The sequence below is a fragment of the Bos indicus genome, chromosome 9, assembly GCF_029378745.1.
Source record: "Bos indicus isolate NIAB-ARS_2022 breed Sahiwal x Tharparkar chromosome 9, NIAB-ARS_B.indTharparkar_mat_pri_1.0, whole genome shotgun sequence".
Taxonomy (NCBI): domain Eukaryota; kingdom Metazoa; phylum Chordata; class Mammalia; order Artiodactyla; family Bovidae; genus Bos; species Bos indicus.
The window spans coordinates 76,163,746-77,317,178 of record NC_091768.1 but is presented as its reverse complement, the minus strand read 5'-3'; the positions used below and the strand labels follow the sequence as shown (position 1 = coordinate 77,317,178).

General features: G+C 40.5%; 12 protein-coding genes, 1 long non-coding RNA gene and 1 pseudogene across 45 annotated transcripts; 6 read left to right on the top strand and 8 right to left on the bottom strand.

Moving 5' to 3' along the window:
- Positions 1-67,762: 67,762 nt before the first annotated feature.
- On the bottom strand, positions 67,763-67,852 carry LOC139185038 (U5 spliceosomal RNA; annotated as a pseudogene).
- A 4,165-nt stretch (positions 67,853-72,017) lies between these two features.
- Positions 72,018-74,432, top strand: CITED2 (Cbp/p300 interacting transactivator with Glu/Asp rich carboxy-terminal domain 2). The gene is made up of 2 exons (XM_019967510.2): positions 72,018-72,265; positions 72,732-74,432. Exon 2 carries the CDS (start codon positions 72,740-72,742, stop codon positions 73,559-73,561), a length of 822 nt encoding a protein of 273 aa, XP_019823069.1. The 5' UTR covers positions 72,018-72,265; positions 72,732-72,739; the 3' UTR covers positions 73,562-74,432.
- Positions 74,433-146,963: 72,531 nt separating this feature from the next.
- Positions 146,964-203,495, top strand: TXLNB (taxilin beta). Of its 3 annotated transcripts, XM_019967507.2 has the most exons (10): positions 146,964-147,109; positions 149,830-150,282; positions 160,942-161,033; positions 166,551-166,721; positions 175,914-176,108; positions 178,009-178,128; positions 182,511-182,585; positions 194,095-194,187; positions 198,714-198,809; positions 200,039-203,495. In XM_019967507.2, exons 2-10 carry the CDS (start codon positions 149,844-149,846, stop codon positions 200,972-200,974), a joined length of 2,217 nt encoding a protein of 738 aa, XP_019823066.2. In that variant the 5' UTR covers positions 146,964-147,109; positions 149,830-149,843; the 3' UTR covers positions 200,975-203,495. The 3 variants fall into 3 exon arrangements, with proteins under 3 accessions (XP_019823066.2, XP_019823067.2, XP_019823068.2); XM_019967508.2 differs by lacking the exon at positions 194,095-194,187; XM_019967509.2 differs by lacking the exon at positions 149,830-150,282 and having other exon boundaries at positions 146,982-147,109.
- A 31,009-nt stretch (positions 203,496-234,504) lies between these two features.
- Positions 234,505-279,623, bottom strand: HECA (hdc homolog, cell cycle regulator). Its single transcript, XM_070796263.1, has 4 exons — positions 279,084-279,623; positions 250,156-251,205; positions 240,694-240,848; positions 234,505-237,919 (listed from the first exon to the last, which is right to left on the bottom strand). Exons 1-4 carry the CDS (start codon positions 279,352-279,354, stop codon positions 237,755-237,757), a joined length of 1,641 nt encoding a protein of 546 aa, XP_070652364.1. The 5' UTR covers positions 279,355-279,623; the 3' UTR covers positions 234,505-237,754.
- Positions 279,624-340,922: 61,299 nt separating this feature from the next.
- On the bottom strand, positions 340,923-355,961 carry ABRACL (ABRA C-terminal like). Its single transcript, XM_019967506.2, has 3 exons — positions 355,861-355,961; positions 350,711-350,777; positions 340,923-341,513 (listed from the first exon to the last, which is right to left on the bottom strand). The coding sequence occupies exons 2-3, from the start codon at positions 350,769-350,771 to the stop codon at positions 341,329-341,331; spliced, it is 246 nt and encodes an 81-aa protein (XP_019823065.1). The 5' UTR covers positions 350,772-350,777; positions 355,861-355,961; the 3' UTR covers positions 340,923-341,328.
- Positions 355,962-386,091: 30,130 nt separating this feature from the next.
- On the top strand, positions 386,092-476,916 carry REPS1 (RALBP1 associated Eps domain containing 1). Of its 6 annotated transcripts, none has more exons than XM_019967503.2 (20): positions 386,092-386,300; positions 427,332-427,455; positions 429,115-429,311; positions 429,412-429,565; positions 430,236-430,297; positions 430,863-431,025; positions 431,305-431,368; positions 432,748-432,902; positions 444,520-444,641; positions 448,117-448,197; positions 454,984-455,071; positions 455,836-455,937; positions 466,156-466,228; positions 467,623-467,741; positions 468,595-468,659; positions 470,384-470,569; positions 471,735-471,827; positions 473,406-473,554; positions 474,306-474,411; positions 476,651-476,916. In XM_019967503.2, the coding sequence occupies exons 1-20, from the start codon at positions 386,148-386,150 to the stop codon at positions 476,717-476,719; spliced, it is 2,325 nt and encodes a 774-aa protein (XP_019823062.2). In that variant the 5' UTR covers positions 386,092-386,147; the 3' UTR covers positions 476,720-476,916. The 6 variants fall into 6 exon arrangements, with proteins under 6 accessions (XP_019823062.2, XP_070651676.1, XP_019823061.2 ...); XM_070795575.1 differs by having other exon boundaries at positions 430,236-430,360; positions 448,120-448,197; XM_019967502.2 differs by having other exon boundaries at positions 430,236-430,360; positions 466,159-466,228.
- A 2,002-nt stretch (positions 476,917-478,918) lies between these two features.
- Positions 478,919-561,925, bottom strand: ECT2L (epithelial cell transforming 2 like). Of its 15 annotated transcripts, XM_070795563.1 has the most exons (25): positions 557,715-561,925; positions 552,839-552,930; positions 546,908-547,031; positions 546,424-546,505; positions 540,792-540,918; positions 539,527-539,639; positions 521,535-521,697; positions 517,626-517,878; positions 516,645-516,813; positions 515,766-515,904; positions 513,799-513,967; positions 513,023-513,151; positions 507,326-507,418; positions 505,598-505,780; positions 504,051-504,154; positions 501,357-501,482; positions 497,353-497,439; positions 493,449-493,663; positions 492,386-492,533; positions 490,682-490,755; positions 490,426-490,582; positions 489,740-489,805; positions 485,749-485,837; positions 480,578-480,750; positions 478,919-479,268 (listed from the first exon to the last, which is right to left on the bottom strand). In XM_070795563.1, exons 5-25 carry the CDS (start codon positions 540,891-540,893, stop codon positions 479,141-479,143), a joined length of 2,880 nt encoding a protein of 959 aa, XP_070651664.1. In that variant the 5' UTR covers positions 540,894-540,918; positions 546,424-546,505; positions 546,908-547,031; positions 552,839-552,930; positions 557,715-561,925; the 3' UTR covers positions 478,919-479,140. The 15 variants fall into 15 exon arrangements, 14 of the variants coding, with proteins under 14 accessions (XP_070651664.1, XP_070651665.1, XP_070651668.1 ...); XM_070795564.1 differs by lacking the exon at positions 546,908-547,031; XM_070795567.1 differs by lacking the exons at positions 546,424-546,505; positions 546,908-547,031 and adding an exon at positions 485,221-485,258.
- Positions 495,707-910,915, top strand: NHSL1 (NHS like 1). 8 transcript variants are annotated; one of them, XM_070795555.1, is made up of 10 exons: positions 495,707-495,787; positions 538,199-538,310; positions 556,179-556,236; positions 845,268-845,420; positions 873,335-873,462; positions 887,700-887,892; positions 892,021-892,152; positions 899,791-902,928; positions 903,446-903,578; positions 907,876-910,915. In XM_070795555.1, exons 2-10 carry the CDS (start codon positions 538,221-538,223, stop codon positions 908,609-908,611), a joined length of 4,761 nt encoding a protein of 1,586 aa, XP_070651656.1. In that variant the 5' UTR covers positions 495,707-495,787; positions 538,199-538,220; the 3' UTR covers positions 908,612-910,915. The 8 variants fall into 8 exon arrangements, with proteins under 8 accessions (XP_070651656.1, XP_070651657.1, XP_070651658.1 ...); XM_070795556.1 differs by lacking the exon at positions 495,707-495,787 and adding an exon at positions 501,476-501,850; XM_070795557.1 differs by lacking the exon at positions 495,707-495,787 and having other exon boundaries at positions 537,881-538,310.
- Positions 562,047-577,673, bottom strand: CCDC28A (coiled-coil domain containing 28A). Of its 2 annotated transcripts, XM_019966938.2 has the most exons (6): positions 577,542-577,673; positions 573,401-573,600; positions 570,089-570,252; positions 569,065-569,219; positions 567,999-568,021; positions 562,047-562,615 (listed from the first exon to the last, which is right to left on the bottom strand). In XM_019966938.2, exons 2-6 carry the CDS (start codon positions 573,556-573,558, stop codon positions 562,561-562,563), a joined length of 555 nt encoding a protein of 184 aa, XP_019822497.2. In that variant the 5' UTR covers positions 573,559-573,600; positions 577,542-577,673; the 3' UTR covers positions 562,047-562,560. The 2 variants fall into 2 exon arrangements, with proteins under 2 accessions (XP_019822497.2, XP_070651681.1); XM_070795580.1 differs by lacking the exons at positions 562,047-562,615; positions 567,999-568,021 and having other exon boundaries at positions 569,082-569,219; positions 570,025-570,252.
- On the top strand, positions 577,827-592,819 carry LOC139184811 (uncharacterized). The gene is made up of 4 exons (XR_011568330.1): positions 577,827-578,234; positions 584,279-584,441; positions 589,562-589,791; positions 591,277-592,819. It is a non-coding gene; the product is annotated as an uncharacterized lncRNA (long non-coding RNA).
- LOC139184810 (uncharacterized) lies at positions 653,239-750,607 on the top strand. 2 transcript variants are annotated; one of them, XM_070795579.1, is made up of 2 exons: positions 653,239-673,840; positions 674,113-750,607. In XM_070795579.1, the coding sequence occupies exon 1, from the start codon at positions 653,373-653,375 to the stop codon at positions 654,111-654,113; it is 741 nt and encodes a 246-aa protein (XP_070651680.1). In that variant the 5' UTR covers positions 653,239-653,372; the 3' UTR covers positions 654,114-673,840; positions 674,113-750,607. The 2 variants fall into 2 exon arrangements, with proteins under 2 accessions (XP_070651680.1, XP_070651678.1); XM_070795577.1 differs by having other exon boundaries at positions 653,239-674,271; positions 677,077-750,607.
- An 8,915-nt stretch (positions 910,916-919,830) lies between the features above and the next one.
- HEBP2 (heme binding protein 2) lies at positions 919,831-926,230 on the bottom strand. Its single transcript, XM_019967498.2, has 4 exons — positions 926,045-926,230; positions 925,382-925,517; positions 924,498-924,678; positions 919,831-920,360 (listed from the first exon to the last, which is right to left on the bottom strand). Exons 1-4 carry the CDS (start codon positions 926,144-926,146, stop codon positions 920,162-920,164), a joined length of 618 nt encoding a protein of 205 aa, XP_019823057.2. The 5' UTR covers positions 926,147-926,230; the 3' UTR covers positions 919,831-920,161.
- Positions 926,231-926,447: 217 nt separating this feature from the next.
- SMIM28 (small integral membrane protein 28) lies at positions 926,448-943,206 on the bottom strand. The gene is made up of 4 exons (XM_070795643.1): positions 943,096-943,206; positions 939,693-940,039; positions 926,687-926,778; positions 926,448-926,596 (listed from the first exon to the last, which is right to left on the bottom strand). Exons 1-4 carry the CDS (start codon positions 943,204-943,206, stop codon positions 926,448-926,450), a joined length of 699 nt encoding a protein of 232 aa, XP_070651744.1.
- A 33,104-nt stretch (positions 943,207-976,310) lies between these two features.
- On the bottom strand, positions 976,311-1,150,588 carry ARFGEF3 (ARFGEF family member 3). Of its 3 annotated transcripts, XM_070796259.1 has the most exons (34): positions 1,150,126-1,150,588; positions 1,144,090-1,144,141; positions 1,106,431-1,106,512; positions 1,102,241-1,102,372; positions 1,080,824-1,080,892; positions 1,066,418-1,066,540; positions 1,063,133-1,063,175; positions 1,060,750-1,060,828; positions 1,052,698-1,052,802; positions 1,051,487-1,051,820; positions 1,043,468-1,043,580; positions 1,041,797-1,042,707; positions 1,035,785-1,035,951; positions 1,034,453-1,034,618; positions 1,031,053-1,031,160; positions 1,030,495-1,030,710; positions 1,030,223-1,030,333; positions 1,028,396-1,028,546; positions 1,026,068-1,026,385; positions 1,023,945-1,024,078; positions 1,019,954-1,020,099; positions 1,018,317-1,018,496; positions 1,014,096-1,014,240; positions 1,012,382-1,012,504; positions 1,006,211-1,006,314; positions 1,004,364-1,004,508; positions 1,001,433-1,001,561; positions 999,298-999,474; positions 997,688-997,802; positions 996,832-996,934; positions 996,528-996,659; positions 993,873-993,994; positions 985,732-986,950; positions 976,311-983,972 (listed from the first exon to the last, which is right to left on the bottom strand). In XM_070796259.1, the coding sequence occupies exons 1-34, from the start codon at positions 1,150,208-1,150,210 to the stop codon at positions 983,781-983,783; spliced, it is 6,531 nt and encodes a 2,176-aa protein (XP_070652360.1). In that variant the 5' UTR covers positions 1,150,211-1,150,588; the 3' UTR covers positions 976,311-983,780. The 3 variants fall into 3 exon arrangements, with proteins under 3 accessions (XP_070652360.1, XP_070652361.1, XP_070652362.1); XM_070796260.1 differs by lacking the exon at positions 1,066,418-1,066,540; XM_070796261.1 differs by lacking the exons at positions 1,144,090-1,144,141; positions 1,150,126-1,150,588 and adding an exon at positions 1,135,313-1,136,080.
- Positions 1,150,589-1,153,433: the final 2,845 nt, after the last annotated feature.

Genomic DNA, 1,153,433 nt, shown 5'->3' with positions numbered 1-1,153,433 from the left:
CAAGGGAAGCCACTGCAATGAGAAGCCTGCGCATAGCAACAAAGAGTAGCCCATTCTCACTGCAACTAGAGAAAAGACGGAACAGCAATGAAGACCCGACATAGCCAAAAATAAATAAATAAAATTATTAAAAAAAAAATAAGACATGAAGTGGAAATAAGAGGTACAGCTATATCATTTGCCAGTAGTGCTGTGGTCTGCTAATAATTTTCAAGAAATGCACTGCAAATTAATATGACTAATAAAATTTACTAATATAATTAAAAGTACCAAAAATCAGCAATTTTCTTAAATAATATCATTAATAGAAGTAAATGTAAGATAAAAAGTGTCTTTTCACAATTGCTATTTAAAAAAATAGAAATAACTTAGAAAAGAGTAGAACTTCTATTTAACCCCACCCACTGCCTCACGGGGGATTGGGGGGTGGAATAGGGAGGCGGTTGGGGAAGGAACCTACAACATTTTATCAGGAGACAAAAGAGAACTTGAATAAAGGTTATATACCACAGTCTTAGATGAGAGATAAAATATTAGAAAAATAACTACTTTTCATGGATGGATTATAATTTCCAGTCAATTATAATAAAGATATCAGTGAAATTTCCTCAGAGTTGGCAAAGTGATTATAATATCCTCTGGAAGGATGACTGAAAGATAAGGTCAGACTTCATTTGGATTAAAGAAAATAAGTCTTAAACATCTAAGCTAATGGACTGAGGGCCATGCATATACATATACATGGGAAAAGTACAGAAGGAAATTATCTTAAAAACATTATCTCTAGGTGATGAGACTCTGGATGGATTTAATTTTTTTGTTGTTCTTCTGTAGTTGCCAAAATCTTTATAATAACTACTTACTGATTTCAGAATCAAAGGAAATACACGTTTTTAAAACAGGAAACAAAAAAATAAATAGCTTGAGTTCTGGAAGCAAAGTTGAACTCCAACAAAAATCATAATTTTGCCAGACTCAATAAAAATTAAATTGATACACTAAGAAACCACTTACAAGGAAGGAAGCACATATTCGCTATTAAATTCTATGAGACTAGGCAACCACACAGGTATAATTCTTATCCTGTTAATAATTGACCAAAAAAAAAAAAAAAATGTAATGCCATATACTTAGACCTGGCACTCAAGACGAAGAAAAGGGACTACAGACTAGGAAAACCTAGCAATTTTCCCATATAGAAGATGGCTTTTGAGGAGAAGATTGTATGTGGATAGTTGAAGCAGAAGATTACTTAGGCATGTAACATGGCTGCCAGTGAGGATGAGTAGATTTTGTGGATTCTGCCTGGCCCTGGGTCAAGATTACCAAGACTACTTACTCAATTTGGTTCCACTTTACTAGGATTGACGGGTCTCCTCTGAATTCGGCACACTATTAGACGCTGTGATTGTCACAAAAGCAGTGTAAAACATGGCCCTTGATCTCCAAGACCTTTCAGTCTGATTGTGGAGGCAAGATAACACATGAACAACTTGAATACAAGACAAAAGAATAAATAGATTAAGTGCACATACGAGAGGTTCAGAGAAGAGCCGCAATAGAAGGCCAATGAAGGATAAAATGCAGGGGCCAGAGGAGAGAGGAGAATGTTCATGCCCCAGAAAACATGTTGTGACTTGTAAATGTGTCCCTGTAGCCTCCATCCCCTCTTTGATACTGCATGAGAATCACAAATTCTATAGGCCAGCCACTCTGACTATAAGTCAGTCCTTAGAAATATTGCCCATCTCTTAAACAATAGCTTGGTTTCAACCCACTTTTTAAAAACCATATCAAGGTTTAATCATGCCACTTTTCTCTGACAAAACCCTTACATTTTCTAAATTCGTGAAGCTGACATGTCAAGATGTTTTCCACTAAAGTCAATTTATCCAAGCTGTGATGAGACTTTAAAGAAACCTTGTTTTAAACAGCTTTGAATCAGATACAAAGAACCAGTGTGGGCAAGGATCCAACAGGAGAGCATACTTTTCACATAGACTGCTCTGGAGATCCTTGTCAACATCAGATTGCATCAAAAATTTCAAAGGGATTTGGATTATTCAGTCTTCTTTGATTGGAATTCAGAAGCAACTGGAATTCAGGGTGAGATCTGAACAGATAAGGCCGTTGTTTTTGAAGGAATACCAAGGCCTTAAAAGTGGTCAGAGATCACTCTGATGGAGAGGGGTTCAAATTACAGAAGGAATTTAACCTAACACACACAGCACATTGGCTCCACAGATAAACATGACACAGAGCAGTCATAGTAGATTACTAAATAAAATCACAGTACAACTCGCCACTGCAAGTTTTTCATTATGCTCTATGGGAATGAGATGTAAAGGAATTGGTGCCTTATTTTACAGGGAATTAATGGAATCATCCAAGATATTTCTAGCACATGATGAAATCTAACCTGGAGTTAGAATTTAAGCATTCCCCAGATGAAGATACTCGGTCTCACATTCTGTCCTTGTGTCAGGCAATAACACTGAACATAAAACGCACTCAAAGTGCACTTCAGATTCTTTGGTAGAATTTCTTTGACACCTGTTAAATTTTAAAGAGCTCTGTGAAAAAGCATTTTCTTAACTATTCAACTGGCTCTTGATTCATTTATGTGCATAGAAATGCTCTGAAAGCTTAAAATTGAAAGTATTCTACTTACTAACATTTTTCCTCCAGTGTGCATTCTCAATCTTACCTGATATGGGCCTGCTCATAAGTGGACAGCCTTGTTTGAAATGTTTATGGGCCAGAATCATGCAGATTTGATACTGCTATCCTGAGCTTTACTGTCAATTATTTTGATGAGCAAATATAATTGAACCACTGTGTGCTTTCATGATAAATTTCATCCAAAATCCATGATAATTTAAGCCCCCATTCTGAATGCTGCTGCTGCTAAGTCGCTTCAGTCATGTCCGACTCTGTGCGACCCCATAGACAGCAGCCTACCAGGCTCCCCCGTCCCTGGGATTCTCCAGGCAAGAATACTGGAGTGGGTTGCCATTTCCTTCTCCAATTCATGAAAGTGAAAAGTGAAAGTGAAGTTGCTCCGTCGTGTCCCACTCTTCTCGACCCCATGGACTGCAGCCTACCAGGCTTCTCCGTCCATGGGATTTTCCAGGCAAGAGTACTGGAGTGGGGTGCCATTGCCTTCTCCACCATTCTGAATAGATGAAACCAAATCTCAGCACTATGTCTCATTTATATGACTTAAATTGATTGAAGCCAGATCATCAGCTCTGTTATTTCAACCACCTTCACCATTTGATGTGAATTGCTGAGTGGACAATCATGTAGACATAGCATGTTGATAAAAATCCAAAGAATCAAATCAACCATGCTTCACAAAGGTTGATGGCCACAGAGAGATACTTAGATCCACACCCAACAATATACAGTTCTCCCCAGGGAGCCACATTCTTCACTCTTCAGTGTCATTGTAAAAATTGTCTTTTGCTGAAACTTCCTTCTCTTCCTCACCTGGCTAGTCCCTTCAGACACCACAGCCTCCGGAATGTCTTCTCTGATTGGGAGGTGCAGAGATCAAGCTCCCTAATACTTTCCTTGCCACTGCGTACCTTAAGCAAACACTCCCAAGGACTCAGGCAACTTGAATTCAAGTCTTGTCTTTGCTAATTTGCACATTTGTTAATTGTGTGGCCCTATGAAAAGACTCTGATGCTGGGAGGGATTGGGGGCAGGAGGAGAAGGGGACGACAGAGGATGAGATGGCTGGATGGCATCACTGACTCAATGGACGTGAGTCTGAGTGAACCCCGGGAGTTGGTGATGGACAGGGAGGCCTGGCGTGCTGCGATTCATGGGGTCGCAAAGAGTCGAACACAACTGAGCGACTGATCTGATCTGATCTGATGCAAGCTCTCCCAATTTTAGTTTCCTCCTATGTAAAACTGAGATAATGACAGTGTTTGCCTCATTGGCCTAATGTGAGAATTAAAGGAAGGATGCTTATAAAAATAGTAGAGAGAAGCCTGGCACAGAGCAACATTCAATAAAGATTAGCCCATGGATATTCACTCAGATCTACTTTTTTTCCTGTAATACATTTAAGCTATTTATTTAAGCTAGGGCATTCTTGTTGATATTTTGCAATGTTATGTTATATATTATTAATACATTTTTCAGGAATTCATACAATCTAAATATGTAATCTAAATTCACTTGTTAAATTGTTGAAAATGATTTTATAATGAATGAGGCCAAATTAGTATTCAGGAGAAGCCCGTCTTCAATTTTATTAAGAAAATGAGTGAGGTTTTGGGGCACAGAAAACAAATTTTTCCCCACAGAAATACATCAATTCTATAATCTAAGTTTCTTGGATCTAGCTGTAAATAACTATACCCCTCATGAACAAAAAGAATGATAGCATATTTCTAGATACTTAAGTATATTTCAGTAGGAGAAAAAATGGTGAACATGATAAACTATGTTTAATTACCATTGGAAGTTTTTTTTAAATTATTTGTTTTAAGATAAAAAGCAAGAAATAATGATAAAGGAAAATTCAGAATTTTCTTGCTAGAAGAACTTTAGTATCCAGGAATCTGAATATTCTTCCTGAAAATGGCCAATAAAGTGCTGAGTCAGAAGACTTTAAAACACAACAAATAAAAAATACAAACAAATCATACTGAGGTCATTAAATTCCAAGGACAAAGAGAAAACCCAAAAATCTTTCAGGAAGAAAAAAAAAAATGGGTTACCTAAAAAACAAAAATCACTTTGCCATCATATTTCATATCAATGATGAAGGACTAAAGGATAATAGAGAAATGCTTTCAAAAAGCTAAGAAAAAATTATTTTGATCTTAGAATTTTATAACCTGACAAAATATCAATCCAGTATGAAGGGAAAAAAGATATTATTATGCACATAGTAATTTATAAAGCTTAGCACCCAGGCATCTCTTTGGGGGAAAAGAAATGACAAAAAGGGAATCTAAAACAAAAGGAGAATTTTCACAAAGTATAACATGTTACAAGGAGATGAGATTAAAAGCCCACTAGCAATTATACTTAAGTCTAAATTATATTTCATAATGTGGCTGTGAGGCTCAGTATATTGATAGCTATCAGGAAATGTCATAAGAAATAGAAGAATAGTATTTTAAAAATTAGCAAGTCAAGAAAATTCCAAATGATCTTGTCAAAATAAACAAAGATGGAGAAGGAAGGGAAAAGTAAAAGTGTGTTACCAGTCTTGTCATGTTCAGGGGGACAAAGAAGCTGTAGATCCAGATTAATTCTCCATGTTAGTTAAAGTATATAGATCTAGCTATGTTTATTAAAGTGGTAAGGATAGGTTGTTGTTATTTAGTTGCTAAGTCATATCCAACTTTTCTGCCAACCCCATAGACTGTAGCCGGCCAGGCTCCTCTGTCCATGGGATTTCCCAGGCAAGAACACTGGAGCAGGTTGCCATTTCCCTCTCCAAAGTATCCTCCTAACCCAGGGATCAAACCTGCATTGGCTGGTAGATTCTTTACTGCTGAGCCATGAGTGAAGCCAAGGATAAGTATCTTAGATTTAATGTGAGTTTTCAGCTAAGGATGTGAACATGGAGGTTTGATTCAGTGGGGTCATCACTGGATATCATATGCTACAAGGAGATGCTATCAAAATAAGACATGCTTCCTGACCCAGCAACTCTAATTCCAGGAACTTAGCTACAGAATCCTTACACCTGGGCACAAAGATATGTGTATATTTAGCATTTGGAGCCCAATCCACATTTTCTTCTAAGGGGAACTGGGTTATAAAATGTATACACCCAGCATGAAATATTACATTACCATTAAGAAGACTGAAGTAGATTTATTAACACAGACATGGAAAGCCATATTACCTGAAAAACGTGCTGAAGATTATACAGCACGTTTATGATATACATCATACGATGTTACCTCAGTTTAGGAAACTTAAAAACTCACTAGGCGTGTATTTTACACATTTAGGTTTATAATGCACGGAAAAGGTATTGCAACCAAAAGTAGGGGAGATTCATAGCAAAGAAGGATATTTAAATTTTACTACATATAACTTTATATTCTGGATATTTTCTACAGTAACCATGTATTACAAGCATATCTCAGAGATATTGTAGGTTCTGTTCCAGATCACTGCAATAAAGCAAATATCTCAGTTAAATGAGTCACATGAATTTTAGGGTTTCCTAACACATATAAAAGCCATGTTTACACTATACTGTAGTCTATTAAGTGCTCAACAGCATAATATCTAAAAGAAATAAGGTACATAACTAAAAATACTTTATTGCTAAAAAATGCTAACCATCATCTGAGCCTTCAAGAAGTTGTCATAGCAACATCAAAGATCACTCATCATAGATTACTAGAGCAAATATAATAATAATTGAAAAGTTTTAAATATTGCAAGAATTACCAAACTTACCAAATAGGGACACAAGTGAGCAAATGCTGTTGGAAAAGTAGTGCCACAAACCTTCAATTTATAAAAAATGCAATATCTGTGAAGGGCAATAAAGAGAAGTGCAGTGAAAGAAGGTGCACCAGTACTTCTGTAATTTTATAAACAAACAAAACAAGAAGAATGAATATATGGTGCACTTTATGGATGCAAAATATTGTATTTTACAGTTCAAAAATTACAAAACCAGCCTGTTTTGGGGAGAGTGGAGAGATGGAATTTTATGTGACATTATCAGCATGCAGTAAAATTCAGCTGTAGGAAGGAAGGGAGAGAGGAAGGGAAGAGGGAAGGAAGGGGCAGGTAATGGAACTAGCAAGTACCTGAGATGGACAAATACCGCCTCACTCAAAACAAAATGGCCTCTTTCAAACCATGACATGACTTAAATTTGTCTTAGGCTTATATTCTGTGAAATGTGGTATTCATCTCTGAATAGAGTAAGGGTCTCTTCAACTAAACCTTACATCTGGACACAACAGCTAAAAAATGCTAAAGGGAGAGGGAAGCAGATACAGACTGTCAGGGCAGCAGTTATGTTACCTTTGGGAAGTGAAACTAAGTTTGCAGAGACAGCATTTTCATATTTGGCTTCACAATGTTGCACACAGAAATGGCTGGCTATGGAAAACATAGAACAAAGTGGATGCATATCAATTGTCCTCGAAAAACAACCCAAAGACAACAATAGCCAATCTGTTTATCAGTCTCTCTCTCCACATTTATTGAATTTATATTTTGTGACTAGATATAGAGGATAAAAAATTGGAAAGAACACCACAGAGCCCTTAGAGAGCTGATAGAAGAGTGCAACCAGTCCATTCTGAAGGAGATCAGCCCTGGGATTTCTTTGGAAGGAATGATGCTAAAGCTGAAACTCCAGTCCTTTGGCCACCTCATGTGAAGAGTTGACTCATTGGAAAAGACTCTGATGCTGGGAGGGATTGGGGGCAGGAGGAGAAGGGGACGACAGAGGATGAGATGGATGGATGGCATCACTGACTCGATGGATGTGAGTCTGAGTGAACTCCGGGAGTTGGTGATGGACAGGGAGGCCTGGCGTGCTGCAATTCATGGGGTCACAAAGAGTCGGACATGACTGAGCGACTGAACTGAACTGAACTGGACTCCTCATTCATAAAATAGATATAATAATAATTTTACCATGTAACACTTTGTAACAGTCTTCCAGGGACTAAATGAGGATATGTGTTAGTCTTTCAGTTGTGTACAACTATTTGCAACCCTATAGACTATAGCCCGCCAGAATCTTCTGTCCATGGGATTCTCCAGGCAATAATACTGGAGTGGATTGCCATTTCCTTCTCCAGGGGATCTTCCCAACCCAGGGATCAAACTCAGGTCTCCTGCACTGCAGGCAGACTCTACCACTGAGCCACCAGGGAAGCTCCTAAATGAGGATAATACACAGAAATCCACACACAAAATAAGTTGTCAGTAAAAATTAGCTACCGTTATGGAGGGTGGGGGGAAGGGACAGGGTAAGTACTCTGGACTCAGGCTGCCTGAGTTTGAAATTTTATTGTGGAAACCTACAAGTTATTTGCATGAGTTGGTTTTCTCATGCAAAATCAGTGGATGATAAAAGTACCTATGTCAGGGGCTTCTGTGCAGATTCAATGAGATCATCCACGAGAACTTAGATCAGAGACTGACATCTAAGAATTCCATTAAAGTTAGTCATTATCACTATCAAAATACTCTAAAAGAAAAAAGGAAATAACAAGAAGCCCTTCTTCAGAGTGACAGAGAATGTGCTCAAGAGGAGGTGGCAGCAGGAGGGCTGGTCTTGAATAATTAGCAGGAGTGCTCCAAGCAGGGAAGGTGAAGGAGGGACCCAGAAAACAGCATGAGCAAAGGCAGAGAGAATTTAATCATGACGATAATGAGAATAATAGTCCTCATCCATCACATTCAGAGAAAATGGGTGAAAATGTCCTATAGGCTCTAGGAAATATGAACGGGTGTTCAGCTGAGAAATTATAAGCCAGAGAACTTCATCAGTGCATATGGGGTCCTTGAGAACAACAGAGCAGAGTAACGGTGTGCAGTGTGAGCAAACCGTAAATATATCCCCTGGAAAAACAACATCAAAAGGTGGGAGGAACCAGCAAAGGAAGCCTAAGAAGAAAGCTTAGGCAAGAGCTGATGAAATAAAAGCGCCTGAGAAGGGAAAGAGTTTCAATAAGGAGTGGCTGGTCAACCGTGTCAAATGTTGAATAAATGTCAAGTAGGGTGACAAGGAAGAGTGGGGCCATTGAACTGGCCAGTTGGGAGGATACTGGTGAGAGAGCAGTTTTAATTGCACGGTGGTGGTGGAAGCCAGCCTGTAATGGGTTGAGGAATTAATGAGATGTGAAGACACTAAGTATTGACTAAGTGCAGACCTCTTTCAAGACATCCAGTGATTTAAAAAGAGAGAAACCAGTCTCATAGAAACTGGAAGGCATTAATTTTTAAATGTCCAAATAAGTAAAATTCACTTTTGTTAAAAAAAAAAAAAGTAAACTTCCCAAGGTAGCCAGAAAACTACAGAGTAAAAATAACAAAGAAAAAAAGAACTCAATACTTTGCTAAATTGGGATTAGGGGATTAGAATAAGAGGGGGGGGTGGGGCAGAAAGTTGGAAAACAGACAATTTTAAACAACTAGGACATTAAGATTCCAAAGAACAGGAAAGAGAGAAGAGTAGGAACAACCTTGGGGATATGTTGAAAGAGTAAGAGGCAAGCTTAAACTGTCCTTAAAGTGATCAAAACCAAAAAGGACTCCTCTCTAGCCCTAAAGAGTGCTAAATAGTCCTCAGTTCTGAGTCTGGTGTGTGTGTGCATGCTTAGTGGCTCAGTAATGTCCAACTCTTTGCGACCCCATGGACTGCAGGCCATCAAGCTCATCTATCCATGGAATTTTCCAGGCAAGAATACTGGAGTGGGTTGCTATTTCCTACTCCAGGGTATCTTCCCCATCCAGGGATTGAACCCACGTTTCCTGCACCTTCTGTTTTGGCAGGCGATTCTTTACCACTGTGCCACCTGGGCAAATGGCTAAAAATGAAGGCCCACGGTGGCGGCCACAGAGATTTGTCTCTGACCAGAGTCAGGGTCCCCTTTAACTCCAGGTCCTGTTTCAGAATATTTGACATCTAAGGCAGTTTGCCATAAAGTAAACTTTTTTGTCACAAATAAACATGAGAAATTTGAGAGAAATATAAGAAAAGACTTCCGGGCAATATGAATGATTGGATTTTAGAATAAAAGAGAATTTTGAATTTTTTTTTTCTGGAATATCTAGAAAAATATGCCTTGAAATATTTCAGTCAGCTCTTGGATCACAGGCCAAATGTTTTTAGAAAATGTGATCAGTCGCTCTGCTCTGTGGTTCCCAGTTTCCACATCTGTAGAAGAAGGAAGATTAGATTAGTTTTAAGCCCCTCCAACTCTGAACATTATGAAATTTCATGATTCTCTTCTTTGCATCCCCTTCATTTTCACAGGAATACATGTTTCTAGCAAAAGGCTGATGCCCTATCTTCCTAACCATATTGTTAGCCCCAATTTTGTTTTGGTTTCCTTCTTTTGTCTAAAAGGAGTTAGAAAATGTGCTAAAAGATAAGACAGTTTTAGGACACCCTGGGTGAGGCCAGTTCTTATCCAACCACAAGGCTTTTATGCGGAAAACACCCCTTAACTAGGCTGAGCCCACTGGTTTGAAATAAACATTTTGAAACATTCTGTAAAGAAGAACTGGTTCTTACATGAAGAAATTTATGCCTATACCCCAGCGCAATAGTGAATTCCTTCCCCAAACATTTTGCTTGGTGTTATGTAAACATAATCTAAGTGGGTCCATCAAAGATAATTGCTAATATTCTCCTAACCTGTGACTTGGGGGAGAAAAAAAGGGGACAGGAACTATTAAAAGGGAACACAGAGGTAAGGGAGGAAGGACCAGTTTACATGCAACAACCAAATGTATCTTTTGTAACTCAGAGACTCTTGGAAATTATTTTTATACCTGGTTTCTATTTCTGTTTCTATTCTGGTTACTAAGTGGACAAATGATTTCTCAGAGTCTCGTTGAGTGTCTTTTTCTTTGTGTGTGTGAGTATGTGTGTCAGAATACACTTTGCATCTTGAAGTAAATGTGGACAAAACTCATATCTAAGTCAAGATAACATTTAAATTGTGAATACAGAATTTTCAAAGATGAGAACATTTTATTTTTAGTACCTTTTATTTTAGTCTATTCTCACCATACTCTATTTTGCTAATTTATTTCATAGAAAAAGAACTAAAAACTTGGTTTTTAATCAACCTCAAGGCAAAGAAGTAGAAGGTCTTATCTAGGAACACACGATTTGACAAATTATATCTCAGTGTTTATAGAATGACTGATACACAAATAGACCCCACAGGAGAACTGGTGTCTCCAGCCAGAGGAGTGATGAACCTTGCAGGTTACAAAGGGTCTGGCAGGGTTTGCCATGATTCTTCTGCCCTTGATGTGCTTCCCAGGTGACTCAGTGGTAAATAGCCCACCTACCGATGCAGGAGACATAAGAGACCTGGGTTTGATCCCTGGGTAGGGAAGATCCTCTGGAGGAGGGCATGGCAACCCACACCAGTATTCTTGCCTGGAGAATCCCATGGACAGAGGAGCCTGGTGGGAGACAAGTCCACAGGGTCGCAAAGAGTCAGAGACAACTGAAGTGACTTAGCACACAAGCATGCATGTATGTGAAAGGTGCTCAGTCATGTCCAGCTCTTTATGACCCCATGGACCCCATGGACCCACCAGGCAACTCCATCCATGGGATTTTTCAGGCAAGAATACTGGAATGGGTTGCCATTTCCTTCTCCAGGTGTGCTGCCTTTTAAAGCACCTGAGATACTCAGAGATCACCACAGTCCATGACTGAAGTTCTCTTGTCATCCTATCAGCCTGCGTGCTTTGAAGGAAAGGCTCCCAGCTATAAGATAGAGTCTTCTTCTGTAGAGCTGGCGCTTTTCAAACCATTTGAGCTACTCTGTCTGTGACTGCCCTTTCAGAAAAAGTCCATGTTTAACACGCACTGAAAATAAACAAACAAAAAACCCACCAACCTGGAAGCAGATCATGCTCTAACACTAACCTGCAGAATTTTAAACTCTGGCCAAGATTCTAGTGTTTTGCCTCTGACTTTTCAGGAGACCGTAAAACACCAGCAAAACCTCTTGGTGACTTAGTTTACCTCCTTGTGAAATATTTGCCCAGTCCTTAGGGTTGTAAAAGAAAATCTGCTCAGAGTGTTATCAACTTCCATATTTGCATAATTTTTTCTCTAGCATTTAAAGTTTGTTGAGCTAATCCAGATGGGGACATGCAGCAAAATCAGAATTCAAATGAACCCAGTGGAAACGAGTTACTATTATTGTGTTATGAATGAGGCTGTTCCAAACTGAATTATCTTAGTGAAGAAGAGCAGCCTGCACACCCCTCTGTGAGATGATACAGTTACTGGTGGGAGTTTTTGTTTGTTATTCCTGTTGAGTGACTCCTTAACAGAACACACGTGGGAGACCAACATGAGAAAAAGCAGGTTTGGGCTATAATTTTTCTTATATTCTAATTGGGGGAAATAGTTTGAACCCAAAAGGATGCATTGAGTGCAAACACAAACCTGGAGCAGGGCCCATTGGACGTGCATCTCAGGAGCTATCAATCTACAACCTTCAATTTGTAAATATGCAGGAGACTGAGCCAATAGGAAAAAAATAATAATTTTAAACATCTGTGGTATTCTTTCTGTTCCAGATTAATTACACTGCTTGTTTGCTGACGCTGACCAGAATTTTCAATCTTCCGATGTTATGCTAGGAACGCCACAAGTATTTCTCTATGTGTTTATCACTCGTGTCTCATGAAACTTTATCTCTGCCACAGTCTGTCTTTTATCGTATATTTTAGGTCCCAATTTTGTGCTTTGGCTCACCCGCCCTCGGCTTCTTGGTTTTCCTCTAATACTTAGAAATAGGCAGCTCTTTTTTCCATGCAGTATTTATTATAACTTTGAAGAGATACCTTGTTAATACACAGTCCCACACACATACACATCATTCAATCAAAATGATGATATAAATGAAAATCTAAATGTGCTGTTTAATCATTTGGAGAGGTTGATAATTATTTTCAATCAGCTAGGATTGCTCTGCCAGTTCAAAGAATTATTAATGAGAGCCAAATTCGTTAATAGATTGTATGCAGTTCTTTTCTGTGTGGGGGTTAAGATATTAGGAAGGTCGTTCTAGAAATTGCTATTCAGCCTTCATAGCTGTGAAGCCCATACACTGAGTCAGTCAAGAGTCCAACTGCTAAAATCTCCATCCTACAACCTATGAAGGTACATTTCCTGAGCTGAATCCTTGTAGCTTTAAATAGAGAAGAATCACAAAGGTTTATTTTTTTTCCCTAAAATAGCCCAATTTGGACATGAAAATGGGCAAATCCTTTGCAACATTAAACTGCCATAATCCCCAGCTCCAAGTCTGGTCTGCCTTGAGAGTTTGTCTCCCTCCTCTTGCCCCTCCCCCATAACCAATTTCCCGTGCGTGACTTTTGTGACCCCAAGGTGACCAAAGAGCTCCTGTTTGAGAAACTCAAACTCCCTTCCTCATTCTAGCCCCAAGAGCCTCTCCTCAGACCCTAGCCCGTCCCCCTGATCTTCTGTTCCTGTGTGCCAAACACTTGAGGTCTTGGCCAGCACTGGGTTTCTTTTTACCCTCGCTGCAATCTACTTAATTTCCTGGAGTTTTCTCTCTTCTGGCTGGGGCACAGTCTATGCAGCAGCTCACTTCCTTCCTCCTCCTAATGATAAGCCCACAAGCCATTTTTGTTTTGTGGGTTTTACTGAGAATCACCAAGGAAAAAAAGAGAAAATAACCAGAGAACCCACATAGAAGAGATGTGACTATACAAGAACTCTTAAATAATCACTTGATTCAACAATAACCACTTATTGATCACTCCCTACACGTTGAGCGCTGCCCTCTAGAATCTAATAGTTATTGTTTGCGGGATGATTTTGGAAGCCCCGTTGCCCACTTGCTTCCCTTGGCAAATAGCTGACGAACCTCTCTCTCAAGAAGGAGGGCAAAATAAACAGTGGACAGTGCTCACTCCTTGGGTAATAAGGGTTCTCTACAGTTCTTCAGGTAGATAGTATATGTGTCACTGACCTCCTTCCCTATAAATATTAAGATCATAATATAAATTAAAATATATACACATGATGCAATTCTAATAATATTAAAATTCTTTGGCATTGAGACTATTGTGAAAACTTCAGAATATCCTCTCATACTCATCCTCCTGTTCTCCTCCTACTGTTGTGTTTTGACCAATGAGGGTTTTTTTTCTAGAATCCAATTTTTTAGCATCTATCCAATGATGGGATCATAAACTGGCTCTCTGAAAAGGACAAACAAACAAACAAGACGCCCTGATTCACACAGCATGTTTGCTGATTTCCGTGATGTAAATACTTCCACCAGCCAGCAGGCAAGAGCTCTTATAAGCCAGTCGGAGCCAGTTCTGAAATATCATTTATCCTTCCAGTCTTTTCTCTTATCACAACTTGTTCTGTGTCTCATCTCCCCAAAGGCTGTTTTGGAATTGTCTCTCATTTGGATAAGCAATAAAATAAGTAAATCCCAGCAGAATGTTAATGGCTGAATGAGAAAGGCTGGATTGGTAAACTCTGGAAATTGTGTCTGCCTTGTCAGGAGGTGCTCCTGGAAGAGGACCTCCACTCAGTGGATGAAATCCACTCTCAGAAGCAGGAGAGGTCCCCAGGCTAAGGGTGCACTCTTTGGTGGCAGTGAAAGCAAGGACAGGGGAAACCCATACTGAAGGCCAGGAAGTGTACAAAGTAGCGGAGAGCACAAACTGAAGCTTGAATGCCAAGGTTTGTCATATTGGGCAAGTTACCTGACCTCTCTGTGCCCAAAGTTCTTCTTTTGTAAATTGAGGATAGTTATATTGGATTTCAGGAATCAAGGCTAGCCTGTATCGTAAAACATACCACTATTTTATGTTCCATTAAGAAATTTTAAAATGCTGCCAATTAAACTATGACATGCTACCAAAAGTAAGACATATTAAAATTTTGCAGATGCTAAAATGTGAGAGAAAATATGTTTTAGAATCAATGAATTATGGTTGTACTCTCCTCATAGGGCTACAAAGATTAAATGAGTTGATGATATATATATATATATATATATATATATATATATATATATATATATATATAAAGTGCTTAGAACACAGCCTGACATCTTGTCAGTGCCATGATTTTGCAATTATAGATTTTGCTAATATTGATCACTATTATCACAAAGAGATTAATGAAAATTTTTAAAAAGATGCAAAATATCTGACTCAAACATGAAAAGTTCAAATTTCCTCATAAGACCAAGTATGAACTAAAGTGGTTCCAAACCAGCAGTTTTCAAGCTATTTTTCTCATAACCCCATGGGCCTCAGGGATTGCAACAAAAAGAAGTAAAGATGGAGGTAAAGCTGAGATGAAGGCCAAGCAAGAGAAATTCTCAGTCACCTAATCTGAAACTCAAGTAAAGCAGCTTAGTTTTTATCAACTGAATGTACTGAGTTCAAGGTAAGTTTTCATTTTAATTGTGTGTTTGTGCTTAAATATACATACACATATAGGTTGTACCCAGCTTATAGAACAATTGGCCCCAGGAGACAGGGACACTAGCAGAGGCATAGGAATGGTCTTTCCCAGTATTAAGCTAATTCTCACTCAAATTCACAGATCCCTGAGTCCAGAAAGTTTTCTCTCGGGTCAGCAGGCATGAACCCTTCCCTCTTCTGCTCTCCAGCAGCCCCGTAGTCCCTTCTGACTGTGCCCTCTGCTAGACCATGCCCATCACCCTTACGCCACTTCTGTCTTGACTGGAGCTGTTTAAATGTTCAAGTCCAGTAAGCAAGGACCATGGCAAGAAATTTAAATATGATAGCAAAGTTTGTACCCTAAACCTCTCTGTCGCGGTTTCCTTAGCAACAGCTCTTACTATTTAGGACTCACCTTGGCTACACACTGCTTTAGCAATCATCTGTCAGACTGATTTCCAAAACAGCTCATAGACTTCTCAGAACCAAACATTCTAAGCAGGAGATGAAGGAGAAAACATAACACTTTTTTGAACCAAGGTTTTAAAATCTCCTTAAAAGTATTCATAGTCTCCCTTGAGATCCAGGTCAATGAAAAAAAAATATATATATATGAAACATAACTGGGGGAAAACAAAGACAATACAATAAACAACTGGTGCACTGTGATTCCAACTATATAACAAGTGTACGTATGTAAAGTAATAGCCGGAGACGAAAATAGTTGTTTTGAGGTACTGTAAAAGTAGATTAAAAAATAATTTTATACTTTTTGTTTGTTTTTTGTTTTATTTCTAAATTAAAAATGTCAAAACACACCTTATACATTCATTAAACAACTGTTTATTGTGCAAGTAACTTGCATTCACCTTAGTTTGCTCCACCACACCTTCATTTTTCTTCACTTCTCTCATGTCCTGAGGTGTTTAAGTCCTTTAATATCTGTGCCTTAGGTGTCTAGGGGCTTCCCTGGTGGCTCAGATGATAAAGAATCTGCCTGCAATGCAGGAGACCCAGGTTCAATCCCTGGGCTGGGAAGATCCCCTGGAGAAGTGAATGGCAATCCACTCCAGTATTCTTGCCTGGAGAATCCCATGGACAGAGGAGCCTGGCGGGCTACAGTCCGTGGGGTTGCAGAGTTGGACATGACTGAGAAACTAGCACTTTCACTTTCAAGCATATATACCTAAGAAATGTATGCTTATATTTAGACATATATGCTTGACCTATATATGATAGTAAACAACTGTCTGTTTTCCCTGTAAACCTTAGCAACTCCCCTCCTATGGACAGTATAATGCTTGAGTTACAGAAAACAAGTTCAGCCAACATACCAGGTGAATTACAGAAAAGACTCTCATGCCTTCCCCCTCTAAAGCTGGTGTTCCCCAAGACAGTACAAAGAATATTTGAACTCCAGGGCCACTGCTTTTTTAAAAAAAGGTTGGTATTCATTCACGATAAGAACAGTGTTACCAATCAGGGTTCAATTAGAGAAGCAGAGGTGGTGTTGAATAGGGATTATTATCAGGACTAAACTTGACACAAGAATGGGATTGCTGGAAAAGGAAGTCTATGGGAGTTGTGTCTGTGATTGGCATTGGGCATGAAGTTGCTGTGGATCTGCACCAGCAGTCTGGAGGATGATCTGGACAGGAAGGAGAGGCGAGCAAGGACAAACAAGAACCTAAGACCCATGAGGACAAATTGGAACTCACAGCTGTCTTTCATCACCCTCTTCTTAATGATGAGGTGATCTGCATGGTGACATCAACACAATTTACTATGGGACTGCCTATACCTCTGGCTCAGGACTCAGTCCATGGGGTTGCAAGAGTTGACATGACTTAGGGACTAAACCATCACCACTGTTAGCTTCGTGTGCTTCCCGCATAGCTCAGCCGGTAAAGAATCTGCCTGCAATGCAGGAGGCCTGGGTTTGATTCCCGGGTTGGGAAGATCCCCTGGAGGAGGGCATGGCATCCTACTCCAGTATTCTTGCCTGGAAAATCGCATAGTCAGAGGAACCTGGCAGGCTATACAGTCCATGGGGTTACAAGAGTCAGATGTGATTTAGCGACTAAACCACCACCAGGATTCAAAGAGGCAGAGGTTGCCACAGGAGCGGTGACCTTGAGTGGTCCACAGTGTGGTTAGCAGATCAGCATCAAAAGTCACAACCCACCATTGCCCCTGGAGTTCCACACCCAACTTCTATTGATAAACAACAGCTAATGCTTCACTGTCACCTTCCAAATCTTGTTTAAATGTATCTCATGCTCAGTATTAACCTGGACCCATACAGGGAATGAGACTATGGGAAACATTGCTCCAGTTTAGGGGACTGAAGGAAGCCACACAACAGACCTCTCCATTTCCCACCCTAGAAAGAGTCTGTAGAAACAACTGATATAATAATTCTAAATTCAGTTTAATCCTAGGCTTCGCACCCAATTTCGAGACCCCAGAATTTCCAAAAGATTCTCTTAAAGGACTCACACTTATGCCCAAATGTAGGGGGCTAGAGAAGTCAACACAAAGAGAGATCCTTATAGAAAAGGGACAGAGATCAAGGATTCAAACTGGGAGATATTTGAAATTGTGCTAATGGTCATGTCTTCTATTGCATAAGGAGCAACCACAAGTAATGTACTAAGGAATTTTCCAAATGTGTTAATCCTCTCTGCTCCCTACCCACCCCTTGCCAGAACAACAACAACAAACCCACAGAAAATCAAGGGGAGAAGGAGCAGGTTGCTCTTTGCATAAAGAAGCCATTTGAGTATTCATTATAAGAAGCAGCAGCCAAACATTTACAGAGTACCTAACTAGCTCCTCTCACGGGCTAGACACTGTGCTGATACAGCGTCCTACACGGGTGTCTTAAGGCAGGATAGGGACAAAGGTCAAATTAGTTCTCAACATGTTTGAACAGTGAAGCTGCTAGGCAACAGCCTCGCACCTAAGCAAAATGCTGGCGTTGGCCCTGAGCCTGGGCTTGGCCAAGGGCAGGTGTGGGCAACTGACACCAAGAACCCTCTCTCAGAGGTAAGACAGCCCCTGCAGACAGCCCCACCACCAGAGCGCACCTGAGATCTTTAGACAAGAAATCATGTGCAGATATCCACCACAAATTTAGAACACTCAACTACCAGCATCATCGTCCTCACTGTCGCCATCATTGCCATGGCTACTGCAATAGCAGGACTTTTGTCCTTCTACAGAGACATGGAGTCCAGCCAAATATCTCCGAGAGCTACAACAACTGCAGGTCATAGACCTCTGCATGGTTGAGTGACTGGGTGAGGGCCAGAAAATACTCCCCTGTTGTCTCTCCCACCTGGTAGAATAAGCACACTGGGCTGCATTGGTAAAGGCCACTGCTGTGTCTCTTCCCCTTTCCAAAGGTAGGCTGGACTTCATTATTTTGGAAACACAGTGACATTTTTTACATTAGTGAGTTGGGTTGGGTTTTGTTTTGTTGGGGTTGTTTCCTGTATAATGATTATTCACATACACTTGATTAGCCACCTGTCAAATGAAAACTCAAGGGCCTCCCATCAGGAATTTTGAGGATTTATGTTCTCCACCACAGAAGCCCCAACAGGAGATCCTGTTAGAACCGGCTGGATCGCCAGAGCTGATTGCACGCTCACCATTGCCTCACAGTCCTTTCCCCACACCTAAGAGTCCAGGCAGGCGCCTGGGAAGCCTGACTCCACTGCTGGATACTTCGTCCAAGTCGAGAAAATGGCCTCCTCTCTCTTATTTGGATACAGTGTTATAACAACATCATCCTATTAGCCTCAGTGGGGTTTATTTGACTATCTGCTTTTATTCAAAAACAGCTAGTCAGAAGCTTGACCTGCTATGGATCACATGCTGCCCTATAAAAGTTAATTGGTCTTGGCCTTAGTGCCATCTTTTGAGAAACCTCAAGCCATGAGAGCAAAGTGGAGGAAGAAGTGAAGAAGAAAGATGAAGTCCAAGTAAACTTGTACATCCATGGAAGCCACAGAAGCAGAAGCAAGGGAAGCCAGCAACCAGGGACACTGGTGCACACCGTTGGACTGCATGCCTACTGTTTAGAACTTGTCTCAACGAATCTGGAGCCTCTAGGGCCATTCTAATTGCCTTGGCCATTTTCGACACCCACCTTGCTCATATCAAAGCCATTCAAATGTAATACATATCAACATTAAAAAATTTGCTATATGCCAGGAACTGTGCTACACACCTTATGTCTATTATCTCCTTGAATCCTCGTACCACTCCAACGTGTCAGTACTGCCGGCGTTAGACCTGTTTCATGAATGTAAAATGTAAGATGTAGAGGTAAAGCAAATATTTATGCCCATCCAATGGTAAGTGATACAGGTGAAATTTTAACTACAATTCTGATTCTAGAATCTGAGCTCTTTGCAACCCAGCTATGCTAGTGATAAACTAGTGACCCTTAACTTTTAGGGGGTTATGGGTCACTCTGAGAATCTGGTTAAAGTTATGGAAACTCTCCTCAGAAAAACCCCTCAACATACACACACTTTCACCACTTACAATTTCAGAGGTTCTGTCAACTTCCTTGAAGACCATCTAGAGTTTCCTTGGGGTTCATAAGCCCAAAATTATGGAACTCCAATATAAAAATCTCCCTAAGGATCAATGTACGGGAACTTGATGTTGTCTAACTAAGGAGCTGTGCAGTGCAGAGGAAAATGTTACATAAATATGAAGAAAGAGGGACGTGGATCCTTGAATGCCAGGATGACCTACCAATGCCAGAGGAGTTCAGGAGCCCTACCTTAAGGATGGCTGTGTTAGACTCTTCCAGTTACTCAAAAGAAATGAGTAAGGGGTTGTTGTAAGGATACACAATGGAGAAAGAACCTCTCAGAAATAAGAATAGGAACTGTGTCTAGGCTAGACCTTTCTGAGCATGAAATTGAACCAGAAGGTTGTGCAGGTCCAAGACAGCCTTCCAGACCACAGCAGCTTGACACCCATGGTCTTTCTCTCCTTGCTCACTCTGTTCTGTTTTTCTGACTTGCTTACTCTTTACTCCAGATCATCTATGACATTCCTCAGGGACTTTTCCATGTAAGTGAAAGTTAGTCACTCAGTTGAGTCCAACTCTTTGCAACCTCATGGACTATAGCCCGCCAGGCTCCTCTGTCCATGGAGTTCTCCAGGCAAGAATACTAGAGTGTGTAGCCATTCCCTCCTCCAGGGGTTCTTCCCCACTCAGGGATCAAACCCAAGTCTCCTGCATTACAGGCAGATTCTTTACCGTCTGAGCCACCAGGGAAGCCCATGTGCAAGTATAACCTCTTAATTTTTGCAAACTCCATTTTCTGCCTCCTCATCACTTCAGGCTGCCATGACCCCTCGTGGTTCTAACCTCACCTCACAGATTCTCCCTTGTGTGTTTTCAGTTAGTTTCCACCTCTGGATTGAATGGGGTTAGGTGCCCCATTCTTGCAGTACTTCCCAGTTCAAGAGCCTGATGGCAGCTAATGTTTTTTGCACGAGGTCACTGCAGGTTTTTAATTAGCCTACAGTTTGATTGTACTTGTGCCAGATGCCACCCAACCCAAACAGTTGCAGTTGGTGGCACAGAGGGTAATGGGTGCCTCTATGGGAACGAATATGCCCCCACCCAGGCAGGCTCTCCTAAAAGATGCGGTTGGACAATTTTCTGGAGAAAGGTTTCTAGTCCAGACCCTTGGGATAGGCTGGTTCTGGGAGACACCTTGAACTTCCCACACTTTGAACTAAGTCCTCCTACTATTGGGTCCTTCACACCTTTAGGTGGCTGTGTGTCCAGATAGGGATTAATGGCAACAGGAGTCCTCACTACCAATGAAAGGCAGGAGCTGGAGGAGGCCTCTGGATCTAAGACCAGCCAGGCATGCTCCTCAGTTGCATGCCATCCAGGAGAACTGTGCCAAGAGATTTTTGTGCCAAGCTTCAGGACACGCACTACTTCCTGGTATATCTCACTGGTTGCTCACTGAGCTTTTTAAGGAGGAAGTAGCTTAAAGGGTACCGTGACACAGACAGTATAATAGAGTTACAGAGTTAGAATGTTAAACACCACCTATTCTACCTGCCTATCTATGGAGAGGGAAGTTGAGCCTAAGAAGGGCTAAATGCTAAAAGAAAAGCACTTGGTGAGCTAGCGGTGGCACCCCAATTTCTAGTCCACGTCTCCCTTGATTATTCCTGGATTGTGAGCCACAAGCCTCTTCATCCTCTTGCTGCCACTGAGTGCTACCATTCTGCAGCAAACCAAAAAAACAGAAAAGCCTGTAAAACAGTATCTCACACCATAAAGTTTCAATCCCAATTTGCCTATATCTAGAGGGTGTATCTAGCTGCAGATGGATGATTTATCGGAAATAATCCTGGACTAGAAGACTCACTGTGTCACTCTTAGATTTGTGAGTTAACCTCTGTTTCTTCTTCTGAGAAATTGCAATGCATTATGCACTCGTCATTTATCTAACAAACATTAACAATGTCTGCTATGTTCCAAACCCTGAGAGTAAAATGATATTGAACAATTGTCTTGTTTCTCAAAGAGCTTTTACATTCTGGTAGAAGGAAATGAAAACCCACTCCAGTATTCTTGCCTGGAAAATCCCATGGACAGAGGAGCCTGGTGGGCTACAGTCCATGCGGTCACAAGAGTCAGACATGACTTAGCACCACCAGGGGAATGTAAGAGAACTTAGATCCAAGAGATACGGAATTGAATGAGGAAGGGGGTCAGGAAAAACTTGCAGATGGATGCTTGCAATTCAAAGGCACAGGTGGAAGAGGAGTTAGCCAAGCAAGGACAAGAGCTGGGCAGGCAGATGAGGGAGGGTACTGCCCATCTAGGGAAGACATGCAGTATGACTGAAGCACAAAATTCAAGGGGAAGACCTGGTAGGAATGGCAAGAGATGAGGCTGGCCAGTAAGCAGGGTCCTGGTGTCAACTTCACATACCATCCTCTCGGTTCACCTACAGGCCATAAGCTATACAGCTAGCTTTTATTTTAGAAAATTATTGTAATGGCTATAGGAGAACCAAAAGCTAAGATGGGAAGCATGCAGATAAGTTAGGAGCCTACTGCAATAATTTAAGAGTGATGGTAGTCTTCTGACTAATGGCAGTGACTATGGGACCAAAGACATACTCTAGACATTTGGGGGCATACGCTAGACATTTTTAATAGTTATCATTCGAAGAGCTCAGACCATGACTGTAGGCCATGTGGAGTATGGGATGTGAGTGGAGAGTGAGGAACAGAGGCTGCAGCTGCATTGCTCCTGACTTGGGTGGGAGCAGGCACTAGTGGGTTGGGTTTGGGACACCTGAGTAAAGTTATGGTGAAACAGCCAAGCATAAAGTTTCTGTAGAAAACTAGACAGTAGATCCAGAGTTCAACAGAGAGTTTGGCTGGGAATATAACCATCAGCATATATAGGTAAGTGGTATTCAAAACAGAATATATTTATAGCTTTCCTACATAAAAACTTTATTTCCTATAGAAAAAGTACATAAGAAACCACTTCCTCTTCTTCCTACCTCCCTTTCTGTGCCTTGTATCTCTCCAGAGCCTGTGTTTGCTGTCTGATTTCCAGCATGTTCATATCCAAATCAATCTGAACTAATTTTGCAAGTAAAATGTTTTGAGAGCTCACCCTAAGTGCTTTCCTGAACTCTAAACATTTAACATCTGCTTGGCTGGACTCAATGCCTAATCTTGTAAGTCTACTTAAATCCACCAATTTGACTTGTCATAATTTATCATTTCAAAATCTATATTATTTATTGCTCTTGATTACGTTATCACAGGTGTTCTGTACTATTGGTGATTCCTTCCACTTTTCTTATATTCTCTTGTGAAATCATCATATCTAATTTACCAAGAGGTCATTTCTACTCTTTTTTTTTTCTAGCTTTTGCAAACTTTTTCCTAAATTTATTCCTAGCACCAGTGTGCATTTTTAAGGTGATAAACTCAGGAAGTTTATCTTCCAGACCTGCAGATTTTCAGGGCATTTACATTTCAGAGACCTACTTTCTACGAGCAGATATTTTTACAAGGTGTTTCTAACTAATCATCTCTTCTTTATTCTCAGGTGCTAAATGAATTTTCCATAGGCAGAGATGAGCTTTTCTATCCTTAGAGCTTGTCCCTGCCCCCATTACACTCCTGGACACACTCTTTCCTGCACTGTACTGTCCTTCCTCTTCCTCCTTTCATACCCAACAAGGAGCACTGAAGAGTACAGCCTCACCCTGCAACCTTTGGTCAGAACCATCTATTGCTTTCAGTCTCACTACCCACCCCTTTCAACCTCAGGCCTGGATAATAGCAGATAAAGGGGGAGCTTGTGGCTGCCAAGACAGTGTCATAGTAACAAGTTCAGAAGACTACAGCCTCTGACTCCACCCTACAACCCACAAAGATGGAATGGATTTCTGCCTCTTCCTGCAGATTTTGAATTCAAGGCAGAAGAAAGATCAAAATAGCAGAGCTGTATGAGCCTTGCCTAGATGACATATGGATACCTGTTAGTGTATTCCCAGCCCAGTTAAGGATTTGTAAACATCGGAAGTACAAGCCATCCACATAGGCAGAGAGACAGGTATCTACCTATTAAAGTCTCCGGAGCAAGTGGTTTAAAACCAACCCTCGGGACTTCCCTGGTGGTCCAGTGGCTAAGACTCCGTGCTGTTCATGCAAGGAACCCAAGGTTTTATCCCTAGAAGGGGAACTAGATCTCACATGCCACGACTAAGAGTTCGAATGCCACAACTAAAAATCCTGCATGCTGCAAATAAGACCCTGCGCAGGCAAATAAGCAATAAAATAAATATTAAAAAAATATTAATTATAAAAAATAAACCAACCCTTACATGCTATGAGTTTATTCAGCACTTATGAAAGAGAACTTGGGTCAAGTATTTCTGAACCAGTCAGCTAATGATCAAGAGAAAAGAGTTAATATAGATATGGACATTGGGAAAATTACTGTCAACCTAATTTGTATCTTTTGTATCCTAAAATATCAGCTCCTTCTTAGAGAAAATATTTGTTGCTCACCCTCCCACACCATCCTCCCAAACTGATATGTTTTTCTCCAGCAAACCTCTTAAACATCCTTGTTCTTGGTCAACAGGGGAAATAAAACCTGTTGATCTGCTTCATTTCTTCCAGTCTTTGAGAAAACAAAGAAAAAAGAACAACTTGGAAAAACTATCAGCTAAAATCTTGATATGCAAGTAACATATGTAACCTCCCTAGACCTCATTTTGGCTATTTATAAAGTGGAGGTAATTACACTCACAACCTAAGGGTTGTTGCGAAGACTGAATGGCATATCTAATGTAAAGCACAAAGTATCTCACCTGGAAAGAGCTCAAAAAGCATGAGCTGTAATTATGTACGTGTGTTTATATTTGTTATCCGTAAGATGTACTGCTTTGCCAGGAAATACACCAACAAGATCAGCCTAACCTCAGTAGACTGACAGGTTTTCAATGAGCCCACATTCCTTCATATTATGAATTAGAACATTACTACGTGTGGTAACCCAAAGTCCCTGGGTGTTGCTTAAGTATCTCATTGGTTGGAACCCTGCTTTCATTCTATCTCTCTGGATTCTTCAGCTCTCTCAAGGTCTCTGTGTCACCCTGGGCACCCCCTCCTCTTCTATGGCTGGTACCTGAAGGTTTGTAATGAGTAAACAATTTATTTATGCCTGAATCTTATCGGAAGGCATTCTACCAACCGAAGGGAAACTACCCACCTGGCAGAGACACTCTAACTATGGAAAATTACTGATCCACTCTGAACTACACAAAAATCCATTCGTAAAAATCCTAAGAAGAGCAAACACTTCCCCTGGCAAGTTCTCCAGCAGGGTCTGTGGCTGGCAGGGCCAACCACCCTCTCTAGGCACCAACCAAAGGCCAGACCTGAGCAGTGACAAACCTGGAATCCTCTGGCAGATACTGATCCAGGGCCTTCTGCACAAAGGGGGTCCTTCTTACCAGCTCAGTACTGGATCTGAACACACTGAGGATTAGTTTTGGCTGTCAGGGAAAAGCCAATGTGGAAAATAGAATCTGATAGACAGGATTTGAAATGAAAGACACAATACTGCCCAAGCTTCCAGGATCTAAATTCTTATGGGGCAGAAGAATAAACACTTTTCCGAAGCTAAGACCAGGACACAGTAAGATACTTCAGCAAAAACTCAAGAGTGGTCAAGAGTTTGAGCATTAAAAGACTAAGTCCAATTTTCACACTGTGAATCACCAAAATCTAAACAGAGAGGAAAAGGTGTATTAGCCAGCATTTACCTTGCTGCGCCTGTGCTGAAAAACTCCCCTGGTGCCTGCGGCATTCTCTAACAAAGATGAATAAGACAAGCCCTGGCCCTTGAGGAGTCTGTACTTCGTGGGGGAGGCTGGCAGGTAATGAAAATACAAGCCTTAGTACGGAAGTGCCCAAAGCTGAATCCAAGCAAAGAGCAGCAGGAGCAGATAGCTCTAATCTCTAGGGCTGCCATGAATTTCCTCCCAGAAGAGGGGTCATCCCATGTGGGTCTTGGAAAGACTGCAGGTTTTTGAGAAGAGATGGGCTCTCCAGGCCCAATCCAAAAAGAGGCAGCTCAGAGAGGGAAGAACAGGGTGTGGCAAAGAGCTGGGCTCAGCTTAGCCATGGCAGTAGCTGAGCCAAGTGGGGTGGGGGACTGAGAAGACTTGAACATGCAGGAAGATTGGCTTTGACTCCCTGGGCTTTTTGAACATGGCAGATGTGCTTTTCAAAGGAAAAGCTATAGAACAGGTGTCAAGAATGAACTAGAGAGAGCTTCCCTGGTGGTCCAGTCGCTAAGACTCCTTGCTCCTAATGCTGGAGACCTAGGTTCAATCCCTAGTCAGGGAACTAGATCCCACATGGTACAACCAAGAATTCTCATGCCACAATTAAAGATCCTGAGTGCCACAGCTGAGACCTGGCACAGCCAGATAAATAATTTTTCCTTTTTAAAGAATGAATTGGAGTCAGAGAGAGAGCTGAAATGGGTACCTTTGCGTACGTACTTTTTTCTTCTATTTTTTGCCACTTGAAACATGCAATCACACATGCAAATCAACAATTTGTATCCAGGAAGGACTTATACCTGAGCATATATTGACTCTCCACAGCAGTGATTCTCCACTGTAGGGGATCCATCCAGCCCTGCTGGACACATTCCATTAGACTTAGAGGCCAAGGGTGATACCTCTGTGCCCAAGGGCACTGGGATAACCTTATGGAGTTCTCTCACCTCCAGTCCAAACAAGTTCATGTTCTTTGCTGTGCCCAGCTCACTGTATGTGAAGTAGAGTAAGACCTTTGATGTGATGAAAAAAAGGTGATGTGATGAAAAAAGGTGACGTGATGAAGGCGAAGAAAACATAAACTGTCTATGGCTTCACAGGGCCCTATCAGACCAGATCAGCTTTTGTCTTAGGGATTTTCTTTCACTTGTTCATGAGCCCTGGAAAGCTAACCTTCAATGTGCAAGGGTCATTATTCCCACTGCAAGTGCATGAGTCCTCACAATTATTTTTTATTTGGTTTCTGTTTGGTTTTTGTTTGGTTTACTGGGTTTCCTCTATGTATTTTTGATGCAAATGGAATTTAAAGAATAATTCTATAGGGATGTTATTAAGTACTTAGCTTTTTCTTCTATATCATAAAAACACAATCCCATACCTTGTTGCTCAAATGGAAACTATTTTGGTGACAATTTAAACATGAAATATCCAGCAGAGACAAATCATGATTATTTACAAAAGGCTTTATCAAGGAATTATTTACTTCTTTGGGCAATTTCCACTTTGCTTGTGATTTCAGTCCTAAGAGTATATTCATCTAGTTCTTCACACCAAATTAATGGAGCTGTTTCTTATTATTGTTTTTGATAGTACAGCATGTTGAATCCAACTCCCATCTTACTTTTCCTAATTATTTGTAAGCTTTCCTCACCTCTGTTTTTCTTTCATGGAGCTGTTCTAAATTTCATTAAGGAGGCAATGTGTGGAGTATCAGATGTGGTTTTGGAATTGTTCTCTAATGCTGGAGCCCTTGTTCTGGAGCAGATGCTGAGCACTCAGATTACAAGAATGAGAAGAGCAATTTGTACTTGTCACGTGGAGAAGCTCTTGTCCAGCAATACCAAGTACTGTCCTTTGCACCTGATTCAGAGCAAAGACATGGCATCTCTGTGTCTTGGTAGGTCCAAATTTCTGTCCCAAATTTCCCCTAGTTTTCCAAACTGTGGCTCTGTCTCCTTGGTAAGGAAGTGTTCTTACCAGTCACCAGATTAAGAGAGAACCACTTGATTATCACCTGGGTCATTGACCAGAAACTCACTCTGTGGTGGTGATGGCGAAGAAATTTCTGGCACAGAAGTCCATACTGAAGAAGAGCTTTATGAGAGGTGAAGCCAGAAGAGAATGCACTGTTTACCCAGCACACTTGCAAGTTAGGTGAACGGAGCTGATCACATAATTCCCAAACCAGTGGATTTTAAAGGGCAGTCACACCTCAAGACTGAAAGAGATCAGCCTCAAGGAAGGTTCTGTCACTTTCAGCCATCAGTTTAAATGAGTGTGTCTTGTAATCAACACAGAGGTAAAGAGAATACATTTCCCACCACACCGCACGTGGGGAGCCCACACCTGTAAGACGCACCGCAAACCCATTCATATTATATGAAGTCCTAATAGACAATAAAACTGTCACATAAAAACGTCATTCCCAGGAAAGCTTTATTATCGAACTAAGGGGGAGAGGGTAGAAAGATGGAAACTAACATTTTCCTGAGTATGTTCTATCTAAATGCCAGGCACTTTCTTTGTTGTCCCATCCCTTTTAATCCCTTTAAAAATAAATAAATAAATTGTAAGAGGAACTTTTCCTTCATTTTACAGGAAAAAAAAATGAATTTAAAGAAAGGTAAACCAAATAGTTCAAAGCCAAACAACTAATAAAGTATCATGTCAGGTTCCAAACCCAGGACTCCCTTTATATGAAATCCCTCCAAGGAACCATAATCCCTAATTTTAACCTGTTGCCTTGAATTAAACATATTAGATGCACATTCTAAAAAAGAAAAGAGGGTAGTGAAGACATGAAGGTAGAAATGCCCCAGTTTTTCACGTTACTGGTAGGAGTAGCTTTCCAGATTATTGAGGATATGGTATAAAACAAACGTCATTTACAATTGGCGTTAGAACACATCACATAACCATATTTTTGGGAAAGCAGCAAAAGTAAGTGTACCTTCTTTAATATTTTTAATATGTTCTGGTTGTACTAGTACTGAAATTAGACCATGGGCACTGAGCATGTAGCAATTCATGAATAGACACCTTAAGAGCTTTCAATCTGGAAATGAAAGCTTTGCAATAAATTCCTACGGAAAGAAGAAAAATGGCCTGGGAAGGAATGGGGGAGTTGATGAGTGGGGAGGGGGAGCAAAGCAAAAGAATTCACAAATAAAATGTTCACCTTTATAGCCTGTCAAGTTATATCCTTTGAATGAACATGTACACAGGCAAATTCCCTGGGCACTACAGCAAACGGAATGTGTGTGTGTGTGTGTGTGTGCATGTATCCCGCTTGTGCTGTGAAGAAGTCTTACCTGGATGACATCCAGTGATGTGACCCATTTCCAGAAGATGCAGCTGATGTTAAATCTCAGAAGACAGGCAACAAGAGACTGGATCAGGGTTTGCTAATATTCGCTGGTATCACTAGAGCCTAGGGAAGAAGAAAAAAAGATTTTGCAATTTTAGGCTGTGGGGGAAAAAAAAAAAAAGTCGCCACCTCTCACCAGCTCTCTAAGGAAATCTTGTGACCTCTGGGATAACCCTGGTATCAGGAAGCACGGTGGTGACCATCAAATGAGCATGTATTTATCTACCTAAAGTAATCACCATATACCCAATGAATAACCAGGTTTGTTCCAAATATGTGCTTGAAGTCCATTGTTTGAAATTTCTAACACTTTTTCCTACAGAGAAAATGACAAAAATATTTCCAACAAAAGTCTACAGAAGATTAATGAGAAAATGTCAAGATGCCAAGCTCTGTAAAGTCTTTTAACCTCAGTTTCCTTATCTTTATAATGGGAATGAAAATATCCTCTCTGTCTCTCTCACAGAAATCTTGAAAGGAAATTTTAGAAACTGTGTCACTAAACAGGTACAAGGCATTAACATAAACTCATAGCACTGTTCTGCTATATTATGAAATTAGTCTCAAATAATACTCCAGTCATATGTGTGCTTAGTCGCTCAGTCATGTCCAACTCTGCAACCCCATGGACTATAGCCCACCAGACTCCCTCTGTCCATGGGGATTCTCCAGGCAAGAATACTGGAGTGGGTTGCCATGCCCTCTTTCAGGGGATCTTCCCAACCCAGGGATCAAACCCAGGTCTCCCGCACTGCAGGCAGATTCTTTACCATCTGAGCCAATTAGTCTCAATACTCTAGTCGTGCTGGTAGTGAAAAATACTGAAGGATAAAAAATTGCAGTGAGGAAAAATATTGAAGGATATTCTCAATACTCAAAGGAGAGGAAAAGCACAGGAGGAAGATTAAATAAATGACATCTTTTCTTTTAGTTTCCTTTTGTTCCTTGGCTCCATCACCTTCTAACATGCTGTTTAACTTATGTGTCTTTCCTGTGTGTTGTCCGTCTCCCCTGCTACACAGTATGCTCCCTGAGAGCAGAGATCTTAGGCAGTTGATTTATTGATGTACCCCCAAGCAGGTAGCTCAGTGCCTGGCATGTAATAATGAATATTCTTTAATAAGTGAATATATCATGTGGTAAGGTTGCAAGGCACCTAGTATACCATTCAAGAAAGACTGATGGAACAAATTTCTCTTGGGCATTTCCTTAACAAACATTCCTAGGAAAACCGAGCAGCTACAAGCCCTTCTGTCAAGGTTTTGTGAACACGAGGAACTTGGGATCACTCTGGGCTTAGGTCAATCTTCAGGAGCTGGAATGTTGCCCTCTGAATAGGGCTACAGCATGTTTCTTTGTGAATCTTTGTAGGGAGAACACTTCAGTCACCCCTGGTTCACCCCATCTGCTCCTCCTCCCCCTCGGGTAGGGCAAGCTAACAGCACACTGATAACACCCCCTCTTTGCCCCTTGATTAGAAGAACGTCCAACACCCCCACAGGTCTTCCTCTTTCTCCCCCGGAGCCTGTTGATTCATTCCTCTCTGCAGGCTCCCACCCATTTTCTTAGAACTGCTACCTTTTATCAACAGGCGCTGTGCTGGGTGGGTGGGTGGAGAAGGGGAAGCGAGTAGGGAGCTGGTTGTTGGGTGCAGCCCTTCGGACATCTCAACAAAGGGAGTGAGCCACTGCCCACCTCTCTCTTGGGGGTGGGAAGAGTTCAGGGTCTGCCACTCTGGGAGATCCAGTCTCACTGGGAGCCTGCTTTCCAGCTCTGCTGAAGAGGTTATGTTCCAAAGCCTTGCTCCTAACCAGCGTTCCTGATATAACTCATTCCATTTCAGAGCTCTAAGGGAACTTGGAAATCAAATTCAACTCCCTCATTTCAGAAAACAACAGAAGCCCAGAGAGGAGAATGTGACTTGCCAAAGGTCACACAGCCAGCAAGTGGAAGGCAGGGAGGCCTTTCCCAGCTCAGCCCACCTTTCCCTGCAGTGCCAGGAATGTCTGGGGAAAGTCAGACACCCTTACTTCCCAAGAGTGAACACCAGCAGTGTCATCAGAGCAGCAGCAAAAGGTTGCCTGCATTTGTAGGCATGAATCAAATTTTCATAATTTTTGAAATGCTGACATCCAGATAAATCCAGTAGTAGTTACTTGATTTATTATTTTTTTTAAAGTACTCTTTTTTAAAAAAAAAAAGGGCTTTCCCAGCAGCTGGTTTTAAATAACCTGTTCTCTCTAATATATGTGAAAAGTGGTTTTCATTCCCACACTCTGCTGCTATAATCTCAGTCCACAATGTAGTCTTGTAAAATGTGATTGAAGTCAAAACTTCTTGATGCAATCATTATAACAAATGAGTATCTAAAGTCTCAGTATAGGTTAATAAAGTTGGGGCAGAGGGAGTGGGCAGGGTAAGGGTAGAAATGAAATAAAACAAGTAAACAACTCCAAACAAATATTTTTCAAAAATAGGTTTATAAATTGGTGTCACTGAGGGGATTGGAGTCGCTTCTAAAATCTGAATTGGCAGACTCAAAAAGCCAAGAAAAATTAAGAATGTTCAGATGATAATATTCTAGAGCTGAAAGGCCATGAAGATGTGTTACCTAACCCAACTATTTCAAAGCATGGTTGAGCAATTAATAGCCCAGAATTGGGAGAGCTGTCTCACCCAAAGTCAGTGAGGTCTACAGCTTCCTAGTTGGGTTCTCATTTTATCCATTTTCATACTGAGTGGAAAAAGAGAGGAGTAATAGGGTAAGTAATAGGGCAAGACCAGAGAGGAGCATGGAATTTTCAGGAAATATCATGAGTTCCACCCAACCAATAGGGAAGCTGTCAAAATCTTTTTGTCATCTCTAGCTGGTTTTGGCAAAAGAGTTCAGTAAATGGATCTTTTAGGATCACTGGGCAAAAAGTATAAGCAGAATCTTGGTAAGAAGGCAGGCCTCATTGGAGGTAAATTTACTTTCAGGGAATAAGACTAGTTTATGTCTAGATAGGGAGAGACTGCCCATGGGAGGGACAAGGAGGGAGGTTTACCAAATCTCCTACCAGAGTCCAGAAATGCATTCCTAGGAACAGTGCCTCTAATCAGGAGACTTTGGGCCATGTCTGAAGGCATTTTGTTGTGGTCACAGCTGGGGAGGGGCAGGGGTACTACTAGCACTGAATGCACAGAGGCCAGGGGTCCCCTGAAACATCCTGCAATACACAGGACAGCCCTCCACCCTGAAAATCCAAGTATCCTGCCCCAAATGTCAATAGCACCAAGGCTAAGAAACTTGTTCTTCTGCTGACTGTCAATCAGTCTTCTGCTCAGATTCAGTATTACTTCACCAAACGCTCCCTTCTAAACCCAAGAAATCAAATAACACTTCTAAAGACGCACCTCCCCCTCTCTCTTCAGATCTTCAGATTTTTAAAGCCCCTTCCCATCCCCCGCTACTCCAAAAATCCAGATGAAGAGGAGGCAGGAGAACAGGAAGCAACAATTTCAATAAAAATACTTAGGGCTGAAAATATCTGCGTAGGAGAGACTATTTCCATGTACTTATATTTTTCTTGCTCTTTGTTGTCGTTCCACCATCCTCGGTAAATTTGTTTTCATTTTAAGTGTTACAAGCAGTTATTATGTATTCCAGGCAGGGCTCCCAAGCTGTGACAATTTAAATAAGGGAGACTTTTTTTTTTTGTAGGAAGAAAAAAAATGATAAAAGTATAAATGGTTTGTTGAAACACTGAAGAAAAGCTTACCTCAGAGAACAAAATGCTTTTTTATGTTGTCTTAATATTAATCCAAAATGAAAATGTCCTTCACTTCAAAAGGGTAAGATTTGGCAGGTATAAGATATAAGAGGGCAAGGATATGTCCCCTCCACATTTAGAACTGCATGACTCCTGAGAGGACTTTGAAATAAATAGTACATAAGAAACTACAAGTAATTTTTTAAATGGCTTAAATCTTTCACATATTCAACTCAAAAGAAGAGAAAGGTTCACAATGGCTGGATAGAACGGATTTTAGATGAAGGATCTGAAAACTTGGGTTCTGGTCCAGGTTCGTGACCTACAACCTTGGGCAAATAATGTACCTCCTATGTGCTAATTCCCTGATGCTGGGAAAGATTGAAGACAGAAGAAGAGGGCCGCAGAGGACGAGATGGTTGGATAGCATCCCCAGCTCACTGGCCATGCACTTGGGCAAGCTCCAGGAGATAGTGCGGGAGAGGCAGGCTTTGTGTCACAAAGGGTCAGACAGGACTTAGCGACAAGACAACCAAAGTGTTAATTTGCTCTACAATTTTATAATAATAATACTTGCCTTACAGACTTCGGGTGAGGCTGGAAAGACTTGTAATTGCAAATACCAACGTGTACCTTCCCCACTATTCCCCCCACCTCACATCCTGAACATTCTCATCACGATGAGGAACAACGGCCACTGCTGACAAACGTCATCAGAGTCAGACTTCACTCTATAACAAAGGAGAGCTTTCAATGGATTGCTTTTTACACACTTTCCAATTTCCTTTTTTTAATTCCCCCAAAAAAAAAATTTGTGTAAGGTGAGGAATTATTGGAGTAGGGTCAGCATAGCCCAAATAAATATCTTTACAGAATAAAGTCCTGACAAGGGGTCATGCCCCTAAAACCAAAATATTGGAATGTTAACTACCAAAGAGAATACTTGCCTTCTTGAAATTTCTGACAGGTTCCTGAATGAGTGAGTTAGTAAGTCATGATTCTTACAGTTCTGAAGGGGTCAAGCAGTGGGACCTATTTACTTTGTAAAGTAGCTCTAAATCTTATTGTGTTACAGCATTAATATGAGGTGGGAATGTCTTTGGTTTGCAGAGGTTCGGTGCGGATGATACAAAGACAAGAAAAAAAAATCAGCGCTAGAGGACAGGATAAAGGGACATATCCAAAAGGGGGAAAGAGGTTATTAGAACACCTAGAAGTTGTTGCTTTACTTATGTCCCTTTGGTATGTTTAATGCAAATTTTTATGGAGGCAACAAAATGGTGGGTAAAGGAAAACTAGGGATGTCATTTATTTAGGCTCTCAAATAGCTTTTGATGAAGTCCTACACAAGAGACTATTAAGGAAACTTGCCAACCACTGGGCAAGAGGTAAAGAACTGTCAATCACGGGTTACAAGTGGGTTAAGAGACAGAAGGAGAATAAGTGACCAGCTCTCGGCATGGAAAAGAGTTAATAGTGGGCTGTCAGCAATCAGAACAAGAGTAGTGTCCTCCAGGATATTCGTTAACACCCTTGAAGAGGGACTTAAATAACGAGGTGCTGAAATTTGCTGACTAAACAAAACTATTTTGGTTCCTAAGTCTATACAGATGGATGTGAGAAACACAGAATCCAACTCGGTAATTGGGCAAAACAGTGGCAGATGAAACTCAGAGCAAAGTAATACATGTTGGAAGTAGCAATTTAAATTACTCATCCACTCGGCTGAGTTCTGAATTAGTTCTAAACTTACAGGGAAAAGATTTAGACTCATGGAAGACATCTTAATGAAGATGTATGCATGATGCTAAGTAGAGTTTTAAAAAGAGAGAGAGAAAGCAAATACACTGTTAAGTTTCTGTAAGAATAAAAGAGAATATATTCCAGTACCATTACAGAAATCAATGGTGCACTCCACTCTTGTTCTACATTCAGTTAAAATCACCTTATTTCCAAAGGAAGGTGGTAAAAATAGAAAGAAACATCCAGTAACACCCAGGAAACTCATTAGAAGCAGTGGGGAAAGACAGGCACAACAGAAGATGGGAAATTTTTAAAGTTAGCAACTAGATAATAAGTTGAATGAAAGATGAACATAAGTAGCATATAGGTTTTACATAAACATAAATGCCTGTATTAATATTTTTGCAACTTAGATTGTAGGTAGACTAGAAACTATCTGTAAATATCATTAAAGGTAAACAAAATTTTCTTCTGATTCAAGATGCTACGAGCTGATTGGGACTTCAGTTCTGCCTCATGAGACCCAGCCCATTAGTTGCCATTTTTCATTTATTCTAAGATAGGAAATAAGAAAATGAATGTATTACAAACTTTTAGAAATATTACTTTAAATACCATTTACAAATCATATATCTTCTTTAAAGTTCAGAAAGATTCAAAAAGATTTCATATTGATATTATGTATCAACTCTAATAAAATAAAGGCAAGTGCCAGTTAAGCCAACAGTTAAATCATTCAGTTTAACCTGACCTTGTAAAGTTCCTGGATACACAAATCATTACACACTCTCTCCTTTTTTGTTCTTCCCCAGGAGGCAATTTATCCCTGGACCTGCGCACCAGGAGCAGTAAGACTGCCCACCCTTCTGCCCTCTCCCTCTCCCCTAAATGTCTGAGACTGCCAACTGTGGTTACTAGGAGATAATCAGTCCTAAGGCTTCTAGAGATCAAGCATCTCCTGACAGAGGGGTCAGAAAGAAATTCTCTCCTACAAGGTCCAGGTACTTTATAATTGACCCAGTGCTTGTTGAGAAGATGACATCCGCACACTCAAGCTACGGGTTGCATAACTGGGCAGGTGTATGGAAAGCAGAGGATGATGGGTGAGGCGGGAGGCGGGGGGTTATCGGTTAATTTCCTTCCTGAAGCATTTAGACTTCACCAGAAAATTGGAGACTGAGCTATTGGCGTCTTGGTGTTTCTTAGCCTGTATTTATTGTACTGAGGCAATTGATGTGGTATGGAACTTCAGAAGTACTTTTCCTTGTTTGTTTTTCTTCCTGAAATCTAATCCCTGAGCACTGTGGTAAACAAAAATAAACTAAGAATGACTAGCAATAAAACATGAGCAAGAACAAACCAAGTATTAATCTGAAAATAGAATTAATAGAAGCTGAAAATTGAATTTCACTAAAGAAGAATCACAGCAGAGCATGTTTTTTTAATTTTGCAAGTGGAGTGTAAGTATTCTGTAAGGGATCAGCTTACCCTTAAGAAATGATATATATATTTTTTGCTACAGGCATTTGAATGCTTTAGTAAAACATTTCAAAGTTACATAGACATTTTCCCCTTCAAATATGTAGATTCTTTATAAAAAGGGCATAAGGTAATATTTTCACAGCAATTCTGAAAGTATGAAAGAACATTTTGCTGGGTGTTGGCATATCACAAGAGCATTCTATCAAGTGGAAAGTTACTGGCATGTCTGGATGTTTACATAAGTATCTTCATCTCTACACTCTGCACCAAAAGATTTTACAAGTCTCTTTTTGAAACACACACACACACACACACACACACACGAGCTGTTAAAGAGTTCACCATTTTTTATCATCATTTATCTTCACCATCATTTATCTTCATTCTATCATTCTTCCTCATTACTAGTAGATTTCTTCATTGTCATCCCCACTCCTCACTTCGTTCTCCCTTAGCCAGAAACTAAAGTAACTTTGTGAACTGCAATAACACTATGATCATCCAAAAATATTGAACTTAAACATACACACAAACGGAGAGAGGTTTATTCAGTCCTTCTGTATTTGTTAACTAAAAGGACAATTAAAATGCTTGTATGGTAAACAACTCATTCAAACGGATGGCATTATTTATCTAAGACAGTAACTCTCCAGAATATAGCCAAAAAGAATAAAGAGTTTCTTAACAGCCAAAACAAATGTCAAAAATCCATGTACTTCCCTTTTTGATGAGCCCCTCAGGTCGTCTCTCAAAGCCAATTTGCTTTTTCTTTTTAAGTTAATTAATGTATTACATTGATGAAGGTGAAAGAGGAGAGTGAAAAAGTTGGCTTAAAGCTCAACATTCAGAAAACGAAGATCATGGCATCTGGTCCCATCACTTCATGGGAAATAGATGGGGACACAGTGGAAACAGTGTCAGACTTTATTTTGGGGGGCTCCAAAATCACTGCAGATGGTGACTGCAGCCATGAAATTAAAAGACGCCTACTCCTTGGAAGGAAAGTTATGACCAACCTAGATAGCATATTGAAAAGCAGAGACATTACTTGGCCAACAAAGGTCTGCCTAGTCAAGGCTATGGTTTTTCCAGTGGTCATGTATGGATGTGAGAGTTGGACTGTGAAGAAAGCTCAGCGCTGAAGACTTGATGCTTTTGAACTGTGGTGTTGGGGAAGACTCTTGCGAGTCCCTTGAACTGCAAGGAGATCCAACCAGTCCATTCTAAAGGACTGGGATTTCTTTGGAAGGAATGATGCTAAAGCTCAAACTCCAGTCCTTTGGCCACCTCATGCGAAGAGTGGACTCATTGGAAAAGACTCTGATGCTGGGAGGGATTGGGGGCAGGAGGAGAAGGGGACGACAGAGAATGAGATGGCTGGATGGCATCACTGACTCGATGGACATGAGTCTGAGTGAACTCCGGGAGTTGGTGGTGGACAGGGAGGCCTGGCGTGCTGCGATTCATGGGGTCGCAAAGAGTCGGACACGACTGAGCGACTGAACTGAACTGAAGTGAATGTATTAAAATATTTTCTTAGGTTTAAATCAACCTTCCAGTCTATGAATTAAACCTTACTTTGTGATAATGTATTTAAAAAAAATTTTAACAGCTTTATTGAGATATAATTCACATGGCATGCAATTCATCTATTTAAAGTATACAATTCAATGTTTTTCACAGATATGCATGACCATCACCACAATCCATTTTAGAATATTTCCTCATCTCAAAAAGAAACCCCATAACATGTACCATCATTCCCTTGTTCTTCTCTGTCCCTACCCCTATCTTAGCCCTCAGTGAATAGGGCTAATAGATTTTCTGCCTCTATAGCTTTCTTTTTCTGGGCTTTTATATCAATGGAATCATATAAAATATGATCTTTGTGACCAGTTTCTATCACTAAGCATAATGTCTTCAAGGTTTATTCATATTGTAGCATGTATCAATATTTCATTCCTTTTTATGGCCCAATAATATTCTGTTGAATGGATATACCACATTTTACTTATCTATTGATATTTGTCAGTTGACAAATATATACATTATTTCTACTCTTTGGCTATTATGAATCAATGATACTCTAAACATTTTTGTACCAGCTTCTGTATACAAAAGGCATCTATAACTAGGAGTGGAGCTGCTGGGTCATATGATAGGGATCTACGGGTCTCTCTTTAATTGTGTGAAAAACTGCCAGATTGTTTTCCAAAGCAGCTGTACCATTTTACATTCCTACCAAGTGTAAGAGGGTTCCAATTTTTCTACATCCTCATCAACAGTTGTTATCATTGGATGGTTTGATTGTAGCCATTCCGATGCATATGAAGTAGTATCTCATTTACTACTCATGGTTTTGATTTGCATTTCCCTGATGACTAATGTTGTCAAGTGTTTTTTCATGTGCTTTTTGGCCATTTGTATATATCTTCCTCAGAAAAATATAAGTTCGTATCCTTTGCCCATTTTTTAATTGGGAGCCAGTTTACTTTTACATTATACAGTATTTTAACAGCTGATTGTTTCAATTGAGAAATTATGAGAAATAGCAAATAATAAATGGGAAGGAGCTATTAGAGACAGATATGCTAGCTAACGTGATATAATAAAAGAAAAAATATTCTAAAAAGCAAACATAAAACTTCAAAAAGCAGAACATTCAAAAAGCATCCAATCATACAGGATGGAGATGAGTTTCAATGAGCTCCAACAGAATCTCCGTGTTATAATATGAAAACTGACTGAAGTTTACTGTGATTACCTTAAATTATCTTTATAGGTTCATTTTTAATTCTACACAGACTGTTTGCAAAAGACTGGGAGGTTTATAATAAATTTTGGAGCTGTGGCAAAGGAGGATTATGAACACTTGCCATCAGCTATGTTCTCTGAAATGTTTAACAACCAGCTCTCCAGGGAGAAGGAAAGGTCTGATTTGCACTTCCACCATAATCACTTTCAAGCTACCCACTAACACAAGAACTGGCTCAGGAGCCAGGAGGAGTCAGCCTGGACACAGCACAGCTTGCGCGTGTGACTGGTGTAAACCAGGCACTGTGTTAGTCTCTATACATCCGTTATAACCTCATTTCCTGTTTTCAACAACCTTTAAGAGGAAATAAAATGTTCATCTTCGAAGTAAACTGAGGCTCGGAAAGGCTTTATAAACTTGCCCAGGGAGACACAGCTGGGAAATGCCATTCTGGTCTTTCCAACAACTATTCTTCCTATTTAGGCTAAACTGATCCCTCATTTTAAAAAGTTAATCAAAAACAAATTTTAAATTGGGTTAAAAGGCACTTCTGAAGGAGAGTCACCCATTATTTTGAAATTTTACTCATTAGGAACACCACAGGCCCTCACATCCAGCCACGGGCAAGTGAAGTATAATGCACAGGTATTTAGATTCAGAAAAGGCTTCTCCAGCGAAAAATCAGCGGAGGCCTGTTCAGTGATAAGTCCAAACTCAAGCAGGAATTTGCAAATAAATCTTCTCAACACCCCAAGCAGTGTAGAAAGTGGCTCTGAGTAATCTAGAGATAGTCCCTTCCAGCTTGCAAGTAGCAGTAGCTCCCGCCAAGACCAACCCCAGCCTGGGCCGGGCATGGGACTCTCACCACACCAGTTCCACATGCCCCCAGTTCATGTGTTCACAGATGCAAAGTCAGCACACTGACATACCTCAACAAACAGCCTCACAGCAAAGTGCAGGAAATTCCATTCCAGCACTTATCATATAATATGTGTCATCCTGTCATATAACAGTATGCCCCCTACTTGCACCGAGCATCAAAAACCAAGGGTGCACCTAATCACACTCTTTGGGAGGAGAATAGGTATATCTTGAGAGTGAACATTACCAGGATTCTATTTAAATTAAACACCAAATTCTCCACCCAGAAGCTAATGATCACTATACTTAAAAATTTCTAATTAGACAAACTGCATGGAAGGAATCGCTTATGCAACCAGTGGCAAGTTTCAACTTCTGTTTCCAGCCAGAATCAAAGAGGTGGGTTGATCTTACCACAGAATAACACATTCCCTTTGCCCTCCCTGGCACCCGCTGTGGAATATATTACTCTATTATGGAAGCTGCTATTGTGTGCCTGTTAGGTAAGGAGGATTTATAATTCAGCAACCATACTTTGGTAATTATTTCTATACCAGCCAAGGCTCAAACCTCACCATATACCAAAGTCCACAAGGCTTCAATACTACAAAAAACAAGCATAGAGAGCTATCAGTAAAGGCTTTGGAAGTCTACTTTTAACTTACAGCAAGAATACAGAGCTATAATCTCTCAATATCTTCAAGAAACTGAGACTGTTAATGTACAATACTCTTCATTGTATTTTCAGTTCAGTTCAGTCACTCAGTCGTGTCCAACTCTTTGAGACCCCATGGACAGCAGCACGCCAGGCTTCCCTGTCCATCACCAACTCCCGGAGCTTGCTCAAACTCATGTCCATCGTATTTTGATCTTCCCTATATTAAATCTGAATGCACTGAATAAAAAAAAAAAAAATGCATGCACTTTTTTTCTAACCTTTCACCCAACAAAGAAGATAATCAACAGTAGCCTCATTTCAGAGATCTTTGCTAAAAAGCAGAATGCTTTGACATGTAATATTGCCATCATTACAGATTAAGTAGTAGACACATAGGGGAATAAGGAGAGGAAAGACAAGAAGAAAGCAGCAATGGGCAAAGTTGGGATACTCCCAGCCTCCCCTTTCCACAGCCCACACTACTGGCAACCACATCCACCTTCTGTGGATGGTCGATTCATAACTAGAAGTGCCTTCCTAGACATGACCTCGTTCTAACCCAACCTTCCTCATGCCATGCTCTCTTCATTCTCCCTCCACTCCCCTCATGCTCCACTTAGCAAGTCAACCCGGGTCTCCCGCATTGGAGGCAGACGCTTTACCATCTGAGACACCAGGGAAGTCCACCAATGCATGAAAGTCCTTCTCCAATGCATGAAAGTAAAAAGTGAAAGTAAAGTCGCTCAGTCGTGTCCGATTCCTAGTGACCCCATGGACTGCAGGCTATCAGGCTCCTCTGTCCACGGGATTTCCAGGCAAGAGTACTAGAGTGGGGTGCCATTGCCTTTTCCTCCTGTTTCCTATAGGTACATTCAAACAGCTCCCTAGGGTCTCCTAGAGGTAATGGTTACTTTTTACTGACTCATCCCAAGAGCGATCCCAGGAATGAGGATTTCAGTCCAGGCCATAAGAAGAAATGACACCGTGTCAGGCTGCATCACTGGGGTGGAGGTGGCTGGAATAAGCAATGGGTGCAGTGAGAACTGGCCTTATCAGTATGCACCTTCCTTAACAGTATGCAGATAGCCAAGCAGAAATCCAGCCAGCCTTCCCTGGGGACTTTTCCATTCTCACATCTGTGCAGATTAACCACAATCAACATTTGAGTCACAACACCCAACAAAGTAAACAGCTTGTTGAAAACAACCTTTTAGAATTCAAGCACCAGAAACACCAGTCTCAAGCAACAGTCCTTATCATAACCAAGATGTTGTAAGTTGTGCAACCAATTTCATATGGCTGGAAGGTTCTTTTGTTTGGCAGCCAGGTAAAACAAGAGTTGATTCCTTTAAACAATCTCCCTTCCCCTACATACCCTTCATACACAGAATTCCTTTTGAAGCCACCGAAAATCCCTTTCACAGAACAGAGGGATGAGAGCAATCCATTTGTTTTTGTATGAACCTAATGCTCTCTCTCCAACTGTCCAAGCTAGTTCCCTTTCCTTCTGTAGACCTCTTGTCAAAATTCTCACATTGCAGGAAGCTGTTTCCCACAATGGATCTCCTCTAAATCAAAATGGCTGCAGTCCAAAGGTTGTGCCAAAATAAAATCCAGTGCACTGCCAGCCACGTCTCAGCAAAACGAGTGACCTTTCCTTCTTCCACGTTTTTAATTGTCATGTCTGTCCCAGTGAAGTGACAAACATCTGAGGTCGAAATTGCTTTTATCCTTGTTTTTTTTTCTTTTTAAGAGCTTCGGATGATGACTCTATTCAATAAATTGAAAATCATTATTATATACAAATGCATATGCTAATGATGACCTGCAAGCTCAGATGGAGGAATGAATAAACAATTACTGGCAAACACTGTGGTATGGCATTTCAATGAAGTCATCACAGAATCACTAGCAATTATCCTCACAAACTTACGCTGAGGTGTCTATGGGCTGAGAGAAATGCATACTTCTGTCCTAAAAAGAAAAATAGGAAAAACTCAAAAAATCAGATTAAAAACCTTAACACTCAGATCCAGAAATAATATTGCAATCTTATAAACACACACAGAGAGAGAAACATGCCAAATAAAATGAATGCAGTTTTGTTAAAAAAAGAAATCCTATCACATTCGTCAAATGCTATTTCTTAGAAGCATGACAAGTCTGATAAAACTAAGGCAAAGAGGGGCTTCCTCTGTGGCTCAGCAGTAAAAAATCCGCCTGCAATGCAGAAGACACAGGTTTGATCCCTGAGTCAGGAAGATCCCCTGGAGAATGGAATGGCTATGCTGCAGTCCATGGGGTCGCAAAAGAGTCAGATATGACTTAGCAACTGAACACCACCGACAAAGAAGGCAAAGACATGAAATAGTTTTGACTGCTGTACAGTTTTAAGCTTTGTCTTGCTTGACATTGGGCAATAAAAGTACTACATCCTGAAATCACCTTCTCATCAGGCAGATTCATAAATGACTAGAAGGCCTTTCTCAGTAAGTAATTATTAATGGTCCAGTGTCAGCCTAGAGAAGCATACCTCATGGGATTCCAAAGAGGTTGGTCTTAACCAGGTGCTATTTTTAGTAGTGACTTAGAGGATGGTGGAGAATATGGTTATTAAGTTCAGGATGACATCAAACCGGGTGTGGTACATTCCACTTTGGAAAACTAGATAGAAGTGCAAATGATCTTGATGAGTTGGAGAAGTGGGTGGATGTAAACAGATTGAGGCTCTGTAGTGTAATTCACATGGGAAGAAAAACAAACCACACAATTGCAGGATTCATTTTGTGATGTCATAAAGAAAACAATCCAGAGGTCAAGAGTCAACACAAACTATTGGTGTTTGTGCTTTAACCTTAAAAAAGCATGATTGACTTAGTAAAAGAAAACCAGGAGCCCTTTCCTTGATCCTCAGTACAGATACAGGCTATCCTAGAATACTCTGTAATGTCTATAGCACCACATTTTAAAGTAGGATATGGAGAATATGGGGGCTTTTAAGAGGAAATCAAATTTTCTTATTGATTACAACCTAGAGAAACAGCCCTTAGAGAAACAACTGTAATGATAAAGGTATAGACTTAGAAAAGATTGAGGAAAGTACTAAACCACTTTCAAGCCTAGAAAGAGGGGAAAAGACAGAAAATCAGTTTCAAAGCTATTAGAAAATCTTCCTAGCAAAGAAAGCTGTGGGAAACCAGAGAACATTGCAATGGACTCAGAGATCCTCTCTGAAAACTTCAAAGAATTGGCCTTTCTCTGAATTTGGGAACAGCTTTAAGTACAGACAAAAGACTACACAGGAGAAAATAAAATCAAAAACTTTGTATTTCCTGTTTATCTGGGTTTTCCCCCCTTTTATTTAGTGGTGGGAGGGAAGAAAGAAGAAGGGTTGTCCACTGTGTTCCAGGACCTTCACCTCTCCATTTGAGACAGGGTGACAACTCAAGCCCTGTTTCCCACCTACGCTTCTCCGGGTCCAAACATGGCCTTGTTTAGATTCTTTGCTATCTTGTTTCAGGGATGGTTCCTTGCAGGTAATACTGAGTTTTGAAGAAACTACAAAGCCCAGGCTCTTTGCCATCTCTGAGTGGGATGCAGCCTGAATCCCTAAAATCAGGTTTTGCTCATTTCCCACCATTCAGTTTTTGCTCAAACCTGGTGCTGTCTAGAATTTGAAATACTTCTTTCATCAACTTCCAAGGAACTTCCTACCTTTTAAGGCCAGGTGCTGTCCCGCCTCTCATGGAGCTGGTCTAACCTCTCCTTGCACAGTGTTTTCTCCTTCCCAGGAACTCTGAGCATTCATGGCATTTGCTTGATACACAGTCACACACAGCCCTGTGACATTTCAGGTACTGTTGACTCACCACTTAACATTTACTGTGTGTCTACACAACATTCCCAACTAGACTGTAAGCTCTTTGAAGGTGAGGATTATCTGTTAAATTGTTTCTTATCTTCCAGCACCCAGTTCAGCCAGTACTGTGATCACAGTAAGGATGGAGTTAATATTTGCTTAATGAATGAAGGAATGATTAAGAAGAATGTTTAAAGTAAATTTGATTCTTTACCCAGAAAAGTTGGAAAACTTGGAAAACTATTTCTAAGGAGAGACTATTTCACAAGAAAATAAAAACTGATAAAGGGGAAAAAAACTTAACATTTCATACACTCTTAGTAGGAAAAGCCAGTGTTAATGTTCTAACCCCCCCAAAAAAAACACAATACCTTTATATATAGAAAATATTATATTACAGTCTTTAAATGGTGTAGATTATAAAAAGTATGCAACCATTGATATTTTTCATCTGAATAGAACATTTCTTATCAGTACAAGCAATTATAAAAGCCAAAAAGAAGTCAATCTTGTAATCGTGTGTGTGTGTTTCATTTAATATGACTTAGTCTAATAAAATTTGATCACTTTTCTTTTATTATTTTAAGATTAAAATTTTATGTTCATTCTACTCCAGCTCACTGAGACTGGTCTTTCTGCTATGATAGACAGTAAGGTGTCAGAGGTGGTGGCCAAATTTAATATGTGTATTTCCACACCTTAGATTTCTAGTTAGAACACTGGTTCATTTTACAGAGATAAATATCCTATGATAGCCAGTACTCTAAGTTGCATTTGAACTCATGACCTGGAACTTAAAAGCACCATATCTATAGCACCTTTTCAAAAACCTCAGCATAGGCACTGTCTGAGAATGAGGAGATTCAGCAATTGTGAGCACTCCTCAATTGTTTACAATCTCAGTACGTAGGTGGGGAGATGTTCAGATACCAAGGAAGCATGATGATGTGCGCTGGTTGAGGAGGTTGCCTGACATCCAAGTAAAACTTGTTCTTCACTTGATATACACTTCAGAGTCATTTCCTGGGAACCTGTTACACATAGTAACATAGGATATCCCCTAAATTTCTAAAATAATTCACGAAGTCCAGAGTGCTTGTAAAAGCAAGTGGAGTAGTTTGGAGGTAAAGAAATGAATTTTGACCGAAACTACAGGTTTGAGAATTAGTCAAAAATAATAATATCCTGTCAAAATCTACACTACCCTGTTTCCATCTGAGGCTATCTAATGGAAATCTGTTTCTATACTAACTCTTAAGGGATTTCCTTTGAAGACTGGCTACCACCCTCCATAATTCAGTCATGTGTGCTTGTTCAGTTGCCCTGGAGGAAGCTGTTTTCGACTCTCTTTAGGACAGTGAGCGGGACAGTCAGTTGGTACAAAGGAAGCCTGCATCAAGCCAACCACAGCCACATGGCAAAAGGGAGGATGGAAGGATCTAGAATAGTACAGGATCTGGGTGACAGTAATTCTCAAAGCCCTGTTGGTGCATCACCTACTCAGAAAAAAAAGTCTTCACTCTTGAGTCCTCACTTGAGATTTCCACTAAGGGGCAAGGCTTAAGTCCAGGCACAGGTGTGGGGAAGGTTTTAAATACTTTCTGCCAGAGGCCAGAAGAAGGGGATGCAAGCTGAGCAGGGTAATGGCTGAGAAATTGGCTTCACAGACTAGCCAACCCCCACTCTGCCCTGAGCACTCTTATCAACTTGCTAGTGACAACGTGAGTCAGTTAGCATCTCTTGACTTCAGTCTCTTCATCTAAAAACAATCCTTACCACGGGTCGATACAAGAGTTAAACGGAAGAAGGTTTGTACTCTACTTCGGACAACACCTAAGATATACTAGTCTTTTGACTAATTGGGCGTTGTGGGATTATCACTATTAATTGGGATATAAAGGAGCTCATAAAATATCCAGGGCAGCCCCGATCACTTGCACTGGAACCACTTAAACTGAGGCAAGACCTGTCATGGAAAATGTCACTCACCATGTAACTGGATAAACAGAATGCAGGCTTCCAAGCAGCAGAGGGCCTATCTTTTACCTGTTTTCCCAGAGCCTTTGGTGATGCCCTAGGCACAGTGAGCACTTTTCAAGTATTTCCCAATAAACTGAACAAGAGAACAGGTCGGTGCGAGAGGCCAGAGCAGAAGCAACATCTTGAACAATCTAAGCGACGATATTAAAACTAAAAGTTTGGAAATTTAAAGCCAATATTCATTCTTTCTGGATGCATTATCCTGACTCAGTTTTTCTCTCTCCTACTCTCCTCACTTTTTTGTGAACTCCAAACACCTCAACCAGATTAATTCATGACAAAAATTGCCAAATATGCTTTTGTTCCTTTTTCACTCAATTATTTGTGGGCCGGTGCAGAGTATGACAAACACAGGGCTAGGTGCTCAAAGAGTGTGACTGATTTCAGTAATTCTTCTTATCCCCGTAGGTTGAGAGAAACCACAGGCCTTGAGGACGAAATGGGACAAGTCATCAACCACTCTCTAAATACCCATTTTATGAGCCTGGTAACACATCAGACCTGTTTTTACTGTTTCTCTATACCAAGGGTGTCACACTTCCTGTGCATGGATTGAAGTGAGAGAAGAGGAGGAAGTAGATGATTTGGGTGTCTTTTCCTAGGAAAAAAAGAAGAGTGTATGGATGTGATTCATAAGTGCTTCGTATGAGATACTGGTCGCTTCAGTTTTCATCTTACTTCAAGCAGTCTTTATGAAATTCAGTTACTCAAGCACTCAGGATTTAGGAAGACTGGCTGATATTTAGCCAACAAGAGATACAGAATAATTATGAGGTAAGGATAAATTTCATTTTGTTTTCTAATTCAGTCACATATGAACACAGAATTTCTCCCCAAAATCTCAAGATATTTCATGTGGAATTGACACTCTTTTTTAAAAAAATCAATCTTGGACATACCCTTAAAACTTTTTAAAGCCAGAATGCTAGTCAGAAGATTATAGGTCCAGAAGCTATTTTTTAAATGCTGAAAAAGTACCAAAAATCAGTTACCTTTCAAATAAAGTCATAATTCAGTATCAGATGTATACATTTGAACAAACAATAATGTAACATTTATTAAAATGTAAAAACAATTTCAATCCCAGAAACATTTGCTAAATAAATAGTAAAGGGGAATGTTACAAAAGATTGAATGGATTTGCCACCTAAAATCTATGGCAATTCCAAAGTTGTGCTTAATTCTGTTGACATTTATTAAAATAGTACAGATTGACTGGAAAACAGAGATAAGATGCAATCATTGCCTCATGAAGTTCCAACCTACTCTAGCTGCACAAAGCAATAAAGAAGCATTTGGTGCAATACCAAGTAGTGCGTGCTTACTGTTGGTAAGTGTCCCAGAATCAGCTTCTATCCAATCTGGGGAGAATCGAGGGAATGTTCTCTGAAGAATAATCCTGAAAGGTGAAGAAGAATTTTCCAGGTGGATGTGGCAGAAGGATAGTGGTGGCAGAAGGATAGTGATGGCAGAAACCATCTCAGAACACCAGGTAGTTTGGCGGGGTTATGTGAAGCCTCTACACTGGTGGGTGACAGGGAAGGAGACTGGGTAAAGATAAAACCTGAAAAGTAGGTAAAGGCAGGGACACTGAAAATCTTGGAGTGATTGATATAACAACATGTCTTGTAATGCCCGGGTAAATCTGGTTTATACTTATGGTCCCAACACAGTTATTAACAGCCCTGCACCCTCAAAAGTGTTCCCAGTTGGTTGGTAAAAGTTTTATGGTCTTCTTATTAATTGGAAGTCATTGGCCCAAAGATCCAAATACAAAGAAAACCTGACTCCTGCCCTGAAAGGGTTCATGAAAATGGAAGAGGCAGACAGGAAAAGGGCTAACTACAGTACAAATCAAAAGGTGATATATGCTATAACATAAGAATGAGCATTCATACCCAGAAGTGATGACATTTGAACAGAGTTTTGGAGGATGAGTGGGAATGGAACACTCTAGATACAAAAGGTCACGTCATGTTGGAGAGAGGCCAGCATCCAAAGTGGTCAGACAGAAAAGAACCTCAGTGTCACACTTCATTCTGTATGAAAGACTCTAGGTCCACCCACATCTCTACAAATGATCCAATTTCATTCTTTCTCTATGGCTGAGTAATATTCCACTGTAGATATGTACTACATTTCTATAGATATGTACCACATTTTCTTTATCCATTCATCTGTTTTTGAACATTTAGGTTGTATTAATAGATATACGTGGAACCTAGAAAAATGGTAGAGACAAAGCTACTTCCAGGGAAAGAATAGAAACGTAGACATAGGGAACAGACATGTGGACACAGAGGTATAAGGAGAGGGTGGGAAGAATTGAGAGATTAGGATTGATGTATATACACTGCCATGAGTAAAACAGCTAGTGGGAACATGCTGTAAAGCACATCAGCTCAGTGCTCTGCGATGACCCTCATGGTTGGGATGGTCAGGGGGAGGGAAGGCCCAAGAGGGAGGGGATCTATGTATACATATAGCTGACTCACTTCTTTGTACAGCAGAAACTAACACAACATTGTAAAGCACTTACACTCTAATAAAAATTTATTAGAAAAAGAATTTTAGTGTCTCTGCTGGCAAAAGCTGAAAAGTTAGCCTTGAAGATGAATTATCAAGGGCCTAGAATATCACATCAAGGAATTTGGAGCTGAAAATGTCAGCATTGAGGAGTCCTGATGGATTTCTAATCGGAGGATCCATAGGATCCAATTTGGCTTTTGAATAGAAAACTCCAGCTTCTTTGTGGAGGATGAACTAGAGCAAGGAGATAGATGATGGCTGCACTTCAAATGGAATAGAATTCGGTGCTGCAGGTATCAGAGCCTGACTGCTACCTTATATGAAGCTTGATTACTATGACTTTGGGAGTCCAGAAATAAAAAAGTAGCCTTATCTATAAATGATGTTCAGGAAAAGGAAGAATATTTACAACCCTAGGAAGCTGTGTCAGCCAAACAGTACAAGGGACTGAAGAGATATTACAAAAGGTTTGACGAGTTTATAACTCCAAAGGTTATGACAATGTTTATACACTATAAATTCTATAATAAATCGTAAGACCAAATGATCCCATGGAAAGGTTTGTGACAGAGCCAGAAGTACTAATGAAGGACCTTTTGCCTTCACTGACAGGAATGAATAATTTATAATAATCATGTATTCCAGACCAAGTCAGTGAAAAACCTAACAAATTAAAGATTTGGATTTTATTTCAATAAAGTAGCCTGCTGGCAATGTTCATAACCAAAATAGGCTGGCTAGAAAAAGGCTTTCATAGCAAAGAGAGAAAAACTAATTTATCAGCTATGCTCTCTTATCCTTTTTTTTTTTTCTTTATTCATTCCTTCTTCTCTCCTCTCCTTCTCTTTCTCTCCCCCTTCTTGCAAAGCAGTAATGATAAAAATTTTGAAAAAAACATAACTTCAATTGAATATTAATTCCAATGATCAGTGGATCACACAAAGAAACTATATCATTCTAATATTCAATTGTCAACAGAGAGGTTAAAAAATGTTTAAAAAAGCCTTATTTATACAATCAGAGAGATAATTTGCTCAGCTTTCTGAAAGGGAGATTCTACGCAGATAAGAAGATTGCAGGCTATATGTGTCCATTAATTAAGGCAGATTTCCCACTATTTGTGAAGGATTCCAAAAGATCACAGAGAATCACCATTAAGAGTCACTTTTATTAGTTTTCCCCAATATGACTTTAATTTTTGAGAAACTTCTTTCACTAAACAAGCATTATTTTAATCACAGAAAACTTATTTTCTTATTGTTTTATTCATCACACATAAGACTTTCCTGCCAATCAAAGTTTCTGATCGTTAGGAAAAAAAAAATCTCTGTTATCATACCAAGTTGATATGATTTTAGCCAAAAGCAAAGAAACCTGACATTTTATTTAGCCCACAGGGATTTATCTCAGGTTAGCAAAATGATTTCTGTTAGCATTTTTGAAATATTGAAAATACCTCAAGAAGTTCATTAAAATCTTCAAGGACCCTGAGGGATGTAGAAACCTTTTGACAGGGAACTTGTGGGCCAGAGAATAGACTTTCAAAGGGTGATTGAGAATATGCAAACCTGATAAGCATCATATTCCCTAATTCCTATAGATCCATTCTATTTGACAAGAACTCAGTGCACACCAGCTAGTCATGCATCAGGCACTGAAGTAGACACTGACAATACAAAGACTAAATTTCTTGTCCCCCAAAAGTTCACGGTCTAGTCAGGGAAACAGAGATGCAAATAAACCCAATACAATTTAATGAGGGTTCCACGGCACACACTACCTTGGTGCCATACTTGTAGAGGCATCATTTCCCAACTCTGCCCTGGGGAGCCTGGGAAGGCTTCCAGAGGAGTCTCAACTGAGCCCATGGGAAAGAAACAGCCAGCAATTCAGCAGGAGAAACAACATTGTGCACTGGCTCCACAGTGTACGGAGTACAGTACAGGACACTGGCTAAACCCAGACTGTGACAACAGACCCCGGGGCCCGCCCTCCACCACTCAGAAGCTGATGACTTCCCCCAGTTACTTAACCTAAGTCTCTAGTTTCTCTGTAAAGTAGGAACATCTAATTTGTGGAGTCATTAAGAGGGTCAAAGGACACACAAAGCATTTAGCTCCAAGCTTGGTACGTAATAATTACTGTTTACAGGTGCTAGTTCTCTATTGCTTTTAAAAAGTATACTGGATTCTTCCCTGGTGGCCCAATGGCTAAGACTCCACGCTTCCAATGCAGGGGGCCCAGGTTTGATCCCTAGTCAGGGAACTAGATCCCGCATTCCCCAACTAAGTGTTGACATGCCGCAACTAAAAGAAAGAAAGAAAGTATACTGATTGTAGGAGAGTACCTTTGGGCGGGATGGCAGGGGCTAGGTACTGAAGAATTTCTCTGCTAAACTAAAAAGGTAGCATTGCCTTCTGTGGGTCCTTGAAGGATTTTAAGTGGAGAGTAAGGAGTCACATAGAGAACCTGCCGGCAACGCAGGAGATGCAGGTTCCATCTCTGGGCCCAGAAGATCCCCTGGAGAAGGGAATGGTTACCCATTCCAGTATGCCTGCCTGGAGAATTCCATGGACAGAGGAGCCTGAAGAGCTGTAGTCCACAGGGTCGCAGAGTTGGACACGACTGAGGCACTAACACTTTTACTTCTTTCATTTCAAGGAGTAACATGATATGATTTTTGACAGAAAAATCACTATAGCTGTAGTTCGTAGAATGTGTTGAAGAAATGGGAGACTTGGAGTCATAGGATTAACTAGGAAACTTATCACAATGGCAACGAATAAGCTTAGTGTCACTAAATGATAATAGTTGTAACTGTGATTGCCACGATGAATCTGCTAAAGGAAGGAAAATATTAGTTTCATCCACTCACACCAGATCTACAATATTCTGTGAAAACTTCCTCTTCCTGAAGTGTTTGCTTTTCTCCTTAGAGCAACAAAACATCTTTTGAATTAGCATAGCAACCCATGTGGGAACTTCTTGTCAGCTCAACACAGGGAAACGTATAGAAAGTCTTTTCTAAAAGAGTTCCACACCTGTAAAAAGCCTCTCTGCCTTAAGTGTGAGGACTTAACTAATGGGATAAATAAACCCTCTTTGAAATGCAGAAGCGGCATAGAGGGAGCCTCTAGGAAGTCGCATTTGATATGCACAAGCATCTTGAAGAACAGTTTCCCCATCCTGGTCCCCACGTGACAGTTTTGCAAACCAGGGAAGAGCACCAACAGCACAGGGTCTTCACAGCTTGATCTCGACCCCCACCCCCACCCCCACCCCCACCCCTACAGCCCACTGCAGCTGGGTGAGAATACTTGTCGCAAACCACCTTTTGCCAGAAACCTCCAACTTCAGGCTAACACCAGACCACCAGGGGAGATGGGGAGCTTGAGAGCTATGAGTCAGAAAAAAGAGAGCACTAAATTTAGGGGGTCTTGAAGCAATGGTAGGAAAGGAGTTCTGCCCACCAGGAATACTACTCTATCATCAGTGTTCCCCGTATTCTAAACAGGTGAACCACTAACAAAACTTGTTCTGGATAGATAAAGTAGAAAGGGAAACCCCAACAGTTTTAAACAAAAGTTCTTAGGCAAGGGGGTGGGGAAATGAGAGAGTATCTAGGAGGGGAGAAAAGGAACTTGCAGCTGAAAATAAAGTGCCATATTTGAAGGTACTATGTTTTACCCAAATGGCTTCTTCACAGCCTGTTAACCAATAGCTGAGGCTCTTTCCTATACCCAAGACCAGCCAGATGTGATAACTTGTGCTAGACGCATCTCAGTGGCATTTATAAAGGCAGCTAGCTACTTGCAGCCCAGGGAGTTAGAAGCAACCCACACTAATTCCAGTCACGTGCAAGGTCAAGGTACACAGCTCTGCAAGCAATAGTGCTGGAAAGAGTCCTGTACCTTCACCCCAACTCCATCTGGAGTCCTTGGAAAAGCCTTCCGAAAAACTCTGTAAGGAAAATTTCTAAAATGTCAACTTTTGGAAAACTGGCAATTTTTGCGCCATTTTTTTTAAACATCTTTTTGCATTTTCCACAAGAGTTACTTTTCTATAATGGAAAATTACCTTTTTCTATCATTTTACTCCTCTATAATGCAATTAAATCAGTTGCTTTCATCACATTCATACATAATTTATTAGAAATCAGCTCTAAATGTATTGTGCTATTAAAATATAATCTCCCCCTTGGTCTGCCTCAAACTGCAGTAAAGCTTAGTCTACATGCGAAAGAAAAAAAAAGTTATATACCTGTATAATGCCAGAAGTACACAAAATCTGTAGATGCAGAATCAAAGGAAGAGTGCATAGAAATGCAACTGAATAACCATGGCACCCCACTCCAGTACTCTTGCCTGGAAAATCCCGTGGACGGAGGAGCCTGGTAGGCTGCAGTCTATGGGGTCGCTCAGAGTCAGACACGACTGAGCGACTTCACTTTCACTTTTCCCTTTCATGCATTGGAGAAGGAAATGGCAACCCACTCCAGTATTCTTGCCTGGAGAATCCCAGGGACGGGGGAGCCTGGTGGGCTGCTGTCTCAGGGGTCACACAGAGTCAGACACGACTGAAGCGACTTAGCAGCAGTAGCAGCAGCAACCATTACGAAGAGGGAAAAATTCGGAAAGTAACTAAAAATTGTTATGATTCTAATAAACATGAGAAAGAAGAAATGGATTATTCAAGTTCAAAATTATCCATTGTACTCTGTAGAAAGTTTTGACTTCTGGCATGTGCAACAAGAAACAAAGCAGAAAGAGCGAAGAACTTATGAATGGTTCGATCTGGAAGTAAAAATAGGAGCTTTTACAAAGAGAAAAACAAACACATCAGTGGGTCAGATGTAATAGATATGGTTTAATGAATAAAATTCAGATGTCTTGCCTGATTGCTAAGTTTCCCAAGTAGATATTTATAAGTAGGGTTTTTTTTAAGTATAAAGCATTATAAAAATCTAGCCCTTATAGAATGATCCTTTACATGCTGTATATCATGTGTGTGTGTCTGTATGTTTTACACAAAGCACAAGGAGCCACTGTGGTCCTTCTCCAAGGATTTCCAGTCTAAAATGTGGCAGGAAAAGAATCAAGAGACTGACTCTAAACAAGTGGGAGAGATAGTCTGAGTGATACCATTGAAGGAAGCCATTGAAGATTTTCAAGGGAAGATTTTTCTAAGATCAAAGATTGAAGGCAGGAGGAGAAGGGAACAACAGAGGATGTGATGGTTAGATAGCATGACCAACTCAATGGACATGAGTTTGAGTAAACCCTGGGAGTTGGTTATGGACAGGGAGGCCCGGCATGCTGCAGTCAATGGAGTCATAAAGAGTCGGACACGACTGAGCGACTGAACTGAACTGAATAAACAATTAAGACATAAACATTCACCTGTAGACATCTGTAGTGAACAAAACGTTGTTAGTTTTATTTTTTTTTTAATAAAACTGTTCCCTCGAATTTTCTCTTATGTCATTTAATATCTCTTTTAGGATAACTCATGGGATTTATGATAAATCCCATTCAGGGCTAAGAGTAACAAGAAAAAAAAAAATCTTTCCTAATGAACAAGTAATCCTTTCCTTATTTAACAATGAAACCATCTAAGAGAGGATATTTCTCTCTTTCCCTTGACTACCAGGAAGTTCTGAGAAAATTTGCTTCCCCCAGGATTTACCCATCCCATTATCCATCTTTTGATGTTTATCTTTGGCTGTTTTATCCTTGTGTAAAGGTCCTTGTATCTTATTATGTCTTTTGAAAAGCTTTTATCTCATTCAAAGTTGGGAGGTGAAGAGTAGGAGGAAGAAGAGGGGAAGTGCTCCAAGTGGTGAAAAGAGGGATGAATGGCCAATAAATTTTGAAGCCATTTTTCTGGATTTGGAGAAACAATAAACACAACTCCTACTTTGCAAAAGGTAACCCTGGCCCAGAGTCCTGTTCTACCCTAGGGTCTTTTAAAGTTAATAGACAATAATAGAAAGCCTTTCACCTGTGAAGTCAGGGAGACTTCATTTGAAACCCCAGCTCTGCCTCTTGGCAGCTGAGTGACTTTAGTCAAATCACTTTACTCTCTGGGCCTCAGATAATAATACCTTTTTAGCAGAGTTGATATCAAAATTAAATGAAATTTATGAAAATTAAATTTAAGTGAAATTAAACAAGACAATGGATACCAAGCAAATAGTGTATTATATGGCACACAGTGTGCCCCTCGGGAAGTGCAGTCTTCTTCCTTTCTTTCTTTATTTTCCCCAAGGGCACACTCTTTTTCTAAGACATTAGACATAGTGTTGTCTAAGGAGGAAAATTCAGTGAGGCAGTTGATGACAGACAAAAGCCATCACCAAAGACTTCTTTTATTGTTTTTCTCCTTAGAAACTGTGGCTCAGCTAATAAAGAATCCACCTGCAATGTGGGAGAACTGGGTTTGATCCCTGTGTTGGGAAAAACCCCTAGCTACCCACCCCAGTATTCTGGCCTGGAGAATTCCATGGACTGTATAGTCTGTAGGGTTGCAAAGAGTCAGACAGGACTGAACAACTTTCACTTTGGCGGGGGGCGGGTAAGAGGGATCCCTAGCCAACTGGATCAGTTAATTATTAACTTTCTTATTTTGTACATATAATAATATATAATTGCCAATTAGAGTTTCTGATCAACTTGAGGTTCTTATTGTTCTTGATATTATTTTAAATAATTCAAGTCAAAAGCAAAACCCACCTAACATTTTAAACAGTCTGAAGCATCTTAAAGGTCTGCAGATTTCAGAAGTATCTAAAGGTGCTAGAATGTTTATTTCACTGCCTGGCTGACTTGTAGGCGTCTGGAAGCTTCCAGTGGGGCATCACTAGTATGGTGGCTGATGGGGCAGCTATTTCCGGTGAAATCTGCCAGGCATGAAACACACACACCACAGGACATCAGAACCAAAAGACGTGGTATTCATAGAGAATGAACTGTCTCTCCATGCCCTAGAGGGGTCCAGTTAGCCATTAGGTGACAATACTTGGTTGGAGGGGTCACTATATTGTAGAATGTGATTCTTAGCTTTCAGGTGCAGAAACTCAATTTTTTAAGTGCTTAGCAGACTCAATAGTCTGACATGTCCTAACCAAAATTAAAATAAAATATACACTCATTCCCAGACTTATTATGTTTTAATAGGAAAAGAACATGCTTTCTTGGTGGCTGAAATACTTAGGTCCACCAAGTAGAATATCTTCTTACATGTATCATCCTATCCTGATTCTTTTCTTTTTAATATCTTACCATCTTATTTCTCAATTATCCTAAATAAAGCTGAAAGAAAAAAAGACTTTTTGAGAGCCATTTATGTAGAGTTACACAGACCTAGCTAGCTTACTTCTTCCCACTGCTCTACAGTATACTATAGTATGACTATAGTATATTTTATCCATTCCCATTCTGTAAGTATATACCTGGAGGTAGAATTGCTGATTTATAGGCTATGGGCCTTCGAATATGATTACACCAGTTCATACTCCAGAAGCCATATTGGTTTGCTTCCCCATGTTCTGAACTGCAAATAGTACTAGACTCTCTAAATTTTCCAAACTCAGGAAACTAAAATTAAATCCCACTGGTATTTCATTTTTAGCTCCCCAGATTATTGTCAAATATATGAGCATCATCTCATATATTCATTAATCACTTGGTTCCCTATGGTTTGCTGTGAGTTACTTGTTCACTTTTTTGTCCACTTTCCTATTGGGTGGTGGGTTTTTTAAATTCTTATTTATTTATTTGTTGCCGTGCACCAGCTTTCTCTAGTTGCGGTGAGCAGGGGCTACTCTCCAGTTGCTGTGCAGGAGATTCTCACTGGAGTGGCTTCTCTTATTGCAGAGCACGGGCTCTGGTGTACAGGCTCCATAGTTGTGGCACACAGGCTTGACTGCTCTGCGGCATGGGGGATCTTTCTGGACCAGGAATCAAACCCATGTCCCTTGCACTGGCAGGGGATTGTCAAACACGGGACCACCAAGAAGCTCCTACTGGATGGTTTTGTCTTTTTTTTTTTTAATTAGCTTGATAGCATTTTTAAACGTATTTTTACATACTTATTATGTTTTAAAACTCAACATTCAAAAAACTAAGATCATGGTATCCAGTCCCATCATGTCATGGCAAATAGATGGGGAAACAATGTAAACAGTGACAGACTTTATTTTCTTGGGCTCCAAAATCACTGCAGATGGTGACTGCCACCATGAAATTAAAAAGACGCTTGGTTCTTGGAAGTAAAGCTATGACCAATCTAGACAGCATATTAAAAAGCAGAGACATTACTTTGCCAACAAAGGTCTGTCTAGTCAAGGCTATGGTATTTCCAGTAGTCATGCATAGATTTCCAGAGTCATGCATAAAGAAAGCTGAGTGCTGAAGAATTGATGCTTTTGAACTGTGGTGTTGGAGAAGACTCTTGAGAGTTCCTTGGACTGCAAGGAGCTCAAACCAGTCCATCCTATTTCCTTTCAGTCCATTTCCATTCAGAAACTCTGTCCTGAATATTCACTGGAAGGACTGATGCTGAAGCTGAAGCTCCAATACTTGGCCACCTGATGTGAAGAACTGACTCACTGGAAAAGACTCTGTTGCTGGGAAAGTTTGAAGGCAGGAGGAGAAGAGGGTGACAGAGGATGAGATGGTTGGATGGCATCACCAACTCGATGGACATGAGTTTGAGCAAGCTCTGGGAGTTGGTGATGGACAGGGAAGCCTGGCGTGCTACAGTCCACGGGGTCAACAAAGAGATGGACGTGACTGAGCAACTGAATTGAACTGAACTGAACATGTTTTACACTTTTTGGGTAATAATCCTTTTCCTATCATATATGTTACAAATATATTGTTCTAGTCTCCTATTTGTCTTTTAACATTATTATCTCATTTGTCAAAAGAAGCAGTCTTTTCATGAATAATTTATGGGGTTTTTTTGTATATTCCTTAAAAAGTTTTCCCCTACCATAATATCTTAACAATATTCCCTATATCTTCCTCTGGTTCTGACAAGTTGAACTGATTTATCAGAAATTTCCTTGGTGGCCATGGAATCAGAGCGAGAAAAATGATCATGGTGACAAAGGTCATGGTAAAACCAGTGAGCAAACACTGCCATGTAGAAGAGGACACTTTTCAAGGAACCCACACTTGTATCGTTTTTGTCCAGTGCAGATGAACACAGCCAAATCTCCCTTTTTAGACTCCATTTCATCTAAATGATGCTGACCAACTGCCTTCAGTTAACACCTCTTCCTTCAGACAACTCATTAGATTTTGGCTTCCAGCAGTTCAGTTTAGTCGCTCCGTCATGGACATGTTTGTTTTCCTCTATTCCTTTGCACAGATCGCTGAGGAAGGCTTTCTTATCTCTCCTTGCTATTCTTTGGAACTCTGCATTCAAATGGGTATATCTTTCCTTTTCTCCTTTGCCTTTAGCTTCTTTTTTTCTCAGCTATTTGTAAGGCCTCCTCAGACAACCATTTTGCCTTTTTACATTTTTGTGCGGGGATGGTCTTGATCCCTGCCTCCTGTAACCATGTCATGAACCTCTGTCCATCGTTCTTCAGGTACTTGTCTATCAGATCTTGGCTTTCATAGTTGATACTAATCATTTGTGTTGCTTTGGGGCTTTTCCAAAGTGGTTTCATTGCTCTACTGTCATGAGAGTGCCTCTCTAAGACTCATAGCCTGGTCATCTTAGTTAGATAGTTTATCCCTGTTCTCCCCAACCAAACCCATATAGACAATCTCACTAAGTATGGCTAGTCTCACACATCATGTGCAGTCCTTTCTAGTTTCACTTACTTTCGAAGGGCAAACTTCATGTCTATTTACATCTCAAAAGTCCAGTCATATCATCTCATCTTTGTGTTCTAAAAATTAAAAGAAACTTGTAATAAACAAGGGTGCTTGGAAAGAAAGGTGATCAAGTGGTCTCGCAGGCACTGATAAAGGGACACAATGAACTTGTCAGTAAAATCCATATTAGACACTTTTCCTTTTCAGATTCTATTTGTCCACTGAGCAGTCTTCACCCAAGTCAGAACTGTACCACGGCCTGCAGGTGTTCCAGAATTCTAGTTTATAGTGCTGATTTCTATCATATTTGCCCAAAAGGTTCTCAAGAAATTATCTGAAAACAGAACATCAAGATGTTATCAGTGAATTGATTCTGCATCTTTGTGTGAACAGGGGTCCTTTATCTTTCACCTGCTTCAGAGCAAACGCCTGACCTCCAGCACAACCCACACATACTCCTCAGCAAGAGTTCTGATAAGGGCTTGCCCTTCGAGAGATTCTAGAAGCTAAAAACAACCCTGGCAACCTCATGATGACAGTCTCTGGCCTGTACTGTGCAGGGAGCATTTAGCTCCCTGTAGCTTCTCTATAATGCCAGCTCGTGTGCAGGTGATCCCCTCAAGTTTGTCAGAAACACACAGCAAATGGGCATGAACTCCATAGAACAGTTCATCTCTTTCTGATGTGCTCTTGATTCCCTCTGTGTCCTCGGGCAAGTCATTTTACCTCCTTTAGCCTGAATCTCTAATCTCCAAATGCAGTAGGTTAGACTAGACGACCTTAAGAGCCCTCCCATCTGTAACTTACAATGATTCCATGATTCTTATGAGTTTACTTCAAAAACTCTATTTTCATTCAAGGTGTGGTTGCAATCAGGAATATTCTTGCATATGGCTTATGAAACCTTCCCTACTGTTTTAGAGTCACAGTTTGTACACCAACCAGATTCTTTTTATTGAGAAATACTTGACATATAACATTACATTAGTTTCAGGTATACAACATAAGGATTCAATGTTTGTATATATTGGGAAATGATCACCATAACATCCATCAACACATAGTTACAAATTTTTTTCTCTGTGATGAGAACCTTTAAGATTTACTCTATTAGCAACTTTCCTTCTTTCTTCCTTTCTTTAACAACTTTTAAATAAGTAACACAGTATTATTACCTAGGACTTCCCAGGTGGTATAGTGGTAAAGAATCTGTCCACTAATGCAGGAGAGGCAAGAGAGGCAGGTTCAATCCCTAGGTCAGGAAGATCCCCTGGAGTAGGAAATGGCAACCCACTCCAGTATTCTTGCCTGGGAAATTCCATGGAGAGAGGAGCCTGGTGGGCTACAGCCCATGTGGTCACAAAGAGTCAGACATGACTAAGTGACTCAGCGCACACACACATTATTAACTGGAGTTACCATGCTGCACATAGCATCCCCAGGACTTATTTTATTTTATAATTGGAAGTTTGTACCTTTTGATCACCTTCACCCATTTTCACTACCACAACCACAATTACCACCACACCCCCACCTCTGCCAACCACTAACCTGTTCTCTGTATCAACGAATTAGAGTTTGTTTTGTTTTGTGTTTTTAGGTCGACATACAAGTAAGATAATACAGTATTTGTCTTTCTCTGTCTGATTTATTTCACTTAGTGTGATATCCTCAAGGTCCATCCAGGATGTCACAAATGATAAAATTTCCTTCTTTTTTATCCATTCATCCATCAGTGGACACTCTGGTAAAGATTTTGATGATGTTAGTAATTTGACACATTTAAAGAAAACTGAAACTTTCTAGCTCTAGCTACCCAGGCCCTTTCATTTTTAGGAACACAGCTCAGTTCAGTTCAGTTCAGTTCAGTCGTTCAGTCGTGTCCAACTCTTTGTGACCCCAGCTTCCCTGTCCTTCATCATCTCCCAGAGCTTGCTCAAACTCATGTCCATCAAGTCAGTGATGCCATCCAAACCATCTCATCCTCTGCCATCCCCTTCTTCTCCTGCCCTCAATCTTTCCCAGCATCAGGATCTTTTCCAATGAGTCAGTTCTTCGCATCTGGTGGCCAAAGTATTGGAGCTTCAGCTTCAGTATCAGTCCTTCCAGTGAATATTCAGGACTGATTTCCTTTAGGATTGACTGGTTTGATCTCCTTGCAGTCCAAGGAACTCTCAAGAATCTTCTACAACACCACAGTTCAAAAGCATCAATTTTTCAGCACTCAGTTTTATGGCCCAACTCTCACATCCATACATGACTACGGGAGCACAGCTACATCAAGCTAAATAACTACCATCATGACAGTTGTACACTCTTGCTGACAAAGAAGGACATTCAAAAGAGAACCACAAATATAGATGATCAGAGAACAAAAGATCAAAACACAGACTCAAACCTCAATGAATTTCTGTCGTATCTGACTCCCCTGGTGGCTCATGGTAAAAACGACTGCCTACAATGCAGGAGACCAGGGTTTGATCCCTGGGTCAGGAAGATCCCCTGGAGAAGGAAATGGCAACCCACTCCAGTACTCTTGCCTGAAACATCCCATGGACAGAGGAGCCTGGTAGGCTACAGTCCATGGGGTCGCAAAGAGTCAGACACGACTGAGTGACTTCACTTTCACTTTTCACTCTCTAAGCATACTTACTAACTGTAACTTAGTCACCTCCTCCAAAAAATAAAATTCTTTAAGAGTTTTGTAAAGCCAATTAATCCAGTTTGTTGTTTACCAAATTAATATATATCAGAATATAGTTTCTCTTCTCCATTTAAGTGTATATTTAAATAGATAAAACAGTTTCTGATCTATTTTGAAAGTGAAGTTGCTCAGTTGTGTCCAACTCTTTGAGACCCTATGGACTGTAACCTACCAGGCTCCTCCGTCCATAGGATTTTCCAGGCAACAGTACTGGAGTGGGTTGCCATTTCCTTCTCCAGGGTATCTTCCTGACCCAGGGATCAAACCCGGCTCTCCTGCATTATAGGCAGACACTTTTACCACCTGAGCCACCAGGGGAGATCTATTTTGAGCCTGTTTTTATTTCCTAAGACTAACTTTCCTTATCAAAATCTCTTTCCCCTGATTTAATAACTCTCTATCGGCAAAGTAAAATGAAAAGAGACTGGGTTACAGTTCTATACAAACCAAGTTATGAATTCACACTGTACTAGGTATTAGGGAACACAAAAATATAACTTACAGTCCCCAGCTTGGAAGAGTTTGTGGTAGTGGCAATGAGAGAAAGAGGGGTGACATACAGAAAACCACGCTGTGTTAAAGCTAACTAAATGAGTTTCACTTTGCAGGTTCCAGTTTGCACCTTTTATCTAATCACCTAAGATCTCAGACAGCAGAGTCCTCTTGCCTCATGAACTCTGGACTTTTTGCTTTATATCTGCACTAACTTTTCCTATCTCCTTTTCTCTTGTTGCTACCTGTCAAGCAACAAAGGGCTTCCTTGGTAGCTCAGCTGGTAAAGAATCTGCTTGCAATGCAGGAGACCCCAGTTGGATTCCTGGGTCAGGAAGATTCCCCTGGAGAAGGGATAGACTACCCACTCCAGTATTCTTGGGCTTCCCTGGTGGCTCAGGTGTAAAGAATCTGCCTGCAATGAGAGAGACCTGGGTTTGATCCCTGGGTTGGGAACAAAGCAACAAAGACCATTGAAAGGACTCCATGTGGGTGTTATAATGCTCTGGAACTTACATCTAAATTAATATTCCATAAAATCATCCTTATGCTCCACTATTGCACCAGAAAATGTGGGAACATATAAATGCATTGCATACAGGTTCATCTTCTGCTCAATCCACTTCAATAATATCCTCTTAAATGTAGAAAGAAACAGGGATGAGGAGTCCTGATTCTCAAAATCTCTTCTCCCTCATAATACATTATGAAGGATACACAAAGTTGATTTTAAAAAATACAGTGACCTAGAGAAGAGCTTAATTGCGAGGGAGCATTTTGAATCCTGAGAAGGTGGGAAATGCAACAAGAACTAAAGAAGTTTTGAAAACATGAACAAAAATTAAATTTTATATTAATAAATTCTTTTTCTAAATTATCTAGCATAGATTAGCACTTATGGAGAAAACTTTTATAGAGTCTACAGAGAGGCAAACTAGAATACTGGAAAACATTTTAATTTTTTTAAAAGAAGATTTTAAATTAGACTTCAATTGCTTAACAGTAAGGGTCAGAGGAATGAGAAGTTTTATTATATCTTCATGATCACTGCCTCTGAGCTAGATCCTGTTTTTGCACTGGGGATATAATGCTGTGACAATGGGATGAGATTCAAGTGTGGTCCCTGCCATCGTGGGGACAGTAATTAAAGAGTCACAAAATAAATGTGTAACTACACATCCCAAGAAGGACTATGAAGGAAAATCACAAGGCATATATAATAGGGACAAGAATGGAGATTCTGACCAGCTGGAGCAAAATCACACTAAAACTTCATAGGAGGGCAAGGCATTATAAGACACCAGTAAGTAGCATTCTGATTTTTCAATACTGCAAATTATTTCAACAGACCACTGTATTTGTAGCTCAGAGATAACACAAAGGGAGGGATGTCAAAGGATCAGTCATTGTACCTATGTCTCCCCTTTGTTGAAGACACCACAGACCAAGGCCTGTTAAGCATCTTCAGCTTAGCTGATTATCCATCCAAAGATGAACTGGCTCACTCATGAAACCAAAAGAGATTGATGAATAGCAGTTTATTAACTTAAAACAGGAGGTATGCCCTTCCGGTGCCTAGAATTCTGGTGGCTGCTGTCAAGGGACCCAGGAGGCCTAAGAAGCTTCGCTTTCCTGCTAAGAATGCTGATCTTATCTTGAACACATTTATGCTCCTTTCTTTCACTCCTAGAAGATAATCTTATCTCAAAGTTATTCTGAGGGTGCTTCTCAGATACCCCTACATACCCATCCCAGAAGCTAGGCTGCACATTAAATTAGTTTGGAAATCCCTTGCTTACTACAAATTGACGGTGTAAAAAAGATTGTTTAAATTACTTAAAAGAACTAAAGCTCTACAAGCACTTCAGAAAATGCCAATTAAAATACAAATAATTCACACACTCATAGATATTATTCTTATCTAGCTATTGCACAGGCATATGAATAAAAGGAAGACGGAACTAATGAATCAATGAGTGAAAGACGACTGAACTCACAATTTTGGAGTCATATATTTATTTAATATTAGAAGCCTATATTTTAAAAATAAAGTGGTTAACATTCAGTCTTTCCAGTACCTTAACTCAGCTAAGTTAGATAAATATATTATTTTTAGATAAATGTATTATTGGAATTTATTTTAACCCAATTTTTAATAACACTTATTAAACAAAAAATATAAAAACAAATTCTTTTCTTCTTTGTAGTAGTCTTCTATTGTATGATTTCTTTTGAATCCATTATTAAGGAAAAGCGTAATTTGTTGACAAATTTAAAACAGGCAACGTATTCTCTTTGGATTTTGTACTAAATGTGTAATTTAAACTATATTGAAATATAACTACATACAATGATATTAATATCAGAAATTGACACAAAATACTTTCATTTCTCCATGCTTTTAGTTTTTGTATTTTGTACTTAAAAACCAACTAGGTTTTTAAAAAATAATTTTGTGTTATTTATAACTAATTAGATAAAAGGATGTTGTTATGTTTTTGTATATTTATAAAAGCCTGAAACTATATTTATAAACATAACTCCACTATTATTTCATGAGGCAGTTGATTGAATCTTTATTTCTTACAAATTGAAGGTCAACTTGGATGTAGTCATCACTATATTTTCTCTTTCTAGCACTGAGTTTTGAGTTCTAGAGTTAGGTATTTGTGTTATATAAGAATTTTCATTATATGAAGGTAACCCTTCCTTGGGGTAAGCATCGTCATAAGTCATTTTGCAAAATGATTATTAAAATGATTATACAGTGACATTTCTCATTGATTTATTTAATTCAGGACCATTTGTTTTCTACCTTAAAAACATTACATGTGAATGAGAATCAAAACAAATTCAAGTAGCAAAATGGCAAAAACCTCCCCTCTGACAGGCGTATTTAGCAAGAGAGAAACTGAGTTAAGTGCCTGCTGGCTGGATGTTTCTATTAGCAGCTTAGTAGGCTCACTCAGCACACTCTCAGAGACTCTCAAACTTCCATTTTGAACTGCAAAAATAGTTTTAAATGATTGTACTTCTTACTTTCTAAGAAGTAGAAATTGACACAGATTCTGTTACTGCCTTTTACAACCCTCCCACCTATAACACAGAAGGCCAGTTGGGAAAAGCTGATCTAAACCATTCAATGCCTCTCTATCCTATTTCACTGAAATCTTCGTAAAGACTTAGTTGCCTCTGATAATCTGATCTGGTGTTTTAAAATCCTGATGTTTAGGAAGTCCTTTATTAACAAGTCACTTAACCTCTCAGGACCTCAGATTTCTCATCTAGAAAATTAGGGAGTTTGGATAAGATTTTTTTTTAAGTCTCACCCCGAATTAGAATTCTGTGATTTTTGTATTGTCCAAAGCATTAGTTTTCATAACAGTTTAATATCAGAACAATGTTTTAAAACAAATTTGAACAAGAACTCCTTAATATATAATGCACACAAAAGTGAGGCTAAGAACACTCAAGGTCTATAGAACTCAATTTGAAAACCACTGATCTAAAGCTCTCTTTTAAGAAATGCTTTGCTTTTTTCTTTGTCTCAGTGGAAAAGGAAAACATCTGGAAAGGATCCACCATATTCATTTCCCTGTGCATACACCAGAACATATGGATTAAGTCACCTGTCAGCTTTTTCTTCTCCAGATTAAACAGCCATTATAAGTCCCATTTCCCATCCTTTTAAATATATTTCCTTTTTTTTTTACAATGAACCGTCTTTAGTTTCTGTAACTCTTTATTAAAATGTAAAGTTAAAAACCAACCACAATCTCTGAGAAGAGCCAAGTGCAGCAAAAGAATTACTTCCAGTTCTAGCATTTGATATTCTCACTTCTAACACACTCCGATTGTTTTCTTTTTAATAACAGAATTCCATTGCTGCCTCCCAACCAATAGCTCAGTTTGACTCACAATATGTGTGTGTGTGTGTGTGTGTGTGTGTGTGACTGAATATGTTATACCTAGTCAAGCTCCTTCGATAGCTCAGTTGGTAGAACGGAGGACTGTAGGAACTTGATTGATGAATATGTTATACCTAGTCAATAATTTCCTGTCCAATACCCGTTCAATTTGTTACTGGGGCCTTCAAAGTTTTTCCTATTGAATGTAATCCTGTTTTCGATGGCATATTTATCTAGTTAAGGTCACTCCGTTTTCTTTTGCTTTCCAACATACTTCATCCAACTTTATAACCCATGTGAGTATTGTCTAGTTTATTGTTAAGAGAGAGAATGCATGCCTGCTCAGTTGTGTCTGACTCTTTGTGATCCACGGACTGCAGCCCACCAGGCTCCTCTGTCCATGAGATTCTCCAGGCAAGAATATTAGAGTGGGCTGCCATTTCCTTCTCCAGGGGAACTTCCCAATCCAGGGATCGAAGCCACGTCTACTGTGTCTCCTGTATTGGCAGGTGAATTCTTTACCACAAAGTCACCTAGGAAGTCTGAATTTATGGTTAAAGTTGTAGAGTAATAAAATGTCAATTATCCAAACATACTTGAGGCATGTTATGGACTAAATTGTGTCCTCTAAAATTCATACACTGAAGCTTTAACTCCCAGCATCTCAGAATGTAACAGTATTTGGTTATAAGATCTTCAAAGAGGTGATTAAATTAAAATGAGGCCATAATGGGTGAGTCCTAATCCAATCTGACTGAAAGTGAAAGTGAAGTTGCTCAGTCATGCCCGACTCTTTGCAAGCCCATGGACTGTAGCCTACCAGGCTCCTCTGTCCATGGGATTTTCCAGGCAAGAGTACTGGAGTGGATTGCCATTTCCTTCTCCAGCGGATCTTCCCGACCCAGGGATGGAACCCAGGTCTCCCGCATTGTAGATAGACGCTTTACCATCTGAGCCACCAGAGAAGTCCACTGGTGACAGGCAAAGAGACACCCAGGACTTCAGCACAGAGGCAACAAAGAAACGACCAGGTGAGGACACAGCTAGAAATCAGCCACCCGCAAGGCAAGGAGAGAGGCCTCAGAAGAACGAACCCTGCTGACACCTTGATATTGGACTTCTAGCATCCAGGATTGTGAGAAAATAAAGTCTATTGTTTAAGCCACCCAGGCTGTGGTATTTTGTTAAGACATGCCAGGCAGACTAAAGCAAGATACTCTATGCATGACACTGTGCAGTCCCTGGGGGCTCACCAAGGCACCTTTGCCATCACACAGAAGGCTACAGCAGGGGGCACAAACACACAAAACTCAAGCCTGAATAAGTCAGAAAGGAAGAGCTGAGCAAAATGCCCTGGGAGGCACCAAGGGCGCCAGAAGTTTTTCTATCTGGGGATCAGGGAAGGTTTGAAAAAGATGTTATCTGAGCTAGGCCTTCAAAGATGGGCAAAATTCCAATCAAGGCGGGTGGGGGAAAAGGCAATTCAGGGGAACAGGACTTCACGAGCATAAACCAGGCTTACTCTATACCCATGATCACTTTCAGAACAACCCCAGTCATCACCCACCTGTGGACAAGATTGGTAGTTCTCAAACTGGACTAAATATCAGAACTAATTTAAAGGCTTTTTTTAAAAAACATGTAGATCCTCAGGCCCCACTCCCAATCTACTGAATCTTCAACCATCTTCTCAGGTGAGATAGCATCAACTCCGTCAAGTTTTAAGACCCCTGTTTAATAAAAACATTTCACTGTCCCCTGCTTCCATGGTAAAATAACTTTCTATCAAATGTGAAAATACATGAAGGCAGAAAAAATTCTTCCAAGTTTAGTCATGGAATTTGTACTTTATTTCCAGTAATTTGTACTTTATTAATTAGAACAAAATTCATAGGTTTAAAAATTATATGAAGATCTTATTTTGACATAGACACATATATGTAAGGCAGATAATGCAAGGCTGCATACAGGGCTTCTTCCTGTGGAAGAACTTCTTCCCAATTATTCCACAGACCAGCAAAACAGAATTTTCCATCCTGTGAATGAAGGAGAATAGGAGGAAAGGAGAAAGGCAGAAATAGGGATTGTTGTCACACTTCATGCTCAAATAGAGGCTCCTGCCTCATTATGGTGGCCAAGTGGACGGTGGGACAAAGCAGCAGTGGTGTTTTTCTCTTCAGTTAAGACCTGGAGTCAAGGTCTTGGGAGGAGGGGAAGAGGAGAGTGGGCCCAACCAGTGTCTGTCTCTGTCCACAGAAATCTTTAGTAAAAGGCAAAAGATTTATATAATCTGAAGGGAAACCAGAGTATCAGTGTCTGTCTCTGATTGAGTCCTTCTCTCCCCTTTTCCCTAATCCCTCTGAAAAGATAGGTGTTGGGTAGGTTGGGTGGCAGGGGGTGTGTTTGTTTTTTTAACTCTCAAAATCCTCCTTCCTGAAGTGATGAAAGTAATCCGTACTTGTTCAGGTGAGGATTAGGTGAGATCCTTTAGACAGTATAATAAAACCCAATATTAGAACCCATGCTGCCCCCCAGCCTCACCCTGGCTCCACCACACAAGTATAAAATGTTGTGTATATCTTCTGAAGCTTGGCCCTTCTGTCAGCCTTTCCTCAATTCAGTTTAGCTGAAGCCCAAGGCTTACCTCTAAAAGCTCTGTTTCAATCAAAAGTTCACACCAATAGGGACCTCCCTCCCTACTTAGCAATCAACGATCCTCACAAACAGATGAGTTTTCCTCAAGTCCATGCCAAGCCACAATGCAGACAGTGGTAAGCTGCTGTTCTCCTTTCTGCTAGATTTCTCTGCTGCCAACCTGGAAAGTAACCTTCTCCAGAAAAATCTTCCCTGACCACCCCCTCCTTAAGCCCTTTATTTGGGTTCCCTTAGTACTTCTGCTATATTCATTCCATCCATCCATTCCCTCATTAATCTAATCAGTGAAAGACTTGTTTTAGACACAGAATAAACAGGCGAAGTCCCTGCTCTCTCCTGGAGCTTTCATTCCAGCGGGGGAAGACAGTGAAAACTGAATATGCAACAAATCAGGTAGGGATAAATACCATGAGGAAAAACAAAACAGTGTAGGCAAACTGTGCTAGTTGTGGAAGACAGTCAGGAAGACCTCAGGCTGAGCATTCACATGAAGGAATATAAGTGCAGACCAGCAGGAGAGCTGGGAAGAGAGTTCCAGCCTACATCTTTCTTCCATGATGGTGGGGATCCCATGTTACTCAGTTTCTCTACCACTGTTATGGGTTGAATAATGGCTCTCCAAAAATGTTGGACTCTTAATCCCCAGGACCTTAGGAAGAATTTTATTTAGAGATAGGGTCTTTACGGAGATAATCAAGTTAAAAGGAGGTCATTAGGATAGGTCCCAGTCCAATATGACTGGAGTCCTTATAAAATGGGGAAATTTGGACATACACACAGGGAAGAAATGCCATGCGAGGATTAAGACAGAGATTGGGGCGATACACATACAAGCCAAGAAACATCAAAGATGGCCAGCAAATCACCACATCTAGAAGAGGGGCATGGAACAGATTTTCCCTCACGGGCGCTCCAAACCAACTCTGCCAACACCTTCATCTTGGACTTCTAGACTCCAGAACTGTGAGACAATAATTTTCTGTTGTTTAAGCCTGAGCGCCCTAGGAAAGAAATACAACCATATACCACCTTCAGGGCCACATACAGCTGCACTGCCTCACCCCAGTTCACAGGATAAGCCCCTGCTTACATTGGGTTTTGCATACTCCTGGATGACTGTAGTAGCCCACCAACTGGATTCCCCACTCCCAGTCTTACTTTCTCAATCCATTCTCCACAGTATTGTCCTGATCGCTTTAAAATGAAAATTTGATCATCTCACTGGTTCACAAGCCTTCACTCACTTCTCTTTATCTTCAAGACACAACCCTAATTTCTCATCTTGGGGACCAATGCCTGTAGGATCCAGCCTGTTCACCTCTCCAACCTTGTTTCTCCCACCTGTGTCCCCCTCCTGGCCTCCATTTATCACCACTCCTACTGGGAAGCCTTCCCAAGGCTGGAAGTCCAGGTTGTCCCTCCTATGTGCTCCAGAAGTCCCTGTGCTTAGTGCTGCTGTGACACTTATCAAAGTGTGTCCAAGGCTTGTTTGTCCATCTCCACTCTTGACCGTGAGTTCTTGTCCTGGTTGTCTCTCCAGGAGCTAGGAAAAGTGCCCGGCACTTGGTAAATATTCACTGGATGGATGAATAAATGAACAAAGCACACCATGTTCTCACCAGCTGGTCCCAGAAGGAATTTTTTTTTTTTTCCTCTAAGGGTTGGGGGATGGGGAGGTGACCTTTCAAGGGATTTCTCAATAGTTTGTGGAACCACTGGAGCAGGATGGAGCTGCACCTTTCTTTAATGGTTTCAAGGGGAATTTAGATTAGACATTCAAGAGCCAGTCCTTGTGTCGCAAGACACTGCAGTACAAGGAAGGGAAGTAAACAATCTATCTGGCAATTTTTGAGGGGGAGGGGGCTGGGGCGGGGAAAGTTGACCAGTATTTTTGAGTCTATTTTTTTGATAGGAAGTATCAAGTTTGTTGTTGTTGTTTTCTCAAGCCTCTGATTCTGTAACTGCAAGCCCATGACCTACAGGTATAAGTCGTGGGTGGACAAGAGATCAGGGGATTCTTGCAACCCAAACTGCAATATGCTCCTGTGCAAACATTTTTTGAGGTTTAAAAATTATTGCACGCACGGTTATAAATGATGGAGGGTGTGGAAAAGGAAAGAGAGGAAGACAGTAACAATGTTTAAATCCATATATTAACTATTCTACACATATATAACTAAAGGAAGACAGAGGGGTAATAAATTCAAATAATCAGGATTTGCTCTCTTCTGCAAATTCTTGAAAGGGGAAATGTATCAGAATTTCCAGTCTTCAAAAAGGGCCTTAAAAAGTCCTGTGAGCAAGATGCAGAGAGAAAAAAAAAAGCGGGGTGGGGGGGGGGGAACTTGCTCTTCACAGCAGGAAGTCGTCAATGGATATCTAGTTATGAAGAAACAACTCTGAACAGAAGTCCTTATTCGGAGCGCTAAACTCACTTTTACCACATAAAGAGCAATTTAAAAGCTCCAAGCAACCTCATCACGGTGTTGGGGAAACAATTCGGCTTCCCCATTTGAGAAAGCAAGAGAGCTCCGACTGGGTAGTGGCCCAGGCCCGCGTTAGGGCTTTTATTTGCAAGTCAATGAGCCAAATGGACGACCAGGCTAGTTGTGCCGCGTTCTGGGAAGCAAGGTTATTATTATCGCCTATTGGCCCACTGAGCAATTTCACTGAAAAGGAAGAGTCCCAGCAGTGTGTGTGCGCGCGCGGTGCCATACGGGACGTGCAGCTACGTGCCCACCTCCAGAACGACTTTATTTACAAAGCGATTACCATGTTATCTATTTGTTTTCCTTTTCCAGCTTCAGCAGCCTTACTCAGCCCTCGAATTTCTTAATTACAAACCCGTTTGCTTCTAAATCAACCCCAAACCGTCAGGCAGAGCCCGGAGGGAGGCTGTGCAAGTTTGCACACACCCCCACCTCCCGGATCAAGGGCAACAGCAGAAGCAAGAAACTGTGTATGTGCAAAAAGGTGGATCTGGGGACGAGGATCGCTGAGTTTGTTTACAGAGCAGAGACGCCTCAGCTCGGATGCCAAAGCTACCAAGAGCTGCAAACGCAAACTTAGCAGAAGCACACGTACCCCGGGAGCGGCAAGCAGCCGCGAAACCGCGGACCGGATTCCCAGGCGCTGGAGCGGGGGCGGCCGAGCCCGCGAACGCGCTCGGTCCACCTGCAGCGGCTGCCGCTGCCGCTCCCCGCCCCCAGCTCCTGTCCTTGAAAGGAGTGGAGGAAATGCATCTACACGCAAAATGTCTAGATCAGGTTTACCTACTGCTCCTACAAAAACACAAAGGCACAGTTCAGGAAAGCGCGCACAGGGGAGGGGGCATTATTTGCCCGGGGCTTAAAAACCCACTAGGGTAAACACAGCCATTCTTTGCAACCCGGGTAGGCTTTTGCAAAGCCGCGGAGGCAGAAAGGCACTAAACAGGGGGCGCTGTGTGAACCCTATTTTCCCACAGAAAGCAGCCCAGGTCGCTAGGTGAGCTCGAGGTGGGGATTCGGCCAGAGTGGGGCGGTGAGTTTTCCTAGTTTCTCTCGCGGCGGGCGCTACCTTCGGGCTGAGCGTCCAGGGAGGACTTTCTGCGCCGGGGCGGTCTGGCCTGGTATTTGTGGGCCGCGAAGAAACCAGAATCGGGGGGCAGCGGGGCGGGGCCTGGGCCCTCAGGCTCTGCGCACGTGCCTCTGGCCGCGGGGACGCGGCTGCCCAGCCCGGTCCTGCGTGCCTGATGTTCCGGAATCCGCGTTTGCCCGCCGCCCGCCGGGGAGGCTCTCGCTCCGCCCTTCCTGAAATCCCTTATATTAACTGTGGCCAAAGCCCGAAGAAACACAGCTCATTGTTGGCAGCTGCCGGGCGGTCTTGCCGAGCTGTGAGTGCAGCAGAGGGGAAATAAAAGGGAACGGCTCCGATCCTGCCCCAGCGGCTGCTGCAAGACTTCGGCGCCGACTTCGCGACTGCGAGCGCCTTCCACGCCAGGAAGGCCCCGTCTATGTGCTGCTGAGCCGGTCCTGGACCCGACGATCCCGCCCTCGGTCTTCGGAGCAGAAATCGCAAGGACGGAAGGTAAGTGCGTCGGGCGAAGCTGGCTGGGGCTCCTGCCAGGCCAGTCCTCCGAGGGCTGGGTTTGCCCGGAGGAAGAGCGCGAGGCGGAGCTGGGGAATAACAACAGGATGTGCAACAACAGGATGAGAAGGGCTGATTTAATGCCTGAAGTTCGCGGCTGGGCTATGGGGCACTTCCTTTATTAGGCGACTTCGGGGAGCCAGAGCGGGGTGTGGGCTTGGGTCCCCCGCCGGATCGCAGGGGAAAGAGCTGTTTGTGCAGCGCGCAGATCTTCTGTTGTGGATGGCAGGTCTTTCCTTGGTGGGTAGCCCGGGTGCACAGGCTCCTAGCGGGATCTTCGGGATGAGGATTCGCAGCTGAAGTGCGTCGGATGAACCTGGGAGCCAGGGGCGAGGAAAAGTGGGGTGCGCCGTGGTGGGCGACACGTGTGGCGCGGGGTCTTACCGTCTCCCCTTTTCACTTGCAGGACTGGAAATGGCAGACCATATGATGGCCATGAACCACGGGCGCTTCCCCGACGGCACCAACGGGCTGCACCACCACCCTGCCCACCGCATGGGTATGGGGCAGTTCCCTAGCCCCCATCATCACCAGCAGCAGCAGCCGCAACACGCCTTCAACGCCCTGATGGGCGAGCACATACACTACGGCGCGAGCAACATGAATGCCTCGAGCGGCATCAGGCACGCGATGGGGCCGGGAACTGTAAACGGAGGGCACCCCCCGAGCGCGCTGGCCCCCGCGGCCAGGTTTAACAACTCCCAGTTCATGGGCCCCCCGGTGGCCAGCCAGGGAGGCTCCCTGCCAGCCAGCATGCAGCTGCAGAAGCTCAACAACCAGTATTTCAACCATCACCCCTACCCCCACAACCACTACATGCCGGATTTGCACCCTGCTGCGGGCCACCAGATGAACGGGACAAACCAGCACTTCCGAGATTGCAACCCCAAGCACAGCGGCGGCAGCAGCACCCCCGGCGGCTCGGGCGGCAGCAGCACCCCCGGCGGCTCTGCGGGCACTTCGGGCGGCGGCGCGGGCAGCAGCAATAGCGGCGGCGGCAGCGGCGGCGGCAGCAGCAGCAACATGCCCGCCTCCGTGGCCCACGTCCCTGCTGCAGTGCTGCCGCCCAATGTCATAGACACTGATTTCATCGACGAGGAAGTGCTCATGTCCTTAGTGATAGAAATGGGTTTGGACCGCATCAAGGAGCTGCCCGAACTCTGGCTGGGGCAAAACGAGTTTGATTTTATGACGGACTTCGTGTGCAAACAACAGCCCAGCAGAGTAAGCTGTTGACTCGATCGAAACCCCGGCGAAAAAAAAATCAAATACCCCAACTTCTTCGGTGTGAATTAAAAAAAAAAACATTCCCTTTAGACACAGTATCTCACTTTTCAGAGCGTGAAAGGTTTGAGAACTTGGAAACAAAGTAAACTATAAACTTGTACAAATTGGTTTTAAAAATTGCTGCCACTTTTTTTTTTTTTTCTGTTTTTGTTTCGTTTTTGTAGCCTGGACATTCACCTCCCTTATGTAGTTGAAATACCTAGCTAACTTGGTCTTTTTTGTTGTTTGTTTTTACTCCTTATTTCCTCACTTTCTCCAGTGCTCAACTGTTAGATATTAATCTTGGCAAACTGCTTAATCTTGTGGATTTTGTAGATGGTTTCAAATGACTGAACTGCATTCAGATTTATGAGGAAAAGGAAAAATTGCATTAGTTGGTTGCATGAACTTTGAAGGGCAGATATTACTGCACAAACTCTGCCATCTCGCTTCATATTTTTAACTATGCATTTGAGTACAGACTAATTTTTAAAATATGCTTAACTGGAAGATTAAACAGATGTGGGCCAAACCATTCTGGATCAGGAAAAGTCATACTGTTCACTTTCAAGGTGGCTGTCCCCCTCCCCCATATGTACAGACAATAATAGGGTGTGGAATGTCGTCAGTGGCAAACATTTCACAGATTTTTATTTTGTTTCTGTCTTCAACATTTTTGACACTGTGCTAATAGTTATATTCAGTACATGAAAAGATACTACTGTGTTGAAAGCTTTTTAGGAAATTTTGACAGTATTTTTGTACAAAACATTTTTTTGAAAAAATACTTGTTAATTTATTCTATTTTAATTTGCCAATGTCAATAAAAAGTTAAGAAATACTTGCTTTCTAGAAGTCATTTGGGGGTGGTTATTCCCTTTGGTGGCTTTGTTTTTTCCTCTTGAACACTACTGAGGAGAGTCAGCATTCCAAAGGATAAATTACAGGACACTAAAACAGGTCATGATGAGCTTAAAGTGGAGAGCAGGATTTAACATAATTGGCATAATGCTTCATTGTTATCACTGTAACATGCCTCTTGGTGTGGTTTAATCAAAAGCTGCAAAGTTGTCAAAGAGCAATTTTTTTTTCTTAATTGCCATCATCTTCAAGTGTACTCCAGAGTTAGAAAGGTTTGTAATACTAAATGTTACAAATACTGTTTCACAGGGTGGGAGGGGGAAATCAAAGTGTTTCTGGTTATATCTGATTCAACTACTTAAATGGAGGTAGACTGGAATAAAATACTGGGAGATTGATGAGGATGGCATTAAAATATAAATCTGCCTTTATCTCTAGTGACGAATTTTATTTCTCAGCAAAAGTACTAAAGACAGGCACACATTTTCTGGCTTGAGGGGGGTGGAATTCCACCTTGAGGTTTTCTATTTTTTCTCTTACAATATTTAAAATTTACTCAGCAAGGTTGATGCAAAGGTCAAATTAAGAGTCTTCACAAGATGTTCCCTCTCAAGCATGCCGTTTTCCAGAATTCTGAGCTTTTACTATTACACACATTGGGTGCAAAGGACATAACGATAAGATCCTTTTTAATTTTACCTGCATGTGTTATCAAGAAGACATAACTACAGTGAAGTAGGTGTCAAGTTTTGCCTTGTATAATCAAGCAAAGGAAAAAGTAATATTGTTAAAATTTCAAATAATCCCAATTGGCAGGAGAATGAATTTTGTTTTCCCTTTCATGTTTACCTTCATAAAATCAACATATCTATATTCATGAAAAAAAAAAAGTTATACATAACCCACTGGAGGAGAACAGAAATGTAGGTTGTGGAAAATCTCACAATCCTTTAAAAGAACATTTCATTTAGACTCAGATTCTAATCTTAAATATCATATTTCATAATAAAAAATCAGGAGATGAAGGTATAGAGAAATGTTAAATTATAGTGAGTCTGACGTAAAGGCTGATTTCAGTAAAATTCAGATCACCTATTCTATAATTCTGTTTCCAAGGCAGGCCATTAAGATGTACACTCCACTGGGTTTTTTATACCTCTATAATTGACACTTCCTTATTAAAAATTATTTTGTAAGTAATTTCACTGAAAATATACCATCATTCAAAACTCTTCACTCCGTTTAAAGGCTAATCCAGATTTCCCACATTAATAGTTAAAGCTGAAGTTTTCTTCAGCACGAACATGTCAATACTAAATCTGTGATCAGCAGTAAATCTTCCTGGCTAAGCATTTTCACAGTAAGTTTTTCTTTTTCCTTTTTTATCTCCCAGAGGCTCAAGTGAAAAAAAAAAATGTTGGCGTACATATTAATATAGCAATTGTAGTTGTTTTTCACTTGTGCCAGGAAAAAAGACAAAAGGGAAGGCCATTGGAGGCGTTGTTGTTGTTGTTGTTGTTTTACATAAAGAAAGAAGCAAGAGAATTGTCTTGCCACCACTCTTCACCATTTATTCTGCCAGGGAATTAGCCACAACACCTGCTCTGTCACTAAATTCCTCCTGCTGCTCTAAGGCCGGAACACATATGTGAAGATGCAGAGCCCAAGGAACTATTATTAGATCCATAGCCTATCTCTGCCAGAAGAGAGGACTCAACCCAGAAACGCGGGGTGAAAAGCTCAATTTCTCTTCAGTACAAACACAAACTCCCTGGACCCCTTCATTTGAATGATCTCTATTTCATTAAAACTCTTTAATAATCAACAACTGAGTAGATTCTATGGGATTTTTGCAGGTCTCTTAAGCAAAGCAAAATAACTCCTTGTTTTAACAACCTGATTCATGAAACCTGTACAGTGACCTAGATCACCGGGCTACTGGCAGACATTTGCAAAACCTTTTGTGGTCTTGCTTCCTACCTACTAAGTTGCTTATAGCATATGGGGAAATTTGACCTCTGTACCTTGGCTGTTTTTCAAAAAGTTCTAATATGGAACAAGAGTTTCTGTTCTTTAAGTTTTGCCCACAAATACACCTTTGATTTTCAAGAAGAGATCATTGATAAGCCACAGCAAAATATCACAGAAACACATCAGAAAAATAAGAACATGTTAATAAAAAGCTTGTATCTCTGTTGTGGCTGCTAAAAATCCTGGTAGCAGTATCTTTGCTGGAGCTGATAAAGACGTTACAGCTATGGATGGGTCTTTGAAGAACAGTTACCTAATCACCACTGTTTATGGGGTGCTAGTCTAAAGCACAAGTACCAGAAGGCTATCATCTATTGTGAAGTTTATGGTCTCCGTGACTTTTACTACTGTAAACTGGGATAGCTATAAATTGATGTCAACATTAAAGGCCAGATCCTTTAGAGCAAAATATTAATCCACTAATCTATTATGGGTGGCCGGCTTTGAAATATAAACTTTGCAGTCCTGGACCATTAGGTGTTTTCGCCCCCTTGTGGAATTTATTTAGAAGGTCAAAGGAAAGCTAAGAGCTCAAGAGGGTTTTATTTGTTTTATTGTTGTTGTTGTTGTTTTACCATTTCTGAAGACTTCATTTTCTTTCTTGAAGCAAACAGCATATATTTCAGAAAGCCAATTTTCCATCAAAGAAGATTCCAAAATAAACACCCTTTATGAAAAGTATTTTACTTACCAAAGACCTTAACTTATGATTAAATGTACATACTTGAAATGTGCCTCATGTTTCAAAATGGACATTGGCTAAGGGATTTTCTTACTAAAAGGTAATGAGCAATGCTTTAGCCTGTCAGTTAAAGCTGACACGCTCTTTACCCTCAAAACAGAACTGCTGATTTGGAATCGGTGCAAATAATAATGCACATGATGTACAGAGTTAGAAAGGTAGAGGAGAATCTCCAGGAATGCACAATGCAATTATCTACATTGGAATGTGATCAAGCCATGGGCTCTAATCTTGTGAAAAGGGCCACAGGATATTTAATGAGACTAGAGTTGCTGCCTAATTGATTCAGTAAAATTTACTTTAAAATAAACTTGGCAGATAACATTGTCTCCCCAAAATAAATAAATGTAGAATTCAAGGAATTTAGGACTCAAGCCATTGGAAATTTTCTCCTCTCCTCTATTGTTTTACTAGCACAAGAGACATGGCACACACAGCCTCAGGATGGTGTTCATCATTTTGGTACTTATACCATGATCATCTGAATGAGAACTCCCAGGTAGGTTGAAGCAAGAGACCCATAGGTAGTACATCAAGTAACTTAGCCAGTGAACTGCTATTATCATGTGTCCTGTTTGTCTTTTCCCCTCAGAGTAGAAGGAACAATAGCAATGTCAGAATTTTAATAGCAATGGACTGGCTTAAATTACCTGACCTATTTTTATCCAGCAAGGAGAAAAATGATGTTTGTTCTTTTTTTTTTTTCCTGGTAGCCATTGTTATCATGTAAATTAGAAACAGAAATATAAGGACATTTTCTATTAAATAGTATATTGTTCATAAACAGCTTTAGTTTGCCAATAAGACCCACCTATATTTTTGAAAAAATTTGACACCTGAAGTAAAGAAATTTTTCCCTTTACAGGAAGACTTAAATTCATAAGTAATGCTAAATAATGAATTGAAAATGTTCTAGGAGTTGAGGGTGTGAATTTCTATAGTATTTTGCTATTTGTGAACATAATAAAGAGAAGTTAGGAGAAGTAGGGTTCTACTGTGTTGAAGAACTGAATCCATGATCCCCAGAAAAAAAAGAATTTTCAGCCAACCATTCTCCTATTTTTGATGAAAAGATATTGACTTTTTGGAGGCTGAATCTTTATCAAGTACTTCTTTTCCTAAGATGAGCATGAAAGTTTCCAGTCCCAAGGGGTTGGTTTGGGAGGGCTTCTGGAGAGTTCTGCTTGGGTAAACCAAGGCATGCAGAATGAAACAAAGCAGCTGAAAGACAAGCTATGAGTACCATTACTGGCTTTATATGTTGTTGATTTTCATTAAAGTGAAAAGTGAAGTCACTCAGTTGTGTCCGACTCTTTGTGACCCCACAGACTGTAGCCTACCAGGCTTCTCCACCCATGGGATTTTCCAGGCAAGAATACTGGAGTGGGTTGCCATTTCCTTCTCCAGGGGATCTTCCTGACCCAGGGATCAAAACCCAGGTCTCCCACATTGTAGGCAGATGCTTTTACCGTCTGAGCCACCATTAGGTTGAACTAATTTGAAAGATTAGTGAGACAGGGCAGGATTTGGGGTGAGGACGGTGCCTCACAGGATTTTTGGAATTTCTCCATGGCCTCACCATTGTACTCCACCCTGAAATCCTTCCCTTCCCTCTCAAGTAGAGGGGTTCCTTGATTACATTTTGAGTTGCTGAACAAAGCAGACAAGGAATTCTGGCTCCAAAGTAGCCTGTGGCAAGACCAAGTTGGTATGCTGCGCTTTGCAGGAGATACGCAAATAGGTGAGTGGCTTTTAAAAGTTAGTAGTGCTAAAAGAATCCTGTCAATCCATTCTGAAGGCTGGTTGGGAAGCCAGCTTTTGGCCTGAGTTAAAGTCAAACTAGCATAAAATCAGAAAAAGCTGTCAAAGGACGGCCAACTCCAGGTTGTGATATTAGTTTGTGAACACTTGTAGGAGACAGTACGCAGAGAAAGGAAATGTAATCAGGGCTGTTGAAGCCTTTTCCCTTTCTGTCTCCCTAGCATGAATGTTGCATGCTCAGTTGCTTCAGTTGTGTCTGGCTCTTTGGGACCCCATGAACTGTACAGCCCTCCAGGTTCCTCTGTCCCTGGGATTATCCAGGCAAAAATACAGACCTCCTCCAGGGGATCTTCCTGACCCAGGGATTGAACACAAATCTCCTGGATCTCCTGCATTGCAGGTGGGTTCTTAACCGTTGAGTCACCCGGGAAGCCCATATCTCCCTAGGGGGACTAGTATAAAATACGGCCCTGTGTTCCTCTATGCAGCGTGGCCCACGGGAATTTTTTAAATTTCTAGTAAGCAACCTCTTAAAATAATTTTCTTCCCTTGGCTTTCTGACACTTAATATCTCCATGTTGACAAAACACATAGTGCTAAAATTGTGCACGAAAATCACAGGCCACCTTGTACATATTGTCCCGTTACATTTATTTGGAATGACTCTTTGAAGGAGGATAAGCAGGATGATGGCTAGTTCCATATTTCTTCTCTTTACACAATGTGTTTAGCAAATATATGGATGATGAGGCCAGGAGGTAAAAAGTGCCTGAATTGCTGTACTCCTAGTATTTTAGGTAAACTAAATATACAAATCTTTCTTAGGTTCCTCTATCTGATAACATATTTTAGAGTAATGACTCTCAGCTGGATATGGCCACCCCTCTAGGAGGCAGATCAGAATGGAAGAGGGTAAAAGAGGGCAGTAATTTGGAAAAAAGAGCATATTCCATACTATTGTATATTGGGGAAAATGCTTAAATACATTATACTTCCAGTAAAACATAATGTAGAAGACTTTGAAAACTCTTCTTAACTAATGGGGCATGGATTTTAACAATAGTGAGAAACACTCTTTAGACTATATGGGACCAAATCAGAGAAATGCACCCTTCAGCCAGCATTACTTAAATCATTTTGTTGAGTCAAGTTTCCTGTGGTTGGGCTGACTTTGCTGAGTACCTGCGATGTAGTGGGTATTGTGGTAGTCTCTTTACATACATAATCTTATTAATCTTCACAATATGCTTGCAAGGTACAAGTCTTTATTTCAATTTTAGATAAGGAAACTGATATTTAGAGAGGAAGTAAATTGCTCAAGGGTGAAACAGCCAGTAGAAGGCTGAGTGGTTTTACAGATCTAGCTTCCAAGACAGTGTTCTGTAACAGGGCTGTTCTAAACCAAATTACTCCTATTCTTAGATGTCACTGATTGCAAGCCGATCAGACAACTTAATAAGAGTGCTTCAGGGAAAAAGCCACTGCATTATATGCACACAAATTGTAAGCTATACTAACACAGCTATGACATGTATCTATTTATACAATTACATATGACTTCCTTCTAGGATTCACAAGATTTCAGTCTATATTTTTTCAAACCCATTCTAAAGATTCTTCCAACTTAAGTGTGGCCCCCGACAGTGCAAGGACAGCATTTGTGATGAGTCTGCCGAATCCTTCCTAACGCTTTCACCATGTTAGCCCTAAAGTTGAAAGAATACCAGTGATTTAAACTGTAATTTTGCTTTTTTTCTTAATTGAATTACATATACTAATAAATAGTATATAGTTAGACAGTAAATAGTTTCTTTCAGAAATTAAGCCAGCACCTTAGCTTTGCCAATTCTGTAATCTATTAAATGAAAATCATTGGCTAAATTCTTCCATGTAAAGACACCACATCACAACTTGACACCCTGTCTGGAAGCAACTATTATTTAACACTGATTATAAGATTCACGCTGATTTCAGAATATTAATATGTTAAAAAAAACTGAACATCTTAGAATAAAGAAAATACAGTATTTAGTTACTTTACAGTTAATCTCCCTCAATCTATCTAAACTTTTTTGATATAGGTATAAGCCCAATTCCTTCTGCTTTGGTCTTTTACCGAAATGGAGAACTCTTCCATTAATAGTTAGACTTAAAAAAATAACAGGTCAAGAGTAAAAACCATTGAGTTGTAGCCTTAGCTCTGCAACCAAAGAGCTGGGTAATTCAATCACTATTGGCTCAAGTTTCTCCATCAGTGAAATGAAGGTGTATGTTTAATTAATACATCCTATATTCAAATCTTCATGAAGGAAACATAAACCCATTCCTATCATTTTCTCCCTTTGGAAAGTAAAATATTGGAGTAAAATATTATATAAAACTCCTTCAAAATATCATTTCTTACTGTTCTTTCTCTAATCTAACTGTAAGTCTGGGGGTGTGCTATAGACCTGAGCCAGTTGAGTCAATCCTCCAAGGGCTGCAATCATGTTAGTCAATGTTCCACTTCAACGTCAAAATGCCCATAAGTGTTGGCTGCTGAGATTTCCCTATCTGTAAGCAAATATCAAAAAATGACCATTCACAACATATTTCTGGTACATGCACTTGCAAAGACATAGGTGACTATGTAACATTCTTGAAAATAATTTGATCAGGTTCTGTTCTATTTTCTTACAGATTAAGTTCATTCTTCCAACCTCATAAATAACACTCTCAAATATTTACACTCTCTGTCCTTCACATGACTCTTCCTGAACCACAATCATCATTATTAACATCATCACTGTTATTGTTTATTTTCTCAGAGACAATCCCTTACATAATGCTAAAGTAGAGGAAGCTGGACAGTGTCAAACATTTTAAGTAGGTTCTTAAGGGTGGTCAAGGAGCAGGAGGCACATGGCTGTCATTTTATTTCCCTCCCCTCAACTTCCCAACGCACATAGTCTCTTTGTTTCACACCACAACATTCCTCCAATTTGGAGAACCAGTTGTAGCTAGATGACAAGCTAACAGACTAGTCAAAAATAACATATAAAGGGAATCCCAGAGCATAATTTGTAACTACCCAAGAAATAATTCGTAACTGACTGTAAAAGTAATGTAGCTAAAGAACTGCAACACAATATTATGACAATAAAATACTTGCTCCTTTCACTACTTGGCCACTAGGTGTAGCTGAAGGCCTGTAAGCCCATAATTGCATTTTTCTCCTGAGCAACCTAGAGTCCCATGCCTAAAGAAACTGCCCTCCACCACTGCCCTTCATTTTACTGAAACATACACTATACCACATGACCTATTATAACCTTCAACACTAAGGACAAGCCAAGGACACTTCTATAACTCTCTGCCCAGGCACCGTTGCTCATTATACTCTAATAAAAATTGCAAATTGACCAAAGGTGTCTTTGAGCAATCCTCCACTTTTTTGCTCTAATTCTCCCCTACCCTTTCTGAAGTGCTCTCATCCTGCCTTCCATTTACTCAGGTACCAGGGGCTCAGTTTTCTGCCCCACTAAGAACATTTATACCTTAAGAGAGAAACTCTGGAGAGAGTACAGCATTTAAACTACAGGAATGTTTTGAATGATAAGACTGAGTGCCTCAGTCGGAAAGATATTTTTAGGTTGTTAATCCTTTCTCTGACCCATTACTCTCTCTCCTGTTTCTCCTCCTGCCTGTCAGGCCCATCCAGTTCAAAGTCTTTCATTGGCCCTTTGCTCTTACTTTAAATGTTGGTGGACTGGACTGTGGTTCAAACAGCTGCCTGAAAGCTAGCTAGCACATTAGCTGACCAGGAAAATTCCAACCAAGAAACAGAAACTATAGTCAGATTACAGTGGTGCTTAAACTGAAATTCTCTGGATTTGAGCCTAAGCGGTCCTTTGGGGGCCATATACTTATACTGAAGATAAGTGAAACCAGCTTGCGGAAGTCAAAAGGAGAATTGGTGTTCACTAGGCCTCTCACCTCACTGCACTAGCGAATTCCATGAATCCAGGGGAATGGAACACCTGGTCAGAACAAAGCAATACTAAGAGACCACATGATCCCAAATACAGATGGAGAGAGAAGGAACATCTGTCACTGACAGCTCCTGATTCAGCACCCAGAACCCAGCCAACAGCTGGGCATAGTTCCTATGAAATATCCCCAGACAAGTCTTCATCTGCTCTAACTTGAGTGATTTTAAGTCAAACACCTATTTAATGACTCTGTGCTTTGGCATATGTTGTTCCCTCTGCCTGGAAGACCCTCTTCGTTTTCCCCTTGATGAAGTGTCCTTCAAAATCCATCTCAGGTGTCTTCCTCTCTGAGAGACCTCCCTACATTGTGGCAGATTGGTTAATTCACTAATTTAATAATGTCAACAAGGACTTGTTTTTTTTTTCATTTTACCTCAGACTGGTGACAGGTGACATTAGAAGAGCTTACATGATGTATGGACCAACAGTGTCCAAAAGAATGGCTGTCTCTTTCTGTGGCTTTTTTTTTCCTTCAAAAGAAAAGAAAACTTCCCAGAAGAATTCCTTCCCTCCATGTACTGTGTCTCATTCCCTTTTCTGAACCAACCGCTGGGATAGGTTTTACCACAGGATGGAATTAACACAATTGGGGTAGGGTAGGTAGATGGAGGCCAACAACTCCATCACTAGAAGATTCAAAAGTTAAGTGAACTCTTTCCAAAATTCATGTTTTAAGGCCTGGATTTTTTGCTGGAACTTAAAAGAACTATTTTTAAAGCCTTTATATTTTCAAATAAGTCTTCTTTATATAATAAAGATGTATTGCTAACAAAATTATATTATAAATCACTCAGAGCAGGTTTATTTGATAAAGGTTGAAATGTCTTCTATAAAGTGACATTTGCTAATATAAATAAATATCCTCTTAAAAAGAAATATATACTCATTATGTCTTCATTTCTGGCCCTTCAAAAATTCTCTTGTTAATATGATTAATCAACAATTTCGTTGAACCAAGAAAATCATGTACATGTTGGCAGGTGATTAATCTTAGTACAAAATGAAGAGAACCTAATATTTATGAACAAATTATTGATAGCTATGTGGTATTTCCATGATAAAATTCATTGGTCCCTATGCCAAAGCCAAAAAAAAATACAGAATTAGTCTGCTAAGACTGAAAAGGAGTGGGGGGCATAAGAGAAATCTACCACAGGATATCTTTTATTCTATCTACTCATTGCTTGTTCTAGCCTTCCACAAAATGCCCTTCTCCATCCCAGTAATGTATCCACATAAGAATACACATGATTTTACTTGATGACCATGCTTGGTTAGGTTTGCCCAGATAGACTGAATTGGTCTAATCATCATAACTTATCCACCTTGCTGCAGCTGACTGGTCCATGGATAAAACCTGACCCAATAAAAACCTTTCTCAGTGAGTTTAACAATAGAGAAGTCAAGTTTTTTCTCTAGTGATGAAATTATAAGTTTAAACTGCTGTTAGCCATACTGCCAGCTGTACTGAATGAGCTAGTCTGAGAGAGTCAAGACAACATGAAGAGAGAAGCAGAGACAAAAATCTGAGTCCCTGAAGTCTAGTTGCAACTTTGTCTTTCCTGAAGTTTAGCTACATGAAACAATATATTTTACTGTCCCTGAACTAATCTGAGTTAGATTCAATCACATGACACAAAATCATCCTAACACATCCTAACACAAATTTTTTAAAATGTTTCCTTGAAATACATATTAGGGGGTTATTTTATACCTACACTAGTGAGTGAAGTAAAAATGATCTTTCCCACAAACAAATGAGGTATGTAAAGTGTCTGTTTTAAAGTATTAGAGGAAATTTAAAATTTCCTCCTCAGTTAAAGCTTCTAACATACTCTTGCACCGATATTACAGTGAGCAATGAGCACTGTGATGTGCTGTGCAAGTTTCCCTTCAGGACTGAAGGACTTTTTCCCTCAGTTTCTGGGAATGCAGCCCACAGACAGCCCACAGCTCTTCAGAATTCCTGGTCACGCTGCCCAAGACCATTCCTTTTCCTCAAGTTCAGTTCAGTTCAGTCGCTCAGTCGTGTCCGACTTTTTGTGACCCCATGGACTGCAGCACACCAGGCTTCCCTGTCCATCACCAACTCCCAGAGCTTACTCAAACTCATGTCCATTGAGTCAGTGATTCCTCAGGCAGCCTGCCTCCAATGACTAGGATAAAGGTCTGGTTCCTTCACCCCAACTCAGAACAACTCTGAAAGGCCATCCTAGCTTCAGAGATTTCCGGGGGTGAGTTGAGGACTTTATCCAGGCTGCAACGTACCCCATCATCTGCCCAATCTGCTTCCTGCCCCTCCCTTCCATAGGCAATGCTTCTAACAGTAACCCCCCCGGCCCAACCACTTCCCAGTGGGAGATGCCAATATCCATCTCAGAGGCCACTGACCAAGAAACCCAACTGCAAGACAGTACTTTTCAAAAATTATCAAATATTACGTGGTTTTAAGAAAATTCTCCAAGCTAGGCTTCAAAAGTATGTGAACTAAAAACTTCCAGACGTTCAAGCTCGATTTACAAAAGACAGAGGAACCAGAGATCAAATTCCCAACATCCTCTGGATCATAGAAAAAGCAAGAGAATTCCAGAAAAACACTACTACTGCTTCATTGACTACATGAAAGCCTTTGACTATGTGGATCACAACAAACTGCAGAAAATTCTTCAAAGATGGGAATACCAGACCACCTGACCTGCTTCCTGAGAAATCTGTATGCAGGTCAAGAAGTTAGAACCGGACATGGAACAACAGACTGGTTCCAAATCGGGAAAGGAGTACATCAAGGCTGTATATTGTCACCCTGCTTATTTAACTTCTATGCAGAGTACATCATGAGAAATGCTGGGCTGGATGGAGCACTAGCTGGAATCAAGACTGCCAAGAGAAACATAAATAGCCTCAGATATACAGACGACACCACCCTTATGGCAGAAAACAAAGAGGAACTAAAGAGCTTCTTGATGAAAGTGAAAAAGTAGAGTGAAAAAGTTGGCTTAAAACCCAACATTCAAAAAATGTAGATCATCGCATCCGGTCCCTTCACTTCATGGAAAATAGATGGGGAAACAACGCAAACAGTAACAGACTTTATTTTCTTGGGCTCCAAAATCACTGCAGATGGTGACTGCAGCCATGAAAAGAAAAGATGCTTGTTCCTTGGAAGAAAAGCTATGACAAACCTAGACAGCATATTACAAAGCAGAGACATTACTTTACCAACAAAGGTCCGTCTAGTCAAAGCTATGGTTTTTCCAGTAGTCATGTATGGATGTGAGAGTTGGACCATAAAGAAGACTGAGCACTATTGAACTGTAGTGTTGGAGAATACTCTTGAGAGTATCTTAGACTGCAAGAAGGTCCAACCAGTCAATCCTAAAGGAAATCAATCCTGAATATTCATTGGTAGGACTGATGCTGAAGCTCCAATACTTTGGCCACCTGATGCAAAGAGCTGACTCATTAGAAAAGACCCTGATGATGGGAAAGACTGAGGCAGGAAGAGAAGGGGACGACAGAGGATTAGATGGTTGGATGGCATCACCAACTCAATGGACATGAGCTTGAGCAGGCTCCAGGAGATAGTGAAGGACAGAGAAGCCTGGTGTGCTTCAGTCCATGGGGTCACAAAGAGTCACACATGACTGAGTGACTGAACAACAAGAAAAACTATATAATATTTGAGCTTCCCTGCTGACTTGGTGGTAAAGAATAGCTGCCAATGAGAAGATAAGCCCCTGGATTGGGAAGATCCCCTGGAGGAGGAAATGGCAACCCGCTTCAGTATTCCTCACTGGGAAATCCCATGGACAGCAGAGCCTGGCTGGCTACAGTCCATGGGGTCACAAAAAAGTCAGACACATTTTAGCAACTAAACAACAACAAGAAAAACACAGTAACTAATGGTTTCTTAAAATTTCCTAGCACTTCTAAGCATTATAACAGAGAGCAGGATAAAAGTGTAAGGCATATCCCCTACCTTTAAGGAACTCACAGTCTCATTGGAGACATGCCGTGTAAGCAGTCATCCTCACTTGGCACAGCAATATGCCCAAATGAACACAAAATTGGCATATAGGGTGTGATTTATAAATACTAACTGAATGAATAAATGAGTGAATGAATGAATAGGAAGAGATATATATGAGCTGTGATAAGCCATGAAATTTGAGGCCAAGCCACACTCATCACTGTCATTTTTCTTTTATTCATTAACCCATTTTACCATTTGCCACTTTTCATATCAAAATATAGACTAATTGACTAAAACAAAAATGTAAGATCTTACAACAAATCTGCCTTGGTTTGGAGAAGTTCTTAGGGAAAAAAAAGTGTCCTTTTCCCATGTGCTAGAATCTAATCTATCAAACACTCTGAATAGCTGAAGCGGACCAACCACACTCTCATCTCACAAATATTATATATGGAGAAAGAGAGCTCTTCTACAGTCAGTAACAATCACCTCAACGTTGACAATTTCACATCACTATAGCATTCTACAGACATCAACCCTACCTTACCTTATTTGATCCTCATGCCATCCTGGAAGGTTAGAAGGGTAAATATCATTGTGTCTCTATTTCACAGATGGAGAAACTGAAGTCCAGAAGTCCTAAATGTTAGAGGTGGCATTAAAATGAAATCCTCTGACTCCCATAGCAGCTCTACAAAGTCTTCAGTTTTACATAGACTACTCATGGGGCTCTGTCTCTTTCTCTTAAGATTGCTAAACGAGACCTATGATTTATGTTAGTAATAAGAGAATTTATACTTTTAGTTAGTTCTAGCAGCGCAATTAGCTTTGGACTCAGTAAAAGTCAGTCAAGCTTAATCAAGCAGAATTTGTATCATTGTATATATTACTCAGAAATAATGTATTTGAATATAAGCCTTGAATTAGAAAAACATAGAGAAGTTTTTCCAATTAATTATAGTCGTGTTTGAGCAGATAAATGTGTATTACATTCTAGACAATAAATATCTTTAACATCTATCTAGGATACTGTTTAGATGGTGATTGCAGCCATGAAATTAAAACACGCTTACTCCTTGGAAGGAAAGTTATGACCAACCTAGATAGCATATTAGAAAGCAGAGACATTACTTTGCCAACAAAGGTCTGGCTAGTCAAGGCTATGGTTTTTCCAGTAGTCATGTATGGATGTGAGTTGGACTGTGAAGAAAGCTGAGCGCCAAAGAATTGATGCTTTTGAACTGTGGTGTTGGAGAAGACTCTTGAGAGTCCCTTGGACTGCAAGGAGATCCAACCAGTCCATTCTGATGGAGATCAGTCCTGGGTGTTCTTTGGAAGGACTGATGCTAAAGCTGAAACTCCAGTCCTTTGGCCACCTCATGTGAAAAGTTGACTCATTGGAAAAGACTCTGATGCTGGGAGGGATTGGGGGCAGGAGGAGAAGGGGACGACAGAGGATGAGATGGCTGGATGGCATCACTGACTCGATGGACGTGAGTTTGAGTGAACTCCGGGAGATGGTGATGGACGGGGAGGCCTGGGGTGCTGCAATTCATGGGGTCACAAAGAGTCGGACACGACTGAGCGACTGAACTGACTGACTGACACAATTCCTATTTACAATTTTATCTAGTGATAAAAACTAGGTTCTATCAGAAACCCTTTTCCTTTTCCACTCAGCTGTATCGCATAACATTCTATTAACTGAGATATACTTATTTTGAATGTCTACTTTGGAAGATCTCTTGTGGAGTAGAAGTGGGGGCGGGGTGAAAACTGATGGGAAAAGAAATTGTGCTGCCAGCTGCAATGTACCTTCAACTAATATCAGCTTGTTGTTTTCTCCACATGTTTTCAGCCAGCATATGGCAAAAGTATCCGTTTGCCTTCTCTTCCCTTCATGAGCGAATTGAGGTCATCTCTTGTGCAGTCATTATTCTGTAAGGATTACTCTGTAGGATGATTTGATTTCCTATTCTCTTGTCCACTCCTATTTCCAACTATATTTACATCTCATCGATTCTCAGGAATAACATCTTAGATCCATTCCATCTGTTCATGTACGTAATGAAGATTCAGTTTCTAAAGTGTTCTGTTCCTGAATATCAGTCTCATCCCGGCAGCTTGATTTATGGACTATATGACCTTGGCCAAGACAATTATGTCCTTGCTGGCTTTAGCTTCCTCCTTTAGACAAAAGAGATAATTATAATTGTCCTGCTTATTAATGTGTTTGGAAATACCACAGGAGATCCCTGGAAGGTATGGATTTAATGTTCATGGTTATGCATTAAACCTGAAAGTCCCTGACACAAACAGTAGATTGTCATTTTGGATTAGTGGATGTTTAAGGACAGCATCTGAGACAGTCATTCAGCTGGTGCTTGAGCTCCCGGACTGTCCAATAACTGTATCTTCTTCAGGCTTTCTGGTTCCCTTCTCATCAGCGAAAATTCACATTGAGCAATAAAACTTCACTTTTTGTTAATCAAGGACCCCCCACCCCCCACCCAGCAAAGCAAGCCATCTGTAAGTGTTGTTGGCAAAATTGAAAAGAATGTAAAGAGAGCTAAGAAAGTGATAATTACTAGTGAGAAAAATTAAGTTTTGAATATAGAGTGGAATGTGGAATTCAGCAGTGACTAGTGACTCTGTTTTGCAAATGATTCTGCCATATTTATGCAATGTGGAGGGAAGAAAAAGTGATTAAAGAAACTATTTCAGTAAAATGCTTTAGCCAATGCAAATATGGAAATTTCTGGGAAAAAAACTATATGTTAAAATAGTTTTGTAACTTGAAGGATTCCAGATGAGTTCGGATGTATCTCTCTCAAACATTAAGAACCTGCTATAAAAGGAAGTGTGGGGGCAAAAAAAGGAAATGTGGAAATGCTGGGCATGTTACTATTGTCTCACCTAATGAGATACTGTTCCATGCAATGAGTGCTGATCACAAAAAAGTTCCAAATACTTTTTTGACATCTAAATAAAAAAACTAAGCATTTTTTAAATTTACTTTTTAAAAAAGTTTTTTACTGAGGTATAGTTGATTTACAATGATTGTGTGAGTTTCAGGTGTATAGCAAATTGAGTCTGTTATACATGTATCTACTCTTTTTCACATTTTTTTTCCCATGTAAGCCATTACAGAGTACTGAGTAGAGTTTACAGAGTATTGAGTAGAGTTCACTCTGCTATACAGTAAGTCCTTATAAGACTAAGCATTTTAAAACCCCAAGAACTCATAGGAGAATATTAAGCAGGTTAGATGTTGCCTGTGTTTGATTAAAACTACTGACTACTTTAAAGGTGTCCCTGTGTGTGTATGTGTGCTCAGTCACGTCAGTCATATCTGACTTCGTGCAACCCCATGGACTGTAGCCTGCCAGGCTCCTCTGTCCATGGGATTCTCCAGGCAAGAATACTGGAGTGGGTTGCCATGCCCTCCTCCAGGGGATCTTCCTGACCCAGGGATTGAACCCACAGCACCACCTGCATCTTCTGTATCACAGGCAGATTCTTTACCACTGAGCCACCCAGGAAGACCAAAGGTGTCCCTAAAAGTAGAAATGCTCCTACCTTTTAATTTATCTGTTTTCCTTCTATGAATCTATTCTAATTAGTGTAAAATATGGAGAAACACATGCATTACAATATTTGTTGCAGTGTTTTATCCAGAGAAAAATTTCCAGAAATAATATACTTCTAAGGGGATGGTTCAGTAAATCATAGTGGAGACATGAAAGGAATATTATGTAGTCACTGAAAATGATGTAGTAACAGACTTCACTGAAAAGTAGAAATGCTGCAACAAAATTTAAGAAATTCAGAAGAATCTATTTTACTGTTTGAGCTTAACCTTGTGAAGATGTGTGTTGATAAAAGTCTGAATATAACTATGCCAAAGTACAGTGGTTTTTGAGCACTGGAATTATGAGTTCCAGTGCTCATAAATAATTATGAATTATTTATATCTGATGTACTTTCCAGTTTTTCTATAATGTACATATCTTACACTTTGTTGTTCAGTTGCTCAGTCATGTCCAACTCTTTGCAACCCCATGGAATGCAGCATGCCAGGCTTCCCTGTCCTTCACCATCTCCTGGAGCTTGCTCAAACTCATGTCCATTGAGTCAGTGATGCCATCCAACCATCTCATTCTCTGTCATCTTACACGTACAGAAGAAAGATAGCACTAAGTTGTGTCTGACTCTTGTGACCCCATGAACTGTAGCCCGCCAAGCTCCTCTGTCCATGGGATTCTCCAGGCAATAATACTGGAGTATGTTGCCATTTCCTTCTCCAGGGGAACTTTCCAACCCAGGAACTGAACCCAGGTCTCCCGCATTGCAGGCAGATTCTTTACCGACTGAGCTACACAGGAAGCCCTTACATGTATAGTCAGGGGAAAAAACAGAAAAATCTAAAATCTATCTTTCTAAAAATTAACAATATCATCTGCAGGAATGATGTGTCATGAAAAAAGGAGACACTACTCCAATGTCAAAAAATAAAATAGTCATTGACAATCTGCTAAGTCGCTTCAGTCGTGTCCGACTCTGTGTGACCCCATAGACGGCAGCCCACCAGGCTCCCCCGTCCCTGGGATTCTCCAGGCAAGAACACTGGAGTGGGTTGCCATTTCTTTCTCCAGTGCAGAAAAGTGAAAAGTGAAAGTGAAGTCACTCAGTCGTGTCCGACTCCTAGCAACCCCACGGACTGCAGCCCACCAGGGTTCTCCGTCCATGGGATTTTCTAGGCAAGAGTACTGGAGTGGGGTGCCATTGCCTTCTCCACATTGACAATCTACAGATGTGTAATGTCTCTCAGCTTCCTGCCTGACACTTATGAAATCAGACTGTCTATAACTTTTCAGTGCTTCTATAGCCAATAAAACAGAAATTACTGACAATATCAAGAAAAAAATTCCAGATGCATATTATTATCCAAAGTAGTTATTTGTTTATAAATATCTGACTATTAAATACTGGGCTTCCCAGGTGGTGCAGTGGTAAAGAATCTGCCTGCTAATTCAGGAGATTCAAGAGATGTAGGTTTGAGCACTGGGTCAGGAAGATCCTCTGGAGAAGGAAATGGCTACCCACTCCGGTATTCTTGCCTGGGAAATTCCATGGACAGAGGAGCCTGGCAGACTACAGTTCATGGGGTCGCAAAGAGTCAGACATGGCTGAGCACACACACACACCAACTAAATACTAGATATTGAGTGTGTCAGAAGCTAGGAAAATGAGAGAGAATAAGTAATGTCAAATTTACAGCCCAATGGGAGAGAGAAAGTGTGAAGGTGTCAAAGTCAATCAGTCATGTAGGACTCTTTGTGACCCCATGGATTGTAGCCCATCAGGCTTCTCTATCCATAGAATTCTCCAGGCAAGAATAGTGGAGTGGGTTGCCATTCCCTTCTCCAGAGGATCTTCCTGACCCAGTGAATGAACCTGAGTCTCCTGTATTGCAGGCAGATTCTTTACTGTCTGAGCCACCAGGGAAGCCCTGGTGAGATAACGGGAGAGACAAGTGTGAAACAAATAATTAGTTAACCTGAAGCCAGAAAGATTAGTGGGTGTTGGTGAAACCAAGCTGAGGGCTGAATCAGTACCCTAGTAATTGGGCAGAGTCATGTAACTAACTCTGTCCATTAAAAGGTGAGCAGGAGTGACATCAGCACTTCCAGGCTAAAGCAGGTTCTCCTTCCCTGCCTTTTAACTGAGGAAGCCATGTGTTTTAGGGTGATAGGTTCCAGGATCATGCCTCAATCACTGAGTTACCACATGGATAGCAGTGCCCATGGAGAGTCACCTGGGCCCACAGCAGATTTTGCATCAATAAGAAATTAATCTTTATTATATTCAACTGCAGAGAATGTGGGATTATTTCTAGCATAAGTCAACCTCTCCTGTCTTAAACAGGGAGTTTAAAGTAACTGATTTTTGACAATGATCAAAATTTAAACTTTACACTGAGTTTAAAGTAACTGATGATTGAATCAAGTAAATACACTTTGTTTAGCAGAAGGGATGTGTATCTAGAAATGAGTGCTAATTACATCCACTGTGGCTGACATCAGTATAACATGGTCCCCATGGGGATGCACTTACCACTGTGTTGTAAGTTGGTGCTCACTCTCCAGTTCTCAAATCTCCCCATGACCTATGTTTAGAATATGTTTTTTCCCAGCCCAATTTGTTTAATTTCTGGTCAGTTGAGGTTACGTTTGAAGTATACCTTACAGTAGACTGCCACCAATCTGTAACTGACCGGTTCCACAACTCTTTCTTTGAAGATGCCTTAGTCAATGTTAAACTCACATTTTAATAGCCAGCATGACGTTCCTTTGCTTCACTTTTCTCAAATCCAGATCTATTGTTCAAGCACAAAATAAACAACATAAAGAGAAGTCACAGAAAAGAAAACTACCATGTTGTAATACATGGACAATTCAACTCAGAACGGTATTCTGGGGAGCATACGGGGCATGCCACCCAAATGTGTACTGCCGTAAGTGCAGAGTACAGCCTGCTGAGCTAGTCATCATTGTCTAAATACATAATAATAGGTAACCTTACACAGGGTTTGCCTGTGTTAACAGGTTAGAACCAGAACAACCACCTCCACCACTCCCACAAAATTGAGATCTGGAAGAACTACGTCCAATTTCAATTTTACAATGTCGTAGGACTTGCATAACATTTCTTTCTTCATTCAGAACTTCATGTCACTTGCATCAACCCTCAGTTAAAGAAATCAGAGATCCAGAGATTTTTCCCACTTGTAATATCCCCAAATCAAATAATGAGCAATAAAAACTGTGCAGTCATTTTCCCTAATGAGATGCCATTTCAGAATTGACATTTTCTCCCTTGTTTCTATAAGTTTATAAAGTACATTTCTTTATATTGTAATAGGTTTCTTTATTTGAAGAGGAGGCTCTCCACAGTTTGGAGGACCTACTAAGATTCAGCTCTGACCTTCCTGCCATGGATCAGGACTCTTGAGCCTGACAACTCCTGTGTGCATTCCTCAAGGCCCTGTGTATCTCTTCTGGTATATGGTGGAAAAGTTATACTGGGTCTAAGATATGATTTTATTGAAATTTTCAACACTGAATTTCTTTTTTTCTTTCCTGAGAAAATTATATTTTACTTATTTATGTACTGAACTTTCTGATTAAACTTGTTTTTCTAAAAATTCCTGGTAGTATTGTAGTATTGTGTTCTCTATTTAACCTCAGCTTTACCTTATCTTGTCCTCTTATAAACATATGTCAATAAGAGAGAAAACAATGTACTATGATCAACACAGTTCCAGTAAGTCCAAGTCCATGACAGAAACCAACTCTGAGAACTTCTGTTTATGACAAAGATGGGATAACAGGGGCTAGATTTACCCACTTGTCTGAACAACTAAAACAAATGAACAAAATATATGGAAACAACGGATTTCAAGATACTGGGCATCAGGAAATGCCCAAGAACACTGAATACTGAGAAACGGGAAACAAATCCTATGATTGCCTCAGCTTACAGCTTTGAAAGAGTTTTCAGGCCACAGACAACTTAGAAAAGGAGTCCCGGAGAAGCCTGGCTGACTCAAGGGGTTGAGAAGAGGAGCTAAGAGTCTGAGGAAAATAAGGAGGCTAGAGTTCACAGGACAGAGCATTGGAGACTGCTGCTGGCAAAGAACCACTCAAAATGATTCGATCTAACAATAGTCGGTTCTCACTCAGGACTGGGAACAATGCCTGTTACCACTAGCCAGAGTAAAACATCATATTAAGTACAGAGAGCAAAGATAAGGATGATGGCTAATTTCTTATAAGAAACAATGCAAGTGAGAAAACAGTGAAACAATATCTTAAACTCCCCAAAATCTGCCAATCTAGAATTCTATACCAAGCAAAAATGCCTTTTAAGAGGTAGGGTAAAATAAAGAATCTTTCAGATGTACTGAGGCTGGGGGAAAAAATCATCACCAACAGACCTGCTCTATAAGAAATATTTTTAAGGAAGTTTTTCAGGCAAACATGAGGAAAAGGAGGAAGGGGGAGAAAGAAGGAACAAACAGAAAACAAGTGGCAAAGTGACAGACTTAAACCTAACTATATCAATAATCACTTAAATGTTAACTGTTAAATTGTAGTAAATTGAACCCAAAATATATTAAAAGGCCATCATGACCAAGAGGGGGTGTATCCCATGAATGCAACAATGGCTTAACATTCAAAAATCAATCAATGGGGCCTCCTTGGTGGTCCAATGGTTGAAGAGTATGCCTTGCAATGCAGGGGACATCAGTTTGACCCCTGGTCCAGGAAGATCCCACACGCCATGGAGCAACTAAGCCTGTGTGTCGCAACTACTGAGCCAGCGCTCTAGAGCCTGTAAGCTGCCAACTACTGAGCCAACGTGCGGCAACTACTGAAGCCCTTGCACCTAGAGTCCATGCTCTGCAACGAGAAGCCACTGCAATGAGAAAGCCTGTGCACCATAATGAAGGGTAGCCCCTGCTCTCCACAACTGGAGAAAGCCTGTGCGCAGCAACGAAGACCCCACCCCCACAGCCAAAAATAAACAAATAAATCTTCTAAAACATCAAGTAATGTAATTCATCATATCAATAAACTAAAAAGAAAAAATAAACAATAATCTAAACAAATGCAGAAAAATCATTTAACAAAAATCCAATTTTCATGCCTGAGAAAAATTCTCAGCAAGGTCACTTTCTCACCCTGAGAAAGGGAAAAATTTCATCTATGAAAATCTATCGCCAACATCATTCTATTTTTTTATTTTAAATTTATTTATTTTTAAATGAAGGATAATTGCTTTACAGAATTGTGTTGGTTTCTGTATGCCTAACATCATTCTTAATAATCAAAAACAGACACTTTTGCCCTGACATCAGAAACCAAGACAAGGGTATTCACCCTCACCATTTTTATCCACCACTTTACTGGAGGCTGTAAATAGTACAAAAGGTAAAGAGGAAAATAAATAAAGACACCCGGATTAGAGAGGAAGAAATAAAACTCTTATTTGAAGATAACATGATTATCTGTACAGAAAAGCCTATGGAATTGATTAAAAAGCTACTAGAACAAACAAATGAGTTTAGCAAGGTTCAGGACACATAATCAATATACAAAAATCAACTGAAGTTATATTTACTAGTAGCAGTAATCAGAAAATTTAAAAGCAATACTACTTACAATAGCTTCAAAACTGTGATATAGGCCTAAGTCTAGTAAAAGATATTAAAGACTTACACAATGAAAGGTATAAAACAATGCTGAGGGATAAATAATAGAACTCCTAAATACATGAAACAATAATATCACATTCTTGGGTTGAAAGACTCAATATTGCCAACATGCCAATTCAATTGATCTATAGAATCAACACAATTACTATTAAATCCCAGCAGGCATTTTTTGTGGAAATTGACAAGTTGATTTTAAAGTTTAAATGCAAAGTTTAAAGGAAATATAAAGGAACCAGAATAGCCAAAACAAGTTTGAAAAAAAGCATGAAGTTGGAGAACTCATCATATTTTAAGACCTAGCATAAAGCTATAGTAATCAAGATTGTATGTGTTAGATATAAAGATAACCAACTACATTAATGGAACAGAATGAAGAGTATAGACCTAAAAAAATATAGAAAACTGATTTCAACATAGATACAAAGGAGAAAGTATAATCTTTTCAACAAATATGCCAAAATACTTGGATACTCATATGTAAAAATATGAACTCTGTCTATATATCTCTCCACATACAAAAATTAACTCAAATGGGATCATAGATCTAAATGTAAACCTTAACAACTGTGTGACTTCTAGAAGAAAATAGGGCAAAATATTTGCAAGCTTAGGTTTAGGCAAACATTTCTTAGACACAGCCATAAAACTATAGTATTTTTAATAGTTAAGAAATTCTGCTCCTTGAAAGATACTAAGAAAATGAGAAGCCACAGACCAAGAAAAAATATTTGCAAATCATACATCTGAAAAAAATAGGCATTCAGGTTATGTAAAGAACTTCCATAACAATCCAATTTAAAAAGGGGCAAAAGACTTGACTGAACAGGCACACCACCAAAAAAACAAAAATGAAAAATATTAAAAAACCCAAAACATACGCAGATGTAAGCATGAAAGATGTTCAATATCATTAGTCATTAGGAAAATGCAAATTAAAACCACAATGCAATACCACCACACATCTAGTATAGTGGCTAAAACTAAAAACATTGACCGTACTAGTGCTGGTGAGTATACAGAGGTATTAGAACCCTCTTACAGCAGCATGAAGTGGTACAAACACTCTGGATAACAGTTTGGCGGTTTTTTAAAAAGCTGAATATATACCTAACAGACGATGCAGCTATTCCACACTTAGATATTTACTCAGCAGAAAACAAAGCATATGTCTGCATAAAGACTTGTATATGAATGGGCACAGCAGCTGTGTTTTTATTAACAAAAACCTGGAAAGCACTTCAACGTCGAAGCATAGGTGAGTGGATAAACAATTGATCGTATACTCACGGCAGTATACAGATCAATGACTAGAAACAAAGGAACAGTTATATACACAACAACACAGATGAACCTCAAAATACTTATGTCAAATGAAAGAATCCAGAAAGAAAAGAATACATATTTCATTTATATTAAGTTCTAGAAAACTTCAAGTAATCTATAGTTAGAAGACGCAGATCAGAAGTTGCCCACAGACGGAAGAGTCAAGAGAAACCAGAAAAAAGCAGAAAGAAGGTATTACCAAGGGGCATGTGGAACTTTATGGAAATGATGGATGTTTTCATTATCTCGACTGAGGATTGGTTTATGAGTGTATACAAGTGTCAAAACTTATCAAATTTTATACTTTAATTATGCATACTTTATTATATATCAGTTATACCTCAAAAAACTTTACAAGCTAATGTTCCCCACTGGATGAAATTTACTTTGGGTCATCATCAGAAAATCTGCTGTTCAGTTCAGTCACTCAGTTGTGTCCGATTCTTTGTGACCCCACAGACTGCAGCATTCCAGGCCTCCCTGTCCATCGCCAACTCCCAGAGTTTACTCAAACTCATGTCCATTGAGTCAGTGATGCCATCCAACCATCTCATCCTCTGTCGTCCCTTTCTCCTCCCGCCTTCAATCTTTCCCAGCATCAGGGTCTTTTCAAATGAGTCAGTTCCTCACATCAGGTGGCCAAAGTATTGGAGTTTCAGCTTCAGCATCAGTCCTTCCAATGAATATTCAGGACTGATTTCCTTTAGGATGGACTAATTGGATCTCCTTGCAGTCCAAGAGACCCTCAAGAGTCTTTTCCAACACCACAGTTCAAAAGCATCAATTCTTCGCCACTCAGATTTCTTTATAGTCCAACTCTCATATCCATTCACGACTACTGGAAAAACCATAGCTTTGACTAGACAGACCTTTGTTGGCAAAGTAATGTCTCTGCTTTTTAATATGCTGTCTAGTCTTAAAAGATCTATTTTAAATTTTTTCTGTGTTTACAGCCCTGAGAGTTTAATTTGGGAAACAAATCTCCATAAATTCTATCCGCGAGGGTCACAAATTATCAAGTCTATTGTCAAAAATAGCCAACCACTGTCTAGGGGCTCAAGATATGAGTTACAGAATCAACACATTAGACTAACCATGATCATTCCTCCAGAAGTAGTCTATTCAAAGTCTACACTTCTGAAAAGCCAGACATCTATTTTTTTATGTATAGTATCATTGTTACTCAAATTCTTACACACATCTCACAAATGTGTGGGTGAAATGGCACTATTTCACCCAGAATAATTTGGAGTCACAGTGGCCACTTTAGATGAACTCAAAAAATTTTTGAAAATTTTCAAAATTGTCCATCTTAGAACAAATGGGCAATCGATTTCCTAATGTCAAATGTACTATCTTTTTTTGATTGGTATAGAGGAGCTTCTAAGCAAAATTCTGATTCTACAATAGCTTTAATTATAAGGAAAGCACCAAAAACCTACAGCTTATTAGAGTCCCTCTTTTGATCTAGTGTCAAAGACCTCCTTTGCCTCACAGCTACAGCAGTCACTGCCAAATTCACAATGCCTTCTGTTGGCACTGTGTCAGGGTCTTTCTTGGAGGTAATTCGATACAGTTTTGGCACCTAACTGAAAATGCACATTTCCGGACAAGCTGGTTTACATCCTGTAAGATAGTAAAACTATTAGTAATTGACTTTGTAAATTACTATTGTTCTAAAACTTTATACCTTGCTGCTTCCTTTCTCTGATGAAGGAAACATGCATACAACCCGCAGTTAATAATCCCCAGCACCTCCCTAAAAGATGCCACTTAAGCAAAATTGAAATTTAAGGGAAGTCTAAACTGAATGAATTTACTTTGAAGTAACATTTTTAAAATCCTGATTTGATGAGGTTTATTCTGAATTAATGGGCTTCCCAGGTGGTGCTAGTGGTAAAGAACCCACCTCCTAATGCAGGAGATGCGGATTCTATCCCTGGATCAGGAAGATCTCCTAGAGGACAGCATGGCAACCCACTCCAGTATCCTTGCCTGGAGAATCTCATAAACAGAGGAGCCTGGTGGGCTACAGTCCATAGGATTGCAGAGTTGGACATGACTGAAGTGACTTAGCACACGTTTCCATGCTGAACTAGCAAAATTAAATTTTTCATTCAGTTCAGTTCAGTTCAGTCGCTCAGTCGTGTCCGACTCTTTGCAATCCCATGAATTGCAGCACGCCAGGCCTCCCTGTCCATCACTAACTCCCGGAGTTCACTCAGACTCACGTCCATCGAGTCAGTGATGCCATCCAGCCATCTCATCCTCTGTCGTCCCCTTCTCCTCCTGCCCCCAATCCCTCCCAGCATCAGAGTCTTTTCCAATGAGTCAACTCTTCACATGAGGTGGCCAAAGTACTGGAGTTTCAGCTTTAGCATCATTCCTTCCAAAGAAATCCCAGGGCTGATCTCCTTCAGAATGGACTGGTTGGATCTCCTTGCAGTCCAAGGGACTCTCAAGAGTCTTCTCCAACACCACACTTCAAAAGCATCAATTCTTCGGCGCTCAGCCTTCTTCACAGTCCAACTCTCACATCCATACATGACCACAGGAAAAACCATAGCCTTGACTAGACGGACCTTTGTTGGCAAAGTAATGTCTCTGCTTTTGAATATGCTATCCAGGTTGGTCATAACTTTCCTTCCAAGGAGTAAGCGTCTTTTAATTACATGGCTGCAGTCACCATCTACAGTGATTTTGGAGCCCAAAAAAATAAAGTCTGACACAGAAATTAATGTTTACAATAGAAAGCAAATTTGGTTATGGAAAAATTTTACATTCAATTTTATGCACAGTTAGGTCACAGATACAGTCAGTTCAGTTCAGTCGCTCAGTTGTGTCCGACTCTTTGTCACCCCACGGACTGCACGCGAGGCTTCCCTGTCCATCACCAACTCCTGAAGCCTACACAAACTCATGTCCACTGAATTGGTGATGTCATCCAACCATCTCATCCTCTGTCTTCCCCTTCTCCTCCCACCTTCAATCTTTCCCAGCATCAGTGTCTTTTCAAATGAGTCAGCTCTTCACATCAGGTAGCCAAAGTATTGGAGTTTCAGCTTCAGCATCAGTCCTTCCAATGAATATTCAGGGCTGATCTCCTTTAGGATGGACTGGTTGGATCTCTTTGCAGTCCAAGGGACTCTCAAGAGTCTTTTCCAACACCACAGTTCAAAAGCATCAATTCTTTGGCGCTCAGCTTTCTTTAGAGTCCAACTCTCACACCCATACATGAATATTGGAAAAACCATAGCCTTGACTAGCCGGACTTTTATTGGCAAAGTAATGTCTTTGCTTTTTAATATGCTGTCTAAGTTGGTCATAACTTTCCTTCCAAGGAGCAAGCGTCTTTTAATTTCATGGCTGCCATCACCATCTGCAGTGATTTTGGAGCCCCAAAAAATAAAGTCAGCCACTATTTCCATTGTTTCCCCATCTATCTGCCATGAAGTGATGGGACCAGATGCCATGATCATAGTTTTCTGAATGTTGAGCTTTAAGGCAACTTTTTCACTCTCCTCTTTCACTTTCATCAAGAGGCTCTTAAGTTCTTCTTCACTTTCTGCTGTAAGGATGGTGTCATCTGCACATCTAAGGTATTGATATTTCTCCCAGCAGTCTTGATTCCAGCTAATACTTCATCCAGCCCAGCGTTTCTCATGATGTACTCTGCATATAAGTTAAATAAGCAGGGTGACAATATACAGCCTTGATGTACTCCTTTACCTATTTGGAACCAGTCTATTGTTCCATGTCCAGTTCTAACTCTTGCTTCTTGACCTGCATACAGATTTCTCAAGAGGCAGGTCAGGTGGTCTGGTATTGCCATCTCCTTAAGAATTTTCCACAGTTTGTTGTGATCCACACAGTCAAAGGCTTTGGCATAGTCAATAAAGCAGAAGTAGAACTTTTTCTGGAACTCTCTTGCTTTTTTGATGATCCAGTGGATGTTGGCAACTTGATCTTTGGTTCCTCTGCCTTTTCTAAATCCAGCTTGAAGATCTGGAAGTTTATGGTTTGCCTGAACACAGTTCAGGCTTCACTGTTGAGGCCTGGCTTGGAGAATTTTGAGCATTACTTTGCTAACGTGTGAGATGAGTGCAACTGTGCACTAGTTTGAGCATTCTTTGGCATTGCCTTTCTTTGCAATTGGAATTAAAACTGACCTTTTCCAGTCCTGCAGCCACTGTTGAGTCTTCCAAATTTTCTGGCATATTGGGTGCAGCACTTTAACAGCATCATCTTTTAGGATTTGAAATAGCTCAACTGGAATTACATCACCTCCACTAGCTTTGTTCGTAGTGATGCTTCCTAAAGCCCACTTGACTTCGCATTCCAGGATATCCAGCTCTAGGTGAGTGATCACACCATCGTGATTATCTGGGTCATGAGGATTACATCCACTAAAAAGCCTCAGTTCCTACTAGGAAGAGGAACCACGCTCTGGATGGTCTCATTCAGACAATGATGGAGTGAACTGTGCAAACTGCTAGACAGAGTTGCAAATAAGAATTTCAAATAATTCCACTGCAAGGATAAAGAAGGTTATGGTACAAACTGGTGGAGGCTTTGGCAGAGTAAAGGGAATTTAAGCCTGATATCACACCTAAGTTTGCTTTCACCTAAACCCAGGCTCTCTTTCTCTTTCACGGGAGGTATCCCAGGGTTAGAAATCCAACTCACCAGCCTGGTGTCTGAGCACCGTTTGCCTCCTATGTAAGACAGGAGACTGCAGTGATCTTCAAGTATGAGATAGCGTCTGTAAACCTCTGACATTACACATTGCATTTAAAGTTGTAACTATTTGTTGAGCAGAATGCCAGGTGATATGTGAGGAACTTGGGGAGCCAACAACAACAACAAAAAAGAGGCTTTCATATCTAATGATCAGTTTTCTGGCCAAGGAGAATTTGCATCCAAGTTGGCAGGAATGAGGCGGCAGGATTTTTGAACTGCCTATACATGATGAGCTGGAAGTCTGAGGGAGTCAGAGTCTTTACACTTGCTTATTCAGCTTGTCTACAATATTATTCCCTACCTAAAGCTTGCAGGTGCTTTGTTCAGACCGGTTCTAAATGCCTGCAGAGTTAATGGCCCCACCTTTTGGAGACTATTACTTCACCGACCTCTATTAGTAGACAAACTAATAGAACCTCCCATGAAGAGTATTTCTGGATACTAAATTTATGCATTTTGCTCCATAGTCTGATTTAATTTCTTTTTTCATATTCACCAGTGTTCAATGACTTCCCTTTGATTTATTATTATTTTTTTTTACCTTGACTCATGGTTTCAGGCCATTTCACTTATCATTCAGCTTCCCTCCCCTCGATGTCCCCATAGTCAAAACAAACAAACAACAATAACAACAAAAACCTCTTCAAAAACCCTTTTTTGGAGTATGCTTCTAAATAACAGCCTCACTCGAATGTTATAACCTCTAAGATTATAAAATCCATACAAATATGTGTCTTTTGGGACAGACTTCATCATTGCATCACTGAAAGATAACATAGGATGGTGTTGGGTGTTGATTTTTTTGAAGATGAAGATGCCTGTGGAGAGGTCTGTTTGACGGAAGATGAGTCACATTTGGTGAAGGTTTAAGTGAAACAGTGAGTTTGATAAATCTGTCCAAGATTTAAGAATATTCAGACACCTTTTCTTCCCAAGAAAATCCCCCACAGATCTCTTCAGGAACAAAAAGCTTCTCTACAGTGGTTCCAAATGATTCAGACATAACTTCCTGCATATGCCACTGAAGGGATTTCTTTACTTTTCGGAAGACCATTAGCCAGCTTGCCAAATTCTTCAGCATAACAAAATTATAGGCCGTTTCCCTCTTGGGCATGCTGAAATGGTGAAAATTGCCCGGAGAAAATTGAAACCCTGATAATTGATTTTCTTACTGTTCAAACCTTTCTAAGATTAAATTGAAACTTTTCAGGACAAACACAATCAAAACCATAGGGAATACCACTATATTCTTAGAAGAGTTTCACAGCTAAAACCTACACAACATTTCTTCAGACACAGATTTAGAATTCAATAATTTTTCTAAAATAGAACTCTTCTTTCTGGCCTTATGCAGAATCGGCTGATTTAACTGTGTTATTCACTTTGTTCTTGGTATCTGGGATCCAAGAATTAAAGACAGGAAAAAAAAAAGAACCAGGTAAATACTGTCTATGAAACAAATACTTCATGTCATAAACTTGAAACTGAAAAATAAATCTCTCTCTCCATCAGTGAACTGCTTCAGATACAGACTGTTGGCCAAAATGTGCGACCTTCAGTTTCTCATAAAATACAATTCTAAATGGATTAAATAGTGTTGTCAATGTAAATATGTGATGTATATATTTCTAAATCAAGATGCTTTGTGGTTGTCCGCAAGTTACATATTGGGTTGCCCAATACCATTGTCAGATGATACGTGAAAAAGCACGTTAAAACATTGAAAGTTTTCACCATAGAAACACTGGGTTATCTTTTCCAGGATAACTGTACTCCACAAGAATATTTAGGCTATTAAGAGAAGTTCTTTGACTCATTCATTTTCTGAACATGATAAAACAGTATTTCATATCTCAATCAATATTTATGCCCTTCATTCCTAAAGACCTAGATCAGAAGAAGGGGTTCATAAAGAGGCTTTCCAGGTCATTGACCTCAAACTCTGACCAGCTCTGCCACTGGAACACCCATATTCTAACTCAAGAGTGGTTGTTCTTTTGCCCAGAGCATCCACTCCCCCTTATGATAGTAACAGTATCACAATTTTCCTCTGAGTGAACAATCTCATCCCATCTCCATGTGTGTGGGAAAAAGTCACTCCACTTTACTCCAGGAGTGGGGCCTAAGCCAATTTGCTTATTTAGCTACCATCCCCCCACCCCACCCCTTACCACCCCTCATCAACAGTGATCAGCTAAAGGATGGGGTATGCATAGCAAGCCAATTTGGGCCAGAGAGAGTATGTATGTGAATCCTTAAAATTATGAGGAAGGTACAAGAAGCAATTATCTCTGCATAGAATTTAAAAGTAGAATAATATAAATCTCAATCTGTCATGAGCCACAGAACAGAGCCTAGAAATGGACCCTAATGGCATTATTTGAGCACAAAATCTAGCAGTACCTAAAATTAGCTCCATTTCATCAAAAGGAATATCAAATATTAAGTCAGAGTTCAATCTTCAAATATTTGCAGTAAGAATCCTAATTGGCATTTGAGCTTCTCCACTAGTCAGGAAAAAACATGTTTATTTTCCATTTTATTAAATCATTATCTGAAACAACTTTTCAAAAGGAACTTTCTAATCTAAGGGAAAACAAAACTTAAAAAAGTACACAGCTATATATGTAATTACTGTTAACTTGGAATGTATTAAATTCAAGTATTTACTCTACACTGTCCTTTAAAACAACTATAATGAAGGGTCTTGGACACAGCCAGTAGGATCAATAAGTGTAGACTGAGGGTTATAGTTACCCTTGCTATGGCTTTCACAAGAGCATCTTGAAAAAACAAATTCTAATTCTTACCACCTGAACTATTTCACTCAGCTTTATAGGCTTCTAACAACCTCTCCTCATTCTATATCTCCCAAAACTTTTCTCAGTCAATAATTTATTTGAACAAACATCTACAGGTAGATGATGAGATCTATTCAGTCACCTCAAAAAGAATGGAGACTCAAAAGACAATCTTTTGTTTATAGAATCCTTTAGAAACTATCCTGAGTGACAAGACTCACTCTTTGTCAATTCTTTGTTCTCATTAATATCTCAGGTGTAGTTTCCTCAGAATGGACTTTGTGTGGAATCAACCTCTATTCAGAAGATAATTCTGTTGTCATTCCAATTCACAAATTCCTCAGAGCATTCTCTTCCTCTGAAAGTGTAGGGCAGATTTCAGCTGTCAAGTCTGGGTTTCTCAGTTTTTTTGCAAGGGGAAAAAATGACCATATGACCACAGAATACTGCTTTATGTTCCTTCCTGCCAGTTTCATGAAATAGTCAAATTACTCTCAGAATCAGGTTGGCATTCATTCACAATTTTAACTTGTTTCCATTCCATGCAAATGACTGATCTTGGTGAAGAAACCAGGCTTTGAATTTTTTTTACCCAGTATCATAACATTCTGGCAGAATGAAAATGGATAAGAGTAACATCCTAAAAGACAGTTTTAATTTTAATGTTTTCAAATTTGAGTCTATTTTAGCCCTTTGCAATAGAAATAAAAGCAAAAATAAACAAATGGAACCTAATCAAATTTACAAGCTTTTGTACAGCAAAGGAAACCAGGAATGAAATGAAATGAAAACACACAGAATGGGAGAAAATATTTGCAAATGGTACAACCCATAGTGGCTTAATTTCCAAAATATACAAACAGTTCATACAACTCAACAACAAAAAGCAAGCAATTCAATAAAAAAATGGGCATACCTAAATAGACATTTCTCCACAGAAGACATACAGATAACCAACAGCCACATGAAAAAATGTTCAACATCACTAATTATTACAGAAATGCAAATCAAAACTATAATGAGGTTCTACCTCATACCAATCAGAATGGCCGTCATTTTAAAAAAATCTACAAATAACAAATGATGGAGGGGGTGTAGAGTAAAGGGAATCCTCTTACACTGTTGGTGGGAACGTAAATTGGTGCAACCACTATGGAAGATGGTATGGAATTCCTCAAAAATCAAAACACAGAGGTACCATATGACCCAGCATATATCTGGACAAAAGTAGAATCCAAAAAGATAACATGCACCTCTATGTTCATAGCAGCACTATTCACAATAGCCAAGACATGGAGACCAACTAAATGTCTACCAATAGACAAATGGATAAAAAAGATGTGGTACATATATATAGTAGACACTACTCAGTCATAGAAGTGAATGAAATAATGCCATTTGCAGCCACATGGATGGACCTAGAGATTTTATATATATATATAATAATATTACATATATTATTATAAGTGAAGTCAGAAAGAGAAGGACAAATCCATATGGCATCACTCTTATGTGGAATCTAAAATGTGACACAACTGAACTTATCTGTGAAACATACAGACTTACAGACATACAGAACAAACATGATTGAAAAGGGGGAGAGCAGGGAGAGGAATGGATTAGTATTTGGAATTAGCAGATGTAACCTCTTATATATAGACTAGACAAACAACAAAGTCCTACTGTAAGCACAGGGAACTATATTTAATATCCTGTGATTAACCATAATGAAAAAGAACATGAAAATGAAGAATATATAATGGAATCACTTTGTTGTACAACAGAAATTAACACAACATTGTCTATCAACGGTACTTCAATAATTTTTAATGAATATATTTTAGCCCTTTGAATGTGTGTGTGTGTGTAAAAGATATTAGTTAGATCTTAAACATAAGTGTTCTAATCTTCTGAATAGGAAGATTTAGTTAGCTGTTCTCGGTTGCAAACAACAGAAAATTGGACTCAAGTTGAGCTAAACAAAAAAGGCATTTCTCCAAACTTGGCTGGATTTAGGATTTAAAAGCTAACATCCAGGCAATTCTCTATCCAGCTTTACAATATGTCTTGGGTGTTCGCGGTAGCAAGACAGAGGAAGTAGCTATTGGACTTTCATCCCATGAGGCTTCTCCTCCTGCTGGGGAGAAGACTCTCTCCCAGGAATCAGCAAACATCATCACACTTGCTTAATTCTGACTGGGTGGCTGGGCAATCTCTGAATCAATCAAGAAATGTAATGTTCAGATTGGCTTCACAAATTCTTGTTACCATGAAATGTTCATTATAGAAGATAAAAATTATATTTCATTTTTGGAATAGTTGTATAAAAACCTATGAGGATAGTTCACAATTAAACCTATTATCTAATTATGGTCAGAAGATTCAACTTAGGATAAACTATACTAAAATACTCTGGAACATTTTTAAACCTGCATAGACTATAAGAAGGAAATTCCACATAACAAGTCAGTTTATCCTGCAGGTAATGATATGTTTTGCAAAGCATTCTCAGAATGTAATTCTAACCAAAATAAGATTTAGAATAATGCCCTAACCAGGAACTCAGGTGGAAACCTGGGTAAAAGGCATAAAGGGGAATAATTTTTTCTGCTGTATTTTAGGGTTCTATTGTCCCAAGTGATACTTAAGGATGTATTGTCTCTTTTCTAAACAAACTTTTTCTTTTAGAGTAGTTAATCAAAAACCAACAAACATATTATCTTAACTCCTTACTGAAAAGCCTTTTTTTTTTTTAATTTTATCTTATTTTTAAACTTTACAATATTGTATTAGTTTTGCCAAATATCGAAATGAATCTGCCACAGGTATACCTGTGTTCCCCATCCTGAACCCTCCTCCCTCCTCCCTCCCCATACCATCCCTCTGGGTCGTCCCAGTGCACCAGCCCCAAGCATCCAGTATCGTGCATCGAACCTGGACTGGCAACTCATTTCATACATGATATTATACGTGTTTCAATGCCATTCTCCCAAATCTCCCCACCCTCTCCCTCTCCCACAGAGTCCATAAGACTGATCTATACATCAGTGTCTCTTTTGCTGTCTCATACACAGGGTTATTGTTACCATCTTTCTAAATTCCATATATATGTGTTAGTATACTGTATTGGTGTTTTTCTTTCTGGCTTACTTCACTCTGTATAATACGTTCCAGTTTCATCCATCTCATTAGAACTGATTCAAATGTATTCTTTTTAATGGCTGAGTAATACTCCATTGTGTATATGTACCAAAGCTTTCTTATCCATTCATCTGCTGATGGGCATCTAGGTTGCTTCCATGTCCTGGCTATTATAAACAGTGCTGCGATGAACATTGGGGTACACGTGTCTCTTTCCCTTCTGGTTTCCTCAGTGTGTATGCCCAGCAGTGGGATTGCTGGATCATAAGGCAGTTCTATTTCCAGTTTTTTAAGGAATCTCCACACTGTTCTCCATAGTGGCTGTACTAGTTTGCATTCCCACCAACAGTGTAAGAGGGTTCCCTTTTCTCCACACCCTCTCCAGCATTTATTGCTTGTAGACTTTTGGATTGCAGCCATTCTGACTGGCGTGAAATGGTACCTCATAGTGGTTTTGATTTGCATTTCTCTGATAATGAGTGATGTTGAGCATCTTTTCATGTGTTTGTTAGCCATCTGTATGTCTTCTTTGGAGAAATGTCTACTTAGTTCTTTGGCCCATTTTTTGATTGGGTCATTTATTTTTCTGAAGTTGAGCTGTAGGAGTTGCTTGTATATTTTTGAGATTAGTTGTTTGTCAGTTGCTTCATTTGCCATTATTTTCTCCCATTCTGAAGGCTGCCTTTCACCTTGCTAATAGTTTCCTTTGTTGTGCAGAAGCTTTTAAGTTTAATTAGGTCCCATTTGTTTATTTTTGCTTTTATTTCCAATATTCTGGGAGGTGGGTCATAGAGGATCCTGCTGTGATGTATGTCGGAGAGTGTTTTGCCTATGTTCTCCTCTAGGAGTTTTATAGTTCCTGGTCTTACGTTGAGATCTTTAATTTTGAGTTTATTTTTGTGTATGGTGTTAGAAAGTGTTCTAGTTTCATTCTTTTACAAGTGTTTGACCAGTTTTCCCAGCACCACTTGTTAAAGAGATTGTCTTTAATCCATTGTATATTCTTGCCTCCTTTGTCAAAGATAAGGTGTCCAACACGCTGCTGAATAACCAACAAATCACAGAAGAAATCAAAAATGAAATCAAAATTTGCACAGAAACTAATGAAAATGAAAACACAACAACCCAAAACCTGTGGGACACTTTAAAAGCAGTCCTAAGGGGAAAGTTCATAGCAATACAGGCATACCTCAAGAAACAAGAAAAAAGTCAAATAAATAACCTAACCCTACACCTAAAGCAACTAGAAAAGGAAGAAATGAAGAACCCCAGGGTTAGTAGAAGGAAAGAAATCTTAAAAATTAGGGCAGAAATAAATGCAAAAGAAACAAAAGAGACCATAGCAAAAATCAACAAAGCCAAAAGCTGGTTCTTTGAAAGGATAAATAAAATTGACAAACCATTAGCCAGACTCATCAAGAAACAAAGGGAGAAAAATCAAATCAATAAAATTAGAAATGAAAATGGAGAGATCACAACAGACAACACAGATATACAAAGGATCATAAGAGACTACTATCAACAATTATATGCCAATAAAATGGACAACGTGGAAGAAATGGACAAATTCTTAGAAAAGTACAACTTTCCAAAACTGGACCAGGAAGAAATAGAAAATCTTAACAGACCCACCACAAGCACGGAAATTGAAACTGTAATCAAAAATCTTCCAGCAAACAAAAGCCCAGGTCCAGATGGCTTCACAGCTGAATTCTACCAAAAATTTAGAGAAGAGCTAACACCTATCCTGCTCAAACTCTTCCAGAAAATTGCAGAGGAAGGTAAACTTCCAAACTCATTCTATGAGGCCACCATCACCCTAATACCAAAACCTGACAAAGATCCCACAAAAAAAGAAAACTACAGGCCAATATCACTGATGAACATAGATGCAAAAATCCTTAACAAAATTCTAGCAATCAGAATCCAACAACACATTAAAAAGATCATACACCATGACCAAGTGGGCTTTATCCCAGGGATGCAAGGATTCTTCAATATCCGCAAATCAATCAATGTAATACACCACATTAACAAATTGAAAAATAAAAACCATACGATTATCTCAATAGATGCAGAGAAAGCCTTTGACAAAATTCAACATCCATTTATGATAAGAACTCTCCAGAAAGCAGGAATAGAAGGAACATACCTCAACATAATAAAAGCTATATATGACAAACCCACAGCAAACATTATCCTCAATGGTGAAAAATTGAAAGCATTTCCTCTAAAGTCAGGAACAAGACAAGGGTGCCCACTTTCACCATTACTATTCAACATAGTTTTGAAAGTTTTGGCCACAGCAATCAGAGCAGAAAAAGAAATAAAAGGAATCCAAATTGGAAAAGAAGAAGTAAAACTCTCACTATTTGCAGATGACATGATCCTCTACATAGAAAACCCTAAAGACTCCAGAAAATTACTAGAACTAATCAATGATTATAGTAAAGTTGCAGGATATAAAATCAACACACAGAAATCCCTTGCATTCCTATACACTAATAATGAGAAAATAGAAAGAGAAATTAAGGAAACAATTCCATTCACCATTGCAACGGAAAGAATAAAATACTTAGGAATATCTACCTAAAGAAACTAAAGACCTATATATAGAAAACTATAAAACACTGGTGAAAGAAATCAAAGAGGACACTAATAGATGGAGAAATATACCATGTTCATGGATTGGAAGAATAAATATAGTGAAAATGAGTATACTACCCAAAGCAATTTATAGATTCAATGCAATCCCTATCAAGCTACCAATGGTATTCTTCACAGAGCTAGAACAAATAATTTCACAATTTGTATGGAAATACAAAAAACCTCGAATAGCCAAAGCTATCTTGAGAAAGAAGAATGGAACTGGAGGAATCAACCTACCTGACTTCAGGCTCTATTACAAAGCCACAGTTATCAAGACAGTATGGTACTGGCACAAAGACAGAAATATTGATCAATGGAATAAAATAGAAAGCCCAGAGATAAATCCATGAAAAGCCTTTTAAAAAGTTTAATATTATCAGCTTGGTATCTGCCAAAGGTTGATATAACAAATGGTCATTCTTAGACCCTTTTGCATCTTCTGGCTCTAGGTGAGTGTAAGTGATCACACCATCATGATTATCTGGGTCATGAAGATCTTTTTTGTATAGTTCTTCTGTGTATATTTGCCACCTCTTCTTAATATCTTCTGCTTCTGTTAGGCCCATACCATTTCTGTCCTTCATTGAGACCATCTTTGCATGAAATGTTCCCTTGGTATCTCTAATTTTCTTGAAGAGATCTCTAGTCTTTCCTATTCTATTGTTTTCTTCTATTTTTTTGCATTGATCGCTGAGGAAGGCTTTATCTCTCCTTGCTATTCTTTGGAACTCTGCATTCAAATGGGTATATCTTTCCTTTTCTCCTTTGCTTTTCGCTTCCCTTTTCACAGCTATTTGTAAGGTCTCCTCAGACAGCCATTTTGCTTTTTTGCATTTCTTTTCCTTGGGGATGGTCTTGATTTCTGTTTCCTGTACAGCGTCACGAACCTCTGTCCATAGTTCATCAGGCACTCTGTCTATCAGATCTAGTCCCTTAAATCTATTTCTCACTTCTACTGTATAGTCATAAGGGATTTGATTTAGGTCATACCTGAATGGTCTAGTGGTTTTCCCCACTTTCTTCAATTTAAGTCTGAATTTGGCAATAAGGAGTTCACGGTCTGAGCCACAGTCAGCTCCCAGTCTTGTTTTTGCTGACTATATAGAGTTTCTCCATCTTTGGCTGCAAAGAATATAATCAATTTGATTTCAGTATTGACCCTCTGGTGATGTCCATGTGTAGAGTCTTCTCTTGTGTTGTTGGAAGAGGGTGTTTGCTATGACCAGGGGAAACAGTGGAAACAGTGGCTGACTTTATTTTTCTGGGCTCCAAAATCACTGCCGATGGTGACTGCAGCCATGAAATTAAAAGACGCTTACTCCTTGGAAGGAAAGTTATGATCAACCTAGACAGCATATTAAAAAGCAGAGACATTACTTTGTCAACAAAGGTCCATCTAGTCAAGGCTATGGTTTTTCCAGTGGTCATGTACGGATGTGAGAGTTGGACTATAAAGAAAGCTGAGCACCAAAGAATTGATGCTTTTGAAGTGTGGTGTTGGAACAGACTCTTGAGAGTCCCTTGGACTGCAAGGAGATCCAATCAGTCCATTCTGAAGGAGACCAGTCTTGGGTGTTCATTGGAAGGACTGATGTTGAAGCTGAAACTCCAATACTTTGGCCATCTGATGTGAAGAGCTGACTCATTTGAAAAGACCCTGATGCTGGGCAAGATTGGGGGCAGGAAGAGGAGGGGACGACAGAGGATGAGATGGTTGGATGGCATCACTGACTCAAGGGACATGAGTTTGGGTAGACTCCGGCAGTTGGTGATGGACAGGGAGGCCTGGCGTGCTACAGTTCATGGGGTCACAAAGAGTTAGACATGACTGAGTGACTGAACTGAATTGAACTTCGTATCTTCTACAAAATAATAGTTAAAGATACTGCCCACTGTGTAATTAATTGTTCCTCTGTATGGATCTATGCAAGGAATTCCTCTTGAAACCTAATTCCTGCCTGGAACACAATGTTGGGAATACTGTTTTGTTTTTTCCTAACTGAATACAGATATTTATTTTATACTATCTAAAGGGAACTTTAGAATCCACTGTGCTTCCTTTCTGGTTTTGTCTATCAAGAAATTTTAAAAATATATTGCTAAATTTATGTTAAATTTATCTGTATATTAATGATACAATGTTAGATTTCTGTGGAAAAAGTTCTCTCCTCAAAAAATTTGTCTATTCTTTTAATCTTCATAATAATTGCTTTGCCTGATGTCTGGAAAATGTATTAATAATATGAAAGTGACCACAATTCCTATTTGGAAGTAAGGGTAAAACATCGTATTTAAAATATATGTTACCTACCAATTTACATACAATTAAAGTTGAAAGAAAGTTATGTATAAGGACTTTTTGATACTAAAGCCAAAAGCACTGTGGAGATGGAGACTACTATGGAGATTCATAAACCATAAAAAACACTGATTTAAGGTTTTTTCTTAAAAAAAAAAGAGAGAAAGAAACACAATTTTCAAATAAGTGTTGATTAACAGCAAGTGATGTAACCTGAAATGAAATGCCACATCTTTGATATCTAAATTTTATTCTAATTTATTCATTGCTTGATTTATATTGCATATACATTGCCATCTGGAAAAAAAAAAAAAAGGTTTCCCCCTCTCTCTCTCAGAGAAGTTCAATTCTTTTAGTACACATAGAACTGCAAGAGGGGAAGAGGATACTGTAATGATTCAGTCATTTATCCATTCTTTCAACAAATATTTACTGAGCACCCACTATGTACAAAGCATTACACTTTCAATCCTATTCTTTTAGAACCTACAATCAAAAGAGGAGACAGACATTAAGCAGACAAAGTTGTTAGCTAAATATATTGTAATAAAATGCTAAATGCTAGGCAGAATTCAAAAACAAAGTGTGAGGAGAAAAAGCAAAGGGGAAATCAGGAGATTTGGGAAAACAACCTGTAGGAAATGACACTCATGCTGGATGCTGAAAGAACTCTAAGAGAGCCAAGTCAAGGAGGGTAAGAGTAAAAACATTCCTAACAGAGGAAAAAGTGCTCTAATAGAGCCAGAGACAAGAAAATGCCCAGCACATTTGAGGAACTGAAAGACCAGTATGACTTCTGCTTGAAGAGTGAGGGGGAAAGTAGCAGAAACATGGTACGGAAATGAACATCTGTTTAAACTGTTAGCTCAATCAAACAAATCTAACAATGGGACAGAGAGCAATAGATACAGTGGACAAATTGCCCTTGGACTCTCTCTCTCAACTAAATTAGAGATTAATACATGTGCATATGGTAATGATTTTTAATAAAGTGAATTTTTCAAAAAGAGACAGAAGTACATGACTGATGCTGAGATGTTCTCTCATTAGTCAACAAATATTTATCACACTAGGACTGGGTACAGTTGTTAACACTGTGGTAGTGGTATATTCACTAAGTTGTGTCCGACTCTTGCAACCCAATGGACTGTAGCCTGCCAGGCTTCTCTGACCATGGGTTTCTGCAGGCAAGAATACTGGAGTGGATTGCCATTTCCTTCTCCAGAGGATCTTCCCCACCCAGGAATTGAACCCAGGTCTCCTGCACTGTAGGCAGATTCTCTACTGACTGAGCTATGAGGGAGGTCCTATGAGGGAAGGTACAAAGGTTAATGTAATGGATGCCTCTCTTGTCCTCAGGCAGCCTATAGTCTAGGAAAGATAGAAAAAAACCCAGCAAGCAAACACCTGGGACTTTTCCATAGATCAGCAGTGGTAGAGATGGCCATACCTTGAAGGAGGGAGAGGAGTAAGCAGTGGTGACCACCTTCACAATCATGTGGATGAAGCAGTTGTGAAGATCAGACAGGAGGTCAAGGCTCCTGTGGGCAAAGGAAATATTCCTCAGCCAACAAACTTGGACTGACTGGTGTTGGGGAGGGACTACTTTGGTATTACCAGGTCTGCTGCTGCTGCTGTTAAGTCGCTTCAGTCATGTCCGACTCTGTGCGACCCCATAGACAGAAGCCCACCAGGCTCCCCCGTCCCTGGGATTCTCCAGGCAAGAACACTGGAGTGGGTTGCCATTTCCTTCTCCAATGCATGAAAGTGAAAAGAGAAAGGGAAGTCGCTCAGTCGTGTCCGACTCTAGCGACCCCATGGACTGCAGCCCACCAGGCTCCTCTGTCCATGGGATTTTCCAGGCAAGAGTACTGGAGTGGGGTGCCATTGCCTTCAGCAATGCCAAAAGCAAATCTCTCCTAGGTCTTGATTATCCATGCTGCTTCATTTTATTTCCTTTATCAGATGGAAATACTACTGACTTAGAGAATCATGTAGCTTAAAGTTTTTTTTTTTAAGAATAATCTTTAACTATAATATAAAATAATTGACAATTATTTGCCAAATTGTTTGACTGTGTGTTTGTATTTGAGGGAAATTGTGGTTATAAGCAGGCATAAAAATTAACACCCCCTGAAAGAATGAGGAAGTAACTACTGAAGTCAGTATACTGTTTCAGTCTCTGACCACAGAGGCAGAGGCTAGAAACAAATCTGATTTACAAATTAAAGTAAATATAATTTCTACAGTTGGGTTCATCCTGCTGTTGTTTTCTTAGAGGAAATATATTTTAGTTTGCGCTGTGAAAAACACAAATTAGCGTTTTTCAGAACATCAGGAATCAAACACAGTAACATAAAAGCATAAAAACAAAAAAGGAACTATTTTTATCTTCCAGTCACAGATGATGTTCAGAATCAAAATGACATGTGACTAACACTCAGATATCAAATTTTGAGGGCTCTTTTCTTACCCACATATCTCTCCATATCTGTTTCTTTATTTCAGCAGGAGACAAGACTCCAGCAATGACTCATCGACGTGATGGGAATATTAATATTTCAGAAATTTCCAGAATTTTCTTTGTGTCATCTTATCAAGAAAAACTCTTAATGTTTCTTGACTCTGGAAGGTATGGGCACACATTTGAACTGAACTGAGGATTTTTTTTTCCCCCAAAAAAAGCCCTAATCACTTTTTTAAGTTTTATGTTGAAATTTGAACAATTTTTACAGACATTTTCTTTTTAGAAACAACTGTCAGGGGAAGGGAAATTTCCCCTCTTTATCCTCTTACTTCTTTTAGCTGGCAACTAAAATGAATGAAGCAGATTGACAGGAGAAAACCAAATCTATTACATATCCATGTAAGTATGAAAAATTCCAAAGACAGCAAAGCAAGGTGAGGTATATATATTCTGGACTATGGAGAAGGAGGCAAGGGTCTGGGGCTTCAAGAGGAAGTAAGGTGCTCCTAGGGGCTTATTTTGGTTTATGGGATCCTTTCCAAACCCCAAAAGCACCAGATTGGATACGGGGTGGGCACAGGCCAGAGCAATCTATGCTTTGCCCCTTGCTGAAAACCAGAGGCAGATCAATTTTGAGAACCAGAGGCTGAGTCAGTTAGAAGTGGGGGATGGGAGCAGACAAAGGAAGCCCTGAGGTAGACTAAGGCCCTTGCAAACTGAAGAGGAAACAGAAGTTATCAGTAAGCAGCGGAAGTTGGTAAGTAAGCCTAGAGAGGAAGATGGAGCCAACCTGCAGAGAGAGGATGGTAAAAGACAAACTATGTGCCTGATGATTCCGACTTTCCTGTTCATCCCCTGCTCAAGTGTACACGTGTCTTTATTATTGTATAAGGAGGTTAAAAGGTAAACAAACATCTCCTCCCGGGATCACTATAATAATCTCTAGGAGTTCCTTGCAAACAAAGAGGCTCTGATCACACACCAACCCAAATCCCTACTTCATCTTATGCTGACCAAAAAGGTCAACACTAAGAAATGATTTTCTGTGTGTTTAAGTGAAGGAAAATCATAGTCACTGGCCCAAAATGAAGCTTCTTACAGAAAAGACAATTGAAATTGCTGCCAATCTCTCACTGAAACCTTGGCTTAGTATTTGAAATAAGGAAAGGTCCAGAGGAGATAAAGGGACTTAAAGAGATGAACATTAAAAAAAATACTGATTGCCCCAAGTCTCTATCCTGGGACACTCGCTGTTCAATGAGCAAATGTTTATGAAGGATTCAGCAGGGGAACACCTGACAAAACTTCCTGCCTCCACGGAGCACACAGACAAGAGATGTAGAAAAAGCAAATTAAGTAAGACATACATTATGTTGCTGCTAAGTCACTTCAGTCGTGTCCGACTCTGTGCAACCCCATAGACGGCAACCCACCAGGCTTCCCTGTCCCTGGATTCTCCAGGCAAGAACACTGGAGTGGGTTGCCATTTCCTTCTCCAATGCATGAAAGTGAAAAGTGAAAGTGAAGTCGCTCAGTCGTGTCCGACTCTAGCGACCCCATGGATCGCTAGAGCCTACCAGGCTCCTCCGTCCATGGGATTTTCCAGGCAAAAGTACTGGAGTGGGGTGCCATTGCCTTCTCCATACATTATGTTAGATGAGTTCTAAAGAGTAAACCAAAGCAAACAATGGAGATAAAAGCTGGGCATGGGAGACACTGATATACAGAAGTATGTGCAGAAAAAAATAAAATTCATTTGTAATCCACCAACCATAAAGAAATGACTACCAGTTGTATAGTCACATATATCCTCAAATTTTTCCTTTGCATGTCTATATATATACAAGCACCTACATATATACAAATCTTTTCCACTCATCTTTCCCCATGCCATTAAATCATCTTTATGAACTTCAAAATATTCCAATTAATAAATATGTAAAAATTTTATTTTTATCCTGTGGGTATTTCAATTGTTTTCAATTTTGGTATTACAGTAAGTCTGCAATGAACATTAGGTGTAAATATCTGCATCTTCTGATCATTTACTCACGATAAAGTATAAAAAACAAAAATACTAAGTACTGAGGAATAAATATCTTTAAAGGCTTTGCTTCATTTGCCATACTGGCCTTCAGAAATCTTGATCAATTCTTCCTTAATGCATTAGGAATGCATTATTAATAAATTTAATAATGGACAACATTTTATGAACAGAACCATACTCCACTCAATATATAGCTTGTATAGAGTATATATGACTCATACAGAGTCTGTGTGTTAGTCACTCTGTTGTGTCTGACTCTGCGACACCATGAACTGGAGCCCAACAGGCTCCTCTGTCCATGAATTCTCCTGGCAAGAATAGTGAAGTGGGTTGCCATTCCCTTCTCCACAGGATCTTCCCAACCCAGGGATTGAACCTGGGTCTCCGGCATTGCAGGCAGATTCTTTACCATCTGAGCCACCAGGGAAGCAGCTTTGGGCCACTATCTTTACAGTATCTCTCCCTCCATTTCCTATTCTTACTTGGAGTGCTTCTGTATTACCCTGTCCTTAATCAATCATTGTCGTTTGAGTAGGAGGCAGATATCTTGTTATTTAGTTCCCAGGGTTCCAGATTAAGAGCAGCCATGCTTGGAAATGACATACAGAGCCCTGTGACCCACACCCTAATGAAAAGACAATCCTATACCACCCAGACATACTGGAGTTTGAATTTGACATCACTGACTAGTGGGACTTTGGGGATGTTACCCTTGGAAAGAAGCTGGGTGTTATTTGGCATGCAGGAAGGAAAGTGGCTTTAATTACCAGAGAGGTGGACTATAGGGCCTTCCTGGGTGGCTCAGTGGTAAAGAGTCCACCTGCCAATGCAGGAGACCCAGGAGATGCAGGTTCCATCCCTGGACCAGGAAGATCCCCTGGAGAAAGAAATGGCACCCTACTCCAGTATTCCTGCCTCCAAGGACAGAGGAGACTGGTGGGCTACAGTCTACAGGGTCACAAAGAATCAGACAAAACCGAGCTAGTGAGCACTCACACAAGCACGAGGTAGACTACAGTGATTACGTGTGCCTGTGGTAGTGTTGTACTTCCCCTGGAAGTTAAGCTCATATGACTGGTTTTGGTCAATGAAATGTGGGTAGAAGTGATGGTTGCTTCACTGTCTTCCTGATTAGAAAGGGGAAAGAGACCTGCCACTTCTGTCGCCCATCTGTTTGTTCCATGCACATTCGCCATCTCCCCCAGTAATCATTCCTATTTATTCTCAGTCCTATTCACTCACAGTAGTGCTGTCTTCTTTAGAAGTGGATGTTGATGGTAATATCTAATATTTTCCACAACTGGCCTCCTTTACACTACTTATTCTTCCCTATAAACTCAGTACTTCATCAAGGATTCCCATGAAGATTTTGCTGATCTCAGTTGCTTTTGACTGTGCTTTCATATACTATGGAGTTTACAGCATTTCTTTGTTTCTTAAAGATTCATTTTCCTTGCTGAATATATAGCTATAATGTGTTTTTAAATTATTATTTAAAGATCACGTGTGTGCATGCATTCTCAGTCATGTCCAACTCTTTGTGACCCCACGGATTGTAGCCTGCCAAGCTCCTCTGTTCATATTTTACAGTTAAATTGAACTTGGAGGGTATGTAAAATTCCATGTTCCACAAATGTTTATGTAACCACCACCACAATAAAGATACAGAAAAATTCTATCACCCCTAAATCTCCCCTGTGCTATCTTTTTAAAGTCACACCCTCCCACCCCTTAACTTCTAGTCTGTTCTCTGTCATAATTTTGTCATTTAGAGACTGTCATATAACTGTAATCACATAATACATAAACTTTGAGACTGAATTACTTCATGCAGCATAACATCTTTGAGATTCAATTAAGTTGTTGTATGTTAAAATTGGTTCCTTTTTATTGCTGAGTAATATTCCATTATACAGATATACCAGAGGTTGTTTATCCATTTATACACTGAAAGACATTTGAGTTGTTTCCAGTATTTTTCATTATGAAGAATTCTATAAACATTTATGTTCAGATTTTTATTTTAAATGGGTACTATATTTAGTCAGAAGGTTATTTTTATCAATTCATACAATTATGTGGTTTTTTTCTTTAGACTATTAATATTGTGGATTACATTGGTTTCCAAAAAAAGCCAGGCTTGCATTCCCAGCCCTCATTGGCTACAGTATTTTATTTTTTTATATTTAATTGGATTCAACTTGCTAATATTTTTTGGAGAATTTTTTTTTTAATCTATATTCATGTGGGATACTGGTCTGTATTTCTCTCCATTTCCCTTTTTGTGTGTTGGTATCAGGGTAATGATAATCTTATAAAATGTACTGGGAGGTGTTTTTTCCTCGTTAATTTTTTTGAGATTACGTAGCATTACGTAGCATTCATTCTATTCCCTTAAATATTCAGTGAAATTTCCCAGTGAAATAATCTAAGACCATAGATTTATTTCTCTGAAGGTTTTAAACATTAAGTTCAATATTTTTAACAGTTATAGAACTATTCAGGTTATCTACTTCATCTTGGCTAAACTTTTGCAGCTTTTGAATCTCAAAGAATTCATTCATCAAAATTGTTAAATTTATATGTGTGGAGGTTCTTCCCAGTGTTATATCTGCAGGTATTATAGTTTCTGTTTATAGTCTAATACCATTATGGTCAGATGTAGCATTTTTGCACTTTCCTTATTCCCCTGTATGATTTTCAGAAGTGGAAACATTGGAACTAAGTTTCTTTTGCATTCTTACTAAAACTAAAATATGAGAAAAATTTTCCTAAGATTTCCAGTGCTTTATCTCCAAACCAGGTCCAAGAATTTGGATTTTAGGTGACAGAGAAAGTTATAGAAAGAAATTGAGTTCACTGACAACAGCTATTTCTCTAGGACTGAAACTGGCAGGTCACAACAAGCTAGCAATGAAGGGGATTATCTCATTGATAATCTCATATATTCTTCATGGTTTCCAGAAATTATTTGGGAGCAGAATCCTAAAGGAAGAGTACATAAGTACAGAAGGCCACATTAGATTTTCAAAATTTTGAGAAAAAACAAAAGACATAAAGCACTGTATTTAATAATCACCACAAATTATATTATACTTCCATTCTTTATTATAGTCATAAAGTATTCATAAAGTATATTTTTAAATTAATAATCTTTTGACTTCTTACTCAATTGCCATTTTAGCCTGTTGCATTTTGCTGAGCCCTTCTAAATTTTCTTATTTCCTGTTAAAATTGTCACATTCTACAAATGGCCCATATTGTCATCCATCAGTTAATGTGAAGTATTCTTCCAAAGGACTTATTTCTCATATTATTTTTTAATAAAGGAGAAAAATAACCTAATAAATCCTAAACAAAGCTGCACTTTTTTAAACCCCCCCAAAAAATTAACTACCTTTTGTGAATTCATCATTTTAGTCCATTAGTTTATATAAAGTAATATTTGAGAGTATTTCTATATCAATCAATTTTAATGTCCATTTACTGGCAACAAACACTCTCAAATTTTGTTTGAAAAAAATGTCTTCATTGAACCTTGATTTTTGAAAGGTATTTTCAATGCTTGAAGGATTCTGAGTTGGCAGTTTTTTCTTAGAGTATGTTAAAAATATCACTCCATTGTCTTCCAGCTTTCATCATTTTAACTGTTTCTCCTCAGAGGCATCCTCTGGATGCTTTTATAATTTTCTTTTTAAGTAGTACTTATGTCGGACACGACTGTGCAACTTCACTTTCACTTTTCACTTTCATGCATTGGAGAAGGAAATGGCAACCCACTCCAGTGTTCTTGCCTGGAAAATCCCAGGGACTGGGGAGCCTGGTGGGCTGCCGTCTATGGGGCCGCACAGAGTCGGACACGACTGAAGCGACTTAGCAGCAGCAGCAGCAGTGCTTATGTAATCTTGGATTTTATAGAAATTCTTGAATCTTTGGCAATGTCTTGCATCAGTTTTGGAAAATTATCAGATAATATATCTTCAATTATTGCTTAGCCCCCACTTCTCTCCCCCTTCTCGTTCTAGGGCTCCAATTATACATACGTAAGCTGCAGTCCATGGGGTTGCTAAGAGTCGGACACGACTGAGTGACTTCCCTTTCACTTTTCACTTTCACGCATTGGAGAAGGAAATGGCAACCCACTCCAATGTTCTTGCCTGGAGAATCCCAGGGACGGGGGAGCCCGGTGGGCTTCCGTCTATGGGGTCACACAGAGTTGGACACGACTGAAGTGACTTAGCAGTAGTAGCAGTAAGAACTTCTCTCACCATTTGCCATATATATATCTTGTTCTCTTTTGTACTTACTACCTTTTTAATTTTGTACTTTCTATTTAGCAGTTCAGTAATACTCTGCTCTAATTTGATGTTAAACTCATTTGATGAAATCTTCTGATAATTGCATTTATCAACACTTGAATTTCCAGGGACCACATTTATAGGTTCCAGTTATCTTCCAAAATTATTTTTATATATTTTCTTAAATCTATTTACTACAAACATTTAAAAGTACCAAATAATTCAATACATAGATCACCCAGGGTCTGTTTTTATTGCTTTTTTCCTTCATTTTTGGCCACACTGTCCTGTCTCTGGGGTTGCCTGATAATTTTTAATTGAATGCCAGGTATGAGTGATGAATTATAAGGACTCTGATGATATCTTTCTTTAGAGAGACGGTTGGGTATTTTTTATTGTTATTGCTTGATTTTTCCTGGAAGACAGACGAGTTATTGATCACACTGATCCAATAAGAAATAAGATGATTTAAATCCAAGAGGTCTTTGGAAATCTCTGAATTGTTTTCCTATTTCTCAAATGTTGTGAAACTGCCTAAAGTTCTAGTTAGCATCTTAACTTCCACTTTCTGATTTGTTGCTTATATTCTCACTCTGTGTCTTATTAAATACCCTTGTGGGGAAAAGAACTGTAAAACATCAAACATACTTACCTGCAATTCCCTTTTCTCCAAAGTCTTAGCTAGTTTGGTCATACTGAGCTCCATCTTTTGCCTACCCAACTTTGTGAGCCAACCAGAAGTTCTGAGACTATTCTAATTATCTTCACACCTGTTTCACTCTCTTATTGGAAAAACAACTTCAGAGGATAATCAATAAAGAACATCAGGTTTACATCAATGCATTGCTTGTTTCCTGGGTTTCATCCTGCTCACCCTAACAGGTCGTTAGTTGCTCTCTGATGCCTCCAATGCTTATTTGGTTGTGGCTTTTTAAAAATAAATTTTATTATCTTTTTTATTGCTCTTGTCGGGGGAGGGAGTTGATCTGATATAAACTACTCTGTCATAGATAGAAGTAGAAATTTTCTAACAACATTTCAATATATTCTTACTGAGAATATTTTCTCCCTGTCATTTTTCACTTTGTTTTTCAGCTGAAAGAGATTTTGCTATTATCATTAATTATATAATGTAACTTTTTATTTCCATTTATTTAACCTATACATTGTTCTAAAATGTAAACTTAATCTCAGAATCCAAATTCTCTGTAAATTTTCTGTGTCTAAAATAGTATCCATTATTATTCTTATGAGTAAATGGCTTACAAAGTCACAAGAAAGGTATTGTGGTTTTTTAAAATTGGCCCACATATATTTTATGTCAGTATAAATTCCCCTCTTCTATTGCTTATTTTCATAAAGAATTTCAAACTTCCTTGCCTGGATATCCATTCTTGCATTTCACAGTTTTCTGTAATATATTCTACTTAAAGAGAATTTGATACTTGAATTTTTCCAGGATGCTGTAAATATTCTATTTGTATGTAACAGAATATTCTATTCTATTCTATTAGTATTCAAATATGTAATTGTTTCTTTGTTACTTCATTCATGTGAGTAACAGTCTCAGTAAGAGGTATGACAAACACATAATTACATGGATGCAGACTTCATGCAAAAAATGCAAAGAAAACAAAAAAACAAACAAACAAAAAACCCTACTTTGTACTGTTCCAGATAAAGTTGAAAAGGTTTAAGTCCCATTTTGAAGGGAAAAAATTCTTATAAATGAATACTATGCCTGCCTGCCACATAGGTGTCTTAAAAAATAAGTTTGCAGTTCTATCAGAAATTTACCTTCCCAGCATGAAACTTCCCCACGTCAAACTCTCCTTGGTTGTTTCTGAAAGCCATGGCTGAGCTCCTTCTCACATGTGCTCCACAGCTGATCCTGCATGTGGTTCTTTGGCCCAAAGCCCTGGTCAAGGCATGCTTTCCCTTTCTTCTCTCCTGACCCATGTTCTGAGATGAACATGATACAGAAGTAGTTACACTCCTTGGATGATGGCCTTTGCTAACACCCAACTGACCTAGGGGACAGGCCCTTCCCTCACTCTTCATGATACAGCTAAGTTTAGACTGCAGCATTTAACAAAACTACTGTAGTTTCTCTGATACAAGGTACCAAATGGAAGGGTATCTTATAAATGCTTCTTGAGATGGCTATTCTCACAGTGTAATCTTGACTTGCCTTCATGGTCCTCAAGGGAGCCCCCAAGCAGCCTGAACACAGTAAGGGTCGGGCTATTCTAACCTCAGGAATGTTCTTCAGGTAACTGTGCCGAAGCGTCCAAAATCACTTCAGGTGAGAAAGAATTTTTAAACTTTTCTCAAGTTTAAGGTCCTAACATTAGGTCTTCTTGCTCAAGGATGACTGAAGAAATGTCTTCTTCTCCAGAATGTCTAGTCTTCAACCATGGAAGGGTGGTCTTGACTGCAACTTCAACAGAACAATGACACTGAACGGTAATAGTGCAGTCATAGTCATTCCAGATTCTGTCTTAACTCGTGTGACATACAGGACACAAACAGTCCAGTCCAGGTGGAGCTGCAGCAAACCTGGTCCTCTTCTCTTGGGCTGCTTTTCCTCTAGCATGAAATCAAGATTCTTTCTGGAGGCCCTTCCTTGGCTTTTCTCCAGCTCAGTGCATCCCATGCAAAAACAAAACTAACTGCTACAGATTATTTGTGTAAGAGCATTTGCAGTTTCACAAGGTCATGCAAGAGGTCTGTCAGCAGCAGACTGTAAATTCATTACCCTAAGACACCCCACGAAAACTCAGGGTCTCAGAGGCATGGCCTGGGCTTGAAAACTCTAGCACTTGTATCACCACAGAGCATTCAGCATCAACGTCCCCTATAGGCAGATCCACCCCTAGATGCTTGATTTTTATTTGCATAACTCAATTATCCATTCCAGAGGCTTCATGCAAAATAAAGAAATGGTATGGCTCAGAGATAAGCTTCACCTCTATTTCAGCAAGCTACTTTTTTAAAAATTTCTTCAGCTTCTACAGTTCAAAGTTTCAAATCCCAGAGGGCCACCTCATCAACCCATGTTCTCCAAGACACAAGATACAGGGTAAGTAGAAAGAATACAGGGCTGGCTTGACTCCTCCGGAGACTGGAAAACTTGTACTCCTGGCTTAGTTCTGGACAAACTTGTTTAAATCACAATTCCATCAGTTATCATGTATCAGTACTTATGTTACCGACCTTTTCCAGTCAGATCTCAATAAGGGTCTTCCTGCACAGTGCTGCTGGAGACAACAGAAAGAGACCAAGTTTGATTCAGAAGCAAAGGAAAGCTTTCTTCTTTGAGCAAATACGAGATGAGTGTTCTGGGATATATGTTCCCCAGGACAGGCCGTGGGTGGGGTTGCTTTATACGGTTCTCCTCAGTGGGTAGGAGGCAGAGTTCTCATGGGGTTGGCACAGGCATCTTGTTCACATTCCAGATCACAGCATCATTTGCAGCGTCTCTGTGCATAGCCCACCACAGCCATTTTTAATTGAAGTATCATTGGGGGGCGGGCTTCTGCAGATGGCCCACCCATGTGATAGGTCTGCACAGCCATTTGCCACTAGGAACTGGCCTGAAGTGGCAGGTGCAAGACCTCTGCATGCAGCACCCTATGAGCTAGTGAAACTAGACTAAGCACAAAGGAAGAGGAAAAATCTTAGGCTTTATCTTATTAATATTACACAGATTTCTATTTTTATTTCCCAGGAATATTAATGGGCTTGCTGGTGACACTAATAAACAGAGGAAATAAGACTTGAGGATGTCTAGAAGAAAAACAGAATGACATTTTAGTCTCCAATGCAATGATATTAAAATTTATCCAAAAAGGACACATAAATGTCCCTTTTAATAATTAAAGCTCTTCTTCATTATACAGCTGGCTGGTCGGATCTTGGTCTGAAGGCTTCATAATTAGGCGAGATAGAATGGTCATTCTTCAACTGCCAGAAATTTATATGGGAGAGACTGAATGGCAGGGGAAGGAATTTGTAGTTGGGATGGACACCTTCTGTTTGGGGAGGTATCACTCTGAGGATCATTTCAAAGTCAAGAACCTAATCATTTCCCTTCAGATATCTCTGATTATGGCTGGAAGAATTCAGATACTAGTGGTTTAGCCTGAGACAGTGATATTCTGTTTAATAGTGTTAAACGTTGTCCCATGGGAAGTAGTACATCTCTAATGAAGGGTTTTTTTATTGCAAATTGATTGTCTGTGTCCCTGTTTGACAATAAACAAGGTGGGGGAGTACAGAGCCTGGGTGAGGAAGGTGAAGGGGAAGGCTGAGCGCAGCAGAGAGATACCAGAGGCACATCTGCCCTTCCTCCACCTGCACTCTCTGCCGTGGAGCTGGGAACACCTAGTTCTGTCTGGTCATTTGAGTCTCAGCTCAGATGCCACCTCCAAAAAGAAGGACTTCTTGAACTGTCCTGTGCATGGCAGCTTCTAATATGGCTTCTCACTGTTTGGGCCTTCAAAGAAGGAAAGGAAATTATTTTTAAATATATCACTAATGAAAAAAATTTACCATACCTTCAAAATGTCCCCCTTATCTTGTATGAAGGAACATCTTTTTTTTTTAGTCATTGTACGAAATGCATGGTGGTGGTCTAGTTACTAAGTTCTGTGACTCTTTGAGACCCTGAACTTGACTGTAGCCGGCCAGGCTCCTCTGTTCTTGAGATTTCCCAGGCAAGAATACTGAAATGGGTTACCATTTCCTTCTCCAGGGGATCTTCCTGACTTAGGAATTGAACCCATTTCTCCTGCTTGGAAGGTGGATTATTTACGACTGAGCCACCTGGGAAGCCCCAGAAATGTATCAGTTCAGTTCAGTTCATCACTCAGTCTTGCCTGACTCTTTGTGACCCTATGGACTGCAGCACACAAGGCCTTCCTGTCCATCACCAACCCCTGGAGCTTACGCAAACTCATGTCTATTGTGTCAGTGATGCCATCCACCCATCTCATCTTCTGTCGTCCCCTTTTCCTCCCACCTTCAATCTTTCCCAGCATCAGGGTCTTTTCAAATGAGTCAGTTCTTCGCATCGGGTGACCAAAGTATTGGAGTTTCAGCTTCAGCATCAGTCCTTCCAATGAATATTCAGGGCACATTTCCTTTAGGATGGACTGGTTTGATCTCCTTGCAGTCCAACGGACTCTCAAGAGTCTTCTCCAATACCACAGTTCAAAAATATCAAATTTTCAGCACTCAGCTTTCGTGAGAGTCCAACTCTCACATTCATACATGATTACTGAAAAAACCATATGTTTGACTAGACAGACCTTTGTTAGTAATGTCTCTGGTTTTTAATATGCTGTCTAGGTTGGTCATACCTTTTCTTCCAAGGGCGTCTTTTAATTTCATGGCTTCAGTCACCATCTGCAGTAATTTTGAGCCCCCCCAAAATAAAGTCTTTCACTGTTTCCATTGTTTCCCCATATATTTGCCATGAAGTGATGGGACCAGATGCCATGATCTTAGTTTTCTGAATGTTGAGTTTTAAGCCAACTTTTTCCCTCTATTCGTTCACTTTCATCAACAGGCTCTTTAGTTCTTCTTCGCTTTCTGCCATAAGGGTGGTGTCATCTGCATATCTAAGGTTATTGATAATTTCCCCCAGCAATCTTGATTCCAGCTTGTGCCTAATCCAGCCCAGGATTTTGCATGATGTACTCTGCATATAAGTTAAATAAGCAGGGTGACAATGTATAGTCTTGACGTACTCCTTTTCCTATATGGAACCAGTCTGTTGTTCCGTGTCCAGTTCTAACTGTTCCTTCTTCATCTACATACAGATTTCTAAGGAGGCAGGTCAGGTGGTCTGGTATGCCCATCTCTTTAAGAATTTTCCATAGTTTGTTGTGATCCACACAGTCAAAGGCTTTGGCATAGTCAATAAAGCAGAAGTAGGTATTTTTCTGGAACTCTCTTGCGTTTTTGATGATCCAGCAGATGTGGCAATTTGACCTCTGGTTCCTCTGCCTTTTCTAAAACCAGCTTGAACATCTGGAAGTTCACGGTTCATGTACTGTTGAAGCCTGGCTTGGAGAATTTTGAGCATTACTTTGCTAGAGTGTGAGATGAATGCAATTGTGCAGTATTTGAGCATTCTTTGGCATTGCCTTTCTTTGGGATTGGAATGAAAACTGACCTTTTCCAGTCCTGTGGCCACTGCTGAGTTTTCCAGATTTGCTGGCATATTGAGTGCAGCACTTTCACAGCATCATCTTTTAGGATTTGGAATAGCTCAACTGGAATTCCATCACCTCCCTAGCTTTGTTCGTAGTGATGCTTTCTAAGGCCCACTTGACTTCACATTCCAGGATGTCTCGCTCTAGGTGAGTGATCACACCATAGTGATTATCTGGGTTGTAAAGATCTTTTTTGAACAGTTCTTCTGTGTATTCTTGCCACCTCTTCTTAATATCTTCTGCTTCTGTTAGGTCCATACCATTTCTGTCCTTTATTGTACTCATCTTTGCATGAAATGTTCCCTTGGTATCTCTAATTTTCTTGAAACTATCTCTAGTCTTTTCTATTCTATTGTTTTCATCTATTTCTTTGCATTGATCGCTGAGGAAGGCTTTCTTATTTCTTGTTATTCTTTGGAGCTCTGCATTCAAATGGGTTTACCTTTTCTTTTCTTCTTTGCCTTTAACTTCTCTTCTTTCCTCAGCTCTTTGTAAGGCCTCTGCAGACAACCATTTTGCCTTTCTGCATTTCTTTTTCTTGGGGAGTGATGGAATTCCAGTTGAGTTATTTCAAATCCTAAAAGATGATGCTGTCAAAGTGCTGCACTCAATATGCCAGCAAATCTGGAAAACTCAGCAGTGGCCACAGGACTGGAAAAGGTCAGTTTTCATTCCAATCTCAAAGAAAGGCAATGCCAAAGAATGCTCAAACTACCGCACAATTGCACTCATCTCACATATTAGCAAAGTAATGCTCAAAATTCTCCAAGCCAGGCTTCAACAGTACATGAACTGTGAACTTCCAGAGGTTCAAACTGGATTTAGAAAAGGCAGAGGAATCAGAGATCAAATTGCCAACATCTGCTGGATAATCAAAAAAGCAAGAGAGTTCCAGGAAAACATCTGCTTTATTGACTATGCCAAAGCCTTTGACTGTGTGGATCACAACAAACTGTGGAAAATTCTTAAAGAGAGGGGAATACCTCTCTGTATTCCAGAGAGGTAGTGGTCAGGTCAGACCACCTGACCTGCCTCTTGAGAAATCTGTATGCAGGTCAGGAACCAACAGTTAGAACTAGACATGGAACAACAGACTGGTTCCAAATAAGGGAAAGGAGTACATCAAGGCTGTATACTGTCACCCTGCTTATTTAACTTATATGCAGAATACATCATGAGAAACGCTGGGCTGGATGAAGCATTAGCTGGAATCAAGACTGCTGGGAGAAATACCAACACCTTAGATGTGCAGATGACACCATCCTTACAGCAGAAAGTGAAGAACTTAAGAGCCTCTTGATGAAAGTGAAAGAGCAGAGTAAAAACGTTGGCTTAAAACTCAACATTAGAAAACTAAGATCATGGCATCCAGTCCCATCACTTCATGGCAAATAGATGGGGAAACAATGGAAACAGTGAAAGACTTTATTTTGGGGGGCTCAAAATCACTGCAGATGGTGACTGCAGCCATGAAATTGAAAGACGCTTGCTCCTTGGAAGAAAAGGTATGACCAACCTAGACAGCATATTAAAAAGCAGAGACATTTCTTTACCAAAAAAGGTCCATCTAGTCATAGCTATGGTTTTTCCAGTAATCATGTATGGATGTGAGAGTTGGACTATAAAGAAAGCTGAGTGCCAAAAAATTGATGTTTTTGAACTGTGGTGTTGGAGAAGACTCTTGAGAGTCCGTTGGACTGCAAGGAGATCAAACCAGTCCATCTCAAGGAAATCAGTCCTGAATATTCATTGGAAGGACTGATGCTAAAGCTGAAGCTCCAATACTTTGGCCACCTGATTCAAAATACCCACTGATTTGAAAAGACCCTGATGCTGGGAAAGATTGAAGGCGGGAGTAGAAGGGATGAGGATTAGATGGTTCAGTGGCATCACCAACTCAATGGACATGAGTTTGAGTACACTCCGGGAGTTGGTGATGGACAGGGAGGCCTGGCACACTGCAGTCCATGGAGTTGCAAAGAGTCAGACACGACTGAGCAATTGAACTGAAGTATTGGGGATGGTCTTGATCACTGCCTCCTGTACAATGTCACAAACCTCCATCCATGGTGCTTCAGTCACTTTGTCTATCAGATCTAAGCTCTGGAATCTATTTGTCAGTTCCACTGTATAATCATAAGGGATTTGATTTAGGTCATACCTGAAGGGTCTAGTGGTTTTCCCTACTTTCTTCAATTTAAGTCTGAATTTGGCAGTAAGGAGTTCATGACCTGAGCCACAGTCAGCTCCCAGTCTTGTTTTTGCTGACTGTATAGAAATGTATGACGCCAAGTAAAATTTCAAGAAGGAATTCCCATACTGTTTGTTAGGTCAAAAACCAAACCAAACAAACAAGACGCATTTAAGTGGTCCCACCTCCTAAGCATTATAAATGTTGTAACCAAAAAGCTAGCCAGAACTAGAGCACCACTTCTGTTTTCAATTTGCTTGCCAGGGCATTTTTATATTTTCACCCATGCTGTTTGCAATCTTGGAAAAATCAGTGATAAATTCCAATTCACTCAGTGTGTGATTTGGGCAAGAAGCAGTATTGACTGCTTTCTTTGTACAAGGCAATACAATAAGCACCTTCTTAGAGGGGGTTAGTGAAGAGAAATAGACCTTCAAAAAGCTTATACTACAACTGGAGGGGAACAAAGAGGGGAAAAGAGGAAAAGAAATTACCATTAATGAGCATCTGCAAAGCCCTGTGGTGGCCTTCCCCTGTGATGTGTACTTTGTGTACCATACTACTCTGAGATCCTCTTGCAAGTGATAGAAACTGATTCCATAACATTTAAACAGAAAGGAAATTTATAGTTAGCCTACCAAATCTAAGAAATAATGGGGAACCAGGTTCAAAAAATGATAAGGAATCAAGGAAATCTAAGCAGGAGAGATTTGGCCCTGATTAAATATTCTGATTAAGGTTATACTGCTAAAACTTCTTGCTGTAATACTGGGACTGTTGGAAACTCTTCATCCCACTGGACACTTATCACTGCCCCCAGAAAGTAACCTTTGTTCCTGGCATCACTCTGCCTGTTCAAAGTTCCAGGTGATAGTGTGTTTGGACAAGTTTGGGTCTTGTACTCATTTCCAACAGTCGGGAAGGAAATGGTCCTCTCTACCTTACTAGAAGGAAGGCAGAACCCTGCCCTCAAACAAGACCGATGCACTGGTGAATGGGGTTTGAAATGGACAGAAGATTTGGATGTTGGGCAGCTATCAGAATAGCAAGTGTTCACTGCTGTCTACCACTTTGTATTCCTAATATCTATATGTACCACTTATCCTTTACGTTAAAACAAACATTTCTATATCGGAATAAATCCTCCTGCCTAATAGAAAACAGTGACTACCATTACCAGTACTATTCAGAGTAGCAAATGTGTTCATCTTCCCAAAGGGAAATGACTCAGCATCAATAGTTGCTTCATTCAGCTCCAATACAAAGATCTCTTGATGATATTTATTCTTCCTCTAGTGATGATATAATCTTACCCTTCTGTAGTGTAACTACGGACTAATTTGTGAACCAAGTCACCAACATATTCCATACGTAACAGTGTCATAAAAAGGGGAGAAGAGGTGACAGTAGTACAGGTGAGAACAGCTTGGAATACAGAGCATTTAATGATAGAACCATCATTCCCAAACATCGAAGTGAGTTGGAATAATGAGCCAAAACTGTCAGTTTAATAGAGATAATAAGTAAAATTTCTAGGTTCAAAATAGCAGTCTAGTTCAAAATACACAAATACAGAATTAGAAAATCATATTTAAAACATATCACATAAAAACAACCAAAACAAAACAAGGGGACTTGAGTTGACTGCAAGTATGGTGAGAGTAGTCTTGTTTCCAGTAGTCATGTATGAATGTAAGAGTTGGACTCTAAAGAAAGCTGAGCACTGAAAAATTGATGCTTTTGAACTGTGGTGCTGGAGAAGACTCTTAAGAGTTCCTTGGATTGCAAGGAGATCAAACCAGTCAATCTTAAAGGAAATCAGTCCTGAATATTCACTGGAAAGACTAATGCTGAAGCTGAAACTCCAGTACTCTGGCCACCTGATGCGAAGAACTGACTCATTTGAAAAGACCCTGATGCTGGGAAAGATTGAAGGCAGGAGAAGAAGGGGTCAACAGAGGATGAGATGGTTGGATGGCATCACTGACACGATGAACATGAGTTTGAGTAAGCTCCGGGAGTTGGTGATGGACAGGGAAGCCTGGTGTGCTGCAGTCCATGGGGTCGCAAAGAGTCAGACACGACTGAGCGACTGAACTGAACTGAACTGTGTCTTTTTCATATGACTTTATTAATCTTTGAGAGCTTTCTTGCTTTCTGGTAGAGGATGATCCAAGCTACCTGGTATATTTCTACACCAAACCTAGACTGAAATGTTTCTCTAAGGATCCTTAATTTTCCTTAGTGAAAAAATACAGAGAGCAAGAACAGGGTGATAGAGTGCAAATGGAGTACCGTTGTTCCTAGGTTATTGCATCGTCAAAGGTACGAAAGTTTTCTTTTAAAGCTTACATTGATATTTCTAATTCTGTTCTAGAAGTACAATAGTCCTATTTAATTTGAGTAATTCTACAATTGCAGCACTTTTTTCTCTGACACAAGCAAGAATAATTTTTATTTTCATTATTGAACTATGAGTTCTAAGATATCCACCTCAAGGTCAATATGGACAATAAAATACTGAGTAAAGCCCAGTATTTTCTGGTTAGTCACTTTTGTTTTGAGCAGTGAGCCCAGAAGGGATGTGTATTCCAGCTACTTGGTTCTAGATTCATTCTTCAGCCTTCATTCTCCATAGCTATGTAATGGTGTTTGTTTGATAGGTGGTTTGCTTCACTTTTTTCAACTGGTTTTGAGTCTAGGTCTTTGGCATCCTCTTCACAGCCAGTTCAGTATTCTCAGAAGTGCAAGATTTGGGTCACTGCTCTTCTTAGTTCTAATAAATAGTTTTGGAAGGGAGTCCCACAGCTAATTCAGTTCACTCTTTGAGGATGGAAAGTTTCCCTGTGTCGTCGACAATGAAAAATATGAATTCATTTATCCAAGGGATTGCTGGGCAAAGTGATTCCCGCTTCTCTTTCATTTCTAGTAAGTAAAGTAATTTAAAACTTATCTCTCCTAAATTTTGCCCTATCATAAAACTCTTTAAATATATCTGAATCTCCTTCCTAAGCTAAAAGCACTTCCTAGTGTATACCACACATTTTCTCATTCCCTTAGCAACCTGATATATCATGGAATGTTTTATTTGCATTTTATGATCCAGTGATTGTCCCAGTGAGTACCACTTCCATTTAGCATCAGACAAGTTCAAAGCGTTTAATTTTCTGTTTTCCTTTTCTTCTTTTTGCATGCTCATGCTCAGTTGTGTCCAGCTCTTTGCAACCCCATGGACTGTAGCCTGGCAGGCTCCTACATCCACAGAATTTTCCAAGCAAGAATACTGGAGTGGGTTGCCATTTTCTCCTCCAGAAGATCATCCCAACCAGGGATCAAACCTGCGTCTCCTACATCTCCTGCATAGGCAGGTGGATTCTTTACCACTAAGCCATCTGGGATTGTATGTAGGCAACAATACTTTGGCCAACTGATGCGAAGAACTGACTCATTTGAAAAGACCCTGATGCTGGGAAAGATTGAAGGTGGGAAGAGAAGGGGATGACAGAAGATGAGATAGTTGGATGGCACCACCAACTCAATGGACATGAGTTTGAGCAAGCTTTGGGAGCTGGTGCTGGACAGGGAAACCTGCTGTGCTGCAGTCCATGCAGTTGCAGAGTTGGACACAACTGAGCGAATGAACTGAACTCAACTGAACATTACATGTAAACTCAATTTTGATGTTTCAACTGAAAGTCTTCCCCTTGGCTCATGATCCAAGATTCATTTATTCTGAGTATATCATCTGATAAATTTTCATTTATCAAAAACATATTTATCCTTTAATTTAATTACAGATGCTGCTGCTGCTGCTGCTAAGTCACTTCAGTCGTGTCCGACTCTGTGCGACCCCATAGATGGCAGCCCACCAGGCTTCCCCATCCCTGGGATTCTCCAGGCAAGAACACTGGAGTGGGTTGCCATTTCCTTCTCCAATGCATGAAAGTGAAAAGTGAAAGTGAAGTCGCTCAGTCATGTCCGACTCTAGCGACCCCATGGACCGTAGCCTACCAGGCTCTTCCATCCATGGGATTTTCCAGGCAAAAGTACTGGAGTGGGATGCCATTGCGTTCTCCAATTACAGATGACACTGATGTAGAACTTCAATTTTTCATGGGTCTTTGGATAAATAAAAGTATTCCTTACTATGTTATAAATTCAATCTTCCAAAAACTACTTCAGAATATCAGAAAATAAGCAGACTATATCAAAATGAGGCAGTGCAACAGAAATATTATTTTTCTTTATGTTACTTTATGTATATTTACATAAATATATTTCAATTAAAAATTGAAGTGAAAATATGCAATTACTTTATGTTAAAGTAATTGCATATTTTCACTTCAATTTTTATGTCTTTTATCCTTATAGAGAAAAAACACAAAATCACATTTAATTTCCCAGTTGCATTATACAATATAGGAGTAGTTACCTTTGAAATCTAACAGGTTTTTAAATAAAAATGATCATCAAATTTTGGAATAAATATTTAAAAACTCACCACATTAATTTTTGTTGTTGCTATTTTTCAATCCTGGCTTTCTAGAACTGGGACTTTTATTATTAATATTTAGGACAGATTTAAACCTTTCACTTTTTTCCCTTCTTAGACTCAGGCCCAAGATGTCTATCTTTTCCATGACCTTATTTTTTTCTTATTAGTACAAAGTTAAATTTCTCTTCTTGAGTTTCAGTCTTTGATATAAAAAAGTACTCATTTAAAACAGCTTAATTCATATAATATTTACCTTTACATACATAAATTTATATCATTCTATTTTTTAGCTAAATATACAAAATACACTCAAGCAAAATGTTCACATTCTTCATATGTGCTTCTAACCAATAAAGTTTCATAGTTTCAATAAGTGTATGCATTTTTTAAAGTTAATTGCTTATTGTTGCCTTCCTACCCCCACAAAAGATGCGCAATCTTTATGTGTGTATGCTCAATCATTCAGTTGTATCTGACTCCTCACAACCCCATTGACTGTAGCCAGTGGATTTCCCAGGCAAGAATACTGTAATGGTTTGCCAATTCCTACTCCAAGGGATCTTCCCAACCCATGGATCAAACCCACATCTCATGCATTGGGAGGCTGATTCTTTAACCACCGTGCCATCTGGGAAGCCCATTTTCTCATTCTTTAGGTTCTAAGATCTCTGAATTTTACATTCTGAATTTTTAAAAAATACATTAGTAGTCTGCCCAGTGTCGTTTGTCTTGCTTTTCCATTTCTTGTATTTTTCTGTTTTGCTAACGCACACACACTTGCTGATGATCACACATATTTAAATATAGTAGTCCATTTTTACCTATATCCCGTGACTTTAAAAGCAAGGTTCAGGCATGGAAGTACTGACTTCTGTGAAGAGACTTCTGGGGAGGCCCTTGTCCGGTTCTGGGTGGGACACTGTAGGACTGCGCTTCCTCGGGAGAGGATCAGCACCCATTACTTCTGGCTGGTGTCTTCTAGCCCATGGGCAGGTAGTGATCACATCTCAGGAACTTAATTTTATTTCCAGACAACCTACAAAATACTTCTTTTCACCAATGGGAACCTCATGGGAAGGCAGATTTGGGGCTAAGAGTGAAGGTTTACAGCTGGGCTTTCATTACTTTTTAATAACAGTTCCATTTCCCCACAGGAATGTCTTTGAAGAAGTTGTATTTGCACCTGTTGGCACCATACAGATACCTAAGAGGATTCCTCTGAATTTTTCCTTCATGCTTTTAATGATTTTGTGATCTCTTTTGGGTATCTGAGGGGATGGAAGTTGGGAATTTGTCCTTCTCAAGAAAACCATGACTCCATCTGGCAGTAGTTTCATGCTGAGTCTAAGACCATCATGTCTCCCAAAACCACTGGGTCCCACATTTATTTTGTTTGAAGGGTGACCCGTGAAGTTAGGCAACAAGGCAGCTCTGTCAGGACTCTGCTACAATTTGGGATCATAACTGATTAGCAAGATCAACTGATTCACAAGATTAATTTGGCACAATTCAAACTGATACAGAATGGATTGCAAAATGGTTTAAAGACATATGGAGGAGGTGAGGTGTTTCCTTTCCAGTTCTTAAACTTGAATCAAGATCCATACATGGTAAATTAATCTAATCTAGGGACAACTCAGGTAACACAGCAGTAAAGAACCCACCTGCCAATGCAGGAGATACAAGAGATGCAGGTGATCCCTGGGTTGGGAAGAGCCCCTGGAGGAGGAAACAGCAACCCATTCCAGTATTCTTGCTTGGAAAATCCCATGGGCAGAGGATCCTGACAAGCTACAGTCCATGGGGTCGCAAAGAGTCAGACGTGACTGAGCGTACATGCATACAGGGACAACCAGGCACATAAAGATATTTAGAGCACGAAAGGGATCTTAAAGACCAGACAGGAAGACAGACAAACTCAGTTACTGGTCTGTTGTGGGAAAAAAAAAAGCCTAGGCATCTGTGCACTACAGAAGGGAGATAAGAAGGAGACACAATAAAGAGGATTAGAAAATAAAGGAAGAGAGGTTTAACCATTTGCTCACTCCCTCCTATTCTGCTGACCACCTCTGCCTTCTCAGGGTTTGTGATATCCCAGATTCTATCAAAATCACATCAAATTTTTGTGGAGAAAAAAATGACACAGAATTTAAAAATAGGTCCATACTCTTTGATAAGAACTGCATTGCAAAAAAAAAAAAAAGAACTGCATTGCAAGAAGGAAGGAAAAGAGTACTTACTGGATTGTAACGAGGTGACCACCACACTCCTGTTTTTTAACACATCAAAATGACAGGCTTTCCTTAAAACACAATTTCAACCTTAGACCCCTTCTTAGAAAGGCTTTGTGATTAGCAGCGAAAGTCAGGCCTCATGACACTCAGGTAGGGGAAAGAACTCATGACCCTTAGGGAAGAAAGTCAAAAGAACTGATATATAATGTTATACTCACAAAGAGTTTAACTATAAACACAAAGAAAAAAAAAAAGCTTTTTGAAAGAGAAATATATGCCTTTGGCAAACCTTTGAAAGGAAGCACAGTGCTCAAGTGGTAAAACACCATGGATCTATCATTTTTTGAGACTTGATTCCTTTATTTCCTCTTGCCAAGCAGTGCTATCTTATTAGGAAGGACTGATTGTTTTTCAATCGGTACCTCAAGTTTTTCAAGGAGTACGTTCAAGTTTTTTTTCAAGGAGTACATCAAGATCATATATCATCACCCTGCTTATTTAATTTATATGCAGAGTACATCATGTGAAATGTTGGGCTGGATGAAGCACAAGCTGTAATCAAGATTTCCAGGAGAAATATCAATAACCTCAGATATGCAGATGACACCACCCTTATGGCAAAAAGCAAAGAGGAACTGAAGAGCCTCTTGATAAAAGTGAAAGAGGAGAGTGAAAAAGTTGGCTTAAAACTCAACATTCAGGACTCCCTTGGTCGGCCAGTGGCTAAGACTCTGAGCTCTCAGTGCTGGGGCCCTGGGTTTGATCCCTGGTTGGGGAACTAGATCCCACATCCCACAACTAAGACCATGTGCGGCCAAATAAATAAATAAGAATAATATTTTTAAAAACCCTCAACATTCAAAAACTAAGATCATGGCATCCAGTTCCATCACTTCATGGCAAATAGATGGGGAAACAATGAAAACAGTGATAAACTTTATTTTCTTGGGCTCCAAAATCACTGCAGATGGTGACTGCAGCCATGAACTTAAAAGACACTTGCTCCTTGGAAGAAAAGTTATGACCAACCTAGATAGCATATTCAAAAGCAGAGACATTACTTTGCCAACAAAGGTCCATCTAGTCAAGGCTATGGTTTTTCCAGTAGTCATGTATGGATGTGATACTTGGACTATAAAGAAAGCCGAGTGCCAAAGAATTGATGCTTTTGAACTGTGGTGTTGGAGAAGACTCTTGAGAGTCCCTTGGGCTGCAAGGAAATCCAACCAGTCCATCCTAAAGGAGATCAGTCCTAAATATTCACTGGAAGGACTGATGCTGAAGCTGAAACTCCAATACTTTGGCCACCTGATGTGAAGAACTGATTCACTGGAAAAGATCCTGATGCTGGGAAAGATTGAAAGCAGGGGTAGAAGAGGATGACAGAGGATGAGATGGTTGCATGGCATCACCAACTTGATGGACATGAATTTGACCAAGCTCTGGGAGTTGGTGATGGACAGGGAAGCCTGGCATGCTGCAATCCATGAGGTCACAAAGAGTCAGACACAACTGAGCAACTGAACTGAACTGATTGTTTTTCATCAAATGTCATCTACCTGACAATGGGTCAGGGTGGCTCTGGACAGAACCTCTGAGTTCAAGGGAGGAGAGAAGATGATCTGTGAGATCCCTTCCCCTGCTAAGATTCTGCAGATGCCACTATAGCAGTCAAACTCAGAATAAATAGGAATGGAAAAAGGGGATGCAGGAAAGAAATACATCTGACAGGAAGGGCCCAATGTAAAACCACAGGTGGCTTGGCAACCTCAAAGTTGGGATCATCAGCAACTGACATTTCAGTCACTCTATATTATTACCTTCTTGTCATTAATTTTGGTATCTTGTGACTAGAGTTCTTTCAAAAGGATATATTTCCCAACTCTCCTGTGGGGAACATGAGCCAAAGGAAGTGGGACACCATGAAGTGACTGTAACCCTGGAGTTCAGCAATTCTACCCCCAGGGTTATGTTAGAGTATTCAAAGGCCAGCAGGCTTTTCCTGTTGATCCGCAGCATCAAGTAGACCACTATCCAAAACAGTATCCTAAACTGTGCTGAAAAAAGTGCTGGTGAAACAGGCACTGATAGGAGGAAGCAGAGAAACACTGCCATGCTTCAGCCGTATGGTCTTCCAGCCCCCTTGCCAGCAGGTTAGAACAGTGAAGCCTGTTCCAGGGGAATGTCATTGCTGCAGCCCTTGGTGGCCATGAAAACTCAACCCTATCCTCAATGGAGACATTTTGTATGAACAAGGCAGGACACAACTTCCATGCTCCTAGGTCACTGGTGCATTCAGCAGTGCAATAGGGAGGGACTTTGCAGAGATGAACTCAATATTATTGCAATATGCAGACTTTAGAGAAGGCACTGGCACCCCACTCCAGTACTCTTGCCTGGAAAATCCCATGGATGGAGGAGCCTGGTGGGCTGCCATCTATGGGATCGCACAGAGTCAGACACGACTGAGCGACTTCACTTTCACTTTTCACTTTCATGCATTGGAGAAGGAAATGGCAACCCACTCCAGTGTTCTTGCCTGGAGAATCCCCAGGGACGGGGGAGCCTGGTGGGCTGCCATCTATGGGGTCACAAGAGTCGGACACAACTGGAGACTTAGCAGTAAACCCAAGGGTCCCCAACTCCAAATCACTAAGTCAAACAATGTCTTTCCACCTTTTTGAGATACCTGAGGATTGTTCTGTGAGAAACTTAACTAAAAGATTCTGGATTCAGGGATATGAGGCCTAGAGGAGAACAAGATGAGGAACAAATTACATAGGGGGAAGGAGGTTAAATACATGAGTCTTCAGACTAAAAAACACATTAAGTACCCATCACAATAAATGAAAAAGGGCTCACATCAAATTTTACTACTGTGAAACTTCAGAATATCAGAGTTAAAAAGAAGATCCTAAGAGGTTCCAGAGAGAAAAACAAAAGTAGATCTCACAGAGAACCAGGAATAAAAGTTTAAGAACAATGGCTGAGAACGAAAAGACAAGGGAACAATGCCTTAAATACTCTTATAGAGATGTAAAAAAAAGTTTTATCCAAATTTTTTTTTACATTTTGTAAAAAGATTTATACCTAACCAAACTATTAAGTACGAGAGTAGCAAAAAGACATTTGAGACATAAAAAATTTCCCACAAATGCCTTCTCAGGAAGCCAAAAGACAATGTGTTTCACTAAATGAGGAAGTAAACCAAGAAAGAGGAAGAATGGAAATCAGGAAACATGAGAGAGGTAAAGGGAATTCCCAGGATGACAGCAAAGGAAGTGCTAGGACCACAGCTGTGCAGCAGACCAAGAAAGTCACCAAACCAGAACAGAGCAAGAAGTCAAGACTCTCAGGGTATTTGTATGTGGAAGTGATATCTCCCAAGAAAATATTAGGATGTATTAATATAGATTACCTGATAGATTTGATCTTGGATGACATTGCATACAGAGGTATTTTACAGAGTTCTTGTACAGTTTGGGAAGACTGAGTGCTCTTAATACTCAACAAATAAAAGAAAAGGCTATCATTAACTCCAAGAAAAACAGAAAGCTGCAAAAGAAAGGAACTATAATCATAGTGTTCTATCTGATTTAGCAGTGAGTTTTATTTCAATAATTAATAGAATATGAATTAAAAATTGATATGTAATTTTCTCAAGAAATAAGGAAAAAGAAAAGGAAAGCAGTGTAAATAATTTAATTCATCTATCATTATGGGAAAATAATAGGTAATGTCAAAAACTGATGTATGGATATCAATATAGGCATATGACACCAATATAGCCATCTTATTTACAAATGAAAAAGTAAATCACAGAAGCAATATCTGTAATAGTTCAATATTTTTACCTGGGGAGCTTTGAGAAGCATGGCAAAGTTAGAGGAAGAGGTAATGGGAAGAGCAAAAGAATATTGGTTCTTGTGATAAGCTTTCTAGCATCATTTGACTTTCAACTATTTTCTTGTTATACTTACAGAACAATGTTATTTTCAAAAAATTAATTTATTCCTTATATTTAATTTTTATTCTTCAAATATTGATTTTATAATACAGCACTGAGCTCTATTAATTTGTCTTTTTAGTTACCTACTCCAGTTCTTTGGGTCTCTATCAGGTTACAGATATATTCTTGGGAGCCCTTGGTTACTGTGTCTGTATTCATTTTAATTGTAATTAATACATGCAGGCATACTTCATTCTACTGACTTGTTTTATTGTGCTTCACAGATACTGCATTTTTTATAAATTAAAAGTCTGTGGCAACCCTACATCTAGCAAGTCTACTGGTGCCATTTTTTCTCTAATAGCATCTGCTTACTTCATGTTTCTGTGTCACTTTATTTAGGTAATTCTCCAAAAATTTCAAAGTTTTTCATTATTATTATGTTTCTTATGGTGATCTATGATTAGTAATCTTTGGTGTTATTATTGTAATTTGTTGGAACACCACAAACCACACCCATATAAGATGGGAAACTTAATGGATTAAGTGCTGCTGGTGTTCTGACTGCTCCACCAACCAGCTGTTTCCCTGTCTCTCTCTTTATCCTCAGGCATCCCTATTCCCTGACACATGATAATATTAAAATTAGGCCAAATAATAACCCTACAATGGCTTCTAAGTGAAAGGAAGAGTCATGTATTTTTCACTTTAAATCAAAAGCTAGAAATGACTACACTTAGTGAGGAAGACCTGTTGAAAGCCAAAACAGGGCAAAAGCTAAGTCTTACGCAACAAAAGTTATGAATGTAAATGTTCCTGAAGGAAATTAAAAGTGCTATTCCAATGAATATATGAATGACAAGCAAAACAGCCTTCTGGCCAATAAGGAGAAAGTTTTAGTGGTCTGGATAGAAAATCAAACCAGCCACAACATCCCCTTAAGCCAAAGTCTAATCCAGAACAAGGCTCCAACCCTATTCAATTCTATGAAGGCTGAGTGAGGTGAGGAAGCTGAAGAAGAAAAGCATGAATCTAGCACAGATTGGTTCATGAGGTTTAAGTAAAGAAGCCATCTCCGTTGTATAAAAGTACAAGGTGAAGCAGCAAGTGCTTGATGTAGAAGCTACAGCAAGTTATCCAGAAGACTTAATAAACGTAATTCATGGAGGTGGCAACACTAAAAAGTTTTTCAGTGTAGACAAAACAGTCTTATTTTGGAAGAAGATGCCATCTAAGATCTTCATAGCTAAAGAGTCAATGCTTGGCTTCAAAGCTTCAAAGGACAGGCTGACTCTCTTGTTAGAAAGAGAAGTTGAAATCAGTGTTCATTCAGCATTCCAAAAATCCTACGGTCCTTAAAAATTATGCTAAATCTACTCTGCCTATGCTCTACGAGTAGAGCAACAAAGTCTGGATGACAGCACATCTACTTACAACATCCGTTCAGTTCAGTCGCTCAGTCGTGTCCAACTCTTTGCAATCCCATGAATCGCAGCACGCCAGGCCTCCCTGTCCATCACCAACTCCTGGAGTTCACTCAGACTCACGTCCATTGAGTCAGTGATGCCATCCAGCCATCTCATCCTCTGTCATCCCCTTCTCCTCCTGCCCCCAACCCCTCCCAGCATCAGAGTCTTTTCCAATGAGTCAACTCTTCGCATGAGGTGGTCAAAGTATTGAAGTTTCAGCTTTAGCATCAATCCTTCCAAAGAACACCCAGGACTGATCTCCTTTAGAATGTACTGGTTGGATCTCCTTGCAGTCCAAGGGACTCTCAAGAGTCTTCTCCAACACCACAGTTCAAAAGCATCAATTCTTCGGCACTCAGCTTTCTTCACAGTCCAACTCTCACATCCATACATGACCACTAGAAAAACCATAGCCTTGACTAGACAGACCTTTGTTGGCAAAGTAATGTCTCTGCTATGCTATCTAGGTTGGTCATAACTTTCCAAGGAGTAAGCGTCTTTTAATTTCATGGCTGCAACCACCATCTGTAGTGATTTTGGAGCCCCCCAAAATAAAGTCTGACACTGTTTCCATTGTTTCCCCATCTATTATTTCCCATGAAGTGATGGGACCAGATGCCATGATCTTCGTTTTCTGAATGTTGAGCTTTAAGCCAACTTCTTCACTCTCCTCTTTCACCTTCATCAAGAGGCTTTTTAGTTCCTCTTCACTTTCTGCCATAAGAGTGGTGTCATCTGCATATCTGAGGTTGTTGATATTTCTCCCAGCAATCTTGATTCCAGCTTGCGCTTCTTCCAGCCCAGCGTTTACTGAATATTTTAAGCCAACTGTTGAGACCTACTGCCCAGAAAAACAGATTCCTTTCAAAAGATGGTTGTTTGTTGACAAAGCACCTGGTCATCCAAGTGTTCTGATGGAGATACACTATGAGATTAGTGTTGTTATCATGCCAGCTAACACAATTTCATTCTTTAGCCTACAGATCAAGGAATAATTTCAACTTTTAAGTCTTATCATTCAAGAAATACATTTTTAAGGCAATAGTTGCTATAGATAGTGATTCCTCTGATGGATCTGGGCAAAGTAAATTGAAAAATTTCTGGAAAGGATTCACCATTCTAGATGCATTTAAGAACATGAAGTGAAGACGTGAAGTGAAGTCGCTCAGTCATGTCCGACTCTTTGCGACCCCATGGACTGTAGCCTACCAGGCTCCTCTGTCCATGGCATTTTCCAGGTAATAGTACTGGAGTGGATTGCCATTTCCTTCTCCAGGTGATCTTCCCAACCCAAGGATCAAACCCGGGTCTCCCGCATTGTAGACAGACGCTTTACCATCTGAGCCACCAGGGAAGTCCTAAGAACATGAGAAGAGGTCAAAATATCAACATTCATGGGAGTTTGGAAGAAGTTGATTCCAGACCTCATGGATGACTTTGAGGGACTGAAGACTTCCATGGAGGAAGTAGCTGCAGAGGTGAAACAGAATTAAAAATGAAGCCTAAAGATGTGACTAAATTGCTGCAATCTCATGACAAAACCCTTAACAGACAAAGAATTTCTTCTTATGCATGAGCAAAGAAAAGTGGTCTCTTGGGATGGAATCTACTGCTGATGAAAATTCTGTGAAAACTGTTGAAATAACAGCAAATAATTTAGAATTTTATATAAATTTAGTTCATAAAACAGCAGCAGGCTTGGAAGGAAAGACTAATTTTGAAAGGAGCTCTACTGTGGGTAAGATGCTATCAAATAGGACTGCATGCTACAGAGAAATCACTTGTCAAAGGAAGAGCTAATCAATGTGGCAAACTTCACTGTTGTCTTATTTTAAGAAATTACCACAGCCAGCCATCCTTGAGCAACCACAATTCTGATAAGTCAGCAGCCAATCCTGAGGCAAGACTCTATCTCAGCAAAAATATTACAACTCACTGAAGGCTCATATGATGGCAAGCATTTTTTAGCAAAATAGTATTTTTTTAATTAAGCTATGTACATTTTTTAAGATAATGCTATTGCACACTTAATAGAGTATAGAACAATGCTAACATAATTTATATACACTAGGAAGTTATAAAGTTCATGTAACTTGATTATAGCAATATTACCTTTATTTTGGTGGTCTGGAACTGAACTGCAATATCTCCAAGGTATGCCTGTATAAGCCAATTCTGGGTCTTCTGGGTAGCTGTCATATCCATGTTAACACATGTATCTTTCATTTTGTGTCTTCAATATCATGTGCATATCTAGTTAAATCAGCTCAAAACAGCACTATTTTAATAATTGCAGGAACATGAGAAAGAGCAGTAAATGGTGTATTCGTATCAAATGAAGTCCGATTGAAATTATGGCAGGTCATATGAATGAAACTTATGTAGTAATCTGAATGGACCAAGAGTTGATGAAGTGGAGTCATTTTACAAAGCACATTGTAAAAGAATACCATGAACTCAAAAGGACCAGTATTCACGTTGCAAGTAACAACTCGGGTTCAGCAAAATATTATGTGTCACATGCAAGTAATGTTGTTAGTATGAATTGTATTTATTGTTTTCGTATGGTTTTCAAAGTAATATTTTTTAAAATTCTATCATATAATAATTAAATATCAGAAGGTTATACCTATTTTTATATCAGTATATATTGGTACAAGTAATAATGCAATAACTTGTTTCAGTCATAGTGAGTTCTTTTTCTTCCTTTAATTTCAACATTAAGTTATTCTGTTAAGAGAATATGTACATTACTTATACTTGAGAAGCACTGATGAAATATTGTTTGTTATTTACCGAGAGACCGCTCTGGAATGGTTTGCTACAATCCAATATGAAGTATCACTCACTATGGCCCTCACCAAGCACTCATTAACTTCAAAGGAAGTACTTTTTTCTCACTCGTTTTAATTCATCAATTTTATTATCAAATGATGCAATAGACAGCATCATTGTCTTCCTCTCTGGGATTTCTTTATCCTGACCTCCACTTACTAGGTATCCATCTATACATAATCAATGCCTCCCTTGAACTCAGAGAAAGGGGTGAGAAAGTTTGGGAGTAGGATATTTTAGTTTCCTTTTGCCGCCATAAACAAGTTACCACAAATCTAGTGGCTTATAAACAACACAAATTTCTTCTTTTACAGTTCTGAAGGTCAGAAATACAAAATGAGTTTCACTGGGCTGAAACCAGGTGTCAGCAGAATTGCATCCCTTCTGCAGGACTGTGAGAAGAATCTGCTTCCTTGTCTTTCCCAGCCTCTCGAGACTCCTCACATTCCCTGGCTTGTGTCCCTCCATCACTCTGACCTCTGCTTAGATCACCAAGTCTACTTTTCTGACCTGACCCTCTCTCATCTTTAAGGACCCTTGTGATTACATGGGAACCATCCAGTAATTGTGGATAATCTCTCTATCTCAAGATCCTTAAGTGGATCACATCTGCAAAGTCTCCTTCACCACGTAAAGCAGCATATTCACATGTTCCTGAGATTAGGGTGTGGAAGCCTTTCTAGCGGCATGATCCTGCCTAACACAGTGGGTATCGGTATGTCAGCCAGTCTCAAGAGGAGAAGCTCTGATGGAGGAATCCGATTTGGAAACGTGTGGGAACACATTCTCCAGAAACAGGAGAAAAGGGGAATGGACGTAGGTTAAGAAAAAGAACCGTTATATGCTCAATGAAGAGGAAGTTCTTTTTCTGAGGATTAAGCAACAGGTTCAGGATTTGAGAAGGGAGGAAAGACTTGGAAATGTCACTGTGGGAGATGGGAAAATCTGCAACTAAAGAAGAAAAAGCAACTGCTTCCCTGAGGCTTATTTGAATAAAGGCAGTTACCTGAGTAAGACATGGGGTTGGAGGTCATACCAATTAGCATGTACATGAAGATGCACTAAACCCACTGCCAAATGAGCCATCTAAATTTATATTCAAATTTTACAATGAAACCAAATAATGACATCAGAATTAAAGTACTTCTACTACCTCTTTCCGTTATGCCATTGTTCCTCTTTTTCCTTGATTCCTATTAGAAACTTGACACTAATTAAGCTAGCATATGAAGGAGGGCGAAAAAAAGATGAATCACAGGGCACACTGGAAATAAACCAAGAAATAAGAAAACTTGATCTCTGCCCCAAAGAACAACCATAGTGAAAAACTGCACTAGCAATGGGCATGTGTACTGAGAGTTTAAACTTTTTAAAGGACAAAACTAGGAGTCTGCTAAGATCTACCAGCCGCTTCTTTTTCCTAGGACATTTGCCCAGGAGACTGCTAGTAAAGCCTGGTGTATTTCTCTCTGGCTGTGTCACAGGATGTTCTTCCTCCCCCCACCCCCCACCACCCCCGCTCTGCTCTCCCACTGCTCGCGTGTGTACGTGTGTGTTTGGTTTCTCTCTACACTGTAAGAGCGCAGCTGCCCGCCGGGCTCCTGCTGTTGCTGCTGCTCTGACTAGCTTTTGCTGCCTCTTGCCTCTCCTTTCTCTTTCTGCTTAGCTCCTTGCATTCTGGTAAGTATGACAAACACTCCCCCCGAGCCCTGTGAGATGTAGGGTGCGGTTTGTGGTGTTCGAAACTTGCAACTTTGAGACTGCCAGTGAACTGCTGAAGAACTTTCCATTGTTTTATTTATAAGTAAAATGTGTTGCTCAGGAAGGGATGTGTGTGTGAGTGTGGTCATCTAACGGGACTGCCAGGACAAGTGAAAAATAAAATTCTCTCTCAGAGGAGGCAAAAGATGGGCAATAAAGTTTGTAGAAGATAAAACTTAGAAATAAGTTTTTGCTGTAAAACTAATTGATAAAGAAAGAGACAATTTACAAATAACAAGAGTTTTTTTTTTTTTTTTTTTGTCCTCTTGGGATCTTGTTGAGGCTACTTTTAGAAAATGAGTTGTTCTGTGGTTTACAATGACTCAGTTATTCTGTTTTAAAGTAAATGTGGAGCATGAGTTTAAAGGAGATCATGCACTTAATATAAAAAACATCAATGATTATGGCCTCTGATGAATGAAGAATAAATCAAATACAAACAAAACATTTGTATTCAAACTAACCACACTAAAACTCCTCTGGACAGCTGGTTTTAAACTCATTGCTTTGAAGTCTGGTTTACTTTAGATTTTATTTCATCCTCAGAAGCCCCCCTAATACTTTAAAACTCATGTATGGGTTTAAACCAATCAATGTTTACTGTTTTCAATTTGATTTAAAAAATATTCTCTTCTTTTAGTTCTAAAGATGAGGTGTTAAAGGCCAGGGGCTTCTTTTAGAAAAGCTTAAAATAACTACTGGCTGGACAGCAGGTGCCATGGATCTTTCTCCAAGTTCAGGGGAAGCGTAAGTTATATATAGATGAGTGCACCCAACAAGCAGGGGTCAGGATAAAGAATTCCAGTGATGAAGACAATGAAGCTGTTTACTGCATCATTTGATAAGAAAGATGGTGAATTAAAATAAATGAGAGAAAACAGTTCTTCCTTCAAAATTAGTGAGTACTTCCTTCAAAATTGGTGAGGGCCGCAGGTGGGTGGCAATGTCTGGACACTGAATTTTCTGTTCTTATTGCACTGGAGCATTTGACTTCACCTGCCCTGAGAAGGGGAGGAGGAAGCTGTATAGTGCATGGAGCAGTGTGTTTTTGTTTTCACTTTCATGCCAACAGCAAAACCTGCAGATTATTAGGACCCTGTCATAATTTCATGCTGCCAATTAGCAGCACCACCATTAATTATTATTCACAAGTAAAATGCACCACAACTTAAAGGCAGAAGCCAAACATATTGCAACTCTAGAAATGGTGACAGCCAGCCACCCTAGAAAGCCTGATTCAGCCCATCCCTCACTCCCTATTTCCAAAGGGATTACTTGGGATTATTACATTATACTTGGATTATTTCCCTGGTTCATTCCCTCCCTGCTTTTAAGACATTTCTACTTCTTAAAAATTATTGTTATCCTAGAGCTTCTTGACTGAGATGAGAAAGTCGTAATATATTGGGGTGTTTTTACCCCTAAAAGAAAGTCAGTTTTTATATTGGAACAAACGACAGAAAGACAGAATGTTTGCTCAGTTGCATCTGACTCTTTGTAATCCCATGGACTGTAGCCTGCCAGGCTTCTCAGTCCATGGGATTTCCCAGGCAAGAGTACTGGAATGGGTTGCTATTTCCTTCTCCAGGGGATCAAACCCAGATCTCCTGCATTGAGGGCAGATTCTTCACCAACTGAGCCACCAGGGAAGCCCTCATTGGAACAAAATGGTATAGAAATTCAAGGAATTTTCATTATGAGTATCACCATGTTTCCATACACGTTCATTAGTTAATCTACATCTTTCCTCATGCAGTCTTATTCTAAAAATGATGCTGGTTTGAATCTCAAAAAAGTGTTTTTTTCTGATTAATAAGTACATGTTGCTCATCTGGGAAAGGGAAAATACCAGAAAAGCAAGTATTTCCTGTATCCAGTATAATACTTGATCTATATTAATGGGCTCATGGGTTTCCCTGGTAGCTCAGATGGTAAAGAATCTGCCCCCAATGCAGCTGGGTTCAACACCTGGGTCTAAAAGATCCCCTGGAGAAGGAAGTGGCAACCCACTCCAGTATTTTTGCCTGGAGAATTCCATGGACAGAGGAGCCTCGTGGGCTACAGTCCATTGGACTACAAAGAGTCAGACACGACTGAGTGACTAACACACAATGGGCTCATACTAATCAATATGCACTAAAATAGAGTTTAGACTGTTAACTATTATGAGTGATTTTAGTAAGGTCAGTGGCTCTTATATTCAATGTTTAAACTTTAGGAGAAAAGTATCAATTTAAATTTAGACATTAAATGTAGATTAAACATTAAATTAAAGTATTTCCAATTATTGTAAATCTACATAGAATTATAGATGAGAATGGTAACACAAAATGGTTATTCTAAGCAAATGACAGATATGACCATGAAAAATAATACCTTGAATTAATCTGTTAATGTCAATAATAGGAGATACTATTGGAAATTAAAGACCAAAATCAAACATATGCTAACAGTATGACTTAATTTGGAAATGCTTCTCACTGTTCCTACCCAACTAACTGCAATATCAATGCAATATGAATGAACAGATATTCATTCTGTGTTAGAGACTGTAATCAGTAGGTACCAGTGTGGGGATAGCCTTACCATGTGCCTGTAACTGGGTTAACTACATCAACCCTGGCTGTGCTTACCACCAGATACCACTCCCAGTATGGAGAGCAATCAGCCTGGGCAGCTGTCGGGGGAGCCACCATCAACACCTGTGAGGGACAGTTCAGCACTGTCCAGTCAAAATGGCCTGGAGAAGCAAAACGATCTGGACTGCTCAACCCCACTCCCAGCACCAGAGCAGGCGGCAGGTATACAGCTGGAACGGGGACCCCACGATATCTCTGAAGAGTTGAACCGACAACTGGAAGACATCATTAACACGTACGGGTCCACTGCCGGCGCGGCAGGGAAGGAGGGGACCACCATGGTCAAGGAGCAGCCTGAGAACACAGACCCCCCTGACAATGAGGATGGAGACTGCGAGGAGGCCCCTGAAGAGGTGGAGAGAGAACCTGCAGCCACTGGAGAGCCATCCACAGCCAAAGAGCCTGCCAGCAACAAAGAGCAAAAACTGGAGAAGAAAATTCTAAAAGGATTAGGCAAGTAGTTACATTCTAATGTATGATTTTTCTTTGAATTATTCCTAAAATGGGGCACTTCACCTTTGCTAAAAGCCACACCTCATACTTGGATTTTAACACAATAGCTTCCTTCGGGATTGCCCTACATCTTCTCTTACTATACTTGTCCCCAGCCCCCTCCCCTTCAACAGAACTAAAATGAACTTTTCAGTATGTTACCCATCTACTCTCTGTCCCCTGTGTTTTCCCACTGCTCATAGAACAAAGACCAGACTTCTTAACATTGTCTTTCAGGCCTTAATATCTAACCCCAACCAGCTTTATCTCTCATCAAGTTACCCCCAAAGCCTCTTTTCTGAACACGCTGTCCTGATTAACACCATTACTGTCATCACCGCCGTCCAGTAGTTGGTCATTCTCATCTTCTCTTTCAGTTCTTTCAACAGGCCATGCTCCACTCCCCCACAGGCCCATGTCCATTCTATTTTCTCTACCTAGAAATCCCTCCCCATTTCCCAGTTCTGCCCTCTCAGCACTTAACTCATCACTTAGCTCACAACTTAAATGGCATTTTCCTAGTCTCAACCTGAAGTCTTCTCGTTTTCCATTTCAGTTGTACTATGTATCTTTCTTTCCTGACATTTACATTTGAGAGTATACATTTATTTTTGTGATTATTTGATTAATACATCTCGTCCCCACTAGCTCTTTTATCTCAAGAGCAGGGGCAATGTGTGTATGTGGACATCATTGGATGTCTAGCATCTAGAACAGTGGTTGACATGTGCTAGGTGCTCAATGAATACATGCTGAATATCTGTTGTAAGGATGAATGAGTGAGTGAATGAATGAAAAGGAAATTGTTCAAAGCAAAGCTAGTGGAATCTAGATTTAAACAAAGTCTAAATATAGGGATGCTTTTGTATATAAAATGATTGTCACTGGATCACTTGAGTATTTCCATTACTACATATATAAAGTATTTTTTATTTTAATAAAACTTCAGAAATATATTAATTATAGAATGTTGAAAATTGCAAAGAATACTTTCACTCTAATTAGTTCACTGGTTCAGCAAATATTTACTAATGCCTAGTCTTTATGAGGTACACAAAGATAAAAAAAAAAGATCTTTGGTTAAGGACTCTAAGTCTAGAGAGAAAGTAGACATGTACACTAACTGCTATGTAGGATAAGTGCTAGAACAGGCACAGGAAATTGTTAGGAGAGCATGGGATAGGGGGTTTGGTAACACCGAAAATGGCTCTACAAGAAGGGTGAGAGAGTTAATTTTTTAGCTATGAGTGAGGGCATGTTACTACACATATGAGTGTCCTCTGCCTGTCTTCCTTGGTGAAATTTCACTGAAACACTCACTACAGTCACCACCTCCTATGTGATACATTCCCTGACATGCCCAGGTAGAGTCAGCATCATCTTCTGTAGTTCTCCATTAAACTTTCTGCAGCAATCATCTGTTTATATACCTGTATCCCAAGCTGGAGGGAGATTATCTATTGAGATAGTGGTCACATCTTGCTAATTTCTGGAAGCCGGTGTGGCAGAGTGAAAGATCATGGGCACTGGAGTCAGAACTGGGTTCAGACTTCAGTGAACAGGTTATGTGCAAACCCCAAAGTATGTCTGTGCTGGCATAGGACCTCACTATGAGATTTAAAACCACTGCTGGTAATGCTTTCAAGAAGGGCTAAAAGACACATTCAAACAGCTACTTTACCTACTCAGCATAAAGATTAACTCAGATAATACCAAGTTCTAAAGTGCAAGGTTGGAATCACTCTAGTGTTTGGAACTTCGGCAAAGAGAATAAAGTTGCGCTGTGTTATCGAGGTATTTTTTGTTCTCTATCCAAGGCATCTCAGAAATAAGCTTTTGCATTAGTCACTGTTAAACTTTCCATTGTTGAAAGTTAAGTCGCTCAGTCGTGTCCAACTCTTTGCGACCCCATGGACTGTAGCCCACAAGGCTCCTCTGTACATAGGATACTCCAGGCAAGAATACTGGAATGGGTTGCCATTTCCTTATCCAGGGGATCTTCCCGACCTAGGGATCGAACCCAGGTCTCCTGCATTGCAGGCAAACACTTTAACCTCTGAGCCACCATAAAATCACATTGCAAAGGTGAATGATTTCAAGTGGTTCTAACCAGGAAAGACCTTTGGCTTTATCACTCTAAAACTACTTCTACATAGGAATTTGTGTGTGTTATAATGGGGGATAGGTATGAAGAAAGCAGGGGTAAAGTTAAAGATGACCGATTTTGGTTTCTACTCTGTCTTCCACGAGTTATTTCAAAATCTGTATTAACCTCAGGTGCTGCTGTGTTCAGTAGCTCAGTCATGTCCAACTCTGCAACCCCATGGACTGTAGCCCTGCCAGACTCCTCTGTCCATGTCATTTTCCAGGCAAGAATACTGGAGTGGGTTGCCGTTTCCTACTCCAGGGGATCTTTCTGATCCAGGCATCGAACGTGGGTCTCCTGTACTAGCAGGATTCTTTACCTGATTCTTTACTGCACAGATGCACTGGGAAGTGTATTAACCACATATTTACTTCCCTGGTGGCTCAGACAGTAAAGCGTCTGCCTACAATGTGGAAGACCAGGGTTCAATCCCTGGGTTGGGAAGATCTCCTAGAGAAGGAAATGGCAACCCACTCCAGTATTCTTGCCTAAAAACTCCCATGGATGGAGGAGCCTGGTAGGGCTACAGTCCATGGGGTCACAAAGAGTCAGACATGATTGAGTGACTTCACACTTTCCTTTACCAAATAATCAAAAAAATTTAGAGAAAGAAGAAAATGTCACAACTAATTCTGTCATTATATATAAATTAACAAAGTTCAATTGAATGTGTTTATCAGGACCGATGTTTGTGATCAGAATGCCCACATGGGTGCACGCTAATTACATGTGTATAAGCCGCTGATACTTTCAAGCTGTTCCTCTGAAGACTGTTGGTATATTCTCTAAACACTGTACTATTTCAGCTACATTATGAGTTAAACAGTATTTTTAGGCTAATTTAAATATGTAACCATCTTTTTAAACATCATTTCAATTGCCTGCAAGTGGCTTCAACAAACTGCTTGGCTCTTTATCAATTAAATGACATTATTATGTCATTTAAACTATGGTCTAGACCAATGATTTCAAACTTAACTATGCATTGGAATCAAATACAGAATTTGTCAAAAATGCCATTCCTGAGCAAAGAGATTCAGAATCGGTAGGTCTGGATTGGGGCCAAGGCACTCTGGGTAATGTTGACACAAACAGATTGTGGAAGCAATGGTTTTATGCTTCAGAAAATGCTTCCTCTACCTTTCTGGAAAAAATATAAAGTCCCAGCTGTAGTCTTCTTTTAGAAACTATTCAGAACTTTTACAGAATTTGAGTATGTCATTCAATCCATATTTAAGACATATCCTTAGTCTTTGCTTACTTATTTGATCAAAGACCAATCTTTAATTATTGTATGTTTGTCAGATAACATTTGCTTTATTGATATTTTTGAGATACTGAAATGTTCTGAATCTCTAACCCAAATTTTTCCGAAGTATATGCTTAGGGATATTTGAAATTTCAGACCAAGATAGTTTCCCAACTGCCAGAATTCTCTGACCTTTAACATACACAACAGTGAAAATCTCCAAGAGTAATGGGCATAGTTTATAATATTTCCTAAATTTATTGGACCAAAAACATCCATCTTTCACAGAACACTGATTAATATCTGGGAAATGTCTCTACAATCCAAGTACCCAGGACTTGTTTTTCCTTTACAGGCTGCATATCCTCCCACTAGTAACACACTGTACACCAGAGCAGTTGAGGGAACACTAAAATCTCTTTAGTTGGTGGAGTCACTTTCTCCTTGGCACTGAACAAAATAAAAACAGATTCCCCACTAGACAGCACTATGACCTGTCCTGTTAACGTCTAAGTATGTCCCTTCCTCCCCTCACCCCATCCTCCAGCTCACAGGTGTCTTATTCATCTCTTCTCTATCAACACTATGTGAGTGGCACAAGTACCACATAGTAAGAAGCACAAAACAATGATAAATGTAATCTCCCTTTTGATAATCAGGTTGATGACCGATTGAGTAGGGAATCATGGGTCTGAAGCATAAATCTGGGAGAAAAACAAAGCTGATCCACAGGTCTATTATGAGCTCAGAATTTATCTAGTCAATGTATCAATTTCTAGATAGGAAAATTAAAGCCTAGAGAGTTTTAAAGTCTGCCCCCAAAAGTTATTCAACTAATTGATGTGATTGTGCGATTAGTCATAAAGAAAGCAAAGTGCAGACCTAAAGTCACTAATGTTCAGGACCAAAGATAGACTAATTGGTATGTCGGTTGAGAAGCATTTAGCTGAGCTATAGTTCAGTTTAATGGGTTTCATCTTTCCAGTTACAGGGGAGTTTCAGTTCTACCTTCTGAGTAGCATCTTGACTAGGACACTGGCTTTCTAAAGTCTTTACAGCTATTGACTTACTCTGCCTTAGAACGGTCACCTTCCCAGGTGGTCTATTTTATAAGATTTTAGCTTGATTTCTAGTTTCACTCTGAGAAGGAAACAAACTGTAGCTTTGAAACAAATGCTAAATTTTCTGGAAGAAATGGTAGAAGACCAGAGGAATTTAGGGGAGAAAGGAATCCACAGAGACTGAAGGGTTCATGAACAGATGCATAGGGATGCTCAAACTTAGGTCAGATCCTGAAAAGAGAAGAGGGTTTAGAGGAATAAGTGAAGTAAGGGAAAAATAATTGTTTGGGGTAAAATGATTAGTACTTTCTTCTGACCCAAGTTGGAAATTGATATATTTATTTCTTACTGCTTTTTCCAATTTTTTCTTTTTTATTGTAAAGTTTTGTTTTATTTTGTTTTCCCTGGAAAAATCTCATTATTCAGTTCAGTTCAGTCACTCAGCTGTGTCCAAATCTTTGCAACCCCATGGACTGCAGAATGCCAGGCTTCCCTGTCCATCACCAACTCCCAGAGATTTCTCAAACTCATGTCCATTGAGTCAGTGATGCTATCCAATCATCTCATCCTCTGTCATCCCCATCTCCTCCTGCCTTCAGCCTTTCCCAGCATCAGGGTCTTTTCCAATGAGTCAGTTCTTCCTATCAGGTGGCCAAACTATTGGAGCTTCAGCTTCAGCATCAATTCCTCCAATGAATATTTAGGACAGATTTCCTTTAGGATGGACTGGTTGTATCTCCTTGCAGTCCAAGGGACTCTCAAGAGTCTTCTCCAACACCACAGTTCAAAATCATAGCTCTTGAGTGCTCAGCTGTCTTTAAGGTCCAACTCTCACATCGACACATAACTACTGGAAAAACCATAGCTTTGACTAGATGGACCTTTGTTGGCAGAGTAAGGCCTCTGCTTTTTAATATGCTATCTAGGTTGATCATAGCTTTTCGTCCAGGGAGCAAGCGTCTTTTAATTTCATGGCTGCAGTCACCATCTACAGTGATTTTGGAGCCCAAGAAAATAAAGTCTATCACTGTTTTCATTGTTTCCCCATCTATCTGCCATGAAGTGATGGGACTGGATGCCATGATCTTAGTTTTCTGAATGTTGAGGTTTCTTTTTTTTTAATATTTATTTTTATTTATTTGGCTGCACAGGGTCTTAGTTGTGGCATGTGGGATCTAGTTTCCCAACCAGGGATCAAAGCCAGGGCCCCAGCACTGAGAGCTCAGAGTCTTAGCCACTGGACCACCAGGGGAGTCCCGAATGCTAAGCTCTAAGCCAGCTTTTTCACTCTCCTCTTTCACTTTCATCAAAAGGGTCTTCAGTTCCTCTTCTCTTTCTGCCATAAGGGTGGTATCATCTGCATATCTGAGGTTATTGATATCTCTCCCAGCAATCTTGATTCCAACTTGGCTTCATCCAGCCCGACATTTTGCACACTCTGCATGTAAGTTAAATAAGGAGGAAGACAATATACAGCCTTGATGTAGTCCTTTCCTGATTTGGAACCAGTCTGTTGTGCCATGTCCAGTTCTAACTCTTGCTTCTTGACCTGCATACAGATTTCCCAAGAGGCAGATCAGGTGGTCTGGTACATCCATCTCTTTAAGAATTTTCCACAGTTTCTTGTGATCCACGATCCACACAGTCAAAGGCTTTGGCATAGTCAATAAAGCAGAAGTAGATGTTTTTCTGGAACTCTCTTGCTTTTTCCATGATCCAACGGATGTTGGCAATTTGATCTCTGGTTCCTCTACCTTTTCTAAGTCCAGTTTGAACATCTGGAAGTTCACAGTTCATGTACTGTTGAAACCTGGCTTGGAGAATTTTGAGCATTACTTTGCTAGCGTGTGAGATGAGTACAATTGTGTGGTAGTTTGAACATTCTTTGGCATTGCCTTACTTTGGGATTGGAATGAAAACTGACCTTTTCCAGTCCTGTGACCACTGCTGAGTTTTCCAAATTTTCTGCCATGTTGAGTGCAGCACTTTCATAGCATCATCTTTTAGGATTTGAAATAGGTCAACTGGAATTCCATCACCTCCACAAGCTTTGTTTGTAGTGATGCTTCCTAAGGCCCACTTGACTTTGCATTCCAGAATGTCTGGCTCTAGGTGAATGATCATACTGTCGTGATTATCTGGGTCACGAAGATCTTTTTTGTATAGTTCTTCTATGTATTCATGTATGGATGTGAGAGTTGGACTGTGAAGAAGGCTGAGCATCGAAGAATTGATGCTTTTGAACTGTGGTGTTGGAGAAGACTCTTGAGAGAAGACCCCTTGGATTGCAAGGAGATCCAATCAGTCCATTCTGAAGGAGACCAGCCCTGGGATTTCTTTGGAGGGAATGATGCTAAAGCTGAACTCCAGTACTTTGGCCACCTCATGCGAAGAGTTGATTCATTGGAAAAGACTCTGATGCTGAGAGGGATTGGGGGCAGGAGGAGAAGGGGATGACAGAGGATGAGATGGCTAGATGGCATCACTGACTCGATGGACTTGAGTTTGAGTGAACTCTGGGAGTTGGTGATGGACAGGGAGGCCTGGCGTGCTGCGATTCATGGGGTCACAAAGAGTCGGACACGACTGAGCGACTGATCTGATCTGATCTGTGTATTCTTGCCACGTCTTCTTAATATCTTCTGCTTCTGTTAAGTCCATACCGTTTCTTCCTTTACTGTGCCCATCTTTGAATGAAATGTTCCCTTGGTGTCTCTAATTTTCTTGAAGAGATCTCTAGCCCTTCCCATTCTATTGTTTTCCTCTATTTGCACTGATCACTGAGGAAGACTTTCTTATCTCTTCTTGCTAATCTCATTATTAGGCTCAGTTTTTTTTCTTTTTAGGAAAGCTTTCTTTATAGTTATAGCTAAGAAACTGCTAGTAGTTTAAACACATAAAACTGATTTTTCTTCTTGTGTCTGACACTGTCACCTAATGACCCCATTTCCTAAAATTGTAATGACAGCCTTTCTTATGAGATGATTGGTCTAATCCCTCCTCCACACAATCGCACACAGCACTGTAGTCCAGCAAAAATTTAATGGACATGTAAAAACTAAGCTCTCTCATGTTACAAAGTTATGGATTATGTACATGTTTGTCTCCAATTTCTTGGATTTTTTTTTGTAGAAATCATTTTTGAAGGGTGGACTGATGCATCTGAATGTTCAACTTCTATACAAAATAATTTAGAAAGATGGTAACAATAACCCGGTGTACGAGAGAGCAAAAGAGACACTGATGTATAGAACAGTCTTATGGACTCTGTGGGAGAGGGAGAGGGTGGGAAGATTTGGGAGAATGGCATTGAAACATGTAAAATATCATGTAAGAAACGAGTTGCCAGTCCAGGTTCGATGCACGATACTGGATGCTTGGGGCTGGTGCACTGGGACGGCCCAGAGGGATGGTATGGGGAGGGAGGAGGGAGGAGGGTTCGGGATGGGGAACACATGTATACCTGTGGCGGATTCATTTTGATATTTGGCAAAACTAATACAATTATGTAAAGTTTAAAAATAAAATAAAATTAGAAAAAAAAAATAAAATAAAATAAAAAAAGAGAATATGAGAGCAGAAAAAGACCTCAGCAAGTGTGTCAATTTAAAAAAAACAAAAAACAAAAAACTGTTCTCATTGTTAGAAAAACTAAAGGGAGAGAAGATACTGAACACAGAAAAAGAGATCCTCACTCACTGGCCTCACTCAAGTGTTTCTATCTTTCCCAAAAGAAACATGATATGGTTTTCTGGTTGATACTCACATTGAGAGCTATGCTAAGCATACATTAAAGGTCACAGGTGTCTTTCCTCCAGTTGATCACAAAGTTGTTTTCTGGACAGTGTTTATTTGATTTACAAGATATTCATGTGCACAGGTTGGCTCTGTTTAGTTCCATTATTACCAAGATTCACTAAACACTTGCCATGGACCAAACACTATAAGAGGTTCCAGGCCAGACATGATCAACAGTACAGTCTCCTGCCTTTAATGGGTGATCCTCTAACCCAGGACAGCAGTCATCACATGAGCGCCTTCCACAAACTGAAGACCAGGGTGAAGGGATGGCCAGACCAACACAAGCCATCCCTGCTACTACAGAAATCTCTCAAAGCCAGGCCTGGTTGGGGTGGGACAGCAGAGTTTATCAGTTTAAAGGTAATGTTATGCCATAGGCCATAATTGGGTTGCTGGCCGGGCACCACTCACCCCCACCCTCTCCCCCGTCTCAGATCATGTCTCTAATCTGAACTGACTCACTGGGCAAAGATAGATGAAACCAGCTGTTAGGCATGAGGTCATTTTTTTCTTTTTTCAAAAGAAGCTTCTTTTTATTTCTCTAGGTTTCCCTGGCATCAAAATTCCACATGGGAGTGGAGTGATTTGGAACAAGTAGACAAACCCTGGATCCAAGCCTTGGCTCTGCCAGTGCTAATTACATAACTTTGGGCTTCTCTGGGCTTTCTATTCTTAATCTATAAAATTAACCAGTTGTCTGGGTGCTCTTTGAAGTTCCTTCTAAACCTAAAATTCTTTGATGCCATTAGAGTTACCAGATTTAGCAAGTGTGAAAATACAAGCCACCCAAGGAACATTAAATTTCAGAGACACCATTGTTTTTTAGTATAAGAGTGTCCCATGTCCTATATTTCACCTGGAAACCCTAATTCCATGATATATTTGCCTCTCCAAGATGAAAATAAAAATTCCAGCAAAGGAGAAACGCCTGTTCTTGTGGGAGAGGTTGTCAAAATTGTTAACATTCTCAAGCAGATTTATATCAGGAAATGTAGGCTCCACTGGGTGGCTTGACCTCTCTATTCAGATAGACAGGGCAGGTATAACAGGTAGGTGAGGATGGGGAAGCTGCCCCACCTTGACCCAACTGTTGGCAAAGACAGTGCAATGGTACATGTGTGTGAGCCTCAGGGTCCAGCTCTTGCCTGCAACCCTCAACCCTGTGGATACTGAAAGATCTACAGGTATCCCTGTGGATACCAAAGATCCAGTCATCTCAGGAAGGCTATCTGGGAGGTTGAGCTCAAAAGACAAAAAGGAAGAACAATGGGGAAAGAAAAGAAAGAATCAAAGGCTCACTATCAAATAATCATAAACTGATGAGTTTTTAAACATAACACAAACTCCAACTGGGAACAGAAAATGAAACTGCCAACAGAGATTAAGGTCTAGGTGGGAGAAGGGAAGACCCGGGGAGGCTAAACTTGTAACCAAAGAGACACAAAAAGGCCTGGGGAAAAGTGTCTTGGGTCCATTTTCTCTATATATTGACTTTATTCTCTGATAGGAAATACGATCAGAGTCATTCCCACAAAAACTGCATGAAATGGGCTCACACACAGAAACAAGACAATTGGTTTCCGTCCCCAAAAAAGAAAGAGGCACTAAAGGAACAAAACCAAAAACATGGGCAGACTAAACTATCAAGTTTCTCTGCTTTGGGCTGGAATTTTTTTACAGCTCCAGGTATTAATGCCAGCTGCTTTATAGTAGTCAGATATAGGCTGGTTTGCTTCTTCTTCTTCTTTTTTTTTTTAACAATTAACATGGGGAAGTGGATGATTTACTCTTCCATAAAGTCTGTGGTTTTTTAGTCTTCTGAATATTTTCAGAATGTTCACAATTCCCTGGAATATTTAGAGTATAAGGGGAAGTAACTAAGAACGAATTCTTAGGATGGAAATTTAGGGACTACTCTTATAGTCAACATTTATTGAAAATCTACCATGAGCCTGACACTGTACCACACATTTTTATAAACTTCTCAATTAATCACTTATTTTGCAAAGTAGGTGTCATTCCTTTTCAAAGGGAAAAAAAAAATTTACATCTGCATCTCAGACAGGTTAAGTGACTTGCCCAAGGCTGGATAGCAAGCAGCTAACAAGTAGATGTGGGTTCAATCCCTGGGTTGGGAAGATCCCATGAAGAAGGGCATAGCAACTCATTCTGCTATTCTTGCCTTAAGAACCCCATGGATAGAGGAGCCTTGGAAGTCTATAGTCCATAGGGTCACAAAGAGTCGGACATGACCAAAGCAACTTAGCGCAAGTAGACCACCTGAGATTCCAGCCCTTATCATCTGACTTCAAGTTCAACTCTTAATTTTTAAAATGTCTTTATGGTTTTTGTTTTCTTTTAAGGCAAAGAAGCCAACCTGCTAATGCAAAATCTGAACAAGTTGCAAACTCCTGAGGAAAAGTTTGATTTTTTATTCAAGAAATATGCTGAATTGGTAAGTTCATTGATTAGCCCTTTTGCCAGAAAGATTTAAGCTCTGGTTAGAGCTGAGAAAAGGAGGTTGTTAGCTTTTCAGGTACCTCATTATAGACTATAGCTGGTTACCTCAGGCAAGTCAAAATCAGACTTCACAAAGGCAGAGTTTTTAAAAAGGAAAGAAAGAAACAGAAAAACTGAGGAATAAAAGCAAAAGGAAGAAAGAGAACAGAGTTGGAATCACTCCACCTTCAATTATGTGCATAATTTGAGAGATGGAACAGCAAATTAGAGATAATTAAAAGTTGTGAAAATTTAAAAGTTCTTTTTGGCTTTTCAATGAAACAGAAGTACACTAGAAATAAAAAGTAAACTTTCAACTGGTTCTTAAGCACAGGTTTTTTAAGGGAATGGTCTTCTCAAATAAGGCAGAGGTTGACTTAATTCCACCCCTCAGTTTGTGAAACATTCTCATTTATTCCTGATGAATGCATCCATTCATTCATTCATTCATTCATTTATTCTCCATGATCTACATTCTTCTCCTGTCCCACACAATAGCAAAGCACTTGACATGGATTTTGTTTCCAGTTATAGATCCTCCACATGCAGTCTCCCTCTCAACAAATTAGGGCCCGTGGCAGGAAGAGAAGCCACTCCCAGACTTCAGAGAACTCGTGAAGTAGATGGTCTCCTCACCAGTACTCTTACAATAGTCCACTTGGAAGAAAGAAAAGGGCTCAGCAAAGCCAGCACCACTAGTTTCAGTGAGGCCTCGCAAAAACTGACTAAAGGAGTTGCACCTGAGGTCCATGCACCAGCCCTGAGGTGTAGAAGACCCACTGTGGAGATGTGGCGTCCTCTCAAGTGAGGCTGGGCAATACGCCACCTCATTCTCATTTCTTCTTCTTTTCCTCATTTTTTTTCACTTACTTATTTCTTTCAGAGAAGCAGTGACAGCCCCCTACCCAACAAAACAGTTCCTCCTGGCAGTAGGTCAGACTGCCCCTGAAGGCAGATTTACCTCATATCAAAAAAGCCTAAGAGTCAGGGCCTCTCACTTGCATAGGCACCTGTGAAGCCCTGAAGATGATTCTTTTTTTTTAATCTTCTTTTTTTAAAGAAGGTCTCCAAAACTGAGACCCACAAACCACTCAGGTCACTGGTTGCATCTTATCCCTGTTGATGAAGTAGAGTTTATGAGTGGCTTGTTTACCTTCTTTTTCACTCTGATTTTAGTCCTGTGATCCCTGTGTAGTCTTTGCTTTCTCCCTTGTACATTCATGTACACCATTATGCTGAATTGTCATACAACAGACCCAAAGAAGGGGCTTTCCAGGTGGCGCTACTGGTAAAGAACCCATCTGCCAATGCAGGAGACATAAGAGACTCAGGTTCAATCCTTGGGTCAGCAAGGTCCTCTTGAACAGGGCACACCAATCCACTCCAGTATTCTTGCCTGGAGAATCCAATGGACAGAAGAGCTTGGCAGGCTACAGTCCATAGGGTCACAAAGAGTCAGACACAACTGAAGAGACTTAGCACAGCACATCACAGCACAGCCTCAAAGAAATTCTGAAACCCTGAATGACTAGTGACTGTTTAACTCTGCCAACAATGCTTTTAAATTATTTTTAATCACATAAACCACATCACAATGATATAAGGAAAATGCTGAATACATAAGTAAAGATATCTCTAATCCTACAGTCTAAAACATGAACACTGACTTAACTGTCTTCCTTTTCAGTTCTACTATACAAAGATACCTTTTGCATAGCTACCATCATTAGGTGCATAGAATTTAATACCTTTTTTTGGCTCATGTGACAATCATTTTCACATGTGTTCTTCATAATTATATTTTGTCAAAGCTATGAAATTTTCCATTAATTGACTTTATTCTACTGGTTCTCTAGTTTGGGGACATTTATATTCTTTCCACTGTTTGTTTTACCAAATATTGGTGCAGTGAACATCGTCATGCATGAGATTTGTTTCTTCTCTTTTATGATCCCAGGGAAAAGTTCCAGAATTGGGATTACTAAATCAAGCAGTATAAATGTTTTTAATGGCCATATTGTTTTCCAAAAGAATGGTATAAATTTCTAAAGCAAGTATTAGTGTATCAATTTTATTGCAACTTGTTTAATATTGCCTGTTAACCACTCATGAACAATTTCAGCACCATAAAACAGTCAAAAATAATATTTTTCCCCCAAATCTGACCCCATCCTCACTGGTCCGTCCTTGCTCTTTTCAATAATTACTACATTGATTTCCCTTTAATTTACCCTTCAATTTACTTATTCACACCAAGGCCTTTCATATTTAGTTTCTAGTACCATGTCCCATGCTTAGATGAACTGGGCATCTTCCAGACTACTAGTCTTTATGTTGCTGTAGCCCCACAGCAGTACATCAGAAAAGAATCACTTATCCAGTCTGCCTAAGATCTTTCTTATGAGCCAGGGCTGTTCACCCTGGTCTCCAAGAATTCCCAAACCCACTCACCCTACTAGTCAAGCAGTCAATCCCACAGAGGTTATTTTTTCCAGAAATTCTACTCAGCTCAGTCTTACTATACTTTGGCATTTGTATCATATCCCATAATAAACTTTTAAACTAAAAAGATCATTCTAGAAAAAATAAATAGGAGAAAATTGACCTCAAAACCCTATTATATATCCTTTTCAGAAAGTAAAAATTATGAAGAATTTCAACCTTTTACTTGGAGACTAAAAGCTATTTCCCTACTCACTGATTCAGAAATTAATATAGAGAGTGTCTGGAATTTAAGTGTTAACATAGAATAAATTATTAAATTCAAAAACTATTAAATTCAAAATTCATTGCTACTCAAGTTCACTCACCCTTACAGATTCTAAATCCTGTAATATCAACAACTGTATTTTATTAATAAATAAGAATAAGTTCATAAATAAATAAGGACACCTCATGACTAAATTAAGAAATGACCTGGAAGAAATATTTTTGCAAATTTCCTCAATTTATAAGTAGTTACAACATCACAAACTACTTGGCATTAATTTTACTTTTTTAATTTAATAATAAAAAGAAAGAGAGAACAAGAGAAACTGCAGATAAAAATCCTATATGCCTGTTAGAACTGGACAGAAGGTATACATCTAAACGTATCACTAAATCACAGAGCCAGCATTTGACTGAAGTTGACTCCGTTATAATGTTTGCTTTCATCCATTAAGAAACACCATATGCAATCACATAAACTTGAAGTAGTTGAACAAAATTAGTCACACTCTAAAAAAAATTGTCAGAAAGTTAAGGGGTTTTAGTTAGAGCAAAGCAAGATAGACCTAGCTATATGTCAAATGTGTATGATCCTTCAGTAAAACTAGAACATTTAAATGTTCAGTGAGCAAGCACAAATCATCTCTTCCAACTTATGAAACATAAGCAAAGTATCCTTCTCCTGATGCTCAGATAAATCCACACAGGGCAGTGTTCCCCCAAAGAGGGAAAGTCTTGCCAAGCATGGGACAACATGCAGTGTCTCTGGAGATATTTTGGATATCACAGTTGGGGATGCTACTGGTCTCTAGTGGGTAGGGGTCATCTGCTAAATAGCCTACAATGCACAGGACGACCCCCACAACAAAGAACTATCACCAAATGTCGATGGTGCTAAGGCTGAGAAACCCTGACAAATTGTTTAATCTTCCAAAGGAAAAGTCTAAACCAAAATGGCAATAGCAGTAATAACAACATATAAATTTCAAGAAAGGACAACAGTTCATTTAAAGTCCACACACAAGGACAAGAAGTTTCATCCATATCTAATAACTATGGTGCAAAATGAAGTTAGCATGATAAATATATAATAAAATATCATTGATTTTCCAATTGAACCTCAAGAAAGATACCAATTTCAATTAATATTTATAGTAATATGGATAATATGGACCTAGCTTTTCCTGATGCTAACACTCACTAATAAGTAAAAACATACATAAGTATGAAGATAGAATATCATGAATGAATATCCCCAGCTTAATCTGGCAAAGGTTTATCATGGACATTTCAGTGTAATGGGAGGGAGGGAGGGAGGAAAGAATTAAAATAAGATGTGAACTGAAGAAAATGTGACAATCCTGTTCATCTAACTCAGAAAGAACTAATGCTTTTTCAAGATAAGAAATTAAGATAACAAACTAAGACATATATCAGGGCTTACAGTGTGTGTACCCATTTGTATCTGGCTCTGAGAGGCACCAAGGGACCTGCAGTCCAAAGAACCCATGAGCTTCCAGGCCTTTTCCTCCTCATTAGCCAACAAGATAATTATCACAGCGAGTACCCACCTGGCTTACACACCATTCAGATTCTAAGGGAACTCAGTCCAGTGGAGGAAACAGCTCTGAAAAAAAGGCTCCAGCTTGCTCCTGGTCACACTGTCAGATCCCAGTCCTACTCCTAGTATGCCGTCTCTGGAGGCTTAATTTATATCAACAAATATTTATGGGATTCTAGTTGGAATGGGGGAGGCTGAACCCACATTCCCCCATTCCAACTAGAATTCCATAAATATTTGTTGCCAAATTTACCAAACAAAAATAAAGAATGCCCAGTTACCTTTGCATTTCAAGTAAACCAAGAGCAAATGGCAATACTTTGAATTACTTTTACTAAAAACTTGTTCTCTATTTATTTGAAATTGAAATTCAGCTGGGTGTCCTACATTTTATCTGGCAACCCCTAGCTCAGAACTTTAGCATCATGAGACAGAAAGTCCAGGGGTCCATTGGTTTCATTTTCCATGTTGCCCTCGATACTTTAGCTGTGGCTGCTGTGAGAGCAGGCCCCACCTGTGCTCAGCAGAAACAAGTGTCATGATTCATTCACCATAAGCACAGAGGCTGTGGGGGATGGGCAGAGAGCAAGGCTTGTTACAGACACTTCCCTTGTGTGCTGTTGAGTTGTGCAGTGGCTATTTCGGAAACTTTGGTGACAGATCATCAATCCTTAAATAGTCAAGGAGTACATGCTCCTCTCCCCCTTTCTCATAATCCACACGCTTCACCTTCTGTTTACTAGCTGCTTTTCGCTTTCCTACTTTTTAAAATAGTTGCTAAAGCTTGTTTTGAGAAAGAATTGTGAAAATTTAAATGTAAACCAAGCAGACACACCACTGACCATTTTCCTAAGGCAAGGCATTATTGTGAATTCTGAAACATGCCTTTCTATACTGACTGACTTCATTAGACTCACAAAAGATAAAATTGTTTCTAGACCACTGAAAAGAAGATCAAAGTAAAAGAGATCAAGAATAATAATGATAAAGGAAAAACCTATAAATGTTATGCTTTTAAATCATATCTACAAATATTGCCATGGTAACACGCGTGAAGTTCATTTGACTCCAGAGGGGGCAGTGATGATAGCAACAAATTTTCCAAACAACCAGAGGGTGGTCTTTAGGCATTTCCTCTTCTGCTCCTATCAACTCAACAGAGATTCCTGCCCTTTTTTTTCACATGTGCACCCCCACATCTAGCTGGATGAACATCGCACTGAGCAAAGGAAGTTAAAACTCCTACAAAAGAAACAGGCACAGATCCAAAAAGAAAAGGACCAGCTACAAGGTGAACACAGCAGAGCTATCCTTGCGAGAAGCAAACTGGAGAGTCTGTGCCGGGAGCTGCAGAGACACAACAAGACACTGAAGGTATGTGTCACCAAGGCCCCAAATAACACACTTTCTTGCACACTTTGTAGGCACAGGCTTCTGCCATTCGTGCTGTGAGTTTTAGAATCAGAGAGATTTGGGTTCAAATATTAGCCCTGCCACTTGCTCACTTGTGACCTGCAATAAATTATTTTACCACCCAAGCCTGTTACCTCATCCATAAAATGGGGATTATACCAATGTCACTGTGTGGTCAGGAAAAAATTAAATGAGACCACATATGTAAGGTGCTGATGTAGTACTCAATGAATAGTAGAACTTTGGTAAAATGTGTGTTATTCCTCTTTATGTTGAGTTTGTTCTGTTTTGTTTTTTAAGGTAGGCCTTAGTTCTACTCTTTAACATACAAATTTATAAAAATTCAACATTTTTTGACTAAAAATGAAATCTGCGTGACATGAAACAAATTGACACAAAGCTAACTGACAGAAAAAGGGAAGACTGAGAGCTAAAATGTCAACAGTCATCTGAAAAAAGAAGTTACTCGAAAAAACGCTGAAGCTCTCTAAGCTTAATTATTCAATCTAAAAATAATAGACTGATCACTTCAGTCAGTTTGCATGGGCTTCATTAATCACAGCGTAAGCCTGTAGCAAAGTAATGTCTCTGCTTTTGAATATGCTATCTAGGTTGGTCATAACTTTCCAAGGAGTAAGCGTCTTTTAATTTCATGGCTGCAGTCACCATCTGCAGTCATTTTGGAGCCCAGAAAAATAAAGTCTGACACTGTTTCCACTGTTTCCCCATCTATTTCCCATGAAGTGATGGGACCGGATGCCATGATCTTCGTTTTCTGAATGTTGAGCTTTAAGCCAACTTTTTCACTCTCCACTTTCACTTTCATCACAAGGCTTTTTAGTTCCTCTTCACTTTCTGCCATAAGGGTGGTGTCACCTAGATAGCATATTCAAAAGCAGAGACATACTTTGTCAACAAAGGTTCATCTAGTCAAGGCTTTGGTTTTTCCTGTGGTCATGTATGGATGTGAGAGTTGGACTGTGAAGAAGGCTGAGCACCGAAGAATTGATGCTTTTGAACTGTGGTGTTGGAGAAGACTCTTGAGGGTCCCTTGGACTGCAAGGAGATCCAACCAGTCCATTCTGAAGGAGACCAGCCCTGGGATTTCTTTGGAAGGAATGATGCTAAAGCTGAAACTCCAGTACTTTGGCCACCTCATGCAAAGAGTTGACTCATTGGAAAAGACTCTGATGCTGGGAGGGATTGGGGGCAAGAGGAGAAGGGGACGACAGAGGATGAGATGGCTGGATGGCATCACTGACTCGATGGACATGAGTCTCAGTGAACTCCAGGAGTTGGTGATGGACAGGGAGGCCTGGCGTGCTGCGATTCATGGGATTGCAAAGAGCTGGACATGACTGAGCGACTGATCTGATCTGATCTGAAGCCTGTAGCAGTGTGGTTAATTTGATTACACGCAGACACTAGCTCCATTCAATGAAGCAAGATGCAGAGTTCTCCAAGATAGTACTGCATGCAGCCACAATCCCCTTTCCAGCTGAAGATGCTAAAGCTTTTGACAAACAAGAATTAGACAGCAATATTCCTGTGATATAGTTATTATTACCTGTGTTTAAAAGGAGATACTTTAAGAAACAGAGAGATTAATATCATTGCTGAGTTTGTACAATGGAATTAGGAAGAAAAATAGAATTGGATAATGGCTCCTCACATTCCAAAATTGGGGGCTTTTTGAAGTAGAAAAAGAAAATTATTCATTTTGATATCAGTTTTCAGAGGTGTGGTCTCCCTGACTCTAGTCTTGCTTTCTCCAATCCATCTGCCACAATGATCTTTCTAAAATGCCAATCTAGCCATCTTCCTGTGTAAACATTTCAGTGGCTCTTCATTATCCTTATTAGTGTGGTGTATGAGGTCCTACATGGCCCTTGATTACCCTCTGACTTTAGCTCTTACCATCTCCACTGCTTTCTCTGCTTTGGTCACTAAAAGCTTAGGTCACTAAAATTTCAAACAATTCTTGACATAGTCTGTTAATCTCTCACATGTTTTTAATTGGAGGATAATTGCTTTACAATGTTGTGTTGGTTTCTGCCATACAACATCATGAATCACTCATAACTCATCACAGCCTCATCATGATAAAGGGGCTTGCTTAACTCAATGAAGCTATGAGCCATGACATGCAGGGCCACCCAAGATGGACAGGTCACAGTGGAGAGTTCTGACAAAACCAACTCAGTGGACATGAATTTGAGCAAACTCTAGGAGATAGTGAAGGACAGGGAAGCCTGATGTGCTACAGTCCGTGGGGCTGCAAAGAGTTGGACATGACTTAGGAACTGAACACATACACACACACACACACACACACACACACACACACACACACACACACACACACATCCCCTCCTTCTTGAGCCTCTTCCCACCCCCACAGTCAGTTTTTGATATTTGGGAAATGAAATGCTAGGGTGATGAACTTTAACTCTCAAATTATGAGTTGTAAAAGATGGACTTCTGGCATCTCTTTAATCATCGCTCTGGGACCATCAAAACCCAGGTTAGATGGGAATGGGGGCATTATCCTCAACTTCAGATATGTAATCAAGTAATAGCACTCTGTACCTACATAAACCTCCCAGCTTTCAGGAGTGTTGTAGCATAAGGAGATAAAAGTTAAATCTCCTTTGATGATGTGGATGGAATGATGTGGTGTAGTTTCTTTGGATAGCATTCAAAGACAGAACGACGGAAGTGGCAGGAGACCCTGTACATATATCTGCACACCCTCAGTAATGACTTCCAGTTGTGGACAATGGAATTAAGTAGCATCACTATGCCAGGACTTGTGCTGAGTGCTTTACATATGTTATTTTATCCAATCTTCACAAAAACCATGAGTTAGTATCTCCATTTTATTGAAGGAACTGAGACTGAGCAATCAAAATCAGTTGTCTAAGGTCATGAATATTTTGTCAAAATCAGAACTCAAATTCAAAACATTTTCTGATTTCCCTCCTGATTGTTTCTTTGATCCATGGGTTATTTAGAAGCATTGTTTAATTTTTATGGCCCCTTTATATGGTCTATCATGATGAACATACTAAATGCACTTGGAAAGAATGTCTGTTTTTCAGAAGTTACGTGTAATGCTATATAAGTAATAATTAACTCTAGAGTATTTATGTCTTTACTGAATTTTTGACTTGTTCCTCTATCAATTGCTGAGGGATGGGTATAAAAAGTCTCCAACTATAATTGTGAAATTGCCTACTTCTTTCAATTATGTCAATTTTTGATTCATGTATTAATATTTTGAAGCATTAGTACAACATGTGTATACTATTGTTATTTCTAAGTCTCCTTGATAAAGTGACTTTTACCAATATGAATATCTACATTATCTGATATCAATCTAACCACTGTAGCTTTCTTACTCATTGCTTGCAATGAGTAATCTTTTTCCATCCACTTATTTTCAACCTGGGTTTTTCTATGTTTTTCTATTTAAAATGCATCTCTTATAGTTGGGCCTTCTTTCTTTTCATTCTTACAATATCTGCCACTTAACTGGAGTAATTTCTGTTGTTGTTGTTTAGTTGCTAAATCATATCTGACTCTTTTGTAACCTTACGGACTGTAGTCCACCAGGGTCCTCTGTCCATAGGATTTCCCAGGCAAGAATACTGGAGTGGGTTGCCAGTCCCTACTCCAGGGGATCTTCCTGACCCAGGGATGGAATCTGGGACTCCTGCATTGGCAGGTGGATTCTTTATCACTGAGCCACCAGGGAAGCCCCTTAACTGGAGTAGTAGTCCATTCAGTTCAATTCAGTTCAGTCGCTCAGTCATGTCCGACTCTGCGACCTCATGAATCGCAGCACACCAGGCCTCCCTGTCCATCACCAACTCCCGGAGTTCACTCAGACTCACGTCCATCGAGTCAGTGATGCCATCCAGCCATCTCATCCTCTGTCGTCCCCTTCTCCTCCTGCCCTCAATCCCTCCCAGCATCAGAGTCTTTTCCAATGAGTCAACTCTTTGCATGAGGTGGCCAAAGTACTGGAGTTTCAGCTTTAGCATCATTCCTTCCAAAGAAATCCCAGGGCTGATCTCCTTCAGAATGGACTGGTTGGATCTCCTTGCAGTCCAAGGGACCCTCAAGAGTCTTCTCCAACACCACAGTTCAAAAGCATCAATTCTTCGGCACTCAGCCTTCTTCACAATCCAACTCTCACATCCATACATGACCACAGGGAAAACCATAGCCTTGACTAGACGGACCTTTGTTGGCAAAGTAATGTCTCTGCTTTTGAATATACTATCTAGGTTGGTCATAACTTTCCTTCCAAGGAGTAAGCGTCTTTTAATTTCATGGCTGCAGTCACCATCTGCAGTGATTTTGGAGCCCAAAATGTTTACCCATCTATTTCCCATGAAGTGATGGGACCGGATGCCATGATCTTAGTTTTCTGAATGTTGAGCTTTAAGCCAACTTTTTCACTCTCCTCTTTCACTTTCATCAAGAGGCTTTTTAGTTACTCTTCACTTTCTGCCATAAGGGTGGTGTCATCTGCATATCTGAGGTTATTGATATTTCTCCCAGCAATCTTGATTTCAGCTTGTGCTTCTTCCAGTCCAGCGTTTCTCATGATGTACTCTGCATATAAGTTAAATAAGCAGGGTGATAATATACAGCCTTGATGTACTCCTTTTCCTATTTGGAACCATTAACATAATGTAATTATTGGAGTGGTTGGATATGTCTTCCATTTTATTATTTATTTACTATTTGTCACATCTGTTTTTTCTTCCTCTGCTTTTATCCTGCCTTATCTGGATTACTGGAAACTTTTAAAATTTTTTATCTCATCTCTTGGATTTTTAATTATATCTCTTTCCATTTTTAGTGGTTGTTCTATGATTGCTATAGATATTCTTAACTTGTCACAGTCTACCTGGAGTTAAAACTGTATCACTTCATATAATATGTAGAAACATTACAAATAGAAGGTCCCTTTATTGCTCCCTATCTTTATATAATTTATAAAACTCCTGAGGCAATGCTATAATTTTTACTTTAAACAATTTCATATAGTCCTTTAAAAATTCAAGCAAAACTGTCTTTTCTCAAACCCAGATTTTACCATTTCTGATGCTTTTTATTTCTTCTGAAGCTTTACATTTCTGTTTGGTGTCACTCCCTTCAGCCTGAAGAACTTCTTTAGTACTTCTTATAGTATAGGTCAATTCTCTTATTTGCTTTTTATCTTTAAAATGTCTTTATTTTGCTTTATGATCTAAGGTTATACTCACTGGATAAATAATTCTGGCTTGACAAGAATTTTTTTCCTTTTCTTTCTCTTACTCAGTCTTTTATAGATTCTGTATTCTGGCCTCCACAATTTCTGATGAAAATCAACAATAATTTGAATTATTGTTCTCCTGGTGTGATATGTCATTTATCTCTGACTACTTTTAAGAATTTTCTATGGATTTTTGGCTTTTGGAATTTTGTTTTATGCCCAAGTGTGGCTTTCTTCATATTTATCCTACTTAGGATTTGTTGAGCTTCTTATACCTGTATCCCTGATAGCTCAGTTGGTAAAGAATCTGCCTGCAATGCAAGAGACCCCAGTTCAATTCCTGGGTTGGGAAGATCCACTGGAGAAGGGATAGGCTACCCACTCCAGTATTCTGGCCTCGAGAATTCCATAGACTGTATAGTTCATGGGGTCACAAAGAGTCAGACGTGACTGAGCAACTTTCACTTCATATCTGTAATTTATGTCTTTTACCAAATTTCAGGAAGTTTCAGTCATTATTTCTTTAAATATTTTTTTTGCTGCCCCATTCTCTCTCTCTCCCCCATTCCCCTTCTAAGATTTTAACTCCACGTGGGTTAGATCTTTTGATATTGTCCCACGGGTCCTTGAGTCTCACTTCATGTACTTCATCAATCTTTTTTCTCCTTGATCTTTAGATATTTCACACTGACCTATCTTCATATTCACTGACTCTGTCCTCTGTTATCTCTATTCTGCTGTGTAAGCCCACCCAGTGGTTTTTACATTTCATATTTTGTAAGTTTTAACTCTAAAATTTCCACTTTGTTCTTTCTTATAGATTATTTTTCTCCTGACAGCTCCTGTCTTTTTATTGAGATATTTTCCTTTTTATCAATGAACATAGTATTTTGAGCCTCAAATTATACCAAAAGACCCACCTTGTAAGAAATTAGTGTCTCAGGCAATATAATTTTAGTAAAGAAATAAGCAGGGTTTGTTATCAGAATATCACTGAATTTTAATGTGGAAAAGACTATAGGATCCAAGCTATTCATATGTCTGCATGTAAATTAATGAAATCTGTTGACTCATTATAAACATTTACAGAATACCTATGGATTGTGTGCCAGGCACAGCACTGGTTTTAAGAGGCACAGTGATTTCTGAAAAGTTGTTTTCTTAGTTATTTCAGATTTTGTCCCTCAATCTTCTTTTTGCATTATTAATTTTCACTTTGAATTTTGTGTATGATAAAGAAAATTCTACCTCAGACACTGCCCAAATGATTGTGTTTTATTTATTAGTAGAATCAAATTTTATGATTTCAGTAGACTTATTTTTCTCTCATTGCAAAACAGTGTAATGTACAATGCAAGATGCCATTCTATGGGCCAGGATTGGGTGCTATTATGGTTTGACATGTGTTAAATGCCATGTTAACAGCTATACCCTCTTTTTCTAGCCAGTGGCCAGTGAAAAACTCAGACTTGCTGGGTAGCATGGGATGGTCCCTTCATTTACTCATTCATTCATGGATGGAATAGTTATAAATGCAAATAATATCCAAATCATGGACTATAATTCTAACTAGGAGATTGTTGACTTCTAAGTTAATCAGGAACAATAAGGACAGAATCACTATCATATGTATATTCAACAACTCTTTAACAGATGGCTGTAATCATTTTTAGTGAAATATATATAGTAAGTGTTAGCATTCAAAGTTCAAGGAAATAACATCTCTGATATTTAATTTCTCCAGATTAGGAAGTGTAGATTTCTTCTAAATTTCTTTCTAAGAAATTTCCTAAGACATATACCTCAGAAAGAGAAGAAGCACTAAAGAGCCTCTTGATGAAAGTGAAAGAGGAGAGTGAAAAAGTTGGCTTAAAACCCAACATTCAAAAAACTAAGATCATGGTGTCCAGTCCCATGACTTATAGCAAATAGATGGGAAAACAATGGAAATAGTGACAGATTTTATTTTCTTGGGCTCCAAAATCACCACAGATGGTGACTGCAGCCATGAAATCAAAAGACATTTGCTTCTTGGAAGAAAAGCTATGACAAACCTAGGCAGCATATTAAAAAGCAGACACATTACTTTGTCAACAAAGGTCTGTCTAGTCAAAGCTATGGTTTTTCCAGTAATCATGAATGGATGTGAGAGTGGACCATAAAGAAAGCTGAGCACCGAAGAATTGATGCTTTTGAACTGTGGTGTTGGAGAAGACTCTTGAGAGTCCCCTGGACTTCAAGGAGATCAAACCAGTCAATCCTAAAGGAAATCAGTCCTGAATATTCATTGGAGGGACTGATGCTGAAGCTGAAGCCCAATACTTTGGCCACCTGATATGAAGAGCTGACTCATTTGAAAAGACCCGGATGCTGGGAAAGATTGAGGGCAAGAGGAGAAGGGGACAACAAAGATGAGATGGTTGGATGGCATCACTGACTCAACGGATGTGAGTTTGAGCAAGCTCCAAGAGTTGGAGATGGACAGGGAAGCCTGGCATGCTGCAGTCCATGGGATCTTAAAGAGTTGGACACGACTGTGCAACTGAACTGAACTGAAGAAATTTCCATTCAATAAATGTTTATACCATGAACAAATTGTGATTCCGATACCAGGAGTCAGAGTTAGAAAATATATCAATATTGTAGAAGAAAGGGGATATCTAATGATAAATTAAAATATTTCCAGAGCATGTATTTCCAGCATCAGCTTTTATTTTGATCACATTATTCTACTATCATAATAAAGACTTGCACAATTACTTGTTTCAATCAGTATTTCTTTTTAAAAATCCTGTTACATAATTTGATCATGATAGGCAACTAAATGCAGTATAATTTTACTTGCCAACAATGAAGAAAGCTTTCATAATAAAATTAATCAGAACTAAAGGGATCCTAAAATGTCTGTATCACTTGTCAGCAGAGTCTCTATCTTTGGTGTATGTAGAAGATTAAACCCTTTTATTCTAAAAGAATGACAGGAATAAGCACAAAGCAAATAATTCTCAATATAGATACAGGGGAAATTTGGGTACATTGTAAGTAGTTAGCAATGAAAGGGGAATTTTGATTTAGGAGAAAAGAGAACAGAAATGATATAAAAGTTAATTTTCAATTCTTCAATGTTAACAAAGTGGAAGAGGGGGAAATTAGATGTTTCATTTTAGAGTTAAGGAAGATTTGAAACGTCGTATTGCTTTCAGATTTAAAATTTACACTGAATATTTCAATTACTCTGTGTGACTCAAGGGATGATTGTTCCTTCAAAAAATACCCAGCATATTTTCTAAAATTTTTTGATACTTTTGAATTGCTGTAATTAATATATGGCTATCTTAGTTTTCTTTTCAAAAGCTTTTGGATGACATTTATTTTTAATAAGAAAAAATATATATTGTAATCACTTATAGTTACAAAACTTGGGGAATACAATGCCATCATTTTTACAGAGGAACATAAGATCTGCTGTTCCTCTTTCTGTACCAAACTAAGGGAACACGTGATCTATCCCATCAATCAGTAAGACTGAGTATCCTTTTTCCTAGGCTACAACCAAGAGATAGAACCTTCAGGCTGCATGTCTGTTAGGAAACACTGCAGTTTATTTACTCAGCAGAGGACCTGTTGACTTTAAAACAAGTTTATTTATCGCCAGCTATCAAATTCAAGGCCCTTGCTGCACCTGCTCTGAGTGACCGTGTACTCACAGTTGAAACCTTTGCTCAAACATTTATGTTGGGGCTGAGCAATGTTACCTCTAGGGAACTGAGGAAATACATCCTACTTAGCCTGCACACTATTCTCCCTTTATCGACCAAACTCTGAGTTCTGTAAACCTAGGGACTTATAAACCAGCATAACGAGAGCGTGCATTCTCTCTACAGGAGGAAACCCTTCAGCGGGCACGTGAGGAAGAAGAGAAAAGGAAGGAGATCACAAGTCATTTCCAGAACACCCTGACGGATATCCAGGCCCAGATTGAGCAGCAGAGTGAGCGAAACATGAAGCTCTGTCAGGAGAACACAGAGCTCGCAGAGAAACTAAAAAGCATCATTGATCAGTATGAGCTCAGAGAGGAGGTGAGAACCACATCAGACAATTTACAAATACTGCATATAGATCTGGGTCTGGTTTGTGAAGGTTGGGAGGTCGGTTAATAACAAAGTTATGATCAGCCTTCTCAACTGATTAATATTTAGGTTTGGACTTCTTTTACTAGCCAAAATAAAAACAAATGATATTACAAAATACCTGGCTGAAAGTCACAGAGGATTTCTTCAAAACTAGAATCACTGCAAAGCAGAGGCAATAAACAAGGGGTACAACATGAATGGATTTATCCTTGAAAATAAAAAATAATATTTCTCAGCCTTTTTTCAACTCTCTCTACAGAACCAAGAAATACTTCATGCATGCCCTCTTAAGAATTAGCATGTCATCGAAATTAAAAGTCTGCATTGTATATACTGCACAAATAATAATATATATACTATTATATAGTATATATATAATATACTATATATTACCATACATATACTATATTACTAATATATATACTATTATATAGTATATATATAATAATTATAGTAATAATGGTATTGTTACTTATACTTAGTTTGTGCCAAACAATGTGCTAAGTATTATACTTTACATACAGTATGTCATTTAACTGTCTCAACAATCTTATGTACTAGATAATAACATATTATCCACATTTTATAGATGTGAAGCAGAAGCTACAAGATTAAATCATGTATCCACAATCACAAAAGCCAAAAGAGTTTTTTATCAATAGTTTACATTGGGGGACTATAAAGATCTTTCATTATCCCAAGATTATACTTTAATATTTAATATGTTTTGGAGATTCCAGATGCCCCCCTCTGGATTTTGATATGTCATATCCCTTTTCCCATCTCACTTAAAATTTTAAATCTCTGCCTTAAAATGTAATATAACATAGTCAAAGGAGCTCTGCTGGCAACATGCTAAGCTTTAATCAAGAAAAAAAAAAAAAAAACTGATATAGCAGTTCGGTAAATCAAGAAACTTCTCGCAGTAAGCCATAATTCCATGCTACCATTTTATCTTGTCACAAAGATCAATCCTGCTCCAAAGTGGAGGTTCAAGAAAAAAAGGGGAAAGAGCTAAAAAAAGAAAAAAAGAAAAAAAAAGGTGCCCATACTCTGCAGAGAGATCACGTATGGGAATGACCTGGTAGACCAGCTGTATATTCCTAGGACTGGTTCTGGGTAAGGCCCAAAGGTATAATTCCACATGTACTCTTGCCAGTGGGACCCCCTAATGACCAAGAAATTCTCCACCCTGAGGTGGAGTTGGAAGCTTCATTTTACCAAGGTAGTCAACAGGTCAAAAGGTGTGGAGGAGGCAGTAGCACATTTGCATATCAATTCATCTGCAAACCTGAGCCTTGCCTGCCCACCACAGCAACAGAGTTCATGTCAGGGGGCTCCTGCCTCAGTCCCAGACAAAGGGCCACAGGCTGTTACCTCAAGGCTTCCCCACACCCTTGAGGCAAGCATGCAGAGAATTCACCATGATAAACTGAATTCATATTGTGATTAAATGTGATTTTATATTCACAGAAAGAGCCAGAATACCAAGTGATATTGCTACAGCCCTTGTGATATACATCACTGTCTCTGGAGCCTAGAGTAATAACTAGTGCCACATCTAATAGTTGGCACATTTAGAAAACTACTGTTGGGACCTTTTGGCGTTGCATTGCTGGACTCTGGCACCTCCACCTTTCGTAGCTACTTTCATGTAGTGCAAAATGCAGGAGACTCCACCAATTTATGACTTTTGTATAAAAGCATAAGTGATGCCAATGCCTTTATTCCCCCTCTTTTTAACTCTTAAAACCTAGAGAACGCATGTTTATATCAATATTACTTTTTTACACACGTTTGTCAGCACAGTAACTCAACTTGATATGTGCACTTTATTTTTCCTCAGCACCTCGACAAAATATTTAAACACAGAGAACTGCAGCAGAAGCTAGTGGATGCTAAACTTGAGCAGGCACAAGAAATGATGAAGGAAGCAGAGGAGCGACACAAACGCGAAAAGGAATATGTATTTATCTTATGCATCTATGTGCTTGTCTGGTCTGTCTTGGGGTCAGAGAACCCCTGAGATGTTTTTGGTAATGGTCATAGAGCACTAGACTGATGGAGGAAGAGCCTAAGCTTCCCTGGAGAATGACACTGGCCGGCCCAGGAGGAAACACTGTACCTATCACTGTAACACTGTATCATGCATCCATTCACCAAACCTTTGGCAGGCACCGTTCATGAGCTATGCTCCATTCTAGGTGCTGGCGTGTAGTGGTGAACAAGATGGAGAAGTCCACATCCCAGCATGGAGACTAGAGTCTAACTTGGAAGAAAAAGGCAATAAATAAGCAAGCAAACAAAGAAGGATAATTTCAGATAATAAGTGCTACTAGGGAAATAACGAAGAATCTCAAAGGGGCAGAAAGAGGAGGCCTCCTTTAGACTGGGTGACTTGGTGGGCCTCCTGGAGCAGAGGATGCTTGAGTTGCTCCCTTCCTGATGATCAGGGAGTCAGAGACGAGGGCCCCAGCAGCAGTGTCTGTAGCAGAGACGAAGGTCCTAATGCTGGAACCAGCTTGACATCCTCCAGAAATAGGAGGTCAGGGTAGCAAGAGTAGGTGCCCCAATGGGAGAAAATTTCAAAATGAAACTGTAGAGGTAAGCAAGGGGCAAACTGTATTGCTTGACATATAGTTTGAATTTTATTCTAAATATAATGGGAAAGTACTGGGTAGTTTTAGCAAAGGAAGTGACAGGATCTGCTTTGCATCTGTAAAAAGTGACTTTGGCTGATAGGTAGAAAGTGAACTAGAGAAGGGCAAGACAGCTAGGCAGCAATCTGGGCAAGATCTGATGATGGCTTTGACTGGGGAAGTGGCAGTGGAGAAGAAGAGCTGGACATGGATAAAAGTTAAGTTTTTAACATAAAACCAACAAGCCATGCTTTGAACTGGAAGATGGTGACAGTGAAGAAACAGAAGAATCAAGGATGACTCCTGAGTTTTGGTTTAAGAAACCAAGTGGTATCTTTTACTGATATCTTATTAACCCTAAACACTCCAAAACAGATGAGAGAATTGAGGCCCATAAAAGGATATGTGACTTGCTTAAGGTCACACACTGCTAAGTGACCGGGGTATGCTGGCCACATCTCCAGTACATCTGTCCCCAGATCCCAAGCTCTGTGATAGTACATCACACTCAGAGGTGTGTTTCAGAGGCATGAGTTAAAGCATGTATCTGCTGCTGGGGAGAGACAACCAACCAGTCATTCAGATTTGGCCATTTAACAACTGATCACAAGCCTTGCGTTTACCTAAAATCAGACTGGAATCACTTCAGTTTGTCAGAATAGTAATTTTTTTTAAACTTTGGTTTTCAAACATGACAACAAAAGAATGGATTTTGGAAAATATAACCTGGTGGGCACTGCATAATTACAATCAAATCTCCATGTGCTCTTAAAGATTAATTTATTAAATCCATTTACAATCTAGCTCTCAAAGTAAGAAATAAAGCATTTATTTATTATTTAGATGTAATTATCCTCAGGTAAACTATGCTTCCTATAGAACATCAGTACCTTTGGATTTAATATATGAGGCACAACAGAGGAACAATCAGGCAAAGATTCTTGTGAGAGAGACTAGGGGACAGACATGGAGTAACTCGATCTTACCAAGAAACTAAAATGATGCCCTCTTTTCCTGCAGCAATTTAGCAGAACAGCAGATATAAGTCACAGAAAGGTTCAGTTCAGTTCAGTCGTGTCTGACTCTTTGCGACCCCATGAACTGCAGCGTGCCAGGCCTCCCATCACTAACTCCTGGAGTTTACCCAAACTCATGTCCATTGAGTCAGTGATGCTTATCCAACCATCTCATCCTCTGTCGTCCCCTTCTCCTCCTGCCCTCAATCTTTCCCAGCATTAGGGTCTTTTCAAATGAGTCAGTTCTTCGCATCTGGTGGCCAAAGTATTGGAATTTCAGCTTCAACATCAGTCCTTCCAATGAACACCCAGGACTGATCTCCCTTAGGATGGACTGGTTGGATCTCCCTATAGTCCAAGGGACTCTCAAGAGTCTTCTCCAACACCACAGTTCAAAAACATCAATTCTTCGGCACTCAGCTTTCTTTATAGTCCAACTCACATCCATACATGACTACCGGAAAAACCATAGCCTTGACTAGACGAACCTTTGTTGACAAAGTAATATCTCTGTTTTTTAATATGCTATCTAGTTTAGTCATAACTTTCCTGCCAAGGAGTAAGCATCTTTTAACTTCATGGCTGCAATCACCATCTGCAGTGATTTTGGAGCCCCAAAAAATAAAGTCTGACACTGTTTCCACTGTTTCCCCATCTATTTCCCATGAAGTGATGGGACTGGATGCCATGATCTTCATTTTCTGAATGTTGAGCTTAAAGCCAACATTTTCACTCTCCTCTTTCACTTTCAAGAAGCTCATTAGTTCTTCTTCACTTTCTGCCATAAGGATGGTGTCATCTGCATATCTGAGGTTATTGGTATTTCTCCCGGCAATCTTCATTCCAGCTTGTACTTCTTCCTGCCCAGCGTTTCTCATGATGTACTCCGCATATAAGCAGGGTGACAATATACAGCCTTGACGAACTCCTTTTCCTATTTGGAACCAGTCTGTTGTTCCATGTCCAGTTCTAACTGTTGCTTCCTGACATGCATACAGATTTCTCAAGAGGCAGATCAGGTGGTCTGGTATTCCCATCTCTTTCAGAATTTTCCACAGTTTATTATAATCCACACAGTCAAAGGCTTTGGCATAGTCAATAAAGCAGAAATAGATGCTTTTCTGGAACTGTCTTGCTTTTTCCATGATCCAGTGGATGTTGGCAATTTGATCTCTGGTTCCTTTGCCTTTTCTAAAACCAGCTTGAACATCTGGAAGGTCACGGTTCACATATTGCTGAAGCCTGGCTTGGAGAATTTTGAGCATTACTTTACTAGCGTGTGAGATGAGTACAATTGTGCAGTAGTTTGAGCTTTCTTTGGCATTGCCTTTCTTTGGGACTGGAATGAAAACTGACCTTTTCTAGTCCTGTGGCCACTGCTGAGTTTTCCAAATTTGCTGGCATATTGAGGGCAGCACTTTCACAGCATCATCTTTCAGGATTTGAAAGAGCTCAACTGGAATTCCATCACCTCCACTAGCTTTGTTCGTAGTGATGCTTTCTAAGGCCCACTTGACTTCACATTCCAGGATGCCTGGCTCTAGGTCAGTGATCACACCATAATGATTATCTGGGTCATGAAGATCTTTTTTGTACAGTTCTTCTGTGTATTCTTGCCATCTCTTCTTAATATCTTCTGCTTCTGTTAGGTCCGTACCATAACCCCCTTTTATAAATGGAGAGGTCAAGACTAACTCGGATAAGGGAAAAGATGCCTCCAAGTTTTTAAAAATAATGATTTTATTATTTTTGGTTCCAATAACAAAAATGGACATTTTTTTAAATATATGGATTAACAAAAAGGAAAAAATTTCTATCAGCCTATCTTGAAATAAAATAGAAACTTCTTAACTGACAGCCACCTGACTGACTGACTGGGTTATCCATGACGTTCACCATTCTCTGTAAGCATACTGACAGAGGCCCACAGCATGTTGGATCCTGGGGTGAGTTAGCCACTCTGCAGTATCTGAAGATGGTTGCCTAAGCGAAGACCAAGAGTCAGATCTTTGCTCCCAACTCTTTTCCCAGTTATCCTTGGTTTTGCATTATGTGAATCAACAGAATAATATATAAACTCATGAAATAAGTGTCAAAAAGTTGTTTCTATAAAAACTATGCTTTAATGCTTTGAAAGCCTAGATGTAGGCAAATAGAAAAAAAAAAATTGTCAAGTTGGATGCAAGCAGATATAAAAGACTGGAAGAAAGTTGTAAAACTCAAGAGGATTATCCAATCAAGCTGCTTTACAAATTAAATATCTTAGGTCTTCCAGTTCTAGCACTATTGTTTTTTTTAAAAAAACAATAACTAACTGCTTGAACAGTTAGGTTTAATACAAAGGAACAGTTGCTCACAACAATGCCCCAGGTAAGGATAATCTGAAAATGTTCAAGCAGAGGTTGAATGATAGCTGGGCAGAATTGCTACAGAGGGGTCCAGAATTTTGTGTGATTCATGCTTGAGTTGGAGACTTTCTTTCCTGTTTTTTCTTCCCATTAGAATCACTAATTTTTAGCTGAGAATAAGACCTTTAAAACTAGTTGTTTTGTTAGTTTTCTGAGATTATAAAGTTCCCCAAAAATTACTTAAGAAGATTATTTAGCAAGCAATTAAGTTTACACAGGAGTCACAATAAACGGTAATTTAAAAGACAATTTGACGATCTTTCCATGCCTTCTCTCTCCTTACAGCTGCTGAACCAGGCAGCAGAGTGGAAACTTCAGGCTAAAGTGCTGAAGGAACAAGAGACAGTCCTGCAGGCTCAGGTGAAGTAGGGGTACAACAGTGCATGCAGTGTGTCTTCCTTGCTGTGAACCAAAGGGAGTCCACACAAGGCCTTCCACGTGGGAGGGGAAGTGGGGGCAGGAGTTAGAAATGAAGAATAACTTCATATTTACTATTTTTAAGTAAAAATAAAGGCACAATGTTATATCTAAGAAAAATAAATGCTCTGCACCAACAACTTCTGGTCAAAAGGTCTGCTGACATACAAATGAGGGTCAACCAGGATAGGCTGGTGGCCAGGTCCTCACCCATCTGTTCACAGGTCCTCTCTCCCTCCTCCCCCATTAACCTGTGAAGGTAAGGATTGATGGAACCTGTTCAAATGCACCATCTATAATTCCCAATACTGAAAATGTCCTTACTTGTTTGATATTATTCACAATAAAAGGAAATTAGAAAAATAGAGTCAGCAAAACAGAGTCGTGCTGGCCTTGCCAGTGCTGAATGATTAGAAATGGTGGACAAGTTAGAAATCATTTTTATTTGGTTTCATGTTGTTATGAGTGTATTTTGATTAGACTATAGGAATTCGTATTGCAGGCTCAAAAATAAAGGTTATGCAACAGCTGGCTCTGGAGGAAAGCCAGACTTCTCCCATCTTTCTGGGGCCCTTGGGGCTCTGCTCATCGTGCCACAGGCTGAGCCACAGAGTCCTAGTTCCCCAGCTGGGAGAAATGCCCACTTGCTAAAGGGACTATAAAATCACACAGTGAAAATTCACCAAAAGCGAGAAAAAGGGCAGCATTAATTTAAGATTTGAATATTTCACTTATAAATGTTAATGTTCTGACTGCTGAATACTTGTCCATTGTAAATATTAAAAAATTATTCATTGTATGAATGAACAAGTTCAATGAATATTTGTACATTTTTTTTTAATTTAAAAGAAGCAAAATCACAAATTACATCACTGCATAGACAAAAACAAAGATAACATTTTGATTTCTAACCTTCCTAAAGAACACTTTTCCAATGTGTTTACCAAACACAATGATGACTTGTTTCCCCACTAATATACCAAACAGTTTTAAAATATTAATTACACAGAAATTTGAAAAATATATTTTTTCACTATTAATAGATTCAAAGGACTCAGAATTAAAACATTAAACTATAAAGTTACAAACTCAAGATCACCCTTTAGGCAGTCACAGAGCACATCATTTCACGGTGTGGGGTGGGTGGCAGGCAGAGACAGTTCCCGAGCCAGAAGTAGGCAGGGGGAAGGAGGTGTGACCTGACTGTAGGGGGGCAGGGGTTGGTAGGAGGGGAGAATCCAGAGCATCAAGTCAGGGCTTCTGGCTCTATCTCTGTCCCATTCACAGCACAAAGCCTTGAAGTATACAGCAGACAGTACTTGAAGCTATTCAGTGTTCACAACATCTGTTATAAGCAATCTCTACTCTTCTATGCTAAATGAAGAATACATTAATACCATGAGACTCTGGGCTAGAGAGTGCTTCATTCAGCAGATATCAGAAAACAGGCCTTTAATAACCTGAAAGGTATGATTTAATTTCCCACTCCCTCAAGTTTGAAAAAGAAGGAACCAAGGTCTAGACTTGCCAGTGTTCCTTGTTCAATCCTCAAAACTGGGCTGAGTCCAGGGACCAGATGGCTCTTCTGCTGAGAAGCTGTCTGATTCTGTACAATTCACCTAAACCTCCCTGGACCTAAACTTCCTGGTCTATAAAACAAGGATGCTGCAATGTATCTAAGATCCCAAGCTGGAGTCCTTTGACCTCTTGGAAGCCTATTACTTTTCAGTATTTCCAAAACATAACAGCATATGAGGCAGCAGCTGCTGTGTAAAATGTAGTTGTTTTTGACAATATAACAGCTTCGCTTAGCAGCATGGATGGTAGCTATTCGTATAGTTGATTCAGTTTATAAAAGGAAAATAAGTCTATGTAATATATGCAGTTTGTTTTCAGGTTATGCATGCAAAGCACTTAATTCAGTGTCTGCCCCATAATAAGCATAATTAATTCAACTAATATTTACTGAGCATCTAAGTGCTTGACATGGCTCTACATGTTAGAGATATACTACTCAATAAAAGAACCAAAAATGCCTGCCTAATTAAACTCACAATCTAATGATAACAATGATATTAATTAAAATGCTAACGACTAGTTAGTGTATGAGTTAATACTAGTGTTATCTTGTGGGCTCAGTCCAGTTCAGTTCAGTCGCTCCGTCGTGTCCGATTCTTTGAGACCCTGTGAATCACAGCACGCCAGGCCTCCCTGTCCGTCACCAACTCCCGGAGTTCACCCAAACTCATGTGCATCGAGTCGGTAATGCCATCCAGCCATCTCATTCTCTGTCGTCTCCTTCTCCTCCTGCCCCCAATCCCTCCCAGCATCAGGGTCTTTTCTGATGAATCAACTCTTCGCATGAGGTGGCCAAAGTATTGGAGTTTCAGCTTCAGCATCAGTCCGTCCAATGAACACCCAGGACTGCTCTCCTTTAGAATGGACTGGTTGAATCTCCTTGCAGTCCAAGGGACTCTCAAGAGTCTTCTCCAACACCACAGTTCAAAAGCATCAATTCTTCGGCACTCAGCCTTCTTCACAGTCCAACTCTCACATCCATACATGACCACTAGAAAAACCATAGCCATGACTAGACGGACCTTTGTTGGCAAAGTAATATCTCTGCTTTTGAATACACTATCTAGGTTGGTCATAACTTTCCTGCCAAGGAGTAAGCATCTTTTACTTTCATGGCTGCAGTCACCATCTGCAGTGATTTTGGAGCCCCCCCAAAAAAAGTCTGACACCGTTTCCACTGTTTCCCCATCTATTCGGCACGAAGTGATGGGACCAGATGCCATGATCTTCGTTTTCTGAATGTTGAACTTTAAGCCAACTTTTTCACTCTCCACTTTCACTTTCATCAAGAGGCTTTTTAGTTCCTCTTCACTTTATGCCATAAGGGTGGTGTCATCTGCATATCTGAGGTTATTGATATTTCTCCCGGCAATCTTGATTCCAGCTTGTGCTTCTTCCAGCCCAGCATTTGTCATGATGCTCTGCATATAAGTTAAATAAGCAGGGTGACAGTATACAGCCTTGATGTACTCCTTTTCCTATTTGGAACCAATCTGTTGTTCCATGTCCACTTCTAACTGTTGCTTCCTGACATGCATATAGGTTTCTCAAGAGGCAGATCAGGTGGTCTGGTATTCCCATCTCTTTCAGAATTTTCCACAGTTTATTGTGATCCACACAGTCAAAGGCTTTGGCATAGTCAATAAAGCAGAAATGATGTTTTTCTGGAACTCTCTTGCTTTTTCCATGATCCAGTGGATGTTGGCAATTTGATCTCTGGTTCTTCTGCCTTTTCTAAAACCAGCTTGAACATCTGGAAGTTCACAGTTCACATATTGCTAAAGCCAGGCTTGGAGAATTTTGAGCATTACTTTACTAGCCTGTGAGATGAGTGCAATTGTGCAGTAATTTGAGCATTCTTTGGCATTGCCTTTCTTTGGGACTGGAATGAAAACTGACCTTTTCCAGTCCTGTGGCCACTGCTGAGTTTTCCAAATTTGCTGGCATATTGAGTGCAGCACTTTCACAGCATCATCTTTCAGGATCTGAAAGAGCTCAACTGGAATTCCATCACCTCCACTAGCTTTGTTCGTAGTGATGCTTTCTAAGGCTTACTTGACTTCGCATTCCAGGATGTATGGCTCTAGGTGAGTGATCACACCATAGTGATTATCTGGGTCATGAAGATCTTTTTTGTACAGTTCTTCTGTGTATTCTTGCCACCTCTTCTTAACATCTTCTGCTTCTGTTAGGTCCATACCATTTCTGTCCTTTATTGAGCCCATCTTTGCATGAAATGTTCCCCTGGTATCTCTGATTTTCTTGAAGAGATCTCTAGTCTTTCCTATTCTGTTGTTTTCCTCTATTTCTTTGCATTGATCGCTGAGGAAGGCTTTCTTATCTCATGGCTAAGGACACACCTAGTGATAGATGAGACAAAGAAGTTCTTTAGTTGCCAAAAAGCTTCAGAACCACTGGAAAAGATGATCTCAGGACCCTGTTCAGCTCTAGTTCATGAACACAGAGAATTTCCAGGGCTGTAGAAGCATGGTACTAAACTGAGTTAACCCTGCCTCCTTCATCACTTTGCTTTCCATGGTGCTTGGCTCTCTCTGCAAGGACCCTCTCTTGTCTATCTCTTTTGTCTTCAAGGCATTTTCACAACTTCAATAATTACTTAAACATCAAGAAGAATATGGAGGCCCTGAATCCCTACATGTAATAATGCTTTAACAAGCTTCTATTGAAAAGTATCAACACTATATTTTTTTAAAGTTTAAACCTTGAAAAACAAAGTCTGTTGTTTTTCAGTCACTAAGTCATGTCCAATTCTTTGCCACCTCATGAACTGCAGCACCCCAAGGTTCCCTGTCCTTCACAATCTCCCGGAGTTTGCTCAAACTCATGTCCGTTGAGTCCACGATGCGATACAACCATCCCATCCTCTGTCATCCCCTTCTCCTCTTGTCCTCAATCTTTCCCAGCATAAGGGTCTTTTCCAGTAAGTTGGCTCTTCACATCAGGTGGCCAAAGTACTAGAGCTCCAGCTTCAGCATCAGTCATTCCAATGAATATTCAGGATGGATTTCCTTTAGGATTGACTGGTTTTGTCTTCTTGCTGTCCAAGGAACTCTGAAGAGTCTGCTCCAGAACCACAGTTTCAAAGCATCAATTCTTCAGCACTCTTCTATGGGCTTGCCAGGTGGCACAGTGGTAAAGAATTACCTGCTAATGTAGAAGATGCAAGAGACACGGGTTCCATCCCTGGGCTGGGAAGATCCCCTGGAAGAGGAAATGGCAACCCATTCCAGTATTCTTGCCTGGAAAATTCCATGGACAGAGGAGCCTGACAGGCTACAGTCTATAGGGTCACAAAGAATTGGACACGACTGAGCTCACACACATCCATGCATGCATGCAGCCTTCTTTATGGTCCAACTCTCACATCCATACATGACTACTGGAAAAACAATAGCTTTGATTAGATGGACCTTTGTCAGCAAAGTGATATCTCCGCTTCCAAGGAGCAAGCATCCTTTAATTTCATCCCTGGAGTCACCATCTGCAGCGATTTTGGAGCCAAGAAAATAAAATCTACCATTGATTCCACTTTTTCCCATTCTATTTGCTATGAAGTGATGGGACTGGACGCCATGATCTTAGTTTTTGGAATGTTGAGTTTCAAGCCAGCTTAAACAAAGTCTATCACAGATGATTTTGCAAAGCACTCAAACACGTCCTTTGGTTTGACAATTAAAAGAGTGGGTTAGTAGGAGGAAGACGTCTTAGTCCCCATTTCTATGGTCTGAGCAAAGACAATATAAAGGACAGATTGTGTTTTCCTAGCTGGAAGTCACTTTTCAGTCCTAAACAATAGCTTGCCAGTCTGGGGCATGATTCTCACTTAGGGAAGAGACGTCTGACTTTCAATTATACAAACCAAGGCAATAGAGTAAATGTCAGAGATGATCAATGGAATACAACTGTGGCTACAAATAGAGTGTTCATTGGATCAATAAGGCTGAAGATGGTAGTAGATGTGGAAAGTCAGCAATATCAACACAGCACAGCATTGCAGACATAAAATACTATCCAAGGGGAAAGATCAGTGAGTCAACTCTTAAAGACAGGTAATCACAGTCTTTAATCTCAGAAGACCTCACTGTATCTATTTAAGATGAGAGGAGATTTCTCTACAACTATAATAATAATTGGATTACTTTCCAAGCCAAATAACCTAAGTTGGCTAAGACAATTCCTAGACAACTTTGTTTCATATATGCTATGAACATTTGTAATTAAAATTTCAATCAGTTCAGTTCAGTCACTCAGTCGTGTCTGACTCTTTGTGACCCCATGGACTGTAGCACACCAAGCTCCCTGTCCATCACCAACTTCCGGAGTCTACTCAAACTCATGACCATCACATGGGTGATGCCATCCAAACATCTCATCCTCTGCTGTCCCCTTCTCCTCCCGCCTTCAATCTTTCCAAGCATCAAGAGTCTTTTCTAATGAGTCATTGGCATTAAATGGCCAAAGTATTGGAGGTTCAGCTTCAGCATCTGTCCTTCCAATGAATATTCTGGACTGATTTCCTTCAGGATTGACTGGTTTGATCTCCTTGCTGTCCAAGGGACTCTCAAGAGTCTTCTCCAACACCACGGTTCCAAAGCATAAATTCTTCGGCACTCAGCTTTCTTTATACTCCAATGCTCACATCCATACATGACTACTGGAAAAACCATAGCCTTGACTACACGGACCTTTGTTGGTAAAGTAATGTCTGCTTTTTAATATGCTGTCTAGGTTTGTCATAGCTTTTCTTCCAAGGAGCAAATGTCTTTTAATTTCATGGCTGCACTTACCATCTGCAGTGATTTTGTAAAGCCTCTCACTGCTTCCATTGTTTCCCCATCTATGTACCATGAAGTGATAGGACTGGATGCCATGATCTTAGTTTTCTGAATGTTGAATTTTAAGCCAATTTTTTCACTCTCCTTTTTCACTTTCATTAAGAGGCTCTTTAGTTCTTCACTTTCTGCCGTAAGGATGGTGTCATCTGCATATCTGAGGTTATTGATATTTCTCCCAGCAATCTTGATTCCAGCTTGTGCTTCATTCAGCCCAGCATTTCACATGAGTACTCTGCATAGAAGTTAAATAAGCAAATGACAATATACAGGACTCTGCATAGAAGTTAAATAAGCAGGGTGACAATATACAGCCTTGACATACTCCTTTTCCTATTTGGAACCAGTCTGTTGTTCCATGTCCAGTTCTAACTGTTGCTTCTTCACCTGCATACAGATTTCTCAAGAGGCAAATCAGGTGGTCTGGGATTCACATCTCCTTAAGAATTTTCCACAGTTTGTTGTGACCCACACAGTCAAAGGCTTTCGCATAGTCAATAAAGCAGAAGAAGATCTTTTTCTGGAACTCACTTGCTTTTTCCATGATCCAGCAGATGTTGATAATTTGATCTCTGGTTCCTCTGTCTTTTCTAAATCCAGCTTGAACATCTGGAAGTTCACAGTTCACGTATTGCTGAAGGCTGGCTTGGAGAATTTTGAGCATTACTTGGCTAGTGTGTGAGATGAAGGCAATTGTGGCAGTAGTTTGAACATTCTTTGGCATTGCCTTTCTTTGGGATTGGAATGAAAACTGACCTTTTCCAGTCCTGTGGCCACTGCTGAGTTTTCCAAATTTGCTGGCATATTGAGTGCAGCACTATCACAGCATCATCTTTTAGGATTTGAAATAGCTCAACTGGAATTCCATCACCTCCACTAGCTTTGTTTGTAGTGATGCTTCCTAAAGCGCACTTGACTTCGCATTCCAGGATGTCTGGCTCTAGGTGAGTAATCACACCATCATGACTTTCTGAGTCATTGGGGTTGCACAGAGTCAGACACGACTGAAGCGACTTAGCAGCAGCAGCAAGATCTCTTTTGTATAGTTCTTCTGTGTATCATAGCCATCTTTTCATAATATCTTCTACTTCTGTTAGGTCCTTACCATTTCTGTCCTTTATTGTGCCCATCTTTACGTGAAATGTCTCTAATTTTCTTGAAGAGATCTCTAGCCTTTCCCATTCTATTGTTTTCCTCTATTTCTTTGTACTGATCACTGAGGAAGGCTTTCTTATCTCTCCTTACTGTTCTTTCAAACTGTGCATTCAGCTGGTTATATCTTTCCTTTTATCCTTTGCCTTTAGTTTCTCCTCTCTTCTCAGCTATTTGTAAGGCCTTCTCAGACAGCCATTTTGTCTTTTTGCATTTCTTTTTCTTGCGGATGGTCTTGATCACTGCCTCGTGTACAATGTCACGAACCTCTGTCCATAGTGCTTCAGGCACTCTGTCTATCCAATTTAATCCCTTGAATCTATTTCTCACTTCCACTGTATAATCGTAAGGGATTTGATTTAGGTCATACCTGAAGGGTCTAGTGGTTTTCCCTACTTTCTTCAAGTCTGAATTTGGCAATAAGTAGTTCATTATCTGAGCCACAGTCAGCTCCCAATCTTGTTTTTGCTGACTGTATAGAGCTTCTCCATCTTTGGCTGCAAAATATAATCAATTTGATTTCAGTATTGACCATCTGGTGATGTCCATGTGTAGAGTCTTCTCTTGTGATGTTGGAATCAAAATTTGTGCTCAGTTAAAAGAATGCATGTGCCACCTAGCCCATTTAAAAGTGAAATATTGGAGCAGGAGTTGTTGTTACTAACCGTAGAGTAGTTTGTTTCTATTTCTGCCTCTGGTAGGAATCCTGAGGATGACCTCTGGATGTTCTTTCCATGCTTCTCTGATATACCACAGTGAAAGAGGGAATATGACACATCAGACACGCATCATGTCAACATAAAAGTGAGAAGGAAAATACGACCAAATATCCATAAAGGAAACAGGAAGTGTACATTTTTAGTTAGTATATAAGTAAAGAGTGTCAGAGTTGGTTACCTGAGAAAAGTATAGTTCACACAGATTTTGCCACCTATGACAAAAAGGTCAAACAGAAAGAAAAGCGGATATAAAAAAAATCACTAGAAGGAAAGGAAGAAATGGAGAGCTATCATTTACTGGGTTACAGAGTTTCAGTTTTGCATGATGAAAATTTCTGGAAATTCATTTGCACAATGTGAATTTACTTAACAATATTGAACTGTACACTTAAAATGGTTAAGACAGTGAATGTTATATGTATTTTACCCAATTTAAAAGACAAGAAAGTTGAGGGTCACTAGAAAAAGGCCAAAGTGGTGATGAAGTGAGACACTAATCCCTCGAACTTTGGTGTATCTGTCATCTCCATGACACAGAAAACATAGAGGAGGAAAACAAAATCCGCCCAGTTTATACATCAAAAGAACACTCAGCCCAAAGAAGAAGATAGCTGGCCGGGGAGGGTGTGGTTGCTCCCGCTGATCTTGTCAAGGTAGCATGCATGCATGGATGCTCAATCGCTTCAGTCATATCCAACTCTTTGCCACCCCATGGACTGTACCCCACCAGGCTCCTCTGTCCATGGAATTTTCCAGGCAAGAATACTGGAGTAGGTTGCCATTCCCTTCTCCAGGGGATATTCCTGACCCAGGAATCTCACCTATGTCTCCTGCGTCTCCTGCGTTGCAGGCGGATTCTTACTGCTGAGCCACCAGGGAAGTCCCCTGTCAAGGCTGCGCAGGTGAAACAGAGCACACACGGCCCGCCTTCCCCTCTTGTCTGCAGCCTGCAGCTATAGGACTGCAAGAGAGGGTGGGAGGACCAGCTCAGGAGACCACATCTATACAACCACTGTAATCCTAATGGAATTACTGAAAAGTTGGGAAAAGAAAGAGGAGAGTAAGGAAAAGAAGTTAACAGGAGACTGGGTCCAAAATGCAAATGAATGGATTTTGTGATAGGTGAAGATCAGCTGGGATAGTTATTCCCACAGGCAGGCAGTCCCACAGGGGCTTATCCTCAAACTGAGGGACTTGACTTATTCATGCACCCTGAAATCAACTTAGTGAATCCTAGCCACTTGTCTGTGGAGAAAATGAAACAGATTTATTAAATTAAACAGAATATGTCAAGAGTGCATTGCACATAATGAGTTAGTTTTGACCCTTGAACAACACATATTTGAACTGTGAAGATGATTATGTATGGATTTTTTTTTCCAATAGCAAATACTATAGTACTGCAGTATCTGACATTGACTGAATCTATGGATAGGGAACTGCAGAGATGAGGAACTGGGAATACAGAGGGCTGACTATATATGATACACAGATTTTGCACTTCATGGAGGGTCAATGCCCCTAACCCCCTGCTTTGTTCAAGGGTTAACTGTGTTGTTCTTTGAACTATGTGTCTGAAAGCTTTCCTGGCCGTGAATTCCCTGATGACACGGTACCCAGTCTTTTTCAGTCTGTATGGCAAGGAATCATGAGAAAACTTTTAAGCCACTAGAGTTACCCCAAATTTATCACCTATTCACATTGTTAATGACTGATTTCAAAATGCTGATGAGCTGTTGTTTTGATTTTTCTTTGGAAAATCTGTTTCTTATGAAAGGATTTATGTTATTTTACTGTTCTCGTGTACTGCAGTAAAGTGAAAGTTGCTCAGCTCTTTGCGACCCGATGGACCATACAGTCCATGGAATTCTCCAGGCCAGAATACTGGAGTGGGTAGCCTTTTCCCTTCTCCAGGGGATCTTCCCAACCCAGGGATCAAACCCAGGTCTCCCGCATTGCGGGCAGATTCTTTACCAGCTGAGCCACAAGGGAAGCCCATGTACTGCAGTAAAACCTCTGCTATTCTGAATCATGTGAGAATGAACCATTCTGCTGCTGCTGCTAAGTCGCTTCAGTCGTGTCCGACTCTGTGTGACCCCATAGACAGCAGCCCTCCAGGTTCCCGCATCCTTGGGATTCTCCAGGCAAGAACACTGGAGTGGGTTGCCATTTCCTTCTCCAAAGCATGGAAGTGAAAAGTGATAGTGAAGTTGCTCAGTCGTGTCCGACTTAGCGACCCCATGGACTGCAGCCCACCAGGCCCCTCCCCTGTCCTTCATTATCTCCAGGAGTTTGTTCAAATTCATGTCCATTGACTCGGTGATGCTATCTAACCATGTCATTCTCTGCCGCCTTCTCCTTTTGCCTTCAATCTTCCCCAGCATCAGGGTCTTTTCCAATGAGCTGGTTCTTTGCATTGGGTGGCCAAACTATTGGAGCTTCAGCTTCAGCATCAGTCCTTCCAATGATAATTTCTATTAAAAATTGGTATAATAAACTCATTTCCTTGAAAAGGAACATTTAACTGCTATTGGCTAGAACACTGTATTCAAAAACACACAAAACCACAATGTCAAAAAGGGAAATGACACGTGCTTATAATGGCACAACCACATAATGGCAGTATCCCTAGTCCATATCTGGCCCATATCTCCCTTCCCTCAAGACCAAGCCCAAGGCTCACCTTCTCTACAAAAATGTGACTTATATGATCACCTGCCACATTTATCTCATTCTCTGATCAGTACTTAACTACTTTGGTACTTTGTGTTCACTGTTCTGTAATCAAGTTGTCTTTGGGATTCCCTCAAAAACAGCAGATACAGGTTAAATGCTTTTGTACATAATAGTCCTTGCTATGTTCAGTCAGAGCTCAATAAATGTTTGTTGGTAAAAATTATGATACAATGAAATGGTGATGATACATTTTATTATGTCATTTTTCTTTAAAGAAGTACCTCAGTCATACTCACTGACCTAGGCTGATCGCAAAGTAAAAAGAATTGAACATATCACTAACATTGTATTGAGAATTCTCTTAAATCATTTTCCTTTTCAAATAACAAACAACGACAGGTGGTTTTGTTTTGGAAGCATTCCTAAAACAGGAAAGCAGGCCTAAAACAAACCTACTCTTTCCCCTGTTTACAGCTTACTCTCTACTCTGGAAGGTTTGAAGAGTTTCAGAGCACACTGACAAAAAGCAATGAGGTGTTTGCCACTTTCAAACAAGAAATGGATAAAGTGAGTATTGCTTATCTCCCATGAAATACTGACATTTTCTATTTTGACAGGCAATTTTCCTTTGGGTTCATTTTTCTCTCACTAAGATATTTCAGTGCATTTCATGAAGTAATGAAACATTTATACATGCAAATGAGATCTGGGCTGTATTTTATTGGTTAAATATCTGGCAGATTAATTTTAGGAAGAATCAAAAAACACCAGGATACATTTTCACCCTGAGGAAGAATATTTTCTTTTTCTAGTCCATGGAGAGGTTTAAAAAGAAAAGAGCTAGCAATATAATATTATGTTGTTTATGCTGAAATAAAAATATCAAATCTTCTAATGATTAAAAAAAACTTTCATACAAATATGCAAGAACAGAATGTTAGAGTAGAAAATACCATTTCATAGAATATTCTCAGAAGAGAATATATGTAATATGATATAACTAAGACAATCTTTAATGAGAAGTCTGAATTCAAATTCTGGGCATGCTCTTACTCATCAAGTAGCAGTAAACAATTCACTTAACTTCTCCCTTATTAAAATGCTATTTTTTCTTGCCTATGTCACAAGATTGTGAAGTTCAAATAAGTTAATGTGTTTTTAAGGATTTTTAACTTTTTAAAAGTCTTTTACAAATTGTATTGTTTGTTGTTGTTTTAGTTGCTAAGTCATGTCAGACTCTTTTGCAACCCCATGAGCTATAGCCCACCAGGCTTCTCTGTCCACAGATTTTCCAGGCAAGAATACTGTTGTGGGTAGTCATTTCCTCCTCCAGGGAATCTTCTTGACCTAGGGATCAAACCCATGTCTCCTGCATTGGTAGGCAAATTCTTTACCACTGAGCCACCAGGGAAGTCCACTTTTACAAATATAAGTTGCTAATTTTATTATTGGACATAATGTTTAAATTTTATTTAATTCATTGTTTTCCCAAAACAAAATCAGCATCAGAACTGTTTTTCTGAACAGGAACTAGCATTAACCTCTTTTAAGTTGTAGAAAACATTCTTTTAAAAAAAAATTTCACAAACATATATGATAAATTTCACCATTCACAAGCAAACTTAATAGGTCAACATTTCTTAAAAGTTACAACTTTCCCATTCCAGAAAGGATTCAACCATTTAAAAAAATTTTTTTTAATTACAGAGTTTTAATTTGGAATAAACATTAGAGTAGAAAAATATTATTTCAAAATTAAATAGTTTTAAGATTAAGTTAAATATTAGAGCAAAAATTTTTATCTGAAGTTCATTTATAGACTTTTAGTAGAATTAGCAAAAAAAGAAAAAATGATATGCATACTGCATCTTTAGGTGTAGTCCCATCAGTTCAGTTCCGTCGCTCAGTCATGTCTGACTCTTTGCCACCGAATGGGCTGTAGCATGCCAGGCTTCTCTGTCCATCACCAACTCCCAGAGCTTGCTCAAACTCATGTCCATTGAGTCAGTGATGCCATCCAACCATCTCATCCTCTGTTGTATTCCTGCCTTCAATCTTTCCCACCATCAGGGTCTTTGCTAATGAGTCAGTTCTTTGCATCAGGCGGCCAAAGTATTGGAGCTTCAGCTTCAGCATTAGTCCTTTCAATGAATATTCAGGACTGATTTCCTTCAGGATTGACTGGTTTGATCTCCTTGCAGTCCAAGGGATACTCAAGAGTCTTCTTCTCCAACACCATAGTTTAAAAGCATCAATTCTTTAGTGCTAGCTTTCTTTATGGTCCAACTCTCACATCCATACATGACTACTGGAAAAACCATAGCTTTGACTAAACAGACCTTTGTTGGCAAAGTAATGCTTCTGCTTTTTAATATGCTGTATAGGTTGGTCATAGCTTTTCTTCCAAGGAGCAAGTGTCTTAATTTCATGGCCGTACTCACCATCTGCAGTGATTTTGGAGCCCAAGAAAATAAAGTCTCTCATTGTTTCCATTGTTTACTCATCTATTTGTCATGAAGTGATAGGACCGGATGCCATAATCTTTGTTTTTTGAATGTTGAGTTTTAAGCCAGCTTTTTCACTCTCCTCCTTCACTTTCATCAAAAGGCTCTTCAGTTCCTCTTTACTTTCTGCCATAAGGGGGTGTCATCTGCATATCTGAGGTTATTGATATTTCTCCCAGCAATCTTGATTCCAGCTTGTGCTTCATCCAGCCCAGCCATTTCACATGATGTACTTTGCACAGAAGTTAAATAAGCAAGGTGACAATATACGGCCTTGACGTACTCCTTTCTTAATTTGAAACAAGTCTATTGTTCCATGTCTAGTTCTAACTCTTGCTTCTTCACCTGCATACAGATTTCTCAGGAAGCAGGTAAGGTGGTCTGGTATGCCCATCTCTTTCAGAATTTTCCACAGTTTATTGTGATCCAAACAGTCAAAAGCTTTAGCATAGTCAATGAAGCAAAAATAATGTTCTTCTGAAGTTCCCTTGCTTTCTCCATGATCCAACAGATGTTGGCAATTAGATCTCTGGTTCCTCTGCCTTTTCTAAATCCAGCTTGAACATCTGGAAGTACTCGGTTCATGTATTGTTGAAGTCTGGCTTAGAGAATTTTGAGCATCACTTTGCTAGTGTGTGAGATGAGTGCAATTGTGAGGTAGTTTGAACATTCTTTGGCATTGCCTTTCTTTGGGATTGGAATGAAAACTGACCTTTTCCAGTCCTGTGGCCACTACTGAGTTTTCCAGATTTGCTGGCATAGAGTACAGCACTTTAACATCTTTTAGAATTTGAAATAGCTCAACTGGAATTCTATCACCTCCACTAGCTTTGTTCGTAGAGGAAAACAATGCTTCCTAAAGCCCACTTGACTTCACACTCGATGATGTCTGGCTCTAGGTGAGTGATCACACTATCACGGCTATCTGAGTCATTAGATCTCTTTTGTATAGTTCTTCTGTGTATCCTTGCCACCTCTTCTTAATATCTTCTGCTTCTGTTAGGTCCATACCATTTCTGTCCTTTATTGTGCTCATCTTTATATGAAATGCTCCCTTGGTGTCTCTAATTTTCTTGAAGAGGTCTCTAGTCTTTCCCATTCTATTGTTTTCCTCTACTTTGCAATTATCACTGAGGAAGGTTTCTCATCTCTCCTTGCTATTCTTTCAAACTCTGCATTCAGATGGGTATATCTTTCCTTTTCTCCTTTGCCTTTAGCTTCTCTTCTTTTCTCAGCTATTTGTAAGGCCTTGTCAGACAATCATTTTGTCTTTTTGCATTTCTTCTTCTTGGGGATGGTTTTGATCACCGCCTCCTGTACAATGTTACCAACCTCCACCCATAGTTCTTCAAGCACTCTTATCTATCAGATCTAATCCCTTGGAATCTATTTTTCACTTCCACTTTCCATGCTGCTATTGCTGCTAAGTTGCTTCAGTCATGTCCGACTCTGCACAACCCCATAGATGGCAGCCCACCAGGCTCCCCTGTCCCTGGGATTCTCCAGGCAAGAATACTGGAGTGGGTTGCCATTTCCTTCTCTACTTTTCATAGATTTCATTAAATTCCTAAAGGGGCTGATGACATTAAAAAAGTTAATAAACTATTAACTCAGTTAAGAAATGATGAAAATAAAAAAGCACTGGAGGCTCATGTAGTTTCTCTACAGAGCCCAGAAGCCAATAACTTGGGCCTCCAAGCAGACCCAACCTTAGGCTTTTTAGCATGAAGCAACCAGTGACCATGTGTAGTTAATCCAGGGTAACTGTCCCTGAATACAAGCCCTGTCCTTCCCATCATCCAAACAGAGAGGAGATCCTATAACCAGGAATGCAGAGTAGTTTCAGATTTGCAAAAGCTAGGTTGCATTTTATTCATTTCTGTATACCCTACACCCAGCCTCTGCCTAGCCACCAGCAGGCACTCTGCATATGTTGCATTAAATGGAAATGACTCCAGCCCTACTCCTCTGAAAACTCACCTGAATCATTACTCCATCTCTCTGAACCTTAGTTTCCCCATTTATAAAGTAGAGGTGAAAACAACCTTCCTTGGGGGACTGTCTCAAGGATGAAATGAATAATGCATGTAATCACATTCTGTGAATCTTACTGCACTCTGCAAATACGAAAGCTGAGAAAACTGAAAGTTGCCTTTTTGTGGCTACTTCTCAAATGTGCCCAGATACTATCAACATTTTAATAGCAAAAAAGCTGGTCCAACTTTCTCATTAACAGTCTTGCATTCAATACAGTAAATAATCTAAATTTCAAGCTTATTCTTGGAACTCAATAAAGTTATTTTTACTTTTAAACAAAAGAAAACACAATGACAAAAAAGGAAGGACTTAAGTAGTTTTCTTTCTCCTGAACTGGCTCTGGTGCAAATAAGTTTGTTCACCACTGACTTAGATGCTTCAGAAATAAATCATGACTCTTTCCACTCAATCTTCATTCCTTGACATTGGATTTTTGCTTGCTTCAGCACCTAGTAATGAAAGGACTTTTTCTTGATGTCACATATGGAACTGATAGTTTCTCTGATATATTAACTGTTCAGAATTAACATTAAAACACTATAATTTCTGTAGACCACTAAGAAAATGAAGAAGCTGGAAAAGGACACAGCCACATGGAAAGCTCGGTTTGAGAACTGTAACAAAGCTCTGTTGGACATGATTGAAGAGGTGAGGAACTTTTTCCCTTTGCTTATCATCCCTTGTCAATACATTCATACTCAGAAAATAATTATGCCCTAATAGCACAAATGATGACCTCTGAAGAGCTGAGTTTTTTCTAGGGTGTGGTATATGATACTCTAATAAAAAATAATCAGAGCAAAAGTAATTTAGAGTTGGGTCCAGACTCAAAGAGCATTGTGACCCTAAGTCACATGCCTACTTGTTGATTCCAAAGCTGTGCCCAAGACAGCACCACACCTGCTGGACTGTGAATTCCTCAAAGCTAGGATGAGTGTTTTACCTGTCTTTGAATTTCCCTGGTGCCGGACACATAACATATGCAGAATAAATTTATTAATTGATTCAAGCATACTGAGAGAAAACACCAGCCCAAGCACCCAGGGTATGTGCTAATTTACAGACAGATGTGCATGTGCATTGTTTAATTCCTCCAACAGGCATTTAAATACTGATACTACATCAGGCTCTGGAGGTTTTGAGATCATAAAAAGCAAAGATACATGACCCTTAACATGAGAGGCAGGGCTTACAGGTGAAAAAAAAAGTCTTAAAAGGTACAGAGTAGCACAAAGCAGAAGGGTGGGGGGGCGGGGTGGAGAAGTAAGATGATTCCATGCACAAACACACCAACATTTCTAGAGAAAAGGAGAACTGAATAGTTTGAGCAGCATCATGAAAGAGTGTGGTTACTTTCTCTGGATATAATTACTATTTTAACAATTCATCCCAAACTACAACCAATTCCAAAGAGATGTGCTTATTATTCATAAACAGAAATCAAACAGTTGCTGGATTAGCATATAGCCGTTTATCTATGGGACAGATAAGGCGTTGCTGACCGCCAAATCCCAGTCCATCTCAGTCATTTTGCCGCAAGCCTCTGCTTATTCCTTCTAAGTCTTAGAAGCAGAAAATGCATCTATTTTAAGATTTTTAGAAGCCTTAGACTGAAGCAGAAAGAAGCTTTGCTATCTTTCTTTCCTTAAAAAAAAAAAGTGGATTAAAATTCTATCAAAGTCTCCAACATAATGCAAAAATAGAAGTGATGTCCCTGACCAAGGATCTGTTCAGCCACCACCCTGTGGTCAGAGCCTAACAGACAAATTCCTGGATTAATGATTTTGATTGTCTCCAGAGAGCATTTTACTTTACTCCAGTAAAACCTGGCAGTTTTACTTTTCCTACCCTTTTGTTTGTGTGTATTTAAATCACAGAAAGCATTGAGAGCTAAAGAATATGAGTGCTTCGTGATGAAAATTGGAAGGTTAGAGAACCTCTGTCGAGCTTTACAAGAAGAGAGAAATGAACTCTATAAAAAAATCAGAGAAGCAAAAATGCCTGAAAAGGATGATCAAGGTCAGCACACCTCTGATGACGAGCCAAACACCTCTGTGAATGAAGAGGCTGACGCAGAGGAAGCCAACAACGTTCACAAGGCTGTGCAAAATCTCGCGGCGGCCTTCATGATAATGCATTGTCCAGAGTCAACCCTTGACGTATCCAAAGAAATCCACCCAGAGGTCGACAGTCCTCCAGGGGACTGCGACACGGCCCTCAGGGGGCTGGAACAAGCTCCTCTGAGTCCCGCATGCCATTCAGAAATACCCCTGCCTCCCCCAAATCCTCAAGCTGAGGGCAAGAGAGTCAGTGAGACAGAACCTACCCTGAGAGCAGAGACAGGAGCTGAGGCCCAAGACGATGGTCTCCCTGGTGCAGCACCGGCTGATCAGCAGAACCGCAAGCCAGAGGCAGCAGCTTCCAGTCAGGCCCCGAAGGCCCCAGCCAAGCCCCCCCTACCGGTGGTGAAGGCCAATGAGCAGCCCTGGAAGCCGGAGGCAGCTCCAGGTCAGGCCCAGGAGCCCACAGCCGAGGCCTCGCTACCGGTGATGGAAGTGAACGGGCAGTCCCGGAAGCCTGAGGCAGCGACTTCCGGTCAAGCCCTGGAGCCCCCAGCTGAGACCTTCTTATGTGTGATGGAGGCCAAATGTTCCGCCCCACCACCTGCAGTGGGAGCACACCTGCCAGCTAGGGAGTCTGGATGTGAGCCCATGACACAGCCCCCACCAACAGCAGAGGGGCTGCCGGGAGGGGCCTCAGGTGGACCCCCACTGCCCAAAGTGGCTGACACCAATCTGGAAGGAGTAGACTAAGACTCCTCTGCCTTTGGAGGCTGTTCTTCCTGACTTTCCATCATCGTGGTAACGGATTATCTCCTGAAGGAGGCATTAAGGGCTAGGGAGGTCTAATGGAAGAGGCTTAATTAGAATCAATACAGTTTTAAATATTATGTAAAGTATCTGCAGCCTTTGCTATTTGTTCTCAATTTATAATTGACTTGGAGCTTTTCTGTTTAACGTTGGTTGATAGTATAATTTTCGCAAATGACAACAAAACATACAGCATAGCAAATCTATATTAATTTGCCATTAAGATGGTACTGAATTCAATTTCTTAATCAACAGTAAGATTTGGTGTTTAAAGACTTCCACTACATAAATACTGAAAATGTAATGCTTTATTTCCATAGAGTTTAGTAAGTTCCACAGTAAGTTAAATGGATGATCAGTTTCCAGTTAGACATTATATACATATAATAATATATGCATATGTATGTATGCTTATAATGTATATGTGTGAATATATACATATATGTGTCTATGCACATATATGCATGCATATTTTATATACATGTATGCAAGCAAATATTGCATACACATTTCTCTTACCTCTTTTTGGCTTTCTCTCATGCAAAATATTTAGATGCTAATCAAAAAAAATTATCTCTTACTTGCACTTGGGACTACAGTAGATTAATGTTCTGTGAATCAGAAATAGGTTCAGAACACAAATATTAGGCCATGTAATGTTGGGTAAAAATAAGTAACCCAATGATAGGTCAATAAATTCAGCCAACGGATTAAGTGACAGAACAGCAGTTGAGTTAGACTGCAAGGCTATAGAGAGTGTGTGGACACAAAGATAGCCAAAAGAGGCCCTAAAAGGGGGGGAACAATCACAGTAGTGGACTGCTCACCTCTTCCATCTGCTTCTCCTACACAACTCAGCCCATTGCTTTGCAATGTGCTCATGTGGTGAGGCAGCTTCCTACAAGGAAAGAGTTGGAAGTGGGAAAGGGAACTAGGGGGTGGAGGCATTGAGGGCCCTCAGACTGAGACACTATGCTCTGATCCCCGCTCCCCCCTCCCCCACTCTGAGCTAGAGGTCTCAGGAGACCATATTCACATGACCCTGCCAACTCGTCAGTTGCCTCCCTGAGAGAGTGTCTACCACTCTCTCCAGAGGGTTCCCCACTACCTCCTGCTGTCACTTTCGTGGTCTAAATTCTCAGAGCTTCTGCTCCTTCTTTCCAATCCTCTCCTTTGCAGCAGAAAATTACACTCAGCCCTCATCTCAATTATGGCTTAGTAAAAGCTATTATTCTTCTGAAACAGAAACCTACACAGGGTCTCAATATGAGTGATGAGGTGTACAAGCTAACACATTTTCTGCTTTAATGAATACTGTACAGCCAGAAGTACAAAGCAAAAGACAAATGGATTCCTACTCAAAATGATTTGAAAAATAGGTGAAGATTCAGGAGATGCAAAAGCTAGAAACACCTGGGGTTGTCTACATGAGTATGACATTATCATTGCATAATAAGAACCTCTAATAATACTGACAGCATGAATTACTGTATCTGTAGTAAAGAGAGACTGCAACAGAGAAATAGGAAAAGAAGAGAGAGAGGTAGGAAAAAGGAAGAGAGAAAGGGAGGAAGAGGAAAAAACATCTAGCCCAGTCCTACCTTGAAAGTAGAAAAATGGATAGAAGCAAGATTCTCTACTACTCATCCAAGAAATCGTTCTTCAGTGTTGCACGTGGCTGTCTGCTAAGGCACACAGAGTACTTGTAGGTGGCAACCGTATGCTATAAGCATTGTAAACTGCATAAAATTTGTTTGATGTAGACAGTGAGAGTCATAACAAAATGCTAGTTGGGAAAAAAATCAGGAAAAAAGCATATCGCTATTTGAGAACCCATGTATTTTTAAAGGCTTAAGATGTTATAACCACAGGATATCCAGCCAAATTCAACATTAACTGAAAATCTTCGAGATTTAAATGTTCATTTAATTCAGAGCCAAATATGCACTAGAACAATCTAGGAGGGTCTCCTTCCTCTTTATTTTCAGCAACTGAACTTCCAAGAATGGGTAAGATTAGATAATCATAGTAAAGTCTCAGTCTGAATGTTTAGCAAGAGGAAGAGGTAGGAGAGGAGCCAAAATCTAGTAAATCAAATATTCTAATACCTAAAGTTCATTTTTTTAATCCAAAAGCTTTCATGGCAACACATTACTCACGACAGTGTATATTTTAGGCAAAATTTCAGATACAATAACTTGCCTAAAATTTGCAAGGCTTAATATAGGCTTTGAAATAATTATTTTAATATTCAAAGAATGTTTTATTATAGTCCTTTGGCCTTACTAATTATAACAATAACTCATAAGACCCAAAAGAATAAGGAATTTCTCTTCTTTATCAAGGTCATGTAACTGATTCTAGAGGTGATAAGTCTGCGTTCCAGAAACACTGGAGTTATTGGTGGTTTCTAAATTAAATAACTATAATTTATGTATTTATTAAAAAGGTACCTCTCTTCCCACATGCTCCAGTAGTGGTTTTCTTTTTAAATTTTTTATTTATATTTATTTTTACCTTTGTTACTCCTGTGTTTCAGTATTACCTAACACAGATTGTGGTTATATTCTCTTGGTTGAATTTTTAGTCTATGAATAGGATGTACATGAAGACTTTGGAAATCTTGGTTTGTGTGTGTGAGAGAGAGGAAAGAGGGAGGGAGGAAGGGAGATGGAGAGAACCTGACGACCCACGTATAATGAGAACAAAGAACCCAGTGGGTGGCCATCACTGCCTCAGACCTATCCACTTCAGTGCCAATCTCCCCTGAGACTAGGTTTCCACAGGTTTCTCTGTAAGATGCCCTCTCTGAAATACCCTGAGGGAGGGAGTGAACAAAGGTGTCAGATTATTTTCCTTTCTCTACCCAGTTCCTCTAACTGCCTTAAGCATTTTCTCTAGTAAGACCAGAAGAGGCCCATTGTTCTGCCTTTTGCTTATTCCCTCTCCCCAACCCATCTTGATCCAGGAGGGGCTTCTTGAACATGGCATTTCCTAGCACACTTGGAGAAGAGGATTGCTTAACTAGAATGCAAAGAAAGATTAAACCTTGCCCTTTTTGTATTGTATAGATACACACTTTTAAAATATCTCCTTTTTCTGAAATGATGAAAGTATTATGTGTTCATTGCAAAACTGAGGCTGCTTTTCAATAAGGCTAAGATATACCATTAGGAGAGAGATCATTTCAGGAAAACTTCCTTAGCCCCTTCTCTAACCAGTAGTTACATCCAGTATTTAGAAAAAATAAAAGTAATTAAAATGTAAAGAATTCTCTAAAAGAAGATATGAAATAAAAATGATAACTCTGGTCTCTAAAATTTGTTCCCATCATAAGCTGGCAAGTAGGATTTAGGAAGGAAGTGAGCAAGTAGAGTATATGGGTTAAATTTGCACAAGGCTTAAATAATTGTCATTTCTGAACCTGAAAATTAAAAGTCATCATTAGCTTATCCATGAGAGCATGCCATGAGAATAGAAACATTCACAAATGATAGCATGAAAGGTTTTCCTTAGCACTGTTCAGTTGTATCCTCAATACCTAAAGTTGAGTCTCCTTGGTGGCATCCCCTGATAGAAGTTCCACAGATAGAAGTTCCATCGGCATCCACTGATGCAGATGTGTGTGAATACACACACACACAGCACACATGTATAAAACTGATATAGATTTAATTCTGTTCCTATGGGTGAGTCTTTGCACCTGTATTTTCAAAGGATACTTAGCATCATTTTTCCTGGACAAAGTATAAAAAGGAATCATTTCCTGCATGAATAAGGATATTTGATAGAAACATTTAACTAGCAAAAGAAACCTAAAAATTCATTGATCTATGGCATAAAAACTATTCATAGAAGCTGTTTCACTCTATCAGGAGATGAGAAATGAGATAAATCATTTCAGCAGCACAATCAAGCTTGGTAAAATCCAAGTGTAAGTCCTTCCTGCTGGATATTAGAGCCTCAGACTTTCCACTAACACCGACATCCATCTCACTTATTTATTTGCAATATATAACAATATTTTTTGAATGAATGAAAGAAGTGTTTATTATATTTTGAAATTTTATCTGATTCTTTTTAACCCCAAATTAATTTTTAAGTCCATTTAAAAAAATTTTAAACTGTTATACAATTTTTAGAGGTTTCTTTCCATTTACAGTTATGATAAAATATTGGCTATGTTTTATATTTTAACTTTGAATTTTTTAAAGGTGATGTATCATAATGTTACATTACCTCATATCATAATTAAAACATACCTTAGTGTAAGGTACGTTATCTCATTATCTCAGAACTGATAGCCAGTGGATGACATCTTACAACAAATGACACCAAACCACCATAAGAAGCAAAGCAAGAAGCCATGTGTTAAGAGAGGGAAAGGAAGAAGGAGAGAGAAAAGCTATTATATAAAATAAAAAATAAAAAGATAAAACTTTATGAAGAGCAGTAAAGGACCACCATCAGTTGGTGGTCCCCTTTGTGAAAACAGAACATCAATAAGGGGCAAATACCGTAATGACATTCACACATCTCCACATGGTAACTTCAACTTGGGGGATTTTTACAAACGTGTTTCTCAGCATCGTGTTTTATTGTCTTCTCATTTGCCTTTCTTTTAAAATAATAAATGTGTTCTTTTCAGTATTAAAGAGTATAGAACATTTAGAAAATAGAAAAATTCCCCATGACTTCATCACACTAACAACCACTGTCAGTATTCACTATATCATGGTGTATTTTAAATTATCTTTTTTATTTAACACTGGGACGGCACAGTAGTTCAAGTGAGGGTAATAGCTGTTAATAGCCACCAGATTTGTGCATTCACACTGTGTATTCAAATTTTATATGCTTTACATGGAAGTTTATTATATTGCTTATGGAATAAGCATGACTATGCAAAGACAAATACACAGCACACTTATACGTTGTTTGGAAAAGTTATGCAATGCAATTCACGTAAACATTCTACCATTTCCAAGTAAATCTCCTGGACATAGGCTAGAGTGAGATGTCTAAACCTAACGCAGCTCAAAAATTATATAAAAATCAGAAGCCTACTCTAAAGAAATACAAATGCCTTAAATAACAAAACAAGAAAAAGTCAAACTCCAGTTGATGAAGTGACAGGAAACATATGATAATATCATCCATCACTGCTAAATAAAGGTCAATGTTCTAAAGCAAATCTAATTTCTTCAAAGTTAATGAGACTGTTAGTGGTTTTGTTGCTCTAATGAAATGATGGTTGCCGGCACTAGTTATATATATCCATTAAGCCGGGCAAGGCTAAAAACCATTGTAAACCTGAGATTGCTCTAATATCTACCAGGCAGATGCAAACAGCCATGGAATAGTCAAGGATCCCATATGCTAAGAAAATCAGAGTCCAAAGTTATAAAAATAGTATGACAGAGATGCCTTTCATCACATCTAAAGTCACGCGGTTAAACATTATTAGTTGAAATACTACCAGTGTGATAGCATAGGCAAGATTTAATCAAATATAGCAATGCTCTACCCAAACCAGTGTAATTCCTCATAGACTACTGTAATATAGTCTATATTACAAGTAAGTCTTTGTTTTCTTAACATTCTTATCAAAGAGTCATTCCCTGGCATAAAATCACTCATGTCCAATCAAACTGAAAAATGTAGATCCCAGGAATCAGGCTGTTGAGTCTCTTGTTCCTGTTCTGCTGCCCACTTGCTGTGTGACTTTGGAGAAACCACCTAACATCGCGGGGCCTCAATTCACTCAACTATAAAATGATTACCTTGGACTAGATGATCTCTGGGGGTTTTGGCATCTCTGATTAAATTCTTAAAAGACTTCAGAAGTTATGTGTGTTTTCTGCTCTCCAGGGAGGTTTTAGTCTAAGAGATCTTCACATCACCTTGGGCACATCTATTTGAAGTTAGGCAAGGGGAAAGAGACAGGAGATTACTCTAGTAAATTGTTTTTTAATTTTAAAAGACAAAGCGTTAAGGGGTAAATCACAAATTCCTTGATTTTCTCAACAAATATTGAAGTCCTTCCATGTGTGAGGTTCCATAGCGGCCACTGGAATGGCAGTGGCTACAAGGCTGAACCAAGGATTTCAGGACCACCCAAACCTTAACTCTATCTGCTCCCAATCAGAGCACCTGGTCATCTGACTCTGACTTGAGCATCCCTCCCACTACTTGTGCCACAAATTTCAGCAGCTAAACAGCAGGAAGGAAACCTCTAGGAGCATTTTCATTACAAATGCCACCCAGATCTCCAGGTGGGAGAGTGTGTGTTCCTGGTAGAGCAGGAAGATTATATGAAATGTGTGTGTGGTTATTTGTGTGTGAATGTATATGTATATGTGTGTGAGTGTATATGTGTCTGAGTGCGTACCTGTGTGTGAGGGCATTTACAAGGTTTGTGTGTTATATGGACCAGTGTATGTGTGCAGTTTTGTGCAGGTGTGTGCTATAATGTATCTCTATGTGAACGCATATAGCTGACTGTAACTATACCACTGCATAGTAAGTTGACATGAGCCTACATAAGTGTGTGTAGTTGTGTCTGGGTTTATGGCATGTGCATGATGTCTGGGAACTGAAAAGCTGAAATGCTATACATGTGCTTTTAGGCATGTGGCTAGCTTGTTTTTATAGGATCATGTCTTGTTGCAGACTTCCGTTTACACAGCTAATCCTTTATTTTTTTGCTTGCAGTGTCACAAGGCTCATTCTATTTTGGCTGACAATCTGCCTCTGAACAAACAGGCAGGTGTATAAGGCTATAAGGGGTAGTGGCTGCTATTCATGAAATACTCGCACACACCACCAGCCCGAGGTGACGGCCACCACTGACTCATGACTCCATCATCAAGCAAGGCTATGGGTATATCTGGGAAATTTACACAGACCTTATGAGACCTTGTGAGCAAGGAACATAAGCAGTGGCAGCAAAAAGGCCTGGTCTTTCTGAATGTAAAATAAGTTTCTCACATGGTCTCCGTCTCTAAAGGCAGGATCCTTGGAGGCAGCATTATAATCTTCTCTATCTCTGCTAAACCAGTATCCAGCTGAAACCAACCCCCTGATTATCAAGAATGTTTCTCTGAACTTAAAGCCAAGGAGATAGCCCCCCAATCCGTTTATGCCTTAATCAGTGAGTCAGAAGGGAACCAGAGTTGATTGCAGATGCTACCAGTCTACCAGTCATGCCCACGACTCATCCTTCGCACAGAGCTTTTGGCTCTAATACAGTTCATCTCCCAAAATGCCTAGTATTGATGAGCTGTGCTATCATCGCTGGACCATCTGGCTGCTCCCTTGTCCATTATTAGAACACTGATCCAGAAGTCCTCCAATTCCATCTGGGAGTAATTCAAAGCAATACCCAGAGGAAGGAGAGTGAGATTTCTTTCTTTATAACAAATGAACTGCCTGTCACACAAGTTAACTGATGGTCTTCAAAAGTTAAGGGGAACAAAACAACTAACCATAAATAAAATTAAAAGACAAGCACAGATTGGGAGAAGTCAGTCATAATAAATTACAACAAAGCATTAACATGCAGAAAACAAACAGAAATCCTACAGAGCAATGTAAACTCAGAAGAGTTTTACACTGCTGGCATGGAACAGGATGGGAGTTCACAGAAGAAATGTAAATGACTAAAATACATCAGGCCAACAAAAAGTATAAAACAAACAAACAAAAAATACTATCACTTTTACTCATTAGACTGACAAAAATTTAAATTTTTGTAATGTCAAATATTAGCAATTTAATAGACATTTAAATTGCAGCAGATTGCCTTACCCAATCATAAACTGAAGTGATTTAAAGTTGGGCTTCTGACTTTTTAAAGAATCCTCTACTTCCTATGATATAGTAATTAGACAGTCCCATCCCACAGCCTGAGTTTTTGCCAGGACCCTAGATCATTGCATGCTAAGTCACTTCAGTTGTGCCTGACTCTTTGTGACTTACAGAGCCTAGGCTGTAGCCTGCCAGGCTCCTCTGTTCATGGGATTCTCCAGACAAGAGTACTGGAGTGGGTTGCCATTTCCTTCTCCAGGGGAATCTTCCTGACCCAGGGATCGAACCCACATCTCTTAGGTCTCCTGCATTGGCAAGCGGGTTCTTTATAACTAGTGCCACCTGGGAAGCCTAGATCATCAGCTCTCTAAACACCAGTTCTGTTCTTGATGCCCCATAAAACTATAGGAAGCTCTGCTGAGCTTCTCAGCCTCTCAGCCACAGTTCAGATTTTTACAAGTTCCTTGAGGGAAAAAACCAGTCCAAATGTCACTTCATTTCTGTTTTTTTTTTTTCCTTTTCTTAAGGACCTTGTCCCTTCAAGTTTTTGCTGGCTGAGTAGCACTCCAGGGCCTTCACAGAGGCATTTTATGTATTTTCTTCATCTTTTCTAGTTGTTCTTAGAGCAAGGAAGAGCTGCAATGAGTGCTTCCTCCCTTACCAGAAGCAAAATTCCCACCCAGCTTGTCTTCTGAGCATCAGCTTCATCATCTTGAGATGCTGGAAATTCATCCCATTTCTTTTGAGCTCTAAAATTAAATTATTCCCTATGGCTCTCCTTAGAGTTTGTTTCTTTAAAACACCAAGTCTAGGGTATCTGCTTTGTTGTTTCAGCTAACATTTTGATCTTTATTATTATCTAATACAATGAAAATATTAAAGATCAACCATAGTTGAAGCCAGACAAAGAAGTTGTTTTCCCATGTGCCAAAGACTCTGAGGCCACAACTGATCCAGCAGGAAAGCGTGCCATGATAAATGAATAGTGCCTACCCTCAAGAGGAGTGGTGGCCCATATTTGCCAGGCATTTGTCAGACACAAAGCAAATGACCCACAAGTGGACTCATCTCTCTGAGAAGTTACTTTGTATCCATTCAGATTTTTAAAAGACACAGCTAATACCTCTCTTTGCAAGGTGGGCAAGGGTTTGCTAACATGGCAGATATTCATCCCATAAACTAAGAGATTGTTGTTGTTGTTCAGTCGCTAAGTCATGTCAGACTTTGCAACCCCATGAACTGCAGCATGCCAGGCTTCCCTGTCCTTCACTATCTCCCGGAGTGTTCTCAAACTCATGCCCACTGAGTCAATGATGCTATCTAACCATCTCATCCTCTGCCACCCTCTTCTCCGTTTGCCTTCAATCTTTCCAAGCATTAAGGTCTTTTCCATTGAGTCAGTTCTTTGCATCAGGTGGCCACAGTATTGGAGCTTCAGCTTCAGCATGAGTCCTTCCAGTGAATATTTAGGATTGATTTCCTCTGGATTGACTGGTTTGATCTCCTTGCTGTCCAAGAGACTCTCAAGAGTCTTCTCCAGCACCATAGTTCAGGCATCAATTCTTCAGCACTCAGCCTTCTTTATGGTGCAACTCTCACATCTATACATGACGACTGGAAAAACCATAGCTTTGACTAGATAACTCTTTGTCCACAAAGTGATGTCTTTGTTTTTAATACACTGTCTAGGCTTATCATAGCTTTCCTTCCAAGAAGAAAGTGTCTTAATTACATGGCTGCAGTCACTGTTTACAGTGATTTTGGAGCCCAAGAAAAGAAAATCTGTCACTGCTTCTACTTTTCCCCCTTCTATTTGCCAAGAAGTGCTGAGACCTGATGCCATGATCTTAGTTTTTTGAATGTTGTTTTCAGTCAGCTTTTTCACTCTCCTCTTTCTAAAGAGGAACTAAAGAGGCTCTTTAGTTTCCCTTCAATTTGTGCCATTAGAGTAGTATCATCTGCATATGTAAGTTGTTGGTATTTCTCCTGGCAATCTTGATTCCAGCTTGGGATTCATCCAGCCCAGCATTTCACATGATATATTCTGCACAGAAGTTAAATAAACAGGATGAAAATACACAACCTTATACTCTTTTCCCAATTTTGAACCAATCATTTGTTCCATGTAAGGTTCTAACTGTTGTTTCTTGACCCACATACAGGTTTCTCAGGAGACAAGTAAGGTGGTCTAAGTAGTCCCATTTAAGAGTTTTCCACAATTTGTTGTGATCCACACAGTCAAAGGCTTTAGCGTAGTCAATGAAGCAGAAGTAGATGCTTTTCCAGAATTCCCTTGCTTTCCCTATGATCCAATGAATGTTGGCCATTTGATCTCTGGTTTCTTTGCCTTTTCTAAACCCAGTTTGTACATCTGGAAGTTCCTGGTTCACCTAGTGCCAAAGCCTACCTTGAGCATCACCTTACAAGCCTGTGAAATAAGCACAATTGTCCAGAAGTTAAACATTCTTTGGCACTGCCCTTCTTTGTGATTGGAATGAAAACTAACCTTTTCCAGTCCTGTGGCCACTGCTGAGTTTTCCAAATTTGCTGACATATTGAGTGTAGCACTTTAACAGCATCATCTTCTTCAGAATGGGAGAAAATAATAGCAAATGAAGCAACTGACAAACAACTAATCTCAAAAATATACAAGCAACCCCTGCAGCTCAACTCCAGAAAAATAAATGACCCAATCAAAAAATGGGCCAAAGAACTAAATAGACATTTCTCCAAAGAAGACATACAGATGGCTAACAAACACATGAAAAGATGCTCAACATCACTCATTATCAGAGAAATGCAAATCAAAACCACTATGAGGTACCATTTCACGCCAGTCAGAATGGCTGCGATCCAAAAGTCTACAAGCAATACATGCTGGAGAGGGTGTGGAGAAAAGGGAACCCTCTTACACTGTTGGTGGGAATGCAAGCTAGTACAGCCACTATGGAGAACAGTGTGGAGATTCCTTTAAAAACTGGAAATAGAAGTGCCTTATGATCCAGCAATCCCACTGCTGGGCATACACACTGAGGAAACCAGAAGGGAAAGAGACACGTGTACCCCAATGTTCATCGCAGCACTGTTTATAATAGCCAGGACATGGAAGCAACCTAGATGCCCATCAGCAGATGAATGGATAAGAAAGCTGTGGTACATATACACAATGGAGTATTACTCAGCCATTAAAAAGAATACATTTGAATCAGTTCTAATGAGGTGGATGAAACTGGAGCCTATTATACAGAGTGAAGTAAGCCAGAAAGAAAAACACCAATACAGTATACTAACGCATATATATGGAATTTAGAAAGATGGTATTAATAACCCTGTGTACGAGACAGCAAAAGAGACACTGATGTATAGATCAGTCTTATGGACTCTGTGGGAGAGGGAGAGGGCGGGGAGATTTGGGAGAATGGCATTGAAACATGTAAAATATCATGTATGAAATGAGTCGCCAGTCCAGGTTCGATGCACGATACTGGATGCTTGGGGCTGGTGCACTGGGACGACCCAGAGGGAGGGTATGGGGAGGGAGGAGGGAGGAGGGTTCAGGATGGGGAACACAGGTATACCTGTGGTGGATTCATTTCGATATTTGGCAAAACTAATACAATATTGTAAAGTTTAAAAATAAAATAAAATTAAAAAAAAAAAAAAAAACAGCATCATCTTTTAGGATTTGAAATAGTTCAGCTGGAATTCCATCACCTCCACTAGCTTTGTTCATAGTAATGCTTCCTAAGGCCCACTTCATTTCACACTCCAGGATGTCTGGCTCTAGGTGAGTAACCACACCATTGTGGTTATCCAGGTCTTTAAGACCTTTCTTGTATAGTTCTTCTGTGTATTCTTGCCACCTCTTCTTAATCTCTTCTGCCTCTGTTAGGTCCTTACCATTTCTGATGTTTATCGTGCCCATCCTTGCCTGAAATGTTCCCTTGATATCTCCAATTTTCTTAAAGAGATCTTTAGTCCTTCCCATTCTATTGTTTTCTTATACTGCTTTGCATTGTTTATTAAAAGAGACTAAAGTGAAAATCATACAATCATGTCTGACTCTTTGCAACTCCATAGACTGTACAGTTCATGGAATTCTGCAGGCCAGAATACTGGAGTGAGTAGCCATTCCCTTTTCTAAAAGATCTTCCCAACCCAGGGATCAAACCCAGGTCTCCCGCATGACAGGCAGATTCTTTACCAGCCACCAGGGAAGCCCAAGAATGCTGGAGTGGGTAGCCTATTCCTTCTCCAGTGGATCTTCCCAACCCAGGAATTGAACCAGGATCTCCTGCATTGCAGGCAGATTCTTTACCAGCTGAACTACCATAGACTAGCAAAAACCAAATCCCAGTGACTCATGGTTTAGGTTTCCCATCACTTTGTTTATAAGAATTGAAGTTTGAATTAGAAATAGGGGACATGTTCTTGATTGTCTTAGTCTTCATACTGCTATACCAAAATATCACAGACTGAGTGGCTTAAAAACAATGTAAATTTATTTCTCATAGTTCTGGAGGCTGGAAAGTCCAAAATCAAGGTGCAGGCAGATTCAGTGTCTGGTGAGAGCCTGCTTCCTGGTTCAGAGCTGGCCATCTTCTGTGTCTTCACCTGCTGGAGGGATGAGAAGGCTCTCTGGAACCTCTTTTCCAAGGGCATTCATCCCATTCATGAGGGTTCCACCCTTATGACTGAATCACCTCTCAACGACCCCACATCTTAATACCATCACATTAGTCACTCACTGGTGTCCGACTGTCACCCCATGAGCCTGCCAGGCTCCTCTGTCCATGGAATTCTCCAGGAAAGAATATTGGAATGGGTTGCCACGCGGTCCTCCAGGGGATCTCATCACAGTAGGGATTACAATTTTAACATAGGAACTTCGAAGAACACATTCAGTCCATAACATTACTTGAGACTCAGCTGTCAGAAAGAGAAGGCAATGGCAACCCACTCCAGTACTCTTGCCTAGAAAATCCCATGGACGGAGGAGCCTGGTAGGCTGCAGTCCATGGCGTCGCGAAGACGGACACAACTGAGCGACTTCACTCTCACTTTTCACTTTCATGCACTGGAGAAGGAAATGGCAACCCACTCCAGTGTTCTTGCCTGGAGAATCCCAGGGACGGGGGAGCCTGGTGGGCTGCCTGTCTATGGGGTCACACAGAGTCAGACACAACTGAAGTGACTTAGCAGCAGCAGCAGCAGCTGTCAGAAAGTGGTAATTATGGTGACTATATATTCTATACCCCAAATAGAAGGAGGCACTGAGGGCTACTGCTCTCACATCAGTAATAAGATCGAATGCTGGAAATCAAGACTGACCAGGAGAAGCCAGCTCACAAGTATAAAAATTATAATTCTGTCCCTAGTTCAAAATATTCTTGATTTTCACTAAATTGGCTCCAAAATGGGGGCTTTAGAGAGCTGGCCACATTGATGAGACTTTTTCAGACCATAGTTACAGGAGAGAAGGGCCTTCCTGGACTCGTCTCAGCCTCCAAGCTGCTCCCAGGCCAATCTGCAGGGAACCAGATAACAGACTCCTAACCTGCTTATTTCAGTCAGCGGTTTTGCTTCTTGCTGTGCCCAACCTCACAGATTCCAAAGGCCTTTACTCTGAACCTGCCTGCGAGCAAGGACAGTCAGCATCAGCTGTCACCGCGCCGGTAACGGGTTTAGGCTGCTGCCGACCCAAGGAAGCCACTTTGAGTAGACGATGTATCTACATTCCTGCGGCCCAAACCCACACCCTCCGCGATGGCTGCGGCACAGAGAGAGCACGAGCTCCACCTACTGAGCACTGCAGGCCTAGCAGGCTTCGCGGCCAGCAAGACGGGCATGGCACCCAGGGCGGGCCTGAAAACCACCTTTGTACAGACATTAAGGAGGCCTCATCTTCCGCCAAGGTTAGTAATTGTTTTTGAGGGTTATGCTGAAAAAAGTTACAAGGAAGTTCATTTTGCTCTGAACAAACTTGAAACTTAACTACAGTTGGGATCCAGGCAGTATTCCACTTAAGTGAGACATGGGCAAGCCAGCAACCACAGAGTTTGAACACAGTTAAGGACTCACCCTTAAGCAGGCAGTAGGTGAGGCACCAGGGACTGAAAGAGGAATGATCTACACTAGACCAACAACAGAAAGGTGGTAAAGCTGTGTCTGTATTCCACAGCTGAGAAACACGCGCACTGAACTCAGCCACGATTCACTCCCCAGAGCGTCTACCTCCAAGGGTTTTCCATCTTTCCCTGTGTTCTATCACCACTGTCACTAAGCTGAGAATGAGAAGTCATGATGACTTATTTATTGTTCTGTTTTGGTTTGATTCTTGAGTTGCGGATTGACAAATGATATGTTTGGAATTTTGTTCTCAAAATAGCTTCTTTGCAGATGCCCTAAGCCAGTCCTCTTGGCCAGGCTTTCTGAAAATTCTGCCAGGAAAACTCTCAAAGTGTTCAGTCCCTTCCCTGTATTCACAAACTCCTCCACATGTGCTAATAGCGCATTTCTGACAATGATCAATAAAATATGGTTTCAAATGTTTTTAGCACCTAATGACCCAATCTTACTTCCTCAATACATACAAACAATAGGTTAGTTAGTAAATAAACAGTCTATTAAGTAAAAAACCCAAAACTGGGTGATATGGTCATGCACTTTTGCAGCTGGGCAGCAGAACCTGAACACCCCAGGGGACCCTTCCTGCAGAGATATCCTGGTGCCCAGCCTCGGTCCACAGCCATCATCCAAGCATAATCCAATGAACTGCACAGGTGTGCTTCCTTCTCCAGGAAGAGACCCGGTAAACACAAATAATAGGAAATGGGCAAAGAAGTATCATGTTGGATGCAGGATATACAGATTGAAGGGAGAATGTATTATTCACAAACTAAACTTTCTTAGGGTTTCCCTGATAGCTCCGTTGGTAAAGAATCCACCTACAATGCAGGAGACCCCAGTTCAATTCCTGGATCGGGAAGATCCGCTGGAGAAGGGATAGGCTACCCACTCCAGTATTCTTGGGCTTCCCTGGTGGCTCAGCTGGTAAAGCATCTGCCTGCAATGTGGGAGATCTGGGTTCGATCCCTGGGTTGGAAAGATGCCCTGAAGAAGGGAAAGGTTATCCGCTCCATGGCCTGGAGAATTCCATGGACTGTATAGTCCATGGGGTCACAAAGGGTTGGGCACGACTGAGCGACTTTCACATCACATCACAAACTTTCTTAAGCTACTACTGTGAGAATTGCATTTAAGGCCCTTCTAAAGTTTCTGGTATTTTACTATGATTATATTTTTGACTACAGTCCAGGTGGGCAATAACTTAAGGTATTAAATATTTATGTGAGCTCATAGTTTTACCCATAAAGATTCAATCATCATGTTTTCCATCCATTCCAGCCCCCTTCTTTTTGCAAGGTTCTGTGCAAAGTAGTTTTGAAAACATGTTTCCAGCCAATCATTCAACTGTTGACCTGCTAAGATTTCTTAGATGCCTTATTCTTTAATTCCTACAATTCAGTTCAAAGAGGGCACCTAAAGCAACTATCAGCTACTACAAATTCAAGTTTAGCCATTAGGTGAGCTGCTGGGAGAAACTTCTCTCAGCACCTTGAAAGCTTACTTCCTTGGCCCACATTAGAAATCTGGTCCAGAAATGTGTACTTTCAAAATGAGCACAGCTCCACAAGCAGACCGTTTACTTCAAGGCCTTTCTGATTTTCTTCCTTTGGGGTTGAATTATAAATTTTGAAATCTTTACACTCATAATTAGTATCTTGTTAAATTATATTTAAACCACGAAAGGGCTTATCCAGGTAATGCTAGAGGTAAAAGATCCACCTGCCAGTGCAAGAGACCTAAGAAATGCAGGTTCAATCCCTGGATCAGAAAAATACCTTGGAGAAGGGAATGGCAACCCACTCCAGTATTCTTGCCTGGAGAATCCCATGGACAGAGGAACCTGGCAGGCTACAGTCCACAGGGTCGCAAAGAGTCAGACACGACCGAAGTGACCTAGCAGAGCACAGCACAAACGAAGAAAACTCAAAGTGCCTAAGTACCCACTCCAATCTCAAAATAGAGACAGTTTTAAAAGAAAAAGACTTCTCCTGAACTATTTTAAACATCATTCTTCTTTGATAAAATCGTTTCTTTTGAATTTTAGAACCTAGCAATTTCGAATACACTTTCTTCCACAGCTTCAATGATTTGCTACAGATATTTTCTTAAAACTTTCAACTAATACAAACCCAAATATGCACATCAGCTTTAAGAGAAATCATAAGGTTTTTAGCAACAGAAACAGAATTTGCATGTTACCTCCTTTTTAATTTTTTCACCCCAAAAGCTATAATAAAACATTAGTACCTCTTACACTAAACATCATATAAATACTTAATGTTAAAATCCAAATTCCAAAAGAGTAAGAGCCAGAACCTACATCCCATCTACCTAGATGACAGATTAAAGACACCTGGAAAATGATTGTGATTTCAACACAATTCTTCAAAAAGAACTCTTGCTGGAGGAGGAGCCAAGATGGCGGAGGAGTAGGACGGGGTGAACACTTTCTCCCCCACAAATTCATCAAAAGAGCATTTAAACGTCGAGTAAATTCCACAAAACAACTTCTGAATGCCGGCAGAGGACATCAGGCACCCAGAAAAGCAACCCAACTCTTCGAAAGGAGGTAGGAAAAAATATTAAAAACAAAACAAAAAAAAGAGACAAAAGAGGGAGGGACGGAGTTCCGTCCCGGGAAGGGAATCTTAAAAAGAGAGAAGTTTCCAAACATCAGGAAACCTTCTCACTGCCGAATCTGTGCCGAGCTTTGGAAGCACAGAGGGCAACATAACAGGGAGAAAAAATAAATAAACAATTTAAAACTCGCAGATTGCGAGCCCTACGGTAACTCCCCCAGCAGAGAAGCAGCGCAGACGCCTGCATCCGCCATTAGCAAACCGGGGCTGGGCAGGGAGGCGCGGCGTGGGCTGCATCGCTGAGAGTAAGAATCTGGCCTGAATACCCTGAGCGCTATCTGAGCGAAATAATTTGGGCTAGCAAACCAGACTGTGGGATACCTACCACGCGAAAAGCCAGCCCTAACCTAAGACCGCCAGGCCCGCGCACGGAACAAAGGACTGAACAGAGATAGCCGGCTGCAGACCTTCCCTCTCCGGTGACAGGCAGCCAGAGCCGGAAGGGGGCAATCGCAGCCCCAGAGAGACATTATCTATAAAATTGTAAGCAGGCTTCTTTGCTAACTAAAACTTCTTGGGGGTCTGGACTGTCAACATCTGCCTGAGAAGGTGCGCCGGTTTTACATCCAGATAACCGAGTGGCGGGGAGGCGATAAGTCGCAGCATTGGCGCTCGCCTGGGAAGAGCAAATTGGCGCTCGGACCTGGGAAGAGCACAAAACGCAGGCCCAACTGAGTCTGCGCCTCTGAGGACTACCCGAGTGCCTGAACCTGAGCGGCTTGGACCTGGGAGGTGCATGCAGCCCAGGGCCAGCCTCGGATTGTTCCCGGCGGAACAACCTAGAGTCCGAGCAGTGTGGACAGGGAGGCTACACGCGCCGTGAGCGGGGGCAGACCCAGGGTGGCTGAGGCACTGCGAGCCCAGGCCAGTGTTATTTGTTTGCAGCATCCCTCCCTCCCTCCCCACAGCGCGACTGAACAAGTAAGCCTAAAAAAAAAAAAAAAAAAAAAAGTGTCCTCCACCGTGCCCTTTGAGTCAGGGCGGAAACCAGATACTGAAGAGACTAACAAACAGAAGAAGATATAACAGAGGGAAATGCCTTGGAAGCTACAGGCAATAGATCAAAACCCTGTGGTTACTACGGACTACATAGGAAGGGGCCTATAGATCTTGAGAAATATAAATCTGACCAAGGAACTAGCCAAAAATGAACTGAACCCACAACACCCACAAAAAAAAAAAAAAAAAAAAAAGTCCTAGATATATTTTTATTATTTTTACGATCATTCTTTCTTTTTTTTTTTAATTAAAAAAAAAAAATTTTAAGTCCTCTATTGTTCCTTTAATTTTCACCTTTATATCCTATTACTTTGCAAAAAAAAAAAAAGACCCTATTTTTTTCTTCTTCAACAAACTTCATATATATATATTTTATAATTTTTTGACCTTGTTTTTTTTTTGTTTGTTTTTGTTTTTTTCTTCTTTTCTTTAACATTGTATTTTTGAAATTCTAAACTCTACTCTAGATTTTTAATTTTCGCTTTTTGGTATATGTTATCAATTTTGTACCTATAGTTTTTTTTTATATAATTTCTGTGACTTTTTTTTTTTTTTTCTTCTTCTCTGTTTCTTTCTCTTCTTCTTTTATATAACATTGTATAACTGAAATTCCAAACTTTACTCTAGATTTTTAATTTATGCTTTTTGGTATTTGATATCAATTTTGTACCTGTATTTTCTTTATAATTTTTGTGACATTGTTCATATTTGTTTGTTTGTTTTCTCTCTTTATTTTTCTTCTTTTTTTTTTTTTTTTTAACATTGTATTTTTGAAATTCCAAACTCTACTCTAGATTTTTAATTTTTGCTTTCTGGTATTAGTTATCAATTTTGTACTTGTACTTTCTTTATAATTTTCACGACCTTGTTTGTTTTTGTTTGTTCATTTTTTCTCTCTTTCTTTTCCTTCTTCTTTTCTTTAACATCATATTTCTGAAATTCCAAACTCTACTCTAGATTTTTAATTTTCGCTTTCTGGTATTAGCTATCAATTTTGTACCTGTACTTTCTCTATAATTTTCGCGACCTTGTTTGTTTTTGTTTGTTCGTTCTTTCTCTCTTTCTTTTCCTTCTTCTTTTCTTTAACATCGTATTTTTGAAATTCCAAACTCTACTCTAGATTTTTAATTTTTGCTTTTATGTATTTGTTACCAATTTTGTACCTATAAGGACCCAATCTTCAGGACCCATTTTTCACTAGGGAGTGAGATTACTGGCTTGACTGCTCTCTCTCCCTTTGGACCCTCCTTTTTCTCCACCAGGTCGCCTGTGTCTCCTCCCTAAACCCTCTCTACTCTACCCAACTCTGTGAATTTCTGTGTGTTCCAGACGGTGGAGAACACTTAGGGAACGGATTACTGGCTGGATCTGTCTCCCTCCTTTTCATTCCCCCCTTTTATCCTTCTGGCCACCTCTGTTACCTTCCTCCTTCTTCTCTTCTCTGTATAACCCCGTGAACATCTCTGAGTGGTCCAGTTGTGGAGTGCACATAAGGAAGTGACTACTGGCTAGCCCACTCTCTCCACTATTGATTCACCTCATCTCATTTGGGTCACCTCTAACTCCCTCCTCCCTCTTCTCTTCTCCATGTAACCCTGTGAACCTCTCTGAGTGAAGTTTTGAAACTACTGTAAAAATAAGACCGATAATCGGAAGCAGGAGACTTAAGTCCAAACCCTGACTCCAGGGAACTCCTGACTGCAAGGAACATTCATTGACAGGAGCTCATCAAATGCCTCCATACCGACACTGAAACCAAGAACCACACAAGGGCCAATAAGTTCCAGGGCAAGACATACCAAGCAAATTCTCCAGCAACAAAGGAACACAGCCCTGAGCTTCAAGATACAGGCTGCCCAAAGTCACCCCAAAACTATAGACATCTCATAACTCATTACTGGACATTTCATTGCACTCCAGAGAGAAGAAATACAGCTCCACCCACCAGAACACCGACACAAGCTTCCCTAACCAGGAAACCTTGACAAGCCACCTGTACAAACCCACACACAGTGAGGAAAAGCCACAATAAAGAGAACTCCACAAACTGCCAGAATACAGAAAGGACACTCCAAACTCAGCAATTTAAACAAGATGAAGAGACAGAGGAATACTCAGCAGATAAAGGAACAGGATAAATGCCCACCAAACCAAACAAAAGAGGAAGAGATAGGGAATCTACCTGATAAAGAATTCCGAATAATGATAGTGAAATTGATCCAAAATCTTGAAACTAAAATGGAATCACAGATAAATAGCCTGGAGACAAGGATTGAGAAGATGCAAGAAAGGTTTAACAAGGACCTAGAAGAAATAAAAAAGAGTCAATATATAATGAATAATGCAATAAGTGAAATTAAAAACACTCTGGAGGCAACAAATAATAGAATAACAGAGGCAGAAGACAGGATTAGTGAATTAGAAGATAGAATGGTAGAAATAAATGAATCAGAGAGGATAAAAGAAAAACGAATTAAAAGAAATGAGGACAATCTCAGAGACCTCCAGGACAATATTAAACGCTACAACATTCGAATCATAGGGGTTCCAGAAGAAGAAGACAAAAAGAAAGACCATGAGAAAATACTTGAGGAGATAATAGTGGAAAACTTCCCTAAAATGGGGAAGGAAATAATCACCCAAGTCCAAGAAACCCAGAGAGTCCCAAACAGGATAAACCCAAGGAGAAACACCCCAAGACACATATTAATCAAATTAACAAAGATCAAACACAAAGAACAAATATTAAAAGCAGCAAGGGAAAAACAACAAATAACACACAAGGGAAATCCCATAAGGATAACAGCTGATCTTTCAATAGAAACTCTTCAAGCCAGGAGGGAATGGCAAGACATACTTAAAATGATGAAAGAAAATAACCTACAGCCCAGATTATTGTACCCAGCAAGGATCTCATTCAAGTATGAAGGAGAAATCAAAAGCTTTTCAGACAAGCAAAAGCTGAGAGAATTCTGCACCACCAAACCAGCTCTCCAACAAATACTAAAGGATATTCTCTAGACAGGAAACACAAAAACGGTGTATAAACTCGAACCCAAAACAATAAAGTAAATGGCAACGGGAACATACTTATCAGTAATTACCTTAAATGTAAATGGGTTGAATGCCCCAACCAAAAGACAAAGACTGGCTGAATGGATACAAAAACAAGACCCCTACATATGTTGTCTACAAGAGACCCACCTCAAAACAGGGGACACATACGGACTGAAAGTGAAGGGCTGGAAAAAGATTTTCCATGCAAATAGGGACCAAAAGAAAGCAGGAGTAGCAATACTCATATCAGATAAAATAGACTTTAAAACAAAGGCTGTGAAAAGAGACAAAGAAGGTCACTACATAATGATCAAAGGATCAATCCAAGAAGAAGATATAACAATTATAAATATATATGCACCCAAAACGGGAGCACCACAGTACGTAAGACAAATGCTAACAAGTATGAAAGGAGAAATTAACAATAACACAATAATAGTGGGAGACTTTAATACCCCACTTACACCTATGGATAGATCAACTAAACGGAAAATTAACAAGGAAACACAAACTTTAAATGATACAATAGACCAGTTAGACCTAATTGATATCTATAGGTCATTTCATCCCAAAACAATGAATTTCACCTTTTTCTCAAGCGCACATGGAACCTTCTCCAGGATAGATCACATCCTGGGCCATAAAGCTAGCCTTGGTAAATTCAAAAAAATAGAAATCATTCCAAGCATTTTTTCTGACCACAATGCAGTAAGATTAGATCTCAATTACAGGAGAAAAACTATTAAAAATTCCAACATATGGAGGCTGAACAACACGCTGCTGAATAACCAACAAATCACAGAAGAAATCAAAAAAGAAATCAAAATTTGCATAGAAACGAATGAAAATGAAAACACAACAACCCAAAACCTGTGGGACACGGTAAAAGCAGTCCTAAGGGGAAAGTTCATAGCAATACAGGCACACCTCAAGAAACAAGAAAAAAGTCAAATAAATAACCTAACTCTACACCTAAAGCAACTAGAAAAGGAAGAAATGAAGAACCCCAGGGTTAGTAGAAGGAAAGAAATCTTAAAAATTAGAGCAGAAATAAATGCAAAAGAAACAAGAGAGACCATAGCAAAAATCAACAAAACCAAAAGCTGGTTCTTTGAAAGGATAAATAAAATTGACAAACCATTAGCCAGACTCATCAAGAAACAAAGGGAGAAAAATCAAATCAACAAAATTAGAAACAAAAATGGAGAGATCACAACAGACAACACAGAAATACAAAGGATCATAAGAGACTACTATCAACAATTATATGCCAATAAAATGGACAACGTGGAAGAAATGGACAAATTCTTAGAAAAGTACAACTTTCCAAAACTGGACCAGGAAGAAATAGAAAATCTTAACAGACCCATCACAAGCATGGAAATTGAAACTGTAATCAAAAATCTTTCAGCAAACAAAAGCCCCGGTCCAGACGGCTTCACAGCTGAATTCTACCAAAAATTTAGAGAAGAGCTAACACCTATCCTGCTCAAACTCTTCCAGAAAATTGCAGAGGAAGGTAAACTTCCAAACTCATTCTATGAGGCCACCATCACCCTAATACCAAAACCTGACAAAGATCCCACAAAAAAAGAAAACTACAGGCCAATATCACTGATGAACATAGATGCAAAAATCCTTAACAAAATTCTAGCAATCAGAATCCAACAACACATTAAAAAGATCATACACCATGACCAAGTGGGCTTTATCCCAGGGATGCAAGGATTCTTCAATATCCGCAAATCAATCAATGTAATACACCACATTAACAAATTGAAAAATAAAAACCATATGATTATCTCAATAGATGCAGAGAAAGCCTTTGACAAAATACAACATCCATTTATGATAAAAACTCTCCAGAAAGCAGGAATAGAAGGAACATACCTCAACATAATAAAAGCTATATATGACAAACCCACAGCAAACATTATCCTCAATGGTGGAAAATTGAAAGCATTTCCTCTAAAGTCAGGAACAAGACAAGGGTGCCCACTTTCACCATTACTATTCAACATAGTTTTGGAAGTTTTGGCCACAGCAATCAGAGCAGAAAAAGAAATAAAAGGAATCCAAATTGGAAAAGAAGAAGTAAAACTCTCACTGTTTGCAGATGACATGATCCTCTACATAGAAAACCCTAAAGAGTCCACCAGAAAATTACTAGAAATAATCAATGACTACATTAAAGTTGCAGGATATAAAATCAACACACAGAAATCCCTTGCATTCCTATACACTAATAATGAGAAAACAGAAAGAGAAATTAAGGAAACAATTCCATTCACCATTGCAACGGACAGAATAAAATACTTAGGAATATATCTACCTAAAGAAACTAAAGACCTATATATAGAAAACTATAAAACACTGGTGAAAGAAATCAAAGAGGACACTAATAGATGGAGAAATATACCATGTTCATGGATTGGAAGAATCAATATAGTGAAAATGAGTATACTACCCAAAGCAATTTATAGATTCAACGCAATCCCTATCAAGCTACCAACAGTATTCTTCACAGAGCTAGAACAAATAATTTCACAATTTGTATGGAAATACAAAAAACCTCGAATAGCCAAAGCGATCTTGAGAAAAAAGAATGGAACTGGAGGAATCAACCTACCTGACTTCAGGCTCTACTACAAAGCCACAGTTATCAAGACAGTATGGTACTGGCACAAAGACAGAAATATTGATCAATGGAATAAAATAGAAAGCCCAGAGATAAATCCACGCACATATGGACACCTTATCTTCGACAAAGGAGGCAAGAATATACAATGGATTAAAGACAATCTCTATAACAAGTGGTGCTGGGAACTCTGGTCAACCACTTGTAAAAGAATGAAACTGGACCACTTTCTAACACCATACACAAAAATAAACTCAAAATGGATTAAAGATCTAAACGTAAGACCAGAAACTATAAAACTCCTAGAGGAGAACATAGGCAAAACACTCTCCGACATACATCACAGCAGGATCCTCTATGACCCACCTCCCAGAATATTGGAAATAAAAGCAAAAATAAACAAATGGGACCTAATTAACCTTAAAAGCTTCTGCACATCAAAGGAAACTATTAGCAAGGTGAAAAGACAACCTTCAGAGTGGGAGAAAATAATAGCAAATGAAGCAACCGACAAACAACTAATCTCAAAAATATACAAGCAACTCCTGTAGCTCAACTCCAGAAAAATAAACGACCCAATCAAAAAATGGGCCAAAGAACTAAATAGACATTTCTCCAAAAAAGACATACAGATGGCTAACAAACACATGAAAAGATGCTCAACATCACTCATTATCAGAGAAATGCAAATCAAAACCACTATGAGGTACCATTTCACACCAGTCAGAATGGCTGCGATCCAAAAGTCTACAAATAATAAGTGCTGGAGAGGGTGTGGAGAAAAGGGAACCCTCTTACACTGTTGGTGGGAATGCAAACTAGTACAGCCACTATGGAGAACAGTGTGGAGATTCCTTAAAAAACTGGAAATAGAACTGCCTTATGATCCAGCAACCCCACTGCTGGGCATACACACTGAGAAAACCAGAAGGGAAAGAGACACGTGTACCCCAATGTTCATCGCAGCACTGTTTATAATAGCCAGGACATGGAAGCAACCTAGATGTCCATCAGCAGATGAATGGATAAGAAAGCTGTGGTACATATACACAATGGAGTATTACTCAGCCATTAAAAAGAATACATTTGAATCAGATCTAATGAGGTGGATGAAACTGGAGCCTATTATACAGAGTGAAGTAAGCCAGAAGGAAAAACATAAATACAGTATACTAACGCATATATATGGAATTTAGAAAGATGGTAACAATAACCCTGTGTACGAGACAGCAAAAGAGACACTGATGTATAGAACAGTCTTATGGACTCTGTGGGAGAGGGAGAGGGTGGGAAGAATTGGGAGAATGGCAATGAAACATGTAAAATATCATGTAGGAAACGAGTTGCCAGTCCAGGTTCGATGCATGATGCTGGATGCTTGGGGCTGGTACATTGGGATGGCCCAGAGGGATGGTATGGGGAGGGAGGAGGGAGGAGGGTTCAGGATGGGGAACACATGTATACCTGTGGCGGATTCATTTTGATATTTGGCAAAACTAATACAATTATGTAAAGTTTAAAAATAAAATAAAATTAGAGAAAAAAAAAAAAAACTATAAATATTAAAAAAAAAAAAAAAAAAGAACTCTTGCTGCCTTGCACACAATTTGGTACATATGCATTAATAAACCTGACAAAAATGTAAATGAGAGACATGCCAGGAGTGAAACTTCTCCTTCAGAATTTTTTCAATCTAGTAAAATTCTTCTTAATCAAAAAACGCAAATCTTATATGCCAAATGCTTTGTTAGAATTTCAATTCATTATTTTAAGAAGGATCTATATTTAAAATTTCATTTCAGTGTCAGGGAAGATCACAGATGACACAGTAATTCTCAGCAAGAATATTTTAGGTGTACATACCTTGAGGAGTCTCGTCCCCTCTCATGGAATGCCACCACTTCAGAAGTAGAATTCAGCAGTTTTTAAAAGCTGCACATAGCTATCAAATGTGACCAGTCTTCTGAACAAACAATCATGACTCCTTTTGGCTCCTACCCCTGCACATATGTGCTCAATAAACACTGAATTGACTAGCAGTTAGCATGTCAAGCATGACGTGTGAAAGACGAATTTTAGTGAGATAGTCATAGCTGTTTAACACCAGAAATCAAGAGCATCTGGGATAGATGTTATTTTTTAAGTAGAAACAGAGTCATTACTAACTTGTTCATTTTACCTCTTACGTCTGTTTCTCAGTGAAGAGTTTATAAATTCATGAAGCTATTAATTCATTAAACCTTACTCTAAGAATATTAGAAAGTTGGTACTTGTGTTTTCCTGCGGTAACAGAAAGTGTGACCCAAAAGGTTAAGTGATATGCCTGAGTATGAAGAAGGCACAGTTTAAACCCAGGTTTCCTGCCTCCGAGTCCGGGTTGGCTGAGTGAGTTCAGATGCCTGTTAGGGATTACTGATCCTGCAGTGTTTCAGCAGGTACATCGCAACCTTGATGCCTCAAGCTGGACTGGGCCAGCAGAGACAGATACCAACACCATAGGACATCACCCTGGCCAGCACAGGGTGACCATGATCTGTTACTGTCACATTCCAAGCATTATCATTTGCAAGTGATGGTCATTGCACTAAGTCAGGAGTATGGACACCAGCCTTCACGGGCATACTTGAGATGAAAAATACAATCCCTGTACCACAATGACAGGCCCCTGTCTGTTTTCACCATGAAGGGGGAAAAAGGTGGATCATTTCCCAGCCCAAGAAAGCAAAGGTCTCAGTGTGAAGCTAAAAACCCAAATAGGCATAATCAAACATGGCTTTCATGAAATGTCTAACCTACCTTACTAAATCAGATGTCATCTGTTTATTAGTCCCACCACCTTCTCACCCCCTTCTTTCCTACTGCCTCACTGATGCTGCTTTTAGCTCGCTTCACACACCCACTGCTTTAGGCTGTGGGGAGGAATACTGACGCTTCAAGGGCAGAATTCGGCAAAAGTTTCTTAGAAGATGTTCACAGCTATTGAAGATGATCCACCTTCTGAACAAGTAAGCCTGCTCTCAAAAGAAGCTCTTTTATGAGTCTGACACAAGATGTGCAATTCCTCCCCTGGTATTAGAGAACTCTCCACATCTTCAGGAGCCCCTTAGGAAGAAGCCTCCTGTGACGCGCCCTTAGCATTATCCACTTTCAGCAAAATGCTTGCCAACGTGTATGCTGTCGGGCCACTTTCCTCATCTGTAACATAAATGGGTTGACTCCGTTTCTAAGGTCCTTCCTGCCCTACTATTATAAAAAAGCTTTCTGAAATAACATACATCATCAAAATAAGGTGCATTTTTAGCACTTATTACCTGCCAGGGTATGTGCTAAAGCATTTTATTGCATTAAGCACTTTATTTACATTACTTCATTTAAACCTTAATAATAATACCCTTACCCCCAGACAGACACTCTTACTATTTACAGCTGATGAAAGACAGTATGAGTGCTTGAGCAGGAGAATCGTCCTCAACCAACCATTCCTTGGCCAATCTAGCAAGTGCACTGACTCCAGTTCATTTTGTAAATCTACACTGTGATGAATGACCTCAGTACTGTGGGTGTTAGTAGCTGGTAGCTGCTCTTAGGCAGGGTCTCCATACAGTTTACCCCTGCAAAGCTGTGTCCTTACCAAGAGTTAGTCATGTTTGTCCCCACACTTGTTTGTGCCAGTTATACTTGGCACTGCAAAAATGTAATTTAATAAAAATAGTACATAAGCCAATGACATATAATTACATAAAGAAAACACCATTTCAGTAACTCACTAAGATGCTCTGGAGTGACAGGACAAATCATATACACACAAAAATGTTGTTAAGTATAATACACACAAGAGACAATACAGTCAAAGATTAGGGGCCAGAAGCCCCCAAAGTCGAGAGAGTTGATAAATTTATATTGTTTCTCCTATGCCTTTAAGTTCTTATTCCATTTTGAAGAAATCCAAGTGGGAGGTTTCTTAGAGAATGCATCACAAAAGGAGATTTTGCAAGAAAGGCAGCCTGGTCCTCCAAGTGCCAGAATCACACGTTAAAACAAACAAAATAACCACATCTGCCCAATGAATGTGTATGTCTTATATAAATCTGAAAAAAAAAAAATTGATGGTATATAAGTCATTGGGAGTGGGACTTTTCTGCTTTATGGAGGTATAATTCACATAATAAACTACACATATTTAAAGTATACAGTAAATTTTGACATATATATAAGAAGTTATCATCAAAATCAAGATTATGAACACATCTATCACTGCCAATGGAGAAGGAAATGGCAACCCACTCCAGTATTCTTGCCTGGAAAATTCCATGGACAGAGGAGTCTGGCAGGCTACAGTTAATGGGGTCGCAGTCGGACATGACTGAGCGACTTCACTCACTCACTCATCACCTCCAAAGGTCCTCATGCCTCTTTGTAATCATTTTACCTACCCTCCCCCTCATTGTGCTATGCTTAGTCGCTCAGTCGTGTCCAACTCTTTGCAACCCCATGGACTGTAGCCTGCCAGGCTCCTCTGTCCATGGGGATTCTCCAGGCAAGAATACTAGAGTGGGTTGCCATGCCCTCCTCCAGGGAATCTTCCCAACCCAGGGATCGAACCCAGGTCTCCCGCATTATAGGCGGAATTTTTACCATCTGAGCCACCAGAGAAACCCTCCCCCATTTCCTATTTCCATCCCCAGGTGAAATTGATCTGCCAATACAGGCTCATTTGCATTTTCTAAAATTCGACATAAATGGAGTCATATAGTATATAGTTTCCTCCTCCTGACTTCTCTTTAGTGTAATTATTTTGAGACTCACCCATGTTGCACGCATCAATAGTTTGTTCCCTTTTATTGTGGAGTACTCTTCTATAGTATACTGTTTACTGATGGCTCAGTCGGCAAAGAATCTGCCTGCAGTGCAGGTAGACCTGGGTTCGATCCCTGTGTTGGATAGATCCCCTGGAGAAGGAAATGGTAACCCACTCCAGTATCCTTGCCTGGAGAATCCCCTGGACATAGGGGCCTGGTGGGCTGCAGTCCATGGGGTCGCAAAGAGTCGGGCGCGACTGAGCGACTAACACTACGCTATTCTATAGCATAGGTAGCCCCCATTTTGTTCATCCACTCTCCTGTTGATGTAGACATTTGTGTTGTTCCTGTTAGGCGCTATTACAAATAAAGCTGCCAGAAACTTCTAAACAAGTCTTTTTGTGGACATGCTTTCATTTCTCTTGGGTAAACACACAGAAGTGGAAAAGCCAGGACACAGAATAGATATATGTTTAACTTTTTAAGAAACTACTGGCTATTTTCCATCAGCAGCATGTGAGTGTTTTTTTTGTCACATTTTTTGCCAGCAATTGGTATTCTTTTTTTTAAAGTCATTCCAATGGGTGTGTAGTGGTATTTCATGATGGTTTTAACTTGCATATCCCTAGTGACTAATGATGTTGCGTATCTTATCATGTGTTTGCCATTTTAATTTTTTTGGCAAAGCGTTCAAGTATTTTGCACTTTTTTTTTTTAAGTGGCTCATTTGTTTTATTACTACATTTTAGAGTTATTCATTATTTTCTGGATCTAAGCCCTTTTCTTCCAGTTTGTGGCTTTTTTTTTTTTCTCTCAATGTCTTTTGAAAAGCTCTTAATTTTAATAAAATACAACTTATCTTTTTTAGATTTTACATTTATGATCCACTTTTAGTTAAATTTTTTTAATAAGGTAAGAGTCTTGATCCAAGTTTGGTTTTTCACATATGGATATCAAATTTTCCAGCTCTATTTGTTACATTATCTTCTCTTCACTGAATTCTTTTTATGTCTTTGGCAAAAATTAATTGCCCATCTATGTAAGTGTGGTTTACTTTTGGACTCTATCCTTCCATTGATCAGATTGCCCACGTCTGTGCAGGCTTTCCTGGTGGCTCAGATGGTAAAGAATCTGCCTGCAATGCAGAAGACATGGGTTCAATCCCTGAATCAGGAAGACCCCATGGAGTAGCAAATGGCAACTCACTCTAGTACTCTTGCCTGGAGAAATCCACGGACAGAGGAGCCTGGTGGGCTGCAGTCCGTGGGATCCCAAAGAGTCAGACACGACTAAGCGACAATACTTTCACTTTCCCATTTCTGTGCCAACTGTAGCAATCTTTTAACTTTTTTGATTTACCAACCAGCTCATGTCTAGGTTTGTCTAGGGGCTTTTACTGTATTCCTGCAACGTAGGAGACCTGGGTTCAATCCCTGGGTTGGGAAGATCCCCTGGAGAGGGAAATGGCTACCCACTCCAGTATTCTGGCCTGGAGACGTCCATGAACAGAGAAGCCTGGTGGGCTACAACCCATGGGGTTCCAAAGAGTCAGACACAACTGAGCCACCTTCACTTTACTATATTCCAGTGGTTAAGAAAACTGACAGGAAAGGGAAGGCAGAAGAAAGGACAAGATGGGCAGGTAGAAAAAAGATAAAGCAAAGGTATCACAACAGGTAATTAGGACAAAGATTAGAAAAAGCTGACACTTCCAATAATAAAAAGTGGCTTTTTCTCAACTCTGCCATCAACAAAGACCACCCCCCACCTAACAGAACTCATGTTTTGAAAGGTTATGTCTGTAAAATAAACAGCATTAGATATTAATTTATGTTCTCATATATTATTCATCAAAGGCATATACCATTGTTTCTGAACAGTATGGGATAACCAAGGTTGCTGTAACTCATGCCAAAAATAAACTGACCTTTTAGATATCCTGTGCAGTCTTGCGATAGGTAACATTCTGATCCCCATGAAGTTTTGTGAAATAGTCACAGAAGCCCCTGGGACTGCCACTGTCTCACTCTTGGCCCAAACCACTCTCTTTTGAGAGCCATGGGTTCTTCTGGAGCTTCAGACAAACTCCAGCCCAGGGGCTTCATCTGGCTTTACTTTCTCCGTCAACCACCTGCAGTGTCATCAGAGCCTCAGAAAAATACAGGATTCGCTGATGTGATAAAAAATAACAAGAAACTGTAAGGCATCGATTGCCAATCCATGGTTTTACAATAATTAAGAATGCCACTAATGATTAGCTCAAGAGATAACCCCTACAACCATGAAAAAAATTTCTCTCTCTCAGCACTACAAATAACCAGTGATCAGGTAGAGCAACTCAAAAAAGTCTGAAATACTAGAGCTTCAGACAAAGAGTACTGAAGAGAAACTGAACATGAAACACACCAAGAGCAACTGTTTGAAAACTTAGTCAAAAGGGAAAACCCTGTCCCAGTTGGGGAGACCAAAGCTATCAAATCTGACAGCCATGACATGTTTGAATCCAGAAACATCTTAAAGTCAGATCCCAAGTGAAGAATGACAGATTCTTAATGTAGACTGTTACAATGTCACCCGACACTGAGACACAGCTCTCTTCAAGCAATGACTGATTTTAACAAAAGAACAGCAGTCAACAAATAACACACAAAAAATGAGGGAAAAGACACAATTATTCTGATTTCAAATATTCTTTCTCCTCTTTAGAAGTTAGAAGTGTTCCCGTTTGTTTTCTTCTTTCTAAAAATAGGAGATGTTTTCCCATATGCTAGTCACCCTCACACAGGGGGCTCAGTAAGCCTCTCAGAATTACTTGCATTTTAGCACCACTGCTGCTGAAGTGAGGGCTACTGTACCTGTGAAATCCAGCACCTTGTCAAAGGGCTTCCCCTATGGCTCAGTGGGTGAAGAATCCGCCTGCAATGCAGGAGACACAGGAAACAGGAGTTTGGTCCCTGGGTCAGGAAGATAGGCTGGAGGAGGAAATGGTAACCCACTTCGGTATTCTCAAAAATCCCATGGACAGAGGAGCCTGGCAGGCTACAGTCCATAGGGTTGCAAAGAGTCAGAGGCAACTAAGCACACACATGCCTTGTCAAAACAAATCCAAAGCTCTCTCTCAACTGAAAACAAACTACACACTCACTGATGTCATTTTGAGAAACAGGAGAGGAAATCCTGACTTAATTCCCAGTCAGCCATTAACTGTTCAGACTTATTTATGTAGATTTAAGTTCTCTGGCAGAGAAGGCAATGGCACCTCACTCCAGTACTCTTGCCTGGAAAATCCCATGGATGAAGGAGCCTGGTGGGCTGCCGTCTATGGGGTCGCACAGAGTTGGACACGACTGAAGTGACTTAGCAACAGCAGCAGCAAGTTCTCTGGGCCTCAGTTTATCTTTAAGATGAATGTAACAGTCAATAAGATTGAAACAAACGAATGAAAATAACAAAACAGAGAACAAAACTACTGGTTACCAACAGGGAGAGGGAAGTGGGGAAGGGCATGATAGAAGGGATTAAGAGGTACAAATTACTATGTATAAAATACACAAGCTTTAAGGATATATGGTACAGCACAGGGAATATAGCCAATCTTTTACAATTGTAAATGGAATATAATCTATAAAAACACAGAATCATTATGTTGCACATGTGAAACTAATATAATATTGTAAATCAACCATAGTTCAATTAAATGTATGTGTGTGTATGCTCAGTTGTGTCCAAGTCTTTGCAGCCCTAGCCTGCCAGGCTCTTCTGTTCATGGACTTTTCAAGGCAAGAATACTGGAGCAGGTTACCATTTCCTCCTCTAGATCTTCCCCACCCAGAGATCACACCCGTGTCTCTTGCACTCCTGCACTGGCAGGCGGATTCTTTACCACTGAGCCACCTGGGAAGCCCACACACATACACACACACACACACACACACACACACACACACACACAATGTGAACATGACAAAAAACACAGTCCTCACTCTAAATTCTGGGATCTCTAATTCTATGACTGTTATAGCTATGAATTTTCTACTTTTAGGCTTACGGGGAATGTAATTAGATAATTCCAAACTTGATTTTAGTTATGATCTAAACTTTCAAACAACTGTATCAGAACCCCTGGCACGATGTCCATCACCAGGAAATGGTGCTATGGGGCCAGATTCCACTTGGGACTCCACTTGAATACTGACAAATGTAATCAGTATTTTTACTGAATACCATGAGACAAAGTGCTTTGTTTATTTTTGCTGTCCCTGAGACAATACCAAATTGAGCTTATATGAATTAATTATAACAGTGTCAAAGATTGTCATTAGAATAAAAGTATCCTTTAAAAATACATTATTTCTAGTGTATCTGTATGACACTTTACTATCTTCAAAGATATTTCATATTCATTAGATAAGGTTTATCCCAGGTATAGAGAACTGAAAGAACATAAAAAGAATAAAAGCTCAAGCAAAGCTTTTTTTCCTTCCAAAATTTAACTCTTTACTAGAGAAACAGCCTATAAAATTAGCAAGCTAACTGCTGCCAAATTTAAGTCAAAGCTACATATGCAAGATTTAAAGAAATGGAAACCACTAAGAACAAATAAAATTTTCCTCCATTAAACATAATTCTTAATAATTGGTTTAACTTTTTTTCTTTCTACCATAGTAAGAACTATATGTTCCTTACAATTGCAAAGGAATTTTGTTGAAATAAATTACATTATTAGCAATCATGATATCCCAAGTCATTAAGGCTTTGAATAAATAAAATGTATATCTCAGATGTCTGTAGGAAATAATGGTAAAACAAGCTTGGAATCCCCTGGAGACTCTTTCCTCACCCTCCTTTCCACATATTATGTACTCTAATCATTTTGTGGATTTCAATTCTTCAGCTAAGAATAATATGTGAAATGAAGGGAACAAGGAAATTTGAAACATAAGTTAAACTAGATCACAGTGCCTCAAAGTCAGCAAGAAGTTTAACAACTCAGTTTTAATTTTCTTATAACGAAGAAGGATATAATCTAGTCTTTTCATTATGCAAATTGTTGCAGGTCTAGAAACAACAACAACAAACTGTAGAATAGGATTATCTACTTAGTCAGATATAATTCCCTATAACCAGAACAATAATTATGGATCATCCACATGGAACCAACTCTGTTATACAGAATGCTTATTTTGTTGTAAAGGGAATGTGTATGTGACGCATCACTTTTAAACAGCAAAAAAAGTTCTGAGTTTTTATTAGCTGCAATAGGGACTTTGAAATAGCTACATGAATAGTGACCAAACCATAGGAAAGACTTCTCTATTATCTTTTCTGACCAAACAATCCCACACTCAAAAACCTAAAATCCCAACAGAAAATAAAGTGGCACACTAAAGAGAGAATACAATATTAGTTTCTGAAATTTTATTATTTTTAATACATACATTTCACAAACAGAAACCTGCTACCACCACACAATTCCAAATGTTTCAATTTTATCAACATTCTTTAACTATTTACACTGTCTTCTCTCAACAAAAGTGCAATCCAAGACATCTTGACAAGAAATCTTTACTGACAAGAATGTATTTTTGAGCTGGTGTTAATGATGCCCACCCATTATGTTTTCTTTCAATGATCTGGAATAATAATAAAGTCAACAGGACACAGAGATGAGTTGGGTTAGGCAGCATCCTTTTACAGGAACCAAAACACTGAACAAGAGCACTTTCTCCTCACCTCCTCCCCAACCTCTGACTGCAATGACCCAACAGCTGCTACCATGAGACTAGAGAAGAGCAAACTGGAGTGACTGACCCGAATACAGGAGTAGAGACTGCATGTTAAGCACTGATCTTACAGGACAAAACGACAGATTTCAGCAAGTTAGTCTGGGTGCTCTAACAAGTTATATTAAAAGTTTATCTGTTAGTTTTAGGATTTAAACACCTAGGAATATTCTGTTTGGAGAAAGCTCTTTCTTAATTACAATGGGATAATTCAGCCCACTCCCTAACTTCATGGCCATAGGTGTATCAATTGCTTCAAATGCAACCAGAAAACACAAGAGAGTGAAGAACTGAGCTAGCCTGAAGAGAAGATGACAATACCATCAGAAATAGTCATCCCACTAAACTAAAGCAGGTAATTTTATTTGTTCAAGGTTTAACTCTTAAAAATAATGATAAAACAAGTTAAAGTATATAAAAATTACCTATAAGTGGGTTCATGTCTTTGAACACTATTAGAAAAACAGAAAATGGACCTCTTGGATGACTAATATCCTTTAACATCTGAACCTCAACCAAAATAATCATCTTTTGTGGTATATTCCAATTCCTATCAAGGTACTCAGAGCAAAGTACTTCTAGAAAGTATGATGAAAATATTAAGGTCAGCAGATTCCAAAATAAAATTTATTCTTCACATGGTTGCGTACTCAATTATATTTTATTCTCAAATCTGCCAAATTTTCCATTTTAGACAAGAATGCAATGCCATAAAGGCATAGCAATTTAGCACTCACAGAATCCTAACAGAACCATCAAAATAAAGGCCACAAGCAAATTTTACTCAACTACAGTGAAACCTCCTCATACTTATTTCTCCAAAAGTAGACAACAACGTAAGGGGAAAATACTGAATGCATCTACACTTGCAATAGTTTTAGGCTGAGGGGCATGTAGGTGATCTACATGTAAGCTTTTAAGCTTCAGAACAATAATACAAGCAGGTTTCTCTTTAGAAATTTAGGTGGGTTTAAGAACAGCATTACAAATATTTTACTACTCATCTGAAATTCAGAAATAAAATCCAATGGTACGCTGAAGACAAGAGAAACTCCTCAATTTTTTTATACCTGGTACATGACAGAGAATCAATAGGGAAACAGCTGATTCAGTTACAGTTTTATGTATCAAAGACAGGTTTGCAAGGGCTATGTCCTATAGACCTCTTTTCCTTGCATCAAACACTGTCAGGCTAATAACAACTTGCTGCGTCTTATGAGCACTGAGCATTTCCCCCCACTGTGAAATATTCTTCAGATCATCAAATATCAAACTATATGCAAACTAGATGTGGTCAGCCAAATTATCATCATCCAAACCGAAAGACGAAGAGTATTAGTCAAACTCTCACAGTCAGCTGTGTTTTTTCAAACAAAACATCAAATATTCCATGTAGCAGAACTGAAACTCACTTGCAATGATGCCTAAACACTTCTGAGAGGAAAAACAACTGTGTTTTCTTGGAGGTGAGAGGGGGAAATGATATAAACTAAGTAATAGAATATATCCACATAACCCCAAATTCAGTTATCCATAAAAGGATATTCTCAGCATCCTTATAACACATATGTGTATTATAGCTAAAATTACCAAATTCATTTTTTGAGAAATCATATTCCAATTCCAGTTTTATAAAGATAAGGGGTGTGAGTCTATTTAAATCAGGAAACTCTAATAAACAGAGGCTGTATTTTAGAAAGCTCAATGCTCTGACTAACAAAGTTCTATAAATTACCATCTTTTTCAACAGTGGTAAGGTATCATGGAGATCTTTAGAATAATCTATGCTCAAACATATTGTTATGCATTTTAATTGGTGATCTTCCAAAATGAAACACTTTAAAGAGAAATACTAAAATTATTCTTTTCCTCAAAGCTTCACAAATAATTTTTTTCCATTCCTTCTGAAGGTCAAATCTTTGATTTTGGAAACTCAGCACTAACAGAGTAAAATGCAGCCATAAGCAGTTTGGGGGGAAGCTAAGTGTGGCAATGACTGCTTGTGAAACTTACCAGTTAGGGTCTGTGGCTGTGAGAAGAATCTGACATCAAATGACACTTCAACAGTACAAACCTATATAAATCAGTACCGCCCAAATCAGGTTATTCATGGAATTCTCCTTACAAGCTTGTTTGACCAACCTCAAAGATACAATTCAAATGACAGCGTTCTGCCCTTTTGCCCTCTGAGTCAGTGTGCATCATTTCCAAATTCTTTTAGCATATTCTCTTTGTTACGGGTCAGTTTTACCTAAAAATATGTGCGACACCCATTGTTTTCATATGTCTTATAATTTGGATATTATTTTCAGTATGAAAACTGGCTGCTAGAATACAACAGGGATAGAATCAGGGCTCATGTCCACTTCCCAGTGATCTGTCGGTGAGGGGAAGCGGCAGGTCAGTGTGTGCTGCAGAATGCCAAACCAAAGAGGACAAACACACCATCAGCTCTCCAGGCACAGGTTACATTCACTTGTCACATGTTTTTCCCAAGGCCCAGAGAAGACTTAAAAGTGGATCTTTAGACAGTTAACATTTTCTTCCCAACTCCTTCCATGCTCTCAGTTTACGACCATGTAATCCTTTTCCTAAATTCACCCCATCCTCCCCACCACCCTAAAAGCTGCCTGAGAGACTCTTAGTGATAGCGAACCGTTCCCCCAAGCTCACAGGAGTACCTGGCTGGGTGCTGGTCATGACCACAGACTAACACGTGGGAGTCAAGAGAGGGCAAGGGGCAGGCACAAGTACACAAAGGAACTCTCCTTTCAATTAGAAAAGAAATGAATGTCACAGAAGGCTTCCCTAGAAAAGATATGTAACAAAGTAATATCAATAAAATAGCTATTACTAAAGCAAAGCTTTCATCAATAAGCTTCAAGAACTTTGAAGGAGGAAAATGGCTTCACGAAATGGTAGTCCAGGTTGCCACAGTGTGGACACTGCTGGACGTTGCTGTACTCGGAGAAGTACTGCATGCCAATCCGCACATCGATCACCGGCTTCCCACAGTGCTTACAGTTCAGGCGGGCCTGTGGGGGGAACACAAGATGCCGTGAGCCACACTACCCCTCTGCCCCCCCAGCATTGCCAAACCACACTCAAGACTGCTTACCTGGGAAACTGATCAAGAGTTTAATAAAGCATCCCTTTATTACCCCAAACAGAGTGGGCAGAGCATCAGATAAGCATGAGATATTATACACGCAAATATTTACCCATCAGCCTAAAAGATTAACGATTCTTCATTTCTCTCCTGATGTGCAGCACTGCTTGTAATTACTCTACAGATGGGAAGAAAATTCTCGACCTGTACTGCCTAAACTTCTCCAGTAAAACTCCTAACAATCAAAAATCTCTTCCCTGTGGGTTTTAATAAGTGGCTGAAACCAACCTCTCTCATCCAAACCTGCATGAAATTTCTTTGAAGATTGTTTTTGAGTTTATTTCTTAAATGTATATACATTTTTCATTCTACTCCTAACTACACTTCTGCTTTCTTTGAGGTAAAAATAAAATTTCCCTCAAATACTCTAGTAAAATTGAGGATCTGGAAATAAGGGCCATGTTTACGCTGAGGCTTCTGGAACCTACGAGAACACTGTGCCTTCATTCATGCCCTGGCCTCCCTCTAGCAGCACCAGACCTAAGCTTTCAGCAATAGGTCCAAGGACTTCAGCGAATAATAGGAAATTATAAAGTACAGCAGGCTCTCAATTTAGATGCATTCTAAAACCACTTCATCCTCAAAACGCTCCCATAAGTAGGTAGTAGTATATCAATTTTAGATGATCATACTGAAGCACATGGTGATAAAGCAGAAGGGCTGAGATCTGAACCCCAGTAGCTTACCCAGAGCCTACCCTCTTAGTCATTACAGTCTACCTGAGATAAACTCCCTTTTAACTGACTAATCTCTCTGAACAGTATTAAAAGTGAAATTCTAAGCACACCTCTCTCTTTAACCACTCTCTTTAACCTGTTACTCGTTCTAATAATGAATTCCTGCTTATTTCGGCCTCAAAGTCTTCCTGAAGACACTCCTTGATGCCTTTGTAGCATCTAACATTTGTACCTTTCTCAGTGAATATAGTTAATTGATTTTTTTTTAAGTCAAAAAATTGATTTTTTTTTTTAAGTCCACTCCAGTAAGGGGCAAGGAAAAAAAAAAAATGCCTGGGATTAAACTGTTTTAAGGAAGAAATATATGGTGAGTAACAACAGGCTGGGTATGGCATGATACCACTCTGATTTTCTCCCTGAAGATAAGACAGCAATCCCAGGGCCTCTCAGTGGTGAAGTAGAAAGAGCATCAGGCTGGCAGTGACAGAGGTTTGTGGTCATGCTGATACGTGTGGGAAGACCTGGGGGAAAAGTTCTAATTGTTCAGGCCTCCACGGCATGTGAAAAATAAAGAGACCTTTCCAGTGCTAGCACTCTTATGAGTTATAGGCCCACACATTCTTTCACTTCCCTATTTCTTTAAAAGGTAACTCTCTGGTGTGTGTGGGAAAGAACTCTTCCTTTTGTTTCTCTCATCTCAAGAGCAGGTAGCAAGGTATACTGGGTATTATAAAACGCTAAAGGTATTATAAAACTCTTAGTAAAACACAATGATATCTCATTTACAAGACTAAGTTTTAAAATGGAAATGTGGTCTGTATATGAGAATAGCATAAAAGGACTCAATTATATCTAGAATCAAATGACAGGCTACGAATGACCATTCAGGGCTCTCATGACCACATTTCTCTTCTAAGATCAGTAGTACAGACACAGAAAGGCTGAAATACCAACCCCACCAACCTCTTCATTCAACCAACACAGCTTATCTTCTGAATAAATTGCTAATGGTAAGGATGTTCTCTTTATAAAAATCAAATCATAATGTTAAAGATAAAAAACTATTAATAAACTACTGAAATGTTTATCAGGTGTTTATACTCAAGGCTTAGACACTTAGACGAAAGGAAAATAATCTCTCCAGCCTGTAAATATCAAGGAATTATATAAAAAGCCTTTTCTTTTCCAAAGCACTTGGAAACAAATCAAGATATTTCCAAGGATTTTGTCTTCTGTTTCTATGGACTTATTTAATGCATTTTCACATGTTAATACTTTCCTCTTTTCCTCATGACAGCTAAATTTCAGATGCTTTCTTAGCATCAGAATATGCCTCCCCTTAGCAGCTTTAAGGATTACAAATCTTTCAAGTCAGCCTCAGACACATTCCATGGCAGGCAGATCCTATATAAATTGCACTGTCCCACACAAAGGAAACAAAAAGAAAATCCTGTCTATGAGAGGAAGTGAGACTTTCTTCTTTCCTTTTAAATGACAACTTTTTCTTACATCTAAAGCTTTAAAAACTCTAAGTAAATAAGAAGAAAACTAAAGGAACCATTGAGCATCCCATCCCACCATCCAGAGACAATCTCTGGTAACAGGCTAGCAGAGTCCTTTTCATGTTCACTTTTTACAAATGAAAGTGTGCTATTCTGCCATTTAAGACGTGCTTTTTTTGACTTAAAAGACTTAAACTATTTCCCACAGAATTATACATTATCCTGCAAGATCCCGTTTAACAACTGCCAAGTATTCCAGGAACAGCCGCACCATGCTGTAGTTAATCAACCGTCACTGCCGGACTCCTGGGAGGCCCTTGGCCACTCCTTCCTGCGGCACGTTCTCCACACCCTCCCACCTGCTCCAGCATCACCCCAGGGCCGCCCCTGACTCTTCCATATTTACTTGGGGACATAAGCCTGAGGTCCCCCACTGCTTGCTCTGCGGGGTCAACACCAACCTGACAGCACGGAGAGGCGGCCAGGATGTCGTAGGTGTACATGGTGCCCAGCTGGTGCCAGCTGCCGTCCCACCGCGACTTACACTTGATGCAGATGATCTTGTGAACACCTTCCAGGCAGTCCACGCATACCGCATACAGGTGCATGAGCCTCCCTGTGCACAGAAGACACAAGGCTGAGAGCGGCTGGCAAAGAAGCCACCTTTGGTCACCAAAGGGGATTAAAACAATTGCTTATTTATCAGTTATAAGCCAACACTTTTTCATCTGAACAAACATAAAAAGCAAAATAGATGATACATATCATATATCCCCAAGTTGTCCTTTTAGAATAATGACTCACCACTACTATTCAACCTAGTTTTGAAAGTTTTGGCCACAGCAATCAGAGCAGAAAAAGAAATAAAAGGAATCCAAATTGGAAAAGAAGAAGTAAAACTCTCACTGTTTGCAGATGACATGATCCTCTACATAGAAAACCCTAAAGACTCCACCAGAAAATTACTAGAGCTAATCAATGAATATAGTAAAGTTGCAGGATATAAAATCAACACACAGAAATCCCTTGCATTCCTACACACTAATAATGAGAAAACAGAAAGAGAAATTAAGGAAACAATTCCATTCACCATTGCAACGAAAAGAATAAAATACTTAGGAATATATCTACCTAAAGAAACTAAAGACCTATATATAGAAAACTATAAAACACTGGTGAAAGAAATCAAAGAGGACACTAATAGATGGAGAAATATACCATGTTCATGGATCAGAAGAATCAATATAGTGAAAATGAGTATACTACCCAAAGCAATCTATAGATTCAATGCAATCCCTATCAAGCTACCAACAGTATTTTTCACAGAGCTAGAACAAATAATTTCACAATTTGTATGGAAATACAAAAATCCTCGAATAGCCAAAGCAATCTTCAGAAAGAAGAATGGAACAGGAGGAATCAACCTGCCTGACTTCAGGCTCTACTACAAAGCCACAGTCATCAAGACAGTATGGTACTGGCACAAAGACAGAAATATAGATCAATGGAACAAAATGGAAAGCCCAGAGATAAATCTATGCACCTATGGACAACTTATCTTTGACAAAGGAGGCAAGAATATACAATGGATTAAAGACAATCTCTTTAACAAGTGGTGCTGGGAAAACTGGTCAACCACTTGTAAAAGAATGAAACTAGAACACTTTCTAACACCATACACAAAAATAAACTTAAAATGGACTAAAAATCTAAATGTAAGACCAGAAACTATAAAACTCCTAGAGGAGAACATAGGCAAAACACTCTCCGACATACATCACAGCAGGATCCTCTATGACCCACCTCCCAGAATATTGGAAATAAAAGCAAAAATAAACAAATGGGACCTAATTAACCTTAACAGCTTCTGCACATCAAAGGAAACATAAGCAAGGTGAAAAGACAGCCTTCAGAATGGGAGAAAATAATAGCAAATGAAGCAACTGACAAACAACTAATCTCAAAAATATACAAGCAACTCCTGTAGCTCAATTCCAGAAAAATAAATGACCCAATCAAAAAATGGGCCAAAGAACTAAATAGACATTTCTCCAAAGAAGACATACAGATGGCTAACAAACACATGAAAAGATGCTCAACATCACTCATTATCAGAGAAATGCAAATCAAAACCACTATGAGGTACCATTTCACGCCAGTCAGAATGGCTGCTATCCAAAGTCTACAAGCAATAAATGCTGGAGAGAGTGTAGAGAAAAGGGAACCCTCTTACACTGTTGGTGGGAATGCAAACTAGTACAGCCACTATGGAGAACAGTGTGAAGATTCCTTAAAAAACTGGAAATAGAACTGCCTTATGACCCAGCAATCCCCCTGCTGGGTATACACACCGAGGAAACCAGAACTGAAAGAGACACGTGTACCCCAATGTTCACTGCAGCACTGTTTATAATAGCCAGGACATGGAAGCAACCTAGATGCCCATCAGCAGACGAATGGATAGGAAAGCTGTGGTACATATACACAATGGAGTATTACTCAGCCATTAAAAAGAATACATTTGAATCAGTTCTAATGAGGTGGATGAAACTGGCTCTATTATACAGAGTGAAGTAAGCCAAAAGGAAAAACACCAATACAGTATACTAACGCATATGTATGGAATTTAGAAAAATAGTAACGATAACCCTGTATGCGAGACAGCAAAAGAAACACAGATGTATAGAACAGTCTTTTGGACTCTGTGGGACAGGGAGAGGGTGAGATGATTTGGGAGAATGGCATTGAAATGTGTATAATATCATATGTGAAATGAATCACCAGTCCAGGTTCAATGCAGGATACAGGATGCTCGGGGCTGGTGCACTTGGATGACCCAGAGGGATAGTATAGGGAGGGAGGTGGGAGGGGGGTTCAGGATGGGGAACACGTGTACACCTGTGGCAGATTCATGTTGATGTATGGCAAAACCAATACAATATTGTAAAGTAATTAGCCTCCAATTAAAATAAATAAATTTAGCCTCCAATTAAAAAAAATAGAATAATGATGGATTACCAACTACTGTCAATGAAACACATACTTTAAGTTCAAGTTTATTACACACTGGCTTCAATTCACTTTTCTGAAAAGTGCTGCCAGGTTTACAATACGTATATCCAAACTCACATGACCAAGCCACAGAGGCTCATAACCAACCTGGGATCATGCAGGGCTTTCTCCTCATATGGAGGCTGAATCGGCAATGCTGGTCTGTGCTCAGGGGCTCTCATCATCCCCTCATAAAAAGCCCAGAGTCTGTCTTGGTATTGATAGCCCAAAATTATGCCACAGCCAAAATTACTATGTTAACTGTTCTTGCCTCCAAAATTGCTCAGCCATCACCACATCCAATTTAGGAACCAGAATTATATCTTACTTGTGTTTTTTTCCAAAAGGAGTTTGATGTCTTGTTATTTACTAGGCTCTTGAAAGTCGCAAGTTCATCCCTCTACTATCTATCGATATCTAATGCTTATAAAGGAAAGACATCACCCTAGTTTACATGGAAGGGTTTAGGTTCAAATCAGGAAGAGTTAGAATGTCCAGCATCAGGCAACAGGTAGCAGCAACAACGTGCTCTCTACGTGGGAATCAGGGTTCCACGGTGCTAAAAACTACCATCAGCAGGACACATACTCCTACATGGTTTCTTTCTCAGAATGTGCTGCCCACTGCCATCTTTTCAGTGTTAAGGGTCAACCTGCTCCTTACCCACTGGAAAGGGATATACAGTACTTATAAGGAAACCTTTCATTTCATTCGCTTACAAGACTCTCCATCTCTGTGAGAACTATGCCCTCCTTGAAGCTGCAATGTCTAGCACAGTATCTGGAACATGGAAAGCACTCCATAATTGTATGTTGCATGAACGGATGGAATATGTTAACAGCCAAAGACATTTTAACCTTGGGGGCCTCTGCCAAAAATGGGATGGGTGATAACAGTTTCTTGCAATACTGCCCACCTCTGCTCTGTAGTGTTCTGAAAATAAAACGATCTCACATGCCATGCCCACTCAGAGTGGCCTAGGGCATTTCAGGATGTCAGTTCAGTATCCAGCTGCCACTGGAAAAGGCTTCATTTCCAATCTCCCTTCTAGACTTACTCACTGCAGTTCTCCAACACTCAAAGACACCCAGGTGGCTGGTTGGAGCAGGGACAGATGGAGAAGTCACATGTTGGTAGCAATAACCACTATGATGAAGTTGACAGTGAACCTCACTGAATGCTTACCCAGGACCTGGCACTGTGCTTGGAGGCTATGTGACTCATTTTACTTAACCCTCATGACAACCCTATAAAGTAGGCATTATTGTTATTCCCACTTCAGATAGGAGGAAGTAAAACTTACTAGAGCTGAAGTAGCTTGCTCAAGTTCAAAAAGATAGTAAGTAACAAAGTCCAGACTTAAATTTCTGTCTGACTCTTAACCTCCACTCTACATCATGGGAATTCCTGGCCTGGACTGAGTCTCTGGATTTGTTTCAATTACTGTTTACACGTTATCCTAAGTACTGAGAATTTAAAATTTCTAAATCTATTCTAGGATTGTGAATTCAAACAAACAGTAGATTTCTGTGGTTCTAAGTGGTAAAGAAGCACCAAAAGAAATTCTTAACTCCATCTGTCTCAGTAAATTAATAAATTATTAAACCTTAATAAATGATCACAACCAAGCAAAAGCATCTTCATCTGGAAAAGTCAGGGAAGAGGCGCTGGAGCTGGGCAAGACAGTGACGGGAACAGGGTCCCAACGCAAGGGCGTGACAATCCACAGAGTCCACCACTGGAAATAATACAATATTTCAGGAGTGTATCACCAACTGCAGCCTGGAATTTTATGGCCTGGAATGGGCCTTTCTATTGGAACTGAAAATGCTTTAAGGAATACATGGTTGAAACTCTAGAATGGAAGAAATGATTGACACTGGCGTGTTATAAAAAAGATTGCACGGACTTCTCTTAGATGTGGCAATAAAAACACAGACACATGCCAAGGCCCCACTTGTGGCACTGACTTGTCGGGTACTGATAAAACACCCAGATCCTCAGATTTTTATTATCAACAATCAAACTGCTCAAGACCTTTGTAGTGCACACCTAATGCATTCATTATCTGTGGATATATATGTACTTCAGGTGTGTACACACACACAGAATTTTCAGGCTATCTAATTTTTACCCTTCTCATCCACTCTCTGATGGGTATCCAAGATCAGTCCTGGGCTCGGTCATATACTCCTGCTTTTCCTTCTCTTTTCTCCCCATTCAAAAACTCTTCCATTCTTTTAGCCACTAACATTATAAATAAGCTTCAGTGTTCATCTTAGATATTTATTTATTATAACACTTGTGAGAGACATCTCCACACAAAAGTCCCAGCATCTCTTCAAACCCAATACACACAAATGCCTCTTCTTCTTTCATCTAAGGCCTGGTCCCTTCCCCAACTTTCTCCACTCCTGTTCATGATAAATACCATTTACTTTGTCTAGACTAAGAGTGAGCCAACAAGGACACATCTTTATCCTCCATAGTCAAGCTGTCTCCAAAGCTGTAATCTTCCCTTTAACATAATCTCTCACAGCTATTCCCACCTTTCAATCTCCACTGTCACCACTCAGCTGGTCGCTTTTCTCCTTGCATCTAGAATGGAGATTTAAGTTACAACTGCAGAGCTTCCACCCCTTGTAAACAGTTTTTTTAAGCCAAGCAACCATTGGCTTAAAAAAAAAAAAATTGCTAAATTCTTCAATTCATCAACGTGGCAAAGCTCTTTGATATGGCTTGAAAGGACATCTGTAATCTGTTCTCCACGTACTTTACTCATTTTCCACTCGAGAACCTCTGTTCCAGGCAAATGGTTCTCTCAATTCTCTGTCTCCTGATCTTTTTATGAACCACCATTCCTTTCCTCACATTACTCCTTATCAACAAACACCTGATGTAGTAGTTAGACCCTGAGTTTATCAAAGTCCAACGCACCTCCTGATATCTGTCTTCACACTGCCTCCTTTGACTATCCAGGTCAAAGTGCCCTTTTTCTCCTTGGAAATGATAAGATGCTGCTTTATGTACATAATAGCCAGGTGATACCAGTTCCACAGGTGAGAATAGGGCCTTAGGCATGGTAAAGTTAGTTACATTTTTATAAATGCATCTTACGTCCTAAGATTATAGATCGATGAGTAGCAAGAACTGATAGTACCCAGTACAAGTATGCAATGCGTAAGTCTGGTTGGTTAGTGAACTGATTAAATGAAAGGAATCTGTCCATCATGAATAGAAAAAGGACAACTCTCCTCTCTTGTACCCTGTACCCTTGTACCCTCATTCATTTTCATAAAGAATACTTCCAGTCATGAAATGATGATGATGTTTCCATCTTCTTTCCTCTATAATTATCCCCACACAGTAGAAAAATCATGTAACAAAATAAAAATTCCATCTTCCATGAAACAATGACATACTTGTAACTGTGAACCAAAATATGAGATCAGAAATAAAATGGAGAAAATAGTAAATGGTGCAGCTCTGAAACTGGACAAAAAGCACAGGGGAGGTTGAGATGAAGAGCTGAAAGAGAAAGAGTAATTTATTACTAAATAACCACACATTCTATACAACTTTCATCAAGAAGCAGAGTCTATTGAATGATCCCCTGAATTTGGGATAGCCTGACAACTTATTTTGAAGAACAGAATGTGACTAAAGTGAGTTACTCAGTCCTAAGCTTAAGTCTCAAGAGAGAAGGGCCATGCAGCCCCACTCTCGCCATCTTTACTGCCATCCTAAAAACAGCATGTGAAAAAGCCCCGGCTAGTCCACTGGCACACAAAAGGATGTATAAACAGGGATAAGCCATTCTAGCCAAGGCTCCCAAGGCCAACCAGTCTGCCAACTGTGAGACATGTAAGATGCCATCCTAACCAACCAACTCATAAAACTGTGAGAAATTATGAATCATCACTGTTTCACACCACTAAGTTTCAGAGTGGTTTGCCCAATAACAAAGGCTAAAAGACACAGAGGAGTAAGTGACATTCCAGAAAACGAGGAAGACCAAATTCAGCTCACTTTCCCTGCTGAGAAAAATAAAATAGAAATAGCATCCATGAAATAAGAACAGGATGCCATTAAAAAGACCTTTAGGAAATTACAAATACAACACAGAACAGAAAACCTTAAACTCAGTAAAAAAACATTGGAATATAAAATCACAGAAATCTTCCAGAGAAAAGAATGATAAAGAGATGAACAGGACCAAAAACATACATAATGAAGCATCTCCTCCACCTCAAAAAAAAAAAAAAAAAAATCAGTCTAAGAGGTCCAACATCTGATTAACTGTTTTAGAGTTAAAAAAAAAAAAAGGAAGAAAATGAAAATGGGAGTAAATCATCAAAGAAATAAATCAAAAGAAAATTTCCCCAAACTGAAGACTCTAGGTTTACAAAATCTTAAAGCTAAGAAAGCATCTTGCACAATAAATGGAAAAAGAGACTCATATCATGATTAAACTTCAGAATACTAGAAAGAGAAAATCTAAAAACCTTTGGAGGATAGGAAGGGAAGATAAAGGAACAGAAGTAAGAATGATATTAGATTTCTCAGTAGCAACAGGGGAAGACAGAAGTCAGTGAAGAAAAGCCTTCAAAATTCCAAAGGGAAAATAATTAAAACTTGGAAGACTATACCCAGCCAACTACCAATCAAGTGTGAAGACAGAATCAAGATACTACCAGACTTTCAACATCTCAAAACATTTATTCCCAAGCCTCCTTTCTCAGAAAGCTCCTAAAGGATGCTTCTCAACAAATAGGAAATTAACCAAGAATAAAAAAGAAAGCATGAGATCAAGGAAGCAGAAGATAAAAAACAGGAAAAGAGATGAAGGAATTTCCTAGGACACCTAAGTAGTACAGCTAGGTAGTATTTAAGTGCACCAGGATAGACAGGAGCAGGAAGGTGAAAGTGTCCACGAAAAAAATTTCTAGAAAAAAATTCATAAAATGTTTGACAGGTATGTGGAAATGTTTTTGAAGGTGGTTTGTAGAGTTGCTGGAGAGTTAGAACTACCAACCAAACCTTCAATAAAGGTTAAGCAATTAACCCCGATAAAAACAAAAGGTGTCCTGGAACATATGACTCTCTATACAGGAAATATATCTATACTTGCTGGCTCAGGATTAAATATTTACATACTCATAATAGCAAAATCACTAAGGAGTCAACTAAGAATTGTGATGTATTCAACGAAGAATTCTGATGCATTATCCTGAGAGAAAGGGGAAGATACAAGAAAGCATAAATCATCATCCACCTTAAAAGTAAATCAATACTTTACTTCCCTGGTGGGTAGCGGTAAAGAATCCTCCTGCCAATACAGGAGACATAGGCTTGATCCCTGGTCCAAGAAGACCCCACATACTGCAGAGCAACTAAACCCGTGAGCCCAACTACTGAGCCTCTGCTCTAGAGTTGGGAGCTGAAACTACTGAGCCCAAATGTTGTAACTACTGAAGCCCTCGCGCCCTGAGCCCAGGCTCCACGTTAAGAGAAGCCACCACAAGAAGCCCGCCCACGGCAACTACAGACTAGCCCCCGCTCACAGCAACTAGGGAAAAGCCTGTGCAGCAACAAAGACCCAACACAGCCAAAAAAATTTTTTTTTAATTTTTAAAGGTAAATCAACAGGTAATACCTAAAATTGGAGAATGAAGTTCGCGGTTTTAAAATTATGATGGTAAAAATCTGAAGTTAGTTAAGATTCGAGAGTGTCTCTGAGAAGTGAGACAGCAGGGGCTGCTAGGAAGAAGTTAAGTGGGGATATATCCTTCTTACTATAGGCTTTCTTAGCACGGTTTTAAAGTTATAAACAGCTTATATGTCATATATCCCATATTTATATAAATTCAATAGTTTTACATGAATTGACAGAGTTCTCTGTCAACTGACCAAGCCTGTCATTCATTTTTCGGTGAAATGTCCCAGTCTCTGTATGTTATCCACAGCACTAATAAGCTCCCCACCTCTTACTCTCGCATGTGTGTGCTTAGTTGCTCAGTCATCTCCAACTTTCTGTGACCCCATGTACTGCAGCCTGCCAGGCTCCTCTGTCTATAGGAATTCTCCAGGCAAGAATACTGGAGTGGGTTGCCATGGCCTCCTCCGGGTGATCATCCCAACCCAGGGATCAAATCCAGGTCTTCAGCATTGCAGGCAGATTCTTTACCTTCTGAGCCAACAAGGAAGCCCAAGAATACTGGAGTGGGTAGCCTATCCCTCCTCCAGGGGATCTTCCCGACCCCAGGAATCAAACCAGGGTCTCCTGCATTGCAGGCAGGTTCTTTACCAGCTGAGCTACCAAGGGAAGCCATCCCTCACTACCAGAATATAATCTGATTTTTCCTGCGATCAAGAAAGTCTCGCCTTTCACAAATTTTAAGGTTAATTCAACTAATCTAAAAACTCACAGTCTCTGACCCCTCCTTTTCCTTCACTGTGTTATGTTTACAAAGACCAAAGAGAATATACTATAGCTTGCTGAGTATATTAACATAGATTTCAAAGGCAACTATTTTATAGCAAGTAAAACATTTTTATGCAATTCCTTCTCTAACTTTCTTCCCAATTACTAAACACTGCACACCTGAATCCTCTCTTCAAATTAGAGCAAGACAAAAACATAAAATTACCCACCAGGACCACTGTATACTTAGTATAGTGTGACATCAGAGTGAAGGATATCACCTCCACCACCTCACTGGGCAGAGCTGAAATATTCAAATGTTAGCTAGCTCCTGTCTAGAACAAAAACACACCAGCAGTTAAAATGAAGCCCGAACACAGCCATCCCTTCTCATTGGCTTTTCACTTCTCACACACAGAAAACCGGCAAGGTGAGTGAACACCTGTACCTTGAAGGTGACAGGGAACATCGTATTCGATCTCATCGTGTCTCGAGGGGCTTAAGAACAGAGTTCCATCCACCAGCGGGAACTGCTCGAACACCGGGAGCACCCGGTGGCACAGGGCGCAGTTCACCACGTTCCTGTGGCTGGCGCTCAGGGCTGCCAGGATGAACTTGCGTAGGTCCTCGCCCTGGCCCATCTGGGCATCGTCCTCCATCCGCACGTGGAAAGTGTTCAGCTTGTGCCGGGGGATGTGAGTCAGGAGCTCGGACAGGTCCAGGCGCCGGAGGAACTGCACGGGCGCATCGAAGTGGCCCCCCCTATGAACCGACAACCCCGCCGGACTGTAGTCAAAGTGGGCGTTTCGGAACACGTGGCCCCCAGCCAGGGCCTTTTTGTGAGGCTCCAGGTGGATGGCGTTCTTGAGGAACTCCCCGAGGTACCTGGAGGAGCGGGGGCCGCTGAAGTGGGCGGGGGAGAGGATGGAGTAGCCGGTGGGCGGGGACTGGCCCGGGGAGCCGCAGGGCGAGCGCGCCCCGTAGACTGCCGCGCCGGCCCCAGCGCCGCCCTTCTCCTGCGAGTTCTGCCGGTCCATGGAGTGCCGGCGGGGCAGGTCGTGGCTCAAGCCTTTCTGGGGCTTGGAGGGCGGCCGGCACTTCTTGGCCTCCTCCACTGCCTCGCCGGGGGGCCTCCCGGTGTTCTTCTCTGACCCCGACTTCTTCTTCTTCTCATCCTGCATCCGCTTTACCTGGTACCAGTCCGTGTCCTTCTTCAGGTGGCCCTGGCCGCAGCGGCAGGAGCAGAAGCGGAAGGCCAGGTCGTAGCCCTTCTTGGTCCACATGTTCTGGCGGCACTGCTTCTCGTTCCAGCTCCGGGCCCGGCCGATGCAGTTGAACTGGACCAGGATGCTGCTCTCCCACTCGTAGAAGCACTGCAAGTGCATCCAGGTGCTGTGCGGGCAGTGCTCGTTGTTGCACACCACCTTCTGGTAGTCGTCTTTCTCCAGGTCCACCGGCCTCCCGAAGCTGCAGATCAGCGGCGTTGCACAAGGGGCTTCTGGGGAGAAGCACAGAAAGAGACAGATTCAGCTGGCGCGCTGTGTGATTCCAGCCGACACCAAGAGCGAGATCAAAGCTCACTCACCATCCCGCCTGAGCCCATTCACGCCAAGGCACAGCACGTTTCTGGTGTGGAGATTCCTACTACTGGAATAACACCAGACCGGGGTAGAAAACGTTCACTGCTTTCTTTTGGTGGGATGTTGTGCCAAGGAAATTTATTCTGTGATATCTGTTATCAGCTGAAAAAACCATTAAGCTTCAAAAAGCCCAAATCCTTCACAGTGCAATTAGCTGTGCATCAGTGCTTGCAACAGTGTAGTATGAGGTCTTCCTGAGACATGAGTGTAATGACAGGCAGTTTCAGGGTTTTTTTTTTAAATGAATCACTCTGCTGAACTAGAAAATACGATGCAGCTAGGGAACCAACAAGAGGGCTTCCCTGGTGGTTCAACCGTAAAGAATCTGCCGGCCAAGCAGGAGATGAGGGTTCCACCCCTAGATCGGGAAGATCCCCTGGAGGAAGACATGGCAACCCACTCCAGTATTCTTGCCTGGAAAATCCCATGGAAGAGGAGCCTGGTGGGCTACAGTTCATGAAGTCGCAAACAGTTGGACACAGCTTAGCAACTAAATAACAAGAACAACTGAACCAACAAGTTCAGATGGTAGCTCCAAAAGGGGTCTCAAACCCTTTCTCATAGGGTTGGGTAATCCTGAATACCATGGAGAAAAGAAAACAGACTTGCCTCATCCCCAGCACTCTAGAATGGTCTGATACCTAATGGCAGGATGTTTGATTAAACTAATTGTTAGTCTACAAAGAATTACACTGCCAGTTCATGAGGGAAAAAAAAAAAAAATTCTCCTTAAGCTATGAGGACAGCAAGCAGGAACACCAAGGTATCTCTACCCATAGGGTGTACAAAAGGCCAAGCAGGTTCCCAGAAGGGAGGTAAAACTTGATAACACAGAGTAGACCCCATTTCTTAAGAAGTAAATAAGATTTATGAACATCTGGAAGCTATGCAATTTCCCTAAACCTTCCCAGCATCCCCGATGCCCACCAATGACAAGTACGACATGCCACCAAACGAAGCAATGCCAATGATGGGGCCCACAAAGCCGATGGCCCTCTATGGTACAATCATCCCCTTCAGTGTGGGATTCCAGGAACTCAGCAAAATGGCCCAAACTGACTAATCCACCTCTGTGATTACCATGGCTTCCCCATATACGTCCTAGGAGTCACAACACTTCATCTTCACTTGTTCAAACCCCAAATGCCCAGTGTAGCAATTGGCAGCATGAACTCTGCAGCCTGACTGCCCGGGTGAGAACTCCAGCAGTACCATCGATGAGCTGTGTGCTCGCAGACAGATAACTACTTCTCTTTGTGTCAGCTTCCTCTGTATAAAATGCAGGTGTCAACTGAATGGACCTTATATGGTTCTTAAAAGGATGAAATATATAGATACACAGATGGTGCTCAGAGCAGAGCCTGGCATGCAGTAAATCACCTCCGCTTCCTCCCATTCTTCAAGGCCCACCTCTAGATAACAGGACTCCCCTCTTCCCTTGCATCCTGATCTCCCCACTCCCAGGAAGGTTCTGATCTGAACCTTATCTGAGTCCACACTGTGGTCTCATCAGGTGATGACTTAGGTGAGGATGCCTATTACACTTATCTGATTTCCTGGCCCCACTGGGCTCAGGTCTTGCACACATCCAGTGTTGCATAAAGGCTCACTAAAAAGACACTGGCACATGAAACCCACACATGATAAGCAGAGCAGAAGGAAGAGAGAAGGCTGTGATCCTAGCATAGAGACTAGGGTAGGGAAGCACACTGAAAAGAAGAGTTGTGTGTACACTGGGCAAATTAGCTGTAGTCACCTAGGCTCCAGGTGACATTTTAAAACACAGTGTTTTAAAATGTTAATTAGTCAATTAAACAAAGTTCAGTGGCTTTTATTGTCAGTCCTGCAGAGGAACAGCTTTGAAGGGAACGGCTCTGAAATGTACTGGCAAAAACCTAAATGATATTAACCCAGGACTAAGGAAATTAAATTTAAGAATGACCCAGGAGTACCTCTGCATTCACAATATCCAAAACTTTAAATTTTAAATGTTGAGATTGACTTGATGTTTCTTTTAAAAGTATTTTTCACATTAAAGAAAGGTAGACTAAAAGGGGAAAAATTATTCTTACATCTTTTTTTTAAGTTCCAAATGCATATCATTCAACCAATCCTGAGCACTTCCTACATATCACGTCTTTGGACTTGGAAAGATTGGCAAGCCATGGTAAGAGCTCTAAAGACGTTCGTGCCTGGACCACATGCACAGAGGAGGGAACACAGTTCCACGTCCCTGTCCCTCTAACACCATCTGTCTTCATCACAGCCATTCCCACCTGTTTCTCCAGGTGGGACTCCACAACAAAGTGTCTCCACTCCAACCTGCCAGCTCGGCTGGTTCACATGGCAGCCACTTTGATGTGGCCTTATGGTTAGATCTCAAAAATATATATAAAGCCAAGTGTATGCACGCTAAGACACTTCAGTCATGTCCAAGTCTCTGCAACTCTATGGACTGCAGCCCACTAGGCTCCTCTGTCCATGGGATTCTCTGGGCAAGAATACTGGAGTGGGGTTGCCATTTCCTTCTCCAGGGATCTTCCCGACCCAGGGATCGAACCCAGGTATCCTGTGTCTCTTGCATTGGCAGGCAGGTTCTTTACCACTAGTGCCACCTGGAAAGAGCTAAATATAGCATTAACATGCATGCCTGCGTGCAAAGATATAAAGCCAGGGCTTGTTTAACACCAAACATACGCAATAGACACCTCGCCCTGTTACATACCTCCAGCCATATAGGGCGAGGCTCTGGGGAACAGGGTGAGGAATAGGGGAACCTTGGGAAAGGGCCTCTGACAAAGCTTTTATATCTACACAGCCTTCTTTTTCCTCCCCCCTTTTCATTTTCTTACACAGGCTTCTAGTGAAGCCATGGAGGGCTTGCCTTTCTGCTCAAAGACACGATTTCCTTCAGGATTTGTTTGGAAAGGCAGCTGGGAAGAATGAAGGGCATGTGAGCGCCAGTTCCACCACTGACCAGTTGTTTGACTTGGAGTAGTTTCCTCATCTATAAAGTAAGGATACAAATGCTTGCGCTCACTCACCTCAAATACAGGTGGAAGCGCTTCGTGACTGTAAAGTTCCATAAAAACTCTTCTAAATTTAGTGCTCCCCCACTAAATGCAAGCTGCTCTAAGGCATTGAGAAAGTAAGTCAATAAATGAATAATGTCATGCCTTTGTTTCAGTTTCCTAAGTTTTGCAATTTACTGAAACATATAGCAAACGTTCTTTTAACTGTAAAAACAGCACTAGTGGCATTCAAACATCACACCTATAACAAAACTTGCCATATTATAGAACGTATTTGATTATTTCCTGAAACCTACTTCTAAATTTAGAAAATTCTTAGCTATTAAGAATAGTAGTCCCACAAAGGTATAAATGAGGGTAAGTGAGGAGAAGGGAACGCTCGCTTCAGTGAGGGCCTCTGTTACGCACAACCCTCGGGACTTTAGTCTGAGCTGTGCTGCCTAACAAGCAAAATGAGAAAAGGTTCCTTCATATGAAGACAGTATGGTTTTAAAAAACGTATAGGAACTCTCCAGTACATGTTTTTACGGCCTCACCATCAAATATCTCACACTCAGTTTCTATTTCTCCCTGCCCAAGTGAAAATAATCAGGGCTCACCTCATTCTGCTCCCTGATAGCTCAGTTGGTAAAGAATCCACTTGCAATGCAGGAGACCCCAGTTCGATTCCTGGGTCAGGTAGATCCCCTGGAGAAGGGATAGGCTACCCACTCCAGTATTCTTGGGCTTCCCTTGTGGCTCAGCTGGTAAAGAATCAGCCTGCAACCAATGCAGGAGACCTGGGTTCAAAGATCCCCTGGAGAAGGGAAAGGCTACCCACTCCAGTATTCCGGCCTGGAGTCAGACACGACTGAGAGACTTTCACTTCTACTTTCACCTCATTCTGGGCAAAAATCTCAAGTCGTTTCCAGTCTGGACAATAAGATAAGGAGGCTGACATCACTTGGGCAACATCTATCCCTCTCCATCTCATCCTGTATCCTTCCTCCCACCTCAGGCCTTGGTGTCCCCCTCCCAAACCCACCCCCAGAACCTAAAGAAAGGGAAGGATCTGACAGCGGCCATTTATACTGGCTGCCCAACCAACCCAAAGCTCTTGATGATAAACTCGTTCGCGCTGACAGGAACCCCCAAACCAGACACTGCTGTTTTCAGCTTCCTAACTGTGAAATTAACTGTTCTCACAGGTCTTAAAATAATTTCAAGCATCACAGGCAGGTGGGGAGTTTGGCGGGGTAGACAGGCTTCTGAAGTCATGTGAGGCTTTCTAGACAAAGCCTAAGGTAGGGACTCGGTCACATTCATCCTTGCAAACCCACTACGGTGAAAACTGTGTCATGTGTCTAATCAATGTCTCGTGGAAGGCAACTAGGGCCCAGTCAGATATAGGAGTCTGCAGTGACGGAGTGCTGTTGGAGGGAGGGTGGGGGAAGCTGGCCCCCAGGGAGCTCAGCCCCTGTCTAGCAGTCTCCACAGGCCTTCGAGACTCAGCCAGGAGCCTCTCTCGGGCAGCACCTGGCCCTCACACTTACTTCCTCAAACTTACCACGATCTATTCTACCCTCCTTCAGCATCCAGGTACCAAATGCAAACTTTAAGGTTTCTGAACAACTGTCTTATGATACAGCTCTGTTCCATACAGTAATTCCTCTTAGGGGGAGCACACCCCTTGTCTGAAGAGCAAGTTCCCCTGGGGGGACGACTGTTCTGACCTGAGGCTGCTCATCTATCTCCAAGCTTCCTGAGGGGCCGGAGCATGGTGATTGAGGATACAGACTCTGGAGCCCGCCAACCAGCCTGGACTGACTTGTAGCTCTAAACTTAGCAGTTTTAAGACCTCTGACTAGTCACTTCAACCTCCCTGGGCTTCTTTCTTCTCACCTGTAAAATGGCAGCAACAAGAGTGAGCACCTACCTCAAAGGGTTGCCGTGAATATCAAAGGAGTTATTAAGGCAGTTTGAATGGTGCCCAGCCCATAATGAGCACCATTTAAATATACACAATTATTATTAAAAGCCCTATCACTTTATATTACTTGATGTAGAAACAAAAGGACTGCATTTAGAGCAAAGCTACAACCAGGAAGTGACCATCCTCCTTTCTCCATCTGTAAGTAAGTACAAAAAATACGTGCTTTCCCCCCACAAACAAAGCAGGGCAGCATGCATAAAATAAGTCACTAAATATGTACTGACAAGTTTTAAAGAAGCAGAAGGAAAATTCTGTTCTCCTAGCCCCTTAAAGATCTTCTACTCAGTGTCAGCCAAGTACCTTGCTATATGTAGTTTTCAACCTAAAAGATCTTTTCCAAGCCTGGGTAACAGGGATTCACAAAAAGCATGGCTGCCTTTGATTCATGAGATGTGTTCCTAAAGAACTTACATAATTCAAGACTGATTACCTCACAGTCTGCGGGCGGAGTATGGGGAATGCATCCTCGGAATGCATAAATCTGCAGCTCAGCCGCTGTGCTGTGTTTTTGCTTTACTGCTGCTTTTTAATAGCAGAATTATCTCTAATATTTCTCAGTTGTACCTCATAAATTGACAGCATGGCATAGCATAGTGTTTTATCCTATTTCTGTTCCAAAGTTACAGATTTTCAGGATGTTTTCCAGCACGAGTATTATTAGCACAACTTGGATACTCTGAATGCTGTAATAAAGGCTTGAGTTATAAGCTAATTTGAAAATAATAACACAAATGTCACTTAAATCCATGAAGGATATCTGTAAGCAACAAGAGTTCACATAATATTGCCAAGGGTTAGAAGGTATTTCTCTTAAAAAGAAAAGAATGTGACATTGGGTAACAAAGCATTTTTACAATTCAGTTGACCTGCTGGCTTTGAAAATATGAGATAGCCTGATGCATAATTTGGGGGAATGTGCCTGCCGAAATTTTGCACATAACGGGAAACTTTTATTATCATTTACGTGTCTTTAGTTGAAATTTGCATAATCAATTTGCATACAATGGGATCACGTGATACTAGGAAATAAATTAGCAGACTGCCTTTTCTCCTACCTGGAGATTTAGATCTTGAGGGCACTGAATCTCAGAGAACTACACAGCACCCTGGCATTTCATGTACTGCATGCACTCACTCTGAAGACTAGTCCATGAGCTCTCAGAACCAAACCACAATATCACAGGATGCAGACAGAACTCCAGGTTAAGTACATGTGTATGTGCACATGTGTCTGAATGTGTGCACATATATAACAACAGAAAGACTGCCCAGATATTAAACCATCCCACTGCTGAGACTCCAGAAAAGACTTCATGTTATCCTCCAGTACTATAATGCAATTTTAAAGCATTTCCTTGCTTCCCTGAAACACTAAAGAACCTGATTCTGATTATCCCTGTCAATGGCCTTCCCTTTGCATGCACGAATATTCCAAATACAGCCATAATCAAAACTCCAAAATATTTTTATATGTGATTGCCATTTACCACCTAAGTTATAAGTACAGTGTCCCAAAAATGTTGGCTTACTTCTCTCTCGGTGCATCCAGAATGGTGCCTGAAGACCAAAGGCCACAGTGGAGTTGGGCCCTCCCCTTGCCTCTGGATTCCCGAAGACCTCGGCTGAAAAGACAAATGGCTTCACCTCCCCCCAGTCTGTCCAAAGGGTAAAACATTCAGCTGTGTGACCAACTGGCAACAGGGGTCATCTGCAGACAAGGCACCTGTCAGAAAATACGCCCACAACTCACTGCTGTTCAATACCGTCCAAACATTCTACTGAGAGAAACAATATTTATGAAAGATGTCATAGATGATGTCCACGCTCTTCTAGATCTGAGCTCCAGTGGGGTGGTCTAGCCTGCAGTGTTTTATTAAACCAGTACAGGGATTCTTGTTATGAAGTATAAATGCCTTTTAGATGCATCGTGCCCTCTCTGGGTCATTCAGGTCTCCACTCCAGCCCTGTTCACGAACTTATTCATATGCCAGGGCCCTGGAGGCATCTGAGTATGTCAGCCTTGCAACAGGTAAAAGCTATCTCTTAGTAAAGCCAGGTGTCACAGGGCTGGTTACCTGGACCACACTGTTTTATTCCCTGGACAGGCTGCTTTTAATGGTGCATACGCATGCATGCTCAGTTGCTCAGTCGTGTCCGACTCTTTGTGACCCCATGGACTGTAGCTCGCCAGGCTCCTCTGTCCATGGGATTCTCCAGGCAAGAATACTGCAGTGGGTTGCCATGCCTTCCTCCAAGGGATCTTCCTGACCCAGGGATTCGAACCTGTGTCTCTTACAGTATGAAGGTATTACATGCATTGGCAGGTGAATTCTCTACCACTAGTGCCAGCTGGGAAGCCCCTTAATGATGTGAGCAGGCCTAACAAATTTGTTTTATTTATGAAAGGATATTGTCATGGACATTGCGCAGTATAACATTTTGTAAGTCACTGGTTTTGTTTTGCTTTGTTTTTCTATCCGATGGACCCTGGAGTGCAGACCTCTGCTTCTGTTTGCCTTTTCCCTCCCTGTACTAGAAATCTGAAAGCCACATTTGTGACCCACCTCTTGCAATGCCCCAAGATATCCATTATTTTTCCTAACAGTATCATCCCTATTACTAATATTCTCACTTATTTATTATTTCTTATAGTATTACATGTATTTTTGAAAGCCAGTTTATTTGTAGGAGGAGGAGGCTATGAATGATCAAAACAAAAATCCATTCCCCACCTTTTGCCATAAATTTCAAACCAGCTTTGCCTAATTTATATCAAACTGTGGACTTTGGGGTGGGGGGCAGATGCTCTCCTCCCTCCTCGTTTTTCCAAAGTCGGCCAGAAAAGGATGCAAACTGAGAGGAGAGGCCAGTGCTGACCCACAGAGCCCAGGAGCCCCACAAACTCAACCCCTTCAGGAAGGGCTGTCCTCTCTACCTGCCCACGCCCCACCCCTGAGGAGCGGCTGGGGCATAAGCACTGAGTCCTGGAGCCGCTGTGCTCACCAGCTCCACACTCTCACTCCTTCCCCTGGGCTCAGCCCCTTCAGCTTCCCACTCTGCTGTTCATACCCAGCCATCCACCTGTTCCCAACCAGCCTGGTGTCTCTCAGACACATCCCAGGCTGACTCCTGCTGCTCAGAGCTCTGCCAGCCAATCCAGCCCCTCCGGCCTCCTTGTCCTGCCTGGACCAGGTAGGTGCCTCCTCTGTCACCTGCTCCCAGCCTCACCGGTGAAGTTGAGACATGGTGAAGTGGGCTCTGGCGCCTGTCAACTCCACCCTACCTCGTCTTCTTCCGGGAAGAGGAGATCCTGTGTGCAGGGCTCTAACCCACAAAGCCTAGACTCTGTCATCCCCTGTGAGCCCAGTCTTGTCTCCACTCAGCTCTCCCCAACAGCAGCCTCTTTACTTCCCCTTCTTCCCACTCTTCCCTCACCTAGCAAACCCAGGAATTCATTTCTGACAAATAGGCAAAGGACAGTCCCATGTTCACTGCAGAGATTAGCTCTAAGGGGAGAGGCAGACAGAAGAGCAATGAATAGCGAAATGGCAAGTGTTACAGATGTGGCCACACAATCTGAACCTGCTGCGAGGTTACATCGCCACCGACAGCTACAAGGGTCCAACCAACTTCACCTTCTAAAGGATGAACGTGTTAGTTGCTCAGTTGTGTCTGGCTCTTTGCGACCCTATGGAGAGGGTAGCCGTTCCCTTCTCCAAGGGATACTCCCCACCCAGGGATCAAACCCGGGTCTCCTGCATTGCAGGCAGGTTCTTTACCATCTGAGCCCCTACAGGATGACAAGTGAAAAAAAATACCAATGTAAAACCTAACAGCAAGAATAGCAGATTACTATAGCCATCGAGCCTTTATTAATGGCATTAGCAATTATAATGACAACTTGTTTAAATAATAAAAGTCATGTCCATTGGTATACTAATTATAGATATATGTATTCACATGTAAGAATATAAGAAAAAAAAAGTTTATAACACGCCAACTGAAATAACGCACACAGTCATACATAGGTGTACATGAGTGTATCTCTGAATAACCAGATATCACCCTAACAGTGTAATTTCATACACATGCATGTTTACACGCATACACACCTACTCTAGATACAATATTACTTCCACAGTGAACAACAAAAGACCCTCACTTTTGCTAACCAAGTTCTTCAACAGTTAAATTTTAGCCTCAAGATCCACTGTAAACCCCAGACTTTTTGGCAATTACAATTGCCAGTAAACAACTATTAGCTTTATAGGTTGCTCCTTCTCGTGTCACTCTTTGAATATTGCCAGCCTAGCATTCGCCTCGGCAGGGATCTGTCAACAGCTTTTGGAATTCTGACCACATTCTCCAAGATATTAATCTTCCCTTGCCTTCCTGCCTGGCATCAATGCAAATTCAGTGAGCATCTTCTCCTTGCAGTGACATGGGGTTTTGAGGCTTGCAGGTCCAGTAGGTTTGCTTCATCTTTTTTTACAGACACTGGAGCAGAAAAGAATGATGAAGAATATAGAAAAATATACACAAGTAAGTATCTGAAACCAGGATATACTGATAACACTCTGTGCACTGATGTGATGTCTTCAGCAGTTCCACTTTCCTTCTCTGCTCCTGGGATGAATCAGAGAATGTCAATACAGTACATAACAACCCTGAATTTCTGCCATCCTCAAGACTGATCGCGAACACAGTAAAGGTTTATTAATCATCTGAAAATATTATGGATTTGAGGCCAGATTTGTTTTCCAGATTTTTTTTTTAATAAGCATGTCCAGATATGAAGATGTAACAACAGTTTATTAGGTCTGACACACTAAAGTTTTGGAATCTTTACTATAAATAAGTCAAATACTGGATAACATGAGCACTTGATTACAGGTCTCTAGAGATCTGGACATTTGCAAAACAGTACAATAGTTATATTCTCAAAGTGCTGTAAAAACTCAAACTATACAAGCAAACTTTACACAGGAAATATTTCAAACTAATCTGGTCTCTGAATGAGGCAGTTTTCTTAGCAGATTTATTATATTTAATTAATTAAATAAAGAGCTTTCAAATTTTCCAGAATACTAACAAACACTCATTTGGGAAAATGTATGGCTTCTATTAATAGTTATCATTTAATAAAGACCCTGTTCTAAGGGACAAAATAAACACACCAGGGTTTGTCTCAGGGTTAAACACTTAATACAAAAGAAAAACACACAAAGTCTCTGAAAATCAGCTAATTACAAGTCAATTCAATAACACTTCTGAACACCTGTTGTGTGCCCAGTGCAGAGCTTCATATAGGGGTTGAAAATGATGAATAAATTTGTTAGCCACACTTTCCTGTGACTTTGAGTATTTTATATTTTTTTTGTTGAAAACTAGACACTTTTAATAACAGTGCCAACTCTGAAAATCAGCATGGTAACTCTAAAAATCAGATTTTCCCTCCTTCCAGTATGCTGCTGCTGTTGTTACTGCTGTTTGCTTGTTTAGTGACTAATTCTGTAAGGTCTCTATTTTTCCATCACATGTAGCCACCAAAGTTTCTACTCAGTTAGTTTGGTGGTCAGCTAATAACTGGACAGAGACTTCCTTAAATGCCCTGAACAGTAAGTGTCCCACCCTTTGCCAAGGGGCTGTGTGTGTGTTGGGTAAACCTTCAATGCTTCAACAATTTACAACCTTATTGGCCTTTACTTTTGGCTTTTTTGGAGTCTCCAGATCAGCCAGAAGCAACAATGAGGGGCTCTTCAAGTCTTCCCTGGGCATGCTCTGAGCCCTGCCCACATGCACGGTCTTCTAGAGCAGCGGTCCCCAACTTCTTTGGCACCAGGGATGGGTTTCATGGAAGACAAATTTTCCATAGACCAGGGGTTGGGGGGATGGTTTTGGGATGGTTCAAGTACATTATTTCTATTATTACTGCATCAACTCCACCTCAGATCATCAGGCATTGGATCCTGGAGGCTGGGACCCCTGCTCTAGGGCACCAGGAATGTATCAGAGCTTCTCAAAACCCTTTATGGGCTTCCCACTTTCAAGACATTCTTCTTAAGTGTTTTGACCCATTTTTTGTTTGCTCTGGCTGCTGGCTAGTATCATAATTACAATGACAAACAACTGCTGCTGAGTGTGTTCAGCAGACATCGTAAGAGGGCTTCTAACACTGGGTAACCTCTGAGCCAGGTCAAATAAAGACCAGCCCTGTGAATGAGGTTTTACCAGGCAGCTTCCGGACACGTCAAACGGAGGTAGTTCTCTGGGACTAGAGTTTTGGAGGAAGCTTCAAATCTGTTCTTCCCCCTCCAGTGACTACTAGGCTGCTTGTTTTAAAGCTACTATGAATATTACAGGGCTTCCCTCGGGGCTGAGCTGGTAAAGAACCCACCAGCAATGTAGGAGCCCTGGGTTCGATCCCTGGGTTGGGAAGATCCTCTGGAGAAGTGAACAGCTACCCACTCCAGTATTCTGGCCTGGAGAATTCCATGGACTGTACAGTCTATGGGGTCGCAAAGAGTCAGACACTACTTTCACAATGCATACTACTATATATAAAATAGATAAATAACAAGGCCCTACTGTACAGCACAGGAAATTATATTCAATATAACAACCAAAGGAAAAGAATCTGAAAAGTATACGTATACATATATATATATGCATGCATAAAACTAAATCACTTTGCTGTACACCAGAAACTAACACAACACTGTAAATCAACCCTACTTCAAACACACACACACACACACATATATATATATAAATTTTTTTTAAAAAACCAAGCTACCATGGAGCCAGGGAGAGGGAATGGGAATAGACAAGTTAAGAGAAAACAAAATTCATTGTTCCTACTATGACTCAGTCATTTCCCTTGAATAAAAACTCCGAGGATTAAAGCAAGTCTTTTGTTAATTTCTAGAATTCTGAAAAGTTGATTTTGATCATTTTTTCCCGTGTTCACATTGTTTTTAAGGAGAGGCAGATATCCAGGGGTCCTTCTATCATTCCGGAAGTAGTTCTTAATATAAATTTAAGTTTAAAGACATATTTTGTTATAGAAAAATGACAAGATGATAAAAATAGAAAAAAAATGTAAAATTTCTGACCATGATCTTTTAAATGACTATGGCTATCAAGTTACTATGATTTTGGATTCTGTTTAAATACATCAAAATGACAAGATTTACAGTAAACTGAAGACTGTACCTCTGCATTTAAACTTAAATTAAAAAAAAAAAAACAGGGTGAAACAGTATTAAGTAAAAGGGACTTTGCTTTCTCAAATTCCTTTAGGGGATACACAAGCAAAAAAAGTATTTTTCAAGTATTTTGTCAACTTGTTTTAATTAGTATAGGAGCTATAGTAAAGCTCACTTAAGTATATCTCTCTTAAAAAAGTTTTATCAACACCCTCAAATCAGCCTTTTGAAAATTACAGTGATGACGTCACACATGCATTCAGGAATCTCAGAAACTCCCAGCCCAAAGCCCCACGTCCCTCAGCTACACTCAAAGAGCACCACAACTAGGTCCAGGACTGGATCCCCACCTGGTCACCCACGAGGCCCATGGGCCACGCCTCTGCTTCGGTCACCAGCCCTCCCTGTGGGGCAGTACCGAGCACAGATCAGAGGAGAAGGAGACTGGTGCCCACACCACACCTCAGACTCACCAGGGGGTTAAAAATCATTTCTTGACTAACTGGTGAGTATTTTCTCAAGTGAAAACTAAAAAAGTTTTTAAGTAAATTTTCTCAACTATCTCGAGACCCTTCTCTACTAAAACTTTTTAAAAGATACTAAGTCCTGTAACGAAGGGAAACTAATACTTTCAAAGTATTTTGTCAACTTGTTTTAATTAGTATGGGAGCTATAGTAAAGCTCACTTAAGCATATCTGTCTTAACCTCTGATTCAGTTTATCCTCTCTGATGTTATTTTAGTGTGTGAGACTGTTCCAAAGAGGGTAGCAAGTTGAGTACATGGAGATTAAATTCAGTTAAACATGTTTTCATGCTTTGAATAGGATTTAAACACAAGACTTTTACTCAAACAAACCACTCTACCCAAATAAACATGGAAGCCTCATATTTCCCCCACCAGCCAAAACAACAACAACAACGTGCTCTTCACCTATATTTAACAACTTGGGTTTTTAACGCTGTCTCCATAGATTCAGTTTATTCTCCTAGACTCACTCTTTCTTAGGTTCAGTTAAAATGCATAAGCCTACCTAGTCTGAAGTTAAAACTAAATAGAAAGCTACAGACTTCTATTTTACCCATTTTAAAATTTCCATTCTGGCTCAAAAACCCTGATACCAGTAAGAAATCTGTGTCAATAATGACTTTAAAGTAGAAAACTCACAGTTTTGTTATCTACCGGAGATCATGTCAAGACCTAAAAGGACAAAGACCCCAAATACGACTGCTTTAGGCTGAATATCAGGATGAAGATAATGGCTTCCTAATTTTCCCTGAAAGCTTCTTAAAAATACCAAAATTTCACACAATACAAAATAAGACAATCCCTTGGTTCAGATTCTACAAACACGTCCTAAGCCCACAAGAGGATCCTTTACTGCTCTGCCCAAGGTCATTCAGCTAGCAAGGTCTTCCATATCCACTCATACTGCACAGAGATCAATAAAGAGCACAGAGCCAGCTTATAAGGAGAGGCAGTGACCAATAACTATGTGTAACAAGATTTAGTAAGCAGTTCTAGAATTTGAAATAGTGTCTCATTAAAAATTATCGAACTACTTACTATGATCTGGTTACACAAGTTTATTCAGAGTGGCCAATGCCCACATCAATCCAGAATTATTTAAAAACTAGGTCTACAGAAAGTCAAGTTAAAGAAACAAGTGCTTAAACCAAATTACAATATAAAGATTTCCTGACCCCAATCTTTACACTCCTTAAAAACAAAGAAAGAGAGTGAGGTAAATCTACTCGAGCTAACAGAAGTGCTAATCTGGGAAAAAAAAAAAAAAAGGCTTACTTGTCAACGAGAATAAAGCAACTTTTCTTGGAAAGAACATAAAGATTTGGCATGGTATCAGTAGACACTATGGAATGGGGCAGCAGAAAGAGCACTGGCGCTGAGAAGCAGAATCTCAACCTGATTTGCCTGAACCCTGCTTGGGTCAACATGCCAACAATCCCCAAGAAGATTTTCAGGCTACTATTGTCATTAAATCAATAAATCCCCAGCACAACATGGCTAAATTCATTTCCCTACTGTATCCACACTCCAAGCTAAATCAAATCCTTACACTCCTTTGTTTCCCATATTCCTTTCCTATCCTGCTGAACTCCCTGAAAGATGCACTCTCAGTTCCCTTGCCTTCCCTTCAAAATAAACCTGGGAAAAAGCATTATAGCATTCCCTTCCACCCCCGCAGTCACTCTGCTGTGAGCTAGGGAGAGAAGACAAAGCTTTAGCCTGGGGGCCACACAACTTGGCCTATTTCTGAAATGCTGCGTCAGCAACCAACAAGCAAGTTATAGAAGCTGTGGTAACAAGGAAAGACTTGTCAAAGCAGAGGGTGTGTCTAAGCCTTACACATACCTCAGTGAAAATGAAAACTAGACTCAAAAGTAAATCTCGTCTATGTCCAAACTCAGTAGTTCACCACATACACATACTCAATAAAGCTGCTATAATATGACTTATTTTCAGAAGAATATGCCATAAAATTTCCTACTGCAAAGGAAGCTCAAAGTTTTTACCCCACTGATATATTAAACCAAAGATGTCATTATATTAACAACTAAACAATCCTTCCTTTCCCAGTTACTAACTTTTGTGGAATAGAAAATATAATTTTATAGTATGATTATTTTCAAAGGCTCAACACTATTCATTTCTAAACTAGAAGAGAAATATACCATTTATAAAAGAGCAAAAACGTGTAGAAATTTTTTTGTCATAAAAGAATTTTTCCAGTTAAATACAACTTTATTAAAATATATAAACATATACAAATGTATATATGATCTAATCAGTATTTCCAAATCTGTCAAGAGAAAAAATTTCAAATTAATTCTTCAAAAACTTTTCCAAGTCATCTTTAGATCACATACCTCATGGAACATTAAAAAATAAATTATGAGGAAAACTGATACAAAGTCAAAAATTTCAAATCTGAATATCTCAAAGAGAAGGCTTGTTTTAATCAACCAAATCCCATATTTGGCAAAACTAATACAATTATGTAAAGTTTAAAGATAAAATTAAAAAAAAAACAACGCATCCATACATTTATATAAACACACAGACACTGATACATACCAAGTGTCATATGCCTGTAGAAGTCATCTTGTTAAAATCCATAATACAATTTGGCACATTCACAATTCTTTAATCTTATTTAAGATGTAAAATCTTAAAGGGAGGTAAGGAAACAACCCAAAGTGTTATGACCTGCAGAATGAAATGGCAACCCACTCCAGTAATCTTGCCTGGAGAATCCCATGGACAGAAGAGCCTGGCAGGCTGTAGTCCATAGGGTCGCACAGAGTCGGACACGACTGACTGAAGCAACTTAGCACGCATGCACGCAGTGTTATGAAAGTATCCCAAATGCTTTTACAACACAAACTCCTACTCCACAGAAACCCAGAGGCTGGTAAAGAGCAGGGAGCACAAAGGCCTGAAGTGAGTGGACACAAACTAAAGAAGGCATGATTACAGACACAGGCGCAACAGTGCGAATCATGCAGTACAACAGGCCAAAAGCAAGGCTCTCTGATCAAATGGTTAAAACCACAGCACAGTTTGTGGTTATAATGAAATCTGGAGACAGATGATTCACAGATCACAACGAAACAATCCACAAGTCAGCTCCACTCAGGCTGGGTGAAAGCACCCGCCCCATGGCTTCAGCCTCCACAGGCCTTCCCCTCAGTGGGTCAGAAACCCTAGAGGAGTCCACTCAAGGAGGGCGCTCAGTGAGACCAGCAGGTAAACACTGCAGATTTCTTGGGAAAACCCACACAGCAAGAGCTAGCAGACCTGAACCTGCAGAGAAATGAAAGGCTCTCCCAAGGAAGTAGAATCAGCATTTTGGAAGAGCAACATGTACTGCAAGCTGTGGGGCAAAGCCCAGGTTGGCCCCAGGTTCTTCCAACAAATCAGAGCATGCATTCAGCACTAGGAGAAGCAGACACACAAGCACATGACAAACAGAAAACCAAAACACCAACTACAAAACACCCAAAACCCCGAAGCATGACACAACCATGGGCTTTTTCAAACAGCAATACAGTTTTTTGCAAGGAGTTAGTCATACACAATATCGTCTTATCCTGCTTTCCACAGATAAGAATAGTTGGCCTCAGAAAGCTCCATCAGCCTTGCAAAATGGCAAACCTCAAGCTAGGACCTGGGTCTCTCAAATCTCACACTCTTCAAAAAAGCAGTAAGTTTGGGAATCTCCTGCAAGTCACAGACATTTGAGAAACACAGGGCAGACTGGATCAGCGTGATGAACAGGGCACAAATAAACTCTTGGTCCAGGTGAGTTCTGTGCTCTCACTTTCTTAACACAGAAAGGTAATTTCAATGCAAGTGCCAGAATGAAAAAAGTGAGAACTTTCCTATAATTCAGCATTTAAGTTTATGATCACAGGAAATTTACAGGGAACTTAGCCATAAGCGGCCTCAGTTTGTAGCAGAGGTGATAAGTAAATAGTAAGCTTTTATCTACAAGTTTCAAAGTCCTTGGAACTGGCTGGAATAAAAACTGCAGGGGACTTTTAAGAATGTGCAGGAAACAACAGGTGTTGAGCATGGTAGCTCAGCTCCCATGGACAGGAGTGGTCAGGGAGGAGGTGAAGGAGGGTGACAGGAACTATAACCAATTCTGTGAAACAAAGCCTTGCAAATTAAATACAAACAGAACCTCAGGAACCTCACAAACAGAAGGAAACAGAACCTCACAAACCTAACAGTGTTACTATGCACTGACACCCAAATGAAGTCAGTCACTACCCTGACGCCAGGCCCGAACTGCTTTTCCTACAAGTAATTTTACAGACAACCTTTCCCACTCTCTCTTGTCTTTCTCTTGAGTTTCTATCTCTTTGTGGATTTTCTGGGATCGTTCAGTTCAGTTCAGTTTAGTCGCTCAGTCATGTCCGACTCTTTGCGACCCCATGAATCGCAGCACGCCAGGCCTCTCTGTCCATCACCAACTCCCGGAGTTCAACCAGACTCATGTCCATGGAGTCGGTGATGCCATCCAGCCATCTCATCCTCTGTCGTCCCCTTTTCCTCCTGCCCCCAATCCCTCCCAGCATCAGAGTCTCTTCTGGGATCGTACAAATCTATAACATTTCTAACCAGCCAGGATGCTTCAAATAAGGTAAGAAGATAAACAATAAGCCAGGAGAAATGTGTGTCAAAAAGTATCCTGAATATACAAAGACCTTGTGCTGATCAATGCCCATTAGTTAAATGGACAAAAAACACAAACAGGAAAAAACACAAATGAACAGTATACACATAAAAAGACATTCACTCAGCTGGCAATTCAACAAATGGAAATGAACATTACAATGGGATGTGATTTTTCACCTATCTGATTGGCATAGGTGAAAGTGGTTATCAAACTCCCAGTGGAGGAGTGTGGCAAATGGAGCACTCCATGCAGCGCCAGAGTTAGTGGAAAGAGGGAAACCCTTTCTGGACAGCAGTTTGGCAACATACATCAAAGCCTTGAAAATCACATGCCTGGTGACCAGTGATCTCACTTCTAGAACTTCAGCCTAAAGAAGATAATCGCATCCTCGCTATGAACTGTGATCCATTAAGAACTGGAAGTGTCCATACAGATGTCCTGTTTCCGCCATCCCAAGACCAGGAAGTCCTTCTATCATGAGCAGGATCAAATTAACATGAGTGTACAACGTGTAAGCTAAGTGCTTCCTTGGTCAAGTGTTTTCTTGTTTCACAAATTTAATTTCAGTTCAGGTACCAGAAAGATAAGCATGAGGTCTTTTAAAAGTAATTTAAATGGCCCTATTGCCTTCTTGGGATTCCCTGGTGGCTCAGCGGTAAAGAATCTGCCTGCAATGCAGGAGGCCCGAGTTCGATCCCTGGATCAGCAAGATCCCCTGGAGATGAGAATGGCTACCCACTCCAGTATTTTTGCCTAGGAAACCCCATAGACAGAGGAGCCTAGCAGGCTAGAGTCCATGGGGTCTAAAAGAGTTGAACACAACTTAGTGACTAAACAACAATAACAATGATTGTTTCCTCTAATGTTTTTATACTAAATTTAAGCCCTCTACTTAAAAATTTGTTCATTATTCATACACAGGTTTGCATATCAGTCAAAACAGACCCAGTATCATGTAAGATCTGACTGCAACATCAGGGTCCAGCACATCTCTCCAACACCAGTGTGCCTTTTCTGCAAAAAGAGAGGGAGGCCATTTCTGGAGCTTAGTGTCCCTGTCCTCCAATGCAGACTGCAGATGGCAGGGGGTCCCACCTGGCTCCCAGGCAGAGCTCCATAAGGGAGTGATCACTGTTCCTGTTGCCGGCAATAACTGCTCCTGCTTTCTATGGGTTCCAGGGGTTCTACAGCCCCAACATAACTACCATCCAGGCATTTTACCTAATTTGCTACTGAACCACAACACATCATCAGCATTTGTAAAACTAAATGCCCAATACATATCATTATAGGATTAACAATACTCCAACTTGTAAGCACTGCCCAGTAAGAACAGATCTGAGGAGGTGAAGTGGAAGAATTCTCCAAATTGCTCTGCGTATCAGAGATGCTCGTTTCTGCCTCCACCACAGAAAAACGCTTCCTCTTTTCCAGTGCCAGGGACTCTCGTGGCCTCTGGCAGCACTGCGTCTGTTCGTAACATCCTAGGTTCAGCCTCTCAGATTACAGACTGCACCTGCTGCCAATCAAAAAACAGCCAGACCCTGATTCCCTCCATTGCCCATTCCCTCCATTTCTGTCCAGGCACTGAGGTCTGTCAGGCATTACAAGTAATGTGTCACTTTAATAAATTCTACAGTTCAACTAAATATTATATTGATGTAATTGTCACATTCAGGAGTGCTCATTTAGAAACCTAAAATAGTCTGTGATTTAGTTTCAATACTAGTGTCAAAAGACTCCTGAGATGCTTTTATGATATGAAGGGACATGATCTAAGGTATCAAACTTATACTAACCCCTGGGAGAAACATCCATTTGAAATTTGACGAGTATATCTTCTTTACTTATAGGAGCAAGTTGATATCTTCCTAACTTTTGCCTAATTTACCCTCTCAGTTTATAAAGGCATATGCCTTAAGGCCATCTATTTCTAATAAATTTCCAATAAAATGAAAAACAGAAATCCAGAATTATAGCACTATCTTTTGTAACTGCTATTATGGGGGTGATACTGAACTTCAACAAGTTTTGAAGGGGTTCAGAATCTGCCACTCTGGCCTAAAAATTTTTTTAAGCTGAAGGCATTTGAGTTCCTGAAATCTCTGCCTAAAAACAGAGTCTCTCAAAAGAACTCAATTGTCATAAATACCCTTTCAAAAGCAACCTGAGAAGACTGACTTTTACCATCAGAAATAAGTTTCCACACCACACCTAAACACACACTATCACAAAATGATCATCACCCATGTATTCTTTTAGGGCCCACTGAGCTCTTCAAAAATTCATTTTTTTTCCTACAGGCACCCTTTCTCCCTCTCCCCTACTCTTACTAAGAAGCCACTTGCTTTCCTAGAAGAACCCTTCTCCCCTCCCCATCTCTTATTAAGATAGTATATAAGACACAAAGTCTAACCACCCCTTTGAGTCACAGTTTTGTCTGTGAGTAAATCTGTCTTTTCTCTTGCTACTCTGTCAGTTTAATTTGCAAGTCCCAAAATCATGAACCTAAGAGGGGAGAAGAAAAGTTTTTCCTCCTTGACAATTTGAATCAGTGAAGCCTCAATATACTGCACTTTGTGTACGTATGAGAACCACGCAAACGTTCTTATTATTCTAAACAGTGATATGATTAACATTTAACACTTCCTTTTTAAGTTCTTCACTTTTCTTTAAACTTCCTCTTAATATCTTTCTTGTTTCTAACTTTTAGAATGCTTTCAAGTACTATCCTCCTAAGTATAATTTAGCAGAAATAATTTGTTTTTCTATCCACTTCGGATAAATCAGAACATACAATTAAGAATTAGAAATGCTACTTATTTTTTGCCAGTTTACAAAAACCTCTCAAGTACAATTGAGCTAAAGCATCCTGTTGATTAAATAAAGCAAGCTACTATTTCACCAACCACTGAGAAATGGAAGCTTTCTGAAACACACCGACTTAAAAACACAGTCACTTTGTATAAAATAATGACATCTCCCTCACCAGACTTTATTGTTTTAAAACTGATTCGATGAGGATAAAAAATAAAATGACAAATATAATTAGTCCAACCTAGCACAGAGATAAGACACTTTCTATCAAGATGTGAAAAATAAACCATAGCGACAACCCCTCCATCCAGAGGAAGCCCTTCAGCTCATACGGTGCCCAGCCCTCCCTTGGCGTCAGGTTCTCTGAAGTTCACCTCAATTAGCTGACCTCCCATGGCTGACAGAGCATCAGGGTGCTGGTGCCCACAATTAAGAGACTTCTCCTTGGGGCTGTCACACTTTCATCTTGCTGTACAGAAAAGCAGTGTGTGCTGTGTGCCCACTACTTTACTAAAAAATCACAATCAACGGTCAGTGGCAGGCTGGACCACCAAACCATGATTAGCTGTAATAAAAGAAAGACTGCCGAAAGATATCCATGATGTTAAAATAAACAACTTTACAAGCTTGCCAATTGATGATCATTCCCCTTTGCAGGCTCAACCAATCATGTCTTTGCTTATAAACCTCAGGGACGGTTCTGTACTGGTGACAAAGCACCCAGACTTGACTGTCTGGACCCATTTCCTTTCCACCACCGAGCCTCACACCAGCCATGAACTACTACAGCAGCAACCAGAACTCAAAGCTCTTGCCCACCTCCTCCAGCCACCCCCAAAACATCCTTCCTCTGCTTTCAGAGCTAACTGCTTCTTTTCTTGCAAGACTCAGCTCAAAGGTCCCCCTCTTGCAGGAAACAAATCCTTTCTTGTACTGGGCACCTATGATCATTACCCCTGACATGTACATGTCTCTCTCCCAGTTTCCATGAGCCATGCAGATTCTGATGTCTCCATGTATAATTCAATGTTACACTTCCAGTCATAGAAGACAGTGGGCACAAAATAAATGTTTAGTAAATGCATGAGTGCGCAGATGAACAAAATAGTGAATGAGCAAACAAACAAACACAGGAGCTAATGAATGAACTTTCAAGCTGCTTCCTGAAGAGAGCAAAGGATCTTTAATTAATAATATTAAGCCCCAGATGATCCCCAAAGAACACCCGGAGCGCCTCACCTCCTCTGAATTACTCTTTACTTCTATGTGCTCAGTTCATTTGCCCATGTCCTCAGACACGAGCCCCAACTTTAATCCAATACGTGACCACCTCACAAGTTCCTGCTCCTTATTCCACAGCTGCCTTTGTGTAGTACATGCAATAACCTACTCTCATTCATTTCTGTAAGGACTCCCAACTAAGCCATACGCCCCCAGGGCCTGATTCTTTTGTCCCTGTAATCCCAGAGCCTAACACAGTGCCCTGACACAGCACCTAGCAGGCGCTCAATACATACTAGATGGATAACTGAATGAATGAAGAAAGGAAGAGGAAACCATTTTCACAGTTTGCTTTTTACTTTTTTCTTTTGGCTAAATCCTCTGATTTTTCCAGGTAAACTATGGAAAAAGAGAGATGATGAGGGAAGAATAGAAAATCATGTATAGTCAAATCAATGCCTGAATAAAATTATCTGTATGATACCACAGTCTTTTTCTACATTAAGAAATCAGCTTATTGTCTCTCATTGTCTGTTCTCAACAGAATAATTTAACAAGTTTTGTAACTGGATAAGGCTGAACAAATCACAAAACTTTTGACATTGTTAATAGTGTTCATATCTGCCCAGCCCTATGCCAAGATCTTTCACATATACCATTTTTCTTAATCTGCAAAAACACTCCAAAGGGTTGTGTTCAGAAAATGAAGGCTGAGAGAGGTTAGGTCACTTTGCCCTTAAGTTGTGGCACCTTGGGTTACACACAGGTCTGTTCAAACATCACGTTTTGACTAAAACTTACAAAAAATTCTAGGGCTTATTTTTTAAGATTAGAATAACAGTGCAGCAAGAATTTCAAAAGCTTATGCTTGTATCCTCACTAACGATCATGCATGCACGTTCAATCTTGAGTCGTGTCTGACTCTTTGTGATCCCATGGACCAGTTAGTAAGATACCATTTACCATTATTAGGTATTTTGTTGAATCCTTGTTGATCTGATGGCTAACAAGATCACTAAAGAGCACAGGAGAAACAAATGCAGCCTTGGAAAATACCCCCAAGTATGGCAGCATCTGCTCCAGGCTCTGAATCTAAACAGGGCCTCCCTACTGCTGATAAGTTTAGAGAGTACCAGCAATTCTCCAGCACACCTTTCAAACAGTACGAACCAGAAACTGAAGAGGCCGTGGGGAAAGGGCACTCTGACCACAGTGAAGTTAAAATGGTACAACCTTTCCATAGGGCAATCTCCAGGCATGTATTAAAAGTCATAACAAAGTGTATATTCTTGGACATAGCAAGTCTACAGGTAATAGTTTATCTTAAAGAAGTAACTGAATAATGCTTGCTGCTGTTACTGCTAAGTCGCTTCAGTCGTGTCCGACTCTGTGCGACCCCATAGACAGCAGCCCACCAGGCTCCTCCGTCCCTGGGATTCTCCAGGCAAGAATACTGGAGCGGGTTGCCATTTCCTTCTCCAATGCATGAAAGTGAAAAGTCAAAGCTGCTGCTGCTGCTAAGTCGTTTCAGTCATGTCCGACTCTGTGCGACCCCATAGATGGCAGCCCACTAGGCTCCTCCATCCCTGGGATTCTCCAGGCAAGAATACTGGAGTGGGTTGCCATTTCCTTCTCCAATGCATGAAAGTAAAAGGTCAAAGCGAAGTCGCTCAGTCATGTCTGACTCTTAGTGACCTCATGGACTGCAGCCTTCCAGGGTCCTCCATCCATGGGATTTTCCAGGCAAGAGTACTGGAGTGGGGTGCCATTGTCTTCTCCAATAATGCTTAGAGATATACAAATAAGAACTTAAAGATCAAAAAAGAGGAGAATGATCAGTTTATCCAAGATATAGACACACAATGGTATATTATATGCAATCATTAAAAACAGTGATGTACCTGTACTTACTACTCTGCTGAAATGTCCACAGAAGCCCTACAGCTAACAGTTGTCACCCCCCTCCCAGATCATTCCCTCTTCCTGGGGGTACCCCATGTCCAGTGACCAACCAATGTGTATGTGGGGTTGAGAGGGGGTAGTTAAGACCCCACTCACATGCCTCAAGGTACTCAGGAGGGCCAGCAGAGCTCCAGAGCTCCCTCTGCATCACAGCTCAGCTCCTCCCTCTGCTCAGTCTTGCTTCCCTCACTCCCTGACCATTAATGATGCAAAGAGCACATCCAGTAAACATCTAGCAGGTAAATCTTTGTCTCAAAGACTATTTCCAGAATCTAACATGAGTGGCTAACCCTTAGTAGGCTCGTATCATGCAAGTCAGCCACTATATATATATATAAATATATATATACACACATACACACACACACACATATATATATATTATATTATATATTGTTGTTGTTCAGTTGCCAAGTCACGTCTGACTCTTTGGGACCCTATGGACTTCAGCACGTCAGGTTCCTCTGTCCTCCACTATCTCCTGGAGTTTGATCAAATTCATGTCCATTGAGTCAGTGATGCTACCTAACCAACTCATCCTCTGTCACCCTCTTCTCCTCCTGCCTTCATCTTTCCCAGCATCAGGGTCTTTTCCAATGAGTTGGCTCTTTGTATCAGGTCACCAAAGTATTGGAGCTTAAACATCAGCTTAATATTATGTATAATGTTATATTATACATAATATTATATTATGTTATATTATACATAACATTATAATAAATGCAAGATCAATCACTGAGTAAACTAACCCAATCTACTACAAAGAATAATGAATGAATGGTTGAATGAATGAAGGCAAACTCAGCAGCCCAGAGGTTCTGGCGGCAGTCAGGAATGAATGGAATGGTGAACCATGGTCATCCCTAAAACAGAAATTTATAAAAAGGATTTGAGATCCAGGCCCATTAAAAAGTAGATACTATGACCAAGGGGTCATATATTTTTAGGCCTCAAGCAAAAACCAGCGGCCTTATAGAACCAGAATTCCAGAGTGAAACTATACATGGGTATAATCTACTGCATGATTACTAGATCCTAAAAATAATCACTGCAAATCTTGTCCATCTACAATCAAAATGTTGCAATATGTGCAGACAGATGTTTACTATGTAGAATGAGGACAGCGCTTCATCTTTTACTCCAATGCCCACAAAAACTTCATAAACCAGTATCTGAAAATGTACTAATTAATTTCTTCTTAGGGGTACAAAGTCCTTACAATTAATATTCAACTTAACCAAGAAGCCTAACTTCAAGTAGTTTAACTTCAACTATAACCCAGCCATGGCTTCCTCAAGGTTTCCCTAACCACCAAATCTTTTTTTATAGAATCAGTAGTTATAAATAACTACTGACTAATAGTGAAAAACTAAGAACAATATTACCCTGCCCTGGTGTCCACGCTGCCCAGGAAGCACAAGACATAAAACCATTCTATGAACTCCAAACAAATACAAATAAATACTATTAACTTTAGGTGAAGTCATAAAGTTTGAATGCTTACAGAGGTAGATCACAACTGACTTGAACAGTTAGAGCAAATCATTTAAAGGTTTAATAATGTAAATGTACTACACTCTTGAAATAACTGAATTGTAATATTCATGATTATGAAATTTAATGTCACAGCTAAATAAAAAATTGACTTAGAAATACTATGAGTTCAATTAATGTCATCCTGAAATTTAAAGAAAAGTGGGTTTTATCAGTTGATTGAGAGGCTGCACGTATCAGTTGCCCCTTCCTTTAAAAATTCACCAATGCCACTTCTCCCACGTCCACATTAAAAAACACACCTTTAAATGGTAAAAAAAAAAAAAAGAACAAAAAAGCATTTATAATTTCCTTATTTATCAATTTTGCACACAGAAGACCTCAGCACCCATGTGTAATTATCATCAGCTGCAGTGAGAGATTCTTCACAATAAGGTGGATCATTCACTGAGATTTCACACCATGTCAGAATCAAGAATTCTACATCATAAAATTCAACTCACTGGGGACTCCTTGGTGGTTCAGTGGCTAGGACTCCACCCGTGCTCCCAGTGCAGGGAGCCCAGATTCAACCCCTGGCCAGGGAACTGGATCCCACATGCTGCAACTAAAGATCCTGCATGCCCAACTGAGACACAAAGCAGCCAAAGAAATAAATGAACAAATGTTAAAAACAAAAAAATTGCAACTCACTGCTCTAACGTAAGTTTGTACCTTCTCTAAGTGTGATTATTGCGATATTTGGCCCATTTCTTCTTTTCCCCCATTCATGTAATAAAACAAGCTCCAAATCACAAATACATACCTTCACACAGATATACACAGAACTGCTTAATATACCTGAGATTGCCACTTCAGTGGAAAGCAGTAACAGGGGCACCATAACCACAGCCTAAGGAAAACATTCCCTCACACCACCTTTACCAGGTCTTATCTTTTGAAGAAAGAATAAAAGTAACAGTCAACCTGAAACTTTCAAGCAGATGGCTCCCAACCATCCCCAGAAATGCAAGCTCCGGTGAGGACCAGGAGGTCCTTTCTTGACTGCCACCTGTCCTTTAATACTTAACACAGTACTTGTAACATGGTAAATGCTAAGTATCTTTTGAATGTCATTCACTGATAACTTACTTTCCTTGACAAACTTGACTAAGCTTGTTACAAATGTAACCAGCCTCTAAAACAACAAGTACTGGGGACTGGGTAGAGAAAGGACACTCTGAGCCTCATGATAACTTCCTGAGGGAGCCAATACAATCAGTGTAATTCTTTTTTCTCAATTTCTCAGGGTAGGAAATTGAGGCTCAGAACAGCTGTTCTTCCCAAGATGACAAAACTGAATGGCTGAGCAAGGAGTCTCTTCTTTCTCCTCTGCCACATCAGTACCAAGATGAAGTTTAGAACAAAAAAAAAGGGGGGGCGGGGAGGTCCATTAAAGTGACTCAGAAGGTAAAGAATCTGCCTGCAAGGCAGAGACCCAGGTTTGATCCCTGGGTCAGGAAGATCCCTGGAGAAGGGACCGGCAACCCACTCAGTATTCTTGCCTGGAGAATTTCACAGAGGAGCCTGGCAGGCTACAGTCCATGGGGTGGCAAAGAGTCAGACAGCTGAGCGACTACATGCTCCTTCACGAAAAAAAAAAAAAAAAGAACACGCCAAAGACGGTCTGGCGAAATTTTGACTTTTCAAACATTCACAAATGGGATGTTTGTTCCTGGGGGGAGGGGGGGACGGGGAAAACCTTCCTATTTCAAAATTGCGGAGATATAGCCAACGGGGCCTAAGGTTCTAATAGGCTAATCTTCAGCGTTCCTCTAAGTGTAGTTCACCTGTTTAGAAAGTAAGCGATCTATCTAAAGAAGGGCTTTGGAAACTGAAACCTACAAGTTAAAAGTCAGATATTAGGAACCCAATCTCTCTTCATTAAAATATACCTATATTCCCTGCCCTGAAAACCTGCTTGACCAGAGGAATTCAAAGAACTGCCCAAGTTCGAAGAAGTGTTTGCCCAGCACGCTATAAGACTGTCTCTCTGCAGTGACAACGGCAATCCTGTGGCATCTTCACTATTCCTTAAATGCTCCCTCAAAAGGTGCATTCAGATTATTAAGCTTCCTCCTAAAATGTGAAGTAGAATTAAATGATTTTTTTTTTAACTCCAGGCTGAGAACGGAAGTCAAGTTCAGATTCTCTTCCTTCCTCATGCGAGCAAAATTAAAGAGCACACCCCCGCCCCCTCAACCCAGCGACACACACACACACACACCCTACAGTAAAACTGTCTCGGGGCCTCTTCACCTGTGGCAATCAACACAGCAAGCCCCGGTCGACCGGGATTTGAGGCTCCCCTTCACTCAGGGGAGGGGAAGGCGGGTGGGTGAGGGGAGCAGGGAAGAAGGAACTGGTGCCTAAGTTTTCAATCGGACCATTCTTCTCAACTTGAGCAGCTCTTTCTTTCCTTCCTTCCTTCCTCCCCCCTGGTCTAGGGCACACACTCGGCTTTGCTAGCGCGGGCACAACGGGCAGGGCCCAAGGACAGCGCCGCCCCGACCGGGGACCCGAAAGCCCCTCGGAGTTTGGGGCGCAGGCTGCCCGAGGCGCGTGACCGGAGAGCCGCGCGGACACCGAGCCGGGGCCGCTGATCGATCGCCGCCAACGTGCGTGGGGACCGGGAAGGGGCAGCCGCGGCGGGGCGGAGGGGCGGGGTGAGCACTTCCTGACTCTCGCATTGTCCACGCATCGCCCGCGCCACCCTGGGCCCCGCCGCCGCCGCGCCGTCCCCGTCGGTGAGGAAGTTGGCGCTCGCCCGACTGGACCCGACTTACCGTTCTTGGCGTCGCCCGCGGCTGCAGCCCCCGCGGCGGCCGCGGCGTTGGCGGCGCCCGGCCCCGCGCCTCCCGCGCCCGCCGCGCCCCCGGTGCCGGGTGCGCCCGCCACCGCCGCTCCGCAGCCGGCCGCCGCCGCCAGGGCCCCCCCGGCCGCCGCGCCCGCCGCGCCCGCCACTGCCAGGGCCCCGGCTCCATTTTCCTGCTCGTCCCCGCTGCTGTTGGCGCGCTTGTTTTTGCGGCCGCCTTTACTGTTTTTGGGGTTGGGCATCTCGCGAGCGTCCAGGTGCCCCGCGTCGGTGAAGGCGGCTCCCAGCGGCGCGACGCCGGGTTCTGGAGGCCGAGAACGGAGGGCGCGGGCCGGCGGCTCCGCTGGCGCCCGTCTAGCCGCGCGGCCCGCGCCGCGCCATCCCGGCTGCCGCGCCCTCCCCGGCTTCCTGAAGCCGGCGCGCGGTCACCCGAGGCTCGCAGCCGCGCGGGCGCCGCGGTCTCGGGGCGCGAGCAAGACGCTCTCCAGCCGGAGGGAAAAGGCGGGTCTCGGGCTTGTTTTGATTCGGCTTCGCTGACACGCTCTGGCCCCGCCCCCTCCCGTGACGACACTGGGGATTCGGCCTGGCCGCACCCACCAGGTGACCTCATGGTGGCCTGGCCCGCCCGCGTGACGTCACGCCCCGCGCTGAGCCGGCAGCCTTGGAGTGACGTCATCGGGGCGCCCGCACTCCGGGTCTCCGGCTGCACCTGGGCGCCTGCGGACCTACCTTCCTGAAATGGCCCTAAACGCCAATCCAGTGGCATCTGGAGTTAGTCGGAGGCCTTCTGACCTTCATGTAATTAAGGCTTAGAACAATATGATCGGGAGAAAAGTGTGTGTGTGGGGGGGGGCATTGACCAGAACAGAATAGGAAAACAGAGGGTTTCTAATTAATCATACGTCAAAAGGCTCTGCCATTCAGAAACCATTGTAGATTTACTAATTAAAGAAATCGAGTCAAGTTCCTAGACAATGAGAAAGGACAGAAGAGTCCGTGAATGGAAGGCCGTCACAGTCTAGTGGTGAAACCGCTGGTTCAAACCAACCCACCATCCAGGGATGATACTAAACGTCTCCAGGGACGGAGAAGCAGGCTCTTGCTGGAGGGGAAACCCAATCCCCGTGGACTGAGTCGTCCTGAAAGATCGGCGGCCACTGTTGTGAGCAGGTGGAGAGTGGAGGGTGACACCAGTGATAAGGCAATGACTTGAGGGGCAGGGAACCCTAGAAACAGTTTCACGCGGTCTCTTTTTCTGCAACTCTTTTTCGGCTTTTTTTGAAGACCAGCTCCTTCCCACCCTTCAGGTCTCAGCTCAAACACATCACTTCCCTCACAATGATAGAACTGACACCATTCCCCAAAAGGGCTATCAGAAGTACCACCTCATCCATCTCTAATTATGTTGTCAATGTATATATGTTTACTTGTTTCCTGTCTATCTGCTTCTCAAATGAAAGTTCAACATGTAGAACATTTTATCTGTCTTGGGCACCTCAGCAGGACAGCTGGCATGTATTTGTTGAATGTATACGTTAAGTTCTTTTCCCATGAACTGTGGAGGGAAAACTATGTTAACTGACAGTTTACAGTTCTCCCTTCCTATACAGTGTGATCTTCTTTAATTAACCCAGCTTTCCAGTAAAGAATCTTGGAACTCTGCTCAATGTTATGTGGCAGTCTGGATGGGAGGGGAGTACAGGGGAGAATGGATTTATCTATATGTATGGCTGAGTCCCTTTGCTGTCCACCTAAAACTACCACAACATTTTTAATTGTTAAAATTAAAAATTGTTAATTTTTAATATTAGAGTTAATACAAAATAAAAAGGGTTTAGTTTTTTTTTAACTTTTTAAAAAATCTTTAGTTGTGTTCTGAAACATAAAGAGGTAGACAGGGAAGTACTTGCCCTGTGTCCACATAATGGGGAGACTCCCTGGGCATATTGGGCATTCATAACAGAGCCAGGAGCTGCAAGAGAGCACACTCAGAAACAATTGCAGGTTGGACTTTTCAGTAGGAAAGTGATAAATCTTTTAATTCCCTAATTTTGCCAGAGGAGAGTTGATTTCCTTTACATAAGGAAATCAACCCTGAATATTCATTGGAAGGACTGATGCTGAAGGTGAAGCTCCCATATTTTGGCCACCTAATCTGAAGAGCCGACTCTTTGGAAAAGACTCTGATGCTGGGAAAGATTGAGGGCAGGAGGAGAAGCGGGTGACAGAGGATGAGATGGTTGGATGGCATCACCGACTCAATGGATGTAAGTTTGAGCAAACTCTGGAAGACAGTGAAGGACAGGGAAGCATGGCATGCTGCAGTCCATGGGGTCACAAAGAGTCAGACACCACTTAGTAACTGAACAACAATTTTCATGTCTATGTCTCCCTCACCCTGACTCCCCTAAGCAGTCGGAGAGGCAGGATTGTCTATCTTTCTAACTCTGCAGAATCTAGCATAAAGCCTGACCCACAGTTGCTGCTGCTAAGTCACTTCAGTCGTGTCCGACTCTGTGCGACCCCATAGACGGCAACCCACCAGTGTTCGATAAAATTTTGTAGAATAGATAATGCCTAAAGCATTCTTCTTCTGGCTACATTCTTCTGAACCTTTCAGTCTCAGCTAAATCATCAGTTCTCTGGGATCCCAGTGTACTCCCTGTACCTTGCCCACAAGAGCTTGCACACATATGGAAAAATTGCTTGTTTACTTGTCTCTTGCCTGGGCCCCCTATCCAGACAATAAGCTGTGTGATGGCAGAAGCTATCTCTCTGATAGCTGGGGTGTCACTGTATCCCATGGTGCCTAATACAGTGCATCGTACACAGTAGGTATTTAGTAAGTGCATGACAAATACATGAGTAAGTAAATGGACAAATGCTTTGAAGTTAGATACGGCAGGATTTGGTGGCCATTTGGATGTGAAGGATGAAGGAGAGAGGCAAGAAATTCTGAAAATTGAGAGAAAGATGGTAGTTAATGAAATGAAGACTTCAAAGGGAGGCTGTTGGAGCTGTGGAGGAAGATAGTAGTTAATGTGGGCCATTAGACTTAGATCAATTTCATTACTGATATCCCTCCCTAAAGGTGGCTGAGAGATCTTAAAATATTTTGGTGACTACAGCTTTGACCTTTTTTTTTGTCTCTTTAAGGCTTTTGGGGTTTTTATTTTTAAGTGGTGAGGATAAAGATGCTTTAAAGTACAGGGAAATTGAGACCATTACTTTTTTGAATAAGCGCATTGCTGCCATGCCATATTGGATCAGAGTAATCATGCATGTACCCTGCAGACAGACATTCACACCAGCTGCCTCCCACCTCTACATAACTGAGACTTCAGAATTGGAAACTTTCCCACAAAAATATCATAATTGGCTGAAAGAACACAGACACCCAGCCAGTTGCTGTTCTTGTTCATTGTGTGAGCCACCTCCTTCTCATTCAAACTGAAACAAAATGAAAGGGAGGAAGGAGAAGCTGGGCCACTTCTTTCATGCTCAACCTAGCTAGCCTATTTTTAGCCTTAGTCAAATTTGACAGACAGGCAATAGTTCCGATTTTATTGCAACAACAACAACAAAAAGTGCTAAAATCAAAATGTTAAAAATATAACTTAGATAGGGTTAAAGGATTCCATTTTTTACTTCCATACAACATGTGGAATTTTACAGAACTCCTACTGTTCTAGCCCTCTTATCTTTCCCTTTTCCCCATCATTTCTGAAGGTGGGAGGAAGAGAGGGAGAGACAGAACAAAGGAGGGAGGGAGGAAAAGGAAAGACAGAACCAGGCTAAAAAGCACAAGATGGCAGAGGTGACACAAAGCCCTGTCCTCAGATACTTCCAGAGGAAACATGAAGAGCTCTAAGAAACCAAGGAAGCTACTGTGTTCTGCACATCCACCCATGGCTTCGTTAATTTCCCTGATCAACTCATGTGCTCTGAAATAAACTTCAAAAAATTGTACCTCTACCTCCTTCCCCCAAACTTCATCACCCACTCCATCACTCAGGTCTTTGTACAATTAAATAAAACACAGCAACAAACCAAGGTCATTAAGCTAAACAATTTACACCCTTGAGAAAAGGGCCAACAAGCTAATCTTCAGGGCTGGATGAGAATAAGTGGTCATTGTTTCAATGTGGCTGTTCTGTTTGGCTTCCTGTTTGAAATTTTTGCTTGCTTCTGAACTCTCAGGCTTCCCTGTGGCTCAGACGGTAAAGAATTTGCCTGTAATGCAGGAGACCTCAGTTCAACCCCCCCCCGGTTGAGAAGATCCCCTGGAGAAGAAAACAGCTACCCACTCCAGTATTCTGGCCTGGAAAATTCCATGGACAGAGGAGCCTGGCAGACTAAGTCCCTGGGGTCACAAAGAGTCAGATGTGACTGAGCGACTTTCACTTTCACTTCTGAACTCTGAGAGTGAACTGATTGATTTGGGCCAGAGTTAGCCTGATCTGCTAATATCACTTCAAGTAAAGATACCTTGAACAATGTATATTATCTCTTTGCACCAGTTTTTTTTCCTTTGGAAATAGCTTCTCCTCTACCCTGGTTGGATACTAAGATCCCGCATGCCATGTAGTCGAGTATAAGAATCGTGCATCCAAAGGGAGAGAGAAAGCCTTAGAGACTCTGGTGGTTTGTCAAGTTGAACTGGAATATAATCAGATTACAGTGGGCCCAGTGTAGCAGTGGACACGCAGCTGATTAGACTCCAGACCTTGATAACTGGTAAGAAAACTAGAACTCCCTCCCTCTCTCCTTTGCTTGCTTTCTTTTTCCCCAGTAGTACCGAATAACTAAACTACATGTTTTTTCTTTTTGTTCCTATATGATACGTCAGTGTTTATTTACTTTGTTTACTGTCTGTCCTCACTAGAAGGTAGATTTCAAGAGGGTGAGGATTTCTTCATGGAATCTTCAGTGCCTAAAACAGTGCTGAGCAGACAGTAAGTATTTGATACAGATTTGTGGAATAAAACAACGTATAGAAGAACATCTAAAAGGAACGGTCCAAACCTGAGGTCACGGTGAGGGGACAGGAAGGAGAAGAACCTTCTATAACCACATGAGGGGCTTCCCTGGTGGCTCAGTGGTAAAGAATCCACCTGGCAATGCAGGAGACGTGGGTTCAACCCTGATCCGGGAAGATCCCACGGGCTGCAAAGCAGATAAGCCCATGAGCCACAGCTATTGAACTTGTCCTCTAGAGGCCGGGAGCCTCAACTCCTGAAGCCCACCCGCTTTGAGCTCCCCAGCAAGAGAAGTCACCACAGTAGAAGACCATGCACCACCAAGAAAAGTAGCCCCTGCTTGCTGCAACTACAGAAAAGCCCACACAGCAACGAAGACCCAGCACAGCCAAAAATAAATAAATAAACCATATTACCATGTTCATGGTAGCCTAACATCCTTCCCCTATTAACTAGCGTAATAGTTAAACCAAAAGGTCATCTCTTGGAGGCAGTTTTGTATAACAAGGAGCCCTATGACAACCATATCTTCTTCAGCAATTGCAGTGACCACACTATTATCACTTTCTACACCCTCTATCTCCTCCTAAACTGGCACAGAAAATTTCAAGACTCCTCTCACCTATATTTCATCTTCAAGATCCTCTTTGTTTCTCCCAATTAAATCAGGATTTTTCTACACTGCCACTATAAAGCACGATTTCACCACAATGCTTTAGTCTTTTCTTCCGCTATCTGCAGGGTTTGACTTAGATAAAACAGCATTGCTCTTCTAGTTGTATTGCTGCCTACCAAATTGCCCCACCATTTAGTAGCTCAGAACAACAAACACATTCTTTCACAGCTTCTGCATCAGGAATCTAGGCATGGCTTAGCAGGGTCCTCAGGCTCAGGGTCTCTCACAAGGCCAGGTTCAGGTGTCAACAGGGATGCAGTCCTGTCAAGTCAAAGCTTAACTGGGGGATGATCTGCTTCCAGATTCACTCCTGAGGTTGTTGCAGGATTCAGCTCCTCGGAGCTGCTGGCCTGAGGACTCCCTCAATTCCTTTTCATGTGAGCCTCCTCACAGAGGGCAGCAGCCTCATCTGAGTATGTCAGAGAGCGGGAAAGAGTAAGCAAGACAGAAGCCAGTCACTTGCAACCTAATCTCAGAAGTAATATCCATCACCTTTGCTGCACTCTGTTCCTTAGAAGAAACTCACTAAGCTCAGCCTACAGTCAGGAGGAGAAGATCATATAAGACATGAATACCAGGATATGGGCATCGCTGAAAACTATCTGAGAAGTTGCCCACAAGTATGTTAATATACTGCTTGTCATCCAAATTCTAATTCCTAATGCTTCAAATTTAGTTTGTAAGAAGGATGGAATGTGGTAATCATTTCATCATGTTTACATATATCCAAACATTGATCTCTATATACCATAAACAACTTTTCTTTGTCAATGTGACAAAAAAAAAAGAGTAAGAAAATGTACAAACTTGTTCCGGTTCTTTCTTTCTGAATTACTGTTTCAACGAAATCTTTGAGGACTAAATTTCATGAATGTAAAATAACTTTTGCAAAATGATTTTTAAACTGTTTCAGTCCTCTGTGTTCAAAACACTTCTGATGTTTAGAACAAGCACAGTATAGTACATTATTGGATTCAAGTGCCTGCTTCAAGGACAGCTATTTTTAAGTGCTAAGGCTACTGTTCTGCCTGTTTGGGGAGTAAATTTTGATTGATCTTAAATAGAATTCTCAAAATTTTTCTTGCTCCTTTATTTTCATCTAGCATATAATTTCTACCAGGGGTACCCTGAGGAACACTAGTTATGTAAGATGTGCCTCTATTTCTATGGTTAAATAAGTCTAAGAAACACTGTATATTTTATGAGTTATAATATACACTACTATAGTAAACACCCTAAGAAATCCAGCAGTAAAGAAACCTGCTTACTCCTAACTTAGAATTTCCTGAGCTTATACAACCTATAAATTCCTTTATGTGTAATACCCATTAACATTCTGTGAAACTAGAATTCTGCTTTTTTTGGGAAAATAGTGCCTTAGAGTGGAGAAGGAAATAGCAACCCACTCCAGTACTCGTGCCTGGAAAATCCCATGGATGGAGGAGCCTGGTGGGCTGCTGTCTATGGGGTCTCACAGGATCGGACACAACTGAAGCGACTTAGCAGTAACAGCAGCAGCAGCAGCAGTTCCTTAGAGCAAAAAATACCTGCTCCTAACACTAGCATTCTAGTGAAAAGATACAAATGTGAAAATTCAAACGAAAATAGACAGTGATCCTTCTTGTAAACAATCAGTTCTTTAGAAAACGTCTTGGGAAAGATCCTTAAAAACTCTATAAACTCTAACTGTTATAATGACAAGGATGCATAAAACATTAATTGTAACTGATATAAAACAGTCAAAATTCACAGTACTGCTTCCATTTTCAGGAACATCTTTTTGACTATCATTATTCCACTGAAGAACAAAAAATTAGTATCAGCAACCTACTAAGGACTATTTATTTTTCCAGTGGGAAAATGTCTTTGCCAATATTACAACCAGAAGTGGCATCCAACTTGTTCAGAACCTTTGCTATAATAAATACAATAGAATCTGAAAATAAACACCTGTACCCTCAGAGTATGGTAACATTTCTCTTCTTTGTCAACTCATGAATAATCAGGTTCACCATTAGTCCACTTATAAGGGCTGTTATGTATATTTCTGGAGTTAATTTTGACTGATCTTGAATACAGTTGTCTCGCAAGATTTCCTTTCCTTCTGCAGATTATACTTGTAAATGTAAATATGGTACCATATGGATTAAAGATGACTATAGTTTATTACTCCTCTCTTCAAGACGATGAGTCTATTTCCCCTCCCCTCCAATCTGACCTGGAGTTGTGACTTGCTTTGACCAATTAAAAATACAGTGAAAGTGATGTTGCTCCAGTTAGCATTTGCTCTTATTGTCTTAAAGCTAGACACTGTGCTGTGAAGCAGCTTGAACTGGACTGCGGAATGATGAGTCCACACGGAGATGACAAAGACTCTTTTGTTGACCAAAGTTGAGTTAGACTCCTCAGAGTCCTCTTGCTGATGGGACTCTAATCTCGGGTTCTGTCCTTGGTCTACTAAGTTTAGTTTTAGTAAGAATCATGCTGAGTCAGTTTATCAAGAATATTCCATGCTTGGTCTTTTATTGCCCAGGCTGCCTTCAGCAAGAATCCTATCAAGTTGGTTTAGCCAGTGTCTCGACCCCTGATGTTTCCTCTCAGTAATTTTTCCATCCACTGACCCCGCAAACCTGCTCTGTGGCTATAAATTCCTACTTTTCTTGCTGTATTTGGAGTGGAGCCCAATCTCTCTCCCCATGTAGTAGTCCCCCTGAATAAAGTCTGACTAACCGTTGCTGGGAGAAATATCACTAACCTCAGATATGCAGATGACACCTCCCTTATGGCAGAAAGTGAAGAGGAACTAAAAAGCCTCTTGATGAAAGTAAAAGAGGAGAGTGAAAAGCTTGGCTGAAAGCTCAACATTCAGAAAAAGAAGATTATGACATCTGGTCCTATCACTTCATGGGAAATAGATGGGGAAACAGTGGAAACAGTGTCAGACTTTATTTTGGGGGGCTCCAAAATCACTGCAGATGGTGACTGCAGCCATGAAATTAAAAGACGCTTACTCCTTGGAAGGAAAGTTATGACCAACCTAGATAGCATATTGAAAAGCAGACACATTGCTTTGCCAACAAAGGTCTGTCTAGTCAAGGCTATGGTTTTTCCATTGGTCATGTATGGATGTGAGAGTTAGACTGTGAAGAAAGCTGAGCGCCGAAGAATTGATGCTTTTGAACTGTGGTGTTGGAGAAGACTCTTGAGAGTCCCTTGGACTGCAAGGAGATCCAACCAGTCCATTCTAAAGGAGATCAGCCCTGGGATTTCTTTGGAAGGAATGATGCTAAAGCTGAAACTCCAGTACTTTGGCCACTTCACGCGAAGAGTTGACTCATTGGAAAAGACCCTGATGCTGGGAGGAATTGGGGGCAGGAGGCAAAGGGGACGACAGAGGATGAGATGACTGGATGGCATCACTGACTCGATGGATGTAAGTTTGAGTGAACTCCGGGAGTTGCTGATGGACAGGGAGGCCTGGCGTGCTGCTATTCATAGGGTCGCAAAGAGTCGGACACGACTGAGCGACTGAACTGAACTGACCCATCTTATAGGGCTTTCCTGGTGGCTCAGACAGCAAAGAATCTGCCTGCAATACAGAAGACCTGGGTTCAATCCTTGGGTTGGGAAGATCCCCTGGAGAAGCGAACAGCTACCCATTCTAGTATCCTTGCCTGGGAAATCTCATGGACAGAGGAGCCTGGCAGGCTACAGTCCAAGGGGATGCTAAGAGTCGGACATGACTGAGCCACTAATATAGCCATCTTAGACAAGTTTCAGGAATACATTTTCCTTTAACAAAGGATCCTTGACAACTGGAAGAAAAGGAACAATCTTTGATGTTTCAGCCTCAGCCAAGCTCCTGGGTCAATGGTTCTCATCCTGAGAAATTTTACCCTGCATTTTTGGTTGTCCCTTGTAGCACTGAGTAGGTAGAAGCCAAAGATGCAGCTAAAATCCTGCAATGTACAGGATAACCTCCACCACAAAGAATTATCTAGCTCCAAATATAATGCCAAACTTGAGAAATCCTATCCTAGCTGCAGGCAGCCATAAAAGTCACCATGGTATCACCATATAAAGCAGATTGCCCAGATGAGCCCAGCCAACTCACAGAATTGTAAGAAGTAGTACACAGCTGCTGTTCTAGGGGGAGGTACTTTTGTTAAACCGCTGAAGAGGGGAAAGGAAGGAGTCACAACTTCAAGTGTTTGCACCTGCCCAGGGTGCTCCTACTATGGCCGAGTTTAGGCTACCAACATGAGCCATTGGATACAAGGCTAGAAAGAAGTGTGAAAACTGGCTCTTTGAGTCACTAGGACTTGATTACACTGTAATAGGCAACTGAGGCAACATCTCATGGCCAATGTCTCTTTAGATATGAATTCTCGGCATAGGCTTTCCCACGCTCCGTTGACTGTCTAGTCAGTTCTCTCTACTCATATCACATTTCTGTGACACATTTATGTTGGAAGCGTCTTTAAATGGGAGACACTGATTCTAGTCTTTCTGACTTGAGCCATTTTTTATGCCATTAAAACTGTCAAATTGGGTTTAGTCAAGAGGCTCTCACAAAGGATCACTGCATGGACTTTACTACAGAGTAATCCCACTGCACTCTAATCTGTAGTACTGAGGCGAATGGTCTGATTTGGAATAAAATACTGCTCTCTAAACTGTGGGGTTTCTTTGTGAAACATGTCTGCTGAACAATAACGGGAGGAACCAGACAAAAATGGAAGCAAGGTGGGGACATGACCATCTAGGCTGGCTTTGGGCCCATGATAAATCACAATTTTGTTTAAAAAAAATAAATAATTTTTTTTTCCAGATAGATGGCATTTCTTCTACAACATAAGCCCAAAATTATTTCCCAGAGCAGCCATTTCTCGGGTTTCAGGGTGGATACTAGATTTAGGTTCTAAATCTATATGCAGGTCAGGAAGCAACAGTTAGAACTGGACATGGAACAACAGACTGGTTCCAAATAGGAAAAGGAGTACGTCAAGGCTGTATATTGTCACCCTGCTTATTTAACTTCTATGCAGAGTACATCATGAGAAACGCTGGGCTGGAAGAAGCACAAGCTGGAATCAAGATTTCTGGGAGAAATATCAATAACCTCAGATATGCGGATGACACCACCCTTATGGCAGAAAGTGAAGAGGAACTCAAAAGCCTCTTGATGAAAGTAAAAGAGGAGTGAATGTTGGCTTAAAGCTCAACATTCAGAAAATGAAGATCATGGCATCTGGTCCCATCACTTCATGGGAAATAGATGGGGAAACAGTAGAAACAGTGTCAGACTTTATTTTGGGGGGTTCCAAAATCACTGCAGATGGTGACTGCAGCCATGAAATTAAAAGACACTTACTCCTTGGAAGGAAAGTTATGATCAACCTAGATAGCATATTGAAAAGCAGAGATATTACTTTGTCAACAAAGGTCCATCTAGTCAAGGCTATGGTTTTTCCAGTGGTCATGTATGGATGTGAGAGTTGACTGTGAAGAAAGCTGAGTGCCAAAGAATTGATGCTTTTGAACTGTGGTGTTGAAGAAGACTCTTGAGAGTCCCTTGGACTGCAAGGAGATCCAACCAGTCCATCCTAAAGGAGACCAGTCCTGAGTGTTCATTGGAAGGATTGATGCTGAAGCTGAAACTTCAATATTTTGGCCACCTGATGCAAAGAGTTGATTCATTGGAAAAGACCCTGATGCTGGGAGGGATTGTGGGCAGGAGGATAAGGGGACGACAGAGAATGAGATGACTGGATGGTATCACTGACTCGATGGACGTGAGTTTGAGTGAACTCCGGGAGTTGGTGATGGACAGAGAGGCCTGGTGTGCTGCGATTCAGGGGGTCGCAAAGAGTTGGACACGACTGAGCAACTGAACTGAACTGAACTGAAAGAGTTATTATAGGGCTTCCCTAATGGCTCAGCAGGAAAGAATATGCATGAAATGTAGGAGACATGTGTTCAGTCCCTGAGTCAGGAAGATCTTCTGGAGAAGGAAATGGCAACCCACTCCAGTATTCTCGCCTGGGAAATTTCATGGCCAGAGAAGCCTGGCGGGCTACAGTTCATGGGGTCGCTAGAGTCAGACACAACTTAGCAACTAAACCACCACCACCAAGAGTTGTTATAGTTGTGTGGTTAGGAAACTATTCTTGCAGCCAAATTTCCCAGATTTCAGGCTTGGCTTACTGTGTGACCTTGGACAACTTATTTGTGAAACAGAGATAATAATGGTATCTATTTCAGAGTTAAGGTAGATAACATTTGTGTAGTGCCTAGCACATAGTAAGTTCTCAATACATATAGCCATCATCATTTTTATTAGCAGAAGAATTTAAAGTTTGCTTTCCTTGTTGCTACTCAAACACCCTCCTTTTAACTGAAAATGCTATTTAACTTTTCATTTCAATTGTAAACAAGTTTTTTTCCTAAAAGCAGCACTGGTTCTAGGTCAAGGATAAACTGTTTTCAGCACACAACTTTAGTCTCATCCAAGAACAAACCACACCCTACTTCCTGTTGTGTGCAAATACGGGTACTTTAAAGGGACAGTCAAAACCAGGGACCCATGCGGATGCTAAGATTGCTACAGAGCGCACTCTGGTGTACACAGCTGGAAACCAGAATGGAAGATCATAAGAAGCAATGCTTTCTTTGCCCAAAAGTTTGAAGTTGATTTGTGTGGGTGTAAGAAGTTATAACAAGTTACTAGATAAAAAATAATAAGATGAAAATAGTATTTTTGGAAGAATAGTCTGACAGTAACATTCAGGACTGACAGGATAGAAAAAGTGGTGACTCAGAAGCCAGAAGAAAATCTACTGCACCATTCTGGGGATGAGATCATGAGAGTTTGGGATTAGGAGGTCAACAGCGGAACCCAGAGGAAAGGATGTACATGACAGACATTTTGAAGGAAGAAATCATAGACCCTATAGACACAAGTCTTTGATCTTAAAGAAGGGCAATCTCATCAATATCTTATTTGGTTTAGATTGATACCATGAATCCCAATACTCATTAATAAATTGGTAGCATATTCTACTCTGGGAAAGCCCATAAGGATAAAAAAGAACCATATTACCATATTGTTTTGTTTGCTTTTAAAGATCAAAATTATTTTATTACTAATCAAGATTTGAAAGTTCTATGTAATGTTGGGCATTTTGCCATTAAAAAACGCTGCTCAGTGAGCTAGATGTCTTTTGTACCAATTCTGGATTAAATCAATAATCCCAATAATCCCAATTTCTCAAGACATTTTTAGGTTTCAGTCTGAGATGAAAAAAGTGCCAGACGCTTTCTGCTTAGCTTTCTAGGTGATTCTATTTCTCAACCTAGTATCCAGAGAAGTAGATTTAACTACTCAACATGTATTTTTCTGGTCCTTGGAAGGAAAGTTACGACCAATCTAGATAGCATATTCAAAAGCAGAGACATTACTTTGCCAACAAAGATCCATCTAATCAAGGCTATGGTTTTTCCTGTGGTCATGTATGGATGTGAGAGTTGGACTGTGAAGAAGACTGAGTGCCAAAGAATTGATGCTTTTGAACTGTGGTGTTGGAGAAGACTCTTGAGAGTCCCTTGGACTGCAAGGAGATCCAACCAGTCCATTCTGAAGGAGATCAGCCCTAGGATTTCTTTGGAAGGAATGATGCTAAAGCTGAAACTCCAGTACTTTGGCCAGCTCATGCAAAGAGTTGACTCATTGGAAAAGACTCTGATGCTGGGAGGCATTGGGGGCAGGAAGAGAAGCGGATGACAGAGGATGAGATGGCTGGATGGCATCACTGACTTGATGGACATGAGTCTGAATAAACTCTGGGAGTGATGGACAGGGAGGCCTGGCGTGCTGCGATTCATGGGGTAGCAAAGAGTCGGACATGACTAAGCGACTGAACTAAACTGAACTGAATTTTATGTAAAGCCCTGTCATAGATGGATAGCAAGAGCATTCATTTATAAGTCACAAAAGTGTCATCATCATAATATGAACAGGTAAAACAGAAGGAACTTTGGATTTAGTTCATCTAATTTATCTTTGATTCATATACAGTATATCTTCTGCCTTTTGTCTACAAGTGATAATTTGATTCACAATCTTTTCCCTTCATCTTACCACATGGCTGTTTAGCCATGGATCAAATTACTAGATGATTCTTTTCTATAATGGCAACTTAATTTGCTTTATTTTAAAAATGTTTACTGAACATATAATGAAGGTTTGTGCCAGATCCAAGTGCAGTGATGAAGAAACAAACCCAGTCCACTCTCAGGGTGCTCAGAGCCTGGTGAGATACCTACAGACGCTGTCTTCATTCTTGTGTTTTTCTTCAAAAGGTCTTATAGAGAACAAAAAGATGTCCAACAAAAGAAAATGAAGTATTATCAGTAGAAAATGAGAAAGATGCAAAGGGAAAGCAATGATGGAACCATACAACAGAGGTAGACTAATACACAAAATAAATACAATGAAGGCCTACATGTGTTTGCTAAGGATCCACCAGGAATTTGGCTCTAAGTTTTTTGGCAACCTCTGTAAAAGAAGAAACACAATGCACGGGTTCTACCAGATAAAAGCAACCAACTGCTCAGGAAAAATATAGCTAACCCTGATATAAGGCCAAACAGAAAAGCCCTCAAGTTTCCTTCAAATGCAACACTACTGATATCCTGAAGAGCATCCTCAATAATATCCTTACAGCAAAGGAGTAGGTCTATTTCTTACAGCACTACTCAGTGTGTGCTGATGGCTTATCCTCAAAGTCCAGTTCAGTAAAAGCAATTTTCCACGGGTTCACTTAAGCAGAAAAATTCATTATAATGTGATAGAAATATGCGTAAAGTGCTATAGAGGAACAGAGGGGACACAACTGCAATTTCATTATTCAAACTATTGGAGCAGTTTGAGGAGGAATCACTCTCATCATTGAGGAGAGATTCTGGGAACTTCGATTTCCAAAGGAAATATGCAAGTATTTTGCAAATACTTAACCTTCTTAACCTTCATTATGGATGGAATATTGTTTTAAAAGGCCATTCTCATTATGGTAAAATTCACATTAAAAAAATCAAAACACTGGGACTTCCCTGGTGGTCCAATAGTTAAGAATCAGCCTTCCAATGCAGGGGATGAGGGTTCAGTCCCTGGTTGGGGAACTAAGATCCCACATGCCATGGGGCTACTGAGTCCACACATCACACCAAGACCTGACGTGGCCAAAAATAAATAAATAAATGTTTTTAAAAATCAAAATATACCTTCAATTGAAAGATTCTCATTTTCTCTGTAGTGTACATATCTCAGTTCACCTGGAATATTAAATATAATGAATAATAAATTTAGAATAAAGGAGTCTACTAATATGAGATGTGGATGCCCACAGAATCAATGAGAGGTTAGAGTTATATCAGGTTTATAGTAGGCTCCTTCAGAAATCCAAGATCACAGAGCAAAAGGAATTTGGGAGATAAGTTCTGATTCCATGCTAACCTGCATTTTTAAAAAAATGATAGGGTCATGAGTTTGATTTCCACCTGATATTAGAAAAAGAAAGAGCAAACAGAAAAGGAAGCTGTCAATATAAAAGAAAAAATTAATACATCTGGTATCAAAGAGTCTTAAATTTCTAAGCAAATTCAATAAAAAGGGGTGACAAGATTTGTCTTGAAGGGAAAGGAAAGCAAAAAGAATTGCAAAAGCTTTTATGGTTGTTTTTATGAAGATAGTATTTCTCTTCAGTATTCAAACCTGTGTGATAGGGAAGTAGTATTTTCCAGCTCTTTGTACCATGACTAGCTTCCTCATCAACAGATACAGGGCAGCCTGGGTGAACTAGACAAGTGAGTGGCAGAAAGACCTCCATAGCAAGGTGATTGGGACTAACATAACAAAAAGTAAAGTGAAAGTGAAAATCACTCAATCGTGTCCAACTCTTTGTGACCCAATGGACTATACAGCCCATGGAATTCTCCAGGCCAGAATACTGTAGTGGGTAGCCTTTCCCAAATCTCTGCAGATAAAAATAAGCAAAACAATAAAGATTGGCTCAGATGAAAAATCTACTTGCCCACCACCAGTCAGAGAGCACTGGGAACTATTCGCATTGATTCTATTATTTCCCAGAACCTTTGATTGGCTGCCAAGATTACAAAATGATATTTAAGATCTGCATGCAGCAGTGCTTTTAGATACTAAGGTTGACAAATTTTTGTGTGTGATAGAAATAAAAATTGAGTATTTCAAATCCATCTGCCACCCTGTAAAGAGGGTGGATCTTTCAGCTTAAGGATCTTTTGTTTGTTGAGCACAAATGAAGTCATCCTTGGTACTACAGACACTTGGAGACTGTATTAAGTGAGGGTGAGGAGGTGGGGTGATGAGATATATTTCTGTGCAGAGGGAGGGGAAAGGTGGGTGGGGAGGAGACCAAGAAGGGGAGGAAGATGAAAGTGTTATGCAAGGGAGAGAAGAGGAAAGTCAGGGAGACAGAGACGCATCAGTTGTGGGGACAGAAGGGAGTAAATTCTGAGGGAGAAACAAAATTTGAGGGAGAAGACTTGCCCCTTACAAGGAAATGACTTGCCGCATAACAATCCGCTCCAGTCTCCACATACACACAAGACACAATATAAAACCTCCTGTACAGTTCAGTTCAGTTCAGTTCAGTCGCTCAGTCGTGTCTGACTCTCTGTGACCCCATGAATTGCAGCACACCAGGCCTCCCTCTCCATCACCAACTCCCAGAGTTCACTCAGACTCACGTCCATCGAGTCAGTGATGCCATCCAGCCATCTCATCCTCTGTCATCCCCTTCTCCTCCTGCCCCCAATCCCTCCCAGCATCAGAGTCTTTTCTAATGAGTCAACTCTTTGCATGAGGTGGCCAAAATACTGGAGTTTCAGCTTTAGCATCATTCCTTCCAAAGAACACCCAGGAGTATCATCAGCCTCTAAACACTGGCTTCTGGGGTGGATTTCCTTTGGGGGAACCAATAGTTGTGTTTGATCCTACTTCACAGCTGGAGTGGGGCAAGAACAGAAGTGGCCCTGAGAGGACAGGCACATCCATTTCCTAACTCTGTGACGGACCAGTAAAGATCACTCAAAAGTTGCAGCCATCTTTGTCTCCCCCTCACTCGCCCCACTTCATCCACGAAGAGTCCAGATGCTGTGGATTCTGCCTCTCCAGTCTCCCATAAGTAAACGCCCTTCCTTTCTATTCCCACCGCCATTTCCACTGTCTGACCTGCGCCGACTTCCAGAAGGGTGCAGTCTCTCCCAGCCCTCAATACCCGCCAGGCTTTTTTGTAATTCACTTTTCCCTTGGATCTGTTATAAATTATTTTTTGAATTATTTACGAACATACAGACTCCCTGAGTGCAGTGGCAGCTCTATGAGGGCTGCTTTCTCCTCGACTTTATAGATTTGACAATTTTAGGAAATCTTTGTGAAAGCAAAGGAGAGAGAAGGAAAAGGGAATAAAGAGGGCAGTGGAAGGGGATGGAATAAAATGAAAGGAGAGAGAAGGAAGGGTGTGGAAGAAATTCAGTAGCATCTTTTTATCTGGGGTGTATAACAGGTCTTCAATACTAGTTTAATTTTCTTCTCAAAACAAGCTTTTTCATACTTTTTCTTTTTTTCATAACTGCATCCCTATTTTATTTGGAATTGGTAAACCACACAACGTTTATACATATTCAAATATCAGTGTTTAGCCCCATATTTTCCTCTTACTCCAATACCTCTTCTAGTTTGATTTTCTTTACAATCAATATTCTTTATTCTTAAGATAGTAGGGTGGGTGGTTTAGTCACTAAGTCATGACCACTCTTGCGACCCCATGGACTGTGTGTAGCCTGCCAAGCTCTTCTGTTGATGGAATTTTCCAGGCAAGAATATTGGAATGGGTTGCTGTTTCCTTCTCCAGGGGAGCCTCCTGATCCAGGGATCCAACGGAATCTCCTGAATTGCAGGCAGGTTCCTTACCGACTGAGCCACCAGTAGAAAAATAGACTAAATAGTTTAGAGACTGTTCGAAATAATTTTAAAATGTACTTCATTTATTTTTCCTGAGTATTGGAAGTATTTCATGAGGGCCAGTATGTTATATATTTCTAAAACGATTATTTTTCTCATTTCTGTGGCTCAGAAAAAACTGACAAGAACCTGCAGCTGCCCTGGTTATAGTCTCAGACTGTGATTCCCCAGCCAGGTGCCAGGACAATGGCTATCTATTAATATCCTATGCCAGCTGTTATCTCAACATGTGGGATGCCCAGGCATTGGGGAGAAAGACTCGATTTTATCTGCGGCCTCCCCTTACATTTTGGTAAGAAATAAACTTTGCTATCAGTTTTGAAATAGCTTCTAATAAGTTAAAAGGAATAAATTATGTTTCGTGCAATATATTTTTCATCCGAAGCACCAATGATAGATCTTTTTGGCCATCCTAATGTCTGCAGTAGACACGGGACACAGTATGCAAAAGTTATTGGTGAAATGATGTATATGATTTCACTCTAGTCTGCCATGGAAATCAATCCACCATTAAAGTACCCCGTCTTCAGGTATAATTGAACATAGTGAATAGATAAAACATGAAACAGAAGAATATATTGGCAGCTAAGATATAACAGGACCAAGGGAATACGTGTAAAAGGAATCCGAGACAATAAATATGAGTGATACTTCAGTTTTTAAAACTAAGAAACTCTCAAAACACAGCAAGAGGGTCTCCAGCTTGCAAATAGGCCATATTCACCATTCTCTCAGTTGTAAGTTAATGCCTTATTCATAAAAGCTTGATGAATTATCATCTAAAATCAGAAAGGTGGTAGAAACCAAAGTATTCTGTGTCAAATTTATTTTATCCAAAGTCATATAATCTTTTAAAAAATGTATATTAATACTTTAAATTGTTTATTTGTCTTTTTGCTTTGTGCAGGCTTTCTCTAGTTGTGGAGAGCAGGAGCTACTCGTTGGTGTAGTTCAGGGGCTTCTCAGTGCTGTGGCTTCTCTTGTTGCTGAGCACAGGCTCTAGGCATGCTGACTTCGGTAGCTGCAGCATGCGGACTCAGTAGCTGTAGCACATGGGCCTAGTTGCTCTGAAGCATGTGGAATCTTCCCAAATCAGAGATCAAGCCTCTGTCTTCTGCATTGGCAGAGTGATTCTTACCCACTGCTCCACCAGGGAAGTCCCAAAATCATATAATCTTATATTGGGAGGAGACTTTGCAATCTAAGCTCTTACTGAGCCCTGGAATTCCTTCTACTATGTCCTGAAGCAAATGATCATTTAGCCTTAGGCCAACTCCAAACTTGCTTCATTATTTAGCCTTAACTTGAAATCTTCCCAAGACAGTGATCGAAGGCAGACTCATTGGACATTTTTGTTTCCCAGAAAGTTCCTTTGTATGTTTTTTCACAGAAAGTTCCTTTGTATGTTGTGGTGAATCTTGCATACTTATAATTTTTATCCATTGATCATAGTTTTGCTGTCTGGAAGATTCTTTGTTATAATTTGTGGAGAAATCTTTGAGAAGCTAGAGTGACAATTTAAGATATCCTAGGCCTGAAGAGTAGAAAATTAAGAGAGGTGAAATAAAATACATACGTATATATCCATTAGTGCCTTTTAAATCAAAGTAAATAGCATAACTCATTATTCCAACTTACATTCAAGGCATATGGTATATGGAATTAAAATTTAAGTGTTGACTCAATGGTAAAGAATCCACCTGCAATGTAGGAGATGTGAAATTGATCCCTGGGTTGGGAAGATCTCCTGGATAAGGAAATGGCAACCCACTCCAGTATTTTTGCCTGGAAAATCCTATGGACAGAGGAGCCTGATGGGCTACAGTCCATGTGATTCCAAGAGTCAGACCCAACTTTGTGACTGAACCACCACCACTACCCCCAAGTACAATGCTACACTCTCTCTAACTAGATTCAACTGTCATCACTCGATTTCTTACACTGTTCCAATTTCTGTAATCTCCCCAGCTTAAAACCAAGCAGATGAAAGGTTTTGGGAATAGGAGACAATGGGAAATAATTTTTCCAAGAATTTTTTTCCTTAAAAAAGTATTAGGGAATGGCATTTACTTTTGTTTAATTCTTAGCCCAATAAACTTGATGTTAGAATTTGTCACATAAAATCAGAGAGGCCTTGGGAGACATCTGCATCACTTCAGCCTCAGGCAAAACTTTAGACTTTACAAACAACACCCTGAAACTCCACCACTTCCCTTGCATCTGAGGTTAAAAGCAAGTGCTTGCCCTCATTGCTCTAGTTAAGATCTTATCTTCTGTTGTTTTTCTTCCTCTGATAGGCTGCCCTGGGCATAAGAGAAAAGAGCTTTGATATTTGCTTTCCTCCAGGCTCAAACTAAAAAGAAGACCATCAGGAAAATACCATCACACACACACACACACACACACACACACACACACACACACACGCACGCACATATGCACACATGCACACACACATACACACATGCACACACACACAGCATTAGTCTACTGCATTTCTAACACTTCTTCCTCATTTGTGATGGATAAATCATAATGTCCTCTAACTGCTTTGGGTTTTTATAACCATAACTTCATAAAGAAGTTTGTTTACATCAAATAATTAATTTTTTCTTCCTCTAAACAAATCTTGAAAGGGATATATTTTCAACACTGTAGATTAGTTCTCTCGTAGATTACCAATACGATAAATTACTTTTGAACAACAACGGAGCGTATATTTCTATCACATGCTTCAAAGAATAGAGCAGACTGAGTTCTAGAAAGCTGGAATACTTTCTAGAAATGGACACATTTTTGAAACCAAAAGGCCAAAAAACCCGGGTTATGCTGGGAAACTTTGAGATGTTTAAAAATCATTAGAATTGGCAGAATAAAGAAATACTTATTTAAATGCAAAATAGTTTTTTTCTTTTTACCTTTTTAAGGTCAGTGAAAGAAGGTTCTCACAATTTTACAACTGTTAAAAAATTAAACTATGTATCATCTACTTTCACAACTATTTACCCAATTTAATCTTCAAAACAAGCCTGGAGGCATTACTGTCCTCGTGTTTGCAAATAAGGAAACAGGCTGAAGGAGGAAGAGCTGAGACACAGTCAATATTCCAGGAGCCAAACTTGACATCTCAGAGCCAGCTGTGGCCACCACACCATCACTGTTCCACTGGTCTCTGGGTTCACTTTCATCTGCTCCGCCAAATACAAAGCACCCTTGCACTTGCTTTCTAGATAATTATATTCTGAACATCTTTTACTTAGTAAATCTTGAAATTTTTCAAATGGAGCTTTATTCATGGATTGAGTATACCAGGTCCGTTACAGGAGATTTCCAAAAATAAAAACGTAATTGGAAGAGATGACCTATGAGTTTTAATTTTGAAACTAGTAATTCTAGGGGTGTCCCTGGTGGTCCAGTGGTTGAGACAACGATTCCACTGAGGGGGCACAAGTTCTATCCCTGGTTGGGGAACTAAGATCTTGCATGCCACATGGTGTGGCCAATAAATAAAATGGTAATTCTGTGAGATTACACACACACGCGCGCGCGTGCGCGCGTGCACATACACATACACTCACAAAGCAAAGTAAGAAACATAGCCAGGTGTATTAGGGTACTTGAGAGTCCTGCTTTGTGCAGTACAGAGTCTCACCCTTAGACCAATATTAAAATGATCTGAAAATTTTTAAAAATAAAATAAACTGTGAGAGCCTCACCCTCAGAGACTATGATTTAATTAGCCTGACCAAGATCTCCCAAATTAGGTTTTTCTTGATCTTCTAAAAAGAACTTCTTTAAAGATCCTTGTGTCATCCTAATGTGCACTCAGGAATAAGGACTACTGGTCTGGGTATATTGAGGTATATCTGTGGGGAATTTGGGGAGTGGAAGTTGGGCAGATGACAGTTCATACTTTCTCTTCTTGAGAGTCAATATTTCTGCTTATATTAAAGAGATTGTGGGGATAAATGCCACCAGAGGCATCCATTGGTATTAGTCTGGGAAGGCTTTTAAAAGAGATGAGGCTTAAGCAGAATTTTGAAAGAGAATGATTTGAAAGAGCATAATTTGATTATAAGAATAGAGGAGCCAAGATTAGGTCAGGGAGTTAGATGTGTAAGCATGAATTATGTTCAGAACTGAAACGGAGCTTTTAACTGAGAACAATTAAGGAATACCAAGAAACCCATCATCAAAATTTTGTTCCTTCTAGGCACTCAATAAATAGTAATTAAACTTCATTGTTATTGAATTGAAATAACCTTAATGGAAGATCATTAAGTGGCTCAGATTAAGTTCTATATTTATCACTATATCTGTTTAATCCTGGGTCTGCTCTCAGAGATTTAGAAATATTAAGACCCAAGGATCATTCTCTTCACTCTCCCTTCCTACTACATACTGTCTTTATTTGAATGGAAATGCAATCTATTAGTAATTTCTTATTTTCAGCAGACCAAATGTTACCCTGATTACATTGAGGGAAAGATAACTCTGAGAGCATATAAAATTTCCCAATATCCCCAAACATAGTGGGTAGCTGTTAAGGGTTCTATGTTGATGGTCCTATGACCATGGGGGCAAACAGATCATATTTCAATAAAATATTTTCACTAAACTTTAGAATCTAATCATGCCATTAGAGTTATACTTAGTTCCCTTTTAAAAATTGTGAAATATTTATTATCTTGTTTTAAATATTATTTCCAAGAGAGAGTGGGACCAACTATGGATAGTTTGTGAGATATATAAAGTAGCTATTCACTGGCTAATTAACTGAGAGTGAAATTTTAATGAGACTTGCTTGAAAATCAAGCATGACCTTCCTGCACCATCTTTCCTTGTTGCCAGTGTTGTTTAGTCACTAAGTCGTGTCTGACTTTTGGAACCTCGTGGACTGCCAATACCTTGATTTTGGACTGGCTTTCCTGTCCTTCACTACCTCCAAGAGTTTGTTCAAACTTGTGTCCACTGAGTCAGTGATGCCATCCAACCATCTCATCCTCTATTGCCCTCTTCTCCTGCCCTCAATTTTTCCCAGTAGCAGGGTCTTTCCCTGAAGATCATGCAATCAGTATCTGATTGCTGATAAATAGCAAGCATTTACCAGCAGTTGTCATCAATAGGTAGCAAGACATGGCAGGATTAAACAGAGCGTCCTTATCATCTTCCAGTGAAAACATGGGATAAGATATGCTGGACTCATTCATAGGATCTGTGGGAATGGCATAATGTCTGACCTTGAAAAATATTGAAAGAGGCACAGTTTGTCTCTGAGGCCACAACCCCTCAATCATAAATTCATTCATTCACCCTTTCATTCATTCAACAAATATTAAGGCTGCACTAGTGCCAGATGCTGAGTAGGCCAGGCTAGTCTCTGCTCTCCCAGAGTTTAATGGGGGAAAACAATTAATAAACAGGCAGACAAGTTTAAAATTATAATTAAAAATTGAAAAGTAAATATTGTGAAGGCAATAAACAGCTGGTTATGTGAGGGACTAACGAGAGGAAACCAGCCCTGCATACAATCAGGAGAAGCAATTAGAGCAGAGAGAAGACTCTAGGGGCTTCCCAGGTGGCGCTAGTGGTAAAGAACCTGCCTGGCAATGCAGGAGACTCGGGTAGTCCACAGGATCACCAAGAGTTGGACACTTCTGAAGCAACTTAGCATAGCACGGCACATGGGGCTGGATGGTAAGGAACTCCATCCAGGTTATTCTTCATCTGTTCAACCTGGATCCTCTCTGCAGGACCCAAACCCAAGCCTCACTGTCTCCTTTGCGAAAACTCTTCTGTAGCAGACTCAGCCTTGAATTGTGTATATGCACACACAAGTGTGTATGTCTGTGTTTTGTGTGTATGTATGGGGTGGGTGTTGCTAGCATAATTCGGGTTTTTAAATAAAGTTAATTATTTTTTTTCTCTGCAGATATAAACTTAGTTTTTCAAGAAAACTACATGGAAAATTACTGTTGACTATTACTCATCTGGGGAGCCCAAACTTACTGATGGTGAGGAAACTACCCCTGTGAGACCTCTGAATCCTCTGATTTGTTGAATTTGAGGGGTGTTTGGAGGTGGGGTGGGGAATAGGAGTTCTTTCTATAGCAAGAGCTTAAAAGGCTGTGATGTATGTCAACAAGTTAGAGAGTATCTCAAGGAAACCAAAGTAAAAAGTCAATGTAAAAAGGCTAGACTTTTTAGCTTTTTAACATTCTCAACCTTTTGAACCCAATATCTTTTTTTGATAAACATAAAAAGCTCATATACTCTGTTATGGGGTGAATTGTGTCCCCTCCCTCTCCCAAAATACGTTGGATTCCTAATTCTCAGTATTTGCAAAAGTGACATTATTTTAATATAAAAAAAGTGAGAAGTGTTAGTTGCTCAGTCGTGTCCAACTCTGTGTAACACTGTGCACTGTAGCCTGCCAGGCTTCTCTGTCCATGGGATTTCCCAGGCAAGAAGACTGGAGTGAGTAGCCATTCACTTCTCCAGGGGAATCTTTCCAACTCCGTGATCAAACCTAGGTCTCCTGCATTACAGGCAGATTCTTTACCATCTGAGCCACCTTGCAAATGATCAAGTTGAGTTCATTAAGGTGGGCCCTAGTCAAATATGACTATATCCTTATGCATGCTTAGTCACTTCAGTCATGTCTGACTCTTTTGCGGCCCTTTGGACTGTAGCCACCAGGCTCCTCCGTCCACGGAATTCTCTAGGCAAGAATACAAGCATGTGTTGCCATGCCCTCCTCCAGGGGATCTTCCTGACCCAGGAATCAAACCTGTGTCTCCTGTATTGCAGGTGGATTCTTTACCACTAACATCATCTGGGAAGCCCATATCATCATAAAATGGGAAAATTTGGACACAAACACTGTCACACAAGGTGAACGTCATATGAAGATGAAGGTCAAAGTCAGGGTCATGCATCTGCAAGTCCAGAGAGGTATGGAACAGGTTCTCCATCAAAGCAGCCAAACCTGCTGACACTTGATCTTGGACTTCTAGCCTCTGCTGCTAAGTCACTTCAGTCGTGTCCGACTCTGTGTGACCCCATAGAAGGCAGCCCACCAGGCTCCCCCGTCCATGGGATTCTCCAGGCAAGAACACTGGAGTGGGTTGCCATTTCCTTCTCCAATGCGTGAAAGTGAAGTCGCTCAGTCGTGTCCGACCCTCAGTGACCCCATGGACCGCAGCCTTCCAGGCTCCTCCGTCCATGGGATTTTCCAGGCAAGAGTACTGGAGTGGGGTACCATTGCCTTCTCCTTCTAGCCTCTATAACTGCAAGAAAATGATTTCTGTTGTTTTAAGCCACGCAGTTTGTAGTACTTTGTTACGGCAGCTCTAGCAAGCTAATACACATGATTTTCCATTTTTTAGTTTTTAATTTTTAAATATTTACAGATTCATAGCAATATATTTTTCCAATTATTTTCAAATCTCAAATAGACTTCTAAGAATGTATATAGGTTTATTGAAAGTGGCTACTGAATTTAAAAGCTTCAAAACTTCAACAAAGTTAAAGGGTGTAGCAACCACAGGTGACTTTTCACATAGGTTTCCAGAATGTTCCCTAATTTGCTGACACATTTTTCAAAAATATGTCTTATTCCCCACTCACCCCTGAAAATTCTGATATTCATCATGGTAGAGAGTTTCTATCCCATATTTACACTGCACTGTTGAGAATCACTGTTCTAGCTTCTCTAAATTATATAGAAGTAGAGCGGGAAGGCTTGGGTGTCAGTCACACCTTGTCTCAATCCCAGAGGAGACCTCCACCAAGATATAGTATTGGGGGGAGGTAGTAGAATCCTATAAAATGTCCTCCCTGAAACCTCTACCTGATGATGCCCATAAAATACTCCAGTAGCAGGTTGAAACAGGCCTCCCAAGTGGCTCAGTGGTAAAGTATCCACCTGACAATTCAGGGGACACAGGTTCAATCCCTGGGTTGGGAAGATCCCCTAGAGGAGGAAATGGCAACTCACTCTAGTGTTCTCTCCTGGGAAATCCAAGGGTAGAAGATCCTGGGAGGTACAGCCTGCTGCTGCTGCTGCTGCTGCTGCTAAGTCGATTCAGTCGTGTCCTACTCTTCATGACCCCATGGACCGCAGCCCACCAGGCTCTTCCATCCACGGGATTTTCCAGGCAAGAGTACTGGAGTGGGGTGCCATCGCCTTCTCCGGAGTTACAGCCTATAGGATCACAAAGAGTCAGACAGACTGAGCACCTGAGTGCACACGCATGCGTGCACACACACACACACAAATACACACACATAGCAGGCTGGACAATTATTCCCACCCTTAGGCATGGGTATTTGGGAAAGTACCAGCTTATTAGAGGAATGGGAACCATGAAAACCATGAATGGAAACCAAGGAGATCTTTATATTATCTTGTCCCCAATCCTAATATGTCATGGAATAGGGGGTGAATTTCATCTTGTCTTGGAACTAAGGTTATAGGTAATGTATCAGTTTCCTGGTTTGGAGGTGTGGCGGGGGGGTGTCATAACAAAGTACCACAAACCAGGTGACTTAAAACAACATAAATACATTGTCTCAGAATGGAGGCTAGAAGTACAAAATCAAGGTGTTGGCAGAGTTGGTTCTTTCTGAGGTGTCTGAGGGAGAACCTGTTCCATACTGTTCTCTTACCTTCTGGTAATAAAAAGCTTGTAGATACATCCCTTCAATTCTCTCTCTTCACATGGCATTCTCCCTGTGTGACTGTATCTGTGCATAAATATCCCCTAGTCATAAGAACTGTGATATGAATACCAGTCACCTTGGATTATGACCTCATTTTACCTTGATCATCTGTGAAGACCCTATTTCCAAATAAGGTCATAGTCACAGGTACTGGAGATTAAAACATCAACATATTTTAGAGAAAGGATGTAACTCACCTCATAACAGGTATCAACCTGACTCTTCATACTATGAGAGACTGAAGAACAGCGGTAAAGTTCTCAGATCAGGATCTGATCCCACCGGTTCCACTACTCAACCACTGAGAAGACGCTACCATGAGGATGGATACTGTCAATGGGCTCCCCCTGCTGGAAGAGTCAATGATATACTCAAACTGCACTCTGGCTGCATTTTCACCTGTGTCTCCAGGTAAAATTAACCAATAATTTTCCTTTCTTGTTCAATCCTTAGATTCAAGGTTACATTATTCTCATAACATGAATTCAAAGATTGATCCTACTTAACTACTCTTTGGAATATTATGTATAAGATGAAAATTATCTGTTGCTTGAAGAGTCAGTCAGCTTGCTTATATAACCATTTTGGCCTTATGATGTTTAGTTTTGTTTACAGGCGGGTTTGTTCATTTGTTTCTTTTTTTAAAAAACTGTTGATTATTTTTCTATGTGTGTGTGTCTGTCTATGCCTTTATCATTCCCTGCTTTATTGTGAGTGAATTTAGTTTTATAAATTTCCTTTTATACTTCAACTAGTTTGAAAGTCTTCCTCTATATTCCTATTATTCTACTTTCACTTTAGTAGTAGTCATAGTGTTAGTTGCTCAGTCGTGTCTGACTCTTTGCTACCCCATCGACTGTAGCCCACCAGGCTCCTCTGTCCATGGAATTCTCTAGGCAAGAATACTGAAGTAGACTGCCATTCCCTTCTCCAGGGGATCTTCCCGACCCAGGGATGGAAGCCAGGTCTCCTGCATTGCAGGCAGATTCTTTACCATCTGAGCCACAGGAAAGCCCCAGGTTTCACTTTCAGATCAGATCAGATCAGATCAGTCGCTCAGTTGTGTCCGGCTCTTTGCGACCCCATGAATCGCAGCATGCCAGGCCTCCCTGTCCATCACCGACTCCCAGAGTTCACTGAGACTCACGTCCATCGAGTTGGTGATACCATCCAGCCATCTCATCCTCTGTCGTCCCCTTCTCCTCTTGCCCCCAGTCCCTCCCAGCATCAGAGTCTTTTCCAATGAGTCACCTCTTTGCATGAGGTGGCCAAAGTACTGGAGTTTCAGCTTTAGCATCATTCCTTCCAAAGAAATCTCAGGGCTGATCTCCTTCAGAATGTACTGGTTGAATCTCCTTGCAGTCCAAGGGACTCTCAAGAGTCTTCTCCAACACCACAGTTCAAAAGCATCAATTCTTCAGCACTCAGCCTTCTTCACAGTCCAACTCTCACATCCATACATGACCACAGGAAAAACCATAGCCTTCACTAGACGGACCTTTGTTGGCAAAATAATGTCTCTGCTTTTGAATATGCCATCTAGGTTGGTCATAACTGTCCTTCCAAAGGGTGAGTGTCTTCTAGTTTCATGGCTGCAGTCACCATCTTCAGTGATTTTGGAGCCCAAAAAAATAAAGTCTGACACTGTTTCCACTGTTTTCCCATCTATTTCCCATGAAGTGATGGGACCGGATGCCATGATCTTCATTTTCTGAATATTGAGTTTTAAGCCAACTTTTTCACTCTCCACTTTCACTTTCATCAATAGGCTTTTTAGTTCCTCTTCACTTTATGCCATAAGGGTGGTGTCATCTGCATATCTGAGGTTATTGATATTTCTCCCAGAAATCTTGATTCCAGCTTGTGCTTCTTCCAGCCCAGCGTTTCTCATGATGTACTCTGCATAGAAGTTAAATAAGCAGGGTGACAATATACAGCCTTGATGTACTCCTTTTCCTATTTGGAACCAGTCTGTTGTTCCATGTCCAGTTCTAACTGTTGCTTTCTGACCTGCATACAGGTTTCTCAAGAGGCAGGTCAGGTGGTCTGGTATTCCCATCTCTTTCAGAATTTTCCACAGTTTATTGTGATCCACACAGTCAAAGGCTTTGGCATAGTCAATAAAGCAGAAATAGATGTTTTTCTGGAACTCTCTTCCTTTTTCGATGATCCAGAGGATGTTGCCAATTTGATCTCTGGTTCCTCTGCCTTTTCTAAAACCAGCTTGAACATCAGGAAGTTCACAGTTCACGTATTGCTGAAGCCTGGCTTGGAGAATTTTGAGCATTACTTTACTAGCCTGTGAGATGAGTGCAATTGTGCGGTAGTTTGAGCATTCTTTGGCATTGCCTTTCTTTGGGATTGGAATGAAAACTGACCTTTTCCAGTCCTGTGGCCACTGCTGAGTTTTCCAAATTTGCTGGCATGTTGAGTGCAGCACTTTCACAGCATCATCTTTCAGGATCTGAAAGAGCTCAACTGGAATTCCATCACCTCCACTAGCTTTGTTCGTAGTGATGCTTTCTAAAGGCCCACTTGACTTCACATTCCAGGATGTCTGGCTCTAGGTGAGTGATCACACTATCGTGATTATCTGGGTCATGAAGATCTTTTTTGTATAATTCTTCTGTGTCTTCTTGCCACCTCTTCTTAATATCTTCTGCTTCTATTAGGTCCATACCATCTCTGTCCTTTATCGAGCCCATCTTTGCATGAAATGTTCCCTTGGTATCTCTAATTTTCTTGAAGAGATCTCTAGTCTTTCCCATTCTGTTGTTTTCCTCTATTTCTTTGCATTGATCGCTGAGGAAGGCTTTCTTATCTCTCCTTGCCATTCTTTGGAACTCTGCATTCAGATGCTTATATCTTTCCTTTTCTCCTTTGCTTTTCACTTCTCTTCTTTTCACAGCTATTTGTAAGGCCTCCTCAGACAGCCATTTTGCTTTTTTGCATTTCTTTTCCATGGGGATGGTCTTGATCCCTGTCTCCTGTACAATGTCACGAACCTCTGTCCATAGTTCATCAGGCACTCTGTCTATCAGACCTAGTGCCTTGAATCTATTTCTCACTTCCACTGTATAGTCATAAGGGATTTGATTTAGGTCATATCTGAATGGTCTAGTGGTTTTCCCTACTTTCTTCAATTTAAGAAAGTGGATGGCATTAATGGAGGGCATTATATTTGAGCAAAAGAGGCCATTCCAGGTTCTGCACCTCTGCTACCATGTTTCCTTGGAGGTTACTGTGACCTATTTACAATCATCCACAGGGACTAGTAGGGCCCTTGCAATCAACATGCTTCTCTCCAGTGCTGCCTTTAGGCTTATCCAGGGAGCTCTAGAGACTGCTACATCAGATCTTGACATTCTGGAAAATCTATCTGTATGGACTTCACCTAAGTCTGCATTTCTTAGATCATTCCAAGTGCCTTATGTGAAGTATTTCATTTAGCACTCAAAACAACCCTGTGAAGTGCATATGACCATCTTAACTGACAGGTAAATAATCCAAATCATAGAGAGGATAAGCAGTTCCTCCAAGTTCATACCAACACCGAATGGTTCTGAGCCTAGTAAGTCTGACTCCAGAGACCTAAGGACCCTTTTGGAAGCCTAAACAATTTGGCAAAACTTGGCACAGGGGTCATAGCTGTCAGGGTGCTTGTCAGACCTGTATCTAGGTCTATGTTTCTTGACAAGGCCAAAATCATTACAAAAGGGATTTATTTTTACTGGGCACTTACCTTGTTCCAGATATTTTCCATGTGTAAGGTCATTCAATCTTATAAGACAAACAACCCTGCAAGGTTGTCATTATAGTGCCTGAGGAATTAATGCCAGCACGGGTTAAAAATATGCCCACAGCTCTAACTAGTGCTCAAGATGGGTCTCAGACCTAGATCTGGCTGACTCCAAAATATGTACTCTTTTATGATTACAATTGCACCATGCTGCTTTCCAAGCTGATGGTCATCTTCATCATTGAAGTTTAGTTGTTTACTTTGATTCAGCTTCCTCTGAATGAAACTGATGTTACTGAAACATCAGATGTTATTGAAACATCTGAATAGAACTCTTTATCTTGAGAACTGACAATACACCGAGATTAATTGAGAGGAAGCCAGGCTATACTATAGATATGCCAAGCCTTTACTGTGGACATATATTTGTGTTCTATATTACTTTGTCAACAAAGATCTGTCTAGTCAAGGCTATGGTTTTTCCAGTGGTCATGTGTGGATGTGAGAGTTGGACTATAAAGAAAGCTGAGTGCCGAGGAATTGATGCTTTTGAACTGTGGTATTGGAGAAGACTCTTGAGAGTCCCTTGGACTGCAAGGAGATCCAACCAGTCCATCCTAAAGGAAATCAGTCCTGAATATTCATTGGAAGGACTGATGCTGAAGCTGAAACTCCAATACTTTGGCCACCTCATGTGAAGAGCTGATTCATTTGAAAAGACCCTGATGCTGGGAAAGATTGAGAGCAGGAAGAGAAGGGGACGACAGAGGATGAGATGGTTGGATGGCATCACTGACTCAATGGACATGAGTTTGGGTGAACTCTGGGAGTTGGTGATGGACAGGGAGGCCTGGAGTGCCACGGTTCATGGGGTCACAAAGAGTCAGACATGACTGAGCGACTGAACTGAAACTGAAAACCTATAAAGAGTAATAAACAGGCATAATTTCCGTGTGGTCACCACATACTTTCTCATTAAAGGACTGGTCAGTGTGTCCAGACACAGGTGAATGTGGACACTCTCAGTCTTTTTTTTTTGGCCACCCGGTGAGGGATGTAGGATCTTAGTTCCCTGACCAGGGATAGAACTGACTCCCCTGCATTGGAAGCCCTGAGTCCCAACTACTGGGCCACTAGGGAAGTCCAACACAGCCTCAGCCTTAGTCATGGTCCTCAGCCTTGTCTTATCCTGGATTCTAGGATTGACCTGGCGAGATTACTCTGTCTTTTGAAGTAGTCATGACTTTGCAAGAATTCCTCAAATTTCCCTAAATTTTTGGCCTCCTCTCAGGAGACCATTGTTACCTCATTGGTACCTTTGACTACCCAGTTACCTCATACCTCCTGTCACTGTGGCATTCACGTCCACTTACAGGCAATGCTAAACCCATCCTTGAATGCCAGGCCCTCTGGGTGAGGTCCCAAAGCTCTGACTCCTGGTTTGATCTGTGATTCTTCACCCTTTGCTCTGCCTACTAAAAACTGTGATTTCTCTTTGCTCACCTGACCCCAAAGACAGTCTCCCAAGATGTGTCTTGGTTGCAAGACCACAAGATCAGTAACTTCCTTCTGGCCCGCCTCACCTTCTGTCTATTCTTCCCCCCAGCCTCAGTGGGCCCCTGCTCTTTTCCTGGATGCTGCTGTGGCTCACTCAACTTCTCAGCTCCAAATGCTCCTGTGTTTTCCTGAATCTTAGGTCCTGCTCACATCCTCCTGGAAAGAACTATGTCAACCATCCCTGTCGCTTTTGGCGGGGAGGATTAAGTTCATAGGAATAGATGACTCCTTTTTCTATAGTTGCTTCTTGAATCTCCTTTGAAAAAAATCTCTCTTCTTCCACAGCTTCAGGGCAAGAAACAAAAAGATCTTTACTTAATATGCAGAACTTGCAACCAGCCCTCTAACCGCTATCCCCGCAGAGAGCCCTTTTCAATGCTTAAAAAATTCTTTTACTTTTTCAGGCTTTTCCCCCTTGAATATGAGTTCTACATTTTTATCACAACATTATAAACTATTTAATGTATTTTTTAATATATTTAATGTCTTGGCAGTGGACTAAAAGAGCTGATGCTACTTTTAGGCATTAAGGTTAACTACCAAATATAGACTTGAACTTTAGGGCTGATAGTAAACACCATTTTCTTGTTATTTTATCATGAGATATTTACAAATGCTCTGATAATAACCTCCGTATATGCTTATTCTTAATGTTATTTCCTCCAAAAATGAGCTCTTTAAAAATTTAGACATAATTTCTGTCCACTACAATTTCACATTGTGGTCTGTAATTGTTCTCTGAGAATAAAAGAAATAGCTCCTGTTTAATGAGAATTTACTATGTGTCATGCTCTGCACTGAGTAGCTCATAGATATTACTTTGTTCACTCCCTCAACAACACTAAGAGGCTGGTAGAGTCATAATAATTCTCAGTGCGTTAGCTGAAAGTCAGATGAGTTAAGCGGTGTTAGCAGAGTCCAAGAACTAGGCCACAGTGGAGCTTGACTTCAAAGTCCAAACTTAGCTATGGAGTGACTTTGCCTCCCCAAACTGGGTAAAGATAAAAATGTGTGTGGAGTGTGTCTGTGTGTGTCTTTGTGTGAGAGAAAAAGAGACAGAAATAGAGGCTGGGGGCAGAAATACAGAAGTATGCAAAGGAAAAGGTCCTTCTTCATCTCAGTAACTTCCTACCCCATTTAACCCTGCTTAGAGCCTCCACTGTGAACAGTGGCGCTACGGCTAAGACTCAGAGCACTTCATTTATTTAATACAGAAAGTGTTACTGAAAGGTATGCGTAGGGGGTCCAGCTGCTCGCAATCCAGTACACAGGCCGAGTTGGTGGAAAGGAAAGTTTTCTTTGTTTCAGATGCCGGCAACTGGCGGGGAGGGTTGTGGACATCTGTCCAAGGCCAATTCCCCCGCTGACAAGCAGAGAGTGAGAGCATTTATAGGCAGAGTCAGGGGAGGGGGGCAACATGCAGAAACAGCACAGTCATCTCTAACAGTCATCTTCAAATTGGTCATCAGTGGTCTGACTAGCAACATCTTGGTTGTTTTAGGTACAGTTAATCTTCAGTTCCTGGAGAAGGCAATGGCACCCCACTCCAGTACTCATGCCTGGAAAATCCCATGGATGGAGGAGCCTGGTAGGCTGCAGACCATGGGGTCGGGAAAAGTCGGACACGACTGAGCGACTTCACTTTCACTTTTCCCTTTCATGCATTGGAGAAGGAAATGGCAAACCACTCCAGTGTTCTTGCCTGGAGAATCCTAGGGACGGGGGAGCCTGGTGGGCCACCGTCTATGGGGTCGCACAGAGTCGGACACGACTGAAGTGACTTAGTAGCAGCAGCAGTCTTCAGTTCCGGGGTGCACTTGTTGCCATTTCTTTGCAGTCAGTTCTCAGAATTGTGGCAACTCATGTCCTGGGTACTGTCTGGTCATCACGTGGTTAACTTCACCTGGTGTTTTAGTATCTATAAAACAGCTCACAGGATATGGCTCAGAATATTATCTATAGCCCTTGAGAAAGAACTAAAGGTCCTTGACTATGCTTACTGACTACATTATTATTATTTAGTCTCCTTTGACTGTTTTCCTTTGTTTCAGCATTTCTCACTTCCCTGATTAAACCTATTCTTTGACTAAAGTTTTCCACAGGCAAAAGGCAGGCAGAGAACATGGAGGGGTGGGGAGAGGCGGGCAAGGACCATACGGTCCTGCTCCATTTCAAATGAACACCTTTCTTTTCTCTTTTCTGACCACTGGAGAGGATTTGTCTTTCATTCTTTCATGAAATAGTCTCCTCAAAAATGTCCTTTATCAATAACCTGCATATTCAGATCACAAATGTATTCAGATTCAAGTCTACAGATGAACCTCACTATACGAAAAATGTGCATGATATGTGCTATTTTGTTTGTTGGGACATCACAGGCTTAAAAAGAGGCTGGCCTTTTTGTTATCTATAGCCTACTATTTGTGTAGTTTTATCAGGATACAAGAAAAATCCTTAAGATACAGTACTAATGATCAGATCTGTCTTGATTATTTAAATGTAGTCACTCAAGAGGGAGGGGATATATGTACACTTATAGCTGATTCACACTGTTGTACAGCAGAAACCAACACATTGTAAAGCAATCGGCCTTCAATGGAAACATATACATTACCATATGTAAAATAGATAGCAATGGGAATTTGCTGTGTGATACAGGGAGCTCAGTCCAGTGCTCTGTGACAACAGAGGGGTGGGATGGGGTGGGAGACGGGAGGGGGATTCAAGAGGGAGTGTGCATATGTATGTATGTACCTGTGGCTGATTCGTGTTGATGTGTGGCAGAGGCCAATACAATATTGTAAAGCAATTATCCTCCAATAAATAAATAAATACATTTTTAAAAATAAATAAATACATTTAAAAAAATAAATGTGTTCCATGAGAAACAAAACAGCAAATGAGCTAGATAATCTTTTTTTTTTTTTTTCAGATGATCCTTTAAGTCCAAATCACATGTTCATGATAAGGCACCCAGTAAGTTGAATTCAGTTTTTCCACCTTGCAGCCTACAAAATTACCATTTGGTGTATTGCCACTTTAGAGTGACAAACAGGCAGCCACTTTACCCAGATTTCACTGTAGAGAGGGTTGTAATGTTAATAATAGCATTAAGAATGAGTCATCCTGGCAGTGGTATGCAGCAATAGCAATCTTGATACTATATTTATTACATGGAAATTATTAAGGCTGTTATTAAGGCTACAAAACCAGAACATGGCAAACCTATCTTTTCATCCTGCCATTTATTTGGAAAGATTCGAATAACTCCTGTTCCACACCAGTTCAATTCAGTTCAGTCACTCAGTCATGTCCAACTCTTGGCGACCCCATGGACTGCAGCACACCAGGCCTTCCTGTCCATCACCAACTCCCAGAGCCTACTCAAGCTCATGTCTATCATGTCAGTGATGCGATCCAACTATCTCATCCTTTGTCATCCCCTTCTCCTCCCACCTTCAATCTTTCCCAGCATGAGGGTCTTTTCCAATGAGTCAGTTCTTCACATCAGGCGGCCAAAGTATTGGAGTTTCAGCTTCAGCATCAGTCCTGATCCTGATGCTCTTCCACCACCCGAGTAGGTCCAAAAAGCCCTAATTTGTCCTTAGTCTCTTGGCAACCTGATTCTAGGAGTACTTGCTATGATAAGGTTTAATAGTTGCAAAGAATATAATTTCCACTGTGCATTAAATATTGATACATTCTTACAATTGTTACCTCAGTCTTTTAAAAGCAGCTGATGAAATCTAAATATACTAGTGATTTGATACCCACACATGTCTGTTTTTAAAAGATCTGAGCAAGTAATTCCATTTAGCAGTCAGAAATTTTACTTTATCCCTTGCTAAATCCATTCAACCTCTTCCACATGAATTTATCCAAATGGAATATCACTCTATGCTCAGGTCTTTTCTAGATCACCATATTATACTATCTGCAAGGGAAATGTGTATATAAATGGAATTTTTTTTTACTTTCTGTGCCCACAATCCCTTAAATGTTAAAATTTTCTGTCATTATAATTACTAGTACACAGTTGATCAAAAAAATCAAAATGCTGACACTTTAGATAATCATTAAACCAGAAGAAAGTTTTCTTTGGAAATGCTGCTCTTAATGAGGTGAATAAGGGCATGTTTCTAAAGTTAGTTCATATATTCACTCATGAATATTATTACTAATATGATAAAGATTTGGCATTGTTTTATTTCTACTTTTCAATTTTATAAATGTGGGGACTGAGAAATTTTGTTGAGAAAAATATATGCAGATAGAAAAGATTTTGCTGAAACACAGTCACTCAATTCTTTGAACTCATTCTATGTCAAGAGCACCTAGTGATTTATTATAAAATTCTGTTTCATGTTGTATCAAATGATGACTTGATTAGACCTGCCTTCAATTTTGTTGGACAAAAAGAATTGGAAACCACATGGCTTGCAACAGAATTTTTATTCAGTTATTAGGTCTTTCACGAGGAAAGCTTTGCCAAGACTTATCAAAAGGCTATTAATTATACATGCTAGTTTCTACTTAGAGGTACTTTCTAACATAAGATATATTCAAAACGGGTTGATAAAATAAAAATCTTTCATTTTTAATATAACTTTGCACAGGCATAGTTTTTAATAAAATTATTTTTATCTCATCACATGTTTTAAGTATTTTGCGTGTATGTGTGTGTGCCTGCTCAGAGGCTTGGTCGTGTCTGACTCTTTGCAACCCCATGGACTGTAGCCCGCCAAGCTCCTCTGTCCATGGAATTTTCCAGACAAGAATACTGGATTGGGTACACATTTACTACTCCAGGGGATCTTCCTGACCCAGGGATCTAACCCACTTCTCTTATGTCTCCTGCAGTGGCAGGTGGATTCTTTACCACTGAGCCACGATATTTTTGTCAAAACTTTGATGAGCTAAAACAGCAGATTTAGGTCACTGAATTTGTGGAAAATCAACTCGGCAAAAATAGTCACTTCAGAATTACTCTCTTCAGAATAACTCTGACTTCAGTTTCTGTTCAAACAAATCAACTAATATATACATCTAAGAAATATTATAGAAACTATTGATAAATAAATTATGAAGAACATCTTATAAAACAGATTGCTAGAGCAGTAAAGATGAGATCTAAATTATGTAGCTGCTAAGTCATCTCAGTCGTGTCCAACTCTGTGCGACCCCATAAACGGCAGCCCACCAGGCTCCCCCGTCCCAGGGATTCTCCAGGCAAGAACACAGGAGTGGGTTGCCATTTCCTTCTCCAATGCATGAAAGGGAAAAGTGAAAGTGAAGTCACTCAGTCGTGTTGGTAATAGAATTAATTTTTTTCATTTTTAACAATAAGTCATGAAACAAGAAAATAATGCTATTTCTTATAACAAAACTGTAGTTAAGTGATGTAGTATGAAATTCCAACTGAGTGGAAGTGTATTTTTCCCTTTCAAGGGGGAAGAGAACTTTTGGGAAAAGGAATATTCATAATGAAGAACCTTCATAAACAGAGCTACCACTTCTCAAGTTGATCAATTTCAAGTCAGAATATGTACAGGAATTGAGAACCTGGAAGTTGATGCCCTCAAAACTATCTCAGATGCCTTTTGGAAATTCTCCTATGATCAGGAGTTCCCCTGTTTGAAGACTATTGCTGTTAGGAATCAATCTGCTTTGACACCTAAAGGCACCAGGCATAAAATCAATAATAATGATTGTTATGCTGAGAAAGGCCAATTGCCATTTACAGGCTAAGGATTGCTAAAATTATCATCAGCCATGTTTCTTCATGATTCTCAGATGCCAGCTGTATATCACAACTGATGACTCACAGTCACCTGAAACAGCACATCCATAACTGAACTCATTGTCTTTCTATTCAGGTCTGCTATTCATTCTATATTTCCTGCCTCAGATATGAAACCAATGTCTACCTCATCACCTGTAGAAAATGCATCTGTTGCTCACCCAAAATCCATTCTTCACCAATAAAACCACTACTTAGTTCAGAGAGGCAATAAAAACTCCCTTGCAACTAAGGGTGGCTAACAGTCAAACTAGTTCTGACTAGTGCATATTATAGTAACAGGGACGGGACATCCAGGAAAGTTCCTTTAAATGGGGCTTCCCAGGTAGCTCAGCAGTAAAGAATCAGCCTGAAATGCAGGAATTGCAGAAGACACAGATTTGATCCCTGGGTGGGTAAGATCCCAAACCCACTCCAGTATTCTTGCCTGGAAAATCCCATGGACAGAGGAGCCTGGCAGGCTACAGTCCACAGAGTCGCAACAAGTCAGAGACGACTGAAGTTACTTAGCATACACACATACCAGCCCCAGAATCAGTCATTTCTTCAAGGATTCCTGGGGATGTCATTAAATGGGGGCAGACTCAGCCTTTTCTTCTTGGCCCCTCTTCTGCATCCAGCCTGGACCACAGATGTGACAGCATACGCTTCTCATAGTAACAAGATGACAACATGTGGATGAAGGCCCACGCTGAAGAAAGTTGGACAGAAAGCTAGGAGGAGGCTACAGCCCTGCCCACATCACAATCTGTAGATGGACTGTACTGCCAGCTTTCCTAGCCAAGCACAATCCTGACTTCTTAACCAACCCAGAAACTTGGATTGTTCTGTAAGTCTCCTTTTCTCTCACTCCCCACATCCACCTGGTGTCCAACCCTAATCGTTTTTTTTTTTTTTTAAGATTTATTTATTTATTTTGGCTGTGCTGAGTCTTTGTTGCTGCTTTCTCTAGTTGCAGCAAGCAGGGGTTCTCTTCGTTGCTGTGCATGGGCTTCTCATTTGAGGTAGTTTCTCTTGTTGCAGAGCACAGGCTCTTGGCATACAGGTTTCAGCCTGCGTCTGTGGCACATGGCCTCAGTAGTTGTGGCTCAGCACATCTGCAGGGCTCATCCCCCTGCAGCATGTGGGATCTTCCTGGACCAGGGATCAAGCCTGTGTCCCCTGAGCTGGCAGGCAGATTCTTAACCATTAGACCACCAAGGAAGCACCCCAAGCCCTAATCATTTTATCTCCCTAACATTTCCGTCATTTCTGGTTTCTTTGTCCTGACAGCCACTGCCTTAGTTTGAGCCCTTGCCTTTTGGTTTGTCCACTTCTCTGGAAGCAGTGTTTACTTATTAGAGTCTCGTCTTGACACTGGAGCTTTAAGTGGACTCTGTTGGCTGTAGAATGAAGCACCAACATCTTCAAATGAAACATTAGGTCCTAGAATGTGATCTGATGCTTGCTTGCCTTGCTAGACTCATCCTTGACATGCGTCTCCCATCCTGCACTCCAGAAAACTGAGCTACACTAAGTTGTCCACTGTTTTTAGACCTTTTTTCTCTCTCCTCTTTCCTCTGAAATAAACTTCATTCCTATACGCCAATAAACTTTTTAAAAAAAACCTTCATAATTCATGTCATCATAGCAAGCATATACTCTTCTTTTAACACTCAACTTATATCCCTCTCAAAGGCTTTCCTGGTTCCACTCCTCTCTTACTGAAAAAAAAAAAACAGAAACAAAGAGAATTAGAGGATTCATAAAACTTGATTTAACAATTATTTTATTCTTTTCTGAAAAATGGGAATTAAAAATGCTTACAGTCTCTATGCAAATATAGAAAAATACTTATTTATATATGTATTTTATACAAATATTGTTAAAAATCCAATCCAGTTATAGCCAACATAGCTTTGATGAAGTTACTATTTCCACAGAAGTTGGTGGTAAAATGGAATGAGCCCAGTCATTTCTGAAAATGCATGCTTATCAGACTAATGTCATTGTTTCGTGTGTCTTATTAGCTGTGTTATTTACTTTGAATAGTAAATGGTGCCTGAGCAGTTACCTGTCTGATTAATTTATTTTATGTAGAGTCTAATCATAGCTCCATCAATATGTCAGCATTTAATAAACATTTGGGGATGTTAATTGAATACTAACAGTGTAAATTGTCCATTTGATCATTGTAATACAGGCACTATCTTGCCACATGTGTTGATTATGCACTTGGAGTTAAGAGAAGATAACGGTGCCCAGATTTATTTTGACTAAATTAAAATAAACACTGTGTTTGAAACATCTGGCCAGTCTTTGTTTCCCTATACTATGCAATGATTAGTAACTATTTTTAAAGGCCCTTTCTATAGTGCTAGGAACTCTGGCATGATAGGCACAGAAGGAAAGAAGACTGGACTTGAGGACCTATTTCCTTAGCTTTGTTCGGCATTTTTTAATGATCATATAATTTACTTAACTGAAACACATCTGCATAAGGTGACGGGACACAAAGCTCCAGGAATGTGGGGTAAATATGTAAAGTAGAGGTGTCTTCCTTTACCCCTCAGCACACAGTGGGATACTGTACCTCATGAAGTTGCTTCAGGAAGGGGTCTCCCTTCCAGGGTTTCTCAGAACATCCCTCTTCCTTCCAGAGATGGACACAGGTACACGAGTACCCTATTTATCTTCCAGTGCACATGCCAAGTCCCCTGTGTTGAGGGCTGGGGTGAGGGGGCAAGGTGCGCAGGACTGTTTGTAAGTGGGAGGGACAGAGCAGGGACAGAATAGGCTAGAAGAATGGCTAGATAAGAAGGAGGCATCAGGAAGGAGGCAAAAGAGAACCTTCTCTGGCTAAAGCCTCCTCCCCATTCACCTTTAAGAAGATAAAGTGAAAATGTTAGCTGCTCAGTCATGTCTGACTCTGACCCTATGGACTGCAGGCCACCAGGCTCCTCTGTCCACGGAATTCTTCCAGCAAGAACACTGGGTGGGTAGCCGTTCCCTTCTCCAGGGGATCTTCCCCACCCAGGGATCAACCCAGGGATCAAACAGGGTCGCCTGCATTCCCTGCAGATTCTTTACTGTCTGAGCCAATTGGGGAGCCTTTAGGAGAAGGAACTCCCAAAAAGAAGGGCTGGAAAAGAAGGGGAAATGGTCCTGGCTCAACTCTTCCACCCTCAGCCCTCAGCCTGCACCCCAGGACCCCTGCTCTAAATGCAGACCCACAGCCCTGGCCCCAGCCTTGCTCCACTACCCACTCCTCACCCTGGTTGCAGCCACGGAGGCTCTCCCCGGGAGATGGAGGAGGGGAAGTGCTTGCAGAGTTGGGGGAGGAATTCCCTGCTAGGATGACAGTAAGGAGAGAGAGAGAGATGAGAGAAGACAGAAAGAAGACAAGGGAGGATGAAAGAAGCGGGAGAAGAAAGGCAGAAAGAAGAAAGGGAGACAAGAGAGAAAAGCCAGCAGACTAGTAAGAAAGGGAAGGAAGGATAGCGACCCTCATCCCCACAGCCCCAAGGGTGTAAGAATTTAAGCCTCTTCCTCCAGTCATGGAGAAAGATTTGGGCAGCAAGTGTCCCTTGGGGCAGGGACCCTAAGTGCTGTGTATCTACTTGGCAGACAGGAGGAGAAAAATAGAGACCATAAAGCCCCACTGACAGCCAGTCACTGGATCCACGACAGAGCCCTCAGCAAGGTGTCAGAGTGTCTCTAGGACAGAGGTCACACAACTCAGCTGCCTGCCAGACCACTCTGGTCACTAGCAGTGAAGTCAGCCAGGGAGTGCTCTGCTGAGCTGGGGAGCATGACTCAGGGGCTTCTGTTACTTGGTTTCCGCCAATATCTTCCATGTCATAATCTCAGTCTAGTTTCACCAGATCTCTGTTTTGCTTTATTTTCAAGAAAATTCAGGAATCTGTGTTTTTCTGAGAAATCTCTTGATTTTTAAATGTCAATGTGTGCTCAATGTGTCGCTCGGTCGTGACAACTCTTTGCAACCCTATGGACTGTAGCCCCCCAGGCTCCTCTGTCCATGAGATTTCCCAGGCAAGAATACTGGAGTGGGTTGCCATTCCCTTCTCCAGGGGATCTTCCCAACCCAGGGATCAAACCCATTTCCCACATTGCAGGCAGATCCTTTACTGTATGAACCATCAGGGAAGCCCTTAAATGTCAATAACTGCTTTTGTTTTTAAGCAATTAATCAAAATGAAATAATTCTGTGGGGCAGACATAATCTCAAAATCCATGTGTCAGTTAAACAATTTTTTCTGTTCATTGAACTTCTCCTTGGACCTTTGTGGTGGGAGCACCTGATCACTCATTTCCAGCACCTTCAAGAGGTCTGAGAAAGGGGACTGGGCAATCTGCAAATGAATTGTGAAGCTAATTACCTAAAGGAATGGTTAAAATTATACAAATGGAGATCTAACTAGTTTTTCCTATAGATAGAAAATAGATCTATAGCTCTATCTATCTAGGTTTTTCTGTGAGCCTGGGAACATAATTGACTTCCCTGGTGGCTCATACAGTGAAGAATCTGCCGGCAGTGCAGGAGACCCAGGTCAGAAAGATCCCCTGGTGAAGGGAACATAATAACTATCATTTATAAGACTATTTGGGGGAAATATTTTTCAATTTACAACAACAAAAAGCAGTACACTTGTGGAACTCAACCCTTTCATTGGCAGAAGGATACCATTGTATCCAGTATTTTAGTAGGAGATAGTTTTCTGTGAGATATGATCTGAAAAGATTTTGGAGAATTCCTGAAGACTTAGTTAGCTATCTGATATTCTTGCTGTGAGGAAGACATCTAGTCTCCTTCATAATGAAGATTCCTCTGTCAAGATTAGTGTCATTGTCTGTGGCCCATGCAACATTAAAGCATAAGATCATGTATCTCTTGGAATGGATATAAATATCTACAAGAAGATTAATGTGCTCTGACTAAATATTTAATCAGGGCTATTCAAGCAGAGCCCATCACTGACTGTCTTAAACTTTAAACTTAAATTTATAGATTCTGCGATGGTTAATTTTATGTGTCAAACTGGCTGACCTATGATACCCAAATATGAGTGTAGTTGTTGCTTTGAAGGTATTTTTTTAGAGGTGATAAACATTTATAAACAGTTGGTTTTAAGTAAAAGAGATTACCCTCCATGATGTGGGTGGGCCTTGTACAGTCAGTTGAAGCAAAGACTGATTATCCACAGAAGAAGGAACTCTGTCTCAAGACTTTAACCTAGAAGTCCTGCCTGAGTTTCCAGCCTACTGGCCTGCCCTACAAATTTCAGACTTACCACCACCCACAATCACATAAGCTGACTCAAAATAAGTCTCTCTATATATGCATGGATATTGTTGTGTGGACTGCAGCACACCAGGCCTCTCTATCCTTCACCATCTCCTGAAGTTTGCCCAAGTTCATGTCCATTGCATTGGTGATGCCATCCAGCCAGCCATCTCATCCACTGATGTCCTCTTCTCCTTCTTCCCTCAATCTTTCCCAGCATCAGGGACTTTTCCAATGAGTCAGCTGTTCGCATCAGGTGACCAAAATACTGGAGTTTCAGCTTCAGCATCATTCTTCCAACAAGTGTTCAGGGTTGATTTCCCTTAAGACTGCCTGGTTTGATTTTCTTGTTGTCCAAGGGAATATCAAGAGTCTTCTCTAGCACCACAGTTCGAAGGCATCAATATGCATGGATGTATCTCCTATTGATTCTGTTTTTCTGGAGCACCCTGACTGATAAGATCCCCATCAATGAATCTGGAAATTGCACTTCTTCCAGTCAATCCCTGTTTGTCATTTCTACCCTAAACCTTTTTTTAAGTAAAATGTGAATATGATGAAGTGGATGTTTTTTCATGGAGCATCATGAGTTCTAATTCTTCTTTTGGCTGCACCTCTCAATCCATGGGGAAATATGAGCAAAGGAACTAATATTTACTGAGCAGACATTTATTAGACTTTGTTCAACAAATTTCTGAAGTAGACTATTTTTATTATTATCCCCATTTTTACAGAGAAGGAAACCACCTCTAGAGCACATCATATGAATTTTAGCCTAATGCATTTTCACAATCTGAGCACACCTATTTAGCCAGCACCTAGATCAAGAAGCAACTTGACCAGTGCCCCAAAAGCACCCCAAGTATTATATTGTATGAAAGTGAAAGTGTTAGTCCCTCAGTCACATCTGACTCTTTGTGACCCCATGGACTGTAGCCTGTGAGACTCCTGTGTCCTTGGAATTGTCCAAGCAAGACTACTGGGGTAGGTTGCCATTTCCTCCTCCAGGGGATCTTCCTGATTCAGGGATTGCATTGAAAGCAGATTCTTTACCATCTGAGCCACCAGTGAGGCCCCCCATTATGTTGTATACGTTTATATAAATATGTTTGAATATATATGGATGAATATGTGTAACCACTATCCAGATCAAGATATAAATAATTTCCAGTACGTCAGAAGATTCCCTTTGGCATTCTTCCAATCACTACTTCCTTTCAAAAGTAACCACTATCCTGACTTCTAAAAGCGAAGGTTCATTTTGCTTATTACTATATTCTATATAAATGGAATCATACAAATGTGTACTCTTTGGGCTCCAGCTTTGGGCTCATTTCCTCAACCTTTATCTCCGTAAGATTTATCTATTAACATAATGTTACAGTTCATTAATGTGAGACTCAGAGATTATAAACTGTCACTTAAATCATGCAAATTAATTGACCAAAAGTACACAGCTATAGAAAACAGCAGAGCCAGGAGTCTAGCTCAGGACTGTCTAATTCCAAAGCCCATGCTTTTTTTTCTGCTTTATCAGTGTTTTCCAAAATAGCATATGTGGAAAATTTATGTGAAAATTTCAGTGGTACATAGGTAATGTTATTGTTAACAGTTATTAGTATTTTATTGTGTTATTAATATTACTAATGTAAATATTTACTGTGCATTTAGAAAAAATAGCTAGCACCTCAAGCCCATAATAAAAGTTCCCTTTTATAAATATAGCTCAAAAGCAAATTTCTGTCAACTCTATGATCCAATAATACTATACATATACCCACCAAAAGATAAGTACGTTTTATTTTTAATTTCAAAATATAAACAGACTAAATTTCTATCAACAGTAAAATGGATAAATAAACTATGGAATATTAGTATGCTACTGCTGCTAAGTCACTTCAGTCGTGTCCAACTCTGTGTGACCCCATAGACAGCAGCCCACCAGGCTCCCCCGTCCCTGGGATTCTCCAGGTAAGAACACTGGAGTGGGTTGCCATTTCCTTCTCCAATGCATGAAAGTGAAAAGTGAAAGTGAAGTCGCTCAGTCGTCTCTGACCCTCAGCGGCCCATGGACTGCAGCCTTCCAGGCTCCTCCGTCCATGGGATTTTTCCAGCCAAGAGTACTGGAGTGGGATGCCATTGCCTTCTCCGGGAATATTAGTATAATGGAATGCTATACACTAAAGGAGAAGAGGGTGGCAGAGGATAAGATGATTAGATAGCATCACTAACTCAATGGACATGAATCTGACCAAATTCTGGCAGATAGTGAAGGACAGGGAATCCTGCAGTCCATGGGCTCGAAAAGAGTCAGACATGACTTAGCAACTGAACAACAGCGTACACTAATGAAAAAAGAACAAACTACTGCTACATACAATAATATGAATGAATCTCTCAGAGGCTGTGATCAGCACAGATGGCAGACAAAAAAGAATGCGTGCTATACAATTCCACTTGTATGAATTCAAAAATAGTCGAAACTGATTTATGGGGATAGATGTCAAAACAGTGGTTACCTGAGGGAGCAATATTCACTGAGAAAGGGCAAGAGGGAGCCTTCTAGGGCTGGAAAAGCTATGTATCTTAATATGGGTGGTAATTATCTGCGTGTATGTGTGATCCATGGCACTGTACAGATAAGATCTGTGCACTTTATCACTTATTCTAGAAAAAAAATCAATAAAATTTAAAACAATGTATTTCCATTTTTTTAAAGTGAATCTATTTAATCAAAAATCCTGAATTAAGGGTAGTTTCAGAATTCCACAGGGCTTCCCTGGTGGCTCAGATGGTAAAGAATCTTCTTTCAATGCAATCCCTGAATCAGGAAGATCCCCTGGAGGAGGAAATGGCAACGTACCCCAGTATTCTTGCCAGGAGAGTCCCATGGGCAGAGGAGAACCCCATGGACTTGAAAAGAATCAGACACTACTGAGCAAATTTAATACTCATTCACACTCACTGAAGTGGTCCACAGATGACCCCTGTTTCTCAGTGCCTAGCCAGGGGCCAGCAGAACTGATGTCACCTAGGAGCTTACCTGATCTGCAGTCTCTTGTGCCTGGCTCCAGACGTACTGAAACACCGAGTGCATTTTGCTAGGGTCTCCAGGTGATTCACATGCCCTGAATGGAACATAGAGACAACCACTAGACCAACTATTTCATGTGCATTTATTTTATCTTCCTAACTAGATTGTAAACTTCTTGAAAACAATGTAGAATAGTGGACAGAGAGCTCAGACTCCCAGTTATGTTACTTCCTAGCTGAGTAACTTGAGGAAGTTACTAGATTCCCTTGCTGCTAAGTCACTTCAGTCGTGTCCGACTCTGTGTGACCCCATAGACGGCAGCCCACCAGCCTACCCTGTCCCTGGGATTCTCCAGGCAAGAACACTGGAGTGGGTTGCCATTTCCTTCTCCAAAGCATGGAAGTGAAAAGTGAAAGTGAAGTTACTCAGTCGTGTCTGACTTAGCGACTCCATGGACTGCAGCCCACCAGGCCCCTCGATCCATGGGGTTTTCCAGGCAAGAGTACTGGAGTGGGGTGCCATTGCCTTCTCCGAGATTCCCTTAGCCTCAGAATATAAAGTGTGAAGAATAATAATACTTTTATTAATACTTACTTCATGGATGTTGTAAAGATTAAATAATGCATGTGAAGTGCTTAGTACATTGCTAAATACAGACTAAAAATGTAATAAATGGTAGCTATTACTATCACCTTCATCATTGCACTTTGGGCTGAGGGGTGAAAGCCCTCAGGTACAGGTGATGCCTGAACATTTAATATTTGATTTGATGGTGAATACAAAGAAGAGAAACCCCTTTATGGTTCTTTGCCTCTTGATGTTCTTCAGTTTTTGTCTTATTATACTTAAAAGAAACCCACGGTGGTGGTGATTTAGTCGCTAAGTCGTGACCAACTCTTGCGACCCCATGGACTATAGACTCGCCAGGCTCCTCTGTCCATGGGATTCTCCAGGCAAGAATACTGGAGTGGGTTGCCATTTCCTTCTCCAAAAGAAACCCATAATTTAGTCCAAAATGGAGAGTTGTCTTGGACTTTGGCAAATCCTAAAAGAGAGATTAGTAAGTTTCTTTGGGGAGCCTATTTTTATTCTTTCCCTTTCTCCCCGTCTTCTGCTTCATGAGTCACTGCCTAAAAAGCCCCTGAAAACACCTGAACCCATTCAGCGAATCATTCTGGGCCTCAGATCTTCATTCTCAGCTTTCCTGTCCCTCCTTTCTCATGTCTGATTTAGAGTTGGGTTGAGTCGAGTCTTGTAAAACATTCTAACAGAGCAGAGAGTAGGCATGCCTGAAATATAATTGCAGTTGACCCTTGAACAACAGGGGTTTGAACTGCACAAGTCCGCTTACATACAAATATCTTTAATAGAAATACTACAGTATTGTATATAATCCATGATTGGTGGAATAGGCAGATGTTGAACCTCAGATATGGAGAACAGTGAATATAGAGGGTTGACATGGATAAATTACACGGGGATTTTCCACCACAGGGAGCACTGGCATCCTCAACTCCCATGTTGTTAAAGGATCAATTGAAATTAAGAGGCATCTATGACTATGCCAAAGACTTTGACTGTGTGGATCACAATAAACTGTGGGAAATTCTGAAAGAGATGGGAATACCAGACCACCTGACCTGCCTCTTGAGAAATCTGTATGCAGGTCAGGAAGCAACAGTTAGAACTGGACGTGGAACAACAGACTGGTTCCAAATAGGAAAAGGAGTGCATCAAGGCTGTATATTGTCACCCTGCTTATTTAACTTATATGCAGAGTACATCATGAGAAAGGCAGGGCTGGAAGAAACACAAGCTGGAATCAAGATTGCTGGGAGAAATATCAATAACCTCAGATATGCAGATGACACCACCCTTATGGCAGAAAGTGAAGAGGAACTAAAAAGCCTCTTGATGAGAGTGAAAGTGGAGAGTAAAAAAGTTGGCTTAAAGCTCAACATTCAGAAAATGAAGATCATGGCATCTGGTCCCATCACTTCATGGGAAATAGATGGGTTAACAGTTGAAACAGTGTCAGACTTTATTTTTGGGGGCTCCAAAATCACTGCAGATGGTGACTGCAGCCATGAAATTAAAAGACGCTTACTCCTTGGAAGGAAGGTTATGACCAACCCAGATAGCATATTCAAAAGCAGACACATTACTTTGCCAATAAAGGTCCGTCTAGTCAAGGCTATGGTTTTTCCTGTGGTCATGTATGGATGTGAGAGTTGGACTGTGAAGAAGGCTGAGCGCCGAAGAATTGATGCTTTTGAACCGTGGTATTGTTGGAGAAGACTCTTGAGAGTCCCTTAGACTGCAAGGAGATCCAACAAGTCCATTCTGAAGGAGATCAGCCCTGGGATTTCTTTGGAAGGAATGATGCTAAAGCTGAAACTCCAATACTTTGGCCACCTCATGCGAAGAGTTGACTCATTGGAAAAGACTCTGATGCTTGGAGGGATTGGGGGCAGGAGGAAAAGGGGACAACAGAGGATGAGATGGCTGGATGGCATCACTGACTCGATGGACGTGAGTCTGAGTGAACTCCGGAAGTTGGTGATGGACAGGGAGGCCTGGCGTGCTGCGATTCATGGGGTCAGAAAGAGTCGGACACGACTGAGTGACTGAAATGAACTGAACTGAACTGATGGTTTTGCCTAGATTTAGGCAAAAAGATTTAGGATTCTGGACTAGAATTCTGGATTCAAGAAACCCAGTAGTCAGCATCTCAGAGTTACAGATATTGGTACCTTCAACCTAACTGGGTCAACCTGGAGCTTCTCACATACCCTGCTACAGGCACCATTTCTTAGAAACCCAGTGCTACAGAGGTATCTACTTCTTTGTTGTTTTGTTGTGGTTCAGTCACTCAGTTGTGTCCAATTCTGTGACTCCAGGCCAGGCTTCCCTGTCCCTCACTGTCTCCCAGAGCTTGCTCAAACTCATGTCCATTGAGTCGATGGACATCCAGCCATCTTATCCTCTGTCATCCCCTTCTCCTCATGCCCTCAACCTTTCCCAGCATCAGGGACTTTTCCAGTAAGTTTTCCTTAGCAATCAAATCTTGCTGAATCATGACACCTAGAATTCCAAGTATACGTTAGTAAAAGTGAAGTTAAAACTCATTACCGAACTCAGTTCAGTGGCCCAACATCAAACAAGCCAAATGCTGAGACGCTGAGGTTTACAGCTGAAAATTTAATCACAGAGCAGCCAGACGAGGAGGTGGGAGAACAAATCTTAGATCCACTTCCCTGAAGGCCAGGCCTTGGAGTGTTTATGGGTGAAGAGTATATGGTGGTCAAAGGTGCAAGTGGTTAGAGGTGATTAGAGGCCGGAAAAGGTGAAGTAACCACTGCGCTGTGCCGGGGTATCCGAGTTATATGCTTCTTTACAGGATGCGTGCTCAGAAAATGGCAGCATTCGCATGATCTGAGGGTAGAGTTCTTATTCTGTTGAGGTCAAAACGTCATCCATTAGATACTCCCCACAGGTCCAATTGAATTGTTGGTGGCCTTGGCCAGTTTAAACTGGGCAAGTCTAGCTCCATGTTCCTTAAAAACAACTTAAGCAACTGTTACTATAGAGACCTATAATAGGTCAGCAGTGTTATCTATGTATTAGTTAGACTTCCCTGCTGGCTCAGAGGGTAAAGAATCTGCCTGCAATGACAGAGATCCAGGTTTGATCCCTGGATTGGGAAGATCCCATAGTGAAGGGAATGGCTACCCTCTCCAGTATTCTTACTTGGAGAATTCATGGAGGAAATGGTTAAAGGAATCTTATAATATAATATAATATATTGCCCAAACCACATGAAGCTTGGAAGCTATGCAATTTGCAAGAACAGTTAAAGCAAGCTTGGTCAGTGAAGGCAGGTTACAGGATATTATTTATTAAGCAAGTTACGGTTTAAGGGACCTAACTGGTGACTGCCCTCAGTTTCACTTTTACCATAACCTTATTCCCATTTATTAATGGGAATTTTATTTTCTTCAATGTCACCAATATTCAATAAGTAGCTGTGCTTTGTTAAAGTTTTATTAAACTATTTGTCTGAATACTGTAGCTCAAAGTTTTTGGATCATAGTCCTTTTAAGTAAGAAAAATGAGCCCAAGTATCACCAAATAGTCTCATTTTCTAGTAGGAGAAAGAACTGATAAAAATAAACTCTTGCTCCATAAGCATATATTTTATGTAATACCCTAGCAACTGAGTATGGGTTATTTATATCTCAAAGTTTAATTTCGGGGAAAATTAAGGCCAAAAATGCCATTGCCTCAAACGTGTTACCACATGCAAATATACTACTCAAACGACCAACAAATTTATAATAATAATGCTAAATTCATAGTCGTAAATTTGCTAGCATGGTAGCAACTGAAAATCATGATTAACTCAATAAAACATTGATGATAAACATTAAACAAAGTAATCTCTTCAAAAAAGTATGGGAATTCCAACTGCCATCATAGGTATATACAACACAAGCTTTGCAACAGTACTGGGTGCTACTGAGTTCCAACAAGACTGATCAGTAGTCTACAGTTAGGTGATGTGTCAGCTCTACTAGGACACTAATTTTAACTTCCAAATAACTAAATTTGGCAACCTTTAGTTTTCTTCATAAGTTACTAGTAAGCATCTCTTGAAAGTGAAAGTGTTAGTCACTCAGTCGTGCCTAACTCTTTGTGACCTCGTGGACTGTAGCCTGCCAGGCACCCCTGTCCATGGAATTCTCCAGGCAAGAATACTGGAGTGGTAGCCATTCCCTTCTCCAGGGCATTTTCCTGACCCAGGGATTGAACCCAGGTCTCCTGCATTGCAGGCAGATTTTTTTTACCATTTGAGCCACCAAGGAAGCTTCTCTTAGCCCTCTGTAAAATGAAAGTCATTTGTCCCCAGTGAAGTCACTCAGTCGTGTCCGACTCTTTGCGACCCCATGGACTGTAGCCTACCAGGTTCCTCTGTCCATGGGATTTTCCAGGCAATAGTACTGGAGTGGATTGCCATTTCCTTCTCCAGGGGATCTTCCCAACCCAGGGATTGAACCCGGGTCTCCCGCATTGTGGACAGACGCTTTACCGTCTGAGCACCAAAGAAATACTTGGCATATTTAAATCAGTCTGGGGCTCCCAAGTGGACCCTGCAATGGACCCCACTTTGAAAATCATGATGCTAATCTAGAATATGCAAACATGTGTGTGTGCTAAGTCACTTCAGTTGTATCTGATTCTTTTATGACCCTATGGCTCTTCCAGACTCCTCTGTTCATCAGATTCGCCCGGCAAGAATACTGGAGTAGGTTGCCATGCCCTCCTCCAGGGAAATCTTCCCCACCCAGAGATGGAAATCACATCTTTAAGTCTTTTGCATCAGGGATCTTTACCACTAACGACACCTGGGCGCTGCAGAATATGTAAACAACTGCTTCTTTAGGCCGTTTGCTGCCCTATTTCTCCTCTATGGGTGTCTATGCCCCATCTCTGCTACTGAAGCTCTTCTCTCTCATTTTACTGTGTTCTCTGAACTTTGTCATTCCCTCTCTGTCAACCCAGAGTTTGAGGCCTCTCCAAACTTTCAAACCTACTGTCATTCAAAAATAAAGCCTCACCAAACCTTTATTCAAACCTACCATATCCTACTCCTGCTCTTTGATTACCTTTGGAATGTTATCTGAAACAACAGCCTCATCAACCAGGCCTATTTATAGTGGAAGCTTCTGTCGGCCACAGCTTTCTGGGAAAACAGCTGCCACCCTCTCTGCCCCTCCCTTATGAGCTCTTGTGCATGTAAGATTTTAGTTCCCAAATATGCACAATCCTAAGGCTGCATTGTTCTGGATCCATCCCAAAACTTTTCAGTTTTGGCACAGCCTTGCAAAGGCTCATTTTAATTTCTCTAATTATGAAACATATTCTAAAAATCTGGCAATGAAATGAAGAGTTTCTTATTTCATAAAATACAGGAGCCATGTGTTACCTTTCTGTAAGAAAGTACTCATTTATCATCCAAACACTCTATAATAAAAACTGCCAAAACACTGACTTTAAAAAGCTATAGCATACCACCAAATCAAAGAACTGTAACTGCCAACTCATATTCTTTCTTATTATTTTAAGCTGTAAGTGACCATGATACATGAGCATGCTTCTGATGCTCAGAACAAAAACCAAGCTCATCTGCTAAATTTATTCATCCATCCATCCATAATTTTTTCATTTACCCATTCATTTAGCAATTATTTATTAAGAACCTTTTATGTGCTAGCAATGCTCTAGTACTACAGATTCAGCAGTGAACAAAAAGACAGTCTCCCATAGGATGGATGAAGGTATAGTGAATGATGAGAGTTGGAGATTTGGCCTTCAAACAACAACTCAGCAAAAGAAAAACATCATTTGTAAATCAGTCTCTGGATTTAGTCTGTTTCTCAGTAAGCCTTTTTTCCTCTGCTCGATTTCTGATGCAGTGAAACCTTGATCCATGACCATTTCCTGCTTGCCAGAGTCACCCTTGATCTTCAGATCATTTTCAATACTGCATAAAACAAATGATGATAACAATTATAACCCCCACAATAAAGTCCCTGCCAAAATAACAATAGCTACAAATAACATTTATTAGAAGTTCCCTCATAGCTCAGTTGGTAAAGACTATGCCTGCAACGCAGGAGACCCCAGTTTGATTCCTGGGTGGGGAAGATCTGCTGGAAAACAGATAGGCTATTAAGCAATTCCAAATGATCTCCAATTATGATGGTTTTATTTTCGACTATTTGGCTTTGCAACAGTGTAAAAGTGATGCACATTCAGTGGAAGCCATCCTTTGAATTTTGAACTCCTCCCGGGCTAGCAATATGTGGTATTGCTATATGTATTATGGATACATTGCAATATGTGGATCCTCTCTCATGACACTAAGCGGTGGCAGGGACCCCTGGCCCCCAGTCAGGTCCATGACCATGAGGATTAACAACTGATACATTTAGAACCATTCTGTTTTTCTTTTTCAATACAGAAATTAATAAGTTACATGAGATTTTCAACACTTGATTACAAAATAGGCTTTGTGTTAGATGATTTTGCTCATCTGTAGGATAATGTAAATATTCTGTGCACATTTCAGGTAAGCTGGGTTTCCCCGGTAGCTCATCAGTAGAGAATCAGCCTGCAATGCAGGAGATGCAAGTTTGATCCCTGGGTTGGGAGGATACCCTGGAGGAGGCAAATGTGTACCCCAGCCTCATCCCCTCCCCCCATATTATTGCCAGGAGAATCCCATTGACAGAGGATCCTGGAGGACTACAGTTGTAGAGTCGCAAAGAGTTGGACACAGCTGAGCACACACTCACCAGACCAGACCAGACCAGGGCTAAGCTATGGTGTTGTCAGTTAGGTGTATTAAACGCATTTCAACTGAGGGTATTTTCAATTTATGGTGGGCTTATTGGATGTAACCTATAAGATGAGAAAGATCTGTACTATATTTCAGACACTTAGTCCTCACAGCAATCCTAGTAGATAGATATTTATTGTTTTTCCTCCCATTTTACCAGCTTCCTTGGTGTTTCAGTGGTAAGTGCCAAACAGGAAGTGCAGGTTCGATTCCTGGGTCAAGAAGATCCAGTGGAGAAGGAAATGGCAACCCACCCCAGCATTCTTGCGTGGGAAATTCCAAGGACAGAGGAACCTGGTGGGATACAGACCACGGGGTTGCAAAGAGTCGGATATGATGTAGCAACTAAGCATGCATGCATGCCCATTTTACAGATGAGGAAAGACCGGGAATTAAAGGTTATTACGCTTTCCCACGAACACAAGCCAAGAATCTAGTTCCTTGATTTGCCAAACCTCTCTTAGCTGCAATGGTAGAGTCCTGAACTCAGTGGTAGACTCAGATCCAAAAACACCTTTCTTTTATCATGTGCTGTAGGTGCTAATGCCCTTTGCCTCTCCCAACAGCCAGTTGTCAGCAAGCTCTTTCTCTGATGATTACATCAACACGATAAATACTGAATACTATTCTAATCAAATATTGCACTCCACAAAGTTAATTTGACACCTATTTAATCACATAATTGTTATTGACTTGTATGGCAATTACATAAAGCAGTTCCAATAAATTCTGTAATCTGCCCCCAAATAATTATCCTATATTTTCTACTCTCGTTTTTTAACTTTGCAGGATCTACCATTTCCTGAAATGATGTCCTATTTCTTTTCCCACTTCCTTTTTTTCTATCTCTTCCAAACACACTCATGTGAAATAAATACGATGAACCTGGATTGTGTTTCCCAGTGGCCTAAACCCCACATTCCCCTGAAATAAGATCTTTCTGTGCTTCTCCTAGGACACCACGTCTACTTTCCTGGTCTTCTCTCTGGATGACCTAGAGGCTGAAGGAGTCAAGAATCAGGCAAAGTTTGCCTTGAGAAGGTTACAGAATCAGCACTGGCAAATCAACACAGCGGTGACCTCCAACATAGCTGATGACAAAGTAGAGCTAAAAATGAACTCTTGATTTCTTTCATTTGTAATCTGGGGGTCTTACAGCAAAAAATATTAGAGAAAGTAATTGAAGAATGAAAGAAAGGGAGAGAGTTTTCCACCTAAATAATGGTGAATCAGGGCTTCCCTGGTGGCTTGGTGGTAAAGAATCCGCCTGCCAATGCAGGAGATGCAGGTTCAGTCCTTGGAGAAGGAAATGGCAACCTGCTCCAATATTCTTGCCTGGGAAATCCCTTAGATAGATGAACCTTATGGGCTACAGTCCATGGAGTCACAAAAGAGTTGGACACGACTTACTGATTAAACAATAATAACAACAATGCTGAATCAATCAATCACCTTTTAAATGTTCTTTTACTCTTGAATCTGTTCTAAACTGCAGCAGACAAAAGAAGAAAGTCACAGATTCATAAGGATAAAGAGGATGTAAGAGGAGACAAAGCTGACGGACAACATCAATCTATTGGAGGTTGGAAAGCAGATGGAAGCATGGTAACAGACTTGAGAAAGGTGCTACCTGAGCATGTATGATAGGAACTGAGCCTTCTCACCCACTCAGGGCCCCAGAGAGAGAGGCTCAGAACTTGGCACTTCCAGGGAACCCTTAAGGCAGCAATGAGATTCGTGTAGAGAACTGGCTGACCTCTACTCCCTGAGTTGGTAGAATTTTCCCTGGTTCCATCTCCCCTCCCATAAAACCAGACAACCCTCCTCCTCCCCACTACACAGAGACAAACAGGAAAACGGAAAGGAACTAATTCCGTACCAGAGAACCCCAGTTATAGTAGAGAGGAAGGGTGATGGGAAGAGCGAAAACAGGAGTCCAGCTAGCTGGTTAAGGAGTAGGACCCACCAGCCTCTTCCCACTACCCTGTTTCCAAGTGACAGCAGTCATGAAACCCACCCAGACCAAAAAAAAATAGCTGAATTCTTCTCAGGAGACTGAAGTTGTTGGCAGCTCTATTTTGATCCAGAAGAAAGTCATACTTAGGATGAAAACTATGAAACTTACATCACAGAAGGCAGAGTAAAAAACAACCCAGGATCTGATGACATCACTGAACTGCTTGATCAAACTATCCCTGAAGCCCTGCTTCCCTCTCAACACTTCATTACACTTGCCTGGTAGCTGCTCTATGGCCATTTATGACATACCCTCAGAAACCATTAGCATCATTTCCACTGTATTCCATTTGCTGAAACAGTCACAAGCCTGCCTAGATTCCAGAGAAGGCAAACAGAACTACCACTAACTTTAAGAACTCAAGTTAGCGAGTAGTAAACAACAGACTGGTTCCAATAGGAAAAGGAGTACGTCAAGGCTGTATATTGTCACCCTGTTTATTTAACTTATATGCAGAGTACATCATGAGAAACGCTGGGCTGGAAGAAGCACAAGCTGGAATCAAGATTGCCGGGAGAAATATCAATAACCTCAGATATGCAGATGACACCTCCCTTATGGCAGAAAGTGAAGAGGAACTCAAAAGCCTCTTGATGAAGGTGAAAGAGGAGAGTGAAAAAGTTGGCTTAAAACTCAACATTCAGAAAACGAAGATCATGGCATCCGGTCCCATCACTTCATGGGAAATAGATGGGGAAACAGTGGAAACAGTGTCAGACTTTATTTTTGGGGGCTCCAAAATTACTGCAGATGATAACTGCAGCCATGAAATTAAAAGACGCTTACGCCTTGGAAGAAAAGTTATGACCAACCTAGATAGCACATTGAAAAGCAGACACATTACTTTGCCAACAAAGTTTCCTCTAGTCAAGGCTATGGTTTTTCCTGTGGTCATGTATGGATGTGAGAGTTGGACTGTGAAGAAGGCTGAGCACCGAAGAATTGATGCTTTTGAACTGAGGTGTTGGAGAAGACTCTTGAGGGTCCCTTGGACTGCAAGGAGATCCAACCAGTCCATTCTGAAGGAGGTCAGCCCTGGAATTTCTTTGGAAGGAATGATGCTAAAGCTGAAACTCCAGTAATTTGGCCACCTCATGCGAAGAGTTGACTCATTGGAAAAGACCCTGATGCTGGGAGGGATTGAGGGCAGGAGGAGAAGGGGATGACAGAGGATGAGATGGCTGGATGGCATCACTGACTCGATGGACATGAGTCTGAGTGAACTCCGGAAGTTGGTGATGGACAGGGAGGCCTGGCGTGCTGCAATTCATGGGGTCGCAAAGAGTCAGACACGACTGAGCAACTGAACTGAACTGACTGAACTGAAACCCTGGAGGCCCCAGTGCAGCCTTTCTTGATACAGGACCTGTGCTTAGTGCGCCACAAATTCATTTATAACCTGTAGAAGAAGCACTCCTAAGGAGCCAAGAGTTACTTCAAAGGGTCTAAGAAACCATATGTGCATCAAACATTTTCTGTGGATAAATGATGGGTCTTGTATACATAAATAACTGTGCTACTATCATTAAAGCGTAAGTACTACTGTAACGAGTAATAAAATGCACTTTAAAAAAAATCTGTTTCAGTTGTACTTTTTTTTTATTTTATAGCTTTTGTGTTATGTATTTTCTTAATCATCGATATTGATTGAAAGTACAATTAACACGTGGAGGAAATATTCTTTATGCTTAAAATGGATGGTCATAGCTTCCAAATTGAACTTTACTGTTTTCATATTCTACTGTAAGTCACAGAGGATCTCTGAGAAAATGGTTAGGATGCAGTGCCACTGCCTGCCAGACCCACAATCACTTCAGAGGCAGCTCAGCTCTCAAACCTTATGACAGCTGCTCCAGGTTATAAGTCTTTCCTGCCCCTGTTGGCAGCCATAACTGATTGGATGAGGGTGCATAGTTGACCCAATCAGTGCTTAAACTGGCCAATGACCTATGGGGTGGTCTGGCACGGTAAGGACAAATTGTGCTACTCAAACTCTTTTATATTAAGTATTTTAATTTAGACATACAGACATTCAGCATATGACACAGCCAGCAGCAAGAACTGGCACTAATAAATCAGAGGAATAGGGAGTGAACTGACGCTTAAGGAGAAGCTATGAATAGAGAAAAATAGAGGATGAGTTAACTAATTGGAAGCAGGAGGGGAAGCAGAAAGAAGTGGCTCCAGGAACACAGCTGAGTGCTGTTGACAGAGCTTCTCTAAGGCAGGGGTCTGCAACCATTTTGGCACTAGAGACTGGTTTCATGGAAGGCATTTTTTTCATAGCCCAGGGCCAGCGGTGGGGATGGTTTAGGGATGATTCAAGCACATTATGCACTTTTCCCCCATTATTATTACATCAGTGCCACCTTAGGTCATCAGTCATTAGATCCCTGAGGTTGGGGGCCTCTGTTCTAAGGCAGTGAGGAGTAATTCTTTCCCACAGCTGCCCATCAGAATCAACCTGGGAGATGATACGTCAGTGGAAATGCTTGGGGCCCCATCCCGATGTATTCATTCAGTCTGCAGAACATTGAGATGTTGAAAAAGCTACAAAAGTCACTCTGATGCCCTCTGGTTAGGAGTTCCCCAGAAGTCCTGCTTTGGTGATGTCTGGGTCGCCAATTTCAGGGAGTTACTTTATCTTCCTAATCGCCTGGTTCACATGCTCATAGTTAACCCCCCTTACCCAGCAGAGTCTCCATTCCTTCCAACCAGAAGTCTCTCACTACAAAGCCTCTCACTTCCCTACTGAAAGGGGAAGTGCAGATGTCAAAAGAATTAAGCCTTTGGTTGAGTCAGCTAAACAAAAGCTACAAGAGAGGGGTTTCCATACGAAAACGTCTTCCAAAAAACATGTGGTCGTTTTTGATTTCTAATCATACAAGGCTCCCAAAGAGCGGTGTTCTTTGATGAGTTATTTATAGCTTTTGTTAAGGAAAAGGAAACTCCAAGATTATCTGACAATAAATAAATTAAAGGTACATGCCATTCTCTTGACTTTTTTAGATACACGAGGCTATAAATTAGTGAGGTCAACACGCATGCCACACAGAAAAGCAGGCTTGTTCCTTTGCCATCACATTGTTTGTATTTTGTGTGTCAATACACAGGCCTTTTTCCCCTCATTGTCTGAAACCATAGGAAGCAGCTCAGGCACCAGGGACTTCTGGGGATGCGAGTGTTCGATTATGACAAATTCCTCAAATCAACATTTCTGTAACTTATTTTTAAATTGTTCCTCCAGCAAACAAAGGAATGTGTGCTTGGGTGTTCTATGATGGGAACTTATGGAAATTTGAGTTTGCACAAGTGGTGACACTAATCAATCTTACAATTAACAGTCATCCACTCTGAAGATAATAAGCTGTAATTATAGACTGGTGTAATCTCAGTTTACAAAATAGCACCGCTGTGGATCTTACAAATTAAAGTTACTTCATAATGAGTGGGATTTATCAAATTATTTTATATAGGTTTTTCACAGTTCTTTGTAATTCAATATTATTAAGGCGATGGCACCCCACTCCAGTACTCTTGCCTGGAAAATCCCATGGACAGAGGAGCATGGTAGGCTGTAGTTAATGGGGTCGCTAAGAGTCAGACACGACTGAGCGACTTCACTTTCACTTTTCACTTTCCTGCATTGGAGAAGGAAATGGCAACCCACTCCAGTGTTCTTGCCTGGAGAATCCCAGGGACGGGGGAGCCTGGTGGGCTGCCGTCTGTGGGATCGCACAGAGTTGGAGACGACTGAAGTGAGTTAGCAGTAAGACATACACTTAGAAATGTTTCTTCAGTCTTTAAGGTTCAAAGTAATGTCCCAACCCTTTCTAGCCTCGGGTCCTGATACTCCTCTTTCTTCCTTACCTTAAGTTACTTGCCTTTCTCTACCTTTGCAGGTATAAAGAACTGCACCAGTAAAGTCCTTCTGGATCGTTCTCCGGGCTTTAAGGAAATCTTCATTCAGTTCACCCCAAAACAGTTCATCGTTTTTGCACCTGTATCCCTGTCGTTTATCCAAAGGTTCTATATTTAATATACATTGTGCAAGTTACTTGCTTCTCTTTGAGAATAATAACCCCAGCTTTAGCATCATTCCTTCCAAAGAAATTCCAGGGCTGATCTCCTTCAGAATGGACTGGTTGGATCTTCTTGCAGTCCAAGGGACTTTCAAGAGTTTTCAAAGGATATGACCATCTTGAATCTAAATATATGTATAAATATATATATATTTAAAAATATATATATAACTGTATTATTGCGGACGTGAGTGGTAGATAGGAATGCTGCTCTGCTAATTTTCTCAAAAGAACTAGATAACCCCATGGATATTTTTCTGGAAGATATTTCTCAAATTCTAAAACCATTATGGGTTTGAAATTGCATTTGATACTCACCAAGAAGACACAAAAGAAAGTAACAAATTGAGTAACTCTTTTCACCTTCTGAAGTTTTAAGGAGGCCTTTGACTATGATCAACCTCCTCTCAAAAACGTTCCATCAGACATGTGAGTTACCCAGATTGTTTTCCTTTTAAAATTGCTTCAATTTTTCACACCAGGCTTTTACAAAGTCTGTAGATTGTATATCGTCTCTGTTTTGTAAATGCCTAATAATTAAAATCTCAACTTAGATAATAATAGAGGCAGAATTATGATCATCGATTCATGGGGTTGCAAAGAGTCGGACATGACTGAGCGACTGAACTGAACTGAACTGATACATATCAAAATCAAAATAACTCTCAGGTCTCTATCAATATTCCTGAACCTTCACCTAAGTTGCAGAAGCTAATCCTCGCCTGCTTATTACACGTTTCCAGTCCAAACATTCCAAGTCCACCATGTCCAAATGTACTTTGCCTAAAACCAGCCTTCCTGCTCCACTCAATTTCCCCGTCTCGGCAAACCCATTTTTCTCCCAGTTACTGAGGCCATACGATAGTTATCTTTTTACCGTTTCTCATTTATCTTTTGTTTTCTCTCATATGCATGGTTTTGTGGATGCAGCCCTCAAAGGTGTCCTTTATCTATGGTCAACCTGTGTTGTTCCCATGTGCTCAGCATCCTTCCCTTAGGGAACTATCCCCTTCCTATTTGAGGTGAGGCTGTGAAGCACAGGTCCTACCCAATCCTCACTCAGAAACAAGCATATGACCCAGGACATTCAAGATATCTTATCCCTCTGGCAAATGCTATTGATCAGAAGGGTCAACTTATGCTGCAAGTGGAGCCAATAAGAGTTCCTGTCTTAAAGTTCATAATTAACATTTATAATCAATTATATATAATTAATGGTATATAATTATTTACGATTAATAATATATAATTCTCTCTCTACTAGTGTTGCTAATCCAAGAGTAGGTGCATTGCAACTATCTGCTGCTGCTGCTGCTGCTGCTAAGTCGATTCAGTCGTGTCCGACTCTGTGTGACCCCATAGACGGCAGCCCACCAGGCTCCCCCGTCCCTGGGATTCTCTAGGCAAGAACACTGGAGTGGGTTGCCATTTCCTTCTCCAGTGCATGAAAGTGAAAAGTGAAAGTGAAGTCACTTCAGTCGTGTCTGACTCTTTGCGACCCCATGGACTGCACCCCACCAGGCTCCTCTGTCCATGGGATTTTCCAGGCAAGAGTACTATCTGCAGGCATCTATTAATATATGCAGGAAATCTATTTACAGTAGCAAGAGAATGAGAAAGAACCAAAAAACGTATCAGAGCCAATACGGCAAGGTAGTGTTTAAACAACAGTGGTTGAGTCCCTGGAGCCAGCCATGCCTGAAGTCCATCCCATCCCTGGCCTTGCCAATTAGATGAGTCAAATTTCAAAATCCTGACTTACTCACTTTCTGGCTAGGTGAACTTAAACAAGCTCTTAACCTTTCTGTGTCTTTCTTACCTCATCTATGAAATGGGAGGTAACATTAATACTGACCTCACAGGGTTATAAGAGGATTAGCATAATAAAGGCTCAATAAATGTTCACAGTGACTATGAAGTGCCAGTGAATTCTGATATCCTCTCACAAAATCATGCCTTGCTAATAATCCATGTCCCTCTGCCTTCCCTTAGGTCATCACCCTCACCCATCCCATCTTTCCCCCTCTGAATATAATCAGCTCTAATCCTACAAATGTTGCCTCCTCTATACCTCTTCTAACCACAAGGCCTTTCACTGATCTTGTCCTCCTTGAGATTCTGTATCATTTTCAGTTTTGTACTACAAGCTGCAACATGCAATCATAAATACTCCTGTATTGTTTCAGGTGGATCTGACTAATCCAGTTAGAAAGTGAAGTTTTTAGGTTACACTTTTTGGGCATGTCCCCTACCAGTGTTAAGCACGTTATAGGCATCAAAATCATTATATTTAACAGGGCCCAGTTGTAACACTAATCATCCCTACTTTTCAAATTCTGTAGTTTTAAGAAAATATTTCTCCAAATTAAGAAAACTTTTACTGCGATTACCTAATGTTATGCAAAAACTCAAGTCTGTGAAGTACATAAATTTCAAATGACAAAATAAGACAAGATAATTTTAAGGGAGTTATATGTTTTTATTACATAAACATTATATTCCTTGTGGAAGCTAGTCTTACAAGTTTGTTTCTTGATTTCACAGAATGTCCAATATCTGTAGAAATTGTCTATGAATAATTTATGAAACAAACATTCCTGGTACCCCCACCAAAAAAGCCCCATTGTTTACATTTTCCAACCAGATTCCTGAGAAAAATAATAGGTTTTGTTCATTTTACAGTGTAATACACAAACTTGTTTTCAAGATAGAAAAAAGGACGGACTTCTAAAGTGAGTCTCCTTTTGTTTATAAAGTTCTATAAAAATACATTAAGTAGGTTCATATGTTTGTCCTTTGACTTAATATTCCAGTTTACCAGAAACAAACAAAAAACAATAAACAGAGCTATGCAAATCACATTAATCTTGAAGCAATATAATGTCAACATCATCATGAACACCCTGCAAAAGCAGCTCTCCTGAGTATGTAATAATCTTCCTTCGTTTTGCCGCTTTGAGAGTCCCTACCAGTGCTTCAAAGAGGTTGGCACATTTGTCATCTTGGAAGAGGACCCCAAATTTCACACTTAATTTTCCATCAGCATCTAATTGAGAAAACACAATGTTAGCCAATGCAAAGTCTGTTTATTGCCACCATGTATGGCAAATACACATCATCTTTCATAAACAACTGGAGGTTAACCAACATCACAATGTAACAGTCAACAGTCAAAAAAAAAAAAACAGTCAAAAACTCAGTGTAACTTCTTGCCAGATTCAAAAAGGAATGGAGTAAATGCAATGTGTAGTATATCTTCTAACCTTAGTATCATCTGTACAGAGTGGAGTAAGAACTAAGAAATATTAACAAAAAGTGAATGTGTTACAGTGCTCATATGGTGGACCACTCTTATCTGTCTAAATTTTGATTTTTTTTAAAGGTTTTTTTGGTGTGGACCATTTTTAAAATCTTTATTGAATTTGTTACAATATTGCTTTTGTTTTATGATTTTGTTTTTTGGCCACAAGGCATGTAGAATCTTAGCTCCCTGATGAGGGATCGAACCTGCATGCCCTGCACTGGAAGGCAGTCTTAACCACTGGACCGCCAGGGAAGTCTCTAAATTTCAATTTCCTAATTGTTAGTTGTTGAATCAGTAAAAATAATAAATGTAAGAGAAACCCCAGATCAGGAACAGTACTTCTCTAAGTGTGTTCTGAACATGCTCAGAAACCCCAGGAAAGGAGTGGTGACCTCAAAAATGAAGAAATCTTTATTTACCAGAATCCCTACATTATCTAGTTTGAAGGCCAGTTTTTAACATAGATGCTAAAAATTAAAATAAACACTAAAAAGAGATGAGCTATCAAGTCATGAAAAACCTGGAGGAACCTAAATATATATTAATAAATGAAAGAAAGCAATCTGAAAAAAAGCTATGTGCTATGACTCCAACTATGGAATATTCTGGAAAAGGCAAAACTATGGAAAAAGAGAAAACAAAGTAAAAACATCAGTGGTTTTCAATGGTTAGGATAGGGGAGGGGTGAACAGGCAGAGCACAAAGAATTTTTAAAGCAATGAAGACACTCCATGATATTATAATGATGGAGACATCATTACACATCAGTTCAAACCCACAGAATGTACAAAATCAAGAGTGAAATGTAATGTGAACTATGGACTCTGGGTGATAATTATATGTCAATGCAGGATCAATCCTAGAGATCAAACCAGTCAAACCCAAAGGAAATCAACCCTAAATATTAACTGTAAGGACTGACGCTGAAGCTGAAGCTCCAATACTTTGGCCACCTAATGGGAAAGAAAGTGAAAGTGAAAGTCGCTCAGTCTTTGCAACCCCATGGACTACACACTCCATGGAATTTTCCAGGCCAGAATACTGGAATGGGTAGCCTTTCCCTACTCCAGGGGATCTTCTCAATCCAGGGATGGAACCCAGGTCTCCCACATTGCAGGTGGATTCTTTACTAGCTGAGCCACAAGAGAAGTCCAAGAATACTGGAGTGGGTAGTCTAGCCCTTCTCCAGGGGATCTTCCTGACCCAGGAATCAAACCGGGGTCTCCTGCATTGCAGGCAGATTCTTTATCAACTAAGCTATTAGGGGTAGACTTATTGGAAAAGGCCCTGATTTGGGGAAATATTGAGGGCAAGAGGAGAAGGGGTTGACAGAGGATGAGATGGATGGATGGCATCCTGACTCAATGGACAGGAGTTTGAATGAACTCCAGGAGACAGTGAAGAACAGGGAAGCCTGGCGTGCTGCAATTCATGGGGGCACAAAGAGTCGGACACAACTTAGCAACTGAACAACAAAAACGATGCAGGGGCATCAACTGTAATGAAGGTGCCCCTCTGGTAGAAGATGTTAAAAATAGGGAAGACTATGCATGTGTGGGAGGGCATATGGGAAATCTCAGTACCTTCCACTCAATTGCAAATCTAAAACTGCCCTTAAAATATAAAGCCTTTTTTTAATTAAGGAAAAACAAAAGGTGGATCTTTGGTTAAAAGTCAATAAGAGGAAGTCTCAAAGATAAGGGTAATCAAGGATACTTCCCCAATGCTAGCTGAATCCTTCAATCTACCTGGCTGAACATTTCACCCATCCTTTGCAATGCTCCAAGTTCTTCTCTCCCAAAGCTGTACCCCCTGTGAAGGAGATGGCCATCACAGCGAGAAGGGTTCTTGGGTTCCCGTGCTCCTCTGCTAGAGCTTACAGCATGAGGCTTAATAAACTCCTACTGTGGGTGTAGTGAGTGCTGGGCACTAGAGGCAGGGAGAAGGAAGTATAGAATCACTTTCTAGCTATCAAAGAAATGATTTCCCCTCCCACGAGGAAATAACCATACACACAGTAGGTAGGGCAACAGGCAAAGAGGTACATGATTGTTTATCAAGACCAAGATGACTCCGAGCTAGACCAGGAAGGGAAGATTTCATGACTGGTGGTACCTGTTCTGGACTTTAAAGAAAGAAAGTAAAGAAAGTGAAGTCAGTCAGTAGTGTCCAACTCTTTGTGACCCCGTGGACTATGGCCTACCAGGCTCCTCTGTCCATGGGATTCTCCAGGCAAGAATACTGGCATGGGTTGCCATTTTCTTCTCCAGGGGAGGTCCAGACCCAGGGGTCGAACCTGGGTCTCCTGCATTGCATGCAGACGCTTTACCCTCTGAGTCACCAGACTTTAAGGGGCATATAATACAGAGCTTTAAAAACAAAACAAACAAACAAACACCCTGACAGTCCTCAGCTGAAATTTTGGCCATCTGCTAGTTGCTTAGCCTGGGAAACCTGCATAAATTCCCTAAGCCTGTTTCCTCATCTGTATAACGGGGATCTTAATACCTCCCACACTGTATGGTTGGGGTCACAGTTCTGAAGCACAGAGCACAGTGTCCAGCCCATGCTAAGCACTAGATTGGTGATCACTGGTTCAATTATGAGTGCAAGAAACGGGAGAATATGCCAAGCCATAGGCACAGGTGAAAGAAGTTAAGTATCTAGGGGAACAGTGACTAATTTACTCAGCTCGAGTAAACCATCTAAGAGAAGGAGGAAATAAGTTGGTAATGGAAAATAGGGAGTCTGACCATGCTTGGCCTGGAAAGTCAAGAGGTACTTGTTTGATTCTTTCACTTCCAGCAGCACAACCCTTTGTTGGCAATGAAAACCTTTCACTGATTATAGGAATCAGTGCAGCTGCTGGGTAACCTGGTTGGTCCTTCAAGCTCTCTGAGCTGCAGTTACTTCATCCATCAAACAAGGGTAAAAATATCCCTCTCGGAGTTGTTACAAGGATTAAAACATAGAATGTAGATAAAGTCTTTTATAGCATGCCCAGTCTATGGTAAATTCTCAATTTAGGTTAAATTTTTTAAAGCCACCAAAGGCAGAAACCCTGCTGTAATCTTGGAGTTCTCCTGCCTGCTAACCCCTCAATCTGACAAATGTCTGAGCGACGCCACCTTCTTTGTGTCTTCTGTTGCTCTAGCCTTCCCTCTCCATGGACAATAATTCCAGGCCCCAGTTGATTCTCACGTGGCTAACTGCCAGACTCCTTACAAGTCTCATTTTTACCCTCACTATATCCTCCACATTCATACAGAATTTAAAATGTGGAAGAAACTTTGTATGATACAAGCTTAATTGATATTCTTTTACTTTAATCTTTCAATGGCTCCCTAGCACCTTTAAGATAGAGTGAATAAGATTCTTCATCCTCTGGACCTTGCCTCACCTCTCACCAGGCCTCCTGCCATCTCATTCCATGCATCTTGTGATTCAGTCAAAATGAGCAACCTGCTGTAATCCAGGGTGTTAAGAATCACCTCCCCTGGTAACTTTGTCCACGTCGAGCCATTTACCTAGCGTCCCAGATCCTCTTTTCTAGCTAAATTCTTTTTTCTTCAAAAATGGACTCAAATGTCACCTTCTCTGAGAAGTCCTCTATGATTCCTTTAGTCGAGTTAATAGTGCTTCTCAAAAAATGGAATGTATATCAATCAAAGCATGCACCATCAATTACAGTAATGAAAGCTACCATTTATTGAGTACTCAGTACGTTCCTAGAACTGTTCGATGCATTTTATAGTCATTAAAACTCACTTAACCATTTTGTCAAAGATAAGACACCATTGATTGTAAGAAGCACCATTATTTCATGTTCCAATTAAACTGCCAATTTAATGATAGCATACCATGCATCATAAAATAATCCTTATTTTAGAGATTTTAAAGTGTGAAAAATGTGTCTCCAACACTCACTGAAATAGAGTAGTATCATTATGCAAATAAAGAAACCAAGGCACAGAAAAGTTTAGAAATGTGCCCAAGGTCACACAGCAGGAATGTGGAAGAGCTAGAATTCCTTCCCAGAGTCTGACTCCAGAGCACACACTCTTAATTACATCCCAAAACATGCTTCCAATTTATCTGTGTTCTCACTACCTAAAGAGGCCCACAGGGCTGAGATGAACTTTTATTTATTTTCCCATCTCCAGCACTTGAGCACAAAGGCAGCACTCAAGGTACTTTTGTTAAAGAATTTATATCTCCAAATAATCTTTATCCACTTAACTCTTTTCTATAGGAAAAAAATTAGAAATCAAGAAAATCAGAGATACCAAGGGAACATTCCATGCAAAGATGGGCACAATAAAGGACAGAACTGGTATGGATCTAACAGAAGCAGAAGATGTATATTAAGAAGAGGTGGCAAGAATACACAGAACTATACAAAAAAGATCTTCATGACCCAGATAATGACAATGGTGTGATCACTCACCTAGAACCAGACATCCTGGAATGTGAAGTCAAGTGGGCGTTAGGAAGCATCACTACGAATAAAGCTAGTGGAGGTGATGGAATTCCAGTTGAGCTATTTCAAATCCTGATAGATGATGCTGTGGAAGTGCTACACTCAATATGCCAGCAAATTTGGAAAACTCAGCAGTGGCCACAGGACTGGGAAAGGTTAGTTTTCATTCCAATCCCAAAGAAAGGCAATGCCAAAGAATGCTCAAACTACCGCACAATTGCACTCATCTCACACGCTAGCAAAGTAATGCTCAAAATCCTCCAAGCCAGGCTTCAACAGTACATGAACCGTTAACTTCCAGATGTTCAAGCTGAATTTAGGAAAGGCAGAGGAACCAGAGATTGCCAACATCCACTGGATCGTTGAAAAAGCAAGAGAGTTCCAGAAAAACATCTACTTCTGCTTTATTGACTATGCCAAAGCCTTTGACTGTGTGGATCACAATAAACTGTGGAAAATTCTGAAAGAGATGGGAATACCAGATCACCTGACCTTCCTCCTGAGAAATCTGTATGCAGGTCAAGAAGCAACAGTTAGAATTGGACATGGAACAACAGACTGGTTCCAAATCGGGAAAGGAGTACATCAAGGCTGTATATTGTCACCCTGCTTATTTAATGTATATGCAGAGTACATCATGAGAAATGTTGGACTGGATAAAGTACAAGCTGGCATCAAGATTTCTGGGAGAAATATCAATAACCTCAGATATGTAGATGATACCACCCTTATGGTAGGAAGCAAAGAACTAAAGAGCTTCTTGATGAAAGTGAAAGGAGAGTGAAAAAGCTGGCTTAAAGCTCAACATTCAGAAAACTAAGATCATGGCATCTGGTCCCATCACTTCATGGCAAATAGATGGGGAAACAATGGAAACGGTGACAGACTTTATTTTGGGGGGCTCCAAAATCACTGCAGATGGTGACTGCAGCCATGAAATTAAAAGACACTTACTCCTTGGAAAAAAAGTTATGAAAAACCTAGACAGCATATTATAAAGGGGAGACATTACTTTGCCAACAAAGGTCCATCTAGTCAAAGCTATGGTTTTTCCAGTGGTCAAGTGTGGATGTGAGAGTTGAACTATAAAGAAGCTAAGCACCGAAGAATTGATGCTTTTGAACTGTGGTTTTGGAGGAGACTCTTAAGAGTCCCTTGGACTGAAAGGAGATCCAACCAGTCCATCCTAAAGGAAATCAGTCCTGAATATTCATTGGAAGGACTGATGCTGAAGCTGAGACTCCAATACTTTGGCCACCTGGTGCGAAGAACTGACTCACTGGAAAAGACCCTGATGCTGGGAAAGATTGAAGGTGGGAGGAGAAGGGGACAATAGAAGATGAGATGGTTGCATGGCATCACCAACTCGATGGACATGAGTTTGAGCAAGCTCCGGGAGTTGGTGATGGGCAGGGAAACCTGGTGTGCTGCAGTCCATGGGGTTGCAAAGAGTCAGACACAACTGAGTGACTGAACTAAACTGAAGTGATGGGATGAAAAATGAAAGGCTTTAAAGAACTCTATTTTAAAAGAAACAGATAAAACTAAATTCAATTTATTCATCAAATTCATAGTTTAGATTAGTCAACATTATTCCAGACATAATATAAATAATTAACCTTAATCTGTCATTAGGTAACGTATTTCCATAGATGCTTTCCAACTCAATAATTCATCTGTTACCAGGAATAGGTAAGTCAAGGAGGCCTGGTGAAGCTGCAATGTTCAAAATATTTTCATCCTTATACAAGTTTTATAATTACCTTACAGTCATCTAGTTTGTAAACCTGCTTATTTTGAAGTGCAGGTTCAGTCTGCTAAGTATTGGGGTGGCCAGTAAGTTCATTTGAGTTTTTCCATATGATGTAATGGAAAAACCTGAATGATCTTTATTGTCAACCCAATATTATTCTATATGAAACTTGCTGCTGCTGCTGCTAAGTCGCTTCAGTCGTGTCCGACTCTGTTCGATCCCACCAGGCTGCCCCGTCCCTGGGATTCTCCAGGCAAGAGTACTGGAGTGGTTTGCCATTTCCTTCTCCAATGCGTGAAAGTGAAAAGTGAAAGGGAAGTCGCTCAGTCGTGTCCGACTCTTATCGACTCCATGGACTGCAGCCTACCAGGCTCCGCCATCCACAGGATTTTCCAGGCAAGAGTACTGGAGTGGGGTGCCATTGCCTTCTCCGATATGAAACTTACAAGATCTTATAAATCAGTGTTATCACAATAATAGATAGACAGACTGATGATAGATAAAAAGGCTACAAAGATATTCTTAGTCCCTTTCACCATGAAAAGATACAAGAAGTCTGAGACCTAGAAGACTCCAAGTTGACCATGTTGGCACACTGATCTCAGGCCTCCAGCCTTCAGAACTACAAGCAATAAAATTTCTGCTGTTTATAAGCCACACAGTCTGGAGTGTTTTGTTACAGCAGCACAAACAGATTGAGACAGACTCCCAACCTACATAACCATTAAGATAGTAAATGTGGACAAAACTATAATTCAAAAAGATATATGTACCCCTATAATCACAATAACACTATTTACAAGAAAATGTGGTACATACATACAATGGAATACTGCTGCTGCTAAGTCACTTCAGTCGTGTCCGACTCTGTGTGACCCCATAGACATAGACGGCAGCCCACCAGGCTCCCCCGTCCCTGGGATTCTCCAGGCAAGAACACTGGAGTGGGTTGCCATTTCCTTCTCCAATGCACGAAAGTGAAAAGTGAAAGTGAGGTTGCTCAGTCCTGTCCAACTCTTTGCGACCCCATGGACTGCAGCCTACCAGGCTCCTCCGTTCATGGGATTTTCCAGGCAAATGTACTGGAGTGGATTGCCATTGCCTTCTCCACAATGGAATACTACTCAGCCACAAAGAGGAATGAAAAAATACCATTTGCAGCAAGACGGCTGGATCTAGAGAGGATCATACCAAGGGAAGTAAGTCCGAAAGAGAAAGACAAACACCATGTGCTCTCACTAACGTGGAATCTAAAATATGACACAAGTGAACGTATTTAGGAAACAGAAACAGACTCACAAAGAGAACAGACTTGTGGTTGCCAAGAAGGAGGTGGTGTGAGGGTTTGAGTTTGTGGTTGGCACACGCAAACTATTATACATAGAATGGATAAACAGAAAGGTCCGACTGTAGAGCACAGAGAACTATACTCAACATCCTGTGATGAACTATAATGGAAAAGAATACATACATATGTATAACTGAATCATTTTGCAATGTAGCAGAAATTAATACAATGTTTTAAATTAATTATACTTCAATATATCTTTAATGAAAAATATTACATTTGTTGTTTCATGTCACAAAGTGTATAGTAATGTTACATCAGCAAAAGAAAACTACAGGGGATGTTTGATAATAATGACAATGGAATTTTCAAAGTACCTCTTGCTATTTCAAATGATTTGTGATTCATAAGTAATCACAGCTATATGTAAGAAAATCAAACTATAATGATGACACAACATTGTAACGCAATTATCCTCCAATGTAAAAAAAAAAAAGCTACAATGACAGGACAACTCTTATAAGGTACTTTTTAAAGTTGTTTTTCACTTACATGATATAATTTTTAAACTTTGGGGTCCATTATCCCAGTTGTTGCTGAATACATCTATTGCTCTTACAATTTTTAAAATGCTCCCCAAACTATTACATGTCTGGTCTGAGATGTATAAAATATTAATACTTACAGTTACAAGCATAAGAGTTGCTTTCATTACAATTTAGGAAAAGGGCACTAATACTACCAATTTTACATGTCTCAAACTTCATGGTAGCTGCTCATATGCTGCTGAGGGAAAAGCTGACTTTTTTTAAAAAACTACCCAAAGGATGGGTTCTTTTAGTTATATATACATAAATACCTGATTATACAAAATTCAAAGGTTTGAAGAAAATAAAGACAATGTATTGCAATTTCAATGAGTCCCTAGTCATTTGGCAATTTGCAAAATGGTGGCAGGGTAAAGCAGAAAAAAAAAATGAATGTTAATAGTATGACAAAAATTCGAACAAGATTCAATTACAAGATTTCAATGCAGCTAGGTTACCGATGTACAGTGATTTTCTTTCCATTCAAAGGATAATGAAATAACTCAACCATTCTTTGTATAAGAATCACAATACCCCAATAGCTCTGTGTCTCCAGAAATTACCTCAGGGCTGAGAGCAGTTAGCTTGACAGCTGCCAAAACTTTTAGGCTTCTATCAAGAGTTTGGAGAAGGAAATGGTAACCCACTCCAGTATTCTTGCCTGGAGAATCCCATGAAAAGAGTAGACAGCCTGGTGGGCTACAATCCACGGAGTCCCAAAGAGTGGGACACGACCGAAGCGACTTAGCACAGCACAGCACCCAAAGAGTTAGTCCTTCTTGCTCTAAAGCAAACTCAGAAGAAACACTGAATCGATCATATAATACTTACTTTTTGAACCAAGACGATGAATTTCCTCCACTAAGAGTTTAACTTCATGATCCACATTCATTGCTGCCTGAGGGAGAAAAAAAAAATCTGCATTATTAGTTTCTAGATTCCATTACACATAACTTGCCAAATCCAAGGGTCCTTGGTTTTTTTCATGTAGCATTTGTCGCTATTAATTTACCATGTCCCTCTTCCTAAAAACACTTGTGTGATGTATCTCCCCCAGGTAGAGTACCTCCATGTCCCCCATCTTTATAACTGCCCTTGTGGGCAGTCCCACTCTTACTCTATGCAGTCTACTGCGGAGAATGAAGCCATTCTCCTTGCACCCTCTATTAACTCCAAACCCAAGCTCTGCCTGGCACCAAAAACACAAAGGTGAATGACACAAGACCCGCCCTCAGGGAATTCATCCTCCAGAAGCAGAGAAAGGCCTGGAATGATTAGCAATGGGACAAGCTCTCTTTGAGCGGAGGGTCCAAGGCATTAAGGGAGCTTGAAGGAGAAAGCCACAGGTTTCAGGGAGGCTCCTGGGGGAAGAAGTGGACCAATAAGTAGTTGGGGAAAGCATCGGGAAGAGAATATGTAAAAGCACAGAAACAAGGAGAAACCACAGCACACCTGGGGCAAGCCCGAAACTAGGAGCTGGAGGTTCCAGGATAAACCGGATAAACCAACACAATCCCTCCCCTCTAGGAGCCCCGAGGAGAAAAAGGCGGTCCAGGTGGAACCCTACAAATGCAATTTTCCGGGTCACATATACTCATGCTCTTCCCCCAGCAGTTCGTAATGCAATCTGGCTGCAATGGAGAGCCCGTGGTGAACACCATTCATCTTCAGATAAGGAAGGAGTTCAGGGTTAGCATAGCAGCTGGGCGAATTCCCTTGGCTCATGAGGTCCTCCATTGGCTGGGTTTGTGCCCATGATTCCAGCCACTTCACATCTATGCCCTTGAATGCCAGGTTGCAGCTACACGGTGTTTCTTTTCATTCCTCAAATGTCCCCTCATTCTCTTATGTCCAGCCTTCATAGGTACTGCTTCTTCTTCAACCCAGCTCTGACCTCTTTCATGGAGTTAACTTCCACTTGTCCAGTCCCAACTGAGATACAACTTCCTCCAGGAAGCCCTCCCTGAAACCCCGGAGTAGGAGTGCTCCCCCGTGTGTGTTCCCACAGTATTGTGCATCCACTTCATTTCACTTGACTGGAATGACCAGCTTCTTGTCTTTTATCACTAGGCAGTGAGCTCCTCCCTGCAGGGATCTGACCGTTCTGCTACTGTGGGACCCCGTCTGGCACCAAGAGCAGGACTTCAACAAATAATTGGCTGGCAAACAGGAAAATGAGCAGAGGCATGAGAGGGGATGAAAACACATCTGTGAGAGTTATTGACAGGGAGCTGCTGATTTCAGTGAGGCACAGAGAGGAGCTCTAAGGGGAAGAAGTAGACTCAGAGACCGAAAAGGAAGCCTAAAGGGGGCGTGGCAAACAGCTACAGAAAGGGGGAGAAGACAGATACCAGCAAGAAACGGAAGCCGAAGGTAGAGCTGAAGGAGAGAAACCCAACTCTGCTGGGGCAAAGAAGTAAAGCAGGAAAGGAGGAAGAATGAGTTTCCATAAGAAGGAAATAATTTTACACTGCAAACAGCAATATGAGGCTGAAAAGCATGGGCAGAAGAGGCATCAGCACAGTCTAAGTTTTCCAAATTAAATAAGGGATGAAAAGAGTAGGATGACCTGAATGGTTTACTTTGGGGTGATGATTTGGAAGAAATATATTTTATTCAGACAGATCATAACTAATTCTTGGTAGCTTTTAAAAAACAAGAATGACATCTATGTATAAATGATATTGATCAGGACCCCAGATTTCTCATAGCTAATAATTAAAAGTACCACTACCATCTGCTACACTTCTGTGTAAATCTTTTACTTTAAGAAGCTTATATTGCAACAAGATTCGCTTCCCTGGTGGCTCAGTGGTAAAGAATCTGCCTGCCAATGCCGGAGATGCAAGAGACATGGGTTTGATCCCTGGGTGGGGAAGATACCTGAAGTAGGAAATGGCAAAAACCCATTCCAGCGTTCTTGCCTGGGAAATTCTATGGACAGAGGAGCCTGAAGGGCTACAGTCCACGGGGTCCCAAAAGAGTTGGACGGGACTTAGCGACTAAACAACAACACTGCAACAAGATGCAACATCTTAGGTTAATGCAGCTACATAAAACCCAGTATCAAAAATTAGTGTCCAAATGTGAGAACTTTATATTTACTGGTGAAATTGTAACATTATATTCAATTCAAAATACAGTTTTAGAGAGACACTAAAACGCTAAAATATAACCAGAGGACACAACTGAAAGACATGCCATGAGATTAGTGGTAGGGGAAAAAACCTGTTAATGTCAGCGTGGTGAACAGCTGTCATTTTTCCCTGCTCAGCAGCCTTTCCACCTTCTGGCACCAGCAGTCCAATTTTTTTTTTTTTTTGATAGAGCCATTCCTTCCTTGTTCTTATCTCATGGATCTTGGGTAGAGCCTCATTCTGGACTCCAGGAATGGTTCAAAGTCAGAGTAATTGGTTTGGAGCATAGGATAGGTGATCCCATCTTGAACAATGGGGTCGGCCCAGGAATTTTGCCAGACTACTAGTAAAACAACACTCTCCCACTGGGCTCTAAGTTTATGGCCGGCTAGTATATAAACGGCTACCATGTGAAAAGAGCCTGCCAGGAATAAATCCAGCACAAAGGAAAATTCAACCATGCATCAATGATTGAGCCTGTATATGACCTTGGATTTTCCTGTTACATGAACTAATCAATCTTCTGTGGTTTTGCTTATGCTGGTTTGAGTTTCTGTCACTTGAACTGTAAAGAATCTTGACTTTTAAAAGTTAGCCTAGAGTCGACCTGCTGCTTTTTAAAAAAATAAAACTCCATTATGTACTCATGTGAATAGTCTTGTTTGCGTTACCGTATTGGGTAGAATAGACAGGTAAACAGAAAGGCAGATTTGGAAGCCATAAGAGAAAAAAATTTCTCTAATAATCAAAACTGTCTAACAGTGAATAGTTTGCAGTAGTAGGATCTGTGAGGACTGATGAGGTAATCAGCCCATATTGGACAAAAGGGAAAGGGAAATGTCCAAGGGGATTCCAGTCTTCTCTAATTGTCAGATGCTTTGATTTCCTCCCACCCAGAATATTCATCTCTTTAACATCATTTTCCATTCCTTCCACCCACCACCATCCACACCCATCATACTTCTCTTTTAATAATGAGACTCAAAGAGGAAATCCCACTCTTAAGTAGCGTGAATATGTGCATCACATTAAGCAGATGCATGTTCATCTTTGTAAGAAGGGAAGACTACCAGAATTTCCTTATAATTAATTACACCTGAGGCTCCTTACCTGTGTTTATTCTAAGAACCTTGCAAAGTATTATTTATCCCTATTTTATGGATGATAAAACTGACTCAGAGGGGTTTCCCACAATTAAATGCTGTTTTTACCTCATCGTTCTGCCTCTTCTGCTGCTTTGGGGTGGGGCTGGTTATTACTCAAATAGAACTAAATGTAATGGTAAGTTGTATTTGTGTGAAATATTTGAGTACTTACTAAGACAAAACCCTTAAAAAGCAAAAAAGGCTCCCTGCACTGATCCTTTTGAGTAGGAAAATGACGGGCTTAAAAACTATTGCTAGCCTACATAACCTGGTACGGTTTCTTTGATTGTTTAATGAGGACAAAGGAGTATAAAATACTCTGCTGTACAAACGTCAGAAGGTCCACGACATTTTTTTATGAGGACAGAAGCCGGGGCTGGTGCAAGCAGCAAGATCAAGAACAATGAGAGGCCACGGGCAGAGCAAGTCTTAAGGGAAAGAAAGAGCCGGGTCAATGGGAGGCTCAGGGGAAGGGGATGGCAGATGCTAGCTGAGCCCTCTCATTGTGACACAAACCAATTAGGCACTGTGCGTGGGAACTACAAAGAAAACGGAATGTGGGCGGACTGGGCCATATGCTGAAATGCTCCACTTTCAGTAGGCACTTGAAGATATATTTAAGGACCCTCTTAACAGTTTTGGGGGGCTTTTTCATTTTGGTTGTTTTCTTAAGTTTGGAGGCAATACCTGGAGATTTTCTAAAGTCAAGGAATAAGCCTACTCGAGTGGGGACATCTGGGAATCGGGAGCCACCTGTCCTCATTAGGGCTGGCCACTCTTTCCCAGCCCTCCTTCACAATCCCCGACGAGCAGCTGGTGTAGGTCAAAGAATGACTGGGTTCCTTCCCGCCTCTCGCAGGCGCGCAAACACTCCATATTTGGTCATCCCGGAGCCAAGTTGGGAGCTGGCCCGGAAGGGGTCCCAAGACCCTGTCCCCCGCAGGCCATCAGACGGTCATTACTGGCACCACTGCAGAGATAGAGAGCGCAAGGCTCGGCCCCGGCTCCGGGGCGCACGGCGGAGTCCGGGCGGACTCCCGGGGAAGAGCAGCATCCGCATCCCGGAAGCCTTTGTCTCCGCGAGGCCCGCGCTCCCCGGCGATCGGTGCGCCCCAGGCGCGCCTCGAGAGCCGGCGCCCAGACCCAGCGACGCAAACGGACCCAGCTTGGGGCTCCCCGAGTCGCTAGTGTCTTCTCACTATCCCCCACCCCGTACACAGAACGGGGAGCGTTCAGATCCGCACCCGCCGCCCGCGCCCGCAGAGCCCACTGCCCTGAAGCCCCCGAATCCCTCGGGGGGAGCCTGGCCCCTCACTGCTAGTCTGTTCCCGCTCAGTTCTGCGGAACTGACTCTCCAAGTGCAAAGCCGGCAAGTTGCTCTGCGGTAAAAAAAGAAAAGAAAAAGAAAACCTTAAACGCTGCTGATCTCCCTGCCCGGTCCGCCCCCGGCAAAATGTCACGTGAGCCTAGTACGGAAGTCTGCCCGGGAGGTGGGGGGCGCGGGGGCGCGCCCACGCGGTCCCCAGCACCCGGCTCAGGCCAATGCCAGTTATACCCTCCAGGCGCCTTAGCCCCGTCTCTTCCCGGTCCTGGCTCTCCAACCTCAGCCCACGATCTCCTCCTCCGGCTGTTGGACCTCCCCCTGCTACCCTAGTCCATCCTTTCTACCTGGACGCCACTTCGCAGGGCGATCACTCACCTCTCTACCTCCTGTTCTTTTCCGAGAAAACGGGCAGCGTCGGTGCCGGCTGGCTGCCTTCTTCAACGCACCGGGGAGGAAGAAGCCGAGGAAGGAAGTGACTGAGGCAAAGAGAAAGGCTGGTTGGTGTGCCGCAGGCGGAGGGCGAGCGGAGGGAGGGGGGAAGAGTTTCTGCGCTCTGGAATGGGGCCGCCCACACTCCCGGGGACTAACCTAGGAGGAGGAAACTGGAGCGGAGACGCCAAGAACCGGGCAGACTCCGCACAGGTGGCGGAGCGCTGCAGGCTTCTAGGAAAACGCATCCAGAGCTCCAATTACCGCCACCTTTGCCCCGCGCCACTCGGAGCCAAGGAGCTCCAACCCCCGCATCTTTTCCTGGAAATTGACTTCCTGCCAGGATCTCTCTCCTAATGCAAGAAAAAAGCTCCCCCAACGTGCAGAATGCTGAGATCTCCTTACCTGCGTGCTTAGTCGGTCTGACTCCTTGCCCTCACGGACTGTAGCCCGCCAGGATCCTCTGTCCAGGGAATTTGCCAAGCAAGAATACTGGAGTGGTTTGTCATGCCCTTCTCCAAAGGATCTTCTAGACCCAGGGATAGAAGTGGTGTTTCCTGTGGCTCCTGCATTGGCAGGCGGATTCTTTACCACTGCTTGGAACTTAAGCCCAGGGCAGGGGGCTTTCAGAAAGATACAAATACGACAGCAGGGTGGTCTGATTTGCAAAAGAAAATGCAGTTTTGAAAACTGCTTTACTGCAAAGAAACTTTACTTGGATAAAGCTATTATGATTCTTGGCCCTCGGTCAATGTAGATTTCTTCCCCTCTTTATTCATTATTTCCTACATGTAACCGCATAATTCATTTTTTTCATACATCCATTATTTATAGTAACTGTTATTTTAATCTCTGAGTGTGTGTGTGTGATGTTTGCTCTACCTGGTATCCTTTCAAAAAGGAAACCAAGCCCTGCCAAGAGAACTGACCCGAACTATTCCTAGGACAAAGGTTGCACAAATAATTGCCCCCAAAGTTCCCCCCTAACCGCTGTAGCTGATTGGATTAAGAGTGGTCATGTGACCCAAAAGACACAGTCCATAAACTGGCCATCACCCTAGGAGGTGACCTGGAACAAAGAGTCCTTAACAAACCAGAACTCGGGATCATTAGATAAGCCAATCAGATTCTCCCTTGGAAATTGAAAAGGGAGAATGAATACAGAGAATGAGCTATCTGACAGGAAGGCTGAAGCTGAGAGGGCTGGAGGCAGAAATAGGGAAAATGGGCCTGACAAAGTAGAACACTGGAGTAAGCCAAAACTGAGGATGAAGTCGAAGGTGAGTATGGGTGGAAGTGGTAGAAGTGCCTCTAAGGGAAGCTGAGAGCCAGGGATATATTTAGAACAACAAAGACCTGCTCCAGAGGACACTATGAGTATCCATGTCCCTGTGGCTGCACTGTATCCAGCCTCTTCCTAAAGAGCGTCCTAGTTACCCTGTCAGAGTAAACACCTGTCACTCCGGGTGTGACTTTGAATGAGTCTCTGTTCCCTACCACCAAAAGATTTCTCTCAACAAAGGTCTGATTGATCAAGGTTTCTCATGTCATGTGAAGTTTAAGGTGACTCCAAAATCCTTTTGAGGACTATTTTTTCCTTACTAAAACAAGCTGAAAAGTGATAGTTTGTATTTTTCAGTCTATATAATGCAAAAAGTATAATTCAAGAAAAGAGCATATTTAGCAATTCTCGGGGCAGCACCTGGCTCCTTTGTTTATAGCAGTTCTTCATTTGGATAATATCCAGTGAAATGAATAATCAATCTGTATTGTGCTACTTCTTTACACGACCCCACTCCAGTACTCTTGCCTGGAAAATCCCATGGACAGAGGAGCCTGGTAGGCTGCAGTCCATGGGGTCGCTGAGTGTCCCAGACGACTGAGCGACTTCACTTTGACTTTCATACATTGGAAAAGGAAATGGCAACCCACTCCAGTGTTCTTGCCTGGAGAATCCCAGGGACGGAGGAGCCTGGTAGGCTGCCGTCTATGGGGTCGCACAGAGTCGGACCCAACTGAAGCGACTTAGCAGCAGCAGCAGCAGTGTTTCATAATACTCTGCCAATGGGGGGAAAAACAGAGAAATAGATTAAGCAAATAAAATCCGTTACTATAAAAATGGATTCACTCTTTAAAAAATACTTTGTATATATGTTATACTAAGTGTAACATAAACCTCATGTTAATCTGTGAAGAATTACAATTCAAGAAAGTTATTTTGGAAAGAAGAAAATAGGGCTCATGATTATGGGTTTCCTTTATAGCAATGAAAAATACTCTGGAATTAGATACTAATGAAGATCACATGATCATTTGAATACACCAAAACCTACTGAATTGTACCCTTTGAAAGGACTAATTTTATGGTGAATTATATTTCAAGTTTTTTAAAAAAGAAACAATGGAAGGACAAGACTAATAAACAATAATATAAAAAAACAAACTGGGGCTTCCCTGGTGGTTCAGTGGTTAAGAATCTGCCTGCCAGTGTAGGAGATACAGGTTGGATCCCTGCTCTGGGAAGATCCCACATGCCTTGAAACAACTAAGCCCATGCACCACAGCTACTGAGCCTGTGCCCTGGAGCCTGAGCTCCACAAGAGACGCCACCGTAACGAAAAGCCTGCCCACCACAACTAGGGAGTAGCCCCCACTCTCTGCAACTAAAGAAAACCTCTCGAAAAGCAACGAAGACCCAGCGCAGCAAAAAAAAAAATTAATTAATTAAAAAAAAACAAACCAGAGAACAAATGAAGATGCTTTGGCAAAAAAAAAAAAAAAAAAAAACTGTTGCACAAAAGTGTTGATATGACTGGGAAGATGATGCATTTCCCATTGCTCATTCATTTATTCATTCATTAAACAAATATTTATTGAAAACCATTATGGGCTAAGATATATGTCTCTCTCTCAAAGAGTCATCAAAGAGAACAAACTTCCATGTGAAAGAGAATCATTGTCAGTTGAAGAACAGGACTTTTATAAACTGGTTTATTAGAAAGTATATGTCACCATTATTTCTAGAACTTACATTAAGGTATTTTTGTTATTTTTTATTCCCCCTTCCTCCATATCTTTATTTCTCCCCCCCCCCCACCTTCTCTAACATCCAAATTAAAAACAATGGAGTACGACAAACCTCGGGTATTCTGTCCATCCATCACTCATTTGAAGGGATTTCTTCCCTCTTTCCTTTCTCCATCCCCCCCTCCTCTTTTCCTCCCTCAACCCCACCTGCATCACAGAGTTTCTAGTCTCTACCCAAGCATAACTTATGATTGCACATGTTAGGTTAGGTTAGTCCTAACATGGAGTTGAGACTCCATGGCACAGTGTCTGTGCCAACCCTGTTGTTCAGCTTGCCATTACCAAATGGATATAGACTTTCAATATCTCAATTTCAGACTCTTGAAAGTAAAAATCTAATTGGCCCAGTTTGGATCAATTACTATTTCTCTGCCCCTATCCTCTCCCCAATGGCCCTCCTTTCCCCACCGCCCCACGTTCCCCCACCCAGTTAAATCTGCTAAATCTAATATATAGGGTTGCTCTTTCTCTACAAAGGAAGTATAGGAGATGAATCACCTCATGATATATCTATCATAAATAATAGCAACTCTGCAGTACAATAAAAACAAAGCCTTGTACAGTAACTAGCTACTGAACTCCTACAGATATTTTCATTTACGTTTAAGTTAATTGAAATGAAATAACATTAAAACTTCAGATCCTTAGTCAAGGTAGCCTCAATTCAAATGCTCAACCGCCGCAAATGGTTAATGACTACTCTATTGGATAGAGCACAGAACATTTCTATTTTCCCACAAAGCTCTTTTGAACAGAGTTGTTAGAGAAGGTTAAGAAAGTATCAACAAAATCTGTAAATTATTAAAAATTTTAATAAGATAATAGCTACTATTTAGTTTTTGCATTTCTCCCCTTCCAACTCACAAACTGAAAAATTTACAAACCACCTGTTTCTAGGCCCCCTACTTTTCTGGCAAGAAATCTAAATTCTTACCCAAAATGATTCACCAAAAAAGTTAAACCGGGGACTGTCCAGTCAATTTAGGACAGCGAGTCACTCTACCCATATTTCATTTTTAGCCTTTGTAGATTTGTTTCATTTGGTTTTCAACTTTTCCACTTTGCTTTTCCTGAGTCTTTGTTGCAGTTCCAGTAAAGGAAGGCTGTGTTATCCTTTAGTGAGCCTGGATCAAGTGGTTAGCATTGCAACTGAGAGTTAAAATTCAAGATCATTGAACTCAGTCACAGGGAGCTAAAGGCTACATGCAAAGAACAGCCAGGCAGGCAGCTGTGATGATCACAGAGGAGTCAGGTATCAAAGTAGGCACTAAGAAATACAATTTCTAGTCCAAATATCCAGCTCTTGTCCAGGGGTGACACAAGGCCTGGAGTGGAAGGGGTTAATGCCACAAAGCTTGACAAAGGAGTTACTCAGGCTACACATCTAAAAAGGCAATGGCACCCCACTCCAGTACTCTTGCCTGGAAAATCCCATGGACGGAGGAGCCTGGAAGGCTGCAGTCCATGGGGTCGCTGAGGGTCAGACACGACTGAGCGACTTCACTTTCATTTTTCACTTTGATGCACTGGAGAAGGACATGGCAACCCACTCCAAGTGTTCTTGCCTGGAGAATCCCAGGGACGGGGAGCCTGGTGGGCTGCTGTCTATGGGGTCGCACAGAGTCGAACACGACTGAAGTGACTTAGCAGCAGCAGCAGGCTACACATTAGAATCACCTGCCGCCCCTTTAAGAAGCAGTGCCCTTCTTAATGTGCGTGCGTGCTAAGTCAGTTGCCTCCGACTCTATACAGCCCTGTGGACCCTAGCCAGCCAGGCTTCTCTGTCCAAGGGAATTCTCCAGGCAAAGAATACTGGAGTGGGTTGCCATGACCTCCTCCAGGGGATCTTCTGAACCCAGGGATCGAACCCACATCTCTTATGTTTCCTGCATTGGCAGACAGGTTCTTTACCATTAGTGCTCCACCTGGGAAGCCCTCCAATCAATATAGACGACTTTAACATAGACACTGCAAGTTCAAATGCCTTTAGTGAAAGACAAAGAATATAAATAATATAAATGACAGCTGGGGGAATATTCACCCAATGTTGCTAACTCTTACCATTTTTTAAGAGAAGATAGAAACCTGGATTTTTAAAAATTTATAAAGTTCCCATTTTTCAGAAATAAAGCACTTCTTTTAAATGCTTTTAGCACACTGACCAGGCAAAATGAAACTTGTCTGCGGGATGGAAAGTCCCTTCCCAAAATGCAAATGTCCCTAGAAGTAGCAACAGAGGATTTCATTTTTCTCAGATCTCTGTTGAAGCATTCGTGTCTTTCTACAGTCCTGGTAAATTCTCTGCTTTATTCACAACTGCCTCCCTCAAACCTACTGCTTGCTTGAACTTCCGTTTTCTCTTTTTCAGGACACATTTTTTTCAAAGAACACTTTAGATTTGCCGCATCTAGCCCTCACCACTCACTATTTATTTTACTACCAATTATATGGCTTTTGCCTTTACTTTTTGGCTGAAAGTACCTCTTTAGTCTAAGGTCACTAATGACTCTCAGTTGGCAGACACAATTACCTGTCCCCAGTTCTTATTGTCCTGCAGCTCTCCATAGCACTTGGCATTGATGCCAGTCCCAGTAAGGGAGAGTAAGTGGCTCTAGGTTGCTGGAGATCAGCAAGAAGTGAGCTCCTCAGAGTGGAGTTGAGAGTGCAAACAGAAGACAGGGGAATTCAGACAACAGGGTCAACTACAGTCTCCTGGGAAAAAAGTGATATTCTAAGGCTGAGTTCAAAAGAAGCACAGATAAAGCAGTTTAGAGTTTAAGTTCTGATCTGGAAGTTTCCAGTCCAAGAGAGAAGACATAAGCTTGTATGCCTAACACAGAAAGCACCAAATAACCCGACACAGAGCAGAACTGACCTTCACCACATCCCATTTTATTCTGGACCTAATGCAGGAAAAAAAGCATATCTTGCCATTGGATCTAAGACTGGGGATGGAGGGGAAATTTTACAGCCAGAAGCAGGGCTCATGCAGAGGAAATCAGGGGTCAGACCCCTCAACATGCACTCCCTAAAGCTCTCAGCAGAATGTTGGTGAATACTGCTTTGCAGGCACCCTCCCCTGGGGAGGGGACTCTGGGAGAAACTGGAGTCAGACAGCCTCAAATTCCTTTAATCTACTGTGGGAGAGGAGTAAGATGACCAGAAAACACTCATGTGTGTGCATAGAAAGGCTGGGAAAGGACAGAATAGTTCACCCTTTCCTGGACCCTTTCCTGTATCAAGGGGTGGATAAAAAGCTACCTCCGGGCTTCTTGCATCACCATTTCTTCCTTCTCTAATTCCTCTTCCTGTCCTGAGGCTCTAAACAAGGGAAGTCCCCTCAGCTTGAAACTTGTCACTTTCGCTTGGGTCCATCCTGCCAGGGTTTCTCTATATGGAATTTTCAGATTCCTAAGCCTACTCCAGCTGCACTGAGTCAGGATCTCTAAGACAGGGAACTTGTTAGAAATACAAAATCACAGAGTTGTTGAAACAGAGTTGCCATTACATTCAAGTCTGAGATGCCCTGCTCTGGGCTATCCTTCACCTAATGGTCAAGTTAATTTTCTGAGAGTATAGCTTTAATCAAGCTGAGTGCTGAAGAATTGATGCTTTTGAATTGTGGTGTGGCAGAAGACTCTTGAGAGTCCCTTGGACTGCAAGGAAATCCAACCAGACCATCCTAAATGAAATCAGTCTTGAATATTCATTGGAAGGACTGAAGCTGAAGCTGAAACTCCAATACTTTGGCCACCTGATGCCAAGAACTGACTCATTTGAAAAGACCCTGATGCTGGGAAAGATTGAAGGCAGGAGGAGAAGGGGATGACAGAGGACATCCCCTTTACTCAAACTCAATGGACATGAGTTTGAGTAAACTCTAGGAGTTGGCGATGGACAGGGAGACCTGGTGTGCTGCAGTCCATGGAGTCGCAAAGTGTTGGACCTGACTGAGCAACTGAACTGAACTGAACTGATAGCTTTAATCTCCTCATACCTGTTAAAAAGAAATAGGTCCCAAATGAAGTCATTTGTGCTAAGCCCCATATCAGCAAACCAAGACTTAATACTTAAATTAATTGCAGTTACAACCTCCCCCAAGTATATAGTCTTAACTGGTCAGTCTGGAATTTTCTGGTCAGCTTCAGTGAGGTAATCTACCACCTTCTATCCCTGTAGGTAGATTACCTAAGCATGAAACAACCCTTGCTTTTTCCCCTTCTGCCTATAAAAGCTTTCTGTTTTATATGACTCCACGGAGGTTCTTTCTGCTTGCTAGATAGGATGCTGCCTGATTCATGAATCACTCAATAAATCATTCGATGAATCCAATTAGATCTTTAAAACTTAGTTGATTTTGTTATTGTTGTTGTTTTTCCCACACACCCCTGCTAAAAATCTTCAGGGTTTCCTCATGGTTTATTAAATAAAGTGTGTGTGTGTGTGTGTGTGTGTGTATATATATATATATATATATATATATATATATATATATATATATATATTTAGCCATGCCTTTTAAAATCTTCTACAACTTGGCCCCTACTACCTTCCAGATTCCAGAACACCCCTCCCCCGCAAACCATCTGTGAAAACCATGAGTCAGTCAAGTTGAACTCCATCCTGTTTCTGCATCTGGTTCAGGGTACAGGGATGAGGAGGAAATCAGTTTTATTCTGTAAATGTTTAGTTAGCACTTTCTGTGTGCTCAGCATGCAACCTGTACCTTCTTCTCTCCAGAGCCTGAAACCACCAAATCCCCACTGTCTTGCCTTTGCTCAAATTTTTCCTCTGCCTGATGAGTCCTTCTTTCCTGCTGTATCTTTGGCTACTGAAATTCAAGGCTGAAGTCAAATGCCAGCTCTTTCACAAAGTCCCCTGTGTTACCTACAGGACAGAGGCTACCCAGGCCCCTAATGTGTCTCTAGTCCTATCTGTATATGTCCTTTGAAAGGTACTAACCTCTACAAGTCTTAGTTTTCTAATCTAAAAATTAGTGATACTAAAGCCTACCTATTGGGTTATTGTAATGATTAAACTAAATTGCATCTCTTTTTGAAGCATCTTACCTCTTTGCAAAAAAAAAAAAACTTGGGAAATGAATTGATACAGTAACTGTGCCTGGCCCTGCACCTTTTCCTTCACTCCATTCTCCTCTGTCACCAATATGTCATATCCCTCTCTTGGGAGTCCTCCGGCACTTTGGACATCTTCCAGGACAGTAATATGCCATCTTATGAAATGCGAATCTCACCATCATCTTTGAAATTTAATAAAATTAATTCAAGTTTACTACTCTGATCCTCTAGGAAGTCCAATGCTCTTCCTTTTATTTTTGCAATTCTCAGGATGTATCTTCTGCTTTCCACTGGTTCTGAGCTCTCCAATCCTAAGTACATCTCATATATTGTCAATTTTCAGATATTCCACCCAAAACAGACATGGAAAAGCTCCATTTCTCTACCCACCCTTCACACTGACTCCTTCCCCCTTCCTTCCTGAAACTAACATTTGTGATGAATATCAGGCTTTATCAAAGTTTTAAGGATGAAGGCAAACTATATTCAAGAAGCAAGAAGTCTGTGGTGGTGGTGGTTTAGTCGCTAAGTCGTGTCCAATTCTTGTGACCCCATGGACTGTAGCCTGCCTGGCTCCTCTGTCTGTGGGATTCTCCAGGCAAGAATAGTGGAGTGGGTTGCCATTTCCTTCTCCAGGGGATCTTCCTGGCTCAAGAATTGAACCCTGGGGCCTCCTGCATTGAAGGCAGATGATTTACCAACGGAACTATGAGGGAAGCTCATCCTCTTTACAAGTCTCCTCACTGCCCTGCCTCCGGAGTTGCTCCCCGGCCACCCCCCCCCCCACAGCTGCAGCCTCCCCATCTGCTGCCAGGTTCTGTCCTCACATCTCCCCACCTGCTTCCTAAGGCCCTGCTTCTCAGCCTTCAGAACCTGCAGTTAACCTTCCTTATTGTGCAAAGCAGTTTAGCTTTCCAGTCCAAACTCTGAAGTCTCATTAATGTGCTCTGCTGAAAAAGGAACCTTTCTCTCTGACCCTTGAGAGGCTTAGAAGACCTAGCAGAAACTTTAGAATTTGCCTTTTTCTTGGTCCCTCTCCACCACTTTCTAATCTATCAGCCACTTTTTAAATCTACACCCATTTATTTTCTCAGTGATGTGTGTTAACAACAACTCTCAGGAAGGCAAAGTTGCTGCGGTCTACTGTTCTGAATAATACATTTATGTAAATTTATATGGAACTTGTACTATAGTCATTTCCTCTTAGAGGCTGTAAAATTCTTCGGGGTGGACAGTGTCTTGTTGATTTTGTATCCTTTGCGGTGCTTAGCACCATGCCAGGAAGGGAGTGGTTACTCAGCAAGTGTTTAGTTGAATGGGCTTGAAGGTTGCCTTTCTAACATCTTGTACTCCTCTCAGAACTATTAAAATGAAAGAGTAGATGTGTCCACCCATTACCTTAGTCACTGTAGACTAAATCTTTTTCACCCTCACCAAAATTTAAACAAGTTTCTAGGGAAGAGGTAATACCAAAAAATTAGTATAATTACCAGCATTTATGTTCTATTTCCACTGCACTTTTTGTTTGTTTGTTTCAAATTATATTTCCTTAAACAGCCAGGTTGGAGACTTGATCATTGGAATTTATTTCTGTGGCAACCCCAGTTCTTTGACAAATGCAGGTATTCTTTTCATTAAAATATTAGCTTGACCCAAAGATGTCAAACAGCTACCCTAGCGTTAGTTATTGCAGTCTGAGACCTCCCAAGAGGTCTAAAAAACCAGAAGATTAAATATAGCAATATATTAATATAAACATAGTTTACAAGTCATTTAATAACTATAGTTATATAGACTTTTCAAAGTATTCATTTTTCAAATTATTCTTCTAGATTGATACCAACTTTGTGAAGCAAAATATATCATATGGCCCTTGAAAAAATTGTTAAATGGTAGATTAGCTCCAATGTAAAACATCTTTCTATGTTAACAAAGAGAGGGCAATGCACAGTAATCCTATGTGGTGGGTCACTCCCACTCAACAGAAGAGAAAAATGAGGCTCGAAAAGATTAAGTAACCTACCAAAGGTCACACAGCCCTGACTAGACAGTGTCTTGCTAGGCACTGCAAGTCTGGCCACTCTGAAAGGAAGATTAATTTTAAATTGAGTAGTGGTCATTACTTACAAAATGAATACATTACTGTGATTAATGACAAAATATTTCACTTAGGTTAGTCTTACAGAAAGTTTAAGGGAAACCAAAGTTTAAGGACTCCAGATTCATTTAGGCCCCTTTCAAATATAAAATATTTCCAATTTTCCTTGTCCTACTACTACTGGAAGGGAAGGGAAAACATTGCTATGCATTAAAAAAAAAACAAAAAAAAAACCCAGCAATTCTGTTCCTAAGTACACACCCAAAAGAAGTAAAAATAGGTATTTAAACAGACACTTATGCATTAATGTTCACAGCAGTAGTAGTTTAGTTGCTAAGTCGTGACCAACTGTTGTGACCTCACAGACTGTAGCCTGCCAGGCTCCCCTCTCCATGGGATTCTCCAGGCAAGAATACTGGAGTGGATTGCCATTTCCTTCTCCACCAAAGAAGGAAATGGCACTTTTAATGTGACATTAACATACCTCTGCCCTCAGAATCAATTCATCTGGACCATATTCAATTGAAATAAGCTACAAAAACATGCAAAAATTAATTGAATGCCTTTTTTAGCTTCTCATTTTATATTGGGGTATAGCCGATTAACAAACAATGTGGTGATAGACAACAGGTGAACAGCGAAGGGACTCAGCCATACATATACATGCATCCATTCTCCCCTAAACCCTTCTCCCATCCATGCTGCCACAAAACACTGAGCAGAGTTCTGTGAATGCATTTTTAATGAGATAAAGTGCAAGCAATCACAATAATGAAAATTTCATTGATATTGTCACTTACAATATGATGTGAACTTTTAAAATTATTTATTTTTATTGTAGTATAGTTGATTTACAATAGTTTCAGGTGTACAACATAGTGATTCAGTATTTTATATATTATATTCTGCTTTAACTTATTACAAAATGATGGGAAGTTTCCCTGTGCAGCACAGTATACCCTTATTGCTTATTTATTTATACATAGTAGTTTGTACTCTTTAATCCCCTAAACCTCTCTTGTCCCTCTTCCCTTCACTCTCCCCACTGGTAACCACTAGTTTGTTTTCTATATCTGTGAACTTGTTTCTGGTTTGTTATACATTTTAGTTCGGAGAAGGCAATGGCAACCCACTCCAGTACTCTTGCCTGGAAAATCCCATGGACGGAGGAGCCTGGTAGGCTGCAGTCCATGGGGTTGCAAAGAGTTGGACACGACTGAGCAACTTCACTTTCACTTTTCACTTTCATGCATTGGAGAAGGAAATGGCAACCCACTCCAACCCATTCTCTTGCCTGGAAAATCCCATGGACGGAGGAGCCTGGTAGGCTGCAGTCCATGGGGTTGCAAAGAGTTGGACACGACTGAGCAACTTCACTTTCACTTTTCACTTTCATGCATTGGAGAAGGAAATGGCAACCCACTCCAACCCATTCTCTTGCCGGGAGAATCCCAGGGATGGGGGAGCCTGGTGGGCTGCCATCTCTGGGGTCGCACAGAGTCAGACACGACTGAAGCGACTTAGCAGCAGCAGCAGCAGCATCATATATTTTAATTGGTTTTACTTTTTGCATTCAACATATAAGTGATAACGTAGAGTATTTGTCTTTCTGTTTGACTTATTTCACTGAGAATAATACCCTTTAGGTCCATCCAGGTTGCAAATGGCAGAATTTCATGCTTTTTTTGGCTGAGTAATATTCCATTGTGTAGATATACTATATCTTCTTTATCCATTCATCTATTGATGGACACTTAGGTTGCCTTGACATCTTGGCTAACATGATGTGAATTTTAAGTGTTATTAATAACATATAAAATTATTTATAATAACTACCTGTTAGCCATCAGTTATTACTATTCATAATACATATTTTTAACTCCTCAGAGAAAGAGAGGAGAAATGTAGTTTGATGTTCAATCAACATAAATTGAAAAGATATATCTATAAGAGTAAATCTTTAAAGTCTATTTGGCAATTGTTCTATATGTTTAATTAGGGGATAAAATAATATAAAATTGTAGGGAAAGCACATGTACTGAATTTTTTTTTCTTTCTTGGTCTTAGCAGTATTGATTAAAATTAAATGGAATGTTCTAAATAAGTCATAAGCATTCTTTGATAAATGGCATTTTTTCTAGAATTAATTCCAATCATTTCATTGATTTCTAAGGAACTGAGTACATGGTTTCTATTGCCACAAATTTCCTTAAAATAGCTAATTCTGTGGGCTTACAAACTCTGAGTTTGATAGGTAATGTCATTCAAATATTTAGATTTTAATTTAAGAATTCAAACATCCAGATGTTTCTACATGGGTTTCTCTTTTAAATAGTTAGGGGACTTCAGGTGCTCCCCCAGCTATGACAAAATCCAGAAGAATGGTTAATAGCAACCAAGTATGTAATAGCCTGGCATGCTGCAGTCCATGGGGTTGCAGAGTCTGTCACCACTTAGCGATTCAACCACCACATTCACCACAATGAATTAATAGGCTGCTCTTCACCCTAACAGAGCTTTTTGATCTTATATCTAGAATCATTTCTTCTGTTGGGGAAATACCTGCAATACAATACCTCAGCTGAGATTTTGTAAGTCCCTTATCAAACACAAACACTCTTTTTTCAGTACTTGGCAACGATCGAAAGCTTCTATTTGTAGTTGTTTTTCTGTCCCCCCATAAGTAGAGAGGTTCTGATAATTTGCTAAATTCAGCTTTTATCTTCAACTATCAATTCAACTATTAATCCAATTATTATTTTCAAACTAATTCAAGGTAGAGAGACTTTACATGGGGTAAGCAGCCATCACTGAGGAAATAAGAGATGAGAAAGACCTACCATTAAGAATAATGGTCAGAGGGACTTTCCTGGTGGTCCAGTGGCTAAGACTCCATGCTCCCAATGCAGGGGGCCCAGGTTCATTTCCTGATCAGGGAACAAGATCCCACATGCCACAAGTAAGAGTTGATATGTTGCAGCTAAAGATCCCACATGCCGCAATGAAGACCCAGCACAGCCAAATAAATAAATATTTTAAAAAATAATAATGGTCACAAAACTATGTTTCAAAGCTCCTACTTGTATTTGCACAGGTAAAACACTGCAATTTGGCGGTATCAGGAAGGCCACTTGCTTAACTGTGAGGCATCAACAATTGGCTTGTGATGATTCTTGTTTTCAGTTACTGTTAGTCTGCTTCTTAATTATCATAAATGTATTGTTAAGTATGTTTATGATGAGTGACTTAATTATATACATCATTATTGATGTGTATCATTATATATTTGCATCAACTTTATTTCAGGCTAATAATTTTCTAATAAGCCTACTGCTAAATGACTTGTACTTCTCAAAATATCCCAAGTTTGCTGTATGGTAACATTTAATTCATTATATGGTAGCCCAGCTGGTAAAGAATCCGTCTGCAATGCAGGAGACCTGGGTTCAGTCCCTGGGTTGGGAAGATCCCCTGGAGAAGGGAACAGCTACCCACTCCAGTATTCTGGCCTGGAGAATTCCATGGACAGAGGAGCCTGACAGGCTACAGTCCACGGAGTCACAAAGAGTCAGACAGGACTGAGCGACTTTCACTCCACTCCATGCACCCAGTGAATCTACACTATTTAAAAACTTTCATCACACTTGCCAAGTGTAGTAATTTACTGCGTTATTTTATAATTTATATACTATTGTTTTAGGATATATAAATTATATACCTGTCTTTATTCCTTCAGTTGAAGCTGTGAGTGCCCAGTCGCATCTGACTCTTTTCTGACCTCATGGACTGTATGGTATCCAGTGAACCTGCCAGGCTCCTCTGTCCATGGAATTTTCCAGGCAAGAATACTATAGTGGGTTGCCATTTCCTACTCTAGGGGATCTTCCCCACCCAGGAGCACTTGTGTCTTCTGCATCTCCTGCGTTGGTAGGCAGATTCTTTACCACTGTGCCACTAAATGTTTCAAGCTAGATGTTTATTGTAGCTTTTTTATTCTCTCCAATTTTTTTTTTTTATAAAAAAAAGTTGTTTTGGGGAATTCCCTGGTGGTCCAGTGGTTAGGATTCTGTGCTTCCATTGAAGGGAGCACAGGTTCAATCCCTGGTCCAGGAGCTAAGATCCTGCATGGTGCAGCCAAAAATAAAGGTCTTTTTTTCTGGGAAAAAAAATGGGTTCAGTGAAGTTGGTGCACTCATTCAAGAGTCATGAAAACATGAAAGAACACACTTTGGTGCTCAACAAGCTGTGGCTGGAATCCCACCTCTATTACTTCATGAGTGTGCTTGAGTTCCACCTCTCTAGGACTTCCACCCTTCATACATAAAATGGGAATAATAACCTTTCTTTATAAAATAATTGTGACGTTTACCTAGCCCAAAGCAATCATTCAATGAATGGTAATTATTATCCCTAGGTACAATAGGATTAAATGATGGAGCTTATCTTTCCAGGCTGTGGGAGGAACCTTGTCTAGGGTGAAGTCAGCCAGTCTCTTCTATAATTGATGAGTAGAATGTTTGTATTACAGCCTAGCTTCCAGATAACAGAGTGGGTGCCATGTCCCTTTTGCTGACTTGCATTTCGTAGGGACCCAGGAAGCTGAAGGAAACTGCCAGGCAGTACCAGCGGGAACTTTTGATCTTGCTCAGATATGGTAACTTAATTTTCTATCTAGCTATAAACAAGTTAATCTGCAATTTAACCTTATGTGGGTGATGGGAACCCCCTGGGTCTACTTCCTATCAGTTGGTTAAAACATTTCAGGACGTGCAAAGGGTTCCTTTTAAGCCCTGTTAGGAAATGGCAACCCACTCCAGTGTTCTTGCCTGGAGAATCCCAGGGACGGGGAGCCTGTTGGGCTGCCATCTATGGGTTCGCACAGAGTTGGACACGACTGAAGAGACTTAGCAGCAGCAGCAGGTGCTCAAAGAGGACAAGTACGGATGTGTCTTCTGCCCACAAGTCTGAGCTCTTACAGTCACCTGACACAGCACTTTACCCAGGGCCTGGTTTCAAGTTCTTTCCACCTTTAGAGCAGAGTACAAGCTCTTTTCTGAAATTGCCAGAAAGTTGCTATGGTTCAGGAAGCACATTCATGTGATAAGTCAAAGGAACTTGACAGGAGGATCTTACATGTAAGTTTAGCTGGAAACAGGGCCGTGGTAACAATAGCCTGGATTTTGTTCTAAGGCTCAGGGACAGGGTCTGGCTCTCCCCCTTCTGTTTGGTGAGATGAGGGAAGAACATAGCCCGACCAGGGCACCAGCCAAGGGGCAGGAGTTGACTAGGGTCCACGTAAGCCAGGAGACTGAGCAGGAGGAGGAAGGAGCAGGAAGCAGGAGCAGGAAGACTGAGCTCTCCTGGAAGGAAGTCAAAGCCATGCACAATAGCCAAATTCCAAAGAACCAGAAGTATTAGTAGCACCATGTCTAGGGTCTAATATAAAGGTCAAGTTCAAAAAGAAAGGCAGAAAATAAGCAAGGTGGAATCAAATGTAGTATGGAGTTGGATAATGGGAAAGAAATGAATGGTTTTTTCCTGAAATTTTTTCTAGAATATTAGTTGACATGGATGTGCATGTGTGTGTGCTCAGTCACTTCAGTCATGTCCAACTCTTTGCGACTTCCATGGACTGTAGCCCATCAGGCTCCCCTGTCTATGAGTGGGTTGTCATTTCCTCCTCCATGGGATCTTCCTGACTCAGGGATCGAACCCGTGTCTCCTGAGACTCCTGCTTTGGCAGGTGAATTTTTTAATGTTGAGCCATTGGGGAAGCCCCAGTGACATGGATAGTTTTCATGTAATGGCTTGCCATGAGGACTGAAAAAGTGTCGGTGGTAAATGAGTGGGTGGGTGCACACAGGTTAGACCGCCTAGAGGAGAGCAGACAGGTAACAGTGAGGTCAGTTATTATCATATTGTTAACTTCGCTGGTTCTGCCCTTAATTAAGTATGGGGGGATTTCCCCTTCCCGCCTCTCGCCAACTAAAAGTAGAGCTTTTGCCCTTTTCTCTCAGAAGTATGGCTATTCGAGGTCTTGACAAGACTGGAGGCGGGTCCACTTGGGCAATGATACATGGAGCAAGCCCGAGTGGGCTCCGCTCTGCTGGGCAGTGCTGAGTGTGGACACAGAGAAAGCCTAGTTTGGTCCCTGTTCTTAGACAAGTGGCTTCTCCAGTGAAATCAGGGGCTCTGAGATTCACCATTACTGGGCCTTCAGACAATGTCCCTTGTGCTCACCCTGCTTCTCTTGAGCAGTGGCCTAAAGCCTTCTAGACTGCTTCTTCAGGATCAACCCCCAGCCTCTCAAGGGGCTTTCTGGTAATCCCCTCTTGTTGGAAAATCCCTCCTCACCTACTTCCCTTTTTTCTCAGAAGCATTATTTCCCTTCATGTTGCTTTCTTTTCCAGGGGTGCTTACAAAATAGACCTTGATAGTTTAGAAGGTAATTTCCCCTTTAAAACTTGACAGCTTTGCTCTCCTTGGGAGTGAGGAGAGCTTAACTTCAAATCCTCTGAAACTGAAGTGAGATTTCTGCATTCCTTCTCTCCAGTGCAGACAAGGTGGGGAGAACACAGCGTTTCTAGTCAGCAGCTTGAAATGTCACAAGCTACTGCAAAATATTCACATGAAAAGGGATCAAAGGCCAGCAGACAAGAACCAGACATCCTTGAACTAGAGACAAGGCCAACTTGGGACACAGAGGTGGTGGATGGGGGTGGGGAGTTACATAGAGATAATATACAACACGAGAGATGGAAAAGAATTTGTTAGGTAGTATACGCTTGTCTCCTCCATTGGACTAAAAATTTCTCAATGGCCATGATTGTGGTATTCAACTCTCTGTTCTCAGCATTTAGGTGTAGAATTATTAACATCTACTAGGTGCTCAATAAATATTTGCTTGAAATGAACTAAACTTATCAAGCTATTTCCATGACAGGAATTTATAGGTGTGAGCAAAGTCCCCAAGATGTCTTAAAAGTCTTACATATCTTGAACAACTGGAACCTTTAGAGGGTGAGAGATGTATTGGAACATTCAATGAATGCGTATCAGTGAAGGCCCTGGGAAAATGAAAAGAAAGACCAATATAAAGGAAATAGGCAGAAAAGTATCTGGATGACAAATGTAAAGTAAGTGGTAGATCTCTTATTCCAAAGCTCATCACAACAAACAATGCCTTTAAAGTAACTCTTGTTGATCTAATTAGAGCAGATTTAAAAACATCATAAATTGTCTTATTTCCAAAGTAAACCACCTTTTTCTTAAAATGATGAAGGCAATAGGACAGAAATTACAAAACAGAAATGTCAAGTAGATTCTGGGATCTGGCTGAAACAGAGAACCAGGCATCACTCTCCACTAAGGTTCAACCTGGTCAACACAAGGATTTGTACTGTGGGAATATTGTTGTTTTTCAAATATATTTTAGTAAAACCCTTGAGTTTTCCACTTAACAAATTTTCAAGTGTATGATATAGTATTGTTACGTGTCCAAACTTTGTTGTATAGCAGAACACTGGAATTTATTCCGTCTGCGTAACTCTTTTAAATTTTTCTCTCCTTTTTTCCCCCACTATCTTTCACTTACCTTTGCCTTCAACATCACCTCTAGTTCCGTTCTTCAGTTTCTCATTTTCAAAGATGTAATTGGACATGACATTTCTTTCACCTTATTAACACTCACATGTCCTTTTCTAATCTATCAAATTATTCACCATCACCCTGCAGTTCTCTCCTGATGGAAGGGTCAACAGTAAAAGGTGACATTCAGCTTACCCCTCACCACTCCAAGTTTACAGAGGAAACTTTCCTGTATATTCTAAGGGTATTCTGTTCCTCTCTCTTAGACCATGCACCACCCTACAAAATTACTTGTTCACTCATAGTGAATGTCACCCTCTCTAGCTTCTTACCTCTTTAAAGGCAAGACATGTTTTCTTCAAATCCTCAAACTTAGTACAGTGCCTGCTGTGTATTTAATAACTGATGAATGAAGCTGAGGGGAGAGAGAGAAGATGGGAGAAAAGAGGAAAAGGAAGGAAGAAGGAGAAAAAAAGTTAGTGAATTCATTTTGGAGAATTCTGGAATTCTCCAAATTGTGGAAACCAATTATTCCTATGCACTTGTACAACAAAATCACTCTAATGACGCCTCAGTTTGATCACTTGAAATGACCTGGCTAATTGGAGAGCATATCTTGAGATATGGGCCAGATTTAAGCAACTATTTGTTTTTTAAAATTCTCCAATTTCTAAAAATATGACCATCAACAACAAACACTAGGCCAAACTAAACAAACAAAAGCAAATTTCATTTTGGTTATCAGGCAATTTTGGGGAAATTTCAGTTTTGATTCTTCAGGGGAATTTATTTTTAAAAATTTCTTTTTGTACATATAGTCATTATCTTGATGACTGCCTTTCTAATAAATAACCCTTTGAAAATTATTCTCTTTGAGTTAATGAACTGGCTTATTAATTTAGTTTGGGAAAACAGTTTTCTGTTCTTAAATCAAAGTATTAATCCGGGAAACATGGGCACTGTGAATCCTGAGATCACTGAGACTGACTATCAGTGAGTTTATTGACCTCTTGTTGGATTAACCTTTATGAAATTTTATATGCTATAGAAAGTGGCATACAGTTAAATTTTATAATTCCTACCTGAAGTAAAATAAAATAAAATAAAATTATTTTGGCCAGGAGCGGCGGCTGGGAGGACCAACCGCACGTCCAAGGAGCGGTGGCTGGGCGGGTGCAGGAAGGCCTAGAGGAGCTATCCCACGTTGAAGGTCAGGAAGGGCGGCAGTGAGGAGATAACCCTCGTCCAAGGTAAGGAGTAGCGGCTGCACTTTGCTGGAGCAGCCGTGAAGAGATACCCCACGCCCAAGGTAAGAGAAACCCAAGTAAGATGGTAGGTGTTGCAAGAGGGCATCAGAGGGCAGACACACTGAAACCACACTCACAGGAAACTAGTCAATCTAATCACACTAGGACCACAGCCTTGTCTAACTCAATGAAACTAAGCCATGCCCATGGGGCAACCCAAGACGGGCGGGTCATGGTGGACAGATCTGACAGAATGTGGTCCACTGGAGAAGGGAATGGCAAACCACTTCAGTATTCTTGCCTTGAGAACCCCATGAACAGTACGAAAAGGCAAAATGATAGGTTACTGAAAGAGGAACTCCCCAGGTCAGTAGGTGCCCAATATGCTACTGGAGATCAGTGGAGAAATAACTCCAGAAAGAATGAAGGGATGGAGCCAAAGCAAAAACAATACCCAGCTGTGGATGTGACTGGTGATAGAAGCAAGATCCGATGCTGTAAAGAGCAATATTGCATAGGAACCTGGAATGTCAGGTCCATGAATCAAGGCAAATTGGAAGTGGTCAAACACGAGATGGCAAGAGTGAATGTTGACATTCTAGGAATCAGCGAACTCAAATGGACTGGAATGTGTGAATGTAACTCAGATGACCATTATATCTATTACTTCGGACAGGAATCTCTCAGAAGAAATGGAGTAGCCATTATGGTCAACAGAGGAGTCCGTAATGAAGTACTTGGTTGCAATCTCAAAAATGACAGAATGATCTCTGTTTGTTTCCAAGGCAAACCATTCAATATCACAGTAATCCAAGTCTATGCCCCAACCAGTAATGCTGAAGAAGCTGAAGTTGAACGGTTCTATGAAGACCTACAAGACCTTTTAGAACTAACACCCAAAAAAGATGTCCTTTTCATTATAGGGGACTGGAATGCAAAAGTAGGAAGTCAAGAAACACCTGGAGTAACAGGAAAATTTGGCCTTGGAATACGGAATGAAGCAGGGCAAAGACTAATAGAGTATTGCCAAGAAAATGCACTGGTCATAGCAAACACCCTCTTCCAACAACACAAAAGAAGACTCTACACATGGATATCACCAGATGGTCAGTACTGAAATCAGATTGATTATGTTCTTTGCAGCCAAAGATGGAGAAGCTCTATACAGTCAACAAAAACAAGACCGGGAGCTGACTGTGGCTCAGATCATGAACTCCTTATTGCCAAATTCAGAATGAAATTGAAGAAAGTAGGGAAAACCACTAGATCATTCAGGTATGACCTAAATCAAATCCCTTATGATTATACAGTGGAAGTGAGAATAGATTCAAGGGCCTAGATCTGATAGATAGAGTGCCTGATGAACTATGGAATGAGGTTCGTGACATTGTAGAGGAGACAGGGATCAAGACCATCCCCATGGAAAAGAAATGCAAAAAAGCAAAATGGCTGCCTGGGGAGGCCTTACAAATAGCTGTGAAAAGAAGAGAAGCGAAAAGCAAAGGAGAAAAAGAAAGATATAAGCATCTGAATGCAGAGTTCCAAAGAATAGCAAGAAGAGATAAGAAAGCCTTCCTCAGCGATCAATGCAAAGAAATAGAGGAAAACAACAGAATGGGAAAGACTAGAGATCTCTTCAAGAAAATTAGAGATACCAAGGGAACATTTCATGCAAAGATGGGCTCGATAAAGGACAGAAATGGTATGGACCTAACAGAAGCAGAAAATATTAAGAAGAGGTGGCAAGAATACACAGAAGAACTGTACAAAAAAGATCTTCATGACCCAGATAATCACGATGGTGTGATCACTGACCTAGAGCCAGACATCCTGGAATGTGAAGTCAAGTGGACCTTAGAAAGCATCACTACAAACAAAGCTAGTGGAGGTGATGGCATTCCAGTTGAGCTCTTTCAAATCCTGAAAGATGATGCTATGAAAGTGCTGCACTCAATATGCCGGCAAATTTGGAAAACTCAGCAGTGGCTACAGGACTGGAAAAGGTTAGTTTTCATTCCAATCCCAAAGAAAGGCAATGCCAAAGAATGCTCAAACTACCGCACAATTGCACTTATCTCACACGCTAGTAAAGTAATGCTTAAAATTCTCCAAGCCAGGCTTCAGCAATACGTGAACCATGAACTTTCAGATGTTCAAGCTGGATTTAGAAAAGGCAGAAGAACTAGAGATCAAATTGCCAACATACTCTGGATCATGGAAAAAGCAAGAGAGTTCCAGAAAAACATCTATTTCTGCTTTATTGACTATGCCAAAGCCTTTGACTGTGTGGATCACCACAAACTGTGGAAAACTCTGAAAGAGATGGGAATACCAGACCACCTGACCTGCCTCTTGAGAAATCTGTATGCAGGTCAGGAAGCAACAGTTAGAACTGGACATGGAACAACAGACTGGTTCCAAATAGGAAAAGGAGTACGTCAAGGCTGTATATTGTCACCCTGCTTATTTAACTTCTATGCAGAGTACATCATGAGGAACGCTGGGCTGGAAGAAGCACAAGCTGGAATCAAGATTTCTGGGAGAAATATCAATAACCTCAGATATGCAGATGACACCACCCTTATGGCAGAAAGTGAAGAGGAACTCAAAAGCCTCTTGATGAAAGTGTAAGTGGAGAGTGAAAAAGTTGGCTTAAAGCTCAACATTCAGAAAACGAAGATCATGGCATCTGGTCCCATCACTTCATGGGAAATAGATGGGGAAACAGTGGAAACAGTGTCAAACTTTATTATTTTGGGCTCCAAAATCACTGCAGATGGTGACTGCAGCCATGAAATTAAAAGACGCTTACTCCTTGGAAGGAAAGTTATGACCAACCTAGATAGCATATTCAAAAGCAGACACATTACTTTGCCAACAAAGGTCCGTCTAGTCAAGGCTATGGTTTTTCCAGTGGTCATGTATGGATGTGAGAGTTGGACTGTGAAGAAGGCTGAGCACCGAAGAATTGATGCTTTTGAACTGTGGTGTTGGAGAAGACTCTTGAGAGTCCCTTGGACTGCAAGGAGATCCAACAAGTCCATTCTGAAGGAGATCAGCCCTGGGATTTCTTTGGAAGGAATGATGCTAAAGCTGAAACTCCAATACTTTGGCCACCTCATGTGAAGAGTTGACTCACTGGAAAAGACTGATGCTGGGAGGGATTGGGGGCGGGAGAAGACGGGGACAACAGAGGATGAGATGGTTGGATGGCATCACTGACTCGACGGACGTGAGTCTGAGTGAACTCCGGGAGTTGGTGATGGACAGGGAGGCCTGGCATGCTGTGATTCATGGGGTCGCAAAGAGTCGGACACAACTGAGCGACTGAATTGAACTGAAGCAGTAAATTTTCACAATGACAAAAGTAAAACCTTTAAGGCACTATAAATCTACTTTTTAAAATAATCCAAGAAAGTAATTAAATTTATCTTCTGTTTTGAAACTTAATTAGGTTCTGTGTTTAAAATAGTTACAAAAGGCATATTAAAAAATATGGATGCCAATTTAAAAATATTAATGCAATGGATAAATTTTTGAGGAAAAAAAGTTATTCAACAAGAGAAAGAAAACCTGAATAGGTCAGTTAGCTAGGCAGAAACTAATAAAGTTGCCAAAGAACCACCACTTCAAAGTATCAAATGGTTTTATAGGTGAATCATTCCCATGGTAAATAGAAAGACACTATCCAGTTAATTTGGAGACGTGATCTCGATAAGAAAGTGGAAATAGTGCCAAACCAGCAACAGAAAGATGTGATATTGATTGAGTGACAGAGAAATCCAATCTAAAGTCAAGTCCCTGGTTAGTTGTTTTCATTTTTTGTCATTCATAACACATATGGTTTAAAAAGGCAAGTCATCTTCTGTGACTTTTTCATTATAATCAGAAACAGTGGATCATTTCATCAAAAGGTGGGATATAATTTTCATTTTATTAAATCTGCATTTGCTTAATGACTCACCTATAATCAATATATATAAAAAATATATAAAATCCTGTTGCATTATTTGTGCCTTGATCTCTTTGAATGCATGCTCTTTAAATGCTCTCTCTAAAGACTCAGCCACTGTGCTGTAAGAAGTCCAGGCACATGGTGATGCCATGACATGCTCCAGGAGATAGCCCTAGATGAATTCCCAGACAACAGTCAGCATTAACTGCTACCCACATGAGTGAATCATCTTGGACATCCAGCCCTGTCAAGCCTTCAGATGACCACAGGATAAGATACAACAAAAGATATCTGCCTCGCTGAGCCCTTCCCCAACCTCTGACCCACAAAATCATGTTTTCTGGCACTCAATTTGGGGATAATATGTTATGCAGCAGTAGAAAACCAAACCACCTGCCTGGGCCCAATTCTCAGTTCTACGAAGCACCCCCAGCCCAAGTTCCCACATGGACCAATGGAGCTACTAATGAAAGTGTTGGTGGACTACACAATTTACCAAGTGCTGAGACTGAAAGATTAGAAATTAAAGATTTACAAGTGATTTTATGACACCAGCCTGGTGCCCCAACAGGCCAGACTAACTCTGAGGATACCTCACATAGACTTTGGGACCAGGCCACATCAGCCACTTTGCAGTGGAACCAGAGGATGGGACAAGGACTCCCGCCTGTGGATTTGAGGCCCCTTCTCTCTCACAGTCAAGAAATTGTGTCAGCTGATCTCCATCTTCTGCCCTCTAATAACCCCATGGCATCTGGGAGGAAAACAGAGAAAAGAGGAAGAAATATGAAAGGCCGAGCATAAACATGAAAGAGACCGAATGACTTAAATGATTACACTTAAACAGGGAGATTCTGAGGTTTGACTGACAAAATTAAGTTCAACCCCATGCTGCTGCTAAGGAAGATTATACATACTAGAGAAAATTTAAAAGCCACATATAGTGTTTCAAGTGTTTGATCCCACTACACTTATGAGATCATTGAAATAAAAGGCAAGTAGATTTTAAGCACTAGATGCTTACTGGCTATAACACTTGTTGTATGTATCCAAAGCACTGGACACATCAGCTTGTCTTTGTCCAGAGGGTTTATAGTATAATAAAAAAGTAAAGACTAGGAGGAAACGGATTTTACAGCTAATAATCACATGTTGTAAATTACTGTTATATCTTAAAAAAGAATATCCCTGATTGTTTGAATTATTTGAATAAATAACAAGAACAAATATAAGCGAACAGATCTTGACCATGTTTGTCCTTGATAATAGCTGCCAGTAGTTAAACATCAGTTTATAACAAACTTTTATATTCATTCTTGTTCTTATACTGGCCAAATAAAGCATCCCATTTCACAGAAGACACTGTGACTGACAGACATTAAACTTGCCCTAGGGTGGGCTGCTGTCCATGGGGTCACACAGAGTCGGACACTACTGAAGCGACTTAGCAGCAGCAGGAGGAGCAGGGACTTCCCTGGTGATCCAGTGGTTAAGGCTCTGCCGCTCTTCCAAGGCAGGGGTAGTGGGTTCGATCCCTGGTTAAGGAATTAAGATCCCACGTGCTGTGCAACTTGACTAAAAAATAAACAAAGGGAAATAGTGAAGGATAGGGAAGCCTGGCACGGTGCAGTCCATGTGGTCACAGTGAGTCAGACACAACTGAGCAACTGAACAGCAATTGCCAGAATCAGACTTCAAAGCTATTTTACCTCAATCTAGTATTATCTGTTTTCATTACTTGGTACCTTCCTATTACTGTAGCCATTAAGATTTATATTCATTTTCACTTTACACATTTTTAGCTTTTAAGATTGTGCAGAGATAACCTTTAAGTACCTTTGTACAATAGCAAAGTGTTAAAATGGAAAAACACTTCACAAAGCAGAAAACCTCTAGCTCTTAGGCCCCATTTAAGGTTATGGGATCCATAATACTGTCACATATTTTCATGGTAGGGTGATGGATATTAACAGATACTAATGAAGATTGTAGATATAGAATTAAGGACAGATTGTTTTATTTTTGTTAAATTACTAGTTTAAAAAGTTGCAGTTTTTGGAGATGGCCCTGCCCAAGTCTAAGCTTTTGCTTTAGAAAACACTAATAATAAGCAACATACATTTAGAATCTTTTGCAACTTCCTCTGCATGCTTCAGTATTTTAAAGAAGAGGGAAACCATTCTGACTCTTCCCTTGCTAAAAATTCAGAATATTGAATACACGCTAAATTGAGAAGGTTTACAAAGGATACTATGGGGACAACTGCCTTGTATAAGTAAGTAATAAATATTTATTGGTTTGGTTTTTATTTGGATTTTTAGTTTTTATCTTTATTTGCTTTTCCAATTTTCATTAATCTCTCCTGAGAATTTTGTTTGTATAAAGAGTTGATTTAGTTTTGCTGTGTTTGTATAGATTTTTATGCCTCTGTTCCTGGTGAATTTGATGCTTATCTGAGATTTTACATTTATCTGGTGTTTTCTATCTCATTATTAAACCTCAACTGCAACATCTAAAAAAATTAATCATTTTATGATTCTCTCCTATTAAGTAATGAAAATAGATCCCATTGGTAAGACAGTATAAGATTGCCTCATGTGGTTTCTGTAGGATATAGTTGTGGTTTTTTAAGTTAACCTGATTATATATCATTTATATTGATGACTCTGAAAGAAAAAAAAAAGGAAATGGCAACCTACACCAGTATTCTTTGGAAAATCCAATGGACAGAGGAGCCTGGCAGGCTACAGTTCATGGGGTCAAAAGCGTCAGACATGACTGAGCAACTGAGCACACCAAAAGAAGAAATCAGTAAGATTCACATTGTTTGGAGAAAAGCGACAACTCCTTTACAAGTACAAGCTATAGTTCAGCGAAAAAGACCTGTTACATAGAAAAGATACGGCAAAGAAGTAGGCACCCGATATTAAATATATGATGGAATATATGTTGCAGTAATAATATATAGTGTAATAAATAATGCATCCATTGATTTTAAATTATATATTTGTAATGTGTATATATAGCATAATGTATATAAAATATAATGTATATATATTTATATATTACATAAAAATACATCCTTTTACTTGATATTTTGTGTGTGTGTGTGTGTGAAGTTTAAGTAAACAATGTTAAGAAAGATATACATCCAAATGTTAACAGGGGTTGTCTGTTGATGGGAGGATTTCAGGTAATTTTTTTTCTTTGTTCTTTTCTGAGTTTTTACCATGAGTGTGTATATTTTTATAAAAATAATTGGGTTTTCAAAAATTATTAAAAAAACAGAAACTTCTAATTACAGGAAAGAAACTTATCTTCCATTCCGATCACTACATCAACCAATTGAACAAGAAGCACACATTAATATCCTGTGTGCCCAACCCATAGATATGATGGTATTTCTTGCGACTCTAAGTCTTTCCTCATGAGTTCACCAGCTCATTTAACAGCCACTTTTCTTAGCAGTTTGTCATCAGCATGTTCTTAGTTTCCATAGAAAGAAAAATTATCTGTTTTCCTAATTAGATTATGTAATATTTAATCCAATTGTGAAAAAAGTGGAAGTTAGTCACACAGTCGTGTCCAACTCTTTGTGATCCCATGGACTGTAGCCTGCCAGGCTTCTCTGTCCATGGAATTCTCCAAGCAAGAGTACTGGAGTGGGTTGCCATTTCCTTCTCCAGGGGATATTCCTGACCCATGGATTGAACCTGGGTCTCCCGCATTGCAGGCAGATTCTTTACCAACAGAGCTACTAGGGAAACCCCAATCATAACAGTTACAATATTAAGTGCAACAGGTTGGTAAGCACTAAGTCAGTCACTTAATAGGAACAGAAGTGTGTGGGTAGTTGAACTGGTTCAGTTGCCTTACAGTATGTTGATTCTTTTGTTCCCTACTGATCTATTGACACAAGGAGCCTCAAGTGACAGAACACCATTTGTGGCATACAGTTTAATGGGACTAATAATATGCCTCCGAGTGGAAACAGTCCTGTGTCAGAACCAGGACTTTTGCATGCTCAGAATCTAAGGTTGAGGGGATGGGAAACTCCCCCGAGTGGGTCCCTGAGGGCAAAGATAAGTGCAGCCAGTTTTGCTTCTATCCCTTGGTTCTCTGTCCCATATAGTCTACCTATTGGAGACAGAGGAACATACAAGATGGCTAATTTAGGGTGCTACTGCATCCTAGAGTATGGGGTCCCGTCTTCACAGAACATTATTTCCATGCTGACGTATCAGCTGTACTTTCAAAAGGCCATTCTATATTCTCTGCGTCACTAGCTCAGAATATATTGATATTACCTGAAGACCAGTATCTTTAAATTTGTAGCTATACACTATACACCAGCTGTTTTAAAACAGAATTCTTGTGATGTCCCTTTTTAAAACTGATATACCTAGACATGTACAGAAAAGAATTAGATTTGGCCTCAAAGGGTCTGTATGTTAATTTTTTTCCCCATTTGTACCTTAAAATATAAATTTAAGTAACAGATATAAAGAAAAATCCTTGCATTTGTGAAACTGTCAAACCCTCCAACACCAGGCCAACCCAGTATCTGGCTGGGGCTGGTAAAGGTCTCCCCTTCGTGCAAGGCTTTCTGGTTTTTTGAGTGTGTATGTGTGTGTTTGGAGGAACTTTTACACAGATACAGTGCTTCTTACAAGTACTGATGTTCAGGACTCCCCTCACCACCATAAAAAAGATTGTATGTCAGATATATCTCAATTCTCAGAATGTAAACAAAAATATATGTTAATGTCAGGGAGTGAAAAGTGCTACAAAGAAAAATAATTCGGATCAGGGGATAGAGAGTGATGGTGGGGCTATTTTATTTGTATTAATGGCTGTGCTGGGTCTTCCTTGCTGTATGTGGGCTTCTCTTGTTGTGGAGGACTGGCCTCCAGGCTTCAGCAATTGTGGTGCAGGGGCTTAGTTGCTCCTCTGCAAGTGGAATCTTCCTTGAGCATGTGGAATCATCCTTGACCATGGATCAAACTCTTGTCCCCTGCACTGGCAGGCAGATTCTTAACCATTGGAGTGGTGGGGGCTATTTCAGATCAGGTGTTGAGGGAGGTCTCTCTCTGAGGAGGTGATACCTGTACAGGGACCTGAGGTGTGAGAGAACAAGCAAAGGCTTATGGGAGTGGCGGGAGCAAAGGCCCTGGGGCAGCAAAGAGCTTCAGGGTCTAGGAAAGGTGTGGAGAAAAAGAAGCTGAAGATGACCCTGAGCCAATTCCTATCTCATATGCTCCTCTCTTTTATACCTTTGGAAGACAGGACATCTGTGGGTCTCCGATCACCTCTGGTGGGTGTCCTGCAAGGGCATGTGAGGTATTGCTGTGACAGATTTAAAGTTTTAGAAAGAGAGAAACTTGAAGTTAAAGTCATGTTGTGCTAGTATTCAAATATGGCCCCACAATCCCTCTTTGGTTTTTGTTTGTTTTTTAAAGAAAGGTAATGCAATGCCTATAATTGTGTGTATTTTAACATTCCATTAAAGCCTGGAGTAAAATGAATAAATATTGACACTAAGTGGCATATATAAAGACTATAAATAGCCTCATGTGAGTTGAGTTGAGATTTTGCCTCCAAATGAAGTAGGGCAGGTTTTGCAGACAAAGTGTTAAAAAAAAAAAACAAAAAACAAACCCTTGGGGTTTTCAGTGCCTTTGAATTTTGAAATTCCAGATAGAGGACTGTAAACCTGTAATAACTTTCCTTTCATGGGTCATCTGTAAGGTCAGCACTCAGCGGAGTAACCCGTAGCAGACGAAATAAAAACCCATACTGAAAAGTCTAGTTCTACCCTAGCTGCTGTTTTTGAACTATTTCCTATTTGTTAAGGATAAACTATTATGATATTCTATTTGAGACATCTCAAGAAGTATCTCCCAGATAGGTGTAGAATACAACAGTGCAAACACATCATCTTCCATAAAGGAGGAAATTAGGGGTCGCCAGAGCGAGACCCTGTGGTCGGCCCAGAGTCTAAACAGGTTTATAGAGCTGATGGTATATATTTATGGCACTAAGCTCCCGGTGACCAGAACCACCTTGTATAACGAGATGAAGTTTGCTAGCTGTTCCCTCTATTCAGCAATTTTGTTTCTCAGGTAAACACGGTTTGGAGCCAGAGTGGGAGCTGGGTCTCAGTGGCTAGTGTCTATACGATGAGAGTTCTCAGATGGGTTGGTTACATGTTCATAGCCCTTCAGAGCACATAGAAATACTGAATTGATCCTCAGTAACATCTGACCTCAAAGCAGCACAACGCATACAGTAGTAAGAACCTGAACAATGTTCCCCTTTCACTCAATGTTTATTAACCATTCGGTGCCAGAAGCTTTGAGATAATCCAAACTGCAGCCCGTATCTAAGTTCTCCTGGTATGAATGAGCTGCGTGCTTTCCCCACTGGTCGCTGCTTCCAGGGGTCCCAGCCTTGCCTGCCCAACGCGAAGGGCGGCTCGACCCTCTGCCGCGGAGCTCCGGCCACCAGGGGGCGCTGCGGCCCCCCTCTCCCGGGAGCGGCCGAGCCAGCCCGGTGGGTGTTTCTCTCTCCCTCTCGCGCTCTCTCCTCCCGGCCTCACATCCGGGTCTGGAGCGCGGCCGCCGCTGTCAGTGTTGCTGCGGTCGCGTCGGGGGCCGGGCCGGGGCGCAGTAAATGGCGGCGGAGGGAGGCGGAGCGGCGGCCGCGCTCAGCCCTGAACCCCCGAAACTTTAGACTAGAAGCCCCGCAACTTTTCCGCGAAGTGCTGCCGCTGTGGGGGCGTGGACGGAAGGGGAAGGCAAGGCGGGAAGTCTTGGGGGAAGCGGCGGGGAGCCGGAGAGACTCGAACCCGCGGCGGAGGCGGTGGCGGAGTCCGCCCCAGCCTCGCACCGCCGCGGCCCCCGCCTCCTTCCCCGTGTTCTTCCCGCGGCCGCCGAGGCGGAGCCGGAGCCGCGCGCTGTGCGGGGCCTCGTCGGCGGCGGCGCGCCGAGCCCAACCGGGCTCCCTCCCCGCGACCTCCGGGCCCTGTAGCTCCGACGCCCCCCAGGGCTCCCCGCCGCTTCGGGGAGGAGGGTGAGGAGGAGAAGGAGGCCGGGCGGCGCGCAGTACCCACCGTCCTGGGGTCGCGGGGCCGAGCCCCCGGTGTTGCATGCGGGGCGGGGTGGCCGTGAGCGGAGGCGAAGATGGAAGGTTTAACGCTGAGCGATGCGGAGCAGAAATACTACTCGGATCTCTTCTCCTACTGCGACATCGAGAGCACCAAGAAGGTGTCGGCCAACGGGCGAGTGCTGGAGCTGTTTCGGGCCGCGCAGCTGCCCAACGACGTGGTCCTCCAGGTAACGCCGCCGCGTCTGGGGGTCGGCCGGCCGCCGAGGGGTCGCTTCCCGGCGGCTTGGGCCTCTAACCGCCTGCTTCCGCGGGGTGGGAGTGGGCGCCGTTTCCCGAAGGGCCGGCGGTGGGCAGGTTCCCCGGACTCCTCCGCTGCGGGCCGGGGCCGCAGGTGCCCGGGCGGCCGGGACTCGCGAGGGGGAGGGGGTCGCTCTTCGAGGACAAAAGTCAGGCAGGGATACTGTGGGGGTTGGGGAGGGGGTGGTGGTCTCTGTATTATCTCTGGAGAGCGTAAGCCCTGTATCTCTCGGCTGCCCCGCAGAATCTGGATTTTTCAACCCTGAAAGAGCAACTTCAGATGAAAGATCTGGGATTGTTACCATGCTTTTGAATCCTTGGTCTTGGCATCTACTTTTCTTTTTCTTAAGGAAGCTGAATTCTCAAGGAGATTAAAAAATTTGAACTTTTAAGTAATAGTTTGCAAGTAGGTATGAAAAGAACTTTAACTGTAGGATGCGTGGCTGGTGTAAACTGGATCATTTTTCCATTGGCCGTCGATAGCATTTGGTGGAACTGGTGGATTGGGTTGGTAGATAAGTATTGAGCAACTGCAAGTCAAAGGTGCCTATTTGCCTCAGTGCCCTAGAGGACCGAGGAGAGTTAAGTTTTAAGCTTTCTCCATCTTATCTAATGTATGTGGTGAGCATTGATGTTACTCTGGGTCTCATGAGTCATAGCTGCTAGTAAGATTTTGTCTAAACAGCGTATCAGGAACAGGTTTTAAGCTTTCCTCTCTATGATGATCCAAGCCAGTTATCCAGATCTCCAAAACTTACGGCCATGTGCGTAGGTATGATGTAGTATATTGCAGAGAGCCCTGAATCAGGAGTTTTCAGGCCTGGACCCATGACCCCCCACTCTGTTAACCCGCAGGGTGACTTTGGGCCGAGCGCTTTAAACTCTTCAAGCCTAAGTGTGCTTAGAATGAGGGTCAAGTTCCTTCTGAGGAACCTTCTGGGAAATATAAAAATGTCCACACAGGCCTCTCTTTTAGAAGTTATCTGTGCGTTAATTGTGACTAAGTTGAACCAGTTCTTTTTGCATAATCTGGTTTGTTTTATGTTGCTTTTTAAAAATTTTGGGAGGAAAATTGGGCGTCTTACACACCAGCAGCTGGGAGTCTCATATTCATTCTGCTGAAGAGACAAAGTAAATATTTTAGGCTCTGCTGGCCACATACAGTCTCTGTATGTATATTCTTTGTTTTTGTTCTTGCAGTCTTTTAAAAATGTAAAAATCATTTTTAGCTCAGGGGCATACAAAACAGGGCCTCTAACTGCTGACCCCTGCTGTATGGGTACTGTATGTTCCCCGTATGGCTTTGGAGTTAGACTTAGAGGAATATACTCACTAATGATTTTGCTCTTTTTGTAGAAATACGTTCAAGACATTAGGAAACTAAAACTAAGGGGGAACCTCCCATTTTCTGTTTGGTTTCTCTCTTTGGGGTAGGGCAAGCTGAAATCGACTGACATTCATATTTTTAAGGGTGCATGAAGACTTTAGGACATTATATTATTTAGGATACAAATTCAGCTTAATTAACCTTTGCTTCAAACATGTTTAACCCAGTCCAACTTATTTTCATGTCATGCTCGATTTTATTTACACTCAAAAATAAATTTCTATTGCCTTTTTTAAAAGAGAACTTAAATAGCATAAATATTCAGGATTCAGTTATATTAATAAGCTGGAAACTGTAGGAACTCCCTAAAGCACAATTCTTAAAGCTTTCTGGGTAGCTTGAAGGCAATCTACTTAAAAAATTGGCCTAGGAGATAAAATGTGAAACAAAAGAGGAATGTGGACTTAATTCCCTAATGGAAGCTTAGGATTGTCGGAAAACAGTCCTCCCTTGCTTCGTAAGTTGAAAACATTTGAAGCAACTCACATACAAATTAGCACTGGGCTAGGTGTTGCAGGGCCTCACAGCAGGAGTAAGAAGTTCTCAAGGACCTTGTAAGCTCCAGAAATAAACATGTAACAAAGCAGTGTGAATGTCATGAGATGGATAAAGGAGGGTATGACCAAGAAAGGCCTCTTCACTTAATTCAGATGGACCTTACAGTAGTGTGGAGGGATGAAGAGGATTTCCAGGCGGTAAAACATGGCCAGAGGTAGAAAGTGTGGGAAGGACCCTTTGCAAGGACTAGCAGATAGTCAGATTTTGCCAAAGCTGTAGTATGTTTTGGAGATACTGGCACTTAGAGACCACATTGGGAAAGATTCTGAAGAACAGGCCAATTTCATATTTCAGGAGGCAGTGGAGACTCACTGATAGTTTTTGACTTCGAGTGAGATAGAGATCAGAGGCTAGGGAAAGAGGCTCGAGCAGTGGTTCAGAATAGATGCTAGATACAGAGCACCCAAACCAGGGTGACAGCAGTAGAACAGAAAAGGAGGGGCTGGATGAACAGGTCTGTGTTACTGAAGGGCGGTTGGGTAGCCACAGTGTGAGGTGTTTGTGGGAGAATGTTTGAGACTGGGTGGAGAGCTTTGAACTAATTGTGAAGGTGGCAGGGAGTTAGAGATTTAAGAGAACTGACTCATAAAAGCTGTGCTTTAGGAGGCATTTCTGGTGGCTCAGACAGTAAAGAATCTACCTGCAATGCAGGAGATCTGGGTTCCATCCCTGGGTTGGGAAGATTCACCGGAGAAGGGAATGGCAACCTACTCCAGTATTCTTGCCTGAAGAATTCCATGGCCAGAGGTGCCTAGCGGGCCACAGTCCATGGGGTCACACAGAGTCGGACATGACTGGGCTACTAACGCACTTAGGAGGCATTTAGGAGACCAGAGCAACTGAGAGTAGAGGGAAGAAGAAACTGGGGACTGATTCTTTCACATGTAAATGAAGTGATGAGGAACAGGGCCGAGGAACTCAAATGTGAGAGTGGGGACAGCCAGGGGGAAGGGAGTTTTGCCACCCACAAGGCACTTGGAGACATATTTGGTTCTCATAACTCAGAGGGAGGGAGCAGTTCTACTGGCGTCTAGTAGATAGAGGCAGGAGTGCTACTAAACAGCCTACAATACACAGGACAGCTCCGACAACAGAGTCATCTGGCTCAAAATGTCAGTAGTGCCAAGATTTGGAAAACTGATCTGGACTCTGGTGGTAACAGTTGATCAGAAAATGAGGTTGAAGATACAGTAGGGGACGATGGAGGTAGACCTGATGAGCCTGGGTTAGCTGTGATATTTTGCTAAGAGAAGGGCAAGGTTTATTCTCTGTAGGACACCACTCACAGTTTCAGAAGGGGCAGGAAGAGGGCCTGATTTCTGAAGAGAAATTGATGAGTTTGTTCTCAGGTGTTTTGAGATGGCAATGCAGTAGTCCAGGAGATAGTTGGAAATGTGTGAATGTCCACTCTGAATGCTGGTTCTTCCAGTGAAATTTGAGTGTTTGGGATCTCTCCTCTCTGCCTTTCTCACCTGTATATCTTGGAGTTAGAGACCAGACAGCTTCTCACACTAGGCATGCATTTTTACACATCAGGGCTTTGATTGATATAGTAGTTTTCAGCATTTGTTAATAAAAGTCATGAGAAGACTGAGGCATCTAAGGAATGAGTATAGAGAACAAAGAACAGAGGCCCCAGAACTAAAGGAGGAAGGAACTGGCATTTATTGAGTGCCTATTGTGTTCTTTTACTGTGCAGGTCATTTTCATGCAGGAACTCATTTGATCTTTGCAAAACAATCCTGTGAAGAGAGTATTATTCTTGTTTATTAACTAGAAACTTGATAGGCAGAGAAGTGTTAAATAACTAGTGAATAGAATACCTCTTCTTTACCATTATTTCTTGCCACCTGTCAGTTCTTTCCTACTTTTCACTGTTCATGTACTTGGTTTGCCCATAGTTCTTACAAAGAGTAGAGATCTTAAATGATTTGATTTTGAGTTATATGTGGATTTCCTTGTTTGCAAAATAGTTTTATCCACAATGATGTCTGGGAATATAGTCACTTCAGAGAACTAGGAAGATTCTTGCATATGGTGTTCTGAGTCACATTGCAACACTGTCCTAGACTTCCCTAGTGGTCCAGTGGGTAAGAATCTGCCTGCCAACGCAGGAGTCCTGGACTTGATTCCTGACTTGGGAAGATCCCACTTGTCACGGAGCAACTAAGCCCATGCACCATAACTACTGAGCCCACGTGCTGCAACTCCTGAAGTCCACGTACCTAGAGCCCGGGCTCTGCGAGAGCAGAAGCAGTGTTCGTTACACTTGTTGGGGAATACCAGAGTAAAACCTGTTATGAATACAAGGGTTTGTTTGGGGAGACGGTATGTTACTTGACCAAGTGAACGAGCTAGAGCTTCATAGTATTATGCCCCATACCAGAGAGGAACAAGACTAGGCAGAGAAAAATCTGGCTCATAGGATTTAATCATGAGGAATTTTGCTGTCTGCTGAGCATGAAAATATTCAGTGGCTTAAAAATAATCTTCAGAATTATTTTTTAAATGTTAGGGAGGGTATGCTATTTACCACACCAATCATTATGTTTTTCTAGCTTTTATTTAAAATTTATACTTTGGAAAATGTTTTAAAACTTCATATAGACTTTGAATGCACAATAGCTTGATAAAAGGTTCTAGTAGTAATTGTTCTTTTAAAGATTATAAGCAATGTACCCATTAATGAATCTGAGAAAATCTTGTAGTTCATTTGTATTGAGCAATATCTTGGTAGAACATTTGAATAACACATTTGTTTAGTGAAGTAGAAGTGATAATAATGAAACATGAGCCATTTTCTTTTTCTTTTGAAATTTGTTCAATTATATGATCTACTCATTAGTAATAAGATTAAAATAAAGAAGCAGAGCTTCATTTATGCATTGAAAATTACAAACTTAATAAATGTCAGGTTTGTTCTGGAGAAGTGATTTTTTTTTTCATTTGTAATTGCTAAAATAATTATAACACACTATAAAAATAATCTTACCTTAAACACTTTACTATACACAGTTGAAAAACACTTTTTGAGAAAGAAGTCACATTTATTGGCTTTCTGTAGGATCAGATCATATTTACTTAAATAATTTTTCTTTCTTACAAGGCACCTTGAATCTTTTTCGTTAGCCAGTAGTCCAGAGTTAGCCTTAATAACTTGAGAATTCAAGCTAGGCATTTTGACGGAGCTCTAAAAGAATGTGAGAAGTTGATGTGTAAAGGATCACTAAACATGGGAGACAAGTTCCAGCCCTGCCCCTTAGAAAATTACTTATTGCCTGGATTTTAGTTCTCACCATGGATATGATTGAATTGGGGTATTTATTTTTTACACTTTGTTGGCCACAATATGCAGCATATGGGATCTTAGTTCCTCAAGCAAGAATTGAACCTATGCCCCCTGCGTTGGAAGCTCAGAGTCTTAACCACTGGACTGCCAGAGAAGTTCCTGATTGGGTTTTTTAACAAAGAGGTTACAGTGTAGGAATGGCTACTCTGTCCAGCCACATCCTTAAAAAAGTAGTCACTCAGACCTGAAATTAGTTGATATGCTATTTTGAAGCTGGAATTGATTTCTTTTACGCACTTTGGGAGATATGAAGAGGTGAATCTTGCCTAGAGTGCTGAAGTAACTGTGTATATAAGAGGGAACTGATGCAAGGGTTGTACAATCTGTGATACTGAGTTCTTCAGGGTGTCTGGCCAGTGAGAATTTGATGGGTAATAAGACTTGGCATTTTTGATGTTTTCCCTGATAATATATTTCATTTTCTGTAGTCTTTCCTATGATAGATGCATCTTTGTCTGTCTTTTCCCTCTACCTCTGTGTAAGGAATTTATGGCTGACGAGTTGCATATTATAGGCATGACAGAAATCAGGAGGTGATAATAACCTGGCTTAGAAATATTTTTTTAAGTTCATAAGTGAAAGTGAAGTTGCTCAGTCGTGTCTGACTCTTTGCGACCCCATGGTCTGTAGACTACCAGGCTCCTCTGTCCAGGGGATTTTCCAGGCAATAGTACTGGAGTGGATTGCCATTTCCTTCTCCAAATTTTGTTGCAGTTTGATAAATTATAGGACATAAATGCTTAAAAGAAACTACATCTCATTTTGTTTCAAGAATTGACTATGTTGAATTTGAGTCTCTTGTTACATGATGAAGATAGAATTTATTAAACTGTATTTCCCTCAAACCTCTTGTGGTTGTGGATTCCTTTGAGATTCTGGTGCACATGCTGGATTTCTGCTTAGAAGACTAAGTTGCACAAAAGTCTGCATATAATTTGGGGTTGCCAGCTTTCCCCTAACCTAGCCAAGCTTGTCCCATGAACCTCTACATTAAGACAGTTTTAAGGAACAGCAGACAGACCCGGAAAAGCTGACCATAAGTCTTTCTTAAATCAGTTTTGTATATTTTCAGAAAGTACTTCATGGCTACTATTTATGTTTGGGTTGTATATGCAGTGGTGAAAACTCAGGAATCTTCCCAGCCTTCATGGATTATATAAATTGTGGTAATGTTTAAAAGGAAAAGAACTGTGTTAATAGAAAATGGTGGGAGGCTATACGGACCTACCTAAGTGTAAGGAAAGACCTCTTTGAGGAGATGGGGGCGTAGCAAGAGAACAAAAATGAGATGTTTCACATAGAGGGAATGAGCATGCTAAGGGCTGGAACAATATATGAAGAGCTTGGTGTGTTTGTTGAGATGAAAGCTGGAGAAGTATGGGCAAGAGGGGAGAATGGCAGGGACCACGTGCTACAGGGCCTTGTACACAGGGATCAAGCATTTGGATTGGGAACAACTGAAAGTTTATGTTTGGGGAGTTCAGTTCAGTCGCTCAGTTGTGTCCGACTCTTTGCGACCCCATGGACTGCGGCACACCAGGCCTCCCTGTCCATCACCAACTCCCAGAGTTCACTGAAACTCATGTCCATCGAGTAGGGGATGCCATCCAACCATCTCATCCTCTGTCGTCCCCTTCTCCACCGGCCTTCAATCTTCCCCAACGTCAGGGTCTTTTCCAATGAGTCACATCAGGTGGCTAAAGTATTGGAGTTTCAGCTTCAGCATCAGTCCTTCCAGTGAATATTCAGGTCTGATTTCCTTTAGGATGGACTAGTTGGATCTCCTTGCAGTCCAAGGGACTCTCGAGAGTCTTCTCCAATACCACAGTTCAAAAGCATCAATTCTTCGGCGCTCAGCTTTCTTTATAGTCCAACTCTCACATCCATACATAACCACTGGAAAAACCATAGCCTTGACTAGACAGACCTTTGTAATGTAAAAGTAAAAAAGTAATGTCTCTGCTTTTCAATATGCTATCTAGGTTGGTCATAACTTTCCTTCCAAGGAGTAAGCATCTTGTAATTTCATGGCTGCAGTTGCCATCTGCAGTGATTTTGGAGCCCAGAAAAATAAAGTCAGCCACTGTTTCCAGTGTTTCCCCATCCTTTTGTCATGAAGTGATGGGACCAGATGCCATGATCTTAGTTTTCTGAATGTTGAGCTTTAAGCCAACTTTTTCACTCTCCACTTTCACTTTCATCAAGAGGTTCTTTAGTTCTTTGCTTTCTGCCATAAGAGTGGTGTCATCTGCATATCGGAGGTTATTGATATTTCTCCCGGCAATCTTGATTCCAGCTTGTGTTTCATCCAGTCTAACATTTCTCATGATGTACTCTGCATGTAAGTTAAATAAGCAGGGTGACAATATACAGCCTTGACGTACTCGTTTCCCAATTTGGAACCAGTCTGTTTTTCCACGTCCAGTTCTAACTCTTGCTTCTTGATCTGCATACAGATTTCTCAAGAGGCAGGTCAAGTGGTCTGGTATTCCCATCTCTTTCAGAGTTTTCCACAGTTTGTTGTGATGCACACAGTCAAAGGCTTTGGCATAGTCAATAAAGCAGAAGTAGATGTTTTTCTGGAACTCTCGCTTTTTCGATGATCCAACGGATATTGGCAATTTGATTTCTGGTTCCTCTGCCTTTTCTAAAACCAGCTTGAACATCTGGAAGCTCACGGTTCACATATTGCTGAAGCCTGGCTTGGAGAATTTTGAGCAATACTTTACTAGCGTGTGAGATGAGTACAATTGTGCGGTAGTTTGAGCATTCTTTGGCATTGCCTTTCTTTGGGATTGGAATGAAAACTAACCTTTTCCAGTCCTGTGGCCACTGCTGAGGTTTTTTCAAATTTGCTGGCATATTGAGTGCAGTGGGGGAATGACAGCATCTTAATTATATTTGTCAGAGGTTACTCTGCTATGTAGAGAAGATTGGCCACTAGATATGCAGTAATTCAGGCAGGAGACGTGATGGCTTAGATTAGTGAGGTGGTGGTAGGGTGGAGAGGAGTGGACAGGCTTGAGGTATTTGTAGGTGGTAGACGCAGTGGGACATGATAGGGATTGGATATGGAATGTAATGGAGGAAAGAATTCAGGAATCTTGCTGCAAGTGACTATTACCGAATGGCTGGGAAATAAATAGGCTTTTTTAAAGGGGGTTTTGTTTTGTTTGGGTGAAGGGTAATGGTGAATTTGGCAGTTTTCTTTTGTCAATCTTAAATCCTCAGAAGCCTGTAAGATTAAGTAGACCTCTATCAGAGAGGATCAACAAATCCTGAAGAACCCAGAGATATTTGACTTGGAGATGTCAGTTTAAAGACATCAGTCGCTAAGCTGTGTCTGACTCTTCGCAACCTCATGAACCGAAGCTCTCCAGGCTTCCGTGTCCTTCACTATCTTCCGGGGTTTATTCAGACTCATGTCCATTGAGTCAGTGATGCTATCCAACCATCTCATCTTTTGTGGCCACCTTCTCAATCTTTGCCAGCATCCGAATTTTTTCCAGTGATGTATTGGAGCTTCAGCATCGGTCCTTCCAGTGAATATTCAGAGTTGGCTTCCTTTAGGATTGACTGGTTTGATCTCCTTGCTGTCCAAGGGATTCTCAAGAGCCTTCTCCATCTTTACAGTTGGAAAGCATCAGTTCTTTGGTGCTCAGCCATGACTACTGGAGAAACCGTAGCTTTGACTGTATGGATCTTTGTCAGCAAAGTGATGTTTGTTTTTTACTACGCTGTCTAGGTTTGTCATAGCTTTCCTTCCAAGGAGCAAGTGTCTTTTAATGTCATGGCTGCAGTCACCATCTGCAGTGAACAGTGATATTCAAAGCCATGAAAATAGGTGAAATCCCTGAAGAAGAGACTAGAGAGAGGAAAGAAGAACTGGTTAGAAATAGAACCCTGAGGAACACTACATATCTAAGTTGGGAAAACTGGAAGTCCTCTAAGAAGGAAGCTAAGAAGGACAGCCCTAGTGGAAATTTGGAATATATATTGGATCATGTCGTGGATGCCAAGTAATGCAACTGTTTCAAGAAAGGAATAGTTAATTCTCGAGTTTGGCTGAGAGGGTGAGACAATATGGGCAGAAATATGACCTTTGGATTTGGCAACCTAAAGGTCATCAGTGACTATTATGAGCCTGTGTCACAGACTGGTAGAGATGGAAGCCAGATTTGAGTGACTTGAAGGACATACAGTGACCCAGGAACTAGAAATTGGGTTTAAAGAAGTTAAAGGAAACAGACACAGGGCCGAAGTTGAGGTATGAGGATATAAAGGAAGCCTTTGTTTTTTTGAGTGTATGAGAAATATCACAGCATGGTTTTAGTTGGTAGGATTAATAAGGGAAGGAAGGAAGATGAGGAGAGACATCTTTGAGAAAGCAAGAATGGTCTAGGATCCTGACTGCACAGTACAGCAGTCTTTGATAGGAAACATAATGTCCACACTTCCAAAAGAAGAGAGAAGGGGAAAAATGTATTCCCAGTAGCATCAGAAAGAAAAAAACACTTAGGAATAAACTTTAACAACAACAACAAAAAACCAAGATGTTTTTATTACAAAACATTAACCGAGAGAATTTAAATAAGATATTTTTGTTTTGTTTTGAGCACACTACAAGGCCTGTGGGATACTAGTTCCCAACCAGGGATTGAACCCAGACCCTCAGCAGTGAGAGTGTGTAGTGTTCCAACCACTGGACCAGGGAATTCTCTTAAATAAGATTTAAATAAATGGGGAGATAATCTGTGTTCATAGATTGGATGATTGAATGTTAAGATGATCAGTTCAGTTCAGTTCAGTTGCTCAGTCGTGTCTGACTCTTTGCAACCCCAGGAATCGCAGCACACCAGGCCTCCCTGTCCATCACCAACTCCCGGAGTTCACTCGAACTCATGTCCATCGGGTCAGTGATGCCATCCAGCCATCTCATCCTCTGTCGTCCCCTTCTCCTCCTGCCCCCAATCTCTCCCAGCATCAGAGTCTTTTCCAGTGAGTCAGCTCTTCACATGAGGTGGCCAAAGTACTGGAGTTTCAGCTTTAGCATCATTCCTTCCACAGAAATCCCAGGGCTGATCTCCTTCAGAATGGACTGGTTAGATCTCCTTGAAGTCCAAGGGACTCTCAAGAGTCTTCTCCAACAACACCACAGTTCAAAAGCATCAATTCTTCGGCGCTCAGCCTTCTTCACAGTCCAACTCTCACATCCATAGATGACCACAGGAAAAACCATAGCCTTGACTAGACAGACCTTTGTTGGCAAAGTAATATCTCTGCTTTTGAATATGCTATCTAGGTTGGTCATAACTTTCCTTCCAAGGAGTAAGCGTCTTTTAATTTCATGGCTGCAGTCACCATCTGCAGTGATCTTGGAGCCCAAAAAAATAAAGTCTGACACTGTTTCCACTGTTTCCCCATCTATTTGCCATGAAGTGATGGGACCGGATGCCATGATCTTTGTTTTCTGAATGTTGAGCTTTAAGCCAACTTTTTCACTCTCCTCTTTTACTTTCATCAAGAGGCTTTTTAGTTCCTCTTTACTTTCTGCCATAAGGGTGGTGTCATCTGCATATCTGAGGTTGATAATTCTCCCCAAATTAATCTATAGATTCAATAAAATACCTGCAAAAATTCCAGTAGACTCTTATAGAAATTGCCCAGCTGATCCTAAAATTTATAAGGAAATGCAAAGGATCTAGCATAGCCAAAACACTTTTGAAAACAAACAAGATAGGAGACTTCCCATGCCTAATTGTAAAACTTAGATAATCTGTAGTGGTCAGGACAGTGTGATTGGCAAAAGGACAAGCATTATAGATGCCTCCCTTACAATTATGTTCACTTGATTTTTTTAAAAAGTGATAGGACAATTCAATGAGGAAAGGATAGTCTTTTTAACAAATAGTGCTAGGACAGTTGGATATCTGTGTGTTTTTAAAAAGTGGATTTAAATATACTATTTTATATATTAATACTTCATACCATACATGAAATTATTTCTAAATCATAGACTTTGTAAATTTATAATTGTAAAAGTAAAGCTATAAAAATTCTACATGATTACATAGGAGGAAATCTTTGTGACCTTGTGTTAGTGTTCCTAGATAAGACACCAAAAGCATGAATCATAAAAGAAAAAGTAATAAATTGGACTTCTTTAATGAAGTTTTAAAACTTATACTTCAGAAGATAGTTAAAATAAAAGGACAAGCCACAGACTCACAGAAAATATTTGCATATTGCAAGCTTGGTAAAAGTCTTTAATCTAGAATATATAAAGAAGTCTTACAATTCAATTATAAAGGAAAAAAGCAATTTAAAAATGGGCAAAAGAGTTGAATAGATATTTCACCAAAGGAGATGTTATGAATGGCAAATAAGCATATGAAATGATGTTCAACATTAGTCATTGAGGAAATGCAAATTAAACTGCAATGACATATTGTCACACACCCACTTAAATGGCTACAATTTAAGAGACTGACATTGCCTAATATTATTTATGTGTAGAAACTGAAATCCTTATACACTACCCTTGGAAATGTAAATGCTACAGCCATTTTAGAAAAGTTTGATTGTTTCTTTTAAAGTTAAACATACGCTTACCATATGAACCAACAGTTCCACTCTTAGGAATCTATCCAACAGAAATGAAGATGTGTGCCCATAGAGAATTGTAAATGTCCATTTTAGCCGTATTCACAATAGCCAAAAATTGGAAAACAATCCAAATGTCCCTCAAATGGTGATAAGCAATATATGGTATATCTATATAATGCAATACTTTCCTATAAAAAATAAGGAACAAATTACTGATAAATGCTACAGCAGAAGTGGGTATCAAAAACATGAGAAGTGACAGAAGCCAAACATTAAAGAGTATATGTTGTGTGGTTGCATTTATATGAAATATTTAGAAATACAGAAAACAGGATGGATACCTGAGGCCGGGGCAGGAGTGGAAGCACTAGAGGAAAATTTGGAGGGTGATGTGATGGAAAAGTTCTAAAATTGGATGAATTTTCTTAAAACTCAATGAACTGCACACTTTTTGTGAAGTATAAATTATACCTCAAAGCTGTGAATTAAAACTTTAACAATTTGGAGGGTGAGGAGAAGGCATGAACTTGTCATCTTGGAGAATGTGCAGGTGAGTGGTAGCGAATAAAGGGCCCTTTGTGCTGTCTGTGTAACTTATTTTACAAAACCTCAGTGTAACTTAACATAATGTGGCATTTGGTTATGCATTTGTGTTTTGAATATCATATGGAAGATGACATATCAATAGATATTATGTATGAAGGACATTGCCATATGAAGATTCATTACAACTGGTTATGAATAAGCACATTAATTAAGGGGCTGAAAAACTTGTGATGTGAAATAATGGAAATTAATTTCTATCTAACAACTTTGGGTGGTATGCTGACTTTATATACATTTAGTTCAGATATCTTAATTTTATGGAAAATTACAGAAATTAATACTTTAACATTAATCCAAGTTTGAAATAATTGTGCCCAATAAGTAATAATTTTAATGAAATAGTTGTTTCAATCTACACGACTACTTCTGGTTGCTTCCTTTTATTGAAATAATTACTGTCACTATCATTTTACCAAAAAAAAAAAAGTTTCTGTTACTTAGTCACCAATTTGTTGTCTGTGTAGTTTCTTTACGTTGCTGTATCCAATCTGAGGTATAGTAGATAGATCTTGGGCCACATTATATTAATGTGCTCCTTTGGATAAAAAATAGTTTCTGAGAGTGCTGATCTAAGAGTGATTATTGCCTCTTGTCTGTGGACTTAGTAAAAAGGTGTATCTATGTCCTTAAAAAATGGAATTATTGTCTAGAAACTGTTAAAGAGTATTTTTTATTTTCTTCAAGTCTCATTTGTGGTTAGAAAGATCAGAGGTTTGACTCCTTAAACTACAGAATGTTTATTGGTATTGTATGTTATTATTTACTTGTTTTACAAGAATTCATATTTTTTCTAAAGCACTTAATTCTATTTCATAGAAAAGCATTTACTTATAACACCCTTGTGATTTTCTGTGTCAGCAAGTATTGTATGTGGTCAGAATGCGTAGACTTAGGAATGTGATGGTTCTGGATTTGGATCTCCACCTCAGTGCTCATTGACTTTCTTGCTCTGAGCAAGTACATTAACCTCTTTTAAAGACTCCATTTCCTCATCTGTAGACTGAGGATGATACCAAATCCAAAAGTTTCGTAATACCACAGTGAAGTAACATGTAAACATCTAGTGTAGTGCCTGGCTCTCAGAGGGTGAGCAAAGAAGTTTTGTTCACTCAAGCTCTGCTCTGTTAAGGAAAACTCATAATTTGTAGGATCTTGGCTTTTAATAGTAGTAAAAGTCTCTACATTGTTTTTCAAACCTAGCTTTATACCTTTTGTTGTTTTTGTTGCATTGAACTTAACACATTGCCCCCAATCCTTTGATCCTATCAATATTGCCTTATGTTTCTCCCTTTTACCCTGTAATTAGCGGATTTGTCCTTCTGAAGTTTACCCCAAAAGATTAAAATAAAAGATGGTTCTGAGGTCCTGAGTCTACATGACTTGCTGAGTGATGATAACCATTAACAGAAATAAAGAAGTGGAGGGAGGGGTCTAGTTTAGTTGAGAGCATTGTGCTGAATTCGGACGTGCTGAGTGAGCACACACACCCATGTCATGTTCAGTCCATCTGGGTAGCAAGGTTTAGTAGGCATTTGAAAGCTTGAGAGCAGCAACTGGGTGGCTTTAGAAGCTTTTGCAGACTTGGTAGTGTCCCCTGAATAAGGCCATTCGATAGAAATGATAGATGCAAATTTAACTTAACTGTATTTGAAATGTCCTTTCAGAGTAGATGGTAAATTGCACTTCTGTGTAGAGGTTTAGGTATTCTCACTTAAACGACTTAAAAAATTTTCCGAAACTATCTTGAGACTGTTAGCAGAATGCAAGGTGAATGAGGAAGTAATATCTCTTTACCTGAACTTAGTCCAGCCTTCAAAGAGTTGAACCTTGGATGTTAAACCCAAAAGGTATTTGCACATTTAAAGCAAGAGGTCTTAGCTTTTTGCAAGCAAGTTCCAAAGCAAGGGCTCAGAAGGTAAAGCGTCTGCCTACAATGTGGGAGATCCGGGTTCAATCCCTGGACTGGGAAGATCCCCTGGAGAAGGAAATGGCAACCCACTCCAGTACTCTTGCCTGGAAAAATCCCAAGGATGGAGGAGCCTAGTAGGCTATAGTCTGTGTGGTCACAAAGAGTCGGACACGACTGAGCGACTTCATTTCCAAAGCAAAAGAATTGATTTCAGCTGAGGAGTGAACCTCGGAGCTAAGAGTCTAGCTTATCCTTTGCCATCAGCATTTCATTGCAGTTTTGGGCTTCTCATTTAACACAAAATCTCTTTTAATCTTTAAAAGCCTGCCAGATATTGTTATCCCTGTTTCATTAATAAAAAATTGGATGCTCTCTTAATACTGTGTGGATCAATTCCTTGAGGGTGAGTTACCTTGTATTGTTGCTGTACCATTTCTTCAAGGATGGTTCTGTTGAATTCTGCTTTTATATATTCAGAATATTTTTTTCTATTTAATATCTTATAATTGTACCATTATAAATTCAACACATATTATTATTAAACATCTAAGCATCAGGGTATACTAATCTTTTCCTAAGGTCCAAGAATATAGTAGGGGATCAGTGTTCCTCTCTGGTTCACCACTATCTCTGGCACATATCTCTGTTGTCAGTTAACATTGTTGAGTGTTGAATGGGTGAGCATGGATTTATCCTTTCCCCCGCTCCAAATATCTTTGCTTATCACTAACTTGACTATATATATTGCACCCAATTCAAATAGTAATAATAGTGTTGTGCCTACTCTATGTCAGACACTGTTTGCACTCTTTTACGGATTGGTTTCTCAGTATTGTGAAATGGATAGTTTATTATGCCTGCTTTTAAAATGAAGATAAAGAAAGGACAAGTGTTAACTTCTCCAAGGTCATACAACTCCTAAGTGGTAGAGCTGGGATTTAAGTAGTTCTTTTTTTAAAATCACTGTGCTCTGCTTCCTGAATATTATAGGACTAAATACTTATTATCTCACTTCCGTGCTCATATCTTTACCCTCTACTATATCTCTTGTATATCCTAAATCCCCAAATTTCTTCTCTAGAGTTACTTGATGTTTATAAGATCATGTTGAGGGCCCCATACCAGCTTGCAGAGTCCCTGTCCTGTTGTGAGTCCTGTTAAGACTCTAAAAGTTGTAACAAGTCCTGTTCATCCATGTCTTTCAGCAGCGTGTCTTAGAATAGTTTTGTAAATAAAACTTAAAAATAGGTCCTTCTGCCGCATTTATTTGGATACCATTGTTTAATCAGTCATTTGCTAGGTAAATTAACAATTTTATTGAAATCAAGGGATAAAACTTTAAACTTTTTATATGAAACACAAATAACATTCTAAAGGATGGCTAAGCAGAATACTTTGATTTACTAGGGCTGACTTAGTCACTGTCTTCTCTAGGAAGTCTAGGTAACATTAATTTGTTCGATTTTTATGAGGACCTGCTTCTCTAGAGGACTGGAACTTAGGAGAAGGTTCCTGGTAACCTGGTGTGGATCCCTTTAGGATGGGGTGGCGGTTTATGCCATAGGTATAAATAAGATCAGTCAGGATGGATTTGGGAGTGAAAGGAGAGAGCAAAAGGAAGCCTGAGGTAGTAACTGCCTGAGGCATTAGAAGGAAAGGAGCAACATTCAGTATAACTCTGTTACTGGCGTTATGTTTATTTTCCCTTAGGATCCAGAGCAAATCCTTCTCTTGATGAGTTCTTTATGCTGAGATATTTACAAACTAACTCATGTTTTATAGTCCTTTAGTTTCCTTGAAAATTTTTATCCCATATGTAACATTTATCCAAAAAATCTGAATCAAGGAAAATGTTGACGTTCTTAAAAGACAATGTTGTTTTCATGAAATTATAAAGGTACTTCATAATTCAAGAAACATTAAAAAATACCACTTATGTTTTGTTTTAGTTTGACATCCTACTTTGAACTTTCCCCTCATCCTTGTAACCGGATAACCCCCGTTTCTCTTCTCTCCCCCTCCTGTTGTTTATGTTCGTACTTGTATACAACTTGTACTGTTGGTTTGTGTGTATTATCCTTGATAGGTGACAGGCACTTTGAAGGCAAGGGTTACCTTATCCTTGTTTTCCTTAGATCGTTCTGGATGTGATAGGCACCCGCATCTTACTGGACTGATAGGTGCTGCAGGGTTTTACTCCTCCTCAGTGCCTTGTTGGGTCCTAGCCTCAACGCTGCATTTTGTCATGCCACTTAGAAAATCCCAAATGACAGGGTATGAGCCTTTTTGAACAATATGGAACCTCTGAGATCTTGATTGTATAAATCTTTCAGTTAGACTGTGAGTAAGCTAGCTAGTACTTTTGAGGTTGATCAGGTGACTTTAGTCAGGTATAGTAAACATGCATATTAATAACTTTCCTTTAAGCTGTTGTACCTCAAGGCTATTCTTTTAATTTTTTATTTTTAAAGATAGTTCACTTTAATAGTAAACTCACATGAGATTTTCTGCCTTGCAGAGGTATAATTTCTAATTCTTTAAGAGGATAAAGAACAAATAGTGGTAGATGAGTAATCTAAATAAGGAAATATGTCAGTAGTTACTCATTTAATTGACTCTTTTGGAAGAAAACATAGCATTCTGGTAAAATGCATGGTAACAGGGAGAGCATATCAGATGTGAGCAGTCATGCTTACCCAACCTTAAAAGTTACCTACCAGCTCACTCCCACGCTGCAGTCTTGTTTCTGATTATTCTTCTAACAGGGACTTTGTGTTCTAACTCAGCAGATCTGTTTTCTGTTTCTCACACAGTTGCTTGTTAGTTGTTTTGTGTTTCTTTTTTTTTTTTTTAACATGCTACTTTCTTTACTCTCCCCAGCTTTCATGCTTTCATCCTCCCCTTTTTTGAAAGGCTCCTTAGCTTTTGTATGTTTCAGAGATCTTATTTAAACAATCTTACCCTCTGCAGCTCTCATTTGCCTCCTACCTATCCTGTGTATGTTTTGCACTGTTGGTGCTTTTTGTTCAGTTATGTCATTGCTTAACTACTTTTCCAGGATATTTACATCCCAGCAGAATTATAAGTAAACTCCAAGTAACACTCAGGTTTCTTTTCTTTTGTGACCTCATGATCATCTCTAGTAGCAAAAGCACATAGTAGATGTTTAGAAAACAGATCTAACTATTAAGGAAGACAGTTGCTTAGCTCTTCTATTTCTGTGCATCCATGGACGTGATTGGGGTGATGATTAAGGCGGTTCTGGGCTTCTCACCCAGGGAAGTAAAAAGCGGGGGTGGTAAAGCTTACAGCCTTGGATGTTCCACTGCCAGCACTCTGGGTACTCTCTCCCCACCCCAGTCAACATTCTGGGCATGAGAAGAGAAGGAGGCGGCAAGAACAGGAACAAATAGCACAGAATTCTCTTTGAGTTTTGCCTTTGCACTTTGCTGACCAACATTGCCAGTTCCCTCTCCCTTCCTTCCAGAACCCTTTTCCCCCCCCTCTTCTTCTTTTTTGTTTGTTTGTTTTTTTTTTTGTAACAGCAGAATGCGAGAAACTTAAAAACAAGCAAAACTAGGAATTTATTGGCAGTTAAATTATGGTGGAATATAGATATCTTGGCACTATTGCTTATGTTTTCTTTACAAAATTAATAAAGCACAGTTAAGTTCCAGTGTACCTGGCTGAAAGGTAAGAACCACAAATCCATTTAGAGGGCGGGTGCTGGATACCCTCACATGATATCATGTGGTGCTTGCACATTCCCCCCGCGGGCTGTTGAGATTTGTGTCATGTCATAGTCACAGGTTTTACTGCTGGTCCTTGTCACAGTAAATGTAAACATGACAGGAATAGTAGAAACTGCTGATGTTAAACCTTTGGAATCTAAGAGCATACTTTATTCTGTGCCTGCCTTCAGGAAGCTAAGGATTTGATAACCAGAGGAAGGGAGTTGATAGTTAAGTGACCAAACAACAACAGTAATAGAAAACCTAAGTCGTGTCTTACCACCCACCCCCCCGACTCCTCCCAGACTGTAGCCCACCAGGCTCCTCTGTCCATGGGTTTCTCAGGCAAGAATACTGGAGTGGGTTGCCATTTCCTTCTTCAGGGGATCTTCCCGACCCAGGGATCGAACTCATGTCTCCTGCACTGGCAGGCAGATTCTTTACCACTGAGCCACCGGGGAAGCCCTTTCTATTACTACCCACAATTTAAAACCCCTAGAGAGAGAAATATTTTACTTCTCTAATCACCTTTCTTAGATTCCCCCTAAGACTTATTTCTGGAATGAATCCAAACAAGTGTTTCTCACTTAACACCTAACAAAAGACAAAAACATTATGGTCATAGTTAACTAATTGTATTATGGTTATTTTCTATTTATGTAGTGTTCCTTCTTGCTTCCGGTGTTACACATTTGACCCTACACACCCATCCAGTTGCCTTCCTATTTTTCTTCTTCCTTTTACTTCTGAATTACAAATGACCCAGATTTCTTCTCTGCTGTCTGTAGTAGTAACCTAACTTTTTTATTCCTCCCACTCTACCCCTTGAAAAAAAAAAGATATTCTTAAAGTTCACCTTTATCCTAGTCACCAACTCTAGTAATATTTTCTTAGGTTTCATTCTCTTTTGTCACTTACTTCCCTTGTAATTGACACTGAATTACTTTTTGAATATTACCTCTTTTTTTTGTTCTCTCTGATGCTAAATTATGTTATTGTCTTTGGTATCCCATCTTCCTACTATATTTTTCTCTTTTGTAGAGTCAGCTTTGACTCCTTTTCTTACATTCAGCCTACAAAATCCTTCAGATGTTCTTTGGAAAATTTCACCCAATCATCCTTTTCTGTCCTGTTTATTAATTACTATCTGAGCTTCAACAGATTATTGCTGCACTATTGCATTAGCCTTCTAAGTCTTAACTAGCTTTTTTTTTCCTGTAATTGCTGAAGAACAGATGAGTGAATTTCTTAAAAATTATATGATATTCTTCAGAAATGCTCAGTAAAAATTAGTCTGGCATTTAGAACCCTCACCATCTAGTTTGATCCAATTTACTATCTAACCCCGACTAGAATCTCTACTTTGATCTGTTGGCACCCCCAATCACAATACCCATCTTGTTTTGACTTATCAAAAAACCTGTTCATTCTTTCAGGCTTTTTTTTTCCCCCTAACAAATATTTCTAATCTGTTTCTAATTCTTACAGAAACAAGTATTAATTACATAGTACCTATTATGGGTCAGGCATAGAGCTATTTGACATGTGTTTAATGTTCAACTTAAGAGAATATATATTATATCCACTTTATAAATGAGAAACCTGGGGCTCTGGAGGCTACATGCCCAACATGAGCTGGTATTCAGATCCAGCTCTATCAGATAACAAAGCTTGTATTCAAAACACCAGTCATTTCAACATATAAGAGTATAGCCTTATATGATAGCTTATCTTTTTTCATTTGTATGTTGTGTTTGTAACTAAGTTAGACATTTCTTGAAAACAGGGGTTGCATGTGAGAACCTTAAGTGCCTCCCAGCGCCCACTGTTACTTTGAACATTGTGCATACTTAAGAGGAGAACATTTTGCCAAGGCCTATCTGTAGTGCTACAAATTATAACAGCCTGCCCCCTTTCCGGATAAGAGCATTCTCTACAATGTTGTGAGTTCAAGAACGACTGCGTGTTTGCAGGCATACTTGAATTATGGGAGGCCAGTGGAGCAGCCTTTTGGTTGGTTTTCCAGAGTGTCAGGTATGTACCCAACAATGTGAAGGCACAGTTGTGAGAAAGCTATTCTTCTTGAATTGTTTTTTAAATCTGATTACGGAGAACGTTTCGGTTTAGTACTGGTAAGTTTTTAACATCTTTCTAACACAGTTAACTCTCTTAATAAAGAACAGATAGGCCTTGAGATGACCACAAGCACATATTGTGGACAGTGATATTTGGCTGAAATTAAATGACAGTTTTGTTTTCATTGAATGTGTTACTGGTTTTGTTATTTTCTGTTTATCTCAAGTGATACTTAATTTCCATTTACATAGTGATAACAAGTTCCTTCTAAAATAAATCTGTTGAGTTTTTTTTAAAGTGTCTTGATTTAAAGAAGAAATATTAAGAACGTAATAGCACAAGTGGCTCATGGACATGGCAAGCTTGTGAAGGTGGTGTGCAGGAATCGGAGGTTTGGGAAACACATAAGGGAAAAAACCAGGCTTGCAAGTTTCTCATAGTTGGGCTCCTGTCTTGGCCCTGCTGATTTCTAGTCTATGACCTTGGGTGAGGACTTTGTCTTACTGTTTTGATTTATAAAATTAATGTAACAATGCCTACTTTTAAAATTGTTTAAGGATGATCTTAAATAAGTACTAGTATGAAAGTGAAGTCACTCCGTCGTGTCCGACTCTTTGCGACCCCATGGACTGTAGCCTACCAGGCTCCTCTGTCCATGGGATTTTCCAGGCAAGAATACTGGAGTGGGTTGCCGTTTCCTCCTCCAGGAGATCTTCCCGACCCAGGGATTGAAGCCGCGTCTCCCACATTGTAGGCTGATGCTTTACCATCTGAGCCACCAGGGAAGTCCTTGTATACCACTGAATAAATAGTAGCTTTATCATCAATTTTGATAATTTGTTTATTATTTATTTCCTTGTTTGGTCAACTAGAAATCTTTGATAGAATTTTAAAGATGCAGTGTAATTCTTAGTATTTCTGACCTTTGAGCAAGTATTTCACTGCCCCGGGCCTTTGATTCTCTGGGCATTAGTTTTTTCATCTGCATATTGAGAATAATTTAGCACCCGTATAGGGTTGTTTTGAGGACTAAATGAATTTGTAAAATAAGAATATTATAGCATTACAGTAGTGCTATATAGTTATTTGGAGTGTGCTGTATAGCTGTTAGCTATTACTGTTATTTTTTCCTTAGAAAGAAAGTAGCTTTCTGGCAGATCCTGGGGCGTTTTTCCCTTTTGTTCTTACATCCTGAGTTGCGGGTGGAAGGTGTTCTGTGACGTTTGGTATGTTCATTGAGCATCTACTGGGTGTAAAGCATCTTGGTACTGGGATCACTGTAAACCAGCAAGGGAGAACTTGGTCTTCTGCAGAACTGCTCTGAGCCACTCCTCATACCCCGCAGTTACTACAGCATGCATTGAAAGGAACTCAAAGGAAGACTGCTATGCCCTAAAGGATTGAAGGGGTCTCATGCTGAATCATCATGAACTTCTGTATTGTATAGTATTTTCTAATGGAGTAAAATGTCATGGAACATTTGATATTGACATGTATAAGTATTTTTAAAAGTATGTGTGTAATATGGGTTCATAATAGTTGAATGGTTATATTTAATACTATTTTTACTCTCCAGTTTTTATCTACTTTGTAAGGTACACCTGGTTTCAGGACAAGTGGTATTTGTTTCTTATTATGTGCATTACATTCCTAACTGTTACAAAACAAATGTGGCAAGGCAAATCATGTTCCTATTTTTCTTGAGTAATTAAACCGGTTCTCTTCCTAGAGAGGGGAAAATTAAGACATGATAAAAAACTAGAGTGCAGAAAGGTTTTCACTATCAAATATTTAATACAAAAATGGAATAAAACACTCATTTACAAAACAGAAATACTAATCTTTGAATTTCATACTAGATATTGTTGGAGCTATATTTACAGGACAAAGTTTAGCAAGTGACTTATTAATAATTATTGCTACTTAAATCCCCAGTGAATTTAATTCCTTGTGGTTTTGCTATCATGGGCTTCCCTGGTAGCTCAGATGGTAAAGCGTCTGACTACAATGCAGGACACCCGGGTTTGATCCCTGGGTCGGGAAGATCTTCTGGAGAAGGAAATGGCAACTCACTCCAGTATTCTTGCCTGGAGATTCTCATGGATGGAGGAGCCTCGTGGGCTACAGTCCGTGGGGTCGCAAAGAGTCAGACACGACTGAGCAACTTCACTTTTGCTATCATAATAACTCATTATTTAAATATGTATCATCTTTAAAAGGGGGCACATAACTAATAATCTATGGTACTTTGGCAGAAATATAGATTTTTGAAAATTCGATGTTTTCAGAGGGTAGTTTGTATTGTAGTTACAGACTTGACATGAAATTTTCATTCAGAAAAATAATATTTGCACTGATGCAATCTTAGAAGTAAAATCTAACTTTTTCCTTTTATTTACGAGGAAACAAGATATATATAGCTATATATATATGTAGCTTACCTATGTTCATGTAGCAAGCAATTATGAGAACTTGATTCTGTGACCTAATCACCAAAACTAACAGCTCCTGCTTTATAGTGTAACATAGTAGAACTCTGGTATAGTACAACTTGTTATATGAATTTACCACTGGGAAAATATTCAATATGATCCCTAGCAAATAATGTAGTGGTGAATTGCATGGTTTCAGTCCAAGTTCTGTTACTTCCTGTGTGTCCTTGAGCAGGCTCACCAGCATATCAGTTTTCTCTTTTGAGAGAAGTCCCTACCTTAAAAGGTTGTTGGGATGATTATATTAGTTAATATATTACTATTACTGAGCTTGGAACAGTACTTGACACACTGTATATACACCGTCAGTGTTAACTGTTACCATAATCATCATCATACTGTCATTGTCCTCACCCTGTAATCCCTGCAGTAGCCCATAGCACAGGTTAGAACATTATCCTAAGGATGGGATGTGGGTTTTTCTTTATCACAAGTGATATAGAAATTTCCCAGGCCCATGTTTTACTGACACCTGGCCAGTGGTAGAGAATATGCACAAAAAGTTATATCACAGTGCTTAACCCTGTTCACACTGACTCTGCTCATTGAGTGCAGACGCTTCAGACCTCCACTCAATTCTGTGTGCTTATGAAAAGTCATAGCTTTCCAGTCTTCCCACTAAAGGAGCGATAGTGGTAACTTAGTGCAGTAGGGAATTCTCTGCTCCCCCACTCCTTTGACCATGGAGGGTGACTTTACCTCTCTGCTTTACTTCTCTTATCTATAAAATGGGATAAAAGTCTCTGTCGTTCAGGGATGAAAGTTTCTGATATGAAGACTGCTGCTGCTAAGTCGCTTCCGTCGTGTCCGACTCTTTGCGACCCCATAGACGGCAGCCCAACAGGCTCCCCCGTCCCTGGGATTCTCCAGGCAAGAACATTGGAGTGGGTTGCCATTTCCTTCTCCAATGCATGAAAGGGAAAAGTGAAAGTAAAGTTGCTCAATCGTGTCCGACTCTTAGCGACCCCATGGACTGCAGCCTACCAGGCTCCTCCATCCATGGGATTTTCCAGGCAAGAGTACTGGAGTGGGATGCCATTGCCTTCTCCGATATGAAGACTAAGTGACTTAATTTATAAAGTGCTAAGAAGGATGCCTGGCCCACAGTATTTAAATGTTTAACTTACGTTATTATTTTTAAAATTTTGCTAGAGTAGAGTTGCTGAGGCTCTAGAGTAGTCAGTTAAATCTTTGTGTAGAAAAACAGAGAGGTTCGACTACTAGTGACTGGTTTCTAAAAAATGACTCTTTAATTAAGATTAATATTCAATATGGTGTATTGTAAGGGAATAGGTTTTAAATGGAGAAAGCAATGGCACCCCACTCCAGTATTCTTGCCTGGAAAATCCCATGGATGGAGGAGCCTGGTGGGCTACAGTCCATGAGGTCGCTAAAGAGTTGGACGCAATTGAGCGACTTCACTTTCACCTTTGACTTTCATGCATTGGAGAAGGAAATGGCAACCCGCTCCAGTGTTCTTGTCTGGAGAATCCCAGGGACGGGGGAGCCTGTTGGGCTGCCGTCTCTGGGGTCGCACAGAGTCGGACACGACTGAAGTGACTTAGCTAACTTAGCAGATTTTAAATGTTGCTTTTCCAGTCACCTTTTGCCCCTTACTGGTTAAATGGAATCATTTATCTTTAACGATGTTTTGGAAGGGCAGTTATAAGCCTGGGTTTGCTTGAAACAATCCTGACTTACGCCTCTTGTCCAGGCATACTTAGAAATTGTGTTCCCTTTCACTCCTGCAGATGTCTCAGGTTGGCTGTAAATTATATGCTCATCCTAAGTATAGTTTACTGGCCAGATTTACTTTACAGATTATCTCCATGCCTTAGTAACTACTATTTTAAGCTTAAGGTTTGGATGGTTTGTGGAGTTTTTCAAATCACTTTCATATTTTTATTGTTTTTGTCCTTTCTTACCTTTAGTCTGTATTATAGTTGTTTAAGTTGTTGTTAAGTAGGCAGTAGAAGAAAATTAATTGAATGTGAGGATAGGAACTACCAATAAACTTTATTAGCAGTCATATAATTTTTCATACTACCAATAAACTTTATTAGCAGTCATATAATTTTTCATATCAGAGTCCTTATATTCAAGGCTGTCAGAAGTATTTTATTTGTTTAGACAACTAATGACTGTGATACTGATCACAAGCAGTAAAATACTGGTCTGTGTGCACTACGTTTATCATGGTTGACTGTCAAAGGGAGTTGATATTGCCCAAAGCAAGTAAAATTACAGTTACAGAATTAGAGATTAGATATTGCTAAGAGGAATCTCTTTAATTAACTGTACTATTCAGAAGTTCAAGTTAAGAACTTCATAAACTTTTAAAATCTGTCTCTGTGCTCTTTTATGTTAATTATTTAACTCAGTACATTCTTTATGGTTTCTTTTTTTAGCAGGTAGAATGAAATCTGCCTTCTAATATTAAGAAGATTCCAAGTCCTGTAGCAGTAATCTATATTGTAATAGTATGCTCGTTGATGAATTGCTGTGATAATGTTAGTAAGGGGAAAAGATCATATATTTGAACTTCTTCTGCTGACAAATTATAGGAGACATTGGTAGTTCTTCTTTACATTGAAAAAATATGACTTTTGCAAATACATGTATTGTAGAAAGGGGATTATTACTTATTTAGTACTTATCTGATATTTCAGTCCCTGATATATAGTAAGGGCTCAGGAAAATTTGATGTTGCTGTTTAGCTGACTTGGACAGATTTTATGTTTTTCTTATTTTTGAAATAGTCTGTAAAATAATGTGTGCTATTTGTCACCAATGAATATATGTTTTCTTAAAATTTTCTCTAAGGACATAACTGTTGAGGAAAGACTTGGAGAACTCATCCTTAACTGAGATGAAAAAGTGGTTGAAATGTGAAATGAAAGTTACGAATGAGGGTATGAGTGAAAGGAAGAAAAGAATCAAGAGAATGCCTGTTTATTTACCTAAATGTTAGGATAAAATCATAGCAGGAGAAAGCAAGAAGCTGTGTGGTCTTGAACTATAGGCTTGTAATCTAAAATCATTTGAGATGTATACATAAAGCAAAAAGTGTTAAAGGTTTTAGGTAAGAAAGTAATATAGTAAAAGTGAGATTAGGTATTTGCCCCAGTAAGACAACTAAGTATCTTGAAAGGGTTAGTAAGATTGCATTTCACTTTAGACCTAAGAGAAGGAAATGGCAACCCACTCCAGTACTCTTGCCTGGAGAATCCCATGGACTGAGGAGCTTGGTGGGCTACAGTCCATGGGGTCGCAAAGAGTCGGACACTACTGAGCGACTCTACTACTACTACTACTACTTGGTAGGGAATTGGCGGTTGAGTTGGTCACAGAGTGACAGCTAGAGTCATTTAGAAATGCATAAATGCTTCATGAGTCTAGTGACGGGTGGGTTTCCCATATTGTTGGACTATGCTAAGTATTTAAATTGTTCTTGTAACAAAGGAAAATACTAGAGATTGATGTGTCTACCTTTCTTGTAAACAAGCGAAACATACTCTGTTGACAGAAGTATTTGAAAGATATTGTCAAAGAAAAAAAAAAAAGTGAAAGATATTGTCATGTTGGAATGATTGGGCTTTGACTTGTGCCCCTATCTTCTTTGCCATTGACTTTTTTTTTCTTAACCTTTCTACTTGCCACAGTGTACTGCAGCAAAGATGATATGCAAACATGCATGGATCGTGTGTAATTCAAACTGCATTGAACAAAGCAAGCATGTTTATTATTAGAAAATGTTTAATTTTTAAAGAAAAGGTAAAAATGATCTAGTAAGAAAAATTTAATTCAAATGAAGACTAACAGAATGAATTCGATGTTCGGAGGATGTGAGCACCATGGGAGAGCAGTTCCATTCAGCACTGTCTGCTGCTGCTGCTACTGCTGCTAAGTCGCTTCAGTCGTGTCCGACTCTGTGCGTCCGACTCTGTGCGTCCGACTCTGTGCGACCCCATAGACGACAGCCCACCAGGCTCCCCCGTCCCTGGGATTCTCCAGGCAAGAGCACTGGAGTGGGGTGCCATTGCCTTCGCTCAGCACTGTCTACTCTGGCAAAATACAGTGCCGTATCTTTCAGTGGGTTCCAGTTGTGACTAAGTCATGGTCTCTGCCCTCAAGGAGTTTAATGGAGGGAGGAAGTGTCAATAGTGTTAACCTAATTACACAGATAAGTCATTCAAATGGTATAATAGAAGCTGGAATGCCAGTACAAAGAAAGCACTAGTTTTCTTGTTTATGGTGTAGAAAGGATAGAAAATATTATAGGAAGGAGGTTCTTACTATGGGTTGTGAAGGAAGGGTATAATTTTAACAGGCAGACATAGGTTAGAGAGTGATCTGGTGAGAGAGAGAAGCAAAAGTATGAAGATAGGTGAGCCCAGTGTAGGCTGACCAAAGTAGGAATGGGAGGACAGTTGGGGACTACTTTACAGAGAATCTTATGAGCTAGACTTAAATGAGTTTGTTCTTTACATATAATATTCACTATTTGGAGCTGTACTTTGAGATTTTTAATCCTGTAGTCTGTGTAGAAGTGGAAAGACACTGCAGCAAAATTGATTCAAAAATATTTCATTCATTCATTCATGTATCCATCCAAAAAACATATATTGGTACTGTGCCTCAGGAGTTGGTCTAAGTGCTAGAAATAGAAGAGATCTTCCTTGTTTGTTGGAGACTGACTTGTTTGGAAGATGTTGGCAATAAATAAGTGAACAGTAGGGTATTCGTGGTAAACCCTGAAATTGCACTTTGAGACCTGAGTGACCCAGGAAGTAGCCAAGCAAAGATCTGAGGGGCAGACAAACTGGAGATGCGGCAAGTGCAAAGTCCTTGAAGCGGGAGCAGTCTTGACTTACTGAAGGAAAGGAGGAAGGGTGTTTTAGAATTCTTGTATGTTATACTGTGGGTTGTGTAAGGACTGGACCTGACACACACAGGTCAGGGAAGGATGAGATCATTCATTTCCCTTGGTTACTCTTCACTTGTCTCAGTCGTTTGAGTCTCTTGCTAGATAATGAAATATTATATTAAGCCATTGTATTCATTAATAACCTGAGAATAATTTAGAGGGGCTTCAGAATCTCACTGTAGTATTTCTAGAGCTAAAACACTCAAGGACCATTAGTAGGATTATAATATGTAATAACATCTGTATATATGATTATCTTTCATGAAACTCCTTCTCACCTTTTTCCACCTTGCTTGTTAGAGGATCTGAAGGAACATTACTGCAGTTTTTGCCATTTATTTTATGCCATTTTTCTAGTAGTAACTGTAGTATACTCTCTGAGACATTGTGTGTAGTAGGTAGTCCAGGTGTTCTAGTTGATCTGCATATTTTAAAAAAATTATCTGAATTTAAAAGTGAGAACAGTATCATGGAATATTCTAGTCTTCTAGCTTTAGAAAAATCTGAAGATTGCATCATTTGACAGATGTTCTTCTGTAGCAACAGTTAGCTAGAGCTGAATAGCAGCTGCTCCTGTCACACCTGCTCATCTTAGCTCGCTGCTGCTGCTGCTGCTGCTAAGTTGCTTCAGTCGTGTCCAACTCTGTGCGACCCCATAGATGGCAGCCCACTAGGCTCCTCTGTCCCTGGATTCTCCAGGCAAGAATACTGGAGTGGGTTGCCATTTCCTTCTCCAGTGCATGAAAGTGAAAAGTGAAAGTGAAGTCGCTCAGTTGTGCCCGACTCTTAGCGGCCCCGTGGACTGGAGCCTTCCAGGCTCCTCCTTCCATGGGATTTTCTAGGCAAGAGTACTGGAGTGGGGTGCCATTGCCTTCTCTGTCTTAGCTCACTACATCCCCGAATTTGGCCAGCTTCACTAATTTACGGTATACTTGCTTGCACCTGTAGACATGTTTTCAGTGGCTGCTCTAGGGCAGGGAGTGTATAGCATTGACATCAGAGCAATCACTACCATATAGAGAGTGTGCTCTCTAATAGCATTTCTCAAAGTTTGGTCTTAGAGCCCTGGTCTGTGAGGTTAAAATATGTTTTCATAATAATAGTGTTATTCCTCCCTGCTGCCCCCCCTTTTTTTTCTTTTGCTGTGCTGATGTTTTCATTCATAATGCAGAAGAAGTTGTCAATATAACTGACTCATTGGAAAAGACCCTGATGTTGGGAAAGATTGAGGGCAAGAGGAGAAGGGGGCAACAGAGGATGAGATGATTGGATCGCATCACTGACTCAGTGGCATGAGTTTGAGCAAGCTCCGGGAGATAGTGAAGTACAGGGAAGCCTGGTATGCTGCAGTTCATGGGGTCGCAGTTGGGCATGACTTAGCAACTGTAATAGTATTGTATTCTTTACTGACATACAGGCAAAACATCAGTTTCACTTTAAAATGTTCTGTATGTAGAAAAAATTAATTTAAAAAATCTTCATCCTTTAGTATATATCTTTTTAGTATCTTATGTGATGCAGTGGAAAGTATGCATAAACCACATTTGCTGGATACTGAAAAGTGATGACTGTCTTGAGAAGTACTTATTTTACTGTTTGAATTGTGGCCTATCCTGACTTTTTTTTTCTTTTTTGTTTTTATGGAGCATCGTTTTTCTTGAAGAAACAGCTTACTTGGGTTTTGGGCAAAGATTTTCTTGAAAATGAAGAAAGTATGAGTGTCACTTAAGGGAAACAGGTGTTACTATTTGTTACTAATGATATAAAATTCAAACTTTCTGCAGAAATTAGGATATTGGAATTTACCTGCAATCATGTGTTTGACTGCTTCGCAGTGTTTAATGACCTTTCTTATGAGACCAATGGTGATATTAACAAATGTAATTTTTTAATATTTTGTAAACGTGTCAACATTTGGAAGATCTGCATGACTCGATGAACCAATAGGTTACATATGGGGCAATATGGGATGCAATAGACCAGATACATCAGTGGACTTTTAACGTAAGAGTATGCAGAAAACTTTATGAGTGTGGCTTTGGATTCTGTATTGCAGCTAACCTTTAAGCAACTACCACTTGTAGAGTTTTGGTGTAGTATCAAAAAATACCAGGTTTATCCGAAAAGACTATGTAAATTGTCCTCTGTTTTCCAACACATATCTATGTGAAGTTGGAATGTTACTGCTTTCAACAAAGCAACATATTGCAGTAAATCAGATATAGAAACAGACATTAATGTTGTTGTAAGCTTGACATTAAGGAAATTTGTATATATATTTATAAAACATTGTACTCTTCTCATTTTTTTTAATTTGGGGAAAAAGTTATTTTCATAAAATTTTAAGTTACATGATGGAAGATTATTATTCTTGTATTATTCTTGTGTTTACATAAATTATTCTTGTGTTTACAGAAATTCATAAGTATGAGTTTTATTATTCTTGTGTTTACAGAAATTCATAGGTATGTATTTTTTAATTTTCCGATTTAAGTTCTAACATGGTAAATATCAATAAATACAACCCACAAAAACAAAAGCTTTGAGTAAGTCCTCCATAACTTTTTAAAGCATGTATAAGGGATCCTTATACCAGAAGAGTTTGAAAATCACTGCTCTGGGCGGAGTCTTATAGCATTGATTCCCAAAGTGTGTTATTAATAGAGTATCTGATTATGGACCACTAGTTTGAAAACATTTTAATAGATCCTAAACCAAAAGGAGGTTTGTTCCTAGGCTGTAGGATTTTTTTAGTGCCTCTTATGGGCTTAAAATGCATTGTGAAGTCTCCAAGGAGACTGTAATACATCAGTTTATTCAGCTGCAGAGCCTTTAACTTGACTGGTGTTCTTTGGAATACATTTGGAACTGCTGCCCCATAAACATGCCATTGTTAAGAGTTCTGTTTAACTATGCCTCAGAGGCACCTGGGAACGGAAACCCTTTGGGCTCAGACTAATCTGGATTTGAATCCTGACTGCCACTTACTTGCCTCAGTTTCCTTTCCTGTGAACTGGGGATAATGGTGGCCAACATTAGAGGATTGTTCTGAGTATTAAGTGGGACAGCAAGTAAACAGTCTTCCTGATAACAAGTACTCAGTATAATTATTCCCTATTTTCCACTAATTTGTAGTAAACCTGAGTCTCCATTACAAGCATTCCCATGTCAGTAAAGCTAATGAGTCACAGAGAGGTGTGGAGACAAGTCTAGCAAGTTAATGGAACAATAAAAGTTAGACTGACTTGGTAGCAGGTGTGTGTATAGGTAGACCAAACTGTCTGGGCTTTTAAGCCAACAAAAACAGCTTGTCCGCTGACCCAGCCCAATTTAAACTAAAGAGTGTTTATAAAAATGAAAGCAATAGAATCACCTTCTTAATTTTAACTTGATGACTTTAAAGGGAGGATCTTCTTTCTATTGTATTTTATTATATTAAACATTCATAAGATTTCATTTTGGAGAGAATTTTAACAGTATTCTCAGTGATTATGTATTGATTCTCAGTATTATGTATAGTTTCAATATATTTCTTATTCCATTTTTTTTTGCATTTTTCTATTTATAATTCAGCTCATGTATTCAAGCTGAACTTCTCAAATAACTTCCATATATCTCTGTTGTTAGCATTCCCTGTACCCAATGTTATGAGCATAGGATTAAAAAGCCTTCCTAATGCATTTAAACTACTCTTTCACTGTCACTGTGTACTAGGCATTCTGGACTTTTAGGACTTACTGGGGGCACTTGCTCTGAGGTAGCCAGCATTATTCCAGGAAAAGGACAGTGGACAGCAAGTCTTGGTAGAAGATTAAAAGCATGACTTTGAATTATAGCTCCTGCCCACTTTTGAGTCAGCTGGCCTTAGCCAGTCTGATTCTTTTTCTTCTTCAGTAAAATGGGAATAATACTAATTCTACTCCATTATTTTCCGAATTAGATGGGAACACCTTGAGTAGTTAGCACTGTGCTTAGCATTGTTTGTGCTCAATAATGTTAGCCCCACCACCACCTCCATACTTTGTATATCGGAAGTAAAAAATGATGTTTGTGTCCTTTTTGCTCATTGGAGAGCTCTTCGAGTTACTGTTAAAGAACTGTTTATTCTTGTTTTCTACAGTATTAAAAGGTTGGTTCCATTTCTAAACAATGGCATTCAAAGTAGAAAGGCAGCAACTGGAACGACTACTGATGGAGCAGAAACGATAGCTTGGCAAAAAGGCAAAAGTCATAAATCACTAAAAAGAACAGAACAAAACAAACACTGTAGTGTGTTGTCCTATTAGGTGAAGGAAAAAAACTCTGCTTTTCTCAAGGGTCCTGAATACATGCATATGTTATCTTCTATGAGTGTTATAATTTTGTGCTTTACATTTAGAGCTGTGATCCATTTTGAGTTAATTTTTGTAGAGGGTCTAGGTGTACTTTTTTTTGGCATATATCCTGCTTTCTGTTCTCTTAGCTTCCTGGTTCAGCGGTTCCATTTTTGGCATTAATTTGGGGGAAACTTATTATTGTTTCAAATATTTCTTCTGTTTTATTCTCTTTATTCACCTTATTACACATATGTCGTATCTTTTGTTGTCCTGCAGTTTTCAAATATTCTGTTTTTTCCTGTTTGCTTTTCAGTTTTAGAGGTCCTGTTGAGATATCCTTAAGCTCGAATTGATGATTATTTCCTCAGCCATGTCCACTCTGCTAATAATCCCATCAGAGACAATCTTTATTTCTTCCATAGTGTTTTAAATATCCAGCTTTTTTTTTCCCTTTAGGATTTCCATCTCTCTGCTTATATTGTCTGTCTGTTCTTGCATGGTGTCTACTTTATCCATTAGAACTGTACACATATTAATCATAGTTTTAAGTTCCTGGCCTATGATTCCAACATCTCTGACGTATCTGAGTCTGATTCTAATGCTTGCTTTGTTCCTTCAAAGTGTGATTTTTTTTTTTTTTTTGCTTTTTAGTATGTCTTGTAATTTTTTTTCTGGATAGCATGACATGAAGTGTTGGGTTAATGGGCTACCATAAATACTTCTTTAGTAATGTGGTGGTGAGGTGTGGGAGGAAGCAAAGCATTCTGTAGTCTTATGATTCTGTCTCAGTCTTTCAGTGAACCTGTGAACTTCATAATTGCTTCTCAGTCCCACCCATATTCCCTCCTCTCTTCTTCGGTGGGACAGGATGGATAGAATGGCATTTCCCTTCTCCCAGGCCACGTAGGCTCTGATAAATACTGGGCAGGTTGGGCTCTGGTTAAATAGTTTCTCCTGAGGACGGGCCTTGTTAAGAGCAGAATGCTTTGGTGGATTTCAGGATGGTTCCTTCCCCCTCCGCCTCCTAAAAGCACTAGGTTTTTCTCCCACATTCACTCTGAGAACCTGGTGGAGGTTTCTCCTGGAGGTAAAGCCCCTGTATGACTAGGTCCCCCTGTAGTTTTCTCTCTCAGATTTGTGTGCACTGAGCTTACAGAAGTTCATCAAGGACAGTTCAGTCTTCCCTTCCTTGGCACTGGTTTTAGAGAAGTTGATGTTGATGGGTTTCTCTTCTAGTAAGTTGTGATTCTCTGTATTTGCTCCTTCTTGGTCTCCAGTTTGGGTAGCAGCAGTTTTCTCTATGATCTCTGTTCTCCTACATATCCAAAAAGAGTTCTTGACTTTTTTGGTTTGTTCACATAGACCAACACCCAGAAGCTGGTGTCTTTTCTCTTCACCTTCTCTTATCCTTCCCTCTCTTAACTTGTTGCTCTACTTTTACACACTTGATATTGAGAACATTAATTCTTAATTTTAATGTTTTGAGTTTAGATTGACTTAAGAATCTAAAAATTCAATGTAAAAAGGTCTTTACTATATGATATAAATATTTTTACTTCTGTTCCAGGCATTGTACTGTGATTACATTCCTTTACTTTCTCAACTGCCTTTCTGTTTTTTTCTTGCACTGTTGCTTTCATATCCATTCTTTATTTTTTCTGAAATGTTCCTCTTAGAGCATTCTGTCAATTTACTCTGTCTGAACTGGTTACAGCTTAGGCCAGTTGCATAGCCATTCTCCGTTGCAATGTTATTTCTCTGTTTTCTTGGTGTGTATCTACTTTTTTTGTGTATGCCCTCTCTCCAGATTTTGCTAAATAACGCCATTTTCCCAAGAAAGAGTTTGTAGGAGATAAACTTATTAAAATTTCTTCATCTATGAAAGTATCTGTTTTTGTTATCATCTTGATACTGGATACAGAATTCTAGGTTGAAAATGCTTTTTCTTAGAACTTTGAGAATATTGCTCTATTGCTTTCTAGTTTTCAGTATTACCAGTGAGAAGTCTGATGCTAGTCCAGTTAATATTTTTTTCTGAAGCAGTCTTCCTTATCTCTCTGCCCTATGCCTGTTTTGGCTGCTCTTACGATTTCTGAAGTTACACAGTAATCATGTGTATAGGAATTCTTGAACTCATTATGTTGAGCACTCAGTAGACTCTTGCAATCTGAAAACCTCTGTCCTTTAGCTTTGGGGTAAATCTCTTGTTCTTTCATTATCACTTTTCTCCTTCCTCTGCATTGTTTGTAGATATCATTTTAATAAAAATTTGGCCCATCTAGATTAATCTTCTTTGTTTCTTTTCTCTCATATTTTCTAATTCGCCTCTCCCTTTCCTGCTTCTGGAGAAAAAAATATTTTTTTTAATCTTCTCAAATTTTTACTAAACTTTGTATACAATTGACCATTGAACAACATGGGTTTGACCTCTGCAAGTCTAGTAATGTGCAGATTTTTTTCCAACAAGTGTACAGTTGGTTCTTGGTATGTGTGGGTTCTGCATCATCAGGGGTGCAGAGGGCCAGCTATAGGACTGGACGCATCCTTGCATTTTGGTCTCCCTGACAGGTCCTAGAACCAGTCCCCTGTGGACACCAAGGCACCAGCTATATTTCAGTACCTCTTAATCTCTGATTTTTCCTTTTTCATAGTATCATTGCTGGCCTGTTCTTGTTTTGGGGGTGAGGCAGTATTATCTTAAATCTCCCAGAAGATACACTCTGGAATATTTTTAAGTGACCTTTCTTCCTTGAATTATGTCTTTCAGAGTTTTATTTTCCCTGTTTGTAACTTTGGCAGTTCTCTTCCATTTTGTAGGCTTTCTTCAGTTGGTTGGTGATCTTAGAGGCAGTAGAAAAACTGAGCACTGTATAATGGGAAATAACACTTCAGAAGGCTGCCTCACTTTAGGACAAGTGGGTCAGATGTTCTTTTTAATTGGGTTGCTAAATGCTAGAAACAGAAGCTTTTCTCTAGGGCCACAACTCCTGTCTATGTCAGCAGTCCTAGTACTTCCTTGATATTTGCTTTTGTTAGTTTTTCTTGCCTTTGTTTTTACTTGGAGGGTAAAGTCTAGTTGGTAATATTCTATGAGCAACTGTAGGGATAGGGAACTTCATCTCTTCCAGTCTCACTCTGTCATAACTAGCATTTCTAGATGAGTCCCTGCATTTTGCAGGCCAAAATGATTCTTATCTCCATGGATATTCTTGGCACCGACTTCTTCTATCCTACTTCATTAGGTATGGCACCTGCTTTTCTTAAATTTATTCATTTATTTTTGGCTGTGTTGGGTCTTCGTTGCCGTGCAGGCTTTGCTCTAGTTGCGGCTAGCGGGGTGCTACTCTGGTGTGTGTGCTTCTCACGGCAGTGGCTTCTCTTGTTGTAGAGCTCGGGGTCTAGAATGTGGGCTTCAGAAGCTGCAGCACGTGAGCTCAGTAGTTGCTTTTTCCGGGCTCTAGAGCACAGGTTCAGTGGTTGTGGCACGTGGGCTCAGTTGCTCTGTGGCATGTGGGACCTTCCTGGACCAGAGATTGAACTTGTGTCTCCTGCACTGGCAGGCAGATACTTTGCCACTGAGCCACCAGGGAAGCCCCATCTGCTTTCTAATTGCTATATTTTCCTTAAATTTCCTCTCAGTTCTTTGTTCCCCTTTTCCTCTTGTTTATTTTTATGAAATCCCTTACTTAAAAAAGATACCTGAAAGGAAAGGAGATAAATTTCTGTGTTTGGTGTATTGTCTTAAGCCACAAGTTCAAAATACTTGTGAAGGCATGAGGGCACCCTGTATTTTAGAATTTAAAGACTATTCTTCAGAAATTATAATAAAACCCAATTTGGTGCTTATAGGCGTTAGCTCTCAGCTCTCAGGAAAGTGTGGTTTTCAAGAATGATTTAGTCTTTGACATCCCTGACTAAATTAAGTACATTATGATCAGGATAGTAAGTAAAAAGTGATAATAATGATATTCCTGGACCAGACCTTGTTGTAAGTGCCATATGAGACAGTATATTCTTTTCCCCAGTTTACATATGAGGAAACTGAGGCACATTAAAATTATATAACTTCCTCAAATACTGTATGAATGATATAGAATGATTGCCTAACTGCAGTAATCTCTGTAGGTATTAAAGCAAACTACAATCTACTTTATCTTTTCCTGGGAAAAAACCCCAGGCAGCCAGGATTCTGTGCCCTTCAGTAAGATGTTACAGTTACTCAGAGTTATAGTACTTGACTGTGTTACATTTTAAAGCATATTCTATCTCTACAGATTTGTTCTACGGTTGTACAAGTGTACAAAGATAGATATATGCACATGAATGTTTATGGCATTATTTGTAATATAAAGCTGGAAAAACATAAATGTTCATCAGTAAGGGGCTGGTTAATTTGCAATAGGAATATCCATGCAATGGAATGCTGTGTTAAAAAAAAAAAAATGAAAGAGAACTATTTATGCTGATATAAAAAGATCTTTGAATAGTATTATGTAGAAAAAAATCATATATAGTATGACCCTACATGGGTAAAAAGTGTGTGTGAAGTATGTGTGCTCATATGTTTGTATATGTGTAGAGAAAATTGGAAGAACATAAAAAAATTGTTACTTTTGATGAGGCTTATAAGAACTTTTAATTCTGTATTCTAAGTATATCTCACTTCTTTTACCATGAGCATATACATTTTGTAATGTTAATAAAATAAAGGTTCATCATTTTCAGTAGCTGTCAGTAGTGTACCAGCAATCACTCGCTGGCCCTGGGTTTCCTAAATGAGTTAGAATCTAAAGGGAAGGGTGTGGGACTCTGTATCTTAGGGACTTTAAGTGGTTTTCATGATCAGATAGCTGTGTGAGCTTTTGCACAAATATGCATGATTTCGAATAAGGGAAAATTACCATAAAGAGGCAATTAAAAAAGTGAGACTCCTTTGAATAATGTTGAACTAATAATAACTTTCTAAATCTGGAGGTGATAAATGATTTTCTTGGAAATTATCAAATATTTTAGAGATAGAAAACCTAGTTTATTCCCAATAACATGGAAGAAAATGAGTTGTATATCAGAGATGCCCACCCTGTGTCATTGGTGAACTGTCTTCTAAATCTTTAAGGATTATGGAATTCCTAATCTATTTAAAGTATTTTAGAGCAGGAAAAAAGCTTGCTAGTTGTGCTTACGAAGCCAACTAATATCAATTCCATACCTTTCAGATATAATATTTTTTTAACAGTCATTTTAAGATTGTGGTTAAAATTTTATATAAATATTATTTGAAAATGTAATGCACCATGACTAAATGAAATTCATTTTAGGGATCAAAGGGTGGTTTGATGTTAGGAACTCTATTAATAGAACTATTAATATTAATAAGGCCAAAGCGAAAAATTAACCATCTTTTCATTTTCTGCTCCAAAATGGACATAATAAAACTAACATCTCTGTGGTTTTTTAAAATATAAGGCCCCAAACAAAACTATTAGAATAGTAGAACTAGCTAAATAGTTTCTTAACAAAGGTATTGCACAGTATTAGCCAACAGTGCCCTTAATGATAAAACAGTGAAGTGGTCTTGTTAAAGTTAGAAACCAGACTGTACGTGAAAATTGCTGTCCCAGTTAAAATCTCCATTTATTTTGATAAGTGATTTTAAAGATTATTTGAAAGATTAAGTAACATGAGAATAGCAAAGGAAATTCTAAACAAGAACAAAAAGCAAAGGTTGGGCTAACCTTACTCCAGGTATTTAAATATTATAAAGCTAAAGTAGTTTTAAAAGAAGGTTAAGCAGCTATATCCCAATTTAAAATTGTTTTAAAAAATAAAGTAGAGATGACAAAAAAAAAGAATGTTACAGATCCAGGAATAGTTATGTAGAGCTGTGTAACACAGGAGGTCAAATATAAATACACCTAAGTATGTGAGTGGCTTTTCAAGTTGCTGGAGAAAAAGATGAAATGACAGATGATGAGAAACATTCTCATACTGACTGTGAGAGAATAAGTTTCAGTAACCTTTTGGAAAGGCAATTGGCGATAGGTTATGCATTTTAAAATAAACTGATAGTTCGGTCCAGCAGGTCTCCTTCTAGGAATTTATTCCAAATATTTCTCTAGAGACAGATTTTGTCTTAATTCACAGATTGTGATAGTAATTTAGACTTCTTGGTAATTTCAATCCTGATAGGCCTCTTTCGACTGTTTTTTCAGGTATTATTTTTGTAAATTTATGTCATAACGTGTTTCTTCCTCTCCAGTGTTCACACAGCGACACACATGCCTGACTTGGGCCACAGGATGAGTCTCGCAAGGGATGCCGGCGGGAGGAGCTGTAGAGGAATAATCGCATTTATTGCCTCTGATTCTTTTTATCTGCTCTTTTCAAAACATCTTTCTTGAGGCGGCAGCTTGGCATACAGACTTTTAAAATTTTGTTATGTCTGCTACAGTAGAAGCATGGTATTTCTCCTTGCTCTTCTACCCCATCCCACTCCCCACTTCAGCCTTACATCCTGGGAAGAACTTTGGATTTGGAATCAAAAGACCTGATTTCTAGTGTCTCTTCTACTGAACTAGCTCTGAGACTTAAGAGAAGCAAAAGTACCCTTCTAAACTTACTTTCTTTAAAGCCAAATATCTTAACCTGTTTTGTACTTCTCTTTCTACTTAAATTCCTCCTGTTTATTCCTTAACCCATTGCTAACTGGATTTTATCCTACCTCATCCCTATAACTGTTCAAGTAACAAAACATAATTGTAAAACATAGATCATATTTCGCCCCCCCCCATTTTTGGGGGTTCTGCTGCTGCTTTTTAGAAATTATTTATTATCAATTTTCTGATTAAATAATAATATATATTTTTGGAGTACATACAGCCTCATGTATATAAATATAGAAATATCCCTTAATCTCAGCACCCAGAAATATATGCTGGCATATTCACTACCATTTTTATGTATATATTATAATAGAATTGGGTTATGCTTATGTATATGCTGCTTTGTGTTCTGCTTTTTGCTTTCATAACATTAATCCTATAAGTGAATTTTAAAGGCTACGTATTTTTCTCATATGGCTATTCCATAATTACTTTTATCTATTCTTGGGAGTTTAGGTGGCTTCTCATAACACCTTGTATGTAAATCTGTGTGTGCAATGATTGTTTCCGTTAAAGCTTGCTCGCACCTTCCAAAGCCTTGTCCCACCTTTGGTTTCCCACTTTCTGCTGCTATTTTTTCCCACTTTCTCTTTCATAAGCTCCTTTTTATACCTGCCTGTTAGGTTTCCTTTTGTCACTCTGGGCTTGCTGGCAGTCTCATTTATTGGTCCCCCAGCTTCAGTCATGACCTCCTGTCTGCTTGCCAGGATGGAGCACAGCTCCTCAATGTACTCCCTTCTGAACTCTACCTCTTTGTTCTGTTACCAGGGTATCTCCCCCTGAAAATCTCACAGGCACGTGAAACAGATGTAGTAGGGATAAACAAACTACACGTGATCCCCTTTTAGGTCTTCCCTTTATCTAGCTCTTACCTGGTGTATTTTAGATGCTTTGGGTTATAAATAAAAGTATCTGAGATGTATAATGATCCCTGAGGGGGTTCCCTGTGGGCACAATAACCATAACACAATGCCTTCATATGCTGCCTGGCTGTGTGCTCTTCATTCTTAACTCTCACCCTCCTTTTCCCCGTAGTTCTCTTAATGTAAACCTGCCTCTTTATCCTCTTTGCCCTTTTAAATTTACACAGAAGTGATGCCCCTTAGTGACAGAAACAGGAACTTCCTCCCATGATGATCAGTCATAGCAAAAATGTCGTCTTTCCTAGTGCAAGTAAACAAATAGTTATTGTTATTGTGATATATTGCTGAACCATTGATAGGTACTTCTTTGCAATTCTACTAAATACTTTACTTCTGACTTAGTATCACAACATCTCAGGTACCTTAATCTTCCTTTGAATGTGTTGGGAAAAAGAAAATAGACTAAATTAGACTAAATATGCTCTCTTTGTACAAGAATTTGGATTTTTGAGAAGCTGAGATAAGGTTACTTAGTGCTTGTTTTAGGGTGACTTTGTGATGTCTGTATAATAGATATTAATACACCTTTTGGGATTATAATTTAATTTTGTAACCTAAATTCTCTTTTCCCCAATAGCTCAGCAGTAAAGATTCTGCCTTCCAGTGCAGGAAACATAGGTTTGATCCCTGGGTTGGGAAGATTCCCCTGGAGAAGGAAATGGCAACCCTCTCCAGTATTCTTGCCTGAAAAATCCCATGGACAGAGGTTCCCTGTGGGCTACAATCCAAAGAGCCCCACACAACTGAGTGGCTGAGCACAGTTTGATACTTGTAGTAGCCAGTCAAGAAATATTTGTTGAATTATTAGAACAATCCTTAAAAGGCTTCATGCTTTTTTTTTTTTTTTTTAAAGGCAAACAAAAATTATTGTTTTAAAGAAAAGTAGTATAACCACATTAAATATAATCTGGAGAGTAAAGAGAAATAACCCATATTCGCAATCTTACCTAGCAAACTTGCTGGTAGAATCTTTATATATCTGGTTGTTTTAAAGTTTGTATTTATGTGGTCAAAATTATGGATCATGCCCTTTCCTACTTAGTATGTCATTTTATGATTTACCTTAAATGACTGGGTAATAATCTATTAGTTGCAGAAACTTTTGACCCTATTGTATGCACAGTGTTTATGAAGAAGAATAGATGGTACATTTGTTTCTAAAAGTTCCAGTTATTTTTAATAAAATATAATTGTTTATCACATGAATTTTACTAAGTAGGAGAATGATAACCTATTGTAAGGTCAGTGCCTTTTTATTTTCAAACATTTAAAACTGAAACTTGAAGAGTTGGTCGTCAGTTGAGAGTAATATGCCATATGTCAGCTATGTATTTTGGAAAAGTTAGAGAGGTCGGATAGCTGCTTTTGTGGAGAATTATTGTCAAAATTCTTGATATTAGCATTTTTTTTCTTTTATAGATTATGGAGCTTTGTGGTGCGACAAGACTTGGTTATTTTGGAAGAAGTCAGTTCTATATTGCTTTGAAACTTGTAGCTGTTGCCCAGTCTGGCTTCCCTTTAAGAGTGGAAAGTATAAATACAGGTAACTATGGAATATATTAGTAACTGAAATGAAAATGAACTTCTAATCAAAAGTGAAATAAAGTCGGTAGAACTGTGGAGTCTTTCTGATGTTTCAGTGGCATTTGTGACCTTGAGTTAAAGTATCGTGACTTTATTCTTGCCATACTTTTTTCATTTGTTAATATTAGAAAAATATGTCTACCTTAACTCTGTTACGGCATTTATGTACATCACACATATTTTATGGTAATACAAAAACTTAAAATGACAACTTTAATTTACTAAAAATTGCTTAGAATTTAGATGAATAATTTTATCAAGGTAGCTGATGAATTGTAGTGACTATCTCATATATGCCCTCCTTATATTCTTTTCTACTAAGTATAAAACAATGTTATGCTTAGTGTTTTCCTGTTTGGAAAAGCTATGAAAGTTCCATTTGAAGTTTAGAAAGTATTGGTTAACCAAAATTTTGATTGGTAGAGACAGTGTTAAAATATTGGCAGGCTAAAACCCCAATGCAAGCATCTGCCCACCCTACAAGTGTCACCTAGGATAACGTGGTTTTCTATTATTTGAAGGCTCATTGATGCCTAAGTAGTTGAAAATTCTTAATTTCTTAAGAATTAAATCCTTAAGAATTTCTTCTTCATTCTTAAAATGCAGAGTTCTTTGGTTTTCATAGGGAATGGGGTGGGAAGAGAAAACTTGAGGTTTTCTGTAATGTTAGAATTTTTATAAAAATAGTTTTAAGTAGCACCTCTGTTTAATAGTCATCCAGAAGTTTTCAATGTGGAGCTCTCATTTCATTGTTCTAGAATTGAGAGTTTACATTCTTTTTAGGTAATTTTTATTTCCTTTATATAAATACTGCATAAACATTACTATTTTCCCTCCCTAATGCAGAGATTCTAAAGAGAAATGCAGGTAATCATGGTGCAGGAAAGTACACTTTCTTCTAAAGATGCTGCTGCTGCTGTATTGTTCTAGTCTAAAAATGTGCAGAGACATTCTCAGCCTTTTATCCTTTTCTCTATTTAAAAGTGAATGTAGAATATTTGCATTAGGAGTGTCATAGCTGGACTAAAGTGGGAGGTACAACTAACGCCTTGTAAACTGTGTCCTTGGCAGGTGGACAGTAAGATGTTTTCATTAATTTCTTCAGTGAAAATGTCTAGATTAATCTAGTTCAAACTTAGTGCATAGTCTTGTTTTGTTTAGAGCTCTAACATCTTCCTTTAGGGAACCAGTGTGAGTAGAAACAGTCTAGGCTTCAGGGTCAGATTGACCTGGCTGCAGATCCTAACAGTCGGTTACTGTCAGTGACCTTGGCATCTTAGAGTCTCACTTTTTTATCTGTAAAATGGGGATTTTTGTAAGGTTTATATGGTTATGAGATAAATGTAAAGTACAAACAAAGGCCTGGCATGCACTGAACATTTCATACAGCTTAACCCCTTAGAGTGACAGAGTGCTATTACTACTACCTTCTAGATCAGAGTTTACCTAAACAATCTAAGGGAGATGATCTGAATTTTGTGGCGATAAACATTTTGTGTCTATTGTTTCTTAGTTTTTGCAAAAATTCTTTCTAATAACAAATTCATCTCTTATTTCAGATTTTTAATGTGTATACCCTGTTTCGTTTTGAAGTAATAATTATTTTTGTGGTTAACAGTAAAGGACCTTCCTCTGCCAAGATTTGTTGCTTCAAAGAATGAACAGGAATCTCGTCATCCAACCTCATATTCTTCAGATTCTGAAAATCAAGGGTCTTACTCTGGTGTAATCCCCCCACCACCTGGCAGGGGACAAGTGAAAAAAGGGTCCACAAGCCATGATACTGTGCAGCCTCGTGCATCTGTAGATCAGCAGGTAATCATGTACATGCTGTCAGCTGATGTACTGTGGGAATGCTTACACTAAAACATGTTACCTTAAAATTTAAATTTTCAAATAATGATGTTCTTTCTAGGAACCTGTGTCCCCAGTAGTCTCGCCACAGCAGTCTCCACCGGCTTCTCCACACACGTGGAGGAAGCACAACCGCCATCCCAGTGGAGGAAACAGCGAGAGGCCTCTTGCAGGACCTGGGCCATTCTGGTCTCCCTTTGGTGAAGCACAATCAGGTATTTAGAAAATTTTTAAAAGTAACATTTATTAAGGGCTGTAGATGGAAGGAAACTTAAGAATGTTCCTTTAAGAGTTGCCTCGAAGTCAGCTTTTAATTTATAAGTTCAGTTCAGTTCAGTTCAGTCGCTCAGTCATGTCTGACTCTTTGCAACCCCATGGACTGTAGCACGCCAGGCCTCCCTGTCCACTACCAACTCCTGGAGTTTACTCAGACTCATTAAGTGCCTTAAATAGAAGCAAAAGCCAACTGTGAAAGTTTCTAAGTAAATTGAGTATAATTGCATTTACTTATATCTATGATGCTTAGACAAAAGTTTATAGGTATCAGATTCTATCTGAAGGGTAAAATGTATAAGAGATATATTATATCGGAGATATATTCCCAGGTATATTTATTATATTAGTGAAGGGAAGTATACTTTGTTATAAAAATGATTCTGCTGCTGTATTGCTTATTATAGCAGTAAATTGGTTATTATGCCAAATGAGGTCTAATTTTAAATTGGCAGATAAGATTCCATTTTGGAAGTTGTTAATATTTCCTCAGAGTTAGCTTTTTAAAAGAAAACTTGTTCATATGTCTGGTGATTTGTTATCATTAAAAACCTGGTAACTTTATTTTTTCTTCCAAAAGTGAGTCAGCATGTTTACCCATTCCGTTTTTAGGTTCTTCTGCTGGTGATGCAGTGTGGTCAGGACATTCTCCACCTCCACCTCAAGAAAATTGGGTCAGTTTTGCTGATACTCCACCAACCAGTACTCTTTTAACCATGCATCCTGCTTCTGTCCAGGTGTGACATTTTATTGGTATTGCATTTTTATTTGCTTCATTAAGAGTATTGCTGCTGTCATTGTTTTTATATTTTGCTGTTGCACATTTTATAAATGCAAGTTCACTCTTTTATTAAAACAAAAAAGAACTTTGTGCCTTTTCTTCAAGTCTGTTTTCATTGGAACGTTTTATTGAAAGTTTTGGCTGATTTTCTTGCTAATCCCATAGTGAAGTTTTGAAACGTTTCTGCATCTAGGAATGTATTTGCTTGGCTTTCTTAGCACCTTTTACATAGCTTTCTGTTGCTTACATATTGCTATCATTCTACATATTTATGTAATCTTTGTGCAAAAATGTTTAATAACCTATGTAACAAATATGTGGTTTGCTGATGAGTTAAGGCTTATTTTTAAACATCCACAAAAAGTAAGTTTTACTTTCAAAGATAAGTAACTTAACGATCTTGGTCCTTATAGTCATATAGATAGATACTGTACTGAGGAAAAAATGTTTCATTACAGGACCAGACAACAGTACGAACTGTAGCCTCAGCTACAACTGCCAATGAAATTCGTAGGCAATCCAGTAGTTATGACGATCCTTGGAAAATAACAGATGAACAAAGACAGTATTATGTAAATCAATTTAAAACCATTCAGCCTGATCTAAATGGATTTATTCCAGGTGAGTTGTTAAAAACAGAAGTTCTTCTAAATGGGATAGGACGGTCTCAGTTTCATAATCTCAAAGACATGGTTTCATTCGTCAGTGATGATAAAGGATAAATTAATTCTCAAATTGTCTAAAAAGTTTATAGTCACTGGGAAACCAAAAATATGACATGTGCACATGTTAAGGTTACCTTTTTCTCAGTGGCAGAAGTCTTAAGACTCTTACCTCACATTTTATTCTTGGAGCTGTAAGTTCAGAATAACACTAAACAACACTGTTTTAATATTTCAGGATCTGCAGCTAAAGAGTTTTTTACAAAATCAAAACTTCCTATTCTTGAACTTTCTCATATTTGGTAAGTGTGGTATATCATTAGTTGGGTAATGTGGGTTGTTTCAAAAGAGTTTACAGCAGGTAGATTTTTGAACTTAAACTATTAGAGTAACCTTTTCAAGAATGTTCTCAAAGAACTCAGTATTGCCTCATAATATCCAGCTTCTCTCTCACTCTTTAGAAAGGAACTAAGTGATTACTCTGCAGTAGTTCTTTAAAGTGTGCTAAAAGTTTTTAAGCTGTATCAGCTGTTTTGTTGAGAGAATAATGTGTGGCATAAAAGCTGGTTTGCTCATACATGGTATGTTTATCCCATTTGGTTTTTAACAGGGTTAGTAAGTCCTATACCAAGGCATGATCTCAAGAACATGCTTAGCTCCCATTTAAATTTAGACTGAGACTCAGGATAGCTGGTATGTAGTTGAAATTAGCCATTAAAGCACAAACTGCAATCACAAATTACTTTTTAAAAGCAATTATCAGATAAATACATGTTATTTCTACTTTATATCAATGTATTTATTTATATTCTAAATTACTTTGTTAGTAGCATCTTTAGACACATAGGATACTATGGTAGGAAGTACGTAGATAATGCCTAAAACTGAAAAATCAATAACTGGCAATATATGCATGCTGTTAACATTTATGTAATTTAAGGTAATAAATTAAAAAATGATTGTTTCTGCAACCAGGAAATGGACACCAGGGTGGGGCTGCTGTTTCAATGTATCAGGACTTGTAGTTCTGTTAGATGCTTTAAAATGCATACATGTAGAAATTTGATAACAATAAAAACAATTTTTAAAAATTTCAGTGACTTATTAAGTAAGCCAGGATTTAACTAAATCCTTTTACTAGAAATGCAAGTGTGTTAAAGGTCATTTTTTGGTGACTTTATTTATTGGGACTATTTTTTCAGCATTTTATTATGAGAATTTAAAGTATACAGAAAAGCGTAAAGAATTGTGCCTTGAACACCCATATGCCCACTGCCTACAATTAACAGTTTGCTATATTTGTTTTGGGCTTCCCAGGTGGCACTAGTGGTAAAGAACCCGCCTGCCAATGCAGGAGACATAAGAGACCTGGGTTCGATCCCTGGGTAGGGAAGATCCCTTGGAGAAAGGCATGGCAACACACTCCAGTATTCTGGCCTGGAGAATCCCATGGGCCAAGGAGCCTGGCGGGCTATACAGTCCATGGGGTCACAGAGTCGGACATGACTGAAGCAGCTTAGCATGCGTGTCGTTATATTACATATTACATGTCCTTCCATCTGTGGAATTTTTTAAATTCTTAATTGCTATTTTCTGGGAAATAATTTCTCTTGCTTCTTTTTGAAACCTAAAAGGAGCCAAAGCAGAATATGATCATATTAATAATAAGTTTTTATTCTAGGGAACTCTCAGACTTTGATAAAGATGGAGCCTTGACACTGGATGAGTTTTGTGCTGCTTTTCATCTGGTAGTTGCTAGGAAGAATGGCTATGACTTACCGGAAAAACTCCCTGAGAGCTTAATGCCCAAACTGATTGATTTGGAAGATTCAGCAGGTAAGATCAGGAGCTGAAAAGACCTGACTGCATACCTTCATAAATATAACACTTGATCCTTAAAACAAAATCAAAATGTTATAATTTAGGTTAAGAGCTTAGACATTTCATCAGAAGTACATAGATTTGCCATCAGAATAGACTATATGGGCTAAACCCGGAATAATGGTTTCACCTATTTAGTAAACTTGAAATAAAAAGATAAAGAATATATACCACTGTGTATGCTACTGTTTCACTTAACACTTATGAATTGTGAAGATCTGAAGAGCATTTCACAGTGTCTTGTTATTTTGTGGCATTTAACTGTATTATAAATTATCTGAAGTGGGTAAAGTAGCCAGTCTTCATTATCAGCATTTTTTCGTTTAATGCATCTTGTTTTATCATTAGATCTTTGCAGTCTGAAAGCATTTCCTTTAAAAAGCCCACTTCTTTTCTTCAGATTCTGAAGAAGTCTGGAAAATTTGTATTTGATTATAGATAATGCTTTTAAAAAATGTTTACCAGAAAGTTTTTATAAGGGCTCATATTGACTGGTAGCTTTCTTTAAAAGGAAACAGGAATAGAATACATTTTTCTTGCATTCTGAATGAATAAGAGGAAATTAATGCTAAATTCTTAACAAGTTTAATTAAAACTAAATTACTGTTTTCAAATTTTTTAAATCTAAATTCTCTTTTGTCTATTATGTTGGAAAGAATTTTATAGTTCTAAGAAGATAGAACAGAATTTGGCTCTTAAAAGGGCAACTTCTATTTAACTCAAAAATGAAATGATCTGACTTCTTTTTCTAAATTACATGGAAGGAACCATATACACGTCATTACTGTCCAGAAGAGAACAAGTCTCCTTGGAGTTAAGAACCTGAGTGTGCTTCTGGTTTGTTAATTAGTCTCTGACTTGGGCAAGTTCTAACCATTTACTCTGTTTTTTTCATCTGTTTCTCCACGTGAAATGTGAATTTTACCTATTTTAGGATTTGAATTGTATCCTGACTTATTATCAACCAATAGGTTAATTAAATAATTTACTGTTGGTTTCAGTTTTTACAAACTCTATCCTGTGAGAATCCCAGGATTTTCCTGATCATTTCAGGTAGTTATTTGGTATCAGTTACCCTCTAACTTGAGCTGAAGGCTAAGTGTTTTTGTTAGATAACTTTGCTTTGGTTTACCTAATTAAGAAATAGATAAAAATTACTTCTTTATTTAGCGTATTTGTTAGGTAAGCCAAAAGGGAAACAGTTGAGGTAGCTACAGACTTGCTGTATCATTGATTTCTAAATTGGACCTTGTATGTAGAGATTTTCTATGACTTTAATTTTGTAAAAACTGGTAGTGTACTAACAAGAAATGAGTCAGACTTATTCTGTTGTATGTCATTTTCTGGAGACTTCTGTGGTCTTATTAACTGTTGGATTCAGATAGGTGAAATCTGGCTTTCACGTTTTGGCACTGGAGTCTTTTTTTCTTTCTTTAATTTAAATAAAGTCTTGTTCTTTGTCATGTTGATCTGATGGAGTTTTAAGACTGATGATTCAAGAAGTTCTTTCCTGGGCATTTGTCTTTTTACGTCTGCTGGATTTGTTTAGCGAAGAGACACTCTGGTTTTTTGCCTGCATGTATCTATACACTATTGCTCTAACTATAATTTTACAGGTGTTTTTTCCAATTCTAATATAATATTATATGGTTTTCTAGTCACATTTATTGTAAATGTTTTGACCACACGATATTAGATTAAAATCTGCTTTCAGATCAGATCAGATCAGTCGCTCAGTTGTGTCCGACTCTTTGCGGCCCCATGAATCGCAGCACGCCAGGCCTCCCTGTCCATCACCAGCTCCCGGGGTTCACTGAGACTCACGTCTATCGAGTCAGTGATGCCATCCAGCCATCTCATCCTCTGTCGTCCCCTTCTCCTCTTGCCCCCAATCCCTCCCAGCATCAGTCTTTTCCAATGAGTCAAATTTGGAGTTCTGTTTGGAGGTGGGAAGAACCATTTAATCTTTTTTCTTTTACCTACTGTAAGCCTGAGATTTATATGACACAAAGTCCCTTGAAATACAGAAATTGTTGTGTGACACTGTGATTCAATCAGTATATTTAAAAACCATTTTTAAATAGCTGTGTTTCTAGAAGTTCCCAATTAAAGGAGAAATACCTAAATACTTTCTTTTGGCTGACCTGAGAACTTATCATAAATATCCCTTCTGTGGAGTCTTTGTGACTTACAGGCATAGGTGGTTTCTGTCTTCTCTGATCTGTCGAAGCATATCCTACGTTGCTGTTCATTTCAGCACACATTATGCTGAATCCTGTTCTGTTGTCCCCTCCTTCTACTACAACATTCTGAGCACCTTAAAAAACTAGAAATGATCATATTCATTGTAGTATCCTCAGGGCCTTGCACTTTGCAAGCAAGCACTAAGTAGCTCAGTAAATAATTATTGAATTCAGTTCAGTTCAGTCGCTCAGTCATGTCTGACTCTTTGCGACCCCATGAACCGCAGCACGCCTGGCCTCACTCTTCATCAGCGACTCCCGGAGTCCACCCAAACCCATGTCCATTGAGTCAGTGATGCCATCCAACCATCGCATTCTCTGTTGTCCCCTTCTCCTCCTTCCCTCAATCTTTCCCAGCATCAGGGTTTTTTCAAATGAGTCAGCTCTTCATATCAAATGGCCAAAGTATTGGCGTTTCAACATCAGTCCTTCCAATGAACACCCAGGACTGATGGACTGGTTGGATCTCCTTGTAGTCCAAGGGACTCTCAAGAGTCTTCTCCAACCATAGTTCAAAAGCATCAGTTATTCGGCGGTCAGCTTTCTTCACAGTCCAACTCTCACATCCATACATGACTACTGGAAAAACCATAGCCTTGACTAGATGAACTTTTTTTTGACAGAGTAATGTCTCTGCTTTTAAATATGCTATCTAGGTTGGTCATAACTTTCCTCCCAAGGAGTAAGCGTCTTTTAATTTCATGGCTGCAGTCACCATCTGCAGTGATTTTGGAGCCCAGAAAAATAAAGTCAGCCACTGTTTCCACTGTTTCCCCATCTATTTCACATGAAGTGATGGGACCAGATGCCATGATCTTCGTTTTCTGAATGTTGAGCTTTAAGCCAACTTTTTCACTCTCCTCTTTCACTTTCATCAAGAGGCTCTTTAGTTCTTCACTTTCTGCCATAAGGGTGGTGTCATCTGCATATCTGAGGTTATTGATATTTCTCCCAGCAATCTCAATTCCAGCTTGTGCTTCTTCCAGCCCAGTGTTTCTCATGATGTACTCTGCATTATTATGCTAAATATGTGCCATTTTTAAAGTAAAATATTTTTCTTAACATTTATATCTTTGAAAATAAAATCATTTGTTGTCATAAGTTTATGATGTTTTGTTGTTGTTTTGTTTAGTTGCTAAGTCATATCTAACTCTTTTGCAATCCCATGGACTGGACTCTGCCAGGCTCCTCTGTCCATGGGCTTTCTCAGGCAAGGACACTGGAATGGGTTCCCATTTCCTTCTCCAGAGGATCATCCTGACCCAGGGATTGAACCCCCAAGTCTCCTGCATTGGCAGGCAGATTCTTTACCACTGAGCCATTAGCTCCACAAGTATTCTGTATTTATAATTTAAATAACTCTTATAGAAAGGTAGATGATGAACAATGATGACGAGTTGCAGTTGCTTGAAGTAAGTTTTCTGTAGGCGTGCAAACGTAGGTGGGATAATATGTGTTTTATCCAGTCATTTGAACAGATTTATAGGATTAAATATCAGATGGCTTCTCTGGTGGCTCAGATGGTAAAGACTCTGCCTGCAATGTGGGGGACCAGGGTTCAATCCCTGGGTTGGAAAGATCTCTGGAGGAGAACATGGCAACTCACTGCAATATTCTTGCCCGGAGAATTCCATGGACAGAGAAGCCTGGTGTGCCATGGGGTCGCAAAGAGTCAGACACGACTGAGCGACTAAGCACAAATATCAGATAAACCAGGAAAACTCTAAGGCTCATAGGTAGAAGTACTTCTGTGGACCTGAATTAAAATATTTAACATTGAACATCTCTGAATTTGGCAATGCAGTTCTCATTGTTAAGTTGCTAAGGCATGTCTGACTCTGTGACCCCACAGACTGCAGCACACTAGGCTCGTCTGTCCTTCACTATCTCCCACAGCTGGCTCAAACCCCTGTCCATTGAATCAGAGATGCTGTCTAACCCTCTCATCCTCTGCCACTGCCCACTTCTTCTCCTGCCCTCAATATATCCCAGCATCAGAGTCATTTCCAGTGAGTTGGCTCTTTGGACCAGGTGCCTGAAAGTATTGGAGCTTCAACTTCAGCATCAGTCCTTTCAATGAATATTCAGTGCTGTGCAGTAGGTTCTTATTAGTAACCTATTTTATATAAATAGTAGCATATATGTGTTGATTCCCAGTCTCCCAATTTATATACCCCACTTGAAAAAAAGATTAAGGTTACATTGCTAGCTTACCACAACTGTATCAGGTAGTAACCAGATCTGTCTTGTTCACTGTATTTAAGTATCTAACAGGGTGCAGACTGTGTACGTAAGTAGGCGTTCACGTTTTTGAAATGTCCAAATGACTGAACCACTTGTTTTTTAAAACCGTTTCCTGTCTTCACGCCACACTGCTCACATGAGCACCTTGGTAGTATCTGGTTGAGATACTCAGAGATGGAAAGGAATTTGTTCACTATTCTGTGTCCTTTTCCATAATCACTTCTTTAAGCAGTAAATTTGAGTGTATTTCATTGTTGTTAATATGATACATAGCATAGGTCTCTAAGCTCCTAGTGGTACTTAACATGAATGTTTTTAAAGCCAGAGACTTTTTAATTTATGAGTAATTTGCCAAAAAGCCATACTTGAGACTAGGTTGATTAATGTTAAGTTTCTTTCACCCAGAAAATTTAACATATAAAAGCCTACAGAAATAACACATACAGCTGTTTTTATACAAGTGCAATCACACTATACATCTGTGAATTTTTTTCTAATAATGTTGGACATCTCTGTACTTTATTACATATAGAGTTGTCACATTCTTTGTCATACATATGAATGTTCCTTCATTCAACCAGCTTCATATTGATGGAATTTTCAGATAACTTCCTGGCTTTACGTTTAAAATGGTACTGGGAGGAAAAAAAAAAACACATGTCTTTGTTTTGTACAAAGAAAGTTGAATCTTTGTTTTGGAAAATTGGCTCTCCACGTGCCTTTAGTTGCAAAGATAAAAAAAATGAAAATAGGCACAATATTCACCATTACCACTACACCTAAGGAATTAGTTCTCAAGCACACCCCACCCCCATATCTGTATACATTCTTAATGGCGTCCTTCTTTTCAGATAGTGGGGTATTGGAACTGATGAATCAGAACAACTGCAAATACTGGCAAAGGGGCACCACTTAATGAAATTGGAAAAAGTACTTAGCCTCCTCAAATTCCTGGCAGAAATTGACAAACAAGGCTAGCTCATACTTAAAGGAGAAAATCTCTGCAAGAATGACACTAGGGGCTTTACAATATTATGGTTTAAATACAGTAGATTTAATAAGACTCTTGGGAATATTTAATGATACCCTTAATTATTTTTGCAGAAATGAGATTTTGTCTTGATGATTGTGTTGTGAAAGTCAAAATGAAGTGAAGGATGTCTGTCTTGCTCTGTTAGGATGAGAGCTCCATGGAAATAAATGGGAGCCTCGTCTTCTTGCATCTTGTATCTTTGTTTACTGTATTTACTTATAGGCCCTCAGTAACAATGCACACTACTGAATTCTTGCTTTTATTAATTATGCCACCAAATTTCACCCCAAATTTTTAACATCTTTTATTCTTTATACTCATTTTCTATGTTAGTCTTAAAGCCCCAGTTTAGTTGTTTTTTTCTGTTTATGAAACTTGAGTCCTTATTTTAATTGGATTAGCTTTAAATGGGCTTTTTCCATTTTAGGTATCCTTAGACAATGGAAACCTCCCGTATATCTGTAGGTAGTTTTCTTTGAAGTATAATAGCTAAGTCAAAACAGTATTTGCTATAAAATACTGATAAATACTGCAAAAAAAAAAAAAAGAGAAGTGCAGTTTAGTATTTGGGGTAAATGTTTTATTCTTTTCAAACCTTGTTGGACATGTTTTTACTTCAATTTTAGAAGTAAAAATCTTTGGTTTTAATTCAAAATTGAGTCCTTCTTAAGATCTGCTTTCTCAGTAGGTTTCCATTTATGGAGTATCAGGGAGAAGTAGAATTAATTTTGGAACTAGAGCTTAGTTTTTTGATCCATGTAATATCATTCAAGGCAAAGCATATCTTAAACTGAGTCCTTAATTTCTTTCTGCATATGCATTTCTTGCCTCGTCTTTTAAAAATATGAATGAGAAAAGTACTAATAAATAGGGTTTGTTTTTGAAAACTCAAAATTTATTGAAACCTGCTTTTTTTAAATTAAAACTTTCTTTCTTGTACAGATAATATTTACACCTAAAATAAATAAAAGATATAGTTACTTTTGCTTAGATGAAGCTGTTAAATGAACTTAGAACCTTGAACCTTCATTCTGAAGAACTCTTCTTGGATTTGTTTTGCTACTTGAAAAAATAAGTTTTAAACCATAAGATTTCAGGTAGTGTATATATATTTGTAAAAGATTAATAGTATCTGGCAGTCATTTTTGAAATAGTTTTTTAGTATATTGAGTATAATACTAGGAAAATAAGATAAATTTGTGTTAGGTAGGTTATAAACCTAGAATAAAACTGAAGCTCTTCATGAGAGAGCTTGTTCAGGAGGTAAACTGAACTGAATTGAATCTGGGCAAGTTTTCAGAGTCTATGGAGGCTTGAAGGATGAAAACAACTGACTGTTTATTTGCTAGTGCTATTGTGAAAATAAGGCGTGTATTTTTAATATTATTACTACTAACTGTTCAGTGTAGGTTGATAGTACATCAGTATGATCATACTAGGTTGTGTCTTCCAGACAAACTTTTTATACATGGAAATACTTTCTGCATAAAAGCCCTTTTGGGGTTGACTTTAACAAATAATTTAGGCTCATGCTCTTCTTTTTCAGCCCTGATGCTCTGATGATGTCAGGGGCAGAGCAGAACCCTCAGGAGGGAGGCAGGGTTGACACAGTGTTCCAGCAGGAGGCTAGGTTGGAACACTGCATCAGGTAAGAGTAAAACTACACCCCTGCCTCCGTAAGAATACAGTCTTAAAGACTTAACCCTTGTGGATGGGCATGAAGCCCTTTGTTGGAGTATTTATAAGGAGCCAAGTTGAAGGAAGTGCAGTTAATTTATACACTTAATGCCTCCTCTCCAACTCATGACTGTTAGTTTCTAGAATATAGGTAATTTGCTCTTTATCTACTGCCATTTGTTCTATGTATGAAATTAAGAAAGAACCAGTGGGTAATTTTGCTAATTTATTCCAGAGATAATTTTTGAATTTTCTAGGACAGTGATTTTTTTCAAAGTTTTTTGTCTTAGGACCTCTTTATATTCTTAAAAAAATTTGTGGACCCTCAAAAAAGCTCTGTTTTTGTAGATTAGATCTATCAATAGTAACTTTATTAGGAATTAAAAGTGATACACTTAAAAAAATACTTCTTTATTTTGAAATAAAAATAGACCCCTTATATATTAGCGTAGATATTTTTAGGAAAATAACTATTGCAAAAAGGGTGGCATCGTTTTACAACTTTGCAAATCTCTTTAATATTTGGTTTAATAGAAGACAGCTTAGATCTCATCTATCTGCATACTACATTCAGTCTGATGAGTGTTTTAGTTTGAAGTATAGTAGGGGTTGGCACACTTAAGCCCTGAGACCAGAGCCAGTTTACTGACTGTTTTTGTATAACCCACAAGCAAAGAGTGGTTTTTGTTTTCAAGAGAGAATAAATTTATCACACATGAAAATATATGATATTCAAGTTTCAGCATCCAAAAATAAAATTTTATTGAAACACAGCCAAGCCTATTCCTTTATGAATTACCTGTGGCTTCTTTTGACCACAGTAGCATATTTGAGTGGTTGCAACAGAGACTTTAAAGCCTATAAAGCCTTAAATATTTACTCTCTGGCCTTTTGTAGAAAAAGATTGCTAATTCTTGGTACATGAAGAAAATTTGACCTCACATAGTAAAAGGAAGGACTATTTTCATATAATTTTGGATATTCTTTGATACTAGCCCAAAACTCAACAAATAGTAATTTCTTAAAGATTAATTGCAGTGAAAAGTGAAGCCATATTAATGAATTGTTTGTACTATTACATAGATCTGTCTTGGACTTTGAATGAATCTTTTACCCACGCATGGTTTTATAACATAATGCATTGATTATTTATAAAATATCAGTTCATTGAGTTGTACAGCTCTTTGAAATGTTGGAACGTTTTATTGTAAAATATCAAAAAGTGTAGCTGTTACCATTACAACCTATCTTATCGAAGAAGTCTTTTAAGTACTGGGAAGCTCTTGAGCTTATAGACATGGTATACATTTTCCAGAATACCAACTTTCACTTAAAAGTTCAAACTTTGTCATTGATAACAAATATTGACAATAGTTATTTTAGATACAGGGTCACTTAGTCCATTTTTGAGGAAATCTGTGCTGTACCATGTATGAATAATTATATAGTTTTATCAACTGTTCTTTCAAGCATGATAGTGTTCAGTGAAAAAAGTGGCCTGTTCAGCTAACAACTGAACACAAGTAGTTTTCCATGAGAAAACCACTGCACTTTAGTATGGAGAAGTGCTTTATATATGTTTCCCATTTTATCATACAGAGTATTTTAAAAATGAGTTTTGGGGTGAAATTTAATAAAATTAATAATTCTTACTGCTGAATTGTTAACACTCTTTAGTGAAGTTATTGGTTTATTTATTTTTATATATTTTAACTGGAATGCCTGGCAGTAAAGACCACAATGACTGCTGGTGTATTTAGGAGCCTCTGGCTTAATTCTTGCTGATAAGCTAGCAGCTTTACCCACCATTGCTTTTGCACCATCAGTGCATGTGCCAGCACAGGGGAAAAGCATTATTACTATTACAAAAACAACAGACTTTTTAGACTCCCTAGCAGAGTCATGGGGGTTCCCAGGAGTCCATGGTTCACATTTTTAAGAACTACTACTTTAGGGAAATAACTGTTTTGGGATGATTATGAAGTGTAATTATTTGAGTGACTAACTTCAGTTCTCAGCCTCAAGGGGCTAGACCTGCTGCACCTTTACACCAGTGAATTAGAGAGGTACCCAGAATCCATCCCAGACCTGAACTTCAGCAGTGGTAGTGGCATGCCCTCTGGCCCGAAGTCTCTCAGGAGTGGACAAACGGGAAAACAGAGATCTAGACAGTCAAATGAGGGCCCCAGTGTGCTCTAAGGTGATACTCAGAGCTTAAGTTAAAATGGAATATGACTTTTGAATAGGTTCTTTTGAAAATTAATCACCCTGTAGTTAATACTATTTTTATTCTGTTTCTCTTTTCTTTAATACCTGCTTTGAGGGATCTTTTAAAGATACTTCTTCAATCTCTATCCTTCTAACAGTTTCACTTCCAGTAAACCGTTAGATCTATAGCCATATCCTCCTTCAGCTCCCTTTCCCTTTGTTACCATAGGAAAAAAAGCCCATGATTTTGGTCCAGACTGAAAACCATAAGCTGTCTCCATGAGGAATTTGCTGCTACTATTTATCATAAATAATTTTTTTCATTAGTTGTTCTCTGAGAGCTTTGAGTTAAAACGTCTTCATTGAACGTTATTTAAAGCATTTCTGCCTCTTACTGGTTCGGTATCACTATGGCACTTTTATTGAGAAGGCATGGAAGTAAGAAAGAAATCTGAATAACTCTTGATCTTTGAAAACCAAAATTTATCAAAATATGATAGAACTTGCAGTGTGATACGACTATAAAGAAGTAATGTCAGGGTGAGTAAAAGAGAAGTACTGATATTTCGAGGTAATCATGTTCACAATAAGGTGAAGAAAAATTCTGAGAACTCTTCAGAGTCTCAGTAGTTACCTCTGGTTTTAGGGAAATAACACTAAAGAATGAATTTAAATGAAGATCACAAAAAGTAACTCATTCAGTAAATATTTGAGTGCTTAGTAAGTATTAGGTTCTATGTTCAGTACTAAAGTTTGAAGGATTTACTTACGAATAGATTGAAAGGTTAAACCTATACTTCACTAAGTTATTATATGTCTGTCTCTATAGGAATCTGAAATATAGTACTAACAGTTAATGGCAAGTGTCTTCCTTTCTGGTGGAGAAACTCAGGTGCTGTTTATTTTATTCAGCTTGCCCATGGTCACAAACAAAAAGATAGGGACGGATATTAGAATCATATTTTTTGACACAGGTTCTAAACAGATTAGGTATACTCCATTAATTTGGCAAAGTTAATGTGATTTTCAGACAGGAATTATATTCAAAGCCATGTAAAACTTGGGAAGATTGGAATGAGAATTTAGTTACCCTTGAAATTTTCTTCCATTTTAAAATTATAGTTTAAGAGAGAGCTTAGGTGAGGCCTTAACTAATTAAAGACTTCCCCGGTAGCTCAGATGGTAAAGCGTCTGCCTGCAACGCAGGAGACCTGGGTTCAATCCCTGGGTTGGGAAGTTCTCCTGGAGAAGGAAATGGCAACCCACTCCAGTATTCTTGCCTGGAAAATCCCATGGACGGAGGAACCTGGTAGGCTACAGTCCATGGGGTGGCAAAGAGTCGGACACGACTGAGCAACATTTACTTTTTTATTTAACTAATTAAAAGTAGAACATGATATCACATAATACTTTAAAAACCACTTTGAAATTGTGTCATGGATTTGTAGCCCTCTCGGTTAAGTCTGTAAACGCTAGTGAGCCTAACGATAAGTTTGTTTCATGTGGTCTTATTGACTTTGCTTTTTGTTGGTGCCTGGGTTCTTTCTCTCCTTTTGCTGTCTCCCTTAAAAATATATGCTGCTTCTTGGTTACAGGGAAGACTTGTAGAGAAAATGCAAGTGAACTAGTGTAACTCAACATTTCCTAAAGTATATGCCAAGGGAATATTGAGGGATTTTTATCTAATTTTAGGAAAGTTTATATTTGGGAAAGACTGATTTAAACAAAGTTTATTTGCTCTAGGTCTGTGCGTGGGGACACGTCCAACAGAGAATTATGGTATCCCCAGATTTATTTGAATAAAAAAACTAATTTTTAAAAATGCCTTACTGATTAATATTCCTTGAAGTACACTTTGGGAACTGGTACAAATCCATCTCTATTAAAAGAAGATTCATGTACCTTATTGCATTGCTACGTACAACACTCTTTCTCTGTGTATTTCTAACTAGATTTTATTTTTCATGGAAAACTCTGGTTTCAGGTATACAGTAAGTAGCAGGAATACATATTGCCTGATTAATTGTCAAAATGTTTGGGGAACGTGTGAAAAGGAAATTCAGATTATACATTACTACTTGTGAAAATCTTCTTAGGTTTTTATGAATAAGTATTCGAGAACTAAAATATATTGTTCACAGAAAATTTCTCTATTTTAAAATTGCAGATGTTGGGGATCAGCCAGGTGAGGTAGGTTATTCAGGCTCTCCTGCAGAAGCTCCTCCAAGCAAGTCTCCGTCGATGCCGTCACTAAACCAGACTTGGCCTGAGCTGAATCAGAGCAGTGAGGTTAGCAAAGCTTCCCTTTTCTTTCACTAACGTTCACTTTTTTAAGGTAAGGAGTTCCAAGCAGGGTAATTTTAGCCTATAGCTCTTTCAGCATGCATGCATATGGACCATATCAAATGTGACTATGATAGACACTTGTAATTATATGACTCTTTGAGGTTTTCAAAGTACTTTTCCATACATGTACTATCATTTAGTTTCCACCATTCATTCCTATTAAAACCCTGTGAGTTAGATGAGGCAGGTGCATGAACTTAACAGTCAAAGGGTAGATGTCTTAGACAAGATATCTTACAGCCTGTAAGGGACAAGGGCTGAGGTTTGAACACAAGTCCTTTGACGTTAAGTCAGCTAGCACACCCGCTGTGTCACACTGTCTTCTCATTCCTGTAAGAAAGCCTGGGATAATAGATTTGGAATCTTAGCATTGGAAGTGATATAAGAAGCCACTCAACTGGCTTTCCACATGAAAAAAGTATTCCAAGCTATTCATAGTAATTTATTTTGTTTAATACAAAATGGAATGATTCAACCCTGTTAAATGCATTGGTTAAAGACCACTTTATATAAAGACCATATTATGTAAGACCAAGCACAGCATACAAAACAGAATTTGAGACACGTTTCCCCCCTCCCCATTACTTTGGAACTTGATTATATAAAACAGTGAAAGTAGGATCACTCTGGTTAGAATAAGGGAAGAGGACCTGCGGCCCTGCCTCCACCAAGCACTCCCTGAGGCTCCTCTGTTAAACCTTAGTGCTCTGTAGATCTCTAATTGAAAACTACTGCTTAACTTATTAGAGCAGTCTTCTTTGTGAACAAGTTATATCTATATATTTTTTCTTAGAGTTTTTTTGTATCACTTTTAGATAGTGCTACAAATATAAAAGTTTTTTGACTTTCAGGAAGAAACTCCTCTAAGCTTCTGTGTTTTCCATGTCTTTTAAAGCCAGAAAAATTTTGGGTTTAAGAGATACTAGTTAATTTGTACAGTTCAAAAACAGAGAAGTAACTGGCAGATTTAAAGTGCTTGCTGCTGCTTTATGACATAATCACAGATACCTGTTTCTGAGACATTATAACATATATCCATTGTGCTGTCAGATATAAAACCATTTATATGAGTGTTTTTCTGGTGGGAAAATTTAAGCCTTGAAAGAATTTACTAGTAGAGAGGCTTTATAATAAGAGAATAGGGTCAGTTTCTTGAAAGCACTGTTTTTTCTGCATTTATTAATTTCTGTCATTTTTAAAAAGCAGTGTCAGATTTTAAAAGTATTTTTATCAATGTCAGTTCATAAGTGAAAGTAACTAAGGCATCTCAATTCAAAAGTCCATCTTCATTCTAAATAAAATCACATGATCATTAAAAATTAGGAAGGGAAATCCCTTTGAACTCTGAGTTAAACGGTTGCATTTTTTTCTTCTTAAATATTCCTAGCAAGTTTCATTTTGTAGTATTTGCTAATAAGGTTCTGAATGTCATAATTTTTCTTTTTTCTTTTTTTACTGTGTGTAGAAAATCAAAATGCTACTAAAACTAACATTGATTTTTTTGGACACATTTTAATAATATTTCTTTTTAAAAATCTCCTTAGTATATGGAATTAATATTTTAGTTTTCTGCCTTGAAGCACTAATCTTTCAGTAAATATTTATTCAGCACCTGTTAATATAGATGAGGCACTGTAGGGGATAACACTAATAATAATCAATAAAATTTATTGAGGACTTTTGATGTGCCAGCTCTGTTCAAAAAGCTCTTTACATATATTAATTGTTTTACATCTTTATAACAATTCTGTGATGTAAGCATTATTAATCTCATATTTCACATGGTGAAACTGAAACAGAGAGAGATTAGATAACTTGCCTAAGGGTGTACGGCATAACTAGGATTCCAGGAGTGTGGTTCCAGAGACTGTGCTCTTAACCATTATACCAAACTTATAAAGATAAGAGTGTTTTTCTGCACTCCAGGTAGCTTACATACAGCCTTGTGAAATCAGGTAAAATCTCATGCCACCAAATAGGTAAATAAATGTCTTCTTTTTGGGAAAAAAATAGTCTGCATCTAAACTTTTCTCCACAGTTAGATAATTACAATTTTTAAAATTCCTTCTGTACCTATGCAACATTAATTATTGAAGAAACTAAGTATATCAACAGATATTGGTAAGTCACTTCCCTGAAGTGATGTCCCACAATAAGAGTGAATTACTATGGACTCTCTATTCAGGAGACACTCTGAATGCATCAGTGTTTCTAAGTATATCTTAATTTTATGATTTTGAAACATCTGAGAGAAAAACTGTTGAATGATTACATTAGTCATTTTTGTAGATAATTTTTATAAATGTATTCATTTGCTATTATTTAATTTCTACATGTCTTCTCAAATTGAATAGCACTGTTTTAAATATTAAGTCGAACTTTGAAGCATAAAAATGTTTACTGAATTATAAAAAGAGGATTTTAGTTAATGGGATAGGTGTGTCTGTGTGTAAACATTTGTGTGTATATATTTTATATGTGCAAATGTTTTTTCTTCTTCAGAGTCATTGATAATTCTTAAGAATCAAATTGTAATCATAATTTTAATGATTTTGATCTAAAAATCCTATACTGTTTATTACTAAGATCTTCAAATGGAGTTACTAAAATTATTCACTTACCACTGCACCTAATTTGAGGTATGGTATTTGTGTACCTCTTTTAGAAGAGCAGTATTTCATATCAAAATACATCTTCTATATATAACACATACTCAGTTGCTTGATTTGCTCTCATTGTGGCCGCATTCTGATTTTTCTAGCATGGGGTTGGAGGTGGGTGCCTGATTGGCAGTTCTGTCTTGTGGTCTGGCATGGGCCTGTTCATAATGCTGAATATAGGGGTTGATTTGCTGCAGATTGACATAAACTGCAATTTATATTAATTCCAGAATTCTTTGCATTTTATCTCAGTTATATTTTATTAAATATCTATACATTTGTATGAAATATGTGCACGTACATAATAGAATCATCCTTCAGGGGTCGCACTGGCAAGTCACACCGACTTGCTTTGTTTTGACCAAAACTCTGATACAATCAGAATTCATTAGCATCACTAATTCAGTGCATTAACACTTGATTTTCAGTGAACGATTTAAAGTTATTCTAGAAAAAACCATTTAAAATTTTTATCTTGTTACCATTTATATAACACTTAGACTCTGTTCCTTTATTCTGTAAGGCTTTGAATCTCTCCCATAGAGAGATCAATTATTACTGTACATTTGATTGTGAAGCTGCTCACTTTACATAGATAATATAAAATGTTTATGGAAAAATAAAACTTAACGGAATTTGTCAGGCCTACGAAACACAACTTGCAGTGCAACCTCTGAATTACTTTGCTAAATCTTCTCCAGTGATCTTTTACTCCATCTTTCTCATCATGCTGACTTGTCTCTCCTCTGTCTGTTCAGCAGTGGGAGACATTTAGTGAACGCTCTTCAAGCTCACAAACTCTGACCCAATTTGATTCTAACATTGCACCAGCTGATCCTGTAAGTCAATCACTTAGCTTGCTTGTTTGAAATTAATTTTATTAACCCAAATTTTCATTCATTATGGTTTTTAGCTGATATGCATGATTCAGTGGAGTGCTTAGAGGGAAATGGTGGCAGGCTTTTCAATTTTTGTGTGCTCAGTGGTGGAAAGAACTTTTTCTTTTCTTTTTCTTTTTTTTTTTAAACCATTCTCTGTATTTTCTAGTTATTTTGGTGAGAGAAATCTATGTTTTTAAAATCTGGTACATGTGTCTAAAGAAGCATTTTGTGAACAATTGATACTGTTAACTTTGTTTTTATTTGCTAACTGAGTGTATGTTTTTATTAAACATGCTGTTTATTTCGGTGTAATGACAGTAAATACTATTTTATTTGTATGCTTACACATCATGTAATATGTACTATGTATGTAAATATGCAGTGTCATCATTTATTTAATAGTCCAGATGGTACAGCTTTGACTTAATTAGTATGTTGAGTTCTGTTACAAGAGAATCAAGTTCAGCAAAACAATGTAGAATTGTCAATTAGATTTTCATTTGTGCAGAGGACCTCTGTCTTGTCTTCCTGTGGTTTGCTGTGTTGCTTTGAAAATGCTACAAAGTTCACATCCTGATTTAAAAAATAAATTCTGTCCCCATAGATTGAACTTCATATATGCCCCGCCTGTCCCTCAAGTTATTTGAAAACTTCAAAACCTTAGCTATTTATCATTCTTCTCACTGTTCACTTTGGCTTTTTCTTTTAATTTTTTTTCCTGTAAAGAGAAGAACATGGTAGTAAGCACCTTTCAAAAAGAAAAGAGGAAGTAAGTAGAAAGGGAAGAAGAGTGTAAAGGTAGGATTTGTAAAAATGAGTTCAGTGAAAAGATATGGAGAAGGTGACATGAGGCAATCTTTTGAGGTGTTTCTGACCGAAGATGGCCAGCATTTTATTCATATAGTAAAAATACTCTTGTTATTTAATATAAATTAGGGAGAAGTGGCATTTAAAGATAATAGTATGGCTTCAGCATTTTAAATGAATGAACCTTAGGTGTTTTACAGTTTTAAAGAATTTGTATCTATTTGAAATATAGAGAATGCTGTTATATTCAAACATAATGTATCAAAATATTTTAAGTGTATATTTTATAATTATTCATTATTCAGGGAACAATTAACATGTAGATTATCTATACCTTTGGCTTCTCTTTTCTTACCACTTTGAGGATGTTAATGTTTGATTTTAGTCTCTGAAAAATGGAAGAGAAATAAAAAGGTAACGCTTAACCATTTTTGCTGCTTATTAGAAGCAGTAATTAAGGTCCCTTGGAAAGTGACAGGTGTGCTATAAGCTAAGTTTTACTTTAGCTCTGAGTTTCATTTCTCCATATTATTCCTATCTCCTGTTTACAGAGTCAAGTTAATTTTGTTTAAAGTACTTTAGTAAAAGTACTTTACAGGGAAGGATGTAGCAGTCGAGACTCTCTTTTATTCTCTAACCCTTAAGTGATACTGAAAATAGAAATTCATTGTATTATGATTGTCAGGCTAGGAAAGAACATTAAAAATATAGACTCAAAGGCAAAATAAATTGAGTCATGACTGGCAGAAAATGCAGGGAAATAGTTGACATAATAACAGTGATGTTCTTGTAACTTCTTGGAAATAATATCCAAATTTGTGAATTCCAGCCTAATGTTTTACATGACATAACACAATACTTTCTTTTGTTATTTCTAGTATGACAGAAGGCTCTAGGAAAAAAAAATTTAAATGGTCAATCAACATTTTAAACTTGAATTTAGACTTCTAAATTTAATTATGTTGGCAGTCTTAAATATTTATAATCTGGTACCAGAAAACATCTTTTTTCTCTTACGGTAGTGAATTATAATCTCACTATAAACTTGCAATTGGTACAATGCTCTGCTCTCAGTGAGGGTCTGAGCTTCTTAACCATCATCTAATTCTTACTTAACATTGCCTATCCACAGAACAGTCTGTAGTCACAATCCCAAATGATCCTCAGCAAGGCTTTTATAAATAAGAATTATAAGTAAGTAAATAGAATCCATTCAAATTAGAATCACATAGAAAAAGAACACCACAGTTCAGATATACAAATTTAGCATACCTTACCATGTCAGAAAAAATTGATGGAGTAATTTTTAAAAGCCAAAATTTGATAAGTAGGCATTTGCTCAATAAAGTTTTAAGTCTGTGAAGAGCTCCACTCTGCTCTGTGGCACTTAGAGACAGCTGCCACACAGTACAGTGACCTCACATGAAAACCAAGCTGGCTTTAGGCTCCCAGATTTCTTATGAAATTGGGTTTTTGCTATCTCGTTTCCAGAAACTTGATTACTTTTGTTGAACTGCTTATCAGTTAATAGCTTCTGGTAGAATCTGTTTCTGCTAGGAAATTCTGAAATGATGAGAAGTGCAGTGCACTAGTCTTCACCATGGTTTATGTCTGATCTTGAGTGCTGTAGAATGTTTGTGTCACTCAGCGTATGAAAAGGGAGTTCATTTGATCACTGATTATGCCCAGCCAAGTCAGTTGGTTTGGTGAAGCCCCCTTCCAGGTGCCCATGTTATTCTCTAGAAATACCAAGATGTCAAAAAAAATTCCAGTCTTAAGTAGACCACAGCTTGATCATTACAAGTTGATGATTGTAATATAGCTGATTGTGATAATTATCATATGTAGCTGTGAACAAACTGTGGGCAGAAAACTGTAGAATGACTCAGCCCAGTGTGTTTGGGAAAGTTTTCACAAAAGAGGTTACATTTGTGCTGGGGACCAGCCCCAGCTGATCCAGGGTATTCGAAGGAGAGACGGCCTAGGCGACTATTTACATGCTAATTAGAGATATAGAGAACAATAGAATGAGGATAGCTCAGTAGGAAAATTCAGTGGAGAAAAGAAGCTGAGTAGCTTGGTTTACGCGGGAGACCAATAAAACTTCAAGACAAGAAGTTTGCACCACTGACGTAGGCCGCAGGCGCCCTCTCGAATAGCGGAAGGTGTCTCACCCTAGACACCTTCTCGAGTGGGTCTTAGAAGCCCAGGCATGATTAGTCAGCGTGGTGGGTTCCGCGCTCCAGATGGAGACTCAGCTGGAAGTTAAAGGGAAGAATGACATGGGGAGACCAAGCGTTGGTGAGCAAGGCCCGTAGCTTTATTTTTAACAGGGGCTTTATACCCTAAGTTACACATAGAGGATAATAGGGGATGCAAAGTCAGCAGTCTTTGGTTCTTATCAAAAACCAAGGTTTCTTTCCTGCAAATGTATCGTATACAAATGGTTTAGGTGATTTACATCATCTTCTGGCCAGAAGGCCTACTAACATTTTATGACTCTTGACAAGGACTTATCAACAAAGACTTACTTTCTCTAAGAGTAATTATTTCAAGGTTTGGCACCATCTTCCAAAGATAAAGTTGCATTCCTATAGGGCGGATGTGTAATGGGTTTACAACAAAGAAAGAATTTATTACCTTAAGGGTCTAAAGTTACTAACACCAAGGCCACTACTTATTTTTTCTACATACCCACTATTAATTGATACATATTCAAGGATACAATTCAGGGGATGTGAAAACTTGGCAACAAGCATTGACTCATCAATGAAATCCTTTACTAGTTTATTCTGACAGTTTTTAACTCTCTGAGAGGCTCTAAGCTATTTGAATATCTTAAGCTTCCCATGCCTCTCCTGGGAGACTGTAAACAATCGTATGCATAGCTGCAGAAGTCCGGGCAAACTTGTCAGGCGAGTTAGAGAGCCATCAGAGGGGTTTGGATTTAAACACTCCTAATTGCCCAGGAACTTTATTAATTGGAGCTGTAAGTTAACTCTTTGACACACAGAGAGAGAGATGGTGGTAGGGGACAGCCCCCAGTAAAGTCAGAGGTGAGAGCACAAAGCAATAAAGTAGGCAGACTCTGGTTTTTTGGGGGAAAATGCTCGAGAATATCCGGGGGGACTCCTGAGGCTCGATCCCGCCTTTGCGTATGCCGAGCCTCCTTCCTCATGACCTTTGTCATGAGTGGAATGCCTCACCGGCTCCCCGCACATTTGTATGATGAATTTTTAATGAAACTGTTAATTGGCAGAAGTGGACAAGGGCATTCCAAGCAGAGAGAAAATCATGAGCAGGAGCAGTTCAGTGTTGTGAGATATATAGGGTAGGTGTGTATGGGGCAGTGATGGGGAGTAAAGAGCATGATTGAAACACAAGAGGGAAGATCTCTGTATGCTCAACCAAGGATCTGAACTTGATCTCATAGACACTGGGAGCTAACAAGAAGTTCCATGAGAAAGATGGAGCTTCTGAAGAGGTAGCTGGGGAAGGTTATTCAGGCAACAATGTGAAGGATTGATGGGGTTGAGAGAGTCAGATGATGAGCACCTGAACTAAGTGACACAGGAATAGAAAGTAAGCAGGGATAAACAGGATGATCAAACAGTATAGTAAGATTTAAGCCAAGTAGAAAATATAGATACATGAGCACAATAGAATATTCAGGAAAGTACTAAATTGTATCAGATGAAGTACTCAAATATATGATACAAATGTGCCATGGTTGTGAGTGTGTAGGAGTGGGTCCTAAAGGCTTTGTGTGATTTGAGTAAACAGAAGAAATGGGCAGAGCCTCCAGTCAGTCTTTTTACTTTTTTCTCTATTTTTAAATATAAGGATGCTACTTTGGAGCAGAAGTTTTACTTAGCATCTTTTGGCCCAGGACTCAAAGAATCCTAGGCATTTCTGGTTCTTCATTTGGATATTGAAATGCTCTTTATTGTGCTGCACGTCATAGTCACAAACCAAGCTTCCAGTCCACTAGTCTGAGGTTAGGCCTGGTCATCTGTGTAAAACTCTTCTAGGAACTGCCTTGTCCTGCTAGTAGCAGGATCTAGTGGTTTAAAGCTGTTGTAGGCTCACAGAGTCGGACACGACAAGTGACTTAGCAGCAGCAGCCGCAGGCTCATAACAACAGAAAATTGATTTATTAGTATAGAAACTTAGGCAAATTATTTAGAGAATATTCATTCTAAAAGATTTCATGATTTTCTTTTCTTGGCGTCATTACTGTGACTTCTGTTTTTTGTATGGTAAATACGTGGAAAGGCTATTTAATATTTCTGTTACAAACTTTATAAATCTGACTTTATAAACACACACAGAATACATATTAGATCAGTATTATGAGTTAAAGCATCTAGTAAGTTTTCCTTGCTTGTTTTTTCCTAGTTTGTTTGGGTTTGGAATAATGAGATATCATGCTTTCTCCTTCAGTCTTGCCTTAGAATGTTAAATTCTGGTTCTTAGCAGTTGTTTCTGCTATTAAAATTGTAAGTTAAGAAAATAGTTATTCTTGAAGCCATATTTTTTATAACCATAAACAAACAACATCTAGAGTTATTGTTAATAATTTTCTGAGTATGACTCATTATTATGTGAGAAATCTATAAACTTTTATTCATCTATTATATCCATCTTTTATAACTATAATTTTAGAGTTGTAGGTGAAATGTTAGTTCAGTTTTATTAGACAGTACATAACTATCTATCCAGAGTCTCACTGGTATGGGGACAGGAAATTACTGTTAATGCGTTTATCCTTACAATTGCAATAAAGAATTCATTTGTTATTAATGGTTTGAATTTAGAGATTACGAGAATTAGCCAAGGAGACCTGTAAAACAGGAGATGGTATGCTGGAACTCAACTTTCTGTGGGGTTACCTAATACTGTCACCAAAACAGTGTCTAACTTAAATTGAAAGGTCATTATTCTTTATACTAAATTATAAACTCATTACAAGATATTCAAAATTTAAAGATCTCAGGTTGTCTTTAGCAGCAGCACATTCAAAATATGAGCCAGCTCCTTGTAGGAGGAGCTCAACTCCTGTAGCCATGTTTATCAGCTGGTCTTTTGCCATTAAGCCAGTTGCTTGATCCTGTTCTAGTTCCTCCCCTGGGTGGCTCAGCTCCCAGGGCCAAGCTGCCTGGCTACCTGTATGCACCTTTCTCTCTTCCTTCCCATTTGGAGAGGCTGCCATACAGTGCCTTGTACACTTTTCAGTCTTTTCAGAAATTTGTTCTACCAGTTCCTTAACTGCTCTAACTAGACTTGCTGCAACTCTGACTTAAGTTAAGGATTATCAGATGTATTATAGTCATGAAAAGTTTAAGTATTAGAGTAGGAGTGTTACGTATCCTAACTTAAAAAATGAATTCCTTTGTGGAAGTTTTATGCATGAATTTTAAACAGTTCTGGGGAACTAATCTATATAAAGTATGTATTGTGCCTTCTGTTACAATATGATGGGCATTTCATTAACTTTGTTTTATACATGAAAAAGAGTGTCAAGTTTTCTTGAGCAGTTTAGTGAAAATGAGTTCAGTCTGTTACTCAGTCTTTGGATACTCATAAATAGTTCACTTTTAACCTCAAAGGTTCAAATTTATATAATTTCATCAGATCATTTCACACTTTGCCTTTGAATATTGTTGTGAATTGTGTAAGACCAATTTTTTTCTTCACATATTTAATCAAAGTTAAAATGTACTTTTTATAAAATCAGATTATTAAGCATATATAGTAAGCTTGATTTTTTAAATATAATTCTGGAATTTTTAGTTAAAAAATTAATTGTCATGCTTAGCTTTGTGTGAATGAGAACTCTGTCCACTAGTTTTTGAAGCATTGTTAGTTTTGGTTATTTCATGGTATCTACTTGGCATTTTTAATACAAGTACTGTATGTCCTCCCATTTGTCTGTAGGATACTGCTATTGTTCATCCAGTTCCCATTCGTATGACTCCAAGCAAAATCCACATGCAGGAAATGGAACTTAAAAGAACTGGCAGTGGTAAGGAAACTGTTGCTGGGTTGTTTTTTAGTTTAGTGTGTTGTGTTAATATTTTAGGTTTAGCATCAAACCAAAATACACAAGCAATCATTCTGAGTTCAAATTCCTTTTGTTAATTACTTATTTTTAACATAGTACTTTCTACGGCAATATATGTATTATGTGTATGTGTATATTTTTAAATTTAAGCAAATTATTGAATTTAATTTATAAAATTTTAAATAAGGACACTTGGAAAATGTGACTTTTCTAATACCCTCTATATTTTTATGATCATTCTTACGAATCTACATTGAAAAATGTGTTCAAATTTTAACTGAAGAGGTATACGTTAAAATGAATTTTGTCTTTGAAATTGTTCATTTTGCTTTAATTCTTGAAGTTTCTCCTCATTTTAGATTAAATGTTTTAGTTAGGGTCTCTCAAAGGTAGATTTGTTTTCTATGTAGGTCAACAACAATAAATTACTTATTTTACGGTTGTTTGTGCAGTGCTTTATTTAACTAATTGCTCTAAGGGATAATATTAACAAAGTATGAACGTGCAGCTTGACTTTTTCATTATAAGGTATCTTCTGTTGTGGCAGATAACAAATTCTATATAAACAGGTTTATATTTATCCTATTAAAATATTTGTCTTATATTTCATGGATTTACTTGCTACTGCTTTGGAGTATTAAAATGAAGTCTTATACTCTGAGGTTTATGAATTTATTAATTCAGGTACCTATATCTTATATGTTTACCTATTAATTCTCTCCTAGATCATACTAATCCCACTAGCCCATTGCTTGTGAAAACATCTGACCTTTCAGAAGAAAATAAGATAAATTCATCAGTGAAATTTGCTTCTGGAAATACTGTAGGTAAGTGAAAGACAGAATTACATCTTCCATGTGAGATTTATGTTATTAATTAATTTATTTTTAATTGGAGGATAATTGTTTTACAGTGTTGTGTTGGTTTCTGCCATATATCAACATGAGTCATCCGTAGGTATACATATGTTCCCTACCTGCCACCCCATCCCATCCCATCCCTCTAGGTTATCATAGAGCACCGGGTTGCACTCCCTGTGATATACGGCAACTTCCCATTAGCTATATGTTTTACATATGATAATGTTTGTATTTCAGCTCTACTCTCTCAATTCATCCCACCCTCTTGTGCCCACACTGTGTCCATAAGCCTGTTCTCTATGTCTGAATCTCTTTTCCTGCCCTGCAAATGGGTTCATCAATACCATTTGCCTAGATTCCACATTATGCATTAATATGATATTTTTCTCTTTCTGACTTATTTCACTCTGTATAAATGGCTCTAGGTTCATCCATCTCACTAGATCTGATTCAAACTCGTTCATTGTTACATGGCTGAGTAATATTCCATTGTGTATTTGTACCACAACTTCTTTATCCATTCATCTTTCAACAGAGATCTAGGTTGCTTCTATGTCTGCAGTGAACATTGTAATACATGTGTTTTTTTCAGTTACTGTTTTCTCAGGGCGTATGCCCAGTAGTGGGATTGCTAGGTCATCAGATCAGATCAGATCAGTCGCTCAGTCATGTCTGACTCTTTGCGACCCCATGAATCGCAGCACGCCAGGCCTCCCTGTCCATCACCAACTCCCGGAGTTCACTCAGACTCACGTCCATTGAGTCAGCGATGCCATCCAGCCATCTCATCCTCTGTCATCCCCTTCTCCTCCTGCCCCCAGTCCCTCCGAGCATCAGAGTCTTTTCCAGTGAGTCAACTCTTTGCATGAGGTGGCCAAAGGAGTTTCAGCTTTAGCATCATTCCTTCCAAAGAAATCCCAGAGCTGATCTCCTTCAGAATGGACTGGTTGGATCTCCTTGCAGTCCAAGGGACTCGGTAGTTTAATTCCTAGTTTTTAACGAAATCTCCATACTGTTCTCTATAGTGGCTATATCAGTTTGCATTCCCACCAGCAGTGCAAGAGTGTTCCTTTTTTTCCACATTCTCTCTGGCATTTATTTTTTGTACATTTTTTGATGATGGCCATTATGACTGGTGTGGTATGATACCTCATTGTAGTTTTGATTGCATTTCTCTAATAATAATTGATGTTGAGCATTTTTCATATGTTTAATAGTCATCTGTATGTTGTCTTTGGAGAAATGTATGTTTAGGTCTTCTGCTCGTTTTTTGATTGGTTGGTTTTCCTGATACTGAGCTGCATGAGTTGCTTGTATATTTTGGAGATCAATCCTTTATCAGTTGCTTCACTTGCAGTTATTTTCTCTTATTCTGAGGGTTGTCTTTAAATCTTGTTTATGGTTTCCCTTTGCTGTACCAAAGCTTTTAGGTTTAATTAGACTCCATTTGTATATTTTTATTTTCATTACTCTAGGAGGTGGGTCATAGTGGATCTTGATATGATTTATGTCAAAGAGTGTTCTGCCTATGTTTTCCTCTAAGAATTTTATAGTTTCTGGTCTTACATTTAGGTCTTTAATCCATTTTGAGTTATCTTTGTGTGTGGTTTTAGGAAGTGTTCTAATTCCTTCTTTTACACATAGCTGTCCAGTTTTCCCAGCCCCACTTATTGAAGATACTGTCTTTTCAATAAAAGACTTTTCATCCTGTAGTCTTGCCTCCTTTGTCAAAGATAAAGTCTTGCATCCTTGTCACACCTGCCCATAGGTGTGTGGGTTTATCTCTGGGCTTTCTATCTTGTACCATTTGTTTGTATTTCTGTTTTTGTGCCGGTACCATTCTGTCTTGATGACGGTACATTGTAGTATAGTCTGAAATCAGGGAGGTTGATTCCTCCAGTGCCATTCTTTCTCGAGTTTGCTTTGGCTATTCAGGGTCTTTTGTGTTTCCATACAAATTGTGGATATTTTTTGTTCTAGTTCTGTAAAAAATGTCTTTGGTAATTTGATAAGGATTGCTTTGACTCTGTAGATTGCTTTGGGTAGTAGTATCATTTTCACAGTATTGATTCTTCCAATCCAAGAAAGAACATGGTATATCTCTCCATCTGTTGATGTTGTCTTTGATTTCCTTCATCAGTGTCTTAATAGTTTTCCATATATTGCTTTTACATTTCATGGCAATGGCACCCCACTCCAGCACTCTTGCCTGGAAAATCCCATGGATGGAGGAGCCTGGTGGGCTGCAGTCCATGGGGTCGCTAAGAGTCGGACACGACTGAGCGACTTCACTTTCACTTTTCACTTTCATGCATTGGAGAAGGAAATGGCAACCCACTCCAGTGTTCTTGCCTGGAGAATCCCAGGGACTGGGGAGCCTGGTGGGAGGCCATCTATGGGGTCACACAGAGTCGGACACAATGGAAGTGACTTAGCAACAGCAGCAGCAGATAAGTTTATTCCTGGGTGTTTTATTCTTTTTGTTGCAATGGTGAATGGGATTGATTCCTTAATTTCTTTTTCTGATTTTTCATTCTTAGTGCATAGGAATGCAAGGGATTTCTGTGTATTAATTTTATATCCTGCAACTTTACTAAATTCACCAATTAGTGATTTTCTGATGGTATCTTTAGGGTTTTGTATGTAGAGAATCATGTCATCTGCAAACAGAATTTTACTTCTTTTCCAATATGGATTCCTTTTATTTCTTTTTCCTCTTTGATTGCCATGGCTAGGACTTCCAGAGCTATGTTGTTAATAATAGTGGCAAGAGTGGGCACCCTTGTCATCTTCTTGATCTTCAAGGAGATGCTTTCAGTTTTTCACCATTGAGAATAATGTTTGCTTGGGTTTATCATATATGACCTTTATTACTTGAGATAGGTTCCTTTTATTCCAATTTTCTGGAGAGTTTTACCATAAGTGTGTGCTGAATTTTGTCAAAAGCTTTTTCTGCGTCTGTTGAGATTATCATATGATTTTTATCTTTTAATTTGTTATATGGTGTATCACATTGATTGATTTGCATATATTGGAGAAGCCTGGCATCCCTGGGATAAACTCAATATGATTTTGGTGTATGATCCTTGTAATGTGTTGCTGAATTGTGTTTGCTAGAATTTTGTTGAGGATTTTTGCATCTTATGTTCATGAGTGGTATGGACTGTAATTTTCTTTTTTTGTGATTTTCCTTGTCTGGTTTTGGTGTCAGGATGATGGTAGCCTCATAGAATGAGTTTGGAAGTGTTCCTTCCTCTACAATTTTTGGAAGAGTTTGAGAAGGATAGCTCTTCTCAAAACATTTGATTGAATTCACCTGTGAAGCCATCTGACTTGTTTTTTGGGAGATTTTTGATCACAGTTTTGATTTCAGTGCTTGTGATTGGGTTGTTCAAAATTTTTATTTCTTCCTGGTTCAGTCTTAGAAGGTTGAACTTTCCTAAGTATCTGTTCATTTCTTTCAGATTGTCCATTTTATTGACATATTATTGCTCGTAATAGTCTCTTATGATCCTTTGTAATTCTGCACTGTCTATTGTAACCTCTTCTTTTTCATTTCTAATTTTGTTGATTTGAGTCTTCTCCATTTTTTCTTAATGAGTCTGGCTAATGATTTGTCAGTTTTGTTCATCTTCTTGAAGAACAAGCTTTTAGTTTTACTGATTTTTGCTATTCTTTCTTTTATTTTTTACTTATTTCTGCTCTGATCTTTATTATTTCTTTCCTTCTGTTAACTTTGAGATTTTTTCCCCTTATTTTTCCAGTTGCTTTAAGTGTAAGGTTAGATTGTCTATTCAGTGTTTTTCTTTTTTCTTGAGGTAGGACTCTATTGCTATAAACTTGCCTCTTAGAACTGCTTTTGCAGTATCACATAGGTATTGAGTCATCATGTTTTCATTATCATTTGTTTTTTTAGGTATTTTTTTATTTCCCTTTTTATTTTTTCAGTAACCTGTTGCTTATTTTAAAACGTATTACTTAATACGTTTTAAACGTATTCTCCATGTGTTTGTGTTTTTTACAGCTTTTTTCCCCCGCAGTTGATTGTCTAGTCTCATAGCACTGTGGTCAGAAAAGATGCTTGATATAATTTCAGTTCTCTTAAATTTACCAAGGCTTGATTTGTGACCCAAGATGTGAACTACCCTGGAGAATGTGCCTTGTGCAGACCTTGAGAAGAAGGTTTATTTTTCTGCATTTGGATGGAATGTCCTAAAGATATCAGTTAGATCCATCTGGTCTAATGTGTCATTGAAGGTTTATGTTTCCTTATTTTTTGTTTTGATGACCTGTCCATTGGTGTAAGTGGGGTGTTAAAGTCCCTTACTAATTGTACTACTGTCAGTTTCCCCTTTTATGACTGTAGTGTTTGCCTTAGGTGTTGAGATGCTCCTATTTGGGGTGTATAAATATTTATAATTGTTGTGTCTTCTTGGATTGATCCCTTGATCATTGTGTAGTGTCCTTCTGTCATTTTTTTGTAATATCCTTTATATTAAGGTCTATTTTGTCTGGTATAAGAATAGTTACTCCAGCTTTCTTTCAGTTTCCATTTGTATGGTATATCTTTTTCCATTCTCTCACTTTCTGTCCATATGTATCTCTAGGTCTGAAGTGGGTCTCTTGTAGACAGCTTATATACGGGTCTTGTTTTTGTATCCATTCAGCCAGTCTATGTCTTTTGATTGGAGCATTTAATCCATTTACATTTAAAGTAATTGTTGATACATATATTCCTATTGGCATTTTCTTAATTGTTTTTGTAAGTCTTTTCCTTCTCTTGTATTTCCTGCCTATAGAAGTCCCTTTAGCATTTGTTGTAAAGCTGATTTGGTGGTGCTAAATTCTCTTAACTTTTATCTGTAAAGCTTTTGATTTCTCTATCAATATTGAATGAGATTGTTGCTGGGTAGTGTAGTCTTGGTTGTAGATTTTTCCCTTTTGTTACTTTAAATATATCCTGCCATTGCCTCAGGCCTGCTGAGTTTCTCTTGAAAGAAGCTGTTAACTGTGTGGAGTTTCCCTTGTATGTTACTTGTTGCTTTTCCCTTACTGCTTTTAATATTTTTTCTTTGTGTTTAATTTTTGTCAGTTTGATTAATATGTGTCTCAGCATGTTTCTCCTTGGATTTATCCTTTAGGAAACTCTCTGTGCTTCTTGGACTTGATTGGCTATTTCCTTTCACATGTTAAGCAAGTTTTCAACTATAATCGCTTAAAAAATTTTCTCAGACCCTTTCTTTTTCTCTTCTGCTTCTGGGACCCCTTAATTTGAATGTTGGTGTGTTTAATATTTTACAACACAGTCCATGGAATTCTTCAGGCCAGAATACTGGAGTGGGTAGTTTAATATTATCCCAGCAGTCTCTGAGACTATCCCCAATTCTTCTCATTCTTTTGTGATTATTCTGCTCTTCAGCAGTTATTTTCACTTATTCTGTCTTTCAGTTCATTCTTCAGCCTCAGTTGTTCTGCTGTTGATTCCCCGTAGATTATTTTTAATTTCGATAATTGTGTTTGCCTCTGTTCATTCTTTGTTTCTTCTGGGTCATTGTTAAATGTGTTAAATGACTTGCATTTTCTCCATTCTATTTCGAGATTGTGGATCATCATTACTGTCATTACTCTGAATTCTTTTTCAGGTAGTTGACATATTTCCTCTTTGTTTATTTGGTGTTGTGGGTTTTTACCTTGGTCCTTCATTTGCACAATATTTCTCTGTTTTTTCATGTTATCTGACTTACTGTGTTTGACATATCCTGTCTTGTTTTTGGTCTTGCCATCAGTGGGTGCGGTTGGTCCAGTGGTTTGTGTAGGCTTTATGTTGGGAGGGACTTGTGCTTGCCTTCTGGTGGGAGAAGGTGAGTTTTTCCCCCCTCTAAGGTCTGTGTTAGTGGTATGTTTTGGGGTGTTTATAGGACGCCTGTCTCCTCTTGAGGTCTTGCTTGTTGTTTGGGTAACCTGCCCTTTGCTGGTCCTGCCAGCAGTTGAGTGGTGCTGGGTCTTGGATACAGGAAGAGGCCTTCATGGGAGCTCTCACTAATTAATACTCCCTGGGATCAGGAGTTCTCTGGCCATCTAGTGTCCTGGACTCAGTGCTTCCAACCCAGAGGCTCAGGCCCAATCTCTCATCAAGGAACCAGGATCCCACAAGCTGTTTGTTATGGCAATAAAGAGGATTAAAACAAACACACACAAAAAAGAACCCCAGACAAATGGTAAATTCAAAATCAGACAAATTGTAACAGAAACAAAGGAACACACACACACACAAAACCAAAATAGTCCAAAGAAACAAAGTACAAGAGAGTGACCCTGTGAGCCAAAGAAACCATAAGTGATACCAACAAATTAAAAACAACACTAACTAAACAGAACAAGACCAAAGAAGAGAGCCAGCTGAGGAATAAAGCAAACAAACTAACAAACGTGGTGAAAAGAAGAAAGAAAAAAATAGAAAAGTAAAGTATATAAAAAAGATTTATATATAATAAAGAGTTTATATGTAATAATCTTATTGTATATTCTATATATATGTGTATATATATTCTATATATATATATAAAGAATATATTGCATACAGTAGTGTATATATTGTACATATATATAAATAATATATGAATCTTATATATAAATAAAATTTTTGTATAATAAGTAAGAAGGAAACAAAATGAAACAACAACAAAGAAAAAGCCCCACAGATCTGCAAAAAGCCAATGTAGAGATAGATGTATATGAAGGAAATAAAATGTGTTTTAAAAAATTCTCAAAAGCTTAAATAGATACAATAATAATGAAGTCAACAACCACAGCATCAGAGGAAAGAAAACCAGAATCAACTACAGAACAAATCAAAATATAAGAATAATAATAAATGTTTTTCTCAGGTCTCAGCTGTCAGCATCCTTTCCCCTACTGTGATGCACAGTCCACTTCCACCTCGCTAGGAAACCCTCCAGTGTTGGGGGAGCTGGTCTCTAGACCAGCTGTGGGGACAGCACAGACTCTAATCTAGTTCTCCTCTTGGAGGTTCTTGCCTCCAGTGTCCACAGCTGTCAGAGCTAGGGCATTTTGTTTTGTGGATACACTCGCCCTTCTATGCATTCCATAGACACAGCGTCTGCCTAGTTGATCATGTGGATATAATCTCTAGCTTGTATAGCTGGTGAAAAGGTTTTCAACCCTCTTCCTTGTCCACTCTGCCCCTGGAACTCAGTTGTGGTTTTATCCCCACCTCTGCTTGTGGGTCATTTACAGGAATTAGTTCCTGAGGCTGCCTCTAGGACTTGGGTCTGCCCCAGGGAGGACCAGGTGTGGAGGTGGTGCGACTGCTTAGGTTGCGGGGACTCTGATGGCGCCAGGTATGCCAGGAAGCTGGCAGCCACAGGCACAGGAGATATGGTGCTGTTAGAATCTCTTTCTAGCTTCTGGCAGCTGGCGTTCAGAGGGTCTGATGGGGGTCCTTCTCTGTTGCTTGGCATGTCAGGCACTCAGATGGCCACCTTCTCTGGGATATTCCTCTGTTACTCAGCTGCTCATGCCAGCATATAGGGGGAGAAGTGATGGCTCCACTCCTTGTATGTGACTCAGCAGTAACACCCTGCTTCCATGGCTGCCTGACTTTATTCCAAAGGCATTCCCTACAGCAGTCTCCTCCCTCCCATCCCTTGCGGCTGTTTCCCCAAAGTTAATAGCAATCCTTGCCCTGGGATTGTGGTTACGCTCCAGCTCCCAGCTGCTCTGCGTTCTGGTGGGCTGTGTCCCTCCCTAGGCTATGTAGGGCCATGGCACAGATTGTCTGTGTCGTTCTCACTCCATTCAGACTGTCACAGATCAGCTCCTTCACTCTCCAGTAGTCTCAGATGCTTCCCCTTTGTCCCAACCGATTGCCCTGATATGGGGATATCACCCCTTCTTCCACTTCCCCACCTGCTGGGGACAGGTTCAGTTGTGCTAACTCTCCTCCTCTTTTTCCCTTCCCTTCTTTGTCCTGCCCAGTTTTGTGTGGATCTGTATATTCCTTTCCAGTGGTCAGGGACTCCTGCTAGCTCTAAGCTGATGCTCTGCAAGATCTGCATCTGAAGATGTGTTCCTGATGCATCTGTGAAGAAGAGGTGTACTCCACTTCCACCTGCTCCTCTGCCATCTTGTCTCTTATCCTTAGTCTACATTTAGAATCTGAATAATTTGAATATATAGCCATTTAATAGTATCGTCACTGGATAATGCAGAGAATAGTCAATCCTTTTAAAGACCCCTACCCTCCATATTAATAAATGGATGCCAATTGCCACTGCACCTGCTTCAAGGCAGTTCTCCTGTTGGCCGTCCCTCTCAGCTAGCTCTTCCCCACTCCTTTCTTCCTCTCACAGGAAATTGTGTACGTGCTCATTCAGTCATTGTTAATGGAATACTATTAATATGTGTCAGGCTCTGTTCTAGACACTGAGTATTCAGCAGTAAACAAAACAAAAAATTCTTTGCCCTTATGAAGTTTGCATTTTATAGGGGAGACAAGAGAAAAAGGAAATAAAAATAACTGTATCTTAGGATATAGTTAATACCCTGGATCAAAATTAAGTTGTGAAAGGGGAGAGGGCGTGACAGTTTAAGTAAGGTGATCAAAGAAATCCTTACCAAAAAGTGGTATTTGAGTTAAAACTTGAAGGAGATGAATTTAACTGTGTGTGTATCTTAAGGAAGGACGTTTTAGGCCAAAGGAATAACCAGTATGGAGCCCTGGTTTAGGGAAGATGCCTTCTTTATATCTGCTGGAAACAGCCGGCAAACACCTGAACTAGAACTAGCATGTGGGAGAATAGTAACCGGGGAGCAGTGTAAGACTGACTTCTACCGAGAAAGATGAAACGCCATTTAGAAGGTTTCTGAATGGAGAAGTGATGTAACCTGACCTTCCTTTTTTAACAAGATCATTCTGGCTGCTATACTGGTAAGAGATCAGAAGAAGGCAAGAATTCAAACAGGGAAAGATGGTTTTAGGAAACGGTTATAATAATACAGGCAAGAGATGATGATGTCTTGGCTTAGGGTGGTAGCAGTAGAAGTGCTAAGAAGTGGTCAGATTCTGGCTAAATTTTGGTAGGAAAAGACCACAGGATTTGTTTACCTTTGTGATACAGGATGTGAGGGGTGGGGGCAAGGGAATCAGGGTAATTCAAGGGATGTTAGCCAAAGCAACTGGAAATTGAAGAAGTCTATTGTAGTAGAAGATTCGTGGGAAAAAGGGTAGGAATTCAGTTTTGGACGTGTTCAGTCTGAGATGCCTATTAACAACGTCCAAATGGGAATGTGTTAATTTTAACATCATTCCTGTACCAGTTAGTAAACTTCTCAGTGATTTGACAGGAAGAAGAAGCGGGATACACTTTGAAATAAAACTAAATAACCAGTCCCTTCAATTTATAACTCTTGAAAGGTATTTCATAGTATTTCTTCAGATTATCCCTTGAGTTTTCTGTTTTAAAACTTCTTTATTGCTTCATAGCTGTTAGTCTGATTCTGGGATTCTCTGCTCCTTTATAAGATTTTGAGGAAATTGAAAATATGTCCTCAGGTGAAAAATTGGTACCCTCTGGCTAATTTCATAAGTTTTATCATTGTCTAAGCACAGTTTATTCCTTTATCAAAATTTTTTAAATTTGCATAAACAGTTTTTAAGTTCGCTTTTTAACTTAAAATGCTTCTAATTTATCCTTTAAAAATGAATTTTTTCATTATAAAAACTATTCACACTTGTAGAAATGTAATAAACAAAAATAAAATACAAATTATAATCTCACTGTTCCACAAATGACCATAATTAACATTCATTGTCCACCTTAATCTTTGTGCATGGTATATTTTTATATGAAATGAAATTGTGATATATGGACTATTTTCTGCCCTGCTTCCTTGTAACTGATTTTGAATATTTCTCTATTATCAAACAGTAACTCTTTTAGATTGTAATTGCTCTTGTGCATAGTATTTTGTTGTATAAGTACACCATTTATTTGATTTATATCTAATCTTTTATGGTTAGTAATACAATGATGAAACATTAACCTGTTGGCCAATCTTTGAATATCCCTGGTTTGAAACAATAATTCAATGACCTGTTTAGGGCATATAGAATAAAAAGTAAAGAAATTATTATTATTAAATAGGATATATCCCATTTATCAGCAGATGGGTACAGTAGTTCAGACTCTTTTACTTCGGATCCAGAACAGATTGGAAACAACGTAACTCGTCAAAGGTTAGTGTTTCTGTTCATTAAAAAAGCATAATTAAAGTCTTTTGTTACATTTTAATATTGAAAATTATTTGAAACCAAGTATAAATTATTTTCGGAGAAGGAAATGGCAACCCATCCAGTATTCTTGCCTGAGGAACCCGTGGACAGTGGAGCCTGGTGGGCTGCAGTCCATAGGGTCACACAGAGTCTAAGTGACTTAGCATGCATGCATGCGTAAATTATTTTTCTCAGTTCTTCACTTCTCTAAAGGCTGTCAGGTTACCTATTGATTTATATAAAAGGGAAATGATTTTTATTCTTTCCAAAGAAAAGCAAAGCAAAAGGAATCGTTGTCTTCTTGGTATTCTGTGGAAGGTTTAAAATAAACTGATAACTTCTTGGCAGTCGGTTTAATACAGTCCTTTTTGGTAGCTGAGCAGTGAGAGTCTCTTTAAGTATGAAATGTGCAAATTTCCTTTTAGAGCTTTATGGGACAAGTACCAAAAGAATTTGGTGTTTTAAAATGTCATCTGGACACGCAGCCTAGTGTTGGGCTACCTACCCATCCTGAAGACCTGTGTCACATGTTAACATTTCAGGCACAAACAAAAATGATACAGGACAGGGTGAGGTGGCAAAGGGGTCTGTCTCCCAGGGCTTCACCATCCTCTCAAAACTGCACAGGACAGAAGCATCTTTCTCTGGTGCTTTTCGTACATCATAAGAGTCTTTTGCCACACACCTGGAGGATGTATGGAGACACTGGTAACATAGACTTTCCAGTAGCTCACACAGTCAGAAGGCTGCTTCTTCATATATCTTAGAGTTCTCATTTGGGATTTTAGTCTTTTTATTCCTATTAGTGAGGATCAGATTGTCTTAGTTCATGAGATTCTTCAGAATATAGAAGACTTTGGTGGCTAATAAGCAGATCTCCAGAGTGAGTGAACATGAGTATAATCACCTCTAAAATGAGTGATTTTAAGATGAGATGGCGTCTCACATAGTCAAGCCAAAGTGTACTTCAGCTTACCAAATTTAAGTAAGTTGAAAGCTAACCATATCTGAAAGTACAGTTACTCTTCTTTGAAAACAGCTTTTCAGATTAATATTGCCTTTAACTGAATATGAAAACATTACACTTGGTTAGTAGTCTACCTTGAATTCATGTTAATAACTTTTTTAAAAGTTCTTTAAAATTCTGTTAAATGTATAATTATAAAGAAGATTATTTGCTATATTAAGTAACTGCTTGTTGAATGCACATTGTAAATAATACTCTATTCATTGTAATACTTGTATACCCTCTGGAGAAAATGTCATACCAATAAGATCCTTTGCTGCTTAGCTAAGTTTGATTGCTTAAAAAGAAAAGCTGCAATAACGTGACCAACTGTAACGGGGCCATTTTGCAGGTCTCATTCAGGAACATCGCCTGAAAACACTGCACCACCACCGCCACCTCCAAGGCCTCAGCCCTCTCATTCTAGATCATCATCTTTAGATATGAATCGGACCTTTTCTGTCACAACAGGTAGGGGTTAGAGAACTGTGATACAAATTAAATATGTTAAATTGTTAAATATATTTAGTTGATTAAAGACACACAGTATCTTGTTTTCTCTTATTTTTTGATATTTATCTGAAGAAAAATTTTAAATTGAAAAAGTATGAGATGAGAGGGAATTTATTTTCCTTAATGACTGTCTAAAATGTGAGTTCAAATGATAAAGATGGGAACCTGAGAGATGCCACAAGAGATTTTAAAAAAAATATTTTATGTGGAGATATTAAGGAGGAAAAGCTAATAGGTCTTACATTACATGACAGAGGAGAGAGAGGAGTCATCATACTCAGAGGGTTCAATTTTTATATGACTGGTCTTACTGTTGGTCAAAATAGAAAAGTTAGGATAGAGGGTGATGATGTTCTGTTTTTGATATTATGTGGTTGGAATGATGAGAAAGAAGAGAAAAATCGACAGGTCGCTGGACCTATGGGCTAAGCAAGATTGATATATTATTTGAGAATCATTTACATAGAAATGATATACTAAAATGCTAAATGGAAAGAGGAAATTTGGAAGTCTTCGTATTGGATAGCTAAAAGTAGTCACAAAGGTGGGAAGAAAACAAGAACGTGTAGTGTTAGAGGAACAGGGAGGAGCAGGACAAGTGCTGTGTGCAGTAGAGCAAGAGAAGTGAGGTCTGAGAAGAGGCTGTGAGATTCAACCATATCCAGGCAGTTTGACGAGATGGACTTGGCTTCCAGTTCTATACATTGGCGTTTGAAATCTTTATCATTTGATCACATTCATTCAGCCTATCTGCTGTACTAGCAAAGTAATTATATATATTTACCAAAAGAAGACTTGTGTATTCACACAGGACAGCAACAGGCTGGAGTTGTTGCCCAACCTCCTGCAGTGCCTCCAAGACCACAGCCCTCACAGGTAATTCTCCTAGGTCTTTATTAGTAAGCATCAGTTATTATAGTCCCCTTGGTCAGTTTATCTGTTAGGTCTTTGATTCTATTCTAGAATTAGTTTGAAAATCGGGAATTGCCTAACTGTCATTCTTAATGCATATTTAATTCGGAGAAGCCAGGTCTTTTCTTAGAGGATAAGAATTCCAATAATGATTTGGGTTGTTTTTTGAAAGAAACGTAGAAGTGAACCAAATGATAGTGTCTCGGCAAAGGAGAGTTTAGAAGAAGGATCAGTGTATTGAGGGATAGGAAGTGTCATGTGTGTCCTGGATCTATTAGTGACTCAGGGTAACCTCCCTGTATCTCCCTAGATGTGTTACTGCATCAGTGAATAAAGTGTTGCACAACTAACAGGTCAAAGTTGTTTGATCTGCATAAAACTATTATGTTCCAAAATAGATTCTAGTTTGTAGCTTAGTTTTATGTGACTGACTAGCTGCATTTTTACATGAATGAATTAGGTTGATTTTTCTGAGTTAGAGTCTTATAATGAAATTGGTTATTTGTAGTTAAAAAGATGGTTTCCTAATTATCAAAGATACTGAAATTTGAATATTCCAGTATTTATTTTATCTAAAGGGCCAATGAAAATACTTTTACTGCATTAAGGTGTAAAACCCAGTGAATCATCTCTTGACTCAAGAACCAGTCTAGTGGGAAAAACAGACCTGTAAACAGTTATAATAGAAATGCTATAGTAGACATACTTATAAAATGTTTTAGCATAGATGTCCTAGCTAGTAACATCAGGGATCACACTGAAAAAGTCAAGTAAAATGAAGGCAGTTAGACTTAAGCAGAGACTTGAAAGATAAAATACTATTTCTTGAGGAAAAGGCATTACAACCAGAAGGAGTAGCACAGAGGGTAAGGTAAGCCTGGCATATTCTTCAAGGAAAAGCTGCTGAGTTTAGTACAACTAGAGTGATGGGAAATAAAATTGAAGAGGTGAGGAAATGACAGAGCATCTCCTATATCATACTAAGATGGTGGAGTTTTTCTTGTAGGATATGGAGGATTTTTTAAGGGTGAGCAGGGGAGAGACTTCAGATTTATTCCTTTAGCTTCTTGTGCTTCCTTTGTCACAAAACTCCTCACACTGTATTTTAATCCCTTGTTTACTTTTCTCGTATCCTGCACTAGATTATCAGCTTTGTTAAGGATGGACCTTATTTGTTTGGTCAAAAGTAGATACTCAGTAAGTTTAGTTTTCAAGTGGAGACTTTAGAAGAATTGATCTTGTAAAGAGTGGAGGACAAATTGAAGGAGAGTGCACTGGTTTTCACACTTTAAAGATAACAGTCTTTTTAGAAACATAATGAAACATTTTTAAAAACAGTTTTTTAAAATAATGAACAATTATGCAGCAACCTAATTAAGAAAAAATAGACGCAAGGGGAGAATCAGAGATTGAGGCCAGAACTTCTCTCCTTTGTTGCACATTCTTGGCAATAAGAATTTTGTGAAAGTGTCTTTTTATTTGGAGATTTGTTATCTTAATTTTTTAGTGTCTTGGCATTTCACTCAAGGTTTTTTAGAGCTAAATGTTACTGTAGCTCACCCTCCTGAATTTTCAGCTAATAAATCAGAGCATCCTTATAATAAATTTTCAAAGAAAAGGAAAGCTACTCTGTGACACTAGATCAGTAAAATGATTTGCTCCTTCCTGTATCCTAAACCCTCCTGTAGGCTCCTGGTCCCGTTGTGCATCGCCCAGTGGATGCCGATGGCCTAATAACTCACACTAGTACCTCACCTCAGCAGATACCAGAACAACCAAATTTTGCAGATTTCAGCCAATTTGAAGTATTTGCTGCATCAAATGTAAATGAAGAACAAGATGATGAAGCCGAGAAACATCCAGAGGTCTTGCCGGTCAGTTTTCAAGGGCTTCTCTAATTTTCTGCTGGGAATCTTCCAATATTGTGCTCATAAGCCAGTCTTTAAACAGAGGAACCCCTAAAAGAGCAGATAATAGAAGGGACATCAGTGAGTAAAATACCTGCTGTTGCTGCTTTTAGAGGGTTTCTATTCCCTAGATCAATGCTTCTCAATTTCTCACTGGCCTCAGACCACCTACTGGTTGCATAAAATGCTTAGTAAGAATCGAAAAAAAAAAAAATGCTTAGTAAGAATCAATATCGGGGTGAAGGGTAGATGTCACATGAAAAGATGCAACCATCTGGTTTTGGCTAAAACACTGTTCTGGGAGTTGCATTTTAATGCTAAGCATCTGATTATGTGGTTCAAAGATTTCTGTATAAGAAGAAGCTGTGGTTGCCATAGCTACCCTCAGTTTGTTTGAGAATAAGCCAGTTTATGGGGTTGCATCTTAATGCTAAGCATTTGATTGTGTGATTTGGTGAAAATTGTATGGGAGTAAGTCACATCAGTTAGACAGACTTACAGACCACAGGATGCCAGAAATTCATCTTTGCAGCCAGTGTTCTGCGGGACTGTTTGGTTCTAGCAGCAAAAACTTCTGTATGTGGGACAGGGATCCCTGTCCTCATAAGTGTAAATATGGAGTTGGAGGGAAGAGGGGAAGTTTGCTCTGATTATTCCAATTTATACTGATCTTCTCTAATTAAAAAAACTGACGTTTGACTGGCATAATTTACATAAAGAGTTTTATAGATTTGGTCCATGGAAAATTTTCTACCAGCTAGTTCTTCAAACTTTTCTCCTGGCCTGGTGCTACTAGGGAAATGGGCTGTACCTCCAAGAAGGCAGAGCAGGCCTGAGGTGGGAGTAGCGGTGTGCAGCGGGTACTTGTACGTACCCTCCCCCAACCAAAGAACTTCCCAGACATCGTCTGCCATCCCCTCAGAGATGTATTCTCTTCCCTCTCTGCCCTAAAGGGGCAGATGCATGATCGTTTCACAAGGTAGTCTCAAACTCCTCTCCTCTTCATCTGAGCTTCTTACTGTTAGAATGAATGTTTTCTAAACGTTTTGCTCTCTAATCTGTTACTTATATATTTATTCATATATGTGTGTTACTTAAATATAATTTGTAATAATAATATACTCATCTCTAGGTTGAAAAATCTTCTGATCCCGCAAGTTCTCGAGTTGCCAAAACAGATAGTAAAATTGAAGAAAAGACAGCTGCTAGTGCTCCCGCCAATGTGGTATACAAAAGTCTTTTATAGTATTGATTGTTTTATACATATAAAAATTATATGATATAATTTGAAAATCTTACAAGTAAAGTTAGAGATCATCTAACCCATTTCACTGCCTTAAACTGTAATACATATAACCTGTTTCAGAATACAGTCCACCTAGAGGTAGAGATGATAGCCTGTCATTTGTATTAATGCGTGCCACAGGTTCTCAGATTTTGTGTGGTTATTACATTGTTTCAAGTACATGAAGTAGAACTTCCTTTTTTGTCACACTCAGTTTCTGTTATTTCAGTTCTGAGTATAACAGGGAAAGATTATCAACCCTCTAAGGTTAATATTATACTCTCTGCTTTTTTTTAGCTGTCTTAGGAATGTTTTCCCAAAAATTTATTGCAAAAAATTTTAAACATACAGAAGAGTTAAAAGAATTTTATATTGTACAATAAAGCCACACCTTGATTGTACTATTAATATTTACTATATTTTTCTTCCAGTTTTATTAAGATATAATTGACATATAACACAGTATAAGTTAAGGTGTACAACATAATTATTTGACTTACATATATAACGAAATGACTATCAGTATGTTTAGTGAATGTTCTTCATTTCATATAAATACAGAATTAAAGAAATAGAAAAATATAACATTTTTCCTTGTGTTAATATACTTGCTTTATACCTGCATCGTTCTCTCTATATCCGTCCTTCTTATCTGTTGTTTGCATTTCAAAGTACATTGCAGATAACAGGACACTTTTTGAGAAAAAAATTTTGGTCACTTTTTTTGTTATCATTGAGACATCCCTGGTAGTCATTAAAACAGTGAGTGTTTCTGAAAGTATTTAAATGCTACTTTCTGGACACTTTTTTTTTTTTTTTTTTTACTGTTAGTACTTCTGTAATTTTTTTAATAGTTTTATTTTGTGAGTAAATGGCAATAGATTAAAAATAATATTTACCCAAAGGGATGGCAGTTGACTCTTGTTTTTATTTATTAACAGGTCAAATCAGGTTACAGTAAATACCAGACAGTTATATTTGATTCTGTTGAGGACAGATCTCCAATAAAATAGCCATTCATTTTTAAGAGCTCTTGTATATCTTAATGAAAGATTTTTTAAAGAATTACCTGGTTTTCCACTTCTTTATAAAGTATTCATTAAGATAATATATCTTAGGATATTTGAATAGAAAACCCTATAGTGATACTGGACGCATATTTCTGGAGACTCTCTTTTATAGTTATTGAACAGATACATATTGAGTGTGTTATGTTAAAACTGAATATTATAGCCTTGAGTCACAGAATCTGGGCCTTGAGCTTGTTATGTCACCCTGTAAAAATTTTTGTCTAATAGGTACATTTACACTTGTGATGTCACTAGGAACATTCTTTCCCATTGTAATTTAAGTTAGCTGTTGCCACAAATACATAAATTGCTTTAAAGTAGGACAAGTGACCCATAATTCTTAAGAGAATGAAAGGCTTAAAGAAAGCATATGATGTTGGCAAAGTGCTAACGGAACCACAAATGTCTTCAAGAAATGCTTATTATTCATGAAATTCTTGTCTCCCAGAGCAAAGGCACAACACCTCTTGCTCCACCACCTAAACCTGTTCGAAGGAGATTAAAATCAGAAGATGAATTAAGGCCAGAAGTTGATGAACATACACAGAAGACAGGTGTCCTAGCTGCTGTTCTTGCATCACAACCTTCTATTCCTCGGTAATCAAAGCTGTTCCTAAACACGTGTAATTACTGGAAACAAAATGCACAGTAATTAAAAATATTAAACAGAAAGGAATTATGGTCACACTGGTCCTGTAGTTGAACACAGGTCCTCCACTGTTCCGCTTTGAGAGTTTTCTCATTTATGAGTACGTGGAATATTCTTCCCACTTTTACCCGCCTAATAGTTCAACTCAAGTTACAAATCCTAGAGCAGACTTTAAAAATTATAGTGCACAGTAACACTGATGTTTTAACTATGGTTGTTCTAGAATCAAGAATTGGCAAACTAGGGCTTATGGGCCAAAGTCAACCCATAGCCAGTTTTTGTAAGGGCTTTTACATTTTTTGTAAAATGTAAAAATTTTTTTACATTTTTGTTTAAAAAGAGAAAAAGAAAAGATGAAAAAAAAAAACAATATTCAGCAGAAATGGTATGGTCTGCAAAGCTTAAAATAGTTACTGTCTGACCATTTATAGAAAAAGTTTGCTTATACCTCCTCTGCACTGACTTAAACTCAGGTGATTCTACAGAAAAGTCACTAAATCAATAACTACAGTAATTAAGCCTCTGAAGCTTAGTAGTTTTTGGTTGAGCTTTAAAACTGATCAAGCAAGGTTGAGCTATGCTAGCAGGGCAAAGATGCTTCCTCAGCATTCTGGGATTAGCCATAGATCACAGGGAAGAATGGAGCAAATTTAATAATAAGAATGAAGGTCACGTTTTTTGCTCTCTTTATCTTCTCAGGTCTGTTGGGAAAGATAAGAAAGCTATTCAGGCATCAATTAGACGCAATAAGGAAACCAACACAGTTTTGGCCAGATTGAATAGTGAATTGCAGCAACAGTTAAAGGTAATGTAGTTTCTGAATCTTTATTTGGAAAGTTCCATGGACTCAGAGCCTCTTATTGTTGAACTAGACTTGGAGGTGATCCACCAGTTCTTATGCTAGTATGAAACTTTTCCAAGTAGCAGGAGAAGTGTGGATCTAAAATGTTTTATATGCCTTTGAATCTTTTAATATTAAAAAGAATTTCCTGTACTCATTTCTTGTATGATTGCCTTATCCTACATGTATGTAAAGCATATTCCTAAAATGTTCAGCCCTGAATGTTCATTGGAAGGACTGATGCTGAAGCTGAAACTCCAATACTTTGGCCACCTGATGCAAAGAATTGACTCATTTGAAAAGACCCTGATGCTGGGAAAGATTGAAGGCAGGAGGAGAAGGGGAAAACAGAAGACCAGATGGTTGAATGGCATCACTGACTCAATGGACATGAATTTGAGTAAACTCTGGTAGTTGGCGATTGACAGGGAGACCTGGCGTGCTGCAGTCCATAGGGTCGCAAAGAGTTGGACACGACTGGGCTACTGAACTGAGCTGAAAATGTTCGTTAACTTTCATAATGAAACCCAAGAGTAGAAATGTTGTGACCTCTGCTACCTCCAGGATCATATATGTGGCTGTCTATACACTAATTCTACAATGATTCGAGTATTGTAAATTTATCCTTTTATCAAAACAACTAAGATTCTGTGAAAATGACAGGTCTAAAGAAGAGGGATGGGGGCAATTTAGATCATCTCTAAAACAGAAAAGACAAACCTTAAATAGAAATGGTGCTCAGGGCCAGCGTGTACTTCTGTCATCTGTGCTTGAGAGGATGAGTTTGTTTTCTTGCTTACTACTACTAACCATGATTTTTTTGAATCCGTATACATAGAAACCAGCAAGCAGAATCATGTATGATTCATCAACATTATTAGGCATTCACATCTTATAAACCAGTGGTTCTCAAACCTTAATTGTATACACTTAGGAAGGGGTCACATGTTAAAATGAAAATTTTGATTCATGTCCAGTATGGAGAGGGACCTGAGACTTCTGCAATTTTTAATAAGCTTCCAGGTGAAGGAGATGCTCCTGGACAGTTGACTCCACTTTGAGTAGCAAGGTTGTAAACCATAAAGATGAGGAAGGAGTCCATGGAAATGTAAAATGAATACAGAATATTCTGTATTCTGTTCATATTCCTTTTCTAGCATTTATTAAATTGTCCATATCTATGGCACATTAGTGTCTCTGTCCTACTAACCTGAACTCACTGAGGCTAAGTCATAATCATCCCCATTTACAGTGACCATGTAATACATTGTTCAAACCAGAGTACTTTGAAGAGAAAAGGATATGTTAATGTGTAGGCCAGGACATCAGAGATAAACTGAGATTGTCCTGGATAGATTTATAACCATCATGTCTCTGTCCTCAAAACTTCACACATGTTGGGCATTTGATAAATATACGTTAAAGGAATAATATTCTTGTATAACTCTTTAGTCAAAGAAGATATTCATAGCTGTTCTATGACTTGTGAATTTGGTCCATTGTAAAGGAAGAATGTAAAACTAAATGACAAGCTTGCTAGTAGCATACCTTGAGGTGAAAATTTTGTTAATGCATGTTTTTCTGAAGAACTACGAAAACCATAGAAACATGTATATAGAAGCTGGTTTTAAAAATCACTTTTCTCATTATCCTCTGAGAAAGTGTGGTACCAGATAGGAGGTAATTCTGGTTAAAACAAGAGAAAAAGAAAAAAAGGATATGGCTTCATAAGAAGTTGCTGACTGAAAAGACTGCCCCAAATTGACAGTCATTAGAAATTTTGATTATAAAATACATTTATTCATTGTGAAACGGAATCTCAAAATGAGGTGCAGGAGTTGTTATGACCAGAGGTAATCACCAGGGGAGAGTATCTTTGTTAACCAGCGTATCTGCAGTTACTGCAAGGGGTGGGCTTCGTGCAAAATTCATGCATTAATAACCACCATCTGCAAATACTGGCTTTTCTAATAATGAAGGAAAAAAACATTCGATTACCCTGATTTTAAGTAATGAGAAAAAAAGATTTTAATTAAGATTGTGTTTTAATGCATGCACCTATAAAGAAACTGTTTCTAAAAGGAACAGCTGTCCCTTCATCTTCTTAAGGAACGGAAATTGTTTTATTGATGCAGAGCTGCTGTTAGATGTGCCTTCATTTTTGTATATGTTGAAACATAACTTGTCTTTCCATCTTTTTCAGGATGTTCTTGAGGAGAGAATTTCCCTGGAAGTTCAACTGGAACAGCTTCGACCATTCTCTCACCTATAAGCCAATTGCCGTTAACTGTGAACATACCCATTTTTAAGCGGTTTTGGGTTCAAAGCCAATTTGGAGACCCAGACATTCAGCTCACTGCTTAATTCAACATTAAATTTTATGATTCTGTTTTGCCCTATATGTTCACCATTGTATTTAAGTATCTTTTATTTTTTAATTTCAACAATAAAAGGGTCAGGATGACTTTTTCTGGAGGGTGTATTGTGTTTGTTGGCACAGCCCCCCTCCCCCCGTGTTATCTCATAACTTTGGTGCATTATACTTAGTGGCCAAAACCTCACACTGCTTGGATTTACACAGTGGGCTTCTCATTTAACACCTTAAGCACAAACTCAGAAATATTTTCAAAAGGAGACTAAATAAACTGTCAATTTGTCTTTTAGGCTTAATACTTAAAGAATCCAACAATCTTTAAAATGCGTTTCCTATTTGATTTTTAATTTGAAAGAACTGTATTGGATAAGGCATACTTTAACCATAAGCTCTGCTGTAATCAACATTCTTCAAGAGTCTCATGGCACTTTCAAGCTTTTCACAGCAGCTTAGAGGGCAGATTTTATGTTTTCCTTACGAACGTTTGATCAGGATCACCTGTGACTTAAACTTTGTTGTGTGTGAGATTTTAATTCCTCGGCAGTCCTGTAAAATTAGGAAATAACTAAAGATAGGCATTTTTAAATTGTCTGCTAGAAGCAAAGGGAAAGTGTTGACGCTGCAAGCCACAAAAGTACTGTCCAGCTGCAGACGTCACTTTTTGCATGATTTATGCACTAAACTCGCAATTATAAGCTTATGTTCATCAGTCTCTAGAAGTGTTTTCAAGTAACATGTTTTAGAACTTCTGAGGATCTTAATTATTCACTATTATAATAAACGAAAATTCCTTAAGATTCCTAGTTATCTTTAGCTCTGTTGTTACTCTTTCTTTTGCCATGTTTTTGTTGTTTAGTCCCTCAGTCATGTCCAGCTATTTGTGACCCCATGGACTGTAGCTTGTCAGGCCCCTCTGTCCATGAGACTCTCCAGGCAAGAATACTAGAGTGGGTTACCATTTCTACTCCATTCTTTTGCTATAGAGAGAGACTTTTCCTATTAACAAAGAGTTTCTAAAGTATGTCCTATTCAGGATAATGTAGTGTCTCGGGATTTGTTTTGTATTCTATGGTATTTCCATTTTGATCACATTTGTGAATTTACATTTATTGCTGACTAAGAGCAGGCATTCCTTTAATGTTTTATTCTATCTGACATAGATGTTGAGCTGCATGGTTTTATCATAATCAGAAGTGTGATTTTACACTAATTAAAAACATTTTAACTTTTTGTACTTTTTTTAAGAATTAGAAGGAATTTGTATTTTTGTTATAGAAAAAAGAAAATGTTTAAAATAGCCTACTTCACAATCCTAGACTGTACTAGTAGATTTCATTTCCTTAAAGGAGAATTTGAAGCAAAGAGGAAACTGACAGCCAAAAGCTTCCAAGATTAATACAATGTTATCTACCATTAATTGAGTAAAACTATTACTACTGCATATATCAGCCAAAGTTTCAAAGTAGCTAACCAGGTTATAGCTTCAGTTTATTAAATAATTAAAGCTTTAAGGGCCCAGAAAACTACTCAATACCTATTTTTATTTTTTTATGTTTTAAATAGAATTGTCTTAATTTCTTCAGTTTTTACTCAGCTAATTTCCATTACAGGCAAGTTTCGTTTTTGTTTTTTGTACCCCCTCACCCTCTACCAAACGGCCTTCTAATTTAGCAATGTAACAAATTTTTAAACCATTTTATTTGGAAGGTCTAAGAATTTAATTTTGCAACAAAAGAACACTTAAGAATTACAGAAAATTTTAGTGCTTTATAGTGGTATGTTTTTAATGCTCTCTGTAGAAATATATTCATATTTTGGATATATGTGACCAGTTTTTTAGTAAAGTACTGTTTAGATTTCTTATACATATTTTTAAAATCCATAACTATTTCATGGAAATGTTAAAAGATGTTGATAAATCACCAGCAGATTAAGACATTTCTCTAGACTGATGATTTAAGAAATACTTTTCATTATGACTTTATTTTTCATTAGATCAGAAAACAAATCTTTAAATACTCAATATCCTTATTCAGTCTTAGGTTTTGTCAGTCAGATTAAATAATAATGTCCATGAAAAACAACTATCAAAAGAAGTGGTTCAGATTTTTATATTCAAATTTTTCTTATCCATTTCACATAATTGAGCATAGATGATAAAGTTTAAAAGTTAGGAGTAACTTTATGCGTCCCCCTAGTTCATCCACCGATCATCCATGATGAACCATTATTCTGCTTCTTACTGAATCTTCTGGAACAGAAAACAATATGTTGTCTTTGTCAGGGCAGATTGGCACCCCTGGTGTTTGAAGTCCAGACTCACTTTTCCATACTACTTTTGATGGCATTTTGGAGTACAGACAACCATAGAAATTTATCATCTTCAACTTCTGTTTCACAAATCCATTCATGTTTTGGACCTTGAAGAATAAATGCATTCTTGATAACTGTAAAAATATTGGAAGTACATAAATTAATTTTTGTAGGTAACAGTCAAAAGGAAAAAGTGTTTTAAAATTCAAGAGTTGATCAAATCATCTTGAAGACTTTTTGAAAATTAAAGTCTCAAACACAAATCCAGTTTAGAATATAAGTTCCTAAATTACTGAATAATTCAAATATAGTCTAAAATAAACTTGTCTTTATAATTGTTTAATTATAATTAGCAATTATTTTTAAAGTAATAGATGATATGATATTCTTTAATTTCAGAAGGAACTGGGACCGGTAAAGGTCTTTACAAGAGTTACTGTAGATAAGAGATGCTGAGAGCTGGACCTTAACCACCCTGGTATGAGCACCAGGATAGAAAGAAGCCAATGATGACTTAGCTGAATGCCCACTTTTAGCTCACATTATGATGTTCTGACATAGAGCACAGCTGATTAAGGGGAGATGGAAGGAGACATGTCATGCACATTATGGATAATTAACCCTGAGTTTGAAAATATTTATTTCTCAATAGGTGAAAATATTTATTCCCACATTTAGTGTTCAGTTTCTCTCAGATTTTAAATGAAGCCAAAGCTAATGGAAAGCAGCTCTTTTTAGATTAGTTCCTTCCCTGAGATCTTGGTTCTAGCTTTACCCATAAGTCCTACCTTCACGTGCAGTGAAAAATATTGGAACAAAAGGTGTTAGATTCAGATTGTCTGGCCTAACAGAAATATAGGAAAAGAGATACAGATCTTTTGAAGATTGGGAAGTAGAGTGTAAGATAAAAACTAAAAGGTACAGTAGGTTTAAGTAGGATTTCTTTTTGTAACGATTATTTCTTTTGAGATTATGAGTTAAATGTTTTGTTACTAAACATCATTTGCAAATACATCCTTTAGAGAACTTGTAAATGCAAATTTACGGAAAAAAGTACAGTCAAATCTGCAATAATCACTTAGTCCTAGTATAATGGAAAAGTAATAGATAAAAATTGTAACATCTACAAGCAATAGAAGTTAAAATAGTGGTTAAGAACTCCAGCTTCCCTGGCAATAATACAGGGTTATGTCTCCCTTTGTGTCTTTGGAAAGCTGTTTTCCTAATGTGTAGAGTATGTGTCTGAAGATGCCAGCATTCCTTTCTTTTGCTATTTCAAAGGTAAAGGAAAGTTTACATTAATGAGATCCTAAAAATACTTGGGAAATTATTTGCAAATGCAAATTCCAGTTCTCTTCCTGCTTTCCTATTTTAATAGCTAATGAGTTTTATATAATACAGCTTCTTAAAGGTGTGATCTCTTTGGAGGAAGAGAATACATACATTTGGAATCTGGTATGTCTTCTATGATTAACCTATGAAGTGCCACTGATGCAATGAATTGGTAGGTTGATTTTGAAGTCTTTTCAAATGGAGTATGAGATGTACCCCGACTAGAAACGAGCAGTGCATCGTTGAAGAGGAAAAGACTGAGATCACAGGTATGTTCATAGAGCCTGGTTTAAAAAAGAGAGCAGTTTAGTTTTACGTACGCATACATATGTGCTTTGTTACACACTTCACCATCTTTACCTTGATAAGCTCATCATCAGGGTCTTTCCCCACCTCAGACCTTTGGACTGACTTTTTGAAGTTCTCTGTATTATTTTCTCCTGGTGTGAGTAGTCCCTCTGTCTGTCAGACCAGTCATGTGGGTGGGCCTCAGGGTTCCTGGTGGAATGATTTGATCTTATCCATTGGACAGTATCCAATCGATGCAGGGAAAAATGAACACTGAATTTTCCCAGTGTTACAACACAAGTCAGGTTAAAGCTGTGTTGGTATTTTGTGTTTGATGTACTTAGACAATCTGCGGGGAATGTTTTCATGTAGTTTGGTTTCATCTTTAAGGATAACTGGTTGGGTTAGAGAGAAGCACAAGAATCAGTAAGGTGTGCAGTCTCTTAAGTAGAAAGCAGGGAAAAGAAAAGCATTTACTAAGTAGGAAACAGAATTTTCTAATACAGTTGGAGAGAAATGGATGAAAAGTTGGATTTAAGTAGCTCTTCAGTTCTACTGAGGTTGCTACCATGGTCATTGGTAGGCATTTTTTGATCCCCAACCTCCATCTAGTATCCTCTGTGGTTGTCTGCTGATGGAGTCAGATCACAGTGTTTAGCAGATTTCACTGTGCTCTGGTGTGGGTTATCAAATGATGTACTAGGGAGGAACTTGGGAGAGCCTCACCCATGCCCCCAATCTCTGTCCAGACCCAGGAATGGCCAAGTGCAGCAAGCTTGTTACTTTGATGGAGGATAGCCCCCCAAAAATGTTTTTCTCCTAGAAGCATCAAGAAGCCCTCAAGAAGTTACTCTAAGCAAGCAACTCAGTTGACTGGTTTATTCAGAGGAATTCTCTTAGTTTTTATTGCCATCATCTGTGTTTAATTTTTAAATTGGTGAGTTAGATCCAGATAAAGTCGTTCAGAAGTGATGCAGTTATATCAGCATATACTGTCGGTTGTTTCCGTGCACTGCTCTTTGGTTTCACTTTTTTGGCTCACTCCTCCCTTCACTTATGTTACCCACATTACCAAACAGTATATACTCTTTACTTTCTTTTTTAACCCATTCAAGTAGTCACTCACATATGTACCTATGTATGCATCTATTTACAGGTAGGTTGTTTTAAGTATTATTCCAGGCTCTTTTCTTGCTTTTCTCAGCAATAGAAATCGAGTTCTTTTTAATGACCAAATAATAGCATGGATGGACCATCATTTTTCTAACTCTTCCCTCACTTAGTGGGCATTTCTTTGCAGGCTCAGGTCTCTTTCTTCCCTCCCTCATTTCCTTTGTTTTTTCTTTATTGCCACTGTGAGCAATGTTTGAAAAAACCAGTTCCTTACATACAAACAGACTCCTTACATTTCTGTCAGATAGGGTTCCCAAGGGTAGGATTGATTGACCAAACAGTATATATATATATATTTTAACCAAAGCCTGACAGGTTGTTTTCCATAAAAGCTACTGTAATTCACATTTAGAATCCACTCTGTATTATAATGGCTCTGACTTGTACAACTTTACTGTGCATCTGAATTACCCAGAGAGTTTCATTGAAATGCAAATTCAGTAGAGCTAGACTAGCCTGAGATTCTGTGTTTCTAACAGCTCCCTGGTGATGATGATTCGCCAACCACACTTGAGAGTACTTAAGTCGTGTATTAATTACAGCTGTGCCCATGAGGTGGGCAAAAGACTAGACTGGGAGAGCGAGTGGTTTAAACATTTTAAGGAGTGCTTTGCTTCAGGTTCAGCTCTTGGGAGAGTGTTGGGGGTACAGGTCATGTTAGGTGTGTGGAGAGAGAGAAATGCACTGGTCATCCAACCCCTGGAGCCACCTTCCTTTTTCACACATTTCCTTCCCATATCTGTGGTTATGATTTAGGCTGGAAGGAGAGGGATGCTTCATATTTACTGGCAGTTTGAAAGAAATAATGTTCCAGATTAAGTTGATAGGTTATTCTGAGAATAAGGGAGCAAATAGAAATAGGGATGAGGGAAAGGGGGAAGCAAGAAAGGGGGTGCATTTAGATCAGTATGTGGTGAGATGTATGTGCTGAGTGGCCACCCTAGGTGAAAGAATTCCACCCATGTTTGTGACCCTTCTTTGGCAATATTTTTACTCTTATTACTGATAAGAATCCTATCATTTGAGAAAAATGTTTAAAAGCTGTAATAAAACTTTGCCTTTCTATCTAAATGGCCAGGGAATGTGCCTACCAGGGTGCTTTGAAGATGAAGCTTTGAAAGGAGTGTTTGCTTTGGTAAACAGATGTTTGATTTTTCCCTTTGGAAGGGATAGCGTTGAAAGTAAGTTAAATGAAGGCGAATTCTAATAGCGTGACCCACTTGGGCTGGGTGGGTGGATGGCCCAGAGGAGAAGGAGCAGGCACGTTTATTGAACTTGGAGTTGAGGCCACTTGTAACCTGAGGACGTGAGCAGGGAAAGATAAATGCACAAAGAGGTTTTTATTATTATGAAAGTGCTATTTAAAATACATATAAATGAATTTTACCTAGGAAAAAGCTTTCCAAAAGCCATTTATACTCACCAAGAGCTTCAACAAGTTTCATCCAAAGACAAAAAACACCAGAACCCTTTTTTAAAAACCTTTATTATTCTACATATGTAAAAACAAATAATTTTGCCTTTCACATTGACATAATGGAACAACTGAAATGGAAACTCTGGATCCTACTCAAGTTTCAGAATACTGCTGCTGCTCGGATTCAGAAGAACCAACTCCACGGGTAGAGTGTTTTCCTTGAACCTGGACAGGATTTCTTTGCTTTTTCACAAATAGACTCAATGACTCCGCCAAACATAGTTTAAATTCTTAACACCATTCTAGAAGTGTTTTGTCATTATTTAATCACTATTAATACGTTAGCCAGATCAAGAAACAAAGTACCCAACTTCCATAAATACATAAAACTTTAAAAGTAATTTGCAGAGCATAAACTTTGGCATGAACAGATAACAGTACGTCATTGGTTCTGTGAGCTAAGTGTTAGTCACTCAGTTGTGTCCGACTGCAACGCCGTGGACAGTAGCCTGCCAGTATCCTCTGTCCATGGGATTTTCCAGGCAGGAATACTGGAGTGGGTAGCCATTCCATTCTCCAGGGTATCTTCCCAACCCAGGGATTGAATATGGGTCTCCAGCATTGCAAGCAGATTCTTTACTGTCTGATTCATGAGGGAAGCCTCTGTGAGCTGACCTAAGTCAAAACTGTTTATCACCTTGTCCTCATCATCCACATTCTGACTAGTGGATTATAGTGGCTTTTGGCAGTTGCCAGGATAAAAGTCAATTCAGAGCCAGAGTCCTGCGTCCCTGAGAAGTCTGGGTATTTCTCTTCCCCCAGTGCCCAGTTTCCTGGTCAATGACTATAGGTCCCTTTGGGTAAGCTAAAAGCAAAGGTAACAATATACATACTCTGTAGTTTAGTAATGTTTGTCCTCAAGAGGACTCAGGGTCTGAGCAGTGGATGGCCCTGTTTGGTGATCTAAAGCCGTGCCTCTATTCACCGGCCTTAGAGGCTCCACTTTGCACCTGGTGACACCCCATTAGAAGGAGAACAAAAGTAAACAAAATGCTTAAAAAATCAGCAAGTTTAAAGTCACACATGAAAATGTCAAAGTTCCAAGGTGCATAAAAGCGTAATCCAAAACTATGTGGGTTATATCTACAGAGGGACACATGCCTCCAGTTTTCTAGCTCTAAAATGACTCTCCCCAGAGCAAATTCCGTCAGTCAGAAACATGGACGTAGATAAAGAAAGATAAAGGAAGAGTGTCTGAGAATGAACATATGAAGGTAAAATTAATTCTAATAATAAAAAATTGGAATAATCCCTAGCATGTGTCCTACTACACTGTGTTTAGAATTGCTGACTTGATATCTAGTTCCTTCTCTTGTAGCTCATTTCTATTGCTCCTGACCAAAAACAACAAAATGAGAAAACAAAAACACTGTGACAGTGAGAAGTGACACAGTTGTGTGATTTGATTTTCATTTAAGGGACTGGTTTATTCCAACCTCTCCTCCATCCCAAATCCTGTCCTGGCCTTTGGGAAACATTCAGTGAAATATTCACTGAAATAACAGGTAATCTGATTTTCATTTCTTTTATTGGAATTAATTCCTCTGCATTTGGTTGCTGTTTGTGGAGCTACCATCTTTGCCATTAATACTGAAAACATAGATTTCAAATAGTTTTCTAAAGCAAGAATTTAAAAACAATGGCCCCACTCCTTGCTTTTTGTAAATAAAGTTTTATTGGAACACAGCTACACATGTATTGTTTATGAAGATCATATTAATCATTATGTATTGTATTTATGTAGCTGCTTTTGTGCTACAATGGCAAAGTTAGTTGCCACAGATATCATTTGGCAAGAAAGACCTAGAATACTTACCATCTAACCCTTTACGGAAAAGTTTGCCCATCCTTGTTCTAAAGGAGAAAAGGAAATGTTAGCACCTTCGCATCACAATAGTTTTTACACTACTGTGAGCACTGTGCAAACCAGACATGTGAGACCTCAGTACAATGGTGGTCCTACGGTGAGACCTTTGGAGCGCTGACCTCAGTAACTAACTGCAGATAATTAACTGGTCTTCTCTTTCTTAGAGTTGAGCAGATCATCCATGTGATATCTCACATCAGCTCTCCTCTCAGTAGGAAAGTGACCAAACCAGAAATCCCATGTCTCGAGTTAGTGGCCCAGGCAGTGACAGTTGGGTTTCTTCCATTCTATGAAGGAGCTGCCTGGAATCTGAGTAAGGTGATAAACACCTTACATCGTCTCAGAGGGGTGTATACGTAACTTTTCAGATCAACACAAAGATTTATTGTATATTTACAATATGACAAACATTGTACTGGATTCTGGGTACAAAATAATTAAGACACACTCATAGCCATAGGATAGTTGAATGTTTACCTTAAATAGAAACTTATGTCCTCATCACAGCAGTGAAGTTGGGCCACATCTTGAACCCTAATCAAATATCTGTTTGCTTCTGATAGAGTCTATGAAATAAAAAGAATTTGAAATATATATATATTTTTTATAAAATAAGTCTCATTACTGAATAATCATATCCCAAAAGATGTAAGTGTTGAATAGAACTCAGTTCAATTATGAAAAAAGCATTGTTTTTAAAACTATACTTGAGGGAGTTGTCTAATTTTTAAAACTATTGAAATTATTTTTTTTATTATAAATTCTTTCCTACTACCAAAAATAAAGTGGGGATGTGGGTGAGTCAGGAGGGATCTATCAAGAAATGTTACAAATTAAGATGTCAGGCTCCTTTACTGATCCAGCCATGGAGATGATCACTTGGGGCATATAGTGATCCAGAGATAAAGTTCTGTGGACTCTGTGAGTCCCAAGATTTTTGGATTTTCTGTAATCCAGTCAATCCCATTACTCTTTCCCTTTCAAAATGTGCAGATCTAAATTAGGCCAAAACAACTGCATTTTGCTTCCTCAATTTGGCCAAATAAAAACACAATCGATTAATACTTTCAGTTCAGTTCAGTTGCTCAGTCGTGTCCGACTCTTTGCGACCCCATGAATCGCAGCACGCCAGGCCTCCCTGTCCATCACCAACTCCCGGAGTTCACTCAGACTCATGTCCATCGAGTCAGTGATGCCACCCAGCCATCTCATCCTCTGTCGTCCCCTTCTCCTCCTGCCCCCAATCCCTCCCAGCATCAGAGTCTTTTCCAATGAGTCAACTCTTCGCGTGAGGTGGCCAAAGTACTGGAGTTTCAGCTTTAGCATCATTCCTTCCAAAGAAATCCCAGGGCTGATCTCCTTCAGAATGGACTGGTTGGATCTCCTTGCAGTCCAAGGGACTCTCAAGAGTCTTCTCCAACACCACAGTTCAAAAGCATCAATTCTTCAGCCTTCAGCCTTCTTCACAGTCCAACTCTCACATCCATACATGACCACAGGAAAAACCATAGCCTTGACTAGACAGACCTTTGTTGGCAAAGTAATGTCTCTGCTTTTTAATATGCTATCTAGGTTGGTCATAACTTTCCTTCCAAGGAGTAAGCGTCTTTTAATTTCATGGCTGCAGTCACCATCTGCAGTGATTTTGGAGCCCAAAAAAATAAAGTCTGACACTGTTTCAACTGTTAACCCATCTATTTGCCATGAAGTGATGGGACCAGATGCCATGATCTTCGTTTTCTGAATGTTGAGCTTTAAGCCAACTTTTTTGCTCTCCACTTTCACTTTCATCAAGAGGCTTTTTAGTTCCTCTTTACTTTCTGCCATAAGGGTGGTGTCATCTGCATATCTGAGGTTATTGATATTTCTCCTGGCAATCTTGATTCCAGCTTGTGCTTCTTCCAGTCCAGCGTTTCTCATGATGTACTCTGCATAATTCACATATTAAACTCCTGCTATATGCTGAACACTAGAAGACACTAGTTCATACCTGATGGAGCTCCCAATCTTGTGGATAAAGGACTGTAAGAATGTGTGACTGGGAGGTTCAGGGTGTTAAGAATACCTAGGAAGGGGCAACTCACACCTGGAGATGTTGGGGGAAACTTTTCAAGGCAGATGATACTTGAACTGGATCTTTAAAGTACGAATAGGAGTTTATCCAGTGGAGCAGAAAAAGAAGGCAATTTCTGAGAGGGAAGAGCATGAGCAAAACACAAATGTGTAAGGAGAGGCTGACATTATTAGAGAATTATGAGTATGTCTGTGTGGTTTGATAATCCAAAGAATAGCAAGGAGAGATAGGAAAGCCTTCCTCAGTGATCAATGCAAAGAAATAGAGGAAAACAATAGAATGGGAAAGACTAGTGATCTCTTCAAGAAAATTAGAGATACCAAGGGAACATTTCATGTAAAGATGGGCTCAATTAAGGACAGAAATGGTATGGACCTAACAAGCAGAAGATATTAAGAAGAGGTGGCAAGAATACACAGAAGATCTGTACAAAAAAGATCTTCACAACCCAGAATGATCACAATGGTGTGATCATTCACCTAGAGCCAAACATCCTGGAATGTGAAGTCAAGTGGGCCTTAGGAACAAAGCTAGTGGAGGGGATGGAATTCCAGTTGAGCTATTTCAAATCTTGAAAGACGATGCTGTGAGAGTGCTGCACTCAATATGCCAGCAAATTTGGAAAACTCAGCAGTGGCCACAGGACTGGAAAAGGTCAGTTTTCATTCCAATCTCAAAGAAAGGCAATGCCAAAGAATGCTCAAACTACCGCACAATTGCACTCATCTCACACGCTAGTAAAGTAATGCTCAAAATTCTCCAAGCCAGGCTTCAGCAATACGTGAACCATGAACTTCCAGATGTTCAAGCTGGTTTTAGAAAAGGCAGAGGAACCAGAGATCAAATTGCCAACATCCGCTGGATCATCAAAAAAGCAAGAGAGTTCCAGAAAAACATTTATTTCTGCTTTATTGACTATGCCAAAGCCTTTGACTGTGTGGATCACAACAAACTGTGGAAAATTCTGAAAGAGATGGGCATACCAGACCACCTGACCTGCCTCTTGAGAAACCTGTATGCAGGTCAGGAAGCAATAGTTAGAACTGGACATGGAACAACAGACTGGTTCCAAATAGGAAAAGGAGTACATCAAGGCTACATATTGTCACCCTGCTTATTTAACTTATATGCAGAGTACATCATGAGAAATGCTGGGCTGGAGGAAGCACAAGTTGGAATCAAGATTGCCGGGAGAAATATCGATAATATGCAGATGACACCACCCTTATGGCAGAAAGTGAAGAAGAACTAAAGAGCCTCTTGATGAAAGTGAAAGTGGAGAGTGAAAAAGTTGGCTTAAAGCTCAACATTCAGAAAACTAAGATCATGGCATCCAGTCCCATCACTTCATGGCAAATAGATGGGTTAACAGTGGAAACAGTGGCTGACTTTATTTTTCTGGGCTCCAAAATCACTGCAGATGGTGACTGCAGCCATGAAATTAAAAGACACTTACTCCTTGGAAGGAAAGTTATGACCAACCTAGACAGCATATTAAAAAGCAGAGACATTACTTTGCCAACAAATGTCCATCTAGTCAAGGCTATGGTTTTTCCAGTGGTCATATATGGATGTGAGAGTTGGACTGTGAAGAAAGCTGAGTGCCGAAGAATTGATGCTTTTGAACTGTGGTGTTGGAGAAGACTCTTGAGAGTCCCTTGGACTGCAAGGAGATAGAACCCATTCATCCTTAAGGAGATCAGTCCTGGGTGTTCATTGGAGGGCCTGATTTTGAAGCTGAAACTCCAATACTTTGGCCACCTGATGCGAAGAGCTGACTCATTGGAAAAGACCCTGATGCTGGGAAAGATTGAGGGCAGGAGGAGAAGGGGACAACAGAGGTTGAGATGGTTGGATGGCATCACCAACTGGATGGACATGGGTTTGGGTGGGCTCCAGGAGTTGGTGATGGACAGGGAGGCCTGGCGTGTAGCAGTTCATGGGGTCACAAAGAGTCAGACACAACTGAGCAACTGAACTGAACTGAAAGGCAGTGAGAAGGAAAGTAGAATGAGTCAGACGATATTCCATAGGTAACAGATAACCAGTAGAGGACTTCCAGGATTTTTACAGATGTCCTCAGTGGGCAGAATCCTGCGCCACATATTATATGCAGGGAAATAGAAAACAATAAAGACATGGCCCCATTCCTCAAAGGGGGTCATGAGGTGTGTAGTACCAAGCAAGGTGCTAAGACTACAGAGAAATCACGGGATGGGGTCAAGCCCACTTGTGCCTCTTCTCATCTAGCATCCTTGCAGATAACAAGGATGTGGAATATGAGAGCTTGGCAGCACCTGGCACACAACAGGCACTCAATAGATGTTAGCTGAATCAGAATCACTATTTCTCCTTTTTGAGCATGAGATGTAGCAAGTGCGTTAGAATACGTACAGGGCACCCCCAGATGAGTCTCTGGATGTCTAACAGGTGATCTTTCATACTGATGTTCCGCTTCATCTAGAAAAGAAAGTGAGTTTAGGCAAACTGAAATTGTAATGTTTTTATACATATAAATAGGTTAAAATATGTTATGGCACTTGATAACGTTGTGGTATTTTCATAAAGTATCATAAGAATCTCAATTTCCTGTACCCAGTGTTTTAAAACAAAGAGGCAGGTGGCAAGACTCTGTTCAAAAAGTTTTTTTCTGGGTGTACTGTGTTACTGTTTCCATTCAGCCCAGACTCCTGGGCTGTGTGCCCATCACAGTGACATGTTCAAAATGGTAGTCCTATACTCCAAGATGATCAAATCTTGCAGAGAATAATTGTGATTGCTGTACTTTCTTAGGCAGGAAAGTTGATTAATACATTAAGAAGTACTTTCAGAAACAAAGAGGTTTGCTCTTTTTTTTTAATCTGTATAAGTGTACTTAAAGAGATATCTGAAAACATTATTTGGTTTAGAATAAAGGCCCTCAGTGCTCAATATCACTGAATACAATGATTTAGCATTAAAAGGATGAAAAAGTCTGACGAGAACCCCAAGAGGCTAAGGGATTTCAGAATCTTTGAGTCAGAGTACCACAGAAGCATCATAACATTTTTAAAGGACACAGACTCTTCCCAGCAACCAACCTGGTCTATGTAGCCTTTGTAGTTTTTCATTTGGTCAATTGCAATGGTCAAGTTTCCACGGTCAATATGTTCCGCAGGCGTGTGAAGCCTCAGAGCATAGAGAAGATGAATATATTCTTCAAACCTCCGGGATGGGTACAAAAGCAGCTCCGGAAGACTGCAGCAGGCACAGAGAGAAGGGAGCTCTGGTCCCTTTCTGAGGCCACAGAACACCAGTCCTTGGGGTGACCTAGCTGTGCTCTCCCTCAGAGCTTACCTCAGCATTTTGGTAACAATGGTCTTATCATGCCTCTTCAGGAAAGCTCGGAAGGCTGGTATCATTTCTCTGCACTAAAGATGTGAGTTATATTGTCAAAATTCTGTAAGACAGTTGTGAAGTGTTGTTTCTATTCTACCAGACAAGCATAATCTGTGAAGTGCTCAAAGCAAAAGGGCAACACCTACACCTGATCACAGTATTAATACTATAGGTGCTTCCTGATATCCTAAGTATACTGTATTAATTATACCATAAATTAACCCTAGTCATTGGACTTAATCAGTATAGAAAAATGAAAATGGACTTTGCATGCAGGTAAGCCTGGATTAGAATTCTAATTTAATTTTATCTAATTCTGTGTGACTTTGTCAAGCTTACTTAGCTCCTCTGAGCCTCAGTTTTCTCATGGATGTCATAGCTAACTCTTGGTGAGGGGCTGGGGAGGGGGCGGAAATCCTATCCATAGAGTGCCTGCCACACAGTAAGTGTTAAGTGTAGGGATTGGTGTGTAATTCTGCTGTTAAGCATGTTTTCCACAATAACATGAAGGTGCTCCTTTGTACTTAAAATCTGTTTTAAAATGCATTATTCATCACCATTACAGTCCCCAGGAAGTCACCGCATTTTTCTCAGATGCCAGTAATTCTAATTTCTAGAAATCAAATAGTCACTGATTTCAATAATATTAATAGCTAACATTTACTGAGTACTTACTTATATGTATCCCCATGCTAGTGAAATAGACACATTATTATCCATAACTATAAAATTGCTGGCACCAATCTGCTATGATAACATGTGATGCTTTGCTCCGATTCTCATCCTAAAGGTCAGTTCTATGACACTGCTTTATTCATGCAACTTTCACATAATCGAGTTGCGCAGCAGAGCTTAAACTCCCTGGGTGGAGCAGGAAGAAGACGACAAAGGGAGATGTCTGAGGTCAGGAAGTGTTCAGAGACCTCCCAGCCCCAGGCCTTCACTTCAGGGCCTCAGGGCAGACAGGTGGGCAGGGCCACAGCGGGCACAGGGAGAGGGCACCACCATGTCCCAAGGTGCCCCTCCTGCTGCCTTTTTGATGCAAACCGAGGAGGGGAAAGAGTATCTTATTGTCATCAGAAGAGATCCTAATGAGAGCACCAAGGGGCACAGATGAGAGCTGCATCGTCCTGCTCAGACTACATACACATTGTCGCAACAAAGACAACTGTTTAAAACGCACTTGCTGAGGAATTCAAAACAAAGGAATTCCTTGTTTTATCGTGAGATTTCACACATTGAGTGCCATTATTCCACACATGATTATGAATTCCTTTTCTCCATGAGAGAGCTGGACTCACCACACGGGCTGTAGAGGCAGTGTCAAAGCAGGTTCACAGTTTTGCTTCTGCCTAATTGTGAACTATCTTCCTATAACCAAGCCCCAGGGTAACTGGTGCAGGTGGGAGTCTGGAAATTTGCATGAGGACTAGTTCAGTCCCACAACCAAGTCCTAGGCACTGCCGGGTCAAGCACTATGCCAGCCCCTAGTGATCGAAACTAAGTCAGTCAGTGCCCTCATCCTCAAAGAGCTCCCGGTAAACCAGAGGAGGAGATCCGGAAGCCAAGGATAGAAAAGTCTTTCCTACGAATTCTAGTCCTTCTAGTCCTCGAAAGTTCAGAAGGTCTAATAAATGCCTGGATGGTCCCTCCATCTGTTACCTTCTCAATAGTTTTTAGAACCACAGGGTAATTGTTGAAGAAATTGGTATATGTGTTCAACTGGCTTCCAAACTTTATGAATATTTCTCCCACACAGTGAGCGGGGCCCCATTCCTGTAGTCTGTCTCTCAGGTCATCTAGAAACCGCCTGGAACATGAGAAAAGCATGGCTGTGAAATATTGACCAACGACAGCCTATAAACTTATAAAATATAAATGTGTACTCAGTCATTTAGGGTGGGACTTTTGTCAGATCCTTTCGCCTTGACACAGAGCTGGAAAGGGAGGAAGTAGGTTGACTTGGGGGCTGACTCAGGATCCCAAGGTGGCCTGGAGAGTCTGCCCTGACTGTTCCCTCTCCCCTTTGCCTGGGGACAGTTTCTTACAGTCCTCAGAGGAGGGTGCTCAACTCACTTCAATGGCTGAATGCCATCACCACCACTAAGCCCATTTCCCTTGGATCAAAGGTTATTCTTCAGCCATCAGGGAATTTCAAAACTGGAAGCACACTAGTTCCTTTTATAGAATCTGGGGTCCCCGAAGCTAAGGAAATTGTTCTAAGTTATCTAAAGAGTTACTGGCAGAGAAACACAAGCTCAGTTTGTCTTATGCAAATGATCAATTTTCTCTCTCAACCCTTCCATATACATATACTGTTATTAAACTAATCCCCAGCCTCTGGTTCTCTAAGCAAAGTGTTCTAGTGACTTAGTCCCATTACAGCCTCCTGTTCCTCTCCCACTGATCAGCCAAACACTGATGACTATGAATAGCTCCCCTTCCCATTGTCTTTTGCATAAATAGCATAATGAATATAGAAACCCCAGGCACTGAACCTCCACTCCTTGACCTATAGCTCTGAGTCCAGGCAGAAATACACCCCAGGAATCATCACTACTGTTTGCAGCCCAGTGTCAAGAATCATCTCTCTTCTGTGAGGTGATCAGGCAGTGTCTCCAAGAAGGGCAGAGAATGACTGAGCCTCTGTATAACTTTTTGAAACAAGTGTGTGTTCCTCCCATACCACAATGAATATTTCAAAATATAGCTATTCAGAGTTTACCTGTTGAGACATAAGATCTGCAGAATATCAGAGAACATGATCTGGATGTTTGCAGCACTCAGAATGGCTCTGTTTGATGACAGTGCCGCTCTCAGTGGCCTCACATAAACATCTCTCACAATTTCCAGCATCTGCACATATTTTCTCTCGCTCTGTAAGAGTTCCCTGACGACTCTGGTTCGCTTTTCGGCTGAATCCAGCTGGAGTTTTCTCTCCTGTGGAAAAGCATTAAGAACTCAGAACGAAAGTGTAATTACTCATTTCAGGCTTCCATCATCCAAAGGCCTGACAGTCAAAGGAGACAGAGAAATGAAAGTATTGAGCAGTCAGGAGGTCACTCTGAGGGTACCTTTCTGATTCGTGATATGCAGGGCTGAAGGGAAACTTGATAAAGGAATATGGAGGACTCTGCTTGACCCCATCATCAAACTGTCCCTTACACTGGCCAGCCTGATGCCATAGATGAGATGGGTCTTGGATTCTTGAATCTTGAGAAGGTACAGGTTGAGAATTTACTTTGATCCATCTATGCATCCAAATAGATATCTAGTGTCATGTGCTAGGTGTTGGCTTCTACAATGATGCTAAGGCAGAATTCTGCCCTTACAGAGGTGATGGTGAGAAAGCCTTTGGGTTGTGCATTGTTTTCCTTTTTTTTTTTTTCCCCCAGTAGCGTTTTATTGATTATCATGTAGACAAGACTGAAATGAGCTAGACCTCTCGTTATCAAATAATTCAATAGTTATTTCCCGCTATGTATTATGAAATACCAAAATCATGCTCTTCTTTCTGTGTTTAGGAAAAACTACTATCTCTCCTGGGTAGTTAGGTTTCCCAATGTTCTATGCTTTCTATATATCAAAGTTCTGTTTTAGCAATCCTGAGGGAAAAGCCATGCACTGGTGTTAAGAAATCCCACACCCTGATATTGAGTGCTATGTTTATGACTGGAGAAATTAATTTTCCTTACTGGAATTAGGATTCTTTCCCTTCTATTTATACTTTTGAAGTTGTAAAATTAGTATTTTTACAATAGAAAACAATCACAATATTCAAATTTAAAAAATCTAATAGCCTTGTATTTGTACCTAGGACGATTAAAACTCTTAGAACACAATTTCCTCTTTCCCCTCCAGCCCCACACTGCTCCAAATAAAATAAGACAATACTAATGTTTAATGTCATGTGATCTGCACCTGAAATGTCAACCATAATTTCATGATCTAAAATTAAAATGTGAAAATAATTTAAGAATCAGAACACTCATTCTGTTTGAGATACTATAAACACTGTTCTTGGTTAGTTTTAATCTTTCAAACACATGCCTATTGTATATGAAGCCTATTTCAGTTCAGTTCAGTCACTCAGTTGTGTCCGACTCTTTGCGACCCCATGAATCGCAGCACGCCAGGCCTCCCTGTCCATCACCAACTCCCGGAGTTCACTCAGATTCACGTCCATCAAAGTCAGTGATGCCATCCAGCCATCTCATCCTCTGTCATCCCCTTCTCCTCCTGCCCCCAATCCCTCCCAGCATCAAGGTCTTTTCCAATGAGTCAACTCTTCGCATGAGGTGGCCAAAATACTGGACTTTAAGCTTTAGCGTCAGTCCTTCCAATGAATACCCAGGGCTGGTCTCCTTTAGAATGGACTGGTTGGATCTCCTTGCAGTCCAAGGGACTCTCAAGAGTCTTCTCCAGCACCACAGTTCAAAAGCATCAATTCTTCGGCCCTCAGCCTTCTTCACAGTCCAACTCTCACATCCATACCATGACCACTGGAAAAATCATAGCCTTGACTAGACGGAACTTTGTTGGCAAAGTAATGTCTCTGCTTTTTAATATGCTGTCTAGGTTGGTCATAACGTTTCTTCCAAGGAGCAAGCGTCTTTTAATTTCATGGCTGCAGTCACCATGGGCAGTGATTTTGGAGCCCCCCAAAATAAAGTATGTCACTGTTTCCATTGTTTGCCCATCTATTTGCCATGAAGTGATCTTTAAAATACTGGAGTTATCTAATATTTATAACGATTTTGATTTAAGGTTTCAGTTGTCAAATTTCCGCTGTTATCTTGAAACTATAATAGAGCGCTGCCCAGAATAGCTCTTAGCAGCGATTGCTGTGACCCATTAGCCCCACCCCCACCCCACCCTAGCCACCCTCCCCACCCCACCCTGTTACCAGGCAACAGCTACTGAGAGACCGTTAGCATTCCTGCTCAGCCATTGGTTGGTGCCACAGTGGCCCCTCCCACAAACAACCAACTGTCAATAAGGTTCCGTTGGTGGGAGCATTCCACCAACCGTCAGCCGAGTGGTGGTCTTCTGGTGCAAAGTGAGGTAAGAGGTGGATCTCAGCTTTTTCCCTGGGTTCTGTAGCTCACCCAGCCTTGGGCCAGCGGGGACCCTGTTCTGCAGGGCTCTGGAGCTCCTACCATGGCCGCCCACTGGCCGAGCCCCACAGGCCTTGAGGCAGTGGTGAGCTTCTCCCCCATCCCCACCTCTGAGACCTAATGGCAGTTGCCATCTGCCTGGGACGTACGTAGTCTCCAGAACCTGTCCCTGCAATTTGGGTGGCCTGAGGAGCCTGAGGGCGGGCCAGTCGGGTTGGGTGCCTCCGTCAGTGATGACGGCTGGGCAGGGTCTGGGGGCCTGGCCGTGAAGGAGCCACCTGTCAGCCAATACCAGAGCTCGGAGGGTGAAAGTTGTGCCTTGGAACCTGGCCCTTTCCTGTCAGAACAGAGGATAATGTTTGTTTGGTAGAAATTTATAGGAACATCATTACCTGACCATGACCTGACCTCAAGAACAAAGGCTCTGATACAGAGAAGTCTGTAACGACTAACCACACTCCCTCTCACCTTTCCTAGAAAAGCACTTTGCTGAGAGCTTTCAGGGAGTTTGGGGTTTTTAAGGCCTGAGCCACCTTTCTCTTGCCTGGCTCTGCGATTACCTTTTCTCTGCTCCAAACTCCCACATTTTGGTATGTTTGGCCTCACTGTACGTTGGGCACATGGAGTTGTGCTTGGGTAACAAAACCATTGTGCAGTATTATCACCAATGGTCAGCGGAGATACTGTCGTATTTATTTTTTTGTAAACCCTCTCTTCCTGGGTGGTTCCTGGGATGGCGTGGGGCTGAGTGAGCCCGCAGCTGCCGAGGTCCACAGGGACACTGTCCACTGTAGGCGGACTGTAGGCACCACCCACTCTAGGCAGACTGGTCCCGGCTGTTGGGTGGTTGGGAAAGAGCCCAGGGCCGAGCACCCTTCTGCAGGATTCAAACTTTTCTCTCTGCCTGTTTCTTGACCTTAAGGAAATCACTTAAGTTTTCTGACTTGACTTCCTCTTCTACAAAATGCGGGTTCTAATGTCTGCCTTTCAGAATTCTGAGGTTGAAACATGACAGTAAAAGTGGATGTGTGCTATAGAAATGCTAGACGGCACGCATGCGCTGTGTGTTAACCGGCAGCACAGGACCAAGCCTCTGCTGGTCCACACCTCCTCCACCCACTACCCGTTGAAAGACAACCCTAAAGGTTATATTCATTATACTCAACATTTGAAATCAGACCGTAGCTGATGATGAGTCTGTTAGAAACTGTGATTGATTATACTCAATCAACAGTTGATGGGTTGGTTAGAAACTGTGAACCTTTGTGTCCACGGACCATTTCTTTAAATGCCTTTCTAGCGTCCTATTAGAAAAGGATGGAGTAGCACAGAGATGATTGTTGTTGCCAAGATGTTTCATGTCCATCCCCTTGGCTCAACTTCTTTTTAGATCAGGACTTACTCAAAAGAAAAAGCTACTGGCTGGATCTCCTCCAGTTATATTTGGGGGTTCCCCCCGTCAAGAGAAACTCTCAAGAAAAGAGAAAGAACAAACCAGAATAGTTGGCTTACCAGCTTAACCAGCAACTCAAAATTTGGATCATTTTTGCTGAGACTTGGTTTTGTGTCCTGAGGGTTATCTTCTATAACATCTCTTTCCTGAGGATTAAATGCAGACTTGATTATTTGGAGGCAGGCCCTGGGATATCTAAATGCCCAGTCAGTGCTAAGCCCACAGGAGGCTCTTAGTAGCTCTGCCTTTGGCCCTAATCACAGGGTTCTCTAGAAACATAAGTTAAGCACTCAACAAAATTAAATTTTATGTTTTACAAAATAATAACTTTTTGCTTCCTAGGAACTGTGTTAAGAAACTAAATTCAGTGCAGTTTCCGTTTTCCCTGGGAACAGCTCCTCACACATGCCTGGGAAATAGGTCTCTGCCTGAGTTCTGGCAGCAGTGCGCACATAAGTTACCTTACTTTCAAGATGCTAGAAGAAAAGTTCACAATACTTTGTAAAATTCACCTCTTTTTTCACCTAATGAAAAATTGTCATAAAGTTTCATAAAGAAATTCACATGCCATTTCTAGATCTGTTTCCACATTTAAATATGGCTTATTCTTTCCTCACTTTGCCTTGTTAATTTTTCTTGTGGCTTCCATATAAATTATCACATTAAAAAATAGCGCCCCTTCCGCTTTCCCTGCAGCATCCCAGGGTCCAGCTGAGAAATGGAACACTGGTCCCACGTTTGTGTTGAAAGCTAATGATGATTAATGGTCACTGCTGCTGCCCTTCTGAGTCAAAGATAAAACTATCCATGGCAACCCCTTGATATATAGGAGTGAAACTAGAAGAAAAACACCAATTTATAACCAAGACTCCTTTTGTCTTGCTCTATTCAGACAAAAACACGCTTTTATTTTGTACCTGCAGACATGCCTCATGGCTGCCTGAAGCCTTTGTGTAAGACCCCTGGGCCCAGAAGCACACACAACCAGCCAGTTTCTCCCGGGCCTGCAGGCCCCCCACCTGAGTCTGAGCACTTCATGGCTGCTCCACATAGTCTTCTCACCATGTCCTTTCCCATTTGGGGCTGACCCACACCAGTCTGGCATGTATTTATACTTGTGTGTGTGTGTGCTCAGTCAGGTCCAACTCTTTGTAACCCCATGAACTTTAGCCCACCAGGCTCCTCTTTCCATGGAATTTTCCAGACAAGCATACTACGGTGGGTTGTCATTTCCTACTCCAGTATTTATATTTATGCCAGGTCAGGGGGAATCTAGTTTGAATTTTGACAAAATAATTCAAAATTTCTATGCGTGGAATATTGTCTTCTTTCAAAATATGTAATAATACTGATCATTCATATAGAGAAATGATAACTTCAACCAGTTAGCAGTGACACTGCAGTTGTGTAGGTAGACGTGGTTGCAGGTATAAAATGAAAATGAAACTCAGCCTGCTTGACTGGAGTTTAAGAGAACCCAAGCCATACAGATTCGAATTGTGGATTCCACAGATGACGGAGGCCCCATTATCTGGGATATCATCCCTTTGGACAGGCTCCCATGAGTGCTCATTCACTGAAGCTCAGCAGTGGACTCCTGGACCACCCTGGCTATCTTAGAACCTGCTTACTCAGACTGGGCTTTGTTTCACCTCTGGCTCAGCAACAGCTTTTAAGAATTTTTAAACCACTGAACTACCAGGGAATTCCCAGCTACAGCTATTTCTTAAATGTAAATTTTTCTTTGTGGATAGCAAGTCAATTTGATATAGTAATTGTGTTTGAACCTAAAAACAACATGTTCTCTCATTTTATATTATTTAATTATTAGGATTTTTAGGACCTGTTCTTAGGTTAAGATGCCATTTGTTATTCATTTTGAAGGAGGAACTCAAAGGAAGTAACAGAGTAGCAAACTTCACACATTTTTAAGAACACAATTATTTTGAGTCAATGGGCCTTTGCCTTGAGATTCTCCATGGCCTGTAAGGGAGACTTTGGATCACATATTCAGAATTTTCCTCTAGGATCTTAGTTATTGCTAACATCCTAATTATTGCTGGTGCTTCTCCCAGAAAACACTTGACTACCTGAATTAGGGTCCAGAAAGAGTTGTGAGGCTTCCCAGGTGGCTCAGTGGTAAAAAAAAAAAAAAAAAAAAATCCACCTGCCAATGCAGGAAACACAGGAGATGTGGTCTGATCCCTGGGTCCAGAAGATCCCCTGGAGAAGGAAATGGCAACCCACTCCAGTGTTCTTGCCTGGGAAATCCTATGGACAGAGGAGCCTGGCGGTCTACAGTCCATTGGGTCGCAGAGAGTTGGACACGACTGAGCGACTGAGCATGCATGCAGTAGTTGTGAAAAATGATAGTGCTGAAGAACAACTATGATTCTGGCTGTGACCTATCACCATGTTCTATAGCATCAGTGTAAACACTGCAGGCATATCAAGGCCAGGAGTTACTATTGTACTACTGACTGGGCAGCAAGATGATAGATTAATAGAGTGAGCTATCTACCTATCTATATGTATATATGTATGTGTATTTGGTCCTGGATTTGGCAGACAAATCCTCTTACACAAACCCTTGTGGAAGAATCTATAAAACAGTTGTCTCAGAAGAAGGCGTTACTTTCCACTCCCATGGTTGAGAGTTTGTGTGCTCTTCTGGATGAATATCTACACTTTTAAAAATAAACTCCAGGGTGTGGAGAAACTCACCTCCATTTTATCTGAATTCAGCACCTATATTTAATCTGTGGTTTTCCTTCCTAGGGCCACCAACTTTGTTTCATGGGCATTATGCACAAGCTCCCAAGTTTTAAATAACAGAAAACCAAATAATAATCTAAGATCTATTTTTTTTTATTTTATTTTTAAAAAAGGAAAATATCAAAGATATTCCCAGGCATTAAGGAGTTTAACATTTCTGTAGTTTTACTACAGGAAGGTGATGTAACAAGAGCAGGTCTATTGGTTCTGATTCTCTGGAGAACTCTGATGAGTACATGGTCTGTGAGTTTTGTAAGAGATAGATTTAGGGGTCAGGCTACAAGGAAGCAGGGTTCTAACATCTAAAGGCTTTGATGTCCCTGGGAATGTGTTTATCAAGACTCCTCCTGAAGAGGATGCTTGTGGTTGGGAAGAATAAGCTGCTTCAGGGAGTGGGGGTTCTGCTAAGAGGCATGGTCTACTAAAGACAGAGGGCAGGGGCTGCATAACTGCAGGCCTTTCACTCTGCTGAGTGAGTCTAGGGCAGCTTGGCAGAGAGGACGCGGCCCCAGTGGTGCTCCATTTGCCTTTCCCTGCACTGTGCTGTCCTGTAAAGCCAGGGCAACAAAGTCTTCCAGAATATTAGGTTAATAGGGCAACACACCATTTGCTACTAGGGGAACTTACAAGTCTATTTCTCCTAACAGTCTCCACGGTGACTTTGTGTTAGGGGTGGCATCCCCAGCCTTCAATCATCAAAGATAGGTGCTTTTCCAATGGGCATGAAATGGCATTTTCATAGACATCAGTTCTCTGAATGACAGTGCAATTTTCAGTATTTCCTGAATCCATATTACTTCACTTAACCAAGAATGTACATATTCTGAATATAGTACTGGCAAAATTATTTTTGCTCAACTAAAGAACTAGCTTCAAACCCACTTTTTTTTCTTTTATGAATTTGAATCTCAACTAAAAGAAAAAAGGAAAAATGAACCATTTTTAGTTTCACCAAAAAAGTGTCCTGGGCTGCAAAAAAAAAAATCTCTTTAAGTTATGTTGGACAGAATGCGAGTATTCAATTCTTCCCCCAAGAGTCAACTAGTGTTTACTCTCATCAGCATGATGCCATGTAATCCACTAATCAAGTAGATTAAGTGTTACTAACATTATGAAACTACAAAACACCCTTTTAAAAATAAAAATCCATGAAAATGAAGTTCTTATGAGAAATGACAAATTGAAAGCTTTCAAGGTTAGAATTATCATTACTGATTATGAATTTCTTAAGCACATTTCTCAAACTGTACAGTGAAGCAACAGCATAAAAATGCCACAGTAATTTTACCTTTGTGAGTAAACTGTGTGTTGCCTTTGGGTCACTTTTTGTCAGAATGACATTTCCTTCAAAATGCTTGCTCTTTTTACTACATTTCTTTAGCAGAAAATATGACAAAAATTCCAGAGGGTTGTCCTGAAAGATTACCAACCCCCCCAAAAAAAGAATTTTTATTTCAAATGCAGGTCAACAAGAGTGCAGCAGATATGAGAACACATTTTCTAGTAGCATTTTCAGCTTTCTACCTAATTTACAAGTCTAGAACAAAGTCACTCTTATTTGAGGCAGTAAATGGGGCTTTCTGGTTAATCTTGGTTCTTAGCTTATTGTCACAGTTCAGTGAGGATGCCAAGGTCTTGTGGGAGGGTCTCAAGGTCTTCAGAACCAAAGTGACCCACACTGGCCTCTTAGCCAGAGGAGGAAAGGGGACAGGACAACTTTGGTGTGTTACAGGGGAAAGAAGAGAGCCTCCAAGCAGCAGAATTCTTGCGGAAAACACCCTGGTAAGACTCCCAAATCTGGTTCCCTCTCAGGCTGTAGGTTTGAACACCATGAAAATTATATCATACAAGGTTATTTTAAAATAATTTGGTGGCATAAGTACCATGAACCAACATCAGACATTGAATAATTCTTTGGTGTTTGAGAATACTGCAGAGAATTTCAGGGCCTCAGGATTATCCCTGTGAACATCCCTGATCATATTATCAGCTGAATTCTCCAGGGCATTTATTGCTGGGCTGTGAGAGGGTTGGCTAGTGCACTGGAGAGTTGAGTCTTCAGAAAAGAAATTCATGGCTACCTGCAACTCCTCGGGCTCTACAATGGGCCATGAGCCCAGGAGATGTCTGGTGCTTACCCAGGAAGCCAAGTTGAAACCATGATAGATAAGGAGAAAGTGTCCAAAGGCAATGTTAAATCCTCCACAAAGTATAATTACTACAGTGGGAAATATTTGAGAACTGTTTCTTGGAAAACTACAAGCCTTATACAGCATCAGGTATGTTGATAATACCCCATTCCTGTCCTGTTCTCAGCTTCCCCTGAACTGAGGGCTGCAACAATTCTTCCTTATGCATGGGGATTTGCTTCGGGACCTCTGCAAATACCAAAATTCTCAGATACTCAAGTCCCTTATGTAAAATGGTGTTGTACTTGAATATAACCTAGGACATTCTCCCATATACTTTGGTGTGTGTGCCCAGAGGGTAAAGCGTCTGCCTGCAATGTGGGAGACTCGGGTTTGATCCCTAGGTCGGGAAGATGCCCTGGAGAAGGAAATAGCAACCCACTCCAGAACTCTTGCCTGGAAAATTCCATGGATGGGGTAGCCTGGTAAGCTATAGTCCGTGGGATCGAAAAGAGTTGCACACAACTGAGCAACTTTCACTTTCACTTTGTGACCCCATGGACTATAGCCCACCAGGCTCCTCTGTCCATGGAATTTTCTAGGCAAGAATATGGGAGCATGTTGCCATTTCCTACTTTGGGGGATCTTCCCGACACAGGAATAGAACCCAAGTCTCTTGCACGTCCTGCACTGGCAGGCTGATTCTTTACAACTGCACTACCTGGGAAACACCCCCATATACTTTACACATTTATTTATTCATTTGTTTGGCTGCACCGGGTCTTAGTTGCCACACATGGGATTTTCAGTCTTTAGTTGCAGCTCTCAGCATTTAGGTTCTTGACAAGGGGTTGAACCCAGGCCCGCTGCATTGGGAGTGCAGAGTCTTAGCCACTGGACCACCAGGGAAGTCCGTCCCATATACTTTAAATCATCTCTCAATTACTTATAGTACTAGTACAGTATAAACACTATGTAAATAGTTGTCAACGCATGACTAAATTCAAGTTTCACCTTTTGAAACTTTTGGAATTAAAAAATATGTATTTAATTGGTTACTCCAGGTCTTAGTTACAGCATCTGGGTTCTAGTTTCATGACCAGGGAATGAACTTAGGTCCCCTGCATTGACAGCATGAAGTCTTAGCCACCAGGTGAGTCCCTGGAATTTTTTTTAATGAATATTTTCAACATGTGGTTGGGTGAATCTGAGGGTGCAGAACCCATGGTTGCAGAACCCAAGGATACATAGAGTTGACTGTATTTTATTTTCCTAGAGCCTTTCTATGATATTAGAGCAGAGTATGTTTTTATTCTGCCTCCCCTCATTGTGTCCTAGTGTGTGGACTGACTTTTCTGGAAGAGCATTCAAAATTTGCTTCTGATTTTTTTCAGGCTTTCCCTAAGCTTATCCCCAACCAAATTACTGACTTGCATGTTTCTGTCCTGTTTTCTCTTTTCCTTCCTCTCTCATCTAGCCTTCCTTGCCTTTCATCTATTATAGCTGGTTTCACCATTTCTCAGTTTTTCTGCCATACTATTAATTGTTTTAACTGTTGAATAATGTTTATGTGAAATATAAGCCACTAAACATGTTTTTTTATTTAAGAAGTCACTTCTGACTTAAATTAATCACAAGATAGAACAGTGTACCATATGATTAATATCAAATAACTGAGAAGATTTTCCTATTTTTGTGTAATACATCTTGGGTTCAGACTCTTTCAGTGACTGTTTTCATAAACTGATGCTATTTCTCTGAGGAATTGTGTCCTAAAGGATAAAGTGGTAAATGCACACTAAAATTTAAGTTTTGGGGTTTTTGTAGCTTATTTTATTCAAAGGAACACTTACAGAATTTTCTTTTGAAAGTTCTATCAATCCATCTGCCAGAGCTTGTATGATTTCTTGGTTATTCAGAATGTTAGCCACACTCATGGTGTCAAATACAAATTGCCCTGTAAATATAAGTCCATATGCTTTGTAATTAATTAAGAGATGTGATCAAGAAGAAAACTCAGTCCTTACAGTTGCTTGTTAGTTGATAAAAATGCAGACTAAGAATAAAAATTCTATTATGCCATGAAGATTATCTATCAAGATAAAATAGAAAATGAGCAAAAGCATCTAAATGTGTAGCATATAAAAAGTGACCACTCTGACAAAGTTGATATTGAATAAAATATACAAATTGGACAGGGAAAGAACATGTAAAAATGAACCTTATAAAGTTTAGATTCTCAATTCCACCAAAAGCTCCTCTATATTCTGCATTATCTTTGTGCTCAATTCCATAAATATTTTAAGTCCATAGGGAATAACATACAAACATACATACAGACACCTATATTTTTAAAATATTTTGAGCAACTTGCATTGATTTGAAAAGCAACCTTTTTCCATTTGATTTTCATGCCTTATGACATACATGATCAAAAAACACTTCTACTGTTAATCTTTTCATTTATCTCTCTAGTAGTTAATATCTGTGAAAGAACCATAACATAACCATAACATAGCCTCATAAGAAATTTTAAATATTAGCTGAACACCTACTAAATGTGGTAGAGTTAAAACCAAAAAGACAAATCCCTGCTTTATGCAGAGAGAGATGGGCATATGTTGACAGATGAAATACCTGTATGCATATTTGTATGTTACAGCTCTTGTGTAGACAGAGCAAGGCAGAGGAAGGGAAGAGAGAAGTAAGACATAGATATATAATGACTTGACTGGTACAGTGCTTCAGTGACATGTGAAGAGTTAGGGAGGAAAATGAGTTGGCAGTTAAAGATGCAGGAAAAACCTAACTTTTTTTTAAAAAAGTACTTGATTTTGAAGAACTGACTGGTTTAGATGAAGATCTAAAGTTGAAACAGGACATTGTTTTCAAGAGTCTTTATTGTGATAATTGAATCATGAGTAAGAAGTGTAAATGTGAAAACAAATTCAGTAATGTCCAATAGGCCTGTCCATGAAGCCCGTCACCAAATTAAATATTTTAGAAAGAAAATACATAGAATTTAATTATAGAACAATTTAAGTAATGGGTGCTGTGGTCTAAGAGATGCTTAACTGGGATGTTGGTGCTTAACTTTGAGAGCAAATTGAAGAGGGAAAAGGACAGAGCTCTCTGGCTTAGCAAAGTGAATTTTGCCAAGGTAAACAATTGACTGACAGAATTAATAAGATGGTAAAATTTGAAACCAGGAACTAGCTTCAGCATTTTAAAGATGAATATATTTGTTCTTAGTGGATATTCATGATATCTGAAAGAAGCTATGAAAAACAAAGACAATGAACAATCAGTTTTTTACTTCTGCATTCCTACATTTGTATTCACTTTGGATATGTGACAAGCTTCATAATTAACCAGCAACAGAAGCAGCAACAGTTCTTACCTATCATCCTGCCACTGATGTTCTTCTGCAACTCCTTGAAGAGAGGACTTAGTTGTTTCCTTACTGATTTCAAGGTGTCTTCCAGGAAGTCGGTAAGGCTGGACCATGTCTGCAGCTTTGATTCGCTGAAGTAGATGGAAGGGGGTGCCGTTTCCCACTGTCGTCCCAGCCAGTCACTAAGAACTGACATTATTTTCTGCATTTAGTATCACAGACTTAAGCTCAGAGTTCTTCTTGTTTACAGTATGGGAAAAAAAATACTCTTAATTGTATTTATATCAGGCTTATTACCCTTTCTCATTAGAAGACTAAGATAAACACCCATAGTCTGCTTTCAAAGGTAAAATTAGAAACTCAAAAAGGACAAAATGAATAATTTCAAATGTCTATCTACTCTTTGATAAGATTGACATTTACACTGTATTTGAAGTAAAATTAAATAGCTGCTGGATTTTTGCATCAAAAGCAGAATAGACTTCCAAATAAGAATATACTATTTTATGTTCACATCCTAAAAAGTAAAAATACAGGAAAACCGCATTTTACCTGGTTTCCCCATCATGTCATCCAAAAGTCATCTCCATTGGAGCCAACCCTGCATCTTATTTACATCATGTCCAGCTGCTCTCTCTCTCTCTACAGATATCTCTACATGTACTGAAATGGGTGCTTAAAGTTTCTGTCCTTGAAAATCAGTGACTGAATGACACAGGACCAAAGGAAATTCAATTTTCTGTCCTAAATGGATAGTTTCATTCTTCTTTCCACATTTTTTGCTGATAAACATGAAACTATTTGTAACATGTTCTAGAATGAGAAGAAAAAGTGGGAAAAAGAGGAAGAAGAGACAGAGGAGAAAAAGATGAAAACCCATTTTATAACTGCAGTGTCTAGACCCTGTTATCTCTGCGAGGCTGATTTCCTCCCTGAATGGGGCCAAATATGCTCTCATTGGACGCTGCTGCTATGTAAACTAAAATTAACAAGCAACTTCTGCTACAAAGCTGTATTAGGTCAGTGTGCTTTTTGTTGTATCATCATGAATCTTCTTCCTTACAAGTCTCCCATGATTCCAGCTTTCCTGTCTTGAAAGGCACTTAGCATTCAGGATTAGAGAAGTAATGCTTTATATAGTTTTACATCACTTCCATCCCTGTTTGATAGGAAGTGAGAGAGTTTTAAAGGGGAAAATGATTAACATTATTACAGCAAAGCAATTTCACTCTTGTTGGTCAGACAATGTTATTTTGATCCAATAGTTGCAGCTTTAGTATCTAAATGAAATTTTGCTTTCAAGTGTAATTTCTCTTTGTTCTTCCTCTCCCTTAATGCTACTGCAATGAAACTTGAGCCAGCCCCTTCACTAGCTCCTTATAGCTCCAATTCATTTTTCCAAATGAAAGCACATTGATAATGTTTTATGAAGAGAATTATGCTCTGTACTTATCATTTCTCTAGATCAGCTACATCTTTGTTTAACTGTTAAAGCTGGTATTTTCGCAAATGATGGTTTGAAGCAGATATTTGTAATAATAATTCCCTTCTAAGCAAATGACGGAGTGATGAGAAATGAACTAGCTTGGGAAGTGACAGCACTCCTTCAGAGTAGGAATGAAAGGCAGTAATTGACATTGCCAGAACCAGTATTATTAGCTGTGTTTTGTCCTTGGTGATCCTGGAGTTGGTGGGTATCAATGGACACAGTAGTCAGCACCCATACACACTTACGATGTTGGTAAGAGCCAGTGGCAATCCCAGTAGGAGCAGTAAATAATGTGCCAGTCAGTTGAGACAGCTGAGAAAGAACTTCTATTCCTGCCTCTGCACAGTCAAAAATACTTTCATTAGTTCACTCACAGGTTTTGCCATAACAGTTAAACACTACTTAGAAGCACTAATGAGCTGGCCAAGAAAGGTCACTTGTAGGTCTTGTCTTCAACTCAAATCCCTCATGGAATAGTCCGTCAGCGCTTTACAGTTCATCCCTCAATGCTGAAGTCCAGACACTTCATTCAGGAGGATTGACAACAGGGTGGAGAAAGAGGGATGCAGTTTGACCTGGTGTTTATTTTCAAATTTGGAATTAGGCCAAAGACAGAAAAGTCTACACAGATTTTCTAAAATAGTCTGAGTCGAAGTCTCCTGCAAGAGGCTGGTTTTAAAACTGTTAAACACACAGTGGAATACAATGGTCAAATTTTAGTGTTAATTTTACCCCTTCTTCTGTGACACAGCATATAGATCAAACTACTTCAAATGAAACTATACGTAATGTACTTTAATTCTTTGTGGTCCAGGAGTAAAGGATCACTCCAAGTTGTTTCAGTTGCTGCAGCAAGATGGTTGTGGCTGAAAGATTGGGATGTCTGTCATTTATTTGTATCTAATGTTTCCAATGACAAATAGATCAATGAAATTACAGCAAGTTCATAAGGGTACCTATACATTCATAGTCAACTGATTTCAACTAAGATGCAAATAAAATCCACTGGGAAAAGGATGGTCTTTATAAGGAATGGTACTGAAATAATTTGATAGCCATGTGTTTTTTTAAAAAGAACTTCAATTTATACCTGGCATTCTATTTTTTAAAAAAAAGCATAAGTCAAATGGATCACAAACCCAAATGTCAAACATAAAACTAGAAATAATTTTGGAGAAATCATAGAAGTGATCTTTGGTTAGGTAGAGTTTTTAGATATGACATCAAAAGCATAATTTATAAAACATAAAGATTGATAAATTAGACTTTATCAAAATTAAGAATTTCTTGTCTTCAAAACAAACTATTCAGAGAAGGAAAAGATAAGTCATAGAGCGGGAGAAAATATTTGCAACAACTTTCCCAGAATATACAAAGATATCTCAGTAAAAAGCCAAAAACCCTAAATTTTAAAATGAGCAAAAGATTTGAAAGGACACTTCACCAAGGAGGACAAATGGCAAATAAACAAGTGGAAAGAAGCTTAGCATCACTGATCATTAGAGAAATGCAAATTAAAACCATGAAGAGATATCAGGACACACTTCAATGGCTCAAATTAAGAAGACTGACCTTAAACAAGTATCAGAGTGTTGGGTAGCTGGAGTGGAAATCTAAAATGGCACAACCACTTTGGAAACAATTTGGCTGGGTTTTTTTTTGTTTTTTTTTTTTTAAGTTAAACCTACACCTATCATATAAACCAGTGATTCCACTCCTAGGTATTTATTTACCCAAGAGAAATGAAAGTATATGTTCACAGCAGCTTTGCTTGTAAAAGTCTTAAACTGGAAAGAACTCAAATATCAACAGGTGAATGGATAAACAAACATGGTATAACTATACAATATAATCATTCCCAGTAGTAAAAAGGAATGAACCATTGATACTAGCATGACATGGACAAATCTAAAATATCTGGAGTGACGGAAGCCTGACCAAAAAAATGCACTGTATGATTCCATTTACAGAAAATTCTATAAAATACAAACTAATATATTGTGAGCTCAGTGGTTGCCTCTGGTTTGAGTGGAGAAGCAAAGTGAGAAATCTCAAGGTGGCAGGAAGAAACTTTGGGGGATGATGAATGTGTTCATTATCTTGACTTTTATAGTTTCACATGGCGTGTAGACATATGTCAAAATTTATCAAATTACACACTTTAAATACTTCATGTCAACTATACATTAATAAAAGTGCTTACAATTTGTAAGTAACGCCAAAAAAAGAGTTTTAGGTTTCTGGCTTATCAGTAACTTGTGAATAATGCGATCTTAAGTGAGAAATTCTGGGAAAGGGGTGGGTTTGTGATACAAGGGAATCAAGAATCTGTTTCAGGTGTGTGAACTTTGAGATGCCTCTTAGCCATGCAAACTAAACACCCACATGAAGATGTCAAGTAAAAGCAAGACGAATTTACAGCTGAGAGATTTCAAAGATGGAGACATAAATTTGGGAGTCTTCAGTATCCAGATTGAACGTAGAGTCATAGGAATAAATGAGACTCCCTAAAGGAAGAGTGTAGCCATGGAAAATAAGTGAGTCTGGGATCAAGCCCGGGACACATTTACAGGCCTCACCAAAGAGAAGCCGGCAAAGGAGACTGAGGGGAACAGACTGCTGAGGTAGGAGGAAAACAAGGAATGGGTGGTATTAGGGAAACCAAGGAAAGAAGAGTTTTGAGGAGGAGTATTCATCCACCTCAAACGCCACTGTGAGGTCAGGGCAAGGTGCGGATGGAGAAGGGACTGCTGCATTTGGGCACATGGGAGTCTTTTATAGTCTTCCAAAAGTGGCTTTGGTAGACTGAGACCACTTCGAGGAGCTTGGGAGGTGGGCAAGTGAGAGATGAGGAAGGCAGAAGCAGTCAGCTAGGGGGATCCCCAACCTTCCGGCTGTGGACTGGTAACTTCTGTTAGATCAGTGAAAGGATTAGATTAGAAGCAAAGTGCACAGTAAATGTAATATGCTTGAATCACCCCCAAACCCCCACTTCTGGTCCATGGAAAAACTGTTTTCCACAAAATTGGTCCCTGCTGCCAAAAAGGTTGGGGATCTCTGAACTATACCAGTAGTTCTCCAAGTGTGGCTCTGGGATCAGCAGCATCAGCATCACCATCACCAAATTCTCAGCTCCCATGCCAGACCTGAATCTGAAACACTTGGGTGGGATCCAGCAATGTGGATTGCGACAAGTCCTCTAGGTGAGTCAAATACACATCAAAAACTTGAGAACCATTGGTATAGTCAACTCATGTGAGAGAAAGTTATGGTCTCTCAGGGGGGAGGGGGAATGGAGGAGCTACTACAGGTATTCTTGATCTGATAGGATTAATCCAATAGAGGATTGAGGCTCTGGAGGTGGATTGAGCATAGGAGTGATGTCTTGAGAAGGTGCAAGGTGGTGCAATCCAGGGTCCAAGTGTAGTAGCTGATGTTTGATTCAAGTAGGGGTGCTTCTTTCACCGTAACAGAAGGGAAGACAGGATGAACGTAAAAGGTTGGATAGATGGTGGTTTTTGTGGTGGGAGGTATATTAAGGGGTTTCCTTAGGGAAGTAAATGGTGAAATCAACAAGTGAGAGAGAAGGTTATTGAAAGATTGACTAAAAAGGAGAAGGGGTGACAGTCATTAAAGAGTGGGAAAGTGAATTTACCAAGGAAATGTGGTAGGATTGCTTATCAGAGTTCCAATCCCATTTGGTATTTATGGCATTAAAGTTAGACCAGTAAGAACAGTTGTATTACTCTTTCCAACAGTCTTCAGCTGCTTCAGCACTGGCAGGCATAGATTACGCAGAAGGTTGTGTTGTAACTGGCATTGCTGCTGGTGCTGCTGCTAAGTCACTTCAGTCGTGTCCGACTCTGTGTGACCCCATAGACGGCAGCCCACCAGGTTCCCCCGTCCCTGGGATTCTCCAGGCAAGAACACTGGAGTGGGTTGCCATTTCCTTCTCCAGTGCGTGAAAGTGAAGCCGCTCAGTCATGTCCGACTCTTCGTGACCCCACAGACTACAGCCTACCAGGCTACTCCGTCCATGGGATTTTCCAAGCAAGAGCACTGGAGTGGGTTGCCATTTCCTTCTCCAACTGGCATTGGGATTTAGCCAAATAAACTGGGGTTTGGCCAGCAAAAAAGAAGTTCAGGTTCTTTGCAAGAGAGATGATAATGAAAAACCAGTAAATCTAGGTTTAATGAGGAAGGAACCAAGGTCAAAGGCATGGTGATAGTAAGTGGGAGTACGTGGATTGGAGATCCTCAGGCAAAGAACCGATAGAGTGGGAATATTTGAGGACACAATTTGGAAGTGGTACTCAGAGAAAAATGCTTAAGATCAGGATTTCAGAGGTGGTACAGCTACAGGGCTGACAGGCTCCAGAGTGATTCCTGAGGTGGTGGAAGATTTTTGACTGAGAAGCCAGGGCCTTCTGACTGAACCAGGGTCTCCATGGTTCACCCAGGAGAAATTATATTTGATAGGAAGTTCAGGGATGACCTGGGGGCCCAGAATGGCAATGGGAAATCTATTGTTTGCGTACCATTAAGTTTCACTTGAGACCATGTTTGTGTCACTAAATCTACTGTTCTTTTCCCCTTTTGCCCATATTCTCTTTGCCTTTCAATATGTTACTTTTTAACATCCTTTTTTTCCCCTACTCCCATTAAAAAATTTGTTTTGGTCTCATTTTAAAAGTAATAGTAGTTCACTACAGAAAATAGAGACCAAAAAAAGATCAAAGAAAAAGAAAAATGTAAAAGAAAGGAAAACTCACTAATATTATCCAACTGTAGTCAGCATGATGGTATATATGCTTCCAAACCCTTCTTATACACACACCCCACTACCACCCTCCCTGTCACATACACAGATTTTAAACATTGGGGTCACACCTTCCACATTCTTTGTAACTTACCTTTTCAAATTGATTTTAAAAGAAAATTTGAAATAACAGATCTAGAGATAGGGTTAATAGTGTGCTATATTTGCTCCTAGAGTTGTCTGTCCCTATGTTCTACATAATTGAGATTATATACTTGTAGTAATTGTAAAAACTATTTTTTTACAATAATTTGTACTTCATTTTCTTTTAAACTCCTTCCTATACTTCCTTTGCCTAGAGAAATCCTGCCAGAGTCATGCTTTGTATGTATTGAATAGTCCAGTGAAATCTAAGGATTAAGAACTAAGTTTAAGTTCCCTAAGGAATGGGTAGCAAGAAACAGTTTGAGAAACTTTAATTCCACACTTCCTTTCCCATGTTCTGCTTGGCTAAAAAACAACAACAAAAAACAGCCCATGAATTCATGAAAGCAGAGCTTTTATGTTAAATATGACTGATATTAGGCACTGAAAATGATGTTACCACACTCATCTTTACAAGGCACCATTTTTTTAATACTCCATTTTTAAATACTCCAACATTTAAGTATTTTATATGTATTTTGATATTCACAAGTCCGATAAGGTAAGGTACTATTATCCTAACTTTCATATGAGGAAACAGAGGTCCACAAACTTGCCTAAGACCACACAGCTCAAGTCACATGAGTGGAATTCAAGTCCAGGTCCCTGGTCACCAAGTTCATGCCCACTCCTTCCAGATTCTGAACCCAACAGGGAAAGTTTCCTCATACAGGCTGATAATGGTCCCAATGCTGGTCTGGCATTTTCACCTGTACTGTGGAGGCTGATTTTAGTGTGTTTTCCAGAAGAAACAGAAATAATTTTTCTGGTTAGCTTTTACCACTAATGACTATTTCTTTAGGGACAGGTTACTCTGACCACTAGCCTTGATGTCCTTTCTCCCTTAGTATCTGAGTATGTGAAGTATAAGGAGAAAAATAAAAAATAAATGTAACTTAGTTATTTGAATTGAGGACATTTTATAAATCCATGAAATATCATCACAAAGTAGGTATGACCACCACCTCTCAAAACTGACCTGATGCTCCAAGTGGTACAAAGAGGTCCACGTGACCCCCTTCTTCTTCTGGGGCCACATAGCTTCCTAATTTTTCCCAGAAGTCTCTCACTTCAGGCCTCAATAAATTTTTAATACCAATTTTATAGCCTGAGGGGGAGGAAATCAAAATGTCACATTAACAGAAGCTCTTAGCAGTTTGTGTTGTGAAAATACAGAGGTTCAAAAAGCCAACATCTGCTTGTAAGGCCAAGATCTGCAGGGCATCTCTGCTTCAATGATGGCCCCATGTTAGGACCACAGAAGGTACCACTGGACTCCAACATGACAACACTCTCCTACTGTCCTGGATTTATTAGACACTGAGTGCTTAGGTTAAGGACATTGTGTCTCTGCTTCCGTGGGGCAGCAGTGTGAGTTACCAGCTCACAACATGGTTGGTCAATGGCCAGTCAAGTCCTGGGACTTTGCAACCAAGTTCCAAAGTGGAAATGTTTCCCATGATTGTCAATCAATAAATAAGTCCTAGAGAGCAGAAGTAACGCTCCCAGGCATGGGAAACTTCACTGTACCTTTCACCTCCTGGGAATTGAATGTGATGATTCAGCTAGTCTGCATGTGTCTGCACTGATTTCTAAAGGAGTCCTGGAGACTGCCTTCCTAAGCCCCAGTAAAGAAAGAAAAGAGTAAGAAGGAACTCCTCCTGCCTGCTTGCTTTGAGCTAGGATATCAACCTCCTTAAATTGTGGACAAACACTACCTCAGTGCAAATTTTTCTTCCCAATCCCCAGTCTTACCTTGGAGTAAGTTGATTTCTCTGCTATCTCCGTCACTGAATATTCCCACACTCTGTGCCATCTGCCCATCCAGAGCTTTTTCTATGAGATAAAGTAGGGTCTCCAAGGTTAGGCCACTGTGTTCATACACCACAGAAATGATACCTGCTCTAACACTGTTCGCCACCATCTAGAAAACAAAACCAGACCAGTAGGAACCAAAGCCCATTACTTTAGAACATGTCACTCACTCAGTCATGTCCGACTTTGCGATTCCATGGACTGTAGCCCACAAGCCTTCTCTGTCTGTGCAATTCTCCAGGTAAGAATACTGGAGTGGGTTGCCATTTCCTTCTCCAGGGGATCTTCCTGACCCAGGATCAAACCCAGGTTTCCTGCATTATAGGCAGATTCTTTACCATCTGAGCCACCAGGGAAGCCTGTTACTTTAGAATACTTCTTAATAAATTAAAAACAGTGACTATGTAATCTGTGATTTTTGAAGACTATTGTTTTTCTTCAGAAATTATAGGAGGAAGATGATAAGTTTTCCCCATCACGTTTCTTTTTAAAATTATTTTCTTTCTTTTCTAACGGGAAATTTGAGTGCATTTGTAACTCCACGACTCAAAGAAACACTAATGAATTATTTTCTTCCAGTTTTTTTATCTTTGTACACACCCATGCACAGTGACACATACACTAAAGCAAAAAACTTATGTAATTTTGTAATGGACTTCTTAGATTTTGTTTTCCTCTTAATTATACATTTTTGAATGATCAATATTTAGTATTAATACTAAATACTAAATATTTATAAATAGTAATCAATACTAAATATTTATTTAGTATTAAATAAATGCTAAAACCACTGTTCTTTGAATTCAACAACCAACCAGATAAATTTTCACTTTGATAAAGTTAATTCCTTAGCAGCAGTCAGGTTGGAAAGTCATTGAAGGCACTGATTTTTCCCAAAACCTCATGCCACTTTCTGGAGATCACAGTTCAACTCAATAGAGAACTACCACATGGTTTCATGGTTTTTACCTAAACCTCCATTACATTCATGAGTCTGGCATAGTCTTACATAAAGAAGACAAACGGGATCATGGATTTATTCAATTCCACTTTATTCACTCTTACTCTGTCATCAGTTATCCTCTGTGCCCAGCATGAGGTATTTTTAAACATTAGAGAAACTATCTACGGCCCACATGGAGATCAAACTCTGATCTTGCTTTCATATGGATCCATTAAGCTAGCCTGTTGTAAATGATCAAAGTCAACTCCTAGATGTTCAACAGTGAAGTGATTTAATACCTTGAAAGCAACCATTTTCTTACAAATAAGAATTTTTTGCAAGAACTTTCTAAGTAAGCCAACAAATACAGTCTACTAATGCCATGCTTTACATATATGTGTATCAGTGCATGCATATGTACATATACATGCATACTCAGTATACATGCTTCCTATGTCTACTTTATGCTTCTTTTTTCTTATTCACATTAAAATTTAAAATATATAACTTCATTATAGAAAGAGCATATTTTCATTTAAAGTCACCTTCATTAAGTAGATCACAAAATAGATTTCTGACAGTTTTCTTTTTAGAGATGCTAGTTACAGGATATTATTAAATTCCTTAGTCATTCCAAAGAAATTTTAAAATAATTTGTATCACTTTGCTTTTTTGTGGATTAGGGGCAAAAAATTGAATTTAACAAAAATTTATTGGACCTCTAAAAGCAAGGCAGTTGGGCCTTTAATACTTTTAAAAAATAATTTTGATTTATGGTTATTTTTATTGCTTCTGAGTTTTAAAACTGTTTGGGTCTGTACATTTCCACTTAGATCAGACAGCTTTCCTTTTAGGAGATGAATCATTTTCATACACATGGTGACCAAAAGATTGCCATACATCTACTCTAGGGGAGATTAAAAAACCCAATTCAGAGAAGGACTGGCCTCCTAACCCACTGTACCTCATATGCAGGAATCCGAGATGATATTAATATGAAGTGTGGCTGGAGAGCATTTGAAGAACCGCTGTCATTTTTATAAACTCCACGCCAACTTTTCTTCGATAATAAAGGGTAGGAATGGTGTCCAGAAATGTTGCTTCTATAAGGATAAGAGGGGGGAAAAGTGAAGTTTTTATTTTCTCTAGTTTGACTTTGATAAGTGAGCACCATTGTGTCCTCTGGGCATCAGTTCTCTGTACAAGGCAAGCGGCTTCAGGCCCTCGGTCTCTCCCTGTGGTTTTCAGGGATGTCAGCAAAGGGGACTCCTGGGTGAGTGGGGTCAAAGCTGCCCACTGGGTGTCTCCTCCTGTCTTCATGGGATGCTAGAATGTGTTCTTGGAAATTTTGTAGGGCACTTAAAACCAATGTACTGACATACTAAAGGGTTCAAAACAACAGTTGAAAAGGAAGCAGCCATGATATTTTAAATTTCCCTAATCACCTGGGCCTCATGGTTTTTTCAAATAATGTCTATTATTTTCTACAGCCACCTCATCCCCACAACCATTCAGATATACTTACTCCATTAAAAAAAATAATTCTGGAAAAATATTATTTTTGCTCAATAACTTTACACAGAAAAACTGCTACATCCACAATATAGCTTCTTTGCAGAGTTAAGAATATGTGAAATGTAAATTTTGAATGTTACATATTTACTTCAGAAAGCATGTTTAAGACCACTGTTGTTGAAGATTAAGGAACTATTTTTATTGCTATTTTATAGGATAAGAGTGATTTAATTATACAAGACCACTGCATGTTAGCTAAATTATTCTAGAATGAATTCTTGGTATCATGGGAAGGTGCTGAACCTTCAGCAGATGAAGGTTTGCTTACCGCTTGGGCAAAGATTCTAAAGATGACAAAACAAGCTGTTTCTCCAAAGTTTCGTGTAATTCCACTCGATCCCTCGCAGTCTGGGAGAGACGTGGTTGGCATTTGGATTTGAACAATCTAGAGCAGTGTGTTCCACTCACCCAAGGGGGTCGAACTTTGAACAACTCCTCTGAAAAACAAATAGCAGCAGGCTTGGCTGTTTACTTCAAGCTTCTCCCAGCCAAGTCTACACAGATAAAGCCATCAAAATTAAAGCTGTACCAGGGCAGTATTCCAGATGGCAGTAATTACAGCCATTTTACAGACTCTCTTTGGTTCTCTTATCCTCTCCGCTCTGTAGCTGCAAGTTACCAGTCACTTCAGGTCAAGAAACAAAGCTCAGAGAATAAGCAACTCTTTTCTTGTAGAAACCAGTTCGTCAATTTGTAGGCTTCACATCATTTTTGCCTTTCTTCTTGGCTTCAAGTAAATTTCCCATTTGTTACAGTCTCACAGAGGGTGAGTCAGTGAAAAAGCAAGATGGGAGAACTCAGATCAGGTTTGCTAATTACATACTGCGCAGATCAGAGGGCTTAGCTAAGAGCATGTCTCATCCCTACTCCCTTTTCACCTTAAAAAAAAAAAAAGGTCATTCTTCTTGCTTCCATTTCCATTTTCATTTTTCCTATGTTGTCATCAATACTAATTCTTCTGAATTGTCCTGAATGTATTTATTTGCTTTTGCCTGTGCTTGTGCTTCTCTCTCCTTATCTTTAGTCTCATGGAGGCACTGGCATTTAACTTTACATATTTCATTGGAAATCTTTTTGCTTTCTTAGTTAATAGTAAAGAACAGAGAGCTTTCCCTGACATACTTTAAAGAATGCCTCCTATAGGCTATTTCAAGAAGACAGTGCTATCCTCTTCTGTGGGAATTTGTATGTAAATCCATTGGTTTCTACAATACTCGGCTAAGACATAAAGTTGTAAAATGCCACTCACTCTTATGTAGTGCAATTTTCTCCCAAATTATTTTCCTTAGGCACCTTTCTCTTTGCCTCTCCTGTAGCTCTTCATCTTCTGTTTTGGGTTCATTCAGAGTCCCATAAACAGCAGCAGCTTCCCTAGGGGTTAGCCAATCTAAGTTGGACACACAAGCAATGTAATGGTGTTTCCAAGCACCGTACTCATTATCTGTTGGTGTATAGGGCAGAAACCATCCAAACTTAATGCATTTGGGCATCCATAAGCAATCCTTCAGAAAAAGAAATGAGAAAGATGAGTTGCAAGGACCATTTCCTAGTAATAATCTTTTTAGGCACATAGATAATTTTTTCTTATTACATTGAGATTTTTAGTGCAGTTGACTTGCCATCTAAACTTGATTCTGAGAAATAAGATGCATACCTTACTCCACAGGAAAAATATTATTTGATGAATATGTATATTTTATATGAATATATGTATTAGTCATCTTTGTACACTTATTCAATGCTCCCATAGCATATGCACCAGATTCTGAGAATTCTGCTTCTAGCGATGGTATGGTTATTTGTTTAACACCAACCTTTGCACTGGGAACAACTTTAATTGACCCATATAATACTGCCAATATGCAACCAGTTTTGAGATATGAAAACAGCAAATTTCACGTGGTTTTATCTAATCAAATATATAGACAAAATACTATAAAACAATTACTTAAGCTACCAATTCAATAAGGACTTGTAAAACCAAGACCTTAGAGGAGGGAAACCCAGAAAAGTAATATCCTGATCGGTCTCACTTTTCACTTCAAGACACTTGACAGTTCCAAAGCAAAACTAAGGCTGAGAAGCAGAGCAGGAAGTTATGACTGAAAGATTTAGAAGAGGTTAAGAACTTCTTAACATCTTAAGATGTAAGGATTCTTGCAAGGAAGAGAGGAAACATTCAGAGCTCACAAAGGGGAATAGCCTTGGTAACGACACCTGGCTTTTAGCTGAGATCCTTTTCAGTAAGAATGACAAAGAAATAGGTTGAAACTAGCTTTGAAATATCTCATTCTCTGACTGGATTTAAATAAGCTATTCCTAGCCTAACCAAATGCTAGAAGCAAGTTCTCTCTGAAGGAAGATAACATCATCTGGAGACTCAAATTATTGTATCAGTTTTTTATATGAAATATTTGGTACTCAACCAAAAATAGCAAGCACACAAAAAAGACAAGAATTGTTTGTTTCTTGTTTTTTAGTAAATAGAGACCCTCAGGAGATCCAAAAGTTGTTAATTATCAGGCACAAACTTAAAAAAAACACTTGTAGTTAATACACTTAAGAAATTAAATGGCTGGGAGGAAAATTTTGGCAAAGTAATCAGACCAACACTCTAAAACTGAAAAATATAATAACAAATTTAGAACTCAAGGGACAAGTTTAAAAGCAAATTAGAGTCCAGCTAAAAAGATAATTTTGAACTGTGGTGTTGGAGAAGACTCTTGAGAGTCCCTTGGACTGCAAGGAGATCCAACCAGTCCATCCAAAAGGAGATCAGTCCTGGGTGTTCATTGGAAGGACTGGTGTTGAAGCTGAAACTCCAATACTTTGGCCACCTGATGCGAAGAACTGACTCATTTGAAAAGACTCTGATGCTGGGAAAGATTGAGGGCAGGAGGAGAAGGGGAGGACAGAGGATGAGATGGGTGGATGGCATCACTGACTCGATGGACATGGGTTTGGGTGAACTCCGGGAGTTGGCCATGGACAGGGAGGCCTGGCGTGCTGCGGTTCATGGGGTCGCAAAGAGTCAGACAGGACTGAGTGACTGAACTGAACTGAAAAAGATAATTAGTACACTGAAAGCTAAGCCAGAAGAAAAATCCAGACTGAAACACTGAAAGCCAGAACAATGGAAAAGACACATAGAAGAATATGAACCTTATGGGACATGGTGAATCAATGTAATAAATTGAAACCCAGAAGAAAAAAAGAAAAAGTGGAGCAAAAGCAATATATGAACAGACGGAATCTGAGAGCTTTGCAAAGTTGATAAAAGACATAAAATCCCCAATTTATAAATCAGTGCCAAATACAAAACAGGATAAATTCACACACACACATGCACACGCACACACCCCTCTGTACATGTTGCTCAGTCACTAAGTCGTGTCTGACTCTTTGCAACCCCATGGACTGTGGCCCATCAGCCTCCTCTATCCATAGGATTTCCCAGGCAAGAATACTGGAGTGGGTTGTCCTTTCCTCCCCCAGGGGATCTTACTTGCAGAAAACCAAAGACAGAGAAAAAGATCCTAAAAGAAGCTAGAGAAAACAGAAACTACCTTTCAGGACCAGCAATAAAACCCCCTACTTTTCAAGAAAATATGAAAGCCAGAGAACAATGGAACATTTTCAAATTTCTAATAAACAATTAATTACCAACCTAGAGTTCAAATTCCCAGTGAAAATATCCTTCAAATTTGAAGGTGAAATAAAGATATTTTCAGACAAAAACTAAGAGAATCTATCAGTAGAAAGCTGTACTAAAAGAAATATTAAAGAGAATTCAGAAAAAATTGAACCCCGTAGGGAAATCAGAGATGCAGAAAGGTATGAAGTATAACAGAAAAAGTTTACTTGTAAATAAATATTGACTATTAAACAGTTATAAATATTCATGAGGTATGCATATATTTTATATACAATAGAGATATTATAAGGTATATTTATATTTATTATTATATATTTACATATAATATATATTTTAATGTATATTTGTGTATTTTATATGTGTTTATGTGTAAAGTTAAATGTTTGAGAACAAAAGCATAGAAACTGAGCAGGGAAGCAAATGGAGTTAAAGAGTTCTATGCTTGCATTACCTCAGAGGTAGTAAAAAACCCTAGGATAAGTGCTGTAATCTCTATGGTAGCCATGAAAGAACTGCTAAAGAATTTACAATAAATCTAAGAAATATTTAAGTTAATCCTAAAGGAAGACAGAAAAACAAAATATAAAATAGTAAATAAAAATAGTAAAATGGTGGACTTAAGCCCAAATATATCAGTATTTACATAAACATGAACAGACTAAATGATTCCAGGTAAAAGTTAAAGATTGTCAAGTGGTAAAAGAAAACCACTACCATATTCTGCTTATAAGAATGTTCCTTAAATGTAAGGACAGAGAAAGGTTGAAAGCAAAAAAAGAGGAAACAGTATATACCATGGGAACACTAAACCTGGATTCACAAATGCTATAAATCCAGGGCTCACAGTTGGCTTTTCATGTGGCCCCTCCATGGAGAGCCAGGTATTCTGTGAGATCAGAATATCAACGTAAGTCCGTCCTGCAAAGTTTGTACAAGTTAAAGGAGTAAATTATTGATTTGTATTTAAAGTATGCCGATTATTACATTCCATTAAGTCTTTTAAAAGTAAAGAGATAAACATCCCAGAGGCAGAATTAATGGCAGCAGATGTAGAAGATCTAGTTTTATATTCTTCAACAGAGGTTAGCCAAAGAAAGAGCAGTTAAAGTTGTGGTTGTAGAGCAAATTTAAGGTGGGTTATCATGACTAAAACAATATCATTTAAAACCAAATCTTAAATAAATTTTCACAAAATATTGAACTTCTTAACCAAGATAAATTATTTTCTAAATAACTAAATTGACTATTTAAAGATTATCAGAATTACATGAATTATTAGAATAGTGTATATCCCCTGACTTATAAAATAAATTACTGTATTTAATTCCCCCATTAAATATAATTCCCCATAAAAAAATTCCCTATTTTTTCTCTTAAGGATAAATTAATTATGGTTCAGACACCCTCAATTATTATTTTCAGGGACAGGAGCTACCCTCATTGCCTCATTACAGATGACAGTTATATCTGAGTCCTATTACTAGGAAGTGACAAATGGTAAACCTGTTCAGTTAAAAATTTCCAGGGCCAGCTGACTTGTGCAGCTGCACACAAATCTTTTGGATTCAGAAAGGAAAAGATATATAGAGAAATGAAGCGTGGTAACACTGTAGAGAAATCCACTTTGGCCACTTGCATCCTTTCTGAAAACCAGTCTTGGATAACCCTAAAAAGAAAAATACAGAAATTTAGTTCAGAACACTAAAATTTTAAATTGATTAAAAATCCTGTATAAATATTGGTCACTGTTCTTTCTCTAATATTCTACCTTTAAAAAAATTAAGTCCTAAATAACATATGGCTAGATTTTTAAGAATACTGTATCCACATTCAATGGTCCATTCTAAAGAGGAAAATGAATTATCAATACAAAATTATATATTATCAATATAAATCAATATCTAAAATTCACAGGGGAAAAAAATTCTGAAATAAACATGGTTGTATACAATGTAAATCTGGGTTTTTTCTTTACCCAAATTCAATAAATCAACAAGTCCTGCCAGCTCTACAAATAGACATCCCCCAAAATATATGCCCCAACACAACCACTTCTCTCAACCTCCACTGCCTTTTCTCTGTTCAGAGAACCACCACCTCTCTCCTGGGCAAGTGCAGCCACCTCCTGATTACCTCACTGCTTCCAATCCAGTCTTCCTGGAGCCCATTTTCCACACAGTAGCCCAAGTGGTTACTACAGCCTACCAGGCTCCTCCATCCATGGGATTTTCCAGGCAAGAGTACTGGAGTGGGGTGCCATTGCCTTCTCCTTTTAAATATATAAATTAGATAATATCACTCATGCAAGTAAAAGTCTGCAGTGATTTCCCAGTGCAATTAGAATAAAAACCTATAGCTCCATCACACTTCATTGTGAAATAGTAAATGTCTTCCTCTTGACAAAGCAAGATTGTCTACACTCACTACTTTAACATGGGATAGAGATACTTGCTAGTTCAATAAGGGAAGAAAATAATAAAAGGTATATGTATTGGAAAGAGAGCAGTAAACTGTCTCAATTCATGTACCATGTATATATAATCTATAAAACTTTAAATTAACTTATTAGTAAAAAATTATTGATAATTTTATATTTTTTAGATGTTTATAGAATCTATAGCAACATCCAATTTTATATTCCTGATATTACTAATTTACATTTCCTCTCTGTTTTCCTTGATTACTCTTCCTAGGAGTTCATCAATTTTGTTACTATTTATAACAAACCAGTTTTTGTTTTCATAGTTTTTCTCTATTGTTTGTTCTCTATTATACTGATTTCCATTCTTCATCAATTCTCTCCTTCTACTTACTTTGGGTATAGTTTGCTATATTTTTCCCCCCTTTTCTTAAGGTGGAAATTTAGATTATTAATTTTTAATTGTTTTTTTCTTTAACAAAAATATTTACATTATATTATCCCTCTAAGCTGTACTGCAGTCCACTTTAGCCATGTCGTATTTTCATTGTCATTCAACATTGAAATATTTTCTAATTTCTCTTGTGATTTTTATTTGACCATAGGTTATTTATAAGTGATGTTAATCTCTAAATATTTGGGGATTTTCTAGATATCTTATTTTTATCAATCCCCAGATTTATTACATTGTTGTTAAAGAATATACTTAATAAAATTTCAAGAATTTTGAAATGTTTGAGTCTTAGTTTGTGGACTAGGAAATAATGCATCTTGATAAATGTTACTTTGCTCATAAAAAACATATATTTGGAAATTGTTGTGTCTAGTTTTCTATAAATGTTAGTTCTAGGAGAATGAGAAGATTGCTCAAGTCTTCTATATTCAAACTAATTTCCTTTTCTTTGGTTCTATTCTGTCAGTTTTTGTTTTGTGTAATTTCAAACTCTGTTATTTGGTACATAAACATTTATAATTGTTGTGACTTCTTGATGAATTGTTACTCTTCTCACTATAAAATGCCCATCTTTATCGCTCTGGTAACATTCCTTGTCTTGAAGTCCATTTTGTCTGATATTAATGTTGCCATCCTACTTTTATATGCTTACTATTTGCATAATATATATTTTCCTATTATACTTGGAGAAGGAAATGGCAACCTACTCCAGTATTCTTGCCTAGAGAATCCTGTGGATGGAGGAGCCTGGTGGGCTGCTGTCTATAGGGTCGCAAAAAGTCGGACATGACTGAAGAGATTAGCTTGCATGCATGCATTGGAGAAGGAAATGGCAACCCACTCCAGTATTCTTGCCTGGAGAATCCCAGGGACGGAGGAGCCTGGTGGGCTGTCGTCTATGGGGTCACGCAGAGTTGGACATGACTGAAGTGACTTAGCAGCAGCAGCAGCATTCTTATACTTTACCAATAAGTGCCTTTATATTTAAAATGTAGGGAATTCTCTGGTGGTCCAGTGGTTAGGGCTCCATGCTTCCACTACAAGGGGTACGAGTTTGATCCCTGGTTGGGGAACTAAGATCCCACATGCCACATGACATGGCAAAAAAAAAAAAAAAAAAAAAAGGTCATATTTAAAAGTGTTCCTTGTAGTCAATATACAGTGAGATTATCTTTTTGTTCACTTGACAAACATTGTCTTTATTTGATGGTTTAGTCTGCTTATATTTAATTTAATTATTGTTATATGCTCTGTTGCTAAGTCATGTCCAACTCTTTTGTGACTCCATGGAGTGTAGCCCACCAAGTTCCTCTGTCCATGGGATTTTCCAGGCAAGAATATTATAGTGGGTTGTCATTTCCTTCTCTAGGGAATTATTGTTATTGTTGCTGTGTTGTTCAGTTGCTAAGTCATGTCTGACTCTTTGAAACCCCATGGACTGCAGCACACCAGGCTTCCTTATCCTTCACTATCTCCCGGAGTTTGCTCAAATTCATGTCCATTGAGTTGGTCATGCTATCTAATCATCTTATCCTCTGCCGCCCCCCTTCTCCTTTGTCTTTCAACCTTTCCCAACATCAGGGTCTTTTCCAATGAGTCAGCTCTTCACATCAGGTGGCCAAAGTATTGGAGCTTCAGCTTGCACATCAGTCCTTCCAATGAATTTTCAGAGATGATTTCCTTTAGGATTGATTGGTGATAGTTGAACCGAAATCTCAATTTTGTTATTTGTTGTTTGGTTGTCCCATCTGTTTTATGAAACTTTATTCCTCTTCTCTTGCCTTGATTTGAATTAATAAACATTTTTGTATTCCATTCTAATTCCTTTATTTGTTTTTTAGGGTATCTTGGCACTACTTTTTAAAGCTGTTTCCAGGAAGTATGATATGCATCTTTAACTTTTCATAGTCTACATAGAGCTAATATTTATGTAAAATTAAAGACCAGTGCAACGATACAATTCTCACTATCCTTTGTGCATTTGTTGTCATCTCTACTGCATCTATTTATGTTATAAACCCCACAATACATTGTTTTGCTTTAGTCATATATCTTTAAAATAACTTTAAAATTTTATATTTTCTCCCACATTTATCACTTCCTGTGCTCTTCATTCCTGCTTTTAAATCCAAGTTTCCATCTGGTATCAATTTCCTTAGCCTGAGAACTTCCTTTAGCATTTCTTTATTGAAGGTCTTCTGACAACAAATTTTGTCAGTTTCCTTTTATTTGAAAATGTCTTTATCTTACATTAATATTTGTACCACTATTATGACTCCAGTAATTAATTTAAATAATTTCATCCTGTACCCAACCTGGTTTCTGCCATATCCTATTCATCTTCCTCAATCATCCCCATATTATATTAAAGCAAATCCAAGACATTATATAATTTCATCCATAAATATTTCAGTGTTTATCACTAAAAAAGAAAAGTTAAGCATAAACTATATCATATGTTAATACATTCAACAATAACTTCTTAATATGACATCCACAAAGAAAACTTCTAAAATACAATACCCTTCAAGAAAACTTCTTACATGCATGCCACCTAAGCACAGATAGATCTTGAAGGAATACAAAGTCCAAGGCCCTACTAAAGTGATCATCTTAGAGGCCCTCTTAGGCCAAAAAGCATTTCATGGTCCATGAAGGATGTTCTGCTGGTCCTGCAGCTAACAATTACACACACAAAAAAAGACACTTAATACCTGATTGTTCTCTTTATATATTAGCAATAAACATCTGCTACAGTTCCAAGCCTCCAGGTAGCAATCCAGTTATCAGTAAATTAAACTCCCTGATTTCCTCCAAACTCTGCAGAATCACTGACATTTTGTGACTAATCTTACAGCTAATTGAAAACTTTGGTATAAGAACCTACCAGAACTCATTTACCTAACGCCACTGGGACTTCAAGACTTTTTCTCACTAAGTGGCTGCTGCTGCCCTATTACTGAGTCCTAATGGACACAGATTAACTCACTGAAAGAACAGTGATGACTCTGAGCAGATTTCATTCTTCAGTGGGTCTTCTCTGACCTAAATGTCCATAGAGCGGGCCAAGCCTCAGAAAGTTTCAATGCAAAATGAAAATGGCACCTCCAGTGAGGGACAAAAAAAAAGACCTTAGTTACCCTCACCAACAGATTGTTAAATATCCATTAGACCCAGAGACAGTTTTGACCATGAAATAACAAACTTATGGCTTAACTGGAGCCTCCTATCAAGTCCTGGGAGAAAGAAATGTTCTACCTTGCAATAGAACACCATTTCGTACATATAGAAGAAATTAAGAAATGAGAAAATCAGCTATCACAGTAATAAGTACTTCAGATTAGAATCAACAACATATGCTGAAGACTAGTGGGTAAAACTTTGATGAGAAAAAAATACTTGCATAAATACTTTTTAATTAATTTAAAACTAATCACTCAAATACTTTTAAATTATTAATAAATACAAAATACTTTATAATTAACCATCTTAACCAAGTGGTAAAGTCAAGATCATTAACAGTGGGATAACCTGATATACTATACCCCCAGTATGATCCACTGAGAAGAACACAGCATCAAGTCTGTGTTATTCCTGCCAAGAATGTATGACCTCAAAGTAATCTTGAGGAAATATCAGTCAACCACAAACTGAAGGTCATTCAACAAAGTAGCAGCTCTATGCTCTTCAAGTGTCAAGTAAGAAAAGAAAGGAAAAACATGAATTTTGCCATATTGAAGGTGGATATATAGACTTGAGAACTAAATACAACCAATGGCCTTGGTTGGATTTTGGACTGAGAAGGAAAGGATGATTGTAAAAGACATTGTTGGACCAATCAGGAGAACTGAATGGCATCTGTGCATTGGACACTAGTGTTGAATTGATGATAATTTCCTGACATTGAAGGACGTACTGTGATTTTTCAGCAGAGTACACTTGATTTTTAGGAAACATACTGAACTGCTTAGGGTTAGTGGGGCATTACGTCTACAACTCACTCTCAAATAATCAGAATAATAAAGAAAAAATGATAAAATGTTAACAAGCAATCCAGGTGAAAAGTTTAAAGAAACTACTTGCATTAGCTTTGCACCTTTTCTCTGTAAGTCAAATTTATGTAAAAAGTTGTTTTGTTTTTGTTTTTTAAGAAGCAACTATTTGCTTCAGTTCCAAGGTTTAATGATTGCCTATTATTTTTGTGTGTTCTACTCCCCTGACTTTATGTCACTGCTTTTTCTTGATCCTTGTCCATGCAGCTTTATCATAACTGGAGATAGAACAGAATGGTTTAAAATGAACCTGCAGTCTGGAAAGGATGGGGATTGGGGGTAAGCAGGAGGGCAAAAGATGGAGTTCTGTACCTCCTGGCAGCACAGAGTATCCACAGACAGAAGTGTCTCATAGGGATCTTCTCAGTAGTGACAGTGATTAACATTCAAACTGAATGAGACTTGTGACAACAACAAGCACAGTTAATCCCAGTGGATTCATGACCTTAACTCCTCACTGTCTGAGGTAGGCTTCACAATCATTCCACGGGCCCTTGAGAGACAATTTGCTCTCATTTGGAATTCTAAAATAGATCAATAAAATAAATGCAAAACAGGAGTTTTCAGCTTCCTTTTCAAAGACAGGTCTCAGTATCTTCGGAGTCTTTGTTCCCAGCCACGTTAGCAACTACTGTTCTATCCCAGTCAAGTAAAGGAGAATCAAGTCTGAGTTGCTTTTTAAAGCAAACCTTAATTACACATGTTTTATATTTGTTCCTAGTCTTCGCTGTTAAAGGAAACATTCAAGTATAATGAATCTTAAGCATGAAGGAAAGAAAATGCTTCAGTCACATTAAAAAAAGAATCAGTGCATGAGGAGCAGAGAAATAGGGTGGTTTGTAGTAACGACACTGTGGCTCATTGCATTTTAGTTAATGTCGCAAAGTAAGAAATCCGTGAAGAGAAATAACAACATGTGAGGAGACAATGAACAAAATGTGCTTTGCTCATTTGCTGTGACAGGGATAGCTTCATTTAAATAATTCATGATAATGCCTCGCAGTGTGCTGTTCAATGCACAATGTGTGCTTTGCAAAAATAACCAGCCTTAGTAATATGGAACTTGAATCTAATTCTTTGTTCTAAAATTTCTGATAAGAAGTAGAAATAAGCTGCCACAATCATGATGAAGCAGCTGAGAAAGCAGGTTGGAGAGGTGGTCTGGAGAGGGCTGAGCGGACTTGGCAGAGCTCCTTGCCTTCTAGTGGTTTAGGTAGCGTCTCCATGTCTTATCTAGCAGCTTCATACACACTTGATGAGGTGGTAAGGTCTGTGCTAGGTGGGTTTTCACATGGAGGCGAGTGTCACACAGAATAACCACTGGGTCTGGGGTGGACAGAAAATGGAGAACCATGTGCTGAGGTCTCCAGTAGCAAAAAGAGCAAACCTAGGTGTGGGTACAGCAATAAGGAGGCTGACTGAAGATTTTTAAAGATTTTTAAATAATTTGTATATGCAAATTCATAAATAGTTAAATGGATACATAAAAGCATAAAAAGTAGAAGGTCACATTTTAAGTGGTGCAATTATGGGTGATTATGGTATTTTCCTCTTTTTGCTTATTCACAGTTTCTAATGCATCTACAAAGGCCTGATTTTATAGAACTATTGAATAGAGAGAGAAGGCCCATGGCTTTCACACAAGTGGTCCCCTCCAAATGGAACACTCATTCTCCAAGTCTTGGCTTGTCTATCTCTAAACATCCTTCAGATTCCAGCTGAAGTGTCAAATCCCCAAGGAAGGCTTCCCTGAGCCCCTGTACTAGGTGAGATCCCAGTTACTTTTCCTGTGTCACTTAGCACAACCGTAGCTATTTCCTTGATATTGATTGGGTTGACCAAACCTGCCGAGAGTTATGGAAAATAAAGGATAATGCATGTACTTGGACTTGATATCACTATGTGAGTGCAGGATGACTTTCCTTGTGTGATTCTTATTATTATATGACTTGTGACCAATGAAGCAAAATAAGGTTCTGAGGCAGGAGCACAAAACTTTCTCTGGAACCAAAATGGCAGATCAAAGTCACATGGCTTGTAAAAAGCTAGTTTTGTGACATATAGGTGAGCATATAAAGTGGGTTTGGGGGGTGATATTTCTGGGGTACTGACAGAATCCTCTCACCTTCCCAATAGGCTGACCGTTTCTGTTCCCCAAACACTTCCCCTTGTGAGGCTACTGTTTGCTCACTGAGCCCTGCCTACTTAATTCCCTCTCATACTTAATTCCATCTCATATTCTTTGCCAAAACCTGTATCCTTTACACTTGAATTGCACTATAGTGTAAGCTAAGCACTATTTTTGTGTTTCTTTTCTAGCTAACCCTCAAATATTTTAGTCCTTTTTTTTGACTCATTCACCATTTAAAGTCTTTCTCTTCTACAGGACTAGAAGCCCCATAAAAAAATTAAAAAGGCATAGCAGCAGTCTTGTTGGCTGCTCTGTCCCCAGCACCTGAATGGTGCTTGTAGCTTAGCAGGGGGTAAATAAATATGTTTAAATTAGAATAAAGGATGAGAAAAAAAGTTGAAAAACAAGGAAGACAAAAATCACTGCTTGTATTAATTTCCTTTTCATTGTAACAAATTACCACTAACTTGGTGGCTTAAAGCAGTACATGTATCCTCTCGGAGTTCTGAGATCACAAGTCTGAAATCAGGTTCACTGGGCTACAGACAAGGTTTTGGCAGGACTGGTTTATTTCTGGAAACTCTAAGGGGAGATTTGTTTCCTTGTCTTTTTCAGGTTCTAGTTGCTGCCTGTTTTCCTTGACTCATATTCTCTTTCTCTACCTTCAAAGCCAGCAGCATGAGATGTTCAAATCGTTTCATCTCTTCCATCATCACATCATATTCTCTTCTGATTATGATGTCTCTTGAACCCATTACAAGGACCACTGAGATTATGTTGAGCCCCAATAATGCAGGATAATCTCCCCATCATAAATCCTTAATAACATCTGTGAAGTCCTTTTTCCATACAAGATAACATTTCTAGGTTTCAGGGATTAGGGCCTGGACATATTTTGAGACATTTATCCAGTTTACCACAGTGCTCCAGCTTCTAAGATATGCAGAATACTCCCAAATATTTCCAGGGGTGCTATTTTGTATTATCAAATATCCAGTGAGACTTATGGACATTCTTCTTTTCCCATTTTAGGACAAGTTTTAGTCTACTAAAATATGCACTTCAGAGGGTAGGAGTCTTTTACACTCTGTTTAGTGTTGAATCTCATGTACCCAGAACTATGCTTGTTATACAGTAGACCCTTGGTAAAGATTCATTGAATGTTCGATGAATAGACTTTGTCTGCTGACTTGGATGGTAAAGAATCTGCCTGCAATGTGAGTAGACCCAGGTTCAATCCTTGGTTTGGGAAGACCCCCTGGAGAAGGGAATGGCAACCCACTCCAGTATTCTTTGCCTGGAGAATCCCATGGACAGAACAATCTAGGGGGCTACAGTCCATGGGCTTGCAGAGTTGGACACAGCTGAGCAACTAACACTTTCACTTCACTTTCGCTTCTGGCATCTATCATTTATTTCCTCTTCTTTCGATAAAATAACCTCAATTCCTATTTGGTGGTCCATATAGTTCTACAGAAGCTGAGTTCAAAAATTACATGGTCAAGGCTAATTAAATTCATGTGGGTCAATCCCAAGGTCACAGCCAGCCACTGGCAGAAATGGGCATGGGCCCAAACTAATCCAATCAGAGTGAAACCAAAATAAGAATTTTTCTCTTCTGGACACAACTGAGGAACCATAACAGTTGAAGCCATGACCATTAAAGGTAGAGCAGTGGGGCAGAAAAAACACATCATTGGTTTTATTACTAAACCTCTGGATCAAGCTTCAACTGCAGCCAAACCTACGTCTGAGTTTTCCAATTACATGAGAGTAAAATATTTCTTTTATTATTTGTGTCAAGTTGAAAGTTACTTACAGTGAAATATTCTAAAACTGCTAAAAAGTATCAGATATGAAAGATGAAAAACCTACATAAACTGAACTTTTGCTTTGTTAATTGATAATAGGAAAGACAGGACACTCATGGTCTGTATCTCTGCCTCCAAGAAGGAATAGATAAAGAGGTGGAAGAAGCCTTGGGGTCTTCAGGTCACCCAGTTCAGTTCAGCTGCTCAGTTGTGTCTGACACTTTGCGACCTCATGGACTGCAGCACGCCAGGCTTCCCTCTTGACTACCACCTCCCGGAGCTTGCTCAAACTCAGTCCATCGAGTCAATGATGCCATCCAACCATCTCATTCTGTCGTCCACTTCTCCTCCTTCCATCAATCTTTCCCAGCATCAGGGTCTTTTCCAGTGAATTGGCTCTTCACATCAGGTGGCTGAACTATTGGAGCTTCAGCTTCAGCATCAGTCCTTCCAATGAATATTCAGGACTGATTTCCTTTAGGATTGACTGGTTTGATCCCAGGCCTTGTGTTATACACTTGACTATAAATCAAATCATCTTGGGAACTTAGTAAAAACAGCTTCCCAGCCCCACCCCAGGTATGTTGAGCCAAAATGTCTATGGGTGAGGCTCACAGTTCATTTTTAACAAATTCCAAGTGACTCTAATGGGGTCACCCTCCTCATCGTTGGTGAACTAGACTTCCTGTTGGTAGAAGAGGCAGCCTAGCAGATGTTGATGGTGATGCCAATCAGATACAAAGTGTTGAATACATGCATGATGTACTTAGAAGAATGTAAAATCCTGTTTGAAGCCCTGAATTAAATACTTAAACTCTACAGGAAGGTCTGACAGGCTCTCTCCTATTGTGTAAAGGACATCAGTTTGACAACGAGGTGCTTTTTGTTTTTCCAAATCTATCTGGTTCTCTGCTAGATCCTGGAAAGTTGATATGACAAGACAGTGACAAGCAGATAAATGGACTGTTATGGACAACCTTAAAACCTGTTTATCTTCCCTTCTCTTTTCTTAGAGAAGGAAAATCAGGGCAGCTCCAGAGTTGGTGAATTCAAGAACTCAAAGTAGGCAAGGGTCAAGATTTTCTGTATTTTCACTTTGCCTGCTTAGTAGTTTGCTGTGTTCCTCAAGCTTGTTCTCAAGTTGTTCCCAAATGACTGACTACTGTGAGCAGAGCTTTGCACACAACAGAGACCACAGGCTATAGGGCAGATGAAGGCATGTCCTTTCCTCAAGTTCCTTTTTAGGTCCCTTTGAGAGTGAAGAAAATTCTCCCAGAAACTCTAGTAGCCACTCTTTTGTGTTTCCTTCAGCAGAGCCAAGATCCGCATGCCCTTTCCTAAACCAGACACCTCAAGGAGGAGGGAATGGCCATGATTCTGTCCAACTGTGACTTACTCTTTGGGTGTCGGGGTGACCCACCACCCCTGAAGCACAGGATAACTAGGAGGGGGAAGGGCTTTTAGGAAGATGAAGAGGAAGTGGGGAATGGTGTGGGTGGGAGGGTGTGTGATGGACAGTTTCTAGCCCTTTAAACAGGAATTGATGCAAGAAGAGGAAGGATCTCCATCCAGCTGCCCAAATGCCTTATCTACCCAAACTTTATAGCTGCCTATTTTTTTCCTCCCCTTCAGAGCACTTATCTCAGTCCTTTTTCCCTTTACACTTGAGTTATTACATGGAGATATTTCGTAAATGGATAAAAGTGGTTTTAATATCTGGCAGTACAACTCACTAATTTTTTTCTTTATCCTTAAATTTTTCATAGCTGTAATAGTCCATTCTCTTTTCCAGATTAGCTTTAGAATTAGTTTCTCAAAGTTCATAAGAAAATGCTCTTTGGGGATTTGTACTGGGATTGACTTGAATTGAAAGATTTATGTGGAGAGAACTGGTATCTTTAAATATAGCATATCTATCTATTTTCCCACATTTTTTCCTACTGTTCTTTAATACAGATTTCTAATTTCCTTCATAAAGGTCTTGTGCTTATCTTTATAGTTTTATGCAGCACACAAGGGAAGCAGAGCTGGGAGAAGAGAGAGAGAAAGAGCCATGGTAACATTGCTTGAATCTCAGGATCTAGCACAGCCTATAACTTGACAGGCTGTGTCAAATCTTAGGTCATTAAATTTCCTTTTCTTCTTTGTCTTGTTTGAATTCCATTTCTATTATTTGCACTTGAAAGCCTTCTGATCATGACACAGAGAAGGCAGGAAGAAAGATTACAGGTGTTCACTGAACATTTATTATGTATGTAATAAGAGCATCCTCCTTCTGCTTCTAAGATTTTTAGCCATTTAAGTCTTATAGGCAGCCACTTCTACTCTTTAGAAAAATTTATTTATTTTTAGCTGTGCTGTATCTTTGTTGCTGTGTGGGTTTTTCTCTAGTTGTGGCAAGTGGGACCTACTCTAGTTCCGATGCTTGGGCTTCTCATTTCAGTGGCTTCTCTTGCTGTGGAGCAAGAAAACGCTCTAGGGTGTTTTGTGAGCTTCAGAAGTTGCCACACGTGAGCTCAGTAGTCGCAGCTCCCACGCTCTACAGCACAGGGTCAATAGTTGTGGTGTATGGGATTAGTTGTTCTGCCACATGTGGGATCTTCCTGGAATTGAACCCATGTCTCCTGCATTGGCAGGCATTCTTTACCACTGAACCACCAGGGAAGCCCCACTTCTACTCTGACTCTGCCACAACCCTCCTGAAAATTTCTTAAAGAGATTCTTAAATACAGGATAGAGAAAAATAGTCTCCTAAAACCTTGTCTCCATTTTCCAGTAAATTATCTGTGGATTTGACTCTTCCTATGCAAGGGGTAAATGATACTTGGTAAATCTGGAAGCTAATATCATGTACTTTATAAATGACTGGAGTATTATCAGGGCTGCTACATTTGGAAAGCTGTACAGTAAACAAGTTTAGCAGGTGCCATTCACACAGATGACAGAGTGAAACAGCACCCTCTGGAGGTGTGCAATATGTAATGTGTGTTAGTCACTCAGTCATATCTGACTCTGTGTGATCCCATGAACTGTAGCCAGCCAGGCTTATCTGTCCATGGAATTCTCCAGGCAAGAATACTGAAGTGGGTTGCCATACCCTTCTCCAGCAATATGTAATACCCTTAGGTATTATTACTATGCATAATTCCTTCTGGAATCGCTTTATAGAAGTCTTGAATTGATTAAAAATGAAAAGTCTTCAATGAAGCAAAGTACTAATAATATCCTATATTCTAGAACTTGTAATATCTTGAAAAAAAGTCCTTCCTCCTAAAGAATTACCAAAGGAAAGTTTTTTTTTCCTGATTATCTTTTTATTATCATTGTAATAGGAGCGTCTAACACATTTCCATTCATTCAAACAAGTATTTGTTGAGTGGCTACTATGAACCTGATGTTTTAAGTACTAGGGATGGAAAGAGATACCAGAATAAGTCCCTGCACTCATCGAGTTACCTTCTAATGGAATAGGCAGACAGTAAATAAACAAGCAAGTACTACTGTGTATAAAGAATGGCAGGTGGAGCTACACGCTGTGAAGAGAAGTGAAACATTACAAAAGGAGAAACAGGAAGTGAGGACTTCAAGTGCAGGGGCTTTGCCTAATGTAAGCCAGTGACTTTCTACCACACACTCTTACTCTGTCCCCACCTCTATCCGGTAAAAAAGCTTTGGGTTTAGGTTTCGCCTTTCCTTTTAAACTTCAGGATTTTCTTTCTTGAGGGATTCCCTGGTAGCTCAGCTGGTTAAAAAAAATCCACCTGCCATGCAGGAGACCCCAGTTCGATTCCTGGGTTAGGAAGATTCCCTGGAGAAGGGATGGGCTACTACTCCAGTATTCTTGGCCTTCCCTGGTGGCTCAGCTGGTAAAGAATCTGCCTGCAGTACAGGAGACCTGGGTTTGATTCCTGGGTTGGGAAGATTCCCCTGGAGAGGGAACAGCTACCCACTCCAGTATTCTGGCTTGGAGAATTCCATGGACTGTACAGCTCATATTCTCCTTTCCTTTTAAACTTCAGGATTTTCTTTCTTTGTTTCATCCACCCCTAAAAGCCACCCCCAAAACAAATACTGATATTTCCTGTGGCTGTCCATAACCATTTGATCTATGTGAAAGGGTAGAAATATTGAGTTGGCCAAAAAGTTTGTTTGGGGTTTTTTAGAAGACCCAAATGAACTTTTGGCCAACCCCGTATATCCAGAATATGAGGCTGATGAGAGGGAAGAAGCAGAATGACCCACATTTCTAGACCTGTCTTGGATATTTAGAAAACAATGTATCTCTGAATACTCCTGCCTCTTCTCCACCACCTCCACACAGAAATATCCTCCTTTCAAATGGACGGCAGTAATTCAGCATGATAAAGCTGTTCTGTATTTAAGGATAATCTAGAAGTATGTTGTCTTTGAAAAAGTTTATGCACTAAATTTCCTCAGAGATTACAATTGAAACAAACAACCTAAACTGAGTCCTTCAAGGAACTCCTTGGGCGGGGGCGGGGGCGGGGGCGGGGGCGGGGGGCGGTGCGGTGTACTGAGATGAGAGTAAGAGGGGATGTTCCCTCTTATCTATACATGGGTTGGTACATTTTTCTGCCCTCCAGCCCCATTTCCAGGTGATGATGGAAATGAGTGACAAGAGCTAATCTTTATTTGGTTGTGATCTCCCTCTCCCTACACACACACACACACACACACACACACACACACTCCATCCATGTCTTGGGAATGTCGTTGTTCAGTAGCTAAGTCATGTCTGACTCTTTGTGACCCCATGAACTGCAGCACACCAGGCTTCCCTGTCCTTCACTATCTCCTGGAATTTGCTCAAACTCGTTCATTGAGTCGGTAATACCATCCAACTATCTCTCTTCTGTCGCCCCCTTCCCCTCTTGTCCTCAATCTTTCCCAGTAACAGAGTCTTTTCCAGTGAATCAACTCTTCACATCAGATGACCAAAGTATTGGAGCTTCAGCTTCAGCATCAGTCCTTCCAATGAATATTCAGGGTTAATTTCCTTTAGAATTGACTGGCTTGATCTCCTTGCTGTCCAAGTGACTCTCAAGTCTTGGGAATGCAGTTACATGAATCATGAATGTTGCCCCACCCACCAGGAAAAGCTACAAGCTTGAACAGCTCCAACCCCAGAATGAAAGGTCTTTGTAGGAGGTATTACCTTTGGCTGAACAGAAGCAATTTGAAACCGGTCCTACCAGTGTGACTAGGGACAGATTCAAAAGTCTCATAGGTTTCTCCAAGCATGACAGACACAAACAGCCAAGTTTCCTTCAAGGAGTCACAGGAAAGGTCAGCCTAGGCAAGAGGCAGGGGGACACCACCACTGGGAATCATCAGACATGTGGCCAGATAAGCATAATGTATGGGAAGTTGGGGAAAATGCCATGATAGAGGTTTGTAAAAATCATGGAGGTGAAAGTTGAGCACAAAGAGGACATCTCTTCCCAGCAGAGATGACATTTAAGTTGAGATGAGAGGGAAAACGTGACAGAGGGAAGGTTTAAGAAGGTGAACCTTTGAAAAATGTCTTTAATATTATAAGAAAAATTCTAAACTCTTAACAACATGGAATATTTATTAGGACAGAAAAATATTAGATATGTGACTACATCTCATAGAGATTAAGAATAAACTTTTAATAAAAACTGTGACAACATATTTCTGGCCAATACTGCAATAGCCTATTTAAGTTTTATAACTGCCTGAATTAAAACAAAGTTATTCAGAAATTATAAAACAAAGCATCTCAAACTTTGGCTTCTCTGTCTTGAAAACAAGGTATTACACAAAAATAACTGAGCTTACATACAAAGTATTCAGGCATTCAAATAACACTAAATTCTCTCATTTAGTCACAAGCTTATTCATAGTTACGAGAGAATAGAGACTAGAGGAGTAAACAAAATTCAGAAGAAGCAATAGTTAAAAGTTGATTCCAGTGTTACCATTTGACTCAGCAATTCCATTTCTAGCTATACACCTAAAAGAAATAAGCATCCATAGAGAAGAACTTATAAAGTGATATTTACAGCAGCATTGTTTACAGCAGTCAAAATGTGGAAACAACCCAAATTCCATCAACTGGTGAATAAATAAAATATGGCATATCCATATTATGGAGTATTATTTCATGATAAAAATGAAAGTACTGATAAATGCTATAAAATAGGTAAACCTTGAGAACATTATAATTTATGAAAGTAGGCAGTCATAAAAGGCCACATATTGTATGAATCCATTCATATGAAAAGTTTAGAATAGGCAAATTTATAGAGAAAGAAAAGAAATTAGTGGTTGCATATGGAATTGGAGGAATTGGAATTGGCTGGAATTGGAGGGGGTTTAGAATGGACAGTGATTCCTAATAGAAAGGGGGTTTCTTTTGTGGTTGATGGATATGTTCTAAACTTAGATTGTGCTGATGGTTGCCCAACTCGGGGAATGTATGAAATCCACTGAATTGTGCCCTTCTAATGGATGAGTTTTATGTATGTGGATTACATTTCAATAATGATGCTTTAAAATTTATTGCATTAACTTTAGGCTAAAAATGAAAATGAGTTGGGCTTTTAGATTTACTTAAAATCAAGCATAGCTCAAATTAGATTAGACCATCCGCACATGGTATCTGCAGCTGTCTGGAAGAGAGAAGAAATGACTGACCAAAAAAGATGGGAGGAAGTAGTGTAAGAGAGACTTCATCCAGACTGTGGGGAATGAACTGACTGATGCTCACCAACAAAAACCACCACTGCAAATTAAAGATTCTGGTTTCAAGATGCCAAACCCAGAGACTAGAAATTGATATACAACTTCCCCTGAAGTCACTAGCCCAGAGCATGTAATAACAGCTTCACGGGACTATGAAATACACACAGCTCTGCAGAAACTGCTGTCCAACAAAGCAGAGAAATTTCAATGAACCTGTTAGTTCTATATCCCTGTCCTAGAGAAAGAAGAATTCAGGTACCAGACAATGGATGAAGTTTCCAGAGAAAAAATGTCAAGCCTAATGTTAATGAGCCTCAAAATATACTACAAGATCACTAATGACCTCCAGTGGTTACAACTAAAATTGCTCACTTTGTGATGCATGAGGCTAGAACACGATGGCTCACAAAGCAATTATGGATATAAGGGTTTGGTCTATTATTTTCTTATCTTGAAAGCTGCAAAGCTGGAGCCAAAGGAAACCTAGCCAATGACTACCATAAGAATGTCCCTTACCCATGATTTTTAAGCATTGACTGAAGATCCTCTTTATTGTGACCTGTCTTTGCAGCCTCTTTCAACACAGTCTGTTAATGGGAGAAGATGGCTGTCTCCCTCCAGTGACTCTTTCAGGGATAATCCATTTCGGGCCCAGGATGCACAGAAAGCTGACAGTGGAGAAGGTGAGTTAATAGGCAGAAGAGAAGAAATGCTTGATTGAAAGAAATGGGGCAGGCAGAAGGGTTAGAAAGAGTGAGAAGCAGATGCTATAAACTAAAATTAGCCAGCTTGGTCTTGCACAACTCTTAGGTACTTTCTGGTAACTACCTAAGAATTTCAAAGGTTTGCCTGTCCTCCCAACCTCACCACTTCATGTAGCCGCCTCTGTGGGCTTGATGAAATCCCAGCTCTCTGACCCTTGGGTGAAAGGTTCACTCAACTGAGAAATAACAGTGTTCCAGAAACAGGATTCTATCACTACCCTTGTTGCCCTAAGGCTTTCAGAGATTCCACAGGCAGACAAGGCCATATTTTGGGAGATGAATCCATCCTTATAAGCCTGGCTGGATTCTTCAACCAGGTCCAGGCGTGCCAGAGGGCGCTCTAGAATATCTTGGTCAGTTCACATACCTGAATACCTTTAATTTCACCAAAGACAGGCCATTTCTAGCATTCATCTGGCAAGCTATGCCACAAGTTGCTCTGAGAAAAACTAATGTCTGATATTTGATATGCTACTTAGCAATGTATCTGGTAATAACTAAGGCATTTTAACCTTTTCAATATAGTGGCTAGCTAACCAACCCAAGAGTACTAACTCTTGATTAGAACACTAGCTGCCCCTGGGTGTAATTGCAGTGAACACTTTCACATATCACACCAGCCGTGCTGGAGTATTTTAAAATAAATTACAGATATAATAGGATGTAAGGGAAACAATTAAAAACCAAGACTTTTCAGTCATCGGTAATCACTGCTGTACAAGTCCTGCCTATATTTCTAAATGTGGCTGCCACTGTCACTTCTCAGGTATTTTTTAGATCCATCTACTCATGTAACAAATATTTTGGAGCACCTACTTGAAATACCTTATCTGATAGTTTCAAGGAGAACTTAATATAATAAGAGATTGTTAAAGATTCACTAGCTGAAGCTATTCATAAGTTTTTGCAAAAGTTTTTTGCAAAAACCAAATATCCCACTATGGTATGAAGGTGTTCAAGTTCCCTAAGTATCCATTTCATCCTCAAAGAGGAAGCAGCACTAGAAAAGATTGTTTATAAACCTTAAAATATCAATTGTGTTGTTTTTCTTTAGGGAAAAGAGAAACTCTTTAAGGTTATATGATCATTGTATAATATTTTCTTTAAGATAATTACATCACTAGGCTACATTTACCTTAGTTGTGATTTAGTGCATCGTAAAAAAATCGTGAATAAGAATTCTTGACGTTGCTTGTTAGTCCAGAGATCAAACCAGTGACTTATAAGAGCAACTCTTTCCTGAAAGAGCTACAAGTTGGGGGAGAAATGACATTTCAACATATTCTAAGTTGCTAAGCAAGACATAAGCAACCTAACAATCTCACAGCTAATATTTGCTTTGCACGTTACAGTTCATAAAGCACTTTCACATTAGTAAGGGTCTTTCCCTTCAGCTTAAACTGCTTTTTATCCAGGGATGCAGGCAAGCCCAGGCTTGCTGGGTAGGCAGGTGGGAAAGGCTGGAGGGGACGTAATTACAGAGGTGCCCAAGGAGGGCACAAAGAAGTAATGAATCCTCACTCTTGTCTCTACCTAAACTAGTGTGGTCCGGAGAAACAGATCGCAAACATTTCATCTTGAAAATACATACCAGTTACTTGCTTAATTGTGAAAACAGGGCCATGTGGAGTAGGTGTGATTTTACTAAGCCAGAGTCCTACATTTTTATAACACCCACCAAAATGAAAGTTAATAAATATTACTGAATAGCCTTTGTTAGGAGTGTCTCCACAAAAGACACACCAGGACCAGTGTGCCCCCAAACCAGGACCTCAGTCCAGGTTGGCTTAGATGACATATATAAACTCATTGGTATTATTACTAGTCAGGCTTTGGTCCCAGCCCGTCTGGTCTCTTTCTTTTGTGAACGAGCATGGGCCACGTTTGAGCTCTGAGTACCCAGGCAGCCTCCTTCTCTGTGGAGGTCTGGCAGAGCTGCCTGGGCCATTCAGTGACTACCTCTCAAATTACCTTTCAAAGGACGGGGAATCCTCAGGCCCCAGGGAACTGTGCAGTAGGCACAAGAGGGAAGAGAAAATTAAAGAAACACACACACTAATGCTCTCACCACCAAACACACACCAAATGCAAACACACACCAAAACACCACCCTTACAGCAATCAGGGTGTGTCCTGGAGGTTTCTATTTTGTTTCCTGAGGTATAAACAAGACAAAAGTGGGGGCAGGTCTTGTGCCTTCCATAAAACTGGAGTTGTGAACTGGGCTAAAGAGAGATTATCTTTGGGGCAGACAAATGTATGTTCATTTCTGTTTCAAGTGACTCAAAAACTAAGTTCTTACAAGCATTTAATTTAAATATGGTAACAGGAGACCCAATATATCACAGTAAAAGTCACCCTAGAATTTAATCTTATCTTATTCTAGAATATGCGACTCACCTGTCGATTTAATGACTTGTTGCTGAAAGGTGTCCAGGCACTGAATCTTGTGTGGAAGCTCTCCATTTCCAGGCTTTCGCTGGGAGAATTCCCAGCTGACATCTCAGCAAATTATTTTTGTCCAGTCCTAGAAAATATACATTGATTTCAATAAATGTTTAATTAAGATCACCTAGATCCAGTATATCAATGCTGTCCTTATAGGAATAATAGAATTACAGCAATTCATCCATATATATTTTTATATAAATATAATTAGAACTATATATATATATGTCCATACAAATATGCACAGGGAGTTCATGAACTCTAAATCATTAAAATTATTCTCTCCTCAACTACTTGGACTGAAATATGAATCCAAACCAGAGTTGTTTTTTACTTTGCTGGGAAACTGACTCAAAAAGTGGAATGATTCTTTACTAGCCATGAATACTAACTTTTTTTTCCCCTGCAATCTGAAAAGCTCAAAGAGGATGCATCCCACGAGTCCCCTACCCCTACCCAGCTTTTAAAGGCATAAGTCAGAGGATAAGGAGAGAAAAAATAGATTAATATATTAATGATCTATTGCTGCATGGAAAATTATCCTAAAATTTAACAGCTCAAAACAACTGTTATTATTATCTCAAAGTTCCTGGGGGTCAGAAATCCACACACAACCTAGTTGGGTATAGTATTGTTAAGGTATTAGATCTGCCATTACAAAATACCACAGATTGGGGTGGAAATGGGGCATGAATAATAGAAGTTTATTTTCTCACAGTTCTGGAGGCTGAAAGTCTAAGATCTACATGCTGTTTCTGGTGAGGCCTCTCTTCCTGTCTTGCAGCAGCAGCCTTTCTGCTGTGTTCACACAAGGCCTTCATTTTGAGCACATGTGGGTTTGGGGTGATGGTGGGGGTGCACTCTGGTATCTCTTCCTCTTCTTATAAGGACATCAGTCCAATTGGATTAAGGACTCCAACCTTATAAACTCTTTTAAGTTTTATTACCTCTTTATAGGCTCCATCTCCAAATATAGTCATAATGGGGGTTGGGGCTTTGGCATGTCAGTTTTGCGCGGACATAATTCAGTCCATAAGGGGTCCCTCTGCTTCACAGTCTCCCATAGGCTGCAATCAAGGTGTTGGCGAGGACTCCAGTCTTATTTGAAGGGTTTTTAAAACTTATTTGCCTGTGCCAGGTCTTCACGGTAGCACATGGAATCTTTGATGCAGCATGGGGGATCTAGTTCCCTGACCAGGGATCAAACCCAGGCCCCCTGCATTAGGAGCATGGAGTAGCCACTGGACCACCACGGAAGTCCCTCATGTGAAGGATTTGTAGCTCATTCCTGTGGTTGAAGCCAGGTTTCAGTTGCTCATGAGCTGTTGGGTGGAGGAATCCCTTGTTTTCCTTGCCACATGGGCTTCTCCATAGGGCAATTCATATGGCAGTTGGCTTCCATCAGAGTAAGCAAATGAAAAAGCAAGAGAGGACACACAGAGGGAAGCACAGGTTCTTTGTAACCTCAGAAGCGGTATCCTTTTGCTCTGTTCTATTAGGTAACAGAAAGTAGCTAGGTCCAGGCCACATTCAAGGGGAGTGGATTATACAAGAGTAATAAAAAAAAAAAAAAAAGAGTAATACAGTCTACCACAGTTAACCCTTTGGGTCAACCTCCTTCCTTTCCTATGTGCAGAACATACTCATCTACTCCCTAAAACAGACAACTCTAAAGTTACATCTCAACAATATTTTCTTTTTTTTTCACCAATATTTTTAGCTTAGATTCCAGGAGATAGAAATGATTCATAATAGTCATGACAGACCAAGATATACTCTTGACCTACAGATCTCTGAACTAAAAAGAAAAGTTATCTAGCCTAGCCCATACACACACTATGCATGCATGCTCAGTCATATCTGACTCTTTGTGACACTATGGACTGTAGCCCACCAGGCTCATCTGTCCATGGGATTTCCCAGGCAAGAATACTGGAGTGGGTTTCCATTTCCTACTCCAGGGGACCTTCTTGAGCCAGGGATGGAACCCAGGTCTCCAGCATTGCAGGCAGATTCTTTACCACTGATCTACCTGGGAAGCCCCTATACATACAAGATACATATGAAATGGTAGAACAATAAAAGGACAACTGCAATAAGTAGTCAACTATGTAAAGTTTAAAAATAAAATAAAATTAAAAAAAAAAGTATTCCCATTTGTAAAGGATAAGAATGGTATATAAAAGAGTTAATCCATAGCAATTCTGAGATCCAGCTGTAAAGGCTGGATCTCGATTGTCATTTTTAGTCTCAATAACATTCTCTTTTAGACCATGTAGGTGACTCCTTTGACAATACTGATTTCTTAATAATTTATTTAAAATTATTTGAATTCAGGAAGTGCTATGTTCACAACTGTTTAGAGACTTGTCTCTGTCTTTCTGTATAGTCAAAACTATGGTTTTTCTGGTAGTCATGTACAGATGTGAGAGTTGGACAGTAAAGAAGGCTGAGGGCCAAAGGATTGATGCTTTTGAACTTTGGTGCTGAAAAAGACTCTTGAGAGTCCCTTGGACAGCAAGGAGATCAAACTAGTCAATCCTAAATTAAATAAATCCTGAATATTCACTGGAAGGACTGATGCTGAAGTTGAAGCGCCTATACTTTGGCCACCTGATGTGAAGACCCAACTCACTGGAAAAGACCCTGATGCTGAGAAAGACTGAAGAAAGGAGGAGAAGGGGGCAACAGAAGATAAAATGGTTGGATGGCATCCCTGACTCAATGGACGTGAGTTTGAGCAAGCTCTGGGAGATAGTAAAGGATGGGGAAGCCTAGCATGCTACAGTTCATGGGGTTGCAAAGAGTCGGATACAACTTAGCCACTGAACAACAACTATGAGCCTAATCAGACTTTCCTTAGGAAGAACCAAACTCTAAGTCTCCTCTTCTTGAGATATGCTCCCAACTGTGAAAGTATTTGCTGGTACCACCTTATTCCATTCAGAGATCCTAACAGTGGTGTGACAGCCATTTTCTTCTTGACTTGGTCTTGCTGTGATGCCGAGTTTTAAGCAGCCTTTGTTTCTCAAAGGATTTCTCTATTGCTTCTCTGCTAGTTGAATGTGTGACTCAGTTACACCTCCACTCAGTTACAGGTATCTGAGTTTTTTTGTTGTCTCTGAATGTTTTTTCATTTCTGCTTGCAAACCAGACAAATTTTTTCTTCTGAGTTCCTTTAATTCTGGTAGTACCTTGGCAAATGCAGCCAGTAATACAGACTCATTATAATAAGTCATTTCTACCTCTTTGCATAAAGTATAAGCTTATTAGTTATATAACATGCTCTTTAAGCTATTCTAGAATATAGTTCTACAAATTTTTTTGGTGACATGGATTGCTAACAGTCCAAGTTCCCAATAACAATTTCATGCTGCTATAGTGGATGTTAATGCCACATAATTTGGAATATATTGATGCTGGTATGGCAGTACCCTACTCCTGGATCCAATATTTGTACCTACAAAACACTTAAGGAAAAAAATATCAATTGAACTTATTAAAGATAATAGAAAATCGGGAATTATTTCCAAGTTCTTCTATGAAGTCAACATAATCTTAACACCAAAACCCAACAAAGACCTTACAAGAGAGGAATATTATAGGTTTATTATCATAAACATAATCCTAAAATAAAAATCCTCATCAAAATATTAGAACACCAAACACACCAATATATGAAAAAGTTAACATATCACCACCAATTTGGACTGATTCTTGGAGCATAAATTTAGTTTGATATTACAAAATCAATGTATTTATCATCTACCGGGGTCCAGCCCTGGTGGATCCAGGAAATTTGAAGCAGGGACAGCGTCAGAGAGGATCAGGAAACAATTGCTTAATTAAATGTTAATTAAGGATATAAAGAGTGGTTAAATAAGGATAGCTCAGTGAGGAAATTCAGTGGAGAAAAGAGGCTGAATAATTCAGCCAGAAGGTGAGAGAAAGAACGACATGGGGAGACCAAGTTTCGGTGAACAAGGCCCGCACTTTATTTTCCAAAGTAGTTTTTATACTTTAAGTTATGCATAGAGGATTATGGGGGAAGGGGTAGAGTCATGCACTAAGCCAGGCTTTCTTCCTGCAAACTTATCATATGCAAAAGTTTAGGTGATTTGCATCATCTTCTGGCCCAGAGGCCTGTTAACATTTTAAGACCCTTTCTTCAGAAAACTTATTTTTCTCTAAAGGTGATTAGTCAGGCGCCACCCTCCAAAAGCATTAAAGTTGCATTCCTATAGGGCAAAGGTGTGGTGGGCTATAACAAGAAAAAGAATTAACTCAAGGGTCCAAGGTTACAAACATTAAAGCTACTACTTACACCAATTATATTAATCAATACACTGCCAGGGACACAGCAGGTAAGGGATATGGAGATTTAGCAGCAAACATTAGCCCAACAAGTGAAAAAACCTTCACCAATACAATTTCTAATCAATCTTTTAACTGCTCAAAGGAATCTGTATTTAGACAGTTTAGAACATCTCATGCCTCTCACAGTTCTCACAGTTGGGAGGCTCTGAGCAATCACATGTGGCCGGAAAAACCTATTCAGAGGCAGGCTAGAGGACTTCCAAAGGAGTTTGTAGGTTGAAACACTATCACACCCAGGAACTTTATTAACTGGAGCTGTAAGTTAACTCTTTTTTTCAGAGAGAGGTAGTGAGGGACAGCCCCCCGTAAAGTCAGAGGTGTAGGTGAGAGCACAAAGCAGAAAGTAGGCAGACTCTGGTTTTGGGGGTAGATGCTCGAGAATTTCCAGGGGGACTCCTGAGGCTCAATCCCGCCTTTGCGTATGCCGAGCCTCCTTCCTCATGACCTTTGCCACGGGCAGAGTTCCTCACGCTGGCTCCCGGCAGTGATAGAATTCCAGTCCAGATCCTGAAAGATGATGCTGTGAAAGCGCTACACTCAATATGCCGGGAGATGGCTTCCAGCAATCATCGATAAAACAAAGGAGAAAATCATAAAAATCTCAGTAAATACAGAAAGTGCATTTTTTTCCAGTTGTTCCATGTGGCATGCAGGATCTTAGTTCCTCAACCAGGAATCGAAACTGTGCCCCTGCAGTGGAAGCACAGAGCCCGAACCAGTGAACCACCAGGGAACTCCTCCAAAAGTGCATTTGATAAGCTCCAACTCCCATTCTTAACCACAATAAAAGTCTTACCAATCTGGATGAACTTGGATGAAACTTTGGGTGTACTGGGATGGAGTAATTGTATTCTGCTTGTGAAAGGCATGTGAATCACGATCAGAGGGTGGGTCGTATATTGTCTGTAGCTGTGGCCAAGAATAATTGCTCCCATCCCAGTTCTTCCATCAAGAAGTAGAGTCTTATTGACCTTCTTCCCCTTATATCTGAACTAGCACTGCCTTATTTTAACCACTAGAATGTTGTGGAAGTGATGGTTAATGACTTCTGGTCCTAGGCCTTAAGACTTGCTTTCTCTTTTTGTACTCTTGACATGTAGCTTCCATGTAAATAAGCTTAGGCTAGATTACTGAGTAAGGAAAGACCACATGAAAAGACAGAGGTTGAACCCAGCCCCCAGCTTTTCAGCCACCCAAGTCAGAGTACCTGGTGTGTAAATGAAGCCAACTCAGGCATTCCAGTTCCAATTGAGCTCCTAGGTAAATGCAACCATATGAATGACTCCAGCCTATAAAAGAAGTGGAGGACTTACCTTGTGGTACAGTAGATAAGAATCTGCCTGCCAGTGCAGAGGATATGGGTTCGATCCTTGGTCGGGGAACATTCTACATGCTGCAGAGCAACTAAGCCTGTGTGCCACAACTACTAAGCCCTCACTATAGAGCTCCAGCTACTGAAGCCTGCAAGCTCTAGGGCCCAGAAGCCACAACTACTGAGCCTGTGCTGCAACTACTGAAGCCTGTGTACCTAGAGTCTGTGCTCTGCAACGAGAGAAACCACCACAATGAGAAGCCCACACACCACAATGAAGAGTAGCCCCACTTGCAGCAAATAGAGAAAGCCCAAGAGTAGCAATGAGACCTAGCACAACCAAAAATAAATAATTAATCGTGAAAAAGAGGAAGTGTACCTGTCCAGATGAATTGTGAACCCAGAGAATTGTGAAAGACAATGATTCCTGTTTCAAATTTGGGGATGCTTTGTTATCCAGCACAGACTGACAAAGCTGTTGGTGAACATCCAAAACTCTACAGCTGGTGGAAGTGTAAATTAGTATAAGTGCTTTGAAAAACTGTTTGGCATTATTTCCTAAAGTTGAAAATATGGATACAGTTGACTCAACAGAAAAACATGCACATATAAACCAAATATATCCACAAGAGTATTCATAGCTGCACTGGATAGCTCCAAACTGGAAACAACCCAAGCATCCATCAGTAGTTGAATGGATAAATATATTGTCATATATTCATGCAATAAAATGCTATAGATCAATGAACAGACTGCTGCTACACACATCAATATGCACAAATCACACATCATAAGACATTAAAAAAAGGAAGCTGGAACAAAATGATACATTTTGTGTAGTCTCATTTATACGAAGTTCTACACTGTAGTGTTCAAAGTCAGGATAGTGGTTATCTTTAGTGAGGACTTCCCTGGTGGCTCAAACGGTAAAGAGTCTGTCTACAATGCAGGAGACCTGGGTTCGATTCCTGGGTCGGGAAGATCCCTTGGAGAAGAAAATGGCAATCCACTCCAGTACTGTTGCCTAGAAAATCCCATGGACAGAGGAGCCTGATAGGCTACAGTCCATCGGGTTGCAAAGAGTCGGACACGACTGAGCAACTTCACTTTCCTGTCCTTTTCCTTTAGTGAGGAAAGAGATGGGAATGACTAGAAGGGATATGAGAAGGGATTTTGGGGTGATGGTACTGATCGAAGAGTGGGACCCTAGGTGAATCCACTTCATAATTTATTGAGTATTTACCCTTAGGACTTACATATTTTTCTATCTTCTATTTCAATTAAGTTTTAAAAAAATAATATCAAACATTACTAATTTCCTAGGAAAAAAATAAAAGTACAACTGTATAAAGAAAATTAGAAAACTTTACTGAAAAACAACTTTTAAAGAACTAAATAAATGGAGAGACATGTTTGATTCATGTATTAGAGATTCAGAAAAATGAAGAAACTAATTCACTCAAATTGATCTACAGATTCAATGGAATCTTAAAAAAAAAAAAAAAATCCCAAAGAGATATTGTGGGGGGTGTGTGTGTGTATGTGTGTGTGTGTAACTTGAAAAGCTGAGTCTAAAATATTCATGGAAGTTTAAAGGACTAAAGTTGGGAATTCCCTGGCAGTCCAGTGGTTAGGACTCCACACTTTCACTGCTGTGGGCCTGGGTTTAATCCCTTTTTGGGGAACTAAGATCCCATAAGCCACGTGGCATGTCCAAAAAATAAAGGGCTAAAGTAGTCCAGATAGTCTGGAAGAGCAAGAGAAGGAGATGTGTTTCTAGATATCAAGACTTATAATAGGGAGGGATAAATAGGGAGTTTGGGATTAACATACACACAATACTGTATATAAAATACATACAGTATTTCTTATTGTATCTATGAACCTACTTAATAGCACAAGGAACTATATTCACTGTCTTGTAATAACCTATGGTGGGAAAGAACCTGAAAAAGAATGGTGGTGGTGGTGTAGTCGCTAAGTCATGTCCAACTCTTGTGATTCCATGGACTGTATCCTGACAGGTTCCTCTGTCCATGGAATTTTCCAGGCAAGAATACTGGAGTGGGTTGCTATTTCCTCCTCCAGGGGCTCTCCCCAACCCAGAGGTCAAACCTGGGTCTCCTGCATTGGAGGCAGATTATTTATTGACTGAGCCACAAGGGAAGCCCTTGTGGAGCTTTTTAAAAACTTAATTATAGTTGATGTACAAAGCTATGTTAGTTTCAGGTGTACAGCAAAGTTTTGTGTGTATATATATATATATATAAACTGTATCACAACTATGGGCTTCCCTGGTAGCTCAGATGGTAAAGAATCCGCCTGCAATGCAGGAGACTGCCTGCAACACAAGAGATGCAGGTTTGATCCCTGAGTCAGGAATATCCCCTAGAGAAAGAAATGGCTAATGGCTACCCACTCCAGTAATCTTGCAGGGAAATCCCATGGACAGAGGAGCCTGGGAGCTACAGTCCATGGGGCTGCAAGAGTTGGACACAACTGAGTGACTAAATCACAATCACCACTACATCACAACTATATCTTATTTTTTTTTAAAAAAAGGATATATTGTATAGCATGGGGGATTACAACCATTACCTTGTAATAACTTTTAATTGAGTATAATCTATAAAACTGTTGAATCACTATGCTATACACCTGAAATGAAAACATTGCAAATCAATTATACTTCAATAAAAAATTAATATAAAAAAGACTTTATAAAGCTGCAGTAATACAATAACATGGTATTAGCATGGGGACAGACAACTAATCACAGGAGCAGAAGAGAAAATCCAAAATAGCCTCATGTAAATCAGACACTTCTTAGATGACAAATCAAAGAGGAAGAGAGAGATTTTTTCATTTATAGAAAAATAGAATATCTATTTTAAAAAGAGAAAAGCAAGTGGACCCCTTTCTCATACCATACCACACACACATCAGAATCTGGAGGCTTTTTATATATAAAATCAATTACTTATGGTTTGTGAGTGCCTAGAAGACAAAATTAAGAACAATGGATGAGGTCAGAGGGATGGATTTTGGCTCAGTCTAAGTAGGAAAACAATCACTTCAGCAGCATTAGCTGTCCCAGGAGATTATGTCCATTACAGAAGGCATTAAAACACAAATTGGATGACTGCTTCTCAGTGAAATTATAGCTGAGGTTCAAGCATCAGAAATGTTTAAGTTTCTAAGCAACCTCTGTTGCTATAAATACCAAGAAGAGAGGGAACAATGTGAATTTCTTTAGCCTGGAGTAGCTGAGGAAAATTTTTTGGCAAGTCAGAAAAATCTGAAAATAAGACAAACACTGGTGGTGCCTCTACACTTATTACACTTCAGTCAGATAGAAGCATATTTTAAAAATGAGTATCTCAGAAAGGCATGCACCATATTAGGAAGGGCAGCATGACATGGTGAGCACCAAATTTGGACTCCTGCTCTGATCTCCCCCAAACTGAAGCTTTTAGAGGCTTTTCTGGTGGTCAAGTGGTTAAGACTCCTTGCTTCCCATTGAAGGGGGCATGGGTTTGATTCCTGGTCTGGTAACTAAGATCCCAAGTGCCATGTGGACACAGCCAAAAGGAAAAAAAATTGAAGCTTCACAGATAATTTCATTTCTGGGCCTCAGTCTCATGTGTGAAGCAAGGCAGTGATGTGTCTTGGCAAACCACACTACAACAATGTTCAGGAAAAATCCTCATGGCAATGTGGAAAATTAATACCTCCCTCTGAATCAACATTAAATGAAAACAAATCCTTAGTTTCATAAGATGCCCAGCTGTTGTTACGTGAAATGTCTCTAAAGAGTCAACATAAGGGATTTTTATTTAGCAAGTCCTCAGAATTATTATCCTCTGTGGTAAGGGATTTGCTGAATTACAAAATGAGCATAACATTGCAGAAAGAATAGTTACTATCTCTGCTGGTGTGCTTCAATATGTGGATATAGTACATCATATGTATATATAAATACAGACTCAGATGCAAATTCCCACAGGATTATATTCATTCTCTTAGATTAATATTTTACTTCATTGACTAGTTATTTGACCGAGGGAGACAGCATGCTGGCAATCACTACTTCTTTAAATTGAATGATTTCTTTTCACAATCTAGCATTTAAAATCTCCCCAAGTAGTAGCTCCATAAGATATTAATAGGTATTTCCCAGAAAAAGAGGATATGTGGTTAATATGCCTGGAAATGATTGATGGAACAAAATTAAAATTGTTTTTTTATTATTATTATTATTTTTTGCAGGACGTTTTAGAAATTTAGTACGTTGATGTCCATAGTCAGCCTCCAGGAAAAGGATATAATATGTAGCATTTCCCTTGTTCATTGTTATAGGAGCCTATCATGAAGAGTATTAGTTATCTGATGTGGGTAACATGGTAGGTATCTAGTGCTATGTAACAAATGGTCCCAAAACTTAGTTGCATTAAAAAAACATTTATGGGACTTCCCTGGTAGGTCAGTGGCTAAGAGTCTGAGTTCCCAAGGCAGGCAGCCCAGGTTTGATCCCTGGTCAGGGAATTAGATCCCACAGGCCCCAACTAAGAATTCACATGTACCAACTAAGAATATGCAAGCCACAACTAGAGTGAAGATCTTGGGTGCTGCAACCAAAACCCAGTGCAACCAAAAAATAAATAAACATATTTTTTAAAAAAAAGCATTTATTCTGTCATAGTTTCCATGAGTCAGGGGTCAAGCATGGCTGGCTTAACTAGGTTCTCTGGTTCAGGATCTCTCACAACCCAAGTGTCAGCAGGGGCTTTTGTCATCGCAAAGCTGAACTGTGGAAGGAGCCACTTCCAAGCTTGGTAGAGGGCTGTCAGCAAGATTCAGTTCCTCACAGACTGTTGGAACAAGAGTTCCTTGTATGTTGGAGGCTCCCCTTCCAGCTGGGTTTTCCATAGCTTAGCTCACAAAATGGTAAGCAAGCTAGAGGGTAAAAGAGGGCAGGCAAGATGGAAGCCAGAGTCTGTGACAAAATCCCAGAACTAATCTCAGAAGTAATACACCATCACTTTTGATTAGTCAGAGCAGGGGTCAGTAAACATGGTCAGCAGGGCGTATTTGGCCTACAGCCTATTTTTGTAGTTTTATTGGAAGACAGCTAATCACATTTATTTACATATCAGCTCTGGCGGCTTTTGTAGTATAATAACAGAATTGAGTATTTGGGAAAGAAACGATGTGGCCCGCAGAGCTAAAAATATTTACTACCAGGCCCTTTACAGAAAAAGTTTAGCAACACCTGCATTAGAAACAATTCTAGCTCACACTTGAGGGGAGGAGTTTCACAAGGACAGGAATACCAGGAGGCTGGGGTTGTAGGGAGTCATTTTAGAAGCTGCCTATCACATAGTGCCTGCCAACAGGTAGAAAGTGTGAGTTGCTCAGTCATGTCTGACTTTCACAACCCCATGGACTGTAACCCACTAGGTTCTTCTGTCCATGGAATTCTCCAGGCAAGAATACTGGAGTGGGTTGCTCTTTCTGACTCCAGGGGATCTTCCCAACCCAGGGATCGAACCCACGTCCCTTATGTCTTCTGCATTGGCAAGCGGGTTCTTTACAACTACCACCACCTGGGAAGCCTGCCAACTGTTAGGGACTTGATAAGTACTTGCTGAGTGAGTAAATGAGTAATTCTACCACATCTACCAATTTTCTAAAAGTTGCTAACCAAGAAAAAGCCCAATTCCTTCACTGATTATTAGCGTCTGACAATTGCATTCCAGTCTATCTTAGTTTGCCGATTCCTAGAATGTCGATGTTCACTCTTGTCATCTCCTGTTTGACCACTTCCAATTTACCTTGACTCATGGACCTAACATCCCAGGTTCCTATGCAATATTGCTCTTGACAGCATCGGACCTTGCTTCTATCACCAGTCACATCCACAACTGGGTGTTGTTTTTGCCTTGATTCAATCCCTTCATTCTTTCTGGAGTTATTTCTCCACTGTCTCCAGTAGCATACTGGGCACCTGGGGAGTTCATCTTTTAGTGTCCTATCTTTTTGCCTTTTCATACTGTTCATGGAGTTCTCAAGGCAAGAATAATGAAGTGGTTTGCCATTCCCTTCTCCAGTGAACCACATTCTGTCGGACCTCTCCACCATGACCTGTCCATCTTGGGTGGCACCACACGGCATGGCTTAGTTTCATTTTGTTAGACAAGGCTGTGGTCCGTGTGATCAGATTGGCTAGTTGTCTGTGATTGTGGTTTCACTCTGTCTGCCCTCTGATGCCCTCTCTCAGTGCCTACCGTCTTACTTGGGTTTCTCTTACCTTGGACGTGGTGTATCTCTTCACGCTGCTCCAGCAAAGTGCAGCCACTGCCCCTGACCTTGGGCACAGGGTAGCTCCTCTTGGAGGAATCCCTTAGAAGAAATGGAGTAGCCATCATAGTCAACAAAAGAGTCTGAAATGCAGTACTTGGATGCAATCTCAAAAATGACAGAATGATATCTGTTTGTTTCCAAGTCAAACCATTCAATATCATGGTAATTCAAGTCTATGCCCTGACCAGAAACGCTGAAGAAGCTGAACAGTTCTATGAAGACTACAAGACTTTCTAGAACTAACACCCAAAAAAGATGTCCTTTTCATTATAGGGGACTGGAATGCAAAAGTAGGAAGTCAAGAAACACCTTGAGTAACAGGCAAATTTGGCCTTGGAGTACAGAATGAAGCAGGGCAAAGGCTAATAGAGTTTTGCTAAGAGAACACATCAGTCATTGCAAACACCCTCTTCCAACAACACAAGAGAAGACTCTACACATGGACATCACCAGATGGCCGAAATCAGATTGATTATATTCTTTGCAGCCAAAGATGGAAAAGCTCTATACAGTCAGCAAATACAAGACTGGGAGCTGACTGTGGCTCAGATCATGAACTCCTTATTGCCAAATTCAGACTGAAATTGAAGAAAGTGGAGAAAACCACTAGACCATTCAGGTATGACCTAAATCAAATCCCTTATGACTATACAGTGGAAGTGAGAAATAGATTTAAAGGACTAGATCTGATAGACAGAGTGCCTAATGAACTATGGATGGAGGTTCGTGACATTGTACAGGAGACAGGAATCAAGACCATCCTCAAGAAAAAGAAATGCAAAAAAGCAAAATGGTTGTCTGAGGAGGCCTTACAAATAGCTGTGAAAAGATGAGAAGTGAAAAGCAAAGGAGAAAAGGAAAGATATACCCATTTGAATGCAGAGTTCCAAAGAATAGCAAGGAGAAATAAGAAAGCCTTCCTCAGTGATCAATGGAAAGAAAGAGAGGAAAACAATAGAATGGGAAAGACTAGAGATCTCTTCAAGAAAATCAGATACCAAGGGAACATTTCATGCAAAGATGGGCTCGATAAAGGACAGAAATGGTAGGGACCTAACAGAAGCAGAAGATATTAAGAAGAGGTGGCAAGAATACACAGAACTGTACAGAAAAGATCTTCACGACCCAGATAATCACGATGGTGTGATCACTCAACTAGAGCCAGACATCCTGGAATGTAAAGTCAAGTGGGCCTTAGGAAGCATCACTATGAACAAAGCTAGTGGAGGTGATGGAATTCCAGCTGAGTTATTTCAAATCCTGAAAGACGATGCTGTGAAAGTGCTGTACTTCAATATGCCAGCAAATTTGGAAAACTCAGCAGTGGCCACAGGACTGGAAAAGGTCAGTTTTCATTCCAATCCCAAAGAAAGGCAATGCCAACGAATGCTCAAACTACCACACAATTGCACTCATCTCACATGCTAGCAAAGTAACGCTCAAAATTCTCCAAGCCAGGCTTCAGCAATATGTGAACCGTGAATTTCCCAATGTTCAAGCTGGTTTTAGAAAAGGGAGAGGAACCAGAGATCAAATTACCAACATCCTCTGGATCATGGAAAAAGAAAGAGAGTTCCAGAAAAACATCTATTTCTGCTTTATTGACTATGCCAAAGCCTTTGACTGTGTGGATCACAATAAACTGTGGAAGATTCTGAAAGAGATGGGAATACCAGACCACCTGACCTGCCTCCTGAGAAATATGTATGCAGGTCAGGAAGCAACAGTTAGAACTAGACATGGAACAACAGACTGGTTCCAAATAGGAAAAGGAGTACGTCAAGGCTGTATATTGTCACCCTGCTTATTTAACTTATATGCAGAGTACATCATGAGAAATGCTGGGCTGGAGGAAACACAAACTGGAATCAAGACTGCCAGGAGAAATATCAATAACCTCAGATATGCAGACACCACCACCCTTATGGCAGAAAGTGAAGAAATAAAGAGCCTCTTGATGAAAGTGAAAAAGGAGAGCAAAAAAGTTGGCTTAAAGCTCAACATTCAGAAAGTGAAGATCATGGCATCCGGTCCCATCACTTCGTTGGAAATAGATGGGGAAACAGTGGAAACAGTGTCAGACTTTTTTTTCTGGGCTCCAAAATCACTGCAGATGGTGATTGCAGCCATGAAATTAAAAGACGCTTACTCCTTGGAAGGAAAGTTATGACCAACCTAGATAGCATATTCAAAAGCAGAGACATTGTCAACAAAGGTCCGTCTAGTCAAGGCTATGGTTTTTCCAGTGGTCATGTGTGGATGTGAGAGTTGGACCATAAAGAAAGCTGAGCACTGAAGAATTGATGCTTTTGAACTGTGGTGTTGGAGAAGACTCTTGAGAGTCCCTTGGACTGCAAGGAGATCCAACCAGTCTATCCTAAAGGAGATCAGTCCTGAATATTCATTGGAAGGACTGATGCTGAAGCTGAAACTCCAATACTTTGGCCACCTAATGCGAAGAGCTGACTCATTTGAAAAGATCCTGATGCTGGGAAAGATTGAGGGCTGGAGAAGGGGACGACAGAGGATGAGATGGCTGGATGGCATCACCGACTCGATGGACCTGGGTTTGGGTGGACTCTGGGAGTTGGTGATGGACAGGAGGCCTGGCGTGCTGTGATTCATGGGGTCCCAAAGAGTCGGACAGGACTGAGTGACTGAACTGAGTCTGTACCTCTTCTTGTGTGTAACTGGATCCAACAAACATAATAAGTAACAAAACCAAAGTGGGGAGGGGAACATGTCATAAATACTGTATTTACTATCCTTTTTTTGAACAGCTACTCTGGCACGGAGCTAGTCACTCTTTCCTACACATAAGCTCATATATTTCTCATATTCACCTTGAGAGTTTGATTACAGACAAGAAGAACAGGGTAAAGAAAATCATCTATGGACACACAGGCAGTAATTGGCTATCAAATTTAAAGATTATACTGGATTTTTCCTAATATGTGAGTGTAACTTTAATTTGATATATGACCACTATGGGTTAATTTGGAAACATACTTTCTATTCCGTGACTGACTATTCTTTATAACTGACATATCTATTAGAAACTTAGCAATTGACACTGGTACCTCCATGCTTAGTGAAAGAAAAGGGGGTGATTCATATGATAATCAAAGTCAGACTAAAGGGTGAAAGGGCTGGACAATCACCAGTCCATACAGAGAGCTATAAATCATCACTGGGCTAAATCAGAACCATGTTGTCTTAACTATGTTTCCACAGGTGACTGGTTACACAGTTGGAGGAATGTAAATTACTCTGGTTCTGCTCCACAGGACAAGACACTGACTTGGAGTGGAAACTGGAAACAAAACATTGTTCCCTGGCACAGAGGTACCTACATTTGAGTCCTTTGTCAATTCACACTGCAAGTTGTACAATGACTCATTTATTATCTAAATTTTGATTCTTTAAATATGCCTCCTCTTGGGTTGTATGGTTCTAAAGACTGCAAAAAGAACAGGTGTAGAGAAAGAGTGTGATTCATGAAAAAATAGAAATGAAAGATAATTCTAGTTAAATGTCCAATATGCAGGGCATGTAAAAACAAGACACTTGAATGTCAACTTGTATATAATTTTTATTAAATGCACAAATAAATGATGAAAATAACAGCATGTTTTGAGGAAATCTGCCCTATTAATAGCATAGAAGGGGATAGGAAATACCATACTTGTGAGCCAAAACTGCTGCTGCTCAGTGGCTTCAGTAGTGTCCTATGCTTTTCGACCCTATAGACTGCAGCCTGCCAGGCTCCTCTGTCCATGGGATCCTCCAGCAAGAATACTGGAGTGTGTTGCCATGGACTCCCCTCCAGGGGATCTTCCCAACTCAGGGATTAAACCCACGTCTCTTGAGTTGCAGGCAGATTCTTTACTCCTGAGCCACCGGGGAAACCCATGAGCCCAAACTGGACATATTCAAATGATGAATTTGCTCACTGATAGAGAAGTTTACAGTTATAAACATTAAAATTATAACAAGCGACTGTACTATTTAAATTCATTTGAGAAAAAAAAAAAAAAACAATTATTGTTGTTCTAAAACTTTCACGTCTCAAGCCTTACTTTCTTTCATGGAAATAATGGTTTTTGGAGCACGATTTTTGAGGTTCTTATGGTGCACAAAGGTCAAGATGGGCTTGAAAACAATTACACGGGTTGAGCTGCACTTGAATACAAGCGATGTCTGGATATTCTGTTCTGGTATATGGCAAGATTTATTAATAAGTACAGCATAAGTATTTTTAAAAGGATAAATATTAAGTACCATGATTTGATCCTATTGACCTATTTACGAATATAATCTTATTCATCAAATCTCAGCATATTAACTTTTCAAAACTATGCAGTTCTAACCATGAACTGTACTCGCAGGTTCTTTGTGTTTCTCCTTTGCTACCCCACGCCCACCCCTTCCACTCTCCACATTTCTGACTCCGCGGAAGGAAGAGGGCGAGAACTAGCCAACGAAGGGTAGGAGTCGTTGTGAGTGAGTTCAGAATCCTACGAAAATCAGTGTTTTCCGAAGTGCTAAAGAACGTGACTTCATCTCTACCCCCAAATGCGTGCTCTGCAGAAGCTAAGAGTTTACTGACAACGGCCCAGTTCAAACCTGACCCTAGGCAGGGATAGTTTCATTCCTCCCAAGCGCCACTTCTGGGCGCTGGTTCCCCAAGGCCACGGAAGGGGAGCCCAGAGAGGGCGCAGCTTAGGGTCTTCCCGAGGCTGCATCGGGAACTTAACCGCCCAGGCGCTGAACCCCGACGGCCCCAAGCAAAAGCTATGCGGCCCGGAAGGCAAGGGCTTTACCTCCAGGCGGTGGCGGAAAGACCCGGCCTCTGGCGGTTGCCTCCTCTTTGGATCGCGTGGAGGGGCGAGAGCAGGACGCCGGCCGCAGCCGGGGAAGGGGCGGGGGCCGGCAGCGCGCCGTTTCCATAGAGTCCCAACAACACGGCCCCGCCCCGTCCCGCAGGCGGCCCGGCAGCACCGGTATCGGGACCGGGTGGCCAGCTGTCCCTGCTGGGGAACTAGAAGCCGGGCGAACAACACCCCCATCATCAGGGCTGCACCGGATTCTGGCCAGGTCGGCGATCCTGCTCCTTTGTCACTCTCCAGGGAATTTGTGACAGGATCCCAGGAATCGCTATAGTCCTAGAAGCCCCTGAAGACGAAGAGCAGAGGAGCCAAACCCCAACAGGAGACTTGGATATTGAACCCATGTTTGCTTGGTCTCCAAGAAAGTCAGTAACTTTAAGGCTGTGTGATGCAAACGGTGGGATTTCTTAATCTTCAGCAAATCGTCCGATTATTTTAATACCTATTGCCAATTTTCACATTATACAAGAGATACCAAAGCCTGAACAATATCCTTCTTGATAAATTTTTATTGATTCTGGTCAAAATGCCTTTAAGTATTTATTGTGAAGCTTTTTTTTTTAATATGTAGATGAACAGTTACCACCAAGGAAAGATGTTCACATGAAAACTATGTTAGAAAACTATATGAATTGTGCCACCTAATTTTTGTAATTTTTCGAGTCCCCTGGTGGCTCAGATGGTAGAGAATCTGCCTGCCATCTGGGAGACCTGAGTTGGCTCCCTGGGTCGGGAAGATCCCAGGGAGAAGGGAATGGCTACCCACTCCAGTATTCTTCCCTGGAGAATTTCACTGACAGAGAAGTCTGACGGGCTACAGTCCATGGGATCGCAAAGAGTCGGATACTACTGGGGGACTACATTTTCTTTCACTTTAATTTTTGTAAATAAATGTTTAAGAACTCTGGAAGTGTGTGCTGCTGCTCTTACTGCTAAGTCGCTTCAGTCGTGTTCGACTCTGTGCGACCCGATAGACGGCAGCCCACCAGGCTCCCCCGTCCCTGGGATTCTCCAGGCAAGAACACTGGAGTGGGTTGCCATTTCCTTCCCCTATGCAGGAAAGTGAAAGTGAAGAGTGAAAGTGAAGTCGCTCAGTCGTTCCTGACTCGCAGCGACCCCATGGACCGCAGCCCACCAGGCTCCTCCGTCCATGGGATTTTCCAGGCAAGAGTACTGGAGTGGGTTGCCATTGCCTTCTCCGGGAAGTATGTGAACAAATGTTAAATGGTTTGCTCTGGTAGTACTTTAACAAAATCCAATTTTAAGTAAAAATTTTCTACAGTAAACATGTGTGTTAAGTCGCTTCAGTTGTGTCTGACTCTATGAGACCCTATGGACTGTAGCCCACCAGGCTCCTCAGTCCAAGGGATTCTCCAGGCAAGGATACTGAAGTGGGTTACCATTTCCTTTTCCAGCCGCCAAGAGATTGAACCTTTGTCTCTTGCATCTCCTGCTTCTCTAGGACCGCCTGCATTGGCAGCCCAGGTTCTTTACCACTAGCGCCACCTGGGAAAGTAAATACTAACATCTGTATAATAAATTTTATTATAATTAGGTTTTGTTCTAATCCAAGTACCTCATGTTTTTTTCCTGTTGTCTTTTAACATGTTTAAGTTGTGTGAAAGGATACAAATTAGATAAACTAAAAATCTGTCACCTGAGACCCACATGGAGTTCCTTGACACAAAGGACCAATGAACCAACTGAACAAACAAGGTCAATCTACTGCTCTGTCACTAAGCCACAGGAAACAGCTTTTTCTTTACTCTGTCTCAGGACTCATCCAAGAAAAACATGTCAAATGACAGAGTTTCCTTTTGCTCTGTCAGACCTAGGATGCTCTTGCCCCTGGAATCCCTATCCGCTAATCCCAACAGAAAAGTTTTGAAGGTTGCATTTAATGCTCTGGTGACTTTCTCATTTTTAAAAGGGGTATTAAAAAGCTGATTAGATAAACTGACCAAAATTCTTTCAACTCAGAATGCCAAAATTTACTGAAATTGAGATTTTTTAAAAATAGTGTCCAGTGGGTCCCTGCCCTCCCCCATCTCCATTTAGGTGCTTGTTTCTGTGGCCTGGAGACTAGGTGGAAGAAGCATGGGCCTATTTTACAAGGTGAAGGCAAGTGAGCTACAAGTGAATAAACAAAATGTGGCATATCAATACAACAGAACATGATTCAGCCAGGAAAAGAAGTATTGATACATGCTACAGCATGGATGAAACTTGAAATCTTGAAAACATTATAGGAGTTAAAGAAACCAGTCACAAAAGCTGTGTATGGTATAATTCCATTGATAGAAAATGTCCAGAATTGGCAAATCCATGGAAACAAAAAGTAGATTACTGTTGCCAAGTGCTGAAGGGTTTGGGAGATAGGGAGTGACTGCTAATGAGTTTCTTTCTGAGGTGACGAAAATGTTCTAGCTAGAATTAAATCATGGTGATGGATGCACAACTCTGAATCTACTAAAAACCACTGAATTATACACTTTAAAAAGGGAAAATTTTTATGGCATATGAATTATTTCAATCAGTTCGGTTCAGTCACTCAGTTGTGTCCAACTCTTTGTGACCCTATGAACCACAACACACCAGGCCTCCCTGTCCATCACCAACTCCTGGAGTCCACCCAAACCCATGTCTGTCGAGTCGGTAATGCCATCCAACCATCTCATCCTGTCTTCCCCTTCTCCTCCTGCCCTCAATCTTTCCCAGCATCAGGGTCTTTTCAAATGAGTCAGTTCTTCGCATCAGGTGGCCAAAGTATTGGAGTTTCAGCTTCAACATCAGTCCTTCCAATGAACACGCAGGACTGATCTCCTTTAGGATGGACTGGTTGTATCTCCTTGCAGTCCAAGGGACTCTCAAGAGTCTTCTCCAACACCACAGTTCAAAAGCATCAATTCTTCAGTGCTTAGCTTTCTTTATAGTCCAACTCTCACATCCATATATGACCACTGGAAAAACCATAGCCTTGACGGACATTTGTTGGCAATGTAATGTCTCTGCTTTTTAATATGCTGTCTAGGTTGGTCATAACTTTCCTTCTAAGGAGTAACCATCTTTTAATTTCATGGCTGCAGTCACCATCTGCAGTGATTTTGGAGCCCAGACAAAATAAAGTCAGCCACTGTGTCTACTGTTTCCCCATCTATTTCCCATGAAGTCATGGGACCTGGAGACTAGGATCTTAGTTTTCTGAATGTTGAGCTTTAAGTTTTCTGAATGATCTTAGTTTTCTGAATGTTGAGCTTTAAGCCAACTTTTTCACTCTCCTCTTTCACTTTCATCAAGAGGCTCTTTAGGTCTTCTTCACTTTCTGCCATAAGGGTGGTGGTGTCTGCATATCTGAGGTTATTGATATTTCTCCTGGCAATCTTGATTCCAGTTTGTGCTTCCTCCAGTCCAGCATTTCTCATGATGTACTCTGCATATAAGTTAAATAAGCAGAGTGACAATATACAGCCTTGATGTACTCCTTTTCCTATTTGGAACCAGTCTGTTGTTCCATGTCCAGTTCTAACTGTTGCTTCCTGACCTGCATACAGGTTTCTCAAGAGGCAGGTCAGGTGGTCTGGTATTCCCATCTCTTTCAGAATCTTCCACAGTTTATTGTGATCCACACAGTCAGAGGCTTTGGCATAGTCAATAAAGCAGAAATAGATGTTTTTCTGGAACTCTCTTGCTTTTTCGATGATCCAGTGGATGCTGGCAATTTGATCTCTGGTTCCTCTCCCTTTTCTAAAACCAACTTGAGTATGGCAAAACCAATACAGTATTGTAAAGTAAAAAATAATAATAATAATAAAATAATAAATAAATAAAACCAGCTTGAACATCTGGAAGTTCACGGTTCACATATTGTTTAAAAGCTAATGTTAATATTAATAAGTACTGACTGCTGAACATTACTGGTGTCAACTATTGTGCTAAAGATCTTATATGTACATGTTTTACTTCCTCAGTACAGCCATTACAAGCTGGTTATTAACCACATTTTTCTAGGTTAAAAAAAACACAAACTGAGTAAACACACATGAACCTAAAGCTAAGGGGCAGAATGGAGATTCAAACCAAGGTCTAAGTAAGATCAAAGCCTAGGCTCTTTTTCACTATATCAATATTTAAATGTGCACAAGGTACAAGGTTTGCAAGAAAGGTACAGAACCTCAATTTTCTAAATACAGTTTACCCTTTGAGGATTGAGCCAGCCCTTGTATTCCCAGACTGAAGACTGTAAGTTTATCTAAAACAGAGAGACTGTTTTTAATTTAAAACAATCACTTTATTAAAAATAGCAAATTTCACAAATATTCATTCAACATTTTGTTGTCACTGGCCACTGGAAAACACACCAGGTGTGTGTACTGATTGTCTAATGTAAACTGAAGCTGGGCTGCCACAAAAAGCCTGTGCATCATCAACTTATCAACAGTGGAATAAGTCTGATGAGCTCAGGAAGGATAAATCCTTCAGCCCCATCAACATTTAGCACAGTGCATTTCAAGTATAAACCCGTAAGGCAACAATATTAAGCATAGCAGCAAAAGCTCTGTATCACATTTCCTGATTAAGCCTTCAACAAGGCCTAGACCTCCAGTTAGGTGAATTATGGCAAGTCAAGTTTACTAAAAGCAGCATGTGAAAGCAATCACTGTATTTGCACTTTAATTACTTTAATTCCTTATTGTGGAAGATGATTCTGCTACTGGATTCAGCTGGAAAAGTAAATAGTGCTGCTTTTCTTCAAACCACGAGACAGCAACTGAATTTTATTTTAGCTGGTGGAAGTATTTGGAACATCTTGTGCATCTGCCAAATGGAGTTTTTGTCTGAAGTCATCAGTTAAGAACATTTTCATTCTCTAATGAGTACTTCTTTTACATTTCTGGAAATTACATTCAAGAGCTAAGAGACAGAGGTATTAGAAAAAGAAATATGTTTAAAGAGAAAGTGCCTATGCTGTTATTGAGAAACTTGGATGTGGTAAGACGGTCTTTAAATGTAGTGAAGTATTTTACTATGTCTAGAATTTGAAGACTTAAAGTCACTGATTCAAGACTGTGTTCCTGGTTCTAACAGAGTACAAAATGACTTTAATGCAGCAAGAATCATCTTCATGGTAAATATGAAAATATGAAAACTTACTGGATTAACAAAATTCACTTGAGAAGACAACACCACTTTATGATCCTTGGGAAGATAATTTCTTTTTGAAAGTCCAAAAGAATAAAATAGAAGAAAATCATCATAGTTCTAAAACCTTTCCTATAATCCTCTGAACTATTCTTCAAGAAGACTGGAAATAGGATAGAATTCCTGCAAAGTTTATTCCCTATCCTTCTAATCACTGCCTTTCATTTTCCTCTTTCACCTATATGATCCACTTACCACCTGTTTTTCAAGACCCAGTTCAAACAATGATCTAGATATACCGGGGACAACTAAATGCTAGCAATACATGTGTAGCAGATGTTTGCAAAAAATGTACAGACATGAGCTCTGCTGTCAAAGATATTCTCGTTCGGTTGGAAGCTTGAAATTTAACACATATAAGATGAAACAAGGCAGAATGCTAGTCTGAGGTACAAACAAAATGCTTTATGAATGTGGTCAGCTTGAGTGTTATTTGATAAGGAGAAAAGGTAGGCCAGAGTAACTCTAGGTAGAAAGTACAACCTGAACAAAGGCATTAAGGTGAGCATAAATTTGAGCATCCAGAGAATCAACTTGATGGGAATGAAAAATAATGAAAAACATAACAGGACGAATATGTTGCGATCAAATTATTGAGAGCCTTTAAAAAGTCTGACACAGTGAAAAACTTGGTAAGAAACAGGAATGGCAAGATAAAAGTGATGTTTTAGGAAGAATAACTTAGTGGCAATGTCTAAAGTCTACAGTGGTACTGTCCAGCAGAAATATAATGAAAGCAACAGATACAGTTTTAAAATATACTTATTTATACTAATAATTAGAAAATTATCATTTCACGAGTAATCTTTATAAAAACATTAAGATACTTTACATTCTTCTTTTCAGTCTAAATCTTTGAAAGTAGGTGTGCACATTATACTTATAGCATATTTCAATCCATATTGGACACAATTCATGTGCTCAGTAGATAACCTGGCTAGTGGTTGTCATATTCAACAGTGCAACTCTATAGAGTTTCCAGAGAACAGAAATTTGAAATATTATAGAATCAGGTGATGAGGGTAGAGAATGAAAGAATATAAAACAGAACTGATAATGCCTGACAACTAACTGTAATTAAGAGAGAGCAAGTAATTTCATGTCCCTGTCCAGTTAAATGGCAGACAGTGCCATGACTGATTAGCAATATCTGCTATAGTAATAGAAAGGATTTTTAAATAATCTTGAACATTAAAAAAAATAGGGGCACTGATAACAGGGCTATGTTTGACCACTTATCATCATTCTTAGCAGGCAGAGACTTTTCTACTTGTTCTGTCAGGGACTGTAGCCTTTTCTTAGGCTCTCTAAATAACTAATAAAAATTATTCAATCCTATCTATTGCTCAGCAGATAATAAACTGCTCTTTCTTCTGTATGTAGATTCCAGAAAACACTGCTCACAGATATCCAGGGATATATTTCAATTACCTAAAATCTTTGGGAAGATATTTTAATTATTTTTTTCATAATATATATGGGGGAAAGAAATATATAAAAATTATTTTCTTCCCTCTCCTTCTCTCTTTTCCAAAGCCCAATACCCTGTAGATTAGAAACCAGTTTTTCTATGTCATGTCCAAATCCCAATACTTTTTTTTTCAAATGTGTCCTAAGTTTAGCTTAACAACTGGAACCTAATATGAAGGATAAAAAGAACACTGCATTGCACCCACCTTCCCCTATTTAATGCCCCAAAATAGTTGAATGTACCTCATTCTGGTGCTCCTAAAAGTTGTAACAATGAAACATCGTTTCACACCTCACTTTGAGAACCATCTCTAATGGGTGACCCATACTTAAGACTAACCAACTTCTGTCTCCCCCATTCAGCTCGGCCTCATACTCAAAAGCAGAGACATTACTTTGCCAACAAAGGTTTGTCTAGTCAAGGCTATGGTTTTTCCTGTGGTCATGTATGGATGTGAGAGTTGGACTGTGAAGAAGGCTGAGCGCGAAGAATTGATGCTTTTGAACTGTGGTGTTGGAGAAGACTCTTGAGAGTCCCTTGGACTGCAAGGAGATCCAACCAGTCCATTCTGAAGGAGATCAGCCCTGGGATTTCTTTGGAAGGAATGATGCTAAAGCTGAAACTCCAGTACTTTGGCCACCTGATGCAAAGAGTTGACTCATTGGAAAAGACTCTGAAGCTGGGAGGGATTGGGGGCAAGAGGAGAAGGGGATGACAGAGGATGAGATGGCTGGATGGCATCACTGACTCGATGGACATGAGTCTGAGTGAACTCCAGGAGTTGGAGATGGACAGGGAGGCCTGGCGTGCTGCGATTCATGGGGTCGCAAAGAGTCAGACACAACTGAGCGACTGATCTGATCTGATCTGAAGGGGTGACCAGTCACTTTAAGGTAGAAGTAGTATGCATTCTGCCAATGAGACCCACTGGTTTTGAGTCTTTAACTGTAGTTGTCTCTCTCTGGTTTTGTCATTCATGAGTTGGGCTCAGGGTTACCCAAATGTCCAAGTGTACATGCTCAGGGAGGCACTCAGATGTCCAAGACGATCTGCTTATTTAACTTATATGCAGAGTACATCATGTGAAATACCAGGCTGCATGAATCACAAGCTGCAATCAAGACTTCTGGGAGAAATATCAACAACCTCAGATATGTAGATGATACCACTCCAATGGCAGAAAGCAAAGAGGAACTAAAGAACCTCTTGATGAGGGTGAAAGAGGAGAGTGAAAAAGGTGGCTTGAAACTCATCCAAAAAACTAACATCACGGCATCTGGTCCCTTCACTTCATGGAAAACAGATGGGGAAAAAAGTAGAAAGAATGATAGATTTTACCTTTTTGGGCTGCAAAATCACTGAGGACAGTGACTGCAGCCATGAAATTAAAAGAAGGAAGGAAAGCTATGACAAACCTTAGACAGTATATTAAAAAGCAGAGCCATCATTTTGCCTACCAAGGTCCATATAGTCAAAGCTATGGTTTTCCTAGTAGCCATGTACAGATGTGAGAGTTGGACCATAAGGAAGGATGAGCACTGAAGAATTCATGCTTTTGAATTGTGGTGCTGGAGAAGACTCTTGAGAGTTCCTTGGACAGCAAGGAGATCAAACCAGTTAATCCTAAAGGAAATCAATCCTGAATATTAATTGGAAGGACTGATGCTGAAGCTGAAGCTCCAATACTTTGGCCACCTGATTTGAAGAGTCAACTCATTAAAAAGACCCTGATGCTGGGAAAGATTGAAGACAGGAGGAGAAGGGGACAACAGAGGATAAGAATGTTGGACTGCATCACTGACTCAATGGACATGAGTTTGAGCAAACTCTGAGAGACAGCGAAGGACAAGGAAGCCTGGCATGCTGCAGTCCATGGGATCGCAAAGAGTCTGACATGACTTAGTGACTGAACAAAAACAACTGATTATAGAGAGGAAAATTAGGAGGGGGAAGTATGATTACAGAGAGAACATTTATTAATGATGAGGAAACTAAGGTTGCCAGGCTTTGCTCAAGTTTACGGCTGCTTACCAAGATCTGAAACCAGGCAATCCAAAGCCCATGTTCTTGTACTCTACCACCATGCCTTGTTTAAATGTGGGGGTTGAACTGAGGAAGTTGGTGAGACAAATAAGTCTAAATATTTAACAAAAACTCAGATAAGAGGATAGGAATTATGTGTCATAAGCATATAAGAAAGAATATAAAGCATAGAATATGAAGCTTAAAACAAATATAAAAGGGACTTCCCTGGTGGTCCAGTGGCTAAAACTCCACACTTCCAACGCAGGGACCTGGGTTCAATCCCTGGTCAGGAAACTAGATCCCACATGTTGCAACTAAGACCCAGGGCAGCCAAATAAATAAATAGATAAAAATATTTTTATAAAAAGAATATAAAAAAAGAACTAGGAACTATCCCTTGAGAAACACCTCCTAATTAACTCATATCTTACCGCTGTATTAAAGTCTTTCTTGACAATGATATCTCACATCCATATCTCCCTACAGTTTATGTGGCTTCTTAAAAGTGTATTTTCTTCATCTGTAAAATGAAGGGTAGAACCACCTACTTTCATGGGGAGGACCAAATGAGATAATGCATGTAAAATGCTTCATGTAATACTTGGCGAATAATAGGTATTCAATAAAGGTTAGATATTAGTTACTACTACTGGATTTATATATATATCTTCCTATTTCTTCATTGTTGTTATTGTACAATTTAGCAGTTAGAAATAGTATATTTTATAGCAATAATAGCAAAATATTTTTAAAATATATAGTCTATAACATATAGTTTGGAAATTTTCATATACACATCATTACATGTAGCAATTATCTCAAATTACAGAGGACACTCTAAGATGTTAAACAATCTACCAAAATTTACATTAGCAAAATGTGGAATCAAATTTTGAAAATCAAATCTCTTGACTCTATAACCAGTATCCTTACCAGTATCTCATTATTTGGTTCAAAGAGATGCCTTACTTCTAAAATTATTCTATATAGACGGGATCATTTTTTTTTATTCTTACATACCTCATATTGTGCCTATCACTACATTCAAAAATACATTTTAAAAAGTTCTTGAAATAAATGCTCTAAATTGGAATGTCAAAACATGAATATTTTACATGTGCCTGGGTGATTTCCTTTAAGTTAACCCCATAATACACCTTTTTTAATGCATCTAATTCTAACATTAAATTTAGTGTAGTCTATTATGTCCACCATCCAACTTCCATTTACCTTAAGAATCTAAGATTCAAAATAATGTATATGGCAACTAGGCTAATTCTTAATTCTTTTGATTAAAATATTTAAAATTTTGTTTTAAAATTCCAAAAACAACACAAAGTAAGGCACAAATGAGAGAAAAACAAATTTTAAGCATACAAAACAATTAGGAAATTCCATTTAGAAACCAAAAGGAAAAAGAAATGGCCCCAGTAAATAATAGTAGGTTTCTTCACTTGATTAGTACTATTCACCAAAAATTACAATCTATAAACTTTTCACTGCTGATACTAAGCAAAGGATACATGGAAGAATTCAATTCTTCTAGCTGTAAACACAAAGCAACAAATTTAATTTTCATTTTTATAACATAAATATCATAAGTAGATAACTGTTAATCAGATATTAAATAAATTATTTCTCATTTAAACTTTCTTTAAATAAAAAAGCAAAGTATTAAACAACTTTCCAAAACTTTTTAGACTGAGAAAGTCACTTAAAATAATAATAAAGTAGCTTTAGTATTTATGAAATAAGAATATGAGAAAAGAGTTAAAACCATATGATAAAAAAAGAAGCTTTATAAGTATTCTTAAAACCATTCTTAACTATAATCATCTCTGATAGGTTTTAAAAGAAAAAAGTTGCCATTTTAATGATCAAAATCTTTAAAAACTTTATGGATTACAAAAAGATTTCACATGATACTCAGCTTTTAGTAGCAAGTAGAATTAACCATCCCTATTTTACAGAGAGAAAAATCCGAGTTACAAAAACATTAAATTGCCTAAAGTTATACAGTTCTATGGAGACCCTGGACTAAATTACAATAAACACCAAATGTATATGCAACTACCACCTGAGTAATTAATGCGAAATGTATTAATCATGCCAGGATCTTTTGAGATACTTTTATATCTTAAGATCTTTTATATATGTAAAGAAGCAAATATTTTTACTTTCAGATTTGCCAGCATCTCAGAAAATATGCTTAGATGTAAATATAATTTCCTTTGAATAAATTTTCTTTAAAAAACAGTATACGTTACACTAAGTGAAAGAATCCAGACATATATAGTCACATATTTTATAATTTCCATTTATACGAAATGTGCGGAGTAGGCAAATCTATAGAGACAGAAGATAAATTGGTGGTTGCTGTGGGACGGGGAGAGGGGAGAATGGAGAGGTATAGGCTTTCTTTCTGGAGTGATGAAAATGTTCTGAAATTAGATGTGGTGATATCTGTACAACTTTGTAAGTATACTAAAAATCACTGAACTTATACTTTAAAATGATTAAAATGGTGAATTTTATCTCAATACAAATTTTGACTATAAAAAGATTAAAAAAAAAGAGGACAGTACTCACATCAGACAGAAGCCTCTCCAGATTAGAGTCACTGGCTGCTTTTCTCTTATCCTCGGGAAGTTCCTCTAACTCCCCATAGAGCTCCAAGTTCAAGCGAGCTAATTTCTCCTGCATTCCCCGAACATGTTCCATCTGTTCAATGGAACATTCATTTCCTGGGGGAACATTCCAGAACATTAATAAAGATTAGGATAGGTTAAACTAACTGTCTTGAGGAAAAACTTCTAAAGTCTAGGTACATAAGATAAATCAGTTTTCTTTCTTTTGTAAATTACATTGTAATGACTGCATATTTTCTGCGTAAAATTATAAATCAAATCCCTGATCAAGAAAACAACAACAATCTAAAACATGATCAGGCATTAAAAAATTATATAGAAAAAAATTTTTTAAATATAAGAATGCTTTTAGCTTTGAATAAATTTCCTTTGAATAAATTTTCTTTAAAAAACAGTATACGTTACACTAAGTGAAAGAATCCAGACATATTAATATCATATATAGGAGTGTTAATACCATCTAATTCATGTCCTAGTTGACAAATGCCATTAGAATTAAGTAACCCAGCATTTTATAATAATCTGAGTGAAATTAACAGTCTTATAAGAACTTCAGCCATGAAATTCTTGAAAATCACGACTCGTGAGCAAGAAATAAGTTTAGGCTTCAAAGAAAAATAATCGAGTGTTTCCAAATTGAAAACACTAAATCTAAAATATTTTAATTGACAAAGAATGTCCCTATTGTTTGTTACACTTTCAAGAGACTTAATCCATCAACAGCAATCCTACTTTAACATTTCAACTAATCAACCCTTGTTAAAAAAAATCTTTTCTCCTGAAATTTTAAAAGGCAAATTATATCCCATGACAAAGGAAATCTAGGATAATTGCATTTTATGCCTCTGGACTTTTCTAATAAAAAAAAACCTGACACTTTAAAAAAAGGAATGACAAATACATGCAGAAAATATGATGCAAACATCTTGAGAAGGAAAAGAGTGGACAGAAACACTGTGGATCACCAAATGCTTGGAGTTTGCCAGAGTGGAAGTCGTTTAACAGGCTGAGCAGGCCCCTCTCCATTTCTTGGACGTCGGAGACGTCGGTAAGGAAGGAGTGCTGGATCGGGGCTGCCTGGGCGCCTCTCCCTTCTCCACCCGGAGGTCTGGCCTTTTCCTTTGTCACTCTGTTAAAAGGAGACAATGAAAAAATCAACTGCATGTGATTATCTTTAAAAAGAGATCATTCTATTTTTTCAGGTTGTTCTACATTCAGCAAAATTAGTGAGTTAAATGGATTTTTCCATAAAAACAAGACATAAGGATAAAAGCAATACAAAATAAAACCAGTCATTTCAAGGCAGAAACCAGAAGAACAGGCTGTGAAAATCTCAAACAAATGTAAACTAGAACTACTAAGATATATAAAAAGTTTGAGTAATACATCTTCATGCTCAGCCTCTCAGTCGTGTCTGACTCTTTGCAACCCATGGACTGTAGCCTGCCAGGCTCTTCTGTCCTTGGAATTCTCCAGGGAAGAATACTGGAGTGGGTTGCCAGAAATTCTTTTCCTCCAGTATGCTAATTCTTTAGATATGCAAATAAATAAATAAATAACTGAAAAGAGAATTAGTAAGTCTTCTTACTAGCCTAAGTTTCATATTTCATTTCTCAGGAAACATTCTGCTTTCTCATCTAAACCTTATCCCAGTTGTTCCCCGAACTATGGGTTGTCCAGTAGCAGTTATGGGGCCCCCACTCTGTAGCTGACTTGGTGCCAGATACTGAGTACATGAACATGCACAGGACATCAGTTATTGTACTGAAGCGTGCCCAGTCTAAGGAGAAAGACAGACATAAATTCACAATCATGATGTTATGGAGTGCTAAAGTCTGTTATCACCCTTGACTCCTCCAGCTTCCTATGGTTCCCATGTGCAGGCAGGAAGTCCTGTTGATTATATCCATAAAGCTCTCTGGTTCTTTCCTTCTCCACTGCTACTGTTCTTTATTTGAACAAGTCCAACAGCTTCCCAACTGGTCTCCCTGCCTCTGTGTATTGTCTGAGTCCCGCTTCCTTGCCCACAGAGCAGTCAAGTCAATTTTTAAAAAGTAAAATCAGATCATATAATTGACTTAATTCAAACCCTTCAGTAGTCCAATAACCTTCAGGAATCCTATTCTCTCTTGTTCTATCAGTGCTCCAGACATTCTGAATTTCTTTTGCTTCCTAGAAATCCATTCTCTCATCTACTTTCAGCTAATCCTTTGCCTACATTAGCATCCTTCCCTGCCCCGCCACTGCCATTTTTGCCAGGCTACTTCCCACACATCCTTTAAATGTGATTTCCTCAGGAAGGCCCTTTCAGAACCCTTAGTAGAGATTGATTCTTATTATACATGTCTAGCATATCCCAGGCTCCCAAACACTTGAGTGATGGTGCTACACACATTGAGATATGGGAACAAAGAGAAAAAACAGTTCATTCAGCCTAGGGACAGCAGAAGAAACTTCCTAAAGGTGGTATGTGAATGAAGGCTCAAAGACTAACTGGGAACAGGGGTTACTTTTATAACCCCAACACATACTACAGATCCTGAAGTACACATATACTGAGTACTCAATTAGTTTCTGCATAATGTTGTGTGGAGACATCTTCCCCACAACTGTACTCACTACAGTTTGGGTCAGATGAATAGGGTGGGCTGTGGGTGTAGGGGGAAGGTGGCAAGACAAACTAATTCTCTTGAAATCAATTTAGAACACATGGGCTGTTGACAGTAGGTCAGTAACAGTTCTTCACAAAGCAAGATTTGTAATTTTATATGTATATGATATTAGACTGCTACTCTAGTGCTGTCTAAGACCTGTACCATCCCTATTACCTGTGAGCTTACTAGAATTGCTTATCTGAAGCCCCATCCCAGACTGACTGATTCAGAAACTACATTTTATGTAGTTTATGATCCCCAGGAGATTCATACCCACATTAAAATCTGAGATAAACTACTACAGAATATAAGGTCTTGGTGTAGCAAATTGTTTTTTTTTTTTTTCAAACTGGAAGCTTTATCCAAATAACTGTCAGTTCATCATTTAATAACCCTCTCAAAAAAGAAAATATAAATCTGTCCCTTCCTACTTCAAGTTTTTTGATCATGTCATGCTGTTTCACTTTATTTTAAAATAATTCAATTAAAAAGTACCCACTGAAATTATACTTTGTGCCACTGCCACTCTAAATACTGTCTGGCACATAAGCCCCAGGCCTCAGGAAGCCTACATTCTAGAATGGCGTATAGGAATTAAAGTACCAGGTAGAAAATGACAATGAGCTACAAATAAAGTGATGCAAAAATCTGGAAAAAGGAGTAATCTCCTTGCAAATCTCTTGGCCCTCTTTTTCCACCAACCATAACCATATTCAAAATCTGACTCCAAATTAAACTCCTCCAGGAGGAAAACTCCTTTCCAGTAGGACAACGTACTTAAAAGAAGCCCTTATAACTCCTGTTGTTTTTCATTTAGTCCTTATTGGAATGTTCTTTTCCAAGTGTCTTTGGTTATGTCTCTTCGGCTTCCTCAAAAAGAATGTAAGATCACCACCAAGACAGCCCTCTTGTCTTTTGTGTAAATCTAGCGGCTACAAAGTGTCACAGCGTTACTTCCTTAACTGATTCTCATGATGAACTTGCAACTGGAACTTTATGTAATCATAACTATCTAAAGGATGGAGGTTACAAAGTGCTTTTCCTCTAAAGATATTATCTTGCTTTCCAAATATCTAACACTACAAAATACATATATGCAGCAGTAATACATAACACATTCAAACTTGTCCCATTTCCTTTCAAGTTTTAAGACAAACGATGTTCACCAAATGTTAATAGTGATTACTTCCAGGTGGTGGAATTTTAGTGTTCTTCTGTTCTTTGAATTTTTCCTGTGTTTAAATATTTACAATAAATACAAATCATTTCTATTAAAACAATGAATTTATTATTATTAAAAAAAAAAAACTAAAGCACAAATATTCAGTTTAAAAAACCACCACCACATACCTCTTTTCCATTTCTGGCTAGCTCATCAACTTTGTCTACAAGTTCTCTTGCTCTGTATATTTTAATATGAGACAAAGAGCCTTAAAGCCAATCATTCATTCTGCATTTTTTAATCTCTGTACACTGTAACCTTCATAAAATTTTTTCTAAATCACATATAGTATGTGCCTCAAAAGTCAAACCAAGATAAAAAAAAAATGTTATAAGACTGAGTGGATTTAGTATTTCCTTTAATAGCATTTTGCTATAATAATGTAAAAGAGAAGAATTCACCTTTTTAACTTTGGTCGCTGTGAAGTTGACTGGGATGCAGGATTTGAAAACCCCGTGCTTTTACTAACTGGAATGGCATTTTTTTTGGTATTAACAACCTGAGTAGAGTGGGCACTAAAGGACTTAGGACTTCTCCTCTTCACTTTGCGCTCCTCCATTGTTTTAAGTTCCTTACTGCACCCAGGCCAGCTTCTTATGACCTAAGGAAATACAGCAGATTTATACACATACGCTGTAAGATGCCAAAATGAAAGGGGTTCAAAGACCCACTTTATGGGTTGAAAGATGATCAAGAATTTCAGAGGTCATTAAAGAAAGTTAGAACAAGGATCCTTGAGCTTAATTTACTGTACGAAATACACAGAAGCCCTAACCAAAACTCCCTGTTAGACAAGAAATTTTGTTCATCATTTTACTAATTCATCCCATAAATATTTACTCTCTTCCACATGTCAGACACTATGTTGGGCATTGGTGAGACAGTTCTGAGCAACACAAAGTCCTTGCCCTCAAAAAACCTATATCGTTATAGAAAGGGTATGACACCTAAACACCAAACAAATCATTCAGCCTGACTCAAGCCTTAGGTAGTCTTTAGGTTTCCCTTCTAAAATGTATTCTTTGAAAAAAGAACTAGATTTAAACAGATGTATAACTGACATCAGTTCAGTTCAGTCGCTCAGTCGTGTCCAACTCTTTGCAACCCCATGAATCACAGCACGCCAGGCCTCCCTGTCCATCACCAACTCCTGGAGTTCACTTAAACTCATGTCCATCGAGTCAGTGATGCCATCCAGCCATCTCATCCTCTGTAGTCCCCTTCTCCTCCTGCCCACAATCCCTCCCAGCTGACATAGGTACCTGCATTTTAACTAGCAACCAGAAACCTTATTTCAACTATCACATAGAAATTCAGTTTCTCCCAAGACATAATACTGATTCTGGTTCCTTGACAAAAACTGTTCTGTAAAGTTAAACTTGTTCCATGACTATTTTGAATTTACTTTCTCTATTTCCAAGGAAACATGAAATTTTATTATATACATTTAGTTTTGCCAATATAAAAAAAGTTCAGTTCAGTTGCTCAGTTGTGTCCAACTCTTTGTGACCCCATGGACTGCAGAACACCAGGCTTCCCTGTCCATCACCAACTCCCAGAGCTTGCTCAAACTCATGTACATCGAGTCACTGATGCCATCCAACCATCTCATCCTCTGTCATCCCCTTCTCCTCCTGCCTTCAATCCTTCCCAGCATCAGGGTCTTTTCAAATGAGTCAGTCCTTTGCATCAGGTGGCCAAGGTTCCAACTTCAGCATCAGTTTTTCCAATGAATATTCAGGACTGATTTCCTTTAGGATTGACTGGTTTGATCTTCTTGCAGTCCAAGGGACTCTCAAGGGTCTTCTCCAACACCACAGTTCAAAAGCATCAATTCTTTGGCACTCAGCTTTCTTCATAGTCCAACTCTCACATCCATTCATGACTACTGGAAAAACCATAGGTCAGTTTGACTAGACGGACCTTTGTTGGCAAAGTAATGTCTCTGCTTTTTCATATGCTGTCTAGGTTGATCACTGGAGAAGGCAATGGCACTTCACTCCAGTACTCTTGCCTGGACAATCCCATGGATGGAGGAGCCTGGTAGGCTGCAGTCTATGGGGTTGCTAAGAGTAGGACACGACTGAGCGACTTCACTTTCACTTTTCACTTTCATTCATTGGAGCAGGAAATGGCAACCCACTCCAGTGTTCTTGCCTGGAGAATCCCAGGGTTGGGGGAGCCTGGTGGGCTGCCATCTCTGGGGTTGCACAGAGTCAGACATGACTGAAGAGACTTAGCAGCAGCAGGAGCAGATTGATCATAGCTTTTCTTCCAAGGAGCAAGCGTCTTTTAATTTTGTGGCTGCAGTCTGTCACTGTTTTCACTGTTTCACCATCTATTTGCCATGAAATGATGGGACCGGATGCCATGATCTTAGTTTTTTGAATGTTGAGTTTTAAGCCAACTTTTGCACTCTCCTCTTTCACTTTCATCAAGAGGCTCTTCAGTTTTTCTTTGCTTTCTGCCATAAGGGTGGTGTCATCTGCATATCTGAGGTTACTGATATTTCTCCCGGCAATCTTGATTCCAACTTGTGCTCCATCCAGCCTGGCATTTCACATGATGTACTCTGCATGTAAGTTAAATAAGCAGGGTGACAATATACAGCCTTGACACACTCCTTTCCCAATTTGGAACCAGTCTGTTCCATGTCTAGTTCTAACTGTTGCTTCTTGACCTGCATATAGATTTCTCAGGAGGCAGGTCAGGTTGTCTGATATTCCCATCTCTTTAAGAATTTTCCACAGTTTGTTGTGATCCACATAGTTAAAGGCTTTGGCATAGTCAATAAAGCAGATGTAGATGTTTTTCTGGAATTCTCTTGCTTTTTCAATGATCCAGTGGATGCTGGCAATTTGATCTTTGGTTCCTCTGCCTTTTCTAAATCTAACTTGAACATCTGAAAGTTCATGGTTCACGTACTTCCAAGAAAGGCAATCCCAAAGAAAGGCAATGCCAAAGAATTTTCATTTAAAAAGTTACACTATGAAATTACAGTCGGTTTTTCCAGAGAGAATATATATGAAAGAAAAAGTTGCTCAGTCGTGTCCAACTCTTTGTGACTCCATGGACTCATGTAATTCTCTAGGCCAGAACTGCGGAGTGGGTAGCCTTTCCCTTCCCTTCTCCAGGGGATATTCCCAATCCAGTGATCGAACCCAGGTCTCCCACACTGCAGGCGGATTATTTACCAGCTGGGCCACAAGGGAATTTACCCAGTACTATCCCTTAATTTTATGTATTAACCAGCTTTATTTTCTTAACAGCCACCTATCTAAAAACATCCTTCTACATTTCCTTTTTACTTATGCATAAATTCAACTCTTCCTAATTATACTGTTTCATGTATCATAAGATGAGAAATTTATATGATTACTTGTCTCATCGGATGGCAAAAAGCCTTAGCAGCATTAGGTCTTGACTGTGCTGTGCTGAATTTAATCATTCTATGACCATTCAATGGAGAAGGAAATGGCAACCCACTCCAGTATTCTTGCTTGGAAAATCCCATGGAGAGAGGAGCCTGGTGGGCTATGGTCTATGGGGTCACAAAAGAGTCTTCTGACACCATTTAGCAACTAAACAACAATGACCATTCAAAAAGACTCAAATACATTGATATCACTCCTAAAGTAATTACTTGAGAATTTTAATGAAAACAACTTTTATGTGTATGTGCTACTAGCACTGTTATTAAACTACTGAATTCAGTTTATTCGGCTGACTCTAGACAATCATAACTGGAGCTAAACTGCCAAAGAACCAAAGGCTGTAAAGGAAAGGCTGTACTGCCCAGTCTGTCACTGCAGAGAACAAACTGCTTAAATCTTGGTTAACAGTTTTTTCCTTTAAGAAGCATTCTCAGTTACAGAACAGATCTTCTGGAGTTGGTTAGGCATGCAACACAAATTAAATTATAACAATTAAAAAATAACAACACAGAAGATGGGATATCAGTTCTTCAGAGGCAAGGATCTTATACATTTATGCTACACATAAACACGCTGGTTTTTTAATTTAATGACGCTTATATACAGTTGGTGATACAAGACGAAAAAAAAAAAGAAAAGAAAACTAGGAAGTAAAGCAACGCAAATAAACCAAGAGTGGTCTAAACTAAGATGTTCTGAGGGGGAAGGGCTCGAAAATTACCCATGTTGGGAAGTAACATCACTACTACAGGAACACCGAAATTCCTCCTGTATATCAAGCAGCAAGGAACCTTTCAGAAAAGACCTTCACAGAATACAGCTCGTAGTCTTTTGAGAGCCAGGAACTCACAGCCTCCAAGAAAGACCACTAAGAGTCTCTTTAGACTTCACCTCATTTCCCTTGCCCAGGAGTTGGTGATGGACAGGGAGGCCTGGCGTGCTGCAATTCATGGGGTCGCGAAGAGTCGGACACGACTGAGCGACTGAACTGAACTGAATCAGCCGTCATGGAGACCCTTCACCGCCCAGAATACAGTAGTGGCCAGAGAGAGTGATGGGAGGGGCCTAGAAGGGACACTGCGGAGGTGCCTTTGTTTCCACTTCGTACCTGAGGAGAAAGGGGATCGTGGTTCTCTTCACCCTGCAAAGACCCCGGGGCCTCTGAAGCCACCGCCGCAGCCGCCGATGCTACCGCTGCAGCTCGAGCCGGGCTCACATCCCGGACCCTGAGCCTCCACAGTGCTCTTTGTTTACGGAAGTGATGTAGGAGGCAGAGCCTCCGTGCCCTGGGCGGGCGCCCCGCCTCTTCCTGTACCACCTGTGCGGCTCCCTTCTACGGCCCTGGCATCACATTGCTTCCCTTATCCTGTCTTCAACTGTAAGTTCGACAAGCATGGAAAGGAAGACACATAGATGGGCTTTTATTTTGGGCTCAATGACCCAGAAGCGGGGAGGATAAGGAAGGTAGGTGTGAAGGCAAGAACCGGAAATATACCTTTTCCGGAAGCTGCCCCGCTCCCTCCGTGAGTGTAATCTCCCACGCACTACAATTCCCAGCAAGCTGTTCGAACGAGCTTAGAGGCGGAACCAGAGTGTCGCCATAGCAACTCTTCGGGATTGTTTCTGAAACATCACCAGGATAAAGCAAAGTAAATCAGTTTTGGTTGGAAGGCAGCGTGAAAAACCGTGATTCTGTTTAGCGACCCTGATGCTGAGCCCTTAAATGAAATTCTATTACTGGTACTATAAATAGCTACTGTCATTTGACACGTTAACTGTAAACCTCACTAAAGTCTATAAGGTAGGTGTTAGAATCTGCGTTTTGAAATGAAGAATATGACACTGAAAAAGGCTGATAAATCCACGTCTCTCTTTCGCCAAGGCTGTTCGTCTCTACACATACCGCCTCTGGAGAAGGAATTGAGACCTGGGAGAGATCGAACTCTCCTAAGTGAGGAGCGAATCCCTGTTTCATTCCCTAGTCTGGATAGCCTTCTCCGTGGGTGGGGATGGGGATGGGGAGATTTTAGATTCATAAACGGTTAGACTGAAGAGATGAGAGAGCAGCACGTACTTCTCCAGCACTGCTAGTGACGAAACTATATCTGGCATCATATCCATGCCAGATACGCAAAGCAAAGATAAACGCAGTTATCCTGGTTTTACATGAATACTATTATATTTTGTATATTGATCTACAACTTGACTTGTCACCCACTTGTATGTTTTTGAGATCTTTTTACATGAATATAGATGGCTAGATTTCATTTGTCTTAATTGTACTGTATTCTATCAAATAGGCTTGCTCCAAATTATTTGAGAATTCCCATAATGATGGGTGTTTTTGTTGTTTCCCATTTTTTGCTGTTACAAGCAATGCTGTAGAGTGTAATCTTCTCAATATCTGTTCTCAATATCTCAGCTTATCTCTGAATTGTCTTATCTGTATGAGCAGAGCTTATAAACAGGTTTAATTTTGAGCTATGTCAACCCATCTATTATTTGTCATCCCAATAATAAATGGGAAGATCTGACCACACTAGATCTGCACTGTAGCCTGGCAACAATAGTAGTCAAGAGCAGCTGATTCTTTAGATAAGTTCAGATGGTCTCTATTTTTCTCTAAGACCCATGCATTTAGTATCCATCTAAGCCATGTGGCATTTGTATTTGCAACCCCAGATATAACATAAGGGCGCAAGAAGGTATTCTTTCAAATCACATAGTTCCATGTTCAAAGTTCTGTATTTAATATCTATTTTGGCTGGACACTTGTGAAAAATCAGGGGACATCCATGAACAAGATGGACAAGAGCCCTAGAATCAGAAATCCTATATCCTTGATAGAGGAGACAGACAATAAATTAGGCAAATAAGACAGTTTCATTTAGTGATAAGTGCTCTGAAATAACAGCTTAAGGTCATAGTTATTGTAAAGGTTGGGGTACTAAAGGTGGAGTGCTGGGGAAGCCCTCCTTAAAAGGCAACTTTGGTGGGGGAGATTGAGATATGAATGAAACACAGGAGCCAGCCAGTGGGATGAGCATTCTTTGACAAAACATGAAAGGCAAAATGATAGCATACTGAAAGAGAAACTCCCCAGGTCAGTAGGTGCCCAATATGCTACTTGAGATCAGTGGAGAAATAACTCCAGAAAGAATGAAGGGATGGAGCCAAAGCAAAAAGAATACCCAGCTGTGGATGTGACTGATGATAGAAGCAAGGTCCGATGCTGTAAAGAGCAATATTGCATAGGAACCTGGAATGTCAGGTCCATGAATCAAGGCAAATTGGAAGTGGTCAAACAAGAGATGGCAAGAGTGAATGTCGACATTCTAGGAATCAGCGAACTGAAATGGACTGGAATGGGTGAATTTAACTCAGATGACCATTATATCTACTACTGCGGGCAGGAATCCCTCAGAAGAAATGGAGTGGCCATCATGGTCAACAAGAGTCCGAAATGCAGTACTTGGATGCAATCTCAAAAACGACAGAATGATCTCTGTTCGTTTTCAAGGCAAACCATTCAGTATCACAGTAATCCAAGTCTATTCCCCAACCAGTACCGCTGAAGAAGCTGAAGTTGAACGGTTCTATGAAGACCTACAAGACCTTTTAGAACTAAAACCCAAAAAACATGTCCTTTTCATTATAGGGGACTGGAATGCAAAAGTAGGAAGTCAAGAAACACCTAGAGTAACAGGCAAATTTGGCCTTGGAATACGGAATGAAGCAGGGAAAAGACTAATAGAGTTTTGCCAAGAAAATGCACTGGTCATAACAAACACCGTCTTCCAACAACACAAGAGAAGACTCTATACATGGACATCACCAGATGGTCAACACCGAAATCAGATTGATTATATTCTTTGCAGCCAAAGATGGAGAAGCTCTATACAGTCAGCAAAAACAAGACCAGGAGCTGACTGTGGCTCAGATCATGAACTCCTTATTGCCAAATTCAGACTTAAATTGAAGAAAGTAGGGAAAACCACTAGACCATTCAGGTATGACCTAAATCAAATCCCTTATGATTATACAGTGGAAGTGAGAAATAGATTTAAGGGCCTAGATCTGATAGATAGAATACCTGATGAACTATGGAATGAGGGTCGTGACATTGTTCAGGAGACAGGGATCAAGACCATTCCCATAGAGAAGAAATGCAAAAAAGCAAAATGGCTGTCTGGGGAGGCCTTACAAATAGCTGTGAAAAGAAGAGAAATGAAAAGCAAAGGAGAAAAGGAAAGATATAAGCATCTTAATGCTGAGTTCCAAAGAATAGCAAGAAGAGATAAGAAAGCCTTCCTCAGCGATCAATGCAAAGAAATAGAGGAAAACAACAGAATGGGAAAGACTAGAGATCTCTTCAAGAAAATTAGAGATACCAAGGGGACATTTCATGCAAAGATGAGCTTGATAAAGGACAGAAATGGTATGGACCTAACAGAAGCAGAAGATATTAAGAAGAGATGGCAAGAATACACAGAAGAATTGTACAAAAAAGAGCTTCACAATCCAGATAATCACGATAGTGTGATCACTGACCTAGAGCCAGACATCCTGGAATGTGAAGTCAAGTGGCCCTTAGAAAGCATCACTACAAACAAAGCTAGTGGAGGTGATGGAATTCCAGTTGAGCTCTTTCAAATCCTGAAAGATGATGCTGTGAAAGTGCTGCACTCAATATGCCAGCAAATTTGGAAAACTCAGCAGTGGCCACAGGACTGGAAAAGGTCAGTTTTCATTCCAATCCCAAAGAAAGGCAATGCCAAAGAATGCTCAAACTACCGCACAATTGCAGTCATCTCACACGCTAGTAAAGTAATGCTCAAAATTCTGCAAGCCAGGCTTCAGCAATACGTGAACCATGAACTTCCAGATGTTTCAGCTGGTTTTAGAAAAGACAGAGGAACCAGAGATCAAATTGCCAACATCCTCTGGATCATGGAAAAAGCAAGAGAGTTCCAGAAAAACATCTATTTCTGCTTTATTGGATATGCCAAAGCCTTTGACTGTGTGGATCACAATAAACTGTGGAAAATTCTTCAAGAGATGGGAATACCAGACCACCTGATCTGCCTCTTGAGAAATTTGTATGCAGGTCAGGAAGCAACAGTTAGAACTGGACATGGAACAACAAACTGGTTCCAAATAGGAAAAGGAGTTCGTCGAGGCTGTATATTGTCACCCTGTTTATTTAACTTATATGCAGAGTACATCATGAGAAACGCTGGACTGGAAGAAGCACAAGCTGGAATCAAGATTGCCGGGAGAAATATCAATAACCTCAGATATGCAGACACCACCACCCTTATGGCAGAAAGTGAAGAGGAACTCAAAAGCCTCTTGATGAAAGTGAAAGTGGAGAGTGAAAAAGTTGGCTTAAAGCTCAACATTCAGAAAACTAAGATCACGGCATTTGGTCCCACCACTTCATGGGAAATAGTTGGGGAAACAGTGGAAACAGTGTCAGACTTTATTTATCTGGGCTCCAAAATCACTGCAGATGGTGACTGCAGCCATGAAATTAAAAGACGCTTACTCCTTGGAAGGAAAGTTATGACCAACCTAGATAGCATATTCAAAAGCAGAGACATTACTTTGCCAACAAAGGTTCCTCTAGTCAAGGCTATGGTTTTTCCTGTGGTCATGTATGGATATGAGAGCTGGACTGTGAAGAAGGCTGAGCGCCGAAGAATTGATGCTTTTGAACTGTGGTGTTGGAGAAGACTCTTGAGAGTCCCTTGGACTGCAAGGAGATCCAACCAGTCCATTCTGAAGGAGATCAGCCCTGGGATTTCTTTGGAAGGAATGATGCTAAAGCTGAAACTCCAGTACTTTGGCCACCTCATGCGAAGAGTTGACTCATTGGAAAAGACTCTGATGCTGGGAGGCATTGGGGGCAAGAGGAGAAGGGGATGACAGAGGATGAGATGGCTGGATGGCATCACTGACTTGATGGATTGAGTCTGAGTGAACTCCGGGAGTTGGTGATGGACAGGGAGGCCTGGCGTGCTGCAATTCATGGGGTCGCAGAGTCGGACACGACTGATCTGATCTGATACTAAAACCACATGTCTTTAGGTACAAATGAGCTTGGCACATTTGAGGAGGGCAGTGGTCAGTGTGCCTGGATTGTATTGACTTAGGGACAGAGTGACATGAGGTAGAGTCATAGAAGTACAATTTTGAGTGTGATTTCTTTTATTTGAAATATAGAGGCTTGACAGAAATCTTGTTCTTTGAGACTTACTAGATTTTCCTTTATACTTCAGAAATCTCTGCTTTGGATTGTTAAATGCACACCTTGTGTAAATTACTCTAATCAGATACTTTCTTCCTAAAGAGAGCAGATATTTCCAGAATAGGAGCTGTGATCGACAAGACCAATCCCCTCACCTGCCACTAATGTACTCTATAGCATATTTTCAAAAATACTTTTTCTTATAAAAATTTTGAACATATACTAAGGAAGACAGATAGTATAATGAATCCCCATGCAACCAACATCTAGCTGTTGATTCATGGCCAATCTTGTTTTATTTATATTCCTCCCATGACATTCTCTTCTCCCCAGTAATACACTGAAGCAAATCCCAGACATGACTGAATCTCTAATATTTCAGTATGATCTTTTAAAAACTTTATCACAATATCACCATTATTCCCAAAACACCAATAATTACTTAATATTATCAAATATGCAGTCAGTGTTCAAATTTCCCATAGCATCATGGGTCATAATTTTTTCCACATTTTATTGACTCAGGAATATTTTTCTGTAAGGTCATGGGCAATGAGTGGGTTTGGAAGCCACTGTTGTGCATCTTTGTTGAGCTGCAGTCAAGCATCATTTTTCCCCTTGAGATTACATTCCAAAGGAAAAGGTATCTCAATCCAAATCAAATGGCTGCTCTACCTAGAAAATAGTCACCGCTTTATTGTCCCTTGTGGTTCTTTTAGGAAAGAGATTTTTTAACTTAGAAACCTATCTGTGATTTTTCTAAAGTTTCCTCCGTCTCCTTTTCCTCCCATGCCAGAACGCCCAGGCCAAGATAGATCAGTCTTAATGCTTCTTTGCATGCCTGGCTCAGGAAACAGCTAGTAAAAAAAGCCTTAAAGCAGAAATGAGCTTGCCATATTCATGGAACTGAAAGAATGCCAGTGGGGGTGTTCTGGACTTTGGTCTACTCTAAGATGTACATCTTAAGCATTAGTGTAGGTTCCCAAAGTAAACACAGAGATCCTTTAAATTGTAAGTATTTTACTGCTAGCTACTTTTGTAAAACAACAAGAAGGTAAACAACAGACATGAAAAGTTACAGACTTAGACATTTACAAAGTCCTCACATATATGGCCTTTGCTTAATCTGTTTCCCTCAGTAGGCTTTACGTTCCTTAAGGACAGATATTTTTTAGTTTATTTTTGTATCTTAAACACTTTGCCTTGTGCATTACATAGAACATGACATAAGGCAGGTACTCAAATGTATGTGTTACAAACAAATGAAGCTCACTGATTTTATTTCTGAAGGTAAGGTCATTCAAATAATCCTTCTTTAAACCCCAAAGTCCATAGATCTAGGCCCAGTCATAATACCAGTCAGATGGAATCACTAATGCCCAAGCAATTGCTCGTTTTCCAGCTGGGCAGTTTGTGTTTGGGTACTGAAGTCTTCATACCAAGGGATCTAATGAAGGAGCTAATTCTGACACTTTGGGAAGTTGTTGTCTGCCTGAGTGATTATTTTAAAAACCTAATATTTGGGATAGTTTCTTCCTGTGATTCTACAAAACTAAGATTTTAATCCAGTTTCATATTCACATGTCCTTTTTAAGGGCAGGAGCAGTTAACAGGATTAGTGAGTGGTCATTTGCAAGATGTGAGAACAATGCATCCTTCCAGTATCCTTTCTCCAAGTCTTGTCATAGGAGCACTCAGGCTTTAGAAGAAGCGCTGTATTATAGACTCAACCAGAAAGCAAAGGATACAATGGACCAGGTAATTAGCTATACTGTATTACAATCATTCCATCAGTTTTCTCTCTTGTTGCTGAATTTTAGTTGAGGCTCAGTAGTATTGTCATGAAGCAAGATTAGGGTTAGGGTTAGAGAAAGTGGAAGCAATGACAGATTTTATTTTCTTGGGCTCCAAAATCACAGGGTATTAAAAAGCAGAAACATCACTTGGCCGACAAAGGTTCGTATAGTCAAAGCTGTGGCTTTTCTAGTAGTCATGTACAGATGTGAGAGTTGGATCATAAAGAAAGCCGAGCCAAAGAATAGGTGCTTTTGAATTGTGGTGCTGGAGAAGATTGAGAGTCTCTTGGACTGCAAGAAGATCAAACCATTCAATCCTAAAAGAAATCAACCCTGAATATTCACTGGAAGAACTGATGCTGAAGCTCCAGTACTTTGGCCACCTGCAAAGAGCCGACTCATTGGATAAGACCCTGATGCTGAGAAAGATTGAAGGCAAAAGGAGAAGGGGGTGGCAGAGGATGAGATGGTTAGATAGCATTACCAACTCAACGAACATAAATTTGAGCAAACTCCATGAAAATAGTGGAGGACAGGGGCGTGGAGTGCTACAGTCCATGGGGTCACAGAGTCAGACACAATTTAGCAACTGAACAACAACAAACCACAAGATTGCTAAGAAATACCTGCAGCGGTGGATGAAGAAGGGAAAAGAGGGAGGAAGGGAGGGTGGGGCAGGAGAAGGTAGTAAAGCAACAAGGAAATTTTAAAATGTTACATGAGGCCTAAACTGTTATCATTCTCTTTTAAGGAGTTGCTGTAATTCCTGTTAATGGGGGAGATAAACATTTATATAGGGGCAAAAAATAAAGGTTGAGACTCTAGGTAGGTGGCCCATATGTGTCATAATACAATAATGAATGTTGGATATGCACAGGTGGACACAACGCTGAGTTTGGGAATATGAAGTTGAGAAAGTTGAACCATTCTGTATAATAAATTGGAGAAAGTTTTTCACTGTGGTAGAGGATGGGGATGGAGAAGTGTTGCAAATGGACAGCAAAAAAAAAAAAGGTGGGAAGAAGAGTCAAAATGATGGGAAGAAGGACTTTAAAAAGAGCAAGGAAGTCTATTCAATTTATCATTGTTAGTGTGGCTCTAATTACATAAACACACACAACCCCCCCATGCTTCTAGATGTCAAAATAGGGCTTCCCTGGTGGTCTAGTGGTTGAGTCTGCCCTGAAAAGCAATGAGAAGCTTGTGCACCACAACAAAGAGTAGCCCCTGCTCGCTGCGACTACATAAAGCCCACATGCAGTAATGAAGACCCAGCATAGCCAAAAATAAAATAAAATCTTTTAAAAAGACATCAAAATGAATCCCAGACAAGCTCAAAGCTTTGGGTAAATTAATCATTATGAAAACCACGGGGAAAGCATTGTATTCTACATCTTCAGGAGGTTTGATGGAGAACAGGGGCAGCATGTATAGAACACTCAGTCAGTTCAGTTCAGTCACTCAGTCGTGTCCGACTCTTTGCGACCCCATGAATCGCAGCACGCCAGGCCTCCCTGTCCATCACCAACTCCCGGAGTTCACTCAAACTCATGTCCATCGAATCAGTGATGCCATCCAGCCATCTCATCCTCTGTCATCCCCTTCTCCTCTTGCCCCCAATCCCTCCCAGCTTCAGAGTCTTTTCCAATAAGTCAACTCTTCACATGAGGTGGCCAAAGTACTGGAGTTTCAGCTTTAGCATCATTCCTTCCAAGAACACCCAGGGCTGATCTACTTTAGAATGAACTGGTTGGATCCCCTTGCAGTCCAAGGGACTCTCAAGAGTTTTCTCCAACACTACTGTTCAAAAGCATCAATTTTTCGGTGCTCAGCTTTCTTCACAGTCCAATTCTCACATCCATACATAACCACTGGAAAAACCATAGCCTTGACTAGTCGGACCTTTGTTGGCAAAGTAATGTCTCTGCTTTTGAATATGCTATCTAGGTTGGTCATAATTTTCCTCCCAAGGAGTAAGCGTCTTTTAATTTCATGGCTGCAATCACCATCTGCAGTGATTTTGGAGCCCCCAAAAATAAAGTCTGACACTGTTTCCACTGTTTCACCATCTATTTGCCATAAAGTGATGGGACCAAATGCCATGATCTTAGTTTTCTGAATGTTGAGCTTTAAGCTAACTTTTTTGCTCTCCTCTTTCACTTTCACCAAGAGCTTTTGAGTTCCTCTTCACTTTCTGCCATAAGGGTGGTGTCATCTGCATATCTGAGGCTATTGATATTTCTCCCGGCAATCTTGATTCCAGCTTGTGCTTCTTCCAGCCCATCATTTCTCATGATGTACTCTGCATATAAGTTAAATAAGCAGGGTGACAATATACAGCCTCAACATAGTCCTTTTCCTATTTGGAACCAGTCTGTTGTTTCATGTCCAGTTCTAACTGTTGCTTCCTGAGCTGCATAAAGGTTTCTCAAGAGGTGGTCTGATATTCCCATCTCTTGAAGAATTTTCCAGTTTGTGGTGATCTACACAGTCAAAGGCTTTGGCATATCCAATAAAGCAGAAATAGATGTTTTCCTGGAACTCTCTTGCTTTTTCCATGATCCGGAGGATGTTGGCAATTTGGTCTCTGGTTCCTCTGTCTTTTCTAAAACCAGCTGGAACATCTGGAAGTTCACGGTTCACGTATTGCTGAAGCCTGGCTTATAGAATTTTGAGCATTACTTTACTAGTGTGTGAGATGAGTACAATTGTGCGGTAGTTTGAGCATGCTTTGGCATTGCCTTTCTTTGGGATTGGAATGAAAACTGACCTTTTCCAGTTTTGCAGATTTCCAGATTTGCTGAGTTTTCCAGATTTGCTGGCATATTGAGTGCAGCACTTTCACAGCATCATCTTCAGGATTTGAAATAGCTCAACTGGAATTCCATCACCTCCACTAGCTTTGTTTGTAGTGATGCTTTCTAAGGCCCACTTGACTTCACATTCCAGGATGTCTGGCTCTAGGTGAGTGATCACACCATCATGATTATCTGGATCGTGAAGCTCTTTTTTGTACAGTTCTTCTGTGTATTCTTGCCACCTCTTCTGTCCTTTATCGAGCCCATCTTTGCATGAAATATCCCCTTGGTATCTCTAATTTTCTTGAAGAGATCTCTAGTCTTTCCCATTCTGTTGTTTTCCTCTATTTCTTTGCATTGATTGCTGAGGAAGGCTTTCTAATCTCTCCTTGCTATTCTTTGGAACTCTGCATTCAGATGCTTATATCTTTCCTTTTCTCCTTTGCTTTTCACTTCTCTTTTCACAGGTATTTGTAAGGCCTCCTCAGACAGCCCTTTTTCTTTTTTACATTTCTTTTCCATGTGGATGGTCTTGATTCCTGTCTCCTGTACAATGTCATGAACCTCCATCCATAGTTCATCAGGCACTCTATCTATCAGATCTAGTCCCTTAAATCTATTTCTCACTTCCACTGTATAATCATAAGGAATTTGATTTAGGTCATACCTGAATGGTCTAGTGGTTTTCCCCACTTTCTTCAACGTAAGTCTGAATTTGGCAATAAGGAGTTCATGATCTGAGCCACAGTCAGCTCCCAGTCTTGTTTTTGCTGACTGTATAGAGCTTCTCCATCTTTGGCTGCAAAGAATATAATCAATCTGATTTCGGTGTTGACCATCTGGTGATGTCCATATGTAGAGTGTTCTCTTGTGTTGTTGGAAGAGTGTTTGTTATGACCAGTGAGTTCTCTTGGCAAAACTCTATTAGCCTTTGTCCTGCTTCATTCTGCACTCCAAATTTGCCTGTTACTCCAGGTGTTTCTTGACCTCCTACTTTTGCATTCCAGTCCCCTATAATGAAAAGGACATTTTTGGGGGGTGTTAGCTCTAAAAGGCCTTGTAGGTCTTCCTAGAACCATTCAACTTCAGCTTCTTCAGTGTTACTGGTTGGGGCATAGGCTTGGATTACCGTGATGTTGAATGGTTTGAGGACACTAAAGCAGTCCATAAACTGAACTATGTCAGATGAAGCAGGAGCTATGAGTCCGAGGTGAACAAGAACACTGCAAGCCACAGTTTCCCCTACAATCTTAGAAAGACACGAGTTTTCCACCATCTGAAGATTGGAGGTTTATGTTAATTTCATTTTAACCTTAAAGGGCAAGAATAGCTCGGATGACACTGGGTAATCCCCTGCTCTCTCGCATTAGTTTGTTACATGCCTGAAGGAAGAAGCTAGGTCTTATACAACTATGTATTCCCAAAGTCTAGCATAGTGTCTGTCATACAGTAGAAACCTAGAAAGTGTTCAATAATGAATGAATAAATGTGAGAAAACTAGACTTATATAATGGCAAGTAGCAGAATGGTATTATTAATCAAGTGTCACCATAACTCAGATAACTAATCAACTAGAAATCACACTGATTCTTAGACATACCTACCTCTGGCCTCCAGGTGGCGGTATTATCTCATGTTAAATTGTGAATTGCATTTAACTTTTGAGGGAAAAAAACAAATCAGTTAGGTAGCTTATTTCTGTAATTGTACTGAGCCAAAATTAGAATTAAAATATACTAACATGAGATTATAGATTTCTTCTCCAGTTTCAACACAAATGAGGATTACTGGTGGTTCTCTAATTCAAGCAGTTTCCAAAACCCTGAAGATATATTCAAATTGGTATACTTTGCATATAAAACACATGTATTTCTTTAAAGTTGGAAATGTGTTGGAGGGGGCAGTTATATGTCTGGAAATAATTCATCTTCCAACAAATAAGGTGACGAGATTAAATGCAGGATGGTCAGTTAAACTTGAATTTTAGATAAAGAATACTTTATTCATATAAGTATATCCCATGCAATATTGGGGACTGAAAGGGTATTTCTTTATCTGAAAATCATATCTAACTGGTCATCCTATATTTTGCTTTACTAAATCTGACAATCTTACCAACAGATATTTTGTTGTTGTCATTCATTCCAAAATAAACAGAACTCTCCAAGTCTGCAGGGTGCTGCAGTGTTTCCTTATTTGGAGGGATAAAAAGGAAGTAGCTTGGTCGGGCGGGCTTCCTCACTTTAAGTCTAACTTCACCACTGTTTGTACTCTACCCATGCAGATCTGAGTTCCTCAGCTGGGTGACTTATCTGCAGGAAATTGACCCCTCAAGCAAGTACAGATGGTAGAAACTGAAGTGGTGATTTTATACAAACACCGTTTTTTTTTTTTAATAGCACATGTGATTCTGTTTGCAATAGCCAAACCGTGAATAAGTGAGATTCTAGATCCTGTGACCTCTAATACTTTTCGGAGGTACCAGATTTACAGCAGCTCTGGCAACAGAAATAGGTAAATTGCTTATGAAATAAATCCTGTTTCAAAAAAGTAAAGACTGTTCTGGTAAATTCAATCATATGTTACAGTTTTATGTATATTTGCATTTTCAATATGAGCATTCCCTATCTTCTAGATAAAATGTGCTTTAAAATGTCATTTATTAAAATTTCTGAATTTAAGCTTTCCATAGAAACAATACTATGAGTGGTAGATCTTCAGTTTACCTAGTAAAAGTGTATTTAATTATGTGACAGAAAAAAAATTATGTGGCTGAACAACTAACTGTATTTGTAGTTTAAAAGTTTTTTGTTTTTTTTTTTAAGGGTGGTTATGATAATAGTTGGGGCTTCCCTGGTGGCTCAGATGATGAAGAATCTGCCTGCAGTGCAGGAGACCCAGGTTCGATCCCTGGGTTGGCAAGATCCCTTGGAGAAGGGAATGGCAACCCACTTTAGTATTCTTGCCTGGAAAATTCCATGGACACAGTAGCCTGGTGGGCTACAGTCCATGGAGTTGCAAACACTCGGACACAGCTGAGCAACTAACACTTTCACACTTTCATTTTCATAATAATAGTATTTTAAAGAGTAATAAATATAGAAAAAATTTAATATTGAATATTCATATTTGAGGAAATCTCTGTTAACGTGTTTGTTTTGCCTTTGCTCTGTCCCAGAAGCCATTCTAAGTGATTTAAATGAATTAACCCATTTAATCCTCATAGTAATCCTGCTGCTGCTAAGTCACTTCAGTCGTGTCCGACTCTGTGCGACCCCACAGATGGCAGCCCACCAGGCTCCCCCATCCCTGGGGTTCTCCAGGCAAGAACACTGGAGTGGGTTGCCATTTACTTCTCCAGTGCATGAAAGTGAAACGTGAAAGTGAAGTTGCTCAGTCGTGTCCGACCCTCAGCGACCCCATGGACTGCAGCCCACCAGGCTCCTCTGTCCATAGGATTTTCCAGGCAAGAGTACTGGAGTGGGGTGCCATTGCCTTCTCCATAGTAATCCTAGGTGGTAGATTTTGTTATGATCCCACATTACAGATCCTGGAGAAGGAAATGGCAACCGATTCCAGTATTCTTGCCTTGAGAATTCCTTGGACAGAGGAGCCTGGTGGCCACAGTCCATAGGGTCACAAAGAGTCGGACACAACTGAAGTGACTTAGCGCACACATTACAGATGAGGAAAGTGGGGTGAGGGTTAAGTAACTGCCCAAAGTCACACAGCTGCCAACTAGAACTGGGACTTGGGCCCACCCACGGCTGCATTAAGCCCTGTTCACCACAGCTACGTTGATGTGAATACAGAGGCCAGTGGACCGTAAGAGAAGATGCTGAAGTGAATATCTGATCTCCATCTGGGGTAGTACACCATATTGTTCACTGAGCCTGGAACAGTTCAAAGTGAAGGGCTGGTCTTTTCCTTAACTTAGTTGTATTTTGAATACTCTTTTTATGCTTACCAACCTGAACATAGCTGTTTTGGGGTTTATAGGTGCAATAAAGAATATCTGTAAGGAGAAGATTTACCTGAGGTAACTGGATAAGAGTTAATAAAAGGTGAAAGAAGATTAAGGAGCACATGTGTGAAGAAGAAATTTCTGGAGTGGAAATAACTGAGACCCAAAAAGAAAAATCAAAAGTAGAAGAATTTAACTTTGTATAATTATCTACCTGAAACAAGAAAGAAGAGGAAGAGATGCTGCGCTGGATTATTGCTAATTCTATGTAACTCCTCCAGATTGGTGACAGCCTGAGGTGGTTCATGCATGACCCACTCATATCCATGGTGCACTTCCCAAAGGACACTGCCAAGGGAAGAGTTAAACTCCAGTCCCCACTTAGTCATCTTTAGATGCTCTTTCCACTGTTTATCCTCTCCCAAAGAGATAAGAGGTAGGAGAGAGGAAGGGAAAAAATCCCAGACTTAGCATTCAGGGCCTCTGACCTTGCTACCTGACTAGTTGGATAACCTTTGGCCCCTGTTTCCTAAGCTGGGAAAACAGGCATGATATTACCCACTCTGTGAAGTAAGCACCCAGCAAATATTAGCTGTTACCCCATTTAATCTTCACAACTCTATGACATAAGTATCATTCCCATTTTACAGATGTGGAAAAGGAGGTTCAGGAGAGGTTAAGGTCCTTGTTTGGAAGCAAGTGAGTCTGTGGTGGAGACAGGGTAAAACCCTGTTGTTTAGCCCTGATTGCTGTTGCTCTTTCCTCTGTAGTGCTGCCTGCAGTAGAAAATGCAACCACTGAAATAAAATGGATTACCTTTTCCCCCCATGGTGAAAATAAAATAAAACCTTTTTCTACTTTAGCCCTGAGAAATAAAAAAAATATTTTAAAACATTTCTTTAAAAATAAAATATTCTTTCCTAAGACAACAAGAATGGAAAGATCTTTTCAGAGCAGAATACAATGTAACACCCCCCCCCAAAATTTTCAAATTATGAATAAGTAGACAGTGGTAGCCTTCATTCATTATAGTAACTTTTATTTTTAAATCATTCCTTATTATGCAAGTAATACAGGCTTGTGCATTCAACTTGTATTTACAAATATTTTTCTAGGCTCAGTGAACAATACAGACAAAAGTCCCCATTCTCATGGAGCTTGTACTCAAATGTAGACATGACAGATTGTAAAAATAACCCTAATAACCAAATCACTTCTATAGAATAGGAAGGATGAGTATTATGGGGAAAAATAGCCCTGGGAAAGGGGTATAGGTTAATGGATGGGCAGTTGCAATTTTGGGTAGGGAGGTGCACAAGGGAAGGACTAATTAAGCGAGTGAGTTTTGAGCAAAGACTTGAAGAAAGGGAGAGGGTGAGTCATGAGAACACCTGGGATAAGAGCAGAGGAAGGAACAGCGCCGTGGCAGAGGTAGGAGCAGGCTTGGTGTGTAAAGAAGACCGGTAAGGGGGTTGAGCTGGTTTAAGAGGGGTGAGCACAGGAAAGGGCAAGTGATGAAGTGAGAGAGATAAAGCTTTGTGGATGGGAGCATCAGAAGGAGTGACGGATCATGTGGGACCCATTGACCTGTTTTTATGGTTTGGACTTCTTCCCTTTGAGAGATGGAAGCATCTGGGGAGTTTTGAACAGAGGAGTAACATGATCTGGCCTTCATGTGGATAGATCACCACCTCGGGGGAGACTGTGGGAGTGGAGGGGAAGAGCAGGGAGACCAATCTGGAGACCATCCAGGTGATCCACGTGAGAGGAGATGGTGCCTGGACCAGGAGGGCAGCTGGAAGGAGGTGAGAAGTGATCAAAACCTAGATCCATTCTGGAGGTAAAAGTAACAAGGTTTACTGAGAGATTGGATATGGGATTTGGGAAGATGAGTCTAGTTTTTGGCCTGAGCAACTGCAAGGAAGGATTTGCCATAGACTAAGATGGCATGACTTGTATGTTGGAGGCCAGGGAGGGCAGGAAGTTCATTTGGAGATATGTTACACTTGTTGAGTAAGTTTTAGGAGTTGATGTTTTAGGCATTCAGGTGGCAATGTTGAGGAAACAGTTGTATATTTAAGTCTGGAGCTCTGATCTAGCCTGGATGTATATATTTGTCCATTACATACATGGTACCTACAGCCATGAAACCTGATGAGATCACCAAGAGAATCCAGAGAGGGAACACTTGTAAGGAGTGAGCCTTGGGAAAAACGGAACTGGCAAAACTAGGAGACTGAGACAGAAAAGACTAGAGAAGGAGAAAATTAAAAATTACCACAATGGGTATGCCATTAACGTTTTAGTATATCCTATTCCAGACATTTTTTTCCTTGCTGCATAATGGCTTCCTTTTTTAAAAGTTCACTTAGAAATATAATCCAAAATTTCACTTTGTAGATCCCTCTAAAATAAATTTTGAGTAGATTAATGCATGTATGTGATATTAAAATAAAAGGTAATAAAAGTTTGTGATGAAAAGGAGCTGTCTCTTCTACACAGCCTTGTTATTGGTCTCATCACACACGTGTGTGGTATATGAATGTGTATGTATGTGTGTACACACATGTATGCACACACACACTTAGGATATGCACACTGTTCTGTCACTTTCTCTTTTTACTTCACAGTATGTCTTAGATTCTGTCCATATTGATGTGTGTAGAACTTGTATGTTGTGTATGTAGTAGCATATTAAGACTGATGTGTCAGCACCCCAGGTCATTCCAGTCAAAACTGTCGAGTGATTTTTCCTGGAGAGGCCCCACCACTGCCTCTGCCTGAGCTTTAGATCTGTCTTTCCTTTCATCCTACTAATCATTCAGTTCTTAGTTTCTTCTTTTTCTTCTTATAGAAACATATCTGCCATGGATTGCTGCCTCTCGCGATTTCTTCCTTCTTTGTCATGTGGAAATACAGTTGTTCACTCACTAAATATTTATTAAGGAGTTTCTACCTCTCTGAAATATAGTGTAAAGTAGGGCACAGAATCTACAGGAACTCCTGTCAAACTGGAGATTGTGGGATTTTTAAGCAAGTGGTCACAATGTCACACTATAAATATAATGCTAAGAGAGAGATAGGAATGGAATGCTTTGGGAGCATGGGGTAGGCATGGGGGGAAAAGAAGCAGCTAACTAGGCATGAAAGATGAAGCTACTATAAGAAAGACAATTTATATATATAATATATATGTGTGTGTATACATGTAAAATACATAGGTTCCCCAGGTGGCGTTAGTGGTAAGAACCTGCCTGACAAAGCAGGAGACCTAAGAGATGAAGATTTGATCCATGGATCAGGAAGATCTCCTGGAGGAGGGCGTGGCAACCCACTCCAGTTTTCTTGCTGGAGAATTCCGTGGACAGAAGAGTTTGGTGGGCTACAGTACGTGGGGCTGCAAAGAGTCAGACATGACTGAGTGACTAACACACTACTTAGGCCCCTCTTGGTTTTGACAGTTTCTTGGACTTTCCTTGTTTTGATGACCTTGACAGCTGTGAAGTAGGTCAGTGTATTGAAGGATGCCTTACTATTGGAATTTATCTGATGTTTTTCTCATGATTAGACAGGGGTTATAAGTTTTGGAGATGAAGAAGTTATATGCCATCTTCATCGTATTTATTATGCTTTATAACCTATTTTTCACTCAAAAATATATCAAATGCATATTTTCTACTCTCTCTCTCTCTCTCTCTCTCTATATATATATATATCAGATCAGATCAGATCAGATCAGTTGCTCAGTCGTGTCCGACTCTTTGCGACCCCATGAATCGCAGCACGCCAGGCCTCCCTGTCCATCACCAACTCCCAGAGTTCACTCAGACTCACGTCCATCGAGTCAGTGATGCCATCCAGCCATCTCATCCTCTGTCGTCCCCTTCTCCTCCTGCCCAGACAAATTTGCAAGGATGTTTGTACAAATATCCAGAGAGAGTAGCATTTGTTGTAATAGTGAAAATGCTACAGTTTCCAGTAAGAGGTGGTGATTAGTTAAATGAATTTTGCTACATCCATATAACAGATTATCACCACCATTGGTGATAATAGCAAAATTCATTTAACTAATCACCACCTCTTACTGGAAACTGTAGCATTTTCACTATTACAACAAATGCTACTCTCTCTGGATATTTGTACAAACATCCTTGCAAATTTGTCTGAGGATTTCCTTAGGTTAAGTCCTGAGCTGTGGAGCTGCTAAGGTAAATGGTATTCACTTTTTCTTAGTTTTTAAAAATGCTTTTTATACATAATACTAAAATGCCCTCCAGAATACTTATTAATTTGAACTTCTAGCAATCATGTTTCAGTGCTCTGTTTCCCCACATTCTAGGTAATGCTGATTATTATTCTTTTCAATCTTTATTTATTATATTTGACTATTTATTTATTATTCTTTTCAACCTCTGTCAACTATAGCAGAAAATGTATCATGTTGCATTATATTTGTATATTATTTTCTGCTAGACAATGAGCTCCTAAAGGAAAAAGACTATGTCTTCTTCATTTGCCAGTATGGCAACCCACTCCAGTATTCTTGCCTGGAGAATCCCATGAACAGAGGAACCTTGAGGGCTACAGTCCATGGGGTCGCAAGAGTCAGACACAATTGAGTGACTTTCACTAGAGTCTAAGTTACTGCCTGAAAGAAGTTGGGGATGTGATCTGACAAGAGAATCCATGCTAAGGAGGGCAAGGGTTTTCACCATCCTTGGGTGCAATTGCATCCTCTGGGCCAGTGACCTGTGTGCATTATGTAAACAAAAGGTGTGGCTCTAATAGTGTCAGCTTCAGACCAGGAAGGAGAGAAGTCTACACTAGACCAAAAGAAGGTATCAGGATCTCGCCGTTTTCCTCAAATAACAAGCACTATGGCTGGGGATTTATTTTACCAACTCTAAAAAGGGAAGATCTCCTGATAGTTCCTTTAAGCTGCAGTGCTATTAAAGCACTACATAGCACAGCTTTTTAAAACACTTAGATGATAGTTGTGATTTCCAGAGCAAAAAGAAAAACTTTAGTCATAGTATCTTGTATTTGTGACCTTACTTAGCAGTCAGAGCTACCAAAAATTTTGTTCTCCTTTTTTTCTGTTTATTTGTTTATTTATGTTATTTATTTGTTTATTCATGTTATTGTTGTTCAGTCTCTAAGTCATGTCCGACTCTTCACAATCCTATGCACTGCAGCCAGTCAGGCTCCCCTGTTCTCCATAATCTCCCAGATTCATACCTTTTCTTATCAAACCTCGACTTTCTCCTCTTTCCCATACTTTGCTATTCTAAATCTTGATATCACTTATAAATGTATTGTGTAGCCTTAATGATATTAATAAATGTCATTGTTTCTATTCGTTACTAGAAGAGGATGCTACACAGAAAGGAAAGGAATCTGCATTTTCATAGTAAATACTTTTAGTTTTGTTTTCTAATTTTGCAAGATTGACTCATTTAGGAGGGTCTGAAAAAAGAAACAATGTTTTTGAGCCTAATGGTAATTCATCTGACTCCTAAAAGTGAAAATGGAAGTGTTAGTCACTCAGTCATGTCCCACTCTTTGCAACCCCATGGACTATAGCCCCCCCAGGTTCCTCTGTCCTTGGAATTTTCCAGGCTCCTCTGTCCATGAAATTCTCCAGGCAAGAATACTGGAGTGGGTAGCCATTCTATTCTCAAAGGATCTTCCCCACCCAGGGATTGAACCTGGGTCTCCTGCATAGCAGGCGGATTCTTTACCGTCTGAGCCACCAGGGATGTCCCCATCGGACTCCTAAGATTATTAAATTTTTCATTATCAGTGGGAGATTTCCTTAAGGTGGTGCTATTTAAAGAGTTCTCACATCTAAGACTTTCCATTATATTCTTCACAGGAGCTTCACCATTCCTCCCAGTTATCACTTAACCTCTCTGGGTTATAGGAGTGCCCTTACTGTTCTTCCAGTCTAGACTGGCCAAGAGGCTGACAGCAAGTTGTAAGATAGGATGAAAAAAAGAGAACAGTCATCCTTAGGACATGATGAAGAAAAATTTTTTAAATCTAGACAGGTTCCTGGAGTAGGAAATGCTGTAGTATTAAAATTAACTTTACAGTTTAAATCTTTTTATGGTCTATAATAAATCTCAGAAGCTAAATCTATCAGCAGAAGAAAATAACTGATGCAATTTTATTACATAAAAGAGACAGGTTTACAAGACTGTGATAAAATATCAAAACAAGTATTTTGTAGTGAAACAAACCAAACCATTGTCTTTTGTGTTCATTAATTAATTTACAACAAAATTATTTTTCCTATATATACATATAGAGCTACTGGCATTTAAGTTCAGTGTTTTAAAATTATGTCTAGTTTGTTTTTCTTATGTCCTTAGTAATTTCAGGCTTCCCTTGGTGGCTCAGAGGTTAGAGTGTCTGCCTGCAATGTTGGAGACCTGGATTCGATCCCTGGATTGGGAAGATCCCCTGGGGAAGGAAATGGCAACCTACTCCAGTATTCTTGCCTGGAGAATCCCATGGATAGAGGAGCCTGGTGGGCTACAGTCCATGGGGTTGCAAAGAGTCTGACACGACTGAGCAACTTCACTTTCACTTTCACTTTAGTAATTTCTCTTACTAATTGTCTTAGTTTGGTTATTTAACAATCATCCAGTAATTCCTTTCACTGAAGCATTGTGAATAATAATGATATTTGAAGATGTAGCAGTCTCTATTGAAGTTAAGTTAGTTTATGTTTAATGACATAGTTTTTGTTGCTATGTTATATTTATTATTCACCTAACCATGCCTAGACAACCTTACTATTAACTCCTAATCTACAATTGAGAAATGTGTTAGGATAAATAGAAGTCAAAAGAATAAGGAATAGGAAGAAGTTAAATGTCATTTGAATTATCAGCGTTGTCTACCTGAGACTGTAATGGAGAGAGAAGGAGGGAATCAGAATTGAGTTACACGTAGCCTTTTACTGTTTCTATCTTTAAAGGATCGAACTTGATAAGGATGAATGTTCCCTTGACAGTTGGGGCTCAGAGTCTCCTCAGTCACACTGGAGTTTAGGCATTTAATGATAATTGATAATCATCAGGAATTTAGGTAAACTAAAATGAAAATAACTGACTGAATCCCATCACTTCAGTTACAGAAGATTAAAGTTTTTAGAATAATTAGAGTATTACAGCTACACTAAATCTTTCAAATATGAAGTTAGGTATATAAAATTCCCAATAATATATTTCAGGAAAGAAGTTCCCCAGGACCTATGAACCTTCTTGGCAGAGTAACATGTGAAATAATGTCAGCCTAGTCAGATGTTTTGAAAAAACAAGCCTTTCGTGGGAAGGATAAATTTAGCCATTGTATAAGTCAGTCAAGACTTTTTGAATGACTGTGAACTCACGATGGCAGAGGCAAACTTTCCCACATAAAACAATGAGAGAACAGTGTTCTTTCTTCCTCAACTCTCTTCCCATCAGGTCCCTGCCCTCAAAAGCCCACTGTCCTTTCCTCTTTTTTAGAGAAGTGTCTCCCAAATCTGTGCCATGGGAACACTGCTATTCTAAAATATAGTAATAGATTGTGCTGAAAAATAGATGCCTATGGGAAAAAAAAAGAATTCTAAAATGTGTTTTTGATTCTATGTATGTAAGAAAAACTCTAAACACCTTTAAGAAATCATTAATATGAAATAATCTGTCTTTAAGAAATGGAATGGCAATTTCTGTACATCAAAACCCAGTTTAAGGGCTTCCCTGGTGGTCCAGTGGTTAAGAATCTGCCTTGCAGTGCAAAGGATGCCAGTTCAATCCCTGGTCCAGGAAGATCCCACATGCTGAGGGGCCACATGCACAACTACTGACCCTGCACTCCAGAGCCCGTGAGCAGAAGCTACTGAAGCCCACCTGCCTAGAGCCAGTGCTCCGCTACAAGAGAAGCCACTGCAATGAGAAGCCTGTATACCGCAGAGAGAAAGTAGCCCGCACTAGCCACAACCAGAGAAATCCCGTGCACAGTAACAGGACCCAGTACAGCCACAAATAAATAAACATTTGTAAAAGTTGGATTAATTTTTTTTTTTTTTAAACAACAACACTTTAAAAAAGTTAAAGGACAGGTGTCGGCCCATGCAGACCTTCGGGAAGGAGGTGCAGGCCTAGTGTAAAATTCTGTTCCAACGAAGTGAAAGAGAACAATGCAGGACTCCAGCCCACTGTGCCTTTACATTGGATTGACTTCGGCTATGCAGCACTGGTTGCCCCTGGTGGGATCACTGGCTATGCAAAAGCAGGCAGTGTCCTGTCCCTGGCTGCTGGGCTCCTCTGCAGTGGCCTAGTGGGCCTGCGTACCTATCAGCTGTCTCATGATTGAGAATGTTTCGCTTTTCCTAGTTACTTCTGGAACCTTGGCTGGCATTATGGGAATGAGATTCAGCCACTGTGCCAGTTTGCTGATGGTTGCCAAACTTGGAGTTAGTGCCTTGGGTAACTCCATCAGTAATAGTTATGGCCCAGCTTGGACTCATGAAGAATTTGTAAACTTCCACTATTTTTATTATTAAGATAAATAAGTATAGCCATTTCACATACTCTGACATTTTACTTAAAACAAAGACAAGAAAACAGCACTGAACTTTGCAGAGAAAAAAATCAGTCATTATCATGACAACCCTAAGGAGGTGGGTAGAATGTAACACAAGAGTTCCTTCCTGTCATACCCCCGTACAATTTGATTCTTGTATGTTGGTGTTATCTGTTCTTTCTGTATCTCTAGGTAAAATCTCTAGGGATAGAATGTTAGGGTGTCACCGGTGGGGCATCCAAAGCTCTGTGCCCTACTCAACCCCCAAAGCTCAATGCCCTACTCAACAAACAGTGTGAAAAGGATCTTTTAATGAGATTTAGGATATCTGTTCTTTTGCTTATCTTAGAGCAAAGGCCTACTTTGAAATTATGTTAAAATTGATTAAAATAAAGTTTACTGTAAATAAGAAAAAGTTAAAAGACCATTGAGACTGGAGAAGTTACATGCTACACATTTAAGTGACAAAAGATTGGTATCAAGAATATATAAAAATATTAGCAAAAGATATGAACAGGTCATTCACAGAAGAGAAAATTAAAATGATCAATAAATACGAAAAGATGCTGAAATTCACTAGTGATAGAGGGAATGCAAATTGAAACTGAAAATACCATTTCATACTCAGATTGGCAGAAAACTGAAAAGTCGGATGATGTTGAGTGCTGTGAAGAATGTGAAACAACAGGTGGTACCCTGGAGAGTTGATTGACACTATCTAGTAAATTAAAGATGTGCTTCATTCATGGTTCAATATTTTTGCTTCTAAGTACAAGAACATGCACAAGAAAATAGACACAAAAATGTTCATCACAGTATGGTAATAGCAAGAATTACAAGTAATATACAGAGCTTTCATGGTGAAAGTGAAAGTTGCTCAATCATGTCCGACTCTGAATACTCCAGAATGCTGGAGTGGGTAGCCTTTCCCTTCTCAGGGGATCTTCACAACCCAGGGATTGAACCCAGGTCTCCTGCATTGCAGGTGGATTCTTTACCAGCTAGGCTACCAGGGAAGCCCAAGAATACTGGTGTGGGTAGCCTATCCCTTCTCCAGGGGATCCTCCTGACCCAGGAATTGAACTGGAGTCTCCTGCATTGCAGGCGGATTCTTTTCTAACTGAGCTATGGTGGCTCAGTGGTGAGGAATCCACCTGCCAATACAGGAGACTTGGGTTTGATCCTTGGATCAGGAAGATCCCCTGGAGAAGGGAATGGCAACCCACTCCAGTATTCTTGCCTGGGAAATCCCGTGGACAAAAGAACCTGGTGAGCTACAGTCCATGGGGTCACAAAAGAGGTGGACATGACTTAGTGTCTAAACAACAACAACAGGGGCAGGGAAGCGGGATGGTGAGGTGTGTTGTGGAGAAAAACAAAGCAAAGGACAAGGAGGGGCCAGAGTGAGTTCTTGGATGGTCAGGTAGCTCCCACCGGTGTGAGTGCCATCTGAGCAAGCCCTGCCAGAGTGGCGAGGGAGTGAGCCATGCAGACGTCTGGGAAAGAGCATGGGAGGCACACAAGGTTGCTGGTGACCTTCACAGAATCCTCAAGGCAGGAGGATTCCTGGTGTATCTGAGAAATGGCATTGGTGGAGTGGAGGGTTGGCACGTGCCTCAAAACAGGTAATTTGAGCCCACTTTGAAGACCGCTGCTGTAATCTGTGGGGCACTCAGTTACTGAACACCATTCTCAGTTTTTTTACATATATTTTGTTATTTTGTGTTCATAGTTTTCTTAAGTCTTTTGAGGATATTTAGCTCTGTTCCATAGATGAGGTGTGTCATTTAGCATGTGTTAATGTATTATAATGAGTGTATAATGAGGCTCAGGGTCCACTGGAAGTCGAATCATCCACCATCTTGGACCTAATCGATTCTAAGGAGTTTGTTTTGTATTCTTGAGGGCTGTGCCATTCTTCTGAATGTAGTGGTCTGCCCTCTTCCCTTCTGTCTCACTACCATTCGGGTGTAAAGATACTCTGTACAAGGACACTGCAAGCAGTAGTTGTCTGAGATGGGGCGGCAAGGACTGGAATAATATGACTCAAGGGTAGGAGGTAGGGAAACTAGCTTTCACTCTTGACTTTTTTTTTCACTCTTGATTTGTACAGTTACTTTTTTTTTTTTTACCAGTATACATAATACATTTTCCTGAAATTAACAATCTAGAGGTGGACTATTGCAAATATTCAGTGATTTTTGGAAGAGTCTATTTCACAAGTACTTGGACATTACAGCGTATGCAGTACTCCTTTTGCTATGATGTACCTTGTAAAATGTCATTTTTGTTTTGTGAAAACAAAATGAAGGAACAGGCTTGATGCGGCACCTGATATGAGAACCAGACCTGTAACATTACCTTTAGCACCAAACAGCCACATTATGGGGAGAAAAAAAGAGTCCTTTTCACAGTTAAAAATATTTTTGTATGTTATTTTGTAGAGTAAAGATACAATATGAGAGATCTTAACAGGCATCATTTGTTCTTAGTAAAATGTTTTGATTTCTATGAGTGGCCCTGTTAAAAATGGACAAAATCCAATTTTGATCATTTCTTATAGTTCATCTGAGGGGACAGTTTTGGCTGCCTACTTTAATTTGGCCAGGAACTGTAACTACGGATTTTCTGATGGTATTACACTGAGATGTTATTACATGAAAAAGCACTGACATCCTGATGGTCATCTGTGAATACATTATCATGTTAAAAAGCGCACTGGGGTCAGTTTGCTTTCTCAGGGGATCAACTCTTGACCCCTGTCAAGCTGCTTCCCAGCCACTCTGCTTCCCCCTTTTGTGACTCTTCCTTTTGCCAAAGTATTCTGTCCTTTGTCCCCTGGTTCCTTTTCATTTCATTTACATTTTCAAGACTTTGTTCTTATTCCTTTTCTCATTTGAACTCCTCCCACTCCACTTTTAAAACTTTGCTTAAATGGCCAGAATAGATCTTCCTTTTCCTTTAAGCTTTCACTGACTGTTCCCAGCTGCAGTGACTTTAAACTCCACCGAAATCCTATCATGTGCCATTTCTTTATCTCACTTGATCATTATCATTTACTAGGAGCAGAATGCAGGATAACAGCCTCCCAATGATATCCACATCCTAATACCCAGAACCTGAGAGGATGTTAGGTTACATGGTAAAGAAGCATTAAGATTGCAGATGGCACTTAAGTTATAAATCAGGTGGTCTTGAAGTAGGCAGATTATCCTGGATTATGCAGATATAATCATAAAATAGTCCTTTAAAAAATGGAAGAGGCAGAAAAGGGAACCGGAAAGATGCAGTGTGAGGACTCAACCTGACATTGATGGCTTTGAAGGAGGTCATGAGCCAGGGAATGTGGATAGCTTCTAGGAGCTGGAAAAGACAAGGGTATGAATACTCCCACAAGAGTGTCTAAGAGGAATGCAAGCCGTATTGACACCTTGATTTTAGCCCAGTAAGATGGCATCCGGTCCCATCACTTCATGCCAAATAGATGGGGAAACAGTGGAAACAGTATCAGACTTTATTTTTCTGGGCTCCAAAATCACTGCAGATGGTGATTGCATCCATGAAATTAAAAGACGCTTACTCCTTGGAAGGAAAGTTATGACCAACCTAGATAGCATATTCAAAAGCAGAGACATTAGTTTGCCAACAAAGATTCGTCTAGTCAAGGCTATGGTTTTTCCTGTGGTCATGTATGGATGTGAGAGTTGGACTGTGAAGAAAGCTGAGTGCCCTTGATGCTTTTGAACAGTGGTGTTGGAGGAGACTCTTGAGAGTCCCTTGGACTGCAAGGAGATCCAACCAGTTCATCCTAAAGGAGATCAGTCCTTGGTGTTCTTTGGAAGGACTGATGCTAAATCTGAAACTCCAATATTTTGGCCACTTCATGCAAAGAGTTGATTCATTGGAAAAGATCCTGATGCTGGGAGGCATTGGGGGCAGGAGGAGAAGGGGACGACAGAGGATAAGATGGCTGGTTGGCATCATCGACTTGATGGACATGAGTTTGAGTGAACTCCGGGAGTTGGTGATGGACAGGGAGGCCTGGTGTGCTGTGATTCATGGGGTCGCAGAGTTGGACACGACTGAGCTACTGAACTGAACTGAACTGAAGATCCACTGAGGACTTGTTACCTACCAAACTGTAAGATAATAAATTCATATTGTTTAAATTACTAAGTTTGTGAAAATATGTTACAGCAACGTTAGGAAACTAATGTGCTGGGATTACTTAGTTATCTTTTTAGGTATTTTGACATCATCCTCTTAAGTGATTTTAAGTTCTGAGAAGATGGGTACCAAGCCTTAAATATCTTTATGGGCCAACTTTATAGCATGGTCTTGAGCACAGAAAGTATCATAATCTGATTCTAAGAATTCAGGGAGGAGAGGGGAGAGTTCACCCCCTAAGAAACTATGTACTGGTTTTTAGATGTCCCATCTGCACACACCGGCTCTATTCACAGGGAAATCTTTCTCAGCTTTTCTAGTTCTGATGGTGGCCATAAGTGTTTACAGTGGTATTAAACAGCTTTCCTGAACAAAATGGGGAAGGGGAGGCTGTAGCTTGTGCAGCTTCCTAATGAGTCGTTTATTCAATGCACATGATATGAAGGGCTTCAGATTGCTGTTAAAATGTGCTTCTGTTGCTTCACTAATGCCTGCAAAGCCAGTAGTCAGCATTTATAGTGTGCTTAAGAGCCAGGTAGGATTCTAAGTGCTTTACATATATATATCATCTCATTTCATTTTATAACCCTGTAAGTGGGGCCTGTGATCTTCTCCATTTGGAGGAAACTGAGAGACAGAGACCATACACTGCCTAATAACACAGAATTTGTAAGTAGCAGAGCAGTGATTTAACCTTAGGCAGACGGTCTTCAGAACCCAAGCTTTGAATTTTAACTTGTGCAAACATAGCAGTTTATCATAAAATCCTTCATACCTAAGGCCTGTGGTGTTTAGGTAAAAGTTCAAAAAACAAATGTTAACTATAGGTGGCTCCTATTCATTTTTTCTACCTCTTTCCAATCAGATTTGTTTCCTGATCAGAATTTGGAAAATTTACCCAATGAGTATCCCTAACATTTCTGAGTTATTAGCTCTTTTGGAAGTTCAGATAGGTATAGCATAATTCATTCTACTTACATACAGGATGAACATTTAGATTTGTAATTCAATTTTATATTTGGGTTCCTAAAAAATATGTTTTTATTCCATTTGTTTACATTAGAGTTTTATCCATAACATAATATCCACCAAGAAATAAATAGTGAATATATCTGGTTGGTTGAAATTTTGGGCGACTTTTATGTTCTTTGATCTTTGTTTTCCAAATTCGCTTCATGAATGTGAAACTCTTATAATGAAAAATTGCCATATAAATGTTAGATCACAAAATGCTTCATACTATATAGGTTCTGTTTTTCTTCTATGTTACTTTAAAATATATTCCTATCTTATTGATACTACTTCAGTGACATCATTCTATATTAAATTATAGAATTCTATATTCTATATTATATTATATATTATATGCATATATAATATACATGTAATATACATATATATTATATATGTATATACTATACATTCTATATTATAATTAATATTATTTTTGCTGCTGTGCTGGCCCTTCATTGCTGCACAAGGGCTTTCTCTACTTGTGACAAACAGGGGCTACTCTGTAGCTTCAGTGCAGGGGCTTTTCACTGCAGTGGCTTCTCTTGTTGTGGAGTACAGGCTCTAGGGTGCACAGGCTTCAGTACTTGTGGTGTAAAGTCTTAGTTGTTCCGGGACACGTGAGATCTTCCCAAATCAGGGATTGAACCCATGTCCCCTGCACTGGCAGGTGAACGCTTAACCACTGGACCACCATGGAAGCCCCCATCCTATTCTTTAATATGTAGATATTACAGTTTACTTTGCCGGTATCTAATCATCTTTTTTTCACACTTCTGTTGTGAGAAAAAATTCCACAGTAAGCATCTTAGTAACTAAATATCTATGTACTTTCCTTTTATTATTTCCTTAAGATACACTTCTAAGTGAAAATTCTATGCCAAGGATTTGCAGGTTTTTAGAACAAATTTTCATGGAATTTTAAACATATGCCAAATTTCCTTTCAGAAACTTTGTATTACCTTTCTCTTCCCCACTAATAGTGTTTGAAAGGTTAGATTTCCCCTTCTCTTGACAATACTGGATATTGAAAGTGAAGGTCACTCAGTTGTGTCTGACTCTTTGTGACGCCATGGATTATACAGTTCATGGAATTCTTCAGGCCAGAATGCTGGAGTGGATAGCCTTTTCCTTCTCCAGGGGATCTTCCCAACCCAGAGACTGAACCCAGGTCTCCCACATTGCAGGCGGATTCTCTGCCAGCTGAGCCACAAGGGAAACCCATGTTTTAGTATCTGAAGCTACAGTATTCCATAGAATAGAGCTACAACATTTAACTTATTCCTTCTAATGATGAAGACATAACTCGCCACTAGCTCTCCTCTGTGATAGATGGTGTTAGTGTGACTATGCCGGTATATGTCCACGGATACCACTGGGTGAGTGTCTTTGGGACAGGGTTCTCAGCCATTTCTGTGCTGTGACCTCTGTAGCAGTCTGGTGAAGCCAGTAGACTCATCTCAAAATGTGTTTTTAAATGCATAAGATAAAATACATGGGGTTACAAAAGGAATACTTCTTTTTTAATGAATTAAATGTGTAATAACTAGCCATAAATAATAATGAAAACATTTATGATTTCTATTCATCCCAATGTCCCAAATGCTATCAATATTAGTGTGGTTTGTTGTTTATATACATAATCAAAGAAAATGCTAGATTTCTTTAGCATAAATTAACTCTTCCTTTGGGAGAATTTCCCTTTGCCTTCATGTTTCTGGGCACCTCCTGGGTGGAATTAGCTGTACCCTCATTCCATTTTTGGCTCACATCAACATACTGAATGAACATGTCTGACAACCAAAGCTGTGTTTTATCTTCCTCTATCATTTGGTCATAGGTACAAGGTGAGGCATCAGTGCAATAAAAGTAGGAAGCATGGGTGCTTGGACCACCTGTTGATGTAATTTACTCGAGCCCTGGGCCATGCTGGACCTGATCCTCTATATACCACTTACGTTTTATGATGGGTTACTGCTACATCCATCTGAGTTTATGGCTTAATGGGTCTTTTAAACTCTCATTCATGATGTGTAGGTTGCTTAGATCACACAGTCATTTGATGTCTCATGACAGTCTCTACTGGGGCCTAGCTTTTCAAATGGCAAGTTGTTCTCCGCTGCCAAAGACATCACTTTCTACCAGAATCCTAGGGTCTGAGTTGCAACTCTCCTATTGAGGTCCTCCAGTGATCCTTAACATCCTCTTTTTAAATAAAAAGTTTTTAAGTTTATATGTTGTATGTCCATTTTTATTCAGTCCAAGAAATTTTCTTCTTCTTCTAATTTTGGCCGCAAAGTATGCAGTATCTCAACTCCCTGACCAGGAATCAAATCTGCCACTCTGCAGTGGAAGCTCAGAGTCTTAACCACTGGACTGCCAGGGAAGCCCCTGAGTCTTAACATCATTAAATCCTTAAATATCAAGGATACATCTAATCTCACTGGTTCTTGGTTAGCATATGACTTGAGTGACTTAAAATTGTAGATGCACGTTCTCTTCCTTTAGGCCCCACTCAGAGCTTGCAGTCTTTTGAACTGCTTAATAAATGGGTTGGGGTAGTATTCCCAAGTTTAGTATTATATTGCCTCCAAAATCTAAAGAGACCCCAAGCTCTGCCCCTTGGTGGTGGTGGTGCAAGGACAAAAACTTGTTGTATTCCATAGGTGGCCTGTCTGTGACATTGCAGACTGCTGGCCCTCTAAAAGTTTCACTGAAGTAGCAAGACTGTGAATCTTTGTATTGTTTATCTCCTACTCTCTGGCAAGCAAGGTTCTTACTAAGGCGTCCAGAATACTTGTCACTTTCTATTCACCAAGTCTACTTAGCATGATGTTATAGAGGACCAGCTTGATTTTCTGGAGAAAATCAAGATGATCAGGAATTTGGAGACAATATTATAAAGAAAGCAGAAGTGTTTAAAAGCTGTGAGTCAAGACAGTAAAATGTACTGCTGTCCTTCTCACATAAAATTTTTGGATCCTCTTTATTGTTGGGCAAGAGCTGTATACTGTATACCAGAGCTTGTATTGATCATTTCTATTAACCAAACTACATCCGGTCCATCAATTTCAGTTGGAGCTAGCAAGTGGTTAAGTTTAAAATATCACCATTAACCAACATGATCTATCTGATGTTTAACCAACACGATCTATCTGGTGTTTGCAGGTGCCACACAGGTGAATTAAACAGGGAAACCAACACTCTGAATCCTCTAAATATTTGAGTTGTGTGAATTCTCGAAATTCCTCTTGAGATGTGTTTGGTTTGCTATCTTCGCACTTAGACTGACTACAATGGGGGACATTTTCAAGGATTTCTTTGTAGCCTTTCTTACCATGTTAACTTTTACATAGTAGGTCATGGAATGTGAAAATTCTGCCAAATGATAAGTATGTCCATTCAAATTTCACTCTTGGGGACTGGAGAAATAACCACAGAATAGGTTATTTCCTACCTTTAGGATTCTATTCTATTCTGCAGAGTTTGGGGGATCATAGTAACAGTGGACTTGTGCCAAGCATAAAGACGTTACCTGACACCCATTAAGTCCTTACCCATGCAGAGGTCTATGATGGCATCTTGTTTGACTCTGTTTGTGTCAGTTCAGACCCCATTATGTAACCGTCCTCACAAAGTCTAGGAAGAGGGCCTTCCTTTGTGGTTTAGTGGTAGCTTAGTGGTGGAGAATCTGCCTGCCAATGCAGGACACACAGGTCTGATTCCTGATCCAGGAAGCTCCCATATGCCACCAAGCAATTAAGCCTGTGCACCACGACTATTGAACCTGTGCTCTAGAGTCTGGAAGCCACAACTCCTGAAGCCTTAGAGCCCTAGAGCCTGTGCTCCACAAAAAAAGAAGCCACCGCAATGAGAAGCCCATGCGCTGCAACCAGAGCATAGCTCCCGCTCTTTGCAACTAGAGAAAAGCCTGTGCAGCAACAAAGACCCAGTGCAACCAAAAATAAAGTAATTAATTAATTTTTAAAAAGTGTAGAAAGACTGTTTTCTCCACTGTAAAGTTTCTATCATAAATGGCTGCAAAGGCTTTTGAAGAAAGACTGTGATTGGGTATCCCTCTGTCTTGCTCCTAGGAAGGTCATAGTCTATAACCATTGCCGCAGATTTCTGTAAAGACACTATGTTTGCTATCCTAGCCTTGCTGTCTATTACAGGAATTATGTCCATGTTGACTCTGTCAAGTGCCATTCCCAGGACCATGCTGTTGTAGAATTCTGTCATCTCTGCTCGTTTCAAGGCAGCACCTCTTCAACACGTAGAGGAAATGTGTCACTGAATTTCTCAAAGATCCCAATGCAAACTTCTCCTTTTTATAAAAGTTTTTGGCTGCACTGGGTGTTAGTTGTGGCATGCAGGATCTTTTACTTGCAGCATGCAAACTTAGTTGCAGCATGTGGGATCCAGTTCCCTGACCAGGGATCGAAGCCAGGAGTATTGGGAACATAGAGTTTTAACCATTGGACCACCAAGGAAGTGCCCCAATGCAAACTTCTTGATGTGTTTCTTATCCCTTCAGTGAAGTAAGTGTTCTTTAGGACTTCCTGGGGAGTATGGTCAGATAGTGGATTCTCGAATCATTTGTAAGAAGTGTGGTAAATCTATCTTAACATTTTCATCCCCCCTGAGTTTTATGAGCTCTTCTTCACTATTCAGCAAAAGCAGTTCTGGCATCTTGACCTTGCTTTCAGTAAGACATTTCACTGGCCACAATTCAAGAGTCCATCTCAGCAGCATGTTAGGGTAACTCCAGATTTCCTTTGCAGGAGGCATAACCCCAGGACACAGGAGAGTGCTCCAGTATGGACGAGTTCTCCACTATGCAGATTTAGAGATTTATATTTTTTGCCCTTATTGTCACCCTGATTGACCACTGTCAAGATACACTTCCACACGTGTTCTTCCACTTCTTGCCAGCACTTATTATTCTGGTCCTGTGATTGTTTTGACTGTATAAGCTATTTCCTCCCAGAGTAGGAAATGTTTTTTTCCCAGTAAACCCTTGTTATTCTTGAGGCAGTGAAGGTTGTGGTGGCAGATCTTAAATAGACAAAGCATTGTCTTACAAAAGGCCTAACTCAGGTGAGGTTTTGCAAAGCTTCCAGCCATTGTGAATTTTTCTCTAGCAAGGGGGAAAGGATTGCTGCTTCTGGCAGAACTTTCATGGAAATTTGGGGATTTAAGATATTTTGGTGTATCCACCCAAATGTCACTATCCCAGATGTCAGGGTACAGCTTTCCCTAGCAGGGCTCTGACTTTGGCATAGAAGACTTTTGAGGTTGTGCCTTCACTCTCCTTTGCAGTTTTGCCACCTTTCCTGTTAAATCTGGGGCCTGATTTTGTAACCATATTTTGCCTTACAGCTATAGGAAATGAGGGTCATTTAAAAATTTTTCCTCTGTCTCCTTTTATTCACTTTTTTTTATCAAGGTATAATTTATATTGTTGTTGCTTAGTCGCTAAGTCATGTCTGACTCTTTGCAACCTCATGGACTGTAGCCTACCAGGCTCCTTTGTCCATGGGATTTCCCAGGCAAGAATACTGGAGTGGGTAGCCATTCCCTTCTCCAGGGGATCTTCCTGCATGGCAGGCAGATTCTTTACTGCTGAGCTACCAGGGAAGCCCAGTACAATTTATATACAACAAAGTAGATACATACTAGATGTAGAGCTTGCTGTACATTTATATTTACATACACTCCTATAACTGCTCCCCAATCAGGATATAGACCATCTCCAACATCCTAAAAGGCATCTTCATACCCCCACCCAATCAACATTTTCCCCACAAGGTCATCACTGTTTGATCTCTCTCATCACAAGTGCATTTTTCCTATCTGCTGCTGCTGCTGCTGCTGCTAAGTCGCTTCAGTCGTGTCCGACTCTGTGCGACCCCATAGACGGCAGCCCACCAGGCTCCCCCGTCCCTGGGATTCTCCAGGCAAGAACACTGGAGTGGGTTGCCATGTCCTTCTCCTATCTACTTTGTATGAATGGATTTGTGGTTTGTACTTCAGTTCATCACTATGTCTGTGAGGTGTATTCATGTTGTTGTGGGAAGCAGTTGCTCTTGTTCATTGCTGTTTGGCATTCCATAGTCAACATAGGTCGTTTATCCATACTCTTATTGATGGATATTTGGGTTATTTCCAGTTTGTGTTATTATGATAAAACTGCTATGTACATTCTTTCATATGACTTTTGGTGAACATGAATGTTCATTTCTTTTGGGAGTACAATTTTCTCAGAGTAGAATTGCTTAGTTTTTGGACCATATGTACATATAACTTTAGTTAAATAGTGCCAAGCAGGTTCCCAAAGTGGTTGTACTGATTTAAATGCCCCACCAGCAACAAATTCCAGTTGCTGCACATCCTTACCAGGTATTTACTTCATACCGACAGTTCTTTTCTTCTAAGTCATTCTTGTGGGAGTGTAGTTGTATTAAATTGTAGGTTTTTAATGTGCATTTCCTTGATGAATAATGACATTAATCATCCTTTCATATGCTTTTTGCCATTTGTTTACCCTTGTAAAAAGTGTTTTGGAGACAGTTTTCTTTCAATTGAAGTATAGTTGTATTAGTTTCCATAGCTTCTGGTGTATATATAGCACAGTGATTCAGTGTACATACGTATCCGTAGTCTTTTTCATACTCTTTTCCATTCTGGCTTATTATAGGATATAGAATCTAGTTCTTTGTAATAGATAGCAGGACCTTGTTGTTTATCTATTTTACATATAGTAGCTGGTGATCTTCTAATCCCAAACTCCTAATTTACCCCTCCCCCACTTCCCTTCCCCTTCGGTAACCATAAGTTTATTTTCTATGTCTGTGTGTCTACTTCCCTCCCCCTTCGGTAACCATAAGTTTATTTTCTGTGTCTGTGTGTCTGTTTCTGTTTCATACACAAGCTCATCTGTGTCACATTTTGGATCCACATATAAATGACAGCACATAGTCTTTGTCATTCTCTTTCTGACTTACTTAGCATGATGATCTCTGGGTCCATCCGTGTTGTTGCAAATGGCATTATTTCAAGCCTCTTTATGACTGAGTGGTATTCCATTGTGCATGTATACCAAATGGAGGCAGTTTTAAAAAATCCAGCTATATGAGGTTTTTTTTTTTTTTTCTTATTGATTTGTAAGAATTCTTTATGTTTCTGAACCTACATACTTTGTTGAATACATACTCCAAGTCCTTGGCTTGCCTTTTAAAAAACTCTCTTAATGGTATCTTGATGAACAGAAGTTCTTTGTTTTAATGAAGTCCAATTTATCAATTGTCTCTTATAGTTAACGCTCTCTGAGTTCTCTTTAACCCCAGGGTCATGAATATGTTCTCATTTATTTTCTTCTAAAAGCTTTATTGTTTGTTTTTTTCTTAATTTTTAAATTTTTTATTGGAGTGTAGTTGATTTACAACATTGTATTAGTTTCAGATGTACAGCAAGGTGAATCAGTGATAGATATACATATGGCCACTCTTTTTTAGATTCTTTTCCCATTTAGGTCATTACAGAATATTGAGTAGAGTTCCTGGTGCTTAAAACCTCATTGTTTTAATATTTACATTTAGGTCCATGATCCATCTAGAATTACTTTTGGAATATAGTGTGAAGTAAGAGGTCAAAGTTCACCTTTTCCATATGGATGTCTAGTAGATCCAGCACCAATTATGGAAAAGACACTGACCTGGAAGACTTTTTATTTTTATAGTGGACTTTGCATTATATTTGAATTACATGAATATGTTTTCTTTTATCAAGACTTTAAAAGCAGTTAACAGAAGCCAAACCATTCTATAATTTTTGTAATTACTATTGCCATCTGTTCCAGTCCCAAATTACCACATAACCCATGCTATGCCTTCTACTTTCGCCACATTCCAATCCAACAGGGACGATTACAGTTTATGAAGCCATTATTGCCAGAGATCATAACCATCTCACATACTACCAACAATGAGGTTCTTCTTGCTGCATGACCAGTGGGTGATCCAGGTTTAGAATTGTCTTAAGGGCTTTCTTTCAATGGCTACTTCTGGTGTCAACTTGTTTATTCTGGGTTTTCCCCAAAGCAGAGCCTGGGTCTAGAGTTACATGCAAGTAGTTTATTTGGGATGTGATTCAAGGAAGCAGAAAGGAGGGATGAAAGAAAGTGAACCAGGGGAGGAGAGAAAGGCACACAGGGCTGCATTATTAGGAGATTGATTGGTACTTGTTCCTGCTGAGACCTTCTGCAGACCTCTGTCACAGGGACTAGGTCAGAAGAGAAGCATTGCCTCTCACTGCCGGTTTGTACTTCTGGGTGTGTTGTGTCAGTCCCAGTGGGCTCCCATGTTGCCCTATACCACTGGTCCAGAGAAACCCTGCACAGGAAACAAGAGTGTGTGTACACTCTCAAGTGAGATGCTAAAAAAAAAGAGTGGAAGCCTGTGTGAAAGCAGTCATATCACAATCAGATGTGATTGGAAATGTACACAAAAGGTTTCCAAGGCATGGGTTGATATAATTCATGGGACCCAAGGGTGACAATGCAGCTGATATCAAATGTATCTGAAGTCAATACTTAAAATCTCATTAGGTACTCCCTCCACATCTGCTGTTTTCTGTACATCTCCTTCATTTCCAGCTCCTGTATAGTTTTGTCTGATTCACAAATGCAGGGTGAGTAGGAAATGACCATCCATGTCTTTCGTGTTTACATGTTCCATATTCAATATTGCCACCAGACTGAAACAAAGCTCTTTGTTCCAAGTTCAAATTCCCTGAAATTCAGTGTGAGCAGATATAACTTACGCTATGTCTGAATAGAAGTGTTGATCATCACTGTGTGTTTTTGCCAACCCTCTCTTCCCTTTGCTATGAGAATATTAAAGAAGAAATTTGTGGCAGAAAAAAATTGCCATAAACCCGTGACTGATAAACAATGAATATATCTTTTATTATCTAAGTTGCTGTGATTTGGGAATTGTTACTAGTAAATGTTGACTAATCCACATACCATTATGACTGCTGATAATCATGTTTTGACTACAGTTATCAACTGGGTCAATCTGACTCAGATATCTTTTATATTTATCTAGGGAGCTCTTTAACTCAAGAATTTTTAATAAATTAATAAATTAAATTAATAAATAAAGGGATAAGATTAACTAGATTTACTGGGACCTCACCATGAACATGTACCACATAAGTTTTATTCAGTAGTTATCTTAAATATACTCAAGATATTAAGCTCTTTAGGTGATAAGTAAAAGGGACATCTTTCAGCAAAGTTTAGCAATGGTGATGATTATAAAAATGTAATTGATGAAAAGAGATAGACTCTCAAAGGCAGTTAAGACCAATAGATATCTTCAGATTCTGGAACATGCCCAAGGCAGTACAGACACAGTTACATGTGGTCACACAGAGTTGTAAGTGCCCTGGTGTTAATATGACTCTAATAGTCTTGATCTCTGCTTCTCTTAGTGTCTTTTTGCTTCTCTTTCTGCTACCATCTGGCTTCCCTACAGTCTTCTTTGTATCTTTTCTCTTCCTCATAGCCCTTGGTGTATCTATACTTTCGGGTTTTTTTAGTGCCTTCTGCTTGCTTGTAAGTTTGGTTTGCCCTTGTTTCCTTCTAGGACATCTTTGAAACTTCAGCTCCCAATATTAGTTGCCTCATCTCTATTCTCCCTTTTCAAACTCCTGATTTTATTTCATCCGGATGTGGTTGAGTAGTGTCCCCCTGAATTCATGTCCACTCAGAACCTCAGAATGTGACCTTCTTTGAGATAAGGGCTTTTGAAGATGCTATTAAGGCATGGATATTGAGATGAGTAGCCATCATGGTCAACAGAAGAGTCCAAAATGCTGTACTTGGATGCAATCTCAAAAACAACAGAATGATCTCTGTTTGTTTTCAAGGCAAACCATTCAATATCACAGTAATCCAAGCCTATGCCCCAACCAGTAACACTGAAGAAGCTGAAGTTGAACGGTTCTATGAAGACCTACAAAGACCTTTCAGAACTAACACCCAAAAAAGATGTTCATTTCATTATAGGGGACTGGAATGCAAAAGTAGGAAGTCAAGAAACACCTGGAGTAACAGGCAAATTTGGCCTTGGAGTACAGAATGAAGCAGGGCAAAGGCTAATAGAGTTTTGCCAAGAGAACGCACTGGTCAGAGCAAACACCCTCTTCCAACAACACAAGAGAAGAGTCTACATGTGGACACCACCAGATGGTCAACACTGAAATCAGATTGATTGTATTCTTTGCAGCCAAAGATGGAGAAGCTCTATACAGTCAGCAAAAACAAGACCGGGAGCTGACTGTGGCTCAGATCATGAGCTCCTTATTGCCAAATTCAGACTTAAATTGAAGAAAGTGGGGAAAACCACTAGACCATTCAGGTATGACCTAAATCAAATCCCTTATGATTATACAGTGGAAGTGAGAAATAGATTTAAGGGACTAGATCTGATAGACAGAATGCCTGATGAACTATGGATGGAGGTTCGTGACATTGTACAGGAGACAGGGATCAAGACCATCCCCATGGAAAAGAAATGTAAAAAAGCAAAATGGCTGTCTGGGGAGGCCTTACAAATAGCTGTGAAAAGAAGAGAAGTGAAAAGCAAAGGAGAAAAGGAAAGATATAAGCATCTGAATGCTGAGTTCCAAAGAAAGCAAGGAGAGATAAGAAAGCCTTCCTCAGTGATCAATGCAAAGAAATAGAGGAAAACAACAGAATGGGAAAGACTAGGGATCTCTTCAAGAAAATCAGAGATGCCAAAGGAACATTTCATGCAAAGATGGGCTCGATAAAGGACAGAAATGGTATGGACCTAACAGAAGCAGAAGATATTAAGAAGAGGTAGCAAGAATACACAGAAGAACTGTACAAAATAGAGCTCATGACCCGGATAATCACGATGGTGTGATGACTGACCTAGAGCCAGACATCCTGGAATGTGAAGTCAAGTGGGCCTTAGAAAGCATCACTACAAACAAAGCTAGTGGAGGTGATGGAATTCCAGTTGAGCTGTTTCAAATCCTGAAAGATGATGCAGTGGCCACAGGACTGGAAAAGGTCAGTTTTCATTCCAATCCCAAAGAAAGGCAATGCCAAAGAATGGTCAAACTTCCGCACAATTGCACTCATCTCACATGCTAGTAAAGTAATGCTCAAAATTCTCCAAGCCAGGCTTCAGCAATACGTGAACCACGAACTTCCAGATGTTCAAGCTGGTTTTAGAAAAGGCAGAGGAACCAGACATCAAATTGCCAACATCCACTGGATCATGGAAAAAGAAAGAGAGTTCCAGAAAAACATCTATTTCTGCTTTATTGACTATGCCAAAGCCTTTGACTGTGTGGATCACAATAAACTGTGGAAAATTCTGAAAGAGATGAGAATACCAGACCACCTGATCTGCCTCTTGAGAAACCTTTATGCAGCTCAGGAAGCAACAGTTAGAACTGGACATGGAACAACAGGCTGGTTCCAAATAGAAAAAGGAGTATGTCAAGGCTGTATATTGTCACCCTATTTATTTAACTTATATGCAGAGTACATCATGAGAAACACTGGGCTGGAAGAAGCACAAGCTGGAATCAAGATTGTCGGGAAAAATATCAATAGCCTCAGATATGCAGATGACACCACCCTTACGTCAGAAAGTGAAAAGGAATAAAAAGCCTCTCGATAAAAGTGAAAGAAGAGAGTGAAAAAGTTGGCTTAAATCTCAACATTCAGAAAACTAAGATCATGGCATCTGGTCCCATCACTTCATGGCAAATAGATGGGAAACAGTGGAAACAGTGTCCACTTTATTTTTGGGGGCTCCAAAATCACTGCAGGTGGTGATTGCAGCCATGAAATTAAAAGGTGCTTACTCCTTGGAAGGAAAGTTATGACAAACCTAGATAGCATATTCAAAAGCAGAGACATTATTTTGCCAACAAAGGTCTGTCTAGTCAAGGCTATGGTTTTTCCTGTGGTCATGTATGGATGTGAGATTTGGACTGTGAAGAAAGCTGAGCACCAAAGAATTGATGCTTTTGAACTGTGGTGTTGGAGGAGACTCTTGAGAGTCCCTTGGACTGCAAGGAGATCCAACCAGTCCATCCTAAAGGAGATCAGTCCTGGGTGTTCATTGGAAGGACTGATGCTAAAGCTGAAACTCCAATACTTTGGCCACATCATGCAAAGAGCTGACTCATTGGAAAAGACCCTGATGCTGGGAGGGATTGGGGGCAGGAGGAGAAGGGGATGACAGAGGATGAGACGGCTGGATGGCATCACCGACTTGATGGACATGAGTTTGAGTAAACTCTGGGAGTTGGTGATGGACAGGGAGGCCTGGTGTGCTGTGATTCATGGGGTCGCAAAGAGTTGGACACAACTGAGAGACTGAACTGACTGATTGAGATGGGATCATCCTAGAATAAGGTGAACCCTAATCCAATCATGAGCATCGTTATGAAAGGCAAAGAAGAAGAAATGGGGTCACAGAGAGGGTAAAGGTCTGTAAAGATGGAGGCAGAGATTAGATGGTGGCCACATGCCAAGGAATGCTAGGAATTGTCAGCCATCTGAAGCCAGGAGAGAAACATGGAATAGATTCTCCCTTAGAGCCTCCAGAAGAACCAACCCTGCGAACACCTTCATTTCAGACTTCCGGCCTCTAGAATTGTGAAAGAATACATTTCTGTTTTAGGTCATCCAGCTTGAGGTAATTTGTCATGGCAATTATAGCAAACAGTAACCCAGCTTATCTCTGAGGGTTTTTAATATTCCTAGGCCATTGCCCAGAGAAGGCAATGGCACCCTACTCCAGCATTTTTGCCTGGAAAATCCCATGGACGGAGGAGCCTGGTGGGCCGCAGTCCATGGGGTCGCTAAGAATTGGACAAGACTCAGCGACTTCACTTTCACTTTTCACTTTTCACTTTCATGCATTGGAGAAGGAAATGGCAACCCACTCCAGTGTTCTTGCTTGGAGAATCCCAGGGATGGGGGAGCCTGATGGGCTGCCGTCTATGGGGTCGCACAGAGTCAGAGACGACTGAAGCGACTTAGCAGCAGCAGCAGCAGCTAGGGATTGGTTCAACCAGAGTGAATACTGCAGTTGTATGGAGTCTACTTTCTCTTTCCACAGAAACCCCTAGCAATAAGGACATGATTGTAAGCCTGGAGATGCCAGAGGCTACCACATGAATCTTAAGAATGAAGCTGACACAGCAGAAGGCTGAGCCAAGAAATAAAGAGAAACTGAATTTTGATTACATTTTTGGAACCCCTGGATCAAGCCACTCATGACACTAAACAACCCCAAGGCTTTTCTGCTACATGAATAAATAAATTTTCTTTCCTAGTTAAGTGAGTTTGCGTTTGAGTTCTCTGTTACTCACAACAACAGGATACTAACCAAGGCAAAATCTTTTACCTCAAGTGTTTATTATAACTATAAAACAAAAACAAAATTTTAAATTAGATGCTAACTTAATTACCAAACTAGAGAATTTCAAATCAACAGTGTTATAGACCTCATTTTACTGAGACTAAATTTCATTTCTCAGTTTGAATGCGGTGTTGGCTAATATGTTGTGGGAGTTCTGCCTGCCTTTGTGGCCTACACAGAAGGTGTATGCTATGCAGTGAATCATTTCTTCATTGCTTTTCTCTATTTGAACTATTGCAAAATTTTTATTCACAGAGCTTACTGTGACAGCATTCAGTCTCCTCTTGGGACAGATATATAATTTACACAATAAGTCAGCCTCTTTACTCTTCTTAGTCACTATGTCAAAGAAGAATATCATTGTGCTTGCCTTTCAAATTATATTGATATCAAATTAAAGTTTCATTTTATTAAATTACTTAAGTCAAAGTCTTTGATATATGAAAATATTTTAAACCATGAATGGAAAATAAAGCTTTGTGTTTATAACAAGAGACAAATTCAACTGTGGTGTTTTTGTCAACTGCCCATTAGGACATGCCAACTCTTGGTAAGGAGGCAAGCCTATGATGTCTAGACTTGCTTAATTTGTGGCCCTTTTTCTGCACCTTCCACTGACTCCCACTTCCGTCCCATGATTCCCATCATTGGTGTGGTCTATTAGGTCTGTTAGGTGTTTTATACTAATTGCACAATTGTCTACAATTGCATGAAGTCCTCAGACTACTTCTCATACTGCTATATTTGTGCTACTTATTTTATCCAGCAATGGTGCATTACTTATTGCTCTAAAAATCCTGCAAAGATCTCAAAAACACTGGCTTCTAACAGGAAGCATTTATATTCTTTCTCACAGGCCTGCAGGTTGGCAGAGACAGCTCTGGTTTAGGTCACAGTTCACCTTGTCCTGGCTCTTGGCTTTAGGTCAAGTGTAGGACAGCCTGGGTATCTTACTCTGGGGCCCACACTGATGGGGAGCAGCTAACTGGCACATGCCTCTTCATGGCAATAATAGGAGTGCTAGAGACTGAGCCAAAGAATGCGAGGACATTCAGGTCCTTTGTGCATGTCGTGTTCACTGACATCCCATTGACCAGAGCAAATTTCATGGCACAACGTCAATAGAGTGAGGAAATATACTGATCCACTCTAGTGTGCTGTAGGTTTACATGGCTGAGGGATGGGGGGAAGAATTGTGAACAATAATCCAATCTAGTACATATGGCTTCACTTTGTATGAATTCTGTCTCTGCTTCTCCAACCCTCTGATCTCAATTTCTATTGCTAATATACCCTGTGGGAGTGAGAGGGTTTTCTATAGCTAGTTTGGATTTTAAAGGAAGAGAATAGTTTCCAGATAGCTTAATGGCTATAAATCCAGTAGCTGTTACAGCTGAGTTTCCATTTTGGCTCAAACCTCTAGCTTTGTTGGTTTATTTCTAAGATAAAGTTAATATTTTAGAATATATTGATTTAATTTTGTGTTTTAATGCAGTAAAGAAATGTACATGATTCTATTATTTGATGTATCCTTAAATATACGATATAACTAGTAAGACAACAAGGGGTCTTATTCACTGCCAGGTTTGTAGGACCTAGCACAGTGCTGGGCACGTAAGGTATGCTTGATAAATACTTGTTACTTGAAGTACATTGCTTTCTTATTTGTTAATGGTTGTTACTGATCAGTAAGTAGTAACTTGTACTTGAACAGACATTTTCTTTTTCAATATAATGATGTATTTATAATTAATTTCATCCATGTGTTAACTGTACCGAAAAGGTGATTATATTATATATAGGAAAGTGATGAGTTTATGTTTGTATTTTTCAGGACTAATACAAATTGTTGATTGTGGATTTTCTCAGGTTTGTTTTAAAAATCACTTACATATCCTTTTGATGTGCTAAGAGTCCTTTGAAGAAGATCTAAAAGGGTATTTGGAAATATGTACCGATATAGGCAAAATCTACTAACTTTCAAGTTTACAAATATCAGCCAGTGAAAATGCCATTTTAAATTGCTTTAAAAAAGCATTTAAAATTCAAATTACGCATGATATAAAGGGATCATAGTGCAGAAGAAGGTAGTAAAAAGAATAAATGCTCCTTGAAAGATTATTTCCTTCTTAGAAGAAAGTAAAGTAATTCCTGGAGTTGATTTTATGAAAACTGAACACATCGTAAAACAAAATGAGCTTAAATGAAAGATAGTTTGCTTTTTATAGTAGGTCATGTGCTTAAGGAGAAGAGCAAGACTGAAGTAATTAAATGCCTTCTTGGGTTTTTTTCAATGATTCTGAAAGTTCAGGCTATTTCCTTTGCTTTCTTACAGGAAACATTTATTATAGCTTAAACATGCATGAATGTCTTGGGTGGTAATCATCTTGCCAGATACACTTATGGCATAAAGAAAGGAAGGAAACTAATATTCATGAAGTGTCTACTATATGCCTGGTAAGGTGTTAGAAGCAAAAATTTGTTAAGGTGAAAAATATTTTCATTTCAGAAAAGAGGGAAGTAGGCTCAGAAAGTTTAAATGTCGGGGTTTTTTGACCCCAAAATCATGTTCTTTGGCATGAGCCAAAACGGGAGAAAACCATCCATTTGATGGTGTGGTCAATTGGCATGAACTCCACTCGCAAGTTCAATAATTGCAGTGTAGTAAAACCAAGTTTTGTTTAGAGATAAACAAACACGTATTCCATGTGTTCTGCACTAGACAAATCGCAGTGGTCCAGAGTCCTGCAGTGGGTATCCCCCAGTGCCACATAAGAGGCCCTGAGGAATGGTTCAGATATGAATCTAACCACTAAATGCTCCCCAGGCTTGGACTCCAGTTGACACATTGGTTCCTCCTGGTTGGAGTTTCTGTTTGTGGTCATCCCTGCTGTGTCTGCAATGCTGACCTTACCCCTCGCCTCCAAATCCACCTCCTCTTCTGGCGGTGCCTCGTCCTGGTGCTTCCAGACTCACTTTCCTAATTTGTTGAGGCCTCCAGACATTCTGTTTGGACATTTCTTGATTTAGAAGAAGGCTTCCAAATTCCATCTAATCCAGGCAAAGGTATCTCTTTTTATCAGGTACTTATCCTTCCTTGATTAGCGATTATAGACATTTAACTAGTACTTGTTGTCTTTTATTTTTTAATTTAATTTTTTGGCTGCACAATGAAGCAGGCAGGGATCTTAGTTTCCCAAACAGGAATTGAACCTGCAGCCCCTGCAGTGGAAGCGCAGAGCCTTTACCACCTCGTCCACCGGACCACAAGTCCCCTAGTGCCTGTGGTCTTTATAATCTGCTACTAATCTTTCCATCCTGTCCCCTCAAAGCACGTGTAATCTACCTAAGGGGAAAAGTTATTTACATAAAAATAAAAGTTGCCCTAAAAGAGCCATGACTACAAACAGTAAGTGGTAAGAGACTTCCTGGGAGGGAAGGAGGAACCTGAACTGTGGTTCTCAGGGAGCTGAGACTAGAGCTGGCCTTGAAAGGGCTTGTTGACCAGAGGTCCCCCACCCAACTCTAACATCACACTCTAGCCTGCATTAACGGACACATCAAAGATGAGAGGAGCACAATGGGGCTGCCATTCTGGAGGAACAAAGGCATCCACATACTCCTTCTCCTGTGCTGAGTCATCTTCCCTCTCCCCCTGTGGAACTTGAAGAGGGTTTGCTTTCTTCCCAGTCCATGACTTCACTCTCAGAGCTCTGAGCTTACGAGAAAAGCTGGTCTGGCTCTGCTCTGGGCCTAAGGGGAAGACATATTTGTGGTTTCTATCTTGTCTGGCCCAGCTCACAGAGTAGGAGATAAATCTCAGGCAGAAAGTCTATTCAGAAGAATAACAAATGTGCATTTCCCTCGAAAGAGCTCAGTGTCCTATTTCTCTAGAGTCCTTGTACAATAATCAGGCAGGATAGCAATAAAAACTGGCAAAGGGCTTAGATTTGGGAATTAAAAAAATATATTTTCCCTAAAATAGCTGTTCTAAGTATAGCAGTAAGAGTTGAGAGAGGTCCAGAAGACTTCAACAGAGTTAAATGGAGAATCTGGAAAAAAAAAAAAAATCTGATGATTATTCCATTGCTCCAGAAGTTGGCAGTACTAGTTATGCAGGATACCTGAGGTCAGAGGTTTTCTGTGCTTCTAGGTGCTTCACAAATGTTCATATTAACTGGTGAGGTGGTAGCTCCATTGTAACAGACTAAAGAGGTTAACTTGCCCATATTTGTGAAACTATTAAGTGACTAATTGATGAGACACTTGTTGGGGTGTAAATACAGGTTCACGGATTGCACTAGTTTTTTTTAATTAATGTATTAATAATTGAAGAATTAGCAACCTGCGAGTCAAATAAATAGTTCCAAGATGGTCTGCTGCTCTAATTCACTAGCTCAGCTAAATTTTAATGTGTATGGGGATACTGATGAATTAATATTACCTCTCCCAAGTAATATGGGCTTCCCCCATGGCTCAGTGGTAAAGAATCCGCCTACAATGAGGAGCTGAGGAAATGTGGTTCAATCACCAGGTCAGGAAGATCCCCTGGAGGAATGCATGGCAACCCACTCCAATATTCTTGCCTGGAGAATCCCATGGACAGAGGAGCCTGGCAGGCTACAGTCCATAGAGTCACAAAGAGTCAGACATGACTGAAGTGACTTAGAACGCATGCACTCCCAAGTAATATGTTTGTATCTGTAAACAGGCATTAGGATCTATCTTAACCCGGTTATTTTTTTTAAGCAATATAAACTTGCTACAAATGAAAACTTACTCCAAAACCCCTTAAATAGAAGAACCTAAAGCACAGCAGCTCTGGATCAAATGGGAGATGGTGTGGGGAGGTAGTGGGTGGATTTGCAAGATCATTTTTTCCTCCATTTATTTTTTTCCTCATGGTTACCCTTGACTAACTCCAATGGAACTCTGTACTCAGAGGTATACATGTAATGACCAACCCCATACTCATCCCAAGGGGTCGAGAGCGCTAACCTGGTAGATCTCTAGAGGTCTTCAAGTATATACCCTATATGTGGACTCTGAGACCTTCATGGCAACTAAACCTTGCCTACAACTCACAAGCCTCTTTCCTTTGGAAGAGATTGACCTAATCTAGATAGGAAAAAATTTCTCCAATTTAAGGTCCAATGATGTCATTTTGATTATAAAAATTAGACAAATAACCAAGAGCTAGCTATCTCCAAAATTCACATCATCTCAAGGGCAGAGGTTTGGGGAAGGGAGTGGTTGAGCTCTCTGTGGTAACTCTATTTTGTTCCAAGAGTTACCCCAGTTTTCTTACTTCAGCTACCCCACCCCAGCCACAGAATGGAAATGTAATGTAATTGTTATGTTGTGATATTTCAACTTAATAATGAAGAATGTTTTAAATTTCTTTAGGAATATACAACTACAGAGACTGTATTGTATATTCACATGCCAGTATTTCACTGATACTCTCTTTATATAGTCTCCATGAAAATGAAATTTTTTAAAATGTTAACTTTGCCTTTTTTTTTTCCACTAAGTTAATGATAAGCTCAGGAATGCAAAATTCACATTGTACATCATGTAAATCAAGTTTCTCAGGCATTATCCTAGTGTAATTTGATAAAACATCTTTCTTAGGTCCTTTATAGTCTGTCAAAAAATAAGTTACTAATATCAGAGAGTAACTTATTTTCCTTGGTATATTATATTTGATCAGATGTAAATGTGTTTGCCTGCAAGCAACCAAAAATGCAAGGAAGAGAGGCTTAATCATGTAAGGGGTTTATTTGCCTCAAACAACAATATATCTGGGGGCAAGCTTCCAGATTAGGGTGGTGGCTTAGCAGTGTCTTCATGTGGCTCTCATTTTCATGGTTGAAAGATAGCTTCACTTCAGACACCATGTTAGTTGCAAGGGAGAAGAAGGAATAAGAAGGAAGGGCAAAGTGAAAAGGAAATTGTCAGCCTAGTTCTTTAAAAAACTTTTCTAAAAACCTTAAGCAGAGGTTCTGTTTACACTGCATTGGCTAGAACTGGATTGCATGGCCACCTAGCTTCCACTGGCCAAGTAGAGGAAAGAAGTATCTTTCTTCCCACTCAGCATCCTAGTAGAGAAGGCTGGATGGAAAGGTGGTGAAATGGCTGGTCAGGGAGCCAGCTTACAGTATTTGCCACCGCTGACTGGAGATTGTTCTCTCACTGATTCCTTGTCGTGTGGAATTATTCTAAACAAACAAAAAGTTTTCAGTTCAGAAGTTCTAGTTTAAGAATGCAATGTCCTCACCACTTATTTCCTCTTTTAAATGATAGATTTGGGCTGTCTTGTCTCTAAATAGCTACTTATTGTAGCCTGTGTTTTGAGAGCAGCATATCTAAGATCAAATGACAAAATGAAGGGAAACATCTTGTGACCTTTTGGTTTCAGTCATTTGGGATGAATTTCTTGCCAGGACAGACAGTCCAGTATTTTTAAATATTCTGCTGTTTATTTGTTCAAGACCAAGACAGAACCATCACGAATAATGACTGTATGAAAAGAGAGCCAAACAAGGAGATATACAAATGAACAAGAAATTCACTTGAGTCTGTTGAACTAAGACAGTTCTAATTAAAGAACTGTGTTATCTTTTTCTTTGGAGGCAAAAAGTTTACTAATTTCCATGGATAAAATTTCACACTGTTGTTCTTAAACTCTTGTAAAGACATCCAAATATTGTTGATTGATCATAAAAGTATCTATTTTGAATAGCAGATCCTACTATAATTCTAATCATTAGATTATTACAATGCAGATTTAAAATATTTCTTTTTACAGTTAGAATAAAACACTCTCATTAGAGAAACTTGATAAAAAGAGAGAAGAACCCTTCGTATATCCTCTGTTAAGAGTACTTAACATTTTGATATATTTCTGTTTATGAATAGGAAGTAGTAATAGCCAGTGCTAATTGAATACATACTCTAATAATTTTAGATGTATTATATAAGTTAATCCTCTCAAGAAGTCTAGGAGCTAGGTACAGTTTTACCCCTATTTTTATAGATGAGGATGTGAAGTGTGAAGTGTTACTCAGATGTGTCTGACTCTTTGCAACCCCATGGACTATTAGCCCCCCAGGCTCCTTTGTCTGTGATATTTTCCAGGCAAGAATACTGGAGTGGGTTGCCATTCCCTTCTCCAGGGCATCTTCCTGACAAAGGGATCAAACCCAGGTCTCCTGCATTGCAGGCAGATTCTTTACTATCTGAGCCACCAGGGAAGTCCCTAGATGAGGATCAGTTCAGTTCAGTTCAGTCGCTCAGTCGTGTCCGACTCTTTGTGACCCCATGAATTGCAGCACGCCAGGCCTCCCTGTCCATCACCAACTCCTGGATAATGATGGTTAAATAACTTGTTCAGAGTCATATGGTAGGTAAGTAACACAGCTGGAAAGTCAACTCAGAAAGTCTTCAGAACCTCAAAATTCTCCAGACCTGAATGGGCCTTGCTGGGTATGTGGGAGGCTGGAAGAGACTCGAGGACTCGCCGTTGCTTTGGTGTATTTGTGTCACGTGGTGTGAGACTCTGATTTCTAGGGAAGCCTGATGGCTCAGCTGTGTACCAGGAGCCTAGATCTGAGAGCTGTCTTGGTTCTTGTTCTTCCTGAGGACTGATGTTTCGTGGATCCTTAGATTCTGTGAGCCTCTCCCTGATAGTCAATACATTTTGGCCTTCATTTCCAGAGTTTGCCCATGCTTCCTTTCAAAGAACACTAATACAGTAAGTTTTGTGACTTAACTAGAAAATCTAAACATTTTTCCCATGGGGAAATGCACTGTTTACAACAAGAAATCTGTAGTTGAATGTCTTAAAAACAATCCATTAGAAAGTCGGATACTCCTTTCATAAATTTAAAACATTTTATGTTCCTTACAGTCTATCCTAATTGACCTTTTGAAAGATTTTCTTTCTTAGTACTATTTGTTCATTTTATTATTGGACGTTAGATACACAGGCCCCTCATATAGGGACTCTAAAATTGTGCATATTTAGCCTTTTCCACTTGGTGTGGACCTTACCTATTTTACACAATAGCTAGTACACTATGCACAGTAAAACTTATTCATCCTCTTTCATTTGTTTTAATTAAAAGCAGCAGCAGCAGCAGCAGTGAATTTACTCATATGTAAAAACTTCAAACAAAACAGGCCAGCTGATAAATACTTTTAAACAAAACTGGAATTATTTTTAAAAAGGCAAACTAAAAGTCTCCTTTTAACGCCTCACAATCTCCAAGCCCTACTAGAGGTGAATTCAATTATCAGTTGACAGTGAAACCTTCTGGTTCTCTTCTATACATTTACCTACATGTATATCCATCTATAGAAATATAGAGGTTTGCTTTGTATGTTTTATGTTTTAAACATGCTAAAGAATGCAATTTGCTTGTGTCACATAACAACTTGTCTTAGAGCTCTTTTCCATGGCAGTACATTATGGATTTATCTTATTCTTTTAAGCTGCTGCCAGGTAATCCATGATGTGGATCTATAAGGGATTATTTACTATTCTTCTTCTGATGGACAATTTAGTTGTTTGTAACTGTTGGTTATTACAGTGAAGTTGTGGTGAATACCCTTATACATTTCCCCTCGTGCACAGGTGCAGTATTCTTGTAGGATGGATATCTAGCAGTCAATTTTTTTTTCTTTTTCTTTATGCTATTTATTGGCAACACTTTAGTTCTCCAAGCTTCCCTGGTAGCTCAGACGGTAAAGCATCTGCCTACAATGCGGAAGACCCGGGTTCGATCCCTGGGTTGGGAAGATCCCCTGGAGAAGGAAATGGCAACCCACTCCAGTACTCTTGTCTGGAAAATCCCATGGACTGAGGAGCCTGGTAGGCTACAGTCCATGGATTGCAAAGAGTCGGACACGACTGAGCAACTTCACTTCACTTCACTTAGTTCTCCAACCAGGGATGGAACCTGTGTCCCCTGCAGTAGAAGTGCAGAGTCCTAACCACTGGACAACCAGGTCGATTTTTGAATTGAAATGTGTGCTTTAAAATTTTCAATAAATAGTAAGATATGAACTCATGGCCAAGTACATGGCCATATACCACGAGTTCCTTGTGATCACAATGAATCATTTGTTTCTCAACAGTTACTCTTACAGAACATCATTCTTATATTCTTTCTTCCACTTCCTCTCTCATATTTCCATTCCTCTAAATGATTCATATTAAAGATGCATTTTTGGTTGCAAGGAATGAGAAACTTACTCAAACCTACTTAGACAGAAGGGATAACTTATTGACTCATGTGAGGGCTTTCCAAGTGGCATTAGTGGTAAAGAATCTGACTGCCAATATAGGAGATACAAGAGAGGAAGTTTTGATCCCTGGGTCAGGATGATCCCCTGGAGGAAGAAATGGTAACCCACTCCACTATTCTTGCCTGGAGAATTCCATGGACAGCAGAGCCTGGGGGGCTAGAGTCCATGGGGTCACAAAGAGTCAGACATGACTGAGCAGGCATTCATGCTCCTCTCAGCGCTAAGGAGCACTTTGTGTGTGCTGAGTCACTTCAGTTGGACACGACTGAACATGTGCATGTGCACACAGACACACACACACACACACACACACACATTGACTCATGTAACCAAACTGTAGGAAAGACCCCAGTCTAGCTGTATCTCAGGGCAACCCACAGTTGAAGCCAGAACACTGCCAAGACACATTTGCTTCTCAATTTCACTCCTTTTCTGCAGGTCAACTTCTTTGTTTGAGTTCTTTATCTTCTGACACAAATCCTTTATTAAATGTATGCTTTGCAAATATTTTTTTCCCAATCCATGGTTCATCCTTTAAATCTCTTAGCAATATCCTTCAAAGAGCAGAATTTTTAAATTTTAAGTCCAATATATTAGTATTTTTCTTTTATGAGTTGTGATTGTAGTGTTGTATGTAAGAAATCTTTGCCTAACCCAAGATCAGAAAGATTTTGTCCTATGTTATCTTCTAGAAGGAAAGCTATGACTAACCTAGACAGTATATTAAAAAGCAGAGACATCACTTTGCTGACAAACGTCTGTATAGTCAAAGCTATGGTTTTTCCAGGAGTCATGTACAAATGTATGAGAGCTGGATCATAAAGAAGGCTGAGTACCAAAGAATTAATGCTTTGAACTGTGGTGTTGGAGAAGACTCTTGAGTGTCCTGGACTGCAAGGAGATCAAACCAGTCATTCTTAAAGGAAATCAACCCTGAATATTCATTGGAAGGACTAATGCTGAAGCTGAAACTGAAGCTCCAGTACTTTGGCCACTTGATATGAAGAGCAGATTCATTGGAAAAGACCCTGATGCTGAGAAAGATAGAAGGCAAAAGGAGAAGAGGCTGGCAGAGGATGAGATGGTCAGATAGCATCACCAACTCAATAGACAAGAGTTTGAGCAAACTCTGGAAGAAAGTGAAGGACAGAGGAGACTGGCATGCTGCAGTCCATGGGGTCACAACGAATTGGACACAACTTAGCAAATGAACAATAATAACAAATCTTCTGGAAGCTCTGTAGTTTTAGATTTTACATTTAGGGCAATTATCAATTTTGAGTTAATTTTTTTTATATGGTGCAAAGTATGGATAGAACTTTACTATTATTATTGTATGTGGATATCTGACTATTCCAGCATCATTTGTTGAAATGACAATCCTTCACTAAATTTCCTTTTGCAACTTTGTTGAAAAGCAGTTGTCTGTTTATGTGTGGGTCTATTTCTGCACCGTCTGTTTTGTTCTATTGATTTGTCTGTCTTTACTTCAGTACCACACTGTCTTGAATACTGTACCTTTATAGTAAGCATTTAAATCAGGTAGAGTTAGCCTTCTAAATTTGTTCTACTTTTTCAAAGTTGTTTTGGCTATGTCATGTCTTTTGCATTTCACATGAATTTTAGAATCAACTTGTCAATTACTATAAAAATGCCTGCTGGATTTTATTAAGTAGATTTTTTTTAATGGAGGTAAAATTCACATCACATAAAATTAACCATTTTAGCCATTCTAACGGAGAAGGCAATGGCACCCCACTCCAGTACTCTTGCCTGGAAAATTCTATGGACAGCGGAGCCTGGTAGGCTGCAGTCCATGGGGTTGCTAAGAGTCAGACACGTCTGAGCGACTTCCCTTTCACTTTTCACTTTCACGCATCGGAGAAGGAAATGGCAACCCACTCCAGTGTTCTTGCCTAGAGAATCCCAGGGATGGGCGAGCCTGGTGGGCTTTCGTCTATGGGGTCGCACAGAGTTGGACACGACTGAAGCGACTTAGCAGCAGCAGTAGCAGCAGCCATTCTAAAGTGTATAAGTTGTGCAACCATCACCACTGTTTAATTCCAGAGCCTTTTTATCACCCCTAAAAGAAACCTTGTATTCGTTAGCAATCATTGTTCATTACTCTCCCACCAGCTCCTAGTAACCACTAATCTACTTCCTGTTTCTATGGATTTGCCTCTTATGGACATTTCATGTAAATGAAATCATACAATATTTGCCTTTTTGTGTCTATCTTCTTTCCCTTAGCATACTGTATGCAAGAGTCATTCCTGTTTTATCTCTTGCTGGGATTTTGATTGGGACTGCATTGAATTCAGAGCTCAGTTTTTGGAGAATTGGCCTCTTAAGAATATAAGAGTATCAAGTGTTTTAAATCATGATGAGATATCTCTCCATTTATTTAGGTCTCCTTTAACTTCTCTTGGCAGTGTTTTGTAGTGTTTTTTGTTTGTTTTTATTTTTTAACAAATTGGTTTTAAGCAAACCTTTTTACTATCCTGATCCTTTGGTTCCATTATTACAGGGGCCTCCTTAATTAGATTATTATATTTTGTCTAGTGCTTTTTAAAAATAATATGCTTGCATTTAATAGTATAGCTTTTTAAAAACTGAATTAAAACTGCTGTGTGAAAGTGTTAGTCGCTCAGTCTTGTCCAACTCTGTAACCCCTTGGACTGTAGTCTGCCAGGCTTCTCTGTCCATGGGATTTTCCAGGCAAGAATACTGGAGTGGGTTGCCATTCCCTTCTCCAGGGGATCTTTGCAGCTGCTCTACAATATTATATAAGTTACAGGTGTACAATATAGTGATTTTACTATAGAATTCTTACACATATTTAGTTAGATCTGTTTTGAAGTATTTCATATGTTTTTGACATTGTTAAAAGTTTTTTTTAAATTTCAATATCCAATTGATCATAGACAATATATAGAAATACAATTGACTTTTGTATATTAATTTCATTGATATTCTTTATTGCTTTCATACTTTCTATTTTATTTCTTCTGTAATCTTATTTCCTTTCTTCTGCTTACTATAGTTTTCATTCATTTTCTTTTCTCTAATTCCTTAGGGTAGAAGCTGGAGCAGTGATTTGGTATCATTTCTTTTTTAAAATATAAGTGTTAAGTGCTATAGTGTGTGTGTGTGTGCACGGGCGTGTGCATACATGATCAGTTGTGTCCGACTCTTTGCGACCTCATGGACTATAGCCCTCCAGACTCTTCTGTGCATGGAATTCTGAATACTGGAGTGGGTTGCCATGCCCTGCTCCAGGGGATTTTCCTGACCCAGAGATCAAACCTGAGTTTCCTGAGTCTCCTGCATTGGCAGGCGGATTCTTTACCACTGTGCCACCTAGGAAGCCCTTCAGTTCAGTTCAGTGGCTCAGTCGTGTCCAACTCTTTGCGACCCCATGAATCACAGCACGCCAGGCCTCCCTGTCCATCACCAACTCCCGGAGTTCACTCAAACTTATGTCCATTGAGTCGGTGATGCCATCCAGTCATCTCATCCTCTGTCGTCCCCTTCTCCTCCTGCCCCCAATCCCTCCCAGCATCAAGGTCTTTTCCAATGAGTCAACTCTTCGCACGAAGTGGCCAAAGTATTGGAGTTTCAGCTTTAGCATCAGTCCCTCCAATGAACACCCAGGACTGATCTCCTTTAGGATGGACTGGTTGGATCTCCTTGCAGTCCAAGGGACTCTCAAGAGTCTTCTCCAACACCACAGTTCGAAAGCATCAATTCTTTGGCACTCAGCTTTCTTCACAGTCCAACTCTCACATCCATACATGATCACTGGAAAAAACATAGCCTTGACTAGACGGACCTTTGTTGGCAAAGTAATATCTCTGCTTTTCAATATGCTGTCTAGGTTGGTCATAACTATATAGTTATGTTTAGTGCTATATTTATATTTATATATATATATATATATTTAGTGCTATAAATTTCCCACTAAATTATCTTTTAATTTTTATTCAGTTTAAAATACTTTCCAGTTTCCCTTTTGATTTCTTCTTTGACTTAAGGATTATTTAGAAGTATGTTGTTTTATTTCAAATATTTGAAGATTTTCCAGAGATCTTTCTGCTATTGATTTCTAATTTAATTCTATTGTGGTCAGAGAACATAATTTGTATGACTTGAATCCTTTAAAATTTATTGACATTTTTTTTTTTAGCCATGAATATGGTCTGTTAAATGCTCCATGTGCAATTGAAAAAATTATTTTTGCCACTGCTTGAAGAATTGAGGAATTCTATAAATGTCAGTTAAATCAAATTGATGGTGCTGTTCCATTCTGTATCTTCCTTGATTTTCTGTCTACTTGTACTATTAATTATTGAGAGAGGGATGTAGAAATCTCTGACTATAATGGTAGATTTATTGATTTCTCCATGTGGTTCTATTAGTTTTTGTTTCATATATTTTGAAATTCTGTTATTAAGAGTATAAACATTTATGATGGCATGTTCTCCAGATGAATTAAGCTCTTTATCATTATAAAATGACCTTTTCCCCCCTAGTGATGTTTAAATGCTATTTGCCACACATTTTAATTATATTTGTTTAAACATTCAATTATCATTTAAAAATATTTAAATAATTAGAGAAAATAATCATAGAATATACCCATGTGGTTACAGTTTCCAGTGCTTTTTATTCCTTTGTTTAGGTCTATATTTCCATCTGGTATCTATTTTCTTTTGCCTGAATATTTTCTTTTGCCTTTACTATTTCTTAAAGCATGGATCTGCTAGTAATGAATTCTTTCAGCATTTGTATGTCTCAGCAAAATAGGAACTTTGTGGTTAAAATGATTTAGTCTTTGTTCTCAGGATTAATTAACGATTTATTACAGGCTTGAATGTGGAGTATATATTCATGCTTACATTTCAATCTTTCAGCACAATGATGTCTTAGTTTAAAATTTTTTATTTGTTTATGGCTGTGCTGGGTCTTCGTTGCTGCACATGGACTTTCTCTAGTTGTTGGAAGCAGGGGCTACTCGTTCCATGCACGGTCTTCTCAGTGTGGGGAGCTTCTCCTGTGGAGGAGCACAGGCTGTAGACTCAGGGCTTTGTTGTCCCGTGGTGTGCAGAATCCTCCCAGACCACGGGTCTAATCCATGTCCTCTGTATTGGCGGTCAAATTCTTAACCACTGGACCACCAGGGGAAGTGTCTGTCTTATTTTTAACTGGAATTTTGTTTGTTTGTTTTAATGCCTACAATGGGCCAGGCTCTGTTGCTAGGTAAAAGGGCTGTCCCAGAGACAAAGAACACCAGTTCTGAGGCCTCACGGAGTCTGTAATTCAGCTATGGGACTTCATATTCAATGCATCCAGTTCCTAATCACCATTTTATTATAATTGTGCTTATATTATCCCAAGATAACATTTTATTTTAAATCCTAGGAAAGCTTTATTTTCAGCTTTTCTTCGTGAAATTTGGAATTATTCAATTGCTATTTCAGTATTCACTGAAACTTGTCTGGAGTTTCCAAAGTTAAAAATTCTTGTACAAAGAATATCAGAAAAACAAAGTACAACATCTAGTTTTCACATTTTTCTGATATGTTGTAGTCACTGTGTAACACATTTGTTCTTATCTGAGTCATCAACTGACAGCTTCCGGGTCTCTATGGAACTTTGTTTAGCTGATGGTTTATTAATCTGACTTTGTTTCAGAAATTCAGTCCAGTTTGCCCATGGTACCTATGAGAAGTAAAATTACAGCTTTGTTTTACATTTGCTCAGCTAGCAAATGTAATTGTATGGCATTTTACACAAATATAAAAGCATCTAAACTAAGCATATTATAAACCTTTTAAAGAGATGTCCCATTAGAATTAGAAATTTAAGAGTTCATGCTGGAATGGGTGCCTACAGGTTAGGGCACAGGGTGAGACTTGAGCTCAGATCTAGAAGCCAGAGGGGAAATGCAAGATGGGATAGAATTCAGTTCAGTTCAGTTCAGTCACTCAGTTGTGTCCAACTCTTTGCGACCCCACGGATTGCAGCACACCAGGCCTCCCTGTCCATCACCAACTCCCAGAGTTTACTCAAACTCATGCCATTGAATTGGTGATGCCATCTAACCATCTCATCCTCTGTCATCCCCTTCTCCTCCCACCTTCAATCTTTCCCAGAATCAGGGTCTTTTCAAATGAGTCAGTTCTTCACATCAGGTGGCCAAAGTATTGGAGTTTCAGCTTCAACATCAGTCCTTCCAATGAACATTCAGGACTGATTTCCTTTAGGATTGACTGGTTGGATCTCCTTGCAGTCCAAGGGACTCTCAAAAGTCTTCTCCAACACCACAGTTCAAAAGCATCATCTTCAGCGCTCAGCTTTCTTTATAGTCCAACTCTCACATCCATACATGACTACTGGAAAAACCATAGCCTTGACTAGACGGACCTTTGTTGGCAAAGTAATGTCTCTGCTTTTCAATATGCTATCTGCTAAGTCACTTCAGTCATGTCCAACTCTATGTGACCCCATAGATGGCAGCCCACCAGGCTCCCCCGTCCCTGGGATTCTCCAGGCAAGAACACTGGAGTGGGTTGCCATTTCCTTCTCCAATGCATGAAAGTGGAAAGTGAAAGTGAAGTCGCTCAGTTGTTCTACTCTTAGCGACCCCATGGACTGCAGCCCACCAGGCTCCCCGTCCATGGGATTTTCCAGGCAAGAGTACTGGAGTGGGATGCCATTGCCTTCTCCAAACATGCTATCTAGGTTGGTCATAACTTTCCTTCCAAGGAGTAAGTGTCTTTTTATTTCATGGCTGCAGTCACCATCCGCAGTAATTTTGGAGCCCAAAATAATAAAGTCTGACACTGTTTCCACTGTTTCCCCATCTATTTGCCATGAAGTGATAGGACCAGATGCCATGATCTTCGTTTTCTCAATGTTGAGCTTTAAGCCAACTTTTTCACTCTCCTCTTTCACTTTCATCAAGAGGTTCTTTAGTTCTTCACTTTCTGCCATAAGGATGGTGTCATCTGCATATCTGAGGTTATTGATCTTTCTCCTGGCAATCTTAACTCCAGCTTGTGCTTCATCCAGCCCAGCATTTCTCATAATGCTCTGCATAAAAGTTAAATAAGCAGGGTGTCAATATAGAGCCTTGACGTACTCCTTTTCTTATTTGGAACCAGTTTGTTGTTCCATGCCAGTTCTAACTGTTGTTTCCTGATCTGCATACAGATTTCTCAAAAGGCAGGTCAGGGGGTCTGGTATTCTCACCTCTTTCAGAATTTTCCACAGTTTATTGTGATCCACACAGTCAAAGGCTTTGGCATAGTCAATAAAGCAGAAATAGATGTTTTTCTGGAACTCTCTTGTTTTTTCCATGATCCAGTGGATATTGGCAATTTGATGTCTGGTTCCTCTGCCTTTTCTAAAACCAGCTTGAACATCTGGAAGTTCACAGTTCACGTATTGTTGAAGCCTAGCTTGGAGAATTTTGAGCATTACTTTGCTAGCATGTGAGATGAGTGCAATTGTGTGGTAGTTTGACCATTCTTTGGCATTGCCTTTCTTTGGGATTGGAATGAAAACTGACTTTTTCCAGTCCTGTGGCCACTGATGAGTTTTCCAAATTTGCTGGCATATTGAGTGCAACACTTTCACAGCACCATCTTTTAGGGTTTGACATGGACAAAAGCAAGAGATGGGGTTAAAGATATGGAACTTTGTATTAGAACAATTCAAAATGGGAACACAAAATGGACTCTTCTGAAGCAGTGAGTTTCACTAGGTGTGCTCAGCAGAAGTTAGGTAATACAGACTGTTGTGGGATATATCTGTGTCTAGGAAATGTGACTTCTAAGACCCTCCCCCCTCTTCATTTTAAGATTCCTTTATTTCAGTAGTGTGAAAGTTTATAAATATTACAGATGCTCAACATCAGGGGACAGATTATATAAAACTATGACTTATTTGCATTTTAAATATATAAAATTAGAAGTTTACAGGCTGAGTCATTAATGACAAGCTCTACATAAATTATTTTTTAAAAAAACAATCAAGATTGCAAGTTTTTATTGATTGTAGGAGTATAATATATGTTTAATTACATATTATTTTAAAAGAATATGAAATAATAAAAATTAATGATGGGGTGTGTTGATTTTAAATAACATCCTTTAGAAATTTTGTTTTTAAAGAGAGTATGCATTTTGTTTAACAAAAGTCTCATTTAGTGCCCAGGGATGAGCTAAGGATTAACTGATTAATCCTTACAGCAACCCTAGGAAGTATTATTACTACTATAGATTTTTAGGTTAAAAAAAACAAGGTGAAGAACAGTGTACAGAATGCTACTGCTGTTAAAGAATACAGATAGCCTTGTGTATGCCTTGAATATCTCTGGAGGAATAATTCTGTATCTTCGTGTCTCTCTCTCTCTCTCACACACACACACACACACACACACGCCTATCAAGAAGGGAACTGGGGTTCAACATGAGTTCAATTCTTTTTTGTTACTATGTCATTAAAAAAACCAACATGCATGTATTATTTTTGTTGTTGTTTCATTGTTCAGTTGTGTCCAACTCTTTGCAACCTTATGGACTGTAGCCCACCAGGCTCCTCTGTCCATGGAATCTCCCAGGGAAGAATACTGGAGTGAGTTACCATTTACTTCTCAAGGAGATCTAAATAATTTGAGCCTATAGGAGAAGGCAATGGCACCCAACTCCAGTACTCTTGCCTGGAAAATCCCATGGGCGGAGGAGCCTGGTAGGCTGCAGTCCATGGGATCACTAAGAGTCGGACACAACTGAGCAACTTCACTTTCACGCATTGGAGAAGGAAATGGCAACCCACTCCAGTGTTCTTGCCTGGGGAATCCCAGGGACGGGGGAGCCTGGTGGGCTGCCGTCTATGGGGTCGCACAGAGTCGGACACGACTGAAGTCACTTAGCATCAGCATACTGTATAAAACTAAAAAATAAAATATTTTTGGCTCTGAAATTGACACTCAGAAAAAGCAGTGTATTAGCATACCCAGAAGTCAATGCTTGAGATGGGTTAAACTTTCTACTTGAGTGATGTCATAAGGTTCAAATAATGATGGAAGGTCCAGACAAGAAGGAAACCAGCAACTAGATAATGAAACAGAGATTAGGGCAAAATACGAGGGTTAAAGGAGAAAAAATTCATTCGAGAATGTGTCTTTATTTGAAGAATTTGTAAGAAAAAAGGACGGACCCTCTGTAAAAAGAGATGTTGCCCCTAAACACAAAAAGAGCAGACTGTCAAAGTCCTGGAAACTGACTGGTATCTGCAGAATGGTACATTTACAAGCAGCAACGTTTAGCCCTAAGACTGCTTCCTAATGGCTTCCTAATGGTGACCCAGGAAAGTTTTTATTTTTCTTGTTGAGGCACATGGCCATTCTCACTTAGTAGACACAGGCTTTGTAGAGGAGAGCAAGTCCCACAGCAATTTCCAGGGAAATACTTCTCTCTCTCCCTCAATCACCTTTCATCAACCATCCATTCCCTGGATGTTTACAGAGCACCTGCTATACACCAATAACTCCTAAGAGGCATAAACTAACATATTTCAAAGTTTACAGAGAAGAGCACTGTTCTCTCTAAACTGTTTAGTAAGCAACCTGGCCCTAGGTTTCTAGACAGGTATTGTAACTTAATACTACCTGGCTCACCGTGTCATTTGTGGCTTAGCAAACACCATTGACTGTGTTAGTTTCCTGCTGCCACTGAAACAGAGTACCACTGACTTAGTAGCTTAAAACAACCAGAATGACTCTCTTACAGTTCTAGAGGTCATAAGTCTGAAATCTGGGCTGAGGTAAGGTGTCTACATGGCCGCATCTTTTGGGAGGCTCCAGGGGGAAACTGGGGCTTCCCTGGTAGCTCAGCTGGTAAAGAATCGCCTGCAATGTGGGAGACTTGGCTTTGATCCCTGGGTTGGGAAGATCTGGAAGAGAGCATGGCAACCCACTCCAGCATTCTTGCCTGGAAGATTCCATGGACAGAGGTGCCTGGTTGGTTACAGTCCGTGGGGTTGCAAAGAGTCAGACATGACTGAGCGTGACTCAGCACACAGAGCGGGAATCCATTCCCTTGCCTTGTCCTCCTCCTAGCAGCGGTCTACACTCCTTGGCTTCTGGCTGCATCACTCTGACTCCTGCTTCTGTCCTCATATCTCCTTCTGACTCTCATACCTCCTTATTTCCCTTTAAGGACCCTTTGATTACACTGGGCCCACCCAGATACTCCAAGATAATCTCCCTCACTTAGAATCAAGCAATTATGAATTTTAGTCACATCTGCAAAATACCTTCACAGCAATACTTATTGTGTTTGATGGCATTACTAGGGAGATAGCCATAAGCTGGTCACCACAGTGACTTAATATTTTCTTTAAATATGCACACTATTTAAATACACTTACTGAAAAAAAATTTGTTTTACATGATGAAAAACCCATATTTCATTCCACAGATATAAAATATATGGAAACAAATACTATGAAAATACTCGCTAAATTCCAGCTAGATACCACTCACTGCCTACTGAAGGCTAAGCCTGTGGCTTGGTCTCCTTGTTTACAAAAGCGGACCAGCAAGAGTAGAGGTGTTGACAAATTGAGCCTTTCTCCTTGACAGGAAAAGGATTGAAAGACCTTCAAAAGGAAAGTCATGCCTTTCTCAATATTTAATGAAGCATCTGTGCACCAAGTAAAATCCTGTCACAGATTGCAGAGACTCTGTTTCTGACTTTGGGAAACACTGGCATAATGTTTTCAAATCCAGGCTCTTGAATCAGGCTGAATATAAACCCGGAGTCTCTTCTCCATGCACTAGCTATTCACCAAATCTACTTCCTTACCTGTAGACTGGCAGTGATAATAAAGCCTCTTTCACAGTCCTATCTAGTTATTTAAGTGAGATACGCATGCACAGTTCTTGGCATAATGCCCAGCACAACACATCTGCCTCGAAAACATCAGCAACTTTTAAAGGAGAAGTCACTGTTTCAACTCCGACCTCAGGATGCTTTCTGGTATTGTCTGCTCTCTCCTCTCCCTCTGCCCAACCTCAAGTTGAGACCTTGTGCTTGACCTTGACTTAATCTCTTCACTCTCAAGGTACAGAAACACACCACTGAATCTTATTGTAATTGTAGAATCGACCATAATTCAGGTCTAAGTGCCCTCTAAAGAGGGGCTTCCCAGGTGGTGCTAGTTGTAAAGAATCTGCTAATGCAGGAGACACAGAGATGGGGGTTCAGTCCTTGGGATGGGAAGATGCCTTGGAGTAGGAAATGGCAACTCGCTCCAGAGGAAAATCCCATGGGTAGGACTTATGAGAGCTTCAGGGCACTGTGCTTGGTGGCCTTTGTGAGATTGAGGCTGGATGCCTGCAACGCACTTCAAGGAGCCATTGGGAAGCTACAGATCTTGCACAGTTAGGCCACTTGATGGCTGAGAGGCATAGACTACAAGGGATAAAATTATAACTTGCTCAGAATTGTACTTTATATTTCCCTTTGGTTGCCTGTTTGTTTCTCAGTATAATTTGGGGTGTTGACTGTGGCCCACAGTAATCTAGGTGGTTTGGTGTACTGAGGTGTCTTAGGAATTACCTTTCTGAGTTGTTTTATGAATTACCTTTCCTCTAACTTCCTTGTGGCCAAGATTAGCAAGCATAGTTTAAGATTATAAGTGCTGCATTTCAGTGACAGAAAGATTACACTGTGATGAAAGATAATTATATGTCCTAATTATCCTGATTTGATGAAATATTAGCTTCCCTTATGAAATGGTTATAATGGACATGTAATTTTTTATGTAAGCTTTTTAAAAAATATAGTTTTTCTCAAAAGGGAAATGCTAGAGGAGACATATTATTTCACCTCTTTATGGGCATACATTAAAAGAAAAATCTGCATGTCTGTGAAATGTTAATTGTATATTGAATTATTGCCAAGCTCTCCTAATTTATTAGGAAGTGTGAGTTATGGCTAAATTATTAATAGAAGCTAAATGCTAATGGTTTAAATTACAGTTGGACTTGGTTGAATATTAAATAGGGCATTTTTTCCCAAATATTACTTTCAAAATAGTCTAGTATAATGACTCAAATGAGCACACATTTTTTTTTTCCCCTTCAGTCTTATGCAATTAAAGGGCTTCCCAGGTGGCTCAGTGGTAAAGAATCTGCCTGCCGAGCAGGAGACACAGGTTTTATCCCTGGGTTGGCAAGATCCCCAGGAGAAGGAAATGGCAATCCACTTCAGTATTCTTGCCTGGGAAATCCCATGGACAGAGGAGACTGGCGGGCTACAGTCCATGGAGTCACAAGAGTCGGACATGATTTAGCAACTAAACCACCACCACCATGCACTTAGAACAGTATTTTACAGAAGAGAGTTGGTTTGCTGTACTTAAAATCTTACTTTGGAGAAAAACAGATTGCTAGGTTGCTTTCCATTTTGATGAGGCATAGATCCAGATTTTATGCAGTCCAAAACTTAGGCAATTTTGGAGTTCCTCTTTGAGACAAAAAAAGACCAAACAATTGATTTTTACAAACTTTACAAAAATATATGACCTTATGAACACATTGGAAAGGTTCCCTCACAAGGTCAAGGAAAAATCAAGGTAGGAGCCCTTAGGCCTCAGCCTTGTTACCTTCACAGCAAATTCACTTCTGACTAAATGTATATTGTTGTGAAAGCTTCTGAGAATGCTCCACTTTCCCAAATTCATGAAAAGGCTCTTTGGGTTTGATCCCTGGGGACAGGTAATATTATAAATAGTCAGTTACCTACATAAGATGATGAATTATTCTATTATTGACAATGTCCCTTGTTATGTCTATTTATTGAAGCATGATACAATAACTAAAACTTTTACCATTTTTTAAAGGAAGTAGCCAATATCACTTTCACAAGTATGAGGAAATAGAAACAAAGGAAATGAAAAAATGAAAGCATTTTTTCCCTTGGAATAGATTTTCTCAAGATAATTTTATCTTGCTAGTATTTACATAATTACTTTCTCAAAGAACATTCCATTAATATATTAGGTTTAAGTAGTGGTTGAAAGTGGAAAGAAAAAAGTAAAGCAAGGAGCCTAAACTTAAAATAATTTTACAACAGAGAAAGAACAATTTTCCTGACCATGCTTCTTAGATCTCCAAGATCAAAAAGAAGTGGACAATTTAGATATTTACTGCATGTAGGAAATACAAGTAATCCCTGTAGATAATTCTAGAAGAAACTTCTTTTCAGAACCACCTGAAATAAGAACATTGTTAATTTCCCATTTTGACTATAAGGATTTGGTCTCTCAATTTTTTCTTGTCTCAGGTACATGATTTTAATAGCCTAATAATTGTTCATGCTTTTCCATTTTCTTTTTAAATTTTTATTTTATTGAAATATAGTTGATTTGCAATGTTGTATTAATTTCCACTGTACAGCAAAGTGATTCAGTTAAAATATATACATTCTCTTTCATATTTTTTTCCATTATGGTTTATCACTGGATGTTGAATATAGTTCCCTGTGCCATAGAGTAGGACCTTGTCGTTTAGCCATACTATATCTGATAATTCACACCCACTAACCCCAAACTCCCTATCCATCCCTCTCCCACTCCATCCTTGGCAACCACAAGTCTGTCCTGTAAGTCTGTGAACCTGTTTCTGTTTCATAAATAAGTTTATTAGCCTCATATTTAGATTCCATATAAGTGATACCATATGGTATTTGTCTTTTCCTGACTTACTTCACTTAGTATGATAATCTCTAGGTCCATCCAAGTGGCATTATTTTATTCTTTATGACTGAGTAGTATTCCTTTGTATATATATTCTTTATCCATTCATCTGTTGGTGGACATTTAGTTTATTTCCAACCCATTTGTCCTTTTTGAAGGTGAAGAATGAAATAACTAAATGATCAGATAATGGAGGAAGGGGAGGAAAGAGGCATAAATTAGGATTTTCAATTGGATACTGAAGAAGGAAAATAATGTGAATTTACTGAATAATAAATTAATCTCACTGATCTCATCATCTTTTGACACCACATTTAGAGCAGGGACACTGGAAAAGAGAGATGTCAGCTGTGTGGATAAGATGATCTGTTGCCCTCAGATGGGACAGGACTTGTTAGGTCTGTCCAGACTGGGTAGCAAGGTGGTTTCTGCAATTGGTTCAGGTAACCCTCCTTGATTGGAGAAGGCACTGGCACCCCACTCCAGTACTCTTGCCTGGAAAATCCCATGGAGGGAGGAGCCTTGTAGGCTGCAGTCCATGGGGTTGCTAAGAGTTGGACACGACTGAGCGACTTCACTTTCACTTTTCACTTTCATACATTGGAGAAGGAAATGGCAACCCACTCCAGTGTTCTTGCCTGGAGATTTCCAGGGGCAGGGAAGCCTGGTGGGCTGCCGTCTATGGGGTTGCACAGAGTCGGACACGACTGAAGCGACTTAGCAGCAGCAGCAGCAGCAGCAACCCTCCTTGATAATGCATAAATTATCTTTACAACCTAAGAACATTAAAAATAATAAGAGGATAAGTACAAACAGACAGTACTAGGGATGTGATGTACAACATGATAAATATAATTAACCCTGCTGTCCATTCTACATGAAAGTTATTAAGAGAGTGAATCCTAAGAATCTACATCAAAAGGAAAAACATTTTTTTCTATTTCTTTAATGTTCTATCTATATGAGGTGATGGATGTTCACTAAACATATTGTGGTCTTCATTTCATCATGATGTAAGTCAAATCATTATGCTGTACACCTTAAACTTAGCAGTGGTGTATATCAATTATGTTCTCATTGGAGCTTTCCTGGTGGCTCAGTTGATAAATAATCTGCCTGAAATGCCAGAGACCTGGGTTTGATCCCTGGGTTGGGAAGATCCCCTGGAGGAGGGCATGGCAACCCACTCCAGTATCCTTGCATGGAGAACCCCCATGGACAGAGTAGCCAATGGGGCTACAGTCTATGGGGTCACAAAGAGTTGGACATGGCTGAGTGACTTTCACCTCACTTCAAAACTGGAACAACAAATTTTTTAACTTTTAATAAAAATATAAAAATAATAATGGGTTAGTTGGGAATAATGGCACTCATATTAAATAATTAATTCATAATTAATTAAAATTTAATGCACACTTCATAATTTTCAACCAAGAATTTGAGGCAGCTCAATGGATACACATGTAAAAATGTAAATAAATAGAATTTTTTTTTTTGAAGTACAGTTATGGATAATAGAGTGGAAAGTTAATAATTGTGGTGGTGAGATTGGGAGCAAATATAATACATATATCCTGGCCGGGGGGCTTCCAAGGTGGCGCTAGTGATAAAGAACTTGCCTGCCAATGCAGGAGAAGTAAGAGACTTGGGTTCAATCCCTGGGTTGGAAAGATCCCCTGGAGGAGTACATGGCAACCCACTCCAGTAATCTTGCTTAGAGAATCAAATGGACAGAGGAGCCTGGTGGGCTACAGTCCATAGGGTCACACAGACTCAAACATGACTGAAGGGACTTAGCATACATGCACGCATCTGGCCAGGAGGGCACAGATCCTATAATAGGACAATAAATTTGTCTTGAAGCTTTAAAGAAACCTAAAAGAACCTATAGTCAGTTAACAGTTTTCTAAAGTAACTGTGAGAGGAAAAAGTACTCATTTCTTCTAGGAAGCAATGCTTTTCCTAACACAAGGTTTAAAATGAATTTCTCAAGTGAAACTGTAGCAAACAATATTCATAGAAAACAAAAATAATGGGTTTATAAGCTGTTTCTTGAATTGTCAGTTGATGAAGCCCAGCTGAATTTTTGAAATGCTGCAGGGTTCAAACAGCTCTGCAGGGAGTGATCCAGACTATGGAAAGAACCTGAAACCATTTACTAACCAGTTTACCAAAGTATAAACATGAAAGCAACAAGCCAAAATAATATGTAGTATAGTTCTGGTACTTCCAATCTCTTCTCAATAACATGTTGACATTAGCTAAGAGGGACGTTTTTGCCCTGATTCTGATTCAGGTTTTCTTTTACCTTGCTTTTTGTAAAATTCATACAGTACAGTCAAATAACTTTAAAGAAGTATTTCTAACTGCTCTGGTTGAGATTTTAAAGGCTATTTATTTGCTGCATTTCATTTTCTGTAGCTGTTTTCTCTCCCTGAGTCACAGTTCCTTCATTCCTTCTTGAGGTGGTTGCTTGGTACAGAAGAATGGCAGTGTGATTTTGGTAAAGCCTTTGGAAGACTCCCATGATATCCTTGAAGATGAGGTCGAGGGATATAATTTGGGTGGCAGATCTGTAGCCACCATAGTTGAACATCTATATCCCCAAAATGATGTTAATAGATAGCTGTTATTCTGGACGGAGAACTCTATGGCATGTTGTAAGGAGGAGTTCAGGTGTAAGAAATGCTAAAGGAAGAGCAGGTTGGGGTGCTGAAGTAGATGAGCTCAATTCTAGACAGTTCTGTGAGACTTTCAGGTTGAAATGTTCTTTATCAGTTGCGCAAATGGGTTTGAGGAAGGGAAGAAGGAAGAAAGAGAGGGGAGAGGGAGAGAAGAATAAGGAGAAGAAAAGGAAATAAGGAAGAAATAAAGAAATTGAGATCTAGTTACATAGTAAACATTTATTAAGTACCAACAAACTATGTGGGCTTCCCTGGTGACTCAGTGGTAAAGAATCTGCCTGCAATGCTGGAGCTGCAGGAGTTGCAGGTTCGAACCCTGGGTCTGGGTCTGGAAGATCCCCTGGAGGAGGGCATGGTAACCCACTCTGATATTCTTGCAAGATTTGAATGTGTTTTAAATGCTCAAGTGGCAAGTGGAGAGACAGAGAGAACGAAGATTCTGAAGTGTGGTGATTGTAGGAGCAAAGTGACAGAGATGCAGGAACAGATGAGTCCTTCCTAAGAACAATTAAGTAAACTGTCCACCTGGAGATGGAGGAAATGCTGAATATGTATACAGGGAGGTCTGGAGGTAGGGCTTCTCTGGTGGCTCAAGTAAAGAATCTGCCTGAAATGCAGGAGACCTGGGTTCAGTCCCTGGGTTGGGAAGATCCCCTGGAGAAGGGAAAGGCCACCCACTCCAGTATTCTGGCCTGGAGAATTCCATGGACAGAGGAGGCTGGCTACAGGCCACGGGGTCCCAAAGGGTTGGACACAACTGAGTGACTTTCACACACACACTGAAGGTAGAGGAGAAGCCTCTGTACTGTTCATTGTGAGGAAGTAGTGGCCCAGATAAGCTAAGAGGTTGGTATGGGGTCTCGCAGCCAGCTTGTAGCATTTCTGGAACTCGTAGAGTCCACTGTGTTTTCCATGGTGTTCTACCTTCTCCCAGTGAAAATGTCTCCCCTTGACTTGTAAGATACTAGGCTATTTTTAGATTGAGGAACTCTTTTCTGGTTTTATGAATCTTGTTTCTTCTCTCATCAGTTAAATGTATTCCAGGCCCACCTGTGGTATGACACAGTTGAACAATTAGGGATCCTGTGTCTGACCTGGACTCAGACTCTGACTCTGTTGCTTCCTAGCTTTGAGTTCTTAGGCAAAGTACTTAACTGTGCCCATCTGTAAAGTGGGTACAATAAAACTTGCCTTCAGATTACATGAGGATCAAGTGAGATAATAGGCACACATGCCCCAATGCTCAGAATGCTCAGAAATACAATGCTCTGTCTCTTTTCTCTCCCTTGGTGAGATTCCCTAGAGACCCAGGCTCCTTGCTTCTGTGCAATTTTGAGAAAGTCACTCATCTTGCTGAATCTACTTGTTCATCTCAAAAAACGGAAGCAATCTTACTATGCTCCTGTGTTGTGAGGATGAAAATGGCCCTGAGGAAGCTTCTGGAGGCGGCACCATCAATTTTTGTTGACTCTAAATCTTATCTACTTCCTGAGATTTACTTCTCACCCCCTATGAACATCTGCCCCCAGGCATATTTTCCAGCCTCTTCTCACTTGAGCATTAGGTTCTAACTACTTGTTGGATGTTGTCTGGATCATCTGCCAACAGGCATAATTATTTTTAACTTGTTATAGTCACAACTCATCTATGATCTCCTTCATATCTTATATAGCCGGCAAACTCTTTCTCCTGACCCCTACTTTCCCTGGTGGCAGCCCCTTCTCTTTCCTCTCACTGTGCTGGTTATTTTCTATTTGCTCTCTATCCCCTCACCTGAGCATCTCTCAGCATCTTTCCGTCTCCCTTGCCAACTGGCTCCTCATTGTAATTCTTCATTCACAAGGGGGGAAAATGGCCAATGTTCTATTGGAGAACACATCCGTGATTCCACTATACTGGAAGCTAAGGTGACCTTCTTGGTTATTCAGGGCTCCTCTTGCCACTGGAGCTATTGGTCACTTACTAAGGAGAAATTTGGTTGTTGCTACACAAAACAGTCAATGGAAAACTGTTGTCATCAGAACAACAGGATGCTGCAGGGATGAAGTTTTGTTTTGCCCTGACATATGCTGACCAAGAGTAAAGAGAACAGGGAGTGGATGGTAGAAGACGGGAGTTGCAGTTATCAGTTAGACCCCATGATTAGCTATAGAGGTGGCTGCATAACTTATACTGATTTTGTCTTTATCTTCCTCCTTTCCTGCTTCCCCATATGAGGTACTAAAATTAGACAACACTGCAGGTTAGATCCTGCTCAGAACAAACCTGAATTGATATCACCCTGAGGCTGATAATAGCTAGGGGTGTTTTCCACACTGGGGACAGAGTTTCTTCATTTGAGGGATGAGTAAAAAGGGATACTGAGGAGCAAAAATGTGGGTTGTTCTGATTAACCTCCATATGCATCTGCTCCCCTCTGCCCACCCCATCTATTACCTGATCTGTTCTAGCCTGGAATATTGGGCTGGCTTCCCAGCAATGGGAAGTAAGGCAAGAAATTGACAGGGAGGGAGAAGAGAGGTTGAGCTATTTCTCCCCTGCTTCCTTCCTGGTCAGGGGCTATATTTTGGCAGTTAATGCACTTTTTTAGGTTGCAGGGGACCTCTTCTTCTTCATGGTCCCAGCTCATATGGTGCTTGGTGAACACTTCCTTCCCCTTGGCTTTTTTTTCAGGTCAGGTTCCATGAGAAACAGACTCCAGCATTCTGTCTGTAGGAGGCCTGGCGAGTGAGTGCTCTTGGAGTTGCCACTGGGGGTGGGGAGATGAGGGAAGCAGGACTGGGCAGAATGAGCTGGGATGACCCTGCAGTTGTCAGATGGGGGTGTGCAGGGAAGGGGGCCAAGTGGGCGGGTCTTTGTAACTCCAAGTAGACCAGTTATTGGGTGTATTAAAGGACATGTCTTCAGTAAGAAGGTTCTTTTACTGGAGGATAAGTCCCAAAGAGAGATTTGGCTAATGCTGGTTGGCCACCAGTAATCCCAGCTGCTAATGGATGAGGTCAGTCCTGGAGGGGAATCAGGGTGGTGTTCCCCTGACACCCCTCAAACCCAGGTGGCCCAAAGACTAGTCCCTGGGGGTTTCGACATCCATTGTTGCCTCTCTTAACCTGCTCACACTTGTAATATTGTCTTTTGATTCAGTTCTCTTAATTGAAGTATCTGAGGTTGATTTATTTCCTTTCAGAGCCCTGACTAATATACATATTTATTTTAAAATAACCTGAATATATAAATACAAACTCTCACATATTCTGGGAGTACGGTACCTGATATTAAAGCAGACCCTATCTGGCTGGGGAGGTGAGGGCAGGCTTAGTCAAGGAAGTGATGTGAGTGAGCATCTGAAGGGGGCGCCAAGGTAGCTATGAAGAGGAGACGAGGTAGGGGAGGGGAAAGGAAGGCGAGATCTTTAACTGAAGAAAACTTTGAATTTGTACATCCAACCCACCCGACTAACAGGTAAGGACTAAGTGGCTGGGAGAGTGGAAGCAGGAAACAGGGGCTGGAGAGAAAGGCAGGACCACACCCTCACAGCTTTAAGCCCCTTATTAAGGGTAATCCTAGAGATTTTGGAAAAGCTTTGAAGGTTTTTGGGCCATAATCAGAATTGCATTTGAAGAAGATCTCTCTGGCTAATCAAAGACCAGTGCCATTTTTAATTTGGGGAAAATTACCACTTGCCTGCCATTTTTTGTTAAAAGCGGAAGACTCTTTTGGGTTCATAGAAGTCTCCGAACTGGCTAGGTAGAAATTTCTATCAGTTGGCAAATCCGCCACATGAACTGCAGTATTTCATGGACAGAATGTTACATGGTACACCCACTGTGCCTGTTGTTTCTTTTTCACATGATGATAATTCGTTGCTCTTTTCCCTACTGGTAAGCGATACTAAGAGTTTATCAACCATTAGCCTTTTCATACAATAACAATTTGTACTCTATATCAAAAAGTTGGAAAGTACTGTATACTCTATCAGGACTTCTGATTTTGATTTCCACTCATTTTTGGAGTCTTTAAAAAGTATACAAACATCTACCTCTTTGGTCTTGGAATTGATTGAATAGGGTTTCTCTTTATTCTCTCTTCAGGTTAATTCAGGTTAATGGAAAAGTGTGAATACAGAATATTAGTCATGGTTTCATGTACAGATATAGCTTAGGACCTCAGGGCTCCTTTCTGCTTTCTCAGTTCTTGTTGACCATTGAGCAGAGATGAACAGAATCAAGGCTGAGCCTGGTCCCTTGCCGAATTTATGAATGGAGAATGCGGGGTGATGGCCACATAGGACCAACCAACAGGAGTGCTGTGACCAGAGCCCAGAACGCTTGCCTCACCTAGTGTTTCTATCCTGTTACCCTTCCCAGCAGCCCCTGCCTCACCCAGAAAGGTCCCAGACTGGGACCTGGGAGTTTAATATGCCATTGCTTTTGGCTTGAAGTAATTCAGGCATGAAAAGTCTTTCAATCTAAATAATTAACCTAAAAATAGTCATCTCATTGGGCTGATATTTTTGAATTGTGTCCCTTAAAAAGGTATGTTGAATCCTATCCCCCAGTGCCTCAGACTGTGACTTTACTTGGCAGTAGGGTCTTGGCAGATGTAATATATAAGACAAAGTCTTACTGGACTGCAGGTGTGCATGCTAAGTTGCTTCAGTCGTGTCTGACTCTTTGTGACTCTATGGACTGTAGCCCACTAGGCTCCTCTGTCCAAGGGATTCTCCAGGCAAGAACACTGGAGTGGGTTGCTATGCCCTCTTCCAGGGCATCTTCACAGCCCAGGGATCGAATCTGTGTCTGTCTCCAGCATTGACAGGTGTGTTCTTTACCACTAGCGCCACCTGGGAAGCCCTCTTACTGGAGTAGGGTGGGCCCTGGGCCCTTAATCCTATATGCCTGGTGTCCTCAGAAGATGGGGAGAGGCACAAAAACATATGGGGAGAATGTGGCCATGGCAGCAGCAATTGGATTGGTGCATCCACCTCTAAGTGAAGGAAACCAAAGATTGTTGGCAAATACAGAAACTAGAAGAGGAAAGAGAGGATTCTCCTCGACAGGTTCAGAGGGAGCAGGGCCCTGCTGACACCTTGATTTCATCTTTCTAGCTTCTAGAACAGTGAGACAATAAAGTTCTGTTGTTTTAAGGCCTCTAGTTTGTAATTTGTTATGGCAGCCTAGGAAACTATATTAGTTGGTGTCAATTTTTATCATAAACCCTGAGGTAAAGGCCCATATTTATTATCATTTAAGGTTTGAGTCCTTTTTGATTAAGATGTAAGGACTTCCCAGGTGGCTCAATGGTAAAGAATCCACTTGCCAATAAAGGAGATGCAGGAGACATGGGTTTGATCCCTGGGTCAAAAAGATTCCCTGGAGAAGGAAATGGCAACCCACTACAGTATTCTTGTCTGGAAAATTCCATGGACAGAGAAGCCTGGTGGGTTACAGTCCATGGGGTCTCAAAGAGTCAGGCGCCACTCAAGCAACTGAGTGTGCATCATTAAAGATAGATTTTAAGTTTTGCCTTTTGGATAATTATCAAGAAGACATAGTTGATGCAGTTTGCTTGCCTTTCTTACTAAGGACATTTCCTTTCGCCATTCACATAATCATAAGTCATTGTTCTGAGATTTCATATTTGGTGCCCCCTTCTCTAATGGTGACGTTCTTACCTGTTTTTTTTTTTCCCCAATATTTCTCTGCAGCCACTTTTCAGGGCCATTCCATGAAGTCCTGGGCCAACCCAGGACTACATGCTTGAAACTCTCCCATGGAACTCAGGCCATTTATTTAATTTGTCCACTGCATTCTTTAATCGAATGCATACTCCACAGTCAACCTTTTAATGATGGTCTTAATTGTGACCTTGATCCCCCTGAAATTCCCACTGTGCTAATTTGCAACCATGTGCTCTGCTTCGGGGCTTCTAGAGTGCAGGGAAAGTTAGATCCATGTACCTCTTACTCAAGCCATCCAGTTCACCCAAGCTCTTATTCAGTAATTTTTATATTCACCACTTGTTGAGTTGCTAAGAAACTCCTCACCGTTTCCTCTTTCTTATATCCGCTCCAAACAGATGATTTTTGCTCTCTCCTTATTGGACACCTAGGCCATCTGGCAACTTCATTTGTATTCTTGATCTCATCCTTCCATACTCACTTAATTCTCTCCAGAATCTTCAATCCCTTGATCACCCACTATTTTTTCTCTTCATAAATTCCTATGCATTTGACTGAAGTAAAAGGAAAATTCACCCCACAGGAGTTTAGCTAGTGCTTCTCAAACTGTAAAATACATCTGAATCACCTGGGGAGCTTGTTAAACTAGATAGTCAGTCTGAGGCCTGAGATTCTGTAGGTCTAACAAGATCACAGGTGATGCTATTGTTCCTGGTCCCCAGACCACAAGGATTTACCTTTTTAAGTGCATATATGTTGTGTGTTGTCACTTCAGTTGTGTCTGACTCTGCAATTCTATGGACAGTTGCCTGCCAGGCTCCTCTGTCCATGGGATTCTCGGGCACAAATGCTGGAGTGGATTCCCACGTCCTCCTCCAGGGGATCTTCCCAACCCAGGGATCGAACCTGTCTCTTATGTCTCCTGCACTGGCAGGTGGGTTCTTTACCACTAGTGCCAGCTGGGAAGCACTTAAGTGCATAACGGTCATCCTTATGGGGTAAGTGCAGCATTTGCATGATGGCTTCTTTCTCCAGGGCTGTCTCTCATGGCCTTGAGATCCTGCCACTGTTTCAGACATCCCATCATGATCTGAGTACATTCAAAGGCAGGAGGCAGGGTTTGACCAGAGAGGGGAGAATGACAGAGCCTTTTCTTTCTTGTCTCATCAAGGAGGTGAATATTTCTTGAAGCCTCCCACTTCGCCTTAAAATTTATTGGCTTATAGTTGAGTCACACCTGACCACTAACTGTCAGACCAGGATGGGACAGAAAGATTATGACTTATTTCAGAGGCTGGACATACCAGTACACAAGGCGAATTCTGTCAGCAGCAAGGGGGGTGGGGATGGCCCACTGAGGTGGGCAGTGTCATGGTTCTCATAGTGGCATCTTGAGCTAGACCTGGTTTTCAAGCATTTATTTAAGGGAAAAATGTTTTAATAGTATTGCTTCATCTAATTAGTTTTTGAGCATCTTTTCATGTTTTTCTCTATGAATATTCCAATATCTACTCATGTTCTAACACTGTGAATATACAAAAAAAAAAAAAAGCCACTGAATTGTATACCTTAAATAGGTGAATTGTAGGCTTGTGAATTCAGCACGTTATTTCTGGTCCCTTGCACTGGGAGCACCCTAATGGGTGGGAAGGATTCAGCTTTGGTGACTGTACTTTTATTTCTAGCCCATGCTCCACACACAGGCGCTCAGCAAATATTTCTTGTGGCAATCGCACACTTTTATACTGTAACTGATGTTTATACAGTGCTTCATAAATTTCAAAGCATTTTTTTTTTTCAGGGACAGCAGCAGTTCCTTTGTGCCTCAGAACACCTCAAAGGTGGTCAGAGTGGGTGATGATGAGATTGTTATTCGTCCCTATTGTGAAAAATGATCAGTTGTACAACAAGGGAAAAAGACCAAAACCCATTTCTGTTCACTAACTTTCATCTGAGGGGCTCTCTCAGGCCTGTTGGTCTTGCACTCATATCTCTCAGAGAAAGGGGAGCCACTTTGTAGTACAATCAGCACTGATCTGGGAGACTGATTCCCAAACTACAGCCCAACAGCACGGCAATTCGGGTCACTTGGGGGGCAGAAACTAAAGAACCGAGATTCCTTTGCTGAGCAAACATCGCGATGAGGCCAGTGGGATTTTGGCTTTGGGGTATTGGACACCTCAAATGCTTCTAACCAGAAGGTTTGAGTTAGTGGGGTGTTCTATGGCTATGACCTCAATGGCATTTAACTAAACGTCTTCCAGGTACATAATTCAGGGTTCTAGGTTCTGATCCGTCCCTTATCCCCTTCAGCTCCCCACTTTTCCAACACACACACACACACATGCCTGGGGGAAGAAACCCAGGTTCGGCACATTTCAGCCAGGACCTTTCCAGATGGAGGGGAGGGAGGCAAGGGAGGAGCCATCTTGCCAACAAACACTTGAAGCCCCCCTGCAATAAGAAGTCCTTAGAGTCCTCCTCGTCCCCCTAATTAGGAGGCGCGCACTCCTTGTCTGCTACAAAACCACTAGCCACTGGATGATCTAACGATGTCCACCACAGCAGCCCGGAAGCCTTGGCCGCTTTCCAGTGGGGGGACTGGAGAAATCCTGGGGACCCACAGAGGCCCCGAGATGTCCCCGCGGGGGCGGGGGCGCGCTGACCTGGGCCTCGCGGGCAGGAGCGCAGGTGAGCAGCCGCAGCTGGGCTTGCCGCCTCCGCCCCCGCGGCGCCCACCCCTCCCCGCACTGGGCCGGGGGCGGTCGAGGGCTCTGTCCAGCCGCCGGGAGGCTCTGGCGGGAAGTGTGGCAGCGACTTCGGAGACCCGGGACCCTGCGACAGTGCCCGGCCGGCCAGGGTGCGCCCAGGCGTGGGGCCACCACCTCCCCGCGGGCGCCGGGCGCGGCGGCCGCGGGAGCCGCAGGTGGTTCCCCGGGCCGGCCCTTTTCTCCTCCCCCTTTCCTTTCTCTCGCCTCCCCTCCCTCTTGCCCGGTGTCGGCGGCACTTCCCCCGCTTCCTCCTCCCTCTCCAATCGGGAGGGAGGGAAGGAGCCGCCGGCTCTTTCCTGCCTCCCTGCAAACTTCAGCGGGACTCGCGTCTCCAACTCGCCGCCGCGCCCCCAGCTCGGCAGCTGCTCCTCGAACTTCCTCTGGCCGCGCGGCTCGGGAGCCCGGGCGGCTGGAAGGTCGCAGCCGGGCGCCAGGCGGCCGCCGCTCGGACCCTCCGGAGCCCTTCCCTGCGGCTCCCCGGGCGGCCGCCTCTCCCCTCTTCGCTGCCCGCCCGTCGGTCCGTCCAGCCCGCTCGCCTCGCTGCTCCCCGGCGGGCAGGAGCCCTGCCGGCCCTCGGCGCCCCGCCGCCGCCCGGACTTTTCTTTGTGTTGGATGCGGACTCGCGCCCCGCGCAGACTGGGGCTGGACTGAGCGCCGCGCTCCCGCGCCGCCCCCCCGGCCATGCCCTTCCACCAGAGGACCGTGGAGCCCGCGCGGCTGCGCCGGCCCGAGGCGGCCGGGGCGGCGGGCGCGCCGCTCTTCCGCTCGCTGGAGCAGGTCAGCTCGCACGCCCTGGTCTGCCTGCTGGCGCAGCTCGCCGACCTGTCGCGCTGCGCCGGGGACATCTTCGGCGAGCTCGAGGGCCAGGCGGCTGCCCTGGGCCGCCGCACCGCCGCGCTGCACCGCCGCCTCGACGCCCTGCACGCCGCCACCGCGCGCCTGGACCACCGCCGAGTGAAAATCCGTGAGTGGAGGGAGGCTCGGGGGAAGGGAACGAGGCGGGGAGGCGCCCGGCCGGCTGCTCCCTCTCGCCCCCTGGCGGCTCCGGGCCGGCTCTCGGGAGTCCGCGTTGAGCCTCGGAGCCACCCGCCCGCGCGAGGGTCGGGCTCCCGAGTGGGATGGCGTGATCCGAGACCCGGTGGCCGTGCAGGTGGCGGGCGCGCGCGGCGCTCTCGGGTTCCGAAGGTTGCTGGCCGCCTCGATGGAGTGGGCGCCCTGATGGCTTTGGGCTGTCCGTCTCTCCGGTCCTTCTCTCTGTGTAGGAGGCTGAGAGGAGCCCCCGGGGCGCTGTCGGCAGAGGAGGAGCCAAGGTCGTGGGAAAAGGGTCAGAGGAAGGTAGCCTGTTGGAGGAACCAGGGTACTGGATGGGTATGGATTTATGATGGTTCTAGTCCTCGAGACTTCAGGAGGATCCGTTTTTGAAAATCTCAAAAGTTCTCAGAGAGTGTTGGGGCTGCTGGTCACTTCTCTGACCGGTGCTCTTAAAAATAAAAGTGTGCTTTTAGTTCAGGGTTTTCTCTTTTGGTGCTAATTCTTGCCGACCCCTAGCCGCTTCGCCGACCAGTTCTTTGTAATTCAGGGGTCCTTGACTTTGTACTGAGATTCAAAATCCCAATCGTCCTTGTCTGACCTCCTCCAACCCTGAAAATCAAGTATCTGTCCCTAGGTAGTGATCTCTTCATGCAAGCATTTCAGTTCAGTAGTTTAACTAGCTCTAGTGAATGAAGTAACTGGAATTTCCTGCTGGCCCAAAATAGAGAAACTTGCAGCGTGATGTTTGTGTGGTTTCTCCCCTTTTGGTAGGTGGACTTGATCATAATCCTAAGCGTGAAGAGTAAAGTGGAGATGGATTGCAGGGTGGGAGGGGAGGTGTAACACACGGCCTAGATTTCAGCAGCTCAGGATGAAATACTATGTCTCTTCGAATCACTTCATATGCAATCTTGAATAGCTGGTTTTAATTTTTTTTTCTCCTTCCTAGAGAAGCTTAACTCTATTTTACCACCTTACAACTGGAAGAGTTCATTTTTAGTACTTTAATACCAGTGAGATTGCTTGTTGTCATACATCTTTCTTCAAGTTGTGAAGTTCCCATGTAATGGTTTTACATTTTACAGTTCATCTCTTTGATATTGCTGTCAACACATCCTTATAAGTTGTGGGCTGTTCCCACCAGGGGAGAGTTCCCTGTATCCCGACGCTGCCCTCTAAAAAAAGTCAGAGAAGAAGAAAAATCAGTCTCAAAATTGTTGGACCTAAGTAGAATATATCTACTTAAAGTGAATAATGACCTCATGCATTAGGATATACTGTCTTAGTAGAATGTCCTGGTCATCCCGTAATCACGTGTTGCTTCTATACCTTTCCCATGTAGTGTCTGTGTGTAGGTGAAGGAGCATTTCATCCTTGAGGAATGCTGTGATGAGGCAGAGCTGATTGGTAGGTGAACTGATCCATTGTGGGAATTGAAAGACTAGAAAAAACTCCCTGAAGGTTCAGAACTCCTTCTTTTGACAGTTTTGTTTTACATTTAAATGTATCACTTTTCTCTCTTTTCATAGATATGCACCAATAGCTAAGGTTTGCAGCCAAATCCCCCCCAATTCCCTGAGTTAACTAAGGTCATCCTAATTAGTGACTAAAATAACTCTTTTTAAAAACTTTTCACGAGTTTCTTTGAATCTTTGATTTCATCCCAGGAAATCTGGCTCATCTTTTTTTTTTTTTTTAAATGATGGAGATATAAGGCTTTTATTGAATATAAGTATGTCTGAGAGTAGAAGTACAAATGTAGAGAAGAAAGCTGAACTATAAACATGTTTCTGTGGTTTTTCACCTTCACCCACTTAACTTTTTTATATGCTAAAATGAGTTGAAACATTATGCATTCATCTTATTTAGACTCAGGTAAGATTTTTCTTCTTTTTTAAAATGTCTTATTTCTGTGTAAAAGCTACATTTTGAAGTCATTTTTGTCCCTTTTTAGTCAGGTGTAGAGAATAACATGTTCCATTAGAATGGAGGCACAGACATTTAGACTTGGAACCGACTGTAAAGGTCATCTCTTTCATTAACGCGTAACACGGGAGTCCAAGAGAGTCGAAGTGATTAAGGCCAGGTTAGGTGGTGGGCTAATGCCACAGGCAGGCCTGGAGCCCAGACCTTCTGATTGGCTCACCTGCTGACCCATTGCATATATCCCATCCCTTTTAGGGTCATGTGGGAATGGGGAAAAGTTTAGATACATTTCATAAACCGTCCCAAGGATAATGATGACTGTTAATATCATCCTTCTTGTCAGATAAACCTTGTTAATGAGTCTCCCAAGGAGCAAGCAACAACTAACAGTTGATCAGAAGCCAGAGTGTAGCAGTGGTGTGTGTATATTTCACTGCCTGATGGCTCTCTACATATCAGAGGTGAGCTAACTGTTGAAAAAACGGATACACTTTATCTTTTCAATATAGAAGCAACATTTTAGTCCTGTGGGCCAGCCCCCTGCCTCAGTTCTGAGAAGTATCTGGTCAAGTTTGCCATTCCTCACAATCTCATAGGTAGTCATCCAAAATAATTTGTTGTCATGATTGAGGATAACACACTTGACTTTTTTTCTCCTGCTTATTCTTCAAGACTCTCCTAATGCTTCCTCTGACACTACCAGGTTGGAGGGAGAGTTCCCATGGTATCCAGTATGGACATCTCTTTTGTACCTCCGTCCCCACATTTACCAGTATGGGCTGAAATCTATTCATTTCTGCTCCCCTCTGCTAGATAGCAAGCTCCTAGGGTCAAGGGTGGCTGTATCTTTGTGTTTTAAAGTTTAAAACTGTGTCTGGAATGCACTACCTCAGTTGACATTTGAACTGAACTAATATTTAGTCTCTTAGTGCTCAGTGTCAGCAAGAATCATTACAAAACCTTTGGGAGGGACTGGTATACTGACTGCTGCAAGTCTGCAGAACGAGACAATTACTCTAAAAGCAAATGAAAAAGTAAACTCTCTACCTCTTTAAGGTTATGAGCTTAACCACCAGAAAACTTCTTCCCATAGAAGTCAAATGTCATTAATTTTTGCTGACAAAATAAGTTCCCATTGAAGATAGTGACAGTGGCCAGAAATGTGGGTGGTTACATCTTGGCTCTGTAAACAATCAGAACAGACTTTTCTTTGCAGAAATCAGTATACACTCAACCTCACAGCCCTGTTTTATTTTTAAACCCTGTGTGATTTCTTTTTATAATTAGTAATAACATTACACTATGTAGCACTTTTATAATTGAAAGAGTGTTTTTCACATCCATTATTTGATTCAAAACCTGGTGAGGTAGGAGGGCCAGGTTGTAGTGTCTGTTTTACAGACAAATGGAAGTTCTGGAATTAGTAAGAGGTATATACAGACAGACAAACGAGTCTTCTGATTTTAGTCCCATACTTCACCTTAACAGTGCTTCCTGGGTGAATACGAAATGTAATTGTTGAAACAGAATAGGAAAAAAGATGATTTGTTGGCTTTTTTCCCCTTACGGTTCCAGAAAAGTAGATTGTTCTCCCCCTCAGAAGATTCTAGAAGTGTTCTAAGTTCAGGTAGGTTTGCTGTGTTGCACAACTCTAGGGAGCACCATTCATACGTTAGTATTTGCTAGCTGTGTTTCCATGGGGTATGTGTGGTTCTCAGCGTGTGCATCCGCACATGACAGCCTTGGTAGAACGTATACAGTTTTTATAGGTGAGATAAGTGGTAGTCAAGATAGCTAGCCAGCAGAAAGATTGTATGAGCACTATTTTTACATAAACAAGTTTGGGTTTATAGTGTCTGTATTAGGCAGACACTGTGGCCTAATACTCTCTGGGTGATGCATGTTGTCCTACCTCACAATGACTGTTCCCCTGACCCAACCAGAGGGTTGACTGGTCCTGATGTCAGAACATCTTTGCTTCTTCCTCAGAATGAACCTTTCATGCAGGGCGCTTGTCAATTCAGAAGACAGAGTAGAGACTTGACTGCATTTTTAAGAGCAGGTTGTGTGATGGTTTTTTGTGCCTGCCTGCCTGCTGATTAATGTTTGTTATTTCTGGTGAAATTGGCATTAGACTTGCTTTCATTGAAACATACCACATACTAGGGAGGATGTTGGTGTGGAAATGAGGTCTCCACCCACCTCTAATCCCTGGATGGTCCCTGCTGCTGCTGCTAAGTCACTTCAGTCGTGTCCAACTCTGTGTGACCCCATAGATGGCAGCCCACCAGGCTCTCCCATCCCTGGAATTCTCCAGGCAAGAACCCTGGAGTGGGTTGCCATTGCCTTCTCCAATGCATGAAAGTAATGTATTAATAGAAACTGACAGCTGAGTGACCAGATTGTACCTCAGGTTAAGGAGACTGCATGAGATGAAGCAGTGTTTCTCATACTAGCCAGACCTTAAGAACTGCCTGGAACTCTCATTAAAGTTACGAATTCCCAGACCCTTCCAAAGCCTGTTGAGCCAGAGTCTCCAGTATTTTAACAAGTACCCCTGTGTTCTTAGAGCACTGGGAGGAGTGTTAAATTAGATGGGGAAGCTCATTGGATTCAGAATCCTGAGACTTGAGTCCGACTTCACGTCTGCCATTTTCTACCGCATATTGGAGCAATTTATTCAAAACCTCCTTTCCTTGTTTGTAAAATAGAGACATTGACTAAAATAACCCCTATGAGCCTTTCCAGTTTTGGCAGTTTGTGATTCTAATGAGGGGTTCAGTTCAGTTCAGTCACTCCATCGTGCCCGACTCTTTGTAACCCCATGGACTGCAGCACACTGGGCCTCCCTGTCCATCGCCAGCTCCTGGAGTTTACTCAAACTCATGTCCATTGAGTCACTGATGCCATCCAACCATCTCATCCTCTGTCATCCCTTTCTCCTCCCGCCTTCAATCTTTCCCAGCATCAGGGTCTTTTCAAATAAGTCAGTTCTTTGCATCAGGTGGTCAAAGGATTGAAGTTTCCGCTTCAGCATCAGTCCTTCCAGTGAATATTCAGGACTGATTTCTTTAGGATGGACTGGTTGGATATCTTTGCAGTCCAAGGGACTCTCAAGAGTCTTCTCCAACACCACAGTTCAAAAGCATCAGTTCTTTGGCGCTCAGTTTCTTTATAGTCCAACTCTCACATCCTTACGTGACTACTGGAAAAACCATAGCTTTGACTAGACGGACCTATGTTGGCAAAGTAATGTCTCTGCTTTTTAATATGCTGTCTAAGTTGATCATAAAGTTTCTTCCAAGGAGCAAGCGTCTTTTAGTTTCATGGTTGCAGTCACCATCTGCAGTGATTTTGGAGCCCCCTAAAATAAAGTCTGTCACTGTTTCCATTGTTTCCCCACCTGTTTGCCATGAAGTGATGGGACCAGATGCCATGATCTTAGTTTTCTGAATGTTGAGTTTTCAAGCCAACATTTGATAACAGTGGTATCTCAGATGATTTTGTAAAAGCAACTTTGATCACTATTCTCTCTCTGACTCTTAACCTTTGTTCTGAAGTAAATTCTTTATGACCATACAGACTTTCAACTCACATTTTACCCACATGGAGTGCATGGAGTGTTACGTTTTGAGGGGTTAGTCATTTTCCAAACAGATCAGGCAGGTACTTGTTTCAAATTTGTGTATATCCTGCCCACAGTCCATTCATAGCTTCCTCTTCATCTTTGTAAAGTGTTAACATCATTTTGGAAAGAGAATTGTTTAAATGCATTTGCCATATGTTAGATTTCTAAAAAAGAGAGTTATTTTTGAAAAAACATTATGAGCTTATATTGTTTAAGCCAAAACATCACTCTACTCTTTGACATCTGGGTATTGAAACTATAATTATTTGGTTTAGGTAGAAATGATTTATTTAGTAATTACCTAGTTTTTCCTCTGTATAAGAGGAAGAGCCAATATTAAAATTTCATTTGTATGTATTAGGATTGGGACTAACGAATGAAAAAACTTACACAATGAGAGAGTAGTCTTTGAGAGTCTTAATATTTTGAAAGAAAATTTAGAAACAAAATTCATGCAGTGTTTTTCTCTGGCTATTATTTTAATATATTTTAAAAATCACAGTTTAAATGTAAAATAAAATGACTTGCACCTAACTAGGTACCTACTAACTTATTTATTTAGCTCTGTTTCTCCTCAAATTGGTTTATATCCTGGAGTGAATTAATTTTGCAAGGTTTAAAGTTCAAAATCAGCAGGATGGTGTCAATGGCCATCTTGCTTTCACATGTTACATTTGTGGTCTGTGATTCTAAAAAAGCGTGCCTTAGTAGCACGTCAGACAAATGTAGCAAAAGATACGGACCTTCTGTTTCTGAATGAAGGCTCTTCTGAGAAAAGGCCCTGGAGGTCCCAGCCTCAGTCCCTTTTGTTCTGAATTAAATATATCTGTGAGAGTGTTTATTAGCATCTCCTCAACAACAACAGAAAAGAGATATTGCTATCTAGGCAGCAGCACAGTTCCAGTTTCTGGTGTTGGGCTGTCTTTTTGGTGATTTGCGCTGCCTGATAATGAGGACCGCTGATGTCAGGGTACTTGCTGTACGTCAGATGCTTCACTATGTACAGCAGCTTCAGAATGAGGCAGATGTTGTTGTTTGTTTGAAAGACGATGCAGCTAAGGCACAAATAACTTGTCCACATTCACAGCTAATAAGTGACAGAGCTGGGATTTGAACCCAGGCAGACTTGTGTCCAGAGCCTGTCCGAACCATTCCATGGTACTGGCTCTCCTCAAATCATGACATTCTGTACTCAGATGAGAGAAACTGACGCCAAGAGGATACGACAAAAGCCTGTCAAATATCGGAGGTTGGGGGGAGTCGTAAGTCTTTTGGCCTTCTCCTTTTTCCTTCTCTTCGTTTTGAAACCTCTCAAACTATTATCAAATAGCCAAGAAATTGGAGACGTGCCTCTGAAGTACCTAGCACAGTGCCCGCACACAGCTAATGTGTGTTTAACCTTTGCTGTTGCTTTGATGACGGTGACGGCTGAGTTAGCATCTGGGTGCACGTGGATGTCCATGTACTACCTTAGGTGGCTGTTCACTGAACCTGAGAAGATAAAGCTTGGGTCAGAGATAAATACACAGCTAGTTCCCATCTGAAAACCAGAGAGTTCTGCCCAGGATCTTAAAGTACCTGTAGTTCCTGAAGGAATGTGTGAAGGGTGGTGGTTTCTTTCTGCATTACAGGGATTTGGCTTGTGGGGTTGGGGATGGGGGAAGTGAGCCCTTCTCCTGGAGCCTTTGTGCAAATGTTTGGGGGCCCTGTGCACCTCCATTTCCTCCCTTCTCTTTGTAGGAACTGCAGACCCAACTGAGCTCCCACTGGGTTCTTAGCTCTAAGTGTGGATACTCAGGAGCTCAGTCATGTCTGACTCTTTGTGACCCCACGGATTGTAGCCTGCCAGGCTCCTCTGTCCATGAATACTGGAGTGGTTTGCCATTTCCTTCTCCAGGGGATCTTCTCCACCCAGGGATCAAACCTGTGTCTCCTGCATTAGCACGCGGATTCTTTACCACTGCACCACCTGGGAAGCTCTAAGAACATCTCCTTTATCTCAATTGCCCAGGGAGCTGTCAGAGCCTAAACCCGCTCCTACCTGATTTCATGTCCCCATTCAGAACTTGAGGGGCTCTGTTCAGATCTCAGCATTCCCTGAGCACCTTTGGGTGCAGAACAGTTGTTAGCACTATTTCATTCATCTGGTGTTTCCCACATATTCTGAGTCATCAGATGCACCAGGGCCCTGTTTAAAAACAGATTCACAGAGATTCTGGAGACTCTGAGTCAGCAAGTCTGGGGTGAGGCCAGGAACACGCCTGCCTGACAAGTACCCCCAGGTGATTCTGATTAACCAGAGTTTTGGAAACACCAGTCTGTGTTGTGGGTTAGGAATCTGGTCCATTGAAGATGGTGGGATAGTCCTCCGTACGTGAGGTGTGTTCGGGGTTATTCTGTTAGTGCTGAGTTGCGAGGGGTACAAGGGAAATAGGTCCTTATTCGGGTAGTTTGCCGCTTTGTGTGAATGATCTGATACACAAGTAAATATTAAAGAGTGGAATTAACCATTATTGATAACATTGTGCCTAGAAGGAAAATCAGTTCTGATTTCCAAATTACCAATTTAAATTGGTATCTAACTTAGAAAACCTGCCTGTAAGTTTGAAGGACAGTGGCACTCCTATACATGTAAAATACTGATTTTAGGTGTTTTTAGCTTGCTTCATCTAAAAATTATATTCTAAAACACAAATATAAACGCTTCTGGAATAAGATTTTATTCACACCCCCCCCCCATCCCTGCCCCTCTGTGAGATGGTGGAAATTTTCTTCCATTAGTATTCTTCTATTTTCATTTATTCTTCTTATTTGTTTCACAAGACATTATCTCCCCTCCCCCCAAAGAAAAACAATATCTTGCTTGAGGAGAACAGACAACTGTTTGGGGTTATTCCTACAGGGAAATCCCTTTGTTCTTTCCTCTACTTTTTACCCCTTCTGATTAAAAGCTGGGAAAGTACTGTGTGAAGGACTGTGTAGTAACTGACTGATTAACATGGCAGTAACACAAGGTAAAATATAGTGGGGGACTTTTACGTGGCTGTATTAGACATCTTATAAAAATGTCTTGAGGACTTAGCACTCAGATGAGTAGAAAAGGAGATGGAGTTAAGCGGGGGCTCTGCTGATTTGGGTTAAGTCACTCAGTCCTGTGCGAACCCAGGGACTGTAATCTACCAGGCTCCTCCATCCGTGGGATTTTTCAGGCAAGAGTACTGGAGTGGGTTGCCATTTCCTTCTCCAGGGGGCTCTGCTATGCATAACTAATTTCTGCCTGGCTCTGTTGGCATCTGAGAAGCACTGTTGAGGTGCTCTGCCACTTCCCTGCTGATGGTCTGGTTCCTGTGACCACCATATGGGCACGGGTGCCTCCTTGCAGCTCTCAGGATGTTCAGCTGGTGGTATCTCAGGGAACTCCAGGCAGCCTGACTCCATAGCTGGGATTCTGTACATCTGCATTATATGAGGGCTGTGGTTGGTGGAAAATTGTGAGCAGTCCGAATAATCTTAGCATAGTTTTTCACTTAGCTTATTGAACAGGCTATCCACTTACATTACTGAAAAAAATACGCAAAAGTTATGCCTTGGGAAGGCTCACTTCTGCTTCTCTCCCCCATCTGCCTTGTCCTCCCCTCTTCCCATAAGAATAACTGCTTTTATTAGTTTCTCTGTATTCTTCCAGAATTTCTCCATGCAAGCTTAAAAATACTCTTTTCCTTCCATTTGCTATATATATAATTTCTAGATTATCTTGTTTATCCTTTAATTTCCTCATTGCCCTTTATTTGTGTATATGATCAGAGTGATTACTTTCATTATTTTTCTGTATGTATTTTAAACCAGTTTCTTTTTTATTTCTGAAAGCGAAATTAGGTTTTTTTTCGGGGGGGGGATCAGAGAATGAAATTGATTAGGGAAAAATAAGATTAATTAACCTTGAAATGGATTGTTAATTTAAGCACCTTCTTAAATGTTTTTTATCGTCAGTGCTTTGATTTAGGTCCATTTTAAATATAAGCCTCCCAAGAGATGAGTAAGCTTTTCCTGTATTGAGAACGAAAAAGGGAGGAGGTACTTCTGTTAAATGTTTTGTAAGAACACAGTGTAAGTTAAGTTTGTTTACAAGTGGGCATTTTCTGCCTTTTATCTGGATATCCTGCATGCAGAACGCGAATTACTTCCTGACAAGGGGGGAGACTATTACTGATACAGGGTTGCATTTGAATTTCAGTGTGGAACATTTTACTCTGAGAGGGTGACTTCATTAGCTAAATAAATGCATGTGATCTGGAGGTCTGCTTGGTATTTTAACTTCACTGGGTTGGTTATAACTACCTTGAGTGCAGAGTACAATGTAGAGTAATACAGACATTTGAGTGAAGCAAATGTGGATATTTGAGTTATTTTTTTCCTGGTTGTCAGTATGCTTAAGACCAAAGATTGGTATTAAATTAGTATAGAAATGATAAACTTAAGCATTATTCATGAGGGTAGACTCAGAAACTTAATCATTGAATTACACAGCCTGCCAGTGTAGTTTAATAAAAGTACGTTGAAAAGCTTTCAACCTTGCAAAGAATGTCATCAGATAGTCCTGATTATGAGATTAGTATATATTCATCATAAATTTCAAACTTGTAAAGTACAGAGGATATAAAGAAGAAACAGTATCACAACCTGGAGTGTGCCTGTTTCCCCCTTCTTCCTTTTTTGCTAATATGTATTGATCTATCTGGGGCTTCCCTGGTGGCTCAGATGGTAAAGAATCTGCCCCAAATCCCAGAGACCCAGGCTCGATCCTTGGGTCAGGAAGATCCTATTTATCTATCTATCTATCAGTATAATACTAGATAGCATTTTAAGAGAACAGTGGTATCACTGTCTCTATATAATTGTTGGTCCTGGTCTTTTAAAACCTAGCTATGTGAGAATTTCCGCTAGGCCGTCGACATCCAGAGGCTGTTTTAAATAGGAGAAGCATTGGAGTGCACCTCTCTGACAATGTCTCACTTTGCCTTGGCTTTCAAGTGAAGTCCTTATGATGTTTCCAGGGGCCTGTGTGTTCACACAGAGTTACCAAGAAGGATTTTTTTTCTCCTCCTGCTTCCTAGGGTTTCTTCTCTGTGTTTAGTATTTGTGAACTCACCAGTTGTACTCATATGAGTAGTATTTAGGAGAGGATGTTTTGGAGTTCTATTCATTAGTCCAGTGGATTGTTAAGTGTTTGTTCTTATCCTCATCTGCTGGAAAAATTCATCATATTTTATATCTAAGATTGATTGCCCACAGCGACAGTTCTCTGACTCTTTACCACAAACAGATTGTTGAGTTGAAAGATAGTTGTCTCTTTCCTTATCGGTTCTTTAATTGAGTAGTGTTTCCTGTTATACTAATAAATATTATGTTGCTATTTTTCCTCTGAAATTATTTCTCTTTTCCCCTTAAAAAACAAATAAACATCTCCCTTCCCCATTCACCAGAATGGCGATTAGATATCTGTCTCAAGATTTCTCACCTTGGCGGGTGCCTGGTCTTGGCAGCATATGGGATCTGTTTAGATTTGGCTCACCAGAATTTAAAAACAAAGGTCTGTCAAATATCTGTTGCTGCAGCTTTGGTTCTTGTTTTGTGGAAGGGTGAAGATTAACCTTGTTTCTTTTACTCTAGATGTTGGATGGTTTAGCTGAAACATTAATAGTCTATGGAAAAATAGGGGGACAGGGCAAATACACCCATGATAATGGTGACAGGGGATTAAGGTGTGAAATGAGTGAGAAAAATGCCATTAGTACATTTCAAATTCCGTTACATTTAGTAATCTAAATCTATTGCTCATAAATTGCAAAGTCCACTTAATAATTATGTTAACATCGACTGAATAACTTTTGTAGCTTACGTTTGTAGGATACTTATTGTGGTCTGGTTTCATTAATACTCAGAATAACTGTAAGAGAGACATGTCACCACCTCCACCTCCATTTTACTGAGTGGCACAGAGAGGTAATTTGCCGAGTCACAAAACTGGTATGTTGTTGAGACAAAATATGGTAAAGGTTCAGTTCAGTTCAGTCACTCAGTCGTGTCCAACTCTTTGCGACCCCATGAATTGCAGCACGCCAGGCCTCCCTGTCCATCACCAACTCCTGGAGTTCACCTAAACTCTTGTCCATCGAGTCGGTGATACCATCCAGCCATCTCAGCCTCTGTCGTCCCCTTCTCTTCCTGCCCCCAATCCCTCTCAGTGTCAGAGTCTTTTCCAATGAGTCAGCTGTTCGCATGAGGTGGCCAAAGTATTGGAGTTTCAGCTTTAGCGTCAGTCCTTCCAAAGAACACTGTGTTTAAACATTTTATGTGAATAACTTAAAGTTTTGTGAACTTTTGTTCATTTTAATATTGAAAAGTTTCTGAATTTGGCTAGGGTGTGATAGCCAAATTTCTGCTTTATTCAGGTTATTTTTTAATCACTGTGCCACTAGCCCAGTGGCATGACCCACGGAGGTGAATAGCAGCCCATGTGACAGTGTTTTTGTGAATCTGCAGAGAATTAATAAAGTTTGTGTGGTTCTTTGAGCTGTACTGATGAAAGGTAATCTAGTCTCTAAATACAAAGTCTTTTTGTTAATGGTTCCCAGCTTCTGGTCTCTCTTCTTTTGCCAGACATTCATGATCAGTGTCAGAAGAGAGATAATATAGGAACAAATTCAATTTCAGGCTTATTTTTATTTAGTGGTGTGTTTTAAGGGGGCATTTTCTCTTCTTGCCTTTCCTTCTCTCCCCATGCTTGGTGTATTTAAATACTGTAACACTGTAATATACTATCTCAAGCTTATGCCCCAAGGAAATGACCTAGTTTACTTGTTAGTGATGGAGGAGGAGAAGCAGAGATGAGACTAACTGGTTGATACTCCACTCACTAGCATGTTTAGCTGTATTAATAGAAAATACCTTTAACCATGTAATGATTGCTGGTGGCAGCGGCTGTGAGAATTGGGATCCTAACCATTAACTTCATTCAACAGTTCTCAAAATATGATTCCTTGGCCAGCAGCATCAGCATCTCCTGTGAACTTGCAGGAAATGCCAAATCTTGGCCCCACCCTAGGTCTGCTAAATCAGGATCCCTGTGGATGGACTCAGCAATCTGCTGTGAACAGCCCTCCAGGTGATTCTGAATCTGTAGTTTGAGGACCGATGTCTTCACTATCAGCTGGCCTGGGGGCAGAGGAATGAATGTACATAGAGACCTGTAGCCTGTGCTTGGCAGTGACTGGGGCTGCAGAAGCTTGATTCCCAGAGGGTTGAGCTTTGAGAACCTTGCTTTAAGAATCTCTGAATCCTGCCGGTCTGTGCCTTAGAGGCACACTCGCTAGCTGGCCTGTTTGGAGATTAATAACCTGCCCCCTGGGCTTGTTCCTCGTCCTCAGGCTAAGGGCAGCCTTTCTGATTTCCCTTTTCTCAGGAACTTTAAACAGCATCTAGAGAGGAGGGAGGTGACTCACCACAATCACAGGGTATGGATGGACTTTCTAAACAAAATCTGAGGGGAGAGGATTATTCTTTCTAAATACTGATTACATAAAACCCCCATTTTGATATTTTAGTGAGTGCCTCCTAATGGAAAAAAGTAACTAGGAAAACTTGAGGCAGACATGGGATTTTACTTGTGGATGGGACATACACGTTTGAGTAAACATGAGAAAACTATATACGCATGAATGTATTGAGTGCTTGGTGTTCTGTTGCTGGTGGAGGAATCCTATTTTGCTTTACCCAATATAATTCAGCTTTTCCATTGATTATTTTCTTATTTATGGAAGCTATCCGTAAGTTAGCTGTTAGTACTGTATGCTACTGCTGCTGCTGCTAAGTCGCTTCAGTCATGTCCGACTCTGTGCGACGCCATAGACGGCAGCTCACCAGGCTGCCCCGTCCCTGGGATTCTCCAGGCAAGAACACTTGAGTGGGTTGCCATTTCCTTCTCCAGTGCATGAAAGTGAAAAGTGAAAGTGAAGTCTCTCAGTCGTGTCCGACTCTTAGCGACCCCATGGACTGCAGCCTACCAGGCTCCTCTGCCCATGGGATTTTCCAGGCAAGAGTACTGGAGTGGGGTGCCATTGCCTTCTCCCCAAGTACTGTATAATCCACTGTAATTTGGAGAGGTCAGAGATAATTGAAGCAGTTTGATAATGGCTGCAGAGCATAATAAGAGAGAGGCTGTGTGACCTTGAATAAATTACTTAACCTCTCTGTGCTTATGTTTTTTCCTTGGTGAAATGGGCATTGTGTTAATGGTTGTTGTGTGGATAAAATGAGATATATAGAACAGTACCTGGCCCATAATGAACAAGAAATATTAACTGATAGGTACTTTGGATTGGCCCTTACAATTTTTTTTAAAACTTCTTACTTTTTCTTAGCATATTTTTAAATTGGAATGTAAATAAAGTTAAGACTTTGAAATAAAGGATTGGGCTTAAATGTTGGTATAAAGGGTTGGACTTAAATGTTGGTATAAAGGGTTGGACTTAATTATTTGATTGGATTCTTATAGCATATGGTCTTCTCAGCTGGTAAAGAATCTGCCTGCCAATGCAGGAGATATTAGAGATGCGAGTTTGATCCCCGGATCAGGAAGATCCTCTGGAGTAGGAAATGGCAACCCACTCCAGTATTCTTGTCTGCCCATGGACAGAGGAGCTTTGGTGGACTACGGCCCATGGGGTTGCAAAGAGTCATACACGACTGAAGCGACTTGGCACGCATGCAGTGAGTGTGCTTGTGTTCTGGTTAATTGAGTTTTCTAGATGGCTAATAGTTAGGTTTGGTAATTGGGGTAGTTGTGGGACTTAAGGATTACTGTTGTAGATACCATGATAATTCAATTCTGAAAATATAGAATATTGGATTAACTGTATTTAGCATGTTCTTTAAAAATGATGTTTTGATTACATTTTGATGTTTTGATGTTTTTCCTCTTTTCAAACTGTGAGGTAAAAGTGTTAGTCGCTCAGTCGTGCCCAACTCTTGCAAGCCCAGGGACTGAAGCCCATGAGGCTTCTCTGTTCAAGGGACTCTCCAGGCAAGAATACTGGAGTGGGTATTCCATTCTCCAGGGGATCTTCCTAACCTAGGGATTAAACCCGAATCTTCTGCATTGCAGGAAGATTCTTTACCGTCTGAGCCACCGGGGAATCCTTTTTTCACATTGGGATCAGATAAAATCACATTAGTTAGGGATTTTGGTTTGTTGAGTTCCAATGAGTTAATTTTATTACACACATAATTTCAAATCTAGAAACCTGTCAAGTTACGAAAGTGAATTTGTATGTTGTTGTGAACTTGTAATACATTTCCTCTTATAAACCATATTTCCAAAGCATGACCAGGCACAAGGCAATGTAATGTAAGCCTATTCAACCTGAAAGATAGATCCCCAGACCAGCAGTGCCACAGGGTCCAGGGTCTAATCATCACGTGAGAATTTGCTGTGGGAAAGAGAATTATAAATGACAATCAGGATATAAGATCACAGTCTTTGTCTTCCCAACCCATTCGCTTAAGCTGTGTGACCCCGGCTTCATCTATAGCATGGATGATCTGAGTTAGGCCTCCAGAGACCTTTTTTTAGGAGAGGGGAGGATATAGACTATGATTTCGTGGTAGTAGGATGTGTGAGTGCAAACTTTTGGAGGCAGGGAACAGGGTGGTTTCTGGATGTGCAGGTGATGGGACGGGGCACGTTTTAGGTCTTGTGCTTATTAGCAGAGTCTCGGCTGTGGGCACGTATTACCCCTGAGAGGTCCAGGCTGGGTCGGAGAAGCTGAAGCCTGCAGGGTCATGTGCGGCAATTGGCAACTATATCCAGAGCGTTTCAATCTAAGTGTTTATAATAGGCAGCTGCTTATGTACCTCTCTTAAATTTTGTTCTAGGAGAATTTAAATGGAGAAGGGTCAGCAGTTTTATTAGTTGTAAAAGCCCCCTTATTATAATAGTTATATGTATTTTTGCTTTTACTTACCTCTGTTTTATATGAGCATGCATTTACATTTGATTACTGTTGTAATATGGTGTGTGTGTGTTTTAAATAAACAATATGTAAAGCATTAAAGATGCTTTCCACTTCTACTCAGCATTCTCTGGAAAAGGATCTGAGATGTTTATAGAATCCAACAAGCTTTTGGTAAAGTACATGTTTTTAAATCATGTTGAACATGTAAAGAAAAGACAGACTTGAGCTTGTTAAAAAAATTACTCCTGTCAAGTCCCATGTAACTTTGCCTGTCAAACAAGACTTGAAAATGTTTTCCCCAAGTGGCCATGTCTTAACAATTTATGTCCTTGAGGGAGTTCCTTGGAAGGAACTAAGTTCTGGGAGGTCACATTTTTCTTTCAAGTTTGATTTCCAAAGTGAAAATGAACTTCTGTTTTTTAACTTGAACTTTGGAAAAAAAAAAAAAAAAACCAATGAAGAGCTTTTTGAACTATGCAACAATTGTGTTATATGGAGCTGGGCTTCCCTATCTCTGCAGCTAGAAATGAATCTTGACAGTTTCCTTTGTAGCTATAAAAATGGAGGGGGAAAGAGAAGAAGAGGTAAAAAAATGCTGAGTCTGAGAAATTATTCTAGCCACTTAAACCTTCACTACATAAATGTCTGTTTATATTAATGGGGTAAGACCAAATAACAGTAATCTTTTTTTTCTAATGAAATACTTTCTCCCCTGGGAAATCAATCACTTTGCAAGCTTCTTGTTGAAAATATTTAAATAGAAAAAATTTAACATTTATTGTAATTAGGAAATGGACAGTTTTGACGACGAAATTCCAGTCAAAGTGGCATATTCAGTTTTTTTCTTGATTATTTAGGCTAATGGAGAAGAGGTAAATGGAATAATCTAGAAATATTTTTGCTTTATTAAGTCCTTGAAAATGAATATATTTCATGTTTTGAGAGTCATAATGTAGTACTTTAAGTTGAGCCATAGTGAATATCTGTTTCAGGAAGAATTGGAAAGGATTCTCAATTACTTGATTGCTTGTGCATGGGTGCTCTGTCATGTCCATGTCCAACTACTTTGCAACCCCATGGACTGTAGCCCGCCAGGCTCCTCTGTCCATAGGATTTTTTCAGGCAAGAATACTGCAGTGGGTAGCCATTTCACCCTCCAGGGGATCTTCCCCACTTAAGGATCAAACCTGAGACTCCTGCATTGCAGGTGGGTTCTTTACCCCCTGAGCCATCAGAGATACCGCTTTTGTTCACATTTTTTTTCTGTAACCATTTAATATGAGAAGTAGAACACGTTACCTTTCAAGTGGCCTTGCAGATATAGACAAAGCTGAAGTACCCTATTAACATACTGTGGGTTTTAATTTTCCTTAGTCGGAGATAATAATTAAATGCTTTCCTTTTTAAGTCTTATTGTTGGGTGGTCAGATGAATAACTGTGAAGGGGAAAGAAAATCATGAGGTGGAAGCAGTGCTAAAATTCTTTATTGGCTAAATAGTTACCGCAGTACCTTGAAAGGTAACGTATTGTCCTTAGCATTCAAGGATGTAACTGCTTTGTTGTTGTTGCTGATGAGTCGCTAAGTTGTATCTGACTCTTTGTGACGCCATGGCCTGTAGTATGCCAGGCTCCTCTCTTCTCTACTCTCTCCTAGAAGTTTGGTCAAATTCATGTCCATTGAGTCAGTGACGCTATCTAACCATCTCATCCTCTGTCGCCTCCTTCTTTTGCCCTCAGTCTCCTAGCATCAGGGTCTTTCACAATGAGTTGGCTCTTCCCATTAGGGGCCAAAGTATTTGAGCTTCACCGGCAGGAGGAGAAGGGGACGACAGAGGATGAGATGGCTGGATGGCATCACTGACTCGGTGGACGTGAGTCTCAGTGAACTCTGTGAGTTGGTGATGCACAGAGAGGCCTGGCGTGCTGTGATTCCTGGGGTCGCAAAGAGTCGGACACGACTGAGCGACTGATCTGATCTGATCTGAGCAGTCCTTTGAATGAATATTCAGGGTTGATTTCCTTTAGTATTGACTGCTTTGATCTCCTTGCAGTCCAGGGTGCTGGACTGCAAGAGTCTCAAGAGTCTTCTTCAGCACCATAGTTTGAAAGCATCAATTCTTTAGTGCTCAGCCTTCTTTATGGTCCAACTCTCACATCTATATATAACTACTGAAAAAACCAGTAATTGCTAAGGGAATGTTAAACTACTTGCTTTGACTTTTCTCTATGGCTGTAGCAGATTTATGGTGATTGATTTCATGTTGGGTACATTTCCTTTGATGATGAGCTGGCTTTATGGCCATGGAAATGAGCAGTGGGGATTGGCTCATGTGAAAAACCATGGACATGGGTAGCCATTGACATTTTTTAAGAAATTTACTTGCATAATCATGCTGGTTTTGTGATTTCATAATTTTTTAGTTTTAGGTGTTATTAATATCTATTGACCTCTTCAGATGAGGATTTAGCTCTTTTCCTTCCCTCCAGCCAGCCCCCTGCACTCACGTATACCTCCCATCCCCACATCCTCCCTACACACTTGTCTTGTGGTTTTTAATTCAGCATTTGGCATTTGCCATTTTATTACTCCGGGAGTTGGTGATGGACAGGGAGGCCTGGCGTGCTGCGATTCATGGGGTCGCAAAGAGTCGGACACGACTGAGCGACTGATCTGATCTGATCTGATATTATTACAGACGCTATTCAGAGCAGAGCCACATCAGCAAACATGATTATTTTTCATTTACTATACATTCTGTTTTCCCTGACGTTAGTGGGTTTTTTGGTGTGTTTGTTATCTCAACTTCAGACTCTGTCCTAGCAGTGTCTTCTTTTTACCCAAAGAATTCTCTGAATTCCATCTGTTTTTGAAGACGTTTCTCCCTGAGCTTTCTGATCTGATCTAATCTAGGTTGATGCTCCTCTATAACTGGTATGCAGCTGTCACTCTGATCTCCTTCACTGTCATCCTAGAGATCCTGCTCTCTCCTGACTTGGGTTTGTCCCATAACACCTTCTTGGTTTACTCCTTCATTTGGCTGGAGCTTGGCCTCGGTGTCTTCCTTAGAAAGACTGTATTACAGGCAAAGTTTTGTGCACATCAACCCTTTCATTTGATTGGTCGTTTGACTCAGACAGTAAAGTTTCTGCCTACAATGCGGGAGACCCGGGTTCAATTCCTGGGTCGGGAAGATCCCCTGGAGAAGGAAATGGTAACCCACTCTAGTACTCTTGCCTGGAGAATCCCATGGATGAAGAAGCCTGGTAGGCTACAGTCCCTGGGTCGCAAAGAGTCAGACACGACTGAGCGACTTCACTTTCACTTTCTTTCTTTCTTTGCTGAAATAGGAATCTTAGGTTAAAAATAGTTTGCTTTTTCTACTCTGAAGACATTGCCCTTTAAGTTTTTTTAGCTTTTAGTTTTCACCTTGGAATTGAGAAGGTGGAGCTTCGCTGGTGGCTCAATGATTAAGAATCCACCTGTCAATGAAGGGGACAGGGGTTCGATCCCTGGGTTGGGACAATCCCCTGGAGAAGGAAATGGCAACCCTTTCCAGTATTCTTGCCTGGAAAATCCCAGGGACAGAGGAGCCTGGTGGTCTACAGTCTAGACATGACTTCAGTTCAGTTTAGTCGCTCAGTCGCTAAGTCATGTCCAACTCTTTGTTGACCTCATGGACTGTAGCCTGCCAGGCTCCTCTGTCCATGGGATTTCCCAGGCAGGCATACTGGAGTGGGTTGCCCATTTCCTTCTCCAAGGCATCTTCTGACTCAGGGATCGAACCTGAGACTCCTACATTGGCAGGCTACTAGACTGGTCAGATTCTCCAGAGAAAACTCTTTTCATCTCATAGCTGGAGGGTAAGATTTGGCTCTCAGCTTTGCAGAGACTGTGTGGAAAGAAGGCAGGGGTCTGAGCATTCCGATGGCAGTTATTTACTTAATACCTCTGCTTTTGGTAGGTTCTCAACTGTAAACCTTCCATGTTAGCCTGTGCTGAGAAATAATCTCCAGTCTCCTACTAGGGTGGGTGAGGGGTGGTCACCAGTGGTTTGAAGAGGGGGGAGGTGGGATGTAGGGTTCAGACTGCTTAAGCAGTTTTCAACCAATCTTTGTTGTTGCTATTCTGCTTCCCAAGAAAATCAACTCATCTCTACATCGTCAGTGCTTGTTACCACCAAGGCCTGTGCTGTGAAGACCCTGCAGTGTAAACAGTGGAGGTTCTTAGCTCCCTCCAGCTGCCTCAGGGCCGGCCTTGTCAATTCTCCACCTGCTCAATCTTCTGTATTCCAATTCCAAAATTTTCTTGTTACACTTTCCCAGTCTTTCCATCTTCTTAAAATAGTTAAAAAATCTTTTTGGTCTGTAGTTTTACTGGGACTTTTTATACTTGTATTAAGTTAACCCCTCTTTGCCTGGAGCCCGTGGGCATTTTTATGGGTATGCTTTCCATACTTTCTCAAGTACGTCTTCACCCCATAGTTCCTCCATTTTCCCTGTTCCGTTGGGAGTACCACCATTCTTCTAGCCATCACACAGGAGCCTGAAGGTCAGTTTTGACTTTTCTGCCTCCCTCATTGTGTATCCACCCAGTGAACAATTTCTTCCTGAAGATCTCTCTCGTTCTACTGTGTGAATCACAGGGCCACCATGTTCCTGGCAGGGCTGTAAAAGTAGGCTTATGGGCAGGGACTGGATTAGCAGCCTGTCATAGAGAGGCTCGAACCATGCTTAATGAGATAACCTATTTGGAGAAACCTGACAGGTCCTAGGAGGAGAGACAGGAGCGGGCCTTCTGGTTCTCTAATTTTCTCTTTCAAGGCTGTGTGATGTCTTCTGGGTAAAGTGGGCATTCTGCGGAGGGCCAGTGGAAGGGAGAAAACTGCTAAAGGTCATCCTCAGATCTGCCATGTCACCACCAAGACGAGAACACTACCCACAGTACTTCTGATGCCTCAGTGTGTGGGCTTTCTTCTTACAGTAAGCAATTCTCACTCTACCTTGAGCTAACTCAGCCCCTACTGGTTAAGGATTCAGCCCCACAAGACTGCCACCCCTAGTTTAGACACAAGTTAAAGGTCCCTTTTTTCCTTAAAAAAAAAAAATAAAAAGAAGTCCCAGGTTATCACCTGTATTTCTGACCAACCAGTTTATAAGTCAGGGGTTCCCATAACCCCCTCCTCAGATTGCTAGAAGCTCACAGAATTGGTGGCTCAGACAATAAAGAATCTGCCTGCAATGTGGGAGACCTGGGTTTGATGCCTGGGTTGGGAAGATCCTCTGGAGGAGGGCATGGCAACCCACTCCAGTATTCTTGCCTGGAGAATCCCCATGGACAGAGGGGCCTAGTGGGCTGTAGTCCATGGGGTCACAAAGAGTCGGATACGACTGAAGTGACTAAACACAGGGAAACCCTTACCTATGTTTACTGGTCTTTATAAAGAGTATCATAAAGGATCTAGATGAGCAGCCAGCTGAGGAGGTACACAGGGTGGCATTTGGAAGCGCCTCTGGACAGAGGCTTCTGTACCCGTGGAGTTGGCGTGTGCCCTGGCACAGGGATGCATTCACCAACCAGAAGCTCTCTGAATTTCATCATTTAGGGTTTTTAATGGAGGTTTCATTACGTAGGTATGGTTCACTAAGTCACTGGTCATTGTTATTGAACTCAGTCTCCAGTCCCTCTGTCTTCCCTAGAGTAGGAGATGAGTGAGGTGGGACTGAAAATTCCAACCTCCTAATCACAGGGTTGGTTCTATCCCCCACCATTAAGATAAATTCAGGTAGAGTTGAAAGGAGCTTCCTGTGAATATCAAAAAACACTTCCGTCACCTCCGTCCTTTTGGATATTCCAAGTGTCCTGGAAGCTCTCTGCTGGGAACGAGGACAGAGATCAAATCAATGTATTTCTTATATCACAATATAATCAGAGACAGGCCCCATATCATACTCACCCAGGCCTTGTCATTCTGCAGCCGCGTTGTTTCAGTTGTCGTCGAAGTCTTCCCTCTTCAGCCATTCCTGTTCGTCAAGTTCATTTTGCCCTTGTCTTTCAGATGAATGTTTTGAAAAGTCTTTATGTCATATCCCCAGTTGAAAACACATTACCTGTAAAATAAAGTCGAAAGTCTTGACATGGAGAGTGCTTTCTATTCTGATCTGTGACTGCCCCTAGTCAACAGATGGGCCTCTTGGCTCATCCTTTGCTGACTGACTGACCCAGCTAAGTCCCTTCACTTGTCCTGGTTTCCTTTTTTTGCAACATGGGAGGATTGTAATGGCCAACTTCTAGAGTTAGCTGATGACTGAATGAGATAAAGCTTATTTAAAAAGTTTACAAGCTGAAAGTCTTATAAAAATCTAGTGTTTTTATTCGTATTAATAAATCTGTAAGTTTGTCCTTATTTTCTTTTAGCTCCACCCCTTCCCCTCCATTGCCCATTCTCTGCCCCCAGGTGAGGCTGGTTTGTCACTGTTCTCTGAATCTAACTTGCTAATTTTTGCCCCTACATCTTTTGTTTATGCTATGTTTAGAATTGGTAAGCAACTGAGTTAGCGATAGATTTTGACTGACATTGGTTTTGATGGGTGAGGGCCCTGAGTAGAGTCTCTGTGCTGAGATGAATGTGTGAATGAGGCTCCTAGTTATGTTCTGTCCTAGAACAGTCTGCGCTTTCCTCTCTGTGTATCTCAAGTGATAAATGTTCAGTCACCGATGACCAGTGATTTAAATAATCATACCTATGTAATTAAACCTCTTTTAAAAACCCTAAATGATATATTTCTGGGCCAAGTTAAAAATCCCTTGCTTTCCAGATGTCTTTCTTTTCTACCTAAGTAATAGTAACAATTAGAAAATGGCTTGTTTTTCATGTTATTTATCTCTAAAGTCAACAAAAATACTAATACCTCAAGAATAGGAGCTGCCTTATGTTGCTTAAGATTCTTTTTTGTGCACTCACAGATGTTCAGACAGAGTGCCAAATGCAGTGTCTGGAGGTGACCTTGACCTTGGAAGAGTGTTGGAATTTTGAGGATTTTCTAGCACTTGATACTGCAATACTTGGGTGACTTATATGCCCTCTTTAGGATACAGTTTCCTCATTTTAAATGTAGGTGAATGAGATTATGTGAGCTCTAGAATCCAAAGTGAAGAAAGTGAATTTTTTGTTTGTTTTTAAAAAATTCCTAAGCAACTTCACACATTGGGATACTATGAACTGACATCAGATAGAATGAACAAATAAGACAAATAAGGGTAAGAATTTCTGGTGATTTCATTATGCAGTGTGCTTTGGTACTGAGTGCCGCTGGCATTTATCTACTTTGGGTTATAAAGAGGAGTTCTTTTCCTTGGCTTCCCAGATAGCTTAGTGATAAAGAATCCGCCTGCTAATTCAGAAGATGCCAGAGACACAGGGTTGATCCCTGGGTTGGGAAGATCCCCTGGAGGAGGAAATGGCAACCCACTCCAGTATTCTTGCCTGGAGGATCCCATGGACAAAGGAGCCTGGTGGACTACAGTCCATGGGATTGCAAAGAGTTGAACATGGCTGAGCACACATGCATGCATATTTTCCTTGCAGTCTGATTTAAAGTTGAGGCTGTCCGTGCTGGTTTAACACTTGAAGTGTGTGTCCATAATAATGAGTTCTTGCTCAGTGATCCTTAAGTTTTTACACAGTGTGTAACATGTATTAGAATGTTTTTCTGATTTCATAGCAAGACTGAAATATTAACTGTTACAATATTCGAATTGTGTGACTAATGAACTTTTCTTCATAGGCCTCCAAGATGCAACTACAGTTGGTGTGTACCAAAAGGATTTGAACATCACAGATATTTTCCAGTTATTGATACTTCACTTGATATTTCCGTTTCTAAATTCATGTTTGTAAGAATGTGGAAAGGGTATGAAAGTAGAGAAAATAATGAACAAAATAAAGAAACATTCCTTGAACAGGCAATTAAAGGGTCTGAGATTCTTTCTGTTAGCTGCTTTGCATTTTGACTTGCTTGAGATTTGGTGAGTGAATGAAATTCTAGAAGAGAACTGAAAACATTGTGGTTGACCAGACATTGACATTTTATCCTCCTTTTCTTCCCCTGCTCTTTAGAATAATGTCTCAAGTATATGCATTTCCATTTGGTTCTTTCCAAAAGAAATTATGTTGTGTTGAGTGATGGTCATGCTATCCTCCTTAATTTATTGCATACAGCAGAACAAGAATTCACTTAGATGACTTTTGCATTATTTTACGTGATGACAAAACATGAAAATCCAAAATTCTGATGTGGACTCGAAAGTAATTCTTAATGTTGAAGTGTTCCATTATTTCAGTCTTTTTTTTTAAACAATGCCAGAAGTTGCTTCATTGTTGTGTGGATTTCTCCTTCCTTTTACCTCCTATTGATCAGTTGTAGAAAGAAATAATTCTTTAATTTCAGTAAGAAGGCCACTGTGGTATGGTAGAATACACCTTTTACAGTCCTACAAAAGGCTTTCAATTAGAATCAATATTCTGAACTACTGTTGGACTTTGACCTCTGAAACAGTCCAGGAATAGTCATTTTAAAATTCTACTTTGCTTCCTTTTGTTATGCTTGTGCTATTAAGTTCAGAAATGGGACTTCACTTGCTTGTTCATACGTTTATAGTTTCATCTGGGTTGCAGGTCTAGTCCTTTGCCTTGGCTAAAGAATTGCTATCTTTAAAGGGATATTAATAGCAGTGGTAATGAGGCCCCCTGTTTTCCCATGAAACACAGCTCTGGAACTCTAATGGTTGCAAATAGACGAAATTTGACATTTAAGAAAAAGAATCTGATAGGTGGCTCAGATGGTAAAGAATCCTCCTGCAATATGGAAGACCTGGGGTCGATCCCTGGGTTAGGAAGATCCCCTCAGGAGGGCATGGCAACCCACTCCAGTATTCTTGTCTGGAGAATCCCCATGGACAGAGGAGCCTGGCGGGCTTCAGTCCCTGGGGTTGCAAAGAGTTGGACACGACTGAGCGACTGAGCACAGCACAGCACTGCATTTAGGTGAAAGTGGGAGTGGCAGCCCACTCCAGTATTCCTGCTTGGGAAACCCATGGACAGAGGAGGCTGGCAGGCTACAGCTGCAGAGAGGCAGGTATGACTGAGCAACTAAGCGCACATACGTTCTTTCCGTGGCAGTTACTTTGAGAGAGTATGTCTTTCATCCAGTGTTGTTAGTGTTGTGAAAAACTTTGTTGAATTTTTAAAAAATTGAATCTGGAATCTGTTAGAACATTTACATTTCTGCTTTGTGCTCATGTATTACTTGTATGATGAACTTTTTATTGCAAAGGCGCTAGTGGTCCAGGATTTCATTCCCCATGCTCACTAGTCCCGCTTCCCTCTTCAGAAAGAATCACAGTCAGCATTTTCATGTCCGTCCTCACAGCTCCCGTCACGTTGTTTTGTCGTCCCCCTGTGGATAGACCTTTGGGTTGTTTTTCAGTTGTATCATCTCAAGCCATGATGCAGTGACCATCCTTTACCCACCTTGTTGTGTAGCAGTATTGACAATATCTGGTATTGCTGTGAAGCTGTCCCCTGTTTTATTGTTACATGTTGTTGATAGTGTTTTATTTTTTAACCTTTATTTTGTATTGGAGTGCAGCTGATTAACAGTGTTGTGATAGTTTCAGGTGGACAGCAAAGGGACTCAGCTATACATACATACATATATCCAATTCTTCCCCAAACTCCCTTCCCATCCACAGGCTGCCACATAACACTGAGGAGAGTTCCCTGTGCTGTCTTTTGAAGAGCATGGAATTCATTTTTGGCAAAATTATATGGCAAGAAATCTGGTGATAAGGTATGTGTTAAGCTCTTCACGTAATGAAAATTTTGACATAGAGTGATAATTTCCAGAGTTATTCCTGAAATAAATGTCTCAAGATCATTTCTAAAGATGATATTGATCTGGATATAACAGTTCCTGGGGTGTATATGTGTGTGTTTAATTTGTCTCCTTTCTTTATATTTAGACATTATACTCAATGTGCTGTTGAATTGTATTTAGTTGGAACAGATGATTTTCCTGAATCTTTAGTTAAATAAACGTACTTTGATTCATCGTTGACGTTCACCCTCCAAACTGTAACGGCTGCTGTTTCTACGTGGGCTTGCCTACGGTTTGTCCACTTGGCCAAACCTACCAGCTTCTGCAAGGAGGAGCATTTGAGCCGTGTGTTCGGTCCCCGCCCCGCTGAGCCTCTCCACTCTCCTGAGTCCTGGCGCCCTGTACCTGCTCATCTTGGCGCTGCTGCGTGTAGCGTCATGTGCTTTCCTTACTGTGTGTGTCCTTGCAGATCAAGTGTCTGGAGAGCAGGCATTGTTGCCTTACAGATCATTTCATCCCCAGCCAGACTGTGTATGTTAAACTCTTGACTGGATACAGTAGTGGGGATAACTGTGGAGAGAGCCTGGGGCTTACACTGGGAAGGACTTGGTCACCAGGTAAAAAACTTGGTGCTAAGTTCAGTGGGCAATAGGGGAATAACTGGTGTTTGAATAGAAGTGGAATAGGATTATACCTCTGATTAAGGAGATTAAGTGTTGTTATGTATGAGATGAAATGGAAAACTGAGACAGGAGTTGAAAAACAAGAGTGAGGTTAAAGTGGTCTGGCTTGTATTTGTGTAATGATAATAGAAAAAGAAAGGAGGTGACATTTTGAAATAGAATTTGCCAGAATGACAACTGACTGGGTGCAGCATCCATGCATTCATTCAGCTACTTGCGTGGTGTGACACGCTGGGCACTGTGTTAGGCATTGATGGAAAGGGGCAAAGGACAAGCCTGCTGAACAGGTGTGGAGGGTGGGTGGCCTGTGGGATGGTAAGGCCACTACGGGCGATGGTAAGCCAGGAAGGAGGAACTGGTTTTGTTGGACAGTCTTGTTAGCTTTTTGACTTGTAGAGTTTAAGCTGCAGAGGAATGTTCAGTAGAATATTGTTGGCAACATGAGTTCTTTTGAAGTGGATTTTGTGTTTAATCTGTGTGAAGGTGAGAGTTGAAGCCCCAGACGTAAAGCACTCCAAGAGTTACTTAGATTCTGCCTTGTTCACTCTCAATCACTCTCAGTCATGGCATAGTGCAGAGGCCTTGGGTTTCTAAAAGCCCTCCTCCTCTCATAGCCAGGGCAGAAGACACAAGGACTGAGAAATGAACTCTGAATTCAGGTGAGAGCAAAGGGAAAGTTGACAAAATGAGGATGAAGGGCCAAAGAACTGCTAATTTTGTTGTATCTGTTTCTTATTCCACTTTTCTGACTTGGCATTTGTGACGGTTCATTTTCTGTGTCAACTTTGCTAGGCTCTGGTGCCCAGATGTTTGATCAAACACATGTCCAGGTGTTGGGGTATTTTTTAGATGTGATGAACATTGAAATCAGTAGACTTTGAGTACAGTTGATTTCCCTCCACAATGTGCTTGGCAGCTGTCATCCTATCAGCTTGAAGGTCTTAAGGTAAAGATTGATGTGCTCCAAGAAAGAGGCAGTTCTGCCTCCAGACTGCAATGTCAGCTTCTCCCTGGGCCTCCAGCACGACCTGCAGATTTCAGACTTGGCTGCCCCCACAACCGCATGAACTGATTCCTTAAAATAAACGTCTTTAGATAGATGGATGGACACGTGCGTATGTACATGTATACATACATACATACACACATCCTGTTGGTTCTGTTTCTTTGGAGAACCCTAACTAATACAGATTTTAACATAGCTAGAGTCAAATTGTATTTTCTACTTACTGAACTTGTTATTTAGCATTTAGTGTCATGCTGCCTTCTGAGTCTTTTGACAGATGATTCTCCGCTTCTCAGGAGTTTCTGATTCTGCTCTTGGCTCGGTCAGTACCTGGTGTGTGCCTCTCCTGGGCATTATATTATTGTAATTGTTGGCATGTGTGCCTGCCTGTTTGCTAAATGAATCTGGCAGCTTCCTGCAACCTATGACTTGCTCTTACTAGCTTGTGTAGCTTGGGTGGCCAGCCTAGGGGGCACATAAGAATTTGTCTCAGTGTGCCTATTCAGTTAAAGAGTTTACCTCTGACTGATACTAGAAAGAACTCAAAAGGAGACACGCTAAAATGGAAAGTGTGACCAGAAAGAACCGGAGAGGCTGGCAAGCACATTGGCAGCATCTTCTGATTTATAGTCTTGTATTGGATGGCAGGTGTGATATGTATTACACCACATGTATGGCTACCACAGCCAACCATTATCTAATCAGTATTTGTTTTTCAATTTATCAAATATTTACTCAGATATGACTTTACCGGTCATGGCTAGGTAAAGCTAGACTGTAAAATATTTCTTAGAAACATTTTCAAAGATACATAGAGCACCAAGAAACAAATGCTTATAATCTCATTACCCACAAAAAAATAAACATTTTTTAAAATAGATTGACTTAGAATTTTTAGTATACTCAGGTATATGCAGTGATAGCATATTGTATAGGCTGATTTTTACTGTTTTAAAAGTAAACATGTCATGTCATCTTTTGCTGTTTTTTATACATTTTTTTACTACCTGTGTAGTATTCCATTATAGGGAAATATGTATTACATAGTCAGTCCCCTTATTATTGGACATTTAATCTCTCTCCTCCGCTTTTCCTCCCTCCCCTTCTTCTTCTCCTTGTTCTTCTTCCTTTCTGTCTGAAACATGGGCTCAGTGCATATTTTGCACAATGTATCTTTCTATACTTGGCAATTATTTCCTAAGAATGAATTTTTAAAAGTAAAATTTCTGGGTCACTTGTTGTTTAGACACTAAGTTGTGTCTGACTTTTTCTGAGACCCCAGGGACTCCCCTCCCCATGGATTTCCCAGGCAAGAATACTGGAGTGCGTTGCCTATTCCTTTTTCAGAAGATCTTCCTGACCCAGGGATCAAACCCACATTTACTTCATTCCATGCAGATTCTTTACCGATGAGCTGTTGGGGAAGCCCTGGTCACTGTTTCTTTTAAAGGTTTTTGCAATATGTTACCTAAGTGCCTTCCAAATATGTTTTACCAACATAGATTAATTCCAGTGACATAGGAGAGTTCCATGAATGGCATTCTTGCAATATGCACAGGTGACTGGGATTGTAGGTGACTGGGATTGTAAATGACTGGGATTTTTTTTTTTTTACCTTCTAGGATGGGTTGTTTTTTCTTAAGTCTTGAATATTCTGCATAAGATCTTGTTCAACCTGTTAAGCCTATTAATGATTCTATCCAGATAAATTAATAGTCATCATGTATCCATGCTTGTTTGAACAGAATGCTCAAGCATCCAAAATATGAGTAGCCAGTCTTGCAGCATTCATGAATGACTCACTTGTTTGTTTGAAATGCAAATTGATGGGAGGAGGCAAGTCAAAAGACTATGAATCTTTATTTATTTATTTATTTATTTTGACTATGAATCTTTAAAGGAACCGTAATATAGTACGAAGATGAATAAACTATCCCCAACCCCAATCCTGGAGGATGAAGTATAGCACATCAAATCATATTATATTGCCATAAAATTCCAAACAATTACAAATGATATAACCATCAGTTAAAAATAATGGTTTCCCAAGAACCAGGATCACATCTCAGTATCTTAATTCATCTCTGATAAGAAATATTGAAAGAGTACTACTGTAGTCTCAAATTGAATTTTTCTAATGGATTACAATTAAGCTATACTTGTAATATTACTTCATGATAATTCAGAATACTTTAGGACAGAAATAATTATGAAAGTTATGGTAGTTCTGGTTTTGTCATTGTTCATAAAGCTACTTTCATTTAATGTAAAGGACCATCATTTATTCTAAGACCATTTTTTTGAAAAACAGTTTTATTCAAGCAATGAATTTGTTTTCTCTTTGAAAATATTCAAGACTCATTTTCTTACTTAGATTTAATTTTTTCTCCATGAAGCTCAGGGACATTCTAGAAACTTCAGATTTCTAGCTAGAAAATCAAGACATAGTTTCATAAGATCAGTCCTGATATATCTTATCTCTTTACTACAGTTAATAAGTATAGTAAAAGGTAAATCCATAATATGACAAATGAAATTAAAAATTTCTCCCATTTAACCATTTTTATTTTTTAATTGAAGATCATTAAACACTTTTTGGAATTTAAAAACACATGGATAAATTTAAAGTAGTTCCCATGGTAGCTATAAATTAAGGGGGTATGTGTAACTGAATACATTTACCTTTCTGTGCCTTTGGCCAGAGTCCTATATTTTTCTTTCCCAGAGTTCAAGGAAGGAGTACTTTTATATACAAGAAAATTTCTGTGTAATCAAGTTTATGCATTTGATTCACTAAATATTCAAATGGAAATACAAAGACACACACCAGTCTGAAATTTTCTGTGCTCAGATTCAAGTTATAGCTAACTGAAGCCTTAGATGTTCCAGTGTAGCCTAATTAAGAGGTAGAAGAAATGGAAAAATAGGTGATCTAAAAACAGAGAGCTGCTCCTGAGTCTGCTGCTGCAAAAGGGGAATTACGTAGGTGTGGTTCCTTTTGCTAGTTGGGGTTAAAACTGCCAGGTAAAAAATTCCTGGGGTTCAGGGTCTTCAGTCATGCAGACTTTTTTTTTTTTTTTTTTTATACAAGATGTATTTTGAATCAGTAAAGGAGTAAGGATAAGGTGAGACATGTGAAAGAAGGATATCATACAAGTTATGTATTTCAGAAAGGGTATGGCAGGGAAAATAACTCACTCTCTTAATTAACTTGTATGACTCAAGATTCTGTTCAATTAACATAATAAATTAAAATGTCATGAAGAATTTTTAATACTGGGAATTTTTGTAATTCTTGGGCTCTTGAATCCTCAGTGAGTCAGTCCTTAGATCTGAGAGCATCATTCTCTTAACTCCAGATCCATAATTTGATAGGAGATGCCCAGGATTATCTTGGTTTTTCTTCAGTAGTAGAGAAATACTCTCTTTCACAGCTGCTGCTCAGAAATGTCTTACATTTATTTATATTTTTATTAGTAGTCAGGGGAAGTATGAAAGTGATTTTGTAAGATAAAAGTTAAGAATTTGAGCAAGTATCTCAAGCTGCTTCGCTATTCTCTTACCCTTTGTCGGTATGTGTAAATGTTGACTAGCTACTCCAGCATGTACCACTGTAGTCATAGTATGGGACATGGCCATTGTATTTATAACTGTAAATATTAAAGAAACGGAACATTGTCAAAGTTCTGCTCCTTCCTGGTAGCCCCATGAATCCTCTTGTCATTAGAGTAGATTTAGCCAAATTAACTTAAAATTCTTTTAAGTACCATTTAAAGTTAAAGGTAAAGAACTCAGGGAGTTGGTGATGGACAGGGAGGCCTGGTGTGCTGCAGTTCATGGGGTCACAAACAGTCGGACACGACTGAGTGACTAAACTGAACTGAAAGTTAAAGGGACTTGTATGGATCATAATTGAACTCAAGGATAGCCAGAAGCTTCTGTTTTAGGAGATAATTGTAGATAGTAAAAGATTTTTGCCAAGATAGTCTTTACCAGATACTCAGATTTTTTAAAAACTTTAAAAATTTAAAAAATTTTAAAAAAATTTCCCAAGTCTATCTTAAAATTCCTTTTCTTGCAGTTTTCTCATTGCAGTTATTTATAGACTTTTTCTTTATCTAGATTTCGTTCATTCTCCAGATAGTTCAGGGACATTTTAGAAACTTCCAAATTCTAGAAAGAAATGAAACAGATTCTTTTGTTGCAACAGGGTGGGTCAGCCTTGGTGTTTCTTATCTTTCTTTATTGTTGTTACCAAATATAATAAAAGGTAAATCTTTTTTACAATACAAATGTGAGAAATGAAACCTAAAATTTCTAATTTTTGATAATTTATATTATTTTTAAAAATTAAGCATTGGTTTTAGTTCTGACATGGGTATTAATAGGCCTCATTAGGTGGAATTTTTTTTTAACCTCTTTATGAGGAAGACTCTGAGTTTCTGATATCATCAAAGGCCTCTGGTAATTAGCTTATAAATTGTATATGAATTTAAAAAATTGCAGGATAACTAAAATGTAAGTGAATAAAAAACCCAGCCACCGCAATTTTGTAAGCTCTGATCTTCGGATGGAACAAAAGCTGTATTGATTTTTTTTTCAGGCACTTTGATATAGGTACCTTCATGTTGCTATTTTGTCTGTAAATCATGCAGCCTTCTCGAGCAACTCATTAGTGACTTTGATTGCCCAGTTATGCATGAGTATGGTCAGCATGGAATCCAATTCAAATGGGAGAATAGCATCTGTGAGGTGAAATGTAAGAAAGAGAGAAGAGAGTGTGTGTGTGTTTATAGGGTAGAGGACAGTGCTTACAGATTGAAGCAACAGTAAGGCTGAAATCCTCTATAAATGAGAATTGATTATTGCAACTGATAAATGAGGAATGGGTAATTTAAACATGGTATGTAAGGAAACAAACTTTTCCTCAGGGTTGTCCTCCAAAGACAGTGGTGTTGAGAACCTGCATTGGGTTTCTTAATTGTGTTTTCTTAGTTGGCTAATTAGGATGTGCTACTGATGTGATCCAGAAAGTTTTCAGCTCCTAAAGAAGTTGCCAGAAGAGGGGAAACCTCCTTGGTGTGTGCCAGTTTGGAAACAGAATGCCAGTTCTCCTTAGGGGAGAAGGGGCAGATCACCAGTGTGCCTGTGTGTGTGATCACAGCGTGCCTTAGCAGCTTTGTCTGCTCTTACTGCTCATTATATGTGGTGTGCTGCCATCCACGGGGTGGCAAAGGGTTGGACACAACTTAGTGACTGCACAGCAGGAACAACTTAGAGTCTCAGAAGCAGGTTTCAGCACTGAGTGCATTGCTAATTTCCACTCCCATAGATAATGTATCACTAGGAATGCTGTAACAAAAACCCCCTGCCCTGGTATGAAACAAGCATTTATTTTTCTCAAGTAACAGAAGGTCAGACAGGTAGGCTGGGGTCACACAGCTTCTTACCAATGTTGGTGGGGACCAGGCTGTTCCTGTGTTGGGGAGCCCACCTTAGTCATGGGAGTTCCTCCCTAGAGTTTTGAGGGGAGGTAATCTCTTGGTGACTTCGGCCTGCATCACATTGGCAAGAACTGTGTGTGTCCATCACCACCTGCAAGGGGAAGGTCTTGTGTTTTCATCTGGGCATGTGGCTGCCCTGGGAAGTGGTTGGTGTGGGGTTAGTAAGAAGGAGGGGGAGAATGGGTTCTGGATCGGCTCTACAGTGTGTGCAGAAGAATGTTATTAATATTCCACTAATTTTATTTGAATGTGATCCTTTTGAATAATTGCTTACATAAGATGATGGCATATCATGTGGCTTTGCTTAATTCTTTTAGTGTCAAAGTTATTAAAGTGCAAAAATGTTAGTATTCATTATAGTAGGGAGGAAAGACCGATTGTAATTTTGTGTTTCACTGTTGCTGTTGAATATAATCCATTTTCCTCTGACTTATCTCGAGGCTATAAACTCATGCCAAATTAGATATTTGTTTCACAGATTTTAAAAAAAAAATTATTATTCAACAGCCTCTTACTGAGCAGGAGCTTTTCAAGGGAGAGTGGAGCATGACCAATGGATGGGATCTGGCCTCTGGCCTCACAGAGCTTCCCATCTGGTGGGGCAGCGGGGGACCAGCTGCTGACCAGAGTAAAAACAAGCATGAAATACAAGCTGGATGTAGAGGTTAGAGGTCATACTTTTACATGTATTATGGAAAAAGAGCAACAGGGTGGACTTAAAACTCCAGTAATATTGTTCAGTTTTCATTTTTTAATTGTCTTTTTATGTATGTTTAATTAACATAGTAAAGACAGATCTTATCACTTAATAGGAAACTAAAAGAACTTTTATGACTCAAACATGTCATTAGAAGCATGTTCATTCCTCTTATTCTCTTTTCCTCCTGGTTTTATAGCTCTTTCCTAGACTCTGCTCAATCCTAGTTTTCAAAACAGCCACTGAAGATGTGTGAATATATTCTGGAGTTTAGTTTCCCCAAATAAAATATTGTTAACCTAATAAAACTAAACCCTGTATACAGAAATTCTTTTTAAAATCAAACAATATCAGGGCTCATACAGCAGGGTTTGTAAATCTCTTCATTGGTCCCCCAATTAACTGCATTCATATGCACACATACTGGTGTGGCTGGTTTATTTTCACATCATTATAGTCATACTCTCTGTGTGGTTCTGCAACTTGCTTTTTTTTTTTTTTTTCTTGTGACATCTTTTTTGACTCTTTTCTCCAGAGTACACATGGAATAGTGGTTTTCTATTCCATAGAAATATTTCTAAACCAAAGATGATACCACCCTACCACCCTCCCCTCAGTTCAGTTCAGTCACTCAGTTGTGTCCTACCCCAACGCCAGGCCTCCCTGTCCATCACCAACTCCCAGAGTTTACCCAAACTCATGTCCATTGAGTCAGTGATGCCATCCAACCATCTCATCCTCTGTCGTCCCTGTCTTCTCCTGACTTCAGTCTTTCCCAGCATCAGGGTCTTTTCAAATGAGTCAGTTGTATCAGGTGGCCAAAGTATTGGAGTTTCAGCTTCAGCATCAGTCCTTCCAATGAACACTCAGGACTGATCTCCTTTAGGATGGACTGGTTGAATCTCCCTGTAGTCCAAGGGACTCTCAAGAGTCTTCTCCAACACCACAGTTCAAAAGCATCAATTCTTCGGGGCTCAGCTTTCTTTATAGTCCAACTCGTACATCCATACATGACTACTGGAAAAACCATAGCCTTGACAAGACGGACCTTTGTTGGCAAAGTAATGTCTCTGCTTTTTAATATGCTCTCCAGGTTGGTCATAACTTTCCTGCTAAGGAGTAAGCGTCTTTTTATTTCATGGCTACCGTCACCATCTGCAATGATTTTGGAGCCCCCCAAAATTAAGTCTGCCACTGTTTCCACTGTTTGCCCATCTATTTGCCATGAAGTGATGGGACCGGATGCCATGATCTTTGTTTTCTGAATGTTGAGCTTTAAGCCAACTTTTTCACTCTCCTTTTTCACTTTCATCAAGAGGCTTTTTAGTTCCTCTTCACTTTCTGCTATAAGGGTGGTGTCATCTGCATATCTGAGGTTATTGCTAAGGAGTGTTTTTCAATATATAGGGAGCTTTTATAAAATTATTTTTAATTGAAGGATAATTGCTTTACAATATTGGTTTGATTTCTGCCATACATCAGCATCAATTTTAGGGGCCTTTTTATGACAAAATATCCTGCCCAGACGGCCAATCTCATGGAGAAACAGTGATATAGAAATACCTTGTCTTTTTTACATTTCTTTTTATAATTAAAAAATGTGATTATATCATAAGTATTTCCTCCTTCCTGGTCAGTGACTTTAAGAGTGTGTGTGTGTGCGCATATTTGTAAGAGCCTAGCACAAATTACTAGAAGAATTGCTTGGTCAAGAGGGTATGCATATTTATTTATTTATTTATTTTGGGGTATGCATATTTAAAATTTAGTTATATGCTCCCAATTGCTTTCCCAAACCACTGTACAAAATTGTAGTCCTAATAACAGCAAACACATTCTCCCACATCCTTTTTCAACATGAGATATCATCACTTAAAAACTTTTTGCCTACATAATGAGAAAAAAACAAAGTCGTGTTTAAGTTTCCATTTTCCTGTCCAAACTCCTGTTACACAGTCCTTCCAATATGGTGATAAACGACAAATGTGCTTTTAGAGAAGTGCAGTGCATGCTTGTCTGCTCTGGGCATGCTGTTGTCCCATTTCATTCATGGTTCAGGTACAGTCCTATTCACCAGTCATTCATCTTTTTGAGGTGTCTTTTTTGTGTCATCTGCTGGGAGTGTCATACTGATACTGACTGGAGTGATTTTTATGAAGAACTATGAATCGACATTTGTCTAGAGGGAGCTGTGTTTTCCAAAGTCTGGTTGCTGCCCAATTAGTGGGTTGATAAAACCAAATTAGCAATATAAAAAAAGAAATAGAAAATACCAGAAGATCTCATATATAGTAAAGGTAAGACATGTTTCATGAAACTCACTGAATATGTCTTTTAGTATGTGTTTTGAATATGTCTGTCCTTAAATATATATATATATATATATATATATATGCCTATTTAATGTGTCTGAGTGCTATACTGTGATATAAAATATCACTGGGTTGAGGATTTCTAGTATGGAGAGTCTTAGCCTTACAAATCTATTCAAAACAATTTATTTCTGTGCTAACTGAGGAAGAAGTTTCATACTTGTTTGTGGCATTAAAAAATTAAATTTCCAATAGTGTCAGTATTATAAAAGCTGAAAGACAAAGGCTTATATAGGGGCTTAAATGCTTAAAGATAGATGTCACCTAATTGGACTTGGAGGTATAATGGGTGTGTAAAGCCAAATTGGCTTGGGTGCAGGATGAAGAAATGGTGAGTTACACCCTACTGAACTTAATTTCACTGAGCAGTGTAGTTTATCTGTGCTTCTGCAGTTACTACCCTTGACTCTACAGTGGTTGCATCACTCAGTTCAGCAGTTTAGTTGCTCAGTCATGTTCGACTTTTTGCGACCTCATGGACTGCAGCACGCCAGGCTTCCCTGTGTATCACCATCTCCCGAAGCTTGCTCAAACTCATGTCCATCAAGTCTACTCTGCAGGCAAAAGTACGCAGAGTAAATCTTGACACTCAACAGTTTCTTCTTGTGAGCTGCACACGTGCAACTGATCATCCAAGAGTGGTGACTTGAACTAAATTGAGTGGTGACTGTTTCGCTTTCCTCAATTCCAATGCTGATCTTACATTGCTTAGAAAATTACCTGTTGGTGATTATAATAAATGGTGGTAATTAAAATTAAAAAAAAAGAAGCACAATGGAACACTCTGCATGTGGGTGTATTTAATTACCTGGCAGGTGTCCCTACTTCTAAAGTGTGAGACTTATGGGTAAACAATGGCCTTTCTGTTAGAAATTCTACCCACACTTTTGTGTTGTATCCCTTTTATAGGTCAGTGTTTTCCATCATTTGGAGAATAATAATGTTGCTGATTAACTGTTTTGTGCTGTACTGTGTGTTTCCCAAGTGCTTATAGCTTTCTTTTGTAATACTTTGCCTCAACTAGTTCTAATGTTCTTACTTGAATCATTCTTATAATTGCATCTGCATAAAAATGATATGAATGGAAACTTAGCTTATTTTCTGGATTTGTAAATAGCGATGTTAGAAAATTGGTGTGTTTAAAGTTCTGTGATATAGTCAATTTATTTCTTACATATTTTACAAGGTATTGCTGATACATTTTTGGCAGATATGAACACTAGATAATACATCTTGTTTCACAATCCAAAGAAGATGGAAGTGCAAGTTCTCTAAGAACTGTCGACTACCACATGATATTATTGGGTACCAGTGTTCTCTCTTTCATATGAAGCATGAAGAGGTTGTGTTGACAGCGAGTATACTTACTGTGTTACTCGCAAGGGCTTTCCTTGTGGCTCAGCTGGTATAGAATCTGCCTGCAGTGCAGGAGACCTGGGTTCAATCCCTGGGTTGGGAAGATCCCAGGGAAAGGCTACCCACTCCAGTATTCTGGCCTGGAGAGTTCCATGGACTATACAGTCCATGGAATTGCAAAGAGTAGGACACGACTGAGCAACTTTCACTTCACTTTAATCCCCCCCAAAGTTTAAAATGATTTTATTTATTTATGGTAAATATACTTTTTTTGAAGCATAGTTGATTTTCAGTGTCATATTAGTTTCAGAAAATAAATTTGTACATATTCTTGTGCAGTCTAATCCTATCTGTGAGATAGTGTCCTGACAGAGAGCATGAGTTTTTCTGTGCATCTCAGATTTTGCTCAGTGATATCAAAGCATCTGATACCTATTATGGTTATGGATCAGCATCTCCTACTAACTTACCAGAAAATTTGCTTTTGTAAAGCACTTTGTCAGTGATGAGTATAATAACCGAGGTTCCTGTCAAGCATCTTATGGGACTTCGTTAGACAATACTTGAGTTGAATTTACAGTTACCTTACAGAAGTATGTTATTGATCTTTCTCCTCCTTGAAGGTCACTCCTTTCCATTCACCTTTCATCCAAAGAAGCTGCAGCATCAAGAAAGGGAAGACAAGGTTTAGGTGACATGAACAAGTGTTAATATTTCATTGTTTTTACTTTAGCCCTTCTATTTTTGTCAATTTAAAATGATGTGAATGCTAATTGGACTGGTTGGCTTGATGAGAGAATCTTGCATATTACAGAAACAAAGTCATTTTAGTAGATGTTTGAAAGAAAAAGGAAGGCTAATGTCATAATACAGTATGTTCCATATGTTCAATTTAAGAAAACATATTTTGTGAGTTTCTTTGAATAGAATTATTTGTGCTACTCAACAACCTTTTTACTTTTTCTCTTCTTTTTCTAAGATGCCCTCTCCACATTTAGATGGTAAAAGGACTAGTCAACATTTAGGAAAAAACTAAAGAAATGCTAATGAAAATTAGTTGTAATTTATATGGTATAATTTTTTTTCTTTGAAAACATAAAGTTGATGGACAGATGTAGTTGTTAAGGCTTAATAGGTGCGTTTTGTGAAATGTTATTAATATGAAAATATGAGACAATTCAAAACGAAGTGTGTTACAAATAGATCTATTGTTGTTCAGTCGCAAAGTTGTGTCTGACTCTTTGACCCCATGGACTGCAACACACCAGGCTTCCCTGTCCTTCACCATCTCCTGGAGGTTGCTCAAGTTCATGTCCATTGGGTTAGTGATGCCATTCAACCATCTCATTCTCTGTTGCCCCCTTCTCCTCCAGCCCTCCTCTTTCCCAGCGTCAGGAGACGGTTCTTTGTATCAGATGGCCAAAGTATTGTAGTTTCAGCTCCAGCATCAGTCCTGCCAGTGAATAATCAGGGTTGATTTCCTTTAGGATTGACTGGTTTGATTTCCTTGCAATCCAAGGGATTCTCAAGAGTCTTCTCCAACACCACCGTTCAAAAGCATCAATTCTTCGGCACTCAGCCTTCTTTATGGTCCAACTCTTGCATCCATACATGACTACTGGAGCAACCATAGCATTGATTATGGGGACCTTTGTCGGCAAAGTGATGTTTCTGCTTTTTAATACACTGTCTAGGTTTGTCATAGCTTTTCTCTCAAGGAGCAAGCGTCTTTTAATTTCATGGCTGTAGTCACCATCCACAGTGATTAGGAGCCCAAGAAAATCAAATCTGTCACTATTTCCACTTTTCCCCTGTTTGCCATGAAATGATGGGACCAGATACTATGATCTTAGTTTTTTGAATGTTGAGTTTTAAGCAAGCTTTTTCACTGTCCTCTATCACCCTCATCATGAGGCTCTTTCTGCCACTAGAGTGGTGTCATCTGCATATCTGAGGTTGTTGATATTTCTCCCAGCAATCTTGATTCCAACTTGTAATTCATCCAGCCTGGCATTTTGTGTTGTACTCTGAATATAATTTAAATAAGCAGGTTGACAGTATACAGCTCTGACATACTCCTTTCCCAATTTGGAACCAGTCCGTTGTTCCATGTCCAGTTCTAATTGTTGGTTCTTGTCCTGCATACAGGTTTCTCAGGAGTCAGGTAAGGTGGTCTGGTATTCTCATTTCTAAGAATTTCCCACAGTTTGTTGTGATCCACACAGTCAAAGAATTTAGTGTAGTCAATGAAGCAAAAGTAGATGTTTTTCTGGAATTCTCTTGCTTTTGCTATGGTCCAGTAGATGTTGGCAATTTGATCTCTGATTCCTCTGCCTTTTCTAAATCCAGCTTGTTCAAATAGATCTAACTTGCTCTAATTAAAGAAGATCCACATAAAATCTTTCAAAAGTAGAATTCCATGACTTCTTCCAGTAGCCTTGTAGAAGGAAATAAAGATCTGTATCACATATAGGTCTAATTAATGGAAGATCCATGGAGTTTCAAATTTCAGAATGGTTTCATGGACTTGTGGAAGTAAAGATTCTGCATAGAAATAGTCTATGAATTGAAAGTATGTCTAGTTCCTTCCCTGTGAGGGGCCAGAAGTTTACAGACTCCACCCACACCCTCCCAGGCTGTCATGCTCTGTGTCCTTGAGGAATTCTGTGTATAAAGGTCAAGGCGTGCTGTTGTCTTTCCACTGACTCTGCATGGTAGCCTGACTCTTGTCCTAAATGCTGATGAGGGTGTAATATCTACACTCTTCTGTAGTAACCTGGTGTGTCACTCTTTGTTCAGCTTCATGAGAATTATGTGATATGTAATAAATAATGGCTAAAGAAGCTTCCTTATGCAACTCCTTCTTAATTTACCAATAAATCAGTTTAATGGTTTTAAAACACACTATACTAAGGGACAGTTTTACACCAGCTGCGTTCATTTATGCTTTCTTTGTGTGTACGTGACTATGCTGTAGGACCTTAGTTCCCCAACCAGGGATCATACCTGGGCCCTGGCAGTGAAAGTGCTGAGCCGTAACCACTAGACCACCAGAGAATTCCCCATTTATGCTATTTTTGTGGTTGAGTATATTCATCTTACCTTCCCGTTCTGTCACCCTCATCTAATACCTCTCTCTTAATTATTTTGCCTGAAAACTTTTTTAAAAAACAAATTCTTGCCTTTTTCGTGATGCTGACCCAAAGAAATACAGTGTATGTTTGAAAGGCAGAATTAAATTACCCTGATTGTTGTATTTATTGTTTGTTTTTCAGTCGCCAAGTTGTGTCCAGCTCTTAAGTGACCCCATGGACTGCAGCATGCCAGGCTTCCCTGTCCCTCACCATTTCCTGGAGTTTGCCCAAGTTCATGTCCTTTAGATTGGTGATGCTATACAACCATTTCATCCTCTGATGCCCTCTTCTCCTCCTGCCCTCAATTTTTCCCAGCATCTGGGTCAGCTGTTTGAGTTAGGTGACCAAAGTATTGGAGCTTCAACTTCAGCATCAGTCCTTCCAAAGAGTATTCAGGGTTGTTTTTCTTTAAGATTGACTGGTTTGATCTCCTTGCTGTCCAAGGGACTCTCAAGAGTCTTCTCTAGCACCACAGTTCAAAAGCATTAATTCTTTGGCACTCTGCCTTCTTTACAGTCCAACTCTTACATCCATACGTGACTACTGGAAAGACCATAGCCTTGATTATATGAACCTTTGAGGATTATGTTACATTGGGGAGCACCAATGAACTCTTCTCCCAGTATTTACACTTTGAAGCGGGCCCTTCTCTCTGAATGTGGGTTTGGTCAGACATGTTAACTAACAGCATCAGCCAAAGCGATACTGTAAGTTCCAGACATAAGTTTTAGGAAGTCCCAGTAATTACCTCTAAGAAGTCCAGTTACTCTAATGGAGATGGCATGTGGATGGAGAGAGGCTGTAGAAGTTACCCTACAGGAGAGAGAGAGGCCTGGGTTTTCCAATGTCCTAGCTGGTCCCTGCCAGCTCAGTGCAGCCTCCTGTGATGACTGGCAAGATGAGCTGAAGAGTTGCCCAACTGAACCCAGCCTAGACTGCAGCATTGTGAGCAAGTAAAGCAATGTTCCTCTAAGCTACTAAGCTTTAGGGTGGTTTACTATGCAGCAATAGATAGATGAAAACACCCATACATTAAAAAATGTGTCATAATAGCTACTTAGTAATAATTTGTATTTATATGCTAGAAAACTGAAATATAAGTTATTGCTTATCAGATTTTTTCTTTTTTAGAGTTTATTTTTATCGTATAGTCTTGGTACTATTGGGCTATTTAACATATATATTATTTTTAAAAATTTTTTATTTTTAATTGGAGGATAATTGCTTTACAATGTTGTGTTGATTTCTGCTATGCAGCAATGTGAACCAGCCATGAGAATATAAAACCTCTCTCCCATGCGCTTGTTGTTGTTCAGTTGCTACGTCATGTCCAACTCTATTGACCCTCTGAACTGCAGCCCGCCAGGCTTCCCTGTCCTTCTGTATCTCCTGGAGTCTGCTTAGATTCATCTCCATTGAGTTGGTGATCAGCTGTTAAAGTAAGTTTATCACTGTACTATGTGCTGTTTATGAATACATTTACATCAAGAAGGAAAGAATAAAATAGCCATTGGAGAGATTTGAATGCTACTCAGTGGTGTTATTAAATACAAGAATTAGAAAGTACTGATGACTTTGAAGATTTTGACTTCAATTTAGACCACAAAGTTGGAAGAGAAATGTAAGCAAAACATTAAAAATATTATTTTTTGATGAGATGCATTAAGTTCCTTTTCCTTTCAGAATCCTTTTTCTTTTTCAACTGATGTTTCAAGGTAGATACCTGGGTAGGTTGACTGATTACAAATGTTTTCACTCAAGCACACTAGCTTCTAAATCTGTCTGTGAGCAGCTTTCTTAAAAAAGCAAATAAGCTTAGAAAATAGTTTTTCCACAAAGTACACAACTCCTGAGCAAGCTTTTGTTCTGTGGACAGATCTGATTCATCAAGAAACATCAAGATAATTGTCACGATTTAAATTTTTAAAAGAAACCAAGAAGCCCTTGGCTCAAGTATAAAACTTTCTGTTGCTTTCTTGGCATGACGCCTTGAGTTGAATATTTTGTGCTGTATGTTTTTTTGTTTCGTATTTTTGCCCCTGGTACAGGAAACTGCAGAACAAAATATATTCATTTTGGTAACCAGTGCTGGTCCTTTGGTGACTCACTATTCTTGAGTGATTAGTGCAGAAAGAAGAGGCTGACACTTGAATGCTGCTCCCTAGTGGATATAGATGATGAGCCAAGATCTCATTCTCTCATCACAGATATTTTGTAAAGCTGGGAATCACTATTTTGACACAAGAAGGACAACATTCACATGAAAGCCCTCTCCTGTTTCGTAACTTTTTTCTTCTCAGTATAATATGCTCCATTTTAATTAAAATTCTTAATGGGCTTTGACAGTGTACATTTGAATACACCAGTGTTCCCTCCTTCTTGGCATTCATCTGTGTGATCGTGTAAAAGTAATTTTATAGAGAAAGATTTTCTTTCAAAATTGTAAGCTTCCAGAAGGTGGAATCATGTCTTGCTTGCTCAAGACTATAAGATCTGAAATCTAAGATAGATCTGAGCTCAAATTGTTTTTTGAATTAATGAATTTAGCTTTTTAGTCAACATTTCCTGCACTGCCCTTCTCAACTGCCTGCCTCCCCACCCGCCACTCCAACCTCCAGCTAGGAGTTACTGGTCTAGGTAGAAGGCTGACCATTCCATATGGGCAGCTTATGTTGAAGCAGTCACATTTTCGTACTTCTTTCTCGTTGGATAGTCACTGATTTTTTTTTCTCCCCCAGTTTCATAAAGCATTGATAATAATTTTTAATTCAAGTATGTGTCATCTGCTGAGTCTTTTCACCTTACAAGATATTATTTGGAGTTAGGATTAAACATATTGGCATTGTTGATTTTCTTATAATTCCCTGTTGAAAACCTGTATAACCAGGGATTTATGTGGAATGTTAAGAATGTTTCAATGTTTCTGGAATTACTGATTTGGAAGGTGCTTGAGTAACAAAGATGCTTTAGAAAAGTTTTTGTAGCCCTATAATTATATGATAAAAATTTTAGGTTCTTGGGAACTTTACTAAGATTCTATGTTAACTGTTTGTGATTAAAATTTCCCCTCACCTAAAAGAATATAAAGAAATTTTGGTTTTCAGTTTACCTTTTTGCCCAGAATATGTCATACTCTATTTTATTCATTTTTTTAAAAATATAAGTAAAACATATTGAGCACTTATTTTATGCCAGATACCTCTTATGTCCTTGAGGTATAACAGTGAACAAGAAGACCAAGATCCCCACTCTGGGGATGTCTGCCTTGCTGTATAGAGAAGCAGACAGACAATGATGATAACAGCAAAAAGGAGATGTTATAGTAGGTATAAGGTGATGAGTGCAGTGGAAGCAGTAAAGCAGGGTAGTGGGAATAGAGGAGAAGGGGTTGTAATTTTAAATAAGCTGAGCCAGCCTCTTTAAGAAGGTGATTTTTAAGCAAAGCTGGAGGAGGTGAGGGAGTCAGGAAGATGCAGGCCTGGAGAGGCTTCCTGAAGAAGGAAGGATAGAGAAGGAAGCAAAGGGGTGGGAAAGGGCCAGAGCAGGGTACAGGCTGCTGCCGCTTCTGAGGAATACTTCAATGGTTCAGCTTGGTCCAGATTGCTGCTAGATAATGCTAGCGCTTATGAACCTTATTGGAAATGATCATTTTATTATCCTATTATCAAATAAAACAACACCAAAAGAAGAAATTACTAGAATAGAATCATGTAATAAGTTATGACCTACAAACCTCTCTTTTCTTCTTATGGTTTTGAGGCCCTGTGTAAATCACACAATGCCTTAGTGACAGATAACTGTAGTTCTGGAATTCCTGATCAGGCCCCAGAGGGCTTGTAGATGTTTAGGGTTTAAAACTATTGACCTTATATTCAAGGTTGATATATATTCAATATATTCAACCTATATTCAAGGTTGGAAACCATATAAATCAGATAATTAGAATGAAAGGAGTAGAAATATATAAAATTCCTTACATCTGTGCCTATGTATAGTTAAGTACTCTGCAGATATTAATTGAATCTCAAGTCAGAATTTTAACTAGGTGTTGAATTTTAATATTTATATACTTATATAGAAAACACATGTCAGTTTTAAGATATTTATTTATTTATGGCTGTGCTGGGTTTTTGTGGCTGCTTGGGCTTTTCTCTGGTTGCAGAGAGCAGGGGTTACTCTCTAGTTGAGGTGTGCAGGCTTTTCATTGTGGTAGCTTCTTTTGTTGAGGAGCGTGGGCTCTGGGGGCTTCAGCAGTGTGGTTCTCAGGCTCCAGAGGACAGGCTTTCTAGTGGTGGCACACGGCCTTAGTTGCTCTGTGGCAAGTGGGATCTTCCTGGAACAGAGATTGAACCCAAGTCTTTTGGATTGGCAGGCAGATTCTTTACCACTGAGCTACCAGGGAAGCCCAATTTTTGTTTTTTGTTTAAAAAGTAATAATATTTTTTTCTCATCTTTTACATACCACCTTATTCCTTCTCTTATGGTATCTACTCCTCCAAATCAAAATCAGATTTTTAATTAATAACAGTAATAACAACACAACAATGCCTGTGTCTCCCTTTTAAAAACACTGATTTATTTGTATATTACACATTTTCAGCTTTATGGTCCAGATGGATTTTTAACCTGACCACCTGACATTTTAAAAGATACTGCTTATTGACTATTACAATATGAAAATAAGTATTTTCAAGAAAATTTTTGCTGTCTTCTTGTTCTGATTTCAGATTTTAAACGATGAATACATATAAACTTGAAAAATAAGTTTCATCTCTTATTAGAAGTATAAGTGATTCTGTTAAAATGGTACCTAATTATACCATAATTTTGACTTCATATTTTTAATTTTGATATTGTTTAGGGCCTACTGTGCACCAGGGGTTGACTAGGTGCTAACACAGGCACAGCTTCATGTTACATACATGTGTTTTTAAACATACGTAAATGAGTATGGGTTTGAATATTGGCCCTGCCAGTTTTAAAGATGTGCCCTCGTTCCAGTTAATTACTTAATTCTGTGATACTCAATTTTCCCATTTATAAAAAATGGAACTAATGATACCTTCAGTATTATAAGGAATGAAGATGGTGCCTGCAGAACATCTAACCTAGTGCTTGGCATGCAGTAGACCTCGGTAAATGGTAACTGCTGTTAATTTAAAAAAAAAACAAAACAATGTCTCACTTATTAGCTGTTTTGGCTTGATTTGCTTTCATCTCTACATGTCTTCTACCTAATGTGTTAAGCTTACCTTTCCTTACTCTGCTCGTCAGCCTTTTGAAAATAACCACCTGAGTGTTTGATGAGTATGTTTATGAAGCAGATCCAGTATTTAAGAAAATCTTAGCATAAAATACTTGAGAATGATTACCCTTTAATTATAGTGTCTTTCTTTGAACTCCTGAGTTTCCTTTTTATTATTTTTCCCTTGCAGGCCCACAGCCCTTATCTCCTTGTGCTTGGCCTCCTTCTGGATTCTTCCCACTAATTACTCCCTGTTCTCCTCTCCCGCCACTCTATTCTACACTATGCACTGTTGCTAGAATAAATTTCTTAAAGCATCACCGCACCCCTTCTTTTATTTTCTTAAAACATTTACCTTGGCTCTTTGATACCACGTTCGAAGTTCTTTGACTAAACCTCATGGTTCACTACCATCTGAAACCCCCCACTTCCTTATTCAGTTTAACTTTCCACGATTCCCAAAGTCAGTCGGTGGAGACCATGCACAACCCTATGCATTTTGTCTCTCTTCCTTTGTTGTTGTTCACGCGCTGTCATGTCCTACTCTTTGCGACCCCACGGACTGCAGCATGCCACGCTTCCCTGTTTTTTACTATCTTCCAGAGTTTACTCACTTCCTTACCTGCAGCTTTTTGTGTGTCTTGTTGTTTCTGCTCACATTCTTCCTCATCTTCTCTACCTCAAGTCAAACTCATTTTGTAAGGATGTATTCAAAGTCTACGTTCCCTTCAAATGTCTCTTCCTGACTCTGATTTCAGCGATTAAAAAAAAAAATCATGCATGACATAGTAAAACATTAGAGAATGTATTTTGTAAAGTACTAACTGCTCACTTTAGTCTTATATCTTGAGCAGAGATATACATTCTTTGTAGAGCTGGCCTCTTTCACTAAATGTAAAATCTTTCAGATTTACCTGTGCTGCTGTATATGCCAGTACTCATTCCTTCTTTTTGCTGAGTAGTATCCCAGTGTTTGAACATACCTAAGTATAATTATCCATTTTCCTGTTGAGGAACATGTGGATCACTTCCAGTTTAGAGAACTGGGTTTGATCCCTGGGTCAGGAAGATCCCCAGAGAAGGGAATAGCTACCCACTCCAGTATTCTTGCCTGTTGAATTCCATGGACAAAGAAGCCTGGCAAGGCGCAGTCCATGGGGTTGCAAAGAGTTGGGCATGACTGAGCAACTAACACTGGACTATTATGAATGAAGCTGTGAATATTTGTATATAAGTCTTTGAGTGAGAATTGTTTCATTTCTTTTGAGTAAATACCTCTGAGTGGGATTACTTGGTCAGAGAGTTAGTAAAAGCTTAACTTTGTAAGAAACTACCACATATTTTTTCCAAAGTGGTTGGAATATATGAAAATTCTAGTTGCTGTCCAACCCTGCTGTTTCATTCTTTTCAATTTAACCTTTTTTTAAATTGTGTATGAAGATACATCTCATTGTAGTTTGAATTTTCATTTCCTTGAGATTGACTATGTTTTTGTCTACTTATTGGCCATTTGTATATGTCCTTTCAGGTGAACTTGTCCAGGTCTTCGCCTGTTTTTGTTGGGTTGTTTGTCTTTTGATTATTGTGTGGTAATTTGTCATGTGTTCTTGTTATAAGCCTTTTTTCAGCTCTGTGGTTAGGGATATTATCTCACATTGCCTTTTTTTTCTTAGCAACTCAGAGGCAACAATTCTAGAAAACTGGTGCTTTAGACGTTCTGTCTTCACAAAGCTGTGTGAATGGGAGGGCTAGAGGCCAGGCAGCTAGAAGGAACCTCTATCTTATGTTTTCTCTTTCTAGAAGAAACATGTTTTTCTTAAGTAGTTGAGCTTGCTTTCCTAGAAAAGCCTTGCTCATGACCTCGCAGAAGACTTCTATGTATTGTTAACAAGAACTGGGTTACTTGGCTTCAAAAGAATAAGTAGCTAGAATTTAAAAACTGGTTTCTCTATAAGAATCAGAAGGGTGTATACTTTGATATTTCAAGCAGTTGAAGGGTAAAATTTATTATGTGGCTATTATTTTGTGTGAGTGAAATATATTTATCCAAGATTCTCAAGTTTTATCCTGAAGATAGTTTCAGGTAATGTCCTTAATTGCTCCCTGGAGAAGATGTAGAGGAGAAATAATTTGACAGTCTCCAGATGGCCATTAAAAAGTACTAAATTTCCTTAAAGTTCCTAATTACAAACTATGCATTTTGTTGTATTTCCTCTCCAGACAAACCAAGTAATCCTGATGTGAGTATGACTCTGCTGTAACCCAGATTTAACTTTATTAAAACAGATGGTACAAAAGGAGAAGAAAAGTCTTTTACCATCCCCTATGGGCAAAGCTCAAACTTATTTATCCTCATCCAAAGCAGTTTCTCTCTGTTTTGGCCTGACTTCTGGGAGCCCAGAACTCTTAAAAGATGTTTTCTTGAAAATAGTGAGCTCTTTTCTTGTCTGTCCCAGTGTTCTTGGCTGAGCTTCCCATATTCTGGCTGCTTTTACTCATTAATATTCAGCCTGATCCATAGTGACTGAGAAGGCAGCAAAAGGCTGGAAACTAGTGCAGTGAAAGATCCTACCAGGGCTTTCTGAGGAAAGATGCAAATGTGCCCAGGAATAGTGTACCCAAGTTTCAGTTTCTTAAGTCAGTTCAATGCTTAAGGCTTTCAACCCATTTAAATAGGAAGTTTTTTTTTCCTTTTCCTTTTGATGTGAATTCAACTAGGATTTAGCTTTTCTGCCTCCTTTACAGTAAATATACTTTTCTTGTTGAGAATAAAATAATGAATCAGATTAAGATAAACATAACACATTTCTTAGCTCAGGGATACTTACCCTGATTGACAAATATTCAATTGTTTAAGAATTACTATCCGCCATGTGGCTGAGATGAAATTGATTATAAAAGTGGAAACTGTAACTTCGGAATTAGTTGTTTCCTTTTCAGCATACTGAAAAACATATTTAGCTCTTCATCCAAGGATACAATTATTTCTTATAAGACGGCTTTGAAAAGAGTAATCTCCATATATAATTTCCAAGGTTTTACACTGTAGAATCTTCTAATAGAAATTTTGTTTTTTTTTCCCTTCATGGGAAAGTGATTGTGTTCTGTTCAAGAAAATGTGAAAAATACATAAAGAGTGTGGTCATTATATTTTTAGACTGTACTACTTTTTTATGAATCCTGTTTTCATAGAAATCAGTTTCTAAATCCTGTCTGCTTATGAAGGTTTGAGGCTTCCTTACTCCAGTACTTTGGCCACCTCATGCGAAGAGTTGACTCATTGGAAAAGACTCTGATGCTGGGAGGGATTGGGGGCAGGGGGAGAAGGGGACGACAGAGGATGAGATGGCTGGATGGCATCACTGACTCAATGGACATGAGTCTGAGTGAACTCCGGGAGTTGGTGATGGACAGGGAGGCCTGGGGTGCTGCGACTCATGGGATTGCAAAGAGTCGGACACAACTGAGAGACTGACCTGATCTGATCTGATAAGGTTAGAAGGAAATCCTATTATCACAAATGCTTTTATAATGTAATTTAGGTAAATTTTGTTACCAGAAATGCCTCCACAACTAAATTTGTGTATTAAAATTTTTTTTAATTCAGTATAATATTGATATAAAAATTACTGGGCAGCAAACAAATTTGATATTTTTAAGTTATAGTGGGATTTGGCCTTCATTGAAATAGTGATGACTATTCTTGCTACCCCATCTATTGTCCACACTGTAGTAGCTTCTGAGGAGGGCTGATGGGTTGGAGGTAGAAACCATTACTTCCCTCTTGGACACTAACTTCAGTCAGGGTTATGAACAGAATATTCTTCTCTGTACAGGCAATAGAGCTTCTCAAGATGATTTTAGTATTGAACATGCTTTTTTTTGAAGTTGCAGCTGTGGAGGATGACTGTGTTTTATCATCAGAATTCTGATAGTGCCCCTCTAAGGCTGATATGGTAGTAGAGGCTGACTGGAAGTGGTTGAGCTCCATAATGACATGTCTGATGTTTTCTTTTCAAACCTGTCAATGTTGAATAAAAATGCTTTTTTTGGTATCCGTTGTACTTTGCCAACAAAGGTTCGTCTAGTCAAGGCTATGGTTTTTCCTGTGGTCATGTATGGATGTGAGAGTTGGACTGTGAAGAAGGCTGAGCGCCGAAGAATTGATGCTTTTGAACTGTGGTGTTGGAGAAGACTCTTGAGAGTCCCTTGGGCTGCAAGGAGATCCAACCAGTCCATTCTGAAGGAGATCAGCCCTGGGATTTCTTTGGAAGGAATGATGCTAAAGCTGAAACTCCAGTACCTTGGCCACCTCATGCGAAGAGTTGACTCATTGGAAAAGACTCTGATGCTGGGAGGGATTGAGGGCAGGAGGAGAAGGGGATGACAGAGGATGAGATGGCAGGATGGCATCACTGACTCGATGGACATGAGTCTGAGTGAACTCCGGGAGTTGGTGATGGACAGGGAGGCCTGGTGTGCTGTGATTCATGGGGTCGCAAAGAGTCGGACACGACTGAGTGACTGATCTGATCTGATCTGGTCTATCCCATAAATGTTTACTTGTTTAGTTGCTAAGTCATGTCCGACCAGCTCTTTGCAGCCCCATGGACTGAAGCAGGCCAGGCTTCCATGTCTTTCACTATCTCCTGGAGTTTGCTCACACTCGTGTCCATTGGGTCTGTGATGCCATCCAACTGTCTCATCCTCTGTCACCCTCTTCTCCTTCTGCCCTCAATCTTTCCCAGCATCAGGGTGTTTTCCAGTAAGCTGGCTCTTTGCATCAGATGGTCACAGTATTGGAGCTTCAACTTCAGCATCAGTCCTTCCAATGAACATTCAGGAGTGATTTTTTTTAGGATGGACTGGTTTGATCTCTTTGCTGTCTAAGAGACTCTCAAGAGTCTTCTCTAGCACCACAGTTCAAAAGCATCAATTCTTTGGCGCTCAGCCTTCTTTATGCTCCAACTCCCACATCCATACATGACTACTGGAAAAACCATAGCTTTGACTAGATGGACGTTTGTTGGCAAAGTAATGTCTCTGCTTTTTAATACGCTATCTAGGTTTGTCGTAGCCTTTCTTCCAAGGATCAAGCATCTTTTAATTTTGTGGCTGCAGTCACTGTCTGCAGTGATTTTGGAACCCAAGAAAATACAATCTGTCATTGTTTCCACTTTTTCTTCATCTATTTGACATGAAGTGATTATGTAATTGTGTAAATATTTACTAAATACTCAATTACTCTATGTAATTGAGTAATTGAGTTTTTGCATTAGCAGTTTCTATTAATCAGTGGGGCTTCAAATGCTTGTTAGTCTGGCCAGTGGCTACTGTGGGGAAAGATTGGAGGAGCATGCTTTCATTACATATAAATAAATAATTTTAATGTAAATAATTCAAAATAATGTTTTAAAATATTTCAAAGTAATCTAGAATCAGTGTTTTGAGTTATCCAGTGAATGATTCTTTTGGGGATACTCAGGGTAAATTAAAATATTGAAATAGGGGAATTAACCTAACTAGCGTAGGGTGTAATGTTACGAAGTGTGAAGGTAAAGCTTTAAGTCATTGACTCCATAGACCAAATTGACCTTGCTGTTTATGTTGCCAAATAGTATAATCCTTTCCTAGATATACATATTGAAGATGAGGATAGGAAATTAATAGACTTTGATCACAATGAGTGATTGTCTAGATGTATAAATTGTGTGTATGTATGTGTGTGTTTTTCCAGATTATGTTGATAAAATATTTAAATAACTTATAGAACTCATATAAATGAATTTCTTATATATAGTATGTTACTGATGTATTCTGATGAGTATTATGAAAATTAAGATTTTCTTCTCCAAATGAAGAGCTCAATTTATAAATATATATATGTGTGTGTGTGTGTGTATATAGTGTATTTGTGTGTGTGTATGTATGTGAGAGATACTGTGGCCTAATAAAATCAAATAATAGTCAAGCCACCACCATATTGTAATCTAAGATGATATACAGTGGGCTATTAGTTTTTATATCTCTTGTATAAAGAACTCAGAGAAACCAAACAGGGGAACTGCTATTTTAGACCTAGTTTTTAGGTACAAAGGAGAATAGATTCAGGAACTTTCTGTATGGTAAATTTGTTGGTGTTCATCAACTCAGCCTTTGGTATATGCCTAAAATATAGAGTAAAAGAAAGATAATGTCCTGGATTGTATTGACCTACAGAACTGACAAACTGCATAGGGAGCAGTTTGGGAATTGAATATTCTAGGTGTCTAATTTTATGGTCCTGTTCTTTTTGGGAACAGGTTTGGCATTAGGTTGGTATTTTTGCATCAATAAATTTTGAGTAGAGAAGGCTTTCCCATCAACATTTCATTAATCATAATACTGCCCTTAGAAGGGAAAGAATAGCAAGTATTCCACATTCCTCTATGGGGAAAGTTTAGAAAAGAAATTTCACATTATTTTAGGTATTATATATATGTGTGTGTGCAGCAGAAATTTTGATATTCAGAAATATACTGATGGAGTAAGAATGTATATATGATATACAGTAATGTTTTGTTTAGTCTTAATTATTAAATGAGATAGTCACTTATAAAATGTTTATTGATTAGATAAGCAACATTTGCTAATGCTGAAAAATTAGAAAGTTCAGCAACTTGCCATGTGGAGTTGGTATATGCTGCTACATTTTGACTTTTTTCTAATATTAATTTAGATCCTAAAGTGTAGCTGAGATTTATATGTGCGTATGCATTCATGTATAGACTATTATAGTTTGATATTCTGTTTTTTCATCTATTATGAAAATTTCCTTATGTTTTTTTGGTTGTAATTGTTAATGAAAACAATATTCCATCCTATGTATATACCATAATTCAACCATTTCCCTATTTTTGAACATTTAGTTTTTCTAATTTATGTTTTTACTATTGGCTTACTATAGTTTGTCATAATCCTTAATAGGCCCAGTTGCTTGATTCTTTGATAAGAATATTTTTGTCATGTCTATTATTATAGTTTATACATGAAATATGCATATGACTCATTATTTAAGTGAGAATTTAATATGAATATATACACACAAACACTTGCTATTTTTTTTTTTTTTTTAAATTCTGACATTATTCAGAAAGAAATGCTACTTTGAGTAGAGTGAAGACTGATTAGGAAATGTTTTTACACTGTTACATTTAATTATTGTTTTGTGTAGCCTTAGATGTGATCACTGTCATCTTTTTCATAAAAGAGAAGAAAGCTATATAAATATCTAAACAAGTTGCTGCAAGTAAAACTGAGAGTATTGGATAAGGAGGGTATTGAGGATGTAAGTTTCATAATAAGAATAGAGCAGGAGGAAATTATGTCTGATAACCTGGGAACTGGGGGAGGGTGTCCTTTGTGTTTTCATTCCACTGTTTAGAAATTCTTTAACTTGATGGAGGCATAAATTTGATTTGAATATTGAAATTCTGTGCCAGTTAATGAATTAATAACACAAGGTCTTTAATGCAACATTCAGTTCAGATGTTGAAGACTTAGCCCTGTTTTAAATTTTCTGGCAGGAGCAAGCTGCTGTTTTATTCTTGTCTTTATTTATCCCTTAGGATGACTGTGAGGGGATTGCTTTCAGGATCTTCAAGGAGACTTCGGATGCTCAAGTCCCTTATAGAAAGTTCTTGTAGTAGTCGCATACAACCTATGCACATCCACACTTTAAATCATCTCTGAATTACTTATACTGCCTAATACAGTGTAAATGCTATGCAAATAGTTGCCAGGGTGGCAAATTCAAGATAGTTTTTTGGAACTTTTTGAAATTCTTTCACCTGAGTATTTCTGGTTGGTTGAATTCATGCATGGGGAACCTCAGGATACAAAGGGTCAGCAGTATAAACTGTATTATTATTGTTTTTAAACCTCTTACATCTCCAATTATTTATTTAAAAATATTTTGGACATGATTACTGTGTGATAATTTTTAAAGTCAACTCCTTGCACCACCCCAGCCTGTATCATTAGTACATAAGAATTCAGTTGATATTTGTGAATTTTTTTCTCTCTCAGGTAACCTTGCTGCTTGTCATTCTAGGGGCCAGCAAAGTACAAATCTAGAGAGGAAAATTGAGATAATGGGCTAAGAAGGGCCAGGGAAAACCCAAGTAGCTCCACAGGAGCAGAGATGGAATGTTTATGACAGAGACTTAGTTTGCCAGGAGTGACGACTAAGAGACAGAGCCAGGAGCGGGGACGCTTCACTGTCCTCTTTTCTCTTCTGTGACACACACACACCCTTCCCTGACTTTTGTTCTCTTCTGTCTCTCTCTCTCTCACACACACACACTCTCTCTCTCTCTGGTGTACTCAGTACCTGGCTACCCCTCTTCCCCCCAGGCCTGTCAAATGCACTAGGGAACGAGGAGTATTTTCCTTTTGAGATTCCTCCCTGCTGGGATCACAGAGAAGAGATGCTGATACTGAAACCCCAGTGAACAGCTTGTTGCAAAAAAGGACCCCGTTTACTGGCTTAATGTGCCCTCAATCCCAAGGGCACTTCACAGGTATGTCTGGTATGTCTGGTGATAGAGCAAAATTTATAGACTATAGAATCAGCCCATCTAAGGACATCAACTCTGAGAAAATGACAGCAGCTGTTTCGGGATTTTTGCCTTAAGAGGAAAGAGATTCTTGCATTAACATCCAACATAACAGAGTTAGTTCTAAAAGTTGAATAACAGTCTTTAAATTAAGTGGACTGATCAGGCAGGGCTGGATGGTTGTTTCCAGATGTTTCTTTCCCAGATCAACATTAATTTGTTGGCTAAGAAGGTACATGGAATGATTTGGACACCTCAGAGCCAGGGATCATTTGATCACTTAAAACCAGACTGTCTGGAGACAGCCTTCTGCCTGTTCTTGATTCTAACAATGGATTGTTGTAGCCTCTAGTGCCTTCGTGTAGGGTCTCGAAACTGACTGATGCTGAAGGCAGGAGAGAAACACCCCTCAACAGTAATTTTCCACAGAGAAATGCTGGGATAAAGAAACATTTATTCATCAGACATTTTTGAGCTTACACTATATTCATGGCACTGTCTTACTCTTGTAGAGTCCAAAGAGAGAAAGAAAAGGACTCCTGCAGATACAGAGCAGTTATGTACTGAGGGGTGAGGGGTGATTGTTGAAACTTGAAGTGTGAAATAGACATGAACTCTGGAAAAGCAATGTCTGGATGTAATCAGGACACGTTTACCTGGAATTTTATTTAGAGAGTTAACGGTTTGTTTTTCTGGTTATTTATCCCACACTTCCCTGACAGAACTTGAGGAGAACCTGTAATTCAAAGTAGTAGAGATAGGTACAGATATTTGAGAAATTTGGTGCTCATGAGGGATTTTTCCATGGATCCATTAAAGTTTTTGCCAACACCCTTCTGCTGTCATTTAGGACCTTTGGAAATATTAAAGTTCATTCGTATGGGGAAGAAATGTTAGAGGGGTTTCGATTGTATTTAATCCAGGTGGAAGAAATGTGAGAAGGGGCAGAGGCGAGCCTTACTGATCTGAGTGTCACGAGTACAGGGTTTCTGAATGATATTAATTGCCCACTCAGGCTAAATGGGGCATCTGTTGTTCTGCTTTGGCATTACATAATTTCCCCGGGTAATCCCATTTCATCTGTTCTGTTTTCTGTACAGGGGGAGTTGCTCTCAGCCTTCCAACTCCAGACTCACACATGCAACTTCAGCGACCTGAGTCACCTAGCGTTGTACTGTGAACTCTTACCAGCTGCCTCTCCTTCTCTTCTCCATACTTTGTCTCCCAGTGATTTCAGAGTCTCACTTCTCTGAAATTGTGTGTCCAAATTGTGTGAAAAAGTGTGTCCACTGACCAGCAGCATCAGTGTCACCTGGCTTGTTGGAAATGCCGAGGTTCCAGCCCCAGTCCAGACCTACTGAATTTGAATCTGCATTTTGACAAGCTGTCTAGGCAATTCTGTGCACGTTAAAGTTTGAGACATACTGTCTTAAACTCTGCTGTTCCTCTCACATCCAATCAGTCAATTACTAATGTCAAAAGGTTGTCTCTCCTCAGTAATCTCAATAATCAGGAGAGTGGGTTGGGCTTGTAGCTCTGAGAAGCACACTGACGAGGACTAAAGCTCTCAGAGTACCTCCGGCTCCAGCTTTCCTGTCGTCCCCTTGCCTCCTTCAGTCATTTACCTGCCCGTCCCTGAAATCTTCAGTTTGCGAGCAACTGTCCCTGGCTACCCTCACTTCACTGTGCCGGGCCTTTATTTTCTCTGGACCGAGTCACTTAAGCCTCGTTCTCATCTGCTCACCCTCAGATCCATCTTCCTATAAATCCAGATTCCACACCTGCTGGAATTCCTCAGTGGCTTCTCATGACTCAGTGCTCTTTTTTAGAAGTAACTCTTTGAACACACCTGAGTGTTTCCATCCTCTGCTTTGTACTTCACTCCCTCAACCCCCGAACTCTTCCTCCCTGCTCAGCCTTTGGACCTCACTGTAGTGTCACCTACTCTGTCTGCCCTTGACCATCCTATCCTCCACGGCCAAGAGAGCACCACCCAGAGGCAGGTTCCCGTGTGTCTGTGCTCTCCCACACAGCAAGGTACCGTCCTTGGGAGCAGCACTGTGTTTTGGTTTGTCTCTGATATTTTGTGGGTGAGTGCAATGTCTAATAACTATAGTGAGAAATCAGTAGTTGTTTCTTGACTTGAATTTGTTACACTGACTAGGAAACTTTGTTTGCCTAGAGTTATTAAAATAGCTAAGTCTTTTTCCTCTCTTCTGGAACTCGGGTAGGCATAATTGGATCAGTCATAGTTCTTGGTTAATGATAGATCATCGTTGATCTGTGCTTGCCTCCCTTGATCTGTTTAATAGAAAATTAATGTGTGCTCCTAAAACCTCTTCCTCCTCAATGTGAGGACCAGTACATTATTTTTCATCTTTTCATCTACACACATCTCCTTTGTACAGTCCCTTGCTTCCCTGCTGCTTTCCCTCTCCTGTCTTCCATCTTTGACAGCTCATTCTTAGATTCCCTTGGCCATTTCTTCTGTGCCAGGCATGCTGATGAGCAAGTTCTTTATTAATTTAGTGAATCCTCCAAACAACCCTGCAAAGCAAGCAATACAATAAAGTCTCTCTTTTCTCTGTTGCCATGATTTGAAGGCAGTAGTTACTATCATCTTAATTAGGAGTGGTGGCACACGCCGTCCTCACCTGATTGTTGACTGTTTAAAGTGGCTCACGTATTTCTTCAGTAGGCATGGGGTTAGTTCTTGGTTTCAAGTGTATGCTCATAGCCTCTTAGACGCTTGCTTCACTGCAGCACTGTTTTCCTTCAATAAGGTTTGTATTTGGAAAGCCTGATGTTTTTGGCCTTCTTGCTATCTATTAAGATAAATCTGTTTGATGTGGAACTTACCTGGAAATATGAGAAATCATAATGTTTTTCCTTCTGTAAAAATCCTACTGAGTTTCTAGTTCTTGTTTGAGTTGAGTATGGCTCGTTCTTCTCTCTTTCACTATTTGGGATCAAAATATTTTCTTTTAAAATAAATATTTTGGCTTTATATATATTTTATAATTCTTTATAGATAGAGTGATTATATGAGTATTTATGAATTAAATGTAGAACAGGTTTTGCTGAAGTGTACTGGTTAATACTAGGACTGACTGACTGAAATTAGAACTTTAAACATCGTACTGTATGGTCACTGTAATTATAAGAATGATTTTTTTGAAAGATTGTCAGATTTTTCTAATTCTTTCAGTCGAATCTTTCTTGAGGAATGGAATTTTGTTATATTTTGAAATTTTTCCTTTTTTAATATAGATTTTCTGGAAAATCCCATGGACGGAGAAGCCTGATAGGCTATAGTCCATGGGGTCGCAAAGAGTCAGACACAACTGAGTGACTTCACAATACATTTATCAAATGTATTGATGTATTTCCTACTCACATATCTTTAGGGTTTTGTCCATTCTTTCCAGTTTAAAAATCTTTTAAATTTATGCATTGATTGGTCATTTTCAAAAGAGTCATCTGCAATTCTTGGTTGTCAATTTCATTTCATTTTCCTTTTCTATTTGTTTCTTTATCAAGTTTGCCTTTTCTAATTTTATTTTGGCTTGTTCATTTGTTCCCTAAGTTCCAACTCAAGAGGCTTGATTTATTATGCTTTTCTTTTTTAATTTTGTTACCAATAGAATCACTTAGCAGCTTTCTATGCATTTTGTTATCTCATCTACCAAAAAATATTATATTCTGAATTTCTTCCCAGGTTCAGTCTTTAGGATACTTTGGTACTGATTTTTTAAAATCTAATTTTGTCATAATAACTACTAATGTAGGCCAAAGTTTGGACTTAGTACCTGACCCCTTTTTATAAGTCATTAGGTTAGAATTGGAAATCAGTTGTGTTCTGTTGTTTTTTTCATTAACCCATATATGACAATTAAGTTATTCCAAGTGTATTTCATTGTCTGCTTAAGCTGGCCTGTTCTGGCAGGGGCCTTTCAAGTCTTAGTTACTTCTGTCATTCTCTCTGGCCATATTATCCCGGTCTTCCCCCTTTTGTTTACACTGCTGCTAGATTTTCATTTATATTTACTTATTTGTTGGCTGGACCAGAACATTTTAAAATAGATTTGCTTTAATGCACCTTGAGGCTCTTTGCCTGATTCGCTAATAGCTATCACGTTTGGGGTGCCCACTACCTACCATGGTAGTTGCTTTTACATATTCTCTCTTGTTTATTCTTCACAGGGTCCCTATAAGTTAGGTAGCGTTGTTCGCATTTGACTCTAGGAAGAAGTTGAGGTATTCAAATGCTGGACACAGTTCCCCAAGTCACATGCCATGGAGGAGAAGGATCAGCAGTCTGAGGGCTATCTCCATGCTGAGTCTAGCTCTGTGACAGTGGGTTTTGTTCACACTGGGTCCACCTGGGAATATACCTTAGATTTTAGTCTGCAAGCATTTTTGATAGGTAATCAATTACACCAAAAAAAGGTAGGAAGTTTATTCTATTTATGTTTTCTTTCATATTTGAGATATTTCACAAGATAAACTATGAGATGTAAATGAGATGTAAATTTGCGCTATTCATCACTATCCTGATTATCTTTGCATTTTCTTGCTTTCACCCTTCTGGGATAAACTTAAACTTCAAGTTTCTATGGAGCTGAATTGGAAGATAGTGATATATGCTTATTCTATATAGGCAGCTTTGAACTTTCCTGTATGTGATCTGTGTACCATTGGTAGTGTAATTAAACCTTCTCAACAGCCTCTTTATTCAGGATTCAGTCTTCAGATTTCTTAGCTCTGATGTTAATAGAACAGCGGTTACTCAAGGAAAAAACAGAGGCTGATCACATTGGTGCTACTATCCCCTGATCTGTCCAACACCTCCCCCCTCAGCGTTCTATCCCCCCAAGACTTGGAAAGTCAGTAACAGCTGCTACAACAGTGGTGTCCTCTTGCTTACCGTATCTTCCCCCCGAGATGTGTGGCTCAGGTATGGAGTCAGGAGGAATTGTCCTCAAGTCTCATGTCTCTGATCTCTACTTCTGCCCTGAATACCCAGCACATCAGACATTTGAAAAATAGAGATCGGCTGTCAGGGTCATAAGTGGGGCAACTTGGGAGATCTACCAACTTGTCTCAGGTCTCTGTAGGTGATTTCCACCTTAGACCCTAGTCAGCATTGCCATGGAGTACTGGGCTTGAACAAGACTGCATTTGCTGGAGCAATAGTTGGGAATATTGTTATATGTTTTGGTTTTTTTTATTTTTTAAATTCTAGAATCCTTTGCCCTCACAATTCAAAAGCATACCTGTTCTAATGTCAGAGGTTTGTGTTTCAGCATGCTTTTTGAATAGCATTATAGACAATAAAGAAATGCTTCTATTTTCATTTATATTAGCATTTGTAGTAAAATTGTTTTAATTAATTCTTGTTTTTTTTTATGCTAGTGACCACCATCTTGACTTTTTTCCTAAAATTGATTTATGTAGAGTTTAGCTTTCTTTCTTTCTTTCTTTTTTTTTTTTAAATGTGGACCACTTAAAAAGACTTCACTGAATTTGTGAGAACATTGCTTCTGTTTTTATGTTTTGATTTTTTGGCTCCGAGGCATGTGGGATCTTAGTTCCCTGACCGGGGATCGAACCTGTACCCCCTGAATTGGAAGGCGAGGTCTCAACCACTGTACCTCCAAGGAAGTCCTGAGTTTAGCTTCTTGAATAAGTCATATTCTATCATTATAGTAATGGACTCCTTTGTGAAATTTCATTGTTATCCCTTGCTCTTCTCAATTGACTATTATAAACAATTGTAATATTTTGCTAGCATTAAATTATTTGGGGGGAGTGGGTCATGAGTCTCCTGCATAAACTCTTTCTGTTGCTTTTATTGTGACCTTCTTGGATGTTGGTCTTGTTGACAGATTGTTTCAGGTCATTTAGGTCATGAAATACTTTCTGTCTTCAAACAAACCGAGGGTTTTGCCTCAGTTCTGGGCCTGTGGTGGCAATTTCCTTTGTGCCTATTTTCTTTCAAGCTCTTCTTTCTCCTCACCTAAATCTGAAGGTTTCTTTTCTTAGCATCTTAAATGTTATCTCATCATCTTTCCTGGCAGATATTACAGAGTATCTTGTTTTTTGGCTTTTTTTAGTACACTTTGAAAACTTGACCATCAGCTATGGTTATTTTGTTGTTTTGTTCATTTGGGTGGGTTTAACTTGAAGATTACTTCTTAATAATTTACATACTAGTCTCCAATTCTTATAAATTAAAACAAATTATTTCTGTGATTTTGGTTCATATTGTTCAGTTTCTCAAATCTTTCTGCCCTCTGTGATTTTTTTGGCCCATGAATTTATCTTGCCTTGTCATCATGCATTTGGGTACACTGTTGTTGTTTTCCTAAGTTGTGTCTGACTCTTTTGTGACCCCATGGACTGTAGCCTGCAAGGCTGCTCTGTCCAGGGGATTCTCCAGGCAAGAATATTGGGGTGGGTTGTTATTTCCTCTTCCAGGGAATCTTTCTGACCCAGGGATCAAACCCACGTCTCCTGCTTGACAGGTGGATTCTTTGCCATTGAGCTGGTGGGAAGCCCTGGGTACATTGTACTAGTGTATTTTCAAATAAGTTATTTCTCTGGAGTGGGATATCAGTTCAGTTCAATCGCTCAGTCGTGTTCGACTCCATGGACTGCAGCACCCCAGGCTTCTCTGTCCATCACCAGGAGTGGGATATAGTTTTGATTTTTGTTAGCTCATTTATGCCTTCAGTTTCTTTCTGAAGAAATAGTCCATGAACTTTTTGGACTCTTCTGGGCTTGAACACAACTACTGATGAGTGTCCTATAGAAAAACTGTGGCTCATAAAAAGGGAGATGCATAATTTCAGAGTTTAATGGATCCCAAGTTTCTATATGACTCTTCCCTCCTTTTAAAAAACTCCATGGAGAATATGCTGAGTATGCACTACTTGAACTCATTCTTTCACTTAAACGCACGTTGTGGATGTCTTTAGCAGGTCCTTTAATTGGCTGGCAACGATGAGTATGAAAAGCAGCAGCCCATCAGTCCTTCCCATAACTGCTGGAGTTAGTAAATTTTATTCTCCTTCTAATTGCGCTAGCTTTTAATAATCATGTTTAGTATTATGTTCTTTCTTTATAAGAACATAATAAGGGCACAGACCTTCGGGAAATTTCAGTGGTCCATTTGGTATTTACACATTTTTCATTTTTATTATTTAAGTAACGTACAGCCTCCTCTTTCTCGCTCTCCTACAAGTGGACCTTGTGGAAGGCGAGACAGGGGCCCTGTGATACCCAGGCCCAAGGGATGAGGCCAGTGACCCACGGAACAAGAGGGTCAGGACATGTGAACACGCTTAGGTGATGATTTGTGTGTTTTTAAAATAATTTAGTTTTAAAAATGTCTCCTCAGCTTTACTGAGGTGTAATTGACCTGTGACGTTGTGCCTGTTTATTTTAAATATCAAGCATCACAAACTCAATTTAGCAAACATATATTGCTCGATTCTCTTGTTAGGTGTCAGACGGGCCTCCTGTTTCATTTACACATGGCTGGAATGGGACCTCTTACCATCAGAGCTCTCTGTGCATTTCTTTCACACAAAAGTGAGTCAGAAGAGGATAAAATTCTGGAGAGGCAGAAAAAAGGAGGGAAAGTATTCTTTCCTACCATAGTGGTATATCTTCAGTTCCCTTTATACCTGCCTCTTCTGGATACCATAGGTAAATTTGTTTTAAACAAACTTCATTGACGTACTTATCACCCATTTCATCACCCATGGGTGACGAAACGTATCACCCGTTTCCAGTAGGGGCTTCACATGTGGTGTAATGGTAAAGAATCTGCCCACCAATGTAGGAGATGCAGGAGATGTGGATTTGATCCCTGGGTTGGGAAGACCCCCCGGAGAAGAAAATGGAAAACCCACTCCAATATTCTTGCCTGAAAAATTCCATGGACAGAGGAGCCTGGTGGCCTACGGCCCATGGGGTCACAAAGAGTTGTCACAAAGAGTTGGACTCACACGCATTTCCAGTGTGAAATTCAGTAATTTTAAGTAGCTTTACTGAGGGGTAAAGCTAACATCATCTGTTTTAGAATATTTTCATCACCCCAGGAAGCTCCCTCATGCTCATTTACAGTTGATTCTTACTCTATTTCTAACCTACCTTTTGTCTATGCATTTGCCCTTTCTGGATACTTCATCTAAGCACAATATGTGGTCTCTTGTGTCTCTCTCCTTCCTTCCCTCCTTCCTTCCTTTGTTTATTATTGAGATATAGTTGATTTGCAATATTATGTTAGCTTCAACTGTACAATAATTAAAATTAAAAAAAATGATTTTATAACTGGTTGTTGAGATGTCCTATGTTAATCAGATGGCCATATCCTATATTAATCCTCTGGCTATATTAATCAGATGAGTGGTTCTTCCTGAAGTGATCTAAACAGCTAGTTAGAAAACAATGTTTTTAATTAGTGTTTACTCTGAGCTACATACAGTTGCTATTTGAAAAGTGCTTCCTCTTTTGAATAGGATGGGACTTGAACACAGCTACTAATGTAGGTCCAACAGAGTGCCTAGAATGTTCTAAGTCATTCAAAACTGTGGTATATGTGAAGTGTTTTTTGGGTGGGAGGGATTTATGCAGCATATAGGGGTCTTAGCACCCTGACAGGAGTGGAACTGATGCCCCCTATATTGGGAGTGCAGAATCTTAACCACTGGACTGCCAGGGAAGTCCCTACACCAGGTTTTAACTATGTGTTGGAACCAGTTTGAGGAGTTTTCAAAGTAGATATGTCTGAACATCACTCCCACCCCAGTGAATCAGGAGCAGGGGTCGGGGCCCGGGCATGCAGCTCTCAGCAAAATCTCCTTGGGTGGCCAGTACACAGCCTTGATAGGGAAGTCCTGATCTACCAGCACTCCCAAGAATACTTGCATGGCTTTGCCCTTCAGGAAGAATTCTCTAAGTTTTTATAAATTAATGCATAGAAAATCATATCCATATGAAAGTATTCATATACCCCTAATGAATTTGCTAATAGATGTTTTCTATTTTTGAAACTTCTCATGCCTCTGTGTATCTACACAGAGTTTAGTCAAAACTCAAGAGTATCTACAGAGTGTTAGTCAAAACCCAAAGGCACAAACAAAGCTTCATTAGAAATGTTTGGTGGTCAGGGTCACAGCTGCAGCAGTGACAGCCTCAGATGTGAGCATGCAGCTGTCATCACCTGTGGGTCACTGTGTGTGCTTCGCTCAGCTCACGGCAGTTTGAACAGCATGGGACTGTGTTGGGCTCAGACAGGGAGCAGGGTATATACCTTTCTGTATTACTCTTCTGTCCTTCGGCGGTGATGTGGCCGTGGTACCTGCCATTCTCTAGTGTTTCTGATGTACTCAGAAGCGTTGTCAACTTTAGCTAATAGCTATCTGATATCTTCCGGGTTTTTGTTTTGTTGTTATTGTTCAGTTTTTAACTCTCTTTGTTTTTACAAGCGTGATTTTCTCTTCCCAACTGCTCTCAACACAGTAGACTCATGTGGAGAACAGTGCTCCCTCTATGAACAGATAGTGGAGGGAGGGAGGAGTCGACTCACAGATGGAGGGGTGCTCGGAAGGTGAACTTGATGTCTTTGACTCGAGAGGGTGGCTTGTAGGTGGGAGGGAGTGGGAGAAAGAGAGAAAAAGAGAGCGGAAGGCTATTGACTGGTTAACCTTTCCAGTGAGTCTGGGAGGTAAACACAATTTCATTAGAGTAGGGGGCTTGCAGTTTATCTTGTTTCCTGTGAAATACTTCTTGCAACAAGCCAGGACACCAACCTGACTTTGTGTACGTATTACCTCTGCCTCTTCCCACAGCCTGGAAAGATCTCCTTTCCTGCTCTGATTAGCCAACATTTTCTATTAAGTATAAGCCTCACCTCGGCCCAGTGGTCCCCCCTTCCTTCCTCTGCAGTCTCTAGTCTTCTTCCTCTCCTCTGAGTTACTGTAGTATTTGAGTTACCCTTCCCACTTGTGCATTTCATTACAGTCTCTTTTGATTTGCTTCTTGCTTTATGTGAGCGAAATCATTTATCTTCCCAGCCGGAGGGGAACCTTATGAAGAGCAGCACTGCTTTTCAGCTCACTTTGGCATCCCTGTGGCCCTGAGGAGAGCAGTGCTATCGCTTCCTGGTCCTGCCCTGACCCTCCCACAGAACTCGAAGGACTACTTCCTTTTGGCCTGTGGCTTGATGAGTGATGGAGAGAGACACCTCTGCTCCCCAGACGGGATCAACCCTAAGAACAGCGACGTGTGTGGCTGGAGCTCACTGTTTTTCTTTGACCTGGTTCTAGCTGACAGAGCAGTTTTCCTGGAGCATTTCCTCCTCTTGCTATAGTCTTGGTGGGAGGAGAGGGGAATGTAGACTGGTTTCACAAATTCCACATATCTAGCAAGACCTGTTCTGGGCCGCTCCCCTCAGTTTCATGTTGTCGAGTGGGCCCTCTGGTCTGGTTTATCCTGACTTGCCAGGCACCCCAGCATTTGCTAAACTTTGACCCAAATACTTGGAGTGGCAGGGTACACTGAAGGGACTTTCTCCTGCCCTCCTCTCTCTGTGTCTTCTTCCCTTTCTTTCTCTCTCCATCCCTAACTCCCACCCACAGCCTCTCTCACTGGAGGAGTTGTAATAGCATGAATTGGCTGTCCTGTTCCTGCTGGAAGTTTTGCTACTCAGTGGAGTGCACATTCCCCTTGAGTTCACTGCTGTGGATCGATGGGTATATGCAGAGTTGGAGCCAAGTGTCTGCTGTTTATGAAGTCCCACTTGAAATTTTTGGGCCTTAGGTAGCAACTGTCCCACTGTAGCATAGCTGTGCTGCAACGCAGTCTACTCATGGTCCCTTCAGCGTGTATTTCAGACATAGCAGCAGTGAGAAATAAAGCTTGTGTATGAATTTGTTATTTGTTTTGTTTCCAAAAAATATAGCAAGTCAGACTTTATTTCTTCTGGGACTTTGGTAAATTTCATTAGAAAAGATATTTTGAAATAGAGTCCTAAGCAGTTTTGTGTCAATAGAGCCATAACCAGGAGTCATGGGTACTTGCATAAACTTGGGCATCATACTTTAAGTCAGTAGACATCAGTTTGAATTTGCATATTCCTCTTCCCCCCTCCTGTTATTCTTAAATATTTATTTATTTACTTACTTACCTGGCTTGCTGGCTTGGATCATTTTCATGTCAAAGAATGGTGTCTTAAATGAAGTGCTTCCATTTATATAAAATGTGAGTGTCTTTTTGTAGCTAAAGGAGATTGGGAGTATATCTGAGAATAGAATCATCATCTTCACCAACAAGATAGCTGCATTGCCAAGGAGGGGCTGGAGGGCATCATTTGAAACATTACAGCGAGAGGACCATGAAACAAGCAACAACACAGTTTTTGTTCGGTTGTTACCTGGAGGGCAGCTTGGGCTGGCAGGCTCTCCTCCCGGGTTGAGAAGATGTTGAAGGGTGGCACTGATCTAGCTTCCTCTGCTGTAGCCCGTGGACCTGAGGTTTCCATTAACACTGGAGGCTGAGACCTGGGGAGGGAATGGGCTTTCTTGCTCTTCCCAGAGCCCTGGAGCTATTCCATCTGAACTCAGGTCCCAGTCTGCCATTTCTTGATGCTGTGATCCTAGGGTATATTATTTAAATTTGCTAGGTCTCCATTTCTTTAGCTGAAACAGTGCTGTGGATAGTAGCTACTTTGAAGGTTACTGAGAGGACTCAGTGACTGACTTGCTTCACGACAAAGTCTTGCTCTATAGCAAGCACTTGCTTCATGTGTCATCATTCAGCCACATGTCCCAGATAGTGGTGATTTAGTACACGTGAATGTTTCTTTTCCTCCTGGAATGAGCAGTAGGTATCCCAGGACTGATATGGTGGTTTCATGAGGCTATCATCAGACTCCAGTATTTCTACTCTGCTATCTTTAGTGTGGGTCTTTGTCACCTCATAGTCATAGCATGGCTGCCTCATCTCCAGGATCTGTCTTAGGTTCCAGGCAGGAAGAAGAGGAAGCGCAAAGGGTGAGCAATGGCTGAACTGCCTCATCATATAAAGAGATTTCCCAGAAGACCTATCCATCAATTTCTACTTACATCCTGTTGGCCAAAATGATAGCACATGGCCTTATCTATAAGGGAGGAAAGGAAGTGTAGTTTTTTTTTTAGTTAGTCACATTATCATCCTCACCAGCACCAAGGTTGTTGTTACTGGTAGGAAGGAGGAAGTAGGAAATGGATATTGGGTAGGCAGACTGGCAGTGTCTGCACCACGGTCAGTATTACTGTTGGAAGGGTCTTGAATGTAGATGTCCCTGGAGATGGGGAACCATGGAAGAAGGAGGTTTCAGGATCCTGATGAGAATTTTGGAAATATGCAGAACTTCTGGAGAGTGATTTCTAGAGTGAAGCATCCATTTCCCAGCCATCCCAGAGTGACTGTGAGCCTAGCACCGACCTGTTCCCATCTTTCTCTTGCTTTCTCAACCTTGCCCACCTCTCCTCCCCTATGACTTTCTGGGGACTTAAATGTGCTTAATAGACATTTTCCTTCTATTCTGTGGCTCGCAAACTCCAGGGTGCTTTGGGAGAACACTTGGAGGCAGTGGCAGTCTGGTGGCCCCATCAGCACTGAGAACAGGATGCAGGCAGCCCAGTCATTCCCATGGGGTGAGAACCATGCAGGTAGCGTGCCTTTGGGGAATTTCCCTGTGTCCAGCTCCCCTGCTTGCTGTCCTTTCTCCTTCACTAATCGAATTCTTAGTTATACATACTTCCTCAGCTTTATTGGCACTCCATCCCCATGGTGAGTGTTGATGAAATGGAAAAAGAGCCTCTGCCTGGATGTGTCAGCAGGGAAAAGCCTGGCTCAAGCTCTTGGACCCTGGCATGGCATTTCCCCTCTGTGGTGAACATCACCAAAGTGACTGGCTCACGGCACACATCTGTCAGTGGCTCTGAATTTGGGGAAGGCCAAGAGGCCAGGTGTCATCGCCTAAAACTCCACCTCAATCAAAAATAATGAAAGACTTGTCACTGCATGGGAACAACTACTTAGAACTCAGGCTCAGGTTTTGTTATAGGCTGTTTTATTAATAGCCAGTATTTTGGCTTGCATTTCATTGAAAGCACAATACCAGCCAACATTTAAGCAGCTTTCCATACCTGTTTGCAGCAGTCTTACTTTCCCTCCAGAGTCAGTGAACTTTCCATTAGAAAAAAAAAAAAAAAGAGGGTGGCCTGGTGTGGTGGTTTCTCAGGATTTGCTTTAAATCTACTTCTAATTCCATTAGCTCTCCATAGAGAGCCAATGCAAACACCGTTATGGACAGCTTGTTAGGAAGGCATAAACACTCTGTATTCTGCCTGAAACTCAAGGTGGTATCTCCAGTGCCCTCTCTTTTGAAAAAGAGATTGTTTCCCCTCCTCAGTCAACTGGTTTATAAATCAGTGGCTAAACAAGGAAAGTTAATTTTTTTAAAGTCTATATTTAATTTGTTTAGTGCTATATAAATTCCACAAACCAGCTTATTTACTAGAGGGATGATATATTTAAAGTTCATAAGTAAAAGGTGGAAGCTGCTAAGGTGATAAGAGAAGGGGGCGGCAGAGGATGAGATGGTTGGGTGGCATCACTGACACAATGGACATGAATTTGAGCAAACTCGGGGGGACAGTGAAGGACAGGGAGCCTGGTATGCTGCAGTCCATGATGTGTGCCAAGTCACTTCAATCCTGTCTGACTCTTTGCAGCCGTATGGACTGCAGCCTTCCAGGCTTCTCTGTCCCTGGGGTTCTCTAGAAAAGAACACTCTAGTGGGGTTTCCATGCCCTCCAGGGGATCTTCCCAACCCAGGGATCAAACCCGTGTCTCTTATGCCTCCTGCATTGGCAGGCAGGTTCTTTACCACTAGTGCCAGCTGGGAAGTTCTTTCTGTGCTGCAGTCCGTGGGGTTGCCAAGAGTCGGACATGACTTATTGACTGAACAACACCTGTGTCAGACAAGTTAAAAAGGAAGATGGTTGAAAGGTTGGTGTGTCAATTCAATTATAGATAAATATTTTTTGTATGTGGAAATGTTCTTACAGTAAAACGTCCAAATGTTACAGTTCTCCTTGACCACTTATCTAGTCCCCTCCTCAGAGATAATTGGTGTTTTCTGTTATATGTGTTTCTTGACTTTTTTCTATGCATTTATATTTACTTATAGAAATTATCCTTAAAATTGCATGTAGTATTATAATTTGCATTATACAACTTTCTGCTATTAACAGAATATATCCTTTTTCAATTGAAATATATTTGACGTATAACATTGTGTGAATTTAAGGTGTACAACATGTTAATCTGATGCATTTATATAGTAACATCATTGCCACTTTAGCAATAATTAGCACCTCTAGTATATGACATAATTATCATTTCTTTTTTAGTGGTTGGAATAATTAAGTTGTAGTCTCTTAGCAAGTTTAATGATCAGAATAGCACATCTTAAATGTTATTATTGCACATGGGTACCTGGATTCTTACTCATTGCTGCATAGTATTCTGTCTTACAGCTACACCATAGTTTCAGCCATTCCCTTGAGGTTGGGCATTTAGGTTATTGCCATTGCTTTTGTTTTGGGCATTGTTTTGGGTATTACAGACTATGGTGCAGTTCTTGTATTTGCCTTTCTGTGCACATCTGTGAGTGTTTCTCCAGGATAGATATGGAGAAGCAAAATATTTGAGGCATAGTGTATGTGGCATTTAAAAATTTAATGGATACTTCCAAATTGCCTTTAAAGGGGCTGTACTAATGTACTTTCCTAACAACAATGTATGAAAGTTACAATAATTTTTTATTTTTGGCTGCTCTGAGTGGCTTGCAGGATCTTAATTCCCCAATCAGGGCCTGAATCCACACCTTGGCAGTGAAAGTATGGAATCCTACTATTGGACCACCAGGGAATTTCCTCAGCACACTTTTAATATGGCATTTCTTTTCTGTGTTTTTTTAACAGCCTCTAATGGTGAACTTTTGTATACATTTTCATTATATGACATGCTTGGGGGCTACACTTAGTATTCACATGTATTTAATAATGCTTTAAATTTGAAACAATGATGAGTAATAAATCACTTTCATCCCACTGAAGCAGAAAAGTACACTGAGAAATTTTGTCGCCCTTAACTCTCTCCTTTAGTGAGGTACGTATGTGTGAAAAGCATGATTAGAATGCTGTCTATTGACTGCTATGTATAATTGGCATTGTGAGTTGCTTACTAAGAATCCATACACCCTATACTTATTAGCAGAATTTCCTTATTTTCCTTCAGAAAGTGACTTCATTTTAGGCATAAATCATTGAGATACTGTTTTCGTGGCCACTTGAGTTGAGGTATAAACGTGAAATGTAGTTCAGTCTCACGAGACATGGTGAGACAGCAGCTGAAGGGCTTGGGCGAACAATTTGCTCTTACTCTGCATGTATTATTTCTCATGGTGACACCTACAGCAGTTGTCTCCATCTTCAAGAACATGCTAAGGGAAGGTGGAAAGAGATTGGGTCCTTGGTCTGCCAGATCTGCTGGGATTGCTCTCAGCTGCAAGTAACAGAAATTTAACTGAAGTGGCTTGAAGAAGGGTTTATTTTTCTTGGCTCAGCTTCCCAGTGATGTTATCTAGGCTCAGATTTATCTACTTTCCATACTCTGACTTTTCTCCTTTATGCTTGTCACTTCCTGGCTTCTCAAAAAACTCTGGACAGAAGGAGTTCCCATGTAGCAGATAGCAGATACCTCTCAGCAGATTGCGTCTTTCACTTCATGCCCGGCACTGGGGCACATGGCTGTCTTCACACCCGAGGCTAACTGGAAGTCAGATAATAGGCATGGGAAATGATTTTCATGATTTATCTCCTGACGCAGTCTTTGCAGCCATATAAAAAATTGTCTTCTTATTTGAGATATTTTGTTTTGTTTTTGGTGCCACTTTTAGCCAAAATAATTCTAATAGATTCAAATAAACAGATGAGAATATCATGCCAAGAATCATTGTGATTTCTTGGTGGCTTAGATGGTAAAGAATCTGCCTACAATGCCGGAGAGCCAGTTCTATCCCCGAGTCAGGAAGATCCCCTGGAGAAGGGAATGGCAACCCACTCCAGTATTCTTGCTGGGAAATCCCATGGATAGAGGAGCCTGGCAGACTACAGTCCATGGGGTGCAGACTCAGACACGACTGAGCGACTAACACATTAACACGAGGCATGAATCTAGTCATGTGTTCCTTTGACAGACATGTGTCATTTGTGCCTTTCTAGCATATATTCCCTACATTTTCTCTAAATAACAATTTAATTTTCTTTTGGGAGACTGCCTGCCCCATTCTTGGTTTCTGTGACTTTGGGGGCAGCTGACTTAAGTGTGGGCGCTCGTCCCAGCCTTGGAAAGAGTTACCATCTTGGGTTCCCTGAGCCAGTGATAAGCAGCCATGGGTCTTAGTCTGGAGCTATCAAGAGACAGGATGGAATGAACACAGAGGAAAGTGAAGCTGAGAGGAGAGTTTTGTGCTCTCATCTTTCAAACTATCTGTCCTTGGACACATCACTGTTTGCTCATGTCTTCTAAATTGTGTTTCTAGTATTTGCTACTGAATGCCTAGCCAACATAGCCTCCAGACCTAACTTGTCTTTCTTCTCAAGTCTTAATTGGCTCAAAAATGTGTTTGGGGCACTTTGAGAGGAGGCATTGGTAGAGTCCTGTGGGGGCAAACAGTCAGCCCCTCTCTTGTGAGCCAACTTCAAGAAGATGGGGTGATAAGGGGCTGAAAGCTGAGAATGTCCTGCTGAATCCTCACTTCAGATAGAAGGGAGAAGCGTGGTGTGACACCATGAGCCTATGATACACCCTGCCCCTGAGCACATCTCTCATTCAGTTGGACATTCCTGAGGGTGTTACAGTGGAGGGGTAGCAGTAATGGTTGTCATCATTCCAGTGATGGCTGTTGAGCATTTCTGGGTGCCAGGGGCTGTGCTCAGCGTTTTCCATTCATTATCTCATTTAAGGTTCATAACAACGTCTGAAATAGATGATGTCATCATTTTTTAGAGGAAAATGAAGTTAAGCTTGGTCAAAGTCACGATTAGTGGCAGTGGTGGGACTTGAGTCCAGGCAGTCTGATCCTTGGACCGTGTGGTCCCCTTGGTGATGTGTTTCCAGCTTGCCCCAGAAGCCTCTGCTGGGTCCTCTGTTCTTCCTGGAATGATGCTCTGCTACAGTTCTGATTCCCAGCACTCTCTCCCTCCATTCTGAGCCCCATTTCTATTGACTTTGGCCTGTGAAACTGCCCTGTTTGAGGCCTATGGAAAATCCACTCTTCTTGGTCACTTTATTTGGAAGTAACATATTTCTCAGGAACTCTCCAGCATGTATTTTCTTATCAGCAGTTCTTCATCTTTTGGGTACTGTGTACTCTTTGGGTAAGCATTATTCTCCCTACAGAAAATTGTATATATATGTGTTAGTTTGCATACAGTTTCTTGGGCTCATGAATATCCTGAAAACCAGTGTCTCTTTACCTTCCAGACTAACGGAGTAGATGTGTAATACAGTGGGTATGAAGGAAATGCTCCTATCATGTAAATGGCTTTCCTGTGTTCAAGGTTTTTTTTCCTAGCTCCCCCAAAGAAAGGGATAGCCTCAATCTTATACTGAGTTTATTTGTGTATTATAATGTAACTAGCACAGTTATTTAGAGAAGGCAATGGCACCCCACTCCAGTACTCTTGCCTGGAAAATCCCATGGACAGAGGAGCCTGGTAGGCTGCAGTCAATGAGGTTGCTAAGAGTCGGACACGACTGAGTGACTTCACTTTGACTTTTCACTTTATGCATTGGAGAAGGAAATGGCAACCCACTCCAGTATTCTTGCCTGGAGAATCCCAGGGATGGGGGAGCCTGATGGGCTGCCATCTATGGGGTTGCACAGAGTCAGACATGACTGAACCGACTTAGCAGCAGCAGCAGCAGCACAGTTATTTGTCTTATAAATTATAGTTTTGCTCATAGCTGCAGTTGAAGGAGATATTGCTAGTTTGGGGTTTTTTTTGTTTTTTGTTTTTGTTTTTTGCCAAATCATCCTTGTTCCAAATAGTAACTTCAGTTTCTCATCCTTAGTAATGGATCATGAATTCTCTTCATGGGAGTTAACTGAAATAATATGGCAAGTTAGTAGATAAAAAGTTTCAGTGCAGGTAACATGTCTTTTCAAACCTATTAGGCTCAAGAAATGAATTTGGGCTACAGACCTATTACTTTGTAACAATGCCTGTTTTATAGAGAAAGCAAGAATTCTTGGCTACATAGTACATTGAAACATGTATAAAATTTTCAGTTCTCCTCTTCCCAGTGTAACTTGACTTGCCCATATGGAGCCTGAAAATGAGCTAATTTTTTTTTTTTTTTAAGACCAACTGTTAAAATTCTGTTGCATGTGTGTATTACAGCGTTTGTGTTTGGATTGCTGCTACTCAGATTAAAAGCCTGAGACCCTTTTGTTGTTGCAAACTGACCTCCTTTATTTCAGAAATGACTTGGTATGCAAAACATGCCATTCAGAGTAGGTTTCATGATTTTCTGACAGACAGACATGTTAGCGCCTTTCAAACAAACTAAAGCCTTCCTCTAATACGATTTCTGCTCCTGTGAACTAAAGTATGTGCTTGGACAAAGCCGTGTCTTCGTCTAGAATTCTTTTGTTGGGGTTCACTCTTGTAGAACAGATTTCCCAGCTTTCCCTGTGGCTGGACAGTGAGTGAGCCTGGCAGGGTTGAAGGTCAGTGTGGAGGCCGGTGGAGGTGTCTGGGGAGGCTGAGGCTCCTCACTGAGGATGCTCTAATACCGTTACATCTCCTGAGAGGATTTCAAAGGGAGCCGTGCCTCTGGGGTCCCAAAGAGGCATCCTGTCTCCTCTCACAGGCACCAGTTTTTGGAGCCTAGATTGTGGGATTTTGTTTCATGGTAGGTGTGAGTTTAAAGACATTACGGAGCATCCATTTGGTCTCCCAATTCTGTTCCCTTTGAGCAGTTGTCCTTCTGAAACAGACCTCAGCATTTAACTTTGAGGCTCTGTGGGAGGGAGGGAGGCAGACAAGCAACTCCACTCTGCGGTTATGACCACTGACGGTCCTCACATTTGTGAGGCATTCGTCACTGCTTTCGTTCTGTGCAAAGCAACTTGTTTTTTTTTTTTGAGTTCCCCAAGCTTTCGTACACTGAAGAAAGAACCAGAGCTTCAAAATTTTAAACTTAGTAATATTCCACCTCACTCCCCAATTCAACTTCAAAGAAACTCGTAGAATTTTATGGTGTCCTGTGTAAACTGAAAAATCACATTGCTACAAGAGTCTTTGCTTTTTTGCTTATGGGCCAGATGGAGTACTTTTGTCTTCCGATCTGTTTCAGGGCTGACTGTGTGGATGCATTCTTTTTGTTTTGGTTCTTTTGTCAGATGACAGTGTACTTAGAAATTTGCAGTGATGTCAGACATTTGTAAGAGAGAGACCGTAGCTGACTCATTCTTGTGTTCACAGTGTTAGCATTGAGGCTTACGTTCAGTGAATGGATGCATTTACTCCTTGAACACAGTGTCAGGCATGGTGCTAGTTTCTGGAGATACAAAGTTTAATAAGGTACTAATGAGATGGAAGAGAGAGATAAAGAAGAGGAAATAGTTATTCAACAGTGTGGAGCCTTCAGGCCAGTGCACAGGGAATACAGTAGCACTGGAGAGCTTTTTATCTGGCTCTGAGGCACCTCCTCTTTGAGAAGGCCCTATCTTAGCTGATAGGTGAGCAGGGGCATTGTGAGCAGGAAATATAGGCATTGGGGACATGATGCTAGGTGGGTGCCTGGTAGCATGAGACTTATGATGGGTGTAGTCCTTTTATCATGGAGGGCCTTGTGTGGCTGGCATACAAAGGAGATTCAGTCCTAGCCTGTAGACGTGACCTGGAGTGATATAGGCAATATGCTGAATAAATGGACGACTCTGTAGGCTTGTTAAGTGAATAGACATTTAAAACATTATCATGAAGGACACAGGGGCCTTCCTCAGTGGCTTACATGGCAAAGAATCCCTGCAATGCAGGAGACCTGGGTTCGATCCTTGGGTCAGGAAGATCCCTTGTAGGAGGGCACGGCAACCCACTCCAGTGTTCTTGCCTGGAGAATCCCATAGAGAGAGGAGCCTGGTGGACTATAGTCCATGGGGTTGCAAAGAGTCAGACATGACAGTGTGCGGGCACACATGAGGGACCTTGTGGGACTTTGTATCATTTTGTTGCTTTGAACTTTTGTGATGATGGTTGGTGAATTAATTCATGATAGTCTGTTGCAGATGGGAATGAGACAATAATAATAGTTCCTGCTTTGTGGAGAATAAAGAATTTTGATTCCAAGTGGGGAAGTTGGGGTGGAGGGAGGAGGAGGAAGAGGAAGGAGGTACAGACAGTTTAGTCTCCAGACTGGAGGGAGGGAGTGGAGCGAAGCACCCATGTAGGCTGTGATTTGTGGATGGGGATGGTCACAGCTGAGGGCGTTAAGAATGCAATAAAGACCTGCCTTCATGAAGCTCTTTGCTGCTTGGGAAACCCCTTCACCCATATAATTAATTTTGAGCTCATAAAATCTCTATTTAAGGAGCAGAACAGCAACAGAAAAGAAGCAGAACAGTAATTCCCATCCAGTTACAATTGACCTTGAGAGGGATTAAGTAAGATGTTCAAGAATATGCAATTAAGAATTGAAAGATGTGGTTAAAACTTGTTGAATTTCTAACTCCAGAACTCAGGTCCTTTCCGTATTGCTCGCTGTTCAAGGATCTTGGCCCTTTCCTCCCAACATTGCAAGCAGCTTCCTTCAGCAGAGAAGTCACTGTGTGAACAGACCTTTAACAGTACAGACACCTCAGTCAGATGAAGATGGTGTCGGGCTTACTGTCCGAAAACAAAATCATTTTGGTTATATGATGCTTCACTTTTATGACAATCAATTATGCTTTTATGGTTGTGCCTAATGTCATTAAAAATACCCTTTAATCAAATAATAAAGTCATGGTGGGGAGACAGGGTGAGTGAAGCTGAAAGCTGGTCAGTGAATAGTGCTGAGAGAATTAACACCCTTGTCTCTTTTCTGCTCAGTAGTTCGTTTTCATGTACCTATAGCTGAGAGAAATCCGTTCCATTTTTGACTGCTGCAGTATTTTAATTCTGGCAAACTCTAGAGATGAGAATGTGAGCATTTATATTTTTATTTGTTTACATAGAAAGGTAAAAATGGTGAAATCCAAGTTAGGTCTGCTGTCCCTTAACTGTGCTGTGCCAATCAGTTCCTTGCTTCTGATAATGAAGATGCACCATTATTATGTAAGATGTCACTGTTGAGGGAGGCTGGGTGATTGGTACACCAATCTCTCTACTAGTTTTGCAGATTCTTATGAGTCTATAATTAAATTTTTTTAATTGACAAAAAGGTAAAGAAGATTTATCAGTAGTTAATATTATGGAAATAAGGTATTTTCCTCAGGTTTGAAACAGTTTGCTATGACTTTGTCATAGTACAAATGACATACTCATAATTCATTAATTCACCAGATATTTATGGGTTCTTTACTTTGTGCCAGGCATTATCCTAGATGTAGAATAATGGAGATATGCCTTTCTGCAAGGGGTTGGCTGGAAAGAGTCTCAGCCTTGTTTATGTGCTGTGCAGCTGTGATTATAAACCTGAGGCCTGTGGATTTCAGGGGTAACATTTGCATGCATATGTGCTTTCTGCAGAAAGTATCTTTAGTTTTCATGTGATTTTCAGAGGTTAATGACTGCTGTTTGGAAAATTACTTCTCTTGCATAGGTTTCAAAAAGAAATTTCAATATCTGGGAGAATCCTGAATATAGTTAGTTCCTGCTCAACTATCTTTAGAAAGCTCCAGCTTCTTCATCCCAAGTGACCAACTTGCCCACACAGCTCTGCTATTCAGAATCTATGTGATCTTTTAAATTAGTTCCAGGTAAGCTTAAAATTCACAATGTAGTTTACAAGTTCTCTCTTCTATATGTGGTTGGTACAAGTGTGTGATTTTTCTCTGAAAAGAAAAATCGAAATTGATTTGGAATTTATATTGAACCATATTGCCCTGCAATTATAGCTATACTTCTTGGTAACATTTAGGGTACATGACGTGTTTCCACTTGGAAAAGGTGAGATATTCTTAGAATGAGAGATTCAAAATGAGAGAAGGTAATTTTGGTCTAAAATAGGTCTGGTTATATCTGTAAGAATTGTAATGATAACTTTTAAGTCAGTCCTGTCTTTAGATTGTGGGCTGCTTGAGGACAAGGGCCAAGGCCATTTACATTTAACCCCTAGTGTGGGGTCCGCACACAGTAGTTGTCAGTGACTGTTTGGTGAAAGCCTTCTCACACAAGCACTGCTGTGCTGTGCAGGTCCCGCCAGACCTCATAGTGCTTTCCGAGGAACGCGTGGGAAACCTGTACACTCATCTCACAGTCTTGGCGTGTAGAGCACTGAGTGGTGTTTTGTTTTTAAAGTGCTGGAAATCCTCAAAAAGGTTTCCCCTAGAAGTGGATAAAATGTTATTCTTTTCCCAGCAAGTTATTTCATTTTAAAAGCTTAACTATTTGTTTAATAGTTACATTTTGGCCAGTTGTTTAAGTAGCTAATTTGGGGAGTAGAAGTCATCTTTTTTCTTTTCCTAAATGGAAACTGAAGCCAGTAAATAATATTGTGAGCTGAATTAATTTCTGTCCATGTTGGCAATTTCTTTGTTTGTTTGAAGGCTTGTTTGAGGGCTTTCTCTGTGGGTTTCCTCACGTGCTTAATCATGATGATGTCCACTGTTGATTTATGAACTACCTAGGAAGAAATTCTGCTTTAATTTTTTAGAGCACAACAGTGTCTTGAATGCATGGATTCTTAATGCGTCCGATGACAAGGATGTGACTCTAAACACTTACGTGTACTGATGATGAAAAGAACACAAAGCATGTCATATGCAGTTCCAGGTGCATTCTCTTTGCTGTGTTACCCATGGAAAATGATAGATGCCCCCAATTGTTGGTAATAATCCAAAATTAGATTGAGTAAACTTTAAAAAATAATTCAATTACATGCAAAAATCATTTTCTATGGAAATGAAAATTAAAAATGCAGCGTCTTTATTTGCTCTGAAGAAAATGAAGTATATAAATCTGTACAGATTCCGTATGCTGCAAATTATAAAAAGCTAATGAAAGAAATCAAAGAAGACCTAAATACTTAAAAAGACATACCATATTTGTGATTGGAATATTCACCATTTTAAAGATGTCAGTTTTCATCCAAATTGATCTTAGGTTTACTGTAATTCTTATTAAAGTTTCAGTAATTTTTTTTTTTTTTTAAGAAATAGACAAACTAATTCTGAAATTTATATGGAAATGGAAAGGCCATAGAGTATCCAAAACAACTTTGGAAAAGAAAAAATGGGCATAATCACTTCCTGACGTTAAGGCCTATTGTATGGCTTTAGTAATCAGAACATTGTGGTACTGGGATTGGGTAAGCAGTAGATCAGTAGAACAGAATAGAGAATTCTGAAATAGGTCTGCAGAAATATGCTTAATAAGTGATGCTGGAGCAACTGGATATCCATAAGGAAAAATTTAATCTTGACCTAAGACACCTTACACTTTACTCAAAAATTGACTCAAAATGGGTCATGGACTTAACTGTAAAACATAAACCTTCAAAATTTCTAGGTAAAAAACAAAGGAAAAATCTTCAGGACTAGTACTAGGCAAAGATGTGCATGGAACTTTCACTGACTAGGAGATACACGTGCCAAATAATTATATGAAAAGATAGCCAACATCATGAGCCATTAGAGAAATACAAATTAAAACCATGATGAGATGTCACTACCTACCATTTAGAATGGCTAAAATAAAGAAAGTAATACCAAGTACTAGTGAGGATAGGTAGAAACTAGATCATTTGTGTATTACTGGTACAGAAACTCCAGAAAATAATTTGGCATTTTTATTTAAAACTAAAAGTGGACTTGGACCTGCCCTGTGACCTAACAGTTGGACTCTTAGGCATATAAGCCAGAACTAGAAAATACTCAAGTGTCCTTCAGTGGATGAACAAACTGATATATCTATACCATGGAATAATACTCAGTAATACAAAGGAAAAACCTCAAGGAAATTATGCTTGAGTGAAGGAAAAAAAGGCAATCACAAGAGGAACTACTCTGCACAATTCCATTTGTATAGTATTCATGAAATAACATAATTTAGAGATACAGAACAGATGCATGGTTGTCAGGGGTTAAGGGTGGGGTGGGAGTGTCTATAAAGGGGTAGTGTGATGGAGTCTGTGGTGATGTGATATTGATGGAGGTGGTAGTTCTTCAAAGTAACGTGGTAAAATTATGTAGAACTACACACATACACAGGAGTCCATATAGAACAGGTGAGATATGGGTAAGATGTGTATGGCTTGTTACCACTGCCGGTTTCCTGGTTTTGATATTGTACTGTAGTTACGTAGGGTGTTAATTTTGGGAGAGGGGTGCATGGGGACTTCACTGTACATTTCTTTGTACCTTCTTGTAAATGAAAAATGATTTCAAAATAACAAATTTTCAGTAATAAACCTGATGTTTTACCTTCACATCGTAAAAAAGTGTAGTGTGTCTCATGGTCCTGAGGAGTATTGATACACTTACTGTGCTATAGGGATGTATAATCTGATAGATCATCTTAGGAAAAAGTGGAAGCATGTACATTTCCTTCCTTTTTAACCTCCACTTGACTTTTGTCATTAAAATAAATGAATTCCTGAGTTTTTGTAGTGCTGATTGCCTGATTGCTTGTCAGAACAAGACCCAGTTTCCCCCACAGTCTGTCTCTCCCCTCAGGAAGCTTCCATAAGCCTCTTATCCTTATCCATCAGAGGGCAGACAGAATGAAAACCATAATCACAGAAAACTAAACAAACTGATCACATGGACCACAGCCTTGACTAACTCATTGAAACTTATCAGTCATACCATGTAGGGCCACCTAAGACAGATGGGTCATAGTGGAGAGTTCTGACAAAATGTGGTCCACTGGAGAAGGGAATGACAAACCACTTCAGTATTCTTGCCTTGAGAACCCCATGAACAGTATGAAAAGGCAAAAAGATATGACACTGAAAGATGAACTCCCCAGATCGGTAGGTGCCAATATGCTACTGGAGAAGAGTGGAGAAATAACTCCAGAAAGAATGAAGAGACAGAGCCAAAGTGAAAACAATGCCCGGTTGTGGGTGTGACTGTTGATGGAAGTAAAGTCCAATGCTGTAAAGACCAATATTGCATAGGAACCTGGAATGTCAGGTCCATGAATCAAGGTAAGTTGGAAGTAGTCAAACAGGAAGTGGCAAGAGTGAACATCAACATTTTAGGAATCAGTGAAATAAAATGGACTGGAATGGGTGAATTTAATTTAGATGACCATTATATCTATTACTAGGGGCAAGAATCCCTGAGAAGAAATGGAGTAGCCCTCACAGTCAACAAAAGAGTCTGAATGCAGTACTTGGGTACAATCTCAAAAATGAAGAATGATTTCTGTTCATTTCCAAGCAAACCATTCAGTAGTATCACAGTAGTCCAAGTCTGTGTCCCAACCACTAATTCCTAAGAAGCTGAAGTTGAACGGTTCTATGAAGACCTACAAGACCTTCTAGAGCTAATACCCCCAAAAGATGTCCTTTTCATGATAGGGGACTGGAATGCAAAAATAGGAAGTCAAGAGATCCCTGGAGTAACAGGCAAATTTGGCCTTGGAGTACAAAAGCAAGCAGGGCAAAGGCTAACAGAGTTTTGCCAGGAGAACACACTGGTCATAGCAAACACCCTCATCCAACAACACAGGAGATGACTCTACATAGGGACGTCACCAGATGGTCAATACTGAAATCAGATTGATTATATTCTTTGCAGACAAAGAAGGAGAAGCTCTATATAGTTAGCAAAAACAAGACCAGGAGCTGACTGTGGCTCAGATCATGAACTCCTTATTACCAAACTCAGACTTAAGTTGAAGAAAGTAGGGAAAAACCACTAGACTGTTCAGGCGTGACCTAAATCAAATCCCTTATGATTATACAGTTACGTATATGTATGTCACTTCCACTGACAAATAGATTCAAGGGATTAGACTGATAGAGTACCTGAAGAACTATGGACTGAGGTTTGTGACATTGTATAGGAGGCGGTATTCAAGACCATCCCCAAGAAAAAGAAAGGCAAAAAGCAAAATGGCTGTCTGAGGAGGCCTTGCAAATAGCTGAGAAAGGAAGAGAAGCAAAAGGCAAAGGAGAAAAGGAAAGATATACCTGTCTGGATGTAGAGTTCCAAAGAATAGCAAGGAGAGATAAGAAAGCCTTCCTAAGTGATCAATGCAAAGAAATAGAAGAAAACAACAGAATGGGAAAGACTAGAGATCACTTCAAAAAATTAGAGATACCAAGAAAATATTTCATGCAAAGATGGGCACAATAAAGGACAGAAATGGTATAGACCTAACAGAAGCAGACAATATTAAGAGGAGGCAAGAATACACTGAAGAACTATACAAAAAAGATCTTCATGACCCAGATAACCATGATGGTGTGATCACTCACCTAGAGCCAGACATTCTGGAATTCGAAGTCAAGTGGGCCTTAGGAAGCATCACTATGAACAAAGCTAGTGGAGATGATGGAATTCCAGCTGAGCTATTTCAAATCCTAAAAGATGATGCTGTGAAAGTGCTGTACTCAATATGCCAGCAAATTTGGAAAACTCAGCAGTGGCCACAGGACTGGAAAAGGTCAGATTTCATTCCAATCCCAAAGAAAGGCAGTGCCAAAGAATGTTCATACTACCGCACAATTGCACTCATCTCACATACTAGCAAAGTAATGCTCAAAATTCTCCAAGCCAGGCTTCAACAGTACATGAATTATGAATTTCAAGATGTTCAAGCTGGATTTAGAAAAGGCAGAGGAACCAGAGATCAAATTGCCAACATTCATTGGATCATAGAAAAAGCAAGAGAATTCCAGAAAAATATCTTCTTCTGCTTTGTTGATTACGCCAAAGCCTTTGATTGTGTGAATCATGACAAACTGAAAAATTCTTCAAGAGATTGGAATACCAGGCCACCTGACCTGCCTCCTGAGAAGTCTGTATACAGGTCAAGAAGCAACAGTTAGACCTGGACGTGGAACAACAGACTGGTTCCAAATTGGGAAAGGAGTACATCAAGGCTGTATATTGTCACCCTGTTTAACTTATATGCAGTATACATCATGTGAAATGCTGGGCTGGATGAAGCACAAGCTAGAATTAAGATTGCTGGAAGAAATACCAATAACCTCAGATATGCAGATGACACCACCCTTATGGCAGAAAGCGAAGAGGTCCTGAAGAATCTCTTGATGAAAGTGAAAGAGGAGAGTGAAAAAGTTGGCTCAAAACTCAACATTCAAAAAACAAAGATCATGGCATCTGGTCCTATCACTTCATGGCAAATAGATGGGGAAACAATTGGAACAGTGACAGGCTTTATTTTCTTGGGCTCCAAAATCACTGCAGATGGTGACTGCAGCCATGAAATTAAAAGATGCTTGCTCCTTGGAAGAAAAGCTATGACCAACCTAGACAGAATATTAAAAAGCAGAGACATTATTTTGCTGACAAAGGTCCGTCTAGTCAAGGCTGTGGTTTTTCCAGTAGTCATGTATGGGTGTGAGAGTTGGATCATAAAGAAAACTGAGCCCCAAAGAATTGATGCTTTTGAACTGCAGTGTTGGAGAAGACTCTTGAGAGAGTCCCTTGGACTGCAAGGAGATCCAACCAGTCCATCCTAAAAGAGATCAGTCCTGGGTGTTCATTGGAAGGACTGATGCTGATGCTGAAGTTCCAATACTTTGGCCACCTGATGTGAAGAACTGACTCATTTGAAAAGACCCTGGTGCTGGGAAAGATTGAAGGCAGGAGAAGAAGGGGATGACAGAAGATGAGATGGTTGGATGGCATCACCAACTTGATAGGAGTTGGTGATGGAGAGGGAAGCCTGGTGTGCTGCAGTCCATGGGATCTCAAAGAGTTGGACAGGACTGAGCGACTGAACTGAACTAATTACCTGATTGAAGAAAAATAACCTATTGTGAGCATTAGTCATTACTTTAGCTTTACCAAAGAGTACTTTTTAAAAAAGAAAGAAAAAAGCAAACCAGTATTCCTCTGACATGCATTTTCTGCATGACAGGTGCAGTTAGGCAATAGCATCACATGTCCAAAGATGAAACTGAATGCATAACAAAAGGTTAAAAGGTTCTCCAACAGATTCCCAAGAATGTTTGACATTTCCTTAATGACATAGGTGTTGGTTGAGCTTGCGAATGGGTATACAGAAAACTGGAAAACATAACTAGACAGATTTTGAACATAACAATAGATTTGGTTGCTGTGTTAAAATGAAAGCATTAAAATCAGGCCAAGGAGTGTAATAAAAAGATGTCCAATAATTTTGGTGAGGTTTACTTTGGATCAGAGTTCCAAGATAAATGATTTAGGTTTACAGAGCAACCAGATTTATAAATCATTCCTATCCAGTTAGTCCAGATTCTCTTCAGTACATTTAATCTCCCAAAAGGTAAATGGAGGCACATAAAATTTGAGTAGGATCCTTTGTCTTTTTTTTTTAATTCAATGCTGTCATAATCATCATTGAAAAAATGCTCTAAGATGGGTTACAAATGATTTTGAAGTGGAGACAGCTCTTGCCAAGTAGACAGTATTTTCTGATACGTGATGATACAGGCAGATGTATCATGCTACCGGATGAAGTGGTCATTTTTGTGGGATGGGTTTTCTAAAGAACATTTTGAAATATTGGAGGTCTGGATTATTGTAAAACAAATTTACCCTCTCACAAACGAAACCTTTTGATCCCTGTAATTGCCAAATATGTAAATTCTAATGAGGATATTAAGAGGTGTTTGAATTCTCTGGTTACTAAAGAAAATTTTAAGAAAATTTCAAGTAAAATTCTGGATTGTTAAAAAAGTGCCAAAATTATTTTTCCATTTAAATTTACTATAGTATAATGAAACAGTCTGAACCTAAGGAAGCATAGATTACACTTGATTTGGCTTAGCAATGTTCTCTTTTGATTAAAAAATTAAAGTTTAAGGACATTTGGAAAGAAAATTCTTAGGTTTTTTGTCACTCAGCAACCTTGAGTTTAACAACCCTTTATGGTGCTAGTAAACACTTAATATTTGCAGTTGCCTTGTTAAATCAAGTTGAAAAAAGGCTGTGAGAGAATTCAAAACACCTCTGTATTCATCCATTTAAAATTTGCTACAGGCTTCACCTGGGTATCCATAGGATCATATTCTGAATTCTTTCAGCACCAGTCAACAGAAAAGACATATAGGTGACATTGGAAAGTTACTTTCTAGCCCTTGTGCAGATACTAACCTAGCCCAGCCTGAGACCTTCCCTGGAGATCAGATTGGATCAAACTGCACATCTGTCATTTGATAAGCTCAAGGTATCTCAAGCACTCAAGGAGAAACTGGAGGTTTCTAGAGTATCTTGGGTTACACACTTGGTTAGATAAGCCAATTCTAATTTCATTAACACCATTATTTCTGCATATATTTACAAGGTGGGGAAAGACTACAGCCTTCCAAATCTCTTTCATATAGAACTACTATAAAATTATTCTTATCATATAGAATTTGTTTTGAAGAGATACATATCAGAATTTGAAACAGGTAGGTAGCTCAGCATGTTTTCTTAGATTATAAAATGTCCCTGTGCTGGGAGGTAACAAACAAGTCTTCTGATTTTACAGCAGGATAAACTTGAACACAGAGAGAAGAGGAGATTTGCTGATGGTCAACAGGGGATCTGCTGGGAAATAGGACTCTGTGCTCTGAACTTTGACTTGTGTACTTTCGCAACCTAATGACTGAAAATACAAGAGTGACCTGAATTGAAAAGAAGTGTGCAGAAGGTCACTTGCTGGAATTTCATCTTCATTATAGTGCCTCAGGTGTGAGAATGTAGTCATCCTATAAGGAACAGAGGCAGGATTCAGTACTGGGTATTAATAGAATCATATGGTTTCTCCCACCGCAGTACACAGACGAGCTCCCTTCATTTTAGTCTGTTTGGACAAGTATCTGAGTACAGTAGAGAAAGGGTCCATGTGCAGGTATTTTTAAAGTGATTCAATGATCTAACAAATGGAATTTCTCAGGCAATGTAATCCATTTATATGCTCCATTTTATTTTATTTTTTAATTTATTTTTTATTGAATTGCTTTATAGAATTTTGTTGTTTTCCGTCAAACCTCAACATGAATCAGCCATAGGTATACATATATCCCTCCCTTTTGAACCTCCCTCCCATCTCCCCCCCCATCTCACCCCTCTAAAGTCAGTATACTGCCCTGGCTATAATGTAAGGAGAACTAAAAGGAAAGTAATTTCATAGTCATTGCTCAGGTGAAACTGTACTAGAAGAGGTAACAAAGCAATTAGATGCCTCCATGTGTGTGCAGTGACCATGTGCGTGTTTGAGACACCAAACTCTGCGAGCAGGGTGCTGCCAGTGATGCAGTTTTCAGAAATGATAAACACTTCTTGATAAAATTCCAAACGAAGCAAACTGAAATGATCTTTCGATTTAACAATATCTGCATTTCTTGAAGATTTAGCATACAGTAAAGTCAAGCACAAATGTGGCATTTTTATGTAAAATAGAATTGAGTTTCCAGGCTCTGATGATATGAAAAAGACCTTTTTTACTGACATAATTCTGGAACTTCTGAACTCGGTGAAGGATGTAGGACCACATACATCCCACACGTTGTAGGATGTCCAGTGTGCCCACGAAATGCCAGTGAAGTGACCCAGTCAGTGTGACAACTTGAAATGTTCCACCCAGTTCCACGATACCTGCTATGGAGTGGTACTGCTCCCACTCCCAGTGTTCATTTCTGCTGCTTTTGACGATTTGCCTACTTTTTAGAAGAAGGCACTCTGTCATACCATCTCCTGTCTTCTCCTCATTCAGTATTCTTGTGGGATGGGAAGCTGGGAGAAGACTGTAGTTTGTCGTAATGGAGAGTATTTGACTTTAATTCATGAGGGGTGATGGGTCTCTACCTTTAATAATGCTTTTTATCCCAGAAAAAATCATTTGCCTGACCTCATCTTCTCCACAGTTATGCTGCTGCTGCTGCTAAGTCACTTCAGTCATGTCTGACTTGTGTGACCCCATAGACAGCAGCCCATGAGGCTCCCCCGTCCCTGGGATTCTCCAGGCAAGAACACTGGAGTGGGTTGCCATTTCCTTCTCCAGTGCTATTGTGAAAAAGGATTGTTAGTTGGAATTTTCTTAGGAACAGTTGAACTAATCAATATTATTAACTGTATAATTTTAAATCCTCAAACCACCTTCTTTAGGTTATCACGCTGGAACCTATCTCGGACAGCTGAGTGTGACTGTGTAAACATACCGAGTGTGGTGGTTTTTGACTAGTGTGTACCAGCAGTCACCTGATAGAGTAGAAACAGAATGAGCCATAACATAATAATAGTTATTTGTTATAATACTGTCCCAAATTACTGTTAATTGCATTGCATTTTGGATGCTTGGATGCGTTTTGGAACCCCATGAAGATGTGGTTCTCTGATGCCCAAACACCACCCCTGGTCCTCAGAGCCACATTTGTCTGGGGAGCCTGACCCAGTGCATTGGACTAGGTTGGCCATCAATCCCAAGCTGGCCACACGGGCTCCTCTTGAGTACTGAGCCAGAGAGAATGTAAGAAGAGAATGGAGCGAGAGAGAGAAAGAGAGAGAGAGAAGTACTCTGTGTGGTAGGGTTGAGTGCTAAGGCTCACGTCAAGGTGCTGGCGTGTTTTGTGCTTTCTGAGGGCTGAGGAAGGATCCATGCGAGGCCTCTCTCCTTGGCTTGTAGATGGCCGTCTTCTCCTGTGTCTCTTCACATTGTCTCGCTTCTACTTGTGTCTCTGTGTCCAAATTTCCCCCTTGTATGAGGACATCAACTATATTGCATTAGAGCCCACCACAGTGATCTCATTTTAACTTGATTACCTGTATAAAGACCACATCCTCAAATAAAGTCACATTCTGAGGTACAGGCTTAGAATACTAACATATCTTTTTAGGGCAGACTCAATTCAACCCATAAGAAGTGCTCGAAACCAGTGTCCTACTGAGTGGACTGGGGAGCACAGGAAGTTGATTTGCAGGGAATAAAGCACAAACAGGATGTGGTAAGAAGTAACTTCATGGATTCCTGACAGGTCATTTCCAGTTTTCCTTGGCAGCCAGTTGTATTCTTAATGTTGGTTTCTATGAGTTGCCATTTTGGCTTTCTAATACATTCCCCTTGCTTAAGCTTATTTAAGCTTGTTGGTGTTATTTTTAGTCAAGGGATGCTAACTAGCGGAGAACCAAACTGAAGCAGACGTTGTAGTGTACTACTCTAAGGAACTGGATACGACTCTGCTAGTCTTTGTGAAGCTGTTGCCGGTTAGATGGACTAGAAAAATGAAGCAGGAAGAAACACTAGAAGCCCGCTATAATGGAATCATGAGGTAATCAAGGGAAAGGTGAAAAAGAGCAAGTAGATATCAGTCCTTTTCAGGGTATCTTTTATTGTATGTTTTGGATTGAATGCTTGTTCATGGCTCTGCCCCATCCCCACCCCCATTTCTATGTTGGAAGCCTAACCCCCTAGTGTGATGGTTTTAAGAGGTGGGGCCATTGGGTGGTTAGGTCATAGGAGTGGAACCCTCATGAAGGGAATTAGTGCCATTTTAGGAAGAGACATGAGAGCTTGTTTTCTGTCAGTTCTCTGTCATGTGAGGATTCAACAAAAAGACTACCATCTGCAAACCAGGAAGTAGGCTCTCACCAGACACCAGATCTGCCTGTTTCTGCTATCCCATCTATGATATTTGTGTTATAGCAGCCCTTGTGGCTCAGACAGTAAAGAATCTGCCCACAATGCAGGAGACACAGGTTTGATCCCTGAGTCGGGAAGATCTCTTGGAGAAGGGAATGGCAATCTACTCCAGTATTCTTGTCTGGAGAATTCCATGGACAGAGGAGGCTGGTGGGCTACAATCCATGGGATTACAAAGAGTCGGACACAACTGAGTGTGACTAACACACACACAGCCTAAGCTGACTAAGACACTGTGTAAACCCTTTTATTTAATCGGGGTCTGAATTAAGGGCATGGATTAAAGAGATTCAAAGAAAGATGGAAAGTAAGAAATCAATGTTGACTCTGAATTTTCTGTTTTAAGCTGTGAGGCTAGTAGGTTTGGTATTAATCAGTTAGATGCTGTTAACTTTCTGTTTGAGGAAGGACGTTAAGCTGTGATTTGAAAGTACAGAGATTGAGGGTCTTCAGCTTAATCAGATGAGGATTGCCAGGAAAGCAGCTGGGCATGGTAACTGCAGTGTGAGTGCTGGAACCATCATTGTAGAGTCCTTGTAATATGTTAGTTATGCTGTTTTATGGCGTGTTGACTGGAAGAAATCACCAGAGAGAATCCCAGAAAGGGCCGTGAATGAACATCACCAGTTTAGGGGCAATCAGAGGAGGAGGGTCAGCAAAGAAGAGCACAGTAGAGAAGTGGCCATCTGATATAATGATTGGCTTTAAACCGACTCAGTAAACATTTATTAGTATTATCAGCATAGCAGGTACAAAAGTTATGAAGTTCTATTGCTGGATGTTGAGGCAAGAACTGTGCATTGAAAAAGTGGAGGCAACAACATAGATTGTTCCTTCACAAATGCAAGAAGGGAAGACAGTGACTGCTCAAGAGGAAGGTAGAACAGAAGGAATGTTTCCACGTGAAGTGGGAAATCAAGTTCCTCCAGAGATGTGCTACTTAAAATACCCATTATTCAGTGAGGCATGCAGTGTCTGGCTGAATGCTCTGTATGTGTCACCTAATTTACCCCTTCCACAAACCTCTTTGACTTTAGAAAGAGAAGTTAGTCAACTTAAATCTGTATACCTCAAATTCACACAATGCATATGGAATTGAGTTAGTAAGGGAGTCCAGGTCTTTCTGACTCCATAGCCACCCCAATCCTCATGTCCACCCCCTGCCCAGAAGATGAATTCAAAGTGTTAGTTAAATACAACAAAATACAGAAAAGGAATTCAGGTCATCTCCTGGAATTTTAAGATGGGATTTGGCAGGCATACTACATTACTAAATTAAATGAACAATAATAGGTTAAAAAAATAAAATTGTATATGGCAGTAAGGGGCACAGAGTTCCTATTTGGTTTGGAAAAAAATTGTTCCAGGGTTAATTGTGTAAATGAAATAATAGGAATAGGAATTGCAGATTCATTTGGGTGGCAATTAGGAAAAAAATACCAGTTAATGGAAAACCAGACAAGTACTTTCAATAAAGGTCAGGAATATAATAAAGGTCACTTCTAAAAACAGATAACCAACTTAGATATAGTGTCAGGAAGCCATAAAGGCCTAAGTTTGAAACTAGACTAGGAGATGAGAAAGTCAAAGTTTATTGCAGAAAAATTAAGTAGGAAGGGTAGAGTGAAAGAGAACTCCCCCTCAAAAAAAGAGATGACTATCAAGAGATGAAAGAAGAAATTAATGAACCTAAGTTGTTCTCCACTGGTTAAGTCAAAATGTAAGTTTAATATTAATTCATGACACCTCTTTTCTTGCATATATAAAAGGGTCTGTGTAAAACATAGCCATGTAGTTCACAAATTGAGAAGTTATGTATCATATATTGTAGTGATGTCTACTAAATCACATTCCCCTGCCTTCCTGACCCTGCACCCCCTGGAGCACCCCAGCACCTCTTACTCATCCTGTATCCTTAGTAGTATCCCCTGGTACACAGTGGTCCTCAGTAGATACCTGTTATTTCTGTGTGTTCTTTCATTTCCATTTGATATAGGAAAATTAAGAGTTGAAGGTCACGTACGAGGATTTTAGGTACTTGATCAATGATTCACTAGCTCAGAAAAATAAATACTATTTTGTTTCTATACCTGGGGTTGGAAAACTAAGAAATGGGGAATAAGTTGATATAATTCAGTTGCATTAGATTTTTCATATTATCAGAAATGTCTATTATCACTTGGCTTTTGATTACAAATCTGTATTTCTATTCATTCAGTTCAGTTCAGTCGCTCAGTTCGTGTCTGACTCTTTGCAACCCCATGAATTGCAGCACGCCAGGCCTCCCTGTCCATCACCAACTCCCAGAGTTCACTGAGACTCAAGTCCATCGAGTCAGTGATGCCATCCAGCCATCTCATCCTCTGTCGTCCCCTTCTCCTCCTGCCCCCAATCCCTCCCAGCATCAGAGTCTTTTCCAATGAGTCAGCTCTTCGCATGAGGTGGCCAAAGTACTGGAGTTTCAGCTTTAGCATCATTCCTTCCAAAGAAATCCCAGGGCTGATCTCCTTCAGAATGGACTGGTTGGATCTCCTTGCAGTCCAAGGGACTCTCAAGAGTCTTCTCCAACACCACAGTTCAAAAGCATCAATTCTTCGGTGCTCAGCTTTTTCACAGTCCAACTCTCACATCCATACGTGACCACTAGAGAAACCATGGCCTTGACTAGACGGACCTTTGTTGGCAAAGTAATGTCTCTGTTTTTCAATATGCTATCTAGGTTGGTCATAACTTTCCTTCCGAGGAGTAAGCGTCTTTTAATTTCATGGCTGCAGTCACCATCTGTAGTGATTTTTGGAGCCCAGAAAAATAAAGTCTGACACTGTTTCCACTGTTTCCCCATCTATTTCCCATGAAGTAATGGGTATTCATTATCTTATTTTTAACCCAAGATGACCTGTTGGAAGACCTAACAGTTACTTTCCTATTTAAGAGTTAATTTTATCAAAGTCATGCCAGACTTTGTTACCCAAGAGAACAGTGTTGATTTTTTGAAACTTTAATTGAAAGATAACATGCATACAGGGAAGTGTATATACTGTTTTTTAATAAGCAAATATCTTCTGCTTATTGAACAGGTTCACGGAGAGTTGGTTTGTCCTGCTTCTTGCACTTTAATAGATCATAATGTTCATTTCTGGGTCCTCCTAATGTGTAGCTGCTAAAGAAAGCAAAAAGGGCAATGCAAATACTAAAATAAAATGAAAAAAGAATGTCATTTACATAGGACCTGCTGGGAGTATTGTATATTAGGTTTTTGTGTTCCACTCAGTGTTTGAAAGTCTTAACTTTTTGATTGGGAGGCTGCGTCTGCCTCTAGAAACTGTTTTTAAAGAGTTATCTCAGTGAGCTTTGAGCGTCTGTCCATAGATGCCCATCTTCCCCGCTTCAACCTCCATTGAATCGAGGTGAGAAACGGATGTGAGCTTAAAAACATACTCAACCTCTTTACCCCTTTGGAGCAGTTCTGCTAAGTTAATTGCAGTGCACTCTTGGGGGTGTCCTTTTGTGGTGATGCTGATGCTTCCATGAACCTTGGCTATTTTGCCAAATTTATCATGTCTTTGTAATCTTAAACATATTAACAAATGAAACGCTGTTCGGTTTCTTCACTTGCTTTGAGGTATGTCATGATAGTTTAGCAGTCCACTTAGTCATCAAAATTCTATTTTGACTTGTCCACATAATCCTTTTAGTCTATTTTTAGATTAGGTGCTTTTCACATAGTTGATTAAAAAAAGCTTTCATTTAAGAAATTGTTTCCACGTGACCCCGGAGGCCTCCCATTGCAGTTTAACAGTAGTTGAGATGTTGCGTGGTTTGTTTGAAACTGCAAAGTGGAGTCAGTGCTAGTGTACCGGCACCCTAGCTTTAGAGCTGGGAGGGTCTCTGGGTGCTAATTTAACCTCTTCTTTTTATTGTCAGTGCTGCCCAGAGAGTTGCAGCAACTTTTCCCAGCTGATTCCACTGGTCAGACAATGTATATTCTGACTCCTTGGCCCTGTTCTTTGCCTCTATCAGACTGACACTTGAATTCCTGAAGAGATTGAGATCTTTGCCAAAGAAATGCCTTTTAAGTTGCTTTGCAGGAAAGCTACAAAGAAAGAGGTACCTTTGTCCCTAATGTGTTTGGTTTAAGCTTTCAAAGTGACGTTTATGGCCTTTTTTTCTCTTTGGGGTTGGGAAGAAGGCAGTGTTGAAGGGAAGAAAGAGACTCAGAAATACTATTGTTGTTTAATCACTCAGTTGTGTCTGACTCTCTTGCGACCCTATGGACTGTAGCCCACCAGGCTCCTCTATCCTTGGGGATTCTCCAGGCAAGAATACTGAAGTGGATTGCCATTTCCCTCTCCAGGGGATCTTTCCAACCTAGGGGTAGAACTTTTATCTCCTGCAGATTTTTTACCACCGAGCCACCTGGGAAGCCCCCCAAATGTCTCTATTGCTACTTAAAATGAGGAGAAAGTGGGCTCTGTTGGCGCTACCTTTGTCAGTTACAACAGATCCTGCAGCAGGTTCGTGTACAGATGATGTGGCCGCTAGGACCTGGGCAGCCTGTGGACCTTCGCTTTCTCTTATCTGTCTTCTCCATCAGGACTCATGGCTTTGCTTCCTCGCCAGTTCTCAACCTTGTCTTTATGCTGGACTGTTCTTACACATTCAGTATGCATAGGTACCTTTTCTGCTGATTAAAGAAATTCAGAAAGGAAAGAGAGAGAAATTTTTTAATATTCTATTCCAGAGTCCCCTATTAAAGTTGGTTCTTTTATATATTTATCTATATTTATATATCTTTGATTTTAAATATTTTTAGTATTTCTTTGGATATGGGCCATTTTTAAAGTCTTTGTTGAATTTATTATAATATTGCTTCTGTTTTTTTTTTTTTTTTTTTTGGCATGTGGAATCTTATGGCTGCCCTGGTGGCTCAGACAGTAAAGAATCTGCCTGCAGTGCAGGAGACCCGGGTTTGATTCCTGGGTTGGGAAGATTCCCTGGAAGAAGGAATGGCTACCCACTCCAGTATTCTTGCCTGAAGAATCCCATGAACAGAGGAGCCTGGCGGGCTATAGTCCATGAGGTCACAAAGAGTGGGACACGACTGAGTGACTAACGCTTTCACTTTCATGCGGGGTCTTAGCTCCCCAAACAGGGATCTAACCTGCATACCCTGCATTGGAAGGCAGTTATCCACTGGACTGTCAAGGAAGTCCCTATATATCTTTAATGTTAACTCTCTCCCTCTTTCTCATGTCTGTTCCCTTTTCTGACATACTCTGCTTAGAGACTATATGTATAAGAAGGGCTGAGTGAATATAATTTTGATAAATTGCTTTCGATTTCATGGATGTGACCGAGCTCCTTATGAAGATCACCCTGTGCTGTGTAGGGTATCGCAGTCTTGCCTTTAATACAGTGAACACCTGTGGTTTTGTGACTTCCAAAGACTCAAGACGTAATGAAATGAGTCCCAAATTAGGATCATGTGCTGGGTGGGTGGGGTGGGGGAGTGGGGACTTAGTTCCTAAGAACCAGCAGACACCCACCCACAGCCCTCTGCACCTGAACGGGCTTTGGAGAGCATGCTTTGTTCTAAGCACCTATTCCCCTCAAAGTAATATGTTTTTGTTTGTGAAAGTGGCCAAGAAAAAAAAAAAAAAAAAGCCACCTGTGATTTGTTGGTAAACTTAGGGACTCATTAAAATCTTGCTATGTAGCCTTTCCCTTATTAATGTCAGTGTGCTCAATACATGGTCCACGCATGATCAGTTCTTTGTCTATTGGCTTTGTCTTCCTGGGAAGCCAAACAGTGGTTCAGCTCTGGCTGCTGCTCCTTGGGAATCGTGTTGGATTCTGTAGATTTGGCCTTGGGCCCACATATCTGTAGAGTTAAAAGCTCCCTTGGTGATTCTGATGTTCAGCTATGGTTAAAACTCATTGAAATAGACTAGAGCATGCACTTCAAAAAGTTCAGGGAAAGTACAACCCTACTCAGAAAAGTCATTCTGCAGGAACAGGTAAGGAGGCAAAAGGGCACCTCCCCTCCCGCCCCCAAGAGCCAGGGAGTGATTTGAGAAGCCCAGCTGAACCGGCAGTCTCAGGGGCCACCAGAAGTTAAGTTTTTAGGGATTTAGCTCTGTTTAGGCTCCTTCTCCCAGTCGACATTTGATGCTCACCTTATCCTGGAATAGTCGTGAATGGGAGTCCATTCTCTGCTACCAAAGAACAAGTATACATGGTGCCTTAGGAAAGCTTTTTCTTGGTTCTATTGCCTGGAACCTGAGCAGCCAGCGCAGTGTGTTTCTCATGCTTTATTCCCATCCACCCTCCTTCCAGATAATAAATGTGATCAAATAAACTGAAATCCCCTCTCACCCCATCCTTGGAAATTTCCAGTATTCATTAGCATATCAAAGGCTGGGAAAGTCCTGTGGTTAACACAACAACAAAAAAACTTTTTAAAACTTAGAGTTAAATAAACTTATTTGCATTGGAAGAGACTTTTTACTCCTCTACCTACAATTGAACTTTTTTTTTTTTTCCCCTTAACACCAGTTTGAGAAAGACTGGCCAAGTCACTTTTTGATTCAGTAATTTACTGAGGGTTAATTTCTGACAGCTGAAGCTCTTTTTAAAATCCCCTTTGAAGTTGGACTGAATTAACGAATGGAAGCCTTGCCAAAGCAGTTTACTAATTCATAACTATATCCCTCTGCCTTCTTTGTGTTGCTAAGTACTATAATCTTTGACCTGAAAGGAAGAATACTGCTAACAAGTAAATATTTAAAAGGCCCATGAAGTATAATGTGTATAATGTGCGTGAGTTTGTGCCTGGGGAACCCTTCTGCATGATGAAAGCAGTGACTTACTTTTCATCTCCTAAATAGGCTGTTGTTTTACAGTAGGTTGAAAGGAAGTATTTTAAGTGCTACGGGTTAGATTTTTTTTAATTTTTATTTTTAGATTTAGTTAGCCATTGGCCTCACTGATTTGAAGATGGTGTGTAATTCATAACTCCTGAGTGTGTTGGAACTCTGTATGAGTGAGTTAGCATTATTGTGAATGAATGAACTCTGTGCTACCAAAGACGACTTGGAACAGTGTGAGGAAACGGAAACGTGACTCACTGATGGATTTGAAGAGTACCTAGGGGACTCGCTAACTTCAGAGCCAGTGCTGAGGCGTGGTTTTAAAGCAGGGGGAACCTGGATGGGGTGAGGAAAACTAGGGTTCCAGTCCCAGCAGTGCCTCTGACTGGCTGGTGACAGTGGCCGAATTTCCACACTTCTCAGCCTTCATTCTGTCCGTAAGGGGAAGCAGGAATTATTTGTTGCTAGGATAACTGCCAGCCTCAAGACTTGATGATTCTTTGAGTTCTACAGATTTTCTGGTTTGTGTGGAAGTGGGTGTGTATGTTTTAATGGCCTTCAGATGGGATTCATCAAAGCTCCATGAAACAAATCTTTATTTTTAAAATTTGAAGTGAATTGCTGTGACAGAGCATGGTCAGGGGAGTCCACAACAGAGAATGAGGAAGCAAGTAAACTTTGATTTATAAGGCTGTGGGCATCAGATTTCCTGTGGCTGTGGTATTTAGTATACAGAATGATGCATCTGTGATACTGTCAGAGAAAGGTTCATTATTGTCTACAGGCAGAAGTTTTGCGCTATCAGGATTTCTTTTCAAAAGCTGTAAAATAGCACCTTGCTACCCTGTTCAATATGCCTCACTATGTTTTAAAAAAAACTGAAGATCACCCTACTGAAATATATCCACAGACATTTTTGATTAAGAACAGCAGTCTGATCTTTAGCAACATAGTTTTTGCAGTTACTAGTGTATAAAAATAATCTTATGTCCTACTATGTTCATTGAATGAATTTCATGCAGGCTAGATTGATAGGTACATTGAAATATCAGCACTATGCGTGTTAGCAACTAGCTATGTATTCTTTAAAAGTGATAATCTGACATCTAATGTTTTGGAGAGAGGGGATAGCAAAATATCCTGAGGTTTCTAATTAATTATCTTTAATTTTGGCTATGCAAATACATCAATTGTCATGGAATAATAGTGGAAATAATTAACTGTCATGGAATAATTGAGATTGAGCAAGCTCTGGGAGTTGGGGATGGACAGGGAAGCCTGGTGTGCTGCAGTCCACGGGGTCGCAGAGTCAGACACGACTGAACAACTGAACTGACTAAATTGTGGGAAAAGCTTATATTTTCAAATGATAACTTTTAAAGTTAATTCATATCTTCAAGTTTCTGTAATTTTATCCCTTTTTTCCCCCAGCAGCTTAAACCACAATGTAATATTTTACTGCAGTGGATTTTTTTTTTATAAAGTGGTACCAATAGTCTCTTACCTATTCTTTTCTAATTATATTTTGCAAATTGTTCTGTTCAAAAAGATACAGCTGACAGTAATCATTTCCCTTTATCGACAGTGTCCTACAGTGCTGTGCTTGATTCATAACCCCACTAGGCGGCGCTGTTATTATCCTTTGTTTTCTGTATGTGGCTGGGTTCAGAGAGGCTTGCCCAAGATCAACTTGTCAATAAGTATGTGTTGAAATCAAGATCAGAATCTCTCTCTGCCTAATTCAGATATTTGTGCTGTCCCCCTCTCTGCGCCGTACCAGCATGTCTTGGGGTGGAGGGCAGGAAAGTGGTAAAACCTTACTTCATACATGATCTATTCAGTAGATTTCTACTGAACACCCACAGACTTAACATTCTTTTCAATTCCATCATTGGATCATTGGTGGACTGGAGAAGGGGCAGAGTGGCTGGTTAGACCTCAGTTACCTGTGGCAAAGTAAGAAATCCCATATGAGTTTCATGGTGCTTGTGAATTCTTGGTGGGAAGTGTAAATAAATAAAATAGCTGCTTTGGAGGGGGGTGGTGGTGGTCAGAAATGATGCCACCGAGGAAGGGGCACTGAGTTGAATCTAGAAGGGGTCGGGTTGGACTCTGCTAGGGGGCCTAAAGCAGACTGAGAAGTCTGGGTTAGATTAGCCATGGTGGCTCCTGAGTAGTGAGGGCTGTGGTTCAAGGCTGACGTGACAGGACGTGGAGGCCAGACTGACCAGCTCAGATGGATCGAACTAACCTGGAAGCTGCGAGAATTTTCCTTAGGGCAAAAGGGAGAAGGGAAGAGGGACCTTGACTGTTGCTTTATTTTATTTTTAAAATTATTTATATATGACTGTGCTGGGTCTTCGTTGCTGCTCACCAGCTTTCTCTAATTACGGCAATCTGGGGCTACTCTTTAATTGTGGTGCATGGGCATCTCATTGCAGTAGCTTCTTGTTGCAGAGCACAGGCTCTGCAGTAGTTGTGGCCAACGATTTTAGTTGCCCTGTGGCTTGTGGAATCTTCCTGGACCAGGGATTGAACCCATGTCCCTTGCATTGCAAAGCAGATTAACCTCTGGACCATCAAGGAGGTCTGGCTCTTGCTTTATTTAAAAGGAGGTTATCTTTGAGTCTGGATATGAAGGTAGGAAGGAGTGAGGTTTAAAGGAAACGTAATGGTTTAGAACAACAGGGACAATGTGCAGAGTAAGTGCAGAAACACTGTAGAAAGATGAGGGCCCAGTGGAGGTGGGCGGTCCAACTTGTGGTCAGGCTGTTTCCCCCTTTTACGAGGTGTTAGGGACTAACAGGATGAGAGTGAGCACCAAGCTACAGGGGGCCAAGGAGGAGGGAGGGCTTGAGGGTGGGGGAGGAGGGGATCGTCCTGACTCTAGACAGACCCTGTGCTGAGGAGCAGAGCATGGCGAGGGGAGAGGCATTTTATTGTTTGTCCATTTGAAGGAGAGAAAAGCAGGCTCTAGAAAAAGAGATTGGAAGTGCCAGGTAGCAAATGCATTCATGCTGCAGACGGTGGTCCAGGAGGCAGGAGTGAACCAGGAGAGGGAAGATGGGTTATGTGAAGGAGGTTTTGCAGTGAAAAGGAGAAACAGGGAGGTGGGGAGTTGGGGATGAGGAGTCTGGCAGGTCCCCACTGAAGGGGAGGCTTGCTGGGCAGCTGTGGGGGCCCCACCCTGTGCTGAGCAGTGAGGTTTATCAGCCTTACCCAGCCAGGTGTTGCCCACCCTGACCTGTAGCTCCCCTCCAGGCAGTGAGTTAGTACACAGCCAGTGACCCCCAAACTTGTCTGATAAGCCCCCCAGGTGCTTCCCTGGCTATTTCTCGTGAGGTTTCTGCATGTCTGGGATGGGGCCTTGGGGTCTGTATTTTAATAAACATCCTGCAGGCCATGCCAATAGGCAGGCAAGTTTGGGAAACACTGACATGGATTCTGCTGCTGCTGCTGCTAAGTCGCTTCAGTCGTGTCCAACTCTGTGCGACCCCAGAGATCGCAGCCCACCAGGCTCCCCCGTCCCTGGGATTCTCCAGGCAAGAACACTGGAGTGGGTTGCCATTTCCTTCTCCAGTGCATGAAAGTGAAAAGTAAAAGTGAAGTCGCTCAGTCGTGTTCCACTCTTCGTGACCCCATGGACTGCAGCCTACCAGGCTCCTCTGTCCATGGGATTTGCCAGGCAAGAGTACTGGAGTGGGGTGCCATTGCCTTCTCCAAAGGCTGGACAGTGTCCTCTGTGATATTTCTTCTTGAGCTCCACAAGCCATGGCTTGTGTAAGTACAAAGACACTTCAGAATTTTAACTTGTAAGTTATTGAAGTGAATGGATACTTGACTGTTTCCATCTTATAAAATACTCTCAGGTTTTTGAGTTTTATACAGGATTCTTTGTTCCTAAAAGTTTTGACCATGTCTGAGTACTACAAGTACTCCGTCCTTGAATTTACCCAAGCCTAGGGCTTCTGGGATGACTCAGTGGTAAAGAATCCGCTTGCAGTGCAGGAGATGAGGGTTCAATCCCTGAGTCAGAAAGATCCCCTGGAGAAGGAAATGGCAACCCACTCCAGTATTCTTGCCTGGAAAACCCCATGGACAGAGAAGCCTGGCGTGTCCTAAGAGTTGGACGTGATATAGCACGCACACATCTACTTCTTGGGGCTTTACGGAAGATGGATTATTCTCTTCTGCCACCTGCTGGTCAACCACAGGCAAACCATATCGGGTTTTGACGGTGGCTCCAGCCTCAAGATTTCAAACATGATTTTCAGTAGAGCATAGTTGAAGCAAACAGTCTTCTAATAAGGCCATCTGCTCTGAATTAAATCTTGTACACTTAATGTTGCAAATCTGACAAAGTTAATTTCCTCTTCTCACTGGAGCCTTTTTTCCAGCCCAGGTGTTAAAAGACTAATAACAACAGCACATTCTGAGAGATCAGTTAACCTGTGTTAATCTCAGAAAGAATAGTTTTGTATGCCTCATGTCTGTTTTATGGACAGATGATTCCGGCAATTCAAAACCACGGTGAAGACAGATGGGATTCAGGCTCCTGAGTGTTGGAAAGGTATGATCTTGGAAAATTACTTTACCTTTCTTAAGAGCAGTTTATTTTCAGTGCAGTTGCATCGTCATCATGATCGTTATTTTAAACTGTGCCTGATTCTGGGTCCCGTCTTTGCCAATGACCTGACAGTTACTTTCTAAAAATGTTCTGGAGTATCTTAGCTAATGTCATAGTGTTGTACATAGCCTCTCCAGATTCTTTGTTTCCGCATCTGTAAGATGAAAGTGTGTGACAGAATAATCTCTGAGATCTCCTTTGGTCTCAGACTCCTGTAACTCAATCTGCATGAGTAGAAGACTTAGCTTTCCTAGTAACTGTGGAAGGCAGTGTCTGTTCTTGATCCTTCAGATGGGTTCTCCCTCCCCACCACAGCCCCCAGGCCCTGTTAACACTGATGCTGTATAGGAGCTTTGGAGGAGGCTAGCTTATGCTTTGCCTCTGATGCTCTTTTAAACATTTAAAAAAGTGTGAATTGGAAAAATGATAGGCTTCTTCATTTTATTGTTTCTTTAAATATTATCAGTTGAAACACAGAGTTGGCATTTCACTTAGCTCGATCTGTGAACCAAAGGTAAACTTTCTCAAAGATGGGTGTTTCTTAATTCGAGGTAGGGGGCATATGTTACATAGAGCAAAATGTTTGATGGCCTAGCCTGCTCGGAGAGACACAGGATGGGTCAGGCCTATCAGAAACTGCATTAGTGCCTTGATTCTCTACTGTGGGGGAGTGTCAGAATCATCTTTTTATAAAAGATTCTTATCCAGTAGGTCACCTGTAGGTTGGATCTAGGGCTTTTTGTTTGGCACTTATGTTTTTAAAAAGTGAATACAGTTTCACCTGAGCCTGATCCACCCTGTGTTTCTTGGAGCAATGCTAGGCCGTCAGACATTCCGGGATGTTTAGGGTCCCAGACACTGTGCTCAACTCCGGACTCTGGATACTCACAGATGCTTACCAGTCATTCCCTCTGTCCTCACCCGCTTCCACCTTTACTAGGCTGGTGGCAAAACATTTTATTAGGCTATTGATTCCTTAATTATACTTAGTATGAGACTATGCCTTAGATGGTCAATTACATTTTAAACTTTCCTCACACTTCACTGTAGCCTCATTTTGTAAAGGGTATTTTTTCTGGGAATGGCTGAGCATAGCCTTACCTAACTCTGGTAATTTTTGAATGATGTCACTTCCTTAAGTGACACCGTTTGATCTGATCTTGTATATAGTCTGTAGCCTACTATAATTTCCTAGGGTCTGGCTAACCAGTATTGCACTATGTGATTAATTAAAGCTTATGTGACACTGTTAACTTTTTTTTCCTTATTTGGAATTGTAATTGCTTTTAGCCAAGCACTTTCTTATCAACTATGACCAATAATGTATATTTTATGAAACCATACAGTAACTGGTACTTTTTTTCTGTGTTCATTCCCCTGCCCTGGCAATAAACTAAACTTTAGAAAATGCTGGAACACATTTTGAGTGTGTGCATTCGTGTGCATATATGATGATGAACTTAGGAGTTTCCTTTTTAGCTATTTTAGACAACTGTCATTATTATGAGGTAAGGTAGCTACACCTGTGCTATTTTTGTAGTGTTTCCTTTTAACCTGTAAGGATTTCACGCTTTTCTTCAAGCCATTCATTGTCTCATATCATTTGGGAAGAGAAATGAGCCTAGCAACCATGAAGGTAAGCTCCGGGAGTTGGTGATGGACAGGGAAGCCTGGTGTGCTGCAGTCCATGCGGTCACAAGAGTGGGACACGACTGAGTGACTGAACTGAACCATGAAAGTGACGAAGGTGCAGTGCCTTGAGAATTCTGTCTGTAGGTGAAGCTGGCATGCTTGATGTTGAGTGAACTGTCTCTCTCATGGCAGTGTGGCCCTCTGTTGCAGCTCACCATCTCCTCCCTCTATATGCAGCCACAATCTTCATCTCTTGCTTCTGCACTTATCAGGCATCTGCACTTGAGTACTGGCCACCTCTACTTTAGGTCCCATAAGTCAACAGTTACCTCTTTGCTGCTGCTGCAGATGAAAATAACCTACCAATTATCAAGGGCTAATGTTGGGCTTCTATGGTGGCTCAGATGGTGAAGAATCTGCCTGTGATGCAGGAAACTGCAATGTGGGAGACCAGGGTTTGATCCCTGGGTCAGGAGGATCCCCTGGAGAAGGGAATGGCTACCCACTCCAGTGTTCTTGCCTGGAGAATCCCATGGACAGAAGAGTCTGCCAGGCTACAGTGCATGCAGTCACAAAGAGTCGGACACGACTCAGGGACTGACACTTTCGCTTTTCACTAAGGATGCCAGTCAGTTTTCAGGATCCCTGGTGTCTTTGTCTTGCAGGGGGTTAAGCCTGAATGAGAACTGAGCGCGTCACCCACTCCGGGGCCTTTTGAGGAAGCCCTGTCGTAGTTGTCTGTGTGTTTCAAGGAAACAGCAGAGAGGCTGGGTTGGGAGGAGGGAGATTAGAAGGGGAAGTCTATGACTAACAGCTTCGTTTGTGCTGGCCAGTCTCTTTCCACCCACTCCAGTCTGCCATCAGTGGCAAGAGTCTAGTGTTTATTTTGTAGAAGTCCTTCATCCTTTATTGAAGTTCTTTTGATGGCGTTATCTTGGAGAAGCGTATTATAGAAACAAAAGTTCTCTTGATTTAACACATCCGTTTTGACCCTGGGAAACAGGTGTTTCAACCAAAAATTTCTAAATGTCTTAAGTGTCTTCTAGGCCATTTGTTTTCTGAATTTCTCCTTATCAAAGTCAGTTTATTACTTAAGACCCTGACAAATGTGCTTATACAGGGATGGCCAAAGTCCTCATCATCAGATTGAATTGTCCTTTTCTAAGAAGCCTTTTTACTTGGAGATTTTGATGACTATAAACACTGTTGAGCTGAATGAAGAGAAAATCTTATGAAGTCATCATTATATGCTTTATTATGTTTTCATGTGTTCCATAAGGCTTAAATTTGTTAAGCTTTAAAAAAAAAAAAAACAAACACTTAAGCAATGAGTAAAATTTTAATAGATGTAGTGTAGAAGCTTAGAGATTGATTTTTAGACATACCCTGCTGTGAAGTGTTCCTTTAATGATCTAAACAAGATTGTAGGAAAATAATCAGGTGGACTGGTTCATGAGCAGTACCAGGTCCATGGTATCTTTACCTGCCATGCCTTTGGTTGCAGAGTGAGTGGAAAATTTTAAATATTAACTGTTTTCTTAAAAATAACTTTAAGAATGATTTACAATATAATTTATAAAAGTTAACACACAAAACAGTACTGTCTTGTTAATGACTATGCTAGTATGTAGAAAAAAATGTGGAAAATATGTCTGTGAATGATACACACCAAATTTAGAATGATATTACCACTGTAAGATGGGGAGAGGTCAAAATTTATCTGTACCACTCTATTTTTTAAAAACAAACACATATAGCCATATGTTAAGTATTAAATCTGTGTTGATTTCTCTCCTTTTCTCTAAGTCTAAAATAATTCTGCATGAGTATTAAACATTATATGATTAAAAAATTTATAGCCTATGTTTGGCATACAAATTACGGAAAAACAAACGGCAAAGTAAAAATATTAAAAATTTGTTATACTCTCTATCCTGCTTGTAATATCTACTGAAAATTTTTCAGTATATCATCCTAGTCTGTTTTGTATTCATTTGGTATTATAACTATACTTGTGGTATAATGTTTGTGCATTTTTAGTGAAATCATGAGTAGAGATTTGAATTCTGCTTATTTACTTCAATTGTGGTGTAATGGTGTTGAGACTAGTGATTTCTAAACTGTAACATGCATGAGACTCATTTAAATGTGGATTCTTAGTTTCTTCTCCAGAGGTATGAACTAAATAAAATCTGGCAGTATGCATTTTAACAAGCCCTCCTGGCCTCCTAACTTCCCCCCCCAATCTAAGTTGATTCTGATACCAGAGTAATGCTGACAGGAATATTTTGGGAAACACTTGTTTGAACTATTGGTGCTTGAGTGCCATTCCTATTTAAATTAAAAAAAAAAAAAAAATCCAGGATCAACAAGCTATTGTCTAGGGGCCAGATACAGCCCACCATCTGTTTTTATAAATAAAGTTTTATTGAAACTCAACCAGCCTGATTTGTTTACATATTGTCTGGTTACTTTTTTTGCCACAATGGCAGAGTAGTTGGAAAAGAGCTGGAAAAACCTAACATATTTACTCTCTGGCTCTTTACGGAAAAAGCTTGCTGACCCCTACATTTTGTGTGGGAGAATATCAAATACAGTCCAGTAATGAAACTCAGTTCAGTTCAGTCGCTCAGTCGTGTCTGACTCTTTGCGACCCCATGGACTGCAGCACGCCAGGCCTCCCTGTCCATCACCAACTCCCAGAGTCCACCCAAACCCATGTCCATTGAGTCAGTGATGCCATCCAACTATCTCATCCTCTGTCATCCCCTTCTCCTCCTGCCCTCAATCTTTCCCAGCATCAGGGTCTTTTCCAATGAGCTAGTTCTTTGCATCAGGTGGCCAAAGTATTGGAGGTTCAGCTTCAGCATCAGTCCTTCCAATGAACACCCAGGACTTATCTCCTTTAGGATGGACTGGTAAACTGGCATATATTTAATAAGAAAGAATTGAATGTGATGACAAAGGGCATATAATGACCAGTTCAGTTTAACAAGCTTTGATTTAGCTCTTACTTTATGTCAGGTACTGTACACATGTTGGTCTTCCCGCTTGGGCAACTTACAGTTTTCCGTGGCAAATGCATGATTTTGGATGTGATGGGGGAAGAACAGCATCTGTCTTCATGGGATGCGATGGAAACCTGGTAGAGACAGTAACTCAGTCTAATCCCTGAGGTCAGAAATGATGTCCTAGGAGTCTTTCACCCTCAGTAAAGTACCAGAAGATGCTTGTGGTAGAGGAGATTCAGAAATAAGCATTCCCTCCTCCTCACTTGGCTTCCCATGTGGATCAGTGGTAAAGCATCCGCCTGCTAATGCAGGAGACACAGGGGATGTGGATTCGATCCCTGGATTGAAAAGAGCCCCTGGAGGAGGAAATGGCAACCCACTCCAGTATTCTTGCTTGAAAAATCCCATGGACAGAGGAGCCTGGTGGGAAATGGCAACCCACTCCAGTATTCTTGCTTGAAAAATCCCATGGACAGAGGAGCCTGGCGGGCTATGGTCCATTAGATTGCGAAGAGTTGGACGTGACTGAGCATGCGTGTATCCTGTCGCTTGTTCAGGATTGTTATTGCCCCTCCCATGCCCAAGTTGGCTTGCTTTGGCTAATGAATGTTAGCAACCATGATGCAGAAGCTGGTGCAGTTTAGCTTTGCTCTTTGGTGCTGTTGCCATGAGAAAGGAAAGCTTGAGCTGGCCTGCTGGTCCTAGGAGCAGGAGAGACACTACAGGTTGTCCCTCGGGTGGCTTGCTTTCCCTGTGTGCCTGGGACTGCCCCCATTTTAAAATAAGTTCCATGAAATTTCTCAGTCTCACATACTAGAGTGGAGCCACCCAGAGTCGAGTCCAGCGTGGATTAGCTGGCCTCCAGATGACCACAGATTCATGAGAAGTTCTAAATGGTTGCTTCTTTAGGCCATTGAGTTCCGGGGTGCCTTGTTATGAAGCAGTTGTTAAGAGATATAGCTCCCAATAGACATTTGCTTATTTCAACTGAGACAGCTCTGGGCAGAAAATTTGAAGGTTTAGTAAAAGTTGAGCAGGTGAAAAGATAAGTGTTTTGGCACATGGGGGCACGTAAGCATCAAGGGCCCAGGGACCCAGAGCATGGTGTGAGCTGGCTCGTGGAGGTAAACTTTGGGGGGCGGGGTGCAGCTGAAAGCATGCTGGCCCCTTTCCCAGGGTATTACAGTAGCCCAGGGAGACACTCTAGGGCTGTGGCTTTCGTATGGTCGAGGGGAAGGCCAGGGTAGTGAGTAGGACAATCCTTGGCTCAAATTTCAAGCTTCCTACTAATTTGGTAGTCGTGGTTGAGGGTAGAGGGACACTTAGGCAAGTTACTTTATCACCTTTATCCTTGGTATCTACATCTATAAAACATGTATGATGATGCACATTGCATAGGGTTTCTGTCAGAGGGAAGAAACTAACGGGAAAGTCCGTGATTTCTTCATTCTGACTCTATACTTACCTGTCAAGCTGGCAGCAAATGATCCAGTTAGAACAGTGTGCCTGAAAGCAAGATGGGCACTGCCCCTGTCGGCTCGCTGGTGTCAGAACTTTTCAAACTTTTCTTTCTCCCACTTTTTTTTTTTTTTGAAGTATAATTGCTTTGTAAGCTTTCCCACTTTTTTTTTTTAAGATGTTTGAATTTCTCATTTCTTACACATTTATCTGGTTCAATGAAATCACTGGAGATATCAGCAGTATTTAACACATGCTTAGCATGGAATGGTAGTATAATAAAGGATACAGATGAACTGGTAAAATGCTTAATTAAAAACAAACAGATATATTCAGTGTGCTTCATAGAGTCACAGTGAATATTCTTTAAAGATAGAACCAAATACAATAAATATTTTGGAAGATCACTTAAGGTGAACTCTTTGTCTTAAACATGTACCAGGAAAAACTGATGAAAAAAAATTTTCCACTGCCACAAAGCAACTAAGTTTACATCGTGGAACTGAGAAGGTCCCAGCCTGTCTGCATGGATTATCAGGTAGAGGGTGAGCTATTTTTCCGATTTTGACTTGCTGTTGATTACCCCAGGTTTTGGGTAGGGCCATTGAGTACTGGAGTTCTGGTGGATGGAAGCAGTGTACATGTCCTTGCAAACTAAGAAAAGTATATAGCCTAGCAGTTAATGACTGTCTTTCTTCTCAAAGTGAAGCATTATCTATGGATAATAGAAATTTATTATTAACTCTTTAATTCAGATTATATACATATATATGTCAGTTTACACATTTTACTTTTGCCTTTTAGAATTTAGTGATTAAAGAATGGAATTTAGTATAAAGGTCAAATTATCTCTTTGACCTGAAACATGCTAAGATCAGAAGCAAGAGGTAACATGGGAATGAATAGACGGTTCTGTTGTTCACTCTTGTGACCGGGATAGGTTAGTGCTGGCTGTGTTAGGTCCTGTAGGGGAGCTGGAGGGAAAGAGATGAGATCCCTGCCTTTAGCCTGCCAGGCCCCTCTGTCCATGGGATTTTCTGGGCAAGAATACTGGAGTGAGTTGCCATTTCCTACTCCAGAAGATCTTCCTGACACAGGGATCAAACCAGGGTCTCCTGCATTGCAGGCAGGTAGGTTCTTTACCACTGAGCCACCAGGAAAGAGCTCAGGGAGCATTATCATCTAGTATTGTGCTAACTCAAAGATGTCCGAGGGCCCTACCTGAGTGCTTTGGGAATTTGGAATTTCAGACCCTATAACAAACTTGAATCAGACTCTGCATTTTAATAAGATTTCCTATAATTTTTGTTCCAGACAAAATTTGCGAAGAACTGGTTGAGTAGGTAGAATGAAAAAATAATTATAAGGATTGGAGAGGCCATAGGAGAGGTATGAAGAGATCAAAAGAGATCATGACTAGTTTTTTTTTTTTTAATTTGGAATTTTACTTCAATTTCAGAGTAAGTTCATCCTTGGTCTTATTACATCAGAGTAATTTCAGACTCAATGCTTAGTTTTAGGGGAGCTTCTCGTATGAACCTCTTGGATGGGAACGTTTTCTTGGTCAAGGTCGGGGCAAAGTTTATATTCTTGGTTATAGACTGCTTACCAAGCCCCTAACAGTCCACAGTACATATCAATGACGGTACCCATCAGTGACAGCTTCTGACCGGGGACAGCCCTTCCCCCCTTGCAGCGCGCTGCATCCCAGGGGATTGAGAGCAGGCATGGGCTGCCATTCTGCTCCTGCATCAGGTGATCCTGTGGGACCAGTGACACTAAGGCTTTGTGTTGGAACTTTTCAGACATGAAGACACTGAAAGGTGGGATTTAGGTTGTGATGATAGATAAATGCAAATGTTTGCATTTAATCTTTCCACTCTTAATTCCATGGAAAGGGACCTATTGTGACTTTCACAGCTAGAGCTCAGTGAAAAGGCAATGCTTTTCTTTTTTGTAAATGCTGAAGCTGTGGTAGATGAGGAGAACCCTGAAAATAGACCTCTCTCTCTGAGTAGTTAATTGGCAATGTTTCATCTTCCCTGACTTCCTCCTTGAGTAAATCAGTTGCTTAATTCTGTAGGGAGTGGGAGATGGACGAGGAAGGAGGATTTAGTGTACTGTGGGAGTTAGCTTGCTGTGGCCCTGGGGGCAATATGAGGTTTTCTTTTTGTTGTTAGTTATAAATGTCTGGGCTCAAACTGTTTACTTCTCCATGTTGAGATAAGGTTTCATTATTCTTGTGTACAGATTACCTCATAGACAGTTTGCGTTTGAACCTACTTTTCAATTATTTATGAGAGATGACAGTTGGAAAAGCTGCTGCACCCAGTTCTAGAAGCTGAAGGTCGCTGTTGGTCATCTGTGTGGCTCATGGGGTAATCTGATAAGGGTACACTCTTCACTGCTCTACCCGGTCAGGGCTGCTTTAGAACATGACACACTCCCTGCTGTGGTATATGGTTTTTTCACCTTGGTCTCCGTTCATAAGCCTTCTCTTTGTGCGCCCCATTGTAGCCAAGCCAGTGCTGTCCACCCCCAACTCTGACCCTACAGCACTGTTCTCCTTTGGTTTCTGACATCAGGGTTCTGCCTCTCCTATTCTTCCTTCCAGGTTTGAAGGGGAGATGCAATATGGGGAAGAACATTTTGTATTCTATTACAAGATAATCACTAAAGGGATGTTATGTTGCCTGTGAGCTTAAGTTATACGTAATGGCCCATCTCTGGGAACCGTGCTTCCCTGATAATAAGCATTTACCTAAAATACCTTTGTTTAGCTCACAGGAAATTTCCTGACTAGGTGTACATGTGAATGACTGCAGGGAGAAAGAAATTAACGCATTTCCTCCAGAGGCTGATGGGAACCAGGAAGTGTTTGGCTTTACTCCTCCCCTTTTAGAATAAAAGGAGCCTGAATTCTAACTTGGGCAAGGTGGTTGTTTGGGGTATGAGCCCACCATCTTCTCAGTTTGCAGCCTTTCCGAATAAAGTCATTTTTCCTTGCCCCAACAGCTCGTCTCTTGATTATTGGCCTGTAGTATGGGGCGCAGTATGAGCTTAGACTTCGTAACAGAGGGTCAGGGCAGAAAAGGTACACATGGAAATTCAAAGTCATAGTGTTCCTTTGTGGCCTTTGAGGCCAAAAACCTGATGGCACTTGAAATTAGTTCCCACTCTTGGCTGGCATTTTAATGCAGATGGCAGGGGGAGCAATTACATGCCTGACTGAGTTGAGAGGTTTGTCTAATCCTATATCCTGTCATGTTTAACAACTTTTATGAAATCAAAAACTTCCATTTGAGCTAAATTCCTCTTTAAGGTTGTCGGTATATATCGAAACATGAAATACTGTGTCTTTTGGCAAGGACTTTCCAAACGTATTCAGTCTATCCCTTTGACTCATGCTGGAAATATAAATAAATCTTTCCAAATTAAGGGGTATTTGACTCAGGAATTCTCAAAGAAGATGATTCTAGAACTTTCCTTAGTAACACATTCTGATGTCTCCCAGTTTTTATAGTTATTAATAACTTTTCATTAATGCATTACTTAAATCATTCATGAAATAATATAATTTCTTGTCCTTTTGTCAGTAGCATTGGGTTAATTTCTCACCACCCTCAAGTGCTAAGAACTTAATATAAAAGAGCCAATAAATCATAAATCTGGTGTAAGTTCACATGGGGGTCGTTACCCAGAGGCTGTTTTGATTTTGGATGCACACAGTGGTGAGTGGCAGCTTGCAGCAAATAGCAGTGAGCAGTAGCTGGAAGCAAGGTCTTAGTTTCCCAGGCCTAACCACTGTCCATTTCAGCCTTCAGGCTCCCATCTCACAGTAAAAGGGCAAGGATGCCAGCCAGGAGACAGCTGTGACAGAGTCCTTCTCCTGAAGTTACGTATTTCTCTCCATGAGCACTGCTGACTCACATGAAACATATAATTTAGGCAAGGTTGTTTATCTGATTTCCTGATGCCTGAAGCTCAGCAGGGGCAAAGTGGTAGGAAGGGAACAGTTATTGGCACATATGATGACAACAGAAGCTTCACGTCGACAGCCTGACAGTGAGTGGGTGATGGGAAGCACTTCACAGTCAGGAATGCAGATAAAATCTGTTCAGCATGTCTGTTTAAAAGGTCTGGGGAGAGTGTATTTTATTGTAGATTTTCTTGGAAATAATAGTTAAACTAAGATTTTATTACATTGAAGATTATCGCTGAAGCTATTTGAAGAAACAGGCTATACTCTCAAAGTGGGGATTTTCCACTGCGGGGTTATTGTTAAGATTAGCGGTAGTATACATGGTGTGCGTGGCACAAAGTAGCCATGATCCCCGATGCTTGGGGTGGGGGTAGTTTTGTATGGCCCTTGGCTTGATAGGTCCAGGTAATGGGTGTGGTTCGTCATCGTTGTGGCACAAATAAAGCTTGAATGAATGCGAGAGCTTTCTAGGGCTTCCCAGGTGGTGCAGAGGTAAAGTGCCTGCCAATGCAGGAGATGCAAGAGATGAGTTGGGAAGATCCCTTGGAATAGGAAATGGCAGCCTACTCCAGTATTCTTGCCTGAAAAATTCCACGGACAGAGGAGCCTGGTGGGCTACAGTTCATGGGTTTGCAAAGAGTTGGACACCAGTGAGCACACACACAACAGCTTTTTAAGCAATTCACTTACGTTTTTCTAAGCTAATTGGAGTGCCTATCTAGTTGGAGTATCTATCTTGTGTTTGACTCTTTGCGACCACATGGACTGTAGCCCACCAGGCTCCTCTGTCCATGGGATTCTCCAGGCAAGAACACTGGAGAGGGTTGCCATTTCCTTCTCCAGGGAATCTTCCCTACCCAGGAATAGAACCCAGGTCTCCTGCACTGCAGGCAGATTCTTTACCATCTGAGGCAATCAAGAATCCACCTATCTAAAATGAAAAGTTAAAATCCAAGTATTCCTCCAAAGCTGGTTTAGGTCATTGTATTTTATTTTGATCATAGGGGAACTCTGATCCAGTTGTAAAAGTAAATAATTTATTTGACCTCCTTTTACTTAAGTGAAGATACTAATAATCAAGGCTCAGTCTAACAGAATAGCTAATAGATGGAGAATTGGTTACATGCAAGCATATCTATTGGTCTTGTGACTAATGGGAAACCTTTAAGTTTCTTGGAAGTTCTGCATAAGTGTGTGCTTAATTTGAGGGAGGGTCATGAGTCTAGTCCCTGAATGGACCAGTTTTCCTTCCTGATGGCTTGGTGGTGAATATTCCTCTACTTCTTCCCAGAGGAGTGGAGAAACAGGAGGTACTGGAGGAAGACACACCGGTTGCTAATGACACCAGTTCATCTACACTATTGCGTGTGTATGTGTGTACACTTGGAGGACGCCGGGCTGGGGAAAATGTTCAGCAGTACTTCCTGAATATACAGCACAGCACAAGGTTAATTTCAGGGCTTCTGTGTTTCTGTGTTAAAACTGTTAACTGTAGGACATAAAAATCAGTCCAGAAACCACTGTTCCTTGTTTGGGGTCCATGGATCCTCAACGAATAAATAACCCGGATGTCACAGGGTCCTCTGTGCCAATGGTAAGCAGCATTTGGGATGTTTTGTATTTTCTGGCCTATTGGTTTGTTTTGTTTTGTTTTGTTTTTTTACTATTTTGAGTTTCTCAGAGTCTTTGACTTGAAAAGAATATTGAATATTTGAATTGTGATTTTAGCCACTGTTGCCATGTATAGTTATATCATTTTTTACCCTTAGGCTGCTGCTGCTAAGTCGCTTCAGTCGTGTCTGACTCTGTGCGACCCTTATAGTAATGATCAGAGTGGAGGTCTCACTCCTCTGAGTAACACTGGTGTGTTACATATGTTCTCTGAACCTGAATTTCTCCATCAGTAGATTGAGAGATTTAAACGACGTAATTTCTTGAGGACACTTTGAGCTTTTGTACTGAGTCCGTATTTTTGCTACCTGGATTGTTCTGTAGCTTTGCCTTTGAGTCTTAGCGCCTGTTCCTTGTCATGGTTTCCATGGTAGTATGAGCTGCCCATCCATGGAACACTTGGTAGCTGCTCTGTGTTTTTTTCTATAAATGTTCCAATCCTGTTAAGCGTGTAGAGCCTTTTCCTTACCATCTCAGTTAACTGCAATAGATGTATGATGCTTTTAAAATCCTGCTTTTATTAATTTCAGTCAAACTTGGTTTTCTATTGCAGTTTGTTAGCTTTATTTGCTTAATGCTCAATGCTAAGTACAGGAAGAGGGTTCTTAGGTGGCTCCGTGGTAAAGAATCCACCTGTGATGCAGGAGATTCAGCTTCAATCCCTGGGTGGGGAAGATCCCCTGGAGGGGGAAATGGCAACCTGTTCCACTGTTCTTTCCTGGAAAATTGCATGGACAGAGGAGCCTGGCGGGCTACAGTCCTTGGGATCACAAAAGGTCGAACACAACTGAGCGAATAAACGAGTACAGGAGAGTGAGATATGGACCCAGCTTTCTACGTGTCCTTACTCTGAATGACTCTCTTGGGAGAGGATACTGACCCAAGTCTCTATGATAGAAAGCTGCAGAAATTCTTCACACCCCTAGGTTTGTGGAATTATGCTGGCCTTGGGTGAAATGCTGCACCCTAATGCATTCCAACATGTGGCTCTAGATATTTTGCATGCTCTGATTAAGATTTACAAAGGGCTCGAGCCTGCAGCTAATTGTTACCAGCGTAGCTCTCAGATGATGGTTCTCTGTGATAGGATGATCATTCAAAGAGGAGAGGAATGACCCCTGGGGGCTGCTGGTGGCGAAGCAGAGGTGGCTTATCAGTCCCACGCTCTGGCTGCTGGTGGAAAATAGGAGAGGCCAAGACAGGTGCAGAAATGGCTGCACTTCACCTTCACTGAAAGCTGCAAGTGACATCATAGCTTGGTCAGTTTCATTCCCTTTGGAAGTAGATGATGACGTTCTTAAATCCATTTAGGAATGCTGATGAAATTTAACTACATCATCTTTGAAGGCACCTTCTAAAAAAATCCCACTTCCAGAAGTGGTCTGATGATAATCCAGTTTTGGCTTTAAAAAATTTGTCCGGAAGTCTGTATTCTACACAGACTTGCATTTTCATAGCTTTGCTGGAGTTCAGAAGTTAGAGCTCCCTCTGAAGTGTTGGCTGCAGGGAGGCGGGGTTTTCTGTCTCCAATGAGGTGGCTTCAGTGTCCGGAAAAGCCTATCGCCTTTCACAGGAGCGCTTACTCTGTAATCCAAGCAATAGCCACGCAGCCTGTTTTATTGTTTGTGGAGTCCTGTGGCTCCTGGGCGCTTCACAGACGGGAAGGAGGGCAAGTGGGGGATTTACGACTCTGCACTGAGCTGGGGCCAGTGAGTCGAACTCTTTGATTTCTCCCAAGTCACCTGTGTGGGTGAACTTTAAACTAGGTACCTGAGTTGACGCTGAATCTTTTTCTCCAGCCTGAGGAGTTCCTTCTGTCTGCAGCAGACGGCTGGCTTTCTGCCTGAGCGGGGAAAGATGCCTGGGAGAGGAATAGGATTACAGTACGGGATGCTAGGTACACACCAAAGAGTTGGAGTGCCTTGGTCCTGCTCTTCGCCAAGTCCTGACAAGCGTTCCTGAAATGAACGTTTTGCTGCTTTTTTAAAATTATACTTTTAGTCATTTTTATTGGGTGGAGGGAGACTGTGGATATTCTTGATCTTTAAACCAAGTACCACAATGTGAAAAAACATTTTTTTTCCCCCTAAACTCTCATTTCCCTTTTTTTTTTGTAATTGGATGACACAGAAGCAGTCTTTCTGCAGACTCAGACTCTCAATATTGTCTGACTAAGTAGCAAGGAGGAGGTTCGTGGAAAGGACCTGGGACAATTTGAAAAAACGAGGTTTTTGTTGGCTGGATTGACCTTTCTCTGTAGTCGACTTTGATGTGAAAGAAGATGAAAAAGGAAGGCTCTTCAGGTTCCTTTAGACTCAAGTCAAACCCAGGTTCCCTCTCACGTGCTGTGAGTTGGATAAATTTCTCCTCCTTGTCCAGGCAAACAAAGAGGCTGTTTCGCAGTGATGGGGAGTTGTCGGTCTGTGGGCAGCAGGTGGAAGCAGATGATGAAAACTGGACCTACAGAACCCAGCCCAGAAAAGGTGACTTGACTTTTTTTTTTATGTACATGTTTTTAGAAGTTTGCTCTGTACTGTTCTTTGTTGCTATCACTGATTTCCGTTCACAGTTTTTGACCCCTTTTGGAGTTTTTGTGGTGTTTTTATGTTGGAATTCAGTGTCAGTCATTTGTGTACATGTCTAAAGTAAAAATACTCCTTAAACTAGATTCAACTTGAGACCGTGTCCTTCTCAGAAGGATAAAATAGCTGTTACGTGTCCCCAGCACTCTGCCCGCCCCCCGCCCCCACCCCACCTTCCGCACACTCATGTGACTTGTGCAAAGTTCAATGGTAAGCCACCATCCTGGGAGGAATCGTCTGCTCTTTACAACAACTGAAAGTTAGGATATGGAGGTCTTTTCTAAAACGGTGCACTGAGAAAACTTTGGGAATCGTGGGTAGACTTTCTGTGTATTTCTTTAAGACAACTGAATTACCTGAACGCTTGAATGAACAGGTGCCAGGGTGACACCAAGGAAATGAACACACGAAGCACTAACCCTTGATATCGTGTCCAAAAGGAGTTTTTGGATTTCTTTCAAGTTTTTTTTCAGACCAGTACTAGTTTCTGTTCTCAGGTTTAACATGTTTTGCCTTCTTCAAGGTGAAGAAAAATATCAATCCTGGCAGAAAAGAGGGGAACTATTTCAATATTTCTTAAACACACCCCTGTTTTATATTTAGAATTTCTGAGGTCTTCCTCCTAGAATGTTTACTGGACAGACCGAATTGTTAGGCTCTGAAATGGTTTCTCCATTCAGAGCAGTGGCACAGCCCAGTGGGGGAGTGCTATTTAAGGCTTACAAAAGAACCTCATCCAGACATTCCGCGTGATTGTGTTTTCCCTGTTTATCACATTCTTCCCGTGCCAAGAGAAACCTCGCTAAAACCTTTCAGAGACCTGTCATTCCCCTTCTTTTGGGAAACGAAACTGCTGAAATGTGAGAGAATCAACTAAGTTAAATATGAGCTTATGGGGACAGTAATTATATTCCATGGACTGGAAATTAAACGCACCCATCTTCACGGATAATGTAGGTTAAGCCATTTGCTCTTGTCTGTTAAACTGTGGCTCAGGAGGGACTAGTTACTGCTCTTTGAAGATGTCAGTTGTTTATTATGTGAAGAAGGTGGTCCACAGTGGTCTGCTGATACTGAGCCACAGTGTGATGTTTTTAGTTCAGATGGTGTATAAATTGCCTGGTGTAGAAAAGGCATTTATACTTTCTGGCTGGAGTTGTGTAGTTCAGTAAGTCCACGAACTTTACTTTTTCTAAATCAGGAATAAGCTGTGGTTTTGGTAAATGGGTGGGTTGTAATGTTCGAAGGGTGGATACAGTAGTGCTGTGGTTGCGAGAGGGTGTAGTTTTAATTCCTTTGGGCTTTGCCAGAGGTGGTTGTTTTATGACTTGTTTTGTTTTAAATCAACCGCTGTCAAGTTTCTGTTAAAGATTGTGTACATGTGAGCACGAGGCTTTAGGATTTCTATCATAGATGCTCCATCTAAATTAACACTAAAGGGAAAGAAACTGTGAATTTGCATGGATTAGTTTTGGTTGGGAAATGAAGCAAATACTGTACACTTGACTTGTAAAAAATAAAGAAGTCATTGTAAAGACCAGAGCGATTTGTGGAAGGAGGACTTGTTTATGTAAGAAAACAAAAGATTGTGCCCTTTATCCCTTACTGTAATGGGGAATTCTATAGCCTCGTGAAGATAAATGGTGGCATAATACAGTGTGTACATTTATACGGAGCTTAGAAATAATTGGACATGGATAATATTATCACTTTGACATGTGCAGTTACGGGGACATCCTTAAAAAGCTGCCTATAGATCAGAATTCATGGTCTTGGATTCTGTTTTCACATTTGACTTGCAAAAGAAAATTGGCTCCCAACTTTGACATGTTGCCTCAGGAGCATTATAACAGTTGATCTTTATTCCACATAATTCTTTCCTTTGGAGAAATATGGAATGACTTTTGTTTATCCTTAGCGATCAAAAGAGGGAATATCTTTCAGAAAAGTTATACAGGGTTGGAGTTTTGTTTTAGTTTTCATTGTTGATTTTTTGTTTTTTTAGGAGCATCAAATAAGCTAGAAGTCTAACAAGGATTATCAGTCAGTGCCAAGAATACCCAATGGGCATATTAGGATTTGTTTGCAAATAAATATGTATTGAAGACATATTGGTCTGATGGGGATTGGATAGCATCTTTCTTCTATATCTGTCTGCCTAGACCTCATGCATCTGAATCCACTTCCTTTCAGCCTGCTCCCCAACCCCTTGACCTTATTTTAACATTTTTGTGATTTACACAAGTCTCTAAGAACCTGATCTTCATCTTCTCCTCTGCAGACATGTACTACCATCAAGCAGTGACAGCCAGAGGTAGGACAGTGCGGCTTAACAGGTCTTCCTCGAGTCAGTAGTCCTGTCTGTGTTCTTCCCCCTACCCCCACCCCCAAGGGATCTGTCCAATGGGCTGATGGGGTGTCTGGTTCTGTAGGCTCTCTCCCTCCCATCCGGCAGCTGCTGCTAGGTCAGAGTTCTTGCCCTGCTCTCTGCCTACTTCTCCAGGTCACATTGCTTTGCTCAATTAGCCTACTGAATCACCACTATCAGCGGTGTTTCAGTGGTATGTTGAATAAGATGCACATTCATTTTATTAAACAGTTTTTTCAAATTTTGTTTTTGTGCTTTTTATAGTGAATCTCCATATTAGATTGCTTATCAATAACACCAGAATAAAGTGTTCAAGTGGTTACCCTTATGGCTGTCTATCAGTACACAGTCCCATCACTTTATAATCCATTGTTACTGATTATATTCAAGAAGCTAAGGATAAAATTCCTGAGCCTAAAAAGTAACTAGAAGATACACATTGATATGTCTGAAGCAATCACAAGTAAGGACCTTTGTGCTTTCTCATGTTCTAGCACGTGACAAGTTTCAAAACTCTCTTGTATTGACATTGGTACTCTGGAAGGTAAAAATGAATTGAGTAACAGTAGTGACCCATCCTTAGAGTCTTTAGGTGATGTGATCTGCTATAACAGCAGATGATATTTTTACTTAATTAGCCATGATAATCAAGTGTCCTTTAGAATATTAATGAACCATGTGCTGTTTTACTAGATGCCTGTGTAGTCAAAAAATAGAAGTTAGTTGTAAATGAGACAAGCTGTTACTTTTCTTGTGGAGTTATGAGAGAATTTAGAAGGAATTTTCATTGAGTATCATGTGTAGGGTACAGAGAAGTATAAACACACGGCCCCTGAAGTCATGGAGTTCATACTTCAGGGGAGAAGTGAATAAGGCATCTAATGGAGAATTAAAGAGAAAATGCAGGAGAATTGTGAAAAAGTGTGAAAAAAGTTTTAGAATGAGAAGATACTTTATCTGGAGCACTTTCATGTTTTGCAAGGTTTTCCAGCTGTGCATTGATTTACATAATATTTAATGAGCTCCTGCTTTGTTTCCAGTACTGTGGAAGGTTCTCAAGGGAGACTAATGACCAGTAATATTTATTCTGTACTTCCCCTATCTCACTTGCTTACTCTTCTTTTCTCAATTAAAACCAAAAGAGGAGGAATTATAGTGGGATATCCTCTCATTGAGCAGAGTGTGTTTTGTTGGAGCCTCAGTTCTGTTCATTTGTGCAGAGGCATGATTGATGATTCTGGTATTGGCAGGTCAACAGATTGGGTAATTGACATGCAAAGCCTCAATTTAAAGGGTGCTTTCATTCTCTTCTTCTGGATGTTGCCATATGTATTAATAACATTGCAAAATTGGAATCATTTGAATTTCAGTTCACTCCCTTCACAGAAGCTACAAAAATGACCAGAGAATGGCCTTACTAGGTATCAAGGGTAATGAATAATCCATACACTAGGTAATCAATTGTCCAGTGTGGGAATTGGCTGTATTTAAAATAATTTCATCCCAATGTCCTCGCTGATAAAACAGTCGCAGAATACAGAATGCTTGTGCATAATTAGATTAGCAGTGACTTCAGATATTATAGTGGAGAAAAATGGCATGGCAGACCAAAAGCTGCAAGGTCAAGATCCTGTTACTATGTAAATACCTGTGATTTATTTTTGATCATAAAATCTTTAACATTATAAGATTTGAGAACATTTCCTCCATGGCATTAAAAAAAAAAAAAACAAAACAACTTGGGAAATATTGTCAAAGCAGCACTGCAAATTTGAGAGTAAAATTACACATTACACAAATATTTATGCTGAGGATCACTGTGTATGTTGGAAAAATAGCAAAATGGAGTTTATCTTGGTGTCTTAATAAAAAGAGATAAGAAGAATATTCTCAGTGTGGTGAATGTAATGTTTTCTTTCTACTGAAGCTGACATTCTGTAAAAGAGACAAACAATGAATGCCACTTAATATTTTATCTGGTTTGTTGAGACTGCCCTTTATTAACCTTTGTTTTTTCTTTTGAAATTAGAGTCTCTGTCTTGCTGCCTTATTGCAAAAATGATCCTATTTGTTATTAAATTGATGAAGTTCTATCAAGATATTTTATCTAATACCCTTTCTTTATTGTCTTGTTTTTAGAAGTTTGTGCATTTGCTTTGAGACTTAGGTACTTATTTAGATTACTGGAGATATCAGAGTAATGAAGGAAATAACTTATTGTGAGAGCTTGGGTTTTAAAAGTGAGTAACCTATGTTCTTTTTTCTTTTAAAAAATTCAATTAATTTAAAAATTAACATATAGTTAATATAACCTGTGTTGTTTTCCATGGAAATGTCTTTACTGGGTTTTGAAATTGTCTTTACTTTTTTTGAAATTGTTCTTTACAGTTATTTTAAAAGTAATTAAAAAGACTGCACATTAATTAGGGTTAATTTTTATTTCTCTTACAACTTGTATTTATATAATTAGGTATTCATAGAAAGTGTTATATTTTCATGTAATTTCAGAGGTTTGGGATTTAGCTGTCATTTTCTGTCAAATTAAGTGGGGTGTTTGTGTTTATTTTTACCACAGTATTTCCTATCAGATGCTTCAGGTAGCTCCAGTGCTGTCAGTTTTATCTCAAGGTCTGTTGTGCCTGCACTCAGTCACTGTCTGTCTTTACTGCGGTCCAGGTCTTCATCAGCTCTTACCTGGCCTTCTGAAAGGTCTTCTCCTTTTGTTATCTTCACTCTTGTTGTCTTTGAGCTGTTAATATTCTTGAGTCTACACTATAATTGGAGTGATCTTCTTAAAATACAAATACCATATATCTGTGTATGCTCAGTCACTCAGTCATGTCTGACTCTTTGCAACCCTATGAACTATAGTCTACTAGGCTCCTCTGTCCTTGAGATTTCCCAGGCAAGAATACTGGAGTGGGTTGCCATTTCCTCCTTCAGGAGATCTTCCTGACCCAGGGATTGAACCTGTGTCTCCTGTATCAGCAGGTGGATTCTTTGCCACTGAGCCACCTAGGAAGCCCCATAAATAGTCCCCCTTTATCCTTGGTTTCAATTTTTACGGATTCAGTTACCTGTGTCAACTGTAATCTGAAAATATTAAATGGAAAATTCCAGAAATTATAACTTTTAAATTGTACACTGTTCTGAATAGCATGATGAATCCTCTTGCCATCCTGCTCTGTGCTGCCCGGGATGTGAGTAACCCCTTTGTTCAGAGTATCCCACCCGTTAGTCACTTAGTGGCCATCTCGTCTCGGTTATCAGATTGACTGTCATGGTATCGCGGTGCTTGTGTTCCAGTCACTCTCATTTCACTTAATAATAGCCCCAAAGCGCAAGAGTCATGATGTTCACAATTCAGATAAGCCAAAGAGAAGCCATGAAGTGCCTTATTTAACTGAAAAGGTGAACTTCTCGACTAAAGGACAGGGAAAAAAATCCTATACTGACTGATGTTGCCAAAATCTATGGTAAGAAGGAATCTTCTATCTGTGAAATTGTGAAGAAGGAAAAATAAATTCGTGTTAGTTTTGCTGTTGCGCCTCAAATTGCAAGTTATAGCCACAGTGTGTCATAAGTGCTTAGTTAAGATGAAAAAAAGCATTAAATTTGAATAATAAGATATTTTGAAAGAGAGATATATTCTTAAACCTCTATTATAGTATTTTATTACTAGTAATTTCTGTTACTCTCTTACTGTGCCTAATTTATAAATTAAACTTTATTATAGGTGTATGCAGGAAGAAATGTAGTGTACATAGGATGCAGGACTATCCTTGGTTTCAGGTACCCCTAGGGGGTCTTTTTTTCTGATGATCCAACGGAGGTTGGCAATTTGATCTCTGGTTCCTCTGCCTTTTCTTTTTTTTTCCTCTGCCTTTTCTAAACCCATCTGAACATCTGGAAGTTCACGGTTCACCTACTGTTGAAGCTTGGCTTGGAGAATTTTGAGCATTACTTTGCTAGCGTGTGAGATGAGTGCAATTGTGTGGTAGTTTGAGCATTCTTTGGCATTGCCTTTCTTTGGGATTGGAATGAAAACTGACCTTTTCCAGTCCTGTGGCTGCTGCTGAGTTTTCCAAATTTGCTGGCATATTGAGTGCAGCACTTTCACAGCATCATCTTTCAGGATTTGAAATAACTCAGCTGGAATTCCATCACTTCCACTAGCTTTGTTCGTAGTGATGCTTTCTAAGGTCCACTTGACTTCACATTCCAGGATATCTGGCTCTAGGTGAGTGATCACACCTTTGTGATTACCTGGGCCATGAAGATCTTTTTTGTAGAGTTCTATGTATTCTTGCCACCTCTTCTTAATATCTTCTGCTTCTGTTAGGTCCATACCATTTCTGTCCTTAATTGTGCTCCTTTTTGCATGAAATGTTCCCTTGGTATCTCTAATTTTCTTGAAGGGATCTCTAGTCTTTCCCATTCTATTGTTTTCTTCTATTTCTTTGCATTGATCACCGAGGAAGGCTTTATTTTCTCTCCTTGCTATTCTTTGGAACTCTGCATTCAAATGGGTATATCTTTCCTTTTCGCTTCTCTCCAAGGCCAAATTTGCCTATTATTCTGGGTATCTCTTGACTTTCAACTTTTGCATTCCAGTCCCCTATAATGAAAAGAATATCTTTTTTTGGGTGTTAGTGCTAGAAGGTCTTGTAGGTCTTCATAGAACTGTTCAACTCCAGCTTCTTACTGGGGTACAGACTTGGATTACTGTGATATTGAATGGTTTGCCTTGGAAACAAACAGAGATCATTCTGTTGTTTTTGAGATTGCATCGAAGTACTTCATTTAGCACTCTTTTGTTGACTATGATGGCTACTCCATTTCTTCTAAGTGACTCTTGCCCACAGTAGTAGATATAATGGTCATCTGAGTTAAATTCATCCATTCCAGTCCATTTTAGTTCACTGATTCCTAAAATATTGATGTTCACTCTTGCCATCTCCTATCTGACCACTTCCAATTTGCCCTGATTCGTGAACCTAACTTTCCAGGTTCCTATGCAATATTGTTCTTTACAGTATCAGTCACACCCACAACTGGGTGTTACTTTTGCTTTCTGGAGTCATTTCTCCACTCTTCTCCAGTACCATATTGGGCACCTACTGACCTGGGGAGTTCATCTTTCAGTGTCCTATCTTTTCATACTGTTTTCATGGGGTTTTTCATACTGTTTTCATACCCTAGCCTTTTCATACTGTTCATGGGGTTCTCAAGGCAAGAATACTGAAGTGGTTTGCCATTCCCTTCTCCAGTGGACCCCGTTTTGTCGGAACTCTTCCACCATGACCCATCTGTCTTGAATGGCCCTACACGGCATGGCTCATAGTTTCATTGAGTTAGACTAGGCTGTGGTCCATGTAATCAGTTTGATTAGTTTTCTGTGATTGTGGTTTTCATTCTGATGGATAAGGATAAGAGGCTTGTGGAAGCTTCCTGAGGGTTAGACTAAGGGTTAGACTGACTGAGGGGGAAACTGAGTCTTGTTCTGATGGGCGGGACCATGTTCAATAATTCTTTAATTGGATTTTCTGTTGTTGGGCTGGGCTGTGGTCCCTCCCTGTTGTTTGACCTGAGGCGAAACTATGGTGGAGGTAATGAAGATAATGGCGACTTCCTCCAAAAGGTCCCATGCAGGCACTGCTGCACTGAGTGCCCTGGACCTTGCAGCATGCCACCGCTGACCCACGCCTCTGCCGGAGACTCCTGCACACTCACAGGCAAGTCAACAAACTATGGAAAATTCTTAAAGAGATGGGAATACCAGACCACCTGACCTGCCTCCTGAGAAATCTGTATGCAGGTCAGGAAGCAACAGTTAGAACTGGACATGGAACAACAGACTGGTTCCAAATCGGGAAAGGAGTACGTCAAGGCAACTTATATGATGAGTACATCATGCGGAATACCAGGCTGGATGAAGCACAAGCTGGAATCAGGATTGCCGGGAGAAACAACAATAACCTCAGATATCCAGATGAAACCACTCTTATGGCAGAAAGTGAAGAACTAAAGAGCCTCCTGATGAAAGTGAAAGAGGAGAGTGAAAATGTTGTCTTAAAACTCAATATTCAAAGAACTAAGATCATGGTATCTGGTCCCATCACTTCATGGCAAATTGATGGGGAAACAATGGAAACAGTGAGAGACTTTACTTTGGGGGGGCTCCAAAATCACTGTAGATGGTGACTGCAGCCATGAAATTAAAAGATGCTTGTTCCTTGAAAGAAAAGCTATGACCAACCTAGACAACATATTAAAAAGCAGAGACTTTACTTTGCTAATAAAAGTCCATCTAGTCAAAGCTATGGTTTTTCTGAAGTCATGTATGGGTGTGAGAGTTGGACTGTAAAGAAAGCTGAGCGCCGAAAAATTGATGCTTTTGAACTGTGGTGTTGGAGAAGACTCTTGAGAGTCCCTTGGACTGCAAGGAGATCCAAGCAGTCCATCCTAAAGGAAATCAGTCCTGAGTGTTCATTGGAAGGACTAATGTTGAAGCTGAAACTCCAATACTTTGGCCACCTGATGTGAAGAACTGATTCATTTGAAAAGACCCTGATGCTGGGAAAGATTGAAGGTGGGAGGAGAAGGGGCCGACAGAGGATGAGATGGTTGGATGGCATCACTGACTTGATGGACATGAGTTTGAGTAAGCTCTGAGAGTTGGTGATGGACAGGGAGGCCTGGCATGCTGCAGTCTATGGGGTTGCAAAGAATTGGACACGACTGAGTGACTGAACTGCCCTTGGGGGCATCTTAGAACATATCCCCTGTGGATAAAGGGGAACTGCTGTCTAACTCAGTCACTCGTCTGTGGCCCCTACTGTGCGTGGAATGAAGTCCTTACAATGGCATGAGACCCTCCTCTACCTTATGCCTTCCTGTCTGCTCTCCCTTTTAACTGCACAGGTAGCAGACAGAGCCATAGCTCTTTCACAACTCCAGAACTTTCATCTCCCAGTCCCTGAGTCAGTCTGGATGCTCCAGTCTCCTCCTCTGCCTGTAACTAGCCTGCTTAACCTTCTGAACTTGCTTTAAAACTCTGTGAAGGCTTCCCTGATCCCTGGAGGGCAGAGCACATTACTCCCTTCTCTGTGTTATTTCTGGGCCTTCTACATACCTCTGTGATTGCATTTATCAGACACTGGGTTGTACTTATTTGTTTACTCGCCTGTGTCTTGAGCTAGACTGTGAATTCCTTTAGGGCAGGGACCAGGTCTTCCTTATCTTTTTTATCCCCAAGGCTAAGTACCCAGAAAAGGGATGCTGATGGGGTGAGCATAACTCACCTGGGACACTCTTAATAGTGCTGTTTACCCCGGCCCACATGCCAAACAGTACTCTGGATTTGCGTGAAGTGTGGTGGGTCTTAGGTGGCACCGTGTGCTTGCTTTGTCGATTATACTGCTGAATGTAATCTTAACGTGCTCCCGACTCCGGACTTTTCCGAGTGAGGCGAGAGAGAGGGTGCAGTTTGTGGGAGCATAATTTTGGTGGCAGTCGGCTGTGTCCTGTTACTCCACGCACACCATGCCTGTATGAGACACTTCGTACAAGCGTTTGACCCTGGCTGTTTTGACCATGAGTAACGTTGACTTAGGGAACAGGGCTGAGGTGTGGGTTGGATGATGCCATGTCTGATAAGGAGAGGCAGATGGGGGCTATTGCCGTCTCTTAACCGGTTTTCCTTCTTTCACTGTTGTTCTCCTCCCCACCCCCACCCTCACCCCAAGCCAGGCAGTCTTAAGACAGCGGCCTCAGCAACCCTGTAAAACATCAAACAGAAGTCAAACTTTGTGACTTCACTGCTTAAAACCTTTCTCAGACAGTTTAATAACTAGCGTCTTTACAGTGTTCTCGGAGGCCCTACGGGGGTGGGCTCTCTGACCCCCTCGCTTCCCCAACCTCATCACCTGTGCTTTCCCCTCAACTCTCCTCCACGTCACACCAGACTCCTTGCTGCTGTTAGGACAGGCCATGCAACTTGACCTTGCCCTCCTCCTAGACTCCCAGCTGTATACCTTATTCTCACCTTCTCTTGCTTTCTTCAGGTCTTTCCTGAAAAAATCACCAGGGACCCTATTTAAAGTTGCCACATCTTTGCATGCTTGGCACTTGAACAGTCTCCGCATTTCCCATGCCATCCTGGGGAGCACTGTGAAGGCTGAGGAGCACTGGTCCCACCATAAAGCTGGATTCCCAGAGAAGGATGCTGCCCTCCGCAGCTGTATTCCCTTCCTGTGATGCTCTGCAATGTGGAGGATGGGGCTATAGTCTGAGGATACTAGAGTCTGAACTTGGGTGCAGCTGCTCTGGGGTTGCTGAGTGCCGGCAGCCCCACACAAAGCCACCTATAGGAAATTGATCTTTTCATCAAAACTGAGCCTTAAGTATTTACTGCTGTGAGTAACTTTTTATTCCAAGTGTCTGTCACTACTTACCAGCCAATAGAAAGGCGCACATGATCTAAGTATTCTTCTCTCCCGTCCCTTGATGACAGACTTGGCACTTACCGTTTGCAAGTACATTTGTTCTACCAAACCTACGGTCGTGTAAGCCATGAGTCCATCTGGCGTGACTTCTGCTGACATCTCTTGTCACATGGTCCTAACAGCGGTAGTACCCTGCTGAACTCTGAAATCCTGAGGGAAGAAAAGTCACCTTTTACACCTGTGTGTCGTGTAGCAGCACCTCTTCTCTGACTCTCCAATGCAGCATCTCGGGGTGTTTGCTGCCATTTATGGCTGATGACTGACTAGTACCAAAGACATTAAGTCAACAGTTGTTTACTAAGTTCTTGCTAGAACCCATCACTGTGCTGGGCACATCACATTTTGGCTATGTAAGCGTGTATAATGCGTGGTGAGTGCTTGCCTGGCTGAGCAGCTGTCTGAGACCATCTCCCCGGAGCAGAGGGATTTGTTGGCTGGGCTCCTCAGTTAATTCCCTCCCTTTGCACTGTCCTTTACTTAGACTGATTCCTTGGATCTGGGCATCGGTTGTGGATCCTTGTGTTTTGAGAGCTTCTATGGCCTTGTAGACTTGGTATAAATCAACCTTGAAAAAACCATGAGGAGGAGGAAGTCTCTCATAGGAGTGAAGGTGGCTTGGCTTTCGAGTGACCTAGAGTGACCTGACCCATGACCTTCCCTAGAGCAGGCGCTCATGGAGACTGGTGGAATGAGGAGTGCCTCTGCCCTGCCATTTTCATGCCCTCCTATTTTCCAAAAAAGTTCTGTTGAGGGCAGTATTGAAAGGAAGATAACCGAAGGAGATGGCAATAGATGGGTGGGTAAGGAGGAGGGATGAGATACAAGGAGAGAAGAGATGATAGGTCTCCATACCTCTCTATTCCGCCTTCTTTTTGCCAACACTTTTCTGACTCCATCTCCTAAATCTGTAAAGTAATGGTGGCAGTCTAGTGGGACTCAGACATGTTTCTGAATGTGCTCCTCGCAGGACTGATTGTTTATAATAGTTAAGATATGTTTGTTTTTAAGACATAGCTTAATAAACCTTTTGTACATGGTTGAAAAGTGTGGGGTAAAAGTAAAGGCTAATCTGTTTACTGGCTAAAATTTCAGTGTACAAGTAAACTGTTAGATTTGGGTTTAATAAATGCTTACCTTGCTCTAAGGAAAACCCATTTATAGGTGAAAGCCACAAGCAGTTGAGATTTCATAAACTACATCACTTGATTTTTGTTTTTGCTTTTCAGTAAACTTTAAAAAGAGAACGTGAGAATAAATATGTTTTTTGTTACAGTTCCTTTGCCTGTGTTCCTGAAGGTTCTCTTTCACTTTGTAACTGGAAATGCCTCAGTTAAAGTAGAAGCTGGGTATCTGGTGTTTCTGGATTACATTTTGAGATAAACCAGAATTCCTATCTGGACACAGGTGTGTACCGCTTCAGTCTTGAGTGGTTGGAGGTTCTTTTACAAAGAATACAAAAGGCAATTTGTGAATTGACCTTGGTGGGTGGTTGGGGCTGGTTCTTGGCTTGGTTGCTGTGGTCATCTTGACTGGTGGTTATTTATTTACATAATTTTTTTTTTCACCCATGGAAAGTACATAGAGTCCTTTGACTTCCTGGAAAAAAAAAAAACTTTGATTTTTCACCTTAAAGTAATTTTATTGCAGAGTTAATCAACATACTGTATTCCAACTATAAAAAGATCATTTAAGTCCTTTTTTATTTCCTTGCTACCCTTCCACGTCCAGTTCTTTGCCCTTAAGTATGAATGTGGTTCTGTTCTAAGGATCCCAGTTCTGTTTGATATGTACAGACTTTTTTGAGCTTGCTTGTTGCGTTTGGGATGTTCTTGTGTGCTTTAGGAAGCTGGTGAGATTGGGGTTGCACTCCTTCAGCATTCTTTTGGATCATCTCCCCTGGAGAAGGAAATGGCAACCCACTCCAGTTCTCTTGCCTGGAAAATCCCATGGACAGAGGAGCCTGGTGGGCTACGGTCCATGGGATCATAAACAGTTGGACACGACTGAGCGACTTGAGTTTCCTTTCCTCGTTTTGGATCGTCAGACCTTGGTTACTTCCCACACGCTGGGGTTTGTGTTAGTTTGTGCAGTGGCTCTGTGTGCTCATGTCATTGTCACCAGGGAAGTTAGGTAACTGCGTTTAGAAATCTTCAAGGTTATGTTTAGGTTCCAACTAATAAAGACCTGAACAAAAACACAATTGTAAGTTTTCATCTGGTTTCTGAGAAAGTTGAGCAAGGTTTCTCGCCAACAAATTTTTTTTTGGAATGGGAAAAATAATCTTCTACAGTAAATCTACGATGTGAACATTTTGAGTTTTTCAGTGCCTGAGAAGTTTAATTATAGTTGTTTGTCAGTGACTTTGAAAAGTTTTGGCTGTGTCCAAAGCAACAAATACACTTTACATTTGTTCCTAATCTACACAACAGATGTGTATACACACATATGTTCATGTACATATAAACACATATATACATCTATAGAAAATGTAAGGAAAGCTTTGCGAAACCTCTTACCCTTATAGTATGGGTACACGTGATTCTCTCTCTTTTCTGTTTTATTCTAGTCTATTCTATTAGACAGAAAATGTCAGTCCCGACCTGCTGAACTGGCTTTATCATTCCCTATGAAGTCACAGACTTCTGGCGAAATCATGCTTTCAGTAGACTCCGGGTAGTAGGGCTGTATTATGCCGTGTACCAGGTTGCTCCCTCACAAATGGCAATGCAGTTTCTGTGGATAGTCCATCCTCATGTCCCTGTTGTAGGAGGCCTCACTGACCAGAAGCATCCTGAGATGCAGTACAGATGAGTTGTGCCTATCAGAACACCACTGGGTCTGAGAACAGAGTAAGCCCTCTCCTAGGTTTCCCTCTGCGCCCCCAGCCCAGGGCCATGCTGTGCTTGAAAACTTGCAGGCAGGACCGAGTGATTTCCAGCATGGACCTTGCTCCCTGCCTGAGCACAGCCGTGCACAGCCTGCTAATGCACTCCATGGCTTCCTTGCACCTGCTCACCGGCCCAAGGGAAAACTCATGAATAGCAACGTCTGATGAATTTCTGCCCTGATCTGGAGATTTCTCTGGCACTATGCTTCCTGGCCTGCTGTCCATCCATCCCCCATAGAGGAAAATTAGTTAAGAAGTTCAGTCCATTTCACTTTACTTTCAAATTGTTGGACTCTAGCCTGTATGTGTCAGAGATTCTGTGTCTGAACTGGATAGGAAGCTGCATTTTCTTTGAAACATAAAGTTACTGTAAAACCCTGACAGTTGGTTAGAGATCCTTTCTAAATTGTGTTCATATGGACTACATGTTAGCTTACATAAAATGTTAGAGGAAAATGCCTTTCATTTTTATTTCTCTGTAACAGAAGCTTGTTCCATTCGTTGTTCAGAATTCTAAAACAATTAAAAAATTAACAAGCATCTTTCTGAAGTTTGCTCCGCAAATAGAGTCTGTTTGCAGGTCATGGTTTACCCAGTGCCCACTCACGTCTGGTCTCATTTCATTGTTCTGATAGTCCTGTGAGATGGTAGGATGGGGACATCTCCCCCTGAAAGCTGTCCTGAGAGATTAAGGGGCTCGCCTGAAGCCTTACAGATAATAGTGGTATAGTTGGATTGAAATTCACTTCTCATGACTTAGTCCCTCCCTCTCTGCATGATTCCGTGTAGTGTTTCTACTCAACCCTCAGAGGACATTTGAAGCTTGTTTTGATGCCTTGGTGTCAGTGTCATTGACCCTTTAAGAATCTGGTGTCACCCTGGTGGTTATTGAGGTTTGCAGGGATCCTTGCTTGGGCTTAAGGTGGGTCTCCGGTCTGCCGCTTTCTTGTTCCACTTTTGCTGTAAAGCTGTGAGCTTTCCTTTCCACTCTTGTAGTCTTGCTTGCCTCTTGTACCCACCAGTCTCTGCTATGGGGTTTCTAATATGTTATCTTCTGTGGAAGGTCTGGGCAATCTAGCTTATTACAGCAGTAGTGACTGAAGGATTATAAGATCCTAAGCCATGATCCTGTGAGTATTAGTGACTGAAGAATTATAATAAGATCCTAAACCACGATCCTGTGAGTATTGCTGTCTGGTCAGAGACTATCTTGACTTCTTGGGTCTCGACCACATTTTGAATGGTTGAGTTTTTCAGAAAAATGGTCTCTTGATAAGTGGAATGTTCTGTAATATGTAAATATGTTTTTCCCACATTTATCTTTTTCTGTTGGCTTTTCTTTTTACTACAGTTAAATAAAGCACATGTTTGTGTCAATGTTATGGAATTGTGACTATATTTGGGCATCTCAGTTCTTATTGTAAATGTTAAATTTTAAACACATCTATAAAATCACTCTGAGTTTCCAAGTAGGATTACTGTATTGTTTCACTTAAAACAAGCAACATCACTTTTAAGCTTTGGTTTCATCTTTAACCACTTTCTCTAATTACATATTGAGCTCTCACTTGCCACACTTTTCTCCGACTAATAGTTGGACACCAAATACGTGTGTGTGTGTGTGTGTGTGTATTGTTTTTCATGTGGTTGGAATGACCTCTCCATATCTTTAGTTTCGTATTTTTCTTCACATCATCTGCTTATAAAAAAGTTAAAAGATGGTGATGATAAGACATATTTTTATTATCTGAAGTTGGTTCTACTCTACTAAACCTTTTTGGCCGCTTAAAATGATGTTTGATCCTCCTGAACACAAATGAGAATTATATCAAGTGTGACTGAAAAAGCTGATTTGTCTCTGCCTTTTCTATGACTTTCTTAATAAACCACTAACCTCCCAGTCCTTGGAACTAATATGACCTTTTAATAGTCTGTGTTGGATAATCTTCATTTTGCATCCTAGGCTTACAGTAGTTGTTCAGTGAATGTTTTGATTTATACCTAGGAGAGTTGCAAAGATGTTTGGGTGCAGTTTGAAAAATTGAAAATAGAGATGTAGAAGAAAACTTTTTTTCTGTGACTCAAGAAATGAGGCCTACAGAAAAGTAGCAGTTTCAGTAGGGATTGCTATCCTCTCTTTCTCCAAATATAAGAGAATTGATGAAAGATGCTCACTTGTGATATCAAAAGCTTTTGATATCCAGCATAGTTACTTTGTTTTGTGTTTGTAAAGTCTCAGAGATGACAATTGTAAAGATGTCTTTCATTTTTGATGAAGTGAAATTTCAAAGAATTCTTACTGTTGTGGTTATACCTAGAGAAAGCAGCTTTAGCAACTCTTTGAGAGAGAGCTTACTGAAGGAATGACCGACCACGAGTTTTTTCTCAGTGCCATTTGAGCGCATTTTAGTAAATATTTGAATATAGTTCCTAAATTGGAGTTGTGAAGAGATCTAAGAGTTACCTTAAAAAAACAAAGGTAATTTGTTAGGGCTGGAAGGAATCTCCAGGATAACCTGGTGTGACGGACGAGAAGCAGGGATCCAGGGAGGTGAGCTTGCTTGCTTTAAGACCTCACAGCCCAGTTAGGTTGTGCCCTTGTGTTATTTTCTCCTCTTTTAAATACTATCGCAACTGTGTTCCTTTCTATTCGTTTCTTTAATTTTGGCATTCCTGACTTACCTGTGATGGTCTAGTGACAGATTCCTTTGCTGACCTTAGAGAGCAGATTTTGGAAGTCTTTCGCCCACTCTGTGTCACAATGGAAGTTTTCTAAATAGATGTGTCGAAGACAAGCAGCTTACTGATGATGGCAAAGGCAAAAGAGGAACAGCATTCACCCTGGAAACAGGCTCTTCTGGGTCACTTTGCTTCTGCTTACAAAGGCAAATTCATTCATGTTTCAAGGAATTGAAGGAAAAGAAACAAACAACCCCTTCCTGCAAACAAACCGAAGACCCCAAGGGTCCCAGGCTGCAGCCTTTCCTTGGTATGAGCTGAAGGCCCTAGAGATAGTTGAATAACTTACAGCATCAGAAACCCACCTGCCTCAAGAGAAATAAGTGTATTTTAAAACTGTGAACCTTGTATTATGGTTTTGACACAGACGTTTTTCCTCTTGAGGGACTGTAGACTTTCATTATCCTTAACAGCTGAATCTGCTGAGATGTGTTAAATAAAAATAAAGCATGAAGTAAATGCCAGCTATTTCCATCAAGAGAATTGTAGGTGACTTCTATTAGATGTTAAGTGAAGAAGAGGGGAAAAAGAGAAAAGGAGAGAGGAGAGAGGAAGAGAGAAAGAATATGGGCGGGAAGGGAGAGAGGAAGAGGTAAAACAAAAATAAAAATGGAAAAGGCTCAAATCTGTTTGATCAAAGAGGAGAATCAGAAAAGAGCTGCTTCTGTGGGATGTTCTACCCACTGTGGATCGTGTAACTCTGTGATTATCCTGCACTGTGGCAAGAAGCCACCCTGAAACTGGTCTGCCAATTTGAAGAACCATTTTCCTGCTTATTTTTAAACTCCTAAGGACAGAGAAAAAGACTGAAGGAGCCTAAATGCTGCGGTTTCCTCAAACCATTAGTGTTGTAAATCCTATGGGTCCTGAAATAACTTGCTATTCCTGAATTTTCCAACTGCCTGGCTACTCAGAAGACTCGACAGTTGAAAGGGAAATGGTTAGCTCTTTCCTTCAAGTGTCGTCTGCAAGGTCTAAGTGGGTCAGAAGTTGCAGAATGTGGTGACGTCAGAGATAAACTACTCTTGTTAAATGGAGATTCTCTAGCTCTTTATACAGAGCTTTCAGTTTTTTAAATATTTTATAAATCAAAATATTTTAAATTTATAAATCTTAAGTAACTTAAATGTTAGACTATTTAATTATCTATGCAGAAATTTTCAGGAGCCTGAGCATTTTAACTTGGTATCTACCTTTTAATGTTTATGATATTGCTTGATGATTAAAAGTAATTAAGTAATTATAGTCCAGTGACTGTCTCTGGTTTCGGGCTTATGTTTTATTAATAAGTAAATTGTGGCTGAACTTGTGTTCCTCCTGATTGGCTGGTACGTGATCTTGAACTCTGTTGATTTGTAGTCTGACTTCTCTTTAGAATGATTTAGGACCGTGATTTTGTGGATAGAAGATCTTGTGTTGCACCTGTTTCTATAGTTGAAGGTTGACTAATGTTTTAACTTCCTCACATTACTCAGATGCTTAGAAGAAAATGATACAAATGACCTCTTTATTTTAGGTTAGTTGGATTTTTGTGGGAAGGGTTGCCATTGAAATGTGTGTGTTTGGAGTCAGTCCCTTCACAAGCACATTGATGAAATGCACAGCATGAAAGGATGTGAGGTTATTTTGATGCTCCAAAATATACACATATTTGGTGCCCTGACAATGGTAAATCTTGAAGAGAATAAAATTTCACATTCTAGTGGTTTTATTTTGCTTCTATACTACATCCATTGTAAATGCACCAAGAAGGGGGATCTGGGGTCATTATTATGACATCTTTTGGCGTACTCCCTCCAGCTGGACACACTGACTTCAGCATTCTTGTATGGATACTTCCAGAAAAAATTTTTTTTTCCTTTTCTACTTCCATCATCCTTCAAATATTTAATTTAGGCTGAATGAGAGAAGGAAAAACTGCCTTCTGAATTTGTTCTGACGAACTTGCCTTGAAAGAGAATAGCATCTATGTTTGAAAATGAAGCCTCTTTGGACTAGTAGTCTTTAAAGAAATGATTTATAAAAATTCTACCGTATGTTCAACTATTTAATAACTGTTATTTAAAGATGAGTTTTAGTACAATTGTGTGGGGGGCAGTAGGATCTAATTCTAAGGAATATGTTAAATATTTTTATGGCTTTTCATAGGAATCATTGTGCTGTTGGATAGATAGCTCATGCAGATTTTACACACTTTCCTCTGTTTGCTTTTGAATGAAATAGTAGAGTGATGGTAATTCTGGTTTAGGGTATAAGCACTCATCATCTGTTGTGTTTCAGGTACTTCTCAAGGGTTGGAAGTAGGTGTGCATGAGCAAGTCCTTATTTTAACAAGTAACTCATTTGAGATGGGCAGACAGAATTGTGACCCTATCATAGCTACCTAAGTAAAGCTGGGGAGAGAAGAGTGGTCAAGGGTGACTTCGGAGAAGTAAAAAAACAAGCTGTGAAGGTAGGGCTGTATTCCAGACAGTGACAGTCTGATCTAGGACGGTGCAGCTAGGAGACCATATGGATTATGGAACAAAGCCTACTGATAGGGTGGCTTAAAGGGAAATGGCCAGAAAATTTGCAGAAGAGAATTGAGTTCAAATCCAAATTTATTGCTGGATGAGGAATTTGGGGTTTATTCTTATCTTGAGTTTCTTACATAAGTAGAAACATGTGTTTTGTTTTGTTTTCCTCTCCCCTCAGGGAGAGAATGGAGCAGTTGGGGCTCTTTTGGAAAGATGTTGTAGGTATGACAGTGGTTTAGGAAGTCTGACTTAGAAAAAAACAAACTACTATAAAGTTATAAAGGAATATTGTCACTTGAAGAAATATCTTAGCCATTGGCACAACCTTTTGAAGCTTCTTCTGGCTGGATTGAATGGAGTGAGGTTTCACATTAAAGGCTCCTTCCTCCTGTCATTGCCTAGGAAGTATCCTGTGCGCCTGTGTGGGGTGGACTGAAGCCCAGTGGACAGCAATGGAGTCAAGGAATCTCTGCACATCTAAGAGGAACAGGAGAGGCTGTAGGATGATGTAAGAGCTCAGGTCAACGTGGACACTTATCCTACATTCCCTAGGGACATAGAACCGCAGGGGCCCAAGGGTTCTTAAAAAAAGAAGAAAAAAAGAAAGAAATCATTGAGTGTTAGAAGAGCTAGGGTTTCATGAATGAGACAAATTTCATGATAAAGAGACAAATGAGGGCTTCCTTCTTGGTGTGATGTCAAGAAGTCTAGATTTGGCTCTGAAGGAAAAAAAAAAAAATGAAATAACTCTAAAAACTGCTTTTAAACTGGCCAATTAAAGCAGACTTTCCATGATTCCAGGAGGAAATACAGTGACTTAAAGAGGCTACCTACAGCCAGAAACCATTCAAGAGCCCCCAGTGCAGTATTTGCAGGACACCCTGGAGCTTCATGGTTGGTTTGTGTTCAGCACAAAGTTAGCTGTCTTTAATGAGCCAGGATTCAAAGGTCTCCTGAAAGAAAAGTGACTGCAGGAAAGGATAAAGGTTGTCCTTAGGATCAGGTTGGTCAGCCCTGGCTGCAGAGTGCACAAAAATCAAACAGGATACCAGGTTAGATGAGGTTAGGAGGAGGAAGTGTCCATAACAAAGTCCTGTGTGCCAACTTTCCTAATGATGAGCAAGCTGCTTACAGAGGTGGCCAGACTGGGGCACTGTGACCAGTGCATGCTGAGTCACTTCAGTTGTGTGCAACTCTATACGACCCTCTGGACTGTAGCCTGCCAGGCTTCTCTGTCCATGGGATCCTCCAGGCAAGAATACTGGAGTGGGTTGCCATGCCCTCCTCCAGGGGATCTTCCTGACCCAAGGGTTGAACTCGCATCTCTTACATCGCCTGCATTGGCAGGCAAGTTCTTCACCATAAGGGCCACCAATAGTAGCTTTAAACTAACCAGTTTAAAGGTACTATGTTATCTTTTTTTTTTTTCCTTCTTTCTTTGGGTCTGTGGGAGTGATAAATATGCAGAAAAACCCAGACTGAATCTCTTTCTTCTGAGAAATTCTGAATATTGGTAAGAACCGAAGTATCCTAGCACAGTGGGTGAGATGAGAATGACTAATACTTTGGTAAGATGTTCAGATGGTGTCAGTCAGCTTTGGCCACCAGCATGGCTTCTTCTGTGGACATTCTCACACAAACAGTCTCACAAGGTTTCAACATCTTCAGTCTCTGGCAGTGTAGTGGAAATAGGAGCACCTGTGATGGGGAATATGTGTTCGGTCTCCTCTGACTTTTATAAAATATATTATAATTAATTTATTTTTAACTGGAGGATAATTGCTTTATAATATTGTGTTGGTCTCTGCCATACATCAGCATGAATCAGCCACAGGTATACATATGTCCCCTCCTTCTTCAACCTCCCTCCCACCTCCCACCCCATCCCATCCTCTAGGTTGCCACAAGGCATCTGATTTGAGCTCCCTGTACCTCGCAGTGAATCTCCACTGGCCATCCATTCTGCATTTGGTAATATACGTGTTTCCATGCTGGTTTTCCCACCCTCTCCTACCCCCACAATGTCCACAAGTCTGTTCTGTATGTCTGCGTCTCCATTGCTGCCAAAGATACAGGTCTGAAAACAGACCTTGCCTGATTGAGTACCTTTTTAGTTGATGTGAAACAAATCCTCAAATGGGTATGCAAAATGGTTTTTCCATCTTTGGCTTTTTGAGTAAAAGTCAAAATCAGGATGCATTAAAAAAAAACCAACAACAACTAAACTATGGTTTGCCTGTTTTTCCTGTATAATTTTGTTTTCCATTTTGCCAGGAACAAAGTAGAATTTTGACCCCATCTAGACTCACTCGTTATATGTATTATGCAAATTAATTCCTAATTTACCCACATCCTTACTATTTTATTGAAACCAAACAGATTTTTTTAGCAGGCAAATGAAATAGCACTGGAGTGGTTTGGAAGACATGAGTATCTAAACATTTTTGGCTGTACTTGTGGCTACCACTCCCTCTGTCTGAGACAATAATATTAAACTTTAACATGATGCAGAATGTTGTAATCCTACGAGGGAGTGAAGAAGTTGGGTCTCTAAAGTCATGGTTGGCAAAGGCAGGACATTTGTTCTGTCCAGAGGACTGTAAATTCTTCAAACAAGCATCATCCCTGGCCCGCTTCATTCACTTAGTCTTCCTAGGGATTAAGTTTTGAATTTCACTAGCACAGAGTCGGACACGACTGAAGCGACTTAGCAGCAGCAGCAATGATTAGTTGCTGTTCAGTTGCTAAATCATGTCTGACTCTCCGAGAATCTATGGACTGCAGCACGCCAGGCTTCCCTGTCCTTCTCCATTTCCCAGAGTTTGTTCAAATTTATCTCCATTGACTTGGTAATGCCATCCAACCATCTTATCCTCTGTCATCCCCCTCTCCTCCTGCCCTCAATCTTTCCCAGCATCAGGGGCTTTTCCAACGAGTCAGCTCATTGCATCAGGTGGCCAGAGTGTTGGAGCTTCAGCTGTAGCATCAGTGCCTCCAATGAGTATTCAGGGTTGATTTCCTTTAGGATTGAATGGTTTGGTCTCCTTGCAGTCCAAGGGACTCTCAAGACTCTTCTCCAGCACTCATGATCAGTGGTAGTAGATAATAATTTTTTTCTTCTAATTTTATTGATATATAACTGACATATAGCACTGGTGTACAGCATCATGGTTTGCCTTACATACATTGTGAAATGATTAGCACAATAAGCTTCAGTTCAGTTCAGTTCAGTTGCTCAGTCATGTCCGACTCTTTGTGACCCCATGAATCATAGCACACCAGGCCTCCCTGTCCATCACCAACTCCCGGAGTTCACCCAGACTCACGTCCATCGAGTCAGTGATGCCATCCAGCCATCTCATCCTCAGTCATCCCCTTCTCCTCCTGCCCCCAATCCCTCCCAGCATCGGACTCTTTTCCAATGAGTCAACTCTTCGCATGAGGTGGCCAAAGTACTGGAGTACAATGAACATTTATTGTTCAGTTGCTCAGTCATGTCCAACTCTTCACAACCCCATGGACTGCAGCATGCCAGGCTTCCCTGTCGTTCACCATCTTCCTGGAGCTTGCTCGAACTCATGTCCATTGAGTTGGTGATGCCATCCAACCATCTTATCCTCTGTTTTCCCCTTCTCCTGCCCTCAGCCTTTCCCAGCATCAGGGTCGTTTCCAATGAGTCAGCTCTTCGCATCAGGTGGACAAAGTATTGGAGCTTCAGCGTCAGTCCTTTCAATGAATATTCAGGACTGATTTCCTTTAGGATTGACTGGTTTGATCTCCTTGCAGTCCAAGGGACTCTCAAGAGTCTTCTGCCACACCACAATTCAAAAGCATCAATTCTTCGGCACTTAGCCTTCTTTATGGCCCAACTCTCACATGACTCAGAGAAGGCAATGGCACCCCACTCCAGTACTCTTGCCTGGAAAATCCCATGGACGGAGGAGCCTGGTAGGCTGCAGTCCATGGGGTCGCTAAGAGTCAGACATGACTGAGCGACTTCACTTTCACTTTTCATTTTCATGCACTGGAGAAGGAAATGGCAACCCACTCCAGTGTTCTTGCCTGGAGAATCCCAGGGATGGGGGAGCCTGGTGGGCTGCCGTCTATGGGGGTCGCACAGAGTCGGACACGACTGAAGCGACTTAGCAGCAGCAGCAGCTCACATGACTACTGGAAAAACCATAACTTTGACTACACGGAACTTTGTCGGTAAAGCAATGTTGCTGCTTTTTGATATGCTGTCTAGGTTGGTCATAGCTTTTCTTCCAAGGACCAAGCATCTTTTAATTTCATGGCTGCAGTCACCGTCTGCAGTGATTTGGGAGCCCAAGAAAATAAAGTCTGTCACTGTTTCAATTGTTTCCCCATCTGTTTGCCATGAAGTGATGGGACCGGAGGCCATGATCTTCGTTTTTTCAATGTTGAGTTTTAGCTAGCTTTTTTACTCACCTCTTTCATACTCATCAAGAGGCTTTTTAGTTCCTCTTTGCTTTCTGCCATAAGGGTGGTGTTGTCTGCATATCTGATGTTATTGATGTTTCACCTGGCAACTTTGGTTCCAGCTTGTGCTTCATCCAGTCCAGCATTTCGCATAATGTAGTCTGCATATAAGTTAAATAAGCAGGGTCACAATATACAGCCTTGACATACTCCTTTCCCATTTTGGAACTAGTCTGTTGTTCCATGTCTGGTTCTAACTTGATACTGTTAGATCTGTTGCTTCTTGACCCGCATACAGATTTCTTGAGAGGCAGGTAAGTTGGTCCGGTATTCCCATCTCTTGAAGAATTTTCCACAGTTTGTTATGATCTACACAGCCAAAGACTTTAATGTACTCAATGAAGCAAAAGTAGATGTTTTTCTGGAATTCTCTTGCTTTTTCTATGATCCAGTGGATGTTGGCAATTTGATCTCTGGTTCCTCTACCTTTTCCAAATATAGCTTGAACATCTGAAAGTTCTTGGTTCATGTGCTGTTGAAGCCCAGCTTGGAGAATTTTGAGCATTACTTTGTTAGTGTGTGAAATGAGTGCAATTCTGCGGTAGTGTGAGCATTCTTTGGCATTGCCTTTCTTTGGGATTGGAATGAAAATCATCTCACATAGATAGAATATTAAGGAAATAGAAAAAAAAATATGTTTTTTTTCTTGTGATGAGAACTCTTAGGATTTACTCTCAATAACTTTCATATTCAAATACAGCAGTTTTTTAAAATTTGTTTTTTATTGAAATATAGTGACTCAGCAGGTAACGAATCCACTTGCAGTGCAGGAGACACAGGAGATGCGGATTCGATCCCTGGGTTGGGAAGATCCCCTGGAGGAGACAATGGCAACCCACTCCAGCATTCTTGCTTGGAAAATCCCATGGACAAAGGAGTCTGGCAGGTTACAGTTCAAAGAGTCACAAAGGGTCAGACACAACTGAGCGACTAAGCACAGCACATATTTGAATTACACTATTGTGTTAATTACTGCTGTACAGCAAAATGACTCAGTACATATATATACATTCTTTTTCAAGTTCTTTCCAATTACAGTTTATCATAGGATTTGAATACAGTTCTCTGTGCTATGTAGTAGGACCTTGTTGTTTATCCTTTCTTTATACACCAGTTTGCATCTCATACTGCAGTGTTAACTATATCTCTCAATTTGTACATTACATCCCTAGTGCTTATTTATCTTATAACTGGAAGTGCGTACCTTTCGACCACCTTCATCCAACTTTGCCTCCTTCTCACCCCAGGTAACTAGAAATCTGATCACTTTTTCTATGAGTTTGTTTGTTTTTGAAATATAATTGACCCAAAACACTGTTAGTTCCTGGTACACAGCAAGATGATTTGATATTTCTGTGCATTTCAAAATGATTGCCCTGGTAAGTCTAGTTATTATCTGTCACTGTACAGAGATATGGTATAATCGTTAGCTATATCCCCACACTGTATGTTTCATGCCTGTGACTCATTTCTTTTGTAAGCGAGAATTTGTACCTCAATCTCTCTCACCTTTTTCTCTCCTCCCTCCACTCCCACCCCCAGATAATAATTTTAATGAATAGTTCTTATTAATTTTTCCTAGTTGGAACAGCATGCCTTTTCATACTTTATTTCTCAAACATATTCACAATTGTTTGGTGAAAACAAGGGGTTTCGTTTTAAAAATGATAATCTTATTCAATTTTAATAAAGGCCTATTCTGTTTCCACTGCTTGTGTTTAATGCCGTGAGCTTTTCAGATAGTGATGTCTATCATTTCACCAATCTAAGGTGGTGTTTGTGCTCTTTAGAAGTGTTACATCATGGAAAGGTTTTCTTTTTGGTAGTATACTTTTGCAGTAATAATTTAGCCACAGTACATGCAGTGATTTGGGAAAAACAAGTTTTAAGCCCTTGTGATCATAAATTGAAGTCAGTTTAAAAAGAAAAAAAATTATACCCCTTCTCCCACAGTCACTACCTTGCTAAATGTAGTCATTTCCTTGAGCTCTTGTACGAAAGGGCCACAAATGGGGTAGCTTAACAGAAATTTATTCTGTCGTGGTTCAGGTGCCTATAGGGCCCACTCCAGTACTCTTGCCTGGTGGGCTACGGTCCAGGGGGTCACAAAGAGCCAGACACAACTGCGTGACTGAGCAGGCACACACGCAGGACCATGTTCCCTGCCAAGGTTCTGGGGGAGGATTCTTCCTTGCCTCTTCCAGCTTACGATGGCTCTAAGCATTCATTGCCTGGTGGCTTCATAACACTAATCCTTGCCTGTTTTCACATAGCCTTTTTTGTGTCTCTGTGTGTTCTTTTCTGTCTCTTATTATCCTTATTAATATTGTTGTTATTATACTTAATACCACCCTAATCCAGTGTCCTCTCATCTTGATCCTTATCTCAAGTATGTGTACAAAGACCCTATTTCCAAACAAGGTCACAACCTGAGGTTCTGATAGGTAGGAACTGGTGGGGAGAGGACACTGTTTAACCCATTAGATTACAGATGATTTAACCTGGATAGCAAGAGTAACTTGGTTAAATGGTAATAGGCAAGAAGCTATCATTGATCATTATTAATTTTGCATATTCGTCTATTATATAATTTATCCTATTGTATTATAGTTATTTGTTATATTTACTCACTTACCTCTTACATTAAATCATAAGAAAGCAAAGATTGTCTTTTTTCCTGACATAATGCACTTAACAAAATGCTCATTTATGTTAATATTAATATCCATTTCCGTATATGTCACAGCAAAAAATCAAGTAGGTTAGGATAGAACCTTAGAGTTAGTTCAGTCCCTACCATCAGTCTGCACCTTTGTGCTGCTGCTACTAAGTCACTTCAGTCGTGTCCGACTCTGTGCAACCCCCATAGACGGCAGCCCACCAGGCTCCCCCATCCCTGGGATTCTCCAGGCAAGAACACTGGAGTGGGTTGCCATTTCCTTCTCCAATGCATGAAGGTGAAAAGTGAAAGTGAAAGTGAAGTTGCTCAGTCGTGTCCGACTCTTAGCGACCCCATGGACTGCAGCCTATCAGGCTCCTCCATCCATGGGATTTTCCAGGCAAGAGTACTGGAGTGGGGTGCCATTGCCTTCTCCGACACCTCTATGGGTCATGAGCTAATATACAAACCAGCTAGATAAGGCTATAGACGTGGCTGCAGTCATGTTCTCTTTAGTTTCCAATTCATTGTTCTTTCTACATTGTCGGGTTGTCTCCGTATTAAAAGGTTTAAATGTGAGTATCCTTAGAATGCTGTTAAAAGCATGCAGTCATTCCAACCCTGGGTACTAACCTATGTTCAGAAGCCTTAACTCTTCAAGGTGTAGAGTTTCTCTCTGTGTATGCAATTTAAAAAGTTCAGTTTAACCCACAAGAATACTTTCAGGAATATCTTTGCAATTCATACATGGCATGAAAGACCACTCAAGATAGGAAAGGATAAAGGATGACTCCAACACTCTGGGGGGAGGGTCAGGTGGTTGAGATGGTCAAGGCTGAGTCAGGTGGTTTGACTTTGATCTTGAAGTGGCTGCTACTTAGTTGGACAAATCACCTTATCTCTGAACCGTTCTTCCCCATCAGATGAGCTACTAGGTTCCTTCTAGTTCTGTTCTAAGAGTGAGTATCACTGTTTATCATTCTGCATGCAGGCTTTTCATTCCTACTAGCTTCTGGCTAGGGACCACTTCTGTTTCTCAGTGGTCATAGCAACTAGTATTACTACAGTGACTTCCTTATGGTAGGGAGCTTGTTAACCAGGCCTTGCTAGTGATACTAGATGAGGAGCAAAACCCAACTAGGCTATGCTGAGCCCAGTGTTGAAAGCCAGAAGACTCAGAGCATCCACAGTCTGTAGCCACGGCTGCAGCAAGCACCCTAGGACACAGACAGATAGATAGATTGGTTCTGAGTCAGCTTCCTGTATCCTGTAGAGTCAAGAGGAAGACCTGCACACAGCAGCGGGCTTGTGAACAATGGTCACTTCCTGTGACCAGGAGACTGGAGAGAGTCTCTAAGGACTGGAGGACACTCCCTGTTCATCGGGCGCTTTCAGGCAGGAGTACTCCTGGGGCCTCTTCATATCTGTAATAAAACTTCAAAACAATCTGTCACTTTTTAAATCTGTGTTAAAGAGTGTACAGTAAAGTAAGCCTTGAACTTGCCAGAGTGAATTTTAGCTTTCTAGTGGAGGATGAGATACTTAGTGATATACTAATAACTGCAACAGAGTTAGAAGTTCACATACTTGTGAATGAATCTTGTGTGTGAGTCTTTATTTCCACATCTGAAAAATGGCAATGCCATAGAAGTGTAACACCCTTCACATTTTTTATCCTAACACAAAAGCATATTAATAGTGTGTGTGTGTGTTAGTCACTTCAGTCATGTCTGACTCTTTGCTACCCCAAGAGCTGTAGCCCCCCAGGCTCTTCTGCCCATGGGATTCCCCAGACAAGAATACTAGAGTGGGTTGCCATTTCATTCTTCAGGGGACCTTTCCAACCCAGGGATCGAACCCAGGTTGCCTGCATTGCAGGCAGATTCTTTACTGTCTGGGCCATCAGGGAAGCCCATGTTAATAGTAGTAGTAATAACAACAGTAGTCAGTGCTTCCATGGTACTTTACAATTTGTCTGGCTCTGTTTTGAGCCCATTTATGTAGACTCAGCTGTGTGTACAATTTCATATTGCAACGTTTAGTGCCAGATCTGTAGTAGTATATGAGTTGTTCCACATGAGAAAGAGTGTGACTAGCAAAAGAATAATGATGACAAAGCATAGTCGTGATAATTAATAGCAAACAGTGAAACCGAATCGAGGGATTTCTTTTTTGTGTTGTCGATCACGTGAGGTGCTCCATCTGCTTCAATGGAAAATGCTGAGAGATAAAGACAAACTAAACCCAGCCCTCGCGCTGCCCAGCACTGGACCACACGAACAGCCACTGCCCACCTCCCGGCTCCCCTCACTTTCCCAGATGATCCTGGCCGATTCCAGGGTGTGAAACTCCCCGTGAAAGATAGGGAGGTGTCAGCAGCTCAGCCCAGAAAGCCGGGGATTGGGCAGTGGCTTCCTGTAATCCCCGGTGCTGGCTGGCTGCCCCGTTCTTGGCAGTGAGGGCTGGGCGGTGGGCTGGAGACAGCTGTGTGAGCCCTGCTGCCTGCACGGCCCGGAGCACCGGCCCCTCATGGAACTGCCGCACCATGTTCTGCCTGAAAGGTGAGGGGGCTTTGGGCCCACCAGGGTGGTGAAATAGAAGAATGTTCATTCAGCATCAGAAACGAGGGCTGATTCTCTTAAAATCAAAGTTGGAGAGAGTTTTGTTAAGTATGAAAGTGAAAAAGTCATTGTTCTTTTCTGGTTGCAAACAGGAAGAAAGACCTCCTGCTGGGGAGATGGAATTTTTCTTTTAGACAGGATATTTCTCTGTTTGGATGCGTTTGGGATGTGTTTTGTCATAGACTAAGTAATTAAAAGTTTAGAATGAAAGGAAACTTCATCATCTAAGTGGGCATGGTTTACAGTTGGGGTATGAGTCCTGTTAGAGAAGTTTTCATGTGATGAGTTGCTCGTGGAAAGGGCTAGAGAGAATAAGAAGGGGGGAGCAATCCTATTACTTGCAGCTTTAATGTATGAACTTAGGAATGAAACTAATTTCACCATAGAATAGAGATTCTTGTCCTAGCTATGTGTGTATGGACTATAGTGCTTTGGGAAGTACTGGAAGATGGTGACTATATAGAACATATGTACTGATTCTCCCATTAGTTGCAGAGTGCTTTTCTCTCTTTAGGCTATTATTTTTTCTTCAACTCTTTTTCTTCCAACTCATTGTAATTATAATTTAAGCATTTGAGAATGTGTTCTTCAATGAGACTGTTGGAATGGGGGAGTTCAAGCGAATTTCCTTGGAACTGGAGTCGACTATTTTGTTCATATCTTTCAGTGTATGTCAGCCTGTTGATGTGAAATTCTTGACAGTTTTTCAATTTGGGGAAGTAAAGTGAGCCTGGCTTGCTTTGCTGATGGCTTTTCTGTCCTCCCTCTGTCCTCACTGTGTTTCTAAGGTGCAGACCAGTTTTCTCTACTCTCAGCCTTTACAGTTTTAACCCTAACCTGACACCTTAAAAGCCACCCAAGTCTTTAATATTGAATTCTGAGTTTGAGTTATTTGTTTATATGGTTGGTACAAATTTGATCAAATTGACAAGGTAAAAACAGGAAAGAACTTCACATCTTTTCCTCCCTAAGAGTTCAACTAATTCTTATTTTAGTGTATTTAGTTGAAATGGATTTCTAAGGCAACCCATCAGCTGAAGTGAATTTGAGTGTTTCTGAAAAAATATTCTTAGGTGAAATGAGTCATGGGCCCTCCTGATGCTGTTTCTCAAAAAATTGTTTGCTCCCAAAAAAGTGTGACTAAGAAGAGCCACAGTTCAGTATCATTGGATGAGGATGCCTGCGATCCTGGTGTCATCTCCCCAGCTGAAGTCATTATGATCTAATGATAGCTTCCGGTTTAGAGTTTCTAATTGAATGCAGGTGTGCAGTTGTTGCAGGGCATGTCTTCTGTTGCTTCAGTGTATTTGCCCCACCCATTCCCATCACAGCAATTTCATTTTATAAAGGAATCTTACCAGTTTCATGGACTCTTAGTTTCCGAGGTAACTTGGGAGTTTGAGAAAGTCAAATGAGTGGCATATGATAGCAACTGAGTGCTCTTATGCTGAAGTGTGTGTTCTAATCAGGAGTCCACAATCCCTTTTAAAATCTACTTTCCCATTTCCCAGCAGCCAGGACAACCATTGACATTTGCTCTCTTCCTGTGATTTGTAGCCTTTTGGTTTATAATAATGATTTTTAGGTTGCCCTCTAGGCCCTACGTGTATGGCCAACCCCTGATAAAGTCATGGTGAGATTAAGCGCAGGAATATCAAGGGCTGCTTGGGATGCTTGTGTCCTTCCTGCATTTGCGTTTGCCTCTGTTGGAGGCTTTTTCAGAGGATTTCACTAATTGGCCTGTTTCTGTGGCTCATTGAGGTCCTAGGAGCTCTTTAAGTCTGTCGTTATGATTTTCGTGGATATTAAAGGAAGCATGATTGCCCTTCTTTTGGGTTAAATCATGTCTTGTGTATTTCTTTTAATTGTTAAAAGAAAACACATCAAACAGCCTCCCACATGCATGCAGAGTTTCCTTTTCCCCATTCAGGCTAGTTTTTTTTTTTTTTTTTTTTCTTGAAGTCATGTCTACTCAGTTTTTGGTCGATTTGGTGCTAGCAAAATTGCCTTCTTGGAAGAGAGATGTCATCTTTATCATTGCTGTTGACTATAATAGCTCATGTAGTTATAATCTCTACTCTCTACTGTTGCCATTGAAATAGCTCAAATACATTCACTCCACCCAGGTTTTTTCCCCATGAGCAACATCTGAGCTCCCAGTCTCTGGGAACATGTTCTCTCAAGTTCTGCCCAGTCCCTGTCGGTAACAAAGCCATGGTGTGTTGTTCTTCACTGTGTAATCAGGGGTCTTGGAAGTGAGTTTCCAGCTTATTAAATAATATGATTAACAGAAAACTACCTTGCATATATTGTATACCATTCATGGATTACTTTATTCAGAAAAATTAGAATAAAATATCTTTACTTCTAAAATTGCATGGAATACAATTAAGTTTTCCTGAGACACTTCAGAAAATGCAAATTTCTTAATTACAGTGTGCCAGCTTCATCTTTATAAATATTAATTATCTGTTCAGTGCATCTCTAACTGTGAAGACTAGGTTTTTGGCTTTTAATTTCCAATCCATCATGGATATTTTGTAAAACATAGAATCACATGCTGTGGGCTATCACCACAATGTCAAACAGCTGTAATAAAGTTCTTAAACATTTATTTCATTTCCTGTTGTAATCTTACTGTGTCCTGGTAACAAGGCGTTGGCACTATTTAGTAGACAAATCTGTAGTAGTTTCCTAGAGAGACTGCAACAAATTACCACTAAGTGAGTGGCTTGAAACAGAAATGTCTTCTCTCACAGTTCTAGAAGCCAGAGTCTGACAACGAGTTGTTGGCACGGTCATTGTCTCTCCACAGTCTCGAGGGTGGAATCTTTCCTGGCTTCTTCCAGTTTCTGGTGGCCTCAGGCATTTCATGACTTGTGGCAGCACCTCTGCCTCTGTCTTCGCATGGCCTTCTTCCCTAGGAGTCTGTCTGTGACTGTCACTTGGTTTTCTTATTAGGACATCTGTCATTGGATTTAGCGTTCACCCTCCTCCGGTATATGACCTCATCTTAGCTGATTACATCTGTAAAAACTCTGTTTCCAAATAAGGTCACGTTCTCAGGTTCCCAGTGGACATGGTTTGGGGGGCACTAGACACCCCATTAGGATGCCTAGTTGCTTGGATTGAGAGTAGCATCATAGGAGATGTATTTAGTGGAGAGCTGTAAGGATGGCCATCCAGTATAGCTGTTTTGATAATATATTTGAAATGTGTAGCATTGTAAGTTTGACCAGTCTGTGTAGTTAGAAGGGTTGAATATGTGCCCACTACAATCAGTCGTGCAAAAGAAAACATTGCCTTTTTGTTTCCTATAAATTACCCAGTTTCCTTCATATACTCTGATCCTGCTGAGAAGGGGGAAAAACAAAAAAACAAAATCGAACTTTACTTCACTGCAGTCAACCCAGTGTGAGCCAAAAATTTAAACAGTTGCATTAGCTAGCTCAGGCTGTGGGATGACTCGGTCTCTCAGAATTCTCCTGTTATCTCTTCTCTTCAAAGTGGATTCTGTTGTTCAGTTTCTCCCTTGTTAATATAACAAAAGTGATGCCTGCTAAATTGTGTACTTTTTGTATCGTGGACTTGCTCCTTACATAATTTTTGAAATGTTGGAGAAGGATACGTCTATATAGTTGAGTTTAAAAAAATAAGGTATTATTTTGAAAATGTCCTTTCTCTGAATGTGGAAATGATAAATATATACATCCTTTTGTACTCTAAAAATAATTTCAGTACACTTTGTGAGCATCATGGATCTTAAGCTTCTGAATTTAGTATTGGATTTTACCTGGTCAGGATTCTCTCCAGGGATTTCAACCTGGCTTCAATGTTGGTCTAGATTCTTTCCCTTACTCTGCTCTTATGGGATGTCCAAGATCTAGAAATTGAGTTTCATGGATTAGAAAAGTGGTGCATTCTGTCGACAGGGTGTATCCCAGCTGCCTGCATGCTTAGCATGGTAGGGTCCCGTCTATATCCTTTTCTGCTTCACAAGTTACAGATTTAGGAAAGCCTTTAGGTTGCCTAATAATAGCAGAGTTATGTTGGAGATTACAGCGATGAACTATGTCAGGCATGTGTGTCTGCTCCCGAGAGGGCAGTTCATCCTAGAAACCCTGTTCTGTCCTTCCTCGTCGTGCACCCCGGAGCAGATCACAGGCCTCTTCCCAGTTGTCTCGTGCGTGTTGTACATGTGAAAGGATTCCTCAGATTCTTTTCTTGGCAGCATTTGGAAAATAATGTCTGGAATCAGAAACAGATTTGTTATTTCTGTGCTGAAACAAGTGCATTTTTTTCAAGTTAGCAAGCAACCATTTGCTCTGGACGGTTCCCCTACCCCTTCTTCCCACCTTTTATAAATCCAGTAATAAACTGTCAAGTAAGCATTGAGCAGAGTTGACGCTATTTTACTATTTGATTCTGAGTATCATTTTGAAAGGCTTGAACAATCAAAATGTGAAGTGACCTCAGGAATCTTGTATCTGGGTGAATCTGGACGTTTCGTTATCATACTTTAATATTTTGAATTTTACTTAAATTTAAATTAGCCATAGCCTTTAGAGCCATAGTCCTGTAAGACTTTCTTCCCTCCTTTCATTTAAAAATTGCATATAATTGCTAGCCAGTAACCTACAGCTACCAGGGGGAATTCACATTTGCTCAATCTGCAATTTAAAGTAGCACTTTTAATAAACACACTGATGATATCATGCATTTTTCAAACTGGCAGGCAAAGCCCTTGAAATTTAATAAACCAAATAAAGCTAGCCTTTTATTTCCTTTGTCTTTCCCTTGAAAACTTGATCATGCTTTCCAGTTCTCTTTCTTCCTTCCACTACTAATCAAAATCTTGCTTTTAAATATATTGCAGCAGAAGCCAGATCACTGTGCTGAAGAGATGATATAATAGAAACTAGGAGATGCTATCCTTAAGGTATGAAAGAGCAGTTAACAGAGCTTTGCTGCCAGAAGCGTGCAGGGCTAGGGGTCTGCTTGTCTGTGGAGCATGCTCTGTGCAAGGACAGTGCCCTGTGATTCGTTGGAACTGAATCAAATGACGAATTACCAAAAGCATTGGCAAAGGTTCCCATGAGTTTCTTTCTCCATTTGAGGATCTCCTGTCCCATTTTTACCTTTTCTTGTTTTCTTTATCTGCTGATTTCCATATCTTTTTTCTAGTTATTCCGTTTCCTCCTTTCCTCCTCCTCTGATTGCACATTGATGGGGGTTGTATTATCCCTACGCCAGATTGAACTCCCTCTAGTTAAGAAGGTGTGATCAGTAATCTGCACATGCCTTAGTTGAAGGTGATAGTTAATAGATGAAGGCAGATGGACCAGTGTGATAAAGGCAATTTACCCCTCAGGACGTCATGTCACCACCATCAGCCAGGCACAAAGGTATGCAGGGATATGTATTTTTCTATTTTAAACATCAGGAAAAAATCCTGCTGAAACAACCTAAGGGCTTTAAAAGCAATTAATAGCTTTTGCATGATTGGACGTATTGGTGATGCAGAGTAGGAAGGTGGATATTCTTAAATTTGAAAAACGTCCCTTGGTTTATAAAATCATAGATAGCAGTTGGATTTGAGATAAAGAGGTCTTCATTTGACGGGCAGTAGTATAATGACAAACTATTGGGTATCATATTAGCAATGTCCATCGTCCATCTGCTGATTAGGTCATGTTTATCAGGTTTTGTTAACTTGGACTTTAGACTTTGTATTGTTGTTACTGCCAAAATGTGGTTAATGCCGAGAGCCATTGAAACAAAGGCCGTGATGACTTGAACGAGGATTTAATTTGAGGGGTTAATTACATGATAATTTGGGTTACTTGCATGATAAGAGAAATGTAAGTGCTCATTGCCACTTCTTCATTGGAATGTCTTCTTATAACAAAAAGATATAAATAGCATAAACTGAGCTTTAGGAACCAGGAGTTGAAATATAGTCTTAAGCTAATTTATATTTAAGTGGAGTATGGTTTTCAAAGGTCAGGTTATATATTACATGTTTGCTCTTGAGAAATTTGGCAAGACTGCATTTGGAAACAAAAGGGGAAAATTCCCTCCTCTGATGACCATAAGAGGACATCTGTGCTATTTCTGGTCTTATTTCACGGAGTGAAACTGTGCAAGCTTCGGAAACTTTTAGAATGAAAGTTGTGCCACATGCCTCCACTCTCCCGAGTCACTGGTGAGCGGAGGAGGAGGGAGGGAAAGGGACACTGCCACATGCCTAGGGAGTGTTCTTAGGAGAAGGAGGCACAGGGCATCCAGGAGGGTTAAAGAGGCGTCAGGAGAAGGCAGGTGTACAGGAGATGTCAGAGTTGGTTAGAAGACTGGCTGGGGAAACTAAGTAAGTAGTGACTTTTCTGTTTTCAAACAGAAAAGTTTCCTCAGCCAGCCTACCATAGAAGATGCCCATGAGGTGGCATGGCAGAGAGATCTCGCCAGGCATAGGGGAGCCCCTAGTCCCAGGTGGTCCTGCATCTTACCTTCTTTGGCCATCTCTTTCAAATTTGTTGGAGTTTTTCTTTACCCCTTTCCTCTTTCTTAAGAGGATAAAAGAAACTTTAGCCCCTTCTATTCCCTACAAAAAGTGTTGCTGAAACAGACTACCTAGTTTTATGCAAAAAATGCATATTATCCCACAGTGGCTAATTTATATATATATAGATTCACCCAAAATTTGTTGATACCCTGAAATACCTCTTGAGGTTCATCACATCTGACTGAAATGTTTTGACAGAGTTTGGGGTGTAAGTATTCATCAGATGTTGATGGGACTTACCTTGTGCCTGGTTTCCCTTGCCCCAGAAAAGCCCCCCTTCTCCCATGCTCCCAGACTTTTTCCCCAGGCCTGGGTCTTCTCAGCACCCAAGCCCTTTCCATCTGCTTTCCTGTCTGCTCAAAGGCACCACTGCTTGTGCCTGCTTTGAAGGAGCAGGGGGAGTTCTTCTTTCCCCAAGTTTACTTTGAGTACAAAGCAAGGCCAGAGATTTTTCTTAAGGTTTTCTCTGCTAATGACCACCCAGATAATAAAATATCAACAGATTAGTGAAGAAGATTCAAGAAATCCCAGCTGTGTCCATTAATAATATAAGCCTGAATAAAAATCTCTTAACTGTGACAGTAGCATGCGTGACTGCTCAGTCGCTCAATCGTGTCCAGCTCTTTGCAAACCCATGGATGGTAGCTCGCCAGGCTCCTCTGTTCGTGGGATTCTCCAGGTAGGAATACTGGAGCGAGCTGCCATTTCCTCCTCCTGTGGATCTTGCTGACCCAGGGACTGAACCCATGTCTTTTATGTCTCCTGCATTGGCAGGTGGATTCTTACCACCGAGCAGCATGAGAGTAGCATCTACTTGACAAAAGATTGAGGAGTAAATAATAACTTACATAAGATGCTAGACATTTTATCACAAGTACGTAGTAAAGTGCTTCATAAAGTTACTGATTAGAGCTACCTTGGGTTTTCTGAAAGTAAAAACTAATTTGTATTAATACCATAATTTAAGATGGTGTAACTATATAGTGAGAAAGGCAGATATATTTCTGGTTTTTCATTGCAACATATTTACACCAACTTTTGTAAAGTTTTCTGGCATCACAGTTGTATAAATACACCCAGGTGAATACAAAGATTCATAAGTCACATATACTGGCAAATGAACGCTATAGCAACACAAATATTTTGAAAGCCAGGGAAGCCAAGGAGAATATCCTGACACAGTTCTAACTGCTCCAGCGGAAGTATTTGCTGCCACAGCATTTGAGACAAAAACCATTCCTTTATGGAAATGTTTTCTGGCAGAACATACACTTGATAAAAATCCTAAACAAGATTTGGACTACTCATGTGGTATATTTTTATAAAATTTTTATAAAATTGCGTGTATTGAAAAAAAAAAGAAAAATCTCTCCATATCTGGATGAGAGGAATGGCTAGATGGGTGGTTTTATCCTTCATTGGTAGACACGTCCTTATTTCATGTTGACTGCTGAGGAATTGGTAACTGGCTCTCCGTACTCGAGTGTTTCTCCTTTCACTCAGCTCCTTCCTCCACTGGTAATTGACCCATTTTCCATCTCAGAGAGAACGAGTGAGTGAGTGTAAGAGTTTTCCAGATGAATTATCAGTAAATTACAATGGAAGTTTAAAAAAAGCAGACTCAAAAGATGACATTGTATGTCCATCCTTCCAAAACTGCAGGGTCCATAAATTCCCAAAAGAGTAAATTTTTGATGGCTTAAAGCATGATTTAAAGCATTGGTTAACATGAGATAAAACATTAGTTTGATATTTGCTATCAACTTTTAGGTTTAAAATTATAAGACTGTGACAGAGATAGCTTGTTTTCAGTCACCCATTGAGAACACCTAAATTTAAAGTCCTGTACATTTTCTGCTTCCCACAGAAAGTTCATGTTGGTGTGGCAGATACTATGAATCTTTATTTATATGCTTTTTGGCTTATGGTAACAAATTTGGCTGAAATTGAGTTTGTCTTAGTTGCTCTCTGTCACTCACCTTCATGAAATTGGTGAATAGATTCATTGTGGGACTGTTATCTGCAAAAGATAAAGTGTCTGTGAACTGACGGGAAAACAGGAACCCCTAAAATATGTGAGATTCCTTTAGCACATGACATACCAAAGGGTTCTCCTTGATTCCTGTTTTGGCCAGTGTCCAACTGGATTTCCTTTAAATTTCCCTTTGCCTCATTTCCACATTGGAAAGTGATCTGCCTGCTATATGCATGAAGACAAGCTTTCTTTGTCTCCTGCCTGATATTGGCCTCTAGCAACTCTTGTGTGAGGCCTGCAATCAGGTCACAGGCTTCTCACATCAGTTCTAAGACAGTTCTCTAATCAGTGTCAAGAACTTTTTGCTGCTTTCCGATAGGGGAATCCAGTATTAGTGATATACTGATAATTCCCACATTTCTCTCTGCAACCGAGACCGCTCCCCTAAATTTCAAATATGAATATCCAGCTCTCTCCACATTTCCAACTGGGTGTCCAATGGGCTTCATGAACTCCTGGTGCCCCCTCCATCCCTTTACCCCCACATCTATTCCGCTGGAGCCTTCTTCATTCCCATAAGGGACAAACCTTTTTTTTTTTTTTTCCAGTTGAATAAGCTATAAACCTTGAAGTCATGTATGACTCCTGTTTTTCTCTTACCCCCACCCCAGCCCTGGTTCAATGTGTCAGAAAATCCTGTTGACTCAGTGTATCTTTTCTGGGATCTGACTCCCTCTTGCCCCGTTCACTGCCACCTGCTTGCCTGGGTCTCACCTGGGCAGCTATCACAGCTTCCCTCAGCAGCCTATTTTCAACCCAGTAGCCAGAGTGAGCCTCTATGAGTTCATGCTACTCCTTTGCTCAAAACACGATTTTACTCAGAGTAAAAGCTCAAGCCTTGGCAATTTCTCTGTATTTTGGGGACATCAGTCACAGGCCAAAATCAAACCATGGAGGAGAAAGGTGGTTTTCTAAGCTACAGAACTGGTAGCTGGTCAGATCCTTTATTTTGGCAGAAAAGGAAAAGGTTTCCGTGCTGAAACTGCAGCCCCAGGTTAGCCGTGCTCTTGTCTGGTGCTCCTGGAAGGTGTAGTCTACTGAGAGGCCTTCGTCTTTTCTGCAGTGGGAGTAAAGATCATTCCAATCTCTGTCATTTTATCATCACATGTAGCCATCTGTATTTAGTGCAGCTACAGGTGTACCTTTAGTTTTTATAAAACGAGTTTGATAGAGTTTCTGTTGGAATTTTGGAAAATTGATTCCTATGGCTTTTTTTTTTTTCCCCCATAGTAAGGATTCAGTTAGAACTAAATAGTAGGGAACCTGTCCATATTCAGTTAGGAAGCTAACTGAAATGTTTAAAAAGCAGCTCGGTTTTTATTCTTGTGCATATATTTGGTTTGCTGAGCTTGGTTTGTTATAAGGAATATCAGAAAGTGCTCTCATGATAAGTGCTTGATATTTTACTCTTTCATAGAACCATTGTTTGTTTGTTTGTTTGTTTGTTTGTTTTCCTTTCATAGCATTATTAAAATGGAGGGCAGGCTTTGACCCCACTCATTGAGTGGGATTTCTTTGGGACATACACTATGTCGTGTGTGTGGTAGTGATAGGTGCTGTGGCTTCCCTATTAAATTCTAAACTCCTTGAGGGCTTATCCCGTTGTCTTAACCAAGAAGGAATCCTAGTTGATATTTGTAATTAAGGGAGCTTCACTAGTGGCTCAGTGGTAAAGAATCCGCCTGCAGGAGACATGGGTTTGATCCCTGGGTCAAGAAGATCCCCTGGAGAAGGAAATGGCAACCCACTCTAGTTTTCTTGCCTGGAAAAATCCCATGGGCAGAGGAGCCTGGCGGGCTACAGCCCATAGGGTTGCAAAAGAGTCAGGCAGCACTTAGCAACTAAACAACAACAACGGTTTGTAATTGAAGAAATGAAGTGTAGTGTTCAATCTAGTTCAGGTAAAGAGGACTTGAGCCATCACTCTCCATGAAAATAAAAGGATTCTTTTGAGTATAACTTAAAAATAGAAACATGGATTTTTCTACTTCCAATGGGACTGAAAATATGAAGGCAATAAGCAGAGCAAGAAAGATTTTTAACTTTCGAAGTTTTATGTTCTATAACAACTGGGTAGAAAAACCCAGTGTGACAGTTTCAATCAGTAATGACTTAAAAGAGGGGGAAGGAAGCTGATCATGGAAGAGGAGAAACGTTAATGTGTTTCTAGAAATTCAAACATTCAAGACAAATGAGTCTAGACTTTGTGGTGACAGGGCGGGAGATACCTTCCCAGGGGCCCTCAGCAAAACGGCCAGTCCCCTGCCGGCTCCTCTCAAGTATTGTTCTGAAGTGGTTACTCTTCTCTTAGAGGACTGAGGTTTTACTCACCACAGAGAAACAGCCTTCAAGCACTTTCTTCCCTCTTGAGTTTTCAATTGGAAAAAAAGAAAACCAAAGAACTAACACACTCCAATGCATAGGTCCAAGAATGAGCAATTGACTGTAGACTAAAGGGAAAAAAGTGATAAAGTTATCTTTAGAAATATGAGATCATTTTCTCATAGCAAGTCATCATGTAACTATGGGACTTTTTTATGTCTGTTTAAATATTTATACTGACATTTTATCTTATTTGACCTTCCTATTCCTTATTCTAAAATTTTCAGATCCACTGGATTACTTTCCAGGGTTCTCCTGTGTGCTTTTCATTCTATTTCCATTACAACACTGTTCCCCATTTTCCATTTAACGTGCTTACAATTTGGTCACTGCGTTTTTCTGTCCATCTTAGGTGCAATGAGAACAAGCGGGTTATTTATTCAGGACCTTTCAGCAGACCGTACCTCAAGGTGCTATTAGTATCTGTTGATTGAATGAGTGCCTGACCGCATTGAGGACTTTATTTCCTCCTCTTTACCTCTGTGAACTATTATGATTATTAAAAATTACAGGAACTTTGACTTGTAGATTGTGTTTTCAGCTCAATAAAATGAGAGTGATGGACCTGTCATTTTAATGACAAGTTGTTCAATTCAGTTCAGTCGCTCAGTTGTGTCCAACTCTTTGCGACCCCATGAATCACAGCACGCCAGGCCTCCCTGTCCATCACCAACTCCCGGAGTTCACTCAAACTCATGTCCATTGAGTCAGTGATGCCATCCAGCCATCTCATCCTCTGTCGTCCCCTTCTCCTCCTGCCCCCAATCCCTCCCAGCATCAGAGACTTTTCCAATGAGTCAACTCTTCGCATCAGGTGGCCAAAGTACTGGAGTTTCAGCTTCAGCATCATTCCCTCCAAAGAAATCCCAGGGCTGATCTCCTTCAGAATGGACTAGTTGGATCTCCTTGCAGTCCAAGGGACTCTCAAGACTCTTCTCCCACACCATAGTTCAGAAGCATCAATTCTTTGGCGCTCAGCCTTCTTCACAGTCCAACTCTCACATCCATACATGACCATAGGAAAAACCATAGCCTTGACTAGATGGACCTTTGTTGGCAAAGTAATGTTGAATATGCTATCTAGGTTGATCATAGCTTTCCTTCCAAGGAGTAAGCGTCTTTTAATTTCATGGCTGCAGTCACCATCTGCAGTGATTTTGGAGCCCAAAATAATAAAGTCTGACACTGTTTCCACTGTTCCCCATCTATTTCCCATGAAGTGATGGGACCGGATGCCATGATCTTCATTTTCTGAATGTTGAGCTTTAAGCCAACTTTTTCACTCTCCACTTTCACTTTGATCAAGAGGCTTTTTAGTTCCTCTTCACTTTCTGCCATAAGGGTGGTGTCATCTGCATATCTGAGGTTATTGATATTTCTCCCGGCAATCTTGATTCCAGCTTGTGTTTCTTCCAGTCCAGCATTTCTCATGATGTACTCTGCATATAAGTTAAATAAGCAGGGTGACAATATACAGCCTTGACATACTCCTTTTCCTATTTGGAACCAGTCTGTTGTTCCATGTCCAGTTCTAACTGTTGCTTCCTGACCTGCATACAGGTTTCTCAAGAGGCAGGTCAGGTGGTCTGGTATTCCCATCTCTTGAAGGATTTCCCACAGTTTATTGTGATCCACACAGTCAAAGGCTTTGGCATAGTCAATAAAGCAGAAATGATGTTTTTCTGGAACTCTCTTGCTTTTTCCATGATCCAGCGGATGTTGGCAATTTGATCTCTGGTTCCTCTGCCTTTTCTAAAACCAGCTTGAACATATGTAAGTTCGTGGTTCATGTATTGCTGAAGCCTGGCTTGGAGAATTTTGAGCATTACTTCACTAGCGTGTGAAATGAGTGCAATTGTGCGGTAGTTTGAGCTTTCTTTGGCATTGCCTTTCTTTGGGATTGGAATGAAAACTGACCTTTTCCAGTCCTGTTACACTGCTGAGTTTTCCAAATTTGCTGGCATATTGAGTGCAGCACTTTCACAGCATCATCTTTCAGGATTTGAAATAGCTCAACTGGAATTCCATCACCTCCACTAGCTTTGTTTGTAGTGATGCTTTCTAAGGGCCACTTGACTTCACATTCCAGGATGTCTGGCTCTAAGTCAGTGATCACACTATCATGATTATCTGGGTCGTGAAGATCTTTTTTGTACAGTTCTTCTGTGTATTCTTGCCACCTCTTCTTAATATCTTCTGCTTCTGTTAGGTCCATACCATTTCTGTCCTTTATCGAGCCCATCTTTGCATGAAATGTTCCCTTGGTATCTCTAGTTTTCTTGAAGAGATCTCTAGTCTTTCCCATTCTACTGTTTTCCTCTATTTCTTTGCATTGATCGCTGAGGAAGGCTTTCTTATCTCTTCTTGCTATTCTTTGGAACTCTGCATTAAGATGCTTATAGCTTTCCTTTTCTCCTTTACTTTTCGCTTCTCTTCTTTTCACAGCTATTTTTCAGGCCAGTTGAGATCTTAATAAAATTCACATTCAGGATGGTGAACCTGAAATTTGCACATTGTGATTAACCACGAGTAAAGTTCTTACATGTGAAGCAGAAATACTTTTAACCTAAGAATCAGAGTTTTTCTCATCTGAGTCTGTTGCTTACTGACTCAGAGGAAGTCACTTAACCACAGAACCATTTTCTTCATCTGATAAATAGAAGTGACTCCCCTGCCTCCTTGATGGGGCGCTCTTTGTGGGAATCAAATGAGATAAAGTACCTGGGATGTTGGGGCGGAAAGCGGCAGTCCTCTTTGCTACCCCCTCTTTCATTCTCCTACATTTCCTGTCACTTCCACCTTCTTAGTATGTCCTGGATCCCATCTCTGCTCTTTATTCCCTGGACTATCACTGCCTTAGTGTGATGACTATTAGCATTTCATGCTTTTAGTTTATTGCGCTCCTAACTTTCTGATTCTCAGCTAATTGCTCTCTAATCCCTTACTCCAAACCCTATCCAGGACGTGAATAACAGACTTCACTTATCATGTTTTTTCTCTAAAACTCTTCAGTTTCCCCCGCCCAGCCCCTTACCAGTACAGTGCCTTTAGGATAAAGTTTAACTTTGGAGGAGCCCTTTATTAAAGAACACCTCCCTGTTTTCCTCTTCAGCGTCAATTCTCACATCCACATTCACAACTTTTGCTCATCTTTCTTTGTTGGGACCCTCTGCTTAGAAGGACTGTCTGTTTCTCTTGTCCCTTCTACCTAACATTGATTTTGGACTGACAGGACTTATTTCATATGCTACCTCCTCCAAAGCCAGTTTTTAATGCCTGCTCTGTGCTGCCTGTCACACTGTTGTGTAGTGTCTTGTTTTAGGCAATAGGAACCTAAAAGGCAGAGCATGTGTATTAGTCATTGTCCTTGATGCCAAAAATCACGTAAAACCTGGTTGAATTAATTCATTAATGTTTAAAAATCTTTAAAATAGGAGGGAAAATTCTGGTGTATCATCTGGATTAGTATTAAAAGCAAAATAGAAAACATTATCCTGCCCTTGTATATATAAAGTTATAAACTGTCCATACCTGGGGTACTGAGGCTCATTCCAACTGTTCTCTTTAAGTAATTTCTAAGGAGTTGAAATGCACTAAGAATTGCACAGGTAAACTTTTTTATCTGGGAAGAAGTAACTGTGCAAAAAAAAAGTCCTAAAATAATTTGGATTTTACCTGGGAAAATCATGATCGGGATGCAGTACCACAGTTTTCTGTAGGAGTAAATGACATGGATGTTGTCAACCAAGGTCAAGTGTTCAGGACTAGGGATTTATTACCTGGATGATGGTGCAAGCTAAAGATATTAACCTGTTCAAGAAAAGTACAGATAAGCAATTTAATGATTGAGCCATAATTGATTATCAAGGTAAAATGGTATGTTTGAGTCTTCTAGAATTGAGGAACCCAAATTATGGAACACTGCTTCTCTCCTCTCCTGTGACAGGCAAGCTTGGGGCCCCTTGACTCATCACCGGGTGCCACGCCTGTCAGTGTCTTATGTGCACGTGTGCTAAGTTGCTTCAGTTGTCGTGTCCGACTCTTTGTGACCCTATGGACCAGGCTCCTCTGTCCATGGGATCCTCCAGGCAAGAATATTGGAGTGGGTTGCCATGCACTCCTCCAGGGGGTTTTCCCAACCCAGGCATCGGACCTGCATCTCTTATGTCTCCTGCATTGGCAGGCAGGTTCTTACATTGCTTGGTAAAAAGGGACTTTGCAGATATAATCAAAGTTACTACTCAGTGACCTTAAGAAATGGAGATTAGCCTGGATTATCTAGGTGGGCTTCTTGTAATCGCATGAGCCTTTAAGAGCAGAGCTGCTGGCAAAGGGGAAGTGGGAGAGGTTGTAAGGATTCAGTGTGCTGTCACTGGCTTGACTGGGGAACCTTGAGAAGGAATTAAATTCAGGGAGATCAGTCCTCGGTGTTCATTGGAAGGACTGATGTTGAAGCTGAAACTCCAATACTTTGGCTACCTCATGCGAAGAGCTGACTCATTGGAAAAGACCCTGATGCTGGGAGGGATTGGAGGCAGGAGGAGAAGCAGCCGACAGAGGATGAGATGGTTGGATGGCATCACCGACTCAATGGACATGGGTTTGGGTGAACTCTGGGAGTTGGTAATGGACAGGGAGGCCTGGCGTACTGCAATTCATGGGATCGCAAAGAGTCGGACACGACTGAGTGACTGAACTGAACTAAACAGCCTAAATGAGCTCGGGAGCAGTTCTTCTTCTACAGCCTCCAAGTAAGAGCCCACGCCAGCTGACACCCTGATTCAGGCCTTGTGAGACCCTAAGCAGAGAACCCAGCTGAACCCACTGGACTTCAGACCTGTACAACCGAAAGATAAATAAGTGGGTATTGTTTTAATGTGCCAAATTCATGGCATTTTGTTACAACAGCATAGAAAATGACCGCACCAACAAAACAAAGCAAAAGTTGGGGCTGGCATATGGGAGCTTCTTAGTTTAGGAATCTATTTGTTAGGAAGACTTGATTTCCAGTGTCCCTTCATGTTGAGTGGACTATGTTTGACAAACCCTAAAATTAAATGCTCTTTCTGACAGCCATGAGGGGGTCTTTATTTCTGGCTGATCTGAGATCACTCCCTAACCTCTAGAACATCAGAGTTGACCTGAAGCATGCCCCCGAGTGAGGCTTAGACTTCAAGGGCTCCAGTGGAAAAATCAACCTGGGGAATCTTACATTATTATATGCTGACTTTGTGCAGGAAAGGTTAACAATAATAAATCAGAGGAATGGAGATTGTTTTGGGTAGTACAATATCAAAGGCTCCAGTCTCAGTTTTTCCAAGTGATGTACAAAGTAGGACATGTAAGATGTTTGCTTCCTTTTAGCACAGTTTCTCTAATATTGTCTTTATGAGAGTCATCCTCTTTGTCAAAGGCCTCCTCAAGCCCACAACACTCGAAGCACACTAAAAATCATTTGTTAATGAAAACAGAGAGGATTTGATTTTGACATCACTTCAGAAATACTGTACTCTCATATTGCAGTTCTAAAAGCTCTTAATTTTATTTGTGATGTACAGGACAGGCAAAGACTGAAGGCAGGGGCCATGCTTTGTCAGTGTGGTAAATTTGTTCTTATTAAACACTAAAATAGTTGGCTTGATATCAAAATAGGGAACAGTTGTGTCTGCAAAGGATGATGACAGCAGAGTCAGAAATAAACAGAGCTGATAACCTGCTTGCTTGCTTACCGTGGTAGAAATTAAATGACTGCTGTTTCCATTTTTCTAGAGCACAAATGTATTCCTCTCAGAATATGAAATAACAACCTTATAGATAATTCTTTGAATTATTAATTAGTTGAAGAATGAAAATTGAAAAGAATGTGTTGCTGGCTTAATAGACCAACACCACTAACAAAGTTTTAAAACGTGAGTTTTTCTAATTTTCTTGCTTTGGTTATTGTATATGCATAGTGAATTTGAGGTGATTTTGACCTTGGAAATGAATTTCATTTGACCTTCTGCACATTCATTTCATCACTCAGATATTGTCTCCATTTTCTTGCTTTTTTTCATTTTGTCTCTGCACATTTTTTCAAAAGAAATATTTACTTAGTATGAGAGCAAACTTCCTGCCCAGTGGTGTTTGAAGACTAGCTTGGCTACCAAACTGTCCCTGTCCCTTTCCTTTCTTTCTTGGCCCTCACACTTGGCGTACTTGTTAACCCAGATCTGCTCACTTTTTTTCTTCTGTTTCATACCTTCCTTTTGAATGCAAACCTTTGGTTTTTTTTCTCCCCCCGCCCCCTCTCCATTCTACCACTCTTTTTTACTTCTTTATTACTCCAGTTTCTATTAGGAATGTATTTTTAAAAATATTATCAGAAACAAAATCTTGATATTTTAGGCTTTTTATATAATCGTCTGATATTATATTTACTTATAAAGCCTTATAATTATGTCAAATAACTTGCTTTCTCTTCCTGATCCTCTCATCTGAGTCTTTTGTATACAATTTACTAGTTTCTTGTAAGTTACAAAGTATGAACTGGAATATGGCCTATGAACCTCAGAGGAGGAATGTTGTTGTTCAGCCGCTCAGTCATGTCCAACTCCTTGCAACCCCATGGACTGCAGCCCACCAGGCCTCCCTGTCCCTATTTCCTGGAGTTTGCTCAGACTCGTGTCCAAGAAGTCAGTGATGCCATCCGACCATCTCATCCTCTGTTGTCCCCTTCTCCTGCCTTCAGTCTTTCCCAGCATCAGGGTTTTTTCCATGAGTCAGCTCTTCCCATCAGGTGGCTGAAGTATTGGAGCTTCCAATGAATATTCAGGGTTGATTTCCTTTAGGATTGACTGGTTTGATCTCCTTGCAGTCCAAGGGACTCTGAAGAGTCTTCTCTAGCACCACAGTTCAAAAGAATCAGTTCTTTGGCACTCAGCTTTCTTTATGGTCTAACTCTCACATCTGCACATGACTAATGGAAAAGCCAGAATATGGAGGGATAAATTGGGAGACAAGTCTGGCATCTAGTTCACAGGCTCCTTTGTGGAGCTGTCTGATCACTGATGACTTGAGTTCTGCCAGGAGACTGTATGGCAGGGGGTGAGTCACTCACCTTCGCTATGTCTCGGCTCTTTCACCTCTAACACTCAGGAGATTGTTCATGCACTTTAAGTGGGATAATGCGTGTGAAGCTTGCTTGGAACCTGCTAGACCCGGTAACTGTTAACTACTGTTTTTCTTTCTGTCCTATATATGTGGTCAATGTGGCATACCCTCTGCTAATCTAGCCACTATTTGTTCCACAGCAACAAGCAACACTATTTGTTCCACAGAGAGGATCCTTTCATTTTGTGCTTTCTGCTTCCCAAGTGGATTGGTGGGGATCATGGTACTCACCCACTTGTTTTTATGGTTCATATGCAAATGCTCTCAGCAAGTGCCTGAACACTGGTAATCCTACTGCACTCTGACTTGCCAGTAATGGGAGCTATAATTCAGCTGCTATTCACGAATGAAAATGAGGGGATTTGTTTTCATAGTGTGACAAGCCTTATTACTCTCTTGTCAGTTCAGATTTCAGAAAGAACAGAAACTTGTTTTATTGTCATTGCACTTTTGCCTTTTCTGCTCCACAGTCCCAGGCTGCCGATTGTGAGCACCATTGGGACTGCTGTCTAAATGGTTTTGGTGTTTTGTTGTGGGTTTTTGGTTTTGTTTTAATTTTTAATTTTTTATTTTATATTGGACTCTAGCCAGTTAACAATGTTGTGATAGTGACTCAGCCATACGTATACACGCATCCATTCTCTGTGGGAGTTTTTTTTCCTCCACACACAACTTTAGTTTCTAAAATATGTAACTATGAAAAAATCCTTATCTGTACAAAATCCAGTGCAGCCTCACAGCACTGATCTTGACCTCATATGTCAATAGGATTAAAAGGAGGAGCCCGAAGAGAGACAACATTGATTTGCGTGCTGCTTATACAGCTGGCTCAATTTGCTCTCTTGTTTAAACACTGCAAAGCCAAGACAAAGAAGCTAATGTCATACATTACAGGGTGTATTACCTTTTTAAGGCATATGTTTGAGTGTAAGGAAGCAGGGCAGATACTGGAGTGATTTCAAAAAAGGATCAAGATTGACAAAGTTTTGTGAGTGTTATCAAGATAGACTTTATTCTACTTAATACCCTGTGTCAGATTATTTAAAATTCATTGGCATTGCAGCTAAAAGATAGAAGGAAATGAGGATATTTAAATACATAAGTAGACTCTTGAGAGTAGTAACTCAGAGGAAGTTAAGTTTCAAAACTGATGAATTGTAGCCAAAACTGCATGCAGAGGAAAATTAGTAAACTTACATGTTTTTGTTTTTAAACAAAAAAAAATGAATAAAAAGCTCTTGACTCCAGGAAAAGTATGAAGGCACATAGTTATTGAAATGGCTTATATTTTCGATGTCTCTAATGCTCTTCTGTTCATTATGGTTTGTCATAGGATGTTGAGTACAGTTCCCTGTGTCTCAGTCTACACAGTAGGACCTTGTTGTGCATCCATTCTATGTAGAGTAGTTTGTCTCCGCTAACCCTACCCTCCCAGTTTATCCCTCCCTGTCCCCGCTCCACCTGGGCAACCGCAAGTCTGTTCTCTGCGTCTGTGAGTCTATTTCTGGTTTGTAGAGAAGTTCATTTCTGCCAGATTTTAGATTGCACATATAAGTGGTATCATACGGTATTTACTTCACTTAACCTGATAGTCTCTAGTTGCATCCATGTTGCTGCAATTATTTCCTTCTCTTTTATGACTGAGTAGTATTCCATTGCATATAAGAACCAGGTCTTCTTTATCCATTCATCTGTTGATGGACATTTAGGTTGTTTCTATGTTTCGACTGTTGTGAGTGGCACTGCTATAAACACAGAGGTGCATGTATCTTTCTGAATTATAGTCTTGTCTGTATATGCCCAAGAGTAGGATTGCTGGATCATATGGTAATTCTGTTTTTAGTTTTTCTGAGGAACCTCCACTCTGTTTTCCATAGTGGCTGCACCAACTTACATTCTCACCAATAATGTAGAAAGGTTCTCTTTTCTCCACACTTTCTCCAGCATTTATTATTTGTAGACTTTTTAATGATGGCCATTCTGACCAGTGTGAAGTGACACCTCATTGTAGTTTTGATTTGCCTTTCTCTAATAATAAGTGCTGTTGAGCATCTTTTCATGTGCCTGCTAGCCATCTGTATGTCTTTGGAGAAATGTCTATTAAGGTTTTCTGCCTATTTTTTGATTGGATTGTTTGGGTTTTTTTTGTTGTTATTGAGTTGTTTGAGCTGTTTATATATTCTGGAGATTAAGCCCTTGTCTATCACATCATTTTCAAATATTTTCTCCCATTCTGTAGGTTGTCTTTTCATTTTTTCCCCCACAGTTTCCTTGAAATAGGAAAAGCTTGTAAGTTTGTAAGTGCAAAAGCTTGTAAGTTTGACTAGGTCCCATTTGTTTATTTTTGTTTTTATTTCTATTGCCTTGGGAGACTGACCTAAGAAAACACTGGTATGATGTATGTCAGAGAGTGTTTTGCCTATGCTCTCTTGTAGGAGTTTTACAGGGTCTTGTCTTATGTTTGTCTTTAAGCCATTTTGAGTTTATTTTTGTGCATGGTGTGAGGGTGTGTTCTAACTTCATTGATTTACATGCAGTTGTCCAACTTTCCCAGTTGATCTGGGTGCTGTTACATGGGCATCCACTTTGTGACAATTCAATAAGCTGCTCACTTACCATTTGTGCACTTTTCTGTACCAGATAAAAAGTGCACTTAAAATTCATGCTTAATTTTAGCTTTCGGTTCTCAGGCTTTGTGTGCATTTGTGTGGGACTTGGTTCTCTGCTTCCTTAAGTGCTTTTTCCTGCCATAAGCATCTCTAGAGGGCCTATGGAATGGTGAGTAATTAGGAGGTAGCCCTTGGCATGCTTGGTTCTAATGAACCAGGTTCATTAGAACTCATGCCTGGTTCTAGAACCTGGTTCTAATCCTTGGGCCACCACTGGACATGCGTAGGACCTTTGGAAAGTACTTTGCTCCTGTGTCTCCATCTCCTCAACAGCAACTCAGACACCTCAGGGCTCTGATTAGCATCGGTGAGTTAAATGAGACCATGTATGGGAATACTCAGCTCAGAATAAGCAGGGCTAACTTCTAGCTATTTTTTTAATTTAGTCTCCCTAAAGGCTATTCTGTGCTTTATAATACACAACAGTCTTACCATTTGGCACCAGGGTAGACCTACAACATAGACGTGGATTGGGGCTTCCTGTTCTTAACGTTCCCAGGTTTCATGCTCTCCATTATTCTTCTGTTCCAGGACTTCCTATTCATGATGGTTCCATGTCAAGAATTCCCAATCAAGGAAATCGAGAATTCCCATCTCAGGGCACTGTCTTCCATTCTTGGAGCTGTTGAGCTCTTTTGCTCCAGCTTTTTTACCTTAAAAAGTTCTCTTTAATACATTGCCTTCCCCTTCCCTCACTGATAGTTTCTTCTTCCTAAATACAAAAATTGCTGGGTGAGCTGCAAGACACTGTGGACAGACTTCCTTTAATTGCTTTTGCTGGATACTTTTTGCTCACATGAGTGATTCTTCTCAAGAATGTTCGGAACCTGGGTCCAGCCATTGTTTGGTGAGAAGATGGTGGTTGCACACATTATGCAGAGAGATCATGAAAGAGTGTGGTGAGGGGATGGAGACCTTTTCTTTTTTCCATTAATGAAACTTATCAATTCAGAAAATAATTCCCTGCCTTTATGCCTAAAGATTATTGTCATTCATTAACCCTGATTGTTGAATCTTGTTTTGCAATGTGAATCTCTAAAGGATTTTTCAGTGACCTGTGAACACAGAAACAAACCAGAGAGCTTAATGAGAAATAAACCAAAAATTTTCTGGAAAAGGATGTTATAATGATGAATTTCAGATTTTGAAACTTTATTGACCTCACATATCCCTCCATGCCTACTGCCCACCCATTTTTCTACTTATCTTCAGAGCAAAACATATTAATAAACAAATTAATAAAACCCGTGGTCTGCCTCTGCATCCAGCCTCCTCACTTTCCTACCTCTTCTTCATAGTTTTTCATGGATCTGCATTCCTGGTCCTCTGCTGTGCTGTGCATCCTCCACAGGGGTACTCACAGCTTCTCCATGGCAAATGCAGCACTCACATTTCTGTCTTTGCCTCACTTAGGAGCACAGTCTGTGGAGTTGGCTATTATTTACTACCCCTACCACCTGCCCCTTGAAACAGTTCCCTCCCTTAGATTTTAAAAACCTACTTCACTGACCACTTCGTGACTCTCTCTTCCTCTTTCTAACCAAGAGCTTTAGGGTTAATCCTCTTTCCTCTTCTCTACCCACCTCCTTTCCCCAAATGTTCTCATTCAGTGCTTTTTAAGTACTTTTTGTATGCTCATTTCCAAGGGTGTTTTTTTTTAATCTATTTTATTCAAGTATAGTTGATTTACAGTGTAGTGTTAACTTTCTGCTGTGCAGCAAAATGATCCAGTTGTATATATGTACATTCTTTTTTGTATTCCTTTCCATTATGGTTTATCACAGGATATTGAATATAGTCCCCTGTGCTCTAACGTAGGACCTTGTTGTTTTCCAAGTCGTCTTTAATCCCCTACCCTGGCCTCTCCTCTGAGCTTCAGACTTGGATGCAATAGCCCATGTGAGATTTCCTTTTGCACTTGAGGGTTTCCATGAAGCATGTTTTTGACTCCCTTCTCCTTCAACCATTCCCCTTCCAGAGTTCCCTGTCTCAACAAATGGCATCACTAGCGTCCCCCCAGGCAAATTCTGGAAAACAAAACAGAACAAAACAAAAACCCAAACCAAACAAACAAAATCCCTTGAATTATCATTGATCTCTCCCTTTCTTTCTGTCCCACATCTAACTAACCTTTCTGTTCTGCCTCCTAAATATATTTTGAATCCACACATTTCTCTCATTTTTCAGCATGAGCACAAGCCCGCATTATTTCTTGCCCAGTTTATGACAATAACTTCCTACTTCTTGGTGCTCATACATAATCTGTTCTCCATACAGTGGTCAAAGAGATCTGGTACTCATGTACTTGTCCCAAAAATTAGAAATCAAGGTGGGACTGGTCAACTTCTCATTCCTGCTGTTTTAGCCACTGAAAGAAAAATACCCATCGTCAAGAGTCGTGAGTCATTCAGGGTCTTACTGAGGACTACAGCCCAGGAGACAGCCACTCAGTGGCTCTGAGGAAACTGTTCCGAAGAGGCAGAGGTAGAAACCAGTTTATGTATGATTTTTGGTGAGAAAATATGTGCAATCAAGCATACGTCTTGGTAAAAGGTTACTGCTGATCACAAAGACCTGGTATCTCAAGTGAATGATTTTTAGTGCTTTTCTGTGTATGGGAAGACGCAAAGATATGGGGTCTTTTAAATTCTCCCTGAGATATGCATCTGCCTAAGAGACCTGCTTGTCTAAAGCACAGAGGGCCTCACTCTATTACCATCTTAATTTCCTCCCAGGATGCCCTGTGGGTCAATGACTGGAGCTAGTCATGGCTTAACCCTTGCAGAACTGGGTGGTGAGCATTGCTGTGTTCTCTGTTCATTCCGCCAGAGAGGACTCTGACATGTTTCTTTTTTAGAGACAGAACATTTCATTATATAAATGTGAAGCAAAGAGTTACTAATTAACCCTCTCTGAATCCTGAAATAGAAGGAATAAGAAATACAGCCCATGTAAGTGTTCTGGATCCTTCTACAGACATCCTGTTAGAAACCCTTGATTGTGTGTGGAGAAGTGTCCTTTCTGAAGTGCGAGGAAAAACTGGTACCAGACAACAGCACTGTGCTTGTTTTCAAAGATCATTTTCGAAAGTTCGTCTGCTCCCTGCTGATCTTCTGATAGGGACTATGGATCATGATGATTGAAAAAACATCTTGTACACATGTCACTCTCGCCTTGCAAAATTAAATAATTCATATATAGAGATGGCAGCAAATTACTTTCTTTATCCAAGATGCCATTTCTCTGATTTTTAAAAAATTGGATAAGAAAATTAATATTTAATGCTTTTATTATGATGATATCACGGTGTTTATGAGGAAGTAAATATTTTGAGTTATGAGGTACATAGAAATTCCATTTGATTGTCATTTGTTTCTTGATAAGACTTTTTTGAGGTCTTTATTTTATCAAAAGGAAAATTGGACAGCAGAACAGAATTTTTTTTAAGATTCACTTTCTAGTATTACCACTAAATTATGCCTTAAAAAATACTGTTGAAGATAATTACTATGTACATGGTAAAGCATTTTTTCCTTGCCTCATTCAAAGAAGCCTTATTTGTGCAGTGTGCTCAGAAAAATTATATTCTCTCAAGAAATGCTCACCTATAGAGTGTTTAATTCTTCAGTGATGTTTTAGAATGTGTGTCAAAGTTTCTGTCATTGCTTAGATTATTCCATCTCCTTCCTGAGAATATGATGTACTAGAGAATTAAGGCCAAACATAAACTTTTCTAAGCTTTGTTTCTGCTCATTTTCCCCCCAGTTTTAATTACATAAGGTAGTTGAGAAAGTGAGTTTATTGAACTTGGTCTTTTAATATGTGAAGTCAGAGTGCAACAATGTATGGAATCTTGTTTCTTGAAAACCATTCCTTTGAACCTTCCATCCTCACTTCTGTTGCCATTATTTTTATATATAGTGTGAATTTGAGTGTGTCTTTTAAAGAATCTGCTGTAGTTTTTTAAGTTCTCCAAAAAGGGAATCTATAGAAAGAAACCAATCTGAGGCTGTGTTGAGTTGATGTGTTTAGTGAGTGACCATGTCGACTACTACTTGTGGGCTACTGGTGTAATTTGTGTAAAAGAATTCTTCAACTTTCTCAGCTTCTAATTTAAGAAGTTAGACGTAAATAACCATATTTCTGGATTTGAATCAAAAACAGATATAAGAGGTGACAAATTCCAGTTCATTTTGGAGCCTCTTAGTCATTGTTCTTGCTCAAGAACTTAGTCAGACATCCTGTAGCAGGTTCTGTCACGGCTCATTCAGCTCCATCTCACTTCCTGTCTGGCCTGACTTCTATCACGGGAGCTAAGTAACATCTTCACTTACCAGACTCGCTCATATCCAGAGTTGCAGGTATGTGACCTAGGCTCTTGTCGCCCAGACTCATTGAATTTGGATGGCAAACTGAGGAGCTGTAGGCAGTAGCTGTGGAAGCTGTTTGGGTCCTCGGGCAAGCCCAGCAGCTCTGGTTTCTTGCTCTTCCAGCATTTGTTTATGTGGGCACTTGACTCCCAGTTTTGTACACGATCAGTCATAGCCACTGATGCAGGTGGTAACAGCAGCAGTGTTTCATGGTAATAGCTGTGTGGTGTGTAAATTTAACCACCGGCCACCTGGAGATTCTGAAAGCTTCTTAATGTCTCTCAGTAATGCCTTTTAGCTTAGTATAGTGAGTGGATTCTGTTTGAATCTAAGTGTTCTGGCATGGCCATCATAGCTGCTTTAACAAAATGTTGGCAGTCTTGTTTCAGTTATTGGATGTTCTTTCCCTAAATACTGATTGTGGCTAGCTTTTCTTGTGTATTCTTTATCAGAATTGATGCAGTATTTCAGAGTTGTATGTAATCAACATTGAAGAAAAGACAGCATTTTAAAATAAATACAGAGACTATGTTATTTTTTATTTATGGTCTTTTTTTATGAATGTTGCTTTATTTTTTCCAGTGTGGATTATTATAAGATATAGAGTATAGTTCCCTGTGCTGTACAGTAGGTTCTTGTGGTTTTCCTGTTTTATATATAGTAGTGTGTATATGTTAATCCCCAATCCTAATTTCCTCCCATCCCTGCTATCCCCTCACTATCCCCTTTGGTAATCATGTTTGTTTTCTAAGTCTATGAATCTGATTCTGTCTTGCAGATACATTCATTTGTATCAATTTTTTAGGTTCCTTATATAAGTAATATCATATATTTGTCTTTCCGTGACTTCACTTAGTATAATAATCTCTAGGTCCGTCCATGTTGCTGCAAATGACATTATTTGTTTCTTTTTACGGCTGAGTAGTATTTCAGCTCATCTTTATCCACTCATCTGTAGATGGACATTTAGGTTGCTTCCATGTCTTGGCTATTGTAAATAGGGCTGCTGTGACTATTATTGCCTGTATCTTTTCAGATTCGAGTTTTCTCTGGATATATTCCCAGGAGTGGGATTGCTGGATTATATAATAACTCCATTTTTAGTTTTTTAAGGAACCTCCATACTGTTCTCCATAGTGGCTGTACCAATTTTCATTCCCACCAACAGTATAGGAGAGTTCCTTTTTCTTCACACTCCCTCTAGCATTTACTATTTGTTGACTTTTTGATGATGGCCATTCTGATCTGTGTGAGATCAGAATAACTCATTGTAGTTTGGGTTTGCATTTCTCTAGTAATTAGTGATGTTGAGCATCTTTTCACATGCCTGTTGCTCATCATTTATGGACTTTGATCATGACCATACAGTTTATACCTGCGAAGTCACTTCAGCCGTGTCTGACTCTCTAAGACCCCATGGACCCCTGCCAGGCCTCTCCGTCCATGGGGTTTTCCAGGCAAGAATACTGGAGTGGGTTGCCATGCCCTCCAGGGGATCTTCCTGACCCAGGGATCAAACCCCTGTCTCTTAATGTCTCCTGCATTGGGAGGCAGGTTCTCTACCACTAGTGCTACCTGGGAAGCCCATAATCATACAGTCTATACAACAGCCACTCTTAGGGAAAAAAAAATCAGTTTGTCAAGGTAAAAAGTAATCAAGAACTAAAACAGTCATTCAGAACTGCTCAACAGTATGAAATTGAAAGGAGACTGGTAGACTAGAGGCTTACATGAGTCAGTGGATAGCTATATCCCACCCTCCAGATTGCTGGTGTCCTACCTGGCATAAATGAGCATTTAAGAGAGGGAGGCAGCATTAGGATACAGCCAAAAATTAGGCATGGGGGAAGTCATTAACATAATAAGGGGCACAGACTACTTACTTCTGTCCCTTCTTTCATCAACATTAGTTTACCCTGGTTTTATAGAATGTGCCTACTTTCTCAATTCATTTCTCTATGTCTCTAAAATTTTTCTCAAACACAGAATCACTGTTTTATATGAAAACTCTTGATGTCCAGTCATTACTAAGCGAATGAAGTCAACAGGCCAGATTCCTCCAGCCATATTCCCATCACCACCCCTGGGAGCCCCACTGTGTCATCGGCAGGACCAGCAGTTTGTCTCAGGCAGGTTCAGATAACAAATGTAAGCAGAAGAGGATTCAACAGGGTGTAAAATAAAGATCATTGGAAAGTTTTAGGGGACAGATTCGAGCTGAACTCCCAGGAACGATTCCCAAGAAACCAGCTCAGGGGAGCTTACCAGGGGAGCCATTAACCTCTGCTGCAGGCAGAGAGCTGGCAGCCAGGTCTGGACTCCGAGACCACACTGCCTCCTCCATGTGCCTTCCCTGCAGAGTGAGGGCCACCGGTCCCACCTACCATCTCCACCAAAGTTGGTACCGGGCGCTGAGACTGCAGCTACCACTCCCACCAAAATGCCTCAACAGCCAGACTTAGCACCAGAACTAGCTGAAGCCCCAGGAGTGTGGACTCAAGTCCTCAGTCAAGTTAAGGTATAGCGGTTTTTCAAACCAAGAGGCTCAGGTGTACAGGAGTCTGGGAAATGTGGTTTCCAGCTCCCAGATACTCACGTGTGGCACAGTCTGCAAGGGGGTTTGGGGCCGCCACCATCTGCCATCCATGTGACTCATTCCCAACACACAGATGCATCCCTCTCTTCTTTATGCCTTTGCTCTTGCTCTTTTGTCTAGTTGGAATGTGTTTCATATCCTTCTCTATGTAGCAAGCCCATCAAGGTCTAGCACACATGTCATCTTGCTTTGTCATGTTTACCCTGATATCATTTCCTCCTGGCTTCCATTAGAGGTTACCCTCTGTTTTAAAATGTGTCTTATTACCATTTTCTTATATCTGTCTTCTATTCGATAGAATTCCTTACAATCACCAAACTTACTGGCATCTCCAAAGCCAATAAAAGCCTAATTCCTGTCCTCAAGGAGAGAAAATCCTAATAGGGGAGACAGATGAGCACAATGATGGAATGGATAAACCAAAAAGGAGTGGATTATCCACTCTTGGGGTAATAGGGACATGAAAGGATCAAGGAAGACTTTGTTTAAAAAAAAAAAAATTTTTTTCTTTGTGTCCTGGTGCCTAGAGCAGTGCTTGGTATATAGTGTCTGTAATAAAGGAGACTGGGTTGGGAAGGAGTAAAGTGGTTTTTTAAAATGAACTTTTGTCTCTTGTTTAAAGCTCTCTGTCGCTACTGATACTTTAACATTAGTTACTTTTTAATGCCATAGAATAAAGCTAAATTCTCTAGAGCTGTGTTTAAACTGTTTCTTTTCTTCCTGTAACTCATTCCTTTAATAAAATAATATTAACTGCATACCTACTGTGTATCAGATTTGGTGCCTGATCAGATCAGGCAGACCCACTGAGCCATGGCCTCTGTTCTACAGACTAGATCCTGTGTCTAGTGGGACATACAGTCACTAAACAAATAACTAAGCAAAAGCAAAGTAGTAGTGTCATGGAAGAAGAGTACAGGTCTCCATGAGTGAATAATAGGGAGCTTTTTTCCTTTAACTCCTCTCCTTTGGTGCATCAGCTCCAGCAATCATTAGGTTGCCAGTATACGCTGGTGGCTCAGACAGTAAAGAATCTTCCTGCAATGCAGGAGACCCAGGTTCATTCCCCTGGTCGGGAAGATCCCCTGGAGAAGGAAGTGGCTACCCGCTCCAGTCTTCTTGCTTGGAGAGCTCCATGGACAGGGGAACCTGGTGGGCTAGAGTCCATGGAGCCACAAATAGTCTGACACGACTGACCGACTAAGCGCACAGGCATACACACACACACACACACACACACACACACACACACACACAGACTTGAAGAAGATAAATTCCAATTTCAACACACTGGGAAGCATTTCAAAAAATGACTTGTATAAATGAAGTGAAAATGACCATTATCTGTGTGGAAATTTTTGTTTAGTATTTATTTACAAGCTACCTTTAAAGGGAAATTTTCTGAGTTTAGACAATTATGGCCCTATAGACAAATGCTTTTAAAATTCTCCAGGCTCTTTCCCTCCCTCACCTGTTTGGTAAAGATGAGTGATTACCGTGCCCCGCCTCCTGCCCCTTTTCAAATGTGCCCATGGATGTTCCCTTGTGGCTCAGCTGGTAAAGAATCCGCCTGCAACACGGGAGACCTGGGTTTGATCCCTGGATTGGGAAGATCCCCTGGAGAAGGGAAAGGCTACCTGCTCCAGTACTCTGGCCTGGAGAATTCCATAACTGTATAGTCCATGGGGTCACAAAGAGTCGGACATGACTGAGCAACTTTCACTTGGGCTTCCCTGGCAGCTCATTTGGTAAAGAATCCACCTGCAATGCAGGAGACCCCAGTTCCATTCCTGGGTCAGGAAGATCCACTGGAGGCTACCCACTCCAGTATTCTTGGGCTTCCCTTGTGGCTCAGCTGGTAAAGAATCTGCCTGCAATGCGAGAGACCTGGGTTTGATCCCTGGGTTGGGAAGATCCCCTGGAGAAGGGAAAAGCAACCCACTCCAGTATTCTGGCTTAGAGAATTCCGTGGACTGTATAGTCCATGGGGTCACAAAGAGTCGGACATGACTAAGTGACTCACTTTCACTTCACTTCTCTTCACATGAATGTTACGTGTTTTCACATTGTATCGAGTTCCCAAGCATCTGACTTTGCCTGGCATCAAGGTTGGCCCTGTGCAAAGAGATCTGTGTGGATTTCGTCCCAGCCTCCTGCTGCTGCTGCTGCTAAGTTGCTTCAGTCGTGTCCGACTCTGTGCGACCCCATAGATGACCTCCTACCAGGCTCCTCTGTCCTTGGGATTCTCCAGGCAAGAACACTGGAGTGGGTTGCCATTTCCTTCTCCAATGCATGAAAGTGAAAAGTGAAAGGGAAGTCGCTCAGTCGTGTCGACTCTTAGCGACCCCATGGACTGCAGTCAACCAGGCTCCTCCATCCATGGGATTTTCCAGGCAAGAGTGCTGGAGTGGGGTGCCATCGCCTTCTCCCTAGGACCTTACAAAAATGGCAGAGGGAGGGGTCTTGCCATGTATAACATACACAGAAAGTGAAAGTTGCTCAGCTGTGTCCTACTCTTTGCGACCCCAAGGACTGTATAGTCCATGGAATTCTCCAGGCCAGAATACTGGAGTGGGTATCCATTCCCTTCTCCAGGGGATCTTCCCAACTCAGGGTCAAACCCAGGTCTCCTGCAGGTGGACCCTTTACCAGCTGAGCTACAAGGGAAGCCCAGCATACACAGAACATTAAGTTAAACAACTTAAACCATTTGAATTAACCCAAGAATGGATAACTGATGCTAGAGCATGAATAGATTGAGAGTAAGTACATTTACTTAGGAAAGTGAGAAGGAATTTATTTGTTGTGGGGAATGGAGGCAACATTAGAGAAAGCCCTTGTAGACAGGGCAAGCTGAGGGGAATTAGTTCATCCTCCTTTGATCACCATGGGAATCTTCCGAAGCCAGCTACACAGAACTGAGGAGAATTTGCAGGTTACGGCTGAAAGCAGTCGTCTGCCCCAAGACTACCAAACGAATCCCTTTGCCACTGCGATGTTTTTAGGACATTCTACACATTTTAGCACTCTCTGAATGAAGCATTCACGTTGCCATTCAACATGTTTAGTTTGGGGTGCATTCTAAGTCAAATTATACAAGAAGCTATTTGTGGCATGCAGCAGCTGCAGAAAGAAGAGGCCATTTGGCAGGGAGGGGAGTGTTGATGTTAAACAATTTGAGTGAAGCTAGAAAGTTCAGAATATAGAGTTATCCTTGTTGATGGGCGGCTGTGATTGTATTGACAAGAGGTAGGGGGAGGCTACTGAGCGAAGAAGTGAATTTTATCCTATTTTAACATGGAGTGTCCTACTAAAACTAGCTCTGCGGAGATGCTCAGGGGCTTAATTGATAATGAATATAATATATTGTCTGGAGTCTGTGGTTGGTTGCACTATTGGTGGGTGCAATTGGTACTTCTCCTCAGAAAGCAGTTATAATAAAATAATTAAATTCAAGTCAAGGTGAAGGTGATTGTACATGAACATCAAGGCAAGCATTGAAAAGTACAGTTATTTTAGGACCACCCTTGATAGCCTAAATGTATACTTAATTAAATGCAATTCGCTAATGAGATTTGATTGTGGCAGCTTCATTTGAACTTGTTTTATCATAGAATGATATGTGCGGGCTGCCTTTCATATGAGAGAGAGATGTTTCAGGATGAAGTGATAAAAATGGATGGAGCTGAGTCTTCACAGAACTAACGTGTAACTTGAGAGAGATTTGAGGAAACTATTTGGATTGTAAGAACTTAACTGTTTTATTTTCTCCCCAAATAATTCTGGTGGAGGAAAACAGTGATTGCCTGTGTGTTCATTACCAAATTCCTATAATGACTTTATCTTTTTTCTTTAGTGGAAAAAGCTTGCAGTGCGCTCACATGCACACACACTGAGCAGTAGACCAGCTATGAAATACCCTGCCTGTCCTTATAGTTTCCAGCTTCATAGTTTTGGCTGCATATTAAAAATACTGTTAGGCACATAAGATTGTTGACCTTAATCCTTTCTAATATTATTATATTTGCTAAGATACGAAAAATTTCCATTTTTTTCTGCTTTCTATTTTAAACTATCATGATGCTGATGCAAAGGAGCTAATAAACATATCATTTTTTTTTTTACAAAACCAGTGGGCAGCTATTACCTAGTAGTAGCATTACTGTTTTGATTATCATTGATTTTCCTCAGATCATTTGTGGGCCTAATCTGTGGGCACAGCAGTCACCTCCCTTCCCTTCCAGCTGTCTGCAGTTTTATACTCTTTGAGCACCACTGAATGCCCACAAGCATGGAAACACTTCCACAGTGTCAGTTCAGAAGTCTACATCATGAAATCCTTGCTTTGGAAATATTAGAATCTACAGATACTGAACAGTTATCTCCATAAAATAATCAGTGTTTTTATTCTTGCCTCTTGCTGTCATTTGTTGTTTACTTATTTAGCTTTTGGGCTTCTCTGGTGGCTTAGATGGTAAAGAATCTGCCTTGCAATGCAGGAGACCCAGGTTCAATCCCTGGGTTGGGAAGATCCCCTGGAGAAGGACATGGCAACACACTCCAGTAATCTTGCTTAGAGAATTCCATGGACAGAGTAGCCTGGTGGGATCGTAAAGAGTCAGACACTACTGAGTAGCTAACATATATTTAACATTTATCACTGAATTGAAAAGAAAAATCAGTGGCAATATATGAAAAATTGAGTTTATAGAAAGGTTTTATTCATGTCAAAAGTCTGTGACTGCCTAACTTCAGTAAACATTCTGTAGTCTCTAGACTAAGCCTGAATGTCCTCTTATGCCAGGCTGACTTTTCTTTGCTCCTGCTGGGATACCTCTAGCATGATTATAAAATCTTTGTAGCTCTTATGGTTAATGGGGAGCGGTGGTTTCTCCGAAAAATTCTGCTACTGTTTATTCAGTGGTTTAGGGCAATGTAATTTTTAAAAAAATAAAACCTAACATGAATCAGATCAATATTATCCTTACTTGAATCAACTTTTACCATTACTGGAAAACCAGATACAGTTGGAGACATTTAACTATAAGTATTGCTGTCAGTTCATCAGCAAACCAAAGCAGTCTGTCTTAATTTGTCTGATTATCATTTTGCATGTGAACCAGCTGGCCTCTTAACAAAAGTAGTTGATCACACACCAGCTTATTAATTGTAGCCTTCATCTTAACCATATGTGAAACAATATAAGAAATCACAGGAAATAGAAGAAAAGCTAAACAGTTCATAGGATTGTCCCATTGCTTGCAAAATAATAAGCTTAAGTAATTCTTTTCTCTAACTCTTCGTACTTTATCGATGATTACTTGGAAAGAACTTAGGCAGTCAAGAATCGGATTTTCCCTCGTTCGTTTAAATAACGTACTTTTTGTATTCACAGACAGTATGGCTTCAAATCATCTTCTCTCCAAATGGAAAACACTCCTTTGGGTTCCTTTGTTATAAAATTTTACCTTTTGCTTGTAAATTGATGTGGACCTCTTTTTTTTAGTCCCAGTTATTCACATGTCATGTAGCTTCTCCCTTATTGATTCAGAAATGCCCTTTCTAACATAGGAGTGCTTCCTTAATCTGGGCTTGGTTGTAGATACTAGGGAGTTTAGGAATATTCACAAATCTTCCTGGAGGCATGAGATCAACTTCATTTAAATTGAGGCTCAGAAAGGGCACGGAGATTATGGAGTATGGTCTTTTTTTGGTGGAAGAATATGAGAGCATTCTTTTGAGACGTGACCTTGAAAGGGGATGTGTTAAACCAGAGCCCTTTTCCCCAAGCTTTTCTGTTGAGAGACAGCAGCAGAAATCCTTCCTCTTCCAGTGTCTCAGTGAGTGGACAGTGTCCCCCTGTAGGTGGCAATCTTCAACTTGATTTTGTCAGTTTTCCCCTGGTAGTCCTGATTAGGAAGTATCCTTTGCTCTCAGTTTTTTTCTAGGTAGAAAATTCTTCTCAAATGTAGATTCTTTGTAGGTTTTGTAACACTACCAATCAAGCAGGTCCTTAATATCATCCAATTTTAAAAATACGAAACAGCCCAAACTATAAAGCACCTTAGCTAATTACATGACTCTATTTCCAAGATCATCACACTATATGTTGGCTTTTCATTCTACGATAAGGTTTATTTTTTTCTTCCTTGAAGATTTAGAAGAAAGTTTGTGTTAATTTTTCTTTTCAAATTTAAAAATTTATTTCCCTGTAAGTTATTTTTGTTATAAAAGGATTTAACTATGTTAAATTTTAACAGCCCAGAAAATATATCTTTTTTTATTAAACTTTTTATTTTGTGTAGGACTACAGCCAGTTAACACTATGATAGTCTCAGGTGGACAGCAAAGGGACTGACCATACATATACATGTATCCATTCTTCCCCAAACTCCCATCCAGATTGCCACATAACATGCAGCAAAGTTCCCTGTGCTATACAATACGTCCTTGTCAGAAAATACTTCTTAATTTTCAAGTGATTGAAAATTACTAAGATGTGCTAGCCCCTTTATATACATTCAGAAAATATGTTTCAAATGACTATATTGGGAAAGGTAAAGTGTTAACTTTACAGTTGAACTAGTTGTTATATCACTCTACTCATATAATTTCCCTCCTAAAATGAGCTTTTATATACTTGATACAGGCTGAGTAAAATGAATTTGATGAATCAGGACACTCAGGTGAATGGATTAGGACTAAAAAGCATGTGGCACATAATCGGTCTAAGTATAAAGACTTTATAGTTCATGAAATTATTTGTTCTCTTTCTGCATGTCAGACATAGTTCACTTTGGAGGAAATTATCCTTCAGGTAAAATGACAGTTTTTGAAACAGGAAAGCTGTTAAGGAATGCTTCTTAAGGATGGTTAATGCTTGAATTATAACTTAAAAAATGAATTGTTGTTTAGTCATTAAGGCATGTCCGACTCTTTTGTGACCCCATGAACTATATAGCCTGCCAGGCTCCTCTGTCCATGGGATTTCCCAGGCAAGAATACTGGAGTGGGTTGCCATTTCCTTCTCCAGAGTATCTTACCCACCCAGGGATCGAACCCATGTCTCCTGTGTTGGCAGGTGGATTCTTTACTTCTGAACCACCAGGGAAGCCCTAAGGAATGAATAGGAGCTTACCAAGTAGATGAGTCAGGGATCTGGCATCCCCATGGAAGAATTACAAAAGCATGGAGGGAGAAATGAGTGTGGATGGTCGGTACCCCACCCCATCAACCCTCTGCAGTGCAGGCAGCAATATGGGGTGTATTGAAATCTGGAGCACAAGATGGAGAATCCACTCAGCTGCTGGGTAGCCCTGTGATCAGGTCACTTATGTTATAAAATAAGTGGAGTGGATTGGGTTTTCTCTGGGGCTCTTTTCAGCTATAACTCTCTCGTTGCCTGTGACATCTCCCTTTTCCAGTTTGCCCTTGCTGTATCCCTACACATCTGTGTTTCCAATCTCAGGGCCCATTCCCTTCACAAAGCTCTCCCCTGTCTGCCCCACTTTATGCCCGTCATCTCAGGACAGCCTCTGGATTGTCTCATTCCCTGCATTAGAGAGATGCATCCTCCCGTCCCCTCAGGCAGGGTTGAACTTTGAATGCTCAGTCAGCAGGGCTCCCTTTGTGTTTTAGACTTTTGATGGGGGTTCCTTTTTCCATAGCATGCTTTCTGTCTGCCTCGCCTTTCATTTGTTCAACATTTGTCACATGAACATTGTGACACGACTAAACTAGTCACAGTGATAGCAGACGCTCCAAAATTGACTGAGCAGATGGTACCAGTGGTTTTAGGTTAAATTATTAACTAGGATCCATAGCTGAAGGCTTTAGCTTCAACACTGCAGAGAAAAGGGTATTTCCTAGCATTAGAATGAACTGGCAAAGTGGATGCCAGATCAAGTTCCTTCTAAAGAATTGATACATTGTCATCTCTCAGGGTTTCCCTTTCTACTCCCAGGCACTCCCCCAACCAGATATTGATGAGAAGAGAGATTTCCATTTGTCTTGTTTTCAGTGTGCCATATGATTCATCATTAAAGATTAATTCAGAAGCAGAAGAAAGAAAAGACTATTGTACCAATGAGGTTCTAGAATATTGGTGGTTTTTAATGCTTTTTTCGTGTGGGTGAAATAACATGATTCATGGGACAGTTAAAAAACTCTTCATGAGCATCTGCCATCAGACACATATCAGTATTTTCATTCCAGGCCAGCGTCTCCACAATGTGTGTGTGCGTGTGTATGTGTGTGACAGTATTCAAATGTTAAATGTGTAAGATTACACCCAGTGCATATTCAAATTTCCCTCTTTGTCTAAAAGGGTTTTCTTTATATCTGGTTTATCCAAAACTAGCATCTGGATCATACATCTGGTTGTGATGATGTTCCTTAAAGCTCTTTAAATCTGGCACATTCTCTTTATTGTTTTATTTAATTAATTTATTGCAGAGAGGCCAGACCAGGTAAACATTCAGCCTTTTAGTCTGAGTGACGTTTTCATTTTTCCCTCTAGCTCTAGCATTTCCTGTAAACTGGAAAAAGGTAACTTGTCAACAACAATGTTTACCTTGGATTCACCGTGGGTGATGTTTATACTTGGTGTTGCATCGCATTGGGACCCACGTAATAGCGTTGTCCTAGGAGCACCTGCTGGATTAGGGAGATGGCAGGCTGATGTGTGTGCTATGCAGTTGCTCTAGCAGACCTCGTGTTTGGCATCTCTTCTGTAATGGCGTATAAAACTGGCAAGTGAATCAAAGAAGAAGTTGTGCAGGTTTAAAATCTAGACTACAGGGATGAAGAGTAGTAACTGGTAAGAAAAATGGCTGATATGAAAAATAAGAGATCAGTTCTTTAGTAAACAACTGACCAACCCATCTTTCAGTTTTTAATCAATTAAATGCCAAACAGCAAGAGCCTATAGTCAGTTCAATTTGTTTGGAATAATATGAAGTATATTTTTCTGTCTGTTGTATGAAATACTTAAGGCTATCTTTTAATACCATAAATTACAATTGTATTAACAAATGAATTTAACTGTACATTTTTTAAAAAGTCCCTTAATTGTCAAATTTCATCTACCTGAAATTCAGCTTTATCTTGGCATGCTGTATTTTATTTGACAGCCCTGTTTTTGAATTTACTCTTATTTATATATTTACTGATTGCATTCATTCATCAGCCTATGTTATTAATTTGCTTTGCAGCTTCTAATGATTGTTATTTTCATAGATAAGAAATATGGACTGCATATAATTGCTCTCAATGTGAAAGTATTTATAAAAACATGAAGCATAAATCTCACTTCCAAAAGTTGAAATATGGGAAGCTTTGTTCCTTAATAAACAGAGGCCAGGCCTAAGTTTTCTGTAAGTCTATTACTAAAGCATTATTATGAATGTTTATTAAGGAGATTGTGTTATTAGTTTATTTTTATAAATTTCTCAAATCTCTTACTACTAAATGTGTACATTTTATCCTACAGGCCTATGGGCTTATATTGGATGTTCTTCTGCTATGATGATTTCCAATCCAGTGAGTCTGAAAGGCAGAAGAATGAATGGGTGTGTCTGTGGATTTAAACACTGTATTTTAAGTATTTTAACCATGCATAAAGATAATCAGTACACTTAAATTAACTTAGTCATGTACGGTCTTCTATTTCAGATGTTTGATTTTAAAAAAAGTGTGAAACACATCAACAGTCATTAAAAACACCATTTATAGATAAGGCTGGGCTGAAATATTTTCTATTTTCAAGAGCTAAATTCTTTTGAGACATGCTTACATTATCATTTAGAATCTGGAGCTTTGACCGGAACTCCATTACATCTGAGTTTTATTTTCCTTCCCTCCCCTCCCCACTTACAAGACCATGGTGATCTTTATTGATTATACAGTCCACTTTCAATTGATCCAGGACTCATTTTGTTTAATTCAAAATGTGTGTATATATTATGTGACATAATCATGCCTTGTTTCTGCTTATAACTCCTGTGTTTATTATTTGAAAATGTTCCCTTTTACTAAATACTTTTAAACAAAGTTTGTGAAAGTTCTGGATTCAAAATAAACACTTTTAATGCCCTAGCTTCATTTAACCCACTGAAGAGGGCCTGAAGCTTTGTGTAAATGGGGAATGGGGTAGGAGAGGGGAAGGGCTCCATGGGGATAGAGGCCTTATCCATGAGTCCTTAGACAACTCTGCTCTTAAGCTTTTAGGTTTACATGTGCAATCTTTGGTCCTTATTAAAAAGAATAAGGGTATATTTTAAGGTTTACTACAAATGAAAGCATGAATGGTAACAGGGTCATTTATTAATAACTAAGGTCTAATTTTAAAAAATTTATACATTAAGTATATAATGGCTCCTGAAACATAATACACGCTGTTAAAGATGGGCCGCTGAGACCAAGGGTGTTGTAGAAAAACAGCCCTGGACTGGAAGAAACACAAGCTGGAATCAAGATTGTCGGGAGAAATATCAATAACCTCAGATATGCAGATGACACCACCCTTATGGCAGAAAGTGAAGAGGAACTAAAAAGCCTCTTGATGAAAGTGCAAGTGGAGAGTGAAAAAGTTGGCTTAAAGCTCAACATTCAGAAAACGAAGATCATGGCATCCAGTCCCATCACTTCATGGGAAATAGATGGGGAAACAGTGGAAACAGTGTCAGACTTTATTTTTCTGGGCTCCAAAATCACTGCAGATGGTGACGCAGCCATGAAATTAAAAGATGCTTACTCCTTGGAAGGAAAGTTATGACCAACCTAGACAGCATATTCAAAAGCAGAGACATTACTTTGCCAACAAAGGTTCGTCTAGTCAAGGCTATGGTTTTTCCTGTGGTCATGTATGGATGTGAGAGTTGGACTGTGAAGAAGGCTGAGCACCAAAGAATTGATACTTTTGAACTGTGGTGTTGGAGAAGACTCTTGAGAGTCCCTTGGACTGCAAGGAGATCCAACCAGTCCATTCTGAAGGAGATCAGCCCTGGGATTTCTTTGGAAGGAATGATGCTAAAGCTGAAACTCCAGTACTTTGGCCACCTCATGCGAAGAGTTGACTCATTGGAAAAGACCGTGATGCTGGGAGGGATTGGGGACAGGAGGAGAAGGGGATGACAGAGGATGAGATGGCTGGATGGCATCACTGACTCGATGGATGTGAGTCTGAGTGAACTCCGGGAGTTGGTGATGGACAGGGAGGCCTGACGTGCTGCGATTCATGGGGTCGCAAAGAGTCGGACACGACTGAGTGACTGATCTGATCTGATGAGGACTGGTTCTGACCTCCTCACTGCTGGCGTGATTTGCTGGACTGGGTCCCCCCTGCCTTCTCTCCCTGCCTCCAGTCAAGCCCGCTCAGGCGCTCTCTTCACCTCCACCTGTGATGTCTTTATGATTTCACATTGGCCGTACAACTTCCTCTCTTAAACTCCTTCAGTGACTCCCTAGGCCACCCACTGAATTCCGCCCTCTTAGGACAAGCAAGGCCCCTCAGGGTCAGGCCCCTGCCTCTCTCTCCACCTCCTTTGCCACTCTTCTCTACATTAATTTCCCCTAGACTTACACTGAGGCCTTTGCAGTTCTCCTTGTGTCCCAGGACTGGGCTTTTCCAACAGGTCCACTCTTCACCTCTGTTCCCTAACAGTTGTTTGTCTTCTAAATGAGGTCATGAGGAGGCGTAGCCAAAGAGTGATTGCTACAGCTGATGTCAAGGGCACACTGCCTGTGTTTTCTTCTGGAAGTTTTATGGTTTCTTACATTCAGGTCTTTGATCCATTTTAAGTTGGTTTTTGTGTGTGATGAGAGAGAGCGGTCTAGTTTCATTCTTGTCATGTGGCTCTCTAGTTTTCCAAACACCATTAAATGCCCATCAGCAGATGACTGGATAAAGATCACACACACACAAGATGGAATACTACTCAGCCATACAAAAAGATGAAATCTCACCATTGGTGACAGCATGGATGAACTTTGAGGGTATCATGCTATGTGAAATAAGTCAGATGGAGAAAAACAAATACCATATAATTTCAGTCATATGTGGAATCTAAATAAACAGACCAAATAATACACAGATTCAGAGACCAGAGTAGTGATGACCAGAAGGGATGGGAGTGGGGGAGGGCAATATGGATAAAGGAGGTTGACTGTATGGTGATGGAAACTGAATTTTTGGTGGTGAGTCGTCTGAAGTTTGGACAGAAGTTTAAATATAATAGTGTACACATAAGATGTATGTAATGCTTTGTATCATTTAATTGCTTAGTTGCTCAATTGTGTCCGCCTCTTTGCAACCTTTTGGACTATAGCCTGACAGGAATTCCCCAGGCAAGAATACTGGAGTGGGTTGTCACTTCCTTCTCCAGAGGATCTTCCCGACCGAGGGATTGAACCTGCGCCTCCTGTGTCTCCTGCATTGCAGGTGGATTCTTTACCCACTGAGCCATTGGGAAAACCCAGGAAATGGCTGCTGCTGCTGCTAAGTCGCTTCAGTCATGTCCGACTCTGTGCAACCCATAGACGGCAGCCCACCAGGCTTCCCGTCCCTGGGATTCTCCAGGCAAGAACACTGGAGTGGGTTGCCATTTCCTTCTCCAATGCATGAAAGTGAAAAGTGAAAGTGAAGTCGCTCAGTCGTGTCTGACTCTAGCGACCCCATGGACTGCAGCTACGAGGCTCCTCTGTCCATGGGATTTTCTAGGCAAAAGTACTGGAGTGGGGTGCCATTGCCTTCTCCGAGGAAATGGCTACCATTACTAAAAATATGTTTGAATTTGCTTGAATTCTTAAAAACTGTGACACTGTTTCCTGACCTAAAGCTTCAGATCACAACATAGGGGCTAAAGCTAAATGCAAACACAAAAAACTAGTTTATAAAAAAATTTTTTTTAAATAAATGAGCTGTGTGCCCTTTGTCATCTTTTCAGTTAACAGCATTGTCTTATCTCTCTCCCTGTACTTATTCATGATTTTATTATTTTTATCTGTTTGGGTGTGCCGTCCCCACTGGACTATGACCTTCCTAAAAAAGTCAGTGCCCATGTTGGATTCACATTTAACCCGGATGCCTAACACAAGGCAGCTAATAAGTACTCAGTGTGAACTTGCTGACTGGTGGAACATAAGTGCACATTTACAATTAAAATGTTTAGAATATGAATTACTTTTAAAAATATTCCTCTATCTCTTTGCTGGTATGTTATACACCTACTCCTGGGAAGTAATAGAATAACTGTAGAAATGATCAGATGACTCCCTAGAAGAAAAAATTTAAATGTTGGTTAAAAGTAAGATTTCATTTCAGTGAAAGATTAAGCAGAATTGGAATTTTAGAAATAAGGATGGGAATTTTTATGTAATAGTGGTGGTAAAGAATTTCAAAATTCTGGACTAGGATAATCTGCCAGGATTATTCAAGTGGTATTAGATATATTTTTCTTTGTAATATTTGACAGCATTTTTAGAGCATAATGCTTTACTCTTAAATATTTTTATTTATGGTCCCTATGTATCTTTTATATAAGATACATTAACTTGAATACATGAGCTGAAGATTTTTACTCTTAAATATTTTTATTAGTTATGAACTCTAATAAAGACTTTTGTGTTAAGATATATTAACTTGAACATACTAACTAAAGATATCTTTAACCCAGGTCTCCCTCATTGCAGGCAGATTCTTTACCATCTGAATTACCAGGGAAGCCCAGGAATACTGGAGTGGGTAGGCCATCCCTTTTCCAGGGGATCTTCTCGACCCAGGAATCGAACTGGGGCTTCCTGCATTGCAGGTGGATTCTTTACCAGCTGAGCTACCAGGGAAGCCCCTTGCAAAACTTAGTATGTGCTAATTAGAGATGGATCAAGACACATAGAGTCTCATCTTAGCTCCAACAGCATTAGCATCTAGATCTCCGTTCTCTCATTTTAAGTGGCGTTTAAATGTACCTGTCTGGTTCATTGAAAAATTGACCATCATCCCTAATAGATATCAAAAAGTTCTTGATAAGCAGCAGATTTAAGGAAACTGGCTTAAATTAGGCATTCAGCTAGAGATAATGTGAGATTTGGGTAGAGGGTGGTTAAGATGGAGCTGGAGGGCAGACCAGTGAAAGACCGCAGATGGAAGTGAAGACTGAGGGGGCTGTTTAAAGGCAGTGGCTTCATCCAGAAGTCAGCTTCTCAGAGAATGATATATTCAGCTTTCGGGCATGTATTAAGTCTTTGGCACACAATTCCACTCTGCAGTTGTGTGCAGCCTGAGAGCAGAATATACAGTAGATGAAGGCATGGGCATAGTTGTGCTGTCCCTGGAGAAGGCAATGGCACCCCACTCCAGCACTCTTGCCTGGAAAATCCCAGGGACGGGGAGCCTGGTAGGCTGCAGTCCATGAGGTCGCTAAGAGTCGGACACGACTGAGCAACTTCACTTTCACTTTTCACTTTCATGCATTGGAGAAGGAAATGGCAGCCCACTCCGGTGTTCTTGCCTGGAGAATCCCAGGGATGGGGGAGCCTGATGGGAGGCCGTCTATGGGGTCACACAGAGTCGGACATGACTGAAGCGACTTAGCAGCAGTAGCAGCAACTTTACTGTCAGACATTGAAATTTGAGTCTTATAATTTCACATGTCATGAGATTATGTTTTAATTTTTTAAAACCATTTATAAAGGGGGCAGCTGGCTTTGACCCAAGAGCCATAATTTGCTGACTTGACCTCACACCAGCAAAATCATTAAGGTTTTAAGGGGGAATAAATAAATAGCATGAAAGTGAAAGTGAAGTCACTCAGTTGTGTCCAACTCTTTGCGACCCCATGGACTGTAGCCTACCAGGCTCCTCCATCCATGGGATTCTCCAGGCAAGAATACTGGGGTGGGTTGCCATTTACTTCTCCAGGGGATCTTCCCGACCCAGGGATCGAACTCGGGTCTCCCACATTGCAGGCAGACGCTTTACCTCTGAGCCACCAGTAGCATAGGGCAGAAATTTAACACCTAGCTCTTGGAAGCTTGTTAAGAGTTTGTCAGAATCCAAAGAAGGAGCAGTCAGATGTAGGAAAGGAAATAGTGGTCTGCAGTGTTGATGAAAAACAGCTCCACAACTGGATCACTAGTAGTATATGATTAAAAAGATAACTAGAAAGATGAGAGAGAAAAAGACCATTGGTACTGGTTAGAAGTTCATGGTGACCATGGAGAATTTTTTTTTAAATGATGGGCGATAGAATTTTAGACAGCAGGAAAGATAATGTGTGCATCAAAGCTGGAATTGATAGGTTTAGAGCAATCACTGGGGCTTCCCTGGTAGCTCAGCTGGTAGAGAATTCACCTGAAATGCAGGAGACCCTGCTTTGATTCCTGGGTTGGGAAGATCCCTTGGAGAAGGGCTAGGCTACCCACTCCAGTATTCTTGGACTTTCCTGGTGGCTCAGACAGTCAAGAATCCGCTTGCAATGTTTGAGACCTGGGTTCATTGCCTGGGTTGGGAAGATCCCCTGGAGGCAATCATGGCAACCCACTCCAGTATTCTTGCCTTGAGAAGCCCCATGGACAGAGGAGCCTGGTGGGCTGCAGTCCATGGGGTCACAAGGAGTTGGACATGACTGAGCAACTAAGCACAGCACAGCACACACAGATTGTAAAGTAAGAGATGAGAAAACCACTGGGGAAATCTTTATAATTAAAAAGCTCTTTCCAAACCCTTCTTAATATTTAACGCAATAAATACCATAGTTTATGTGTTTCCTTCCGGAATCTCTGGACTTAGGGAGTTAAGAGGCAGCATAAAATAATGCCGAGAGGACGGTGTGCCCTGGGATGCTGGGGTGCATGCTAAGTTGCTTCAGTCGTGTCTGACTCTTTGTAACTCTATGGACTATGGCCTGCCAGGCTTTTCTGACAATGGGATTTTCCAGGCAAGAATACCAAAGTGGGTTGCTGTTTCCTTTGCCAGGGGATCTTCCCCATCCAGGGATAGAACCCATGTCTCTTAATGTCTCCTGCATTGGCAGGTGGGTTCGTTGCTATTGGCGCCAAGTGAGATGCTGGGGTGGAACCCTGCTTTTTAACCCCCAGACTTGCCACTGATCTCTGTGTAACCAGTGGCATTATCTTTACATGACTGTGGTCGCTCGATATCAGGTTTTATTAATGAGAAAGGAGATTACTCCATGTGTGACTCTTACCAAAGTTCATTTCTTAGAGCACTTCTCTGACTAGTCCTGGTGGGTTAGAAATGTTTCACTACCAATAAACTTCTCTCCTCCCTCTTTAAAATGAGAGCCAGTTGGATTCACTGCACAGATTCTTGTTCTATTGCTATTGCCCCCTTCAAGTTTTTACTCAAGTCTCACCTTTCCAATGAGCTCTATCCTGACTCTATTTAATATTACAACCTGGCCACACCCTCCTCCTCTCAAACCCCTTTTATCCTATGCAACTTTTTCTTTTGTCCATTCCACTCACCACATTCTAACATACCATATAACTGTGGTTTATGGTCAGGTAATGTAAGCTCCAAGAGGGATCTCAAATGAATGGCGCTTCGTACGTGCTCAGTATTTGTCTTTGAATGAGTAAATCAAAGTTCCAGTGCCACTGTTTCGTACGTGAAAGGCCATGTGCTGTTTGTAGTTGGACGTCCAGATGGGGATGTTCAACCTCAGAAATTCGTGGACTGTGGATAAGGAGTGCTTCTGGTTAGAACCCACTACTGCCTGTTTTGAGTATAGTGAGCTAAGAGGCAGCTCTTGCTTATAAATGTGTTATCCTAAGGGAACTTTGCACACTTTTCAAGCAGTTATATAATTTAACTTACACTCTCAGTCTTTTCTCATTTGCCATCTGGCCATGTAATTACTTTTAAATAAAGCAGTGTATAGGTGAAAGAACACAAGTTGGAAATCCATGATAATAGGTATGGTGGTAGGATAATATGTGTGTTTTGGGTTTTGTTTACTTCAATTTTGTTGTATAAAAAATAAGATTGTGTGTCTGTTGAGGGGGATGATTTGAGGAGGAATCATTCCAAAGTTTTCCCTAGAGGGAGCCCCTTATATAAATTTTATTCTTTGACTAAAAGCTTTTGTTATAAACTAAATGTTTTGAATTAGTGGGTTATTACATTTTTCCATTCAGTTGTAAGTCTGCCCCAAAGCTATGAAATAAGAGGTTGTCTAACATGTTTCAAAAACTATTTTGCCATGAAGTGAAGTTGGGGAGAGCTTTGAGGCGCATTCTTTTCCTTTGTCCCCTATCATAATATTGTTTGATTTGTATTCTTTTCCTTTTTGTTCCTGTCTCTTTACCCCGAAGTGTATTTTTCTAGTGCCTGCTTGTACCACATTTCTGATTCTTCTCTGTTTATATTTACCCAGTTCTCTGTGGCCAATTGCACACGAGAAAAGAACTGCAACTTAGTATAGTACATTCACGTTGAAGAGAAAAACTCAGATAATTTTTGTTAGAAATTGTTCCTCTTCTCTCCCATTGGGGAGGTGTTTGGTGTGGAATTTTAAAAACCTGGTGCTTAGGCTAGGTTTTTAAAATTTAAAATACAGATTTAAATGATTAGGCTACTTTATCATCTGTTTTCTTCTTTGGAGTGGGAAAAGTTAAGAGTTTGGGGGCCGGGGGTGGTGAGAGTTGTGGCAGCTAGATGCAGACGAGATCACCCTTTGGAACAATGACAATGCTTTTCTCCGTCACTGGCAAGAAAAAAAAAAAAAAAACTGGGTGAGAAGACTGGGTGTACTAATTTGCAACTAAAATACAACCAAGTCATCATTTACAGCTCCCTGGAGATTGTATTGTAAAGTTTTACTGCTTGCAAACCTTCCTTTAGCGTGGGAGGCAGAGCCTGGGGGCGTGGTTGGGGAAACAATAGTTTGGCTCTTTCTCCCCCCTGAATCAGTTCAAATGCCTGACTTAACTAGGGAGTCAAAGAATCAACAGACTTGCCGTAAGACTTGTCGGCTCCAGTAAAAAGATCTGGATGTTCTTAGTGGCCCAGTGAAAGTGGGGAACACCTTTGCTTCACCTTGACTTCCATAAAGGAAACTCTCTACTGTTTTTGTGGACTCCAGAGAGGAGGCACTTCAGATCAGTTGGAGAGGAAACTGACTCACTGAGCACCGAGGCAGAAAGACAGATGTGGCTCTCATGCAAATAAGAACCGAGATTGGCTTTCTCTTTCTGTATACGTTGTCACTGGTGACTCTCGGCCTTAAAGATTAGGTTTCAGTGGGAGCTTTTCAGGTTCAAGGACTGTTAATGGTTTGTAACTGCCTGACAATAAGTTCAACCTCAAAGTTACATCAGTCCAGGCAGATGTCTGAGGATTCGAGACCAGAGGGAAAAAGTTGGAATCTGGAGCAGAAGAATGCTGATTACCACCTGTTTGCTGGACTGAGCTTTTAAAGGATTCAAATTGTTTAATCCTACGTAGATGTCCTGGAAATGGTGGTCTTTATTAATACAAAGATCAAGTCTTTGATTAAACTTTTTAAGAAGAAAAGTAAGTAGTTTCTTTTCTCTGCACTATATGTGAGTAAGTGTGTGTGTTTTATGTACGACTTCATCCTTTTGAGTGATGAAATTAAGAGTGTAAAACAGCATAATTGGTGTTTGTTAAACTCCTTTCTATACCAAGTTCAAATACCTCAGACTTTTATAACTCTAGGGCAGAATTATGTGACTTTTTCTTTTTAAAAGCATGACTTACTTGTTTATGGTTGGGATTTTAGGTGAATTCACTTCTATTGGGATTCTCAAAAAAAAAAAAAATAATCCTTTGAAGAAGGGGGGAAAAAGCCCTTGTATTTACTTTATGTCTGCCTTGATGTACAGTGTATGATGTTTCAATTCTTTGGCTAAATACGAGGAGCCTCTGAGTGATGCATCACATATTTTTTGTGGGGATGATCCTCTGAAAGTCTCCTACACTCTGTTAGTTATTTAAGAGCTCAAGGACAGCCTCTGTCTAGACTGATCAGTCATTGTAAAGCACACAACTTCTGTGATGTGGCTTCATTATGTACTTACAGTTGGTTTCAATTTCTTTAAATCCAGATGCCTCTTCATTCTTTGGAAAGTATAAATTTTATTTATAAACAGTTTTGTTTTTACATAGTTGTTTACTTTATTTTAGTTTTGGGGCCATGGGTTTAAACTGGATAAATGTAGGTAGGAGCATTGGTAAGAGAAACTGGAGAAAGCAAATGAACAGCCCTCAGGGTTCATTTCTACAGCTCCCCTCATCATAGATTGTCTTTGGATGGACTGATTAAAATCTACCCTGGCAAGAGTGAGATACACCAGGGAGAGACAACTGTTCTTTCTTAGGAGCCAGTTGGTAGTCGCATGGTGGGGCTGAATGTGCAATTACACGGACACTATCACTTGGATTTGATTTGTAATTGGCGAGTAGGAAGAGTTTCCATTTTCATTGTTTTCCAACTATGAAGTATGATAATTCAGTCTTCGAAATCAATGGGCATCAGCACAAAACATTATAATTAACTGGCTACTCTTTGGAGGACACACAGCAAGCTCCATCCTGTGCAAGATTCTCAGATCATAACTAAGAACTAAGTCAGGGCTCTTTGGATTTTATAGATTACGACTGTAGTTCTATGTACCATGTAAAACATTTGTTCCACAGATATGTGAAATGCCAAGTGCCTAATTTACATGCTGCTGCTGCTTCTGCTAAGTCGCTTCAGTCGTGTCCGACTCTGTGCGACCCCATAGACGGCAGCCCACGAGGCTCACTCGTCCCTGAGATTCTCCAGGCAAGAACACTGGTGTGGGTTGACATTGCCTTCTCCAGTGCATGAAAGTGAAAGGTGAAAGCGAAGTTGCTGAGTCTTGTCCAACTCTTAGCGACTCCATGGACTGCATGCAGCCCACCAGGCTCCTCCATCCATGGGATTTTCCAGGCAAGAGTACTGGAGTGGGGTGCCATTGCCTTCTCCGAATTTACATGCAGCTTTTAGTAAACATTAAAAGCAGAAAGTACACAGGACGTTTCTGTTTTTAACTTGATGTCTAGTTCTCAATGTTTATTTTTCCATTTGGCAGTTTGTAGGGAAAGTGGGATGATTTTTTAAAAAATTTGTCCAGTTTTATTGATGTATAATTGACATACAGTACTGTATCCACTTATGGTGTATAGCATAATAATTTGACTAGCAGACATCATGAAATGATTCTCACAGTAAGTGTAGTGAGCATTCATAGTCTCATATAGATACAAAAGAAAAAGAAAATGTTTTCTTTGTGGTGAGAATTCTTAGGACATACTATCTTGTTGTTCAGTTGCTAAGTCATATCCGACTCTTTGTGACCTCATGGACTGCAGCACACCAGGCTCCTCTGTCCTTCACTATCCCTGGAGTTTGTTCACATTCTTATCCATTGAGTTGGTGATGCTAGCTAACCATCTCATCCTCTCTTAGCAACTTTTATATATAACCCAACAGTGTTAATTGTGTTCATAATGTTGTATATTACATACGTAGTACTAATTTATCTTATCACTGGAGAGAGTGGGATGATTTAGAAAGTGAATTATTTAAAGGTGGGCTTGTGGAATTCACTACCTGTAGTGAGTGCTGACCTCACTCTGGTCTGTGGGGTGACTCATGTTCCCAGAGGCACTGAGAAAGGCCAAGTTCCTCTTCATTGATGGTTCTAAAAGTCAGGGACTCCCTTCAGGTAATTGCACTAATCTTGCCACAACCATTCTTTTCATGAGTTATTTCATAAGCTGTGACTTTCCAAATATTAGCTCATTTGATCTGTATAATGGTTTTAATAGCTGTGCTGTTAGGTACATTGAGTTAATTTTAAACATGTTCACACAGAAAGGTTCAATAGTTCATGTGTGCCTGTTCATTTTATTTTATGAATCTACTTTATGGTCTCATTTCCAGGGACGTATTATGTTGTAGAAACGTGTATGCCCAGTGTATCCTCTGTGGCATAGGTCAGAGAGGGGAAGATTCCCCCCGACTCACAGTTGTGATATCTGCTGGTTTACAGGTGTTAGACTTGTCACCTTCAGTAAACACCTCAACACAGAGTCCTTCTCAAACTTCTCTGGTCTCTCCAATGCTGGCTTACAGCAACGGCTATATAAAAAATATTTTAAAAAATTGTTGTTGAATTTGTATGATGTTGTCAGTTTCATGTTGGGATCCATCGGTAGCCCTTTTTGGGTTGTGTTGTCAGGAAAAATCAAATAGACAAAGCAATCTTAAGCCCTAAAATGTAAAAGGAAAATTATCATAGAGATTTAACCTACCATTTCTTCCTCTGATGTCCTCAGTCTCTTTTGTGTTGGAAAAATTGAATTGAATTGGATTGTGTTGGGAAAAATCAATTGCATTGGAGTTTCTAAAAACATTTGAATATGAACATATTCCATGAAAGCAGGAAGTGCAGAGAAAATTTTTCAGCACGAATGGATTTCTAATTGAACTATGCTATTTAAATGTATTACATTGAATGTTTATGCTTAGTTTTTAAAATTTTAAATGAATTTATAACAGTGGTGTTTTAAAATAATGCTTTAGAGGGGAAGGAATTGGTGCCAGGTTCTTAGTAGAAAAGTTGTTTTCTGTCTTGCAATCTAACATTTATAATGTAGTGACATAGTATAGTTGATTAATAGATTTTGTTATGATGGAGTGAAGCAGGAGGTCTTTATTGATTTTGTTAATCATTTTCTAACTTTGGAGTAAAAGGAGGGCCTAAAAAGATGGGAAGCAATTAACTAAACAAACACAAAACATAGTGGAAAGACCCCTGGGGTCTAAGATTGAATCTTATTCAGAATTTGTTCCATTTCTCCCTTGCTGGTCCTTACCTGTGAGTGTTTTAGGTACCCAGAACTCATCTTGATGTAACACAGTTACTTTAAAACCTGAATGTATTCTCTCTTTCTACAGCTGTTTCCAACCTAGATGAGGAGAGTCGATGGACGGTCCACTACACTGCTCCATGGCACCAGCAGGAGAATGTGTTCCTCCCCACCACAAGACCCCCCTGCGTGGAGGACCTGCACCGCCAAGCCAAGCTCAACCTCAAATCAGTACTGAGGGGTAAGATGAAACCCGCCAAGCTTGATGTTCTTGCATTCTTGGCTGTTAGAAATGAAAACATAGATTTGGTTGCTATTTGTAAAAGACTACTTAAAATGAACTTATACTATGCTGTGTCTTTGTAAGTTATCATAAATACAGCTTAATACATGCTAAGTATGATCTGGTGTCTATAGAAAGCTGCCTATTTACAGATAGGCAAATGTATCCTCAAAGAGGCTTTTCTGGGTTAGAACCCTTTCAGTTCAGTTCAGTCGCTCAGTCGAGTCCGACTGTTTGCAACGCCATGAACTGCAGCATGCCAGGCCTCCCTGTCCATCACCAACTCCCGGAGTTTACCCAAGCTCATGTCCACTGAGTCGGTGATGCCATCCAACCATCTCATCCTCTGTTGTCCCTTTCTCCTCCTGCCGTCAACCTTTCCCAGCATCAGGGTCTTTTCAAATGAGTCAGTCGTATCAGGTGGCCGAAGTATTGGAGTTTCAGCTTCAACATCAGTCCTTCCAATGATCACCCGGGACTGATCTCCTTTAGGATGGACTGGTTGGAGCTCCTTGCAGTCCAAGGGACTCTCAAGAGTCTTCTTCAACACCACAGTTCAAAAGCATCAATTCTTCAGTGCTCAGCTTTCTTTATAGGCCAACTCTCACATCCATACATGACCACAGGAAAAACCATAGCCTTGACTAGATGGACCTTTGTTGACCAAGTAATGTCTCTGCTTTTTAATATGCTGTCTGGGTTGGTCAAAACTTTCCTTCTGAGGAGTAAGTGCCTTTTAATTTCATGGATGCAGTCACCATCTGCAGTGATTTTGGAGCCCAGAAAAATAAAGTCTGACACTGTTTCCACTGTTTCCCCATCTGTTTGCCATGAAGTGATGGGACCAGGTGCCATGGTCTTAGTTTTCTGAATGTTGAGCTTTAAGCCAACTTTTTCACTCTCCTCTTTCACTTTCATCAATAGGCTCTTTAGTTCTTCTTCACTTTCTGCCATAAGGGTGGTGTCATCTGCATATCTGAGGTTATTGATATTTCTCCCAGCAATCTTGATTCCAGCTTGTGCTTCCTCCAGCATTTCTTATGATGTACTCTGCATATAAGTTAAATAACCAGGGTGACAATATACAGCCTTGACGTGCTCCTTTTCCTATTTGGAACCAGTCCGTTGTTCCATGTCCAGTTCTAACTGTTGCTTCCTGACCTGCATGCAAATTTCTCAAGAGGCAGGTCAGGTGGTCTGGTATTCCCATCTCTTTCAGAATTTTCCACAGTTTATTGTGATCCACACAGTCAAAGGTTTTGGCATAGTCAATAAAGGAGAAATAGATGTTTTTCTAGAACTCTCTTGCTTTTTCAATGATCCAGCGGATGTTGGCAATTTGACGTCTGGTTCCCCTGCCTTGTCTAAAACCAGCTTGAACATCTGGAAGTTCACGGTTCACATATTGCTGAAGCCTGGCTTGGAGAATTTTGAGCATTACTTTACTAGCATGTGAGATGAGTGCAATCGTGTGGTAGTTTCAGCATTCTTTGGCATTGCCTTTCTTTGGGATTGGAATGAAAACTGACCTTTTCCAGTCCTGTAGTCACTGCTGAGTTTTCCAAATTTGCTGGCATACTGAGTGCAACCACCAGTACTCAAATAAACCCCTGCCGATATGGGAAATTTTGCCAAATTTTGCCACTGCTTTTTTAAGACCATAGTTTAAATATTCAGAGCAAATTGTTAAAGTTAGTACTTTGTAATGGTCTGTTCAGTTAATTCAAGTTGGGTGGAAAGGAGACCTAAATACATACTTTGAGGACATGCAGAGTGGTTTGATTTACCAGAATTTGGGCTCACCCCAGCAGTACTCCTTCTAGTCCAGGTGGGCAGAGTGCACTGTGGCTGGTAGGAAATCCAAGAAGAGTAGACACTTGTATCTAGTTTAAAATTCTCATTTTTACCTCAACTTGGTGATGTTAAGAAAAGTGTATACACGGCAAAGAGGACAAAGTGATAAAGAGGGGAAGAAGAAGTGATTTTTAAAGAAGAAGTGATTTTTAAGATTCAGTTTTTCAGCCACTAAGTCATGTCTAAGTCTTTGCAACCCCATAGACTGTATGTAGCATGCCAGGCTCCTCTGTCCTTCACTGTCTCCCAGAGTTTGCTGAAATTCATGTCCATTGGATTGGTAATGCTGTCTGACCATCTCATTCTCTGTCACCCCCTTCTCCTTTTGCCTTCAATGTTTCCCAGCATCAGGGTCTTTTCCAATGAGTCAGCTCTTCGCATCAGGTGGCCAAAATATTGGAGCTTCAGCATCAGTCCTTACAATGAATAGTCAGGGTTGATTTCCTTTAGGATTGACTGGTTTGACCTCCATGTAGTCCGAGGGACGCTCAGGAGTCTTCTCCAACACCACAGTTTGAAAGTATCAATTCAGATTTAGAGACTTTCCCTTAAAACAAAGAACCAACATTCTTATTCTCCCGGATGCTGTTTCTACCAGTTTTCTCCTACCATGTGCTGTTTGGGGTCTAATTATACTAAAAATAATATTTGTTGCTTATGTGCAATTTAATTTAACTGGACATATCCTGTATTTATCTAATTGTGAAAGACTTATATCTGGAGAAATACTGTTACTGATTGAAGGAAACCCCAGCTTGAGGATCCCTCTTATTTTTGTTATAGTTTTCACTTATGTATCAGTCATTAATTAATTCTTTTATTAATGTGCTCTGATTATTAGCTAACAGTTAACACTCAACTGTATATGAAGTACTGTTCTAAACTATTGCACATTGTATCTCATTTAATCCTCACAGTAATCCTACTACAAACCATTACTGTGCCAAGTTTTACAGATGAAAACATGGAGACACAGAGTTTAGAAATGTGCTTGAGATCTCAGACTTAGCGATAGATCCAAGATTTAAACTTGGACCATCTCAGGCTGCAGAGCCCACATTCTTAACTGCTGCCTTTATCAACCATTTGTTGGAAATCTATTATTCTAGCAAAATGCAGAATACACCAGCAGGATCTCAGCTGTCGATAAATTTATACTTATATCTGGAGAACAAATCACAATGTGAAAAATACTTGAGAGGTGCCAAAAACTGCTGTATTGCAGTTAAAGAAAGCAGAACATCTCTGCTTAGAGAAAGAATAGCTGTCAGTAGAGTCACAATAGATGTGATATTCTGAACAGAACTGTACAAACATTTTTAATCATTGCCCTGTTTTTTCTTCCTTTTATCTTGTATAATGCTTTGATTATCTCATATGTATCTTACAGGTTTATGTATTTTATCATGTATCTTATAATGTTGGCATTGCACTGTCTAGAAAAGAGGACATTACTGGGCTCCATTTTACATTTAGCCTGAGTAACCCCTTATATGGGCTTCTCAAATGGGACTAGTGGTAAAGAACCTGCCTGCAGGAGATGCAAGTGATGCGGGTTCGATCCCCAGGTCAGGAAGATCTCCTGGAGGAGGGCATGGCAACCCACTCCAATATTCTTGCCTAGAGAATCCCATGGACAGAGGAGCCTGGCGGCCTACAGTCTATAGTGTCACAAAGAATCGAACACCACTGAAGCAACTCAGCACACAAGCCACATATTTAGTGACTACAAGCCTAGGTGAAAAGAATCATGTGCGTTGGGCTCTTCTGTGTGGCCTTAGAGATGTACTTTGGCTGTGTTGCCTTCATGATGTGCCTAAATCCAACCAGAATTTCTTCTCGATCCCTTCAGTTCCTAGTGATTTGTCTTTAGGAACTTTTGACAAAGTACTTCTTTACCTGGAGTTTACGTTCATACACCAAAGAATTAATAAGAATATTAAATGGCACAGTTCCCAGGACAAACCCCGGAGGCAGTGCCATTGTTAACATTTCTTTTGTTGCTCTGAAGACCAAGCCCTGCCTGGTCTGGCTTGTAGAAAATACCTTCAGGAAGGTATGTGTGAGTTTGAATATTCAGGCCCAGTGGTTTTTTGATCACTTTCCAGGAAATTGTGCTTCATGACCTCTTTCGTGTATTTTCAAGCACCTAATCAGAGCTTCTCTTTTCTGCCCTTAGGACACTGTATATCTATGTATAGATTTTTCTAACTTCATTTTCTTTTGAACTGTTTAGTAGATACCTATGAAATATCATCATCCACATTTTGCCGACACTTAGATTTTATTTTGAAAAGGTAAATTCTATAGTGATTGCTTAAGTGCCCTAAAGTGGTTCATCGAAGGGATCTACTATTAATAAGATTAATAAGTTTGGAAAATCCTTAGAGCCCAACTTTTAAAGTCTGGATTTAAATGAGCCTTAAGGGATTTTAGATAATTGATAACTTGAAGCACAGTGGTTGAGAGAGATGAAACGAGAAGGAATATCTGAGTGCTTTTGTTTCTCATTTATTTACTTTTAATCACATGTACTTTCACATACCACTTCCCCGACATCATGTTAGCAACCTGTAATAAACATAACATGAATGCAAAGTATTTGTTATATCATTATCAGTGAAGGTTAAAAAGAAAAAATCCAGTCCCTGAATATATGGTACTATTAAAGTATGATGTTATGTAAGATTATTAGTCTAAGATAACTTAACCTCAGCATTCTTTGATTAAAAATATAGAAAGGTAAGTCAGTATTCACAATGAGTAATCTGTTTTGTTCCTTCTATTCTTACTGTGACCTTGTTCACAGTTTTAAAAAAGGAGTACTATCCTTTGAGGGCTTCCCTGGTGGCTTAGTGGTAAAGAATCCACCTGCCAAGCAGGAGATGCAGGCTTGATCCCTAGGTCAGGAAGATCCTCTAGAGAAGGAAATGGCAACCCACTCCAGTATTTTTGCCTGGAGAATCTCATGTACAGAGGAAGCTGTTCATGGGATCACAAAGAGTCAGGCATGACTGAACGATTAAACAACAAGAAATTAATAAGTAAGTGTTGTAAATATTGGCTTATGTTAAAATAATGCGGAAATGCTTAATGGTCAGTAGACCAGTAGACCACAGGTTTACCGAAAATGTTTTTATGAAAAAGCTAAGCTTGCGTTAGTACCTAAAGGGTAGATGTAGATACTACTTGTGTATTTTAAGGATCAATTTTGTGCTGTGCCAAGAGTTTTTAAATGAATGGACAAAAGGTCATGCGTCCCCAGCTTTAAAGAGCTGAGGTGCTTGCCGTCTGGTGTCAAGACTGAAATGAACAAACAGTAGAGTAATGGAAACGTATGAAGTACACTGGGTATGTAGAGGAGAGTTCGATCCACCAGAAAAGCCTTGGGAGACCCCACTCTCCCATTCCCCCGTTGAAGAGAGGATGGGCTTTTATAGTGTCAAATGGCATGTGAAGTGCCTAGAGGAGGTAGCTTCCATTCTGGCCCAACTAATGCAGGCAGATCTTTTGTGTTTGTTCTTAGGGACCAATCTCTGGAGAATTTGATAGAATTTAGTGGCCATGCTCTTGGATCAAATGATTTTATATTTTAATTGATGTATTTAGTTACTGGAGACTTAGGTAGTGATTTATTGCTAACAATAACACAAAAATGTACCAAGATTTTAAGAGTATTTTGATATTAGGCCCAACTGGACATCTGGCTAGTTATGAATAATAAATTTTATTGAATAGTAAATTTTACTAAATTTTCAGAAGAATTCTACTCTTTACATCTCCATGGTTGTTTAAACCCTTCATAAACTTCATCAGAGTTAGCTGTGATAATGAATAACCTCTATCTAACTAAATGTTTAACTGGATAGTTTTAGCTTTTATTGAAAAGGCCACAATTCAGTGGGAAAGGGGGAATTGAGGGATGGGGTAGGCTTGCTTGGACTCAATGAAAGTTTTAGATTTTATGTCTTTATAACCTGTGAGCCTCATTTGGCAATTATACGATTATTAAAGGTTGTAATGAAAAAATGTTACTTCAAGCCCTCATCCCCTAAAAGCTCAACTTGGGAGAGAGATGAACATACTTTCTCAGTGTGCTTAGCAGGCAGTTTGGTTCCTGCATCTGTGTAACTCCTGCCTGAATTAGTTCACAGAGTGTCTGTTGTTGACATCAGAAATGTCTAGTCACAGCTCTCTTTCCTGAAAAACCACACGTTAGCAGGTCAGCATGCTCTGTGGCTCCAGAATTAGAAGTGTGAGCACAGGGAGGAATGTTGGATCTGGCTTGTGTTAATTCAGAGTCAGAAGGTTATATTTATTATATCTGGAGACATAGGAATTGAGGATATACATTGTGAAGAAATGACTACTTATACCAAGTAATTTAAAGCAATAGAATGTGCGTGCGTGTGTGTACAAACCAACCTGTTTGACATTAAATAGCGGTATACCTTTTTCAAAATTATGGACACAGTTTCTAAGTTGTTCTAGCCAGGTTTCTCTGACAGTTCCTGACACACAGACTTTATCTTTATCTGAAGGTCACTGCGTAACCTTTCATTGTCAGGAAGCCATCAACTAGTTCCATGTAGACTTGGACAAGTGAGTCTGTTCTGGGAAAGGCTGTGGGGGCCTCTCTGGATTTGATGAGGGGGCTTGATGGTGACATCTGTGTGCGTTGGGCACATGGGTCCATGGGTTTTGGCTGTAGAGTCCCCTCTTGGGATCCTGTGGCATTCTTCACAGGACTTCCTGGAAGACACGTGTCTAACCCTTGGTAATGTGAAGTGAAGTGAAAGCTGCTCAGTCATGTCTGATTCTCTGCAACCCATGGACTGTAGCCTGCCAGCCTCTTCTGTCCATGGAATTCTCCAGGCAGGAATACTGGAATGGGTTGCCATTTCTTTCTCCAGGGATCTTCCTGACCCAGGGATTGAACCTGGGTCTCCTGCATTGCAGGCAGATAGATTCTTTACCATCTGAGCCACTAAGGAATCCTATGGTGCTATTATTTTGGTCAAAAATAGAGCATGATCTGACTGCCAGAAACCTCTTGTTGTTCTTGCTTTCTAATAGGAAAAGGCCAGGTTTCATGAAAAGTACATGGATGATGTTTAGGTTCACGTCCTGCCTCTGTTGTATACTAGGAATATATTGTTTGAGTTTAATTTTGAGTGTGTCTCTTTAAGATTTTGAACTTGTTTTTTATCTATAAGATAAAGATCCCAATACCTATTTTCATGGGAATAAGACCAACTTATTTATAGTATCTCAAAGTACCTGTCCCTCAATGTGGAAGCAGAAGGTGTTTGTGGAGGAGTGTCTTTTATATAAGTGCAGTGGGATACAGATAGAACTTTCAGTCCTCTTTCCCAGATGCTGTCATGATTTAGCTGACACTCTCCCTCCCAGCCATTATACTCCAGAGATAGACACTGGGGAGGAGGGAGAGAGGAAGAGAACAAAAGACAGATATCATCAGATGACAGTGACGCTCACAGACACGTTCACTTCATCCACATGAGCAAGACGCCTTTTCCTCCACGCCCCATCAGTCTCTGAAAGATACCCAGGATGCTAGAGCAGAAGGCCCCTCCCTGGTCCTCTGGTTAATCCCCTCTGCATTTGAATCCCATTTCTTTTAGGGGTTTCCCTGATAGCTCAGTTGGTAAAGAATCCGCTGGCAATGCAGGACGCCCTGCTTCAATTCCTGGGTCAGGAAGATCCACTGGAGAAGGGATAGGCTACCCACTCCAGTATTCTTGGGTTTCCCTGTGGCTCAGCTGGTAAAGAATCTGCCTGCAATGTGGGAGACCTGGGTTCGATCCCTGGGTTGAGCAGATCCCTGGGAAAGGGAACTGCTACCCACTCCAGTATTCTTGCCTGGAGAATCCCATGGACTGTATAGTCTATGGGGTCACAAAGAGTCGGACATGACCCAGCGACTTTCACTTTATTTTGTATATGATAAACCAGGATTTATGGAAGTTAAGGGATTAATTGATAGCTACTTTACAGTTTATAGATAACTCTGCCAAGAACTCCAATCAGGTTTCTCACCCAGCCCATGCTGGCCTGTTTCGATCTCAGATCCCAAGGGCCTATCTCTGATGCTTCTTTAGCTGCCCTCAACTTCCGAAAAGGTCATTGGGACGGAGTTCACTTTGCAAATCAGAGCCTCAAGGCAGATTTAGTTTTTTCAGCCAATTAATTTAAGAAATGCAAAATAGACTAAAGTTGGTGACTTCCCTGTTGCACCTGCAAACTTCTCTTTACTCATTCTTGATTTCATTAAAATTCAAACATGTTTAAGGGAAATAAAGGAAGCTTCATCATTAGACATTGTATGTAATGAACATCAGTAATCATTGTTTCATCCTAATAGGCTTTGGTGCTTATTTTAGGGTTATAATAAGTCATTAGTACTTTAGAAGGAATGATGCTAAAGCTGAAACTTCAGTACTTTGGCCACCTCATGCAAAGAGTTGACTCATTGGAAAAGAATCTGATGCTGGGAGGGATTGGGCGCAGGAGGAGAAGGGGACAACAGAGGATGAGATGGCTGGATGGCATCACTGACTCGATGGATGTGAGTCTGAGTGAACTCCGGGAGTGGGTGATGGACAGGGAGGCCTGGCGTGCTGCAATTCATGGGGTCGCAAAGAGTCGGACACGACTGAGCGACTGAACTGAACTGAACTTAAAAAACATGGTAATAAGACTCAGGTTATAAAAGGGACAAAGGAAAGAAAGATAAGGGATTAGAAATACTAAATATACCAATGTTATAAGTAAGAAACATTAAATTACACTCACTCATATAGAATTTTAACTTCTTTTCTAGTTTAAACAAAAATAGGCATAGAGTGGAGAGCGTGGGGGTGGAGTGGCTCTCTATTGTGGGAAACACTGCACAGAAGTAGGATGTGCAATTGTCTCATCTTCCCTGAACCACAGCGGCCTTGCCATCTTTTGCTGTTATTACCTGTTCCGAAAAATGAGATAGGCAGCCAGAATTGTGATTCTAGTGCTGCCTATAGCCTGGAAGATGTTGGAAAATCGTATCCCATTTTTGTACTTGGCTTCTCCCTCAGGAAAAGAACTTTTTTTAATCTCTAAGTTCCCTTCTAAGCTCCAAAATTCTGATTGGCCTCTCAGTACTTAACTGCTTAAGGGTGATACATATGGGGTTTATTGACACAAAAGTAGAATTCACAGCTAAATGCAAGCCCTGAGTTGTCTAGAATCTAAGTTTGTGTCGACACAAAAACTGCTAAGTGCATCCAGCAAATGAGGTGCTGGGCTGGAAGCTGCAGCAGAGTCAGAGATGAATCGACATGGCTGCTTTCCTAGTTTACACCCAGTCAGAGGTAAGTGTATGAATAGCTCTCTGACAAGGTTGATAATGGTATCATTGAGCCCGCACCCTTGTCGCTGGGTGTTGTCTTTAAAACACAAATCTGATCATGCCTCTCACTAAAAATTCTTTACCAGCTTCCCACCTTTGGCAGAATAAAACATAACCTCTGTGGCACCTGAGAACCTTCCTGATCTTCCCTATTTGTCCAGCCTCACCTACCAGATGACCCTTTCTCCCCTGTGCTGCTGTGTTCCTCCTCCCAAAGTCTTCACTTTGTGCCTCACACATAAGGATAAAGTCCTTCCGTTGGAAAGCTGGCTTGTGTTGCCCTTTCTGTCTGTCCACACATGTCTCAATCCACTTCCTCTCCCTTCTGAACCACAACCGCTCACACCTGGCCAACTCCTGTTGCCCTTGTGAGGATCAGCTGGTGGCTGCCTGGGTTCCCATAGCACTTTCCTGGACTCCTCAGGGCAGACCCAGACATCCCTTCCCCACTTTTCCACACATGCCCACAGAACCTTACACCCCTCCGATCAACTGCTAGTAATTGTGTTCACATGTTTATCGCCCACCTGTCAGCAAGACCCTTGGGAGCAGGACCTTTTCTTGTCATTTGTGTGACCCCAGCGCTTGGTACTGTAAATACTGTTGTGTCTGTGGAGGTCCTGGAATAGTCATCTCAAACTCATGAGGAAGATCAGTCGTAGCTGGGGAACAACTGGTGAGAACGTGGGAGCGAGGAGACTGGAGACGAGAGATACAGAGAGAGCAGTGGTGAAGGTTGAGCCTGGGAGGCTCTTATTTTAGGGGCTTGGGAAGAAGTTGGGAAAAGAGTAACTGCGGAAGAAGACAGCAAATCAGGATGGGGCATTGGTCGTGGTCCTCAGGGACAGGCAGAGTTGGAAGAAAGGCTACTGAATTGGTCAGGAGGTGGCCATTGGTGACTGTCAAAAGAGTGGTTTCCAGGGGGTCTGTGGATTTAAGAAGCCAGGTGTCATGAGATAATTATTTTAATAAGCAGAAAAATAATAATATAAGTAAGTTTTTTAAAGAAATAAAATAAATGATGTTGCCAAGGCAAAGAGTATTTTGAGGTAGTCGCGGGCTAAAAGTAGTACTATTACTTGTTTTAAAAACTAGAGCCAGTTAAAACATGCTTTTAGACAAAAGAGCCCACAGGAGGACGAAAGGTTGCAAATATTATAAAGAGAGCATATTGTATTTTGTTTTATTATATTATATTATAAAGGGATCATATTCCCTCAGTAGTCAGAAGGCAGTGAACGGGCACAGGCAGAGGTCAGGTTTTGACTTCCAACTCCCAGACAGAAAACTGGAGAAAGCACGTTTTGAGATGGAGCAAAAAAACATTGACGTTATTTATTAGAGTCTTGATAGAAATGTGGCCCCCACTGTGTGGCCAGTTCCTTGGTGAGAAGGATGACTTCATTGGAGCTGACTGGTTCAGTGCTTGTGAATGTAATTAGTTTGACTTTTCAAAGCCAAATGGTAATGTTATTAAAGACTTTTTTTTTTTTTTTTTGTAATGTTTAGTATTTTATTGTACTTCCTTTGGAATTTTTGTCCTTAGGGAAAGTTGCGCAACATGATGAAACAATGGATTAAATTCCCTATTGAGAAAAATGAAGTGCAAGACAAAAATAAAAAATTAAGAGAATGGAATGATACACAAAGGAGTGGCTTAACTTCTCTTGTTGGATTCAGTGGCACACAAAATTTTTTATAATACTAACTCTGGGTATGGTAACCCTGAACGGGTAGTTAACCTGTGTGAGGGAAGTCAGATGCAAGAACAAAGGAAAAAGGAACAATCCGTGCTTTTTCAGTGGGTAAAGAGACCTGTCGCCTTTAATAGCAAGCAACACACAAAAGATAGAATAGCGAAGACAGTCATTTGAATGATCCAGGTCTTAACAAAGCACCATGGATGGTTTGAACAAAAGGCTTTTTGTTTTGTTTTTGTGTCCGTGGCCAGTCTGCTGTTTCAGCAATTCCAGTTTAATTCCTGATAAACTGAGTAACTTGAGCGGCTGCTATATTTTCGCCCAGTGCAGCATAAAAATGCTACTTTGAAGGTACTGTGGATAAGGTTTGTTATCATTCCCCATGCAACTGAAGTCCCTGGTGTTGGTTTAGACTCTTTGCAAGTTATTTGATATTGAGTAACCTTGGTGATGCTCCACGGCTGCCAGTGATAGGGCTTTTTCATTCTGAAGTGAAATGAGATCACCTCCAATTTGGTTGTGCTCTGGTGGCGCTCAACTAGGACTTGCACACACATACCCTCACATTTATCATGGGTACGAGAAAGCTTTCACCTTAATTTAAGTCAGATTTAGTTCTTCAAGTCTCCTTAAATGATTTTGGCTATATGAAGAAAAGTAATGTTAAAAGCCAGTTTTCTGCCATGGAAAATAACATTTGAGGAATAATTCTTTTCATGGTTTGCAGTGAAAAATAAAGCTAACAGTTTTATCCAGTGTGGTGAATTTTAATATTTAATCCCTAAGTGTTTAGGCATGGTTTTATTCCACTCTAATAGAAATTAACTATAGAGGGAGAATATCAATCAATATGACCTCTTTTTGCCCTTTTGCATAAATGACAGTGCCTATGGTGTTTAATATTAGTCATTGAAGGAGATACTTGTCCCAGGATATGGAGGGAGGAGACTCTTTTCAATGGCTTTTCAGTGTATTAGTCAGCAGATTCTTTTCCTGTGTGACTGTTGAGCTGGTGATACAATTAATGGTACGTGTTCTCATGGTACTCCACCTTCCAGGTCCTGACCACTTTATCTCCCCAAACACACTAAGTAGATTGAAATGAGAAGTCATTTGGAATTGTTCTAAAGTAAGTATTAGGTGTATGAATTCAGAAGTTTGCTTGACATTTCCCCCCTCCCTTGGTGGAACCCATTTACTTCAAAGGCAGCTTTTCCACCATCTCTTGTCTACCTTGTGAAAATATTAGTCACTCAGTCATATCTGACTCTGCGACCCCATGGACTGTAGCCTGCCAGGTTCTTCTGTCCATGGAGTTATCCAGGCAAGAATACTGGAGTGGGTAGCCCTTCCCTTCTCCAGAGGATCTTCCCATCCCAGGTATCGAACCCAGGTCTCCTGCATTGCAGGCAGTTTCTTTACTGTCTGAATCACACAGGAAGCCCTCTTTTCCACCTTACTCCTTCCCAGAACCTCTCTGGGAGCTTTCCTGTGACATCTGTTCTATCTGACCAGAAATCACAAGAGTTGCCCATGATGGAATAAGTATTGTGATGTTGGATTTGGTCAGTGTCTCTAAAGTTCTACTGGGACCAAATTTTCTTGGATAGATAACCCTAATAGAGCAGGGAGCATCATCTTCTCTACCTGCTCTTCCCTCATCCTCTTATTTACTGAACATATGTATAATAGGTGCCCCTCACCCATTAAATTCTGTGTTTATGCTGGCCTTAACCCATATGTATCAATTGTGCTTAATAAACATTGATGACATCTTTGGTGTACCAGATAGGCAGGTCAGATGCTTTGGGTAAATTAAGATAAAAAGTATGGCCAAAGATAAAATGCACCTGGGTGAGGGCTAGGGACAGCCCCCCTATCACATAATCACAGGGCCCTTTCAAGCACTGAAGGTTCATTCATTTAGTGAACTCTTGGCCACCTACAATGAGTAAATCGTGTGTGGCTTAGGCACCTTTAGGGCTTCCCTCATAGCTCAGTTGGTAAAGAATCCACCTGCAATGCAGGAGAGCCTTGTTTGATTCCTGGGTCAGGAAGATCAACTGGAGAAGGGATAGGCTACTCACTCCAGTATTCTAGGGCTTCCTTTGTGGCTCAGCTGGTAAAGAATCGCCTGCAATACAGGAGACCTGGGTTCAATCCCTAGGTTTGGAAGATGCCCTGGAGAAGGGAAAGGCTACCCACTCTAGTATTCTAGCCTAGAGAATTCCATGGACTGTACAGTGCACAGGGTCACAAAGAGTTGGACACGACTGAGTGACTTTCACTTAGACTTCTTTAGGAGGACATCGGCTTTTACTTTCAGGGCCTGGGAAGCCATTGGAGAAGTTTGAGCTCAGGAGTGACATAATGTGACCCATACTTTTTAAGTGGTTCAATTTGGTTCTGTGTTAAAAGTTCAAAGTAAAAGAATTGGAGTGACCCAGGACATTGGGTGGAGATGACCGCAGTAATCAAGGGAGAAGTGGAAGTGGCCTGAAAAGAAAGTAGATACCAGATAAAGCATTTCTTCTTCCACAGTGCTCTCTATACTCTATCAGCTAAATTCTTCTTCATCCTTCGTTCCCCATCTTCCTCTCTAGTTATTCCATTGGTGAGTGTGGATCATCATGGCAAAATAAAAGAAACACTTAAAATAAAATAAAAGAAACCCTCTTTTCCCCTTGGGCCTTTTACCTTTTCTCACCTGGAATAAGGAGGAAAATTCTGGTCTTCAGGAGCCTCACCTAGCACCTCCATCAAATGGAAGGCTTTTCCTTTTACTTTATACCTGCCCTAAATGGGTTCATGGATTTCACATCAAGAACCTTTCATTTTGGTTCTCCTTCTCTGTGGCTACTTACTTTCCTCTGAAACAGTTTTCTTGTAGTGTGGCTCCCAGACCAGCAGCAGGAATATCACCTAGGAATTGATTAGAAGTGTAAGTTCTCAGGCTCCAATGCAGACCTACTGAGTCAGACACTCAGGTCAGCCAAGTGGTTAACAAGCCCCCAGGGGATTCGGATGCGCCTTCATCGGGAGGACCCTGCTCCGTAAATTGTCATGTGAACTTGTTTAATCAGTCCACCAAATTGTAAACACCTTGAAAGTTGTACGCCTTTCAGTTTCACTAGCTCATTGTAAGCTAAGATTCAAACACACAGCTGTTCACTGCCAGAGTTTAAGATCTTGGCCACGACCATTCATCTCCCTGGCTGTTAGCAGAAGGTTACTTGAATGAATTGATTCATCTCCTTCCAGGAAGCTTCCTTTTCCTTGAAACGTGGGTGATTATTGGCATATTTTCTGATTGGCCATCTCTTTCTTACACGCAGTTAATAAATTATACTCTAGCACCTGGAGCATTTTGTTCATTGGAGCATTATGTCCAACGGTGCATCATGTCCATGCACCATTAAGACATGAAGAGAGGAGAGATTTTGGAACTTTTAGAGAGACTTGGGCTTAATCCTTAAAGCCATATATTTTCTCCTTTCATATTTTATGGTACTTTGGATGCAAAGTATCATTGACATGATAATTGATAAAGAAGGCATCTTATGGACTCAAACATGGATGTATTGGAAGATAAATTTGGATTTAATACTTCATATATAATAATATACTTTTATATCATTGTAAGTATTCCTGTATAACTATATACAAACAATTACTCTTAAGGGGAGAGGGAAGAAAAGAATGGATCATTAGTATAATAGTAAACCAAAAAGTTATATTTATTTGGAATCTATTATTTATAATTGCTCTCAAATTATCTAGGACAATATCCGTTGAAAGTATCTATATTAAATCCATGGTATCTTTAAGATTTAACATAGCTTTTCAGCTCACTTGATATGCTGCAAGTAACTGAGTAACTTAAAAAACTTTTGACCATTTATAGTCCCTTAATTATGTTGATTCTTAAAAACAATTTCAATAAATTAAAGTACAGCTAGCCGTTTTGAAGGGGGCTTAGCTGCTTTAAAGAAAAGAATTTATGGACAGTCCAAATGTAATTTTGGAAAATCCAGTGTACATGACTGGCAAGGTAGAATCTTAACTACAATATCAGTATGATTTCCTCTTCAGGATTGCCAGACGCAATAAATGTACTAGAAGGCAGATTCCTTCTACTTTGAAATGCATTTTGATTTTATTTTCAGAAAGAAAATAACTTCCCTAATGTTCACAGAGCATAATATTTGAGTGCAGTAAAATTTTTCCTATGTTGCTTTTTAAATGAAAGCTCAAACTAGAATCTTTAGCTGTGTAATACCTGATACAGCTGTTGGACTGGAATTGATTATTGATTTTCTTCTAAATATATGTTTGTAGTCATCCATGTTCTCAGCCCTCTGGTACCAGACAAAGATATAATATAAGAACTGGCTTTCAGCCCTGTCACTGATAATCTGATGGATAAATAACTGGGATAGAAGTTTGGAAACCTGGATCTACCAGAAATGTAAAACATTTGTGTCTCATAATCCATAAGACAGGTATAATATCTGCTTTCCTTCAGTTCACACAGAAATATTTTACACACAAATCAAATAATGATGGCCAAGGGCTTTCAGTTTAGAAAATAATGCATTTATTAAGTGTCAGGAGTAATGGCTTTAAAAATCAGTGATGTGAAAAAAAGAGTTGTTTAGACTGTGCTTCATCACGGGACATTCTCACTGAAGCAGTACATCGTGGCCATTATTTATAATTAACTTTGGAACTGGAGTCCTCCCAGTTGTTAATGACCTTGAATTATAGGAGGAGGATTATGAAAGATTTAATACTGTTAGAAAGAAACCACATTCAGATTTTAAAGTATGGTATGTCTAAAATGCTGTACTGTTGTGAAATACCAGCAGTGTGCTTTTGACCTGAATGTTTAGACACTTTCCTAGCAGTTCATACTCGTATATACCACCACTATCCATACAACCTGAAAAATGACAAAACAGCCTTTTTTAACTGGTCCTTCTGGCTTTTAATGCAGCAGTGCTTGTTTTCTGTTTCTTTTTTTTTTTTTAATTAAAATACAGTTAATTTATAGTATTATATTAGTTTCAAGTGTACAGAAAAGTGATTAAATTATATTTTATAATTAAATTATATTTTTCAGATTCTTTTCCATTATAGATTATTACAAGATGTTGAATATAGTTCCCTTTGCTAAACAATAGGTCCTGTGGTTTACCTGTTTTATATATAGTAGTGCATATCTGTTAATCCCAAACTCCTAATTTATCTCTTGCATCTACCCCTGTTATCCCCTTTGGTAACCATAAGTTTGTTTCTATTTCTGTTTTGTAAATAAAAAAGTTTAAGTTATTTTTTTTTGAAGTAGAGTTGGTTTACAATTTTGTGTTAGTTTTGGTTGTACAGCAAAGTGATTCAGTTATATTTGTGTATGTTCTTATTATATATATATTTCAGATTCTTTTCTCACATATATGTAACAAAATATTGAGCATATACTAGGTCCTTATTGTTTATCTGTTTTATGTATATAGTAATGTATACATATAATTTCCAAATTCCTGATTTATCTCTTCCCCTCACCTTTCCCCTTGGTAACCATAAGTTTGTTTTCTATGTCTATGAATCTCTTTCTGGTTTTATAAATAAGTTCATTTGTATCATATTTTAAGATTCCATATATAAGTGATACACGTTATTTGTCTTTCTCTGACTTCAGTTCAGTCGCTCAGTCGTGTCTGACTCTTTGCAACTCCATGAAATGCAGCACGCCAGGCCTCCCTGTCCATCACCAACTCCCGCAGTTCACCCAAACCCATGTCCATTGAGTCGGTGATGCCATCCAACCATCTCATCCTCTGTCGTCCCCTTCTCCTCCTGCCCTCAATCTTTCCCAGCATCAGGGTCTTTTCCAATGAGTCAGCTCTTCGCATCAGGTGGCCAAAGTATTGGAGTTTCAGCTTCAACATCAGTCCTTCCAGTGAACACCCAGGACTGATCTCCTTTAGGAGGGACTGGTTGGATCTCCTTGCAATCCAAGGGACTTTCAAGAGTCTTCTGCAACACCGCAGTTCAAAAGCATCAATTCTTCAGTGCTCAGCTTTCTTTATAGTCCAATTCTCACACATTAGCCTTGACTAGACGAACCTTTGTTGGCAAAGTAATGTCTCTGCTTTTTAATATGCCATCTAGGTTGGTCATAACTTTCATTCCAAGGAGTAAGTGTCTTTTAATTTCATGGCTGCAATCACCATCTGCAGTGATTTTGGAGCCCAGAAAAATAAAGTCTGACACTGTTTCCATTGTTTGCCCATCTATTTGCCATGAAGTGATGGGACCAGATGCCATGATCTTAGTTTTCTGAATGTTGAGCTTTAAGCCAACTTTTTCACTCTCCTCTTTCACTTTCATCAAGAGGCTTTTTAGTTCCTCTTCACTCTCTGCCATAAGGGTTGTAAAATCTGCATATCTGAGGTTATTGATATTTCTCCCAGCAATCTTGATTCCAGCTGTGCTTCTCCAGCCCAGCGTTTCTCATGATGTACTCTGTATATAAGTTAAATAAGCAGGGTGATAATATACAGCCTTGACATACTCCTTTTCCTACTTGGAACCAGTCTGTTGTTCCATGTCCAGTTCTAACTGTTGCTTCCTGGCCTGCATACAGGTTTCTCAAGAGGCAGGTCAGGTGGTCTGGTATTCCCATCTCTTTCAGAATTTTCCACAGTTTATTGTGATCCACACAGTCAAAGGCTTTGGCATCGTCAGTAAAGCAGAAGTAGATGTTTTTCTGGAACTCTTTTGCTTTTTTGATGATCCAGCGGATGTTGGAAATTTGATGTCTGGTTCCTCTGCCTTGTCTAAAACCAGCTTGAACATCTGGAAGTTCGTAGTTCATGTATTGCTGAAGCCTGGCTTGGAGAATTTTAAGCATCACTTTACTAGCGTGTGAGATGAGTGCAATTGTGTGGTAGTTTGAGCATTCTTTAGCATTGCCTTTCTTTGGGATTAGAATGAAAACTGACCTTTTCCAGTCCTGTGGCCACTGCTGAGTTTTCCAAATTTAGGTTAATAATCTAAAGGTCCATCCATGTTGCTGCAAATAGCATTATTTCATTCTTTTTTTTCTGAGTAATATTCCATTGTGTATATATACCACATCTTCTTTATCCATCCATCTGTGGGTGGACATTTAGGTGCACGTGTGCACACACACAGAAGGTTGCAGTAAGTGGGGAAGGCTTTGTGAAGAAGGGGATTTGAAGTAAACCTCAAAAGATTTGGGGGAAGCTGCCATGAAGTAGTGCAGTGACTTGGGTTCCCTGTAAGCATGGCAGCTGCCACTGCCAGCCAGTAAACCCTGAATGCCATCAGCTCTAGGAGAGTTTGGGAACTGGTGATGGTAGTATATATTATATATTAATATGTATAATTAATATAAATTGAAGAATTTATAAAATCATTTTCAGAAGGGATCAAAGAATTTTCTGTTTCTTCTTAAAATGCTGAGTCTGCTAATATTTTCATTATTTATGAGATAGGTAGTGTTTTCACCTATAGACATGCTTTCCCTTTGAGGAAAAGCTAAGAGTCCATCTCTAATTTTAACTGTGGTAAACCTTAAATACCAACATTCCTTAAGATGAACAATACTTACTACATTCTGTACTTATATTTTTGTTGTTGTTATGGAAATTTAAGTATAGGAAAAAACTCTAGTAAAACTAGTTCAATTTCTTAATTTCTAAAACCCAAAAGTGTATTACTGATTCATCAGATAAAGACCAGTGTTATTTTATACATAATTAAGTGTGGTACGGAGACATATGGGTTTCCCTGGTGGCTCAGTGCTAAAGCATCCATCTGCCAGTGCAGCAGACATGGGTTCAATCCGCAGGTCAGGAAGATCTCCTAGAAAAGGAAATGGCAACCCACTCCAGTATCCTTGCCTGGGAAATCCCATGCAGAGAGGAGCCTGGCAGACTTCAGTCCATGGGATCACAAACAACTAGACACGACTGAGCGACTAAACAACAACAACAACCCAGAGACATGGAGGAGGAGAGTTTCTCATCATAAGCAAGTTGACACTCTCAGGAAAGAGCACCAGCCTTGTGGCCAGAGCACCTGGAGTCTAATATTGGTTCCACCAACTGGAGCAAGTTTCTTTGTGTCTCAAGGTCTTTGTACATAAAATGTGGATATTATCCCCATCTCTTAAGGTCATTGTGGAGAGTAAATGATTTACTGTACGTAAAGTGCTTTGAACAATGGCTTGTTCACAGGGAACCCTCAATCAAAGTTAATATTAGTAATACACAGCAGTTACTGTATGTGTGCTGAGAGTTGTTTTACGTCTTGCCTTTTCCTACTACAAACGCTAACTTTTCTTGGAACCTTAGAGCTTGGTGCTGAAGCTGACAGATGCTTCTTGCCCAGAGTTGCACAGCTCTTCAGCAGCCAAACAGCCAACTCCAGATGCCCAATTCCTGTTGCAGTTTCTTCACCATGATGCTCTAAGATTCCTACCAAAGGGAACCCCACCCCATTTCTCCAAAGATCCTTATGAACATCTTTCACATCTTAGCATCTCCTGGTTCCATCTTTGTTGATTTCCTTGGGCTGCCATGACAAAGTGCCACAAACCGGGTGACTTAAAACAATAGAAATTTATTGTCTTATAATTCTGGAGGCTAGAAGTCCAAAATCAGGGTGTTGGCAGGGCCATACTCCTTTCAGCCTCTTGTGGTCACCCTCTTCCAGTTTCTGGTGACCCTGTGTGCTCGTGCAGCAGCTTAACTCCAATCTGTCTCTGCCTCTGTCTGCACCTGGCTGTCTTTCCTCTGTGTCAGTGCGTCTTCAAATGGTCCCAGTGTCTATATTTCCTTCTCATAAGGACATCAGTCACATTGGGTTAGAACCCACCCAAAAGACCTCATTTTAACATGCTTACATCTGGAAAGACTAAATAAGGTCATAGTCATAGGTACCGAGGTTAAGACCTCAGCATTTCTTTTCTGGGGACAAAGTTCAACCCAGCACACATACTTTCAGATCAAAAAACCTTGATCTTTTTTTCTCTTTGCTTTGGAAGTTTCAAAACATTGAATACATTTATCAGGCATCTGGCTGATACTATTTTAGTGTAAAAATGCTCCTAAGTATAAGGCTTCATGTTCAGTTCAGTTCAATCGCTCAGTCGTGTCCGACTCTTTGCAACCCCATGAATCGCAGCACGCCAGGCCTTCCTGTCCATCACCAACTCCCGGAGTTCACTCAGACTCATGTCCATTGAGTCAGTGATGCCATCCAGCCATCTCATCCTCTGTCATCCCCTTCTCCTGCCCCCAATCCCTCCCAGCATCAGAGTCTTCTCCAATGAGTCAACTCTTCACATCAGGTAGCCAGAGTACTGGAGTTTCAGCTTTAGCATCAGTCCTTCCAAAGAACACCCAGGACTGATCTCCTTCAGAATGGACCGGTTGGATCTCCTTGCAGTCCAAGGGACTCTCAAGAGTCTTCTCCAACACTGCAGTTCAAAAGCATCAATTCTTCAGTGCTCAGCTTTCTTCACAGTCCAACTCTCACATCCACACATGACCACTGGAAAAACCATAGCCTTGACTAGACGGACCTTTGTTGGCAAAGTAATGTCTCTGCTTTTCAATATGCTATCTAGGTTGGTCATAACTTTCCTTCCAAGGAGTAAGCATCTTTTAATTTCATGGCTGCAGTCACCATCTGCAGTGATTTTGGAGCCCAGAAAAATAAAGTCTGACACTGTTTCCACTGTTTCCCCATCTATTTCCCATGAAGTGATGGGACCAGATGCCATGATCTTAGTTTTCTGAATGTTGAGCTTTAAGCCAACTTTCACTCTCCTCTCACTTTCATCAAGAGGCTTTTTAGTTCCTCTTTACTTTCTGCCATAAGGGTGGTGTCATCTGCATATCTGAGGTTATTGATATTTCTCCTGGCAATCTTGATTCCAGCTTGTGCTTCTTCCAGCCCAGCGTTTCTCATGATGTACTCTGCATAGAAGTTAAATAAGCAGGGTGACAATATACAGCCTTGACGTACTCCTTTTCCTATTTGGAACCAGTCTGTTGTTCCATGTCCAGTTCTAACTGTTGCTTCCTGACCTGCATACAGGTTTCTCAAGAGGCAGGTCAGGTGGTCTGGTATTCCCATCTCCTTCAGAATTTTCCAGTTTATTGTGATCCACACAGTCAAAGGCTTTGGCATAGTCAATAAAGCAGAAATAGATGTTTTTCTGGAACTTTCTTGCTTTTTCGATGATCCAGCGGATGTTGGCAATTTGATGTCTGGTTCCTCTGCCTTTTCTAGAACCAGCTTGAACATCTGGAAGTTCACGGTTCATGTATTGCTGAAGCCGGGCTTGGAGAATTTTGAACATTACATGAAACCGATTAGGTTAATAAATTTTGTGCTTAGTTCAGTCGCTCAGTCGTGTCTGACTCTTTGCAACCCCATGAATCGCAGCACGCCAGGCCTCCCTGACTCTCACCAACTCCCAGAGTTCACTCAGATTCACGTCCATCGAGTCAGTGATGCCATCCAGCCATCTCATCCTCTGTCGTCCCCTTCTCCTCCTGCCCCCAATCCCTCCCAGCAGCAGAGTCTTTTCCAATGAGTCAACTCTTCGCATGTTGTTGTACTTAGATCAACTCAAAAATTTATGTTCTTTTTCTGGGTTGAGAGGAGTTAGAAATAAATGTTTAGGCCACTGACAGTAAGAGGATCCCTGTATGAGTGTCATATGCAGAAGAAATACAACCTCATGATGTTTTAGTCAAGATGTAGCCAACAGTTTGGTCAGACCTTAGAATCTTAAAAATTGTGTAGCCAGGGAGGTCTTGTTATGGAATTGCTTACTGACTTTTAAAAGGGAGAGGATTTGAGGTAGTTATGGCTTCCGTGGTAATTGTTGACATCAGTGACCGTGTTTTTTGAGCACTGGCCAAGTGGGAAGGTTCTGTACCAAGTCCTGACGCACGCTGACCTAGTCTCTTACCTGAAAGAGCAGAGTTCTCAGAAATACTTGTTGACTGATTCTCATGACAGCTTCCCAAATGAAGTAATGGCCCAGCTTTAGAAGTGGAATCTGAGTTTCTAGGAGGAGAAGATGCTGTCCCCCAGGTCTCACAGGTAGTGAGTGGTACCTGGTTTGTCTGAATTACAGACACTCAGCTGCTTCTCCGTAGAGCTGTCGCATGGCCGTGCCACCCACCCATCCACCCACCCCTGCCAGTGGTTAACGTCCTGTTACTGAAACACACAAGTGTAGCTTTTCATTGCAAATCCCACATTTCTCAACGTTATATAGGAAGGATTAGAAATAAACGTTTACTAAGTGTTGGGAGAATGGGTGACAAGGATCTGAGAAGTCTTAGATTCGGTGTTGTTTCTGGAGGAGTCATTAGAGTTGTTTTGAAATAGTTTGATTTTCCCCTTGCTTATGAGGTAAGGTTGCCCTTCTTCTCACCTCTGAAGGTACATGTGGACGTGTGACTTGTTGTATCCAAAGAAACAGGAGAGGAAGTAACCTGGTTACTTCTGGCAGAAGTTTCCAGAGCCAGTAGTGCTGCTGCTTGATGGTCTGAGCACTCTTTGAGGGGGATCTTCCCACGGCTTGATCTCCATGTGACTGCCACCACTGCCTGGACTGGGAGAACACGCAGAGTCATAAAAACATTTTCTTGTTGTATTAAGCCCCTGGGGCTTGGAAGTGTTTGTGACTGCTTTATACTCCAGCTCATTGTCACTAATTCATTACACTTAGGAGCAAAACAGAGAGCATGGAAATTCATCAAGGATTTCCGATAGAGAAAATGAGTTTGAAGATAACTCTAAATCTTCTTGCAGCAGACTCCCTCAACATATCTAAAATATTAAAGCAGAAAATCCAAAAAATAGTGTAATATGTGAAGGTTGGGAGGACAAAACAGTATTAAATTCGTAAGACGGTTAGGTAACCCTCTAAGCCTCTGTCAGTATTTTTTGCTTCTATATTTAAAACTTTGGTCACCCACGTTATTTGTCCATTGTTCTTGTGCTAAAGAAAATAGCTGGACAGGAAAGGAAGGAGGAGGAAATTTGTGGCTGGAAAACCAGAGGACACTACAAACAGTGACACCTTTATCTGAGCAGTACTGTGAGAACAATAGCATGGTTTTACTCTAAATTTCTGTTGCAAGAAGCATATGTGTTAAAGACGGAGCTTCTATTACATTTAGTATCGTGTTTCCCGCCTGTGGTTGCTGGCATAACCTGGCTTTAAGTTATACTTTGCCTTGCCCTTACCATCAGTGTAGCGTTTGAAAAGTCTTTGTTTATTCATGATTGCTAATGGCACCCCACTCTAGTACTCTTGCCTGGAAAATCCCATGGATGGAGGAGCCTGGTGGGCTGCAGACCATGGGGTCGCGAAGAGTTGGAAACGAGTGAACAACTTCACTTTCACTTTTCACTTTCATGCATTGGAGAAGGAAATGGCAACCCACTCCAGTGTTCTTGCCTGGAGAATCCCAGGGACGGGGGGGCCTGGTGGGCTGCTGTCTATGGGGTCACACAGAGTCGGACACAACTGAAGCGACTTAGCAGCAGCAACACTTGCTTATATCTCACTCCATAGACAATAAACTCACTTTTTAATGAACAAAGCCAAGGTTTTAGAAGCTGAGGGCCGCTGCAACTTGACAAGAGGAAATTTTCCTAGATTTCCCATTAGAGTTGAAGATGAATGACAGTGGAAGTTGATGAATTTCTTGGATTAATTAGATTATTTATTAATTATTTAGATTAATTAATGAGTTTATTATATTAATCTGGTAAGAATTTAAAAATTGGTTATCTGCCATAAATTTATATGGCCTAATTTAATCTTAGATGAGCACCATGTTCATTTGATATACTAGTTTGTTATAGCACTATTTAAACATTTTTGTGACATAAATTTAACCATGGTAAGAAAAGACATTGTCCTTTAAACTAGGCTTGAAAGATGACACATACTGGGAATACTAACAATTGCCATCTTTTCATGATTTTAATATATGGATAACAATTTTGCAGTATTTTGGTTTTATAAGCTTTAACAGGTATGTCATTTGGCTATTTTTAATTTCCTTTTAATTAAAAAATTTTGAAGTGTAATTGATGTACTGTATAGGTTCAGGTGTACAACATACTGATTTGATATTTAAATATGTTGCAAAGTGATCATGGTAAGTCTAGTAACATCTGTCACCACGCAAAATTATTATCGTATTATCAAGCATGTTCTGTGTAAGGGTGTATATTACATCCCTAAGACTTATGTATTTTATAACTGGAATTTTGTACATCTTAATCCCCTTCATCTATTATGCCCAACCCCATCCCCCCTGCCATCTGGCAACCACCCACTTGCTCTCTGAATCTTTAAGTCTGTTTCCGATTTGTTTGTTTTGTTTTTTAAATTTCACATGTAAGTGAAATCGTATGGTATTTGTCTTTGTCTGACTGATTTCACTTTGCATAATACCTTCTAGGTCCATTCATGCTATTGCAAATGGCAAGATTTCATTCTTTTTTATGGCTGGGTAATATTCCTCTGTGCGTGTGAATGAACATTGGATTACATATATCTTCTTGAGTTACTGTTTTATTTTCTTCAGATAAATACCCAGAAGCAGAATTGCTGAATTGTGTGATAGTTCTGTTTTTAATTTTTTGAGGAACTGCCATACTGTTTTCCATACTGGCTGCATCAATTTACATTTCCACCTACAGCACTGGGGTTCCTTTTTCTCTACATTCTTGCCAACTCTTGTGATTTGTTGTCGTTTTTGATGATAACATTTTGGATGTTTTTAATATTATTGCCAAGAATATCAGAATGAATACCACCTTTAGAGATGACCTAGCCTAACAGTCCCTTGCAGAGGAATCTTTTCTAAACACATTCTTACATGGTACCTGATATCGAGAACAGATTATTTAGTACTGTAAAATTCTATAATTTGAGACTTGTACTTATCTTAAGGTCGGTGAATGAGGGTGAAAAGGATTATTTTTTGAATAAGAAAAGGATTTGGTTTAAAGGGCTTTGGCCTTAACTTTGTGTTTTGTTTTGTTTGGTAACTATTTTTGAAAGCACCAAATTATGTGATAAGTAACTTATAGTGGTAATAGGTTTTATTAGTTTGTTTTACAAGATTCACCCTGAATCTTTAGGAGACTTCAGTTTATAGGACTACAGAAAAGTTAATTTAGCAATACAAATTAGTGACATGTAGAATTATAGGGTTGAGTGTTATGTTTTATTTTAGCTTTAAGATAAAAAAATATAAAATAAAATCAGACTTCCCTGGTGGCTCAGTGGTAAAGAATCTGCCTGCCAGTACCAGAGACCCGAATTTGATCCCTGATCTGGGAAGGTCCCACATGCCATGGAGCAACTAAGCCTGTGCGCCATAACTATTCAGCCTGTGCTCTAGAGCCTGGGAGCCGCAACTGCTGAGGCCCATGTGCCCTGGGGCCCCTGCTCCGCAACAAGAGAAGCCTGTGCACTGCAACTGGAGAGCAGTCCTGCTCACCGCAACTAGAGAGAAAAAAGGTCATGCAACATGAAGACTCAGCGCAGCCAAAAGGAAATAATTAAAATCATTTTAAAAAGTAAAATATTTACAGAATCCAAGAACTCTGTACTGAACACCATTTGAAAACTAGTCATCATGCTTTATGTAACATCCCTGTAGGAATGAGAACAGAATCTGGTTGTACTATTTATTTTTGTAGAGAAGTTGTGAAATATTGGAGAAAACGTGGAAGTCTTTTTCACTGAAAAGGGTTTGATTAGTGTTATAAATCCTCATTTTTTCAAATGTACTCTGGAGGTGTCAGAAATTTTTTTTTAATTTTCTTTTTTTATTCAATGTTAGTTAGCATGGATTGCCAGTCTAGCCCACACATTATTCAGCCCATAAGTAACTGAAGTATTAGTGTTTAACTATCTTATGATTACCTGTACAATTTTTCAGTGAGCTTGGCATTCTAAAAGAGCCTTGTAACTATTTCTATGGAGTTAAAAAAAAAAAATCTGATGTGTAGTTTTCATTTGACTCGCTGCTTCTACCATGAGATAGGTTACACAGGACAGTGAGGATTTTTTTATTTTTATCCCTCCACTAAAGCAGCTGCTCATCTCCTCTTTGAAGAAGCAGCTTAGATCCTGGTGTTAAAAGGGAGCTCTGAAGATGCCCTACTTTAGTTCTGTGCCATTAGGTGCGTGGTTTTGTAAAACTGTGCAAAGAGGAAACTTGCCCAAAACCAAACACCTGTCGCCTTCCTTTAGCAAGATGGATATTTAAAGCAATACTGTGGGGAATCCTTTTGCAAGGCAAATACTTTTCTGAGGTATCTAAGTCATAGGAGAGCTCCTGGGACTTTAAAATGTCATTAGAACCCTTGCTTTGTTCTCCCTCAACTGATGGGAGTTAGCAGTGCAGTGGTTCCTTCTTGAAGAGAATCCCCGGTCTCTGAGCAGCCAACGGCCCCAGTCATTGCTCCGTGAACTGGAAGACTTCTCAGACTGCCACCCAGCTTTGTGCTAAACTCCACACAGTGATTATAGGCTGTTTAGCATCAAATTAAATTGGAAATAAAAACAGAATGATAGATTATAATCCATGATTTCTCACTTCCAGTTGATCAGTCTAGAAGGCAAGCCTCACATGAGAATTGCTTGCGTTTTTTGATGTGGAATTATGTCATCAATTGTTACATGTCAAAAATTATAGTATGTATGGAAAACAGTATGGAGGTTCCTCAAAAACCTAAAAATTTAGTTGCCATGTCATCTGGCTGTCCCAGTCCTGGGCATACACCTAGACAAAACTCTTAATTTGAAAAGATACATGCGTCCCTGTTTCGTAGTAGCACTGTTTGCAGTAGCCATCAAAGCAGCCTAAATGTCCATCAACAGATGAATGGATAAAAAGGATGTGGTATATATATGCAGTGGAATATTACTCAGTCATAAAAAAAGAATGAAATATTGCCATTTGCTGCAACATAAACAGACCTAGAGATTATCATACTAAGTGAAGTAAATCAGAAAAAGACACATATCATATGATATCATTTATATGTGGAATCTAAAATATGACTCAAATGAACTTATTTACAAAATAGAAACAGACTCACAGACAGAGAATAGACTTGTGGTTGCTAAGGAGGAGGGGAGTAGGGGAAGAAAGCATTGAGAGTTCGAGATTAGTGGATGCAAACTATCATATATAGGGTGTACAGGCTTCCAGCTGGCTCAGTGGTAAAGAATCTGCCTGCCAATGCAGGAGACTTGGGTTTAATCTCTGAGTGGGGAAGATCCCTTGGAGAATGAAATGGCAACCCACTCCAGTATTGTTGCCTGGGAAATTCGATGGACAGAGAAGCCTGGCAGGCTACAGTCCATGGGGTCGAAAAAGAGTCAGACACAGCTTAGTGACTAAACAATAGCAACCTACTATAACATAGCACAGGGAATTATATTCAACATCCTGTGATAAACCATAATGGAAAAGAATGTTAAAAAAGAATGTATACATTGTATATCTGAGTCAACTTGCTATACAGTAGAAATTAACACAACATTGTAAATCAACTATACTTCAATAAAAGTAATGTAATTACCCTGACTCAGAGAGTTTTTGAGAGGTGTAAAACAGTCCCTTTGAAGTGTATTAACATGGCATATAAGGTGTGGTAGCTGCTTTACTAACTCTTAGTTCTTTTCATCATCATTTTTATTATTATTTTAAATCATTATTATATGTAGAGAAATATTGCAAGAAAAGGTAAATAAAAAGGAGTAAGCAAATCCTGGTTCTTAAAGCCCTTTCTCCCTTCCCTGGCCTCTACTCCTGCAGAATGTGATAAGTTACGGCGGGATGGCTATCGGAGTTCTCAGTACTATTCCCAAGGACCCACCTTTGCAGCCAACTCCAGTCCCCTCTGTGATGATTACCAAGATGAGGATGAAGAAACAGATCCAAAGGTAAGTCTTCTAAATTCAACGCATGATCCTCGACTGGGCTTTCATCCTGACCCATTGATCTGTTTTTGTGTGTGCTAGTACCATACTGTTTTGATTTCTGCAGCTTTGTAATATAGCCTGAATCAGGGAGTATGATTCTTCCAGTTTTGTTCTTCTGTGTAAATATTTATTGAATTAAATGAATGGAGGATGAACAACCTGTTCAAAAAAGATCTTAGAGAACAGTCTTCCACTCACCACTTTCTAAATAAAGAAATTAATGCCTTGAAGATGCAAGTGATGCATACAGCAAGTGGCAGAGCTAAGACTTGAAGTGTGTCTTGTAATTCCTAGAATACTACTTCTTAACTTTATCTCTTAAATTCCACGCATGGAAGTTTTGTAAATTTCTAAGCTCTAGTCCACACTCATGCATTTATCTGCTTACTGTCCATCGCCACTTAAATGTCTCTTACAGCTATCTCAAACTGATTCAAATTCAAATGTGATTCTCACATCTCTCTTCCAAAAGGAAAAAAAGGAAAAAAAAAAAAAACAATTCTACCTGATTCTTTTATAGTTTTCCTCACCTCAGTAAGTTACATCTTCTTTCTACCCATTTTTAAGTCAAGATCATCGGGCACATTCTTGATTCTTTTCTTTTTCTCACACCTTGAGCAAATTCTGTAGGATTATTGGTTAGTGAACCACTCCAGAATTGCAGTTCAGGTATTATGTAGCAACTAGGTCTAGAGCATGTCCCTAAGAGTGGGTGGCTGAGGAGCACTGGAGGTAAGGTTGTGAAGGATCAGAGCAGGTGTTAGACGGAACAGCTCAGTGGATGCTGAGTTCACGAAGAGTGATGACAGGAATAGTGGTGGAGGGAGGCTGAAGTAAGATTACCGACGGGCAATGCCAAGTGAGAGAGTTAGCTCTTATTGCATAGCTAATAGGAAATCACCAACATTTTTCAAACAGAAGATTTTATGATTGGGAATAAAAATTACATATATCTTTTGTTAGATGCAAGACATAGCTAATGTTGAAACTGATTTTCTAATTTATTTAAAGTATCAAATCTGACTTTAGAACATGTAGAGGGGAAATATTAACAGACTAATTCCCATGTTAAAAAAATTGTATCAAAAATTACACCATATTGACCTCCAAAGTAGTAACTGAGTTGATGAAGGTGTTAACTAACCTTATTGTCATAATTGTTTTATAATATATATGCATCAAGTCATCACATTGTAGACCTTAAACTTTCACAATATTAATGTCAGTTATATCTCAATAAAACTGGGGAAAAATTGAAATAGTTAAAAAAAACATTGAACCAAATTGAGGAGGAACACCAAGCTTAGACAGTTTCACGAAGAAGAATCTACTAAAGTTTTAAGAGTATTTAATTCAGTGCTTGAAACTGTCTGAGAGCAAAGAAAGAGAAGGAAAAGGTGAAATTAAAAAATGATAATAAATTAGTTTTAACACTGATACCAAAACCTGAATACACAAATCATAAGATAAACTAGCCAATCTCACTCATGAATATTGGCATTAGAAATTAAAAATAACAGGAAACATAATCTAGTAACTCATTTATGAAATGAATACTTCAAAATCAATCTGGATTTATTTCCATAGTAATTTAAGAATGTTTATCATTAGGTAATTCAATCATGTATTAATTGTGTTAATATACTTCAGGGGAAAAATCATATAAAAACTGTAGATATTGACATTTGATACAATTTTACAGCCATTCTTGATTAAAAAAATATAATAATATGGGAACAAGTGGATATTTGTAACTTAACGAAAGTACCTACCTGTCACCAAATCCAACATAATTTTTAATGGGCCATTCTCATTAAAACAAAGAATAAGACAGGCATTTGCAGTTACTATAACATAGTATAGATATACATATGGTATAATATTGGTATAGAAATCAATAACTTTCATATCTACATATGCAAGTTAGAAGAGATAGTAGAAAAAGTCTATTTAAAATAGCTATAGTAAACAAAGTAGGGAAAATTTTAATTTAAAAATGCAAGTTACATATGAAAAAGCTTTAAAATACTTTATGGGAACACAGCTAAGATTTGAATAAATGAAAAGATATAACATGCTCTTAGAGGATTCAATATCAAAAAACTGTCAATTCTGCTCAAGTTAATTTTAAAAATTAACACACTAGGAATAAAAAATTGAGTAGTTTTGTTCTGTTTTAGTGTGGAATTATTTTAGGGGATGGGAGGAGGAGAAAGAGGATTGGAGAGGCCGGATCCAAGGTTGCTACTGGCAAAGCTGTAAACTAGAAGAGCAATGGGGAAGGAGAAGCAGCCTGACCAGGTATTAAAACATAAAGAGTCAGGAATCACTGCAATGTGGCACCTGAATATACAAACTGGTAGGACAGAATGTTAAAGACAGAATGTAAAGTCCAGGAAGTGACCTAACTTTTTAGGGCTTCCCAGGTGATGCTCGTGGTAAAGAACCTACCTGCCGACGCAGGAGACCATAACAGACTATGGGTTCGATCCCTGGGTCAGGAAGATCCCCTGGAGGAAGGCATGGCAACCCACTCCAGTATTCTTATCTGGAGAATCCCATGGACAAAGAAGCCCAGCTGGTTACGGTCCATAGGGTCACAAAGAGTTGGACACAACTGATGCAACTTGCATGCATCCATGCATATATGATGGTAAAGTTGGCATTCGAGATCAGGTGGGGATCCATTCATTGTATGAGGGGCTCCAAGCTAACAGTGTATAGTCTTTATGTTAACTCCAAGACCCCTGACTGCAATCATGTCCTTAAATGTCACTCTAGCATTTGGGGTCATTTTAAACATGGAGTATACAGAAGTCAATTTAGAAGGAAAATTCTACTGGGAAAACCCTTTGTATTTCTAAGTAGGCTATGGTGAGGACAGTAGTGAACTCTGGAGAAGGGACAGGTAATAATTAAGCATCTATTATGTGCTTAGGATAAAAGCACTCCCCTAAAATGAGAGTTGCTAATAAGACAGAAGTTAAGGACATATAAATTAGAACAGAGAACTTAGGGGATGTCTGTTTTGGTTATTTATTCTGGCTCATCATTCCAAAGTAATTATCCAAATGCAAAACATTTCCCAAGTAGGACTTGTGTTTATGGTGTAGTGAAAGTTATTTTGCTGGTGATCTCCACATATATATCTTGCAAAGTAGTGATGTAGTGTAGCAAGAAAAGAAGTTGCTTGAACTGTTTCCAAGTATATGTTATATATGTCATCTACATAGTAAACATGCTGCTTGAAAAACACTGTCTGCAAAGGGATTCAGAAATCTCACAAAATAACATTTTTATTCAACTGTGAAATCAAAGAGTAAGCTATTGCTTTGGTATTGTTCTAGTCTTGACAGTTCTTTGTTTTGTTAGTTTGCATTGTGTGCCAGGTGCTACCAAAGAGGTTATTCAGGTATTTGAAGGAAATTTCAGTTAGAGATGACAGGATACTTCCTGTGAGTTGAGAGGGCATATCTCCAACTGCCATTGTGGGAGGTTATGTTTGATGATATGTTCACTGAATCAGGGAAACATTCACAGAGGCCCCATTGTCTCAGCAGAAAGGATGTCAGTCATGAGTTACTCAATCTCTTGCGTAAAATTTGCCCTCCTTCTCCCCAGACAGACAAATTAGACTGGGATTGTGGCAATAAATGATTGGCTTTCATGGTATTGATAGAAACTGAAATTTTCTTTTCTAGTCTCTGTTTTTCTTTGCAGTGGCATCATCTCAGGTTCTGTTTCGGTCTCTACTGATATGAGAGATTTAAATCGAAGGAGGATTTTGAGGATGACAAAAGGACAGTGGCCTTCCTCTGTAACCACACATGTAGGAAGCATGTATAAGGTGATGCTTGGGAGACTGGTCTAGAGGAGCTTTCCCACCTGTCGAAGTTGGTGGCTTTGGCAAATTGCTTCCCTCTGCAAGTTTCACTTTCCTTAACTGTGAAGAGTCATAAACCACATGTTCTGGTTTTGCTCAGGATAGTCCTGGTTTACGGCTGCTGTTCTGTGTAATTATTAAAAGTACTCCTTTCACTCTCAAAGGCATTCTGGTTTTGATAATAAATTACTTGATTGCCTTACCCACCTTGAAGATGGTTATGAGGCTGAAGTGAGTTAATGTTTTTTAAATCCTTAAGCGTGGTGCCTGGCACAGTATATGCTCAAATAATGATGACTGATGTCTTTAAACTGCTTGGTTTTTCAAACCAGACTTCAAAGAAATTAGTTCAGTAGACAGTGTCTGGTTTTATGAAAATTTGGCTACTCTTTCAATCATTCTAAGTCTTTTATTCCACAAACATAGAATTTCCTACCTAAAGCAATAAATTTGAGAGGTTTCAGCAATTACCAAGACTTTCTAGTTGTTGTGACTTTACAGGTTATCTGTGTAGAACTACCAGTGGTTATTTTACTGGCACTCATTTTATAATAATTGTAGAACACTTTAGAACTTTTTCACAAATTATATCTCATTTTCACAAGACCTTCCATAAAGTCAATATTTTTAATAATTATTGCTAGCATTTTAACCATCTTGAAACTGAGACTCAGATATATTAAATTACTTTCTCAAGATCACAAAGCCAGTATTTGAGAGGACATGAATGCAGGGCTTCTCACTTTATATTTCATTTCTTTTCATTGCACCATGTTGGTGAAATGATAGGACAAGATTGCTGAATTACCCAAGTTCCTTCTCATTATGCCTGCTGTTGTCACTTTTCCCTCTGTCTTTGACTTGTTTGGTGTTATTCACTTATTCCGGAGAAGGTGATGGCACCCCACTCCAGTACTCTTGCCTGGAAAATCCCATGGATGGAGGAGCCTTGTAGGCTGGGGTCCATGGGGTCGCAAAGAGTCGGACACGACTGAGTGACTTCACTTTCACTTTTCACTTTCCTGCATAGGGGAAGGAAATGTCAACCCACTCCAGTGTTCTTGCCTGGAGAATCCCAGGGACGGGGGAGCCTGGTGGGCTGCCGTCTACGGGGTCGCACAGAGTCGGACACGACTGAAGCGACTTAGCAGTAGCAGCATTCACTTATTCACGGTATTGTTTTCAAAAAACCATGTTAAGTCCTGCTTAGTCCCAATATATAGACAGAGCCCCTGGCCTTGGGTCACTTAACTATCCAGAAAACATGATTCTAGATACAATTATTTTATTATTGGGTCTCTCTGGGTAAGTAATTCCAGGACACAGTGGAAACCCAGAGGAGTTTTTGCTGGTTCCATGTGTTCGCTGCTCTGCGATCTGTGGCACTTTGTTGCTCTGTCCTATTTAGCAGGGTGAGAAGATTGTGGTCTGTCATTTCAGGCCTTTATGCATTCAAGTAGTGAGGGCGTCTCTCAACTTGCTCCGGTTTGTGTTGTTCCATGCATCCCATTACACTGGAATGAGACTCTATTCATATCTGCCTTCCCTTCTAGATCAGGGCGGAGATGGGAGGCCACACAGCATCCTCATCATATTGATTTCGATATTCCCAGCATGGAGCCAAGCATTTGGCACATGGAAAAGCTCAGGAGCCAGAAGCTGGGCTGGTGTTACCTGTGTGTCTGCTTAATTCTTACTGCAACCATGTAAGGCAGCTTGTACCCAGGTCACAGATGTGTCTTGGAGGAATCACAGTACTTGCTTAAGATCAGAAAGCTTTAAAATCCTGAAACAGAGTTCTCCCTCTCTTTACAAAGAGCATTATGAGGTATAATTTATATAAAATAAACTACACACCTTTAAATTACACAATTTAATATGTTTTGGCATACTTATACATACGTGAGACCATCCCCACAGTCAAGATAGTGAACACACCCTTCACCCCTAAAAGTGAACTAGGATTGAAACCCAGATCTGTGACTCCAGACCCTGTTTTCCCTCAACAATGGGTAGTGGAATTGAGCCTTAGCTGTATCTCTCACCGGCTAACCACTCTCTTGGTTAGGGGAGTTTTGACTTGTTGAGATAATAGGATGAACATCTTTTTCAACCCATCATCCATCAGTAAAAGAGTGGATAAATAAATGTATTAGAATGGAATGTATGCTTCAGTGAAATGGATTAACCATAGGCTCACTTAACTACATGGATATGGCTTAGAAACATAATGGTAAGTAAATAACACTAAAGAGAATGGCAAAGTATCATTGACATAATGACTGATAAAGAAGGCATCTTATAGACTCAGATATGCATTTATTTGAAGAGAAACTTGGATTTAATACTTCATATAATCCTATGCTTTTATATCTTTGTAAGTATTCCTGTATAATTACATACAAACTAAGCAAGTCTAAATATGTAATTTAGACATATTTATGGGAGAAATATCCATAACCTCAGATATGCAGATGACACCACCCTTATGGCAGAAAGTGAAGAGGAACTCAAAGGCCTCTTGATGAAAGTGAAAGTGGAGAGTGAAAAAGTTGGCTTAAAGCTCAACATTCAGAAAACGAAGATCATGGCATCCGGTTCCACCACTTCATGGGAAATAGATGGGGAAAGAGTGGAAACAGTGTCAGACTTTATTTTTCTGGGCTCCAAAATCACTGCAGATGGTGACTGCAGCCATGAAATTAAAAGACGCTTACTCCTTGGAAGGAAGGTTATGACCAACCTAGATAGCATATTGAAAAGCAGAGACATTACTTTGCCAACAAAGGTTCATCTAGTCAAGGCTATGGTTTTTCCTGTGGTCATGTATGGATGTGAGAGTTGGACTGTGAAGAAGGCTGAGCGCCGAAGAATTGATGCTTTTGAACTGTGGTGTTGGAGAAGACTCTTGAGAGTCCCTTGGACTGCAAGGAGATCCAACCAGTCCGTTCTGAAGGAGATCAGCCCTGGGATTTCTTTGGAAGGAATGATGCTAAAGCTGAAACTCCAGTACTTTGGCCACCTCATGCAAAGAGTTGACTCATTGGAAAAGTCTCTGATGCTGGGAGGGATTGGGGGCAGGAGGAGAAGGGGACGACAGAGGATGAGATGGCTGGATGACATCACTGACTCGATGGACTTGAGTCTGAGTGAACTCCGGGAGTTGGTGATGGACAGGGAGGCCTGGCGTGCTGCGATTCATGGGGTCGCAAAGAGTCAGACACGACTGAGCGAGTGATCTGATCTGATCTGATGCACATACATAGCAAAAGTTAAAGGCATAATAAATAATGCAGAATTCAGGAGAGCAGTTACCTCGAGGTAACAGTATGGGGTAGATGCAATTATTCATAATATTTTAAGTCATGAGTTGGGTAATAGGTTCTTAAAAATTCATTGTTGTGTTATATACTTTGTATATATGATTTATTATAATAAAAGGCCATTAAAGGCAAGAAATTACATTATCATTTTGAACATTTATGTTCATTTTATGTGTGATAGTTTAAATCCAAAATGTTTCAATTCAGTACGTAGTAAGAAAGTTTAGAGCCCATGATGAAGGGGCTGAATTTTGGTAATATATTGAATAGGAGAGAAGGAACAATTGAAATTATTTGATAACATGAATATGGAAACCACCTCCTGGCCTTTGTGGAGCTCTGGATGGGCCACAAACTGTTTCTGTGTGTATTCCCCTCAAAACCACTACCCCTGGTTTTTGTTGTCAGGTCCAGAGCCCAGGGGAGGGGGAAGGGGAATAAGGAGAGAAGAGAATGAAGTCAGGATCGCTTGTGTCTGAGTATATTAAAGGTGGAATAAGCATATAGCCAAAAAAGACTGCAAACATTTTGGCACCTTATAAACTATCTAGAATCTTTAAAAAGAAAAGTCCACCCAAGACGGATTTAATTCTGAAGACGAAAACACCATAGACTAAGTAAGTGTCCTGTAAAAAGGACTGGAATGTATGTGGCTTTCCTCTTAAATGGTGCTCTATATAGTTTCATCTGTTCTATATCTATTTTTATGTAATAATTGCTAAATGAATGCTAAGTTTAACTCTGGCTATAATTATGTTTTCTAATTTTTAAAAGCTTAGCAGATAAAAAAAAAAAAAGCCTGGGCAAATGTGTTTTTTAGTTAAGCCCACTTTTTGATAACTTGGCAGTCTGCCAAAGAGACCATGTTTCAGGCCTCACCATCCATCTGGTGGGAACTTGTCTGATTTCCAGACAGGACCTCAAAGTTCTAAAATGCAGGACTTAACAGTATTCAAAATTCACAAAACAACTCCTGGTATGGCAGGTGATCTCCCTTTGTAAATTAAGCAATTTGACACAAGAAATCATGGTTTCTTACATTTCATTTGTGACTCTCCATTCCTTCCAGATAGATATTAATGAACATTATTGAGCAATTAAACTGCATTTATAAATCAAGCTGCATTTAAGTTCTGAAAGCAAGTCCACTTTAAACTCGATATTAAAAAAAGTAAAATAAAATTCACCCTGTACTAAGGGATCCCTTAACATGAAGCATGGCGATGCTATTTAAATTATTCTGTTCTTAACACAGGGAGCTTGAGTTGCTCAAAACATACAGCTGGTAAATGACAGAGCCAGTGTGCTGATACTTACAGTGTTCCATTCATTATACCACACTGCTGACTTTACTATAGATTCTTTTTTTTTTTAAGATCTTTTTCTTATTCAGAGATATAAATGGATAGTTTTATTTTTAGATTAGAAAACACATAGTAATTTATTGCAAATATTATCAAGTTGTTATTTTACACTGTTTAGCAGCAGAGCTTTGAGGCCAGCTGTAGGTTCTAATCTGTTGCCCACTTGTCAACTTTCCTCAAGTAAAGTTGCTTTACTCCATTTCTGTATTTACAAAACGAGGCTAATGCTATGAAGATTAAATGAGGTGCCAATTTCTATAAAGCCTCTAACCCAGGGCAAGGTATTGAGACATCAGTCACTAAATGGTGACTCCTTTTTAGCTAAAATTGTGAAATTGCACTCTATGTAATTCTGCTTTAAGGCCTCCTGAAACTTACATTTTCAAGGGAGAGACAAACAAGATAAATAGCTAAAATATATGTATACTGGTGATATGTACTAAAGGGAAAAAAGAAAGAAGAGCAGGGAGATATAAAATATTAGGGAGGAGTTGAAATTTTAGGCAGGTTAGCAGGTAAGACCTCAACAAGAAGGGGACTCTTGACTAAGCCCCTGAAGAATAAGAAGGTGCTATCCATGAGGATGTCTAAAGGAAGAGCATTTCAGATGGTGGGAACATCATGTGCAAAGACCCTGAGGCAGGAGCGTGCTTGGTTTGTACAAGGAACTGGATGGAAGATGGTGTGGCTAGAGTAGGATAAAGAAGGGATAGGATTGTAGGAATTGAGGTCAGAGATAGCAATGGGCCAGTTCACAGGTCATGTAGGGTCTTGTAGGTTCTAGTAAGATTGCACAGGAGCAGCATGATCTGACATGTTTTGAAAGGATCCCTCAGGCTTCTGTGGAATAGAACTATTCCACAGGAATAGACTATTAAAGCAGGGATGGGAAGAAGGGGAGGGTGGCTAACAAGATCAGAGTTAAGAGGCTAAGGTAATAATCCATGGCATTCCAGTATCCATCTTAATGGAGTAATTGTGATGTGTTCTGCCGGTGAGATGGATGAGGTTTTTCCTGTGCCCCTCTGTATTTATAAATATTGAGAGCAATGGGAGTCAGATCATTCTGAAAGGTGCGCCATCCTGGCTTCTTATTTTTCTTTAGTAGATTGTGGCACTGTGCAACAGTCGCATTTGCATATAACTTTATCTGTGCCCTGCTTGTCTGGGAAATTTTCTCACAAAGGAAGGGAGTACTTTATAAACTAGATTATCTTTGTCAGTTGTTATACTGCAGCAATCCCTAGTGATCATCCCCTGGCAACGAGGCTGAACTGAAGATCTGTTTCATTGTGAGAGTTATCAAATCTGACAGTCTCAGTCAACTGAAAGAAAAGTAGGTTACCAGGGCTGATGAGTCCCACTGAGCAGAATACAGACCATAAAACAGTGCTTCACCATCTCCCCAGGCAGACGTCTCATGGAAGAGGGAACCCTCTCGGTAGGGCGTTGCCATGCTATTTATTTTCCATCAAGCTGAAGTTTGCCTATTAAGATTTGCTCCTCATGGCCTTTAAAGTCTATGCTATCTATGCTATATTTCAAGGTTGCCTGAAAAATTATTTCTGTGTATGTATATATCAGAAAGAGTAACATAATTTACTAAATTGAGATTCAACTTCAGATATGTGACACTTAATGTGAACTTTACACAAACTGTCATGAAATTCTCAAAATTAATTTTAATTTGTGTGTGTGTTGTGTACCTGCAGTGTGAGGGTAGATAATAAGTATTGTATATCAAGCCTATTTTGAGTGTCACAACTGCATAAAGGGTAGACATAATTGATTTACATTGGTATGACTTTGTTGTTCAGTTGCTCAGTTATGTCCGACCCTTTGAGACCCCATGGACTGCAGCACGCCAGGCTTCCCTATCCTTCACTCTCTCCTCAAGGTTGCTTGAACTCATGTCCATTGCGTCAGTGATGCCATCTAACCATCTCATTTTCTGTTGTCCCTTTCTCCTCCTGCCTTCAATCTTTCCCAGTATCAGGGTCTTTTCCAGTGAGCTGGCGCTTTGGATCAGGTGACCAAAGTATTGGAGTTTCAGCTTCAGCACCAGTCCTTCCAATGAATATTCAGGATTAATTTCCTTTAGGATTGACTGATTTGATCTCCATGACTTAATTTAATTCTTTCAAACATTCCTTTGGTTGAAGGTTGTCATTTCCTCCTCCAGGGGATCTTCCCAACCCAGGAATCGAACCCATGTGTCCTCTGTCTCCTGTATTAGCAGGCGAATTCTTTACCACTGAGCCATGTGGGAAGCCTTAATTACCTTTCAAGGATCTGTAGTAGATGTGATCATTGTAACCAGTGTTGGATCAAACATGAATTGATAAAATGCAATTTAGTATCATAATAAGATGTCAGTAACATGCTCAATAAATTGAGTATATTTATTTGTCAGTTTTAATTACAAACATTTCACATTTTCCTTAGGTGGCAAAGAAAGTAGGTTTTCATTTTATATGTATTATGTACTGATAATGTAAAATCTCATATATTGAGATGTCTATTCATATATATATACATATATTTATTTCCACAATGCCTTTTTCATAGCTATCATGTCATTAGGTTCACAAGTATCCTTAGTGGGATATGGTAGAGAGTACAGCCCTATTTTACAGCAAAGGAAACTTCAATGTTTAGGAACAACTTCAGGATCCCTTGACTGAAAAATATAAAGCAAATAGACTCAGGTCTTTGGATTCTTAGCTTAGGACTCTATCCCCGTACCGCACTATTTTCATAGCTCTAGAGTAGTCTTTCGGAGAAGGCAATGGCACCCCACTCCAGTACTCTTGCCTGGAAAATCCCATGGATGGAGGAGCCTGGTGGGCCACAGTCCATGGGGTCGTGAAGAGTCGGACACGACTGAGCGACTTCACTTTCACTTTTCACTTTCATGCATTGGAGAAGGAAATGACAACCCACTCCAGTGTTCTTGCCTGGAGAATCCCAGGGACGGGGGAGCCTGGTTGGCTGCCGTCTGTGGGGTCGCACAGAGTCGGACACGATTGAAGCAACTTAGCAGCAGCAGCAGCAGCAGCAGCAGAGTAGTCTTTTTCAGATATGTGGAGTGCTATTAGTTGTAGAATAAACACAGATTTTTTTCAGGAAGGCTAATTCAATAGCAGTAAACAGAGCAGTGTTCTTCTGTTCAGGATATCTAACTAATGTATTTCTATAGATGTCTTACTAATGTCCTCTTAGAAACTTACATTAGATCCAGAAAGGTATCAAGACATGCTTTTGAAAGATAGATAAATATTCACAAATACTGTGTTAAATGACAGAAGTAAGTCACAAAAGAGAATATACAATATGATTTCCCTTAGAGAAAATCCAAAAACAGGCAAATGAAGCTGAATGTTAGAAGTCAGGATAGCAATTGCCCCTTTGGGGAGTGTGGTTGAGAGTATTGAATTGACTTGGCTGCTAGTTTTACAGGTATTCCCTTGGGAATGTTTATTTATTCATTCATTCATTCATTTTTAAGTAAAATTTGTCTTAATGCCTTAGGTGGTAGTTTAAATGCTTTCAACTTGAAGAGCAGTTCTTAGGCGTTTATTATGATTATAAACTGCCATTTCTCAACAAAAGTCAATTACCCTTTTTTGTTGTTGTTCCTGAGTCTGTGGTAGGCTTCCCGGGTGGCCCTAGTGGTAAAGAACCCGCCTTCCGATGCAGGAGACATAAGAGAAGCAGGTTTGGTCCCTGGGTTGAGGAGATCCCCTGGAGGAGGGCATGACAACCCATTCCAGTATTCTTGCCTGAAAAAATCCCCATGGACAGATGAGCCTGGCAGGCTACAGCCCCTAGGGTCACAGAGTCAGACACGACTGAAGCAACTTAGCACGCATGAGCCTGTGGCAATTTTTTTCAGTTCTTGGCGTTTGTCACAGAACTAGCTGCTGGAGCCACGGTGAAGTTCATCATGAAATGCTTGCCAAAACAACTTTCTTGCTTACACTTTTTAAGATGTGAGGAAAGAAAGATATTGAAAAGGGTTCCCCAGTTAGGATATTCAGTTCAGTTCAGTCGTTCAATCGTGTCCGACTCTTTGCGACCCCATGAATCGCAGCACGCCAGGCCTCCCTGTCCATCACCAACTCCCGGAGTTCACTCAAACTCATGTCCATTGAGTCGGTGATGTCATCCAGCCATCTCATCCTCTGTCGTCCCTTCTCCTCCTGCCCCCAATCCCTCCCCAAATCAGGATCTTTTCCAATGAGTCAACTCTTCGCATGAGGTGGCCAAAGTATTGGAGTTTCAGCTTCAGCATCAGTCCTTCCAATGAACACCCAGGACTGATCTCCTTTAGAATGGACTGGTTGGATCTCCTTGCAGTCCAAGGGACTCTCAAGAGTCTTCTCCAACACCACAGTTCAAAAGCATCAATTCTTCAGTGCTCAGCTTTCTTCACAGTCCAACTCTCACATCCATACATGACCACTGGAAAAACCATACCCTTGACTAGACGGACCTTTGTTGGCAAAGTAATATCTCTGCTTTTCAATATACTGTCTAAGTTGGTCATAACTTTCCTTCCAAGGAGCAAGCGTCTTTTAATTTCATGGCTGCAGTCACCATCTGCAGTGATTTTGGAGCCCCCAAAAATAAAGTCTGACACTGTTTCCACTGTTTCCCCATCTATTTCCCATGAAGTAATGGGACCAGATTCCATGATCTGCATTTTCTGAATGTTGAGCTTTAAGCCAACTTTTTCACCCTCCTCTTTCACTTTCATCAACAGGCTCTTTAGTTCCTCTTCACTTTCTGCCATAAGGGTGGTGTCATCTGCATATCTGAGGTTATTGATATTTCTCCCAATAATCTTAATTCCAGGTTGTGCTTCTTCCAGCCCAGGGTATCTCATGATGTACTCTGCGTATAAGTTAAATAAGCAGGGTGACAGTATACAGCCTTGTATATTGTATATTGTACTCCTTTTCCTATTTGGAACCAGTCTGTTGTTTCATGTCCAGTCTTAGGATGTTAATGTGTATCAAAACAGACACTGCTAGAAATTTCCTCATGGGGCTATGATAGGCTCCAAGCAGAGCTTCAGTCAGCTTTTGATAATTTAACAATTTCACAGTTGATTTTTCTTTTTCTATGTAAATGATTTCCAAAGAGCATGGATAGTTGAACAACAATAGCTCTATCATTTTCAAACTTGAGATCAGAGCCTAAAGGAATTGAGATTGAAGCTAGAAATTACTTGGAGCAAAAAGAAATTTTAATAAAAATAGAGACTGATGGCCAAACCCATGATGTTTCTCTGAGCTTCTAATGTTAAACTAAATCCATAAGCTTTCTGATCACAGTAAATATAGAAAGAAACAGGAAGAACTTAAAAAATTTTGTGGGTCAGCAAAACCTTTTTCCAGTCCTCATGGCTTAGAGACTAAGGCCTTAGCAAATCATGTATATTATGAGTTACATGCAAGATGATGAGCGGTTCCCTTGTGAACCATTGCTTCTTGTTCCGAAATGTGACCAATTTTTTTTTTCTTTTGGCTTGCTTCAAATCAGTTTAATTTTTTTTTAATGTATTTTTAAATGTTTCTGCCAGCAATTACACACTATGGCTTCATCTCAATTTTTCCCCTGCAGTGTTCTGTCTCTTCATCAGAAGAGGAAAGACTTACTTCCACCAGGAGACCTAAGACGCCAACGTCAAGTGACTGCTCTGACCTTCATACTCAAACCAACTGGACCAAGTCACTTCCCTTGCCAACACCGGAAGAGAAGATGCGGCAGCAAGCCCAAACAGTCCAGGCTGACGTGGTTCCTATTAACATAACTGGTATGCTTTGCTCTGTGGACAGGTTGCAAATATTCTGGAAGAATGACTATGGCTCTTTGTTTGGTATATGCTCTTAGCATGTCATTCATACAACAGAGGTAGATAGCTGTGGTCTGACTTCCTGCTCTTTGTTGAATGAAGGGAATACTAAAATGTATATGTGTGTGCATGTCAAATATCTATTCCTTTTAGATTTGTAGACTGTATCACCAAAGGTTGATGTCAGAGAATTCAGTGGTCCAGCCATTCAGCTAAAGGGTGGCATTTTTACACACAATTCAATTCTTTTAATTGAATTGCCTTTTTAAAATATTTTGGCTATATGGAAATATCTTCTAAATGTGATCTTGAGTGAGAAAAAATTAGGTTTACTTTCTAAAAGGCTGTTTTAACTCATTTATAAAAGTGAAAAAGAACACATTTAATATTTCTGAATGATTTTCTTACCTTCTTGTTTTCTCAAGTAGAAAAAGGGGGAAATTACTTGAAATAAAAATATGAAATATACATTTAAAAAAATCTAACAGGATAGTAAAATTATATCTTCATTTCCATAATTTGAATTCTATAATCATCAAATAAAAATCCATTCCTTCTAAATATAAAAAATTTAGAACATGTTAGACTGGCATATGAATATTAATTGCCAAATGTGAAATTCAAGTTCTTGCAGAATATTATATTCAGGTTTTAATCATCTGTGATAATTAAGGTGACAAGGTATGTAAAGCTCAAAGACAGTATTTCACAAACATAGAGAACTGTTAATAAGTTTCAAAATTTTCCTCCCCTGTCACTTCCATATCCTGCAGAGAAGATAGATCATTGATCTGGGGAGAGTACAAAATGCAAAATAGACATGTTAAGAGTTGGTAGCTTCAGACATTAGACTGTGTTCAAGAGAAAACATTACCAGTAGTCATACTGATAATCAGCTCATACAAAATCTGGCTTATAAGGCCAGAACCTAAAAAAATCAGGTGATCAATAAGGATAAGTTTTCATAAAAAATTAGGATGAAAACTCATCATACCTTTGCTATGTTTCTGAGGCTACTGCTCTCGACTATTGTTAGAAAGTTTTTTTCCCTGGCATTGGTGATAGTTATTGATGAATTTTTTTAAACCTTACAAGATGTTTAAAAATTACATTTAAAACTCTGTTTTGAATTCCAGAGAAATTTAATTAGTACATGAATTATTTTAAATTCCATGGACATTTTCCCACATTTACTGTACTTAAGCCTTGCAGGAATAGCATGGCCTTTTATTCCATTCTCTTTGCAAATAGCATTGATTTTTCTAAGTATGATTCACATTCACCAAATCATACTTTTAAAAGTATTTTTATATATAGTTGTATTTCAGAACAAAGTGTAATGTTTATATGGCTGTGTATTTTCTGTGAGAAAATGCATTACATTATTTGATTGATTAAAAGCCTCAGAATTAATATTGTAAGATTGTGCTATGAAATGTAACAATCCTTAATGGAATTCAGATAAAATGCATTATCGTGAAATTAGGAAATTTAAAGCAGAATAGATTTTCAGGAATAAAGAATAATTTACAGTGAAATACATTGGCACAACAGCAGACAGTGTCAGCCTCTGAACTTTATTCTCTCCTGTCTGATGAGTAAGTGGATATGAATTACATAAAGTTTAAAAGGAGGCCTTGAAAATGCCACACAGGAGAGGTGAATGACAATAAAGAAATGAGCAATACAAGTTAGGACAAAATGCAGTTTACTTTTGAGTGATTAACATTTTCAGAAATGTAGAAGGCAGATGCCTAATGACATATTTATTGATCCATTTTCTGGATCTGTGTGTTTACTATACACACATACATTTCATAAAGAAGTAGTTTTTCTGATATTCTGGTATAAAGAAGCATTAAATTTGTTTACTTTTAGTGGTTGAATTGACATAGATTATACAACTCCTGGCTCTTTAAATGATACATTTCCAAAGCACTAGAAGATAAAATGTAGCTTCCTGTAGGGCGTTGTCACTGCTCATTTATTTGGGTGAACATTGACCTTCTATTTGGTTTTCAGTACAGTTCAGCAGAGGAAAGAATGCCAATAAATATATTGTTTCAAATGCAGAGAGATGCTTGCCAGGCAGAGAGGAAGAAGACATTAGTACAATGAGCTACTGGCTTGAAAATTGATTTTCTCCCTTTAGTCACAGGCCTGTGTCCTGTGGGGGAACTCATCCTGTTCTAAGAGTTGAAGAGAAGAAAAATGTTTAAAATAAAATGTGCATATGAGTATGTTGCTTAATCTGCCATGTGGGATAGCAGCTCTTACACCTGAAAGATAAATAGAGTGAGTAAACATGCTGAAGCAGTTCTTACAAACTGCCTTTGGACTGATGTTTGAGCTAGCTAAATTGATTTCTAAGTAGTAACCCTGACGGACTACTGCCATTTTTCAATGAAAAGAAATAATTAAATCCCTCTCAATTCAGTAGACATTTACTGAATAACTACTTTGTGTCAGGCATCGAGCTGAATGCCACAGGCAATCCCAGGGTGCATGATCGTGTCCCCACCCTTCAGAAATGTTTAGCCCAGTAGAGGAGACAGTCCTTTTAGGTCACGATGAAGGCTGGAGTCCTTTTAGGTCACAATGAAGGATGGAGCGTTTGGCACCAGTGGTGGTATATGTCTTAGACGTTCATCCTCGCAGTTTGTTTTTTCATTTCCTTGGAGCTTGGGTGGTTCATCTTTGTTTTTTTGTGTAGGAAGCAAACCTGGAGACTAAATGCAACTGTCTGTTAATATTTTGTCCATTCTTAATGATTTGAGCCAAGAACATGTTTTTCCTCTGCCACAGAAAACAAATGAACCAGTGAAGTCCTGACTGGCCTCTTATAGGCCGTATTTGCTATTGTACGTAGTAATGCATTTATCACAGTGATGGTGCCTTCTGGTGTTTCAGGGTTTTCTCTAAATCATTTCTGTTTTTTCTCCGTTAGGAACAAAGTTGAGAGCATTTTCAAATTTACAAGCCTTCATCTAAGTTTGTTGCTTTGTAGGTGAAATGTGTTTTGACCATTCCGATCTTTTATTCTCTATTTTGATTAGAACCATATTGGTTCTGTTCACAATGTATTCCTATTAAAATAGAAGATACATTGTTCACAGCATACCCACTTTTGAATGTGCGTCGGTGTTGTTAAAAAGAGTGAATAATTTTTAAACTTTTCTTATAATATGGAAGTATATATTTTGTATGTGTACATATGTATTTTTTAAATCTCTTTTTGAGGAGAAGAACTATTTAATAAGGTCAATGCTATAAAACTTCTCTTCAAATGTCAAGTAATTTAAAGCAGACCAAACAGTAGTTGATATGTTACTATTTTAGGCTATTCCATGGTGTGATAATCACACAACTTACACACTAGAAAGAAAAAACTTTGATGTGGCATTCTGGGTTTGATTTCAACATACCTGTAATGAATTTAGATCAACTTTTGAAAAGTGATTAAGAAACAGCGAGAAGCAGTTTAGCTTTAACAAACCGCAGAGCTACTGGGTCTCATTGTGATAAAAGTACTTTATCATTATAAGGCTTTTTCATTATCATTGTGTCTCACACCGTAGCAATTACCAGTCTATTCAAATTAAGAGCCTCCTTGACTGAAGAAAAGTCGTCACCTAGGAATTCCTGATTAAGTTATTTGTTTCATCACATCAGACAAGACAATACTTTGGTCTCTGGTGAGGACCAGATGAAGCAAATAAATTCATCTCCAGCTGATGTGAAGCGTGATTTTGGTGACCGAAGACTTTTGTGAAATACTTCCAAAATAACCCATTTTTTAAATAACACAAAATCACTCTTCCGAAGTGTTATTCACCAGTTTGCCTTTGCAAATGAGCTCAAGGTGCTTTCTTTGAATGGATATACACCCAGAAATTGGAAAACAGCCTTATGATGCTAATGTGCTTTCCTCCCTTTTTTGCCCTTCAGCATCCATTCATCATTGTATGACTGGCTAACATCATTATTAATACCTTCTTATCATTTTACAACAAGCTTCTGGAAGAAAGTGCATGGTGTCGGCTTGCTTGAAAATAACATTGCTTTGCTTGTTCTACTACTCTGCATTAGGGGAGAATTTCGATCGCCAGGCCAGCCTTCGGCGGTCTCTAATTTACACAGACACTCTGGTAAGACGACCGAAGAAAGTCAAAAGGAGAAAGACTATTACAGGAGTCCCTGACAGCATACAGAAGGAGCTAGGTATGGCTCATCAGAACTGTATTCTGTTGCCCATCATTGCTACTCACCATTACTACCCTAACCTTATCAGTGGTCTTTGTGAAATCAATACATTCTGATAGCCTTTTGGTACCCCAAAGGGTCAGCTTCTTTCCTGAACGAGGCACTGGGTACAAATCTTAACATCCCATGCAGGTGATTTGTTGAATTTTGATGACAAGGTAAGAAGAGGAGCTATATGAAAACTATTGACTGGGATGATAGAAATTAAACAGTTATGTCATCATCTCTGTGTACCTTCAACAGTGGGCATGCCCACGGTAAAATTCACTTTCAATTTAGAGCTTAAGTTTTCATGAAACCAAAAACTTATTCTAGGACTTCAGATTGTGCGTATGGACTTCATTAGTTATACTGACAATATTGGTGGCATTTTTTCATCCAACATCATTAGTAAATACCAGTAAAATTGAAAATAGTCATTTGTGTTGGATAATGCCTTACTGGTACTTCTGGTGAAACAAATTCGTAGCTTTTTGATTTGGTATTTCTCAACATGTGGTTGAAAAACAGAAACCAAAAGTTCCTTTTGACTGGTGCAGAAGATGGTTCACTTCATTATTCACTCACCCATCTTGTTCCTGCTTATCTTTATATATGCTTTGGATAACGTTTTCTTTTCTTTCTGTATACATTGCCTCACCTGTTTTTTCATGGTCCAACAGGAATGTCTGCTGAGGCAGCAGGGACTCCAGTACCAGGCTGCTTCAGTTTGAATCCTGTCTCTGCCACTTACTTGCTGGGCAGCCTCAAGCTGGTTATTTCACCTCTCTGAGTCTACTTTTTCACTCAAAAAAAGTGTGGTTGCTGATGTTAATAGAACCTAATTCTTAGGGCTGTTTGAGGAGTTAATGAATTTATACAGGCAGAGCACGTGGTACCTGGTATCTGCCTGCCAGTGTAGGAGATGAGCGTTCAACCCCTGAGTCAGGAATATCCCCTGGAGCAGGAAATGGCAAACCATTCCTGTATTCTTGCCTGGAAAACTCCATGGACAGAGGAGCCTGGTGGGCTACAATGTAATGGGGTCGCAAAGAGTTGGACACAACTGAGTGTGCACACACACACGCTACTATTAATATATACGTATTAGCTGCTATTGTACTTATTGTACCAACTTAACACTACCTATCTTGAATCTTGCCTTTTTCTCTTTGGTCAACCTGTGGACTTCTTTGCTTATAATTATTCAACATGCAGAAAACTAAGATCATAGAATCTAGTCCCATCACTTCATGGCAAATAGATGGGGAAACAGTGGAAACAGTGACAAACTTTATTTTGGGGGGCTCCAAAATCACTGCAGATGGTGGCTGCAGCCATGAAATTAAAAGACACTTCCTCCTTGGAAGAAAAGTTATGACCAACCTAGACAGCATATTAAAAAGCAGAGATATTACTTTGCCGACAAAAGTCTGTCAAGTCAAAGCTATGGTTTTCCCATGTAGTCATGTATGCTGCTAAGTCACTTCAGTCATGTCGGACTCTGTGCAACCCCATAGGCGGCAGCCCACCAGGCTCCCCTCTCCCTGGGATTCTCCAGGCAAGAACACTGGAGTGGGTTGCCACTTCCTTCTACAATGCATGAAAGTGAAAAGTGAAAGTGAAGTTGCTCAGTCGTGTCCGACTCTTCGCAAACCCATGGATTGCAGCCCACCAGGCTCCTCTGCCCATGGCATTTTCCAGGCAAGAGTACTGAAGTGGGTTTCCATTGCCTTCTCCAGTAGTCATGTATGGATGTGACAATTGGATCATAAAGAAAGCTGAGCACCCAAGAGTTGATGCTTTTAAACTGTACTGTTTGAGAAGATTCTTGAAAGTCTCTTGGACTGCAAGGAAATCCAACCAGTCCATACTAAAGAAGATCAGTCCTGAATATTCATTGGAAGGACTGATGCTAAAACTGAAATTCCAATACTTTGTCACCTGATGCAAAGAACTGACTCATTGAAAAGACCCGGATGCTGGGAAAGATTGAAGACAGGAGGAGAAGGGGACAAAAGAGGATGAGATGGTTAGAATGGCATCACCCACTCAATGGACATGAGTTTGAGTAAACTCCGGGAGTTGATGATGGACAGGGATGCCTGACGTGCTACATTCCATGGGGTCGCAAAGAGTCAGACACAATTGAGCAACTGAACTGAACTGATATTTTTACTTTTATTTTCTATTGAGGGCTATACTCTAAAAACTCCAAATCATTACTTCTGAACTTTCCTATCAATGTTTTAGGCAAAATGAGTTTATCCTAGCAATGGTAGTATATGTTATAGCACGTCGAGGTAGTTTCAGCTTCTGGGTGTCACAGACATCATTCCTATGTGCTTTTTTCCTGACACCCTGGCCCACATACATGCCTTGTATTAGGGAGGGAAGGCTTATTCTTGTTTACCTGGCATTTTCTCTCTTTACTGCCGTCCAGTTCTACAGTATGTGTTCTCTGCCTTCCAGGCTGCAACTACAAGAGGGATGAACAGTGATGCTTTTCACCTGACTAGGTGGCTTCAGTGGCCCAGATGACAGTGGGTGCTCATCTTCCCTCATAACACGGGGGTTTTATCATGAACAGAGGCCAGATTGCACCCACAGGATTTACGAAGGCTGCCTCTGGTTCATGCCCTCACATCACCTCCTTTAGTGGCCCAGGCCTCCTGTATCCCATTCTTTTATACCGTTTTTCTTTCTCTTTTAGGTGACAGGCAACTAATTTGAGAAAAAATAATGTGTACTGGTATGTCTAGCAGATATTAATGGGCTAATTCTTACAGTACTCAGGTAACATTTATATTTGACTGCTCTTTTAGGAGATGCCTTAACCTAAAAATGTAACTTTACAGACAGCTCTTTGTAAGATAACAAGGTTGATGTTTCTGGGTAGGCTACATTTTAAGTGACTTTCCAGTCAAAATGAGTAGGTTTTGGATGGCTTTGTGCCCAGAGTATAAGAATAGTTTGGCCCAGATAAAGATAGACATACACGTAAATATTCAATATGAATTGTCTATCTATCTATCTGTCTATCTGATTTCTAGAGCCTCAAAGTTATGAACTTTTAACACTTTTTTTTTTTTTAACTCAGCCAATCAGTATGGAGCCAGTAACTCATTTGCCTCTTTGACCTTACTGGAAGTAGCTGATCAGCTAGGTAAATCATACCTTCTGTAATTTTAATATTTTAAAAACTGGTGATAGAGTCTCTGAGGCCCTCATTCATTTCTCTTTTGCCCATAACAGGAACACCACTAATACTGAAGCAAAAAAAGCTTCCCGCACATCACCTGTGTGGTGAGCGTTGTCACATGAGAAACTTTTGGTGTCATTGCACAGTTGATGACATGACCTGGATCAGGGCTGGAGGTCAGCTGAGACAGCTGTATCTAAGTTAGAGCTGGGTTTTTTTTTAAAACAATTAGACAACCCCTCTAGTTTTATAGATAGGCCAGTTGGAAGGACTCGTGGTAGAGTAAGGGAAAGGAATATTTGAATACAGTGAAGTGAAGTGAAGTGAAAGTTGCTCAGTTGTGTCCGACTCTCTGTGGCCCCCTGGACTATGCAGTCTATGGAGTTCTCTAGGCTAGAATACTGGAGTGAGTAGTCTTTCCCTTCTCCAGGGGATCTTCCCACATTTAGCAAAAAAAAAAATTGGATTGTACCTTTCCTTTGCTTCATTCATTTGGGCAAGGGTTGACTTTGCCCTTTCTCCTAATATTTTGTACTTATAAGGCCTCTGATTTGAGAGCTTTGTGCTATCTTACTAATTATTATCAAAAGTAGACGCTTCTTAAGAATTAGTCTTCCTTAGATATAAAGCATGGGGAAGAATGACTGAGTCAAATTAGACTTTAAAAGGATATGATTATCTGAAAAAAAGACATTCACTGGAAAAGATACAGCCTGTCCACAAAACACTGCCTAAATTGCTGGGACTTTCACTTTTAAAATCTAACCAGAGGTGCTCCTAGTATTAGAATTAATAGTGCTTAACTGTATGCAGCTTCTACTTAAAAATCTGTGGTGGACTCTTGAGATTGGTCAGCATATAAAGTTTTAAAATCAAGGTATGATAGTTTCTCTTTAAAGCATGTTTATGGTATGTGATTTGTTGCCTTCCATTTAAACAAAAGGACAAAGTGTCTTTTTCTTTACTCTCATCTTAAACATATATGGAATTGTATTTGAGCAACCTGTTATGAGATTCCATCTTTTAGAAACAGATAAGAAGTATCAATAACCTCAGATATGCAGATGACACCACCCTTATGGCAGAAAGTGAAGAGGAACTAAAAAGCCTGTTGATGAAAGTGAAAGTGGAGAGTGGGAAAGTTGCCTTAAAGCTCAACATTCAGAAAACGAAGTTCATGGCATCCGGTCCCACCACTTCATGGGAAATAGATGGGGAAACAGTGTCAGACTTTATTTTTTGGTGGTCCAAAATCACTGCAGATGGTGACTGCAGCCATGAAATTAAAAGACGCTTGCTCCTTGGAAGGAAAGTTATGACCAACCTAGATAGCATATTCAAAAGCAGAGACATTACTTTGCCAACAAAGGTCCATCTAGTCAAGGGTATCGTTTTTCCAGTGGTCATGTGTGGATGTGAGAGTTGAACTGTGAAGAAGGCTGAGCGCTGAAGAATTGATGCTTTTGAACTATGGTGTTGGAGAAGATTCTTGAGAGTCCCTTGGACTGCAAGGAGATCCAACCAGTCCATTCTATAAAGCAGATCAGTCCTTGGTGTTCTTTGGAAGGAATGATGCTAAAGCTGAAACTCCAATACTTTGGCCACCTCATGCAAAGAGTTGACTCATTGGAAAAAACTCTGATGCTTGGAGGGATTGGGGGCAGGAGGAGAAGGGGATGATAGAGGATGAGATGGCTGGATGGCATCACCGACTCAATGGATGTGAGTCTGAGTGAACTCTGGGAGTTGGTGATGGACAGGGAGGCCTGACGTGCTGCAATTCATGGAGTTGCAAAGAGTCGGACACAACTGAGCAACTGAACTGGACTGAACTGAACTGTAGATTATTTTGTTCATATATAATTATGTTTGGCTACTGAATAGTCTGTGTTTTCCTGGAACTTATCCCAGTATGTTACTCTCCAAGCAGAAAAGGACTTATTTAAAGGAATCTCCTTCTGAATAATTTTTGTTGGTTGATACCGAGAGCATTACTTTAGGCCTGTCAAGACTTTTTTAAAAATTCATACATTAAGCCTTGAATCTAGCTTGTAGATTTCTATCATTATTTTTATTACATGTGTCTTTTTAAAAGTTGGATAGATCTTATAGTATTATAAGTTAAAAGTGTAATTATTTTAAATAATTTAAGCTTTCATATTTATTTAAATTAAAATCAGGTAAATCTCATCAAGATTTTTAGCAGCAGCTGAGTGGACTATATTTGTAGTTCTATTTTTGTAATTTTTGCTACTTAAGATAGCATTCATCTGTGTCCTGTAATAATGTCACACTTTTTGTACTGTGAAAATATTGAAGTATCTGTTTCAGGAATAGAATTTCAGTGGTCCCTATAATAAATAATATATGGGTTGTTTTGTATATATATTTTAGAGGTCTTTAGAAAAACATTTGATTTAAAAATTGTTTTGAACTGTAAGTGGTGAAGAAATGGCTATAGTCCCATTTTCAGAAGCATAGAATTCACATGCAACATTGTTACCTGAAAGAATCAGGATTTTGTTTATGACCTTTAAACACATTTAAAAATCTACCACTGACCTCATGTAAAAGCTAATACAAATTTGAAAGAAAAAGATCTGAAAATCCATATCAGAATGAAATAAGGTGTGCTGAATGTTTGGATTGAACTGGTGCAAACTGATCCAGTCCTCCAAGTCAACCCTCCACCTTCTAAAAGGACTTCCCAGGTGGTGCTCGTGGGAAAGAAGCCCCTTGCCATTGCAGGAGATGTAAGAGAACTGGGTTCGATCCCTGGGTTGGGAAGATCCCCTGGAAGAGGGCATAGCAGCCCCCTCCAGTATTCTTGCCTGGAGAATCCCATGGAGAGAGGAGCCTGGCAGGCTACAGTCCATAGGGTCATGAAGAGTCGGACATGACTGAAGCGACTTAGCATTGCACACACTCTAAAATACTAGACTGCAAATATTTGCACCTTTTGTTTTTCTTTGCTTAAAGTGGATTTTTCTTCTGTTCCCACCCTTTTGCCCACTTCCCCTTTTCCTGAGGGAGAGCGTCACATGCACACGTGTAGTGCAAGTGTGCAGTATGTGTACTTGGCAGAGGGTGGGTGGGGGGAATAGATTTTCTTTGCCAAAGATACGAGCACAAAAATGATTCTCCATCATCACAGTGAAGGAAATAGCTTTACGCTTCGGAACCTTCATTGCCGGGTGGCTTCTCCTGTGCAGTTGATTCAAGACCACTGCCGCCATTTTAGCCTGGTGCTTTGCTGTTTGGATGGGCTATGCTGTCCAAATATGAAGGCTAGTATAAGTGGGGTAGGGAGGGAGATCTTGGGAATTCCATCATCACCAGTGTCCTTACGGTGAACAGTGATGCTTGTGGGCCCTTGTTGGATAATAACAACCTAGAAAGAATTATGGTTTCACTACTATTTTTCAAGATTTAATTGGTCCTAATGATTGCTATGCATGGATTTTTTTTTTTCCCTATACACTTTGAGTAAGTTCTTGGCTTCATGATTTTATTTTAAGCTTCTCTTCTTTCCTAGGTAGCTTGAGATCTTTACCTACGTGTAAGGATTTTTTTCATCCATTTCCCTCCCTCTCTTTACTGTAAACCCTGCCTCGTGCTGCTGTTGCTGCTGCTTCTTCCTCTTCTTCTTCTTTTAAACATACTATTCTTTCTGTTTGGTTGTAAAGCTCCAAGAAATGAATAATCCTAATTGGAGGAAATGTTCACTGGATCGGTTCCTGCTGCTTTTTCCCTCCCCAGAACACAACAGATTGCAACTGAATTTTGAATGTCACTAACCGACAGATGATAATGGCTTAAGATGGATAATGAAATGTTTGAAACACAGATGGGCCTGTAAATCATTTTTTTCTTTTTCTTAGGACTTCCTTCTGACATAAAAATTAATGTAATTAACGCTGTTTTATACCGATATCCCTCCTAAATGATACCTCTGTAGCCCTTTTGTTGAGCTGCCACATTCATCTGTCTTTGAGAAAGACTGTCACTGCTAGATGGATGCTCTGTACAGTCACTGGATGGGTGAGAGTCTTACCTTTACCAAAAAGAGATTATGTAAAAAGGAAACCTTCCAAGGAACCCTCAGCTTTGTTCTTGAAGGGAGTACCTGAGAATTCCATATGCAGCACTTAATTTATAGGAGGCTATGAGGTATATATGAAAAGAAGTATGTGAAATTTATAATACAGGTCTTCATCTGGGGGGGCCATCAGTAACTACTTAAACTGTCACCTAGGTGCTTATAGGGAAAAAAAAACTAGGCCAAATAGAAAAAAATTTTTTTTTTCTTTTAAGTACAACATCACAGAATCAGAAGAGGGTGAGAGATCAAGGTGATGCACTCAGATATTGATTTTTATTTTTAGGTAATGAGCTTCTTTATGCTTTCTCTCCAGCTTCGGGAGCCACTGGCCAAGATGATGTTGGTGGTCACTCAGCATACACCCCAGACCACTACTCTACACTCGGAAGGCTCGACAGCTATCGATCTATGGGACAGCGCTCAGAAACCAGGGATTCCAGCTGTCAGACTGAGGAAGTGAAGGTCGTACCACCTTCAATGAGAAGAATCAGAGCCCAGAAGGGGCAAGGCATTGCTGCTCAGATGAGTCACTTCTCAGGCTCCTCTGGGAACATGTCAGTGCTGAGTGACTCTGCCGGGGTCGTGTTCCCTTCCCGCCTCAACAGCGATGCTGGTTTTCACAGTCTTCCCCGGTCTGGAGCAAGGGCAAATGTTCAGGCCCTGGAGCCACGGCTGGGCGCCCTGGGCCCTGTGGAAGACCTGGGTGGCGCTTTCCCCTACCAGCAGGGTCACCCACAAGTAGATGAAGACTTTGGGCATCTAGGAGCTGCCCCGAGGATGGGAACACTGTTGAGGCCCAAATCTCAGGAGCTGAGGCACTTCGAGGGTGAAAATGTAACCAGCCCTGCGTGTGTGGTGTCTCCTCACACGAGCTACTCCACCAGCATCATCCCAAATGCCACGCTCTCCTCCTCTTCAGAGATCATTGTGATTCACACTGCTCAGAGCTCAGGGCAGCTGGACAGTAAAATTACCAGCTCATCTTCATACTCAAAGGTCAGATCCAGAGACCACCTCCTCTCCAGGCAGAAAGATGGTCATCATTCGTCCAGTGCAACCACACTGCTGTCCCTCTGTGACTCCGAAGTCTCTCTAAATACACCAGCAAATCGGGAGAATGGGTCCCAGGCCATGGCCTATAACTGTAGAAATAACCTTAGCATCCCAGCCCACCCCCAGGATGTGGACAACAAGAGTGAGTCCAGTTATTCAGGCAGCCGGGGCCAGGGTGGTAGCGTGGAGCCCTGGGAATATGGTGGCTCAGGTAGTGGGCGGGCATCCCCACTGAAGCCACATTTGGCAGCTCCTGGTTACTCCACTCCTGTAAGCAACACGAGCAGCTGCAGTTTGGACCAGACCTCTAACAAGGATGATACCAGGTCTGTGTATTCAGAGGACCACGATGGCTACTCCCCTACTCTGCACCCGGACTCTGGACACAGACCTGGGGATCTGTGCAATAGTAATGATGGCTTTGGGAACCCCAGGCACAGCGTGGTCAATGTTTTTGATGGAAGAGCTCAGAGACACCAAGGGGACCGGTCCAATTGCCAAGACAAATCCCTCGCGCGAAGCATTTCTTTGAAGAAAGCCAAGAAGCCTCCCCTGCCACCCTCTCGGACGGACTCTCTGCGCAGGGTTCCCAAGAAGAACGTCCAGTCGAACGGGCAGGTGCTGAACGAGAGCCTGATCGCCTCTCTCCAGCACTCGCTGCAGCTGAACCTCCCGGGCAAGGGCGGCAGCTCGCCCTCCCAGAGCCCCTGCAGTGATTTCGAAGAACCGTGGCTGCCTCGCTCCCGCAGCCAGAGCACTGTGAGCGCCGGCAGCAGCCTAACCTCCGCCACGGCCCCCAACGTCTACTCCGTGTGCGGGCTCACCCCGGCACAGAGCGACACGAGCAGCGTCAAGTCCGAGTACACAGACCCGTGGGGTTACTACATTGACTACACGGGAGTACAGGAAGATCAGGGGAACGCAGGCAGGGCCGGTCCGGCCGGCAGCGCAGCATCACCTGGAAGTGGGCCGGGCCGCCATCTCCTGGAGGGGTCCCGGGCTGCAGTACCCCCAGTGCCCGGTGGCGCCGTCAAACCAAAGATCACATCACCGGAGAAGTCGCACAGAGTCACTTCTCCATCCAGTGGGTATTCCAGTCAGTCGAACACGCCCACCGCTCTCACCCCTGTGCCTGTGTTCTTAAAATCAATGTCACCAGCCAATGGGAAGGGAAAGCCCAAACCCAAGGTGCCAGAAAGGAAGTCGTCTCTTGTATCTTCAGTATCCGTCTCCTCCTCCTCCACGTCTCTTTCCTCGAATACTTCCACTGAAGGAAGCGGGACGGTGAAGAAGCTGGATTCAGCGCTGGTGTCTCCGCTCGCGGCTGCTCCTCACACCTCTCCTCCAGCCCCTTGTCCCGCTGACAAGTCTCCTTTCCTCCCTCCCCCGCCACCTCTGGCAGATTTCTCCGAGGGCTCACCTCTGCCTCGCTCTCCCCTCTTCCCCCCTCCGCCACCAGAAGTGCTCACTCCCTTCTGTGCCCCCACCGACGCCTGCTTTCCTCCGCCCCCTACAGCACTGAGCGCCCCTTTTCTGGATTCATCTGACTCCCTGCCACCTCCGCCACCTGCCTTAACCCCCTCAGTGCCCCCGCCTGCCCCACCGCTTGACCCCAAATTGATGAAAGATGCCAGGCCTTCTTTCAAGAAACCTGGCCAGCCAGAGCCCTCCCGGGAGGCCTGCAGACAGCCTTCCATCAAGGAGGAGGGCAGCAGACTCCCCATGCCCCTGATCACCACCGAAGCGTTGCAAATGGTGCAGTTGAGGCCGGTGAAGAAGAACTCAGGAACCGAGGTAGCCCCCTTACAGGAACACGCATCTCAGGAAAAACGAACTCCGACTGTTTCCCAGTATCATTTAAAGCCATCTGCTTTCCTGAAATCCCGAAATAGCATACATGAAATGGAGAGTGAAAGCCAGCCTGCCTCCGCGACGAGCTCGCTCCCGACTCCTGCCAAGAGCTCGACTCAGGGTCACCAGGACAGTGCAGCCGAGCATGGCCTCCAGAGCCACAGCCCGGCCGGGGAGGCGGAGGCCGGAGCGGGTGCCACCCCGCCCCTCGGCCCGTCGCCCAGCAGGAAGCCGCCCCCCATTTCCAAGAAGCCCAAACTGTTCCTCGTGGTGTCACCTCCGCAGAGGGATTTCACGGCGGAGCCCGCAGAGAACGTGAGCGTGGCGTCTCCCAGCCCCACGAGCGGAGAGGCACGAGAGAGGGGTGCAACGGGGGCTGGTTCCGATGACACCGACTCTGGCAGCTCGGTGGTTCTTGTGGGAGGAGCTGCAGGATCCGAGTCCCCGGGCAGAGTGGAAGCCAATGTCCCCATGGTGCCAGCCCCTGCGGAGGAGCCGGGTGCCAGGAACGGTGTGGAGCGCTGCCTGCCTCCGCAGGACCCAGGGCGTGAGTCCGGTTTTCTCTTATTCCCCTGGACCGTTCGCAGCCGAGGCGAGTAGGGCTGGTGCATGCTCAGGTTCTAGCCGGCTGCATATGGGCTCCCTGTGCCGCCTCGCGCTTAGGTTACCAACTTGGCATTTCTATGATTTTTTTTTTTTAAATATCCAGATCTAAGGGTAGAGCTCATAGAAGGGCAGAAAATAGAAGGGGTGGGGTGGTGGGCAGCAGATTGAGTATTAAATAACTGAGTAATCCGCCCCAGAGAGCGGCAAATAAATGTTACAGCAAAATTTAAGAGAGAGATTCCGTTTTATCTAGACTTTTAACAGAAAAGCCTGAGCTTTGACTGTCATGCTTGTGTCATTTCCCCATCTTTGTGATAAATCAGACAACAGACCCTGCTGCCTCTCCCTGGGATTCTCACGTTGTCAGGAATGGCAGAGAAGCATATTTGGGAGCTTGGCTAAAGACTGAAATTCAAGTCATTCATGCATCTTGTGTCTGCCTGCTTGCTTCTCCATAGCTGGGGTGCCGGAGGCTGAGACAGCCACTTCTTCTTCAGAGACCTGTGACTTCCCTAAGGACGACGGGGGTGATGAGGTGATGACCCCCAGTAGACCCAGGACCACAGAAGACCTTTTTGCAGCTATTCACAGGTATCCAAAACTCCTTCCTCTTTTTTGAATCTACTTTATAAGTCCCCTTTTCCAAATCGGTTCTCAGTGTGTTTTTCTTTCTTGAGGTTCTTACTCTCACCTAACTGGACTTCATTAACTTGACTGTTGATTTTTTAGTTTGTTTCTATATTTTTATTTCCCTTAACTCCAATTTCTGTTTTACTTTGTTCCACTGATTTTTATGAAGATGTGGGGGACAGAGTGTCAGTGTGATGATATTTGGTTGGCTTTCCTCTTGTCACTATATTTGACCGAATGTTTACAAGAGTTGGGTTAGAGTAGCCAGTGATCCGGTCTAGGACGAGGGATGCTGTGTTCTGTGGACTTAACATGCACAGACTAGCTCTACAGGACTTCTTTCCTAAGTGGTTTGTTTTATTGCTTTTATTATTTTCATTTTACAGAAAAACTAGATTTTTATAGTGTAACTTCTTTGGCTACTGAAATGTTTCAATAAAAGAATACATCTTTTTTAAGCAGGAGCAAAAGGAATTTAAATTTATTATTGTATACGGCTGGTGCCATCTGCTGGCATCAGAAATTATTGGGTTTTTTAAAAATGTGGAGTAAATTTTTCAGAGTAACTGCCTGAACTGTTGTGCTTTTTACATGCGATCACCTTAAAGAGTGGTTTAGCACTATAGTTTTATTTGTTGCCTAATTTTTCTGGCTATAAGCAGTTGAATTCTCTCACAACAGTGTCATCGTAAAAATTAATAAGATTGTATTTGTGTAAGTACTTTAAACTGTATGCTGTATAAAACCTTTGCTTTCTCCTAGAATTCTTTACCACAGTATTTTCAGATAACACTTATGAATGCCCCTGTGCTGCCAAGGCCTTATATCTCTCTGAACCAAGGTCCCCTTTCTTCCTCCTGAAACTAAACATCTGTAAAATCATTTGATTCTCTGTGTGAGTAACCTGTGTCAGGAGTGTTTTCCCGGTTCGTGGACTCTAACTGAAGTGGCTGTGGTCACACGAGGTGGAAAGCATAGGATGTGCCGTCCCTACCTGAGAGTCCTCGTGCACGGTGTGAACATCTAACTTGGCCCAGGGCATGGGGGTGGGGGGCCAAACAGCCAAGCTGATGAATCAAGAATTGTGTTCTTTACTTTTGGTTCCAGTGTTGGTATAATGTCCTGATAGACCCTAAACACTGCCTCTGTCACATTGTCTGACTGGTCTCTTGTCATTAGAAATTTTAAAAAGTAGCTAGTTATCAAATTATCCCTGCAAACAGGGGAAATGAAAAATTCCACGTCCTTTGAAACCAACTTCAATGACATTTGTAGAGATTTACACAGATGTTTCTAACCAGAAGCATGCTGGACATCTAATAAGCTCCCCATGAATGTTTTCTGAATTAAATGGAACCAATTGGAATTTAACTGTTAGGAAATTCTTCCAAGGCCTGACATCTTCCATTTGGTATGGGATGCACTGGGTTGCCAAATATGCAGACATATATATGTTTAAAATAGCATCCACTGAGAGGATGTGTTGCTGGTTGCTCTGTGTACTAAATACTTAGTCTCAGGAACAAACCCAACTGTTGTGGGACCAAATTACTACATACTTTTCCTAAAAATATGTGAAAAATATCTTCTACATTTTATTTTGGCAACCCTCTTAAGGCACTAAAAACAATTGTGGTTTCTCCTACTGGGGAGTTACATCCACTGCAGATGCAGAAGGTGGCCAGTCTGTGGTGTTCCGTGTACACATGATAGAAGGAAAGCCCGAACAGGGTGTGGTGTGCAGAGTGAAAGCAAGGGTACAGGCTAATCTTTAGTAGATAGATAGATAATATGTTAGCACACGTAATAGGAAGCCATCTAAAGTCTTTGAGTTTTAGGGCTTTATTTTATATCCTTCAGTAGCTAAGCTAATAATTTAAAATAAAGAATATTTAAATTGAAACACAGCTTTCAAATTTTGTAATGCAAATTAATTCACTTCAGATTTAAAGCCAGATGGAAAATGTAGAACACCACCACTTGAAGTGTGAAGTTTTTATATTTATTGAAGTAATTAGTTTTTAAGCCAGTGTTAACTGTTTAAGCATGTTTTAAATAGCCATCTTCCTTAGAAATACACACACAGTGTGTGTGTGTGTGTGTGTGTATGTATATATATATACACACATACATACATAGCATACATAATATGCCAAGAATTCCTATATTTAGATTTAATTGTCATTTTCGGGGGCAGTTGCTCTTAAGAAACAATGATACTTTTATAAATTCCCATCTTCTCTTCATTCTGAATCTACAATTAAAAGGCCTTTAATTGTAGATTTAATCAAACATAGCTATGGCTTATTATATGGATCTCAGAACACCCTCTCCATTTAAAAGCCCAACAAAAAAATTATCCTAAAACCAATACCTGCAAGAATCAGATGAGCAGAGATGTCTTTGGGAAGAAACCAGAATAAATTGTGAGGTCACGTGCTCTTTGTGGAAAGATAGTCCATCAAATTCTACTTCTTGTATTAAGCTGTGTGACTTCACCCTCTGGACATTGATTACTTTTTCTGGCTGGACCAATCCATCTAATTGTTTTCGAGTTCTGAAATCCTGGGATGTTATTGTTTCCATGGGTTTTGTCAGTGGGTCAGTAACTTACTTTAAAGTACTGCTCTTGTTGACCGTGGAGAGGACCATGGAACCTAAGTTTCATAGGCCAGTTAGTGCCATCCCAAAGGAGCTGGCATGAAGTCACCTCTGGTCACCCCATTCAGCCTCTTAATTGGATTTTTACCACTTCTGATCTTTCATTTTGGTAGCTTCTTGTTGGCCAGAAGCACAGAGAGGATCCTGGAAGCCCCTAGCCCAGGGCAGCCATCACAGGCCTATCCTCCCCTATGCCTGGCCATGCAGGACATGTGAAAACATCACTGAAGCCTAAGCTGATAGCAGGAAGGGAGAATTACATTTCCCTAAATGACACTGAAAGGTTTGTTAGGCACCTACTCTATGCCTGACACTTTAAGGCTGTAACTGCATTTATCGCGACTGATAAGCTATGAGCTATCTACTGTTATTCCCCCTTTTCCAGATAGGAAACAGGATCAGAAACTTGCCCCAGGTCACAAAGCAAGGAAGCTTTCACAGTGGGTAAAGCCAGGTCTATATGACTCCAGAGATCCTTTATCTCACTGAATCCTCACAAACCGGTGAGGCTGGTATCATCACCCGCATTTTACAAGTACGAAAAACTTATAAATAGATGAATTACTGGTCCAGGATTACATAGTTAAAAGTTACTCAGATTCAACTCTTAATCTCTCTATTTCAGATAGTATTCTTTCAACCTTTGTCCATTGCATGTTCTAGGATTTTATAGCAGAAGAGGTATAACCACATATTTTTAAAATACACTGTTTTCTTAAAGCAAGCTCAACCTGTACTTAGCTGAGTGATTCATCCCACACTGAGTGGTGGTTATGAAGATACCAGCAAGGGCCACTTGGATCATCTGCTTCATTTCCTGTAATTCACTCTCAGCAGAAAACACATTGAGCAGGGAGGGTCTTAGAGACAGGACAAGAACTATCCCCGGACAATTTTACTCTCCCTGAAGGCCCCTCCTCTTTCACTCTCTACCCCATTCTTCACATTCTCTGGATCAGTGAGAGGATGTCAGTCAGGAAATAGGATCTAGTGTGGAAGGTTCATTCCTGTTTTCTGGAAAGTTGGATTTCTAGGAGTTGACATATGGTCCAGTAAGAGCTAAGGAAAACTGGTTTTATGTCAAACTCTAGAATGACTGAGAATGTAAAGTTAGTGTTGTCCTAGAATCTGAGGTGGGGGGCCTGTCTCAGTGTGTGGGATATTCTAGGAGTTGGCTTATCTACTAGGCCATTCAGGTGCCAGCATCAAACAAGAAATGGAAGAGCAGAAAGAAAGGAAGGTCAACCCCAATATCAGTCTCATGTAAAAGAGTTAAATAAGAAATGGCAATTATGAAAAACTTTGGAAATGATCCTATCCAAAGTAAGCTAATATGATGTTTGCAATTTATTTCAAAATAATCCAGTGAGTGTGGAAATGAAATCACAGTGACCATAAGTTAATAATTATCATAACTGGGTCATGGACACACATAGTAATACAATGAACTATTCTTTTTGCCTGGGTGTTTGGAACTTTCCATAGTGAAAATAATAGATGGTGGCCTGAATATCAGTAAGAGAAGCAGGGTGGTGTCTGGCCCACATCCAGTGGCCCACCGGGAGTTAACCTTCATCTTAATGTTATTAAATCTCAGGTCTAAGAGGAAAGTCCTTGGCCGTAAAGATTCAGAGGATGATCACTCCCGAAACCATTCTCCCTCCCCACCAGTGACACCTACTGGTGCCGCCCCCAGCCTGGCCTCCCAGAAGCAAGTGGGGTCCATTCAGAGAAGCGTCCGGAAGAGCAGCACCAGCAGTGACAACTTCAAAGCTCTGCTGCTGAAAAAGGGGAGCCGCTCGGATACCAGCGCCCGCATGTCAGCTGCAGAGATGCTCAAAAACACAGACCCTAGATTCCAGAGGTCAAGGTCGGAGCCATCGCCAGACACGCCCGAGAGCCCGTCAAACTGCTCCCCGAGCAAGAACAGGAGGGCGCAGGAGGAGTGGGCCAAGACCGAAGGCTTGATGCCTCGGAGTCTGTCCTTCTCCGGCCCCAGGTACGGCCGCAGTCGAACGCCGCCTTCTGCCGCCAGCAGCAGGTACAGCGTGCGGAACCGGATCCAGAGCAGCCCCATGACCGTCATCTCGGAGGGCGAAGGGGAAGCCACGGAGCCCATAGACAGCACGGCTCTTCGGGCCCCGGGTGCTACAAGGGGGTGTTCGCTGGATGGACTGGCAGGGGGTGGTGTGGATGAGGGCAGCCTGCTCTGTGCCGGGGGACCCGCTGCCCCGCTGGAGGCCCAGGCTCCTGGTCCGGCAGTGGGGCTGCCCAGCGCAGAGGGCAGGGGCCCTTCAGAACAGCGAGGCGGTCTCGCCGGGGATAAGAGTTAGGGGCGAGAAGCTCCCAGGTGATGTGGGGAGATGTGCAGCACATGGCTCTAGGAAGCCTGACAGGTCCCCTGCCCTGCCTTGTCCCGTGATCCCGCTCAGCATCTGTGCTGTGGGCCCGGGCACCGCCAGCCTCGCCGCGGAGGGGAAGGGCTATTGAGGACTCACGCGGCACTTGCCCTGTGGTTTAAACGCAAGTAGAAGCTTAACTTCTGAAAGTGCTTCCTGGGGAAGATTTTTTTTTTTTTTTTTTTTTGCTAAATGCTGGGTGTGTGTGGAGGGATGTGCATGTGTGTGTGCATTCAGAACACTTTTTACATTAAACACACACACACACACCACCACCACCACCACCAGCATGTACAGAAATAGGAGAGAGCTGTTAAGCTAGGTAGAGTAATGGAGCCTTCTGGGCTAGGTGGTAATTGCTTTAAAAGTATCATGTTTATGGAAAGTAGTTCCAGGGAGAGGACCATTACTTCTAGGAAAGCGGGGGCAGGTTTGCTGGTTCTGAGCACATGGGGGTATGGGCTTTCCAGGCGAGCGGGTTGTGGTTACCCCCGAAGGCTGGAAAAGGGCTAAGCGACTAATTGGTTCAGGTACTTCCTTTTTTGTAAAAACGACAGACGTGTGGACATGGCAATGCTGTAACTCAGGGTCTGCTGCTGTGCAGCGGAGACACCACTCCTAGCCTGGTTGGAAGAAATGTGGGTCATTTTCAAATGCCTTGCCTCCCTGAGTAGCAGCTGAGACCTCCTTGGAGAACAGGAATGACAGGGGCCCATGCAGAGAGGGTAATGGAGATGAGAGTAAGGGAGAGGAATAAGTGATACACTGCTGGAATTTGGTTCCTGCTTATTCAATAAAATTGTTTTTCAGAATTAAACTTTAAAACTTGCACTACAGAACTGTGGGTGGAGCCTTTCCTTTTACAACTGTTTTCTTTTTTTTTTTTTTACACCAGAGTTTAAACTTCCATTTGGTAATTTCTTATCACTTGAAATGTCAACATTTGCTAACTTTTGGTTACACCAAAGAAAAAGTTAATGCTATTTTTCCTTGAACTGCCTGCAGTATCATGTCCTCACTTAGAAAGGTTTATCAAAATCTATTATATACTATCTTACTTGGAAGAAAATGCTGACTAGCTCTTTTTGGTCAAATAAACTGATAAGCATTGGCAGGGCTTGGCTCTTAATTAGCCCTGAGCAATGAGTTTTTAGATTAAAAAGATTTTTTGCATCATTTGGTTTGTGTGTTTTTATATTTTTTATAAATAATTGAATTTGGCTAATTACCTTCTAATCTTCTCCGGTTAGAATTTTAACACTTTTAGACGTGGAAGAAAAGTGTGTAAAGTATTTATTTTTATGTGATATTCTTGTGACCACTTCCTCCCAACTGTCGTGTACATAGACTTCTTTATTTGTTGGTTCAATAAAATCAGAGTCTTGTGTTCTTCATCAGAAGGGCCGCAGATGAGCGTACTGAGGTCATTGGCCTAAAGACAGTGCGGTTGCCGATTATCATCTTTTTTGTGTGAGAGTATCGTCTAAAAGCTGGACTGCACAGGCCCAGTCATCGCAAGGTTTACACTCTAAAGCGTGACAAACCCATTTCAGATGCATCTTTGAAACAAAAATAAATCTAAAGAATTAAGACTCCTATTCTCTGAAGAAAGCAAAACACGTCTTTTCACACAACCAGATATCAAAACCTGACACTTGGCCAAGAGCAAAAGGACTGTCTACCATTTGGAGCAAGTGTATTCTACATTGGGCACAAGAATCTTTTATCCTCAATTTCAGAAAAATGACATTGGCTCTCGGATATGAAATCGTCTCATAGCTACCTAAAAAAGATTAAAATGTACTTGGCTATCAGAAAACAAATTTAATATATAAATCATTTATGTTGAAGGTAAGATAAGTACCCTCAAAACTAATGATAAAACTTTTTTTTTAATCCCCATTTGTAAAGGAAAAATATACTAGGTTTTTTCATTCGCTTTGAATAAAACAATTGTAAAGTAAATATTTGAACCTTTTTTGTTCTTGTTGTTTGTACATGCATTTTTGAATGATGAGTTAGGTCTTCTTGTACCAAACTGCTGAGTGCTTTGCTGGATACAGACAGAGCAGCAGTGAGGACCAGAAGGTGCCTGTGGGAGGTGAGGACCCAACAGAGAAGAGAGAGAACCTCACAGACACTGTGGATGGTGTCGTCTAAAAGGATAGTGGGAAAAGCAGCTCTTAAGTGATGTCTTGTGAACTTTTGAATAAAATCCCAATAATGTGTTGACTGAGAGTTCGGGTCATGTGACATGTGGAGAGATGCTAGAGCTTTGCACAGCATGGATGAAATATAGGGAGACGAGTCTAGACTCATCCCAGAACAGGCATCTTCAGGTTTGCTACTTGATTTCCTCTGTGGGACTGGCTACTGTTAATGAACACATTGTATTTAAAAACTCAGTGAAGGCAGACTTGTTGACTCTTCCTTAAACCCCAGACTTGAAAGCCTCCACCACCACCCTGGCTAAGTTATTTCCACCTTGTTTTTCTGAGAGTTGGGAGAGAAACAAATGACCATTTGGTCTGTCAGTTGGACGCAGCCTTAGCTTTCATCTGATCTCTGCCCTCCTGTTTCTAAAGAATGTTTATTGTAACCATTGCTTTTCCTGTGGTGAAGAGAGCATATTTGTTTGAGGAATCACAATGTTGAGGAAAGAAAAGGAGGCATTTCTTTATCTCGATCTTATTTCCCATCCACTAACACCACACCCAGCTCTGGGGTGAGCATCCCAGGAGGACAGGAGAAACACAAGATTGGCCTGTTGGTTTTGCATTAATGTGCTTAATTGAATGTGTGTAATTGTTTATATTGCTGAGATTTCATCATGAAATGAGCACAATAGGATAATTTACGTTCACAAATATTAGAATATTGTTGAGGTGGGGAAGAAGGGTCTTTTGAAGAAAACATGGACCTTGAGGTCTGATTTCCTTTTATAAACTATTCAGTTACTGTAACATAGTTTTTTGTTTTTTTTTTTTCGCAGTGAGTTGCCCTAAACTACCTTGCACAGAGGCCTTTATTCACAGAACCAGAACTAGTGACCTAGAGTCATTTGTTTAGCAATGAAAAAAAGAAACCCTTTATCAAATTCTTAATCGTATGCTAGGTAAAGAGGGAGTTCTAAGAAAAATGTGGATTGGAGATAATTAAGGTACATCAAACGTGGTGAAAAAGACATACAATGAACTATCCTATAAAACATTAGTGTCAGAGTAGATAGAAAAGGAAGAACACTGGGAAAACCCTGCTGGGACCCCCTCCCCCACCACATGAGTTCTCCTTTACCAACAGAACACCTGAAATGGGTTCAGACCAACCAAAACACCTCCGCCCCTCCTCCCCCATTGTCAGAAAGGCCACGCACGTGGCACAGTTTTGGCCATTGAGACATAGGAAATAGTCTGTGAGTTTCCAGGAAAGCTGCTTTTCTTGTGTAGGTACCATCCCCTTCCTTCTTTTATCCCTCCAATGGATGGGAGGCTGGAGGAGAAACTACTACTGCAACATTTGAGGCAGCAACAAGGATGAAAGAAGCCACGTGGTGTGGAAAGCAGAGGGGAAAGGAGCCTGGTCCATTGATAACATCCAGAGTCACCGTACCAGCCTTGGGCTGTCTACCTCCAAGACCCACTGGGTAAGTCATTTGTCACCGGCTTTGCAGTTGACTGATACAGTTCTCAGAGGAAGATAAGAGGGGTTGGCTATGGTGAACATGAGCTAAGACTCAGTGAATCAGTACGGGGTTATCTTGCCTGTCAAGTATGTCAATCTTAATTATATATTTGAGGGTTGGAGAAACAACCAGTGAGGGTTTGCAGACCCAGGGAACCCACTATAAGCCAAACTTTGACTAGAACTCCATTTATTCTCCAAAGTCCATATGCTCCCATTTTAAAATGGAAGGGGAACTATGATGATATTTGGAGTTTCTAGGTATCAAATGTCAATTTGAACCCTGACATATCTGGGTATTTTTTTCTTTCTCCAATGTACAAGTCACCTGAGTAAATGATCATAGGACCTATTGGAAAAACACTAGCAGAATCTTTAGTGTACACACTTGATGAAATATTGCAGTGATCTTTCCCCTAAGGATCCAGTTATTCAGCCAGTGAGTTTTGTGTCTGGAAACTGGGCAAGGGATTACAGTTTTGTGGGGTTTGGGAGGAGTTGAGGGGGAAGATGATCTCAGCCCCCTGCTGATCCATCCTTGCTCTCTTTTGATTATATATAATTACTCTTATTGGTTATTCTATTTCATCCGTTGTTGTTCAGTCGTTAAATTGCAACCCCATGGACTGCAGCATGCCAGGCTTCCCTGTCCATCACAATTTCTCAGAGCTTGCTCAAACTCATGTCCATTGAGTCAGTGATGTCATCCAACCATCTTGTCCTCTGTCACCCCCTTCTCCTGCCTTCAATCTTTCCCAGCAGCAGGGTCTTTTCCAATGAGTCAGCTCTTCACATCAGGTGGCCAAAGTATTTTGTCCTTAAGGATGTTATGTTCCATTAACTATCTTCTAAGACTTAATAAGACAGGCCCCCTTGGCTGCCATTTTGACCTTGGTGTTTAGTATAATTGATACATCCTGACTTTTGCGGTGAGCACTTCCACCTGGCCTCTGCAAGGTTGCATCATCATCCACATTGCTCTCAGCAAGCATAAGCCCTATCCCAGCCTCTCCAGCCCAGACTGCAGAGAGAGCCTCCACAGAGTCCTTGGTGATGTGCATGCCTCTTGCACCAGTGCATGCCCACTGGCCTTGGAAAATGGTGGCGCCTCCAAACCTTCCCATGGAACAGTTTCTGTGGACTGAATTGTCTCCCCCTCAAATTCAGATGTTGAAGCCCTGGCCCCCAAGGTGACCACTGGCCTTAGTAAATGGTGGGTCTTCTGAACCCTCCCATGGAACACAGTTTCTGTGGACTGAATTGTCTTCCCCCTCAAATTCAGATGTTGAAGCCCTGGCCCCCAAAGTGATGGTATTAATATTTGGAGATGGGCCTTTGGGAGATGATTAGGTTTAGGTGAGGTCATGAGAGTGGAATCCCCAGGTAGGACTAGCGTCCTTACAAGAAGAGAAAGGGACCAGGGATCCCCTCTCCCTCTCCACTGTGTGAGAAGGTGGGAGGAAGATGGCTATTACAAGCCTGGAAGTGGGCCTCACCAGGCACTTATTCAGCCAGAACCTTGATCTTGGAATCCTCAGCCTTCAGAATCATAAGAAATACTTTTCTCTTTGTTTAAGCCACTGAGTCTATGATGATCTGTTAGAACAGCCCAAATAGACTAAGACAAAAATCTGACAGGCCTCCTTGCCACATGTGCTATACACATTCCAGCACGCCCCTTCCGTGAGACTGCCTTCCTCTGTTACCTCTCCCAGCAGTTCAGGCATTCCAACATTTCTATTACTTTTTTCTGGCTACTAGGCATGGCCCTAAAGCAGTGAGTTTGCTCTGTCCCCTGGAGTTTTATTCATGGCCTTCAATGCTGTATTCTGAGCAATATTCCCAAGTCAAACTTTCCCTTTTTCAGTCTTGTGTCCTGGCATCTTTGACCAAGACTAAAGCCTGGTCCCAAGGGTATTCTCCCAGGCCCTGACAGGACATGCTGGCTAGCCATGTGGCAACCTTGGCACATTGTCCATCTCTTCATCAGGCCCAGCTTGGCTTCTGCCAGGTTATTCTGTGACTTAACCTTGGGTAAATGCCTGGTAGCTGGGAGATGGGTAGGGACAGCTCCTAGGGCTGCCTGCTGCCTTATGGGGGGGAAGACCTGTATCTTGTCTTTCCTTGTGTTAGCGTGAGAGGAGGGAGAGACAATAGTTCTAGTCTTAATGGAGGGAGGGTGGGCCTCTTCTACAGGCTCAGAATGTTCAGAAACTTTAGGGAGTCAAAGCTGTGGGCCGCACGCACCAGATGTCCCCATTTCACATTCCAGGTTTGATTCTGACCTTGACATAGCACATCAGGCTTGGTTGAACATCTGTTGGCAGTTATTACTTTTACCATCCAATCCTGCACTTGCCTTCAGTATGAGATGAGGACTGTTTAACAAGCTACCAAAGAGGTTCTGGCCCTTACGCATAGCTTTAAATGTTAATTAACCTTAACTTTCATGATCCACCTGGGGCATTGGATCATTGTGGGACAACAATCCAACTCAGTCATGACCATTCAAGTCCACTGCCCTTACACTCATTATCCACCCCAACCCCAGTTTTTAAAACACCTGAATCCTTCACCAGTCACTGCATTCCTTCCCACCAGTATGCCATTGCATCTAAACTTAGTAACTAGACAGCCTCGTGCCAGGAGCTGTGTATGTATGGCCTGTCCGCAGGGATGGGACCAGACCGGCAGTTTGTGACCCAGTCCCCAAAGTGCTGTCTTACTGACCATGATCTTGGGACCACTCTGATACCAGCTGTGCCAGTTCAATGCTGAGACAGGGTTGGGAATACAAAAGATGTATGGTGACGTTGTACCAATGAAAGGGAAAGGGAAGAAGAGATCTGGAGACTGCAACACAGATCTGACAGTCTCTGATCCCTGGGTCCGCATCCCCTGGAGAAGGGAACTGCCACCACTTCAGTATTCTTGCCTGGAGAATTCCATGGACAGAGGAGCCTGGTGGGCTACAGTCCTTGGGGTCGCAAGGAGTTGGACACAACTGAGCAACTAACAGTTTCACTTCACTTTTCACCAGCCCCCTAGGGAACTCTGGAGCAAAGACTTTATACAAAGGGTCCTGAGTCAGACAGAAATGCCTAGGTCCTTGTACCACAACCTTGTTCAGTCATTGGCTGAAAGATGCCATAAAAAAGTGTGCTATCAGCTTTCACTGCCTGGCTCCTTTGTAGGGAAGATACCTCCCTGAGAGTAGTGTGTCTTTATCTGCAGTGGATCCTGAAGAAAGTAACAGCTGGCGACATCAGCTAATCACACCCCTCACAGTTGGGCAACGGTCCTTCTGGGAAGGTAGATCCAAGTGGTCCACCTCCTTGTGCTTGCCTGCCAGGACTCCAAATCTCAGACAAGACAGGCCCGTGCTTTGGCCACAGTTGCAAATAAGTGCCAGAAGTGATGGATGACAACTTTGCATCAATAATCTCACCTCTGAACCGGGCTCCTAAAACATGCTTATCAGCAGTGGCCTCACTCTGGTAACCACACCTCGACAACTAAAGCTCAGTCAGTTCCTAAGGGATTCTGCAAGTCTGCTAATCCTAGAACTTTGCACTTATGGAAACCCTGTACAAATCAGCAGTTCCCTTTGTCTGGAGAGGCTGGGTCCTGCCAGTGCTCCCTGCTCAGCAAGCAGTATGTGCAGCTTTGTTCTGGATACCCAAGGTGGCCTCTTTGACGTATTACCTCTGCTCAAAAGGCTCTCCCTGCCCCCAGGCTGTCATCTGAATGGCACCTTCTCACCATTCAGGTCTCATATGTCTCTTCCTTGGGGAGGCCTGATCTGACCTCTCACATGACGGCCACTGCACCCTGCCCAGCCACACTCTATCCCACGGCCCCACTGGTATCTGCACTCTCTCACTCTCTGGATCGTACACTCCACGAGGACAGGGCCCTGCCTGTCCTGCTCACTGCTGTATTCTCAACTGGAACCTGGACTGAGTAGAAGAGTGGAACACGTGGTTAAATTTGATGGGATCACCCCACTGATTGGGGGGGGGGGATTTCTGCCTGCCACTATAGCCAAACCCCTGGACAGTGTGCAGAGCCTGTGACACAGGAGGGACTCAGTAATGACTTACTGAAAGATGAAAAGAAATGACATATCTGTGAAATATTTATAAGGAAAAGAAAGATGTCTAGAGGGAAGGAAATGGCAACCCACTCCAGTGTTCTTGCCTGGAGAATCCCAGGGACGGGGGAGCCTGGTGGGCTGCCATCTATGGGGTCACACAGAGTCGGACACGACTGTAGCAACTTAGCAGCAGCAGCAAGGGATGACTAGAAAAGAATGAATGAATGAACTCAGTTTAAATGAATTTGCAGACTTGAAAGTGTATCTTAGGAAAAATTGACATACAAATGTGAGTGGGTGGTGGGAAACACAGTGATGGGGGGTGTTGCCCATCTTAATTCCCTGTCGTGCTGCTGCTTGGTCACTAAGTCATTTCTGACTCTTTGTGACCCCATGGACTGTAGCCCACCAGCCTCCTCTTTCCATGGGATTTTCCAGGCAAGAATACTCGAGTAGGTTGTCATTTCTCCAGGGGATCTTCCCAACCCGGGGATCGAACCTGCATCTCTTACTTCTCCTGCATTGGCAGGGGGGTTCTTTAACACTAGCACCCTAATTCTCTGTTCCTGAAATATGTCCTCCCAACCTAGAGCTCCAAGGAAGCCTCTGGACAACTCTTGCCAGAGAAACTAGATAATCAAGGCAAGGGAGAGATGGAAATTATTGTCCCAAGTAAGGGTCTAGGGGAACTAGGATTTTATTTTTTGGGGGGTGGGGAAGATCAGGCAGAATCAGAGCCTATTGGTGAGCAGAGTGTTTGGAGCATGAGGAAAGGGAGGGCCTGAAGATGGAGGAAGGTCTCATTGATGGAGCATGAATTAGACCAACAAGAAGAGTGGAAGGTTTAGCCTCAGAAAGGAATATAGACACGAATTTCCTATCCATGAGAGAAGAGAAAGCTCAGCTCCTATCCATAAGAGAAGAGAAAGCTCAACTGAGATACTGAGGGATATTTTGTAGTCAGTGCCAGCCACATAATTAAAATAACTGATTCACTGCTATGAGAAATCCTGTCTGGTCTGGATTAATTTAGAGTTGAAAAATGTTTTCATTTATGATTTACGGAGGAGGAGGAGGGGGAAATGGCATACCTTGGACTTAGAATACAAAATTGCTTTTTTATGGAACATGTTTCAGATTACAACTACATCTTGGCAATCGGAAATATGCTTTTCTCATCTAAAATGGAATTTACTATGTAAGAGATGCCTATTTTTTATAGGGTTATAGAGCAAATGTGTTGGAGAAGGCAATGGCACCCCACTCCAGTACTCTTGCCTGGCAAATCCCATAGACAGAGGAGCCTGGTAGGCTGCAGTCCATGGGGTCAAGAGTCAGACATGACTGAGCGACTTCACTTGCACTTTTCACTTTCATGCATTGGAGAAGGAAATGGCAACCCACTCCAGTGTTCTTGCCTGGAAAATCCCAGGGACGGGGGAGCCTGGTGGGCTGCCGTCTATGGGGTCACACACAGTCGGACACGACTGAAGTGACTTAGCATAGCAAATATGTAAATATTTACCTCATACCAGTAGAGGTATGTGGACATTTCATCAGTAGGAAGGCTAGAAGGGTTAGACCCACAGTTAATTCTGGTAAATGAGCTAAGAAAGAAATTTAACTTCTCAGCAAAAACAAAAATGCAAAGAATCCAAACCAATTAAGCAACAAAATACCTTTGGAAAATAATTGCCTAAGATTTAAAAAAGTATATCCATATAGTAATTTTGAAACTGGAAACCTAGCTTATTTTCTATCAAAAATTATAATCTAAAAGGCCTCTCTGAGGTCATGAGCATGTTGACTATACATGTCATCACATGCAGGAAGAACCCCTCCACACAGTCTGAGCTTGCTGATGGCCTGAGAAAACTGCACTCTTAAACATGGACTGCCAGTAGGCGCAGTGGTTAACAGCCTGGACCCAGGAGTCCCACTGCCTGGCTGGAATCAGCCTCTGCCCTTATGATGCCGTCTGGGGCAAGTCACCTAACACCTCTGTGCCTTCATGTCCTCATCTGTGAGATGGAGATGACACAAGGTGACACCCAGGGTTGCTCTGACGGTTGACTGGGAATTCAAGTGAAATGCTTAGCAGACTGTACCTAGAAGGTGATCCGTAAATAGCTATGGAAGCTATTCACTGTAGGTATGTTGGTCTAGTGTATCCAGGTTGCTGCTGCTGCTGCTGCTAAGTCGCTTCAGTCGTGTCCGACTCTGTGCCACCCCGTAGACGGCAGCCCACCAGGCTCCCCCGTCCCTGGGATTCTCCAGGCAAGAACACTGGAGTGGGTTGCCATTTCCTTCTCCAGTGCATGAAAGTGAAGTCGCTCAGTCGTGTCCGACTCTTCTCGACCCCATGGACTGCAGCCTACCAGGCTCCTCTGTCTATGGGATTTTCCAGGCAAGAGTACCGGAGTGGGTTAGGGAGGTTAATTCTAAGAGGTACTGTATAGTGTTGGGGCTGAAAGACCTTGAGCATCATCTAGCCCCAATCTTTCATCCACTGGATACCCAAATCTTTCATACAAGTGATCACATGATCCCTGCTTGAACACACACAAAGATGGGAACAGGAAGTAATGTCATTCAATGGATGTTCTCCAGTACTTTGGCCACCTCATGTGAAGAGTTGACTCATTGGAAAAGACTCTGATGCTGGGAGGGATTGGGGGCAGGAGGAGAAGGGGATGACAGAGGATGAGATGGCTGGATGGCATCACTGACTCAATGGACGTGAGTCTGAGTGAACTCCAGGAGTTGGTGATGGACAGGGAGGCCTGGCGTGCTGCGATTCTTGGGGTCGCAAAGAGTTGGACACGACTGAGCAACTGAACTGAACTGAGCTCCAACCTGCTTTTCTCCTTCACACCTACAACCATCATCCCCTAGGAGCCCACAATAAAGCTTCCCATGACAGACTACCAGGTGTTTGAATGTGATGTCTTCTCCGGAACAAGCACATTCCAATACAATAGGTCCAATTTTAAAACTTCCTCATTTTGCAACAACCCACTCTTTGAATACCGAATCATTTTTATGTGATCTCCAGAAATACCACATAAAATACATTAAAAACTCAAGTGAATTTTAAAATTCTATGTTTGTATACATTTGTTTGGATAAAGCATGTCTTTCTTGAGTATCAAAATTAAGTCAGAAGTTCCTAACTTCATAAATATATTTTTATCATAAAATATTAGCAAGACTTCTGAGTCCTGTGAGTTTTTCTTGTGTGGTGGGGGCAGTGGGCGGATAGAAGAGCAGGCTCAACAGAGAAAGTAACAGTGGCAGCTGCAGAAGATGATTTGATTTTTGTTTCCAACTGAACTTCACTTCTCCAGGCTTGACAGCCTTGTAGTTCCACACAGGATAAACGTTACCATTTTTATTGATAATATCTGGAGTGGGTAATGACGCAAATTCAAGTAGAAATAAGGCAACATGATTGTGATACAGCAATGAAGAGAGAACATTCCATTTCCCTGGAGCCTCAAAAAGCCAGATTTACATGTTTATAGAATCCTGTCCCCTATTATCTGTGTATCTAAGGCATCAAGCATTAAAAAGGCACAGTGGAAATAAGCTCAGTTCATAGTATTACTCTCAGGTAGAGATACTAGATACATTTTGCTTATAGGTAATGATGAGGTCTATGTTAAACAAAAGTTTTGCCCCAGACAGTAGACCTTTCTCTCCTTTTCTCATTCCCTTTCTTTGGAGGGTTCATTTTTCTGGATCAACCATACTTCATTATTTCTATCAAGCAATTTGAAAGGGCTATTGTAGCCTGCGGTGTAGTAAACCTTTTCGTCGAAAACTTTTCCTTCTTCCCTCAAAATGCTTGCTAATGTCAAGAGTTGTTCTTGATTCTTTTGGGCACTAGAGAATCCATCGAAAGACCTACAAAGGAGAAAGTAAATAACCATAAATGATTTTAATACCGATGCGAATGTTAGTTTAGGAAAAAAAGCAGAGGCTGATACAAGGAAATCTGGATGAAGTGCAGTTTCAGAGTTCCTCCCTCTAGGCACCTGAATTGACCTGTTCCCTTTCTCTGGTTCCCAGGCTCAGTGTGACCTCACACACCCTGAAGGGACCCAGGAGGAGGCACAGGGTCTCATCTGTTGGGCAAATTTGGACTTTACACCATCTTGTGCTCTAATGCTGTGCTTCTCAAACTCTTATGTGCATGCAAGTCAGCTGGGAAAATGCTGGTTCAGGGTGTCTGGGGTGGGGCTTGAGTGCCTGCATTTCTCATAAACTCCTGATAATGCTGATGCACCAGGTCAGACCACAGTGAAACCCCCTCAGTGGCTCCCTTTCAGACTTGCTGCTGCTGCTGCTGCTAAGTCACTTCAGTCGTGTCCAACTCTGTGCAACCCCATAGACGGCAGCCCACCAGGCTCCCCCATCCCTGGGATTCTCCAGGCAAGAACACTGGAGTAGGTTTTCATTTCCTTCTCCAATGTAGGAAAGTGAAAAGTGAAAGTGAAGTCGCTCAGTCGTGTCCAACTCTTCAAGACCCCATGGACTGCAGCCCACCAGGCTCCTCCATCCATGGGATTTTCCAGGCAAGAGTACTGGAGTGGGGTGCCACTGCCTTCTCTCTATTTTCTGTCAAACACTACCTCTTTTTCTTGGAAAAGGGTAGGTGCTGTATGACAGATGAACATAATATAGTTTTGATCCTATGAACTTTCAGTCTAATGGAAGAGATGGACATTTTGGCGACTCTCTCCATACAGTCTGAGTAGAGTTTTATCAGAGACAGAATCAAAGTGCTTGGGAACACTGAGGATATGATCAGATCAAGGGTAAAGGTGTATCTGAGTTGGGTCTAGAATGGAGGATGGTTTTCCTGGGCAGAGAAAGGGGAAGGATAAGAGAACAAAAGTCCAAAAAACACAAAGCATTTTCATAGGCATAAATTGAAGTCAGAAAGGTGAGTCAGACATGGAAGTAAGAACTTTGTGTATCATCCTAAAGCCTTTTTATATTATTCCAAAAGATATTGAGCAGCAAAGTAACTTGATCAGATCTGGGTAAGAATATAGGCAGAGAGATGGAAACTAGATTGCAGAGAAGGGACCAGTGAGGAGGCCGCTAAGAGGATGGGGATGAAAAGACAGTCAAAAGATTCTAATAAAAAGTGGGAAAGTAAAAGTTTAAGTATAGATTTTAAAGTATACAAATGAAAACACCCTGAGATGAAATCATGACAGCACACTGACTTAGCTGAGTTGCTGACATGTAAACACGATGAGTCTGAAGTTTGAGAATAGGAAAACAAACAAAAACATTTCTAATAGGATTTCTAATTCTTCTTTAGCACAAAGTTTATTATCAATATGCCAATGGAAAAGCATTCCTACTATTCATCAGATAAGATGTAAGTCTCAAGAGTATAAACCAGGCCTGTCTTATTCAACAATGTCTACCAGGCACCTAGTCATTCCTGGCATGCAGTACCTTTTAAATCCTAATTGAATAAGTATAGGAATCTATGCACATGTATATAAAATAAAATGTTGAAGACAATTGACAAAACTCTCATTAATCTTCATCATGTTGACTGATAATAATACTTCTGAATCATGTGTTAGGAAACATTCTGACTGCCAAATTTATTATTTATCTCCTTAAGGAATAGTCAATTCTTAGTATAATATGTTCTGCCTAAAGGGAATCTGTTTCAGATCTCACTTCTTTCTTGAAATCAACTCTTGAACCTCCTACTTAGAGATCATCTTTTGTCCTCTGAGTACATGTTGTTCTACAGTGATTTATCCATGGCTTTATTCAGGACACAGACAAATACTGAGCCTCCCCCAAACACCTGCCTCATCAGGAGCGGTCGGATTCAGGCAGAGAAACATGTTGCTGTATTCTTGATGACGTTACAATCTATAAATAGATCATTAGATTTTACAATCATAGGACAGAGTGGCTGGCTGACTGCAGACACTGAGGAAGGTCTCATGGACAAGGTGCCCATTGATCTAGGTCCTAAAGGATGAAAGCAGAGAAGAGGGAGGGAGCTAGAGTTGGTAGTAAGATGCTGCTCGTGTTCTGAGTATTTTATGTGAATTAACTCATCTGATCTTCCATGGCAACTCTGTGAGGTAGGTAGGTACTCTGACTATAGAAGTTTCATAGATGAGGAGATTTTGGCAAGGAAAATCTCAGCAACTTGTCCAAAATCAAAGGTAAAGAGATGTGGAGGAACTTGGCCTGCTCAGTGAAGGGCAGGAGGAGAGGGGAGCACAGATGTCAGGGAGACAGGTTGGGCCACATTATGAAGGCGATACGTACACTGTGAACTGTCTGAATGTCACGCTGAAGCAAGAGGAAACCAACAGATTTTTAAACGCTGTAACAGGTTAGGGTTTTGTTGCTGTTGTAAGATAGATCGGAGTTCCAGAGTGGAGGGCAGGAGAGAGGAGGAGACTGGTGGGCAGAGAATAGTTGGGAGGCTCTTGAAGGGAAACCTGAGATTGAAAAACGTCGGAGTATCTGGTGAGCGTCAGGCATGCGCTGGGCACGGGGGTAGCACAGGGGTCTCAGCTGAGGTCCCTGTGAGGTGAGGGCCCGAGGAAGTGACTGAGGGGTGAAGGGAACGGAATCACGACCATTTCTGAGGCAAATGGGCTGGATTTGGGGACTGATTATCAGGGTAGAGCATGCTGATGGCCACAATGGTCCTTGTTGGGGAGGCTGTCAGACCATTGAGACGCTTTACTGACACAGGCACTGTAAGGTCAGAGAAGGCTTGGGGGAAAGCTGGGTTTCAGAGCTGTTGAGCTTGATCTTCCACCCCCACACGGAGATGCCCAGCTAGTAGGAAAATCAGGGCTGGAGACACTGAATTTGAGTCACAGGCCACAGATAGTTGAAGCAGTGTGACCAGACCGCCCAGATCACGTCTGCTATAACATGAGGGTTAGTAAGGGCCATCAACAGTGACCCCTGGGTGGGGAGTGGATGAGGTGCCGCTGGAGGGAGAGAACCAGGAGGAGAGGAAAGACAAGAGGGTGACATTCCGAGGTACAGGATGGACAAGGATCATGGGGCCGGACAGGTCAGCACAAGGATGCTGCAGGAGGCACATGGGAAAGCACTGCCCTCGAGTGACAAGTTCAAGTGTGCTGCAGAGGGTGATGGGAGCCCAAGGAGCAGGTGAGGCTGTACCAGGCTGTGCTGGTCTGACAGGTACATGGGACTTGAGGAAACAGAGACAGAGAGACAGAGTCTTTTAACAAGGGAGGGTAAAAGTAAAAGTGTTAGTCGCCCAGCCCTTTTCTACTTTTTGACCCCATGGACGGTAGCCCACAGGCTCCTCTGTCCATGGAATTCTCCAGGCAAGAATACTAGAGTGGGTAGCCATGCCCTCCTCCAGGAGATCTTCCCAACCCAGGGATGGAACCCGGGTCTCCCGAATTGCGGGCAGATTCTTTACTGTCTGAGTCACCAGGGGATATAAGAGGGTGAGAAAGGGCCAAAGGGACTCTAATACAAGACTATTATGTACTTCGTGGAGCTCTTTAAAAATACCAACAGAGAGAATTTAATACAAGGAATGAGTGGAAAGGTATTGAAGGTCTGAGAAATGCAGTAACTGTAGGAAGCAGCTACCATCCTTTAGGCTGGAGGAACAAGGAAGAGTTTGAGGTTATCAGAACCTAGATTTGGGAGGAGGGGTACCATGCACTGTTTTAAAGCGTTTTTCTCCAGATTTAACTCGATGGCAGGTAAAGGCAGTCTAATGCATTTGAGGGGTGGGGTGGGAGTGTAATTTGTGTTGCTTCTTATATGTGGGAGGGATGCATGAGACGTCTCTTCAAATGAATTCATTTTTTCATGTCACAGACCCTTAGTAACATATGAAACAAGTCACTAGAAAAACACCACGAAATGCATTAGGCCTGTTTTCATGGAAGGGTGAAAAGCACAGGAGCTAAACTGCACAGGCGCTAAACTATGAGAGCCCACAAGTAAAACCAGCAGTCAGCAGTGCTGTGAATGACATCTACCACTTACCGTACAAACACCGTCATCTCGGCTCTGTCTTCAATGAAGACATCAGACTCTGCAGGCCTGGGCGGATCAGATTGCTGTTCAGAGGGGATATACAGGGAAATGGTAATGGTAGACTCGCTAAAAGGACCTGAGCCGGGCTCCACGTAGCTCGTCACTGGAGCTGTCATCTTTATTTTCATCTCTGTGCCACGAAAATATATATTTAGATGCAAAGGAAAAGCAGATTTAGTGTATTTATGACTACATTTTAAAATGTAATTATTTTTTGACCTGAGTTTCTTGACATAAATATTTACCTTTAAGGTAATTTTCATCTCAATAAAAATAAGGGCAAAATTACAATTAGCGACTGTGCACATTAAACACTTTCTGTACTATTAACATTATAACTATTTATGTACTATCAATATTTTTCATTAGTCCATAGTTTTAGAGATAGAAGGGAAAATCAGTAATCACATGGTCTAGGTCATTCTTTACTTATACAATTCAGACTGAGGTCTCGTTGGCTAAGACCTGCTAAAATCTAAACAGCACCAGTGCCAAATCAGAAGGCAGATCTTGAGACTCTGGACCTTGTGTGTGTTGACCCTTCCTGCCTCCTAATATCTCTTGTTTTACCAGTCACCAAATTATCTCAAAACATTAGCCATGAAAAGCCCTTAAGGCTAGGTACACAGAGGCCCAGTTCATTCAGAAGAGTCACAGAAAGGAGAACAGAAGCCCTCCTCAAGACAGGAAGGATCCTGAGCATAGGCCTCCCTCCTCTTCGGACAGTCTTTGATCATCTGGTTATTTTGCTATTCTAAAAATATATTTCTTTAATAAGTGAAAACCCAATAAGCCAGGCCACAATACGGTCATTAAAGGTAAACCGCCTTCACCTTTCTCGTTTTTGCCTTGAAGGTAGCTCTTCAGCCTTGTAAAGCCAGTCTGCATGGCTGAATCCCAGTCCATAGACTCAACCGCAGTGCTGACCCATTTGGCAGGCCCGTAGTGTCGGACCTCATAACTTCCGGGCTAAGATGGAACAGGGAAAACTTGGAGGAGACAATTCTAAGGCAGAACGTGAGATGCAGCAGTACAGATACCTTGATCTCTGGTCCACTAGGACGGCCTGTCCCGGGGAGGGGCGCTGCCCTTGGGTCCAGCCCGAGGTTCTGACTTCTCAGCGCCGACAGGGCCCCTCCCCCGCTGCTCCCATATTTAGATTAGAGACGTTGGCGGCCTCTCTGTTCAGGTTAAAAGCAAGCAACTGTTCCGCCCCTTTGCCCGGAGGGTCCCATCTAGAGTTTGGGGACATGATCAATATTTTTTTTTTAGCCACAAAGAAAGAAAATTGAAATGTGGCATCTGAAGTTACGACGGCTCCCGACCCCCTTTTCCTGTTTGTGCAGGAATGGGGTTAGGACTCAGACCAATTTTTTAAATGTATTTTTTAGTTAAACCTATGAGACCCTCCGGCCTCATTGCAGATCAGCTCGGGGACACCCCCGCGCTCGCCACCCCCACGGCCCGCACCCTCCCAGCCTGCGGGCGGCGCCTACCTGGGGGCCAGCATCCTCCGGGACCTCCCAGCCCGGCGTCTCGACCACGGGGGCCTCCGAGCCTTCGGCTGCCCGGGAATCGGGCTCCAGCACCTCGGCCATGGGCGGCGCCGACGCTCCCGGGAAAGAGCCCGGCGAGCTGCGCCAAGAAGGGGGCCGCGCCGGGCCGCTCGGGACCGCCCCGCCTGCGTGTCCCCGAGTCCCCGCCCCGCAGACGTCTGGTCACCTCCGCGCAGCGCGGGAGCCCCGAGTCCGCGGAACACTGCGGGGCCCCGACCGGGAGGGGACGCAGCGACCCCGATCCCGACCCGGGCAGCTCCGGCCGGCCGCTTCTCCTGCGGGTCCCGTGGGCATGGTCGGGCTTTCCTTGGGAGTCTCCTCCGTCCTCGCCCTTGTATTTTAGTTAACAGGCACGCAGAGGCGTCCACCATGGGAGCCGGGGGCGGAGGAGGGCAGAGCAGCCGGCCCGTGGGGTTTCTGGTGTAACCGGCCCGGGAACCTCTCCCGCGGCCCCACCCGCGCGGCGAGCCGGTTCTGCTGACGGGTCTACGCCTGCGGAGGGAGGTGAGCACGGCTCGCCCTCCTGAGTGCCTCAGTGGAAGGCGGGGGGCGGGGTGAGGCGATGCTTCTCCCGACTCTGACCTTGGCCGCCCCTGTCCGCACCCTCGTGGGCCGAATGCTCCGTGCCCGGGTTGGATCCCGGAACAAAGGCAAGCAGGCCGCCCCACTCACACCTTAGACGGGAGCTTAGGGTCCAAACAGCAGTCAGGGGCCCAGGGGAAGGAAGTGGGTGAGGCCACAGTCACACCCTGAGAAAATCTTGAACTGTCCTGGTTTCTTGTCCTCTCCCCACCAAAGAGCCCCCAAACCCTTAAGTCACCCCATCAGATGTAACAGGCTGGGAAAGTGTGATGGGAAAGAGAAAGAGGGGACAGTGGCCAGGCCCTAGTGATTTTAGAAGTTTTTGGTTAGATTTAGTCTTTTTTTTTTCTAAGAGAATTATTGAGAAAAAATTCACTTACCATACAGTTCACCCACCTAAGACATACCAGTCAATGGTATTTAGTGTGTATTCACAGTTGTGCAACCGTCACCACAGTGAATTTTAGAACATGGTCTTCATCTTCCACCCCCGAAAGAAACCCCACTGAAACCCCATTAGTCATTCTTAAATCTCCACCACCCAGTCCTAGGCAACCACTCATCTGCTCTTTGTTTCTGTTCTGGACTTTCCTATAAATGGGATCATACAATGTCTTAATACATCTGGCTGCTCTAACAAAATATCACAGACTGGGTAACTTCTAAACTGCAGAAATGTGTTTCTCACAGTTCTGGAGGCCGGAAGTCCAAGTCCAGCAAGGTCAGACGACAGTTCTCTTCCTCTGGCAGACTGCTTATTGTACCCTCACATGGCAGAAGGAGTTTTTTCTGGTCTCTTTTATAAGGGCACTAATCCCACTCATGTGGGGGTCTTTCTTCATGACCTCATCACTGCCCAAAGCCACCACCTCTTAACCCATCATATTGGGCATCAGGGTTTCAACATACAAATGTTTAGGAGGACACAAACATAGCATATAGAATGTGGACCTTTCTGACTAGCTGCTTTCACTTGACAAAATATTTTCAAGGTTCATCAACATTGTAGCATGTATCAGTACTTCAGTCCTTTTAATGGCTGAAAAATATTCAGTTCGATAAGCGTTTTGTTTATTCTTTCATCAGTTGATGATCATTTGAATTGCTTCAAACTTTTGGCTTGAGTAGTAATACTGCTGTGCACATGTGTATATATGTTTCTGTTGGGCATGTTTTCATTTCTCTTGGGTAAAAGCTAGGAATGGAATTGCTGGGTCAAATGGTAACTCTATATTTACTTTTTTGAGGAACTGGCAGACGGTGTTTTAAAGTGACTGTACCACAGAATTCCCTGGTGGTCCATTGGTTAGAACACACTTCCACACTGGTGTGGGGTGTGAGCTTTCTGTTTCTACATATCCTTACCCAACACTTGTTATTATCTGACTTTTTTATGATAGCCATTCTAGTACTCTTGCCTGGAGAATCCCATGGACGGAGGAGCCTGGTGGGCTGCAGTCCATGGGGTCACTGAGGGTCGGGCATGACTGAGCGGCTTCACTTTCACTTTTTACTTTCATGCACTGGAGAAGGAAATGGCAACCCACTCCAGTATTCTTGCCTGGAGAATCCCAGGGACAGAGGAGCCTAGTGGGCTGCCATCTATGGGGTCACATAGAGTTGGACACGACTGAAGTGACTTAGCAGCAGCAGCAGCAGCAGTGGGTCTACCTTAAAAATTTTTTGTTTTGATATATAGTTCACATAACATAAAAGTCACCATTTTATTTATTTATCTTTTTAATTTATTGATTTTAATTGGAGGCTAATTACTTTACAATATTGTAGTGGTTTTTGCCATACATTGACATGAATCAGCCATGGGTGTAAAAGTCACCATTTTAACAAATACAGTTCATTGTTTTTCAGTATGTTCATTGTATTATACAAGCATCAGCACTAATTCTAGAGCATTCCATCACTCCAGAAAAAAGCCCTATACAATTTAGCAGTTACTCCTAATCTCCACTGGTGGCTCAGATCATAAAGAATCCACCTGTCAATGCAGGAGACAAAAGAGACTTGGGTTTGATTCCTGAATTGGGAAGATCCCCTAGAGGAAGGCATGGTAACCCGCTCCAGTATTTTTGCCTGGAGAATCCCATGGACAGAGGAGCTTGGCGAGCTACAGTCCATGGGGTTGCTAAGAGTAGGACACGACTGAAGCAGCTGAGCACACAGCACACCCAGCCTCCGGGTCCCTGGCAATCAGTAATCTATCTTCTGTCTCAATAGTGTATAGAGTACATTGTTAGTCGCTCAGTCATGTCTGACTCTTTACTTTCTCTCTGTATGGATTTTCCAATTCTGGACATTTCATATAAATGGAATTATATATAACATGTGATCTTTGGTGACTGGCTTCTTTCACTTAGTGTTATGCTTCCAAGAGTCATCTATGTTGTAGCATCTATCAGTGCTCCATTCCTTTCTGTTCCTGGATAATATCATGTTCTGTGGGCCTAGCGCTTTTAAAGCAATTTATGTCTTTTTGTTTCCTTCCCGTTTCCTGCTCAAACAGGTATGCAGTGGTCTGAGGATATATGACACTTTCTAGGGTTTATAGCAAATCTATTACTATTACTGAGATATGTTTGAATTATTTAGTGAAGGCTAAATAATTAATTTTGACTTATTTTTATTATTTTTTATTTTTTTATTTTTATTTTATTTTATTTACAATATTGTATTGGTTTTGCCATATATCAACATGAATTTTAACTCATGTAACAGATGTGATCCATTCCATAGGTAAATTTGCCAAGTTGAGAATACAATTTTACCTTACAGCAATATTTTTTTTTAAGAGGAAAAGAAAGTAATTTACAGTGTTGCTTAAGAAATTTGTTGTTCTTTTTCACCTGTAGCATACCTTACAGTTATCAATGCTTTTTGAGGGGAAGAGTATTTTATTTGTATAAAAACTGAGGCTACATTTGGAGACATTCATTTTATAGGGTTTGAAATATACAATTAATTAAGATAACAGGTGACTAAGTTGAATTATATATATTTACAAGTTGATAATTAGTCATGTAAAAGAACAGAAGGAAGGAAAGAAAGGGATTTATTTTAAATTAATTTCAGTTAGAATGAACAATGAAATTCAGAAGACTCAAGTTTTATACTAACATGTCAAATTATCTAGCTAGTTTTCTTATTGATTAATTAAAGTAAAATTTTTTCTTTTTATTAGCTCATGTCTAACCAGTATTTACATGACATTGTGAAGATGTTTTATTTAAGATTTATGGCATTTGTGATGGTGCACTGTGGCACCTTTATATCACCAGGGTCTCCAAGTTCATCCCAGCAGGGGAGCAAGCACAGGAGAATCCTGCAGCAGGAATTTGAGCCATCTCTCATTATTCATGGCAGCTATGTATGTTCTATACACTCACCATGGACATTGAGCTAGTGAATACTGAGCCATTGGTACTACAGGAAATACAGACTTAGGTTCCTCTGAACCTCTGGTTATATTTTCATCAATATGTAGCCTTTTTAAAATCCATTCTGACAAACTCTGCTTTTATTAATCTATTTTGCCACACTGTGCAGTGTGTGGGATCTTAGTTTCCCAACCAGTCATTGAGCCCGTGCCCCTGCATTGGGAGTATGGAGTCTTAACCACAGGACTGCCAGGGAAGTCCCTAATATATGCTGTTAATTTATTAACACTGAACTCACAAAAAACAGCACTGTAACTTATGCATTCTTGAAGTTTCTGTGTCTTCTCCAAAAGGCACATCCCATCCTTCTTTTCTCTTAGGAGCACTTATAGCACTTCAGCACTATGCCTGAGAGGCATTTAAAAGAGCAAAATCACCAACAAAAAGCACAAAAATGTGAAAAATGTGCCACTAAATAAACTATGAGAAGGACAATGTATGAGACCTGTAAGTAGAAAACAGAGCTTAGCCTTGTTCGACTTTATCTGGGAATGTGTCTTTGGTGGCTTGGTTTTTTCCACCACTCTACGCATATACACGTCCACCCATGAGCCAGAAAGTGATGTATTGATGCGAGGGTTACAAAGATATATCAGCAAGTAGGTGAATTTGCAAGTATGGAATCTAGGAATCATGAGGATTGACTGTAAGTGCTTCCTGCACTTCCATCCATATTTCATGGACCAAAGCACGTCATCAGGCCTTAACTGACTTTGGGAGGGTGTGAAAGGGCAATCCCACCGTGTTGTCAAAGGAGAATTCAAATATATGAGAGAAGTACTAATGCCAATTGCTGATGTCTTTTGGTCATGGATTATTCCATCCTTGAAGCAGACTTTATTTCCCAGAGACAGTTGCCACATTGTCTCTCATCCAACATGCTGTTCCTATAACGTGACTTTGTTGCACCTGCCATGAGAGAATGAGGCCTCTGCTCCTATTCCTTGAAACTGGGCAGACTGTGTGACTTCTGAGGCCTGGTCATTAAAAACTTCCACCGAGTTCTAGGGCTACCCGCGCTTAGAAATCCAACAACCCTGCTGGAGGGAAGCCCAGGCAGTTCCAAGGAAAGCTACGTGTAGGTTCCTAGCTGAGGTCCTGACTGACAGCTGGCGACAACCACCACACGTGAGTGACCAGGGGTTCCGACAGCGCCAGCTCCTTGTCCTCCAGACAGCCTCCCTTCTTCCATGCTGAGGCCCCAGAGGTCACAGAGCAGACACAGGCAGTACCTACAGAATCTGTGAGCATAAAAAAAATGGCTGCTTTTTAAAATGCCGTTCTGTTTGAGGTGGTTTATTTCAGGAATAATAGCTAAAAGAGTAATTTATATGTCGTCTACGAATGGTGCTGTAGTGGGTGTTGGTGGGGTTTAGAAACGTATAGAATTTTGCCCTTTGTTGCTGTTGTTGTTCAGTCACTAAGTCGAGTCCAGCTATCTGCGACCCCATGGACTGCAGCGCGCCAGGCTTCCCTGTCCTTCCCTGTCTCCTGGAGTTTGCTCAGATTCATGTCCATTGAGTCAGTGATGCTGTCCAACCATATCATCTTCTGTTGCTCTCTCCTGCCCTTGATCTTTCCCAGCATCAGGGTCTTTTCCAGTGAGTAGGCTCTTCACATCAGGTGGCCAAAGTATTGGAGCTTCAGCTTCAGCATCAGTCTTTCCGATGAATACTCAGGGTTGATTTCCTTTAGGAATGACTGGTTTGATCTCCTTCCTGTCCAAGTGACTCTTAATAGTTTCATCCAGCACCACAATTCGAAAACATCAATTCTTCAGTGCTCAGCCTTTTTTATTTTACATTCAAGTCATTGTTTACTCAGAGGCCATTCTTGTACTCACAATGTAATTAAATATTTGGTCTTTTTATAGTTACTATAATCTCAAATATAACTATAAAATGGATAGCAACTTGGTATTCTAATGGAAAATGTAATCTTTTCTTTTGCTTGGTTTCTCCTTTAGTTTGGGTAAGAATTTTAATAGTCATCCATTATTTAGACACAAAGCAACCCATGAAGCCCTGTTTACACTTGGTGCCTGACACATAATTGCTTGATAAATGTTGAATGAATGCCAATCTGAATTTATCAGACACTGATCGTGATTGAGTGTCTTTAGAAGCACCTGTGAACCACCTTTCTCATGGACCACAGAAAATGAAGAGACATTTATTGAATGTGGGGTTAAGGATAAGAAAGCTAAGGTCTAAAGCTGGGAATGTCTTTAAAAGTAAAACATCAATTCTAATCAATATGAGGCTGATATAACTTCTGAGACTGCAGTGAGTGTTTTTAAAAAACATAGAGGGATATCCACACTGATGTTAACAGGTTCATGACGTGAAGTAAAAGTGGAAACCAAATATACCACAACTAGGTAACTCACGGGAGAAGGCAATGGTATTTCCTCTGAAAAAATTTCAGATTTCTCTGGTTTCCTTGCCTAGAGTTGGCTTCCTTTGATCTGGGACAGCCTTCCTCCCAGGGCTGCATTATAACTGTGATGGGCCCAAAGCACTTTTGCTTTGGTGGGTCCCTTCCTCTGTAGAAAAATACAAACATTTGTATTTTATGTCTCTGTTGTTATAAAGATGAATATAATTTTTGATGCCCCCCCAAATTAACTTTTTAAATTCTGGTTTTAAAAGAAATTAAAATATTTTCATGGGCCCCTAAAAATGATGTGAGCTCTGGGCATTTAGCCTGGTAAGGCTGATGGCTGAGTAGGTTCTGATATCTTAGTTTCCCTACAAGAGAGTGAGAATGTCTGATATCGTATATGGGAAGATAAATAGAGAAAGGTACTAATACTTACTCTGCCCTTATGGTGGATGTGTGTTTTAACATCGGATCTTTTTATTAACAACTCTCTGAGGCAGGGCTTATTAGTGTGATAAAGGAGTAAATAATGAATAATTTAGAACCAAGAAGATTCAATGCTTAAAGTGAGAATTTGTAACTTTTGCCTCGCCTTGTTCAGAATCCAGATAGAGAGGATGAATGCTAATGCTGGCCTTTCAAAACATCCAACTATGTGTATTGTCTGAATATGGGGGGAGGAATTGGAGAAGGAGAAGCTTTATTTTAACTCTGTACGGCAAAGTCCTGCATTGCACTGAGAACATGGTGGGACTTAGGATGCCTTATTCTAATATCAGAGTACAGTGATCTCAGTTCCTTCACCAGGGACTGATTTGGTCTTTGGGACCACATGGTTTCTGAGATGAAGTTGTTGGTCTCATCTTTCCTCTTCTATATGTAAAACTTTCCCTCTCACCCCGTCTGACTTCTTTCAAGATTTTTCCTTTATTTTTGGTTTTCTGTGGTTTGAATTCGAAATGCCCAGGTGTAGGGGTATTTTTTGTTTGTTTTCCTGTTTGATGCTCTCTGAGTTTCCCGGATCTGTGATTGACATTAATTTAGGGAAATTTGTTGTCATTGTTGCTTCTAATATTTCTTTTCGCTTCCTGGTATTCCCATTATACCTATGTAACACCTTTTCAGTTCGGTTCAGTCACTCAGTCATGTCCGACTCCTTGCGACCCCATGAACTGCAGCACACCAGGCTTCCCTGTCCATCACCCACTCCTGGAGTTTACTCAAATTCATGTCCATCGAGTCGGTGATGCCATCCAACCATCTCATCCTCTGTCGTCCCCTTTTCCTCCCGCCTTCAATCTTTCCCAGCATCAGGGTCTTTTATGTAGTAGGAAATGGCAACCCACTCCAGTATTCTTGCCTAGAAAACTCCATGAACAGAGGAGCCTGGTGGGCTACAGTCCATGGGGTTGCAAAGAGTCGGAGATGACTGAGCATGCACACACCATCACCTTTTACAGTCGTCTCACGACTCTTGTATATATTTTTTTTTTCCAGTTTTTTGTTTCTCTTTGCTTTTCCCTTTTGAAATTTCCTATTAATATTTCCTTAGATTCCTTCCTCAACTGTGTCCAGTCTACTGAATAAGCTCATCAAAAGCATTCTTCATTTCTGTGACAGTGTTTTTGGTTTCTAGCACTTCTTTTTGGTTCCTTCATAGAATTTCAGTCTCTCTGCAGACATTGCCCTTCTGTTCTTGTTGTCTGTGTTTTCCATTAGAGCTCTTTGCATATTAATCATATTTATTTTACATTCCTGGCCTGATAATTCCAACAACATTCCTGCCATCTCTGGATCTGTTTCTGATGCTTGCTCTGTTAATTCAAATTGTGTTTTGTGCCTTTTAGTATACAATTCTTTCTTGAAGGGTAAACTCGATGTCCTAGGCAAAGAGAACTGCAGTAAATAGGCCTTTAATTACGTGGTGGTTGGTGGTTAGATGTGGGGGAAGGGAAAATGTTTTATAGTTTTATGATTAGGTCCCAGTCTTTAAGTGAGCCTGTGCCACTGGGCTGTGAACTTCGTAAGTGCTTCTCTGTTGCTTTTTCCTTTTCTCCCCTTTATTAGAATAAGCTAGTTGGGTGTTTGCCCACTCTGCAGTGTAAGACTAGAATCAGCTGGGCCTGCAGATTCCCCGCCCCCTCCCAGGTGAGTTAGGTTCTGATAAAACCCAAGCAGGTTAGGCCCTGGAGAAGTAGTTCTCCTGAGGGCAGGCTTTGTTACAAAGAACAGAACGTGGTGATGGATTTCGGGATGGTCCCTCTTCCTCTCCTTCTGCTGGAAGCACAATAAGGTTTTTTTCCTCAGAACTCCACTGTGAGAATCTGGTAGGGCTCCTAGAGGCAAAATTCACGGAGTGTGGGTCCCTCTGGAGTGTTTAGTTCTCAGGTTTGCCTACTCTGAGCCTCTGGCAGTCCTTCAGTTGCAGTTCGGTTTTCCCCAGCTCTGGCCCCGTTTCCTGAGGAGGTTTCTATGTGTGGGCTTCTGCTGAAGGTAAGTTGTGATTTTCTGTATCCATCTCTCTCGAGTGTGGGGCCAATGGTTTGCCCTATGACCACAGTTTGCTGAATTTAAGAGGAGCTGTTGATTTTTCAGTTTCTTGGGCTTTTTGTTGTTGTTATGATGGAGAAATGACTTTCAAGCTCCTTTCATGCCAGACCAGAAACTGGACTCCTTTTCTTTTGTAGAAAATGATGCCTTAGTGATATTTTCTGATCCAATGTAGAATTTAGTGAAAATGTCTACATTCTGGTCACTGTTACTATTATACTACCTCTTAAAAAAAAAAAAAAAACTACTTATTTGGCCATGCAGGGTCTTAGTGCAGCCTTGAGGGTTTTTAGTTGTGGTATGTGGGATCTAGTTCCCTGACCTGGGAGAGAACCCAGGCCTCCTGCATTGGAAACGTGGAATCTTAACCACTGGGCTGCCAGGGAAGTCGCCTCCCTCCCATTCTTAATCTTTTCTGGCTACAGTTATTGCTTCTCCAAATACTTTTTAGCTGTTAAAATCTAGTTCTTTCATCCCTGGTTTTTTATAAATTCCACTCTGTGGCTTGGAGTGCTAACAGCTAGTACTACCCGTGTATGCCAGTTGTGTCAACATTTAAAAAAGGATGCACTGTTTACATGATTGTTTCTAATATTCTGTTTGCAAATCCTGCTTTGTGAGTTGAATTGGTAGCAGATGCACATTATGCTGCGGAGAAGGCAATGGCACCCCACTCCAGTACTCCTGCCTGGAAAATCTCATGGATGGAGGGGCCTGGTGGGCTGCAGTCCATGGGGTCGCCAAAGTTGGACACGACTGAGCGACTTCACTTTGCCTTTTCACTTTCATGCATTGGAGAAGGAAATGGCAACCCACTCCAGTGTTCTTGCCTGGAGAATCCCAGGGACGGGGAAGCCTAGTGGGCTGCCGTCTATGGGGTCGCACAGAGTCAGACACGACTGAAGTGCCTTAGCAACAGCACATTACGCTGATGGCTTCAGGGAAGTATTTACAGAGAATGTTGGGTTATAAATGATGGCTCAAAGCTAGATTTACACACTTATTTTCTCTAAACATGGTACCTTACACCTGGATAGAAGCTCACCTGTATTTTGTATCCACTCACATTACCTAGAAAATGACTTGCCTTTGTATTAGAATCTCTGGCTCTATTTCTGTTTAATTGGTCTATATGGGTCCTGATATCAGTATTTCTAAAAATTCCTTGAGTAATTCTACCATGCACTAGGGTTGAAGTCTACTGGTGTGTAGCAAGTGTCAGCAAACCTTTTCAGAACTGGGCAGTAAGTATTTGGGGCTTTGAAGATCAAATAGTCTCTGCTGTAACTACTTGACTCTTGATGTAGGAAGAGCCATAGACAAGTGGGAATGGCTGGGTTCCAATTTTATTTCCAGCCACTAAAATTCTAATTCATATAGCTTTCATGTGTCATGAAATATCCTTTTTTTTTTTTTGAACTATTGAAAAATGTAAAAATCAGTCTGTCTCACAGGATGTACCATAACAGGTTGCTTAAATGGTGTGTGGTGGGAAAGGTATTCTCTGATGAAAATATAGTGGAATTCGGCCTGGGGGCTGTAGTTTATTTTCTTACAGCTTGATTTGGTTCCACAAAAGAAAATGTTTCCTTTATCACTGGTAAAGTCTTCAATGAGTCCTAGCATTGACTACTTATTTTAAGTAAGTCTACCAAAACACAAACACATTTATTGTTTGCTTATTTTGGGCTGTGCTGGGTCTTGGCTTTTCTCTACTTGCGGCGAGCGGGGGCTGCTCTCCAGTCATGATGCGTGGGATTCTCACTGTGGCGGCGTCTCTTGTGGTGGCTCCATTGTGGCGGAGCACTGCCTCTGAGTTACTCGGGCTTCAGTAGTTGCAGCACATGGGCTCAGAAGTTGTGGCGCTCAGTCTCAGTTGTTCTGCAGCATGTGAGATCTTCCCAGACCAGGGATTGAATCTGTGTCTCCTGCATTGGCAGGCTGATTCTTTGCCACTGAGCCACTAGGGAAACCCTATCAGAATATTTTAAAACATGACAATGCATTTCCATATTGGCCTTTGAAACTGTGGTATTTGGGATGCTTTTGTCTACAAATACCAAGCGTGGCTTAAATGGTTAGTGGTGGGAAAGGTATACTCTGATGAAAATATAGACATTTGCAGGGTTATTAGGCAGCATGACAATCATCAACCCAGGTATTGTCCATCTTTCTACTCTACTATCCTCAATACTAGTCCTGGCCAATGTCTTGCTTCTGGTTGCAAGGAACAGCCCTGCTGCTACTGCTAAGTCGCTTCAGTCATGTCCGACTCTGTGTGACCCCATAGACGGCAGCCCACCAGGCTCCTCCGTCCCTGGGATTCTCCAGGCAAGAACACTACAGTGGGTTGCCATTTCCTTCTCCAATGCAGGAAAGTGAAAAGTGAAAGTGAAGTTGCTCAGTCGTATCCGACTCATAGCCACCCCATGGACTACAGCCTACTAGGCTCCTCCGTCCATGGGATTTTCCAGGCAGGAGTACTGGAGTGGGGTGCCATTGCCTTCTCCAAGGAACAGCCCTAGGTACCGCATACAGACATGTAACATCCAGCAGAGAGGAAGAGTGTTTCCTTCCATGCATTTTTTTTAATGTGAGGCAGTCTTTTTTTAGAGCAAGCCTCTCCTCCTGTGTACATTTCCCCCATCAGCCCCAAAGACCAAATCAGTCCCTGGCCAAGGAATTGAGATCACTATGATTAACTCTCATTGTGTATCCACTGGTGTGGGCAGGGGGAAGGGAAATCTGTCTGCCTCTCACAGGCGGTCCTAGGATTTCAGAACCAAATCAGGGTCTGTTAGCAAAGGAAAAGGAAGAAATGGCAGTTGGGAAATCAACAGAGTCTCACAGAGAACTAGATTCTTAGGATTAAAAAAAGAAGGCTGTCTGCTGAGCTTCTCATTGCCATTTGTTTATTTACTTCCCTTAAAGACCATTAGAGAATTGTTTAGTACAATTTTCCTGAAATAAATTTTATTGATTTTTCACTCAGATTATATTTTGCTTAAGTCTTGAAAGAAGTTGCTAGTATTTCTATCAGATTACATTTGAAAAGTAATGCAGTGTACTTTGTTATTTTTCTACAACTCTACCATGTTGTGTATCTAGTATAAAAATGTTCATGTCAAAAATTTTGAAGAGTCATCATTTTTTGTTCATTTTTGAACCATCAGAAGTTTGTTTAGTTTATACTATGAAAACAAAAAAGTTTTACCCCTGAAATTACAGCACTGAATATAAATTTAAGGACCTTGTGTGCCACCTTGCCACCCCCATGGGTATCCGGATACAGCCCCCAAGTGTAAATGACTCACCTCTACCTCCCCATTTGAAAATCACAGAGGGAGATTTGTATCCATTCCAAATTCAGCTATGTCCATCTTATTTTGAGCCCTGACCCCCAGTCTGGAGTGGGCACTGAAATTCCACATTTGCAGTTTTCTTGGGAGACCAGCTGGCACTATGAAAGGTGCTCTGACCCAGGTCAGAGAGGCTTCTGGTCCCAGCTCTGCCTCTTAGGAGGTATTTAACCTCTCTCAGCTCTAGTTTTGACATCTGCAAAGCAAGAGCTTGAACAATGTGATTTATAAGACCCCATTAGAGCTTATCTGTGTTTCTCTTTAAGATTTTGACCTTTCCTTGTACACATTGCTACATTTAAAATGGATAACCAACAAAGACCTACTGTATAGCAAAAATGAAAAATAAAACAATCCTTCAATCCTATATAAGGGAATAAAAAAGATTTGACTTTTCCTTTCCAATGTTAAACTGATTTCTACTCTTAATACTGCTTGATGAACATACATTGTTACCGGGTCCCCCCAAGATAATGTGTGGGAACAGCCATCTTTTGTCCTGCCACGGCACAGTTAGAGACAGCCCCTGATATTCTAGTGTGAGACAGTCCCACATAACCAAGCCAAATCTAGGAAGCAAGTCAAAAGGTAAACAGAGCGATGCTACTCACGAGAGAATTTTGTAGCACTTTATTTTTTTTTTAGCTAAAATGCTTGCAAATGTCAGTTCTTTCCTCATTAATATTTAAATATATTTCACCATTATTTACAACAGCCTTGAAAATACACTGGGTCCACTGACCCCTGCAGCTCCAGAGCTGTTTTTTTCTCTCCTTCTAGAACTCTCCAAGCCTCTTCACACAGAAGTGAAACAATGAGGCCCTGGACAACTTGTGTAGAAAGAAAAGTTTTATTTGGTGGTCGAAGTAGTTATCTTTGGCTTATCAACATTTTTCTGTTTTCTTTCTCTATAGAGTTCTTATGTTCCCTAGTAATTCTTTTTTCCCCTCAACTCATATTAGAACTTTTTGTTTTTCTCAGGGGTATATGTTATAGAAGAGCCCAGTCATTGTTAGAACAACGTGGGGAAAGTTTCCCCTAAGGAACTTAAAAATAAGTTAACAAGATTGACATTTGTTGAGCTCCACCCCCATCCCCAACCCATTCATCCCGGTGTCCACCAGTGACTAACAGCTTCTTAGGTCCAGAGGCCCTTGTCCCCCTGCCCAAGTGGGCTGTTTGAAGGGTGGAGGGCCATGCTCTGTATGGTTTTCAGGAGCAGTTTATATTTGCTTATCTAGCCCAGGTGAACCCACTCCACACTGAATGCCCGCGTCCAGAGCCTGTTCCCCAGGAGCATCCTTGGTGGCCTCCTCATAGGAGGGCGGTGAACACACCTTGGAGAGAAGGGCAGCCTCTGGGGGCAGTGGGGAGTAAGGGGAGGTCTGCTCGCTGCTCCAGGGTAAGCCGGGCAGGAAGTCGGTCATCTCCCCCGCAGGCGGGTGCTCTGGGAGGTCCAGGACAGAAACCTGGCCCTGGGGCCGAGGGGTCTGACAGTGGCGATACAGGAAGAGCAGTAGAAAGGCCAGGAAGAGCAGGACGGTGGCTGGAAGAAGGATGAACAGGAAGGGCTCCACATCCTCCCGGGTGGAACTTCTCTTCTGGGTGCCCTGGCGTTGGGGAACGGAATAGAGTTAGAAGATGGGGAAAGAAGACCCCTGGAGTTCTAAGGTTGGCCTCTGTCTTCATTTCGTATTCTACCATCATTTGGGCTTCCCTCATAGCTCAGCTGGTAAAGAATCTGCCTGCAATGCTGGAGACCGGGGTTTGATTCCTGGGTTGGGAAGATCCCCTGGAGAGGGGAAAGGCTACCCACTCCAGTATTCTGGCCTGGAGAATTCCATGGACTGTATGGTCCATGGGGTGGCAAAGAGTTGGACACAACTGAGTGACTTTCACTTTCACCATCATTTATTCACTCTAAAAATCACTCTAATCATTCATTTATGGCAATGAATTAAAGTGTACTTATAAAGTATGAATTCAGAATGTCAAAAGTACATGAGGATACCCTACAATATATCCACTGAAGTAAAAATATTAGAATAAGGTTTAGTTGGTAGGTCCATCACACATTCATTGAATGAGAACTCTTACTATTTATGTACTTTATTTAGAATTAGACCAATAATGTTTTATGCTGCACAAGGGTCATTTGGAACTTCTTTGATTCTGGAGTAAAATCTGACATTGTTACATGCTCCTATGACATATAAATAACATTTGAAATCTGATTGGATAGCCAATGCTTATGATGATTGAGATTGTGAAATTCCTTCAGTTTGTTTTTGCAATATTTGTAGGATAAATATAGAAATTTGGAACTCAAGAAAAAGAATTACAGGTAAATTTTTGAATAACCTAAAAGGTATTGATTTGATAGTATCAGCTTATAAGAATAATGATGATTCTTGGTGGAGTAAACAATATAATAGGCACAGAATGATACTCCAACAGCAAGGTATGAAAAAAGAAGTCCTGTTCCAAATTGCATAGACATCTCTTTACATAAAGCTGCTAAGAAATAAGTATTAAAATGCTTCTGCATTCACAATGCATGTGAATGTTAGTATTTACTACTACAGAGGGAAAGAAAACAGTGTAAAACCTTATAATTGTGTTTAAAAAAACAACATACTAAGATCTACTGATTTAAAATAAAGCTTACACTAGTAGAATTATGAGAGCTGGGTTTTTTGCCTTGATTTTGGTGAAAAGAACAAATGTTTTGCTGGCCTTAATGTTTAAGAGACTGATTTATCTAGTGTTTGTTGTTGTTATCTTTAATTCCTAAAGAATTTACAACTATGGATGCTATTTTGACTTGAAATTAGATGGTCTATTTAATATTTACCCTGTTAGATATTTTGTTTTGGTAAGATATGAGTTATGATATTTTAGCTTAAAATCCTTACAATTTTTTAAGTTTTTTTTGAGCAGCAGAGCGTCATCTTTGGGCTTTGACAGCTGTGGTCTTGAATTCCGATATGACCTTCTGATACCTGTGTGACCATGGACTATTCACTTACCCGCTCTGATTCTAGTTTTTCTTCAGTATGAAATGAGAGTAAAATCATCTTTTTTTGGAAGGTTGGCTTGAGAATATAATGAATCAACGAACTATGAATTTGTTCAGTTTTCTCACACATAATCTAGTTTATCAGAACTCTTAAAATCTGTTAGGATAAAACAAGGACTTTGATTATATAAGTTTAAGAATAGATGAACTCAAAAATAAATTTACTACAACTATTAAAACAAGTTGGACTCAAAAAGCAATTTAAACTATGTTTATTTTCTCCCATTAGATAAATCATTTACAATGTTAAAGCTATTATCTCTTAATACTTAATCACTCTTCAACCTTGATAACCACGGACCATTTTATATAACTGATTTTTCTTCTTTCTCCTTCAATAAATGTGGATAAGTTTCTGAACCGTTGTGGGCATCAAATTTTAAACACTGTTATACCCTCTAAGTTCCATATGCATTGAATATGAAGATACTTAATATTCTATTTAAAAGTTTTTATGTAATCCTCTTACTTTATACCACTAATGGTATTAGTTGCAAAAAAATTGAGAAAGATGCTACTGTCTCCTTCTGGAATCAGTACTTCCATTGGGTGAGTTATCTTGTCCAGATATCGATACTTATACAGCAGATTAGGACAATTTCTTGAGATAAAGAACTTTTTTTCCCCCCCCTAATTAAGAGACCATGGAGCTATAGAACAAATTTATGATGGTATCTTTGTTTTTTAAATGATTCATAGTATATTGGTTCAAATTGTTTTGTTTTGTTTTTTTTAATGCAGAAAGAATGTCTTTAGTCAAATATTCTAAATGGTTCATTACTCTCAAGGTGGCTTTTTAATATTTCTCAAGGACTTTGCACTACAGGGATTACTTCAAAGAAAAAGGCAATAGAAAGTGTAACTGCTGAAGGATATATCATATATGTGTATAATTTATTTCTGTAAAAATTGGTTTTAGAGAACTTAAATACCAATCTCAACCCTCAACTTTCTAGAAAACAAGAAAATAGGTTTCTTTCCCTCTTTCTTGTGGGACAGTGGTATCACTCACTTTCCTGTTGACCATAAAATTAATTCTGAGTTTTTAGGTTTCTATAAATATTTTTCCTTAACGAACCCTCAGATTGGGACCCCCTTTGGGCACTTCCCAGATAAAGCAAAGCAGCTGCTGCATTTCTTGGAGGCAAAACCTCTTTAAGTCTTTGCTGCCCCTCCTGAAGTAAGATCCCTGGCTTCTTAGAAACAGTTGGAGGGCCAACCGGAATCTCTTTCTTTTTTTGTTATTGTTTTTTAAATGTAGACATTGCTTACTGAGCAAAAATGCAACCTTGTCATACCCAGACAAGAATTTGCTGACTTCTGCCTTCAGGTGTTCTTTTATATATTTGTTATCTCAGGTGTTTTCAGAATATTCTGTGACAAGTTTTACTTGAATTTATCATTGTCAAAAGAATCCAGCTTTCAAGTTACCTCCTTACACCAGGTCAAGTCAGTGGATTCATATTTTTGTCACACCTGTAATGTAAAATGTTGCCACTAAGTTTTCCTAACAATATAGGTGATGTTGGTTTTAAAGCTAACAAGGATATTTTGGGGGAAGAAAAGGCATAAGTTGTAGGTACAGACCTGCAGCTGAGTTTCCAGAAGAGGGAGGCTGGGTTCGCTGGTTAACCACTCGTATGTTCCCCGGCCGGCGTGGCCAAACTTCCCCCAGCTGCTGCCCAGCAGTGCCCGCATGCTTTTACCCGACTGGTGCCCTGGTTCCCCTTCCACCTCGCTGCCCAGATCTCAACAGTGCTGCTGCTTCTTGGCCCACATCCAGCTTGGGTGTGTTCGGCTGATGGCTCTTGGTAAATTTGTTCTCTGATGAGGATCAACAAGGGAAAAGAAACCAACCAGAGAGACCTCTGAGGACTATATTTAAATTCCGTGCCTCTGGGTTTGCTTCTGTGGCCTTCGTCATATAAGCATGGAATCAGATACCAGACACAGAATAGATTTCAGACAGATGTTCTTTGCATTCGTGTTATTAGAGTGCCGCAAATGGTCTCAGTGAGTAAAGAGCTTTTATATTTGATGTAAATAAGACCCTCTCCCTTCCCTTACCACACCTTCTCCAGAGATATAGCTGAGCAAGAAAAACTACCCAACCTGAATTTCCTTTAATTATTTTTGGATTCTGTGGTACAGGGAGAAGCGGGTATTTGGTAGAGAAGCAAGACTCATTAATTACATTTTGGTGAATTATTTAGATGAAAGATGCTAAATGATAAAATTGTACAGAAGCCAGAGAGACAATGGCTCAGATTGTTTGGATGGAATGTTTGCTGTTTTCAGTTTTTTTAAAAAAGTCAAATTACCAGTACCTACATAGTCTTCCTTATGAATTACCTTATGAACTTTATAAAATTATATCAAGCAGTAAGAAACTTTCAATTTGCATATTCACTGAGGTAACTTGGGGATGTTTAATTCTACATATGTATTGAGAACTTAACATTTAAGACATGGCTGTTGGATTCTTCCTTGTAGTAAACTTTAGCTTCAAATATTTACTCAGTATGTTGCAAATCAATATTGCAACTACCAATATTCCTATCCAGGCTTCATTCAAGTGATTGTTATGATGCTGAAGTCATATTTTAAGTGGGATATATTTTTTTTTCTTAATTAAGATTCTTAGCATTTGGCCCATGGTGGTCTACGGATAGGTTTAGGGGAGGGTGGTGAACTTTCTGAACTTTTAGATACATTTAATTTTTGTGGAAAGATCCATAGTTTTCATTACATTTTCAAAGACAGCTGTCCTCCCCAATGCACTTTGGCACTTTGTCAAACTTATTTGTGAGAAGGGTTTTCACTGAGATCCCAGTACGTCAGTCAGTATCCTACTGTGGAACACCTTTGTCATTTCATGCCTTCCTTTCTTACTGTGGAATTAGTTGATTTTGTGCTTTTGGTTGACACATTACCTTGTTCCATGAACGTGTTCCTATTTTAAGTCAATCCTGTGTCCCCACATTGAAACATGAGGAGCACCTAGGAGCACCTAGGGACCACTGCACTATTTCACTTTTTTGCATGACCTTTTCTCCATCTTATCTACTTATTTAAATAGCTTCCTTTCTTGAGAAGCAGATTGGAAATCTGGACCAAATGCATTAAATGTAAATCTGTAATGCTGACCCTCCTCCAGCATTGAATGAACCAGACAAAACTTCCTGCTTTTATTACATTCTGAGGGGACCAAGAAGAACAAATATAATTACATAAATAACATGTACTACATCAAAAGCTGATAAATTCTATGGAGAAAACGCACAGGGAGCACAGTAAATGCTGAAAGTGGGGAGGCATTTTAAAAGTAGACAGTCAGTTAGGATCTCACAGCATAAGTGATGTTTGTATAAAAAGCTGAAGGGTTCAAGGGACTGAGTCATGAAGATTTCAGAAGGAAGAGCATTGCAGACAAAGGGAATAGTCATGCAAAGGCCCTGAGACAGGCACATGCATGGTGAGTTCTCAGAATGGCTGGTAGGTCAGAGTGGCTGGAGCAGTGGGCCAGGAAGAAAGTAGAAGATAGAATACAAGGGTGGGGAGGATACGTGGAAGGTACAGCACAGAGTGCAGGGTTTATAGATCATTTTAGGAATTTCAGCTTTTATTCTGAGTAAGATGGAGAAGCCATGCAGTTTTGAGCAGAAGAGTGACAAGATCTGACTTCCATTTTAAAAGAATCACTCAGGCCTCTGGGTGGGAAATTGATATAACAATTAAGGGCAAAAGCAGGGACTCTTGAGAAATAGCGGACCAGATTAGTATTATAGAAGTGAAGGTAGTGAGATTCTAGATATATTTTAGAGTCAGCAAGATTTGTTTGTTCTACCACTAAAGGTGGTAGAAGATTGAAAAATGATCGAGAAGAATTCTGGTTTAGACTTGAGTGATAGGAAGGATGACCACTGGAGGGGAAAGACTGGATAGGGCAGGTTGTTTTGTCTTTTAAACAAGATGAGTAAAGATCAGGAGTTGAGTTTTGGACATGGTAAGTTTGCAGTATATGTGAGTTTGAGTATTTGGAGTTTAGGAGTGAGAACTGGACCACAGATAATAGTTAGAACCCATTGTCAGGGTTGCTGTTACTCAGTTGCTAAGTCATGTCCAACTCTTTGCAATCCCATGGGTTGCATCCCTGTCCTCCACTATCTCCTGGAGTTTGCTCGAACTCATGTCCATTGAGTTGGTGAAGCTATCTAACCACCTCCTCCTCTGCTGTGCCCCTTCTCCTTTTGCCTTCAATCTTTCCCAGCATCAGGGTCTAGCATAAAATTTTGTGAGGTTTGAATAAAATCTGTACTTTAGTTAATAATAGTATATCACATGTAATTTCCTGTTTTTTTATACCATCATATTTCTTTATATTCTCAGAATTGGATTAGAAGTTTAGTATTACTGCTAAAAGTCTAGAAAATTTATTATCTTAGTGATTTTAAAAAATTTGAATGAGGTTTGAAACTTCTAATGAAATAATGTTATCTCTGGTGTGACTTCCAATTTATTAATATATGCTTAGCCTACAGGGCCAATAGCCTGAATTTGCTGTAACTGCTTACAGAAATGCTGTAGTGTTTAACTCTAGAAAGTTATACCTGTGTGGATTTTAGCAATTAAAGTCTTTTTTATTTTTTAGGCCTCCAGAGTATATGATCTTTTTTGTTTTCTCTACACTAAAAGACAGGACACTTCCTATTTCAGTGGGCTTTTCACCAAGACTTTTCTGCTTAGGACTTGTATAGCATGATGTTAATTATAAACACTGACTATAATAATTCTGAAAGTTTGATGAGCTACCTCTGAAACTTCCCCAAGTATTTTAGAACTGAGGAGAGAAGAGTTTTTCCATGTTGTACTTAATTGTTTTCCTTTTCTCCCTCTTTTTTTAGCATTGGCTTGTTTTCACCCATTTCATTTGATCTGTTTTTTCTTAATTTCCTTAAACTCAACATTGTCAATTTGCTATTTTTATTTTCAATAACTACCTAGATTTTTTGGTTTCCTTCTGGTTTGTGGAACTTATGGGAGTTTGACTTTGTGTTACATATTTCATCTTCTGGGCCAGTGATGGAGAAAAAGCCCTTGAAAACTCAAGGTGAGGGCAGATTGAAATAAATGAGATATGCCTGTAAAATGGTAGCTTTTTTTTTTTTTTACATTTAATTTCTAAGCTAGTAAATACATTTGAATTTTAGCAAACTTGTCAGTGCACTTTCTCAAGATACAATTATAGGAATTAAATAAACTTATATTTGATTAGGATGACTGAAAAACTAATCAGCAGATGGCAGGCAGCACTGTGACGAATCGCTGCCTGCATCAGAGTCCATGGAGGCCCAGGGGTTCAGCGAAGGGTCAGCAGATTTGGCCTTGGTTTCTGTTCAGCTTTGGCCCTGGTAATCTGGAAAGAAAGACATACACAGTTTGACTAAGTCCTTAGCAATATGGATTGAAAAAAAAAAAAAACTACCTGAGAGTGATGTTTTAAAACCAACCAGGTATGACAATAAAAAAGAAATTATTGATACAAATTTACTTTGGAAGAATATGAACACTTATGGAAAGGGAGGTTTGAGCAAAAGGTTTTTAAAAAACTTTATGGGGGAATAATATCAAACAGAACAAAGATCTTGTGTGTTCAGTTTGAATTTTGACAGTTTTATTCACTCCTATAATCACCATGTGAAACAAGATATAAAACATTTCCATCATCCTAGAAATTTCCCTCCTCCTGTCAATTAAAGTTTTCTATCTACAAAGTATTTTTTTTTAACATTTCAATTCTCCAAAAAAATCAGGAAGCAGGATATATGAAATTTATAAGCTTACTGTGTTCTCTGGTTATGAATTTGAGTATTTTCAATCATTTGGCCTTTGGTTTTCTGAACCAGGAACTAAGGAAAACTTCAGCATATTTAAAATAGAATAATGATCACAAATGTGTAGAAATCAAATTGATGAATTTAAAACAGGAACTAGTGGGTGGATTTTAGATTAACATTTCTCATATAATTTGTCTATGCATGGTTTATTTTTAAAAAACTTTTTATTGGAATATAGCTGATGAACAGTGTTATGATAGTTTCAGTTCAGTCGCTCAGTCATGTCTGACTCTTTGTGACCCCATGCAGCATGCCAGGCCTCCCTGTCCATCACCAACTCCTGCCTGGAGCTTGCTCAAATTCATATCCATCAAGTCGGTGATGCAATCCAACCATCTTATCCTCTGTCGTCCCCTTCTCCTCCTGCCTTCAATCTTTCCCAGCATCAGGGTCTTTTCCAATGAGTCAGTTCTTCACATCAGGTGGCCAAAGTATTGGAGCTTCAGCATCAGTCCTTCCAATGAACATTCAGGACTGATTTCCTTTAGGATGGACTGGTTGGGTCTCCTTGTAGTCCAAGGAGTCGAGAGTCTTCTCCAACACCACAGTTCAAAAACATCAATTCTTCAGTGCTCAGCTTTATTTATAGTCCAACTCTCACATCCATACATGACTATTGGAAAAGCTTTGACTTTTCTAGCTTTGACTAGATGGACTTTTGGTGGCAAAGTAATGTCTCTGCTTTTTAATATGCTGTCTAGGTTGGTCATAGCTTTTCTTCTAAGGAGCAAGTGTCTTTTAATTTCATGGCTGCAGTTACTGTCTGCAGTGATTTTGGAGCCCAAGAAAATAAAGGCTGTCATTGTTTCCACTGTTTCCCCATCAATTTGTCCTGAAGTGATGGGACCAGATACCATGATCTTAGTTTTCTGAATGTTGAGTTTTAAGCCAGCTTTTTCACTCTCCTCTTTCACTTTCATCAAGAGGCTCTTTAATTCTTCTTCACTTTCTGCCATAAGGGTGGTGTCATCTGCATATCTGAGGTGATTGGTATGTCTCCCAGCAGTCTTGATTAGAGCTTGTGCTTCATCCAGCCTGGCATTTCACATGCTGAATATAGTTTCAGGTGAACGGCAGTGGGACTCAGCCACATAGGTACATGTATCCATTCTCCCCCAAACCCCCTCCCATCCAGGCTGCCACATAACACTGAACAGAATTCCATGTGCTATACAGTAGGTCCTTGTTGGTTATCCATTTTAATTATAGCAGTGTGGGCATGCTGATCCCAAACTCCCTATCCCTTCCCCCACCCTTCACCCTGGTATCTGTAAATTCATTCTCCAAGTCTGTGAGTCTGTTTCTGTTTTGTAAATAAGTTCATTTGTATCATTTCTTTTTCAGTCCCGCACATAAAATATGTCATATTTCTCCTTCTCCGTCCAACTTACTTTACTCAGTGTGACAATCTCTGCTGCTGCTGCTGCTCAAGTCGCTTCAGTCGTGTCTGACTCTGTGCGACCCCATAGATGGCAGCCCACCAGGCTCCCCCATCCCTGGGATTCTCCAGGCAAGAACACTGGAATGTGTTGCCATTTCCTTCTCCAATGCATGAAAGTGAAAAGTGAAAGTGAAGTCGCTCAGTCATGTCCGACTCTTCACGACCCCATGGACTGCAGCCTACCAGGCTCCTCCGTCCATGGGATTTTCCAGGCAAGAGTACTGGAGTGGGTTGCCATTGCCTTCTCCTGTGACAATCTCTAGCTTCATCCATGTTGCTTATGCATATCTCTTTATTCATATATATGACAGGGAGCGTGGGTTAGATGGGATGGAAGAACCTCATGACTTATTCGATACTTAAACTGTCATTATCATCATCTTTTTTTCTTATAGTAACTCTTATAAGAATTGTTACTAATTTTGTAGATTAGGAAGTTAAGGCTTGAATTAAACAATCTTGGGGAAAGGTTGTCCAAGGTTTTCCAAGAGGATACAGTTCCAGGAGCCACGTCGGAAAGTACCAAATGGCTCACTATTTGTGAAGCAAAGGAAGTTTAAATGACAGAAGACCGTCCCTCTTTTAACGGATGTAGCAGTCATGTTTGGTGCACAGTCCTAGAGATGGCAGATGTGTTATGACCATAAATACAAAGCCTCATAGGAAAAATTAGAACTCGTATTATTTTTTTAGCATCACTTCTCTTTTGACACCTCCCTTGATTTGCCTCCATTGCTGGACACAGTCAACTACCACCTCCTCTGAACTGCTTCTGTACCACATGTTGGGTTGGCCACAACTTTTGTTTGGGTTTTCCTGTAACATTTTGTGGAAAAATAAAAAAGAACATTTTGGCTAACCCAATATATAGTTTTGTTAGCTCACATGCTATATTTTGTGTTGAAACTGTGTGAAGGTCTTTCTTTACTTCACTAATAGAAGACAAAGAATTATCTTCTAAGTTACATTCTCCTAAAGCTCAGTCAAGTACTGACATCTTATAGGCACTTGAATGCTTTGGGTAAAATAGGGTTCTGTTTTTTCATCTTATTGGGCTTCCCAGGTGGCTCAGTGGTAAAGGATCTGCCTGCCAAGGAGGGAGACATGTCTCCAATCCCTGGGTGGGCAAGATCCCCTGGAGGAGGGCATGGCAACCCACTCCAATATTCTTGCCTAGAGAACCCCATGGACAGAGGAGCCTGGCGGGCTACAGTCCATAGGTCACAAAGAGGGTTAGGGTTAGCTGTGCATGCACATGTACACACACACACACACACACACACACACACACACACACACACACACACACACCCCCTCAGTCTTTTAATTCCGTAGTGATAGAGGCAAGTCTACCTTGCTGTTCTTTTCTTTAGTTTTATTTTCACGCTACCCTGCCTGCCAGATTCTTGAGTATCCTGATGCATATTGCTACAGGATAGAGCATTTCTTTTTTTAAAACTCCTTTCTAAACTTTTAGATTGAAGTATAGTTGTTACAATGTTGTGTTAATTTCTGCTGTAACAAAGTAACAAAGTTAATTTTGTTGTAACAAAGTAACTCATTTTACACATATATGCATTCTTACCTAAATATTTTTTCTAGTGCGGTTTGTCACAGGATATTGAATGTAGTTCTGTGCTCTACAGTAGGACCTGTTGTTTATCCACTTCATATGTAATAGTTGGCATATGCTAACCGCACACTCCCAGTTCATCCCTCCTCCACCCCTTGTCCCCTTGGCAACCACAAGTCTGTTCTCCATATCTGAGTCTGTTTTTGTTTCATACATAGGCTCATTTGTGCCATGTTTTAGATTCCATGTGTAACTGATATGGTATTTCTGTTTATTTTTCTGGACTTCCTTCACTTAGTATGGTAAGCTCCAGATCCATTCATGTTGCTACAAATGGCATTATTTTGATTTTTTATACTTGAGTAGTAGTCCATTGTACATATGCACCGCATCTTCTTCATCCATTCATCTGTCGATGGACACTTAGCTTGTTTCCATGTCTTAGCTATTGTGAACAGTGCTGCTATGAACATAGGGGTGCATTTGTCTTTTTGAATTACAGTTTTTTTCTGGATATATGCACAGGAGTGGAATTGCTGGATCACACACTAGTAAAGTAATGCTCAAAATTCTCCAAGCCAGGCTTCAGCAATACGTGAACCGTGAACTTCCAGTTGTTCAAGCTGGTTTTAGAAAAGGCAGAAGAACCAGAGATCAAATTGCCAACATCTGCTGGATCATGGAAAAAGCAAGAGAGTTCCAGAAAAACATCTATTTCTGCTTTATTGACTATGCCAGAGCCTTTGACTGTGTGGATCACAATAAACTGTGGAAAATTCTGAAAGAGATGGGAATACCAGACCACCTGACCTGCCTCTTGAGAAATTTGTGTGCAGGTCAGGAAGCAACAGTTAGAACTGGACATGGAACAACAGACTGATTCCAAATAGGAAAAGGAGTACATCAAGGCTGTATATTGTCACCCTGCTTATTTAACTTCTATGCAGAGTACATCATGAGAAACGCTGGACTGGAGGAAACACAAGCTGGAATCAAGATTGCCGGGAGAAATATCAATAACCTCAGATATGCAGATGACACCACTCTTATGGCAGAAAGTGAAGAGGAACTCAAAAGTCTCTTGATGAAAGTGAAAGTGGAGAGTGAAAAAGTTGGCTTGAAACTCAACATTCAGAAAATGAAGATCATGGCATCTGGTCCCATCACTTGATGGGAGATAGATGGGGAAACAGTGGAAACAGTGTCACACTTTATTTGTTTAGGCTCCAAAATCACTGCAGATGGTGACTGCAGCCATGAAATTAAAAGACGCTTACTCCTTGGAAGGAAAGTTATGACCAACCTAGATAGCATATTCAAAAGCAGAGACATTACTTTGCCAAAAAAGGTCCGTCTAGTCAAGGCTATGGTTTTTCCAGTGGTCATGTATGGATGTGAGAGTTGGACTGTGAAGAAGGCTGAGTGCCGAAGAATTGATGCTTTTGAACTGTAGTGTTGGAGAAGACTCTTGAGAATCCCTTGGACTGCAAGGAGATCCAACCGGTCCATTCTGAAGGAGATCAGTCCTGGGTGTTCTTTGGAAGGACTGATGCTAAAGCTGAAACTCCAATACTTTGGCCACCTCATGCGAAGAGTTGACCCATTGGAAAAGACTCTGATGCTGGCAGGGATTGGGGGCAGGAGGAGAAGGGGACAATAGAGGATGAGATGGCTGGATGGCATCACTGACTCGATGGACGTGAGTCTGGGTGAACTCCGGGAGTTGGTGATGGACAGGGAGGCCTGGCGTGCTGCGATTCATGGGGTCGCAAAGAGTCAGACACGACTGAGTGACTGAACTGAACTGACTGAACTGATAGTAATTCTATTTTAGTTTTCTGAGGAACCTCCATTCTGTTTTTTATAGCAGCTGCACCAACTTATATTCTCACCAACAGTGTAAGAGGCTTCCCTTTTGTCCACATCCGCTCCAGCGTTTGCTATTTGTAGACTTATTAAATGATGGCCATTCTAACTGGTGTGAGATGATACTTCACTATAGTTTGAGTTTGCGTTTCTCTAATAATAGTGAGATGTATTTAAGCCTAAGAATACTGGAGTGGGTAGCCTATCGCTTCTCCAGTCGATCTTCCTGACCCAGGAATCGAAGCAGAGTTTCCTGCATTGCAGGTGGATTCTTTACCAACTGAGCTATCAGGGAAGCGCATAATAATTAGTGATGCTCAGTCCATGGGGTCTCGAAGAGTCTGACACGACTGAGCGACTTCACTTTCACTTTTCACTTTGATGCATTGGAGAAGGAAATGGCAACCCACTCTAGTGTTCTTGCCTGGGGAATCCCAGGGACGGGGGAGCTTGGTGGGCTGCCGTCTATGGGGTCGCACATGACTGAAGTGACTTAGCAGCAGCAGCAGTGTCTTCTTTGGAGAGACATCTCTTTAGGTCTTCACCCATTTTTCGATTGGGTTGTTTGTTTTTTTGTTGTTGAGGATAGAGCATTTCTTAATCTTATTTGATCATGGGGCTTTTATCAGGGGTAGAAGAGCTTATTCAGATCTAGTTTTCCAATGAACATTCCTTGAGAAATGCTGTTCAGCAGCTGCATTTTGTAGGTGAGGAGACTGAAGCTATGTGACTTGTCCAGTATTTCACAAAGAATTAGCATTAGAACTAGGGAAAAATCCTTTACAGCATAAATGCAGTGTTAAAAATCCAGTGTTAAAAACCTTTCTAACCCTGGAAAGTTCCATAAGGAGAATGTATGTGACATGTTTCACCATTGGACATATTTCCAAAAATGACTTGGGGCAGATATTTATGAAAAATATTTAAAATTTTACTCATATATTTTTTGGAGAGATAATTTTTTTGGAGGGGGTTGATGTTATAATAGGTATTGTGCTTGATTGGAGTATATGCTGTGTAGTTTCCCAATAATTAGGCTAGGTGATTTAGAAAGGTATTTGTATACTCTAGGGTATTGCTGTTGAAATACAGAGGGGCAAGGCATTAATAAGTAAGTTCATGACCCATTTATCCAGATGAAAGCCTTTGAATTGAAATGTGCATTATTTAACAGTGCTATTTTTTGATATACAATTGGGATACTGGTCATTTAGTTTGGGGACATCGGATTTGAAATGCCAACTTTAATCTGTATTCTCATTTTAAGCCTCATGCCTTAAAAATAGCAATTGTAACTAAAAAGTTTGCTGAATGTTCTATTTCCATTTCTTACTTTTATATATTTTGCTTATACTTTGCACATATATTTAGTACCCCAGCTAGTAGTACTTCCTGCATATAGGTAAATTTTTTTTTTTTTTTTTTACCATTTATAATAAGCAGTTAGGATTGAATTGAAATTTGAAGCTCTTTCTCCCTCACTCACTGAATTATAGGATACTGGAGTTTTAAGGGTTCTTAGTTCACTGCCTCAGATTCTGAAGTAACCACCAAGCACATGGTATAGATCTTTTACTACTTGTCAATATTTTTGTCATTTATTGAGCAAGCAGTTCTATTGGGTATTTATCTGTTAAATTGTAGGTTTTATGATGTGTACATATAAAACAGTCTCTGTCCAAAGAAACTTGTGACTGTGTGTGAGACAGGAAAATGATGAGTTAGAGGTCATTGTGAAGCATTTGGGCATCTCTGTATCCAGAGATGCAACTGGAAGCCTGGAAGAGGGCACCTAGACCTAATGGAAATGTGAGGACCAGCCGTCTGGATTATATATGCAATTAGCTCTTTTATTGTTCCTTCCAAACATTCACTACTCTCTTTAAACCCTATGCCAATTCCTCTCCTTTTCTCCTGGGCTCATTTTTTCTCTCTGAAATAACTGCTAAGCAAGACTCTATCCATCTCACTTCTGTCAGTTTTCCTCCTCTTTTCTCATCCATCATGGTGGGGATTTGCTGTGGAAGAGCTGTTCTTTTTGTCCAAAGCAGGTTCTGTCTGCCCAGGTCCACCTCCAATCTCTCATCCAACCCAGCGTCTTCCCTCCTGGGATTCTGTTCTCTTTCTCCATCTGTCTGTCTATCTTGTCCCCGTCTCTCATATCACAGGATACCACATCCACCCCACCCCTCATCCCTAGCACATAGTGACTAACCTCTCTTTCAAATGGTTTCCTCTCAGTCCATGAGCATTAGATTATCTTCCATCTTGAAATAAACAAAACAAAAACTTTGTTTTCCTTGATCATTGTCCTTTCTTGCTCTCCTTATCACCACAATTTAAAATGGTCATTGTTCGGTCTTCCTTTCTCCAAATGCTCTTCTCTCTCCAGTGTGGCTTCTGCCCTCACCTTTGCCCTGAGGTTGGTCTAATGAAAGTTATCACAAGCTTCAAATCAACTATGGACTATTTCCAGCCTTCGTCTCACTGGATGTTCTCGCTGAAAACTCTGTTCTTGAAGTGCTCACTTACTTGACTTTGTAACACTAGTCGAGCTGCTAGGTCACAGTCTGCTCTGTGAGCTACTCTTCCACAGGCTTGTTTTTGCCCAATTGATTGACCCCAAGGGTAAGCCTTCTCCAAAAAATAAACTTCAAATATAAAGGTCCAAGTAGCTTTGGTGGAAAATAATAGAAAAGAATATATCATGTTATCATTAACTAAAGGATTAATATCAATATATTGATCAGATAAATTTATATCGACACAAGGAATATTAACAGGAATCAATTTGTTAAGATGATATAATAATCTGAAATGTATGTACCTAATAACAGAAGTTTGCTATATGAAGCAAAACAGAAGAAATTAAAAGAAATAGACAAATGGACAATTATATTTGGAGATTTTGACATTCCTTTTCAGTACAATTGACTTAGTTAATATTTAGAGAACGTTCCACCCAAAAACAGAATATGCATTCTTTAGGTATATATAGAACATATGACCATGTTATGGTCAATAAGTCAAACTGTATTTTTGGCCATAAAGGTCTCAATAAACTGAAAAGAGCTGAAATCATGTTTTATGGGATTCAAATTGGAAATCAATGGAAAAATAACCAAATATTTAGAAATTAAACAGTTCACTTTTCAGTAAAACAAGACTAAATAAAAAAATCACAAGGCAAATTAAATATTTTGAACTGAATATCACCTTAAGGAACTTCAAAAGAAGTAGTAAATTAAACACAAAGTAAGCAATAGGGAGAAAAATAGTAAATATTAGAAATTTTTAAAATGGACAAAATTAGGGAAAATCAAATTAAAAAGTGATTATTTGGAAGTAATAAAACCAATTAACTTTTAACCAGACTGATCAAGAAACAAATAAAAGGCAAAAATTATTAATTTCAGGAGTGATTGGAGTGTTACAATAGGTATTAAGCAAATAAGGAAATATCGTGACCACTTTCAGGCCAGTAAATTTGACAACTTAAATGAAATTAATAAATTCCTACCAGAGCTCACTCAAGAAGAAATATATACTGTGTGATCTAGCCATTATATTCCTAGGTATCTATGCAAGAGAAATATTTATATACAAATGTTTATAGCAGCAACATTATTCATGATAATCAAGAGGTAGAAACAACCCAAATGTCCATCAACATCCATCAACTGATGAACAATAAACAAAATGTGATATAACCATACAATGTATTGTTATTCAGTTATAAAAAAATAAAGCACTGATACATGCTGTAATATAGATAAATCTTGAAAACATAATGTTACATGAAAGAAATCTGTTATAAAAGATTACATGTAGCATGCATTCCATTATTTGAAATGTTCAGAACAGGCAATTCTAGAGAGACAGAAGATAGACTGCTTAGGGCAAGTGGAGGGCAGTGACAGCTAAAGATTATAGAGTGTCTTTTTGAAGTGATGTAATGCTTTGAAAGTTACTGTAGTGATAGTTATACTACTCTCTGAATCTAAAAAGTCCATTGAATTGTGACTTTAGATGGGTGGATGTTAGGGTATGTGAAGGTCAATAAAGCTCTTATATAAAAGAAGAAAAAGATAACCTGAATAACCAATATCTCTTAAATTCATAGTTTAAAAGTTAACCCAAAAGAAATCCCAGTTCCAGATATATTCATTAGTGAATTCTACTAAGCATCTAAGGAAATGAAAACACCAATGCCAAATCTACAAAAACCCTTACAGAAAATAGAAGTGGAAGAAACACTTCATAATTCATTCTTTTTGGTATCACCCTGATACCAAAATCAAAGGCATTAAAAAAACTGCATACTGATGTTGCTTATGAATATAGATGTAACAATCCTTTAAAAATTAGCAAATTATACGATAGTATATGACAGAGGTTATGACCAACCTAGATAGCATATTCAAAAGCAGGGACATTACTTTGCCAACAAAGGTTCGTCTAGTCAAGGCTATGGTTTTTCCTGTGGTCATGTATGGATGTGAGAGTTGGACTGTGAAGAAGGCTGAGCGCCGAAGAATTGATGCTTTTGAACTGTGGTGTTGGAGAAGACTCTTGAGAGTCCCTTGGACTGCAAGGAGATCCAACCGGTCCATTCCGAAGGAGATCAGCCCTGGGATTTCTTTGGAAGGAATGATGCTAAAGCTGAAACTCCAGTACTTTGGCCACCTCATGCGAAGAGTTGACTCATTGGAAAAGTCTCTGATGCTGGGAGGGATTGGGGGCAGGAGGAGAAGGGGACAACAAAGGATGAGATGGCTGGATGGCATCACTGACTCGATGGACGTGGGTCTCAGTGAACTCTGGGAGTTGGTGATGGACAGGGAGGCCTGGCGTGCTGCAATTCATGGGGTCACAAAGAGCCGGACACGACTGAGTGACTGATCTGATCTGATATGACAGAGGATGAGATGGTTGGATGGCATCACCGACATAATGGACATGAGTTTGGGTAAACTCTGGGAGTTGTTGATGGACAGGAAGGCCTGGCGTGCTGCAGTCCTTGGGGTCACAAAGAGTCAGACACGATTGAGTGACTGAACTGAACTGAACTGATATGATAATAATACATTATGACTTACATGGATTGAATTTCCCCCCACCCCAAATTCACAGGTTGAAGCCCTAACCCCCTAATGTAACTAAAGTTGGAGATAAGGCTTTTAAAGAGATAACCAAGGTTAAATGAGGTCATAAAAATGAGGTCCTTATCCTATAGGACTGATATCCTATTAGTAGAGGGAGAGATTACCAGAGATCTCTCTCTCTGCATATGCACAGAGGAAAGACCATGTGAGGACTCAGCAAGAAGGGCCATCTGCAAACCAGGAAGAGACGTCTCACCAGAAAGCCCACCACCACCTTGATTGTGAATTACAGATTCCAAAATATGAGAAAATGAAATTCTGTTGTTCAACCATCCAGTTTGCGGTGTTCTGTTATGGCAGTCCTAGAAGACTAATACAATAACCAAATAGTTTCTCCCAGAAATGTAAGGTTGGATTAACATTAGAAAACTGACTAAAGAAAAATCATCTAACCTCAACAGATGCGGAAAAGCCATTTGACAATCTTCAAAAACAACTCATGAGAAAAAAAAAAAAGTTTCAGCAAATAGGAAGTAGAAGAGAACTTTCTCAACCTGATAAAGAACAGTTAACATTATACTTAGAAGGAAAGCAGTCAGTCTCTTACCATTAATGAAAGAAATGAGGCAAAGATGTTCACTCTCATCACTCCCATTTAATGTCTTACTGGAAGCTAAATCCAGTACAGTAAGGCCAGTAAAGCAATAAAAGTTGTATAGACTGGCAGAGAGGAATAAAATTATTTTAATTCTCAGATAACAAGATTGTCCACACAGAATAAGATACTATTCTTACTAGTAGAAATAGTGACTTTAGCAAGGTCACTGTATATAAAGTCAATATAAGAAAATCAGTTGTATTACTAGCAAAAGCTGTTGAAGATTGGAAAAACAATACAGATAATATCATAAAAATAAAATACTTGTGGATACACTTACCAAAATATGTGCAAGAATTGTACACAAACTGCAAAATGTTGTGGAAAATTAAAGACAACTCAGAGTGATGCTATATTTGTGTAAAAGAACAGTAAGTATTCATAAGGTGTCATTTATCCCCCAATTAATCTACAAATTCAATGTAATCTCAATTCATATTCCAGCAGATTTTTTGAAGAAATTGATAGGATTTTCTAAAATTTGTATGGAAATTGAAGTCTTCCAATAGCCAAAGCAATTTTGAGGGGAAAATTTTGGATGATTTACTCACAAGTCTTGCTTACTCTATAGTCTCTTTAAGACTTACTCTAAAAGTAGAGTAACTGTGTTGACGGGGTACAGTGTAAGTGTATAGATCACTTGAAAGAAACTTGAAACAAGCCCACAGTATATGATTTAGTGATTTTTTTTGAAATGATGCCAAGATGAATTCATAGAAAAATGATAATTTTTTCAACAAACAGTGCTGGAATATTTGATAGCCATATGCAATAAAAGTCAATGCTTACTTTATACTATAAAGAAGAACTTGGTAACTGAAAATGGATCACTGACTTAAACTAAATAAGAGTGACAACAGAAAAACCTACTAGATGAAAACACAGGACAAATTTTAAAATTTCTTTTTAATTGGAGGATAATTGCTTTACAAAGTTGTGTTGGTTTCTGCCATACAGCAACATGAAATCAATGAGAAGTATACATATGGCCCCTCCCTCTTCAGCCTCTCTCCCACCCGCCACCCCTCGGACGAATTTCTTTATAGACTTAAGTTAGGCAAAGATTTCTTTGAGACATAAAAATCATGACTTACCAAAAATTAAAATTAAAACTTTTATCAAAATCAAAACTTTTGCTTTTCAAAATTAACTGTTAAGAAAATGAAAAGACAAAACAGTGATTTACAAAACTTATGTCTGATAAAGGACTGTATCCATAATACAAAGAACACTTACAGTAAGATACATAATTTTTAAGTGAGTAAAACAGATATGACTTCATCAAAACAGAGGTAAGAGTGGAAAATAGGCACATGAAAAGATCTTCCACATCATAGTCAATAGGGAAATGCAAAGTAAAACTACAATAAGCTGTCACTACATATCTCCCTAGAATGGATAAGATTAACAAGATTTTAATCTTCCTAACAATACAAATGTTGACACACACTCAGAGCAACTAGAGCTTTCATACTAGCTGCTAGGCATGCAGAATAGTATCACCACTTTGGGGGGAAAAAAAGCTTCACAGGTTTTTAAAAAAGTTAAACCTACATATACCCTAAGAGCCAGCAAAACTAGGCACTAAAACTAGGCATTTGTCCAAGCAATATGAAAACATATGTTCACACAAAGACATTTGAATGCTGGGATAGAAAATGGAACAAACACAGAAGGGAAAGATGACTGCAATGTGTGAAACAAAGTAGATCAATAGTTTAAAAGGACAGGATTGATAAGAAGCAGAACAGTGGTGTGGAAGCAGGTGGTGGGGAGTCTAGAGTTGTCCTGAACTTCTTCCAGCCTGACTTTTAGAAACATGGCATTATCAAAGAAAAACTGTAAGGGAGTTTGTCTAGAAAAGAACTGGCATGGAAAGGGAGTTTACTGATAAGACAGCAATTATAGATCAGTACCATAACTGGATCAAAGCAATATAAGTACAACTCTAGAAGATAACTCGGAGAAGGCAATGGCACCCCACTCCAGTTCTCTTGCCTGGAAAATCTCATGGACGGAGGAGCCTGGTGGGTTGCAGTCCACCGGGTCGCTAAGAGTCGGACGCGACTGAGTGACTTCACTTTCACTTTTCACTTTCATGCATTGGAGAAGGAAATGGCAACCCACTCCAGTGTTCTTACCTGGAGAATCCCAGGGATGGGGGAGCCTGGTGGGCTGCCATCTATGGGGTCACAGAGTCAGACACAACTGAAGTGACTTAGCAGCAGCGGCAGCCGAAGATAACTGGTTTAATTCATTCTAACAGCTATAACAAAATACCAGAGGCTGGATGGCCAACCCTAATTTTTTATGGCATGGAGTAAATGTCTAGTGAGGGCCATATCTTTGGGATAGAAATTAATTGGAAGAAAAATGTTTTTCTCTGCAGTTGTAAGTACCAAACAATTAATTTCTGTAAATTATACCATATTCTTATTGCTCACAGCTCCAAATAACGGATTTGAAAGGCAAGACCAGGATAACCTACACTGGCATTTGGGCCAGTACATGATGAGATCTGCCCATAGTAAATGACCCTTGTAGATCTCTGCTTGTGTGTGTGTGCTATAATAATTTATTTATTTACAATACAGTAGGTCCTTTTTAAAGCTATTGTTAATTTTATATTGGGGTATGGTTGACTTACAATGTTGTGTTAGTTTCAGATGTATAGCAAAATGATTCACTTATACGTAATACCTATTCTTTTTCATATTCTTCTCCCAAATAGGTTATTACAGAATATTGAGTAGATTTCCCTGTGCTATACAATAGTTTGATGTTGATTTTCTATTCTATATATAGTAGTGTGTATATATTAATCCCAAACTCTTAATTTACCACCACCACCAACGCCCCCACACACCACCTTTCCACTTTGGTAACCAGAAGTTGCTTTCAAAGTCTGAGTCTGTTTGTATTTTGTAAATAAGGTCATGTTCATTTTCAACATTTTTTAAGGACTCTGAATATAAGCAATGTCATTTGATATTTATCTTTGTCTGGTTTACTTCACTTAGTGTGATAATCTCCAGGTCCATCCACGTTGCTGCAAACAGCATTATTTCTTTTTTATGGCTCAGTAATATTCATTGCAGATTCCATTCCACATCTTCTTTATCCATTCATCTATGTCAGTGAACACTTAGGTTTTTTTCAAATATTGTTTATAGTGCATAGTGTCACTGCAAACACTGGGGTGCATGCATCATTTCAAATTAGAGTTTTCTCTGGATGTCTGCCCATGAGTGGGACTGCAGGATCATATGTAACTGTATTTTTAGTTTTTTAAGGAAACTCCATACTGTTCTCCGTAGTGGTTGTACCAACTTACATTCCCACCAACAGTGTAGGAGGGTTCCCTTTTCTCCACACCCTCTGCAGTACTTATTATTTGTAGACTTCTTGATGTTAGTCATTCTGACCACTGTGAGGTGATACCTTGTAGTTTTGATTTGCATTTCTCAAATAATTAGCAATGTTGAACACCTTTTCGTGGGCCTTTAGGCTATCTGTATATCTTTTTTGGAGAAATGTCTTTTTAGATCTTCCCATTTTTTTGATTTTTTAAAAAATTGAGCTGTATGTTGCTGCTGCTGCTGCTAAGTTGCTTCAGTCGTGTCTGACTCTGCGCAACCCCATAGACGGCAGCCCACCAGGCTCCCCTGTCCCTGGGATTTTCCAGGCATGAACACTGGAGTGGGTTGCCATTTCCTTCTCCAGTGCATGAAAATGAAAAGTGAAAGTGAAGTCGCTCAGTCGTGTCCGACTCTTCGTGACCCCATGGACCGCAGCCTACCAGGCTCCTCCGTCCATGGGATTTTCCCAGGCAAGAGTACTGGAAAGGTTGGCCATTGCCTTCTCCTGAGCTGTATGAGTTGCTTTTATATTTAGAAGATTAATTCCTTGTTAGTTGCATTGTTTGCGAACATTTTTTCCCATTCTGTGGGTTGTCTTTTCATTTTGTTTAAGGTTTTCTTTGCTGTGCAAAAGCTTTTAGGTGTAACTCAGCCCCATTTTTTAATTTATATTTTATTTTCATTACTCTAGGAGATGGATCCAAAAAGATATTTCTGCAGTTTGTGTCAGAGAGTGTTCTGCCTGTGTTTTCCTCTAGGAGTTTATGGGATCCAGTCTTATATTTTGGAGAAGGAAATGGCAACCCACTCCAGTATTCTTGCCTGAAAAATCCCATGCTCAGAGGAGCCTGGCAGTTGCAGTCCATAGGATCACACAGAGTTGGACATGACTGAAGTGACTAAGCAGTCTTATATTTAGGTTTTTAATCCATTTTGAGTTTATTTTTGTGTATGGTGTTAGAAAATATTATAATTTTATTCTTTTATATGTAGTTGTCCAGTTTGCCCAGCACCACTTATTGAAGAGACTTTTTTCTTCTTACCATCTTTTTTGTGGACTAATTGACCACAGATGTATGGGTTTATTTCTGGGCTTTCTATCCTCTTCCACTGATCTGTTTTTGCACCAGTACCAAAATGTTTTGGTGACTGTAGCTTTGCAGTATAGTCTGAAGTCAGAGAGCCTGATTCCCCCAACTCCAGTTTTCTTTCTCAAGATTGCTTTGGCTATTCAGTATCTTTTGTGTTTCCATACAAATTTTAAATGTTTTTGTTCTAGTTCTGTGAAAAATGTCTTTGGTAATTTGATAGAATTGCATTGGATCTGTAGATTGCCTTGAGTAGCATAGTCATTTTGACAATATTGATTCTTCCAATCCAAGAACACAATATATGTTTCCATTTGTTTGTGTCATCTTCAATTTGTTTCATCAGCATCTTATACTTTTAGGAGTACAGGCTTTTTGCCTCCTTAAGTAGGTTTATTCCTGGGTATTTTATTCTTTTCAATGCAATGATAAATGGAGTTGTTTCTTTAATTTTTCTTTCTGACCTTTTGTTAGTGTATAGAAATGCAACAATGCATTAATACATAAAATATATTAATTTGTTCCTGCAACTTTATCTGATTCATTTGATGAGTTAGTAGTGTCTTTAAAATTTTATATGTGTAGTATCATGTCATCTGAAAACAGTGATACTTCTATTCCAATTTTGATTCATTTTATTTCTTTTTCTTCTCTAATTGCTATGGCTAGGACTTCCAAAACTATGTTGAATAAAAATGATGAGAATAAACATCCTTGTCTAATTCCTGATCTTAGAGGTAATGCTTGTAGCTTTTCATTGTTGAGAATGTTAGCTATGGCCTTTATTATGTTGGGGTAGCTTCCCTCTATGCCCAGAATTCCCAACCTCCAGGCCACAGACCGGTACCTCCTGTCAGATCAGTGGCTGCGTTAGGTTAGAAATAAAGTCCACAATAAATGTAATGCACTTAAATCATCCTGAAACCATCCTCCCTCCCTGGTCCATGGAAAACTTGTTTCCCACAAAACGAGTCCCTGGTGCTAAAAAGGTTGGGGACCACTGCTCTATACCCATTTTCTAGAAAGTTTTTTAAAATCATAAATAGATGTTGGATTTTATCAAAAGTTTTTCTGCATCTGTTGAGATGATCATATGGCTTTTCAATATGATCGAATTCAATTCAATTGCTTGATGTGATGTATCACATTGATTGATTTGTGGATACTGAAAAATCTTTGGATCCCTGGAATAAATTCCACTTGATCATGGTGTATGATCTTTTTAACATATTGTTGGATTTAGTTTGCTAATATTTTGTTGAGGATTTTTGTGTCTATATTCATCAGTGATAGTGGGCCATACTTTTCTTTTTTTGTGGTCTTTTTGGTTATGGTACGTGTGTGATGGTGGCTTCATAGGATAAGTTTGAGAGTGTTCCACCCTCTGCATTTTTTGGACCAGTTTCAGAAGGATAGGTGTTAACTCTTCTCTAAATATTTGACAGAATTTGCCTCTGAAGGCATGGTTCTGGACTTTGATTGTTGGGAGTTTTTAAATCACATTTTCAACTTCAGTACTTGTGATTGGTCTATTCATATTTTCTGTTTCTTCCTGGTTCAGTTTTGGGATATTGTATCTTTCTAAGTTTTGTTCATTTCTTCTAGGTTGTCTATTTCATTGGCATATAATTGCTCATAGTAATCTATAATAGTCCTTTGTATTTTTGTGGTGTCAGTTGTAACTTTTTTACTTCAAATTTTATTGATTTGGGCCCTCTCCCTTTTTTTTCTTGATGACTCTTTCTAAAGGTTTATCAATTCTATTTTTTTTCAAAGAACCAGCTTTTAGTGTCATTAATCTTTTCTATTGCTTTTTAAGTTTCTGTTTCACTTATTTTTTACTGATTTTTATTGTTTATTTTCTCCTACTAACTTTATGTTTTGTGTTTTCTTCTTTCTCTTGTTACTTTAGGTATAAGGTGAGGTTATTTGAGAGTTTTATTCTTTGCTGAGGTAAGGTTGTATTGCTATCAACTTCCCTTTTAGAACTGTTTTCTGTATCCCATAGGCTTTGGATCACTGTGTTCTGGTTTTCATTTGTCTCTAGGAATATCTTGATTTCCTCTTTGATTTCTTCAGTGATCTATTGCTTGTTTAGTACTTTATTGTTTAGCCTCCATGTGTTTGTATTTTTTGCAGTTTTTCCCTTGTGGTTGACTTCTAATCTTACAGCATTGTGACTAGAAAAAATGCTTGATGCAATTTCAATTTTCTTAAATTTACTGAGGCTTGCTCCAGCATGTGATCTATCCTGGAGAATGTTCCATATTGAGAAGAATATGTATTCTGCTGTTTTTGGATGGAATGATCTAGTTTTTCTGGTCCAATGTTTCATTTTAGGCCTGTGTTTCCTTACTGATTTTCTGTCTGGATCATCTGTCCGCTGATGTAAGTAGGGTGTTAAAAGTCTCCCACTATATTGCATTACTGTTGATTCCTCCTTTTATGGCTGTTAGTATTTGCCCTATATATTGAGGTGCTCCTATGTTGGGTGTCTATACATTTACATTGTTATATCTTATTGAATTGATCCTTTGATTATTATGTAGTGTCCTTTGTCTCTTGTAACAGTCTTTATTTTAAAGTCTATTTTGTCTTATATGTCTTATTGCCGCTGCAGCTTTTGATTTTCATCTGCATGGAATACCTTTTTCTGTTCCTTCACTTTCAGTCTGTATGTGTCTCTAGATTTGAAGTGGGTCTCTTGTAGACAGCATCTATATGGGTTTTGTTTTTGTATCCATTCAGCCAGTTTATCTTTTAGTTGGAGCATTTGTTTACACTTAAGGTAATTATAATATGTATGTTCTTATTGTCATTTTTTAAATTGTTTTACATTTCTTTTTGTAGATCTTTTATCTTCTTTTCCTCTTTTGTTCTCTTGTCATTTGGTGACTTATTTTTAGTGTTGTGTCTGGATTCCTTTTTCTTTTTTTCTAGTATAGATTTTTGGTTTGCAGTTCCTATGTGGTTTCGATATAGCAGTCTCTATGTATACACAATTATTTTAAGTTGCTGGTCTCTTGTTTTTAAACACATTTCAAATGTCCTTCATTTGTACTCTCCTCCTCTCATGATTACTCATTTATACATCAGATTTGTGTGTTAATGATTTCCAACCTTTCCTGTATGTCTACCTTTATCAGTGAGCTTTCCTGTTTTGTAATTTTCTTGTTTCTAGTTGTGGCCTTTTCTTTTCCACCTAGAGAAGTTCCTTTAGCATTTGTTGTAAAGCTGGTTTGATGCTGCTGAATTTTCTTAGCTTTTGCTTGTCTGTAAAGCTGTTGATATCTCTGCTGAATCTGAATGAGAGCCTTGTTGGGTAGAGTAATTTTGGTTGTAAGTTCTTCCCTTTAATCACCTTAAATATATTATGCCACTCCCTTCTGACCTGCAGTTGGAGGGGTTTTTAACAAACTGCTCCATTACTGACTGTTCCGTGAGACAAGCTCAAGTATTTCAGTTACTCACCAGTTTCTGTTAAGCCTATGGGACACACTTTCATGGTGGGCTTTTTAGTTCTGTGGGGCATGGTTTCAGTTATTATAGAGTTAGCTAGATCACATATTTCTTGGGAAAATATTGGGTTGGCCAAAAAGTTTATTTGGGTTTTTCCATAAGATGTAATGGAAAAACCTGAATGAACTTTCTGGCCAACCCAATATTTTATTTGCATGTGATTTATATATCACTTGCTCACAAGAAGGCTTTAAGGTTGCTCATAAATAAAAACAATACAAAACTAGAGGGCAGGGTGGTGAGTGCTACCAGAGGATAAGAGTGAAACAATTCTTTCCACATGGCTGGAAGAGTTGAACTTTGAATCAGACCTGGGCTTTGATTCCATTTTCTTAGCTTGGCAGCCTTAGGAAAGTTACCTCAGTACACTTTTCTTGCCATAACATGACATGAATTGAAAGTACTTTGTTGAGTCATTGTAAAGAGTAAATAAATTGAGCTAAGATATTCAGTAAATAACATGGGGCCAGTGGGTTGTTATTCCTTTGCTCCTCAACACCATTCTCCATATAAGCCTGAATTTAGCTCTGAGTTTCCTGAAAGTTAAAGTAAAAACTAGAGCAAGCAATTGCCTACTTTTTGAAAAGTCAATAGTTAGTATAAGATCAAATAATTATTATCAAATATTCTGGTTTTCAATTCTGGAAGAACAGGCCTCGTGATTCCTTATATAAGAAAACAAATGAGTAATGGGCACCTGCTGTTAATATAGATTTATGAAAGACAAGCTTGGTGATTTCTCGTATTGACCGTCTTTAAAAGCTGTGGGTATAACATTAAATCTTAATTCAGTGAAGGCATTTTTAGAGGAAGCTGAGATAATTTGGTCTAAATACATTGCTTCTCAGCAGCATAGCCTAATGCAGGAATAAAATTAGAAATTCTAAAAGTTGTGGATATTTAAAATGACCTTTATGTTTGTCTGGAATATTACCTCTCTCAAGTTATCCTTTTGCCAGTGCTAGATTGTTGGGTTGAATACAACCATCAGTTGAATTTTGTGCTGCCTATTTTTATAGCAGATGGATTTATTTGGTATTTTTCATGGTCATAGGGGCTTCCTTGGTCATTCAGATAGTAAAGAATCTGCCTGCAATGCAAGAGACCCAGGTTCAATCCCTGGGGGAAGAGCCCCTGGAGTAGGGAATGGCAACCCACTCCAGTATTCTTACCTAGAGAATTCCATGGACAGAGGAGCCTGGTGGGCTACAGTCTATGAATCACAAAGGGTCAGACATGACAGAGCCACTAACACTTTCACTTTTCATGATCATGACACCAGGCTGTCTCTCATCCTGAGGACTACTGTAACACAATTATTTTGAGAATACAGATTTTTTAAAAAGGTCTGAAATTTAAGTTTGTGGGTGATTTCAACTGATTGAGATTGGAGATGCTACACTGGACAGGGTTTTATCCAGGTTGTTAATTTCATTTTCACCCCAGGGCATCATGTTGTGATGGAGAGAGCATGGTTTTGTGGTCAGACTGATTTGGGTTTGATTATGGCTCTGCCAATGCTAGTCATGTGACCTTCAGCAGCTATGCTCCCTTCCACTTTCTGGAGCCTTAACTTTCCACCTGTAGAATGTTATCTGAGACACTTACCTTGCAGTGTTTTGGTGAGAATAAGAGGAGATATTGCAAGCACATTGTCTAGTACAGTCTGAGTATTGAGATAGTGAGGATATGGTTTTGGGAGCTTGATTAGATTGGCTCAGACGATCAAGTGTCTGCCTGCAGTGCAGGAGACCCAGGTTTGATCCCTGGGTTGGAAAGATCCCCTGGAGAAGGAAATGGCAACCCACTCCAGTACTCTTGCCTGGAAAATTCCATGGACCAAAGAGCCTCGTAGGCTAAAGTCCATGGGGTCGCAAAGAGTTGGACACGACTGAGTGACTTCACTTTCACTTTCACCATCTCATGCTCCATTCAAGCAGGAAATATTCTTTCTATCAGAAGTTTAAACATGGAATAGCTGGCTCCTATTCCTCTGGAAAGTTCTGTCCTCTTAGTCTCACCTTTCTTAAGCAGCTTACTTCAGTGGTGTATAAATTCATTTTTAAAATGAAAATAAGGAAAATATATAATGAAGAAATGATTAGTCAACACTGGTTGCTTCAGTATTGATGTCATAGGTAAAAGTTCTCCTAGATTTATTTCATAGTCCATTGACTAATAGCATGAGATTATGATGATAAATGAGTTTGATCATTTATCTATCAGGTTTTCCTAGTAAAGTTATTGCCAGATAACTTTAGGTACTGAATATCTTACAATGACTATTAACCTAGTAATTAGTGGTCAAATTGTTTCCAAACCTGTAATGTTTGGTATATTCACTTATAGGGAGCTGAATCTGCATAAGAATTTAAAATTCAATCTTTTGATTAACACTTTACCCATGTCATCTTTAAACATTGTTAGCTCTATTTTTCGGAGAAGGCAATGGCACCCCACTCCAGTACTCTTGCCTGGAAAATCCCATGGACGGAGGAGCCTGGTAGGCTGCAGTCCGTGGGGTCGCTAAGTCGGACAAGACTGAGTGACTTCACTTTCACTTTTCACTTTCATACATTAGAGAAGGAAATGGCAACCCACTCCAGTGTTCTTGCCTGGAGAATCCCAGGGACGGTGGAGTCTGATGGGCTGCAGTCTATGGGGTCACACAGAGTCGGACACGACTGAAGTGACTTAGCAGCAGCAGCAGCTCTATTTTTATTTTTGAAATATTCCTAATTCAAAGAAGTTTTTAAAATTTACATCAGACTAGTATTCTTTTAGTTTAAAGGGTCAATCCTGACATTAAAACATTGAATTTTTCTATTGTTAAATTCTTTTTTCTTAACAGTGCTTTAAAACCCAGACCAAGTGAAATTTTTAAGAAAATGTATGAAATTCATGGCTATGTACAGAATTACATTTTTAGTAAACTTTAGAGCAGGGAGCTACTTTGGAGTAGGAACAAAATCTGTGTACTGTTCCTCATTTGAATATCTCCAAAGCAGGAGCCCTGTGAGACTTTACAGGAGCTGCCTTGCCATCAGAATTTTGGTTAGGAAACTGAGTTGTTCATATTTTAATGGATGTTGGCAATCACTTCAGGAGCTGTGTCACATGGAGATGAGAGAGTGAAACTCCGAGGTAATTTGCTTACAAACACCGTGTGTTGGTCTGGCACTGGGAGTTAGGACTTCTGATTTCCTGGTGATCATAATAGAATATATAAGAGGAAATGCACATGTCCCAAACATAGCTTGATGAGTTTACCCTAGATTTATAGCCATTCTTCCTTATGATCATCCTAGAACAGAATTTCTTTTACTGACTACTGTGCCACAGATTCCTTTGCAGTTTGAGAAGGTCTGTAAATCTCTTTGCAGAGTAATTTTTAATGTTTTAATCTTTAAATGCATAGAGTAGAATATATTTTATTACAAATGAAACCAATGTAGCTATCAAAATTCTGAACTTTTGAAACAGTACTGTGTATGAATTCTTTCCCATTAACACGTTAAATGACAAGATTTAGCAGTGGTTCTGATAGTAACTGAAGAGCTTCCCAAATATGAAAATTTTGAGGGATCTGCAATAGGAAAAGATCTGTGATTTTGTGGGTAACAAGTCACTTGGCCTGCCATCATCACAGGTTTGCTGCCTACATTTCAAAATAATGACATGTTAAATTTCAGAAGTCAGTAAAAATAAGGCTATATTTTTCTCTTTCTTGCTTGTGAATCACTTAGTTATATACATACCCAAGTTACAGATCTCTGCTCTAAAGTAGAGCTACCTGGGGGCTTAAATTCTTGAACAACTGCAACCCTTTTCTGGGCCTCTATCTACACAATTTATTTGAGGGACCAAGCTTACAGTCTTTTAATTTTGGACATATTATACATCAGATAAACAACTAGATTCTTAGAAGAAGACCAAACAGAATAATTTTTTAAGAGTGATCCCATAGGCTATCAATCTTTTTGAAAGCTTGTCAAAATGCAGATCCCTGAGCCCTGTGCCCTTCTTACTCTGAGACTTTCTGAGGGAAACCTGGACACCTGCAAGTTCAACAGTCAATCAATGATTCTTATTTACATTACAATTGGAGACTGTCCATGGCAGCTGAGCTAGTTCAGGGTGTAAGTAGGAGGGGTTGTAGGTAAGGGAAGGCATGCTTTTGATGGAGACTGAGCCACTCAGTAAGCTTTTGTCCAGTTATGTTATTTATGAAGATTAACATAGAGGAATAATTTACAGTTCTAAAATTGAATTTGTCTGTAATCTACATGGTTTTGTTTGAGCCCTCCGAACATCTCTGGTGGGTATACGGTTTGATTCTAAATGTGATTTTGCCCCTCCTACCATCTTGATGGGGGTTTTCCTTTGCCTTTGGACATGGGGTATCTTTTTTTGGTTGGATCCAACATTCTCCTGTCGATGGTTGTTCAGCAGTGAGTTGTAATTTTGGAGTTCTCATAGGAGAAGATGAGTGTATGTCCTTCTACTCTGCCATCTTGAGGAAACACACACTAGCAAAGTAATGCTCAAAATTCTCCAAGCCAGAGTACACGTACCATGTACTTTCAGATGTTCAAGCTGGATTTAGAAGAGGCAGAGGAACCTGAAACCAAATTGCCAAGATCTGCTGGATCATCAAAAAAGAAAGAGAGTTCTAGAAAAACATCTATTTCTGCTTTATTGACTACGCCAAAGCCTTTGACTGTGTGGATCACAACAAACTGTGGAAAATTCTTAAAGAGATGGGAATACTAGACAACCTTACCTGCCTCCTGAGAAATCTGTATGCAGGTCAAGAAGCAACAGTTAGAACTGGACATGGAATAACAGACTGGTTCCAAATCGGGAAAGGAGTACGTCAAGGCTATGTTGTCACCCTGCTCATTTAACTTACGTGCAGAGTACCTCATGAGAAATGCCGGGCTGGATGAAGCACAAGCTGGAATCAAGATTGCTGGGAGAAATAGCAATAACCTCATGTATGCAGATGATACCACACTTATGGCAGAAAGTGAAGAACTAAAGAGCCTCTTGATGAAAGTGAAAAAGTTGGCTTAAAACTCAACATTCAGAAAGCTAAGATCATGGCATCCAGTCCCATCACTTCATGGCAAATAGATGGGGAAACAATGGAAACAGTGAGAGACTTTATTTTTGGGGGCTCCAAAATCACTGCAGATGATGACTGCAGCCATGAAATTAAAAGATACTTGCTCCTTGGAAGAAAAGCTATGACCAACCTAGACAGCATATTAAAAAGCAGAGACATTACTTTGCCAGCAAAGGTCTGTCTAGTCAAAGCTATGGTTTTTCCAATAGTCATGTATGGATGTGAGAGTTGGACTATAAAGAAAGCTGAGTGCTGAAGAATTGATGCTTTTGAACTGTGGTGTTAGAGAAGACTCTTGAGAGTCCCTTGGACTGCAGGGAGATCCAACCAGTCCATCCTAAAGGAAATCAATTCTGAACATTCATTGGAAGGACTAATGCTGAAGTTGAAGCTCCAATCCTTTGGCCGTCTGATGCGAAGAACTGACTCACTGGAAAAGACCCTGATGCTGGGAAAGATTGAAGGCAAGAGGAGAAGGGAACGACTCAGGATGAGATGGTTGGATAGTATCACTGACTCAATCAATGGAGATGAATCTGAGCAAGCTCTGGGAGTTGGTGAAAGACAAGGAAGCCTGGCATGCTGCAGTCCATGGGGTCGCAAAGAGTCAGACACGACTGAGCAACTGAACTGAACTGAACTGATAGTCCTGGTGGGCTTCCCTGGCAGCTCAGTGATTAAGAATCTGCCTGCAATGCAGGAAAGCCAGGTTAGATCCCTGCATCAGGAAGATGCCCTGGAGAAGGGAATGGCCACTCACTCCAGTATTCTTGCTTCGAGAGTTCCATGGACAGAGGAACCCAGTGGACTTTGTAGAGTTGGACATGACTGAGTAACTATGAGTTATAATTCATATGAAGTGGGGGATGTCTTCCTGGTTAGCTAAAATATAAAGTGGGACTAAAGCAGCCACTGGCAAAAGGGAGGTGAGATGCCCAAATATATCCAGAAGCAACTAGAAGGGAGGCTATGGATTCAGGTGGAGGACACATTTGGTTTACATGCAGCATCTGAGGCCCCCAGATGGGAGGAACTGCTGGATTTGACAACCTTACCTGCCTCCTGAGAAATCTGTATGCAGGTCAAGAAGCAACAGTTAGAACTGGACATGGAACAACAGACTGGTTCCAAATCAGGAAAGGAGTACGTCAAGGCTATGTTGTCACCCTGCTCATTTAACTTACGTGCAGAGTACCTCATGAGAAATGCCAGGCTGGATGAAGCACAAGCTGGAATCAAGATTGCTGGGAGAAATAGCAATAACCTCATGTACGCAGATACCACACTTGTGGCAGAAAGCAAAGAACTAAAGAGCCTCTTGATGAAAGTGAAAGAAGGGAGTGAAAAAGTTTATGATCACTCTGCTCTGTCATAAACAGCTCGTACATCCCAGGGGAGAGAATTTGGGACCTTAGAGGAAAAGGACCTGATGAGACAGCCCTTGCTCCCTAAGTGGGCAGCAACCTTTCTGATGCTGCCAAGGGCTAACGACATTGGACTTGGGAGAGCTTTTCAAGCACCAACTCTGTGGGCATTTCCTTGGAAATAAATTTGCATTAGTAGGAGTGGCTGTCTCTGCCTACCCCTACCCACTGCTGATTCCAATTGCCTTGTAAACCCACCGAGATCATGATTTTAGGTAATTCACTACAAAAGCTGATATAAATCTCAGCCCACAAGTTCATGTATCAAATTTCAATTTTATTTTCTTTTTATTTTTTTTCTAACTCAAAAAAGTGTACTGAGCCTCATTCTGCCAGGGTGGCTGATCAGTCTGCTACTTCTATGCCATCTTTCTGCTGCTCTGGGCCACACATGGGGTTTGGGACTTTTTCTCCATGCGATCAGCCAAGGAATACCATGAAGGACTGCCTTTTCTTATAGCTTTGCCAATGCAGAGGTTCTCCCTGACCTGCAGCCTTTCTGCTATTAAACGCCTTTCTTCCTCTTTCTTCCAGACCAGGGAATTCAGCTCTAGTCAAAGAGGAAGGAATTCTTTTCCCTCATGTTTTTCCCTTAGAGAATTTGTCTACCCTCTTCCTTTCCATGACACCCTTCCCTCACAACCCAAATGCAATATCCTCTCTCCATTCCTCTTTCTCTCTCCCTCCCTCCCTCTCTATCTTGGGAATATAAGAGCCAGAGAATCTCACAGGCAGTTTGATCATTCCGCCCCGTCATTTCCTAGCCCTCCCCTGAAACAGTGACCTCTGAACCAACTATCTACTTGAATAGATACTGAAGAGATACCAGCTATGCTCAGTTTTCCAAGAAATCTATTTCTAAATAATTTTGATGAGAGGTTTATAATGATATATTTCTACTTCAAAAATAAACCTATGTAGGGTTTGAGAAGAATGCTATTTTTAGAATTCATTGTTGTATTAGAAAATTCATTAGTATTTACTGATTTGATAGCCATTTCAGGAGCTGATTAAACTAAACCTTAGACTATTAAACTGTTAACTCTAATATATCCAATAGTATCTATTCCTTTATAATTGGTAAATTAACTTCAATACCTACTTTTTCAAGTTGAGTCATACTGGAGGCTTCTGTATTACAATATTTAACATCTAATTTATTTTCTTTAAGATTATTCTCTGCTGGAGAGAATGGGAAAAGGATGTTGTTTTCCTTCTTTATATCATTTGCACTAGTTACAAGAATAGTCCAATATAGCAAATAATATATTGATAAAACCATATTAAAATCAATTAAAGTTCAATATTTGAATTCTCTATTCTAAACTGTTATAAATCTGATCCCTTCATGTTGAAATAGTACTTTTTTTGTGATTTAGAAAATACTATAAATTTCTCTGGAATTTAATTATGCCAGTACCATCTCTGAGTTTGGATGAGATCATTAAATTGGATAGTTTGTTTCTCTGACAACCAAACATTTTTGTGCAACCAGATTTAGTTAGCAGGGCAGACTCAGGGCACAAAGGATTGGATGTTGTAACCTGGAATCTTGAAATATGGTAAAAACAAAGTAGAGATAAAAGGCATGCTTAGAGCGCTCTTCCAAAGGCTTGAGATAATAGGAATGTTGGTCAGTGTTTAAAAGGCACAATATTGCATTATACTTCAATTTTATTTTCACTTCTGTACTGAATCTATCTTTAGGCTGGATGTAAAAGTGAATTTTCTAATGGGTGAAATGAAATATTTATCAAAGTTAAATCATAACAAAAGTTTTGGTCATTAGTCACATAGTTGAAGCATATCCAGTCTTTAAAGAAATACGTATAGATTTATGTACATATTGTATTTATTGCTGGATATTAATAATGGAAAAATTGGTTTTGACCTAGAATTTATTTCTAAAATATTCGGTTAAAGGGATCTGCATATGAGCTGCTGACCTCATATAAGACTGGCCCAAGACGTTAAGCTTTATGTGTTGTAGTACACTCACGGATGCAAATGTCAAGAATATGTACACACTAGATCTCAAGTATAAAATCATCTTGCAAAATAGTGGGGCTAGTTATAAAATGGGTTATTCTCTAACACATAATAAAGTTAAAGTGAAGTCGCTTGGTCGTGTCTGACTCTTTGCGACCCCATGGACTGTAGCCTACCAGGCTCCTCCATCCATGGGATTTTCCAAGCAAGAATACTGGAGTGGGTTGCCATTCCCTTCTCCAGGAGATCTTCCCAACCCAGGGATTGAACCCGGGTCTCCCATACTGTAGGCAGATGCTTTACCATCGGAACCACCAGGGAAGTCTCAAGTTAGCATTTATTAGGCATTAGCATTGGAGAAGGCAATGGCAGCCCATTCCAGTACTCTTGCCTGGAAAATCCCATGGACGGAGGAGCCTGGTGGGCTGCAGTCCATGGGATCAGTAAGAGTCAGACACGACTGGGTGAATTTACTTTCACTTTTCACTTTCATGCATTGGAGAAGGAAATGGCAACCCACTCTAGTGTTCTTGCCTGGAGAATCCCAGGGACCGGGGAGCCTGGTAGGCTGCCGTCTATGGGGTCACACAGAGTTGGACACGACTGAAGTGACTTAGCAGCAGCAGCAGCAGCATTTATAAAGCACTGCAACACTGGAGTTTTTGTGTTATCTTGAAACAGTCTGTTGAGATTTATATTCCTTTTATGGAGTAGGAACCTTGAGCTCTGTACACAAGTGTTGTCTGGTCTTCCTACTCCCAGGAAGGGGCAGTGCTTAGCATGTGACCTCAGCTTTTCTGGCTGAGTCCCAAGAGCTTCTCTACGCGGCCGTAGCTCTCTATAAACATGGCTGGTCCCTTGTTGGTGGTGTCCTTATGTAAAGTATGTTGCTGTCTATTTTAGTTTTATTTTGTTAATACAATGGAAGGGACTGAGTACAACTGTGAGTTTACCAGAGTGTGTGACAGAATGATAGAATCATGATTTAATGTCATACGCACAGATTCCATCCATTTTGTATGGCTTTGATCCCTCTAGTGGCCAAATCGCTGTTTTCCACAATTTGGGTATGATGATTCCTAGACTTAGGCTCTCCATAGGCTTTTGAAAGAGTCATTTTAAAAACTGCAATCGAATAAGATAATGAAGTTCAAAGTGGCTATTAAAAGGTAAAAGTTTTTCTTTCTACTATTACATTTTAATAACGATATCCTATTAATTTAGGGATTTGGTTGTTTATGAACAAACAAGGTAACATTCATTTAGTTTTTTTAAATAAACTACATCAATATCTACTCATGTGAATTTGATATCCATTCTCAGGAAAATAAGCATCAAAATAACATTGCAAAATAAGCCCTCATTGTTATAAAGGAACCAATGATGTATATGAAGTAAATATATACATTATTATATATAATATAGATTATTATAGACAGTATTATATATAATATAGCTACATAGACAGTATTATATATTATATAGCTACATACTCTATTATATATAATATAGTATTGTATATAATATATAATGCTATGTTATATACATTTTTTTCTTCAGCTGTATTTTCTAGGTGTTCACCAAATTATCAACAGTGACCATCTCCAAATTATAGTTGGAAGGGAGAGTTTCTTCAGAGTAGTGAAACACCAAAGAAAGGAACCTAGTTCATTTAGCAGAATTCTGTAAACAGGATATTTACATAGATTATTTCAATATATTTATTCAGTGAAAAAAATGGTTTCACATACCAGATTTTTTAATGCATCTGAATCTTTATTCTACAACACAAGCAACATAAATACAATATCTTTTAAAATATTTTCTCTTTAGAATTTTCATTTTCACCTCAGATAAAATGTACACAAAATACACTTGCAAGCTTGCTTACAGGAACCTGTTTAACAACAGACAGATTATATCAAATCAAATAGTTATATCAACATATAAAGGACAGTAGTTTTCATTTTTTAAAAAATAAATGTGACCAACCGACTGAATAAGAAGGCAAAACAAAAGTTGTACTTCCTTGACAAGTCCTTTGGGGTAAACAAAATGCTTCAAGGCTCCTGGTGCAGGGGATTGCAAAGATGAGTTTTGCATTCTATGGATAAAATGGTATACTGACTCAAATCATTATGGCTATACCAAGCTTCAGTAATTTATAATTTTCAAAGAAAACAAGTCTAGTCTTTGGCATAATACAAGAAAGGATAAAAGGACCCTTACCACCCATTGGCTTTACACTTAAGACTGGGAAATGGTAGTAGGGGAACCGATTATAACATAATTTATCTAAGTCTATTCCTCTTAGAACAGCAGGAAAATCATCTCTTGGCACAATTAGGGCAAGAAACTTACTGTTGGCTCTCCCCTCCCACTAAAAACAAATCAAGAAACAAAACCAGACAAAGCAAGCCTTTCCCTCTGGGCACTTGCTCCTGCCCCGATCATGCCATACCTTGGGATTCTACCACATGGTTTCAGTTCAAGTGAAACCCCAAATACCAAAAGCATTAGCCTTTGTCCAATTTTACCTATTTTGTGGGAAACCAATTTTTATTAGAGCAAACTACTTCCAACAAAAATCAGATGAAAGACGTCAGAGGGAGGGACAGAGTTGCCTGCACTTAACCATGAGGCAGCCACGGTGGCCACTGGCGGCTGGTGGAGTCAGGGCCATGCACTTCCAATGTGAACAGACAATATACTTCACATGTTAGTTCAAAAGACTGGCATTTAGATTCCTCCCTCCCCTTTTTGGCACCAGTTGGTAAGACAAAAATTATTTCTAGAGATTAACTTTTAAAATTTAATTCAATATCAGTTATTATTAAAAGAACTAAATGCACACATAATTTCCAAAAATTATCATGGGAAATGCAACTGCCATAGGAAAGCTTCAATTATTTCCATCTGCCGAGGCAAAAACTTCAGTCCTCGATATCACTGACATTGATATGCTTTCTCATCTAATTCTAGTAAATATAGTCCTTATTTTCCACTTATATAACAGTTTAAATAATGTCAGGATACTTAGAGAAGTCTTTAAAGAAACTTACTGAACTAATAAAAATTATGTGTAATTAATATGTTTATAAAAGGGAGATTATTTTAAGGTACTTAATTTTTTTCTCTTATATTTTTTTAATAGAAAAAGAATTTGCAAAGTGAATTAAGTGAATAAAGAGTTAGGAGATAAACTAAGGCCCCATTTATATGTAACATGATTAAGATTTCACTGTACTCCCAAAACATACCGATGCACTTTGATGTTTTTCTCATCATTTGGAAGATGAGATAATAGATATGGTCTCGATTGGGTAGATATGTGCACAAATATAACATATTTACCGTAAAGTCCTTAAAACAGGCACATATGCTGCTCAGAAAGGAGTTGGTTCAGTATGCAAGTTCCCATGAAGCCATTTGGTAGACTCTTTACAGATACACTGGAAATTAAAATATTAATTTACACCAGACAGTTAAGTGAAAAATGAAGGCACATCCAGTAGTATGATACCATCTTGATGTGCTGATATTCTGATGACAGATGAGGGATATTAAACTACTGGCAAGGGACAACTACTCAAACATTTCTAGAGCCAGGAGCCAAGGTTATGATGCAATCAGCATGGAAACATCTCATCAAAACTGTGTGGACAGAAGAAATTAAAACACTACATACTTTAAAATCACCTTCAGTACAAGTCAAAAAGTCAACATGATACAAAAGGTTGTCCATAGAGTTAATGTTTCTAAATACAAAGACGAGAAACTCACACTGATCTCACTGTTCCATAGAACGTATACATTCATTGTCTTCTAGCTTGTAAAAATCAATTGTTGGCATGATAAACCTGGAAACTGGGAAGATCGAACAGGAATGCTGTAGAGAATCCAAGTTGTCTGCCCAAGGGGAAGTTCAGTTTTTCTCTAGTGCTTGATAAGTTAGGCTGATCTTAAAGGGAGTAGTTAGAAACTTTGTCCGAGCATTGGTTCTGAAAGTGTGGTCCCCAGATCAGCAGCACTGGCCTCAACTGGAAACTGTTAGAAAATCAATGCAAAATGCAAATCCGTAGGCCTACTGAATTGGATACTCTGGGCATGGGCCCAGGAATGTGTGTCTTAACCCTCCAGGTGATTCTGACGTGTGCTGAAGTTTGACAACTACTGTTGTAAAGTCATAAGATACTAGACAACCACTGCTTGAACCTTTAGGATAGGAATTAACAGTACAAGTAACTCCTGGTGGTTGAAATGGCTGGAGGGACCAGAGGTGGATGGAGTTCAGCAGAAGCTGACTGCAGTTTTATCAGTGAGATGGCCAGCTAGTCTCTCCTTTCTGGACCCCGGCCCCACCCAACCCCCACTTCGCATTATTATATAAAGATGGAGGGGAAAGATTTTGTATGGTGCGAGTGGTGTGTTCTTCAGTTAATTAGTGCCCCTCTTTACAAGGAAATTAGGCCTTGTTCTCAAGCAAGTTTTCTCTTACATTATCCCAGGGGATGATTTTTTTTTTTGGTCTATCTTCCCTGAAGTAATCATTGTATTTTGGAAATCTAAATGGTGTTTTAATCAAAAATCTTGATTAAGTTGTTACTTCCACATCAAACACATATATTACAATATAGCCAGAGGAAAGGGATCTCACAGAAAGACAGAGACGAAGTTTTCTAGATTGCTCTACTCGTGAACAAGGAGAACACATTTTTTTTTGGATGAGGCATAATTATAAATGAGTTCTTTATCCAGTTTCATACATCTTACCATATAATAAGCTCATATATCCAATTAAAAAGTGCTTAAAAATAGTCATTTGCTTTTTAAGGCCACACTAAATCTCCCTAAATGGTACCCAAGCAGATGTAAATTCTGTCATCCACTTAATGCAATATGTTGGATTTTCCTTTTGCCTGTTTCCTTATCTACAAAGCAAGTAGACTATTTAGGTGTTACAGTATATGTTACTATGGATAGTGGCCTGATGCCCGCAGTACTTGAATCTTTAAGCTATCCTGTCTGACTAGCTGTTTCCTCTTCAGAGAACGCGCATTTTGAAAAATGGTCATTTTTTTGTGCATATTCCCAAAGTTTGATGATGACCTACCATTTAGTCCCACTTACTTCCTAGGGAAGCAGAGAGGCACTGTTGGCTACAGGGCACTTTATTCTGAGTGATTAAATGGTAATTGAAAAAGGTCAACAGATCCTTTCATTCCAGACACCGACCGTCATGTTTTTCTGTATAACATCTGGCCACGGACAATATTATTTTCCAATATTTCCACCTAATTTGGTGAGTTTTTAAAATTTCCACTGAGGATCTGCTTTAAATGTTTAGATTTGGTTTCTTTATATTATATATGACCTTATTATGCCTAAGCACTATCTTATTCTTTTTAAAATTCTATATGAAAAATCTCTATAACACTGTAGATAGGGACATCAATGAACTATCTTCAGCTTATTTTAACTGTTTAATTTCCGGAAACACTGAAGTGTTTGCGTGCTTAGGCATGGTGTTGCAGAGAGGCCTTGGCCTTTGAATTCAGAAATGTCTCTTTAGCAACCAACTTTACCCTTTGAGTTATCTTGGACAAGTTTTCTGAACCTCTCTGGGTCTGCATCCTCATCTGAAAAAAGGAGGACTACAATACTTGTTTCACAGTGTTCTTGTGGGAGTTAAATATGGTATCTAGGTTAAGGTCCACAGTCTCAGAAGCACTCAGTGATATCTCCCCACCCCCTGCTGTTTGTAACCTCTTGCTACTATTATCAACTCCAAACAAAGGTCTTCATTTGCTTAGTTTCATGGGACTGAAGACATGAACACATTTTTCTTTCTGAGAAAACTTTCCTACGTGAGCAATACTGTGATGTATTTGGAGAAGTCAAAAGTGTGTATTAACATAATTGTATTACCTTCTTATAGTTAAGGCTGTGTGACTTTCTCAGCTGACTTTGTATAAGCCCTGTCCTTAGAACAATAAGAACAGCAAAGCCTAGTGATCATTGTACCAAGAAGTTTCAATTTAAAGGTACTATGGAATTATGTTAACATTTTGGCATGTTGGATTTAGTCTGAGCTGATAGATGTTAGTATCTGCGCTGGTCAGTCAAATAGCCTCAAAGTGGTAAACAGGTGTCCTAGTTTTGTATTGATGGAGAAGGCAGAAAAATAATCATAAGGGGAGAGATGACAAGAGGGTGTAAAGAGGCAGCCTAAGCATCTGTAAAAAGCTCATCAGAAGATGCACAAGGTAGGAGAGATGCCGTGAGCAATTTATTGGCCCTCCCTCAAATCTCCCGTGGCAAGGAGTAATCTGTTGTAGACTGTGGTGTAACTGGCTGGGCTGTTCAGTCAGGAATTCTTCTGCACTTGAGTTTTACAGGTGCTTCTTCAAGTTGGAAAAGATGAACACTTTATGAAAATATTAGAAAAAGAATAAATCTCAACCACAGGGTAACACATTTTTGGCAGTAAATACAGGCAATTAAAAGCAAGGTGCAAAATCTTATTCTGCTTAGATCTGAAAATATATGGTACTAGCTGTTGAAACTACAAAGACTTGTCTTGACCTTGGTCTCTCAGAGACCATGGGAGGGGATGAAAGAGATGTGAAAAGGCAGAAACACCAGGAAGAATGATGGACTGACGGGGCACTCTGGGAAGAGACCACTCAACTAAGGGGTTTTTAATTATCTCTTTTTCCCTGTGAAGATTTGACTGACTTCACCGTGACCTGAAGTACTATTCTTTGGAGATTATTTGCATCAAGCAATGTCCTTTTCGAAAACTGCTGATACCTCTGAAAAGTATTACTGTGGCTTAGCTAACTTTCCAGCTGAAATCTGACATGGATATGGTGCACAGTGCATGCTGGGAATGGAGATGGGCTGAAGACCCCTGTAGGCCTAGGGGTGGTCTAGAGAAAAGACGATGCGAGGGGACTGAAACCCTCTGACAAAACTGTAGGTAGAGAACAGATGTACATTCTCTCATCTTTTATTCTTGGGACCTGTAATTAAGCTGGTACTAGAGCAGAGTTTGAATACAGTGTGGGGTAAACTTGTTTTCATAACTGCACCATGGATCCCGTCATAGAGAATAAATTCTGATTTCCAAGCAGTTAACAACTCCTAGAACATGACATTCATAAATGGAGACTGGCTTCCTTACAACTTTTGTACTTTATAAAAAGTGCTAGGTATAAATGTTTTGTAATTAATTTGCTAATACTCTGCTTTGCTGAAGCTCCTCTCTCACTTCCGTAGCTTGTGGAATACTCACAGGTTCACGGGCAAATGAGCCTTAGCTAAGCTACAAAAAGAAAGAGAACAACCATGTGTATGGCTTTCGTTAAAAAAAAAAAAGTACCCAACTTTGAATTCCACTTAAAAAATATACAAAGTCAAAAGTACAGCACACAACTCATTGCTATCCCAACAACTCATTGCCTGTTAAGATCAAATTGTTCATCTGTCTCTAAACCTGCATTATTGTCTAATGAGCAAAAACTGAAGGCAAGGAGTGTTTTGTGGAACTGGACACATGTCTTCTGAATTCTGTGGTGATCTCTAGATGGCGTAGCGAACGATAAGGTTTTCTACGTTAGAATGCCTGAATAAATCAGGGAGCCCTGTCTTCCTCTTAACCTTGTATAGAGTTCTACATTCCCATGGAAGACAAAATTTAAAAATACTAACACTGAATAAAGCTGTCGGTTTTAAATCTTTACTTCCATACTGAACAGTTGATGCTTTAGGGATAAGATGTTCAATTTTCAATAATTAGTAGGAGCTGGGAAAATTATGACATATATCTTAGCAATTAACTCTTTAGAATGTGTATGAGTGGGCTTGACTGAGGAATTGCAATCACTTTTATAATTTAATATTAAATACACGTAAATAATAAGACAAAGATTTCAAACTGTTTAGTGTTAATGAGGAAAAAAAATATCTGCTTAAAACAATGGCCTGAATAAAAAGGCCTCAAACAGATGGCCAATCTATTTGCCAGAGAGGAGAAATATTTTAAATTGAAAAATGTTTGTTATTTCCTAAATTTCATTCTATGACCTTTTCTCCTGTAGTTTTATGTTATTTTGAGACTACAGCATATATGAACGACACTATCCATATGATTGTTGTCTAATACTTTCAGATTTTAAATGGTTTCATCATCTTTTGTCCCACCCCTTCCAACTGTCTCCCTACCCCTATACTTCCTGCCCCCTTCCCTGAGAAGTCAGCTCACTGGACGGCAAATTCTCGAGTTCCTTTTTTCCAAACATGTTGATATAAACTGAGTTGTTTTGTTTTCTTAAAAACCAAATGTTATACCTTATATTTGGATTATTGTGGAGCATAGAAATGTCTGTGCAACAAGGAGCTAAGGCACCATTTTTGCTTTCCCTTTTCATTTCTTGCCTTGGGAGCAAAAGCAAAGACTAGTGGGACTGTCAGGGTGGCCAGTCAAGACATTTGGCGCTGTATCAGCCAATACCACTGGGTACTGTGCATCAAAGGTTTCCATGCCACAGGCTTAAAACCCTGCCAGGAAAGAACTTTCCTCCTGTAGAAGCAGGGACATGAAGGCACAACAGTACCTTATATGAAGTTGGCGAATACCAACCAGAAAATCTTGACAACCTAGGAACAATTTTGAAATATTCTGGAATATTTTACAGAGGAAGTGAATCTTCCCTTTCTTCATTAGGACACCCAAGAATACATTTTTCTAACTGTTTCTTCCCTGCCGAACTCATAATCATAATATATATCTTTTTCCAATTAATCCTGTCTGTTATGAGATGTCTGCGTGTACATCAGCTTGACTTACCACCAGATATTTCTTTAGCTATTGCATTTTTTAAAATAACGAATCAGTGGATCAATGTAGTGTTTTCATAGGAGTGGTCCTTAAAAGTGACCCATTTGGGGATAACAGTACAGGCAAATGCATTGGGAAGTAAGATTTAGAAATGAGTCAAGGAATGTAGACTCTTCAGAAACGCGCTGCCAAATTAGAGTATCACTTGTGTCATCCACACATAACCGTAGTATCCAGAATAGCCCCAGTGCTGATTAGTTAGGGACGGACGGGGTGTTCTCTGAGACACTGGGGCTGGTGGTGAGGAAAATGCTATCAGTTGGATTGGCAGACATACTCTAAACCCTCCTAGCATTTTTCCTCGGGCCTGGAAGGTGGGTCTTCTACATAATGATGTCATAGACACGGCCCACTCTGCCGAGCCATTCTCTCACAGCCTGGCGAACTCTGATGTCAGTCACGTGACAGGTGAGCTGGCTGATACACGGAAACACTGCTGGCTGGAGGGCTGTGAAGGTCTGGTCTGGGAGGATCTGAATCTGATTGAGGACTGTTAGCACCATGTTGGTCCATGCCTAAGAGAAATGAATTAAGAGAATGAGCAGTTTTCTCCAGTGGTTTCATTTGTACACTTGAGTCTGGCTAATCTGCAAATGAGTTTTCTCAGGCTTCCGGCTTCAGTAAGTTAGTCTTTAATTTAATGTGCTTATAATTAAATGTCAGCTTAAGTTCATATATATAAAGGGTAGCAGAGACTCCTCTAACATTAGGAATATCTTATTTTCAATTTTTACAAAGTACAAAATTCTTATTCTTCAGATGTTTAAAAAATCTCTTGGCTTCTCATAATAAGAGTTTCATAGGCCATAAAACACTTAATCAGTAGCCTCTAGAACACCTAGAAAACTTGGAAGAAGTCTTCCCTGGTAGCTCAGATGGTAAAGAGATGGCAATGCAGGAGACCCAGGTTTGACCCCTGCATCAGGAAGATTCCCTGGAGAAGGGAATGGCAACCCACTCCAGTACTCTGGCCAGGAGAATTCCATGGACAGAGGAGACTGGTGGGCTACAGTCCATGGGGTCGCAAAGAGTCAGACATGACTAAGTGACTAACACTTTCACTTTTTGCCTTAATTTAGGATAACTTCTAAAATTATGGGGCTTCCCCAATGGTTCAGCAGATAAAGAATCCTCCTACAATGCAGGAGACACAGGAGATGCGGGTTCAATTCCTGGGTTGGGAAGGTCCCTTGGAAAAAGAAATGGCACCCCACTCTAGCATTCTTGCCCATGGACAGAGAAGCCTGGCGGACTACAGTCCAAAAGGTCACCGAGTCAAACATGATTAAGCATGCGGGCATAGCATAGCATCCAAAGTTATAAGCAAATCTCCAACACATGAAAAAGCAACTATCATTTATTTGTCAAAAAGGTCATCTGTTAAAGAATAACCTTACATCTCAATCTGGATACTTTCTCAAATTTTGTCTAAGATAATTTTTGTGGATTCTGAATTAAGAAGTTTTAAGTTCTATGTCCAAGATACATCAGTGCAAAAAAGTAGCTTGCAAGATACATACTAATTTCAAATTTATGTTCATTATAAGAAAACACTCCTGTATAGGCTTACAGAGTCCTGCCCAATTGCTCCTAACTTACTGTGCCTGCAACAGAAATCTACAATTTAAGATAAACATCCAGATTATTTCTAAAGGGTCCTGGATGAATCTAGATTCCTCTATTTCTTTTCCCATCTCCTCTTTTCTTAAATTGAACAAAATGGTGCCATTATTCTTTACTTCTCAAGCTCATTTTTGGGATGTACCATAGAATTACAGTTATTAAATATATAAAGGAATAGGAACACTCTGAAGAATGAGAATTTTGTGCTCAGAATGGGCTAGAACAACGATTCACTGGAATAACCACATAATGTGTACTTTCCCTTTTCCATTTACGTAAGTTTTCCCAACTAGAGAATTGCTTCAGTGCTAACTTCAAAGGGGAAACTCAGGACTGGATGCCAGTTAAAGTCCATTCATTTTCTAAGCTTTGGAGTCATCTTATTTACACAGCGGGGGGTGGGGGGGGGAGGAGGGGTCCTAATTCTGGATATTCTGGACAGTATCTGTTATAATCCATAAAAAGAATTTCTGAAATTATCTGAGAGTAAGATTTCAGTTTCACAAGGATATACTGATGGATCCTATATCTTGGAGGCTCGGGACGTGTCTGAGTGCTCCCAGAGGGGGGACAGGTGGATCCCTTGTACCTAGCCACCCTCCTGCATAGCCAGGCGCAGCCCTTTGCATCCTCTGGTGAGCGGGGACCCACCTGGATCTGGGCTTCTGCGTCCCTCGCGGAGACACTCCGGGAGCTGCCGGTGGAGCCGGAGCGGGGCCTCTTCTCCTGGCGCAGCAGCTCAGGGCCGGCGCTGAAAGAGTGCCGCATCTGCCCCTGGTCCATCAGGTGCTGGGGTCGCTGGAGCAGTGGGGAGCCTTGGCCCCTGGCGCCCAGCACCTCTCCCTTCTTCTCCACCTTGATCTCTTTGGGGAAGACAGGCAGGTTGTGCTGCTGTTTCCTCCTCTTGTACTCGGTCATCAGCTTTGAGATGGTCTTGTCGGCTGCCATGGTATAGATTTTGTTGCCCGCGTTCTCCCACCACTCCTTCTTGCGGCTGGGATCCTTCTTCTCCACCTTGGGGCTCGGGGGCAGCAGCAGCAGCTCCCCGCTGGTCCCCCTCAGGCTCAGAGGCTCGCCCGCATGATCCCGGGTCTGACTGCGGTCATCCTCGGAAGGCGTGTCTTTCCCTGAGAAGCCCCCGGTGGAAGGGGTGGAGGACTCCGACTGGAAGGAGGGAAGGATGAAGAAAGGGTCACTCTTGAAGATTGGGGCCTCCTCCATACTGTTTTCCAGGTCCAGGTGCATCTGGATGTAGTTGTTACACAGCTCCATGCACAGCTTGTGAAGCCTCTTGACCAGCCACACCCAGTCCGCGTTGCTGACGGGCTGGACGCTGAGCGAGGGCATCCGAGCCCTCCACTGCCTCTTTTCTTTGCCTCTCGGGGGGCTCACCTGGGCAGTCTCCTCAAAAATGTCTTCATCTTCTGATGAACACTGCTGGGACGAATCTGTGCTCCTCTCATCGTCCTCAAAAAGGACCTTCTTCACTTGGTCAGCAGTGATGGTTTCTTGGTTGCTAAGAACAGCACAGACCAGTGCGTGGAAATAAATGTTGAAACTCATGGCAGACTGGCGGTAGAGGTTGGCAGCGCCCCCTATGCCAGACACTTTCTTCAGCAGGCACTTCAGCCCTGGGCTGGTGTCAAACTCTCTGGCCGTCCTGTAGGAGTCCAGCAGAAGGTCAAAGATGACGGCCAGGTTCTGCATGGAGATGTATCTGAGGAAGCCAGCCAGCTTGGTTTCTGGCCCTTGGATCTTCTCCTCCCCAGGAGAGGGGCCTTTGACAAACTCTTCTAATAAGATATCATATAAGTTCTGGAGTAATACTTGATGGGATAGTAAACTCACCACAATTTCCCTGAAAGAAACACTTCAAATGAAAGAAAAAAAAAAAAGTATTGGTTAAAAGCCTGCTGCCTTATATGAGTTACCTTAAAGCAAAACCAGAATGACTAGACAAAATGACAAACTACTTGTATTTTAATGTCTTTCTTCAAAAAGGACAAATTTTTTGGATGACATTACAGGATGACAAATCATAAATAATGGAATTCCTGACCAAAAAAATTTTAGGAGCTATAGAATTAATGTTATGATACTGAGTTAACAGTTGTCAACAAGCCTTGGGAAATAGAGCGATTTTATAAAAACTTTTTAACATAGACACAATTACAGTATATAACCTGTTTTCTTTTGTAGTTATGAGTAGTAAACAAATCAAGAAAACAACAGTTTCTGTTGAGTTATATTAATTTTAGGCTTCCCAGGTGGCACCAGTGGTAAAGAATCTGCCTGCCAATTCAGGAGATGCAAGAGACGTGGGTTTGATCCCTGGGTCCAGAAGAACCCCTGAAGGAGAAAATGGTAACCCATTCCAGTATTCTTGGCTGGAGAATTCCATAGACAGGTGGGCTAGTCCATGGGGTCGCAGAGTTGGACATGACTGAGCAACTAAGGGCAACAAAACACTAATTTTAATTGGCCTTTAGCCTACCCTTTGGCATTTTTCCTTAAACCCAAGGCTTTTATTATTTTTAAAGTATTGGCTGAGGAATTTTTAATAGAAAAATTATAATTAACATTATGCTTGGACCTTTGAGTTCATTTCTTTTCCTCAGTTTCACTTTTCCTTGCCTTTCTATGAATGAAGTCTTTATTTCACTAAGATAGGCTTAAGAGCTTACAACCTCTATTATGCTACTTATCTAGGGAATTCCAAGAAATAGCTAATTGCAAGATTCCACAGTATTTTTTTCTCCAAAAGCATGATTTTATTTTGTTCAGGGATAGCCTCTCAAAGTACAAAGTCAGGACATGATAGTGTGTTGTACAGCTCCTGTGTTGGGTGAATATATATTTACAGTTTTTAGATCTTCATCAATCTGCTGATCATTATGTAGCATCCTTATTTGTCTCTTGTCATAGTCCTTAAAGTATTGTGTTTGATATGAATATTGCTACTCCAGCTTTCTTTTGACTTCCATCTGCGTGGAATACCTTATTCTATTCTCTCACTTTCAGTCTGTATGTGTCCCTAGATCTGAAATGGGTCTCTTGTAGACAGCATGTGTACAAGCCTTGTTTTTGTATCCATTCAACCAGACTATGTCTTTTGGTTGGAACATTTAAGGTATATGTATGTTCTGAGCCTTCCCAGTGGCTCAGCGGTAAAGAATCCTCCTGTGATGCAGGAGACGTGGGTTTGATCCCTGGGTTGGAGAGATCCTCTGGAGGAGGGCATGGCAACCCATTCCAGTATTCTTGCCTGGAGAATCCTATGGACAGAGGAGCCTGGCAGGCTACAGTCCATTGGGTCACACAGAGTCGGACACGACTGAAGCGACTTAGCACTCACCAGGTATATGTTTTTAGTGCCATTTCATTAATTGTTTTGGATTTGTTTTTATAGATCTTTTTTCTTCCTTTCCTCTTTTGTCCTCTCGTGATTTGATCATTCAATTTAGTATTGTGTTTGGATTCCTTTTACTTTTTTGTGTGTGTATCCACTGTAGATTTTTGGTTTGCAGTTATCATGAGGTTTTGATACTGTAACAGTCTATACATAAATAGGATTGTTTTAAATTGCTGTTTTTTTAATGTTAATTTATTTACTTCCATACTGGGTCTTTCTTGCTTTGTGCAGGCCTTCTCTAGTTTCAGTGATCTACGGCTACTCTCTAGTCTCAGTGCATGGGCTTCTCACTGAGGTGGCTTCTCTTGTTGCAGAGCACAGGATCTAGGTGCACAGGCTTAGTTGTGGAAAATGAGTCCAGTATCTCCGAGGCATGTGGAATCTTCCCACACCAGGGATCGAACCTGTGTCCCCTGCACTGGCAGGCGGATTCATCAGGGAAGTCCCTGCTGGTGTTTTAATTCTGAATGCATTTCCAGTTATCTTGCATTTGTGCTCTCCTGTTCTCATGACTGCTAACTTCGATACCATATTTGTGTGTGGATGATTTCCTACCTTTATTGCATGTTTGCCTTTACCATTGAGCTTTTCCTTTCATAATTTTCTTATTTCTAGTTGTGGCCTTTTCTGCCTACAGAAGTTCCTTCAGCATTTGTTGCTAAGCTGGAGTCTTCCTTGAGGGCTCACACCAACAAGTACTCCCCCAGAATGACTGCCACAAGTGTTCACATCGAGCCACACCTGCCCCTCGACTGCCTTCACAGGAGACGCTCCAATACTTGCAGGTAAGTGTGGCTTGATCTCATAAGAGAATGAGGTCATTGCTTTTTTCCTCTGGTTGCTATCCACTTGAGGCCCTGTGTGTACCCTCTGAGAGTGGAGTTTCTGTTTTCCTTAGTCTGGTGGAACTCCTGCAATCAAATCCCACTTGTTTTCAAGGCCACAATCTCTGGGGCCTCATTAGCTCATCTTCCTGTTGCCAGACCCCCAAGCTGGGGGGCCTGATGTGGGGCTCAGAACTTTTACTCCTGTGGGAGAACTTCTGTGGTATAACTGTTTTCCATTCCAGTTTGTGGGTCGCCCACCTGGTGTGTATGGGATTTGATTTTATCACGATTGTGCCCCTCCTACGGTCTTCCTGTGGCTTATTTGTCTTTGGACACAGGGTATCTTTCTTGGCAGGCTGTTTTTTTTGTCCATGGTTATTCAGCAGTTAGTTGTGATTTGGGTTTCTGGAAGAAGAGGTGAGCTCACGTCCTTCTGCTCTGCCATCTTCAAACTCAAAGTTCTAGAATCATATTGAAGTTGGTTTGTAGGCACCAAACCAGTTTTCCAGGACCAAAAATGTTCATGCTTTAGATGTGTATGTATAAAAGTTTTATTTCTTCTAGTGTGTGATAGAAGAGATCCAAACATTGAAAAGGTTTAACTTTAGAGGTATTATAGGGCTAACATTTTCAAAGAAAGAAAGAAATTGATAATTTTCAGCATTCTAAAGCAAACCTAGAAGAGAAAGCATTCACTCAGAACAGGCTAATTCCTTCCTTGCATCCTTTTCTGTCAGCAATGACGTGGAACTCTGTGGGCCTTGGATGTGCACTTGGGGGAAGTGGGAGAAAGTGATACTCTCTAGACATCGGACCAGATCTCCTGGTTGAAAAGCAGACGCAACTCACCAGTCATGAAAATTTCCTAATCAGTGTAAAGACCTGATAAAGCGACATTACAAGTGAATGCTCAAATACTTGGTGATTCAGCCCCTTTTGTTTGGTTGGATTCCTGTACTAAGAAAATATTTGAATTCATCAGTGTGGCTTTGGGTTTATGGTTTCTCATTCTTTTCATTGCTCTTAGAATTTCATGAAAATAGCTTAGATCATGTTGCAAACTAATTCTCATAACTGGATAAAGACAAAATTATAACTCATTCATACTATAAATCTGTTCATATTTTTTGCTTTATTCTTTTTACAGTTTTATTGGAGTACAATTGATTTACAGTGTTGTGTTGGTTTCAGGTGTATAGCCAAGTGCATCAGTTATACATATCTAAAAAAGCGGATTTAAGTATTCTTTTTCCACATAGGTCATTAGAGTATTGAGTAGACTTGTGCTATACAGGAGTGTGTATATGTTAATACCAATCTCCCCATGTATACCTCCCCCGTAACCATAAGTTTGCTTTCTACATCTGTGACTCTTCCTGTTTTGTAAATAAGTTCATTTGTGCCATTTTTTTAGACCATGAATTTAAAAATTACTTTTATAACTAGCAGGAAAAATATTTTAACTAGCAAAGAAGAAAAAAAAAAAAACCCTCCCATGCGTTTTTGAAAGGCTGACTTTGCCCTTTGCATAGTGGTATCTCAGAGACAACACTGTACTTTCAGCAAAAATGGAATAAGTTCAAAGAACTCACATAACCCCTTCTAACAAATCACTTAAGCAACTTTTTTTGTGATAAAATGTATATAACCTAAAGTTACTATTTTAACTATTTTTAAAAGTTCAATTCATGGGCATTAAGTACAGACACAATGTTGGGTAATCATCACCACTATCTATTTCTACATCATTTTTCATCATCCCAAACAAACTCTGAACCAATTAAAAAATAATTCCCCAATCCCTCTCAATGTCCCTGCCACAGAAGTAACTTCTGGGGTGTTATCAGGAGACCTGAATACGTACTCTTCTGAAGCAGCAGCTGTGAAAGCCACCAGTTTGGTCTACTGCTTCAGGTCTGCAACTATAGGACCCTAAGAAGGGAAATCCTGTCACTTATCTGGCCTCCCCACTGCCCCATAAATCTTCAAGGGACAAGGCAGTGCCTTATTCATCTTCTTGTTTCAGGGCAAGTATATGGTGAGAGAGACACTCAAACAAAATAAGAAAAACCAGGTTAGTGCTGAGTGTAGGCACCCAGAGGAAATAGTCTCCAGGAGCAATGGCTCTCACACCTCAGCCTCTTTCCACTGGCAGCCTGGACTCCTGAAGTAAGACGCATACCCAGGGAGTGTGTGTGTGTGTGTGACTTCTGAAGGTATAAGCAGCCTAGCTCAGGAAATATTGCCTATTACCTGAGAAATGCAAAGCCCTTTACCAGCAAATGCCTAAAGAGAGAGTTGATCAAAGCCCTGTCAAAGCATCCTGTCAACCAAGGTATTTCCTTTGATGCTTTGAGAGATAAATTTCTAACTGAACATGTTAAAAAGGACAGAGAATCCCCCTTAGGTTTAAGCCACATAATGCAGCAATAAGAAAGCCATGGGGAAGAAGCAGTAATACTGAAGAGATCAAACTTTCAGAAAAGTATTGAAACAGTGAAATAACTCTTTATAGATCTGCAACTCTTCTTCATCATCTATGCTGACAGGAGACAAGACAGATCTGGAGCAAACAAAAATCAACAGGTAATTTTTATCCAGCACACCCTTTATGAGGGGAACCTTGAAGTGGAGAAACTTACACCTTCCCTTCCTGCTTCTGATGCAAGGTGTACAGGCAAGCCAGCCTCCAGACAGGGTAATTTGGAGTGAACTGCTTAACAAGTGGCTGACTTAAAACATGCTAATATCAGTAGCAGAGATAAACAGATTCACAGTTAAAAGTACATCATCAAGCTCAAATTAAGATTATGGGGCTTATTTAAATGTCATGGGGTTGTCAATGTCAAAATGACTTAAAAATGAAACCCAAATTTCTCTTAAATGCTACAATCTGGTTTTAGTTATCTATTTTTTTTCCTCCCATGGGTGATTTCGATTTGGACCTCTTAGGAGGCACCTAACCATCAGATACACAAACTTTTCTTACATCTAACTCATTGTTTTTTTCTTACATCTAACTCATTGTTTACTACCTTCTATGCTAAGAATTGCCCCTGTGAGTGAGTCCAGTCCAACAATGCAAAGCATTCAAAGAATTTTAGAGAATGTTTTTAGGCATAGTGGTCTCTACTAAAGAATTTAATACACTTTTCCTGTTTTGCTGAAACTTCATTGAGGGGGTAATTGTCTATTAAATCTTAACCTGTTAAAGCCTTTAAACCAATAACACAGCAATACTAGGTGATCCTGTTTTTTTCTATGTTTTATTTGTAATGTGAATTCAGCTTATTCCTTTTTCTCCTTTTACTTCAAAAATTATTTTAGCAGGAATAATTGGCTGAAGGGACTAGAAATATAAATAAAGAACTAAAATTTAAAAGTAGATCAAAGCCTAAAGATGTGGAAAGGAGTGTACAGCCATTGGTACGTAGAACAGTGACCTGCAGTGGAGGGAAGCAGGTAGGATCGGGAGGAGCACATGGGATATTGGTAAAGTTCAGTGGCAGGTTCATTAGTTATCTCATTTTTATTCATGGTCTATAACTTATGAACCTTCCACATAGTCTTTTGTATGTACCATATATGCTTGACTAAAAAATCAGTACCTAGAAATTTTACCCAAATTAGGTGTATTAATCAAACTGGTATATTAACTGCTGTAACTTTTGAAAAAATCACACTCTTTCCCTTAAATGGGAAAGGACACAGGTACTGCACTTGGCCAGACCTGGATTTGTCTGCTGCTCCGCAGTCTCCCTGAATGTTTCCTCATGCACAGGTGGATTAGTGTGTCAGAAGTTTAAAAATGGAAACTTTCAGTCATTGGCTTCATTCTAAACTCTAGGAACGATCATTTTTAGGCAATATGACGGTATTTAAAAAGGCAAGTTTCTTGTGGCACACACAAATCTTTCTCTATCCTAACAACTGTACTGCTCATGAGAAATCTCTCACTGAAATAGTAAGGATCAGGCCTCAAATTACTTTTTAAAAAAGGATTATTAAAAAAAAAAGCCACAAAAAGCAGGAAGAAAAAAAGGATTATAATATGTACGATGCTATAGATACATTGAGTTGTATCCTCCCCAAATTCACAGAAGTCCTAACGTTACAGAATATGTACTCGGAAAAAGGATCTTTAAAGAAGCAATTAGGTTAAACTGAGGGCATTAGTACGGACCCTAATCAAATGACTGGTGTCCTTATAGGAAGAGGAAATCTGGACATAGACACAGAGGGGAGACCACGGGAAGGCACAGGGAGCAGGCATTCATCTCGAAGTCAAGGAGGAAGGCCTCCAAAGAGACCAGAACTGTGAGAAATTAAATTTCTATTGTTTAAGCCACCCAGTACTTTGTTATGGCAGTCCTAGCAAGCTAAGACATGTGAAATGTGGGAAATTAACAGTTTTGTATGAAAACCTTTGCTAAGTGATTCCCCAGTTGTTTTCAGCATTCTCGGCTGAAGACTGAATTACAATGAACAAGAGCTGGGAATAAATGAACTTTCCTGTTGGTATGTGCTCTCCCTGTTGAAGTTTAGCTGCTTACCTTTTCTTGGTATGCCCATTTGGCTTCTCATCAGGAGGCAGTTCAATAATGAGCTGACAGGACTGAGCATGATCGAAGTTGTTTGGAGTCTTCGGTGAGCACTGGGTATCCAACATAAATACCTGCACAGGTAGAGAAAGGTACAGTTCAGAGTGCCACCATCCTTGACCTGCCTCTACCAGGGATCAGCTGGATGGATGTTCCTCGGCCAGAGGCGTCCTCTTTCTCCTCATTTTCTCACCTCTAAAATGAGGTCAGTGATGGTTTCCTACTTGGTATGTTTGTTGAATTAAATGAATTAATAAGTGTATTAACACATGCAGAGCACTAGAAGAGTAAATATTCCATAAATGTTAGCTGCTGGCACTAATAGTAATAACACTACTGCTTCTACCACCTGACAAGTCATTACATTCCAAACAGCAAGGACTGACATTTAATATTAAGAGTAAATAAAAAGGGGCTATGTTTGCAAGAGATCTTCTCTGGTTTAGAGGTCTGTTTGGTACATCTATCCTATGCAGGAATGGGAAATTAATTGGGAACTCTCCTTTCAGGACAGCGATGTGGCCATGTTACTCTATTAGATACTGGGAGAAGTGACTTAGAAAATAGTAACCACTGCTTGGATTCTGATCTAAATGATTTCATTTGATGTTATTTAATTCACTTTCACGACTTACCTTTGAAAATGAGTGTTTTTAAAGAACTTTCTCTTTTCAAATTTTGTTGGTGGTGGTTTAGTCGCTAAGTCATGTCCGACTCTTGCTAACCCATGGACTGTAGCCAGCCAGGCTCCTCTGTCCATGGGATTTCCCAGGCAAGAATACTGGAGTGGGTTGCCATTTCCTTCTCCAGGGGATCTTCTGGACCCAGGAATCAAACCCAGGTCTCCTGCATTGCAGGCAGATTCTTTACCAACTGAGATATGAGGGAAGCCCCAAATTTCGTTAAATTATCATAATTGAATATTGGGTACTCCTGCCTGGAAAATCCCATGGATGGAAGAGCCTGGAGGGCTGCAGTCCATGGGGTTGCTGAGGGTCAGACACGACTGAGCTTCTTCACTTTCACTTTTCACTTTCATGCATTGGAGAAGGAAATGGCAACCCACTCCAGTGTTCTTGCCTGGCGAATCCCAGGGATGGGGGAGCCTGGTGGGCTGCTGTCTATGGGGTCACACAGAGTCGGACATGACTGAAGTGACTTAGCAGCAGCAGAAGAAGAGTGAATATGGAAGGAAGGTTTATGCCAGAAGAAGAAAGACATATTAGGAAATGAAAGATTCATTAGCTGTTTTTCTCCATTAATAATCTATTTCAGAACAGGATTCCATTTTCTCGCTATGTGGTAGGATGTGCTTGAAAAGACCATTGGAGGCACATGGATAAATTCTGCATATAGCCAGCCAGGATAGTTTCCTACTTGGAGAAACCACCCCTCTGGAGGCCCACACTCTTGCCTTCCCCTATGGTTCCTGGTCAGACTCACTGCTGAGGGGAGGGATGTGCTCAGCAGATGAAAGGGAAACTGAAGGCGGGAGGTTCTAGTCCCACGTGCTGAGCTGAGGAGCAGACAGACTTGACAAGAGACTTCTCCACTGACAATGTGAACATGACTGAGTTCTTTACATTGATTGATAGGGCATCCTGGGTTATCAGTGTGCTGAGGGGAGATTCTCTTAAGAAGTTAAATAGATTTTGTAGAGAAAGGGAACTTTTGAAGATAAACCCCAATGCACTTCATTTTCCTAGTGCATATGCATTTATAAAAACTGCTTAATATTTTAAACACTTGTATATGTAAATTATCTTCTGCATAGGAAAACACAATTCAAATATGTCTGTTGCTAATTCATGATAGAATTTAGCCCATTTTTGTTCTTCCTCTATTATGAATAGACCTGTTATGAATATACATGAATTAAGGTACACTATTGATGAAAGCCCCATGCAGGGTTTCTTAGAGGCAGATTGACAGGTCACTTAAGTTTTTGAGTGCATATCTGTGGCCCACGATAAAGCTAAGGCCTTCTGTGATTCATTGACCCAACAAACATTTAATAAGTGCCTTCTATCTGCCCTGTTCCAGGACTGCCAAGAAAAATATACAGAATATGTTCTCTGCTCCTGGCTTGGCTTACAACCAATATTTATGAATTCTGCCATGTGTTAGGAAGAAAAAGTCACTGGTACATGGTGATTCCTGCATGGACAAATACATTTTAATTTTACTGAGTTGTTAACATTCAACTCAAATTTATTAAGCTCTATGCTCCTTATGGGAGATACAGGAAAACACAAACAAGTTTGCCATCCTAACTTAAGCACTCATAGTCAAGGATTAACAACAATATTGCAGTAAATATTTATAAGCAGGGCAAGCAAATTATATATGGAGTGCAGAGTCCAGGTGGAAAAGGACCCCATGTGATCAGGACGCTGGAGGATGTAACAAGCTCGAGATGGTGAGAGGACCTTAATGCTGGTGATTGGGTTCAAGTTGTTTCTAGTAAAGATCAGCACTGGTCAGAGCCGGGACGTTTATGTCCCCAAGGGAAAGAAAGGCAGTTTGGTGATGCACAGCCTTTGAGAAGGACCTCCAACAGCATCTCAAGCTTCCTGAGCCCCTGAGATCAAAAGCCCCTGCCCTTACCTGCTGAGCCATGGCTCGGATGCGCCAGTACTCGGCCTCGGCACTCGGGGAGGAGGACGGGGCGGCCACCCTCACCTGGCAGCCTTCGCCGCTGAAGCTCTCGGTGCCACTGTGGAAGCAGCCCAGCAGGTCCTAGGGAGCAACACAGTGGTCGTTTGCTGGGTGCACACAGCTCCAGGCCCGGTCATGGATCTGACACTGCCACAGAGTCTGGGACAAAGTACTGACATGGCTACTTCGTTCTCACCGAGTGAGACCGCCTGCTAGGAGGCAGGCGCCCTGCTCTCGCCTCTGAGTGGCTCACCTTCACCGGCTTGAGTGTGGCCGAGAAGGCGTCCTGCAGGGCACAGCAGGCCAGCCTCCACATCTCCTCCGTGAACACGGGGCCCGCTGTCACGAGGACGTACCTGCCAGGAGGGACAAGTTTTGCATTCAGACGTTTTAATGTCACAAAAGGTAGGCCCTTCCCAGCGAGTGCCTAGATTTAGTCTGCAGTTTCCCTAAGACTTGCTATTTTTTATCTTTGGGTTTTGGGCTCCCACTATTTCCTAACCCACTGGATATAAAAATGGGCCCCCATTACAAACAGGCCAATGTTTAAACTTTAGGTTCTCATGCAAGACTATATATATATATATTCTATACAAATTTTCCCATTCTAGCCCCGTTTTCCACTGCTCCTCTACACATAGCGAAACAAAACCCCCTTGTCACTTGTAATTCTTATCTCTATGTAATTGTTCATGCTATTCCTCTGCTTACAAAGTCACCACCTATCAGAAGCTTGCCCACCTTGGGAGCGCTGACCAAGCATCATTACCAAAGCTCCTGCCAACCGCCCTGCTCCCCAGGCTTCTTGTCCTTCAATTGCCTTTCTAGTTCCCCCTCACCGTTATCACTCTCCCCATGACTCTGCCTGTTCTGTCCTTTAGAACACGTTATATGCTCCCGAAGGGTAGGTATCTTGGTCACGTCACTTTCTGGGCAGTAGAGCACACTGTTTAATGACTTCCACAATATATATTTGCCAATTGAATGAAATGAAGAATTAGTAGCATAGTCATTTTTATTTATAAAAAGTAGATTGCTACCACAAAAGAATTTAATTTTCCTGGACTTCATAATAAAAACTGTAGAGAGTCAGGAAACCTTTTTCTCACCTAATACAGGAGCAGCCTACTCGGGAGATGGTTTCTGTGGGCTTGGCTACACATGCTACCAGTAGCTCAAAGAGGTCCTTCAGCATGGTGTTGATCATGCTCTCATACCTGATGTCTACAGGGAAATCAAAGTGAGACTGCTTTCAATGGTACTGCAAAGGAATGGGCTGAATGGCGAAAGAGGGAAGGCTGAGTGTGAAAACATGCAGAAATATAAAGAAAATAGAACAATGAGAAAAATGGCCATTACAACACAAATTTTCTTGGATTTTTATCTAATTTTGGCTTGTTCCATCCATTTCTGGATATATCAAGATGAAATGCATGAGGCTGACTTTTCAAAGTATATAATTCATCTACTTAAGCAGAATAGAACATATACTATTATACAGATTGAATACTAACTAGTAAAATAGGTTAATTCTTAAAGGGAAAGATAAAATATTCCTTACTGCTGCTAGTTGAATTATTAATATATTTAATTAAATGCTCTTAGTAAACAAAACATCTTGTATTAACTACCACTTCTTGAACCTTTTCAGTTTGGCTTCAGTCTGCATACTGTCCCCAGACTAAAGAAGAATAAGACCTTCCAAAATCACATTCTGTTTTCCACAAAGTCTTTGCGATGCAATACAACCAATTCTCGGTAGAATCTGCAAGGATCCTGAGCTGGACAAAGACCTGACCTGGACAGAAACACTACCCCTAGGGATGTGGTTAGTGGCTACATGTGTTTCTCTTCTCTTTCAGTCGGTGTGTTTTGTGCTTAGTAGAGACCCCATTTCTTATCTTTGCTTTCTGATCCTCCTTTGGGGTCAAGTCCTCATGAGTTTCTCTAATCTCACCTCTTCCTTTATACTTCTGTACAACACCTTTCCCCTATAACCTCTAGGGTGAGCAGCAAGATTTCTCCTGTTTCCACGGCAAGAATCATGAACAAGAATCCATATTTCCCAAATATTACTCCATTGGTACAACAGCTGACAGATTTCTCCTGCCTCTAGCTCCCTCTCCATCTGCTGACGTTGACATATCATCCACCCCACACTTCCAAATCTTTTCCAAAGTGCCACAGACATTAAGACCTCTCTCTTCACCCCTTACCTGTTAAGTAACTTCCTGCCCATAATTTGAGCCTTTCCTAAAACCACTCCCCAGATGCAACAGGATAATGGGATATATCCTTCCCTTACCCCCAGGCTATACAGATATTTCAATTTCTTACATAGCAATACTTGAACTTGCCTTCCCTCTCCTAATGCATAGATATCCTAGACCTTATTAGGTGTTTTATCTTTTGCGTGCGTGCTAAGTTGTATCCAACTCTTTGTGACCCCACGGACTATAAACTGCTCAGCTCCTCTGACCGAGGAGGACAGGCAAGAATACTGGAGTGGATTGCCATGCCTTCCTCCAGGGGATCTTCCTGATCCAGGGTTTGAACCTGTGTTTCATGTTTCCTGCATAAGGCTGGCAATGACCATGTAATTCTATCTTAATAATTTCCAGGACTAAAATCACACACTGGTCTTTACTAGGCACTTTTAGACAACGATGCTGTCTACTAAACGATGACTCAGTATGAGCTGCTCTGGTACCACAGATACCTGAGTGGATAAAGCTCTGAATGTGCTCCACCACCAGCTCACAGGACAGACCAATGGCATGCTTGAAGTTAGCCGAGGCAATGTCCCAGTAAGAATGGTCTTTATGGCTACGGCGAAGCCAAAGAGACATCACAGGAAGGAGAAGGTGAACAACTGCATAGATGCCAAACCCTGGTCCTGAAAAAGCAAAGCCAGTGTCAGAATTGTGACCTTAGCACCTCTCCTGCAACAAAAGGGAAGCTCTCTGCCATCTCATGGCCCTGCCTATCTCTTTTGAAGGAGCTCTCCATTGTCTGAGAAGGATCAGGGAATTTACCACTGACTGGGGAATATATGGTCTTTGGTGACATTTTTCTTGTTTCTGCATGATTTTAATTACACAAGAAATACACAAATATACTCACTACAAATTCAAATAATGCTGATGAAGCTAAAGCATCACTTGATCAATTCCTTAGTCCCCAGACATAAACATATAATACACACATGCATAGGGTTTGTACCCTTTAAACTGTAAGTACATATATTTATATGAAAAGAGGAATATAGTTTTATTACTTTTTATAAATGGGATATTGTAAACCTTGGTCTGTATTATTATTTTGCCCTTAAAGTATGTGTTAGAGATCACTCTTTGTCAGCAAATTTAGATATTCCTCATTTTTATTACTACATTCTGTTCCAAATTACTCAAACTGTATGTACATTAGTTTACTTATCCATTCCCTTACTAATGGACATTTAAGAGGTTTCTATATTTTGCTTTATGAACAATGCAGTAAGAATCTTTGTGGAAATGTTGATAGATTTTTAAAATTCTGATTACAAAAGCAAGGTATGCTTTTTATCATAAATACAGAAAACATGAGAATACAAAGGAAGAAAATATTTTGATGTGTTTCCTTCTAGTACTTTTCGAATGTACATATGTTTGGGTATCTGTATTTATAAATGCTTCACATAAAGTTGAGATTGTGCTACACACTATATATATATTTTAATATAGTGCCTTATAAATATTCATGTCATTAAATACTATTCACAAATATTCAATTTAATGCTTATAGAATATTACATGCTTTTACCATAATATACTTAACCCATTTATGTTGTTCATAATTATTTTGGTATTCAAGATGCTTGAGCTATTTTCATTATGTATAGATTTTTATCTTCATTACTATCAATTTCCTTTAATAGATTTCTAGAAGTAGAATTATTGGGCTACTTCACCCACACTTAGAAGAAAATGGCACTGACCAATAAAATAGATTTCAAATAATGGCATATAATTCATTCTATAAAATATCTGCTTATTCTTAGATAGAAAATCTTTAACTTTTTAATGCATAAGAGTAGTGATAATGGTTTTCCTAAAAATAATTCTGATATGAACTTTGTTATGGACCTTAAAATAGTATCAATTATCAAGTTATCATCAATTTATGTTGAATACAAAGCTCCTCTTATCACTATGGAATTAAACTGGTGGTTTCATTTATAGTTTTATCAGTGAAAACTAAAATTTCTATAAAAGATTTCTTTGATCTTGGGAAAATTTGGCTGATTCAATGTGCATGCTAAGCCCTAACTAACTCATTACAAGAAATAAATTCCCAAGGGCCACTTTCCCCCTGTATTATCAGGGTAATCACTAGATGTCTTTCCCTAAATCTAATCATCAATTCCCCTTATACAATTAAGATATTGCTCTCTATATTATATATACATTTGAGTGGCTGGTTCATATCAGTGGTAGATCTGGTGGGCCTACTGATGGCTCTGGGGCTAAGAGCATGTGTGACCCAGCCAAAGAGGAAGGCTGGAACCATGGAACAGAGAAAGCCAGCTGGCTTAAGGGGACGCTGATACCAGAGCTTTGGCCTAAATACTGTGGGGTTCAACACATTCAACTAACTGGCCACCACCCATTATTTAGAAATGACCTGGTGGGAAACCCATAAATAGTACAAGGACATGTCTTAAGTCACTGAGTCGCAGCCATTAAAAATATATGTATTGAGCATCTGTTATGCTGCCTAGCGTTACAGCAGTGAAACAGACACAGAAATACCTTGCTGGAAAGAGCTGTAGGTATAAAAATGCCCTGAAAAGACAGACATAAAAATACTTACCAGGTGTTTTGGTAACCTCTCTCAACAGCTCAAAGAGCAAATCCAGAGTGGGGGGTTGGTGCTGACGTGGACAGTTGGACACAGCTGCTGTGAGCTGCTCCAAGAGGATGATCCAAACTTCGATCAGACCTGGAAGCCAAAAGCAGACCTCTGTGAAATTCAGCCAAGCAACACATAATCATCACAAGATCACGGTGAACACTATATGTAAAAGGCTTCTGTAAACTGCCTAGCTATAGGGATGTAAGCCGTCACCCTGTAAGGCAGCCTTCAGTGCCTATAAATATGGACAAATTGATTTCCTATTTCTGACAAAGTCAAAGGAAAAGAAATACTGTTCACAGGAGCTGATGATACAAATGATGCATCCTTTTAGTTCCATCACCTTAATCCTTTAAAAATTTATTATAGATATATGTATAAACAAAAAGTTGCCATTTTAATATGTGTGATTCAGTGGTATTACTGCAACCATCATTACCATTAATTTCCAAAACTTTTTCATTACTTCAGTAACTGGTAACAATAACTCTGCATTTTCCCCTTCACTCCAGCCCCTGGCAACCTGTGTCTGGCTTATTTTACTAAGGATAATGTATTCAAGGTACACCCATGTTGTAGCATGCATTATAATCTCATTAATGAATTGTATCCCATTGTATGTACACACCACATTTTGTTTGTCAAGGTACAGAAGTATCTAGAATAGAATATACAAAACAGCTCATTCTACATTTTGTTTTAATACTTCTAATTGTTCAGCAAAAGAAAACTATGAGAAGATCCAGTTTTTAAATATTCCCACTAAAAAAAATACTTCCCTAATTTTGAATATTCCTGTTAATAGGAGGCAAAACCAACGTCATGGACAATAAGTATAAAAAACTAGGTGATAAAAAATTCTCATGAGCCTCAAAATGTAAGCAGGGTGGACAGACTAATTAATAGGTTATGCAGAGGACAGAAAAACATGTCAAACATCACTATAAGGGGTGCAACCAATAAAATCCAAGAGGAAAACTCTACAGGACAAAAACCTCACTCCTTCAACAAGTAAACTTGAAGAGGAAGATCTATAGATTGACAAGGATTTAAGAGATGGAGCAGACAAGCATGTAATGTAGAGCTCACGTGAATTATGAAAATTAACTGATATACTTTAGAAAACTGGCAAATTGGTTGGGTGATGGGTATATGAAGGTTCCTTCTACCATCCTGTCTAGTTTTACATGTGTTTGAAATTTCCATAGGAAAATGGAAAAGCAGTTATTTGCCTTCAGAAACAGGAATACTATCGAAACATATCAATGATAAGGAGTAATTTTTAACACCAACTTAAAGCTTTTATTCTTTTCTCTGATATTTTACATATATAACTTTAAAGCCCTTAATGAATTTATACTGTTGGAAATCTTAGATTGGTGCTTGGCTGAACTTGATCTGTTTTCTTGGGTGGGCGGCCTAGAATAAAAAAAAGATTAGCAATTTGCAAAAATGGGAAGGGAATGCTCACTGTTACTTGTACAAATGGTTTACAACTGTTTTAAAGACTGTATTATAGACAAGCAACTTAAGCTTTTAATTTTCTGGGTTGGAGTTTTAAGATGCTAAGTAAAAATTCTTACCTAATCATTTAAGTGAAAGCTCTATCAGGCAGCACCTAGCCACTTTCCAACATCTACTTGTTTTCTATATTAGATATTTATTCGTTCCTATAATTTTCCTAACAACTAGTCTGAAATTGTAAGGTTTCACTGTTAATGATCCCTATGCAAAACTGGAAAATTTCTAGACATCCCCATAAATGAATTTGCATCTGAAAAATAGAAGAATTAAAAACAGAAAGTAAATTAAAAAATCTTTTTCTCCCAAAAGTCCTTTTACAAGGGTTTGAAACACCTATGCCCAGATATTAGATCCCTAGAAGGATATCATTTCCATTTTTAGGTCTAGAAACAGGACGGAGTAATCTGTATTAGAAGATAGTAAAAGTGAACAAGAGTGAACCAATCTGAAAATTATCCAGTTACTAGTTTGAACTGGAATTCACAGGAAATTACACAGGAACTAATTTGAAACATTCTTTAAACTTATTATTTTAATGAGTCTTCAGCTTCACCCAGTCACAAACTGATTCTTTCTTCTGTAATGGCTTAATTTCCCCAGTCTCTAACCAAATAGTCCTATAGGAAGTAATTATATAATGACTGTGTTTCCTAGAAGGAATTAAAGACAATTATCAGTCATTTTAAGTATCAATGCACCAAATGCAACCATAACCCAATTTGCTAAATTCAAGAGAATTTGGAGTTAGAAATTTTATTTAGTGGAATCTGCAAATCTACACTGGTTTCAGATGGAGTTAGCCATCTAAAAGGGGGGCTTCCGTGATGGCTCAGACAGTAAAGAATCTGCCTGCAATGAAGGAGACCTGGGTTCAATCCCTGGCTCAGGAAGATCCCCTGGAGAAGGGAATGGCATCCCACTGCAGTATTCTTTCCTGGAGAATCCCATGGACAGAGGAGCCTGGTGGGCTACAGTCCACGGGATCACAGAGTCAGAAACGACTGAGCAACTAACACACACACACACACACACACACACACACATCCATCTAAAAAGGATAGGTTTGCTGCTGCGTCACTTCAGTCGTGTCAGACTCTGTGCAACCCCATAGACGGCAGCCCACCAGGTTCCCCCGTCCCTGGGACTCTCCAGGCAAGAGTACTGGAGTGAGGTGCCTGGAGACCCTGATTGTAAAATGTTTTTGAAGAGTCCATGGAAACTTTAGGTAGGCTTGTTCTGTTAGAATTATAAATAATAACAATGTAAGTGGATGGTCATATATGATCTATGAGCTACTGAATTCTTGACTTCAGCTTTTGGGAATACAAACATAGCAAAGAACCCAGTTTAGCTCAATTAACTTACCAGTGTCGTCATCAAAGTCAGACAAGACTGACTCAATTCCATCCTCACTGCTCGCTGACTGCTCCTGAAGTCTTCGGGGCAAGCTAGCAAGTCGCCCACTAAGGAATATTGGCTTCAAGGGCATTTTGTAGATTTTGGCCAACAACTAAATAAAAAAAAAACACCAAACTGCAATTAAATACTGGAAAAAGCTGTACTCTATTAAATCAAAACAAAACTATGCACAGGTAAGAAAAGGTGGAGAGAAAACCAGAAAAGTTCCCAGTCTAGGAAAGTTTTAAACTTGGCTGTGATTTGAAAGCATAAGGCAGCTCACAAGAGGCATTGATCCTGTGAAGCAGATAAAATAAGAGTCAATGGTAACACAAAGCTAGAAGAAGATTCTGTGGATACCTTTTCAGTATCTCAGTGGCATAGGAGTTTTATAGACTCCTATAAACCTGTGAAGGGAACCATGAAACATGTTAAAAATTTTTGCCTGTGGGTGAGTTGTTCTATGGGGAGCACTGAGAAGAGAGTCTGTAGGCAAATAAGCTATCAGACTCTTATCCCCCTTCCCCCGACTCAACATCAAGGAAATATGGGGCACCCGAGGATGGAGGAATCTGAGGGGAGGGTGGACAAGATGAAGGCATGAGAAGCAGAGCTCATGGCTGCCCTGGGCTCTTCATTCCTGTCACTGCTACCATCCTGACTCCCCGGCTGTCACTGGGATAAACTCACAAGAAACTCTGTACTTCACAAATTAGAATTGTGCCTGTACTATTTTAGAAATTAGGGAAACAGCTGTGAGCGAGACAGAAATCTAGCCGTTTGTGTCTTACAGACATACTCCTTTCACAAATAATATTTCTGACAGGTTATAGGAAAAATTAGACAGGGGGCTCCTAGAAAGGGTGACCAGACGGGTGGGGGATGTAGGCAGAATGTAGGTAGATACTTAAGCCCTGGTCTCTCTCAGGAGGTGATGTCTCAGATCAGATTGGACGATTAGGAGCATCATCCATACAGAGATCTGAGGAGAGAAAATTCCAGGCAGAGGGAACAGCAATGGCCCCGAGCACTAACAAGTCAGGAATGTCTAAGGGCTAGAAAGGGAGCGTGGCTGAGCACAGTGAGAGAGAAGGAAAGAGCTGAGGGGGTAGGGGGGCCAGGTCAGGTCACATGGGCCTTATGGAAGCATATGGAGGAGGAAGTCAGGGTGGCGCATTCTTTCTGAAGCACTGGGGCTTAATGCCGTCAACCCCATCGCCAAGGGAGGGGTTACAGACAGACAGGAGGCGGCCAGGGGACACACCTGAGTAGGCAGGAGAAGAGCTATGGCCAGAGGGTGTCACCGAAGCCTCGAGGAGGAAGGGCTTTGGGGGAGGAGCATCAGATTGTCCCACTGGCGTGTGACACGGATAAGAACTGGACTCTGCACAAGGAAGGTCACTGCTCACATTGGCGAGTGATGTTTCACTGGGTTTCTTCACTAGATCCTGACTGCAAACCCCTCTCTTACTTTCTTTATGTCTCTCTTCACTGTGTGCAGCCTACTGTCCAGGTTTTGGTCTCCTCAGGAAGATTTCCCATGGCCTCTTAGCCTGACACAGAGAGATGATGGTAGTTCTTTCATGAGGTATAAATGAGAAGTTTCAGAGACCTCAAAACCCAGTTGTGTGTTCTAGTATATTCTCATGACTTTCTTTCTCTGCTTTGTAGAAGGGGTGGGGACCAAAATTTATACTCCAAATCTAAGCCCCACTTTCCTCAGAGACAGCAGAAAGTATTGTTCCTGGGCTTCACAAAGACACCTGTGCATATTTCGTGAGCAACTTCAGAGGCAGGTTTGGGGGTCCGGGTACCTGAGAACAGCGCCGGAGGTAGTCCAGGGCGGGGAGGCACAGGTCTGGGGACGCGGCTCCGGGTCCTGGGACACAGTCTCCAATCTCCTTACAGTCCACCTCCCCTGGGGGCAGCAGGGCGAGACAGAAACAAATATTGTTCATCCCCTTCTAACAGAAGACCTACTTAGTCATACAGCATTCATTCACCAAATGCCTACTAAGACAGAAAAGAAGAAGTACTCTACATTGTACAACCCCGAGAAAGCCCTTTCGGTCAAATTTCCCCCTACATGTGTACACGTTAAATACGGTTGGGGGTCATACGGTACACATCATACCTTGTTGAAATTATTCTCTTCTGTAATTCCTCTTTTCACTAGTCAGTTCGGGTCAGTCACTCAGTTGTGTCCGACTCTTTGCGACCCCATGGACTGCAGCACCCCAGGCCTCCCTGTCCATCACCAACTCCCAGAGTTTACTCAGACTCATCTCCATTGAGTCGGTGATGCCATCCAACCATCTCATCCTCTGTCGTCCCTTCTCCTCCCACCTTCCATCTTTCCCAGCATCAGGGTCTTTTCAAATTCCATATCCTGCCACAGTACTTTCAGGCTGGAGGGCATGTGTTTTGTACCTGGGCACACTGTAACTGTAATTCACTTTCCTGGGCCTGCTGCTGATGCTCTGACTTGTGAAGCTTTGATGATACAGGATGATCTTGGAGACCAGCCATGTGCTGGGCCGGGACGAAGCACTAGGCCCTTCTCCCTTTAGAGAAGGACTTTGTCTGTTGCCAGTGCTCAGCACTAAACAGTGATCATAAATGAAGATTCTGGGAGGATTCGAAACATCTGCAGTTTAGGGGTGGTGACTACACAATTGAACTGAAATGATCTATTTTTGTGTATCTATCTAGAAATGTAACAGATCTGTAGAGGACACCTCGATAGTCTATAGGTAAATAAGTAATTCAGAATTACCATTTTTCTTCTTGCATGATGAATCTATTCCTATACTTTTTAATAAAATCACAGTACCGTAACTATTTCTAATTGTCTACAGTGGTAGTACTAGCAGCCTCCCTGCAGGTAAACAGACATAATTAGTAGGCATTACTGAAGTTTACAAGATAAAGAGTCATGTTTCTCAAAAAAGAAGAGAAAACCACTTCTTATGTTTTAGATCAGTTCAGTTCAGTCGCTCAGTCGTGTCTGACTCTTTGCGACCCCATGGATCGCAGCACGCCAGGCCTCCCTGTCCATCGCCAACTCCCAGAGTTCACTCAGACTCACGTCCATCGAGTCAGTGATGCCATCCAGCCATCTCATCCTCTGTCATCCCCTTCTCCTCCTGCACCCAATCCCTCCCAGCATCAGAGTCTTTTCCAATGAGGCAAGTCTTCGCATGAGGTGGCCAAAGTACTGGAGTTTCAGCTTTAGCATCATTCCTTCCAAAGAAATCCCAGGGCTGATCTCCTTCAGAATGGACTGGTTGGATCAGGGATTGGCAAACTTCTTTTCCATGTAAATGTTTTAAGCTTTGCAGATCACACTGTCTTTGTTGCAACTTCTCAACTCTGTCACTGTAGCACAAAACAGCCATAGACAAATGACCATGGCTGTGTTTCAATAAAATTTTATTTATAAAAACTCTGAGTGGATGGGATTGGCCCGTGGGCCATAGTTTGCCAACTCCTAGTTAGATTAATATACCTTACAGTATAAAAACACAGAGCAGTTCAAATTCATGTTGAAATAACCACGTGGGAATTAAAAATAAATTCATTTCTTGACATGTACACACTGCTACCCTTTGAATGGATAACCAACAAGGACCTACTGTATAGCATATGGAACTCTGTTCAATGTTATGTGGCAGCCTGGATGCGAGGGGAGTGTGGGGGAGAATGGATACATGTATGTATATGGCTGAGTCCCTTTGCTGTTCACATCAAACTATCAGAACATTGTTTATTAATTGGCTAGGGTTCCCAAGTGGCTCAGTGGGTAAAGAATCTGCCTGCAGTGCAGGAGATGCAGGCTCGATCCCAGGGGCAGGAAGATCCCCTGGAAGAGGGCATGGCAACCTGCTCCAGTATTCTTGCCTGGAGAATCCCATGGACAGAGTTGGACATGACTGAAGCGACAGAGCATGCATACCCCAATGTAAAATAAAAAGTACCCCCCCCCAAAAAAAAACCCAAACAAATAAATCTATTTCCTATCTTCTTAAGGAATGTTCTAAAGTTTTTTTTATCCAGACTTCTGTGTTACATATCAAAGTCTGTGCCCCCTGGAGACGGGCAGGACACAGCCTGTGTGGCTATATCGGGGCCTCGGAAGGCAATAGCTTCATCAACTCAATGGATATGAATTTGAGGAGATGGTGAACGACAGGGAAGCCTGGAGTGCTGCATTCCATGGGGCCACAAAGAATTAGACACAACTGAGTGAACAACAACAGATGTCCCACTGACCCTAAGCCACACACAAATAACTCTGCCTCATAATTCACAGAAAAATTAGAACCTTTTGGTTTTAAATATCCTCAGCTGCACACTGCCAATTCTTCAGCTCTATTTTCAGACCCCAACCCCCTCCTCAAGATAAAATCTCAAAATTCTGACATCTCCACTTGAATATTTCATAGAAACTTGTACAAATGTCCAAAGACAGTATTCATGACTTTTCCCTCTCCTCCACTCCTTTTGGATATACTGATTCTGAGTAACATCAGTTCTGACAGAGAATTTGAGGAGGGGGGAGTCAGCCTCAGTTCCTCTTCTTTTCAGGCCCCACATCATAGCAGTACAAGCCCTACTGATCCCACCTCTACAATGTCCTGAATTCCATGCACTCTGCTCGCTCCCAAACTACTGCACACTGGTCTCTGCCTGCAGCCTCTTATCCTTGCCCACAGGAACACGTGCTGCCAGAGTTTCGTTTCGAAACCTTCCCTGCGCATTCTCAGTCCCCTGATGTGGCATGCAGGGCCCATTCCAACTCATCGCCTAGGATCCCTCCTCTGTGGGTACCCAACTTTCAGAAAAGTAAACCTACAGCTCACTCCACCAAGTTCAAAGGTCACTTCTCCTGTGAAGTCTGCATGGGGTCTACTACCCAGCACCCTGTCTCAGCAGCTTGCTTATCTCAGCTTAAATGACTTTTTTTTTAAACTAGCATCTATGAAAGTATTCTTACTACTGAACTGTGATTATTGATTTATGTGTCTGTTTCCCAGAAGAGGCAGCAAACCTCTCACAGGCAGGAAGCATGTTTTATTCACTGTGCCAATGTACCAGGCACTTGATTGTTCACGGAACAACAGAATACCAATAATCTGTTTTGTAGTGTTGCACGCATGCATGTGTTCGTGCATGTGTGTGCTCAGTTGTGTCTGACTCTTTGCAACCCCAGGGATGGCAGCCCACCAGGCTCCTCTGTTCATGGGATTTCCCAGGCAAGCATACTGAAGGGGGTTGCCATTTCCTCCTCCAGGGGATCTTTCTGACCCAGGGATGGAACCCACATCTCCTGCATTACCATTGATAATGATTCTTAAATGAAATGTAAGACTGTGGAGCACTAGAAAATATTTTAGTCTGCCCCCAGTTCCTGGCACAGAGCTCCTAAAACCCTAATTTCCCAAATGATAAGGATACTAAGAACATCTTTTGTTCTGATACTTGATCTTTGACTCCAGCTCCTGAAGATGAACTCCCAAACCCCTTGGAATTTCCTGGGTGACAGGATTTTTGTTCTTGTGAAGCAAAGCTTGGTGAGCTCCTGGATGGTGGCTGGTTACCAGAAAGACCATGGTGCAAGAGAGGGGGTGGAAATTGAGTTAATGATTGATCATCCCCACATGATGATGCCTCCATAAAAAAATCCCCAAAGAATGGGGTTCAGAGAGCCTCTGCATTGGTCAACATATCAATATGCTGGGAGGAGCCTCTACCCCACCTCCATGGGGGCAGAAGCTCCTGAGCTTGGGACTCTTCTGGACCTCACCTTGTATTCTCTCTTTATCTGACTGTTCACCTATATCATTTATCATATGCATTATTATATAATAAACTGATGAATGTATTTTCCTCTCTTCTGTGAGCTGCTCTAACAAATCCTCAAATCCAAGGGGTGGGGGAATCATGGGAACTACTGATTTATAGCCAAGTTGGACAGAGTTGTGAGTAACTTGGGGATCCACTACTTGCAACTGTCATTTTAAATGGGGGGGCAGTCACATAGGACTGAACCCTTAACCTGTGCTAACTCTAATAAGTATCAGAATTGAATTGACCAGTAGGGTACCTGGCTGGTGTCACAGAGAACTGCTTGGTGTGGGAACAAACCCCAGACACATCTGGTATCAGGACTCTAGTGAGTGAGATAGTACTTGACAGAGTAAAGGAGAAGCACAGGAGGAAGTGTTTTTTTTCTAAATAAGCACCGGATTTTTTTTTTTTTTTTACTATCTAATGCAGGGATTACCTCATGCTTTAAGGTATTCTTATGATTAAGATACTAAACTATTTGGTTTCTATTTAATGTAGGACAGAGCTTGAAAGGAGCATGTGATGGTTGGATGGCATTACCAATTCAATGGACACGAACTTGGGCAAACTCCGGCAGATGGTGAGGGACAGGGAGGGCTGGCGTGCTGCAGTCCATGGGGTTGCAAAGAGTTGGACACGACTGAGTGAACAACAATGAAAGAGTTTAAAAAGAGTAAAATCTTACTTTGTTCAAAGAAATCTTCCTCTGAAGCTCAGCATGTATAGTGGATAAGTGAGGGGCATTCATGTTCCCTCAGTTCAGCCCTCTACTTCCCAGAGTACAGAGAAAAACAGAGTGTGTATATAAGAACATAATGTAACAAGGATGGTCTACGGATCAGACCTGTGGCCTCCAGCCTCTTTATTGAAACTTGCATTTTATTCCTGCTCCAAAATAAGGGGAACATGGATGAAATCACCTAGCTTCTCCATGTCCTATTTTCTTTTGCAAAGAAATTGTCAGTTACCTTGCAAGAATACAAAATCATTTTTTTGGTGTTGTTCAGTCACTAAGTCGTGTCCAACTCTTTGCAACCCCATGGACTGTAGCACGCCAGGCTTCCCTGTCCTTCACTATCTCCTGAGCTTGCTCAAGCTCATGTCCATTGAATTGGTGATACCGCTCAATCTTTCTCAGTCAGTTCTTTGCATCAGGTGGCCAAAATACTGGAGCTTCAGCTTCAGCATTAGTACTGCAATGGATATTCAGGGTTGATATCCTTTATATTTTTATAAAGATTGACCTTATATTTTCTTTATTTAAAAGGTTCTCAAGGCCCTGTATCTAAGAGCTCTCCAGGGTGAAAGTCTCAAAACTTGAAGTTTCTTCTAAACTTTGCATTTAACTAACCACCACTCCCTTTCACTTTCACTGTGGATAAAACTGAGCCATACCAACAGTAGGTCATGCTATATCAGTTCAGTCGCTCAGTGGTATACGACTCTTTGCAACCCCATGGACTGCAGCATGCCAGGCTTCCCTGTCCATCACCAACTCCCAGACCTTGCTCGAACTCATGTCCATGGAGTTGGTGATGCCATCCAACCATCTCATCCTCTGTCGTCCCCTTCACCTCCTGCCTTCAGTCTTTCCCAGCACTGGAGTTCTTTCCAATGAGCACTCTACTGTGTTAAAGTATTTCTAAATTAAGCCTAAAAATCAGGTAGGTATTTCCTAAAACACACGAAATCTCAAGGAAGGGTGACTCCTACACTTTCAAACTACATTTTATAATCAATAGAGTCTGGGGGAAGGCATCGTAACTTTTGCTTAAGAGCTGGGAACTCAAACTCTAATTAGGCTTATTAATTATGTGACACTGAGAACAGCAGTTTCCTGCATAAAAGCAATTACTAAATATAATAGTGAACGTTTTAGGATTCAAAAAGAAGTTGGAGTAAAATAATATATGAAGACACACTTCATTATAAAATTATTCCATGAACACCATGAAAAATATCAACCCTGGACAGAATCCAAGCTGTGTTTACAGAAAGCTTTGTGCTCTATGCTCCTGAGCACACAGCATAGCACCGTCTGCTTCTCTCCCAGGACGCCTGCAGCCAACTCACACAAAGCCATACGGATAAGGGTCTCCAGCTGTCAGGAGGCAGGAAGGGGGGGCTCCACTTACCCAGTCCTTTGACAAACTTCATAAGGCACATGATGTAACTAGTGGCTGCATTAGCAAAGACCTGGATGTTGTCGGTATTGAGAAAAGCTTCAAATACATCAAACACTGGAGCCTGGCCTTTTCCTGAAGGAGGAAGGTTACAGAGTTTTAAGAAAGTTAGGTGTCTACCCTTCAGGTTGCCCATACTCCCAGCACCTTCCAAAGAGCATTAAAATATATATATATATATATATAGATATATATATATATCTACTGGAGCAAAGCCCAGGTCTTTTGACTGGATAACCGGCTTGGCTCCCGTGTTGTCCTTCTCAGCTTTGCCTGCAGGGGGAGCTGTAGGACGGCTAAAAGGAGAGCTTAGCAGACAGATGAGGGCAAAGCTGGCTGAATGCAGGGCTGAGCAATGTGTAGGTCTACACAGGGCCATTAAACATGTGGTCCTTTGGAATTCTCCTGCACACCATCATTATAGGTATGGGAAGGTTTCGATAACCCCCTGATGGCACATACTAACTTACTCATACCTGTGCTGAAAAGAGCTAACATAGAAGGCTCAGAGGCTGCTATCCTCAGAAAGGCCTGCCTCAAGGGTTGGCCCTTGGCTGGTCTGGGAACCTGGCTCACCGAATAGTCCTTTAATTGGATGGTTTACTCTGCGCCTGGATGGTTGGGGCAAAGAACACAGTTTGATCTGAACACCTCCCCCCAACACCCCCGCAAGGAAGTATGGATTTTGGGATGTGTTGGGCAGAGGGTACCTAAGTGACCAGCCCTTAGCTGGATCTCTAATGGGCTTCCCTGTGTAGAAAGGCTCACACACTGCCCCTGGTCATATATACTGCTTCATTTTCCCACTGGAGGTGAAGTGCTCCGTGGGATTCTCAAGGGAGGGGGAGAGCTCAGGGAGGCCCGAATACGGATTCTGTGTTTTCCCCTTAGGATCTGGCTTGTCCTTACCATATCACTGTAATAAACCTTGGCCATGAGCCATTAATAAGTCTGAGCTATGTAAGAAATCTTGGCATAACTACATGCTGAGTCCCATGAGTCCTTCTGCTGGGTCTCTAAATGCAAGGTTAGTCTTGGAGGCCCCTGACCCAACCCCTGGTCACTGGGCCTACTGTATGGCTGCCCATCTATTTCCAGCCACACCCCATCTCCCTAATTCGAATTCCCTGTTATTTGGATATTTTCTGCTGCTTCTTAGATAGTGGATAACATTTTTCCCTTTTGGTTTTATGAATGAACTCAACACAGATATGTGTAAGTGAAATGACCTACGTCTCTCAGCCTTCTGTCTCCTCTGTCACTGAGAGCAGGGCCTGGTAACGCTCAAGGTTCTCAACCTGCTGGCAGAACTCAGAGCTTGTGTTCCTGCTACACCATTTCCTGCTGATAAAACAACGGAATGCCAGTCTTCCCTGTTTTCCAACTTCTTTCGATAGCATGAAGCTTGACATAAAGAGCTATTGCCCCATAGCCAAAATCAGCACTCCCATTCAACACAGAACCGGAAGCCCCAGCCGGAGCCATCAGCCAAGAGTGGAAATAGAATGCATCCAAATCAGAAAGGAACGTGGCCTCTTTTTGATGATGATATGATCTTATACAGACAAAGTTTTTTAAGATTCCACCAAAAAACATAGAACTACAGTCATTAGAATGTAGAACTAATAAACAAGTTTCAGGATGCAAAATCCACACACGGCCTCACCCATGGAATAGTCGCCCACCAGGTACTCCTTCACCTCGGACTTGTTCCCGCTGTGCACCGTTTCCAGGGCGCTGAACAGGGGCCTCCAGCCTGACTGGATCTGGGCAGAGCACACTTCAACCAGCTCCCCGATGGACGTGACAACCTGCAGAGGCAAAGGGGGCAGCAGTTGGCGCCTTTTCCTTCTAAGAAGCAGGCGAGTTTCTGGGAAGATAGGTGTGCTTCCCGGCTCCCTATTTCTGGGTTAATTTTAGTGCAAGAGAAAAATCAAAACCTAGACAAACTCACTCAAAAGTCTTCTAAATAAGCAACCATACTGCATTAATTTGCATTTTACTAAGTGTCACTAAGCAACTTTTCACATGCTATTTGTAAATATTTTGCTGTTTTTGAAGTTAGGTTTTTGTCTTCTCATTACTGTCTTTTTATCATTGAGTTCTTCATGCATTCTAAATGTAAGCCCTTTCCAAGACACATGGTTTGCAAATTCTTTTTCACAGCTTTGGGCTTGTCTTTTTATTTTTAAATAGTCTCTTTTTAAAAAAATCATTTATTTTTTGGCTGTGCTGGTCTTTATTGTGCATGGACTTTCTCTAGTTGTGGTGTGTGGGCTTCTCATTGCAGTGGCTTCCCTTTTTGCAGAAGGTGGGCTCAGCAGTCGTGGTTTTTGGGCTCTAGAGGACAGGCTCAATAGTTGTGACATATGGGCCTAGCCGTTTCACGTAGCATGTGGGATCCTCCAGGGCCAGAGATCGAACCCATGTCCCCCAAATTGACAGACAGACTCCTCACTACTGAGCTACCAGGGAAGCCCCAAAATGGTGTCTTTTGAAGAACAAAAGTTTTACATTTTGATGAAGTCCAAATCATCAATTTTTCTTTTTACAGATCCTGTTGGTGTCATTTCTAAGGAATCTCTGCCTAACCCAAGGTGGTCTCCCATGCTTTCTGTGGAAGCTTTTATAGGCTTTGCACTTATTTCAGCCTATGACCCATTTTGAGTTATTTTTTCTGTATGGTAAATGAAAGGGTGTAAATTCGTTTTTACTTCATATGTTCAAGCACCATTTGCTAAAGGAATATCCTGTCCCTCTATTGAACTGCAATGACATCTTTGTCAAAAATCTACCATAAATGTGAGAATTTATTTCTATACTTTCTATTCAGTTCCCCTGATCAATAAGTCTATCCTTACACCAATATTCCGTGGTGTAGATTCCTTAAGTTTTGAAATTGGGTAGTGTAAATTCTCCAGATTCACTGTTCTTTTTCAAATGTGTTTTCTGTATTCTAGATCCTTTGAACTTGCACATAAACTTCCCAATTTCTTCAAAAAAGTCTGCTGAGATTTTGATAGGAATTGTACTGAATCTATATATCAACTTGGGGAAATCTGCTATTTAAAAATACTGTCTTTCAAAAATAAAAAATAAAAAAAAATAAATAAAAATACTGTCTTTCAATCCATAAATGTAGCATCTCTCATAATTTGTTTGAATATTTTTTTTTTCTCAGCAATATTTTGTAGCTTTCAGCATACAGGTATTTAACATCTTTTGCTAAATTCGTAAATATTTTATTTGTGATGCTCTTGTAAAGGGAATTGTTCTCAATTTCAATTTTTGATAACTTACATCTTGGATATGGGAATGCAAGTGACTTTAATGTGTTGTTTTTATATCCAGTAACCTAAACTCACTATTAATTCTAGTAATTTAAAAAATAAATTCCTTAGGATTTTCTATTTATAAGACTATGTTGTCTATGAACTAAGACAATTTTGTTTTTCAAAAACTGGATGGCATTAATTTTTCGGTACAGTGAGTAAAATTTATAATGTTGAACAGAATTGGTAAAGGTGGAAATCTTTGCTTTGTTCCCAGTTATTGGGAAAAAGCATTCAGTTGACCATTGTGTGAAGTTTGGTATTCGATTCTCAAATACTCCTTTCATCCAAGTAGTGAACTCCTTTCTATTCCTCATTTCTTGAAAGTTTTTCATTTAAAATGAGTGATGGATAAAACCATAGGGTTTTAATCCTTTATTCTACTAAAAAGATACACGACTGATTTTTGAGCTGTTACACCAATCTTGCTGATTCTGATTCTTTCTTCTACCATTTCACATCTTGCTGATAAGCCTATTTAGTGGATTTTTCATGTGTTGTTGTCAACTCTAGAATTTGTATTTGTTCTGTTTCCATTTCTCTATGTAGATTCTCTATTTTTCAGACACTGTCATCTTTGAACATAATGCTTTGAACATACTTACAGTAGCTGCTCCAAAGTCTCTGCCCCCTAATTCAACATTCCAAGCCACAGCCAGGACACACTAAACAGAGCCCTCTTCCCATCACATGTGCTGAACTTCTTTGGCTAAATATTCTATAATTTCTACCATGAACGTATCATTGGTAAGGGTCACCACCTCTTCTAGATCCTGTGTCTGTCTCTCTTCCCACTCCAAATCAGAATTTTGGATCTAAATAATCCTGGTTTTAGCTTAATACAACATCTGGTCTCACTCTAAGGCAGTTTCTATTGTCCACCCTTCCCCCCAACCCCCGAGTATACATCACTGTTTCTTATTTCTTTGAATATCTCATACTTTTTTTTGCTGAACATTGGACATTTTAGATATTATAGCAATGCTGGATTCTGATTTATTCTTGTTTTTTTTTTTTTTATACTAAACTGCTCAGACTTATACTATAGACCCTATCTCTGCTCTTCCCATGGTGTGAGGCACTGGTATCTCTACTAAATTTCTTTATTTTTATTTTTCAGCCTGACTTTCTAGTGCTGTCTTCATGTCTGCATAGGTTAGTCATAAGCTGATGAAGTAGGCAGAGACTTCGCTCAAATACTTTGAGCCTTTAAGGAGACTGCCCTCTGCCAATCAGCTGGGGAGAATATTCAAAGTTCAGCCAGTTTATAACTCTCTCTGGTGTTTTGCTTTCTGATGGGATTTAGACGGTCTATCCTATATATGTCCATATTTCAGTCAGCTAGAGATGCATAAGGAATTTACCTTGTCCTTCTATGAAATCTCTGGTTTCCAGAATCTCATGTTACGTTTGTTACTGGTTCACCATTGCAACCTTAGGCCAGCAACACTGTAGTATTCTATTGCTCATTTCCTACCAAATCTATATTTTCTAGTGGACAAACCAGTAGTCTTCTTCAAATCGAGTCTGTCTCTTAAGCAGAAAGGCTGATTTTCCCAGTCAGCCTACACTGGTCAAATTACTATTCTTATCAATAGCTTGTAAGTGATGACTTCCACCTTCACTAAGAAGGTCACAGGCTCCCACTGTCCTTAACCAAAGTTCTGGCAAGAACTATTTTTCAGCATAAATGCTACTCAATTTGTCATCTGCCTGTGGTCAATTTCAAGAGCCCTGCAATGGATGCCTTTGACAATTTTTTATTTTTGTAGACTAAATTTTTATGGAGAGGATCTGCTAACTTCTTTATGCCACCATAGCCAAAATCTCTCCTGTTCTAAATGATTGTTTAGAATTTTAATAAACACAGTTATTTTAAAGTCAGTCTCTGATAACAGCAATATCTAGATCCCTGGTGGGGAGCTGGAGAGGGTGTATGTGTCTATTTTTATTGTTTGCTTTTCTTTCTGTATTCATGACATGTTATTTCCTAATGAGTCAATTATTTTTGACTGAAGGCAGACATTTAGCTTTACCTGATGGTCAGTTTGCTCATGGCCAATCCAGTCTCAGAGCTCTGCTTCTCTGGCTTCCCACTGATACTTAGTTTTGGGCATCTTAATATTCCTTACTTTCTTGCCTGTGTGTCAGTATATTTAAAATAAAAAGCTTAGCCCTTATTTAACATTTTTAGTAGATTTCAGAGACAGAGGATCTGTATTCTTAGATCATCATCATAAGAAAGATACGAAGTCTCTAGTTTCTTCACCATTTGTTTTTCCGTAGAGGGCAGGACCGTGGTTAAGAGTACAGTGTGGGTATGAGAGCACAGACTCGTATAGCCAGGGTGCCTTGTTCAAATCCAAGCTCCACCAATCACTAATCATATATCCTTAGCTAAACTACTTAACCTCTTCTGGTCCCTGATTTCACACAGGCTTACAGTGCTGGAAAGATGAAATCTGCAGCGCTCACACAGCAGTCCTGCCGGTTTGCTCAGTGAGGGCCGGCAGGCTATGGCAAAGATGGCAGGGCCGCGACGGCGACACGCTGACCTGGTCTTGGACGTCCTCGTCACACAACTCCAGCTGCATGATACGCTCGAACGGTCGGAAGAGAGCTTCGTTAAAGTGGAAATGAGGTGGCTCATTCCAGTCCGTGAGAACCTCCGTCAGTATGTCATGGATGAAGGAAACCGCCTTCTGAGACACGTGTCTTTCCTTGTGGCAGGCAGCCTGCAAAATTCACAAGAGAGTCGAACACCCTCAGGACTTCGGGCAACTAAGAACCTGGTTCCTGAAGGTTTTCCTAACCCACCTTCCTGGAGGGAAGTGGAAGCAGCAACTCTGCTAAAGTAAAAGATTTCAAGAGTAAGTATCAGTGAACAGCACATTAAACTGCATTTTAAATAATTTAACCAACTGATCAGACACATCTTCAGTTTCACTTTGAAGTTTCTAGAAAATTAAGATTTTCTAATAACCAGGCTTCCCTGGTGGCTCAGACCATAAAGAGTCTGCTTGCAAGGCAGGAGACCGGGGTTCAATCCCTGGGAAGATCCCCGGGAGGAGAACACGGCAACCCACTCCAGTATTCTTGCCTGGAGAATCCCAGGAGAGAGGAGTGTGGCGGGCTACAGTCCATAGGGTTGCAAAGAGGCACGACTGAGCGACTAACACACACACAGTACGATAATTTCTTCTTCTTTTTCTTTTTCCCAGTAATGTGACATTTTTTGGGGGGCAGTATAGAACACGCTGACTAAATACACTGGAACCTTGTCTGGAAACTGCCCATGGTATCCTTGCTAGCTGTGCTTCAAACATATGAAGATCAGATGAGTCATTTGTCCCTCGGGATGTGGGGTGACTGCACCAATAGTGAATTAATTGACTCACATCATTGTATCTGTGTCCTTTAGTAGTCCTCTCCCACACTGACCCTGGGCTTGGATGTGTGACTTGCTTTGTTTATATAATATTTGATATTATATAATAACAAGCATTATATAAGTAAAGGACTGAATAAATAATTCTGATTTGGAATTGCCCTCTTGCTTTCCTTTGGAATCCTAAGAATTCCACAAGAACAAGCCAGGGCTAGTTGGCTAGAGGAGAGACCAGATGAGCTATGGCATAGCTCTACTAGATTAAGTGCTAAAGGGCTATACAGACTAGTTACCACTGTCAAACAGGGCAACAATTTCCCCATCAACTTAGAAGTAGCCAGTCACCATGTATTGAGATATTTAGATGGATATTTAGATTACCATATAATTTATCATATAAACCGCTTTCCTTTGGAAAGTCAAAGAGGTCCTAGGAGTGTTAATTCAGTTGAGAAAACCAGGATGTATGGTTCCTCTATGTAGAGGGAATATATTTAGCTATTAGAAAGGGGAGCCCAGCAGGAACAAAAGACATTGTTATGTTCGCGTACAAAAAAGAATTGCCAGACTAAGGCTGGTAGCAGACCATAAAGAATAAGAAACTGGCTGTATGAGGTGCCCAGCCAAGTCACATAAGTATAAAGAAGGGTCAGAGTGAGACCAGGGCAGTGCCACCATTGGGTTGATAGGAGCCATGGGGTGTAATCAGAGAATGATGATGCTTGTGACCAGGCAATGTGGCCACACTGCCTTTGTCCCCACCCTGCCTGGAGTCCCTGGGCCTCCCACTTTCAGGGCGCTCACCTCTACCAGGTGTGGGGCCACGAGGCTCCAGCAGCGCATCACGTGGAGCAGGGGCCTCGATTTGCTCCGCACGATCCTTAGCATGGCGTCCCCGAGGCGGAACAGGTGGAGGGCACTTTTGCGGTCTTGGGTAGACTTCACTTCTCCTACAAGAAGGCAAGACCATAAAAGCCATCAATCCCAAACTCAGAAATAGTTTGACCTGTCTAAGCATGGCTAGAGGATGAAAATCAAAGAGTCACAGTTGATAAGTAGGATTATTTGGTGTGAATTTTCCAAGATAGGAAAGGAGCCCGGATTCAAGCATGAACAGGAGTTCGGTCGACAAGGTTACAGCATCCCTAGTGCCTGCTGTGACAAGTGTGAACAATACTTGTGATAAGGAGGAATGATGTGGTTAAGTATCAATAGAAAGGTTAGGGTATTGGCTGCCCAGGCCCAAATCTTGGCTCCATCATTTAACAGTTGGGTTACCATAGACTGGAAGTTTACCTAATTCACGGTTTCTCATTGTAAAAGTGGGATAACAGTGCCTTCTCCTTAAAGTTACTTCAAGGATGAAATATGACCAATACTCAAAAGTACTCAGCACTGAGAAGGTAACAGGCAGGAAGGCCAGGGGTCTCCAAATGGAGGAAATAGCCTGCAAGTGTCAGACATTTTTCTCTCTCTTAAGCGGCAGGAGGAAACAAACTAGCAATATTTTTTCCTTCTCTATACAAATTTAAAGGGAGGTTTCTCTCAAAATACTGTGTTGCCATAATGACACCTGGTTTCGCCTAGAGATACCCAATGCCTTTTTCTTATGGAAATGTTCGTCTTAAGCTATGCTAATGTACTATGCCTTTACCCCAAACTCTGTCTCCAAGTCGGTTCCGCCTCTCGGCCCAGAACCTACTTGACAAACCAGTATGGATATTGTTCCCCTAATCTATGTAAATGAAACTATTTGTATGGTGGTCTGCCCTTCTTCAAGATTCAAGTTAATCATTTTATGGCCCAGGATAAACCATTTGGCGCCAAGATTATCCCAAAATGCATCTTATGGGTGAGGGGCCTGGTGCCATTCTGAATTTTAAGACATTCCTTTCTTTCATTAACAGACTGCTAATGACTATATAACATCCAGCTGAAGACTAGCAAGGGGGTACTCTTTCTGCCCTCTTCTGATGCCTATGTCAGAAGCTTTCTGTATCTCCTTTATACTTTAATAAAACTTTATTACACAAAAGCTCTGAGCGATCAAACCTCGTCTCTGGCCCCGGATTGAATTCTTCCCCTCCGGGGTCCAAGAATCCCGGTGTATTCGCGTGATTCAACAACAACCTTTCAGCACAGGCCTGGCACAGACTACCTGCCCTCCACTCTTAGCAACAGTGGCTGCAGTTATCGTCCCATCGTTCACAGCCGCTGTCCACTTTGTCAGCCCTTAACAGCACCTCTGAAGCCCCTGCCAAGCAGGTCAGGCCCCTTTGCTACCCAGTAACACGCGATCTAACCTGCTTTGTCTTGCTTCTGTACAATTCTTGCTTGCTCTGATTTCTTGCTACTACTTTGCCACCTTAGTCTTCTTCACTCTTCTTGCTCATGTCCTCCTGCTCTTCCCGCAATGCCCACAAAATGCTGATCACAATCAGCCTCTACCAACCAGAATATGCCTTTCTAATTAGCCTGGCCATATCAAACAAACTTCAAAATGACAGTAACAAAAATCACTGACATTTACTGAATGTTTACCCTGCATGAGACATTGTGTTGGTTCTTTGTGTCTTTAATCACTTTTATTTTATTGAAGTATAGTTAATTTACAATGCATCAATTTCTACTGTCAGTTCAGTTCAGTTCAGTCACTGCTCAGTCATGTCCGACTCTTTGCGATCCAATGAATTGCAGCACTCCAGGCCTCCCTGTCCATCACCAACTCCCGGAGTTCACTCAAACTCACGTCCATCGAGTCGGTAATGCCATCCAACCATCTCATCCTCTGTCGTCCCCTTTTCCTCCTGCCCCCAATCCCTCCCAGCATCAGAGTCTTTTCCAATGAATCAACTCTTCGCATGAGGTGGCCAAAGTACTGGAGTTTCAGCTTCAGCATCATTCCTTCCAAAGAACACCCAAGACCGATCTCCTTGCAGTCCAAGGGACTCTCAAGAGTCTTCTCCAACACCACAGTTCAAAAGCATCAATTCTTTGGTGCTCAGCTTTCTTCACAGTCCAACTCTCACATCCATACATGACCACTGGAAAAACCATAGCCTTGACTAGATGGACCTTTGTTGGCAAAGTGATGTCTCTGCTTTTGAATATGCTATCTAGATTGGTCATAACTTTCGTTCCAAGGAGTAAGCGTCTTAATTTCATGGCTGTAATCACCATCTGCAGTGATTTTTACAGCAAGGTAATTCAGGTATACATATATATACACATATGTATATGTTTAAAATATTATTTTCCAATAGTTTATTACAGGATATTGAATATAGTTCCCTATGCTATAGGACTTTGTTGCTTATCTTATATATAATAATTTGCATCTGCTAACCCCAAACTCCCCATCCATCTCTCCTGCACCTCTCTTCCCCATTGGCAACCACAAGTCTGTTCTGTCTGTGATCACTTTAATTTTAAAAGCAAACCTTAAGAAGTAAATGGAACTATTGCTACGTAGAGATTAGAAAACTGAGGATCAGAAAGGTGAACTGACTTGCCTAAATTGACAGCTGATAAGCGGTGAAGGCAGCATTTTAACTTGGATCTGATTGATTTGATCCTCCTCCCAGGTCTGCTGCTGCTTCTTGCCCCTCACAGCTTTTTTTTTTTTGTAAGTTCAGAGTGTACTGATTTCTCCATGCAAAATACTTTGAAGGTTGCCCCTGGGCTCAGAGATTCTCTGGCAGTTGGCTGGGTCTGGAAAGTTGGCTTTATATAGCTAAGGTTTTAAAGTCTATTAAAAACTCACAGGAAAGCACTGTGGTTCTCAAATTAGAATCTGCAGTAAGAGTCAACATTCCTAATGGTTGGAAGGACCTCAGAGGCTGTGCCCTTCAACCTGCCACCACAGTGTGATCCTGGCACATGGCTCTGTGCCTCTGCCTGAATTTCTGGGAACAAGGTACTCACTGTTAACAGCACAACAACCTGGCTGTAGATGGACAGTGCATTTGTGAGCAAAACCCGCCACTCACCTGGGACCTACTCATGGGCGATTCAATACAACTCTACCCACTCTCCCACATGTTGGCCTTCCAGAGGGTGTTCACCTGGTAACATCCATGAAGACTGTGATTCTGTTGTTATTTAGTCGCTAAGTTGTGTCCTGACTCTCTGAGACCCAATGGACTGTAGCCCGCCAGGTTCCTCTGTCCATGGGATTTCCCAGACGAGAATATTGGGGTGGGTTGCCATTCTTCTCCAAGGGATCTTCCCGACTCAGAGATCAAAACTGCATCTCCTGCTTGGCACGTGGAGTCTTTCCCACTGAGCCACCTGGGAAGCCCAGTGATTCTGACCCACCATTAAAGCCACATGCCCCCGGGGCAGGTTTTCTAAGAGCGGCCTTGAGGCTTCTGTTGAGTGTTCCATTTTTCTCTCCCAGGCCTTTCTGGAATTAGAAGCTGCTTCTGCTTCTGCTAAGGCAGGTGTGTGCTTTGTGATACGGAGAAAAGTTCCTACGTGCATGTGAAGCTATCTACAGCGAGTTGCCACACCATTTCTACATCACAAGCAAAACTTAGCAGAACAACAGTGATAATACCTGCAACTGTGGCGGCTGCAACATTTCCATTCACAACGGATAATAACCAACCCCCTACCAGCACCACCCACACAGATCATGTCTCAACTCTACACGACAAATCTGCTCTTGAACTTAGCCAGGGTGACCGTGTATGAAAGGAATGGGGGTTCAAGTCTTCAGGCAGGCTGTTGGCATCAGAGATCTGGGTTGTTTGCTGCTAGCTTCATGGCACAGTTTCTGCAGGGAAAGAATTACCTGGCATTGCCAGCGAGTAATCAACTGTTTCCGTAACAGAATGGAAAAGCTGGGACTGCGATGCTTTCTTTAGCTGGTAAAGAAAACCTCCCAGAGCCATGAGGTTCAGTTTATCTGTAGCATCTTCAAAGAGCCTGCATGAAAGAAAAAGACTTGTTACTTAGAAACAATTCAGCAAAGTCTTTATGCAAAATGATTATGGTAATTTTCTTAAATGTGATTAATAAAAATGTTGTGTAAACACTATAAAGAAATGTATGGTATTTTTGTATCTATTATTACTGAGTACAAGTCTGCTCTAATTACAAGATTTTAATCTGAGGGGCACAGACCATCCTAAAGAAAAAAAAAAATCTTTGTAGCCCCATGGCATAGCTGAGATGAGCACTCATTAAATGTTTGGCAAGAAGTTGAAAGATGGCAAAGCATCACTCACAGAGGCTTAACAACTGGGAATGGAATCCTCACAATTAACTTCGATTTCATAAACTATAGTAAAGAAAATCCCAGTAAATTAATCAAGGCTTTTGTTGGGCTTCAACTGATGAGTATAATGTTGGACTTGGCCCAGAGGAGGATTCAGAAGCAGGGTCAACTTGATCTGTACGTCCCCTGGGGCAGGAAATGACCTTCTTACTCCTCTGACTCATATACCCAGAGCCTTGGGACATGATAATGCTCAAGCATTTACTGCAATAATGAATATTCCCTTACATGATGGACCTTGCAGTTTCTTGTTTTCCACTCTGTTGGGCACAGACATTTCTAGAAGGAGTTAGGGAGAAGGAAGGGAATGCAGGCAGCAGGGCTCACAGGAGGATCAGAGGCTCACCGGACCTCGGAATGATGGACCAAACACCAGTCTATGTGGCACTTGAGGAATGAGGCGAGTCAGCCTCCCTCTGCTCTGGGGTCAACCCAATGCCCAATCTCCAAATCCATGATGACACCAGACGGGCAAGCAGCCCTCTGGGCTGCCATGTGCTGTGAAAGGGAGAGTGTCTCCAACAGAAGTTGAATAACAAGGCCCTGAAGAGGTGACATGAGGCACACGGTTTTAAGATGGGTAAATTATTGAAACAAATACATCTTTCTTGTGGCTTGCAATTTCAATACCATTTGGTTTCTAGATCTCATTAGTCATTTCTTTTTCTTCTTTGCTAGTGGGAAGAATATTACATCCCACCTGACACCTGTATACCACTTTCCAGATTCCAAAACACTTTCAAAGCCACCTTAATGGTTAAACAGGAAAAAGGGATTATTGTCCTGAGTTAGTGGATGAAGAAACTGAGTCTCAGTGCAACTATTTACACAGACACGACTATCCAGTTGGATGATATCAAAGCCAGGAACGAATTTGGGTTTCTGAGCCCAGCCAGCAACGCTCTTCCTACATCTCTCTGCACTCCCGTGTGAGCCTCACTGCACCCGTACTGGGTGGTCTGGGGCACAACTACCAAGCATGGGGAGTAGAGAGGGGTGGGCCCCAGGTGAAGGTGACCAAAGCGCTCTCCACATCAAGAAGGGCCACTAAACAGCTGGGATGCCTGCTGATTTCTCCCTCTTCACCTTAACATGGTTGCTGGGCGTCAATTTAGAATAGATCATACTCTTGGGTATACGATTTTAAAATATTACCATCAAAAATAGTGAACATTTACTATTTGCCAAGCTCTGTTCTAACTGCTTCAAACTTATTAATTGAACCTTATGGCTACCCTATGTTACTTTATGACTGTATTTTGCTATGAGAAATCAGGGCCCAGGGAGAGGAAGCTGCCTGTGGACACAGAGTAGGTGCAGAACCTTTGCCCTGGGTAGCCTGCTCTCCGTTCAAAAGCCTCCAGCCATCGTCACTAAACAAGAGTTCATACTGAGTGTGAGACAGAAGTGGGCTTGAAAAAAATTACAAGAGGCTTCCATGACTGGCTAACAAATCAAGTTGTCCTGGGAATGATTTTGGAGCAGAAGAGAAGGATGCAGTGTGGTCAGCAGGGGAAGGGTGCTCTGGGGGGCAGGGGGAGAGAAGGGGAAGGGGAGGGGGAGGGGAGCAGGGAAAGGGGAGCAGAGGAGCCTTCCATTCCCCGCTCCGCCCCAGGTGTGTTGGGAATGGCACGCACCTGTCAGCCTGCGTGGAAAGCGTGAGCACCACCTTGGCGGCACTGCTGCCTGTCATGAGGCTGCCCCCACGGAAGTCAGAGGCCCGGCCTCGGCTGCCTTCTCGGACGAGCTCCTGGATGGAGAGCGGTTGGATGACGGGGGCCGCGCTCAGGGAGCTCTCCTGCTCCAGGCTCTGCTCCTGGGGTGAGCCCTCACTCTCCAGGTCCCCAAGGAGTCCGCCTCTGGGGGCCTTCTGGGGCTGGCTGATGGTCAGCGGGGGCTGAGAGGTGCCATCGCTGAAGTGGGTGTGTTCCAAGGTGCCCACGTACTCGCACACCCTGCAGAGAGTCACACATAAGCAGCTGCTGAGTCGCAGCCAGCCAGGCCAGCATGGTCAACCCCACAAGGAGATACGGAGGAGCTGGGCCAGCCTCACGGCCCTCCTGAATCACTGCCCTCCTCCAGCGAAGGCCGCATTCCTCCCCGCTCCCCGCTCCCTCTCTCCTCACTATATACATTTATTTTGAGTTGGACCACACAGCCTGGAGGTGGAGGTGGGAGTTGGGGGGATTCCTCTGGGAAAGTATGGGAACAAAACTCTGTTCATCTCAGTCTGTCCTGTCCAGATACTGGCTTATCAGGACTTTGGCTGTTTGAATGCATTTTCCCAAAAGGCCCTCTTCCCTCTCTGTCTTGTGCTCTAGGATTTGGGAAACATCTCCTTTCTCTGAGATCCCAGAATGAATATGCATATGGTGGACTGGCTCTCTGGCCACAGTGGGCCCTCATTTCAGGGATTCCGCCCAGCTTTGTCCCACTCGGTCCTGACAACTCCACGTAACCCCTACTGGAGCGGAGTAGTCACCTGATCACAGTCAACTCAGAGAAAAGACACAACGTAGTACAATCTTCAGCTTCCAAACAAACTGTTCCCTGACAGGACCTGGGACTGGAGACCCTTCATCCCAGGATAAGTCCAGCTACTAGGAAAGACTACTTTGGATAATCTACTCTGATGTTCCATAATTGGGCCAGTTTTTTGATCCAAATAAATCGCTTAGGTACAAGTTAAATCTTTTCCCTGTTTGCTTGTGAAAGCAATGGAGAACATCTGGTCACCAGCCCCCACAGTAGAACCCACTGTGCTCCACACCAATTCATCCTGGCCCTTTCACACGCTCCTCTCCACAAAAGCCTCTTGTGGGCTTTTCAACCCTAGAAGGATCTTTGAAAGTCAACCAAACTCACTCAAGGCTGGATTTTCTTTGAGGATGATAAACAGAACCTAGGTTAGGCCACTGCCCTAGGCAAGATCAGGACACCTGAGCCTGGCCGTGGGGCTGTCATCCTGCTACCGAGCGCCCCTCCGCTGCTTGGCCAGAACTGAGCTTGGAGACGGCGGGTATATGCCGAGGAGAAGGGTAAGAAGGCGGGCAGCCGCCCTGTGCCTGCTGCTGGGGGATGGTGGTCCTTACTTTGTCTCAGGTCTGGTTGATTGCCAGTGCTGGAGGAGGAAGGGTTTTCTTCTTGGTTGTGGGAGGACTGTAGTGCTCTTCCTTTGCTTTTATTTTACAGGTGTCACGGGAGGTTCTTTTATTTTGATACTGTAAAGCTAAGAGCCAAACTTTAGGCCAATTTTGGCACAAAAGGCTACTCCATTTTTTTCTTTGTCTAGCTAAATTAAAAGTTGTATTTATTACGTATCCATGTAATTTATCAAAAGTCCTTTCAGTAAAGACATTACTAAACATACAGGAATGTTATGTTACTGACACATGACCAGCTTTTAAATATGCCTTATTCACCTAACTTATGTGGTCTTTTACCAGACTCTGTTTAAGAATCAGTTTTTCTTCCCTGAGACAACATATCTGCCTCTCAGACAATGTCAAGTGATAATTCACTGTTTTCTAAATTTAGTTCTGTCACTGTGTTCTTCAACATATATATTCAGTTAGGCCCTTATTCCCTCTTCTCTTTTTAATCTCTCATTTAGCGTTTATCCAAACTCTGTGACTTACTGTAATCTACAGGGCCTTCCCTGGTGGCTCAGTGGTAAAGAGTCTGCCTGCCAATGCATGAGACATGCGTTTGATCCTTGGGCCAGGAAGATCCCCTGGAGGAAGGCATGGCAACCACTATTGCATTCTTGCTTGGGAAATCCCATGGACAGAGTAGCCTGGAGGGCTACAGTCCATGGGGTTGCAAAGAGCCGAACATGACTTAGTGACTGAGCACCACTGAAGTGCTGGCAGGCATGGAAGTCTACTTCTTCTGCACAGCACCCCCTTCCCCACCCCCGTGGCAGGCAGGTGGCAGGCCTGCAGGGCGGGGACCTCATTGCGCACCTGAACACGTGTGGCCAGCAGTCGGGGTTGTGGCTGCCCATCTCCAGGCCGACACTGAGGATGGCGTCCATGCACAGGACGTGGGCTGTGTGCAGCCACACCCCCTGCAGCTTCCCGATCTGCTCCAGCTTCTGCTCCACTTTTAGTTTCACTGCACCAGAAAGACATTCATTACAGTACCGTCCAAGTAAGGGAGACAGAAGGGGAGTGAGAATGGAGGGAAAGGAGAGAACGTGTGCTTGTGCAAGGGCAACAGGAAACTGGAGATGTCGCTAGAGGTCACTGGCAGTGAAATCTTCAGTGACACGTCCCCGAGGCTCATCATGCAAACTACCCAGCCCACAGACACTGGTGACACCAGCTCTGTGGTTTCAGAAGTGGATGGATTCAAGCTGGGATCTGGGTCAGTCACAGCAGCGAGGATGGGCTTTGAGTGCCAATCCCAGCTAAAGCCGTCTGTGCCCAGACCCATCCTCTGGCCCTGTATACTCATACTGAAAATAAGAAAGAATTCCTGGCAGTCAGCAAGTCCTCTCTGAGGTTTATTTATTGTTAGGTGTTCACAATGATGACCATCTAAAACAACATGCTTGTACACTCTGAGTACCATGATGACTGCTTTGTAACTGAAAATGCCCATATTTTACTCCCAGAGTTTACATTTATTCTTGTGATCTTCAAATAATACTTTTAAAATTGTAGATAATGCGTGAGAAAGATGTAGAAGGTGACTGAAAATGTCAATTATGCAAAATGCCAAGGCAGGGACAAATGAGAGCATCCTCCATGAACCAAGCTGTCCAGTCATTGGAAGATGGGTCTAGTGGGATAATCAAGTCCAGAACCCAGAAACACAGCATGCTCACTTCAGAGGAAGCCAAACCATGCTCCTACTGTAAGGGGCAAACTGATTTTTAGTAAAGCATCATTTGTCTCCTGGATGTGATACTGATTTAATTTTTTGTCTATAATTCAAATATTAGCTGTGGTTTAATAGGTTTTGGAGATCTTTAAGTGCTTTTATGTAACTTATAGTTGTACATTTTTAGTGCAAGTGTGATACCCTTTTGCTATTAACAGTGGGGATGTGTGAGAGTTGGTCTGCTTTCACATGGGTCTCTATTACTCAAGTTCGAGGAACACCAACCTAACCTGTATTTTCTCAGCTAAAAAGATGCCAACTCTTTCTGTGACTACTTATTTTTTGCACCTGATACAATGTTAGCACAAGTCGGCCCAAGCTCCCAATTTTTCCTCGTTTGCTGCCTGCCATTCATCTTCCATTCCTATGAGACAGGCTATTCTCTTATCTAGATAACCATCTGCTTCATCGATGAACTGATTTTATCAAGTTAAAAATCAACTCTTTCCTCAGTTCACAAAGCTTGGGTTTTCTCCAACAAGAAAACCCTGAGCCTCCTCTCGGGATTCCTCCATCAGTGTGATCCCTGCTTCAGAACACAGGCCCTTCTGCCCTCCCCCTGTAGCCTGAGGGGTCCTCAAATGTGCACCCCTAGGAAGTTCCAAAGCCAGTGGTCAGAGAACACCAGAGGTGTGAAGAGCTGAGTTGAGGGGCCTCTGGCTAGCAGCCACATGCACTTTCTTAGTCACCGGGGGCCAGTATATCTCTTATCTTCACAGGGATCTACTGAGCATCTGGAGGATCAGCCCATAAAACAGACTTAAGTCTGTGGTCGGGCAGGGTCTCGTCATCAGTGGTGTATACAATGTGCGGTGTATCACATATGCAACAGGGAGGAATGTGTCTGCTTGTGTGCGCAGACCTCACATGAGGTTCCAGGTGGATTCTGGCCTTTCTGTCGCTACCTTGTGCTATGGCATCACTGGGTTCCTGGGTTTCCTTTTCCTCTTTCTCCTCCTGGACACAGGAGGCAGCTGCCATCTGGGCGAGGGCCGAAGCACAGTTGGCTGCAACTCCTTTAGAGAAAACAAACAAATCACCCTTTAACTGAGTTTATTCTCTAGCCGTTCATCTGGCAAAACTACTTCTAAAAGACTTGTCCACCAGGGCCACTCATAACGCATTCCTCAGGGACACCCCTTGGGCCACGGGTCAGGAATACCCTACCTTGCCTTACCTAGAGCGCAGCTCAGACGCGCGGCTTTCCGTAGCCCGTCGAGGCTCATGCAGATAGCATCGCGTTCTTTTTGGTTCTGTTCTTTGATGCCTTCAGCTCCCAAGATGAAGGCCAGCCCTTTGGAGCTGCCGGCCATTCGGCCCGTCAGGGGGGTTGATAAAGTGTCGATCAAGTTCTTCCAGCAGCCAATCAGAATATAGCGAGCAAATGCCACACCTAGAATGTGAAGGGGCGTGGGTTACCTTCCAGAGGCAAAAATGACCTGGTGATGAATGCCATGGGATTCTCTGGCCATCCCATTAGCATTACTGAAGTGTATGCAATTTTACTACAGGAAATACAATGGAATGGATATCAGACTGTTTCAGTTAATGCTTATAAATAATGAATGTGGCATCAGCAGCTGGGTGATGCCAGTAACTTCTATCAGGTATTTTCCTGCCAAGGCAAAAATCTTAATTCATTTATGTCAGCACAAAAAGCTGCCGCATAATAACTTAATAGATGATAACACACACAATGGATGCATATTCATAAACCCAAGACCCAAGTCACTACCTGCCACCGTGGAGTCATCAATTCTCCTGCCCTGGGTGAAAGGAGACTCCATCGAAGCTGAGGCCATCAGCTGCCCTCCAATTGCACTGCTCTCTAAGCCATCGATATCTGTCAAGGAAAAAGGGCAAGGTGTTTCCCCTCCTTTTTAAAGAACACTGTAGTCAAAAACAGCTACCACAATATTCATTTTTTCCCCCAATGAATAGCCATGGGATGCATTATGTACCAAGTATATAATAACTTGTTATCAGAATGTTAAAAATTTTTGTTTTATCCATTCAGTACAGTTTTCTTTCATTGCTAGAGCTTTCTTCTGTTAGACTGATGCATATTTTTTCTTTGAAAAAATAAAGATAAATTCTGCTATCTCTGTTAGAAAATCTATTGATTTAGAATATTTTGACCTTTGAATACTCCCTTTTATTCCAAACCAAGGCATTATTCCCACATTTTATATGTACCAGGTTACTCCAACATGGATCTTTCAGTACTTCCTCATAAGAATTAAGAGGAGAATAAGTCTTTTTGGTAAGATTATCATATAACCTGATTGGAAAGCACCCACCACAAGGGAAGCCCAAGAATACTGGAGGGGATAGTCTATCCCTTGTCCAGAGGATCTTCCCAACCCAGGAATCGAACCGGGGTCTCCTGCATTGCAGGTGGATTCTTTACCAACTGAGCTATTAGAGAAGCCCTTGGAAAGCACAGTACCTTACTAATAACACTGTACCATTTTCAAAGTGTTTTCACTTAACATTTTTTTTTATTAGACCTACAACTCTGTGTAGGCAGGCAGGGTAGGTATTATTTTTCCTATTGATACTTCATGAAGGAGGAAATAAGTTTTCAAAATAAGAAAATTGCCCAAGGTCATGAGGCTGGCAAAGGAAGAAATCGGACTTAGTATTCATATTCTTCATACAGTGTTATGGGTCAGTTATATCTCAGTAAAACTGGGTGGGGGGAAGGCAGTGAGAAATATCTGACGACTCAGTAGGAACAGACTAGTTTCACTGAATTAATTTATGGTCAAATGGTCTAATGACATCCTAGAAACTGCCATGTAACAGTTTTGTTTCCTCCATGCTAGCTAATGAACTGATGAATTCAGGTAACACAAAGCTTATCCAAGTGCTAAAACCCCCAGTTGTACAGAACACTCTGACACAACATGACATAAGGGATGGCCACAGGTAGTACAGCGTTGATCACCAGATTGCTGCTATTGCTTTTCCTTGCACAAAATGAAGACCAGATGGACGTTTCTAAGCTCTAGGTTAATTGCTGCTCAAATTCACTTGTCACTTCATACTTGAAATCTGTTACAAAGAATCACAGAATCTAAATCTGTAGAATTCTTATGAAAAGCTTCTGATTTTCTATCACTAATCTAAAGCTAGATAACTTTTCTATGGATGAAGCAATTGAACTTATTGTTCCATTATAAAAGACACAGCTGATTAACAGTGATGACCAATGAAAATGGCTCCTGCGAATAGCTTGGTATGTGATCATTTTTACATCTACTAAATGACTCCTTGTACTAAGGTTCAGGGAAGAAATTCAGAGATTAATTTTGGCAGAAAGGATGGCATTTGAAAATTAAGACTGGCAGGTTTAGGATCCTCATCTAAATTCCAAGGCACTTAGAAGCTCTGGGCAGGACTGTAATCTCGGTCTGAAGGTAGTTTGTGGAGTCTGATGGAAAACAAGCATTCCTTACAAGCAGACTGACTAAATGTCTCATAAATGTCTTCATAAATATGAATTCCTATTTTTCAAACTGATGTAAATATTATAATTAATAAAATAAATGGTGTCTGTGTAGGGCCATGCTCTACTTATACCATCAGCGGAAGCCATGAGACGATCACTCAGATCAGGAACCAGTCTAGGAACTCAGATCAAATATAGGACAAGCCTGAAGATCTAATTTATGAAGGTTCCTGATAACCAGTCCAAACTTTTGAGCAACCCCTGATCTTGACTTGACATTGTGGTTATGCCATGTAAAGCCATGAATGGCTGCTTTTGCCAAAATGTTGCCTTATGACTGCATCCCATACTGCTTCCAAAAATCTCTAATAGAAATGAAAACTCTGGATGCTAAAGACATAGATTCTGGGCAACTATCTTGCATTCTTTTTTTATATAATATTTTTGTAACTTTTAATTTCAAATTTCAGAAGTTACAAGAATAGTACAAGGAACTCTCCTTGAGTGTATGTATTAAGTATGAGACATATTATTGATATATGTATTATTGATGTGACATCACACACACATATCACAGATTCACCAGTTACTTTCACCTTGCCCCATTTATTCCACAATTCTCTGTGTATGTATCTATATTGCTTCTTAACCAATTTAGAATAAGTGGAAACATCCAGTCCTTTTACCCATAAATACAGTATCATTTAAGTTAAGAAATCTAACACTAATAAAATTTTATTATGTAGTTCAAATCCATATTCAACTTTAATCAACTGCCCCTTCATGGTTTTTAAGAAAAATTTATTGGAGTATAGTTGATTCATAATGCTGTGTTAGTTTCTGCTGTACAGCAAAGTCAATCAGTTATACATATAGCCACTCTTTTTTAGATTCATTTCCCACATATGCCACTACAGAGTACTGAGTAGAGTTCCCTGTGCTATACACAGGTCCTTATTAGTTACCTATTTTATATATAGTAGTGTGTACACATCAATCCAATCTTCCAGTTTATCTCTTCCTACATAATTTTTAACTCTGGTACAGCTGGGAAGGTAAGGGAGGATCTCTGATATGGACAAGAAATGGGGAAGAAGCCAAGTTTAAAATCAATGATTTTACATTGCTGGCAAATTCCCAGGAGCACTGAATCATACAGGGTATCTTTTATGAGAGCTTCCAGGAATAACTCTGGGCTTTGTGCCCAGACAGTACTTCATATCCCCAGAAAAAGTCTACGGTTTTATCCCAATGGACACAGATGCTAAGTAATTCATAATCTAGGCTTCCCTGGTGGTTCAGATGGTAAAGGATCTGCCTGCAATGCGGGAGACCTGGGTTCGATCCCTGGGTTGGGAAGATCCCCTAGAGAAGGGAATGGTGACCCACTCCAGTATTCTGGCCTGGAGAATTCCATGGACAGAGAAGTCTGGCGGGCTACAGACCATGGGGTTGCAAAGAGTTGGACACAACTGAAGGGACTTTCACTTTTAATTCCTAATATAATGGGGCACAGTGAGCCTGCAGAGTCCCACATGGAAGAAGGACAGAAAGCTGTTGTGAGGTGAATTCATGACACTTCCTGGGAACTGTCACCAATGGCCAGGGAGGCTTTATGGGTGCTGTTTCAAAGCCTGAGCCCACCCCTGAGCGCCATGGAGCCCTGCAAGGAGCCACTGACCCGTCAGCATGGTGATGAGGGGGAGGCTGTTGTCTTCAGGGCTGCCCCAGTAGCCGGCTTCTCCGAGCATGTTTCTGTCAAGAACCTGGTGGTAAAGTTCCTCAATCCAGGCCTGGGAGAAGACCATCAGCACCCCGCTGGTCTGGACCTGCTTCATGAACTCTTTCTGCAGAGAAGATCACAGGAGAAAACGACCAGATATGACCCTCTGCAAACAACAGGCTCCCACGTCCCTGGAGTCACTGAGTCACTGCTTACAGGAAAAACACGACTCTGCTGATTGGGCTCAGGAGGTCGGAAGGGAAGCGGAAACTGCGGTGGAAAGGTCACAGACTTCATGAAGGTCCTTTCACTTGTGTGATCCTTTTAAGAAACCTACAGAAGGAGTGGGCTTCCCTGGCGGCTCAGTGGTGAAGAATCCTCCTGCCAATGTAGGAGATGTGGGTTCAATCCCTGAGTGGGGAAGATCCCCTGGAGAAGGAAATGGCAACCTGCTTCCAGTATTCTTGACTGGGGAAATCCCATGGACAGAGGAGCCTGGTGGGCTACAGTCCCTGGGATTGCAAAGAGTAGGACATGACTGACTGACTAAACAACAATAGAAGTAGAGATACCGCACTTGATATTTTTACTCTCTGGCGTGTGGGAGGATTAGAAGCTGCACAGAGACGTTTCAAAGCACCTCCTTCTCACCACCCCGTCAGCACCAGAGGTGACCTGTGCTCCCTGAAGGACATACGTGTCTCAAGAGATACCTGATTGACACTCATATAGCCACCACTCACCTTCAGAAGTGTACAATCTGTTCATCGTTTATCAGACAAATGATCCCTTCAGGCAGCTTCAAGGCTGTAGGCTCTTGAACTGGTGCTGGGGTCCACTATGGAGGGGCCTGCTCATGCCAGGGAGCCAACCATGAAAGAGGCCCTCCCATCACTCTCACCGCCTTACAGAGGGGCTTTGTTATCAGTGTTAGGCAGCTTGGCTCTGGGTATGCATATGTCTCGGTACATTTCAGAGCCCAGCACTTACTTACTAAGCTGATCACGTTTTTGAATGTGTGTTTAATGCCACCCAATGGAGTTACTGGGCCACTGGCAGGCAGCCAATGCGGGTACATCGGTGCTCTTTGCTCCTGGAACCAAGTGGGTAGCCCTGTGGTTCACTGTTCTGTGCAACCTGCACAAAGGTTCCTGTGGATGGTGAGTGCCCGCCCTCCACAGCCCTGTGGGTACGGCCAAGTCATCCCTCTCTGGCCAACGATGCTCGGGTGCCAGCCCAGAGGCCGCTGTTGGTCCTTGGCAGGCCTGGTCGGGAAAGACGCACACTCACCATGGTGCTGGGTGCTAGGGTGGGCCGCTTGCGGTAGTAGTCACCGTGGGAGAGCTTCAGGTTGAGCAGCAGCGCGCAGTGCGCCGCCGAGTACAGGCTGTCCGCGTTCATCAGCATCTGCAGGCCCAGGCTGCTGTTCCCATCAAACCCTGGTGAATGCATCATACCTATGGGAGAAAACCCAGAGACCTCAAACAGCACGCTGGGCAGACACTGCTGACCACTTAGTGGAGCCACCAACCAGTCCCAGGGACAAAGACATCTCGTAGAACAGCCAGCGAGGAACAGTGTCATGGCAGATGTGTGCCCTAGCCTGGTGGGAAAGAGCAAGCACTCCATAGCAAACCTATTTGGGAAAACCTTGTTGGTTACTCCCCAGGAGCTTTGGTAAAATCACTTAAACCCTTCTTTACCTAGAGATAGGCAAAATAACTGATTACCTCTATCTACTGCTCAAACTCTCCAAATCACAATATAAAAAAACCCCGACACTCCCCCTGCCTCCTCTTACTCCCCTCAGTCATCCCAAACTGTCTGCTGTTCTTTGACCTCACCAAGCCTGGACACGCCTCAGGGCATTCACATTTCTGTCCCCTCCACACCTACCCCACAGAGGTCTCCCAAGATCTTTGGATGACTTGCTGCCTCCTTGATTCTTTCAGGGCTCTGCTCAAGTGCTAGCTTGTCACAGACATTCCCCTTTAATTCCATCCAAAATAGCATCTGGCCCACTACCCTCATCCTCTGCAATATTCTGCCTCACCAGGCATTTTTATTCATTGCCTTAATGGCATTTATTAATAGATTTTCGCTTACTGTTTGCCATTACTACTATTACATAAGACCTATGAGAGGGAGGGATTTTGTCAGTTCTTTTCACTAGATAACACCAGTGCCTAGAACAGAGTCTAATACATAGTAGATTCTTTAAAATTATTTGCTGAATGAATGAAAATGAACAAACAAGTTCACTATGGCAACTAGATGCAAACATTTAAGATGCTTAGTGCAATAACTCATAAGCACAAACTTTGCTAAAAGTGGGCTTCCCTGGTGGCTCAGATGGTAAAGAATCCGCCTGCAATGTGGATGGCTACCCAGTCCAGTACTCTTGCCTGGAGAATTCCATGGACAGGAGAAGCTGGCAGGCTACAGTCCGTGTCCAAATAAAAGTCCATTATTACTTTTATTACTTCTAAAAGTAATAATGTTCCTCAAAAGCTAAACAGAATTACCGTATGACCCAGCAATTCAGCACTCTTAGGAGTTTACCTGGAGAAGGCGATGGCAGCCCACTCCAGTACTCTTGCCTGGAAAATCCCATGGACGGAGGAGCCTGGTAGGCCGCAGTCCATGGGGTTGCTAAGAGTCGGACACGACTGAGCGACTGAACTAAACTGATCCTCCAATTAAAAGTAAATTTTAAAAACCTGCTACATTTAGAAACAACCAAAAGATTTTGAAGTCTTATTTCAAAGTACTCATTTCTACATGTAAAAGTTAATGTCACAACATATTGGATCTGATGGGACATTTTATAGACCTAAAAGCTGAGCAGTTTGCAATGTTGATGGAGCTGCGTTCTGGTCAAATAAAATTCATACAAGTGCTGTTCTGCACATGCTACAAATAAGTACTGATTTGAAAAACAGATGTGAAGGTTTACTTCAAATTTTGTAAAAGACTTTGCTAGGATTATATTTCCCAATTCTCCTAGGAAAGGAGGTAGGGCCTTTGGAAGTCATTCTTTACCACTGTGACAACTCATTTAATCTGGAATTACTTTGTTGTTGTTTTTCAGTTGCTCAGTTGTGTCCAACTCTTTGTGACCCCATGGACTATAGCACACAAGGCTTCCCTGTCCTTCACCATCTCCCAGAGTTTGCTCAAACTCATGTCCATGAATTGGTGATGCCATCCAACTATCTTATCCTTTGTCATCTCCTTCTCTTCCTGTCCTTAATCTTTCTCAGCATCAGGGTCTTTTTCAATGAGTCAGCTCTTTGCATCAGGTAGACAAAGTATTGGGCTTCAGCATCAGTTCTTCCAATGAATATTCAGGATTGATTTCCTTTAGAATTGACTGGTTTGATCTCCGTGCTGTCCAAGGGGCTCTCAAGAGTCTTCTCCAGCACCACAGTTTGAAAGCATCAATTCTTCGGCGCTCAGCCTTCATTATGGCCCAACTCTTGCGATGGTACATGACTACTGGAAAAACCACAGCTTTGATTATATAGACCTTTGTTGGCAAAGTGAAGTCTCTGCTTTTTATTACGCTGTCTAGGTTTGTCATAGCTTTTCTTCTAAGGAGCAGCGTCTTTTAATTACTAAGGGATGTTGTTTGTAAACATGAATTTATCTGAGAGCTAAATCTTACATTCTTAAATGCTAAAACTTCTGCAGCTGTTATTTTGTATGGATAATTTTAATTTTACATAGAAGGGCCTAAATGTAATTTTACCATTTCTTGATCACTTAAGGCCATCATCACTGCAACGAGGGGCCGTGCTGTGATCTGATACACAGCTCTTTTGGGGCATCACTGATAGGTGCCAGACTCTGCCTTGTCACCAGGGACACCAAGCTGGTTGGAGAAGTTGCTAAGCTCCTCTTCCCAAGAATGCTTTCAGTTGAGAAGATGCACAGGTTCAGAGACCCTACCAAACCCCTTCCAACTCAGGCTGTACTCCTTCAGCACATAACTATTCACATCTTTAGGGATCAAAGAGCAAGTTCATCAATTTACAGTCAATAAATATTTATTGAGGATAAATCACACATATCTTACACCCTTCGGACACAGCACAATGAAGTTTCTCTATAAATGTTGACTGAAGAAGCATTTGTGTGTGTGGGTGCACATGTGTGTGTATGAGATAAACAGAGATAAAGAGACAGAAGAGAAAGAGACACACACAACACAAATACACTAGGAATGTTCAATAAAAGAATGTAAAATTTAATAATGGTGCACATAAGGTACTAGGGAGAAATACAATTTTTAAGAACCATATTTATATATTTTTCTTGTATTTCAATGACTAGAAATGAAACGTAATTTTTGAAATGAAATGAAACATGATTTTGTGTGTATGTGTGTATTCCTTCACACAAATTAAATATCCCAACTATTTTTATATCTAATTCTTAAAAGAAAAATATTGAGAAAAATGTTGGGTAGTCTTAGAAACTGATATTTTACTGCCTTAACAAGAATGCAATGCAGTTAGGAAAGTTGAGAAATTATATGCATCTCTTTCTAATCACTAGGTACATTAGACAGTTACTGAGTAGTCCAGGATTAGAAGTGCTATATCTCTGCTGGTGCTTTATGCTATAACTTTGGATCACTCTCATATTAAAAAATGTTCTTCCTTAAATATACCTGGATTGATTTGACAAAGGACAATCTGCTCAGCTTCTTAAGATACTTAAGCTCCTTCTTAACAATACAGCAGTCACTTCTACCAAGTTCCAATAACTGGGCTACAATTTTTTTGTATTTGTGTGTGATATAGATGGGGTTGTAGCTTCCAAGGAGCTAAGAGTCTAGAAAGGGAAAGGTGGATGCATGAACTCATATAACTATGACAAATATAGTAAGTGTCATGACAGACACATGTTCAGGGCTCAGTGGTGGAAGAACAAGCAATGGTCTTAGCTTTTGACAGTTCTGTGTGGTCAAAAGACCCTTGGATTTCAGGGGAAGGCACAGTTGAGCACCCTGAGGTCAGGCAATCATTTATTCCTGCTATAAATTTTTTTGCACTCATTAACTGCTTTCTCTCTGTAGCACTATGAGAGAATAGAAAATACATATATTGGTCTCTGCTCCCAGTTCCTGGCACAAAGCTCCTAAAACCCTAATGACTTCCTAAGTGATAAGAACACTAGGAATACCTCTTATTCTAATATGTGTCTTTGATCTCATCCATGACCCAGGGCCCCTGAAACTCTCATAAATTCCCAAGTAATAAGAAAACTAAGACGATCTCTTTTTCTAAAGAGGTGACTCTGGGTGGGCTCCTGGATAACTCCTTGATAGGAGCAAAGAATTTTTGGCTCCACCCCCACCATGCCATCCTCAAGAGAGAGGAGAGGAGCTGGAAATGGAGTTAATAATTGATCACACCTACATGAGGAAGCCTCCATAAATCCCAGCAGTAGAGGTTTGGGGAGATTCCAAGTTGGCAGACACATCCACACCAGGAGGGTGACCCACACCAACTCCATGGGGACAGAAGCTCCTGTACTCAGGACCCTCCGAGACCTCACTCTGTGTATCTCTTCATCTGGCCATTCATCTATATCCTTTATCAGATCCTTTAGTAAATTGGTAAGCAAAAGTGAGTGCTTCCCTGAGGTCTGTGAGCTATTCTAACAAATTAAGTGAACCTAAGGAAGCGGTCATGAGAAGCTCTGATTTATAGCCAGTCGCTTAGAAGAACAGGTGACAGCCTGGGCTTGCAGCTGGCATCTGTAGTGGGGGTTAGGTAGCATCAGAACTGAGTTATATTGTAAGACACTCAGCTGCTGTCTGAGGTTTGCTTGTTGTTTGAGGGGAAAACTTTCACACATTTGGTGACCAACTGTCAGAAGTACAGTGCTCTGTGTGACTCATAAAAGAGGGAAGAGGCACCGTAAGGAAGAACTGGGGTTTTCTCTATATATGAAGGAAAAAGCTGCATGCTCCCTCTACAAATACCTTACAAGAAAATGATCTAAATTCACTATTAATAAATTCATTATTCCCTGTGTTAAATGCTGCTTCCCTATATTGTTTACCTCCTTTCTTCACCAAAATCCTGGGTGATCATTTTCAGCCCTTCAGCAAGACTAGTATAATTCTCTGGTATACCCTGGCCAAGATAGCCCACGGCACACCAGTTTAAATGCCGTTTGGGTCACAAGGTTGACATTTGGCAGACAGAAGGGTCTGAGATTGGAGAATGCTATGCTGACACAGAACACTGGAGCATCGCACACTGTGGGAAGTTCAGGGGAATTCAGAATATAGTGGTAGACACGTGTACCCCAATGTTCATCGCAGCACTGTTTATAATAGCCAGGACATGGAAGCAACCTAGATGTCCATCAGCAGATGAATGGATAAGAAAGCTGTGGTACATATACACAATGGAGTATTACTCAGCCATTAAAAAGAATACATTTGAATCAGTTCTAATGAGGTGGATGAAACTGGAGCCTATTATACAGAGTGAAGTAAGCCAGAAGGAAAAACACCAATACAGTATACTAACGCATATATATGGAATTTAGAAAGATGGTAACGATAACCCTGTATACGAGACAGCAAAAGAGACACTGATGTATAGAACAGTCTTATGGACTCTGTGGGAGAGGGAGAGGGTGGGAAGATTTGGGAGAATGGCATTGAAACATGTGAAACGTCATGTATGAAACGAGATGCCAGTCCAGGTTCAATGCACGATGCTGGATGCTTGGGGCTGGTGCACTGGGACGACCCAGAGGGATGGTGTGGGGAGGGAGGAGGGAGGAGGGTTCAGGATGGGGAACACATGTATACTAATTAAATAATTTTCAAAAAAAAAAAAAAAAAAGAACAGAATATAGTGGTAGGACAGCCTGCATCTGCTCCAAGACCTCATCTGAAATAATTAACATGTCAACAAACCAGAAGTGCAACACACTATGATTTTAAGATATCAAAGTGTAGAAGCATAGGAAGAATTCAGTGTTCTGAGAATCCCAGACTGTCATTTTGTTTCAGTCAGCATCAGCTTTCTAGAAGGCACTTACCTCTTACCCTCTGCACATTTATCCACCTCTCGGTGTATTCTAGCCATCGACTGCTGCACAATTTGAACAAACCACCTCCAGTCAGTTACAGTCCTTGGCTCTCTTTAAGAAACCCAAGATTCATCAAGATGCTCTGAGCACTTCAAACTCCATGCATGCTAGTAACTGCCCATTAAACAAAATGCTCTGAATATTCTAGTGGACTGCGTAGCAAAAAAATGAATTACAAACCTGAGCAGAAGGTAGAGACAAAGTTCTGGAGGGCTGAGTCCACCTCTTCCACACTGGGCAGGGCCAGGAGGCGCGGCAGGAGACCCTCCAGCGACTGCACGAACAGCCGGGCGCTGTGCTGGTCAGCCTCCTGGTTCTTCAGCAGCTTGAGAGACAGAGCTGCAGTCCGCAGGGACCTGTGGCCCAGGCAGTCCCGGGGGGTCTGCTCCTCATCAGCTAAAGAACAGTTGTCGGATCCAATGTCCGACACGTCCGATCTCCCGGAGTCCTTTTCAGCCGCCATGGAGTACTGGTCACAGGAGTCGAATTCTGTCCGAGAGAGGTCTTGGTCGTCCACGCTGAAGTTGCTCTCACTGTATCTGGATCCGTAGGACCTCATCCTGCAGTCGACGGACAGGAAGTTGGTTATATCGGGGTAGGCAACCGTGTGGCTCCTTTGAACCACGTCTGGCTGGTCCACAGCTTCTGGTTCTGACACTTTACTCAGAGTCTCCTTGCCCTCCTGGACGGCTGGTGACTTGAGGCCATTCTTGGGGTTTTCCGAGTGGTCCTCGGGTGTGGTCTGACCCAACTCTCCCTCCAAGGTGGTCTGGCCCGTGTCCGTGGTAACGCTGATGCTGATGTCAAGGCTCCGCTCATTCCCCAACTCCCAGGGTGTGTGTTCCGAGGACAGGACTCGCCGCTGCCAGCGGAAGTCGGCCTCATTGATCTCCATGGAGTCGCGGCTGGACTCGGCCCCGTCCTTCAGCTCCTCCAGGCGCAGCAGCAGCAGCTGGACTTGACTTTCGCTCAAGCCCCTGCCCTGGCTGAGCTCCTCCAAGGCTCCCAGCAAGGTGCAGACGCAGGACACGGCGGCGTAGCAGGCCTCGATGCCGCCCTTGATACACGCCTCGGTCATGCCGTCCATGATGCTGAAAGTGTTCAAAGGAGCAGACGGCATCAGTATAGGAAACACAGAAAAATGCTACCAAATGAACAAGAATTAGACTGGTGAACAGTTAGGTATTCAAAAGAGATACTCTTGATTCACATAAAATCAAATGATCTGGGCAAAAAGAATAAAATGAACAATAAAGGAAACAAATGTGCTCAGGCTGGAAAATGGCCCACTTTGAATCACAGTCTTTAGGATGCCTGGTTTATGTAGGTACAAATAAAGATTCTGATGCAAATTTATGATCTTCACAAGGACAGGCATAGAATAATCTCACTTTTGTAACATGTTCAGTTTTCCAAACAGAAAACATTTATAATGCCTCTAGGATAGTATGGACCTTCCTTTATTCAAGAAATGTATTTCTGAAGAGATCCATGTGACTACAACTATTACAAATCAGATAATATTCCATTTCCGAGAGGGACTCTATGGAAAGGAATCATATAGCTGTAACATATTAAGTCAAAAAGTTTTTCCCCAAAATAAGCCCAATGAAGAATTTCTGTACAATTTGTACACTGGCTTTTCTCTAAGTCAATATGAAAATATGGAAAGTTATATGATTACAATAAACTGAGATAAGACTTCTCCTCTGGCTTTCAGGTACATTACTACATAGTCATATCTCATATAACAGATTCATATAATTTCAGGAACTTAGAAACAACGTTAAGAATATTCAGAGAAGCAGTCTTCACCAAGCAATAAAGATCCAAAAGGAGAACATATCATACAGTTTGAGAAGATCCAGATGAGACTTTCTTTTTGAAATTGATCTTTTTCTCGAGTCAGGTTCAGTGGAGCTGGGTCCTGCCAAATCACAGAGACGCTTTGGGCTCCCAAGTAGCTTTAAGCATATGGGGAAAAAATAACAGAAAAGTGAATATCATAAAAAAGCACAAGAACTGTGAGATCAAATAAACATATATGTTCTCTCTTGAGTGATATGGTCTAAGGAGAAAACACAATTTGGAATTCAAATCTTAATAAATCTGACTTTAGTGTTCTCCTTGACTTGGAATACCCATTGGGTCCCCTGCTCCCCAGTTTAGGACCAGCTTAGACAAAGAATATCCCTTGAGGGAGTGCTTCAAAGCTTTTTATATCACAGAACTAGAAAGCACCTACGCCTATGTTCTTTAGTAAGACTGGCCTATAATTTAACTTTTCTATCCTCTCCCTGCCTTATTTTGCTATGAAACTGACTAGCTTCAAAAACTGAATTAAGAAGTATACCCTTCTATTACCTGGGAAAGTTCATGTATTATTAGAACTACCTGTTCTTTGAATGTTGGTATAACTTGTTTCTCAAGCTGTATGGGGCCACTAATTTCTTCTGAATGGAAAGGTATTAACTACTGATTCAATTTTTTTAAAGATGATAATACTACTTAGGTCCTCAATTTCTCTTTGAATCAATTTTGTTTTAAGTTGCATTATTTCCTAGGGACTTATCTATTTTATCTAAGTTTTCAAATTTAATGGTCTAAAGTTGCCTTAATACCTTTGTTCATTTCTTTAACATTTGTAACATCTATGGTCATATGCCCTTTTTAAAAATTCTTATTTTTGTTTATTTTTACCTATTTTAGAATTTTGAATTCTTCTGTTAGTATTTTCAGAGTCCTGGCATGTTTTACTTTATTGATTCACTATATTGTGTTTGCTTTTAATCACATTACTTAATGCAAAAGGGCAAAGTGACTATCTGAGGAGGCCTTACAAATAGCTGAGAAAAGAAGAAAAGCAAAAAGTAAAGGAGAAAGGGAAAGATATACCCAACCAAAGGCAGAATTCCAGAGAATAGCAAGGAGATATAAGAAAGGCTTCTTAAGTGAACAATGCAAAGAAACAGAGGAAAACAATAGAATGGGGAAGACTAGCGATCTCTTCAAGAAAATTGGAGATACCAAGGGAACATTTCATGCAAGATGGGCACAATAAAGGACAGAAATGGCAAAGACCTAACAGAAGCAGAAAAGATTAGGAAGAGGTGGCAAGAATACACAGAAGAACTATACAAAAATGTCTTAATGACCTGAATAACCACAATGGTGTGGTCACTCACCTGGAGCCAGACATCCTGGAACGTGAAGTCAAGTAGGCCTTAGGAAGCATTACTATGAACAGAGCTAGGGGAGGTGATGGAATTCCAGCTGAGCTATTTTAAATCCTAAAAGATAACGCTATGAAAGTGCTGCACTCAATATGCCAAAATTTGGAAAACTCAGCAGTGGCCACAGGACTGGAAAAGGTCAGTTTTCATTACAATCCCAAAGAAAGGCAACACAAAAGAATGTTCATACTACCATACAATTGCGCTCATTTCACATGCTAGCAATGTCATGCTCGAAATCCTTCAAGCTACGCTTCAACAGTATGTGAATTGAGAAATTCCAGATGTACAAGCTGGATTTAGAAAAGGCAGAGGAACCAGAAATCAAATAGCCAACATCCCTTGGATCACAGAAAAAACAAGGGAATTCCAGAAAAACATCTACTTTTGTTTCATTGACCACGCTAAAGCCTTTGACTGTGTGGATCACAACAAACTGTTGAAAATTCTTAAAGAGATGGGAATAACAAACCAGCTTACCTGTCTCCTGAGAAACCTGTATGCAGGTCAAGAAGCAATAGTTAGAACCAGACATGGAACAACAGACTGGTTCAAAATTGGGAAAGGAGTATGTCAACACTGTATATTATCATCCTGCTTATTTAACTTATATGCAGAGTACATAATGCAAAATGCTGGGCTGGATGAATCACAAGCTAGAATCAAGACTGCCAGGAGAAATATCAACAACCTCAGATATGCAGATAAAACCACTCTAATGGCAGAAAGTGAAGAGGACTTAAAGAACCTCTTGATCAAGGTGAAAGAGGAAACTGAAAAAGCTGGCTTAAAACTCAGCACTCAAAAAACTAAGATCATGGCATCTAGTCCCATCACTTCATGGCAAATAGGGAAAAAGTGGAAACAGTGACAGATTTTATTTTCTTGGGCTCCAAAATCACTGCGGACAGTGACTGTAGCCATGAAATTAAAGGATGTTTGCTCCTTGGAAGAAAAGCCATGTCAAACTTAGCATATTAAAAAACAGAGACATCACTTTGCTGGCAAAGGTCCATATAGTCAAAGCTATACTTTTCCCAGTGGTCATATACGGATGTGAGAATTGGACCATAAAGAAGGCTGAGTGCTGAAGAATTGATGCTTTCGAACTGTGGTGCTGGAGAAGACTCTTGGGAGTCCCGCGGACAGCAAGGAGGTCAAATTAGTCAATCCTAAAGGAAATCAGTCCTGAATATTCATTGGAAGGACTGATGCTGATGCTCCAATACTTTGTCCACCTGATGCAAAGAGCCAACTCATTGGAAAAGACTCTGATGCCGGGAAAGATTTAGGGCAAGAGAAGGGGACAACAGAAAGGTGAGATGATTGTATGGGATCATCAACTCAATGGACATGCGTTTGAGCAAACTCTGTAAGATAGTGAAGAATGTATGTACTGCAGTTCTTGGGGTGGCAAAGAGTTGAAAAGGACTTAACAACAATCCTAGTCTTTCTTTTGAGTTTTTAAAAAATTTAAGCTCTTCCTTTCCAAACTACCTAAGTTGGAGAATTAGAACATTAATTTTAGACTTTCTATTTTTTGAGGTAAGTCATTGAAGCCATAGATATCCTTTTATGCACTGTTTTGGCTATATCTTACAAGTTCTCATATAGGATTTTCATAATTTTTTCGTTCAAATGTATTTTTGTTTCTATATGGTAGACATCTGTACAGAAAATTTCAATTTGAGGCTAAGTTAAAGAAAGATTGATTAATCAAGTACATTGAAGCAGACATCCTATTACGTTATTTTCAAAATGACTTATATTTGCAAGATAAAGTATATTAAGTAGAAAAAATTACATGTTTTGCTTCTTCAAAATTCCTTTCTTCTGCCAGAAATTGGGAACATCTCTCTTGGAGGCACAAACATGAAGCTTCCACGTTTTTTTGTTTTTTGTTTTTTTTGTCATCAAGAAAGGAGCAATATTACAGAGATCAAGGCAGTTTCTCTTTCTCTCTCTCCATCTGTCTACCTGCCAGACTTGCAGCCAAGTGAAGTGGCTATGCCTCTGAGCCTCTAGCTGTCCCATCTCTTGTTAGAAGGATAAGTGCCTTTCAGGGGCACAAGAGTGGGAAATCTGACTCTCTCTTGGGATCCCATTACATTCCCTAATCCAACTTTACCAGGAATAAATCAGATGACATATTTGAATTCTCACATTAATCTTGTGTTTACTTCTCAGGTGCTTCAGAGTCTGGAGGGAAAGGAAATAGAGTTTTGGAGAACTCTCAACAAATACTTAAAGAAAAGCAAGACTTGTTTAATTTCAGCTTCTTCTGGTGGGAATGAGGAATTGGTGTCAGTGGCTAGGGTGTCACAAGTCTGATAAAGACTAGGGCTTCCTTCTAAAGCTGAAACGTGGGGGAGAGAAAAGGAAGCAAGGTGTTCTTTTCGGTTATGAAATGTTTTGGGTGGGGGGAATAGAAGCAAAAAAAGAAAATGTATTTTGAAAAACAAAATGTCCTGTATGCCTTTGATTAATAAGCACACAGCACACATGGCAAAGAGACGAATTAGAGAGAGAACGGCAAATAATGTACCAGGCGTTCAAACTCCACAAGAGCAAACAAACATCCTGGGTGCCCAGGGGTTTCCTTTGTATGCCTGAGCCCTGCACATTTTGGTATCTAGGTTACCAGCCTTCCCAAATTACTGATTTTGCCACAGTAAGTGGAGGCGATGCTCGTGAGAACAACCTGGCCCACGTGAGTATGTTGTGCTCCGCGGGGCAGCACGGCCTGGACACACTACCCTGGTGTCAATTACAGCCTCGCTTAGCAAATTGACCGTGGGGAGCCAGCAAATCCATGAAGAGGGGAACACGGAACTGATTTCCTTTGCAGTACTAAGGAAGCTATTATAGAAAGTGCATTGAGAACTATACACCTCGTAGGCAAAGTATTTACTTAGAATTCAGCTGTCGAGTGGCTCTACCCTGGGCAAGGATAACTCCAGTGCCTGTCATCTCTGTATACTTGCTTTTTGTATGCTCACTTAGTCATGTCTGACTCTTTGCCACCCCATGGACTGTAGCCCACCAGGCTTCTCTGTCCATGGGATTTTACAGACGAGAATACTGGTGTGGGTTGCCATTTTCTTCTCCAGGGGATCTTCCCGACCCAAGGGATCTAACCCTGGTCTCTTGCATCTCCTGCATTGGCAGGCAGATTGTTTACTGCTCGCATCACCTGGGAAGTTCTGAGGGGGAAAGAAAGGATGCTGTTGCTTCAAAACACCCTCTGCAGATATTCTGTCTTCAGGTCAGAATATTGAACACTTGAATATCAAAATGTATTGAACACTTATTCTTATTCAAGGACAGTAGTGTTAGATATCAAAGGAAACACAGAAAACAATGTATACAAAACCACGTTTAGGGAGACAAGAGGCTTGTTCCACATGGTATTGTGGAGCAGTCAGAGTGATGAGGCATTATAATCAATTGCTAAATGGTGGAACAAGATTTAGAGAAGAGTGAAATCACTGGTCTGAGGAAGGAGAGTCATAAAAGAGAAAGATTTTGACAGAAAGGCAGTTGTAATTAGAATATCTGGGTTTATATTTTAGTCATATTGCTCACAAGGACTTTGGGGGAGTAAACCTCTCTTCAAGAAGCCTCAGTATCCCAATCTGGAAAATGGGAGCAATATTATCTCCCTAAAGAAGTCTGTAAATAAGCTAATGTGAAGTGCCAGCAGAGTCTGTCTAGCTTACTGTGATCCACCATTTCACTATGTTAAGTGGAAGTGGCCAATGGGCACAGAGCAGGGGGAGCTGGAATAGAAGCAGGAAAGTAGAAACTGAACAAAGCAGGATGGAATGAGGGTGCATCGTGGGAAATGATGGGAAATGAGGATGATGATGGAAGGGTCTGGAAACTGGGCAGAGTATTTTAGACTTGATGGGAGAGGCAACATGCGCCACTGGAGAGTGGAAAAATTAACAGTGGCCATTTACGAATATAGTGAAAAGTGGTAGTTGCTCAGTCACGTCTAACTCTTTGTGACTCCACGGACGGTAGTCTGCCAGGCTCCTTTGTCCATGGAATTCCCTAGGCAAGAATACTGGAATGGACAGTCATTCCCTTCTCCAGGGGATCTTCCTGAGCCAGGGATCAAACCAGAGTCTCCTGCATTGCAGGTAGATTCTTTACCATCTGAGCCACCTGGGAAGCCCATCCAGGAAAATAAAAGAGAGAAAACACACAGGCAGGAGGCAAGGAGACCAACGTGAATGATTCGCTGCTTCAGGCAGGAGGTGATGAGAACCTGCTATCTTTAGCTCTCTGTACGTTTTTCTCTTCCTTTATGTTGTTGTTCAGTCACTAAGTTGTGTCTGATTCACTGCAACCCCCCGGACTGAAGCCCTCCCAGGCTCCCCTGTCCATGGAATTCTCCAAGCAAGAATACTAGAGTTGGCTGCCATGCCTTTCTCCAGGGGATCTTCCTGACCTAGGGATTGAACTCGGGTCTCCTGCAGTGCAGGTAGGTTCTTTACCATCTGAGCCACGAGGGAAGCTCATAAGCGCACCACGTATTTGTTTATCACTTTAAATACTCACAAAGTACTTATACAAACTTTATGGCATTTTGAATTGGCAACCTTTGGCATACTGTCACTACGTAGCAAAAATAAACTGCTAAGTTCAGAGTTAAACGCTTTAGCTATGGTATCTAGCTGATGAGTGGCAGAGAGGGGATTCAAACCTTGACTCAGACCCAACTTCATGGAAAGGGTAGCTGAACCAGTGCCAGGAAAAGAGTTGCTGGAATCATCCGCATTGTAATATGAAAGTCCAGCCCAGTGATAAGTGTGTGTAGGGAGAGACCAGGGGCTTGGGTTCAGATGGAGATTTGTACCCTTTCTCTTTTTTAAGAAAGTTAATTTTATTTTTATTTATTTATTTGGTTGCATAGGGTCTTAGTTGCAGCATGTGGGCTCATCATTGCCCCTTGGGATGTGCGATCTTAGTTCCCCAACCAGGGATGGAACCCACATCCCCTTATTGGAAGGCAGAGTCTTAACCACTGGACCACCAGGGAAGTGCCCACCTTTTCTCTTTCTTTTGACCCTGGGCAAGTCATTTGACCCCTTGAAGTAGTTTCTTTGTGGGAGGGAAAATTCCTTTTTCCTGGCTTCATGTTTCTACGGGCAGGAACACCCAGTGGAATAGCATTCTGGGTCCTTCTCCTTTTCTCACGTCTTCCCAGTGGAGGGGGAGCGGCTGGTCTGACTGGTTAATTCAGGAGAAAGAGATGAGCATGCATGGTGGCCCCTTCTACTGTCCTCTTCCTGGAGATTGGCTAATTCAAAGAAAGTCCACCCTGTTCCTCCAGACGACAAGCTTCACAGGGGTGGGGGCAGGTTCCTAGGGGACGGTTGTTTGGGTGGTGGCCCCTGGTAGCTCAGTCTGTAAAGAATACGCCTGCAATGCAGGAGACCTAGGTTCAATCCCTGGGTTGGGAAGATCCCTTGGAGAAGGAAATGGCTACCCACTCCAATATTCTTGCCTGGGGAATCCCATGGACAGCTACAGCCCAAGGGGTCACAAGAGTTGGACACGACTTAGTGACTAAACCACAAATGCTTCTGGTCTCATTGGCCTCCAAAGCTGCATTGTGTTCATCAACCGAGTGGTGACCAGATATCAAAGCTGCCCATTTGATCCCCTTGTCTGAAGCTCTGTTAGGGAAGACATTCTTCACTGGTATATAACCTCACAAAGTTATTATGAATATTAAAGATAATATATGTTAAATACTGGCATAAAGAAAAATGGTCATTACTTCTGTGGGTCCATAAATTTTCTTCATCAGCAATTAAACTTGGATTGTTCCTTCATTTCTGGAAACACTGGGTGAGAATTTTCATTTTTAATTACAGTCAAATCTCATGAAAACAACATCAGCAAGTCATTCAAATTAAGCTTTTTAAAAACTGGTGAGTAGCCAATACTGCTCAAGGTAATTTTGTTACACTGATTTTTTTGGTATCAGGTACCAAAACCCAGTGTGATTAAACCTTCATGGACAAGTTTACAGGTACAAAAAAGTTGATCACTTTTCTTTTTGGTTGAGAAGCAGAGGAATTCTTAAAGTATCCTCAAAATAGCTCCAATTCCTCCTCGAAATCATGAAGTGGCTCACTGGGACATATATCCTAAGCTGGACATCCTTTGTCTCATGACATGTGGGAGAAATAGGGCATAAGAAGGACTGGAGAACAGGGTCCCTTTTAGAAATCAGAGATCAGTAAAGCTCATTTTTGGATAATGTATAACCTGAGTATAAAATCATTTTGAAATCCAATTTTGGCAAAAGTGAATAAACACACACATCTGCACAGACAGTACCTTAGGGAGCAAACTGAAAGTTCAGCCTGGGTTCCAGTCAGATGCATGTGGCTCAAATTATCAAACGGCTTTGCTGCAGTGAGCATTTATCAACACCCCCTTAGCCCAACTCCCAACACATGCCCACACAGCCTCCAGGGCTAAAGATACTATTATTGGATACTGCAGAGAAGCAATTAAGCTCCAGCAGATGATTGGCAAACGCTTTCTAAGTACTTCCTGTGCACAAGGTGCTCAGCCCCCACAACAAAGCTGGGGGTGTCCTTCACGGCCTCCCTACCTCTTTCATGATCTTGATGGCTTCCACACGGTGCTGGGGTGGGGGGTAGAGCAGCACACGGTGGTAGAGGGACTGCAACACGGGCTTCATGGAGTCCACCGACCCCACCAGCCGCACCAGCTCAGCCGCGATGTAGTAGATGGTCCGGGCCACTGGCCCACTCAGGGCTGGCGCTGTGGAGGAGCAGCCCGAACCCCGGCCGTGGTCGGAAACCCCAGGAGACACAGAGTCTGACTCGATGCTGGTACTCGTGCTGCTGCTGTGTGCAGAGGTGATGGTTTTATCATGAATCGGATTCCCCAGGATCACGATGAGAGCGGGGCAAAGGTTCTTCCTGAGAGGGGAGGAGAGGAAAGATCAGTTTCCCTTCAAGCCAGATGATGAAACATGAATACTATCCTGAGGGTAAACACCAGGTGCCCCAAAAATGACACGTAAGAGCTGGGCTCTTTACTGCCCCTTTTTCTGGCTACCTCCTGCTCCAGCATGTCCTGTCTCTCCATCACTCCTGGGGATAGCAACAGAATACTTTTCTTCATAATTCAAGCTGGGGTTAACTATATAAACTATCAAGAGAAGTATCAGAAAGCATCTTCTATGAAGAAAATGGACTCAAAGTGCTAAATGGCTTAGTGATAAAGTTTCATTTTATTATAAATAATGAAATTACTTATATTTCTCATTTGAGAAGTTAATTTAAAATTCTGACACACATCACACTGATACACAGCACTCAACTTTCTCCCTGTCAGATTAGCCCAGGAACCCAGAGCAACTTGCTGGCTGCCTGAGGGCCCTGTCATTTGTGTGAATCTCTGACTGTGATTAAGAGACTAGTTTGCAGGTTGAGATGGAGAGAGTACCACGGTGAGGTTGCGAAGAAGGTTCAGTTATGGTAAAGGGGAACTATCTCTCCTGTGCAATTCACTGGTGACTTTATATGATTTAGAACATAGGCTTTCATGATCTTGTGATGTAAATAAAATGCAGGTGGGCCTTGGGAGGCATAGTTGGTTAAAATAACTATCCTTTACTCTCCGTAGCTTGGTCTGGTACATATAAGCAAAGCACTCTTTCCCTCTAATACATTTACACAGAAATGGAACAAGAGAGGCACAGATGCCACAGGAAGGGACCCACAGACCCAGCCGGACGGAGCGAGCCCCCGGGCCTAGCGCAGAGCCAGCGTGGGCATCAAGATGAGTCCTCACCAGATGAGGTCTGTGAAGCCTCGGTGCAGCTGCATGGAGGAGGAGGAGCTGCTGAGCACGGACAGGATGCACTCCAGGTACAGGAGCTGCAGCTGCTGGCTGTCACTGCGGGGAACAGAACCAACACACAAACACATCCAAAGTAAAGGGAAGATTAAAGAGGTGATGTGTGGGAAACACTTGAGAAAATGTTAGGCATCACAGAGTGTTAATTTGGGGGGAGGTTGGTAATGTCATGGGTTGCCTTCTGTTCCCCCCACCTCCATTTCACACTTTGAGGTCCTAATCCCTGGTACCTCAAAGATGGTCTTATTTGGAGGTGGGGTCTTTACACAGGCAACCAAGTTAAAGCAAAGCCATTAGGGTAGATCCTCATTCAACAGGATTGGTATCCTATGGTTTTTCCAGTAGTCATGTATGGATGTGAGAGTTGGACTATAAAGAAGGCTGAAAGTGTTAGTCACTCAGTCATGTTTGACTCTCTGTAACCCACCAGGTTCTTCTGTCCATGGAATTCTCCAAGCAGGAATACTGGAGTGGGTGGCCATTTCCTTCTCCAGGGGATCCTCCCCATCCAGGTACCGAACCTGGGTATCCTTCATTGCAGGCAGACTCTTTACCGACTGAGCCACCAGGGAAGTGCAAAGAAGGCTGAGTGCCAAAGAACTGATGCTTTCAAACTGTGGTGCTGGAGAAGACTCTTCAGAATCCCTTGAACAGCAAGATCAAACTGGTCAATCCTGAAGGAAATCAATCCTGAATATTCACTGGAAGAACTGATGCTGAAGCTCTAATTCTTTGGCCACCTGATGCAAACAGCCAATTCATTGGGAAAGACCCTGATGCTGGGAAAGACTGAAGGCAGGACGAGAAGGGGATGACAGAGGATGAGATGGTTGGATGGCATCATTGACTCAATGGACACAAGTTTGAACAAACTGTGGGAGATGGTGAGGGACAGGGAAGCCTGGCATGCTGCATTCGTGGGGTCTTGAAGAGTTGGACATGACTGAGGAACTAAACAATCATCTTCATAAAACAGGGAAATTTGGACACAGAAATACATATGGAGGGAAGACAATGTGAAGAGACAAGGGGAGTAGATGAGGAGTGAAGCCTCCCAGCTCTGAGAAGAAACCAACCCTGCTGACATTCTGATCTCCAGCCTCCAGAACTATGAGACAATGGATTTCTGTTATTAAAGCCACTTTTTTGTGATACACAGTTTGTGATACTTTGTTTTGGCAGCCCCAGCAAACCAATTAGGATGATTTTTCTGTAATAAACTTGATTTTTTAGAAGTTTTGATTTATAGAAAAATGTAGCATGGTACAGAATGTGGCCATATTTTACCCAGCCCTGTACGTGGTTTATCCTATTAGTAACATCTTACCATTAAAGAACAAATTAACAGTTACCATTAAGGAACAAATATTGATATATTGACTTAAGTCTACAGTTTACTCCAGAAATACTAAATTTTAATATATTTGTCTAAATTTTTCAAGACACTATGTACTATGATATCTTTTAGATGGTTAATACTTTACTAACTTGCATTTGGCTTTTCTTCTTTATTTTTTTTTTTTAAATCACCAGTGTTTTTCAATGGACAAATTATTTTTCTCATAGTTATTACTATACAGTTCTTCATTAGAACCAGATATTTTTAAAAAACATATAACTTTATGAGATGCACACTTTTATACCTGGACTAAATTTTCTGCCTAATCCACCAGAAAGTACTAAAATCCAAGTGGGTTGTCTTTCTGACCAATCATTTGACTCATTATTAAGAAAAATAATTAAATGCCCTATTAAAAAATGTTTTATCTTTCAAACTATCAGTTGATCATCACAAAACTAAAATAACCATAGACAATAAAAAGTCTCAACTTCTGAAATCACTGGAAATAAACCCAGAGAAAAGTTACAAGCAGTCAAGTTTCCCACGAGTACCTATCAGCAAAGCATGCTGTAGCAATACGGCAACCCCAGGGCATAGGACTCAATGACAGAGACAGCTCATTGCCAAGGAAACTGGCCCGGAATCTCCTTGGAGACCGAATGCAGCTGCTTTTCTGTGGGCTGCTGCAGTCTGGCAAAATAAGTACTTGTGGCCTGGCATGAGTCACGTCATTAGAGGCACACCTTCATGCAGGCCCTTCACTAGATATACGGATGTGTGTGCACAGGGTGTACATTTCATATTTGCCTGACAACAGGTGAATCTGTGGAATGCACAGGGCAGAAAGGAGCCTAGAAACCAGCCAAGACTTTCAACACACAATAGGGAATATGCGCCCACTTAGGAGGCCTGTGAGTCACTCTGCCTGGCCTTTTGTTGGAGCAGGTTGAGTGTCTGCTGGTCTCACTCTTTGCTCGTCTCTGGATTTCCTCCAGGCTCAAGATACACAGAGAACAGCTCCTGTAGGTGACAGGGGTCCATGAAGAAGAAGCAGGGCAGACCCGGCACCACACCCTCAGTCTCTGGAGTTCTTAAAATTGGTTTTGTTTTGAGCTGTTTTGACTTTACCTCCCTTAGAAACAGATTCAAATTTAGTTAGAAAAAGGAGAGAGAGTTAATTGCATAGGAGTGGAATGGAATTAGAATGTGCAATACGAAGGTCACCCTTGCCTCACTGATTCCTCTCTGACATTCTGTTCTGGGAAGAGAGGGAAGTGGGAGAGGGTGTGGGAGACCAACAAGCAGAGAATGAAGAAATATATTCCTAAGCCCAGTGATTCTCCCCCAAATTCTTAGATTTAAACAGCATTGTCTAACTCAATCTGCCTAATAGAGTGTTCTATTAATACCACATCTCCAAGGCATGTGAGTTAACCTGTATGCCTGAAAGCATTTTCTGAATACTCCTAGGAGACCGAACATATCATGAGTATATACCCCTATAAAGCTAAAGCCCCAGGAGGTATACAAGTACTAATTTTGGAAATGGATATTGAGAGAGGAAGTAATGACCTGCCTCTTGAGAAACCTGTATGCAGGTCAAGAAGCAACAGTTAGAACTGGACATGGAACAACAGACTGGTTCCAAATAGGAAAAGGAGTACGTCAAGGCTGTATACTGTCACCCTGCTTATTTAACTTATATGCAGAGTACATCATGAGAAACGCTGGGCTGGAGGAAGCACAAGCTGGAATCAAGATTGCTGGGAGAAATATCAATAACCTCAGATATGCAGATGACACCACCCTTATGGCAGAAAGTGATGAAGAACTAAGGAGCCTCTTGATGAAAGTGAAAGAGGAGAGTGAAAAAGTTGGCTTAAAGCTCAACATTCAGAAAACTAAGATCATGGCATCTGGTCCCATCACTTCATGGCAAATAGATGGGAAAATAGTGAAACAGTGGCTGACTATTTTTCTGGGCTCCAGAATCACTGAAGATGGTGACTGCAGACATGAAATTAAAAGATGCTTACTCCTTGGAAGGAAAGTTATGACCAACCTAGACAGCATATTCAAAAGCAGAGACATTACTTTGTCAACAAAGGTCCATCTAGTCAAGGCTATGGTTTTTCCAGTAGTCATGTATGGATGTGAGAGTTGGACTATAAAGAAGGCTGAGCACTGAAGAATTGATGCTTTTGAACTGTGGTTTTGGAGAAGACTCTTGAGAGTCCCTTGGACTGCAAGGAGATCCAACCAGTCCATCCTAAAGGAGATCAGTCCTGGGTGTTCATTGGAAGGACTGATGTTGAAGCTGAAACTCCAATACTTTGGCCACCTGATGCGAAGAGCTGACTCATTGGAAAAGACCCTGATGCTGAAAGATTTAGGGCAGGAGGAGAAGGAGACGACAGAGGATGAGATGGTTGGATGGCATCACCGACTCAATGGACATGGGTTTGGGTAGACTCTGGCAGTTGGTGATAGACAGGGAGGCCTGGCGTGCTGTGGTTCATGGGATCATAAAGAGTCAGACACGACTGAGTGACTGAACTGAATGAACTGAATGACCATAGAAGCTGAAGCTGAAACTCCAATACTTTGGCCACCTGATGCGAAGAACTGACTCATTGGAAAAGACCCTGATGCTGGGAAGGATTGAAGGCAGGAGGAGAAGGGAACAACAGAAGATGAGATGGTTGGATGGCATCACTGACTTGATGGACATGAGTTTGAGTAAGATCCAGGAGTTGGTGATGGATGGAAGCCTGGTGTGCTGCAATCCATGGGGTTGCAAAGAGTTGGACACGACTGAGTGACTGAACTGAACTGAATGACCATAGTGTGATTTCAGACAAAGAACCTATTTAGAAGTTAGAAGAGGTGTCAAGATTAGCCAACAGAAAATAAAAGGACTTAAAGCAATAAAATCAGAAGAAACTATACAGATATGAAAATCCAACAAAGAAAACTAAACCACCAGAGTGAGGGCAGCCAAGGGCATGGTATCATCTGATTAGGTGGTCTAAAGGTCTCCCAGTGAAGCTGCACTAAACCTGCTATAGCTCAGCTTCTACAGCAACAGAACCCCTGTTGTAGGGCACTGCAGTCATGATGGGAAAGACTGCAACCAAACAAGTCTCTAGAGGCAGAATTATGGTAAGGAAATTGCTTTGAAAAACCAAGCAAGACTATGAGAATCCTATAAAAAAAAAATCATTAAGCTCTATAACAATATGCCTAAAGGCACCTTTGATCCAATATTCAATGAGAAATCCTAGAAAACACATGTGTGTCACATGAGTTATTTTTTTCCATTTAAAGCCTATCATTTAGTTACATGATTGAGATGTTTCCATTTTTCAGTGACTGATAGAAATGTATGACCTTTAGTTTCTAATACACGTATGTGAACATTTGTGATGTTTATGCAATGTATTTTTCTAACAATCTACAGTCCAAATTTCTAATGTAAGAAACTCCTAAATCCACTGTAAACTAGCATTAGCACTGATAATTCTGAAAGCAAACAAGCTTTTTAGAGCTAATAGTTATCAAATATTTATTATGTGCTGTGCAGCAAAAAAAGATTCCACTTATACAAGTACTTCCTCGAAGATATTGATCTGAATGTCTTTAATAATAATTACACAATAAGCATTACTTAGGACTGTATAAGGTAAACTAGGTCATATGGTTGCCCTACAGTAGAGGTCCCTGTAGGGGACATTAGAGGCATTCAGGTTTTAAAGACCATGAACCGAACCCCAGATGCCAGGCAGGGCCTTACTGGACTTTGCTAAAAGCTCATTCTGGACCAACAAACAATGGTATCATTTACAGACCCATAGATTCATTCTCACTTATCTTGATGACTATTTTTAAATTTATTAATGGCATAATTACCTTGAGCTATTATTAGCACTTTTGTAGCACTTAAAATTCTTAGATTTTTCCCTAAACAAACTACTCAGGAAAAAAAAGGTTCACTTCTTTGTTTTCCCTTGGCAGCTCAGTAATGAACATAGCTTTTATATTTTCAAAGTTTTGGTGGTCTTTGGTTTATTTTCTGACAATGCTAAGACCTGAGATGGGGGGGTGGGCCGAGAAGAATTCTTGACAGCTGGCAATAGCCAGCTGTGTGTTCCCCTGGGAAACATCAACAATTGCACAGAATGTTAATATCAGATGAGGACTCTTTAAGACGATGATGGAACAAGATGAAAGCAATCTATAATCACATCTGAACAGAAATTTTAAAAAAAATCTGTACAATTACAAAAATGACCAAATATCACCCTCCCCTGTAAGCGACCCTTGCTGATTCTCCAGTGACAACTCTGGCTCCCATCTAGCCCTCTTGTCTAGATGACGACAGCTGGGTTGGCCAAAAAGTTCATATGGGTTTTCCTGTAAGATTTTATGGAAAAACCCAAGGGAGCTTTTTGGCCAACTCAATAGGATGTTCAATGCTAGAATTGCCCCTCACTTTCTGACAGTGCCCAATTCTTGAACAGAACATCCAAGTCCTTTAATCCACCTGATATTACCCAACTCAGGTACAAATCCTGTAACAATTCCTAACACCCACCCTTTTACTGGATGCCCCATCATTCCTCATAGTGTACAGGCTCCCTTGCTATAGCAAGTTAATAAACCTAATTCTGTTTATTCTGATCTTGGTGGGCACTGACAATCTTTTAGGTTAATTTTCTAGCTTAATCCATACAAAAGCCCTAGAATATTTTATATTACTAATATTACATATTACTATTATGATTATAATGCAAATTAACAATATATTGAACTGTGTTATAATCAAGTATATTAATATTAAAATATTACTAGTATACTATTACAATATTATGGTATACTTCGATATTATTATTCAGTTCAGTTCAGTCACTAAGTCGTGTCTGACTCTTTGCAACCCCATGAATCGCAGCACACCAGGCCTCCCTGTCCATCACCATCTCCCAGAGTTCATTCAAACTCATGTCCATCGAGTGAGTCAGTGATGCCATCCAGCCATCTCATCCTCTGTCGTCCCCTTCTCCTCCTGCCCCCAATCCTCCCAGCATCAGAGTCTTCCAATGAGTCAACTCTTCACATGAGGTGGCCAAAGTACTGGAGTTTCAGCTTTAGCATCATTCCTTCCAAGTAACACCCAGGGCTGATCTCCTTTAGAATGGACTGGTTGGATCTCCTTGCAGTCCAAGGGACTCTCAAGAGTCTTCTCCAACATATTATTAATATAAAATAACATGATAATAACAACTAATTAGAGGATATATAAACTTAGGGTGGTTGAGATCTCTGATCAAAGTCAAGGCTAGTGAGGAGTAAAACACGGGTTTTTTTAACTCCGGTAATCCAACAAAACTGGAGAAGGAAATGGCAATCCACTCCAGTACGCTTGCCTGGAAAATTCCATGGACTGGACACAGAGAGTCAGACACAACTGAGTGACTAACACGATCCAACAAAAATAATGCAGTTGAACCAACAGTAAACAAACTGTGATTTATCACAGCATTAGTCACTCAGTTGTGTCAGACTCTTTGCAACCCCATGGACTGCAGCACACCTGACTTCCCTGTCCTTCACTATCTCCTGGAGTTTGCTCAAACTTCTGTTCATTGAGTAGGTGATGCTATCCAACCATCTCATCCTCTGTTACCCCTTTCTCCTGCCTTCAATCTTTCCCAGCATCAGGGTCTTTTCCAATGAGTCAGTTCCTCGCATCAGGTGGCCAAAGTGTTGGAGCTTCAGCTTCAGTCCTTCCAATGAATATTTGGGTTGATTTCCTTTAGAACTGACTGGTGGTTGGATCTCCTTGTAGTCCAGGGGACTCTCAAGAGTCTCTATAATGGGATTGTTTCTCCCAGCTCATGACAATACATAAAATTCTACAGCAAAACCTTCTGAATTATCCAATGTCTAGTTTTCATTAAACAGTAATATGTCTTTTCCATTTCAAAGGGCACTTCAGAATCCTACTGTGTTGCAGTTAATTATATGTGTATCTGGTAGAGGTTTTCATCTCAACTTGGCAAATCTGGCCTTTTTATGATTTGTCTTTACTACAAATGCATAAGTTATCAACTTACTGCCTGGAGAGCTGGGGCAATGAACATCACAGATAACCTAATACCACTGATTAAACTGGCATGCAAATAAATGACAAGTATATAAAAGTCAGAATAACACAGTCTTTTAAAAGATAAGTGAGTGAGCTCACAGGCTCAGGAGATGTCAGAAAAAAATAAAAAATGACCACCCAGGCCTATCCTGCCATTTAGTAAAGGAGGAGAAAGGTCCAATAGTTTGATAAGAAGGCTCATTTAGAGTCATACACCTGGGATGAGCCAGGTTAGGACTAGCCCTCACATAACTCTTAGCCAACATTCTTTCCACTAACCTCCATTAGAAATTTGCATCCTTCAGTAATCATGTTTGACCAAGTGGGCTTGCCCAAGATCACTGAATACACTTCTCAGGAATGACGGTGAATTTACGAATGGCAGGAGGCGGGGAAACCACTGTCCCTGTACTCTGCAACTCTAAGTGATGCTATGGGCAAAAGTTCGTTCAGAAGTAGGCCCTGAGCAGACCAGAGCACCAGTGTTGAAGGCACTTACTTGATGGCAGCTTGGAGCTTCTCACACAGAACAGTGAGCACGGAGACAAGGTCATCACAGAGGGACTCTACTGTTGACCCTTCAAAGAGAGGAGGCGACAGGCATTAGACATCGGCAGCAGAGCACTACAGGCTTACTCAACACTCCTTCCCATCCTCTGCTTTAGATACTTTCAACTGAAAAGATGATTTTCAGATGCTGAGCCTTCCTCAGGCCACCGAAAGCATCAGAGAGAATTAAATATCATCATTCCTTTCCAAGGTAAGACACTCAAAAGATAATCCAGGAAGGAAATACGAAACTATTAACTATAAGTAAAGTTCATTCACACTTAACGAAAGAAGATTTGGTTAATTTAAGAAACAACACAATTGATAACAATTTTCTCAATATTTAGGCCAGCAGACTATACATGTATCCCTTATTCTGATATCTTGAATTTCTGGGTCTTTTGAGCAGACTTGAGTTGTATCCTAGAGAGATAATCTACAGTGGCATGAAAGAAAGATGGACTTTTCAAACTAGGAAACTAGGGAAAGGGGCAAAATAAGTTAGTCACCATCTCTACCTATTTCAGCTATTTGTCCCAGCGTCCTCAGGGTACACGACCTTTGTTGTTAAAGGAGCAACAGTCAGTGTCAGAAAAAATAATTTTCCCTCCAAACACGTTCATGTCCAGAATCTAGCAACAAAACTCCCACAGAATTGTACTGGAAAAATTGTACTGAACTTCAGAATCTGTTCAAGTCCTGGTCTACAGCTTGTTGACTGCATGAGCTTGGGTAAGCTTCAGTTTTGCTTCAATTAAGCTTAAGTTTTGCCTTTGGCAAGTGGGGTTAAATAATGTCTCAGCACTGCTAGGCCAAGGAAAGTAACAAGTGGAAGCATCTGCTTTTTTAAAATAAAAACCTGTGGAGATCTATACAAATGTGGCCAAGTATTTGAGGAATGTATAAATGCATGAATGAATGACCATGAGGTCAAAGAAGAGGGAGAAAAAAAATGCCAGGAGTGTAAGAAGAAAAATAAAATTGAAAGATGGCAGGGAAATGAGAAATGGCTGATCCTCAGAATTTAAGATCTTAAATGCAAAAAAAAAAAAAAAAAAAGTTGAGAAATGATAAAGTGCAATGATAAAAGACAGTTTAAAATAAATGAAACCCATAAGGAATCCTGAAATTTAATTTTAGGTAAATTTCAAATTGAGTCCATCAATTTTTTACTGATACAATATTTAAATATGCATGCTTAACCAAGAGAACTTTGATCTCTTTTTTAGTTTATAAAATCATCCTACATTAAAGTGAAAACATTGTGGGAACTGCAATAATCAAAAGAGATGAAAAATCTTGGCTCATACCACTAAGAGCTTTAAAAGGTGAAAAGACGCTGCAATACTTGTAGCCCAAGAATACAGGGAAGTGTGACAAAAACACACTCAAGCAGTGCTTTAAAAGAAAATGATCTAAAACAGTAATTTCCTTTCATTTATTCTTTTTCTCCTAATTGTGGTTGTTTAGCTACTTCTTTTTCTTCCTTATATTTCCTTTTTCCTTTTCTCTCTACCCTACCCCTTTCTTCCATTAACTGGCAAAAATATCAAAGTAAAAAATTTTTTTTAACACTTAAAAAAATATTTATTTGACTGCACCAGGTCTTAGATGTGGCGCTTGGGATCTTCAGTCAGGGATTGAACCCGGGCCCCCTGTATTGGGAGTGTAGGCTCTTAGCCACTGGACCACTATGCAAGTACCCTCAACATTTTAAAAATTACTGAATAAAATCCTAGATAAAACTGATATTTTAGTTTTTCAATCAGATGATTTGAATTTTTCATCTCTTTTACAGAAAACAATACCATCAAACATTTTTAAGAAAGCAAAGTGCTTGTCTATTATAGTGGATATTTTTTCCTTTCCTATGAATCAGAATGAAAGTTCCTTACCTTGATTTTATTTGCTACTTAAACCTGGCTGTCTGTCCTTCCCTGTGAGATGACTTATTTTTCATAACAAAACTTCATAAACATCCAGGTGTAATAGCATTTGGTGCCAGTCAGGTTTCTACCATTTTGTATTCCAGTTCTCATTTTAACAGTTAATGAACCTGACTTCATGAAGAGTAAAGTAACTACAAAACCAGCCTCCAACAGGAAGGTGTGTGAAGTTAATTTCCCTGGCACAGTTGGAACAGGAACAGGTATGGCTGGGCACAGGATGTAGGAACAGAAGGAAACAATGGCTGATTAAAGCTAAGCAGAGCCAAGGAGAATGGGAAGCTAACCCAAGAGCTTTTACTCAGCCTTATATCTGCACACTGAGCACACAGTAGGTGTTCTTATACCCACTTTTTCAACTGAATGTGCAAAAATAAAATCCAATACCTTGACTCCTGAATTCCTGGGGGACATCCGGGTTTTCAATTATCTAGTAAGGGAGACACACACAGGACAGTTAGGAGATTCAGGCAAGAAAAATCCTGACTGTTCAACAATGGAAAAGTCTAGGAAACAAAATGTCATCTGAATGTTCTGGGCTCTGCTAACTTACCTAGGTGCACCTTCCAGCTCTTGATAGCATTTCAGTACTCATGGCACTTATGAAAAGGCTATTATGTCTGGAACCGAGTTATTATCAGTTTCAAAAATAACTCAGCCAAGAGTCCACAACTCCCTGGAAGTTTAAGCCCTATGGTGCACTAGATCATTCTAGGGTGTTGCAGAGCTATGACTGGGGGCAGTACCTGCCTAAACATGTGAGTTCTCTTTGCATAAAGAACAATTTGTCCCAAAGTCACAAATAGCACTCTGAGTGGCACCTAGTGAATACAGATTCTTAGTCATAAGCAGGATCAGTTTCCTGGACTTTGACGTACAGGTCCACAAGAGCTGCTGGTCAGAAGCACCAGCTTCCTATTTGAGGGGGGAGGGTATTAACTTTCAATTGTCTGACCAGACAGACCACTCCAGGTCACCACTAGGTAGACCTGGGACTATTAGGGTAGAGGCAGAACCTTGAGGGAAGGGAGAAGAGGAAGGAAGAGATATTTACTAGTAGTAAGACTTACTTCCCATTGTAGGGATAATTCAGTGACTACTGAGTTGAGAGCAGGAAGGCAGCCTTACCCCTTAGCACTGGGAGATAATAAGAAGGCATTTTCATGCCAATTAACTACCAGATATAAATTATTGCCACAGGGCTGATCTTTTTAAAGCTTGTTACAGGCACATATTTCTACTATTCTCTGTTCATAAATTTGTAAGCTCAGCAGCTTCCACAGAATTTTGGGGAAGTGTGATGTTAATGCCAACAGCTCAGTACATGGCTAAATATTAAGGTCAGAACAATGTTTTTTGGAAGAAATCAATCTGAATCATTTTTATGGAGAGGAGAACTACTATCTCCTACCCCCCCAGATATTTACATATGGCATTTTTTCTTTTTAAAATGCTTAACAATAATTTAACAATGGCTTTTGTCAACGAAATAATTCAATAATAACACTTGATAGTAAATTCAGGGTTTCTGAGGATACAAAACAAAATCAAACTGAGTAATCTGCCCTGGGCATAGGGATGGGGAGGGGCTAGACATTAAGTTGATGATACATTTCATGCTAAGCTTTTGGCATTCTAGATTTATTTTCTTTCCACTGTCTTTAAGTCTTTCTAATTCTGAGATGGCCTGTGATGTGTTTCCAGTGACGGGTCATGCTAAGCACTATACACATCTCCTCCAAGTGATGCTAGTGTCCCGTGGGAGGACGTGCAGCCTCACCATTCCTGGGAACCACTCCCCTGTAATAGCTTTTTAAAATTAACCATTCTTAGGTAGTAAAACTTATGTCTCCCTCTACTAGACTTCAAATGTACTTCAAATATTAGCATCCTGAGAATCATGTTTTTCTGGGACACAAAAACATCTCCAGGGACCTACTGAGTAATAGAAAGGAAATTAACAGGAAACACTAATTTTCTATCTAATTTGGGATCTTGCCCCCGGATGGGGTGAGTCCAGATGGTCAGTGACAAGCAGGACCAGAAGGCTGATTAGCCACATTACACAGGATACAGGCACACAACCTTCCAGTTTCATCCAGACCTCTGCAACTATACCGGTCACCTTACCTGTCACTCTAACAGAAGAGCAAGATGAGCTAGAAATCAGTCTTTTTACTTAAAACCTAAAATTCTCCTACTTAAAAATTTCAAAGTATAATTAAACTAATATAAATGAAATCACTTTGAGAATACAAAGTTTCATTTTAATGCTTCATCTTAAAACATTACTGTTATAGTATTTCCCATCACATTGTCACCTAGCAAGGATGGAATGTGACTGTATACTAATATAAGGACTCTCAACATTTTAGGTTTATTTCCATTAAAAATACATTTTTCTCTTAATGCTTTCTACTTACAGACTTGAATTTCTTTTAAACTAATATTTCTACAGCATCCTGTTCAAAACCCTAGTATAAACAAAATAGTTTTTAACAAAGAGAAAGCTAATGTAATAAAAATATCTCAAGTTTAAACAATTTTTTAAGAGAAATTTAGGCTTTAGATATAGCAAACAAAAAATCAGTTTCCGCTCCCCCCCTCCAGATTAGTGTTTTATTTTTTTAAACACTGGCTGCCAGATCACATGTTAATAACTTGGACTGGACTCAGTAAGGAGACCAAGGCATTTGTTCTGGCTCTTTCATTGATAAGCTCATTAACTTTAGATTTCAATTTCACCTCTCTGGGCTTCATCTTCCCCACTTGTTTTTCTAAGGAATAAAAGAATTTGACCAGATAATCTCTAATGTTTCACTCAACTCCATAATTTTCTAAAAATTAGAAAATAATTGAAGTTAAAAATCAGAAATAGTTGAAGTTAAATATGAACTCTTCATTTCTATAATTTCTGAGATATTCTGAATTGCTGCTGGAGATATTCTATTCTAAAATAATAACAAGTGTTCATTCAGAATACTTTTTGCAAATTTTAAAAAATTTTAATCTCAGTTATTAGAGACAGACTTAAAAAAAAAAAACAACACCAGTTTTGAAGAGGAATCATCTCATTAACATTCCCAGAAGATAATATATACAAAAAGCTGATTACATTTACATTTTTTCCCAGGAATGCTCATTTTAAACAATCTGCTCAAGTTAAGAGCAAAAAGCTCAAGTGGGCTCTGATGACAGAGAGAAGATAAATTCAGATTCTTCACTGCCACACTCTTTTATTTCACAAAGAGAAACATATACCCCAAGTTTCAAGTTGCATACTTAACTGCCAGTAATTTTTCTTAATTTTGAATTTACTTGAGTGTTTGTTAATACATCACAATATTTTTATATAAAATTGTTCAATCTGTGATGTTTAGAACACGATTTTAAAAGAAAAGTGAGTTTTAAAATAATGACTAAAACAATAACCAAAACCACAAGGAAAAATCTCTCTTTAAACTTTGGAGGGAAACAGGCAAAAACATATTTAAAGAGTTTAATTTATATAAATAAAAGTTCAAATGAACCAAGCCAGCCCTTCCTAACGTTTCAGTAGGAAGCAGCCCTGGCGGGGGAGGGGAGAGCACAGAAGATGTGGGACACTCATCATGCGATTACACAGAGTCACTGGCAAGACCGGGATGAACGTGTGGGTACCGAGAGGCTCACCGTGTTCTCCTGCCTTTGTCGTAACTGTAAAGTCAAGTCACTCAGCATTTGACTGAGAGTTGCCCGCACAGCAGTGTTTATACTACGCTGGTGACAGCTACATATGTATGTTTCAATGCACACCTGGTAAAGAAATAAGATAGCAACATACACACTCTGTAGATATCAGTTCATTACCAACATGCTTTGGAAGTAATTGGAGGGGATGTTAAATCCCTCTTAAATAGAAAGTCAGCCTGATTGAGGACTAGTTATCAATGAGTGCTATTAAATATTTTAAGTCCCTGGGAATTTGTTTTTAATCATAGAGGAAAAGTAATCTTTCTCTAAAGACAATCACTCTTCAAAGCTTACTATTCTGAGCATCACAGAAGAATGCAAATAAGTGATTTTTAGATTAAAAAAACAGTTCTATCCAAAACAAACTCAGGTGGCTGGAAATTAATCAGGAAAAATTCTCTCCATGGCAAAATAGGAACAGAATTTATTAACTCCTGAGTTGGGGAAAAGGGTTAATGAATCCCTTTCTCCTCTATAAACAAGTTTAACCTTGGATTAACTCTCTGTGTTCTTTTGGAAACCTGATAAAGGTGGGACACATCAGCTGTGTTACTAGGCAGTATGACTTAGGGTAAAAATGTCCCCCCGATTACTAAGCTGCATCTGAATTTAGAAAACTGTGAACAAATTATAAAAACCTGGTGAGAAGTTTCCTTGGGTAGCTCTTGTCACTGAGGGAACTCTGCCAGCTCAACTCATGGAGTTGTTACAGAATATTGGTTCCTACACAGTTGAAACCTGGGGCTCCAAATCCAAGGTGACTCTGCACCCACAGAGATGGCTCTTATCTTTTTGCTCCTAAGCTGGCATTTGAGAGCCAGAGACTGGCCTCTGGACTGCAGCAAGGACTCCTGTGAAAGATAAATGCCTGCCTGTGTCCTGTTTCTATTCCCTGTCCTAGATTCTGCTAATCAAACATAAAGCCAGTTGTGATCTACTGCTGCTGCTGCTGCTAAGTCGCTTCAGTCGTGTCCAACTCTGTGCAACCCCATAGACGGCAGCCCACCAGGCTCCTCCGTCCCTGGGATTCTCCAGGCAAGAACATTGGAGTGGGTTGCCATTTCCTCCTCCAATGCATGAAAGTGAAAAGTGAAAGTGAAGTCGCTCAGTCGTGTCCGACTCCTAGCGACCCCATGGACTGCAGCCCACCAGGCCCCTCCATCCATGGGATTTTCCAGGCAAGAGTACTGGAGTGGATTGGGTCTTGCAAATCTGAATGTCTAGTTGAACATTAGACAACTCCCTGAAGGCTGCAGCATGGAGAAGTCCCAATTTGAGGGGGAAAATCCCTCATTTGATGTTAACGATGTTAAATGGCATGGCTTTTCAGATTTTATTGCCTCTAATTCTTTTAGAAACTATAGGAATGGACAATAAATGCATGCTTTAAAATTTTTCCCACTTTTTCCTCTCCATAACGTATGTCATCCTTTTCATTTCCCAAGCATATTTAGTCCCACAAAAAGGAATAAAGGGGGGCTTCCCTGGTGGCTCAGTGGTAAAGAATCCGCCTGCCAATGCAGGAGACACGGGTTCAATTCCTGATGTGGGAAGATCCCACACGTTGTGGAGCAGCTAAGCCTGTGTACCCAAACTATTAAGCCTGTGCTCTAGAGCCTGGGAACTGCAGCTAGTGAAGCCGGAGCACCCGAGAGCCCAGGCTCCACAAGAGAAACCACTGCAATGAGAAGCCTGTGCACCATGACTAGAGAAAAGCCTGAGCAGCAACAGAAACCCAGCACAGCCAAAAATAAAGCTGAAAAGGGGGGGGGGGGATTTAATATACCTTGATTACTTTTCTAGGAGTAACTTCAAGACTGCAATGACAATAATAGGGTTCTCACCCAAAGTGAAAGTGAAGTTGCTCAGTTGTGTCTGACTCTTGGCGACCCCATGGACTGTAGCCTACCAGGTTCCTCTGTCCATGGGATTCTCCAGGCAAGAGTACTGGAGTGGGTTGCCATTTCCTTCTCCAGGGAAGGCAAGTTTAATTTGATAACTGATAACTGAGATGGGGGAGAAACTCAATGTGAACCTTTGCTGCTGCTACTGCTTAAGCTAGACCTTTCTGTTAGGCCTCATTATTAAAAATCTTTTTGTAAAATTAACTAGGTAAAAGCAAATATTTCCTAGCAAATATTTCCTTAATTTACCTCCTATTGAACGCTTGATATTCCAAATGAGCTGTGAAAACTCAAAAATGTATTTGGAAGTTGGCTTAGATTAATTTAAGTTAAAAAATAAGGGCAAATTCCAAAATATATTTGTCAAGTTACCATTTTAGGGTATATCAGTTTTAAACTCATTTTTTCAAACAATCATGGATTATAATGTACCTGAAAGTAGAATTTATACGTACTTAGAAAAAAAGTGTTTTAATCTTGAAAGACTTTTACTTTTGCACGTGATGAAATAGTTTAAAAATTGTGAAAATACATCTGAGTGTGATATTTCACTATGATGAAACCAAATTCTCCACAGTGTAATTAGGCACACTCACGAAGGCAATGGCACCCCACTCCAGTACTCTTGCCTGGAAAATCCCATGGACGGAGGAGCCTGGTAGGCTGCAGACCATGGGGTCTCGAAGAGTCAGACACGACTGAGTGACTTCACTATCACTTTTCACTTTCCTGCATTAGAGAAGGAAATGGCAACCCACTCCAGTGTTCTTGCCTGGAGAATCCCAGGGACGGGGGAGCCCGGTGGGCCGCCGTCTATGGGGTCGCACAGAGTCGGACACGACTGAAGTGACTTAGCAGCAGCAGCATATTATTTATACCTTAAAATCTAACAGTTTTCTTTAAATCTTATACTCTCCCAAGAAATCTTTATAACTGTTGATCTTTAAGCTCTCTAAGCTCTGACATTATAAATTTAAGGGGGACTTTTAGCTTAGAAGCATTAAGAGATTAACTATCTGGAGAGCTGAACTACACACTTCATATAAACATGATTTTCCTGAATATGGAGAGCCATTTATAGCTTTCTTTAAAAAACTCCATCAGTACCTTTAGACCCAAGAAAGAACGCATGCATGAAGAACGGGGTCTGAAGGAACACAAACAGTGTTGTCAACAGATGAGCTTCATCAATAATCAATATATTTCTATGAGTTTTTAGTGTTACCATCATTTTTAATGTTTAGCTGTTATTATTACACATACAAAATGGGACATGACTTACTCCAAGAGGCATTTTATAAAGGGAAAGGTAGGCATGTTTAGTTTGCTTTGAAAAAAGACTAATCTAAGGAGCTCATTCTACTAAAGCTGTGAATATAAATACTGTCTATGACAAAGGGTATCCCTTTAAACATAAAAATGATCATGTAACTGATATCATTTTCTTCAGGTACTCAGAAAGAGATGCTTTAACAGCTATCCTGACATCCTCTAAAGTTTCTTAAACTTGTATTAATAATAAATTGGTAAATCAGTAAGGTCTGCAGAACTAGGGTTTCCATAATAAACCTGACCACTGTAATTCAAGGCCAGTGATTTTTCACTTTGTGAATGTCTTTCTTCCTCTCCCTCAGGACAGTGCTAAGATGAGCACACTGAATCAGAGAAGCTCAGAGAATACTATGTCCAAAATCAGGCCGAGTTTCTGGGACGGGACTCATCAATCTCTTTTCATATCTCCAATATCAGTTCTATCTCCCCACGCCCTTTGCTTTTGAGGTGCAGAACTGACACTTCAGAAGCTTCAGTTCTGCGCCTTGACCAGAGGCCTAAAGGGCAAGTCAAATACCTCATGAAAAGCCACAGGCCATGGATCGCCAAGGGAGGCACAAAGACACAGGGCAGTGAGGAGTGTCGTAAGGGACATTTTGATCATTTCATGCATTTGTGGACATCCAGCTTTATGGCATGCGAAACACAACTGAGGGCAAAAACATACGTCATTAACGACGCAAAACAGACCCCAAAACAGAAGGAAAAAGAACAAGAAAACACAAGTCTGCAAGCCATACATAAGCAATGCAAATTTCAGATTATCAAGTCAGTAGACTGATAAATAACAGTACTAGGTTACAACCATGGTGGAATAACTATTAAATATGAAGCAGCATAGTGGAATGTAGCAGATAGTCAATACACATTAACCAAAGGGATAAGACATTTTTAAGAAGCTGCCACAGTAGAAGTTTGCTTAGCTTTACAAAGTGCATATGCCCTTCACGTTATTGAACTGTGCTTTTACCTTCTCTTTCCTATCTGAATGGGGTTAGCAGCATAGCTTTGTTAAAACAGTGCATGGTACTGACTGTTAGTCAAGAGCAGAGCTAGTATGTTTCTGATTGGAAAATTTTATGGAGATGACAATTTATGTAATTAAGAAATAGAAAGGATCAGATATTAAGTAAGCTACAAAAAAGCACAAATGTCTCTTATGTGAATGTTTGTTGATCACAGTAGGATCAATAGAAATTTTGATTATTACTATAAGTCTAAACTCTACATTGCATCATGGTAACAGCTCAGTAGCTCTGCCGTTTCCAGGTAAACAGCAGTAACGGGTGGATATGTGACAGGAGGCACCTCATCAAATGCAAGCACACAGGCATACACACATAAATACACACAGACAGGGCAAACTGAAGTTGCTTTATTATTATTAAGAAATAGCTATGTAAGTAAATCTAGTCTCATGCTTGGGTAGGGAAATTTGCTGGTCTTCCTTTTGTATCTCAACTTACAAGGAAATTCTTAAAGTGCCCAGGGATATACAAAAAACTGACTATGACTTTGTTCTTCCTCCTTCATGTTCTTCTTGGCTTCAGCTGGCATATTAAAATAGCTTAGGACACCTAAACCCATCAATTCCTGTACCTTTTTGGGCAGAGCCTTCTGCTTCGTCTACAGAAAGTCTACTAAACTCTATCCTCTGTCCAATGAACCAACCCAAAAGGAAGCAGAGGGGACCCCTGCATCGCTCCACGCGTCTTTTAACTCCAGATAAGTTGTTCAAGAGCCACGCAAATCAGAGGTTAAAGGAAAGTGCTGAATTTCTTGCAAAGGACTAGTTTGTGCAAAGCCCATCTCTGGCAGGAAGTAACCAAAGAACAGACACCCCACAGGAGTCAAACCAGAGTCAAACCAGCAAAGAGACTGGCCCATGAAGAAGGAAGGAGTTTCTGGAAGGAAAAGTGGAGAAGCTCCTTAGAATGGGGTTTCCTCACTCCAGTAGCCTCAGCTGGTTTAAAGCAATGGGCCAGCTCCCTTGGCTGAATTTTGCCAGGAGGTGGGGCTACCCCTCCCAAGTCCTAAAGGGAACATGACAAATAAGATGCTTCCAAGATAAAAAGTACACAGGTGACCTGGTCCATTTTCCTGGATTGTATCTGGAGACCTTCAGCTCCTTAATTGTAAAATATCTTATTCAAGGTATGGCTCAGAAATAATGCTATCACTGTGTAGAGTTAAAAAAAAAAAAAAAGAATCACTAGAATCATTGAATATTTATGAGAAGTCAGCCCAATTAAAAAAATTCTTTAGTGATACCTAGAACCATTACATCAGAACCTTTGGCAGCAGGTCTTGATTTTCAGTGTTTTTTAAGTTCCCTGGGGGTAACAAGTGAACTGTGTTAAACGTCTATCCTCTGATGGTAATCAAATGCTCAGAAAAGATAAACTGAGTATGAGTGTGTAAAGATACCCAAACAAGTGGCATATGCCTAATGATCACTTTAACCTACAGTCACAAAAATAGTAAAATGTATCAGTACTTCTGCTTCACATGTAAAACCACCATACAGCCATTCTCTAAATGCCTTGGTAAAGTGGATAAGAATCCCAAGAATTTCAGTTGGTTGCTACATTAATATAGCAAGATTTCACTAACATTTTCTAAGACTGAGGGTATCTAGGAGGCAATATAGCATAGTGATTAATGGCACATATTCAAAGCCTAGATTTGAATATCTAAAATTTTTTCAACATTGGTTTTTATTTATGAACAAATCAACATAAAATAAGTCCAGATGGCAGTGCGAGGAGCTGTGCTGCTGACCTGCTTACAAAGGAAACATGTGGACAGTGGAGTGGGTGCAGTCAGACTTCAGCCTGGAGACCCCTTCCTCCCATCCACCTTAGGGTCTTCCTGACCTAAAGTCACTGGGCAAGCAAATTAACCTCCCTTTCTTTGGGATTCTTTATATAGTTGGGTTATGGTAAAGATCAAAAGAGGATGTGTGGGAAATACTACTTATTGGCATGCCCTAGGAACGCAACCATCAGTAGTTACCATTATTAACCACTGTTTTGGAATTAAGGGATGGAGGCTGGATGGAATGAAAACACGGGAGATTCCTGAAAGTAAAATCTTAAAGAGGAAAAAAAAAAGTCCTTGAGAGAGACTCTGCTTGAGCTTGATAACATGCTATAGGATCAAAGACTAGAAGTTTTCCATGACTAAGATCAAACCAGCAAATAAATATTTACAAATGAGGCTTTCTCGTGTAGAAAAATCCCACAGAGCTGCCTTTACCAGGCATGAAAACATGCTCCAAATCTTACCAATGAAACAATAATATCATTAACCATCTTCAATTCAGCTTCACAGAGCTTCAGGCTATAGCACCACCTCTTCCTTTAACCCTAAGGCCTTGGCAATTTTTACCCTGATAGTTTTTCCTATATTAAGGTAACTACCCTCAGAACACTCAACACGTCTGCTAACTTGAACAGAACAGTAAGAGAAATACTAAGGGTCTCGCTTTCAAACAATAGAAGAATTTTTATCCATATGGAGTTTCAGTAATGATCATTCATGAAATTAAACAGAAAACATGTTGGCTGTTTCATAGCTGTCCAATTCTAAATTCATTTCATATTTCTTATTCCTCCTGCATCACAGAAGACCCTATTCTGAAAAACTGTCATCACTGCCATTTAATTAAGCAAGTTAAAGCTAGACACACAAATGAAGGCTGCCTTCTTATTTACATTTTCAGCGCTTAATGATCCTTTTATAGTTTCAGCAGTACCTTAGGAAAACAACATCATTTTTCATACTTAAGTACACATTTCATTTCCTGATCAACAGGTTCCAGGGTAAGCACTGTTCTGAGTAAATAGTCAATGCAGACCAGAGTAAGAAAGAAGAATGTGTGAATTCTTCCCCTAACATTTTCACAGGTGATTTAAATGATTTATTTTAAGGTGTTTTTATAAATTGTTTCCCTAGCTATATCTAAAGTGACAATAGGAGAAAAGATTTTTTAAGTGAAAGACTTTTTTTTTTATGAGAAATTAAACTACAATCAAGAAAGCTTCCAAGAGCTAAGTGGTAGTTTTAGGCTGAAATGTCCTGCTTTAAAAATAGTTGCAGATTTTTCAAGGGCTAAATTAGCAGGTGGAAAGCATGTGAGAATCTGCAAAATCACTGGGTCTCACTATGTCTACAGAACACCATTATTTTTGTGGCAGTCTCCTTTATAGTTCATTCTTCTTGTTGATGAAAAATTATTTCTTAAGCAGTTTCCATGGTGAAAAACCAAACGGCTGTAAGCTATTTTGCCAATTTCAGGAAATATACAATGAAGGCAAATTAAGAAAAATGCTTATTCCTATCAGGCGTATCTGAAGTAAACAATGATTTCAAATAATTCTACTACTATCCTTTCTTAAATTACACAAGCATCATTCATTTAATAATCTACCATCTGTAATGACTGATCCATAAACTTGAGAAATGGAATACTTCCTGCCACATCAGTAAACAAGGATGTCTCAGTGACTGGCAACTGCAGCCACCATGGATGATGACCTGGTGAACCCCGGGGTGTTCTCTCGAATACCTGCCATTTGGCAGCCATCAAACTGCAGTCACTCCTAACAGTGAGCCCTAAGGAAACTCAGGATGTGGAAACACAGGATACTGGCTCCAGATAGGTAAGGCACTTATCACACGAATGAATTCAGTGAGCCCAGACTCTAGCACCTTCCCATATCTAGAAAAGCACTAAATTCCTTAACTTGACATATCTGGTTTCTTTAAATTAACAGTAATCTTTTGATGTTCCCAACTACCTGCCCTTTGTTGCAAAACTCCTCTATATCTTAGCCTCTCCCCTCACCTCCTCAGAACAATTTCCCAGAGATATCTGAGACTTTGTGTCCCAGGCTACAGTCCTCATTTTGCCCCAAATAATACTTAACTCCCAACTCTCACATTGTGCAATTTTTTTTCAACAAGCTTATATTTATAAGTTGTTCTTAGGCTTTTCATATAAATAGATCTACTCCATACTTGTCTTATGCCAGATTATATAAATATGGATTGGGGTAGGAGGCATATTTTTACAAGTTAACAGTGGGCCTTATTGGCGAAAACATACCCTCAGAAGGAACAATGGCAGATTAAATCATTAAAAGCATTTAAAAAATATGCTTGATATATATCAAGCAATGACAAACGGGAAGGAGAAAATGTGGACAGGGTTTAGCAGAACATGAAGAAAGACAAGGGAAATTAGAAGAATCAAAATCCTGCACTTACAAGGTGGCCACCATTAAGAGGATGTTATTGCTGGTGGGAGTCCCTACTTCATGGGGGTGGCTCGATTCGCCATGGCAAAAAGGCATGACAGCTCTCACCTAGGTCTTAGCAGAATGCTATCTTTAGATCTCATTTTAATGAGATTATACCATTATTCACTTATGGCAGTGCTTCTCAAAGTTTAATACCCTTATGAATCACATGGGATATCTTATTACAAGGCAGATTCTTATTCAGAGGTCTGGGTTGAGGTTCAAGGATCTGCATTTCTAATAAGCTCCCAGGCATCTGCCAAGTGGATCACACTTGAGGTTGTAGAGCCTCACAACTCCTTTCAATATGGTTTTACACCACAGCTTGTTGGACAGAACAGTAACTATCAGGGCAATGATTCTCAACTTGACTTCTACAGTAGACTCAGCCAGTAAAAGTGAAAAAAGTGCAAGTGTTAGTCACTCAGTCGTTTCCAACTCTTTGCAACCCCATGGACTGCAGCCTGCCAGGCTCCTCTGTCCATGGGATTCTCCATGCAAGAACAGTGGAGTGGGTTGCCATTCCCTTCCCAGGGATCAACCAGGGGCTTCACAAAATTTGTACACCCAGGTCCCTTCAAGATCAAAACACTCAGAATTCCTAAGGTGACCCTAGGCGCCTTATTTTCACTAATACTTCCCAGGTGATTCAAATATGTAGGCTTTGAGGAAAACCACCAACATAAAAGTAGGGCCTCCAATGTTATGTAACTGTAAGTAGCCCATACATAAGAGAATTCATTTTGGGAGGGTAAAGAGAAGTCAAAATTTAATCAAGTAACTACTGAAAATAGCCAGCCTTGTTCAGGAACCTGTGCAACCTTGCGGAAGCCTGTCTTTTGTTCTGATCTTCAGTTTTCGTTTGTAGTGAACTGAGGCACAGTATTCCCTTCATAAAAAGATCTATTTTAAAGATAAAAGGCAAGATCAATGCTGTGTCTGCAGAGTGCTCACCCCGGGAGTGGTCTGGATGAAGGGAGGGGCAGCCCCTTGGAGGATTACCACCAACTTCCTTGAGGCAAACGTTAAGGGTCCCTGTAAGTAGCTCTTCCATGACCAGACTATGAAACACGTTCTATAGGATGTAGAGACTGAAAGCTCAGTCATGCCAACCAGTCTTGCTTCCCGGGTCTATCACTTCCTAGGTGTGTAGCTTGGAAAGTTAGTGGATCTCTCTCTGTGCCAGCTGCCTTATCTGTAAAACACGGATAATCAATAGCTCCTGCTTCACAGTACTGTTGTGCAGTTAATATGATTTAATACAGGGAAAATTCTTAGAATGGTGCCTTGCAGAGAGTAAGCACTGATGCTGCTAAGTCACTTCAGTCGTGTCCGACTCTGTGCAACCCCATAGACGGCAGCCCACCAGGCTCCCCCGTTCCTGGGATTCTCTAGGCAAGAACACTGGAGTGGGTTGCCATTTCCTTCTCCAATGCATGAAAGTGAAAAGTGAAAGTGAAGTCGCTCAGTCGTGTCCGACTCTTTGTGACCCAGTGGGCTGCAGCCTACCAGGCTCCTCCGCCCATGGGATTTTCCAGGCGAGAGTACTGGAGTTGGGTGCCATCGCCTTCTCTGAGAGTAAGCACTAAATATGTGTTAAAAGCAGCCATGTAACACTTTGAGTATAAGCACTTGTTTCTTTTTTACATTATTTATTTATTTATTTCTGGCTGTGCTGGGTCTTCACTGCTGTGTGGGCTTTCTCTAGTTATGACAAGCGGGGGTTACTCCATAGTTGCAGTGCATGGGGTTTCCCTTGCAGTGGCTTCTTCTCTTGTTGCAGAGCATGGGCTCTAGGGCTCAGGTTCAGTAGTTGTGGCATGTGGGCTCAGCAGTTGCAGCTCTCAGGCTCTAGAGCAAAGGCTCAACAGTTGTGGGCTTAACTGCTCTGTAGCACACGAGATCTTCCTACACCTGGGATCAAACCCGTGTCTCCTGCATTAGCAGGCGGATTCTTTACCACTGAGCCACCAGGGAGGCCCCCTGTAGTTATCTCTTGTCACTACAAGCGATGTTATGCTTTCAAGCCTTCTCAGAATGATCAGTTCTGAGAGGGAATGGCCACAGCAAGCAGTGAACCCAGATACTCTTAGCTAATACCTGATCAAGTACACTGAGTTGCAGCCAAGCCTGGTGGATAAAAGATCCACTGTTCTCAGCAGGAGAATAGTTTCCAGGGGGTTTCCATTACTGGCTTTTGATCAGGGCTGCTGGATTAAGTGAGGCCCTGGCACTGGCACCTGCCTGCTCGTGGTGCTCCTGGATGACAGCCTCTCTTGGCAGACTGGCGTGTAGATGTCCTCCCCCAGGGACCGGCCAGCTGCAAGAGCTGGATTCTTACTCCCCTGAACTTGGTGTCCATGCCAGGTCCAGGCTAGCAAGGAGGAGCTATTCTGCACACTGCCATTTATCAAAAGCACTTTGAAGTGGTGATGATTATGGTCCTTACAAAGCAGTCTCCATCCCCCTGCTGATGCTGGACAATCTGCCCCTCTGTCCAGTCACCAGAGAGGAGCTGGGCATTGAAGCTAGGCCTGGGGGAACCTGCAGTCTCAGCTGTTAAGGTCTATGTGGGCAGGGAGGTGGTAGGACCTTCTGGTGGGTCTGTACGAGAGGCACAGCCTAAAAACATCCTCTGGAACCCTAGTACTTAGTGAAGTTTCTCAGTTGTGTCTGACTCTGCAATCCCATGGACTGTAGTCTACCAGGCTTCTCTGTCCATGGGATTTTCCAGGCAAGAGTACTGGAGTGGGTTGCCATTTCCTTCTCCAAGGGATCTTCCTGACCCAGGGATCGAACCCAGGTCTCCTGCATTGCAGGCAGACGCTTTACCCTCTGAGCCACCTGTCAAATACCAGATGAAAAGTTTCCTTTTACGATCCTTACCAAGTCCTTCCTTCAGAGGAATACAGTCCCAAGCCCCCATCCTGAACTAGAAATCAGAGCTAGCACTGGAAGTAAGGCATTTTTCTTTGAAGGTCTGACCCCTGCTTTGGGACCTTCAAGCTGATGTTCTGCTGGAAAGTCTTCCAACTGGGGGATCTCAGTGGGCTGCAGGTAGGACAAGAAGGTGAGGGGAGTCAGCTTGCTACTGTAGTCTCAAGAAGCTAGCCCCATCTATGACCCATCCCTTTAGGGTCCTGGCCGGATCACCATTATTTAGTGGAAGACTGGATGTCATCAATCTGCTGTTCCAGAAAAGCAGGAGCTAACCTTGACCCAGCGTTTACTACATGGCCGCCTGCACTGAAAGCTTTATACATGGGTTCTATTTTTCTTGGCTAACTGGCACAACCACACAATGCGAGATAGCGAGACAGGTGCTGTTAGCGTTGCTTTTACACACAGAACAAACACAAACCCAGGGAGGTATCCAAGGCAACCCTGCTGGGAGGCAGGAGAGCCAGGATTTATATCCAAACACAGTGAGTCTCTGGAGCCCACACTCTCACCACCACGCTCAATGCCTTTACCTGTATATTGCTCTTGGGTTGAGTTTTTTTTTTTAATTGTTTTTTCTTTACAGGTTCTTATAGAGACCACTGTGTGTGTGTGTGTGTGTGTGTGTGTGTGTGTGTGTGTGTGTGTGAGACCACTGTGTTTTGATGTTTCATTCAATCTAGAAAGGCCTGCTAAGTCTCTACTCTGGCTTCCAGATCTTGGGTTGAGTTTTTTTTTTTAATTGTTTTTTCTTTACAGGTTCTTATAGAGATCACTGTGTGTGTGTGTGTGTGTGTGTGTGTGTGTGTGTGTGTGTGTGACCACTGTGTTTTGATGTTTCATTCAATCTAGAAAGGCCTGCTAAGTCTCTACTCTGGCTTCCAGATCCCCACTGAGAACACCCTTGACTTGGGTGGCCCATAGCAGTGTGAGTCTGCTGTTCAGGAATTGTTGGGCTGGCCAAAACGTTAATTTCGTCAGTGAATCCGTTGTTCAATAAAGTTCTTGCTGAAAATGAAAACTGTGTCCTTTATTTTTACGTAAACCCCAATGAACTATTTGGCCACGATGAGATACATAACAAATCTTTTCAGATTCTCATTCAAAAACCCTGTGAGGATGAAAAAGGCACCTGCCTTCTCAAAGGGAGCTTGGGAACCCCTGGTGGCCTGCCCAGTCCTGAGGGTCCTACAACAGCCTGTCTTCCTTCCCTACCTCCCTCCTCGGCAAGGGATGGGCTGGGCAGTGAGTGACACACTGCATCTCCTGTCTTGTCCTTCATACAGCAAAGAACCAACAAGCATCCTACATGCCAATCCTGTTTCTTGCTCTGATCAAACACTACATTTGTCATTTTAAAAGCAAACCAGTGTGGTATATCTAAAATAGGTACACTCCTAGCATCAGAGAATAGAATGGTGATTGCTGGGGGGCCAGGGGGAAGGGGAGATGGAGAGTTACTGTTCAATGTGTATAAAGTTTCAGCTATGCAAGACGAGCAAGTTCTAGAGTTCTGCTGTACAACATTGCACTATGTTTAATGTTACTGAGTTGTACACTTCAAAGTGTGTTAAGATCTCATGTTAAAGGTTCTTACCACAGCTATTTTTTTAAAAAACCCAAACCTACAAATGATAAGACCACTCACTGGTATCTCTTAAAATTCAACTGAAAATACTGACAGCTCTTCTATTTATTTAGTTATACAGAGTGAAACATACCAATATGGTAATGAAAAATATTCTTTCCACCTACCTAAATACACATTTGAGAACTGATTTATATTGTAGTGAGGGGTCAGCTGTCTATTTCTTTTGACTGACATATAAAATGATCTACCTGCTCAAAAATAATTTTCTCAATTTTCAGTTAATGCCACACAATACCACAAAAGATCAGGTATCAGTCATAAATCCTACTCATGATAATGTTCATTATGTATGATGGGGGATATATTAATTAGCTTGACTGTGGCAATTATTTCACAATGTATATGTATATTGAAACACTGAACATTTTGCAGATTATACCTCAATGATAAGAAAAAGAGGAAAAAAAGAAAACATGCCCAAAGTGCTAAGCGTCTACCTGGTATAATCAGTAAATGGTAATCATTACAGTTTAAAAAATACCCATGACTGCTGAGAGCTAGGTTTTCTTTTTCTGCATAATTTCAGAGTTCAGAATATCATTGGCTCATTGAGGTCTGCATGTGTACTCTTGTCAAAACACACAAATCCTGAAGATATCCTTTTCAAGAGGTGGAAGGAAATTTATTTTAAGCATATTAAAGTATGGCTTTGGAATGATGCCGTGTCCAAAAGCCAAAGTCATATGCCAGACATTCAGGAAGCCAAGCTTTCTGTTGGACATACTCTTGGGAGTGCTGAAGGTACACATTACTCTAGGCTGCAATACAGATGGAAAAGAGAAGGTTTTCCAACGATTGTTACAAAATGCGTTCATCAGAGTTTAGGAGACAAGGATGCAACTGAATCAATAAGCATCGTCCCTAAATCTCATGCTTGGTTTAAAGATCAAATCCTCCTCAATTAATCTTAGGAAAAATAGTGAGTGTAATACCTAGGTATAGCAGTGTCAGGAGAACCAGTACTGTTATTTCCATGGTTAAAGCCTCAAGTCAAGCAAACCAGAGCATGCAGAGCACTGACAGAGTGGCCCACAGAGCCTGCTTCCCACAGATCAACTCCTTAGTGAAAATTCCCCACAGTAATGATCAGAGAAGGGCTCACCCCTCTGCTGCAGCTCAGCTCCACCCCAGCATTTCTCCCAGGTTGGGGTAAAGCAGCTGTGAGCAGACAGCACAAACAAGCAACGCTTGAGGGTCGAGGGGAGCGAGTACTTACCTCCGCGATCTTCAGCACTGCACTCCCATTCAGGTCAAAGGTTGGAGTGTAGGTTATGCAGAGTAAAACCTTTAACAGCCACGAAGTAGGGGAGGAAGAAAAAGATAAGGGATTAGAATTCTAGAAATAAATTTCCATTTCGCATGCCACTTACGCAGTCTTGTTTTATGACTTTTTTGCTCTTTGCTTTATTTCATATGTTTGTTTCTATTCCACTCACTGCTCTCTAATTAGTGGTCACACATTGCCCAATAAAATAGAGACTAATAAAGTAAAGGCTGAAAACTTCTCCCCAAGGAAACAACCATTCTAAGACTGGCCAGAGATGGCTTTCCTCAACAACTCCAGGAGGTCTGTCTAGTAATAAAGAAAATCAGGCTCAGTGCTAGGTCCTGAACATGAATTACCTAAACTGATTTTTTAGTGTCATTATTATTGCCCTCATTTTACTGGTAAGGAAAGTGAAGCTCAGAACCATTAAATAAGCTGCCCAAAGTCACACAGGTACCAGCTGCAGAGCTGAATCTGAACCCAAGTAATCTGACTCCATGCTCTGCCCGACCATGTAACACTGTCTCTGTATCTTTCTAGACTCAAGTATCACTATATTTTTCTGTTCCTGTCACTTCTCAGATCCACATGGGATTAGACAGTCTTTTATGGGCACTTTCTTCTTTCTTGCTTTACCTCCCTCAGAACACTGCCCGGGGCTTATTTATTAGTCCCAAGTTCCCCTTATTCTCCAAGTTACATAGACAATGAGTTGATGACATTTACAAGATCTTTAAGGACCATTAAAAATTCCACTTTCTACTTGTAGAGCTATTAGGGAATAGATCAATAGAAGCTCAGGGCATTTTAAGAATTGCTTCTAATTTTGTAGATAAGAGGCTAGCCTCTCCCCTGTCCATTTGGCTTCCAATGGTGCACATTATCTCGCTGGTGGTCCCAGACGAGAAACTGCTGGTGTTTGCTCCTCTATCTCCAAACCCTACAGCCATGTCTGGTGTGCAGCTCGGCTCGTCAGTGGCAGCCTCAGAGGACGTTTCTCATCTGGTTCTCCCTAACTCATGAAAGAGCAACAAAGCCTGGCATATTTGCCTAAATCAGGACATACTGCTCATCAGCACATCTAAAAGCACGACTGTCCATGGAACAGAACCTCTCCTAATCTCTCAGTCTTAGTTACTAGCCAGGCCGGCCCTAGGAACAGTCACACCTTCAGAGAAAGCAAATAGATATATAATTAAAGAAGGAAAAAGGGAATTCTTGCCAATTTTAGTCACAAGGTTAGATAACTTCACTGTGGGTCTGCTCCTCCATCTTTTGCTCCTTAAGGCACCTGATAGCCAAGAGTCAACTCCAGATAAAAAGCATCTGAAAGCCACTCTGGCTGAGAAAGAGGCATTGTGGGAAATAATACCCCGTGGCTTCATGGGAAAAGGCTTTCTTTTGTGTGATGATGGGGTCGGGGTCTGGTATGCGAGAAGGGATGAAAGCTGAGGACAGCAATGCCACCAGGTCCTAATTTGGCCTTGGGAGAGGCCATCTCTTCTAGTGTCTCTGTACTTGACGGTGCCTCTGCCTGACACCCTCCTGTCCTCCACTCTTCCCATGCTTGTTCCTCACGTGGGTCATCTGTTGGCTTCTTTGCAGTCTCAGCTCAGATGTCACCCCCTCAGGCATGTGGCCCTCCCTGAACACACTCTCTGAAATGGCCTCTCACACAGCTTCTTGTTTCACTTGCTTCAGAGCAAACACCAGTTTCATAAATTACTGGCTATAATCTTTCCATCAGACTATAACATCCACTGGGCATCCTCAAGGCTTTCCCATATGAGGCTTTCTTACTATGATTTCTTATTGCCTCAAATGGCTTCTCTTTCTTGAGATATTTCTTTTTTCTATGCCATGTTTCATGGCGGGTAAGTAGGGGGTATGAGAGAGTGCCTGGTGGAAGTGGTGGTCTGGGGAGGTAAACTGGCCCATCTGGGCTCTTGGCTTTTTAACTATTTACAATGGAATATTACTTAGACATAAAAAGAATGAAATAATGACATTTGCAACATGGAAGGACCTACAGCCTGTCATATTGAGTGAAGTGAGTCAGAGAAAGATAAATATTATATGATATCACTTACATGTAGAATCTAAAGAAATGGTACAAATGAATCTATCTACGAAACAGAAGCTGAGTCACAGATGTTGAAAATAAACTTGCGGTCACTGAGGGGAGAGAGGGGGAAGGGATATATTGGGAGACTGGGACTGACATATACACACTACTACAGAGTAGATAATTAACAAGGACCAACCAAATAGCACAAGGAACTCTATTCAATATTCTGTAATGACTTATATGGGAACAGAATCTAAAAAATAGTGGATGTGGATGTATAACTGACTCACTGTGCTGTACAACAGACACTAACAACACTATAAATCACTATACTCCAATAAAAATTAATTAAGAAACAAAAATAATGTTACTTATAGGACCAACAATCAGCTTCCTGCCTTCCATTGTTCTGTGCATTCAGACAAGGTGCACAAAGGTAGATCTGGAAAGTTTTCAAAAATCAACCTAGTTTTCTGTGAGCAAGGAGCTGCTTTTTACAACAGTGGCTGGAGGAAGTGGGAGCAGAGTCTATGGTAAGGTCTTCAGGAAGTTCACTGAGTTGGTATATTTGCTAATCAAGCTTATCAGGTGAACAAGGAGACTGGACTCTCTCTGCCACAGGGAAGCCAGCAAGTGTACAGGGAGGCCCTTTGCAACAGTCTGAAGGAAGCTGAGACTCCTGCACCCAGCCAAGGCTGATCCTGTTCAAAAGATCTTTGAAAAAAGGCTTTTCACACCTAATGTCTGGCCACTAAAAACCAAAGACTCACTGAATTCTATGCAAAAACTAAAAACAAGAAAAATAATGAAAGTGAAGCACATTAATGAAGCTGGCTCCTTAAGCTCATGCAGCCTGCTTTGCTGGAAGCAGAGGAGGTTTTAACTCCAGGGCTGATGGTGCCCCTGGCCCCCCATGACATATAAAGACAAGACATGTAAAGAGCTCCAGTGTCTAGCAAGGATGATGCAGCAGACAGAAGTGACTTGTTGAAAATGATACGTGGAGAAACCCAATGCCTGCAAGCACTAATTCACTGGATTCAAACACAGACTGGGTGTAGGAAATTTAGGTCAACAGCAAATTAATTTAAACTGTCTGCCTTCCACTGCATAATGAAAGGGTAAGTAGTTTAGATTCATATTCTGAGCACGTTGGCCTCAAGGCAAACAGGAGCACCTAAATACTGAGGGCAATTCCGTTAAAAATACATCCCTCACAGGGTCATTAAAGCATATTGACTACATTATCACGAACAGCAGCAATTTGAGTGATAGGCGGTGTCTTGCAATCTAGCTTGCTAGTACTGCCTCCATAAAGAAGCCAAGGGGATGCAGAAAGCAGGCGGCGGGGGGAGGAAACCTTCCACAAAAAGGGAAAGATCCTTACAAAGGCTAATAAAAATCCCAATAATTAAAAAACAATAATTGAATGGCTACTATGTACAAGAAACAATTCTTCAAATAAAAACATGCATAGAAACCCCGGAGAAAAAAGACGAGACTGGAAAGGAGAATGAGAAGCTGATTTATTGCAAGCCCTGGGGACCAATGATAAGAATCTGGAAATGTAGCCATATGAGGAACAGAGAGAGAAGTGGATTGATAATGATGACAAGTACAAGATCACAAGTATGAGCCTCTGATCAGGAAAACCCTGGATTAATTCTCTCCCAAGGGCACCTAATCATCAAGATTAAAGTTTTTCCATCAGGCTTATACTGCTTTGTGATTGTAATCATGACAGAGCAGGGGCTGTGATGTCAGGGTTAAAACATAACTGTTTTAGTAAGTGACTGTGGCATGTAATTTAATATTTAATTGCTGTGACTTTGCCTACATCCTCGACCTCTTTATCTTTAAAATTCCCATCCTACTTCATAACAATATGTAGAGGAAAAATTAAATAACTTTTTTTTTAAAGAGTACATTCAATATATGTATCTCCAGGATGTTTTCTCATAGAGATTAATAAACAAGTCTCCATTTGATGGGACTCATGGCAGCCATTTCAATGTAAATTACATACATTTTAAGTAAAAAAAAAAAAAAAAAAAATCAGATCATCCACATTCAAAATCATAAATCTTTCCTACTGTATATCACTGCCCCTATTCCTATGGTCCAAAGCCCTCATCGTCTGATCCAGCTCCACTTCCTCTCTCCTCAATGTTTTCTCTTTCAGGTCCCAAATCAATTCAAGGAATATTAGCCAAGGTTCTAATTGCTGTGGGGTCACAAATACAAAGCAAGCACCATTTTTACCATAAAAAAAAAAAAAAACTTCACAACCTACTGGGCAAATGAATGCTTGTACAACTATACTTCATGGCTGATTTAGTAAGTGCTACTGCAACCATGAGGTATGTAATAGTTTTGAAGGTTAGAAGACATCTCAGCTTTGAAGAACAGAATCACAGATGAGATAATGTGAGCTAATCACTGATGCAGGAGAGAAAAGGGAGGGACAGATGTACCAAGCAAAGGAAACAGTGAGAATAAAGGAATGAGGTGTGAAGACAGAGGCTGGAGATGATGCTAAAAAGGTTAGCAGGAACCTTATTACACATCAACTTAAATGCCCCTTTTAAGTGTTTTGCACATATTATTTTATGGCTGGTCAGGGCAACAAATCACAACTAAAACTAGATGTACTGAGAGAAACTGGAAATCAGGTGATAAAGCAGATGATATGACATAGATGAATTAAAGACAGATCCTAGTCATTCCAATGGCAATGAATTAACTGGAGTGCATTTGATGAAGGAATGCAGGGAATTCACAAAAAGAAAGCAATGGTCACTCATACATGAAATCTGGGTGCCATCCAACCACGGTTCTGCCCGCCGACTCTCTTCTAATTCTAGTCAATCTGGTTGAAATCTCTCATATTCACCTATATTTCATAAAGCTTTATATTAGATACTAATAAAGTAACATGCTTTAGAGAAGATAAACCTTGTTCAAAAATCCATCACATAAAACATTACAGATGTGGTCATCCCAGAATGGGTAGATCTGGAGAAGTTTAGATACACCACTTAAAATCTGCATGCCCTCTGCATCTCCCACTAATACAAGCTCCTTAGCAGTGAGCTCTAACTTTCTGATGCCCACCATGTTTACAGCGCCATGTAGGGCTCTGGGAGGTGTGGTGAGTTCCAGTCTAAGCTCAATCCCTCCTGTGCATTGTCCACAGGAGTAATCAACCTCACAGAGTTTCAGCGGGACTTGTGTGCACATTACTGTAAAATGTGTCGAGAGTATGATAAGACAGCTTGGCAGCACAGAAGGAAATTGTTCTGAGAATCCAAACGTCAGATCCAGGTGGTGTGACTGGCAAAATCCAGATGGTGTGACTGTGCCAGCTTGTGCAACCACATAGGTAATAATACTAGAGCTTCAGATGACCTGGTTAGGGCAATGAGAATTTAGGGAGCCCCCATTCAGGATGTCCAGCTATTTGGCAGGACCTCCAGGCAGGACAGGGAGAAAATCACCTCTACAAACTAGAGGGCATCTCTGATGAGACTTACAGAACATCTGTCACTCTCTGCTCTGAGAAATGATTTTTTTTTTTTTTGCATTCAACATAGTAACTGGTAACATGTACCATTTCTGGCTCCAGAGCTCATTTCTGTTAAAGTTGTATATAAGTCCTCTACAGGACCATTTCCAGGGGATGCAGGAGTAAAGAAATGATTCTTAAAGTTACTGGATAGCAACTGCATGCCACTTCACCTCTACCTTGGGCTGCATTACTTGGGCTGCCATTCTTTTATTGCATAAACACTCACTGAGGTGTGATGCATTAATGGTCAGATACAGTATTAGGTGTTGAGTGCACATGAGTAAATTTTAAAAAGATATCTTGATGATCCCTGAGCTCCATAATGCTAACATCTGGTTTTGAAGACAGTAACAAAATAAGGGATTACAATAAATGGTGAGGAGTTGTTACGACTGGAAAAATACACTGTATTGTGAAGAGTTATCAGGGTCTAACAATATAGTACACTCGTAATGCTATACTCATCTTTAATGGAACTCTAAATTTAATATGTTGTAATCAACAACCTCAGATATGCAGAAGATACCACCCTATGGCAGAAAGAGAAGAGAAACTAAAAAGCCTCTTAATGAAGAAGAAAGAGGATAGTGAAAAAACTGGCTTAAAACTCAACACTCAAAAACTAAGATCATGGCCTCCAGTCCCATTACTTCATGGCAAACAGATGGGAAGCAAATGGAAATAGTGGCAGATTTTATTTTCTTGGGCTCCAAAATCACTGCTGACAGTGACTGCAGCCATGAAATTAAAAGACACTTGCTCCTTGGAAGAAAAGCTATGACAAATCTAGACAATGTATTAAAAAGCAGAGACATCGCTTTGCTGACAAAGGTCAGAATAGTCAAAGCTATAGTTTTCCAGTAGTCATGTATGGTTGTGAGAGCTGGACCATAAAGAAAGCTGAGCACTGAAGAACTGATGCTTTTGAACTGTGGTGTTGGAGAAGACTCTTGAGAGTCCCTTGGACAGCAAGGAGATCCAACCAATCAATCCTAAAGGAAATCAGTCCTGAATATTCATTGGAAGGACTGATGCTGAAGCTCCGGTACTTTGGCCACCTGATGTGAAGAGCTGACTCATTGGAAAGGACTCTGATGCTGGGAAAGATTGGGGGCAAGAGGAGAAGGAAGCAACAGAGGATAAGATGGTTGGTTGGATAGCATCATCGACTCAATGGACATGAGTTTGAACAAACTCCAGGAGATAGTAAAGGACAGGGAAGCCTGGCCATCCTGCAGTCCATGAGGTTGCAAAGAATTGGACATGACTTAGTAACTGAACAACAACAACACATATAATTAAGGAATGAAAAACACCCGGAGGAAGACAAGGAGACCATCAAGAAGTGAGTTTATTTGGGAGAGTCAGCTTACTAAGGCACACCAGGAACAGGGAGGCATGCTGAATGAGCAAGGAATCTTCTTTCCCTCTTTCTCAAGCCATTAATATATACATAAGTGCTTAATTTATACATATATACTTTGAGATGGTAGTTTCACTTTTCCAAATATCAGATGTTATTTGTAAGTCAAACCAAGTAACCTACTATAGCTCAAAAAAGTAACTCAGAATTTGAGTGCAGCCCACAGAGGCCTTATCCTTCCCTTGCTTGGAGAGAACTCTGGAAACCCTTGATGCCAGGCACATTTTAAACCCCAGCTCTGGTTCTGGCTGAAAATTTAGCTGTGTTAATGTACATTGCCTTCTGGACTCTCATGTATATTGGCTTGAAAATTCATACACTTAAACATATTTGCATAATTCCTTTTCTTGAGAAACAGCCCAGTTCTTTTTTTTTCCTCTGTCAAATTCAGCAAAAACAAAGGTGGAAAATTTAGTGACAAGGACAGAACACTGACATCAAATGCCTTTCTCTTGGATGTAGGGCTTGTCTACCTCCTAGGAATGTAGCCTGATGAGTATGAACTGCTGGAAGTGTACCCCAGCCATGAATAGAAACAGATTTTTTTCCCTCATGGTCCACCTATAAACAACAAAGCAGGCTCAGTCTTCTGCAGACAGAAGAACGCAGAATACACATCTTTAGAGTGAGCGGGGTCAGGTACCACAAAAGTCAACAGAGAATTTTAGAGGACATCTTCTTATCATCTGAATTTAAAATGTGGATGTCAAAGATATGCATTTTTTTTCTTATCTTGATCAAATTTGCTCAGCCGCAGCACTATTGACACTTGGGGACTGTCCTGTGTACTGGTGGAGGTTTAGCAGCATCACTGGCCCTCTCTAGATGGCAGTGACTCTCTCTTCCCTAATTGTGACAACCAAAAATGTCTCCAGACATGGTCAAATATGCCCTAGGAGACAAAATGCTCCCCTGTTGGGAACCAGTCTTAGGTCACTGATACCCATGCCTTGTGGATACAACTGAGAATTCTGACATCACTCTGCTCCAAAAGCCTCAGATCTAGAATGCAGAACTTTCAGAGAGGACCTAGGGTGAGCCACTAAGCCTTCAGTGGGCTTCAGAGATCCTGGATTGACAGGAACAATGGAGGAGTTGAGCCACGACCCCAATCTTTTTTTTTTTTTTTCACTTTTCTAAGGGTTTTATCTATATCCATATCTATACTTTTTTTAAAATTTAAGTGTAGTTGACTTACAATGTTTCAGGTGCACAGCAACCCCAGTCTTTATTTTGATCCAAAGACAATGAATGAAATTATTTTAGTGTGTGGAAATTCTACCACTTACAACTTAAATTGATTTTTTGGGTTGGCCAAAAAGTTCATTTGGGTTTTTCTGCACCATCTTATGGAAAATCCTGAATGAACATTTTAGCCAATCACTTTCCGGCTCAATTTACCCCAATTCTGGCAAACAGCTATTCTGAGAGTTTTTGTCTTTTTTTAGTCAACAGATTTTTCTAGAGCTCATGACTTCCCAGTTTGGAAAACACTGCAAATTACTAATTGGTTTATGATCAGTCTTGGGTTCTTTTTGGTCTTTATTTGTTGCCACAAGTTTAATATTCATTATACACATCAGATGGGCCCTTTGCACCTAATTCTAGGACATACTACACTAGTGACATCCACATGTAAATATTAAATTATGATGAACTTAGCTAATTTGCTTGAATAAATAATCAAACCATTCTTATTCTTATCTTCTCTTCTAAACTCTCTTCCTTGGCAAACACATAACTCTTAGCTTGCTCCTTGGAAGGAAAGCTATGACAAACCTAGACAGTGTATTAAAAAGCAGAGACATCACTTTGATGTCAAAGATCCATATAGTCAAAGTTATGGTTTTTCCAGTAGTCATGTATGGATGTGAGAGTTGGACCATAAAGAAAGCTGAGCACGAAAGAATTGATGCTTTCAAACTGTGTTGCTGGAGAAGACTCTTGAGAGTCCTTTGGTCAGCAAGGAAAGATCAAAGCAGCCAATCCTAAAGGAAATCAACCCTGAATATTCACTGGAAGGACTGCTGCTGAATCTTCAATACTTTGGCCATCTGATGCAAAGAGCTGACTCATTCATTGGAAAAGACCCTGAGGCTGGGAAAGATTGAAGAAAAAAGAAGTAGAGGGCAACAGAGGATGAGATAGGTAGACAGTATCACTGACTCAAAGGACATGAATTTGAGCAAACTCTGGGAGATAACTTAAGGACAGGGAAGCCTGAAGGGCCCTGGGTTGCAGAGTCAGACATGACTTAGCAACTGAACAACAACAGAAGTCTCACAAATGTATTTTTAGAGCCAAGATTTCTCCCAAGTTTCAAACCTTAACTTCAGCTTGTAAACATCAGCAATGAATATATGCAATTTCATGAAAATCACATCAAGCACACTAAGCTTCTAATATGGTAAACAGCTAACACTTCTTCCTGCTCTGAAATTCTTAATTATGCAACCATTAAAATTATCTGTGAGGGGATAAATATAGCCATGTGGGAAATGCTTATAATCTAAAGTGAAAAGCAAGAAATAAAATCCTACATACACAATGACTATAACTGTAAACACATAAATAGATATGATGAAAAGTGAATATACAAAAGTCAGTCACAGTGATGAGCTCTACATTGAATCTTTTCTATTTGGGAACACCTGTAAGGTGAAACTCCTTGTATTTATTCTTTTAAAATATTACAATTCTTTGATATCTGACAATATGAACTCACCATCTCCTTCCTAAGTTAGCTCGGCCAGAAGCTCAGGCTCCCAGTCTTGTAATCATCTTGGATTCTCCCCTTTTCACCAACTCACCAGCTACACCACAGATAGCCACTAGGCACTGCACCACCTCACGAGCGCCTCTGACTTGGCTCTGCCTGTTCTCCGAGCATCCTGCAAAGCCCCTTCCCCTTACCCTCACCTTCAATATCTAACACCTCTGAACATGTCAATCTCCAGCTTACTCTGAATACTCTCCAATCTCTATGGACTACCAGCTGCTTACTCTAACCAGGCCTTCTTGAATCTGCTTCAACCTCCTTTTCAAACTCATCCACCACTCATTCCTCACTAATCCCAGTTTCCACCCTGTGTTTTTCCATTTCCAAGACTTTTCTTTTCAAAAATGCCTACTCTCCCAGTATAACTGATAGGAACTCCAAGCACCTTTCAAAGTCCAAATCAAATAGTATCCCTTCCTTGAAATGCTGATCTGTTCAGCTGAATATGGGTTCTCATTCTGAATTTTCCCATTGAACTTTTCTTCTGCTATAACACACACATGGAATTCTCCAGGCAAGAATACTGGAGTGGGTTGCCATTTCCTACTCCAGGGGCTCTTCGTGACCCAGGGATCAAACCTGGGTCTCCCACACGGCAGGCAGATTCTTCACTGTCTGAGCCAAAAGGGAAGCCCACGTAACACACACAACTATTTTGAATTATGGCAACGGTGTACATCTTTATCTTTTTTCTATTAGATTTATAAATCCTTGTCTTGGTTTTGCTTTTAATTCTATAAGGTTTTATAATGAAAATATATTCACAGTGAAATAAATTTAAAAATCCAATGAACTATTTTTTCTAGTTTAACTGTAACAAATTTATTTTGGCCTAATTCCAAAGCTAGACTTTTAAGAAGTGAATTTCATGAGTGTGTTCCAGATAACACATTTATACCTCCTTTTCTCTTTTCCTCTAAGAGTCTCCACAGAAAGGGCGCCTCATCTCAGATCGTCTGCTCATATACATATGAGGCTTTTGGTAATTTTATACTCAAGGCTTACAGACAAAACCAATCAAGCCCTGAGACAGAGTTTATAAAGGGCTAAAGACAACTTGATTCTCTACATGTTAAAGGTTTAATAATTTATAAAATTCTTCTAGAATATCCAAATCACATGAACTCTGCCTACTAAGATGAAACAAGCATATGAACTCTGCCTGGTAGCACAAAGCAAGAACTCATTGGCACAGATAAATGGTGGGGTGTTTTCTGTAGACTGTGGGGTCAGGGTTACTGGTTAGGACCCTAAATATATCTAGGTAGATAACTGATGTATAGTAATTTACAAAATTATTTTAAGCAAGAAGGTCCAGTTCAACAGTAGTAAATATAATGAAGTCCTCTTTTAGGAATCAAAAATATATATGGTTTCTTTCCTTTATTCTCTTTTTTTACTTTACTATAGAAGAAAATTACTCTATTACATGCTATATAGGAGGGGGCTAAGAGGAAGAAAAGAGATAAGAATAAATGTGTAAAGCAATGATGTTTCTAAAGTTCTGACTCAGAATTTGAGTGAGTTCAGAGGTGTTCATCTTATCCTGCTACACATATTCTTTTCCAGTAATTGTAACAACAACGAAAGCTAATACTGACCCTATTCCATACACTGGGTGTTCCAGGAACTTCTTTTATAATAACTCATGTAAGACTCACTATAACATCATCATCATCATATTCAATACATTGCTTTATGTGCATTTTGTAGATAAGAAAATAGAGGCGCAGATAAATTACTTGCCCAAGGTCACCAGGCATTCAAGCTCAAGAAGATATGCTCTTACCACTCTGCGAAAAAGGGTAACAAGAAGTTTAAAAAAACAGCTTCCAGTGATTGTGTCATAGGACAGTTACACCAAGCCATGCTGTCACTCTCTCAGACACACTTGGCCAATTACAGATTCCTCAATGAATTCCTATCTACTCTAATAAGAGATTTCTAATCTCATTATATTTCACTCTTTTTCAGAAGTCATATTACTCACACGGGCCTTGCAGTTAAACACAAGGTTGCAAGGTTTTCTTCTCCACCTATTCAGAACTAGACATCCAAAAGCTAGATCAACTCCCAGCCTTGTTACAAAGCCTTTCCAGAAAAACACAAATGGTTGAAAAAACAATCCTGCTACCAACAACTGCTTAAGCCCAGACAAGTAACTGAACACTACAGCTTCAATTTACCTATAAAAAGAAGGATCTGATGATATATGAGTTTGAAAGTGAAAGTCGCTCAGTCGTGTCTGACTCTTTGCGACCCCATGGATTATACAGTCCATGGAATTTTCCAGGCCAGAATACTGGAGTGGGTAGCCTTTCCCTTCTCCAGGGGATCTTCCCAACCCAGGGATTGAACCCAGGTCTCCCACACTGCAGGTGCAATCTTTACCAGCGGAGCCATAAGAGAAGCTTTGATTCTAAAGTGTCAATCCATGTTGATCTTTCTCATCTTTGAACTCAGGTTATTATTTATAATCACAGCTTTAGCTTCTTTTGTTTGTCATTTATCCCAGTGGGCCACTGAAACTACCACATGTGTTTCCCTCCCTCCATTAGTCAATAACTAAATTAGCAAGCAATTAGTAAGCTGTGTGCCAGATGCTCTGTTAGGCACCAGAGTGATAAAAACAATACTAACAGTATGTAATTAGTTTTTACTTACTAACTAGTGAAAGTTTCCACTATGCCCGAGTCAAGAGTTTAGGACTAACTAGTTGGAGAAATTACAACACAGTTTCCCTGAATACGCCATGACAGGTAGTCCTCAGCCTTAGCTAACCTCACACCTCTCTGAATGCATCATCACCCCCTCCCTCTGAGGAAAGCGTGATGCAGAAAGCAGGAGGTGGTGGATGGGAGGATGCACCAGCTGCTTCTAACTGGGGGAGAGAAGCCAGACTATGAGTATCATGTGATAAGTGATGGTGGCCGACTGCCAGTTCTCTCTCAACACTATCCCCATGTTTTTCAAGAATAGCATTCTGGGCACATGGCTGCCCAAAATAAAGACTACACTTTCCAGGCTTCTTACAACTACTGCCATAGGACCAAGTCCTGGCCAATGGGACAGAAGCAGAAGTGACCTGCATCACCTTCCTCCTGCCAGTTGTCTGGAGTGTGGACATTCTGGCCGGAAATGGGGAGCCCTTGTGGACCACAGGCTGGAGAAACATAATCCAAGATACAGGAATCTCTGATAATGGGGTTCAGCCAATACTGACCTAAGCTAATGCAAAAGAAAAATAAATCCCTGCCTTGTTTCAGCTGAAATGAATCCTAGCAAATACAGTGTTCCTTTCTTCCTTCCCTTTTTCCAACCCTATCTTTCTCACCTACCCTAATCTTATGCTTTAGATCTTACCTGTTTTAAATGTCATTTAAAAAAAAAGTATTTACTTATTTGGTTGCGTCAGGTCTTAGCTGTGGCATGTGGGATCTTCACTGTGTCATCTTTTGCTTCCAGAGCTTAGATGCTCCAAGGCATGTAGAATCTTAAGTTCTCTGACAAGGGATCGAATCTGCATCCCCTGAATTGCGAGGCATATTCTTAACCAGTGGACTGCCAGGGAAGTCCCTTAAATGTCATTTCTTAATGATCACCTTCTCTGTCCTCTTCACTTGCATTCCAGCATGCCTTAAGATAAATACACTTTTCTAAATTGTCTTTCCTTATATTTATCACAATTTATGTGTACTTATCTATTTCTTTGGTTTCTGTCTCCATCACTAGCATTCACACAAAGATTCTTTTTTTGTTTCTTTACTATGGGATCTTCCATGCCTGGCAAGCGCCTGACAGTGAAGAGAAAGTCGCTCAGTTGTGTCCGACTTTTTGTGACCCCATGGACTATACAGTCCAAGGAATTCTCCAGGCCAGAATACTACAGTGGGTAGCCGTTCCCTTCTCCAGGTGATCTTCCCAACCCAGGGATTGAACTCAGGTCTCCCACATTGCAGGCAGATTCTTTACCAGCTGAGCCACCAGAGAAGCCCAAAAATACTGGCGTGGGTAGCCTATCCCTTCTCCAGGGGATCTTCCTGACCCAGGAACCAACCGGAGTCTCCTGCATAGCAGGCAGATTCTTTACGAACTGAGCTATCAGGGAAGCCAAGTGCCTGACAGGAGGCAATCAAATATCTGCAGAAAAAATGCTGAAAATAGTGGCGGAGGTCCCCACTGCCTATTTTTGAATATCCACAGTAAATACTGCAAGTCTCTGCATTTACACCTGCTTTAATCAAAAATCACAGGGAAAACTTTATAAATACTTAGCAGAGCTGCTCTCAAATTAAAGGGCATGGTACTTGAAAATGGTGGTGCCTGCTTTTAAAAAAAAAGAGAAATTCATGAAGTGAAAATATCTTCATCTAAACAAATAATGCATAAAGTATTTAATGGAAAATCACACATATTGTCAACATTTGCTTCTGACTTTTTCACGTATTTTTATTGCCTTTTTAATGCAGTCATGCCAAAGGGTAAAGAAGCATGGGAGGAAAACAAGAGTTTTCTCTATACATGTACAAAGGCAAAAGAGTATCAACATTTGATTTTAGCAGCAGGAAGAGAGAAGGCTACTTGAGAACACTTAGTTAACAGAATCCCATGTTTTAAACACTTTCTTGCATTAAGTGCAGAAATACTATGTAAGTCTATAGCTAACCTCCAATAACGGTACATTCTAAACGTACCAAACGGGATTTTTTTATTCATCCTAGAGACTGATGCAGATCTTCTAAAGTGTCTTGGTAATTTTAGATTAAGGAGGAATTTCTCCTCACTTATGAGAAATCAGGACAATCCAACCATTTCACTCTCAAACTTTACTAATGATCTTTCCTTCCATAAAATACTCTAGAAGACCAAATGCCCAGAATCAGGGCTATCAAAACTAACCATATGGGTAAACAGCCCAAATATAAGACTCTGCTATTAAAATATTATTGAGAGGAGATTTAGAAATGGTCCTTCCATTTGGCCTCTTTCTTACTCTCAAACCAAGGTGCTGACTGCCATGGTGGTACCCAGTAAGACCAGAGTTCTAAATGGAAATCCTGAAGCGTATCCACTAGCCCTACAGAAAGTGAGGGCCTCCTCCACAAGTCTCTCACCTTTACATTTTCTGTAGAGGTCTGTTTGGATTTTGTTATAAAATATAACACCTCAATGATAAATGACTCTCTCTCTCCAGTCCCCTAACTCTATGACCACACATACTGAGTCATAAGCTAATTTGACGGGAAAGAGACTTTGATTCTTCCTTTGTATTTGAATCTAACTCACAGAACTAGTGAGGGAATACATGGTCATGGAAGGATACAGAAAACACAGGACTTTGAGCCATTCTGAGCTTTGCCCCTTATTAGCCTGTAATTTACCTTTTCTGTTCAATCATCTATAAAATGGAAACAGTACTGGGAATCATTACGTGTCTTTCAGGATAAACTCAGTAGACAAGGTCTTGAAGACTGTTCAAGAGCTCACGTTTGGCCCCAGGCTGAATTACAATTTGAATATCGGTCCTGCCATTTCACTAGCTGTGTGATCCTAGTGTGAATATATTCATCAGAGTGTCTAATGCATAATAAATGTTAAGAAATTGGCCCCTGTCATTTCTCCTTTGAAAACGTAAAGCATTTCAGCAACATTCAATTATATTATCTAAAGACACACATAAGACATCTAAAGACAGAACATTCATCCAATGCTTGCTCAGTATCCAGCATCACATCCTTTCTTACTGACAAAGCCGGCCTGCCCTCCCCAGATAGGCAGCTCACATCTCTGACACGCTGAGAGACACAGAAGGCGGGCCACAGTTCCTCCAGTCGCTGAAGACTCAGCCAGCTGTGCAGTTAATAACCTCACTAAAGATTATCCATCAGAAAGTAGGGGGGAAAGTCCTAATTGCTCTAGTCAGAGAAGTCATTAGTTATGTACTTGGCTCCTATGAAGTCTGCATGGCATTTATGGAAATGGCACACACCACAGGAAAAATGTTACCAAAGCAAATAAGTATTAAACCTAAATGTTAACTGGCTCCCTGCCATCTACTAATCCATTTCAAAGGTAATGTATCTTCAGAGAAACCCTCTTCCTGATTATCTGCAGGTCTGACACTCTATGTGCTCAGTGATAAAATTTTTATTTGGATTCCACGGCCATTTCAATAAATAAAAGTTGTCTTTTCTCCCCCTCCTATAGTATAACCATGTATTCAATAGAACAGTTCCTAGACTAAGTGATCTAACGTCATCCCTATTAAATTTGTCAGAAGCAAGCATCACTGACATTTCTGAACCCTCCAACTGAAAGTCTAGAGCCTTCTTTCTTAATGAGAACATTACCATCATAATCCTGGGTGAATTATTAGCTGCTTCCTGTTTTATCTCAGGGAAGTTTCTAAAAGAGGGAACCATATTATTTTCTCCCCAGGAATTTAATACAATTGCTGCACACTTCTAAGAATGTGACATGATTCAATTTCTTATGTTTATAAACACTAGCAGATAGCATTATGTGAGTAAAATGTACAATACAGTTTCCTGAAAAACAGGACTTATGATTTGTCATAAAAATGTACTGTGCCATGTTTGGAAAGAAAGAAAAACTGCATGGTGTGGCTTTACCTGTCCTGAATAGTACACTCAGACCGTCATTTGAAAAGGTCTACCATATCACATTTTAAAAGATTTTCCTAAAATATATTGCTATAATATGACTAGACAATTTTTATAAGAAATATCTAGTTTAGATCATTGACTGTCAGAATGAGTTATGCAGAAACACCAAGAATAAGTTAATACATCCTCCATATGTAATGGAATTCAGTCATTTCCTCTGAGGACTCATCCAATTCATATTTCTCTCTATTTCTCTCTGTCTCTACTTTGGGGAGAAAACGTGGTAAAAGCATTTTCATGTGGTAATGATATTAGCAAAACAAGTTGTTGTGTTAAAGTTTTTTACTTTGGTCATGACAAGCATTACAGAATTACAAGATAAAAGGGTGCTCACATCTAAGGATGACTGAAGTTGGTATAGAAATTCCTGATGCATGGAGAAAGCGTATAAAACTTATTTCTAAGCCCCAAATGCTATCATTTGTATATGTCTTTATACCCAAATAAGTAATTTAAATCTCAGAAATCAGAAATGATCACAGAACTTTCACCTGTGGGTTCTCACAGTCAGACCACCTTCTCCAAAGTTTCATTTGATGCTAAAAAACTAGCTTGATCTATTTTTCCCAATTCTAATGTTTAAGTTTTTAAAACATTAGCTCAGCTGGTAAAGAATCCAACTGCAATGTAGGAGACTCCAGTTCGATCCCTAGGTCAGGAAGATCCCCTGGAGAAGGGATAGGCTACCCACTCCAGTATTTTTGGGGTTCTCTGGTGGCTCGTTGACGGAGAAGGAAATGGCAACCCATTCCAGCGTTCTTGCCTGGAGAATCCCAGGGACCGGGGAGCCTGGTGGGCTGGCGTCTATGGGGTCGCACAGAGTCAGCCACAACTGAAGCGACTTAGCAGCTGGTGGCTCAGCTGGTAAAGAATCCGCCTGCAATGTGGGAGACGGGAGTTCAATTCCTGGGTTGGGAAGATCCCCTGAAGAAAGGAACGGCTACTCACTCCAGGATTCTGGCCTGGAGAATTCCATGGACAGAGGAACCTGGCAGGCTGCAGTTCAGGGGATCGCAAAGAGTTGAACACAACTGAGCGACTTTCACTTTCACAAAGTTTCTAAAAACAAAAGCATGTACCAAAGGCGCTCTTCTTTTTAAAAGTTTCAGAAACTTAATTGTGAAGAATAGCAACCCAGACGATTGTTTTCCTCTTTTCTGACAATGTTTGATCTATTTCCAGACATTAACTATAAGTACCACTGTCTAGTATGGTGTCATTAGAAAGTCCATAAAGACTGGCTTTCCAGGGTTTCCAGCAGAGCTAACATGTGTCAACTCCTGTCTTCAGCAAGGCTGGCAGAAGGTACCACTGGGCTGGAATTAGAAAGCAAGTATGTTTTCAAAACAGGTGTTTCTGTTGACATAACCATTAAACATCCTGTTCCTCCATAGTTCCTAGAAGGATAGGTACTTTAGCATTTTAATTTTTAATGCAAATTCCTATATTCTATGAAAAGCTATACTCCTGGGAGAATTTTCAGAATAATATGAAATCTGTGAGGTGTGTCTCTTAGTGTGACATCAACGCTCAACCTTCGGTATTTGGAGATCTTTTAGTGGAAGAAGGATAAACAGACTTAACCTGAAAGTCGTAAAAGTGATAGACATGGCTGCTGACCTTGCCTCTCTCAATGGTTGCACAGAGGTAGCGGAGAAGTCAAACAAATCTAGAGATGGTTACTCTTGGGTTCCTAGGAAGGCACAGCAGCCCAACATGTGTCAAAGGATAAGGCAAAACCACACATTCCAGAATTAAAGACAGTTAAGGCAATGGCACCCCACTCCAGTACTTTTGCCTGGAAAATCCCATGGACGGAGGAGCCTGGTAGGCTGCAGTCCATGGGGTTGCTAAGAGTCGGACACGACTGAGTGACTTCACTTTTACTTTTCACTTTCATGCATTGGAGAAGGAAATGGCTACCCACTCCAGTACTCTTGCCTTGAGAATTCCAGGGACGGGGCAGCCTGGTGGGCTGCCGTCTATGGGGTCGCACAGAGTCGGACATGACTGAAGCGACTTAGCAGTAGCAGCAGCAGCAAAGACAATGAGATCTTAAAGGTTAGGTAGCTCAGACATTCTCAGTGTTCACTGAGTATAAGAATACTCCTAGACCCACCCACTGAGATGATGGCTCAGCAGCACAAGTTAGTTATGGCAGAAGTAATAGGAATAGAAGAAGTAACAAACAGCACTTCTAAAGAACTTGCTTTGGGCCAGATACTGTGCCAAATTCCTTACAACTATCACTTACTTAATCCTCACAACGCTCCTATTAGGTAGGGACTACTATTCCCCCCCGCCACCCCCCACCGATGAAGGTGAGGTGGAGGTGACAGAATTCCAGCTGAGCTATTTCAAATTCTAAAAGATGATGCTGTGAAAGTGCTGCACTCAATATGCCAGCAAATTTGGAAAACTCAGCAGTGACCACAGGACTGGAAAAGGTCAATTTTCATTCCAATCCCAAAGAAGGGCAAATCTAAAGAATGTTTCAAGTACAACACAATTACACTTATCTCACGCGCTAGCAAAATAATGCTCAAAATTCTCCAAGCCATGCTTGAACAGTATGTGAACCATGAACTTCCAGATGTTCAAGCTGGATTTAGGAAAGGCAGAGGAACCAGAGATCAAATTGCCAACATCCACTGGATCATCAAAAAAGCAAGAGGGTTCCATAAAAACATCTACTTCTGCTTTATTGATTACACCAAAGCCTTTGACTGTGTGGATCACAACAAACTGTGGAAAATTCTTAAAACAGATGGGAATACCTGACCACCTAACCTGCCTCCTGAGAAATCTGTACGCAGGTCAAGAAGCAATGGTTAGAACCAGACATGAAAAAACAGACTGGTTCCAAATTGGGAAAGGAGTATATCAAGGCTGTATATTGTCACCCTGCTTATTTTGGGTTGGATGAAACACAAGCTGGAATCAAGATTGCTGGGTGAAATATCAATAACCTCAGATACAGAGATGACACCACCCTTATGGAAGAAAGTGAAGAGGAACTAAAGAGCCTCTTGATGAAAGTGAAAGAAGAGACTGAAAAAGATGGCTTAAAACTCAACATTCATAAAATGAAGATAATGGCATCCAGTTTCAATCACTGCATGGCAAATAGATGGGGAAACAATGGAAACAGAGAGAGACTTTATTTTCTTGGGCTCCAAAATCACTGCAGATGGTGACTGCAGCCATGGAATTAAAAGAAGAAAGCTTTTTCTAAGCTTTTCCTTTGAAGAAAAGCTATGACCAATGACAGCACGTTAAAAAGCAGAGACATTACTTTGCCGACAAAGGTCCATCTAGTCAAAGCTATGGTTTTTCCAGTAGCCAGGTATGGATGTGAGAATTGGACTATAAAGAAAGCTCAGTGCCAAAGAATTGATGCTTTTGAACTGTGGTGTTGGGGAAGACTCTTGATAGTCCCTTGGACTGCAAGGCGATCCAACCAGTCAATCCTCAAGGAAATCATTCCTGAACATTCATTGGAAGGACTGATGCTGAAGCTTAAACTCCAATACTTTGGCCACATGATGTGAAGAACTGACTCATTGGAAAAAGACCCTGATGCTGGGAAAAATTGAAGGCAGGAGGAGAAGGGGATGACAGAGGACGAGATGGATAGATGGCATCACCAACTCGATGGACATGAGTCTGAGCAAGCTCCAGGAGTTGGTGATGGACAGGGAAGCCTGGTGTGCTGCAGTCCTTGGGGTCGCAGAGTCAGACACGACTGAATGATTGAATTGAACTATTTCCCCCATTCTCCAGATGAGGAGACCAAAGCACAGAGTGGTTCAGGAATCTGTTCAAGGAAGTCCAACTAGAAATTAAGTATTCAAACCCAGACAGCCTGGCTTCAAAGTCTGAATCACTATACTAAATTACCCACCAATAGGGCTAAGGTGAGACCCAGGACATTAAGACAATGCCATGATTGAAGTTGATCTTTTCTCAATAGAGAAACTGAGAGGTAAAAGACTGATATCTCTTATCAAAGATGAAAATCCACCAGTGCCTTTCTAGGAAGAAATCAACCACTATATGACACCAACTATGCTTACACACTTCTCTGTACATACTCCTCTAGGGAGGAAATGGACAGATGTTGTGTCCAGCTCATGGGCTCCAGCTGTGCTACTCTGACCAAGGTGTTATTCTAGGCTAGAGATTTCCATCCTTTTCTGCCCAACTCACTGTTCACTTACGGGATACAACACACCCCTGAGTCTGTATAAGAGGCTCCCAATGGAAGGGAAAAAGGGAAAAGGGGAGAGAGAGATGCCACCCCACAAAGGGAGATGGTAATTAGAATGAGGGAGATAAAGTTCACAGAATGTGAGGATGGAAATAAAGATGAGATTCTGATATGGCTTCAAAGGATGATCTTCCTTTCCTTAAATTGACTATTCTACATAGCATTAATATATATCATTAGGTTTTTGCTTTGTTTTAACATATACAGGCAGGCAGAATGCCCAGAATGATCAGGTCTACCCCAAGCTGGAACTACTCCTGTACATTTTCTCAAAAGGTCATGAATCTATTTCCTATACCTTCTCTCAAAGGGCATAAATATATTTAACAACATTTGATACGCAGGATCAGGCCAAAAATCTTACAGACTTGTTGAAATCTGTAAACCAAGTAAACCTTTTTACTTAGTTGTCATTTCTGTTCAACAATCAAGGTTATTCTGGGGGACCACAAGCAAGGATGATAATCATATAGTCCAAATGACCACCACATAGAGGCATCTTTAAGATAACAATGAGGGTCAGCAATTTGTTTCCATCACAGTGACGCAAACTGGGAGTGCGTCAAACCCACCTTCATCACTTCCACCTGCAGGTCTTCGTGGAGGGAAGGCGTCACTTTCACAGCGTTCAGGATCTGATTGAGCAGCTGCTTCTCATCAGAGTCCGTTTCCATGGATACAAACCTCTCTTCCGCCAGGAGCTTCTGTAAAGAGGCACAAGACAGTGATCACAGACAGGCTTTCCCCTGCTGCCTTATTCTGCTGTAGCCCAGTATGTAGGACGGATAACGTTTCTTACTCGGGAGGCACGTAGCTGGAGGCCATTAGGAAGGAGTTTCCGCTCTGTGCCATTAAAAAGAAAAATGCATCATGCCTTTGGTAAATGGTTTTTGGCAAAGGGTTTTTCCTGTTATTAGATAATTTACTGTACATTTTATGAAGTGAAATTCTAATGTGGTAGCCAAATAAGTCGTTTGGTGGGTAGGGATGGAGGATGAATGTGCCAAGGGGAATCCAGCTTCTCACGACAGGCATGTTCGCATACACCCTTTCTGAATGAAGCTTTGTCACAGGAAAGGAGGTTTTATACACAGGTTGATTGTTCATATTTGTACTTCCTAATGTGAGCTATCATTTACCCAGGAATTATTCACAAAGGTACAAATCTTAATATATTTTCATCAGAAAATCAATCCCACAAAAACCTAAACAAGAAGACGGTCATTTTCATGAGGTTTCCCAGAAGGCATTACATCTCCCAGGACAGCACTCCTCTACTTGAAAACAACTCATTTTTCATAAAATTCTTTATGAATTGAACCAAACCCTCCCTGCCTAAAACTTGTATGCCCTAGTTGTACCTGGAGCCACACAGATTAAGTTTCTAACATACCTGATCAGCGATGAACTCCACCTAAATCTCTTCTTCACACTAAACCTCCATGGATGTCATCAAACGTTCTCCACATAACATGGTTTCACAGACACTTTCCTCCTCAACTGGCCTCCAGTGAATTTAACACTTTAAGGGTCTGACAGCAGTGAGCAGGAGCACCCAAAGGTGCATGCTAAGGTGAACATATGGACTCTGGGTGATTAGGACGTGTCAATGTAGCCTCATCGTTGGTTTTATTTTTTTAAAAAAGTATCGTTCCGGGAGTGATGATGGGTGAGGCTATGCATGTGTAGAGAGAAGGAGTATGTGGGAAATCTCTGCACCCTCCTTTCAATTTTACTGTCAAGCTAACACTGCTCTAAAATAGTCTTTTAAAAATAATAACAATAAAAAGATGGCAAGAGTGAAAGAAATGCAGTCTTTGGTGGCCATTGCCCTATTTCAAACCTGGAATTGTTTACCTCTAGAATTCTAGTTGTGTGAGACAATTAAGTGTGTTTACTGCTTAAAATCAAACCAAAAAACAAATAAAAAACAGTAATACGGAAGTTTAATCACACTCTCAGATCAAATTAGCTTAGTTGTAAGTCACAGCACATTTTACGCTGATTCACGCAGAAACCTCATTCTCAAGGGCTGCAATTAAGCTGTTCTTCCCCAATCTGTCCTGAGGCAATTGATTTTTGAGACCCCAGAGTAGGATGGATTTTATATTTATCCCTATTAAATCTGTCCTTGTCCAATGCAGCATGGGGTTGCAACCATGAAGAATTTTTGGAATTCTGATTCATCCAGGGTAATGACTCCCTCTTTTAGCTGAATGTCACTGCAGATCCAGAAAACACATATTTCAAACCTTCTTCTTAGGACTCCCTGAATTCATCTATACAGCTGTACCTCATTTTACTGCACTTAGCTTTATTGCCCTTCACAAGTATCATGTTTCTTTATAAACTGAAGGGCTGTGGCACCTGTGTGTCAGTTAAGTCTACTGGCACCATTTTTCCAATAGTATTTACTCACATAGTGTCTCTGTTGTCACATTTTGGTAATTCTTGCAATATTTCAAACTTTTTTATTTTTACTCTATTTGTTATAATGATCTGCAATCAGTGCTCTTTGATGTTACTACTATAGCTGGCTGAAGGCTCAGATGATGTTAGCATTTTCTTTTACAAGAAAGTATTTTTTAGTTAAGGTATGTACATTTTTTTAGACATAATGCTACTGCACACTTAAGAGACTACGGTATGGTATAAACATAACTTTTATATGCACTGGGAAAATGTAAAATCCATGTGGCTCACTCTACGGTAATAACTGCGTTATTGCAGTGATTGGGGACTGAACCCACAATATCTCAGAAGTGTCCACTCAAAAGAAATTTTTGACTATGCAGGGCAGCCCAGAGTTAGTTCATATACAAAACCCTGTTTTTTTTTTTTTAAGTAATAAAGACTAGAAAACTCTAAAAAAAAAAAAAAAAGCCTTAAAAGTTTATGGTGGGGGGCTTCCCTGTTAACTCAGTTGGTAAAAAATCTGCCTGCAATGGAGGAGACCCCAGGTCAATTCCTGGGTCAGAAAGATCCGCTGGAGAAGTGATAGGGTACCCACTTCCATATTCTTGGGCTTCCCTTGTAGCTCAGCTGGTAAAAAAATCTGTCTGCAATGCGGGAGACCTGGGTTCAATCCCTGGGTTGGGAAGATCCCCTGGAGAAGGGAAAGGCTATCCACTCCAGTATTCTGGCCTGGAGAATTCAATGGACTGTATCGTCCATGGGGTGGCAAAGAGTCGGACAAGACTGAGCGAACTTCACTCGTTAATGAGAGGTCACAAGGGACGCTGAGAGGAAGATGCCCAGCCCCCCATGTCAGTGAAGTTCCCATGAAAACATGAGGTTGTAACTTACAGAGTTTGAGGGTTAAAAAAAAAAACAAACACTAAATGGAAAATCTCTGTAATACTAGAGAAAAGAGAACATAAGTGGCAGGTTCAAACAAACTTCTATTCATTTTCACAGTTACTTTGGAGAAAAGCAAAGAGTTTTTAATAACTGTTTAACTTTTTTAATGTTTAAAAATTTCTAATGTTACTGCATATTGAAATATACATTCTCTAATTAGAATCTGCTAAGGGAAAAACAGTCATAATTTTCTTACTCTTTCATATTTATTGACACTGAAAACATATTGGAGACCTCTCTAAACTTAAAGAGCAAACTATGAAACAGTAATGTGAAAAGATATCCACCAATGCTACCAATCCATGGCCATGCTGGAAGAATCCCCTGCAGGGTTGAACTCCACAGCACTTGTCACTCAGCCACCAAACCCCTTAAGAAGTCAGTGTTTATCTGTACCATTTTTCTAGATTCTACATATATGCATTGATATATGCCATTTGCTTTTCTCTTTCTGGCTGACTTCACTCTGTATGACAGACTCTAGGTTCATTCACATCTCTATGAATGACCCCATTTTGTTCCTTTTAGTAGCTGAATAATATTCTGTTGTGTGTGCACCACACCTTTATCCATGTGTAAAATAGCTAGTGGGAAGCTGCTATGAAGCACAGGAAGCTCAGCTCAGTGCTCTGCGATGACCCAGAGGGGTGGAATGAGGGGTTGGGGTGGAGGCTGGTCCAAGAGGGAGGGGATATATGTATACATATGACTGATTTACTTCACTGTATGCAGAAACTAACACAACATATAAAGCAATTTATTCCAATTTTAAAAATCCTTTTTAAAAAGTCAATGTATTTATACAGCCAACAACTCTGCACCTTTGGAATTAGACTTACTACATATGGTGCAAAACAGAATGAACAAATGCTCAGAGAAGGAAGTGTATTTGTGCAATCTGACTTTTCTGATTAGACAAAATTTCTTTTTTCTTCCCAATCTCGTTCTGGAAACAAAACATTCACCAACTTAACTGTAGACTAGAAGACAAACCAAAATCATTCCAGCTTACCACTATTGCTCGTGACACAGAACCACAGATGCTGGATGCATTTAAGATCTGACTGGTACAGAACTTGAGGTGTCTTTCTTGGAGTCCCTTACTCTCCTAAAAGTTAGATGTCATAAAAAATATTTCATTGCTATGTGGGCTTAGCATAGTCTCCAAGAGTCAGTGTCTGACCATATATACTCAGCAAGATAACGCTGTACACAGAGAAATGCTGGTCAAGAAAAGAAAATCGTTATCCTCTCTGGTTATTACACAGTTCAGTCAATTTCTGTTGGGGTCTTTAAACAGCTACAATTTAGAATGGTAACTATTTGCTCTTTCAATGCCAAGGTGGTCTGTCAATTTCTCTCATCCTGTTGGGGTACGCACAGGATGTATTGTATACTGTACCTGTATCCCTGCCAAGGCATGTTGAGCCAGCTTCACATTCTTGGATTCCAAAGCCAACTGGAGGGGCAGCAGGCATTTCTCCCTGGCAACACATAAATAAGGACCATATGTGAGCTCAGCAAGGCTGGCAGCCAAAGGATGCAAGCCTACACACCCACCCTCAAATGCCACCACACATGTACACTGAACTATGACCAGTAATGAAACTGTACCTGGAGTGAAAAAAAAAAGAAAAAAACAGCAAAAATGCCGTGCAGAAATCATAGCGTACCAGCAGCTCGCCTTCTTGAGATAGCTATAGAGAAAACACACACAAGGACTCAAACAATTGTTTTGGTGAACTAGTCATCACATGGTAAGTCCCTTACCAGTCCATGAACATGCCTTGCTCTTTCCCAAAGTAATATAATTAACTATATTCAGTACACCTGGGGTGTGTAACCCTAGAAAGCACTGTTTATATAGATTTCTATGCCTTTGCTCAGGCCTCTCCCCGACCTAGCAAGTGAGGGCATCATCACCTGGACTACTCTGCCTCATCAATATAAATTGAAATTTGATACACTTGTCAATTTCTCCCCAATTCAAAGTGTTTCTTAATCAGCTGTACCTTTTTAAAAATTTTACATATTTATTTTTGTCTGTGCTAGGTCTTCATTTGGAGAAGGCAATGGCACCCCACTCCAGTACTCTTGCCTGGAAAATCCCATGGACGGAGGAGCCTGGTAGGCTGCAGTCCATGGGGTCGCTAAGAGTCGGACACGACTGAGTGACTTCACTTTGACTTTTCACTTTCATGCATTGGAGGAGGAAATGGCAACCCACTCCAGTGTTCTTGCCTGGAGAATCCCAGGGACGGGGGAGCCTGGTGGGCTGCCATCTACGGGGTTGCAAAGAGTTGGACACGACTGAAGCAACTTAGCAGCAGCAGCAGCAGCAGGTCTTCATTGCTGCACGGGCTTTTCTCTTGTTGAAGCAAGTGGAGGCTACTCTCTAGTTGTGGTGTGCAGGCTTCACATTGCTGTGGCTTCTCTTGCTGCAAAAGACTGGCGCTAGGCGAGTGGGCTTCAGTAGCTGTGGCGCGTGGGCTCTGTAGTTGCAGCTCCCAGGCTCGAGAGCATGGCTCAACAGCTGTGGAGCACAGGCTTTGTTGCCCCACGGCATGTGGGATCCTCCTGGACCGAGGGTCAAACCCACATCTACGTTGGCAGGGGGATTCTTTACCACTGAGCCATTAGGGAAGCTCCACCTATAATTTTTGAATTAGCTCTTTAGTCACCATGAGGGTGACCTAAATTTTGTGATGGGGCTTAATAAACGTGTTTTCAAAGCAGAAATACAATCAAACCACCAACAGCTTGGACCCATGAGAAGTACCTGACATCAAGTGAAAGACAAAAACAAAAAAAGCTTGAAAGCTACTTGCATATTTTGAAGCTTAAGAAAAAAATAACTGGGCACTAAAATATATCAGGAATAAACCAAGAGGACTACAAAGAAAAACCTGTTTTTCTGTAAGAAGCATTCACTCTAAATAATTAAACAACAGACCAAGAATTTTAATCAACCCATTATTTCCCCACAGACTTACACTGGCACAACAAATGAAATGTTACTTAATTTTACCAGGCTTCTCCACCCTCACTTAAATCAGAGCAGCCTCATTTTATCTCTTTTATATTTTCAGCATAAACCGAAAGAGTCATTGACTTTAGAGACTGTGAAAGCCACAGGGTAAGATTACACGATTTCGTCTTTAGGGGAAAAGCATCACTGATGTAGAACACAAGGAAACAGAAAGTTAATTATAGCTCCGATTCCTTCCTGTCCACCCTGCAGTTTTTTTCGTGGAATCCTCCATCAGCAGCTCCATGACAGATCGAGACAGACCCAGACACTCCCCCTAATGCCGGCCACAAAGAAAAAACCAGACTATCAGAATGAACATTTTGCCTTCCTGATCTTTGTCAGTGTCCCCTTACTAACCCAAAGTTACAGTACCCCATTTTATATGACAGTTGTTTCACAGTATAACAATTTTTCATTAGTACAACCTTTGATAGGTGGATAAATTACCCAACGGGGTCACTTCCAGTTGGGTGGCTATAATTTTCTCGCTATTACCGTTTGTCTCGGTTATAAGGCAAGCATTGCTATGCAGTCAAGCAAAAGCAGGAATAGCTAACTTTCCCAATTTTATTTCTGTTGCTTAATCATAACCAGTTTATAAGCTTGGAAAAATTAATTGGAAGTGTGAAAGTCAAGTGAGAATCACTAATAATGGGCCTGTTGTGTTCGTGCCCAATCATGTCCGACTCTTTGCAACCCCATGGATTGTAGCATTCCAGGCTTCTCTGTACGTGGAATTTTCCAGGCAAGAATATTGGAGTGGGTTGCCATTTCCTACTGGAGGGGATCTTCATGCTGCAGGGATCGAACCCATGTCTCGTGTTCCCTGCACTGGCAGGCAAATTCTTCACCACTGTGCTACCTGGGAAGCCCCTAATAATGGGCTGATTGAGTACTAACAGAACTATAGAGGCTCATCTGTAAATCCTTGAAACAATCAAATTTCCACCAGGATTAACTGACTGTGAAAGAACTTTATCTCAAATTTTTGCAGTCAGATCTGCCAATGAGGGCATGGTAGCTGTGGGCAGACAAGGAGGTCCAAAACTCCTATAGTCTCATAGCCTGGAGCAGGGACAGTCTCTATTGAGTGGCTGTGTGCTGAAAATGCACAAATATTACATATTTCTCACCAAGGCATCAAACAAGAGTGGATGCCACATTCAGCAGTAACAAGATCTTCCTAGAATGCTGAAACCCCTGAGCTCTGGGGAGTAGTAGTATGTGTGCAGATAAACTGCAGCATGCCCATACTGCTCTGCCATTGACTGTATTAGTCCTTGAAATCCTCATCACCCTCCCTTACCTACTTCTAAACTCACACCATTTGTACTGCAAATTGGAACTAGACTACTGATAAATGCCAGCACTACCAGGTCCCACCATGATTCCAGGGAACACCACTGAACTGCTCCCCAAGCCAGTCATGGTCATCAAGAAGAACTGGAAGATGTAATTGGTTCGGCTAGGATTTGGTCTTACTGCAAGGTATCATCATTTAGTGGAAAAACTATGGGCTGTGGAATCACACAGATCTGGATTGAAACCTTAACAATTCTAAAGTTGTGCAATCTTAGTCAAGACACTTAACTATTAAATTTTAGCTTCACAATCCATAGAAGAAGCACTTAAGACCAATCCTGCAGTACACAAAATGTGTATCAAGGATTGGAGAACTTTTTATGGAAAAAGAGGCTGATAAAAATTACATCAAGCATTGAAGACCATATGATCTCTGTGCTCATTACTCAACTCTGCCATAGCCCAAACCTGTCATAGACAACATGTTGATAAATGAGCATGGCTACGTCCCAAAAACAGGCAACAGGCCAGATTTGGTCTGCCGGCTAGTTTGCCCAGCCCTGATATAGACAAAGGCCCAGCAGAGACCATGATTTAAAGCACAGGATAACAAGATCCAATCTTGTTGTAGTATCCAGAAAGATTTTTGCATAGGACATGGAGCATGGGTCTTGCAGGGGTCTAAGCAAGGCCAATTGTAGCACCAAGTTTTCTCTTAGAAAATCAGTGCTTTAAGGAAGCAGACAGAGGGAGTTCATCCAGGTACCAAACCAAAGCACTCCATCCATCCAGTTATCCATCCAAGTAACAATTGAGAGTCTGCTATGTGCAAAGCACTGTCATGAAAAGACCCAACAAGGAACAAGATAGAACAGATATTTTCTTTCATTTTATGCATAGAAGGAAAAGGAATAAAAATTACTTATTGTTTTGTGATTAAATCTACCAGTCACTTCAATCTTAAAATGGGCATTCTTACCCTTGTTTCATATTTGAGAAAATAGAGTTTCAGAGAGATTTGATAGCCTGCCCAAGGTTACACAGCTAAAATCTACTGGAAACAATCCGAACAGAAATCCATCTCACTCCCAAGACCAAGTTTCTCCCAATACCCTTTGGTGTCAAAAGATGAGAGCAAAGCTAGAATAGTTCCATTTCTTAATCTTTTCTCAATCATGAACACAAAAAGATCCTCTTCCTAGGTAAGTATACGAATCATTTCAGGGGATTCATAGTTCTCCCCCTTCCCCTGGGCTTTCCTGGTGGCTCAGTGGTAAAGAATCCACCTGCAGTGCAGGAGATAAGAGTTAGATCCCTGGTCGGGAAGATCCCCTAGAGAAGGACACGGCAACCCACTCTAGTATTCTTGCCTGGGGAATACCATGGACAGAGGATCCTGGTGGGCTACAGTCCATACATAGGGTCGCAAAGAGTCAGACATGACTGAAGTGACTGAGCACATACATAGGTTCCCCCAAACTCTAACTCCACATCGATCCCAAGTTAAGAGCTTCTGCTTTCAGGAGAAAGGACCTGCCCAACAAGACAGAAACTTCTGTGTGTCAGAGAAGAGGCCGGGTTCCCTGGGCTCAGTCCTAGTAGGATGAAAAGCTTTGAAGTACTGTTACACTGAGCCCTGAAACAAGGGAGAGAGAGAGGGGGGTGTATATGGGGTGGGGGGTGTGGTGGTATGTGTGGGGGTGGGTGTGTGTGTTGGTGTGGGTGGGTGTGTTGATGTGTGCTGAGGGGGTTGACAAATGTCAGGATACATGGCCTCTCAGCCCCAGCAACCCCCTAAATTAGTATCATGAGCCTCAAATCAGGACTGTAACAGGAAACGAACACATGTGGGGCCCAGCTGATTACACGGCTTGCTCTCTGGTATCATAAAAATCCTTCTGCCTTAATTTTTAAGTGATTTTAATAAAAGAATAACAGGCTTGTTAATTGGGTCTCAGGATGAAATGTATAATGAAGATGCAACGTGGCACACACTCGGGCCCCTTTGCACAGACTGTTTTGGAATAAATCGCCTTTTGATCCTTCTAGATGCTGCCTCATTGGGGAACAGGCACACCAAAACCAACATTCAGTTACACGAAGGGATTATTCTTTATGCATGGGCATGTGCAAGTTCATGCTGGCCTAATTGAATAAAGATGGTGGCCCCAGGTTTCATGCCCTGGCATGTCATTATTTCTTAAAGAAGAATGATTAGCAGCTCTGCACACGCACAAGGCAGACATCATCCTGTGACAGTGTCTGGTCATGGCGAGGACACTAAGCCTATCTCTTTAACTGTGTTGTCACAGTTCACAGACCAGCTTTATTGGGCCAAGATAACAATGGACAGAGGGAAATTCAAATAGGTGAATGGGGGAAAGTTAGATTTATCAAATATTACCTTTAAATATAAGCACAAAAATGAGCTTCATGTAACACCAAATACATTTGCAAGTTTTAGGTTGACTCTTTTTTGATGCACTGCCTGGGATGGAGCAAAAAGATACCTTAGATTTCTGAGGTCTGCTGAGGCTCTATAATTCTAGGATTCTATGATCAAAGCCATTTGATCATTGAATAACTGTCTGGATTCCTTCACATATAACCACAGCTCTGATGGAACATCAGTGACCTGTAAATCCCAAGTACCTGTTCATATTATCATACTGACTATCTTATTATGAAGAGATTTAATTATCAACAAAACTAAGGGAGGTTAGATTTCCTGTCCAAGGTCACATGTTTGTAAATGACAGGGCTGTAATTTACATATTTTTTAAACAGGTTTTTCTTCAACTTTTTATTCTGTATCAGGGTATAACTAATTAAGAGTGTTGTGGTAGTTTCAGGTGAACAGCAAAAGGACTCAGCTGCCATGTATCCATTCTCCCCCAAACTCCCCTCCCATCCAGGCTGCCACATAACATTGAACAGAATTCCCTGTGCTACACAGTAGGTTCTTTTTGGTTATCCATTTTAAGTCCATCCAACTCCCCAACTCCTCATCCCTTCCTCTCATCCCTTCTCACCAGCAACCATAAGTTTGTTCTCTAAGTCTGTGAGTCTCTTTCTGTTTTATAAGTTCATTTGAATCCTTCCTTATTAGATTCCACATATAAGGGATGTCTTCTTCTCTGTCTGACTTATTAGAGCTGTGATTTAAATTTAGACCATCTGTCCTCAAAACCCCTGTTCTTTGGCCTCTGCCAGCAGACAACTCCCCATTGCCTGTGGTGTATGCCACACTACTCTACAAAGAACAATCCCGGTGCCCACCAGAATGGGATGGGTATTGAATAAATAAATAACCTTACTGTGCAGGTCGTTCATGGAACAGTGTGTCACATTTGATGGTTGGAATGCAGTTATGAAAAGGTACACACAGTTTGGATGAATGGGATACATCCGGTTTGGGATCTAGCTGCTGGGTTCAATGACAGCCATCACTTTTCCTAGTTTGAGTACAGAAGGTTTTCAGCCCCCTGTTGTGACATTCGAGATGTTATTATTTGTGTTTATGAATACTGATGCTTTCAACAGTTTGCATCAACGCTGATGAATTTTCATTGACTAAGCTTTTGCCAGAGCCAATTCATGGAGCCAATTGGAACTGAACTAGTTCTTTGATTTTTTTCTGCAGTGCAGTTAAATTGTTTCTCTTTTATTTCTATTTTCACTCCTCAGATCAGATCAGTCGCTCAGTTGTGTCCGATTCTTTGCGACCCCATGAATCGCAGCACGCCAGGCCTCCCTGTCCATCACCAACCCCTGGAGTTCACTCAGACTCACGTCCATCAAGTCAGTGATGCCATCCAGCCATCTCATCCTCTGTCGTCCCCTTCCCCTCCTGCCCCCAATCCCTCCCAGCATCAGAGTCTTTTCCAAGGAGTCAACTCTTCGCATCAGGTGGCCAAAGTACTGGAGTTTCAGCTTTAGCATCATTCCTTCCAAAGAAATCCTAGGGCTGATCTCCTTCAGAATGGACTGGTTGGACCTCCTTGCAGTCCAAGGGACTCTCAAGAGTCTTCTCCAACATCACAGTTCAAAAGCATCAATTCTTCAGCGCTCAGCCTTCTTCACAGTCCAACTCTCACATCCATACATGACCACAGGAAAAACCATAGCCTTGACTAGACGGACCTTTGTTGGCAAAGTAATGTCTCTGCTTTTGAATATGCTATCTAGGTTGGTCATAACTTTCCTTCCAAGGAGTAAGCGTCTTTTAATTTCATGGCTGCAGTCACCATTTGTAGTGATTTTGGAGCCCAGAAAAATAAAGTCTGACACTGTTTCCCCATCTATTTCCCATGAAGTGGTGGGACCGGATGCCATGATCTTCGTTTTCTGAATGTTGAGCTTTAAGCCAACTTTTTCACTCTCTGCTTTCACTTTCATCAAGAGGCTTTTGAGTTCCTCTTCACTTTCTGCCATAAGGGTAGTGTCATCTGCATATCATCTTCATCAGTAAACTCTATATTGAACAACAAAGATTAGATTCCTCCTTCAGGAACTGTTCTAGGTCTGAGGGATACAACTGTGAACAACATAAAATCCCACTTCTGCAGGATTTTGAAATGCCTTGGCAAGCCTATTGCAATTATTAAGTAGAACATATGAAACTGCTATTTTCTATATATTGGGAAGGCTTGAATGTGCATAATTTTACAGGATACACTGTTAAAAAGAATCTTAAATAGATAATCAGCAAGGTTCTGTTGTATAGCACGGGGAACTATACTATCTTGTAATAACCCATAAGGGAAAAGCATCTGAAAAAGAATATACAGATGTATACCTGAATCATTTTGCTGTTCACTTGAAACTAACACAACATTATAAATCAACTATATTTCAATACAACTTTTAAGAAAATCCTAAATCATACAGTTATGTTCATGTCTGTGTGCTCAGTTGTCTCTGACTCTTCATGATCCTGTGGACTGTAGCCCGCCAGGCTCCTCCATCCACAGAGTTTTCCAGGAATGAATGCTGGAGTGGGTTGCCATTCCCTACTCCAGGTATTGAATCCCTGTCTCGTGTGTCTCCTGCATTGGCAGGCAGATTCTTTACCACTCTGCCACCTGGGAAGCCCACGGTTGTGCTCCTACTTTCTCCCAAAATATACCTTTTTTATATTTCATTATAAATGGCCTACATGTACATTACAAAATCCAAACAATCCAGAGAGACGCAGCTATGAAAATCAATTAGGGCACTACCTAAGAAAGAGCTGGGCTGAATGCTGATGATGGGTGTGTCCAGACAGTGGCATAGAGGAGCTTTCATTTTCTTTGTATTAATATTTTATATTTGTATTAATTTTAATAACTCTAGAGTAGATGGATATAATCTGAAGAAAATATTTTTAAAAATTTTATTGAAGTATAGTTGCTTTACAATGTTATTTCTGCTATACCGCAAAGTGAATCAGATATATGCATACCCATATCCCCCTTTTTTGGACTTCCTTCCCATTTAGGTCACTTCAGAGCATAGCGTTCCCTGTGCTATACACTAGGTTCTCCTTATTTATCTGTTTTATACACAGTAGTGTGTATATGTCAGTCCCAGTCTCCCAATTCATCCTGCTGCTTCTCAGTAGTGTCAGTCATGTCCATAAAATTCTCCAGACATGAATACTGGAGTGGGTTGCCATGCCCTCCTCCAGGGGATCCTCCCAACCCTGGGATCAAACCCGGGCCTACGGCATTGCAGGCAGATTCTTTACCATCAGAGCCTTCAGGGAAGCCCCCAATTCACTCTACCCTTACTTAAAAGCTTTTGCACAGCAAAGGAAATCATAAACGAAACGAAAAGACAACCCTCAGAACTGGAGAAAATATTTGCAAAAGCAGCAGCTGACAGGGGCTTAATCTCCAAAATATACAAATAGTCTCATGCAGCTCAAAATCAAAAAAACAATCCAATCAAAAATTGGATGGAAGACCTAAATAGAAGATGGAAGACCTAAATAGGAAGACCTAAATTTCTCTAAAGAAGACATACAGATGGCTAAGAGGCACATGAAAAGATACTCAACATCACTAACTATTGGAGAAATTCAAAACTACAATGAGGTTGTTACCTTACACTAGTCAGAACAGTCATTAATAAATCTGAAGAAAATATTTACAAAGCCACAAAGTCACTAAGCTCCTCACACAAATGGACATCATAGTATTTCCTTCTCCGGTTCATCTCAAAATGGTGAGTGAATTTGTACATACACAGAGAAAATATTAAATATGGAACTCGTTTCCTTCCTGGCACTTATATCTACAGTCCAAATGTTCTTTTAGGCAGTTACACCTACTGCTCTTGTTCATGAAGCAAACCCCCATTTACGTGATGGGCGTCACTATGCTAATAGGTTTGCTTTTGTAATGAGAGGACAACTGCAGGTGGCAAAGTAGGTTATCAATCACCTGAACATTTAAAAATGCCATCTAGATTTTTATCCTTGCTATTTGATATGTCTAATTTTAAAAATAAGCTGTAAAGGACTAGAAAGCAACATAAAGACAAAAACATTTTGTAATAGTATTCTGATAGGGAAATGGGTTTACCTTTTTCATTTTAAAGTTTTCATCTAATATTCTTGCAATATTTTAAAAATATAAAACACAATAGGTCAAGAAGATGTAAATTTTTCATTTAAAAAAATTTCCATATGACTTAAAGACATGTGTCATATATAACATTGTGTCAGTTTAATGCCTACAACAAAATGATTTGATACATGTATATGTTATAAAATAGCTACCACAATAAGTTTAGTTAACAAGACTCACCTCACATAGATAAAATTCTTCCTTCCTTTAAGATCTATTCTCTTAGTAACCTTCAAATACATTATGCATATTGTTACAGTCAGCATGCTGTACATTATATCCCCACAGCTTATTTATTTTTGAAAAAAATTAAACATGCCTAGGTATTTTCACCTGCAATCTAGGATTATCAATACTACTACTACCAAAAGATACAAATTCTGTGTAATCAAGAGGAGAAACACTAAAGCGTATGCTATGTCCAGCACAAAGTCTTGTATCCAATGGAATGGGAATACCACTTGATTTGGTCTTTTTTTTTTTTAACTGGACTTGTTTATCTTTATAAGCTCAACCAATCTTTAAATGGACTTATTGTTAATGTTTCTTAGGCATTTCCCATTTATTTATTCATTCATCCAGTAAAAAAAATAAAATAAAAATAAGTCAGGTGGTATTCCCATTCTATTGGATACAAGACTTTGTGCTGGACATAGCACACTGGCTTTTTTCCCTTTGGATTGCATGTTGTGTCACTTTCAACTATAGGATTCCTAACTAATATAAGGGAGGGCGGCAGTGGACGTCAGAACTGTGCCACACACCAGGCTCAGGGCTTAGGCACACAATCTCTTTTAAGCCACTCACCAACCCAATGAGGAGAAAATGAACATTATCGATATTTACTGATGAGGGAGGTGGAGGGGAGAGAGGAACTCTCACTCTTCAACGAGGACTACAGCAGCAAAGGACCCCTGAACTCAAACTCTTTGGCAGGATGTGAGGTGCATGGTTACCATTTAACTCTCAAACCTTGTGCATTTCACACACGGCAAGACTGTGAAGCCCCCTTCATAAGGACACTCCCTTCCTTCTGACCATGGTCAATCCATCCTTATACTTCCTCACATTCACTCCCACATCCATCATTCACACGTGAAATTTTAGATCTTTCCACTTATAAATCCTTCCTCACCTCCATCAATATACTTCTCAGTTCCTCATATAATCACTGTCTGTGGCATCATGGAAAGATTTTACTCTTTAATTCTGACATCTAAAACAATCTGGAAAAGTATCTCAAGAACTTAAAAATACTAGTATGCTTTAGGGGAATGAGAGGGTGGGATGAATTGAGACAGGAGCACTGACATATACACACTACCACGTGTAAGTGAAGCGAGTGAAAATCGCTCAGTTGTGTCCGACGCTTTGTGATCCCATAGACTGCAGCCTGCCAGGCTCCTCTGTCCATGGAATTCTCCAGGCAGGAATACTGGAGTGGGTTGCCATTTCCTTCTCCAACCATATGTAAAATAGATAGCTAATGGGAAGCTGCTGAATGGCACAGGGAGCTCAGCTCAGAGCTCTGTGATGACCTCCAGAGCTAGGATAAGGGGGTGGTGGGAGGGAGGCTAGAAAGGGAAGAGATATGGCTGACTTACATATGACTTACATATGGCTGACTTACGATGTTGTTCAGCAGAAACTAATACTATGTTGTAAAGCAATTAAACTCCAATTAAAAAAACACATTAAGAAAAATATTAGCATGCTCTGACCTAGGATTTTCTTTTTCTATTAACTTTTTGTAAAGAAATCAGAGATCTAGCAAAATCTCAAGTGCAAAGATTTATCTGTAGTTTTATTAATAAAGTAAATAAGCCTAAATAAATTCTAGCATATCTCTGAAATGGAATAACTTAAAATATCTTGAAAAGTTTTTATTAACACAGGAAAATGCTTTGAAATGTCAAAGAAATTAAAAATGAGAATACAATGGAGAAAATATATCATACCATGGTCCTACACTTGAATTAAAGCATATACACATACATGTGAGTGGAGGAGAGAGGCTGGAAAGAAATTGCTCAAAACTCCTCTAGAATTTGTCTCTGTCTTTTGGGAACATGGATGGTTTTGGCTTTATTATTTATATGTTTCAACATTTAAAAATCTTTTAATAATAAAATAGACTACCTTTAGAAATAGAGAGGAAGTGAAGCTAGCCTTCTCCTACCTGTGCATAAACGCCCACTCCCTTCTCTTCAAAGCTTTGGCCTAGAATCCTGGAAGGCCATGTTTCCAGAAACAGCTTCAATCTAATCTTTCCTGACCTTCCTCTGGGCTATCTTCATCTCTTCTATTAAGTCACCACTCTTCCCACTTTATCAAAAGCAGACAATATTCCTAGAATAGTTTCCCTTCCCTGAAGACATTTCCTTAGCATCTTTCAAACACTTACTGAGTTCCTTCTTTTCCCCAAATCTTTTGGACTGACAATAGGCTTGCTTACGACCCTATAGTTACTGTAGTCACATGTATCTAAACTCAGTCTGCCTAAATTAATCTTGCTTCTTTCTATGGCATGTTTTCTTATAATCAAGCTTACAGTGTAAATATGCTAACAGAATGAAACATACCCTAGGGGAATTGCTCTGCACTGCCTTGTTACATGCGACCACATATATTTTGTTAAATATCATATTTTTTTCATGATGAAAATGCTCCGACAGGCAATCCAGAGGCAAGACTCTGCCCAGAATCTCTGTCATGGAGGGGCAAGTAGGGAGAAACCACCATAACAAGCAAGATTTCTAACCTGAATACTCAAATCTTAGGGAAGAAGAGAAAATGAGCTAGACAACATATACCATATCATCACTATGAGCTGATAGTTTATGCAAATATGTAATTACCTCTTGAAAAACAGTAAGTTTGTGGTATAAACATCATTCAGAAACATATATATATTTTTAGAAAGGTAACTTAAAAAACAAATCACTTTGAGACAGAATTGTGATCTCCCTAGATTCTATTCAGAACTTACTAGCCTATTAAAGCTCATAAATAATACATGTATACATTTATTATAATAGCCTCTCAACATGTAAGCGTTGTGATAGCAAAATGGTGGGATTAAATGTAAAGTTACATTTTTCTGTGAGATAGAAATTTCCAGTTTTGACATCAAAATGCCTGTAAAACCAGTCTATCAGCAAATCAACACAACTGTCAGAACTAAAATTTGTATTCCTCACTGGCTAATAATTTTTGAGAAGATTTTTAGTAACAAAAAGATTTTAATATTTATGTAGCCTATAGGCATCCAGGTTCTGTATGAAGTGTTAGGTGTGTAATGACGAATGAGAGTTCCTGCCAAGGAACTCTTGGAACTCTCACTGAACCAAGAACTCTCACTGAGAGCTAACACAGGTACAGGCAACACGCACTTTATTAAGGTGTACACAATTATAGAAGTACCATAGGGCGGGAGAGATCCTACCTAGAAAAATTCAAGTGTCTTCATGGACAAGGTGATACTCATCTGGTCCTGAAATGGAGGGAACAGTATGAGACTTGGTCAGTCAAGTGAGGAAAAGGACATATCCAGCTGAGATTGTGAGTACAAAGCAGAGTGGATTTATGGAACAGCCCAAGTACAATTATGACCCAAGGAGTCATGGCAGGACTGGTGAGAAATGAGTTTGACAAAGTAGATTTGAGCCAGGTTTTAAAGGATCTTGCATGCAACACCAGAGAGACTGGTCTTGGCCAACTGAAAAGGAGAGCTAATAAAAGATTTTTAATCAAGGGAATAATGTGATATTAGACATTTTCCATAGAAATGGAACTGGCTACAATGTAGAAAATGGGTAAAAAGTATAAATATCATAGAATAAAAATTTTGGAGGCAAACTAATCTAGGTCAGATGAAGGCTCTGTCAACTACAACCTGTGCACTAAGTATTTAACCTCTTCAATTTTCATCTTATTCGTCTAGAAATACAGAAGTAATATAACGTACATTGAGAATTATGATGATTAGAGAAGATGCTATTAATACATTAGAAACATTCCTGATTGCCCCGGGCCAGCCTAACCTTCTCAGCACTTCTCAAGGCCCCTGGCCCAAGCCCCTTCTCTTCCACCCCTGGCTCTGTCCTGCCCCAAGAGAGGTCTCATGGGCACAGGTATGGACATCCTAGGCTGCAGGCAAATCTCAGACCACAAACCACACAAACAGCTGCCCTGTGGCCAGGCCTCCAGCCCAGAGATGTACATTCTTGTGGGTGCCTTGCCAAAGACAGAGCTGGCCAAAGGGCCCACGTGCCGTTTTTGGAAGGAAGCTCAGCATAATCTAAATAGGGGACTCTGAAGTCTCAGGTACCCAGAGCAGGAGCTGAGGTTGCAGGGTGGGCTCTGGGTGGGAATGCTCCCTTAGCCCTGAGGAGGAGGAGAACGGGGCCTCTAAAACATGAGCTCAGAGCAGGGTCCCACCTCACCCAGGGCTTAGGGTGGTATGATACTGCTTAGCTTGTTGTACACTCAACAGATGGTTGTTGTCATGATACTTTTATTACTGTCATCATAGTTTTGTTGTCATTATTTACTGGCAGCAGGAAGGCCTGGGAGAAGGAACTATACTCTACTGTGGCCCTAGGGCTGAAAACACGATGCCGTTCAGCCTGTGTTCAAAAATGGACAGGAGGAAACAGAACCTAGACATGGCACAGGAGCAGAGAGGACCTACTAGAAGAATGGCTTTGAGGAAGGAAGTGGGTAGGATAATAACTACAGTTTTATATATATGTTCTGAGTTCAAGATTCCTTTGGGCATCCAGGTACTAACACATAGAAAACTGGATGTACTCGTCTGGAGCTCAGGAAAAATTTAGACATTAGCCATCTAAAAGTGGTTGAAACCCTGGAAATGGGTGAAATGTCCAAGGAAAAGTTAATGATATAAAACAGAAGGACAGAGCTTAGAAAAATCCTTCCAGTCAGTTTGTGGAGAGAAAAAAATGATGCTAGCAAAGGAAAAGTCAAAGGAAGCTGTCCAAGTCAAGATGATGACAGGAAGAAGACTATCCTTCAAGAAATGTCCATCCTATACTGATAGCCACCAGTCACTGAGTGTCCACTCTGTGCCAGGTATTAAGACTTGGCATATATGCATGATCTCATTTAATTCAGTACTTACAACTGAATGTGTAAGCACTGTGATAGATAATTATTTCCATATCATCAATGAGCTAACAGGCTCAGAGATAGTAAAGTAAATTGTCCCATGTCACGTAACTATTATAAACTATTAGGTGCTGTTAGAAGCTTAACTCTACTGTTAAAACTTAGGAAAAAACTAGAACCCTTTGTTCACTGCTGTAGAGAAGAAGGTATGGAAGAAAAGTGATGAGCCCATCCATTGGAAGAGGCTGTGAACTAGAACTTTCTCATTATGTTACCTTGTTTAACCCTCATGAGAACTGGGGCAGTGGACATTATCAAGTCCATTTTATAGTTCAAGACTTGGAGGCTCCCAGAGTCAAAGTATCCATGAACAGAGCTGGTAAATGAATGAGTCCAGACTCAAATGTAGGGGTTACATGACACAAAAACCTACACTCCTTCCATAGCAACATGTTGCTTCTCCATCATTAGGGAACAGGAACTAAAAAGAGAAAGGCGTCTACAATATGGAAACACAGACGTTCCTGGAAATTAACCAAAGTAATAAAAAATATTAATCACCTAGCTTTCTTGTATTCTCCCCTAAAACAACCTGGCACATGAAAGCCAGGGCAATAAAAATCACTTCTCTCAGGACAAGTACAGTTAAGAATTGTTTGTCTGAACAGAGTTTTGGCAAGGATGTGGAGAAAAGGGAACCCTCTGCACTGTTGGTGGTAATAAATAATTGGTGTGTCCATGATGGAAAACAGTAGGGAGTTTCCTCAAAAAAACTAAATATAGAATTACCATATGGCCCAGAAATTCTATGTCTGGGTACATATTCAAATGAAATCAGTATCTAAAAGAAATATCCACATTCCCATGTGCACTGCTGCATTACTTACAATAGCAAAGTTATGGAAACAACCCAAGTATTCATCAACAAATTAACAGATAATAAAAAGGTGATAAATACCTACCTACCTACAGATAGAACCTCACATGATGAAATATTATTCAGCCATAAAAAGGAAGAAATCCTGCCATTTACCACAACATGGACGAACCTACAGAACACTGCTAAATGAAATAAGCCAAAGGTGAAAGGATAAATACTGCATTACCTCACTTATATGTGTAATTTTAAAAAGTCAAAGAGAGTTAAAAAGGTAGTTGCCAGAGGCTGGAGAGTAGGGAAATAAGGAAATGTTGGTTAAAGAGTACAAACTTTCAATTATGAGATGGATTAGTTCTCGGGAGCCAATGAACAGCTTGGTGACTACAGTCAGAAATACTGTACTGTGTACCTGAAATCTGTATACATGAATTTTGCTTAGAAAGAAGAACTTAAGAGTAATTTTCGCCACACACACACACACACACAGACTATGTGAGGTGTTAGATGTGTTAATTAACTTGATTATGGTAATCATTTCACAATGTATACATATATCAAATCAATACACCTTAAATATATACAATCTTACTTGTCAATTACACCACAACAAAATTGAGAGGGAAGTGACATCTTTTTATAGTTTGACATTACAGTCTCTGTGCCCTGTTAAAAACTCTGCAGTTTTCTCCACAGGCATTGAAAGTCACTTTCAGCCATCCACATACAGAGATAACTCCCTTTAAACAATTCAGTCAGACAGAGAACAATGATTCATGTTAAATTTTATTTTCCCATAAACAGCAACTTCTTCTAGCAGTAATATATTTGTGGTATTTTGAAGACTGAATATCCCAATAGACTCTGCACTGCAAGCACTTTCTAAAAATAGCTCTTGGGTGAAAGCCAAAAAGGTTAGTTTGGTTCCTTACTAGCTGCCTGCTTTAAACACATTATGCACTCTATCCTTCCCCTTTCTGAGCCTGTACAGTCGGCTGAATAAGACCTACATTAATCTGCCCCACCTGATGCGAAGACCAGATTGTGCCTTGCGATTAAATTTATTTTTAAAGGCTGGATTTGTGATGGGCATTACAATGCCAATTTGAAAGTTTCAGTTTTCAAACTTTAGGAAGTTACCTTTCAGCCTGTTTCACACTGCCTTAATCACGATTACCCTGTAGGCAGCTGTATTTACATCAGCCATGGGCTGCTTTATTCTACTTAAAGTAATATCAAATCTTTTCTGTAACTGCATGACCTTCCTAAATGCAACATGCACTGGAAGAAAAAGAAATGCCCAGTATTTGTTCACACACTGAAGGGAAGAAACAGTAGCAGACTGTCTTCATAGTGTTTTAAAAACCAAAAGACAGTAAACCAAGTCAGTAAGGGCTGCCTGACAACAATCCCAGTCCTGAGCCTAGAGATGGGACTGCAGAGAACTGAGCCATGACCAAACCAAGAGGGCTGTCCAGATCCTGCTCGTGGGCGTTAACACAAGTCTTCCGGGTGTTGTTATTCTTGGCAGGCATATCCAACAGAGGTCACAAAGAACAAACGCAACACATCCATTCCCAACAGGCTTGGCTGTAAATGCCCTAAATTCAACTACAGACTTAGTGAGTTTGCAAAAATGCGGATGCCACAAAACCAGCTTGAAGACAAGCTGAGGTCCTCAAGGCTGATAAAGATGTTCATATGGTAGAAAACGAAATTTGTCAATGAATTTATCAAGTATTCACATATTTTAAACACTGTAAATACGATTCTGCTATAATTACTATTTTTACCCATAAAATCACACTCTATAGACTCTTCTAGCCAAAGAAAAGAATCTTTCTTTTTCCAACGTAACAAAAGGAACCCCACTCAGAAAACTGAGAGTAACTGACTTGACCACGTAAACCCTCTTCCGGCTGTACAAAATGCCCTGTTACTAAAGGGTGATTTTGGCCCACTGTCCACATCATGGTGTTTATCCCAGCGTATTGGAAGACATCATGGCACTCTCAGTCCCTGCCTGAGGAGGCAGGAACATGCTGAACAGAATCAAAATGACCAGCGACCCTGATGCTGAAAGACAGAGTCAAGTCAACTCAGGAAATAAATTTTCAGGCTCAAGTTTATGGGCCCTTACTCACTGCCACACTCACAGTGGGTAGCTGTCCTTTCTCCCTGGAGACAAAGAAGAACCGAATGTCCCTATGTAGGCTGAGCTCCACTCAGTCATCCCCAGAACCATCTCTTGTTCGAGTGTCCAGGCAGCCAGATCTGCCCAACTGAAAGTTCAGGATTCTGGGCAGAGAGCCCCCTTGCTCTGGTGGAAGAGGGAAGGCCATAGATCACAGAACTGTGGGAGACAACGGAGTCTGGTAAAAGAATTCTGGCGCAACCGGGAGGTTTAGGATTTCATTTTGGCCAACAAACATAGGGTATAATCCTGACCATGTTGCTGAGCTCTCTGGGGAACGTCGCTTCTACTCCCAAGACACCAGGGAGGTTCTGCACTTCCCAGCCTTCTTGATTAGACAGATAAACTGAGGAGGAGATATGAAAAGGCTTTTCTTTGCCCCTGCCTCCCTGCACATTGAGGGATCTTAATTCCCCAACCAGGGATTAAACCTGTGCCCCCTGTAGTGGAAGCAAAGCACAGAGTCCTAACCACTGGACCACCAGGGAAGTCCCTGAAAGGGTTTTAAATCAAACACTTTATAGAAGTATCAGGGAGGCGTAGTGTTAAGAGCAGTACACTTGAAGAAAACTTTAGTCCTGACTCAGGCACCTGTGTTCTTTTTAAGTCTCAACTGTTTTATCCACACGATAGGGATATATCTCTATCACCTCTTCAAATTCTAACAGCCTCTGCTTTGAAGTGTGTGGTTAGCAGTGTTAGCAGCCTTTTCCTTAGCAACTAGATTCCAACTTTGTTTTGGCTGATAGTGTCAGTCAGTTAAATCACTAAGTCGTGTCCGACTGTTCAACCCCATGGACTGCAGTATGCCAGGCTTCCCTGTCCATCATCAACTCCTAGAGCTTGCTCAAACTCATGGCCATCGAGTTGGTGATGTGATCCAACCATCTCATCCTCTGTCATCCCCTTCTCCTCTGGCCTTCAATCTTTCCCAGCATCAGGGTCTTTTCCAATCAGTCAGTTCTTTGCATCAGGTGGCCAAAGTATTGGAGCTTCAGCATCAGTCCTTCCAATCAATATTCAGGATTGATTTTCTTTAGGATTGACTGGTTTGATCTCCATGCAGTCCACAGGACTCTCAAGATTCTTCTCCAACACAGTTCAAAAGCATCGATTCTACCCCTGATAGTGGCTGATAGTGTGATCAGCCCCAAATGGTAGATTAAGATTAGTCTAAGCCTTTCCCAAGAATCCTGTTTCCTACTTTTTCAGCTTCTCCTGTGGCTCTGAAAAACCTTTTGCTTTCCTGATATAAAGGACTAGACCTGTTTAGCTGGCATTGCCCTTCTGCTTTCAGTCTTTTTGCCTTCTATTTTGGATGAACATGTGATGACTGGAACTGCAACAGCTTTTTTGTGATGTGAAGAGCCAACTATGATGAAAGGCCAACAGAATTCTGGATATACCAGTGTGAAAGGCCTACCTCCAGACTGGGTATTATAAGAGGAAAATAAGCCCCATCTCATTTAAATCACTGTTAGGCTTTCTATTATTTACCACTAAATGCACGTATAACCCATACACCATTCTGATAAAACTTATCCCTAGAGAAGAGCCAATATTTAAGTAACCTCATATGTGCCTCTGCTTCGACACATTGACCAAAGGTGAAAGGGGAAATGAAGGAATAGATAGGGGCATTCATTCCTATCCTAACACATCTAAATGACAGGTATTCAGCAAATATGCAAAGACATAGAATATACTAGGTAAAAGAACAATTTTCAAGTCAGATCTGTATTTGAACCACTATTGTATATTAGCTATGTGTGTGTGTGTAAGTTGCACAGGTGTATCCAACTCTTTGTGACCCTATGAACTGTAGCCCACCAGGCTCCTCTGTCCATGTGATTCTCCAGGGAAGAATACTGAAGCGAGTTGCCATTCCCTTCTCCAGGGGATCTTCCCAACCCAGGGATCAAACCCAGGTCTCCTGCACTGCAGGTATGTTCTCTACCAACTGAGCCACTGGGGAAGCCTATATTACCTATGTAACTTCAAGCAAATGGTTTTTACCACTCCAATCTGTTTTATCATTAAAACATAGGTTATATTAGAATCTATTATATTTATTATAAAATTTAATAAAGACAATACATAAAGTCACTAGTACAATTCTCAGTGTAGATTAAGGCTCCAAAATTGGTAGCCTTCAGTACTGTGGGGGCAGCAACATTATATATATATACCAGGGCCCCTGAGTATAAAGACAATGGCATTTAGGGTCTAGCTTGTGGAACACACAAGTAAATCAGTTATTTCTGCTGGTGTGACAAGGCTATGATATCTACCTGTGTACCCACACTGTAGGAGAGAAACTTGGCCCCATCTCCCAGCGCCCACATCTTTAGATGCCACAGTTGTTTCAGCTCTCCTATTCCACCAGTTACCAAACACTCAATTTAGATTTCAACTTGACCTGCAGAAGAAATAAAAAGGACAACAAAATGGCCAAACGACAGCCAGAAAAGAGGGAAAAGATCCCACTAATAGATCTTCAGGTTTGTTCACAACTGCCGTGTTCACTGGGCAATCCTCCTACCCTCGGGTCCCTAAGGGTCAGGGGGATTCCTTTAGGAGAGTATACCAGGGAGGGTGCTTTCAGGTGGAAGTGACAGGAGATCCAACTTCCCTGAGAGGCTTAAACAAGGAGGCAGGCTGGCTCCAGGATGGGATAAGTCCATGCTCTTATGGCACAACCAAGAACTCAGGTTCTTTCCATTTTCCTGCTAATCCACCCTCGATGTGTCAGCCTTATCCCCTGGCTGGCTCCCCTCATAGAGGCAAAGCAGCTATAGTTGCTACAAGCAACACACAAATGTGACAAGTTTCAGAGGAAGACAACTTCAACCTTCATAGGACTGAGAGAGCATCTCTCATACTCCATTTTGATACATGGGGTACAGGGCAAGCCCATAGCCAGACAAGCTGGTCCAGGCTGCAAGGGGGCAGCCTCCTCTGAAGCACAGGGCTTGGGGCTACTTATTATCAACCTGCTCTTGATGATAAGGGCAAGTTCCTGGGATTTCTCTGGTGGTATAGTGGATCAGGGGACTTCCCCAGTGTTTCAGTGGTAAAGAATCTGCCTACAATGCAGGAGATGCAGGAGACATGGGTTCCATCCTTGAGTTGGGAAGATTCCCTGGAGGAGGGCATGGCAACCCATTCCTGTATTCTTGCCTGGACAATTTCATGGACAGAGGGGCCTGGCAGGCTACAGTCCATGGGTCGCAAAGAGTCGGACATGACTGAAGTGACTGAGCACAGTACAACACAGCATAGTTGATGAGAGTCCGCCTCCCGATGCAGGGGACACGGGTTCAATCCCTGGTCCGGGAAGACCCCACAAGCAGTGAAGTGGCTGACCCTGTGCACCAAAACAACTGAGCCCGCATGCCCAGAGAAGCCATGGCAATGAGAAGCCCGAGCACCATAAGCAAAGAGTAGCCCTGGCTCCCCGCAACTAGAGAAAGCCCACACACAAAAATGAAGATCCAGCACAGCCAAAAAGAAATCTTTTTTAAAAAAGTTTAAAAAGGCAGTTCCTGATACCCAATCAGACCTGTTGGGGGTAGGGGATGGTTAGGCAAACAAAGGTTTCTGTTTCACAGAAAAATAATGGTTCTGGTTCCCTATTCCAAATGCCAGAATTTCTTTTAAAGAATATTTGTAAGGGCCACAGTGAAATTTTCCAGATCTTGCCAATTCAGGCTTTGTTTATAATTCCCAAAGATCAATTAGGCCTCTTTGTATTCTTGGAAATTGGAAATAACACTTACTTAAATCCAGATTCTTATCTGCTTCTTTGTTCCCAGAGCTTTGTTCTCCAATCTAACAATCACACTTTGAAACTCAGCACCGGAAATAAAACCACCCTCAATCATGCTACCAAAACACCGTCAGCCTATTTTATCAAAGGGAAGTTTCACTTATGATTTGTTGTCCATTCTGCAAAATACTGTCTCATTTGATATCTTATGGAAACTTTAGAAGATGCCAGAAAGGAGGACATTGTTCACAGGATTATGATGGGGCAATTTCCATGGCTAGTGGTTCTAAAAACTCCCAGTCACAATTTCACAGGTCTGTGAGGCAGGAGAACAGACAGCCACCTCCTGCCAAAGCTTAGCCGCATGTTGCTGCACAGGCCTAAAGCTTTGCGGGCCAAAACAAGGCCCTGAGAAGGCAGGGTTGAGGGCAACTCCTGTTCTCAGAAAAGAGGAAGAATTGGTTGATTCCAGAGAATCAATGATTTAAGATTCTGGCTTCTGACATGCAGAGAAATAGTTCTCAAAATATAGCCTAGACTCCTGAGACCTTGTCAAAGGTCCATAAGGTCAAAACTTTCACTCTCAATCTCTTAGGAGTATAGAGTAGAGTTTATCAAAAAAGAATAATGCACAATTATTCAAAAAAGTGATTAAAATCCCCTTCCTGTTTTAAACCACTTATCTGTATAGGCTGGATTTGCTTTATCTACTTCAACCAAAGCAACAGACTGTAACAGATTGAATGGAGAAGCAGAGCTGAGAATCCAGCTGTTTTCTATTAAACCAGACAGTAAAGAGATGGGCAAAAATGCAAAGCTCTCCTACATTTGTTTTCAAAGCAGTTATTTTTCATGAAGGCCTTCCCTGGTGGCTCAGGGACACCTGGGAATGCAGGAGACACAGGACTCGGGTTTGATCCCTGGGTTGGGAAGATCCTCTGGAGTAGGAAATGGCAACCCACTCCAGTATTCTTGCCTGGGAAATCCCATGAACAGAAGAGCCTGGTGGGCTACAGTCCATGGGGTCACAAAAGAGTCGGACATGACTTAGCGACTAAACAACAACTACTTTTCATTAAGGAAAAAAAAGTCTTCACAGGAGACATGCGATGGGCTTATTTTTAATGAACTAAATATTTTTAAATTTCTATTTTAATGCCTAACATGGTAAATACATGACTGAGTAACACTTCACATTTAATGTGGTAAATACAATCCAAAAGATCTTAAGTTCTCTGGGAGCCTTAGTTTTTAAAAGTGTCAAAGGCCTTGAGACCAAAATGTCTGAGAACTGCTGCATTGAAGTAATGAACCAACTGAAACCAAGTAGGGCCCTGTGGGGCTCCTAAGCACAGAAGCCTCCCTGTCCCTCATTTCTTGTTTGTAGGGAGAAGACTCCAGCCTCTGCAACCTTCCAGGAGTTCCAAAGGGCAGACTCAAACAGTTGCTGATCTGGGAAGGGAAGGGAGGCAGAGACAGGGGAGCTATAGCCAAGATACAATAATGTAGCCTTGGGGCAGGGTCCTGGTTCCCCTCAAGGGATACCCCTAACATTATGTTTGCACTCTCCACAGAACTAAAAGAGTCAACAAATGAAAGGGGTTAGTGTTCTTGCCAGAGAAGACCACCTGAAGCCAGAGTAAAGGAACCAGAGAAGCTTATTGAGAGACCACCAAAGGCCAGATCAGAGGAATCAGAGAAGCTGATTAGGAGGAGACCATTTGCGACCTGCTTAAAGGAGTGCAGACCCTGCAGATACACTGGTATTATCAGCAACCCCACCCTCAAACCATTGCTACAAAACTCCTCACCAAATCCTCCCAGGTTGGGATGTACAGTTTTTGAGGGGCACGTGCCCATTGTCTCTCCCTTTGCCTGGCAAAGCCATACAACTATTCTTTTCTATCAACACTTCACCCAAAACTCTGTCTCCCCAGATTTGATTCAGCACCAGTGCACAGAGGCAGAGTTTTCAGCAGAATAAAGAAAATGTGATTAGCGGGGCTCTGCACCCAATTCCTATGGGAGAGTCCCCACCACCACCGAGCAACTCTCTGACATCAGCGAGGTGTCCTACAATTCAACTCCAAACACTGTCTACCCAGAGACAGCATCAAATTTCACAGCCAAGTGCCACGAGGCTCACTCCTCTACACCAGCTTCAGACGCCAATCACCCGTCTAGGTTGTCGCTGTGCTTCTGTTGGACCTGGCACAAACTGGACATTCCAAGCACACCCTCTTTAGGTTGGATTCATTTGCTAGGGCAACTCTGAGAACTCAGAGAAACATCTTACTCACCAGATTACCGGTTTATTATATAAGGAGATAACTCAGGAACAGCCAGATGGAAGAGACGCAGAGGACAAGGTGTGTGGGAAGGAGCTTCCCGGCTCTCTCCAACGTGCTCCGCTCTCTGCGAGACCTCCAGGAGGAGGCTCTCTGCGTTCTGGAAGCTTCCTGAGGCAGGCATGAGCGATTAAATCACTGGCTCTAGGCTACTGAATGATCACTGGCCCTAGGCTACTGAACGGAATCTCCAACCTCTCTCCCCTCTGCAGAAGTTGGAAGTGGGGGCTCCAACACTCGCTTTGCAGGCACCCAGCCCTCCCTGGAGTGCTTTCCAAAAGGCACTCATTAACCTCATTAACAGAACAAAATCACCTGTACGGCTTTTGTCAGGAAATTTCAAGAGTTTTAGGCATTCTGATGCCAGAATGGGATGAAGACCAAATACCATTGACCCTTGAACACTTTAGGGGTTAGGGATGGCAACCACTTGTACAGCAGAAAATCCAAGCATAACTTTACAGGCGGTTTCTGCAGTCTTGGTTATGTCCGTGGATTCAACCAACCTCACATGCTACTGTAGTGTGCATGAAGTGAAAAAAGTCTGTGTATAGAGCTTCCCTGGTGGTCTAGTGGTTGAGAGTCCGCCTGCCAATGCAGGGAACAAGGATCCTATCCCTGGTCCGGGAAGATCCCACACGCTGAGAAGCAACCAAGTCCGTCACAACTACTGAGCCAGCACACCCTGAGCCTGTGCTCCGCTAGAGAGGCCACCACAATGAGAAGTCTGCGAGCAGAACGAAGAGGAGCCCCTGACTGCTGCAACTAGAGAAAGCCCATGCGCAGCTACGCAGACCCAGTGCATCCAAAAATAAATATTTAAAAAATAGAGGAGCCTCACAGTTCAAACTCGTGTTGTTCAAGGGCCAGCTATGTGTGTGTGTATAAATATATTATAAATCACAATATCACAGTGATTTACATATACAAACACAATGAAAAATTAGTCAGCTACAAAAAAAAAAGGAAATCCTGCCATTTACAACAGTATGAATGAGCCTTGAGGACAGTATGCTAAGTGAAAGAAGTCAGGAAAAGATGCATGACCTTACTTACAAATGGAATGTAAAACAATTGAACACATAAAAACAAAGTGGTGGGCGGTGGTTACCACAGCCACCGGGTGTGGGGATGGGTGAAAGAGGTCAAAGGGTACAAAATTCCAGTTAGAAGATGAGTAAGTTCTGGTCATCTAATGTACAAAATGGTGACTCTGTTTAATAATAATGTATTATATATCTGAAAATTGCTAGGAGAGTTCTCACCACGCACACACAAACGATGTGAGCTGATGAATATGTTAACTAACCTTATTGTGGTAATCATTTCACAATATGTGCTTAAATAATCACATTGCAGACCTTAAATTCCCACATTTTATCTCAATAAAGTATATATATGTGTGTGTGTGTATGTGTGCGAGTGCCACAGAGGGTCCTGAGACAAGCCCCATGGGCGCAGCTGCTCTCCTGCTAGGATGCTGAGGAGATACGAAAGATGGAGGAGGTAAAACAGAGGCTCTTCCCTGCAAGGAGGTGGGAAGCAGGCATGCTGAGCCCTTGCTGGGGAAACCCAGTCCGCACCTGTGGCCTGCGATGGGGTCTCTCCAGATCTCTCTCCTCCACATCTACAGCTCAGTCCACGATCACAGCAGGGAAACAGACACCTACTTTCATCAGTGTCCATCCTTCCATGTCCTCCTCCATTCACACAAGCTGACAGGCACAGTGACTAGCTGAGGGGCCCAGTGGTCCTACATGGGAGAAGCAGGACCTAAGGTATCATGATGCTTCCTTCCCCTTCAGCAAGCGGTGGGCTCTTACAGGAGAGTTTCTGCTTTGTTTCCCACTGTGTTCCCAGCACATAGAATGTTGCTTGCTTGGCCCTGGCTCCAAACCCAGGGTACCCGTCCCCCCTAACCCACAGCTTCCTTCCCAGAGCCGAGATCTCCCTTGAAATCTCTTCCTACTACCAATCAGGGTTCCTGGTGCTGCCAATAGAGATGTGGATGTTCAAGACCCGGAGATGCAAGGCAATCGGCAGGAACAAATATTTATAAATGCATCCATTGTACTGACCGCTCCAGCACACACACCTTAAACTAACAATCGCTTTCTTTCTTAATCAAATATCCTATTGACTTTAATTACAGCTGTATTTTTACTACCTCTGAAACACATGAATGCTCTCCTCCTCCTTTTAAGCAAATGTCATGTTACTGGCCTTATCGTCCACAACCACCTTTATTTCAGAGATGAGATGGAGTGAAAGTCCAGTAGGGTCAGCCGCCCTCCACGGTCCAACTTAGGCGGCCTCTGTGCTCAGGCCCCTCCCTCTGCCTGCTCTCCCATGACCCTTGGGCCCAGTTTCTCAGCTTCTCTATCAACCTTTCTGAAATGAGCACACAAAACCCCTTTTGTTTTCGAAGGACTTTCCTCCCAGCTGGTAAATATAGAAAAAGAAAATGGGGCTTACATAGCAAAGGAAGCAATGGGCAGAATTTTAAAAATCTTTGAAATACAACAGTTCTCTGGATATCATTAACTTAAAAATGAGCCTGTATTTAGAGCCACTCTAAATACAACCTGTTCTAGAAATATTCCTTTAGTTTAGGCCATACAATGAACCCTACCATAAGTCTTCCCTTGGTGATTCTGCAGGCTTGCTCATCTTGTGTGCACGTGCTCAGTCGCTTCAGTCATGTCTGACTCTTTGCGACCCTATGGACTGTAGCCCACCAGTCTCCTCTGTCTATGGGATTCTCCAGGCAAGAATACCGGAGTGGGATGCCACGCCCTCCTCCAGGGGATCTTTCCAACCCAGGGATCGAACCCTCATCTCCTGCATTGGCAGGCAGATTCTTAATTGCTGAGCCACTAGAGAAGCCCTTGCTCATCTTAACCATCCCTAAAGCAAGCATCTGAGTTGCTAGACTCTTTCCTCTGTCACGGGAGCCAAAACTTGGAGACATGAGGGTTCATTTTTTAATCACATAATTACCCAGGCTTCCCAGTGGGTATTCACATCAATCCCAGACTAGTGTCTCTTTCATCTTAACTCTCTTTTTGCCTTACAGAGAGGAAAAGTCAATTTTGATCATTTCCTGGCAAAGTCACATCTACACATTTATCTCAAAAGCTCTAATAAGTTATGGCTCGCCCCTCAGTCTCTATACAAGATACTTCCTCTTTAAAAGCTCCAGCTCCTTGGAAATTGCACTTGAAATTGTTTTCAATACAAAGTGACCTCACTGATATTCCTACATTAGTAAGTTGTATTCATGGATGTGTGTGCATGCTTCAGTTGTGTCCTACTCTTTGTGACCCCATGGACTGTAGCCCACCAGGCTCCTCTCTCCATGGGATTCTCCAGGCGGGAATACTGGAGTGGATTGCCATGCCTGCCTCCAGGGGACTGTCCCGACCCAGGGATCGAACTGTCTCCTGCATTGGTAGGCAGGTTCTTTACCACTAGCGCCACCTGGGAAGTCCTATTTATGGGATGAGCAGTAGCTAAATATAGCCCATTTTCCAAGAGTACTTTTCAATCATGGTGCTTCATCAAATAACTTATTGCATGAAATTTAGTTTTATATATCTCAGCATTTCACATAAATTACAAAGCAGAAAACATGAACTTCTGTGATGTCCATAATGGGAGAGATAATACTCTATAATGTGTTAAGAATGGCCACTTTGACTCTAACAACTCTGACTCTGTCCCAGCCTGGTTCAAGGAGTCTTTCCAAGTTTCAGGACTTCCCCTGTCTCACAAGAGAAAAGACAGGATGGAGACCAGCATGCTTAATACCTAAGAGTCCTTGGCACAAAATAAAGGTTGAAAAATGTCAACATAGGTTCTAGCATCCCAAATTTAGTTGAGAATGTGTGAATCACAAGCAATTAAGCATGCCAAGAGGCATCATATTAACAGAGTATTGAGTTATAAAATCAGTAATAGGAGATCTCCTGTGTGAAGACTGGAAAAACATACATCAGAGCACTGTGTAATTACATAACCCTACTGAGTTAAGTCCAAGTACACATAAATAGGCGCTACAATACAAATAGGAAATATTTAATAAAGATATCCAAAGAAACTAAACAGGATTCTAGTCTTTGCACCACTCCCAGTAGAAAGGTTTTGAAGAGTGAGAGATACAAACACCTCACCGAGTCATTTACATCACTGAATCAACAAGCTCCAGTCCCTACCAATCTCTCGGAATCCATTTTTTTTAATTCAATACAAACAATTTCTCAAAGGCATACTCTGAAGTTAAAGCAGGAAATTTGGACCTAAATTGCCTGTAAGACACAATTATAAAAAGCAAGCACAGAACCACCCATACAGCAAAAATCCTACCTTCATTCCACTCAAAACGAATGAAAACTGAAGAAAGAAAATTTACGGTTGGACTGTTACACGTTTTCTGTTTCCTTCTAACACTTCCCTTTAGAACCAAGTGCCATAAAATAAAGGCATCAACCACCTGTTATAATGGAAGGATGAGTGGCCATGGCTGGTTTTGCTCACATCCCAAAATATCACTCAAGCCCAACAACCCCTACCATCCCAGCTTGGGTAGGTTATGCACTTCTCTAACTGACCACATCATTTAAAGTGCTTTAAGGTCCAGGGCTATTAAGAAGAGGAAGCTTTGTAATTGAAAGTTAATTGTAGGTCTTCTTTATCAAAGAGGTTAGAAAATGAAAATCATTAGAATTGGCTTTATAAGCTGGCATATACACAGAAGGAGTTGCTTGTAAGTTAGGAATAGTATTGTCATTTATACGATGCTAAAAAGTGATAGGAATACTCTTTGTTTCCATAGAGGTAGGGAAAGGAATAAAAGGAGAAAAAAAAAGACTAGATCTTTGGGGCACCTTGATTTCTAATATGGATTTCAGCATCCCCACCACTCACAAGCACTGACTTACAGGCTACTTATTGGCTATTACACATGCCACTTTCTCCCTGCCAACTGGTTTTTGTGGCCAGAAATGTCATTCTGCTCACCTGTTTAGAGGAAGCTGGATCCCAGGAAGCTGGCACAGTTCAGGCTGACTCCGTGGCAAGTTCTTTTTCACTTAAATGATTCCCACTGACCCAAGGCAAGATTGATGGCTCCCTCCATATTTCCTTTCATGACTGGGAACGATAAAGACTTTGCTAAGACTGAAAATGAGCCAGACTTAGACTAACTAAATTAGTATCGTAAGCATCCTATTCCTTTTTTTTCTGGTGCCGAACCAGCAAAAGATCAGGAGTCAAAACTTACATGTGTGTGCCTCTGCAAAGAGAAGTCAGCCACAGAGTGGAGGAAAACCAGAAATCACCAAGAGAAGACCTCAAGATGAGTTCAAATCCAGAAGAAGCACAGGTACTTGCAATTTACCTGGACTAACATAGAGGCCTCATCAGAAGCACCTGTCCTGCATTTATGCTAACATCCTGCGTTCAGTTAGCACGAGCTGAAGACAGGACCTGGAAATCCTACACTGGCAGCCTCTGATTCCACCTCTTGACTGTGGGAGGTAGCAAGGGGAGCCCAACATTTCTCCATGTCCTCAGAAAGGCAGAAACAACAACGATGAGATTGAAACTGCCTATAAAAACCCACTGATCCATTTGAAATCACACCCAGTCCTTCCCAGTTGATACGGAGACAATTATTTCTTCAATTAAAAAACAAACAAAAAACTTGCACAACCTGTAGAAGTTGCTGCAGGGTTCAAAGCACAGAACTAAAGCCCTAAAACAGATAAAAGCAAGAGAAAAACAATTAAAGCCTTACAAAGAATAGGAAGCTATTACAGATGGTTCTTTCCAAACATGAATGCTAATGAGCATCTTCCCACCCTCCATGAAAAATCAGTAGGTCCCTAAATCAAAACAAGGAGGAACCTGTCAGCATTTGGGCTGAAAGAAGTGTCTGGACTAGGCAGGCAAAATGAAGCCTCTAGACCAGGGGTCCACAACCTCTGGGATCTAATGCCTGATGATTTGAGGTGCAGCTGATGCAATAATAATAGAATAAAGTGCACAATAAATGTAATGCACTTGAATCATCCCGAAACCATCCCCCCTCCCCCATCCATGGAAAAAATGTCTTTCATGAAACTGGCCCCAGGTGCCAAAAAGGCTCGGGGCCACTGCTCTACAGGGCTGGGCAGAGGCTTAGCCAGCGTGGGGATGGGAGGGAGTGGGGGACACATATAAGGACAAATGGGAAGTAGGACTGTTAAATATTCTTTCTGGGAATTGCAACTGGCAGGAAAAAAGCAATTAGGCTGAGGTTGGCTCTGAAGAATCATGGAGAAGGTAAGCAAAATGGCAGCTGGGTCATGGCTGCAGTGATGTCTGGGATTGTCCCCAAAGGCACTGAGAAATGCCAATAGGAGGTTTGCTGCCAATGGCTGCCTTTGAACGAGATTGAGCGAGGATTCCCTTGATGGTTTTATCTCATCTGGACCAGTCCTGTCGTAAGTTACCTGGGCTCAGAGAAAGGGAAAATCCTGGACTGGAGAGGGATGGAGGTGGAGACTCTTTATTTCTTTAGAACAGAAATTTGACTCCAAGTCAAATTCACACTGGGGGCTGTTGTAGGCAGGCAGAGTGCCTCATCCAGGTGGGCCAAGGACTCTTCATGGGAACCTACTGAGAGCTGAGCCCCTTGTATATTCAGTGTCCTTTGACACAGACTGTAAATCAGGTCATGATATTAATAACTACCACAAACCCTCAACCTCAATCAAACGAGACATTAGACTAGCCAGGGCTTTGATTGAGAAGAGAGTAAGGGGTTTAAGACTGTACTGGCTGAGGTCAATGGATAGGGTGTTGGATTTCTGGTCTACTCTTTGGGACCCATCCTTTCAGCCAATGAGATATTTGAGATTCTACTGCTAAAGTACAGATTCTTCCAAATACTATGACACAGATTCTTCCAAATGCTGTTTTCCAAGAACCTAGGAGATGAGGACACAGGTTCACTGAGATGCACAATGCAGGGTCTGGAGAGGCATTTCATCCTCTGAACATTTAGAGGGCACTGAACTAGGAGGTAAAAAGATGAAAAATTTATGTATATGAACTCCTTGAAAAAAGGGTCTCAAACAGATCCCCTAAACAATTCCCAGCCTGACTGGTAAATGCCATGACAAATTCATGACAGAAACAGTGAAGGCACAAAGGAAAGAAGGATCCCTTTCACTAACCATAGGTCAGTCTTCAAGGATAAGTAGTAACAGGAAGTGAGGAATACTGCATAAGACACACAGCGAACAATTGTGATGAAAAAAAGGAGCTCAGAAAACACGTCCCTAGTGTTTCAGTGTCCCATATAAAGGGGAGCATTGGATTGCTAACCACAGACCTCGAGACCTGCTGTCTTGGTCCTGGCATGCAAAAGGAAGAGGACTCGTAACAAGTATGCTCTATTTCAGTTTATGAGATAACTCCCACAGGAGGAGGGGCAGAGACTGGGAAATGCCCTCAGTAAAACTCTAGTTTTATACCCTCTTGCATGTGCACATGACTAAGACCATGTTTAGGGTTCTTACTAAACATGGTCTTGGTCATGGGAAGAGCTTGTTTCTCTGATGGTCAGATGCCAGCAGAGGGACTGAGCATTTCCAGCCAAGACTCAGAAGCAGAAGGACACTATAGGAGTCCATTGGAAAGGGAGGGACGTTCCTCAGGAACTTGCCAGCAGGTCAAGAAGGATCTAGAAGAGCCAGTGACTGCAAATAACAATGATACCGAATGGTCCACAGAAATGACATAAGCCCTTTTCCTTTTAATACATAGGGTTAGAAAAAATATAAGTTCTTCAATATTTCAGAGAGAAAAACATCAGACAGATCTAGGTATCATCATAACCAAGCCATCACAAAGACAGTGGGCAAGAAAGGGAAAGACCAATGTATCAACTTGCAACAAGTTAAACATTACAGAAGTTGTGGCCCCTCCAGGTGGCTGGTGATAGCCTCACGAAACACAGACACTAGCCCTGAATATTCATAACAAAACCCAGAGCAGCCCCGAAAATTCCATAACTGATCAGGTTACTTTGGTTACATTACTTGATTCCTAAACCACGGCGGGAAAAGCAAGAGGTGTAGGGTGAGAGAAAGTAGAAAAAAGGAAAGAGAAAACATTTAATATTGTTAACTATTAATAGTTCTTGATCAATAGCTTCCAAGTCTCATTCCTTACTTGGCTGAAAAACCAGCAACTAACAATGATGGAGTCAGTAACTGTTGGACGGAACTTGACTTGGGCAGAGATATTTTATCAAGTCTGTCAACTTGGAGGGAACATCCTAAGCTGCCTTCTGCCAGTCAAACAAGAAGGCTGAGGAAAAGATAACCGCAGCCTCAGGAAGGCCTCTTCCTTGAGCTTGGGCACACCACCACTGCCCACTGATTCACAGGTTTTATTCAACCCTGCAAAGACATGTAAGACCTGAGTTTAAGCAGAGAGAAAAGAGGGATTTCATGGTGGTTAAGAATCCAATTTCCAATGCAGGGGATGTGGGTTGAATCCCTGGTTGGGCAACTAAGCTCACACATGACTACTGAGCCCACTTTCTCTACAGCCCACTCACCATAACTATTCAACCTCAAGCCACAGCAAAAAGCATGGGCAGCCAAAAAAAAAAAAAAATCTTAAAAAGGAGTGAGGGTTCAGGCTCCTCAAGGAGGAAGATAAGGATGCTTAAATCTCACCCCCAAGATCAAAAAGCAAGACTATGGGCAGGAAGGCGGAAAGATGTTCAAGTGACTGTCTACTGACAAATTCAGGAAATACTCTACAGGGTGAATTCCCCGGCCCTTCCCCCATCCCTGACGCTGAACCTCACTGCGTACTCTACGTGAATCCCCATCCTGGTTGCTAAGGCTGCTCACTGTATCAACAATAAGACTGGGCATTTGTTCAGTGAACGAGCCTGGGGCAGAAATAAGCAATGCCTCTGACCACTCCATTCCATCTAAAACCTTTTTTCATAGGTTTCTCTCATACAGTGCCCTAGGCATGACCAAATCCAGTCACCAGAGTCACTAAAATCATTCACGTGACTTGTGGACTTCCACTTGCACAAGAAGTCCTCAGAGCAGTCAATGGTAAAAGAAAAAAAATTAAAAAAGAAAGATAATACAACCTTAGTTCTTTCAAGGTATCAATTTTCTTCTGGTTTGAACTACCATTACTAATGTACACAATTGATCAGAACAGTATTAGTAATTATCTATCAGAATGCTAACATATTTAACTTGAAAGACAATCAATGGCAAAAGAAAAAATGAGAAAAAAAGCACGGCAAAAGTATTTGATGTTTAATTTAGTCCTGATGGCTCGTTTCAAAACCTGAAACAACAAAACATTTTTGCAAATAATCATTTCTAGGTGATTACATAACAAAAATGGAAACTGAATCTGAATACAAAATCAGAAGAATGCCAAGAAATAGTTTATGAATCTGGTTTCTTTCTCATATACTAAATATAACTGAAGAAAAAAATCATTAAAATAGAAGTATAACTGAAGAAAAATAACAAATCCAAAATTTTACTTATAAGCAGACAATTACAGCACCTAAATTAAATTTTTTTTTTTTAGTTTATTGTGCTCAAACAAGTTAAACACAGTACTGGACAGAGTAAGTGCACTGTGGGTTTAAAAATGCCTGGAAGAAGAATCAAAGGATTAAAGGAAAACTGATTTACCATAGAGGGGGAAAGTCAATTATGGTGTTTGTTTCCCTGATATCAAATAGTCAAGCAGATTCATTAATTCAATAGCTCATTTTTGTTTGATTATGGCTTATTTACATAGGCTAAAACAGGCTTTGAGAGGCTCCCAACTATTACAAGTCATAGTCAAACTGAAACTTTCTGATAGGCATAAAATTCCATAATCAATTTATACTTGCTGCCTCATAAGTGTTTTTTTCCCAGCTACATTTGTTTTCAGTCTCCTCTTGGAGAATATAAAACCTCTGAGAGCAATGCTTACATCTGCTGTGTCTCATTCATACAGCTCAGTTCTCTGTACAAGGATGCTTGATAGACTTTGCTGCACATCTGGAATGCAAAAACACACATTCCTCCACATAGAGGATGATATCAACAGCTCTCTATCATTCAGACAAACACTCTGAGTTATATTCTAATATTGGTGAAGACAGGTAAACACATACACACACATATATGTATTCATCTATGGTTCCTCATCTGGCATCCTTCCCATCAATTTTGTGACTACCTTTTACGGTCGTATCCTCATTCATCAGAGGGCAGACAGAAGAAGCATGAACCACAATCCCACTGACTCCAGAAAGAAAACAACAATCACAGAAAGCTAACCAAAATGATCATATGGATCACAGCCTTGTGAGGCTATAAGTTATGCTGTGCAGGGCTACACAAAGCAGACAGGTCACAGTGGAGGGTTCTGACAAAACATGGTCCACTGGAGAAGTGAATGGCTAACCACCCCAGTGGTTATTCTTGCTTCAAGAACCCCATGAACAGTATGAAAAGGCAAAAAATATGACACTGGAAGATGAGTCCCCCAGGTCAATAAGTGTTCAATATGCTACTTGGGAGAAACAGTTCCAGAAAGAATAAAGAAGCTGGGCCAAAGCTGGAAACACTCAGTTGTGGATGTGCCTGCTGATGATTTTTGTTTCTTTCTTTTTGGAAGTCAACCCTGAATATTCATTGGAAGGACTGATGCTGAAACTGAAGCTCCAATACTTTGGCTACTTGATGTGAAGAAGCACCTCACTGGAAAAGACCCTGATGCTGGGAAAGATTGAGGGCAGGAGGAGAAGGGGATGGCAGAGGATGAGATGGTTGGATGGCACCACTGACTCAATGGACATGAATCTGAGCAAACCCTGGGGGATAGTGAAGGACAGGGAAGCCCGGTGTGCTGCCGTCCATGGGGTTGCAAAGTCAGAATGACTTAGTGACTGAGCAACAACCTGTGATCATACAAGATGGCCAGCTGGCCCTGGGCTCAATGTCACGGACAAGTGTAATACTCAGTGACTAAGCAGGGGACCAAACACAGCCCATTAATAATGTATTTTCTCCAGCTCTTTTGGTTCCACACCCACCAAGAGGTAGAAAATGCCAGTTGTCTTTTGATGCCCACTGTCCCAGGAGCCTCTTCTGGTATCATTGTCACTTTCTTCCTTCTAACACCGAAAGCAAACCTTTTATCACAGATCCACAACCATAGAAAGTTGCACCGTAGCTTCAACAAACCCTTGCATAGAGAAACAACCTTTACAGCAGTGTCATCAAACATGTTTGCAAATTTTAAATACTATTTTTCACACATTTTAAGTTGACATTTAAATTTCTCAACCATAATTTTAATTCATTGCAAAGGCTGTAATTCTGGCATATTGGAATTAGTACAATTTTAATTAAAACATATCACTCACTTAAAGGTATCCAATAAAATCCAAATACCACACCAATTTGCAAATCAATTTGCAAACCCATCAAAAAATACATGAACAAACTCCTCTTTGCAAAAAGGCTGCACTGTTATCTCCTTGAACTTGTATTTCCATTTTACTCCCCACACAAAATTATCTCTCAATCGAATACGTTTAACACTTGATTTTAAGAATTTTCTCATTATATTTCCCTGCAACAAAAATGTATATAAAGTGATTCTTAAAAATTTCCTCTGGCTGTAAGGCTTAAAATTGTTCCATTTTCTTCTTTGAGCTATCATTACTAATGCACACAACTGATCCAAACAACATTAATAATTACTTATAAGAATGTTAATATAGTTAACATAGAAATTAAAAATTTATGGAAATGTATCTCTAAAGAAATGTACAGGATTTGTCTCTTTCTTCTCAACTAGTTAATATACTGATGAGTGAACACTCTCTACTGTTATAATATGATGACTGAATTATTATATTATAATAATAATATAAATTCCATACATTTTTTTCCCACTTTTAAAGATGCAAGCACTAAGAAACCTTGTTTATATAAGTAAGAAAGGAATGAAGGAGATTCATCATCAACAAAATCTTTTTTCTTTGTTATAACCAGATTAGGTCCTCTTCCAATTTCACTGAAAGACAAGAAATGAAAACTAACCTGCAAAAAGATGTGTGCCTTGGTCATTATATTCATCCCCTTTACCAACACAGACATTAATATTTTCATAGTTCTCTGTAGGTGGGAAGAGGGTTTTGCATCCCAGGACAACACACAAGGGGCAGAGTCAGGATGGGGTAGGAGACAGCTCTGCTGTCCTTTGTCAAGAGGGAGAAGGGTGACTTACTGTAAGAGGTGAGATGGAAAAAGAGACACAGCAAAATCAATTCTGAAGCAAATAATTTTAAGACAGGTTAACTATAGAAACTGGGAACCAGGAAATCATCTCCCTTCAACCATCTATGCCTTTGTATCTCCTGGAGATTTTTTACATTCCTTTGTGTGCATGCATACCCCTGGAATACCCCTCCTCTGGGTAAGAACGTTGCTGCCAGACATTCTATCTGTTCAGAAGAAAAGTACACTTGGTTTGATTAAAGCATGGATTCCGTTATACATGAATTGACTAACACACGAATGTATCAGCCTGTAGCAGGCACTACAGTAGAAGTAATACATTTTCTAAATAAACAGAAGCATAATTCTTTTTTCAATCTACTTGAAGAGAGAGAAAATATGTAATAAATCGTAAGTGTCCTGACAATATAGAAACTATACTCAAAAAACTTAGTTTTTAATAATTGCAAAGAAAAATCTAAAAACAATCCACATGTTTAATAAGAAAATTACCAAATAATTTATGTTGCAACAGCCATATAGTAAAAGAATATGCAATATTTCAAGAACAATGTTCTTCTATAGTGCTGACCAAAAAAACCAAGCAGGAAACAAACCTGTAAATAAAGCCTCATATTAATTTGTAGAAATCTGTATGTGTGTTGGGGGGAAGTCTGTTAAAGAGAAAGTCTGTTAAGAGAATCTGTTAAATTGTTTTCAGTGGTTATTCTAGGTTGGTGTAATGGGCAACTTTCGTATGCTCTTTCCAAATTTCCACAAAAGGCATGTATTTCTCTCACAATGATGGAGGTAGCGGGAGTGGGGAGAGTTGAGGAACTGGGGAAATAGATTTGCTGTCTCAGGACTACTGCAGGTGGCCACAGAGTTTGTGAGATGGTATCCACCCAAGGGGCCAAAGACAGCTTAAATCCATGCCACGCGGGGCAGGACTGCTTCCCCTCAAAGTGAAAGTATCTCCATCGTGTCTGATTCTTTGTGACCCCATGGACTATACAGTCCACAAAATTCTCCAGGCCAGAATACTGGAGTTAGTAGCCATTCCCTTCTCCAGTGGATCTTCCCAACCCAGGGATCAAACCCAGGCCTCCCATAAGGCAGGTGGATTCTTTACCAGTTGAGCCACTAGAGAAACCCAAAGTGGGCGCCGTTTCCTAACTCATGGTGGGAGACTAATCCACAGTCTCCACATCCACAGTCCACGTCCTCACTTAGGTTTTGGTCATTTCTCTCCTTGACCAATTTTATCCTTTCATCCAAGACTTCCACAGCTGGTTCCTTTGGAATACAGATCTCACTGACACTAAGACACTAGTGAAATACCCCGGTTCACAGACGCAGAAAGGTCAACAGTCAGCAACTGCAGTGCTATAAGCCAAAGAGGTTATCTGGGCCGTTCAAGAAAACATGGTGGGCCATTTTTACTTCTACTATATTCTACAACTCCAGTCTCCTTACCTCAGCAAGTGTGGGGGGATCTTGACAATGGTATCCACACCATCGAGGGTTTCTGCAAAAGGAAAATTACGAAGTTAAAAATAAATATGTGAGGACTAGGAATCTAAACTATACATAAATCTCACTATTAGTTTCTCCATCCACCCCCCCCAACAAAATTCCTATAATTATAGTCAATTTTCAACTATCTGCATGCAAATCATCCACACTTAAAAATTCTCTGCCTTTTCTAGCTCACAAGACTTCCTCTCAGAGGTTAAAAATTAGGACGCATTTCCCTTAAAGACAGAGTCAGTTCCTAACCTGAAACACAATGCCAATGTAATCTATTTACAACTGACTAAAAATGCTATATTCTTGCAATAACAATAGAGAAAGGAGAGCTATTTCCTCGAAAATACTGTTTTAATACCTTTAAATAATAACTTATACTTGAGAGACTTTCATGTTCACAAAGCACTTTATGTAACAGCTCATCTCACATTTATGACACAGCAGGTGAAACTTTTCAAAAATCACACAGTACTGAAGAAATCTGATTGGAAGGCTGACACCCAAATCTCATTAACCTCACCTGGATGCTCAACACTACCATTGCTATGGATATTCACACTCTTACAGCCTCCAATTATAGTGATAATGAAACAGTCACTATTCTCTTTCAAAATAAAAGCTTTTCTATTTCAATAGATTTAACAATCCTGCACCCAAGTCCAATGTGTGTTTGTGGGACTGGGAGGTGGTAGGGGAGATGGTTCCCTCAACAAGCAATTCTCTGACACCAGCGGAGTGCCATACAATTTACCTTAACTCTGACACTATCTACCTGGAAAGAACGTAAGACCCCACAGGCTGGGCTCAGTCCTACAAGCCTGTAACACCCACTCCCCCTGCAACCTTCCCACCCCGCCACCTCCACACTTTCAGATGCCAATCTCAAGTCCTGGTTGTCACCTGAGCTTCTGACTGACTGGCTATAAATTAAAATTTCCAAAAACCCCCTCCTTAGGTTTAATTAATTAATTAATTAATTAGGAGCAGCTCAAAGGCCAGGCAGGTGAGTCTGGTCCAGCAGTCAGCAGGGCACAGCCAATATCCAGGATAACTTGATGCTGCTTCCCAAGAAGAGGGTCTGACAGCGAACAACCAAACCGCTGCAGTTTTCCTCATCAGACAGGGAAGTTTATATTTAACTCAAGCTGTGCAACAGTGCCCAACCTTGCAAGTGCTAACCAAGAGTGAGAGGAAAGGGCAAAGAGAAAGTCACAGAGCAGCCATAATGAGCCCTCCCTATTCCAGAAGAGAAGTGGGTAGGAAGTTGCATTGGAGGAAGAAGTGGGCTGGTGTCAGAGGAAGGGGAAGCCCAGGGATCTAAACATGGGTATCGCATTCTCAGAAACTGAACTGAAGTTGCGGCTCTGAAAGTGTTCAACTCCAGGTGGGCTGGGAGTCAGAGAAGAGGGTTCATAGCTAATTCTTGTGAAACACAAACTTTTAGGCTGGGGAAGAGCTGAAGCTTCCCAGGTGGCTCAGTGATAAAGAATCTGCCTGCCAATGCAGAAGCCACAGGAGACGTGGGTTCAATCCCTGGGTTGGGAAGATACTCTGGAGAAGGAAATGGCAACCCACTCCAGTATTCTTGCCTGGGAAGTTCCATGGATAGAGGAGCCTGGCAGGCTCCAGTCCATGGGGTCACAAAGAGTTGGACACGACTAAGCACACACCCACTATGGGAGCTGAAACTTCAAAGGAGACAGAAAAACTCAAGAGTCAGGCTCAAAACCGGCAGGGTGAGGGCACAAGGCCAAGGTCAGGTAGATGCCCAGAGTGGCCAAGAGAACCTATAAGAGGGATGTGAGAGCGGTCTGTTACACTCTGAGGTCTGAGTACCTTATTCTTCAATAGGTGGAAGGACAGAGGAGAAGACTGGAGTGAGCTGAAGAGTGAGCAGGAAAGGAGGATGTGGACACAAACACTACATCCACTTTTTAAGCAGTTTGGCTGTGAAGGTAGCAGACACTGAGGTTGGAAGGAAGAGCAGGTGGAAAGACGAGAGGATGAGGTTACATAGACCAGCCTTCTTCCTTAACTTGGTGTTCCAACTTCTAATTTTCTTTCTCTTCTCCATTTTCTAAATCAATTCAACAGGAGCGCCTGGTGTATGCAAAACACTCAAAGTTTCTAAAAGACGCGTAATCCAGTTCTAATGATCTGCCCTTCTATTCCATCCTGCCATTTCCAGCTCCCACACCTCCAGGACTGCCAGTCCTTGAAGGAGAATCTTCTCTCAGGCCCTCCACACAGTGGCCCAGTCCCTTTTTCTTTTTCTATTCCTTAGACCATTTCCTCACTGACAAGAAAAGTATATAACCTAGATAGCTCAAAATAGAGAAAAAATACACACATACTCCTTGCCAGTTAGTATGCAGCCATTAAGAAAACCGATTTTCAGAAAATGCTGAAGTTAAAATAAAAAATAACTAACAATCCACTATATGTGGTAAAAAACCTTTTGCAGAAGGGAAATACTCCAAAATATGATTAGTGTTTTCTATGGGTGATGAGATTATTTTCTTTATAGTGTTTGACTATTTTTCAATATTCTAAAATGAACATATATAACTTTTGTAACTAGAAAAAAAAGATTACTATCACTTAAAACCCAAATAAGTCATTAACATGTTGATTTATTTATGTATTGAACATGTGGCTCTCATATTCTAGGTGCACAAACAAGCCTAAGTGACAGTCCCTATGCTAGGGAAGCTCATGTCTACACTGCGGACATGTGTTGCTTTGGCTGACCACCATCCACTCACCTGCCTCTCAAGTTGCAAACCCTAATTTTGTTCTAAGGAAGCCATCTTTGGCTGACTCTGGGATTTCAGTGGGCCTTGTAGGCAGCTAGCCTGTTTCACTCCTTAGGTAGAGGACTGGTTCAGGGATACACACTCAACTCATCAACACCAAGGACTGGGCAGGAGTGACTGCAAGAGCTCCACTCCCTTCGGATGATCCGATGATTGGCCAAGTGGGAAGTGACCCCCTTCTCCTGTAATGGCCTAAATGTGGAGATGTGCGCTCTCTCCTACGAGAGTTTTAGTGGTAGATGACTCCTCTCCCCTGTTATGATCTAAATGTCTTTCTCCTATAACAGTCCAAGTGGGAGATGACCTCTTTCTTCTGATACGGACTAAGCGTGAAGATGACCCCTCTCTCCCATGGTAGCTTTTATAAGAATGACTCTCTCCTGGGGTGGTCTAAATGTCATGGTGATCCCTCTCGCTTATAATGGCCCAAGTATAAGATGACTACTTTCTCTTGAGATGCTCTAAGTATGGAAACAACCCCTTTTTCCCATGAGGGTCTAAGTGGGGGACGAGCCCTCTTTCCTGAGATGGTCTAAGTGTGCTGATTGATGAACTCAAAGCTTTGGAGACTCATGTTGAGTGTGTTTGTCATCCCAAAAGAGCAGAGTAAGATCCCTGTAACAGTATCTAATCCCTGAACCAAACTCAACCCACAGCTAGCCTTCCAAGGGCTGTTTAGTTCATAGACTGAAAACATTCTATTTTGCTTTAAGTCTGCTTGAATTGTTTCTTTTTGTCTCCTAAATCCAATATATTTCTCAATCATCCTGCCCCTAAAAGAGTAGCTGTGGGCATAACCAACATTAATCCCCAAAAGCAGGTGCTCTAAGAGGATCCTGAGGGCAGAGCTAAGAGCCCAGAGAAGCACCGATTCACTTGCAGAGCTCAGGGGAGCCTTCATATGTGAGCTGAGCCTTGGGAGTCTGGAAAGGTAAGCCGTGGCAGAAGGACTAGCATGAGCCCAGGCAGAGGAAAATGCAGCACACAGCATGTACAAGAAAGTATATGGCTTACTGGGGACCGATGAACCCCTGCTGTGAGGGCGCCAGGAAAGAAGGCTGGGGCTAGATTCCAAAGAGCATTCTAAGGAATTCACACTTTAAAAAAACAGTATGGGGATTGAGGAGTCAAAAGTATTTTATAGCAAAAAAAAAAAAAAAAAGATGGAACAGTGGAAAATGGACTGGAGTGGGAAAGAGAACAGGAAGCCATACCTTGATGTCTTTGTTTCTGCAGCTTTCTCCCTCCAACATACCCTCCTAACAAGCTAATTACAGGGAGGAAGCATTTTATTCATTTTTCTCTCCCCACCGCTCAGTACAGAGGAGGTCTTAATAAATCTTTGCTACACAAGCAAAGAAAAGCAGAAACCTACAGCTTACCCATTCTTCAAGTCCAATTGACTTCAAAAGCCCACCAACTCATACCAGTCCCCCCAACCCCCACCCCTGACCCCACATTCACTCCCTCTTCTTTGATCTGTTTTCCTGGTTTACTCCTTCCAACCTGCACAATGAATGCTCCGCAGCACTGTTGTTTAACTGTTTCATGCACTCCCATCTCTTGCTGAGAACGGCCCCCGGGAAAAGAATCCCATTTACTCTTCCCATCAGGCTGAACTCCAGGCTCTGCTCACATTATCTAGCTGCCTCAGCTCCAGGCTTTTTCTTCAAGGACCTAAACTAGGTAACATTGAACTTTAACTTAAAAAGACGTAGAGTATCAAAATCCAAACATTAAAAATGCTAGATTCCTCTCCTCCCCCATGCTATCTAAATCTGCTTAACTTACAGCAAAATAATAACAAGTACACGTAAGAGCCTGTCTAGAGTGCAGTCAGGAGCTGCTAGATTATGTTACCCGGACATCTGTGACCTTTCATTTGAAGCCTTTGAGAATCTACCCCATCACTCGACTGATGACAATGGCAATGCAAAAACAGTACTGTGGCTTTAAGTGCCTTGCTGCTCACTTGTGTATCTGGTCCTTTTTTTTTCCCCCTCTAACAGTAAACAAATGGTCAAGTTCTGATTCTGCCTACAAGATAAACTTCCTAGATAACATTCTAGAAAATTTTGTGATGACAGAGGTTAAAAAAAAAAAAGTGATGGTCTGTGAACACACATTCAAACATATGTGAATTCAGATCTTCTAAATACTAACCAAGATGCGTAGAGTACCAACAGAATTCTCCATTTAGTAGAAAACCTGCTAACGGCCCTTCCCAGGCTGAGTGTCACAACAAACACTGATGGCTTTTTGGTTGAGAGAGAAAGGGATTCAATTTTCTGTTTTGACTGGGTAGCAACTGAGGAATCACACGCAGGCTTGGGGAAGGCCAGGGGCCCACAGAGCTGCCCTGGTTTCTTATTGGCCCTTCCTTTTCTCCCTCCTCAAGCATCACTATTACCCCCAAGTACGCTCCTGACCCCCCTAAATTCCCATCCAGACAATTTTGATTGCCCACATTCTTGCCTAATTGAATGTTTTGCCGTTTTCTCCGAGGTTGAGTTCTACAATCCGAGTCTGACAATAAACACAAATTTGCTACCTGGAACTTATTTCAGTGCTTGCAGAGTTCACAAATCTTAAAATCAAATCTGTCTGAAGGGCAGACAACAATGGAACTGCAGAGGTAACGCCATCCCACCTGTATGTTATTTTTCATTTACAATAACCACGAAAGCTAATACTTAACAAGCTGGCCTCTATCAGGAAAAAGCAAATAAGCTGTTCCTTCCTGGTTACACTCGCCAAGGTACTGGAGACCGCGGCTGACGGTTCAACTTCCCTCTAAACCACAGGCGCTTTGGAATCAGGCCGGTGTTTTCCCACCAGCTTGTGATCCGAACTCGGAGATGGGTGACAGTCGTCCGTCGCGCAGGGGACGTGAAGAAAGGGGCCGCCAGGAGGGGAGCACGGCGGTTCCCCATTAAGGTTTGGGAGAAGATCAAGAGACCAGAAGGTAGGCGGATAGATGTACACGCCCGAATCCAAATTCGCACATCACCCATCAATTCTCCGAGGCAACTCTCGCAATTGCGCGAAAAAGCATCGGTCACAGCTGCTCAGCGAAAGCCCCCCACAGAGTGGCCATCACAGCCCTCCCCGGCGCGGCCCTCCGGGACCGCCGGCAGGTGCCCGGCGCCCCGCTCGGCGCGCTTACCCAGGGCCCAGGTGCAGCTCTCTTTGATGGCTTTGTACTTGCTCCCGGACGCCTCCTTCTGCAGCTTCCTTAGGATCTCTTCCATCTTGACCTCTGCCGCGGGCCAGCCGCCGACAGCTAGGGGAGCGCGAGCGAGGCCCGGCGGGGACGCCGCCGCCACCGCAGCCCGGCCCTGGGCGCCTGGGCGGCCGCTGCGCTCACTCTGCTCCGGCCCGGCACGGCGGCTGATGAATCACGCCCGCTCCATGCCGCCGCCGCGTCAGGCCCGGAGCCCCGCCCGCCGCTCCGCCCGCAGGGTCAGGTGCGCCCCGCGCGCCGCGATGGAGACGGCGGGCTGGGGAGCGGAGGCCGAGACCCGGGGCGACCCCCGGGGCACAGGGGCTCGCGGAAAGCTGGTGGCGGATGTCCTGGGCTGTCTCGCCGGCCGGGCGTTGGCCGGGCTCGGCCCGAGGGAGCGTCTGGTGGCGGCGGGCAGCGGGCGGGGAGGAGCCTCGTCGTTGCCCCCGCCTCCCCGCCCCATCCCGGGCGGGCGGAGTTGGGGCTGTTCGGCTTCGACTAGAGGAGCCCCCCCACCTCCGGCGCCTGGTGTTGTCGCACCGCCCGCGGCATCCGGCGGTCCAGGCTCATTAGTTCTGGGCCGCCCTTGGTGCCAGGCTCGGGCGCTACCTGTGAACAGACTGATTCTGCCCAACCATGTACTCCACACCATCTCACGTGTGCGTGTGTGTGTGTCATGGTAGGATTAACATCCCCACTATACACAGGAGGAAACCAGGTGTGAACCAGGGCTGTGTGTGTGCGTGTGTGTGTGTCATGGTAGGATTAACATCCCCACTATACACAGGAGGAAACCAGGTGTGAACCAGGGCTGTGTGTGTGTGTGTGTGTGTATGGTAGGATTAACATCCCCGTTATACACCCGTTATACAAGAGGAAATCAAGCCCAGAGAGGTTAAGGTACTTCCCAAACCAACAAAATTTGGACTCTTGAATCCAAAACCCTTTAAAAAATTTCTCCTCCTTCCCTTTCCAATCCTCTGTTGACCTGAGTTGTTATCCTCTGAAGAAAAAAAAAAGGGGGGGGGGTGGCGGTGCATAGGAGACCACGAAGCAGAGAGCTATCCAACTTAGGTGTGGGGGTGGGAGAGGGTGGACAGAGAAAGCTTTGGCAATGAAGAACCTTCAGGCAGAACTTGGGAGCCGACAAGGGTGGCCGGATCGGAACAGGCAGCCTGAGGCAGAGTCTCAGATCTTAGGAGAGTGCTTCAGTCACTTCAAGTCCTTCACTGATGGAGGCCCTAGGATGGATGTTGGAAGAAAAAGGGAGCGGAAAGCAGGAGTCTTATTTGGAGTCTCTCCCCCCGACCCTCTTGTGAAAGCTGTGATTGGGAACTCAGAAAGGATTCTGGGCGTTTTTGTTTTTCTTTAGAAATTTAGCTGTAGTGGTACTGAGGAAGTAAAATTGCAGAGGAGTAGACAGGCAGCTGGAAAAGAGTCAGAAGATTCTTCAGTGATCTAGAAATACATTAAGCCAAGGGTAGATGGAAAGGAATAGAGGAAAATACAGCAAGAGATCTTTGAATTGAAGCCATAGGATTTACTGACTGATTGGGATGGTAATATATGGGATGACTTCCAGGTTTATTATTTGGAAAATGGGAGGGTAATGGTTCCATCCTGTAAGTTAAAGAAGAAAGGAAGAGAAGGGTTTGGACTCCAGGGAGTATATGAGTTCAGTTGTGAACAAGTTCAGTTTGAAATGGCAATTAGGATATCCATAGGGTGTTTGGTGCCTCCCTTGTGTCTCAGCTGATAAAAGAATCCACCTGCAGTGTGGGAGACCTGGGTTCCAGCCCTGGGTTGGGAAATTCCCCTGGAGAAGGGAAAGGCTACCCACTCCAGTATTCTAGCCTGGAGAATTCCATGGACTGTATAGTCCATGGAATCACAATGAGTCAGATAGGACTGAATGACTTTCATTCGCTCATAGGGTGTTTTATTTATGGGTAGGAACTAAGGATAGGACTCTGTGATAGAAAAGAGGATTTGAAGCCACTAGATAGGGAGAATTGCTGATGTCTAGAGTTGGACACGACTGAGGGACTTCACTTTCACTTTTCACTTTCATGCATTGGAGAAGGAAATGGCCACCCACTCCAGTGTTCTTGCCTGGAGAATCCCAGGGACAGGGGAGCCTGGTGGGCTGCCCTCTATGGGGTTGCACAGAGTCGGACACAACTGATGCGACTTAGCAGCAGCAGCAGCAGCAGGATTTGACAAAGGTTACTGGGAGGGAGTAGATAAAATGGAAAGAGCACAATGCCAGAAGGACGCTGGGGGACCTCTTACCCTCAGATGATGGACAGAGGAGCATGTGCCCACAGAGGAGACTGAAAAGGAATAGTTAGAAACCTGTGGTTCAGAAGGGCAGTGAGGAAAGGGAGTGTCATGGGACGGTGTCCAACAGATGGGAGGGAGGTGTTCAGACTGCTCCCTAAGTCCACTTGGTAGTGAGGAGGCAAAACTTGCAAGGTCCTAGACCCCTAGGGACCCGCCACTCATCCACACACCTCATAATGCCATCATTTGAAGAAAGGTTTCCAGTGCTAAGAAAAAAATTTAAAAACATTGTAGTCAATATAATTATGTAAGACTACATTTTTAACTGTTTGGAAATAGTATATATATACTATACACACACATATGTGCATACATCACAGCTTTATACCGTATAGAAAAGTAGATTACAAATGTGTTAAGGAGTTAAATTTAAGAACGGATCCATAAAAGGTTTAGAAGAAAATGTAAGTGAATATACTTATCTTAATGCATTCAAATTATTTTCAATAGAGCAGCTAAGGAAGAAACTGGCAAAAGGGAAAGGTAAACAGATTTGAGTATTTTATTCAATATATAGAAGCTTTATATTAAAAGTTCCACACAAAGAATAAAAAGCAAATGACACTCTGAGGAGCAGACTAAAGAGAAAAGAGAGTAACATCTTTTAATTTTATGTGGTTAAGTTTTTTACTTTTTTAAAGATTATTCATTATTTTTATAATTAAAAACAAACTCAATTATACACTAGGAAAATAATATTTTAGAGATAAAATGATTTAAAATACCTTTGTATAAAAGCTTTTGGGGCTTCCCAGGTGACCTCAATGGTAAAGAATCTGCCTGCCAATGCAGGAGACACATGAGATGCAGGTTCAGTGCCTGGGTGGGGAAAATCCTCTGCGAAAGGAAATGGCAACCCACTCTAGTACTCTTGCCTGGGAAATGCCATGGACAGAGGAACCTGGCAG

Bases quoted from the DNA above. Each gene is read 5' to 3' on its own strand.
- SMIM28 (XM_070795643.1), bottom strand. From the start codon at position 943,206: ATGCGGGCACTGCTGGGCAGCAGCTGGGGGAAGTTTGGCCACGCCGGC. The intron at 926,779-939,692 runs GTGTGGAGTGGG...CTCCCGTCTAAG, and splicing joins GCTCTGGACGCGGGCATTCA to GTGTGAGTGGGGCGGCCTGC. The intron at 926,597-926,686 runs GTCAGAGTCGGG...CTCCCTCCGCAG, and splicing joins TGCGGACAGGGGCGGCCAAG to GCGTAGACCCGTCAGCAGAA.
- ECT2L (XM_070795563.1), bottom strand. From the start codon at position 540,893: ATGTCAGCTGGGAATTCTCCCAGCGAAAGCCTGGAAATGGAGAGCTTC. The intron at 516,814-517,625 runs GTGAGTGGCATT...TTTGTTTTTCAG, and splicing joins GAAAATTGCACTACATAAGA to AGGAGTTGTTCAAAGTTCGA. The intron at 489,806-490,425 runs GTTGGTTGCTGG...TTTCTTTTCTAG, and splicing joins ACAAAGGCTACATAGACCAG to ATGAAGCGGAACATCAGTAT.
- HEBP2 (XM_019967498.2), bottom strand. From the start codon at position 926,146: ATGGCCGAGGTGCTGGAGCCCGATTCCCGGGCAGCCGAAGGCTCGGAG. The intron at 924,679-925,381 runs GTGAAGGCGGTT...TTCGTGGCACAG, and splicing joins TCAAGGCAAAAACGAGAAAG to AGATGAAAATAAAGATGACA. The intron at 920,361-924,497 runs GTAAGTGGTAGA...TCTCCTTTGTAG, and splicing joins GAGATGACGGTGTTTGTACG to GTCTTTCGATGGATTCTCTA.
- ARFGEF3 (XM_070796259.1), bottom strand. From the start codon at position 1,150,210: ATGGAAGAGATCCTAAGGAAGCTGCAGAAGGAGGCGTCCGGGAGCAAG. The intron at 1,052,803-1,060,749 runs GTAAGTGCCTTC...TGTTCCCCGCAG, and splicing joins AAGCTCCAAGCTGCCATCAA to TGACAGCCAGCAGCTGCAGC. The intron at 993,995-996,527 runs GTAAGGGCAGGG...CTACCTGTGCAG, and splicing joins TCCGAGCCATGGCTCAGCAG to GTATTTATGTTGGATACCCA.
- ABRACL (XM_019967506.2), bottom strand. From the start codon at position 350,771: ATGAATGTGGATCATGAAGTTAAACTCTTAGTGGAGGAAATTCATCGT. The intron at 341,514-350,710 runs GTAAGTATTATA...TTTCTCAATTAG, and splicing joins TCATCGTCTTGGTTCAAAAA to ATGCTGATGGAAAATTAAGT.
- CITED2 (XM_019967510.2), top strand. From the start codon at position 72,740: ATGGCAGACCATATGATGGCCATGAACCACGGGCGCTTCCCCGACGGC.
- REPS1 (XM_019967501.2), top strand. From the start codon at position 386,148: ATGGAAGGTTTAACGCTGAGCGATGCGGAGCAGAAATACTACTCGGAT. The intron at 430,361-430,862 runs GTGTGACATTTT...GTTTCATTACAG, and splicing joins TGCATCCTGCTTCTGTCCAG to GACCAGACAACAGTACGAAC. The intron at 444,642-448,116 runs GTTAGCAAAGCT...CTGTCTGTTCAG, and splicing joins AGCTGAATCAGAGCAGTGAG to CAGTGGGAGACATTTAGTGA.
- LOC139184810 (XM_070795579.1), top strand. From the start codon at position 653,373: ATGCCCTTCCACCAGAGGACCGTGGAGCCCGCGCGGCTGCGCCGGCCC.
- TXLNB (XM_019967507.2), top strand. From the start codon at position 149,844: ATGGAGAGCAATCAGCCTGGGCAGCTGTCGGGGGAGCCACCATCAACA. The intron at 166,722-175,913 runs GTATGTGTCACC...TTCTCTCTACAG, and splicing joins GACACAACAAGACACTGAAG to GAGGAAACCCTTCAGCGGGC. The intron at 176,109-178,008 runs GTGAGAACCACA...ATTTTTCCTCAG, and splicing joins AGTATGAGCTCAGAGAGGAG to CACCTCGACAAAATATTTAA.
- NHSL1 (XM_070795554.1), top strand. From the start codon at position 766,433: ATGAAAAAGGAAGGCTCTTCAGGTTCCTTTAGACTCAAGTCAAACCCA. The intron at 845,421-873,334 runs GTAAGATGAAAC...CTACTCCTGCAG, and splicing joins CCTCAAATCAGTACTGAGGG to AATGTGATAAGTTACGGCGG. The intron at 903,579-907,875 runs GTATCCAAAACT...ATTAAATCTCAG, and splicing joins CTTTTTGCAGCTATTCACAG to GTCTAAGAGGAAAGTCCTTG.
- HECA (XM_070796263.1), bottom strand. From the start codon at position 279,354: ATGCCCAACCCCAAAAACAGTAAAGGCGGCCGCAAAAACAAGCGCGCC. The intron at 251,206-279,083 runs GTAAGTCGGGTC...GCTTCTCCCCAG, and splicing joins CGCGGGCGACGCCAAGAACG to AAGCCCCTTGTGCAACGCCG. The intron at 240,849-250,155 runs GTACAGGTGTTC...TTCTGTGCACAG, and splicing joins TGTTCCCTGTCACCTTCAAG to GGAGGCTCATGCACCTGTAT.
- CCDC28A (XM_019966938.2), bottom strand. From the start codon at position 573,558: ATGGAGGAGCGCAAAGTGAAGAGGAGAAGTCCTAAGTCCTTTAGTGCC. The intron at 570,253-573,400 runs GTGAATTCTTCT...TCCTTTTAACAG, and splicing joins CAGCGACCAAAGTTAAAAAG to AGTGACAAAGGAAAAGGCCA. The intron at 568,022-569,064 runs GTGAGTACTGTC...TTGTGTTTACAG, and splicing joins TGGAGAGGCTTCTGTCTGAT to CTAGAAGAATTGAATTCTTC.